This window comes from Pongo pygmaeus, chromosome 15 (genome assembly GCF_028885625.2).
Source record: "Pongo pygmaeus isolate AG05252 chromosome 15, NHGRI_mPonPyg2-v2.0_pri, whole genome shotgun sequence".
NCBI classification, from domain to species: Eukaryota; Metazoa; Chordata; class Mammalia; order Primates; family Hominidae; genus Pongo; species Pongo pygmaeus.
In genome coordinates, this window is record NC_072388.2 from 62,196,358 (window position 1) to 63,216,950 (window position 1,020,593).

At 41.2% G+C, this 1,020,593-nt stretch overlaps 7 protein-coding genes, 1 long non-coding RNA gene, 4 other non-coding genes and 5 pseudogenes across 31 annotated transcripts; 10 read left to right on the plus strand and 7 right to left on the minus strand.

Annotated features, from left to right (window-relative positions):
• Positions 1-5,650: 5,650 nt before the first annotated feature.
• PPP2R5E (protein phosphatase 2 regulatory subunit B'epsilon) lies at positions 5,651-179,822 on the minus strand. 6 transcript variants are annotated; one of them, XM_054449810.2, is made up of 14 exons: positions 179,689-179,822; positions 176,424-176,584; positions 85,694-85,890; positions 54,297-54,398; positions 47,833-47,925; positions 27,279-27,409; positions 26,062-26,121; positions 24,667-24,775; positions 22,807-22,860; positions 22,652-22,702; positions 20,499-20,618; positions 15,304-15,431; positions 12,926-13,027; positions 5,651-7,022 (listed from the first exon to the last, which is right to left on the minus strand). In XM_054449810.2, exons 2-14 carry the CDS (start codon positions 176,578-176,580, stop codon positions 6,923-6,925), a joined length of 1,404 nt encoding a protein of 467 aa, XP_054305785.1. In that variant the 5' UTR covers positions 176,581-176,584; positions 179,689-179,822; the 3' UTR covers positions 5,651-6,922. The 6 variants fall into 6 exon arrangements, with proteins under 6 accessions (XP_054305785.1, XP_054305784.1, XP_063507741.1 ...); XM_054449809.2 differs by having other exon boundaries at positions 176,424-176,587; positions 179,689-179,820; XM_063651671.1 differs by having other exon boundaries at positions 12,941-13,027; positions 176,424-176,587; positions 179,061-179,695.
• Positions 109,687-109,780, plus strand: LOC129013362 (U6 spliceosomal RNA; annotated as a pseudogene).
• On the plus strand, positions 111,212-111,353 carry LOC129013448 (small Cajal body-specific RNA 20). Its single transcript, XR_008493924.1, has one exon. It is a non-coding gene; the product is annotated as a small Cajal body-specific RNA 20 (non-coding RNA).
• Positions 179,066-235,442, plus strand: LOC129012346 (uncharacterized). The gene is made up of 3 exons (XM_054447985.2): positions 179,066-179,130; positions 179,622-180,405; positions 235,289-235,442. The coding sequence occupies exons 1-2, from the start codon at positions 179,066-179,068 to the stop codon at positions 180,376-180,378; spliced, it is 822 nt and encodes a 273-aa protein (XP_054303960.2). The 3' UTR covers positions 180,379-180,405; positions 235,289-235,442.
• Positions 235,309-237,005, minus strand: LOC129013304 (2-amino-3-ketobutyrate coenzyme A ligase, mitochondrial-like; annotated as a pseudogene).
• Positions 237,006-238,469: 1,464 nt separating this feature from the next.
• Positions 238,470-285,543, minus strand: WDR89 (WD repeat domain 89). Of its 3 annotated transcripts, none has more exons than XM_054449813.2 (2): positions 284,908-285,543; positions 238,470-241,392 (listed from the first exon to the last, which is right to left on the minus strand). In XM_054449813.2, the coding sequence occupies exons 1-2, from the start codon at positions 285,318-285,320 to the stop codon at positions 240,198-240,200; spliced, it is 1,608 nt and encodes a 535-aa protein (XP_054305788.2). In that variant the 5' UTR covers positions 285,321-285,543; the 3' UTR covers positions 238,470-240,197. The 3 variants fall into 3 exon arrangements, with proteins under 3 accessions (XP_054305788.2, XP_054305789.2, XP_063507740.1); XM_054449814.2 differs by having other exon boundaries at positions 284,402-284,941; XM_063651670.1 differs by lacking the exon at positions 284,908-285,543 and adding an exon at positions 245,323-246,150.
• Positions 242,902-243,207, plus strand: LOC129013306 (10 kDa heat shock protein, mitochondrial-like; annotated as a pseudogene).
• LOC129013351 (U6 spliceosomal RNA) lies at positions 261,227-261,328 on the plus strand. Its single transcript, XR_008493842.1, has one exon. It is a non-coding gene; the product is annotated as a U6 spliceosomal RNA (small nuclear RNA).
• Positions 273,758-273,860, plus strand: LOC129013365 (U6 spliceosomal RNA). The gene has a single exon (XR_008493852.1). It is a non-coding gene; the product is annotated as a U6 spliceosomal RNA (small nuclear RNA).
• Positions 285,132-294,693, plus strand: LOC134738155 (uncharacterized). The gene is made up of 2 exons (XR_010123737.1): positions 285,132-285,334; positions 294,535-294,693. It is a non-coding gene; the product is annotated as an uncharacterized LOC134738155 (long non-coding RNA).
• LOC129013485 (small nucleolar RNA U3) lies at positions 294,495-294,702 on the minus strand. The gene has a single exon (XR_008493953.1). It is a non-coding gene; the product is annotated as a small nucleolar RNA U3 (small nucleolar RNA).
• Positions 294,703-304,777: 10,075 nt separating this feature from the next.
• Positions 304,778-304,850, plus strand: LOC129013490 (small nucleolar RNA U3; annotated as a pseudogene).
• Positions 304,851-327,516: 22,666 nt separating this feature from the next.
• Positions 327,517-371,905, minus strand: SGPP1 (sphingosine-1-phosphate phosphatase 1). The gene is made up of 3 exons (XM_054449815.2): positions 371,059-371,905; positions 341,503-341,592; positions 327,517-329,962 (listed from the first exon to the last, which is right to left on the minus strand). The coding sequence occupies exons 1-3, from the start codon at positions 371,740-371,742 to the stop codon at positions 329,411-329,413; spliced, it is 1,326 nt and encodes a 441-aa protein (XP_054305790.1). The 5' UTR covers positions 371,743-371,905; the 3' UTR covers positions 327,517-329,410.
• A 6,724-nt stretch (positions 371,906-378,629) lies between these two features.
• LOC129013309 (eukaryotic translation initiation factor 2 subunit 2-like) lies at positions 378,630-380,029 on the plus strand (annotated as a pseudogene).
• A 45,319-nt stretch (positions 380,030-425,348) lies between these two features.
• SYNE2 (spectrin repeat containing nuclear envelope protein 2) lies at positions 425,349-858,949 on the plus strand. 13 transcript variants are annotated; one of them, XM_054449822.2, is made up of 117 exons: positions 425,349-425,459; positions 490,776-491,028; positions 547,673-547,802; positions 579,179-579,240; positions 580,261-580,356; positions 580,450-580,527; positions 580,616-580,708; positions 588,325-588,506; positions 593,234-593,430; positions 600,056-600,156; positions 602,412-602,513; positions 606,247-606,384; positions 614,867-615,031; positions 616,212-616,324; positions 617,157-617,319; positions 618,951-619,029; positions 619,286-619,473; positions 620,930-621,094; positions 622,035-622,181; positions 624,737-624,898; positions 628,692-628,850; positions 629,203-629,376; positions 632,095-632,229; positions 633,309-633,467; positions 635,204-635,415; positions 635,558-635,648; positions 636,476-636,585; positions 637,158-637,284; positions 638,811-638,968; positions 640,177-640,324; positions 640,964-641,574; positions 645,237-645,416; positions 648,175-648,325; positions 654,546-654,704; positions 655,685-655,846; positions 658,107-658,208; positions 659,425-659,625; positions 659,963-660,134; positions 660,856-660,968; positions 662,339-662,541; positions 662,999-663,118; positions 663,217-663,508; positions 664,662-664,813; positions 665,568-665,877; positions 667,978-668,142; positions 669,120-669,461; positions 684,332-684,487; positions 685,960-686,225; positions 687,901-690,001; positions 692,287-692,609; positions 699,097-699,241; positions 701,748-701,966; positions 706,942-707,207; positions 710,244-710,412; positions 712,226-712,381; positions 714,714-714,854; positions 716,707-716,889; positions 717,692-717,829; positions 723,881-724,066; positions 725,787-725,909; positions 727,079-727,261; positions 729,575-729,706; positions 734,180-734,377; positions 734,979-735,053; positions 737,536-737,646; positions 741,513-741,629; positions 747,547-747,777; positions 753,653-753,835; positions 755,146-755,280; positions 756,224-756,345; positions 756,498-756,639; positions 759,306-759,437; positions 760,549-760,701; positions 760,820-761,029; positions 762,655-762,756; positions 763,982-764,101; positions 764,248-764,448; positions 766,509-766,682; positions 768,297-768,428; positions 772,004-772,200; positions 774,182-774,314; positions 775,602-775,784; positions 776,200-776,346; positions 778,034-778,210; positions 780,368-780,523; positions 786,754-786,906; positions 792,787-792,957; positions 793,473-793,603; positions 796,241-796,445; positions 797,578-797,757; positions 799,466-799,591; positions 801,434-801,588; positions 801,700-801,844; positions 803,095-803,189; positions 804,473-804,707; positions 809,194-809,388; positions 811,587-811,712; positions 819,005-819,160; positions 821,136-821,294; positions 822,670-822,836; positions 835,379-835,541; positions 841,327-841,514; positions 841,997-842,147; positions 842,511-842,693; positions 844,548-844,685; positions 845,395-845,589; positions 846,774-847,050; positions 847,868-847,936; positions 848,822-848,961; positions 850,968-851,082; positions 851,767-851,969; positions 852,992-853,192; positions 854,118-854,246; positions 855,729-855,920; positions 856,991-857,077; positions 857,523-857,572; positions 857,845-858,949. In XM_054449822.2, the coding sequence occupies exons 3-117, from the start codon at positions 547,724-547,726 to the stop codon at positions 858,050-858,052; spliced, it is 20,724 nt and encodes a 6,907-aa protein (XP_054305797.1). In that variant the 5' UTR covers positions 425,349-425,459; positions 490,776-491,028; positions 547,673-547,723; the 3' UTR covers positions 858,053-858,949. The 13 variants fall into 13 exon arrangements, with proteins under 13 accessions (XP_054305797.1, XP_054305791.1, XP_054305799.1 ...); XM_054449821.2 differs by lacking the exons at positions 425,349-425,459; positions 490,776-491,028 and adding exons at positions 491,230-491,418; positions 500,441-500,540; XM_054449819.2 differs by lacking the exons at positions 425,349-425,459; positions 490,776-491,028 and adding exons at positions 491,244-491,422; positions 500,441-500,540.
• Positions 858,950-865,545: 6,596 nt separating this feature from the next.
• Positions 865,546-927,869, minus strand: ESR2 (estrogen receptor 2). Its single transcript, XM_054449832.1, has 9 exons — positions 927,487-927,869; positions 916,067-916,516; positions 913,474-913,646; positions 900,949-901,065; positions 892,516-892,815; positions 889,286-889,424; positions 881,677-881,810; positions 867,477-867,657; positions 865,546-865,823 (listed from the first exon to the last, which is right to left on the minus strand). Exons 2-9 carry the CDS (start codon positions 916,429-916,431, stop codon positions 865,637-865,639), a joined length of 1,596 nt encoding a protein of 531 aa, XP_054305807.1. The 5' UTR covers positions 916,432-916,516; positions 927,487-927,869; the 3' UTR covers positions 865,546-865,636.
• A 51,316-nt stretch (positions 927,870-979,185) lies between these two features.
• Positions 979,186-981,398, minus strand: LOC129012347 (uncharacterized). The gene is made up of 2 exons (XM_054447987.1): positions 981,252-981,398; positions 979,186-980,139 (listed from the first exon to the last, which is right to left on the minus strand). The coding sequence occupies exons 1-2, from the start codon at positions 981,396-981,398 to the stop codon at positions 979,879-979,881; spliced, it is 408 nt and encodes a 135-aa protein (XP_054303962.1). The 3' UTR covers positions 979,186-979,878.
• Between the last annotated feature and the right edge of the window lie 39,195 nt (positions 981,399-1,020,593).

The following is a 1,020,593-nucleotide window of genomic DNA, read 5'->3' on the forward strand; positions in this document are numbered from 1 at the left end:
AGATGGAAGGCAAGATGCGGAGGTAAAAGAGGGAGGACTGGAGAGAGAGGGAGGGAGGGAGCGAGAGAGAGGGAGAAAGAGAGAGAGACAGAACCAAACTCACCCTTTTATTAAATAATACAATGAACCCACTCCCTGTAATAACAAACCCACCCCCAGTCTCCCAGTAATGACATCAATCCATTCATGAGAGCACAGCCCTCATGTAACCCCAATCATAATCCCACCCAGGCTTTTTTTTTCCTTTGGTAGACATGCTGCTTCTAAATTTTATGTAGAAATGCAAAGGACTTACATTGTGCACAAGTACCCTAAAATCTTAAACTATAATAATAATAAAATAAAATAAAAAATAAATAAATAAAAATTTAAAAAAAAAGAATACCGAAAGCAATTTTGAAAAATACAAAACTGAAAGACAACTTGATTCAAGACTATAATAAAGCTACAGCAATCATGACAGTGTGGTTCTGGCATAAGGATAAAAATATCAACCATTAGAACAGAAAAGAGAACCCAGACTTAGATATATACTTTTAAGGCAGCTTTTTGACAAGAAAGCAGTTCTTTGGGGAGACTTTTCAACAATTGGCCCCACAATAACTGAATATCCACATGGAAAAACTGGACCTAGATTCCTATTTTACAACCTACACATAATAATCCAAGATGAATCACAGACCTCAATATAAAAGCTAAAATTATAAAGCTCTTACAGAAAAATGTAAGAGAATATTTTTTGGCCTGGGATAGGAAAATGGGGGGAAGAATGGTTTCTTAGATCACAAAAAACAATCATAAAAGCAAATAATTCTGCCTTTCCGCGAATGTGTATTGTATAATGAACATGCATCACAGAAGAATCAATCATGTACATTTAGACCCATTATTTAATTTGTGAGTCTCAATTTCCCCATGTGTTTAATAAGGCTAATAATCTCATTGATTTTTTTTTGTACTAATGAAATTAAGACTCTATCCAGAGGTTCTCTCACTTGGCTGATAGGCAATGAATGTTTATCTACTCTTGTTTCCAGTGGTCCACAAAAAGCATGTGCCTAATAATAAAAAAGCAATACTTTCTCCAAAAAAAATCATTTAAAAAAAGTCAAACTAATTCCCCTTCAACAATCACATACTTTGGTCTCCCTTAAAAAAATTTAAAAGTATAATGTAAACTTAATCTAATAGAAACATTACTTATCTAATAGACATACTACTTATACAAAAATCTGTATCCTTATTGTACATTTACTTTGCATCCATTCTTGTAAATATTTACTTATAGACAGGAAGCAACATTATGCAAAGAATTAAATATTTTCTTAAAATCATCTCTTAAGTCTCTTGAACCCTAAAATTTTTTGTTCCAAGTTTCTTCTTTCTAACTTACCAGGAGGTTGATCTTCAGGTGCTACAAGTGGTTACGCTTTGAAATACAAAATTGCTGACATTTACAAGGGCTTTTCCCTTCCAAACCCAGATTAATTTTAATATGAAATATTAATTGGTTAATTCCACATGGTTCCAATTTGATGTAATTTAATTAGCTAAGGGAGTAGATCACACCTAAATCAAATACTTTACCAAAAAAAAAAAAAACTATCCCATGGTAGCTTAAAGATAATTGCAAATCACTGAAAACACTTCTCATTGATTCACAGTGAGGACTATGCCCCCTCCACTTGAATCTGAGCAGGCTCTGTGACCGCGTGACCAATAGAATATGATGGAGGTGATGCCATGATAGTTTCTGGGCCCAGGCCTCAAAGAAGAGGCAGTTTCCACTTCCTGCCTCCTAGAACCCAGCTGCCATGCTGTGAGGAAGCCCAAGAAGAAAGTACTGTGAGGAAGAACTGAGACCCCTGGTTGAACTCCAAGCCAAATGTCAGCACTAACTTGTCAACCATGTAAGTGAACCATGTTGGAAGTGAAGTTTCCTGCCCCACCTGTGACACCCTGGTTGACACTCGAGGATCACAGACACGATATTCTTGCCAAGTCCTTCCCAAACTATAGATTTGTGATGAGAATAAATTGTTATTTTTCTAAGCCGCTACTTTTGGAGTAGTATGTTATACAGCAACCGATACTGGACCATTTCCCAATATTACATACTCATAATCATAAACTGACTTCTCAAAATGAAAGCCTGAACATACCAACCCCACTGCCTCAAAGCTAAGTTAATCAAATCTAATATTTGTATGGTTCAAAAGGCCACAGAGTTCAGAAACAAACAAACAAAAACAGCCAGGCACCTGAAAACTCTTCACTGCTTCTTTATTATGATGCACCCACAGTACAGAACCTCTCACACATCTGTGAAAGGGGAAGGTTACATTTCTTTTTGGGGAGCACCTTCATTTTTGTTTCTGTTACCACTTTGAAGAAAGCAAATCATTTCCAAAGAAAAACATTTTAAATTCCAGGTGTTTAAGACTCAGCTTGTATTTTGTGGTGTTTGAAAAGGAAGTAGCATGTTTTAGCCAGAGGTGGAAGATTGTTTTGTGGCATTTTAAGTTTGATGTGGATCAGAAGTCTTCACTGTCTGGTTGAACCAGTCTATAATTTTCATATGCAACTTTTCGTATCAAAAATGTTTCATTTTTACCTCTACTCACAAAGAGATGCTGTTTAAAAAAACACACACACACAGCTAAATTTAAAACCGATCATGAACCACAGCATTACTAACAGGGAAAATGAACTTTTGCTGCCCTCTCCTGCTAAAACAATGAAATACTAAAATACCCAAAGATTTATGAAGCTAAAGCGAAGTCCTCAAACCAAAAGCAACAGACATGTCATTCTCATTATACTTCAATCAAAAATCAGACAACAACCAGAAAATGCATTGGTAATATTTATATTTGAAAGTTCCCCATTGATACATGAGGTTTGGATTACAACTTATTTACAATAAGTGATTTCAAAAAAAGTAAAGAAAGAGGAAGGGAAAAGGGAAGGAGGAAAAGAGAAGGTGAGAGAGAGAAAAAAAAGAGAAAGGTGGGGGAAGGAGGGAGGGAAGGAAGAAAAGGAAACCTATATTCATAGACATCATAATATGGGATGTTTATTTCCAAGAGAGATACTACTGCTGCTATCGTGCACAAGAAGCAGCACAAATTAACATTCCGCTAGATCACAATTTGCTCAACTTTCTCTCAAGATGCACAATCCTTCTTTTAGATTTTCAAAATTAAATATAGAGGAATATAAAATGCAATGCCAATATACCTACTACAAAAATCTTTGTGGCTCATTCCTTAACTCCACTCACAGAAGCAGCTGAGCCAGAATACAAAAATAAAAATATTGATGTGCAAATAAAACATCAGTGATCATGTCTGGTGCCACCTTTTTGTTACAGGTGACTGTCACTTTAAGATAACATTGGTAATAGCATCAAAAGAGAATCTCTTCATTTCCTGGGCCAGGTCAGTGCATCCAATTAAAAGGAAAAAAAGGAAAACAAGGAGAAAAAACCACCCCAAACCCCAAAAAACTCTAAACACTTAAAAATGCCAATAACATCCATACATCCCTTTCCCATCCCACCCTCATCCCCACAAAAAAATAAAAAAGCTTTTAAAGCTCTAAATATACTTTTTTTGTTTCTTTCCATAGTGTGATTGAGCCTAGGGCTATACATTTAAGTATAGCAGGTGCAATTACAAGCAAGTCCTGGCTCTGCACCCTGGACTATCCCACGCATAGGAGGTACAAAATAAATTAAACCCTTTCATTTAGGCAAACAAGCCCAAGATGAAGGAGCATAACCCTGCTTGTGAGTATCCAGCGGCATCGAGGGTATTATTTATTTATTTATTTTCTTTTTTTTATAAAAAACAGTCAAATGTTAGGGAGAGCAAAATATAATAAAATTTAAAAGGACAAAAACTCAACACTGAAGGAAAACAACTGGGGATACTTGCACAATGAGAAAAAGGAATGCATGCTTGATTCAAAGTATGAGATGGGTGAATTCACTCACATAGTTGTTCTAGGCCCACAGCCTAAGGCCTCAGCGTCATTCTAAACCACAGGGTTGTGTGTATTTTTCTCTTCCAAAGACACTCTTAATCCTATCCCTGAAACCAATATGGTAAGGATAAGGTTGGAGTGATCATCACTCACTAACTACAATATTTGCTATTTAAAAAATATATTTATATATAGTTCTGGAAATTATGAAGCAAACAAAATATAACACAAAGATGCACTTGTCACAATTAACTCAAGTTGCAGCAACAGCAGAATTGTGGGAAGGGACAGAGAGAGAGGGCTGCTGCAAATGCAGCAAGTACATCCTGAAATATGTCACATAGTGCAACAGTCAGATTACCTCAGTTACTCTGCGTCACTGCACACAACATGACTAATGTCACATTGTCACTTTCCATTAAAAAAGAAAAAGACAGTGTTTCTTCTCAGAAGTTGCCCTATGAATTTTAGACATATAGCTTTAATTGATTCTATAAATATGTCTAAAATGTGGCTTTATTCTTCTCAGTTTGGAATGATCAACATACAAAATTGACATCAAGGAGGATAGCTGTAAGTGTTCACCTTTACTCTTGAAGACAGGGTAAGGTGCAAAAAAGGATCCTGGCCTTTCTCATTTCAAATGACTGCATTTCATTCCAATGGGCAGAGATTCTTCATAAACCTGTGATTTTAATGTCTTCTACCTAAAAGATGAATTAATGGCAAACAAAAGTTTATACTATATAAACTAAATATAACGCAGAGTTGAAACTAAAGGGCTAAAATGACAAGGGCTAAAAAGGAGAAGATTTGTTACAAATTTATTTTTTATCACTTTGTTCCAGCATTTTTAAAGTCAGTTGTTTTGTCTTTGGCAGCCTCTGCCAACTTTACAGTGAATCCCCATCAATGTTCTTTTAAAAAAAAAAAAAAACTATTAATTCCATTAAACCATGTTGCGTCTGGTGTTGCATATGACTTTTTTTTTTAACTGCTGGGTTTTTTTTTTTTTTTTTTTTTGGAATTAACAATGCCAGTTTTGTTTTCGTTTTTTTACAAAGTTACCGAGATGACAATATCCATAATTAGCTGACTCTTACGTACACACTGTGACCTGATCATCCTGAAAAACTTTATGGGGGAGAAAGGTCAGCAGCTTTTTTTGTTTTTCTTGAAAATAATAAAACTGCGTATTCTACTTTATATTTAAATGTAAGGAAGAAAATATACAAGCCCATATTTATATTGTATTTCTATTAAGAGCAACAATAGTTCATATGTTCATGTTTGCTACTATCACAATTCAACACATGAACACAGAATCAGCTCTATACCATCAATACTGCTGGAAGTGATGGTTTAGGATTACCAGCTCACTGCCGCGATGTCCATAACAAGCAAAAGCATCCTGGAAATAAACCTCCAAACACATATCTTTCAGTACATAATAATGCAACTGCATTAGGTAAGTACATACTGTACACAAGTTTTATCAGCAGTTTACCTACCCAAGATGTAGTAAGATTCTTCATTTAAATACAAAGCAGAGAGCCAATAAGATATATATATATATATATATATATATATATATATATATAAAAAATACAGCCCTAGATTTTGTTTTTTGTTTTTTTCTTAAACAATTTGGTCACGATGCACCTTTGATATAAAAGCATTTTTAAACTTTATTATTAATACTCAGGACATTAGGAATTTCCAGATTTTTGTCAGTAGCATTTGTAGAACCACTTTTGGTAACAAATACAGTAGTTAGGAATATGCATCCAATTCAGAATGCATAATAATGTTTATCCTGAATCCTTTCCGGCTAAAAACAGGGCTGGCGCTGTGATGAGATATAGAACGAGAATCTACAAAAAACACTGTAACATGTTTGTTTTTTCCCAGAGGCTACATCCTCTTTTGCTGGAATACTTTATAAATACATATTAAAAAGTAAGGCAACAACTCCAAACAGTCCAAGCTGTTTGCTCAACTCTTTTCCCAATTAGATTTGCAATCCTGGCGATCAATTTCATGGTTGTATTGTTTAGTGTTTGTCTTTCTTATTTCAAATAGTCCAAAAGGATGTTTTTCTCGCATTTCTAAAACATCTCTGGTATGTGTGTTCAATGATATATGCAACTAATACTGGTCAGGTACTGCCTGTAATGTCCCAGTGCCTGTTTTCAAAGGATTCAAGACATTGATTTGGATTCACCATAAACTGATGCATGAATCCAATATTTCCTTCCCTACTATGTTTATCACCTCTTCTCTTTTAACTCCTAATTTTAAAACTAAAGGAGTACCAGGACTACCTGGTTACTGGAAAGATGTTCACCCCAGTAAACTAAACTTTTATCAGGGACTTTTTTATAATTCATGACCCCATTCCACGTGGACATTCAACTCAGGAAGATGTGCAAAAGAAAAAGATGTCAAATTACAGTCAAGTTATCCAGAGGAGGATGTTATACAAACTTATAAGGAAATGACAGTCTTTTTTCTTCCTTTACTATAAATACATTTAACAGCTTAGCAGAAAGACAAGCTAAATTTAAGACTGTTCACATTTGAAAATTGTATCATACTCTCTGCTAGTGATAAATAAGGAACTCCCGATAATGGAATTTTAACATAGCAATTTCATCAACAGATCTTTGAAGACCGATTTTTTTTTAAAAAGAGGGTTAGAACAATGATTATGTTTGCAAAGTTCTGAGAAGTCCATCTACTGTCCAAACTTTGGATTGAAGTCCTTATTTTGTTTTTTCCTTTACTTAGAGACAGGTATATACAGTGCTGTTGTAATAATGAAACAAATGTGAAATCTACTGTAAAGTTGCACAATACAGAAAACTGTTGCTCCATCTTCTACTACATAAATGTGTGACTCCACAGGTTAGTAATGTTGTTGTCATTGTTTTTGTTAAGTTGGAATTATTCCATCACGTCTAAGACCTCTCTTTAACTCCAGATCCTCCAATTTTTTCCACAATTCTTCACGCTCCTTTTCTTTCTTTTTCTCACTGAGGAAGAAATAGAATACAATGTAAACAGATGAGGTTTAATGAGATTATGCAACAATGAATATTTTACAATTTCACCTTGACACTCCTTTATACTTAGCTTAATTCAGAAAATTAACTTTAAAATTACTAAGAAACAAAAATGGGAATGACTTATATGCATCAGTTATTGAAAAATCAAGGGCATATTAGTGATTTTCACTTGCAGCTTAGTAAGAATCTTAATTTTTCTTTATCTCCAAATGGCTTCTCAAAAAGGATGCTGGAGATGACACTGATACAGAGAATATAGTAGGTCAAGAAAATATATCTGCTCCTTTATTCCTATCTATTTTTCCTACCTCATGTATATTTAAATTCTTCAGCAGTTTAGAAGAAACTGAAAACTTGTGATTTCACTTTTAATGATCTGAAAAGAACTTGGTTGATATTATTATGTATTAAATTTTAATGTATCAAGCGTTCAAATTGGGTTCAATATCAATTTCACTGATTTTAAATTTAGTGATTTTCAGACTTTGAGATTTCACTATTTGGTAAAATTTCCCCCAAAAATTGGATGTCCAAATTAGAATCGATAAACTTTATTTTGCCAAGGACATTTTAAAATTACCACATTTTTACAAAAAAAGGATTTTTAACATTAACCAAGTAGGAAGTACATGATGCAGGAATATAAGACTATATTGTAAGTTAAATAAATTCACATTTATTAAAAATAATTCACTACACTGTCTTTGGTTTTTCCATGTTGCAGCGAACCAATAAAAAGCAGACCCAGGCTAGGCACAGTGGTTCACGCCTGTAATCCTAGCACTTTGGGAGGCCGAGGCGGGTGGATCACCAGTGAGACCCCGTCTCTACTAAAAATAAAAAAATTTGCCGGGCATGGTGGCGTGTGCCTGTAGTCCCAGCTACTTGGGAGGCTGAGGCAGGAGAATCGCTTGAACCCGGGAGGCGAAGATTGCAGCGGGTGGAGATCGCACCACTGCACTCCAGCCTGGCAGACAGAGCGAGATTCCGTCATAAAAAAAAAAAAAAAAAAAAAAAAAAAAAAAAGCAGATCCAGATTAACATTCATAAATCCAGGAATTCAGATAATTCCTGAAAATGGGGGCTCCACCATCTCAGGCATGGGGATATAATCCATGCACTACCTCACTTAGCAAGGATTAAAACTTCAGCCACAGTACAATTTCTACGCAGGGAAATCCACATGGGTTGAGTGAAATTTGTATGTAATTCCAATGCCTCATTTTTTAAAACATTATAACCAATGTTTTTTAAAAGTTATTATCTAGAGCAATAGAGATTAATCTTCATCCCCTCCAACTCCCAAAAAACTCAAGAAAAACCTAAGTAATTTTATATTCTTATTCCACTAGAGACTTGAGGAAATGTTGAATTATAATGCCATAATAGTCTAGTATTAACCAGAAATGTTTAAGACCATATGGGAGCACAAACCGGTGGAACTCTTTACAATAAATGCTTATGGCTTAGTAAAGCCATATGGTGATTAATATCATGATTTAATAGGTAATATTTTCATAACTTAGGCCTTGTTTACCATAATTAGTTTCAGCTATCTCAAATACAAATCTGCACAATATAAATTTCAGTAAGCAGAATAGTTTTCATATAATTACCTATTTGTTAATTTTGACCCTGAAAAAATTGCACTTACAGGACAATAAGGGCAAGGACAATAATCCTCCAATCTTCTTCTGGTTTTTTCATTTTTGTTTTTGTTTTTTTCTTAGAGACAGGGTCTCATTCTGTCACTCAGGCTAAAGTGCAGTGGCACAATCATAGCTCACTCTAGCCTCAACCACCTGGGCTCAAGCAATCCTCTTGCCTCAGCCTCCTGAGTGGCTGGGACTACAGGTGTGCACCACCACTCCTGGTGCATTCCAGATTCTAAACATAATCAAGCTGTTTGACAAATTATCACTTTTTGTTTCTCAGTACAGTCTGGGGATAATTATAAGGTCTAAATAAATGTTAGCAAAGACCACAATTTGGGTATATATAAATCAATTCTATAGATCCTGCTGACTTTCGATGAATATGACCTTTTTATTTGGAGAGAGAAAGGGATGGTAAGCAAGGGCTTGGAATTTTACTCAACTAAATAACATTTCAATGTATTTCAGGTTCCCAATGCCCTAATTTGCAGTTTCAACCCATTTATGCCAGAGGTTGCAAAATTTTTTTGTGAAAAATCAGACCTTGGCGATGACCTTGAGCAGTGGGATAGAAATGACTCCCACAAGCTTAGCATTCCAATAATGGAACACTAGGCATAAATTGGTTAATTAAGTGTTGACATCATTAAAACATTCATCATCTTGTTACTGAAGTGTTTCATGTTTTTGATCAAGAGATTTATGGCACTCAATGCAATTTATCCTGTGGGGCTTTTCTTCCAACTGAGCATTATGCTCACTTATCACACGGCTTTCATACTGACAACATTATCTTTAAAAATTCTAAATATTGCTGATATAGTTATTGTCACCCCCAATCTTTCCCACTTTTCTCTCTCCCTGTAGGTGGAAATTTTAATGCTTACCCACACCGTCATGCAGGGGATACTGTCAAATTCCCTTCTAATTTCAATTTTACATAGCACTAATGTTGGCATATGTATCTAACAGTGTTAAATACTTATTCCACCCACCATTTTCAGATTCGTAATATTTCAAAATTTGATCTGAACTGAAACCATTAACTTCTTGCCATCCTGAAGTAAAATTGTCCATTCAGTTATTACTCTGACAGTACCAACTAAATTTCTTCATTCCCTTGTCCTATTCCCACACCTATGGAGAAACCAATGTTCCCATCTGTCAGTACACCCTTCTATTGCTCATTTGACAAATTATTATCCTTGCTTTTAAAAACCCATTTTCTCTTTTTTTTTTTGAGACGGAGTCTCCTTCTGTCACCCAGGCTGGAGTGCAGTGGTGCAATCTCGGCTCACTACAAGCTCTGCCTACTGGGTTCACGCTATTCTCCTGCCTCAGCCTCCTGAGTAGCTGGGACTACCGGCGGCCGCCACCACGCCCGGCTAATTTTTTGTAATTTTAGTAGAGACGGGGTTTCACCATGTTAGCCAGAATGGTCTTGATCTCCTGACCTCGTGATGCGCCTGCCTCGGCCTCCCAAAGAGCTGGGATTGCTCTTGTTGCCCAGGCTGGAGTACAATGATGCAATCTCTGCTCACGGCAACCTCCCCTTCCCGGGTTCAAGTGATTCTCCTGCCTCAGCCTCCCGAGTAGCTGGGATTACAGGCATGTGCCTCCACGCCCGGCTAATTTTGTATTTTTCAGTAGAGATGGGTTTTCTCCATGTTGGTCAGACTGGTCGCAAACTCCCAACCTCAGGTGATCCGCCTGCCTCGGCCTCCCGAAGTGCTGGGATTACAGGTGTGAGCCACTACGCCTGGCCCCCATTTTCTCATTAAGAAAGTACACTCATTATAAATAACTGTAATATGCCAGAATATCACAATCAACAGCATAGTTTTATATATTCCTGGTCCCCTTAGTTAATTCTCTTTTTCAAGGGTTTAGTCTATTTAGTCTAGATAATAATCAGAAAACAGTTTTATTATTGAAGTTCACTAAATACAAACCAAATAATTTGAGTAGAAATAAGTTCTTCAATATTCTCTCTTTTTTTTTTTTTTTTTTTTTTGAGACAGAGTCTCACTCCAATGTCCAAGCTGGAGTACAGTTCTGTGATCTTAGCTCACTGCAACCTCTACCTCCTGGGTTCAAGTGACCCTCCCAACTCAGTCTCCCTAGTAGCTGGGACCACAAGCACATGCCACTGTGCCTAGCTAATTTTTATATTTTTAGTAGAGACGGGGTTTCACCATGTTGGCCAGGATGGTCTCGAACTCCTGACCTCAGATGATCCACCCGCCTCAGCCTCCCAAAGTGCTGGGATTACAGGCGTGAGCTACCGTGCCCGGCCAAGTTCTTCAATATTCTTGATGAGATTCTACAGATTTAATCCTGGTTCAACTAGGATAATAATAATGAGCTTTCAGAGAAGATATTACGCACAATGCACTTTTAATGGTGCACCACAGTATTAAAATGTACCCTTGGCTGTTTTTTTAAGTAACATCCTTTAAAGATTTTAAGTTTGGGACAAGGAGGGTTATTATAAATTTATAATTTGCAACAATCGCTAATATAGTGAATTAAAAGTTGTTTAGGGCTGGGCACGGTGGCTTATGCCTGTAATCCCAGCACTTTGGGAGGCCGAGGCAGGTGGATCATGAGGTCAGGAGATCGAGACCATCCTGACTAACACAGTGAAACCCTGTCTCTAGTAAAAATACAAAAAATTAGCCGGGCGTGGTGGCGGGTGCCTGTAGTCCCAGCTACTCAGGAGGCTGAGGCAGGAGAATGGCATGAACTCGAGAGGTGGAGCTTGCAGTGAGCCGAGACCACGCCACTGCACTCCAGCCTGGGCAACAGAGCGAGACTCCCTCTCAAAAAAAAAAAAAAAAAGTTGTTTAAGCTGTGAGTATGGATTAACATATCCCATAAATCCCAATATTCTGGGTAAAAAATCTCAGCCTTTTCTGAGATTCTCAGCTAAATACTCGCCACATTCCATAATTAAATTGGTTTTCATAAACCACATCCCTGGTAACTTAAAATAAAAAAATCATTGCAATGGTCCCTCTGCCATCAAACCTTTCCTCTCATTGCTCTTTTTATCAATAAAATGCAAGTGACAGACTAAAAATGAGACAAAGCAAAGCACCAAGGGAACCAGAGAGGTTCAGCAAGACCCTGGGTATGAACACTCGCACATATCTCTGGGTCCTCTAAGGTCCACAGTTTTATAATATACAAAGCTGACATCTGCTTATGGGTGATCAAAGCCAAACCACAGGCTCAACTACAAAGAGCTCTCTAGATTTCTATCATCTCCCCAAGTACATCTTTTGGAAAGTAGAATGCATTGGACAAGATTTTTACTAAGCCATAAGCATTTATTGTAAAGAGTTCCACTGGTTTGTTCTCCCATATGGTCTCAAACATTTCTGGTTAATACCAGACTATTAGCCTTCATGTTTTTTTCACTGATCTTTAAATTGTAATAAATTTGTTAGGTTCTAGTAAGTCCTGGGCCCAAGAGCTAGATAAATGGTGCCTCATTCCTCCTGCTATTGGAGTGAAGTACAAGATCTGCCCAATTATACTTCAAGTAAGTTCAGAGTGGGAGTGAATCCCAGAGAGCAAACTACTTGATGGTCCCTTTAAGTGAACCTAAAATACCAGTTATATGCTGGGCTCTTAACCCTGAGGCAAAACTGAAATATTATCAAAGAAAGGAAAGAAAGCGGGCTTTATCAAAATGACAGTGTCACAAAGCTTTGTTACTCAGTGGCACAGTAATAAAGACACAGTTAATAAGCGTGCAAAAATGAATATATAAATACAGTCATGTGCCAAATAACAACATTTCGGTCAACACAGACCACATATACCACGGTGGTCCCATAAAATTTTAACAGGGTTGAAAAAGGCCTACTGCCTAGTGATTTGTGTTACAGTTGGCTACGGTATTCACCACAGTAACACGCTGTACAGGTTTGTAGCCTGGGAAGAACAGGCAATACCACATAGCTCAGGTGTGTCATAGTAGGCTATACCATCTAGGTTTGTGTAATTACTGTACACTTATGATGTTCACACAATACAATTGCCTAAGGATGCATTTCTCAGAACATATACTGGTTGTTAAGCAATGCATGACTGTAAACAAAATTGTGCTGCTTAAGATTTGGGGTACAATTAGGCAACTTCAGCAAAGAGCAAGGAAAAAACTCAATAGTTTTATGCACAGCTGACAAAAAAGCTTTAAAAAGTTACCGCTGACGATCTGACTTGTATGTGGCTGTCAGCTCGTCAAACATGGTGCTGTTCATTTCCATAAATGCCTTCAACACATTGTACACCAATGCCACAATAGCCCTGGAAAGCACAGAAAAAAGGGAGCGTGTTAGTTAGTCTTATAAAATGGGATACTGAATGAAGAAAGCAAAAGCACAACTTTTGCCTGAATGATTTCTCATACTGCACATTGTCTGTATCCTTTTTTAGTTGGAACAACTGAAAATGACCTACAGTTCATTTCCACATCAAGAGATCTCAAGGCAAGATAATTTTCTGAGGGGTGGTAGAACTAGAAAAAAAATCTAACTTTGCCCTTCTTTTTTTTTTTTTTTTTTTTTGCAATGGAGTTTCACCCTTGTTGCCCAGGCTGGAGTGCAATGGCACCATCTTGGCTCACCACAACCTCCACCTCCTGGGTTCAAGCAATTCTCCTGGCTCAGTCTCCCGGGTAGGTGGGATTACAGAAGCGAGCCACCACGCCTGGCTAATTTTGTATTTTTAGTAGAGACGAGGTTTCTCCATGTTAGTCAGGCTGGTCTCGAACTCCCAACCTCAGGTGATCCGCCTGCCTCGGCCTCCCAAAGTGCTGGGATTATAGGCGTGAGCCACGGCACCCGGCCTGCCCTTCTAATTATTGGCACCCAGAATAGAGCTGCCTGTGGGCATTTGATAATTTAATAAAAAGGCAAGTATAATAGTAAAGCAACTTCATCCTAAAATAAGGATCTGTGATAGCACTAACCTTAGACACCTGAATTTGCATAGACTTCTATTTTCTAAACACATAATTCATCAAAATCAGAAGCCACTTCCATAGAAACAAATGTTATATATGTGTATGTATATAAATTATTCTTATCCAAAGAAATGAAATCAAGCCCTCATGTAGGTTGGGTGGTTCAATATGAATTATTTGTCTAGCTCTGATCTGCACAGTACTGCTGACCCAAAATATATGCTGATAAGATAACTGGCAAGCTGGGATGGTTGCTATTAGCTATGGGACACTATACAGCTAAACAGCCAAAATGGTAGCCCATACTTAACAAGAATTAGCTCTTGGGCAATGTGAGGACAAGGTAATGATGGGCTTGATAGCTTCAGACTAGAGTCTAAATAGCTTTTCCTTTTGCAAAAATATCCGTTGCTTCCGTTTTGCAACAAACATGCTCCTAATACCACTGAAAAATGCATTGGTAAAAATTAGCCATATATTAAATAAACCATGAGTCTGATGTTTCCAAAACATTTACAAGAACGTACACTTGCTGTATAGCTTCTGCCTTGTGCCATTAAAAGGAAAATTTAAGTTCTTTTCTGTTAAGGTTCCAGAATGACCTTCCTCCCAAGGGCAGTGATGGGAAAGCACCAAATGTAGTATACTGAGTAGTTACAGACACTTGCTAGAACCATCCTCTAGGTCCTCAAGAGACTATCTGTATAAAGGGACGTAACTGTTTATCAGCTCTTTATTTTTACAAGTTCTATTAATATAATTAGGCAAATTTGAAAAATGAGAAATGTGATTTTTATAATTACATGCAAAATTTTTAAAGATAAACATTATGAATATACTGAATTGTATCTCCCAATTTTTAAATGCCACATTAAATTTTCCTTCTATTCCACAGAGAAAAATGTAAAGGCATTCAAATTCAGAATGCTTTAACTTTCATAGGGCTGGATGCTAAACTTCCCTTGATGATTTTAAACTTCTTCTTTTCCAAGAGATACATACAGCAACTGAGTTAGCTGTTAAGAAACAGATCACACTAAAATGCAAACCTAGTCAGACCACTTCCCCACTTATCACCCTTCAGTACTTCCTCATCATCTACTTGGTGAAGGCTCACACGAGTCCCATAATCTTTTCTAGCCACATCCTCTAGCACCCTCCCCAAAAGATCTTGTGCCTCAGCCCTCCCAAACTCACAGGTCTCAGAAACTGACAGCTGCTTTTTACATCTTTGTGCCTTTTAACGTGATGGATGGACCCACTGTCTGAAAGGGCTCTCCCCATGCCATCCACCTGCCAAATTCCTTTCAGATTCAGTCTAAGCATGGCCATGCTGTCAGTATCTACACACCTCTCCTCTCAGCTGCAGTACCTCCCCAAAAGATCTGCTACCTTCATAGACAGATCAAGAAGTCTGTCTAGTAAACAGATACTTTAACTGGTATTTTGTTAAAGTATCTGTTTATTTTCTCTAGTCAGTGAATCCCCAGAAGGTAAGGATTTTATCTTTTCACATACGTCTTCAGCAACAAGGACAGCATCTGGCACATAATAAGGCTGAAGGGAAAGAAAGAGAGGAAGGGAGGAAGAGAATGGAGGAAAGAAACTGAAAACCTACGGATTCCAATGTTCTTTTGAAATCCTATAAAGGCTGGAAAACATGATGGGAAGGATGACGTTAGAGTTTTCTTCTATCAAACTCATGATGTATTCATTATTCCAATAATAGAGTGCTCTTTCTGCCACCTTTGGGAAAAGAAAAATAAAATGTTAAGGGAGAGAAAAAGACAAAACAAAATTATAAATCTTTCCAAACAAAAGTATTTTAAAAGGCTATTTTTAAATCATTCAATTAAAAGTAAAATTAAATATTAATCACATTTTAATTTTTTTTTTTTTTTTTTTTGAGATGGGAGTCTCGCTAGTGGCGCGATCTCAGCTCTCTGCAACCTCCGCCTCTCGGGTTCAAGCGATTCTCCTGCCTCAGCCTCCCAAGTAGCTGGGATTACAGGCACGCACCACTGCGCCTAGCTAATTTTTGTATTTTTAGTAGAGATGGGGTTTCACCATGTTGGCCAGGATGGTCTCGATCTCCTGACCTTGTGAGCCACCCACCTCAGCCTCCCAAAGTGTTGGGATTACAGGCGTGAACCACCGCGCCTGGCCCACATTTTAAATGTTTGTGGATTTTAAATCTCTTAGAAAATTCCAAAGTGGGCCAAGCACGGTGGCTCACACCTGTCATCCCAGCACTTTGGGAGGCCAAGGCAGGCACATCACTTGAGCCCAAGAGTCTGAGACCAGCCTGGGCAACACGGGGAGACCTCGCCTCTACAAAAACACAAAATTAGCCGGGATTGGTGGCATGTGCCTATAGTCCCACCTACTTGGGAGGTTGAGGTGGGAGGACTGCTTGAGCCTGGGAGGCGGAGGTTGCAGTGAGCGGAGATCATGCCACTGAACTCCAGCTTGGGTGACAGAGCAAGACCGTGTCTTCTCCTCCCACCAAAAAAAAGTCCAGAGTGGTTCAAGTGGTTCATCGACTCCGGGAAGGAAAAGAAGTTTTCCTGTTAATTTATATTCTTCTCTAATTCTGCCCATGTCATCTGATTCCACACTTTCCTGACATCACTTTAGCACATCTCACCGGTCCCCTTTCTTATGTTTTTCATCACATACACTTAGATCGAACCCAGTGCCCAGCATATGGTTAGCATTCAGTCACAGCTACTGAGGAACAACTGAGCAACACAGTTGCCCATCCCTGTAGAGCGGCTAATATTTACTAAGTACCTCCTATGGGCAGGCACTGTGCCTACACAGCAAGTAGAATGTATCATCCTTACCACCACCCCAGAAGGAGATACCATTGTGCTCATTTTACAGATGAGGACACAGAGATTCAGGGAGACTGAGTAATGCAGGCAAGGTTACACTGATAATAAATGGTAAAGACTGGGCCTCACTTCCAGGACTTCTTCCAGAGTTTGTTTCTGGTCCCTTCCTGTGCAAGCCAGATGTCTCCTCAGTTTCTGGTCTCAGGGACACTGGCTGCACCTACCCTCTCTGCTCTCTTAGATCCCTTTTCTCTGCCCACCATGCCGTCAGCTAGCTCTAATTTGGTCTGCTGGGCCTCATTGGCTCATCTTGGATTTCATGAATTCTAAGGAACATCTCAAAAACAAAACCTAAAATCTCTAAAAAGGGTAGTTACAGGGGAAAAGGGAAAAAGGGGTAGCTTCCTTCATTTATACAGATTAAGAAGCTGTGTTTTAGAAGAGAACAAAATGGTATAAGATGTATCTACCGAAAGACACTGAGAAATCAGAATTTTTCCATTTACGTTATTCAGCTTGGTTCAAAAAACAAAACAAAACAAAACCCTGAGACTCATTAGGCACCAGACCCTGAGAGTACAAAGAAAACAATCATTACTGCATGTTCACTATATGCCAGGCACTGTGCTAAGTGTCCCACATATATAATATCTCATTTCCTCACAACCAACAGAGTTGGTACCATTACTTCTCTATTTTGTGGATGAAGAATCTGAGACTCAGAGAGAGAAGCCTTTGGCTCAAGGTCACATGGCTAGTAAGTGGCAGATTCCAAAGTCTCTATTCTTAACCTCTTTACTCTGTTATCCCTAAAGAGTTCACACACTGGTGAGAGAAGGGGCATCTACAAGCCTATCCAATGTAAACTGTGACAGATGCTATATCAGATACATGAATAAAGTGTCAGGGGAAGGAGGGGAAAAGAGCAGAATCAACAATCCAGATGACCTGGGAAACAGAAGGGTGGCAGAAATGTAACATAGGTGGGGCTGGGTGTGGTGGCTCATGTCTGTAATCTCAGCACTTGGGGAGGCCAAGGTGGGTGGATCATTTGAGGTCAGGAGTTTGAGACCAGTCTGGCCAACATGGTAAAACCCCCATCTCTACTAAAAACATAAAAATTAGCTGGGCATGGTGGGGCGTGCCTGTGGTCCCAGCTACTCGGGAGGCTGAGGCACAAGAATCGCTTGAACCCAGGAGGCAGATGCTGCAGTGAACTGTGACTGTACCACTGCACTGCAGCCTGGGCAACACAGCAAGACTCCATCTCAAAAAAAAAAAAAAAAAAAAAAGAAGAAGAAAGAAATGTAACATAGGCAAGTGGCATTTAAGTTGGGCTTCAAAGGATGAAGGAAAGGGCATTCCAGGTAGAGGGCATTAAGGAAAGGAGGGCAGAGGCATGGACAAGGACAATGTGTTTGGGAATCATCAAAGCAAATGAGGTAGCTGACACAGATAAAGCAGGAGGCAAAGAGAGGGAGAAAACAAGGAGTAAGAATGAGGCTGTTCTGAACATTCTAACTGGTTGGAGGAAAATCCTAGGTGCCTCCTTCTTTACTGGCATCCTCCCATGGTCTCTTTGGACGTTCCTCCAGAGTCCAATATTTACCTGCCATTTAACTCTAACAACTTCCTTCATCTCTTATATATCCATTTTAATATGTAAACCCACTAATAAAACATGTATCCAGCCCCTTAAAGAGGAAAGGTATTGTTTATGCAAAGTTAAAAATTACTGTGTCTGACAACAGGACAGAGCCACTACTTTCCTGGGATCCATTGTCCTTCTGCACACACAGAGGCAGTGTCACCAGCGTGCAGACCTCAGATCCTAATGCCATACCTGAAGCAAACAATGATAAGTGTCTGGCTACATAGGGCAGCCACTCAATAAATGGATGAACCAGCAAATTCATTAATAAATGTTTGTGGATGAACCAGCAAACATTTATTAATGAACACTTAATAAATAAGAGCCTCTTCCCTTTGTTCTCAATTTTACTTCTGCCAAATAATTTAAAATCCTTTTTTCTTTCTTCTACAAATTGAATTGTGTCCCCTCCACAATTCATATGTGGAAGTCCTAATCCCCAACGTGACTATATTTGGACACAAGACTTTTAGGAGGTAATTAAGGTTACATGAGCTCATAAGGGTGGGGTCCTAACCAGATACTATGGGGGCCTTATAAGAAGAGGAAGAGAGTGAGATTGCCTCTCTCTGTATGCACATGCCAGGAAAGGCCACGTGAGCATACAGCAAGAAGAAGGCCATCTGCATGCCAGAAAGCAGGATCTCACCAGAAACCAACCATGCTGTCATCCTGATCTCAAACTTCTGGCCTCCAGGGCTATGAGAAAATAAATGTCATTTAAGTCACCAGTCTATGGTGTTATGCTATGGCAGCCCGAGCTAACCAAGACATGGCCTCTCTTTTCTAAGCTTCTGAGTATCACTTAGGCCTTTCCAGTGATGCTCTTTTTTTTTTCTTTTTCTTTTTTTTTTCTTCTTTTTCTTTTTTTTTTTTTTCTAGATGGAGTTTCGCTCTTGTTGCCCAGGCTAGAGTACAGTGGCGCGATCTCGGCTCAATGCAATCTCCGCCTTCTGGTTTCAAGCGAATCTCCTGCCTCAACTTCCTGAGTAGTTGGGATTACAGGTGCCCACCACCACGTCCAGCTAATTTTTGTATTTTTAATAGAGACGGGGCTTCACCATGTTGGCCAGGCTGGTCGCGAACTCCTGACCTCATGATCCACCCGCCTCGGCCTCCCAAAGTGCTGGGATCACAGGCATGAGCCACTGCACCCAGCCGGTGATGCTCATTTTTAAAAAGATACTTGTTCCTTGACCTCCATAATTCCAAACATCCTGCCGAAAACTGAAAAAAATAAGGTAAACAATCCAGATGTGTGAGCACTAAAGGCCCTGGGTGGTATCAAAATATGTATATACTGTTCTGTAATTTTTCCATTTTTATTCAGGCTTGTCATGGTTTCTACCTTCTTTATTCTTGCTTTGTGGTACAACTGCTAGACTGCCATAAAGTCACTGCTTTAACATATTAACATGTCTTTTGGTCAGAAATCAAAACAGCAGCAGCAGCTAGCGTCTCTAACTATGCAGCACAGTGACAGCTTAGGGAAAAAGTCCAAAATCAAATGACACCATTAGAGGTCTGGTTCTGTGCTAAGAACCACAGTCTGAACAATCTCTTCCAATCAATAGGCAGAGTCTAGGTTTATGAAACGGGCCTTAGGTGAGACAGCCAAAGAATCAAACCTAACGTGTGCTCCCCCAGTTTACCCTTCTTCCATCCTGTGTGAGTTCCACAGCACTGCAGTCACCGCCCCAAGAAAGAAAATTGTTGCCCCGAGTGGCCACAAGGAGGCAGAGCAGTGCTATGGGAAGGTCACTGGCTTTAGCAAGCAGCCACACCAAAGATCAAAATTTGACTCTAATCTCTATTAACTTGGGACCTATAGTAAATTGTTCTCCGAGCCTCATTTTTTTTTTCATCTAGAAAAGCTTCAGAGAATAATGGGACATTTATAAATAATGTACGTAAAGTATCTAGCATAGTAAGAAATATTAGGTTTTCTCCTTTTCCTCTTAAACATTATTTAGCATTCTCTCTTACACACTGGAGAAACCCCACCAGCCCACTTATTTAGAAATTATCTGAAATACTTTTGACCACTTTGAGCTTCAGTGTTCACATCTGTATGTCTTTAAAAAAAACATAATGCCCTCCTTGCAGGGTGTTAGGAGAATTAAAGTTACTGGAGAGAAAGCACCATTACTGTGGCTGTTAGGCAGCAAGTGCTCAAGATAAGCTGGCCATTATTAAAATTATCATCATGTGAGGAGATAGCAAATAAACAAAACGTAGCTAGGGTCCATTACATTGCTTTTGAAACAAATAAAATTTAACCAAAATAACTCATGCTCCCTGGCTCATGTCCTCTTTACTACTAACCTGAAAATGGGGGCTAGATACACACTTGGCGATTTGTTTAAACAAAGGTTCTTGGATTTTAACAAATTGTGAAGGTTCAATAACATCCAATATTTCTTCCAGTTCCCCAAGGAACATGACCTGTAAGTACAAGCAAAATACAAGATGTGAGGCACATCATGAAAAAGAATCCGTAAGAACAAGGAGGATTAATGAGAGTTTAGACTATTTTAAGAAAAATTTACACATAAAACCAAACATACGTGAACCAGTCATTATCCCATGTTAGATGTTCGTTCCACAAAGAATTCACTATAGGGTACTTGGAAAAATTCTACATACTTGGAAAAAATACCCTACTTGGTATATATATTACACAGAACGAGGGACACTCACACACTGCACTGGCCCCTGAGAAGCAAAACGGACCCCGTAGGGCTTTCCTCTCTATTATTAGTAATCCAGCTCTCTTTCCACAACACTTTTTTTTTTAAAAAAAAACAATGAGAAGGAGAAGGTGGCCCTCCTAAATGGAAGAGCAAAAGTTCAAACGTGGTCATTTGCCAAATACGTATAGCCCCTGCTACATGCTCAATGCTCTAGAACGCACTCATTAATACAACAAAAAGTTCAAGAAACACAAATGAGCAGACTCACCCACATGCAGGTGCCACTTTAAACCCATGAGCATGCACTGACGCATTCTCCACACACACACACACGCTTGCTCTCTATAGAGCACAGTGAATCTTGTGAACTCAGCATCGGGTGCCGCAAGAAACAGAGTTTTTAGATCACATATGGAGCCAAATCCGCAGTAGTCAATTGTTTTAAGTATAATGGGAAAATGACAGATAAATAAAAACCAGTTTACGTATTTAGCTATGAAAAAATAATTACTTTGAAAAAAAATAAAGTGAGTAATCAAAATATGAAAAATAACAATGCCTTCATATTTTGAGATGTATCTGGGTAGCAATGCACAGTTCAATTTTATCTAACAGATTTTAAGAAATTAAACGACTTTCTGAAATTAAAATAGGGTTTGGAGAATTGAAGCTGATTTGAGAAGGAAGGCATTTCTGCTAAAAGTAAAATATAGTAGACCCTTGCCATTTGTTAATATGTATATCGAATTTCTCCCAAAGTTTTAACCAAATATATAAAACTAACAGCTGTTCTTTTCTTTCTGAGCCATTTTCCACATGGTTGCTAACCTTCTAGAAGAGTGGTTGCAGATCTGTGCTCAGTTAGGCTCAACTCCAGCTAAGAAACTCAGGTACTACCCCATAACAACCTCACAAAGTAGTACATGCCTGGTGAGTTCTCAGCAAAGGTACAAATGACTGTAGGTCTGAACCCCCCAGGGTCATTTGTGAATGGTTGAAACTAAAGGTCTGTTGTCTCTTCTAAGATGACACAGCAAGATCTACCTATACTATGCTTTAAAGTGAGTATTTGGGCAGGCTGCTCTAGCATCTATGTACAGTGACAGCAAAACCTTCATATTATGAAGGGGGCCACTCGGAAGGGAACATCAACACAGCTAGACAACTGGACACCTGATTTGGGCCTGGCCTGGGCTTACTGAGGCTGAATAGCACAGTGAATAAAAAGCCAGGGTTTAGGAGTCAAGGAGGCGAGTTCTGGCCTAATCATCTGTACTTACTTAGTGTATTGGGGCAGGCTATTTAACCTCTCTACAGTTTCATAACTAGTAAAACAAGAGTTTTGACAGAGCTGCCTTATAGAGTTACAATGAGGTTTAAATGAGATGATGCAGTTTTGTTTTGTTTTTGAGACAGAGTTTCACTCTTGTTACCCAGGGTGGAGTGCAATGGCACCATCTCGGCTCACTGCAACCTCCGCCTCCCAGGTTCAAGCGATTCTCCTGTCTCAGCCTCCCGGGTAGCTGGGATTACAGGCATGCGCCACCACGCCTGGCTAATTTTGTATTTTTAGTAGAGATGGGGTTTCTCTATGTTGGTCAGGCTGGTCTCAAACTCCCGACCTCAGGTGATCCGCCCACCTCGGCCTCCCAAAGTGTTGGGATTACAGGCGTGAGCCACTGCTCCCAGCCCTGATGATGCGCTTTTATACATGCTTAGCCCAATCCTTGGCACTCAGCAAAATATTCAGTAAGCTATGAACACTCTCTGACAGTAAGCACTTACCTCTTTTTGACTACATGTTTTAGGCCAAAATTTCATTAACCCCCTAATAACCTAAAATGAAAAGGAGAAAAACAAATGGCATTTAATTTTTTCATATATACTTCTGGGACAGGTAATTTTTCTTAAGTTTTTGAAATTATGGAAAAAAGACTTACTGGTTCTGTGAGTGAAGGATCTTTCTCCAGAAACTGTACTATACAATATGCCAGCTGAGTAAAAAATAAAATAAAAGGCAAAATTTTAAATTCTATACAGTAAGGGCTCAAAAGATATACTATTAAAACTTACTGAAAGGTTTCCAGACTGGTTTTAATAACTTCACATTAAATTCATTTTAATTGTCATAAAATCTATATAAAGTAAAATACGAAACTACTTTTTCAAGCCAAAGACTAATATTAACATGACTCCAGGGAACTTTTTTTTAAAAAAGAGTATTAGGACATGAAGTATGCAGCTAATGAAAAAGCAGAGGTGAGACATCACACTCAGCATATTGTGGAATTATCTCACCTACATACACTTTGAGCTACATCTCAGGGGCTTCCTTTCTCTCTTTGCTAATATCAACAGTACTGAGTTTTACTGTAGTTCCACAAGAGTCCTCTATGGGAAGTAAGCACTTAATAAAAACTTTGCCAATTGCCTGAAATGGCACATGCAAACTAAAGCAGTTTCACGAGGAGATAAAAGGTTGTACCTGCCAGTCAGAACCTGGAGAAATGTAAGAATAGTTCTACATTGGTACTAACACATCTAAGTAAGATTGTTTAAAATAATAATCATGAAATATGATATCCCATTTCAAAAACCAAAGGCAAGATTGTAAAAGGGCTTGTAAAGATTCTCGGACAAGAAAACCACCCTCGCAAAAGAACATTTTGATGGTGTTCTAAATTAGAAACATATGGATTAATTTTTCCTCGAAATACAGAATTTCACATTTAAAGAGGAACAGTGCTTAGAAAAATGTGTCACGTTTTTATGCAAACTCAAAACCTTCCCAATGGGGGGAAGAGGGAGTCAGAGTCTAGCAGTATTTAAAATTTTCCTATCCAAAATTTAAAATACCACCCAATAATTTATCTACCCCCAGTGACATGGTGACCATGCAAGGCAGTGTTGGCACAAAAATCAGAATGGGGACAAGACAGGGTATGCTTTTTAAAGTGATGAAGGCTTAAAGGAAAAAAAAAATGTGAAAATACTGATTGATTTGTTTACTTGTGAGAGTGCTTGTGTGTAGAAAGTGATAAAGACATGGTGAGTGACCTAGAACAGGAGGCAAAAAGGGCAACCGATAGACTAACGCAAACTAGGATGGAACAAAATATTCAAGAACATTAAAACATGATTACATAGTCCAAAGATCTACATCTGCTAAGCTCCTGTGCATTTTATTATATATAATAGGTTCAGTATGTTATTGTGTGCACTTGGGAAAGTCATCTAAGTTCTCTGTAAAATAAAATGACCAAACAAGGGCTCCTCCCACTTTAAAAATATTTCCATGATTCCACTGTGCATAGAAGAAAAAAATGCATACATTTTTATTTCCCTCGGGGAGTATTTTAAACTTTAGTAAGTCTCTTTCCTTTAGGAATGAAGTAAGCTATAGGCCCGGCGCCGTGGCTCACACCTCTGTAATCCCAGCACTTTGGGAGGCCAAGGTGGGCGGATCACGAGTTCAGAAGACCCAGACCATCTTGGCCAACATGGTAAAACCCCATCTCTACTAAAAATACAAAAATTAGCCAGGCATGGTGGCGTGTGCTTGTAGTCACAGCTACTCGGGAGGCTGAGGCCGAAGAATCGCTTGAACCCGGGAGGCGGAGGCTGCAGTGAGCCAAGACTGTGCCACTGCACTCCAGTGTGGGTGACAGAGCAAGACTCCGTCTCAAAAAAAAATAAAATAAAATAAAATAAAAAATGAAGGCTATATCAATATCAAAAAAACAATGAGTTTGCAAACTTTTTATTTTGCTTCTAAAAGTAGTTGTACAAAATCCTCCTACCTGTGCATGGAAGAGTGATAAGCTCCTGACAGTGTGTAAAGGGATCAATACTTTCACCAGAAACTGTTTGTGTTCTGCCTTAAGAGGTAAAGCAAAGCCATTGATAATACTAGGGAGAAAAAAGAGACACAAATTAGCAATGTTACCACAACAAGTTAAACTGAGACAAACTGTTCTTGTGATATTAATTAAACTTAATCAGTTTGTTTGTACAAAACAACTTAATACCCACCCCAGTGGCATTCAGAATTTTTTTTTTTTTTTTTTGAGACAGAGTCATCTTGCTCTATTGCCCAGGCTGGAGTACAGTGGCCCAGTCTCAGCTCACTGCAACCTTCGCCTCCGGGATTCAAGCTATTCCCATGCCTCAGCCTCCCAAGTAGCTGGGATTACAGGCACCCACCAACATGCCTGGCTAATTTTTTTGTATTTTTAGTAGAGAAGGAGTTTCACCATATTGTCCAGACTGGTCTAGAACTCTTAACTGCAAGTGATCCGCCCGCCTCGGCCTCCCAAAGTGCTGGGATAATAGGCGTGAGCCACCACACCCAGCCAGGATTTCTTAACAACTTCAAGGAATACAATAAGTTGGAAGGAAATTTAAGAGAAGAAAATTTGCTTCTGATCACTCAACAAAGGCTCCTGTGCTCCTAAAATTAGTCAGATGGTTTCCAAAAGCTCTTTATCAAAACCCTTTATTTTCCCTCCCTTTTCCTTCTCCAAATAATGGCCCGCCTTGCTTGCTTCCGCCTTAAATATGACCTTTTCCATTTCCAGACATCATTCCTCCTCATTCCTGAAACCTCTGCCCAGCCTAGGGAAATCACTGAGGGAAAGCCGTGTGACTCCACCTTCTTTTTCTCTTCATATTAGGAGAAAAGATTAAGTAATCATGTTGTCCAGCTACATTATCCTCCCTTGTGTGTGGAAACTTACACCACAGCTCTTTCCAATTCATTCTACTACTCCAGGCTGCAGCTGTTCAAGGACTATACCTGGATACACAACTCCTTTGAAAATGGCAATCTTTCCAATTTATTATAAACTTGCTTTCAACAGATAAGGCAAAGGACCAGATAGCCTAAAAACTAATGAGAATAAGATGTTTTGGAGTAACTAGCCCGACCACAATTAGATGTATCATCTTTCTAGTAATTAATGAACTGTTAGCTCTTTCAGTCATTCCAGTGGAACTGGCAATGCATAATTGTGGAACAAGGAGAACAGGAAATTGTGTCTTGTAGAGTCAGTTGGAAAATATGCTAACAGGCACAAATGAGAGAGACCCAATGTATATACAACAAGAGAACTAGGTGAGCATCTCTTGGTGCCACCTGAACCTAATTTTCAAAATAATATTCATCTGAGATTAGCAATTAGAAAAACCGTGCTCACCTTCCTAATATTTCCAGCAGTTCAGCTACACCATTGAAGTGTTCTGTTTCATAAACAAACCTGAGAAAAGAGGAGAAAGGGGAGGAGAAAGGAGGAGAGGAGGAGAAGGAAGGGATAAAAAGAGGAGGAGGAGGTGGAGGAGAAGAGGAGGAGAAGGGGGAGGAGAAGAGGAGGAGGAGAAGGGGGAGGAGAAGAGGAGGAGGAGAAGGGGGAGGAGGAGGAGAAGAGGAGGAGGAGGAGAAGAGGAGGAGGAGGAGAGCGGGGAAGAGAGGAGGAGAGGGAGGACAAGGGGGAAGAGAGGGGGAGGAGGAGGAGAAGGGGGGAAGAGAGAAGGAGGAGGAGGGGGGAAGAGAGGAGGAGGAGGAGAGGAGGGAAGAGAGGAGAGGAGGGAAGAGAGGAGAGGAGGGAAGAGAGGAGAGGAGGGAAGAGAGGAGGAGGGAAGAGAGGAGGAGAGAGGGGAAGAGAGGAGATGGGGGAGAGATGGGGGAGGAGAAGAGAGGGAGGAGAAGATGGGGAGAGAGCGAGAAGAGAGGAGGGAAGAGAGGAGGAGAGAGGGGAGAAGGGGGGAAGAGAGGAGGAGAGGGAGGAGGAGAGGGAGGAGAAGAGAAGGAGAAGGGGGGGAGAAAAGGAGGGAAGAGAGGAGGAGGGGGGGAGGAGAGGAAAAGGGGGGGAAGAGAGGAGGAGAGGGGGGAAGATGGGGGAGGGAGAGGTGGGGGAAGAGAGGAGGAGAGGGAGGAAAAGAGGAGAAGCGGGAGGGGGAAGGAGAGGAGGAGAGCGGGGAGGAGAGGAGGAGAGGGAGGGAGAAAGGAGGAGGACAGGGGAGAAAAGAGGAAGAGGAGGAGAGAGGAGAGGAAAGGAGGAGAGGAGGAGGAGATGGGAGGAGGAGAAGGGGGAGGAGAAAAGCAGGGGAGAGGGGAAAGTAGGGGGAGAGGAGGGGTAGAGAAGAAGGAGTCAGGGGAGGAGGGAGAGGAAGAGGAAAAGAGGAGGAAGAGGAGGGTGGGAGGAGAAGATGGGGGAGGAGGAGAGGAGAAGATGGGGGAGGAGAGGGGGGGAGGGGGTAGAGGGAGAGGGGACGAGAGTCAGTAGAATGAAGGCAGGCAGGCAGAAAGGGAGAAAGAGAAGTCAGTACACTGTTTTCAGATATTTGAGATTTACTTAATACTTCCATAAAAACACCAACTTTGCTTCTCCTTCTTTCCCCATCACACTCCACTTACCTTAGAAAAATATTGTTAATCTGTTTTCGGATAAATGCTCTAAGACCAAGAAACTTGCCATAAATTCTGTGTAAGACTGTTTTTAAGTAGTCCCGTTCCCGAGGGTCTTCGCTGTCAAACAGCTCCAGAAGCTGTTGTAAATGAATGACATTATAGCTGTCAAAGGCAGTTTCAGAAAAGGATTTAGGAAGTCTATTATTTAAAATCCCCTCCTTCCTTCCTCAAAAAATGTGTTGAATATCTATTATGTGACAGGCACAGTGCTAATCTTTGGGCATATCATGATAAACAAGTCAGACAAGGAGCTTATATTCCACTAAAGAAACACAAATACAAAATAACAACAATAAAAGTAATAATATGAATAATAGCTAATACACATATGGTACTTACTGTGATCATCAGGCAATTTTCCAAGCAATCTACATATTAATCCTCCCAATGAGGTAGTTTTGTCCCCCTTTTACATAAGAGGAAACTGGGGCACATAGGGTTAAGTAACGTGCCCACGGTCTCACAGCTAATAGGTGGTAAAGCTAGAATTTGAACCCCAGCAGTTGAGGCCAAAAGTCCGTATCTCAACCACTGCACTATGCTACCTACTGATATTCTAAATACGCAGTTAAAATAAGCTGACTGCGCATGGTGACTCACGCCTGTAATCCCAGCACCTGGTGAAGCCGAGGCAGGCGGATCACCTGAGGTCAGGAGTTTAAGACCAGCCTGGCCAACATGGTGAAACCCCATCTCTAGTAAAAATACAAAAATTAGCCAGGTGTGGTGGCGGGCGCCTGTAATCCCAGCTACTCAGAAGGCTGAGGCAGGAGAATCACTTGAACCCGGGAGGCAGAGGTTACAGTGAGCTGAGATTACGCTATTGCACTCCAGCCTGGGCCATAGAGCAAGATTCGGTCTTTAAAAAAAAAAAAAAAAAAAGGATAAGCCTTCAGCTCTACTAGAACATCTAGGAAAATGAAAAAACCTGAATCAAAGCAAACATCAAAAAGTCTCAATGATACTGGCAATGGTCCTTTTTAGATCCAGACTCTTGTTATGTAGGTGTGCTCACTCTGTAGTCAACGAAGTGAACATTGATTATTTCTGTATGTATGTTATATGTGAATAACTTTTTTTTTTTTTTTTTTGAGATGGAGTATTGCTCTGTTGCCCAGGCTGGAGTGCAGTGGCACGATCTCAGCTCACTGCAACCTCCGCCTCCTGTGTTCAAGCAAGCAATTCTCCTGTCTCAGCCTCCTGAGTAGCTGGGACTAAAGGCACCTACCACCGTGCCCAGCTAATTTTTTGAATTTTTAGTAGAGATGGGGTTTCACCATATTGGTCAGGCTAGTCTCAAACTCCTGAACTCAGGTGATCCACCCACCTCAGCCTCCCAAAGTGCTGGGATTAGAGGTGTGAGCCACCACACCTGGCTGTGAATAACATGTTTAAGTTCCCAAAAATTTGTAATCTAAAGTTAATAACCAAATCCTGATAACATCACATCTACGTGCTCAAAATGAGGTCCACACTAGTCCAAAAGAGGTAACAAGCTAAAGTTTCAGCCAAATGCCAGTGAGCACAACAGATTCAACTCAATCTCTATCAAAAATTCTAGCTGCTTTGTTTTTGTATCATTGACAAGTTGATACTAAAATTCATATGGAAATGCAAGAGAACCAGAAGAGCCAAAATACTTTTGAGGGAAACAAAACTTGAAAGATTCACACTTCTCTATTTCAAAACTTAGTCCAAAATACAGTAATCAAGACAGTGTGGTACTGGCATAAAGACAGACATACATATTAATGGAATAGAATTGAGAGCCCAAAAGTAAGCCCTCACATTTATGGTCAACTGATTTTCAACAAGAATGCCAAGTCATTTCAATGGGGAAAGAACAGTATTTTCAACAAATGGTGCTGGACAACAGGATATCCACATGCAAAAGAGTAAGTTGAACCTCTACCTCACAACATACACTCAGATTAACTCAAAATCGACAATCAACCTAAAGTTAAGAGCTAAATTATAAAACAATTAGAAGAATAAATCTTTATAACCCTAGATTAGGTGATATTTCTTAGATATGACCCCAAACCATAAGCAACAAACAAATAAATTAGACTTCCCCCAAATTGAAACCATTCATGCTTCAAAGGACACCATCAAGAAAATGAAAAGAGAGAATGCATGTGCTGGGAGAAGATGCAGCTGACCCTGAAAAACCCAGGTTTGAACTGTGCAAGTTCACTTACATGCAAATTTTCTTCCACTCTTGGCTGGGCGTAATGGCTCACCCCTGTAATCCCAGCACCTTGGGAGGCTGAGGCGGGTAGTTCACTTGAGGTCAGGAGTTTGAGACCAGCCTGGCCAACATGGTGAAATCCTGTCTCTACTAAAAATACAAAAATTAGCTGGGTGTGGTGAAGGGTGCCTGTAATCCTAGCTACTTGGGAGGCTGAGGCAGGAGAATTGCTTGAACCCGGGAGGCAGAGGTTGCAGTGAGCTGAGATTGCACCACTGCACTCCAGCGTGGGAGACAAAGCAAGATTCCGTCTCAATTTAAAAAAAAAAAAATTTTTTTCTTCCACTCTTGCTACCCTGAGACAGCAAGACCAACCCTTCCTCTTCCTCCCAACCTCCTCAGCCTACTCAATGTGAAGACCACAAGGATGAAGATCTTTATGATGACCTACCTCCCATTAATGAACGGAAAATGTATTTTCTCTTCTTTATGATTTTCTTAACATATTCTTTTCTCTAGCTTGCTTTATTGTAAGAACACAGTATTTAATACAGATAACATACAAAATATGTGTTATTCAACTGTTTATGTTATCAGTAAGGCTTCCTGTCAACAGCAGGCTATTTGTAGTTAAGTTTCTGGAAAGTCAAGTTATACATATAATTTTCAACTGCTCAGGGGTTCACTGCCCCTAATCTCTGCACTGTTCAAGGGTCAACTGTATTTATAAACCATATGTCTGATAAGGGACTAGTATCCACAATATATAAAGAACTTTTAGGCCAGGCATGGTGGCTCACGCCTACAATCTCAGCACTTTGGGAGGCAGGGGTGGGTGGATCGTTTGTGCCTAGGAGTTTGAGACCAGTCTTGGCAACATGGCAAAATCCTGTCTCTACAAAGAAATTCAAAGATTAGCCAGGTTTGGTGGCACGTGCCTATAGTCCCAGGTATTTCGGAGGCTCAAGTGGGAGAATCACCTGAGCCCCAGATCAAGGCTGCACTGAGCCGTGATCGTGCCACTGCACTTCAGCCTGAGCGGCAGAGAGAGACTCTGTCTCAAAAACAAAAAACAAAACAAACAACAGAAAAAAGAACTTTAAAAGCTCAACAATAAGACAAATAACCCAGTTTAAAAATGGACAAAGGATTTTATTTAATAGCTAAATCGCAAAGAAAGTATACAAATGGTCAATAAACACATGAAAAGTGCTCTATTTTATTGATCATTACAGAAAAGCAAACCCTGGCTCTTGCCTGTAATCCCAGCACTTTCGGAGGCCGAGGGGGTAGACCACGAGGTCAGGGGTTTGAGATCAGCCTGGCCAACATGGTGAAATCCTGTCTCCACTAAAAATACAAAAATTAGCCAGGCATGCTGGCGCATGCCTGTAATCCCAGCTACTCGGGAGGCTGAGGCAGAAGAATTGCTTGAACCTGGGAGGTGGAGTTTGCAGTGAGCCGAGATCGCGCCACTGCACTACAGCCTAGGCAACAGAGCAAGACTCCATCTCAGAAAAAAAGAAAAGAAAAGAAAACCCAACCAACAAAGAGATACTCATTGGATGGCTATAATGAAAAAAAGGGATAATAAAAAGTGTTGGCGAGGATATGGAGAAACTGGAACCCTCATACATTGTTGGTAAGAATGTAAAATGGTACAGCTATTTCGGAAAACAGTTTGGCCGTTCCTTAAATCTCCCACAGAATTACTATATGACTAAGCGATTCCACTTTCATGTATATATCCAACAGAACCGAAAACACATGTCCACACAAAAACTTGTACACAGATGTTCATGGGAGCAATATTCATAACAGCTAAAAACTGAAACAACCCAAATATCCATCAACTGATAAACAAAATATGATGCCATGGAATATTATTCAGCCATAAAAAGGAACAAAGTACTGATACATGTTACAACATGAATGAATCTTTCAAACATCATGCTGAGTAAAAGAAACCAGATACAGAAGGCCATACAATGTATGACTCCATTTTATGTGAAATAACCAGAATAGGCAAATCCATAGTGACAGAAAGTAGAATGGGGAGGAGCCACTAATAGGTCTGAATTTCTTTTTTTTTTTTTTTTTTTTGAGACAGAGTCTTGCTCTGTCACTAGGCTGGAGGGCAGTGGCGCTATCTTGGCTTATTGTAAACTCCGCCTCCCGGGTTCAAGCGATTCTCCTGCTTCAGCCTCCTGTGGGTCTGGATTTCTTTGAGGGATGATAAAAACATCCTGCAGTGATACTGTGGTGATGGTTGCATGACTGTGAAAATACACTAAAAACCACTAAATTGGAAACTTTAAAATGGTGAATTTTATGGTGTATGAATTACAACACAATAAATCTGCTACCTTTACAAAAAGTCAGTGTGCAAGTTTCTCTGGCTGAAGAACAAACTTCGAAATCGGTTTGAATGTTACTGAGGTTTTTTTTTACATTCATCATCATTGCAATAAAGCAAAATTCAGTTCTAGTGTCTTTACAGCAAAACATTTCAAGAGCACATAACACACAAATTAGACTACCATCATCATCAAAAAGGCTATCCAGATATATGGAAGTTTGACCTCAAGTGATTAAGACATGAGGTTGACACTGACAGCAGAATAAAAACCTCATGGTCAATAATCAAATGTGTTTTTGTTTGGTGTTTTACTTTGAATAAAAGACAGAGTTATGGACAAAAAAAAAGGCCCCTCAAACACGGCAGGAAACACAAACTAAAGGATGGTCTTCAAAAATAGGCAGAGACAGGACAGAATTTTTAGCTACCCAATGCCATCCACCATCCATCTATCATTCATTCATCTGTTCGTCTTAAAAATGAGTCTTTCAAGTAAACATTTATGGTGTGCTTATTAAGAGCCAGCCAGTGGGCGAGCTGTCAGGGATACAATGATAAGCAAGACAGATATAGTCTTTGCTTTCTCAGAGCCTATTCTAATGGAGAATACAAACAAATAAATAAACAGCATGTTAAGTAGTTCAGGATGTTGTATAAACATACAGCAGACACATCTACTGTATTTGGAAGAAGTGGAGTGATCAGCGAAGGCTTCTAAAGGAAGAGACATCCAGGCTGACCAATGAAGAAATGAGGAGTTAGAAGCGGGATAAGAGTGCTCCTCACAGGTTCAATAGTACATGCTTTTCCTAGCAGCCTATCCAAACAGAAGATGTTGTTCACTACAGCTCTCTGCCCATTCAGCAATACAATAAATATATACATACTGAGTTCTTTCTATGTGCCAGCAATGGTCCTCATTTGGACATACACATTGTTGAACAATTTTGGAGCCCATCAGGGGAGGTAATGCGCAAGTTAATACATTTCCACAGGAAAACATTCTATCTAGGAAAGAAACGCATGTGGCCCCAAATAGCAAAAAAAAAAAAAAAAGGCCCCGTATAGACTCAGTATCTCTTTATCTATAACATGTTCCAAATGACATACGATCTCTAATCCACCTACCCAAACCACCCATCCACCTTTTTAAATTTCGTTTCTACTTTTAAGTGTTTCAAAAGGCTTTAATGAATAACTCGTAACCAACATAAGAGAAGGTCTGAGGGTGTGTAATATTAGCAAAACTTGAATCAACTCTCCTTGTATACTGTTAATCTTGAGTTTAATGAATACACAATAATTAAGCAAGAAATGTTTGATGTTTTCATTAGGCTCTCAAACAAAATGCATTGCCGAGTGCCTAACTTTAAATATTTACAAAGCCACAAATATTAAATGTATCATGTTCTATGAGAAAGAAAGATGAATTGCAGTATTAAACTATTTTTCTGCTTCTCTGTAGAACATGCTTTTGATGATTTTAAGATGTATGAGAGAGAAATATAATAGTGCACAGGCCAAAACAAGGGGGGGTAGGATGAGCTCTGATGAGCTCTGATTTCCAAAACAAAATAATATGACTGTGCTTAGTCATATCTATAGTCCCAATCACTCCCACACAAAAAAGAAATATAATCCCACACCTGTAAATGCCTAAGTGGACTGTGCCATCCCTAATGTAACAGGCAGCTTGCAGTCAAAGAAAAGAAGTTAAGAAGCTGGAGTGTTTCCAAGGTGATTACAAAGCAAAGACAGACCTGTCAACATACTAACTCCAGGTTTACAAAAACCAGCCATCTTGAAGTTCACAAATAGGGTTAAACTACGTAGTGATTTAGCCAAATAACCTTTCTTTGAACTTCATAAATCTACAATGAAATGAGAAGAGTGAAATGAAAAAGGGCTGTAAGGGTCTTCCAGCTAGGCAGGGGATTGAACCTCTCTCCTCTTGAATCCTCCCTAAAATGACAGTGAAAGAATAAAAATAGAAGAAAGCCTTGGCATAGACAGGACCGGAGAGAAAATTTAGACTTATTTGTAGACTTCTCAAAGATGGAAGTGGATGACAAGAGGTAACTATCTTAGGTTTCCTCTTTCTCCAGTCTGCTAAGTGTTTTTCCATTCTGCAAGCAGGGAAGAAAGCCAACAAGAAGCAGGCCAGTTCACACCACAGAACCCTTAAAAGGCTTAAAAACTAAAGGCACCAGATATATTTGATGGTAAGAGTGTGAGAAATTGCTAAAAACAGGAGGACTGGTTGAAAGTCTGTGGAAGACCCCCCAGATCCCTATCCCATGTAGTGTACTGATGATTTACAATGTAAGTCTGGAGAGAATGAGTAAGTATCTAGTCTTGGAGACATCGTACACATTAAGTAAAGCACTTATTGGAAATAATGGGATGAAATAAAACTCTGCATACCTAAAAGTGACATATTTGCCAGCTTTCTTCCCTGACCAGGCTCCCAATTCTGTATAAGTCAGATCAGAAAGTCCCTTTGGAAGAAACTGACAGCCTCAAGAGGAAAGACCTACAGATATGCTAACAGCTGAGGGTTTCCTAATGAAATGGCAAGGTCCCTGACCAGTTATCCCATTCAAAGTCACCAGTTGTCAAGTGTCACCATGCAAATATAAACACACACGTGCACACGGTAACATATACAAGTTCTAAGCAACTTTTCGGTAGACTAACATGTAATTATGACTATGAAGTCAAAGATCACCAGTTATTTTAACATAAAACACCACAACAAACAATTATAAGGAACTCAGAGGAAACAGGCACAATGCTAGGAGTACCAAAAAAAATTGCAAAAAGGAAACTATAACATCCTCAAAGATAAACAAATATGCTGGATCCTTGAAATAAAACAGAGTGCTATTATTCAGGTGGATATTCAGGATATTTTTAAAAAGCTTTTAGAAGTTCAACATATAACAAATAAAAATTTTAGCAGAAGCACTAGAACATTAAAATGAGCAACTCTACCCCTGAACGTATAACCAAAAAACAGAGATAATATATAGAAGAAGATTTTAAAAACCAGAAGATCCAATACATAATAGCAATCCAGAAAGACATGGAGACAGAAAAACAGAAAATGAAGAGAAGGAAATTATCTGAGGAATAATTCAATTCAATTTCCAGGAAAAAAAAAGTCATGAATGTCAATATAGATATGGTCCATTAAGTGTTCTGCACAATAAATGAACAAAGACCTACACCAAAGCACATCACTTTCTGGATGTGGAGACAAAGAGAAGATCTCAAAGAAGATACAAAGACGACAGGTCATTATAAAGGATAAGGCATTCAGCTGGTGCAGGCCTTCTTAATACCAACACTGGAAGCTGGAAAACAATGGATCAATTCCCTAAAACATCTGGGAAAGTTCCAAGTTTACACTTAGCCAAAATGTCAATAAAGTATGTAGGCAGGCAGGCAGGGCACAGTGGCTCATGCCTGTAATCCCAACACTTTGGAAGACGAAGGCGGGCTGATCACTTGAGGTCAGAAATTTGAGACCAGCGTGGGCTAACATGGTGAAACCCTGTCTCTACTAAAAATACAAAAGTTAGCCTGGCGTGGTGGCATGCGCCTGTAATCCCAGCAGCTGGAAGTTGCAGTGAGCCAAGATCGTGCCACTACACTCCAGCCTGGGCGACAAAGTGAGAGTCTGTCTCAAAAAAAAAATGTAGACAGAATAAAGACGTTTTCAAACAAGTGATCTCAGAACATTTACATCCCATTCATGCTTTCTTAGGAAGAATCTAGAAGATATGCTCCACCAAAGAAGAAGTTAAACAAGCAAAGACACAGTCTAGAAGAGCAGCAAAGGGAAGTGCTGGGACGACCATGTGGATGGCCCAGAGTGCCAATTAGAGCAGGATGACCAGGGCTCCAGGAGGAAGGTCTCCAAGAAAAAAATAAAAAGGAACTGATAGACTAGTTGATATGTGGGCCATACTGAGAAGGGCTGTATGGTTACTCTCAGAGAATTAAAGCACACACTAATGATGAATACACAGGAAAGCAAGTAAAAAAATAAGGCACCTATTTTCCAAGGTTAAAAAAAGAAAAAAAAAGCTCTACAAGAAAAGAAATGTAATTATGTGCCTTGGAATGAACAACATGTATACAATAGTACTCATCTATCATCTGATTCATTCAAATTTTGTGATATAACAAATGTAGAGAGGGAGTTATGGTGGGAGATACATAATGGCTTACAGTAGGAAGTCAATAGATATAAATGAAATCTAAAATCACAAGTTAAAAAATAGCAGTATAAGCATGCTGTTTAGAAATATGGAAATAAATATATATAAACAACTGGAAGACTTAAGTGTGGTTAATTCCAGGAAATAGGACTCTGGTTTGGAGAAAGATGAGGCAAGAGACTGCTATTTTTCATTAAAAACCATATAAACATATTGGAATTTTAAAAGTAGGCATTATCAAAACTATTTTTAAAAGTCATTAAGAGCAAAAGATTCCGAGCAAAATAACCCAGTTGCTCTCTGCTATAATAAAGAATTACCCTGCCCTATTCCATGTAAAGTAAGATTTTAGAGAACATCAGAAATCTTCAAATAGATAACCGATAAAATTGGTATTCTAAATGTTTTCATCCAAAGTGCCACAGGAGCACTAAAATCAGATGTCCGCATTTATGGCTTTGTTTGCAACTTTCTCCTACTACCTGAAAACTATCTTCCTCAAACTTTCACCTTGGCCAAATACAGAGAAAACAGCCCAGAACAAAGAAACCAGAGCCAAAGGTAGTCTAACTCCAGTGAATCAGAACGACTCAAGGGATGCACTGTATGAAATGAAGCAACCTATGGGGCAAACATTGAGAAACGACAATAGGGACAAGGCATCAAAAGGTTGTGATCACAAGCTTCTGGCAATTCTGACTCCAAGACTCCTACGGAAATACAATACAAAACTTTCGAAAGTGTAAGGTGTACAAATATGAACAACTCCACCAAGTCACATGCTTTTATTTTCCTCCATTTAATTTCAGGCATTCTTTCCACAAACCAAAGAAGTCCATTTTTTTCCCCTTGAGCATTCTATCTATTTCAAGACAAGCTTGTGATTTAAATTTTTAAGACAACCAATTTGGTCAGCAATTCAAGAAAGAGCTATTGTGCTAAATAATGATGCACTTAGTGGGAAGCAGGCAGGGACTAGCTACATAATTTGTGGGGCCTACTGCAAAATGAACATGCGGTGGTCCCTGCTCAAAAAGTATTAAGAGTTTCAAGACGGCAAGAGCAGAGCACTAAACCAAGCACAGGGCCCTTCTAAGCGCAGGGCCCAGTGCAACTGCACAAATTATACAACCAAGAATCTGGCTCTGAATGCAAGAGTCAGAGCAATAAAGCCCTTTTTACAAGATTTTTGAGTTACACACTGGACAGGACAGGATGAAGTGATCTGCTGTTAATTGGTAATTGGTAATGGCTATCTCATAAAATTCCAGGTAGAAATAAATGCTCCCAACACTTACTTGCTATAGGCTGTGAGAGGGAAACGTAAACATTTTGACATATTCAAGGAACTCGTTTGGAAAACAGTTCTTTGTATTGGAGCTGAGATTCAAGGCCTCGTGGAATTTATTTCAGTTTAGAACTAAAATTTTTTTAACAGGTTGGTTTGTGTCATGTCCAATTTGTCTTGAGTTTTTAAAAACACAATAACAAAAGGTCACTTTTAAGGACAGGCTGAATGATTTGCATGATTTGCATAATTTACATGATAATTACAGTACCTTTCAGCTAAATATAACAGCAAATGTGAAGTACAAATTACTAAATAGCAATCTCCAGCAGTACATATGTTTACGGGGATACTTGAATAGTATGTCTCTTAGCAACCACTGACTGTTTTTCAGATTTGCAGAGTAGTTGAAAGCAATCTTTAGAAATATGTTGCTAAACTCTTGCCACAATAATCCATCCAATGAAATAATCCAAGGTTTGCCAATTCATTTGGGTCTAAAGAAGGGGTTGGGGGATCATAAAGAAACCATTTTCCCAACCATCCCAATACAGGTGAAAATTATCTTTATTAAGAATAGACAAAATTGTTCCATAAAGCCTAGGCAAGTCTACATACTTATAGCTCTAGAAGGCAGTTAACCAAGTTACTTAAGTCTAAAATCAACATTACCACAGACAAAAGTGCACTATGCAATGAATTGACTATCTTTGATAAATCTCTAACAGCTTTCTTGTGTAAACACTTAACTGAGTACACAAAAAATGCTACAGGTTATGTAAATCTAGATTTAATAAAAATCACAATGAAATTCAAGTGAGCCAGTCATACTATTCTAGAATAAAAAACAATAAAACCCTTCAAACAAAAACATTCAAAACCCTTGAATGAAAAACGACAGACTGTTGGCCAGGCACGGTGGCTCACACCTGTAATCCCAGCACTTTGGGAGGCCGAGGCAGGCGAATCACGAGGTCAGGAGTTCAAGACCAGCCTGCCCAACATGATGAAACCTCATCTCTACTAAAAATACAAAAAGTTAGCCAGGCATACTGGTGCATGCTTGTAGTCCCACCTATTCAGGAGACTGAGACAGAAGAATCACTTGAACCCAGGAGGCGGAGGTTGCAGTGAGCCGAGATCGAGCCACTGCAATCCAGCCTGGGTGACAGAGCTAGACTTCATCTCAAAAAAAAAAAAAAAAAGAAAAACAACAGACTGTTTTGTCTGGCTCTACCAAAATATGGCTTTCCAGCTTCTCTTGAAAAACCAAAAGATCTAGCAATACTTGGCTCACTTACCTAGAGACCAACCGTTACTGGGAGTGGATTGGCAGCAGGATCCAAGCTCTCTAAATCGCCACAGTTTCCATCACTCCTTTGGTCATACCCACACTTCATTATGTACCATTTGTCTGTCCTCTGTAAAGATTTAAATGGGCTATCCCTGGTTTTCACACATTATAAATTATATGTTCCTGGCACTAATAAACATTTATGTTCAACACTGATTGGAGGAAATCAGTTGGCAAAGTGGAACTGAAGAGAATCCAGAGACACAGGAAACCCATGTAACATCTTAAGAGAACCCAACAGCCTGTGAAGAACCATGTACGTAGAGTTGAATGGATACCAACGATTTTTAGAATAAGAGTTGGATTTCAAATAATTAATAACATGCTAGGTAAGACATGACAGGCTAACACTATATGATTTCATGGACTGAAGCTATTAAAGAAAACAGAGCTTAAGAAAGTTCTCAAAACAAGAATCCTAATAAAAATATTAGTGACAGCACCAGCATAACGTTTACTGAATATGAACCATGTGCTGGGAATACTTCTGAGAGTTTGTATAGGTATTTAGTAGTTAAATCTCCACAACAACCTTACAATGTGATTATATTATGATATTTTGCATCTACTTTCTAGATGAGAAAACTGAGGCACAGAGTAGTTATGTCACTTGTCCAAGGTCGAATACAAAAAAAATGGCAGAGCCCGAATTCAAATCAGTCTGTACACTTAACCACCAATCTATACTGCTTCCTGATGAGGAAGAAAAATTCAAGGTATTGAAAAAGGCACTTGAGGCAACACAGGAAGCTTTCTTTTGAGCTTTAGATTTTAAAAGGGCAGATACAAATGGTGAAAGCAAGGAAGCAACGAATACTGGGCATAAAAGAATGGTGCTATCCTACAAAAATAGTCTTAGGAAGGCTAATGCACAAAATCAGCTGAGGTTTATGAAAAATGCAAGGCAACAAAATGAGAATGTACTTGCAGATGAAATTTTTTATTATTCTTATTGATTATAACATACATGCTCATTATTTTTTAATATAAAAAAATAGAGATATCTAAAAAATAGGAAGTGAAGATCATCACACATAATCACCCCCTTCCAGCCAATTAACAACAATTTGGTAGAACTCCTTTCAAAATTGTTAATGTGTATTGCTATAGTCTGAATGTGTCCCCCAAAATTCATGTGATAAAAATTTAATCCCCAATGAAACTGTGTTGGGAGGTAAGGCCTTTTGGTGTTGAAGTCATAAGGGCTCTGCCCTCATAAATAGATTAATGCCACTATAAAAGGGGATTTGGGACATGGCTTCACTCTCTCTCATCCTTCTGCCTTCCACCATGTGAGGGCACACCCAGTAAGATGACACTCGTTAGATGCCAGCACCTCGATCTTGGATTCCCAGCCTCCAGAACTGTAAGAAATAAACTTCTGTTCTTTATAAATTACTCAGTCTGAGGCATTTTGTTAAAGCAGCACAAAAGAACTAAGACAAAAATACTAACATTATTTTTCCCTAAAATAACAGATACAGGCTCAAAAATTATACTCTTCTATAACAATGCATGTTTCACTTAAAAATAGATCATGAGTAGGTCTATCACATTCTTTTTACAAACTGATGAATATTTCACTATATGAATGTCCACAGTTCAATTACCTCCTACTAAGGGATTTTGAAGTTATTTTCCAATTTTCTAATAATTATTAGCAATGGTGCATTCAATACCTTTGTATATATATCTTTTGTACATATCCGATTATTTCTCACGGAATTGTTGGGTCTAAATTTAAGTTGATAGAATACTATCGGTTTTCTCTTCAGGACAATTATGCCAATTTAATGTATATGTGTATATAGCCATCTATTCATATATTTATTCATTCATTTATTTGGTACATCTTCTTATGGGTTTTATGGCACACTCAGCAGGGTCATCTCCACCTAAGGCGCCATTATGTTCCATTCTCCTGTTCCAAAGCCATACTGTTTTAATTAACTTACCTTTTCCTTTGTAGTATATTATTTCATAAGTACCATATCATTAGTCATCTTTTTCAAAAATTTATTTCATAACTCTAAACGTTTCAAGTTTTTAAAAAACTAATTTTAATTAGAACTGGACTAATGTATAAATAATTTGGAGATTATATAGACATCTTTCTGATGGTGAGTGTTCCCATCTAGCAATATGCTACATTTCTGCATTTATTCAAGCCTTCTTCAAGTTTCATATACATTTTAAAAATTCTATTTCAAAAAATGAAGATTTTAAAATTAATATTGGAAGCCAGGCACAGTGACTCATGCCTGTATTGCCAGCACTTTGGGAGGCCAAGGTGGGCAGATCACTTGAGCCCAGGAGTTCAAGAGCAGCCTGGCCAACATGGTGAAACCACATCTCTACCAAAAATACAAAAATTAGGGCCAGGCTTGGTGGCTCATGCCTGTAATCCCAGCACTTTGGGAGGCCGAGGCAGGTGGATCACCTGAGGTCGGGAGTTTGAGACCAGCCTGACCAACATGGAGAAACCCCGTTACTACTAAAAATACAAAAAATTAGCCAGCCGTAGTGGTGAGTGCCTGTAATCCCAGCTACTCAGGAGGCTGAGGCAGGAGAATTGCTTGAACCCAGGAGGCGGAGGTTGCAGTGAGCTGAGACTACACCACTGCACTCCAGCCTGGGTGACAGAGCAAGACTCTGTCTCAAAAAAACAATCAAACAAAAAATAGCTGAGTTTGGTGGTGCACGTCTGTAATCCCAGCTACTACTCAGGTGGCTGAGGCATGAGAATCACTTGAACCCGGGAGGTGGAGGTTGCAGTGAGCTGAAATCGCACCTCTGCACTCCAGCCTGGGCAACAGAGCAAGACTCTGTCTCAAAATAAATAAATAAAAATAAAATTATTGGAATCAAGAAAAATAATACATTCTATCAATGCGGGCAGATAACATATGAGGGGGTTGTGAAAAGATGAATTAATATTTAATGAGCAACTACTATGCCCTGTAGGTGATACCAGTAGACATTTTTACAAGTCATCTCATTTTATCTCATAACAAGCCTACTTGCTGTGACTTGTTGTGATAGGTGATCTTAATGTCATTTTACAGAAAACAACACTGAGGCTCCGAGTGGTCAATAATCTGCCCAAGGTTTTCAGTCACCTGTTTAAGATTGAAGGCAGAGATCCTGTCTTTGTATCCACACTGCCAAGTGAACTAAGCAGATTTGACAACTGTCAGTTTTGAGGTGTCTCCTATTTTACTTAACAGTATCTCATTTATCCTGTTATCCCATGTCACGAATGAGGAAATTCAGGCTTGGACAACAGGTATACAAACTTGCTGAAAGTCATACTGCAAGTAGGCAGAGAAGCCAGAGTTTGTATGCAGTTTCTTCTGACCCCAAAGCTCACATTCTCAGCTCCTAAAACATACTTACAATATATAGGGAAGTCAAGATTCAAACCTAAAGCTTCCTAACTTTCCACTACGTCATAGTAAAATAGCTCAATTCCTATTTTGCTTTGGTATTCACTGACAGAGGAATGAGAGTCAGAAGACTGACTGCAAAGAACATATTCAGCTGCTACAGAAAATAAGTTGAAATCTCATGGATACAATAAATTCTGTCTAACTGAAGAAAGAAATTTTAAGCTGAGATTACCAAGATTCTTTTTTGAGATCACTGAAAACCCACAGAAAATAGAAATCTGCCCAAAGAAAAGAAACAGGGTAAATGTCATCCTGATTTGTCAAAAGGAAAAGGATGTAGGTTTCCATGTCATAAGAGAAACACACTAGGAACAGGTGGCACCATGAGAGACTATGGAGTTCAGAAAAATGCAAGGACAAGCAGGGGTGTGAAAAAGACCTGACTACAGAGTGCAGAGGTTAGAAGGACCTGTCAATTCAAGGACAGTTAAGTCACGGTGGGAAAGAGGAGGAGGAATGCGTGAGATGGGGGATAATGGGGTAAAATATCAGCAGCAATCCCTCAAGCCCCAAAGGCCCACCCACTCCCCAGCAGAACCAAACCGGCCAGGAAGGGATCTCAGGAGAACCAGTTAAGAAATTAAGGCCCCCTCTTAGAAGGCACCAGGAGCGAAGGTAAGTCATCAGCAGACTAAAGGGTAAGGAAAAGGACAGGAGGCCAACTTACAGGTTACCAACAGGAATGAGCAGGGTATTCTGGAAAATGGGAGCTAACAGGTGCCCAGGGCTTATTCCCAACATGGCAGTTAATGCACTGATTAGTCAGATGATTTCATTCAAGCTCTCAATGGTGGTGCTGATTCTGCCAATACCCCTGCTTGCCACTTTCACAATTCATTCAGGAACTGGGGTGAGCCCTGGTGTGAAGGTCAAATTTATAACAGATCCAGCAGATGGAAAGTAAAGAAGGCAACAATTGGAAAAACGAGGAAGGGGCTGAAAACATAAAGTATATAAATGAACTTCACCACTGACACTTTATTTCTTGTCTCTGGCAAAATTTTAGGACAGATGAACAAACCCATGGTTTGCAAGCACTTAGGGCAGGATCATCAGTAAACAGCACTAGCTCTAGACGTTCACTAATACTACATGGCAGATAAATGGCATTCCTTTTTATGATAAAGTTACAAGGCCTATAGATGAGAGTAATGCTATAAACACAGAGTCCTGGCTTTTACCATAGCATCTAATAGTCTCTATGTTCTCCTTACAACCAAAATTAAGAAATGCAGGAAGGATGATAATATACTAGTAAATTTCTGGATCAAGGATAAACCTCAAAGATTACTGATTAATGATGAAGCTGTGTAATATAGGGAATTTCTAAAGGCTCCTATCTCAACCCTGGCTAGTTTAACAACTTTTTCTTTTTTTTAATTATTTTTATTTTTATAGTTTTGGGAGTACAAGTGCAGTTGTGTTACATGGATATATTGCACTGATATAGTTTGGTTTTTGTTCCCTCCAAATCTCGTGTTGAAATGTGATCCCCAGTGTTGGAGGTGGGGCCTAGTGAGAGGTATCTGGATCGTGGAGGTATGGAGGTGGGTCCCTCATGAATGGCTTGGTGCTGTCCTTGAAGTAATGAGTGAGTTCTCACTCTATTAGCTACCGTGAGATCTGGTTGTTAAAAAAAAAAAAAAGCCTGACACCTCTGCCCACTCTGTCTTGCTCCTCTCTCACCACGTGACACACACGCTCCCCCTTTGCTTTCCACCATGATTGTAAGCTTCCTGAGGCCCTCACCAGAAGCAGATGCTAGTGCCATGCTTCTTGTACAGTCTGAAGAACCATGAACCAAATACACCTCTTTTCTTCATAAATTACCCAGCCACAAGAATTCCTTTACAGCAACACAAAATGGACTACTAGATGCATGGCAGTGAAGTCTGGGCTTTTAGTGTACCCATATACAATAGTGTGCACTGTACCCAATAGGTAGTGTTTTATCCTAGTTAAACAATTTTAATCAATGACTTAGATGAGGCCGATAGCATATTTAGGTTACAGATGTCATAAAGATGGAAGACACAGTGAATAACGTAGATATGAATAAGGGATAAATGATTCCACAGGAACATATGCCAAGTACTACACTTAGATAAAAAAGCAAACTGTGTAACAACCAACAATAAGCCAGGCATGGTGGTGCACACCTGTAGTTTCAGCTACTTAGAAGACTGAGATGGATCACTTGAGCCCAACCTGGGCAACATAGCAAGACACTGTTTGTTTAAAAAAGAGAAAAGAAGAGAAACATGCAGCAACATGCAGAAAGCTCAATTAGAAGCCAGCTATAACCAGAAGCTTAACATAAGTTGGCAATGTCATGCTACAGCAAGAAATGCTCATGAGACTTTTCCTTTAAGAAACCTAGAGTCATGACAAGGGAATGAAAAAGCCAACTCTAAGCTGCACTGGGCTGACCAGGCTCAGGGCATTCTGTTCAGATATAGATGTCATATTAGAGGACAAATGGACACATCCAGGATATTGAAGGCTTCAAAACTAACAAATGAGAAAAGGTTGACAGAACCAAGAACTCAGTCTGGAGGAGAAAATGCATACTGACAGCTGGTAGGCTAGATCCAGAAGGCAAATGGGCTAGTTCATTCTGTACAAGATTTTAGTAACACCAGAAAACTTCACAGAAGAATCTGGATTTCTATTTATCTTGGGGGTTGGCGAGGAGAAAAGTCTGGGGATAACTGAATGAAGAGGGGTAGCCAAAGCCCCATTTAATAGGAACCAGTCTACATCCTATTGTCTGACCCCTGGCTTTCAGACTTACTATGTGTGAGGCTATGAGCATTTGAATTGCAACCACTGTTATAGAGAAAAAGAGTCAAAGGGTGAACACAAAAGCTGTGTTCTAAGACCTGAAAGGTTATGTCTGGGCTACAGATATACTAAGAAATTATTCTGGGGAGAATAAGGACAAAGGGTACAAGGCATAGAGACGTTCAATATAAAAAAGAACTTCCTAACAAAAACACAACAAGCTGCCGTGTATATGGCTTTTCTTCACTGAAAAAGGGTCTCAAAGGAGACAAATTTGCTAAAGAACTAGAATACATAACCCAAAATGTCCTCTCCAAATCTGGGTTTCTTTGATGTTTTCGTATTATAAGTTTCATTATCTTCAGTACTGTCTACCACGGACAGCACACTGGGCTGAGCCCTGGATGTTTTTGTGTAAGGAAAGCACTGGCTTCATAGTAAGACCCTAGGATTTACTGATTCCATGTCAACTAAATACGGGCTCTAATAGAGAATTACTATCTGATCCTCTCAGGCACATTAATTCACAAAAAATAGGAGAACCCTATTATTTCATTTGTCTTCAGATGTGAGGGCTACTTCTCCCTTGAAGTCACTCCAAGTTACAGTGAGGGAATCACAAGAAGGCATCATGGCATGATGGACAGAAATCCAGAATAGGAAGTGTGCTTGAGCAAACTTGATAATCTTTCTAGACCTCAGTTTATGCATCTATAAAATGGGGCGGGGGGCGAGGGAGGGCATAAAAATTTAGCCATGTCTACTTTACAAGGCTGTTGTACAAATCAACTAATGCAGGCAAAGGTGCTCTGATAATTAGACAGCACTATATACATGCAAGGCTTTCCAATACAAAATGTAGATTTACTATGTATCACTTATATTTTTTGAAATAAATTATGCTTCCTTGGCATAACAATCCATACCAATTTACCTATTTACCCCGTGATCCACGTATCCATCTATTTACCCACCTTTCCATCTCTATTTCAGACCTCACTTTTCCAAACCCTCTCATGTTAAAGTGTGGGCCAGGATTCACCAGTGTGGTACCAAAGTACTCTAAATGTGAAGTATTGCTCAAGGATCAGCCCCATGTACCTAGGGGAATAGGGTGTACAGGTACTAATGAGCCCCACAGGCAAGGCACCAAAGCTCCTTTCAGCTCTGAGCTGACACCTGAACTTTGGGTTTAATTCCACTTAGCCTTACTTAGGATGTGGAGAGGCCTCCATGCCCCTCAGCTCTCTGGAAGCTTGCCTGCCCCTAATGGATTGAACCCTATGAAAGTGCTGTTTTGAGTGTTAAAAACAGTCAAAAAATTGGCTATGGTTCAACCTATATATCCTAAATTCCAAATGTATTAATTTAATTAAGGAGGGAAATGAGATCACAAAGGTTATCAGCCCCATCCCAGTAAGGCACAGGAGATCAATTTCCTGCCAAATTAATGTTTTACTTTTTATTTTATTTTTAGAGACAGGGTCTTGCTCTGTTGCCCAGGCTAGATCAAATTAATGTTTTAAATTTGAAATTCTTCTTACCAGCTTACTAGGAGATAAACATTTATTCTTTCCTACATTAGATGCCCCATATGTCACTTAGAAGAGAGCTACACCAGTTTGGCTCAAGCACCCATTTTTAGAGATGAATATATCAACAACAGGAGCAAGGAAGTGTTACCTAAAACTTCAGTGCCATGAAAGCACCCAAGTTCCAGGTAAAAAGGAAGATCCATTGTTATAACATGCACAATGAGGAGTCAGGAAAAAAGCGTTCCCGGAGATGTTCCAAATGGAGAGATGAGAGTTAATCCCTTTAGGGAAATTTTAGAACGTTAAGCTATGCTATTTTCTAGCAGTGAAATCTCATCAGTACCCTGACTTTGATTACTTATTACAGGTTACTTATGCTTTGAAGTCTGAGCTTGCCTACTCAGTTTTAACAGATCTACACCACAGTTCTTTAAGAATCCTTATGCAAATATAAGTTTTTAAGCTATATAACGATTCACACAAACCAAGGTTATATAAATCAAATTCCTTTATAATTAAATTTTAAGAGAAAACTGTAGGGATTTAGGCATTAGCATTCCTGGCTATTTAAAATGTAATTGATTTCTACCATAAATAAACTTAAATGTACCTATTACTTTTAATAGGCAGTAATGCCTATTATATAAACTAACTTATGTTTATATATATTATATAAACATATAATATATAAACATATATATGTATATGTATAAACATATATATATACTATATAATATATTATATTATTTATTTAATATATAATATATATTATATTTATTTAATATATAATATAATATATTATATATTATATAAACATATTATATAAACTAACTTACGTTTATATATTATATAAACCAACTTACGTTTATATTATATAAACCAACTTACGTTTATATATTATATAAACCAACTTACGTTTATATATTATATAAACCAACTTACGTTTATATATTATATAAACCAACTTACGTTTATATATTATATAAACCAACTTACGTTTATATATTATATAAACCAACTTACGTTTATATATTATATAAACCAACTTACGTTTATATATTATATAAACCAACTTACGTTTATATATTATATAAACCAACTTACGTTTATATATTATATAAACCAACTTACGTTTATATATTATATAAACTAACTTACGTTTATATAATATATAAACTAACTTATGTTTATATATATATATTTTTTGTGGGTGATATAACTGTCATTGCAAAACTTTTTTAACAAACATGAAGAGAAAATGAGATAAAGTGTTAACTGGATGACAAATACACACATCCACAATACTTTGCTTACCTGTAATACAAATTTCTGATCTATATATTTTTTGGCAATGCTGGGTTGGAATTCTTGGCTTTCCAAAAATCGTATGAAAAATTCATATACAAGCTGCAACAAACAGATTATAATTAATTTCAAATTATGATTCACTGAGAACAGTATTTAAAACCACCAAAAGCCTGTAACACTAAAAGTGACAGGGCTTAGAAAATTGATTTTAATATCAATCAACAAACCAGGCCAGCCTTTCTTGTGGCTCACAGTTGCTGTTATGCTTTCAACTTTTAAAATTTTAAATTAGAAAATACAACCAAACAAAGCAAAGAAAAATTTCCCACAATCTTACCATTCAGAGGCAACCACTGTTTACATTTCAATGTATATATTTCCTTCTGCAACATATTAATGTACTATAAATATATTCTTAGAGTTTTGCAAACTACTTTTACCATTTAAATAATATATTATGTATATACTTCATTTAACGTACCATATAAATATACTTTTACAGTTTTACAGACTACTTTTACCATTTAAACAATGTATTATGAACAATTTACATCAATAATATCTCAACTATCATTCTTAGTAGCTGTAAGTAGTCCATTATAATTTATAATGAATAATTCCATTGTTCATAATTAATTTAACCAACCTCCCAGGCTTAGACATTTAAGTAGTTTCTGAATTATTTCTCCATCATTCTGCGACAACGTGCATCACATAACATACGTCAGTATGTACTTGTTCAATTATGTCATGAGGAAATATTTCTAAATGTGGAATTGCTAGATCACAACATTCAGAATTTTTGATACTCATTGACAAATTTCTTTTCAGAAAGTTTATGGCAATTTCTACTCATCCGGATCATAAGGTGGTGTGGCACAATATACCCATCTGCAAAAAGTCAGCCTCAAATAATTGTTCTGATAAACAGTGGGGAATCATTGCGTATTCTCTTTGCATAATAAGTCTCTGTCAAAGGCTACATCACATCCTGATGAGGTATGCAACAGTATATCAAAACCAGAACCTTTAACTGGTACAACTGCCTGTGCCTGCAGTCTCAGCTACTCAGAAGGCTGAGGAGGGAGGACTGCTTCAGCCCAGGAATTTGAGTCAAGCCTGGGCAAGAGAACAAGACTCTGTTTCTTTAAAAAATATATACATAATCCAGAACTTTTTAAGTCATGAATACTGGGTTGAATGCCTAACTCTTTCCCTTACTAACTGTGTAACACTGAGCAAGTTAATTTCTCTGAAACTTTGGCTCTTGATTTTATAATGGAGATGGATAGTCTCTAAGATTAAATGTGAAAATACACACATAAAGCCCTCTGCACAATGACTAATGTATCATCATCACTATTCCTAAAACAACATTTGCTAACTTTTTGGTCTCACTCCTTTACACTTAAAAATTAACAAGAACCCCAAAGCTTTTGTTTATAAGAGATATATATGATATATATAATATCTAATTAGAAATAAAAAGTGAAAAAAACTTCAAAATTTTACTGTTTCATTTAAAAACAAGGTGCATTATATGTTAACATAATTATGTTCCTGAAAAAAAAAGAAAAAAAAACCTTTACTTTCCAAAAGAATTGAGAAGAAAGCCATTGTTTTATAGTTTTATAAGTCTCTTTAATATGTGGCTTAATGTAAGACAGATTTTCATCTGCTTCTATATCCAATCTGTTGTGATATGTCATTTTGGTTTAAGTATACAAAGAAAATCAAGGCTGATGGAGATCCAGGGAGATCTCCATCAAAAAAGGGAGAGTGTTTTACTAGTTTCTTTTTCTCCCACATAATTGTGGACATTCTTCTTTGATGCTACACTAAATTCAACAAACCGTCATTTCTTAAAGATTAGTTGCAACATAGAATCTGAAATGATATCAATGAACTTTTCATACTTTGTTACACTAAAATCCAATCATCTGTCTTGCACTTTGAATGGATCTTTATCCATGCATGGTTTCCTGACATCATTTGCCAACTGGAAAATATTGGTTCACTGAGTTATGCAGCTCTTTCAAATGTTGACATGTTTTATTATACAATATCTAAAAATATCACATTCTTTATTATCTCAATTTTATTTTAAAAAAGTCTTTAAGCTTTGGGAGGCTGCAAGCTCAAGGTGACAGATGCAAGATACAAGTTTTCTAAAATTCTAATTCTAAATTCTGCATTAATGCTCTAATTTTGTCAGTCGTACAAATATTGTCAAATGGTTTTCTTGTTTGTTTCAGAGAAAATATCCGCCAAATACCCAAGTCTGAATAATCATAGTTTGTTAGTCATTCCTTCAAGTAAAAATGATGTTTCATGAGGAGGGAAGAAAAAAAAAAAAAGGCTAGTTTGGGTTACAGCTCAAAAACTATTACACAAATGCTTTTCCATAAGATAACCATTATATTTCAGTATGCAGTGGATGTTACTATGCATACTTCCCATTGTGTCATGTAGAATATTTTTAAATGTGTGCTTGAGGGTCAAAATTTAATAAAATTATTAATTTTCACTGTTTCTTCAAAGATGTTCTCAAGTGAAATCGGCTTTTTTACATTTTTAATTACAAGTACATAGCAGTGAAGAATACTCGACCAGTTTGGCACAAGTGCCTTCATTCTCATTAAGGTACCAGCAATTTTAACCACCATCACTTTTGCAATGAATAGTACAAACGTCAACACAGTGAAAGGACAAATCATATATACAGCACTGTTATAAAGGTAGTTTTGACCTTGCAGGACACTGAAAATCAGGTCTCAGAGCCCCTCTAAGGGTCCACAGATACCATTGATTTAAATGTTTCTTGTCACATCAGACTCTAATTTAAGACTTAAATTAGGGATTCACATTAGCATTTTACTTTCTTATAAAACTATGTTTTTCTCCTTGGAACTCTCTGAATTCAGAAAAATTTCTTTCCTAATGATCCGGACGTTGCCAAGTTTCACATGTTATTTTGCTAGTCAAAATAATGCCCAAGTCCTAAGACCTCAGAGAATTGTTCCTTTTCTAATATACTCATCTGTCAACTCTCAGTTTTACAAACAGAATGTCAGCCTTATTCAAATGACCCCCATCAAGTGGGTTTTAGCCCTCTTTTGGTTGCCACAAAGCGGGGAGATTCTCATCTTCTAAGCTGGCCTGTGGACTGGCAAGGCTTTCCAGCAAGACCGGCAAAGTGCTCTCTCATCTCTGGTCACTTGAAAGCAGTTATGGTCTAAAATGTTTGGTGGAAACACTTGAGACATATTTATTAATAAACATAAGTGTTCTCTGCACTTAAGAGAAAGATTTTACGTCAAAATCAAAAATCTCCCTTAAGCTTCTAAAGAGAAAGACTGGGGGCTGGGGAGGATAAATTACTTTTCAAGGTTACATAAATGAATTCTCCAAGGAACTTTAGTAAAAAGACTGGCATTCCTGTTTGTCAGTCTCAAACGGAAAGCACTAAAAACAAATTCTTAATTTTAAATGAAAGTCCTATAAAATTGTATTCTACTGAAGACACACCTAATTTCAGAAAATACATAAACAAGATACTATTTTGGATAATTGAAAAGGTTGAATAACATACAGAGTAGACCCCTTTGACATATTTGAACTAAAAATTATTCTTTTGTCTATTTTTAAAGATCCCAAAAGATCCACAATTTGTTATAATCAGTAATTTTTTTACTTTTTTTTTTTTTTTTTTGGTGAGATGGTCTTGCTCTGTTGCCCAGGCTGGAGTGCAGTGGCGCAATCTTGGCTCACTGCAGCCTCCACCTCCCAGGTTCAAGCAATTCTTGTGCCTCAGCCTCCCAAGTAGCTGGGATTACAGGTGTGTGGTGCCACGCCTGTCTAATTTTTGTATTTTTCATAGAGACAAGGTTGGCCAGGCTGCTCTCAAACTCCTGGCTTCAAGTGATCCACCCGCCTTGGCCTTCCAAATTGTTAGGATTACAGGCATGGGCCACTACACCTGGCCAATCAGTAATTTTGTGTAGGCCACAAATTTAAATCAAAAAGGTATGCAGGAGCAGTCAATTAGCTGGAGCACAGCCAACCACTCAACAACCACATCTCAATGTCATTTTGTTGTTTTGACCTCCTCCCATCAGGTATTTATAGTTTCTTCCTTGCAAAATGTGTTCCAGAAAAGGAAGCGTACTGCTAATTATGAAGTTAATAAAAAGTGAAAAGGTCTAAAACTATGCTGTGTTTTGGTCAGAAAAATAGATGGTTGGATCAACTAAAAATTAAAATGTTAAACTTCATGATAGGTGACTATGACATGAATGACCTATCAGGAAAAGAAAAAGAGACTTCTTATACATTCAATGAGTGCCCTCATTAGTGCTAAAACCACCTAACACTGAAAATGGAAAGGTGACTAATTTGTGCTATAGGAATATACAAAGGAAACACAGGATTCTTGAGACCAAGTCAGAAGCCTTGGTCCAAAAGCAACAGATGGTGAAGGCAACAGTGTGCCTAGTGACCTAACCTTTACTATGAATGAAGGTTGATTTACGAATTTTAAAAGTTTCCTTCACCTGATCCAGCATTAGGTCATATTTCCCCTTGAGCTAAAGAAAGGACCAAAGGATAATAACCTTGGACAGGATGTCAACACACATGAAACCAGCCCATATTATAATACCGTTTCCAAAAGGGCACAGGTCTCATTACCATTCTTCATTGTTTCTTTGGTTTCAGGGTTTCAGACGAACTAATGGTTAATATTCCTGCAGTAATGACAGTGTAAGCTAGAGTGGTTTTTTGTGGCAGAATTTAAGAGTTTCAGAAATTAATTTGGTCCTATATTTTACAGAGTCATTAAGTACGGGAAGGATTAACTGTAATGATGAGTAAAACTTTATTGTACTTTAGGAGAAATTTATGTCTATGGTTATCATGATTTAGAATATTCAAAAAGCTCTTGCAAATGGCAAGAGTGGTCCACAGTGTCTTCTTTGGAATACAGAGAAGACATCATGCTGAGGCTTTGAAGACATCTCTTTCCTTGTCTTTTCCACCATAAGATGTGAGACTACTGAGGAGATCGTCTTTTTGTTGTTGTTAACTTTCTTCCAGACTAAACTGTAATTCAATGAACTGGCACCAAACATTAAGAGTAAGACATGACAATTCACCCATTCAAAAAAGTAATTCTTTTTTGGATCGTGTCACAATCTGGGATATACCTATGAAAAGCACAGATAGTTTTACAAGTTTCTTAGATTGCAGACAGTATGTCTGGAACCTTAAAAAAAAATCAAACATCTAAGATAGTAAATCAACTACCGTGTTTTAACTAATTTACCCAATCTTAGCATTGGAGGCAGGAATACATATGCATAACATGCCTGAGTAAGAAATGAGAAAACAGAGCCCCCAAAAGCTCTCTATGTAACAAAGAGAAATAGCACACGTTTGTACTTGCAGAAACTTTGAGTTGTCAAAGCAGGACAGACAGACTTGCAAATTTGTGTCAGAAATTCTGAAGTAGGGTAGAAAAAACTCTTAGAATATCTCTAGGCTTTCTCTCTCTAATGCATAGTTTGTTTGCTCTTCAAAAAGTCAACCTGAACCATGAATACATTTCTACGAAAATGCAGCAGCTTCTGCCTAGGGGTGAAGATGTACAAGGTATTATTCATTTTCTTCCACCCCTTCCCCCTTGCTATTTGTCGAGCAACCTGAGGATATTCCGACTCAATGGAAGGGTGACTTTGGGGTTCAACATGTACAAATTTCCTTGCTCTATTCTTTCAAGAAATTTTGGCCTTCAGAGAAGGCAGCACAAGGAAGGAACGAGCTGGCAAATTACCAGTATGTATTATACAAGTTAATATGATACAGACGGCTCTAGTGCTGGAAACAGAGATGCAGTGATGCCCCTGATCCATCCTGGCACATGAGTGTGATTGGAAAACATGGCCTTCTCAGTGCAAGAGAACAGAATTGGCCTTTACCCAAGCTTTCTCTCAGCTGTTACTCTTCCTTACAGTACTGTGAACGAAACAGCTATTACAGTTTGGTTTTGTCCTTCTAACTAAAGAAACACATTTGTAGTTAATGTGATGACAGACATACAAAGTTCCCAGAGTACATACTGCTAAAAATGAGATATATACTCTGTGAGCTAATCACATCCAACTAATGCTAATGTGAAAACAATTCTGTGCTTTGTTTGAGGCTCTAGACGGCAGCTCTAATAGAGGAATAAGAACTGCTGGCTGTACCTGCAACGTGGGGTGCGGGGACACTAAAGCATCACACTGACACCATTTTATTCTTTTGGCATCCTAATTATCAAGAGTAAGAAACATAAAAAAACATTCTCTAACTTTCCATTAGTGTACTCTAATTTGATTTCTTGGTGAATAAAGGCCTTCAAGGAATTCCCATGCTAATCAGCTAATGAGTTAATGGGGTTTTCTTTTATAACAAATGGTATTTCAAAGTACCTGTAAGTGTGGCCACGATGCCTCAAGGGTAGGTTCATCTTCTTCTGGATCAAATTCATTGCTGTCACTAGGAGGGAGAGTTCTGAATATATTGCAAGATACCTAAAAATAAACAAGCAGCAGAGTTAACGGGAAGCACCTTCTGCTCAGTTTTACACAAGGTCCTTGGAGCCAACCTGAGGGGAACCCAGATAACAGTGCACAAGGAACATCACCAAACTAGAATAAGGACCTCTTTCTATAGGCTCTGAGGTGGGGACCACCTCCAGGCAAGCTGGAAAGTAGCAAAGCAGCACCATCCTACTCTCTTGAACACTATTAATTGTCCTTATTTAACCCTTTCCACCCTAGGTCCCCATGATTTTATACCTCCCATCAAAGCCTGCTCTTGGCTACTTACCAGTCAAGCATGTTTCTGATTAACCAACTGACATAAGAAATAAATAACTGCTAATGGGCTTCATGTGCTTCCCTTATCAGGCTTATTTACTATTTGCAAACTTATGGTTGAAATAACGGTGAAATTTCAAGCTTTTCTAATAACCTTAAAAATATTCCTTATCTGTCCTCAACAAGTTGGTTTACAAAATAGTAATGATACCCAGAGTAAAATTCTATTTGTGATATAAACCTCTATAAACTAGGCATTCCTTAACCACAGGCAAGATCCAAATTAAACAATGGTTGTTCAAAACATGGCCATGAGTTGATAACTGTTGAAACTGGGTGACGAAGAGATAAGGATTCATTATACTATATTACTTCTGTATGTTACAATATTTCCTTTTGTTTTTTTGATACGGAGTCTCACTCTGTCACCCACGCTGGAGTACAGTGACGCAATCTTGGCTCACTGCAACCTTCTGCCTCCCAGGTTCAAGTGACTCTCCTGCTTCAGCCTCCCAAGCAGCTGGGATTACAGGCGCATGCCACCACACCCGGCTAATTTTTGTATTTTTAAGTAGAAACGAGGTTTCACCATGTTGGTCAGGCTAGTCTCAAACTCCTGACCTCAAGTGACCCGCCCACTTCAGCCTCCCAAAGTGCAGGGATTATAGGCGTGAGCCACCACACCTGGCCTATTACAAGATTTCTATAGTAAAATGTTTATGTTTTAAATGTTGTTGGTACTAGTCTCAGGATTCCTTTCCGGTTTCTGTTTCTTGCCCCACTCACCCACTCATCTTTCTCCTAATGATCCAAACATATCCTCAGATCTGAAGAATAAGACAGGGAGGGACAGGAGAACATGCGTAAAAAGTGAGAAGAGAAAAAGAAAGGAGATATTGCATCAGAAGCCTTTGCTGGCCTTCCTATGCAATGCAGAAAATACTGAGCTATATAATATGCTGCTCTGAAAGAGGAATGAAGAAAGGCTTTGGGGTACCCATATAATCTGAATGTGTTTATTCATCCAGTAAATACTTATTAAGTGCCTATTGCTTGTACACACTGTTCTAGGCACTAGGAAAACAGTAGTGAACAAAGCAGATAAAAATCCATGCCCTCATGGAACTTATTATATTCTAGTTAAAGCCACAATTATCCCCATTTCCTAGCTATGGAAACTGAGCTCAGATGGGTAAGCTACGGGAAGGAGATGCAATTTTATTTTAGTGCAATGAGAGGCCATTAGTGGATCTTAAAACAGAGAAGTGGCATGATCTGATTTTTGCTTAAAAAAAAAATCACTCCAACAGCTATGTATAGAATAGGCAGGAAGAGGACAAGTTAGAAGGCTGTGAATGTGACAAGGGATGACGCTGGCTTGGCAAGGATGGTAGGGAAGACAGACGGAAATAGATTGATTCAAAAAGGTAGTGTTTTGCTGCTGGCTTGGATATATGATGTGAAAGAAAGAATTAAGGACAAGACATAGATCTGAGGCCATTAACCGAAGATGGAGAAAAGGGAAAAGTTTATTTCTTTGCTTGCTTATTTTAGCGGAGAGATCCAGGGATCTAGTTAGAGACGTATTAAAGGAGCAGTATCTAGGAGGCAATTAGAGATATGAAGTTGGACCTCTGAGCTGGGCAGGTCAGAACCAGAGACATATAAGACTCAGCAGCATATCGATAATACTTAAAGCCACCAGACCAATGGGATCACCTTGGAAAGGAGTAAACAAAAAGAAAAGAAAGAGTTGGCCAGACGCGGTGGTTCACGCCTGCAATCCCAGCACTTTGAGAGGCTGAGGTAGGCGGATCACGAGGTTAGGAGATCGAGACCATCCTGGCTAACACAGTGAAACCCCGTCTCTACTAAAAATACAAAAAATTAGCCGGGCGTGGTGGCAGGCGCCTGTAGTCCCAGCTACTCAGAGGCTGAGGCAGGAGAATGGTGTGAATCCGGGAGGCGGAGCTTGCAGTGAGCCAAGATCTCACCACCACACTCCAGCCTGGGCAACAGAGCCAGGCTCCATCTCAAAAAAAAAAAAGACAGAAAGGGTCCTTGGGTACCCAATATTTAGAAATTGGGTAGAAGAAGAAGAGCCAAGAGGAGCAAATGAAAAGAAGCAGGGGATAATAGAAAAGAACTAGAGTTTGGGGTCTCAGAAGCTAAGAGAGAATAGTGTTTTAAGGAAGAGGTCAAGGGCAGCAAATGCTGTTCAGAGGTTGACTAAGATGAGCACAGAGCAGTATCTATTGGACTTGGCGGTCCTATGAAGTGTACACTATTATGATTCCTGATTTACCATTGAGGAAATAGAAGCATGGGTGTTGTTAAGCTCTAAGGTTACAATTAGTAACCAGCAGAGTTATAACTGGACCCAGGCTGTCAGGATCCCCAGTGTTCTTTCTAGAAGAAAAGGTAGACCAACTTTCTTATTCATTAGCCTAGATGACAGAAAAAAATGATCATATGAGAATATGCTTTTGCTATGGCTAATGACAGCACACACAGTTCTATTATTTTATTTTTGTCCCTTCCAGTGATTACTAGAAATTATGAAGAAATCAGTGACTTTTCAGATAACTATCAACCTACGACTTCCCTTCAACCAGCCAGCCAGCTATAATGTAATTGACAGGGCAAAGGTTAATTACTCAACCTTGCATCTTCATTAAACTATACATGTACTTCAAAAACTGAGTCTTCATCTCAACGAAGTCATTTATATGTACTGCACTCTTTAACAAGTGTTTTTCCTCTCCCAAGACATGAAAGTAAACCATGAAAGGGGGAAAAAGGGGGCTTCTCTATAGTAAAAAATCTGGGTAAAGAAACAGAAACTTCTCTTCCTTTGTACTCCTGGGCATATAAACTCTCTTACAGGTCCACCACACGCTGTAGCAACTATCTGTTTAGGTATTTGTCTCTCTCTACTAATAACTAATCAGGAATATACAACACATTTGTCTTCCAGCATATACTAAGCATTTAATAAATATTCACAAAATAGAAGTTTGGATATATTAATAAAGCTGGGTATTGTGGTTTTGCTTTAAACAAATTTCAACATTTTCTAGGTGACTTGAATAAATGTAAGTTATTTCTAAGGATGTTTATCCCTGTATTGTGTTCTAATCTTCTGACTTGGTCAAAATTTCATCTCTCAGTTAACACAGCAAAAGAAGGCCAAGTTGGGTAAATAATCCAAAAGGCAGGTAGTTCTAGAAGTATATACATTTCATTTAGCTACACACTGTCATTTCTTCAGATTTATCTTCCTGTCATGCTTTATTTAGTTTACTTCTAAACATTCACCAAATGAGGAATGAGAAAGCACATGTCTGCTGGGTTGGACAATTCAGAGTTGACTGGATTGGTTAAGTAGTTCTCTACCACAATGGGAAAGAACGGCAAAGCATATCAAGTGTCATGGAAATGGTCAAACCTCTGACCCAGCCTGGAATATACTAGGTACTTAATAAAAATGTTATAAATGAGCCATTACTCCCATCCTTGAGAATCTGCCCTGAGAAACTAATCCAAGACAAGAGTGAAAAAGCTACTTAAAGCTGTCACTTGCAACATTCTCCAAAAAATGTAAAACTGGAAATAACCTTTATGTCCGGCATCAGAGAGGTTTATCAACTCAGTGGACTATTGTGCAGCATTAAAGATGATGGCTATATGGGAGCACCAAAAAAAAAATTTATAAATAAAGATTTGGATGGAAAGGCAATTGAAAATTGTGTGATTATAAGCATAAGAATGTAAATGGTTAACTAAATAGAAATTAAAAGCTGTATTAAAGCAAGAGGACTATGGATGATAAACACAGTCCTAAAGCATACGTTAAAGATATACACTACGTGAGTTACACCTTCCACTGCAAGATGAAAATGGGTCTTGAACTTGTTTATATAAGACTACTGCTGTCAAGCGAGAGTTAAGAATCATAGCCTCCAGGAGTGCCAAAGGCTCATCAGAAAGAAAAAAAAAAAAAAATCACAGCCTCCCACAATACCAGAGAGCTTGGCTCATGAATGAATGATTTAAGAATTAAATGAATGAACCAGTTTAACTGTACAGTTGAGCTCCAAAATCATAAATTGAAAATCAGGTCATCCACGGATGGGCTTCCATTGGGGCGTGGGGGAGGAAGGGGGGAGGCGTGTCTCTAAATCCCCTGATTTATCTGCAACAGTTTGTATGTTAGTCCAATTTGGGAAAAGGCCAGTTGCCTTCATCAGATTTTCAAAAGACGTCCAAGATCTAAAAATGGTTAAAAACCAAGGTCCTAAATAGTAAATTTGCTTCCATTAAATCTTCCTTTATCACTGGCAGTCACTTTTAATTTATAGTTTACGGTTAAATGGATTATTAAATAGGTAATGGCAGTTGCATGCTTATGCAAATGTATCACAGCCATGAGTAACCACCAACATCACTCCCCACCACGCAACAGTTTTGTGAAGAGCCTATGCGGCTAGATTAAAATGCATTCAGGTATTTCCAAAGTCACAAACGGTCTCTATTATATTAAAATATATGAGGTTCTAGCCCTACGCCTCCTATTTTATTCATTCAAAAGTGGACTATCAAAAATGAACAAAAGGAAATTTTAAAGTATATTAGATAAATTTATTTTTCAAATATTGTATTTTAAACTACACTGGTGTCAGTGCAAAGTAAAAAAAGTTTAAGAAATAAATGCCTCTGAGGTAGTCTAATTCCTTTTCACTCCAAAGATATTAGAATACACATTGGATGTTAGGATCAAACTAAAGGCTTGAAGGGGCTGGGAGCAGTGGCTCATGCCCAGGAGGCTGAGGCAGGAGGATCACTTGAGGCCAGGAGTTTAAGACCAGCCCTGGTGACATAGCAAGACCCCCATCTCTCTATTAAAAAAAAGAAAGAAAGGAAAAAAAAGGAGGCTTGAAGTCACTGGCCTGGCCTCCAAAAAGTGGCTATAAGGACAAAGCAAGGCTGAAGGGATGGGAGGAAAGGATGTCAAAACCTGGACAACCCCTCTTCAAAGATAGAAAACCTCCACTAACAAGCTTTTAGAATCAGATCAGGTTAGAAACTATCTCATCCAGCCCCTTCATCTTAGAAATAAGGAACCTGTGGTGCAAAGAGCTTGCAAGTTTTTCAAGGTAACAAATTACCATGAAACACAGAGTTCCCAGGGTTCCTTCTGATACACCACTTCCACCCCAACCCCTGAAGACCGTGGATGGACCTGACTTCTTTATTTCTCTCTTTTTCCTCTCATCTTCCCTACTCCCATTTCTTTTTAACATTTTTACTACTCTCATTTTCTCATCTCTCCTTTCTCATCAGCTCCTTCTGAGTTTTTTTGCCTGCCAGTGACACTCAAAGGATGACTTCGCTCAGCATTAACAAAGAACTATAACGATCTCTCCATCCCCACTGCCGGTTCAGACCTCCAGCAGCAAACATCTTGATTACTGCAGTTTCCTTTCCGGTACTCTCTTCCTCACATCCCTTCTTTTTGTCTCCCCCAATTAGATTTTGAAGCACTCAAGGACTCCTTATTCATCTCAGAATGGCTGGCACCTAATATACAATAAATGAAAATAACTAGAGGTGCCAAACAGAATTCAGGACACTGGTGAAATCTGACTTTCAGATAAATGACAAATAATTTTTTAGTATAAGTTTGTCCCATGCAATATTTGGGACAGTCTTATACTAAAAAATTATTCACTATTTATCTGAAATTCAAATTTAATTAGATGCCTTGTATTTTTATTTACTAAATCTGACAACCCTAAAATAACACTAATATTAAGAACCTCTACTGAAGGGGCAAGGTCAAGGACCTCATAACTGCTTGCTTTCAGGGCCCGGCTGCTCTATTATTTTTCAGTACATTAGTTTACTGCTGACTATTGTTAAGTATGGTGCTGCAACAAAAACAAAAAAAGTCAAATTCTTGGCCAAATGTGAAAGAAGAGACTACAAAGTTTCCAAGTTCATGGCCTCATAAACAAAAGAGGAAGAAATATTTAGGCATATTTTTATCAGTTTTTTATTAAACTTACTACTTTTTGACTTGTAAGAGCAAAATACAACTGTTATATTTCTAAATAGTTATTTAAATTACTGCAGAAAAAAAATCACCATTCCTAATCCATCTCCATAGAAATTACTAATTTTACACTATGATTTTGATTGGCATTTTGTTGTTAAGGAAAATATTATAATAGAACAGAGTGTGGCTAGCTAGCACCTAATAGCTACTCATTAAATATCTGCCAATATTAATAAAAAAATACACACAAAAGATAAGGACAATACAATGAGTGCTTTTTTTAAATTCATGAATACTTTGAATTTCCTGTAGTTATATATTTGTTAAGATTTGAGGCTCTGGTAAGGGGACCACTTGTACCACAGTATAACAAGTCAATTTAAATCATCTTTGTGATTTAGAATACATTTTCTAGATGGTTGAGTATCATCTCTCTTGAATAAAAGCAGATGAACTAGCTGACCTCAAAGATGTTTTCCCCCTTTCATCTGTGAAACTGTAAGTTCATACAATTATACAATATTGCAAGCATATCAACTATAAATACAAAAAGAATGTTACCACGGCTATAAAGTGAATTTTAAGATTACATCTAAAAGGTAAATTTTCTAACCAAAAAGACTATATGAATGATGCTAAACAGAAAACATTCCAGGAAATTTAAAGTTGCCACTATTTCTTCAGCACTATTCACATTAAGACCTCATCACGCAAGTAACAATTTCAATGATATCCCTGAGTTTTCTCATCCAGTTTATGTATTCATTCATTCAATAATTCATTATGCATTAGAAAGAAACCAAAATGATTTAATCATTTACAACCAGGAGGGGCTAGTAAATGCAATGCTGTCACTTAGGTCATTGTGTTGTTTTGTTTTGTTTTGTTTTGTTTTGTTTTGTTTTTGAGACAGAGTTTCATGCTTGTTGCCCAGGCTGGAGTACAATGGCACGATCTTGGCTCACTGCAACCTCCACCTCCCCGGTTCAAGTGATTCTCCTGCCTCAGCTTCCCTAGAAGCTAGATTAGAGGCACCCGCCACCACGCCCAGCTAATTTTTTGTATTTTTAGTAGAGATGGGGTTTCACTATGTTGGCCAGGCTGGTCTCGAACTCCTGACCTCAGGCGATCCACCCGCCTCGGACTCCCAAAGAAAGTGCCAGGATTACAGGCGTGAGCCCCTGCACCCAGCCGTATTATTTTCATAATATTTTATGTTAGCACAAAAGATGAATGTAAGTAGATATGGTGAAATTAAACCTTGAAAGAAAATAGGCAAATCATCAATATTTACCATGAATGTCATTTTTAAAAAACAATTAAATCTGAAAGAAAAATATGAATATAAGCAAGACTTACTTTAAATCTCTAAATCAGACATTTAAACACCTAAGACTATTTTCAAACATACTAGAATTTACATTAAATATTCAACCTTAACGCCAGGCGCAGTGGCTCACGCCTGTAATCCCAGCACTTTGGGAGGCCGAGGCGGGAGGATCACTTGAGGCTAGGAGTTGGAGACCAGAGTGGCCACAATGGAGAAAACCCATGTATACATACATACATACGTACATACATACATACATACATACATACATATTCAACTGTAAGAATAAGAACTAAAATTCTAACCAAATTTTCTAACATAAAAATAATAAATAATAACACATATATAATGTCAAGTTACTTTTGGTAACACCAAATTTAAGAGTTGTTAATGGTCTCAATAATAAAGAACCTTTCAAATCTGACATTTTTAAATGTCAGCTCTTTTAAATTAATTATAGATAATTATTGATAAATAAACATAGAAAGATCCCAAAGCATTTGTAATTATGCTTTAGGGACTTAGAATCAGAGTAGACAAATATCTTTTAAGCCGATGCTTTGATTAGGAAACAAATGGCAAAATTTGTAAGCTTTCAATTACCACTTAATTTAATTCACTGGTAATTTGTTCAATCAAATAATTTGTTTCTAAAGCCAAACTATGTATCTTAATTACCACAATAAATCTATTGTAGTTTCCACTTCAGACTAGGTATAAAGTCTTTTTTTAACCTTGTCATCTATATGAATTAACACAGCTACTTAAAAGTTATCTGAATTTAAGAAACCATTCAAATCTGTTATTATGGTATAAAGGCATGTCCTGGCCAGGCATGGTGGCTCACCCCTGTAATCCCAGCACTTTGGAAGGCCAAGGCAGGCGGATCACAAGATCAAGAAATCGAGACCATCCTGGCCGACATGGTAAAACCCCATCTCTACTAAAAATACAAAAATTAGCTGGGTACGGGGGCGCGTGCCTGTAGTCCCAGCTACTTGGGAGACTGAGGCAGGAGAATTGCTTGAACCCAGGAGGCAGAGGTTGCAGTGAGCCAAGATCACGCCACTGCACTCCAGCCTGGTGACAGAGCTAGACTCTATTTAAAAAAAAAAAAAAAAAAAAAAAGGCATGTCCTTAACACCTAATTCTAAGGAGCAGAAATTTAAATTTAAGTCAGTTTGACAATTTCCTAGAATAAGCCATCCACTGCAGGTCTAGCTTTATTGCCTAACATATTAAATATTTAACTGTATTTGCTATGTAATGTCATCAATAATTATAATTTTCAGACATTATTATTCCAAACATGTTCATTTGAGTTACATATGATTCCTTGAATCAAAACAATCTCCTCAATATCCTTGTTTATCACAAGTGTAGATCTCAGTTGCATGATGAGAACTATCTGAAATACTGTAACAAGTAGGTGTGATCAAGCCACTCCAGCAAGCCTGTCCATATCTTTATCATAAAACTGCATTTGTGGACAAAGCTCTATACTTTTGTGAAGACGTTCACTGAATCAATAACAGGGTGCACTGTTTACATGTGACTAAGAAACATGCACTTGTGACAGTTGTGAGGTTTGTTTTACAACATTTAGAAATCCGGAAGAGGATTTAAAAGGAGATTTCTAAAGTGAGTAATTACTTTAGAAATAATTAGTAATTATTGTTACACATTTTGAAATAATTAGTAATTATTCAAATATACTTTAGGAATAATTAGTAATTATTGTTACACATTTAATGTCATATTTAATGTCATACTTAAATCTGTATTAGCAGGGCTTTCTAGGACATAACAACCATTCTATTAAATCTGATTCCTGAAATGAGAAAGAAGGAACATATTAAAACGATCAGAAGTTTAACAGGCAATTGAAGAAAGAAGGGAATATCAAAAAAAAAAAGCTTAAAATTTATAATTAGAATTTTTAAATATAGCCAGTATTCAAAAGGCAGTATTAAATTAATAGAAGTCTTGGCCCTTCACTATTTCATAACACACAAGGAAGACATCATTTTTATTTATATTTCCTGTATCAAGTATTTATTTTTTACTCTACTGGGCATACACTACAGATTTACACAGACCAAAAAACAAACACTGTTTTCATTGTTATTGCTGCTTACTGCTGTTAGAAGCAGCCGGAGTATTTAGCTGATAATTGTTATGATGAATTGGTATAACTAGATTTAACATACGGTGATTGCTTCTACAAATAATTTGGTCCCCTTAGACACGGAGTTTCTAGAAGATCGGAGCACTGCCAACTGTATGAAAGAAAGGAATCTGTCCATGAGATATCAACAATAGAGAAACAATAGAATTTGAATACAGATCAAATGTAAATACAGGCATGGTTTGGAAGACTATGTTAACACTTCATTAGAAGGGGACAACAGGGAAAAACTGAGTGAAAGAAAGGATTTTGTCTTTTGTTTCCACTCTCATTGACCTGTGGCATGTTCATCAGAAGACAGAGGTGCCACAAAGACAGGAAAAGAGAAGAGACTGGGGGAAGGGGAGGGAAGAAAGAAAGAAAGATTCGAGGGAAAAAGAAAGACATTTGAGCTGGCCCCCTCTATGCAGTGATCACTAACGCCAAACTAGTATAATCAAGTTAATAGAAGCAGAATTTATAATAGCTGCAAACTGGAAACAACCTAAACGTTCATCAAACAGTATAAAGGATAAGCAGTCATAACCAAACCCCCCAAACATATATAAGCTGTTTAATTCCATTCACATAAAGTTCTAAATTAGACCAAACTAAGTCAAACTAAGTTTTAATTAAGTATTAATGTCAGGAGAGAGGACTCAAACCTAAAAAGTCTTAACCACAGGGACTTACACAAAGCTCTTAACCACAGTGCCACATACAGCTTTTTTTTTTGTTTTTTTGTTTTTTGTTTTTTTGAGACAGGGTCTCACTGTGCTGCCCAGGCTGGAGTGCAGTGGTGCAATTACAGCTCACCGCAGCCTCAACCTCCTGGACACAAGTGATCCTCCCACCTCAGCCCCGCAAGTAGCTGGGACTACAGGCATGTGCCACCACACCCGGCTAATTTTTATATTTTTAGTAGAGATGGGATTTCACCATGTTGCTCAGGCTGATCTCAAACTCCTGAGCACAGGCAATCCACCGGCCTCGGCCTCCCATAGCACTGGGATTACAGGAGTGAGCCACCCTCTACAGTCATATTTAAAATAGGGGCTCTGTGGCTACAACGTGGCACCAGTTGACTAGTGGGCTTGCCTATAGTAAGACTGGCTGGGCTAATTCCTTACACCTGTTCATGTCCCTCCCTCCAGAACACCCTTTTAAGTTTTGTCTTTAGGTCTTTTCTCTTGGGCTTGCCTGATTTCTCCAGAGAAGAATCATCTAATCTCCTGGCTAGAGGGCATAAGGTATCTGGGAACTGAGTGGGTTTGGTCTCAATTCAACATAGTGTCCTACTTTCAGAAAGGCGCGCACTGCTCTCAGCTGTGCGTAATGTCCCCAAGTCCAGATTCCCTCTAGCTTAGCCTCTCCAGAGAGTAAAGCTTCAGTGTTCTGCTGGGATTTGAGAGAGCAATCACATGGTTACCTGGTTTGGGGAGAATGGGAGAAAAGGAATTCTGGCTACTTCTTATACAGACTTTTCAGCGAATCTCCTGTTTCGCCCCCATGCACCCTTCCTTTGAGAGGTTATCTTTCTGAAGCTTCTCGGAGTTGTGCATGTAACTTGCCCTGTCTTGACTTTCCTTGCTGCTGCTTTGGGTTCAGCTTTCTCTGATCGACCAAGGTAGTAGTAACCACTGTTCATTTGCTTTCTAGCTTCCAAAATGTTAATTTTGAGATCTCTCTATTTTGCTTTGTTCTTGTGGGTTTTATTTCTTTTCGGTAATAACTTTTTTATTTCAGTAATTGTGGGGAGATTTTAGGGAATAAAAGTAAACATATGCATGGGTTCAATATACCCTATTTACTCAAAAGTTAGTGATTATTTCCATTCTCCAGTAACTTCTGCTAATTCAAGTAATTTAATTTGCTTATGCAAAAAAAAAAAAAAATCAGTCTCTTTTTAGTGGGGAAGAGTCCAGTAAAACAGCAAAAAAAAAAATAAACAAACAAAAAAACAAATAGCAGGTACTCTAATCTTAGCCAAAATAAACTGAGAGATCTTCACAAGAGTTTTCTATCTCAGAATTAGCACCAACTACATTAGTGGGTCTTAGTATAAAATAAAATAGAAAAATAAAGCATGTTCAGGATCTGGGAATACTGAATGCAAAATTCAAATGAACGCCTCCAAGTCATGATTTCATCCAATGAAGAAGTACACAACCTCCCCAAAAATAAAAATAAAGGTCAGCACTAGAACGTAAGGTAGAACAAGTCCCAGCCCTTAGTATGCTGCTCTCCTCTCAATACTCAAGTCTCCTATCACCTTTTCCACTATGACCTCTGTGTCCAGGGCACATGGATATCCTTAATTTCTTTACTTCCAGTTACATATAGAGCAGTTTTGACATCTCACTATCATCTCAAATTCAGGCTGGTCAAAACCAATTTCACCCTCATTGGACTCCATTTATCTCTCAAAGAGAATTCTCCTCCCACCTCCCCATTCTTTCAAGAAGTTCACTATTTTTTTTAACCCTTTGGAGTTTTTGTTAACTCTTCTCCTTTATTTGCTATATATAATTTGTCAACAAGTCATTTTATTTATTACTTCAAAATGTCTCTTTGGTGCTCATGATGGTATTACTTTTAATAGTGGAAATTTGGAAACTGTTTAAATATCCCAAATTGGAAAAACAGTTAAGTAAACAATGGTACATCCACATAATGAACTGTTAGGAACCATTAGAATTATGCTTTTAAAAGGTTATTTAATTACAGGAAAGCATGTTTACATCATAATGATAATGTATATATAGTAAGATTAGAAAAAAAGGTTTAACAAGGAAAAACAGGAAAGAGGCAAAAGGGGAATTTTCTGGGGAGATGGCAATGTTCCAGATCTCATTTGGGGTGATGACTATACAAGTATATATAATTGCTAAATTCATTGAATGTTCATTGCCTAAGATATACTTAGATCAAGTATATCTAAATTTTTTAAAGGGAAAAAAGTCATATTAAAAAAAAAGCAGACTAGGAGCAGATTGGCCAAAATGTGGGTAATGATTGAATTTAAATACCAAAACTATTGGTGATTCTTTTCTTTGATAAGGGTGGAGAAAAAAAAAAACAGAAGATGGTGAGTTCTTTACATATTCTTAATTTTCTCTTCCTCTGCAATCATCTGACAAACCTAAGACAACAGCCCTCTGCCACAGGCCATCCTGGGTTATATCTGCCAGCCTAATCTTCCTTAAAGGAGCACACACTTTCTTCACAGGGTCTGGAGAAAGAAAAGTAAGAATATAGTTTCATTTCACCTCCTGTTCAAAAATCCTTACAACTCCCTGCTCGCCATCTACAAGATTAAGTCTAACCTCCTCTGCTTAGTTTGCCACGCCCTCTCTAATCTAAACTCATCCCTGCCTCTCTCCACCTTACTGCCCACAAATTCCGACCATGAACCCTCCGCTCCCATTCGGCTCCTATTTCAAGATCAAACTTTGCTCAAAATAGGAGGCAACTTTTTACCTGCTGAAATGGTGACAGCAATGTTAAAATAATTATCTCTAGTGTCTGTTATCCTCACACAAAACCATCACAGGGAAATGATATTTCACACAGAGACGACTGTATTGCACTCGCTCCAAAACTGGAAATGTAGCAGTGAGTCCAAAAGTGAAGTTTGTTGATATTAAATCTTACAATCCAAAAACAGAGGTGTAAACACTGCAATAGTCATAGTGCTTACTGTGTATAAATCAGTGCAGGCCCTCGTACCGCCTGGGTTGGCCTCAAGCACTCCCGCCCCACACAGGCTAACCATATGATACCAAGGCTTTGCTGCATTTCACCATCTGGGGACTGTGGGTCCTAAGTCCTAGAAGGTTACTAAAACTGAATTAAGTGTTTTCTGTAAAAGCCACAGTACACAAGTTGATAAAACAATACCAACATAAGGCTTTTTTGAGAACACAAATTCTAAACATCTGCTATGAGGACTTCATGGTTCAAAATCAGCTAATGCTCAAACAAAAATTAAGCCTCTTGAATTGCGAATTTTTAAAAAAGCATCACAAAACATTTGAGGCTCCTGATGTATGTTTCTGACTACTAGGTATGTTATTAATTGAAATCACTAAAAATAAACAAGAAACACAGCCAAAACTGTCACTGTTTCTTATACTCTGTGTCTATGTGCACATCTCTGTGTGTGTCTGTGACCTTTCATTAGCAAAACAAAGCCCTGAGCTAGTTGATGAGTAATTAAAACACACCTGACCTACATATAACCATAACCATATAACCATATTTAGCACATATAACCATAGGTTCTGTCCATAAATTAACATTCCTCCTTATCCCAAAACTACTGCTTCATAATGAATTGAGTGTGATATGCCACTCCAGGGGAAGACAGGACAGTCAGCCCTCCCCGTTGACAGTGACACATAGCTGGCTTCATCTTAGTTCCTCTGAAGGAAACCAAGAGAAGGATCTAGGGGCAGGAACTGACCACCAACCCTGTGAGCTTACATTTTAAATGTGCTTTAAACACCACTGCCTTCTGATTATTTTACTGCTGAAACAACTGTCAGAGGCATTTGAACCTGAGCAACTCCATCTTGAACAGAGGCTGGATAAAATAAGGCTGAGACCTGCTGGGCTGCATTCCCAGTAAGTTAAGGTATTTTTAGTCACAGATGAAATAGGAAGTCAGCACAAGATACAGGTCATAAAGACCTTACTGATAAAACAGGATGCATAAAGAAGGCAACCAAAACCCACCAAAACCAAGATGGCAAGGAGAGTGACCTCTGGTCGTCCTCACCACTACACCATGGTACTACATGGTACCACATACCAACGCCATGGCAGTTTACAAATGCCATGGCAATGTCAAGAAGTTACCCTATATGGTCTAAAAGGGGGAGGAACCCTCAGTTTGGGGAACTGCCCATCCCTTTCCCAGAAAACTCATGAATAATCCACCCCTTATTTAGAATATAATCAAGAAGTAACCATAAAAACAGGTAACCATTTTTATGCCTATGGACTAGCCCTTCTTTTATTCCTTTGCTTTCTTAATAAACTTGCTTTCACTTTACTCTATGGACTCACCCCAAATTCTTTCTTACATGAGATCCAAGAAGCCTCTCCTGGGGTCTGGGTCAGGACTCCTTTCCAGTAACACTACTACTCTCACTTTACAGAATAGGATATAACACATTTTGCACTTTGTTATTAAGGGCAGCACAAATACAAAACTTAATTTTCCAACAGTTTCTCTATTGTCTACAACTTTTTTTCTAATCTAAGAGAAAAAAGCCAGAAATCTCTGAAAATGAAGTTGCCTGCCTTATTCCAGAGAGTGGTCTATCCTATTCTCATAAAGCCCTTACCTTCTGCAGGAAGGCCAATTCCACAGTATTTCAAAGTAGCCCATTTAGCACCTAACATTATCCTCCCAAGACCCCACTCTCTACCTTTCTGAAAAGTATAGAAACATCATATTTTCCAATAGAACTTCCTTATCCATTTTGTCAAAAAAATACACTTGCTCTCCAACTTATCAAATAATTATAACCAGCCTGATTTTTACTGAGAAATGTCTTTCCTTGTGTGTGCCACTCCTGACCCTCCTCACCATGACCCCACCAGCTTTCCCTCTCCACTACTCGGCCAACCCTCACCTCTCTCTACTCATCACAGAAATGGCATTTCTACTCTATAGTCTCGTGTCTTTGCACCATTTTTCAGAGGCAACTTGCTCCTGAGAAGTCACTGAATAGCATATTTCTTCTTGTTTTCCTACAGATCAAGTTTGGCTTTAAATACTGGTCAGCAGCCAACTGCCTCCTGGAAATGACCTGCTCATTGTCTGCTTGCCAGATTCTTCCCTCAGGCACTCATGTCTCTGTGAATTCCACATTGAGGACACTCATTTTCTCAGCTTTTTCCTGCTCATCATGCACCACTGTGGTGTAACCAGCTTCCTCCAAAGAATCAGCCAATAAATCCCTCTCTTTCATTTCTGTGTCTCCTCAGTAGAGAGACAGCCAAATCATACAAACTAACACCAAGAGCTGGGATTATCCAAGACCCGCTTGCACATACCACAAGCAAGATTTCACACTTTGTCATCCGTGCGCTTAATAGATTTTCCCAGAAGCATTGCTTATACCTTTAAACCACATTTTCAGCTTCAAGGTTAAATTAAAAGGTGGGAGAAAAGAGAAACCAAAACTTGAATGCAGTACTGTAACTTATCCTGCAAAATTCTGCTGCCAGCCACTGGGGGGGAGGGGTAGAGACAGGGGGAGTATTCTCACTACAGTGACATATTATTGGATATATCAGTGCTAGACAAGTCACAGCTGTCAAACAATTTTAAGTATATTAAAAACTCTGAACAACCTTTAAAGCAGTTAAGCTAGAAGGACTACAGCTTGTAAATGAAGCAAATAGCAATCTCGAGTAGCTCAGTGGCTTCCTGAGTGAGTAAAAACCCTCTCTTTAGCACATTTAAATTAAAACCAAACACTTTAAAATCCTTGTCAGATTCCTTGAGAGAATGCTTGCAGAGAGAAATGCTAAATTATTACTAGAGTTGGGGACGTGAATATGCAAGTATATCAGGAAAAATTCATTTAGATGAACTTAGGGCAGTATATATACAAATGTATATATAACTATAAACACACGGGCATATGCAGTTTCACAGGCAGTTCTCCCAAAAAAAAAAAAAAAGATATGAAAATAAAACTTCGTAGAGAGTTTGAAATCAATAGTCAGACAAAAGATATGGAAACTCATCTGAAAGAGACAAAAAAAAGCTTTCAGTTTAGCAAGACTTCATTGTAACCAGAAAAATGTATTAACCAATATAAAGAGACAGGTAAGTCTACTGGGGTGCTAGAGATGGTACCATGAATAATGATAATAATGATATGGCGACTTTAACAATGCTTACCACAGTGCTAAGCACTGTTCATAAATTAATTTTCAAAACAACCTTATAGAGTTACAGTATAATAACAAGCTTAGAGGGCTGAGACTCACCCAGGATCACATAGTTCAGTAAGTGGCCAGACTGGGTCCTGGTCTGTTTTTTTTGTCTTTGTTTTTGTTTTTGTTTTTGTTTTTGAGATGGAGTTTCACTCTTGTTGCTCAGGCTAGAGTGCAATGGCACCATCTTGGCTCACAACAACCTCCGCCTCCCGGGTTCAAGCCATTCTCCTGCCTCAGCCTCCAGAGTAGCTGGGATTACAGGCATGTGCCACCACGCCCGGCAAATTTTGTATTCTTAGTAGACGGGGTTTTTCCATGTTGGTCAGGCTGGTCTCAAACTCCGGACCTAAGGTGATCCACCTGCCTCGGCCTCCCAAAGTGCTGGGATTACAGGCGTGAGCCACCACGCCCCGCCGGGTTCTGGTCTGTTCGTCTATGCCACTGACCCAGGAAGGACAATAAAAAGGAAAAGCAGGCTGTACACACATAAGTGCTTCCAAGGATTAGGATGTCCATCATGGAGATGGAGGGATGTCTGAATCATCTAATTAACTCCCCTTGCTCCGAATCCAGGCTAACCAACCAACCTGAGGATTCCTTGGCAGCTCGCATAGCTTGCCTGGAGGGAGAGAAGGCACAGTTCAAATACACACAAACAGCTATCCACTGAGCAGTGCCCTTCTCACTCTGAATTCATACACTGGCACTTTCAATTTCCATATACGTTTCCTGTGGGTCCTACCAATTCAACACAAACAGGGCTGCAAGGTGGGTCCCCTCTATGATGCACAGGTAAGGTAACACCATGCCAATGTTACCACATTAAGGAGCACCAACGGGCAGAGGAGCCTGATTTTTGGAACTTCTAAGGGTGGGGCAGAGAGAGAAGTGGAGTGGGAAAGCACATGAACTCAGGGGACTGCAGTCTGGGTGGAAGAGAGAGAGGGGTGTTCTGAAATACACAGCCTTCCTCCTGGGCTCCTCCTCACGTCCTCAATCACTATTTACTTTTCCAGACTGGGAAGAAGTGGTAGGGTAGAGAGAAAAGTTGAGAAGCAGCATTAACAATTCAAGAATAACACAAAGGGAGTGTAAAGCTATTATATAGGGCAGCAGAAGTGGTAGGGGAGAGGGAGTGAAGAAGAAACTGTTCTTAAGCAAAAATAAAAAAAATGAACATTTAACCCCAGAGCATACTATGTAGTCTGGCCTTGTCACAAGCAGCAAAATACAGGGAAGGGCTTAAATCAAAGGCCTTTTTACCTATTTAGAAGAGCTCAAGAAAAAAACATAGTACAGAGGCAAGACTCCAACTTTTAGGGGTTTTAGTCCTCATTCCTATTGGAAAGAATAATTCCAGGAAAGCATAATGGCTTAGCATCTAAGAGCATGGGTTCTGGGCTGGGTGCAGTGGCTCACGCCTGTAATCCCAGCACTTTGGGAGGCCAAGGCGGGCGCATCATGAGCTCAGGAGATCGAGACCATCCTGGCTAACACGGTGAAACCCCGTCTCTACTAAAAAATACAAAAAAAAAAAAAAAAAAAAAATTAGCTGGGTGTGGTGGCGGGCACCTGTAGTCCCAGCTACTCAGGAGGCTGAGGCAGGAGAATGGCGTGAACCCGGGAGGCGAAGCTTGCAGTGAGCCAAGATCATACCACTGCACTCCAGCCTGGGTGACAGAGCGAGACTCCATTTCAAAAAAAAAAAAAAAAAAAAAGAGTATGGGTTCTGGAACCAGATCACCGAGGTTCAAATCTCAATCACCCAGGTGAGTGGCTCTGGACAAGTTTCTTAACCTCTCTCTTCCTTTACCTTATCTATAAAATGGTATCTATTACGATACTACCTGTGTCACAGATGGTTCTCATTCAATGTGAAGATTGAATTAACTCATATATTGTTCCTGCAGATTTTTATGCAGGTAACAATAGAAGGCATACAGGTGCTGGCCATCTTCTTTCATTAGTACACACCTTTGTGAAGAGACTCTAAGGATTAAGTATATGGCCACAAGTCTAAATTGTGTAATTTTACAACAACCTACCTAAACTCACACCATATAAAACAAAAAATCTGAACAGTCAGACATGTATTTAAGATACCGAGTTCACTACCAAAAGCCTTCCCACAGAGAAACTCTAGCCCAAATGGTTTCACTGGTGAAATCACTCTAACAACTTCATTTTTCATCTTTAGTTACTGCCAGAAATGGGCGGACCCCGCTCCTTTCCAATCTTGTATTCTCCAAGTGAGCAGCATTCAGCATAGACATTTACTGCACACAGGGTAAAATCGCACTTAAACCATTTTTGAGTCACATGTACCTTTGAAAATTTAAGCAAAAGCAAGTTATTTTCTCCTATAAAAATACACAGAACACGGCAGGGCGCGGTGGCTCACGCCTGTAATCCCAGCACTTCGGGAGGCCGAGTCAGGCAGATCATGAGGTCAGGAGATCGAGACCATCCTGGCTAAGATGGTGAAACACCGTCTCTACTAAAATACAAAAAATTAGTCGGGCGTGGTGGCAGGCGCCTGTAGTCCCAGCAACTCAGGAGGCTGAGGCAGGAGAATGACATGAACCTGGGAGGTGGAGCTTGCAGTAAGCCAAGATCGCGCCACTGCACTCCAGCCTGGGCCACAGAGCAAGACTCCATCTAAAAAAAAAAAAAAAAAAAAAATACACAGAACACACAAAATTTTGCAGTTAACCTAAGAGGGTTCAGTGACCCCAAGAAATCCATCTATGGGCACCCCAAGCTGCTAAATCAATACTGTTAAATGAGCTTTAACTGGATTAGCACAGTTAAATTGTGGGAATTGAGGAAGTACAAACCAGTTTCCCTACCCTTTGAAAAATTACAAATGCTAACAATCTGTTCCTAACCTTGAGCAGTAAATTCCTCCTGATTTCATTCTACAAATGTCTTTGGGAGATCTCATTATCATATCCTTAAATTATTTCCTTTGTACCAAGGAATTCTTTAATTTCTAATCTAATTCTCAGGTCTTTTACGCTTATCCTATCCTTCAAATTTCCCACCAGCTTCAGTTATTAAGTGCGCTTCTCAGATATCCCTCAATTCTCTTCCATTATGTATAATTCTAATATTATAAACAGTACACCCTCACCCACCCACCCACCCCCAATGGCTCTTTTGCTATTAATGCATATCTACAAATCTTATCTCCTTTTAATCTAAAGAGTCACCTCCAAGGCAAATTCTGGCCAGGATGCATACAGTAGTCCCCGTCTTATCTGTGGTTTGACTTCCCATGGTTTCAGTCACCCATGGACTAAGTACAATAAGATATTTTGAGAGACAGACAGACAGAGAGACACAGAGAGAGAAGGAAGAGGGAGACCATATTTACATAACTTTTATTACAGTATATTGTTATAACTATTCTATTTTACTGTTATTGTTAACTCTTACTGTGAATAATTTATAAATTAAACTTTATCATAGGTATGTATGTATAGGGGAAAACATAGGATATACGTATGGGATTCAGTACTATCCACAGTTTCAGGCACCCCTGGGGGTCTTGGAACATATCCCCATGGTTAAGGGGGGACTATCATGGTTATATTCTTTATCAGACGCAGGAAGATGAAAAATGGAAATTTCATATTTCCTCCTGGCAGTTATCATTCCAAAGCTACTTTTAGATAGTTGTTCTTTTATTAAAAGAAACTCTTTGCCCTTCAGCTAATAATGTAGCGAGGTTAACCAAGCACTACTAAGAGTACATGTCAGCAGACTCTGAGATATTTAATTGCAACGTCATCATTTTCTACAAAGTCATATTATTGTATTAAGAGGCTAACCAGAGCTCTGGTTTCCAGTTAAATCAAAGAATGCATAAAAAAAAATAAAGCACTTAGATAACCAAGTGACAGGTTATAATTTGAGAGTAGGAAAAAACAAAGCTAATAGTGGCCAAGAAACAACGTTAACGAACTCAAAGAAAGACCTCAACAGCAAAGAAGGAAAAACCAGTGAATATATTTTATCTTAAAACTAAATTAACTTTGGAATATTACATATTCTACCATTTGAGGTATAAGCAGAGATTGAGAATTGAAGCAGACTTTGAAACCAAGAAAAGCCAAGTCCTAGAGACAAAATAAAAATAATAACAGCAAATGATCAGTGTGACAAGGTTGTATACTTTTTGTAGGAGAGAAGTGACAGGATTTTACTCTAATGAAGACAGTACACCCAAGGTGCGAGCAATTATCTACAGCCGTCATCTCAACCTCTTGATTTTTTAATCCACTCTTCAACCCACTAGCTCCCACCTGTACCACTGCACTGAAACAATGATTCACTGTTATCATATAGAGTTCCATCATTGTTCTTTCCCTCCCCTGCCCTACTCCCATTCTGATAACTACTGATTTCCACCTCCTACTTTCCACATCTAGGTCTCCCATAGGAACCTCAACATTAACTCATCAAAAACCAACTCCTCAGCTTCCATCCAAAGCCTGCTGTCCCTACTGCTGTACCTTTCCCCAACAGCAGCATCATACCACAAACTACCCAACTGCCAAAGCTATCCGAGACTCCTTCCTCTCTCACACTCCAAAAGTTCACATAAATGCTAACAAGCAGCATCAATTTTACCTCCTAGGTGAATCTCAAATGCTCCTTTCCTCTCCTTCTCTACTTCCATGCCTGCAGTTCGCTTAGGCCCTCCACAATTTCTCCAATAAAACAGTCTCCTAATTGATTCCTCTCTGCCTTCAATCTCAGCCTCCTCCAATCTCTCTGTCCCACTGTCACTGAAATACAAATCTGACCATGTCACTCTGCCACAGAGAACCTTTCAACACTTATCCATCCATTGTCTGTGAGGTTCTTTCAGACTCTGGCCCACATCCACATTTTCAGCTGCCACCATTCACTTCCTCCCACTCTCCAACACACATGCACACATAACACTGTAACAACATAGCATGACTGTGTTTCCCTGTATATATCAAGTGGTTTGGGAATTCCTTTGCATCACATAATTCTCTTTAAGTTCAGCCACATTCATCTTTTAATACCCTACTGAGGCTATAATCATTCTGTCAAGCCTTCCTTAATCACCCTTCTATCTACCTTCATGTCCCTTTACTCCTTCCTTGCCTTGTACAGACTTTATTACTATACATATGACATTATCTTGTTACTGTTCACATGAGTATTCCCTCTACCAGACTGGGAGCTCACTGGCGAAGTGAAGCCCTGTCTTTTTTATTAGCAAAATGTAAAAGTGTGACACTGAGTCATTTAAATAAACATTAAGAATTAACTAAAACAATGTCTTTACCCATGAGATTTCATCTCACATTTGAAGTATCCCCAAAAGAAACATTTTCGAGAAAAAAAAAAAAAGATGTGCAAATATAAAGAATATAAAATATACAGAGTTCAAGCTCAGGTAAATAAAAATTTACACAAGGTGATTTGGAAAGCCAGAAATTCTAAGAAATCTTTCAAATGGATACATAACAACAAAACCAAAAAGGCATTAGCATAATGAGGTTAAAAAAAAAATGCCTCAGGGACAGATACCTGACACTTGAGATGATGTGAAGCAGAATGGAGCAAAGCCTAAAGGAGCTGGAAGTCCTGATTCTCATTTTTTCATCAGATATGACTCCAGGAGACCCCAAGAGAAATACATGACACAAACCACTTTCTGAAGGAACTACTTTGCACAATGGCCTGTAAACTTTAAGAAAGGCGTAATCCATTCAAAATTTCTTAGACTGTGTTGATCAAAAGAGGTGTTAGTTTTCAGAAATGGAAAGATGTAAGGGATTCATCATCAACTCCCTCTATTTATAACAGAAGAAACTGAGGCTTAGAGAGAAAATTACTTACCCAAGTTCTTACCACTAGTTAAGTGGAAGATGAGAAATGAAGACAGTGTCTTCCATGTTCTCTGTCTGGGACTCTTTCCACTACCCACTCTACTCTTCTACAGGAAAGTTATGGGCTATTTTGCTTTACAGGCATACTTCACATACATTATAGGATCAGTTCCAGACCATCACAATAAAGCAAGTATCTCAATAAAGCAGTCACACACATTTTTTGGTTTCCCGGTGCATGTAAAAGTTGTGTTTACAATACACCGTAGTCGATAAAGTGCACAATAGCTTTATGTCTAAAAGACAAAAATGGACATACCTTAATTTAAAAACACTTTATTGCTAAAAATGCTAACAATCATCTGAGCCTTTAGCGAGTTGTAATCTTTTTTGCTGGTGGAGGGTCTTGCCTTCATGCTGATGGCTGCTGACTCATCATAGCGGTGGTTGCTGAAGGCTGAGGTGGCTGTGGCACTTTCTTAAAATAAGATGACAATGAGGCCAGGTGTGATGGCCTCATGCCTGTAATCCCAGCACTTTGGGAAGCCGAGGCGGGCGGATCACAAGGTCAGGAGTTCAAGACCAGCCTGGTCAACATGGTGAAACCCCGTCTCTACTAAAATACAAAAATTAGCTAAGCGTGGTGGTGAGCACCTGTAATCCCAGCTACTCGGGAAGCTGAGGCAGGAGAATCACTTGAACCCAGGAGGCGGAGGTTGCAGTGAGTGGAGATTGTGCCATTGCACTCCAGCCTGGGCAATAGAGTGAGACTCCGTCTCAAAGAAAAAAAAAAAAAAAAAAAAAGATGACAATGAAGTTTGTGGCTTCAATTGACTCTTCCTTTCATGAAAGATTTCTCTGTAGCATGTGATGCTGTCTGATAGCATTTTATCCACAATGGAACTTCTTTTCAAATTGGAGTCAATCCTCCCAAACTCTGCCACTGCTTGATCAACTAAGTTTATATAATGTTCTAAGTCCTTTGTTGTCATTTCAACAATGTTCACAACATTTTCAGGAGTTGATTCCCTCTCAAAAAACCACTTTCTTTGCTCATCCATAAGATGCAACTCCTCATTTGTTGAAGTTTGATCATGAGATTGCAGCAATTCAGTCAAATCTTCAGGCTCTACTTCTCATTCTAGTTATCTTGCTATTCCCATCACATCTGCAGCTACTCTATTGAAGTCCAACCTCTCAAGGTCATCCATGAGGGTTGGAATCAACCCCTTCCAAACTCCTGTTAATGCTGATATTTTGACTTCCTCCTGTGAATCACAAATGTTCTAAATGGCATCTAGAATGGTGAATCCTTTTCAGAAGGTTTTCAATTTGTTTTGCCCAGATCCATCAGAGGAATTACTATCTACGGCAGCTACAGCCTTAAGAAATGAATTTCTTAAATAATAAGACTTGAAAATCAAAATTACTCCTTGACCCATGAGCTGAAGATTGGATGGTGTGTCAGCAGGCATGAAAACAACATTCAGCCGGGCACGGTGGCTCATGCCTGTAATTCCAGCACTTTGGGAGGCCGAGGCGGGCAGACCACGAGATCAGGAGATCGAGACCATCCTGGCTAACATGGTGAAACCCCATCTCCACTAAAAATACAAAAAATTAGCCGGGCGTGGTGGCAGGCGCCTGTAGTCTCAGCTACTCGGGAGGCTGAGGCAGGAGAATGGCATGAACCCAGGAGGCAGAGCTTGCAGTGAGCCGAGATACAGCCACTGCACTCCAGCCTGGGGGACACAGTGAGACTCCATCTCAAAAAAATAAAAAAAAAAAGAAAGAAAACAACATTCATCTCCTTGTATATCTCCATTAGAGCTCTTGGGTAACCAGGTGGATAGTCAATGAGTAGTAATATTTTGGGGGAAAATAAAAACAAAATGTTTTTCTGAGCAGTGGGCCTCAACAGTGAATACACAATATTTGGTGGACCATGTGTAAACAGAGGTGTTGTCATCTAGGCTTTGCTGTTCCATTTACAGAGCGTAGGCAGGGTGGATTTAGCATGGTTGTTAGACACCCTAAGATTTTCCGAATGGTAAATGAGCACTGGCTTCAACTTAAGTCACCAGTGGCATTAGTTTCTAACAACAGAGTCAGCCCGGCCCAAGCTTTGGCATTGATTTCTCCTCTGCAGCTGTAAAAGTCACAGATGGTAACATCTTCTAATAGATGGTTGTTTCATCTACATTGAAACTCTGTTGTTTGGTGTAGCCACCTTCATCAATGTCTCAGCTAAGTCTTCTGGACAACTTGCTGCAGCTTCAGCTTCTACAACAGCATTTAGTGCTTCACCTTGCACTTTTCTGTTAGAGAGATGGCTATTTTCCTTAAACCTCATAAGCCAACCAACTTCTGTTACTGTCCAACTTTTCTTCTGCAGCTTCCTCAACTCTCTCAGCCTTTACACAATTGAAGAGAGCCAAGGCCTTGCTCTGGGTTAGGCTTTGGCATAAGGAATGTTGTGGCTGGTTTGATATTCTATCCAGACCACTGAAACTTTCTCAATTATCAGCAATAAGGTAGTTTTACTTTATCATTCACGTGTTTACTGGAGTAGCAGTTTTAATTTCCTTCAAGAACTTTACCTTTAAATTCACAACTTGTCTAACTGTCTGATGCAAGAGGCCCAGCTTTTGGTCTGTTTCAGCTTTTGACATGCCTTCCTCACTAAGCTAAATCATTTCTAGCTTTTGATTTAAAATGAGAGACATGTGACTCTTCCTTTCACTGGAACACTTAAAGGCCATTATAGGGTTATTAATTGGCCTAATTTCAATACTGTTGTGTCTCGGGGAATAGGGAGGCCTGAGAAAAGGGACAGAGGCTGAGGAACAACCGCTCAGCAGAGCAGTCAGAACACATACAACATTTATCGATTAAGTTTGCTGTAGGGGCACATTTCATGGTGTCCCAAAGCAATTAAAATAGTAACTTCAGGTTGGGCGCGGTGGCTCACGCCTGTAATCCCAGCACTTTCGGAGGCCAAGGCGGGTGGATCACAAGGTCAGGAGATAGAGACCATCCTGGCTAACATGGTGAAACCCTGTCTCTACTAAAAATACAAAAAATTAGCCAGGCGTGGTGGCGGGCGCCTGTAGTCCCAGCTACTCAGGAGGCTGAGGCAGGAGACTGGTGTGAACCCAGGAGGCGGAGCTTGCAATGGGCCGAGACAGAGCCACTGCACTCCAGCCTGGGCGACAGAGCGGGACTCTGTCTCAAAAATAAATAAATAATTAATTAATTAATTTAAAAAAAGTAACTTCAAAGATCTCTCATCACAGATCACTATAACAGATATAGTAACAATGCAAAGGTTTGCAATATTGCAAGAATTATCAATATGTGACACAAAGATACGAAAGGGGCATATGTTGTTGGAAAAAATGGTACCAACAGTTTTGTTCCACACAAGGTTGCCACAAACCTTCAATTTGTTTGGGCACAGTGGCTCACGCCTGTAATCCCAACACTTTGGGAGGCTGAGGCGGGTAGATCATGAGGTCAGGAGTTCGAGACCAGCCTGACCAACATGGTGAAACCCTGTCTCTACTAAAAATACAAACATTAGCCAGGCGTGGTAGCGCCTGCATAAAATCCCAGCTACTCAGGAGGCTGAGGCAGGAGAATTGCTTAAACCCGGGAGGCGGGAGGTTGCAGTGAGCCAAGATCGCGCCACCACACTCCAGCCTGGGTGACAGAGTGAGACTTCAAAAAAAAAAAAAAAAAAAGCAACCCCCAATATCTGTGAAGTGCAATAAAATGAGGTGTACATGTGATTTGTTTACACCCATAAGAGTTGCTTTGCTTTCCCAATTCTAGAAGTCTGTAGGTGGTATCCAGACTTCATTGAATTGTTAAAAATGGTTTCCACAACACATAGATTACTTTTATCTCTTACTCTTTTCTTCGCCTAACAGGAATACCAGTTCTCAAAGTACAAGTCCCATCAAGTTGGATCAAAAGCTCTCGGTACTAATGCTGATACTGTAACATGCCATTATGCATCATTACTCATCCTGGTTTGCAAAACCCATCTATCGCTTCATTAGTATTTCATAAAAAACACTATCATTTCCCTCACTAATTCTAGTGAAGTGATTTTGTTTTACAGTAACACGAAAGAGAAATCAGTGAGGACAGTGATTACCCAACAGGCAGGATCGTCTTGGAATTAGAGAACTTAAGAACCACTGTGGCAATGGAATAAAACACATCTCAGTGACGGAGTACTTTAAGTACAAAAAGGTAACAGTGGGTTCCACCAATGATTGTAAAATCAAGTATCTAATAAAATCATTGAAATGTAAAAATAGTAGTTACTGAATACTTGCCACATGTTAGAGACTGTTCTAAAACTTACAAATATTGTCGCTAATCCTCACAAAATCCCCTAAAGGCAGGTATTACACAAATTAGGCAAGTGACCAGCACCAGGATGTATATATACAATGGGCTTAGAGGTAGCAATATAGAAGGGAATGAGGGCACCAAGTGGGACGTGGTTCCAGTTTTCCTTACAGAACAGTAAGCACACGTTCTCCGGACTGTGTATGTATGTATGGTGTTGAGTACTCTGATATGCAAACAAAAGCACAAGCATGTTACCTAGGTGGAATATTTACGGAGGGACTGGGAAAACTATGGCTACCCTCCCCCCACCCTATGTACCTCTTAGCATCATACAAAAATGGAGGACCCCAAAGTTAAAGTAACTTGCTCACATTGATGTAGCAAGTATGGCCAGAGCTGGCATTTGAACCCAGGTCTATATGGTTCCAAAGCCTTGCCTTTTCTTTTCCTTTTTTTTTTTTTGAGATGGAGTCTTGCTCTGTTGCCCAGGCTGGAGTACAGTGGCACGATCTCAGCTTACCGCAACCTCTACCACCCAGGTTCAAGCGATTCTCCTGCCTCAGCCTCCCAAGTAGCTGGGATTACAGGCATGTGCCACCACGCCGGGCTAATTTTTGTATTTTTAGTACAGACAGGCTTTCACCATGTTGGACAGGCTGGTCTCAAACTCCTGGCCTCAAGTGATCCACGCGTCTCAGCCTCCCAAAGTGCTAGGATTACAGGCATGAGCCACCGCACCCAGCGCCTTGTCTCTTTCTACTCTATCATAATATCCCCTTTTCTGTAAATGCTCCAGAGTGTCTAAGTACCATATGTAATTAGTAGCTAACAATTTCAGAAATCACCAAATATGAAAATTAAGTTATACTTCTAAGAAGCCTAAACTACCATCTAGAATTTTCTAATGCCCTAGAACAGCATGTACACTAACAGACTCAATGCCTCCCAAGGTAAAGCTCCAATGTATTTTAAAACACATACAAATGATAGGAGTCTCTTTTTTTGGCTGGAGAATGGGGAGGAAAAGAGGGAGAAAACAGTCTCCCTTAGGAGACCAAAGCTGGTTTAAGACCAAGCTGGTCCATATGGATGACAGAATTTTTGGATTATGCTAAACACTCAGTTTAAAATCTGGGTATAATCCAATGACATCCAATATCTTAATCATAATTTGAGAGACTGAAATGCCTACATTTTAAGGAGGAATTCATTCATTCAACAAATTTCAAGAAGACCTGGGCTAGGTAGGAGGTATTATGGATGCCACAGAGATGTGCAGGACACAGTTCCTTCTTAGGAGTGCTTACATCTAACTAGAAAAATCAGATAAATACGTGAAAAGACAAAAAAGAAAAAGGAGCAAATGAACAAATTCCCAAAATGGTGAGTTGCCAAGAAGCAGAGGAACTGAAGGAAGGAAAAAGCACTGTGTTTTTTCAGGAAAACAACAGTGGCACTTTAAGTTGGCCCTCGAAGGGAAAATGAGAATTAGAACTAGAGGTGAGGGAGTGGGGAACACGTGAAAGTCCAGAAACAAGGAAATAAAGGCTATTTAAATCAAATCAATACCAAATGCTGGTGAGGATGTGGAGCAGCAGAAAATCTCATTCACTCCTGGTAGGAATGCAAAATAGTACCACTACCCTGGAAGACAATTTGGCAGTTTCTTATAAAACTAAACATACTCATTACTTATAACAAGTAATAAAAGTAAATGCAAATAAAAGAAAAAAACTAAACATATTCTTACCATACAACACATACAGCAATTACGCTCCTTGGTATTTACCCAAAGGAGCTGAAATCTTATGTTCATAAAAAAACTTGTACACGTATATTTATATTAGCTTTATTCATAATTGCCAAAATTAGGAAGCAACTAAAATGTCCTTCAGTAGGTGAATGGATAAACTATGGTACATCCAACCAATAAAATGTTATTCAACACTAAAATAAGTGAGCTATCAAGTCTTGAAAAGACATGAAGGAAGCTTAAGTGCATATAACTAAGTCAAAGAAGCCCATCTGAAAAGAGTACATGCTGTATGATTCCAACTATATGACAGTCTGGAAAAAGCAAAATTATGGAGACAGTAAAAAGATCAGTGGTTGCCAGGGAGTTGAAGGTGGTGGGTGATGAAGAAGTGGAGCACAGAGGATTTTCAGGGCAGTGATGTATGGTATGTATGGTACTATAATGGTGGATACATGTCATTACACATTTGTCTAAACTCAGAATGTCCAACACCAAGAATGAGCCCTAATGTGAACTATGAACTCTGAGTGATAATGATGCGTCAATGTAGGATCATCAATTGTAACAAATGTACTGCTCTGGTGGGAGTGAGGGGGGAGGTGTTGATAATGGGGGAGGCTGTGCTTGTGCAGGGACAGGGCATATGAGAAATCTCTGTACTTTCCTCTCAATTATAATGTGAACCTAAAACTGTTCTTAAAAAATTAAATTTTCAAAAATACATATACAAATGTCCTCATACAAAGACAAACTGATGTATATATAAGGATATTCATAGAGTACTGCTTAAATATGGTACATTCACACAATAAATATTATGCAGCTATAAAAAGAATATGGCAACTTTATATGTACTGAAACATATATTGCTAAGTGAAAAAAGCAAGGTACAGAAAATATATAGTGTGCCACCATTTATGTGCTTACAAAAAAAAAATATTTATACATATGTTTGCATATACTTATATATTCATGAACTATCCATGGAAAGATACAGAAGAAAGTCATAACTGATACCTCTGTTGGCTGATGATACAGGTAGGCTAAAACCAGGGACTGTGCTCTGCAGAAAGCAGGTAGACTAGAGAAGATCCTCTGCATCACATTAAGAGATTTAGATAGTATGCAAACTCAAGAGCAAGGTTTCTCAACAGTGGCACTTGTGACATTTGGGGCCAGATAATTCTTTATTGTGGGGGCCACCCTGTACATTGTAAAATGTTTAGCAGTATCTCTGGCCTCTCCCACTAGATGCTGGTAGTACTCTCCTCCCACATCTAGTTGTGACTACCAAAAATGTCTCTAGACACTGACAAATGTCCCCTGTAAGGCAAAATCACACCTGGTTGAGAAGCACTGTTCAAGAGCCACACAGTCATCTTTAACCTACAAAACATTCTAGTGCTACATTCCTGTAAATTAACAACAAATCCAATATATATTCAGATATAGATCTGAGGAATATATTGGGCATCGTTTTCAGATGACCTTCATATATCAGTCACAGTCTCACGCTGAGATCATTCAAGTCCCTTTGCAAATCTGAACTATCATTTTTAAACATATCTACTCCATCACAAAAGTCTCTTTACTGTATTGGTTGAATACAAATGATAAGGAACTAAATACAAAAGACAGGCAGATGTTCAGCAGTACACAGAGAGTGTGCCCGATCCTGCAATGGATTCCTCAACGATGCACTGACCTTAGGGATCTCTGAGGCTATTTCACCAGTCAGTAGACCAGCCTCCCCACCCTGCAAAGCCCATCCCCAAATAGCATGCACTCTCCAGCTCCAAGATCTTCTGGGATGCCAAGGAAGGCAACTCTCCCACAGAAATCTATCAGAAAACCACATTTTGGCTCAGCTTTTGAAAAACTAAAATAATTGTTCACACAATAAGAACATAATTACTCACATTATGTTAATAATGTTTTTCCTCGTAACTCCTAGTGACCACACAAAATCTAAGACACTATTCAAAAATCATAAAAGGTATCAACCCTGACTTCAAGGGGATTATAAAGAGAAGCGTGAGTTATAAAGCCCAAGAGAGGCCTTAACTAGATTCTACAAATCACAATTTTATTAAGCATTAAGCCATTTCTAATATACCACAATGAATAAGATTAAAAAAAAAAAAAGACATCCAACAGGCTTGAATACTTTTCAAACACGGATCTAAGACTTTTGTTATCTTCCTGTGTCTTTTCTTTTGCCAAAGCCAGAAATCCAGTAATACCCTGGCAATCTTGGCTTCATATTTTGAAGTCATTGATTGCTTCAGCACTTGCTGTAGTTAAAGTTCTGGATTTCGTTCTCATGAAATCATGCTCTTCAAATTCTAGCACTGTGCCGACTACATTTGCTTAGCTCTCCAAAGGTTGGCTCTCATTTGTGGAGTTGACCTCCAATGACCTCACTCTTGCAATATATACACCTGTGAGTCACTATGGAAGATGCTTAAAAGTGTCCGCGGAGAAAAAAAGAAACTCACCATTCTAACTACTTCAGGGTAAGTCTGCTCTGTCAAACAGCCTCTGCTTATTGTAATGTAGTCCACCAGTTCATTAAGAGTGGAGCGCTTGTATTCTTTCATTTTAAGATCAGATAGCGTGTCCATGAAGTCAAAAATGACACAGCACTGCTGAAGTTTCTTTAGGAACAGTTCAGGCTGCTCTGAGGATGGAACGTCTAAGAAAAAAAAAGGAAATGGTGTAAGTCTGTCATCAATTTCCAGGTAACAGGAATTCTCTGTGAAAGTTACTTCAAAGGCAAGCTAAAAAAAAAATAAGAATTCACATGACAACAGCGTTCTTTTTCACAGTTACACATGGTGGGAGGGGTTACCGTATCTACTACTTCAGAGACCTTGTCTTTGAAAACTACATTGTACCAACAAAATTGACTGTATTTGCTATTCCACAACCAAGGATTGACCAAAATCCCAAAAGACTTTAGGAGGTTGAAGCAAATTTTAACCAAAAACACCCCAATGTCAATACCTTTAAATCTAAAAACACTGAAAAAGGTCAAAGTTTCCCTTATAAGAAAGCTTTCGCTGTTGGTTTAAATTAGTTTTACTAAAAAATTTCAAAGTAGAAATGTCAGTTGATTCATTTTAATTTCATGCTGACATCCTTGGTATTTAAAGCTATTGTTTTGTGTTTATATTTTTTTGTTTTGTTTTGGCTTGATCTGTATGAAGTTTCTTTGTAAAAGAAACCTGAAAAATCTACTAAATGAAACAATACCAACTCTCTCAAAAAGAGCACACCAGTAATAGGAAAGTAAGAGTAAATGCCACATAAATCTACATTCTCTTTTTATCCATCTTCTTGTACTGTGAGAGAAAACCACTAACATCTTATATTAATATGTTCCCAGAATGGACATCTGCTCTTTTCCCATAAACAGCAGGTCAGACATTTGGCTTGGTGTTGTTTCTAAAAAATACGTAGAAATTTTAGGTTAGTTGAAATTCCCCAGCTAGAAAGGAGCCTGATCTACAGTTGGACTTCAAATATACCGACTAAGCTGTAGACAGCCTATCCCCTCCTATCTTCTTTCCAATATTTCATTCCCCCAAACTGAAGCTTCCCTGGAGAAGCAATGAAAATTATAACCAGGGTAGGCTCTGCTGCCTTCATCCAAGGTGATTAGCTCATTAATCCTCAGAACATCCTTAGAAAGAAGCAGGTGGCATTATTCTTCTCCATTTTTCACACACACACAAAATAGAGACAATCATTGAGGTCCCACAATGAATGGGTTATAGAGCTGGGCAAAGTGCCCAGGTCTCTAACCACACTCCCGTGTTCCTTTTGTACTAAGCAAGAAGGACCTTAACAGTGTGTAGTCACTTGCAGTCATCCTCAGTTGCCAGCCTTCTGGTAAATGCTTTACAATGGCCTCCTGGCTTGGGCTGCTTGCTCCCTGGGGAGGAGGGCAACAGCATATAGCACCCCCCTTACAGCCACCAGCAGCAGGAAGTGAGGGCCAGCCTCATTTTCACAGGACCCACCAGGCTCCTCTCTACAACCTTCTACCCCACCTTACACCCCACAACCCAAATGCCAGCATAGCTACCCGGGACCTCACAGGCAATTCTCGCAGAACACTGCCAGTTAAGTAAACCTAGATGAGAGTGGATAGGACACCTAAATACATAGGCTTTCTCTACCAGACATTAGAGAACAAGAAGCAGTCCATATTTTTGAATACACAGCATCACTGCTACTCTCAGCAAAAACAAGTAGTGAATTTAGAAATTATTAACCAGTGAGTTTCCCTTCCTCCATCACTCCTAGGTCCCCAAAAGCACAATGTATCTTGCAGTCATGATATAGGTCTTATCCTATGCCCCCTAGATTTAATTGGCTTTAAAATATTTAGCCTTAGACTATAAGAACTAAATTCAGTCAGACCAAACTCTCTAAGTGCTACCTGCTTTGGGCGTTTAAAATAAATAAATAAAAACGAAATAAGGCTGCTTATGAGCACGACTATATCCTTAACCAATGACTAATTCATGCACAGGACCATCACAGTTAATTACTAAAATCTTTTGGGATCGAAATCAGACCCCAGACCTGGCAGCCGAATGGGAATACTGACGCTGCAAAGGGGGCAAGAAAAAGCTTTTTTTTTTTTTTTAATTTGAGATGAAGTCTTGTTCAAGCAATTCTCCTGCCTCAGCCTCCTGAGTAGCTGGGCTTACAGGCACCCACAACCACACCCAGCTAATTTTTGTATTTTTAGTAAAGACAGGGTTTTGCCATGTTGGCCAGGCTGGTCTCGAACTCCTGACCTCTGGTGATCTGCCCACTTCAGCCTCCCAAAGTGTTGGGATTACAGGCATGAGCCACTGCCCTGGCCAAGAAAAAGCTTATTAATGTAACATTCGTTACAGGTCAAAATCTTTAGGGAAATTTTAATTCAATTTTTGATACAGTGACTTTAATAAAGTCTAAAAATCAGACTATCTATATGGTGAACTCCTTAACATAGCACATATAAATTATAAAAGCATCGATGAATTGTAGCCTTTCCTCCTAAAGCACATCATCATTTAAGCAGTGACAACAACAATTAACACTTGTGGTCACTGCAATAGTACTCAAGAGATTCATATACTTAGCAGTTCAAAAAATTCAGGCAGTTAACACTTAGTCCTATTTTTTAATGTTAGGCAGTTGAAATTTATCCTTTATTTGTGCAAATTGATATAATGTCATAGACAAATGTGAAACAGGCTATCCACCTGTCCAGTGGAATAAGGATAATAACTTACATTTATTGAATATATTGGGTACATTTATTGGGCACTTTATCTAAGGACTTATACATATTATATCTCCTTTAATCCCTTCAATGGCCTTCTGCAGTAGGTACTATTTCTAATTTAACAAATGAGTAAACCAAAACACAGATTCAGTGACTTGCCCATAGTCACACAGTTAAATAAGCAGTGGAGACAGGATTCAAACCCAAGTAGATTGGCTCCAAAGCCTGGACCCTTCACCACTGTGCAATGCAACACTGAAACACAGTGAAAGACCAGAGTGATACCCTATTCCAGAACACAGGGTGTGTGCAAAGACAGAAGAGGAGGAAGAAAGCAGACAAAATGAACAAATGACTCCCCATTCATAAAGTATCATGCTAAACCCCTTCTCTATCTCCCCTCTAGCCCATGCCCCAAGGATTAACACAGAGCAAAAGCTGTGATTTGTCCTTTATCATAGACTAAATTCTTTCTAAAATGACCTACCTTCATTAAATTAAAAAACTTGCACAGTCAAGATGAACCAAAAGTGGGTTCTTAAAGAGACAATCCCTTTATGGTAACAATTTAGGAAAGTTTTATACATGTTGAAGGATGACCAGTCCAAACAAGAGGTTCTTCCTATAATGTCTGGGCCTCAGACTCTCCTATATAGCTAATACTGCTCCCAACCTCCTCCCTCATCTACCTAGTCCCAGGGGGATGTGAAAAGGTACAATATGAGAAGGCAGGACAGGCCAGAGATCAGAGAAGGAACAATCTCTGAGTAGTCCAGAAGGTTTCCACTACATAAGAAAAGTTTAGTGTTTATGTAAGCAGTCCCCGAAGTAGATCCAAATATTCTTTTTAAAGAAACATTTATTAAAAGGATCGCTTACGAAGCCATAAAGAGAATCTCATAAAAAACAAAAAGATATCATAAAGGCAATGAATACTGACCACAATACAGTAACACTAGATTTTAACAACTCAAAGCTACCCACCTCCAAAATCCAAGTCACCTGGAAATCTAAAAACTTCAGAAGTCAAGACCGAAGAAAAAAACAAATTATAGTCATTAAGAAATAAATGTGAATTAGGAAAATTAAAGGTCATCTTAGAATCCTAAAGCAGACCAGGCAGTGGATGCTTCTGTCATCTATCTTCCAGTGAAAACCTCTGGCCAGCAGAGGCCATCCCTGCTCCCAGGAAAGGGATCCCACAGAAGCACGGCCATAAATAATGAGCAATCAATAAGCAGTTATGTAATACCGTGAAGGTCACTGGCACGATGACTCCTCCATCCAAGGTTAGTATGTGTTCAAAAGAGAGAATAATTGATCCCATTATCACAGCTTGATAAGATGCCATAAGGTCAGAATCCACTGCTCTAGAAGAATTCTTAAAATTAGGTTGGTTTCCAGAATACGTTTCTCCACCAAGAAAAGAATGCAATGACCAGCTAAACTGTATTTCTCACTGTACTGTACTTCTCTTTACTTTTTAGCAGTAGTCATTCTCCCCTTATGTCTTTATATCACCATCTTCCAGTATCCTCCTATCAATTTTCATCAATAAGCAGGGGAAAATTACTATGCCTACCTCCAAGGTGTTCATTACATCTGAATATTTTTTACATTTACGAGTGTGACATGCAATGGGAAAACGGACATAAAATTCAACACAGAGTGAGGATGCAATCTCAGATTAAGACAAAGATTCTCTTTGTATCTAAAGAAGTCAACAGGATCTATATACAGTTTAGCTCTTGCTGGGGGGCACTCACCTCACCCTAATCATGATTTAAAGGGAAGGTTGTTTACAATTTGCAGAAGCAGTTCATTCTTCCCTACTAGTCCGCTTCCATCATTCCACCCTATCTAATGTTTGGGGTACATAATCATGGATCCAATATCACCTCACATTTTCTTCAGGCCTGGCTCATTCAGCACTTTGCAAAGCAAAAAGTAAGAAGGGTAGACGAAATAAAATATGTGCCCAGTCTCTTGAGTTTGGTACTCTGGGACTCCAATCAACAAAAGTTGTTAAAAATCAGAACGTTAAATTCACATTTGCAAATATGCCAGCCAAGTAAATAAAGGAGGCCCACATCATTATATTTATTATCCATCATATCATAAAAATAAGGTAAATTGCTTTTAAAAAATAAGTTAATAAAGAAAATGTGGACTGGTAATTTACACAAACTATTGAAATGTATGTGGAAATAGAGTGAATAAGTATTTCTATAAAATGTTCATATGTTTGCATTGGAAGCTAAACTATAACATTGCTTGAGCTCCTAATGAACAATATTTATAATATCATTCAATGAATATCTATAAATTATATTTATATTTCCAATTAAAAGATCTAAAATAAAATTCTTCTAAATTAAGAATACTTTTTACCTGAAAATGTCCTAAGGTATTACTCACTTAGCCCTTTTACTTCTATTTCTCCAACTTTCACAAAAAATAACAGGACCAGCACACAATGAGAATAGTAAGTATGGCCTCTGATCCCATAGAACTTTCTCTTAAGGTGTACAAATCCTCATCCATGTATACTCTGTCCTTCACGGGCAACTCTCCATAAACTTCAACAAAATCACTGAGAATTTTACTTGCATAAGACATATGAGTTTACAGAAAACGAATAGTGTCTCATAGTTCTAAGGAGATGCTTAATACTAAAACATTAACGTAAATAAAACATTATTAAGCAGATTGAGCCATGATAGACTGAAGCTAGGTACACTAGCATACGTGGTAAAATGCCTAATTGCCTGCGCATGTAGTCTGTCCAAATCATTGCCATCGATTTTACCTCTACCTTTTCGTAGTACATATTTCAAGAAACCTAGAAATAATCCTATTAGTAGAACCAAGCTTCCATTATAGGAATTGCTTTTGACACCAGTAAATCACAGATATAACCAACAATATTTCCTCAAAACGAGGAGACAACTATAAGCCTTTATAATAAATCAAATAATAGACTTCATGTCCTATGAACTGGAGCCAAATATAACATGTTGATTACACAGGATATTTCAATGCACATAAGCAAATAAAAAACTAACCCAGAACCAATCTGTTAACTAAAATAAGCATTAAATACTTGACCAATCCAATTACTTTATTATTGTGTTCAAAGATGTTTGTTGTTGATGATGGTGGTGATGGTGGTGGTGGTGGTGATGTGATATTTCATTGCTAAGCATTTGTATTTTATAAAAGTGACTCCAGTGATTTCAATATGTCGCTACGGTTAAAAACCACTGTTTTTTAAGTGAGCACTCTAAAATCCTTCTCTCATCCCCTCCTCCTTTGAAATTCTTTCTCTCCATTATTTAAAGCTAGCAGTGAAAACTTTTAGTTTCCAAGCTAAGGAAGGTCCCTGGAAACATTTACAACAGTGAAAGCATTCTTTCTTGGCCTTGGCTATAATAGGTGAATGTGGAGTTGGCTGCTTTTAGAAATCTTGCCAATCTGTTAGGGAGCTTGAAAAACACTGCTAATTACTAGCATACACGTTTTTTAAAGGTTCAAAACATGTGTCATAGAATGACTAGCACAGATAGAGTAGTGTCAAAAGGATGAGATGAAGGTATGGGTATTGACTGAAATTTCCAGGTAAAAAGAACAGAGACAATAATAATCATAACACTTACAACTATAAAGCACTGTACTAAGCTCCTGACACACATTATCCCTTTTAATCCTCAGAATATCTTAGGTGTAGCCACTATTAATATCCCAGTTTTTCAAATGAGGAAACTGACGCCCAGAAAGGCTAAGTCATATGTCCAACATGACACACTAGGAAGGGCTGCAGCTAGTATCCGAACCCCAGTAGTCTTACTGCCCCAACAGTCTTACTGAGGGGGAGGGAAGGGGCATACCAATAACGATGATGATAATGGTGATGATCATGCTAAATAACAGCAACTAACCCCCATTAGAGTTGTAGATATACTTCCATTGTTACGGTTAGTTATTTGTTTAAGAGAAGTTGCAATCTAAAAGAAAAATTGGTTGACTTTTCTATTAAATACAAATATTCACGTTTTAAAACTTAAAACAGTATAAAATCAGCCTTAAGCTAGTGAACAAGTATAGGCAGGTAGGTTTAAGTTTTAGATAATAATAACATATTAATTACTCTTCCTAAATGAGACAACCAACATGTATTTATTATTATTGTGTCATGAAGCTCTCCAGTTTCCCTTTCCCAAAAGCTAACAATATGCTCTCCAATTTACAAATAAAAACCAAAGGTCACCACCACTAGTATAGACTAGTATGGCTTCAAGCAGCAAAATTACATGATTCAGGGCTTTCATGTTATTTTGACACTATGATCTAATCAGAAGAAATAGAAAATATACTCACATGCACACATACACACATGCACGCTGATAAATGACACACAGTGATAAATGACACAGTGTTTCCAGCACTGCATGTTATCCCTCATGCTTTATCTTCTAATGCCAAGGTGGTTACTGAAACTTGTCAACACATGAAAAAATATTTTAAAACTGATCAACTCCTAATTAGGTTTAATTATTTTCCTGCCACCAAACTCACCACAGGACAGATGCCACCAAAGGTTCTGACAAAGTCAATGTCTTTATTATTAATTCATTTCCTAAGGGCTTTTTTCCAGGGCAGTGATGCCAGGAGGAAAAGAACCAAGGCCTTTTGAATATGAGGAATTCCTGGAGCTTGATAGGCTATACTAAAAAAGAGCTGCAAGAATTATATACAGTATTCTACAGTATGCATGTCAGTGGTTCCCTCTTTTGAGGATGTTATGTGCCAGTAAAATTACAAAAAAAAAAAAAAAAAAAAAGCAGTTTGTCAATTTTTCTTCAGGTAAAGGCATTAAAAACATAGCCACCATTTATTTTCACTATAATTTCATAAAAATAAAGCAACTTTATAATAACAAAAGAAGAGAAAAAACGATCATAGAATAAAAGACAATACTTCCTTTAAAAAGGAGGGTTGGTGCTGGGCACGTTGGCTCCCACCCAAAATCCCAGCACTTCAGGAGGCCAAAGCGGGAGGATCGTTTAAAAGCCAGGTGTTTGAGACTAGCCTAGGCAACACAGCGAGATCCCGTCTCTACAAAATTTAAAAAAAAAAAAAAATTGCTGGGTTTGGTGGCATGTGCCTGTAGTCCCAGGTACTTGGGAGGCTGAGGTGCGAGGATCACTTCAGCCCAGGCTGCAGTGAGCTATAAGCGTGCTACTGTACTCCACCCTAGATAATAGTGTGAGACCTTGTCTCAAAAAGATATAAATAAAAATAAAAAGGAGGGTTGGCAATTACCCCTTCATACATACACACACACACACACACGTGCACACATACACACAGAGTTGTACATTCTCTCTCTTGACCTTCCTTTCTCTTCTTTTTCATTTTTCCCAGTACTGCCAACAACTTTTCCAAGGGCCTGTATTTGGGGATCTCTGAGCCACATTATTCCTTTCTTCCAACACTTTTCTAGAAGCACGGACAACAGAATTCTAGCTGTAATGACAGTACTGATTTCAACTGTATTTTTTTTTTTTTTTTTTTTTTTTAGACGGAGTCTTGCTCTGTTGCCCAGGCTGGAGTGCCGTGGTACAATCTCGGCTCACTGCAAGCTCCGCCTCCTGGGTTCACCCCATTCTCCTGCCTCAGCCTCCCGAGTAGCTGGGACTACAGGCACCTGCCACCTCGCCCAGCTAATTTTTTGTATTTTTAGTAGAGATGGAGTTTCACCATGTTAGCCAGGATGGTCTCGATCTCCTGACCTCACGATCCGCCCACCTCGGCCTCCCAAAGTGCTGGGATTACAGGTGTGAGCCACCACACCCAGCCTTCAACTGTAGATCATCATAAAAGCTGAGAAGATAAATCACATGTTCTGCAATTGTAAAGGAAGAGCAGCCATATGAGTCCTTAAAAATTCTTAACACAAAATTCCGATGAAACTGCACATACCTCCATTCAAGCACTTGCTACATTATACTGCGACTTTTTTTTTAACCAGCACTACACCTGCCTTGCACATTTTAATAAACTGTTCGTAGCAGCAGTTTTAGAATATAGTAGGTACGTAATGTTAGTTGAGTAAGTAAATTCTACATATTGCATCTTATTTCCCCATGTTTTCACTTTTAAATTATAACTTTATTCCTCTAGAAATAAAATTAGACTAAATAATAGAGGAAAAGGCTTGATATAATGTATTTAATAAAATAATTACTTCCTAGTATATTAATAATATCAAGTCACGAAATGCAAATTTTAAAAGTAAGATAGTTTTATGGCTGGGCACAGTGGCTCATGCCTGTAATCCCAGCACTTTGGGAGGCGGAGGTGGGCAGATCACCTGAGGTCGGGAGTTCGAGACCAGCCTGACCAACATAGAGAAACCCCATCTCTACTAAAAGTATAAAATTAGCCAGGTGTAGTGGCACATGCCTGTAATCCCAGCTACTAAGGAGGCTGAGACAGGTGAATCGCTTGAACCTGGGAGGCGGAGGTTGCGGTGAGCCGAGATGGTGCCATTGCACTCCAGCCTGGGCAACGAGAGCAAAACTCCATCTCAAAAAAAAAAAAAAAACTAAGATGGTTTTTTCGTTTTTGTTTTTGTTTTCAGGCAGAGTCTCGCCCTGTCACCCAGGCTGGAGGCAATGGCACAATCTCTGCTCACTGCAACCTCCGCCTCCTGGGTTCAAGTGATTCTCCTGCCTCAGCCTCCCAAGTAGCTGGGATTACAGGCACGCACCACCATGTCCAGATAATTTTTTGTATCTTTTAGTAGAAACGGGGTTTCACCACGTTGGCCAGGATGGTATCGAACTCCTGGCCTCGTGATCGCCTGCCTTGGCCTCCCAAAGTGCTGGGATTATAGGCAAGATAGTTTTTAATGACCCAATATGTATGAATATAAGAAGGAGTGAAAAGAGCCAGCTTATCTGAAAGAACCTAACTAAAAAAAAAAATGCACAGTTCTTCAGTTCCCTGAACTATGTTCCCCTATTAATATCCAGTAAGGTAATGCCTTATTTTTTTAACAACTTATTTAAAACTCGAATTGACTTTTTTTTTTCTTTTTGAGACGGAGTCTTGCTCTGTCACCCAGGCTGCAGTGCAGTGGCACAATCTCGGCTCATTTGCAAGCTCCGCCTCCCGGGTTCACGCCATTCTCCAGCCTCAGCCTCCCGAGTAGCTGGGAATACAGGCGCCTGCCACCATGCCCGGCTACTTTTTTGTATTTTTAGTAGAGACGGGGTTTCACCGTGTTAGCCAGGACAGTCTCAATCTCCTGACCTCGTGATCCGCCTGCCTCAGCCTCCCAAAGTGCTGGGATTACAGGCGTGAGCCACCGCGCCCGGCCGAATTGACTTTTTAAAATAAACAGAATGGTTTATATTCAAGGATAAGAGAAAAATAGGGAAAAAATTCAAAATGAAGATGAGTATACAACATTAAGTAGCATGATTTGGAAATGCCCTCTATAGCAAAATAACCTGAAAATTTTGTCATTTATTATTTACAAACGAAAAATGAGAAGGTCTAGTGCAAAGGGAATGGGCTCCTCTATTCATTCACTCACTCTATCATTTACTGATTCGCCAAATATTCATTGAACACCCACCAACAGCCAGGGACTACTGTGATAACATAATGAAGAGGAGACAAAAGTCCTGAGCTTTACGTTCTAGCAGGAAGAGACAAATAATAGAAACTAAAAATAATAAACATGTTATACGGTATATGCTATGAGAAATAATAGTGTGCAGGACAAGGAGGACTAGGCACGCTGGGGTTGAAGGGTGCAATGTTAAACAGAGTGTTCACCTGGAAGATGACATTTGAGCAAATACTTGAAGGAAGTGGGGTAGTCAGCCGAGGCTGTCTGGGGAAGAGTGTCCCAAGGAGGGAAATGGCAAGTGCAAGGTACTCTGGCAGGAAGAAGGAGCATGCTGGTGAATCTGATGATCAGCAAAGAAGTGAACGTGGCTGGAGCTGGAGTGGAAAGTGAGGAAGAAAAGGACAGAAGAAGAAAGGACAAGTGGCTGCAGAAGATCAACTTGGGTCTTGTGAGACACAGTGAGGACTTTGGCCTGGAATCTGGTTCTGAATTAGAATCACATTTTTACCGTTTACTGACAATGGACAAGTCACTTACTTCTCTGAGCATTAGTTTCCTTGTATGTAAAATTCAGCAAATATACTTTGGCCAGGCGCGGTGGCTCACTCCTGTAATCCCAGCACTTTGGGAGGCCGAGGTGGGCGGATCACCTGAGGTCAGGAGTTCGAAACCAGTCTGGCCAACATGGTGAAACCCCATCTTTACTAAAAATATAAAAATCAGCCAGGTGTGGTAGCATGTGTCTGTAGTTCCAGCTACTTGGGAGGCTGAGGCAGGAGAATCGCTTGAACCCGGGAGGCAGAGGTTGCAGTGACCTGAAATTGTGCCACTGCACTCCAGCCTGGGTGACATAGTGAGACTCTGTCTCAAGAAGAAAAAAAAAAAAAGAAAAGAAAAGAAAAAGAAAATGTACTTCACAGGGTTGAGTAAAGATTAAACGAAAAATCATTTCTAGGGTGGAAAGTGCTTTCCACAAAAAAGTCATCATTCATTTGACAAATATTTATCAAGTATCTATAAATACTGTATGGAATCAATTTCCTATTTCATAACTTATTAAAACTATCTTCTATGCAGAAATACTTATATTTGCTATTTCTGGCACATCTTCAAAATTAAACAATTTTTTAAATTTTATTCTGAAGTATTTCTAGAAAGATTAAATTTTTGACTGGGCATGGTGGCTCACGCCTGTAATCCCAGCACTTTGGAAGGCTGAGGCAGAAGGATCACTGGAGTCCAAGAGTTCGAGACCAGCCTGGGCAACATGGCAAATACCCCATCTCTACAAAAAAAAAAAAAAACAACTAACAAAAGATTAGCCAGGCCTGTAGTCTTAGCTAGTTAAGAGGCTGAGGTCGGAGGATGGCTTGAGCCCAGGAGGCAGAAGCTGCAGTGAGCCATGATCGCACCACTGCACTCCAGCCCAGGTGACACGGTAAGACCCTGTTTCAAAAAAAATGTTTTTAAAAGAAACATTAATTTTTTGTTAAAATTTTATTCTAGTAATACCAAACTTGAATTAAACAAAGGCCAACTATTTAGAACTCTCAAATAACCATAACTTCTCTTCTGCACTTGTCTTTTAAGACAAGGAGCAAATTATAAAATCCTAATTTGATAAAAAGGAATTATGGAACAAATTTCCAGGATGTGCCTGAGAGTCAGCATCACTGAAGCCCAATTTTCAGTCAGGTTCAGAAGTATGAGAAACAAAAATCTTCAAGAAAAAAGATTATTTTTTATTTACGCCATGCTTATAAGGTAAGGAAATAAGTTAATGGAATTAAAGATTTTCAGCAAGAATGTAACATTCAATTGACCCTCCCTCCCCTCAACCCGGCCAAAAAGATGTCAATAAAAGGAGACATTATTTTCAAGCATTTCAGTTAATTGAGGGTCCTTCCCCAAGAGATTACTTCTACAGGGGATAAAATGGCCTATCTACTTTCCATTTGTTTTGAAGATTAACATCAATGCCAATTATTTCAGAATAAAATGAACCTGCAGCTATTTTAACAGCCCACTTATCTGTTAATTCATAATTTATAGTTGATCAAAGACATCATGAAACTTAAAAAAAAAAAGTTTTAAAAATACAAAAAAAAAAAAAAAAAAAAAAAAAAACAAGAGTCAATCCAACGTTGCAATGCCAGCTTAGAGATGCTATTTTTGAACCTCTGTTGGGATTTTAAAGTATGAGAGCTTAAGCTCCTGAGATTGACACAGGACTGAGTACAGTGGAATAGCTTCTAATTCCAAGAGTAATAAAGGGTGTACATTTATAATTAAAGTCATAATCTCGGCAGTAAAATCCAGGGATGGCATGTAGTACACAGGCATGTAGTACACAGTCCCCTAATTGTGAAGCTCTCCCATGCTTCATACAAAGGATACTACCTAATTAATATAGTTAAATACAAATGTAAGCCCACATAGAACAGTTGAGGAAATCCAAAATTCAAATCTGAAATACCATGACAACAGACAAGAAACCCATTTCAAAGCTTTCTTTCCTAGTGTGTATAAAAGCAGAATTATTCAAGCATAAAACAATAAAGATGGAGAAACTTACAAGTGTGTACTTATGTATGCATGTGTGTATGCGGGTATGAACAGTTTTGAGTATATGACTCCAAAATCAAAACTTGGAGAACAGTAATGCAGAGAGTTTAAAAAGGACAGGGAACGTGTCTGGGAAGCTTAACACTTTCAGAACAGAAAAGTATTTAAAAACACTATTGGCCGGGTGCAGTGGCTCACGCCTGTAATCCCAGCACTTTGGGAGGCCAAGGCGGGCAAATCACGAGGTCAGGAGATTGAGACCATCCTGGCTAACACGGTGAAACCCCATCTCTACTAAAAATACAAAAAATTAGCCAGGCATGATGGTGGGCGCCTGTAGTCCCAGCTACTCGGGAGGCTGAGGCAGGAGAATGGCGTGAACCCGGGAGGCGGAGCTTGCAAATGAGCCAAGATCGTGCCACTGTCCAGCCTGGGTGACAGAGCGAGACTCCGTCTCAAAAAAAAAAAAAAAAAACCACCACTATTTACAACATGTTTCTTCTATGCTGCTGGTTTCCTAGCCTCAAAACATCCGTCTCCAAGGGTAAGACAGTCACTGAAACCTAAAGATATGCATGCTTACAATGCAATTCTAAGCACAGCCTTTTTCTGAATCTTGATATAATTCAGCACTCTATGTCTAATATTGTAACCCAGAGTTTAGCTAAACACGCCACGGGGTAGTACAAACATTTTCTCCTCAGATTATACTGAAAATGACTTTCCCTTTCAGAAAACATATTATATAACTCTATCTTCTACTTAAGGAGCCAGACAACATATGAGAAATAAGAGTTGACCTTAATAAGTATAATAAAGTTAAAACTAAGCTCGGCAACTAGGTCCACTATCTCAAAAGTCTGTCAGTTATAATTCTAGAAAAACATCACAGAAACGTTTAAGATGTCAAATGAATTCAATTTCTTTCAGCATAATTGGGAACTTGAGAAAGAAATGTAAGCCCATTCTGCATTCTTCCAGATGGCTGAGGTTGTCCTTGGGGTCACACACACACAGACTTTGAAATCGGGGGACCTGGGTTCTAATCAGGCTCCAGCTGGGCAATTTTGGGCAGTATAGTGTGACAGCTAAGACGATGGGCTACAGAGTTAGACTGCCTGGAGTCCAAGGTCAGCTTTGCCACTTCCTAGCTGGGAAAGCTTAGGTGAGTCTCTGGCCCTTAGTTTCCTCATCTATAAATGAGGGTATAATAACAGCACCTACCCCACAGAGTTTACTTAAGAATTAAGTGAGTACATAAAAATAAAAACACATAGAAGAGTATCTGGGACACATTTGGTGCTCAATAAACTTTAACTGCTAAATTAATGTTGTTGTTAAAAAGCACTGCTGAGCCTTAGTATCTTTTACAAAATGAGCCTAAAAACAGTAGCTTTGTCACAGTGATAGCATGAGCGTTTAAGACACAGAATGTTTACTGAATATTTTCCATATTCTAGGCATTGTGTTTCACACAATGCCAGTCTTTTCTTCAAAAATGAACAATATAAACTGTTGATACATATAGATCTCCCCTCCCTTTTTGGTATGTCTGGTTGTGTAAAGCATATTTGAAGAAAATAATATTGAGCTTGACCTACTAATATAATACCCAGTGAAATAACTTCAAAATAAAGTTGTAACTTGATTAGAGGAAAGGTAAGATGCTGACTCAATAGGTGAGATGAGTCAGCTACCAGTACATGCATCAGCAACGTGTCAAAATCCTGACGGGTGAAGACAGTTAGCATTTGGATGGAAGAATGAATGACAAACAGAGCTTTTGGGACAGAGAAGCTAGAATTTATGAAGACTGCAACAATCTGGATGAGCACTGCCAAAACAAGGACACCACTTGGGTCTCACACATCAAGGCTTCCTCTGATATAATCAGGTTTATGCAAAATGTGCAAGGGAAATAAATAAACAAGCAATGTTTGACAGCTTTGTCCTTGGAGCCAAAATTTTAAATTAGTATCATACTCACAAATATTAATACTTATACATACTAAAAGTAATAAGAGTAACTTACACTTAGAGTTCTTTACAACATATTCAAAACAAACAGTATTAACCTCCCACTAAAATAACATAAAATACTAAACCACTTCAAAGTATTTCTAAACCTTTCTTTTCCCCACACACTTTGTTATTTAGAGATCTAAGGTCTTAACTAAAATTTTGAAAACTTTTAATTGCCTCCTAGAAGGGTTCAGACTAAGTCTGGAAGGGATATGATAGGTGGTTTCAACCTTCCCACAATACGAATTTGTTTAGAATCTACCATGTTTAACTTAATCATTCATTCATTCATTCCACAAATATTTACAGAACACTTTTTACATGCCAGGCACTAGTCTAGGCTATAAATATACATTATTAAGCAAAACCAAACTTCATGTTCTTAGCCTTCATGAAGCTTACAGACCAAATGGAGAGAAACCCTAATTAAATGACCATATAGATAAATATAAAAGTTAAAACATTTTACATTACAAAAAAAGGTACAAGAAGATATTATAAGGGCATATATTGTAAAGAATGAAAACAAATGGATCTACTCTCAAAAAAAGTACAGTCCAGGGGGAAGCAAGATTTGCACATATTAATAACACGAAAAAATAGAATTAAAGTGGCCGGGCGCGGTGGTGCCTCACGCCTGTAATCCCAGCACTTTGGGAGGCCGAGGCAGGCTGATCACGAGGTCAGGAGATCGAGACCATCCTGGCTAACACCGTGAAACCCCATCTCTACTAAAAAAACACAAAAAAGTAGCCAGGTGTGGTGGCGAGCGCCTGTAGTCCCAGCTACTCGGGAGGCTAAGGCAGGAGAACGGCGTGAACCCGGGAGGCGGAGCTGGCAGTGAGCCAAGATCGTGCCACTGCACTCCAGCCTGGGCAACAAAGCAAGACTCCATCTCAAAAAAACAAAAAAACAAAAAAACAATTAAAGTATCTGAATTTCATGGACGAAGTTGAGAGACAGAAAAGAAAAAAGCACCTGACAAGGAAATGGACCTCCAGCTTAGGTCCTTCATTATATCCTCCCATTAAAATCTTACAAAAATCCTGCCTAATACATGTTAATATTCCCATTTTACCTATAAGAGAGCCAAGGCTGCGAGATATTCAGTGTTATTATTCTGGGTCAATGGCTAACATGTAGAAACAACTTCACTACAAAGAACCAGAAGGGGTAACTTTACACCAAAATGAAATACTTCCTCCTCTCCATTTATTTGGACAGATAAATGTGGCAGTAGGATTACAAACAATAAACAATGATTTTTGTCCTCCTCATCTCCTACCTCCCCACCACTCCCCACTTTTTTTGAGACAAAGTCTCACTCTGTCACCCACGCTAGAGTGCAGTGGCACGGTCACAGCATGCTGTAGCCTCGACCTCCCTGGCTGAAGCAATCCTCCCACTTCAGCCTCCCAAGTGGCTGGGATTACAGGCATGCACCACCACACCTAGCTAATTTTTGTAGTTTTTGTAAAGACAGTGTTTCACTATGTTACCCAGGGTGGTCTTGAACTCCTGGGCTCAAAGGATCCTTGCCGCCTGGACCTCCCAAAGTGCTGGGATTACAAGCGTGAGCCCCTGCATCTGGCCTCCCACCTCCCTACTTATAGCCCACTTCCAACCCCCAAGGCACACAGTATTCCACAATCACAGTCTGCACTCATAACCTTTCCATAAGTTTAAAAAAAAAAAAAAAACCGACTTGCCCTCTGATAATGTGGTGACTGATTATCCTGTCTACTAAAGGGTTAAGGGGTTATCTCTAGGAAGAACATATTTATATTATTAAAAAATACTTCATAGTGACAATAACAAAATGGCTTCATCCAATTGCATAATTTTAATAGGAATTTCCAGCATAAAACAAGCAAATTATCTGAAGACTCTACTGACACCTAATCTACTTTTACAGGATCATAAAGACAAGCCTTTATCAACAGATTAAAAAAAAAAAAAAAACGTGGCTGAGCACAATGGCTCACACCTATAATCCCAGCACTTTTGGAGGCTGAGGTGGGAAGATCAACACAGAAGGACCCCTGTCTCTACAAAAAAAAAAAAAAAGTTAACAGCATCCTAATAAAAAGAGAAAATGTCTAATTCTGAAATTTTGACAATTTACATTGCTTGCTTGTACCATTAATGCACCCTGATATTACAAAGGTGACCAAGCAATAGCTTCTGAACCATTTTTTACCCCACCCTGAAGTCCAAAGACAAGCACAGCATGCAGATGACAACATTTCTTTGAAAAAAACCAAGTGGGGCAAGTTCAAGAGAGACCACTCTGAATGACATTCATCTAGATTCCAGAAACTCTCATATTACATAAATCTGCAAAAACACGCACCAGGCTCTCTTTGGGAATGGAGAGTACACATAAAAATGCGTAAGTTTCAAATTTCTGATAAAGCCAGATGTCTTATGTATAGATTGTTCATAGACCCAGATGGGCCAGAAGAACCTCATTCATACAACTCTCACAATTTTTCAGAATCTATCCTCTATTCAAAATATCATGATCTCCTACAGACAATATATTCTTTCAGGATCTTGACTATAAACAATGTCAAAATACACTTGTTAATTAATGAATGAATAACCCAAAATAAACAAGAGTCACTGAAGACAGGTCAGGTATTAGAAAAAGATACGCATTCTAAAGAGCCATTTCCTGTTTCACAATAAATAGTTTCTGAAAATCTTGAATGAGTCATCCTTTCCCAGTCATATCATGTATACATAATAATAGTAAAAACTTAGTAAGCACTTACTCTGTGGCAGTCACTATTCTAAGGACTTTACATGTACTAACTCCTTTAACCCTTTCTACAATGCTGTGAGGTAGGTATTACCAACCTTATTTTTACATATAAAAATTGACCCAAAGATATTTAGTAACTTGCCCACCATCACACAGCTGAAAGGGGGCCCTGCTGAGCTTCAGACCTCCATAATCTGGCACCTGTACACTATCCCACCTCTGCTAAAGACTAATGAGAGCTGGCTTATCACTACTGATCATTTTTGTTTTCATCTAATACCTACAACATACACTGGAGGGACCATCTGGAAGGGTTAATCTTCTTAATCTTCCTAACAGACTCCTTAACATAGATTGAGGCAGACAAGCATTCTGTCATCTATCTCCTCTTTGTACCAAGCAAAATGCAACTACCAGGAGTTAGAAAGATTCTCCAGCTGGCCTGTTATTTCTGTTAATATTTAAAAGCCCCCTTAGGCTGGGCACAGTGACTCATGCCTGTCATCCCAGCACTGTTGGAGGCCAAGGCAGGTGGATCACCTGAGTCAGATGTTCAAGACCAACCTGGCCAACATGGCGAAACCCCATCTCTACTAAAAATACAAAAATTAATCGGGCATGGTGACGGGCGCCTGTAATCCCAGCTACTCGGGAGGCTAAGGCAGGAGAATCAGTTGAACCCAGGAGGCGGAGGTTGCAGTGAGCTGAGATCGTGCCATTGCACTCCAGTCTGGGTGACAAGAGTCAATCTCCATCTCAAAAAAAATAAAATAAAGGACGCCTTTACATTAGTGTTAAGTCTCTCGAAAGATGATTCGAAGTCTTCTCTAACCTTCCAGCCTTCTCCTTTGCACTAAAGCTGGCTTACTTCAAGACTTCAACCTTGTTTGGATTTAATTTACTGTTCAGGAAAATGTAATGACACAGAAGTTTGGTTGTTTCATTTTGTTCTGAACACCTGACATTTGTTGAACTCGCATACGATTTGAAGTCTAACTGAGAGTTCAAATCTGTATTATCACCAGCACAGCCTAAGGTCAATTAAAAAGCCTGTTAGGTTGAATTGCTTTCAGCTGGTGATGGGACCGAAAGGAAGCATGAATAGAAAAAGGAATAAACAAAGGAAAAGTGGAAGATATTTTAGGCAAGAACAGCATGGAGGTGAGAGTGAGCACATTACGGGAGAAATTATAAGAAGATACGCATGTCTAGGGCATGGAAGACAGGTAACTAGAAAGAGTGGGAAACGAGAGGGAGGAATGAGAACATACCTGGCCAGAAAGGACTTTACAAACTGCAGGTTAACCTGGGCTTCTTGTGGCTGACAACACAGAAATGTGGGACAGGAGCAAACATAATGAGAAGTGTTTTAGCGGGGGCTGAAGGGAGGCAATCAAATTAGCCAAAAACAATGTCATCAGAACCAAGCATGAAGAGTTATGAGGGCTTATACAAAGCTGATGGCCATAGAAGAAAAAGAAGACTGAGATACCAGAAGGTAAGAAACAAAGGGATTTTTAAAATTACATTAGATATAACAGAAAGGAAAGATAGTCAAAGATTACTAATGTTTCCAGGTTGGGAGAATGATGACACTGTCGGTAAAAATGAAACAATCAGACAGAGAAGTTAGTCAAGGAAGTTCATGAACTGTAGTGGCAACAATGGAATGTGAGGTAACTCCAAGGGAGTTAGAACTGGAAATAGAACTGGAAACAAGGGGCTAAATTAAACGGTAGAGATTCCAGAGTTTTCCCATAAAGGTGAAAGTTGAAATCAAAGGAACAGATAAGCTCAATGACTGAGTAAGTGGAAAACTAAGAACAGAAGGTTAAAAATGGAACCATGGGGAAGCTAGAGACAAGATAAAGAAAACTCAACAATGAGGCAGAAAACTCAGGATAGGAAGGGACAGAGAACCAAGATGATGAAGTGCCCGCAAAAACAAGAAGTAAAGCTCTGAGACATTTTCCAGTGCTAACAGTGTACTAAAGATATACAAGAGTAAAACCTTCTGTAATTTTAAAGAAATGCCTCTAAATGCTAATGAAACAACCAAAACAGCTCTCTAGGAAGTCTGAGAAATGTCTGATGCAATCAGACTCAAGAGGCTGGGACGGGGCTAATTGCAATTTGGTTTTGGTGTGGATTTTATTAAATGAAGAAGAGTAACAGGAAAAGGGGATGAGATGGAGAGAGAAAATCAAGTCTCTTAAAGTTTTTAGAAACTTGGGAGTTTTAACCCACATGCATTTGACTTTAACATTAAATTCAATTAGTGATGTCAGAAAAATTGCAATAGAAAAGCCAAGGTGAAAAGAAAATAGTGAAAGGTAAAGAGAAGGAACCTGGATTTAATTCCAGATTCAGTAAAGAATCATGACAGTATTAAAGTCGGAGTGAGCACATGGTTTGTATTATTAAAACCTGAGGGAGAGACATGCATATGATTTGTATTGTTAAAAAGATCACTCTGGTCACTATGAGTTGAATGAATGGAAAAGAGGCAAGATAAGAAACAGGGACACCAGTTAGGAGACTACAGCTACATAGGAGGCAACTGTTACAGAATCGTGGTAAGGATTGGAGACAAAGTGGACAAATTAGAGATAATTTACTGGAAAAAGAATTGGTAGAATCAATTGTGCTTGCTGATAGAAACTACTCTTGGGGGAGAATACAGAGGTGAAAAGTGACTAACAGACAGAGACGGATCAAAGGTGACTCTTGGCACTTGCCCCACTTCTCCACGTTCAGTGGGTGGGAGCCGGGTTGTCTGGTTTGAGCACCTGGGTGAACACAGGAGTCAGCAAGTAAAAGAGGGAAGAAATAGTTTGGTGGGGGAAATCAAGTGTTACACTGACAATGTGTTACATTAGAGATGTTTATAAGACATATACATGGAAATGTATTGTATATACAAGGCCAAAGTCTGAAAAGGGTGAGGTAGAGATAGAAATGCGGGCACCTCAGGTGGGCGCGGTGGCATGCTCCTATAATCCCAACTACTCGGGAGGCTGAGATGGGAGGATGGCTTGAGCCCAGGGAGGTCGAGGCTGCAGTGAATCACAACTGCACCACTGTACTCCAGCCTGGGCAATAGAGTGAGACCCCATCTTAAAAAAAAAGAGAAGAAGAAGAAAAGCAAAAGAAATGTCATATTTGGGGGGAAAAAAAAGGAAGAAAAGAAATGTGGGCACCAACAACATATAAATGGTAATATATAAGTGGTCTTAAAGCCAATAGGCCGGATGAACTCACCTATGGCAAGAGTGCAGAAAGTGAAGCAGAAGGACCTCTGAAGAAACCCAACACTTACAAGCTGAGTAGAGGAGGAAGAGCCAGCTAAGAGAATGAGAATAAACAGCCAGAGGCAAAAGGAAAACCTGAGCAGGGTCACAGAAGCCAAAGAAGAGTATGTTTCTACAAAGAAAATGTGGACAAGTGTCCAACATTGCTAAGAGACATGTGACATGCAGTGGCCCTGACAAGAGTAATTTCAGTGAAGTGATGATCAAGGCAGATCAACCCACACCTCACCCTCCCTGCCCTATCAACATGGCTTATCACTTCTTTGCTTCTTTTTCTTGGGTCTTTCAGCATCTATTCCTGCCTTCAACAGCTCTTTATCAAATTCAAACTTCCCTAGAGAAAGGTTCTGCTGGAATACCATTTCACTCTCATCTCTGTTGGGTAGAAGCTCTGGGCCACATTATGTCTTGCCTATAGATCAGATGGTCTTGGGTCACGGAGCCACCCAATCCGTCACATGAGACCAGAACACATGTACCACATGACATCCATTAGAAGGGGATGTCTAGATATAAAGAGGCAGTCTAAGTCCTGGCCTGTTTCCAACACACTTTACAAATACTTACATCAAAGACCAATGAACACTTTTAGTGATGAAAGTCTAAGGAAGCTTATAAATTCTAGGCAGTTTACTTTTTCTTAACTTGGGATGGGTATCCAGATGTTCAATATATCACTGTTTTTTTATATCTTACAATTAGTTTACAAAAATTATTTAGAATCTTTCATTTAGATAATACATTGAAGACTGACAATTTTTAGAGGAAAAACTACAAAGGCAAAGAAAAACTGTTTATAGGTATGAAGTCACAGCATTTAACACACTTAATGATTTAAAGAAAAACACTGCCTAGAAGTGGCTTTTAAAACTTTTATGATAAAATATTAAAAAATGTAAGAAAAGATAGTTTTTTTTAATAGCATGCATTCATGCCCTATTAAAAAGAAGGAAAAAGTTTCCATCCAAAAATATTCAGGCCCTATAATTTTAACCCACAGGAAAGCCAAGCTAAAATGAAAAAACATTCAAAGGGAAGTTTACAGTGGAAACTCTGACAAATGCTTAACTACAGTGTCATGAACAGCACTGCTATTATATGCATGTCTATATAGTCAAACTTGAATACATACATTCTTCATTTCAATTCATGGCCATAAAAATAGAGGATTATGATACTTAAATCTTCTATCTGTCATTGATAAACCTAAACAACAACAAAAAAGTAAAAGCATTAACACAAGCTGGAGTCAGAATATTCCACAAACAATGCCCTCACATTTGAAAGTAGGAAGAATGCTAACTTAAACCTGTATAATGCTCAAGTTTTTCAAGCATTCTCAAAATGTATTATTTCTTCTTCTTTTTCCCCCCCTTTTGCTTTTTGTTGTTGTTGTTGTTCTCATGGAAGGCCCAACACTGGATCAAAATGAGTTATTTTATTTAATGATCCTACCAACCCAGTGAGCTAGGCTGGCTAGGTTTGATACTCACTTTGCAACTGAAAAACCCAAATTCACCAAAGATAAATGCTTTGCTCAAAAGTATATTTCAGTAACGAAGATTATATTCAAGTACATATCTTACAGGCTACAAAAAGACCACTCCTCCTTCCACTAAAGTTTATAATATTAATAACATATCCTTTAATAAGGAGGCTTCAAATCCCTGCTGAATCAGTTCAAATATCACATACCATACTGTGACTTCTAAATCAGACTCTACTGTCTACCCAAGTAATAGTTACATTAATCAATCAATGATTAGTAGTTTTTAGGCATTCAATGCCCTACTATATGGGTATATTACCGGCACACAGAACTCTATACTGCTGGTGGTCACTGTTCTTCTAGCCTTAGAATTTTAAGTGCCTTTAGATCCATTAACAATTAGTAATCATAAAATAATCTATAAATTACTTATTCATGACATTCACAAATAGGATCATATATTTAACATAAACTTAACTGAATAAGAAGCTACTTTATTATACCTGACTAGTGTCCACTAACAGCTGAAAACTAAGAACAAGAGGAAGCACTCAGACTGTAGAGTAGTAGAGTCTGTTTTATGACTTTACTACAAACATACACACACACAAAATATGAATCCAATACATCTCCATTTCTGAATGGTGATTTACAAGGACCAAATCTCCACACCTCCCATTTAATTAATGGGCTGTTCTCAGGAGTAGGCTTATAAAGGCCACAATACCTACTAAATATTTGGATTACAGCCATAGAGTATCAGCATCTGCACCATTTCATAAAAAAGAAAACCATTCTCACTAAAAAATTAAGACAGCATATAATACTACTACTACACCTACTACATATCTGCCTCAGCCAAACTCAATAGACCATCTAAAAGCAAATGTGCAATGTGGTAATATTAAATAATATAAATAACCACCATTTATTGAGTACTCAATACATTCCAGGAATTGCCAACCTGCTTTAATGATAACAACAACAAAAATTGCAGCTAACATTTATTGATCCTTGATAGTGAGCCAGGCAATGTTCTATGTGGTTTACAGAAATTATTTCACAACATCACACATTACAAATGGAGAATCCAAGATACATAGAGACTAAGTATTTCACCCAAGGTCATATTGGCAATTAAAAGAGGGGAGGGGAGAAAAGAAAAAAAACAGTAATGGAGAAAGGAGATGGAAAGGAGAGGAGAAGAGGGAATAAGAAAAAAAAGGGAAAAACAAATTAGATACATTACCTATAAAACTTAATTGCCAAATAAATGCAAATACTCATTTTAAGGAAGGTCCTTAAACCTTTTCAAAGAAAAGTGTAAGGCAGCCATAAGGTTAAGGGTCTCTTATCTATACAATACAGGATCTTACTGAAAAAGCTCTTAATAAAAATGTACACTGAAGTGCTATCACTTCAGCAGCATATATACTAAAATTGGAATGATACAGAGAAGATTAGCATGGCCCCTTTTAAGAGAAAAAAATTTAAATATATATATATATATATATATATAATTTTTAAATGTATACTGAAACTACAAATCCAAAAATCCACATGAGAGAAACAATGAAGCCCAACTGATACTGGTCTTACACAAAACATGGACAAACAATTCAGCTTGGAGATCCTTCAAATATTCACTTGAGGCTACTTTCCTACTTCAAATGGGGAAATAAAAATGACATAGCTTAGCTTCAGTTAATACTTGGTCACCTGCTGAAACTACATATAAGGAAACCAAAGAAGGGCAAATTGAATAAAGGTTTTTATGATGTGGATATCTATCCTGTAGAACTGAAAACAGACTATTTTCAAATGACTTGGGACACATCGAATGACAACTTGTGGTCCTCTGCAACCTAACATCTGGCCTCTTTTTGAGAATGGTGAAACTGAAACCCAGAGGTCTCAATGAAACTTTTGGTTTCACAATTATTCCGAATCTCAAAGAGCTTCTTAAAAATATGGATTATATCTACCAATATTTACCACATTAAAATTAAAAATGGGAAAATTTTTAATATTTATTTATTCATTTCAATACAACCGTAAATTTTTTAAAACTACTTTAAACTACATTTTCCTCAAAAAAAATGAGTGAGAAAAGTGGCACCATTTTACACTTTTATACATCTCTTTAATGTCTGGCTTAATAGAAAGCAATTGGATTCTCAAAACCCACTTTTGCTTCAATTTCTTGCAACAGTACAGGTAATGTAGATTCTGGAAAACACAGTATAGTCATGAGAGAGGGAAAAACATATAATGTCTTAAGTATTACTATAAAATTAGTTTTGACCTCACAGACCCCTGAAAAGGTCTCAGGAACCTTTGGGGATCCCCAAAGCATGCTTTGAGAACCACTAATCTAGGATATGAAGCACACACTGAGAAACCATGAGAACCTGGCTCCAATTCTGACTTACCCTGAGAGGAGATTAAGTCACTTAACTTCTCTAGATCCCAATCTCCTTCTCAATAAAGAAATCACTGGCCGGGTACAGTGGCTCATGCCTGTAATCCCAGCACTTTGGGAGCCCGAGGCGGGGCAGATCACTTGAGGCCAGGAGTTCGAGACCAGCCTGGCCAATATGGCAAAACCCCATCTTGTACTAAAAATACAAAAACAAAATTAGCCAGGTATGGTGGTACACGCCTGTAGTCCCAGCTACTTGGGAGTCTGAGGCATGAGAAATGCTTGAACCCAGGAGAAGAAGGTTGCAGTGAGCTGAGATCATGCCACTGCACTCCACCATGGGCAACAGAGTGAGACTGTTTCAAAAAAAGAAAGAAGAAATAAAAAAATCATTAAGAACAATACCTATCTCCAGTCTGTTATGCCCAGATTTCATAATAAAGATGAAAACACACAGAGATACACTCTGAGCTCTGTAGAAGATGAACTTCTATATAAAGTCAACTTCCAGGGCCTCTCTCCCATGGTGCTGTGGGCGGGGGAGGAGGGGTGCTTTTCTCCTCAGCAAAGACTGGAGGCCAACATCAGCCCTCAAGGATCATCCTCAGAACTGCCACAAGCTGGGCAGCCTTGTTTTCCTACCTCACACATTTATAGTAAAATAAACAAATAAATAAAGCCAACTTCTCAGGTACTATTCAGGTGAAAGCTCCACCTGTCTGTCCCTAAACATTCTAGTTCCATTCACTTGGCACCTTGCTAAATGAACTGACGGGTTTGTTTGTCCACACTTAGAACAGACACTGAACAAAACATAACTTAAGTCTTTAGAACAATAAAGGTAAGAAGTGGCTGCCTGTATAACTCAGTCTATGTAGCACCTAACATCATACTAACAAACTAAAATTCTTTTCAACAAATCTTAACTGAAAAGGACGATCTCTGAGAATGGGAGGACCTAAAAAAACATTCTCGCTGAATCCCAGTTAGTGAAATGAAACCGATGGAGAGGGAAGAACTAATATATGCAATAAAAGATTAGGTTAAACCGTATGCAAGTGCCAATTTTATACATCAAGATGGTCAAATATTGGAAATTTCATCTGGTTCAACCTAAAAGAATGCCTTATTTTGTTAACACTCAGACTAACGGTGTTAACGCACCAAAGGTCGCTACTCAAATTTGAATGCATACATGGTAAAACTTTCCACAAAGAATTTTTGCTTTGTTTGTCCTTTTTGTAATACAAATATTAAAATATACTCAAAAGTAGAAAGGACAGTATAATAAACCTTCACATACTCATCACCCAGGATCAACAATTACCAATCTTTTACCAATCTTACTTCACAGATAATTTTAAGGAAATCCATTTCCACAGCCTCAATTTTTCTTTTTCTTAAGAGCTGGGGTCTCGGCCAGGTGCAGTGGCTCATGCCTGTAATCCCAGCACTTTGGGAGGCCGAGGAGGGTGGATCACGGGAGGTCAGGAGTTTGGGACCAGCCTGGCCAACATGGTGAAACCCTGTCTCTACTAAAAATACAAAAATTAGCCGGGTATGTTGGTGTGCCTGTAATCCCAGCTACTAGGGAGGCTGAGGTGGGAGAATTGCTTGAATCTGGGAGGCAGAGGCTGCAGTGAACCGAGATCACGCCACTGCACTCCAGCCTAGGCAACAGAGCGAGACCCTGTCTCAAAAAAAAAGAGTTGGGGTCTCACTCTGTTACCCAGGCTGAAGTGCAGTAGAGTGATCATAGTTCAATGCAGCCTCCAACTCCTGGGCTCAAGGAATCCTCCCACCTCAACCTCCCAAGAAGCTGGGACTACAGGCACAAGCCACCATGCCCTGCTATTTTTTTAATTTTTGATAGACATAGGGACTCAATTTCTTGCACAGGCTGGTCTCGAACTCCTAGCCTCAAGCAATCCTCCTTTCTCGGCCTCTCAAAGTGCCGGGATTACAGGCATGAGCCACTGTGCCCGGCCAGACTCCATTTTTTTATGTATTTCATCCTAAAACCGCCAGCCTGAAATCTTGTCTGCAATGGCACTGCAAATTCTTCTTTTTCAGCTTCCCTTTCAAAATCCTCCTTCTCTCACATTAAAAGGAGAAACACACCTGCTCACTGATCTCAAACCTTAGCACAGCTCACTTCCCTCCCTGTCACCAAAGGGTCAGTTTGAGTGTTAAGAAAATAGCAACTGGAAAACAAATTCTTTTGCAAATCTAGTAGTTTATCCGCTTTCAACAATACTGAAGGAGGATCTAACCAGTTGTCATCAAAAATAATTTTTGGTGATAGATTGATTTTTGACATATAACTCAGAAATAGTTCAAGGGATTGAGTGATGCTGCAATAACAGAACACTTCCCATTCCTATCTCTTATTTATATAATTAGGATTTGTCAGTGCTGTATCACAATAAAAAAGAAAAGTATGAAATAGAATTGGCCAGGTGTGGTGGCTCACACCTGTAATCCCAACACTTTGGGAGGCTGAGGTGGGTGAATCACCTGAGGTCAGGAGTTCGAGACTAGCTGGCCAACATGCTGAAACTCCGTCTCTACTTAAAATTTAAAAATTAGCTGGTTGTGGTAGCGCACATCTGTAATCGCAGCTACTAGGGAGGGTGAGGCAGGGGAATTGCTTGAACCCAGGGGGCGGAGGTTGCAGTGAGCCGAGATCGTGCCACTGCACTCCAGCCTGGGCAATACAGCAAGACTCCATCTCAAAAAAAAAAAAAAAAATTGATGCTAAATCCCCATTCTGGCAATAATCAATATTCACCCATGTACGAAGAGCTCATTTATTTAATTTTTAAAAAAGCCACAGTCCTATGCATTTCATTGAGATACATTTCCAATAACTATTTAATATTTTTAACAATCATTTATCAAAATGTAATACCTTTATATTAGTTTGAATTATGTGATAATGGCAATGGCAAATTCTGTTTACTTCTGAATTGAATTAACATTTATAGCCTCATGGTCACAAGACATTTTAACTCTTTTTATTTTAAAATGATATATTTTTAAAGTATGAGAAGTATGAGAGGGTTATCGGTTAATAAGACTTTTGAGTCTAAAAATATTTTTTATTCTGACAAAATTCTGGAGTGAGTACGATGGAAATACAACTTCAACAAACAGTTAAAGAATTCATTCAATTTTTTAGAAGATGATGGTAGGAAACAAATTGCTGTCCACCAGTACCATTAAATACATATATAAAAGTAATGAAACAATTTAATTATTAAATGTCAACATTTTAAAATATCCTAGAAATTACATGCTATGCAACTATGTAAACATGTAGGAAAGAAAACTTTTCAGAATCAATACAAAAAATACATTGTTTTACAAAATTCTTTCAAGCCTATATGAGCAAAAATGTTTGAAAACTGTTGGCACGGAGGCCGAGCACAGTGACTCATGTCTGTAATCCCAGCACTTTGGGAGGCTGAGGTGGGCAGATCACCTGAGGTCAGGAGTTCGAGCCTGGCCAACATGGTGAAACCCCGTCTCTACTAAAAATACAAAATTAGCCGGGCATGGTGGTGCATGCTTGTAATCTCAGCTACTCAGGAGGCTGAGGCACAAGAATTGCTTGAACCCGGGAGGCGGAGGTTGCAGTGAGCCAAGATCGCACCACTGCATTCCAGCCTGGGTGACAAAGCAAGACTCCGCCTTGGAAAACAATAACAACAACAACAACAAACTGTTGCCATGGGTCACGCATGATTTTAGCCTCTATTTAGATGGTATTCTGAAAACATGACCTTTGGTGAAATCTTTATTTATTTAGTTGTTGGGTTTTGGTTTACGCAAGAAAGGGGGGTAATATGAGAAGGCATGAAACACATCTGGCTGACTCGGACATCTGAAACTAATAAATAGAGTAAACCAGACTGTTAACAAAACATTTTATCTGAATGCATAAAAATCTTAAAAGTGTTTAATTATATTTACTTTTAAGTACCAAAACAAGGCATAGTCAGACAGCCCCTAGAAAATCTAACAGAATAAACTATTCATCATCAGTTTAATTTACCCAAGGCCTACTGTGAGCTGGGCCCTCAACATACAAGTACACATTCCTTCAACAAATAATTTTGAGCATTTTCTAGGGCTCAGACACTGTTCTAGGTACCGACAATACTGCAGTGAACAAAAGTGACAAAGATTTCTGTCCTGCTGGAGTTTACACTCTAGCAGGACGCACAGATAATAAACATTAGAAATAAGAACATAATACAGGCCAGGCCCAGTGGCTCACACCTGTCATCCTAGGACTTTGGGAAGCTGAGGCAGGCAGATTGCTTGAGCCCAGGAGTTCAAGACCAGCCTGGGCAACATAGCAAGATCTCATCTGTACTTTTAAAATATAAATAAAAATTTTTTTAAAAAATCATACAGTACGTTGAAACGAACAAGTGTAAGAGAAAAAAATAAGCAGAGCAAGGAAAGGAACATGGGGGGGGGGTCACAGTTTTAAATAGAATGTACTCGCAGACATAAAGAAGATGAGATATTCGCCTAATTATGACATCAGTGTGGTAAGTACTATAGGAGATTAAGGCTCTCAGTGGGAATGGGGAGGAGATACCTAGTTCTCCCTCAAAGAAGTAGTGATATCTGAGCCAACTGTTGAGAGAGCAAAAAGACGTTGGCCAGAATCACAAGAGGAAGAAGGGCTCTCCCAGCCGAGAAAATAAATAGCCCGTGCAGAAAGGGCACAGAGAGGTGCACGTACACAGCGCATTCACGGCAGGCAGCTCCCCATGAACTGGGAGGAGGAAAGAGGGCGCCACTAGAGAGAAGCTGGGCAGGTTCAGATCCGAGAGCTTCCATTTTCTGCTGTGGGGTCCAAGGGAGCACACTACCAGCTGCTGCAGGCAGCTCCATGAAAGGTGGGTCCACAGGGGCCGCGCCACGCTAGAGATAGAGGCGTATTGACATTCCCACAATAGGAAGAAAGGAAAGAGCAGAGCCGAGATGGGGGAAGGAGAGAGCAGCACAGACTCAAAAAGCTCCCGAGCCAGGCACGGTGGTTCACACCTGTAATCCCAGCACTTTGGGAGGCCAAGGCGGGTGGATCACGAGGTCAGGAGTTCGAGACCAGCCTGGCCAATATGGTGAAACCCTGTCTCTACTAAAAATACAAAAATCAGACGGGACAGGTGGTGCGCGCCTATAGTCCCAGCTACTCAGGGGAGCTGAGGCAGGAGAATCGCTTGAACCGGGGAGGCAGAGGTTGTAGTGAGCCGAGATCACATCACTGCACTCCAGCCTGGTGACAGAGTGAGACTCCGCCAAAAAAAAAAAAAAAAAAAAACTCCCAAGGAGTTAGAAGCAGAAAGATTCAGGGCCCAAAGCAATGAAGCTCAGGCCACAACAGAGATGATGGGGCCACTCCCTAAAGGGAGGAAACCTGTGAAGGGGACCGGACCAAGGAGTAGCTGGAAATACAAGTCTGGACTGGAGAAAATTCTAGCCTGGAGATACAGACTAAAAAGTCTGAGAGGGGAAACTGAAGGCATCAGAATGGATATGATCGATCTCTTTCTTTCTCTTTCTCTCTCTCTCTCTCTCTCTCTCTCTCTCTCACACACACACACACACACACACACACACACACACACAAAGAATAGTATCAAGTGTAAAGAAGAGCACCAAGGACTTCTAAGCATTTCCTTTTTCAGAAAGAACTTGCTCACATGAACACTATTATTAGTATTTTTTTCATCTGTCTTAAGCATACGCTGTGTCAAACACCCACAAATATTCAAAAGCAAAAAAAGCAACTTCTTAAGAATGAGGCAATGACAAGAACGAGGCTATTACAGATAACTTTTGGAACCACAAGAAACAAAATTATAATTCAAACCAAAGAGAAGTATTCTGAACCTACTGAAAAGATTGGGAAGGCCAGACACAGTAAGTTCTAAGTCTAGGCCAAGTATATTTTCAAAGTCCTTCACAATTTCCTTAAGCTAGCAAAAGATATGGAGAGGTTTAAAAACACTATCAGGGCACCACAAAGTTTGATTTTTATGGCCTAATATTTTAGTAATTCACAATAAAAACACATAAGCCAATAGTATCTTTTAAATTTACAGGAATCCTAAGCAGCAAAGAACTACCCACAAAAAACAAGTTCGCTCATCTTTCCTGAGAGGTTGCACTTTCAACAATCCTTCTGTATTAAGGAACAATGCAACAGCACTCTTATTTTAAAATTAAATAGTTTTTCAGCACATTAAGAAAAGAAAAATAAACACCTCTGAAGCAATTAATATATTCAAATTCAACAGTCATTTCTTACAACAGCTTTTTTACTTGTATTGTTTTCACAAAAGTAAACGTTCTATCCAAAAGCAACATCAATTTCTTTTACAGAATTTTAGCCTGTTATCTAATTCACAAAAGAACTGGTACTGCTACACTCATTTAAAAAAAAAAAAAAAAAAAAAAGCATACTGGCAACAATATGAATTAAGATATGTGAATGCCCTCTTCCATTTTATTTTATTTTATTTTATGTGTTTTAGAGAAGGAGGTCTCACTATGTTGCTCGAGCAGGTCTCGAACTCTTGGCCTTAAGCAATTTTCCTGCCTCAGCCTCCAGAGTAACTGGGACTACAGGCACTAAGCCATGGTTTGTTTTTCTTGTTTGTTTTTTGGGGGTTTTTTTGAGATGGAGTTTCACTCTTGTTGCCCAGGCTGGAGTGCAACAGCACGATCTCGGCTCACCACAACCTCTGCCTCCCAGGTTCAAGCGATTTTCCTGCCTCAGCCTCCCAAGTAGCTGGGATTACAGGCATGTGCCACCATGTCCGGCTAATTTTGTATTTTTAGTAGAGACGGGGTTTCTCCATGTTGGTCAGGCTGGTCTCGAACTCCCAACCTCAGGTGATCCACCCGCCTCGGCCTCCCAAAGTGCTGAGATTACAGGCATGAGCCACCGCGCCCAGCCAGCCAAGATTTTTTTAAGGTAGAGAAAAATAAAAGTCTGCAAGTGTTTTCACTTTTAGTAATTCATAAGAATTAACACTATTGTATTTGTCATTGTACATATACTGACAAGCTTTTTTTTTTTTTTTTTTGACACTGAGTCTCCCTCTGTCACCCAGGCTAGAGCACAGTGGTACGACCTCAGCTCACTGTAACCTCTACCTCCCAGGTTCAAGTGATTTTCCTGCCTCCACCTCCCAAGTAGCTGGAATTACAGGCATGCACTACTATGCCCAGCTAATTTCTGTACTTTTAGTACAGACAGGGTTTCACCATGTTGGCCAGGCTGGTCCCAAACTCCTGATTTCAGGTGATCTGTCCACCTCAGCCTCCCAAAGTGCTGGGATTATAGGCATGAGCCACTGCACTGGCCGACAACAAACGTTTTTGATGGCGAAGTCCCCTAAAGGCATTTCCTCTAAAAAATGTACCCTAATCACATTTTAAAGTTCTAGGTCCTCTTTTCCCAATTCCCACTTCTCTCCTCCCCTCTCCTGATTTCTCCTCCCCCCACCCCACCCATCTTTCTTTCCCCATTACACACACACACACACACACACACACACACACACACACACACAGATCCTTTAAACATTTCTACCAGGGAGCAATTTTTCTTCATGGTGCTCACAAGTAGAAACATTTGCACAAATGGCAGGTTCCCTAACAAATCCCAAAAGAAACACTCTTTTCTGCTATAAGTTACACACACATTCATACATAAATATCTATTATGTATATAGGCCAGTATTCTTACTTTGAAATGTATACTAAATTATATACACACTAGATACAAAAATCCCATCACAAGTGTTTACCAACACCATCATTTGGGTTATAACAGAATATAAAGCTGCAAAACACATGTGGTCCACAGTACTCCACTGTTTCCCACCCTCCCATTTCCTTTCCTATCCTGTTCCTGCTTTCCTGCCTCCTTCTTCCCCACCATCCAGCATAAACTCTAAGTCCCAGCCTGTGGCTCGGCTAATCCCATGTCTAACCCCTGGTCTGTTAACTTAGAAGGCCCCTTTCCACTCCAGCCTCTCTCTCCACCCATCCTTAGAGGGTTCTCTCAAATGACACTTCCTTCATGAAGACTTTCCTGGCTGATTCCCTGAACCTGATGTGATCTCTCCCATCCTTTGAGCTGCAGGAGCCGCTCATTCACATCTCTCTTACAGCACTTAATTTGACTGCATGATGCAATCATATCTGCCCTCTTGAATTATATATAATTATATTTGCATCCTTGTAGTCCTATGAGACCAGCACATAACATGAATACAGCTGAACTGTCTCAAACCCACATGCTTCTGTAACAAATAATGTATTTCCAATACAGCTGTCCATAAACCCACACCTATACCCAGGCCCTCTAACAAGAATACTTCCTACCTTAGGAAGAATCTGAGAAAGTTATTTGTCTAGAAAAGTAACACAAAACCAATATCCTAGTATTTTAACACATTGCCTCAATTTCCATAATGTCATATTACTTGAAAGTGAAAATAAACATTAGCTCAAGTTGTTAAGACATTTTAAAATAAGAGAAATGTGATACAGTCCAGAAGGAAATCAGATTTGGAATTAGAACTATTATCATTTACCACCCCCCCCCCTTAAATTCCTCTTGTCTTTTTCTCCAATGCTCCTAAACATTGTTGCTAGTAACACCAATAGATGTTTTGCTTCTTCAGGAGAGTAGTTTGGAGAGGAGAAGCTTGAGAATGGTTAAAAAGAAGGGAAGTGAAAAGTGTGGATAAAAGGATGGGGTCAGTGCCAATGATGTAGGCATTTTGAAATCAATCTAATGATTTCTGAAAAGCATTCAGAGACTGCTATAAAAGCCTGATAGGTATATCTATGTTTTGAGGGTCTTAACAAATTTGTAATTTTAGTTCTTTCTATACAAATTAATGTTTCACCTTTCAAAACATCTTTAAACCCAGTAATAATCTCAATAGTGTATGCTCTATGTATTTCCTCTGTCAAAGAATACTTCCTCTTATTTCTACAACTCAACAACACTTAATTTCAGGATTCTATCCTCACATTGATCATCTCAACACAATCACTTTTTCTTAATTTTCCTCTCAGATTCAGTCCAAATATTCTTTTCTCAGGTGACTCCAACTGCTTTATTACAGTACCATCAAGGTTTTAGTAACTTCCTCTTCTTTATTTATCTTCACATGGTCTCAACTGCTTCCTTATATTCTCCCTCATGTCTCCAAAATAAAAAATGACATCAAATGAGACACAAAACCGGGAAGCACCTTTTACATTATACTGTATTACATAAATATTTTATTTCTATTATTCACTCTCATGTTTTTGCTTCCTTCCACCCCTATCTCACCCACACACCTACTTAGGACAATTTCTTCCAAATGCTTTCCTGCTAAAGGGCACTGCTTGCTACTTAGCAGGCATTTAATAAATATTCTTTCAGTGAATGATTTTTTTTTTTTTGCGACAGGGTCTTGCTCTGTTGCCCAGGGTGGAGTGCAGTGGCACAATCATTGCTCACTGCAGCCTCAAACTCCTTGGTCCAAGCAATCCTCCCACCTCAGCCTCCCAAATAGCTAAGACTAGAGGGGCACACCACCATGCCTACCTAATTTTTGTTTTATTCTTTCTGTAGAGACGGGGTCTTGCTATGTTGCCCAGACTAGTCTCAAACTCCTGAGATCAAGCAATCCTTCCACTTCGGCCTCCCAAAGTGCTGAGATTGCAGGTGTGAGCCACTGCACCCAGCCGTGTGAATGATTTTAGGAGAATCCCCTAGACTCTATAATTCCTTCTAAAAAATTCCCAGAAAAGGGCCAAGCATTGTGGTTCATGCCTGTAATCCCAGCACTTTGGGAGGCTGAGTTGGGCAGATCACTTGAGGTCAGGAATTTGAGACCAGCCTGGCTAACATGGCAAAACCCCATCTCTAGTAAAAATACAAAAATTAGCCTGGCGTGGTGGTGCATACCCGTAGTCCCAGCTACTCGGGAGGCTGAGGCAAGGGAATTGCTTGAACCCAGGAGGCAGAGTTTGCAGCAGGCCAAGATCGCACCACCGTACTCCAGCCTGGGCAACAGAGCAAGACTCCATCTTAAATAAATTAATTAATTAAATTAAATATAAATATAAATTTAAAAATTCCCAAAAAGGCTTTCATGAAAGCTATCATGGAACTGTGTTACCCAACTGCATGACCAAAAAGACCTAAAGAATCTAAGCAACTTTAATTTCTGGTTTTGCAGATGAAAAAATGGAAACCCAGAGGGGTTAACTGACTTATCCAAAATCACACAGATGGTTAACAACAGAACCAGAATTAGAATCCAGGTCTTCGAACCTCTTTACTTTTGTGTAATATTGGTGGTATTGGAATTTTGGTTTTGTTCTTGCTTTGATTTAATTACTTTTTGCATTAATTTGGGGGGGTAGTTTATTTCTGATTTTAAAAATAGTATAGGCTCACCAAAGAAGATTTGGAAAGTAAAAAATGAACATAAAAAATTGCTAATTCACTTTTCAAGTATCACTGCCTCTCACATACCCTCACTCAATACAAACTATTTGTCCCAAAACTCTTCTTCATGGGTTTATATAGCCCCACACTCAATGTTGGTCACCAAATACCATAATTTTTGTTGTTGTTGTTGTTGTTTTGTTTTTTGTTTTGTTTTGTTTTTTTTGAGACAGAGTCTCACTCTCACCCAGGCTGGAGTGCAGTGGCCCGATCATGGCTCACTGCAGCCTTGACCTCCCAGGCTCAAGTGATCCTCCCACCTCAGCCTCCCAAGTAGCTGGGGGACTACAGGTGCACACCACCATGTCCAGCCAATTTTTGTATTTTTTTGTAGAGATGGAGTTTTGCCACATTGCCCAGGCTGGTCTTGAACTCCTAAGTTCAAGCAATCTGCCCTCTGGCCTTCCAAAGTGCTTGAATTACAGGCATGAGCTGCCGTGCCCAGCCAATACCAAAATTCTTAATTTCAGGTATCAACAAGCTTCCTGATGACACCGAGATTTAGAACATTTCTATCATGGTATGTCAGAATTTAATTCAAGTACAAGTCATCTTCCTTTTCTTTGAGTGATGCCTTTTTCAGCTACATATCAATGTTTAAACAATACATGGAACTAGAAAACTGGCACATGCACAGCCACAAATCCAATGAAGTCCAGGCCAATTTATATCATCACCTACAATGCTGAAACATGATATATTTTGAGTATCTTAAAAACAAGTAGCTGAGGTAAGCAACTATAAACATACTTTTTTCCTTAAATTTTATGTATATGTTAGTATATGAATACCTAAGTCTGAATGACCTCTAGCTAATAAGTAGTAAAATTCTTGCAGAGTAGAAGAACTAGGCCAAATAAAATTGTGCTAACCAATATAGCAGCCACGAGACACGTATAACTACTGAGCACTTGAAATATGACTAGTCCTACCTAGTCAATAAATGGTGCTGGGGAAACTGGCTACCATATGCAGAACGAAACTCGACCTCTACACCTTTCACCATGTACAAAAATTAACTCAAGATGGATTAAGGACTTAAATGTAAGCTCTCAAAACTATAAAAATTCTAGAAGAAAACATAGGAAACATCATTCTGGAATGCAATAAAATCAAAAGTTGACAAGTGGAACCTAATTAAACTAAAGCACTTCTGCACAGTGAAAGAAATTATCAACAGAGTAAACAGACAACCTACAGAATGGGAAAAAATATCTGCAAACTATGCATCTGACAAAGGACTAATATCCAGAATCTAGAAGAAACTCAAACAAATCAACAAGAAAAAAACAACCCCATTAAAAAGTGGGCAAAGGACATGAGCAAACACTTCTCAAAAGAGGACACACAAGCAGTCAACAAGCCATGAAAAAATGCTCACTATCACTAATCATCAGGGAAATGCAAATCAAAATCAGACCGAGATACCATCGCACATCAGTCGGAATGAGTACTATTAAAAAGTCAAAAAATAACATGTTGGCAAGGTTGCAGAGAAAAAGGAACACTCATACACTGATGATGGGATTGTAAATTAGTTCAGCCCCTATGTTAAGCAGTTTGGAGATTTCTCAAAGAACTAAAAATAGAATTACCATTTGACCCAGCAATTCCATTACTGGGTATTTACCCAAAGAAAAATAAATGGTTGTTCAACCAAAAAGACACCTACACTCTCATGTTTATCATAGCACTATTCACAATAGGAAAGATATGGAATCAACCTTCAACAGTGCACTGGATAAAAAAAAAACGTGGAACATATATACCATGGAATACTATGCGGCATAAGAAAGAATGAAATTATGTCCTTTGCAACGTGAATGCAGCTGGAGGTCATTATCCTAACTGAATTAACACAGGAACAGAAAGCCGAATACCGCATATTTTCACTTATAAGTAGGAGCTAAACATTGGGTACACATGAACATAAAGATATGAACAATAAACACTGGGGACTTCAGAAGGGGGAAGCCAGGTGACAAGGGTTGAAAAACTACCCACTGGATGCTATGTTCACTATTTGGATAACAAGTTCAATTCGAAACCAAACCTCAGCATAGAGTGATATACTCATGTAACAAACCTGTACATGGACTCCTTGAATCTATAATTTTAAAAAAAAAGCAGTATGACTAGTCCTTATTGAGATATGCTGTAAATATAAAATACACATGAGACTTCAAAGATGTAGTGTGAAAAAAAAATCTAAAAATAGCTCATTTTTATATTGGTTACATGTTGAAATGATAATATTTTAGATATACTGAGTTAAAGAAAGTATATTATTAAAATTAATTTCAGACTGGGCGCGGTGGTTCATGCCTATAATGGCAACACTTTGGGAGGCCAAGGTGGGCAGATCACCTGAGGTCAGGAGATCGTCACCAGCCTGGCCAACATGGTAAAACCCCGTCTCTGCTAAAAATACAAAATTAGCCAGGCATGGTGGCATGCGCCTGTAGTCCCAGCTACTCAGGAGGCTGAGGCAGGAGAATTGCTTAAACTCGGGAGGCAGAGGTTGCAGTGAGCAGAGATCGCACCATTGCACTCCAGTCTGGGTGACAAGAATGAAACTCCATCTCAAAAAAAATTAATTAATTAATTAATTAATTTCTTCTGTTTCTTTTTACTTCTTTAAAATCTGGCTACTGGAAAATTTAAAATTACATGTGTCCTACATTTGTGGTATCATATTTTTATTGGGGAGCACTAAAGTAAGACAATAAAGGAAACAAGGGGGACAAAGAAACACATCAAGAAACAAAGGGGAAATTTTTCCATTCCCTAGGCCCTGGAAGAGCCCAGAAACTTTCTACTCTGTGTTCACAAAAGAAACCTAATCATTCTCTGTTCAATAACCCGACCTACAGCTTACTACCTCTGAACAAGAATTACAGGTTTATCTTAAAGGCACACTGATTTTTTACGCCTTTATATACACCTAATATGCTTAGCCTAAACCTAAATTGTCATGATAAAGGAAGAAAAAATAATAATGCTTTATTTTCTAATGGGAGAGCTTCCTTTTTATTCAAAAGGAGACTTACTTCATGAGACTTTCTGCACCACGCAGCTGTTCTTTCCAGTTAAGGACTCAAAAATTCCTTTTTCTCTCTTACATGATGGTTGACAATGTAAAAAATTAAACCAAATATAGAGGTGCCCTTTAGAAAGACTTCTACTAAACAAGCAGTAGTCCATGTTATTATGGCTCTGAGGCCTCTTATAAAGATTTTTAAAGGGTCATAACAGGTTTAAATTAATCCCATGGAAAGAATCTGACATTTTAAAAGGATCTGATGACTCAAAACATTCTTTGGACTCTCCCAGCCTCTTCACTGGAAATGCACTCAGGACAGTCATACCAGTTGGGTTTCTTGTATGATGGCACAGATCAAGTACAAACTTGAAATGTGGAATAAGAAGAGTTATCTTAGGCTCTCCTTGATCATCAAGTGTTTTGTTTTTGTTTGTTGGGTTTTTTTGTTTTGGTTTGGTTGGGAAGGATGGTGGCATGTGTGTGTTTTACTTTTGCATTTGAGTGGAAAGGAGTACTTCACAGCAAAACAATGATAGCCAAGTCTTCCAGTCCAGGAATTACCAGGAGCCTTATCAGAACCAGAAATTGCATCTTTAGACAACTTTTATAGCCTCATAGAAGATACCAGGCTTCACTTTGCCAAGCTCTACTAAATTGGCCTGCCTGTCCCTACCGCTGAGCAAAACATGAAAAAGCTAGAAACAGCAACACAAAGTCAAGAGTAGCCAGCCGCTCTAGGCAAGGAATTCTGATCTACTAAAGGTGAGTGTGGCATGCAGCCATAAGAAATGAGGTAGAATCGGTTTAAGCAAAGGAATCATCAGATAGTTGTATGACAGAGCACCCTAACTCCTTTGTGTAAAGCACTGTTGATAGTCAGGCCCAGATAACTCTTTTTTGGTTTGGTGGTTTTTTTTTTTTTAACCCCAAACTCCTGGGCTCAAGTGATCCTTCTGCCTCCGCCTCCTGTGTAGCTGGGACTGCAGGCACTTGCCACCAATCCAAGCTAATCAGATAACTATTTATTGTGAGCAGCTCTTCTGTGAACTGTAGGATATTTAGCAGCATCCCTGGCCTGTCTGCCACTAGATGCCAGTAGCAAGTCCTTACTCTTTGCCGCTTCAATCCTCACTCAAGCATCACAACCAGGTCTCTCCAGACATTGCCAAATTACCGTGTGTGTGTGTGTGTGTGTGTGTGTGTGTGTGTGTGTGTGTGTGTGGCAGGGGGAGGGGGAGGAGAGCAAAGTGTGTGTGTGTGTGTGTGTGTGTGTGTGTGTGTGTGTGTGTGTGTGTGTGTGTGTGTGTGTGGCGGGGGAGGGGAGGGGAGCAAAGTGTGTGTGTGTGTGTGTGTGTGTGTGTGTGTGTGTGTGGGTGGGTGGGTGGCAGGGGGAGGGGGAGGGGAGCAAAAGAACCCCTAGGTGAGAATCATTGGTAGAGAGCAAAAACACCGAAAACAGTTGCGACAGCAGCTAAATAAAGGCTGCTTACACTGTATCCAGCGTGACAAACTGTACTCAAGCTGTTAGTTTTGCACATGTGGCAAGACATATTTCTGACAAAATTTCTGATATTACTAAACATGAAGGATAACAATATAATGAAGTACTCTAGGAATATTAACCTCGTGAGCTTCAAATGACACAGGATTCTTAAATCACTGTGGAAGTGATGCTATCTGCCTCACTAGCTCATTTAGTTTGTAAACTTTTAAAAATAAGAGTAACCAGTAATGATGGTCAAGTATTCAGGTGATGTTCCAACTCCTAAAGTCGGGTTACTTGTTCTTTTTAAAATTATAGTTTTAAATTTTAACTGTTTAAATTAAACTGTAGGAAGAAGGTATTCTCAAATACTCTACTAGAAATGTAAAACGGAACGTCTAAAGCAATTCAGCAGCACCTACCAAGGCTTTTATTTTTTACCCAGAATTCCACTTTTAAGAATGTATCCTATAGACATACTCCCCTATGTGAACACAGAGATATGTCTTAAGTAGTTCCCCACCAGCGTTGTTTACAACTGCAGTAAAATAAAAATGCTCCAGATGTTATCAATAAGAAAGTGGCCTTAAGTAAGTTACTACTTATTCATACCTTAGAAGACTGTACAGCCATTTATTTATTTATTTATGAGACAGAGTCTCACTCTGTTGCCCAGGCTGGAGTGCAGTGACACATTCTCAGCTCACTACAACCTCCACCTCCTGGGTTTAAGCAATTCTCCTGCCTCAGCCTCCTGAGTAGCTGGGATTACAGGTGTGTACCACCACACCCGGCTAATTTTTTGTATTTTTAGTAGAGACAGAGTCTTACCAGGTTGGCTAGCCTGGTCTCGAACTTCTGACTTCACGTGATCTGCCCCTTTTAGCCTCTCAAAGTGCTGGGATTACAAGCATGAGCCATCGCGCCCGGCTGTAAAGCCATTAAAAAAAAAAAAAAAGACAACCAAAAAAAAATGACAAACTTTTCAGTAGGAAATGAAACATTCACAGAGACCAAGATGGTGGATCATGCCTGTAATCCCAGCATTTTGGGAGGCTGAGGTGGGTGGATCACTTGAGCTCACCAGTTCAAGACATGCCTGGACAACATGACAAAATCCCATCTCTACAAAAAATACAAAAACTAGCCAAGCATGGTGGTGCGTGCCTGTAGTTACCTAGCTACTTGGGAGGCTGAGATGAGAGGATGGCTTGAGCCCAGGGGGCGGAGGCTGCAGTGAGCCAAGATCACGCCACTGCACACCAGGCTGAGCAATGGAGCCAGACCTTATCTCAAAAAACGAAAAGCAAAAACAAAAAGGCCAGGCATGGTGGCTCATGCCTGTAATCCCAGCATTTTGGGAGGCCGAGGCAGGCGGATCACTAGATGTCAGGAGTTCGAGACCAGCCTGGCTAACATGGTGAAACCCCATATCTACTAAAAATACAAAAATTAGCTGGCCCAGAGGCGTGCACCAGTAATCCCAGCTACTTGGGAGGCTGAGGCAGGAGAATCACTTGAACCCAGGAGGAGGAGGTTGCAGTGAGCCAAGAACGCACCACTGCACTCCAGCCTGGGCGACAGAGCAAGACTCTGTCTCAAAGAGAAAAAAAAAATTCATAAAAATATATATAGTGAGAGAGAAAGAGTACAGTACTATTTTTATAAAAATAAACATGTCTGGCCAGGCACGGTGGTTCACGCCTGAAATCCCAGCACTTTGGGAGGCTGAGACGGGCAGACCACTTGAGGTCAGGAGTTAAAGACCAGCCTGGCCAACATGGTAAAACCCTGTCTCTACTAAAAATACAAAAAAAAAAAAAAAATTAGCTGGGCATGTGGTGACCTGTAATCCCAGCAACTAGGGAGGCTGAGGCAGGAGAACTGCTTGAACCCGGGAGGCAGAGGTTGTGAGCTGAAATTGTGCCACTGCACTTCAGCCTGGGTGACAGTGCAAGGCTCCATTTAAAAAAATTAAGTAAAATAAACATGTCTACATGTATGTATATGTAGACAAAAAAGTCTAAAAGAATATATACTAATTTGTTTTCTTTTTTTGGCAAGCATTTTTGGGGTTTTCTTGTTTGTTTTTTCAAGAGAGGATCTCTCTCTCTCTCTCTCTCTCTCTAACCCAGGCTGGAGTGCAGTGGTGCAATCATGGTTCACTGCAGCCTCAACCTCCTGGGTGCAAATGATCCTCCTGCCTCAGCCTCCCAAGTAACTGAGAAAACAGGCACGTACCACCTTGCCCGGCTAGTTTCTTTGATTTTTGTAGAGACGAGGTTTCCCTATGTTGCCCGGGCTGGTCCCAACTCCTGGGCTCAAGGGATCCTCCCGCCTCAGCCTTTCATAAGTGCTGGGATTACAGGCGTGAGCCACCATGCCCAGCCAAGCATATGGTTTTTAAGCCATTTACAGTATTTTTCAAGACCAAGACTTAAAAACAATTTGTACTGTTCATTTTACAAATTAAGTGTTGAGAATTTTCTTTGTTAAATATCACTACTTCTATAAATCATGCTTTGTGGATTATTCTGCATCGTACACTGGGATGTACTGGTGTTCACCGTTTATCCAGCAACATTATACCAACACTGCTTGAGCCCTCAAGAGTGAGCCACTTGGCCGGGCACAGTGTCTCATGCCTGTAATCCCAGCACTTTGGGAGGCCAAGGCAGGCAGATCACCTGAGGTCAGCAGTTAGAGACCAGCCTGGCCAACATGGTAAAACCCTGTCTCTACAGGCTGAGGCACAAGAATCGCTTGAACCTGGGAGGCGGAGATTGCAATGAGCCAAGATCACGCCACAACACTACAGCCTGGGCAACAGAGTGAGACTGTCTCAAAAAAAAAAAAAAAAAAAAAAAAAAGAGTGAGCCACTTAAGGCTTAATTAAATTTGCCAAACCAACCTCAAAGAGTTAAGAAACCTCATCCAGCTCGCCTCTTGAACCATAACCCATCAATAACTAAGAACATATACAGAGGGAAATTGTTCAATTTAGAACATTGTTTTAATAAGTGTTTATTAAGTGCTTAATAAACGTGTAATTTATAGTTTAATTTAGCAGACTCTCATCATATGCAGTCAAATTTAAATGATTCTAATTTTCCTTTTCAATTTATTGATCTGAGTAATCAAAACTAATGGATGTGATTTTTCTTCTCCGACTTAAATCTTAAAAGAATGAGCAAAGAAGCCAAATGCCTGAAAGACTGACAGAACTAACAATTAATAAAAATTAAAATCTCAATTCTAGATTTGGAATAACAAACTATTTTATCTGGGCACACAGTTTAAAAAAAAAAAAGGTAGTTTTCCAAGAATTTTTCTGGTTCTAAAATACACAGGCAGAGACACACTTCAAATCAAAATGTCAGGCACTCACCATAATAGCTATGGCCTTTAAACCACCCCAGTACCCCTCCCCCTGCCCACAGCTCTAGCCAGTTTAACTGCTTTTAAATGGAACATTCTAAATTGCTAAAAATAAACTATCTCTATTTCCTCCTGCTTAAGTTTTCCCATTTTCCCATGACATTTTAACCTTTATTCAGGCAGTTATGATCACAAACATACAATACCTATATGATACCATTTCTAACCATTTTATATAGAGATGCATAAATGTGTGATACTATTTCCTTTCCCTTCAAAAAACAATATGGCAAAATAACTTGGAAGATCTCTAGCCAATTAGAACCCTGGATCTGAAGACTGACTCCGTGGGATTTCATAAAACTTGGCTCCCCATCAAAAGGCCACAATTATTCTTTCTTGACTACAAGCATCATCTCTGGATTATCCACATCTCTTCCATCTCCAAAGATAACTAAAAAAATACAGGGTAACTAAATGAGTATAAAAACACATGAACCTGGCCAGGTGCAGTGGCTCCCCCCTGTAATCCTAGCACTTTGGGAGGCAGAGGTGGATCACTTGAGGTCAGCAGTTCGAGACCAGCCTGGTCAACATGGTGAAACCCCTTCTCTACAAAAAACACAAAAATTAGCCGGGCATAGTGGCGCATGCCTGTAATCCCAGCTACTCAGGAGGCTGAGGCAGGAGAATCGCTTGAAACTGGGAGGCAGAGGTTGCAGTGAGCCAAGACTGTACCAGTGTGCTCCAGCCTGGGCGACAGAGGGAGAATCCATCTCAAAAAACAAAAAACAAAAAAACACATGAACCTGCTCAAGGTTTATGCAGAAAGTGGAAAGGTAAATCAATGATGGATGCAAGATATCATACAACATCCTCCTTTAATGGCCAGAAGCATACTCATGTTAGTGGCATCACCTGGCATCACAATTCTCTACTGTTCAATATTTCTATTATAATATCAATAAATCTCATTTTGTTATTCACTTAGAATAATACATTTGGTATGTGGTGAACTTCTGGCAATAACTGAACTTAGTTCCTACAGCTTATGTCTTATTTTGAGCATGATGTCAATTCAGCCAACAAAACTATCTTATCAGAAATGAACTTAATATCTCTTCTTTATAATTTAGAGAGCTTTTTCAGGTAGTATCAACCAAGTCTTGAGGGATTTTTTAAATGTTTGTTTTTTTCTTGAGACTCAATGTCCTAAAGACAAATAGTGTGGTTTTTATTCAGTGAAAAAGCAAAGTTTGCTTAAGTTCTCTAAGTTCTACTTACAAAAGAAACTACATAATACATGCATGCTTTTAAACAAATGTATACTATCAGGTTGACCTCTCTGTCCATTTCACTAACCTCTTGACATCATTTCTTTTCTTTTTTTTCTTTTTTTTTTTTTTCAAGTCTACATCATGCTTTGCTTGACATGGTTTTAGAAAAGGATGTTTTTCAAGTTTTGTGTATATGAACCTTTGGAAGGTTTTTAAGTGTCTTGGATCTTCATTAATATCACTAAAGAAAATACAATAACAAAAAATTTTTATGAATTCAGGAAGTACTTTTAAGGAATTTTTTTTTTTTCCAGACAGGGTCTCACTCTGTCACCCAGGCTGGAGTGAGATGGCACAAACATGGCTTACTGCAGCCGCGACTTCCCCAAGCTCAAGTAATCCTCCCACCTTGGCTTAACAAAGTGCTAGGATCACAGGCATGAACCACTGACCCAGCCTTAAATAATTCTTCATTAGCCACAAATCCCTATATACATCTGAAAACACCAGTACAAATCAGTCTGCAGATAGGGGTTCATTTGGATAATCAAATCCCTTATAACAACTTCATATACCTCTCCAGCATTCGTGGCCCAAAATTAGAAACCACTGGCAGAGACTATGAAATATAAAACTGCCTAGTTATAAGCAGACTGGCTCTTTAAAGTAAATATTAGGAATCGTAAGTGAAAATTTATTGTGTGTCAGGTACCAATGTTTTTCCCCTATAAAACTGTATTTCCAAATTTAAAATCAAAATTAGTCATGAAAATCATTTATATATGCACATTTACTTCATCACAGGCAATTTTTAAGAAATGCAGCTACTCACAAAAAGGCCCCAGGACACACTGGAACACAGAATGTGCCAGCTTCCATTTCCACCACCAAAGAGAGAAAGTTGGTTTTGGTTTGAGCTCCACTACCCAACCAGAGTATCTGTAACTAAAACCTTAATACAATTTTGAACATATCACAGGTCAGAGCTGCGTAAAAGAGAGACAAATATATATGATAGCAGAAATGTAAAAATACAAATCATAAAATAGCCACCTCACTGTGAAACTAGAAGGGCTATGGCAGTAATAAGGATGAGAAAAAGAGCAGCAAAAACACAAATTTAGAGATTTCTCTAAATTAATCAATACTTGGTAGTATCTTGTTATTATGAGAAATAGGGCTGGGTGCAGGGGCTCACACCTGTAATCCCAGCACTTTGGGAGGCTGAGGTGGGTGGATCACCTGAAGGTCAGGAGTTCGAGACCAGCCTGGCCAACATGGCAAAACCTGTCTTTACTAAAAATGCAAAAATTAGTCAGGCATGGTGGTGCGTGCCTGTAATCACAGCTACTCAGGAGGCTGAGGCAGGAGAATCACTTGGACTTGGGAGGCGGAGGTTGTAGTGAGCTGAGATCGCACCACTGCGCTCCAGCCTGGAAGACAGACCGGGATTCTATCTCAGAAAAAAAAAAGAAAGAAACCAAGGAATTTTTGCTCTGGATAAGCCCCAAGAGACCATCTATTCTAGTCCAGTTGTCTCATTTTACAGATGAGGAGACTGGCCCAAAGAACTTCAGTGGCTTGCTCCAGGTCATTCAGCTGACTGGTAGCAAGTCCTGATCCCAGATCTTCTGGTTCCTAGCCCAATATCTCCAGTTTTTTGTCTGGCATTTCACAATCCCTCTGCCACAACCTAACCTGGATTTGACTCATTATTTATGTTGAAAATTATTTTGACAATATATAACTATTGTAAACAGGTATTTCTCAAGCTTCATTTAACTATCCTGCAGATCACTCAAATTAAACCTCAGCAGTTTTCCCATCTACAGAGGGGGTGGTGATGGGTATGTTTTGGGCACTATGAATTTTTCTTATAGGAACATATTGTCTCCCCTTTGATCTTGAAAGTCTATGAGAAATAAATGTATTTTTTAAAAATTAGTTTCAAAAGCAACTTTTCTTGAAAGAAATTCACTTTAATGAAAGTAAAACTTGGTTTTCAGAAACCAACGCCCTAGATTTATTTTGACTTTAAACCAGATGGGTACATCACCTCTCATTCAAATAAATACACCAAGGTGCCAAATGAAGATGCATACTTACAATGCCAAATGCTACAGTTCTTTTTACCAGCTAAGTCTTTGTGACAGGAAATAGTTTACATTGACTAAATTCTAAACTCAGGATTTAGGACAAAATACTAAAACTGATATGAATAATTGTTACATACTTGTATGGTTAACTGGTAATGACACAGAAACAATAAATAGCAATATGGAAGACTATAAATGAACCAATTAGAAATATGACAGATCCCTGGGTGGGCACAGCGGGCTTTGGGAGGCCACGGCAGGAGGATCTCTTGAGGCCAAGAGTTTGAGACAATAGAGCAACATAGATAGGCAATATAGCAAGATTGCTGTCTCTACAAGAAAATTTTTAAAAATTAGCTAGGCGTGGTGGTGCATCTGTGGTCCCAACTACTCAGGAGGCTGAGGCGGGAGGATCTCTTGAGCCTGGGATTTTAAGGTGGCAGCAAGCTATGATTGCACCACTACACAATCAGCCTGGGTGACAGAGTGAGACCGCATCTCTAAAAAAAAAAAAGAAAAGGAAAACTATGACATCCTAGTGTAACAGCAGCTAAAATTTATAGACTACAAATTGGAGCCAAGTGCTTTCCACATGTTAACTCATTTAATTCTTACAACTCTACATCTACATACTATTATTATCTCCCACTTTACAAATCAGGAAACCAAGGTAGAGACAAATTAAATGACAAGTCCACAGTCAGACACTTGTAAGAGGGAGAGCCAGGATCTGTATAGAAAATGTTAATAAGGGCCAGGCACGGTGGCTCATGCCTGTAATCCCAGCACTTTGGGAGGTCGAGGCGGGCAGATCACGAGGTCAGGAGATCGAGACCATCCTGACTAACACGGTGAAACTCCATCTCTACTAAAAGAAATACAAAAAAAAGTAGCCGAGCGTGGTGGCGGGCGCCTGTAGTCCCAGCTACTCAGGAGGCTGAGGCAGGAGAATGGCGTGAACCCGGGAGGCGGAGCTTGCAGTGAGCCGAGATAGTGCCACTGCACTCCAGCCTGGGCGACAGAGCAAGACGCCGTCTCAAAAAAAAGAAAATGTTAATAAGATATAACGATGGTGGAAATTTTACATGAAATATCCAGAATAGGCAAATCCAGAGATACATAAAGTAGATTAGTGATTAAAGTAGATTAGTGATTGCCTGCAGCTGGGGAGAGAAGGTAGCGTGAGGAATGAGGAGTGACTGCTAATGGGTACAGAATTTCATTCTGAGGTGATAAAAATGTTCTAAAAATAGATTGTGGTGATGGTTATACAACTCTGTGAACATACTAAAAACTAATGAATTGCACACTTTAGATGAGTGAACTGTACAGTACATGAACTATGTCTCAATAAAGCTGTTAAAAAATATGGTGGTGACATATAGTCAAAATGGAACCATACTCAGCAATAAAAAATGGAAAAGATAGTTGCCAATATTAGGGAAAGCAGTCTGAGTTCTCTATTTTTGCTACTTTAAGTCTAAAATTATTTCCAAATAAAAATTGGGGTTTTTTGTTAATTTTTATTTTTTTGAGACACGGTTTTATTCTGTCAGCCTGGCTGGAGTGCAGTGGCGAGATCTCAGCTCACTGCAGCCTCCACCTCCAAGGTTCAAGCAATTCTTCTGCCTCGGCCTCTCGAGTAGCTGGGATTATAGGCACGCACCACCACACCCAGCTAATTTTTGTATTTTTAGTTGAGACGCGGTTTCACCATGTTGGCCAAGCTAGTCTCAAATTTCTGGCCTCAAGTGATCCACCTGCCCCGGTCTCCCAAAGTGGTGGGATTACAGACGTGAGCCACTGTACCCAGCTGGAAGTTGTTTTTTTAAATGGAACCATCGACATAGCATGAAGCAGAGGGCACCAGACTTAGAGGCAGGAGGTGCTGCCCTGCCTCCTGACACCCATAACTTCCCTTCTCGAAGTCCTGAGGGTGACAAGACTCATCCTGCTCAACACCTCACTTGCCATGAGCACCCCACAGAAGGTGGCATAATGAAAACACTCCCACTTGCCAGGACGTGGTGGCTCACGCCTGTAATCCCAGCACTTTAGGAGGCCGAGGCAGGCAAATCATGAGGTCAGGAGTTCGAGACCAGCCTGGTGAAACCCCATCTCTATTAAAAATACAAAAATTAGCCAGGCATGGTGGTATGCGCCTGTAATCCCAGCTACTCGGGAGACTGAGGCAGGAGAACTGCTTGAACCCGGGAGGCAGAGGTTGCAGTGAGCTGAGATCATGCCACTGCACTAAGTCTGGATGACAGAGCAAGACTCCGTCTCAAAAAAATAAAAAAGAAAAAGAAAACACTCCCACCACAATACTCAAATGCCATCTATAGGATGGATAAATATTACCATATTGAAATTTTATAAAATTTTATAAAAGCAAAATTATCAGTAGAAAACTATCAGAAAAAGGTGTCTGAAAGCTCATGAAATATAGTAATAGTCAATAGCTAGGCCAGTGCAATGGCTTGCACTTGTAATCCCAGCACTTTGCAAGGCCAAGGCAGGAAAATCACTTGTGCCCAGGAGTTTGAGACCAGCCTGGGCAATATGGTGAAACCCTGTCTCTACCAAAAATACAAAAATTAGCCAGGCGTGGTGGCACGTGCCTGCAGTCCCAGCGACTCGGGACGCTGAGGTGGGTGGATTGCTTGAGCCTGAGAGGCAGTGGTTGCAGTGAGCTGAGCTTACACCACGGCACTCCAGCCAGGGAGACTGAGCGAGTCTCTATCCAAATATATATATATAGTAAACAGCTAATTCTTAGTGAGCACTCTCTGTGTGCCACACTGCTCTCTACCCTACTCATCTATTGGGTCACTTAATTCTCACAATAACACTATAAAATAAGTACTATTGTTACTAGCCCCACTTTACAGAAGCAGCAACTGAGGCTCTTGTCAAAGGGTACATGCTGAGCAGGGGTCTAAACTTAAGCAATATGGCCCCAGAGTCCATGATCTTAACACACTTTGGATACTGCTCCTAAAGCAAAAATTATGAACTTTTTTTTAGAGCTGCCATTCACCATTCATTCAACTCATTCACCTAGGCCCTGCGCAAGGTAAATAAGAGAAAATCTTTGGCCCTCAGGGAGCTTACATTGTAGTAGGAAACCAGGCAAGTAAACCTCAAAAGCCACTGTGAGAAGAGTGCTGTAAGAGTGCTGGGGACAGGGCACCTCCCTGAAGCCAGCAAAGTCACAGGAGGTTACCTTCCTTCAGGGGACCGTGTCAGATTAATAAGAGTTCACCAAGAAGAAAAGAAGAACAAAGAGAGCTAGGATAATCAAAAAGAGATTACCCATAAAGTAAAGAGGCAGCAGAGAGAAATACAGGAGACAGAAAAATGAACTTAATAAATAGGAAAAGGGATACCTTCTCCACTTAAATAGGAGGAAAAATGAAGTTCAAGACAATTCATGCCTGCTGGCCATCATGAAGGTGGTTGTTCATGGTGGGGCATGTGGAGAAGTAAGGAATGAAACAGGATGGGACCTTAAGACTTTATCCATCAAATTAATCTTTTGTGTTTGAGTTTATTCTCATCTTATAGATAAGCTTAACTGTGACTCAAAGGGGTTAAAGGTCTTGCTAAAGGTCACATACAGGTAGAAAGCTGCAAATCTCCAAGGCCTGTTCTCTTCTACTATACCATACTCCTATGAACTGGTGTCACTGTGTAATGGCACTAGTCAGCAGTTACATGGATTCTAGTCTGCCTAGAAAATGGGACGGATGAAAACGCAACTGGAGAAACATACCCGTTATGTTGTATATCATTCTCCAAAATGCAGAGAAGCTGAAAATGAAGACTCTCCTTCCTCAAACTATAAGCAAAAATATTCTGGTTCAGTTTTCAATACTTTTTAAAAAGCAAATTAACAAACAAACAAAAAATACCCCACACCTCAGTGGTTCTCAAAAACGATACACAGTTTATCAAAGCAGAAGCACATATTCCCTAATACACTAGAAGACTGCTTTATATTCAAAAGTTCTGTCTTGTGGGTCAACCAGGCACTGATCTGACTAGGAGATGTACTACTAATTACAGAAGTCAGTTACTCAATTTGACTTGATAAAAAGGCATTATTATAAATTACCACAGTGATGACTTATTAAATTTTTATCAGACTAATTACTACATTGGGATAGGCTAGAAGTAGCCCTCCAAAAAAAATTGTTTTGGTCTATTAAGACCATGAGCCCATACAAACACAGCTGCCGCCACCACTACCCCTACAAAAAAGCTTGAAGAATACACACCAAAATGTTTGAAGTGGTAATATCTGTCCATCCATATTTTCTACAAAAATACATGCATGACTTTGGTAATGTTAAACAAGTTTTGTTTTGTTGTTGTTGTTTTAAGAACACCAAAAACCACATTGGAGGGTGGGAGGACTGGCAGGGCAAGATTCAGAAAAACTTAGCTCAAGGCTTCTAACTAGAATCTTTACATCAAAATCTTTAGCAACATTATATTCTACAAGACGATATTCAATGAACAGTATCTTAATGGTTCTTAAAACATTACTTGTCGCATACTTAGAAAACTATAACAGAAATGAAGCTTGGATAGAAAATGAGCTCTAAAAATTAAAAAAAAATCCAACAAATTTCAGCTTCTGTGGCCGAATCCTAAATCATTTCAATTAGTGCAGTTCTACGCTTCTAAATAAGACAAAATAACACCACCATATTTTTCTACTATATGAAATTGATTTTTTTTTTTTGAGACAGAGTCTTGCTCTGTCACCTAGGCTACAGTGCAGTGGTGGGATCTCGGCTCACTGCAACCTCCACATCCCAGGTTCGAGTGATTCTCCTGCCTTAGCCCCCCGAGTAGCTGGGATTACAGGTGCCCACCACTGCATGTGGCTAATTTTTGTATTTTTAGTAGAGATGGAGTTTCACCATCTTGGCCAAGCTAGTCTTGAACTCCTAACCTCAGGTGATCTACCTGTCTCCGCCTCCCAAAGTGCTGGGATTACAGGCGTGAGCCACCGTGCCTGGCAGATTAAAAATATTAAAAGAGGCCAGGCACGGTGGCTCACGCCTGTAATCCCAGCACTTTGGGAGGCAGGCCAAAGCAGGTGGATCACTCAAGCCAACGAACTAGAGACCAGACTAGGCAGCATGGACAGATGTCATCTCTACAAAAAATTAAAAAGTTAGCCAGTCCTGGTGGCACACATCTGTACTCCTTGCTTCTTGGGAGGCTGAAGTGGAAGGATCACCTGAGCCCAGGCGGCGGAGGTTGCAGTGAGCCGAGATGGCGCCACTGCACTCTAGCCTGGGTGACAGAGTGAGATCCTGTCTTAAATTAGAAAAAAAAAAAAAGAAGAAGAATGAGAAGGAGAAAGAGGAGGAGGAACAGGAGGAGGAGTAGGAGGAGAAAGAGAAGGAGAAGAAGGAGGACCGAGGACGAAGGAAGAAGAGAGAGAGAGAGGGAGGGAGGGAGAGAGAGAGGGAGGGAGGGAGGGAGGGAGGAAGGAAGGAAGGAAGGGGAGGAGGAGGAGGAGGGAGAGGAGGAGGAGAAGAAGGTTAAATATAAAGTTACTGGATGCTATGAAAAACACAAAACCTAAGATTATTCCTACTTTCAAGGCACTTAAAATCTTATTAAGAGAAATAAACTATTTTTTACATTAAAAGACAGAGGAGCCAGGTATAGTGGCACACACCTATAGTAACAGCTACTTAGGAGGCTAAAGCGGGAGGACCCCTTGAGCCCAGGAGTTAAGACCAGCGTGGGCAACATAGCAAGAAACCTCATCTCAAAAACAAAAATACAAAGACAGAGGACCAGCACATTAATATTATGCACTGCACAACCTCTGAAGCTGTACATGGGAACCTTGAAAGATAACCAGTAAAGCAGTGCAATATACAGGAATGGTCCAATGAGCAATACAGACCATAAATAAAAAATTACATACTACAAGAGCCAAACAGGGAAAGTTAGCCATTTTTTTTTAACTACTGTATGTACAGAGGGATTTTGGGAAAGGCATCATCAGAGTGAGCTAGACTAGACAAAGCTTCTTGGGAAGGCCTCCTCTTGAGCTGAGCCCTAAGGAGACAGAAGATGAATTTCCATCTCGGGAGGAATGAATAGAGCAAAGGCACTGAGGCCATTGAAGAACATGGGGTGTGGAGTGACAGGCAGGAAGAGGCCTCTATGTAGAGGTTAGAAACAAGCACTGTGACACTACCAAAGCAATATCCAGTCTGCTCAAAAAGCATTTGAACCACCTGGACTGCACATCCCCCAGGTAAAAGACAGCAAATCAACAACTCCAACCAATTTCTCAGGTGATTCCTATGCACACTGAAGTCTGAAAACAACTGTTCCAGAGCAAGGAGGTGACATAAGGCAAGCAGTAAGGGCAAAAAACACCACATTTATATCACATGTTAACACTGCAAGGAAGACAGTTGTTTTAGATGTTCTATTTCAATACCTCCTACTATTATCCTTCCCCAAAAGCACTTTAATTTACTATATAGTTTAATGAATTTCACATCTGAAAATCATTAATAACCTGTCTTCTCCTAGGTATACTGAAACTACCAGAATTGCATGGGGGCCTTGAAAGCCCTTATTTAAGAGGTTCGGATGGCAGGATGTGAGGAAAACCATTTGGAAAAAATCCCAATCAGTATGCCTCCCTGCCCCAAAATATGCTTTACTAAGAAGGGCAGAGCCCTGGTTTTAAAAGCAAAGCAAAGCAAAACAAAAACTCTTTCAAGTTCTGATTAAGCATGCAGTACCAAAATCACATGCCAGTGTCCTCTGAGTGCGAAATTTGAATACATCACTTCATTATTCAGAAATGAAATAGATTAAAAGAGCTAGGGAATATGAGAAGTTTTGAATCACTCTCTAAACTACTTCCAAATTTTTCTTCGCAATCAAGAATCAGGCACAGGTATGGATTATTTCCACCATAACACCTGAGTAGCCACTTGCCCAAGACCTGTACGTATTGTATAGATTATAAATTTCAAAGTTCCAAATACCTCTCACATTTTCTTGGCAAGCAAAACTTTTCTTGGCAATCAAAAAAAAAGCAAAAACAAAAACAAAAAAACCCATCTAAGAAGTCAATTGGCCAGGCACAGTGGCTCACACCTGTAATCCCAGCACTTTGGGAGGCCAAGGCAGGAGGATCACTTCAGGTCAGGAGTTCAAGACCAGCCTGGCAAACATGGCAAAACCCCATCTCTACTAAAAATACAAATATTAGTCAGGCGTGGTGGCTCACGCCTATAGTCCCAGCTACTTGGGAGGCTGAGGCAGGAAAATGGCTTGAACCTAGGAGGCGGAGGTTGCAGTGAGCTGAGATCTCACCACTGTACTCCAGCCTTGGCGACAGAGTGAGACTCCACCTCAAAAAAAAAAAAAAAAAAAAAGAGGAAAAAGAAGTCAATCAAGTACTGCTTGAGAAACTATTTACTCATTGTATTAGATGTGTGGGGGAATGAAATACAAAAAATAAGGCTTACAGTCTAACTGGGGAGAGAAAACCTACACCCATGAAAAGCAATGGCCTGTAGAATGCAAGCGCCTTACACGTCTTAGTCACCCTTTACCCCCAGGGCATAGCATAAAATATGTGTTCAATAAACACTGTATAAAAAAATGCTGTCTTGGTCATCTTTGTCACTCCAGCATCTAGCCAAGTTCCTAATGCAATGTTTGCTGAATGAATGAATGATACCATGCTGTTCACATAAATATGTCTTGCATGACTTAGGTTAAGAAGATGGGGATCATTAAGGACTAAAGTAATCAAGAAAGATTTCATGGGGAAGACAAAGTTTTGAGTCATGAAATCTTAGAGCTGAAAGAAATCTTAAAGTATTACTAAGACCGGCCAGGCATGGTGGCTCATGTCTGTAATCCCAGTACTTTGGGAGGCCGAGACAGGCAGATCATTTGAGGTCAGGAGTTCCAGACCAGCCTGGCCAACATGGTGAAACCCTGCCTCTAATAAAAATACAAAAATTAGCCAGACATGCTTGCTTGAACCCCGGCAGCCGAGGCTGCAATAACCCAAGATCATGCCACTGCACTCCAGCCTGGAGGAAAGAGTGAGACTCTGTCAAATAAATAAATAAATACTAAGACCATCTAATCTGGTAGCTCCAAAAGAAGTTTCCAAAGATGCCAAAAGCAGCTTTACACCTCTAAGGTTAAGAAGATAATTAACCTTGGTAATGACCACTTTAAAATTGAAGAAATCCACATAAACACTGTGGTTATTATGATACATTAATAATGACAACCTGCTCACACACTGAACACTTCGCCATTCACTCTGCTCTCCCCACCCCTTCCCCACACTAAGAAGCCCATGCAAGGAGGCTGAGTTCTTCAAGCTCATCTGCCTCCAAGCAGTCCTTGATAAAGTATGGACTGCAAGCTGGAGAATCACAGCCTTCTGCACACACTCTACAATCTGAATCTAAGCTGGTTCATAAAAACTGAAGACCAACAATCTGGACCAGCTGCAACCCCTCTTTCACTTGACAGAGTTCCACAGAGAAATCCATGCATTCACTCAGGCAACATTCAGTGACCGTCACATACTACCCTACTACTCACACCAGGAACTCAGTTAGGAACATAGTAGATATGGCACCTGCCTCCCAAGGTATCATTGGGTGAGGGAGAAAATACTACAAATAAATTACAAAGCAATGTGGGGAGTATTATAATCAATATGAAAAAAATATATACACCCTAGGTATCCAAGAGACAAAATGACAACGTTGTGTAAAGTCAGGCAAGGCTTTCAATAAAAGGTAGTGTTTCTTTCATTCATTCTTTGACAAATATTTTCTGAGCATGTAAATATTTGCATGCTTCAAAGGGTACCATCAAGAAAAGGCAACCCACTGAATGGGAGAAAATATTTGCAAATCATATATTTGATAAGGGACTTATACCCAGAACATAAAAAGAATTCTTCACCTTAATAACAAAAAAGATAGGCTGGGCACAGTGGCTCAAGCCTGTAATCCCAGCACTTTGGGAGGCCAAGGTGGGTGGATCACAAGGTCTAGAGATTTAGACCATCCTGGCTAACACGCTGAAACCCCATCTCTACTAAAAATACAAAAAAATTAGCCAGGCATGGTGGCGGGCGCCTGTAGTCCCAGCTACTCAGGAGGCTGAGGCAGGAGAATGGCGTGAACCCGGGAGGCAGAGCTTGCAGTGAGCCGAGATTGCGCCACTGCACTCCAGCCTGGGCAACAGAGCAAGACTCCGTCTCAAAAAAGAAAAAAGTAATAATAATAATAACAAAAAGATAATCCAAAAGTAGGCAAAGGATGTGAATAGACATTTCTCCAAAGAAGATACACAAATGGCCAGTAAGAACATGCAAAGATGTTCAACATCATCAGCCATCCAGGAAATGCAAATCACACCCAATAAGATGACTATCATCAAAAAGAGAGAAAATAACACGTGTTGGCAAAGATGTAGAGAAATTAAATCCCTCATACCTTCCTAGTGGGGATGTAAAATGGTGGAGCTGCTGTGGAAAACAGTTTGGCAATATCTCAGAAAGTTAAAACAGAGTTACCAAATGACCCAGCAATCCCACTCCCAGGTATAATATTTACCCAAGGTAACTGAAAGTATGTCCACTAAAATTGTACATGAATGTTCATAACAGCATTATCCATAATAGCCAAAAAGCAGAAACAACCCAAATGTTCATCAACTGATAAACGGATTTTTAAAATGTGGCACAATGCAATGTTATTCAGCCACAAAAAGGAATGAAGTGCTGACACATGCGACAACATGGAGGAACCTTGAAAATCTGGCCTCAAGTGATCCCCCGCCTCAGCCTCCCAAAGTGCTGAGGTTACAGGTGTGAGCCACGGCGCCCGGCCTGGGACAAGAGTATTAAATGCACCCATTACTTCCTGTCCCAGGCGACTGCTGCAGGGGGCACAGGGGAGGATCTCAGTAGCCTGGGTAAGTAGTGAGCACTAAAGGACCATCAGTGGGCCTTCAAAAACTCACAAGTTGCCTTACAGAAAGGATTTGGGGCCTTAAAGGCCTAGAAGCAGCAATGAGGGAATACCAACTGCCTACCTGCTGTGAGTACGAGGCCCCTTCTAAAGACCTCTGTCTTTCCTGGCATCCAACTACCCTAACTGTTAATTACCTTGCTCCTGGATTAATCTCAGAAGGGCAGTGTGGGTTCCTTTTAGAAGCCATGAGATAAACATGGCACTTCTCCCTTGGTACAATTAACTTTACTAAAAACACCAATGTTTAGAATGAAAAGAAACAAATACATTATGAAATGCAAAAATCTCCGAATTTTTAAAGTAAAAAAAAAAACAAGACTTCAAAATAACTGCAGCAAGGGTAATTCTCTTTTTTTTTTTTTTTTTGAGACAGAGTCTTGTTCTGTCGCCCAGGCTGGAGTACAGTGGTGTAATCTCAGCTCACTGCAAGCTCCACCTCCCAGGTTCACACCATTCTCCTGCCTCAGCCTCCCAAGTAGCTGGGACTACAGGCGCCCGCCACCACTCGGCCAACTTTTTGTATTTTTTAGTAGAGAAGGGGTTTCACCATGTTAGCCAGGATGGTCTCCATCTCCTGACCTTGTGATCCGCCCACCTTGGCCTCCCAAAGTGCTGGGATTACAGGCGTGAGCCACCGCAACCGGCCCCAGCAAGGGTAATTCTCTTATGCCTAGGGGCACTTGATTAGATAAGTCTGAGAAGCCTGACCCTAGGGATTTATCATAAACCCACAGAACTCTTTTCTTCTGGAGCCTCAGTTTGTATGATTCCCCTTTGTAGAGATCCAGCTTGAGTGGCACCTAATGCCTTTGGGATCCAATGTAATAGCCTGATCCAAGCCCATAAACCCTCACTCCACCCTCCTTCCCACCCCCACACACACTTCTACACACACGAGTGTTCTCTTCCAGCCCCTGCAGCTCTCAGGCCCCCATTACCAAGTGTGTGCTCTTCCCTCCTCGCACACCTCACACACCTCTTTGGAGCCACTGTGCACACAAATGCTTTCCTCTCTAGACCATGCGGCTCACTTGTTTACCCCAATGCTATGGCAACCCCCTCCCTCTGCCTGTCACTCTTTGTTCTGTCACTCTCACAAAACAACTGCATATATTGGCTAGTTTCATAGGGACCACAATGGCACATAAAACTGTGTCCTAGGTGCCCATTTAAGCCCTTCTGGTATCATTTTCCTGAATTCTTCAGAAAATATGCCTTCTATATATACTAGCTAACATTTCCTGAGCATCTACAATAAGCCTTTTCCATGTATCACTGCACTGAATCCTTACAACTCTAAGGTATGAACTCTCTCAATATTCCCCTTTTTACCACCAAGGAAACTGAGGCATAGAGAGGTTAAATAACTTATCTAAGATCACTCCAATAGTAAACAGCAAAACTGGACTGAAGTCCTAGCTTGTCTTCCCCAAAAGGGGATGTTCTTAACCCTTTCTTTCATAAGAAGCCAGAGTCCAGAAGAGCCCCACAATCCCGACTGTCATTATCAGCACCCTTGTTCCACTAAATATTTAAAGCTCTCTCTTGCTTTGCTTTCCAGCTTTCTAATTCAACCAGCTTTTGGGCAGCAAAACATAAATTTCCACTTCTGGAATGGGAGACATCTCCAGTGAAAGTTACCTTAAGGTCCAGAAGAAGCCAGGCAGAGAAATCACATGTCTCAGCTTTTCCACTGTAAAATTTCTATTTTATACTTGAAGAATGTGATTCTAATCAAGTACAAGTTAATCTGCACCTGAACATCTTCAGGTCCATTAATATAAAAATCAGTAACTTTTTCAAATCAAAGGTTTCAAGAAATTAGATTTATCTAGTTCTTTAGCCTTCAAAGTCTGAGTCAAGTAACTCTTACACAGACTTTGCTGCTTAAAATCCTTCACTTCTTCTCTAGGCCTGTGTAGACTGCAAATATTTCCATTACAGTTGCTTATGGGACTCATACCCCAGTTGTATCTTAGTCTATGACATGAGCTACAATTTAAAAATCATACAATTACCTTTATTTTAAAATATTCCTTTTTTTTTTTTTTTTTTTTGAAACAGGGTCTTGCTCCATCACCCAGGCTGGAGTGCAGTGGCGTGATCTCGGCTCACTGCAACTTCTGCCTCCAGGTTCAAGCGATTCTCGTGCCTTGGCCTCCCGAGTAGCTGGGATTACAGATGTGCACGACCACACCCAGCTAATTTTTGTATTTTTAGTAGAGACGGGGTTTTGCCATGTTGGCCAGGCTGGTTTCGAACTCCTGACCTCAAGTGATCCACCCGCCTTGGCCTCCCAAAGTGCTGGGATTACAGGCCTCGTGAGTCGCTGTGCCAGGCCTAATTTTAAATATTCTGTGCATCAGATATTTCACTAAACCAGACTGCCCTTCCTCCTACTCATTCCCATCTCATCTCATTATTCCAAATGTTAGAGGTTTGACTATATGTTACAAACACACACCTGCAAATGGAGTCAATGCCTGTGGACTAACAGAATCCATATTCAAAGCCTGAGAATCAGCTATGGGAAAGCCATCTGAGAGACAAATTATACTTGAAGGACAGCAACTCTGTCCCTGAGTTAGCTAACGCTCAGCAGAAGTCTGGCCCACTGGGACCTGAGCAATTTGGTACGTAGATCTGAGTATAAAAAGGTTTGGGAGCTTGCAGGAATTTCAAGAGTACACAAAGAAGGCATCAACACCACTACCTGAGCATCCATGGCTAAGTAAAAAGGGTTCGCTCCATGCGCCACCCTCTTCAAAAAAAAAAACACATGAATATTCATATTTATGTAAACCATAAGCATACAATGATTATATATTTAAATCCATGAAGATGGGTATTTATAAAGAAAAATGACCACAAAGTCATCAAATTAAAATTTTGTTGGCAAAAGGGGATAGGATGAAACTTTCCTTAAATATCACAACACCGGTCCAGCTGAGCATCAACGAATAGGAGGAAATCAGCTGCCTCTAGCACAGCAACAATGGGACACAGACCTCACCTCACTTCTAGGGAAGAGCCACCACTAAGACCAGGTGATGAATGTCACTGGACAGTGATTCTGCTGAGGCTTAGGTGGCATACACCCTGCACTAGGCACTGTTCTAGGCATTGGGGATAAACAGCAAACAAAATACTCAAGGTCACTGCCCCCATGGAGCATGCAGTCTAACTGGAGGGGATAGAAAATAAACAATTGTCAGGTAGTGATAAGTGCTAAGGAGTAAAATACAGCAAGCCAGAGACTGGTAAGCAAGAATGTTATTTTATGTAGTGTATCACTGACAGCCTCTCTGAGAAGGTGACATATAAACAGAGACCTTAAAGAAGTAAAGGAAGGAGACACGTTGAGTATCTGGTAGAGAAAACCACAAATGCAAAGCCCTATGGCCTGTTAGTGTGTTTGAGAAACAGCAAGGAGGGAGTGTGGCTGAGAGCAGTGAGTTAAGATGAGGTCAAAGAAAGAGCCACATCATGTAAAGTTTTGTAGCCTCAGAAAGTAATTTAAATTTTACTCTGAATGAAATGAGAAGCCAGTGGAAGGTTTTGAACAGAGGAGTGACATAATCTGACTTCTGTTTTTAAAAGCTTGCTCTGGCTGCTGTGTAGAACACAGGGGAAAAGGTGGAAGCAGCAGGAAACCTGTTGGGGGGCAAAAGATGATAGTGGTTTGGACTAGGAGGTAGCAAAGGAAGCAGAGAAGATAGTGAGAAGTGGCTGGATTCTAGACATATTTCAAAATAAAGACAATATCCATTGAACCAAGGTGGGAAGTCCCAAGTACATTTATGGCAGATTGCAGAAATGGCCACAAATTCTTTCCCTCCTTGTGTTCACGCCACTGCAGTATAATTTTATAGCTCCTCCCACAAAGAGGCAGAGTCTTTCTCCATCCTTGGAATTTTAGCTGGCCTTGTAACTCACTTTGGCCAGTGGGACAATAGCAAACATGATGCAAACAGAGATTTGAAAAGTTCTTAAGCATTTGCATTCGCCCTCTCTTACTGCTTCAGAGAACCCCATAAGCCACCACGTGGAGAAGCCCAGGCTTTAGAGAACCCCATAAGCCACCATGTGGAGAAGCCCAGGCTAACCGGCTGGATGATGAGACTCACAAAGCCCAGGCGTCCCTGTAACCCTGGCCAACCATCACAGATGTGAGACTATCCATCTGACGGGACGTTCATGAGTGAGCCCAGAGGAGAAGAGAACCGCCACATAGCTGAGCCCAGCTTAAATTGCCAAACCACAAAATGGTGAACTAAATAAATGCCTGTTGTTTTAAGCCACCAAGTTTTGGAGTGGTTTGTTAAGCAGCAAAAGCTGATTCAAAATCTATTTATCCCCCAAATCCAATGCAAGCCACCTAACAGCATTATACAAAAGGCAAAATTTCAATTCTAAAGTAAACTGACATAGAATGGGTATGGTGTTGATGAGCTGATTAGAAAAGGAAAGAGCACAAGTCATAAATCACCGTGCAGCTCATTAAAATGTGGTACGATAGAGAGCTGAGTTCTCTGTGCAAAAAATTACCAAGATAAGAATCTCGGCCGGGTGTGGTGGCTCACGTCTGTAATCCCAGCACTTTGGGAGGCCAAGGTGGGTGGATCACACGACGTTAGGAGTTTGAGACCAGCCTGGCCAACATGGTGAAACCCCATCTCTACTAAGATACAAAAAATTAGCCGGGCGTGGTGGCACACCCCTGTGATCCCAGCTACTCAGGAGGCTGAGACAGGAGAATCGCCTGAACCTGGAAGGCAGAGGTTGCAGTGAGCTGAGATTGTGCCACTGCACTCCAGCCTGGACGATAGAGCGAGACTCTGTCATTAAAAAAAAAAAAAAAAAAAAGAATCTCAGAACACTGAAAATAAAAGATTTCACACCAATACAATTTATCTTTTCAATGTCCCACACACCATTTTTGAAAATTACTAAGTACTTTACCCTCCTGCCAAACATCAAAAATAATATGCTCTTTCAAGATCATCTAGATAGAGGAACGGTTACGCTATTTCCTTATAGAAAAGAAACCAAGCTGCACTTCTCTTCCTTAGCAGATACAGATAGCTGGGTAGATAGATGATGGGTGGATGGAAGGATAGAAGGACAAACATACATACCACAAATAATACTTAAGAGTAAAAGCATTTATGCTGTATTGAAAGTCTCTGGTAGACTCTGTAAGTGATCATACAAAGGCTTAATGTGATGATCACCAATGTTCATAGATATCATTTTTCTTCTCAGTAGTTGTTACTTTCTATTAATTGGAAAGGCAGATTTGAGACACATAACTACCCTTCTGTTTTTAATTAATTTTTTTAATGTTAAGATAGAAAGTGAAACCTTCCATTCCTATTTCCCAAAGATGACCAGTGTTAAGTTTCCTCGTATCTCCTTCTAGGCCATTTCTCTTTTCCAAATTAATTGTTGTTACTTATGATAACTAATGTAATATAAAAAATAAAAAATTTTTAAAAACAAAGTTAATTGTCACATACTATAATTTTGAAAACTAAAACATATCTTCCAAGCTACCCCTATAAATTAAGTAGAATCCTCCCTACCTATAAATGTTCTGTCACAAGCTTTCCAAACTCTGTAAAAACCTAACATTGGTATTATATATTGAGTTTTAAACAACTAGTATCAAGATGGCTTGATTTCTGAAACATCTCATCACCTATCACCAAAGAGAACAGCAGCAGTGGAAAACCCCGCTCTCCACTCCCCTGCCCCCCCACCAAGAAAACAACAACAACAACAACAACAACAAAACCCAGCAATTTAATAGCTGGGGGGAAAAATTACCTTTTTTGGAACTGAAACAGAAACTGTTTGGATGGTTAAATGAAACCACTCACTAGAGTTTATAGGCCTAGTTTATATTTGACATGTGGAAATGAGTCTTCAGGAAGAAAGAAAATTCCTGAAGATGGATCCTGATTATCTCTGTTTCTGAAGATACACTCACCAAAGAAAGGCCTCTCAGGATCATACACTGGTGTATTCAAAATACACACTGCATCGCCTTCAAGTAAAAAGGACAAAGATAGACTAAGTCTTATCAAATTATGCCCAGCAAAATGAAGAGCTTGGAAAATGAGGTTCCAGTAAAAGAAAATCTCCCCTCAAATACTGTATGATCTTTCAAAAATATGAACCACTCACTAAGTGTGCATCTCATGTTACATAAAACTTTAGAAAACCACATCAAATCCTGTTACCTCTTAATTATACACACTAATGAAGGGCTAAAAACATGGAGAACCTAAAATGCACTTCCTGCATATTAAAAAAAAAAAAAAAGAACCAATTATAGAGGTTGGGAGGCAGGGGATAGAGGTGGGGAGGGGTTCCTGCAACAACAAACAGAAATTTTCCTTTCTAATTGTTTACTTAAAGCTAGAATTAAAATAAGCTTTTTATATTTCCTGAACACACATCGAACAAAAATAAAGAGAGCCTGGGAGTCCATCTGAGTGGAAGGGAAACTACACAGAAGACCAGAGGAGGAACTTATATAGCACTTATCTTTCATTAATTGTGATGAGCCAGAACTGGGGCCTCTGAGCTGATATGAATCCCTATAAGGCAACAGGGGCCAGGGTAAGAGAAAGGACTAGAATATCACACTCTCTCCCGCAGCTCACTCTTCCACTTGCACATCCCCCAGACACAAAGGTACCATGCTCTTTAGGTCCTGGGCTCCAGCCCAGTGTTTTCTATGGCATATTTCAAGGAGAGCTGCAAAGTGCCAGGTTAATGCCAGCAGCAATTCTTGTGAACCAGCAAATGTCTGTCCAGTCTAAGCCCCAGATATGACAGGAAACTGAGTTTGTTTTATTGTCAAGTCTGCACCAAAGTCACTTAATGTTTGTATACTATTTCCGCTCTCCAAATCGAATCAAATAAATACTACCCAATAAATTTAGACCCCACTAAATCTTTATATCTGAATATCATCATATTTATTCATTCAATAAACACTTATTCCACACCTCCTACATGCCAGACACTGCCAGCTCTCAGTCACAACTGAAAAGATGGATGATAAAACCAGAAAAGGAACCTTACGCCCAGAGTCTTTCAAAGCATTTGGCCACCTATGATACTCATGGGTCTTCCACAGACTATGCTCTGTCCAAAGCAACACCTTGCCTGCTAACCAGAGCAAGCCATAATCATAAATCTCTACCTTTAAAGCTATGTTCAGTTTATTACACTACATTACACAAAAACTCTCTTCATTCAAAAAAAAAGAGAGAGAAACTCTCTAGAAGAATATTTAAGATGCAAACCAGAAAAGAAAAAATAATGAGTAAGAAGCGATACTATAGTAAGAATCAGCACTGTTTTAAATACACGAAGAATTCCTGTGAGTCTCCTGCCTCGGCCTGCGGAGTGCCCAGGATTGCAGGCGCGCGCCGCCATGCTGGACTGGTTTTTGTATTTTTGGTTGAGACGCGGTGTCGCCGTGTTCACGGGGGCTGGTCTCCAGCTCCTGGCCCCGAGTGATCTGCCCGCCTGGGCCTCCTGAGGTGCTGGGATGCAGATGGCGTCTCGCTCACTCAATGCTCAATGTTGCCCAGGCTGGAGTGCAGTGGCGTGATCTCCCCTGGCTAAACCCTCCACCTCCCAGCCGCCTGCCTTGGCCTCCCAAAGTGCTAAGATTACAGCCTCCGCCCCGCCGCCACCCCTTCTAGGAAGTGAGGAGCGTCTCTGCCTGGCCGCCCATAGTCTGGGATGTGAGGAGCCCCTCTGCCCGGCCGCCCCGTCTGGGAAGTGAGGAGCGCCTCTACCCGGCCGCCCCGTCTGGGAAGTGAGGGGCGCCTCTGCCCGGCCGCCCCGTCTGGGAAGTGAGGGGCGCCCTGCCCGGCCGCCCCGTCTGGGAGGTGAGGGGCGCCTCTGCCCGGCCGCCCCGTCTGGGAGGTGAGGGGCGCCTCTGCCCGGCCGCCCAGCGTCTGGGAAGTGAGGAGCGCCTCTGCCCGGCCGCCCCATCTGGGAAGTGAGGAGCACCTCTGCCCGGCCGCCACCCCGTCTGGGAGGAAGTGAGGAGCACCTCTGCCCGGCCACCCCGTCTGGGAGGTGAGGAGCACCTCTGTCTGGCCGCCACCCCGTCTGGGAGGAAGTGAGGAGTGCCTCTGCCCGGCCACCCCATCTGGGAAGTGAGGAGCACCTCTGCCTGGCCGCCCCGTCTGGGAGGTGAGGAGCACCTCTGCCTGGCCGCCACCCCGTCTGGGAGGAAGTGAGGAGTGCCTCTGCCCGGCCACCCCATCTGGGAAGTGAGGAGCACCTCTGCCCAGCGGCCCCTTCTGGGAAGTGAGGAGCGCCTCTGCCCGGCTGCCCCGTCTGGGAGAGAGGAGCGCCTCTGCCCGGCCGCCACCCCGTCTGGGAGGAAGTGAGGAGCACCTCTGCCCGGCCACCCCGTCTGGGAGGTGAGGAGCACCTCTGCCTGGCCGCCACCCCGTCTGGGAGGAAGTGAGGAGTGCCTCTGCCCGGCCACCCCATCTGGGAAGTGAGGAGCACCTCTGCCCAGCGGCCCCTTCTGGGAAGTGAGGAGCGCCTCTGCCCGGCTGCCCCGTCTGGGAGAGAGGAGCGCCTCTGCCCGGCCGCCACCCCGTCTGGGAGGAAGTGAGGAGCACCTCTGTCCGGCCGCCCCATCTGGGAAGTGAGGAGCGCCCCTGCCCGGCCGCCCCTTCTGGGAAGTGAGGAGCGCCCCTGCCCGGCCGCCCGGTCTGGGAGGTGAGGAGCGCCTCTGCCCGGACGCCTCGTCTGGGAGGTGAGGAGCACCTCTGCCCGGCGCCACCCCGTCTGGGAGGAAGTGAGGAGCGCCTCTGCCCGGCTGCCCCGTCTGGAAGGTGAGGAGCGCCTCTGCCTGGCCGCCACCCCGTCTGGGAGGAAGTGAGGAGCGACGGCCACCCCATCTGGGAAGTGAGGAGGGCCTCTACCTGGCCGCCCCGTCTGGGAAGTGAGGAGCGCCTCTGCCCGGCCGCCCCGTCTGGGAGGTGAGGAGCGCCTCTGCCCGGCCGCCCCGTCTGGGAGGTGAGGAGCACCTCTGCCCGGCCGCGCCATCTGGGAGGTGAGGAGCGCCTCTGCCCGGCCGCCACCCCGTCTGGGAGGAAGTGAAGAGCGCCTCTGCCCGGCTGCCCCGTCTGGGAGGTGAGGAGCGCCACTGCCTGGCCGCCACCCCGTCTGGGAGGAAGTGAGGAGAGCCTCTGCCCGGCCACCCCATCTGGGAAGTTAGGAGCGCCTCTACCTGGCCGCCCCGTCTGGGAAGTGAGGAGCGCTTCTGCCGGTCGCCCCCTCTGGGAGGTGAGGAGCACCTCTGCCCGGCCGCCACCCCGTCTGGAAGGAAGTGAGGAGCACCTCTGCCCAGCTGCCCCATCTGGGAAGTGAGGAGCGCCTCTGCTCGGCTGCCCCTTCTGGGAAGTGAGGAGCGCCTCTGCCCGGCCGCCCCGTCTGGGAGGTGAGGAGCCCCTCTGCCCGGCTGCCCCGTCTGGGAGGTGAGGAGCGCCTCTGCCCGGCCGCCCATCGTCTGGGAGGTGAGGAGTACCTCTGCCCGGCCACCCCGTCTGGGAAGTGAGGAGCACCTCTGCCTGGCTGCCACCCCGTCTGGGAGGAAGTGAGGAGCGTCTCTACCCGGCCGCCCCGTCTGGGAAGTGAGGAGCGCCTCTGCCCCGCCACCCCATCTGGGAAGTGAGGAGCGCCTCTGCCCGGCCACCCTCTCTGGGAAGTGAAGAGCACCTCTGCCTGGCCGCCCTGTCTAGGAGGTGTACCCAACAGCTCCAAAGAGACAGCGACCATGGAGATCGGGCCATGAGGACGATGGCGGGTTTTTTTGAAAAGAAAAGGGGGAAATGTGGGGAAAAGAAAGAGAGATCAGATTGTTACTTTGTCTGTGTAGAAAGAAGTAGGCATAGGAGACTCCATTTTGTTCTGCACTAGGAGAAATTCTTCTGCCTTGGGATGCTGTTGATCTATGGCCTTGCCCCCAGCCCCGTGCTCTCTGAAACATGTGCTGTGTCAACTCAGGGTTAAACAGATTAAGGGCGGTGCAAGATGTGCTTTGTTAAATAGATGCTTGAAGGCAGCATGCTCTTTAAGAGTCATCACCACTCCCTAATCTCAAGTACCCAGGGACACAAACACTGCAGAAGGCCGCAGGGACCTCTGCCTAGGAAAACCAGAGACCTTTGTTCATGTGTTTATCTGCTGACCTTCTCTCCACCATTATCCTATGACCCTGCCATATCCCCCTCTCCGAGAAACACCCAAGAATGATCAATAAATACTTAATAAAAAAAAAAAAAAAAGAATTCCTTTCCTGCCTGAAAGGAGGGTTTCCCTCAGCAGGTACTCTAAGCATTGAAGATGAGGGGGGCACTATCCTAGAGTGCAAGAATGCAATCGTAAATGGACATGGAATATTGACCATTTCCCTGACCTCGAAGATGGAAATATCATGACAACTGTCAATTACCAAGCGCCTATCATGTGTTAGCTGCTACTCTAGGCATTTCACATATATCACCTCTAAAATGAATCCTGCAAGGTAGACGATATTATCACCACTTTACAGATAAGCAAACAGAGGCTGTGAGGTCATCTGTCCAAAGTCACCCAGCTTACAAGGAAAATTGACTAGAATTCTAAGATTTCTGCCTAGCTCCCAAACCTATCCCTCTTTTCATAACTCTACCCTGCTGAACATGCAATATCTCTGTGTCTTTATCTTCAGTCTCCCTAGCTTCCCATGCCACTTCTGTGTTTCTGACCTGGCGATACCTCTGTACAACCCTAAGCAAGCCCACCTGCAAAACTACTTAGAGAGGGGAAAACAGAAGAAAAAAATAAATGTCAAAAATGTTAACAGATGGGAGAAAATAAACAACTATACAGGACACTATCTCAAGCTTCAATAAAGTTGAAGTCAAACAGTATACACAACTGAAATACCCTCCTCTGATTGAAGCTTTCGCTTCAGAGTCTTTGAGAATTATTCAAATTATTTAGAATAAAAAGTAAGAACTTGAGGTAGAATAGAAACTTCAGCATCTACCAAGTCAAGAAGATAACTTGGAAAACAATTCTGATTGACATTCCAATTCAATCACACTTACTGAATTCTGCACTGTCAGTGATTTCTTGGAGCCTTGGTTTCCCTCATTATATACCTACTTCAAATACACATAATGTTGTTTTTGTGAACATTATCATTCACAGACACTTTTTTTTTTTTTTTTTTTTGAGTCAGAGTCTCACTCTGTAGCCCAGGCTGGTGTGATCTTGGCTCACTGCAACCTCCGCCTCCCGGATTCAAACAATTCTCCTGCCTCGGCCTCCCAAGTAGCTGGGATTACAGGCGCCTGCCACCACGCCTGGCTAATTTTTGTATTTTTAGTAGAAATGGGGTTTCAGCATGTTGGCCAGGCTGGTCTCAAACTCCTGACTTCATGATCCACCTGCCTTGGCCTCCCAAAGTGCTGGGATTACAGGTGTGAGCCACTGTACCCAGTCATAGCCACTTATTTTTATTTTTTTTTTACTTTTTTTTTTTTTTTTTGAGACAGAGTCTTGCTCTGTCGCCCAGGCTGGAGTGCAGTGGCGCAATCTTGGCTCACTGCAAGCTCCGCCTCCTAGGTTCACGCCATCCTCCTGCCTCAGCCTCCCAAGTAGCTGGGACTATAGGCGCCCGCCACCACGCCTGGCTAGTTTTTTGTATTTTTAGTAGAGACGGGGTTTCACCATGTTAGCCAGGATGGTCTCGATCTCCTGACCTCCTGATCCGCCCGCCTCAGCCTCCCAAAGTGCTGGGATTACAGGCGTAAGCCACCACGCCCGGCAAAGCCACTTATTTTATTTAAATTACTTATGAAAGGAAAATTCCACAAGGGTGAATACATTTTCTTATCTCAACAGAAACTGAAGACATGTCAATGACGACCCTCATTATCTTGAGATAAGAATGAGAAATGAGTGTTTTGGGCATTGTAATAACCACAACTTCCCATGAGGAAGAAAAAGAAAAAATCTAAGAATAAAGACTAAATACAGGTTTCATTGCTAATCAAAATTGCATGCGTACAACAAATCCATAATTTCAGTTCATAAAAATAGCTTTAAGTAAAAGTTCACAGATGAAGAAAAAATGTTTAACACAACATGGAATTCATATTCTAAGCCACCTGCTGCAAAGATACTTTTACAAAACTCCTAGCAACTTCTTTGGATTTTGTTTAGAAGACTTTTCAATGCTCCCACTGAATGAAAGGTGCTAGGTTAATAGCTATTTTCTATCTGTCCACGTATCATCAGCCCATTTCCTACATGTGGCAAACACCACCAATCCCGATGTTTCACAGCCAAGATACTAAGATCATCACACACGTCCAATTCCCCAATCTCCAACCTCCCCATCTCAACACACACCAGCTGGGAAGACAGGTGAACACAATGCTTTCACATCTGTCATAGAGCAAAGCAGCTCACGTTTGGCTAGGCTAATCCTTCGGTTCAGTAATGTACTAACTTTGACAGCTTCCAAATGTTACTTCACTCAAAAATTCTTTCTGAATGCTTTTTAGAGCTCAATAGCAAACCTAATATATAATATATAGTGATATATTGTTTTGCTTAAACAATTTAGTCTGTGGATGAACTAAATAGATTTTTAAAAACAAACACTCACTTCCCTAAACGTAGCATACAAAGAGATCAACTTTACAGGATCCACTTGAAACCCAAGTCTTATGACTCAAAAAATATGTATTATTTAAGAGGCAGAGAACTGGTCAACTATCCTCGCATCTGTGGGCACAAATGAGTATCAATTGTTAACTATGACACCCTGAGGTGGTGAAATTATTCTGTTATGACAGTACATAATTATTACCAGCCTTGCTTAAAAAATAAAATAAAATAAAAATAGGATACCCTCCTAGTCAAGAAATGTAGATGTAGTGCCCTACATTAACACACAAATGAAAAAGAATATTCCATTAAGTAAAACTGTGAAGAAACATAATTTCACCAAGAATATTTTGATATTAAATATAGATTCGGGCCCACAGGAATGCACACTGTCTGACTAGCCATGAAATGACTAAAAACACTTGGAAATTCATTAACCTTTAGGTACAAGAGTGATCATTTAAGCACTGACTATCAAAAGCCCCAAACTCTATAGTCCTTTATTTATTTTGTTAGACGCTACCAGGTCAGAGTCTGACATAATCATGGATGATGCTTTCTTCCTTACGTAAACCATCACAAATCCAGTTCCGCTTCAAGCACTGGTACTGAAAAGCACTCACTCCACTCAATTTTCACCACCCACAAAATGCAGTGCAGATAATTCTCAATAATTTAAATTATAATAGCTCAGGAAAATTTAAAATTAGCAAGTGACAAGGAGGTGGATTCAATTTTTAACTTCATTCAATTTGTCAAATTTGAAATACTTTCAATTATTTATTTTTCCAGTCTTCACAGTAGCCATAACACCACCAATGTTAATTGCTTCGCCTAACTGCGGTTTTACTGTTGCTTGCATTCTCATTTAATGAACTTCAGTTGGTACTGACGATAATTCTAGATCTAATCTTCTAAACTTCTATTCTCTTAATGAATTAAATCTATTGCATTATGTTCCCCACTATTCCAAGCAGTAGTTCATAAAATAGGGAATTAAAACACATGAAAACTTAAGATTGTGTACTTTAATAACACAGTGGCATCCATAGAACGTATAGCTGAGCCTACAGATAGATTTTATTTTATTAATTTTATTTTTTAGAGACAGGGTCTCACTCTGTCACCCAGGCTGTGTTGCAGTGATGGAATCACAGCTCACTGCAGCCTCGAACTCCTGACCTTAAGCAATTCTCCTGCCTCAGTCTCCCAAAGCACTGGGATTATAGGCATAAGCCAACATTCCTGTCCCAGATTTTTTTTTTGTTTATTTATTGGTCTCACTCTATCACCCAGTCTGGAGTGCAGTGGTGCAATCATGGCTAACTGCAGCCTCAAACTCCTGTGCTCAAGGGATCCTCCTGCCTTAGCCTCTGGAGCAGCTGGGACTACAGGCACACATCACTATGCCAGGCTAATTTTTTTTTTTCTTCTGTAGAGACAGGGGTCTCACTCTGCTGCCCAGGTTGGTCTCAAGCTCCTGGCCTCAAGAGATCCTCCCGTCTCAGCCTCCCAAATCACTGCAATTACAGGGGTGAGCCACAGTGCCCACACAGATTTTATTTACAGTTTTTTTTAAGAGACTTGATGTTTTTGTTGTTGTACATTTCATTTTTATGGTCTAAAAGTAAATTAGCAATATTTTTAAAAGGCAAGCAATGAAGTGACTTGTTTTCATGGAAACCACAATATCATAAAATACAATAAGCACAATGTTACCATGACAAGAGAACTTTTTAAAATTCCAACTCCAACAATAAGACTACCTCAAAGTAATCTTCCATCATAATGCTATTATAAATCATCACATGGAAAAATAAAAGTATAATATAAGAATATGCAGGCTGCTCTGCCTACAGAGTAGCCATTCTTTTATTCCTTTACTTTCTTAATAAACTTGCTTTCACTTAAAAAAATAAAATAAAATAAAATAAAAGAGGCCGGGCGCAGTGGCTCATGCCTGTAATCCCAACACTTTGGGAGGCCAAGACGGGCAGATCACCTCAGGTCGGGAGTTCGAGACCAGCCTAACATGGAGAAACCCCATCTCTACTAAAAATACAAAATTAGCCGAGTGTGGTGGTGGGCGCCTGTAGTCCCAGCTACTCGGGAGGCTGAGGCAGGAGAATCGCTTGAACCTGGGAGGCAGAGGTTGCAGTGAGCCAAGATCGCGCCATTGCACTCCAGCCTGGGCACCAAGAGTGAGACTCTGTCTCAAAAAAAAAGAAAAAATACGTAAACATGAGGGGAAAATATTATTCCTTATGACTGGGTAGGGGATCTAGAGGTGATTTATATATTCTGTGGTTGTATATTTGAGGGTGTACAAATGTTCCTGGGATCAAGGACAAACTCTTTTTTTTTCTTGAGACAGAGTCTTGTTCTGTCACCCAGGCTGGAGTGCAGTGGTACGATCTCTGCTCAATTGCTCAATGCAACCTCTGCCTCCCAGGTTCAAGTGATTCTCCCCCCGAGTAGTTGGGATTACAGGCACACACCACCATGCCCAGCTAATTTTTTTTTTTTTTTTTTTTTTTTTTTTGTATTTTTAGTAGAGACAGGGTTTCACTGTGTTGGCCAGGGAGGTCTCGAACTCCTGACCTCAGGTGATCCACCCACCTCAGCCTCTCAAAGTGCTGGGATGACAGGCATGAGCCACCACGCCTGGCCTAAGGACAAACTCTCTTCTTTTTTTTTTTTTTTGAGACAGAGTTGCTCTGTTGCCCAGGCTGGAGTGCAGCGACCCGATCTCGGCTCACTGCAACTTCCGCTTCCTGGATTCAAGTGATTCTCCTGCCTCGGCCTCCCAAGTAGCTGGGATTACAGGCATGTGCCACCATGTCCGGCTAATTTTTGTATTTTTAGAGATGAGGTTTCACCATGTTGGTCAGGCTGGTGTCGAACTCCTGACCTCGTGATCCGCCCGCCTCAGCCCCCCAAAGTGCTGGGATTACAGGTGTGAGCCACCACGCCTAACTCCTACAGACAAACTCTTAATTCAGCCTTGAGGATTTGGCCCCAGAAAACCTTAATAGCCCATCCAGTCTCTGATCTCCAGCTACAACAGTCTTTTGAGAAGAACCTTATCTTTTTTTTTTTTTTTTTTTTGAGACGGAGTCTCGCTCTGTCGCCCAGGCTGGAGTGCAGTGGCTCAATCTCGGCTCACTGCAAGCTCCGCCTCCCAGGTTCACGCCATTCTCCCGCCTCAGCCTCTGGAGTAGCTGGGACTACAGGCGCCCACCACCACGCCCGGCTAATTTTTTGCATTTTTAGTAGAGATGGGGTTTCACCATGCTAGCCAGGATGGTCTCAATCTCCTGACCTCATGATCTGCCTGCCTCAGTCTCCCAAAGTGCTGGGATTACAGGTGTGAGCCACCACGCCCGGCCGAGAAGAACCTTATCAACCTACCCACCCTGTCTTCTTCTCTCAGCATAATCACTTCCTCTGAGAAACCTTCCCTGAATGGCCACCCTACTTCTCCAAAAGCACTTGCCATTGCTGGAATTCTATCTTTGTCTGTTCAGGTAATTAATATCTATCTCTCCAAATATCAGAGACCAATCCTGTTATGCTCATCACTGTATTCCCAGAATAGTGTCTGGTGTATCATATGGCTCAACAGAAATGTGTTGAATGAATGAATAGATGGACTGAATAGCATAGCCCACTGTAACAATCATAAAAATGAGAATTTAAGGCCCTTGGAGGAGACTGAGTTAGGCAGGTCCTAGGCAGACTCCTTTCATAGCTGTTTGCTTCATATATGTTTAGAAAAACACATGCGTGGCCAGGTGCAGTGGCTCACGTCTGTAATCCCAGCACTTTGGGAGGCCAAGGCAGGCGGATCACGCGGTCAGCAGATCGAGACGATCCTGGCTAACACGGTGAAACCCCGTCTCTACTAAAAATTAAAAAAAAAAAAAAAAAAAATTAGCCGGGCATGGTAGCGGGCGCCTGTGGTTCCAGCTGCTCGAGAGGCTGAGACAGGAGAATGGCGTGAACCAGGGACACAGAGCTTGCAGTGAGCCAAGATCGCGCCACTGCACTCCAGCCTGGGTGACAGAGCAAGACACTGTCTCAAAAAAAAAAAAAAGAAAAAGAAAAACACATGCATATAATTTATTTTATTCAAATCTTGCCATAATTCAAGAATATGAATACAGTCTACCACTCCTAAGCCCAAGAGTATCTAAAGCATATACCATTTCTAGAACATCTCACTAAACCAGTACAGTTAAAATAAATTCCAGTTACTTGAACTGCCTTTTAAAATGTTAAGACATAAATCTAAATATAATACAATATAACTCTATTCAACATAAGTTTCAGAACTTCATCTAAACTGTTTTTCATTAAAATGTCTTTAAACTTTCTTAAAGTGAAATGAGCATTATTTCTAGATGATGGGTTACTATTAAAAACACCAGTTAGTTGGCCGGGTGCAGTGGCTCATGCCTGTAATCCCAGCACTTTGGGAGGTGGAGGCGGGCAGACTACGAGGTCAGGAGTTCAAGACCAACCTGACCAACATGGAGAAATCCTGTCTCTACTAAAAATACAAAAATTAGCCAGGCGTGGTGGCACATGCCGGTAATCCCATTCAGGAGGCTGAGGCAGGAGAATCGCTTGAACCCAGGAGGCAGAGGTTGTAGTGAGCTGAGATCACACCACTGCACTCCAGTCTGGTGAATAGAGCAAGACTCAGTCTCAAAAAAATAAAAAAAAACCCAGTTAGTTGTATCAGTTGTAGGTGGAGTTGGAGAGACAAGTGCAGATGGATGTATAGAACACCTCACAGAACAGGGAATACTGAAACTTCCTTCTACTTTAAAAAGTCCCCTGTGTCAATCTGCCTTCCAGTCCTTTTGATTTTTGCTCACAAACTGGGGGAAAACACCAGTCCTTCTGATGCATGCCTATCTTCCTGAAAAATTAATTTGATGAGATAAAGATCAAAAGTAGTCTTCTTACCCTCAAAAAAACTCTTCACCTTTGCTATAAATATTCTTGCATTCAAAATACTCATTCAATCAAAAAGAGTGTTGTGTGCTTATAATGTGTAAGGCACACAACAGCTGTGATTCCTACACTGCTAGTAGAAGACAGCCCTTAGGAGCCTGAACCTACTCTGAATTCTCACTATATTTCCTCATAAGATATGGTGGAGGAGTATGCCCTACTATTGCCAGATATTGTTTCCTGGGGGCACTTCAGTAAAAGGTTAATTCAAGTCTATATCTCCCTTATTAGAAGACAGTACTTTTCCTGAAATGGTGCCAAGTCTCAATTGGCTACATGTTCTTTTTAATGTTTTAACATTTTGCTTTGAACAGTGTTCCAGGCACAAGCAGCCCTGAATTAATTAAATTAAAATTTAACGTCACTGTGAGACAAAAGTCTTTCATGGTGCCTACATAACGGATGAACTTTTGCCAGATTGCTTCTCTCACAACACTGCATATTCTGAAACAAGACCCAGGTCCACAGGGCTGACTTCAAGAAAGATCAATGGCAAACAGAAAGATGAGGGAACGCATATTTATTAAGCAGCCAACCACTATTCAGGCAGTTTACCCACAATGCCTCACTTACTCCTCACAACCACCCTGGGCAGCATGAATCTCGTTTTACCAAAAGGGAAAATGAAGTTCCAAAGATGTTTAAATAACTCACCTCAGTTCATAAAGCTAGGATTATCACCTAGACTTCAACCCAGACCCTTTCCTACAATAAGTGAGTTCCCCAAAGATGGAGGGATGAGTGTTTAAGGACACCGCAGCCAGAATGCTACCAGTTTACCGAACCGTTCCTTACTATTCCATGACTGACATGACTGACATGCCTTCACCAGGACACAGCATGAGTTGCACAGGGGCCCATGGAAGCGTCTTGTGCCCAGCTTCCCAGCCTGGCCAGCCTTCTTGAGGAGCCCAGAGCCCACGGCCTGCCACACCTCTCCCCATCATCACCCACAGTGCTGCTGCAGGCCTGGCTGCTCCCCTCATTCTTCTCTTCTCTGCTTTGCTTTCTCACCACCTTCAGTCTCCTCGTAATTTTTAGAGTACTTGCAAAAACATCTTAGTAAATCACCCCAGCACAGTATGACCAAGATTGCGGTTAGCTGTTCTCACCTGCACACATTTATGACTAACGGCCACAACAAGGAAGTTACCAGCTTTAGAGCCAGACCGGCCTAGGGTCCCACCCCTGGCTCTCTCTGCACGAGTGGGCAAGTTACTTTGCCCTCAGTTAAAAGCAAACATCGCTTGTTCTTGGTATTGGGTGTGCGGCTTAAATGAGACGCCATGTGGTACATTGCCTGGCACACCGAAAAACCAACAGACATCTCTTCTTCACTGATTGTTAACCTATTTCTTTACCAGCAGAAACAACCTGACTTTCTCCTCCCAAATTCTCCCAGGTCCACAGCCATTCCAGAAAAATGTTTCTTTACAGGCACACTCAATTTTATCACTGGTATTCCTATTCACCCCGCTTAATTTTTCAAATGATGAAGATCAAAATTTTCCAGCCAACCACACACTACAGTCACGTAGTAACTTCTCCCTTCAAATACCTTTTAAAATTCTATTTGGTATCAAAAAGAATCAAAAATCAGGAAAGACATACAGGAAAAGAAACCTCTAGTCATGAGAGCTCCCTTCTACAGACAGAGATGACAAATTCTCTGTCTCCACTCTGAGTGAGAAAACATGCCAACCATCCAAAGCAACTGTTCCTAGCCTTTGGAGAAACTCCTTTGAGAATCTGATGAAAGCTCTACCTTTGTCCGGAAAAGTGTCAGTCTGCACAGAGACACAAAATACTCCCTGGAATTTAAAGAGGGTCAAGGGCCCTCTAAAACTCACCCACTGACCACAAGATAAGAGCCATCAAAAAAGAGCCACCTGTGATACTCTTTAAACTGGTAAAATCCTCAATTCAGATTTTGTTTCCTTAAGGTGCAATAAACTTAAAAGCCTACGCGAAGACCTCAAGAAGGTACACTAAGTTTCTCATTCAATTCTTCATGTCTTTTTTTTTTTTTTGAGACGGAGTTTTGCTCTGTACCCAGGATGGAGTGCAGTGGTGCAATCTTGGCTCACTGCAACCTCCGCCGAATGGGTTCAAGAGATTCTCCTGCCTCAGCCTCCCAAGTAGCTGAGATTACAGGCACCTACCACCAGACCTGGCTAATTTTTTTTGTATTTTTAGTAGAGACGGGGTTACACCATGTTGGTCAGGCTGGTCTTGAACTCCTGACTTCAAGTGATCTGCCTGCCTCAGCCTCCCAAAGTGCTGGGATTACAGGAGTGAGCCACCACGCCTGGCCCTCTTCATGTCCTTCGCTGGTTCAAAATAAAATGCTGCAAAACTAACATGGCTCAAAACCCGAAGAGAAAGTTCTCTCTTTGAATCTAAATATCAAAACAAAGCTGTGTTCCAGACCAGTGTGTGTGCTGGGGAATGGGCAAGAGAAATGGAGGCACAAAAGTATCAGAACTCTATATCCTATTTTTCAATATCATCCTTTTTAAACATCTCTATGTTTGTATGTTTTAATGTTGTGTAACAGGACAAATACAACAAGAGTGCTGAAGTTATATTCTCTGATAGAAGTAAGCAATTACAAAAATGTTTGAAGATCCTGTCCTGGGAAACAACTTTCTCTCTTTCTGTCTCTCTGTCTCTCTTTCTCTTTCTCTCTCCCTCAATCTTTCTTTCTCTCTTTCTCTTTTTCTTTTTGAGACAGGGTGTCACTCTGTCACCCAAGCTGGAGTGCAGCAGCGTGATCTTGGCTCACTGCTGCAGCCTTGACCTCCCGGAATCAGGTGATTCTCTCACCTTAGCCTCCAGAGTAGCTGGGACAACAGGAGCATGCCCCCACACCTGGCTAATTTTTCTATTTTTTGTAGAGGCGGAGTTTTGCCATGCTTCCCAGGCTGGTCTTGAACTCCTGGGCTCAAGCGATCCTCCCACCTCAGCCTCCCAAAGTGCTAGGTAGGATTACAGGTGTGAGCTACTGTACCCGGCCTAACAACTTCCAAATTAAGTTTACCTAGGCCAGGCACAGTGGCTCACGCCTGTAATCCCAGCACTCTGGGAGGCCAAGGCGGGCAGATCACCTGAGATTGGCAGCTCAAGACCAGCCTGACCAACAGGGTGAAACCCCATCTCTACTAAAAATACAAAATTAGTCAGTTGTGGTGGCACATGCCTGTAATCCCAGCTACTCGGGAGGCTGAGGCAGGAGAATCACTTGAACCCAGGAGGTGGGGGTTGCAGTGAGTCAAGATCAAGCCATTGCTCTCCAGCCTGGGCAACAAGAGGGAAACTCCGTCTCAAAAAAAAAGAAAGTTTATCTAATAATAATTTTACCTGGTAATGCTCCATAAATGGAATTTCCCTTGAAAATAATTACATTAGTCACTTTAAATTCTGATTTCAGAAACAAGAAATCTGCCTCAAACTGACATTAACTAAACAGTAATGCTGAGATTGTTCCATAAGAACTAGTTTCTCCTTTTTGCTTTAAAAGTATAATTCTCACAGCTGTATATACTCCATATTTTTCTTCCTTAAATGGAAAGAATCCACGTAATGTGTTAAAGGAACAAAAATCAACTAAAAGACGTTAGTAAACATTTGCCATTGTGTACTTTTTCCTATAATTATAGTAGTTAATATTCTTCAACTCATACAATGTATCTAGCACTAGGCTAAATGTTTTACCTGCCTTCTGGAATTTAATCTGACTCTATGATATGGCTTCTATTACTCTCGCAGTTTTAGAGATAAGAAAACCAAGGCTTAGAAGTCAGCTTCTGGCCAGGTGTGGTGGCTCAATGCCTGTAATCCCAGCACTTTGAGAGGCCGAGGCGGGTGAATCACACGGTCAGGAGTTCAAGACCAGCCTAGCCAACATGGCAAAACCCCATCTATACTAAAAATACAAAAACTTAGCTGGGCGTGGTGGTGGGTGCCTGTAATCTCAGCTACTCGGGAGGCTGAGACAGAAGAATTGCTTGAACCCAGGAGGTGGAGGTTGCAATGAACAGAGATCGCGTCACTGCACTCCAGCCCGGGTGACAATGAAAGAAAAAAAAAAAGTCAAATGGCTTCTAATGGTGGACTCAGAATTCAAACTCAGGTATGTGTGACCCCAGGGCCTACATTCTTACTGAGGGAAACTATGCTTCATTCTACTGTAACATAAAAATAAGATTCCATATAAGTTTTCAAAAAAAAAAATCTTCAAATACAAAAGGTAGAAACCATTTTTAAGTATTAAAAGAGGATGTCATCACTTGCAAACCAAAGAACTACTTTAGCCTATTCGAAATATCTAGAAACTTTACTGATCTTTTTCAAGCACTACAAAATCTAATTACTATTATGAGCCAATATTATTATAAAATGTAAGTTTTACAAATCAGAGAACATTTGCCCATAAAACCCTGCTCTGAAAGTCCATTATAATATTCAGATATGCTATTCTCTCTTAAACTATATAAAGTCTGGTGATCTGATTAGGCTATAATCAGTCCTCAAATACGCAGAACAGAGGGATTTCACTGGACTTAACATCTTAACTTTTGTAAAATGAAAGTGGTGAATTTGCAAAGTAAAAGGAATCACTCTAAGTTTGTCGTCTATAAAATCCACTCCATTCTCTCTATATAATATACCACTTACGTTTTTAACCTGAAACATACAGAATTACCAAAGCACAAACCCACTCAGGATTTTAATTGGACACTCAGCAATGTGATCCTTTTAAAATAAAAAGTTTTCATTAAACAAGTTTATATTTTGTGTAAATTATAAGTTAAAATAAAATTGGCATTAAATTTTTATTTTTTTTAAATAAAATTGGCCTGGGTTTTGCAAAAAAAAAAAAATAAAGTGTTTAAATATTTATGAAGGAAAAATAAATGCCTTTATTACTTATTAGTCAACTAAGACAACCTAAATGTGAAATAAAAATGTTCATTCATTTACTAAGAAATATTTATTGAATGCCAATTATGTACAAGGCACTGTTCTAAGCCCTAGAGATAAGAAAAACAAGATTTCTACACGGAAGAAGATCGTATTTTAATGGGGGAGGGGAGATATATCAGACAAGTGAACAAACAAAGATAAAATAATTACAGATTATAAGAAACAACAGAGTAATAGAAACTTCAAACACTTTTTTCCAAGAGACAAGAGTCTTGCTGTCACCTAGAGCAAGCAATCCTCCATCCTGTCTCGGCCTCCCAAGTAGCCAGGACACAGGTGCATGCTACCGTTTCCAGCTAATTTTTTAATTTTCTAGTAGGAACAGGGGCCTCACTATGTTGCCCAGGTTGATCTTGAACACCTGGCCTCAGGAGATCCTCCTGCGTCCTCCCAAAGTGCTGGGATTACAGGCATGAGCCACCGTGCCCAGGCAAAGACTTTTTTTTTCTTTTCTTTTTGAGATAGAGTTTCACTCTTGTTGCCCAGGCTTGAGGGCAGTGGCATGATCTCGGCTCACCGTAACCTCCGCCTCCAAAGTTCAAGTGATTTGCCTGCCTCAGACTCCCGAGTAGTTGGGATTACAGGTGCGCAGCACCACACCCAGCAAATTTTTGTATTTTTAGTAGAGACGAGGTTTTACCATGTTGGCCAGGCTGGTCTCAAACTCCTGACCTCAGGTGATCCGCCCACCTCAGCCTCCCAAAGTGCTGGGATTACAGGCGTGAGCCACTGCACCCAGCCCAAAGACTTTTTTTTTTTTTTTTTTTGAGACAGAGTCTCACTCTGTCGCCCAGGCTGAAGTGCAGTGGCACAATCTCGGTTCACTGCAAGCTCCGCCTCCCGGGTTCACGCCATTCTCCTGCCTCAGCCTCCCGAGTAGCTGGGACTACAGGCGCCTGCTACCACGCCCGGCTAGTTTTTTTTTGTTTTGTTTTGTTTTTGTATTTTTAGTAGAGACGGGGTTTCACCGTGTTAGCCAGGATGGTCTCGATCTCCTGACCTCATGATCCGTCCGCTTCGGCCTCCCAAAGTGCTGGGATTACAGGCGTGAGCCACAGTGCCCGGCCGAAAGACTGTTTTTTAAAGTTATCAAGGAAGCACCCAAGGAGGTCCCACTGGAGCTAAAATTTGAATGATAAGGAGTTGGGGAAGAAAATTCTAGGTAGAAAAGGACCACCTCATCTTATGAGAACATTCATTTGGCACTTCAATATTTATATGCCCTGTCTTGCATATAAATATTGCATATAAATATCCAGGTTACATCCTGGACGGATGTACATTATGATGAATGCTGTTTATGGCTTACAGTGTTTTATGGTAAGGGTAGATGCATATGTGCACACAGAGCAGCTAACACGATACTCACAAATAGTAACAACACAATTCCCATTTAGTCTAAGCCAAAAACTCTTAACTATAGAGAGAGAACGTGAATGGAAGGGATGAATCTTTGAGAATCTGATGAAAGCAATCAATTCTCTCCTCCAAAAAAGAATGCACATACACAGAAACTTTACATATAATTTTAGGAGGGTCTAGAAACCCTGAAGCCCATCCAGATATATACTGTCCCAACCAGAAATCCATCAACCCTAAGTTAAGAACTTTTTCGGTTTGTTTTTTTTTTTTTTTGAGATGGAGTTTCACTCTTGTTGCCCAGGCTGAAGTGCAATGGTGCAACCTCAGCTCACTACAACCTCTGCCTCCCAGATTCAAGCAATTCTCCTGCCTCAGCCTCCCGAGTAGCTGGGACTACAGGCGCGTGCCACCATGCCTGGCTAATTTTTGAATTTTTAATAGAGACAAGGTTTCACAATGTTGGCCAGGCTGGTCTCAAACTTCTGACCTCAGGTGATCCGCCCGCCTCGGCCTCCCAAAATGCTAGGATTACAGGCATAAGCCACAACACCTGGCCAGAATTAAGTAATTAGTTCTTAATGGGATAAATATGAATGCAAGCTTCTATCCTACTTTTAAGTGATGAATATATCAGGTACACTGACTCTCAATTTCTTTTTTTTTTTTTTGAGACAGAGTCTCAACTCTGTCACCCAGGCTGGAGTGCAGTGATGCAACCTCTGCCTCCCAGTTCAAGTGATTCTCCTCAGTCTCCCAAGTAGCTGGGATTACAGGTGCACATCACCACACCTGGCTAATTTTTTTGTATTTTTAGTAGAGACAGGGTTTCACCATGCTGGCCTGGCTAGTATCAAATTCCTGACCTCAAGTGATCCACCTGCCTCAGCCTCCCAAAGTGCTGGGATTACAGGTGTAAGCCACTGCGCCTGGCCAATTTATTTTGGCCCACATAAAACTCTGTACAATAATTTTATCTATGCTACAGAAGCAAACTATTAGGATATATTAAAAAATATATATTCCTTCCTAAAAGTGAATGAAATTATCTCTTCATTACAACTGGGTACAATCTTTCACACATAAAAATACAGGAGAGTTTCCTGAACTCGGGAGGCGGAGGTTGCAGAGAGCCGAGATAGCGCCATCGCACTCCAGCCTGGGAAACAAGAGCGAAACTCCCATCTCAAAAAAAAAAAAAAAAAAAAGAAAAAAAAAACATATCTATACATGTGCCATGTTGGTGTGCTGCACCCATTAACTCGTCATTTAGCATTAGGTATATCTCCTAATGCTATCCCTCCCCCATCCCCCCGCCGCACAACAGTCCCCAGTGTGTGATGTTCCCCTTCCTGTGTCCATGTGTTCTCATTGTTCAATTCCCACCTATGAGTGAGAACATGCGGTGTTTGGTTTTTTTGTCCTTGCGATGTATACATATGTAACAAACCTGCACGTTGTGCACATGTACCCTAAAACTTAAATAATAATAAAATATAAAAAAAAAGAAAAAAATAACAGTTTGGCAATTGCTTTTGTGCAAGATCTTAAAATTGCTTCCCCCCAAAAAAATTATTACCACACTTTTTCAAAGGTTCTAAAACTGAACTTTAACATCTATTAACATATAGATGTTCTTTCAGTTCAAAAGTAAAGCTTATGGTTATTTTTTAAACACACACACACATGACCGGGTGCGGTGGCTCATGTCTGTAATCCCAGCACTTTGGGAGGCCCAAAGTGGGAGGGTCACTTGAGGTCAAGAGTTCAAGACCAGCCTGACCAACATGATGAAACCCCGTCTCTATTAAAAACACAAAATTAACCGGGTGTGGTGGTGCACACCCGTAATCCCAGCTACTTGGGAGGCTGAGGCAGGAGAATTGCTTGAACCTGGGAGGCAGAGGTTGCAGTGAGCCGAGATTGGGCCACTGCACTCCAGCCTGGGCAACAAGAGCAAACCTCCGTCTCAAAACACACACACACACACACACAAATCTTAGATGCCTAAGGAACACACATCATTAGTCGAAGGTACAAACTAGATCAATAGATCTTAACCCATTTTAAGTCAGATATCCCTTTGAGAATCTGAAAAATGCTATTGATTCCCCATTTTTAAAATAGATACACACATACAAAATGTTCACATAATTTTAGGCTGCTCACTGCATTTTAAATCCAACCAAGGATTTAAGAATCTCTATACCTACTATACAAGAGTATAATGACTGGTTGCTTCTGGGAAGGGAAACTAGGAGAAGGGATGGAAGGAAAATTTTTTACTACACATCCTTTTGTAACCTTTGGAATTTGAACCATATGGCTGTATTATCTATTCAAAAAATGAATAAATTAAAAATAAAAAGCATTACACTAAATAACATGGCAAGATACTAATGCAGTAGATGCAACTCTCCAGGTGAAGATGTTTAGAATAGCTATTCTATTAAATTCACCATATTTAAAAACTCCTTCTTTGAAATTTTTGGTTGAAAAACGTTTGTGGCTGCAAAATTATGCTCTTCATAATTTTCAGAGAAATTTCCAATTTCCATCTTTTTACTAGGAAAATATGTCATAAAAACTTCATATTATTCATATTCTAACTTCTGAAACCCCCACTAAATAACAGCTAGTATTTACTGAATGTGGCACTGTCACATCTATTGACTATTAACGTCATCATCATTTTACAGACAAGGAAAACCAAAGCTTTCAGCAGTTAACTCATTTGTCCAAGGCAACCCAGCTAGTGGTAAGCTAGGACTCTTGTGGACCAACAAAACCCATGCGACACTGTATCACAACATGGAGCGTAGTAAACACTAAAATAGATGACATTATTCCTTAAGAGACTATTCTTTTTTGAGACAGCGTTTCACTCTGTTGCCCAGGCTCAAGTGCAGTGGCACAATCACAGCTCACTGCAGCCTCGATCTCCTGGGCTCAAACTATCCTCCCTCAGCCTTCTAAGTACCTAGGACTACAGGCGTGTACCACCACACCCAGCTAATATTTTATTTTATTTTTTTTTAGAGATGGGCCTGCTATGTTGCACAGGCTGGCCTTGAACTCCTGGACTCAAGTAATCCCCCCACCTCGACCTCCCAAAGTGCTGGGATTAAAGGTGTGAGTTACTTACTGTACCTGGCCTCTTAAGAGACTATTCTTATTCTAAATAGGTTTTAGCGCATTCACTCGTTATAAAAATCTGGTATTACATTGCATGTGCCTGCTTTACTATACACAAAGCAGATATAGACAAAAAAGGCAATCATTAAAAAGGCACAAAAACGGCTGGGCATGGTGGCTCACGCCTGTAATCTCAGCACTTTGGGAAGCCGAGGCAGGCAGATCACCTGATGTCGGGAGCTCATGACCAGCCTGACCAACATGGAGAAACCCCATCTCTACTAAAAATACAAAATTAGCCAGGCGTGGTGGCACATGCCTGTAATCCCAGCTACTTGGGAGGCTGAGGCAGGAAAATCGCTTGAACCCAGGAGGCAGAGGCTGTGGTAAGCCGAGATCACACCATTACACTCCAGCCTGGGCAACAAGAGCTAAACTCCGTCTAAAAAAAAAAAAAAAAAGGCACAAAAACTAGTTTCAAATTATAATTTTTAAAGTTCTTACAAATTGTCACCCTAAAAAATAAAAATGTAAGCTGAACCTTAAAACTATGGTGGGTTTTTTTTTAAGTGTTTTCACTAGAGAAAGAGTATCATCACCAAAGAGGCAAAGGGTTTCTTTCTGCTAAATGGGACCTCTAGTCAACATAGTTGTAAGAATATCTAAAAGTGAATGTACAAACTATCTGCAAAATGCCTCAGAAATGTATAATGAATTATGAGACAAGAAATAACAACAGCGGCCGGGCGCAGTGGCTCGCACCAAGAATCCCAGCACTTTGGGAGGCCTAGGCAGGCGGACACACCTGTGGTCAGGATTTCGAGACCAGCATGGCCAACATGGTCTCTACTAAAAATACAAAAATCAGCCAGGTATGGTGGCAGACACCTATAATCCCGGCTACTCTCGGCAGGCTGAGGCAGGAGAATCGCTTGAACCTGGGAGGCGGAGGTTGCAGTGAGCCAAGATTTCACCACTGCACTCCAGCCTGGGTGACAGAGCGAGACTCTTGTCTCAAAAAAAACAAACAAACAAAAAAAAGAAATAACAATGCCACTTTCACTATAATTCCATCTTCAAAGAGGCAGTATTCTTCAAAAAACGTTCACCCAAATCTAAACTTATAGAATCGCTTAAAGTCAACGCCAGGAAATGAGACACAGGCGGCTGGGGTGAGGAGAGAACGTAAATCACCCAGCAAGGTGGTACTACCACTGATTATTATTAACATAAATTTGTGTGTGTGTGTTTGTGTGTTTGCCTAAGTGTTTAGTTTGACTGTCTTATTCAATAACTTACCTAGATAACAGTCAAGGCTTGCTTCATGTCCTGCTGTGTAAGTGTAAGGAAAGTATCCAAGTATTGACTTTCTTTCCTTTTTTTTTTTTTTTTTTCTCAAGACAGAGTCTATAGTGACACAACATGAGCTCACTGCAACCTCCACCTCCCGGGGTCAAGTGATTCTCCTGCCTCAGCCTCCTGAGTAGCTGGGATTATAGATGCACACCACCACATCCACTAATTTTTGGATTTTTAGTAGAGACGGGGTTTCACCCTGTTGGCCAGGCTGGTCTCAAACTCTTGACCTCAAATGACCCGCCCCCTGTCGGCCTCCCCCAAGATTTTACTTTCTTATCAAGTGAGTAAGGCACTAAACCTCTACTAGGTTTTCCCTATCAGTGAATGAATAAGAATCTTTTAGACTCAAAGAAAAAAATGTTTTTTTTGTGTCTCACTCTGTCAGCCACACTGGACACAGTGGAACAATCACAGCTCACTGCATCCTCAGCCTTCTGGGTTCAGGCAATCCTTCTGTCTCAGCCTCCCAAGTAGCTGGGACCACAGGTGCACACCACCACCCTGGCTAATTTTTTAAATTATTTGTACAGATGAGGTCTCACTAGGTTGCATAGGCTGGTCTCAAACTCTTGGGCTTAAGCGAGCCTCCCAACTCAGTCTCCCAAAGTGCTGGGATTATAGGTGTGAGCCACCATACCCAGCCTCAAAAATGTTAAGACTCTCCAAAAGCACTTTCACAAAAGCATATAAAGATGGAGAAAATGTAAATGTCTATCTTTGCAAAGTTCATCCTATAATTTCCTAACACACAGATACGGAAAAACCAGGTATATTTATACAGAATTACAGGTGGTGTTGCTTTCTACAGGAAATAACATCAGTGATACAGATTTCAAAACCCCACCTATTAGACATAGGGCAAAATAGGCTGGGTGCAGTGACTCACGCCTATAATCCCAGCACTTTGGGAGGCCAAGGCAGGTGGATCACCTGAGGTCAGGAGTTTGAGACCAGCCTGGCTGGTCTCAACACATCTCTACTAAAAATACAAAAAAATTAGCTTGGTGTGGTGGTGGGCGCCTGTAATCCCAGCTACTCAGGAGCCTGAGGCAAGAGAATCACTTGAACCAAGAGGCAGAGGTTGCAGTGAGCTGAGATCGCACCACTGTACTCCAGCCTGGGCAACAAGAGCAAAACTCCGTCTCAAAAAAAAAAAAAAAAAAAGAAATAGGGCAAAACAAAAACTTTCCCTTCACATTATGTTGCAGTTTTGCAAGTGAACAGACTTTAAAACACTAAGAATTAATGCAGTATTATTTATAAATCTGTCAAAGATTATGATGCATATAATAAACATTCTGATAATGCATACGCACAAAACAAGTGGTTATTAATGCATATCTGAGCATTCAAAAATGACATATTAAAAAGATGAGTCATATAATCACTGTTTATATAATTATCGTATTCAAACTCCCCTGAAATTAAAGACCTTGAGGACACCTCTTTTACTTCATTATTTAAAACAACTCACAAAATTCAACCACATTTTACATTGTACTCCAAATAAAATTAACCCAATTTAGTCAAAGCAATACTATAGAAAATTAAATCAATAACTATCCTTTAGCATGCATATAGTGTTTATCCTGGTTTCTCTTAAGGCAATGGCCAAAAAAAAAAAAATCCTAGAAAAGAAATTCCTCCTATATTTTCTTTATATTCCATAAATTACTTCCTAGAAAATCAAGAGCAAATATACATTACTGAAGTCTATTTCTGATTATACTTCCTTATGTTATTCTACAGACAGAGATGGATATCTAATTTATAGAATACTTTCCAGAATATTTACCAGAATGTGCTTACTACATAACAATCACTGTTAGTCAATCTGGAATTAGGTTTGTGAGTATATAGTCCTGCTACTCTCCAATTCTCTCATACTGGCAAAATATACAAGTTCAAAAAATCACATTCTTGGAAAGAAGAGTTCTTGGAAAACTGGCAATACTAGCAGACTTCACTTTTAAAAGTGAGAAAAAGGATATAGAAATGGCCAAAAAGCATAGGAAAAGATGCTCAACATCCCTAATCATTAGGGCAATGCAAATCAAAATCACACTGAAATACCACTTCATACCCATTATAATGACTATTATCAAAAAATTAAAAAGCAGAAAATGAGTGATGGTGAGGATATAGAAAACTGGAACCCTCATGCACTGCTAATGGGAATGAAAAATGGTCCAGCTGCTGTGGCAATATGTATGGCAATTCCTGAAAAAATTCAACATATGATCCAGCAATTACACGTCTGGGTACATACCCAAAAGAAATGAAAGCCAGAACTTAAACAGGTATCTGTACATCATGGACAGAGCAGCATTATTCACAACAGCCTCAAGGTGGAAGCAACCCAAGTGTCCACCAATGAATTAACGGATTAAAAAATATATGGTATGTATATACACTGAAATTATTCAGCCTTAAAAAAGAATGAAATTCTGACACCTGCTACAACAGAGATGAACACGGAAGACACTTGACTAAGTGAAATAAGCCAGTCACAAAAAGACAAATATTGCATGGCATCACTTATAGGAGGTACCTAGAGTAGTCAAATTCATAGAAACAAAAAACAGAACGGCGGTTGCCAAGGGCTGGTGGGGGAAACAAGGAGTTAGTGTTTAATAGGTACAGAGCTTCAGTTGGGGAAGATGAAAAGGTTCTGGAGATGGATGGTAGGGATGCTTGCATGACAATGTCAAGGCACTTAATGCACATTTAAACATGGTTAAGATGGTAAATTTTATGTTATGTATACTTTACCATAATTTTTTAAAATAAGAAAAAAGACATTAAAGCATTAAAGAAAAAATACATTAAAGTATGTGTCCAAATTCTTCTCATGAATGCTTCACTACCCACAAAACCAATACCCTGACTATGAGTGGTCAGTGAAGTCCTAATTTAATTGTTTACCATAAGATCCAAGAAATTAGTGTAAGTTTTTAAATTCCTTCTAATCCTAAAAAAAAAAGTTTAACTGGCTTCCTCAGAATGAAGTCTTTCACAGATATAGACGTTAACAGCTATTACATATCTACCTCAGATTAAATAGATTACTAAAAATCAGTGTCTCCCAACTTTGTATTTCAAGCATAGTTCAATCTACAGTGTTTCCTACATTTTCTTTCCAAAGCCTCATAATGACTATTTTCATATTTACCAGCAAAACCTCTAGTCAAAATTTTCTCCCCCAAAGCTCATAGGAGCTCATCTTTACTGACTGGTAGATATATCATCTTTACAGTAATCAGTATTCAGTTTCCAAAAATTTTGTATAAACATTGGAATCTTATTTATGAATCTCTCTCCCTTTTTTAAAAAAAGTATTCATATGGAAAAAATAGAAGCTTGAAATATCCTAAGCTAAATTTTGAGGATCTTTTCCGGTTACATTCCAGTTTTTCTTATAATACCTTCTGATTTCACAAACTGTTACAGAAATAAGTCTGCAATAATGAACTAGCAAACCAGGTTGCCTGGTTTCCTCCAAGCCACACTAAAGCTCATTGTGTTGTTCATATCCCCTTTCTCCCATTCTTCAGTATTCAGCACATAAACATTCACCTTCAAAGGTAAATTCTGATAGTTTCCACACTATAAAAGCTATGTTCTGATATTTTTCAAACAACACCTGTTCATAAACATGAAGCAAACATGGTGAAAATTAAAAGGTACAAAAAGTAACCACACACCCAAACAAAAATTGAAATGCCTAATTTAGAAAAAACTCTTCACATTAAAAACGTGTTGGGCCGGGCACGGTGGCTCACGCCTACAGTCCTGGCACGGGAACACCATGGCAATTCGAGACCAGCCTGTGCAACATGGCAAAACCCCATCTCTACAAAAAAATGGAAAAATTAGCTGGGTGTGGTGGCATGCTTCTGTAGTCCCAGCTACTCGGGAAGTTGATCCCAGCTACTCGGGAAAGGGAGGATCACTTGAGCCTAGGAGATAGAGGCCACAGTGAGCCCCAACCTGCACTTTCTTTTTTTTTTTCTCCCAAGACAGAGTCTTGCCCTGTCACCCAGGCTAGAGTGCAGGGTACGATCTTGGCTCACTTCAACCTCCGCCTCCCGGTTCAAGCAATTCTCCTGCCTCGGCTTCCCAAGTAGCTGGGATTACAGGTGCCCACCACTGCACCTAATTTTTGTATTTTTAGTAAAGACAGGGTTTCACCATGTTGGCCAGGCTGGTCTCGAACTCCTGACCTCATGATCCGCCTGCCTCGGGTTCCCAAAGTGCTGGGATTACAGGCGTGAGCCACCACGCCCGGCCTCAACCTGCACTTTCACTCTGTCCCCACTGAACTCTAGCCAGAGTGACAGCATGAGATTGTCTCAAAAGAAAATAAAAAAAACCAAAAAACTTGTTTTTAACAAATTTCAGGCCAGGTGCGCTGGCTCACACCTGTAATCCCAGCACTTTGGGAGGTCAAGGTGGGCAGATCACTTGGGGTCAGGAGTTCAAGACCAGCCTGACCAACATGGTGGAACCCTGTCTCTATTAAAAATACAAAAATTAGCTGGGCATGGTGGCGGGCACCTGTGCTCCCAGCTACTCAGGAGGCTGAGGCAGGAAAATCACTTGAACCCAGGAGGTGGAGGTTGCTGTGAACCAGCCTAAGCAACAGAGGGAGACTCTATCTCAAGAGATAAAAATTAAAATTAAGAAATTAACAAATTTCAAAGAAAAGATCATACTAAACAAGTATGATCATCATATACCTTTTCTACTTGTACTATCTGAAAACAAGAGTACATGTAAACAAATATAAATGGACAATTTTTTTCTTGATTTTTAAAAATGAATTCTTCCAAATACCATTTTCTATACGTAAATTAATGAATGGTACCATCTCTTCTACTAGGGTCTACTTCCTAAGACAGCATAATCTGTAGTTGTCATTGCATATAATGTATCCCTAAATGTCAACAGCAGAAAAAATGAAAAACACAAACCCAGACATCTTAAAGTTTCTCTAGTACTTAGTTTACCTACTCATCAATGTGAGATATTCTCCTGATAATAAGTTTCTTTTAACTTGCCCAAAGACAGACTAAATTGAGCCTTTAAAAAGGAGAGTGGGTATATCTGGTCACACGTTAGTAACTTCAATGTATGTGAAGTATCCCATCCCTTCAATTTGCAACACATATAAAACTCTACAAAAAGGAAATTATATATAGATGTAGAAAGATCAATTGAAAAAGAATGTATCACCTGGTCATGAGCCTTACCTTTTAGCAGTGGCAGAGGTGTTAACTCAATAGGCTTGCCTTGAGACCTAAACTGTGAGGAACTTTGCGACCTCTTCTGTCTGGCTTTTCTGACGGACTTCCGAGAAAATCCGTCTACTTTATCCACTGATGGAGGAGTAGTTGGTGCTGAGGACATATCCCTACTGAAGAGAAAGAAGTATCATAAACCCATACATTCCCAAGGTGGAAGCATACATGTGAGTTATACCAATTCTAAAATTCCCATATACAATATTCATGAAAATGGGAATATGTGCTAAAGAAAACAAAATCAGTTAAGAAAAGTCTTATCTTGGCCAAGTGCAATGGCTCACGCCTGTAATCCCAGAACTTTGGGAGGGTGAGATGGGTGGATCACTTGAGGTCAGGAGTTCAAGACCAACCTGGACAACATGGTGAAATTCAGGCTCTATAAAATTACAAAAATTAGCTGGGCATGATGGCAGGTGCTTGTAATCTCAGCTACTCGGGAGGCTGAGGTGAAAGAATCGCTTGAACCTGGGAGGCCGAGGTTGCAGTGGGCCAGGATCCCACCATTGCACTCCAGCCTGAGTGACAGAGTGAGACTCCATCTTTAAAAAAAAAAAAAAAAAAAAAGGCTGGGCCCGGTGGCTCACACCTGTAATCCCAGCACTTTGGGAGGTCGAGGTGGGTGGATCACTTGAGGTCAGGAGTTCGAGACTAGCCTGGCCAACATGGTGAAACCCTGTCCCTACTAAAAATACAAAAATTAGCCAGGCGCAGTGGCATGCATCTGTAATCTCAGCTACTCAAGAGGCTGAGAAGGGAGAACCGCTTGAACCCAGGAGGCGGAGGTTGCGGTGAGCCAAGATGGCACCACTGCACTCCAGCCTGGGCGACAGAGCAAGATTCCATCTCAAAAAAAAAAAAAAAGAAAGAAAAAGCCAGGCATGGTGGCACACACCTGTAATCCCAGCACTTTGGGAGGCCAAGGCAGGCAGATAACCTCAGGTTGGGAGTTCGAGACCAGCCTGACCAACATGGAGAAACACCATCTCTACTAAAAAAAAAAAAAATACAAAAATTAGCCAGGCATGGTGGCGCATGCCTGTAATCCCAGCTACTCAGGAGGCTGAGGCAGGAGAATCACTTGAACCCGGGAGGCGGAGCTGTGGTGAGCCAAGATCGTGCCACTGCACTCCAGCCTGGGCAGTAAGAGCAAAACTCCTTCTCAAAAAAAAAGAAAGAAACAAAGAAAAGAAAAGTCATATGTTAATAGGAAAACATGAAAATAATTTAAGTATCATGGAAACAATATCAGAACTCTAATGTATTGTGCCACTCCATTATAAGCATTAAAGATACTCATCTAGGCTTAAAGAAATCTATGCTGCCTGCCCATTTTCTAACTGCAAAGCTCTTCACATCTTCAAGTAATTTTTGGAGCTATTCTGTAGCTGGAAAACTTCCATCGATACATTTTCCCAAGATATTTAATATTATGAATGGGTTCTGGAGTTGAAACCCTTAGTGTACTTCAAGAATCTATACCAATGTATCACAGCAAGGTGAAATTTACTACTACTGAAATTATCTAGGCATAACTTTTAATGGGATGTGCTATGTTAGCTATGATAAACTATACCACACTGCAAATGAGGACAGGCTAGATTACTTTAAACAAAACACATAAAAGGCATAATTAAAATATTTCAAATAAGTCTTCTTTTTGAATGAAGCCACCTTACGTTATTAAAGCTTAATAAAAACTATGAGAAAATCAAGTACCAAAGTTGAACTGAAAACATAAATTCACAGCCTACTGACCAACCAAGTTGACTTCCCTTGAGGTTTAGACCTTGAAGTTCATCATCAAATACCAATTTTCATTCCATCAAACTTATGGAACTGAACAGCACTTTTGCATTGTTTAACCCTCTCGAGTTATTAAAATGAAGGCTATTTCCTGAAAGTAACAAGCGTTAAGCTTAATTTCATTCACCAATTTAAACAGATGCCATCATTTCCATGGCACTGAGGCTTCATGCAAGACTAATGGCAGACTCGGATAGAAGTAATGCATATGGGGGAAATGCTGAAATGCAATTACTCACCTGTCATTCCAATACACAAGACAAGTGGTTTTTAACTTCTAAATAAAAGAGTAAGGGAATTTCTTCCTGAACACGTGAGAATAAAAAGTTACCTGGATTACGTGGATTTTGACAATGTAAAAATAACAAAAACATTTAAAAACACATACACACATATGATGTTAACGTTTGGAATTTGGAAGTCTTCTTTGGTTTTCTTTAAAAAAAAAAAAAAGTTTTTAAAAATCTACCTAATTTAGCCTTAATATAATGTGATGGATTCAAAATAGAATCACAAACTATGAATGACTATAGATGTTAAGATCACTTTAAAATATCAAAATGACTGCATCAGCCAAAAGCTCCACATCTTATTTGTACGTTGTAAATTTAGGGGCCGATTTTCCAACCGGGTATGTGAATTATTTAGACTTCATTCTAACTCTAACACTACAAAATTTCAGTAAATCCTCTTCTTCCATCACTCTTTTTGTTTCTTCTTTATTCCTTATCTCTCATCTCTACAGACGATATATAGGTAGCTTTTAAAAAAATCATTTACCCCTTATGCCCGAGGCCCAGAATAAACGTCAAGGATCGCAACCCTGGAGCACTGCAAAACTGAACGTAAGGTAACAGCGGGTCCGTGCAAAGCCCAGGGAAACAGGTTTCGCCCTGGGCCAGGGCTCCCGAAGCTTTATCATCCTCTAATCAGCAGGTACCGGGCATTTCCATGGCTCAGGATAATCCAAAGGGGGTAAGGGGAAGTAGGGAAAGACAGGGAAGCGGTTTGTCTGTGGGGATGCTTACATACTCCCTTTGCTCCTAACCCACACCCCAAGCCCTGGAGACGATAAGCTGCTAGAGAATCCTCCTCACACCAAACCCCCCTTTATTCCCCGCCCCCGCCAGTGGATAAAGGGGGGCAAGAAAACGCCTCCACTCCCAGAAGGTGGAGAAAAAGGGGGGAGGGGGCAGAGTGAATGAGAGGTATCATCAGAAGCATTTGTAGGTAAATCAGACAAGTGGGACGGGCGCTCCCGCTCCCGCACCCGCACCCCACCCCACCCCACCGCACCCCTCGCCTGCCCGGCCAGGCCTTCCCAAGGTCGGTGCCCCATAGGTTCCCCAGGAGGACCGGGAGGAAGAAGGGAAGCGGGCGAGCCGCGGTGCTGGAGGGACGAAGTTACCTTGAAGCTTCTGGGGAAGAATCCGAAGATGATCTGTGGCTTGGAGGGGCGGGAGACAGGCGAGGTGGCCGCAGCGGGGGCGGGCGGCGGGACCGGGACGTGCAGGGGGAGGTCCGGGCAGCTGCGGGGAGCCCGGGGCGACGGCTGTCCGGTGCGGGGTCCCTCCGGTTCCGCGGCGGCGGAGCCTCTAGGCCTCACGGCCGGACCCGAACCTTAGCTTTCCGGTGGCGGCGGCGGCCTCACGATCCTCCCCCGCGGGCCCGTCCCATCAAATCCGCACCGACCCCGTTGCGGCTCCGCCGGTGGCTCCTCGCTCACATTCCTGGCGGGCGGCGCCTCAGCTCGTTGCCCCGGACCCGGCGGCGGCGGCGGCAGCGACGACGTGGGGAGGGGAGGAAGGGAGGGAGGAAGACTGGATCTGCAGCGGCAGCAAGAGAAGGGGACAGAAGAAGGAGGAGGAGCCGCAGGAGCTGGAGCCGCCGCTGCCAGAGCCACCTTTCGCTACCCGCGGTGGGTCCCAGTCAATGCCCCTTTCTCTCTCCTATTGTCAATATCACCGGGCGGCTGAGTCCATGGCACACGCGCAACCGAACCTTCTGGCCAGCAGCGCCCGCCTCCGGCGCCCGCCCACTGGAGACTTCGAACGGGAAGCGAGGCCTCATTGGCCAGTATCCGCCTTCACTCCCCTGACAGCATGTTCGGCTGAGACCTGATCAGGTATTGGCGGCAGGAGGGCGGAGAAACAGGAGGGTGGGAAGAGAGGAGGTCGAGGATTGGGCCGAAGCGTGAGGGACCCGGATGCAGCCGCGATCTCGGGCGGTGCAGCCGCCGCTTCCGCCCAGCGGTGGGGCAGTCTGAAGTGAGAAGCCGCTGGGCTTGAGAGGAGCTCTTTAATTCCGGGAGGTGTGCGACTAGCAGATCAGCGGGCTGGCTTTCCGTGCTGTGCGGAGCCTTTGGGCGGCGGTCGTCTTGGACCGGAGGATTCCAAGGGCATGGGTCGGCTAAGGGTGGGGGAGCCCCCGAGACTTGATCCCGCCCTGCAGCTAGTGTGGCCCCTCAGGGTTTGGGGAGTCCCACTGTGGATGGGACCCTGTGATGCGTAGACAGGAATAAGATCACCCGCCCGCGCCGGTGCGCCACTGCTTGTGTAAATGGGTCCCTTGAAACCTCCAGCAGTAGCTCTCCGCTGAACCTTCTTCGAATTCTCTCTCACCTCATCTCCTTTTCCTTAAACGTCTGTTTTGAATATCAGACCCCTGTAGCGTTGAGGCCAGCGCTCGTTTAGTTAATGCAAGTGGGAACGCTGTCGCCACAGTTTGCAGTTTATTCATTCAGAATAACCCGCCGGTCAGCCTACTGCTCAGAGCTCGGAAACACCCAGCTCCAAACTAGGAGTTTCAAGATTTTAATTGGCAAGTTGGACCCGAAAGAGTTAATGGAGAAGACTACTTAAATCTATCTAGAACAAGCGATGAGATATTTGGAGATGTGTTTGCATGCTTGGTGAATGCAAACGGCCAAATGGTACATTTCCAGATAATAATCTTGGATTAATGTATTTGAACGCACCGTACATACATTTTTTGAGAGGAAAAAAGAAAGAAAGAAATTATTAATGCTAACTACAAACGTCAGAGTACCAGTTGTTCAAAACTTAGAAAATGGGGGGGACAAAAAAATTAACATTCATATTTTCTCAACTCAGAGATAACCACTTACAGTATTTGCATACTTCCTTTTAGTATTTTTTCTTTTTATGTTAATAATGTGTGTCGATCTGTAGCCTAGTTTTTTTCCCTCAGCATTATATCATCTTTTCGATACGTTAGGGAATAGAGCTATATATAAATAAAACTATATGTACCATATGTACAAGTGATAACGAAAAATGCATTTGCATTTCTCCTGTTTGTGTTGTTAAACACTAGAGTTTTGAAATTTTCTTTGCACACTCCCAGAAATGGCTCTTGAGTGGAAAAATAATTTTGTGCCATGAAAGATAAAAATATTCCTGCTTTGAACTGAAATGGAAAACGAAAAGATGACTCTTAGATGGAAGCAGGCTCCCCCTACTGACTCCAGATGATTGGCCACTGTATGGCTAGTGCCCACTTTTGCCTTGATAAAGTTCATTACCACTAAGTATGAACTATAGAATACCAGCAGTCTAGTTCCTACCCTCAAGAACCTTAAATTTCCATATCTCAATATCCTGTACAGTCTTCATGAAAGTTCAGTGTCCCAGCCAAGGACCTGTTTTCTTCAATGTTTGATTGAGGGTAAATTCAGAATTAAAACCAAGGAAGATTTTGAAGCCAATTCAGTTTCCCTTGGCAACAGTTGAACTGTTAAAAGCATAGTGCACGTTTGAAATTCTCACAGCTGTTGCTTAGAACATGTCATAGAGTGGGGATTTTGCTTGCAAATTATGGATCTCTATAAAGACAATTCATTTCAAAGTCATTTCACTTTCTATAAAATGGCTGAGCAACTGAAATGAGCAGGTTTTTTAAAATGGAAACATCCTTGCCTATGTGAGAAATTGTTCTCTGGACCAGTAATTTCTCCCATGTATCCCAGGGATTTCGGTACTCCAAGAATAGTGCAAGACAATCTATTTCGGATGCAGTAAAAGAAAGTATTAGGAAATATATTTACATTTAATTTTAATCTAAAAAGCATTATGGTCAACTACTATTTTATATAGAGTGAATGGCTCTGCCCTCAGTCCATGGAATGGTGCCTTGGCCTAGAACAGCATAGGAGATGTCCTCAGGGAAAAGTGGGAGTTACCCATTCCTAGGGGTTGGCAGTGGTGGGCCCACCCAATCAGCCCCTGACAACATATGATTTATTGCAGTTTCTTATTGCAGTTTCTGGATTCAACTAAGTGGACTTACTGATTATATTATCTAAGTTTAATTAAACTAACCTTCATAAAACAGACAAATGACTCTAAGAGTCCTTTGCAAATAAACCACGGGAGAACAAGAAGAAAATGTTAGAACTGACTCTTCAGTATCAAATCTTTTTTTTTTTTTTTTTTTTTGGTATTTTTAGTAGAGACGGGGTTTCACCATGTTGGCCAGGCTGGTCTCAAACTCCTGACCTTGTGATCCACCCGCCTCGGTCTCCCAAAGTGCTGGGATTACAGGCGTGAGCCACCACACCCGGCCCAGTATCAAATCTTTGACAGCCACTTTTCAAAAGTAAAATACCAATCTGATAAATTCAATCAAATTTTGACTAGAAAAAAAAATCAAGGCTACTTGAAATGTAAATTTACATCCACTGTTTTTGTTGTTGTTGTTGTTTGAGATGGAGTCTCGCTTTGTCGCCCAGGCTGGAGTACAGTGGTGCAAACTTGACTCACTGCAACCTCCACCTCCCGGGTTCAAGGAATCCTCCTGCCTCAGCCTCCCAAATAGCTGGGATTACAGGCATGTACCACCACGCCTGGCTAATTTTTGTATTTTAAGTAGAGACGGGGTTTCACCATGTTGGCCAGGCCGGTCTCGAACTCCTGACTTCAAATGATCCACCCGCCCCCCCCGGCCTCCCAAAGTGCTGGGATTACAGGCGTGAGCCACTGGGCCCAGCCTACATCCACTGTTATTAAGAATTGAACTTCACTCTAAGTGTATATATTGATTGAGTTAAGCTAATGATGGTAGCGTATGTCTATACTTTATGGACAAATACACATATATTTGGAAGAATTTTTTCGGCTGGATGTCACAGCTAATGCCTGTAATCCTAGCAGTTTGGGAGGCTGAGGAGGGTGGATCACTTGAGCCCAGGTGTTTGAGACCAGACTGGGCAACATGGTGAAACACCTTATCTACGAAAAAAATTTCAAAATTAGCCTGGCCTGGTGGCACGCTCCTGTTGTCCCAGCTACTGGGAGGCTGAGGTGGGAAGATCACCTGAGCCCAGGTGGTCGATGCTGCAGTGAGCTGTGATCATGCCACTGCATTCCAGCCTGGGAGAGAAAGTGAAAACCTGTCTCAAAAAAAAGAAGTTTGGAAGCCAGGCACAATAGCACAGGCCTGCAGTCCCAACTACTCCAGAGGCTGAGGTCGGAGGATCACTTAAGCCCAGAAGTTGGATTCTGTAGTGTGACATGATGGAGCCTGTGAAGAAAAACATTCTAGGCCGGGCGCAGTGGCTCATGCCTGTAATCCCAGCACTTTGAGAGGCCGAGGCAGGTGGATCACAAGGTCAGGAGTTTGAGACCAGCCTGGCCAATATGGTGAAACCCCGTCTCTATTAAAAATACAAAAATTAGCCGGGTTTGGTAGCAGTTGTCTATAATCCCAGCCACTCAGGAGGCTGAGGCAAGAGAATTGCTTGAACCCAGGAGGCGGAGGTTGCAGTGAGCCAAGATTGCAACACTGCACTCCAGCCTGGGTGACAGAGCAAGACTCCATCTCAAAAAACAAAAAAAAAAGAAAAGAAAAGAAAAACATTATAGCCATCTGAGAGGGCATTATCAAGTGACAAAACGTAGTTTATTGCTCTCAGATGAAAGCATTCACTTCCCAGATATCAAAACTGAGCTTATCATGAATCTACTAGTGAGCTAGCCACGTGATGAGACCAAGACACTGACTATCAAATGATGGCTGGCTGGTGAACTAAAGGAGGACTAAAATTATAAGTAGAAGCATCGTCAGAACAATTGTCAACCAGTAGAGGAGGAAAAGACCTATGCTGATTAGATATCATCATCAGAGGTGGACTAGTTTGGTGTGTGTGGAGTGGGGGGGTACATGAGGCTGGTGGTGGACTGAGAGGAAAGAACGGTGAGGATGAGAAAGCCTGAGGCAGTAGCTGCCTCTTAGGAAAACAACAGAAAAAGTACACACTGCAGGCACGGTGGCTCACATCTGTAATCCCAACACTTTGGGAGGCGAGGCAGGCAGATCACTTGAGAACAGGAGTTCAAGGCCAGCCTGGCCAACATGGTGAAACCCCGTCTCTACTAAAAATACAAAAATTAGCCGGGCATGGTGGCTCGCACCTGTAGTCCCAGCTACTCAGGAGGCTGAGGCACAATAATCACTTGAACCTGGGAGGTAGAGGCTGCAGTAAGCCGAGTTCATGCCACTGTACTCCATCCTGGGTGACAGAGCGAGACTCCCTCTTAAAGAAAAGAGTATACACAAGAAAAAACTATACACATGGCTACTGTAGACAAGGGATTTTGGTGTCATATTTCTTTTAGTTACATTTACCCACCAGGAAACATCCTCAGCAGTGACATTTTATTGGGTCACAGTTTAAATACTCTAGTTACATTTTCAGATGTGCTTCAAAGGTTGTGGCTTATTCGTAGCTTTCCATGTGATTAATATGTATAATTATTGCTTGAGATTTAAAGTGTTTAGGTGTTCCAGTTCCCTAGTTAGCAGTTTAAGCTGCATTCCAGAGATGACTATCAGAGGACCCTTGCGCTGTCCTTAGTGAGAGCCCTGTGTCACTGATGGATCAAGACAGAGAGACCTTATGTCACAGACAGGGAAGCAGAGTTGGGAAAAAAGAAAAAAAAACAGGAAGAGAAAGCCAATTTTTTTTTTTTTTTTTTTTTGAGACGGAGTCTGGCTCTGTCACCCAGGCTGGAGTGCAGTGGCAGGATCTTGGCTCACTGCAAGCTCCGCCTCCAGGGTTCACACCATTCTCCTGCCTCAGCCTCCCGAGTAGCTGGGACTACAGGCGCCCACCACCGCGCCCCGCTAATTTTTTGTATTTTTAGTAGAGACGGGGTTTCACTGTGTTAGCCAGGATGGTCTCGATCTCCTGACCTCGTGATCCGCCCGCCTCGGCCTCCCAAAGTGCTGGGATTACAGGTGTGAGCCACCGCGTCCAGCCTTGTTTTTGTTTTTGAGACAGAGTCTTGCTCTGTCGCCCAGGCTGGAGCGCAGTGGCACTATCTCCACTCACTGCAAGCTCCGCCTCCCGGGTTCATGCCATTCTCCTGACTCAGCCTCCTGAGTAGCTGGGACTACAGGCACCAGCCACCACGCCCAGCTAATTTTTTTTTTATTTTTTAGTGGAGACGGGGTTTCACCGTGTTAGCCAGGATGGTCTCGATCTCCTGACCTCGTGATCCGCCCGTCTCAGCCTTCCAAAGTGCTGGGATTACAGGCGTGAGCCACCGCACCCGGCAAGAAAGCCAATTTTAAGTGCCCTTTATTTCATACAGGATAAAATACAAAATAATGTACCACAAGCAATAATTTTGTTTGTAAAATAGTCAAATTACACAATTAAATGAGCTTAAAGCTATACCTAATAATAAGCATGATGGTGAGAACCCACTCTGAAATCCAAAGTTATCTTAGCTCTGACAGTCAGGAGATAGGGCAGATTATTAACCCCTTCCTCCAGCCTTGGTTTCCTCACCTGCAAATAAGCAGACTAACAATTCCTAACTCGGGATACTCATCAAATTGAAATGATGTTATGCATTTACTACAGTGCCTTGCATCTATTAACTGCTTGATAAATACTACTTATTATCACAGTCGTCTATTTTCTTATTTTTAATACTCCTTATCTAGCCAGGTGTGGTGGCTCACACCTGTAATCCGAGCACTTTGGAAGGCCGAGGTGGGTGGATCACTGAAGCCAGGAGTTTGAGACCAGCCTGGCCAACATGGCAAAACCTCATCTTTACAAAAAATACAAAAATTAGCTGGGTGTGGTGGTGCATGCCTCTAGTCCCAGCTACTTGGGAGACTGAGGCAGAGAATAGCTTGAACCTCGGAGGTGGAGGTTGCAGTGAGCCGAGATAGTGCCAGTCCAGCCTGGATGACAGAAAAAGACTCTGTCTCAAAAAAAAATAAATAAATAGGCCGGGCACAGTGGCTCACGCCTGTAATCCTAGCACTTTGGGAGGCTAAGGCAGGCAGATCATGAGGTCAGGAGATTGAGACCATCCTGGCTAACACGGTGAAACCCTGTCTCTACGAAATATATAAAAAATTAGCTGAGCTGGGCGTGGTGATTGGCGCCTGTAGTCTCAGCTACTCGGGAGGCTGAGGCAGGAGAATGGCATGAACCCTGGAGGCGGAACTTGCAGTGAGCCGAGATCACGCCACTGCACTCCAGCCTGGGCGACAGAGCGAGACTCCGTCTCAAAAAAAAAACAAATAAATAAATAAAAACATAAAAAAAATTTAAAAAATTCCTTAGCCATCTAAAAACTAAACTTTAGGAAGTTTTCTGTTGAGTTTTTCTTTCCCCCTCAAAATTTTCTTCTGGCATACCCCCTGTGACAGGAAGAAAACAAGAAGCAGGGAAATCACCGGCATGCCTCTCAATCTACTTCTACACTAAATTAGACAATGTGTGTGTGAGAGCATTCATTAGCAATAGCAGGGATTTCCATTTTAGAATATCCATTTACCTCTAAAACTAAACAAAATGGTTATTTGACTTCATTTCAGAGCTTTAGCTTCATTCTAATTTTTTTCTTTTTTGAGATGGAGTCTCACTCTGTTGCCTAGGCTGGAGTACAGTGGCACCATCTCAGCTCACTGCAACCTCTGCCTCCCGGGTTCAAGTGATTCTCCTGCCTCAGCCTCCTGAGTAGCTGGGATTACAGGCACATGCCACGTCACCTGGCTAATTTCTGTATTTTTAGTACAGTCAGGGTTTCACCATGTTGGCCAGGCCAGCCTTGAACTCCTGACCTCAAGTGATCTGCCTGCCTCAGCCTCCCAAAGTCCTGGGATTACAGGCGTGAGCCACCGCACCCAACCCTTCATTCTAATATATATTCTTTTAAAAGAGGCTCAGGCTGGACGCAGTGGCTCATACCTGTAATCCCAGCACTTTGGGAGACCAAGGAGGGAGGATGGCTTGAGCCCAGGAGGTCAGGACCAGCCTGGGCAACATAGCAAGACCTCTATCTCTACAAAAGAATTTAAAAGTTAGTCAGGTCTGGTAGTACACAAATGTTGTTCTAGCTACTCAGGTGGCCCTGTGTGTCCTAGCTACTCAGGTGGCTAAAATGGGAGGAGCACTTGAGCCCAGGAGTTTGAGGCTCCAGTAAGCTATGATCATGCCATTGCACTCTAGCCGGGGCAAAAGAATGAGACCCTGTCTCTAAAAAAAAATAACAACAACAACAAAAAAAGAGGTGGCCGGACACAGTGGCTCATGCCTGTAATCCCAGCACTTTGGGAGGCCAAGGTGGGCAGATCACTTGAGGCCAGGAGTTCAAGACCAGCCTGGCCAACATAGCGAAACCCTGTCTCTACTAAAAAATACAAAAATTAGGCCGGGCGCAGTGGCTCCTGCTTGTAATCCCAGCACTTTGGGAGGCTGAGGTCAGGAGATTGAGACCATCCTGGCTAACACAGTGAAACTCCATCTCTACTAAAAATACAAAAAAAAAAAAAAAATTAGCCGGGTGTGGTGGCAGGCACCTGTAGTCCCAGCTACTCAGGAGGCTGAGGTGGGAGAATGGCGTGAACCCGGGAGGCGGAGCTTGCAGTGAGCCGAGATCGCGCCACTGCACTCCAGCTTGGGCTACAGAGCGAGACTCCATCTCAAAAAAACAAAAACAAAACAAAACAAAAAATTAGCTGGGCATGGTGGCACACACCTGTAAACCTAGCTACTCTGGAGGCTGAGGCAGGAGAATTGCTTGAACCTGGGAGGTGGAAGTTGCAATGAGCCGAGATCGTGCCACTGCACTCCAGCTTGGGCGACAGAGTGAGACTCCATCTCAAAAAACAAACACACAAAAAATAAAAGAGGCTCAAAGTATTTTTGCTCTAAGCTTATCTATTTCTCATCCTCATTGTAACCTCTAAAACTGCACCAGGACTGAGATTCCAGTTTCTAATCCTAGCCCTGCCTTTAATAGTGGTCTGGCCTTGGTGTTTTGAATATGTGCCTCCCAACCGTCCCCTTCTTTTCCTTTGAGGCCCACACCCTCCCTCACTTTATGTGATTCTGATGGGACTGTTACTCATGGTGCTTCCCTCTTCCCTCCCTCCTCCCCCAGAGAGATGGGTACATGACTCAAGATGGGTACATGATTCAACCGGGTCTTCCCCAAGATTTGCTTTTTGAATGCTGGAGGAGGGATGCCTTTCTTCCTCTTGGATCAGAAACCATGAAATGATATAAGTTAGAGCTACTTATAACTGTCTCCCTTTTCCTTCCTTCATCCTAGAGGAAGCCAATCCTTTAGAAGAGACTTTGGCAAATGCCAAGTTCCATCAGCCTTGTTGGAACTGCTGGATTCAGCTATACCTAAGCTAGTTTCAGTTATATGAGCCAGTAAATTCCCTTTTTTGTTTAAGCCACTGTAGAGTTTGATTTCTACAATGGACACCCAAAAGAATCCTGACAGGCAAGTCACTTAACCTCTTCAAGCTTCAGTTTACTTTTTAGACCCTGAATCTGAGGTTTTCTAAATGTTGAGAACTAAGTGAAACATTTATGAATCTTCAGCATGAAAGGAAATAATTTAAAGTGACCCTGCCAGGAGTTCTTTCCTAATGTAATTGATCAAGTGTAATTTATTTCTGGTTTGTTGTTTTTTTTTTTTGAGACGGAGCCTCGTTCTGTCACCCAGGCTGGAGTGCGGTGGCGTGATCTTGGCTCACTGCAACCTCCACCTCCTGGGTTCAAGCAATTCTCCTGCCTCAGCCTCCTGAGTAGCTGGGATTACAGGCATGCATCACCAAGCCTGGCTAATTTTTGTATTTTTTAGTAGAGAGAGGTTTCACCATATTGGTCAGGCTGATTTTGAACTCCTGACCTCGTGACCCACTCACCTCAGCTTCCCAAAGTGCTGGGATTACAGGTATGAGCCACCACACCCGGCTGATTTCTGTTTTTCTTAAAAGTTTAGACTCAAAGAAGATAATCTTAAGAATTATGCATTTTTGGCCGGACGTGGTGGCTGATACTCGTAATCCCACCACTTTGGGAGGCTGAGGCAGGCAGATGGTTTGAGGTCAGGAGTTCAAGACCAGCTTGTCCAACGTGATGAAACTCCCTCTCTACTAAAAATACAAAAAAATTAGCCTGGCGTGGTAGTGCACACCTGAAATCCCAGCAACTCAGGAGGCTGAGGTGGAAGGGTCACTTGAACCCAGGAGGCAGAAGTTGCAGTGAGCTGAGATGGCGCCACGGCACTCCAGCCTGGGTAACAGAACAAGACTGTATCTCAAAAAAACAAAACAAAACAAAACAAAACAACAACAAAAAAAAACAAAAAACTACGCATTTTCTAAGTGACAGGGAGCTCAGGAAAAAAAATTAAAAAAGGAATTATGCATATAGAGTTAAGTCCTTCTAGAACACAAGGAAAGAACACTGCAATGACCTACTAAACATGGAAATAAGCCTTATTTAGCAAACTGTATGCTGCTTTTCAATAGGTTATTTTTACTGAGTCTCTTAATACACCAAGGCCATATTTTAGAAAATGCAGCCTGTGGTTGAGTGTTACATCTAGGCTTCTTACCTATCATAGAGAGAGAACATTGCTTTTGAGATATCAATAAAATTGGGTAAAATCTATGAACATAGTACGAATCAGAGCTAACACATTCTAAGGGGCAAGCAACCAAAAGAGGGTGAAAACTGAAATCTGAGCACACTGTTATTGAAACAAAATAAACCAATAAGGACAATGCATAGTATGGTACTTGTAAAAATCTCATATGGTATTGGTAAAAATAACTGCAAGCACGTACATAGCAATTTAGTGCATTTTCATATGCAGTATTTAATTTCAGCCTTAACTCTGTAGATACATATTATTTTCATTTCAAAAATAAGAAAACTGAGGATCAAGGAGGTTGCCCAATGTCAGACAGCTAGTAATGAGTGGAACCACAATTTGAATCCTGTTTGTCCAAGAGCCAGGTCTTTTCACGCTATATACCAAGTTATCTCTGTGTTTAAGTCATTTGCTACTAATATATCCAAGTAATTGAATATATGGCTACTATTTTCTTCATCTTACAGAGGAAAGACTAATAAGATACAGAGGTTAACTGTGACCTTTTATGAGATCATAAAGTAAAGAAAGTAGAAACAATGGTCCAAGTCTTCCATCACTGTAACTCGCATTCATTGAACACTATGAGCCAGGAACTGTGGCAGACACTTTACTTGTATTATCTTGGTTTTTGTTTCATTTGTTTTGTTTGGTTTAGGGTTTTTTTGTTTTGTTTTTTTTTTGAGACAGAGTCTTACTCTGTCACCCAGGCTTGAGTGCAGTGGTGCAATCTCGGCCCACTGCAACCTCCACCTCCCAGGTTCAAGCAATTCTCCTTCCTCAGCCTCCTGAGTAGCTGGGATTACAGGCGCCTGCCACCACGCCCAGCTAATTTTTGTATTTTTAGTAGAGACAGTGTTTCGCCATGTTGGCTAGGCTGATCTCGAACTCCTGACCTCAGGTGATCTGTCCACCTCGGCCTCCCAAAGTACTGGGATTACAGGCATGAGCCACCGAGCCTGGCCGTATTATCTTGTTTAATCCTCAAAATAACCTATTGATGTAGGCACTATTATTCCACGTTTTTAGATGCAGAAACTAAGATACAGAAAGCTTAAGTTTATTTATTTATTTATTTATTTATTTTTTGAGACGGAGTCTCTCTCTGTTCCCCAGGCTGGAGTGCAGTGGCGCAATCTCAGCTCACTGCAAGCTCCACCTCCTAGGTTCACGCCATTCTCCTGCCTCAGTCTCCCGAGTAGCTGGGACTACAGGCGCTCGTCACCACGCCTGGCTAATTTTTTTGTGTTTTTAGTAGAGACAGAGGTTTCACTGTGTTAGCCAGGATGGTCTCGATCTCCTGACCTCATGATCCAGCCACCTCGGCCTCCCAAAGTGCTGGGATTACAGGCGTGAGACACCACGCCCAGCCTTTATTATTATTTTTAGAGACAGAGTCTCTGTCACCCAGGCTGGAGTGCAGTAATTCAATCATAGCTCACTGTAACTTCAAACTCCTGGGCTCAAGCAATCCCCTACTCAGCCTCCCAAGTAGTTGGAACTACAGGCAGGTGCCACCACATCTGACTAGAAAGCTTAAGTTTCTTTTCCAAGGTTATACATCTAGTAAGTGGCAGAGCTTGGGTAAGAATTCTGACTAGAAGAAAGGCACTGAAATTCTAAACTTAGTTTACTACCTTTTCCGCATAGAAATCCTCTATATCAGCAGTCCACAACCTTTCTGGCACCAGGGACTGGTTTTGTGGAAGACAATTTTTCCACTGACTGGGGTGTGGGGACTTGAGTGGGTGGTTTCGGGATGAAACTGTTCCACCTCAGATCATCAGGCATTAGATTCTCGTAAGGAACACGCAACCTAGATCCCTTGCATTCACAGTCCACAGTAAAGTTTGCGCTCCTGTTAGAATCTAATGCCGCAGCTGATCTGACAGGAGGCCGAGCTCAGGCAGTAATACCACCTTGTCCAGTCCAGTTCCTAACAGGCCATGGACTGATACCGGTCCGTGGCCCAGGTTTGGGGACCCCTGTTCAACACATTCTGGTCTATATATAGTGCTGTGTAGAGTATCTAGAAAACATAATGCCTTTCCAGCTCATTTCCCTTGATATTTAAGTCTTTTTGAAAAAACATAAAGAAACCCTATTCTGTCTTTGGAGAGAAGCACACTTTGCAGGTAGAGGTAAATTTCAGTGTGAATCCAAATCAAGCTTCTTTTTTTTGTATCTTAAGTTTTATCTTTTTAACATGCCCTAGCATTAGAACAACTTTCTTCTTAATGAACAAAAAATGTTGTAGGAAATTTCGGTTTAAAGAGCTTTGAAAACAAGGATAGAGGCAGTAGTCATCTCCAGTACTTGAAAATGTTGTTTGATGGCATTTCTAAGTCAAGGAAGCATATATTCTGATTTGGAAGGTTGATGACCCAGTTAACAAGCCAATTGGCAAATGGAACAGGGTATTTATGAAAAAGTATTTTTGAAAAAAAAAAAAAAGCATTGAAAGAGACTCATTCAAAGTATATAATCACAGCTGTCTTGACCCCTAAAATGAAACAAGTTATAATTAGCTAAAAGTCACTGCCTTCATTGGCAAACTGTCGCAAACGCTCAACTTCAAGAGAACTCATCATCTCATGATGATCAGTACATTTCCATAAGCCTTTCAAACACATCATATAGAAGTTTCCTAACCAAACTTTCATTATTGTATTTAATCATTCCCTCATACATAACATTCCATACGTTTAAGTACCTACTTGGCACTCTGGGGCAACTCAAATATGAAAAAGACATAAATAGTATCACTTGGTCGGGCGCGGTGGCTCATGTCTGTAATCCCAGCACTTTGGGAGGCAGAGGTAGGTGGATCACGAGGTCAGGAGTTCAAGACCAGCCTAGCCAAGATGGTGAAACCCCATCTCTACTAAAAATACAAAAAAAAATTAGCCGGGCATGGTGGTGGGCACCTGTAATCCCAGCTACTCAGGAGGCTGAGGCAAAGAATTGCTTGAACCCAGGAGGTGGAGGTTGCAGTGAGCTGAGATGGTGCCACTGCACTCTAGTCTGGGCAACAGAGCGAGACTCCATCTAAAAAAAAAAAAATACTATCACTCTACTCTACTACAAGATGTTATGAACAAGGACTAATTACTATGAAAGCCCAGAGTTTGGTGCAATATCTTATGATCAGATGGAAAAAATAAAAAGAGAAAAAGAGGCGTTGATACTGGTTATACTCAGAATTCTCCTTCATGCCTGGCCTGGCACACTTGGCCTCCTTTTTGTTTGTTTAAAGTATTGTTTACTATGAGAGGCCGGGCACAGTGGCTCACGCCTGTAATCCCAGCACTTTGGGAGGCTGAGGCGGGTGGATCCCTTGAGGTTAGGAGTTTGAGACCAGTCTGGCCAACATGGTGAAACCCCGTCTCTACTAAAAATACAAAAAATCAGCCAGTGTGATGGCATACACCTGTAATCCCAGCTACTAGGGAGGCTGAGGCAGGAAAATTGTTTGAACCTGGGAGGCGGAGGTTGCACTGAGCCAAGATTGTGCCACTGCACTCCAGCCTGGGCAACAGAGCGAGACTCAATCTCAGAAAATAAAACAACAACAACAAAGTATTGTTTACTGTGGGCCAGGAACTGTCTAAAGTAGTTCACATAGAATATTTATTTTCGCTGGGCGCAGAGGCTCACACCTGTAATCCCAACACTTTGGGAGGCCGAGGTAGGTGGATCACCTGAGGTTAGGAGTTCAAGACCAGCCTGGCCAACGTAGTGAAACACTGTTCCTTCTAAAAATACAAAAATTAGCCGTGTGTGGTGGTGGGCACCTGTAATCCCAGGTACTTGGGAGACTGAGGCAGGAGAATCACTTGAACCCGGGAGGCAGAGGTTGCAGTGAGCCGAGATTGTGCCATTGCAATCCAGCCTGGGCGACAAGAACACAACTCCATCTCAAAAAAAAAAAGAATATTTATTTTCATTTCACCAAGTGCTCCACCAGTATTTTCTTCCTTCTGCTCCTCTCTTCTCCATGGTAGACCTTCAGAGTTGGAAATTAAATATTTCCCTCACTCCCTTTGTTCTGCAATATTGAGGCACTGAGCAGGATCTGGGGTTCTCTCTCTTGAGTTGGAGCAGCAGGAGCTTTACCAGGGACTTACTGGAGCTGGCATACGCAAAGGGGGATAATTGCTATTAGGATTCTGGGCAGGGATGCACTTAGCCTCAGCAAGCAGGGACTAGCCATAGGATGGAAAAGCACTCAGGCCTTTTTGTCTCTGTCCCTTGCTGTGATTGTGCTTCAGTCATTCTCCTCTCACTTTCCCTGAGGGGCAGGCTAGGTTGGGCAAAATGGCAGGTCAAGCTCTCATTTTTGCATTGTCTCCATTTAATACAGTAGCCAGAACATAGGCGAGGATCCGTTAGTGTTAATTCAAAGTTCCTGGGAAAGCGACCCTAGCCCAGGTTAGCTCAGGTACCCTCACCTGGTCCAATCAAATGTGGTCAGGATATGAGACTCACTGCACAAAATGAGTGTTGGAGGCTTTCTGCTGTTTCCATGTGCATTGGAGGAGAAAAAGAGGAGAAGGAGCTTGACATTTTGGGCTGGATGATTCTTCACTTGGAGGTGGTGGGGAGAAGAGTAGGAGCAGTAGCCCTGAGATGTACCCAATGAGTGTCTACTTATGACATCTTTATTTCCTCAAATTTGTGAAAGTAGAATTCATGGTTTAAGGATATGAATTTTTTTTTTTTTTGGAGACGGAGTCTCACTCTGTCACCAGGTTGGAGGGCAGTGGTATGATCTCAGCTCACTGCAACCTCCACCTCCTGGGTTCAAGCGATTCTCCTGCCTCAGCCTCCAGAGTAGCTGGAATTACAGGCACGTGCAATCACGCTTAGCTAATTTTTGTATTTTTAGTAGAGACGGGGTTTCACCATGTTGGCCAGGATGGTCTCGATCTCTTGACCTCATGATCCGCCCGCCTCTGCCTCCCAAAGTGCTGGGATTACAGGCGTGAGCCACTGCGCCCAGCCCCAGGATATGAATATTTTAAAGCTCTTTTTGTATTGTGGTTGTTTTTTGAGACGGAGTCTCATTCTTGCCCAGCCTGGAGTTCAGGGATGAGATCTCAACTCACTGCAACCTCCGCCTACCGAGTTCAAACGATTCTCGGACCTCAGCCTCCCAAGCAGCTGGGATTACAGGCACAGGCCACCACGCTGGGCCTTTTGGTTTTGTTTTGTTTTGTTTTGTTTTGTTGCCTTTTTTAGTAGAAATGGGGTTTTACCATGTTGGCCAGGCTGGTTTCGAACTCCTGACCTCAAGTGATCCTCCCATTTCAGCCTCCTAAAGTGCTGGGATTACAGGCATGAGCCACCGTGCCTGGCCATATTTTTAAGTTCTTGATAAAGTTCTGCCACATCACCATCACTTTCTCCTCTCATCTTGTTAATTACAGAGATAGAATAGTTAAAATATTTTCCATGTATTTAGTAGTCATTGGTATTTCTTTTTCTGCAAATTGACTATTGGTGGGTTTTGCTTATTTTTTCCATTACAGTTTTAGTGCTTTTGTGATTTATCTATATGAATTTGTTATATGTTGATTTGACACAAAAGAGTATACCATATCTCCTTTGAGATTTCTTTCATTACTAAGCATAAATTCTTAGAACGTCTTTCCCTTAAAAATTCCTCCCCCCTGGCCGGGCACTGTGGCTCATGCCTATAATTCCAGCACTTTGGGAGGCCAAGGCAGGTGGATCACTTGAGGTCGGAAGTTTGAGACCATCCTGGCCAACATGGTGAAATCTCATCTCTACTAAAAATATCAAACTTAGCCAGGTGGCTATGCACCTGTAATTCCAGCTACTTGGGAGGCTGAGTTGGGAGGATTGCTTGAACCCAGGAGGTGGAGGTTGCGGTGAGCTGAGATCATGCCACTGCCCTCCAGCCTGGATGACAGAGCAAGACTCTATCTCAAAAAAAAAAAAAAAAAAAAAAATTCCTCCCCCAGAACTCTTTCATACAAAAATACTGCTAATGTTCACCAGGGATATTCACTGCAGAATTTCAATGACAAAAATATAGAAACAGCCGGGCGTGGTGATTCATGCCTGTAATCCCAGCACTTTGGGAGGACAAGGCGAGTGGATCACCTGAGGTCAGGAGTTCAAGACCAGCCTGGCCAATATGGGGAAACCCTGTCTCTACTAAAAAGGCAAAAATTAGCTGGGTGTGGTGGCGGGCACCTGTAATCCCAGCTACCTGCGAAGCTAAGGCAGGAGAATTGCTTGAACGTGGGAGGCGGAGGTTGCAGTGAGCCGAGATCAAGCCATTGCACTCCAGCCTGGGCAACAAGAGCAAAACTCTGTCTCAAAATAATAATAACAATAATAATAATAATTGAAAAAAATAAACTGTCCCCATGATCTCATTAGCTCCTGCCAGGCCCCACCTCCAGCACTGGGGATTACGTTTCAACATGAGATTTGGGTAGGGACACAGATCCAAACCATATCACTACCCAAGTGTATAATTTAATCTTTATCACCTACCCCAGTGCATGCCCAAAGATATTCACTACTAACAGTTCCATGTATATCCTTCTAATACTTTTCTAGATATGTACAGGTGTGTGTTTGTGTATGTGTATGTGTGTATATAACATAGTTTTCCCTAGTATACATAGGATACTACTTTACTTATAGTGCTGTGGCTTTTATTTTTCACGTGACATCACAGACACTTTTCCATATGATATACATCTCCCTTATATCTTTTCTCTCTCTCTCTCTTTTTTTTTTTTTGGCCTTCTGGGGTGGGCCCGAAACATCTCCCTTACATCTAATGGCTGCCTAGTATTTTATAGCATGGATGAACCTCCGCCTCCCAGGTTCAAGCATTTCTCCTGTCTCAGCCTCCCGAGTAGCTGAGATTACAGGTGCCCACCACCACGCCTGGCTAATCTTTTGTATTTTTAGTAGACATGGGGTTTCACCATGTTGGCCAGGCTAGTCTCAAACTCCTGACCTCAGGTGATCCACCTGCCTCAGCCTCCCAACGTACTGGGATTACAGGCGTGAGCCACCATGCTTAGCCTATTTTATTTTTTTTGAGACAGGGTCTCACTATGTTGCCAAGGCTGGTCTCAAACTCCTGAACTCAAGCGATCCTCCTGCCTCAGCCTCCCAAGGTGCTGGGATTATGGGTGTGAGCCACCGCACCTGGCCAGATCATGGGGGCAGCTTCTAATGGTTTAACACCATCCCCCTAGTGCTGTTGTTATGACAGAGTTCTCATGAAATCTGGTCATTTAAAAGTGTGTGGCACCTCCCACCTCTCTCTCCCTCCTGCTCTGGCCATGTAAGACATGCCTGCTTCCCCTTCACCTTCAGACGTGATTGTAAGTTTCCTGAGGCTTCCCCAGCCATGCTTCCTGTACAACCTGCAGAACCATGAGCTAGTTGAACCTGTTTTCTTTATAAATTACCCAGTCTCGCTGGGCGTGGTGGCTCACACCTGTAATCCCAGCACTTTGGGAGGCTGAGATGGGTGGATCATGAGGTCAGGAGTTTGAGACCAGCCTGACCATTTACTGAAACCCTGTCTCTACTAAAAATGCAAAACTTAGCCAGGCATGGTGGCACATGCCTGTAGTCCCAGCTACTCAGGAGGCTGAGGCAGGAGAATCACTTGAACCCGGGAGGCAGAGGTTGCAGTGAGCCAAGATCAGGCCACTGCACTCCAGCCTGGGACAAAGAGTGAGACTCCATCTCAAAAATAAATAAATAAATAAACAGATAACTAAATTACCCAGTCTCAGGTATTTCTTTATAGCAATGCAAGAATGGATTAATACAGATATCACTTTAGTTTTATGAGGAATACGTATTACTTTTACCTTTTTTTTTTTTTGAGACAGAGTCTCACTCTGTTGCCCAGGCTGGAGTGCAGTGGTGCGATCTCGGCTCACTACAAGCTTCGCTTCCCGAGTTCACACCATTCTCCTGCCTCAGCCTCCTGCGTAGCTGGGACTACAGATGCCCACCACCACGCCCGGCTAATTTTTTTTTTTTTTTTTTTTTGTATTTTTAGTAGAGACAGGGTTTCACCATGTTAGCCAGGATGGTCTCGATCTCCTGACCTCATGATCTGCCCACCTCAGCCTCCCAAGGTGCTGGGATTACAGGCATGAGCCACCACGCCCGGCTTACTTTTGCATTTTAAGAAAAGGAAGGTAAGTGGAACTTTCCTGGAGAGACAACCAGTAAGAACAGATGCTGGTAAAAGGAACAGCAGCCAGGTTAAGTATTCCACTTTTTTTTTTTTTTTTTTTGAGACAAGGTCTCACTCTGTCTCCCAGGCTGGAGTGCAGTGGTGTGATCATGACTCACTGCAGCCTTGATTTCCTGGGCTCAAGCAATCCTCCCACCTCAGCCTCCCAAGAAACTGAAGCTGAAACTACAGGTGTGTGCAACCACGCCCAGCTAACTTTAAAATTTTGTGCAGCCACAGGGTCTTCCTATGTTGCCCAGGCTGGGCTCAAACTCCTGAGCTCAAGCAATCCCCCACCTCAGCCTCCCAAAGTGTTGGGATTACTGGTATAAGCCACTGCATGCAATAGGCATTCTACTTTTACATCTCAATAAACTAAGCTGAACAAACAGGAATCTGAAATGTTTTACCCATTAGTGGAGAAAAGTAGGCTAAATATTAATAGTGCAGTATCAAAAACATAACTTATTTGTTTTTTGGTTTTGGTTTTTGTGTTTTGGAGATGGGCACGATCTTCTCTCACTGCAGCCTCGACTTTCTGGGCTCAAGTTATCTTCCCACCTTAGCATCCCAAGTAGCTGGGATTATAGTCAAAAGCCACTGCACAAATATCAACTCATTTGTTAAGATTGTTTTGCCTTTCAGAGAAAAATGAGCATATAAGACAATATAAGTCATATTCCTTTGCTAGGAAGGCTTAGTTGAATTAGTCAATCAATCCTCATTCTTTCAAGTAAAAGTACAGTCAGCAATGAGTGTATGTTCAAGCTTGTATACAATCCCTAATCATTCAAGATGCTCTAAAACTTAGTTTGATCTTAAATTTCTTTCTCTTTTTTTTTTTTTTGAGACAGAGTTTCATTCTTATTGCCCAGGCTGGAGTGCAATGGCATAATCTCAGCTCACCACAACCTCCGCCTCCCGGATTCAAGCAATTGTCCTGCCTCAGCCTCCCAAGTAGCTGGGATTACAGGCATGCGCCACCATAACTGGCTAATTTTGTATTTTTAGTAGAGACGGGGTTTCTCCATGTTGGTCAGGCTGGTCTCGAACTCCTGACCTCAGGTGATCTGCCCACCTCAGCCTCCCAAAGTGCTGAGATTACAGGCATGAGCCACCATACCCAGCCTGATCTTAAATTTCAAAATACATATTTTCTAATCTGTTGACCACAAAGTTGTGTGGTTTTAATACTGACACTTTACATGATAAAGAAGTGAACGGGCAGTGAAATGCACAAAACCTAGGCAGCACCAATACGCAGGAGACATAATGTATGAGTAATCTCAAAGCTAGATGATTGAGAGTTGGTTTAAGGATCAGAGAGATTGATTTACCAGTGGTTCAGTAATTGAATAGTAAATTGATTCAATGTGACATTGCTGATTGCAGTGGCAGAAGATTACATACAATTTGCCAAATGAACAACAAAAATTATCTGACACATTTTTCGGTTTCTCTTTTTTATTTTTCTGTATTAGTTACTGTAACTAATTTTAAAGAAATCGAGCCCTTTATTTAGCAGAGGTGGAAGGGAATGAGAGGTCAGTATTAACTAGGCACCTATCCTGTGCAGTCATGCTAGGTTCTTACTGAGTTCTTCCAATAACCCCAGGAAGTAGGTGTAATATTATTTACAAATGAAAAAACTCAGATTTAGAAGGGTAAAGTTAACTTTCTAAGACATACAAGAGGATTTGAAATAGATGTGAATCTAGAATCGCTCCCCTTTCTTTCACTATCACACAACCAGATCAATTTCCCTACTGATGCAAATTTAGACAGCATGTTGGGTTTCAATTAATAAATGGAATGTATTCTAAAACTTGAAAAGCTTGTTAAATAGTAAAACTGAGATGCAGGGCTTTCCAGTGCACAACATACAGTAAGAGTAACAATACACTGGTGATATTAGAAAGATGAAACAGGTTGCATGTTATTCTCTAGAACTGTGATGAGCCTAAAGCCATCCAAAGCATATAGAAACCACTAGGTATATCTTCCTTAGGTTGTGGAGTGACGTCAGAGGGAATGACAGAGTAAAGACTTTTGAAAATATACTCTTTCATTAAAGCGCTGAAAACACTGACAAAAATTGTCAAAATCAATTTCTTTGGAACACTGTACAATAACAAACATTTTGCAGCAATTCCAGGAGTATTTATTTGAGAAAAATGGCTGATTCGTGGTAAGAACAGTGAACTTTTTGACAATTTATCTTGTCCTATTCTCATCCCCATCTTTTTAGGTCCACAGTAATCTTGAAAACCAACTACTCTGTATCATGGCAAACGAACAGCCTAGCAGCCACTGTAGAAAACCAAATGGGTTTAGAGCTCCCCAAAGCACCATTCACAGAGAATTCTCGTTATTTGACCTGTCTGGCAGTTCCCTGGAAACCTCCACTCACAGGGCTTGTCTTTATTTGATCCGACTCAGAACTCAGTGCAAAAAGTCTTTTCCCTCAGGGCATTGGTCAAAAACAATCAGTAACAATTATTTAACATTACAGTCGCTATGGTAATGATAACAACTGGAGCAAACCAGAAGCTGACCAAAAAACCCGAAAAGAGAATCTGGGGGCTGGGTGTGGTGGCTCACGCCTGTAATCTCAGCACTTTGAGAGGCTGAGGCAGGTGGATCACCTGAGGTCAGGAGTTCAAAACAAGCTTGGCCAACATGGTGAAACTCCATCTCTACTACAAATACAAAAATTAGCCAGGCATGGTGGCACATGCCCGTAATCTCAGCTACTCGGGAGGCTGAGGCAAGAGAATCACTTGAACCCAGGAGGCGGAGGTTGCAGTGAGCCGAGAGCGCACCACTGCACTCCAGCCTGGGCAAAAGAGTGAGACTCCAAAAGCTGAGGTATAAGATATCCACAGGGAGCTTTAGAAAACTCTTTAACACATTCCTTAGACTCTACAAGTCCTTGAGCATGTGCAAGGTTGTGCACTTGCCCAGAAAATGCCTGAAAGTCCCTATATTCTCATCTCTGTCAGACCCTGAGGCCCTTCACAAGCAGAAAGTAAAGGCTAAGGCAGAGTTGTGAAAATCCTGCCTGAGCATTGAAGGCAGGCCCCCACACACACAGTCTCTCAGGAAAGGCTGCGAGACTTATTGGTTCCTGGAATTTGAGGAACTCTGTGTCCAGTAATCAGCTGACTACTAAGCTAACTGAACAGATTTCAGTGCCACACCCTTGAAAAGGAATACTGACTTGGCTGGGTGCAGTGGTTCATGCCTGTAGTCTCAGGTCTTTGGGAGGCCAGGCATTTGAGACCAGGCTGGAAAACACAGTGGGACCTATCTCTACAACAATTTAAAAAGAAAAAGGAAAGAGACTCAGCTGGGAGCGGTGGCTCATGCCTGTAATCCTAGCACTTTGGGAGACCGAGGCAGGTGGATCACCTTAGGTCAGGAGTTTGAGACCAGCCTGGCCAACATGGTGAAACTCTGTCTCCACTAAAAACACAAAAATTAGCTGGGCGTGGCGGCGGGTGCCTGTAATCCCAGCTACTTGGGAGGCTGAAGCAGGAGAATCTCTTGATCCTGGGAGGCAGAGGGTTGCAGTGAGCCAAGATCACGCCATTGTACTCCAGCCTGAGAAATGGAGCCAGACTCCATCTCCAAAAAAAAAAAAAGGGAAAGAGACAAAAAGACATAAGAATGATGTAATGGACTTTGGGGACTCCGGGGTAAGGGTGAGAGCGGGGTGAGGGATAAAAGACTGCACACTGGGTATAGTGTACACTGCTCGGGCGATGAGTCCACCAAAATCTCAGAAATCACCACTAAAGAACTTATCCATGTTATAGTCTTGCCAATGCATCACAATGTAGCAGTCTCTCCTTGCCTGAGGTAGTACCCGGAGTCCTTTGTCTCACGACCAAGAAAGTTAAGGAGCACGGACACCAAGGATGAGGTTAGAGCAAAAGTTTAATAAGGGAAAGAAGAAAGCTGTCTGCTGCGGAGAGGGGACCTGAAGAGGGTTGCCGTTTTTTACAGCTGAATGCAAAGGCTTTTATAAGAAACCAGTGAGGGCTGGGAATCTCATTTGTATAAGGCGTGAATTTCTGGTAGCTTGCCCCATCCTCCTAGTGCGCATGCGAGCCCTTAGCTTGAGTTACTCCATATTGCTTTGTTCCCCTTCTACACAAGTGTCAGAGGACAGAATTTTCCGTTGCGAGTATGTCTGGGAAAGTCACCTGTGTAACCTTTGTTATCTGTGCGACTGTGGGCATGTCTTAGGCAAGCCCCCTTGTGCAAGTTCTTCCACCTGTGCCTGCAGGCTGTTCTTTTGTTTGAAAGGATTCAACCGAGGACCCACCCTAACTGCCTGCCTGACTGGGTTTTTTTCTTTCTCCTCTCTCATAACCAAACACCATCTGTTCCCCAAAAACCTATTGAAATAAAAATAAGTAATAATTTAAAGAAGAAAGTAAAAGAAAAAAACTAGCTGGGTGTGGTGGTGCATGCCTATAGTCCTAACCACTCAGGAGGCTGAGGCAAGAGGATTGCTTGAACCCAGGAATTGAAGGCTGCAATGAGCTAGGATTGATTGCATCACTGTGCTTCAGCCTGGAAGACCAAGAAAGACCTCGTCTTTAAAAAAAAAAAAATACAAACTTTACAAAATGGGTTCAGGAAGTCACTAAACAAACAAAGAAACAGCAGCAGTAAAAATCCTGGGGAGAGAAGGGAATCCAATTTCAATTATTGCCATGTTATATTATTTTAAATCCCCAGTTTCCAACAAAAAATTACACAACATGCAAAGAACAAGAAAGTGTGCCCCAGGCACAGGGAGAAAACAGTCAATAGAAACTCCCTGAGGAAGCCTAGACTTTGTACTTACTAAACTTTAAGTAAGATATTTAAAATATCTTTAGGCCAGGCATGGTGGCTCATGCCTGTAATCCCAGCACTTTGGGAGGCTGAGGTGGAAGGATCACTTGAGTCCAGGAGTTCGAGACCAGCCTGAGCAACATAGTGAGACCTTGTCTCTGCAAAAAAATAAATAAATTGGCCAGGCACGGTGGCTCACACCTGTAATCCCAGCACTTTGGGAGGCCGAGGCAGGTGGATCACAAGGGCAGGAGTTCAAGACCAGCCTGGCCAACATGGTAAAACCCCATCTCTACTAAAAAAAAAATACAAAAATTAGCCAGGCATGGTGGTGCATGCCTGCAGTCACAGCTACTCTGGAGGCTGAGGCAGAAGAATTGCTTGAACCTGGGAGGCAGAGGTTGCAGTGAGCCAAGATCGTGCCACTGCACTCCAGCCTGGGTGACACAGCGAGACTGTGTCTCAAAAAAAAAAAAAAAATAGGCTGGGCGCGGTGGCTCATGCCTGTAATCCCACACTTTGGGAGGCCGAGGTGGGCGGATCACCTGAGGTCAGGAGTTCGAGATCAGCCTGGCCAATATGGTGAAACCCAGTCTCTATTAAAAATACAAAAATTAGCCAGCGTGGTGGCGGGCGCCTGTAGTTCCAGCTACTCGGGAAGCTGAGGCAGGAGAATTGCTTGAACCCAGGAGGTGGAGGTTGCAGTGAGCCGAGATCACGCCATTGCACTCCAGCCTGGGTGACAGAGCGAGACTCCGTCTCAATCAATCAATCAATAAATGATAAATTACCCAGCTGTGGTGATGCATGCCTGTATTCCCAGCTACTCAGGAGGCTGAGGTGAGAGGATCACTTGAGCCCAGGAGTACAAGGCTGCAGTGAGCCATGTTCATATCACTGCATTTCAGCCTGGGTGACAGGACAGGAGCCTGTCTCACCAAAAAAAAAAAAAAAAAAAAAAAAAAAGAGCTAAAAAAAAGCATGAGAAAGATGTCTCAGCAAATCTCAATGAAAACATGAAGAGACAGAAATACATATTTCTCTACATATAACCAAATAGAAATTTTGGAGTTGTAAGTATAACTGAAATGAAAAATTCTCTAGAGGTGCTCAACAGTAACCTCTAGCTTGCTATACCAATTCATTACAAAAGCTTGAGGCCAGGTGTGGTGGCTCATGCCTGTAATCCCAGCTCTTTGGAGGCCAAGGTGGGCAGATCACTTGAGGAGTCTGAGACCAATCTGGCCAACATGGTGAAACCTGTCTCTACTAAAAATACAAAAATTAGCCAGGTGTGGTAGCATGCGCCTGTAATGCCAGCTACTTGAGAGGCTGAGGCATGAGAATTGCTTGAACCTGGGAGGTAGAAATTTTGGTGAGCTGAGATGGTGCCACTACACTCAGCCCGGGTGATTAAGACTCTGTCTTAATAACAACAACAAAAAAAGCTTGGGAGTGTGTTTGGGAAGAGACTGCTGTATTATCATTGACATCATTAGTTATCTCTGCCTTTTCCTTTCTGGAATGTTTGAGCAGAAAAAGTCTGGATAGGCCCGGCGCGGTGGCTCATGCCCGTAATCCCAGCACTTTGGGAGGCCAAGGCGGGTGGATTACCTAAGGCTGGGAGTTCGAGACCAGCCTGACCAACATGGAGAAACCCCGTCTCTACTAAAAATGCAAAATTAGCTGGGTGTGGTGGCACATGCCTGTAATCCCAGCTACTCGGGAGGCTGAGGCAGGAGAATTGCTTGAACCCGGGAGGTGGAGGCTGTGGTGAGGCAAGATTGCGCCATTGCACTCCAGCACTCCAGCCTGGACAATAAGAGTGAAACTCCATCTCAAAAAAACAAAAGTCCCTGATAACTCAGTTTGTCTTGACCTCTCATTTAATAGGTAAGAGAACCCGATAGGTTATGAGATCTCGCTAAACTTCTCAACTTAGCTCCCAATGTAATTTATGATATTTTGATGTAATGCCTTAAGACCTACAAATTAACATAACCAAGAATTTAAAGTAGATATGTTGCAGGGATGGGGGAGTGACTGTAAATCTCATCTATTCCCATTTGAGCTAGCTCCATTCTCCTCCAGTGTTTCAAGAAATACCTTCAGGGAACAGCTGCTTTCTTTCTCCCACAATCTGTAGTTCTCTTGCTTTCCAACTTGGGCCCGGCAGGATCGCTCTTGCAAAGAAGGATGGCAAGAAGAAGAGCCTTTCTGCCATCAACATTCACAAGCGCATCCATGGCGTGGGCTTCAAGAAGTGTGCCCCTCGGGCACTCGAAGAGATCCAAAAATTTGCCATGAAGGAGATGGGCACTCCAGATGTGCACATTGATACTAGGCTCAACAAAGCTGTTTGGGCCAAAGGAATAAGGATTGTCCCATACCGTATCCCTGTGTGGTTGTCCAGAAAACGTAATGAGGATGAAAATTCAACAAACAAGCTCTATACTTTGGTTACCCATGTACGTGTTACTGTTTTCAAAAATCTACAGTCAATGTGGATGAGAACTAACCACTGACTGTCGAATACATCAAATGAACTTATAAAACAAACAAACAGAAATACTTTCTATTTCTCATCCTACGCTTTTTTTTTTTTTTGACAGGGTCTCACTCTGTGGCTCAGGCTGGAGTGCAGCGGTGGCACAATCTCGGCTCATTGAAACCCCGCCTCCCAGGTTCAAGTAATCCTCTCACCTCAGCCCCCAACTAGCTGGGACTAAAGGTGCATGCCATCACACCTGGCTAATTTTTTTTTTTTTTTTTTTTTGGTATTTTTAGTAAAGACAGGGTTTTACCACATTGCCCAGGCTGGTCTTGAACTCCTGAGGTCAAGCAATCTGCCCACCTCAGCCTCCCAAAGTGCTGGGATTACAGGTGTGAGCCACTTTGCCTGGCCTAAAAATGCTTCTTTTTTTTTTTTTTTTTTTGAGACGGAGTCTCGCTCTGTTGCTCTGTTGCCCAGGCTGGAGTGCAGTGGTGCAGTCTCGGCTCACTGCAACCTCCGCCTCCCAGGTTTAAGAGATTCTCCTGCTTCAGCCTCCCGAGTAGCTGGGATCACAGGCACCTGCCACCACACCTGGCTGATTTTTTGTATTTTTAGTAGAGACAGGGTTTCACCATGTTGACCAGGCTGGTCTCAAACTCCTGACCTCAGGTGATCCACCCGCCTTAGTCTCCCAAAGTGCTGGGATTAGAGGCGTGAGCCACTGCACCCAGCTGTAAAAACGCTTTCTTTACTGAAACAGTGGCATTGCTGCTTTGATAGACTATTATGATCATATGGATTGGATTTGGGCCACATACACAAATGTTTGTACTAAGCATTTGTACTAAGCAAGTGCTTAGTACAAATTTATATCAATGAATATTGATTAAATTAGTAGTCCTTTCCTCAGCTTCTTTCTTGCTGCCATTTCTTTGCATTTAAGGGGTAGGAAGTAGGAGGAACAGAGAGACAGTTCTTTCCCACAGGTAGGCAGTAACATGGTATTATCACTGCTCTCCCAGGTCTCCTTTCCATTTCAGAAAATCCAAAAACTCATTTTACAGAATTGATCAAATTATTGAGTCCTTGAGCAATTTGAATAGCACACAAGCCATATCTTAATTTTTTTTTATTTTGTTTGTTTGTTTGTATTTTTGAGACCGAGTTCCATTCTTGTAGCCCAGGCTGGAGTGCAATGGCGTGATCTCAGCTCACTGCAACCTCTGCCTCTGGGTTCAAGCAATTCTCCTGCCTCAGCCTCCCAAGTAGCTGAGATTACAGACACCTGCCACCACGCCCAGCTCATTTTTGTATTTTTTTTTTTTTTAGAGACAGGGTTTCACCATGTTGGCCAGGCTGGTCTTAAACTCCTGACCTCAGGTGATCCACCCACTTTGGCCTCCCAGAGTGTTGGGATTACAGGCGTGAGCCACCACACTGGGTCCATACCTTTGTGTTCTGATCACTTGATTATCTTTCTAGCTCTATTACCTTTTATTCTTCCTACTTTACACTTTATGCATAAGCTAAGAAAAACTACTTGAAATTTCCTGAATGCACCTGAAAATAATGCAACCACTCTTTGCATTGATTTTATATAAAAAATGAAGATGGCCGGGTGTGGTGGCTCATGCCTGTAATCCCAGCACTTTGGGAGGCCGAGGCAAGCGGATCATTTGAGGTCAGGAGTTCGAGACCAGCCTAGTCAACATGGTGAAACCCCATCTCTACTAAAAATACAAAAATTACTCAGGCATGGTGGCGGGTGCCTGTAATCCCAGCTACCTGGGAGGCTGAGGCAGGAGAATCTCTTGAACCTGGGAGGCGGAGATTGCAGTGAGCCTAGATTTCACCACTGCACTCCAGCCTGGGCAATAGAGGGAGACTCAGTCTCCAAAAAAAAAAAAAGGCCAGGCGCGGTGGCTCATGCCTATAATCCCAACACGTTGGGAGGCTGAGGTGGGCAGATCACTTGAGGTCATAGTTTGAGACCGGCCTGGCCAACATGGTAAAACCCCGTCTCTACTAAAAATACAAAAATTACCCAGGCATGGTAGCATGCACCTGTAGTCCCAGCTACTCAGGAAGCTGAGGCAGGAGAATTGTTTGAACATGGGAGGCAAAGGTTGCAGTGAGCCGAGATCGTGCCACTGCACTCCAGCCTGGGCAACAGAGTGAGACTCCATCTCAAAAAAAAAAATGGAGATAAGAATATGTGACAAAAACAGCTAATTGTCTCCCATTATCTGTTCTTCCCTTTCACAGTATAGCATGTCAAATTTTTCGGTAGAGATGTGATACCCAGAATAAATACTATATTTCCCAGAGAATTTTGCTGCTAATTGTGGTTAGGAGACTGTGTTGGGCTAATGGGATGGATGTGGACTAAGAACCTGCATAATATGATAGTTGTTAAGTTCCTTTGGACTTCTTCTGTGCTATCTGGAATGTGGATGTGATGGCTGGAGCACTAGCCAACATCTTGGACCATAAAGGATGAAGGCCACACCTTGCTTTTGGAATAGTTGGATAAAGAAGTCTAGGATCCTGAGGTCTTTGTAGAGACAGAAATAAATTGCTTGGTTGTTTAAACCACTGTTATTTTATTTTATTTATAATTTTTTTTTTTTTGAGACAGAGTCTGGCTTTGTTGCCCAGGCTGGAGTGCAGTGGCACAATCTCACCTCACTGCAGCCCAACCTCCGCCTCCTGGGTTCAAGTGATTCTCCTGCCTCAGCCTCCCAGGTAGCTGGGACTTCAGTAGGTGTGCACTACCACGCCCGGCTAATTTTTGTATTGTTAGAAGGGACAGAGTTTCACTATGTTGGCCAGGCTGGTCTCAAACTCCTGACCTCGGGTAATCCGCTTGCCTCAGCCTCCCAAGTCCTGGGATTATAGGTGTGAGCCACTGTGCCCAGCCTCACTGTTATTTTAGGTCTCTGCTCCAAGCAGTGGAACCTGCTTGCTTTGTAAAAGCTGTTCCCTCTGCCTGACAGTTTGCTTGATGTATTGGTCTAGGTTGTCTAGAGAAACAGAACCAATAGGATGGATGGATGGGAAAATAGATAGGTAGATAGACAGACAGACAAACAGATAGATAGATAAATAGATGAGAGGGGATTTATTAGGAGAATTGGCTCATGCAGTTATGGAAGCTGAGGCCTCATGACATGCTGTCGAAAGGCGGAGGACCAGGGAAGCAGGTGGGGTGGCTCAGTCCAAGTCCAGAGGCTTAAGAACCAGGGGAGTCAATGGTGTAACTCTCAGTCCAAGGCCAAAGACCTGAGAATATAGGGGTCTGCTGGTGCAAGTTCTACAGTCCAAAGACTGGACAACATGGGGTTCTGATGTGCAAGGGCAAGAAAAGATGGGTGTTTCCATTGAAGGGGAAGAAGGGGAGTTCTTCTTTCCTCTGCCTTTTTGTTCGATCTGGGTCCTCAATTGATTGGATGGTGCCTGCGCACATTGGGTGAGGGCAGATCTTCCTTACTTAGTCCACTGATTCAAATGCCAGTCTCTTCCAGAAACATCCCTGGAGACATACCCAGAAATAACGCTTTACCCGCTATGTGGGTATCCCCTTAATCCAGTCAAGCTGACACCTAAATTAACCATCACACTCAACAAACTTCTATTTATCTTTCAAGACCGAGATCAATCCATTTCCTCCTCTGTGGAACTTCTGATCTCCACCTGGGGATTTAATTCTTCTTTGGCTTCATACCAGTTCTTAATCTTTTGCATACCTTTATAGCAAGCTGCACATTTCTGTTTATAAGTTTGTCTCCCTACTAAAACAGTCTCTCACTTAAAAAATAATTGGAGTTTTTTTTTTTTTTTTTTTTTGAGACAAAGTTTCACTTCTGTTGCCCGGGCTGGAGTGCAATGGCATGATCTCGGCTCAACCTCCACCTCCCGGGTTCAAGTGATTCTCCTGCCTCAGCCTCCCAAGTAGCTGGGATTACAGGTACCCATCACCACGCCCAGCTAATTTTTTGTATTTTTAGTAGAGATGGGATTTCACCCTGTTGGCCAGGCTGGTCTTGAACTCCTGACTTCAGGTGATCAGCCTGCCTCAGTCTTCCAAAGTGCTGGGATTACAGGCGTGAGCCACCGCGCCTGGCCTGAGATCTCTTTGAATAAACATAAAAAATCTCATGGCTCATGCGGATTCTGAAACTGCCCACCAAATCTATTGCAATATTGAATATGCCAATCCTGCAAGCCACCACTACCTATCCAAAGATTCTGATTTACTTTTTTTTCTTTTTTTGAGACAGAGTCTTGCTCTGTTGCCCAGGCTGGAGTGCAGTGGCATGATCTTAGCTTGCTGCAACCTCTGTCTCCCAGGTTCAAGCTATTCTCCTGCCTCAGCCTAACATGTAGCTTGGACTACAGGCATGCACCACCACACCCTGCCAATTTTTTTTTTTTTTTTTTTAGTAGAGACAGGATTTTAACATGTTGCCCAGGCTGGTCTGGAATTCCTGGGCTCAAGCGATCCACCCACCTCGGCCTCCCAAAGTGCTGGGATTACAGGTGTGAGCCACTACGCCCAGCACTGATGTACTTTTTTTTTTTTTTTGAGGTGGAGTTTCGCTCTTCTCACCCAGGCTGGAGTGCAGTGGTGCAATCTTGGCTCACTGCAACCTCCACCTCCTGGGTTCAAGGGGTTCTCCTGCCTCAGCCTCCTGAGTAGCTGGAATTACAGGCGTCTGCCACCACGCCCAGCTAATTTTTTGTATTTTTAGTAGAGACGGGGTTTCGCCATGTTGGGCAAACTGGTCTCGAACTCCTGAACTCAGGTGATCCACCTGCTTTGGCCTCCCAAAGTGCTGGGATTACAGGCGTGAGCCACCACGCCCGGCACTGATGTACTTTTTAGGATAAGAATAACCTTCCTCCCCTCCCCTGGTCCACTCAGTTGATCCGTTGAATAAATACCTATTTGGTTGGGCACTGAGGTAGGGGATGCTGGGGAAAAGAGGTTTGGGTTCTACCCTCAGAGAGCCTGAAATGTGCTGGGTGAGACAGATCCTCAAATAATAATATGACATATGGAGAAGAGAAGTAGGAAAGATGAGGAAATAATTCATTCTGCTCTCAGGCACAGGTTATGATGATGCCTGGACTACATTCTGAAAGAATAATACTTTACCCAATGGACTGGGGGAAAGGGGAGAAAAGGGTGACAGAAGATATAATGGGCAGAAGGAACAACATGTGTGAAGGTGCAGAGGCATAAAATACATGGTTAATTTTAGTCATGAGCATTGCGCTCAGGTCTTACGAAGTTTCCCTGCAAACACATTCACAAAACATTTCTTAGGGTGAGTTACCTCTACAGATGGTGCATCTCGTCGATTATGTCTTGATTTATCTCTGTTTTAATTCTGAGGACAGTGTTTCCCTGAGCCTGTTCCCTAGACTCAATACCACTTGGTAATGACTGAAGCTATTAATTATACTATTCCTGGAAAAAATTTTCCCTAGTGCCAGTTCAAGGCCCCACCATTGACTCATCCTGCAGTTATGTACATTCAGGAGCTCTTCCTTCTAAAGGCTTATTCTTTTTGCTGATATTCGGAACACTTGTGAGACTGTATTGTAAAAACTTCCTGGTTAGTTTTTAGCTACTTGTTTTTAGTTAACAGCAGGTTTGTCAGTTTCCTGTCGTCTGTCTTTATTTTTTGTATGTGAATATATGTTCCTTTATTTTTTTCACATTGCATCATATATATATATATATATATATATATATATATATATTTTTTTTTTTTTTTTTTGAGATGGAGTTTCACTCCTGTTGCCCAGGCTGGAGTGGCGCAATCTCAGCTCACCACAACCTCTGCCTCCCAGGTTCGAGCGATTCTCCTGCCTCAGCCTCCTGAGTAGCTGGGATTATAGGCATGTGTCACCATGCCCAGCTAATTTTGTATTTTTAGTAGAGACAGGGTTTCTCCATGTTGGTCAGGCTGGTCTCGAGCTCCCAAAGTGCTAGGATTACAGGCATGAGCCACCACACCCAGCCATTGCATCATATATTGTGCAGGAAATATTTAAAAGTAAAAATTTGGGGCCAGGTGCGGTGGCTCATGCCTGTAATCCCAGGACTTTGTGAAGCTAAGGTGGGTGGATCACCTGCGGTTGGGAGTTCGAGACCAGCCTGGCCAACATGGCAAAACCCTGTCTCTACTAAAATTAGCTGAGTGTGGTGTTGCATGCCTGTAATCCCAGCTACTTGGGAGGCTGAGGCATGAGAATCACTTGAACCCGGGAGGTGGAGGTTGCAGTGAGCAAAGATCATGCCTCTGTACTCCAGACTGGGAAATAGAGCAAGACTCCGTCTCAAAAAAAATAAATAAAAAAGAAAAGTAAATTTTTTAGAGCAATTTCAATCTTTATATCGTGGTAAACAATGTATTTCTTTTTCTTTTTTTTTTAATTTATTAAGTATTTATTGATCATTCTTGGGTGTTTCTCGGAGAGGGGGATGTGGCAGGGTCATAGGATAATAGTGGAGAGAAGGTCAGCAGATAAACACATGAACAAAGGTCTCTGGTTTTCCTAGGCAGAGGTCCCTGCGGCCTTCTGCAGTGTTTGTGCCCCTGGGTACTTGAGATTAGGGAGTGGTGATGACTCTTAAAGAGCATGCTGCCTTCAAGCATGTGTTTAACAAAGCACATCTTGCACCGCCCTTAATCCATTTAACCCTGAGTTGACACAGCACATGTTTCAGAGAGCAGGGGGCTGGGGACAAGGCCATAGATCAACAGCATCCCAAGGCAGAAGAATTTCTCCTAGTCGGAACAAAATGGAGTCTCCTATGCCCACCTCTTTCTACACAGACACAGCAACAATCTGATCTCTCCTTCCTTTCCCCACACTTCCCCCCTTCTTTTCAACAAAACCGCCATCGTCCTCATGGCCCGCTCCCGAAGGTCGCTGTCTCTTTGGAGCTGTTGGGTACACCTCCCAGACAGGGCGGCCGGGCAGAGGCGCTCCTCACCTCTCAGACAGGGCGGCCGGGCAGAGGCGCTCCTCACTTCCCAGACGGGGCAGCCGGGCAGAGATGCTCCTCACCTCCCAGACGGGGCGGCCGGGCAGAGGCGCTCCTCACTTCCTCCCAGACGGGGTGGCAGCCAGGCAGAGGCGCTCCTCACTTCCCAGACTGGGCGGCCGGGCAGAGGCGCTCCTCACCTCCCAGACGGGGTGGCCAGGCAGAGGCGCTCCTCACTTCCCAGACGGTGTGGCGGCTGGGCAGAGGCGCTCCTCACTTCCCAGATGGGGCAGCCAGGCAGAGGCGCTCCTCACTTCCTCCCAGACGGGGTGGCGGCCAGACAGAGGCGCTCCTCACCTCCCAGACGGGGTGGCCGGGCAGAGGTGCTCCTCATCTCCCAGACGGGGCAGCCGGGCAGAGGTGCTCCTCACTTAATTTATTTCTTTTTCAACTTATATTTTAGAATCAGGGGTATATCTGCAGGTTGTTACAAAGGTATTTTGCATGGTACTGAGGTTTGGGGTATGACTGAACCCATCATCCAGGTAGTGAGCATCATACCCAACAGGTAGTTTTTCAGCCCTTGCCCCACTCCTTCTCTCCCTTCTCTAGTAGTCCCCAGTGTCTACTGTTCCCATCTTGTGTTCATGCGGACTCAGTGTTTAGCTCCCACTTATAAGAGAACAGGCAATATTTGGTTTTCTGTTTCTTTTTTTTTTTTCTGAGATGGAGTTTCACTCTTGTTGGCCAGACTGGAGTGCAGTGGCACGGTCTCAGCTCACTGCAAACTCTGCCTCCCGGATTCAGGAGATTCTCCTGCCTCAGCCTCCCGAGTAGCTGGGACTACAGGTGTCTGCCACCACGCCCAGCTAATTTTTGTATTTTTAGTAGAGATGGGGTTTCGCAATGTTGGCCAGGCTGGTCTTGAACTCCTGACCTCGAGTGATCCATCCACCTCAGCCTCCCAAAGTGCTGGGATTACAGGCATGAGCCACCATGCCTGGCCTCTGTTTCTGTCTTAATTGGCTTAGGATAATGGCCTCTAGTTCTATCCATGTTGCTGTAAAGGACATGATTTCATTCTTTTTCTATGGCTGCATAGTATTCCATGATGTACATGTACCACATTTTCTTTATCCAGTGCACCACTGATGGACACCTGGGTTGATTCCATGTTTTTGCTATTGTGAACAGAGCTGTCATGAACATATGAGTCCTTTTGGTGAAAAATATGTTTTCCTCTGGGTATATAACCAGAAGTGGTATTCCTGGGTTGAATGGTAGTTCATCACTTAGTTCTTTTTTTTTTTTTTAGACGGAGTCTCCTTCTGTTGCCAGGCTGGAGTGCAGTGGCACAATCTCAGCTCACTGCTACCTCCACTTCCCAGATTCAAGTGATTCTCCTGCCTCAGCCTCCCAAGTAGCTGGGACTACAGGCGTGCACCATCACACCTGGCTAATTTTTGTATTTTTAGTAGGGACGGGGTTTCACCATATTGGCCAGGCTGGCCTCTATCTCCTGACCTCTTGATCCACCCGCCTCAGCCTCCCAAAGTGCTGGGATTACAGGCATGAGCCACTGTGCCTGGCCCATAACTTAGCTCTTTCAGAAATCTTCAAACTGCTCTCCACAGTGGCTAGACTAATTTATATTCACTGTATAAGTGTATAAGAGTCTTCAATAAATAATGTTGAATGAATGAATTTATAAAACTGTGTATACACTTATACACAGTATATAAGTGGCCGGATAGAGCTGCAACACTCTGCCTGGTAATTCCTTTTAAAGTTGGATTGAGTTTTCTGTAAGCCCGGATGGCTATTCTGGATCTGAATGCCACCTGTAGGCACCTGGAAGTGCTGTTTTCTCTCAGTTTCCATTGTTCTTCACTCACACTTCTGCAGTTACATGTATGACATGCTGTAGATTTTTATTTCCATTTCTGATGGTTCTCCAGTGTATGCAGCCATCAACCATTACCATCATTAGCATTGACCAAAGCCAAATAATTGAATTAATAAGAAGTAAGTGTCCCATCTTGTCAATATGTATGTTTTTTTCTAACAGGAGCCTCATTACTTGGCCATGACTGATAAGGACAGAGTTAGAGTGCTGAACCTTGACATTAATCTGGCCATGCAAATGTATTCATTAATAGATACTTAATTAATTGTTCTATCTAGATTAGGATTGCTTGTTTTTTGCAGCAATGTGGTCCTTTTGCTTCTTTTTGCTGCTGCATCTGTTGCAAAGCAAACAATCACTGCCGAGAGTGGTGGCTCACACCTGTAATCCCAGCATTTTGGGAGGCCAAGGCAGGCTGATCACCTGAGGTCAGGAGTTCGAGACCAGCCTGGCCAACATAGTGAAACCCCATCTCTACCAAAAACACAAAAATTAGCCAGGCGTGGTAGTGGGTGCCTGTAATCCCAGCTACTCAGCAGGCTGAGGCAGGTGAATCACTTGAACCCAGGAGGCAGAGGTTGCAGTGAGCCGAGATTGCACTATTGTACTCCAACCTGGGTGACAAGCAAGAGTGAAACTCCATCTCAAAAACAAAAACAACAGAAAACAATAACAAAAAAACAATCACGGCCGGGCACGGTGGCTCATGCCTGTAATCCCAGCACTTTGTGAGGCCGAGGTGGGTGCATCACGAGGTCAGGAGTTCGAGACCAGCCTGACCAACATGCTGAAATTCCATCTCTACTAAAAATAAAATAATAATAACAATAATAAACAACAATCACTAACTCTGGGCTCTAGGATTGATTGCCTTCTTGGCATTGCTACCTGAGGCTGTGCTATGGTTTGAATGTGTCCCCCAGAAGCATGTGCTGGAAACTGAATCCCCAATGCAACAGTGTTGGGAGTTGAGGGCTAAGAAGAGGTGTTTAGGTTATAAGGGCTCCACCCTCATGAATGGATTCATGTCAATTATAAAAAGGCTTCAGGCTGTGAGTTCAATTTCTCTCTTGCACATGTGAGTGCTCTTTTTCCTTTCAGCCTTCTGCCATGGGATAATGGGCTAGAAGGCCCTTACATAATGTTGAGCAGATGCTGACACAATGCTCCCGAACTTCCTAACCTTCAGAAGCATGAATAAAATAATTTCGTTCCTTTTTTTTTGTTTTTGTTTTTGTTTTTGTTTTTTGAGATGGAATCTTGCTCCGTCACCCAGGCTGGAGTGCAATGGCGCAGTCCTGACTCACTGCAACCTCACTTGAACAGGGTTCAAGCGATTCTCCTGCCTTAGCCTCCTGAGTAGCTGGGACTACAGAAGCACACCACCACACCCAGCTAATTTTTGTATTTTTAGTAGAGACAGGGTTTCACTATGTTGGCTAGGCTGGTCTCGAATTCCTGACCTTGTGATCTGCCTGCCTCAGCCTCCCAAAATGCTGGGATTACAGGTGTGAGCCACTGTGCCCGGCATGATTTTTTTTCTTTCTTTTTTTTGAGACAGAGTCTCTCTCTGTCATCCAGGATGTAGTGCAGTGGCATGATCTCGGCTCACTGCAATCTCCGCGTCCTGGGTTCAAACTCCTGTATCAGCCTCCCAAGTAGCTGCAACTACAGGCACACGGCACCATGGCTGGCCAAATTTTTGTAATTTTAGTAGAGACGGGGTTTCACCATATCGGTCAGGCTAGTCTCAAGCTCCTGACCTCAGGTGATCCACCGGCCTCAGCCTCCCAAAGTGCTGGGACTACAGGTGCACACCACCATGCCCGACTAATTTTTGTATTTTTAGTAGAGATGGAGTTTCACCATGTTGGCCAGGCTGATCTCAAACTCCTGATGTCACGATCTGCCCGCCTCAGCATCCCAAAGTGCTAGGATTACAGGTGTGAGCCACCGCGCCCGGTCTAATTTTTTTCTTTATAAATTACCCCGTTTGTTGTATTATAACAACACAAAATGAACTTAGACAGGCAGTGTTATAGATAATCCTTGCAAACAACTTTGTGAGATAAGAACCACTAATACGTCCATTTTATATATGAGAAAACAGAGGTTTACAGAAGTAAAGTTGATTATGATTCCAAAATTGGAGCAAGAAGCAATGTAGGGATGGGAAAGAATGAGCTCCAGGGCTCATCCTCAGGACTTTGTGTAAGAGGCAGTAATATGAATTGGTTAACAGTGCTGACTCAGATGCCAGATTGCCTGAGTTGAAGTTCTGGCTGTATTACTTACTACCTCTGTGATTTGCGGGGGCAAGTTACAACTTCTCTGGGCCTTAGTTTCCTCATATGAAAAAAAAAATGTGGAAATGACTATCCCTTACCCTTTGTTATAAGAATTAAATGACTTAATATGGGTGAAATATTTAATATAATGCTCTGGATATAAGAAGTGCTCAATAAATCTTAGCCATCATCATTATCATCATCATCATTGAAACTAAGTTTGCCTGGTAGTAATAGTCAAATAAAATGAGATGCAGACGTATTAGTCACTTATCACACATTTTTTTCTTTTTCGAGATGGAGTCTCACTAGTTGCCAGGCTGGAGTGCAGTGGCATGATCTCAGCTCACTGCAACCTCCGCCTCCCAGGTTCAAGCGATTCTCCTGCCTCAGCCCCTCAAGTAGCTGGGATTACAGGCGTGCGCCACCACACCCAGCTAATTTTTGTATTTTTTAGTAGAGATGGGGTTTCACCACATTGGTCAGGCTGGTCTCGAACTCCTGACCTCAGGTGATCCACCCGCCTCTGCCTCCCAAAGTGCTAGGATTACAGGCATGAGCCACCACGTCGGGCCCATTATCATACAATTTTGTACTTACATAATGCTTTCCAGCGTTCAGAGAACTTTCATATTCATTATCTTACATGATTCCATCACTACAACGCTGTTGGCTAGTACAGTCAATTATGCCATCTCCGTTTTATAAATTCATTCATTCAACATTATTTATTGAAGACTCTTATGCACCAGGCATTGCTATGTCCTGAACATTCAAAGATGGGAACTTATGGTCCCTGCTCTTACATTAACAAAAGGTATCTTTGGGAGTATGTGTTGTTGTTGTTGTTGAAGACAGCCAGGCTGGAGTGCAGTGGTGCCATCTCGGCTCACTGCAACCTCCGCCTCCCAGATTCAAGCAATTCTCCTGTCTCAACCTCCCCAGTAGCTGAGATTACCTGCGCCTGCCACCATGCCCGCTAATTTTTGTATTTTTGGTAGAGACGGAGTTTCACCATGTTGGTAAGGCTCGTCTCGAACTCCTGACCTCAAGTGATCCACCCCCCTCCACCTCCCAAAGTGCTGGGATTACAGGCATGAGCCACCCATGTCGGGAGTATGTTTTTAAGGGACGTTTTACTTTTACTTTTTACACTTCGTTTGAATTTTTTTTTGTTCTGTTGCCCAGGCTGGAGTACGGTGGCCCAATCTCGGCTACTTGCAACCTCCACCTCCTGGGCCCAAGCTATCCTCTCACCTCAGCCTCCCAAGTAGCTGAAACTACAGGTGTGCACCACCACACCCAGCTAGTTTTTCTGTATTTTTTTTAAAGAGACAGAGTTTCGCCATGCTGCCCAGACTGGTCTCAAATTCCTGAGCTCAAGAGATCTGCCTGCCTTGGCCTCCCAAAGTGCTGGGGTTACAGGTATGAGCCACCACACCAGTACAGAAGTGGCAGTTAAGCGGAGACAGAAAAAAATGAGTAAAAGTTTGCCAAATGAGTGAAGGGGGAATTTCAAGCAGAGTAAGCATGAATGAGCATGGTATATCCCGAAAGAACTACCTACTGTTCAGTATTGCTTGACATGAAGTGAGGGGCAAATGATGGAAGTTAAGGCTGGTTAGGTAAGAAGGAGTCAAATAATGAAAGAATGTACTATACAGAGATGTTCAGAATTTGCCCTATAGGCATAAAATTATCCCCATGAAGAATTTTATGTTGGGGAGAAACATGGTCAGATTTGTCTCAGCAGTGTGTGTGATGGAAACTGATCATTCTCTAAAAGGCTAATGTGGTCCAGGCAATACTAATATCTGAATGCAGATCTTCTGAGCCCAAGTTTAGTGAGTTTTCTATTAAGCCATGTTGACTCCTCTATAAAGCAATAAATAAAAGATTCCGCTATTCACTGTATTGATTTGTTAGTGAAATTTAAACTCTTGACTAAGGGAATAAGAAACTATTTCATGTAATCACTAAGCAACCCAACCTTGTCTTTTATCCCTTTGGGGGGATATGCCTATTAAAAGGTATTTTTCTCTTGAATTTCATCTCTTCATTTGAATGGAAGTGAACTTACGATTCATTAATGCTTCAGATATGTGACAGCATCATTTCCACTGAACAATTTGCTCCAGGGCCTATATACCCTTTATAAATTATGCAGTTTTTGTTCTAAGTTTAATTTCTATTGATACAGTGTAATCCCATTTTCTCCGGTTCATTTCCTAAGATTCTCTATCAAGTGCAAAGATGTAAAGACAGCAGTCTTTAGCAGGAGAGCTTGATAACTACTCTTGGTGTGTTGAATCCCCTCTTTACCTCACACTCCAGTCCCCATCAGAGGGCTTCAGTGAGCCTTGTGTGCAGCAAGCTAGCCAGCAGGGAATCTTCCACTTGGTGTGACGATGCTTTTGCTTCCAATGCTCCTCGCCCCACCCACCCAAACCCCAGAGTCCATGCTGTGTGGCAGAAGAGAAGGGGAAGCGGGTCCTGCACTATTAGCACTCCCTTGGGTTTTTCTTCCTAGAGCGCAATCCCATTGATCTGAAAGGACCTTATCATTAGCATTCCATGGGTTTCCCAACTCCTCAAATCTTCATGGCTGGTATGATCCTGTGTGATCATCAGAGCTTTACTCTGAATTCATCCTAGGGATGGTATCATCATTCTGGCAAAATTCATGTCATCAAATGTCTCTTTGCCATCTGTGTTCCACTTCCTGCTTGCTGGAACAAGAGGTACTTTTCTCTCACTCCTGGGGCTAAGTTCAATTGTTTACACTATTCCTAGCAACATTGTCTTCTTATTCATGCGCTCACTGGTTCATGTTTCCATTCTTTTTGAGTGCTTATTCTATGCCAGCTACTGTGCTGGTTACTTGGGGTACAGTTTGAACAACACAGGTCCTTCCATCAGGAATCTTCTGCTCTAGTGACCCTGATATTGGGGGATGGTGTTGTTAAAAGTAAAGAACAGCTTGTTGACTGAGACTGGGAGGAAATGAAAGAAAGCGTCTACAGTTGCCAACAGTGTAATTGATGCATCTTAAGTAAGAAGTTTAAACATATTTTAATGCTTATATATGAGCATGATTGCTATTTTCAATTTAATTAGAGGGAAGGCAATATGCCACCTCTTCACATATTGCACTACAGTCCGTGAGAATGGGACTATTTGTTTAAAAGTTAACATGATTCTTCAAAAAACTAAAAATAGAATTACCATATGATCCAGCAATTCCACTTCTGAGTATGTATCCAAAAGAACTGAAAGCAGGATCTTGACGAGATATTTGTACACCCATGTTCACTGCCGTATTACTCCCAATTGGCAAGAGGTAGAAGGAGCCCAAATGTCTGTGAACACATGAAAGGTTAAAGACAATGTGGCATATACGTACAATGGAATATTATTCAGCCTTAGAAACAGAAGGACATCCGGCCACATGCTACAACATGGAGGAACCTTGCAAATATTATGCTGAATGAATAAGCCAGTTATAAAAGGACAGATTCTTTAGGATTCCACTTATGTGAAATATCTAGAGTCGAAATCATGGACACAGAAAGTAGAGTGATGGTTCCCTGGCGCTGGCAGGAAGGGGAAATAAGGAGTTGTTTGATGGGTACAGAGTTTCAGTTTTGCAGGATGAAAAAGTTCCAGAGATCTGTTACACAACAATGTGAATACAGTTAACATTACTTAGTTCTACACTTAAAAAATGGTTAAGTGAGTGAATTTTATATTACATGTGTTTGCCACAATTTTTTTTCTTTCTCTTTTTCTTTTTCTTTTCTTTCTTTCTTTTTTTTTTTTTTTGAGACAGAATCTCACTCTGTTGCCCAGGCCTGAGTGCAGTGGCGTGATCTTGGCTCACCGCAACCTCCGCCTCTTGGGTTCAAGCCATTCTCCCACCGCAGCCTCCCAAGTAGCCAGGATTACAGGCACATGCCACCACACCCGGGGCTAATTTTTGTGTTTTTAGTAGATAAATGTTTCATCATGTCGGTCAGGCTGGTCTTGAACTCCTGGCCTCAAGTGATCTGCCCGCCTCAGCCTCCCAAAGTGCTGGGATTACAGGCGTGAGCCATGGTGCCCGGCCCGCAATTAAAAAAAAATTTTTTTTTAATACTTTAACTCCAGTAGAGTGGCTAGAGCCATAGTTATCCCAGCCTATTCAGGAAGATTACTCGAAGCCTCGAGTTCATGATCAGCCTGGGCAGTATAGCAAGACCTTGTCATATACACACACAAAAATGAAAGTTAACATGCTCAGGAGACTGAGGCAAGTGGATTGCTTGAGCCCAAGAGTTCAAAGCCAGCTTGGGCAACATAACAAGACCCTGTCTCTTAAGAAAAGTCAGGCCATGTGCAGTGGCTCACGCCTATAATCCCAGCGCTTTGGGAGGCCGAGGCAGGCGGATTACGTGAGATCAGAGTTCGAGACCAGCCTGACCAACATGGAGAAAGCCCGTCTCTACTAAAAATACAAAATCAGCTGGGCATGGTGGCTCATGCCTGTAATCCCAGCCACTCGGGAGGCTGAGGCAGGAGAATCACTTAAACCCGGGAGATGGAGGTTGCAGTGAGCCAAGATCACATCACTGCACTCCAGCCTGGGCAACAAGAGCGAAACTCCATCTCAAAAAAAAAAAAAAAGAAAGAAAGAAAAGTCAACATAGTTAATACGGAAGCAGCTGTGGGTGTGGTAGAAAGGGTGGTGAAGTGGAGTCAATTAGAAGGTCAGGGTTGCAGACCTGGCACTGCTAATTCCTAGCTGTGTGACCTCGGGCTTACATTTAACCTCTAAGCCTCCGTGTCCTCACTGGTAAAATGAAGATCATGCCTCCTACTGCAAAGAGTTTTGCAAGGGTTAAATGCAATGATGTGTGTGCAGGATTGCCAACACTAAAGCATGATTCAAAAGGAAGGCATGGTGATAACGATGGATTTCTCTATAACTTGGCTTTCCCACTGTCATGTCTGGCCATATCTTGGCATGGTGGGGCATTGGGGCATCAGCTCCAGCTTCTTCACTTTTCCATCTGTCCTACTTTCTCCACATCAGGGCATCAGGTTAGTTTATCAAGTTTAACTGCTGGCCGGGCATGGTGGCTCAAGCCTGTAATCCCAGCACTTTAGGAGGCCGAGGCAGGCAAATCACGAGGTCAGGAGTTCAAGACCAGCCTGGCCAATATGGTGAAACCCCGTCTCTACTAAAAATACAAAAAATTAGCTGGGTGTAGTGGCGGGTGCCTGTAATCCCAGCTACTTGGGAGGCTGAGGCAGAAGAATCGCTTGAACCCAGGAGGCAGAGGTTGCAGTGAGCCGAGATCGAGCCACTGCATTCCAGCCCAGGTGACAGAGTGAGACTCCGTCTCAAAAATAAAAAATAAAAAAAGTTTAACTGTTAACATTTGACTTTGTTTCTCCTTTGGCCCCTCCCTCCAATATTATACTATTTAATTTAGAGGGACAGTTTCTTCTAGTGTACAGCAAATACAAATATACAAACTATTCTTGGTGTTTAATCTGCTAATTAACTTCAAATCTGAAAGAATATATTTTGTAAGATTCAGTCACCCTACAAGTATTCATTAGTGTCAGGCATTGGCTAACGAATACAGTAATGAACAGTGGACAAGATCATTGCCCTCAATGACCCAATCATTTTTGCAAGTGAGACAGGTATTAAACAAGTAAGCAAAAGTATAGGCTGTGATCATTGCTAGGAAGGAAATAATCAGTGTGGTGTAATGGAGAATGACTTCAAAGGCAGGGGCTCCTTAGATAATAATGCAATATCAGACAGGGTGTGGTGGCTCACACACCTGTAATCCTACCATTGTGGAAGCTGAGGCTGGAGGATCACTTGAGACTAGGAGTTTGAGACCAGCCTGGACAATACAGAGAGACCCTGTCTCTACACAAAAACTAAAAATATAAAAGAGTAGCCAGCATGGTGGTATGCTCCTGTAGTCCTAGCTGCTCAGGAGGCTGAGGCAGGAGGATCACTTGAGCCTAGGAATTTAAGGCTACAGTGAACTGGGATCATGCCACTGTACTCTATCCTGGGCGACAGATCAAGACTGTCTCAACAACAAAAAAACAATATAAAAAATGTAGCTTATTTGCTAATATTGTTTAGCCTCTCAAAGAAAAATGAGGGTGGGAATGGTTGCAATATGTCATCTTCCATAAATATATCCAAGTCTTTTAAATTCCACCTCAGGTTTGTATACTTGCTGTTTCCTCTGCCAAGAATGTGCTGCCTTCAACTTTTTAACTCCTTATCTTTCAGGTCTCAGTTCAAATATTGTCTCCTAAAAGCAAAGCTTCCCAAAAAGCTAGGAAGGTTTATACATACCATGCTTCTGCAGTCATGTGTCACATAATGACATTTCAATGACAGATCACTTATATGATGGAAGTCCCATAAGATCATAATGGGTATTTTTACTGCACCTTCTGTATGCAGTGGCGCGATGTCAGTTCACAACAACCTCCGCCTCCCAAGTTCAAGTGATTCTCCTGCCTCAGCCTCCCAAGTAGCTGGGATTACAGGGGCCTGCCACCATGCCTGGCTGATTTTTGTATTTTCCGTAGAGATGGGGTTTCACCGTGTTGGCCAGGCCGGTCTCAAACTCCTGACCTCAGGTGATCTGCCTGCCTCGGCCTCCCAAAGTGCTGGGATTACAGGCATTAGCCACCGAGCCCGGCCCCTTCTGTATGTTTAGATACACAGATACTTACTATTGTGTTACAATCGCCTACAGTATTCAGTGCAGTAACATGCTATGCAGGTTTGCAGCCTAGGAGCAATTGGATATATCATATAGCCTAGGTGTGCAGTGAGCTGTACCATCTAGGTGGTGTAAGTATACTCTATCATGTTCTCACAACAAAATTGCCTAACGATGCATTTCTCAAAATGTATTCCCATCATTAAGTGATGCATGGCTGTATTTCTTTTCTGGTTTTTGTTTGTTTTTTGAGACGGTGTCTTGCTCTGTCACCCAGGCTGGAGTACAGTGGCACCATCTCGGCTCACTGCAAGCTCCGCCTCTCGGGTTCAAGCGATTCTCCTGCCTCAGCCTCCCGAGTAGCTGAGATTACAGGCACCTGCCACCACACCCAGCTAACTTTTGTGTTTTTAGTAAAGACGGGGTTTCACCATCTTGGCCAGGCTGGTCTTGAACTCCTGGCCTCATGATCCACCCGCCTCGGCCTCCCAAAGTGCTGAGATTACAGACGTGAGCCACTGTGCCCGGCCTTTTCTGAATATTTTTAATTGACCTGTCTTAGTCTTCTGCTGCATCTGATTAGATGTTAAATATATCCATTGAGTTAACTTAGTGACAGAATGTCCGTTTGAATTTTTATAGATATGTTAATGTTACTGTTGAAATTATCCACCTTTTCATCTTTTTAAATGTTTCATATGTTAATCAGTAATTATTTTTAAATTTTTTTCATTCGGGAAGTTCCTAAATTATTATTTTAAGCCTTTTTCTGAAAAGGCTAATGTCTGGATCTCCTTTTGTTGTATGTTTTTTTCCCTCTAGATTATCAGTCTATGGTTTTGTCTTTTTTTTTTTTTTTTGAGACGGAGTTTTGCTCTTGTTGCCCAGGCTGGAGTGCAGTGGCGCAATCTCGGCTCACTGTAACCTCTGCCTCCTGGGTTCAAGCGATTCTCCTGCCTCAGCCTCCTGAGTAGCTGGGATTACAGGCATGTGCCACCACGACCAGCTAATTTTGTACTTTTAGTAGAGATGGGCTTTCTCCATGTTGGTCAGGCTGGTCTTGAACTCCCGACCTCAGGTGATCCGCCTGCCTCGGCCTCCCAAAGTGCTGGGATTACAGGCGTGAGCCACCACGCCCGGCCGGTTTTGTCTTTTTGCATCCCTATTTTGTATTGAATGTCAGACATTGTGTGTGTATGTGTGCACACACACGTGGCCCAGATGATATTATTTTTCCCCAAAGATGATTCCTCCTTTCATGATTTTTCTTTAATTAATTTCATATTTTTTAGAGATGAGATATTGCTATGTTGCTCAGGCTGAAGTGCAGTGGTTATTACAGGTGCAATCACATCACACCACAACCTTGAACTCCAGGCCTCCAGCGATCCTCCGATCTCAGCCTCCTGAGTAGCTGGGACTATAGTCTTGCACCACATGCCCAGCCCCTTCATAAATAATTTTAATAGAATCAATTAAAGGCTTACATAATCATTGTAATTCCTAGAATATCAAATATCAGACCTACAGCACTGGAGTAGGTAGTTGTTAAGTTCTTGAGAGCTTCTCCTGAATTTGTAAATCTCACAGACGTCTATGAAATCAAATCTGTAGCAGCATAAAAAATAGTTCTCTAGAAGCTCAACTAGAAGCTGTCTTAAAATTCATATATGCCCAGTTATCTGCCTTTACTTGTCTTTATATAATAAAGGCCTCATTTATTATTTATTTATTTATTATTTATTTTTTGAGATGGAATTTTGCTCTTGTTGCCCAGGCTGGAGTACAATGGCGCCATCTTGGCTCACCGCAACCTCTGCCTCCCGGGTTCAAACTATTCTCCCGCCTCAGCCTCCCCAGTAGCTAGGATTACAGGCATGCGCCACCACGCCGGGCTAATTTTTTTTTTGTATTTTTAGTAGAGACGAGGTTTCTCCTTGTTGGTCAGGCTGATCCCCAACTCCCGACCTCAGGTGATCCGTCCGCCTAGGCCTCCCTAAGTGCTAGGATTACAGGCGTGAGCCACTGCACCCGGCCTATAATAGCCTCTTTCTTTTTGACCTTTCAATACTCACATGAATGCCTCTTATTAGTAGATGTGCCAGACTAAACTGGATAGGAAAGAGGTTCTGAGAAATGCAGTTCCTAGATTCTCTGCAACGCAAAGAAACCCTTAAAATGGGGGTGTTTGTGATGCCAAGTTGACAATAAACAATTTGGCTTAAAAAAGGCATTTGATCCAATGTCACATTTGGGGCTACAAACTTTTCTTCAGCATCTTCATCACAGAAAACAGTTCAAATAAAATTTAGCAGTAAAATACAAAGCAAAAAAACAACTACAACCTGACGATCTGTTAGTGTAATTCAACTAGAATACCAAATTCCAAACCAAAAAGCTGTTATTTGAATTATTATTATTATTATTTTGAGACGGAGTCTCGCTCTGTCGCCCAGGCTGGAGTGCAGTGGTGCGATCTCAGCTCACTGCAACCTCCGCCTCCCGGGTTCAAGCAATTCGTCTGCCTCAGTCTTCTGAGTAGCTGGGATTACAGTTGGGACTACAGTTGGGACTACAGGCGTGCGCCACCAAGCCCGGCTAATTTTTTTTTTTTTTTTTTTTTTTTAGTAGAGACGGGGTTTCACCATATTGGCCAGGCTGGTCTTGAACTCCTGACTTTGTGATTCGCCCACCTTGACCTTCCAAAGTGCTGGGATTACAGGCGTGAGCCACCGCGCCTGGCCTCAATTATTTTTAGTGCAATTTTCTCTTGAAATACTTAGGAGGGGTGCTTGACTCATGCCTGTAATCCTACTACTTTGGAAGGCCTAGGCAGGTGGATTGCTTGAGATCAGGAGTTTGAGACTAGCCTTGGCAACATGTTGAAACCGTCTCTACAAAAAATACAAAAATTATCTGGGCATGGTGATGCCTGCCTGTAAATGATGTCACTGCACTCCAGCCTGAATGACAGAGTAAAACACTGTCTTAAAAGAAGGAAGGAAGGAAGGAAGGAAGGAAGGAAGGAAAATACTTGGCTTTGGTTTTCTTTGTAATCCAGCTGGTAAGAGGCAGTTGAAAGCAAATATGTATGTAATATGTATTTATTTCTTTTTTCTTTTCTTTTTTTTTTTTTTTTTGAGACAGAGTCTCACTCTGTCGCCCAGGCTGGAGTGCAGTGGTGCGATCTCGGCTCACTGCAAGCTCCGCCTCCTGGGTTTATGCCATTCTCCTGCCTCAGCCTCCCAGGTAGCTGGGACTACAGGCACCCGCCACCACACCCGGCTAATTTTTTTGTATTTTTTTTAGTAGAGACGGGGTTTCACCATGTTAGCCAGGATGGTCTGGATCTCCTGAGCTCGTGATCCGCCCGCCTTGGCCTCCCAAAGTGCCAGGATTACAGGCATGAGCCACCGTGCCCGGCCTATTTATTTCATTTCTTATTTCTCTATTGGTCTATTTTCATGCGGACCAGTCTGCTAGTACAATAATGGTGAAATAACAGTGGACCAACTAACATTTATACTGTTGCTTTCAATAACTTATTGAGGAAGTCACCTAATAAAGTTGGATGAACATGTTACTGCTTTAGAGCAATGGCTGAACTTCCAGATATTGTTGTTGTTGTTGTTGTTTGGTTTTGTTTTGAGACAATGTCTCTCCCTGTCACCCAGGCTGGAGCGCAGTGGTGTGATCACGGTGCTCTACAGCCTCAACCTCCCAGGTCAAGTGATCCAACCACCTCAGTCTCTTGAGTAGCTGGAACCACAGATGTACACCACTATACTTGGCTAGTTTTTTTGTTTTTTGTAGAGATGGGGTCTCACTATATTTCCCAGGCTTGTCGTCTCAAACTCCTGAGCTCAAGCAATCTGCCTGCATTGGCCTTCCAAAGTGCTGGAATTACATGTGTGATCCACTGCACCCAGCCCTGAACTTCAAGTTTTTTAAAGGAAGGTAGGGTTTTCCAGTGATCATATATATATATATATGTATATATATATATATATTTTTTTTTTTTTTTTTTTTTTTTGAGACAGAGTCTCTCTCTGTCACCTAGGCTGGAGTGCAGTGGCACAATCTTAGCTCATTGCAACCTCCACCTGCCAGGTTCAAGCAATTCTCCTGCCTTGGCCTCCCCCATAGCTGGGATTATAAGCACACACCACCATGCCCAGCTAATTTTTTGTATTATTAGTAGAGATGGGGTTTCACCATGCTGGGCAGACTGGTCTCGAACTCCTGACCTTGTGATCCGCCCACCTCGGCCTCCCAAAGTGCTGGGATTACAGGCATGAGCCACCGCGCCTGGCCTTTTATTTATTTATTTATTTTTTCTGAGACGGAGTCTTGCTCTGTTGCCCAGACTGGAGTCCAGTGGTGCGATCTCAGCTCACTGCAACCTCCGCCTCCCTGGTTCAAGTGATTCTCCTGCATCAGCCTCCCAAATAGCTGGGACTACAGGCACATGCTGCCATGCCTGGCTAGTTTTTGTAATTTTAGTAGAGACAGAGTTTCAGCATGTTGGTCAGGCTGGTCTCGAACTCTTGACCTTGTGATATGCCCACCTCCACCTCCCAAAGTGCTGGGATTACTGGCGTGAGCCACTGTGCCCGGCAGTGATCAGATCTTTAAAGAGAAAACAAATTAATAGTATAAACTCATAAAAGTAGTATCAGAGAAGAAAAAAGAGGCAAATTTTAAGTAAATAAAAATAGCAACAAATACAAAAACAAAAAATAATACCTAGGTGCCACTGTCCAATAGAATATGCAATCTAATAATTTCCACAGCTCAAGATCATGTTATCTTTGTTTTTGTTTTTGGGACAGGATCTGGCTCTGTCACCCAGGCTGGAGTGCAGTGGCATGATCTCAGCTGCCTGCAACCTCTGCCTCCTGGGCTTAAGCCATCCTCCCACCTTAGCCTCCCAAATAGCTGGGGCTACAGGTGTGCACCACCACACCAGGCTAATTTTTGTGCATATATATATATATATATATAGAGAGAGAGAGAGAGAGAGAGAGAGAGAGAGACAGAGAGAGACGGGGTTTTGCTGTTTTGCCCAGGCTGGTCTCAAACTCCTGGGGTCAAGCGATCTGCCTGCCTTCGCCTCCCAAAGTGCTAGGATTACAGGCGTGAGCCACTGTGCCCCGCCAAGATAACATTATCTACATCAGAGTTACCTTTAATTCTTGCTATTTTGTAGACCTTGTTTTCAGCTTATTTCTGAATTTTCTCACTTAGAGAGCAAGGGAGCAGTGATGCGCAGGTGTGTATACAGAAATACAGGCTCACTAATTAGGCAAGGACATGAGTTGTTGGGGCCACTTGAGACCAGTTGGGGAAAGAGTTTGAGGCTCAGTGGTAATTGTGGTGGTAGTTGGACTAATGCAGTGTTGAAAGTGAGTTCACCAGAGGTACAAGATTTTCTCCTGGTCAGGCACATTGGCTCACACCTGTAAACCAACACTTTGGGAGGCTGAAGCAGGAGGATCACTTGAGCCCAGGAGTTCGAGGTTGCAGTGAGGTAATTGTGCCACTGTACTCCAGCCTGGGCAACAGAATGAGACTCTGTCTAAAAAAAAAAAAAGAGAATCATAGGCAAAGAAACAGACCCTCTTCCATTGGATGTTGTTGAATGTGGACATGATCACTGGCACTGTTACAGTCATCTTATTAACTTGAAGGTAATTAGCTGACAAGCTGAAGATTTGCAGAACAAAAAAATGGAGACCTGGGTGGGGTGGCAGTCATCTGTAGTCCCAACTGGAAAGCTGAAGTGGGAAGATCCCCCAGGCCCAGGAGTTGAAGACCAGCCTGGGCAACACAGTGAGACCCCATCTCCCCAAAAAGAAAAAAGGTAAGAATTTGGATTCTTGTTCACAACCAACCCTGGAAATGTCCTACTTCTGAACTTATGTGAGGTAATTTTTTTTGTTGTTTTTTTGAGATGGAGTCTCACTCAGCATTGCCCAGGCTGGAGTGCAACGGTGCGATCTTGGCTCACTGCAACCCCTACCTCCCAGGTTCAAGTGATTCTCTTGCCTCAGTCTCCTGAGTAGCTGGGATTACAGGTGCCTGCCACCACACCAAACTAATTTTTGTATTTTTAGTAGAGACGGGCTTTTGCCATGTTGGGCAGGCTGGTCTCAAACTCCTGACCTCAGGTGATCCACCTGCCTCAGCCTCACACAGTGCTGGGATTACAGGCATGAGCCACCGTGCCTCGCCGGAATTTTAAAATTTTATGTAGGAATAAGGTCTCACTATATTGCCCAGGCTGGTCACGAACTCCTGAACTCAAGTGATCCTCCTATTTCAACCTCCCAAAGTGGTGGGATTACAGAAGTGAGCCACTTAGTCTGGCCACATTTGTATGTTTTCTGTGTGCCTATTACTAGCTCCCAAACACACCAATATTCATTCAAAGTGACTTTCTTTTCAAATTTCTTCTCTTTCTCCCTCTGTCTTCCTCCCTTTTTCCTTTTTTCTTCCTTTCTTTCTTTTTTTTTTTGAGATAGTGTCTTACTCTGTTGCCAAGGCTGGAGTGCAGTGGCACCATCTCGGCTCACTGCAACCTCCGCCTCCCAGATTCAAGCGATTCTCCTGCCTCAACCTCCCGAGTAGCTGGGATTACAGGTGTGCGCCACCACGCCTGGCTAATTTTTGTGTTTTTAGTAGAGACAGGGTTTCATCATGTCGGCCAGGCTGGTCTTGAACTCCCAACCTCAAACGATCCGCCCAACTCCCTCCGTTTTATTTCTATACCCACTCCCATTCCCTTCTCCCCCATGCCAGGTAACCATTCTATGGTGTTAATATATAAAATTGTTATGAGTTCTTGCATAAAGTGAACTGTTAGTTGTAATATTTTAATTAATATAAATGGTTTTCCCCACACATGCATTCTTACTGCTTTCACTGGGTACTGTTTTTTATGATTGAGCCATGTGGCTAAGTGTACATCTTGTCTGTGGTTTTTAACTATTGTTACTTCATTGTGTACATCCACCACATTTTTACCTTTCTCCAGGTGTAGATATCCAGGTTGTCTCCGACCCCATGATGTCAAAAATAATTCCCAATAATGGACCTTTATGAAAATCTCTTTAGGATATTACACCAAGCAGTGCAATTGCTAGGTCAGAGAGTACATGAACACTTAGGTATGTTCTTGCTCTCCAGAATAGGCGCATCCATTTACACTTTTTTTTTTTTTTTTTTGAGATGGAGTCTCACTCTGTCGTCCAGGCTGGAGTGCAATGGCGCAATCTCGGCTCACTGCAAGCTCCGCCTCCCGGGTTCAAGCGATTCTCCTGCCTCAGCCTCCCGAGTAGCTGGGACTACAGGCACCTGCCACCACGCCCAGCTAATTTTTGTATTTTTAAAGTAGAGATAGTGTTTCACCATATTGGCTAGGCTGGTCTCGAACTCCTGACCTTGTGATCAACCGCCCTCGGCCTCCCAAAGTGCTGGGATTACAGGCGTGAGCCACCGCGCCCAGCTGTTTACACTTTCATCAGTGGTGCAAGAGGGTTTCTTCAGGCCCACATGCCTTCAACATTTGGTGTCATTCAATTTTACAATTTTTGTAACTCTAAATAGTATAAAGTGGACATTTTAAATTTTCATTTCCTTATTTTATCTGTTGAGACAGGGTCTCACTTTATTGCCCAGGCTGGCTTGCAGTGGCTCAATCATGGCTCACCACGGCCTCAACACCCTGGAGTTCAGCAATTCTCCCACCCCAGCCTCCTGAGTAGCTGGGACTACAGACACACACCACTATGTCCGGCTAATTTTTGTGTTTTTTGTAGAGATGCGGTTTTAACATGTTGCCCAGGCTGGTCTTGAACTCAAGCAATCCGCCCAACTTGGCCTCCCAAAGTGCATGAATTATAGGCATGAGCCACCACACACAGCCTCTCCAACACTTTCTTCTATTATAGTTTCAACCTTTTGCCATTTAATATATCTGGAGTATAGCTTTGTGTTATGAAGGGATCTAACTTCGGCTGGGCACAGTGGCTCATGCCTGTAATCCTAGCATTTTGGGAGGCTGAAGCAGGTGGATCACTTGAGATCAGGAGTTCAAGACCAGCCTGGCCAACATGGCAAAACCTCGTCTTTACCAAAAATACAAAAATTAGGCCGGGTGCGGTGACTCACACCTGTAATCCCAGCACTTCGGGAGCCTGAGGTGGGTGGATCACCTGAGGTCAGGAGTTCAAGACCAGCCTGACCAACATGGTGAAACCCCATCTCTACTAAAAATACAAAAATTAGCTGGGCACGATGGCAGGCACCTGTAATCCCAGCTACTCGGGAGGCTGAGGCAGGAGAATCGCTTGAACCCAGGAAGCGGAGGTTGCAGTGAGCCGAGACTGCAACATTGCACTCCAGCCTGGGCAACAATAGCAAATTTCTGTCTCAAAATACGGAAACAAAAACAAGAAAAACAAAAATTAGCTGGACGTGGTGGCAAGCACCTATAATCCCAGCTATTCGGGAGGCTGAGGCAGGAGAATTGCTTGAACCCGGTGGGGGCGGAGGTTGCAATGAGCCGAGGTCATGCCACTTCACTCCAGCCTGGGTGAAAGAGCAAAACTCCGTCTCAAAAAAAAAAAAGAAAAGAAAAAGGAAAAGTAAAGAAAAAGAAAAAGAAAAAAGAGAAGGGATTTAGTTTCATTTTTCTCTAGCAAGCCAGTATTCTCAACACCATGTAATAAAAACTCTTCCTTTTTCATGGTGTCATCTTTGTAAATATTAAATTGCCATATATCCGTGGGTTGTCTCTGGACTCTATTCATTTGCATTATTCTTAGGCCATGTCACAGTTTTTACTACTATGATTTTGTAGAATGTCTTAGTATCTGGTAGGGAAAATAATCTCTTTTTTTCGGGGGACGGAGTTTCGCTCTTGTCGCCCAGGCTGGAGTGCAATGGAGCGATCTTGGCTCACTGCAATCCCCGCCTCCTGGGTTCAAGCGATTCTCCTGCCTCAGCCTCCTGAGTAGCTGGGATTACGGGCGTGTGCCACCACGCCCAGCTAATTTTTGTATGTTTAGTAGAAGCAGGGTTTCACCTTGTAGGTCAGGCTGGTCTCCACCTCCTGACCTCAGGTGATCCACCAGGCTCGGCCTTTCAAACTGCTGGGATTACAGGCATGAGCCACCGTGCCTGGCCCTTCCATACAAATTTTAAAGTAAGCTTGAGTTCATCAAGAAATCCAACTGGAATTTTTATTGGGATTAATGTAATCTGCTTTTTCACATTAAATTTAGAATGTTCACTTTTATAATATTATCATCTCATTGGAAGCACAGAATGTTCCTTAGGTTATTTTCCATGTCTTCTTTAGAGTTTTAAAGCTTTCTTCAAATAGACCTTGCGTAACCTTGGTTAATTCCTTGATATTTTACATTTTTATACCTATTGTGAAATGATATGCTTTGGATTTTCATTGGCTGATCTTATTTATACTGGCGACCTTGCCGAATCGATTGTTGAATTTTTTAGGTAGATATCATTTGCAAAGGAGAGGTTTTGTTTTCTCTTCTCTTCCAATCCTTACATGCTGTAATTGTTTTTCTTTCCTTATAATATTAATTAGGATCCATACTACTATAAGCCTCCCCAGTGAGTGGTGGTCTCAAAAGGAACGCATTTAATCTAACATTTCTCCACTAAGTATAATGTTTACTGTAGGTTTCGGTTTTTGTTTTGAGACACAGTCTCACTCTGTCACCTAGGCTGGAATGCAGTGGTGAGATCATGGCTCACTGTAGCCTCCCACCTGAGCCTCCCAAGTAACTGGGACTACAGGAACATGCCACCACACCTGGCTAACTTTTTGTATATCTATTTTTAATTTTTGTAGTGATGGGATTTTGCCATGTTGCCTAGGCTGGTCTCAAATTCCTGGGCTGAAGCACTCTGCCTGCCTCGGCCTTCTAAAGTGCTGGGATTACAGGTGTGAGCCAGCACACCCGGTCCCTACTGTAGGTTTTTATTATATAAACTTTCACCAGGTTTAAGTACTGTATTGCTAACTTAGCCAGGTGTGGTGGTGCACACCTGTAGTCCCAGCTACTCGGGAGACTGAGGCAGGAGAATTGCTTGAACCTGGGAGGTAGAGGTTGCAGTGAGCCGAGATTGCACCACTGCACTCCAGTCTGGGCAACAGAGCGAGACCCTGTCACACACACACACACACACACACAAACAAACATACACATACGCACATATTCTATTGCTAACTTGATGTTTATATTTTTCATAAATAGTTGTGAAGCTTTCCCATGTTTTTCCGTGTCAATTAAGAAAATCTTGGCTGGGTGTGGCAGCTCACACCTGTAATCCTAGCACTTTGGGAGACTGAGGTGGACGGATCACCTGAGGTCAGGAGTTTAAGACCAGCTGGCCAACATGGCGATACCCCGTCTCTACTAACAATACAAAAAAATTAGCTGGGCATGGTGGTGGGTGCCTGTAATCCCAGTTACTCGGGAGGCTGAGGCAGGAGAATCGCATGAACCTGGGAGGCAGCAGAGGTTGCAGTGAGCCGAGATTGCACCATTGCACTCCAGCCTGAGCAAAAAGAGTGAAACTCAGTCTCAAAAAAAAAAAAGATAATCTTGATTTTTTTCCCTTTGTCCGTTACAGTAATGTGAATACATATTGATAAGCAAAATGGAACTATTTTCATTTTTATCTGGTTTGGGATCAACATTACATTAGCCTTATAAGTTATTCAGATAGCTTCCCTGGCTTTTGTTTCCTATTTGGTATTTTTTTTGTTTTTGGTAACAGCTTTTACTGAGATAGAATTCACATACTATACAATTCATGTATTTAAAGTGTACAATTCAATGGTTGCTAGTGTATTCATAATTGTGTAACTATCATCACAGTCCCTTTTAGTACCCCCCAAAGAAATCTCAAACCCTTTAGCTGTCACCCACCAATCATCCCATCCTTCCCCCTCCTTCCAGCCCAAGGTAACCTCTGACACATGTTCTTTCCCTATAGATTTCACTATTTTGGCCATTTCATATAAAGGGAATGGTTCAATATATAGGCTTTTGTGGCTTTTACTTAGCATGTTTTCAGGATTCATCCAAGTTGTAGCATGTATTAATATCAGTATTTTGGGGCCGGGTGTGGTGACTCAAGCCTGTAATCCCAGCACTTTGGGAGGTCGAGGCGGGTGGATCACTTGAGGTCAGGAGTTTGAGAGCAGCTTAGCCAACATGGTGAGACCTCATATATACTAAAAATACAAAAATTAGCCAGGCGTGGTGGCTGGCACCTGTAATCCCAGCTACTTGGAGCCTGAGGTAGGAGAATCGCTTGAACCTGGGAGATGGAGGTTGCAGTGAGCCGAGATCACACCACTGCACTTCAGCCTGGGTGACAAAGTGAGGCTCTGTCTCAAAAAAAAAAAAAAAAAAAAAAAAGCATTCATTTTTATGGCTGAATAATATTCCACTGAATGGATATACCACATTGTTTGTTTTGTTCTGTTTTTTCACAGCAAATTTTCATACTGTTGTTTCACATTCTCACAGCCCTCAGCACAGGCCACATCCCAGCCCAGCTCTGGGACTTTAGTTCAGGGCTCAGAACCTCTGGTCTCGGCTGATCGAAAACCTCCTTTCACCCTGTGGCAGTAGGTGGACCTTGGCTCTGCTCGTCCCTACTCAGAGCTCAGGGCAGTGCCCTGTACAGCCACCCCACTTCCATGAAGGCCTCCACGCAGCAGTCAATATCTTCCTCATTGTGCAATGCTGAGATCTGTACTCGGATCCGGGCCTTGCCCTTGGAGACCACGGGGTAGCTGAACCCAATGACAAAGATACCTCTCTTCAGTATGTCATCTGCCATGCGAGGTCAGCTGGGCATCACCCAGCATCACAGGGCGGATGGGGTGACCGGCTCCTGAGACAGTGAATCCAGCAGCTTTCATCTTACTACAGAACCACTGGGTCCTGGCAGCCATAGACTGGACGATGGTGTTGCTCTCCATGAGCAGATCTAGGGCCTTGGAGGCACAGCCAACAACAGCAGGTGGCAGACTGTTGGAGAAGAAGTAGGGCGTGGCAGCAGCAGGGACACCAGGGGCCCAGGCCCTGTTGCATAGCCCCTTGATTCTCCACCCAGGGCCTTCCCCAGGGTGGAGTTGATGATGGTGACCTGACCCATCACGCCCAGCATCTCATCTGTGCCGTGTCCTGTGAGTTCCAGGAAGCCAGTGGCATGGCATTCATCCACAAAGACCAGGGCGCCATATCTAGAGGCGAGGCGGCAGATCTTCTGCAGGGGCACGATGTCGCCATCCATGGAAAAGGCCCCATTGGTGGCCACCAGGCACAGCCGATGCTTCTGGGCCTCCTGCAGCCTGGCTTCTAGGTCGGCCACGTCCAGGTGGCGATAGCGGTACTTGTGGGCCTTGCACAGGCAGATGCCGTGGATGATGGAGGCACAGTTCAGCTCGTCCGACAGGACTGCGTCCTCAGGTGTCAGCAGGGCCTCAAAGAGGCAGGCGTTGGCGTCACAACAGCTGGGATAGAGGATGGCATCCTCCCGCTGGTGGAAGCGGGCTATTTTTGCTTCTAGATTCTCCTGGATGCTTTGGGTTCCACGGATGAAGCGGACCGAGCTAAGGCCAGCTCCAAAGAGCCTGCAGACCTGCCTGAATCACCTCGGGGTGGCTGCTCAGGCCCAGGTAGTTGTTGGCACGTAAGTTGAGGATTCCTCCGGAGACGCCGCCCACGTGGATGTGCGGCCCCTGAAGGGACGTGATGACCCGCTCACTCTTCCAGGTGCCAGCTCCGCGGATCCCTTCCAGCTCCCCCTCCAGAATGCCGCGCAGCTGGGGCAGCACTGACGGCGCGCTGCGGCCGCAGGGCACCCCGGAGAGTGCGGTGGGCCAGGGGTTTCCAGCCCACATTGCTCCTACCTGCCCAGAGAGCACCTGCCTGCCCAAAAGCCGTGCGCACCGCCATTGGTTATCCATTCATCTACTGATGAACACTTGGATTGTTTCCACCTTTTGGCTAGTATGAATGTTACTGTGAACACTCATGTACAAGTTCTTGTGTGGACATATGTTTTCAATTCTTCTGGGCATATACCTAGGAGTGGAACTGCCTGGTCAAATGGCAGCTGTACAACTGCCTGAGGAACTTCTGGACTGTTTTCCAAAGCAGCTCCACCATTTTACATTCCCACCAGCAGTGTATAAAGATTCTAATTTCTTCAGAAGACACAATTTTTATTAATATTATAGCCATCCTAATGGGTGTAAAGTGTTCTGGTTTGCATTTCTTTGCTAATGATAGAGTACCTTTGCATGTGCATACTGGCCATTTGTATATCTTCTTTGGAGAAACGTCTATCCAGATCCTTTAATCAATTTAAAAATTGGGTTGTCTTTTCAATACTGAGTTGTAAGATTTCTCCATATGTTCTGGACACAAGTTCCTTACCTATGATTTGCCAACATTTTCTCTATGGGTTAGTGCAATTACTTTTGCACCAACCTATCTTTTTGAGGGTCTCTTTTAATTGGTGAGTTAAATCCACTTATACTATTTACACTGTTCTCCACATGGTCAAATGCATTGGGTAACCTATAAGTTCAATTTTCTCCCTGGACATCTCCCTCCTGATATCCTCTGTCCTGCTCCAGTCTGGACTGAATATAGTGCTGCAAAGCTGTTATCTTGCCACAATGCTAGGTTGGTTCCCTGATTTTTGCTATCTCTGTTCTTCCTTGATTTACTTCCTTAATTTCTGTGGAGTGTATCCTTCAGCAGCCTTTGAAAAAAATGGCATGAAGAGTAAAGTTTGAGATTTTGTATGTGCAATGTTTTGTTTTCTTTTGTTTTGTTTTGAGATAGAGTCTCACTCTTGTTGTCTAGGCTGGAGTGCAATGGTGCACAATTTTGGCTCACTGCAACCTCTGCCTCCCAGGCTGAAGCAATTCTCCTGCCTCAGCCTCCCAAGTAGCTGAGATTACAGGTGTGTGCCACCATGCCTAACTAATTTTTGTATTTTTGGTAGAGACGGGGTTTCACCATGTTGGCCAGGCTGGTCTTGAACTCCTGACCTCAGGTAATCCGCCTGCCTCGGCCTCCGAAGGTGCTGGGATTACAGGCGTGAGCCACCGCACCCAGCCAACCCACAATGTTTTTAACTTCACGCCTGAAGATAGCCTGACTGGTCATAGAACTACTATTTCCTGGGTTTAGCCAGTGAGAGTTTGGTTACAAATGGATACTTTGTTACCTATATCAATTTGGTTCCTGAGGTTCAGAGAACAACTAGGAAATATTCATTTGACAAGGGATATCTCAAAAAATTTATCATCTATTTGCTGCATGAGTTTGGAGAGCTGTAAATTCAAATAGGTAGGAATCTGTCCTGAGAACTCTGAAGGCATTGATCCACCATCTTTTGTCATCCGGATCTGCTAATGAGTCTAACACAACTGTAAATCTGTTCCTAAGTGATTTTTTTTTTTCCAGGCACTTGCAGGATTTTCTATTTATTCTGGGGGTTCTGAAACTTCACAGTGCTATGCCTTGATGTGGATATTTTTCATTCATTACACTTGACACTCTGCTGTGCCTTTCAATCTAAAGATTGAACTTCTGGAATAGCCACTATATTAGTCCATTTTCACACTCTATAAATAACTGTCCAAGACTGGGTAATTTATAAAAGAAAGAGAGTTTAATTGACTCAAGAGTTCAGCATGGCCAGGGAGGCCTCAAGAAACTTACAATCATGGGGGAAGGCAAAGGGGAAGCAAAGCACCTTCTTCACAAGGCTTCAGGAGAAAGAGTGAGGAATTAAAGGGGCAGAGTCCTTTATAAAACCATCAGATCTTGTGAGAACTCACCCACTATCAGGAGAACAGCATAGGAGAAACCACCCCCATGATCCAATCACCTCCCACCAGGTCTCTCCCTAGACATGTGGGGATTATGGGGATTACAATTCGAGATGAAATTTCGGTGAGGACACAGACAAACCATACCAACCGTTTATGTTATTTCTAATAACCCACTGCCATTTCTTTAACTTTTTTCACTTTCTAAAACTGTTAGTCTGGTTTTAGACCCCTGTATTTATCTTCTGTGGCTTTCATCTTTTCTGTCTCTTTCAGTTCTACTTTCAGGAATATTTTCTCACCCGCATCTTCCAACACTATTAATTACTTTTGAATTTTAAATATTTTTAATTTTAAAAAGCCCTATTGTTTTGATAGTTTCACTTCCAATTGTTTTATGAATGCGATTTCCCCAGATATCTTTCAAACTAATTTTTTTATTCACTACACAGCACTGTCTTATAGTTTAAAGATGCTGAAAAACACAATTTTTAACGCTTATGTAGTCCTCCATCAAAACATCAATGTACTGAAGATTTTAAGCAGCATGAGGCATCACCACGTTTTTGTTTCTTCCCCCTCATTTCCCCGCCCCTACCAGATCTGTTTTTGATGTTTAGCCTAGAAGTAGCAAGAAGGATGAACTGAAGCAGATTAGAGATCGAGCTGGTAATCCAGGTGAGAAATAATGAAAGTCTTCTCTGGGGTAGCAGTGGTGAGGTAAAGGCAAAAGGATAGCTGACAGACGTTAGGAGGTGAAATGGCACAGGCCTTGGTGAAAAACTGGTTAGGAGAAGAGGGAAGAGAAAAGTCCAGGTTATCCTCAGATTTATGGTTTGGACAACAGGAAGAATAGCAATTTCTCCAAGTTGAGTCCTAGTATAAATATTTTCATTTTTGTATTTCACTTTGAGTCTCAATTTACCAAGATAACTTCCTTTCAATCAGCAAAACACCTGCTTACTACTTACTAACAATATTAAAGATGCAAATATTTACTAAATATTTTCATTTTACATAGATGCCTATCATTTTATTTCTTAAAAAGTTTAATTCTATTTACTCATTAAAATACTTACATTTAAATACTCCAACATAATACATTAGGTGTATTAAACATATAGATGCTCCTCAGATGAAGAATATAGTCTGATCTGGTTTTATACACAACAAAGACAATTTAAAATGTAAAAAACTGGGCCTAAAAAATGCAGCCAACCACCTGTTTTATTAAGTTTTACCAAGTATCTCCTTCTAAAAAGTCCTTATCAGAGCTATTTCTTTAAAGCCAACATTTACTACATTAACAGATGGGTTCTTTAAATGAGAAATTTTACTTTCAACTCACTGATTTTATACTTAGAGGCTTTAAAATTTTTTAGAATATGTGAAGACCGGAATTAAACCATTCTCACCATATTTTTCCAGGACTGTTTGCTAACTGGCTTGTTTTTACATAAAGCTTTAAACATGTCTACCATGGGTAGTAAACAAGAAGGACTATTTGAAACTATAAAACCTACCAAACAAAGTGCCAAATGCATTATCACTGCTTTTTCCTTCTTTTATAAGAATCATTACTATGAACTCGTACTCGTTGGTGCACAGAGGATGCTATTTTCATACTCTCTTTCTTTGTAAAGGTCTTCTCTATAGCTCCAGGTTTCCAAAGTAACAACTGTGCATCTTCTCCTCCAGTCAACAAAGAATCATCTTGCACATTCCAACAGAAAGAACGGACTGTAGCAGCATGCCCTCCCTGAAGGCTAGTCACATGGGTCAGTCCTGACATGCTGCAGTTCATCAAATGAATCCTTCCTTTGTTTGTTCCTCCAATAACATGCAATGTGTCTGTCTTTTCATGATATAGGCCACCAATCAAATAGTCCAAAGCATCTTCTTTCATGTTAACTACTTCTCTGACATCCTGGATGTTCAAACGTGTAACTGGTTCATCAGTATCCAGATGATTAAGATCCCACCAATAAAATCCTTCATCATGTGTCATGCAGTAAATCTGTTTATAACCTTTCCCAGACCAACCAATACAGCTTACTGATGAAATTGAGTTACAGGTTGTAACCAGTGCATCCTCCTCATTATCAATATTAATATCAAATACATTTACCAGGCCATCAGATGAACCTGAGACTACCATGTTGGGATTGCTGGGATGGAAACGTACTTGAGTGACATCATCACTATGTGTCTCTGAATATGCACCAAGTGGGTCTTTAGTTGTAGATAAATCCTGAGAATTCATCCTTGCATCCCAAAACACCAACAATGCATCATCATCAACTTTTTCTGTACCAGCACAAATAATATGATCATTACAATTAATATCAAAACTGATAAAAATATTGGAAGGGTAACCCTTGAAGAGCTGAACAGGTTTTTCTCTGGCTACTCGAGCATCCCAACATTTTACAGTGCCATCAGTACATGCTGAATATACACTGTCACAGGAATTTGCAAATCTGACTCCATTAAGAAGTCCAGGATATCCACTAAATTCTCGTAGTACACTTAACCTTTCTTTATCATATATTCTGATTGATCCATTAGAACATAAAACAGCAACCAAGTTTTCCTTTCCTGCTTGGACAGTCTTTGATGTGTCTATACCAAGAAGGTAAGTGGGCTCTTTGGTTCCTAAGGAACATTTAACAATGTGCAGATTAGCAAATTGTTCCTCAATCTTTTCCATATCAACAGCAGCATCCAAGGATAGTAAAACTCTGTAAAAAAAAATAATAATAAAAATAAAAATTAATGCTTAACAATGGAGATACATAAAAAAATTTAACTTGAAGTTTCTCTAAAATTGCAATTAAATCAAGAACATTTTCCTCTGAGGGCTGGCATGAATCAATCAATCAACAGAAATGTATTCTAATACTATAATAATTTCCTTCCTATGACGTAACTAAAACTCAGTTGCCTTCTAATTCAATCACTCTTTAATACTGAATTTACTGCCAGGAGTGGTAGCTCACACCTGTAATCTCAACACTTTGGGAGGCTGAGGTAGGAGGACTGCTTGAGGCCAGGCATTAGAGACCAGCCTGAGCAACATGGGGAGACCCCCCCCCATCTCTTCAAAAAATAAATTAGCAGGGCATGGTGGCCTATGCCTATAGTCCTAGCTACTCAGGAGGCTGAGGTAGGAGGATTGCTTGAGACCAGGAAGTTGAGACTACAGTGATCCATGATCATGTCGCTGTCCTTCAGCCTGGGGAATAAAGTGAGATCCTGCCTCAAAAAAGAAAAAAAATGCTGAATTTACTATATATATTTTACGCTAGTAAGAGAATAAAAAACATGTACATACGCCACCCAGTAGTTCCTTTTAGCTCAAACCCAATTACTGGTTCTACTCAAGTCATCTTCAGGATTGGCAAGGATCTCCACTTTGGAATAATCTTCTGGCCCCAGCTGCCTTACACAACTTTAGAATTTAAACACAGATATGTAGGCAAAAAAAAAAAAAAAAAAAGGTTTCCCAAAAATATTCATGCCTTAATCCCTGGAATCTGTGAATATGTTAGGTTACAAAGGAAAACTGAAGTTGTACATGGAATTAAGGTTGCTAATCAGCCTAATTTAAGGCTAACCTTAAAATAGGGAGATTATCCTAGATTATGTTATCACCGTGGCCCAATATGATAACAAGTGTCTTTAAAAGTGGAAAAGGGAGGCAGAAGAGTCAGAGGAAGAGGTTCCCACAGAGGAAAGGCAAAGACACAGAGAGATACAATGGTGCTGGTTTTGAAGACAGAGGCTGAGGGTGGCCTCTAGAAACTAAAAAGCAAGAAAAGATTTTCCTCTAAGCCTCCAAATGGAAATGCAGCCCTGTTGACATCTTAATTTTAGCCCAGTGACATCCATTTTGGACTTCAGACCTCCAGAACCATTAAGATAATAAACTTATGTTATTTCAAACAACTAAGTTTGCAGTAATTTGTTATAGCAGCAATAGGAAACGAATACAACAGAGGTTCCCAGTATAGAATCCCGGAGAAGTGCTTCTAAGGAAGTAGCAGCTTGTGATGGTAGAAGTGGGATTTGAACCTAGGCATTCTGGCTTCAGGCTTCACGGACTGTGCTCTAAACCACCATACTAGATTGCCTCTCCAGGGTGGGCTGTATGTAGGACAAGTTCAAGGCCAGAAAAACATGCATGCCTAGTAACACTATAATAAATTCTTGACACTAGAGCAGGGTACGAGTCTGAGGAGGAGGAAGTCATGGCAGGACAAGCGTTTAAGTTTCTTCCACTCTTTGACCGAGTATTGGTTGAAAGGAGTGCTGTTGAAACTGTAACCAAAAGAGCCATTATGCTTCCAGAAAAATCTCAAGGAAAAGTATTGCAAGCAACAGTAGTCGCTGTTGGATCAGGTTCTAAAGGAAAGGGTGGAGAGATTCAACCAGTCAGTGTGAAAGTTGGAGATAAAGTTCTTCTCCCGTAATATGGAGGCACCAAAGTAGTTCTAGATGACAAGGATTATTTCCTATTTAGAGATGGTGACATTCTTGGAAAGCACGTAGACTGAAGTAAGTCACTATTGAAATGGCATCAACATGAAGCTCTCCATTCCACTGAAGTTCTGAAATCTTTCATCATGTAAATAATTTCCATATTTCTTTTATAATAAACTAATGATAACTAATGAAAAAAATAAAATAAATTCTGCTATTGTGCTTTCTCATCAGTGAATATTCTTTCTAGCCTAACAAATTCATTTTCATTCTTAAGATGAAATGTTTTTTCTGTTGCTTTAGTGATATCTTCTTAAGCATCTGTCTTTTCATCTTTAAAAGGAGAAATGAGTACTAACTCAAGAACTGTTAGGAGGATTAACTAATGCATGCCATGTGTTCTGCACAATGTCTGGCATATCATAATACATACACAATAGATGTAATAGGTCGGGCGTGGTGGCTCATGCCTGTAATCCCAACACTCCTGGAGGCCGAGGCAGGGATCACTGAGGTCAGGAGTTCGAGACCAGCCTGGCCAACATGGTAAAACCCCGTCTCTACTAAAAATACAAAAATTAGCTGGGTGTTGTGGTGCACACCTGTAATCCAGCTACTCGGGAGGCTGAGGCAGGAGAACTGCTTGAGGTAGAGGTTGCAGTGCGCCAAGGTCATGCCACTGCACTCCAGCCTGAACAACAGAGCGAGATTCCGACTCAAAAAAAAAAAAAAAATGATGATGATGGCTGGACATGGTAGCTCACACCTGTAATCCCAGCACTTTGGGAGGTCAAGACGGGCGGATCACCTGAGGTCGGGAGTTCGAGACCAGCCTGACCAACATGGAAAAACCCCGTCTCTATTAAAAATACAAAATTAGCCAGGCATGGTGGCACATGCCTGTAATCCCAGCTACTCGGGAGGCTGAGGCAGGAGAATCGCTTGAACCCAGGAGAAAGAGGTTGCAGTGAGCCGAGATCGCGCCATTGCACTCCATCCTGGGCAACAAGAGTGAAACTCCATCTCAAAAAAAAAAAAAAAAAAAAAAAAGATGTAATATAAAAATTACCAGTATCACCATGACTGATATCACTAATATCATATAAGGGAGAATTTGGATCTATCAGAGAGCTCCAAATAGCACAATTACATCAAACAGCAAAAAATATTAGTAAGTTGGATTTGGGTTTTTTAAAATTTATTTATTTTTTTGTATTTTTAGTGGAGATGGGGTTTCACCGTGTTAGCCAGGATGGTCTCGACCTCCTGACCTCGTGATCCGCCTGCCTGGGCCTCCCAAAGTGTTGAGATTACAGGCGTGAGCCACCACGCCCAGTCTGGATATGGGTTTAAAATAGAAATAAGCATTCCCTCCAACTTTTAATTTTCAACATTTATTTTTACTTATTTTTTCCTTTGGAGATGGCATCACAGCTCATTAATTTTCAACATTTATAAGTGCACACACACAAAAAGCTCTAATACACACACACAGTTCACCTTCTAGGTTCACTGTTAACTTCTTGCCAAATTTGCTTTCTCTCTCTACACACACACACACCACTGCTTTTTAAAAATGAACCTTTTGATGAGAGTTAGCTGCAGACAAAGTATCACTCCATTCCTAAATACTTCACCATAACAGCATCTCTCCAACCTTTTGTTTTTCATGTCATGGAATTTTTTGAATATCCTATTCTTCAACAACTTTCATCCAAAGAGTTCAAGATCTATTGATTGTCCTTGCCTAAATCAATGATTATGCTAGAATCTGCAAAACAGTTCTTTTCTATCATTCTTTCTACCTTAGCAGGCATTCTTCTATAAACAAGAGCTTTTTTCCTTTCTCTGTTTCTTTGACTAGGAAATCATGACTCTTAAAAACTGTGTATCATAATCTATTGCTTTGTTGCTTTTTGATGCTCAAAGTGTTTAGATTTGGCCATTAAGACCCTTTAAGCCAGCTTCTGTAGCCTTCTGATAGGACCCCATCAGTCCGTAAGCCCTACATGAGAAACTCTGAGGAAGCGTTAGGTAGCTCTAAAAATGGTGTGCTTCCTTCAACTTAAGTATTCAGACATGAAATGACCATTTTCCAGTAATGCTGGGGTAGTCACCTCCACAGCTGCTGAGGTAACCAGCACAGTACAACTGTTCTGTGGTTTTCCTGCCAGACGAAATGGCCTTACCTTGAACACGTCAGGCTTGCTCCTGCCTCAGGACTGCAGCAACAGCTGTTTGCCTGGAGTATTCTTTCCCTGCATGTCTGCATGAGTGACTCCTTCCTGTTATTCAGGTCTCAGCATATGTCACCTGCCCAGAGAGAGTCTCTCCCCCGCCAATCAACGTGAAAAAGCCCCTGTCATTTCCTATCACATCCTTATCCTGTTTCACTTATTTAAAAATTAAAAATGATGGCCAGGTGCAGTGGCTCATTCTTGTAATCCCAGCATGTTGGGAGGCCAGGGCAGGTGGATTGCTTGAGCCCAGGGGTTCGAGACCAGCCTGGGCAACAAGGCTAAACCCCATCTCTACAAAAAAATGCAAAAATGAGGCAGGTGTGGTAGTGCACTCCCAGCTACTCGGGAGGACTGCTTCAGCTCGGGAGGTAGAGGTTGCAATGAGCCGAGATCATGCCACTGCACTCCAGCCAGGACAACAGGGCAAGACCCTGTCTCAAAAAAACACCGACAAACAAAATTTAAAATGTTTAATTATGAAGTATTTCAAATGTACAAAGGTGTAGAAAAAAAATAAGACACCCAAACATGTACCACCTATACTTAACAAATATTAACATTTTTTACTGTATCTGCCTCAGTTTAACAAAATGGAACATTACAGACACAAGAAAAACTTCACTCCAATAATTAAGAATTTAGAATAATGGCACCATATTTATATGTATCTTTCTTGCAATTTGCTCTTTTTACTCAATGTAATTTTTTAAAAGTCCTGTTTTAGTGGTGAACTTATTACCTCTTTCTTGCTTATTTGTTAATAAGTGGTTGCTGAATACATTAATGCCTAACTGATTCAACTTTCACACATTAAAATCACCATGTAAGGACACTGTGGTCAACTATAGACCACATTTATGATAGTTAAGATTATAATGGAGGCCAGGTGTGGTAACCCATGTGTGTAATCCCAGCACTTTGGGAGGCCAAGGCGGGCAGATCACTTTAGCCTAGGAGTTTGAAACCAGCCTGAGCAACATAACGAAACCCCATCTCTACACAAAAAATACAAAAATTAGCCAGGCATGGTGGCGCATGCCTATAGTCCCATCTACTGGGGAGGCTGACGCAGGGGAATGCTTGAGCCCGGGAGGCTGAGGCTGCAGGGAGCTGTGATTGCACCACTGCACTCCAGCCTCGGCGACAGAGCAAGACACGTGCTGTCTCTCTCTCTCTCTCTCTCTCTATATATATACACACACACATATATACACACATACATATATATACATATACACACACACACACACACACACACACACACATACATATATATATATGAGCTGGGAAAGTTCCATCATCTAATTGTGGTCCCTGCAAATTCATGGCACAATGCATTACTCATGTGTCTGTGGTGATGCGTGTATAAACAAACCTATTGCACTGCCGGTCATATAAAAGTATGGTACATACAATTATGTACAGTACACAATACTTCATAAAGACAATAAAGGACTATGTTACGGGTTTATGTTACTGGTTTAAAAGTCCAATACTATACTTTTTTTTTTTGAGACGGAGTTTCGCTTTGTCACCCAGGCTGGAGTGCAGTGGCATCATCTCAGCTCACTGTGACCTCTGCCTCCCGGGTTCAAGAGATTCTCCTGCCTCAGCCCCCCAAGTAGCTGGGATTACAGGCATCTGCCACAATGCCCAGCTAATTTTTGTGTTTTTAGTAGAGACAGGGTTTCACCATGTTGGCCAGGCTGATCTCGAACTCCTGACCTCAGGTGATCCACCCACCTCGGTCTCCCAAAGTGCTGGGATTACAGGCATGAGCCACCATGCCCGGCAAGACTATACTTTTAATCGTTATTTTAGAGTGTACTTTCTCTACTTATTAAAAGGAAGTTGACTGTGAACAGCCTCAGGCAAGTCCTTCAAAGGGTATTCCAGAAGGCACTGTTCTCATAGAAGATGACAACTCCATGTGTTATTGTTCCTAAAAACCTTCCAGAGGGACAAGACATGGAGTAGAAGACCACAAAATTGATGATCCTGACCGTGTGTGGGCCTAGGCTAATGTGTGTGTCTTTTTTTTTTTTTTTTTTGGAGGCAGGGTCTTGTTCCATCACTCAGCGCAGTAGCACCATCATGGCTCACTGCAGCCTCAACCTCCCAGGCTCAGGCCACCACATCCAGCTAAGTTTTGTATTTTTGGTAGAGACAGGGTCTCACTATTTTAACCAAGCTGGTCTCAAACTTCTGGGCTCAAGCAATCTTCCTGCCTCAGCCTCCCAAAGTGGTGAGATTACAGGCATGAGCCACTGTCCCCAGCCTGTGTCTTAATTTTTAACAAAAGAGTTTTAAAAGTAAAATTAAAAAATAATAAAATAAAAATTAAAGTAGAAACAGGCTTATGGAATAAGGATATATGAAGAAAATATTTTCATACAGCTGTACAATGTATTTGTGTTTTAAGCTAAGTATTATTACAAAAGAGGAAAAAGTATCATGGCAAGTGCTCTCTACAGGTATACCATTTGTTATCATTTATACCATAATTTTATTATACCTTTTTATGTTTAGATACACAAGTATTTACCATTATGTTACAACTGCTTACAGTATTCAGTAGAGTAAAATCCTGTACAGTGTAGTGTAGGTCATACCGTACAGCCCAAGTATGTAGTAGGTTATAATATCTAGGTTGGGTAAGTACAGTATACTCCATGATGTTCCCAGGATGAAACTGCCTAATGACCCATTTCTCATTGTTAGGCAATGAATGACTGTAATCATAACTGGAGTTCAACAAATGCTAGGCTATGTGCTCGAAACTTCTATCCAGTTTTTAAATCCTAATCATTTACCCCTATGAGGCAGATATTATCATCACTATTTTACAAAGGAAATTGAAGCTCGGAAACTAATTTGCCCATGCTCTCATAGCTACTAAGTTAACATATTGGAGGAGTCTGGTTTGAAATTCAAGTTGTAACTTCAAAACCTGTGAATCTGTGTTCGTTCCAATGTTAAGCTATTGATCTTCTATGTAAGTATTAAAGTACTGCTGTCAACTTTAATCCAGGGATATGCCCATGAGGCTTTAGAGGAGGAATTACATGTAAATTCTATGTATCAGAAGAGAAAGGAAGCAGTGTATGATTGTAAAAATATGTAACAACCCAGAAAAGGGTTACAATAAGCAATCATCCTTTACTTTTAATTTTTCATGTGATCTACTTTTACTTTTCTCTTTAAAACTTTTTTTTTTTTTTGAGACGGAGCCTTGCTCTGTTGCCCAGGCTGGACTGCAGTGACGCCATCTCGGTTCACTGAAAGTTCTGCCTCCTGGGTTCACGCCATTCTCCTGCCTCAGCCTCCCCAGTAGCTGGGACTACAGGTGCCCACCACCATGCCCGGCTAATTTTTTTTGTATTTTTAGTAGAGACGGGGTTTCACCGTATTAGCCAGGATGGTCTCAATCTCCTAACCTCGTGATTTGTCCGCCTCCGCCTCCCAAAGTGCTGGGATTACAGGCGTGATAAAACTTTTTATTATGGAATTTGCATGGAGTAGAGAACAGTAAAAGAAATCCCCACATGCACATTACCAGCACAATTATATTCCCCAAAAGTTATCAGGGATGGAGAAGTCAGTTATACATATTTTACTGAAGGGCAATTAAGAAACCCCAGGCCAGGCATGGTGGCTCACATCTGTAATCCCAGCACTTTGGGAGGCCAAGGCGGGCGGATCACCTGAGGTCGGGAGTTCGAGACTCCCATGACCAACATGGAGAAACCCCATCTCTACTAAAAATACAAAATTAGCCAGGTGTGGTGGCGCATGCCAGTAATCCCAGCTACTTGGGAGGCTGAGGCAGGAGAATCGCTTGAACCCAGGAGGCGAAGGTTGGAGTGAGCCAAGATCGTGCCATTTGCACTCCAGCCTGGGCAACAAGAGTGAAAGTCTGACTCAAAAAAAAAAAAAAAAAAAAAAAGAAAGAAAAGAAAAGAAAACCCCAATGGACAAAATGATGAAACTCTTCAAATTCTTCCTTCCCAACACCCCATCCCGCATGTGGCGTCAATACAATTTCCGGACTGATCCCAGCTCCAGGGGCAGATCCTGATTAGCTCAAACCAATTATATATAGCTCAATCCCACCCCCTTTACCAGTTCAGAAACCTTACATTTTGGGCAATCTGGGCATGCATTCCCTTCCCAACTAAAAGTACCCAGATATGAAACACTAACTCTAAAGTGGTCCCAAGCCAACTAATGAACAATGCTTTTACACCATATCTATGAGCTTCAACATTTTCTGATTATTTAAGTCAGTTTGCAGCAGAACTTTTGTAAATGCAGCCAGAACCACCCTAACTAATTAGAGATAATCAAATAAAGTCTTGGGTATATCACCAAGTACTGACCTAATGTAAGAGGCACCTATAAATAAAGATTTAAGAAACATTTTTTAAAAAGTCAAATTTCTAGGGCTAGGAGCAGTTGCTTATGCCTGTAATCCCAGCACTTTGGGAGGCAGAGGCAGGTGGATCACAAGGTCAGAAGTTCAAGAGCAGCCTGGCCAACATGGTGAAACCCTGTCTCTACTAAAAGTATAAAAAAATTAGCCAGGTGTGGTGGCAGGTGCCTGTAATCCCAGCTACTTGGGAGGCTGAGGCAGGAGAACCGCTTGGACCCTGGAGATGGAGGTTGCCATGAGCCGAGATTGCGCCATTGCACTCCACCTTGGGGGACAAGAGCGAGACTCCCTCTCAAAAAAAATAAATAAATAAAATAAAAAATAAAGTTAGATTTCATTCACATTATTTAATTAATTTATTTGGATATAGGATCTCGTCCTGTTGCCCTCGCTGGAGTGGAGTGGTACAATCACAGTTCACTGCAGCCTCAGCCTTCTAGGCGCAAGTGATCCTCCTGCCTTAGCCTCCCAAGTAGCTGGGACTACAGGCACACACCACCACACCTGACCAATTTTTAAACTTTTTTTTCCTGGAGACTAAGTCTCATTATGTTGCCCAGGCTGCTCTCGAACTCCTGGGCTCAAGTGATCCACCTTGACCTCCCAAAGTGCTGGGATTACAGGTGTGAGCCACTGCACCTGGTCTTCATTCATATTAAAAAGGGTGACTTTGGGATGGGCATGGTGACTCATGCCTGTAATTCCAGCACTGTGGGAAGCCAAGTTGGGCAGATCACTTGAGGTCAGGAGTTTGAAACCTGCCTGGCAAACATGGTGAAACCCCATCTCTATTAAAAACAGAAAAATTATACAGGTGTGGTGACGCACTCCTGTACTACTCGGGAGGCTGAGGCACAAGGATTGCTTGAACCCAGGATGTGGAGGTTGCAGTGAGCTGAGATCACACCACTGCACTCCAGCCTGGACGACAGAGCAAAACTCTGTCTCAAAAAGAAAAAGGGAGGGGTACTTTGATCTTTTGTTCTCCCTCGCTCCCTTATTGTTTTTGTTCAAAAATAAAAAGGAAAAATGAGATACACAGAGGAACTCTCAGAAGATTCTCTATAAAAATCTATGCTCAGTAATAATGGTAGGATCCCTGATTCTAAACACATCAACAAAATAAGAAAACAAACCAGCAAAATGATCTAATTTATCTTACTTTATTTTTTGAGATGGAGTCTCATTCTCACCCAGGCTTAAGTGCAGTGGTGCGACCTTGGCTCACTGCAGCCTCCACCTCCCAGGTTCAAATGATTCTCCTGCTTCAGCCTCCCAAGTAGCAGGCACCCATCACCATGCCTGGCTAATATTTGTATTTTGAGTAGAGACAGGGTTTTACCCCGTTGGCCAAGCTAGTCTCAAACTCCTGACCTTAGGTGATCTGCCGGTCTTGGCCTCCCAAAGTACTGGGATTACACGGCCGGGCACAGTGGCTCATGCCTATAATCCCAACACTTTGGGAGGCTGAGGCAGGCGGATCACGAGGTCAGGAGTTTGAGACCAGCCTGGCCAACATGGTGAAACCCCATCTCTACTAAGAATACAAAAATAAGCTGGGTGTGGTGGTGCATGCCTGTAATCCCAGCTACTCGGGAGGCTGAGGCAGAAGAATCACTTGAACCTGAGAGGCGGAGGTTGCAGTGAGCTGAGATTGTGCCATTGCACTCCAGCCTGAGCAATAGAGTGAGACTCCACCTCAAAAACAAAACAAAACAAAACAAACAAACAAACAAAAAACAACTTAATATAGAATTCCCTCTAGCTGGACATGATGACTTACGCCTGCAGTCCCAGCACTTTGGGAGACTGAGGCAGAAGGATTACTTGCAGCCAGGAGTTCAAGACAAGCCTGGGCAACAGAGTAAGTCTCTTTCTCAAAAATAAATAAATAAATAAATAAAAAATAAAAAAATCTGTCTAGTAAGTTTCTGTATGTTTTAATAATGTATTTATATTTTTGAATATACAACATAGTCAATGGTCCAAAATTAAAAAGGTCCCCAAACTATCTTAGAACATCTCTGTCCTCAAGTCCCTTTCCTGTCCCAGGAGGCAATGTTACTAGTTTCTTATAAATATTAATATTTTCAGAGATTGTCAATTTGGAGTACAGTGTAAATACTGCAGTGAAGTTATCTCAACAAAAACCAGCCAGTGTGGTGCGTGCACACACACACACACACACACACACGCAAATAGGTTTAAGAAGCAAAACCCCTAGTGCTGGCAATTTGGATGAAGACCGTGCCTTCCGCCTTTAAGAAGTTGGGAGACAGAAAAGTAAACAATTACAATATAGGAAGACAGGTGGCCAGGTGCGGTGCCTCGGTGGCTCACGCCTATAATCTCAGCGCTTTGGGAGGCTGAGGTGGGAGATCACGAGGTTGGGAGATCTAGCCCATCCTGGCCAACATGGTGAAACCCCATCTCTACTAAAATACAAAAAATTGGCCGGGTGTGGTGGTGCGCTTGTAGTCCCAGCTACTTGGGAGGCTGAGGCAGGGGAATGAGGTAAGGGAATCGCTTGAAGCCGGGAGGCGGAGGCTGCAGTGAGCCGAGATCGCGCCACTGCACTCCAGCCTGGCAACAGAGCAAAACTCCATCTCAAAAAAACCCCCCCCCAGAAAAAAAACAAAAACGAAGACTGGTACTAGGACAGAGGTGATAGAAACACAAAGCAGAAGTATGCAGAAGGCACAATGCTTGGCATAAAGAAAATATGCAACAAATATTAATTTCCTTCCTAATTTTCATTTCATTTGATTTAGTCATTTAAATTCATTTCACATTTTAAAAGCTATGATTCTTACAGCTGTTCAGAAACTTAACACAGTTTAGTTACTTTTATATTAACTATTTAAAAAAACAACATGCAACCTTCAGGAACACAATATCAAATAAACAACTCTCAAATCTGAATAAACTATAGCCACACCAAATTGAGCTGGTGCTTTCTTAGATTTTATTTTTCATTTTATAATGAAAAATACACCTCTAAAGAGCATATGGCCAGGCGTGGTAGCTCATGCCTGTAATCCCAGCACTTCGGGAAGCCGAGGTGGGCAGATCACCTGAGCCTCAGGAGTTGGAGACCAGCCTGGCCAACATGGTGAAATCCTCTACCAAAAATACAAAAATTAGCCGAGGGTGGTGGCGCCCACCTATAATTCCAGCTACATGGGCGGCTGAGGCAGGAGAATTGCTTATACCTGGGAGGTGGAGGTTACAGTGAGCCAAGATTGCGCCACTGTACTCCAGGCTGGAGACGGAGAGAAACTCTGTCTCAACAACAAAAATAAAATAAAATAAAATAAAACAAAACCAAAAAAGCATATGAACTTCAATATGTTTCAAAAGATGACTGTGTTTCACTGCCCAAGGTTCTCAGTGAACTCTCCCAAGCTTCTTATCTTAGATACCAATCAGAATGTTTAGGATTTAAACTATTAAAAACGCCCTTGAGTTCCTTGGAGAAAGAAGAGTTTAAAAGGAAAAACAAAAAGACATAGGAGCCAAGAACTCCATTGGCCAATCTAAAACAATCTTAACAACAAAATAACAATACTCATCTGAGTGCAGTGGCTCACGCCTGTAATCCCAGCTACTTGGGAGGCTGAGGCAGGAGAATCACTTGAACCTGGGAGGTGAAGGCTGCAGTGAGCCAAAGTCACACCACTGCACTCTGGCTGGGGCGACAGAGTAAGACTCCTTCTTAAAAAAAAAAAACACAAAACTCTTGGATTACAATCCAAAGAATAAAATAAATATCCAGGAGTCCATCCTGACAAAAATGAATCAGTAAATAAATAAATGAAGGAGAAGGAAAAAATCTTCCTTACAGAAGAACTCAAGTATAATATATGTAGATATACCCCCTGTAGAAAGTAGAGCTGAATTCTCCTCCCCTTGAATGTAGGCTGGACTTAGTAACTTGCATCCAAAGAATAGAGTACAGAAAGGGTAAAAGATAGTAACCTCATTGCAGAGAAGCTCAGATGACATCACTGTGACCAACTGATCAAGGGTAACATCATCAGCAATATGTCATGTTCCTATCATGAACCCCCGGTATGATGTGATAAGAAAGGCATTTCATTCACCTCTGTTATATTCTTCCCCAAATAGAAAACCCCAGTCTAATCACGAGAAAACCTCAAACTAACCCAATTTGAGGGATGGATATTCTTTTCTTTTTTTTTTTTTTTGAGAGGGAGTCTCACTCTGTCACCCAGGCTGGAGTGCAGTGGTGCAATCTCGGCTCACTGCAACCTCCACCTCCTGGATTCAATCAATTCTCTTGCCTTAGCCTCCTGAGTAGCTAAGATTACAGGTGTGCACCACCACACCTGGCTAATTTTTGTATTTCTAGTAGAGATGGGGTTTCACCATGTTGGCCAGGCTGGTCTCGAACTCCTGACCTTGTAATTCGCCCGCCCTGGCCTCCCAAAGTGCTGGGGTTATAGGCGTGAGCCACTGTGCCTGGCCAATTTGAGGGATATTCTACAAATACCTGGCCAGTACTCTTCAAAAGTTTCAAGATCAGACCAGGCACAGTGGCTCATGCCTGCAATCCTAGCACTTGGGGAGGCTGAGACAGGCATATCTTGAGGCCAAGAGTTTGAGACCAGCCTGGCCAACGTGGTGAAACCCCATCTCTACTAAAAACACAAAAATTAGCCGGGAGTGGCGGCACACACTTTAGTCCCAGCTACTAAGGAGGCTGAGGCATGAGAATCACTTGAACCCAGGAGGCGGAGGTTGCAGTGAGACAAGATTGCGTCACTGCACTCCAGCCTGGGCAACAGAGCCAGGCCCTGTCACAAAACAAAAAAAAAGCTTTAAGATCATGAAAAACAAAGAAAGACCAACAAATCATCACAGATTGGGGGAGACCATGATGATGTGATGACGAAATTCAATATGGTGTCCTTGATTAGATCCTGGACTAGTAAAAGGACATTCATGGAAGACCTGGTGAAATCCAAATAAAGTCTGTCATTTAGTTAATAGTATTATCCCAATGTTAATTTCTTAGTTTTGACAAATGTTCCATGGTTATGTTAACATTAGGGAGGCTGGGTGAAGGGTATACAGGAACTCTGTACTATTTTTGCAACTTTTCTGTAAACCTAACATCATCTCCCCGCAAATTTTTTTTTTTTTTTTTTTTTTTGTGAGACAGGGTCTGGCTCTGTCCCCCAGGCTAGAGTGCTGTGGCGCAATCTCGGCTCACTGCAACCTCTGCCTCCTGGGTTCAAGCAACTCTCCTGACTCAGCCTCCCGAGTAGCTGGGATTATAGACGCGTACCACCATGTCCGGCCAATTTTTTGTATTTTTAGGAGAGATGGGGTTTCACCATGTTGCCCAGGCTGGTCTCAAACTCCTGAGCTCAAGTGATCCGCCCACCTCAGCCTCCCAAAGTGCTGGGATTACAGACATGAGCCACCATGCCTGGCCAACAAAAAATTTTTAACATATCATCGATGTTTATAGTTCTAGACAAAAATATTTCTGGTACTAACACACTAGGAATGTCTCAATGCTGAAAAGCCCTTCAGTCAAACTCATCTCTAGACCTGAGATGGCTCTAGCAGGCCAATCAGGACTACCACCAACAATCTCTGCCCTAGTCACATCCCTATTCTAGCTTCATAATAAACTGGAAATTATACAGCAGAGCCAACAGAATCTCCTTCCATATGCCAATATCCCCTTCCCCAAAGCAGTACTAAGGAAAGGTAAAAATAAAATTTCAAGGTTTTTTGTTTTTTGAGACAGAATCTCCTCTGTCGCCCAGGCTAGAGTGTAGTGGTGGGATCTCTGCTCACTGCAACCTCTGCCTCCCAGGTTCAAGAGATTCTCCTGCCTCAGCCTCCCGAGTAGCTGGGATTACAGGGGTGCACCACCACGATCGACTAATTTTTGTATTTTTTGTAGAGACTGGGTTTCGCCATGTTGGCCAGGCTAGTCTCGAACTCCTGACCTCAGGTGATCCATCTGCCTCGGCCTCCCAAAGTGCCCCAAAGTGTTGTAATGCCAACAAGCAAGAGCCACCATGCCTGGCCAAGTTTCAAGAATACTCCCAAATTTGGAAAGAAGCAAACTGAGGGAGTTGGTAGGCAACCTCAAAAAATCTCTCGAAAGTAGTAAGTACTCCTACTTACTACTGCAGGAGCTCAACAAAGGCAAAAAGAGTTGGTAGGGCTATTTTTTAATGTCTCCAGGCTCAGTTTGGGAAATGAGAAGCAGCCCGTATGAGTGGAATATACCTGGGACTTGCTGGAATGGGATTTGGTATAGGACATTCAATGGGATCTCAGATGAAAGGGCAGATTCCAGATCCCCAGCAAGGACTGTCTCAGCCACAGTATGTGACTAGTTTTTGCAAGTGGAAGCAATGCATGCTGCAGTTAGGCTAGGATTAAGAGGTAATGGGTTTTCTCCACCTTTTCTTTGCTCAGCTGCTGGCTGGATGGAGAAGACTCCTTGGTCCTACAGGATGGTATAGCCATAAAATGAAAGGAGTCACAGCCTACCAATCACCAGATGAAAGGCTATCTGCTGATCAGGAAAACCTACATTTGGCTGCATCAGTCAATCAGCGGTGAACAGATCTGAAACATGTAGTTTTAAAACTCCAAATCTGCTTACAGAGGTGGCATCCTGTAACTTCTTAGGGGACAAGTGAGAAAAAAACCCCCAAAAACTCCAAAACACAATGATTCCAACCTCTTAATGTTATTCATTGTTTTAAAAAATTTAAAGTGAATTTCAAGAGCCAGAAGCTCTTGTATTAAAATACTTAAATTTTAGTCATTTCTTTCATACTATTTATTTTTTGTGGATTCTAGCTCTTTTTTATACCGCTGAAATTTTTTTTTTTTTTTTTTTTTTGAGACAAGAGTCTCACTCTGTTGCCCAGACTGGAGTGCAGTGGCGCGATCTCGGCTCATGGCAACCTCCACCTCCTGGATTCAAGCAATTCTCTGCCTCAGCCTCCCGAGTAGCTAGGATTACAGGTGCCCACCACCATCCCAGCTAATTTTTGTATTTTTAGTAGAGATGGGGTTTCAACATCTTGGCCAGGCTGGTTTTGAACTCATGATCTTGTGATCCACCCGCCTTGGCCTCCTAAAGTGCTGGGATTACAGGTGTGAGCCATCGCACTTGGCCACTGCTGAAATTTTTAAACATCTTTTTTTTTTTTTTTTTTTTAAATACAAACGGGGTCTCACTATGTTGCCCAGCTGGTCTTGAACTCCTGTATGTAAGCAATCCTCCTGCTTTGGCCTCCCAAAGCGCTGGGATTATAGGCATGAACCATCACGCCCAGCCTGTTACTGAAATTTTAATGATGATGACAACCTCATGACAATCCCAAAGTACTATTATATCCATTTTACTGATGAGAAAAGCACAGCTAATATGCAGTAAAGCTGGTTTCTGAATTCAAGCATTCTTATTCCAGAGCCCATGCTATTAATTCCTATACTATACTGTCTCTATATAAGCATGTAGCATATTAATCTTTTTAAGGGGGGAGTATTAGCAGAGCCACATGGAAGCAGTAGCTGCTAATGTCTAAACTGACAAGGCCAGTGGCAAACCTGAAAAATCTACTGGCAGCCACAAAAGTTTTATACAAGACATTCAAGTAGCTTAATATTTATCAGGCATATCCTTTTCTTTTTTATTTTTATTTTTTGAGACAGGGTCTCACTCTGTGGCCCAGGCTGGAGTGCAGTGGTGCAATCACAGCTCACCGCAGCCTTGACCTCCCTGAATCAAGCAATTCTCCCACCTACCTCAGCCTCCCAAGCAGATAGGACCACAGGCACATGTCACCACACCTGGCTATATTACACACATCTGATGTCAGCTTATCTGAAGCAAAACTGCACAGGGGAATCTTAACAATCTGGTTATTAACATTTCAGAGAAACAGCAAAGAGTAAAATAGGAACAATCACACATATGCGTTACCAGTATGTCCTAGAGGAAACAATACCTTGGGATAAAAAGCATACACTGGTTTAATTTCAGGAGAATCATTTCCAGAAAACATTTATAATTTAGAGAAACGTATGTGTATGTTTTAAACTAACACAGAATTAGCTCTAAGACAATTTGCCAAAGAGCCATTTGTTTCAAATTCAAACTGCTGAATATTTAGCGGAAGGTATGCTAAACTGACATCTGCTACAACTCTAATATAATTTTAAATTTCACATTCATTAATGACTAAGACAATGTCTCTGTAAATTAATCCTGCTTAGCTAGTCTGAATATGGTATTCTTATTCACATAAACGTCCAAGATAGTGGTTGCAGCAACATATGGCATCCCATGCATTAAATACACTAAAATTCTCAGGAAAAGCACAATTTTTAAAGTACAGGAATCTGTTACCAAGGAAAGGGGGAGGACTGGGAGGAAATGACACATACTTTCTCATGCAGTGTGAGATTATGCTGGAGGTTCCAGATATAACATTCAAAGCATCTTTTTAAAAACAAAAACATTTTCCTCAATAACATCCTGAGATGTCCAGTTTTGCATGTAAATCTTGCATCCAAATGTCACCCTTTACGGTAATTCCACAAATGCCCAGAATCTTTCAACAAGAACAATTAACTGCCTTTTTCCTTTCCAGAACAACCAGCTGGTTAACCAAACAGAGAAACCAAATTTCCCTAAGTCACCAGATGTCTTAATTTGGAACAGTTAGAAGCAATTTGGAATAATCCAATTCTTGAATTGGTACTACATGTTTACTATTTCTTCATTTTCTAATTTTGAAAAGATGCTTTTAAGAATTAAGCAAATGCTATCTTTAATAACTGCAAAAAAAATGAGGAAAAACAAAAAGAACCATATCCTGTTACAGAATGATGTTAACATTATCTAAGAGCCAGCTACTTAAATATTGTATACATTATAGTTAGGAACTGATAAGCTCTAACAACATTAAATCTGCTCAAAAGTTCTAAAGAATTACCCTACTCAAGAATTCAAAAACAGCCGGGCCCAGTGGCTCATGCCTATAGTCCCAGCACTTTGGTAGGCTGAGGCAGGCAGATCATGAGGACAGGAGTTCAAGACCAGCCTAGCCAACACAGCGAAACCCCGTCTCTACTAAAAATACACAAATTAGCCAGGTGTGATAGGTGTGTCTGTACTCCCAGCTACTCAGGAGGCTGAGGCAGGAGAATCACTTGAACCTCAGAGGCGGAGGTTGCAGTGAGCTGAGATGGTGCCACTGCACTCCAACCTTGGCGACAGAGCAAGACCCTGTCTTCAAAAAAAAAAAAAAAAAAAAAAGATTTCAAAAACAATTCTTGGCCAGGTGCGGTGGCTCACACCTATAATGCTAGCACTTTGGGAGCCTGAGGTAGGTGGATTGTTTGAGCCCAGGAGTTTGAGACCAGCTTGGGCAACATGGCTAAACTCCGTCTCTACAAAATTTAGCTAATTTTTGTATTTTAGAGCTAAATGTACAGGGCGTGGTGGCGTGGTGGTAGTCTCAGCTACTTAGGATGCTGAGGCAGGAGAAGCACGTGAGCCCAGGGTGGTTGCGGCTGCAAGTTGAGCTGTGATTGCGCCACTGCACTCCAGCCTGGGTGACAGAGTGAGACTCTGTCTCAATACCAAAACCAAACCAAACAAAAAAAAACAATTCTGGAAAGGTTATGACATGACAGGCCTAGAACATAACAAATTCAGCAAAGAACAGTCATGAAGTCCCTTTCTTCATGCAGGACAGGATAGAAGGAGATAGGTGGAAATATAGCCCAATAACTAATTCTAATAATAAAAATAGTGATGAGTGTTATAAAAAATAACAACATAGGGTAAGGCAAGAAAAATGAAGCAGGAAAAGCCATTTCTATTCAATCATTAAAGGAAACTTCCCCATGAGGTGACATTTGAGCTGAGACCAGGACAAAATGAGGGAGGCAAGGGAGTGGATTACATGGAGCAAGAGCTGCCTAGGCAGAGAGAAACAACAAGTAGGCCAGTGCAGCTAAAGTCAGAGAAAGAAAGAAGGTGTAGAAAATGAGGCTAAAGAGGTAACTAGAGCCAGAGAAGAGCTCTGTTGGTCATGGTAAGAACTTTGAATTTTATTCTCAAGTGAGAAAGAAAGCCACTGTAGGCTGAGAGCAGGTAAGAGACACTGAGAATGGGTTCCTTGGGCTGCTGTCTGGAGAACAGACTAAAGGGCAAGAGTATAAGTAGTTAGTTTAGAGGTTTGTGCAAAATTCTGAGAAAGAGTTATGACAGAAGTGGCTGGATGTAGGTCACAAATATGAAAGAATTTTCTGGTAAGACTGCAAGTGGTGTGTGAGAAGGGCAGTCAAAAATGATTCTTGTCTCAAAAAAAAAATGATTCCTAGGTTTCTGGCTTAAGCAGCAAGGTAAATATGTTGTTGGTATATTATTAATACTTTAATTACAAGCTTTTTTTTTGAGACGGAGTTTTGCTCTTGTTGCCCAGGCTGGAGTGCAATGGCGCAATCTTGGCTCACTACAACCTCCACCTCCCAGGTACAAGCGATTCTCCTGTCTCAGCCTCCCAAGTATCTCGGATTACAGGCATGCGCCACCACGCCTGGCTATTTTTTGTGTGTATTTAGTAGAGACGGGGTTTCACCATGTTAGTCAGGCTGGTTGCAAACTCCTGACCTCAGGTGATCCACCCACCTCAGCCTCCCAAAGTGCTGGGATTATGGGAATGCACCACTGTGCCTGGCCTAATTACAAGCTTTTTAAGATAAGATGAGTAACTGGACAATTTGATAATTATCCAGTTGTTTATACAGGCCTTACTGATAAACTGTGGTATGTTAATACAATAGAATTCTCTTTTTTTGTTGTTTTTTTGAGACCAAGTTTTGCATTGTAACCCAGGCTGCAGTGCACTGGAATGATCTTGGTTCACTGCAACCTCCCGGGTTCAAGCGATACTCCTGCCTCAGCCTCACAAATAGCTGGAGTTACAGGCACCCACCACCATGCCCAGCTAATTTTTGTAGTTTTAGTCAAGACGGGGTTTCACTATGTTGGCCAGGCTGGTCTCAAGCCCCTGGCATCAAGTGATCCGCCCACCTCGGCCTCCCAAAGTGCTGGTACTGCAGGCATGAGCCACTGCGCCTGGCCTAGAATTCTACATAGCAATAAAAAACATACAACTGGTACATGCAACGATGTGGATGAATCTCAGAATTGGTTAGATGCCTGACACAAAAAGGTACTACAGGATTTCATTTATACAAAGTTTTAAAAAAGGCAAAACAAATCTATAATGGTAGAAGTAAGAATACTATTTATTTTGGGGGGAGATATAAACTGAGAAACAGAACAAGAGAATTCTAGGTGGTGATTATGCTCAGATGCATACATTTAAAAATAAAACCATGGTGCTCACTTCTGCAGCATATATACTAAAATTGGTATGATACAGATTAGCATGACCCCTGCACAAGAATGACATACCAGTGAGTGAAACATGCCATATTTTTAGAGGGGTGTGTGTGTGTGTGTTAGAGAGAGACAGGGTCTCACTCTCTGTCACCCAGGCTGGAGTACAATGGCACAACCTTGCCTCACTGCAATGTCAGCATCCCAGGATCAAATGATCCTCCAGCCTTAGCCTACCAAGTAGCTAAGACTACAGGTATGTGCTACCATGCCTGGCTAATTTTTGTTTTTCTGTAAGAGATGGGGTTTTGCCATGTTGCCCAGGCTGGTCTCAAACTCCTGGACTCAAGCAATCTGCCCACCTCAGCCTCCCAAAGTGCTGGGATTATAAGCAGGAGGCAGTGTGCCTGGCTTGTAGGTGTATTTTAACAAAGAAGAACATTCAGATAACAAGAAAGAATTCTTGGAAATTAAGAATAAGATAGCAGAAATACAAAATCCACAGAAGAGCTAAAAGATATGGTTAAGGAATACTCCCAACTAAAGTAGAAGAAGAAAGAATGAAATCAGAGGATTGATCAATCAAAGTCAAACATCCTAAAAATGAAAAGTCCAGAAAGAAAAACAGAAAAGAAAAAAAAAAAAACCTGAGTGTTCAGCAAAAAGGATAGCAAAAGAAAGCCATACCAAGCCACATATATCTTGAAATTTCATAATGCTGGGGATAAAGGAAAGATTCTACAAGTGTCCACGGAGAAAAGGGGTCTCATCAAAAATGTGAAGAACTGTAACAGCATCAGACTTCTCAATAGCAACCCTCGGAGAAAAAAGGAATAATGCCTTGAAAATTCTGGGTCAAAATTACCTCTAACCTGGAGTCTTTTTAGCCAGTCAAGTTAACAATGAAATGTGGGTCTAGAACAGAGATATTTTATGTGTGTGTATTTTTAAAAATCATGGAGCAAATGCCTCCCTACTTCTGCCAAGCCTTACGCTGTGGAAAGAGCATCAGTGGTTGGGAGGTGGTGGGGAAGAGCATGGAGAGAAACCTCCTGTTGGGTTTGGTTGGTCCCAGGTTGGTCAGTCCCTGCTGGGACAGTGAAGCAGCGACAAGGAGAAAACTCTCCAGCATCCCAGGCCTGACGCTAAGCACAAGACAGTAACAGCTCACAGCTGAAGGAATTTGAAGTTTTGGGTATATTAATGTTAACTATAGTAACATCAAAACCCAAACCAGGCTAGACTGTTCAAACCCCAACACTCACAGTCTAATAGAAGCACAGATATCCATTTCCAAGGCTAAATGCTACTTACCTTAGTCTCTACTCTTCTTCTACACATGATGTACAGAATGCAATTTTAAAGAGACAGAGAAATACCAACAAGTTATCAAGAAATGAGGCAAAAAACAGAAAAAAACCCAGAGAACATTCAGATATATATTATACACCTACTAATAGTGTAACTACACACTCCCACTGCTTCACTTGACAAGCCTTAAAAGCAAACAAAAAAACTAAAATAATTACGAATTGGTTATTTTTAAGCACCCCCCAAAACAGAAAACAACAAGTATTGGCAAGAATGTAAAGAAACTATAGTACAGTCAAAATGGAAACCAGTATGAAGGTTCCTAAAAAAATTAAAAATAGGCTGGGCACTGTGGCTCACGGCTGTAATCCCAGCACTCTGGGAGGCCAAGGCAGGAGGATCTCCTGAGGTCAGGAGTTTTGAGATCAGCCTGGCCAACATAGTGAAACCCCACCTCTAGTAAAAATACAAAAATTGGCTGGGCATGGTGGCACATGCCTGTAATCCAAGCTACCCAGGAGGCTGAGGCAGGAGAATCACTTGAACCTGGGAGGCGGAGCTTGCAGTGAGCCAAGATCGTGCCATTGCACTCCAGGCTGGGTGACAGAGAGAGACTCCGTCTCAAAAAATAAAAAATAAAATGAAATCAGTATGTCAAAGAGATATCTGTACTCCCAGGTTCACTGCAGCATTTTTTCACAATAGCTAAGATACAGAATCAACCTAAGTGTTCATCAGTTGATGAATAGATAAAGAAAATGTGGTGTAAAAATACAAACATTAGCCGAGTGTGGTGGTGTGCACCTGTCGTCCCAGCTACTCCGGTACACATTTGTGTACATGCACAATGGAATACTACTCAGCCTTAAAAAAGAACAAAATCCTGTCATTTGTGAAACAAGGATAAACTTGCAGGACATTATATTATAAACTAAAGTAAGCCAGATATAGAAAGCCAAATATCACATGCTCTCATCTAGAAGTACATATATACACAAACATACATATCTATATGTGAAATCTAAAACAGTCAAACCCATGGAAGCAGAGAGTAGATAGGTAGTTAATCAGGGATGGGGAGGAGGGAGAATCAGGGAGATGTCGATCAAAGGGTATAAAATTTCACTTGGAAAGAGGAATAAGTTCAAGAGCTCTACTGTACAATATGGTGACTACAGTTAGTAACAATGTACTGTATATTTGAAAATTGCTAAGAGGGGGCAGGCACAGTGGCTCACGCCTGTAATCTCAACACTTTGGGAGGCCAAGGCGGGCAGACTGCTTGAAGTCAGGAGTTTGAGACCAACCTGGCCAATATGGTGAAACCCCACCTCTACTAAAAATAAAAAATAAAAATAAAAAAATTAGCTGGGCATGGTGGCGAGTGCCTGTAGTCTCAGCTACTCAGGAGGCTAAGGCATGAAAATTACTTGAACCTGGGAGGTGGAGGTTGCAGTGAGCTGAGACTGTGCCACTGCATTCCAGCCTGGGTGACACGGAGACTCCATCTCAAAAAAAAAAAAAAAAAAAAAAAAAAAATTGCCAAGAGTTGCTAGGAGAGTAGATTTTAAATGTCCTCACCACACCCAAAAAAATGTATGTAAGGCAGTGGGTATGTTAATTGGCTTGATCTAGTCATTCCGCAATGTATACACATATCAAAACATCTTGCTGTACACCATAAATATATACAACTTTTATTTGTCAATTAAAAAATACATTTTTTAAAAAAGAATGTGAAGAAACTGGAACCCTTATATATTGCTGGTGGGAATGTAAAATGTAGCAGCCTCTGTGGAAAACACTTTGGCAGTTTCTGATAAAGCTAAACATATGTTCATGCAAAAACTTATACATAAATTTCACAGTAGCATTATTATTATTGGAGACAGAGTCACTCTGTCGCCCAGGCTGGGGTGCAGTGGCACAATCTCGCAATCTCGGCTGACTGCAACCTCTGCCTTTTGCAGCATTTTGGGAGGCTGAGGCAGGTGGATCACCTGAGGTCAGGAGTTCAAGACCAGCCTGACCAACATGGCGAAACCCCATCTCTACCAAAAATACAAAAATTAGCTGGGTATGGTGGCAGGCACCTGTAATCCCAGCTACTCGGGAGGCTACGGTAGGAGAATCACCTGAACCCATGAGGTGTAGGTTGCAGTGAGATGAGATCACGTGACTGCACTGCAGCCTGAGTGGCAGAGCAAGACTCTGTCTCAAAAAAAAGAATTACTGCAGTCTTCACATCAAAAACTATGCAAGCCAGAGGACAAAGGAATGACAATTTTAAACATCAAAAGGACAGAAAAACCTACCAACACAAAGCTCTGTACCCAGCAAAAATGCCTTCTGAAAAAGAGTATAAAAGAAAGACTATCAGTCTGGTCCAAAGGTAGTGAGTTATCCCAACTGACTGCTCACAGTCAGTCAGGTCAAACTCCCTGTTCCACTCTTCCCCTCTTCTCACTACTGCACTTGACTAGTCTTCAAAAAGACAAACAAGAAATACTATCAGACAAACACAAACTGAGAAGATTCACTGCCAGCAAAACTGTTGCTGTTAAATTGTTATTCAGGCAGAAACAGTATGATAACAAATTGAAACCTGGATTGACACAAAGAAATAAAGAGCACTGGGAATGGTAAACATGAGGGTAAATATAAGACATTTTTTCCTTTTAAATTTTTCCTTGAAAGATAATTGCTGTCTAAAGCAAAAACTAGTAATAACAAACCAAGGGATTTATGACATGTCAAAGTAAAATGCACCAGCCGGATGCGGTGGCTCATGCCTGTAATCCCGGCACTTTCAAAGGCCGAGGTGGGTGGATCACCTGAGGTCAGGAGTTTAAGACTAGCCTGGCCAACATGGTGAAACCACCTCTCTACTAAAAATACAAAAAAAGTAGCCAGGCAGGCTGGGCGTAATGGCTCATGCCTGTAATCCCAGGACTTTGGAAGGCTGAGGCGGGTGGATCACTTGAGGTCAGGAGTTCGAGACCAGCCAGGCCAACATGGTGAAACCCCATCTCTACAAAAATACAAAAAAAATTAGCTGGGCGTGGTGGCACATGCCTATAATCCCAGCTACTTGGGAGGCTGAGACGGGAGAATCGCTTGAACCCAGTGGGTGGAGGTTGCAGTGAGCCGAGACCATGCCATTGCACTCTAGCCTGGGCAACAGAGTGAGACTTCATCTCAAAAAAACAAACAAACAAACAAAAAATCCAAAAGTAGCCAGGCATGGTGGTCGGTGCCTGTAATCCCAGCTACTCAGGAGGCTGAGGCACAAGAATTGCTTGAACCTGGGAGTCAGAGGCTGCAGTGAGCTGAGATTAGCTCATAGCACTCCACCCTGGGCAACAGATCAAGACTCCATCTCTAAATAAATAATAAATAAAATGCATGACAATAATAGTGACAGGATGGGAGGAGGGAAATGGAAGGATAATGTTGTACGATTCTTACACCATAAAATGGTATCACATTATTTGAAGCTAGATTTTAACAAGTCAAAAAGGATATAATGGGCCAGGCACAGTGGCTCACGCCTGTAATCCCAGCACTCTGGGTGGCCAAGGTGGGTGGGTCACTCCGACCTAGGAGTTCGAGACCAGCTGGGCAAAATAGCAAAACTCCATCTCTACAAAAAATATAAAAATTAGCCAGGCACAGTGGCAGGTGCCTGTAGTCCCAGCTACTCAGGAGTTTAGGTGGGAGGATCACTTGAGCGTGGGATACAGAGGTTGCAGTGAACCCAGATCACACTATTGCACTCCAGTCTGGGTGACAGAGGAAAAACCAGGTCTCAAAAAAAAAAAAAAAAAAAAAAATGCATATAGCAAACCCTAGACCAACCACTTCAAACAAACAAACACACAAAAAATTAAACAGTAAATTCACAAACCAAAACCAATCATAGAGAAAAAGTACCCAATCAAAAAGAAAAAGATGAAAAAAGAAATAAAGAACTGATGAGAAAAACAGAAAATATAAAAACAACTAGTAAGAAGGCAGATTTAAATCCAACTATACCTGGCCGGGCATGGTGGTTCACGCCTGTAATCCCAGCACTTTGGGAGGTTGAGGTGGGCGGATCACTTGAGGTCAGGAGTCCGAGACCAGCCTGGCCAACATGGTGAAACCCTGTCTCCACTAAAATTACAAAAATTAGCCAAGTGTGGTGGCATGTGCCTGTCATCCCAGCTACTTGGGAGGTTGGGGCAGGAGAATCTCTTGAACCCAGGAGGCGGAGGTTGCAGTGAGCTGAGCTCACACCACTGCACTCCAGCCTGGGAGACAGAGTGAGACTCCGTCTCAAAAAAAAAAAAAAAAAATCCAACCATACCAACAATTACATTAAATAAAAATAATATGACACCTTATTTAAAAGACAGAGGTTGTCAGGATGGGGGTGGTGGGGAGAGAGAAGCAAGACCCAACTATATGCTATCTAAAAGAAACCCACTTTAAACATAAAGCCATAGATAGATTAAAAGGAAATGGATAGAAAAAAGATATACCATGCAAATATTAATAAAAAGAAAGCTGCAATGGTTTACTAATATGAGACAAATGAGAAGTCAGAACAGAGAATATTAACTCAAAATGGATCATAGACCTAAATGTAAAAGCAAGAACTACAAAACTTCTATGGCCTTTGGTTAGGCAAAGATCTCTTAAAATACAAAAAGTACAAGCCGCAAAAGAAAATTTTGACTTAATTAAAATGTAAAACCTGCTTTTGAACAGTCAAGAAAATGCGAACTACAGGCCAAGCATGGTGGCTCACGCCTATAATCCCAGCACTTTGGGAGGCCTGGGGGGTGGATGGCTTGAGTCCAGGAGTTCAAGACCAGCCTGGGTGACATGGCAAAACCCTGTCTCCATCAAAAATACAAAAATTAGCCAGGCGTGGTGGCGCATGCCTATAGTCCCAGCTACTCAGGAGGCTGAGATGAAGAGTTCACTTTAGCCCAGGAGGTGGAGCTTGTAGTGAGCCGAGATTGCATCACTGCCAATTCAGCCTGGGTCACAGAGTGAGACCCTGTCAAAAACAAAAAACAAAACAACAAAAAAAACTCACAACAAAACAAAAAACAAACAAAAATAAATATTAAAAAAAAAAAAGAAAATGCCAACTACAGACTGGGAGACCATATTTGCAAATCACAATCTGATAAAGTTGCTATATCCAGAATATATAAAGAATTATTGCAACCAAATTATAAGACAAATAATTCAATTAAAACATGTGAAAATATTTGAACAGATACTGCACCAAAGAAAATATATGAATGACAAATAAGCACGAGGAGCCCAATAATATTAGTCATCAGGGATATGCAAATTATATTAACAATGACCTATTATTACACATTTGCTAAAATGCCTACAATTAAAAAGAACTAACAATACCAAGTTCTGGCAAAAATGCAAAAGCAACAGGAACTTTCATACACTGATGGTAAAATGTTATAGCCACTTTGGAAAGTGGTTTGGCAGTTTGTTTAAAAGTTAAATACACACTTACCCAGCAAGCCCACTTTTAGGTATTTACACAAGAGAAATGACAACTTATGTCCATACAAACACCTGTGCACGTGTTCATCACCATTTTATTTATAACAGCCAAATACCCAGAAAAACACAGAAATATGGGTAAGCTTAAGCACAGAAAAAATAAACAACAAAGACCCTCCCTCCCCCAGAAATATCTGTCATCTGCTGAAGGGAAAAACAAATTGTGGCATACATATATAATGGAATCTGACTCTGCAATAAAAAAGGAACCAGAGATATATGTAACATAAAAGCGTATATATTGTATGATTCCATTTAAGTAACATTCTGGAAAAAGCAAAATGATAGAAACTGGTTGTTAGGGGCTGAGGTTGTGGGGAGGCCACTGATTATTAAGCGGCACAAGGAAACTTTTTGGGTGATGAAAATACTCTGGTATCTTCATCAGGGTGCTGGTTACACAACTGTGTAGGTACATACACATGTCAACTCATCAAACTACATACTTACAAAGTTTAAAAAGGTAAATTTTATGGAATGTAAATTACACTTTAACAACCCTGATCTCCCATGCCCAAAGGCAAACAAAACATAAAAAGTCATAGGCAAAACTAATGTATGATGATGGAAATTAGAATGGTGGTTATCTTTAGTGGGAATGACTGGGAAGGGGCATCCAAGAGGTTTCTTGGGTGCTGGTACTGATTTGAGTGTTGGTGGCACAGATGTCTTCAGTTTGTAAAAGTTCACTGAGCTCTACCCTAGATTTGTAGACCTTACAGTAGTTATATTTTAATAAATAAGTACAAATAAGTAATAATTAGTGCTATTTTAACTGCTCATTGTAGAAAATGTGGAAAATCACATTTTAAACACAAAGAAGCAAAACATACAATTTTGGGGTAGAAGAGGACTTTTTTTTTTTTGAGACAGTCTAGCTCTGTCGCCAGGCTGGAGAGCAGCAGCGTGATCTCAGCTCACTGCAACCTCTGCCTCCCAGGTTCAAGCGATTCTCCTCCCTCAGCCTCCCAAGCAGCTAGGATTACAGGCATGCACTGCCACACCCAGCTAATTTTTGTATTTTTAGTAGAGATGGGGTTTCACCATGTTGGCCACGATGGTCTCGATCTCCTGACCTCATGATCCGCCCGCCTCGGCTTCCCAAAGTGCTGGGATTACAGGCGTGAGCCACCACACCCACCCATGAAGGCAAAAAGTGAGAGATCTGATTAGACAAAAACATAACTAAAATAAGGTAAAATATATTGAAAATATAGTTAAAAGAAAATTGAAATTGGAAGAAAATTTTCATAACACACAATTAAGGGTTAATACCCTTACTATGCAAGAAATTTATCCAAACATAAAATAATAGCTAAAAGCAGTAAGTCATAAAAGGGAAAATTCAAATGAACAAGAAACGTAAAAAGATGTTCAATCTCAGCCGGGCGTGGTGGCTAATGCCTGTAATCCCAGCACTTTGGGAGGCCAAGGCGGGCAGAACAAGATCACATGAGCTCAAGAGTTTGAGACCAGCCTGGCCAACATGGCAAAATCCCGTCTCTACTAAAAATACAAAAATGAGCTAGGCGTGGTGGTGCACGCCTGTAATCCCAGCTGCTTAGGAGGCTGAGAGGCATGAGAATGGCTTGAGCCCAGGAGGCAGAGGTTGCAGTAAGCCAAGATCACACCACTGCATTCCAGCCTGGGCTACAGAGTGAGACTGTCTCAAAAAAAAAAAAAAAAAGTTCAGTCTAACAGTTGAGGAAATAAGATGCCATTTTCACCTATCAGGTTGGCAAAAATTAAAAACACTGATAACATCAAGGCTGATGGGGTGTGGGGAAATGGGCATTTGTAAACATTCTAGGCTGGGCACAGTGGCTCACACCTGTAATCCCAGCACTTTGGGAGGCCAAGGCAGGAGGATCACTTTGAGACCAGGAGTCTGAGACCAGCCTGGGTATCACAAAGAGACCCGTCCTTACAAAAAACACAAAAATTAGCTGGGTGTGATGGCGTATACCTGTAGTCCCAGCCACTCAGGAAGCTGAGGTCAGAGGATCACTTGAGGCTAGGAGTTCCAGGCTGCAGTGAGCAATGACTGTGTCAATGCACTCCAGCTTAGGTGACAGAATGAGACTTTGTCTCTAAACACACACACACACACACACACACACACACACACACTGTCTCTCTCTCTCTCTGTTAAACTTTTTGACAAGTATTCTGGTACTATATAATAAAACTAGAAATATGTGTCTCCTTGAATCCAACAATCTCCCATAAGCATCTATCCAAAATTAAATATATGCGTATGTAAGGAAGGATATTTATTAAAGAATTGTAATAACAAAAAAAGCCTAACAGCCTGAATATCCACTAATGGGGAAGTGGTCAAATTAGAGTATTGCCACATAAAACAACATTAAGTAGCTTTTATAAAAAAATTAAAGTCCATAGTTTACCTTAGGGTTCACTTTTTGTTTTGTACAGTTCTATAGGTTTTGACAAATACATGTAATGAATCCACCATTATATAACTGTTTCACCACCCTAAAAATCCTGTGTTCTGCCCATTCATCCCTCTGCTCATCCTGAACCTTTATCAACCATTGATCTTTTTACTCTCTCTCTACTTTTGCCTTTTCCAGAATGTCAAATGGTTAGAATCATAGGCAAGTGGCTTTTTCTGGTTTCCTTCACGAAGGAATAAACACACGGAGTTCCTCTATGTCTTTCAGTGTCTTAAAAGCTCATTTCTTCTTATAACTGAGTATCACTGAATTAAATTCCACTGTATGAAAAAAAAAATTCAGCTGGGTATGGTGGTGCATGCCTGCAGTCCCAGCTATCAGAAAGGTGAGGTAGGAGGATCACTTGAGCCTAGGAGGTCGAGTAGAGAAAGTTATTTCAATACTTGACCGGAAATTTTAGTAACTTTTTTGATTAAATTTCTCTAATAGGCTGAGTACAGTGGCTCACGCCTGTAAGCCCAGCACCTTGGGAGGCTGAGGTGGGAGGATCCCTTGAGCCCAGGAGTTTGAGACCAGGCCAGGCAACATAGTGAGATCCCATTCTCTACAAAAAGTTTAAAAATCAGCTGAATGTGGTGGTGTGCACCTGTAATCTCAGCTACTTGGGGGGGCTGAGGAGGGAGGATTGCTTAAGCCTGGGAGGTCGAAGCTATGCGATCAATCAGGTGAACCATGATCACTCCAGCCCAGGCAACAGAGCAAGACCTTGTCTCAAAAAAAAATCTAAAATAGTTTAAAAACTTTTTCTTTTTTAGAATTTATAACTTTACTCATAAAATATCTGATGAGAATTTTCGCTGACCAAAGAAATGCTATAATTTTGTTCTAACAGTTTTACTGAGTTGACTGTTATTCTGAGGCTGCAACATTCATTCATCATTCAACTCAGCTATAAAGAAATAAATATATAACAAGAAAAATGGCAAGCTCTATGAGAAAAATAAACCAGAGTTTAAGGTATGTAATGTGATGAGAAGAGATGAGACAGGGTCCAGATCTTTTAGATAAGATGGCTAGGACAGATCCTAGAGATGTAACATTTGGGGAGACACCCTAATTTAAAAAGTGAGCAATGCAAATCTCTGGAGAAGTAGCCGTGATCCTAGCAATTTGATGTCAACCTTAAGAAAACTAAAAAAATAATAAAAGGCCGCTGGCCGGGTGCAGTGGCTCATGACTGTAATCCCAGCACTTTGGGAGGCCGAGGCAGGAGGACTGCCTCAGCCTAGGAGTTTGAGACCAGCCTGGACAACATGGTGAAACCCTATCCCTATCAGAAGTACAAAAAATTAGCCAGGCATGGTGACATGCATGCCTGTGGTCCCAGCAACTTGGGAGGCTAAGGTAGGAGGATCGCTTGATTCTGGGGGCTGAGGCTGCAATGAGACAAGATGGCACCTGGGTGACAGTGTGAGACTCTGTCTCTCAAAAAAAAAAAGGATGTTTGCCTGCAGTAAGGACTTTACACAAACTCTTATTAGTCAAAGTTTCAAATACTGACTCTCCATCCCTGGTGATGTCCTAAAATGTTCTTCCCTTTATCACTTTCTTGGGTTCCCTTCTTCTTGAATCCCACTGCAACCCAAGCTTAGTAGAATGTTTAATAATTAAACACCAGTGTTAGGCACTCTTCTAGGTGCTAGAGAGACGGTGATAACTAGAACTTGATTCTGTCCTCAAAGCATTAGTGGATTTAAGTAGAACATTTGTCCCTTTCCATTTTGAAATGTTAATTTTGCATATACCGGATCAAGTCTTTAGTATAATCACTTCCAGATCTTTAACTCCAAACTTCATCTCTTTATTCTCTTTCTGAAGCTCTAGAATTGCTAAATGCTTGTGCATGTGCTGCCAGAACTTAGAATTCAGATTATCCAAAATTTACTTCATTAGCTTCTCTCTTCAACCCATGCTCCCAATTTCCATGAATGATAGCAAAGTCTGACAATCAGTGGTTCTTCCTTTCTCCCTCAGGAACAGTTTACTTTCTTGACTTGGCATTCAGGATCTTCCACAGTCCACAATGTGTGTTACTCATGTCTGGTCACTGAACATTTTAATATGCTGAATATGAGGAAAGGCAAGCATGAAAAGTACTGGAAGCAAGGGAAGAGAAAGTTTGGTATTGCTGATCATAATGTGTGATGTTGGATGGGAAAGGAGACGACACTGAAGCAAGCAGCAGGGAAGGTCTTAGAGTTTTCTATCTTGTATACCCAACTAAAACGTCAAACTTTATTTTTTTTAATTTCTTCTCACAGAACCAATTCGGTAAGAAAGGAGTTAGAACATTCAGTGGGTTATAGGGAATGACTAAAGCAGTATCTTATTTTTACCTAGAGCAGCTACGCTAAACTATTTGAATAAATAAATGAATTGGAAGGGGTCAGTAGCAAAAATATTACATACTCAGTCATATACACATTTTTTTTTTCTTGCGATGGAGTCTCGCCTTGTCACCCAGGCTGGAGTGCAATGGCGCGATCTTGGCTCACTGCAACTGCTGCCTCCCAGGTTCAAGTGATTTTCCTGTCTCAACCTCCCAAGTAGCTGGGACTATACACATATGCCACCATGCCCGGCTAATTTTTGTATTTTTGGTAGAGACGGGGTTTCCCCATGTTGGCCAGGCTGGTCTCGCACTCCTGACATCAGGTGGTCCACCTGCCTTGGTCTCCCAAAGTGCTGGGATTACAGGCGTGAGCCACTGCGCCCAACCCAGAGTCACATACTAAATTGCTCACATTTACGATGTAGATGGATTTAAACAGGGAGAGGTAAGGCTGAAGGTTGGGAGACCATAGAGGCCATTAAAAAGTCCAGACAAGAGGCTGGGTGCAGTGGCTCACGCCTGTAATCACAGCACTTTGGGAGGCCAAAGCAGGAGGATCACCTGAGGTCAGGAGTTCAAGACAAGCCTGGCCAACATGGTGAAACCCTGTCTCTACTAAAAATTACAAAAATTAGCCGGGCATGGTGGCACACGCCTGTAATCCCAACTACTCGGGATGCTGAGGCAGGAGAATTGCTTGAGCCTAGGAGGTGGAGGTTGCAGTGAGCCGAGATCGTGCCATTGCACTCCAGCCTAGCCAACAGGGCGAGACTCCGTCTCAAAAAAAAAAAAAAAAAAAAAAAAAAAAGTCCAGACAAGGATAAGGAGCGCTTGCTTTGGCAGCACACATACTAAAATCAGAAGGCCACAGAGATGAGCATGGCCCTTGCACACAGATGACATGAAAATTCATAAGTATTCCATATTTTTTAATGTATTGTCCTTTTTAGTGTGTGTGTGTGTGTCTGTGAGACACAGTCTTTCACTGTTGTCCAGGATGGAGTGTAGTGGCACAAACACAGCTCATTGCAGCCTCAATCCTCCCACCCCAGCCTCCTGAGTACCTGGGACTACAGGTGATGCCACCATGCCCCAGCTAATTTTTTAATATTTTTTTTGTAGACACAAGGTCTCACTATGTTGCCAGAGCTGGTCTTAAAAAATCCCCTGGCCTTAGCCTTCCAAGTGCTGGGATTATAGGTGGGAACCACTGGGCCCAGCCTGTACTGTCTATTTCAAAATAGATAGGAGAGGACTGTTGCATGTTCTCACCACAAAGTGATCAACATGTGAGATGATGGAGACACTAATTAACTTGATCTGATCATTACATAAAGTATACGTGTATCAAAACATCACACTATATCCCAGAAATATGTACATTATGTGTCAACTAAAAATCAAACTAAAAGAGATAATGGAGTTCCCAACAGTAGGAATGGAGAAAAAAAGCAAATTTGAGAAATATTTTTCTTTTCTTTCTTTTTGCTTCTATTCACTATGAATACTGTATTACAGTTTGACTATTTATTTATTTGTACAGAGTCTTACTCTGTGGCCCAGGCTGGAGTGCAGTGGTGCAACTGCCACTCACTGCAGGCTCAATCTCCCAGGCTCAAGCGATCATGCCACCTCAGCCTTCCAAATAGCTGAAAATACAGGTGCACACAACCACGCCTGGCCAATTAAAAAAAGAAAAAAAAATTTTTTTTTTTTTTTTAAATTTTTAGTACAGGCGAGGTCTTGCTATGTTGCTCAGGCTGTTCCTGAACTCCTGAGCTCAAGTGATTCTCTTGCCTCAACCTCCCAGTCTCTCATACCTGGGATTACAAATGTGAGCCACCACACCTGGCCAGAGAAATATTCAGCAAGTTAACATTAGTGAAGCTTGGCACTGACTCGATTTGGAAGCACAGGGGAGGAGCAGGTGGAGAAGGAATCCAGGCTGATTCTTGCGTTGGATGACCAAGCGGAGTTGAGTCAGAAAGTGAATCCAGGCCAGGAGCGGTGGTTCAGGCCTGTAATCCCAGCACTTTGGGAGGCCTAGGCAGGCAGATCACCTGAGGCCAGGAGTTTGAGACCAGCCTGGCCAAACTGGCAAAAACCCGTCTCTACTAAAAATAGAAAAATTAGCCAGGCGTGGTGGGACACGCCTGTAATCCCAGCTACTTGGCAGGCTACGACAGGAGAACTGCTTGAACCTGGGAGGTGAAGGCTGTAGTGAGCCGAGAGTGCGCCACTGCACTCCAGCCTGGGTAACAGAGCAAGACTCTGCCTCAAAAAAAAAAACAAAAAACAAAAACAAACAAAAAAAAGTAAATCCAAAAATCAAGAAAATGGGGGAAAAAAACCAAAGAAATGCCCTTAGTTTTACTCATATAAGCCTGAGGGACTTCTGGGGATGGCCAAGGACAAACATTTGTATACATCAGTCTACAACTCAGAGGGAAAGTATGGGATTCTGTTATCAGACTATAGGAAGTAGCAGCACTTAAAAACTAGGAAAGTAGGCCAGGCGTGGTGGCTCCTGCCCGTTATCCCAGCACCTTGGGAGGCTGAGGTGGGTGGATCATCTGAGGCCAGGAGTTGAAGACCAGCCTGGCCAACATGGTGAAACCCATCTCTACTTAAAAAAATACAAAAATTACCCAGGCGTGGTGGCGCAAACCTGTAGTCTCAGCTACTAGGGAGGCCAAGGCACAAGAATCAATTGAACCCAGGAGGTGGAGGTTGCAGTGAGCTGTGATCACACCACTGCACTCCAGCATGGATGACAGAGCAAGACTCCATCTCAAACAAACAAACAAACAAACAAAAACCCAGACTAGGAAACTGGATGAATTATACAGATGAATTATACAGAATGATAGCAAGCAGCAGGCCAAGCATCCTATAATAGAGAAAAATGAAAAAAGAATGGGAAGAAAACCAGAAAAGTAGCCAAATGACAGCCAATATTAACTGATCATTACCATTCTAGGTTACCGTGTCAGCCTCTGCACATGAATTGCTTCACTGAACCCTCCCAATAATCCTAAAAGATAATCCTTTTATTACAATGTTTTAGATGAGGAAGCTGAGACAGCTATTGCATGATAGCTGAGAATGGGTATAGAGTCAGACTGCCAGAGCGCAAATCCTGGCTTTACTAACTATAAGTTTCAGTTTCCTGTAGTTTAAACAGGAGATAGCAATATCAATGCCATAGGGTTTCACAAATTAATTACCACATTAAGTGCTCAGAATGGTGCCTGGCACAAAAGTAGCACTCAAATACCACTAGGTGGGAGTATAGAGAATGTTAAAGAAATGCAATATGAAATGTCAAATGATAACCTGCAGAATAAACTAGTATTTGACAGGCTTTCCACCCCTTTTATATATAAATATGTGTGTAAGTATATATATATGTATGTATGTATATGGACTAGATGCTTCTAAGGTGAATTCACAATACAAATGTTCCCCTAAAAATGCTACCCTAATTCATCAAGCAGAAAGACACTTCAACATATTAATGATTTTTAAAATTTCCACTGTTAATTGGTAGATGAAATAAGATTAAGCCAGAATGAGGCTTTTCCTGACACTGGATAGTTTATAATCATGTAAACATATCTCTCAGACAATAAAGCAATATTTTATAAATATTTATTGACAGCTACAGACTTTCTTTTGCATTCTGAGGTTGATTCACTATTTAATTTTCCAAATTAGGAGGCCATTCAAAAGGACTACGTTGAAATAGAAATCAAAACACATCCCTAAATGTAAATATTTATAGCCTCTATAATATTCATGTAAAGATACAGCAGAACTAGTTCTTTTAACCACTTTGGTGTTATAATGTGGGAAGATCAGAATCTACTAAGTTCTAAACTCATTTCCTCTCTACTGAACACAGTAAAAGACCCTGATATCAGAGAAATAACAAACAAAAGGCATAATTATTGAACTATCCGGAAAAAAACGGATATTAAGAGGATAAAAACTTCACATGTACTTTGTAGATCAGATGTGAAGGATAAAAAGAACTGAAAATCATGTACGATCAGTTGTAACTTCACTAAACATAAGAATTAGACTTAAGCTATCAAACCGTTTTAAAAGTTTCCTTCCTGGCCCTTGGCATTGATTACTACTGCCATCTAGCAGGAGGTCCAAAAATTAAAATTACGAGAACTGTAAAAAATCATCAGGACATAATTCCAATCTCCAAATAGAAAGATGTTTACCATATTAATAATTACTTAAATTTCAGGCCGGGCACAGTGGCTCACACCTATAAACCCAACACTTTGGGAGGCCGAGGCAGGTGTATCACTTCAGTCCAGGAGTTCAAGACCAGCTTGGCCAACACGGCAAAACCCTGTCTCTGCTAAAAACACAAAAACCGGCCAGGCGTGGTGGCTCACACCTGTAATCCCAGCACTTTGGGAGCCCAAGGCGGGTGGATCACCTGACGTCAGGAGCTCGTTACCAGCCTGACCAACACGGTGAAACCCCGTCTCTACTAAAAATACAAAAATTAGCTGGGCCTGGTGGTGGGTGCCTGTAATCCCAGCTACTCAGAGGTATGAGGCAGGGAGAACTGCTTGAACAAGGAGGCAGAGGTTGCAGAGAGCCAAGATCGCGCCACTGCACTCCAGCCTGGGCAACAGAGCAAGACTTCCTCTCAAAAAAAAAAAAAAAAAAAAGAAGTGAAGGGAGAAATATTCAGGGAAATAGCTTAAAGAAAAAACAAGGCTGGGCGCAGTGGCTCACGCCTGTAATCCCAACACTTTCAGAGGCTGAGGCAGGCAGATCACCTAAGATCAGGAGTTTGAGACCAGCCTAGTCAACATGATGAAACCCCGCCTCTATCAAAAATACAAAATTAGCCAGGCATGGTGGCACATGCCTATAATCCCAGCTACTTGGGAAGGCTGAGGCAGGAGAACCGCTTGAACGCGGGAGGCAGAGGTGCGGTGAGCCAAGATCGCACCACTGCACTGCAGTATGGGCAACAAAAGCGAAACTACGTCTCAAAAAAAAAAAAAAAAAAATTAGCTGGGCATGGTGGTGCGTGCCTGTAGTCCCAGCTACTTGGGAGGCTGAGGCAGGAGAATCGCTTGAACCTGGAGGCAGAGTTGCAGTGAGCCGAGAATGTGCCACTACACTGTCTCCAAAAAAAAAAAAAAAAAGTTCAGGACCAGATGGATTCACAGCAGAATTCTACCAGACATTCAAAGAATTGGTACCAATCCTTTTGACACTATTCCACAAGATAACAAAGGAACTCTCCCTAATTCATTCTATGAAGCCAGCATCACCCTAATACCAAAACCAGGAAAGGACATAACCAAAAAACAAAACTACAGACCGATATCCTTGATGAACATAGATGCTAAGATCCTTAACAAAATTCTAGCTAACTGAATCCAACAACATATCAAGAAGATAATCCTCCATGATCAAGTAGGTTTCATACCAGGAATGCAGGGATGGTTTAACATACACAAGTCAATAAATGTGATGTACCACATAAACAGAATTAACAACAAAAATCACATGATCATCTCAATAGATGCAGAAAAAGCATTTGACAAAATCCAGCATCCTTTATGATTAACACTCTCAGCAAAATCAGCATATAAGGGACATACCTTAATGTAATAAAAACCATCTATGACAAACCACAGCCAACATAATACTGAATGGGGAAAAGCTGAAAGCATTCCCTCTGAGAACTGGAACAAGACAAGGATGCCCACTCTCACCACTCCTCTTCAACACAGCACTGGAAGTCCTAGCCAGAGCAATTAGACAACAGAAAGAAACAAAGGGCATCCAAATCAGTAAAGAGGAAGTCAAACTGTCACTGTTTGCTGAAGACATGGTCAATTACCTTGAGAACCGTAAGGACTCCTCCAGAAAGCTCCTAGAACTGATAAAAGAATCCAGCAAAACTTTTGGATACAAGATTAATGTACACAAATCAGTAGCTCTTCTATACATCAACAGCGACCAAGCAGAGAATCAAATCAAGAGCTCAACCCCTTTTACAATAGCTGCAAAAACAGACAAACAAACAAAACTTAGGAATATAGCTAACAGGCTGGGTGGTGGCTCAAGCCTATAATCCCAGCACTTTGGAAGGCCGGGGCAGGTGGATCACTTGAGGTCAGGAGTTTGAGACCAGCCTGGCCAACATGGTGAAACCCCATCTCTGTCAAAAATACAAAAAAATCAGCCAGGCATGGTAGTGCACACCTGTAGTCCCAGCTACTTGGGAGGCTCAGGCAGGAGAACTGCTCAAACCCGGGAGGTGGAGGTTGCAGTGAGCCAGAGCAAGGCTCCATCTCAAAAAAGAAAGAAGAAGAAGAAAAAAAGAATATACCTAACAAAGGAGTCAAAAGACCTCTACAAGGAAAACTACAAAACACTGCTGAAAGAAATCACAGACAACACAAACAAATGGAAACACATCCCATGTTCATGGATGGGTAGAATCAGTATTGTGAAAATGACCATGCTGCCAAAAGCAATGTACAAATTCAATGCAATCCCCATCAAAATACCACCATCATTCTTCACAGAACTAGAAAAAACAATCCTAAAATTCATATGGAACCAAAAAGGAGCCCACATAGCCAAAGCATGACTAAGCAAAAAGAACAAATCTGGAGGCATCACACTAACTGATTTCAAACTATACTATAAGGCCATAGTCACCAAAACAGCATGGTACTGGTATAAAAATAGGTACACAGACCAATGGAACAGAAAAGAGAACCCAGAAATAAACCCAAATACTTACAGCCAACTGATCTTGGACAAAGCAAACAAAAACATAAAGTGGGGAAAGGACGCCCTTTTCATCAAATGGTGCTGGGATAATTGGCTAGCCACATGCAGGAGAATGAAACTGGATCCTCATCTCTCACCTTATACAAAAATAAACTCAAGATGGATTAAGGACTTAAACCTAAGACCTGAAACTAACAATTCTAGAAGATAACATTGGAAAAACCCTTCTAGACATTGGCTTAGGCAAGGATTTCATGGCCAAGAACCCAAAAGCAAATGTCATAAAAACAAAGATAAATAGCTGGGACCTAACTAAACTAAAGAGCTTTTGCACAGCAAAAGGAATAGTCAACAGAGTCAACAGACAACAATAGAGTGAGAGAAAATCTTCAAAATCTATACATCTGACAAAGGACTAATATCCAGAATCTACAACGAACTCAAATCAGTAAGAAAAAAACAAACAAGCCCATCACAATGTGGGCTAAGGACATGAAGAGACAATTCTCAAAAGAAGATATACAAATGGCCAACAAACCTATGAAAAAATGCTCAAAATCACTAATGATCAGGGAAATGCAAATCGAAACCACAATGTGATACCACCACACTCCTGCAAGAATGGCCATAATTGAAGAATAAAAAAACAAGAGATTCTGGCGTGGATGTGGTAAACAGGGAACACTTCTGCACTGCTGGTGGGAATGTAAACGAGTGCAACCACTATGGAAAACAGTGTGGAGATTCCTTAAAGAATTAAAAAGCAGAACTAACATTTGATTCAGCAATCCCACTACTGGGTATCTACCCAGAGGAAAAGTCATTATTTGAAAAAGATACTTGCACACACGTTTATAGCAGCACAATTCACAATTGCATAATCGTGGAACCAATCCAAATGCCCATCAATCAACAAGCGGATAAAGACACTGTGGTGGGCGTGTGTGTGTATATATATATGTGTATATATGTATGTGTATTTATATAATGGAATACTACGCAGCCATAAAAAGGAATGAATTAACAGCATTTGCCATGACCTGGATGAGACTGGAGACTATTATTCTAAGTGAAGTAACTCAGGAATAGAAAACCAAACATCATATGTTCTCACTGGTATGTGGGAGCTAAGCTATGAGGACACAAAGGCATAAGAATGATACAATGGACTTTGGGGACTTGGCCAGGGGGGCGGGGGGGAGGCAAGTGATTAAAAGACCACAAATATGGTGCAGTGTGTATACTGCTCAGGTGATACGTGCACCAAAATCTCACAAATCATCACTAAAGTACTCATATAACCAAATACCACCTGTACCCCAGTAACTTATGGAAAAAAAATTTTTTTTTTTTTCCAAAACAGAGTCTTGCTCTGTTGCCCAGGCTGGAGTGCAGTGGCACGATCTCGGCTCACTGCAACCTCCGCCTCCCAGGTTCAAGTGATCCTCCTGCTTCAGCCCCCCTAGTAGCTGGGACTACAGGCGCACACCATCATCCTCGGCTAATTTTTGTATTTTTAGTAGAGACGAGGTTTTGCCGTGTTAGCCGGGCTGGTCTCAAACTCCTGACCTCAGGTGATCCACCCGCCTCGGCCTCCCAAAGTGCTGGGATTACAGGCATGAGCCACCGTTCTTGGCCAAAAAATAATTTTTAAAAAAAAGTCACTGCCCCCCCCCCAAAAGAAAATTACAAGAAGCTACATTAGCTGGGCACTGGGTTGCATGCCCATAGTCCCAGCTAGGAGGCTTAGGTGGGAACGTCAGTTGAGCCCAAGAGTTTGAGTCCAGCGTAGGCAACACAGTGAGACCCCCATCTCTAAAAGTTAATTTAAAAGTAAAATAATAATGAAACTACAAATAAACAGTCTCTTCTCTAGAACAGCAATGCTTAGATATAATTCAAAACAGCAACAACCATGAACATATAAAACTGAATGCAAAAGTCACATAAAATTTTAAATTATAAGATTAGAATTCAAAGAAATTTTACTCTTCTAAAGCATTAATTCAGGCTTTGTTTCCAAATATCACAGGAATATTCATTTACCTTTGTTACTAAAGATATTCCAGTGGAAAAGTTGGCGAAGCTCCAACCTGTGGTGACTTAGGTTATTTTCACACTAATAAGAAAGTCTAACTCAGCAACCATTTACTGCGAGTTTCTTTTTCTCTTATAGTCCCTATGAGACTTTATGGGATAGGATGTTTTACTCTTCTTTATACCTCCCTGTGGCAGGCTGAACACTGGCCCTCAAAGATACAAAGGTCTTAATTCCTGGAACCTATGACTGTTTCATTATATGACAAAAGGGACTTTACAAAGTATCTTGAGATGGAGAGAGTATCCTTGTTTATCTGGGGGGTCCTTAATATAATCACAAATGTCCTCATAAGAGAGGCAGAGGCAGAGGTGACTACAGATGAGAAAGTGGTATAATGATAGAGTGATGTGCTGTGCAGAAAAGAGCCACAAGCCAAGGAAGACAGGCAGTCACTACAAGCTGAAAAAGGTAAGGAAATGGATCTTCCTTTCACAGCCTCCAGAAGGAATTGGGCCTGCAACACTTTGACTTTAGTCCAGTGAAAGTGATTTCACACTTCTGATCTCCAGAACTAAAAGAGAATAAATGAGGCTGAGCGTGGTGGCTCATGCCAGTAACGCCAGAACTTTGGGAGGCCAAGGTGGGAGGACTGCTTGAGCCCAGGAGTTTGAGACCCACCTGGACAACATAGTGAGACCTCATCTCTACCAAAAAAAAAAAAAAAAAAGGAAGAGGTGACTCTCTTGAGTAAATCTGCACTCCCCTTTCTTAAGTGTGTACTTTTCACCAAAGGAAAAAAAAAGAAAGAAAGAAACAAAGGCAGAAAGAATAAATGTGTGTTATTTGAAGTCACTAAATTTGTTGTAATTTGTTACAGCAGCTATATGAACTAAATACATCCTTTTGACAGCTTGGCGATAATCTGTACATAATCTGCCCTAAAATATTGAACAGAATTAACATAAAGACCATTCCATTTCAGATTTATCAAAATTCTCTTGTATTTTCTACCAAGTAAATGAAAATATCTTAAATACATAGAAATCATTGAAAATGTAGTTCTTTAAAGCACATAGGGAAAAAGTAAAAAAGCAGTAGCATCTTCAGTCGTATTTGCAGCTCATAGTATCAGTTGCAGAAAAAGTAGTCATGACTTTAGTACAAAAGTACAACTCAAAAACTTCATGGGTTTGGCACAGTGGCTCGTGTGTAATCCCTGCCACTTGGGAGGCTGAGGCAGGAGGATCACTTGAGCCCAGAAGTTCGAGGCTGCAGTGAGCTAAGACTGTGCCACCGCACTCCCGTCTGGAAAAACACCCTGCATGGATCATAATACAAAGTGAGAGAAAACAACCCAAAAAGTAGTTACATGGGCTTGATTTTACTTTTGCTTTACAATAGCTACAACAGTCTAAGGTAAAGAATACAAACCAGGTAAGTAACATAGCTGCATTCACAGGAAAGTATTCCTGAATACCGAACAAGGAGATAAGCAGTCCATAGACGTTTCAGAGGATTTCTCACTTCAATGGTACTTGACTGCAAGTTACCACTGTTTTACTCGGCCATAGGTTGCAGGGCAGTCCAGGCTCCACAAGAAAGAATTTGAAAAGCAGAAACAGTCACTTGGCTTTCATCGGTAACATATTTTGTATCTATTAAATTATTTAATCCTCAGAACTCTAAGTAGTCAAGTTTGGTATTTATTTCAATTATACAGGTGAAAAAGCTGATGCTGACTTGTCCAGTCAAAGGTCAATAACTGGCGCCTACTGCGATGTCTTTCCTCTAGATCATTTTACTTTGGTAACAATCAATTAATTCACTTCTAGGTGTGTTTTATTGACTTTTTTTTTTTTCTTTTTTTTGAGACGTTGTCTCACTCTGTCGCCCAGGCTGGAGTGCAGCAGCACGATCTTGGCTCACTGCAACCTCCGCCTCCCGGGTTCAAGAGATTCTCCTGCCTCAGCCTCCCAAGTAGCTGGGACTACAGGCGCCCGCCACATTTTTGTATTTGTAGTAGAGACGGGGGTTTCACCATGTTGACCAGGCTGGTCTCGAACTCTTGACCTGGTGAACCGCCCGCCCCGCCCTCCCAAAGTGCTGGGATTACCGGCGTGAGCCACCGCGCCCAGGCTTTTATTGACTTCTTAAATAATTTCAAACTAGTAAAGAAAACGGCCGGGCACAGTGGCTCACGCCTGTAATCCCAACACTTTGGGAAGCAGAGGCGAGTGGATCACCTGAAGTCAGGAGTTCAAGACCAGCCTGACCAGTATGGTGAAACCCCCGTCTCTACTAAAAATACAAAAATTAGCCGGGCGTGGTGCCAGGCGCCTATGATCCCGGCTACTCGGGAGGCTGAGGCTGGAGAATCGCTTGAACCCGGGAGGCAGAGGTTGCAGTAAGCCGAGATCGCCCCACTGCACTCCAGCCTGCGCGACAGACTGAGACTCCATCTCAAAAAAAAAAAAAGAAAAGAAACCAGCAGCAAAATTTTACAAATTATACCATCTTTTAATTTTACATCCATGGAAGCTGAATGCCACAATTTGTCAGAGACAAGCTAAAGAAAACACAAGAATGAGTAATGTCTAACACTGCTCCTTCCCGTGAAAATGAGAACACTCACAGTACCTACCTCTTTAGATAGCCATGTGGTTTAAATGATATAATAGACCAGTTGCTGGTATCATACCACATCCCATACTACGGGTCGTCTCTTCCCAAGTGAAAATCTGCTTTCTGGCCTACAAAAGGATTATACTAAACCCAGAAGGTGGTGGGGATAGTATCCGTGGAGAGGGAAGAGCAGGAGGAAACAGATCTTTCCCTGAAAATGAGCAAGGGCGTTTGGCTTTTACTGAAAAACGCCCCAGAGGAAGTACTGGGAACGGCAGCGGCAACAGCAGCCTGATCCGCAGAAGGTTCTCTGGCCAGGGCCAGCACAGGTTTGACCCGATGGCTCCGACCGCGGAGCGAGACTTCCAACACGTGCACGCTCCGTCCAAGACCTCCCACTTCCCTCCGCGCTCCCGCGATAGCTGTCCAGCGACTCTAGCTTTCTAGACTCAACCACGGCGTCGCCGCTCGTCGAGAAGGCTGCCCATCCCGGGGACCCGCCCAGCCTGGCCCAGCAAAATGTACCTTTGTAGCCTCAACCTGCACCGGAGAAAACGCTGGTTGCGCGGCGGCTTAGAGCGGTCAACTGGAATCCCGCCTCGACCTCTCTGATTGGGTAATGCGCACAAGAAAATCAAGAGGATTCGTCGGCTGCAGAGAGGCGGGCCGTAACGCCACGCGAAAGAAGTGGGGCATAGAGGCCCGGGGAATTCTTGATAGCTTCCGATTGGACGAGAGTATAACGCCTGCCCCTTCGTAGACCCAGCGTACGTACAACGCTCACACCACCACGCCATACGCTGCGTTAGCGGAAGTTTAATGGCCCCATTGGTGGGATGCGTGGCCAATAAAGGGCAAGAATAAGGCGGATTCCGCCTTCCTCGTGGCTGACTGGATGCATCCGCTGGTACTGATGTACGGGGGCTGAATGGATGCATCCGCTGGTACTGATGTACGTGAGTTTCAGCATTTAGAAGTTCCGAGTTTCCACCGAGCCAGAGTTGGGTAGAGAGTTATTAAGATGACTAGGAGACTAATGCGGGGAGAAATAATTTAGTAGTTAGACTTAGGCCCTGAAACTACAACTCGTGTTCAGAAAGTCTACGTAATACCTTATTGTTTTCACGCGAAGAAACCAGCTCTTCAGGCCGGGCTGAATGTGGTTTAGGGATTCTCTGGCTGTCATTGGGTGAAAAAGCTATCAGTTTGAAGGTAGCTCCGCCTCGGCTCTAGGGAACTCTGGGATTTGTAGTCCGGAACTTTCGAGTCCTGTAGCTTTAAATGTGGTTGTTGCTACTGAGTTCTTCCATATTGTTAATAACACCCGTTGACATTTATTGTGGTTTGTTGGACTTTTTATCCTTTCGCTTATCAGCAGCATTAAAGACAACATTTAAGAAATGTGTAAACACTGCATGTATGTTCGTAAACAATAAATGTTAGTGTTTCCAACAATTTACTGCTGTGCCTAGCTCTATGCTGTATGTTCATGATTACTGTACTAAGTAGATACTAAAATTATTTGTTTCTAAAACTTTTGCTGTTACAAAACAGTCTGATTTTCATATTAGTGTCCATTTACGATTATCTGAACCCTACATTTAGCAATTATGTGTACTGTGATGCCATGGGTAGCAGCTGCTTACATGAATCAAGTGTTGTTATGACATGAAGCAGAACTGGCTGCTGTCTTGACAGGAAAATAGGGCTATGCTTAAAATGTCAAGCAAGACCACCATCAGGAGAAATACACATTGTATATTATTAAAGACTGTATTATAATGTCTATTTTCAGCCTTTATTAAAACAGTTTAGGACAGGCTTTTCCTGACTCTATAGAATCCTGAACTCTTCTGTGAGCTAATTTAGCGATATTTCATTTTTGTGTCTAGCAAAAGTAAAACCATTAATAAATACCAAAAACTTCCTGAGTAGACTTTTCGCTTTCGAAAAATTTTAATATTTTTTTCCTATTTTACATGTAATACAAACTTTCGACTGTAGAAGGGAAAAAACATGATATCGAATGTATATAATACTTCTACATTTCTAGATTAAAATTAAGTACACTTTACAGAATTAAAGCTAAGCAAAAACTGCTTTCATTACTGATGCTTGTGATTATTGCATTTTTGTTTAAAATATTGAATTATTTTTGTCATTTTTGTGTCTTATTTCTAAATGATTAGAGAAGGTTTCAGGTTGTTTGTAAAGGAAACATTACCGATTTAGCTCTTTGTTTTGTTTTGTTTTGTTTTGGAGACAGGGTCTCGCTCTGTCATCCAGGCTGGAGTGCACTGGCAGGAGGTGGGATCATGGTTCACTGCAGCCCCGACGTCCTAGGCTCAAGTGAGCCTGCCACCTCAGCCTCCTGAATTGCTGAGACTATTGGCACACGCCACCAAGCCCAGATTTTTTTTTTTTTTTTTTTTTTTGAGATGGAGTCTCGCTCTGTCGCCCAGGCTGGAGTGCAGTGGCGCGATCTCAGCTCACTGCAACCTCCGCCTCCCGGGTTCAAGAGATTCTCCTGCCTCAGCCTCCCAAGCAGCTGGGACTACAGGCACGTGCCACCATGCCCGGCTAATCTTTTGTATTTTTAGTAGAGATGGGGTTTCACCGTGTTAGCCAGGATGGTCTCAAACTCCTGAGCTTGTGATCCACCTGCCTCGGCCCCCAAAAGTGCTAGGATTACAGGCGTGAGCCACCGCGCCCGGCCATATTTTTTGTGTAGACAGAGATTCACTATGTTGCCCAGGCTGGTCTCGAACTCGAGTTCAAACGAGGCTCCTGCCTCGGCTTCCCAAAGTGCTGGGATTACAAGCTCCTGCTCGTTTTTATTCCCAATAAATGAACAGGGAAATTGGGTGTAAATCATCGATATATTTATCCTTGTAATATTCTATATGATGTAGTAGGTGAAACGTATGGATGGGTGAAGATGACTCTGTGGCAAAAATGCAGAATTACATTTTTAATGCTTTTCATTAGCTAGCATTTTAATGGTATTTTCCTTTTGCCTCTTATTTTAAATCAGTAGTTCATTTAACATGTGAATTAAATGTCATATAACTAAGAATAAACACCATTAAAAACTGAATCAAGGCTACTGTGGTTAGCGCTGTTTAGCTGAATGATAGATTAGCTGAGTGACTAAACTGTGGCCACATTTGGCTGATTTAAATTCTAAGTGTTCTCTTAGCACTTTTGGAAGCTTCTAAAATGTTTCATTTATTTGTTTATTTTTTAGATGTAGTCTCCCTCTGTCACCCAGGCTGGAGTGCAGTGGCACAATCTCGGCTCATTGCAACCTCCACCTCCCAGGTTCAAGCGATTCTCATGCTTCAGCCTCCCGAATAGCAGGGATTACAGGCGCGTGCCACCACGCCCAGCTAATTTTTTCTATTTTCAGTAGAGACTGGGTTTTGCTATGTTGGCCAGGCTGGTCTTGAGCTCCTGGCCTCAAGAGATCCACCTGTCTTGGCTTCCCAAAGTGCTGGGATTACAGGTGTGAACCACTGAGCTGGCCAAAATGTTCTATTTTAAAGAAAAAAAATTATTATGTTGAGAATTTAAAAAACATATTTAAACAGGCACCATTACTACCTTTAACAGTGTGAACCTGTGAATCACCTTTGTACTCTGTTGGGAAATAGTTTAAGAAGTGAACTCAGGCTGGGTATGGTAGTGCACACCTGTAATCCCAGCAGTTTGGGAGGCTGAGATGGGAGAATTGCTTCAGCCCAGGAGACAGAGGTTACAATGAATCATCATCTCGACACTGCACTCCAGCCTGGATGACAGAGTGAGACCCTGTCTAAAACAAAACTAAACAAAAAAAAGAACCAAGTAAACTCAAAGTGAGATGAATGAAACGACTCTTGAGATGCAGGAAGAGAATATTAGAACCCTTATTTGTATGTCCTTTTTATTCTCAACATTTTTCTTTACATTTCTGTGTTTTTAAATTTTTTACGTATAACAATATAAGCGTTTTAAAAAATCTTTTGTTTGTTTTTTGTTTTGTTTTGAGACAGAGTTTCGCTGTTGTTGCCCAGGCTGGAATGCAGTGGTGCGATCTGGCTCACCACAACCTCTGCCTTCCGGATTCAAGCGATTCTCCTGTCTCAGCCTCCCCAGTAGCTGGGATTACAGGCATTCACCACATGCCTGGCTAATTGTATTTTGAGTAGAGATGGAATTTCTCCATGTTGGTCAGGCTGGTCTCGAAGTCCCGATCTCAGGTGAGCCACCATGCCTGGCCCCTTTTTTTTTTTCTTTAATAGGGGCAGGGTCTCACTATGTTGGCCAGGCTGGTCTCAAACTCCTGGCCTCAAGTGGATCCTTCCACCTCAGCCTCCAAAGTGCCAGAATTACAGGCTTGAGCCACCAAGCCTGGCTGTTTTTGCAATGTATATGTAAAAATATATATGTATTGAGTAAGTGGTAAAATTTTTTTGAGAAGTATGTGATCAAAACCATATTTGGAGGTCAGTGATTTAGGACATGACAACTGCAATTTGAAGATCTTGTGGGGAGAGAAGTCAAAGAAAAAAACACGAATGTTTTAGTTAGTATCTGATATGAAAGAATGATATTGGCCAGTTAGCTCAGGTGGTTAGAACTGTGAAAAGAAGATAATCTCAGGACCCCAAAATCACTAAGCCAAAAGGAAAAGTCAAGCTGGGAACTGTATCGGGCAAACCTGCCTCCCATTCTATTCCTCAATGAAGTAGCTGCAAGGATAAAACAACTGCTTACCTCCTTCATCACAATTTGCCACAAGGAAATTCCTTGTGGACTTCCTCCCTACTTCAAGTTATTCCACCTTTCCAGACTGAACCAATGTACATTACATATATTAATTGATGTCTTGTCTCCCTAAAATGTATAAAACCAAGCTGTGCCCCGAACACCTGGGGCACATGTCCTCAGGACCTCCGGAGGCTGTCATGGACACATCCTTGGCAAAATAAACTTCCTAAATTGATGAGGCTTGTCTCAGATACTCTGGTTTGCATAATGTATTGCTGATATGAAGGAAAACTTGAGTTCTTATATCTAAAGTAGAAAAAAAATAGGCTGAATGCTATTCTTTAATTTGTCACTTAAGAGCTACTTAGAAGAAAAAAAAAAAAACCAACTTTTTATCTGAAGAATGCAAGCCCTGGCTGGGCGCGGTGGCTCACGCCTGTAATCCCAGCACTTTGGGAGGCCGAGGTGGGTGGATCATGAGGTCAGCAGTTCGAGATCAGCCTGATCAACATGGTGAAATCCCCTCTGTACTAAAAATACAAAAATTAGCCAGGTGTGGTAGCGGGTACCTGTATTCCCAGCTACTGGAGAGGCTGAGGCAGGAGAATCGCTTGAACCTGGGAGGCAGAGGTTGCAGTGAGCCAAGACTGCACCACTGTACTCCAGCCTGGGCAACAGAGCGAGACTCTGTCTCAAAAGAAAAAAAAAAAAAACAGAATGCAAGCCCCTTTAAATTATCAGGCCCAGGGAGGCATTTGCAATGTAACAGCATTCTTGTCTCACTCTCCCTTGCACTAAATGATTACTCTTGAAACCATTTGTTATATAGTCTCTAGACTGACGCCAAGTAGCCATAGAATGCCATGCATCCTGTAATTCAACAGTGTATAGCCAATCACTAGCCAATGTTATTTCTGTAAACCAGTGAGAATTCCTAATGAACAAGTTTTTTAATTGTCCCTTCTCCTGATTCATCCTATTTTCTTCAAAAACTTGAGCCTCTCTCTGTTTTGTTCTCTGGAGCACTCAAGGCAACTTGGAAGTGTCCTGAAATGCAGTCCTCAAGCTTAGCCCCCTCAAAAGTTACTTTTGCCTCAACTTCTTCCTTTTAGGTTGATACTACCATGAAAAAAAATGTAAAGAAATGGTTTTAAATTGCAGCGTTAAGGGTTTAAGTCATTAAGAAACGATTTACCATTAAAAATTATATATACCCACACATACACTCATATATATTGTTAAAATATGCCATGAAGTCCAAATTATACACAATACTTAAATAAATAACTAATGAGCTGGGTGCAGTGATGCACCCTTGTAATCCCAGCTACTTGGGAAGCTGAAGCAAGAGGATCACTTGAGCCCAGAAAGAAGTTCAAGACCAGCCTGAGCAACATAGCAAGACCCTGTCTCAAAAAAAAAAACCAAAAAAAACAAATTGTTTGTCATACTACTTGCAAGTTCTCATGCTCAATCACTGTATCAGGGCTCCATCAGGAAAATAAAATCAATAGGAGACATATATTAAGGTTTTTTTTGGCAAGGAGTTGACATACAGTTGTGGCAGCTCCCTAGGTAAGTCTAAAATCAGTAGAGCAAGCCATCAGGAAAGGCAGGCTGGAACTCAGGCATGAGCTGAAGCTGCAGTCTAAAGCAGAATTTTGGCTGGACGCGGTTGCTCATGCCTGTAATCCCAGCACTTTGGGAGGCTGAGGCAGGAGCATTACTTGATCCCAGGAGTTCAAGGCTGCAGTGAGTTAATGATCACAGCACTCCATCCTGGGCAACAGCGAGACTCCATCTCAAAAAAAGAGAAGGAAAAGCAACTCAGAGCAGCCTAAGCTATGTGAAGTATGCAAAACTTGTTAGGCTTACAGAGACATGACTTTGAGACCTCAGTCATCCCCCACCCACACCAACCCACACTGTAACTGCCCGGTGGATTCATCTTCCCCGCTGCCTAGACAGAGGTGATTTATCAAGACAGGGGAATTGCATGGAGAAAGAGTAATTCACATAGAACCGGCTGTGTGGGAGACAAGTATTATTACTCGAATCAGTATCCTTGAGCTTGATCAGAGTTTTTAAAGACAATTTGACAAGTAGGGGCTTGGGAAGGGGGAAGTACTGATTGGTCAGAATGGGGATGGAATCATAGGGGGTCGAAGTGTGTTTTTCTTGCTGTTTTCTGTTCCTGGGTGGGATGGCAGAACTGGTTGAGCCAGATTACTGGTCTGGGTCTGGGTGGTGTCAAGTTGATCCATTGAGTGCAAGGTCTGCAAATATCTCAAGCACTGATCTTAGGTTTTACAAAAGTGATGTTATCCCCAGGAGCAATTTGAGGAGGTTCAGAGGAGCCGGAGGTTGCATGGTTGCATGACCCGTAAACTAATTTCTAATCTTTTTTTTTTTTTTTTTTTTTTGAGACGGAGTTTTGCTCTTGTTGCCCAGGCTGGAGTGCAATGGCACGATTTCAGCTCTCCGCAACCTCCGGCCCCCGGGTTCAAGCGATTCTCCTGCCTCGGCCTCCTGAGTAGTTGGGATTACAGGTGCCCGCCACCAAGCCTGGCTAATTTTGTATTTTTAGTAGAGAGGGTGTTTGTCCATGTTTGTCAGGCTGATCTTGAACTCCCGACCTCAGGTGATCCACCCGCCTTGGCCTCCCAAAGTGCTGAGATTACAGGTGTGAGCCACCCTGCCCGGCCCTGTAATTTCTAATCTCATAGCTAATTTGTTAGTCCTGCAAAGGCAGACTGGTCCCCAGGCAAGAAGGGGGTCTTTATGGGAAAGGGCTGTTATCAGTTTATTTTATTTGATTTTTTGAGACAGAATCTTTCTCTGTCACTCAGGCTAGAGTGCAGTGGTGTGATCTTGGCTCACTGCAATGTCCACCTCCCGGGTTCAGGTGATTCTCCTGCCTCAGCCTCCTGAGCAGCTGGCATTACAGGTGCCTGCCACCATGCCCAGATAATTTTTGTATTTTTAGTAGAGACAGGGTTTCACCATGTTGGCCAGGCTAGTCTTGAACTCCTGACCTGAAATAATCTGCCTGCCTCATCCTTCCAAAGTGCTGGGATTACAGGCATGAGCCACCGCGCCTGGCCATGTCATGAATTTTGTTTCATAGTCAAACCATGAACTGAATTCCTTCCCAAAGTTAGCTTGGCCTACGTGCAGGAATGAACAAGGACAGCTTAAAGTCTAGAAGCAAGATGGAGTCAATTAGGTCTGATTTATTTCACTGTCATAATTTCCTCAGGTATAATTTCGTCGGTTGTAATTTTGCAAAGGCTGTTTCAATACCCAGGGGCAACTGTTTAAAGACGTTTTATTCTGTCCGGGTGTGGCGGCTCACGCCTATGATCCCAGCACTTTGGGAAGCGAGGCACATGGATCACTTGAGGCCAGGAGTTCTGAGACCAGCCTGACCAACATGGTAAAACCCCGTCTCTACTAAAAATACAAAAATTAGCCGGGCATGGTGGCGCATTCCTGTAATCCCAGCTACTCGGGCGGCTGAGGCAGGAGAATCCGTTTGAACCAAGGAGGCAGAGTTTGCAGTGAGTCAAGATCGCACCACTGCACTCCAGCCTGGGCAGCAGAGTGAGGCTCTGTCATCGCGAGGCTCTGTCACAGCGATGACAGAGTGAGGCTTGACACAGCGATATATATATACATGTATATATATATATCATGTGTATATGTATATATATCATATATACATATATGTATCGTATATATACATATATATGATAAAGATATTTTATTCTTTCTTTCCCTGTAGTTGCCAGACTAGCTGATAAATTACCTAAAAAAGTAGGACCCTCACCCATTATCCTCATGTTCCTGGAATTTGTGGTACAAGGAACAGTGTATTGCCAATCAATAGCTTATGTTATTTGAATGAACCAATGTAAGAACTGCCCCACTCTTTAAAACCCACCTGAATATATGCTGCTAATCAGAGCATATATTCAAGGCAACTTGAATCTGTGTCTCCCAGGTTGCAGTCCTCAAATTTGACCTAAATAAACTCTACTTATATTAATTTTTGCCTCAGTTTCTTTAGGTTGACAGTCTTATATTTGTGGGAGTGAGTCAGTATAAGCATACAAGATGTACAAACTCATCCTATTTTCCCTTCTTTTTTTTTTTGTTTGTTGTTATGGCAGGGTCTTGCTCCATAGCTCAGGCTGGAATGCAGTGGTCCAATCTTGGCTCGATAATCCCTCTCTGTTAAAATACATTTAAAAGGAACAGCCCTAACCTCACACTCCATTCCAGCCTGGCTGTCTCACCCTCAAACTCCATTCCAGCCTGGCTCTCTAACTTTCTGCCTCATTCCACTGGCTAGTCCTTAAAACCCTGACCTAATACTCTCTTTTTGAAGTCTCTGGCTCCAATCTTAAGCACCATATTCTTTTGCCCAAATCTGGAATCCCAGGGCCTCTTGAAGGTTTCCCAATACATGTAAGGCCCACTCATAGGCATGTATGCATGCCTCTACTATGTAAGGAGTACTTCTGGAAGCCACCAGCTCTAGAGTTTCTGAAAATGTCAACAAGACTGCCTTTGAAACCAGAGGGTGGGTGGTGGTGAGAACATCCTGTGAAGGGTGCCAGCTGGTTTATACCAGTCAGTGTGCCAAACTGCTCTTCTAAAGATAAAAGGTGGTGCTGTTTTAATTCCTTCAGTTTTAAGATGCACTTTACTATTACCCTTTTTAGTTTAGAAAGATGAAAGTTGACGAAGAGGCAGGGCTAGCTCTGAAACCGATAATTATGTTAATCAAAAATCCCACCCACCTCCAGAAAACCTTTTCACAGAGCTGCCAAAAGTGGTGAATTGATTGGTTTAAGCTGTATGTTCTCTTCATGCCACTTTCTTTTTTTTTTTTCTTTCTGCCACTTTGAAGCTAAAAGAGTGAACAAATAGTAAAATAGCTACACTAAATGGAGTTAAGAGGAGAAAAAAAGAAGTCCAGACTATCTAACAAACCAGTGTCTGGGTCTTCTATTTAAGAATTAGAGGCCAGAATTCCAGCACTTTAGGAGGCCAAGGTGGGTGGATCACCTGAGGTCAGGAGTTCAAGGCCAGCCTGACCAACATGGTGAAAGCCTGTCTCTACTAAAAATACAAAACTTAGCCGGGCGTGGTGGCAGGCTCCTGTAATCCCAGCTACTTGGGAGGCTGAGACAGGAGAATCACTTGAACCCTGGAGGCAGAGGTTGCAGTGAGCCAAGATTGCGTCATTGCACTCCAGCCTGGGCAACAAGAGAGAGACTCCGTCTCAAAAAAATAAATAAAAAATAAGAATTAGGACCATACTTTTATTTTATTTTATTATTTTTTAGACAGGAACCACTCAGACTGCATCCTTTCTTTCTTACTCTCCTGCAGGAAGAGAATGATCATGAAGGGTAAATGGCAGTGAAGCAAGAAGAGCTGGCTTCAGGCTCAGAAGAGAATGCTGTGCCTCTTCCTCATGGTTTCCGGTGCCCTGCATGTTCAGAGAAACTTCTCTAGTAATGAATGAACTATAGAAATGATCCCTGAAAATATGGTCTTGATACTTTATTTTTGTGGTGGTTTTTTTTGTTTTGTTTTGTTTTTGATGGAATTTTGCTCTTGTTGCCCAGGCTGGAGTGCAATGGCACGATCTCCACTCACTGCAACCTCCACCTCCCAGGTTCAAGCAATTCTCCTGCCTCAGCCTCCCAAGTAGCTGGGATTATAGGCATGTGCCACCACGCCCGGCTAATTTTGTATTTTTAGTAGAGACGGTTTCTCCGTGTTGGTCAGGCTGGTCTCGAACTCCCTACCTCAGGTGATCCACCCGCCTCGGCCTCCCAAAGTGCTGGGATTACAGGGGTGAGCCACTGCACCAGGCCAGGGCCAAAAGGAGCAGCTTGGGATCCTTGTTCTGTGAAAAGAAGTTCACTTCTTTCTTAATTAAGATTTTATGCTGGGCAAGGTGGCTCACGCCTTTAATCCCAACACTTTGAGAGGCCAAGGTGGGCAGATCACTTGAGGTCAGGAGTTCGAGATCAGCCTGGCCAACGTGGTGAAAACCCGTCTCTACTAAAAATGCAAAAATTAGCTGGGCGTGGTGGTGCACACCTGTAGTCCCAGCCACTCAGGAGGCTGAGGCACAGGAATCCCTTGAACCCAGGAGGCAGAGGTTGCAGTGAGCGAGATTGTGCCACTGCTCCCCAGCCTGGGCAACAGAGCAAGACTCCGTCTCAGGCAAAAAAAAAAAAAGAAAAAAAGATTTTAAAATACCTATTTGCCAATTCATATGTAGCTGATTTGGAGCATGTACTACAAGATTGGTTCTAAATATACATAAATTAAGAGCTGAGAAAGTTATTGCTAAGCTAAATTCAACCAATTACACTGTTTTTTCTGCTCTCTCCTTGCACCTATTTTATTCTAATTCTGTTTGTCAGGCTACTTACTTTTATAATCTTTTTAGTGTGGAAACAGTAGAAAAAAGGTAGGAAAAAATGATATCATGAACACTTGTTTTTAATTAAAAAATTTGTTTTTAAATAGAGATGAGGTCTCACTATGTTGCTCAGGTTGGTCTCAAACTCCTGAGCTCAAGCGATCCTCCCTCTTTGGCCACCCAAGGTGATGCGATTACAGATATGAGCCATCACAGCAGGCCCAAAGCAGATGTTTTAATAAGCACTATTACTCAAAGCTAGATATGTGATTTTGAGCAAGGTATTTTATTTTCCTCTAAACTCCAAATTACTCATCAAGTGACAATGTCTCTTGTTCAGGGGTTTTATGAAAATTAAGTAACAATAAAAGTAAGATAGCACAGTGTAGGCATTCAGGAATTATAAGTTGAAGTTCCAACTCTTCCTCTACCTATAGCCCTTACTTTGTGAGATTACAGAAAGGATGACAAAAAAGGATATGTTGGGTTTTTTTTTATTTTTTGTTTTTTTCTTTTGAGACAGAGTTTCACTCTTGTTGCCCAGGCTGGAGTACAATGGTGTGATCTCAGCTCACTGCACGCTCCACCTCCCAGGTTCAAGTGATTCTCCTGTCTCAGCCTCCCGAGTAGCTGGGATTACAGGTGCATGCCACCACGCCCAGCTAATTTTTGTATTTTCAGTAGCATTTCATCATATTGGTCAGACTGGTCTCGAACTCCTGACCTCAGGTGATTCACCTGTCTCAGCCTCCCAAAGTGCTGGGATTACAGGAATGAGCCACCACGCCTGGCCTTTTTTGTTTTTTTGAGACAGAGTCTCCCTTTGTTGCCCAGGCTGGTTGGAGTGCAGTGGCACAGTCTCGGCTCCCTGCAACCTCCGCCTCCCAGTTTCAAGCGATTCTCCTACCTCAGCCTCCAGAGTAGCTGGCATTACAGGTGTGCTACCACACCCAGCTAATTTTTGTATTTTTAGTAGAGACGAGGTTTCACCATGTTGGCCAGGCTGGTCTCGTACTCCTGACCTCAAGTGATCCACCCACCTCGGCCTCCCAAAGTGCTAGGATTACAGGTGTGAGTCACTGCATCCAGCCCAAAAAAGGATATGTTTGCTGAGCCCTTTAATTGTTGAAAATGAACCTTGAAAAAAAGAAAAATTAATGATAGGACTAGGAATGTACACCAGCCAGGAGGTAGAATTAAGAAAGTTTAAATGCAATAGATGAAAACTATACTCAGGCTGGGCGCAGTGGCTCACGCCTGTAATCATAACACTTAGGGAGGCCGAGGCCGATGGATCACTTGAGCTCAGGAGTTTGAGACCAGCCCGGGCAACATAGTGAAACCCCATCTCTACAAAAAAAATACAAAAATTAGCAGGGCATGGTGGCTCATGCCTTTACTCCCAGGTACTTGGGGGATGAGGCGGGAGGATTGCTTGAGCCCAGGAGGCGGAGGTTGCAGTGAGCCCAGATCTCTCCACTGCACTCCGGTCTGGGCGACAGAGTCAGATCCTGTCTAAAAACAAAAAAGAAGAAAATTATAGGCAAAAAAATGTAGATTTCTTTCATTTAATATTTAAAAGAGTTGTTGTGAAGTTGATATGAATTTATGTGAAATAAGACTACCAAGGCCGGGCGCTTGGCTCACGCCTATAATCCCAGCACTTTGGGAGGCCAAGGTGGAGGATCACCTATGGTCAGGAGTTCGAGACCAGCCTGGCCAACATGGCGAAACCTCGTCTCTACTAAAAATACAAAAATTAACTGGGTGTGGTAGCGCACCTGTAATGCCAGCTACTCAGGAGGCTGAGGCAGAAGAATTGCTTGAAACTGGGAGGCGGAGGTTGCAGTGAACTGAGATTGCACCACTGCACTCCAGCCTGGGCAACAGAGCAAAACTCCATCTCAAAAAAAAAAAAAAAAAAAAAAAAGACTAGCAGACTAATGTGGTATTTTTAGGATTTTTTCTTTTTTTCTTTTTTTTTTTTTGAGATGGCCCGGCCTCTTCTTTTTTATCATATGATCTCTAACTGATGTATGTGACACAACAATACAAAACTATTTGAGCTATGAAAGAAATATGAAAGGCTTCTGTTTTCTTTTGTAGGCCTTCTGGAACTTTTTGCCTCAGACTCAAACACCAATGAGTCCTAATCATACCAATATCCCTACTCATTGCCTACTTGTTTCTGGATTTACATATTATTTGACTCTCTGATCTCATATCCTAGAGAAGTATTTAGTAAGAGTTGGATCTGTCCAGGTAGAGTGGCTAACACCTGTAATCCTAGCACTTTGGGAGGCTGAGGTGGGTGGATCACCTAAGGACAGGAGTTGGAGAGCAGCCTGGCCAACATGGTGAAACCCCGTCTCTACTAAAAATACAAAGATTAGCTGGGTGTGGTGGTGGGCGCCTGTAATCCCAGCTACTTGGGAGGCTGAGGCAGGAGAATTACTTGAACACTGGGGGCGGAGTTTGCAGTGAGCCAAGATCGTGCCACTGGACTCCAGCCTGGGCGACAGAGTGAGACTCTGTCGCAAAAAAAAAAAAAAAAAAAAAAAAAAAAAAAGTTGGATTTAATTTCCTAAGCATTAGGTTAAAATTTTTTTGCTAGATAACACGGTGTCCTGAGATAAGCCAAGCATTATAAAGATGGCTCTGATGATTGCCAGGAATGTATTATGTATGCAGTAATAATAACACATTGCAACAAAGCCATGTTTTCTCCCATTTTTAAAAACATGTTTTGATGATGAAGGATATAAAATACAGAGTCACAGTGAAAGCCTGCAGCTTGAGTACATTTGTAATCAGATGATTACAGATGATTGCTATGAGGCTAATGAAGTGAAATTTACTCCTAGGTTTGAGAGTAGATGATAAAAGGAACATTAAGAAGATTATAGTCTCAATCATTAATTAACATTTTCCTACCTTTGAATTTAAATATCAAAAGTTGATACGTGATAGTTGTTGATTTGTAATACAAAATTTACTACTTTTGATAGTCATTTCTCACTTAAGCTTGTAGCATGTAATAATTTTTTTTTCCCACAAATCTTTTCCTGCATTAAAAAAAATACATAAAAAACTTGGCTGGGCGTGGTGGCTCTCACCTGTAATCCCAGCACTTTGGGAGGCCAAGGTGGGTGGATCACCTGAGGTCATGAGTTCGAGAACGGCCTAGCCAACATGGCTGAATCCCGTCTCTACTAAAAATACAAAAATTAGCCAGGCATGGTGCCGCATGCCTGTAGTACTAGCTACTCAGAAGGCTGAGGCAGGAGAATCACTTGAACCTGGGAGGCGGAGGCTGCAGTGAGCCAAGATCGTGCCACTGCACTCCAGCCTAGGCAACAGGGCGAGACTCCGTCTTAAGGAAAAAAAAAAACAAAAAACTTATTTGGGTTGGGCACAGCGGCTTGCGCCTATAATCCCAACATATTGGGAGGCCATGGTGGGCGGATCACTTGAAGTCAGGAGTTTGAGACCATCCTAGGCAAAATGGTGAAACCTAGTCTCAACAAAAAATACAAAAAACTAGCTGGGTGTGGTGGCACTTGCCTGTAGTCCCAGCTACTGGGGAAGCTGAGGCATGATCACCTGAGCCTAGGAGGTGGAAGCTGCAGTGAGCAGAGATTGCAGGATTACACCACTGCACTCCAGCCTGGGCAACAGAGTGAAACTCTGTCTCTAAAACAAACAAACAAACAAAAAAACCTTATTTGACTACTTCTTAAAGCAAAATGCACAGTGAAAAGAAAACTGTTTCCTTCAAAAAACAAAATCATAAATATATACCTAGTATAAGCAGGATAAATTATACCCTTTGTCCTCAGCCCCTGCGAGAATGCTCAGGGCAGAAGATAAATCTCCCTTTCCCCATACAGATGCCTTAACTACCTATTTGATCAGCTAAGATAAGGAAAAGCAAGGATTTCAAAGCCTTGCTGGGTCCTTGAGTATTAGATGATAGCCCTGCAGGTAGAAGACTCTGTAACATGAAACTATCATTATGGTTCTCATTCCTTATGTGCAAGTAGGCCCTGGGCGTGATTAGGAAATTGGAGGATAAAAAATGAGGAACAGAAACCACTCTGCACAAATAACATAAAGTACTACATTACATGGAATGTGTTTTATTTAGAAAAATATTACTCTTTAATGTGATTCATTCAAGAGATGTTATTCATCACCTATTATGCGCCAGATATATTCTGAGTCCCGGAGAGACAACATTTAACAAAGTCCCTGTCCTCATGTAGTTTATTTTTTCGTGGGCAAACAGACAATATCTATTATTTTTATTAAAAACAATATAACATAATTTCAGCCAATGATAAGTACGCTGCTGGGTGGGATATTCAAAATATTTAACACAGGTATGGCCAGCTTGGTATCACATCTTCATGTTCTCTCTTGTATTTGCTGTCTTCCTTCCTGCCTCACTTCCCTTTCCTGCTCACTCCAATTTCCTTGACATTGAACTTCCCAAAAAAGTGTTAGTATATAAGCTTTAGTTTGTGATTGTGTTCCTTTATACTCCCCATCTTACCCCCACATCACCCCCAATTAGAACATAGGCCAACCTTAGCCTTCTTGTGACTAGTGTTATACTTTTAGTTGCTGGATCTTGGGAAGGTCTAGGAGATGCTGGGATAGCAAGATCAGGGGATGTCTTGGGAAACACCACACCATCCTCTAGTTCTCCTCCATCCCAGTTCTCTTTCAGTCCCTTTGATTCCCCTAAATGTAAGTGTCCCAAAGTCCACAAAAAACTTCTGTGTTCCCTCTTTTAGTGGCTTCACCATCCCAGTCAACCACACTAAAAGACTTAACATCACTTTTGACGCTCAACCTAATCCTCTGCGCTTGGTCACACATTCATAGCACTGTGTGGGGAAGAAAAAGCGTTTTCATGCACTCTTGCTGTCCCTCTGGATAACACCCTAATTCAGCCTGTCATTATGATTTGTTTGGATTTTGCAATAGCTTGAAACCAACTTTGCATGCCTCCATTTTCCACCTCTTCCAGCCCTTTGTATTAAGGCACCAATGTTTTAGTGCCTTAAAAGATCCGGTGGATCGCTTGATGTCAGGAGTTCAAGACCAGCCTGGCCAACATGGTAAAACCCCGCCTCTACTAAAAATAAAAAAATTAGCTGAGCGTGGTGGCATGCGCCTGTAGTCCAAGTTACTCAGGAAGCTGAGGCAGGAGAATCGCTTGAACCCGGGAGGCGGAGGTTGCAGTGAGCCAAGATCGCGCTAGTGCACTCCAGCCTGGATGACAAAAGTAAGACTCTGTCTCAAAAAATAAATAAATAAATAATAAATAAATAAATAAAAAGACGAAATCCTTAACTCTCTTACAATGAACTTTTGGTTTAAATAGTGGAGTACCGTAAGAGCATCTCACTTCTTTCTCCCATTTTATTTTTTCTTTTCTTTTCTTTTTAGATGGAGTCTCACTCAGTCACCCAGGCTGGACTGCAGGGGCATGATCTTGGCTCACTGCAACCTCCCTCTCAGATTCAAGCGATTCTTTCACCCTAGCCTCCCAAGTAGTAGAGACAGGGTTTCACTATGTTGGCCAGGCTGACCTCAAGTGATCTGCCCAACTCAGCCTCCCAAAGTGCTGGGATTACAGGTGTAAGCCACTGCGCCCGGCTTTTCTCCCATTTTCTTATTTATTTATTTATTTTAAATTATTTTTTATTTTTGTGAGATGGAGTCTCGCTCTCTCGCCAGGCTGGAGTGTGGTGGCGCGATCTCGGCTCACTGCATCCTCCGCCTCCCGGGTTCAAGCAATTCTTCTGCCTCAGCCTCCTGAGTGGCTGGGACTACAGGCAAGTACCACCAGGCCCAGCTAATTTTTGTATTTTTAGTAGAGATGCTGTTTTACCATGTTGGCCAGGATGGTCCCGATTTCTTGACCTTGTGATCTGCCTGCCTCAGCCTCCCAAAGTGCTGGGATTACAGGTGTGAGCCATCGCACCCGGCCTTTTTTTTTTTTTTTGAGATGGAGTCTTGTTCTGTCGCCCAGGCTGGAGTATAATGGTGCGATCTTGGCTCACTGCAACCTCTGCCTCCTGGGTTCAAGTGATTCTCCTGCCTCAGTCTTCTGAGTAGCTGGGATTACAGGTGTCTGCCACCATGCCCAGCTAATTTTTGTACTTTTAGTAGAGACAGGGTTTCATCATGTTGGCCAGGCTGGTCTCAAACTCCTGACCTTGTGATCTGCCCACCTGGGCTTCCCAAAGTGCTGAGAACACAGGCGTGAGCCGCTGCACGCAGCCTTTTCTCCCATTTTCTAAGGTAACCATAAAAAATTTTCTTATCTTGGGCTGGGCATGGTGGCTCACGCTTGTAATCCCAGCACTTTGGGAGGCCGAGGTGGGTGGATCACGAGGTCAGGAGTTCGAGAACAGCCTGACTAACAGGGTGAAACCTCATCTCTACTAAAAATACAAAAAATTAGCTGGGTGTGGTGGTGGCGTGCACCTGTAATCCCAGCTACTCAGGAGGCTGAGGCAGGAGAATTGCTTGAACCCAGGAGGCAGAGGTTGCAGTGAGGTGAGATAGTGCCACTGCACTCCAGTCTGAGCGACAGAGCAAGACTCAGTCTCAAAAAAAAAAAAAAAAAAATTTCTTTTTTTTTCTTTTGAGACAGGGTCACGCTGTGTTGCCCAGGCTGGAGTGCAGTGGTGCAATCTGGGCTCACTGCACACTCCACCTTTGGGGCTCAAGCGATCCTCCCACCTTACCTCTCAAGTAACTGGGACTACAGGTATGCAACACCACACCCAGCTAATTTTTGTATTTTTAGTAGAGATGGGGTTTTGCCATGTTACCTAGCCTCACTTGCCTGCCCGCCTGCCTGCCTGCCTGCCTTCCTTCCTTCCTTCACTCCCTGTCTCTTTCCTTTCCCTTCCCCTTCCTTCCTTCCCTCCCTGTCTCTCTTTCCTTTCCCTTCCCCTTCCTTTCCCTTTCCCCTCCCCTCCCTTCCCTTCCCCTCCCCTCCGTCTCTCTCTCTCTCTCTCTCTCACTCTCACTCTTCTTTTTCTTTTTTTGAGGTGGGATCTCACTATTCTGTCCAGGCTAAACTCCTGGGCTCAAGTCATCCACCTGCCTGGGCCTCCTCTGTAGCTGGGACTACAGGTGCACACCACCATTCCCAGCTTGGCTTTGAATTTTTAGAAGGCTAATAACCCAGAAGGACCAGGCACAGTGTTTCACACCTGTTAATACTGACACTTTGAGAGGCCAACGTGGGAGGATCACTTGAGTCCAAGGAGTTTGAGACCAGCCTGGCAACGTGATGAGACACTGTTTTTACAAAAAATTAAAAAATTAGCTAGGCATGGTGGCGCATGCCTGTAGTCCTAGCTACTCGGGAGGCTGAAGCAGGAGGATTGCTTGAGCCCAAGAGGTCAAGGCTGCAGTGAGCCATGATGGCGCCACTGCACTCCAGCCTGGGCAACAGAGTGAGACTCTGTCTCAAAGGAAGAAACAAATACCAAAAAAACCAGAAGGACAAAGCAAATGAGAGAAGAGATTTTAGTAGATTTATACAAGACAGGCCGGGTGCAGTGGCTCACACCTGTAATCCTAGCACTTTGGTATACTGAGGCGGGTGGATCGCTGGAGCCCAGGAAGTTGAGGTTGCAGTGAACTCTGATCATGCCACTGTACTCCAGCCTGGGCAACAGAGCGAGAACCTGTCTGGGGGGAAAAAGAAAAGTATGGAAAGCAGAGATATAAAATAGGAGGAAAAAAAAAATTTTTTTTTTTGAGACGGAGTCTCACTCTGTCCCCAGGCTGGAGTGCAGTGGCGCAATCTCGGCTCACTGCAATCTCTGACTCCCTGGTTCAAGCGATTCTCCTGCCTCAGCCTCCCAAGTAGCTGGGATTACAAGCACATGCCACCATGCCCAGCTAACTTTTGTATTTTTAGTAGAGACTGGGTTTCACCATGTTGGCCAGGATGGTCTTGATCTCCTGACCTCGTGATCTGTCTGCTTCAGCCTCCCAAAGTGCTAGGATTACAGGTGTGAGCCACTGCACCTGGCCGAAAAATTTTTTTAAAGGATCACTTCAGGAGGTTCGATTAATATGACATCCAGAAAGGAGAGAAAACAGACACATTTATCAAAGAAACAATACAAGAACATGTCCTAGAACAGAAGGACATGAGTCTCCACTGTGTGCCCACTAAGATACATAATGTGAAATATCAGTATCCTAGGCCCACAGAGAAGACCGAAAAAGGCATCCAAATAACAAAGAGGTTGGGCCATGGTAGAACAAATCCTCATCTGCTATGATGGGAAGTCAATATCTAAAGTTAGTAAATCAGGCCGGGCACGGTGGCTCATGCCTGTAATCCCAGCACTTTGGGAGGCCAAGGCGGGCAGATCACATGAGGCCAGGAGTTTGAAACCAGCCTGCCCAACATGGTGAAACCCCATCTCTACTAAAAATATGAAAGTTAACCAGACATGGTGGTGAACGTCTGTAATCCCAGCTATTTGGGAGGCTGAGACACAAGAATCACTTGAACCCGGGAGGCAGATGTTGCAGTGACCTGAGATCACCCCACTGCACTCCATCCTGGGTGACACAGTGAGACTCTGTCTCAAAAAATAAACAAATATAAAATAAAATTGCCCAAGTCAAAAATTCCTCTATAGAACATTGTTTAGAAATATGGCTGTTTAGGTAGGTAAAGCTAGAAAGCTTGAGGACAGCTGTCTGGTCCACAGAATGGGAGACAGGTGGAGCAGGGAAATGCTTATAAAGCCTGTTAGTATTATGTCTTTGTCTTTTTTTTTTTTTGAGACAAGTCTTGCCTTGTTGCCCAGGCCTGAGTGCAATGGTGCGATCTTGGCTCACTACAACCTCCGCCTCCCAGGTTCAAATGATTCTCCTGCCTCAGCCTCCAGAGTAGCTGGGATTACAGGGGCCCACCACCATGCCCAGCTAGTTATTTTTTTGTATTTTTAGTAGAGGCGGGGTTTCACCATGTTGGCCAGGCTGGTCTCAGTCTCCTGACCTCGTGATCTGCCCGCCTTGGCCTCCCAAAGTGCTGGGATTACAGGCGTGAGCCACTGCACCCAGGCTGTATTATGTCTTTTTAAAAATTTAAACATGTATTGCCTTGGGAAAAAATTAATATTATTAATAAGAAGAAACCTTTAGACTGTACTTTCAGGGATCATTTCTGTAATTCGTTACTAGAGAATTTCTCTGAATGTGTAGAGCAGTTAATTTTTTTATTGTTTTAAATAAAATTAAAAAACAAAACTGGCCGGGTGCAGTGGCTCATCCCTATAATCCCAGCACTTTTGGGAGGCTGAGGCAGGTGGATCACGAGGTCAAGAGATCGAGACCATCCTGGCCAACATGGTGAAACCCCGTCTCTACTGAAAATACAAAAATTAACTGGGCATGGTGGCTCATGCTCGTAGTCCCAGCTACTCGGGAGGCTGAAGCAGAAGAATCGCCTGAACCTGGGAGGTAGAAGTTGCAGTGAGCCGAGATTGTACCACTGCACCCCAGCCTGGTGACAGAGCGAGACTCCAACTCAAAAAAAAAAAAAAAAAAAAAAGAAACCTTTCTAGCTTCCCTGTTCCCTTTTGCCTACATGACAAGGCTTAAATTGCCATATCGCGCTCTTTTAAATCAGGCCTCAGCCTGCCTTCTGAGCTCATCTGACAGCCTTCTCCCCAGCTTCACCCATGCCAGTCACACATTCCTTTAAGGAAATATATTGAGCACCTACGGTATGCTAGTGGGTATAGAAACATGAATAAGACATCCTTAGTTCCTCAATGAATTATCTAATGGCAGAAACAGATGCATAAAAAGTAAATACACTTCAGTGGATTTGATGCTGAAGTAAAAGCAAAGACAATAGCCTCTTCTATGGAAAGGCAAAAAGCAACACTTTGCCCCAGTTTGTCTGTCATTTATGGCTCCATGCCCTTGATAATGCTGGTTTGTTTGGTTGAGGTTTTGTGTGTGGGTGGCTGTACAGAAGGACAACATGACATTTTCTCTTAGCAGTCCTGCCCTCTCCCTCCCCCAAGAAACAAAGGGTTTTTCTTCCTTGCTCACCAATCAGTTTGTCCATTATGCTCTGATTCTATTTCAGTCAGGGAGCATTATAAGACAGTAATTAAGAAGGCCATGCTGGGGACAGTGGCTCACGCCTGTAATCCCAGCACTCTGGGAGACTGAGGTGGGTGGATCACCTGAGGTCAGGAGTTTGAGACCAACCTGGCCAACATGGTGAAACCCCGTTTCTACTAAAAATACAAAAATTAGCCAGCCGTGGTGGTGGGTGCCTGTAATCCCAGCTAGTTGGGAGGCTGAGGTAGGAGAATTGCTTGAACCCGGGAGGTGGAGGTTGCAGTGAGCCGAGATTGTGCCACTGCACTCCAGCCTAGGCAATACAGTGAGACTCTGTCTCAAAAAAAAAAAAAAAAAAAAAAGGTAATTCAAGAACATTTAATGGAGACTTTGGGACCTGAACCGGAGTTAAAGGATGGATAACAGCCAGATGGCAGGAGTGGCCAGTGCAAAATTCATCTTTGGGAAAGAGCACATGCATGGGGACTAGTGAAGCAGTCAGCGTGGCTGCAGAGAAGGTGTGTTGCTAGTTAATGGGAGATAAGGTTGGTACATGGGATAAAGTTATGAGCATGAACACAGGCACAGGTGTTTATATCTGAAGTAAACAGGGACTCTGTAGGCTCTTGAGCAAAAATAACATGATAAAATCAATACTTGAACATTAGTGTGAAAGTTAGCAGGATGCAAAATGAATTCCTGGAGTGCCTCCTTCCCAAACTCTCCACACTAGATTAGCCACCACACTTGGCATGGAGCTAAATGAAGACTATCCCTCTAAGTTTTAGCAACGAAAGGGAAAAAAGAGTCAATGGCTGCCTATAAAGAGCAGCAGGGTTAAACAAAGACAAATTTGAAAAGAAGAGCAGATTTGGAAGAAAACAGCAATATTGTTTTTAATTCACCAAATATTTATTGAGCCTCTAGTACATGCAAAACACTGCTAAGTACTGTGCTGAATATACAGTTCCTCTTTTCAAGGAGAGAGTAATACAGGTACACAGCTCTCTATCATGGAATGCAAGAATGCTGGGAGAATAGGAATGAAGAAGAGAGTATTCTAGACAAGTGGCTCTCAAACTTTTTGGTCTCAGGACCCCTCCATACTCTTAAAAATTATTGAAGGCCTCAAAGAGCTTTTGTTTATGTGGGTTTTGTCTATCTATCGATATTTTCAATATTAGAAATTAAAACAAAAATCTGGCTGGGCACGGTGGCTCATGCCTGTAATCCCAGCACTTTGGGAGGCCAAGGCGGGCAGTTCATGAGGTCAAGAGATCAAGACCATCCTGGCCAACATGGTGAAACCCTGTTTCTACTAAAAATACAAAAATTAGCTGGGCATGGTGATATGCGCCTATAGTCCCAGCTACTTGGGAGGCTGAGGCAGGAGAATCGCTTGAACCCATGAGGTGGAGGTTGCAGTGAGCCGAGATTGAGCCACTGCACTCCAGCCTGAGCAACAGACCAAGACTCTGTCTCAAAAAAAAAAAAAAAAAAAAAAAAAAAAAACCCAAAGTCTAAAAAGATGTATTTACCCATTTTTGAGTAACGATATTAAACCCATTACATGTTATCATAAACATTTTAAGAAAAATGTATTTTCTAAAACAAAAATAGGTACAACAGTTATTCTGTTTAATATATTTGCAGATCTCCTTACTGTCTGGCATATAGAAGAAACCTGGATTCTCATTTCTGACTCTGTCTTCAAACTATTGTGATTTTTTTTTTAAGTATTTGAAGCAAACCTGTCCTCATACAGACATGGAGTAGGAAAAGGGAGGAATTTTCAGACGCCTTGAAAGAGTATTAGGGACCCCCAGGAGTCTATTTAAAAAAAGGTAGTTCAAGCTTTTTTAAACTATAATTAGTTATATAATCCTCCAGTAGGATTTATTTGTCAAAAAAACTCCCTGCATTCCCAACACTAATGAGAGCTAATAGAATGGGAATGACACTTGTCAGTTGTTTGTTTTTTTGCCCAGGCTGGAGTGCAATGGCGCGATCTCGGCTCAAGAGATTCTCCTGCCTCAGCCTCACGAGTAGCTGAGATTACAGGCGCATGCCATCACACCCAGCTAATTTTTGTATTTTTTGTAGAGATGGGGTTTCACCATGTTGCCCAGGCTAATCTCGAACTCCTGAGCTCAAGTGAGCCACCTGCCTCGACCTCCCAAAATGCTGGGATTACAGGTGTGAACCACCGCGACTGGCCTACATTGTTTTTTGTAATCTAAAAAGAGGAAACTAAATTTTACTAATTGTTGTGCCAAACCCCTATTAACCTCTGTAAGGAAGGCACCAGGTTCAAGAGGCCAAAGGAGAGACCCAGAGCCAGCAAATAAGACCTGGGGTTTTATTAGGGGATTACATACATGGAAGAGAATCCAGTGGCAGCAGGCTGGACAGGGGAATTGCCTTAATTATAGAAATGGTCCAGTGGCAGTGGGATGGACAAGATATCTGTCTTACCTACAACCCAATGGTGGCAGGTTGGACAACATGTCCCCCTTCCTATAGTCCAGGGCTGGTGCACTGGACAGCACAGCCACATGGCCCAGTGGCGGCCGGCTGCACAGAAAAACTGCAACCATTTGCAAATAGCATGCAATTAATATAGCATTTTCACCTAACACCCTCCCTCTAACAACCTCCACTTGGCAAACTGCATCCAACCCAAAACTCAGGGCCTTAATCCCCTGTATGGCCCCTGTTCCACTGTGTTATGGGATCCTTGGGGGTGTTGCTTTTCCAGCCGGAAACCTCTGTGGCCAGTGGCGCCTTTGCCTGAGTTTTGTTCAGGCCCACTGGGCCGAATCAGCCTGTCGGGCTGTGCTCAGCTCATGCTACCTGCCAAGATCCCACACCTTCTGAGGTGAGTGGAGTGGAGTGGTGACAAGTGTGTGAGCAAGTAAGCATGGGGCCCAGCCACTGCAAACAGCCAGGCACATTGGCTGCAGTAGGGCAGGCAGCTCCAGGCACCACCATGGGCACTGGCTCCCTGCGAGGCTGCAGCTGAACCAGGTGTACTACAAGTAGCTTCCACAGCTGGCACCAGGGAACGTGGTGCCGCCCAGAAGCTTGGAGATGCCAGGAAATGCAGTGTCAAAGAGTATGTCATAGCCTTGGCTTGGGGAGCTTCTAGGTCTGAGCTCATCAAAGGGCCACAGCTCTTCTCTCCTTGTCTCCTGCAATGTGGCAAGCAAGGGGTGTGTTTCAGCCCTGGTTGTGTTACAGCTCTTTTAGACCCGCCATGCAGCAGGTCCTGAGTTCTCGTCCTGTGTCCAGAAAGAATGAGGTACGTGGACAACTGGAGGGTGAGCAAGGCGAAGAGGAGCTTTACTGAGCAACAGAACAGCTCAGAGACCCACAGTGGGTAGCTCCTCTTTGAAGGCAGGGTGTCCCATCAAGTGTTCAGCTCTCAGCAGAGACGAGACCTTGGGGTGGGTAGCTCCTCTCCATAGCTGGTCATCCTGTCATCTCCCGAAGTCTGGCTGAGTCTGGGGTTTTCATCAGCAAGGAAGTGCTTGCTGATTGGTCCACGGGCAGCCATGGGCAGGCCCAGAAAAAAGCACAAATTCCCACTCTGGTCTGCAGGGCTGGCAGCCTGGTCCCCAGGCTTCAGGCCTTCCCCAGCTTGAAGGTGGGGCTTCACCAGGGACCTTCCCCTTTCCACCCAGGAGCCTGCCTGCCTCCTGCCACTGTTCATGGTGCCCAGGCTGCTCTTGCAGAGGGGTGCCTGCAGCCGAGCGCTGAGCTGCCCTCAGACCCCACTCAGCCTCCCTCCCATGCTTGTTTGTGCCCAAAGCCCAGAGAGAGTCAAGGCAGCAGGGGGCTGGCATGTCAGCACTGCCCCAAGCATGAGCACACCTGGCTGGATTGCAACAGCACCTTGGCTCGGCCTCAACTTTGCACCAAGATCTGACTGGGCTCCAGGATTAAGGAGAGGCCAGGCAGTGGGAGCAGGCATTTCTGACCCTGCAGCTGCAGCTTGGGCGGCTGCAGCTGCATTCGGGAGGGTGGGGATCCTGCCTGCTCCATGGAATACACAGCCCCAGCCGCGCCTCCCGGCTGCAGTCAGCATTGTTAGAGAGGCTGCTCCAGATGGGCTGCCACTGCCATGAACAGGGCAGGACAGGGGTTCAGATGTTCATCATTGATAAGGAAAAAATGTCCAGGTTGGCCACTCCCAGATTCCCTAGCTCAGAACACACATTCAGATGCATCTGCCATACAGGGTCATTCTCAGGGTAGGCTTCAGTTATTGCTCTCAGGTGTGTTTACACTACACTAATATTTAGTGTGTAGGTTGACATTTGCATCTTCACCAGTCTGAAGGTCTGATGGTCACATCAGGTAGGGAGTATCAGGGACAAGAGCAAGAATTCCCTAAGTGCCACTTTCACTTGTTTGTTCATTTTCAGCATGACACATTGTACAATGGTTAAGTAAAAGATTTACCAATTATAATATTTAGCCTTAAGTAACTTCAAAAAATGGGTGTTGGTTCCCTGCCCAGATTCTACTTACTGGTCATTGTCCGCATTCCCTCCATGCTGTGACTCTTGGCTGCTAACAGCTCATACCTGTATCTTTCTGTGTAGAAGAACTGACCATAAATGATGGATGCTACCTAATCAGGAACATCACACTCTACCACCACCCTCCTGCACTAACTCTAGGCAGCCCATAGCCCATGACTGAATAATACAGGAATACTAAAGCTTGCTTCCTTGCCTCAAGAAGAGACAAGTCCATGGTGCCATCCACACTCCAGAGCTGCTCGTGGGATCAAAATGAAGATAGATTTCAGCTGAACCCATGTCTTTGCCTAGCCTCTTCCTCTGTCCTATTCTGTTTCTCTCACTCCCTTACAGGTTTCAGCTGACATCACTCTCTCAAAAGAATTGCTGGCACAGGAATCTTCATCTCAAGTTCTGCTTCTTGAGAACGTAGCCTAAAACAATCGTATGATTTTAAAACAATCATGCAAAGAAGACAAGGATTGAAAAGATCAATAATGAAGATAAAAGCAACAACAACAAAATGGCAGAACTAGTTCTTTTCCTACTTCTGGTATAATCTCTTCTTAGCCAAAATATGTGATAAAAATGACAGTTTAATAAAACCTAACAAGACGTCAGTTAAAAGAGAACTACAAAGAGGACTATTTGAAATAAACATTTCTATCCGCTTTCTTTTTTTTTTTTCGAGATGGAGTCTTGCTCTGTCAGCCGGCCTGGGCAACAGAGTGAGACCTTGTCTCAAGAAAATTTTTAAAAAGGCAGTATCTTCTGATATTAAGGAAGATGGGTATTTCTAGTGGAATTTCAATAAAAATTTTTGTATAAATAGGGTATAGGACTAAAAAAATGAGTATCCTGATTTTTTACTACTTCTTTGAATCTTGGCATCTTTTTCAGTTATGTTTCTCATCTATGAGAGATATTAAAACCAAGAATTAAAATAAATTGAATGTAAACCCATACCTCCTCAGCAGATCTGTAGAACTTATGTAAAAAAATAAAAATACAAAATAAATAAAACCAGACCTTCAAGCATCTTTATTTCCATGATATTAAACCAAGATTAAAAAAAAAAAAATCTAACGATGGCCGGCACAGTGGCTCACACCTGAAATCTCAGTGCTTGGGAGGTTGAGGCAGGAGGGTCACTTGAGGCCATTGGAGTTCAAGGTTGCAGTGAGCTATGATAATGCCACTGCATTCCAGCCTGGGTGACAGAGTGAGACATTGTTTCTTAAGTAGATAACTTTAATGATTACTATTTATAATGGTAGCAAAATATTTAAAAGTTATTAATAAATAAAGTAGTTGGAGTCTCCCTTACTTGCTGACTATAATAGTCAAAAGAGAAGTGCCACATTGAGCCTTGGCCTTTCACATATTAATTCCACTCAATATAGAAAGATGACTTAGTGGATGTCATATTCTCACCATTTCACCAAACAGGTAAGTCATCAGGATCTATATCCTAGAGCAAAAAAAATAAAAAAATAAAAAATAAATAAAAACAGGTAAATCACTCTTATACTCACAGAGGTGGGGAGAAGACAGCAGCTTCGGCCTTCAAACTTCCAAGAGGGCAGAAGTTTTGACAGATATTCCTAACTTATTAGCTGAAGCAAAAATGTACGAGAATGAGAGAATGGGTTCCCTCAAAAACAAAAAAATCCTAAAGGTAGCTGGTTACATATATAATATACGAAAATCAATAGCTTTCCCATAAATAAAAAAAATGGTTAAAAATAAAATGAATATAAGAGCTCTTATATTATTACAAGAAAAAAGATTATACACCCAGGGACAAACCAAAGAAATGTGCAGAGCCTGTATGGAGCCAACTGGAGGCTATTTAAGATGACTTGAATGTATTTTCCCAGAGTCAGCTCAGTTCTTACTTCAGGGAAGACTGCCCAGACACCCCACCCTCCCAATTAGATAAAATCACTTATTATAAGCTCACCATATCACCACATCTCTCTCCTTCTTAGCACTTCACAACTTTACATTTATTTGTGCAATTATTTGCTTGATCTCTATCTCCTCTTCTGAATTTCTTAAGATCCATGATTACAGATACATTACTTTAGTTACATTTATATCTCTAATGCTTAGCTGAGTTCCTGGTGTAATAAGTACTCAATAAATATTTGAGTGAATGAATGAGAGGAAAATATATGCCTCTAATCCCAGCACTTTGGAAGGCTGAGGCAGGCGGATCACCTGAGGTCGGGAGTTTGAGACCAGCCTGACCAACATGGAGAAACCCCGTCTCTACTAAAAATACAAAATTAGCCGGGCATGGTTGTGCATGACTGTAATTCCAGTGACACGGGAGGCTGAGGCAGGAGAATCGCTTGAACCCAGGAGGTGGAGGTTGCAGTGAGCGAGATCATGCCATTGTACTCCAGCCTGGACAACAAGAGCAAAACTCTTTCTAAAAAAAAAAAAAAGAAAAAAAATATATATATATATACACTGTGCTTCATAAAAAGACAATATTGTAAAAGTATTGTAAAAGTTGTATCTATGTAAATTAATCTGTACATGGATTATAATGACAATCAGAATAGCAACATAGCAACAGCAGTTTGTTTTGTTTTGTTTCTGAGACGGAATCTTGCCCGTGGCCCAGGCTGGAGTGCAATGGCGCAATCTCGGCTCACTGCAACCTCCGCCTCTTGGGTTCAAGCAATTCTCCTGCCTCAGTCTTCCATGTAGCTGGGATTACAGGCGCCCGCCAACATGCCTGGGTAATTTTTTTGTATTTTTAGTAGAGACGGTGTTTCACCATGTTGACCAGGCTGGTTTCGAACTCCTGACCTCAAATGATCCGCCCGCCTCAGCCTCCCAGAGTGCTAGGATTACAGACGTGAACCACCGTCCCTGGCCAACAGCAGTATTTTTTGAAACTTGACAAAATGTTAGTAGTAGGATTTATCTAGATTCCAGAGTTGCAAATAGTTGCACAACAATGTGAATGCACTTAATGCCACAAAACAGCATATGTAAAATAGTTAAGATGGTAAATTTTTTTTTTTTTTTTGGACAGTCTCACTCTGTTGCCCAAGCTGGAGTGCAATGTCGCAATCTCGGCTCACTGCCACCTCCGCATCCCAGGTTCAAGCAATTCTCCCTGCCTCAGCCTCCCAAGTAGTTGGGATTAGAGGTGCCCACCAACACGCCTGGCTAATTTTTGTATTTTTAGTAGAGATGGGGTTTCTCCATGTTGACTAGGCTGGTCTCGAACTCCTGACCTCAGGTGATACGCCCACTTTGGCCTCCCAAAGTGCTGGGATTACAGGCATGAGCCACCATGCCTGGCCGAAGATGGTAAATTTTATGCTATATAAATTTTACCACAGTAAAAAAAATCTGGCTGGCAAAAAAAATTTATCTAGAAACATGGGAATAACCCAAAAAAACACTTAAAGAGAAATAAAAGATGCCTTGTTACAAATTAAAACATATTATAAAGCTACTTGAAACACTTTGTAGCCAGATAATAAATCAATAAAGCTGAATAAAAAGTCCATAAGTAGATTAATATTTATATGGGAATTTAGTATATAATAAGGATGACATTTCAATTCAATGGGTAAAAGATGGATTATTCAACAAGTTTTGGGGAAACAAGAGCACCATTTTTAAAAAGGCTGAATTTGAATTATCAATTTCTTTAGAAAAATGGAGAAACAAGTCCTCTCATATGCCATTAGTGATACTATAAATTGATACAATCTATCTGACGATATTTATCAACATAAAAAATCCACTAAAGCTTTGACTAATCAATTTCACTTCCCACAAATGCATAAAGATGTATATGCAGTGATGTCACTCTGTCGCTGTAACTTTTATTTTTAGTGTATTTCTAGAGAGAGAGAGAGAGAGAGAGAGGGTCTTGCTCTGTCACCCAGGCTAAAGTACACTGGTGTGATCTCAGCCCATGGCAGCCTTAACATCCTGGGATCAAGCAATCCTCCCACCTTAGCCTCCTAAGTAGCTGGGACCACAGGGGTGGCCACCATGCCTGGCTATTTTTTTGAATTTTTTGTAAAGATAGGGTTTCACCATGTTGCCCAGGCTGATCTTGAATTCCTAGGCTCAAGCAATCCGCCTGTCTCGGCCTCCCAAAGTGTTGGGGATTACAGGTTTGAGACATTGAACCCGGCCCAGAATCTATATTCTTTGACACATAAGAATTGCACATATTTATGGGGTACAATGTGATATTTTTATAGTATACAATGCAGAATAATCAAGTCAGGGTACTTAGTATATGCATCACCTCAAACCTTTACCATATCTTTATGTTGAGAACATTCAAAATCCTCTTTTCTAGCTATTTGAAAATATGAATAAATTATTTTTAACTATATTCACTCTACGGTGCTATAGAACACTAGAATTTATTCCTCCTAACTGTAATTTTGTATCTGTTAACCAACTTCTCCCTATTCCTCTCTTCCCCCTATCCATCCCAGCCTCTAGTTACCACTGTTCCACTCTCTACTTCTATTTGGTCAACTTTTTAGCTCACTGTAACTTTCAAAACCTTGCAATATCATTTAAAAAAAGAAAGAAAAAGAAAAGAGTAAAAACAGAAAGAAAAAACCCTTGCAGTGTCCTAAATATATAAATAGAAAACTAGCTAAAATGTCTAACAAGAATACTATAATAGGCCGGGTGCGGTGGCTCACGCCTGTAATCCCAGCACTTTGGGAGGCCAAGGTGGGCAGATCACGAGGTCAGGCGATCAAGACCATCCTGGCCAACATGGTGAAACCCCGTCTCTACTAAGCATACAAAAATTAGCCGGGCGTGGTGGCACATGCCTGTAGTCCCAGCTACTTGGGAGGCTGAGGCAGGAGAATCGCTTGAACCCGGGAGGCAGAGGCTGCATTGAGCCGAGATTTCGCCACTGCACTCTAGCCTGGTGACACAGCGAGACACTGTCTCAAAAAGAATACAATAATATACAGTTATTAAAATTAGGTAGATCCTTCAGATACATTTCTAAGTGAGAAAAGCTGTACAGAGCCATATATAGCTCACTTTTATTTAAACTAGCTTTTAAAAGGACATATGTGTGTGTATATATTATTTATAATGAAAAAATTTAGGAGAAGGAACTAAGATGTCACTCTTAAGGGTGTAAAAAATGCTTTGAAACTGATGATGCAGATGTTTATTAAACCAGTACTACGATTTTCATTATAAATAAAATGTTGATTACTAAAGAGCATTTTCAATTTTTATCTTAAAAAAAAGGAAAATCAATGATCTTGGCCAGTTACACCAACACAAAATCACACAATTATTGATCTAAATGGTGGGGTCTTAGACCTTCCCTTGCCGATGCAATGTTGACAAATGCAAAGCTGGCACTTTCAGCTTCATGCCCATAGCACAGACTGACTGGTGGAAATTACAAGGACCAAATCACAGTCAGCAGAGAAGGTAAGGGAGGGCCTTGGGTAGCGAGCAAAGGTTCAGCCAAGTCAGCCCTATGACATGTAAATACTGGTTAAATAGCCTGTTTTCTGACCCTGCGTTGATATTATACGAAGAGGCTAGATTTTACTTACTTTAGGTTAAGACCTTAAACAGTCACAAGACTGAAAGGGAGAACTCAGCAAGAAGTAGCATGCTTTCTAGGTGAAGGGATCTTTTTAAGGGATCTGATTAGTTTGAAATGCAGCGCAATATGTAATGGAGTGATGTAAGAGATGTACAAATAAACTTATTTAAAAAACAGAAGACTTTTATTTATTTATTTATTTTGCAGGGCAGGTGCTGCAAATGGGCAGTGAGCCAAAAATTAACAAAACTATATTCCTCACAAATATGGCATAAATTATGTGCAGTTTTGACATGTTAGGCATTGGCTCTGCGTGCCTGAGACTTCTGAGTTCAAGTCATAGAGAGAGAGGAGGTCCTCTCACTTGTGGGGACTGCTGATTTCAAAGGGAATTTTTAGATCCTCAACGTGAAAAAATGATATTTTTTCCAGCTCAAATGTTTTTTAATAGATCACAGCTGGCCAGTCTGGTCCTCAATACCCTTAAAAGACTGTTAGTCTACCCCGACCACTTGAAAGGGTTTAGCATTAGAGAATCTAGGTCAGGCCAACGCAGTGGATTAGTAACTTAATAACTATGTGGTTTATTTAATGAGAAACTGCTGTTACAAGACATTAACTTGCGTGTGCATCTGAATGACCTAGTGGGCCTGTTAAACAAATTGCTTGGTCTTTGGCCCCCACATTTTTGATTCAGTAAGCCTGAGATGGGGCCCAGGAGTCTGCATTTCTAACAAGTTCCCAGGTGATGCTGATGATGCATATTAAGACTCACTGCTCCAGGTAGTTCAGCTAATTCCCTTGCCATGGTTCCCTAATATCCTTGTTGTTTGACAAATGCGAGATAAAAAGTAGATTAACGACTGGGTGCACTGGCTCACACCTGTAATCCCAGCACCTTGGGAGGCTGAGGCAGGCAAATCGCTTTAGCCCAGGAGTTCAAGAGCAGCCTGTGCAACATGGTGAAACACTGTCTCCACTAAAAATACAAAAATTAGCTGCCCGTGGTGGCGTGCATCTGTAATCCCAGCTACTTGGGAGGCTGACATGGGAGGATGGCTTGAGGTGGAGGCTGCAGTGAGCTGAGACTGCACCACTGCACTGCAGTCTGGGCAACAGAGTGACATCCTATCTCAAATGAATGAATGAATGAATGAATGAAAAGAAGAAAAAGTAGATTAATGGTACTAAAATTTATTACTTAAGATCAGGTGCTACAGTCATTTGGGAGTTATTGTTCACTTTAGGTTTTACATTCTTCTTGATTCAGATAGTCTGATCTTAGATTCAATGAGAATTAAAAACTGTATATAATAAAATTCGTTCTAGCATGTACTATCTACCTATTTCATAAATCTTAACCTCGGATACGTACTTACCATCTCATTCTCTAATTTCTTTTTCCCTTTATTTGTTACAATCTGACTACTGCCACCACCACATACACCATTGAAATTGTTCTCTTAGAGGTAAACCAGAAACTCATGCAAGATGTCTGCCTTCAGCCTGAATCTCTCTACTAGTGTTTGATATTGTTTATTGATCACTTTGTTATGAAAACTCTCTTCTCCCTACCAGTGTGGATTTTAGGGACCTTTTCATTGGCTCCATCGTCTTCTATCTCCTCTCCCCCTTTCCCTAGGCAGACATCATTAACTGATCGTGGCACTCCTAGGGCTTCACAGCATAACCCAGCAGGAAAATGCTCTTAGTTGATTGGTGTTTGTCTGTGAGATGAAACGTGTTGTGAAGGCTCCAAACTATCTCCAGGCCAGGCACTGTGGCTCACACCTGTAATCCCAGCACTTTGAGAAGCCAAGGGGGGAGATCACCTGAGGTCAGGAGTTTGAGACCAACCTGCCCTACATGGTGAAACCCCATCTCTACTAAAAATACAAAAATTGGCTGGGCCTGGTGGCACATGCCTGTAACCTCAGCTACCATGGAGGGAGACTGAGGCACGAGAATTGCCTGAACCCGGGAGGTGGAAGTTGCAGTGAGCTGAGATTGTGCCACCACATTCCACCTGGGTGACAAGAGGGAGACTTCATCTCAGAAAAAAAAAACAAAAACAAGAAGTAGAGGAGAACAGAGAATGGGAGTAGAGCATGTCTGTGTGCTGTTAGTAGTGATTTAGTAGACTGAGAAAAGTTGATGTTTCAGGATAAAGATAACTCCAGGAGAGAAATCCTGTATGAACTCCAAGAGATATCATTAATTAAAAAAAAAGGGGGGGAGTGTGGGGGTGTGGGGAGGGGACTTGCAGAATATGTACAATATATTTTTAAAAACCTCAACTTTATATAACACAATTATATATTTCAACATACGTAAATATATAAACACACACACACACACACACAGAATATATACTCCAAACTGGCAACAGCAGTTACTTCTGAGAGGAGAATACAATTATTATAGTGGGCAAAGGAGGACTTTTTTCCCAAGTATAGAATATATTGCTATTAACTGTAGTCATCATGAGTTAAAATAGATCTCTTGCACTTATTCCTCGTCTGAAATTTTCTTTCCGCTCATTCATTGATGGACACTTAGGCTACTGTAAGTAATGCTGCAATAAACTTGAGAGTGCAGATATTTCTTTGATATACAGATTTCAAATCCTTAGAATATATATTCAGCAGTGAGATTACCGGATCATATGGTAGTTCTATTCTTAGTTTTTAAATATCTCCACACTGTTTTCCATAATGGGTATACTAAAAAGAGGATTTTTGCTGTTCTTGCCATTTGAATTAAAAAAAAAAAAAAAACCCAGCAATGTATCTATAGATATCTTGTGTAATTTTTCGTAGCAAGTAACTTCTCATTTCCATGAAATAATTTCACTATATAAGAAAACAGCTGACTGACATTCAAGAATAACCTCATGTTTTCTAGCAGAATTTCTTATGAAATTAAAAAAAGACTTTCTGCAGTAGGCACTGTTACATTCTAGAAATGTTCTAATAAAGGTACTGATTTTTTGTTCTTTTTTTTTTTTTTTGAGACAGAGTCTTGCTCTGTTGCCCAGGCTGGAGTGCAGTGGTGTGATCTTGGCTCACCGCAACCTCTGTTTCCCAGGTTCAAGCAATTCTCCTGCCTCAGCCTCCTGAGTAGCTGGGATTACTGGCATGCACCACCACAACCAGTGCATGTATTTTTAGTAGAGACGGGGTTTCACCATGTTGTTTAGGCTGGTCTCGAACTCCTTACCTCAGGTGATCCACCCGCCTCAGCCTCCCAATGTTCTGCTTATTTTTAAAAAACCTTTATGAATAATGTGATTTGCAATTTAAAAATTTATTACAAGGATCTCATTTTCCAAAATATGATTCTGTAAAGTTCATATGAGTTTTATGAGGTAGTTTTACATTCTTTTTCCAGTTTCTCTTTTCTTAGTTCTGAATGAGATTTCTAAATGAGAGACTTTCTTCTCTTTTTCCTTTACATATCCATCTCTGTAGCTGGCAAGATTTGTTGAATGAATTCTAGAATTACTGAGGTCTTTGGGGTCTAATCTGTCCCTCTCCCCCTCCCCCACTTTTTTTTTTTTAAACAAAGAACTATCTCTTTAGAGCCACTTCAGCTCAGAACTACTTAGATAGTAGGTTGGATTAGGTTACTTAGGTAAAGTGACCTATTAGTTACTTTAAACCTTGTGATTTAAACAAAAGTTATGACTCTTCTAAAGCAATTACCTCATTGTCTTTCTTTGGTGAAATTTGTTAATTTCCTTAGAGGGGTGTATATACAAACTTTTTAGACAGGAAAAGAGGGAAAGGTTGCTTCAGTGACAAGACATGCTCTCCCAACTCTATTCCCTTAGTGAAGGTGCATTAAAATTCTTTTTGTTAAATTCCAGAATCCTAAGAAACAAAAATACTCCATTTCTTTTTGCACACTTGATCTAACAGAGTTTATTAAATTTTAATAGTGAAAGGGCTCTTAGAGAACATCAAGTCTTACCTCTTCATTTTATCTGTGAGGAAATCATTTATCATTCTGGTGCTAGTACCTAGTTGAAGGAACTTACAATTATAGTCCAAGACAAAACAAAGTCAAAACAAAAATCCTGGTCCTCTGACTTCAGTTAAACACTTTTTTTTTTTTGAGACAGGTTTTCACTTCTGTCACCCAGGCTGGAGTGCAGTGGTGTGATCTGGACTCACTGCAACTCTGCCTCCTGGGCGCAAGGGATGCTACTGCCTCAGTATCCCAAGTAGCTGGGACTACAGGCATGTGCCACCATGTCCGGCTAATTTTTGTATTTTTAGTACAGACAGATTTTCACTGTGTCACCCGGGCTGGCCTTGAACTCCTGGATTCAAGCGATCCATCCTCCTTGGCCTTCCAAAGTGCTGGGATTGCAGGTATGAGCCACCACACCCAGCCTCAGGGGGAAAAAAAAAAAAGACACAGAATGGGAACATGAAAGTCAGTACAGGTTTGGCACCAGCATCTTCACAAAGAATAGAATTCAATGCAAACATTTTCACAGTAAGTCAATAAAGTGGTATGTCAGGATTTGGGAAATGCCACTGTTTGCAAGCACAAATCTAAAGTCTGTTTTATGACAGACTTGCAAGGGCAAGAATATGGTATAACATATCATGACTGGGAAAAGCTTAAAGCCTCCCAAAGACAGAAATCTGTAATCTTTCCCCCCTACTTACGAAACCATCTCATGGAAGAGTCACCAAAAGTTTCTTTGAAATGGGAGTTTCAGGTTGATACATAAGGAATGGCTATCTTTACAGACCGGCAATGGCTAGTGACATGTTTGTGGGCCAATTATAAGGTAAATGTAAGTCAGTGTGGTCATTATGTCTTTTTTTATAGGTAATAGACAAACTAATGAGGAAGCCATTAGCCTCTCTGGAATAATACTGAATCAGGAAGAAAGAAGGTGGTTATGGGTGTATTGTGGATTACCTCACAGATGCAGAACATATTCAGGGTATCTCTGTGATTCTGTTAGAAAATATTATTCCTACACCCATGCCACAATCTTCACCAACAGTTGAGATTAGCCAGATGTGTGGTCAGGTCTGATCTCAACGCATAAAGGGAATCTCATGATCTCTTAAGTATGGTGGGATGAGAAATAAGTTCAAGAATACGGTTTCATAGTGAGCAGCAGGTATATTCCAACCTACCCCTAAAGCCCAAAGAATAAGGCTGACAAATCCAGTTTCTCAGAAAGAAAATATTTCACAGAGATTTGAAAACATAAACAATATCTCAGACAACTGCGAGATGGTGGATCCTCACACCCGTCCTCCAGAAATTATCCTTTAGAAAGCAATCCTTGGGCCAGGCGCGGTGGCTCACGGCTGTAATCCCAGCACTTTGGGAGGCTGAGGTAGGCGGATCACTGGAGGTCAAGAGTTCGAGACCAGCCTGGCCAACATGGTGAAAACCTGTCTCTACTAAAAATACAAAAATTAGACAGGCATGGTGGCACATGCCTGTAATCCCAGCTATTCAAGTAGGCTGAGGCATGAGAATTGCTTGAACCTGGAAGGCAAAGGTTGCAGTGAACTGAAATCATGCCACTGCACTCCACCTTTGGCGACAGAGCAAGACCCTGCCTCAAAAAAAAAAAAAAAGAAAAGAAAAGAAACAAAAGAAAAAAAAGCCTTTAGGATAAAGACATGTGCAGCTGTTACTTTCTTGTAGAAACTTGTGACCACTGGGGAGGTCAGATAAGCATCTTTATGAGGGTTGTTACAGGCATTGTTTAGAGAACTTGCTGCAGAACACTTTGGCATGCAGAGTCAAACATTAGTCATTACGGAGATTTCACTTCAAGATGGTATCACTCTTGCCATGCAACAGGCTATTTTCCTACAAACACCAACTTTATTCCCAGAGCATACCTGCAAATCCTAGATGGAGTAACTTGGAAGCTCGTCTTCCTTGTAGAACACATTGTAAACTCCTGGTCTGTAATAAAAGTAGCTAGGTCTGCAGACTCTTAACCTAATGACGTCAATCCTCATGGCCTGTGCGTAGGTTTCCAGGTAAGTCATTAATTTGTTACACAACCTTCTTGTGAGGGCTTGGAAGGTGAGGGGAGTATAGCTTCACATCCAAAGTTCTCCTAACTTCCTGGGGACTCCTCTTCTAAATAACAGCAATTATAGCAGTCATGATACCATGTCACCAAAATTCACAGCTTTGGGATTTTTCATGTAAAATCTAGCATTAATATAAAAATTGCCTTATTTCTCCTCTTAATAAGTAAACATGTAATTGTCTTCCGTTATCACAGATTTTAAAAAACAAAAAACCAAACACTTAATAATGAAGTATATATCAAAAAATACTTTTGATTACCTTCAAGTTAGGTGTAATTTCACTCATGAGCTAAGTGAGTAATAGTGCAGCCCTTCTACTGGCAAAGAAAGACAACACTTCACCACACCTATTGTTTACTGGATATTTTAACAAGCTTTTCAACTTTACTCTTACTACTCCCTTGTAGGTACCCTGATGCTCCAGACAAACTACTATTTGTTTGCCAAATATGTCTAACACATTCCCATCTCCATGCTTTGGTTCATCCAATTTCTTTTTCTTTTTTGAGATGGAGTTTTGCTCTTGTCGCCCAGGCTGCAGTGCAATGGCGCGATTTCAGTTCACTGCAACCTCTGCCTCCTGGGTTCAAGCGATTCTCCTGCCTCAGCCTCCCAACAAGCTGGAACTACAGGCACCCACCACCACGCCTGGCTAATTTTTTGTATATTTAGTAGAAACGGGGTTTCACCTTGTTAGCCAGGCTGGTCTCGAACTCCTGACCTTGTGATCTGCCCATCTCAGCTTCCCAAAGTGCTGGGATTACAGGCATGAGCCACCATGCCCGGCCAAATCAATTTGTTATTTTAAAAATTTACAACCTTTGTTCATGAATACTTTCAAGATTTTGAGAATATACTGCTAAGAAGCAAATATTTAAAAATTCTTATTTGTAAAGCTATTTAAAACATTTTATGGTGACAAATGTTGCAGGATTATTATTCAGTTTTTTTACTTTTAAGATTGTTATCACAGATTTCAACCAGTGTATTAGTCTGTTCCTGCATTGCTATTAAAAACTACCGGAGGCCAGGTGCGGTGGCTCACACCTGTAATCCCAGCACTTTCGGAGGCCGAGGCGGGTGGATCACCTGAGGTCAAGAGTTCAAGACCAGCCTGGTCAACGTGGTGAAACCCTGTCTCTACTAAAAATACAAAAATTAGCTGGAAATGGTGGCGTGCACCTGTAGTTCCAGCTGTTCAGGAGGCTGAGGCAGGAGATTCACTTGAACTTGGGAGGCAGAGGTTGCAGTGAGCCAAGATCATGCCACTGCACTCCAGCCTGGGTGATAGCAAGACTCCATCTCAAAAAGGAAAAAAAAAAAAAAAACCTACTGGAGACTGGGTAATTTATTTAAGAAAAAAAAAAAAAGAGGTTTAATTGGCTTATAGTTCTACCAGTGGTACAGGAGGCCTGGCTGGGGAGCCCTCAGGAAACTTACAATCATAGCAGAAGGTAAATGGGAAGCTGGCACGTCTTACATAGCTGGAGCAGGAGGAAGGGAGGGTGAAGGGGGAGGTGCCACACACTTTTAGACAACCAGATCTTTTTTTTTTTTTTTTGAGACGGAGTTTTGCTCTTATTGCCCAGGCTGGAGTGCAGTGGTGCAATCTTGGCTCACTGCAATCTCCATCTCCCGGGTTCGAGTGATTCTCCTGCCTCAGCCTCCCGAGTAGCTGGGATTACAGGCATGCGCCACCATGCCTGGCTAATTTTGTATTTTCAGTAGAGACGAGGTTTCACTATGTTAGTCAGGCTGGTCTCGAACTCCTGACCTTAGTTGATCCGCCTGCCTCGGCTTCCCAAAGTGCTGGGACTACAGGCGTGAGCCACCATGCCCGGCCAACAACCAGACCTTATGAAAACTCACTATCAGGAGAACAGCCAGAAACATATCTGCTCCCATGATCCAATCACCTCCCATCAGACTCCTCCTCCAACACTGGGGTTACAATTTGACATGACATTTGGGTAGGGACACAAATCCAAACCATATCAACCAAAAATGAGCAAAAATACTGTGCATTAAAATGAGTTTGGTGAATGCTTCCCCTTAAATTAACCCAGATGAAAAAGGAGAAAAACCCTTAAATAGTAGGAAAATTATAATCCATCTTATTGTCACCAACCCCACTGATCCTCTGAATTTGGGCCTGGAGACCTTTGGAGACCAGGGTAGCCTTTCACTTCACTGAAGTAAAAAAAAACACTTGATATTCAAGCTCTGAATATATTTAATCTAAATTTTAATTATAAACATCACTTAAAATTTTTAAATGTAGTTGGTTTTATGAAAAATTAAAGATCAATTGTACAAAATAATATTCTCAGGAACACAATTATTTATTTATTACTAGAAACTAAAAGTTATATCCCTGTATATACAGAATATTTTCTTTTCAGATTTCATTTCAAGTTTAAAAAAAATAAAATCTTAAAACTAATTTGAGTACAACTCACATTCATACAATGGGGTACTGTAGTAATTACATACAAAACTTTCCTAGAATTAAATTATTAGCCCTTCAATATTTGCATGAAAAGGGACAAAATCCTTACTAAACTGGAAGCATTCATTTACAACCTAAACTTTTAAAACAGGTAGACTATTAAGCAATATTAAAATTTTTAGATCATTAATCTCTTTGAGAATCTGATGAATGTTGTAGAAATTTTCCCCAGAAAAATGCACATATTGAAGCCTAAGGACTGAATAATCATGTAATTCATTCAATATATCCTAATTGAATGCCTACTGTGTCCCAGGGATCCAGAAGTAAAAAGATACATAAGGTCTTTTTCCTCATGAAGCTTACATCATAGGGATAATGACAGAAAACGTAAAAAGTAAATAATACTTCGCTCGCCACTCACTCTTACTGCATCCTACCGCCCTGTGAAGAGGTGCCTTCTGCCATGATTTTAAGTTTCCTGAGGCCTCCCCAGCCATGCAGAACTGTGGGTCAATTAAACCTCTTTCCTTTATAAATTACTCAGTCTTGGGCAGTTCTTTATAACAGCATGAGAATGGACTAATACAGTGATAGATTTCACTGATAGATACAATAGATTTCAGTTAAGAGGACTCCTAATTTAGGACAAAGGATAAACCTCAACTCTGAGGAATTTTTTAAAAAATCCTTCTCTAGTAAGCATTTTGTCACTTTTCATGCAAATATTGAGGGGCTAATAATTTATTTCTATTGTGAGAATTTTTTTTAAAAAGAGAATCCATTTTATATCTCCTAAGAAAATGTCATCATACAAAAAAGAAAACATTTAAAATTTATTTTTTAGAAAATAGGAAAAAAAAACTCTTAAAAAACAAAAATATTATCATATCCTGTTGCTTGCTGTACCAGAGAATGAGCTTTCTAGACATCCAAGGAGAATGCAACAAAATTAAAAATGATGAAAGGAAAAAAAAATACTCTCTTAGGGGCTCTGGAGCAATGAAAGAATCTGGTTTTCATATTTATAGGCAAGAAAGCTTTCACAATCACTAAGTGAACAGTCAGTACAATAGTTATCAAAGTATATTTTATTCTGCTCATAGACTGCTGCTATCAGATGTAGAATCCCATATTTGGGAGAGAAAGGAAGGAAGGGAAGGGCAAATTAGGAAAAGCCAGCTAGTTGAGATTTAAGAATTAACATTTCTAGCCTGGCACAGTGGCTCACCTACAATCCCAGCACTTTGGGTGGCTGAGGTGGGAGGACTGCTTCAGCCCAGGAGTTCAAGACCAGTCTAGGCAACATAGTGAGGCCCCATCTCCATAAAAATAAAAAAAACTAGCCAGACATGGTGGTACATGCCTGTAGTCTCAGCTACTCGGGAGGTTGAGGCAGGAGGATGGATTAAGCCCAGGAGGTAGAGGCTGTAGTGAGCAGTGATCATGCCATTGCTCCCCAGCCTGCGTGAGAAAGCAAGACCCTATCTCTAAATAAACAAACACATTTATTTCCTTAAACATTTTTATTTTTTTAAAAGTTTATTTTTCTTTGAATTTTCCCTCCTGTGTGTCTCACAAGGAAGGCTTGTTTCCTTATAGAGTGATCTGGTGGCCTTAAAATGAAGAGCTTTCTAAAAGTCCTTCAAAATTAGCATGTTAAAATTTTTATTGTGCTATGTATAACTTATTATAACCACAACCAGAATTCAAGTGTAAAGTTTTTTCTTTTTTCTTTGAGATGGAGTCTCACTTTGTCACCCAGACTGGAGTGCAGTGGTGTGATCTCAGCTCACTGCAATCTCCACCTCCTGGGTTAAAGCAATCCTCCCATCTCAGCTTCCCGAGTAGCTGAGACTACAGGCATGTGCCACCATCCTCAGCTAATGTTTTTGTCTTTTTTTTTTTTTTTTTAGTAGAGACTGGGTTCACCATGTTAGCCAGGCTGGTCTCAAACTCTTGACCTCAAGTGATCCGCCCGCCTCAGCCTCCCAAAGTGTTGGATTACAGGGCCACCGCGACTGGCCAAGTTTTTTCTTTTTAACTTACATATATATTTCAAAAGGAATGGAAGAACTTGATCAAATAACGAGAAAATACCCAGCACAGTAATATCTACTAATTACTTTTTCTCAAACTGCTACCTCTTCCCTTTCTTAAAAAACCTTATCAAACAACAAAAACCCTCTTCAGAAAATCTAATGCAGCTATCAAGTAAAATGTCAAAAACTGATCCTTATTGATGTCCAGATTAAACATTTTACTGGCCGGCTGGGATTACAGGCATGAACCACCACACTTGGCCACATGTTAGGTTTTAAATCTAGAATAAACATTCCTTGTTAATGAGAATAAAATTGTTTACCAATAAAAAATCTTTGTCATATAAAATTGTGTGATCATATCTTTCTCCACTCTCACTGCTTGAGTAGCCTTTAAAAATTTTTGTGATTATATATTTTAAAAAACCACTTTAGTATTTACTTATCTTTATTGAATGCTCTGTTAAAATTTGCCTTTAAGGGAATGAATGACAGGGAGGGTGAGGGAAAATTTGCTTTTAAATTCTATTCATTTCACTGAATTTTTATGTTGTCCTTGAAATATATATTTAATAAACACTACTTGTAAAGAAAGCTACAAAATAAAATAAAAATAATTGTGTCAATCTTGAAGTGGCATTGTTTTATATTAGGTCATATAATTAGTTTCTGGCAGACCTGGTTTTTGCAGTTCACACATCAAGGCATTTTAAAATTACAAAATAAAATGTCCATATGTTTTATTCTGCTTGAAAAAGTACCTGTTCCTAGTTTTATGATTAATCCTTGACATTCATGGAAAAGCAGTAAACTACCTACAATACTATTAGTCACATTTTAGCATGTGCATTTTTGTGCATAACCTTTTTAAAAGAAATATTATGAAACTTTTTACTAAAAGTACAAAATTAGAAATAATCATAAATGGAACCAAAGTCAGTCTGTACCTCAAAGAATTTCTTCAATGTCTTCTATTGCCAAAACAGCACTTTGATTTTGGACAAAACGCTTCAGAGGAAATATGTGCTAGAATGAAAATCCAAGACATATTTTTAAAATCTCTACCAGATAAAACAGAAACAATTGCCCGGAAGGCAAACAAAACAAAGCAAAACCTTCTTCAATCTCCAATTTGGCTTTTATTTTAAAATACATTTAGCACAAAACTGTCATAGGACAGAAAATAATAAAACACAAAGAAATGGAACATTTTCAAATACCTTTTAAGCTAGACATAAAAATCAACAGGATAGCATAGGCCCAAATTATGGGAAACGGTCCCTAAAATTCAATTCATTAAACATACATTTTGAAAGTAAAGCTCTTATCACATTTTCCAACATACCAATATTTTCCTACATGCCTTGGTTTCCTTTTAACTAATAAGTAAAGGGTAAATTTAGTTGCTTTACTTAAAATTACCAGCTTCAGTTTTGGTAAAAACTACCATGCCCCTAAATTCTCAATCAGAATTATAAAAATATGAGCTCAAATAGTTATGGTGCCCAAAATAGAAACATCTGAAGTGATAGTTCTGGATAATCATATAGATATTGCACTAAAATCAGTAATTTCATACCTGGTATTTGTTTATATGGAAAGTTAATCCTCTTCTTTATGAAAAACTTTCTACAAATACACTTAATGTAAGTACAACCACACTTCAAAATATAAAGGCAGACAGAAAAAAGAATAGTTTAATACTATACGCAAATTTTCCACTGTGAAAATAATAGAAAGTTGAAAAAATAATAGGATCTAAAATACTGATACTAATTTTAGGTTTTATAATTTACCTTAAATAGCCAATAAATGGGTATTAAAAGTTAATGGTGCTAAATCCAATTCTTTCCAAATTATTTAGAAAAATGCTTTGTTTACATATGAAGTATGTGCATTGTCCCATCTATAAATTTCAACTACATTTCCATTCACTGGAAATACCTACCTGCAGTATAAACAATCAAGACAATGTACAAAAAATATATCCTGTTCCTATAACTTACAATGCACAGAAAAATATCTACAAAAAGGGAAGTATTTATCCATTTAGCTTTCTAATAAATTGGTGAGAAAGTTTAGCCCATTCCACATTTCTTTCTAAATAAAGGCTAAAGAGTTAAGGGCAATTTACTTTTATGCCTGTCACCCTGACATACATTTTTAAAAATATTTGCTTGATTATATGTAACTTAAGATAAAGTTAATGTCTTATTTTTATATCACAGTATACATAGCATTTCTTAATTTAACAACGGAAAGGCACAATTAGCAAGCAACAAAATTCAGTACCTGAATTATTAAACTGACGTCCAGAATAGTTGCAAATAAAGTACATTCAAAACAGTATACAGAACTTAAAAAAAAATCCAAAAACTAATTTTTCTAAAAATTTGGTCCATTAAAAATGCCTCCCATGTTCAACATCATGGATAACATGAAAGGTAATGGCAGTGTAAAAACAGGCAGTAAATCAATGTATAGTAGCATATGCATTCTGGTCTAGTAATTACGCAATCCAATTAGGAAATGGCTCCCATAGTAAATAAATGTTAAATATATCTGTTAATAACAACATACCTGTATTTAGTTCAAATACACAGGCACAACTGTTTGCATATTATTATTGATTTTATAATACACTCCCATAGTTTAAAAAAACACTTAGGTATATTATTTTATATATAATATATATCAGATATATAATTGCATATTATGTACCTTATATATATTACATATAAGTTGAATCCATAATACAAAACTCTCCAAACATTACATGAACATTCTAAATGGATACTTATCATTTTCTCAGTAATGAAATAGCTCAGCTCCCCTAAAACAGTATCTGGATGTGCAATGATAAAATGCACTGACTCTTATGAATTTACTTAAATAATTATTTAAGTTAAATTCCTGCAAAAGCCTAATTCTGACCTGGCTTTACTTGGAATATATTTTTCGGTATCAGTAACTGATACCCTCCTTTCTTATCATAAACAATATTTCTCCATCAAGAGATACCAATAAAGAAAAATATGTAAGGAACAAAAAATGTGATGGAGAAACCAACCATTCCATAGGTAATATACCGATAAGGAAGTTCAACTTCCATGTGCTGTCTTGCTTTTCGAATATCATCACACGGTATACTGAAGATTTTGCAGGCTAAAGGAATGGTGATCTTTTTCATTACATCTCTGACTATTAGTACAAATACCATCCCTATGAAGATCCGCAATACGGCTTTTCCAAACAGAGTCATAGTAATGGGGAGCCCAGCTAAAGGTAATGTATCTAGAGAAGGATCTAATACTAGACCCATGTTATAAGTAACATGAGATCCACATGCAATTCCAGCACCACTTCCTAGTATCTCAGCTGTGTCTCCTCGGGATGTGCTCCAGGTGTCAAGAGTGAAAGAAAAGATCCCCAAAGCTAAATGAAGCCCGATGATGATGAATGGAGCATATTTGTGAGTTTGGTTGAAGTTGTCAATCAGGTCCACAAATGGATAGAAGACAGCTAAGATTAAAATGGTATATAGGAATCCAGCAATAATATCCTAGGAAAAGATAAAAGTATCGTTGTTTAGTATAATACTGAATATTTTTGGCATTTAAAAAATAATTTATATTTGACATTTCAAACGTTGAATATATATAAATTTTTTAAAGTTGTCAAATTCTCAAAGTAAACTTTATTAACTGACCATATAAGAGGCACTAAAAACTGTATTAATAATAAAAGGATTTATATTTTCATAATTCTACCCTTTTATAAATTAACTACATAAATAATATCCACAAATTTATATTCAAATTCTGAACAACTATGCTAAAATTGTATAGTTTTGAATAATAAGTACACTTATTATTCAAAGAAACGGTTTTCATTTTCATATGTTTATGTATGTAATTATCTCCATGACCACACAGGATATACACCCTAGGTAATTTTCTTTTCTCATTCATTCATTCATTGAACAAATATTTATGAGTACCAACCCCTATTTTAGGGGTTGAGGATACATTGCTTTAAAAAATGACAAGAATGTGGCTGGGCAAGGTAGCTCATGCCTGTAATCCCATCCCTTTGGGAGGCTGAGGTGGGTGGTTCACTTGAGGCCACGAGTTCAAGACCACCAGCCTGGGTAACATAGTGAATCCCTGTCTCTACTAAAAATGCAAAAATTAGCCAGGTATGGTGGCTCCAGCCTGTGGTCCCAGCTACTTGGGGATGGAGGCATGAGAATCGCCAGGAAGTAGAGGTTGCAGTGAGCCAAGATCATGCCATTGCACTCCAGCCTGAATAACAGAGCAAGACTGTTGATAACCACATAAGAAAGCAGATAAATATTACAATTTCAGATTGTTATGAATCTTATGAAGAAACTAAAACAGGACAACAGAATAGTATGATGAAGGACACGATTAGAGTACTGATTGATTAAGGAAGCCTGTCTGAGGGTGGTGACACTTGAGCACAGATCTGATTCTAAACGGAGCCTGTATTTAGAGGCAGAGGAAATGTGTACCAGGTAGAGGGAATATCAAGTGCAAAGGCTTTTGTAGGCTAAGTAAGAGAGTAGATTTTATTTCAAAAGTGATAGGAGCTGGGTGCACTGGCTCATGCCTATAATCCCAACACTTTGTCAAAACTGCTTGAGCCCAGGAGTTGGAGACCAGGCTGGGCAACATAGTGAGACTTTGTCTCTTAAGAATAAAAAGTGAGGCCGGGTGCAGTGGCTCACACCTGTAATCCCAGCACTTTCGGAGTACGAGGCGGGTGGATCACCTGAGGTCAAGAGTTCAAGACCAGCCTGGCCAACATGGTGAAACCCCGTCTCTACTAGAAATACAAAAGAAAATTAGCTGTGTGTGGTGGCACACACCAATAATCCCAACTACTCGGGAGGCTGAGACAGGAGAATCGCTTGAACCCGGGAGGCAGAGGTTGTGGTGAGTCGAGATCGCACCATTGCACTGCAGCCTGGGCAACCAGAGTGAAACTCCAACTCAAAAATAAATAAATAAATAAATAAACACATACATACAAAAATTAGTCGGGTGTGGTGGCACGTGTTTGTAATCCCAGCTACTCGGGAGGCTGAGGCAGGAGAATTGCCTGAACCTGGGAGGCTGAGGTTGCAGTGAGCCGAGATGGCGCCATTGCACTCCAGCCTGGGTGACAGAGCGAGACTTCATCTCAAAACAACAACAACAAAATTTTTAAAAAAGAATTGACAACTGTAACTTGATGATGGATTGAATGTGAGAAAGAGCAAGAAGAAAGAGAGGAATCAAAGATGGTTCCTAGTTTTAGGTAGGAGCAATTGTGTAGACTTGATAGAAGATGGTTTACTTGAGGAAACAAAGCTATTAAATAACTTTTTGAATCATTCCTGACAACATACAAAAATGTTCCATATTTCTACCTGATAACAAAACAAATCCCTAGGATCTACTACTACTGAAAAACTTATCAATGTTTATATTCACTGTCTCCACTTCCTCACCTCCGATTTTTCTCTAAATTCACCACTACACTGAAACCACTTTTTTCACGGATACTAGTGGTCTTCAAAAACAATCGTCATTTCTTTCTTTTTTTTTTTTTGAGATGGAGTCTCGCTCTGTCACCCAGGCTGGAGTGCAGCGGCGCGATCTCAGCTCACTGCAAGCTCCGCCTCCCGGGTTCACGCCATTCTCCTGCCTCAGCCTCCCGAGCAGCTGGGACTACAGGCGCCCGCCACCATGACCGACTAATTTTTTGTATTTTTAGTAGAGACGGGGTTTCACCGTGTTAGCCAGGATGGTCTCTATCTCCTGAACTCATGATCCACCCGCTTCAGTCTCCCAAAGTGCTGGGATTACAGGCGTGAGCCACCGTGCCTGGCCAGGTCATTTCTTAACAATATTCAATACAGTTAAGCAACAGACTAGTTGCTTGATGTTTTTGTCTTAACATTTTTTATTACATAGGATTTGATACATAACAAAACACATGTAGAGTGTATATGAAACTATAAAATTCATATCTATGAAATCACTTCCCAACAAAAGAACGATAATATTACAAGAATTGTCAAATCTACTGTTGTGCTGTTTCTCAACCTATCACTCTGCATTCCTCCCTAGAGGCAATTTGCAAGCATGAATTTTGGCTTCATAAATACCTGGGATTTTTTGTTTGTTTGTTTTGTTTTGTTTGTAGATACCAGGTTTCACCAGGTTGCCCAGACTGGTCTTGAACTCCTGGGCTCAAGTGATCCACCTACCTTGGCCTCCCAAAGAGCTAGGATTACAGGTATGAGCTACTGGGCCTGGCCATAAATACCTATTTTTTCAAATCGTTTTACCACATATCTTCAAGCAAAATATTACCTAGTTTGGCCCAGGTGCAGTGGCTCATGCCTGTATTCCCAGCACTTTGGGAGGCCAAGGTGGGAGGATCATCTGAGGTCAGGAGTTCAAGACCAGCCTGGCCAACATGGTGAAACCCCATCTCTATTAAAAATATAAAATTAGCCGGGTGTGGTGGCATATGCCTGTAATCCCAGCTGCTCTGGAAGCTGAGGCAGGAGAATCGCTTAGAACCCCGAAGGTGGAGGTTGCAGTGAGCTGAAATTACGCCACTGCACTCTAGCCTGGGTGACAGAGCAAGACTCTGTCTCAAAAAAAAAAAAAAAAAAAAATTATCTAGTTTTGCTTCTTTCTGAGCTTTGCTAAAATGTTACAGCAGTCTCTTTTGAACTGCTTTTTACACTTAACATTGAGATTCATTCATTATATTATATGTAGTTATCGGTCATTCACTTTCACAATCATGTAATATTTTGCTGCATCATTATACAATTTATCAGTTTTCCCACTTATGGTCATTTAAGTTGTTTTTGGGTTTTGGATTAGTTAACTGATTACGGTTGAACTTCAATGCTTCTCTGTTTTTTTGTTTTGTTTTGTTTTTTGAGACAGGGTCTGTCGCCCAGGCTGGACTTTGGTGGCACAATCTCAGCTCACTGCAACCTCTACCTCAAGTTGTCCTCCCCACTTCAGCCTCCTGAGTAACTGGGACTACAAGCGTGCATCACCATGCCCAGCTAGGCTAATTTTTGTATTTTTTGTAGACAAGGTTTTGTCATGTTGCCAAGGCTGGTTTCCAACTTCTGAGCTCAAGCAATCCACGTGCCTCAGCCTCACACAGTGTTGGGATTACAGGTGTGAGCCACTGTGCCCAGTTGGGCTATTTCTTTTCTATGCAATAAAAATTGTGTCATGAATGACAGGGTCCGCAGTTGCAGTGCTTGAAGCCATTGTTCTAAAAGAGATATAACTCCAAATCAGAACACTTTGGAATATAAGAATAGCTGGAGAAGAAGATACTGATAATTATGAAAGAGAATACAGTTGAACATTCAACTATAAAATGGTGGGGAAATAGACTATGTTTTGTTCAACCTCAAATATTTTTTGGATGGATGAATGAATAAATAAACAAATCCTTCACATGAATTTGTTTTGTCTAGCAGAATCTACCAAATTACTTGTAAATGAATATCTTTCCTCTCTTTAAATGATGTACTACATGATAGATATAAGAAAATATTTTATTTATTTATTTATATGAGACTGAGCCTCACTCTGTTCCCCTGGCTGGAGTGCAGTGGCACCATCTAAGCTCACTGCAATCTCTACCTCCTGGCTTCAAGCAATTCTCCTGTCTCTGCCTCCCAAATAGCTGGGGTTACAGGTGTGCGCCACCAACTACACTCAGCTAATTTTTGTATTTTTAGTAGAGACAGGGTTTCACCATGTTGGGCAGGCTGGTCTCGAACTCCTGACCTCAGGTAATCTGTCCACCTTGGCCTCCCAAAGTGCTGGGGTTACAGGTGTGAGCCACCATGCCCAGCCATGAAAAACATTTTAAAAATTTTATTTAGATATAAAACATATTTTGGCTGATAGCCTCCTATTCTACAATAGTAAGTAAAGTTGCTTAAAATTATAATTGTATTCTCTTTATTTAAATAAGTGATTCCTTTTTTAACAGGTCAAGGAAAGATATTACACAATCAATTAACAAAATGTTTACGCTTGATCTTAGACAAAAGGCTGAGAGGTGATCAATTAACAAAATGTTTAAGAAAGTATTGACTAAAGCAATAATATCATGTGTGCATTCCAACTCTCAGAAGGACATATAAAGCATTTCATAACTGAGTTTTGTCTATCATTAAGTTTCATTTAATGCCAGATCCCAAAATGAATTTATAGACTATTTCTTCTTGTGTTAGAATTATCCTTCCTACCTATATTTCAGGCAAACTATTATATATTCTTTGAGATTCTCCTCAGGCATCTACCTCCTCCATAAACTTTCTTCTCCTACCCTGTAATAAGAAATTTTCTCTTCTTTGATTCCACTGCATCCTCCACATGCCTGCTATGACTGTTTTCCATTCTTTGCTTGTCTGTTTCTCCAGGAAACCAAAAGTTCATAACCCTTGCTGTAGATTAAAATCAAGTGGAGAACTTGATAAAAATACTGATGCCTGGGACAATATTCAGAGATTATGACTGAACTGAAGTGGGGGTAGGGCATCAGTATTTTTAAAAAATCTCCACAGTGATTCTAATGTACACCCCTGGTTGAAAACAATTGCACTACACTGTTTTATTACATACTGCATATTTAGACTGTGACTACTCAAAGGCAAAGACTTTATTTATACATATATTTTCAGTGCATGAAAAATAATTGTTTGGTTAGTTAAATTAAGACAGTTAAGGTAATTCTTTAAAAATAAAAATAAAAAACAAAAAGAGAAAGAAAAAAGAAAAGAAGAAAGGAAGAAAGAAAAAGACAGTTAAGGTATTCTTTAGACTCATCACATTGACTACATAACCCTGCCTGACAAGAGCTCTATAAGAGAAGCAGAGGATATATCATTTATTGAACCAGGCCTAAGACATTTTTGGAGAATAATAACTTTCTGTACTAAAAACACTGCTTCAATACTTTACAATTATTGTCACATTTAACCATAACAACCAACATGAAACAGCTTGCCTTGAAGAGTCCCATTTTGCTCTTGTCCCCAGGACAGGTATTAAAAGCACCTTTTTCCCTTTCAAAAGTGTGCAAATTTGATGGAAATTTATGGTTACCTTAATCAACAAGTTTTTAACGAAAACTGGAGTAAGGTCACACAGCTGCTTATTTAACCTCTTACATTGAAGGTACTTGACACAGTTGTTACAAAAAGAAGTGAAGAGAAACTAAAAGAGAAGAGAAACTAAAGTGAAGAGAAACTAAATGTTCAACTTCTTTTTTTTTTGAGACAGGTCTTGCTGTGTCATTCAGCCTGTAGTGTAGTGGCGTGGTCATAGCTCACTGCAGCCTCAACCCCCTGGGCTCAATTGATCCTCCCACCTCAGCTTCCCAAGTAGCTGGGACTACAGGCGCAAGCCACCAGGCCTGGCTAATATTTTGTATTTTTTTGTAGAGACAGGCTTTCCCCATGTTGCCCAGGCTGGTCTTGAACACCTGGGCTGAAGTGATCCACTCACCTCAGCTTCCCAAAGTGTTGGAATTATAGGCATTACCCACCACACACAGCCTCAACATTTTTTTTTTTTTTTGAACAGGATGTCTTCCGAGAAAACTCACTGATACATACTAAAAATTACCAAAGAATTCTGATCAACTGGATTTTATTTCAGTTACTCAAAGATTCCACAAGTGACTCAAACTCTGACCATGCATTTGGATAAGGAGATCTCAAATGATGTGACTGTTAAACCTCTATTCTTCATATTTCTTTTTTTGAGAGAGGATCTCACTTTATGGCCATGGCCTAGGCTGGAGGGGAGATCATGGCTCACCACAGCCTCGACTTCCTGGGCTCAAGCAATCCTCCCACCTCCCAAGTAGCTGGGACCACAGGCGCACACCACCACACCTGGCTAACTTTTTGTATTTATTTATTTTTTTTATAAAGACGGGGTTTTGCCATGTTGCCCAGGCTGATCCAGATATCCTGGGCTCAAGTGATCCACCCGCCTCGGCCTCCCAAAGCGTTGGGATTACAGGCGTGAGCCACTGCACCTGGCCAATTCTTCATATTTCAGAGCACAAATTGCCAAAACAATTTCACCTTATGAGGTTATATTCCCTTTGTTTGCTATCTTACCCTTACTTCCCTACCTTATAATTAAAGGCACAAGTCTTGGTAAATACCCATAGGATTTTGGCCACAAAAATAAAAGCTGCTGTTGCTTTATTTTTTATTTTAAATTTCATGAGTGATTTAGAATTTCATGTTATATGCTAAAGTGAAAATATTCTAAACTTTGCACTTTTCACATAGAATTTATATCAAGTCAGATGTTTCAGACAAATGACAACTGATAAGTTATTTACATAAAGCCATACATATTTACTCTAAGGTTAAGTGAAAGGAAGGGTTAACAGCTCTGAAGTTAGCTTTTTATTAATTATTTTTATTTTTATTTTTAGATAGGATCTTGCTCTGTTGCCCAGGCTGGAGTACAGTGGCAAAATCACAGCTTATTGCAGCCTCCATCTTCCTGGCTCAAGCAACCCTCCCACCTTGACCTCGTGAGTAGCTGGGACTACAGTACAACCACCATGACCAACTTATTTTTTAATTTTTTATAGAGACGAAGTCTCCCTACATTGCCCAGGTTGGTCTTGAACTCCTCCCGCCTTGGCATTGCAAATTGTTGGGATTATAGGCGTGGGCTGCTGTGCCCAGCCAGGTATTTTTTTAAAATTATGTAATTTTTCATAATAGATATAAGCATATGTTCAATCCTGTAAAATGTTTCTTTTATAGTACCTTAAAAAATGAAAAAACTGGCCAGGCACAGTGGCTCATGCCTGTAATCCCAGCACATTGAGAGGTCAGGGCAAGTGAATCGCTTGAGATCAGGAATTCGAAAGCAGCCTGGGCAACATGGCCAAACCCTGTCTCTTCCAAAAAGAAAAAATACAAAAATCAGCAGGGCATGGTGGTCCCAGCTACTTGGGAGGCTGAGGTGGGAGGATCGCTTGAGCCCAGGAGGCAAAGGTTGCAGTGAGCAGAGATTACGCCACTGCACTCCAGACTGGGTAACAGAAGAAGACCCTGTCTCAGAAAAAAAAGAAAAAATTCATTAAATATCTTTAAATTGTTATGTTTGATCTCTTTAACATTAAGAATTCTTTAAAATAATAACTTCTCATGTATCAATTGACATAAAAAATCCAATATTTGTTGTCCTCTACTTTTTGTGTATAGCTCCACAAGTATTAAACTTAAGATTGTTCCACACCTTGTCTGACCAGGGAAAAAAAAAAAACTTAGATTGCTACAAAACTAGACAAATCTGCTTCCTTTTCTGAGTTTTAAATTGTTTATATTTCCCTAGATAGGGTAAGATAGGGTATATTGAACTTCTATCCAATAGAATCAGAAAAAGAAACATTCAAATTTACGACATAACCATGTTGGCTATCATTTTGATATCAATATAATGGATAACATTAAAATGTATAACTAAGTGGTTTTAAGTGTTAGAGCACAAAGTATGCAATAAAGAACAATTAATGTTAAAGGTAACAAAGAGCTCAAAGTAGCAAATTTTCTAAAAGGAAATTTAGCAAATAATTTTAGCTATTTATTATTATAAATAACTCTTATACCCCCAAAAGTTGTTAATTACACATCTAAATGGAATACTCCAGGTTATCATCAATTTATGATAGATGATATTAAATACCATACATTTAATGAAGATTTATTATGTATTAAATTTGAAATTTTTTTTCATTTATAGTGATGAAACCTAGAGAGGCTAGTGATTTGCTGAGACTGAAATTCAGGTCTCCTATCTCATAATGGCTTTTTTGTTTTTATTTTAACTATAATATATTTCAGGTGTCCTGGTTCCAGTTTAAATATGACAATGATGACAACAGAGTTTCTGACAACAAAATGTATTGTTATAACGCACTGTTTTTGATTATAAAAGCTATGATTAGGGATGACTTTTGAAGTATCTATCTTCTTTCATTAAAATACACATTTAATACATGCTCACTACAGAAAAAGTAAAAATTATAGACAAAAAATAACAAGTAGTTTTTACCTAACAATAATCATTGTTAAAACTCTTAGTGTTAGGCTGGACATAGTGGCTCACATCTGTAATCCCAGCACCTTGAGAGGTTGAGGTGGAAAGATCACTTGAACCAGGAGTTTGGTACCAGCCTGGGCAGCATAGCTAGACTCTATCTCTACAAAAAATGTAAAAATTAGCTGGGCATGGTGGTGCATGTTTGTAGTCCTAGACACCTGGGAGGGTAAGGTGGGAGGATCGCTTGAGCCCAGGCGTTTGAAATTGCAGTGAGCTATGTTTGCACCATCACACTCCAGCCTGGGTGACAGAGCAAGACCTTGTCTCTAAAAAAGCAAACAAACAAAAAAGAACAGATATTGTCCATCCTGGATATTTGACTAACCCAACTAAACATTTCATTTTTTAAAAAGAACAGTATCAGCCAGGCATGGTGGCTCACACCTGTAATCCCAGCACTTTGGGAGGCCAAGGCGGGTGGATCACTTGAGGTCAGGAGTTCGAGACCAGCCTGGCCAACATGGTGAAACCCTGTTTCTACTAAAAATACAAAAATTATCAGGGCATGGTGGCATGCACCTGTAATCTCAGCTACCTGGAAGACTCCCTTGAACCCGGGAGGCGGAAGTTGCAGTGAGCTGAGATCACGCCTCTGCACTTCAGCCTGGGTGACAGAGCAAGACTCCATCTCAAAAACAAACAAACAAACAAAACCAGTTATCTTTGAGATTATATATTCAATGTAATCACATAGATTCTTTTTCTTCCTTGTATGATAATAATGAGTCAAGGGATATTATCTAATATCTTTTTTTCCAAGAAATACCAGGAATTCACTTTTTATCACTAAAGATGCATAACCATTTGGTAGTTTTTTTAGAAGCAGTGATGCTAACTTTTAGGGGTGGAACAGAATAACTCTAAAAACACACAGAAGATAGAAAACATTTTCTTGAAACAAGTATTTGATTTTGCATAAAAATATACTTAATCTGATTACAAAATTAGGAGAGATTAGTCAGAAAGAATTGTATGTAAATTCACAATTCATATTAAATACAAATAATTATAAAAAGTCAAACACAAATAATTTGTTTATTAAAATAGTGTTTAGGGCTGGGCGCAGTGGCTCACATCTGTAATCCCAGCACTTTGGGAGGCCAAGGCAGGTGGATTACCTGAGGTCAGGAGTCTGAGACCAGCCTGGCCAACATGGTGAAACCCTGTCTCTACTAAAAATACAAAAATTAGCCGGGTGTGGTGGTACATGCCTGTAATCCCAGCTACTTAGGAGGTTGAGGCACAAGAATCGCTTGAACCTGGGAGGCAGAAGCTGCAGTGAGCCGAGATTGCGCCACTGCCCTCCAGCCTGGACAACAGAGCAAGACTCTGTCTCAAAAAGAAAAAAAAGTGTTTGGTAGGGACTCTAAAAGGAGAGAAGGGAGAGGGAGGGGGAGGAAAGGGCTGAAAAACTTCCTATTGGGTACTACATTCACCATCTGGGTAACAGGATCAATAGACGCCCAAATCTTGGCATCATACAATATACCTTTGCAAACAAATCTGCTTATGTACTCCTTGAATCTAAAATTACAATTTAAAAAAACCTAGAAACAATGACTAACCCCAAAATTACAGCACACCCTGCCTCCCAACAAAATAAAATAGTGTTTGGGACTTCTGGAAATTTATCTGTGAAGGAGCAGGTGATGGAAGCAAGAAATTTGAGATAGAAACCAACATTTCTGTAACTAAGAAATAAGAGAACGAAATAATATGAAAAAAAAATTCTAAAAATGTTAAGCTGTTAAGGACAAGAAAAAAAACTGATATGACCCATTAGAAACTAGAATTCCATGAATTCTTCCACCTTTTTTTCTGATCCTTTATTTCCATAATACATAATTCATTCATAGATGCCTCATGAGACACCATGTTGGATGCTAAAGGTAGAGTTAAAACACACAGTTGCTGTTCTCAAGGAACTTGGAGTCTAGTATACTTGACAGATAAGGAAAAAAGCAATTGCAATTTAGGATAAGTGGGAAGGGTCACCTCACAAGTCTTGAGAAAGAGAAGATGGGGAAGGTAATAAGGCCTTGAGGGGTTAAGAATATCAATAGTAAGTCTTGAAGAATGAATGGGATAGTTAAGGTAAAGAAAGTGAAAAGGGCATTCCAAGTAAATGTTACAGCATTTGTAAAGTTATGGAGGTAAGAAACCCTTTGCATTGGAGGAAACCTAATAATTCAGTATGGCATCATATTTGTGTTTTGGAAAGTCTACTAAACAGACTGAATACTGGTGGAGCAGTGTCAAACTGGAAGTTGGCTACTAATTAAGACACTATCACAGTAATCTGGTCAAGATATGTTGCAGGCCAGAGCTAAGGGGGTGTCAATAGGGACAGCGAGGAGGGAAAGTGAATGGGTGTGGCTGCAAATAGTACAGGGTCCCTGTGCTGCTGCTTTGGGAACCGAATTGCATTCTCAAAACACAATGTCCACTGTGAGTCCTAACATACTGATGGGAAAGAGAAGAAAAGTAGAATTTAATATGTAAACACAAATGGCACCTGGAAAGTTCTAGTCACTAGTTCTTCAACAATATTTAGGAGCTCTCCTTGGTTTCTGTAGTCACATTGCTGGTTTAGACTCAGTGATAAGAGAGACACAGAAAAGACTGCAAAGGAAAATAAAAGTGAGACTGGAAGGAGGAAGAAATGTTATCTTGATTATAATACTTGGCTATTGTGATTGCTGGAAACTGTTTCTATGAAATATGTGACTACTACATTAATAATTCATAAGTCATCATGTTGATATTTTTGCAAAACAAAGTTAGACAACTTACAATATTTTCTCATTTAGGCTTCAGGTAAGTTTGCAAATGATTAAAAATTATAAGATTTCCTGTCAATGTCATAAAAAATAAAGTATTAAGAAGACAACATTTTCCTTACCAGAATGGAGTGCATTCCCATGTAAATTCTACTTAGGCAAACTAGAGAACACCAGCAGGGAATAAGAATCAGTCCATATATAAGAGGATACTAAAGGGGAAAAAAAGTAAAATTAGTTAAACAAATTTAAGTTAGATATAAACAAACAAAAGACAAATCAAATCACTATTCTATAAAGTCCACTAAAACAAGAAATTTGTGTTTTTACTCCCCATATACTCCCAGCACCTAACCCTGAGTATGGCACACGGCAGACATTCAAGAAATACTTTTCCACAAATGAACAAATGAATGAAATCTCATGTGTCTACATTCTTTATTGTGGGAACTGGCTCATTTCTGCTTCTATGATGAAGATTCAACCACTGGCATGGTATAGGAGGAGAAGGACAGGTAAGAGACATACTTTTAATATGTCCACCAAAATGAAAGGGCCTCTGGAATAGTACCTGAATTTGGTCCATGTAAATGTTTTCATTTTAAATACAAATAATTATAATTTTCATGGAATACTAGGAGCAGAAATCACAAAAGGGAAAAGCATAAACAGAAAGTGTAGACAATTCTTGGTATCAATGGCACTAGTGGAAGAGTTGGCTGTGAATGTCCTGAGACTGGAGGGAAAGAGGAAAGGATGGATGGGCATGGTGGTAAGTTTGTAAAGGGAAGAAGGGAGGGCACATTTGGGGCTGTTTATGCCTGATGACTTCAAATTTCTCAATGAAATTGAAGCCAAGGTGGTTAGGGAAGTTGGGTTGAAATAAAGGAGCAAGGGACTTAAGTAAGCTCGTAAGAAGAGTAGAAAATATTTAGTACGAAATTGTTGTTTTTTGGTGGTTTGTTTTGTTCTGTTTTTTTAGAGAGACAGGGTCTCACTATGTTGCTCAGGCTGGAGTACTGAGGCTATTCCCAGGTGTGATAATAGCTTACTAACACCTTGAACTCCTGGGCCCAAGTGATCCTCCTGCCTTAGTCTCCTGAGTAGCTGGAACTACAGGCAGAGTTGTTTTGTTGTTGTTGTTGTTGTTTTTTTTTTTACATATCTACTACATTTAACATGGTCCCTCACTTTCTCCTTGAAACTCTAAATACCCTTGATAGTCACAGCTTCATACTCTCCCGGTTCCCCTTTCACCATTTATTTTTTGCTGCATTTCCCACACAAGAGCATACCTTCCTCTTTTTGTTCTTTAAACATTAGTATAAAGAAGGATTCTGTCCTTAGTAGTTACTGAGTCTTACCTTTTCCTTTTTTTTTTTGAGACAGGGCCTTACTCTGTCACCAAGGCTGATGTGCAGCAGCACAATCATGGCTCACTGCAGCCTCAACCTCCCAGGCTCAAGAGATCCTTCTGCCTCAGCCTCCCAAGCAGCTAGGACTATAGATGGGTATCTCAAACTCCTGAGTTCAAGCGATCCACACACCTTGGCCTCGCAAAGTGCTGAGATTACAGGTGCAGTGAGCCAATGCACCTGGCCCCCTTTCTTATTTTTTAACTGCTACTAGGCATGCTGTAGACCTACCCATTTCCCCGGGTTTAAGAACCATATATCCAGCTCTGCACATATCTCCACCTTGAGGTCCCTATGGCGGTAAACCCACTATACCTCAAACCAAACTCATCATCCTATCACCCACACTTGTTCCTCCTCTGATATTCCCTATTTCATTTGGAAACACCAAAAACCATGTAATCCAAATGAGAAACATGAATTATCCTTAATTCTTTCCTTAGCCATGTAGTCAACAAATAATCAAGTTTTACTAATTTTACATTCTAAATATTCCTTGGGAGAATAATTATATTCTTTTCTGGGAGTATAAGTTCCTATTCTTGCTAGAAGAGGCACTAAATAGTAAACACAAAAGCATGCAAATGATATGTAAATATGTATGTTATATAAAATATATAAATCATATAATAAAACCTGATAGGTAGCATGAAGAAAATAAAAAGAGAACATGTGTTGAAGAAATAGTAATGCTCATTAATATTCCTTGTGCTCCTCCTACATTTTGGATTCACTTACATTAGGGTCATGCAACTAATTTTGGCCAGTGAGCTGGGGAAAAAAGTGACTTATGCCACTTTCAATCTTCCTTTGAACCCTCTCTTTCCTATAGATGTGATCCTGGGAAACTACATGTTGAGATGCATCACAACACAGGCAAGCTTCCATCAGCCTAGGTCCCTGAAGGTCAAAGTGGACAAAGCTGTTTGCTAATGCATAATGGATTTGTAACACAAGATTTTTTTTTTTTTTTTTTTTTTTTTGAGATAGGGACTCGCTCTGTTGCCCAGGCTGGAGTGCAGTGGCATGATCTCGGCTCACTGCAACCTCCACCTCTCAGACTCAAGCAACCCTCCTACCTCAGCCTCCAGAGTAGCTGGGACTAGAGGTGTGTCACCACATCCAGCTGATTTTTTAAAAAATATTTTGCAGAGACAGGGTCTCGCCATGTTGCCCATGGCTGGTCTTAAATTCCCGGGTTCAAGCAATTAGCCTGCCTTGGCCTCCCACAGTACTGAGATGAGAGGCCTGAGCCACCACTCCTGGCCAAGATACAAGATTTTGTTGTGTTAAGTCATTGCAATTTGGGGATTAAGTCATTGCCACAGTATAAAAAAGTCTATCTTAATTAAAACAGAAATAAAAATAGGGTCATGAGTTTCAGAGTGTAAATGGGGCAGGTTACAGTATTACACAGAAGATAGTCAACGTAGGCTTTATTGAGAAGTTGAGATTTGAGGCAAGATGGAATGGAGGTGAGGTGAGTATACTTGCCAAGCAGATTATCTGTGGGAATAGCATATACTAGGCGGGGAAATCAGTGAGCAAAGTTTCTGATCACCAAGTATGACTGGCAAGGAGGCTAGCTGTGGCCATAGTAGAGAGAGCAAGTAGAAGAGGTTAGGGAGGTAATGGGGGGCCAGATCAAGTAGAGCCTGGGAGGCCACCATAAGAAATCTGGCTTCTATCGTGAATCAAATGGGGAGCCACTGCAGGGTTTTGAGTAAAGCTGCTATGTAGAGATTAAATTTTAAGAGAGTAAGGCGAAAACAGGGAGACCAGTTAGGAGGCTGTTGGTATAATCTAGATGAGAGATAACAGTGGTGTCTGCCTCTACAGCAGGGACTTGACCTTTAAAGTCTTTAAAAACCTTTAAAGTCTAATTTTTAAAAAGCTGTTGACAGCAAAAAAAAAAAAAAAGAACTAAAGAAGTGAAAAAAAAAGCCAACTTTAAAAAAATCTTTCTGCGCTTCCTTCTCTTTTTTAACTTGGACTCTATAAGGAAGTAAAAATGTACAAAATTACTGATAAGCGTTCTTTATACACAACAGACTGAAGAAAAAATTACCTATAGAGTCTCAGAAGCTAGGGCTGAAGGTAGGGAGGGGAAGGGTAGAGATTTTAAATAGTAGCAATGAAACCAAGTATGACTTAACCCACATTTATTCAATTTTACTATGTCCAAGGTGTTTAAAAAGGAGAGTTGGAATGTTATCAAGCCAGATGCAGAGACTAAAGAAGCTGAGGCTTTCCTTTTCTCTGCTCCATGGCACCTTCAGATTTCACTGGGATGAGGTAACTAAAGAAAACAAAATAAGTCATTTTTATTGACTGACTTTTTTGGGTCTTTAGTCTCTACCTTTATGATATGTTCTCTAGATTTTTTTATGGAAAAAAAACATTTTGGGGCCAAGCACGGTGGCTCATGCCTGTAATCCCAGCAGCACTTTGGAAGGTCGAGGCAGGCAGATCACTCGAGATCAGGAGTTCGAGACCAGCCTAGCCAACAGGATGAAACCTTGTCTCTACTAAAAATACAAAAATTAGCCAGGTGTAGTGGCACGCACCTGTAGTCCAAGCTACTTGGGAGGCTGAGGCATGAGAATCGCTTGAACCTGGGAGGCAGAGGTTGCAGTGAGCCGAGATCGCGCCACTGCACTCCAGCCTGGGTGACGAAGCGAGACTCTGTCTAAAAAAAAATAAAAAATAAAAAAAATTTTTGGGAACACTTGATCCAGTTCTGACTACATGATGACTTTCATATTTACTCTCCGTTGAATAACAGAATTCTGAACTTCTAAGTGTCAAAGTAAAAAAGAATTTCATCAGTAAGCAGACAAAAAAGACTACAGATCTTAATGACTAAAGGAAATAACAAATTGGATAAAGTGATATTTCTTTTTTTTTTTACTGTGCCTAATTTATAAATTAAACTTTATCATAGATACATATGTACAGGAAAAAAACAGTATATATAGGGTTGAGTACTATCCACAGTTTCAGGCACACACTGGGAGTCGTGGAACATATCCTCTTATCCTCTGCTGATGAGGGGGGCTACTACATCCCTATTCACAGATGCAGTGATCCTAAAGATAGAAAATCTCAAATAATCCATGAAGAAAACATATTAGAATTAATAAATGAATTCAGATAAGTTGCAGGGTATAAGATCAACACTCACAAATCAGCTGTGTTTCTATATACCAGCAATAAAAAAAATCCTAAAATGAAAGTAAGAAAAATAATTCCACTTTCAATAGCATCCTAAAGAATAAAATACCTACACCTAGGAATAAATTTAACTAAGGAAGTGAAAGGTTTGTCCAATGAAAACTATAAAACATTACTGAAAGAAATTAAAGACCTAATTAAGGCCAGGGGCAATGGCTCATGCCTATAATCCCAGCACTTTGGGAGGCTGAGGCGGGCGGATCACAAGGTCAAGAGATCGAGACCATCCTGGCCAACATGGTGAAACCCTGTCTATACTAAAAATAGAAAAATTAGCTGGGCGTGGTGGCACACGCCTGGAGTCCCAGCTACTTGGCAGGCTGAAGCAAGAGAATTGCTTGAACCCGGGAGGCAGAGGTTGCAGTGAGCTGAGATTGCACCCCTGCACTCCAGCCTGGCGACAGAGTGAGAGAGATTCCATCTCAAAAAAAAAAAAAAAAAAAAAAGACCTAATTAATGAAAAGACATCCCATGTTTATGCATTAGAAGACTTAACACATTAAAACTTAATATGTTAAGATGGCACTATTATCTAAAGTGATCTATAGTCACAATGTTATCCCCATTGAAGTTTTTCTTTTTTTTTTTTTGGCGGTGGGTGGGGAGTGGAGTCTCACTTTATCACCTAGGCTGGAGTGCAATCTGGCAGTGGTTCAATCATAGTTCACCATAGCCTCCAACTCCTGGACTCATGTGATCCTCCCAATGCAGCCTCCCATGTAGCTGGGACTACAGGTGTGCACCACCATACCCTGCTAATTTTTTAATGTTTTATAGAGATGGGGGTCTCACTATGTTGCCCAGGCTGGTCTCAAACTCCTGGGCTCAAGTGATCCTCCCATTTTAGCCTCCCAAAGCACTGGAATTACAGGCCTAAGCCACCATGCCCAGCCCTTCTGTCAAAGTTCTAATTGCATTTTTGCAGATACTGAAAAGCTGATCCTCAAATTTATATGGAATTGCAAAAGGTCCTGAAGAGCCAAAACAATACTAAAAAAGAAGAACAATGTGGAAGACTCATATTTTCCGATTTCAAAATTTACTACGGTATTCAAAACAGTGTGATACTGACATAAGGTCAGACACATAGACCAGTGAAATAGAATCATGGGCCCCAAACTAAACCCATATGTATGGTTAACTGATTTTCAATAAGAATGCCAAGACCATTAAATAGGTAAAGAATAGTCTCTTTAACAAATAGTGCTAGGATGTCTGAATATCTACACGCAAAATGATGAAGTTGGACTCCTATCTCATACCATATATACACTCAAAATGGGTCAACAACTTAAATATAAGAGCTAAAAACTTTTAGAAGAAAACATAGGGGCTGGGTGTGGTGACTCACACCTGTAATTCCAGCACTTCGGGAGGCCGAGGCAGAAGGATCGCTTGAGCCCAGGTGTTCAAGACCAGCCTGGACAACACAGTAAGACCCTGTCTCAATAAAGAAAGAAAATCTTAAAAAAATTTTTTTAAAGAAAACACAGGGATAAATCTTTATGACTCTGGATTAGGCAACAAATTCTTAACTCTGACACCAAAAGCATGTGTAACAAAAGAAAAACATAGGTAAACTGGAATTTCATCAAAATTTACAACTTGGCAGGGTGTGGCGGTTCAGGCCTGTAATCTCAGCACTTTGGGAAGCCTAGGCGGGAATACCACTTGAGGTCAGGAATTTGAGACCAGCCTGGCCAACATGGTGAAACCCTGTCTCTACGAAAAATACAAAAAATTAGCCAGGCGTGGTGATTTTGTGCCTGTAGTCCCAGCTACTTGGGAGGCTGAGGTGGGAGACTCGCTTGAACCCGGGAGGCAGGGGTTGCAGTGAGCCAAGATCATGCCATTGCAATCCAGCGTGGGTAACAGGGCGAGACTCTGTCTTTAAAAAAAAAACAACAAACATAACAAAACACTCATGTACATCAAAGGAAATTATCAAGAAAGTGAAAAGACAGTTTACTAAATGGGAGAAAATATTTGCAAATGATATATTTAATAAGGATCTAGTATGCAGAATTTGTAAAGAACTCTTACAACTCAAAAACAAAAAGACAATACAACTGAAAAATGGGCAAAGGACTTGAATAGACATTTCTCCAAAGAAGATATACAAATGGCCAACAAGCACATGAAAATATGCTCGCCTGGCATAGCGGCTCACACTTGTAATCCCAGCACTTTGGGGGCCGAGGTGGGCAGATTGCTTGAGCCCAGGAGTTTGAGATGAGCCTGGGCAACATGGAGAAACCCCATCTCTAACAGAAATACAAAAATTAGCCAGGCGTGGTGGCATGCACTTGTGGTCCCAGGTACTTGGGAGGCTGAGGTAGGTGGATCACTTGAGCCTGGGAGGTAAAGGTTGCCATGAGCTGAGATCATGCCATTGCATTCTAGCCTGGGTGACAAAGTGAAACCCTGTCTCAAAAAATGGGAAATGAAAATGAAAAATGAAAATCAAAATCACAGTGAGGTACAACTTCATACTCCACTAGGATAGCTATAATAATTAACAGAAAGAAGAAAGACAGGAAAGTAACAAGTATTGGTGAGTATGTGGGGAAATTGGAAGCTTTGTACATTGCTGTTGGGATGTAAAATGATGCAGCTGCTATGAAAAGCAGTTTAGCAGTTCCTCAAAAAGTTAAACACAGAATTACCATATGACCTACACATTTCCACTTTTAACTATATCCCCTCAAGAAATGAAAACCAGTACTCAAACAAATACATTTATACATATGGTCATACCAGTACTATTCACAATAACCAAAAGGCGAGCATAGCCCAAGTGTTCATCAACAGATGAATGGGTAAATTATTTGTGGTATATACAAACAATGGAATAGTAGTCAACACAAAAGGGATGAAGTACTGATGCATGCTACAACATGGATGAACTTTAAAAACATTATGTTAAGTGAATGAAGCCAGACACCAAAGGTCACATATTATACAATTTCATTTATATGAAATATCCAGAATAGGTAAACCTATAGAGCCACAACATGGATGATTGCCAGAAGTCACGGGGAGAGAGAAACGGGGAGCAAATGCTTAATGGGTAGAGGGTTCCCTTTTGGGGTGATGAAAGTGTTTTGGAACTAGATAGAAACAACGGTTGTACGACATTGTGAATGTACTAGAGCTGAATTATTCACTTCAAAATTATTAATTTTATGTAAGTTTTACCTCAAGTTAAAAAAACAAACAAAACCAAAAATAAACATATCCAGAATGTGACCACTTCTACCTCTACCATTATTACCTGCTGTAAGCCACCAGCAATTCTCTCCTGCCTGTATTACTATAATATGTGTCTGGCACATAGTGGGCAGTCAATTAATACTTGTTGAATGAAGTAAACATAAGCCTTCAGCCACCAGTCTTACCATATTATATTCATGAAAACATGTGTCAAAGGCCATAGTATCATTCAGTTCCTGGCCTCAAATATGGGCTGTGTTAACCCTTAGTTCTAAAAGCATCTGTGAAATCCACCATAACAAATTGCAGTCCGAAAATCCTTTTGAGTAAACTTAAGAAACAGAATCCCAGCACTTTGGGAGGCTGAGATAGGTGGATCACTTGAGGTCAGGAGTTTGAGACCAGCCTGGCCAATGTGGCGAAACCTTGTCTCTACTAAAAATACAAAAATTAGCTGGGCCTGGTGGCATGCGCCTGTAGTCCCAGCTATTCAGGAGGCTGAGGTGGAAGAATCACTTGAACCTGGGAGGCAGAGGTTGCAATGAGTGAGATCATGCCACTGCACTCCAGCCTGGGCGACACAGTGAGACTCTGTCTCAAAAAAAAAAAAAAAAAAAAAAAAAAATTACCCATATGTAATCATTTAATGCACACATTAAATGACAAAAATATAATTTAAAACATTCTCAATCTGTGGTTTTGACCTATTCGCATCTAATGTCAGTGTTATTACTGTTTCTCTTTTGAACTCAAGTTACAAAGAATCAATTTAGCAACTGAACTCACCATATACACATTATAATTAAAAATATATTTTATATCAAAAACCACAGTAAGGGAAGTGCTATTTGCTACCATACTAGTTGATATAATCTTACGTTAAAAAAACAGGATCTGTGTTCCAGTTCCTATTAAGGAAAGAATCTGTGAAGAAAGAGTAGGGCTACATGTTATAGCTTGTAACACATCAGAGCTGCAGGCAGGCCCCAGCATTCCAGATGATGAGGAAGAAATTCCTGATTGCCTCTCCAGAAACCAATAAATATAGACTTCCAGGCAGTTTCCAAGTCATTAGTACTTCTTCATTATCTACTGATTTTTTTTTTTTTTTTTTTTTGAGATGGAGTTTCTCTCTTGTTGCCCAGGCTGGAGTGCAATGGCGCGATCTCGGCTCACCGCAACCTCTGCCTCCCGGGTTCAGGCAGTTCTCCTGCTGGTCAGGCTGGTCTTGAACTGCCAACCTCAGGTGATCCACCTACCTCAGCCTCCCAAAGTGCTGGGATTACAGGCATGAGCCACTGCACCAAGCCCTTATTAAGTATTTTTTTATGTCTTAGATAATCCAGCCTCATCTGCTTTGAGGCTCCAGAAAACTTCTCCAGTGTCTTGTGTGGATTCTGTGCAGATTTTTTTTTTTAATCCCTATTCAAACCTCCAGGGTTGAGAACAAATCTAGTCTGTGGTGACAATAGTTGTATAGCTGCCTCGGCACTCAGGAAAAAGTGAGTGTGGTAGGCTCATTAAGTACAATAACTTTCAAAATACAAAACGCATTACAATAGCAAACTCAAATTCTGTCTTTTCCACATTAGTAAATTTAGCAATTCTGTAAGAGCTTAGTTTCTATTTTATAAAAAGTCAGAACTAGGGGGACTATCTCTTCCCCCATTTCTCAGTCACAGCAATCTAACTGACCTTTCTTTTGTTTCTGATACATATTTGTGGTATCATCCTCCACTCTCCCCACTTCTTTTCTATTCCTACCTAACCCAATCTTTCTTTTTTTCTTGGTACTCACTGGCTACAGCAGCAATCCTTTTTTTTTTTTTTTTTTTTGAGACGGAGTTTCAGTCTTGTCTCCCAGGCTGGAGTGCAATGCCCCATCTTGGCTTACTGCAACCTCCGCCTCCTGGGTTCAAATGATTCTCCTGCCTCAGCCTCCCAAGTAGCTGGGATTACAGGTGCCCACCACCACGCCTGGCTATTTTTTTTTTTTTTTTTGTATTTTTAGTAGAGATGGGGTTTTGCCATATTGGCCAGGCTTGTCTCGAACTCCTGACCTCAGATGATCTGCTAGCCTCAGCCTCTCAAAGTGCTGGGATTACAGGCCTGAGCCACTGTGCCAAGCCAGCAATCCTTTATTTCTGACCGTTAATTTGGCTAGACTTTTTTAAGCCAAAATTCAATTCTAGGCAGACATCAGGAGAAATGAATATGGATTTATTATTTACTGAGAGGTTAATAATTTTTATTTGACATACAATTTACTACATACCAGGTGCTATTCTAAGAGCTTTACAAATATTAACCCATGTAATCATCAGAACCATATGGGGTAGCTATTCTAATTCACCTCATTTTATAGATGAAACTGAGGCACAGCGGGGTCAAATTTTTGCCCAAAGTCAACCAGCTATCAGGTTATGGATCTGTGATTCAAGTACAGGAAGTCTGATTCCTGAGTCTGAGCTCTTAACTACTACACTATGCTGCCCTTCATATATAAAGTTGTTCAAAGTGTGTTTAATTTCTTTTATCCTTAGGATCAAGTAGAATATCACTCAAATATTTTTTAAGTTTTTCTTAGAATGAAGGCTAAATAAAAATTTCATTTAATTAGAGGTAGAAGAGATCTTAAAGATATTAATTCTGGCTGGGCGTGGTGGGTCACACCTATAATCCCAGTACTTTGGGAGGCCAAGGTGGGTGGATCACCTGAGGTCAGGAGTTCGTGACCAGCTTGGCCAACATAGTGAAACTCCGTCTCTACTAAAAACACAAAATTAGCCGGGTGTGGTGGTGGATGCCTGTAATTCCAGCTACTCGGGAGGCTGAGGCAGGAGAATTGCTTGAACCCAGATGGCAGAGGTTGCAGTGAGCTGAAACTATGCCATTGCACTCCAGTCTGGGCAACAAGAGCGAGACTCCATCTCAAAAAAAAAAAAAAAAAAAAAAAAAAAAGCTATTAATTCTATCCCTCTCTCTTTACAGTTAAAGAACAGACCTATGGATGCTAAGTAACATTTAGTATTATATTCTAGTGACCTATTCTAATTCCTTTTCCAATTTATCATTGCTTCTTACTTTATACTTTTATCATTACACAAATGGGTAACAATTTTAAATTTGGCGGGGGTTTCCTGGCTTCTGTTTTCGTTTTCATAGAGAATGTTGAGCTGTATCTGTGGCATTTATGTATTTCCTCTAATAACATTCTAATGTATTTCCTCTAAACATCTAATAAGAATGTTTTTACTGAAATTAAATCTTTAGATCTTATAGAGTAGAAAGTAAAAATTACAAGTCCTTCACATTATTTTCAAATACATAAAAATGTACCAAACCCAAAACAGATCATATGACATCTAGATGTTTTTAATTTCATACCACTATCTAATCTTTTCACTGCACATCCTTGATCACAAGAAAATTTATCTAAACGTTTCCCTCAATTATTCTACCAAACGGCTTTTTTCTTTCTGATATATTTTTCTCACTATTATACATAATAAGAATTATTTTGTATATTTTGGCATGTTCCATTTACATTCATTGAAGGTAGTAAATTAAGTCAATAAAATCACTTGCAATTAAAACAATTACAAAAACTGTCTTTAATACAATTTAAATTTTTCAGAGTAACTTAAATATGGGAGGCAGGCACAGGAAAATTTCTGTTCAATTCTAGGAATGAATAGTATACATGTAAACAGATGACAATAATGGCACATTAAAGATAGACATGCCTTGTTCTCATACATTACTAGTATAATGAAAACTGATACAATCTTTCTGGAAAGCATTTTGTCAATACACAGAAGAGCTCTAAATGTTCATATATATTGACCCAGCAATCCTAGAATTCTATACTAAGGATATAGAAATGTAGGTAAGGATTCATATTTTTAAATGTTTGTCATAAAATTATTGATAACATATAATAATTATAAATCAAATTTATTGGTTATAATGAAGTAGTTAAAAATATGAGTTTATACAGCTATATAGACCTGACTATCACCATTTACTTCATGCATTATATTGGAACTCCAAACATGTAAATAACAGAAACCAATTTAGATTATTTTAAGAAGAAGAAAAGGAGATGTATTAAAAGGATAGACAGCGTCTCGCAGAACCCTAAGGTAGAATGAGGCTAAGCTTGGAGAAGAAACCACAACTATAAACAGAACAGTCACAGGACCATCTTTTCTTTCTATATTTCTGCTTCATTTTTCTTTTTCTACAGACCAGCTTCTCTGCCTTTCAGTCCACATGACAGACAAAGGCTTCTGAATTTACTTCCTTGTTGAGAAAACCAGCCCAGACTCTGTACCTGTTCTCAAATCTTAAGGGATGAGATCACACAAAGAAAATATAGTTTCCCTATAGGTAAGGGAGCTTTTAGAGAGTTATAAACTAGGCAGACACCCCAAAAGCTACTTCTTCAGTTGTAGGACCATGGGCTAGGGCTAGCCACATAATTTCTTTACCTCTCAGTTTCCTCATCTATAAATGGGGATACTAAGACCTATAATAATCATAACCCTACAGTATAAAAACTATTTCATAGGAATATTTTTAAAATTTCATTCATTAAGATCGTTTTCTTTCTTTTTTTTTTTTTTTTTTTCAGACAGAGTTTCACTCTTGTTGCCCAGGCTGGAGTGCAATGGTGCGATCTTGGCTCACTGCAACCTCTGCCTCCCGGGTTCAAGCAATTCTCCTGCCTCAGCCTCCCAAGTAGCTGGGATTACAAGCGTCCACCACCACGCCCAGCTAATTTTTTGTATTTTTAGTAGAGACAGGGTTTCGCCATGTTGGCCAGGTTGGTCTTGAACTCCTGACCTCAGGTGATCCACCCACCTCAGTCTCCCAAAGTGCTGGGATTACAGGCGTGAGCCACTGCACCTGGCCATTAAGATTGTTTTCTAGGGATTTATATTGGTGGGAAAATTCTTTACACAATGTATTACTCAGGGTTCTCCAGAGAAACAGAACCAATAGGATATGTATATCTACATATACAAAGAAAAGTTTATTTTAAGGATTGGTCATGCAGTTGTAGAGGCTGGCAAGTCCAAAATCTGCAGGGCAGGCCAAAAGGCTGAAGACCCAGGGAAGAGTTAATGTGTAGCTCAAGTCTGAAACCATTCTGTTGGCAGAATTCACTCTTCTTTGGGGGAGGTCAGTCTTTCTTCTCTTAAGGCCTTCATTTAATTGGATAAGACCTACTCACACTATGGAGGATAATCTGCTTTACTCAAAGTCCGCTGATTTAAATGTTAAACTCGTCTAAAAACTACTTTCAGAAAAACATCTAGATGTTTTGATCATTTTTGATCAAAAAGCTGAGTACTTTGGCTGGCCATGGTGGTCAAGGCCTGTAATCCCAGGAAGGCCAAGGCGGGCAGATCACTTGAGGTCAGGAGTTCCAGACCAGCCTGGCCAACACGGCAAAACCACATCTCTACTAAAAATATAAAACTTAGCTAGGCGTGGTGTTAGGCACCTGTAATCCCAGCTACTGGGGAGGCTGAGGCAGGAGAATCGCTTGAACCTGGAAGGCAGAGGTTGCAGCGAGCCAAGATCGCACCACTGCACTCCAGCCTGGGCAACAGAGCAAGAGTCCATCTCAAAAAAAAAAAAAAAAAAAAAAAAAAATCTGAGTACCTTTACTCAAATAAACTGATATATAAAATTAATATCACATATAATATTAACTAAAAAGAATAAACTCCACATATAATATGGTCCCAACTATTTTCAAACTGTAAGGAAATAAAAAATTAACATTAGCTTTTTCTTTTTTTAAAATTTATTTTCTAAGTCTTCTATAAATTTCAGTACTTATCTTGCTTGTTCTCTTAGCAGAATAACAATGTTAACAACTTTTCTTTTCTAGAAACACCCTCTCTCTTACTTTCACTTCTGGCTTCCCTCTGTACTACATTCATTTTATGATACTGTCCAATCTACACGCCTCTCTTCTGAAAACTTCCCCCACTTGGACCCAGCAGTGTGGCCCTGGAGACATGCTCATCCCCTGTGATCCTGCTCCCTTGAACACAGCTACTTGGATCAGGAATGGACACTTGGCCCTAGGGAAGCAAAACCATTGGCTGTGCTGAGCCAATCAGATTCTTTTTTCTAAAAGTAGCTGCAAATAAAGTCAGAAAGAGAGTCTCTACTGTGTGCTTGAACTTCTAAAAATAAAACTATGAGTGAGGCAGACATGTGCGTATGAAAACAGAGAGAGACAAGAAAGCAGCAGAAATAAAAGACCATGCAACCCTAAGAAACAAAGATTGAGAGTGGGCCTTTAGTTCTGATAGGGGTCCAGAGCCTGGCTCCAATCCCTCAGAAGGTCCAACGGCTCTTTCTTACCCTTGGCTTCCATGAGATGCCCCTTCGAGCCTTCAAATAAATTTCCTCTTTTTGCTTAAGCCAGTCCAATTAAGCTTTTTACTAGAACCCCCACCACACACACACACTATCCCTAAGATATATTCTTACCTCTCAAACTGCTATTTTTCATATTCTGTTACAGGTTTTCTTCTGTTTTCTTTGAGACAAGGTCTCACTCTGATACCCAGGCTGGAGTGCTGTGGTGCCTTCAAAGCTCACTGCAGCCTTGACCTCCTGGGCTCAAGGGATCCTCCCGTCTCAGCCTCTTTAGCAGCTAGGACTACAGGCATGAGCCGCAACACCTGGCTAATTTTTTTTTTTTGTAGCACCCGGGTCTCACTATGTTGCCCAGGCTGGTCTCGAACTCCTGGGCTCCAGCAATCCTCCCGCCTCAGCCTCCCAAAGTGCTAGGATTACAAGCATGAGCCACCACATCCAGACTTTCAAGTTCTTTTTACTCTATCCATTCTTCGAATATTGATACCTTTAAAGATTCTTCTCCTAGACCCTCTGCTATTTGTTTTGAGAAAAGATCTCACTCCATCCCCCAGGCTGAAGTACAGTAGCACAATCGTGGCTCACTGTAGTTTCAACTTCCCAGGCTCGGGTGTTTCTCCCACCTCAGGCTTCCAAGTAGTTGGGACTACAGGCACACAGCACCATGCCTAGTTAATTTTTTTTGTATTTTTCATAGAGAATGGGGTTTCGGCTGGGCGCGGTGGCTCATGCCTGTAATCCCAGAACTTTGGGAGGCTGAGGTGGGTGGATCACTTGAGGTCAGGAGTTCGAGACTAGCCTGGTCAATATGGTGAAACCCCATCTCTACTAAAAATACAAAAAATTAGTCAGGTGTGGTGGCAGGCGCCTGTTAATTCTAGCCACTCAGGAGGCTGAGGCAGAACAATCGCTTGAACCCGGGAGGCGGAGGTTGCAGTGAGCCGAGATCGTGCCATTGCACTCCAGCCTGGGCAACAAGAGCAAAACTCTGTCTCAAAAAAAAAAAAAAAATGGCGTTTCACCATGTTGCCCAAGCTGGTCTCGAGCTCCTGGGCTCAAGCAATCCACCATTCTCAGCCTCCCAAAGTTCTGGGATTACAGACATGCGCCACTGTGCCCAGCAGACCCTCTCTTCTTCTGTGTGTACTCTTTCAGGGCAATATTATCCACTCTCACCACCTCATTTTGCACCTATATGCTGATGACAAGAAACTGGTCCTGATCTTCATGTATAGAACCATCTCCTGGACAGCTCCAGATGACTTACAGACGCTTCAAACTCGAAATACCTAAAACTGAAGTCATCTCCATGCCGTTGCCACTTTCCCCAAATCTGACCCACTTTCATTATTTGCTATTTCTATAAACCAAACTACTACTTCTCAGCTTGCCAAGCAGGAAACCTCAGAATAATACTTTTTATCCTTCTTACTGATATATCCAATTAGTCCCATGTTTTGTCAATTCTACCTCTTAATATCTATCAAATTCACCCATTTCTCTCTACTGCCATTGACATTAAGTCAGGGACTGGCAAAGCTTTTTGTAAAGAGCCTGATAGCAACTATTTAGGCTCTGTGGCTTAAACAGTCTATGTCAGAACTGGTGTCAGTCATAATCCCAAAAGACATAATCCTGAATGTTGAAATCCCAAAAGATCAAAATCTCTAAAGTCTAAAATTTCTAATATCTAAAATCCTGAAAATTACAAACCCAAAATATTAAAATCTTGGAATTTGAAAGCCAAATTCTAGGGAAGAAATTTAGCACATTTTTGGTTGTATGTGGGGTAGCCATATCATGTTAGGTGAAGTATTTTCTTGCTATTGTCTTTACATGGAAATTGTGTATAGTTTATACATATGGGTGTGAAGTTGACAAGGTTTGAATTTGTGGACTTAATTTTAGGTGTCAGCTTGACTGGATTAAGAAATATCTAGAAATCTGGTAAAGCATCATTTTGGGTGTGTCTGTGAGCATGTTTCCAGAGGAGATTAGTGTATGAGTCAGAGTGGACTAGATGGGAAAGATCTGCCCTCAGTGTTGGCATGCACCATCTAATCTGCAGGAGGCCCAGACAGAACATATCCAGAAGGTGAACTGGATTCTTTGGGAGCTGGGACAGACTTTTCTTCTGCTGCCTTGGATGTTAGAACTCCAGGCTCACCAGCCTTGGGATTCCAGCACATACTTACACCAGCAACCACCCAGATCCTGAGGCTTTCAGCCTTGGACTTGGAGTTACACCATCAGCTTCCCTGGTTCTCAAGGTAAAAATGTAGAAACTTAATAAATGAAGTGATGTACATCTGCATTTGTGAAAGATAAAATTTCTTGAGATCTTGACTCTTTGGGTGACTGCACATGTGGTAGCTGGCCCATGTGGTTTTTGATGGATCTCATCAAAAGGCTCAGATTGTCTATCATGGTATTTCAGATGACCACAGTTAATAAAGTGGAGTGCACACAATTACCAGCCACAGTGATAAATGTTTGTACTTCACTTTTTTAACTTTTTTTTTAAAATTTTCATTTTTTACTAACAGAGTCTCGTTCTATCTCCCATGCTAAGACACAGTGGCATGATTATAGTTCGCTACAGCCTCCAACTCCTGGGCTAAAGTGATCCTCCCACCTCAGCTTCCCAAGTATCTGGGACTACAAGTATACACCACCACACCTGGCTAATTTTTAAATTTTGGTAGAGAAAGGGTCTTGATTTGTTGCCCGGGCTGGTCTCGAACTCCTGGCCTCAAGTGATCCTTCTGCTTTGGCTTTCCAAAGTGCTGGGATTACAGGCATGTGCCACCATGCCCAGCCTTGATCTCCTTCTATTTTTTTTTTTTTTGAGACAGGGTCTCACTGAGTTGCCCAAGCTGGAGTATAGTGATGTGGTTACAGCTCACTGCAGCCTCAGGTGATTTTCCCCACCTTAGCCTCCAGAGTAGCTGGGACCACAGGCACACACCACCACGCCTGGCTAACTTTCTATATTTTTTGTAGTGATGGAGTTTCACCATGTTGCCCAGGCTGGTATCCTGAGCTCAAATGATCCTCCTGCCTCAGCCTCCCAAAGTGCTGGGATTACAGGCATGAGCCACTGCTCCCGGCCGACCTCCATTTTTTTTTTTTTTTTTTTGAGATGGAGTGTTGCTCTTGTTGCTCAGGCTGTGATCTTGGCTCGCTGCAACCGCCGCCTCCCGAGTTCAAGGGATTCTCCGCCTCAGCCTCCCGAGTAGTTGGGATTACAGGCGCCTGACCCACGCCCAGCTAATTTTTTGTATTTTTAGTAGAGACAGGGTTTCACCATGTTGGCCAGGCTGGTCTCAAACTCCTGACCTCAGGTGATCCGCCCACCTCGGCTTCCCAAAGTGCTGGGATTACAGGCGTGAGCCACGGCACCCAGCCAATGACCTTCTTCTTTATGAATACAGTTCATCTGCTCATAACTGTTGTACCTGTGCAACTGTCATTAGTATACCTGAGTATGCTTATAAAAATATGTATGTTATTATTGTCTATTTTATTGTTTAAAGTGACTTATGAAGCATTCTGTTGTGTGTTTATATGTTGTTCAAATAAATCCCCCTTTTTTTTGAGCCGGAGTTTCACTCTTGTGAAACTCAGATCCATGAGAAAAGGGAAACAAATGAGCCCTGTGATTGCATTATCCTGCTGCTACAGGCAGTTTCCAGGCTGTAGCACAGGAGGAAGAATCAAAACTGAGTCCAGCAGTTTCCCTGAGTTAAGGGGAGAAAGACTAGTATCCTCAGAGGCCAAAGAGGCTGTAATTTGCAGGACAGAGTATTGGAGAGACAAATCTCAGAGACTGAGCCCTGGAGATATGTAGAGGGAATTCATGAAGTTGCTGGCTGAGTACGAATCTGTGCATGCATGGGGAGAAATCCACCAGACTGTAGAAAAAACTACTGGAGAGGAGCAGGCCAAGCAATTCCCAAAGCTCATATAAGCTTGCAATTGCTTTCCCATCAAGCAGTGAAGAGGGAATTAGGCAGAATGGTTAAAAGGTTATCATGTAAGTAGTGAGGCTAAATTAGCCTTAGCCTACGATTATTCTGGACCATCCTATCAAACCTAGAAGGATTTAAACTGACAAGTAATTTAACTGCACACCAGAACAAAGTCCAAGACTATGTAAAGAAATACAACAAAATCCAAAACTCTATAAAAATTACCGAGCAAGGAATTAGGAAAATATGGTCTATAATCAGAAGAAATAATAGAAACACACAAAGATGACAAAGATGATGGAATTAGAAGATAAATACCTTAAGATTGCTATAAAACATCTTATAAATTGGCTGGGCAAGCTACTGTATGTAATCCCAGCACTTTGGGAAACGGAGGTGAGAGGATAGCATGAGCCCAGGAGTTCAAGACCAGCCTGGCCAATATGGTGAAACCCCATCTCTACTAAAAATACAAAAATTACCTGGGTGTGGTGGCAAGCACCTGTAATCCCAGGTACTTGGGAGGCTGAGGCAGGAGAATCGCTTGAATCCGGGGGGTGGAGGTTGCAGTGAGCCAATATCACACCTCTCTAGCCTGGGCAACAGAGCAAGACTCCGTCTCAAAAAAACAAACAAAAAAATTAAAAATATAAAATCAAAAAATTAAAAAAATTAGCCAGGCATGGTGGCACACACCTGCAGTCCTAGCTACTCTGGATGCTGAGGCAGGAGGTTCCTTTAAACCCAAGAGTTCGAGGCTCTTGGGTTTAAGATCTCACAATTTCACCCCAGCCTGGGTGACAATGAGTCTCTGTACCCAATAATAATTTTTTTTTTTTTTGAGATACAGTCTCATGCTGTCACCCAGGCTGGAGTGCAGTGGCACAATCTCAGCTCACAGCAACCTCTGCCTCCTGGGTTCAAGCAATTCTCCTGCCTCAGCCTCCCAAGTAGCTGGGATTACAGGCGCCCACCACCATGCCAGCTAATTTTTGTATTTTTAGTAGAGAGGGGGTTTCTGCATGTTGGCCAGGCTGGTCTCAAACTCCTGACCTCAGCTGATCCACCTGCCTTGGCCTCCCAAAGTGCTGGGATTACAGGCGTGAACCACCATGCCCAGGACCCAACTGTAATTTTTAAAAATCTTCTGAACTTACTCAAGAATATAGAAATATAATGAGCTGAGAAATTGAAGATTTTTTAAAAGACCCAAATGCAATTTCTAGATATAAACTACACAGAATCTGAAATTATACCCTATCCTACTTGATAAAATTACCACAAAATTAGAGATTGCAAAAGAACAGGTAAGTGAACTTAAAGCCATTGCAACAGAAACTGTAAAAAAGGAAGCAGGGAAAGCAAAAATGCTTTTAAAAAAAAAAAAGAATAGAGCTTCAGTGACCTGTGAATGAACAGTTTAAAACACATGAAATTGGAATTTCTCTTTTTTTTTTTTTGAGATGGAGTCTCACTCTGTCGCTCAGGCTGGAATGCTGTGGCGCGATATCCGTTATCTGCTCACTGCAAGCTCCGCCTCCCAGGTTCACCCCATTCTCCTGCCTCAGCCTCCCGAGTAGCTGGGACTACAGGCACCCGCCATCATGCCCAGCTAATTTTTTTGTATTTTTAGTAGAGCCGGGGTTTCACCGTGTTAGCCAGAATGGTCTCCATCTCCTGACCTTGTGATCCGCCAGCCTCGGCCTCCCAAAGTGCTGGGATTACAGGCATGAGCCACCGCGCCCGTACTGAAATTGGAATTTCCAAAGAAGAGAATGGAAGTGGGGAAGGGAGAGGAAAAAGATTCTGAAAATAATGCTGAAGATCTTCCAAATATAATGAAAACTACAAACCCATGGATTCAAGCTCAATGACCTTAAAGCAGAAGAAATATAAAGAAAAAAGCATGTTAAGTCACATCATTTTTAAATTGCTCAAAACTAGGGAAAAAGAGAAAATTTTAAAACCAGACAGAATAAAAAATACATATTAAGTACTGGGGATCACAAATAAGAATTTCAGCAAATATTTTGTCAAAAACTATGCAAGCCAGAAGGCAATGGTACAACATAGTACTAAAAGTACCAAAAGTAGCCGGGCACAGTGGTTTACAACTGTAATCCCAACACTTTGGGAGGCTGAGGTGGGCAGATTACTTGAGGTTAGGAGTTTGAGACCTGCCTGGCCAACATGGTGAAACCCTATCTCTACTAAAATTACAAAAAAATTAGCCAGGCACGTTGGTGCTCGCCTGTAGTCCCAGCTACTTGGGAGGCTGAGGCAGGAGAACTGCTTGAACCCAGGAGGTGGAGGTTGCAGTGAGCCAAGAGTGGGCCACTGTATGCCATCCTGGGGAACAGCGCAAGACTCCATCTCAAAAAAAAAAAAAGTGCCAAGAGAAAAAACAAAACTATCAACCTAGAATTCTGAATTATGTATCTTTATTTTTGGATTCTGTATCTCATGAAAATATTTTTCCAAAATTAATTCAATATATTTTTCAAATAAAAGAGCTAAGGAAATGTTATCACCAGCAGATCTATAGTAGAAAAAATGTGAAAAGAGGCTCTTTAGGTAGGAGAAAAATTATACCAGTTCCAAAACCATATTAGGACATTCTATATCATATACAAAAATAATAACGATGAATTGTGAGCCTTAGGACATATGTAGATATAATGCATGACAAAGAGGGGGCGGGGATAAGTGGAAATATACTGTTGCAAGGTTCTGATGCTATACTTGAACTAGTGTAATATTATTTTAAGGTGAAGCAACCACTAAAAAAAGATACAGTTTTTAAAAATCAACATGTACCCTATAAATATATGCCTATTAGAAATAAAAAAAACTTAAAAATCTGTAAAGATCAGTAAGTAAAATAACAATAATCTAAGTGAAAAAAATAAAAGAAACACTTTGAATAGACAGCTCACAGAAATGGAAACGTTAAGTGGTCAATAAACCTACGGAAAGTTCTTCAACTTTACTGATAAGACTAATTCAAATTAAATACAATGTTAAAATTACTTTGTCATCTGTAAAATGAGGATAGTAAAAATTCATATATATGTATATGCATATATATATATATATTTTTTTTTTTTTTTGACATGGAGTTTCGCTCTGTCATCCAAGCTGGAGTGCAGTGGCATGATCTTGGCTCACTGCAACCTACGCCTCCCAGGTTCAAGCGATTCTCCTGCCTCAGCTCCCAAGTAGCTGGGATTACAGGTGCTTGCCACCACACCCAGCTAATTTTTGTATTTTTAGTAGAGACAGGGCTTCTCCATGTCTGACCTCAGGTGATCCACCCACCTCAGCCTCCCAAAGTGCTATGATTACAGGCGTGAGCCACCACGCCTGGCCACATAAAAATTATTTTTTAAAATTTTAAGAAAAATTATTTTGAGGAAGATCAATAAATTTGATAACATACTGCAACACTGAGAGCATAGGAAACCAGATACTCTCATACATTTCCAGGAGGAATGTAAATTAGTACAATCTTTATGACAGGCAATTTTACGTTATCTGTTAAAATTTAAATGCCTATATTCTTTGACATAGTAATGTGTTCCAATAAACAGTCACTGTGCCATTATACTAGCAAACGATTGGAAAACTAAAGGTATTTGAATATTTCTTGAGGGGAGCTCTGGGAAAATAAATAAATAAATAAATAAATGTATAGAAATAGTCAACTTATTAAATTATGTCATATTAATATATTGGAACAGCATGCAAATGTGAAAAAAATTAGATAGCGTTTTCTCTCTCCTTCTGTTTGCCTCTCTCCCTCTCTCTCTCTCTCTATATAGAAATAATTTATGTAAGGCATTTTTAAAAATCATAGACACATAATTAATATTCATTAATTGTTGGACTTAAAAAAGAAAAGAAGGCTAGGCACGGTGGCTCACACCTGTAATCCCAGAACTTTGGGAGGCAGAGGCAGGCGGATCACCAAAGGTCAGGAATTCGAGACCAGCCTGTCCAATACGGTGAAACCCCATCTCTACTGAAAATACAAAAAAAAAAAAAAATTAGCTGGGCATGGTGGTAGGTGCCGGTAATCCCAGCTATTTGGGAGGCTGGGGCAGGAGAATTGCTTGAACCCGGGAGGCAGAGGTTGCAGTGAGCCAAGATGGCGCCACTGCACTCCAGCCTGGTGACAGAGGGAGCCTGCATCTCAAAAAAAAAAAAAAAAAAAATGCTGGGCATGGTGGCTCATGCCTGTAATCCCAGCACTTTGGCAGGCTCAGGCAGGAGGATCATTTGAGCCCAGGAGATTAAGACCAACCTGGGCAACATGGTGAAACCTATGTAAAAACAAAAATGGTAAGAAAAAAAGAAGAAATAGAAAGAAAGGAAGGAAGGATGGGAAGGAAAGAGAAAAAGGAAAAGGATGGATGGATGGAAGGAAGGAAGAAAGAGGGAGGGAGAGGAAGGAAGGTCTTTGCAATATATTACTAAGTGATAAAAGCAAGATCCAGAACAGTACAGTACCTTACCTTGTGTATGAATAATAAACTATATAGGCCGGGTGTGGTGGCTCATGCCTGTAATCCCAGCACTTTGGGAGGCTGAGGCAGGTGGATCACCTGAGGTCAAGAGTTCAAGACCAGCCTGGCCAACATGCTGAAACTCCATTTCTATTAAAAATTTAAAAAATTAGCCAGGCGTGATGGTGGGCACCTGTAATCCCAGCTAGTTGGGAGGCTGAGGCAGGAGAATCACTTGAACCTGGGAGCCAGAGGTTGCGGTAAGCCAAGGTCGCACCATTGCACTGCACTCCAGCCTGGGCAACAAGAGCAAAACTCCATCTCAAAACAAACAACTATATAAATGTATGTCTGCAAAAGTAGAGACTACCTCTGGGAAGCTACATAAGAAATGTCTAACACTGAATCCTTTACAAAAAAAGACCCTAGAAGCTGTGGGACAGAGAAAGAAAGGTACTCTTCTCTTCATGTTTCTTTTTTTGAGAAGGAGTCTCGCTCTGTCAGCAGGGTTCAAGCAACCTCTGCCTCCCAGGTTCAAGCAATTCTCCTGTCTCAGCCTCCCAAGTAGTTGGGACTACAGGCACCTGCCACCACACCTGGCTAATTTTTGTATTTTTAATAGAGACGGGGTTTCACCATATTGGTCAGGCTGGTCTTGAAACTCCTGACCTCAGGTGATCCGTTCGCCTCGGCCTTCAAAAGTGCTGGGATTACAGGCGTGAGCCACGGCACCCAGCCTAATTTCTGTATTTTTAGTAGAGACAGGCATGGTGGTGAGTGAGCCAAGATCATGCCACTGCACTCCAGGCCGGGCAACAGAGCAAGACTCCATCTCAAAAAAAATACAAAAATTAGCCAGGTGTGGTGGCACACACCTGTCATCCCAGCTACCCAGGAGGCTGAGGTAGAAGAATCACTTGAACACAGGAGGCGGAGGTTGTAGTGAGCCATGATCACGCCACTGCACTCCAGCCTGGTGACAACAACAAGACTCCGTATCCAAAAAAAAAAAAAAAAAAGGAATTAGTAATAAGCACTTATAAACTCAGGAAAACGTGAATTTCAAACACAAGTATCGTGCTCCTTAAAAAAGAGGCAAATCAATTCAATTTTTTAATAAACTGTGTTTCTTTCCAGAATTACCATAGTGATCGATTTTTCTTGGATCTTGCAGCCTCCTCTGGTCTTTATTGTGACCTACTTTTGTAACTCTTACTTTTTGCCTTTCTTCCATTTATCTTTTCATGACCTCACAGATATCTTCTTCTATTATTTACAGTAAACCATATTTTGACAGAATATTCTTATGTGTCTTTCTTTTCCAAAGCTCTTACTATGTTTATCAAATTTTTTATTTATATTAGGTGACAAATCAGCATTTGATTTCAGTCAACATCTTAATACATGTTTAAAACACAAATATTTGTGGATGTTGCATATGTATGTACATACACAAACACAAATTATCTTCTCAAGGTATATAAAAGCTATTCTTGTATTTTAAGAATACAATCATATATTTCAAAAATAATATTACTGCAAGCATACCTTAAAAATCACACACAAAGTGTGATTTTAAATGAATTTTCTATATAAGCTGCTGAGTCAGTCTGAGCCCCTGCCACTTACTGGCTAGGTTACTTTGCTTAAGTTATATAATATAACCTCCCTGAACCTCAGTTTCCTCACCTGTAAACCCATGCTAATAATAGGAACATTGGGAAATTATAGAAGAGTAAATGAGATAAAAGACATTTCAAACAATGTCTGATTCATAGTAAGTGCTTAAAAATACATATTAACAGCTGGGGGCGGTGGCTCATGCCTGTAATCCCAACACTTTAGGAGTCCGAGGTGGGCAGATCACAAGGTCAGGAGTTCGAGGCTAGCCTGACCAACATGGTGAAACCCTGTCTCCACTGAAAAAAAAAAAAATACAAAAAAATTAGCCGGATGTGGTGGTGCGTGCCTGTAATCCCAGCTACTCAGGAGGCTGAAGCAAGAGAATTGCTTGAACCCAGGAGGCAGAGGTTGCAGTGAGCCAATATCGCACCACTGCACTCCAGCCTGGGCAACAGAGTGAGACTCCATCTCAAAAAAAAAAATAAATAAAAATAAAAATAAATTAACAATGTTATAACATTATTAATATATTATAAAATATAATTTATTATAATAAAAAGTAGTAAAAGCACATAAAATGAAAGACTAGTTGGCAATGAGTTGTCTATAAAGTAAGTGTTACAGCTAATTTTTAGCAGGGCAAGGTGGCTGACGCCTGTAATACCAGTACTTTGGGAGGCTGAGGTGGGAGGATCACTTGAGCCCAGGAGTTCGAGACCAGCCTAAGCAACATGGCAAAACCCCATCTCTATAACAAACAAACAAACAAAATTAGCTGATGGTAGTGTGTGCCTGTGGTCCCAGCTACTTGGGAGACTGAGGTGGGAGGATCACTTAAGCCTGGGAGGTCGAGGCTGCAGTGAGCCGGAATTGTGCCACTGCACTCCAGTCTGAGCGACAGAGTGAGACCCTGTCTCAAAAAAAAAAAAAAAAAAAAAGACTAATTTTTAAAAAATGAAATTAATCTAAAACCTTATAATTAAATAAAGTATTCAGTTAAAACTGATTACACTCCATATTATTTAAAAATTAAATTAATTCAAGTCAAACAGAGCTTTAAAAATTAAGAAATTTTATTTTTGAAACGAACATACAAACATAAATGGAAAAGGAACATCATATTGTTTATCTTATTCTTCAAAGGACCATTTATTGTCTTTATATCAGATTCTCCTTATTTCTTAATTTTTTTTCCAATTCAGGCTACAAAAAATTCCAATAAATAATATGAGAGCAATAATCATTATCCTAGGCAATGGATCTCAAGTTATTTAATCCTTGGGAAAAGGTCATACATTTTCTATCCTCCATCACCATAAAATATATATACAAAACTCTTTAAGTAACTACTTGGAGCTATACTATTCCAATCTCTCCTTTGTCTTATAACGTACCTGAAAAAAATTCAGGCGGGGTGCAGTGACTCACGTCTGTAATCCCAGCACTTTGGGAGGCTGAGGGGAGTGGATCACAAGGTCAAGAGATCGAGACCATCCTGGCCAACATGGTGAAACCCCGTCTCTACTAAAAATACAAACATTAGCCGGGGGTGGTGGTGTGCACCTGTAGTCCCAGCTACTGAGGAGGCTGAGGCAGGAGAATCGCTTGAACCAGGGAGGCAGAGTTTGCAGTGAGACAAGATCACACCACTGCACTCCAGCCTGGGTGACAAAGAGAGATTTCGTCTCAAAAAAAAAAAAATTCAAAGACTGGAATTTCAAAAAAGCTGAGACAGCAATCTTTCTTCAAGAGTTTCTTCAAGGAGTTACAACTAACTCCTCACCTATCTAATGGGTCAGAATCTCTGGGAAACTTACCCTGGGAAATGTAGAAATCTGCATTTTTAAACAACCCCCGAGTTTGTACACTGTCTTTTTTTTTTGAGATAGGGTCTTGCCCTGTCATCCAGGCTGGAGTGCAGTGGTGCAATCACAGCTCACTGCAGCCTCAACCTCCCAGGCTTAAGTGATGCTCCCACCTCAGCCTCCCTAGTAGCTAGAACTACAGGCATGTGTCACCATGCCCAGCTGATTTTTTATTTTTTTTCGCAGAGACAGGGTCTCACTATATTGCCCAGGCTGGTCTCCAACTCCTGGGCTCAAGGGATCCTTCCGCCTCAGCCTCCCAAAGTGCTAGGATTACAGGGGTGAACCACTACACCTGGCCATATACTGTCATTTTAAGTGTGAGTGAGGAATAATGAAACAGAAAGGATTAATTTAAAATGCTCTGGGTGGTGATTCTTGAGCAAATTTCAATGAGGGCAGAAACATTAAGTAGTAGGTAGTAGTGAAGTAGTAAAGCCAAGACAAAGGAATGGTATAGAACTCAGTTTCAAGAGATGTTTCAGCACTCTAGGCATATATAAGTAACCATACCTGTCCCAAATAAGCAGCTGAGGCACAGCAGATGGGCAAGACTGCCAACCAAAACTTATTAGAAAAACACCAGGCTTTCATTATTTAATTCTTCCCCCAGTTTCTAGGGGAAAGGCTTTCTATATAAGCCTCCAATGCAGTACAATACTAATTCACAGAGTAGAGGACCCAAACAACTGAAGCAAAGGAAGGTACTTTTGTTTTCAATAGATAATAAGGATCTTTAAAAAAAAAAAAAAAAAAGGAAAAGGAGGCCGGGCGCGATGGCTCACGCCTGTAATGCCAGCACTCTGGGAGGCCGAGGCGGGGGGGATCACAAGGTCAGGAGATCGAGACCATCCTGGCTAACACAGTGAAACCCCGTCTCTACTAAAAAATACAAAAATATTAGCCAGGCGTAGTAGCGGGCGCCTATAGTCCCAGCTACTAGGGAGGCTGAGGCAGGAGAACGGCGTGAACCTGGAAGGCGGAGCTTGCAGTGAGCCGAGATTGCGCCACTGCACTCCAGCCTGGGCGACAGAGCAAGACTCCGTCTTAAAAAAAAAAAAAAAAAAGGAAAAGGAAAAGCTGGCACTTGAGAGGCAAAGGAGGGAGGATAACTTGACCCCAGGAGTTCGAGACCAGCCTAGGCAATATAGTGAGACCCCGACTCTTAGGGAAAAAAAAAAAAAAGGAAAAAGGTTAAAAAGCCATCTTGTTTTTTGTACTGGAATATTACAGTCAAACATTTATAAACACAGAACTTTCACATAAAGGAGGCTTAGGCCAGGCGCGGTGGCTCACGCCTGTAATCCCAGCACTTTGGGAGGCCGACGTGGGTGGATCACCTGAGGTCAGGAGTTCAGGACCAGCCTGGCCAAGACGGTGAAACCACGTCTCTACTAAAAATCCTTAAAAAATTAGCTGCTGTGGTGGTGGGCGCCTGTAATCCCAGCTACTCGGGAGGCTGAGGCAGAGAATCGCTTGAACCTGGGAGGCAGAGGTTGCAGTGAGCCGAGACTGTGCCACTGCACTCCAGCCTGGGCAACAGAGCAAGACTCCGTCAGGAGGCTTTCTTTCAGAACAGCTAACCAAAAAATTATGCAAATTTAGAGTGAAAAAATGTAAAATAAGAAATTTAAAGCATTAGAAGATTAATTTTAATGTAACTGGTCAGTTTGCACATCTGTAAAATGACAGTTTGAAACTAGGTGATTTCTAACATCCGGTCTACTTCAAAGTCTAAAATTCTATGATATGCAAATTTCTTAAACTTTGAATTAAATATACTAGGTTGCTTAAAAACTAAATCTAAGCTTATTCTGATAATTCAAATAACCCTGAAATGTTAGAATATCAATATCCCATAAACGATTCAGCAGTACTGTTTTCAGACTTCCAGTCAGTATGTGTCCAGAACAAATAAAGAGCAAAAATAGCTATTTTCTCTTACTTTGACTGCTAATACTAATAGCATACAAAATAGCTACTCACTGAGAAGGCATCATAAAAGGCTCTATTGTTACAGAATCCTAAAAGTCTCATGAAAATAAGAGAAACATCATCAGCTAACATCACCAGGCCAAACACAGCTCACCGAAAATCTTAAATTCGGAAATATTTAGATTAAATGAAAACTTCGAGATATTTATCTATTACGCAAAACAGGTAGCACTGCTTCACAATCTGAACATCACCGTATAGCTCCTTTGGTTAAACAGAAAAAAACTTCCCATGGTACTCTTTCCTCCTAATTCTGCCATTCTTACTATGCACAATGCGTATTTTCCATATACTGTAAGAGAGATGCACTACACAGAAGTATCCATGGGGACAAAATTTTATCTACACTGAAATTTAATGTGGGATAAGTAATTTTATCATAATGGAGTTTTACACAGAATGTGTATTTCTCAGTGTAAAATGATTTTGTGAAGTAAAGGGGGAAAAAACAGAGGAAGTTTGTTTCCTTAGAGTCTCCATAATTACGCACTTTATTCTTAAAATAAGGGACTGGTCTGCAGGATTAACAAATCTTACAATTCAAAGACAGATAAACATTGAAAGGCCAAAAGAAGTAAGCAAAATAAAAACGATTACCATTAAAAACTCTTCCCTTGGCAGTTTTCAGAGAGGGTTAAAAAAAAAAAAAAATTTCCTGATTGTCAGGCTGACCCTGCTGTCATATTTGCCATTTTTATAAACCCACTAGTCTGATCAAGAGCCCTATCTTTAAGAATAACTTTTAAACCATGCATTTTTAGAGTTAATGAGGCAATAACACTATAGTATTACAGTTGTAGCTCAACAACTGTTAGATACTACAGATCAGTGATCCAGAAGATAATTAAACTTTATCAGCAAAGTAGCAACCACACCCCTTAAATACAGAACTCACACTGTGCTCCATTAACTTCCATAAAGGGAATTTCGATGAAAATCGATTACTTCATTGCTTGGAACTAGCATGTTTGTTTTGGAATTACACTAAGGTTTTGTAAACACTGTCTTACGGTAAAGCTAATGACTTTACCTCTTTCTGAAACAGTTTTAGGGAAGGCACCATATATTACGGTGAAACCGGGTCTTAGTTTACATAGCGATTATTCTAAAAATTCACTTCCACTGTGCATTGCAAGAATTAAAGCCGTTTAAAAAACTCAACCAAAGCCCAATGACAATGTATTACTCTAGGAAAAGTGTGTCCTTTGGGTTCTAAGAAAGGCATTAAATTGGAATTTAATATTAAAATAGAATTCAATGGCTAAGTATCTAGTTTCCCCCAATCACTTAATTTTTCAAAACCCAGAAAGGGCCTGTTTTCGAGTACTGTGAAAACCTGTGAAAAGAGAGGCTTTGGAGGGGAACGGTCGAATTAAAATAAATGCAGAGAGCAAAGAGAACTCCGAGTTCTTTGAACTCCCCCAGGCTGAACAGGACGAGAGGGAACCTTACCTGCCAGCGGCCATAGGTGAGGAGGACCATAGAAATGGGGATGGCAGTGCCGGACATGGCATGGGTGGAGGGCATGCTGTACTCGGAGTTGTAGAAGACCTCCAACTTGACCACGGGCGGCGAGGCGGGCCGCGGCCAGCGGATGATGTCCTTGGTACACTGGCCCAGGTACATGACCAGCACCCAGATGACCACGAGCCTCCGGCCCACCAGAGGGTCTAGGTTCCAGATCCAGAAGGGGAAGAACAGGATGTAGAAGAGTTCGTTGCCCAGCTCCGTGCCGAAGCAGAACAGGCAGTAGAGCGGCCAGTTGCTCACGCGGGCCAGCTGGCCCTCCTCGCCCGTCAGCGAGTTGCGGCGCAGGGCGCCCGCGCGCCGCGGCGAGGCCGGGCCCAGCTCGGCCGCCAGCCCGTTCCGCACGCCGTTGGGGGCGCCGCCGCCGTCCGGCTTGGCCGGGCACTGATTGCGGTCGCTCCCGGGCGGCTGGGGGCCTCCGGGCGCCCCTGGCTGCCGCCCTCGCAGTCTAGGGTCTCCGGCGAGAGGCGCCTCCGCCTTCTCATCCTCCCTCGGGTCTGCTGAGCGGCGCGGCGGCGCTTCCACCCCGCACAGCCGCTGGAAACGGGCCACTTTCTGCGGGTCCTGCAGACGGCCAACCAGCTGGGCCAGGCGCTGCCTCAGCGACATGATAACGGAACCCCCGGGAAGGCGGGCCGGCCCCCCGGCGCAGCCCCGAGCTGTCCCCGCGCTCCTGGCCAGCGGCAGCGGAACCGGCACAGCGATCTACCCTCCGGAGTCTGCCGGGTGACGGTGCCACAGGCCGCGCGCCCCACTCCCCGCCCCGCGCGCGCCCCCGCCCCGCGCGCGCCCCTCCCTCGCCGCCCGCGGCCACCGCGCGCGCGCCGCGCCCCGCCCCGCCCCGCCCCGCCCCCACCCGGGCTCCCTGAGGGGCCGGGCCGCGCGGGTCCGCCCTGAGCGCATCCGGCGGCGGCTTGGCGCGGAGGATCGGGGGGCGGCCGCTTTGAAGTCCCGGGTAATACCCACCAGCAGGCGTCGCGGCGTTCGTCTGGTGGGACGCGGCGTGTCTCCCTGCTCCACCTTCAGCCCTTCTTCCCCGCGAGCTAGTGTCGCCAGATTCCCTCAGCCAGAAGTTGACTTGAAGAGGCCACGATCCTGGTGCCAGCTTGCGCAATGCCTGTGACCAAGCAGCCGGACGTCCTGCTGGCACACAACCAAATGGTGAATGATCAGTGAAGGCGAAGCAACCACCATGAGTTCGGAATCATTCGACTCAAGTAATTAACGAGTAATTACAGAGCTGTCCCAGACGACTGACGTTCGGAAAACCATGTGCCAATTGACCAGTGGTGGCAAGACTACATGTAGATCCCAAGACAGGGCCAGGTGATATTAACAGGTGTGGTCTGCAAAAGAAAACCCAGCCACCTACAAATTCAAAATACTGTGTCATTTATCAAATATTTTGGTATATGTTAAGGGAGCACAGGGGTTCTTAAGTGTAAAATTTCCTTTTCACGGATTCTAACACCTAGAGGGCTTGCACAGAATAAATGTAGAGAATGAATGCAGTATATAGATTTTTGAGTTTGATAACGTTAATTTAGACGCTTAACTTCCCTGTCTCACAAGTTACCAACTTGACTTCTAGCTAGAGCAGTTTATAAGGTCTCTGAACTCCTCAGGTCAGGTGAATGTCTTTTATATATACCTAGAGAGAGAGAGATGAGACAGGGTCTCGCTATATTGCCCAGGCGGGTCTCGCTATATTGCCCAGGCCGGTCTCCAACTCCCGGGCTGAAGTGATTCTCCTGCCTTGGCTTCTCAAACTGCTGTGTTTACAGGCGTGAGCCACCACACCCAGCCATGATCAGGTGAAAGTCTGTAATTAAAGAATGTGAACTACTTCCAAGAAACAGGTTTGAAATTGTCCCATGCCCTTAAAACAATAGAAATATTTTCCTTCAGGTGTGGTAGTTCATGCCTATAATCTCAGCACTTTGGGAGGTCGAGGAGGCTTGAGTCCAGGAGTTTGACAACAGCCTGGGCAACATAGGGAGATCCCACCTCTACAAAAAATGAACAAAATTAGCTGGGCAGGGCTGGGCGCAGTGGCTCACGCCTGTAATACCAACACTTTGGGAGGCCAAGGCAGGCGGATCACCTGAAGTCGGGAGTTCAAGACCGGCCTGACCCACATGGAGGAACCCCGTCTCTACTAAAAATACAAAATTAGCCGGGCGGGGTGGCACATGCCTGTAATCCCAGCTACTCTGGAGGCTGAGGCAGGAGAATTGCTTGAACCAGGGAGGCGGAAGTTGCGGTGAGCCGAGATCACGCCATTGCACTCCAGCCTGGGCAACAAGAGTGAAACTCTGTCTGAAAAAAAAAAAAAAAAAAAAAGAAAATTAACCAGGCATGGTGGCCCACACCTGTAGTCCCAGATAACTGGGGGACTGAGGCGGGAGGATTGTTTGAGCCTGGGAGGTCAAGGCTGCGGTGAGCCCTGATTGTGCCATTGCATTCCAGCCTGGGTAACAGAGTGAGACCCTATCTCAAAAAAAAAAAAAAAAAATACTTTCATTTCCCAGGGACAGGTACTCTCCTCCTCCTACTCCACTTGCTAGGCTGTGGCCATAGAAAGAGGAATAAATCATCACCCATGCTCTCAAGTTGTTCACATTTTAGGGGAGATAAGAAAGACAGGACTACTTCTAGAGTATAGAGCAGATGGCAAGTGTAAAACAGACATAAACAGCATGCCTCAGAAAGGAGGACAAGTTTGACTAGGAACAGGAAGAAAGGTGTTAGGAGGTGATCCTGTAGAGCTGGATTGTTTTACAGAGCAAAATATGAATAGGTGAAGAAGCCCATTTTAGGAAGAGAAAGTGAAGGAAGATAGGGATATGCAAAAATGTATTTGGTAAACCATAGTCCATAGAGACCAGGTGCAGTGGCTCACTCCTTTGATCCCAGCACTTTGGGAAGCTGAGGTGGGAGGATCACTTGAGGTCAGTAGTTTGACACCAGCCTAGGCAACATGGCAAGACCCTGTCTCTACAAAAGTATTTTCTAAAAAATTAGTTGGGGGCCTGGTGCAGTGGCTCATGCCTGTAATCTCAGCACTTTGGGAGGCCAAGGTTGGTGGATCACTTGAGGTCAGGAGTTTGAGACCAGCCTGGCCAACATGGTGAAACCCCATCTCTACTAAAAATACAAAAATTAGCCAGGCATGGTGGCGGGCACCTGTAATCCCAGCTACACGGGAGGCTGAGACAGGAGAATTGCTTGAACCTGGGTGGTGGCAGTTGCAGTGAGCCAAGATTGTGCCTCTGCACTCCAGCCTGGGCAATAGAGCTAGACTCAGTCTCAAAAATAAAGAAAAATTAAAAAATTAGCTGAGTGTGATGGCACATGCCTGTAGCCTTAGCTACTTTTAAGGTTGAGGTGGGAGGATTGCTTGAGCCCAGGAGTTAGAGGTTACAGTGAGCTACGATTGTACCACTGCACTCCAGCCTGAGCAGCAGAGTAAGACCTTGTCTCAAACAGTAAAAATTAAAAAATGAAAAAAACAAACAAACAATAGCATATAGCATAGAGTAGCAAGGGTGATTGGAAATGGGATTACAAAGGGAGGCGAGGATTAGGTTGTAAATCCTTGAATACCAAAGGGATTTAATTTTGTAGGCAGTGGGAGCCATGAAAGGCTTTTAGGCTAGGGAGTGACACCATCAGAACTGTGTTTTAGGAAGATAACTGGGAAAGAAATCAAAGACGATTGTCAGAGGTCAGAGAGTGAAAGCTAGGTAAATAATTAGATTATTGAGGTCATCAGGTGAGAAACAATGAGAGCCTGAACTAGGACCTTGGTTCTGGGGGGTTGGAAGGGAGGGGATAGATTTGAATGAGATTTTGGAACTAGGAAAAAATTAAAATGTTTCGTTTGAATTCATAGGACTGCAGGCAAATATTAGTCCGTTCCTGGTTGGAACAAACTTGTGTCTAATTTTTTTGAGACGGAGTCTTTCTCTGTCACCAGGCTGGAGCATGGTGGTGTAATCTCAGCTCACTACAACCTGTGCCTCCTGGGTTCAAGCGATTCTCCTGCCTCAGCCTCCTGAGTAGCTAGGACTACAGGCGCATGCCACCACACCCGGCTAATTTTTTGTATTTTTAGTAGAGACAGGGTTTCACTGTGTTAGCCAGGATGGTCTCAATCTCTTGACCTCGTGATCTGCCTGCCTCGGCCTCCCAAAGTGCTGGGATTACAGGCATGAGCCACCGAGCCCGGCCAACCCTTGTATCTAATATTGAAGCATTAGCAGTGTAGTGAAGGAGAGAAACATGAGAAAAAGATACAAATATATTCAAAGAAGGTGTAAAGCTAGGTATACTAAACAGCTCTGGAAAATGAGACATGAAGTAATCACTGTGGAGTAAGCAGAGAGGTGGCATTGGATTCTCTATGAATGGTTCTGTGAAACAGATGATTCGTTGGCATTTGAAGACAAGGAGCATCTTGGTTTATAGAGAGAAGGGGAGAATAGCGTCAGTCTGAGGGATTGTGTATGTGCTTTTCTGTCAAAATAATTTGTTTACAAGGGAATTATTCAGATTCATCTGAGGAATTTCCTATTCTAGGGTCTGTTTATCCCAGAAATGGCAGAGGAAGAGGAAAGTATGTAAAACAAAGTAGAGGTGATCATTATATCCCGTGGCTGCATTATGTATGAGTCCTTTAGCGCTGATATATTTTGTCAGAATGCAATATCCCCTTTAACAGTAGTGGGAACAAAGGTGATGGAGAAATGGAAATTTGACCTATAACTGCACTAAATAGGAAAAATAATACAAGCTGACAAAACTTGAAGGAGCTGACACTGGTGCAATAAATCATTGTTAATGAGAGGGACAAGGTCTTACCTACATACCAAAGAGTCATGGTATAAAGAATAGTAGTTTTGGTGGTTTCTATCCACATTCCCTCTGAAATTTTCCTAATAGAATACCTTAAAATTTAATAGAAGTTTAACTATAGGCCAGGCACCGTGGGTCATGCCTGTAATCCCAAAATTTTGGGAGGCCAAGGCAGGAGGATTGCTTGAGGCCAGGAGGTCAAGACCAGCCTGGGCAATGTGGTGAGACCCTGCCTCTAAGAAAAAGAAAAAGGTAAAAAAGAAAACAGAAAAATTTAACTATATTAAAAGATTCAAATATAAACATTCTATGGCAAGTATTTTTATCACAAAGCATAAAATTTTAATTTTTTAAATTTTTGTTTATTTTCTGCATTCTCTCAGAATGTGAAGAAACATTTTTTTGAAGAAAAAATATTGTTGCCAAGTAGGAATATACTACGTGGGTATGATTCAGTGTCTTTCCTGCAAAGCCAAATAAAGATATCCTATGATATGAGAACTGTGTCATATCCATGCTTCATAATTAACATGTTGATTTTCTTATATCCTTCTCTGTGCTTGACTTTATTTTTATTTTTATTTTTATTTGAGATGGAGTCTTGCTCTTTCGCCCAGGCTGGAGTGCAGTGGTGTGATCTCGGCTCACTGCAATCTCTACCTCCTGGGTTCAAGCAATTCTCCTGCCTCAGCCTCCCGAGTAGCTGGGATTACAGGCATGTGCCACCACGCCTGGCTAATTTTTGTATTTTTAGTAGAGACGGGGTTTCGCCATGTTGGCCAGGCTGGTCTTGAACTCCTGACCTCATGATCTACCCACCTCGGCCTCCCAAAGTACTGGGATTATAGGTGTGAGCCACCTGGCCCAGCCCTGAGTTTAATTTTATACATTACTAAAATATTTTTTTGACATAGATATTCTATAAAGATAAAATGTTGCTGTCATTTCTAATGGAACTTTCATAAAAGTAGTAAGGAAACAATATGCAGTCTTAGCCTTGGACATTTTACCTTCCATAGGCAAATTAAGTTTGTACTTTATTATACTGGGTTGAGATAAATCACTGATTCAGCTACTTTTACAATGAGGTCAAAGAACTTTATCTTTAGAAAGATACATTCTAAGTAATTTATGTTCACAACTATTTTACTTAAAATTATAATATTCATTTTAAACTGAATACTTATTGTCATTAACTCATTTTCTTTTGGCTATCTGGAAGCTAATTTAATTTTTTATTGTTAAATGATAAAATGTATATATTGCAAACTATTTGCCATAAATTGTTAATATTATAGAATTTTTTTTTTCTTTGAGACAGAGTCTCGCTCTGTCACCAGGTTGGAGTGCAGTGGTACGATCTTGGCTCACTGCAATCTCCACCTCCTGGGTTCAACCGATTCTCCTGCCTCAGCTTCCAAGTAGCTGGGATTACAGGCATGCGCCATCACACCCAGCTAATTTTTGTATTTTTAGTACAGATGGGGTTTCACTGTGTTGGCCAGGATGGTCTCGATCTCCTGACCTCATGATCCACCCCCCGCCTTGGCCTCCCAAAGTGTTGGGATTACAGGCATGAGCTACCGTGCCCGGCCCATTATAGAATTTTTTTATTTTTATTTTTTTAGGGACCAGGTCTCACTATGTTGCCTAGGCTGGTCTTGAACTCCTGGCCTCAGGCAATTCTCCTGCCTCACCCTCCCAAGTAGCTGGGATTACAGGTGCAAGCCATGGCACTCAGCTATTACTAGAATATTTGTGATATGTTGATATCAGTAACAGTACATTATGGGCATCAATAAATATTCATTATGAATATGTTATTTTTGAAAAATTAAACCTATGTTAATTAAATTATATATACAACTAATGATTTTATCCTGCATCTTTGATTAGTTTTATTATATTTCTCAAAAATAGGATTTCTTCTGAATTCTCAAAAATCTCTGTGATAGCACAAATGTAAATAAAATGTGTCATGTATATTAATAAAATTTTATCATTAATGGTTAATGAATTTTCTGTCCTCTAAGGTTTTTATGCCTCAGTGTTTGAATCACCTTCTCCCAAGGTAAAATTCTAAGGGAAAGTACCTTACACAGAAATGGTCTAAAAGTATCCCAGACAAAAAGCAAAATTAGAACAAAATAAATGAATGATAATAAATGGCCCATCACCCACTTTATTTCTAGCCCACATAGGCTGAGCTGACCGTGGAATTCTTCCTTATCATAGAGACCATTTATACTCAGTTTTCCTTTCCCTGAACTCTGTAATATTTTTTTAAAAAATACTCCCTGAGACTTTTTTCCTCTTTCCTTGTTAACAATTCTCTTCTCAGTCCTACTTTTCTTGCTCTTAAAATCATTGGGCCGGTCGTGGCGTCTCACACTTGTAATTCCAGCACTTTGGGAGGCCGAGGCGGGCGGATCACCTGAGGTCGGGAGTTCAAGACCAGCCTAACATGGAGAAACCCCCGTCTCTACTAAAAATACAAAATTAGCCGGACGTGGTGCTGCATGCCTGTAATCCCAGCTACTCAGGAGACTGAGGCAGGAGAATCGCTTGAACCCGGGAGACGGAGGTTGCGGTGAGTGGAGATTGCACCATTGCACTCCAACTGACCCATCTGACTTCCGGTCCGTTCTGAGCCCACTTGAGCTGCAGCCATGTCTGGGGACGAGATGATTTTTGATCATACTTTGAGTAAGAAGAAAAAGGAGAAGAAGCCTTTTATGTTAGGTGAGAAAGGGGATACCCAAACAGAGGAAACTCAGCCTTCAGAAACAAAAGAAGTGGAGTCAGAGCCAACTGAGGACAAAGACTTGGAAGCTGATGAAGAGGTCAGTAGGAAAAAATATGCTTCTGATGATCTAAATGACTTGAACTTCTTTAATCAAAAGAAAAAGAAGAAAAAAACTAAAAAGATATTTGATATTGATGAAGCTGAAGAAGGTGTAAAGGATCTTCAGATTGTAAGTATGTAAAGGATCTTCAGATTGTAAGTAATGTTCGAGAATCAGCTGAACCAGAGGATGACCTTGACATTATGCTTGGCAATAAAAAGTAGAAAAAGAAGAAGATCAAGTTCCCAGATGAGGATGAAATACTAGAGAAAGATGAAGCTCTAGAAGATGAAGACAGCAAAAATCATGATGGTGTCTCATTCAGTAATCAGGCCCTGCTTGGGCAGGCTCAGAAAGAGACTACACATATGAGGATCTGCTGAATCGAGTGTTCAACATCATAAGGGAAAAGAATCTAGATATGGTTGCTGGGGAGAAAAGGAAATTTGTCATGAAACCTCCACAGGTCATACAAGTAGGAACCAAGAAAACTTCGGTTTTTTTTTTTTTGAGACGGAGTCTCGCTCTGTTGCCCAGGCTGGAGTGCAGTGGCGCGATCTCGGCTCACTGCAAGTGCCGCCTCCCGGGTTCACACCATTCTCCTGCCTCAGCCTCCCGAGTAGCTGGGACTACAGGCACCCGCCGCTACTCCCGGCTAATTTTTTGTATTTTTAGTAGAGACGGGGTTTCATCGTGTTAGCCAGGATGGTCTTGATCTGCTGACCTCGTGATCTGCCCGCCTCGGCCTCCCAGAGTGCTGGGATTACAGGCATGAGCCACTGTGCCTCGCAGAAAACTTCTTTTGTCAACTTTACAGATACCTATTAACTATTACATCGTCAGCCCAAACATCTTGCATTTTCGTTGGCTGAATTGGGTATAAATGGTTCTATAGATGGTAATAATCAACTTGTAATCAAAAAAAGATTCCAACAGAAATAGAGAAAATGTCTTGAGAAGTTATATCAAGGAATATGTCACTTGTCACACATGCCAATCACCAGACACAATCTTGCAGAAGGACACGCGACTCTATTTCCTACAGTGCGAAACTTGTCATTCTAGATGTTCTGTTGCCAGTATCAAAACCCGCTTCCAGGCTGTCACTGGCAAGCAAGCACAGCTCCGTGCCAAAGCTAACTAATTTGCTAATCACTGATTTTGCAAAGCGTGTTGTGGAGATGTGGCTGGACAGGTTTGCAATTACAGTGGATATACCGTTGTATTAAAAACAAGATAAAAAAGCTGCCAAGTTGTTTGGAGAGTGGTTGGTTGGTCTGAAATCCTTGCAAGATGCTGATGCTCAAGCTGTTGACATACTCATTGCCTGCTTTAACAACTATCAGAGAAACGTGGTATGGGGTAAGGAGGTGCTTTTTAAAAATCATTCATAGACTTCTGTAAAATGCAAGATAAATTAAAGTTATTATAACAGTGAAAAAAATCTGATTGATGCCTTTTTTCTCCCCCAACAATGATTGGAAATATAGATGTCTTACTGGTTCGAAAGATTTTTTCTTTTAAGTTCTCAGGTCTTGAAATCTCCAATCACATCTCCACATTCACCATTTAGACATCTTGGTAGGTGTTGATTTGCCCCTAATATTTTAATGTTTATAATAATGAATATACTAGAGTAAATTCTCAATCAGAATGGAATATTCTAAGTGCTACAACTCTTTTAGAATTTGCCCATCAGACTTTACGGTGCTTACCAGAAAGCTCCCCTGGCCACCCTCCAAAAAAGAGAATGGAATATTCTAGTTAATTAAATTTCCTGAAGAATGTAAACTTTTAATAAACTTTAGTCCTTGGTGAAAATCATTTATAAAATGTGTTTGATATATTTTTGAATACCTATTTTTATAAGTATACTAGAATTTACAGCCCTTTTGCATATTTTTTGTTTTATTTGTGTATTTATTTATTTATTTATTTTTACAGAGACAGGGTTTCACCATGTTACCCAGGCTGGTCTCCAACTCCTGAGCTCAAGCCATCCACCGGCCTCTGCCTCCCAAAGTGGTGGGATTACAGGCGTGAGCCACCAAACACAACCATCTTAACCTTTTTAACAATCTATCATTTTTGTGTGTAGATATTTGAGGACTTTCATGACTTTTAAGATCAAGATGAGAAATAGACTCAAAGATTTGTGGAGCTGGAAGGGGCTTAGAGGCCATCTTCTTAATTTCCTCATTTTATGAGAGTCACTCAGTTTATTATGTGGTATTTGCTGACTGTGCTACATTCTTGGAGATGCAATGTTAATAAGACATAGCACTTGCTTTCAAGATGCTTGTGTCAAATAGTCTTTGAGAGTGCTATCCTTCTTCTAGGTTCCAGATTAGACTGGGTGTTTTGTTTTTAGCTTTCCTTCTCTGAATTCTCTCACCCATTCTTCATTCCCACTGCTACCCTAACCTAAGTTCAATTAAGACAAGGAAGGGGTATTCTAGGAAGTGATTCAAGATTTCTTTGTTATAAAGTTAGATTTCAGAAGTCATAGTTGAATCTGTACAAGAAACCTATAATGGCTGCTTCAAATAGAACAAATTCTATGTTTAGCTTTTTGGTCCATCATAATCACTTCCTACCCTAGCAATTCATGTTTATTTCCTATGGGAACAAGGACCTAGCTTTGTCCTCCAGTCAGACTTGTCTTTTCTCAAGTCTAACTCAAGGCTTCTTTCCTCTACCTGGAACAATGGCTTCCTATCCTACCTAACTATATCATCCCCCGTATTTAAGATTTATATCTTTCATATAATACTGAAGAAAATTGGCGCCTGTGATGATCTTGCTAGAACTCTCTGGAATGCATTCCTCTGGTAACCACGGATTGGGTTCCCACCCTCTGCTGGGCCAGGGAGTGGGTTCCCTGAGATTTTTGTACTTTCAGACAGTGAGAGATTGGGGTGGTTTCTCTCCAATGGTTAAACCTTTTAAGTCTAAACTTAGAAACATAGTAGACATATGTCCTACCTTTAGAGAAAGCTGGTTAGTAGTGAGAGAAAGTGAAACTGCCATACCAAAAACAACAGAAACAAGACTTGGAAAGACTCCTAACAAGGTTTGGGCCCCTTGTTTCACCTCTGCAGCCCTGCCTTTTGTTTGTTTTTTGTTTTGTTTTGTTTTTGAGACAGGGTCTCGCTCTGTCACCCAGGCTGGAGTGCAGTGGCTTGATCATGGCTCACTGTAGCATCAACCTTCCAAGCTCAATGGATCCTCCCATTAGGCACGCACCACCATACCCAGCTAAGTTTTGTATTTTTCATAGAGATGGGGTTTCATCATATTGCCCAAGCTGGTCTCAAACTCCTGGGCAAGTGCTGGAATTACAGCCTTCCCACCTCAGCCTCCTCAGGTGCTGGAATGACAGACGTGAGCCACCATGCCCAGGCTAGCCCTGCCTTTCTGAGACAGAGTCTAACTCTGTTGCCCAGGCTGGAGTGCAGTGGTGTGATCTTGGCTCACTGCAACCTCCACCTCGTGGGTTCAAGTGATTCTCCTGCCTCAGCCTCCCCAGTAGGTGGGATTACAGGTGCCCAACACCTCGCCTGGATAATTTTTGTGTTTTTAGTATAGACGGGGTTTCTCCATGTTGGCCAGGCTGGTCCTGAACTCCTGACCTCAGGTGATCCACCCGCCTCAGCCTCCCAAAGTGCTGGGATTACAGGCGTGAGCCGTCATGCCAGCAGCCCTGCCTTTTTTGGCACCTGATTGTTCAATCCTTCCTTGGATTTCATGAGCCAATAAATCCCCCCCTCAATTTAGATTTGTTTGAGTTCAGTTTCTGTTATTTTCTTTTTTTCTTTTTTTTTTTTTGAGACGGAGTCTCAGTCTATCGCCCAGACTGGAGTACAATGGCGTGATCTCGGCTCACCACAACCTCCGCCTCCAGGGCTCAGGCAATTCTCCTGCCTCAGCCTCCAGAGTAGCTGGGTTTACAGGCATGTGCCACCATGCCCAGCTAATTTTGTAATTTTAGTGGAGACGGGGTTTCTCCGTGTTGGTCAGGCTAGTCTCAAACTCCCAACCTCGGGTGATCGGCCTGCCTTGGCCTCCCAAAGTGCTGGGATTACAGGCGTGAGCCACGGTGCCCGGATGAGTTTCTGTTATTTTCTAATAAAATATAATCACACAAGTGGTTAGAGGCAGAATTAGAACCAGAAGCCAGATCTGATTGTCAGTGTACAGTGTTGTCTAAAAACAATACTGCTCTGTGTGTGTCTGTGTTTGTGTGTGTGTGTGTGACGGGGTCTCTCTCACTCTGTCACCCAGGGCTGGAATGCATTGGTGCTATCTCGGTCCACTGCAACCTCCACCTCCCAGGTTCAAGCGATCCTCCCACCTCACCCTCCCAAGTAGCTGAGACCACAGGCACCTGCCACCATTCCTGGCTGATTTTTTGTGTTTTTTGGTAGAGACAGGGTTTCACCATATTGCCTAGGCTGGTCTTAAACTCCTGTCTCAGGTGATCCACTGGCCTTAGCCTCCCAAAGTACTGGGATTACAGGTGTGAGCCATGGTGCCCGGCCAATACTGCTATGTCTCAGAGGCAAGGGCCCGACCTGATCTTCTAATTTTTAAAAAGTTTTTACTAACATAGTGCTGGGAGCAAAACAGACACTGATGGGCTATACTACAAGTGTATATAGTACACTGTTATGGAGCAAACACTATCCTGAATCGGAAAAGCTAGGTTTGTAGCCAGACATGGTGGCTCACACCTATAATCCCAGCTACTGAGGCTGAGGCAGGAGAATCACTTGAACCCAGGAGACAGAGGTTGCAGTGAGCTGAGAGCATGCCACTGCACCCCATTCCTCTATGATCTTAGGCAAATAAATCATGTACAGTCTCAGAGGTATTATATAACTCCTCACTGCAAAGTAGGAAGAATAATTGTCCTCTCTGCCTTGTAGGATTATGGAAAAAGGCTAAAATGACATTATCTATATTAAAACTTCTTAGACTATAATGTGAATTAACAACCACACACATATAATCATAGTAGTTGTAGGAAATTGGACTGAGAGTATGCTAAGAATAGAATATACCTTGGAAACTGTATTTGAAGTACTGAATCTGATGTCTTACTGTGATCTTAACATCTTAACCATTCAAATGTCCACCACTACCTCAAGCTCAACATCTCCAGACAGAATGCATTCTCTTCTCCATACCTCTGCCTCTGTTTGCCACCCCTCAAATATCTTTTCCACACTGCTTTCAAAACTGCTTTCTGAAAAGCGCACTTGCTCATAGTTCTACCCTGCTTGATACCCTTCCATGTTTCCCCTTGCCTTAAAGATGAAATTCTGATTTTTTTTGGCATTCATGAAGGACTAAACTTAGGTTTCTCAAGATACCTGAGGAACAGCAGGTACTTGAGGTTTAATTTACAAAGAACATTGATTTCACAGAGGCTGTTTGGCTACCCACCTCACTTTTAAATATGTATATACAGGGTTTTGCCTTGTTGCCCAGGCCAGAGTGTAGTGGCTATTCATAGGCCAATCACAGGGTACTGAAGCCTCAAATTCCTGGACCCAAGCAACCTTCTGCCTAGGCCTCCTGAGTAGCTGGGTGACAGGGGCACACAATAGTGCCTGGCTTTCACCTGGATTTTTGTGCTTTTTGTTTTCCTGACCAAAGCCATGAGGCATGCAAGCTGAGGGAAGCCAGCTGCTAACCAGGCCTCACATGTGAGGTCTTCATCATCCTGCTCCCGCTTGCCTTTCTTACCACTGTGCTGTATCCAGTTATTCTCACCCGATGTTCAATTATTCTGAAATGAAGTTCCCTGAATATTCCATGCTCTGTGTGTTTAGACTATTTCTCTGTATATATATGTGTGTGTGTATATATGTTTATATGTATATATACATATAAAGATATATATGTATATATGTATGTGTATATATATGTATATATACGTATATATGTGTGCGTGTGTGTATATACATATATACACACACGCACACATATATATAATTTGGAGGGTAGATGTTCAGATTTGTTACATGAGTATACTATACTGCATGATGCTGAGATTTGGGGTACAGTTGATCCCATCACCCAGGTAGTGAGCATAGTACTCATTAGTTTTCAGCCCTTCCTCTTCACCTTTTGGAGTCCCCAGTGTCTGTTGTTTCCATCTTTATGTCCATGTGTACTCAAAGTTTAGCTCCTACTTATAAGTGAGAACATGCAGTATTTGTGTTTTTCTGTGTTAATTTGCTTAGGTAATGGCCTCCAGCTGCATCCATGTTGCCTCAAGGGATATTACTTCATTCTTTTTTATGGCTGTGATTTCTCTGTCTTGAACTCGCTTCCCTCCATTTCTCACCTGGATGAGTCCTTCAAGACTGTCTTCTACATTGGTTCATGAGTTAGTCGAAGACAGGAACTGTGTCCTTGATTTCTATATTTCTAACCCAGAAATTTTTTTTGTTGTTTGTTTGTTTATTTGTTTGTTTGTTTTGAGATGGAGTTTCACTCTTGTTTCCCAGGCTGGAGTGCAATGGTGCCATCTTGGCTTACCGCAAACTCCGCCTCCCGGGTTTAAGAGATTCTCCTGCCTCACCCTCCCAAGTAGCTGGGATTACAGACATGCACTACCACACCTGGCTAATTTTGTATTTTTAGTAGAGACAGGGTTTCTCCATGTTGGTCGGGCTGATCTCGAACTCCCGACCTCAGATGTTTCCCCTGCCTCGGCCTCCCAAAGTGCTGGGATTACAGGCATGAGCCACCACGCCTGGCCCAGAAATGTTTATTGAATAAATATCAGTGAATAAACTTTAGAAGTCCATTCTCATACAACTCCCCTACAAAGATATTGAAGCCTGAAGGATGATTAAAACTTGTTTGAACCTGATTATTTGACATTGCTCTTTCCCAGGACAGCTCTTCTCTGGTCCTTATATGAATCTTTGAGGAGATCTGATGATCCTAGAGATGCCACAGGTTCTGGTCAAACCAGTATGTTCAGTAGCTATTTGGTAATCAATTCTTTGGAATTATTTCACTTAAATGATCGCTAGAAAACAACAAGAAAGTGAAACTTTCTCTTTTTGGATAGCCAATTTTAATAATGAAGGTAACTTTTATTGGTACTTATGTGACATGTACTATCTGATGTGCCTTGCAGAGAGTAACCAACTTAATCCTCACAACTATATGGTAGATTTTTTTTCTATCCTCATCCCACATATGAAAATTTGAGGTATAGAAACATTAAAGAATATATTCAAAGTCATCTTCAAGGTCATCTAGTAGCTAGTAGAGCCAGAACTCAGAAACTAAAGTCCACACTCATATATAGTATGCTATGTTGACTCCCAAGAACTCTTTCTTTAAAAATATATATATTTTTTATATTTATAATTTATATTTATAATTTATATATATTTTATATTTATATTATTAAATATATATATATTTCTTTCTTTCTTTTTTTTTTTTTTTTTTCCTGAGATGGAGTCTCCCTCTGTCGCCCAGGCTGGAGTGCGGTGGCATGATCTCGGCTCACTGCCTCCTCCGCCTCCCAGGTTCAAGGGATTCTCCTGCCTCAGCCTCTTGGGTAGCTGGGACTGCAGGCGCCCCCCATCACGCCCGTCTACTTTTTTGTATTTTTAGTAGAGACAGGGTTTTAGCATTTTAGCCAGGATGGTCTCGATCTCTTGACCTCATGGTCCATACGCCTTGGCCTCCCAAAGTGCTGGGATTATAGGCGTGAGCCACCATGTCTGGCCCTTATAATTTTATAAAAATAGACAAGGTCTCACTATGCTGCCCAGGCTGGTCTCAAACCCTTGGGTTCAAGTGATCCACCCGCCTTGGCCTCCCAAAGTGCTGGGATTGCAAGCATGAGTCACCAAGCTTGGCCAACTCCCGGGAACTCTTAAGAGTACCTGTTCAATATTTTCTATTCACTTGTAACCATTATTTTAGGAAATTCCATCTTCTGCCTTACAGCAAACAACATTCAACTGACTTCTGAGTCCTGAACTTTCACATTATATTTAGTTTAGATATAATAAACATATGTTACACAAAATGTTATGTGAGGCCAAAAAGGAAATTGTTTTCCATTCATTTTAATGAAAAGGACAAATATTGGCCGGGCGCGGTGGCTCACGCCTGTAATCCAAGCACTTTGGGAGGCCGAGGAGGGCAGATCACAAGGTCAAGAGATCGAGACCATCCTGGCTAACATGGTGAAACCCCATCTCTACTAAAAATACAAAAAAATTAGCCGGGCATGGTGGCGGGTGCCTGTAGTCCCAGCTACTTGGGAGGCTGAGGCAGGAGAATGGCATGAACCGGGGAGGCAGAGCTTGCTGTGAGCCGAGATCGCACCACTGCACTCCAGCCTAGGCGACAGAGAGACTCCATCTCAAAAAAAAAAAAAAAAAAAAAGAACAAATATTGAATGCTTACCAAATGCAAGGTGTTAGGGTAAGGGCTAGAGAAGATACAGAGAGGAATAAGACACTGTCTTGCCCTCAAGAAGCTCATAATCAGAAGGGCAGATTAAAAATATATATGGCATATTGTAATGAAAAACAACTGTGTTAAAACTTTAAGGGAATGGGCCAGGTGCAGTGGCTCATGCCTGTAATTCCAGTATTTTGGGAGGCTGAGGTGGGAGGATCGCTTGAGCCCAGGAGTTTGAGACCAACCTGAACAACATAGTGAGACCCTGTCTCAAAAAAAGAAAAAAAAAAAAGAGAGAAAGAAAAAAGCTTTAATGGAAGTACAGCCACAGTATCAGGGGAATAATAATAGAATAATCAAAGAGATTATTTCCCAAACAGGGAAGAAATAGCATTTGTGTTGACTAGAAATTCAAAGGGGGAAATTTGGGGTGTTTTTGTTGTTGTTGTTGTTGTTGTTGTTGTTTTTTGAGACAGAGTCTCACTCTGTCGCCCAGGCTAGAATGCAGTGGCACGATCTCAGCTCACTGCAACCTTCGCCTCCTGGGTTCAAGCAATTATCTTGCCTCAGCCTCCCTGTTAGCTGAGATTTTAGGCACTCACCACCAAGCCCAGCTAATTTTTGTATTTTAGGAGAAACGGGGTTTCACCATGTTGGCCAGGCTGGTCTCGAACTCCTGACCTCAAGCAATCTACCTGCCTCCACCACCCAAAGTGCTGGGATTGCAGGCATGAGCTACGGTGCCCGGCCCAGAGGGGGAAATTTTGGAAGCAAACCATTCAAGACACAGAAAAGGAGAATGAGTGAACATAGTGTTGAAATCATTAGAATCATTATGGGATCACTTGTCTTAAAAAACAAAACAGGCCAGGCGCAGTGGCTTAGCCTGGCCAACAAGGCAAAACCCCATCTCTACTAAAAATACAAAAATTAGCCGGGTATGGTGGCACATGCCTGTGATCCCAGCTACTTGAGAGGCTGAGGCAGGAGAATCACTTGAACCCAGGAGGCAGAGGTTGCAGTGAGCTGAGATCATGCCATTGCACTCCAGCCTGGGCGACAGAGTGAGACTCTGTCTCAAAATAAAATAAAATAAAGTAAAATAAGATAAAACAGCCGGGCATGATGGCTCATGCCTGTAATCCCAGCATTTTGGGGGGCTGAGGCAAACGGATGGCTTGAACTCAGGAGTTCGAGACCAGCCTGGGCAATATGGTGAAACCCGTCTCTACCAAAATACAAAAAAATTAGCCAGACATGGTGGTGAGCGTCTGTGGTCTCAGTTACTCAGGAGGCTGAGATGGGAGAATTGCTTGAGCTCAGGAGGCAGAGGTTGCAGGGAGGCAGGGTCACACCACTGCGCTTCAGCCTGGGTGACAGAGTGACACCCTGTCTCAAAATAAAATAAATTTTAAAAATTAAGAACAAAAACCTTTTCCAAGCACAGCTGTGTTAAAAAAAAAAAATTGTCTTCCTTTACCTCCTTGAATATGCGTCGTTTACTATGGCACATTGCAATGTCCTATTCCCAAATAAATATAATTTTTGTTTAGAGAGCCTCTGTTAATTAGGGTAACAATGGTGAGACTAGAAATAGCTAGGTAGGTTTTAAAACAGCTGAAAGTGTTCATGAGAGAACGAAGAGATGAGGTTAAACCTCACTGTGGAAAAATTTAAAATCGATGCTACAAAATTGTACTTTATTCTTTGGCAACAGAGAGCTATAAAAAGGAACAAAAAGAGGACAAAAGAATGCTGGGATTGGAGTAGTAATCTTTAGGAAGACTAATTTGCTAGCAATAAGAAAAATTAGGCCAGGTGCAGTGGCTCATGCCTGTAATCCCAACACTTTGGGAGGCCAAGGAGGGAGGATCACCTGAGGTTAGGAGTTCCAGACCAGCCTGGCCAATATGGTGAAACCCCATCTCTACTAAAAATACAAAAATTAGCCAGGCGTGGTGGCAGATGACTGTAATCTCAGCTACTTCGGAGGCTGAGGCAGGAGAATTGCTTGAACTCAGGAGGTGGAGGTTGCAGTGAGCCAAGATCGCACCATTGCACTGTAGCCTGAGCAACAAGAAAAAAAAAGAAAGAAAGAGAAGAGAGAGAGGAGAGAGAAGAGAGAGAGAAAGAAAGAGAGAGAGAGAAAGAAAGAGGAGGGAAAGAAGGAAGGGAGGGAGGGAGGGAGGAAGGAAGGAGAAATTAACTAAGATGGGAGCTGAGGAATCCAGATAGTAATGCAATGGGGAAAGATGAGGTTAATAAGGTCCTGAACAAGAGGAGTGGCAAGGGATAGGAGAGACAGAGGTAGGGTATTCAGAAAATATCTCCTGTTAGAATAAAATAATATAAAATCAATTTTTAGAATTCTACATACAAAGATAGACTATGCCAACTAAAAACCAAATCCAATAGAATTATCACAGTGGGGAGAAGACTGCTGCAGTCCTCCCTCAGTATCCATGGGGGATTGGTTCCAGTACTGCCTCCTAACTGCCCTCATACCTTGTAATCACCCATGGCACAAACAAAATCAATTCACCGAGACTGCAGCAGTGCAGTAGAGAAAGAATATAATTGACACAAGGCTGACTCATATGGGAAAAAACTGGAGTTATCATTCAAATCAGTCTCTCAGAAGGCTCAGAGGCTGTGGTTTTTATGGACAGTTTGGTGGGCAGTGGGGGCTAGGGAATGGGTGCTGCTGACTGGTTGCGGATGGAATCATAGGTGTAAGGAACACTGTCTTCATGCACTGAGTCCACCTCCGGGTAGGGCCACAGGAGCAGTTGAGTCATGAGTCACAAGTACAGGTGGGGTCCGTCTGAAAAACATCTAAAAATAAAACCAATCTGAGGTTCTACAATAGTGATGTTATCTATAGGAGCAATTGGGGAAGTCACAAATCTTGTGACCTCTGGCCACATGACTCCTGAGCAGTAGGGGGTTGGAAACTATGCCTACATTTTAGCAGAGTTCAAGCATAGTAGAGTTCAAGCCCCTCCCATAATCCTATTTTTGTGGCCTTTCATTAGTCTTACAAAGGTAGGTTTTGGTCCCTGAGCAAGGAGGGTGTTAGTTTTAGGGAAGGACTATTACCGTCCTTGCTTTCAAGTTAAAGTATAAACTAAATTCTTCTCGAAGTTAGCTTGGTCCATGCCCAGGAGCGACCTTGGTGTCAGAAGCAAGATTGAGCCGACTATGTCAGATTTCTCTTACTGTCACAGTTTTGAAAAAGTTGGTTTCACAACAAAAGCTGCAGATGCTGAAGTCTGTGATATAAAATGGTATAGTATTCACATATAACTTACACACATCCTCATGTACTTTAAACCGTTGCTAGTTTATTATAATGCCGAATACAATGGAAATGCTATGTAAATATCTATTAGTTTTTTGTTTGTTTGTTTGTTTGTTTTTGAGATGGAGTCTTGCTTTTTTGCCCAGGCTGGAGGGCAGTGGCACGGTCTTGGCTCACTGCAACCTCCGCCTCCTGGGTTCAAGTGATTCTTCTGCCTCAGCCTCCTGAGTAGCTGGGATTACAGGCGTGCCACCACACCCAGCTAATTTTTTTGTATTTTTAGTTAGAGACGGGGTTTCACCATGTTGGCCAGGCTGGTCTCAAACTCCTGACCTCAGGTGATCCGCCCACCTCAGTCTCCCAAAGGGCTGGGATTACAGATGTGAGCCACCGCACCCGGGCTTGGTTTTTAAATTCGCATTATTTTTATTGCTGCATTGTTATTTTGTATTTTTTAAACATTTCTGATCCGTGTTTGGTTCAATCCCTGAATGCAGAACTGGAGGATACAAAGGGCCAACAGCATTGCAATAGAAACATGTGACCTTAAGACAGGTAAGTTCTCGAAAGTTAGGCAAAAAGGGTTTTTCTTTTAGAGAAAGAACTAGGCTAGAAAGAACCAGGTATGGGAAAGTGGGATAAAGGGTGGACTGATGGGAGAGTACCCTGAAGGCCCCCTATCCTCAGGGAGTGCCCTTAAGGAGTGGCTTTCTGCTGGTCAGGGTCCTGGGGGAAGGAAAAAAAGAACCTTAACCAAAGTGTGGTTTAAAACCCTTTTTTTTTTTTTTTTTTTTTTGAGCCGAAGTCTTGCTCTGTTGCTCATGCTGGAGTGCAGTGGCACGATCTTGGCTCACTGCAGCCTCCACCTCCCAGGTTCAAGTGATTCTCCTGTCTCAGCCTCCAGAGTAGCTGAGATTACAGGCGTGCCATCACACCTGGCTAATCTTTGTATTTTTAGGAGAGATGGGGGCGGGGGGGTTCACCATGTTGGCCAGGCTGAAATAAATACTTTTTGTTTCTGTTGATCAGTGAGGACAAAACATTTCAGCTAGTTATTTGTGAGGCGAGGAATGGAGATTTGGAGAGCCTGTGTCTGGCACTGTCATAGCTAAACAAGGCAGGCATTCCTGACTCATATGGGGGAGTAGCTATTTTTTTAGAACACAAAAAGATGAAGGGATTTCCTAACCTTCAGGTTAAGTTCAACATTGTTGAATAAAATGGCATTATTTTCTACTCAGATTCCCATTAAGGAGTAAAAGTGTTAGTATTCCTTGGGTGTCAATGGCACCACCATTTGAGTTTCATTTCAACACCTGGGTGTCATCATTCACTCTGACACACCCACATTCAGTGACAGGACAAGGACTCTAGTATTTTTACATTTATGGAACAGAAGTGGTTGCAATATGCTAAAATTGTTGCTGAAAAGTATACTGCAAGTGGAAGAACTTAGGTTATGCAAATGGAAGATATGCTTCAAATCAGCAGTTTGAAAACTGTAGTTTTAATGTTACTAATTTAGTATAACAAGGGGAAGCAACCTTAGATGTTTCTCAACTTAAGGCTAGAAAAAGCTGTTATTTTGTTATTTTCTTCTTCTTCTTTTTTTTTTTTTTGAGACAGCGTCTCAACTGCAGCCGTGAGCTCTTGGGCCCAAGTAATCCTCCCACCTCAGCCTCCCAAGTAATTGGAACCACAGGTGTGCACCACTGATGCAGGAGTTAAAAAGAAATTATTTAGGCAGATAGTGCGGGTAAGGAAGTCCTCGGGTAAGGTTTTCCTTTTAATGAAAAGCAGCCCTGCCGGGCGCGGTGGCTCACACTTGTAATCCCAGCACTCTGGGAGGCCGAGGTGGGCGGATCATCTGAGGTCGGGAGTTTGAGACCAGCCTGACCAATGTGGAGAAACCCCGTCTCTACTAAAAATACAAAAACTTGGCCAGGCTTGGTGGCGCATGCCTGTAATCCCAGCTACTCCGGAGGCTGAGGTAAGAGAATCACTTGAACCCAGGAGGCGGAGGTTGAGGTGAGCCGAGATTGCGCCACTGCACTCCAGCGGGGGCAACAGGGGCGAAACTCCATCTCAAAAAAAAAAAAGGCAACCCCAAAATAATTTTCTTTTCTAACAAAGAGCAGCAGCCTGTAAAATTGAGCTGCAGACATAGACAAACAAGCTAGAAGCTTGCACAGGTGAATGCCAGCAGCTGTGCCAATAGGAAAAGGCTACCTGGGACTAGGCATATTCAGAACGGTGGCTCCATGTTCCCTTCTCTTTGCCAGTCACATGTGCAGCAAGGAGCGGACAACACCGCGCCGGCCAAGTGGAAAGTCCATTTGCATAATAAGATTAGGGTGCAGTGGCCAGCCTTCCCCACGCTCTATGTAAACATCACACCTGGTATAACCAATCTGTGCTTATGTAAATCGGACACTGCCTCCTCCAGCCTGCCTATAAAATCCGGTGTACTCCCATTCCAGCCCAGAATTCCCATTCGGGGGCCCCTGTCTCTTGCAAGAGACAGAGATGTACTCCTTTCTCTTTCTTTGCCTATTTTTCTATTTTATTTTATTTTATTTTATTTTATTTTTGAGACGGAGTCTCGCTCTGTCGCCCAGGCTGGAGTGCAGTGGCAAGATCTCGGCTCACTGCAAGCTCCGCCTCCCGGGTTCATGTCATTCTCCTGCCTCAGCCTCCTGAGTAGCTGGGACTACAGGCGCCCGCCACCACGCCCAACTAATTTTTTTGTATTTTTAGTAGAGACGGGGTTTCACCGTGTTCGCCAAGACAGTCTCAATCTCCTGACCTCGTGATCCGCCCGCCTCGGCCTCCCAAAGTGCTGGGATTACAGGCGTGAGCCACTGCGCCCCGCCTTTCTTTGCCTATTAAACCTCTGCTCCTAAACTCACTCTTTGTGTGTGTTCATGTCCTTAATCTTCTTGATGCAAGACAAGTAACCGCAGGTATTTGCCCCAGATAAGGATGCCACTTCACCACCACACATGGCTAATTTTATTTATTTATTTTATTGAATAACTTTTAATAATAAACCTCACCTGGATTTTTAAAACAAAATTTTATTTAATATCTTTTTTTTTTTTTTTTTTGAGATGGAGTTTCGCTCCTGTTGCCCAGGCTGGAGTGCAATGGCATGATCTCGATAATGGCTCACCGCCACCTCCACCTCCCGGGTTCAAGCAGTTCTCCTGCCTCAGCCTCCTGAGTAGCTGGGATTACAGGTGCCCGCCACCACGCCCGGCTAATTTTGTATTTTTAGTAGAGATGGGGTTTCTCCATGTTGGTCAGGCTGTTCTCCAACTCCTGACGTCAGGTGATCTGCCCACCTCGGCCTCCTAAAGTGCTGGGATTACAGGCATAAGCCACGATGCCCGGCCCTTTAATATCTTTTAGTAAGAACATTTTTAATTTTTTTGTATTTTTTACTTATTTTTTGTTTGTTTGTTTTTTTGAGGGAAGGTCTTGCTCTGTTGCCCAGGCTGGAGTACAATGGCACCGTTACAGCTCACTGCAGCCTCTACCACCTGGACTCAAGTGATCCTCCTGAGTAGCTGGGACTATAGGTATGTGCCACCATGCCTGACTAATTTTTTTTGTATTTTTAAATAGAAACAGGGTTTGGCCATGTTGCCCAGGCTGGTCTCAAACTCCTGAGCTCAAGGGATCCTCCTGCCTTGGTCTCCCAAATTGCTGGGATTACAGGCATGCTCTACTGTGCCCAGCCCATTTTTCTTATTTGTAGGGATGGGGTCCCACTATGTTGCCCAGGCTGATCACAAACTCCTGAACTCAAGTGATTCTCCCACCTCAGCCTCCCAACGTGATGGGATTACAGGTGTGAGCCACTACACCTGGCCAAAAGCTGATTATTTTAACCATCAAATCAAGAGACAGACATCATTTCCACAAACAAGAATATGTACATATTGAGAAGTGTGATATTACTTCAACAACAGGTTACTATTGTTTTTTTTTCTTCTTTTTCGTATTGTTTTGATTTGGTAAACTTGATTATTTATTTTCATGTATAAATTTTGAGTGCTATAAATTCGTACCATTTCTACTTACTATCCACAATGACCAGAATAATCTCTTAACTTCATAATTCCAATTGTTTCTATCGTTTTACTTTACCACTAATTTCAGACACTTTAGATTTTTAAAAGTAGGTGCTTTATAATACATTTGCTTCAAAAAATATATTTAACTGAAAAAGTTAAATGAAATACATTTATACATTGAATTACCAAGAATACCAGTAATACATTTTCATAAATGTGGTACTAGTAATACATTTTCATAAAATCGAATACATTATTTCATTTGATCTTTACAATGTTTCTGAAATAAATTATCACCATTTTATAGTTGAGGCAAGTTAGTGGCAGAGCTGGAATGAGATTTAAATACTGATTGATTTACTTACATTGCTCTATATACTATATAATCAGAACATTTTATGTAGGATAGTAAAAAGATTAAAATATCCAATAAGAATGATAGTGTAAGGCCGGTCACAGTGACTCACACCTGTAATCCCAGGGCTTTAGGGCACTGGGGCAGGAGGATCACCTGATCTCAGGAGTTTGAGACAAGCCTGGGTAACATAGCAAGATCCGTCTCTACAAAAAATAGCTGGGCATGGAGGCACCTGCCTGTAGTCCCAGCTACATGGGAGGCTGAGGCAAGAGAATTGCTTGAGCCCAGGAATTTGAGGCTGCAGTGAGCCCAGTGGGTTCACCTTGCCCACTGCCTAGAGAGAGCTGATTTATCAAGACAGGGGAATTGCAATTGAGAAAGATAATTCATGAACAGCTGGCTATGCAGCAGACCAGAGTTTTATTATTCACTCAAATCAGTCTCGCTGAGCATTCAGGGAGCAGAGTTTTTAAGGACAACTTGGTGGGTGGGGGGAAGCCAGTGAGCCAGGAGTGCCCATTGGTCAGGGATGAAGTCATAGGGAGTCAAAGCTGTCTTCTTGGACTGAGTCAGTTCCTGGATGGGAGCCACAAGATCAAAAGAGCCAGTTTATTGATCTGGGTGCCAGCTGACCAAGCGCAGGGTCTTGCAAAATATCTCAAGCACTGATCTGAGGAGCAGTTTAGCGAGGGTCAGAATCTTGTAGCTTCCAGCTGCAAGACTCCTAAAACCATAATTTCTAATTTTATGGCTAATGTTAGTCCTACAAAGGCAGTCTAGTCCCCAGGCAAGAAGAAGGTCTTCTTTGGGAAAGGGCTGTTATCATCTTTGCTTTAAACTATAAACTAACTTTCTCCCAAAGTTAGTTCAGCCTACGCCTAGGAATGAACAGGACAACTTGGAGGTTAGAACCAAGATGGAGTCAACTAAGTTAGATCTCTTTCACCGTCTCAGTCATAATTTTGCAAAGGCAGTTTCAGCACCACTGCACTCCAGCCGGGGCAACAAAGTGAGACCCTGTCTCTAAAACAAAGAATGGTAGTATAAGTGAAAACCATGGTCGGGTGTGGTGGCTCACGCTTGTAATCCCAGCACTTTGGGAAGCTGAGGTGGGTGGATCACCTGAGGTCGAGAGTTCGACCAGCCTGACCAACATGGAGAAACTCCATCTCTACTAAAAATACAAAATTAGCCGGGCATAGTGGCACATGCCTGTAATCCCAGCTAGTTGGGAGGCTGAGGCAGGAGAATCGCTTGAACCTGGAAGGCAGAGGTTGTGGTGAGCCAAGATAGAGCCATTGCACTCCAGCCTGGACAACAAGAGCAAAACTCTGTCTCAAAAAAAAAAAAAAAAAAAGAAAGAAAAGAAAACCTTTACCTTAACTTTGAATATATATGTATCTGTCCTACATGAATTCTTTAACTGGTTCATCTTCGACATAATACAAAAATCTCCATAAACAGAGGAATAGTGTTTGTACATAAAAATGGATAAATTTTTCTTCCATGACGAAATAACACTCTTAGACAATTTTTAAATTTATTAATGGAGATAGGTTGAATTAATGTTTGGGGGAAAATACTACAACTTGGCCTGGGGCAGTGGCACATACCTGTAATCCCAGCACTTCCAGAGGCCGAGGCGGGCGGTCACTTGCGGTCAGGATTTTGAGACCAGCCTGGCCAACATGGCAAAACCCCATCTCTAATAAAAATACAAAAAAATTAGCTAGGTGTGGTGGCACGCACCTCTAATTCCAGCTACTTGGGAGGCTGAGGCAGAAGAATCGCTTAAACCTGGGTGGAGGAGGTTGCAGTGAGCTGAGATCACACCAATGCACTCCAGCCTGGGCGACTCCATTTCAAAAAAACAAACAAAAAAAAGTGTAAGTTGATATACTATTCTATTATTTTGGGAACTCCAGATCTGATATAGCTGAATTTCTAGAGGTACCATTCCATAGGGTAATATTTAATTAATTAATCCGTTACTCTTTGTTTAAATTTCAATTTCAGAACTATCACAAGCAGAGGGGATAAATTTTCTTTCTAAAAGGATCAAAATTTAAGAAATTAACATTGCAATTGAGTTATATTTTGGTTGACCATTTATTTTATTTTTTAAAATTTTTAATATATTTTTTTCTTTTTTGTTTTTCCTTTAATTTTTAAATTTTTTAAAAAAGTAGAGACAGTGTCTCACTATGTTGCCCAGGCTTGTCTTGAACTCCTGGGCTCAAGCAATCCTCCCATCTTGGCCTTCCAAAGTGCTGGAATTATAGGTATGAGCCACCCCACCCAGCCGTGGTTGACCATTTTAAATTTATTTTCAGTCCATAAAAATAGGCCGGGCACTGTGGCTCATGCCTGTAATCCTAGCACTTTGGGAGGCCGAGGTGGATGGATTGCCTGAGGTCAGGAGTTGGAGACCAGCCTGGCCAACATGGTGAAACCCCGTCTCTACTAAAAATACACAAAATTAGCTGGGCGTGGTGACGGGCGCCTGTAATTCCAGCTGCTTGGGAGGCTGAGGCAGGAGAATGGCTTGAACCCGGGAGGCGGAGGTTGCAGTAAGCTGAGATCCTGCCATTGCACTCCAGCCTGGGCAACAGTATATATTTGTGGGAATGGTGGCATGAACCTGTAGTCCAAGCTACTCAGGAGGTTGAGGTAAGAGGATCTCCTGAGTCTAGGAGTTCAAGGCTGTAGTGCACAATAATTGTGCCTGTGAATAGCCACTGCACTCCAGCCTGGACCACATAGCAAGATCCCCATCTCAAAAATAAAATAAAAATAAATAAAATTACTTAATTTAGAAAATTTTGGAATGGTAAATTATTATTATGCAATATGTGTGATGTTCACCTGAACATAGATATATAAAGGTAACATTATAATCTTTAAGTGATTCATGAACTCAATATGGTGACAATAAAAAAAAGTGGGTTTAATTAATTAAGATTGATAGCCACATTCTACTAAATCAATAAAACACTGGGAACAGTTTTAAAATTTACAAGATATCATACCTATTAAAGATATGGAATAAGGAAAATGCATGGATGACAGCTAGATAATTTTACTTGGAGTCGGAATTTTAAATTGGCAGTTATGAAGTACATGATACATAAAGAGAAAACCTATGGGCTAGGCGCGGTGACTCACATCTGTAATCCTAGCACTTTGGGAGGCCGAGGCACGTGGATCTCACTTGAGGTCAGGAGTTCGAGATCGGCCTGTTCAGCATGGCGAAACCCCGCCTCTACTAAAAATACAAAAAACAATTAGCCAGGCATGGTGGTGGGCACCTGTAATGCTAGCTACTCGGGAGGCTGAGGCAAGAGAATCACTTGAACCTGGGAGGTGGAGGTTGCAGTGAGCCAAGATCACGCCACTGCACTCTAGCCTGGGCGACAGAGTGAGACTCCATCTCAGAAAAAAAAAACAACAACAACAACAACAAAAAGAGACAACCAATGAAATACATAGATGACCATAATTTTGAAGTTTTAGAAACTTACAACCCACAGAGACCTTAGGTTGGATTCCCTAATTATTGTTGCACGGTATCTCTCATGACATTTTTGTGAAAAAGAAAAGAGTTGAAAAAAGGGATGTTATGAAAGTAAACATAAAAATTAAAAAATTTCCTTGCCACACTTAAGAATGAATACTGTTTTTAGTTGGTGTGCATGGGTGTGGTACCTGTGTGATAACATTCTGCATTGAGTTAGATAAGTGCTTTTAATTTGAGAAGTATGGCTTAAAGTCTGTATTATGTTACATTTACACATTTTTGGCCAGTAAATTTAAATAGATACACAGTTAAAGGTACCAACTACTATTGCAATATTCTTACCATCCCGAGTCTATTATTAAAAGAGTTATTAAAAACATTCCTGATGCAGTTAACAAAGAACCTTGGCAAGTGAAGACCTCCTTTTATTTTTATCCTTTTTGTTATATATACAGTTACATTTGAGTGAAAGTAAGCCATAATTTTAAAGATTTTCTAATAGTATTTCACATTAATTGAACATTATAAATTGGAAAATTTTGGATATCGTTGGAATATACAAACATTGGAAATGCTGGAAATTGTATAAAGGATAAAAATTTTAGTCATGTGTCTGAACAGTGAGTTTTACTGCTAGTGGATTAAAAGAAACACTTTTTTAGTCATGCTTGTTCAGAGAACTTAACTTTTATTGGAGTAAGATTGTATCCTCATGCATATGAAAAGTAATAAGGAGGCTGGGTACGCTGGCTCATGCCCGTAATCCCAGCACTTTGGGAGGCCAAGGCGAGTGGATCACTTGATGTCAGGGGTTTGAGACCAGCCTAACCAACATGGTGAAACCCCATCTCTACCAAAAAGACAAAAATTAGTCAGGCATGATGGCACACGCCTGTAGTCCCAGCTACTCGGGAGGCTGAGGCAAGGGAATTGCTTGAATCTGGGAGGAGGAGGTTGCAGTGAGCCGAGATTGCACCACTGCATTCCAGCCTGGGCAACAGAGTGAGACTCCACCTTAAAAAAAAAAAAATAATAATAATAATAATAATAAGGCTCAGATATTAATTGAACCCTAAACCTATTCAAAGATTTGTCCACTAAATGCTGTTAAATGTACTAGCCTCCTCTTAGTTTAACCTAAAACTAAAAAGGATTAATTCTCTTTAGTTAGCTGTCTCTTGTCAAGTATTTGTTTTCAGTAATTTAGGGCAAATGACCAAAGAAAGGAATACATGGATTAAAGAAGGATTACAGTAGTGAAAATAGTTGTTTCATGTTTCAAAGAATGCTTTCGGTCTCTTTTATTCTTTATAGCATAAGCTGATTATTTTGTTTGACATGGTTTTTCAGTGACTGCTATTGATAGCACCTCTTTGTTTTGGATGTTTTCTTTTATTTTCTTTTCCTGACTTTGTTGGTTTAGTTTAGCTTATAATTCCAGCCTTTCCTTACTCTGCACCCCTACCTGGCTTTTGACATATCCTTCTTTCTGTTGCTTACACAGGAAGGCTAACTTTTTTTCTACAAATAGAAATTCTAGACAACAGCTTAAGGGCACTGGTGGAAATGATATAGTTGTAGTGACTCCGTGGTTTTATTCACTGTGCCTTCAGACCTTCTGGAAAGAGGATCCTTTGGCAAAAAAAAAAAAAAAAAAGACTGGAAGAAGATACATAAAATGATAACAGTTGTCTCGCTTTTTTTTTTTTTTTTTTTTTTTAGACAGAATCTGGCTCTGTCACCCAGGCTGCAGTACAGTGTTTCGATTACAGCTCACTGCAGCCTCGACCTCCTAGGCTCAAGAGATCCTCCCACCTCAGCCCCCTAAATAGCTGGGACCACAGGCACATTCCACCATGTCCAGCGAATTTTTGTATTTTTTGTAGAGATGAGGTTTCACCATGTTGCCCAGGCTGTTCTCGAACTCCCAAGCTCAAGTGATCTGCCTGCCTCACCTGCGCAAAGTCCTGGGATTACAAGTGTGAGCCACCATGCCTGGCAGTCCCATGATATTTTGCCTTCATTTTATATTCATGTCATTTTCAAATTCTCTTAATTATTTTTACAATCTATAAAAATTAAACAAGACTTTATTTTAACTTGATTTTTAGTATATAATGAGTATTGCAAAGGTCAACAGTCCAAATGCAATAATTAAACAACTTATTATCTAGCTATGCATTTCAGTTTATTCCCTTTGAAAATTTATCCTACAGCCTTCTCAAAATATAAACAAAACATATGAAATCAAAGCGTACCAACTTTAAATGAGTGGTATTCAAACTTTTTTTGCATGTTATTTACTTATACATTGTGTATGTATATTACTGTATTAATATATAACATATATTATGCAATATATAGACATTTTTAAGGATGAAATAAAAATATAAAGAGGCTTCTTTTTTCTTTTGAGACAGAGTCTCCCTCTGTCACCCAGGCTGGAGTGCAGTGGCGTGACCTTGGCATGGTGATGTGTGCCTTTATTCCCAGCTACTCAGGAGGCTGAGGTGGGAAGATCCCTTGAGCCCAGAAGTTTGAGGTTGCAGTGAGCTATGATTGCATCACTGCACTCTAGCCTGGGTGACAGAGCGAGATCTTGCCTCCAAAAAATCTGTAGGACTAGTTTTTTTTTGTTTTTTTTTTTAATTTTAGCATATGTGCTGCTGAAGCGAGGACAGATTTTTTTTTTTTAAAGAATATTTTAGGCCGGGCATGGTGGCTCACGCCTATAATCCCAGCACTTTGGGAGGCTGCAGTGGGCAAATCACGAGGTCAGGAGTTCAAGACCAGCCTGGCCAACATAGTGAAACCCCGTCTCTACTAAAAATACAAAAAATTGACCAGGCGTGGTGATGGGCACCTGTAATCCCAGCTACTGGGGAGGCTGAGGCAGGAGAATCACTTGAATCCAGGACACGGAGGTTGCAGTGAGCAGAGACTGTGCCACTGCACTCCAGCCTGGGCAACAAAGCGAGACTCAGTCTCAAAAAAAAAAAGAATATTTTAAATTTATTTACATGCAGGCCAGGCACGGTGGCTCACGCCTGTAATCCCACCACTTTGGGAGGCCGAGCCTGGTTAGGAGTTCTAGACCAGCCTGGCCAACAAGGTGAAACTCCATCTTACTAAAAATACAAAAATTAGCCGAGTGTGGTGGCACACACCAGTAGTCCCAGCTACTTGGGAGGCTGAGGCAGGATAATCGCTTGAGCCCAGGAGGCAGAGGCTGCAGTGAGCTGAGATCGCGCCACTGCACTCCAGCCTGGGCGACAGAGTAAGACTCTGTCTAAAAAAAAAAAAAAATTGTTTACATGTTGTATTTCCATTATTTAAAAAAAAAGATTTGAGAGTAAATAGCAGAACAAGTAAGAACCAAATTTTTGCATGCCTTTGTGCTATACTTTGCATTCGTTTTTTTGAGGATTGGATTTATCTACTAGTCAGGCTCAAAATTTGGCATCCCCTGCTCGAAATCATGTTTTCTAGAATTTTATAGGAATGGTTGAAAGCAAAAATGAAACTGTCAGGCACAGTCCATGAAGAAGAGGATGTGGGCAGAGCGAGGACAGAGCATGTCTAAGACTTACTTTACCATGTGATCTAGGAAGCTGTCACTGTACAAAGACGACCACTGCTGGTTTGAATTAAAATAATTTTTGGCTGCTTCTCTTCACCTTCTTGGAGATCCTTCCTCAGGAATAAGGAAATAATTCAGGAAATTCACGCAGGAGCTCAGAATGTATTTCCAATCTCTGTAGTTTCCATTTTTGGCAGGCACACAGATAAGGGGATGGGAAATTAATATTCAGCCACACACAGGGGGAAGAAAATCTAATGTTCCTGAAGAAAAGGAACCTTGTTCACTGACACAAGAAAATATTAAGAAGTAAGGCTTATCAAGTATTAAATTTATATTTACTAAGCCACTCAGTGTTAGGTCAATATCCTAAGTATAAAAGATCAAGGAGGTAATAAACTGAAAGAAATTTTTTTTAAAAAGTTCTGAATCTCCATCTGTAATAGAGATTTGTTTTTGCATTTTGCTTCTCTTTTAGAGATTGAAAGTCAGAGATAGGATTGACACACTTCTACTTGTTTTTTAAGACTCAGCACAAATATTACTTCTGATATGAAACTTTTGAGGTTACCCTGTAGTTTCCCTCCTATGCTTCCTCATAGCATATTGTATTTTTTTTTTTTTTTTTTTTTTTGAGACAGAGTCTCGCTCTGTTGCCCAGGCTGGAGTGCAGTGGCATGATACCAGCTCACTGAAACCTCAGGTGATCCTCCCACCTTAGCTTCCTGAGTAGCTGGGACCACAGGAGCGTGCCACCATGCCCGGCTAATTTTTTGGTAGTTTTTGTAGAGATGCGGTTTTGCCATGTTGCCCAGGCTGGTCTCGAACTCCTCACCTCAAGCAATCCACCTGCCTTGGCCTCCTAAAGTGCTGGGATTACAGGCATGAGCCACTGCGCCGGGCCTGTACCTCTATTTTTATTTATTTATTTATTTATTTTGAGACAGAGTCTCGCTTTTCTGCCAGGCTGGAGTGCAGCGGCATGATCTCAGCTCACCTCAACCTCCGCCTCCCGGATTCAAGTGATTCTCCTGCCTCAGCCTCCCGAGTAGCTGGGACTATAGGCGTGCACCACCAGGCCCAGCTAATTCTTGTGTTTTTAGTAGAGACGGGGTTTCACCATGTTGACCAGGATAGTCTCGATCTCCTGACCTCGTGATCCGCCCTCCTCAGCCTCCCAAAGTGCTGGGATTACAGGTGTGGGCCACCACGCCCGGCCTTGTACCTCTATTTTTGAAAAGCATTATGATATAATTGTTACTTTCAAATAAAATGTGACTGAGGCCGGGCACCATGGCTCATGCCTGTAATCCTAGCACTTTGGGAGGCTGAGGTGGGTGGATCACCTGAGGTCAGGAACTAGAGACCAGCCTGGCCAACATGGTGCAACCCTGTCTGTACTAAAAATACAAAAATTAGCCGGGCGTGGTGGTGGGCGCCTGTAGTCCCAGCTACTTGGGAGGCTGAGGCAGGAGAATTGCTTGAACCTGGAAGGCAGAGGTTGCGGTAAGCCAAGATCGCCCCATTGCACTCCAGCCTGGGGGACAAGAGCAAAACTCCGTCTCAAAACAAACAAACAAACAAAAACAAATAAAACATGACTGAGACTATGTGTTGTTGTTTTTTTTCTTTTTGATCCACGGTACTGCAGGGTGAAAGAACTATTTTCCTTCCCATCTGAGGTTCATGACTGAGACCCCGTAATAAAAAATAGATTAACAAGGGAAAAGCATACACATTTATTTAATGTAAGTTTTACGTGATGCAGAGCCTTCATAAGGAAATGAAGAACTGAAACAACAGTTAAACAGAAATGTTTTAATGCTAGATCTGATGAAGAAGTGGATAGTACTTCTTTTTTTAAATAAATTGAGACAGGGTCTTGCTATGTTTCCCAGGCTGGTCTCAAACTCCTGTATTTATGGAGAAGTATGGCAGGAAAAAGGAGGTATGATCTAATGGCAAGAAGCTGGAGGGCATTTTGCAAGTCCTGTTTGTTCAGATTCTTCTCTGAGTTCCTGTGTCTTCGTAGATAAGGATGTTCCTTTTCTTCAGGTATAGGGAGGGTACTTCTCTAGTGAGGGACTTATGACCTGCTTCAGAGAAAGGCAAAAACATCCTTTTCGGCTTTATGACCTGCTTCTGAAGAAAAAAGGGGAAAGGTGAGAATGAGCCTCCTCCTTCTGCTATCTTCTCAAATGCCAAGGTGTTGTATTTTGGGATAGCACGTCATGAACTCCATCAGCATCTACCACAGTGAAAGTGTTCAGGACACCGCCAAACCTCTCCCAGAGTCAGGCGTGTAAACCAGCCCGAGCGGCGGCGGCAGCTGTAGGACGGCGGTGGCGACCACAGTAGCGACCCGGCGGGAGCGGCACAGGGTGACGCTGGCTGCGGGGACCCAGTGACAGCGTGAGAGGTAATAGGTTTTGACAAGTTTGCATCATGTGTGAATATAAGCTAGTCGTTCTTGACTCAGGAGGCGTTGGAAAGTCTGCTTTGACTGTACAATTTGTTCAATTAATTTTTGTTGAAAAATATGATCTAAGATAGAAGATTCCTATAGAAAGCAAGTTAAAGTGGCCAGGCGTGGTGGCTCACGCCTGTAATCCCAGCACTTTTGGGAGGCCGAGGCGGGCGAATCACCTGAGGTTGGGAGTTTGAGACCAGCCTTGACCAACATGGAGAAACCCGTCTCTACTGAAAACACAAACAATTCGCCGGGCGTGGTGATGCATGCTTGTAATCCCAGTTACTTGGGAGGCTGAGGCAAAAGAATAGCTTGAACCCGGGAGGCAGAGGTTGCAGTGAGCTGAGACCATGCCATTGCACTCCAGCCTGGGCAACAGGAGTGAAACTCCATCTCAAAAAAAAACAAAGTTTATTGGGACAAAAAGAAGAGAAGAAACTGTCAAGAACTTTTTTTTTTTTTTTTGGACAATTCAGGAAACTAGAATGGACTGGATCGTTAAATGCCTTGGCCGTAAATATGGTATTGTGGTTATGTAGGATAATTTTTTCTTTCTTTTTTTTTTTTTTAATAAACTGAGACAGGGCCTCCCTATGTTTCCCAGGCTGGTCTCAAACTCCTGGGTTCAAACAATCCACCCACCTTAGCTCCCAAAGTGCTGGGATTACAGGTGTGAGCTACCATGCATGGCCAGGAGAATGTTCTTGTTCTTAGGACATACATGCTGAACTATTTAGTGGTGAAATGTCATGATGCCTGCAACTTACTTTCAAATGGTTCAGAAAGAGAGAGAAAAAAATGCAAATCTGTAGAATGCTAACAAATGGTGAATCCAGGCAAAGATTATATGAGGATGTATTATGCTGTAATTTTCTTTACTTTTTCTAATTTGAAATTAAAAGAGAACGTGATTTAAAACAAGTTTTTTATTTTGTTTTGTTTTGAGACAGAGTCTCACCTGTGGCCCAGCCTGGAGTGCTGCGGCACAATCTTGGCTCACTGCAACCTCTGCCTCCCAGGTTCAAACAGTTCTCCTGTCTCAGCCTCTCCAGTAGCTGGGACTACAGGCGCCCACCAACACACCTGGCTAATTTTTGTATTTTTAGTAGAGTCAGGGTTTCACCATATTGGTCAGGCTGGTCTCAAACTCCTGACCTCAGGTGATCCACCCGCCTCGGCCTCCCAAAGTGCTGGGATTACAGGCATGAACCACCATGCCTGGCCAACAAAAAAGTTTTTAAAGCCTTAAAAGAGTTTTCCTCCTGGAAGCCTACTGTAAAGAAGTAATGCCCATGGTTTTTAGAAGCAAAATAAAGCACATTTTAACTCCTGAATCACATTTTACTTTATTTTGTCTATTTTTTTTTTTTTTCAAGAGACAGAGTCTCTGCCTGGTTTGGTGGGTCAGCCTTGTAATCTCAGGACTTTGGAAAGCCAAGGCAGGAGGATTGCTTGGGGCCAGGGGTTTGACACTAGCCTGGGTAACATGGCGAGACCCTGTCTCTATAAAAAATAATAATAAAAAATAAAAAGGCCAGCCATCATGATGGCTCAGGCCTGTAATCTCAGCACTTTGGGAGGCTGAGGCGGGAGGATTGCTTGATACCAGGAGTTCAAGCCCAGCCTGGGCAACATAGCAAGACCTAAAAAAAGACAAGGTCTTGTTCTGTCCCCCAGGCAGGAGTGCAATGGCATGATTATAGCCCAGTACAGCCTCAAACTCCCAGGCTCAAGTAATTCTCCCACCTCTGCTTCCCGAGTAGCTGGAACCACAAGGGCGCATGCCATCATGCCCAGCAAATTTATTTTTTATTTTTTGTAAAGATGGGGACTTGCCCTATGTTGCCCAGGCTGGTCTCCCCTCAAGGGTTCACCTGAAGCGATCCTCCTGCCTCTGCCTTCCAAAGTGCTAGGATTACAGGTGTGAACCACTGCACCTGGCCCTGAATCATATTTTAATTTACAACTGAGTTCTAAACTTTTGTCTTCCCAAGAATTTTCAAAGGAAGGCAATATAGATAACTCAAAACAAATTTGTAAAATGGAATTCATTGGCATCAGACCAGGAGAATTAAAATTTGGGGGCTAGCTGTTAGGCATAAGTAGAAACTATGACTTAATCTGGGAATGTCTGGTCACAGATAAAACTGACATACATGTGAGTCTACAGACTGGATTAATGACATATACCTGAAAGCTTAGAAGAGTGTTTTGCAAAGAGCCCCACTGTTTGTATCCGTGAAAGTCCAGTCAGAAAAATAGAAGCCACTGTTTGAAAGAGAGAAACTAGTTCAGGGAATTGTTTACACGGGGGATGAACGCTGAGGCTAAGAAGTTCAAAGTGGACAGTGAGGGCCAGGTGCAATGGCTCACGCCTATAATCCCAGCACTTTGAGAGGCCATGGTGGGAGGACTGCTTGGGCCCAGGAGTTCGAGACCAGCCTGGGCAACATAGGGGGACCCCCATCTCTAAAAAAATGTTCTTTTGACCCTTTATTTATTTATTTATTTATTTATTTTACTTTAAGTTCTGGGATACATGTGCAGAACATGCAGGTTTGTTACACAGGTATACATGTGCCATGGTGGTTTGCTGCACCCATCAACCTGTCATCTAGGTTTTAAGCACTGCATGCATTAGGTATTTGTCCTAATGATCTCCCTCCTTTTGTCTCCCACCCCACAAGAGGCCCCAGTTGTGATGTTCCCCTCCCTATGTCCAAAAAATTTAAAAATTGGTTGGGCGTGGTGGCACACACCTGTGGCCCCAGCTACTGGGGAGGCTGAGGTGGGCAGACTGCTTGAGCTGGAGAGGTCGAGGTTGCAGTGAGCTGTGATTGTGCCACTGCATTCCAGAGTGGGCAACAGAGTGAGACCTTGTCTCAAAATAAAACAAAACACAACAAAACAAAACAAAGTGGACAGTGAAGCAACTCAGAGTTAACATCAGCAGAAAGCCACGACCACCCCTACATGTCATCATCCTCAGGAGCTACAGCCAGGGGGTCAAGGAGGAGCAGGAGCCCCTGAGGAAGGGGCCGTTCTAAGGGTAAAGGAGAGGGGGGGAGAAATCCCACCTTTCCTCTTCCTTCCATCCTCTAACTTTTCACCATGACTAAGCCCAGGGGTAGGTCAAGGGCAAGGGAGTTTGGGGAAAATAGTTTCTTGTGATAAAGAGCAGAGTAGCAGAAGGGCAAGGGATGGATCTGAAAACAAGTAGCTAGAGAAGAGGCATATACACTATTCTATCTTTTTTGCTTTTTGCTAAGATTTCTTAAATTCATACTCATATGTGATAGACTTTTTTTTTTTTTTTAATTTTTTTTTGAGATGGAACCTCACTCTGTCACCCAGGCTGGAGGGCAGTGGCACGATCTCGGCTCACTGCAAGCTCTGCCTCCTGGGTTCACACCATTCTCCCACCTCAGCCTCCCGAATAGCTGAGACTACAGGTGCCCGCCACCACTCCCGGCTAATTTTGTTTTTGTATTTTTCAGTAGAGACAAGGTTTCACTCTGTTAACCAGGATGGTCTCGATCTCCTGACCTCGTGATCTGCCTGCCTCGGCCTCCCAGAGTGCTGGGATTACAGGCGTGAGCCACCACGCCCAGCCCATATGTCATCAACTTTTAAAAAACAACAAGAAATATGAAACTCTGGTAATAATGGTTGAGTTGATTTAAGACTAATGAAAAGACAGGATTTGAAAAATTATGTCTTCTGACCATATCTGGATTTACATAGGATTGCTGCGAACATTAAGTTTCATTTTGCATCTTCAATAAATAATCTATTTAAAAAAAATTATATCTGCCCTGGCCAGGTGTGTTGGTGCACGCCTGTAGTCCCAGCTACTTGAGAGGCTAAGGCAGGAGGATTGCTTGAGCCAAGAGGTCGAGGCTGCAGTGAACCATGATTGTGCCACTGCACTGCCACCTAAGTGACAGAGCAAGACCCTGTCTCAATAAATAAGTAAATATATATATCTGCCATTGGTACTACCTAACTACTCTTGCATGGGTAAAAATCTCTTAAGAGTGGATTTTTTTTTTTTTTTTTTTTTTTTTTAGAGAGTCTTGCTCTGTCGTCCAGGCTGGAGTGCAGTGGCAAGATCTCGGCTCACTGCAACCTCCACCTCCCAGGTTCAGGCGATTGTCCTGCCTCAGCCTCCTGAGTAGTTGGGATTACAGGTGCCTGCCACCACACCTGGCTAATTTTTTGTATTTTTAGTAGAGACAGGGCTTCACCATGTTGGCCAGGCTGGTCTTGAACTCCTGACCTCAAGTGATCCGCCCGCCTCAGCCTCCCAAAGTGCTGGGATTACAGGCATGAGCCACTGCTCCCAGCCAATAGTGGAATTCTTTTTCTAGGAGAATGTATAATGCTAAATTTTGAATACTTGGTTGCCTGAAAGTAAAGCATCATCCCTGTGATACTAAAAAAGCTCCTGGAACAGCTGGTGTCACCTGGGGAGCAGTTTCTTTGTTGTTGTGTGTTTTAGTATTGTACCATATACAGTTATCCAGTGGCAGGGAGCTGTGCAACGTGACAAGATTCCAGAAGTGCAGGTTTAGCAGTGGCAAAGAGCGCCATTAATTATTCTTCTAGGTGTACTGTTCTCCAGACAGGAAGGAAACTCTGGGACAACGTTGTTTAAACTTTTCAGTCTGTAGACCACTTCAGGGAAAGAAAAGAAAACCTTGTATTTCACCTCTCCCACTCACTCTCCTTCCCTCTAAAGAAAACCTCTCTGGGGAAAGAGGGACAAAAGGCCTTAGATCTCCTTCTTTGTTAGCAGAATCACTTAATGATACTGGAAGCCAGTGAATGGGGTTGGGATTGAAGGTAGGTAGTACAGAGGAGACAGGGATGAGTAAAACACCAGAGGAAACAAGATGCAATGGGCAGAAGTTGGTGAGTCCATGATTAGAAAGTTATCATAAAATTTAGAGTCTAAATTAAATACACCTTATCAAGCAGAGTCAATAAAATAAAAAATAAAAATAAGAAAATAAATTAAATATGCCAAAATGGCAGGGAAGTTTTGTTCAGCTTGCGCAATCTTTTATTTTCTTTTATCTTTTTTTTTTTTCTTTTGAGATGGAGTCTGGCTCTGTCGCCCAGGCTGGAGTGCAGTGGCGCAATCTTGGCTCACTGCAATCTCCACCTCCCAGTTCAAGCAATTCTCCTGCCTTAGCCTCCCAAGTAGCTGGGATTTCAGGCACCAGCCAACACGCCCAGTTAATTTTTGTATTTTTTTTTAGTAGGGATGGGGTTTCACCATGTTGGCTAGGCTGGTCTTGAACTCCTGACCTCAAGTAATCCGCCCACCTCGGCCTCCCAAAGTGCTGGGATTACAGGCATGAGCCACTGTGCCCGGCCAATTTTTTATTTTTTTAATTTTTCTTAGTTTTTTAAAATTGTGCATGTATCTCATCTTATGCACAATCATTTAAATTAAGTTATTTGACATTAAAAATAGAGAATTTCATATAAAAATCGAAATTCTAGCTTCTCTTATAGATTGGGATGCTGTGGCCACACTGGGCCCTGATTCCTACATGGCAGTCACTTGAACCCTCTCCAGTCCACCATGTCCCAGCCTTACCTGGTTCAGTCATGTATGTTACTTGCCTGGCCCCTGTATGCAAGTAATCCTTTTTCCTTTCTTCTCCCTGCATTCTAAATTGCCTAAGCGTTTGCACTATCACCCTCATATTCTATCTTTTTGTATTGAATCAGCTTCTGTAATGATTAGTGTCCATTTGTTAAGCCACTATTTGAATGAATAAAAACTCATCTCAGAAATTGCAATGAATATCCCCCATGATACATCATTTCAAATTTTTTTGTGAAAGGAGGGATATATGAAAGCCATTGTGTAAGCTGGGCACAGTAGCTCATGTCTGTAATCCCAGCACTTTGGGAAGTCAAGGTGGGCAGATTGCTTGAGTGCAGGAGTTCAGGACCAGCCTAGGCAGCATGGTGAAACCCCGTCTTAACAAAAAATACAAAAAATCAGCTGGGCTTTGGTGGTACCTCTGTAGTCCCGGCTACTTGGGAGGCTGAGGTGGGATCGCTTGAGCCCAGGAGGTCGAGACTGCAGTAGCCATGATCATGCCACTGCACTCCAGCCTGGGTGATGAAGTGAGACCATGTCTCAAAAAAAAAAAAAAAAAATTTGTATGATTACACACACAAACACATCTCTGCCTACAACTGAAAGAATTTGAGTTGACTTGAAGTAAAATTAAATTATAACAACAAAACAAGTGACAAACCACCCCACAATTAAAGGCAAAAATCCAGTGAAAAATGTCAGTCAGCTGAGGTTAAGCCTTCATGTTGTAAACCTCCTTTGGGTCATTCCCTTTTGTAGTACTTACCCAGTTAAAACTTGTTTGATGCCTTAAACCCCTGCTAGACTATAAACTCTTAATGGCAGGGACTTTGTCAATCTTATACATTACCATATTCCAAAGTGAATAGCATAGAGCCTCATTAGTTCAATAAATAGATGAAAATGTATCAGGAAACTTTTTTGCTCAGTTGCTGCTAAAGAAAAGCTATAGCAATCAAACATAAAATTGTTTTTCAAACTCTTAGCAGCCAGGACAAAGAAAGAAGCAGCCAAAGATCTTGGCCTGTAGCCTGTCCATATTGTAGGATTAGCCCCTGTCCCAGAAAGCAGTGTGGATAAAACAAACAAACAAACTAAACCTCTAGCTAAGAAAGTTGCTCTGGATTCCTAGTTGTTGATGCCTTGAGGAGCAAGGTACAAGGTGCATATCACTAGTCTGGTTTCCATGACAGGACTTTGATCACTTGGAGATCACAGTCATAGAGGAACTGGTTTTCAGACAGGCACCTAGACGATAAAGAACAAAACACAAGACATATTAATTGCAATGAGGATTTAGGAGGTGGCAGATTCCTATTACTACGTCTAGCCAATAAGATTAGAAGAGGACAGGTTGAGCATGGTGGCTTACATCTTTAAGCCCAGCACTTTGGGAAGCCAGGGCAGGAGGATGGCTTGAGCCCAGGAGTTTGAGACCAGCCTGGGCAATACAGTGAGACCTCATCTCTAAAAAATTGTTTTAAAAAAGATTAGAATAAAACAAGCTTAACTTGTAGGAGTAACCAGAGCTGATGAAGTAAACTTCCACTTTCAGAATTGATTCCAGCATCTAGAGATAGGTCAAGACTGTAGTGCCTGGGGAACAATCTAAGAATAGAGAATCAGGAAGGCCATTAAATATTATAGGGGTAGGCCAGGCATGTTGGCTCATGCCTGTAATCCCAGCACTTTGGGAGGCCAAGGCAGGGAAATTGCTTGAGCTCAGGAGTTCAAGACTCACCTGGAGGCCAGGCACAGTGGCTCACGCCTGTAATCCCAGCACTTTGGGAGGCCGAGGCGGGTGGATCATGAGGTCAGGAGATCGAGACCATCCTGGCTAACATGGTGAAACCCCGTCTCTACTAAAAATACAAAAAAATTAGCCGGGCGTGATGACAGGCGCCAGTAGTCCCAGCTACTTCAGGAGGCTGAGGCAGGAGAATGGCATGAACCTGGGAGGCGGAGTTTGCAGTGAGCCGAGATCGCGCCACTGCACTCCAGCCTGGGCAACAGAGCGAGACTCTGTCTCAAAAAAAAAAAAAAAAAAAAAAAAAAAGACTCACCTGGGCAAGAAGGTGAAACCCTGCCTCTAAAAAAATAAAAAAGAAAGAAAAAGAAAAATCAGCTGAGTGTGGTGGCATGCACCTGTGGTCCTAGCTACTCAGGAGGCTGAGGCGGGAGGATCACTTAAGCCCAGGAGGTGGAGGTTGCAGTGAGCCAAGATTGTGTCACTGCACTTTAGCCTGGGCAACAGAGCCAGATCCTGTCTCAAAAAAAAATTCTAGGGGCAACATATATATATTTGAGATAGGGTCTTGCTCTGTTGTCCTGACTGGAGTGCAGTGGCACAATCACAGCTCACTGCAGTCTTGACCTCCGGGAACAAGCAATCCTGCCGCAGCCTCCCAAGTAGCTGGGACCACAAGTGTGTGCCATCATGCCTGGCTAATTATTTTTTATTTTTGTCTTTTGTGGAGACAGTGTCTTATCATGTTGCCCAGGCTTATGTATAATATTGAACTAGTTATTTCATCTCCTGATGTCTTATTGTACATAGTCATATGGAAAAACAAAGTTAAAATAATGAAATACCAGGGGAAAGATGTGACATACTGCAAAAATACATTAAAACTCCAAGATCTTGATGTAAGCAATAGTGAAAAGTACCCATAAAAATGTTAAGTAAAGCTAAACTCCCCTATCCTGTGTGGACTTGAATGCTATTATGCTACATTCATCGACCTCTTTGGGCTCCCTCTGGTGGCACATTAGTCCTCAGTGATAACTGAGGATTTTGGAGAATTTCTTGTAAATTCCTGTGGATGAAAGCTTCATTGAATAGTTCTTTAGCTAACCAGTCGTAAATATTCAAAAAAGTATAAAATGATGGCTGGGCACACTGGCTTATGTCTGTAATCCCAGCACTTTGGGAGGCTAAAGCAGGAGGATCACTTAAACCAGGGAGTTTGGGACCAGCCTGGGCAACATAGTGAGACACTGTTTCTACAGAAATAAAAAAAAGGGGTGGCACATGCCTGTGGTCCCAGCTATTCAGGAGGCTGAGGTGGGAGGATCGTTTGAGCTCAGGAGATTGAGCCTGCAGTGAGCTGTGATTGTGCCACTGCACTCCAGCCTGGGTGACAGAGCAAGACCCCATATCCACTGTGTGAGCCACTGTGCCCAACCAAACATTTTTCAATAAAAAAAAATTTTAAATTCATCAACCCTGGCTTACAGAAGTCAATTTAAAAAAAAAATAGAGAGACAGGATCTCACTGTATTGCCCAGGTTGGTCTTCAACTCCTGGCCTCAACTGTTCCTCCTGCCTGGGCCTCCAAAAATGCTGGGATTACAGGGATAAGTCCTCATGCCCGACCTAAAATCAGTCAATTTTTGATGTTGGTGAGGAAATAGAGTCACAGAAACCCTTGTACACTCTTGATGTGACTGAAATTTTGCTAATGACTTTGGATAAAAATTTGGTATTGTCTTAAAAATTGAAAATGTCATTTCTAATCCAGCAATTTCACTCCTAAGTATTTACCTTAGAGAAACTTTGCCACAAACACCAACAGACGTATGCGGGCATTTCTTGGCTAAAGTGTTCATAATAGCAAAACCTGGAAACGTCATAGAAGGATAAAACTGTAGTGTATTAAAAACACGAAACACAGGCCAGGCACGGTGGCTCACGCCTGTAATCCCAGTATTTTGCGAGGCTGAGGCGGGTGGATCACCTGAGGTCAGGAGTTCGAGGCCAGCTGGCCAACAGGGTGAAACCGAATCTCTACTAAAAAAATACGAAAATTAGCTGGGCATGGTGGTGTGTGCCTGTAGTTCCAACTACTCAGGAGGCTGAGGCATGAGAATCGCTTGAACCCGAGAGGCGGAGGTTGCAGTGAGCCAAGATCACACCACTGCACTTCAGCCTGGGTGACAGAGTGAGACTCTGTCTCAAAAAACAAAAACAAAAACAAAAACTAAAACTGAAACACTATACAGCAGTGAAAATGGGTAAATTTTAGCTGTAGGCATGAATATGGATGAGAACCTCAAAAATGCTAAATGGGGAAAAAACTATCACAGAAAAATATATAGAGTATGATTCCATTATGTAAAGGTCAAAGACAGGCTGGGTGCGGTGGCTCATGCCTGTAATTCCAGCACTTTGGGAGGCCAAGACGCACGCATCCCTTGAGCCCAGGCATTTGAGGCCAAGTGTGGGCAGCATGGTGAAACCCTGTCTCTACAAAAAATACAAAAATTAGCAGGGTGTGGTGGTGTGCACCTGTGGTATCAGCTACTTGGGGGGCTGAGGTGGGAAGATTGCTTGAGGCCAGGAGGTTGAGGCTGCAGTGAGCTGTGGTCATGCCACTGTACTCCAGCCTGGGCGGCAGAATGAGACCCCATCTCAAAAACAAAAAAACAAACAAAAAACCTTGGCAAACAATACTTCTTTTCTCCATCAAGCTACCTATTAGCAATACATCTTTTACTTTTAAGAAATCTAAGCTATAGGTCGGGCGCAGTGACTCACACCTGTAATCCCAGCATTTTGGGAGGCAAAGGTGGATGGATCGATCACTTTAGCAGGAGTTTGAGACCAGCCTGGCCAACATGGTGAAACCCTATCTCCACTAAAAAATACAAAAATTAGCTTAGTGCGGTGGTGTGCACCTGTAATCCCAGCTATTCGGGAGGCTGAGGCAGGAGCATCACTTGAACCGGGGAGACAGAGGTTGCAGGGAGCCGAGACCATTCCACTGTACTCTAGCCTGGGCAGCAGAGCAAGACTCTGTCTCAAAAACAAAACAAAACAAAACAAAACAAAAATCTAAGCTATATTACTTTTATTTTTTTGGAGACGGAGTTTTGCTCTTGTTGCCCAAGCTATAGTGCAATGAAGTGATCTCAACTCACTGCAACCTCCATCTCCCAGGTTCAAGCAATCCTCCTACCTCAACCTCCTGAGTAGCTGGGATTACAGGTGCGCACCACCACACCTGGCTAATTTTTTGTATTTTTAGTAAAACGGGGTTTCACCATTTTAGCCAGGCTGATCTCGAACTCCTGACCTCAGATGATCTGCACGCCTCAGCCTCCCAAAGTGCTGGGATTACAGGCATGAGCCACCGCACCCAGCCTATATTACATTTTAAAAGAAGTTATTTGCTATTTTATTATTGTTTATTATTCATATAATAAATTTTACTGTTTAAACTCCATTTTATTTGTTATTATAAATTTATTTAAATGCTATTTACTTTATTGCTTAAATTTTTTTTTTTAGACAGGGTCTCACTCTGTCACCCAGGCTGGAATGCAGTGGCTCAGTCATGGCTCACTGCAGTCTCAACCACCCGGGCTCAAGCAATCCTCCCACCTCAGGCCCCTAAGTAGCTGGTACCACGGGTGCACACGACCATGCCCTGAGAATTTTTGTATATTTTGTAGAGACAGGTGTCTTGCCATGTTGCCCAGGCTGGTCTCAAACTCCTGGGCTCAAGCAATCCACCTGCCTCACCCTCCTAAAATGCTGGAATTACAGGTGTGAGCCACTGCTCCTGGCCAATACACTATATTTTTTAAAGCCTATTTTAAAAATAAGTTTTTTGTTTGTTTGTTTTTACTTTTTTAGAGATGGGAGTCTCACTATGCTGCCTGTGCTAGAATATAGTGATTATTTACAAGTGCAATCATACCATGCTATAGACTGAAACTCCTCGGTTCAAACAATCTTCCTGCCTCAGCCTCCTGAGTAACTGGGACTACAGGCATGCACCAACATGCCCCGCAAAAAGAAGCTATTTTTAATATGGTTATTATGAGCAAGATGGTCATATCTAAAGCAACAGACTTCAGTTTTACATGAAAAGTGCAGATACCAATGCATTCACCTCTGATGATCTGTGATTATCCTTCTGACAGAATGATCTCTTGTTTGAGCTAAGCACATCTTGTTTGAAATATGATTATATATTTAGCAATCCTGACCTCTCATAGGACTTTTACACCTATAATAAAATTATTAATGCTTTGCATTTGTAAGGCATTTCATAGATTTTCAAGTGTCACTAGAAGACGTTTCCCTCATTGTACAGTTCAGAAAACTGAAGACAAGAGGCTGGGTGCGGTGGCTCATGCTTGTAATCCCGGCAATTTGGGAGGCCGAGGCGGGCAGATCACCTGAGGTTAGGAGTTTGAGACCAGCCTGACCAACATGGTGAAACTCCATGTCTACTAAAGATACAAAAATTAACCAGATGTAGTGGTGGGCACCTGTAATCCCAGCTACTTGGGAGGCTGTGGCAAGAGAATTGCTTGAACCCGGGAGGTGGAGGCTGCAGTGAGCCGAGATCGAGCCATTGCACTCCAGCCTGGGTGACAGAGTGAGACTCCGTCTCAAAAAAAAAAAAGAAAAAGAAAAAGAAAAAAAGAAACGAAAAAAGAAAACTGAAGACAAGAGAGAAGTTTTTTTCTTTTTTTTCTTTTTTGAGACAGGGTCTCACTCTGTCACTCAGGATGTAGTGCAGTGGTGTGATCACGGCTCACTGCAGCCCCAATGTCCCAGGATCAAGCAATCCTCCTGCCTCAGCCTCCCAAGTAGATGGGACTACAGATGTGCATTACTACACTTGGCTAAAGAGAGATTTTAATAAATAAAATAGCTATAATTTGATAGGTAGAATTTAAATTATTGTATTAATAATTGTCTTCATATGTTATAACAAAATGCCATAAATTGCATTAAATACATTAAAATACTACATTAATACATTAAACAACAGTTTAAGCCATTTAATGAAATGCAAGGCAGCATGTTAGGCACTGACAGAATTACAGCATTATTAATATGACATGATCTGTGTCTCCAAGAAGCTTACAATGTGGGAAGGGCAATCTGCCAGTATTTAATTTAATTTAATTTATATATTTATTTATTTATTTATTTATCATTTTGAGATGGAGTTTCACTCTTGTCGCCCAAGCTGCAGTGCAATGGCATGATCTCGGCTCTCTGCAACCTCCACCTCCTGGGTTCAAGTGATTCTCCTGCCTCAACCTCCCAAGTAGCTGGGATTACAGGTGCCCGCCACCATGCCCAGCTAATTTTGTATTTTTAGTAAAGATGGGGTTTCGCCATGTTGGTCTGGCTGGACTCGAACTCCTGACCTTGGGTGATCCACCGCCTCAGCCTCCCAAAGTGCTGGGATTACAGACATGAGCCACCACGCTTGGCCTTTATTTACTTATTTTTTGAGATGGAGTCTCACTCTGTTGCTCAGGCTGGAATGCAGTAGTGTGATCTCGGCTCACTGCAACCCCTGCCTCCCAGGTTCAAGTGATTCTCCTGCCTCAGCCTCTGAAAGTATCTGGGATTACGGGTGCCTGCCACAGTGCCCAGCTAATTTTTGTATTTTTAGTAGAGACTGGGTTTTGCCATGTTGGCCAGGCTGGTCTTGAACTCCTGACTTCAGGTGATCCACCTGCCTCGGCCTCCCAAAGTGTTGGGATTACAGGCATGAGCCACTATGCCAGACCTATTTTATTTATTACTATTTTTTGAGACAGGGTTTCACTCTGTTACGCAGGCTGGAATGTGATGATGCCACCATGGCTCACTGCAGCCTCAACCTCCTTGCCTCAAGTGATCCTCCCGCCTCAGCCTCCGAAAGTAGCTGGTACTACAGGTGCGTGCCACCACCCCGGCTTTTTTTTTTTTTTGTAGACATGGGGTCCCACTATGTTGCCTTGGCTGATCTGCCAGTATTTTAGGGGAGATATAGTAATAGCTTTTGTTAATGGGCTAAAAAAACTAGGCTTCTTCTCAGGTAACACATTAAAAAGAGCCCCTAGTACTTTTCCTTTACCATTAGAAGCATTCAGAGTGCATTCGGTAAATTAGCAAGCACACCAAGGAGGAGGCAACACACTGACCTATATCAGTGTATTGTTTTTCATTTAAATAGCATCTTAATTCACTGGAGACTTTAAGTGAATGTTTATTAGAATATTTACTCCTATTGATTACCATGGTAGCAGATGATTAGTGAGTTCCATGCCACAATTAAAATGAAAATTCCTACCGCTCTGATGAACAGGAATGTCCAGATGATGGCAAGTCTGAAACTTGCAACAAATCAGATAAATTATTGCATGAACCCTTAAGCAATGACAATCTTTTGTAAATATGTCTGATTCTAGAAGGTTCACACAATTATAGCTTTGGACTATTGAGAGGGTCTTAGTCCAATGCTGCTGCACACGTGCCTTTGAACTTAAGTAACATTTACTGTGAATAGCACACATTTCTCAGCACAAATCTCTTTGTCTTTTAGTTTTACTACCATAATGAAAATGTTAAATAGTACAGAATAATAATATTTATGTCAAAAATAGTAAGAGAGTTTTGCATTATAGATCTTTGGATGAATTCAAATAGAAAGAAATCAGAGGAATATTTTACTGACAAATGATTCCACCTGCTGTCAAGTGGGCAGGGCTTTGAAGATCACCCAAGACTGGGAATTTCTTTTTTTCTTTCTTTCTTTCTTTTTCTTTTTTGAGACGGAGTCTCACTCTGTTGCCCAGGCTGGAGTACAGTGGCATGATCTCAGCTCACTGCAACCTCTGCTTCCTGGGTTCAAGTGATTCTCCTGCCTCAGCCTCCCAGGTAGCTGAGACTACAAGTGTGCACCACCACCACCCAGCTAATTTTTGTATTTTTCATAGAGATGGGGTTTCACCATCTCGGCCAGGCTGGTCTCAAACTCCTGACCTCAAGTGATCCACCCACCTTGGCCTCCCAGAGTGCTAGGATTACAGGTGTGAGCCACCATGCCCAGCCAGAACTGGAAATTTCTAAGCCAAAGATTATTTTTGTACACATTCACCATTCCTCTATAGGCAAACAAACTAAAATACATTGTTATTTAATTTTAGAGACTCCTAGAGATTTTCTAAACTAGGATTTACAATTGTTTTTAAAAAACAGTGGCACACTACCTTTAAACAAAATCACATACAGCAGCCCAACATATAAAACTACTGTCTGGGAGGAGGTAGGAAATTCTTTATCTAACAAATGGGGAAAATCAGTAAGCTATATTACGAGGCTTTTGATGAGTAAGATGACTCACAGCTGAAAGAATTTGCCCTTGACTGCTATGACAGAATACTTTGTTAAAACAGAGGACAGTCTTGCAATTCAGAGCAAGAACAGTGGGAAACCATATTTTCTATTCCATTCCCAGAAAATAAATTATTATGAATGGAAATATGTCCAAATATGGTTAATATCTTCTACTTATACTTCTCATACAAACTGGTATATGGGCCAGGTGCAGTGCCTCATGTCTGTAATCCCAGAACTTTGAGAGGCTGAGGTGGGAGGATTGCTTGTGCTCAGGAGTTCAAGGCTGCAGTGAGCAGCCTAGGTGACAGAGCAAGACCCTGCCTCAAACAAAACAAAACAAAAACAAATTGGTGTATGTAACCAGTCTGAGAACTTCAACTTTGAAGACTCACAGAAGATAATTACTATAATTTAAAATTTTCCATGTTACAGTTCTATAATAGTGGAGTAGTTTGTATTGGATCAACCTTCCCACATACAATAATAATACATTTTTTAAAGACAGAGTCTCCCTCTGTCACCCAGGCTGGAGTGCAGTGGCTCAATCATAGCTCACTGTAACCTGGAACTCCTGGGCCTAAAGGATCCTCCAGCCTCAGCCTCCTAAGTAGCTAGGACAACAGGCGCAGGCCATCATGCCTGGCTAGTTTTTAAATTTTTGGTAGAGGCAGGGTCTTGCTATGTTGCTCAGGCTGGTCTCAAACTCCTGGCCTCAACTGATCCTCCCATCTCAGCCTCCCAAATGCTGGGATTACAGGCGTGAGTCACCATGCCTGACAGAGAGTAGATCTTGAATGTTCTAACTACACATGAAAAAACGGTAACTATGTGAGGCAATGGATATATGATATGATATGGTTAGGCTTTATGTCACCACCCAAATCTCATCTTGTATTGTAATCCCCAGGTGTTAAGGGAGGAGGCTGGTGGGCGGTGATTGGATCATGGGGGCATTTCCCCGCATCCTGTTCTCCTGATAGTGAGTGAGTTCTCACGAGATCTGGTGGGTTTATAAGGCAGTTTTCCCTGCTCTTGCTCACGCCCTCTCACATGCCCCGTTGTAAGATGTGCCTGCTTTCCCTTCCTCTGCAATTGTAAGTTTCCTGAGGCCTCCCCAGCCATGCAGAACTGTGAGTCAATTAAACCTCTTTTTTTTAATAAATGACCCAGTCTTGGGTTTGTCTTTACAGCAGTGTGAAAATGGATGAATACATGCTAATTAGCTTGATTGTGGTATTCATTTAACACTACTATGCATATGTGAAAACATCATGTTGTACACCATCAATATATACAACTTTTAATTTTATTATTTTATTTATTTGTTATTCTTAAAATTTTTCCTGAGACCGGGTCTTGCTCTGTCACCCAGCCTATAGTGCAGTGGCGTGATTATAGCTCACTGCAGCTTCAACCTCCTGGGTTTAAGTGATCCTCCCACATCAGACTCCTGAGTAGCTGGGACTACAGGCATGCACCACCATGCCAAGCTAATTTTTGTCATTTTTGTAGAGACAGGGTTTCACTATGTTGCCCAGGCTGGTCTCAAACTGCTGGCTTCAAGTAATCCACCCACACTGGCCTCCCAAAGTGTCAGAATTACAGGTTTGAGCCACCACACCTGGCCCATTATTATTTTTTTGGAATGGGGTCTCACTATGTGGCCCAAGCTGGTGTTGAACTCCTGGCCTTAGTGATCCTCCTGCCTCAGTCTCCCAAAGTGTTGGGATTACAGCCATGAGCCACTGTGCCCAGCCTATAAACACATACAATTTTATTTCGTCAGTGTTACCTCAATAAAGCTGGGAGGGAAGAAAGAAAGAAATTCATCAACAGGCTGGATGCAGTGGCTCACTCCTGTAATCCTAGCACATTGGGAGGTTGAGGTGGGTGGATCACCTGAGGTCAGGAGTTCGAGATCAGCCTGGCAAACATGGTGAAACCCATTTCTACTAAAAATACAAAAAAAAAAAAAATAGCCTGGCATGGTGGCATGTGCCTGTAATCCCAGCTACTCGGGAGGCTGAGGCAGGAGCATCGCTTGAACCTGAGAGGCTAAGGTTGCAGTGAGCTGAGATCATGCCATTGCACGACAGCCTGGGCAACATCAGCAAAACTCCGTCTGAAATAAATAAATAAATAAATAAAATCAGTAATCTAAATTTCCACTTTAAGAAGCTAGAAAAATACTCCGTTCGCCTTCTCACTACTGTGCTCGACTGGTCTTTAAAAAAAAAAAAAAAGCTAGAAAATGAGGATCAGCTGCAAAAACCTTAGAGCTAACCTCACACAATCAGTGAAATATTGAATTATTTTTTGTAAGATCAGGAACAAGCCAAGATGTCCCCTCTCAACATTTCAACTCAACATTGTATTGGAAATCTTAGCGAATGCAAAAAAATAAATAAATAAAAGGAACTGGGCACAGTGGCCCACACTTGTAATCCCAGCACTTTGGGAGGCTGAGGTGAGCGGATTACTTGAGGTCAGGAGTTCGAGACCAACCTGGCCAACATGGCAAAACCCCATTTCTATTGCAAATATAAAATTAGCCAGGCGTGGTGCCACATGCCTGTAATCCCAGCTACTCAGGAGGCTGAGGCAGGAGAATCACTTCAACTGGGGCTTGAACTGGGGCGGGGTGAGCAGGGGGCGGGGTGAGCCGGGGGGGTGGGCGGAGTTTGCAGTAAGAGAGCAAGATGCCATCTCAAAAAATAAATAAACAATAAAATAAACGGAATACAGATGGGAAACAAGTAAAACTTTTAGTGTTCACACATATCATGATCATTAATTTTGGAAATCCAGGAATCTATAATAACAACTCTAGAATTAATAATCCCAAGATCATAGGACACATGGTCAATATTTTAAAATCAATGACATTGGAAATACAACTGGAAAATGAAATGAAAACTATTCTATTTACAATAGCATAAAAATACTTAGGAATACATCTCACAAAAGCTGTGCAAGACTTCTACCCTGAACACTACAAAACAAACTGTACTGTATTTATACAATGGAATACTACCCAGTAATAAAAAGGGCCAGGCATGGTGGCTCATGCCTGTAATCCCAGCACTTTGGGAGGCCAAGGCAGGCAGACTATTTAAGGTCAGGAGTTCAAGACCAGCCTGGCAAACATGGCGAAACCCCATCTCTACTAAAAATACAAAACTTAGCTGGGCATGGTGGCAGGTGCCTGTAATCCCAGCTGCTTGGGAGGCTGAGGCAGAAGAATCACTTGAACCGGGGAGGTAGAGGTTGTGGTGAGCCGAGATCATGCCACTGTATTCCAGCCCAGGCAACAGAGCAAGATCCTGTCTCTAAATAAATAAATAGGATCAAACTATACAGTTTCTACTCTCTGCAAGTGAATAGGCTGAGAAAATTGTAAGGGACTCTGAATGGACATAAAAATTCTGCTTGTTAAGAACAAGTCTGGCTCTGGTAACTGACCTTCATAACTAAAATATAAAACTGTTTGAGAAGTGTTAAAAAAAAATGAACAAACTACTGAAGCCTACATCAACTTGCCTGAATCTTGTTACATTGAATCAAAGAATCAGAAAAAGAATACATAATGAATGTATGCTTCATTTGCACGTTGTTCTAGAACAGGGAACACTTATCTGTAGTGAAAAAATCAGGACAGAGTCTGTGGATGGCATTGGGATGGGGATCAACTGAGAAAGAAGCACAAAGGAGATTTCTGGGGTGATGGGAATGTTTATTGGGAGGTTAAATGGGTATATTTAGTTGTTAAATGATGCCCTTAAGATTTGTGGACACTGGGCATGGTGGCTCACGCCTGTAATCCCAGCACTTTGGGAGGCCGAGGTGGGCAGATCACCTGAGGTCGGGAATTCGAGACCAGCCTGATCAACATGGAGAAACCTCGTCTCTACTAAAAATACAAAAAATTAGCCAGGTGTGGTGGCACATGCCTGTAATCCCAGCTACTCAGGAGGCAGAGGCAGGAGAATTGCTTGAACCCAGGAGGCAGAGGTTGCGGTGAGCCAAGATTGCGCCATTGTGCTCCAGCCTGGGCAACAAGAGTGAAACTCCATCTCAAAAAAAAAAAAAAAAAAAGATTTGTGGACATCGCTGTATGGAAATTTTACCTGAAAAAATGGAAAAGAAGTATAAATAAATATTGAAATTCATGAGATTTGCTTTCCACAGTAGTATGAATTAGCAATCCTAAAAGTACCTCATTTGCATTCTAGGTTTGCGCAAATAAATAAGTATATAGGAAGATAATGAAAGCCACTGTTTTTTCTTTTTTTTTTTTCTTGGAGACAGAGTCTCACTCTGTCGCCCAGGCTGGAGTGCAGTGGCGCAATCTTGGAAAGCCACTGTTTTCTCACTGTTGGAAGCTACACATATGGAAAAGAGGAGGGCTAGCATGAACCCCAGAGGTAGAGAGAGAGATGGACCTTAGGCCCTCTCTCTCTGTCTATATATATAAAGGTGTATTTATATACATTTTTTTCTAGCATTTTCTCCAGAGAGGGACTAGAAACAATGACACACCAATAGCAGTGAGTACACCTAGCACCCAGATTTGATTCCTTTATTTTCCTCTTGGGGTTGCAAAAGAAGAAGGTGAGTATAGAATATCCTGTGTCAAATTGGAAAAGTGTTTAAAAGGCCAGGAGCAGTGGCTCATATCTGTAATCCCAGCACTTTGAAAGGCCGAGGCAGGACAATCACTTGATTCCAGAAGCTGGAGACCAACCTGGGCAATAGAGCAAGACCCTGTCTAAGAAGAAAAGTAGCCAGGCGTGGTGGCACGCAGTTGTAGTCCCAACTACTTGGGAGGCTGAGGCAGGAGAATGGCTTGAGGCTAGGAGTTTGAGGCTGTTGTAAGCCATGTTCATGCCACTGCACTTCAGCTTGTGCTACAGAGCAAGACCCCATCTCAAAAAAGAAAAACAAAAACAAAAAATGAAAGAAAAGGGCTTAAAGAATGATTGGGGGCCGGGCACAGTGGCTCATGCCTGTAATCCCAACACTTTAGGAGGCCGAGGTGGGTGGATCACCTGAGGTCAGGAGTTCGAGACCAGCCTGGCTAAAATGGTGAAACCCTGTTAAAAATACAAAAATTAGTCGGGCCTGGTTGCATGGGCCTGTAATCCCAGCTACTCAGGAGGTGGAGGCTGGAGAATCACTTGAACCCAGGAGGCAGAGGTTGCAGTGAGCTGAGATCATGCCATTGAACACCAGCCTGCCAACAAGAGTGAAACTCTGTCTCAAAAAAAAAAAGAATGATTGGAACACATCAAAAGAGACAAAAGATCGAACTTGAAAGTCCCTTACCAGCCAAATTCCAGGCAATTTGATCATCAAAATAAATAATGATAGAAATGGAGTATTACCCATTGAATAAAATAAGATTCCATGAGCCCATATTGGTAAGAATTAATGAATAAATAAATAAGAAAGAAGAGAAAACTTTTACTTGTAAGAGAATGCCAACTGCAAAATGTAGAAGAAATGGTAAAGTGAAATATTATTAGCGGATGCCAAAACTAGTGGGTAAAACATGATGACAGAATATTCACATAGTATAAAAGTACTTCCCCATGAATTACTTAATATTAAAATTACAAATATATAAAATGAATTATTTTTTAATTGAATTGAAATAATTAAATTTTGTTTAATTAATATCCTCGAATATTAATTAATTAATATAAAATATTAATTTTAAAATGGAGAAGTCTGGTGGCCATCATCTTCACCTGTTAGTTAACATTAGCAATATTGGGACAATCTGACATATGTCTCCTGATACAATGCTTTAAGAAGGATATTGATATGGTTTGGCTGTGTCACCACTCAAAATCTCATCTTCAATTGTAATCCCCATAGTCCTCATGTGTCAAGGGAGACAGGTGGAGGTAATTGAATCATGGGAGCAGTTCTCCCATGCTATTCTCATGACAGTGAATGAGTTCTCACGAGATCTGATGGTTTTATAAGTGTTTGGTAGTTGCTCCTGCGCTAATTCTCCTTCTTGCGGCCTTGTGAAGAGGGTATCTTGCTTTCCCTTTGCCTTCCGCCATGATTATAAGTTTCCTGAGGTATCTCCAGCCATGGGAAACTGTGAGTCAATCCCTTTATAAATTACCCAGTCTCGGGCACTTCTTCTTCTTCTTCTTTTTTTTTTTTTCTGAGACTGAGTCTTGCTCTGTTGCCCAGGCCGGAGTGCAGTGGCGTGATCTTGGCTCACTGCAACCTCCGCCTCCCGGGTTCAAGGAAGTCTCCTGCCTCAGCCTCCTGAGTAGCTGGGACTACAGGCGCACGCCACCACGGTCTCGGACACTTCTTTACAGCGGTGTTAAAACGGACTAAACAGATATAGTATCACTTTTGTGGTATTCCTGCCAAAAATGCATAACCTAAATCTAATTATGATGAAACATAAGCCACATCCAAATTGAATAACATTCTGCGAAATATCTGGCCAGAGGAGCAGTTCCAGACTAAAAGAGACCAAAGATTGCCTTTATAACTGCCAGAAAAGAAAAAGAGAGATCAAAGACTCATTACAACTAAATGTAAATATGTAATCCTGGCTTGGATCCTGGACAAGGAAAAAAGAAATAGCTGTGAAGGACTCTATTTGAACAATTTATGAAATTTGAACAGGGACTGTAGATTCAATAGTATGGTATCAATGCTAAACTTTCTGATTTAGGTCATTGTACTGGTTATATAAGAGAATGTCCTTGTATTTAGAAAATACACGCAAATGTATCAAGGGGTAAAGAACACAGTTGCCCTCTATACCTGGTAACAACTTAACTTTAAGTGGTTCAAAAAACATATATGTACATATATGTGCATGCATACGTACAAATAAATGTGCGTCATAGAGAATGATGAAGCAAGTGGTGCAAGACAGAAACCATTTGTGGGTCTAGTGGGTAGATAGGAATTCCCTATACTATTCTTGCAAGTTTTTTGGGTAAATTTGTAATTTTTGGGGCCAGGCGCGGTGGCTCATGCCTGTAATCCCAGCACTTTGGGAGGTAGAGGCGGGTAGATCACGAGGTCAGGAGTTCGAGACCAGTGTGTCCAATATGGTGAAACCCTGTCTCTACTAAAAAAAAATACAAAAATTAGTTGGGCATGGTGGTGCACGCCTGTAGTCCCAGCTGGTCGGGAGGCTGAGGCAGGAAAATCTCTTGAACCTGGGAGGTAGAGGTTGCAGTGAGCCGAGATCGTGCCACTGCACTCCAGCCTGGGCAACAGAGTGAGACTTTTTGTTTGTTTGTAGAGATGGGTCTCTCTATGTTGCCCAGACTGGTCTCAAAGTCCTGGGCTCAAGTGATCTTCCCACCTGGGCCTCCCAAAGTGCTGAGATTACAGGCATGAGCCATGGAGCCCAGCTATAAATTTGTAATTATATAAAAATAGTTTAGGCTGAGTGAAGTGGCTCACGCCTGCAATCACAGCATTTTGGGAAGCAGAGGCAGGAGTATCACTTATACCCAGGAGTTCGAGACCAGCCTGGGAAACATAGAAAGACCCTGTCTCTATAAAAATAAAAATATGTAAATAAATAAGTATAGTTTTAAAAGTTATTTGCACCACCTATATATCATATGTATAAGTGTACCTGCACACATATGTGTTTGTTTATGTGTGTACATCTACTAAATTCAGTGGTGGACTGTTATTTTTTTTGGGGGGGGTGAGAGGTGTTATATTTGTGAATGTAGGAAAAACGCAAGCTCTTTGTGTTAAGTTTGAAGTGGTGATCCTCATTCTTAAGGAAAACAAACCCTCTTGTATTGCTAAGTCCCACTATTCACTATTCCTCAAATGTTTTATTTTTGTTTTGGAAATATTGAAGAGTTGAGAAAATATAACCCACCTTACTTTCACCCTTAATCGGAATTGGCACACTTCAGGCCGGGCACGGTGGCTCACACCTGTAATCCCAGCACTTTGGGAGGTCAAGCGGGCAGATCATCTGAGCTCAGGAGTTCGAGACCAGCCTGAGAAACATGGCAAAACCCCGTCTCTACCAAAAATACAAAATGTAGTTAGGTAGGTGGTGCATACCTGTGGTCCTAGCTACTTGGGAGGCTGAGGTGGGAGGATTGCTGGAACCTGGGAAGTTGAGGCTGCAGTGAGCCATGATTGTGCCACTGCAGTCCAGTCTGGGTGACAGAGTGAGATCCCATCTCAAAAACAAAACAAAACAAACAAACAAACAAAAACACCTGGCACACTTCATATCCAGAATCTACTAGGATTAACTCCCAGTTAAAATTTCAAACCTGTTCATGAAGTAATTATGGCCTATTTACCTGCTTCTGGGGATGAATTGCTTGAAGGAATTGGCATGATCCAAAAAAGAACCATGTGTGACAAGTGTGAATATCTGTCCACAAAATGTACAAGATTCTGTACTATCTTTCGATATGTGGCTATGTATCATAAAACAAAAGAAATATGAAGCTTTAGTGAAGCTTTTTTTTAATCATTATTGACATTACACACATACTTGGTTTAAAGACTCAAGTGATTCAACAAGTTTTGTTAAGAAAAACAGCACAGGCATGGTGGCTAACACCTGTAGGTCCAGCATTTTGGGAGGCCAAGGCAGGAGGACCAGTCGAGCCCAGGAGTTCAAGACCAGCCTGGGCATCATAGCCAGACCCCATCTATACAACCAAAATTTAAAAATTAGCTGGGCGGCCAGGCGCAGTGGCTCATGCCTGTAATCCCAGCACTTTGGGAGGCTGAGATGGGTGGATCACCTGAGGTCAGGAGTTCAAGACCAGCCTGGCCAACATGGTGAATCCCATCTCTACTAAAAATAAAAAAACTAGCTGGGCATGGTGGTGTGTGCCTGTAATCCCAGCTACTAGGGAGGCTGAGGCAGGAGAATCTCTTGAACCCAGGAGGCGGAGTTTGCAGTGAACTGAGATCACACCACTGCACTCCAGCCTGGGCAACACAGTAAGGCTGTCTCAAAAAAAGAAAAAAAATAGCTGGGCATGGTGGCCTGAGCCTGTGGTCCCAGCTACTCAGGAGGCTGAGGCAAGAGGGTCACTTGAGCCCAAGAGGTCTAGGCTGCAGTCAGCCGTGATCATGCCACTGCACTCCAGTCTGGGTGATAAAGTGAGATTGTCTCAAAAAGAAAAAAAAAGAAAAAAGAAAAACAGCACTGCCCTTCCCTTCTTCCACCCATTACTTTCCCTTCTCTTCAGACATAACTACTTTCATCATTTATAACTGATTGTTTTGATGTTTACTGCCATGTCTTTAAACAACATGCTTAATTGTTATTTCTTGGGTCTTCACTTTTGTAAACTATCTGTTGGTTTCCTATTGCAGATGAGGACCCAACTCTGTTTGCTCTTCCTTTACCAACATTAAGTACGTAATTATGATTATGTAAACATTATTCATAGCTGAGAGAAGTAGTATATGCTATGATTATCTTCTTATCCTGAATAAATCTTTATTTTGCCTAGATTTAATAATTGTGCTTTTTCTCTCTTTTTAAAAAAAATTTTTTAGACAGGGTCTCGCTCTGTTACCCAGGCTGGAGTGCAGTGGTGCAAACATGGTTCACTGCAGCCTGGACATCCTGGGCTTAAGTGATCCTCCCACCTCAGCCTCCCAAGTAGTGGGACTACAGGCATGTGCCACCATGCCTGTCTAACTTTTGTATTTTTTGTAGAGACAGGGTTTCGCCATGTTGCCCAGCTTAGTCTTGAACTCCTGGGCTCAAGCAATCCACCTGCCTTGGCCTCCCAAAGTGCTAGGATTACAGGCATGAGCTACTGTGCCCAGCCTTCTTTTTTTCTTTCTTTCTGTTATTTTTGAGCCTGGGTATACATACATGCATACAATATATGATGATCAAAGCTGGGTAATTGGGATATCGACAATCTCAAATATTTATCATTTCCTTGTGCTGGCAACGTTCCAAATCTTCTCTTCTAGCTATTTTGAAATATATGATTAATTATTGTTAACTATAGTCACCTCATTGGGCTATTGAAAACTAGATCTTGTTCCTTCTATGCAACAAAAGTTTTGTACCCATTAACTGACTCATCTTCTTCCCCACCCCCCCACTACTCTTCCGAGTCTCTGGTAACCCCAATCAACTCTCTACCTCCATGAGATCAATTTTTTAGTTCCCACATAGTAGTGAAAACGTGTTGTCACTCTTTCGGCCAGAAACCTCTGTGGCCGGTGATGCCTTTGCCTGAGTTCTTATCCTGTGTCCAGGAAGAATGAGGTATGTAGTCAAGTGGATGGTGAGCAAGATGAAGAGGAACTTCATTGAGTGTTAGAACAGCTTAGAGCAGACCTGCAGTGGGCAGCTCCTCTCTGTAGCCAGGTTGTCCCAGCAGGCCCTGGAGTAGGTGGCTCCTCTCTGCAACTGGTAGTCCCGTGGTCTCTCCATCCTCTGCCCTGCTCGGCTGAGTCGGGGGCTTTTATGGACCTTGGAGAGGACAAAGTGCTCTGGGTCCATAGGCAGCCATGGGCTGGCTGGAAAAGGCACCACAAGTGCCCACTCGGACCCACAGGGACTGGCACCTGACCTGCAGCCTTCAGGCCCTCCCTGCCCTGAAGGTGGGGTCTTACGGGGACCGCTCCCTTTGCCCAGGAGCTTGTCTGCGTCCCACTGTGCCACCAGCATCCATGGCACCCAGGCTGTTCTCACCAAGGGGCTCCTACACGCCAGCACCAAGCCACCCTCAGCTCCCACTTGGCTTCCACTCTCAGCACCCCCTTGGCTTCCCCTCTCACACTCATGGGTGCCCAAATTCCGGAGGTAGCAGAGGCGGCAGAGGGCTGGCGTATAAGCACTGCCGCAAGCTTGAGCACACCGGCTGGACTGTGACAGCATCCCTGCTCATCCCCAATCCCTGCTTTGATATTGGAGCCATGCTGGGAGAGGAGAGAGGCCAGGCAGAGGGAGAAGAAACCCGTGAGCCTGCTGGGACAGGGTTGAGGAAGCCTTCCAGGGTCCCTAAGGGTGCAGACTGCAGAGACGGCTGCCTGGGTCCTGCACCTGGGAGGGCAGCTGCAGCTGCACCAGGGAGTTCCCTCCCTGCCAACTCAGAAGGGGCGGAGCTTCTGCTTATCACCAGCTCCTTGGAGCAGGAGGCCTGGGTCTGCAGCAGTGGATCAGATCAGTGGGTCTGCACCTGCGAGGGCAGGGCAGGGATCCTGCCTGCTCCCGGCCCCCACAAAAGCACAGGGAGGCTCAGATCTGCAGCCACAACTTGGGTGGCTGCAGCCTGTCCAGGAGAGCGGGGCTCCTGCCTGCTCTATGGAGCAGGAGGCCCACCCAGGTCTACAGGCACGGTTTGGACGGCTGCAGCGGCACCCAGGAAGCTCCTGCCTTAACTTAGAAGGAGGGGGGTTCCTGCCTGTCCCGGGGTCCTGCTGGCTCCACGGAGCATGCAGCCCCAGCCGCACCTCCCCACTGCCTGGCTTATTTCTGTGCCTGGCTTATTTCTGTGCCTGGCTTATTTCACTTAACAGAATGTTCGTACACTGATGAGGAATGTAAATTAGTACAGCCACTATGTAAAACAATATGGAGTTTACCCCAAAACTAAAAATAGAACTAGCATATGATGCAGCAATTCCACTGCTGCGTATATACCCAAAAGAAAGGAAATCAGTGTATCAAAGAGATATCTGCGCTCCCATGTTTATTGCAGCACTATTCACAGTAGCCAAGATGTGTAGTCAACCCAAGTGTCCATCAACAGATAAATAGATAAGGAAAATGTGGTGTATATATACACAATGGAATATTATTCAGCTATAAGAAAGAATGCATTTCTGTTATTTTCAGCAACATGGATCACACTAGAGAACATTACGTTAATTTTCTTAGTTTTCATTACCCCAAACCCTCTGTCAGTTTGTCTAAATCTCCTTTCAAGAGGTTCTGATGCATCAAATATTTCCCTGGTTTCATCATCTAAAGAAATCCCTCTTGGTGCCTATGATCTGCTCCAACTGAACGGGTTTACTCTCAGTGCCTGGTGACAACTGTCAACCGGGGGTCTACCTTCACCATCATCCTGGTGCTTATCTAGATCTCCTGTTTCCTGTGTCCTGTGTCATTTTCATTTTTTGGTTATATTTTTGTTTCAGAGGAGCATATCTGTAGTAAATTCCTAGTAAAGATACAAAGGAATTTTGTTTCATTTTGTTTGCTTTTTCATTCTTTGCATGCCTGAAAATATTCCCATTTCCCATCTTGTATTTGATTTATCAGAAGTAGAATCTGGCCGGGCACAGTGGCTCAGACCTGCCATCCTAGCACTTTGGGAGGCCAAGGCGGGCAGATCACCTGAGGTCAGGAGTTCAAGAATAGCCTTACCAACATGGCGAAATCCTGTCTCTACTAAAAATACAAAAATTAGCCGGGTTGGTGGCACATGCCTGTAATCCCAGCTACTCTGGAGGCCAAGGTAGGAGAATCGCTTGAACCAGGGAAGTGGAGGTTGCAATGAGCTGAGATCGTGCCACTGCACTCCAGCCTGGGTGACAGAGTGAGACTCGTCTCAAAAAAAAAAAAAAAGAAGAAGAAGTAGAACCTAAACTAAGGAGACCTCACCAAAGACAGATTGGGAATATAAAAAGTGAGTGTAGAGATGAAAAAATTGTAGGGGAGTTTGAAAATTCAGGAGTGGATCCTGGAGGACTGCCTGAATATATACACCTGAAATGAGACGTTGAACTAGAAAGAAACTGAGATACCTTTAATTGGCTGCATTACATTCCTATTCCACTTCCACCCTCCCTCTGTAGAATGAGAGCTTAAGAGGAAGTTTACATCAGTGGTAGAAATCAAGGGATTGGCCGGAAATTGCTCAGCAATTTGGGAGCCCAAGGTGGGCCGATTAATTGAGTCCAGGAGTTCGAGACCAGCCTTGGGCAACATGGCAAAACCCCATCCCTACAAAAAAATACAAAACAGCTGGGTATGGTGGCATGCACCTGTAGTCCCAGCTACTCAGGAGGTTCAGGTAGGGGGATCACCTGAGCCTGGGGAGGAGGAGGAGGCTACAGGGAGCTGTGATTGTACCACTGCAATGCAGCCTGGGTGACAGAGCAAGACCCTGTCTCAAAAAAAGAAAAAGGAAGGAAAGAAGAAAAGAAAGAAGGAAAGAAAGAAAAAGAAAGAGAGAAGGAGTGCTATATGTTTTGTATATCTGAGTTTGTTGTATGCTCAAAGTTTACCCCTCCGCCATGTACATTTCTGACTTCTATTACTGTTTTTTTCCATAAAGAACATGTTTTACTTTTGTAATCAGAAAAAACAATACAGTCGTCTCCATTTGGTGGCAAAGTTTGAGAGAAACTGAAGAACACCTTGTAGAGGAGCATTTCCAAGGTATACAGTAGTTTCTTATCAATGAGTGATGAGAGAGTGGTGTGAATAGGAGAGGCTGTTGGATAAACGAAAGGTCAGTAGAAGGATCACACAGTTCTATTGAATATTATTCAACATTTTGCGGAGGTGTCTCGCTCTGTGCAGAAAGAATTGCCACAATTTTTCAAAGAACAACACAAAGATATAGTAACTTTATTATGCCACTTATTTTCCTCCTAATGGAAACTTCATTCTCACTGGGTTCTTTGCAAAAATCATGTCTAGAAACACAGTACAGAACAGAAATAATAACTACCCCTGATTCCTATGTCTGAAGATTATAGCTACCAGAAGAATTTATTTATTTATTTATTTTGAAACAGAGTCTCCCTCTGTCACCCAGGCTAGAGTGCAGTGGCACGATCTGGGCTCGTTGCAAACTCTGCCTCCCAGATTCAGGTGATTCTCATGCCTCAGCCTCCCGAGTAGGTGGGATTACAAATGCCTGCCACCACACCCAGCTAATTTTTGTATTTTTAGTAGAGTCAGAGTTTCACCATGTTGGCCAGGCTGGTCTTGAACTTCTGACCTCAGATGATCTGCCTGTCTCGGCCTCCCGAAGTGTTAGGATTACAGGCATGAGCCACAGTGTCCAGCCAGAGAGATTCTGATTGGCCCAATCCCGCCTCCTTGAAATTGATCCTCCTCATTACTGTTAGAAAGGTCTGACTGAAATGCAAATGTAACAATATTTCCTTATAATTTAAAATAATTTACTGTCCTGTCAACCCCCTCCTCCATTGACTTAGCATGATATATAAAGTCCTTTATGATCTGGTGCTTGTTGTCTCTTCTGTCACTTGCCTATTACATTTTATGCCTACAAATATCTCAATTTGTCTCTACTTTAGAAGAGATGAGAAAATGGAAGTATATCATAGCAAATTTGCTATATTTTTACCAGAACTAGTTAGTATTAGCCTGAAGTAACTATGATAAAGAAGCATACTGCAATCCCTATAGCAATTGGTAAGAAAATTACTCAAATAAAAACTTAAGGCTGGGCGCAGTGGCTCATGCCTGTAATCCCAGCACTTTGGGAGGCTGAGGTGGGAGGATCACGATGTCAGGAGACTGAGACCATCCTGGCTAACACAGTGAAACATCGTCTCTACTAAAAAATACAAAAAAATTAGCCGGGTGTGGTGGCAGGTGCCTGTAGTCCCAGCTACTCAGGAGGCTGAGGCAGGAGAATGGTGTGAACCCGGGAGGTAGAGCTTGCAGTGAGCTGAGATCACACCACTGCACTCCAGCCTGGGTGACACAGCGAGACTCCGTCTCAAAAAAAAAAAAAAAAAAAACTTAAAAATGAACAAAGGAATTAAAAGAATACATTGAAAGATATTTGTTTAATGCAAAAGAAGGCAGTAACATTGGCACAGAGGAAGAAAAATGCCATGAAACACAATAGAAACAAATAGGAAAATGACAGGCATAAATCCAACCATACGAGTAATTACATTAAAGGTACATGAATTAAACACTCCAATTAAAAGCAGAGATTATCAGATAAATAGGGTTCAATTACATGCTGTCCATAAGAGATACACTTTAGATTCAAAGATATAATGTAAATGTAAAATTATGGGAAAAATCAACTTAAGAGCTGGAGTCACCTGTAATCCCAGCACTTTGGGATGCTGAGACAGGCGGATCACTTGGGGTCAGGAGTTCAAGACCAGCTTGGCCAACATGATGAACATGGTGAAACCCCGTCTCTTCTAAAAATACAAAACATTAGGCTGGCGTGGTGATGTGCACCTGCAATCCCAGCTACTCGGGAGGCTGAGGCATAAGAATCACTTGAACCCAGGAGGTGGAGGTTGCAGTGAGCGGAGATTGTGCCACTGCACTCCAGCCTGGGTGACAGAGCAAGACTCTGTCTCCAAAAAAAAAAAGAGCTGGAATGACTATATTTATATCAGATAAAATAGACTTTAAGTTTTTTTAGAAGTTACTATAGAAGAGAGGGATGTTTTATTTATTTATTTATTTGTTTGTTTGTTTTTTAGAGGCAGGGTCTTGCTCTCTCGCCAAGGTTGGAGTGAGTGACACAATCACAGCTCACTGCAGCCTCAACCTCCCAGGCTCAAGTGATCGTGATCACCTGATCATCCCACCTCAGCCTCCCAAGTAGCTAGGACTACAAGTGCGTGCTGCCATGCCCAGATAATTTTTTATTTTTTGTAGAGATGGGGGTCTCACTATGTTGCCTAGGCTGGTCTTGAACTCCTGGGCTCAAGGGATCCTCTCGCATCCACCTCCCAAGTGCTGGATTACAGGCTGAGCCACTGCACCAGCCTGAAATATTATTTTTTATCAAGTTTCACAAAAATGTAGAATATTATCATACTTTTTTTAAAGCTATATTATTAGCACACAGAACACTTCATTATTGTTTTTTGGAGAAGAATGCCCCCAAAGCTGGATTGATGTGGGCAAAACAGCTTTCTCTTTTAGATTTGAGAGACTTCCTCCTGGCTCCCAGGAGGAGGAATTTCCTGATGTTGACACACACAGCTACCTTGGCACAAATGTCTTAAGGTATGGAAAAACAAATTCATCTTTATGTCCACTTCTACCTTTCCACCTTCTGAGCAGACTTAACTCCCTTAAGCCCAGACAACTTTTGAGACCTGACCTCCAATAATTGATTACCTGTGTGTCAGACAATCTGCAATCTGAACTTTCCAGTGATGCCACTGAGAAGGTGCACCTCAAAAGAGCAGCAGTTCCATTTCTACTGCCGATAAATTTCTGCCGCAGATATCATTTTAATTCTTGAAAGTCAAGTTGGCTCTTGAAAAGTTGTCAAGCAACATGCTAAATGTGAAATGTCAACTCTCTAAACTTTCCCTATTCAGAGCATCAAACAAAGACTTCACTGAGTTTTTTAGGGGCTTTCTGATTTGGGTAGTCCATTGAAGAGGGGAGTTTGAAAGTTGTTGGGCTGGGCACAGTTGGTTTATGCCTATAATCCCAGGGCTTCCAGAGGCCAGAGCATGAGGATTGTTTGAGCCCAGGAATTCAAGACCAGCCTGGGCAACAAAATGAGCCCCCCGCCCCCCGCAACTAAAAAGTAAAAAATTAGGCAGGCATGGTGGCACATGCCTTTGGTCTCAGCTACTTGAGAGGCTGAGGTTGGGAGAATCACTTGAGCCCAGGAGTTCAAAGCTGCAGTGAGCCATGATCATGACACTGCACTCCAGCCTGGGCAACAGAATGAGACCCTGTCTTAAAAAAAAAAAAAAAAAGAAAAGATAAAAAGAAAGTTGTTGTAAAACTGTTAAGAATTGTCTGCACATGTCCTGCCTGAAATACCATGGTACCAGGGTTGTTTGTGGAAAGTATCTTTAATAAAGCTGGATACAGATTTGCTTGGAAAAAAATTATAAACATATATCCTTCTAACAACAGAGCCCCAAATATATGAAGAAAAACTTGACAGAATTGAAGGGAGAAATACAATTCAACAATAACTGGAAACTTTATTTATTTTTGTTGTTGTTACGGAAACTTTATTTTTACTTTTTATTTTATTTTTTTTTTGAGACGGAGTTTCATTCTTGTCCCCCAGGCTGGAGTGCAATGGTGCAATCTTGGCTCACTGCAACCTCCGCCTCCTGAGTAGCTGGGATTACAGGCACATGCCACCATGCGTGACTAATTTTTATATTTTTAGTAGAGACAGGGTTTCACCATGTTGGCTAGGCTGGTCTCAAACTCCTGGCCTCAAATGATCCGCCCGCCTCGGCCTCCTAAAATGCTGCTATTACAGGTGTGAGCCACCACGCCCAGCCATGTTATAGAAACTTTAAATATCCTATTCTCAAAAACCGAAATAAGAACTACACAGAAAATCTTACAACTCATTAAAAAGAATATAAACAATCAACTATAAAATGGATAGAATAGACATTTCACTAAAGAAAATATATAAATGTTTAATAAACTCATGAAAATGTGCTCAATTAATATCATGAACTATTAGAGAAATGCAAATTACAACCACAATAAAAATGTAACTACACACTCACTGAAATGTGCTATGAGCAAAGAGACAGGGCATACCAAGTATAAGTGAGCATATAAAGAAAGGGAACCCATACATTGTTGGTGGAATGTAAAATGGAATAGCCACTTTGGAAAACAATTTGGCAGTTACTTAAAAAGTTAAACGTAAGTTTATTATATGACCCAATAATTCTACTCCTAGATACTACCCAAGATAACTGAAAACATCTGCCTATGCAAACACATGTATGTGAACCGTTTTTATTTGTTTGTGACAGGGTCTCACTCTGCCTCCCAGGCTCAGGTGATCGTCCCACCTCAGCCTCCTGAGTAGCTAGGATCACAGCCATGTGCCACCACACCTGCCTAATTTTTTTTATTTTTTATTTTTTGGCAAAGATGGTGTGATGGTTAATACTAAGTGTCAACTTGATTGGATTGAAGGATGCAAAGTATTGGTCCTGGGTGTGTCTGTGAGGGTGTTGCCAAAGGAGATTAACATTTGACTCAGTGGGCTGGGGAAGGCAGACCCACCCTTAATCTGGGTGGGCACCATCTAATCAGCTGCCAACGTGGCTAGAATATTAAGCAGGCAGAAAAATGTGAAAAGCCTAGACTGGCCTCGCCTCCCAGCCTATATCTTTCTCCTGTACTAGATGTTTCCTGCCCTCAAACATCAGACTCCAAGTTCTTCAGTTTTGGGACTTGGACTGGCTCTTCTTGCTCCTCAGCTTGCAGATGGCCTATTGTGGGACCTTGTGGTCGTGTGAGTTAATACTTAATAAACTCCCCTTTATTTATATACATATATACACATACATACACACCCTGTTAGTTCTGTCCCTCTAGAGAACCCTGACTAATACAGATGGGGGTCTCACTTTGTTGCCTAGGGTGGTCTCAAACTCCTGGGCTTAAGTAATCCTCTCACTTCGGCCTCCCAAAGTGCTGAGATTACAAGCATGAGCTGCTGTGCCCAGCAATGTGAATGTTCACAGCAGTGTGGTTCATAATAGCCAAGAAGTGGAAACAACCCAAAAGTCCATCCGATGGTGAATGGGTCATACAATACTGCATGTCTATAGAATACAATTAAAGAGAACAAACTATTAATACAATGTGGATGAACCTGAAACACCTCATGCTCTGTGAAAGAAATCAAACAGAAAGACAACTTATTTTATAATTTAATTACATTAAATGTTTAGAAAAGGCAAATTTATAGAAACAGAAAGCAGATCTGTGGCAGTCTAGGGTGAGGATAGGAGTGGGGATTAACCATAAATGAGTACAGAGGAAATTGTTAGAATGATGGAAACATTCTAAACATTTTAGTAAATGTTAAAAATTGTCCAAGATTGTGCAGCTAGTAAGTAGCAAGCCAGGATTCAAATCCAGACATTTGGTTCCAGTGGCCATTCTCTTACCTCTCTGCTAATAAAAATCAAATTTTGATGATATTTGGCCAGGCGCAATTGCTCATACCTGTAATCTGAGCACTTTGGGAGGCCACTGCAGGCGGATCACAAGGTCGAGAATTTGAGACCAGCCTGGTCAACATGGTGAAACCCCATCTCTACTAAAAATACAAATGTTAGCTGGGCATGGTGGCACACGCCTGTTCCCAGCTACTCAGGAGGCTGAGGCAGGAGAATCGCTTGAACCCAGGAAGCAGAGGTTGCAGTGAGCTGAGATCTCGCCACTGCACTCCAGCCTGGGCGACAGTGCAAGACTCTGCCTCAAAAAAAAATTTTTGTTTTGACGAGATTTTAGAAGGTTTGATAAAGAAGAATCATACAGAATCTCTCCTGAAGTTGAAAGTATATAACGTATTAAATTTGGTAGTACAAAGCATGGGAAGATATATGTTTTCCAATTTTAAGAAAATAATAAAAATGCTTTATCAGTCTTCTAGACACAAATAAGGAAGAATAGCTTGCCTTTTTTTTTTTCCTTCTAGTTGTATGGCAGGAGGCAATATATATACAGAAAAGATAATGGGCCTTAGAAAAGATATAACTCAGATTTCAAGGCTGCAGAGCACTATGATTACAGCTGTAAATTGGCATTATGCTCCAGCCTGGGCAACATAGCAAGACCCATTTAAAAAAAGAAACAGGCACTTTGGGAGGCCGAGGCAGGCAGATCACGAGGTCAGGAGTTGGAGACCAGTGTGGCCAATATGGTGAAACCCCATCTCTACTACAGATGCAAAAGATTAGCCGGGTGTGGTGGTGTGCGCCTCTAGTCCCAGCTACTCGGGAGGCTGAGGCAGAAGAATCGCTTGAACCCAGGAGGGGGAGGTTGCAGTGAGCCGACCTCGTGCCACCGCACTCCAGCCTGGGTAACAGAGTGAGACTTCATCTCAAAAAAAAAAAAAAAAGAAAAGAAAAAGGAAAAGAAATAGGCTGGACATGGTGGCTCATGCACTTTGAGAGGCCGAGGTGGGCGGATCACCTGAGGCCAGGAGTTTGAGACCAGCCTGGTCAACATGGTGAAACCCCGTAAAAATACAAAAAATTAGCTGGGCGTGGTGGCGTGTGCCTGTAATGCCAGCTACTAGGGAGGCTGAGGCAGGAGAATTGCTTGAATCCAGGAGGCGGAGGTTGCAGTGAGCCAAGATCACACCACTGCACTCCAGCTTGGGTGACAGGATGAGACTCAGTCTCAAAAAAATGATAATAATAATTGAGATTTGGTCTCTGACTCTGCTACTTAACCATCTGATGTTGACAAGTTATTTAACTTGTTTGGAGCCTAATTTCTTATCTATAAAAATAGATGCAACCTGCTCACTGCAACCTCCACCTTTCGGGTTCAAGCAATTCTCCTGTCTCAGCCTTTTGAGTAGCTGGGATTACAGGCATGCGCCACCACACCCGGCTAATTTTTGTGTTTTCAATAGAGACGGGGTTTCGCCATGTTGGCCAGCCTGGTCTCAAACTCCCGACCGCAAGTGATCCGCCCACCTTGGCTTCCCAAAGCGATGGGATTACAGGCGTGAGCCACCATGCCCAGCCAGATGTAATAATTTCTACACATCAGGATTGTGTGTATGAAACACAGTATGAATTAATGCATGCAAAATCTTAGCACAATACCTTGCTCTTGTAGACACTGAAGAAGTGAGAGATTTTTCTAGCCATCAGGATTCTTTTAAACATTAGAACCAGTCATGTCTTCCACAGAGGGGCAGGGCAATTTGTTAGGACTTCTTAGCAAAACTAAACTTGAAAAAGAACAAAGAACAATTCAGAACTTATTCAGTGGCTAGATATATTCAATATATTTGTTTTATTTGATCTAGGTTAGCATATTAAACACCTCTTTTTCTTGCATATATATTTTTTGAGGCAAGGTCTTGTTCTGTCACCCAGGATAAAGTGCAGTGGTAGGATCATAGCTCACTGCAGCCTCCATCTCCCGGGCTCAAGCAGTCATCCCATCTCAGCCTCATAAGTATCTGTGACTATGGGTGCACACCACCACGCTCAGCTGTTTTTTTGTTTTTTCAACTAGAGATAAGGTCTCACTATGTTGCCCAAGATTGTCTCAAACTCCTAAACTCAGTCTTCCCACCCTGTCCTCCTAAAGTGTAAGAATTACAGGTGTGACCCTCTGCATCTAGCTTTCTTGCATACGTCTTATCTGGAAACCTTAACTTTGTTTTTTTCTTTTTTTTTTTGAGACAGTGTTTCTCTCCTGTCTCCCAGGCTGGAATGCAGTGGTGTGGTCTCGGCTCACTACAACCTCCGCCTCCTAGGCTCAAGCAACCCTCCTGCCTCAGCCTCTCGAGTAGCTAGTACCACAGGCATGTACCACCATACCGGGCTAATTTTTGTATTTTTAGTAGACACGGGGTTTCACCATGTTGGCCAGGCTAGTCTCAAACTCCTGACCTCAAGTGATCCACCTGTCTTGGCCTCCCAAAGTGCTGAGATGACAAGCATGAGCCACCGTGCCTGGCCTAAAAACCTTACTTTAATCTCCTTCTCCTATTCTGTGGACTCTACCCTGGGGTCTAAGAGATATTATTTCACTATTATCTCCAAGTATGTTTAAGGGATATGATTAGAGCAACACCCATAGTCTGTATGGCTACTGTCAAAACAATTCATGAGAGTTCTAATGGAGGGAAAAAAGGTGGGTAGGAACAGGCCTTGTTCGCTTGTCCAAATGAGTTCCGTGGATGCTGGAGATGACCTGATATCCTGCTGAACAACTCTTCATGGGTCCCAGGGTCCTGCTCACACAAGTCACCAAGAACATTTTCTAAATATAAATGTTGGAAACCTTTTCTATCAATGGCACCGACCTGTATTTAGGAAACAGACACTTAAAGGACAAATGTACTTTGTTTTGTTTTATTTTTATGAGACAGACTCTTGCTCTGTCATCCAGCCTGGAGTGCAGTGGCGCAATCTCTGCTCACTGCAACCTCCACCTCCCGGGTTCAAGCAATTCTTCTGTCTCAGCCTCCCGAGTAGCTGGGACTACAGGCACGCACCACCATGCCTGCCTAATTTTTGTATTTTTAGTAGAGACGGGGTTTTGCCATGTTGGCCAGGCTGATCTTGAACTCCTGACCTCAAGTGATCTGCCCGCCTAAGCCTCTCAAAGTGCTGGGATTACAGGCATGAGCCACAGCACCCTGCCGACAAATGTTTTAAAACTTTTTTTTTTTTTGGCTGGGCGCGGTGGCTCACGCCTGTAATCCCAGCACTTTGGGAGGCCAAGGCAAGTGGATCACGAGGTCAGGAGATCGAGACCATCCTAGGCAACACAGTGAAACCCTGTCTCTACTAAAAAAACAAAACAAAACAAAACAAAAAAATTTAGCCGGGCGCCTGTAGTCCCAGCTACCCTGGAGGCTGAGGCAGGAGAATGGCGTGAAACCGGGAGGCGGAGCTAGCAGTGAGCCACTGCACTCCAGCCTGGGTGACAGAGCGACACTCCATCTCAAAAACAAACAAACAAACAAAAAAGGCTTTTTGTTTTTCTAATTGACAGAAACAAAAATGTTTCGTTTATTTGGTAAATTACTCAAGTATTTCTTCCAGTAGATGTCAGTGTCGCACTTGAAAAATGAACTTTCACTTTTATAATATGAAAGTTAAATTCTTTTAGCCCTGGGATGGCATCTTTCGTTCTTTCGCTCTAATAGAAGATACTGCCAGATGATCCAGACTGATCTTATCCTCGGTAATTTCCTTCAACGGGACATCAGGAAGGAATTTGTTGTACAGAATTGAAGATTTGGCAAGAAGATCTAGAAGCATCCAAAGTCTCCTCGAGAATGACAATTTTAAAATAAGCACTCTAGTTAAAAAACAAACAAACAAACTCTTAATTTTCCTGTTAGCCTGTTCATTTGAGGTTCTTTTGGTGAGTCCTTTAACTCTGTGACCTGTGTTATGTTTCCGTCCTAGGACAAGCTTTCTTCTGAGGATGAAAGGCAATTAGTCTCTGATTTTCTTACAGAAAGTATAATAATAGGTTTTTGGGGTTTTTTTTTTTTTTTTTTTTTTTTTTTTTTTGAGACAGAGTCTCCTTCTGTTGCCCAGGCTGGAGTACAGTGGTGCAATCTCAGCTCACTGCAACCTCTGCCTCCCACGTTCAAGTGATTCTTCAGCCTCAGCCTCCTGAGTAGCTGGGATTACAGGCATCTGCCACCCAAAGTGGTGGGATCACAGGTGTGAGCCTCCCAAAGAGCTGGGATCTTTTGTATTTTTAGTACAGATGGGGTTTCTCTCTAATTTTGTATTTTAGTAGAGACTAGGTTTCACCATGTCTGCCATGCTAGTCTCAAACTCCGGACCTCAACTGATCCGCCCGCCTTGGCCTCTGAAAGTGCTGGGATTATAGGCATGAGCCACCGCACCCAGCCATAATAATATTTCAGTTCAAAAACTAGAATGTTTTGTAGCCATAAAAAAGAACAAGATCATGTATTTTGTGGGAACATGGATGGAGCTGGAGGCCATTATCCCTAGCAAACTAATGCAGGAACAGAAAACCAAATACCACATTTTCTCACTTGTAAGTGGGAGCTAAATGATGAGAACTTATGAACACAAAGAAGGAAACAGACACTGTGATCTACTTGAGGGTGGAATCTGGGAGGAGGGAGAGGAGCAGAAAAGATAAGCATTGGGTACTGGGCTTAATACCTGAGTGATGAAACAATCTGTACAACAAACCCCCGTGACATGAGTTTACCTATGTAACAAACCTTCACCTGGACCCCCAAACCTAAAAAGTTAAAAAATAAAATAAATGATAATGTTAAACATTTCTCTATTCAAGGAATTATGAAGATAAGTAAGCATAGTCTTTTTCTTTCCCTGTGGTATTTATTAACAAAATAGAAACAAACATCTCTTCAGAAAATTGTTTTTGAGCTCTATGCCTGAAGTTATATGGAAGTATAACAGATGGGAGCACAGTGGGATTCTTGCAGAGTGCCTGCCAGATATGACACATGCTACACAAAGAGCAGAAAGGGTTTCTTAATGCAGAGTCAAAAGGCTATTCATAAAAAAGACAACAAACATGGTGCAGTGTATACTGCTCGGGTGATGGGTGCACCAGATTCTCACAAATCTCCACTAAAGAACTTACTCATGTAACCAAATACCACCTGTACCCCAATAACTTATGGAGAAATAAAATTTTAAAAAAAGATAGGCTGGGCGCGGTGGCTCACGCCTATAATCCCAGTACTTTGGGAGGCTGAGGCAGGCGGATCACCTGAGGTCAGGAGATCGAGACCAGCCTGACCAACATGGAGAAACCCTATCTCTACTAAAAATATAAAATTAGCTGGGCGTGGTGACACATGCTTGTAATCCCAGCTACTCAGGAGGCTGAGCCAGGAGAATCACTTGAACCCAGGAGGCAGAGGTTGTGGTGAGCCGAGATTGCGCCATTGCACTCCACCCTGGGCAACAACAGTGAAACTCCATCTCAAAAAAAAAAAAAAAAAAAACACGTATAAAGAAATAAAACCCTAGAAATAGAAGAAAAGGATAATTCTATTTAAAATTTAGGTTAACCTTAATTTATTTGTCTTAAGAAGGTCTTTTTAAACAATACATGAAAGGCAAAAGCAATAAAAGACTGAAAAATTTTAATTCATCTAAATATAAAAACTTAAAAACATTAAGTATAAAGAAATACCCTAGAAATAGAAGAAAAGGATAATTCTATGTTGTTATTATTATTATTATTTGAGATGGAATCTTGCTCTGTCACCCAGGCTGGAGTGCAGTGGCATAGTCTCGGCTCACTGCAACCTCTGCCTCTCGGGTTCAAGTGATTCTCCTGCCTCAGCCTCCCAAGTAGCTGGGATTACAGGCACACGCCACCACACCTGGCTAATTTTTGAATTTTTAGTAGAGGCGGTGTTTCACCATGTTGGCCAGGATGGTCTCGAACCCCTGACCTCAGGTGATCCTCCTGCCTCTTCCTCCCAAATTGCTGGGATTACAGGTGTGAGCCACTGCACTCAGCCGATAATTCTATTTCAAATTTAGGTTAACCTTAATATATTCTTCTTAAGAAGGTCTTTTTAAACAATATATGAAAGACAAAAGCAATAAAAGACTGAAAAAAATTTAATTCATCTAAATATAAAGCATTTAAAAAAAAAAAAGGCTATTTGGCCAGGTGTGGTGGCTCACCCCTGTAATCCCAGCACTTTGGGAGGCCGAGCCGTGCAGATCACGGGGTCAGGAGATCAAGACCATCCTCGCCAACCCCATCTCTACTAAAAATACAAAAATTAGCCAGGTGTGGTGGTGTGCAACTGTAATCCCAGCTACTTGGGAGGCTGAGGCAGGAGAATCGCTTGAACCCGGGAGGTGGAGGTTGCAGTGAGTCAAGATCACGCCACTGAACTCCAGTGACAGAGCGAGACTCCATCTAAAAAAAAAAAAAAAAAAGCTTTTACCAACAAACAAGGGAAAAATAATAGTCACAGTTCCGATATTTGCTAACTTGCACCATGTAGATCACCAAACTGTTTTGAGGAGACATTAGATGAATCAAAAATCCCCAAATGTTTGGAAATTGAGCAAAATACATTCAAAAAACAGGCAGATTAAAGAAGAAAACACAGTGGAAATTTTAAACTATTTTGAATGAAATGTGACAAAAATATAACATAACAAAATTTGTGAAATACAGCTAAAATAGTGCTCAGAGGGAAAATATAGCTTTCAATATAATATTAAAAATCAAAGGTTAGTCTGGGCAACATATGGGCCCTGTCTTTACAAAAAATAATAATAATAATTAGCCACGGTGGCATGCACCTGTAGTCCCAGCTACTCGGGTGGCTGAGGTGGGAGGGTGGCTTGAGCCCAGGAGCTCAAGGCTGCAGTAAGCAGAGATCATGCCACTGCCCTCCAGCCTGGCTGACTGGGTGAGACCTTGTCTCAAAAGAAAAAAAAAAAGAAAGAAAGAAAAGACAAAGAAAGAAAAAAAAGATTAATCGTCAGTTATCTAAGTCTCCATATCAATAGTCTATTTTTTTAAAAAGAAACTGAAGCCAAAATTAATATAACTAGAGAGTTTATTTTGGCTAAGGTTGAGGACTACAGCCAGAGAATCCGAGATTAAAGTTACCCTGAATATATGCTTCAATTAGCAGCAGTTACGAGTGGGTTTACACAGGAAAAAAGAGAAGTTAGAAGGCAGTCCCTAAAGTGTTTACCAAGAATTAACATCGGTTTCCTAAAATAAGTAAGCTATTGATTGGCTTATGACACATTGTTCTTGTATCACAAAACCCAAGAACATGAAGATAATAAGTTGGGGTTACATTGTTCCATTTGTGGTAACATTTTAGGAAAATAAAACAACTACTTCCAGGCATGGCTGCAGGGGATATGATTGAAGCCTGGTGTTCATGTCTCTGTGGGCCTGATAAATTTTGAATATTTCACATTCCTTAGACTGTGCTGAGCCACTTTTCTTTCTCAAAAGTAAAAATTATCAATAACTGAAATAAAAAGTGAACATTGATATTGTCAACTTTAAATAACAAGATTCAGAAAATATGATTAAATGTAGTTTGAGAATAGACATCCAGGAAGCACAGATTCCAAATAATGGAAGACAGTGTTCCAAAGTGTAGAAGTTTGGGGTTATTTATATAGACAAGGTTTAGGGAAGCTTAATAGAATTTCAACATCTTTTATGTAAGGGTTAATGCATAGTTACAATAATTTGGTTGATCGAAGTGGTCTTTTTCTTTCAAGAAAGGTATGTTTAACATTCCACACAGAAGATGAAACAGTCATGGGGTCTTTTGTGCCATCTGTTCTGAATTAGGTACAGGACAATAAAGGAGGCGGTTAACATATGACAAAGGTCATTGATTCGAAGGGGAAGTTGTCTGGTCTCTAGTCTTTCCTAGTCGTTTACAGAACAAGAATCATGAGAAAGAGACTCAATCTATAATATAATATTATTTTATTTTATTATTTTATTGTATTTTATTGAGACAGAGTCTCACTCTGTTGTCCAAACTGGAGTGCAGTGGCACAATCTCGGCTCACTGCAACCTCCGCCTCCCAGGTTCAAGCGATTCTGCTGCCTCAGCTTCCCGAGTAGCTGGGATTACAGGTGCCCGTGATCATGCCCTACTAATTTTTGTATTTTTATTAGAGACAGGGTTTCACCATGTTAGCTAGGCTAGTCTTGAACTCCTGACCTCAGGTGATCCACCTGCCTCAGCCTCCCAAAATGCAGGGATTACAGGAGTGAGCACCACACCTGGCCTAATCTATAAGAAGCAGAAGTTACAGCTCCATGCTACATGACTCGGATCGGCCATGTCTCTCTCAAGTCTTGAAGTGTTTTTGGAGTTCCAGCAGCTTCCAAATTTTATTTTCACACTGTATATCCTACATGCCTTTAAAAAATAAAATATTATGAATAACTGCATCCCAATAAAATGTGACAATTAGATCAGAAGGACAAATTACTTGATTTTAAAAATTACTAAGACTGATGAAAGAAGAAATTTAAAAGCCGAATAGTTCTAAATACATAAGAAAAACAGAATTTAACATTTGACACCTTTTCACCATGTGTATGGCATAGACAGAGAAAAGAAATATGAGCGAAGGCATTGTTGAGAGAGCTGTTTAGGCAAGCAGTCAATGTACGAGAGGTCTGAAAACAGGACCTGAAATTTAGGTACTTTGAACTGTGGGGTTACCATTAATAGTGAGAATAAAGCAGAGTAACCAAGTCCTGAAAGAATAGGGCAAAGCCAGACTAGCAGCTAAAGCGTCACTTGAGCTACTGAATTATATTGCTTTCAATTCCTCACAACAAAGGACAAGATTGGTCTCTGGTCCTGATCTGGGGCTAGGTTTTTCAATGGGAGTGAATTAGCTCTAGCTGTGTGATGAATGTTAAAAGAAAAACTTAAGAAAATTAAATTTAACAGAGTTTAACTGAGCAAAGAATGATTTGAGTATTGGTCAGGTCTCTGAACCAGAATAGGTTCAGGGCAACTTCAGGGCTGCCACGTGGCCAGATAATATTTATGGACAGAAAAAGGAAAATGAGGTACAGAAAAACGTGAGGTATAGAAACAGCTGGATTGGTTACAGCTTGGTGTTTGCCTTATTTGAACACGGTTTGAACAGTTAGCTGTCTGTGACTAGCCAAAACTCTGTGATTGGCACAAGAGTAGGTTAGTCTGTTTACACATCCAGTTCAGTTACAGTTCACTGTGTACAGAAAAATCTTTAAGCTGAGCTTAAAATATGTAAGAAGGCAGTTTAGGCTAAACTTAATTTAACATGAAGTTAGAATAAAGTGAAAATAATGCATACTTATTTTATTGTACATTGAGGGAGTTTCAAGGTGATGGGGTTCAGGACATGCTACTCCAAAATATGTCACCTTGGCATATTGAAAAATGGCAGAAGCCTTTGGCATAAGGATTATTTTGAGCTCATTATTTTGAGAGACTGCAGCTATGGGAGAAGCTTAGAAAACAAGAGCAGAAGTCACACTTTTCTTTCTTATGTATTTATTTATTTCTCCATGAAGACCTAGAAGTCACACTTTTCTTTCTTTTTAATGTATTTCTCCATGAAGGCCCAGAACTCACACTTTTCTAAGAGAAATTTACATCTATAGAGGAAATTTCCATTCACAAGTATGTCTCCATTTGTAAGCATGTCTCTCCTCCCACTTTATACCAGAAAGAGAAAGATGATTCTGTCACTACAGACTGTTATCAATGGAGAAGGCACCAATGTAAATCTGCGTAACAAACATGACCCTGATTTACCATGCTTTTCCTGATCACCTCCTCATAATCAGGCTTTCCCACACCCTCTTTCTTTGTTTCCATTGAAGATTTTTTTTTTTTTGCTTCCAAATTTTATTTTAGGTTCAAGGGATACATGTGCAGGTTTGTTACATGGGTAAATTGCATGTCACAGGGGTTTGGTTTATTAGTTATTTCATTACCCAGGTAATAAGCATAGTTCCTGATAGATAGCTTCTCCATCCTCGCCTTCCTCCCACCTTTCACTTTCAAGTAGGCCCCCTTGTCTGTTGTTCCCTTCTTTGTGTCCATGTGTACTCAGTGTTTAGCTCCCACTTATAAGTGAGAACTTGCAGTGTTTGGTTTTCTGTTCCTGTATTAATTTGTTTAGAATAAAGGCCTCCAGCTCTGTCCATGTTGCTGCAAAGAACATTATTTCATTCTTTTTTATGGCTGTGTAGTATTCCATGGTGTATATCTGCCATGTTTTCTTTATCCAGTGACCATCAATAGGCATTTAGGTTGATTTCATGTCTTTGCTATTTTGATAGTGTTGTGATGAACATACACGTGCATGTGTGTTTATGATAGAATAATTTATATTCCTTTGGGTATTTATGCAGTAATAGGATTGCTGGGTCAAATGATAGTTCTGGGGTTTTTTTCTTTCTTTTTTTTTGAGACAGAGTCTCGCTCTATTGCCCAGGCTGGAGTGCAGTGGCGCGATCTTGGCTTACTGCAGGCTCTGCCTCCCAGGTTCACGCCATTCTCCTGCCTCAGCCTCCCAAGTAGCTGGGACTACTGGTGCCCGCCACCATGCCTGGCTAATTTTTTGTATTTTTAGTAGAGATGGGGTTTCACCGTGTTATCCAGGATGGTCTCGATCTCCTGACCTTGTGATCCGCCTGCCTCGGCCTGCCAAAGTGCTGGGATTACAGTCATGAGCCACTGCGCCCAGCCTCATCTTTTTTATTGTTTTGTTTTTTGTTTTTTTCTGAGACAGGGTCTTGCTCTGTTGCCCAGGCTAGAGTACAGTGGCACGATCATAGCTCACTGCAGGCTCAACCTTCCAGGCTCAAGGGATCTTCTACCTGAGCTTCCCCAACAGCTGGGACCACAGACGCATGCCACATGCCTGGCTAATTTTTTATTTTCTGTAGAGATGGAGTCTTAGTATGTTACCCAGGCTTCTCTCCAACTCCTGGCCTCAAATGATTCTCCCACCTCAGCCTCCCAAAGTGATGGGATTACAGGTGTAAGCCACTGCATCCAGGAGGTAGTTCTGCTTTAAGTTCTTTGAGAAATCTCCAAACTACTTTCCACAGTGGTTAAGCTAACTTACATTCCCACTAGCAGTGAATCAGTGTTCCCTTTTCTCTGCAATCTCATCAGCATCTGTTATTTTTTGACTTTTTAATAATAGCCATTCTGACTGGTGGTATCTCTTTGTGGTTTTGACTTGCATTTCTCATTTTTGTTTTTGTTTTTTAGAGATGAGGTCTCACTATGTTGCCCAGGCTGGTCTTGAACTCCTGGGTTCAAGTCATCCTCCCACCTCAGCCTCCCGAAGTGCTGGATTACAGGTGTGAGCCACCATGCCCAGCCGATTTGCATTTATCTAATGATTAGTGATGATGAGCATTTTTTCACATGCTTGTTGGCCATGTGTATGTCTTCTTTTGAGAAGTGTCTGGTCATGTTCTTTGCCCATTAATATGGTTTGGCTCTGTGTTCCCCCCAAAATCTCATGTTGAATTGTAATCCCCTGTGTTGGAGGAAGTACCTGATGGGAGGTGATTGGATCGCACGGGCAGATTTCCCCCTTGCTGTTCTCATGATGGTGAGTGAGTTCTCACGAGATCTGGTTGTTTGAGAGTATGTAGCACTTCCCCCTTCACTCTTTCTCTCCTGCTCCACCATGGTAAGATGTGCTTGCTTCCCCATTGCCTTCCACCATGATTAATAAATGTCCTGAGGCCTGCCAGCCATGCTTCCATGTGGTGTTGGGCCTGTGGGTGCACAGAAGGCAAGAGTTGAGATTTGGGAGCCTTCACCTAGATTTCAGAGAATGTATGGAAATGCCTGGATGTCCAGACAGGAGTCTGCTGGAGGGGCAGAGCCCTCATGGAGAACCTCTACTAGGGCAGTGTGGATGGGAAAGGTGGGGTTGTAGCTCCCACAGTGTCCCCACTGGGGCATTGCCTAGTGGAGTTGTGTGAAGAGAGCCACCATCCTCTAGACCTCAGAATGGTAGATTCACTGACAGCTTCCACTGTGCACCTAGAAAAGACACAGGCACTCAATGTTAACCTATGAAAGCAGCTGCAGGGGCTTTACCCTGCAGAGCCACAGGGGAGGAGCTGCCCAAGGCTTTGTGAGCCCACTCTTTGCATCAGCATGCCCTGGAAGTGAGTCTTTCCCTGTTTGGAGTCATAGGAGATTATTTTGGAGCTTTAAAATTTAATGACTGCCCTGCTGAGCTTCAGACTTGCATGGGGCCTGTCATGCCTTTGTTTTGGTGAATCTCTCTCTTTTGGAACAGAGGCATTTACCCAATGCCTGTACCCCCACTATATCTAAGAAGTAACAAACTTGTTTTGTTTTGTTTTGGTTTGGTTTTTTTTGAGATGGAGTTTTGTTCTGTCGCCCAGCCTGGAGTGCAGTGGCGCGATCTCGGCTCACTGCAACCTCTACCTCTCGGGTTCAAGCGATTCTCCTGCCTCAGCCTCCTGAGTAGCTGGGATTACAGGCATGTGCCACCACACCCAGCTAATTTTTGTATTTTTAGTAGAGACAGAGTTTCACTATGTTGGCCAGGCTGGTCTTGAACTCCTGATCTCAGGTGATCTGCTCGCCTCGGCCTCCCCAGGTTCTGGGATTACAGGCATGAGCCACTGCATCTGGCCACAAACTTGTTTTTGATTTTACAGGCTCATAGGCAGAAAGAACTTGCCTTATCTCAGATGAGACATTGGACTTGTACTTTAGAGTTAATGATAAAATTAGCTAAGGCTTTGGTTGACTGTTGGGAAGGCATGATTATGTTTTAAAATGTGAGAAGAACATGATATTTGAAAGGGGCCAGGAGAGGAATGATACGGTTTGGTTCTATGTCCCTACCAAAATCTCATGTTGAATTGTAATCCTTTGTGTTGAGGGAGAGATCTGGTAGGAGGTAATTCGATCATCAGGGCAGATTTCCTCCTTGCTGTTTTCATGATGGTAAGTTCTCACAAGATCAAGTTGCTTGAAAATGTGTAGCACTTCCCCCTTCACTCTCTGTCTCCTGCTCTGCCATGGTAACTTGTTCTTGCTTCCTATTCACCTTCTGCCATGATTATAAGTTTCCTGAGGCATCGCAGCCATGCTTCCTGTACAGCCCGTGGAACTGTGAGTCAATTAAACCTCTTTTCTTCATAAATTACCCAGTCTCAGGTAGTTCTTTACAGCAGTGTAAGAATGAACTAATACACCCATTTTTTAATCGGTTTAATTTGGTTTTTGTTTTTTGAATTAAGTTCCCTATAGGTTCTGGATATTAGAACTTTGTCAGATCATGGTTTGCATTTTTTTCTTCCCATTCTGTAGGTTGTCCATTTACTCTGTTGATAGTTTCTTTCACTGTGCAGAAGCTCTTTAGTTTAATTAAGTCCCATTTGTCAATTTCTGTTTCTATTGCAATTGCTTTTGGAGTCTTTGTCTTGAAATCTGCCATGACCTATATCCAGAATGGTATTTCCCAGGTTTTCTTTTCTTTTCTTTTTTTTTGAGACGAAGTCGCTCTTGTTGCCCAGGCTGGAGTGCAGTGGCGCGATCTTGGCTCACCACAACCTTTGCCTCCCCGGTGCAAGCAATTCTCCTGCCTCACCCTCGTGAATAGCTGTGATTACAGGCATGTGCCACCATGCCCAGCTAACTTTGTATTTTTAGTAGAGATGGGCGTTTCTCCATGTTGGTCAGGCTGATCTCGAACTCTCAACCTCAGGTGATCCGCCCGCCTTGGCCTCCCAAAGTGCTGGGATTACAGGCGTGAGCCACTGTGCCCGGCCTTCCTAGGTTTTCTTCTAGGGTTTTTATAGTTTCATTAGGTTGGTGCAAAAGTAATTGTGGTTTTGCCATTACTTTGAATGGTTTTACATTTAAGCCTTTAATCTATCTTGAGTTGATTTTTGTGTATGATAAAAGGAAGGGATCCAGGTTCAATCTTCTGTATAAGGCTAACCAGTTATCCCCGCACCATTTATTGAATAAGGAGTACTTTTCCTGTTGCTTGTTCTTGTCAACTTTGTCAAAGATCAAATGATTGTAGGTGTGCAGCTTTATTTCTGGGTCCTCAAACCTGTTTCATTGGTCTGTGTGTCTCTTTTTGTACTGATACCATACTAGCCTTGTAGGATAGTTTGAAGTTGGATAGTGTGATGCCTCTGGCTTTGTTCTTTTTGCTTAGAATTGCTTTGGCTATTTGTGTCCTTTTTTGAATTTTAGAATAGGTTTTCTAATTCTGGGAAAAATGTCATTGGTAGTTTGATAGCAATAGCATTGAATCTGTAAATTACTTTGGGCAGTATGTCCAATTTAACAATATTGATTCTTCCTATCCATGAGCATGGAATATTTTTTTCACTTGTTTGTGTCACCTCTGATTTCTTTCAGCAGTGTTTTGTAATTCTCATTGTAGAGACCTTTTTCTTTTCTTTTTTCTTTTTTTTTTTTTTTTGAGATGGAGTCTCGCTCTGTTGCCCAGGCTGTAGTGCAGTGGCGCAATCTCGGCTCACTGCAAGCTCCGCATCCTAGGTTCACACCATTCTCCTGCCTCAGCCTCTCCGTGTAGCTGGGACTACAGGCGCCCGCCACCACGCCCGGCTAATTTTTTGTATTTTTAGTAGAGACGGGGTTTCACCGTGGTCTTGATCTCCTGACCTCGTGATCCACCCGCCTCGGCCTCCCAAAGTGCTGGGATTACAAGCGTGAGCCACCGCGCCCGGCCGTCATTGTAGAGATCTTTCACTGCCCAGTTAGCTGTTTTTCCTAGGTATTTTGTATGTGTGTGTGTGGCTATTGTGAATGGGATTGCATTATTGATTTGGCTCTCAGCTTGGACGTTGTTTGTATATAGAAATGCTACTGATTTTTGTATATTGATTTTGTATCCTGAAACTTTGTTGAAGTTGTCGATCAGATCTAGAAACTTTTGGGCAGAGGCCATGGGGTTTTCTAAGTATAAAATCATATCATCTGTGAAGACAGATAGTTTGACTTCCTCTCTTCCTATTTGGATACCTTTTATTTCTTTCTGTTGTCTAATTGCTCTGTCTAGGACTTCCAGTACTATGCTGAATAGGATGATGAGAGTGGGCATCTTTTGCTTGTTCCAGTTCTCAAGGGGAATGCTTCCAGCTTTTGCCAGTTGAGTATGATGTTGGCTGTGGGTTTGTCATAGATGACTGTTATTATTTTGATGTATGTTCCTCTAATGCCAAGTTTGTTGAGGGTTTTTAACATGAAGAGATGTTGAATTTTATTGAAAGCCTTTTCTGTGTCTGTTGAGATGATCGTGTGGTTTTTGTATTTAGTTCTGTTTACGTCACAAATTACATTTGTTGATTTGTGTATATTGAAACAACTTTGCATTCCAGGAATAAAGCCTACTTGATTATGGTGGATTAACTTTTTGATGTGCTGCTGGATTCAGTTTGCTAGTATTTTGTTGAGGATCTTTGTTCACCAGTGATTTTGGCCTAAAGTTTTCTTTTTTTGCTGTGTCTCTGCCAAGTTTTGGTATCAGAATGATGCTGGTCTCAAAGAATGAGTTAGAGAGAAGTCCCTCCTCCTCTCTTTTTTGGGATAGTTTCAGTAGGATAGGTACCAGCTCTTCTTTGTTGGTTTGTTAAGGGTTTCAGTTTCTTCCTAGTTCAATCTTGGGAAATTGTATGTTTCAAGGAATGCATCCATTTCTTCTAGGTTTTCTAGTTTGTGTGCAAAGTTGTTCATAATAGTTTTTGAGGGCTTTTTGTATTTCTTTCTTTTTTTAAAATTTAACAAATCTGGCTGTTCCTGAAAGTTTTTTTGTTTTTCGTAGGGTAAATGTGAATGTCTCCGTTGTCATTTCTGTGTTTATTTGGATCTTTTCTCTTTTTTTTTTATTAGTCTAACTAGTGATCTATCAATCCTATTTTTTCTTTTTAAACTTAATTTTTAAAAAAATTTTTCAAAAAAGAATAGAGAGAACTTATCGCTGTGTTGCCCAGGCTGGTTCCAAACTCCTGGCCTCAAGTGATCCTCTTGCCTTGGCCTCTCAAACTGCTAGGATCACAGGTGTGAGCCACTGATGCCCATCCACATTTTTCTTTTTAATGTAACTCTGGGCCAGGCACAGTGGCTCATGCCTGTAATCCCAGCACTTTGGGAGTCCAAGGTGGACAATTGCTTGAGCCCAGGATCCAAGACCAGCCTGGGCAACATGGTGAAATGCAGTCTCTACAAGAAATACCAAAAAATAAAAAAGTAAAGATTAGCTAGGCATGGTGGCATGTGCCTGTTGTCCCAGCTAGCTACTCAGAAGGCTGAGGCAGGTAGATAGATTGAGCACAGGAAGTCAAGGTTGCAGTGAGCTGTGATTGTGCCACTACATTTCAGCCTGGATGACAGAACAAGACCCTGTCTCAAAAAAAAAAAAAAAGTAGGTCTGTACTAAAGTAGAATGACAGGTTGTTTCAGAATGAAAAAGGGGAGTAAAGGACAAAAACTGAATACGTTATAAAAATTATGTAAGGTTTGCAGAAAAGGAATCTTGGAAAAGGATACCTTGTGTGGTCAAAGCTGTCTGAGATTAGATGGATTTATTTATAAGGATTTATTAAAATCAGCTTTGTTATTAATAGTACACTTGTACAAAACTAGAAATTGGTTTTCTCTCTCTGCGCAATGGCAAAGTATTATTAGAGAGTTGGTCTGCTCTTGGTAAGTGATCATGAAAGGTTTTTCCTTACCTTTTTTTTTTTGGAACAAGGTCTCACTCTGTTTCCCAGGCTGGAGTGCAGTGGCAGGATCATGGCCTCCACCTCCTGGGCTCAATGGATCCACTACCTCAGCCTTCTGAGTAGCTAGGACTACAGACATGAACCACTACTCCAGGCTATTTTTTTTTTTTTTATTTCAATAGTTTTTGGGAACAGGTGGTGTTTGGTTACATGGATAAGTTCTTCTGTGGTGATTTCTGAGATTTTGGTGCACCCATCACCTGAACAGTGTACCATGCCCAGTGTGTAGCTTTATTATCCCTTACCCCCATCCCACCCTCCCACCCTTCCTCCTAGTCCCCAAAGTCCATTACATCATTCTTATGCCTTTGCGTCCTCATAGCTTAGTTTCCACAGGCTAATTTTTAAAATTTTTATAGAGATGAGGTTTTGCTATGTTGCCCAGACTGGTCTCAAAGTCCTGAACTCAAGTGATTCCCCCTCCTTGGCCTCCTAAAGTGTTGAGGTTACAGATGTGAGCCACTGCACCCAGCCAGTTTTTCCTTATCTTTAAGAAATCTGCCTCGGGTGGATCACCTGAGGTCAGGAGTTCGAGATCAGCCTGACCAACATGGTGAAACCCTGTCTCTATTAAAAATACAAAAAATTGCTGGGTGTGTTGGCAGGCGCCTGTAGTCCCAGCTACTCCAGAGGCTGAGGCCGGAGAATCGCTTGAACCCAGGAGATAGAGGTTGCAGTGAGCTGAGATCATGCCACTGCACTCCAGCCTCACTGACAGAGCGAGACTCCATCTCAAAAACAAACAAACAAAAAGAAATCTGCCTCCACCCAACCCCTGCTGCGCTGCCATCATGGATACCAGCCGTGTGCGGCATATCAAGCGAGCCTGGGGCACCATGGTACTGAGCATGACCAGCTCTCAGGGACAGTGTATGGGGTGGACATGGAATTTATGGACAACAGGAGCCACTCCATTATCCACAATGTCAAAGGCCCCTTATGCAAGGATGATGTGCTCACCCTGTTGGAGTGAAAGTGAAGAGGTGGCTGGGCACGGTGGCTCACTCCTGTAATGCCAGCATTTGGGGAGGCCAAGGTGGGCAGATCACCTGAGGTCAGGAATTTGAGACACGCCTGGCCAACATGGTGAAACCCTATCTCTACTAAAAATACAAAAATTAGCTGGGCGTAGTGGCACATGCCTGTAATCCCAGCTTCTCGGGAGGCTGAGGTAGGAGAATCGCTTGAACCCAGGAGGCAGAGGTTGCAGTGAGCCCAGATCACGCCATTGCACTCCAGCCTGGGCGACAACAGTGAGACTCTGTCTCAAAAACAAACAAACAAACAAACAAACAAGACAAAGTGGAGAGGCCTGGAGGTCGCACTGAGCTTGGCTGCTTGCTGGGTCTTGGATGTTTGGGTGGACTACTTGGCCCACAGGAATGATGTGCTACGATCTGCTCCTTCATTTTATTTTTTTGCTGACCAAAGAGGAATTAAGATGCACCTTTAAATAAAGCTTTTGTGTTCCATGTTTAAAAAAAAAAAAAAAGTAAATTTGCCTAGGAAACAGCCTGTATTTTATCAAAATAATGCCATATGCCTCATGTTGTTTTTCTAAGGTCTTTGATTACTTAAGAAAACTGAATTTTCTCAATATTAAAAGAGTTACGTTTTGTTCACAAATACGTAAGCTTCTGTATTTGCCTTGAAAATCTTTTACTGTTGTTTTGGTTAAATAGATAACCAGGTATTGCCTCATTGTGGTCTATGATCCTATAATCAAGTGGGTTTTTTGTTTGTTTGTTTAAAGAGACAGGGCCTCTCCCTGTTACCAAGGCTGCTGGAGTGCGGGGGCATGATCATAGCTCTCTGCACCCTCCACTCCTGGGCTCCAGGCCCAGCACCCCAGGCTCCAGCGATGCTCCTGCCTCATCCTCCCAAGTAGCTGGGACTATAGGTATATGTGACCATGATCAGCTAATTTTTTTTATTTTGTGGAGAGACAGGGTCTCTCTGTGATGTCCAGGCTGGTCTTGAACTCCAGGCCTCAAGTGATCCTCTTCCCTCAGGCTCTCAAAGTGCTGGGATTACAGACATGAGCCACCGCGCCTGGCTAATTAAGTATTTTAAACCTTATTGATAATTTCCTGAAATCAAATGGAGGTCTTTTGACCTCAAACTAACTTTGAGGATTCCCAGAGGGCTCCTAAAAAATCTCAAAAGAATCCATTCTCTCTCCTTATCAAGGCAAGAAGTCCAGGTGTGGTGGCTCATGCCTATAATCCCAGCACTTTGGGAGGCCAAGGCAGGAGGATCTCTTAAGGCCAGGGTTCAAAACCGGCCTGGGCAACTTAGCCAGACGCTGTCTCTACAAAAAAATTATTTTAAAACTAGCCAGATGTGATGGTACATGCCTTTAGTTCTAGCTACTAGAAGGCTGAAGCAAGAGGATCCCTTGAGCCCTGGAGTTTGAGGCTGCAGTGAGCTAAGATTGCACAATGCACTCCAGCCTGTGCAACAGAATAAGACTGTTTCTCAAAAAAAAAAAAAAAGAGAGAGAGAGAAAGACAAAAGAAAGATGTTTAACTGATTAGCAGTATTTGATATGTTAAATTGCATGGAAGCATGTTGAATAAGTGATGATAAACCCATATATATAATAAGTGTGTCAAAAATGTATAAAGTTTGGTTATTGTTTTACTCTGATGCTTTCCTGGAAGCTTTTGTAAGGAGCTAAGATATAATAAGATTACTTCATCTTCAAAGATAATTTATGAAAAAGACTCTGGGAAGTACTCTGAAATACAAACAAACTTTTGAAAACTTGGGATCATACCACTCCACTGGCCTGGGTAAGAATTTCTGTAGCACTAATGAAGAAACTGATGGGTTCATGAAACTGTTAACCCAAGATCAAGCAGAACAAGAGTTAATTACATGGGACTGAAAAAACTGATAAGGATGATTATAATTTTTTTGATTTTCTACTGGAAACATTGCCAGTTCTTTTTTTTTTTTTTTTTTTTTTTTTTTTTGAGATGGAGTCTTGCTCTGTCTCCCAGGCTGGAGTGCAGTGGCGCCATCTCGGCTCACTGCAGGCTCCACCTCCTGGGTTCACGCCATTCTCCTGCCTCAGCCTCCCGAGTAGCTGGGACCACAGGCACCTGCCACCACGCCTGGCTAATTTTTTGTGTTTTTAGTAGAGACGGGGTTTCACCGTGTTAGCCAGGATGGTCTCAATCTTCTGACCTCGTGATCCACCCGCCTCGGCCTCCCAAAATGCTGGGATTACAGGCGTGAGCCACTGCGCCTGGCCGCCAGTTCTTTAATATTTTGTTTTCCAGATTTAAGGAAGCCTTTTTCTCTTAACCTGTCTATAGCTTATAGCAATTTAGTAAAGTACTTTTGTAAACAGAATTGAAATACTTACTTTTCTCTCTGACTGATCCCTCCAGAATTCAGAAAGTATTAGTGAGTATCGTTTTTTTTATTTAAGACAGAATCTTGCTCTGTCGCCCATGCTGGAGTGCAGTGGCACAATCTCGGCTCACTGCAACCTCTGTCACCCAGGTTCAAGCGATTCTCCTGCCTCAGCCTCCTGAGTAGCTGGGACTACAGGTGCCTGCCACCACCCCCGGCTAATTTTTTGGTATTTTTAGTAGAGATGGGGTTTCACCATGTTAGACAGGATGGTCTTGATCTCCTGACCTCGTGATCCACCCACCTCGGCCTCCCAAAGTGTTGGGATTACAGACGTAAGCCACCATGCCTGGCCCATAGTGAATATTCTTATTTTCATGACAATATACTTATTTGCATGAGTTTAATAAGAATCTGTTCTCCTTGTAACAAGACAAAATTGGAAACATTAGTTATCTTACCAAGGCTTTAACTGTATTATTATTATTTTTTTTGATTCATGGTCTTGCTCTGTCACCCAGGCTGGCGTGCAGTGGTGTGATATTTGCTCACTGCAGCCTTGACCACCTGGGCTCAAGTGATCCCTCTGCCTAAGCCTCCTGAGTAGCTGGCCCACAGGTGCGCATCACCATGCCCGGCTAAATTTTTTTTGTATTTTTCTTTTGTAGAGATGGTGTTTTGCCACATTGCCCAGGCTGTTCTCGAATTCCTAGGCTCAAGTAATCCTCCAGCCTTGGCCTCCCAAAGTGCTGGAATTACAGGAATGAGCCACTGCACCCGGCCTTGACTGGAATATTACATTTTCAGATATGACCAGTTTTAAAGAACTAAAGTTGACTATCGGGGGAACCCACCCCCAATATTTCAACATAGGTTCTTTCTATTTTCCCTAAGCATTGGCTGGCTGAGAAATAGAAAGAGTACAAATAGAGGAATTTTACAGCTGGGCTTCCGGGGGTGACATCACATATCAGTAGGACCATGATGCCCCCCTGAGCCTCAAAACCAGGAGGTTTTATTAAGGATTTTAAAAGGGGAGGGTGTGTACGAACAGGGATTAGGTCACAAAGATCACATGCTTCCAAAGGCAAAAAAGAGAACAAAGATCATATGCTTCTAAGGTCAATAAAGATCACAAGTCAAAGGGCAAAGCAAGATCACAAGGCAAAGGGCGAAATCAAAAACTCCTGATAAGGGTCTATGGTCAGCTGTGCACATATTGTCTTGATAAACATCTTAAACAACAGAAAACAGGGTTCGAGAGCAGAGAACCGGTCTGACCTCAAATTTACCAGGGTGGGGTTTCCTCCCCACCCTAATAAGCCTGAGGGTACTGCAGGAGACTAGGGTGTATTTCAGTCCTTATCTCAACCTCATAAGACAGACACTCCCAGTGCGGCCATTTATAGACCTCCCCCCCAGGAATGCATTCCTTTCCCAGGGTCTTAATTATTAATATTCCTTGCTAGGAAAAGAATTCAGTGATATCTTCTCTACTTGCACATCCATTTATAGGCTCTCTACAAGAAGAAAAATATGGCTCGATTCTGCCAGACCCTGCAGGCAGCCAGACCTTATGGTTGTCTTCCCTTGTTCCCTGAAAATCACTGTTATTCTGTTCTTTTTCAAGGTGCACTGATTTCATATTGTTCAAACACAGGTTTTACAATCAGTTTGTACAGTTTAACACAATAGTGGTCCTGAGGTGACGTACATTCTCAGCTTGTGAAGATAACAGCATTAAGAGATTAAAGACAGGCATAAAAATTATAAAAGTATTAATTTGGGGAACTGATAAATGTCCATATTAAAATGAAATCTTCACAATTTATGTTCAGGGATTGCAGTAAAGACAGGCATAAGAAATTATAAAAGTATTAATTTGGGGAACTGATAAATGTCCATGAAATCTTCACAATTTATGTTCCTCTGCCACTGCTCCAGCCGGTCCCTCCATTTGGGGTCCCTGACTTCCCACAACAGTTGACTTTGAGGAACTAATGCTTATAAAGCCCCTTAGAAAAACTAGCCTCTAGGTGCAGCAAACCACCATGGCACACGTATACCTATGTAACAAACCTGCACATTCTGCACATGTACCCTGGAAGTTAATGTAAATTTTTAAAAAATTAAAAAAAGAAAAACCAGCCTGATACATGGCTTTAAATGGTTTCTGGCCTTACAGATGAGTAAAAATGGTCACTTTCTGGTAGGTCCAGGAAACTGGAGATACTTTGGGGACCTCACAAGAGAGGAATTCACCCAAATATATAAGTACTGCAGTCAAATTCTGATGGCCAGTCATTTGCTTGGCTTCCTAGCCTTCAGAGGTTTTTAAAAGTGTAAAATTTTTAGAGGTTCAACAAAGCAGACCTAAGGAAAGCCTATATAATCAATCACTATTCTTGTTGCACTTATGTAAACAATCAAGCAAGTTTAATGAGACTAGACTTATTTTGGAAAGAAATTAGTCTTATTGTGATTGTCTTTGGCAGAAATGAGAGTGAATGTAGAGAGAAAAATTGTGTTTCAGTAGAAAACTATAGTGCATGTGGTTATCAAATACTAGCCCTGTTCATTGTCTTTGAGGTTTTATTATCTACTTGTAAACTGGATGTGTAAACCTGAATTAGTCTACTTTCCTCCAATGTCTAGCTATGATTCTCCAAACAAACATGTCCAATTTTCTACCCTTGTGACTTGAAATCACTCAGAACGATAACTGCCTGTATTGGCCAGGCCCGGTGGCTCACGCCTGTAATCCCAACACTTTGGGAGGCCCAGGGGGTGGATCACAAGGTCAGGAGTTTGAGACCAGCCTGGCCAATATGGTGAAACCCCACCTCTACTAAAAATACAAAAAATATTAGACAGGTGTGGTGGCACGCACCTGTAGTAGTCCCAGCTACTCAGGAGGCTGAGGCAGAAGAATTGCTTGAACCCAGGAGGCAGAGGTTGCAGTAAGCCGAGATCACACCACTGCACTCCAGCCTGGGCAACAGAGCAAGACTCTGTCTCAACAACAACAACAACAACAACAACAAACTAAAAAAATTAGCCAGGCACAGTGGCAGGCACCTGTAATCCCAGCTACTCAGGAGGCTGAGGCAGGAGAATCACTTGAACCCAGGCAGCAGAGGTTGCAGTGAGCTCAGATCATGCCACTGCACTCCAGTCTGGGTGACAGAGTGAGACTCTGTCTCAAAAAAAAAAAACCAAAAACAAACAAACAAAAAACAGAACAGAATGGAAGAAAACAAAACAAAAGAAAAAACTGCCTGTATTAGGGTTCTCTAGAGAGAAAGAACTAATAGGATATATATTATATATATGTATATTATATATATATCCATATACATATCCATATATATATAATATATATCCTTATGTATATATCCATATATATCCATATATATAATATATATATCCTTATATATATCCATGTATATTATATATATCCTTATATATATCCATATATGTTATATATATATCCTTATATATATCCATATATCCTTATATATATAAGGGAGTTTATTAAGGTGTATTAAACTCACAGGATCACAAGGTCCCATAATAGGCCATCTGCAAGCTAAGGAGCAAGGAAGCCAGTTTGAGTTCCAAAGCTGAAGATCTTGAAGTCCAATGTTTGAGGGCAGGAAGCATCCAGCATGAAAGAAAGACATAGGCTGGGAGGCTAGGCCAGTCTAGTGTTTTCATGTTTTTCTGCCTGCTTTATATGCTATTTGTGGTGCCAGCTGATTAGATGGTGCCCACCCAGATTAAGGGTGGGTCTGCCTTTCACAGCCCACTGACTCCAATGTTAATCTCCTTTGGCAACACCCTCACAGACACACCCAGGATCAATACTTTGCATCCTTTGATCCAATCAAGTTGACACTCAGTATTAACCATCACACTGCTCTTTTCCCAAAGCTCTGCAAGTTAAAGGTGGAAAACTTGATATAAACTTTAGAGACATCACCATAACAACTCAGGTATGGACAACCTTCATGCCTAATGCTGTATGGGCCACTCAGAAAATTCACTACAATACCACCACAACACTCAAATTACAAGATATGCTTCAAGCCTCAAATCTATAAATCTCCACTGGCTGCTCTCCAGACTCAGAAACTGAGTTTATAATTTGCTCCAACCATTAACCTTTGTTTTTCTTTTGTTTCCATAGAAATGTTCTTATTAAATTTTTTTTTTTTTTTTTTTTTTTTTTTGAGATGGAGTCTTGCTCTGTCACAGGCTGAAGTGCAGTGGTGCAATTTCGGCTCACTGCAATCTCTGCCTCCTGGGTTTAAGCAATTCTCCTGCCTCAGACTCCCGAGTAGCTGGAATTACAGGCACATGCCACCACGCCCAGCTAATTTTTGTATTTTTAGTAGATACGGGGTTTCACCATGTTGGCCAGGATAGTCTTGGTCTCCTGACCTTGTGATACGCCCGCCTCGGCCTCCCAAAGTGCTGGGATTACAGGCGTGAGCCACCATGCCTGGCCTAAATTATTATTATTACCATATAGAGGCCTAATTTTGGTGGGAGCCCACCTGCCGCATTCAAACGGACAGAGTCATTTAAGTGGACTGAACTATTCCCCAAACTGAGAGACTAGTTCAATGGATTATGGAACAATCTATCAACTCAGCTTTTGGACTGTGAAATTTCTTGGGGAAGTGTCATAAGAGGGAATGCTGGGGTTCAAGACATGCTACCCAAAATATGCTACCTTGGTATACTGAATAACAGCAGGAGCAGAAAGGTCACTCTCACCATCCTCCCACCATTCTTCCCTGAAGCAGGTCATAAAATCTAGGAAGAATTTTCTGACCTCCCCCTGAAGCTGGTCATAAGACCCTCATATAAGAGATATCTTTTCTGTAGCTTTAGGGAAGGAATATTCTTCTCTCTGAAGATGAAGTGTGACAGAGAAAAATCTGAACAAACAGGTCTTTTTTATTTTTATTTTTAGAGATGAGATCTTGCTATATCACTCAGGCTAGAGTACAGTGGCATGATAATAGCTCACTGCAGCCTTGAACTCCTGAGCTCAAGAGATCCTCCTGTCTCAGCGTCCTGGGTAGCTGAGACCACAAGTGACTCATTACCATGCCTGGCTATTCTTTATTATTATTTTAAGGAACAGAGTCTTGCTATATTGGCTAGGCTAATTACAGGCATGATCATAGTGTACTTCAGCCTTGAACTCCTGACCTCAAGCAACCCTCCTGCCTCAGCCTCCTGAATAGCTGGGACTACAAGTGCACACCACCATACCTGACTTGATGATTCTTTATTTCAGATCCTGCCTTTTCTTTCTGCCCTTGGATTCGACAATTCCAGACTATCGCAGTTCTCTTGCAAAGCCTTAGACTCTGCTTCCTGATTGTTCCTATGTCCATTTTGTCAGCTGGGTGAGGTGACATGCTTGTAATCCCAGCACTTTAGGAGTCCGAGGCAGGTGGATTGCTTGAGCCCAGGAGTTTGGAGACCAACCTGGGCAACATGGAAAAATCCTGTCTCTACAAAAAAACACACACACAAAATTAGCTGGGCACGGTGGCATATGCCTGTAGTCCTGGCTACTCAGGAGGCTGTGATGGGAGGATAGCTTGAGCCTGGGAGGCAGAGGTTGCAGTAACCCGTGATCACTCCACTGTACTCCAGCCTGGGTGACAGAGCCAGACCCTGTCTCAAAAAACATAAAAAACAAAAACAAACAAACAAAAAAAGACGTAGGTCATCATTCTCCACCCACTTCTTTTTCCAGCCTCATCTCGCATGAGATACTGAGCACTTAAAATGAAGCTAGTTCAAGTTGCGATATCCTTTAAATTATAATCAATAAACCAATGTAACAGATTAACAAGACTAAAAAAGAAAAACTGTATGGTAATCTCTCAATACATGCAGAAAAAGCTATAACAAAGTCCAATATCCATTTCAGACCTAAAATAAATGTCAGGCCAGGCGTGGCGGCTCATGTCTATGATCCCAGCACTTTGGGAGGCCAAGGCAGGAGGACTGCTTGAGCCCAAGAGTTCAAGACCAGCTTGGGCAACACAGGGAGACCCTATCTCTAGAAACAAATTAAAACATTAGTCGAGTATGGTGGTGCATACCTGTGGTCCCAGCTAGTTGGGAGGCTAAGGTGGGAGGATCACTAGAGCCTAGAAGGCCGAGGCTACAGTGAGCCATGATAGCACCACTGCACTGCAGCCTGGGCTACCAAGTGAGACCCTTTCTCAAAAATAAAAATAAAAACAAATAAATAAAAATTAGGCCAGGCGAAGTGGCTCACGCCTGTAATCCCAGCACTTTGGGAGGCCAAGGTGGGTACATCACAAGGTCAGGAGATCCTGGCCAACACGGTGAAACCCTGTCTCTACTAAAAATACAAAAATTAGCTGGGCATGGTGGCATGTGCCTGTAGTCCCAGCTACTTGGGAGTCTGAGGCAGGAGAATTGTTTGAACCTGGGAGGCAGAGGTTGCAGTGAGCTGAGATTGCACCACGGCACTCCAGCCTGGTGACAGAGTGAGACTCCGTCTCAAAAAAAAAAAAAAAAATTAGTTGGGCATGGTGACACAAGTCTGTAGTCCCAGCTACTCGAGAGGCTGAGGTGGGAGGATCCTTTGAGGCCAGGAGTTAAAGGTTGCAGTGAGCTATGATTGCTCCCCTGCACTCCAGCTGGGCAACAGAATGAGACCCTGTCTCGAAATATATAAATAAATAAGTAAATGTATGTCAGAGAATTAGAAATAAAATGGATTTTCTCAATGTGATATAAAGCATCTACATAAAACATACAGATAATATCATGAATGGTAAAAGATTAAAGGTTTTTCCCTAAGTATAGGAACAAGGCAAAGATATCTATTCTCATAAATTTTTTTCTTTTTTTTTTGAGATGGAGTCTCACTCTGTCACCCAGGCTGGAGTGCAGTGGCTCGATCTCAGCTCACTGCAAGCTCTGCCTCCTGGGTTCACGCCATTCTCCTGCCTCAGCCTCCCAAGCAGCTGGGACTACAGGTGCCCACAACCACGCCTGGCTAATTTTTTGTATTTTTAGTAGAGACAGGGTTTCACCGTGTTAGCCAGGATGGTCTCGATCTCCTGACTTCGTGATCCACTGGCCTCAGCCTCCCAAAGTGCTGGGATTACAGGCGTGAGCCACCGCACCCAGCCCAAATTTTTTTTTTCAATATTGTACTAGGAGTTCTAGCCAGTGCAATAAAGCAAGAAAAAAAACTAGAAAGATTCAAATTGTAAAGGAAGTGGTAAAACTGCTTATATGTGATTGCTCAAACAGAAAATCCTTTGAAATTAAAAAAAAGAAAGTTGCTAGAACTGGAAAATAAATTTGGAAAGTCACCAGGATACAAGATTAACATACAAAAATCAATTCATTTCTTTTATTTTCTTTTTTTTGAGACAGAGTTTTGCTCTTGTTGGCCAGGCCACAGTGCAATGGCATAATCTTGGCTCACTGCAGCCTCTGCCTCTCGGGTTCAAGCAATTCTCCTGCCTCAGCCTCCTGAGTAGCTGGGATTACAGGTGTCCGTCACTATGCCCGGCTAATTTTTGTATTTTTAGTAGAGATGGGGTTTCACCATGTTGGCCAGGCTGGTCTCGAACTCCGGACCTCAGGTGATCTACCTGCCTTGGCCTCCAAAGTGCTGGGATTACAGATGTGAGCCACCATGCCTGGCCAATTTTATTTCTTTTTTTTTTTTTTTGAGACAGAGTCTTGCTGTGTAGCCCAGGCTGGAGTGCAGTGGCGCAATCTCAGCTCACTGCAAGCTCTGCCTCCCGGGTTCATGCCATTCTCCTGCCTCAGCCTCCCGAGTAGCTGGGACTACAGGTGCCCGCCACCATGCCCGGCTAATTTTTTATATTTTTAGTAGAGACGGGGTTTCACTGTGTTAGCCAGGATGGTCTCAATCTCCTGACCTCGTGATCCACCCGCCTCGGCCTCCCAAAGTGCTGGGATTAGAGGCATGAGCCACTGCGCCCAGCCCCAGTTTTATTTCTTTATGCTAGTAATAAACAATCAAAAACTGAAATTAGAAATCCAGTTACAATAATATATTTTAAAAATACATCAAAACATATAAAATGCTTAGGGAATATTCTGGTAAAAGATTTGCAAGACATATCTAGTAAAATACTACAAAACATTGATGAAAGGAATTAAAAGTCTTTTTAAATTTATTTTTTCATTGTAAAATCATGAGCCAAAAAAAGATCTAAATAACTGAAGACCATAACGTTTATATGGAAATGCAAATTACCTAGATTAGCGAAAATGACTCTGAAAAAGAGCAAAGTTGGAGAACTGATACTATCTGACTTAAGATTTATTACGAATTCATGGAAGTCAAGATAATGTGATTATAGATAGCATCAATATAGGCAAATAGGGCAAGTAGAAATAAACCCATACATATATGGTCACTTGATTGTGAACAAAAGGTGAAGTACAAGTCAGTGTCTTTTTAACAAATGGAACTAGAAAAATTGAATATCCATGTGCAAAAAAAAAGTTTCAATGCATACTTGGTGCCATGTACAAACATTAATTAAGAATAGATCAGAGACATAAATTTAAACCTAAAACTATAAACATTTAGAAGAAAACATAGGAAAAATATTGTAGTCTTGGACTAGGCATAGTTCTTACCTATTATATAAACAATTCATAAAGAGAATTTTAAAAATTTGATTTTTTCAAAAAATTTAGAACTCTTTCTCTTCAAAAAACACTGCTAAGGAATGAAAAGACTAGCCAGACACTGGGAAATGTACTTGCTAATCACATATCTGATAAAGCACTTATATCCAGAAAGGAAATTATTTCAGAAAAGAAATCAGTGCTTGTTTTGGGATGGATGACTAGGCAGGGAATTGCAAAGGAGCACAGGATAACTTTTTTTTTTTTTTTTGAGATGGAGTCTCATTCTGTTGCCCAGGCCGTAGTGCAGCAGCACAGTCTCCTCTTACTGCAACCTCTGCCTCCTGGGTTCAAGTGATTCTCATGCTTCAGCCTTCTAGTAGCTGGCATTACAGGCGAGCACCGCCACACCCAGCTAACTTTTTGTATTTTTAGTAAAGACCGGGTTTCACCATGTTGGCCAGGCTGGTTTTGAACTTCTAACCTCAGGTGATCCACCACCTCAGCCTCCCAAAGTGCTGGGATTACAGGCGTGAGCCACTGCACCCGGCCGGGAGAACTTTTGAGGTAAATATAGGATATTTTCATTACTTGATTGTACTGATGTGGTTTCATGGATATATAAAACTTATTAAATTGTATACTTTATATTATATATGGTTTATTGTATACCAGGTAAACTCAGTAAAATATAAAAATATAAAAACTTACTACATTTCAAAGACAATATTATAAAAATCTTCCCAATAATTTTTATACCGATTACAGCCTGAAATAACATTTTGGATCTATTAAAGTTAATTTCACCTGCTTCTTTTCAACTTACTAATCTAGCTTCTACGATTTAAAATTTGGTACATAAGGAAACTGCAATTAAGTGAGAAATCAACAATAAAATATAGCACCCCAAACATCCTATATAAATAACGAAACTTCAAAATGTACTTGTGTAGAAGCACTTCTAGAATAATGGAGTAATTGAGGCTGGGCACAGTGGCTCATGCCTGTAATCCCAGCGCTTTGGGAGGTTGAGGTGGATGGATCACTTGAGGTTAGGAGTTCGAGACCAGCCTGGCCAACATGGTGAAATCCCATCTCTATTAAAAAAAAAAAAATTAGCTGGGCATGGCAGTGCACGCCTGTAGTCCCAGCTACTCGGGAGGCTGAGGCAGGAGACTCACTTGAACCTGGGAGGCAGAGGTTGCAGTGAGCTGAGATCATGCCACTGCACTCCAGCCTAGGCGACAGAGCAAGACTCCATCTTGGGAAAAAAAAAAAAAAAAAAGAATAATGGAGTAAGGACCTATGAAAATCTGTTCATTCATAAAAGGAACTTGTCTAAAAATTGTCCAAATCAAATTGTTCAAAACATTAGAAATTAACCAACAGCTTGCACTATCTTAGAAGCATTTATTCAAGAAAAACTGCTGGACTGGGCATGGTGGCTCATGCCTGTAATCCCAGCACTTTGGGAGGCTGAGGCAGTCGCATCACTTGAGTTCAGGAGCTCAAGACCAGCCTGCCCAACATGGCAAAACCCTGTCTCTACTAAAAATACAAAAATTAGCTGGGCATTGTGGCACGTGCCTGTATTCCCAGCTACTTGGGAGGCCGAGGCAGGAGAATTGCTTGAACCTAGGAGGCAGAGGTTGCTGTGAGCTGAGATCACACCACTTCACTCCAGCCCGGGTGACAGAGGGAGACTCTGTCTCGAAACAAAACAAAGCAAAAAAAAAAAAAAAGCAAAAAACAAACAAAAAAAACCCCTTGCTGAATATCAGAAAGAACAGTGAGTTTTATAGCTTTTAACTTACACTATTTCCATTCTATGCTCTTTAGTTTCAGGGTAGGCTTAACTTTTATCCCCAGAGAATTGTCACTATTTAACCTGTTGCAGCTCCCTGAAAATCTCCATTCCCAAGGCCTGTCTTTATTTGACCTGAGTAGGCTCACTACGTGTGACTAGCTTTATCCCTAGGGCATTTGTTGAAAACGATCAGTGGCAATCACTTAACACTGCAGATGCCTGAGGCAGTGATACCAGTTAGAGCTAAGAAGGTGACCCACCTTGTTACCCACCAAAAAACAATTAAAAAAGAAAACTGTGGAATGAGATGTTCATGTGAAACTTTGCAAAGGTTAAACATATTACTGGAAACCTAAAAGGCCATGTGCAAGTGCAATGCTCTGCTCATGTCTAGAATGAACCTTGAGGGTTCTGCATAAGCAGGAAGTGAAGGCTAAGGCACAGGGCTGGAGCTTTGAAAACATTCCAACACACACACAGAGCAGTGCTTAATTTGAAATTTATAACGGTAGACACCCATATTTAAAAAGAAGAAAGGGCTGGGTACAGTGGCTCACACCTGTAATCTTAGAACATTGAGAGTCCAAGGCAGAAGGATCACTTGATGCCAGGAGTTTGAGACCAGCCTGGGCAACATAGTGATACCCCCATCTCTATAAAATTTTTAAAAATTAGCTGGACGTGGTGGCATGCACCTGTAGTCCCAGCTACTTAGGAGGCTGAGGCAGGAAGGTCCCTTGGGCCTAGGAGTTCGAGGTTGCAGTGAGTTATGACCATGCTACTGCACTCCAGCCAGGGAGGCAGAGCAAGATCCTGTCTCTGCAAAAAAAAAAAAAAAAAAAAAGAAATCTCATAATTGAAAATCCAGGCCCACTTGACTTCTCAGCTGAAGTCTAACAAATCTTTTTTTTTGGGGGGATGGAGTTTCATTTCTGTGGTCCAGGCTGGAGTGCAGTGGCGCAATCTCAGCTCACTGCAACCTCCACCTCCCAGGTTCAAGTGATTCTCCTGTCTCAGCCTCGCAAATAGCTGGGACTACAGACATGCATCATCATGCCCGGCGCATTTGTATTTTTAGTAGAGACGGGTTTTCATCATGTTGGCCAGGCTGGTCTCAAACTCCTGACCTCAGGTGATTCACCCGCCTCAGCCTCCCAAAGTGCTGGAATTACAAGTGTGAGCCACAACGCCCAGCCCAAGTCTACAAAATCTTTGAAGAGTTAACACCTATATTTCACAAACTCTCAAAAAATAGAAGAGGAGGGAACACTCCCTAAAACGTTCTTTGCCAGTATTATACTGTTATCAAGACCAGACAAAAACACTGCAAGGAAAGAACATTTTTTTTTTCTGAGACAGGTTCTTACTCTGTCACCCAGGCTAGAGTGCAATGGCCCTATTTCAACTCAATGCAGCCTCAACATACCAGACTCAAGCAATCCTCCTACCTCAGCCTTCCCAGTAGCTGGTACTACAGGTGCTTGTCACCATAGCCAGCTAATATTTTTTATTCTTCGTAGAAACAGTCTCCCTATGTTGTCTAGGCTGGTCTCAAATTCCTGGGCTCAAGCAATACTCCCTCCTTGGCTTCCCAAAGTGCTGAGATTACAGGCATGAGCCACCACACCTGGCCCAGGTTAATGGTTAGTGGATACAAAAAAATAGAAAGAATAAATAAGACCTACTATTTGCTAGCACAAGCCTGCCTCCCAAATAGCTGGGACTACAGACATGCACTGCCCCAGCTAATTTGTTTGATTTTTGGGGTAGACGGGGGTCTCACTTTGTTCCCCAGGCTGATCTTGAACTCCTGGGCTCAAGTAATCCTCCCACCTCAGCTTCCCAAAGTGCTGGGATTATAGGCATGAGGCACTGTGGCCAGACAACAACATTATTTTAATAGCTCAAAGGTGTAAAAAAAACAAATGCCTATCAACCAATTAATCTGGAATGTTATTTGAAATATAATAAGTGGCATATATTCTATACGGGATATTATTTGGCCATAAAAAGGAATGAAGTGCTGATACATAGAACAAGATGGGTGAAACTTTAAAATATTATGCCAAGAGAAAGAAGCCAGTCACAAAGGACCATATATTATATGATTCCATTTATATGAAATGTCCAGATTAGGGAAATCTTTAGAGATGGAAAGTAGATTAGTAGTGGCTTAGGACAGGGAGTGGGGTGATGGTGATGGGGTGAAGGCTAAACAGTGTGAGGTTTTTCTTTTTTGAGGATAAAAAAATTCTAAAATGGATTGTATTAATGGATACATCATTGTGAATATATTAGTAGCTATTAAATTGTACACTTCAAAAAAATTAAAAATTGGCCAGACATGGTGGCTCATGCCTGTAATCCCAGCATTTTGAGAGGCAGATGGGAGAATCCCTTTTGTCCAGGAGTTTGGGGCTAGCCTGGGCAACATAGCAAGACCTTGTCTCTGCAAATAATTTTTAAAAATTAACTGGGAGTAGTGGCGTGCACCTATGGTCCCAGCTACTCATGAGGCTGAGGAGGGAGGATTGCGTGAGCCCAGGTGTTCAAGGCTGCAGTGAACCATGATCATGCCACTGCACTCCAGCCTCAGCAACAGAGCAAGACTTCACCTCAAAAAAAAAATTAATTAATTAATTAAAATTAAAAGTTATTAGGACATTTGAATTTTTCTAATACTTATTAATAATAGTCTGATTTGTTTTATGATTGTTCATAATTATTATAATACTATTCTATTATTAAATGGGAGCTTATTTCTCACCACCAATCTTTCAATACAGTGATCTCCTTATTCTTTTTTTTTTTTTTTTTTTTTGTGAGACAGTCTCATTCTGTCGCCCAGGCTGGAGTGCAGTGGTGTGATCTCAGCTCACTGCAACCTCCACCTTCCGGGGTCAAGTGATTCTCCTTCTTCAACCTCCCGAGTAGCTGGGATTACCGGCACCTGCCACCCTGCCCGGCTAATTTTTGTATTTTTAGTAGAGACGGGGTTTCACCAGGTTGGCCAGGCTGGTCTGGAACTCCTGACCTCAGGTGATCCACCCGCTTCGGCCTCCCAAAGTGCTGGGATTACAGGCGTGAGCCACAGCGCCCAGCCAATCTCTTTATTTTTGAATCTCTATTTTGGCCATGCTCTTGATTAGCTAGAATCTTTGAGTGTTTTTTCAGGAAGAGTTATTGGTGGTATATATCTTCAGACCCCTTGCATATCTGAATTTTGTTTGTGTTGTCTTCACATATGGAGTGACATCTTGACTAAATATAGAAGTCCTGGGACTCTACCTCTTTCTATCAAAATACTAGGATTTTGTTTTTTTACTTTCTAGTATCTAATGTTGCAGAAGAAAAAGTCTGAACATGATTTGATTCTTTTTGTTGTTCTTGACATTTGCTCTTGATTTTTGTTTTAGCTTGTGTATTTGTCTGATTCTTCTATTTTTTTCTTGACACATTCATTTCTCATTGACTTCTGGAAATAGATAATATTAGAATATAATGTTCATTCTTTTTTTTTTTTTTTTGAGATGGGGTCTCACTCTGTCCCCCAGGCAGGAGTGCAGTGACACAATCTCGGCTCAGTGAAACCTCCACCTCCTGGGTTCAAGTGATTCTCCTGTCTCAGCCTCCTGAGTAGCTGGAACTACAGGCATGCACCACCACACCTGGCTAATATTTGTATTTTACTTTCGCCATGTTGGCCAGGCTGGTTTTGAACTCCTGACCTCAGGTGATCCGCCCACCTCAGCCTCCCAAAGTGTTGGGATTACAGGCGTGAGCCACTGCGCCCAGCATGAATATAATGTTCGTTCTTCTAAGAATCTTAATGATTATTGAAGTCACTAAAATATCACATTATTTTAAAAACTAACTAGAAAACATATTTTTTTAAATTTCAATATTCAAGAGACCACATTTTTATAGACATTGTGTTTAGATTTTTCAGTATTTTATTCTTGTATCCCACAAAAATTATTATTTTGATTTGTAATAGTCTATTAGTAGCAAAGAGGTTTATTGATAAATGTTCAAAATAAACATGCTAGATTAAAAAATAATGCTACTAAATTATGATTTTCAAATTAATCATGCTCACTTTTGTCTGAGCTCTCAAGATAAATTTGCTTGGTTGTCAACTAACGCAATGAGAAGCAGAAATAAAAGGAGGCCAGCTGAGTGTGGCGGCTCACACTTGTAATCCCAGCATTTTGGGAGGCTGGGATGGGAGGATCTCTTGAGCCCAGGAGTTCGACACCAGCCATGGGCAACATAGTGGAGATGGGGTTTCACCATGTTGCCCAGGCTGGTCTGGAACTCCTGGGCTCAAGTGATCCTCCCACCTCAACCTCCCAAAGTGCTGGGATTATAGGCATGAGCCACCATTCCCGGCCTTAGCCAGTATTTCTAATTTTGTAATTCCTCTAATCTGTGAGGTCTGAGAAATTCTCTTCTGAATTTGAAAATCATAATAATTCACCAGAGAAAAATTATTATTTCAGGTTCAGCTGAGGAGTGTAGAACACAGTTATGACAGAAGTGCGTGATTTGGTGGATTCTCTACCTCTCTGTTTTACAATGTTTAACTATTGTCGTAGAAGAAGAAATCGTCAGAAGAAAGCCATAATTTTTAGTAAGCCAGAGTTTAACAATTTACTTAAAATATACCAAAGCAGGATAATTTTACTGGTAAATAATAATGCAGACCAGGTGCCATGGCTCACACCTGTAATCTCAACACTTTGGGAGGCAGAGGCTGGAGGGTAGCTTGAACCCAGGAGTTCAAGACCAGCCTGGGCAACATGGCGAGACCCTGTCTCTACCAAAAAAAAAAAAAAGAAAACAAAAATTAGTCCGGTATGGTGGCACGTGCCTGTAGTCCCAGCTCTCGAGAGGCCCTGGGAGGTCAAGGCTGCAGTGAGCTGAGATCACTCCACTGCACTCCAGCCTGGGTGACAGAGGCTTTTGATACAGACCCTGTATCAAAAAAGTAAAAATAAAAAATAATAATGCATATATTGGCCGGGTGCAGTAGCTCACACCTGTAATCCCAGCACTTTGGGAGGCAGAAACAGAAAGATCCCAGGATCCCAGGATTTCAAGGCTGCAGTGCACTATGATCACGCCACTGTGCTCCAGCCTGGGTGACAAAGCAAGTCCCTGTCAAAAAAAAAAAAAAGAAAAGAAATGTTCTTTTTCTGAATCAAATTCTATGTTACATACTGCTCTTTCATTAGTATTAAAATATTTATTAAATATCCATATACATGTTCTGCCATACCAAATATGAGAGGAGGTAGAATACAAATCTATAGTGCTTATCTTCTTGTACTTTTCTTTCTCAAATAGATAATATATGTGAAGACAGATTCTTAGCAGTGGATCAAAAAAAGAAAAAATATACATATAAGTGAAGCCAGACATATAACAGACCAACTGGCACTTAACAAGCAGACCGCTGATTAACATAAGAACTACCTATCTTTGTATATGATAAACCCACAGCTAAGCTCTAGCACCTCTTCTCTAATATACTGTTTATCCGTTCCTTGAATCATTGTCTATGGATCATTTGGAAGTAGCATGTGTCTGGATTCTCAATTCTGTTTCCAAATCTAATTCAATTAATAACTCCCTATTAATGGCATACAACATGCTTTGTACCCTTCCTTATACTTTTAACCTAGTATTTCTAAAACTTCATAATTTTTGCAATATCATGCTAACTGTGCTATTATTTTAAAAATAAAATAATTTTAAGTTGACTCATACTCCTTTCATTGTAATGCTTTCTTTAACCTAGTCCTAATCATTAATATCCATGGAAATGCAGATTTTTTTTTTTTAACGTGTCTGTATTTCATCAACTAAAATAATCATGTGTCCCCCCTAGTGGTATGATAACCACACTTGAGTAACTACTGTGTTGAGTCTGCTTTGCTATCACCTAGTAAGAATGATAAATGTACCAACATAGAATCCTGTCCTATAGAACATAAGCTGCTCTATCTTCCATCTCAAAAGGCAGTCTCATTTTTTTGGTAATCTGTTTTGAGTAGGCACATTCCAAGATACACATAGCAAAGAATATTTAAGGAACTCTTCTGAGTTTCTTAATTTAATATGTTCATATATTTCACAGATTAAAATATCTCTTTTAGAAAATTCAATACAAATACTAGCCAGGTATGGGGGCACATACCTGTAATCCTAGCTACTTGAGAGGTTGAGGCATAAAAATTGCTTGATCCCAGGAGGCAGAGGTTGCAGTGAGCTGAGATTGTACCCCTGCACTCCAGCCTGGGTGGCACAGTGAGACTCCATCTCAGAAAAAAATAAAAAAAAGAAAAGAAAAGAAAAGAAAATTCATCCTTGGGTTATTTTGTTTGTTTGTTTAAAGTTCTTCAGACTGATTTAGTAATGACTGAAATTTACTCTGATAATAACAACACAACTATGTCAGTCTCTTAATTCTTTTTTCTTTTTTCCTGTAGAAATTAGGTCTTGCTATGTTGCTCAGGCTGGTCTCGAACTCCTGGCCTTAAGTGATCCTCCTGCCTTGGCCTCCCAAAGTGCTGGGATTACAGGTGTGAGCAACTGCATTTGTCCAATTTCTTTTTCTTTTTCTTTTTTTTTTTTTGAGGTAGAGTCTCACTCTGTTGCCAGGCTGGAGTGCGTCGGTGTGACCTCAGTTCACTGCAACCTCCGCCTCCTGGGTTCCAGTGATTCTTCTGCCTCATCTTCCCAAGTAGCTGAGACTACAGGCGCACGTCACCACACCCAGCTAATTTTTGTATTTTTAGTAGAGACAGGGTTTCACCATGTTGGCCAGGATGGTCTCAATCTCTTGACCTCGTGATCCACCTGCCTCGGCCTCCCAAAGTGCTGGGATTACAGGCGTGAGTCACCACGCCTGGCTACATTTGTCCAATTTCTTAATTCTTATTGTGCAGAATAGTGTAAGTCAAACATAGCATTTGTGGAGTTCAGATAACAAGTAAACAAAATAAAATAAATAAAGCTTCTTTTATTTATTCATTAATTCAACAACTATCTATTGACGGCATATTATGTGCCTGCGGTTTTCCTAGGTGCTAAAGATGCATCCATAAAGAGTTTTTTTAAGTAGATAAAACCAGTTATCATGGATATATAATTATCGTAATACGGGATTTTATGAAAAGTTTGAAAGTACATATTGATATTTTTATTTTTTATTTCTGTTTTTATTTTTTGAGGCAGAGTTTCTCCCTGTTGCCCAGGCTGGAGTGCAGTGGTCCAATCTTAGCTCACTGCAACCTCAACCTCTGGGGTTCAAGAAATTCTCCAGCATCAGCCTCCTGAGTAGCTGGGATTAAGGTGCCTACCTCCAAACCCGCTTAATTTTTGTATTTTTAGTAGAGATGGGGTTTCACCAGGTTGGCCAGGCTGGTCTCAAACTCCTGACCTCAAGTGATCCGCCCTCTTTGGCTTCCCAAACTGCTGGAATTACAGGCATGAACCATCATGCCTGGTCTTACGTATGTACGTATCTTAATGGAGATATTTGCGTGTGTGTGTGTATTTCCAGCCCTGAAAGGACATGTTAATCTTTGAGATATTCCCATTAGCATCAGTGTTTTCTAGTACCTCATTTCTTAAATATTATTCTTATTTTGAAAATATCCAAGGCCGGGTGTGGTGGCTCATGCCTGTAATCCCAGCATTTTGGGAGGCTGAGGTGGGCGGATCACCTGAGGTCGGGAGTTCAAGATCAGCCTGACCAACATGGAGAAACCCCGTCTCTACTAAAAATACAAAATTAGCTGGGCATGGTGGCACATGCCTGTAATCCCAGCTATTCAGGAGGCTGAGGCAGGAGAATCGCTTAAACCCGGGAGGCAGAGGTTGCAGTGAGCCGAGATCGCGCCATTGCACTCCAGCCTGGGCAACAAGAGCAAAACTCTGTCTCAAAAAAAAAAAAAAAAAAGGTGAAAATATCCAAATATTTCAATTAATATTTTAATTTGCATTTCTAGTTCCTTTTGACAGGGTCGCACTGTGTCACCCAGGCTGGAGTGCAGTGCAATGCAGCCTCGACTTCCTCGGCTCAGGTGATCCTCCCACCTCAGACTCTCAAGTAGCTGGAACTACAGGCATGCGCCACTATGCCTGGCTAATTTTTTGGTATTTTTTGTAGAGATGGGGTTTCACCATGTTCCCCATTCTGGTCTCGAACTCCTGGGCTCATGCAATCTGCCCATCTTGACTTCCCAAAGTGCTGGGATTATGGGCATGAGCCACCACACCCAGGCTTGTTTTTAAAAGTTATGTATTCTCACCATTTATGTATTACAAAATACTTCAAAAATATAGAAAAGTGCAGACAACAATATAAGACTGTTTCTTCATTTGTTCAGACTATAAACATTGGGGTCACTGACGCCTTTCACTTACCATTCTTCAGTTTTTGTAATATCATTATGCCAACTAAGCTATTATTTTGAAGAATAAAGTTTACTCATTTTCTTTTCATTCTAATACCTATAGTACCTACTTGATTCCTTTCCTTCACTGACACCCTAAAGTTTTGTTGGTTGTGCCTTCAACATATAGCCAGAGTTCTGTCATTTACCATTCCCACTTACCACCACCTTGGTCCAAGACACCGTCATCTCTTGCCTGAATTATTGCAATGGCCTCACAGTGGATCTGCCAACATCTGTCTTTGCCTCTCTTTCTCCCCCGACCGTCTGTGCTCAACACAGCAGCCAAATTAATCCTGTAAGAATGTAAATTAGATAATATTCTTCCTCTGCTACAAAACATTACAGTGAATTCTCATCTCACAGAGAACAAAAGCCAGGGTTGTTAGTATTCTGTTCCTAAGTGGTGTCTGTGCTTTTGTATGTAGTTATAGTAGATTCATTTTCATTGTTAGATGATATTCCATTGTAAGAAAATAACTCATTTTATCAATCCATTCTTTCATCTTTGGACACTGGGGAGCTTTTAATTTGTGTTACTATTATAAGTAATGCTGCCACAACAAGAAATGCTAAGGGAAACTCTTAAGGATGCAGGAAATTATATAAGATGTAAATTCAGAAGTACAGGAAGGAATGAATAACTCTTAGATTATGGTCAATTGATTTTTAACAAGAGTGCCAAGAAAATTCAATGGGAAAAAATAGTCTTTTCAATGAATGGTGTTGGGACAATTGAATATTCAGATGCAAAAGACTGAAGCTGGACCCCTACATCACACAATACACAAAAATTAACTCAAAGTGGATCATTGACCTAAAAAGTAAGAGCTAAAACTATGAAACTCTTAGAAGAAAGCCTATGTGTATATCTTTGTGACTTTGGGTCAGGTGATGGTTTCTTAATAGGATACCAAAATTATAGCAACAAAAGAAAAAAATAGATAAATTGGACTTTATCAAAATGAAAAACTTTTGTACTTCAAAGGACATCATCAATACAACGAAGGCAACACACAGAATTGGAGAAAATATTTGCTAGTCATATGTCAGGTATGGAACTTGTATCCAGAATAATTAAAGAATTTTTGCAACTCCACAGTAAAAACAAACAATTCTATTTAAAAAATGAGGAAAGTGCCAGATGCAGTGGCTCATGCCTGTAATCCCAGCACTTTAAGAGGCCAAGGCAGGTGGATTGCTTGAGCCCAGAAGTTCGAGACCAGCCTGGGCAATATAGTAAGAGCCCCCCGTCTCTACAAAAAATGTAAAAATTAGCTCAGTATAATGCCATGGGCCTGTAGTCCCAGCTACTTGGGAGGCTGAGGTAGAAGGATTGCTTGAGCCCAGGAGGCAGAGGTTTCAGTGAGCTGAGATTGTGTCACTGCACTCCAGCCTGGATGACAAAGTGAGACTCTGTTTCAAAAAAAAAAAAAAAAGAGCAAAGTATCTGAATAGACTAGACATTTTTCCAAAAAAATGCAAATGTCCAATAAGCACATAAAAGATGCTCAACATCAGTAGTCATTAGGGAAATGCAAATCAAGATGACAATGAAATGGTGAAAATTAAAAAGACAATAAGGGCCGGGCACAGTGACTCACGCCTGTAATCCCAGCACTTTGGGAGGCCAAGGCGGGTAGATCATCTGGGGTCAGGAGTTTGAGACTAGCCTGGCCAACATGGGGAAACCTGTCTCTACTAAAAATACAAAAATTAGCTGGGCATGGTGGCATGCCCCTGTAGACCCAGCTACTCCAGGAAGCGGAGGTTGCAGTGAGCAAGATTATGCCATTGCACTGTAGCCTGGGTGTCAGAGCAAGACTTCATTGCAAAAAACAAAACAAAACAAAAAAACTTTGATTGTGAAGTTGGTAGCACTCATTGAACCGTACATTTAAAATTTGTGCGTTTTATTATAAGTAAATTATTCATTAATATTTCATTTAGAAAAATAATGCTGCTGGAAATATATATGAGTCATTTTTATCCATGTACATTATTTATGTATTTACTTTTTTTTTTTTAACAGGGTCTTGCTGTGTCACCCAGGCTGGAATGCAGTGGCGCAATCATAGCTCACTGCAGCCTCTAATTCCTGGGCTCTAGCAATCCTCCCAGCCTCCGTAGTAGCCAGACTATAGGCACGCATAACTGAGTTTGGCTAATTTTAAAATTTTTTGTAGAGATGGGATCTCACTATGTTGCCCCAGCTTGCCTTGAACTCCTGGGCTCAAGTGATCCTCTCTCCTCAGCCTCCCAAAGTGCTGGGATTACAGGTGTGAGCCACTGTATACCTAGCCTACATGTACATTTTGCACATGCTCTAGCTATACATAGTATATGCCCAGGAGTAGAAATTCTCTGTTTTAAGGTTTGCAAATTTTCAAATTTTCTAAGATAATGTGAAATTGATGTTTAAAATTGTTTTACCAACTTCCACTTCCGCTTATAGTTCCAGTAGTGGCATGTGAAAAGTTCCTAGTGATTCATATCCTCACCAATGCTTAGTATTTTCAAATTTCTTTTTCTTTTTTTTTTTTTTTCTAGACGGAGTCTCATTCTATTGCCCGGGCTGGAATCAGTGGCGTGATCTCAGCTCACTGTAACCTCCAACTCCCAGATTCAAGTGATTCTCCTGCCTCAGCCTCCCGAGTAGCTGGGACTACAGTCATGTGCCACCATGCCCGGCTAATTTTTTGTATTTTTGGTAGAGATGGGGTTTCACCGTGTTAGCCAGGATGTTCTCCATCTCCTGACCTCGTGATCCGCCTACCTTGGCCTCCCAAAGTGCTGGGATTACAGGTGTGAGCCACCATGCCCGGCCTAAGATTTCTTAATTTTGCCAATCTAATGGGTAAAAGCGTTACCTCACTATGGCCCTCATTTAAATTTTTCTGATTACTAATAAGATTGAGCATTACCACCCCCCTCCCTCCCATTTATTGACCATTTGGAATTTTTTCTTCTCTAAAGTTGCAGTCCAGCTATTCTAGTCGTTTGTTTATTTTTTCGTATTGATTTATAGAAGTTCTAGATATATTCTGAGGCCTTGTGCAGTGGCTTATGCCTGTAATCCCAGCTACTTGAGAGACTGAGGTGGGAGGACCCTTTGAGACTGGGAGGTCGAGGCTGCAGTGAGCCAAGATCACACAATTGCACTCTGGCCTGGGCAACAGAGCAAGACCTTGTCTCAAGAAAAATAGATAAAGATAGATAGATAAATAAAGATTTTAAAAAATAGATATTTTCTGGATTCTAGGTCTTTATTATGCGCGGAAAAGATCTTCTTTCTGTGATTTGTCTTATGTCTTAAGACATTATTCCACACCCTAAAGCTAAAAAGATAATTTTTATCTTCTGAAAGTGTTAACATTTTGGTTTTCAAATTTAAATTTTTAATCCAATGTCTTAGTATGGGTTTAGCTTAAGCTTGCTGAAGAAAAGATAACCCCAAATAGAAGGACTTAAAGAATATAGACTTTTGGGGCCGGGCACGGTGGCTCACGCCTATAATCCCAGGACTTTGGGAGGCCTAGGTGGGTGGATCACCTGAGTTCAGGAGTTCAAGACCAGCCTGGCCAACATGGTGAAACCCCCTCTCTACCAGAAATAGAAAAAATTAGCCGGGCGTGGTGTCACATGAATGTAATCCCAGCTACTTGGGAGGCTAAGGCAGGAGAATCACTTGAACCCGGGAGGTTGGAGGTTGCAGTGAGCTAAGACAGCGTCATTGCACTCCAGCCTGGGGGACAGAGAAAGACCCTGTCTCAAAAAAAAAAGTAGGCTTTTGTCTTTTTCAAGTAACTGCTCCAAAATAAGCATTTTAGCGTGGGAACTGGTTTTGCTTTATAGGGTCATTCAGGAAACCCAGTTTTTTGTATTTCTTCCTTTCTTTCCTTTCTTTCTTTCCCTTCCTTCCTTCCTCCCTCCCTCCTTCCTTCCTTTTCCCTCCTTCCCTTCCTTCCTTCTTCCTTCCTTCCTTCTTTCCTTCCTTCCTTCCTTTCTTTTTTTTTTTTTTTTTTTTTTTTAAAGGGATCTCACTATATTGCCAGGCTGGACTTGAATTCCTGGGTTTAAGGGATCCTCCCACCTCAGCCTCCCCAATAGTAGGGATTACAGGCAGGAACTCCAATTTTAAATGTCTCTGCCAAACGTATTCTGTTTATCGCCATTACATGAACAAGATATATCCCTTCACTTCTTTAGGTCTCCTTTAATTAATAACTGTAGAGGCTGGGCACAGTGGCTCATGCGTGTAATCCCAGCACTTTGGGAGGCTGAGGCAGGCGGATCCCCTGAGGTCAGGAGTTTGAGACCAGCCTGACCAACATGGAGAAACCCCATCTCTATTAAAAAGACAAAAATTAGGCCGGGTGTGGTGGCGCATGCCTGTAATCCCAGCTACTCAGGAGGCTGAGGCAGGAGAATCGCTTGAACCTGGGAGGCAGAGGTTTCAGTGAACCGAGATTGTGCCATTGCACTCCAGCCTGGGCAACAAGAGCAAAACTCTGTCTCAAAAACAAAAGAAAACAAAACAAAACAAAACAAAAAACTGTAGAAAGGAGACATCACCCCTAGGGCAGGGGAAACAAAATGAGAAGTAGCATTAATAGAATTTAGAGGCTTAGAGGAGGGGCCCCAGGTGGCTGTGCTCAGTCCTTGAGAGCAGATACTCCACAGCTGAGACCTCTGGGGGGCGCCATGGGACTGGTTCTCTGGTGCACCACAGATATTGCTCAGTTGGGTGCATTCTGAGATTGGTGTTGGAACTTCTGGAAAGAAGGGGCCAAGTAGTTGAAGCTGTGAGCCCCTGAAGAAGCAAAAGGCTGAATGTACAGCTGTCCTCATGCTGCTGGGGGGACCTGACTGGAACTGGAAACAGGAAGCACATCTCTTGTTCCCTTCTTCTGCCTTCCATTCTCTGTCTCCATTGGCAAACCCTAAGATAAATCATCTGTCAATGAAACAACTGGTGCTGCAATGGACAACCTTGTGCATATGTTCTTTCTGTTTTTCTTTAGGTATCTCCTCAGGGTAAGTTCTTGTAAAGTTATATGTAGTTTTGCTAGATATTACCAAAATTTTCTCCATTTGGAGCTGAACCATTTTGCACTCTCAGCAACAACATGAGAATGTCTTTCCACAGAGCCACGTGAACAGAGTATATTGTCAAGCTTTTGAATCTTTGCCAAACTAATAGATAGTAAATGATATTTCTGTTTGGTTTTTATTCAGATTTCTCTTATGAAGTTGAATGTCTCATAAGGGTTTCAGACATATATTTTTCTGTGAATTGTCTGTTCATGTTTTTTGCCCATTTTTCTTTTTATTTCTTTCTTTTTTTTTTGAAACATTGTCTCGTTCTGTCACCCAGGCTGGAGTGCAGTGGTGCGATCTCAGCTCACTGCAAGCTCCACCTCCTAGGTTCACACCATTCTCCTGCCTCAGCCTCCCGAGTAGCTGGGACTACAGGCACCCACCACCACGCCTGGCTAATTTTTTTTGCAGTTTTGGTAGGGACAGGGTTTCACCATGTTAGCCAGGATGGTCTCAATCTCCTGAACTCATGATCCGCTCACCTCAGCCTCCCAAAGTGCTGGGATTACAGGCGTAAGCCACCGCGCCTGGCCCTTTTTTTGCCCATTTTTCTTCTTTTTTTTTTTTTTTTGTTTGTTGTTGTTGTCCTTTTGAGACAGAGTCTCACTCTGTCACCCAGGCCGAGTGCAGTGGCACCATATCAGCTGGCTGCAACCTCCGCCTGCCAGGCTCAAGCAATTCTTGCTTAAGTTTTTAAGCAATTTTAGAATTACAGCAAAATTGAGTGGAAAGTACAGAGCATTCCCATATACTGCCCTCCTTCCACACACACACTCATGCACACAGCTTTCCCCACTATCAGCATCCGGCACCAGAGTTTACGATCCATGAAGCTACATTGACACATTATCATGCAAAGTCTATAGTTTACATTAGGGATTACTCTTCTTGTCATATACTCTTTGGATTTTGACAAACGTATGATGACATGTATTCACCATTGTAGAATTATACGGAATAGTTTCACCGCCCTAAAAATCCTCTGTGCTCCATCTATTGATCCCTCCAACCCCCCAATCCTGACAATCACTGATCTTTTTACTGTCTCCATACTTTTGTCTTTTCTGGAGTATCATATACTTGGAGTCATACAGTATGTAGAGATTGACTTCTCCTATTTAGTAATATGCAGTTAAGTTTCTTCCTTGTCTTTTCATGGTTTGGTAGCTCTTTCTTTTCAGCACTGAATAATATTCAATTGTCTGGGTTTAACACAATTTATTTATCCATTTACTTACTGAAGGACATCTTGGTTGCTACCGAGTTTTGGCAATATGAATAAAGCTGCTACAAACATTCACTTACAGGTTTTTGTGTGAATGTAAGTATTTAACTCATTTGGGTAAATACCAAGGAGCAAGATTACATAAAGTATTTTTAAAATGTGCTTTTGGATTTTGCTGTTAATACTTGACTTGGAATTTTTTTTACATTCATATTCATAAGTGAGAGTGGTTTATAAACTTTTTTGTACAGTCTTTGTCAGATTTTGGAATCAATATTATGTTGATTGGCTTCATAAAATGTTACTGGCTTCATAAAACAATTGGGAAGTTTTTCTTATTTTAAAATGGTCCAAGCCGGGTGTGGTGGCTCACGTTTGTAATCTTAGCACTTTATGAGGCCAAGGCGAGAGAATCTCTTGAGGCTAGGAATTCAGGACCACCCTGGGCAACATAGCAAGACCCTGTCTCTATTTTAAATAAACAGATAAAAGAGAAATAAAAGGAAAAAGCTGCAAAACAATTTATGTAGCAGCATCTAAGTATCAGATATTTAGAAATTTAGAAGAATTCCTCATGAAACCATCTGGGCTTCATACTTTTTTGTGTGGATAGTTATTTTATGTCTTTATTTTTTCTAGTAAAATAGGTTTGTCTAGGCTTTCTATCTCTGAGATTAATTTTGGCATATTGCAAGTTCTATTAAATCTAGGCTTTCAAATGTGTTTTCGAGCACAGTGGCTCATGTCTGTAATCCCAGCACTTTGGGAGGCCGAGGCAGGTGGATCACCTGAGGTCAGGAGTTCAAAACCAGCCTGGCCAACATGGTGAAACCCTGTCTCTACTAAAATTACAAAAATTAGCCAGGCGTGGTGGTGGGCACCTGTAATCCTAGCTACTTGGGAGGCTGAGGCAGGGGAATTGCTTGAACCCAAGAGGCAGAGGTTGCAGTGAGCCGAGATCATGCCATTGCATTCCAGCCTGGGTGACAATAGCAAAACTCTGTCTCAAAAAAAAAAAAAAAATCAAATGTATTTTCATAATACTATGTAATTTTCTGTTTCAATGGCTATACTCCTCTTATTTTTTAAAATTTAGTGTTATACTTTCTTCCTCATGTTTTGACTAATTAGTGGTCTGTCATTAAATTTTTTCCTCAAATAATTGGCATGGTAATTTATACATTGGTTCTCTGTATTTGACATAATTGATTTCTGCTTTATCTTTATTTTACTTTCGCTTTTCTTTTTCTTTCTTTGTTTTTAATACCTTAAACAATTAAGGGGTAATCTGCTTTTCTTTGATTTACTTTGGTTTAGGTTTCTTTTCTCTTTTTTTTTTTTTTTGAGACATAGTTTCACTTTCACTCTGTTGCCCAGGCTGGAGTGCAGTGGTTTGATCTCAACTCACTGCAACCTTCATCTCCCAGGTTCAAGTGATTCTCCTGCCTCAGCCTCCTGAGAAGCTGGAATTACAGGCATGCACCACCATGCCCAGCTAGCTTTTTTTGTATTATTGGTAGAGAGGAGGTTTCACCATGTTGGCCAGGCTGCTCTTGAACTCTTGACCTCAGGTGATCCACCCACCTTGGCCTCCCAAAGTGCTGGGATTACAGGCGTGAGCCACAGCACCCAGCTTATTATATTATTTACTCACTAATTATTGTTTAACTAAAATGAGCCTGATGATGTGGCTCACGCCTGTAGTACCAGTACTTTGAGAGGCCAAGGTAGGAGGATTGCCTGAGCCTAGGACTTCAAGACCAACCTGGGTAACATATAGAGACCCTGCTTTTACAAAAAAAATAATAATAAATTAGTTGGGTGTGGTGGCATGTGCCTGCAGTCCCAGCTACTCAGGAGGCTGAGGTGGGAGGATCACTTAAGCCCAGGAGGTCGAGGCTGCAATAAGCCATGATCATACCATTGCACTCCAGCATGAGTGACAGCATGAGACCTTGTCTCAAATAAAATAAAATAAAATTTTCTTTATTTGCTTTATTCTACTATTGAAAATTTCCTTATGATATATTATAGCCAATTTTCATTGCTGACTCCATATGTGCTTGGGAAGAAAGTATGTTCTCTTTTTTTTTTTTTTTTTTTTTTTGAGACAGAGTCTCACTCTGTCGCCTAGGGTGGAGTCCAATGGCACGATCTTGGCTCACAGCAACCTCTGCCTCCTGGGTTCAAGTGATTCTCTTGCCTCAGCCTCCCAAGTAGCTGGGATTACAGGTGTGGGCACACATGGCGAATTTTTGTATTTTTAGTAGAGATGGGGTTTCACCATGTTGGCCAGGCTGGTCTTGAACTTGTGACCTCAGGTGATCCACCCACCTTGGCCTCCCAAAGTGCTGAGATTACAGGTCTGAGCCACCATGCCCCGCCTATTTTTTTGTTTTTCTTGAGATGGAGTTTCACTCTTGTCTCCCAGGCTGGAGTGCAGTGGTGCAATCCCAACTCACTGCAACCTCTGCCTCTGGAGTTCAAGCGATTCTCCTGCCTCAGCCTCCTAAGTAGCTGGGATTACAGGTGCTCATCACCATGCCTGGCTAATTTTTATATTTTTAGTAGAGACTGGGTTTCACCATGCTGGCCAGGATGGTCTCGAACTCCTGACCTCAGGTGATCCACCTGTCTAAGCCTCCCAAATTGCTGGGATTACAGGCATCAGCCACCTCGTCTGGTCCATTCTGTATTTTTGAGGTGTAAAGTTTACTATATATCATATCCAGGAGGTCTATGTTATTATTTATTTATTTTTAAAGGCTTACCAAGTGAAGCAGTGGGAGTGAAGAAGGAACAAAGAAATCTGTAGCTGGTTGTGATCAATTAGTTGTAAACACCACTGCACTCAGACCAGCCAAGGTCTATCTTATTTATTATTAATATATTGTTTAAGTTTTCTATATCCTTGCTTAATTTGGCTGGTTAGACCTATCTTAGCCTGAGAGAGAAATGTTAATGTCTCTTTATTTTTATTGTTTTTATTGTGAGCTGAGCAATATGATTAATGCATCACTTTGCATTTGAGGGTAAAACAAACAAGACATACAACAGGATTTCTTTAAATGATGCATTTATTTCTGTTAAAAACATGTCCAGCTTCTAATTCAGGGACGGACACTACCAGTTTTATTAGGCAAATACTTTAAGCCTTTAGTCTTCTCCTGTGTAAACTGAGGTCAGTTATGGAATTTTTAAAATCTAATACTTTAATTGGCCTATTCAATAAAGTGCTTTTGAAATGATACTCTTCCAAGCCCCATAGTTACTGACTGAAATAATTGCAATAATGACAGCTATCATTTGTTTAGTGCTTACTGCCCGCCGGGCTCCATGCTTGGCACTTCACGTACACAGCTCCACTGAATCATGGCATATTCCTTTTAATTTTTCCTCAATCTCTAGGATGTTGGACTATGGTTCAACTGGCAATACCAACTTGCATCTTGTTGGATGCGGCTTTCTACTTTTATTAGGACAATGGTCAGAAAGAACCATTAGTCAAGGGAGCAATTAGCCAACATTTATTTCTGTTAGTTTCCAAGTTTGACAGGAAACAAGACCAGAATGCACTAAGGAGCTCTGGCCTTTACAGGGTGTGATCAGACTCTTGGAAAAACAGAGCTGTTTTCTTGGCTAGCTATTTTCATCCAGGTTTATACAAGTACTCCCAAAGTGGTAAAAAATATTGTAGCCAAAGATTGTTCCTTGAGTTAGACAGAGATAGCATAACAAGGAGTGTTTAGCACTAAGTTAATCTCCTTTTGTCTTTTGCAGTAACATAGTAATGCAATAGGAATAAGTAATGAGATGGTCTCACCTTGCCTCAGATTAATGAATATTATACCTGCTTCTTCAGATAAAGAGACTTTGTGTTGTTTTTAAATTCACTTACCCATCTGGTGAATCACTTAACATTATTATCTCCTATTACCATCAGGGTTGATAAATACATCATAGCATTGTCACACTACCACCTTCTGTGCCCATGACAGAGAATCAGTCATTAATCAACTTGTATATTTTCTTGCCAAATCTAGATGGAACCCCACAATTTTTTTAAAACATGGCACCCACGTATAAGACTGGAATTAGCTCCTAAGATAAAATCTGTTGCCATTCTTGTTTAGGCACGCAGAATGCAAGGATAAATACATGAGGGTAGGATGCAGAAATATAAATAGCAACTCTTGTGCCATGAGATTGGGCGACAGGAAGGAGTTGCTGCCTAACTTAGAGTGGTGAATTTAGCATTTCTTTAATGGCATGAGGATGGCCAACTCTCTTGAGTTCCTTAGACCATGATTTTTGTTAGTGACTCTTGGTTCACCTGCTCAGTACACTGTGCAAGTATATGCGGAATGTCTACTTCGGTGGTTCTCACCCATGTGTCACAGCATGTTTGTGTACCAAGTCACAGATGTGCTTTCATTTTGATCAACTTGCAAAACTTATGCTTATTGCAATTGGAGTTAGCAAAGTCTCTCAGGCAGGCTGTTGAGTCCAACGTATCATTTGTTATAAAATACAGAGGCTTGATGGGGCATGGGGCATAATATGACAACATACTTTTTTTTTTTTTTTGAGATGGAGTTTCGCTCTTGTTGCCCAGGCTGGAGTGCAATGGCACGATCTCGGCTTACTGCAATCTCTGCCTCCTGGGTTCAAGCGATTCTCCTGCCTCAGCCTCCCAAGTAGCTAGAATTACAGGCATGAGCCACCACACCTGGCTTTTTTTTTTTTTTTTTTTTTTTTGGTAGAGACGGGGTTTCACCATGTTGGCTAGGCTGGTCTCGAACTCCTGACCTCAGGTGATCCACCTGCCTCGGCCTCCCAAAGTGCTGGGATTACAGGTGGGAGTCACTGCACCAGGCCAACAACATACTATGTTATCACACTATGTTTGTATTTTGGTACATGGGAGAGTGTACGCATGGCCAGGTTCATGGCAACCCTTACTGTTTCCTAGTCAGAGATGTAACCATATGAGCCATCCATTTATAGGCCCAGGGTTGTGTTTTAAAAGAACTAGGTGTGTCTCAGTTTGGTTTAACATTAACATTTGATTATCACTTCAAAGTACAGAGGATCTGTTTCATTGCACTTGTCATTAGTTTAATCTGCTGATTTAAAAGTACGTATTAATTTAATATCCAAACTAGGATGGCTAAGGGACACCACAGGTAATTAGAAGGGTCTAATTAGAGACACCTAAAAATATTTTGAGACATTGTATTCTGGACTCTTTAAGGGGTACTAGACAACGTGGAGCAACAGTTCTTTCACTTCAACAAGGGCTTGTAACATAGATGCCTGGAAGGAAACAATGACTAGGAAATTGTAACATTTTCTCCAGAGACTGTTACCATTATGATTTTGCAGGATTTACTGTAAAGAAAGCAATAGACATAGAATGGAAATGAATAGAACAGAGAAGAGAAAAAATAGCAGACAATGCTTTGTAGACAGCTCCACAAATCCTAGAGCCCAACTTCTACCTAAAATTGGCTCTCTAGCTTGCAACTATCCAACCTATCAAGCAAAGTGGTTTTAGGAAAAGATAGCATATGGCCGGATGTGGTGGCTCATGCCTGTAATTCCAGCATTTGGGGAGGCCGAGGGGGGTGGATCACGAGGTCAGGAGTAAGACCAGCCTGGCCAACATGGTGAAACCCCATCTCTACTAAAAATACAAAAATTAGCCAGGCATGGTGGCGGGCGCCTGTAATCCCAGCTACTTGGGAGGGTGAGGCAGGAGAATCACTTGAACCCAGGAGGCAGAGGTTGCAGTGAGCCAAGATTGCGCCACTGCACTCCAGCCTGGGCAACAGAGCAAGACTCCGTCTCAAAAAACAAACGAACAAACAAACAAAACCCCCCAAAAAAACCCAGAAAGTTCTTTTTGGTTTATAGAGCTTTGTTGTGACTCAAGCCATTGTTAATAAATCATGCAAAGCTAGGTAGTCTGAGAAGTGATACCATTGGAAGGATAATCTGGGAATACAAGGAACTCTACATTTGTGAAGAGTTGAGCTACTGACCATTAATAAAATGTGCATTTCAGATAATTTGCCTGAATCATCCTGGTAGTCACAGAGGTAAACGTTTTTGAAACAATTGTTCCAAATTGTGGGTACAACTTACAACTAATTTTTCCTATTAATATATGTTTGCCGAATGCATTATCAAACGTCTAATCTCTGTTCTTTGCCATCTAGTTTGAGTCACTTAAGTAATTCAGGCAAGATTCTGTAGCCACAGACATATATATGAACTTGGAGTTTTAAGAAAAGTTAAGGCCGGTTGCAGTGGCTCATGCCTGTAATCCCAGCACTTTGGGAGGCTGAGGTGGGAGGATCACTTGAGGCCAGGAGTTGGAGACTAGCTTGGGCAACATAGCCAAATCCCGACTCTAAAAAAAAATGCAAAAATTACCGGTGTGGTGTCGTGCGCCTGTGGTCCCAGCTACTAAAGGCTGGGCGGGGGGGGGGATGAAATGGATGAAATGGGGGGGTTGAGGCTGGAGGATATCTTGAGACCAGGAGGTAGAGGCTGCAGTGAGTTTAGATCGCGCCACTGTACTCCAGCCTGGGCGACAGAGTGAGACCCTGTCTAAAAAATGAAAAAGTTAAATTTGATTGTGATAGAAACTCAATAGAGAAATAGTGAAAAGCCGCTGCTTCTTTATGTAATAATAGTGAGGTGCGCCTTTTATTTGGAACTTCAAGTGCCTGAGAATACCGTAATCACAGCGCTAGAAGTAAGTGGGTGTCAAGTGACATCATCCTGGGTCCAAAGGGACTGAGTATGGGCTGGAAAATCAAACTGGCACCTGCAAGACGCAGTTCCAAGGATGCAGTTCGCAGTGAGTTTTCAGACCTGGATGATGTATGTCGTGTCGGACGACTGAGACAGCTCTCCACTTCCCCTCATCCAAGGGGAAGGAGGAACCCAGTTATCTGCATTAACAAACGCCTCCCCTTCTCTCCAGGTGACCCCAAGATCCGGACCACACTACGAAATACGGATCCAGATTTTAAAGGCCTTCGAATCCAAAGTCCTTGTTTTACAAAGCGCCCACGGGGTGAAATGACTTGCTCATGGTCTGGTAGCTAATCGCAGATCTGCTCTCTAACTCCTACTTCCAAGACCCAGGAATCTACGGGTGTTGGAGAAGACCCCTGCTGAAATCGTCCAGAAGAGCTTTTTGAGGGAGCTTGTGACTCCTGTTCACCCAGCCCCGGGTAAGAAAAGGGTCGTGAACCTGCATTGCGAGGTGGTCTCTCCCTCACACCACCTCTGATGTCCCAAAACACGGGGAGAAAGTTGCCCGCCCCGGGCTGCGGCGGGGCCTGCTGCTCCGCCCCGGCGCTGGCGGGCGCGCTCCACACTGGCCGCCGAGGGGCGAGCGCGGGACCCGGAGGCGGGCGGCGGGCGGGGAAGGCGCGGGGCGTGGTTTGCCGCTTTCCGAGCGCCAAGGAGCGGAGCGCGCTCAGCTGCGCCCAGAGCCTTCGGCCGGACCTGAAAAAGCGAGAGGGAGAGCGAGCAAAAGGCGCGATCCAGAGAACCAGGCAAGCGGGGCGCCGACCTCGGGCGGCCCCGGCCCGCGCCCTTGCCCCTCGGCCGGGCGGACGGTGGGTAAGCGCGGCCGCGGGGCCCCAGCACCCCGGTGCGCCCCGGAGAGAGTGGGAGGGAGGGGAAGGGGCGGAGGCGAGAGAGGGAAAGGTCTCTGAGCCGGGGGCGGGGGCGGCGGGAGACGGGAATCGACCCAATGCCGGGGTCCGAGCCGGGCCACGGGAAACTTTGCTCGGGTGGGGAGAGCGGGGTGCGCGGCGGGCGCCGCAAACTTGTCAGCGGGCGGGGCGCTCCGGGGATTGGAGCGAGCGCCAGCGGGTGGCGTTTGTCTCTCCGGGTTCTTTGTGTCACCTCCGGGCCCCAGCCCGCCGGTCCGCCCGGCTCGGGCAGGCGCTGCGCGGGAGGCTGTTCCCGGGTGCCCCGGCCGCCCCCTCCCGGGCCCAGGCCCCGGCGCTCGGGGGCCGCTGATTGTTTTCATTCCTCGCGTCACGCCTGGGCGGGAAAGATTTTGAACGCCGCGTGAGCTGGAAGGCGGACAGCCGCGGCGCAGAGATTGCAGGATCGTGGGCGGTGCGGTGCTCGCCTCGGGGACCCGGGAACCCGGGAACCCGCGGGTCGGGGCGCACCGGGGCTGGAGAGGGCGCGGGGACTGGCGGCCCGGGCACTGGAGGGGCGGCGGCGGGTGCGGCAGCGTAGCGCCTCCGCGGGGGCGGGGGGCGCTCAGACGGCCGGGATTATAATTCCATTTTGATTGCTTGGGGTCTTTGTTGTCTGAAATTGCCTTTAGGGTCTGACGGTGGCACCTTCTCCTCCTCAGGTTATTTTTCTTCTGTTGAAAAGGGCGGGGCGGGGGCTGTGTATGGAATCAGTGCTGCTGGGAACATTAGCGCCTTATTTGATGGAGGCTGAGAAGTCCTGTGTAGCATTCGCGTTTGTGGAAGCCTGCTGTTTCCGAAAGTTATTTCCCCCTCCGTGAAAGGGAGCGTCTGAGCTGGACGCCGCAGGCACGATTGTGTACAAGCACCGGCAAGTCGGAGCCAACCCGTGAGGGTTCTTTCGAGCCGCTCCACACTTGGCATCGCTTTTTTTTTTTTTGAGTTTGTTTTATTTGAAGCAACTTTTGTTTGCTTTTCTAGAAGTTCCGAAGGCTTCGTTGCAGATACTATGTGGCTATGCTAGGATGGGTTCGATCATTTTTAGAGGTGGGGAATACAATTAAACCATGCCGGGCTACACCTGGCCTTCTCACCACTCCAGTACCTGCCACTGAGACATCGTAAACATGTTCAGAGGAGAGTGTTCAGCTTTTATGGGATGAATATTTGGTGTGTTTTCATGCTTTAATGCATGACTCCTTCTCCAAGTTGTCTTTCTGGAAAGCTGTGGAGACTCTCAAGGGCTTTTCCTGAGATAATTACTGAACGGCTTTAGCCCGGCCAGCCCCCTGGGGCGGTGGGAACAGGTGTAATCCTCATTAAGTTTTTTCGTGGTGAAGAATGGAGATGTCAAAATAAGTAAAAACTGGAAATGTTTAGGTCTTTGTCCACATGTTTGAATTAACAAAGCTTATCTGAATTTTTAAAAAATCAAACTCAAACCACTTTTGGTCAGCTAGCCTTAAAATTGTTTGAAAAATCATGTGAATAAATTTACCCAATTAGAAATTTTTTAGTATTTCAGTGGATTCGTGTTAATTGTGTTGTAGGATATTGCAGAATGTTTAGAGAACTGAGTCACAATGAGGTTATTCTGAGTAGTGCTCTCTAGCATAAGGTGAGAGTTAATGTAAAATTTAAAAACTGAATGAATCACATTTTAATAAGGGAACGGGTGAAAAGCAATTGGTTCATTTTTCATTATTATATTTTTCATTACTTATATGTTTTAAATATATATTTTCAGTAATTTCACAAAGTTATTTATTCATTTACTCAAACTCCTACGTATACCAGCCACTGTGCTGGCTTCTGGGGATCTGAATAATAATAGTTACTCCTTACAGAATGCTTATTTTGTACCAGTAGATACTTTACATAGATTACCTTTTTACCTTTGTCATCTATAAGTATTTATTGAGTACCTACAATGTATTGTGCTGGGTGTTGGAGTGATAGTGGTGCACAAGACAGTCGTGATTCCTGCCCTTACCTAGGTGGGGAATCTAGGCAGGAAATAAAATATATTGCTAAACTAATAGCAGGTTTTGAAAGGTAAATCAGATCACATCAGTCTTCTGTTCAAAACCCTCCATTGGCTTCCTATCTCTCTCTGAGTGAATGGCAAAGACCTGACAGTGGCTCCCAGAACAACCTCTTTTGGCTTCCCTGCCTCTCCATGCTGTTACTTTCCTATCTTATCTGTTGCTCTCCTCCCTACTCGAGTGTCTACAGCCAAACCAGCTTTCTTGCTGCGTGAGGGCCTTTGGACTTGCTGTGCGCTGCCCAAAATGACCCCCTGTCTCTAGCTCCCATATCTCTAATGGCTCTTGTTGATCTGACCCCCTTCACTTCTTTACTTGATGTTATTTTGTCAGTGAGCCCTCACTAACCTCCAAATTTAAAATCACAACGATCCTTGCGACTCCCATTCCTCCTTTCATAAGTTATTATTTTTCCTCCATAGCACTTATGGCTGCCTACCATATCATATGTTGCTTGTTTATTGTCTGTCTTTTTCAGGAGATTTTATATCCTTCAGAACTGTATCAGAGCTGTTTTATTCACTGTTACAGCTTCAGAATCTGGAACAGTAACTGACATATAGTAGGTCCTCAATAACTTGAATGAGTGTTGAGTGGAAAGAAGGGTACAACAGAGTGCTGGGACATAGAATAACCAAGGCCTCCTAGAATACTGGTGAGGAGGCCTCTAGGTGGAAGTGACATTTAACTGAGACTTGAAGATGAGAAGGAGCTAGCCATGTTGTTGTGGCATAAGAGGTTGTAGAGAGGAGACAGGCATGGAAGAAGATCCGGCAGAGATAGGATGCTCAAAGGCCTCCAGGCAGGAAAGAGCTAGGTGGTGTGTGGATTTATTGGAACTGAGAGGTCATTGTGGCTGAGCACTGTCAAGTCAAGGGAGGGTAGGACTAAATGACAGAGTGGAAATCAGGTGTCAGATCATGCAGGGCCTTTCTGGAGAAATTAACATGGAATCCTCATATGTAGCCTATTAGCCCTTTTTATGGTTTAAAAAACTGGGCATCGGGGAGATTGAATAACTTTCTGAGATTATGCAGTAGGTGAGTGGCAGCGCCTAGAATACAAAGCCAGGCTCGCAGACTCTAACGAACCTGTATTTGACCACTATGTCAAGATCAAAAGACATAGTCCCTATCCGGATGAAGCTGTTAGTCTAGTGGGAAGACAAGCTATTGCAGTATACACATGTAATCCTGAGGGCTGTGGGAGGAGGGAAGCCCCTAGTTCTGCTGGGAGTGGGACAGGCCAAATTGGAAACATACAATCATTTTTCCTTTTTTATTATTGTGAAATATTTCAGATTGGCAACATCTTAATTAAGAAATAATATTAAATACAATAGCCTATTCTCTGAGTCTTCACTGTATGTTCCCCTCCTTTTTTTCTTTTTAAAGACAAAATACTTGCTTTCACATGTACAAAGGATCTGTGTCATATGCCCCCTTTCCTCCTTTCATCAAATAAAAGATTATGTCTGGAGTAGTGTAAATTCACTTATTTTATTTTTTTGAGACAAGGTCTCGTTCTGTCACCCAGGCTGGAGTGCAGTGGTGCGATCATGGCTCGCTGTAGCCTCTACCTCCTGGGCCCAAGTGATTCTCCCACCCCAGCCTCCCAAGTAACTGACCAGAGGTGCACACTGCCATGCCTGGCTAATTATAAAATTTTTTGTAGAGAAGAGGTCTCACCATGTTGCCTAGGCTGGTCTCCAACTCCTGGCCTCAAGTGATCCTCCCACCTCAGCCTCCCAAAGTGCTGGATTACAGGCATGAGTCTGCCCTTGGCCTTGTGTTTACATTTGAGAAGTTTTTGACTTATGTATAGACCTGTGTAACTCTCTCCCTGTAGCTCCTTGCTATACGCTGAATCCCTCTTCCTCATCCAGCCAATGATAGCTTTCTGTCTCTGTGGATTAGTTTGCGTTTTTAGAATTTTATGTAAATGGAATCATGTAGTAAGTTCTCTTCTTTGCCTGGCTTTTGCTTAGCATAATTATTTCGAGACTCATCCACATTGTATCAATAGCTGATTTCTTTTTATTGTTAAGTAGTACTCCATTGTACTGATAGACCGCAGTTCATTTATCTTTTCACCCATTGATAGACATTTAGGTTGTTTTTGGTTTTGGGCTATTAAAAATAAAGCTGCCATGAGCATTATACACAGTCTTTGTATGCATATCTTTCATTTCCCCTGGGTAGATGTCTAGGAGTAGAATGACTAGATCCTATGGTAGGCATATGTTTAATTTTTCAAAGAACTACTATACTTTTCCAAAGTGGTTATATGATATAACCAAAATAGTCTATGAGGGTTCCAGTTGCCCCAAATCCTTGCCAACAGTTGGGGTGGTCAGGCTTTTATAGCCATTCTGTTGGGTGTGTAGTGACACCTCATTGTGGTTTTAATTTCCATTTCCCTGATGACTAATGACATTGAGCATCATTTCATATGCTTATTTACCATCCATATATCTTCTTTGTTGAAGTGTCTACTCAAATTTTTTGCCCGTTTTCTTGCATTGTTTTCCTTCTTATTGAGTTTTGAGAGTTCTTTGTGTATTCTGGATGCAAGTCATTTGTCATGTGTAAGATTTGCAAATATTTCCATTCAGTCTTATCTTAGCCCATTTTGTGCTGCCATTACAGAGTACCACAGGTTGGGTAATTTATAATGAACAGAAATTTATTGGCTCATGTTTCTAGAATCTGGGAAGTCTAAGATTGACGGGGCGACATCTGGTGAGAGCATTTTTGCTGTATCATTACATGACAGAAGGGCAAAGAGAGGGTGAGAAAGAAGCAAAATGGAGCTGTTTTATTATTTTTATTTTATTATTTATTTATTTATTTATTTATTTAAGACACAGTCTCACTCTGTCACCCAGGCTGGAGTGCAGTGACACAGTCTCAGCTCACTGCAACCTCTGCCTCCTGGGTTCTAATGATTCTTGTACCTTAGCCTCCTGAGTAGCTGCGATTACAGATGTGCGTCTCCACACAGGCCTTTTTTTTTTTTTTGTATTTTTAGTAGAGACAGGGTTTCACTGTGTTGGCCAGGCTGGTCTTGAACTCCTGGCCTCAAGTGATCTGCCCACCTTGGCCTCCCAAAGTGCTGGGATTACAGGCAAGAACCACTGCACCCAGCCTTTTTTTTTTTTCTTTTTTTTGAGACAGTGTCTTGCTGTGTTGCCCAGGCTGGAGTGCAGTGGCTTGATCTCAGCTCACTGCAACCTCTGCCTCCCAGGTTGAAGCGATTCTCCTGCCTTAGCCTCCTGAGTAGCTGGGACTCCAGGTGCGTGCCACCACTCTCAGCCTGATTTATTCCTTTATAAGGAACCCACTCCTGCAATGATGGCATTAATCCATTAATGATAGCAGAGCCCTCGTAACCTATCACCTGATAAAAGTTCCATCTCTTAATACTGTAATATTGTAACAATATTGCCTCTTAGTAATGTTACAGTGGCAATTAAATTTCACCAGAGTTTTGGAGGGGACATTTAAACCATAGCAAATTTATTACATTCTCTTAACAATATCTTTTGAAGATACTGTTCTTAATTTTGATGAAGTACAATTTATCATTTATTCTTTATGGATTGTACTTTTGGTATTATATCTAAGAAATCTGCCTAATTCAAAGTCAAAAAGGCTTTCTCCTATGATTTTTTTCTAAAATTTTTATAGGTTTTGGTTTAACATTTAGGTTCATGTACTTTAATGTTTGTTTATGGTGTGAATATGGGTGGAAGTTTACCCCACCTATGCCAGGAACATTTGGTAATTTTTGGAGACAGTGTCTAGAAACCATGTCTGGTGTAGGGACGAGGGGCATTTGTTCACAGCATCCACTAGGCAGAGGTCTAGGATGCTGCTGGATACTCTACAGTGGATGGGTGAGATCCTCTCAATAGAGAATTATTCAGCCAAAGTCTTAGTAGTGCCAGGGTTGAGACACTCTAGGCTTGAGGTTTATTAATTTTATTGACCTCCATGAACCAGCTATTGGTTTCATTGATATAGTTTAATATTTTTCTATTTTCCCTTTGATTAATTTTCACTCAAATCTTTATTTATTCTTCTCTTTTACTTTTGGGTTTAATTTGTTCTTATTCCAGTTTCCTTAGGTCATTGATTTGTGACTTTTCTTCTTTTCTGATATAGGTGTTTAGTCTTTTAAATTTATTCCTCAGTACTACTTTAGTGACATCTCACAAATTTTGATATGGTGTGATTTTATTTGTATTTAGTTAAAAATACTTTTAAAATTGGCTGGGCATGGTGGCTCACACCTGTAATCCCAGCACTTTGGGAGGCCAAGGCAGGCGGATCATGAGGTCAAGAGCTCAAGACCAGCCTGGCCAACATAGTGAAACCCCACCTCTACTAAAAATATAAAATTAGCTGGATGTGGTGGCACATGCCTGTAATCCCAGCTACTTGGGAGGCTGAGGCAGGAGAATTGCTTGAACTCGGGAGGTGGAGGTTACAGTGAGCTGAGATCATGCTGCTGAAGTCCAGCCTGGGCAACAGAGCAAGACTCTGCCTCGGGAAAAAGAGAAAAGAAAGAAAGAAGCAAGTCACTATGTGCAGCCTGCACTAAAGGAGTGGACTCCACTCCTTTCCTCCCTCCTTTCTTTCTTTTCTTTCTCTCTTTCTCCCTTCTCCCCTTCCTTCCCTTCCTTCCTTCCGTCCATCCTTCCGTCTGTCTGTCTAGCTTTGTCGCCCAGCCTGCTGGAGTGCAGTGGCACGATCTTGGCTCACTGCAACCTCTCTACCTCTCTGGCCCAAGTGATCTACCTGCTTTGGCCTCCCAAAGTACTAGGATTATAGGTGTGAGCCTCTGTGCCTGGCCTAGAAAGTTATTTTCTTAAACTAAATCCACTAAATTATCGTAGAGCAGACCATTACTGTTATAGAAACATACTTTAGAATACTGCAGAGTATTACAATATTCAGAGCACCTGCACTTGGAGAACCCTCCCCTCCAGACAGGCTCTGCAGGGTGCACTGCCTCCTTTTCTTTCCTCTGGGCTGCATTAGGAGGAGGGAGGTGAATGGGGAGAAGGAATCAATTTTCCTGTGTTGACATTTTCCAGACCCTGAGAAACGTTGAGTTGAAAGATAAGTGTGAAAGCATCTCTTTCTTTTGATGGTGTGTGAGATGAAAAGCACTTGCTAATAGCCCCTCAGGTCAAAGTAACACATTTGACAAAAAGGAGCCCCAGGCTTTTGCTTGTCAGTGTCCATATTTGATTGGAAACTTCAATCTGAGATTTGGTGCTTGGATTTTTCTAGAATTTGCCAATTACTTGTTGCTCTGGTTCCAGCTGACTTTTGGTCTCCCTTTGGGTACTAGCACTGGGTGCAGTTTATCAGTGAGTAGCTGTTCTCTATCGGGCTGTGTAAATGTACACTTATTTAATTCATTCAACAAATTGTTTTTTAAATATTTATTGAATTTGGGCTCTGACACACAGATAAAAGTCAATGTCTCTTGCCAGTAGTAAGCTGTCTAGAAGCAGAAAGGCCCATAAGCAGAGGAACATGCAATCTCAGTGGGGTAACTGGTAGTCACTGCAGTGGAAACATGAGCAGGGCAAAGCATGGTCAGCTAGAGCAGTGGTTCTCAAAGTAGGGTCCAGGGACCAGGAGCAGCCAACCTATTGAGTACAACGTTGACAGTGGGGCCCAGCAATCTGTGTTTAATAAGCCTTCTAAGTGATTCTGATGCATGCTCCAGACTGTGAACCATGGGCATAGAGGATTAGACAATCTTTGAGATTTTTTCCAGCTCTTCAAGTCTATGCATATGGTTAAGAAATGTGATACTTACCCCATTATATATATATATTTTTTGACACGGAGTCTTGCTCTGTTGCCCAAGCTGGAGTGCAGTGGCACAATCTCGGCTCACTGCAACCTTCGCCTCCTGGGTTCAAGCGATTATCCTACCTCAGACTCCTGAGTAGCTGGGATTACAGGTGCGTGCCACCACGCCCAGCTAATTTTTGTATTTTTAGTAGAGACAGGGTTTCACCATGTTGGTCATGCTGGTCTTGAACTCCTGACCTCGTGATCCGCCCACCTCGGCCTCCCAAAGTGCTGGGATTACAGGCATGAGCCACCGTGCCTGGCCCTACCCCGTTGTATTTTAAGAGCATTAGTTGGTACTAATATCATATAAAACATTAATTGCAACGTAGGCTGGGCACTGTGGCATATGCCTGTAATCCCAGCATTTTGGGAGGCTGAGGCGGGAGGATCACATGAGCCCAGGAGTTTGAGACCAGCCTGGGCAACATAGTGAGACCCCAATCTCAAAAAAAAAAAAATTAGCTGGGCTATGGTGGTGCATGTCTGTAGTCTCAGGTACTAGGGAGGCTGAGGTGGGAGGATCGCCTAAGCCTGGGGGATTGAGGCTGCAGTGAGCTGTGAGAGACACAGTGAGACCCCGTCTAAAAAGAAAAAAAGGAATGTAGGTAAAACAAATTCAGTTTTACTATATGGGTTGCTGAAGTGAGCACGTAAAACAAATTCAAAATGATACAGTTATGTTTGACAGTGCAGCAATAGTAAATTGGATTTAAAACACTTTATTATGAAAAATTTCAAATATATTCAAAAGCAGAGATAATAGTAAAATGTACTATTGCGTAACAGTTAGCCAGAATGAATATTATTAAATCCTGTCAATCTGGTTTTACTCGTGTCCTCACATATCCCACCCGTGCTGGATTATTTTGAAGCAAATTTCAAACATCATATCATTTTATCCTTAAATAATTGGATTTTAAATTATTTGAGATATTAAAGTGCTAGAAATGAACTTGAAACCAAAGCATATGTAGCCATTTCCTGGTTTCTCTTACATTATAGGTAAAACTTATCTGGAGCTAATTTACACAAAAGGTGGATAAAACAAAACAACAGTTGGACACATGTACATATATTCCTATTTGCATAACATCTATTAAAAGTAAGTATACTTTTTTTGTTGTTGAGGCGAAGTCTCGCTCTGTCACCCAGGTGGGAGTGCAGTGTGGTGTGATGATGGCTCATTGCAGCCTCAACCTCCTCGGCTCAAGTGATCCTCCAGCCTTGTGTTTTGATATTTTGTAGAGACCGAGATCTTACTGTGTTGCCCAGGCTGGTCTCAAACTTCTGGGCTGAAGAAATCCTCCTGCTTTAGCCTTCTAAGGGGCTGGGATTAGAGGCGTGAACCACCATGCCTGGCAAAAATAAGTATACTTGTCACTACCATGAATACATTTTATTAAAACATTTTATTTACTGTCATTATGTTAGCAATATGTGCATTATACTTATAGATAATATTCTAGAATAGTAAGAAAGACTATACACGCATGCGCTGCCAAAATTGAATTATTGCACTTGAAGGGGAAATTTTAATTTGAAAGGCAGGTTTTTAGGAAGGTAGATATTAGAAGGTTTTGGGGCTTTTTTTTTTTTTTTTTTGGGAGACAGAGTCTCACTCTGTTGCCAGGCTGGACTGCAGTGGCGTGATCTTGGCTCACTGCAGCCTCTGCTTCCTGGGTTCAAGTGATTCTCCTGCCTTAGCCTCCTGAGTAGCTGGAACTATAGGCATGCACCACCACACCTGGCTAATTTTTGTATTTTTAGTAGAGATGGAATTTCACCATGTTGGCCAGGCTGGTCTCAAACTCTTGGCCTCAAGTGACCTGCCCACCTCGGCCTCCCAAAATGCTGGGATTATAGGCCTGAGCCACCGTGCCTGGCCTTGGGGCAGATTTTTAATATATGTAAATTAAGAATTCTCACTACTCATTTCAACAGTTATGTTGCCTCATTTGGAAAGAAAAGGTATTCAGCATGTGGGGATGCATAATACATTTTAAAAATCCATTCATCTTAGTCAATGTGCTCCATGCTGTCTTTTTTTCAAGGTTAGATGTAACACATTTAGTAGGAGATCAGGTTATGGGATAGTTCATGTTTGGAGAGGGGACAGAGTTGATTTACAGACATACCACCTGTTTTCTCCTACTTTGGCTTTGGAGGACAAGTTGTGGTATCCTGAGGAAAAGCTGATTGTATCACTTATGACTGAGATTTTCATCTTTAGCCGCTTCTGTGTGATACATGAATTAATAGGTCATACCATAGGAGTTAGCTAATTTTCATTTTAAACTATTACTCAGAAGATATTTTTATCTTAATTGTACATTTCAACAACATAAATAAGCTGTTCAAGACTGTCTCCCATGCCTCCAAAACAAATAAAAACCCCCCACAACTCAAATGCATATAAGCTGTTACTACAGTATAATGGTGGGTTATAGCCAGTGTATGGTGGGATTGTTGATAGAATAATGCATATTAGAGCTTTTAGTTCAAAAATTTGAGATAGTGATTCAGAAAGAAAAAAAGGAATGATTATCATGAATTCTGTTTATTAGAATTCTGTTTATTAAAGAGTTAAAAGATATGTTTTATTTATTTTTTTTTTGATTTTTATTATCATTATTTTTTTGAGATGGAGTTTCGCCCTTGTTGCCCAAGCTGGAGTGCAGTGGTGTGATCTCAGCTCACTGCAACCTCCACCTCCTGGGTTCAAGCAATTCTCCTGCCTCAGCCTCCTGAATAGCTGGGATTACAGGCACACGCCACCACTCTCGACTAATTTTTTTGTATTTTTCGTAGAAACGGGGTTAGCCAGGCTGGTCTCGAACTCCTGACCTCAGGTGATCCACCCGCCTCGGCCTCCCAAAGTGCTGGGATTACAGGTATGAGCCACGGCGCCTGGCCAAGATGTGTTTTATTATTTGCACTTGTGTATTGGCAAAGAAAATAGGTTACTAAGCTTGCTCTTGTTAGAATATCCTTTGTAGTCACTCATTTGATGACGTTGAGTAAGAATCTTTCCTCTGTTAATACATCTTTGTTTAAAAGAAAGTAAGTTACCTTTGTAGTCTTTGTACATTTTTCTTTGCAGAAAGTTTCCCCTCTGCTGGGTAATAATTAATTTTATAAAAGTGTTTAATCCAGTACTGATTATATTCGCTTCTGAGCTGGATGAAAAGAAACTTCTGAATGTTTGTAACCACAGATTGATGATTTGGTTACAAAGACTCTCTGTTGGTGATGGTTTCTGAGAACTGGAAGGTAAGCTTGTTCCTTGGGTGAGTCATCATGTTGTCTTGCAGTCGGTCATGTGTTTTCTTAGCAACTGCTGTTGATTTCAGGTTTGAGCAGGGTGAGCATGTTTTGAAATGATCCAACAGATTCTTTTAGGTTATATATGGCTGCTAAATCTTATACACTTAACTATTACTATTATGTGTATCACAAGGAGTGAAAGATTGAATTCTTTTTTTCATCTCTACCTTCCAAATCATTTCTCTTCTAATTTGTTTTTCAGGGGTAGTGAGGACTGGGAGTGGGGGTAAAAAAGGAGAAAAATAAATGAATCTGGGATATCATGAGTCTGCCTGATTATGCCCCTGGACTAGAGCAGAACCAAAAGGACCTCCATGTGCTGATAGGATTAAATATGATTTCCTGGGGTGTTGATCTTGAGTAATACTCCGTGTGCATACATTCTAAAGGAACAAGTGAATTTTAGAAATGTCTGTGGTATAGTGTAGTTGTTAAAAGCTTGGCTTCTGAAATCAGTCTGACCCCTGGTTCAAATTCTAGCTTTGCCATATACTAGAGGTGTTATTTTGGGCAAATTACTTAACCTCTCTGAGTAGAGTTTCCTCATCTGTAAAAGTGAAACTAAAATCCCACGTACTTATATTACTGAGATAATACAGGTAACAGACAGCATAGTACCTGTGGAACACATGGTAACAAATGCTAGTTATTACATTCAGTTCAAGGGTGCAGTACATAAGGGGCTAGGTATCAGGTGTTTAGGGGACAGTCAGAAATGAATCATATATGAGCCCTAATTCTTCAGGAACTGGGGGAGATGGCCTTGTAAACAAGTCACTGTAGTATTATCTAGAATGGAAGAAGCGCTAACTGAAGTACAAGCAAGGTGCTGTGGGTGCATAAAGCAAGTGATGCCAACTTTGGGGAAGTTAGGGCTAGTTTTGTAAAACATTTGCCATTTGAGCTGAGGGTGTATTGCCAGGCCTAGAATGATGAGTAGGGCTTTTATGGGTGTAGAGTGGAGGAGAGTAGATTGTGGGCTGAAGAAAAGCACAGGGTTAATGGCAGGGTGTGGTGGGAGAGAAGGATGGATAGATGAACACACATAAGTGTTCAGACTATATTCTCATGGTCAGTGGGGAACCAAAGCAGGTGTTTGGTGTGAGCTGTGTTTCGCAATAATGTTTTGAAAGATGTATTAGAGAGGCAGGGAGTCCAATTACAAGGATGTTTCAGAAATTCAGGTGAGTGATGAAGACATTTGGAGAACAGAGTCAGAGGGGATTAAAAGGAGATAGAAGACAGACAATTCAAAACTAGGTGCCAAAGACAATGTTCATGCCATTACTTGAGAGAGAGAAAATACAGGAGGAGAAGGTATGGGATAAATTGGATAGTCCAGCAATGGGGTGGGCTGACGGGTCTTGTAAACTCAAAGATTAGTGGGAGATCTATCCGGCAGTTGGAAATTCAGTTCTGAAAGAAGGAAGCTAACATTTATTGTGCACCCACTGTGTCTCAGGTTTCATGCTAAGCACCTTTGCAAATTATTTATTGGGAGCAGTTTTTTTTTTTTTTTTTTGAGACAAAGTTTCGCTCTTGTTGCCCAGGCTCAAGTGCGGTGGCACGATCTCAGCTCACTGCAACCTCCGCCCCTTTCCCCCCACCACCTCCGTTTCAAGCGATTCTCCTGCCTCAGCCTCCCAAGTAGCTGGGATTACAGGTGCCCGCCACCACGCCTGGCTAATTTTTGTATTTTTAGTAGAGACAGGGTTTCACCATGTTGACCAGGCTGGTCTCAAACTCCTGACTTAAGGAGATCCACCTCGACCTCCCAAAGTGCTGGGATTACAGGCATGAGCCACCATGCCTGGCCGGAAATAGTATTTTTAAGATGAAAAAGTAGGAGCTCAGAAGAGACGTGATATTTAAACATCAACTTTAATTTTAAAGCACTTCTCATTTTTATCTTTTCTCTTTAAGCTCAGAAGAATGGATAAATGAGCGAGTACCGGAGGCAGCGAGCAGGCTGCTCTCTGGGACACTTCATCAGTTTCCACCTCAGGCTTTCACTATGAGGAGAGAATAGCTCTTTAACTGTGTGGTTCTCCTTGTTACCTGAAGAGTGTCAAGGGAGTTTCATTCTCCATTTTATTTTTCAAGTTCTAATATTCCTTTCCCTTTGGAGCTGCTTGAAGGTTAATGTCCTTTAAGATTTTTCTCTCTTGCTTCTGATGAAATGGAAACATTTGTTTTGGAGTGGGTAAAAACTTAATAAGTCTTGTTTTAGTTCAACTGGAGAGGCCAAAGGGGCAGAGAGAATGTTGCTCTTTTCCTTAATGGTGTCCCCTTTATTAGATAATGAAATGTGTAATCCTTATACCAAGCTCATGGATGCAGATAAAAATTAAGTCTGATCAGACTTTTAATGGCTTTTAAGGAATTTTTGTTATTACAAAAACCCCAGCACACACACACACATACATGCACACACGCACACACGCATACATGGGCAAAAGCCCTTCCCCATGTTACTTTCATTTTCCATTCTTGCAGTCTCTCTTCCTAGAGATAATTGCTATGAACAATTGTATGTTTATCTTATTTAAATGTTTCTGACACCTGGAACCTTGGGAATAATTAGGCAAAGTAGCTAGAATTTGACCTTTTTCCTTTTCACCTAGGTATTTGATATCAGGGTTTATTACTAAGGTTTCATAAATATGGGTTCTTCTTCTTTTTTTTTTTTTTTTTTAAGGCAGGGTCTCACTCTGCTGTCCAGGCTCTAGTGCAGTGGCATGATCTCGGCTCACTGTACCTTCTGCCTCCTGAGCTGAAACAATCCTCTCACATCAGCTTCCTTAGCAGCTGGGACTACAGGTGTGCACCACCACGCCTGGCTAATTTTTGTGTTTTGTGTACAGATGGGGTTTTGCCATGTTACTCAGGCTTGGGTTCTTATTTTTGACTGTGGTTTTGAAAGCCCCATAAATATAAAATTTAACTTACTTTAAATGCTGTTAGATCACCTTTCAAATCACCAATATACCTAGGGTTATAATTTAAAGACCTTGTGCATCTCATTTGTTGCTAAACCAGTTCTGTTAGTTAATTTATTACACAAGTTTGCCAGTTAACTGCAACAGTGGGCAAAAAGCTTCTTTTTCTTTCTTTTTTTCTTTTTTTAGACAGTCTTACTCTGTAGTCCATGCTAGAGTGCAGTGGCATGATTATAGCTTACTGCAGCCTCAAACTCCTGGGCTCGAGCAATCTTCCCATCTTAGTCTCCCAACACAGGTTCATGCCACCATGTCCAGCTAATTAAAGCAATTTTTTTTCAAGAGATGGGGTCTTGCTATATTGTCCAGGTGGGTTTTGAACTCCCAGACTCAAGTGATCCTCCTGTCGCAACCTCCCAAAGGGCTGGGATTATAGGCATGAACTACCTTGGCTGGCTGGCTGGCTTTCTTTCTTTCTCTCTCTTTCTTTCATTCTTTTTATTCTTTTTATTCTTTTTTTGAGATGGAGTCTCGCTCTGTCATCCAGGCTGGAGTGCAGTGGCGCGATCTCGGCTTGCTGCAACCTTCACCTCCTGGGTTCAAGCGATTCTCCTGCCTCAGCCTCCTGAGTTGCTGGGACTACAGGTATGTGCCACCACACCCGGCTAATTTTTGTATTTTTAGTAGAGACAGGGTTTCGCCTTGTTGGCCAGGCTGGTGTCGAATTCCTGACCTCAGGTGATCCAGCTGCCTCGGCCTCCCAAAGTGCTGGGATTACAGGCGTGAGCCACCACACCTGGCCCTTTCTCTCTCTCTCTCTTTTTTTTTTTTTTTTTTTTAAGAGAAGGAAGGGCACAGAAGAACTGAGAATAGAAATTAACATATGTCAATTTTAGTTTGGTAACTATATTAATCTGTTAACTACTTCGTATGTTGAATGCTCATATAAATGTGCTGTGCTAAGTTTCTGTACAGAGTCATGGGGTAAATGAGTAGACTGGATATATCTTGTCTGTTAAGAGTTCTCTCATGGTACTGTTTAAGGATATGGGTTTTGGAGCCCAACAGACTTGTGTTCAAGCCAGTCTTGCCAGTAACTTGCTGTATGGTTTGGACAAGTTATTTAACCTCTCTGTTTCCTTAAATGAGGTAGATGGTTTCTATGTTATAGGCTTATAACATAGGATCAAAGAGATGGTGCATGTAAAGTGTCTGGCACCAATTGAGTACCAAATAAATATTAACAATTTTTTCTTTTTTTTTTTGGAGAGAGGGTCTTGCTCTTTTGCCAAGGCTGGAGTGTAGTGGCACAATCTCCATATTCTGGGCTCAAGCAATCCTCCCATCTCAGTCTCTTGAGGAGCTGGAACTACAGTTGTGTGCCACCACACCTGGCTAATTTTTAAATTTTTTGTAGAGACGGGATCTCACTATGTTGCCTAGGTTGGTCTTGAATTCCTGGGCTCAAGTGATTCTCCTGCCTTGGCCTCCAAGTGCTGAGATTTCAACAGGAGCTACCACGCCCAGCCCCTGATTCTTATTGCTGTTTTATCATTATTTTCAAATACAGAACTTGCAATTTTGGTCATGTATGTTAGAGAATTTACCTGTTCTCACTTTTAAGCTATAACAAAGTAGGTGTCACTGATATTTCACTTTTTTTTGCACTGTAGGTTGTCCAAAGGAATATAGAAATACTGAGATAAGCTTTTTAAAAAAAAGAATAGAGATGGGGTCTAGCTGTGTTGCTGAGGCTGGTCTTGAACTCCTGGGCTGAAGCGATTTTCCCACCTTTGCCTTCCAGAGTGGTGGGATTACAGGTGTGAGCAACTATGCCTGGCCAAAATAAACGTTTTAAAACAGATGCAAATCTTAGTACCTCTCTTAGTTGGCCAGCTTTTTAAGTAAGTTGAAAGAGTTCACCCAAAGAATACCACAGAGATTTTCTTTTGTTTCAGTAGTCCGACATCTCAAGTTCCTTTGGTGTTTCGAGTTTTGTTTCTACTCAGGAAAATGTTGTGGAATGCATAAGACATTTTTAAAGGAGTGTTCTAATTGTTCGCCAGTGGGGAGGAAACAACTTAAGTGGTGTTTCTTGTTGGTTGAGAACATATTATATATGTATTTTGGGGGCTGAGGACAGATCAGGGATATTTCTACAGGGAAGGATTTGAGATAAGGAAAAAAATATTTCTTAGAAATCTCAAAACTGTAGTCTGAAATTCTGTGAAAAGAAAATTGAAGAATTTTGTAATCCAAGTCATTGGAGATAAAGGGTCAGAAGGAATATTTTTGTTGTAGGAAGTGTTATCTTCCAAGAAGATCCATAAATCCTGTTTTAATGAGCTAGAAGATATGCTAAAGAAAAAGGAATCTCAGAAGTAGACGGAAACAGGTTTTTTGTTTTTGATTTGTAAAGACAAGGTCTTGCTTGGTTGCCCAGCCTGGTGTTCTTTTTTTTAAAGGCCAGATAAATTTCTTTTTTCTTTTCTTTTTTTTGGGGAGGGTACAGAGTTTTGCTCTTGTTGCCCAGGCTGGAGTGCAGTGGCGTGATCTTGGCTCAACTGCAACTTATGCCTCCTGGGTTCAAGTGATTCTCCTGCCTTAGCCTCCCAAGTAGCTGGAATTACGGGTGCTCGCCACCATGCCCAGCTAATTTTTGTATTTTTTTAGTAGAGACGGGGTTTCACCATGTTGGCCAGGCTGCTCTTGAACTCCTGACCTCAGGTGATCCACCCACCTTGGCCTCCCAAAATGCTGGGATTAGAGGTGTGAGCCACCAGGCTCAGCCTTAAGCCAGATAAATTTCTTTCTTTCATTTTTTTTTTTTTTTTTTTTTTTGAGACAGTCTTTCTCTCGCCAGGCTGGAGTGCAGGGGTGCGATCTCAGCTCACAGCAACCTCTGACTCCCTGGTTCAAGCAATTCTCCTGCCTCAGCCTCCAGAGTAGCTGGGATTACAGGCACGCACCGCCACGCCCAGCTAATTTTTGTATTTTTAATAGAGTCTGGGTTTCACCATATTGGCCAGGATGGTCTTGATCTCCTGACCTCATGATCTGCCCGCCTCGGCCTCCCGAAGTGCTGGAATTACAGGTGTGAGCCACCGGGTCCGGCCCCAGATAAATTTCTGATGGAGTCATTGTGCATGTTACAAGCAACAACAAAAAGAATTCAGTATACACAGAAGTACATTCTGTTCTTTCCCTGAGATGCTATGACCTCATATCAGATCTTAAAGTTGTGGCCACAGTATTGACAAATATGTATCTTTAGGGAAAACTCAGAACAAGTAATTCTGGTTGTTTCTCTTCAGGTGAGAAAGTTCTGCCATGTTTAGAAATGGAATGGAAACGAGTTTGCAAGCTCTCTAGCAGTCACAAGTAAAGCAGGGGCAAAGAGAGGATTTAGCAGATTTCATGGTTTGAGATTCTGCTGTTTCAAAAATCAAATCTGTTTTTCAGAGACACCCTCTTCTTTTCTTTTGTTTTTATTTTTCTTTTTGAGGTGGAGTTTCACTCTGTCGCCCAGGCTGCCAGGCTGGAGTGCAGTGGCGCGATCTTGGCTCACTGCAACCTCTGCCTCCTGATTTCAAGCTGTTCTCCTGCCTCAGCCTCCTGAGTAGTTGGGACTACAGGCGCCCGCCACCTTGTGTGGCTAATTTTGAATTTTTTTTTTTTTTTTTTTTTTTGTAGAGACGGGGTTTCACCATTTTGGCCAGGCTGGTATCGAACTCCTGATCTCAAGTGATCCATGCACCTTGGCCTCTCAAAGTGCTGGGATTACAGGTGTGAGCCACCGTGCCCGGCCCAGAGACACCCTCTATTTTCATAGTTGCTTGATTCAAATACTTTTCAACATAAGAATACCTGTTAAAGAGCTGCATTGCTGGTTGGCATGCTAGAACACACAGCTTTTACATCACACTACAGTTAATTTTCCAGCTGTTTTTTCTCATCTACTGTCATTTTACTTTTTTAAATTTAAATTAAAATTTTTAATTTTACTTTTTTGTCTTTAACCAGTCAGAATGCTAAGATTTGATGGTTAAATAAGACCAAGTATCAAATATTTAGTACAAACTCTCCATTTATCAATGCGATTGCACAGAAATGGATGGTTCTTTGGAGGCAGAGTTAAAGAGTAACACAAACTCAAGAAAGACAGAAAGGAACTAATTTTGGGGAGATCTGAATTTTTTTTTTTTTTTTTTTTGTGACAGAGTTTCACTTTTGTTGCCCAGGCTGGAATGCAATGGCTGGATCTCGGCTCACTGCAACCTCTGCCTCCTGGGTTCAAGTGATTCTCCTGCCTCAGCCTCCCGAGTAGCTGGGATTACAAGCATGGGCCGCCATGCCCGGCTAATTTTTTTGTATTTTTAGTAGAGACGGGGTTTCTCCGTGTTGGTCAGGCTGGTCTCGAACTCCTGACCTCAGATGATCCGCCTGCCTCAGCCTCCCAAAGTGCTGGGATTACAGGCATGAGCCACCGCGCCTGGCAAGATTTGAATTTTAAAAAAAAATTCCACTAGAACAAGTATTTCCTTAACATTCTAGTATGAAAACCATTATCTAAAGTGGTTTTAAAAGAGATCTTTTTTTTTTTTTTTTTTTAAATCTTTCAGAGACAGGGTCTCACTGTGAGAAACCCAGCTAACTGTTATGTTTTTTGTAGAGATGGGGTTTCGCCATGTTGCCCAGGCTGGTCTCAAACTCCTGAGCTTAAGCTGCCTGCCTGCCTCAGCCTCCCAGTGTTGGGATTACAGGTGTGAGCCGCTGCACCCGGCCAACTTCAATTATATCTATATATAGATATAGTTTAAAAATTATATAATATTTAGGACCTATGAAAAGTTATACGTGATTATACAGTAAGTATATACCTACTTTAGCATCCTAGTTCAGAAATAAAATATTGCTAATTTGGTTGTGACCTCTTCCTCCTCCCCAGAGGAAGCTGCTGTACTGAATTTGGTGTTTATCATGCTTATGTGTTGCTTAACAATTTTGTTGCATGTGAATGTTAAGGTTGATTTTGAAAGTATTTGACAGCTGGTAGTATGTGGGCCCGGCTGTGTCAAGTTGTACCAGCCTAATATTAGTCCTATCATGGATCCCTAAGAGATACTTTAAGATTCTATCCAGCTGGGCGCGGTGGCTCGTGCCTGTAATCCAAGCACTTTGGGAGGCTGAGGTGGACGGATCATGAGGTCAGGAGTTCGAGACTATCTTGGCTAACATGATGAAACCCTGTCTCTACTAAAAATAAATTAGCCAGGCAGGGTGGTGCACGCCTGTAATCCCAGCCACTTGGGAGGCTGAGGCAGGAGAATCATTTAAACCTGGGAGGTGGAGGTTGCAGTGAGCCAAGATGGTGTCACTGCACTCCAGCCTGGTGACAAAGCGAGACTCCGTCTCAAAAAAAAAACCCAACAAGAGTCTAATTGGCTGGGCATGGTGGCTCACACCTATAATCCCAGCACTTTGGGAGGCCGAGGCGAGTGGATCACCTGAGGTCAGGAGTTTGAGACCAGCCTGGCCAATGTGGTGAAATCCCATCTCTACTAAAAATAAAAAATTAGCTGGATGTGGTGGTGGTGACAGGTGCCTGTAATCCCCGTTACTTGGGAATCTGAGGCAGGAGAATCGCTTGAAACCGGGAGGCAGAGGCTGCAGTGGCCTAAGATCACACCACTGTACTCCAGCCTGGGCAACAGAGTGAGACTCTGCCTCAAAAGAAAAAAAAAAAAAGATTATATGTAATTAATATTACAGTTTTACTGTATGTTGCACATTCTTCTGCAAGTTGCTTTCTTTCCTCTCAACTGTGAGATTCATCCATCTTGGTATATATGCAACTCTGGTTCATTGATTTTCATTGTTTAATATTCCATTGTATGAGTATGTCACAGTTTATCCATTCACTTATTTGTTGATATTTAGTTTTTTATGTCTCCTTCTAAGACCCACCTGTTCACGTCTTTTGCTTATTTTCCTGTTGGGTTGTTTGTCTTTTTCTTTTTGATTTGTAGGTGTATTGTTTTCGTAGTTTTCTGGAAACAGTTACTCATTAACATGCACATAAACCACATAATGACAGCTTTGCCTTTCTGATATTATTGGAGCTACATATAGCTACTCACGTTTGAAAATGGGTATACTCTAATCAGACTGATGTGAAGTACATAAGTAGAATTGTCTGAGTGTTAATATGCCAGAAATATAAACATATTTCTTTATTTAGAATGGATACGACTTACTTTTTTTTGGTAAAGATTAATTTCCTCATATTTCCATAGTCATGCAGGTGAAGGTGTGGACCCTACAGTACTCTAAAGTGTGAGTACTTACCTTTTTTGTTTTTGTTTTTGTTTTTGAGATGGAGTCTAGCTCTGTTGCCCAGGCTGGAGTACAATGGCACAATCTCGGCTCACTGTAACCTCCGCCTCCCGGGTTCAAGCGATTCTCTTGCCTCAGCCTCCCGAGTAGCTGGGAGTACAGGCGCCCGCCACCACGCCCAGCCAATTTTTGTATTTTTATAGAGACGGGGTTTCCCTGTGTTAGCCAGGATGGTCTTGATCTCCTGACCTCGTGATCCGCCTGCCTCCCAAAGTGCTGGGATTACAGGCGTGAGCCACTGCGCCCGGCCAAGTACTTACCTTTGTAAGAAATCATAAGATTCTCATTTTTTTCTCCATTAACTACATAAAGCAGGATAATGGCTGGCACCATTGCTTCCTCACTGAACTGTGGATGGGTCTCAGCATGCAAAGGAAGTAGAAAGTGAATGGGAGGACAGCGGCTGTTGCTCAGAAGTTCCTTCCATATTTTGATTTATTTACACTATTTGGGTTGTTCATGGCTTGGTTCTCCCTCCCTTTTTCCTCCAGTGAACGGTGACTTGACAGAAGTACATAGGAGGCTACTTGTTCTCTTGTTGGCTGCTTGTATTTGCTTTCTGGAAGGTTATTGTTTTCAAGGATCTTAAGCACCAGGATTAGGACAGTTAAAAACCATTTGTTAGCTTGGAAAATGTCATCTTCCTCTTTATCGTGCTGTCCTGGCTGTGTGCTTCCTTCTCTCCCTTCCTGTATCTCTCTTCCTTACAGATTGCTTGCATTACGTATCTGTGAGATGTCCGTCTGTCAGAGTATTTAACATGTTGTTCATTGTAGTTCTTTAAAACCTTCTTATAGTTGCACAAAAAGACATAAACATTTAAAAATATGTTTGGTACTGGAGGTTGCCTTTTCCTGAAGCATTGCATCTGATTTCCTTGTTATTTGTAGACTAAATCCTACTGAACGCTGTGGTTCTCCCTGCCTGCCCTCCACTCCACTGTCTCTGCTTCTCACCTCCTGACTCTGCGGCCTCCTTTGTTGCTGGGAGCTAACAAAGTACCATAATTTGCTAGATGTTGCAGGAAGATGACAGGCCAAGGGGTTCCAGGAAGGATATCTATGTAACCTGCCTGAGCTCTCTTATCTTTAAAATTGCCGCCTAACTAGCCTTGTCTCTCTTGGGAATAGCCAGAACTTTAGAGTTAAGAATGTTGTTCAGAAGAAAGATGTTTATTTTTAGAGGCAGAAAATATTTTGAGCCTATTTGCCATAACTGCTTTTTTTTTAAGAAACAAAAACTAATAGACTTTACAAGTGGGTAACCTCAAAGGGAAAACAAAAATCTTGCAAGAAGATTTAGCAATATATAAAAGTTTGGAAAACAAGCTTCATTAAGTAACTTTTTATGTTTGCTTAGTCAAAATTAATATTACTATAATTATTCTGAAATTCTCTTTTTCCTTGCATTTCTTGCCAAATAACCTGATTTAATGACATAGAAAATAAAAAATGTCAAAGGGGAAAGTATTTAAAGACATTTTGTTATTGGTACAAAGGGTGTGGTGTTATCACTAGGAGACAAGCAGAGTTCTCAGAGATGGTGTCATCTAAATTAATTTTATCTTCTTCATGATCCCATGGATAAAAAAAATTCAAACCTCTGATTTTTTTTTTTTTTAAATGGGGTGTTGCTATGTTGTCCAGGCTGGAGTGCAGTGGCTACTCACAGGTGTCATCATGGTGCACTAAGCTTGAAACCATTAGGCTCAAGTGATCCTCCTGCCTCAGCCTCCCAAGTAGCTGGGACTACAGGTGTGTACCACTTTGCCAAACTTTCAAGTCTTTTATTTTTAAGGAATCCTGATTTTATTTTAGCAGGGTAATTCATGTAATAATGCAGCATGTGATAGAGATAAAAATCAAAGACCAGAGCTAACAGAACGGCCCTTCCTTCTCATAGCATCTTTATGAACAGTTGTGAGTAAAGATGATTCCCAAAACCCTTTACAGAGATGCTAAGTTCCATTTAAAGATTTACAATAACAGTGACAACATTTTAGGGCTCTCTTCCAACAGCATCACTTCCTTCTTCTCCTGGGAAGTTAAGCCTGGGGTGGAGGAGGTGCAGTGGTATTCCTGGACTAGCACGCCCGTGCTGTTGCCTGCGTTTGTGGAAACACAGACCTTTATGGGACACTGAGCAATGGGATTGGTGATGTACAAATATGTTGATGGAGACTAACAGAATAGAAAAAAAATGAATTAAGTAACACTTGTCAACCTCAGCTAGTCATGGGGGGAAATACCCTCACATATTAAACAATAACAAATAAAACGTTTGAAATGCCGGTATTTATAGTAAATTGCTTTTTCTGTCTTTTGGTACGAATCTTAAGAGGTATATTTGAGGGACAACAGTGTATAGGTCAAAGGGAGGCTTCACTGCCCAGGTGGAAGAGCCCGCTCTTGCCCTCTGCAGTTCTCCAAGGTTCCCAGACCAGTGACTTGATGCCAGAAACCCTAGGGCAGAAGGGAGACTGGCCAAAGTGCATGTTGCAAGGGGTGCATCTTAAACGCCCCTCTGATTGACTTGGCTGTACTCTAGGGAGGTCTGTGGACCAGGATCACCCCAGCGATTCCAGTTTAAACTATGATGGACCTGTTCTATGAAGGTACAGGTATGAGTTTGGTGACTATGGATTGAGCTAGTTGTTTAAAACTTATTTAATCGGCTGGGTGTGGTGGCTCACACTTGTAATCCTAGCACTTTGGAAGGCTGAGATGGGAGGATTGCTTGAGCCAAGGGGTTTGAGACGAGCCTGGGCAACACAGCGAGACTCTATCTCTACAAAAAATTAAAAAAAAAGTTAGTGGGGTGTGGTGGCACACGCCTGTAATTCCAGCTACTTGGGAGGCTGAGGTGGGAGGATCGCTGGAGCCAGAAGTTCAAGGCTGTAGTAAGCTGTGATCATACTACTAAACTCCAGCCTGGGCAACAGAGCAAGACCCTGTCTCAAAAAACAACAAAATCTTATTTAATTGCAGTAGTGGATACCATTATATTTTTTTTAATTAAAAAAAAAGCAACATATGTTCCTTTTTTTTTTTTCTTTTTTGAGACAGAGTCTTGCTCTGTTGCCCAGGCTGGAGTGCAGTGGCGTGATCTCCGCTCACTGCAAGCTCCGCCTCCCAGGTTCATGCCATTCTCCTGCCTCAGCCTCCTGAGTAGCTGGGACTACAGGCGCCCACCACCACGCCCGGCTAATTTTTGTATTTTTAGTAGAGATGGGGTTTCAGCGTGTTAGCCAGGATGGTCTCGATCTCCTGACCTCGTGATCTGCCCACCTCAGCCTCCCAAAGTGCTGGGATTACAGGCATGAGCCACCGCACCCGGCCCCCAAATATGTTCCTGTTAACTGCATTGCTAATCTTATCAAATAAACTGAGAAAATACAGTGAGTTGTTCAAAGCCTCCCAGTGAGTCAGGGAACAAATAAGACCGATCAGAAACCACTGTCCCTGGATACCCAGCCTGTTACTTAGTCCAGCAGACCTGTTATTGAGGATTAACATCCACTCAGAGCCAGAAATAGACCAATTGAGACTAGATCAGTTTTGATTGTTGGTCTCTAAGGATGAAAGGATGAGGGATACATTAATTTGCTGGGCAATTGATTTTCCCTTGGGATAAGAGAAAAACAAGACCAAAATTGTCAGTCATCAAAAATGGCACAGCCACTTTCGTTAATAAATTATGTTTGGGTTTGGAAAACTTCCAGCCCTATAAATAGATTATGGGAAGCCTTCAGGGAGGGACAAAAAGTTGCACCATGACTGCTTTATATAAAAAATATAGCAGGCCCATTGAACTTGGAGAAAAAAATGAGAGGCCTATAACCTAGAACTTTGGTCAAAATAGGAACTATGATTCATAGCTGAAACTTTACTTTCTAAGTTTGTTACCACTCACTTCCAAGTTTAGGAGGAACAGGTCAAAAGTTTGGCAGGAGGATTTTTGGGAACAATTTGTACCAACAGATTTCTGAGCAGTTCCATTTTTCCTGCTGAGAGGTGGTTAATTTGGTTACTTACATTCTCGTATTTTGCCGTAGTAGAGATTAAGAAAACCACTGGAGTGAAAATGAGAACCATCTCCACATTTTAATATTGTGATTAAAATAGAATTATGGAATGCTTCTGAAGATCTACACTGTTGTAAAGTGACACCATTCTGATTTTCTGGGCTTCTCATAGGAATGTTGAAAGTCAGCAAGTGGAGCTTGATATTTAACAGTGGAGTTGGGGATCAAAGCAGTGTTATCTTTCATGAGTATATGTGTTCCCTATGTGCGTGTTCTTTGCTTTCTTAATCTCTGTGTCTTTTTTCCTGTGTTTCCCTGACAGTTCTACTTTATGACTGTCTGTAAGGTGTGGCATTCTGTATTTTATAGCCAAGGTCATTTGCATTAGTTACACTTTTTTTTTTTTAAGTTAAAACTTTTTTTGAGACAGGGTCTCGTTCTGTTGCCCAGGCTGGAGTGCAGTGGCATCATCACGGCTCATTGCAGCCTCGACCTCCTGGGCTCAAGTGATTCTCCCACCTTAGCCTCCCTTGAGTAGCTGGGACTACAGGTGTGCGCCACCACACCTGGTTAATTTTTTTTTTTTTTTTTGGTAGAGATGAGGTCTTACTGTGTTACCCAGGCTGGTCTTGAACTCCTGGCCTCAAGTGATCCACTTGCCTCGGCCTCCCAAAGTGCTAGGATTACAGGCTTGAGCCATCACACCCAGCCTAACATGGTGTTCTTTGGATGGTGAGTGGGTGGGTGAATAAGAAATGGCATCTGTGGCAACATGATCGTGATATCCACCCTGTGGGACTGGCATGTCTAGATCTCCCTGGCCTGTACTAGGTACACCCACACAACCCAATAAAGCCTGTAGCCCTGGTAAGAGGCTTTCCTGTGGCGGCAGTGAACACTTTTACGGGGAGCTGGGGAGGACTGGTTGATTGTCTAGAGAAGTCAGTTAATGTCTCATATTTGGGGCCACACAAGAATCAAGACAATCATTTGCTGACAGGCATTCTCCCTAGATTCTGGTCATTTTGTTTCTGCTGCTAAAGCCCCCTTTTATTTTTGTCTTTATTTTTATTTTTATTTTTTTTGAGACAGAGTCTCACTTTGTTACCCAGGCTGGAGTGCAGTGGTGCGATCTCAACTCACTGCAGCTTTCACCTCCCAGGTTGAAGCAATTCTCCTGCCTCAGCCTCCTGAGTAGCTGGGATTACAGGCATCTGCCATCAGGCCTGGCTAAATTTTGTATTTTTAGTAGAGATGAGGTTTCATCATGTTGGCTAGCCTGGTCTCAAACTCTCCTGATCTCAGGTGATCCACCCACCTCAGCCTTCCAAAGTGTTGGGATTACAGGTGTGAGCCACTGCGCTTGGCTTGAAGCCCCTTTTAAAAGCAGTGATCAAAAAAGAAAAAAATCTAGGCATAACTCTTAAATATCTGTCTGAAGCCATTAAATGATACAGTTTGGACAGGTGTGGTGACTCATGCCTTGATCCCAGTACTTTGTGAGGCTGAGGTGGGAGGCTTGCCTGAGGCCAAGACCAGACTGGGCAACATAGCAAGACCCTGTCTTTAACAAAAAAAGCTCAGTTGGGTGTGGTGGTACGTGCTAAGGAGTTTAAAGAAGCACAAACTGCTTCATGAGTGAAGAAGACTGTAATGGGAGAAACTGAAGACCCATACCATGATTTACCCCAACCTTGAGTTGGGCTAATTTATCTCAATAACAAAAGACATTGAAAAGTCTCCTTTTGTGCAAGTTTTATCACAAGATTGATTTAAAAATCTTTTGTTTTTGTAGAGAATGACTCCCCTAGCAAGTCAGGAAAAGAAGACTCACCCTCTGAAAATTAACCTCTGTGTATTTTTCACTAGAATCAGCCCCAGGGAACTTGAACTGTGGGTAGACTAAGGACTCAGGCAGAGATCCAGGCCATGAATCCTTGGGAGAAGCAGTCGGAGCCCACAAAGGGTCTCCATCCTCTGAATTCTGACCGTTACCATAAATAGTGTGTAGCTGTTCATTTCTTCCAGGAAAGGCCCAGGCGGCCGGTGTATCCTATAAAGGAAGCTGGGAGGGTGGGAAAGCCAATCTGGCTGACCGTTAATTGTGCACAGATAGGAAAGGGAGAGTGGTAATATGTAACTTTAGTAAGGAACAAAGGGGCTTCCAAAAGTTCACTTGCCCCAGCCTGAGACAAAGGAGCAAAAGTAAATCTATTCAGATTAATAAGCAACAGAGGACAAAAGCATTTTTGTGTTTTCCCTTTGGTATCCACAGATAGCATATTTTACAAATACTGCAAGATTAAATTCTTCGATGAGTTTGAAAAAGCACACAAGAGCATTCAACAAATGAGCCAAGGTTGTAGTGGGGATACTTGGGTTTATAGCACCAGCCAGCAAAGGATATCGCAGTGGCATAGAAATTAAATCTCTAAAGTTAGGTTTAGTCTTTTTATTAACCACCAGTCAACATTCTTAAGAAAACATTTTCTTCTCTGGTTATGTTTTGTTTTATGAATGAGAACTTTCTAAATTTTATTTTATTTATTTTCTTATTTCACTTGATGGAAGGGATGTGACAAAGGTTGACGTTAAGTGGTTTTATTTTATTTTATTTTATTCATTTATTTAGTTTTTTTGAGACAGGATCTCACTCTGTTGGCCAGACTGGAGTGCAGTAGCACCATCTCGGCTCACCGCAACCTCCGCCTCCCAGGCTCAGGTGGTTCTCCTGCCTGAGCCTCCCGAGTAGCTGCAATTACAGGTGTGTGCTGCTACCGCCTGGCTAATGTTTGTATTTTTAGTAGAGACAGAGTTTTACCATGTTGGCCAGGGTGATCTTGAACTCCTGACCTCAAATGATCCACTTACTTCAGCCTCCCAAAGTGCTGGGATTACAGGCGTGAGCCACCATGCCTGGCTGAAGTGGCTTTAAGAAATGTGTGTGGGTTACGTATTTTTCATTTAGAAGATGAGGTAGCAATAATGCTATAAGACTTTGAATAAGAATTCTATGTTAAAAAAAGAATTCTGTGTTACATCAACTACCACAACTATTTTTATTTTTATTTTTGTACTTTATCTTTTAATGCTTGTTTATATGCATATATATTTATATGGTTACATTCCTATTGAATATCAACGTTGGATTCTGTTGATCGTAGTATTTTCTTATTTAATATTTTCTATAGTCTTCAATTTTTTTTTTTTTTTTTTTTAAGACAGGGTCTCACTCTGGTGCCCAGGCTGGAGTATAGTGGTGTAATCATGGCTCACTGCAGCCTTGGCTTCCTGGTCTCAAGCAGTCCTCTAGGCTAAGCTTCCCAAGTAGTTGGGACCACAGGCATGTGCCACTGTGACTGGCTAATTTAAAAAAAATTTTTTTTTTTTTTTGAGACGGAGTCTGGCTCTGTCGCCCAGGCTGGAGTGCAGTGGCGCGATCGCGGCTCGCTGCAACCTCTCTCTCCCAAGTTCAAGCAAGTTTTCGGCCTCAGCCTCCCGAGTAGCTGGGATTACAGGAATGTACCACCACATCCGGCTAATTTTTTTGTATTTTTGGTAGAGATAGGGTTTTACCATATTGGCCAGGCTGGTCTCAGACCCCTGACCTTGTGATCTGCCCGCCTCGGCCTTCCAAAGTGCTGGGATTACAGGTGTGAGCCACTGTGCCCGGCAATTTTTTTTTTGTTTTTTGTTTTTTTTTTGTAGAGACAGGTTTTCTGTGTGTTGGCTAGGCTGGTCCTGAACTCCTGGGCTCAAGCAGTCTGCCCGTCTTGGCTTCCCAAAATGTTGGGTTTGTAGGTGTGAGCCACCATACCCAGCCAAAGGAAACTTTTATGTTTTTGAATTACCTATGAAGCTATTACCAAGATGATTATTTGTCTTCAGTTACTTTGTGGGATATTGCTATAGAATAAAAATTTGGGCCAGGCACAGTGGCTCACGGCTGTAATCCCAGCACTTTGGGAGAATCGTTTGAAGACAGGAGTTTGAGACCAGCCTAGGCAACATAGTGAGACCCTGTCTCTACAATAAATAAACAAAACAAAACAATCTGATCTTTTGAGTTAGAGTTATAATACAGATTAATTTATGTGTCATATATTTTTATATATACTTATATATTTATGGAAAATTTTGTTTATATAAATATATAATTATAATTATATATATATTTCTAAAGAATTAGGAAAAAAAACCCAAATTAATTTCTCCCTTAGTTAATTAATCTGCTACATCAGGAATCTGTTGCTTCGTTTCATGTGGATGTCCAGTGGATAAGATGTTGCTTATTCAACACCACTCGAAGAAACACAAGCTTTGCATAGTCTTAGTACTATGGCGTTGCAGAAACCATTAGAACAATGGCAGTATTACTCATGTTTGTTATTGGAACCTGTAACATATTTCTGATTGACCAGCCAGATAGACTATTGAATTATGGAGACAGCCTTATGGGAATTTTATTACTCTTTAGAATAGTGTTTGAAAGGAAGAGTTTAAAATCCAAGCATTTCACTGAGGAGAGATAATAAGGCCTACAACCCTGCTGCAGTTTCCAGTTTGTTGGTCATGCTTTGTGTGAATTATTTGAGCCTTCTAGCAAGCTCGGTGATGCAGGTGGAGCCGTAGATCCTTGTGTAATAGCAGAGGAAGTGGAAGCTCAGCCGCCTGCTTGTGGTCATGGTATGGGAACATGGAAAGGGGGATGAGAAGCAGTCAGCTATTTGCATCCTGGCAAATGTCAACTTGAATAATGTCATCATTAGGATGAATTAGTGAGCAGCTAAAATTCCATTTATGGTTTTAATTAGAGATGAGTATAGTAATTGATATTAATAATGGTGTTAAGTCACCAAAGAAAACTTAAAACATATTCCATATATTTATCAGGTAAAGGAATTTCTATCATTCTTGATTAAAAACAAGTAGTAATGTTACTGAATGAGTAACATGTGGAGGCCGGGTGAGCGGTGGCTCACACCAGTAATCCCAGCACTCTGAGAGGCCAAGGTGAAAGGATCACTTCAGTCCAGGAGTTCGAGACCAGCATGGATAACATAGGGAGAACTCATCTCTACACAAAGTAAAAAAAAAAAAAAATTAGCTAGGTGTGGTGTCACATGCCTGTGGTCCCAGCTACTTGGGAGGCTGAGGTGGGAGGATTGGTTGAGCCTGGGATATGATGGTGCCACTGCACTCCAGTGTGTGTGACAGAGTGGGCCCCTATCTCAAAAAAAAAAACCACAAAAAAACAAAAAAAAAACCCAGTTACTTGTGGAAAGGTTACTTATCCTGATCATCCCTTTTTGGTATTATATGAAATAGAGGTTGAGACTGTGGACTCAGGATGGAGCTCAGAGACACAGTGGCTGAGCCACTTAGGATAAAGCACTTCACTTCCATGAGCCTTGGTTTCATCTATAAATTGTTGATATGGTTAGTATCCATGTCAGAGAAGTTCTATGAGGATTAAATGACATAATGTATATAAATGCTTAGTGCATAGTAAGCACTCTTTTTTTTTAATGAATTAGGTGGTATTTATTGGCAAATATGCTTCAGTTCTTTCTTTTACACTTTTATTTATTTATTTATTTATTTATTTATTTTATTTTATTTTATTTTTTTGAGATACCTCGCTCTGTTGCCCAGGCTGGAGTGCAGTAGCATGATCTCAGCTGTCTGCAACCTCTGCCTCCCGGGTTCAAGTGATTCTCCTACCTCAGCCTCCTGAGTAGCTGGGACTACAGGCACACGCCACCACGCCTGGCTAATTTTTGTATTTTTAGTAGAGACGTGGTTTTGCCATGTTGACCAGGCTGGTCTTGAACTCCTGATGTCAAGTGATCCACCTGCCTTGGCCTCCCAAAGTGCTAGGATTACAGGCGTGACCCACGACGCCCGGCCTATTTATTCAATTATTAAAGTCAGGGTCTCGCTCTGTTACCCAGGCTGGAGTGCAGTGGTACAATTATGGCTCACTGCAGCCTTGATGACCAGGCTCAGATGATCTTCCTACCTCAGCCTCCCAGGGATCTGGGACTATGTGCACCTCCACAACTGGCTAACTTTTTTTGGTATTTTTTTGTAGAGATGGGGTTTTCTTATGTTGTCCACGCTGGTCTTGAACTCCTGGGCTCAAGCAATCCTCCTCCCAGCTTGGCCTCCCAAAGTGCTGAGATTACAGGTGTGCACCACTGCGCCCGGCTTTTATTGTACTCTTGATGTGAGGAAATGCCTGTAAATCAAGGCTAAAAATACAAAAAAAATTATATTGGATGATAAGTTCCCTCCTCTACAGGGGTATTTTGAATTTGAATTTGGGAAAAATTGTTCCAGACACAAACTTGAAGTTTTCTGAACTAAAATATAAATGTAGCCTTGGTTATATTGCTTATAATACAGAAGCTGGTGAACTTTTTTTTTTTTTTTTTTTTTTTTTTTGCATGGATGTGAGGGGAGTTGGGGAAGTGGGAACTCTTTTTGAAAGGAAAAAATATATTGTGCCCTCAGGAAGAGATTTTTTTTGTGCAGAGTCATTGGGTGGTGATGGTTGACCCAGGGAGAGCTGAGAGGCGGGCCCTTGGTGTGGCCCAGGAGATGAAGGAAAGCTGCTCAGGGTGAAGCTTAGAGAGGAGCCACAGCCAGGATGTCAGGGCCAGAGGGGCACCCTAAGCTGGTTTCCCCTCCTGGAGTATCGAGGGTAAGTAAAATGGAGAAAGCAGGCCCTGTCATAGACCACAGTGGAGAAGATGGAATTTCTAGACTTAGCAGGCCAGCACTGCTACAGAAGCCTTCTGGGGGCACTTGGAGCAGTTTCAGTGCCATGACCTGAGTCCTGTAGGAAAGGCTTTTCTTCTGAAGACAGAAAAACTAAGAAAAGAGTAAAGGTAGGAGTTACTTGTTGAGAGTGCTTAATGATTCTGTCTGTCCATCTCTCCAGTAACTCCTTGCATGTCTGCTTGGTACCTACTTTGCATCAGACTTGATGTTTGGAACTGGATACAGAGAAGAAAGCGGTACTGTAAGGAGCTTAGGTTGCAGTGAGGTCTCAGACACGGAGATGTGTCTGAGACAAGTGTGGTAGATACACTGGGATTGTGGCACGGGGTGTGTAGTGGGCGCCAAGGCCGATCACCTCACTCTGCCTGGGTCAGTTGGAGTTGTCCATGTGGATGGGATAGGTGAGACAGTGTGTGCAAAGACAGGAAGGTGAGAGAGAACCTGGGGCCTTAAGGAGAGCTTCGATTCTTTGGCCGTGTTTATAGGCTTAGGGCCTATGTGAGAGTGTCAAAAGACAGGGATGAAGTAGGAAGGCCCCAGATGTTGAATTTTAAATGCAGTTGATAGGAAGCCTTTGAATTTTTTTTTTTTCAGTAGAGATGGGGTTTCACCGTGTTAGCCAGGTTGGTCTCCATCTCCTGACCTTGTGATCCGCCTGCCTCGGCCTCCCAATTTGCTGGGATTACAGGTGTGAGCCACTGTGCCCAGCCGCCTTTGAAATATTTTAAGCGGAGAAGTAGCCAGAGCAATGGTTTTCGGAGCTTAATGTGGTGGATGCTGTGTTTACTGTCCAGATTCGCTTCAAAGAAAGACTCGGTGTCCAGCCTCTTGGGAGTGACCCCTTTAGCCATTGCCTCAGCTGCAGTGAACCACCTTACTCAAAGGATGGAGATGGAGGGTCCCACATCCAGGGACTAATGAAGTGGGAGTAGGAAGATTGAGCCATCTAGGCCCAACTTAGGACAACTCTGAGAGCCATGTTACCTCCAGAACTCACCATGGGGTTGGTAGAGGCTTCTATTGAGCCTGCTTTGCAACTCAACTTTCTCCTCTGCCCGCTCCTGCTTCCTTCTCTACTCTGGCAATCTGGGCCTTTCTCACTCTCTCTCTCCGTGAAGTTGGTAAGGCTCTATTTGGTGTCCCTTGATGTGCTTAGGTCTGGAAATTGTTTCCAGGTGGGGAGCACAGACAATCATGGGGCTTACCTTGTCCATTTCCCTTCTCTGAAGGATGGCACTCTTGCATTGCCTGTTGCAGCCTCAACGTAATTGTTTCCTGTATTTTTTCCAATTTTCTAGTTGTTTACAGAAAAACATTAATTCTGGACCCTTTAACTCCCAAATGGCCAGAGCTGAAGTTACTTGTTCTATTTTTAATTTCGATATTTTTTTTTGAGACAGGGTCTTGCTCTGTCACCCAGGCTGGACTGCAGTGGCGTGATCATAGCTCACTGCAGCCTCAAACTTCTGGGCTCAAGCAATCCTGCTTCTGCATCCTGAGTAAACCTGTTTTATTTTGAATATGTTCAACTGGGAGATGTTGAGGTAGTTATGCTGCTAGCTATATATGCATTCAACAGTATTCAGCTTGCATTTATTGACTACTTGCTGTGTGCCAGGTTTTCGGTTAGGTACCAGGGTCATCGAGATGAAGGATAGTAGTCCTTTCCCATGGGGAGATAATAGTCTAATGAATTCTTAATTGAAGCTGAGGGAGACAGCTCGAGAATATATGAGCTAAATAGATGCTGATTTTCTTAATTGGACCCCGCCTTCCTCCCTCCCTCTTTTGCCAGTATGGGATGTTGTTTTATAGTAGAGTGATTGAGCCCTACCCCACCTGTGTTGTCCTAACACAGATAATGATGCCATTTCACAGAATGAAAGTAGTTTTAACATCCTTACTGCTTGTTTTTCAAACAGGATTCAAAATGCACTGTTGGGTGGACTCACCACCTACAAAAACATACGTACAGGGAAACACACAAACTTATCACCTCTGTTTACCATTCTTGGCCCAGGAGTGAGGACCCTAATGTACCAACAGGAAGGTGTGTGCTTAGGTGATGGAGAGCTAATGGTCCTCTTTTGGCTTTATGATCTTCAGCTAGGTAATGACTTTTTATTAGAATAATTGATTATAATCTATATAAGACAGGGTAAAATGCATGCTTTGTTGTCCACTTGTTTATTATGTGGAACTTTCTTCCTTTTTTTAAATCATAGACTTTGATTTTAAGAGGTAGGTAAAACAATGTAATTTTAAGATACATTGTGTGATTATTAGGGGCAAAGTCAATTATTAGGTGCAAAGTTTATCTACTGGATGTATATCAGTTTTATATTTTGTAATTAGATGTCTCAACTGACAGAATTTATCTTGTACTTATTGGAGTAGTAGCCTTATTAATTTTGTGTTTTAAATGATATGGACTATTCATTCTCTTTTGAGATGGAGTCTTGCACTGTCGCTCAGGCTGGAGTGCAGTGGTGCAATCTTGGCTCTCTGCAACCTCTTCCTTCTGGGTTCAAGTGATTCTCCTGCCTCAGCCTCCCGAGTAGCTGGGACTACAGGTGTGTTCCACCATGCCTGGCTAATTTTTGTATTTTTAGTAGTGACAGAGTTTCACCACGTTGGCCAGGCTGGTCTCAAACTCCTGGCACCAAGTGATGTGCCTGCCTCGGCCTCCCAAAGTGTTGGGATTATAGGTGTGAGCCACTGGCCATCATTCTTTAATTAGTAATGAATTTATAAGGAAAAAAAGAATTTGTGACCAGGCATGGTGGCTCACGCCTGTAATCCCAGCACTTTGGGAGGCCAAGGTGGCTAAATCATGAGGTCAAGAGATCAAGATCATCCTGGTCAACATGGTGAAACCCCGTCTCTACTAAAAATACAAAAATTAGCTGGGCGTGATGGCCTGTGCCTGTAGTCCCAGCTATTGGGGAGGCTGAGGCAGGAGAGTTGCTTGAACCGGGGAGGCGGAGGTTGCAGTGAGCCGAGATCGCACCACTGCATTCCAGCTGGGCAACAGAGTGAGACTCCATCTCAAAAAAAAAAAAAAAGAAAGAATTTGTAAAGAAACCCTAAATGTATGGAAATAATAATCATTTGGAGAAAGAAATGACATTTTTCAATACTAAAGAGAATTTTCCCTCTAGTTTCCATACCGCCAGAGAACATCACTTAACTTTTCCAGTAGGAAGCCAGGTTTGAACTGATCCTACACCCTCTGTGGGTCCCTGGGGAAGGTGTTCAGCCTGTGGCTGTGGAAGAGAGAGCCCAGCTGATTATCTTCCAGGAGGATCCAGAGACCCAACCCTCACCCTGGCCTCACTGACATTGCCAGCCAGACTGAAGATTTATCACAACCCAGAAGAGCTTAGTAACTGAACTGGAAGATATGTAACTTCTAGAGCAGCAAGGAACTGTTTTTTTGTTTTTTTTTTTTCCCCCATTCCTAGTATTTGAAATATGCTTTAATATTGGTGAGATGGTTGGACTTGGTGCTTTTGTGGACTACTGTGAGTCCTGCTTTTTTTTTTTTTTTTTTTTTTTTTTTGAGATGGAGTCTTGCTCTGTCATCTAGGCTGGAGTGCATTGGTGCCATCTTGGCTCACTACAGCCTCTGCCTCCTGGGTTCAAGTGATTCTCCTGCCTCAGCCTCCCGAGTAGCTGGGATTACAGGAGTGTGCCACCGTGCCCGGCTAATTTTTATATTTTTTGCAGAGATGGAGTTTCACCATGTTGGCCAGGCTTGTCTTGAATTCCTGACCTCAAGTGATCTGCCCACCTTGGCTTCCCAAAGTACTGGGATTACAGGCATGAGCCTCCGTACCTGGCCGAGTCTTGGTTTTTATAGTGTCATAAAATTACACTTATTTAGCTGGAAGGGCTCGTAGTGTCTAGCTCCACCCTTATGTTATGGATGAGAAGACTAGGGACCAAGTATGTTCAGTACATTCTGTACAAGCTTGGGACAGAATGAGGGCCAAAACTCAGGCCTGCTAAGCTACCAGTTCAGGAGTGATTCTACGACACGGTATTGCCCCCTCATAAGACCGTTCAGCTTCCCAGACTGCACTTGGTGTGGCTTTGGGTATCCCAGGCCTGGGTGGGGGTCACCGTCCTTCACTGGCCAGCCAGCCAGCAGCTGTGTGTGCTGGTCCCTGCTTCTCTCGCCATGAGCTGGGATCTTGAGGCCAGGCTTGGTTATATTCTAGCCTGGATGAGCCTGGGTCCTTGTTAATGCTGCCCATTCACCATTCCTGCCCTACTGGAAATTAGCCTCATAGTATCACTCGCCTAATTATTTTATTTAATTTGCACAGCACAGAGCTAAAGCACAGTGGTGACAATGGCCGGGAATCAAGTAAGTTAGCAAGGTAGCCTATATCCCATCTTGCTGACTACCCAGTGTAGTGCCTGGAAGATACAAACTGCACATTCATACTTTTTGGGTAAATTATCGACAAGTAAAAATGAATGAAAGCTAAACAGTAACAGAACATTTTCTACCCTTTGTCTTCTTGAGATGTTTTAGGAGACTAATCCTTGTTCTTTTCCAATTTAAATTTTTATGAACCATCAAGATGTAATGCAGGCATTAAGATTATTTCTGTAGAGATTAAGAACGTGAAAATACTGATGCTTAATATTTAGCAGAACCAAAAAAATTGTATAATTACAACTCTGTAAAAACAAAGTAGGCTGGGCGCGGTGGCACACACCTGTAATCCCAGCACTTTGGGAGGCCGAGGCGGGTGGATTGACTGAGCTCAGGAGTTTGACACCACCCTGGGCAACATGGTGGAACCTCGTCTCTACTAAAATACAAAAAAAAAAAAAAAAAAAAAGTGAAGACCTATGCTAAAGACAAAAATTATCTAAAAATTCACTGGTGGCATTTGGATGGTGAAGCTATGGATATAGTTTTTTTTTTGTAGTTTTCTGGAACATTAAAAATTACTTTTATAAGCTCCTCTTTTATAGTACAAAAATCCTCTTAAAATAAATACAATGTATGTTCCATTTTGTAGAAAATAAATTGAATGACAGTTCGACTTTCTATCCTTACAGTATATGTAACTTACAGTATTTTAAAAAATCCTCTAAAAATAGCTGGATACATTTCTCAACCACTGGCTCTGTTGTGGTGGTGGTGTAGGGGAGGAAAGGGGTTAACTAGAGAAAAGCATACTAAGCATTATTATTAAAGTATAATTAATAATTCTCCTATTAAATTATTATTTTTATTTTAAAATATTTATGTTTTGGAGTCAGGGTCTTGTTTTGTTGCCCAGGCTGGAGTGCAGTGGCACAATCGTAGCTCACTTTAGCCTCAAACTCCTGACCTCAAGGGATTCTCTTTTTTCGGCCTCTTGAGCAGCTGGAACCATAGATGCAGGCCATAACACCAGGCTAATTATTTCTATTTTTTGTAGAGAGAGGGTCTCCCTATGTTGCCTGGGCTTGTGTGAAACCCCTGGGCTCAAGTGATCCTCCCACCTTGGCCTCCTAAAGTGCTGGGATTACGGATGTGAGCCACCGTGCTTGGCCCATACTGAAGTATTTAGTCACAGTTTTACATGACATGTGAGTCTTCAGAATGAAGGCCCAAAGACTCAGGGGTGAAGTATCCATTTTTATGCTGTGGTTTGATGCATGGACAACTGTGTATTAATATGATCAGACAAAAAGGATAGGATCTAGTAGAGATAGACTGAGGGGGAAATTCATTCCAATTCTTCTTGGCCTCTCTGTGTAACATTCCTTCCATCCAGGTATGGGGCAGGGCGCCTTTCTGGAGTGGTTGGGTCTTGTCTTTCTTTTTTTTTTTGAGATAGGGTCTCGCTCTGTCACCTCGGCTGTATGGAGTCCAGTGGTGTGATCTTGGCTCACTGCAGCTTCTACCTGCTGTGCTCTGGGGTGATCCTCCCACCTCAGGCTCCCAAGTAGCTGGGACTATGGCGTGGGCCACCATGCCCGGCTAATTTTTATATTTTTAGTAGAGACAGGGTTTCACCATGTTGGCCAGGCTGATCTCGAACTCCTGAGCTCAAGTGATCCACCTGCTTCAGCCTCCCAAAGTGCTGGGATTACAGGCGTGAGCTACTGCGCGAAGCTATTAAGGAGTCTTAGGACTCACAATCAAACAAAGTAGGCCAGAGAATGTCTTTAGGGCCAGTTCTTACACAGAAAAGCAAGGGGAAGTTTGTTGTAATGTTTTTAGGTTTTATTTCTGGCTTTAGGGAAATGGGGTTCTGATTTCTATGACCCGCCTTGATGAAGAGGGATTCTGGTTTCCATGGCTTGCCTTTGGAGAGAATGAAGGGAGAGAGACAGGAGGGCAGGTGGTCAGAGGGAAACTTTGCTTCTGAGGCCTTCACTTGGGAGTATAGTTTTCTGAGCCCCAACAGTAGATTAGAGGAATGGACTTATTTTTGTGCTTGTTAATGATTTCTAATTTGACTAGCCTCACTTATCCTGGCAGCCTTCCCATCCCCAAACTATGTTTGCTAGGTCCTGTCCGCCTTAATGGGGAAATCTTGAGGTTAGGAAGATTGAAATTGCTCCTTTTCCTTTTATGCGTGTTATGACAAGCTTTGCTTTTTTGGACTTCTCCAGGCAGTTAGTTATTGCTGTTCATGCTCCTCTCTGTTCCTGTCTCTAGAAAGCATTTCCCGCTTATTCATCTTTGCACCCCAGTGCCTGATGTAGTGCCTGGCAAGTTGTAAGCACTCAACTGGTATTTGTTAAATGAGAATGACTGATTACTGTCACCCCTGGAACTCTTAGCTCTTCATGAATTTGGTTTATATTTTTATAATATTTATCTTACGCCCTCACGTTAGAATAAAATTGGGATGGAAAGCCTCTAAATTAAGGAGGAAGCTCAGCAATTGTAGGGGAGGAAAAACTTCTTTCCTGTACTCTCCTAGGTTCAGTGGCTGGAGGCCCTGCCAATTAAACTGTCAAAAGAGATTAACAAGAAAAAAAAAACAGTTTTAATTACTTACGTAGGCGTGAAAGTTCACAAAGAAATGTGGCACGAGGAGGCGGTCAGAACTTGAGGGCTTATATACCAAAGGATGACAAAGTGTAGAGAAGAGGCCAGCCATAGGAAAAGGGGAGTCACTTGTGGGAAGGTGACTAGGAAATGTGTGATATACAGGGGTTGTTAGTAAGGTTTGTCTTGGAGATTAAAGTGCCTTCTTCATTGATGGGAATTGTTAAGAGACATCCCCCTTTTCCTGGTGCAGCAGAGGGGGATACCTTTACAAATGGAAATTTCCTTTATACATGTAAATTTCCTTTACAAAGAGAAAAAAGCTCTGTTTTTAGAGCTTGCTTGCTGGTCTCAGTTGCCTTCAGCTCAAATAATCTTTATGCCAGAGAGGAATATTTTGGGGTGACATTCTGGCCCCCTTTACAATCATATATGTATATATATGATTCGGGGCTGTAGTGAGACTTGGACATTACAAGACAAAACAGATCCTTATCTGAAAAAGATTGCTTTTGCTAATTTCCTCTGTAGGGGAACACAGTTAAAGAGAAAGAATGGGTCCCGGCCAAGCAGCAGCTGGTGCCTCTGTTGATAAAAGCACGTGTAATTTGGGTCGGTTATAATAGTGTGGGCCAAAAGGAAAAAGCAAATCACTCTGCCTTTGCCCATTTGTAATAATAAATTAATTTCTGCATGTGAAAGCATCCCTGCAGCTGCCACGAAAATTGGCAAATATTTTTCTCAAGAAATAGTTTGTTTCAGAAACAAACTTCTGATTTTAACAGCTAACATATTTTTGGCTGTCATAAGTGTTTGCTGCCAAACATTTCAAATTTAGAGATATTTCTTTTAAATATCTTAGGGAGACTAGTGTTTGGAATTTTAAAATAACAATCCTTCATCAGTGGGAAAATGCTACACAACAGAAACGTGTAAAAATGCTCGTGCAGTTATATTATTCAAACGCTTGACAAACATACTGTTATAATTACAGTGAGATCCTGCATGATTTTCCCCAAGCATTTCTTATCTTCTCAGAATTTTGCCAGCTGTACTTGAAACCATTTTGACCACAGCTCAGAAGGACTAGTTCAGCTTTGTAAATTTCACAGTTCCTCCATTCCCCCCAACCTTTTTTTCCCCCAGAGCAGTTTTTCCCAGAGTAGTTTCATGTTCTTCTTGAAAACCCAAGGAAAAAAAACATTACAAGCAGAAATTGGCATTTTTACCTTAAAATACATCCAGGAAGATATTTGAAGTCAATTCAGTTTTCCATGGCTAAGAATTCTGGTCATTTGGGGAGAAAAAAAAATTGTCAAAAATGGAAGAAAGAGAAGCAATTCAAGTGAAGATATCCAAGGAAGGAATTGCAACTTCTTTTTTGTATTCTGTGACTCATGAAGACCTGAGGTTAAAAATGATTTTTAGTATTATTTCTGTTTTTATTTGTGTCTGTGTAAAAAATAAATCCTTGGTGTACCTTTTTTTTTTTTTTTTTTTTGTAGAGACAGGGGTCTCACTATGTTGCACAGGCTGGCCTTGAACTCTGGGGCTTAAGCAGTCCTCCTGCCTCAGCCTCCCAAGTAGCTGGCCTATAGGCTAGGGCTACCATGCCTGGCTGTTTTATTTATTTAGTTTTTAAATTTATTCATTCTCTTTTATTCACAAAGGATTTAAGATGATCACAACAAATACATATAAGATCAGATATTATATGTCAGTCAAAAGTAAAAACAAAACAATACAAAGGCCAGAGAAAAACAAATACGGTGAGGGTCTACACAGTTACTAGAGTTAGACCTCAAAGTTAGCCCTGTGTTTTGGGGCAGCCAAAGTGAAAAAGGAACATTAATTATATGGTTCTTATTTTTAGAAAAGAAAACAACAACAAACACCCATTCTTCATTTCTTAAAGGAAATGAAGTGTTTTCTAGCACTAAATTCTTTAAAAAAAAGAAAAAGAAAAAAAATTTAATGGAAGGGCTTCCTACACAGAGAAGCTGAAGGTTGTAGAAATGGTGTCCTTGGCCAGGTGCGGTGGCTTACACTTTTAATCTTAGCCCTTTGGGAGGCTGAAGCAGTCGGATCACTTGAGTCCAGGAGCTCGAGACCAGCCTGGGCAACATTGTGAGACCTATTTTTTTGTCACTACAAAAAAAATTAAGAAATTAGCTGGGCATGGTGGCACACGCCTGTAGTCCCGTCTGCTCGGGAGGCTGAGGTGGATTACCTGAGCCTGGGAGGTTAAGGCTGCAGTAAGCTAAGGTCGCGCCACTGTACTCCAGCCTGGGCAATAGAGCAAGTCCCTGTCTCAAAAAAAAAGAAACTTCCTTCAACAACATTGCTCAAGTTATTATTCTTTTTTAAAATCTTTTCTCAAACATCTATTATGTAGCAACTATATGGCATACACTATGCTACATAATAAAGATAAAACAGCAAGCAAGACAGCCCTTCTCACAAAGCTAGAATCTGGAATCTGAAGAAATCTGTTTCACAGGGCCAGGGTAGGCTCAGTGTGGAGAGTCTAAGGAATGGGTTTCTCCTTGTTAGCTGGCCAAGCTAAACATTCAGGACCTACAGCCTCTAAGTGATGCAAGGTTGTCCGTAGTATACTCCAGCTTAAAATGCCTGGAAGGGTCTAACAAGAGCTAGGCAATGGGAGTCAAGGCTCCAGCCAGCTTCGCTGGGATGCAGGGCTGAGATTATTCCTGGAGTGGGGAGCAGAGATGAGTGATCTGTTAGTTACTCAGTTACTTCTTTGGGGAAAAAGGCCAGTTCACCTAGAGCCAAGTTACCCAATGACAGACTGACGTTAATTATTTGTTTCTTTTCAGTTCTATTTTAAAAGTTTAAACAGTTTGTATAAGATAAGATGGTTTTAACAGCTTTTTGAAGATGTATGTGATGTTTAAGATGGCCTTTTTCATTTTAATGTGCTGGCATTTTATGGATTTTTTTTTTTTTTTTTTTGAGACAGGGCATTGTTCCTGTGCCCAGGCTGGAATGCAGTGGATGTGATCATAGGATCATAGCTCACTGCAGCCTTAATTAAGCTCCTGGGCTCAAACTGTCCTCCTGCCTCAGCGTCTTGAGCAGCTAGGACTATAGGCATGCGCCACCATGCCCTGCTAATTAAAAACAATTTTTTTTTTCTAGAAATGGCATTTTGCTATGTTGCCTAGGCTGGTCTTGAACTCCTTGCCTCAGGCGATCCTCCTGCCTTGGCCTCCAAAGTGCTGGGATTGCAGGTGTGAGCCACCGCATCCGGCCATTATAAAATAACATGTGTTTGCATTGCTGGAACGGGAGTGTGCTGGGGCAGAGATAGATAAAAACACACTGCAGAGCCTGGACTGCTGTTCTCCCAGAGAGGAGATTGAGGGGCAGAATGAGGGAATGGAGGGAAGGCAGAATAAATATATTCACCAGGAGTATAATTACAAATATATTCTTTGATGTAAAGTGTCCTTAGGAATATATTTTTATTATGAATAATAATTCGTTATGGCCCTCACTACGTTCTCACTCTCCACTACTCTGTTCCATGCTACCCTGGAAACATTGTTAATATGTTGCTTGTAGGCAAGACTCTGTTGATTCAGGCTTTCTATGGGACTCCGGCTATTGGTGATACGCATTTAGTTCAAGAGTGATGGGACGTAAATCTGGCAGAAATGATAGTAGGTCACAAAGTCATTCCTATGTTTTCCATAGGGATGCTTTAGCATGTTGTCTACAAATTAGGCCTCTTCCTAGAGGTTACAGCTGGAATCTAGCTGTCTTCAAGTGATATGGCGTTGAGAAATATTAAGATAATCTCATTTATTGAAAGCACATACATTTCCATTTTCTTGGCTCACTGCAACCTCCACCTCCTGGGTTCAAGTGATTCTCCTGCCTCAGCCTCCAGAGTAGCTGGGACTAAAGGCGCCTGCCACCACCCCTGGCTAATTTTTTTTTGTATTTTTAGTAGAGACAGGGTTTCACCATATTGGCCAGGCTGGTCTTGAACTCCTGACCTTGTGATCCGCCTGCCTTGGCCTCCCAAAGTGCTGGGATTACAGGCGTGAGCCACTGCACCTGGCCAAATTTCCATTTTCTACTACCAATTTTTTCTTTCTCACCAATGAATAACAATTTACATTTGTGGCCCAGGAAGGGTGGCTCACACCTGTAATCCTAGCACTTTGGAGGCCAAAGTGCATGGGTCACTTGAGCCTGGGAGTTTGGGACCAGCCTGGGCAACATGGCAAGATCCTGTCTCTATCAAAAAAAAAAAAAAAAAAAAAAAAAACTCAGAAATTAGCTTGGCAGGTGGTGTGTGCCTATTGTCCCAGCTACTCAAGAGGCTGAGGTGGGAGGATGGCTTGAGTCTGGGAGGCAAAGGTGGCAGTTAGTTGAGATTGTGCCACTATACTCCAGCCTGGGTGACAGAGTGAGACCCTGTCTCCAAAAAAAAAAAAAAAAAAAGAACACCTAGAAAAAATTTACATTACAGTTTTGTAATTTCAACATGCTACATACTAAATGAGATAATCATCTTGTCCTTACAGAAAGTCTGTGACTTAATTTATTTATATCCTCTCTTATTCCAGGGAAAAGTTTGAAGCACTTTATAGAGAAGCATAAAATTCAATAGAATAAAAAATAGATGAGGATGTTGGAATGAAGGAAAAATAAGGATAGGTGGATGCAGACAGTGGTAAAGCAACTTATTTTCTATAAAGTCATTTGTAGTTGCTAGAGATGGGCTGTAGCAGCCAAAAAAGGGAGGGAAACCTTGTTTATAAAAATAACATGTTCATTAAATTAAAAGAATAGATGCCTAGGATCACAGTTTTTGTTGGTACTGAGACCTGAGAGAATTTTCCATAGCATGTTCTCATAAAAGGAACACTGGTTTATGGGCTGTGTACTCCTGAACTCCTGCAGAAAGAGTACAATGGTAGTTTTCTCTTGACTGTTTCCTATCATATCCTGCATAGTAAGGCTTGTGGGATCACACTGAAATACATTTTAATAAAAGCAGTTCTCTGAAGGGGTAGAACAATGCAGTTCAGGTTCACGGCTCCCTGGCAGCTGGACAGGATCCAAAGACAACATCCAGGAATGGGTGGACTCTGTTTCAGGCATTCCTCCATGAATATTGTTTCTTGTAATCCAGTGTTTGTAAATGTGTGGCGGAGAACTTTGGGTTAGATTCTTTGGCAGGAATCTGAAAGTCTGAATGTTGGCCTGGACAAAATCATTACCCTCATTTAACAGATGAAGAAACAGGACCTTGGAGAAGCTGATGATTGCCCAAGGCTGAGTGGTCAGTGGAGAAGCTGAGACTACAGCCGAGTTCTCCTGACTCTAAGTCTAGTGCTCTTTCAGCCATTTCCTCTCACTTCTCTAACTTACATATAATTCTGTTAAAATTTTAAAGAGTTGATAATGACTATTTTAAACACTGATAATGGACTCCCTACTTAGATGTTTAACTAAGTAAACTATATAGCTGAAGTCTGTCCTCCAAGTCCTTTGTCCTCCACTCTGTGAAGTGGTGGGTGTCCTGCCTTAGCATATTTTTGTTCTTTTACTGTATATGTGTTCATGTGTGTGTTTAAAATCTACATAAATGGCCTGGCGCAGTGGCTCATACCTGGAATTCCAGCACTTTGGGAGGCCAAGGCAGGCAGATCACCTGTTGTCAGGAGTTTGAGACCAGCCTGGCCAACATGGTGAAACCTCCTCTCCACCAAAAAATACAAAACTTAGCCAGGCATGGTGGTGCACGCCTGTAATTTCAGCTACTTGGGAGGCTGAGGCAGGAGAATTGCTTGAACCCGGGAGGTGGAGATTGCAGTGAGCTGAGCTTGTGCCACTGCACTCCAGCCTGGGTGACAGAGTGAGACCCTATCTCTAAATAAATAAATAAATAAATTTACATAAAGGACATATGACTTCATAGTATATCTATCCTTTGTGCTGGCTCGTTTCCCCACCTTTGTAGTTCTGATATCTATCCATGCTGATATTGGCTGTTCATTCATTTTAGCTGTGAATAGTCTTCACTTCTACATGAATCAGCGACAGTTTATCTGTTTCTCTGCTGACAGTGTTAGATTATTTCCACTTTTTTCCTTACAAACAGTTCTACCCTGATTATTCCTGAATGTGTCTCCTTGTGTATACGTGTACTTTTACAGGATTTTTTAGTTGGCAGAAATGAGCATCAGGCAGATGTGAGAACATCTTTGCTGAGCCCTCCTGGGCCAACCTTGGACCCAGCATGCCATTTGGGTTCATTGGCAGCCAGTGCTGTTCTGGCCTCAGTGGGCCTTCAGCTGCCCTCACAATCCTTGTATGCTTCTTTGGTTGGTTGGTTTGTGTTCTTAACTGTGGCCTGTTCCAAGCATCGTTTATTCCTCAAGGACCCCAAACCACCCATGCTCCCCCTGCTCCTGCTCCCAAGAGATGACCTCAGCTCTTATTTTCCTGAGAAAAATGAAGTCAGATGATGAGAGCTCCCTTCATTCTTCTCTGCTTCAAAATTTCTCAGCATTCCTACCCAGAGGAACAGCGAGCATGTTTTGCAAACCACAAATTCTTCATGGAATGCATGGAGGAATACATTTTTTAAAAAAGTTTCTGAGATCCCAAATTGGAACTTTGTCTTATCATGAGCTGCTATATCTTCAAAGCTACTCATTCAAATCTCTCTGACCACAGCCGCCAACTCTCCTAGTGTATTTCCTAAGGTATGCAAACTGTAATCATTCTTCAGCCTCACTGAGACAGCAGTCTGTGCACTCTCTTATTTCATGGGTTCACTCCTGCCTGTAGTCACATCCCTCCTTCCCATGTAATCTTCCCCACAGCTCCCACCCCAAACCTCCCTCTCAGAGCCCTCCCTTTCCTGCCTCAATCTGCTGCATCACTATCGTCCTGGGAACGTCCCTTTATTTCACTGTATTCAATGCCCAGTCCCTGTTTTTCTCACTTTTAGTTTAGTGTTCTATTTTGTTGGCATACTTTCATTCATCTTGTTTTACCTTATTTTGTTGGTATAGCTTTATTTTTTTTTTTTTGAGACAGAGCTTCGCCGTTGCCCAGGCTGGAGTACTGTGTTGCCATCTCGGCCCACTGCAATCTCTACCTCCCTTGCTCAAGTGATCCACCCGCCACAGCCAGCCGAGTAGCTGGGACTACAGGCGCATGCCACCACGCCTGGTTAATTTTTGTATTTTTTGTAGAGACGGGGTTTTGCTGGTTGCCCAGGCTGGTCTTGAACTCCTGGCCTCAAGCGATTTGCCCACCTTGGCCTCCCAGACTGGTGAGATTACAGGCATGAATCACTGCACCTGGCCCTCACCAGTAGCTTTCTAAGAACAAGTGCTTAGGACATATATTTTTTTGGAGATTTTTGTGTCAGGAAATTACTTTTTTCTACCCTAACACTTGATTCATACTTTAGCTGGATATAAATTATAGGTTGAAAATTTTTCTTTTAAAACTTTGTTCAATATACATATAACATAAAGTTTATCATCCTAACCATTTTTAAGTGGTATTAATTCCTGCTGGTGGATTCACATTGTTGTGTAACCATCACCACCATCCGTTTCCAGAACTCTTTTCATTCTGTGAAACTGAAACTATATATTCATTAAACAATTAAAAGTTAATTAAAATAGTTAACTCTCCATTCCCTGGCAGCACCATTCTACTCTTTGTCTCTATAAATTTTGACGACTTTAGGTACCTTATGTAAGTGGAATCAGACAGCATTTGTGGAAAATTTTCTGAATATGTGTTGATTTCACATTTGTGAATGTCAGGTTTTTTAGCTTTGGAAGTTTTCATCCTTAAGTTTTTTTTTTTTTTTTTTTGAGATGATGTCTTGCTCCATGTGTGTAAGTGGAGTGCAGTGTCATGATCTCAGCTCACTGCAACCTCCGCCTCCTGGGTTCAAGCAATTCTTCTGTCTCAACCTCCCGAGTAGCTGGGACTGTAGGCACCTGCCACCATACCCGGCTAATTTTTGTATTTTTAGTAGAGACAGGGTTTCACCTTGTTGGTCAGGCTGGTCTTGAACTCCTGACCTCAGGTGATCCACCTGCCTTGGTCTCCCAAAGTGCTGGGATTACAGGCATGAGTCACTGTGCCTGGCCCTTTTTGTTAGTTTTTTTGAGACAGGGTCTTGCTCTGTCACCCAGGCTGGAGTGCAGTGGTGCAGTCGTGGCTTATTGCAGCCTTGACCTCCTGGGCTCAGGTGATCCTCTTGCCTCAGCCTCTTAAGTAGCTGGGACTACAGGCACACACCACCATGCCTAGCTAATTTTTGTATTTTTTGTGAAGAAGGGGTTTTACCATGTTGCCTAGGCTGGTCTAGAACACCTGGTCTCAAGTGATCCTCTTGCCTTGGCCTCCCAAAGTGCTGGGATTATAGGCGTGAACCACTGTGCCTAAGTTTTTTCACTCTTTGTTCTAGTATTGTGACTAGCTTTTAATTTTTACTGCTGATTAAGAAATAGGATAATCCCTATAAATGTATTTCACAGATTAGAATAAATACCATTTATATACTGTGTAGTACATTTCTTATAGTATTTAATAAATGTTAATTGCTGTCATTTTTAGTTTCATGAGTGTTTTCCTTGAATTCCAACAACCACCTTTTACGAGAAGTATTATTCCCATTCTATAGCAGTGGATACTGAAGTTCAGAGCATCTGGGACTGGGTCAGGGCCAGTGGAAGCCTCTTTTAGGGAAGTGGCTACATTTCCTCAGGATGTTCTGATCATGGGTTAAGTGGGTGGTTTCTCGCCACAGTTGGTATTGGTTGGTGACACTGCTTTGTTGTGAGATTGCAAGCCCAGTGGCATCATGATTTGAGAATTGCTACATTTTTGTTTTCCAAAAATGTAATGCATAGATAGGTGTATTAGTTCGTTTTCACGCTGCTGATAAAGACATACTTGAGACTGGGATGAAAAAGAGGTTTAATGAACTTAAACTTCCACATGGCTGAGGAGGCCTCACAATCACGATGGAAGGCAAGGAGGAGCAAGTCACGACTTACATGGATGGCAGCAGGCAAAAAGAGAGCTTGTGCAGGAAAACTCCACCTAATAGTAACCATCAGATCTCATGAGACTCATTCATAATCATGAGAACAGTGCAGGAAAGACTCACCCCCATAATTCAATCACCTCCCACCAGGTTCCTCCCATGACACGTGGGAATTGTGGGAGTTAGAATTTAAGATGAGATTTGGGTGAGGACACAGCCAGACCATATGATAGGATTGATTGTTCTGGCATTTGTATGGTGTCATTAGAAGAATAAAGTGCCCAGGAGGAGGGAATAGAGTGGACCTTACAAATCACCTGACCTGGGAATATGCACCAATTGCTTCTAGTCAAATGATGACCACAGGATAAATAATAAGGGGAAAAGCTAATGGGAAAAAGATGAACAAATTTATTGCAGTGTTTCACCAACTTTCTGCTGTGAGCTTGTAAGTGGACTGTCAATTGCTAGGAATAGCTCTACAATTTAACTGATAAAGGAGAAGATCCTTCCAAATTCCTAGGTGGACTGTAAATAACACAGTATAGCTGAAGAATGGAAAAAGAACAGGAGAGACACCCCAGGGAAAATGCTGGCTTTAAAATCACTCTGTTAAAGAAATAACGTGAATGCTACATCTGTTATGATATACCTTCTGGTCAACCTTTAAAGATGGGACACATGCTTCTTCCTCACCGTTGACAGAGTGGTTTTTCAGTTAGACTTTCAGTTAGACTGGCAGGGCTTGTTAACAAACTGTCTACTAATGAGAAAACAGAAAACCATTGAGCTACCAAAAAGACTTTGGGAGTATTTTTTAGAAATTTCTGACACACTCAGAGAATTTTAAAAATATTTCATTTTTGTCAATAGAGTATTTTTCTCCTTGTTATGAAGACATAGATGTACAGGTTCTATTGAATAAGGAATGAAGAACTGAACCTGAACTAATAATACCTTATTCTCATTTTGCTGTCATTTCATTAAAATAAAAGCCAAATTGTTATTCTTATTTCAGTAGAAATATGCATCCGTCATTTAAAATTTTTAAAATGCAGATAAAAAGAAAATAAAAATCACCCATAATTCCTTTCATTTCAGATACTCTCTATTAAAATTTCGTCTTTTAGTTGAAAAAACCAGAGTAAATGCCAAGATTTCTTTAAAAAAGGGAAACTCACTAGTGTTTTGAGGTTTTAGTTGACACCACGGGATTATTGCATAAGCAAACCACAGTCATTTCAAAGTAGTTTATGTCAGCTGGCTGCAATTGCTCACACCTGTAATCCCAGGACTTTGGGAGGTGAGGCAGGAGGATGGCTTCAGGTCAGGAGTTTGAGACCAGCATGGGGAATATAGTGAGACCCTGCCTCTACAGAAAATTTAAAAATTAGCCAAGCGTGGTGGCGTGTGCCTGTAGTTCTAGCTACTTGGGAGGATGAGGTGGAAGGATGGCTTGAGCCCAGGGAAGTTGAGGTTTCAGTGAGCCATGATAGCACCACTGTACTCCAGCCTGGATGACAGAATGAAAACTTGTCTTCAACAACAACAAACAACAAAACCAAAACCCCCAAATAGCTTATGCCATTGGTAAAAGCGTATATATTAATTTACATGAATTTTAAAAACAATCCCACATTATTCCACTTCGTTTTAGAAGCTTTAATGCCACTACATTCTTCACCCAATCTTTGGTTATATTTCTGAAGATTTTATTCACTTTTAAGAGTAGTTTCATTTAAGGTCAGGAGTGGTGGCTCATGCCTGTAATCCCAGCACTTTGGGTGGCTGAGGCGGGCTGATTATCTGAGGTCAGGAGTTCGAGACCAGCCTGGCCAACATGGCAAAACTCCATCTCTAGTAAAAATACAAAAATTAGCCGTGTGTGGTGGTATGTGCCTGTAATCCCAGCTACTAGGGAGGCTGAGGCACGAGAATCACTGGAACCCAGGAAACAGAGGTTGCAGTGAGCCGAGATTGCACCACTGCACTCCAGCCTGGGTGACAGAACAAGACTCCATCTCAAAAAAAAAAAAAGAATAGTTTTACTTATTTTAATGTAAACCCTGGCTTTGTTACATAATTGTAGTAACTTTTATTGGAAAAGAAAAAGTAAGGCCGGAAGGAGTACCCAGGAAAGCTCTTCTGGGCTGGAATTTACCTGGGCACAGCCGCTGTATTCTCCTTAGAGGAGTCAAAACACAGTGATAGATTTCGGTTGCTAGAGACCCGGGAGACTCAATGTAGCCCTTAGCTAAACCCTCACTCTTCTTTCTTTCCTTTTTGTTTTTTTCTTTTTTTTGAGACAAGGTCTTGCTTTGTCACCCAGGCTGGAGTGCAGTGGCATGAATACGACTCACTGCAGCCTTGACCTCCTGGCCTCAAGTGAGGCGGGAACCTCAGCCTCTGGAGTAGCTAGGACTACAGATGTATGCCACTATGCCCAGCTAATTTTTTTTGATTTTTTTGTTGAGATGAAGGCTGGTTTTGAAGTCCTGGTCTCAAGCAGTTCTCCTGCCTCTGGCTTCCTAAGTGCTGGGATTACAGGTATGAGCCACTGCACCTGGCCTTTCAGTCTTTCTTCTGCCTTCCTTTTTCACAAGCCTTTCTAGCTTCTAAATTCAAATCCTGAGAAGTCCCTTGGAACTTTTCTTTTCTACTGTGTTCCAGTTTTTCATGGGTCCTATTTGTTAAGTAAATTCCTCCCTAGAAATGTCAGCAGTTTCTCACCAAAAACAATTGTGTTGGAAATGTCATCAATAAGTCTCTTCAATTATATCCTCATGGCCTGTGTAGCATGTTTTGACAAATAATTGTGCTATGACAGTATTTGGGTTAATAATCTAACACTTCCAATTGATTTAGTCTTCAAAGTTTGGTTTTACTTTTGATAGACATTTCTAGAAGCTCTAAGAAATTGTCCAGGAAGTAAAAAATTATGAATATATCTTTTGCCTTGTTTGCTAATAAATTTTCATGGTTAAAAACGGAAACTTCTTAGACATCCAGCTATTTTAAGATCTTGATTGTTTTTTGGGGGGTGCTATGTTATCTATTTTTTTTCTGACACCTTTATTATTTATTTATTTTTATTATTTACTTTTTAGAGGTAGTCTGTCTATGTTGCCCAGGCTTGCCTCAAACTTCTGGGTTTGAACAATCCTCCCACCTCAGACTCCTGGGTAACTAGGACTATAGGCATGTGCCTGGTCTTTTCCTACATCTTTATTATACAATACAGTGAATTCCACATGCCAATTGAGGACAGGAATACTTCTTGGTTCTCCAGTTAACAACTTGTCTTTATTGTTTTGTTTTTATTTTTAATGTAAATACAACAAATGATTCTTTCCCCTATATTTGATACCTTATATTTGATTAATATTCAATTAAATGGCCATTTTTTTTTTAAATTTCAGAGACATTCTATGTATTTTTTTAAATTTCAACTTTTGTTTTAGATACAGAGGGCACATGTGCACGTTTGTAACATGGGTATATTGTAACCAGGTGGTGAGCATAGTACCCAATAGGTTGTTTTTCAACCCATGCTGCCTTCCCTCCCTTCACCCCTCTGGAAGTCTGCAGCGTCTTTTGTTCCCATGTTTATGTCTATGTGTTCTCAATGTTTAGCTCCCACTTTTAAGTGAAAACATGTATTATTGGTTTTCCGTTCCTGTGTTAATTCGCTTAGGATTATGGCCTCCAGCTCCATCCATGTTGCTGCAAAGGCTATGATTTTGTTCTTTTTTTATGGCTTGTAGTATTCCATGGTGTGTATGCACTACATTTTCTTTATCGAATCTACTGTTGATGGGAACCCAGGCTGAATCCATGTCTTTGTTATTGTGAGTAACGTGGCAATAAACTTATGAGTGCATATGTCTTTTTGATAGCATGATCTGTTTTCCTTTGGGTATGTATGCAGCAATAGGATTGCTGGGTTGAATGTTAGCTCTGTTTTAAGTTCTTTGAGACATCTGCAAACTGCTTTCCACAGTGGCTGCACTAATTTACTTTCCCCAGTGGCTGCACTAATTTACTTTCCCACTGACAGTTTATAAGCACTCTCTTTTCTCTGCAGCCTCACCAGCATCTGTTGTTTTTTGACTTTTAGTAGTAGCCATTCTGACTGGTGTGAGATGGTGTATCTTGGTGGTTTTGATTTGTATTCCTCTGATAATTAGTGATGATAAGCATTTTTTCATGTTAGTTGGCCACTTCTAAGTCTCCTTTTGAGAAGTGTCTATTCATGTCCTTTGCCCGTTTTTTAATGGGGTTGTCTTTTGCTTGTTGATTTCTGTAAGATCCTTATAGATTCTGAATAGTAGGCCTTTGTCAGTGCATAGTTTGCAAATGTTTTCTTCCATTCTGTAGGTTGTTTACTTTGTTGATAGTTTCTTTTGCTGCGCAGAAACTCTTTAATTAGATCTCATTTGTCAATTTTTGTTTTTTGTTGCTTTTGCTTTTGGAGACTTAGCCAAAAGTTCTTTGTCAAGGCTTATGTTGAGAAGAGTATTTCCTAGGTTTTCTTCCAGGATTTTTATAGTTTGAGGTCTTACATTTAAATCTTTTATCTATGTTGAGTTAATTTTTGTTTATGGTGAAAGATAAGGAAGGGTTCAGTTTCATTCTTCAGCATATGGCTAGACAGTTATCCCAGCATCATTTATTGAATAGGGAGTCATTTCCCCATTGCTTACTTTTGTCAGTCTTGGTTGGAAATGTGCAGCCTTATTTCTGGGTTTTCTATTTTGTTCTATTGGTCTTTGTGTCTGTTTTTGTATCAGTACCATACTGTTTTGGTTACTGTAGCCATAGAGTATATTTTGAAATTGGGTAGTGTGATGGCTCTGGCTTTGTTCTTTTTTCTTAGGATTGCTTTGACTATTTGAGCTCCTTTTTGGTTTTATATGAATTTTAGAGTTTTTTTTCGAATTCTGTGAAGAATGTTCATAGTTTGATAGCAATGGCATTGAATTTGTAAATTGCTTTGATAGTATGGTCATTTCAATGATATTGATGCTCCTAATCCATGGGCATGGAAAGTTTTTCCCTTTATTTGTCTCATCTCTGATTTCTTTCAGCAGTGTTTTATAATTCTCCTTGAGATCTTTCACCTCTTTGGTTAGCTGTGTTCCTAGATATTTCATTATCTTTGTGGCTGTTGTAAACGGGATTATGTTCTTGACTCTCAGCCTGGATGTTACTGGTGTATAGAAATGTTACTAATTTTTGTACATTGATTTTACATCCTGAAACCCTGCTAAAATCACATATCGGTTCTAGTAGCCTTTTGGCAGAGTGTTTAGGGTTTTCTAGGTATAGAATCATATCATCAGCAAAGAGAGATAGTTTGACCTCTTATTTTCCTGTTTGGATGCCTTTTATTTCTTTCTTTTGCCTGATTGCTCTGGCGAGGGCTTCCAGTGCTATGTTGAATAGGAGTGGTGAGAGTGGACATCCTTGTCTTGTTCTGAGTCTCGGGGAATTGTTCCAGCTTTTGCCCGTTGAATATGATGTTGGCTGTGGGTTTTTTCATAGATGGCTCTTATTATTTTGAGGTATGTTCCTTCAATGCCTAGTCTGTTGAGGGTTTTTTTAAATCAAAGGGAAATGTTGGATTATATAAAAAGTTTTTCTGTGTCTATTGAGATGACATATGGTTTTTGCTTTTAATTCTGTTTATGTGGTGAATCACATTTATTGATTTGCATATGTTAGAACCAACCTTGCATCCCAGGAATAAAGCCTACTTGATCGTGATGAATTAACTTTTTTATGTCCTGCTGGATTCAGTTTGATAGTATTTTGTTGAGAATTTTTGCATCTATGTTCATCAGGGATATTGGCCTGAAGTTTTCTTTTTTAGTTGTGTCTTTGCCAAATTTTGGTATTAGGCTGATGCTGGCTTCATAGTATGAGTGGGAGGAGTCCCTCCTCCTTGATTTTTTGGAATAGTTTCAGTAGGATATGTACCAGTTCCTCTTTACACTTCTGGTAGAATTCAGCTGTGAATCCATCTGGTCCAGAGCTTTTTTTGGTTGGTAGGTTTTTAAAAAAAATATTATTGGTTCAACTTCAGAGTTTGGTATTGGTCTACTCAAGATTTCAATCTCTTCCCAATTCAATCTTGGGAAATTGTGTTTCCAGGAATTTATCCATTTCCTCTAGATTTTCTAAGTTGTGTGCATAGAGTTGTTGTAGTGGATCTTTTGTATTTCTGAGGGATCAGCTGTAATATCTTTGTCATTTCTGATTATACTGATTTGGATTTTCTCAGAGACATTCTTACCAAATTCAAGGTACTGTCCAAATAATGCTAATTCTAATAGGACTATTTCACATGAAATGCTATTTTGTAAAAAGTACACACTTGTCTTGTTGAGTTGCTATAACAAAATACCATAAAATGGGTAGTTTGTAAATGACAGAAATCTAATCCAATATCAAGTCCAGAAGATCCAATGTCTGATGAGGGCCTGTTTCCTCATAGATGGCCATCCTCTCAGTCTATCCTCACATGGTAGAAGGGGTAAGGAGTCTCTCTTGGGCCTCTTTTATAAGGGTACTAATCCCATTAATGAGGATCACCTCCCAAAGGCCCCACCTCCTAATACCGTGACATTGGGGATTAGATTTCAACATATGGACTTTGGGGGACATAAGAACTCAGTCCACTGCAACTCCTGACAGTCACATCCATCTCCAGCTTTAAGTGATGGGGCATGCGGTCTCCTTTGCTCTCAGAGTACCTTCTGTACTTGTTTATTAGAGGATTTTGCTTAATATTGTGTTCATTTATCATTCTCAGAGGATTGCATCTCTTGAGAGCAGCATCCAGCCTATATAATTATTTGTTGTGCAAATGAATGAAAACAAAAATAAATGACATATGGCAAACTCTCACTTACCTTAGGAGGCACCATCACGTGTTGGTTTAGAGCATGAACTCTGAAGCCCAAACCACCTGGATTCAAGTCTTGGCTCCATCATTTATTACCTGTGTGTCCTTAGACAATTGTGAATCATACTGGTGCATCTAAGCTTTGTCTTTTCAAATGTGGAGATAACTATAGTTCCTAACTCTTACCATTGTTATAAAGATTAAATGAGGTTGTATATACAAAGTGCTTATAACAGTGCCTGTATACAGTGAGTACTTGTATAATATTGCTATTATCCTTTTTTTGTTTTAAATAGCGATGACATGGAATAGTGTGTGCCCTTAGAAAATTCATTCTGGAATTCAAATCTTAGGGTGCCAAAATGAAGAAGTGCTTTGTTTCCACTTTGGGTTCAGGAGCCCCAGAGTATGGGAAGGGGTGGTGGAGGTCCTCAGTATATCGCAAAGCTGAGGATGTTTGTATCTTTATCACTCATCAGGCTGCCAAGGCTCATGGTGAACTAATAAACAGCCTTTCTTTTTGGTTAGAATCTCTCAATTCCATATAGCAACTCTTTTACCTCAGGCTGGTTGTGATTCATCTTAATTCGGAGGATAAACAAATTAATCATTAATTAGTCAAGTTAATTTGGTAGCTGAAATCTTTAACAACAGTGATCCATGCAAGAGATAATAAAAGGGATGTGGATGATAAACAGAGGGGGCAGGCAGGATTGAAAGATTTTTGAACTAGCAGGGACTGTTTAATGATTCTTATTCTTTGTATTTTTTGAAGTGTTCTGTTTAATATTTAATATGATTGACTGTATCTGGCTGTTGGCCTCATATTTATCTTTTAGTTCCGCGCCCCCCCCCAGCATTTTATTATGCAAAATTTCTAGTATACAGCAAAGTTAAAGGAATTTAAAGGTGAATACCTATATGGTCAACACATAGATTCTAACATTAATATTTTGCAATGCTTGCTTGATCACAAAGCTGTACAGTTATCCATCCCTATGTACACCCCCAATCTACTTTATATTTTTATATGCTTGGTTAGGTTTATTATTTGATCATCCATGTGGGAGAAGTCGGTGTTTTATACTCATCCTCCAGAAACTAATAGTGGTAAATAAATACATGAAGCAATGCTTTTAAAGAGGTATGAAGTAAAAACTGCTCTCACTGGAAGGATTCTTTAAGAATCAAGGTGGGGTGAGGGGAAGAAATGTGTAGGTGGAAAAATAAGCCCTTGGGAAAATAATTCAGTATATTAGATAACTCATTAAAATATTCTTTTTGAAATATTTGATTTTTAGTTTCACTTTGCAAGCTATGCAGGCTCAGCTCTTGTTGTTTCCAGTAAATGGCAACATAACTGGGGCAGAAAAGGAACTAAGTTCAAAAAAAGTTTTAAAGAAAATCCTTGAAGGTTGAAGGCTAACAATCACGTAACACTAACGCCTAAGATATCAGTTTGTGTCAACTTTCCTTCCTCTAGACAAGTTATTACATCGAATTGCCTGGCTTTCCTTTTCACCACTGGTATAGAATCCACAATGCTAGTTCTTCTGGAGTTCTGAAAGCAGCTCCAAAGGGCATGAATAGGTCATAGGGCAAAATCTTGATTATGATTCAAAAAGAAGGCGTAGTTACTTTGTTCTTCATGAACCATGGAAACACACACTAGAAAGCCATACTTGTTTTGGAGGACAGTTTTTGGTTGCTGCTGTTTTCTGGCAATGCATGTTTACTAGAAACAGAGCTGCAAAGTTATTAATGAACATTTATCCATTTCACTTTCAGTTCACTTCTTCAACTGAGATGGACATGATATAATCTCCATTGAGTCAAAGAATGGCATCTAGTCCTGAGCTTCCCACCGAAGATGAACAGGGTTCCTGGGGCATCGACGATCTCCATATTTCTTTGCAAGGTAATTAAGATTGGATGGGGGTAACACCCACAGAAACTGTGGAAACCTTATTTTTGTCTAGTTGCAAGTCACACTGATTTCCGTCTCTCTTATGGAGATAAATATATCTGTATTTTTCCAACTGTAGAAACCTTTTAGTATATTTAAATTTCTTTATTTCTGTCTTAGCTCTCTGGGAAAGTAAGGAATACCTGCAAGGAATTTGCTATCTCCAGTTTCTTACTGAGTGTATGCATTTTATTTGCGGTGAAAATTAAATAGTAAACTGTAGTTTGCTTGGCATTATTTGTACTTACTTCTTATCTTTTTGTGTAGCTTCTTTTAAATGCACATCCTTGCCGGGCACGGTGGCTCATGCCTGTAATCCCAGTACTTTGGGAGGCCGAGGCGGGCGGATCACCCAAGGTCAGGAGTTCAAGACCAGCCTGACCAACGTGGGGAAACCCCGTCTCTACTAAAAATACAAAATTAGCCAGGTGTTGTGGCACATGTCTGTAATCCCAGCTACTTGGGAGGCTGAAGCAGGAGAATTGTTTGAACCCGGGAGGCGGAGGTTGCAGTGAGCTGAGATTGTGCGATTGCATTCCAGCTTGGGCAACAAGAGCGAAACTCCATCTCAAATAAATGAAAGAATGAATGCACATCCTTATTTTGTCCTGATAGGAGGAGAGGTAATATTATAAATGAATGACCTTTCAATCATGTGAATCATGTGTGCATGTATATAAGTGGTGTCATTTTTTAAAAAGTGCTTCTTGTGGAGTTTGGCAATATTTGTGTTGTATTTTGAAAATTCACTAGCCACTAGACCTTCTACCTTTGTTGATAAAGCAAATTTTGGAGTTGAGTAAAGTTAGCTAGTATAAAAGAAATAAGGCTATAGCAGATCTTTGAAAATATTTATGGAACTATGTGTTTTAAAGTAATTTTAAGATTATGGGCAGTATTATGCAGCATTTTTAGAATGTTACTCAAAGTCATAGATTCTGAGTCATTTATGGTAAAGATGCCAAGATTACTTTTTTTCTGATATTTTCCTTTAAATTAAAGATCTGTTTTGATGCCATATTGAGTGATTTGGCAAAAAAAAATCTGTTTTGAATGATTTGCTTCTATATTTTGAGCTGAGATGGAAATCAATAGCTGTTAGAATAGATAGTATCTGTATATATCAGCCTTTTCAAAGTAATTATTGTATACTTTGTGTAGAGTAACAAACATTTAAATTGTTGAGAGGTTATACTTGAGGTAAGAATTTTTAAAATTTTCGGTGAGGACTTAAAAATAATGTCTGAATATTCAGATGTAGTTGGAATCAAGCTTTCATTTAACTGGAAAAAAATTATTGTTTTTCTATGATGTTTTGGTTGCATGTAACGTTTTGCCTGCAATAAATAGGTAAATCAGATTTCTAATGCTGGCTCTGCCAATCACTGGTTCTTTGAACTTGGAGGAGAGATTTCATCTTTTGAGTCTCAGTTTCCTCTATTGTAAAATGTGAATGAGAGTTCCCACACTGCAGCTGCATTTTGAAGATGAACAGTAAGGGAGACAAAGGGGCTTAGCACAGTGCCTAACACAGACTAGGGACTCAATATGTACATCATACTTTCTTTTTCTATGTTTATGGCCAAAATCTTATTCTCAAAGTATTTCTTGTCCAAGAGCACATGGCTGGAGTAGAAACTTCATGATATATAGGAAAAAATTGTAAACCAGACGTCTGGTTTTTTTTCTGCTTTTTCTTTTGTTTGGTTTTAACATTTCTGTTCAATGGCTCCCTGTCACATGTGAGATGAAGTCCAGACTTCTTGGCGTGGTTCAGGCTTTTGCTGGTCCAGTGCTTGCCTTTCTCTCTGCTCTTATCTCCCACCATGCCCCATAAGCACTCTGTGCTCCAACCCCACGGTTCCTTAAGGGGCCATACTCTCCCTGGTCTGCCAGCCTGTGTGCTTTCATTCAGATTGTTTCCCTTGTAGCTCCCCCGGCCCCTCCTCCAGCAGCAGAAGTCATCCTCCCATCCATCCTTCATACATCCTTTATCCATCCCCAGGACAATTAGAATCAGTTTCCTCTGTGAGCCCTGCTCTCTCTTAGGCTGAGATAACATGCTCCCTCCTCTGTTCTCCCGTAGTATCTCTTTGAGCACTTGTAGTATTATTATTATTATTATACATATCAAGTAATATTTTCTTCCCCATAACAGAGTGGACATTTTGACTTTTATGTAGCATGCTGTAACTTATGTAGCACTTTTGCATACATTATCTCATTTGAGCCTCACAACCACATTATGAAGTAGATTTAAAAAAAATCTGTGACAATTGAGAAAGAGGCTGTGGCTCAGAAAGAATGAATTACTTGCCCAGAGTCCCACAGCTAGTGAGCAGTGGAGCTGCGTTTTGACTAGGACAGTTTTCTTTGTATTGTACCATACCCTCTTTGATACACTTCAAAGAACAGTTTGAAAGAGGGAGTTTCCTTAACAACTTTCACTGGAAAATTCATTAAATCTTAGCCTTAACCTATTCAATCCATAGCAAGTTTTCACATCCAGAATATGGAGGGCATCTTTAAGTAATATTAGTGATCTCAGGCTCATAAGTAGCTCAAAATAATTAGCAAATTACTGAGAAATGAGTGGTTTCTTATAGCATGTTTTGAATTATAGTAGGTTATACAATCTGCTTTACAATTGGAGAGTAGTATGACTGTTTTGCAATGTAAATGTGATATATGTGCACTGGTCAGTCTGAATGATTTCCTTTAATGATGTATTTAGAGGAATCGTGGTGCTGGACACATTGCTGTCTAGGGGGACTGGTAGAAAGCCAATACTGTAATGTCAAGGTGACGCTGGGCAGTCTGTTCACATTAGCCAGGTACCTTCAAGAGATACCAACCAAGAAGTTCCCATACCTATAAGATGAAGGCTTTACGGCGAAATGAATAGATTTCCCAAAGTTAAGTTCTATATTGTTATCAGTGAATTTGTAATGATTCTTTCACCCTGAGTCGTTGAAGGAAAGAAGGAAAGGAGGGAGGAAGGAAGAAAAGAAGGCAGACACTTGTATATATTTCTGAAGGCACCTTTGCTTTCATAGCAGGATTATTAGCTATTTGAGAAAAAAAAATGATGGACAATATTATCTGCATGAAGTACTACTGAACCAAAGGCTGTTGGTGGTAGTCTTAAAGGCCCTTGGCATTGTACACACAGCAAGCAGACTCGTATTTCACAAAATTCACATGTGCTTAATGATCCCTGGAGTAATATGAGAAAGAGATTTCATGTAATATAAGAGGCTCAGGATCCCTGCTCATAAGAAAGTTTTTATTTTTCTTTGTTTCAGAACCTTTTTTTAGAGGCAGATAGAGACAGTAGAATGGCCTAATTAACTTACACAGCCTGCTTTATTTTAGCAAAAACTTAAGCTAAGGTGAGACAATTGTGGCAACACCCCTGACTCAGAATAACACATGCAAGAAAAGATTAAAATGTCTGAATTGAAATGTAGCGATTCATCATTAATATGTTATGAAAGCGTATAGCCTGTATGTACAGGGTCTACAAGGAATCAGCCCTGAAAATCAGGCAGTGCTTTGCCGAAATTCATAGAGCAGGACGATAAGCAAGTGACTTTATCTTTCTTTTCATTGATTTTTTTTGTGTGCTCTTTGAGAAAATATCTTTGTAAAGCCAATTTGAGGGTACCCTCCCTCTTTTTTCTGAGAGAGGGTCTTGCTCTGTCACCCAGGCTGGAGTGCAGTGGCATGAACACAACTCACTGCAGCCTCAAACTCCTGGGCTCAAGTGATCTTCCCACCTCGGCCTCCCAAGTAGCTGGTACTACAAGTGCACATCACTGCGCCTGGCTAACTTTTTAATTTTTTGTAGAGATGGGAGTCTTGCTATGATACCCAGGCTGGTTTTGAACTCCTGGACTCAAGTGATCCTCCTACCTCAGCCTCCCAAAGTGCTGGGATTACAGACGTAAGCCACCATACCTGGCCCTGAGGGTACCCTTTGTAGGTAGATATTTATGTTTTCTGCATCCTGCATGAAGAGGATGGTGTTGAACTGTTTGAATGGTTAGGAAGAGAAAGGAATGGTATTTATGAATTTGAGTGGGTTTGTGTAAAAATGGAATTCATTTTAGTTTAGTGCATTCTGCATTACTCTGGGCAGTACACATTTTATTTATTCATATGTATATGTATTTTTTTCTTTTTCTTTTTTTTTTCTGAGACAGAGTCTTGCTCTGTCACCTGGGCTGGAGTGCAGTGGTGTGACCTCGGTTCACTGTGACGTCCGCCTCCTGGGTTCAAGTGATTCTCCTGCCTCAGCCTCCTGAGTGGCTGGGATTACAGGTGCCCGCCACCACGTCTGGCTAATTTTTGTATTTTTAGTAGAGAGGGGATTTCACCATGTTGGCCAGGTTGATCTCGAACACCTGACCTCAAGTGATCTGCCTGCCTTGGTCTCCCAAAGTGCTGGGATTACAGGCATGAGCCACAACACCTGGCCAGCAGTCCATATTTTAAATGATTTTGAGATATGGAAATTCAGGCTATTAAGATGATAATAAATGGCTGTTTAAAATTTTTTAAATTTAATTTAATTTAAAATTTTTAAAATTAAAAAAACATATATGGGGGAAGTCTTGCTATTTTGCCCAGGCTGGTCTTGAACTCCTGGCCTCGAGCTGTCCTCCCACCTTGGCCTCCCAAAGTGCTGGGATTACAGGCATGAGCCACTGTGCCTGGCCATAAATGGCTGTCTTTAAAAATTGTTTGCTTTACCAAGATGCCCATTATAGAATTCCTTTAAATCTTTCCATTTGGATTTCTTCCTTGGCAAAGTAATAGGTGCTTCCTTTTATTTGATCCTAAGAAAATAATAACTGCATACTTTGTCAGAAACAACATCTGTGCTGAGCCCTTCGGGTGGGAAAGGTGTTCCCAGGGAACACTTTTTTGAAGTATTGGATAGATACGATTATGAAAGCAGTAGGGGTGATGTTGGATAAGTATCACAGGGCTTTAAAGTTAGATGGGATTTTCTTTGCAATTCAGTGTAATTTGAGACCAAAGTAGGAATCCCTTCCGAAGTATTTCTGAGATTAAGATCCTTCATGGAGTTGAATTGAAACCCAAGGGTTTGGGGTTTTTGCTTTTAGGCAGTGCCTACCTATTGGGTCTTAAAAGTGACAGTTACATGGTCACATGTCAGGGTTGTGCCTTAAGGGATTAATCTGGCTTTGAGGTACAGGAAGGCTGGAAAAGGGTGGAAAGTAGTTGGAGAAACCTATTAGGAAGTATTAGCAAATATCTGGGTGTTGGGTACTGTTTTCCTGGGCCTGGGTTATAGCAGTGAGTGTGAAAGTATGGACAGATAAGAAAATCTTTAAGGTGGGAGACTCAGTAGGAATTTGCACCTGTAAATATGGGTAAGGTAGAAAGGCTCCAAGGTTTTGAAGTTGAGCTGCTTGGGATAATAGTAGTATATTTAATGGCCACATTACTAACTTTATTTAGTGTGTTTTGTTTTGTTTTGTTTTGTTTTGAAACAGAAGTCTTGCTCAGTTGCCCAGGCTGGAGTGCAGTGGCGCGATCTTGGCCCACTGCAGCCTCCGCCTCCTGGGTTCAAGCAGTTCTTGTGTCTTAGCCACCTGAGTAGCTGGGATTACAGGCATGTGCCACCACGCCAGGCTATTTTTTGCATTTTTAGTAGAGATGGGGTTTTGCCATGTTGCCCAGGCTTGTCTCAAAACTCCTGGGCTCCATAGATCCTCCCACCTTGGCCTTCCAAAGTTCTGGGATTACTGGCATGAGCCACTGTGCCCGGCCTATTTAGTGTGTTTTTATGAGGCATGATAGCATCAAATATGAAGGCCATTAAATATTATTTATATCAATGTGCTTAAAATAAATTTTTGTAGATAAAAGTTACTTTACAAAGAAACTCTTGAGAACTTCTCAGGTATAGAAAGATTAAAAGCGTGATGCAGGTGGAGGATCTATTTGGAAGTCATAGTAACAAGCAAAATTGGCTGTGTAGGTGGACTCATCTTGAGAAATTTTAAATGGCAACTGTAGGCAATTTTGAACTGCTTTGGACACTTTATATATTTTAGATTTAAGTTATTTCTTTTTTAACAAGTAAATATAACTTGTTGGTCATAAAGGACATATGAATTTCTGTAACAGGAGCAAGTTACTTGGCTTTCAAAAACAACATAGGCCAATGCTTTAGAAAAACAGCATCCAGATACAGAATACTATCATTAATTAGACACTGAACTAGGAGTGAGTGTGGATTCTATTACCTTTGCCACCACACAGCAGTTAACTTGCAAGCAGTCCTGCCAAGATGCTGATGAATGCTTAACCATCTGCATGAACCTCTATAAAATCATTCAGCCCAGTTATTGTGTCATTTCAAACAAGGCTCATATGTTTTATTTAATGCTGTTATTGTCTAGATGACATATTTTAAAAGATTAAAAAACCCTCTGTGTCTTCTTGGTAGGTATCCTTACTTAGTAGGGTTCAGTAGTGAAACGTGAGTCTCTGTAGTTAGGTTATTACTCCATTTAAATTTATTTATTATTTACTGAGTATCCATCTGAAGGGAGGCTTTCAGTTTTTGTATTATTTTTAGAAGCATTAAAAATTATCCAAGCTTAGTGGGTTAGGTTACAAACATTGTAATGGGGATGCAATGTTTAATTTTATTCATTTACTCAGTAAATGGTGAACCCCAATCATGCACAGTGGTCTAGGTGTTAGGAGTACAAAGAAATAAATTGGGCATCTTGAAGAAGCATGTAGTCTAGATGTGCTTTTGCTTGTTGATGTCATGTGGAAGTGAAAAAATAGCCTGGGCCGCAAATATAATCATTCTTAGGAGATGAGTTGAAGTCTTTAACTTTAAAGGGTTATGTTTCTAATTGTGGTATCCATTGTACAAATTCAACCAAAATATGACCAAAAATGTTGTCTGGAATATCTTTTTATGTTTCATTTTTATGGGAGATGAAGAATAAAAAACATATTGTATATAGCATTATTTGCAACGTGAGTTATAAATTCCTCTCACTGTAAAAATGAAACAGTTTGGTCAGAACTTCGCTGGAGATTGTTGTCTTCTTACTGTTCTTACTCTTGAATTTCCTCTCATCTTTGGATATCACTTCCTGCAATAATCTTTCGGAGTTCCTCGAAGTATGTTGTAGGTGCATATGATATTCCTGAATTGTTATTGCCAATCAAGTTTCTGAATATTTTAGGTTTTCAATAAACAATTTTATTATGAGTGACTGAGTGGCCATTTTCTATATTAAAAAAAGTTCTATAAAGTACCCCAAATTAGAAGAACTTTTGAGTGTTCATGAAAATTGTCAGATAGGATGGAAACATGATTTCTTTAGGCTTCAGGCAGTGAAGTGTGTCTATGATGTTTAGGGGCTCAATAGTGCTTTAGTATTCTCTTTATGAGAGAAGACTCTGTTCTACCTTATAACTGTGAGTGAATGAAGCCATGTGAAGTCTTAGGAAGAGGAACAGGATTAATAAAAGCTTCTGGGCTGGTGCAGTGGCTCACACCTGTAATCCCAGCACTTTGGGAGGCTGAAATGGGAGTACCACTTGAGCCCAGGAGTTTGAGACCAGCCTGGGCAATGTAGTGAGACCCCTCTGGCTCCACAAAAAATAAAAATGGCCACATTCCCCTGTACGTCCAGCTGCTTGGGAGGCTGAGGTGGGAGGATCTCTTGAGCCCAAGAGTTGAGCCTGCAGTAAGCTGTGATCGTACCACTGTGCTCTAGGCTGGATGACAGAGTGAGACCCTGTCTTTAAAATAAATAATTAAGTTTTTAAAAAAGGCTTCTGGGTGGAATTTCTACCCATTTGCAGTAAAGTCCCCAGTGTGGGATTTTGAGGTTAATGATTAATGAAGAGTAAGAAAAGACATGTATTAGCAGGTAATATTTTTGTTTCTCTAACCAATTCAGATTACTCAGTTATGATAAATAAAAGCAAATTATCTTTGGCTGGTTAGATGCTTATTACATCAGAGAAAGCAATCAAGCTATAGTCCCTCACTGGCTATCAGTGTTTTGCTATAACAATACAAAAGCTTCTAGAAAGTTCCTGTGATAGTAACTGATACTGTCTTTTGCTGTGTTTTCTTGGAAGTTTGTTTGCCTTGATATTATTAAGCTTTATAATCTTTTTATTTATTTATTTATTTTTTGAGATGGAATTTCACTCTTATTGCCCAGGCTGGAGTGCAATGGCACAATCTTGGCTCACTGCAACCTCTGCCTCCTAGGTTCAAGCAATTCTCCTGCCTCAGCCTCCCGAGTAGTTGGGATTACAGGCATGAGCCACCATACCAGCTAATTTTGTATTTTTAGTAGAGATGGGGTTTCTCCATGTTGGTCAGGCTGGTCTCGAACCCCCAACCTCAGGTGATCTGCCTGCCTTGGCCTCCCAAAGTGCTGGGATTACAGGCATGAGTCACTGCATCTGGCCTCAAGCTTTATAATCTTAAAAATATTCTAATTAAATGAAAAAATAAGAGCTTTTGTGGTATTTGTACTGCAAAGTGTTTTTTAGATTTTTTTTTTTTTTAAGCTTGTATGTACAGTTTTGGCTTCTGGGAACTTTGGTTCTGTTTTTGCCAGGAATTTGGGGATAAGCTTACTTTATTCTGGGTCAGTTACATTTTGAAAACTAGGGCAAGATAAATCCAGGGTCATTTAGAGTCTTGTTAAAGTGGGTTAACAAAGATCTCATTCATTCCTTATAGAAATAAAAATCCTTTTTAATTAGCCCCATGAGATACAAGATTTTCTGAGCTTTTCTGTATCCATGTATGTCGGATGGGGGTGTAATTATTCAGAGCTTGAAGTAGTACATTAGAAAAACAAAACTTAAAATAACATCACCTTTAAGATAGAAAAACTAAGAAGTTAATATAGTATGTTAAATTGTAACCATTTGCTGGATTTAGTGTATGGTTTAACACTCTGAATTGGAGGTCATTCTAAATGTGCCTCTTCAAAACATTACTTCCCTTATCTAATTTCAACATTGGTGTTTACAGTTTCCTGGAGTAACTCCCATTTTTCTAAATAATTCAGGGAATTTTGGTAAAAGGTAACTGCATTTCTGTTTCTCAATATGTATGAAAGCCACGGTTTACTACCACCAGGTATTTTTATAATCATTTAAAAGTGGCAGATAAAAGGATATGAACGATTTATCAGAGATGGAATGTCTGAAGTTCTGAATATGTGTCTCTTTGGGAGAGAGACGTCAAATGCCGGATGAATAATTTACTGTCGTTGAGGGTCTGTGCGGTGATGCATGTTGGGCGAGCATGGGAGGGAAAAGGCAGAAAGAGTAGCCACGCGCTTTTGCTGCTGTCTTGTCGGGTGGAGCAGCATTCACTGGTCAGGCACTGGATTTTTCCATCTTTACTGCACAGGGGATTTCATCAGTGGTGTTGTGTTTTCCATCTTTACTGCACAATTTCATCAATGGTGTCGTGTTATAAGGTAAAGGGCACCTGGCTCAAAGGTGGAACACAAAGAGCCCTTCTCAAATTTGAGAAACACTTAATATCTTTCCAAAACATTGGAATCGTTTTCCTTTTCTTCAGTTAAGTAGGATTTTTAATGGTGGGAACTAGGTTTGTTGTGTATCTCTGTCTGCTTCCATCTGAATGCTTTGTTGGCAAACTTCCAGGGGGTTTTGATGTCTTCAAAATATTTCAAAAGTCCAGGTGAATTCACATTTCCCACTTCATCACATAATTATAATTTTTATGAGCACAAGTAAAACTGCTCTCTGATTCATTCATGCAGCAAATGTTTCCTGTGACCCTACCTTGTATCACGCACTATTTTGGGTAAGAGAATACTGAGGTGAATAACTTCAATAAGCTTCATGTGCCCATGGTGCTTATATTTAAGCTAGACTAGATTATAATCAAGAAGTACATCAGCGCATGGTAAAGGCTGTGCAGAAGATTTAAGTGCGTTTATATCATAGAGCTTGGGTGACTTCTTTAGATCAGAGAAGGCCTCTTTGAGAAGGGACAGTTTAGGAGCGATCGAATAACAAGGAACTGCCTGCAAAGCGCAGCATGGAAGCGGGTCCAATCTGAGGTAGCAGGACAAAGAAAAGCTCTAGGATAGAAGCAAGATTGGTGAATTCATGAAGCCAAAGAACTCTAGTGTGGCTGGATTGTGGTGGCCAAGGGGTAGCCTGACCTGGTGGTGGACTGAATGAGATCACCTGTGGAGCGTGTAGCAAGAGCAGACCTTTGGGTCTTTCTGTGTTTAGAGGTCAAGTGGAAGAGGAGGAACGAGGAAAGGACACTGAGAAGGAGTAGCCAGTTACAAGGAAGGAAAAGCAGGTGAACGTGATGGCATGGAAACCCCTAGATGAACGTGTTTCAAGAAGGTGGTATGGTAAAGCATACTGAATGCCACACAGCAGTCAAGTAAGGTCAGTACAGAGAGGAGCCCACTAGGTTGCGCTCATAGGATTTGTTGGGATGGCTCTGACAAGGTTAGCCACTGTCAAGAGGTGGAAATGGAAGCCTGACCGTGCATTGAGGAGAGAATAGGAGAACGAGGAAGTGGAGAGGTCACTTGATTTATACTTTAAAGAAACTTTGCTGTAAAACAGAGATATCAGGCACATGATAAAAGGTAAGTTTTTTTTTTTAAGGTAAGAGGTACTATTTCATTTCTTGTTATGCTTTTCTTAGGTATAGGTCAGTTTACTCTGAAAGCCCCATTCATTTATTTGTTCATTCATTATTCAACAAATACTTTTGAACACTTACTGTGTATAAGGACTGTGCTGAGCACACGGGGTAAGTACATGGCACATCCTCTTCTAAAGTGTATCCTCTGATTACAGAGATACACACAAGCATGTAGACTATCACAGTATCATGGGGTATGTGCTCCAAGTGAGGCAAGACTTGGTACTACGGAAGTATGGAGTGGGAGTACCTAACCCAGACCCGAGGAAGGCTCCCCAGAGAAAATGATTCCTAAGCTGTTACCCAAAAGATGTTAGCACATGAGCAGTGTGAAGATGAGAAGATGCTGCGGGCAGGAGAGGCCAGAAGATGAGCTGAATGTGGTACATTCAATGAAATGGATGTTCAGTGAGACTGAGGATTTAAAGGAGAATTAAAATTTGAAGGAGAATGTGAAGAGATGAGGGATCATATAAACATATAGGGGTTTGGAATTTTTCCTAAGACCAAGCAGAAGCAATGGAGGGATTGTGAGCAGTCACAAAACTTGTTTTAGAAATTCCCCCAGGCTTCAGTGTGGCATCTGGTCTTTAAGGGAGTGAGGGTGGAGGCAGACAGACGAGCATAAGTCTGTTAGGGTGGTCCACCCAAGAAAGAATGGTGTCCTGATGTAGAGGTGGCTGTGGAGATGGAGAGAAATAGGTGTTCAAGAGATATCATCTAATAGGTATCAGGGCTTTTTGATTGACTGGGTATGGGAGAAGGAGAGGGAAGGATGTATCAAAGATGATAGATTTTAGCCGGGCATGGTGGCTCATGCCTGTAATTCCAGCACTTTGGGAGGCAGAGGCGGGTGGATCACTTGAAGCCAGGAGTTCGAGACCAGCCTGGCCAACATGGCGAAACCCTGTCTCTACTAAAAAATACAAAAATTAGCTGGGCATGTTGGCATGCACCTGTAATCTCAGCTACTCTGGAGGCCGAGACAGGAGAATAGCTTGAACCTGGGAGGTGGAAGCTGCAGTGAGCTGAGATCGTGCCATTGCATGTCAGCCTGGGGGACAGAGCGAGACTCTGTCTCAAAAATAAATAAATAGAAAAAATAATAGATTTATTCTTGGGCAAATCAGTAGATGATAGAACCATTCACTGAAAAAAAAAAAGTGCAGGAGAACAACTTTGGTTGGGAAGGGAGTTGGTTAGACATGATGACTCAGTTCTGGAAATGTTGAGTTTGAGATGTCATGTGGAATAACCACGTGGAAATATCCAGACAACAATAGGATATATAGGAGAGATGACACCTGGGCTGAAGGTAAATTCTTGGGCGTCCTTAGCATGTAAATGGCAATTTGTTCCATTGGAGTAGATGAAAATATCTAGAAAAAGAGAAGGGTCTAGGCAGAACATCACACAGATAGAAAAAGCAACACAAGCCCGTAATGAAAATATCTAGAGAAAGAGAAGGGTCTAGGCAGAACATCACACAGATAGAAAAAGCAACACAAGCCCATAGCAGAGCTTGAGAAGGGATATCCAGAGAAGTAGGAAGAAACCCAACTGAGTGTGGTATCATGGACCCCAGAGAAGGAGAGTATTTCAAAAAGGAGAGGGTAGGAAACAGTGTCAGAAGTTTTAAGATATCCTGTAAGTACCAAGAAGTATCCATTAGGTTCAACAATGGAAATATGTAAGTGGCCTAAGTGAGAATTAGGTAGTGTTTAGGGCAGCCCAGTTTACAGTGGGTTGAGACATGAGTAGTAGGTAAGGAAGTGAAAATAGCCAGTGTAGACAACTCTTTCAAGAAGTTTGGATTTGAAGGGGAGGCGAGAGATAGGGTAGTAGCCATGGATTTGGCATTTCAGCTGATTTTGAACTATAATGAAAAGAACATGGATTTTGAATCAGACACATCTGGATTTGAATTTCTCCTCCACCAGATGTGAGATCCAGAGCATATTATCCAAGACATAGTAGACTTTCAATAGATGTTTTGTTTTATTTTATTTTTTGAGACAGGGTCTTACTTTGTCATCCAGGCTGGAGTACAGTGGCACGATCACGGCTCACTGTGGCCTTGACCTCCCAGGTTCAGGTGCTTCTCCTACCTCAGTCTCTTGAATAGTTGGGACTATAGTTGTGCGCCACCATGCCTGGCTAAATTTTTGTACTCTTTTTAGAGACAGGGTCTCACCTGGTTGCCCAGGCTGGTCTCGAACTCCTGGGCTCAAGTGAACCTCCCACCTCAGCCTCCCAAAGTGCTGAGATTACAGGCACAAGCCACCAGACCCAGCTTAGATGTTTTATTGAATGAGCAAATAAAATATCCACCATCTTCTGGGAGGAAGTTTTCTCGTTTATAAAATGCTTACCTGACTACTTTATTGGTAGCCCTTAATGAAACAGTGTCATAGTTCCTTACCTGTGACATTCCACTTATTCCCGGGCCTGACTTGCTTCAGCAAGCCGTCTGAGCCCCTCCAAGTGTTTCTTAAGATAGCCATGTGTTAGGGCTAGGTGCAGTGGTTCACGTGTATAATCCTAGCACTGTGGGGGGATAGCTTGAGCTCAGGAGTTTGAGACTAGCCTGGGCAACATGGCAAGACCCCATCTCTATAAAAAATACTCATGTGTTATAATATTTATTTTGAGATATATTAATATCTCAGAGTTTATCATTTCATTGCTATTTTTTGCCAGGCCCTCCTTATTCCCTGTTGTTTCAAGAATAAGTCATACATGTAAATCGTCCAATCTATTTAGACAAGTATTTCACGAAGTGAGATATATGAAGCCCTGAATCAGAACCTCTGGGAGTTGGGATCCAGAAACCTGCACTTAAACAATAACCCTGAGTAATTTGCTGGCATTCCAAAATGTGAGAACCCTGGATTTATAGTCACAGCACAGCTCTGTTTAGTGCAGTCTGGTTCTTTTGCACTCAGAAGTCAGAGGTGCTTGGACTGCTGCCCCAGTAGAAAGTGTTCAGGCTCACATACCTTGATTTTTCAAAAGAAAAGCGTTCAGTTTTATGTGGTAGATAAAAGGTAGCAAGAAGTAACAAATATGTGTTAAAATAAATGTGGCCATTTCTTTATTTCTTCATTCCATAGATATTTATTGAGCAACTTTGATGAATCAGAAGAGTGTAAGAAGGAGGAGAGACAAATAGCACCCAGCTTCAAGACTTTTATCAGTATTGTGGGCTCATTTTCATGTGCTAAAAATACAAGATTTGCTTACTCAGAGAGCTGGGAGCTATGTTCCAGTGAGGTTGGAAACAAAAGCCTCAGTATAAGAATCTCAGGTGTTTACACAAGGGTGTGGTTTGCTCATGTGGCAACACAAGGTTGCTGGACTCCACATGCTGAGGCTCAAAGTAGAAATCACTGATCTTATGTCACATATTTTCCCAACAAACTAAGTACTTAAATCTCTACGTTGATTGAGGAAAAAATAACAAAGTCCTGCTCCCTGCTTCCCTAGCCATTTAATCATTAATTCAATAAATATTTTCTAAATTCCTATAGCATGAAAGCTCTGGGGTAGGTGCTGCAGGCAAAATGAGGAGCAAAATCAGACATGGGTCATGTACTCTTGGAGCCCATAAGCTAATGAGGAGGCAGAAGTTGATCAAATAATCTTATAGATATTAGCTAATATTTTATTAAGCTTTATTAAGATATAATTTGGCATCAAATTCACATACAATGCAATTCACCCATTTAAAGTGTATGATTTAGTAGTTTTTAGTATACTCACAGAGTTGGGCAGTCATCACATTGGATTTAAAAATTTTTTTTTTTTTGAGATAGTGTCTCACTGTCACCCAGGCTGGAGTGCAGTGGTGCAATTTCAGCTCACTGCAATCTCTGCCTCCTGGGCTCAAGCAGTCCTTTCACTTCAGCTTTCTGAGTAGCCGGGACTACAGGTGTATGCCACCACACCTGGTTAATTTTTTTTTTTTATTTTTATTTTTGTAGAGACAGGGTTTCACCATGTTGTCCAGGCTGGTCTTGAACTCCTGGGCTCAAGCGATCCACTCACCTCAGCCTCCCAAATGTTGGGATTACAGGCATCAGCCACTGTGCCTGGTCAAAAAGAGTATTCTTTTCCTACTGACTTTTCTTGGCATGCTTGTCAGAAATCAATTGCCCAAAAGTGGAAGAATTTACTTCTAGATTTTCAGTGCTATTCCATTCTTCTATTATATAGATCAACCCGTGTGCCAGTATTGCACTATCTTGATTACTGTAGCTTTTAGTAAATTTTGAAATTCGAATTTAGTAAATTTTGAAATTCTTCCAACTTAATTCTTTTCAACATTGCTTTAGCTATTCTGGGTCACTTGCATTTCCATATGAATTTTAGGATTAGCTTGTCCAATTCTGAAAAAATAATGGCAGCTAAGATTTGATAGGAATTGCATTGTCTGTAGATCAAGTTGGAAAGTATTGCCATCTTAACAATATTAAGTATTCTAGTCCATGAATATAGGCTATCTTTATATTTACGTAGATCTTTAAATTTCTTTCAACAATGTTTTGTAGTTTTCATTGAATAAGTCTTGCAGTTCTTTTGTTAAATCTATTGGTAAATAGTTTATTCGTTTTGATGCCATTGTGAATGATATTTTCAAATAGCAATTTCTTGATTTTTTTCATTGGCAGTATATAGAAATACAATTAATTTTTGTATATTTAGCTTGTATCTTGCAACCTTGCTAAACACATTAGTTTTGGTATATTTTTTGTAGATACGGTAGGATATTCTGCATAACAGTTCATGTCATTGCCATTAAAGACAATTTAACTTTTTTCCTTCCAGCCTTGGTTTTTTTTTTTTTTTTTGCCTTACTCCAGTGCAATGTTGAATGGAAGTGATGGAAGTATACATCCTTGCTTTGTTTCTGATCTTAGAGAGAAAGCATTTAGTTTCTTGTTATTAAGTATGTTATTAGTATTGTTTTCTTCATCAGTGTTCTTCATCACATTAAGAAAGTTTTCGGCCAGGTGCAGTGGCTCATGCCCATGATCCCAGCACTTTGGGAGGCTGAGGCTGGTGGATTGCTTGAGCCCAGGAGTTCAAGACCAGCTTGGGCAACATGGTAAAAACCTGTCTCTAAAAATAAATAGATAGATCAATAGATAGATAGATAGATAGATAGCCAGCCAGCCAGGTGTGGTGGCGCATGCCTGTAGTCCCAGCTACTTGGGAAGCTGAGGTGGGAGGACTGCTTGAGCCCAGGAGGCAGAGGTTGCACTGAACTGAGATCACGCCACTGCACTCCAGCCTGGGTGACGAGCGAGACCCTGTCTCAAACAAAACAAAACAAAACTAAACTAAAAAGTTTTCATCATTCCCTTTTTATTTTTTATTTTTGTGAATACATAGTAGTTGTATATATTTATGAGTTACATGAGATATTTTGAGATAGGCATGCAATGCATAATAATCATATCTGGGTAAGTGGTGTATCCATTACCCCAAGCATTTATCCTTTGTGTTTCAAACAATCCAGTTATACTCTTTAAGTTATTTTAAACTGAACAATTGCATTGTTTTTTACCATAGTCACCCTGTTGTGCTAGCAAATACTAGGTCTTCTTTATTCTTTGTAACTATTTTTGTACCCATTAACTATCTATCCTTCCCCTCTACCTGCACCCCCAACTACCCTTCCCAGCCTCTGGTAACCATTCTTCTACTCTCTATCTCTATGAGTTTAGTTGTTTTAATTTTTAGCTTCCACAGATAAGTGAAATCATGTGATCTTCTTCTTTCTGTGCCTAGGTTATTTCACTTAACATAATGACTTTCAGTTCCATCCATGTTGTTACAAATGACAGACTCTCATCCTTTTTTTTCTTTCCTTCTTTTTTGAGATAGGGTCTCACTTTGTCACCCAGGCTGGAGTGCAGTGATGTGATCTCGGCTCACTGCATCCTCCACCTCCTGGGCTCAAGCGATCCTCCCACCTCAGCCCCCAAAACAGGTGCGCGCCACCACACCTGGCTAATTTTTCATATTTTTTTGTAGAGACATGGTTTCGCCATGTTGCCCAGGCTGGTCTTGAACTCCTGAGCTCAATCGATCTGCCCACCTCAGCCTCCCAAAGTGTTAGGATTACAGGTGTGAGCCACTGCACTTGGCTAGGATTTTAGAACATTTTTGTCACCCCAAAAAGAAACCCCATACCTTTTAACTGTCACCCCTCCCCAGTCCCACCCCCATCTCCACCTCTAACCTCACTCCCAGCCCTAGGCAATCATTAATCTACTTTCTGTCTCTACGAATTTCCCTATTTTGGGCATGTCACATAAATGGACTCATATAATATGTGGTGTTTTGTGACTGGTTTCTTTCACTTAGCATAATGTTTTCAAGATTCAACCATATTTATTTGTGTAGACTAAACGTAGTCTATGCCGGGGATTGACAAACTTTTTCTGTAAAGGGCCAGGTAGTAAATATTTCAGTCTGTGAATGCCATATGGTCTCTGTTATAACTACTAACTCTGCCATTGTAGCATGAAAGCAGCCACAGGCAATGCACAATCAAGCATGTGGCTGTTCCAATAAAACTGTATTTACAAAAACAAGCAGCAGGTCAAATTTGACTTGTGGGCAATAGTTTGCTGACCTCTGGTCTAAGTCAGTAGGGGTACTTAATCCTCCTAGTAACCCGATGAAGTAGATACTATTGTCCCCATTTTCAAATAAGACTGAGGCACACAGCTAGTAAGTGGGAGATAAGGGGGTCCCACACAAGTAGTCTGTCTCCACAGCCAGTGTTCTTAACCTTGTCATTGATTACAGATTGAGCTATGAAAGCAAATGAAAGACTTAGATTGACTTAGGTTTTCTTCTGGATGCAACACTTGAGCTCAGACCTAAGCATGACTAGAAGTTAACTGTTGAAGTGAATAGGGGGTGGGGTAGTACAAATGCCTGTGGCAGGTGGGAACATAGCTTGTAAAGGTCCTGAAAGAAGGCGGGAGTGGCTGGAGCTAGGGGTGCAGGAGAGAGTAGGATGCCTGAGGCTGGAGGGGTGCTCTGGGGCCCACACAGCACCTCCTAGGCTCTGTTAAGGATTTTGCTCATGTTTCTAAGAGCAGAGAGAAACCATCTAAGAATCGAGTAATTCGGGTAAATTTAGGACAGATTGGAATGGCACAGGCGGACTTGGTTGGCCATGGAAGCGTTCCAAGGTAGAGTTGATGGTAGATTGAAAAGGAGAGGCCAGATGCAATGGCTCATGCCTGTAATCCCAGCACTGTGGATGGCTGAGGCAGGAGGATAACTTGAGCCCAGGAGTTCGAGTCTAGCCTGGGCAACAAAATGAGACCCCATCTGATATGGTTTGGCTGTGTCCCCACCCAAATCTCGTCTTGAATTGTGGCTCCCGTAATTCCCACGTGTTGTGGGAGGGACCCAGTGGGAGATAATTGAATCATAGGTGCGGCTTCCCCCATACTATTCTCGTGATAATGAATAAGTCTCATGAGATCTGATATTTTTATAAGGAGTTTCGCTTTTGCTTGACTCTCATTCTCTCTTGTCTGCCACCGTATGACATGCCTTTCGGCCGGCGTTGTGGCTCATGCCTGTAATCATAGAGCTTTGGGAGGCCGAGGTGGACGGATCACGAGATCAGGAGATTGAGACCAGCCTGGCCAACATGGTGAAATGCCGCCTCTATTAAAAATACAAAAATTAGCCAGGTATGGGGTTGCGCGCCTGCAGTCCCAGCTACTCGGGAGCCTGAGGCAGGAGAATCGCTTGAACCTGGGAGGCAGAGGTTACAGTGAGCTGAGATCACACCACTGCACTCCAGCCTGGGTAACAGAGCGAGACTTCATCTAAAAAAAAAAAAAAAAAAAGACATGCCTTTTGCCTTCTGCCATGATTGTGAGGCCTCCCCAGCCATGTGGAACTGAGTCCATTAAACCTTTTTTTCTTTATAAATTACCTAGTCTTAGGCATATCTTTATCAGCAGCATGAGAATGGACTAATATACCATCTCTACAAAAAATAGGAAAAAAAAAAGATTCAGCAATAGGGCTGGTGGGCCAAGATGTATAGAGAAGGAAGTAGATACCAGAGCTATGAGGGGGCAAATTTGGCAGGATTTGGTGGTAGGTTGTATTTGAGAATGATAAAGGATGGGGGTGTCCAACCCATGTGATGGGAACATGGGCAAGGACTGGACTGGGGAGAGATAGGGCGGTAGAGTATGATTTTAGTCCTAGAATGCTGAAGTTGACAGGCAGGTACTTTTTTCCCATAGTGATAACATAAATTCTTCAGAGGGGGACATGTGTGACATAAAGTAATTGTGAGGTTGAGAAATGGTTGCTCACTGTGTTTATCAGTTATGTTAGCTGGGAGTTACCTCCTAAACTCATTCTACTGATTCAATAAGTGAGAGCTTAGTCTTGGTACTATTTGTTTTTGTTTCTTACTGTTTGTCTGTTTATGGTTGGTTGCAAGAAAATCGTGTTGTAAATTATCCCTTGCTTTCTCTATTAGTTAATAGCCTTCCCCTTTTGTAGTGAAGTAACAGGTTTTTTCCTGTTCAAATATTTTAGGCTTGTTTTTTGTTTTGATTGTGCGTGCCTGTGTGTTTTTATTCCTTAATTTGTTTCTTTTTTTATTTCTGTTTGTTATCTCCAAGAGAAACAATAGAAGAGGTGGCTTTATATTTTTAGTTCTCTTTCTGTCAGATGACAGCTTGATTAAGATTTTTTGGGTGGGCTGTTGGAACACATGGCTAAAATATGTTGCATTATTGTCTGAATTTAATTATCATCCTTACCGTGTCTGTCCTAGCTAACAGTGAGTTGGCAGTATTGTTGTAGGGAATGGCAACAGGGTCTCATTAGCACATGCCTGTGACATAATAAGAAATATATATTTGGTCTCTGCCCCTGGTTCCTGGCACAGAGCTCCTAAAACCCTTGTAATTTCCTGAACCACAGGGACGTTAGGAGCGTCTTTTGTTCTAATATTTGATCTTTGGCTCTGGTTCCTGACACAGAGCTCCGAAAGCCCTTGGAATTTCCTGGGTGATAGGACCATCTTTTGTTCTAATGAGGCCACTTTTGATGGGCTCCTAGATAGCTTCAGGATGGAGTCTGGTTACCAGAAAGACCAAGCCATGATTAGAAATTTGGAACTCCTCCCACCTCCATCTTCTAGAGAGGTGAGAAGAGCTGGAGATTTAATTAATAGTTCATTATGTTTATGTGATGAAGCCTCCATAAAAATCTCTAAAGTGCAGAGCTAAAAAAATCTATATCCTATGGAAATTCTAATGGGAAAGCCATACAATATACCAATAACAAATAAGTAATATAGTATCATTTACACGTTGTAAATCTAAAGAAGTAAATAGGATGATATGATAAAGAGTAATTGGATGGAGGGTATTTTGGATAATGTATCTGAAAAATTTTCTCTGAGGCCCGGCACTGTGGCTCATGCCTCTAATCCCAGCACTTTGGGAGGCCAAGGTGGGTGGATCACCTGAGGTCAGGAGTTCAAGACCATCCTGGCCAACATGGTGAAACCCCGTCTCTACTAAAAATCCAAAAATTAGCTGGGCGTGGGGGTGGGTGCCTGTAATCCCAGCTACTCGGGAGGCTGAAGCAGGAGAATTGCATGAACATGGGAGGCGGAGGTTGCAGTGAGCCGAGATTGCACCGTTGCACTCCGGCCTGGGCGACAAGAGTGAAACTGTCTCAAAAAAAAAAAAAAAAAAAAAAAATTTTTTTTCTCTGTAGAGATATTCGACTGAAGGCATCAGGATGAGCCAGCCATATGAAATGCAAGTAGAAAATGTATTCCAGAATTCCAGGTTAAGGAAACAGCAATTATAGAGGCAAACATGTCATGAAATGAAGTTTTAGAGGTAGGCAGGAGCCAGATTACATAAAGCTATGGGCCATGATTATGGTTTGGATTTTAAAATACAATGAGATGGGGTCAGACATGGTGGCTCATGCCTGTAATCCTAGTGCTTTGAGAGGCTAAGTCGGGAGGATTGCTTAAGGCCAGGATTTCGAGACCAGCCTGGATGACATAGGTAGACCCCTGTCTCTACAAAAAATGAAACAAGTTAGCTGGGCATGGTGGCATTTGCCTATGGTCCAGCTACTCGGGAGGCTGAGGTGGGAGGATCACTTGAGCCTAGGAGGTCGAGGCTGCAGTGATGCAGCCTCTGCACCATGCATTCCAGCCTGGGCCATACAGTGAGACCCTGTCTTAAAAAAAAAAGCAATGAGATGGTTGTACAACTTTGTGAATTATACACTTTAAAAAGTGAATTTTATGGTATATGAGTTATATTTCAATAAAATAGTTGTTAATTTTTTAAAAAAATCTCTAAAGTGTAGTTTGGAGACCTTCTGGGTTTGTGAACACATTCATGTGCTGGGACCCTTCCAGACCTTGCCCTCTGTACATCTTCATCTGGCTGCTCATCACTATCCTTTATCATTATCTTTTTTTTTTTTTTTTTTCTTTTTAAAGACGGAGTCCTGCTCTCTTGCCCAGGCTGGAGTGTAGTGGTACAATCATAGCTCACTGCAAACCTTCGCTTCCCAAGTTCAAGCGATTCTCCTTCCTCAGCCTCCCAAGTAGCTGGGATTACAGGTGCCCGCCACCACGCCTGGCTAACTTATTGTATTTTTAGTAGAGACAGGGTTTCACCATGTTGACCAGGCTGGTCTCAAACTCCTGACCTCAGGTGATCCACCCACCTTGGCCTCCCAAAGTGTTGGAATTACAGGCGTGAGCCACCACACCATATAACAAACAAGCAAACATAAGTGTTTCCTTGAGTTCTGTGAGAGCCATTATAGCAAATTATTGCACCTGAGGAGGGGATCGGGGAACCCCTGATTTATAGCCAAGTCAGACAGAAATGTGGGTAACGTGGATATCAACTGCCTGTGATTGGCATCTGAAGTAGGAGAGAGTCTTGTGGGACTGAGCCCTTAACATGTGGGGTCTGCACTAACTCCAGGCAGTCCCTGTCATCATAGAATAGAGGACACCCACTTGGTATCTGGAGAGCTGGAGAACTGCTTAGCGTTAGGGAAAAACTCACACATTTGGTATCATAAGTGAAGTATTAAGAGTTGTAATACAGAAAAAGAGTGCTTTTCTTCCATAATGCCTTTTGTTCAAGACGTTTTATTAGTAGAAGAAACAAATTGCCTAGGGGTTATTAAAATAAGGATTGGCCAGGCGCAGTGGCTCACGCCTGTAATCCCAGCACTTTGGGAGACCGAGGCAGGTGGATCATGAGGTCAGGAGTTTGAGACCAGCCTGGCCAACATGGTGAAACCCCATCTGTACTAAAAATACAAAAATTAGCCAGGCGTGGTGGAGGGCGCCTGTCATCCCAGCTACTCAGGAGGCTGAGGCAGGAGAATCACTTGAACCTGGGAGGCGGAGGTTGCAGTGAGCCGAAATCATACCATTACACTCCAGCCTGGGCTACAGAGCGAGACTCTGTCTCAAAAAAAAAAAAAAAAAAAAAAAAAAAAGAAACAAAAAGAGAAGACATAGGCCTAGTATAACTGTTGCCAATAAATTCTTTTCCTCCATCTAATAAGTTAGTTTTATCCTTAATACTTTTAGTATTTCATAAGTCTTTCAATCAGCATTGAGGATGTTTTTTTCTACATTACACTGCTGAGGGGAAGCAAAAACACAAAAGCACAAAGGTTTAACTTCAAGTTCGCATGTTGAGTAGGAGGGAAACCTATAAGTTATGTACCAGAAGTTCAAGTTATAGTCTTGAACTCCTCCTGGACTCCACTGATCCTCCCACTTCAGTTTCCGGAGTAGCTGGGTCTATAGGCATTTACCACCATGCCCGGCTCTAAGATTAGCTTTTAATTTCTATCTTATATTCCTATGTACTGTTTGAAAAATTTTTGTAAGCATTACAGATTACTTTGTAATAGTAACAAGCAGAAAAGATTCAACAAAGTATTGTCAGAGGCCAGAGCCAGAATAGATTGTTTCTATTAATTTTAAGAAAGGGGATTTTGGGGCCAGTTGCAGTGGCACACACCTGTAATCCCAGCACTTGGGAGGCCAAGGCAGGTGGAACACCTCACCTGAGGTCAGGAGTTCAAGACCAGCCTGGCCAACATAGTGAAACCCCGTCTCTACTAAAAATACAAAAAGTAGCTGGGCATAGTGATGAGTGCCTGTAATCCCAGCTACTTGGGAAGCTGAGGCAGGAGAATCACTTAAACCCGGAAGGCGGAGGTTGCAGTGAGCCGAGATCGTGCCATTGCACTACAGCCTGGGTGACAAGAGTGAAACTCCGTCTCAAAGAAAAAAACAAAACAAAAAAGAAAGGGGTCTTTTGGCTGCCTGCAGTGGCTCATGCCTGTAATCCCAACACTTTGGGAGCCTCAGGTGGGTGGATCGCCTGAGCCCAGGAGTTCAAGACCAGCCTGGGCAACATGGCAAAACCCCGCCTCCATAAAAAAATACGAAAATTAGGTGTGGTGGCACACACCTGTAGTCCCAGCTACTGGGGAGGCTGAGATGGGAGGATCACTTGAGCCGTGGAGTTCCAGGCTGCAGTGAGCTGCGATTGTGCACACTCCAGCCTTGGTGACAGAGTTGAGACCCTATCTCCAAAGCAAAAAGGGGTGTGGAACTTTTAAACTGGATATGTCCAATTATAATAAATGTTGATTGAATGCCCACACGTGCTGGGTGCTGGCGTTTCTATGAACGCAGAGAGATGGGGAAGAGTGGCCATTCCATAGAGTATGTAGAGTGGCGATGCAGAAAAGGGTGAAACGTCGTTGGGGAATTGTAGCTATCCTAGTTTGGCCAGAGAAATAGGATATGGGTAGAGAAGTCGTGGAGCCAAGTTACAAATGACCTGGAGTGTTAGGCTAAGAATTGATCATTTTTTCAGTAAGGAATTAGGGAATGATCAAACAATTTTAATAAGGAGAGTGAAAGATCAAAGTAATGAATCTAGGGCCACATGCAGTAAACCTGTTATTAATAATCCAATCATAGAAGGAGAAGAAGAGAAATTGTTTGATGAGAAGAGGTCGCAAGGCTTCCTCATAGAGTAGAGAACACTCTTGGAGATGCCACATTTTAATCCTGCATCGCTCTGCGTTTAAGTGAAAATGAAAGCTGGTGATTCTTAGCCTCAGGTAACTGCTTTTGAACTCTTACTACCAGGGAGGACTCCTGGAGTCAACATTTTAGACCAACTTTTGGGAAATGACCTTGCTGAGACTTAGTAGCCATGGTAGTTTCATAATGAGCTTTAAAATGAAAATCCACACCCTTTAATTAGCTTAACTCAATTTGCTTTCAGTTTAGTTCCCTTCTGGCTAAGGATATGAGTTGCTCGCTCACAAAAGCAGAGTGAATCAGAACAAACTCAGGGATTAAGTGTATTTTTATGGTAATAACACCTAGAGAAAAATCTTTGCCTTCTGTGCCTCATTTCTCAAATTCAGGCAAATATTTTTCAAGGATGATAATTAAGGATACTCACATGGGCCTGAATAAAATTCACTGACCACATTTTCCTACATTATGTATATATATTTGCCTGAAAAATCAAGATAGAGAATTTCTCATTCTCTATTCCTTTAGCTTTTTTACAGAAATTCATCATTGTAGTAGATTGTATTATTCTCTTTATTTCTTTGCTTTTTCTGTCCTTAACATCTGCTGATTAAAAGGTCCTATTCTCTACATGCCATTCTAAGAAGAGTTTTATTAAGTTGCTATAAGCACGTGGCTCTCAATTACTTTTTCCCCAATGGGTCAGCCTTTGAAAAGAACAAAAGGTTCCTTATCCTGCCATAGGGTGAGCTATTTGGCGCTGGTTCCCATTGAATACTGCCATTCAGGGATAAAGCAGTATGAAAACGTGAGAAAAATGTGTCAGGGGATAAATGGAATGGCACATGTGAAACCATTTAATTGAGCTGCTATAAAGGTGTTTAATTGCACCTGGGATGTCTTTGTTTGCCATTAAGCAAAGGTTCTTTATTGCATTTAGAGGGTTCTGATTTCCAGGATGAAGAGGCATTCTCTAAGTTCAGACAATGAGTTAAAAGCTATGCAGATTCCTTTCCAAATCTTTTTTTCTGAAGATTTCATTTGTGCACTGTCTCCTTTGCTAACTAGAGAATACCTGTGGGGATTTGTTCTGGCTGCTCCTCTTAGTGTTTTTTCCCTTGTTTTATTAGAGTTTAATCAGATTAGGACAGAGGTAACTTCTACTTTTCCTTAGAAAAGTTTTGATTATTTTAAATTCAAGTTTATGTCTCTGTCAGGGGATGTTCCTCAGTTTACTCTCCGATTAGGTGCTCCATTTGAACAATCTAGTTAGAGCCCTGATTTTGCTGCCACTTTTCTCAGCTAGGAAAGCTCATAGTCCCAGGTTGCTTGGTATAAGACCCCTTTTGTCTAGTATCACGTGCAAATGAAATGACCCCTCATCTTATTTGGAAATAGCTCAAAATGGCCGAGGTTTCCAGGTGGGCATGGATTGGGAAGACTCCGTGGGCACACAGTGGTCTTTTTGCACTCAGTTTCACGCTGCATTTCACCTCCTCTGAGGTTGTTGAGTTGTGCTCCTCCCTCCTGCTGTAACTCCCCTCAAGTCAGTGCATACTCTATCTCTTGGACCTGATAATATTGCTGATTAGTTTCTTTTTTACACCTTATCATCTAGATGGAAAAATCTCTCTTGGTCCCTTAAAAATAAGGAAGAGAGTAATCTTTGTTTTTGTTGTTGTTTGTTTTCATTTTGAATGTCTGCTCTATTGCTAGGAATGGATAGGGCCCTCTCTGCTTTTACATGTGACCCCGATTAGTGTGCAGCGTGTGAATATAACTTGATCCTGGAATCACAAAAACTTGTTCTCTAGTTTTTTTCTATTAAGATACAAAATTAGCCTTTGATGCTTTTTTTTTGGGAAGCGGCAATACGTGTTTAAAAGTTATTCTCTTCTGATGCTAGGGGACAAAACAATGAAAATATTTCTCAGAGATTCTAGGAGATTTAGTATAGTTTTGAATTATAGGACAAAATCGTGGTGCTCTGGAATTACTTCATTGAGAGAAATTTATATAAAACAGGAATAACTCTCAAAAGCCTGAATTATCCAGTTGGCTAATCAGAACTCAATTTAGTTCAGTTAGCAATTATTGAGCACCCTATAAAGTGTAGATCAGTAGGCTATAACTAATTTAAACTGGTAATGCATAAAAAATGGAATGGATTAAAAAGGAAAAAAATTCCAGTGAGGCTTGGTGCATCTTTGATCTCTAATCAGTTGCAATATTTACTAGGCAGTTGCAAACACCACAGAATTCCATTTATGCTGCTAGGCCTTTTAATTCTTCAACCAGAGATCTTCTCTACTTCAAAATTTTTCTAGAACTTAAATTAGATGTCATACTTTTGCACATATTGCAGGCCAAATACCAACAATTTCAATTCACTATGACTATTAGATAGAGATTAATAAGGGAGAGAAAAGTCCAAGGAAAACAATGTAGTAGAAGGTAGAACAGACAACTTTAAGAGAAAGGACTGTGAACTCATAAAGGTAGATTTGCTTCAATATAGTAAAATATAACAACCACAATGATAATTAAAAACATTATTATTAGGTTGGGTGTGGTGGCTCACACTTGTAATTCCAGCACTTTGGGAGGCCAACACGGGAAGACCACTTGAGTCCAGGAGTTCAAGACCAGCCTGGGCAACGTAGTCAGACCTCATCTCTACTAAATTAAAAAAAGAAAACAAAACATTATTATTATTATTATTATCATTATTATTATTGTCACCCAGGCTGGAGTGCAGTGGCACAATCTTGGCTCACTGCAACCTCTCCCTGCCAGGTTCAAGCGATTCTCCTGCCTCAGCCTCCTGAGTAGCTGGGATTACAGTTGCCCGCCACCATGCCCAGCTAATTTTTGTATTTTTAATAGAGATGGGGTTTCACCATGTTGGCCACGCTGGTCTCGAGCTCCTGACCTCGTGATCTGCCCGCCTCGGCCTCCCAAAGTGCTGGGATTACAGGCGTGATCCACCGTGCCTGGCCCAAAACATTATTATTATTTCAGAAAATATTTATTTAGGGCCTACACTGGGCCAGGCTTTTCTAGGCACTTGGGACATAGCACGGACAAAGCATCTTTGCCTGTGTTGTGGTGCTTAAATTCTGTTGAGAGGAGAGTGAGACATTAGCAATAAACTTACTGCATAAGTAATTTACCTGGAATGTTAAAAGAGATAAGTACCCTAGGGAAAGAGAATAGAGCAGGACAAGAGGGATCGGGAGTTGAGGGTGTTACAATTTTAGATCGGACAGTCAAGGTAGACCTCTTAGATGAGGTGTTGTCTGAGCCAGGATTTGAAGGAGGTGAGGGAATTCGCCTGTGGATAACAGTAGAAAGAACATTCCTAGAAGAAAGAATAGCTGGTGCCAAAGCCTAAGGTGGGAATGGGCCTAGGGAGTTTGAGGAAAACAGGAGGCCAGCGTGGTTGGAGCAGAAGCAGCAGGTGGGAAGCAGGGAAGGGCAGATGGTGCTGGGGCTTGTAGCCATCACGAGGAGTGAAGGGAGGAGCCCTCGCAGGGTTTTGAGCAAAGGAGTTTCCTGATCTGAGTGAACATTTTAGCAACATCACTGCCTGCTGTGCTGAGCATAGTATTTTGGGGCAAAGCTGGAAGGAAGATCTGTTAGGAATCTGTCACAGTAACCCAGGTGGAGATGATGGTGACTTGGGCCAGGGTGGTGGTGATGGAGGTGGTGAGAAGTGGTCATATCCTGAATATATTGTGAGGGTGGACCTAACAGGATATCCGGAGGCATTAGATATGAAACGTGAGAGAAAGGGAGGAGGCAACCTTGATGAAGGAGGAAAATCAGGAGTCTGGTTCCTGGGAAGCAGGAGAGGAGAGTGATCATCTATATCAGATGCTGCTGATGGGTCCAGCAGGATGAAGGTTGAGAATAGACCATTGGTTTTCGCGAGTGTGTCATCGAGGACTTTGATTCAAGTGACCATGATGAGAAAGCTGTTTCAATCGAATGCCAGGGACCTTATTGGTATGGGTTCAGTTAAGAGTGAGGGAGGAGAAGACCTGGAGACAGTAAACACAAACTATTTGAGGCATTTTGCCACAAAGGAGCAGACAAATGAAGCGATGGCTGGTCAGGAACTGGCGTCAAGAGATTTGTTTTTAGATGGGAGAATTAACAGTATGGCTGTATACTCATGGGAATTGTTTAAGAGAGTGGGGGGAAGACGATGATACGGAAGAGGTAGGAACAGAATGTTCTTGCGTTGGAGCACAGGGATGGGATATAGTGTACAAGTGAAAGGATTGGCTTTAGATCTGAGCAAGGCTAGTTCATTTGTGCTGATAGGTTGGAAGCAGACCACTTTTGCAGGTTGTTAGATGAGGGGGTGGGAAGCAAGGTTTCAGCTGAGTTTAATGATGAGGGAGGAGGTATTGGATGTTTGTGGAAGAAGAAAAGGGGTTAAGTTGCCATCTGGGGAAGGGGAGAGGGCCATATAGTGTGATTACTGGGCAGCATTTAGGGCCCACTGGGGGTGCTGGTGAGACCAGTGAGCACTGTTCGGTGGGTTTCTCCAGCCACATTCAGCAACCTGTTTGTAGGATGAAGTGCACAGAGTAGTCATGAAGTGTCAAAGCAAATAGAACAAAATAGGTGAAATGCAAGGAGTGTTGGTAATAATTGATCATGGAACTTAAAATGGATAAGAATGAAAGGTAGGATATCCGGGGAGTGAGGGACACTGAAAAACTGGCAGAGTCAGTGGCTTGGAGTTGTTGATGAACTGAAAGGATTGCTGGAGTTGGGGCACTAGAGTGAGTGAACTGAATGGAGATGCATGAACTTGAGATCGTGGAGGAGTTGTTATTAGTAATGACAAAGTCTGGAGTATGACCACGACAGCAAGGTGATTGACGCAGGGCAGAAGACAAGTGTATTGGAGAGGAGGAATTCGAGAAACTGAGGGGCCAGGACATTGGAAAGTTCATTGCTGTGTATATTGAAATCGCCAAGAATAAGGCCAGGTGTGATGGCTCATGCCTGTAATCCCAGCACTTTGGGAGGTGAGTTGGGAGGATTGCTTGAGCCTAGGCGTTTGAGACCAGCCTGGGTAACATGTTGACACCCATCTCTACAAAAAATTTTAAAAATTAGCTGGACATGGCAGTACACGCCTGTAGTCCCAGCTACTTGGGAGCCTGGGAGGTCAAGGCTGCAGTGAGTCATGATCACACCCCTGTACTCCAGCTTGAGCAACAGTGTGAGACCTTGTCTATAAATAAGTAAATTAGAAAGTACTAAGAATTAGACAGGAGTCTATTGGACAGAGTGACAGTGGAGAAGGAGCAGAAAGGGTGGGAAATGATAGAGGTAGGTAACAATTGTGATAGCAAGGATAGTCTAATGACATGAGATTCAAAGCTAGGGGGTTTCAGGGACAAAGAGAGTAGAGGATGAACTGGAGGTGGCCATGAGGAGGGAGGAAATAGTGGTACGAGGGCTGCAAGAGAAAGCAAAGCCGCCACTTGAGAGGACTGCAGGGGAAGTGGTATTCTCAGAGGAGAGCCAGGTTTCCACGAAAGCAGGAAGGCAAAGTCTCAACACCAGAGAGGGTATTGGGCACGGAGGGCATTTTGCTGATGGCACACCACGGATTTCATCATCCGTGGAAGCATTTTAGGACTTAAGGAGAGGTGGGAGATGAGAAAAGTTGGGGGGATATGCAGAGTCTTACAGGAATTAGAAAGAAATGAGAGGGACCTGAGAGTCTAGAGTGCATGTGCGTGTGTGTGCGTGTGTGTGCATGTGTGCATGTGTGTGCGTGCATGTGTGCATGTGAGTGTGTGCATGTGTGCATGCACTGGCTGATATAAGCAAGGATAAAGGGTATAGTGAGATGAGGCCCGGTGAATTGGAGGTTGGTGGTGGCAAGGCCGTAAGCATTGGTCACAGGGTGCCATGGGTGTCTGGGCCTATGCTTATCTCTGCCCATCCAGGTGAGGAGACCTGGGGAGATGGAAGCTCAGTTCTTGAGTGCAGGGCTAACCCTTAACCTCGGTGTTGAGATTGTCTGCTGAAAATCAGGGGGTAGAGGGCTAGGGGAGGCATGGTGTCAGTGTGGGGCCCACTCCTGCTCAGAGGGGCAAGAAGGGCTGTACTCTGAGGGTTCAGGTCTTCCCCTTGACTCCTACCTGGATTTTTTTTTTCTTTTCTTTTTTTTCTTTTTTTTTTTGAGACGAAGTCTCGCATTGTCACCCAGGCTGGAGTGCAGTGTCACAATCTCGGCTCACTGCAACCTCCGCTTCCTCGGTTCAAATGATTCTCCGGCCTCAGCCTCCCAAGTAGCTGGGACTACAGGCGTGTGCCACCACACCTGGCTAATTTTCACATTTTTAGTAGAAATGGGGTTTCCCCATGTTGTCCAGGCTGGTCTTGAACTCTTGACCTCAGGTGACCCACCGGCCTCGGCCTCCCAAAGTGCTGAGATTACAGGTGTGAACCACCACATCCAACCCCTACCTCTTTAATAAGAGTAATAGCCAACACTTCTTATGTGCCAGAGTCTATGCTAATCACTTTAAGTGAATCATTAGATTCTTATAATAATCTCCAGAGACAAATGCCTATTACTTTTTTATTAAACAAGGACACTGCTCAAAGTCACACAGCTACTCCATAACAGAAACAGGATTTGAACACAGTTCTCTCTGACTAATTACAGCCCATTTACAGTTAATTCAGTGGCGATATATTCTCCATGATAAATGTTAAGACTAAACTTTAATGATTTCATGTGCCATTTAAAACATCTTCTTATGTTCTGGGGTTATCTTTACTGCACGGTTTTGGCTTAAACTTAAAGTCTAGGTTAGGAACTCCTGTTGCTGTTCACAGTTCTTTGTACAGTACTGTCAAGGTGGTATAGGGTCTCAGTTCATTTTTTTTTTTTTTTTAATGAAACAGAGTCTTGCTCTGTTGACCAGGCTGCAGTGCAGGGGCATGATCACGACTCACTGCAGCCTTGACTTCCTGGACTCAAGCCATCTTCGCCCCTCACAGGTTCCTGCCACCATGCCTAGCTAATTTTTGTATTTTTTGTAAAGATGGGATTTCTCTGTGTTGTCCAGGCTGGTCTCGAACCCCTGAGCTCACACGATCTGCTTACCTCAGCCTCCCAAGTGCTGGGATTACAGGTGTGAACCACAGCACCATGGTCCTAATTCTTTAGTCAGTAGAAAATATTAAAAACCATCGTCTTATCAACAAACCTATGGTTTAAAAAAAAAATATCGTTATCAACATGCTTTTTCTGAAACACTACTTGGACAAACATCTACAGTTTAGACTAAATTCTGGAAAGTTTGTAAGCTTGTGAAACACAGGCACACACCTAGCGTGACAGACCTTTGAAGCTCTGATATGTGCAGGAGGTTTCTGAGGCTTCTGGTTTTATAACTGCTGTTGTTCTTTCTTTGATAGCTGAACAGGAAGACACCCAGAAGAAAGCCTTCACGTGCTGGATAAACTCACAGTTGGCCAGGGTAAGCAAACAAAGACCAAATTAGGTTATAAATCTATTTATTACTCCCCCTACTCCTTCCGTTTTGACTCCAAGGAGGCCATTAAAAAATGGTACTGGTGATGACAGGGAAAAGGTGGTGGAATGTCTTTTCTTGAAAGAATGTGCTAAAAGTTATCTTGATCTTGTTTTGATGTATTTGTTACTCTTTCTCACACAGAAAAAAAAGGTACTTTTGTTAAGGATATGGGACAGTGCTATAAAAATATTTCATCACATCTCTTTCATCAAGTGAAGTAATAGTAATACTGATTTGCATATAATAAATGTTATATATTAGAAGCTGTCCTAAACTCTTTAAATGTAATAATTATGACAACTCCTGACAAATAATTTCACGACATCCCTATGAAATAGATACTAATATACCTTTGTAAAGGTCAAGGAAACGTCAGTACAGAGAAGTTTTGTGACTTGCATGTGGTCACACAGCTTAGAAGTGATAGTGCTGGGATATGAACCCAGACAGTCTGGACTCAGCGGCCTTGATCGTAATCACTGTGCCATCCTACCACACTGATGCTGAGTGTCTAGAGTAACCTAGATACACAGTGAATGAGCGTCTTCTCACAGACCACGCACACTGTTTTTTCTCTGTCCATTTCAACACGATGCTTGTAATTCTAAGAAAGGGTAAATACATAAGCAGGTTACTCCAGAAATGTAATCTGCTCTCCAGATGGGTCACTAGTGGGTGATTCTAAACGTCTTTAATGCCACTTGTGTGCACAGGTTTTAAGCTCTCAGTGAAAGCTCCACGCAGAAAGGGTGTTGTGTTACTGGAAATTAGCCGTAAGATAAATTAAATTTGCTGCTTTTCTATGTTTTGATATGAATCTTTGCATGTTCTCTCTCATTCTCTTAATTAAGAAGAAAGTCATTACTGAATTTTAGTTTTTCACAAGGCACATTTATGAGATTCTTAAAGGTATTCTTTTTGGACCAAAGTTTGAATGATTATTTTTCTTGTGACCTTCTGCAGCACACTTCTCCCTCAGTTATATCCGACCTATTCACAGACATTAAAAAGGGGCATGTCCTCCTGGATCTGCTAGAAGTACTTTCTGGGCAACAGTTGGTAAGATTTTTAAATGACACTGAGAAACTTTCTGTTGACTTAGAAATATATATTTCATTTTTTCTGAGTAATATATTTGCTTGAATTTCACAGCCTCGGGATAAAGGATCTAATACATTCCAGTGTAGAATCAATATAGAACATGCCTTGACATTCCTAAGAAACCGATCAGTAAGTATAAATTTTACTTAAAAATTCACAGGAGAGGTGAATGCTCTGGAATATTTCCTCCTTTTAACCTGCATTTCTTGTTTTCCAGATTAAGCTAATAAATATTCATGTTACTGATATCATTGATGGAAACCCATCCATTATCCTTGGCCTAATTTGGACAATTATCCTGCACTTTCATGTAAGTAGTTTGATGATATAAAAATTATTTCTACCCTACCACAGTATAAAATAAATGTAATGCAATAAGTGTGAGTTGACTAGATTGAGTCCTGAGCTTCTCCTATAAATAGGACCTCTGGAAATCTTGAAAAGGTAGAAAATAATAGCAGACCTTTTGCCATTTCTGTTATTGCTGCTGTTGTTGTTGTTGTTGTTGTTTTTTTGAGACGGAGTCTCGCTTTGTCAGCCAGGCTGGAGTGCAGTGGCGCAGTCTTAGCTCACAGTAACCTCCGCTTCCTGAGTTCAAGTGATTCTCCTGTCTCAGCCTCCTGAGTAGCTGTGGCTACAGGTGCGCACCACCGTGCCCGGCTAATTTTCGTATTTTTTTTTCTTTTTTTTGAGATGCAGTTTTGCTCTTGTTGCCCAGGCTGGAGTGCAATGGTGCAGTCTTGGCTCCCTGCACCCTCCACCTCCCAGGTTCAAGTGATTCTTCTGCCTCAGCCTCCCGAGTAGCTGGGATTACAGACATGCACCACCACTCCCAGCTAATTTTGTATTTGTAGTAGAGATGAGGTTTCTCCACATTGGTCAGGTTGGTCTTGAACTCCTGTCCTCAGGCGATCTGTCCACCTCTGCCTCCCAAAGTGCTGAGATTACAGGTGTGAGCCACCATGCCTGGCCTAATTTTTGTATATTTTGTAGAGACGGGGTTTCACCGTGTTGGCCAGGCTGGTCTCAGATTCCTGACCTCAGGTGATCTGCCTGCCTCAGCCTCCCAAAGTGCTGGGATTACAGGCATGAGCCACCGTGCCTGTCCTGTTGCTACTTTTCAATTGAAAGTTGAATGCTGAATTATCATGATGTCCTGCATTATCCATAATATCAGCACCAGTCTGAACAGAACCTGCCATGGTAAATGGTTGCTTCTTCTTGTTTGTTTACTATGGCAGAAGAGAGAGTAGGAAGCTTCTGGAGTAAATGCTTGAAATCTAACCACTAAAGTTTGTAAAGCCTCCCCATTTTGGGGGACTCCTGTCCTATCTGACTATGAATAATCCCACAACATCCAGTTCTATCCCAAGACTGAGTTGTAGATTCATTTCATTTCACAGATATTTTTGAACACTTACTATATGCTAGCTCTTATGCGAGGACATCAAGATTTAGTGATGGTTATAGTTCTGACTTTATAAAACATATGATTGATATGTTTTTTTCAGGCCTGGAATTCTGACATAGTGCAAGGTTTCTGCACTACCTAGAAAGTTGCATTTTCTGTATCTCCATAATTATTTTAAAAATAACTTAGGAAAAATACTTATTTTAGAAAAACTAGAAAAATAGCATAACTAACATATAAAATTTAAAACATGCAGAGACAGACTATATATTATTTCTGGATACATGCATTTGTAATTACAATGGAATAATATGCATGAGGATTATGAAAACTAAATTTAAGTTGTGTTTTTTTTTTTCTGGGAAAGGATAAAATGGGATTGGAGAGAGAAAGAGGCTTAAATTGTATCTGTGTTTTATTTTTTATTTTTTTATTATTTATTATTATTATTATTATTATTTTGAGACAGAGTCTTGCTCTGTCACCCAGGCTGGAGTGCAGTGGCACGATCTCGGCTCACTGCAACCTCCGCCTCCTGGGTTCAAGAGGTTCTCCTGCCTCAGCCTCCTGAGTAGCTGGGATTACAGGTGTGCGCCACCATGCCTGGCTAATTTTTGTATTTTTAGTAGAGACAGGGTTTTTCCATGTTGCTCAGGCTGGTCATGAACTCCTGACCTTGTGATCCACCTGCCTGAGCCTCCCAAAGTGCTGGGATTACAGGTGTGAGCCAGCATGCCCGGCCTGTGTTTTATTTCTTTAAGAAATCTAAACCAAATATGGTAAAATGTTAAAATTTGATAGTTCATGGTCATTTATTATTTTTTCCTATAGTTTTCTGGTATTTGAAATATAATTAAAAATTTTAATATAGATAATAAAATTATCTATAATCTACCACTCACTATAACTGCCATAAATAATTTAGTGTATAGTCTTTATGATATTTACATCAATAATTAATGTATGTTCATATGTATATATTTTAACAAAATGGGGTCACGTTATCCATACTGTTTTCAGCATGCTGTGATGAACAGCTTTCTGAATTTATATATATATATATATATATATATATATATATATATATATGGAGGCATGATGTTTGTTGTAAAGTACTATATTTCACTAATGGATAATCAGAAAGCTCATGATCATTTGTAATTATAGGTAATTTCAGATAAGAATGCCCTTAAGATAAAACCTTTATGATACAATCTTAATTATTTCCATGGGCCAAATTCTTAGAAGTGGCATTGTGCCATAGGGTTTGCAAACTTAAAGCTTTTTTTTTTTTTTTTTTTTAAGACAGAGTCTCGCTCTGTTGCCCAGGCTGGAGTGCAGTGGCAGGATCTTGGTTCACTGCAACCTCCACCTCCTGGGTGCAATCAGTTCTGCCTCAGCCTTCCAAGTAGCTGGGACTACAGGCATGCACCACCACACCTGCCTAATTTTTGTATTTTTAGAAGAGACGGAGTTTCACCATATTGGCCAGGCTGGTCTTGAACTCCTGACCTCATGATCTGCCTGCCTTGGCCTCCCAAAGTGCTGGGATTACAGGTGTGAGCCACCATGCTGGGCTTAAAGCTTTTTTTTTTTTTTTTTTGAGACTTCTGTATTGCTGAGGCTGGAGTGCAGTGGCATGATTTTGGCTCACTGCAATCTCCCCCTCCTGGATTCAAGGGATTCTCATGCCTCAGCTCCCTGAGTACATGGGATTACAGATGCCCACCACCATGCCTGGCTAATTTTTATAGTTTTAGTAGAGACGGAGTGTCACCATGTTGGCCAGGCTGGTCTTGAACTCCTGACCTCAAATGATCCACACGCCTTGGCCTCCCAAAATACTGGGTTTATAGGTGTGAGCCACCACACCTGGCCTTTTTTTTTTTTTTAATTAAAAAATTTTAAGTAAACTTTTGTTGATGTATATGTAACACACACAGATAAAAATGAACAGGTCTTAAGTGTAGAGTTTGATGAATATTTATAAATGAAACACACCCATATAATCACCCTGCCAGATAAAAATATAGAACTTTGCCAGCATCCCTAAGTGCCCCAGGTCCTTCTCCCAATCACTGCCCTCCTTTCCTAAAGGTGAGCACCGCTTTGAGCTCTATGGATAGGTGTAGAGTCTTTAACACCATACAAATGGAATTATAAATGTCTTCTCTTATGTACACTATGTACTCTTTTGTGTTTGACTTATTTCATTTTATATCATGTCTGTGAGATTTACCTTATTGTAGCAAGTATCAGTAAGTCTTTCTTGTTTATTGCTCTGCATGAATATACAATTGTATGAATATACCATAACATATTTACCATTGTATTGTTGGTTCACGTTTCTTTTGCTGCCAGTTTTTTTATTTGTTTGTTTTTTGTTTTGTTCTGTTTCGTTTTTTGAGACAGAGTCTCGCTCTGTCGCCCAGGCTGGAGTGCAGTGGGGCACGATCTTGGCTCACTGCAACCTCTGCCTCCTGGGTTCAAGTGATTCTCCAACCTCAGCCTCCTGAGTAGCTGGAATTACAGGTGTGTGTCACTACACCCAGCTAATTCTGTATGTTTACTAGAGATGGGGTTTCACAGTGTTGGCCAGGCTGGTCAACCTGTTGCCAGTTTTTAGCTACTATGAATAAAGCTGCTCAGAACGTTCTTGTATATACCTTGTATAAATCCTCATTTCCATCCTGCATGTACCTAGGAATGGAACTGATGGTATCAGAACATATGATCTTTAGCTGTAGTATATACTGCCAAACAGTTAATCAAAGTGGTTGTTCCAATTTATATTCACCAGAGTTTCTTGCTCCAATCCCTGTTGCTAATACTTGGCATTTAAAATTCATTATTTAAGCCTTGATGTTATGTGTAATGATCTATAGACGTTTTAAAATATATTCTAGGCTGGGTGCAGTGGCTCATGGCTATAATCCCAGCACTTTGATAGGCTGAGGCAGGAGGATTGCTTGAGCCCAGGAATATAATACCAGCCTGGGCAACATAAGGAGACCCCATCTCTACAAAAATAAAAATAAAAATAATTAGCCGGGAGTGGTGGTACCTGCCTGTGGTCCCAGCTTCTCTGGAGACTGAGGTGGGAGAAGCACTTGAGTCTGGGAGGTTGAGACTGCAGTGAGCCGTGATTGTGCTACTGCACTCTAGCCTGGGCAACAGAGCAAGACCCTGTCTCCAAAAAACATACACATGCACATATATACTGGAGATATAGATATAGATACACAGACATATACACATATACTGGAGATCATATGTACATATGGAGATCATATATACATACATATTATATATGTATATATGTTCTCCAGTGTATACATTATATATATTTATATATATTCTACAAAGAACTTTTGTCCAGTATATATATTATATATATACTGTAATATATAACTTTTGTCCAGTATATATTATATACTGTAATATATATTATAATATATAATTTATATATACTATAATATAACATATATTACAGTATCACATAATTATACTGGACAAAAGTCCTTTGTAGAATATATATATAAATTGCAAATAATTCTGACTCTGTGGCTTGCTTTTTCAATCTTTTAGTGAAGAAGCATTCATAATTTTAATATAGTTTGAATTTATCAACTTCTTTTGTGGCTTATACTTTTATATTCCTTTTTTTTTTGAGACAGAATCCTGCTCTGTTGCCCAGGCTGGAGTGCAGTGGCACAATCTTGACTCACTGCAATGTCTGCCTCCTGGGTTCAAGTGATTCTCCTGCCTCAGCCTCCTGAGTATCTGGGACTACAGGTGTACACCACCATGTCTAGCTAATTTTTGTATTTTTAGTAGAGATGGGGTTTCGCCATGTTGGTCAGGCTGGTCTTGAACTCCTGACCTCAGGTGATTCACCTGCCTGGGCCTCCCAAAGTGCTGGGATTGCAGGTGTGAGCCACCACGCCTGGCCTGTTATATTCTTTAAAGAATATAGTTCTTTAAAGAATATAGTTATTTTTACTGTGAAGGTATTCTCTTACATTATTTTCTAGAACAATTTTATCCAATAGGATTTTCTGCAGTGATGGAACTGTTCCATAGCTACATTGTACAAAACAGTGACCACTAGCCACTTGTGGCTATTGAACACTTGAGATGTGGCTAGTATGGCAGAGGAAATAAATTATTCAATTAATTTGAATTTAAATCTCACATGTGCCTAGTGGCTGTCATACTGGACAGCCCAGTTCTGAAAATGTAGTTGTTTTAAATTTTATATTTAGATCTACAATCTTTCAAGAATGAATTGATTTTGTATGTTATGTTGAAACAATCGAAATTTACTTTTTTCATATGGCTATCCAGTTGACCCAGTAGTTTATTGAAAAGCTCACCATGGCCCAGTGCAGTAGCTCATGCCTGTAATCCCAGCACTTTGGGAGGCCGAGGCAGGTGGACCACCTGAGGTTGGGAGTTCGAGACCAGCCTGACCAACATGGAGAAACCCCGTCTCCACTAAAAATACAAAAAATTACCCGGGCATGGTGGTGCATGCCTGTAATTCCAGCTACTCGGTAGGCTGAGGCAGGAGAATCGCTTGAACCCGGGAGGCGGAGGTTGTGGTGAGCCGAGATCGTGCCATTGCACTCCAGCCTGGCCAACAAGAGTGAAACTCTGTCTAAAAAAAAAAAAATAAAATAAAAGCTCACCATGTTCCTACTGTGCTGTAGTGTCACCTTCACACGTGAAGTCGACATGAAGTCGCCCTATATGTGAAGCTCCATTTTCAAATGACCTATTTTGTTTCATCACTTCTCTTTGCACCAGTACTATACTTTGTAATTTTGGTAACTATATAGTAAGTCTTGATACCTGATAGTGTAAGTTGTCCAACTTGTTCTTTAAGAAAGTCTTCATTATTCTTTGCTTTTTGCATTTTTATATAAATTTTATGAATAACTTGTCAGTTTTCACACGTGTGCATGCGTGTGCACGCACACACACACATACTCTCTCTCTCACACACACACACACACACACACTCCTGCTGGAATTTTTATTAGAATTGCATGGCATATATGAAACATTTTAGAAAAAAGTTGACATTTTAAAAATATTGCATCTTTCAATCTATGAGTATAACATTTTAATTATTCTGTTCAAAATATTTTCTAATTTTTATTACTATTTCTCATTTGACCCATGGGCCATATAAAAATATATTGCTTAGGCCGGGCGTGGTGGCTCATGCCTGTAATCCCAGCATTTTGGGAGGCTGAGGCAGGCAGATCACAAGGTGAGGAGTTCAAGACCAACCTGACCGACATGGTGAAACTCTGTCTCTACCAAAAATACAAAAATTAGCCGGGCGTGGTGGCGTGCACCTGTCATTGGAGCTACTCAGGAGGCTGAGGCAGGAGAATCACTTGAACCGGGAGGCGGAGGTTGCAGTGAGCCGAGATTGCGCCACTGCCCTCCAGCCTGGGCGACAGAGCGAGACTCCATCTCAAAAAATATATATATATGTATTCTGTTAATTTCCGAATATTTGGAGATTTTGTCTGTTATATCTTTGCTGCTGACTAGAATTTCAGTGTGGTCAGAGAGCATACTCTGAATGATTTCAGTCTTTCACAATTGCTGCAGCTTGATTTATGGTGCAGCATGGTCAGTGTCAGTAAACGTTCTGTACTCTCGTGAAAGGAATGCTGGTAGTGCTTACCAGATCAGTGCTAATCAGATTAAGTTTGTTAATTGTGTTGTTGACATCTGTTATTATTGATTGTCTGATTAGTCTGTCATTTGTTGAGAAAAATGTATTAAATACTTTTATGTTTATGGATTTATCTTTTAAAGTTTTGGGTAGATACCATATTGCCCTCAAAAAAATTGAGCCAATTTGTACATTTACTAGCAATATAAGAATATCTAGTTTCTCATACTTTCACCATCACTGGATATTGCCTTTACATTTACTTTGCCTGTATAATATAGTAAAAGCTATCCTTTTGCTGTATACATTTAAATTTGTTAAATTATTAATGCAATTGTTTTTCATAGTTTTAATGGCAGTTTTATTTGTTTCCTCTGGACTTGTCTATCCATGTGTTTGACTATTTTTTTTTCTATGTGTACATTTGTTCTTAATGGATGCATTTCACTTGATCCAGTCTCTAAAGATACTCTAGACTAGGAGCTCAATTTGGTTCATTTCAATTCATTTGACAGGTGTTAAACTACAGTGAAGTGCTCCCTAAGCACTTCAGGTGGATGAATTGATGAGGGACATCCCTCAGTGTGGGACAGCATGCCTGGGTGAGGGTAAGGAATGACCCAAGTCATTCCTTAGGAAGCAAAAGTGCAGCCCCCATGGCAGATGCTGTTATTCAAGGATTTGCCCAGTATTCATTTCACCAGGAGTAAACTGTGACTGTCATAGGATGCTTTTTAGGTCTTTATTTTGACTGGAAATTTCAGCCCAATGCTGGTAACTTATGCTTTTATAAACGTTAAGTGTACTTTGCCTTCCTTAGATTGAGAAGCTTGCGCAGACTCTTTCTTGCAATTACAATCAGCCTTCCCTGGATGATGTGAGTGTGGTTGATTCATCTCCTGCCTCAAGTCCTCCAGCTAAGAAATGCTCTAAAGTGCAAGCAAGATGGCAGATGTCTGCAAAAAAGGCCCTTCTTTTGTGGGCTCAGGAACAATGTGCCACGTAAGTAGTTTGCTGTGACCCTAAGAGACACACAGGGCAGCTGTATCAACCAACACCACCACACCACCCAAACACCTCCCTCACTTAAAATGAAAATTCTCCCTATCCCCCTTCCTCTCTGTGCTTCTTCCATATGTGGAAGCCTGAGAGCTCAGCCACGTTTGGTTTCAAAGGCTGGAAGGTGGTATCACCTGGGTAAACTAACTCATCCCCACCTGCTGTGTTTAGGTGGCATGTTATTACATGGAAATAAAGTGGTGTTTAAATGCCAGGCACGATGGCTCACTCCTATAATCACAGCACTTTGGGAGGCTGAGGTGGGTAGATCACTTGAGGTCAGGACCAGCCTGGCTAACATGGTGAAACCCTGTCTCTATGAAACATACAAAAAATTAGCCTGGCCTATAATCCCAGCTACTTGGGAGGCTGAGGCAGGAGAATCGCTTGAAGCTGGGAGGTGGAGGTTGCGGTGAGCCGAGATCACGCCATTTCACTCCAGGCTGGGCAACAAGAGCGAAACTGTTGTCACACACATACACACACACACACACACACACCAGGCTGGGCAACAAGAGCGAAACTCTTGTCTCTCACACACACACACACACACACACACACACCCCCCCCCAAAACTTATCTCTTGAAGATGTATATGAGTATATTAAGAGACCTCAGAGTTTAGAAACGTAGCTCAATTAGGAAGCACAGAGACCAGACAGTATGCATTTTGAGACAGGGTCTCACTTTGTCACCCAGGCTGGAGTGCAGTGGTGCGATTATGGCTCACTACAGCCTTGACCTCCCAGGCTCAATTGATCCTTCCACCTTAGCCTCCCGAGTAGCTGGGACTACAGGTGCACATCACCATGTCTGGCTAATTTTTGTATTTTTTGTAGAGATGGGGTTTTGTCATGTTGCCCAGGCTGGTCTCAAATTCCTGAGCTCAAGCAATTCACCTGCCTCCGTCTTCGAAAGTGCTGGGATTACAGGTGTGAGCTACCACACCAGGCTGGAGTATGCATTTTTAAAAATTGGGGATAATGAAGGAAAGTTAGTGCTCATATCTTTTTTTTTTTTTTAAACAAAGAAAAATGTTTTCTGCTCTTAGGAGACAATTTACTTTTCCATTTTAACCAATGTCTGAGATGGAGCTTAGAAAAAATAAGGACTGTAGATTCAGGAGATCTCTCTACTAGAAGAGCTGTAGAGTTCAAAAGGCATTTCTTGTCATATCATAGCATTGTTAGGTAAATAGGGTCATAAATATGTTGCTAAGCCCTTTCAAATGCAGGACTTCAGAGTAAGTCCTTCCTGCTGAAAGGCCAAGATAGAGCTGAACTTCTGCCTTCAGCCTTACTTTTCTTTTCTTTTTTTTGAGGAGTTTCGCTCTTGTCACCCAGGCTGGAGTGCAGTGGCATGATCTCAGCTCACTGCAACCTGTACCTCCTGGGTTCAAGCAATTCTCCTGCCTCAGCCTCCCCTGTAGCTGGCATTACAGGTGTGCACCACCATGCCCAGCTAATTTTGTATTTTTAGTAGAAATGAGGTTTCATCAGGTTGGCCCAGGCTGGTCTCAAACTCCTGACCTCAGGTGATCTGCCCACCTTGGCCTCCCAAAGTGCTGTGATTACAGGGGTGAGCCACTGCTCCCGGCCCAGCCTTACTTTTCTTTGTCATTCGTTCTCTATATTTTATGAGAGCCATAAACATACATAACCTTATATAGAGGTTTAAAGTACATTAAATGAACTGTTTCTTGAATCTCCTAGAGATAATTGTACTCCACTTTTCTATATTTTAAAAATCCCAGACAGTATTTGTTAAAATCATTATTATGTCATACTCAGATTTATTTCATTTATGCATAAATAACCTTAAAGTCCTTTCAAAGCCGCATATATTTTACAACAGTTTATCTTTTCTTCACGTCTCCCCATCTTTCTTAGTTTTCAACTGTAGAGCTTATGCTAAGCTTATGAAAATGTAGCACCTTTTCTTAAGTAATTTATCATGGGCTTATCCTAGTTTTGGCCATCATTGGTGGTATTATTAGATAACTTTTATTTCAATATCCTGTGTTTTATTATTTCAATATTTGTGTTTTATTTCAGTAAGACTGTTTTGTAAGTAATATGTTGTATTTTCTCATTTGTGAAACAGATGAATCAGACCCCGTTCTCCACATCTAAATGAGTGTAGGTTCTGCCAACCAGGAGCCTAATTCCACCCTCTAAGGTCTGGCAGCAGCGTCTATGTGGTATTGGCTTTGGCTCATCAGTGCAGAGCTGACCTACACAGTATTGAGTACAGTGCCTGCCAGTCAGTGCAGTGCTGGTTCAACACTCAAGGTGCTGAGGTCTGGCCCTGCCCTCAGCTGCGGCCGCCATCCTTTAGTTATTATTAGGTTGGTGCAAAAGTGATTGCGGTTTTTGCTATTACTTTTAATTACTTAAAAGTAATTGCATTACTTTTGCCATTGCATTACAATTTGCCATTACTTTTAATGGTAAAAGCTACAATTACTTTTGCACCCACCTAATAGTTTAGCTTAGTCTTGCACACTCTAAAGTCAGAGTACCCGGATTTGAAGTGCTGGCGCCCTGTACTTTCTAACTGGTGACTTTGAACACCTAGTCTCTTTGTGTTCCAGTTTCTTCAATCATAAAACATGAACAGTAATATGTCATAGGTTGTTATATGCATAAGAATTATTTTTTTTAAAGCATTTGGAACAGTTTCTGGATGAAGTAGATACCACAAACATATTTGTTAGACAACACAAAAATCACTGACTGCTGTGTAGTTTATTACAGTCATAGTTTTAAGCTTTTCTCCCCTAAGTAAACAGGAAAACCCAGGTCATCTGGAGCAGACTATTTCCTGAGTAGGTTTTATCATTTGATTCAGACCTTAAAATAGTCTATTGAATTTTTCATGCTTTTTATGGGATATGAAAGGACACTATAGTTGTTCTAGAATATATTCCAAGTGTTGCAGGCAACTATACTCTTTTGCAAGACTTTCACTGATCCCTTATGAAGCACAGAATAGTGATGGAGTGATTTTTTTAAAAAAATATGTGTCTTAAGCCCTGATTATATGCCAGGCATTGTTTGGGGAATGAGTCTACAGTGGTGAACAAGAAAGGCAAAGCCCTTGCTCTCAAAGGCTTGCATCCTGATGGGGAAAGCAGGAATTATCATGAAGAAATACGGTAATTACAGTTGGCAAGCAGATTAGGAAGGACTTTTGATATGATCAAGAAGGTTGAGGGCAAGGAGAGTGTCTCCTTTAGTGCAGGTGGTAAGGCAGGGCTTTGCTGCGGAGAGTCTTTGAGCTGACTCCTCAAGTGGGAGGCTTTATGAAGATCTATGAGAAGGAGCATCCAAGGACAGTGACTAGGAGGGCGGCTTTGAGAAACAGGAACAAGGCTGGTGTGACTGCAACTCTGTAAGAGAGGGGAGATACAAAGATGAGAGAAGCAAGCAGGGGCCAAATCACATAGGGTCTGTGGACCAGGGTGAGAGATGTTATTCTAAATACAATGGCTAGCTGATGATGTTGATAGATAGATAGATAGATAGATATTATTGTGATAAAATATACATAACCTAAAATCTGCCACTTTGACCATTTTTAAGTGTATATTTAAGTGGCACTAACTACATTCATATTGTTGTGTAACCATCACCACTCTCTGTCACCAGAACTTTTTTCCTTTTGTAAAACTGCACCTGTTAAACTAGAACTCCCCATCATCCCCCAAACCCTGGCCTCTGGCAACCACCATTCTACTTCTCTATGAATTTGACTACTCTACATACCTCATATGAGTAGAGTCATGTGGTATTTGTCCTTTTGTGACTGGCTTATTTCACTGAGCATGGTTTTTAAGATTCCTTCATGTTGTAGCATGTGTCAGAATTTCCCTCCTTTTTTTTTGAGGCAGTCTCATTCTGTCACCCAGGCTGGAGTGCAGTGGTGCGATTGTAGCTCACTGCAGCTTCAATCTCCCATTGTCAAGTGATCCTCCCGCCTCAGCCTCCCAAAGTGCTGGGAGTGCAGGCATGAGCCAACGTCCCCAGCCAGAATTTCCCTTCTTTTTAAGGATGAATAATATTCATTGTATGTATATACCACATTTTGTTTATCCATTCATCTGTCATGATGGGTTTTAAGCAGAGGAGTGACAAGGTCTATCTATCTAGTGAGCTACTGGCCATTAATTACACACAATGTATCATTTAATTTGTCCCACTGAAAAAGAAAATGATTTCCTCTAGTTAGGGACCTTGACCTTCCCTGTATGTAGAAGTTTAAAGGCAGGCTTAAGCCAACAGATTTGGTAATGAAGGGCATCAGTCTTGAGTGGATATCATTATCTTCTGGAGGGCTTTTAAAGGCACAGATTTCAGGCCCAGCTCCAGAGTTTGATTCAGTAGGTATGGGATTCGGCCTGAGAATTTGCATTTCTAACACCTGCACCCCATGTGATACTGATGCTGCTGGCTCAGGAACCAAATTTTGAGAATCAGTGTTCTGTGGTATTTTGAGTTTCATCAAACTTGGCATTTTCCTTTAATTTGGTCACAAGATAAAAAATTTTATCTAGCATGATGTATCTAATTTACTTGATTTGCCAAATTTTAATTACTATTGAATATAGTGGAGGGGGGTGTTACATTCTTTTTAATGGTATTTATCATGTTTTTGTCCTTTTATGATAGCTATGAGTCTGTCAATGTGACCGATTTTAAGTCAAGTTGGAGAAATGGGATGGCTTTTTTGGCCATCATTCATGCCTTGCGACCAGACCTAATTGACATGAAGAATGTGAAGCATAGATCCAACAAAGACAATCTGAGAGAGGCCTTCAGAATTGCAGAACGAGAATTAAAAATCCCCAGATTGCTGGAACCAGAAGGTAAAGAAGCTTCTTTGTTTTTAAAACAATCTTTAAGGCTTAGCATGAAGTTGATTTCAAAATAGTATCTATACATGAATAAACATAATGGCATTCTATTTTAGTCCTGGAGGGTTTAACTTAAACTCTTTATCGAATTTGATGCAATCAAACAATTCCTACCAATTTGTTAACTTCAGTAATTATAGGGGAAGCCACAGCTGAAAGCAAATAATGCTGTTATTGGGAATAATTTGAGCCTCTGTCTTGATTTTCTTCTATTATGTTCTGTGTTTTTTTCTTCTTGATTCTATTATTCTATCCTAAATCTCTTTTGTAAGATGTTTCTCTGAGTCTTGAATTAAAATTGTTTATATGTCTCTCCTTCCTCCCTCCCTCTGAGTTAAAGCTGAACCTCTGTGAGAATAGAAACTGCTGCTTTCCCGTCTGTCCCTGTATAGTTGGTCATTGATTGTGGTCAGTCGTGTTGGATTGTTAACAACAACATCCTGAGTACTGGTTAGTTTTAGAGATCATCATCAAATTATAATTTAACTTTATAAAATTAAGATTTAAAAATTTTACTTCTTTCTCAAAAGCACTTTACTTTGAATTGTAATGTTTCATAATGTAACCAAAGCTATTAAAAAAAATTAAGGTCATAATAGAGGTATACAGGATTAGTGAAAATTATGATGAATGAATAGGTCAAGCATGTATGAATTCTAGTCTCAGCTCTATTACTGGGGTGTGTATACAAATGTTTAATGACTGGCTCTCCCAAACAATGGGAAATGTACACACGTTTACACTATTATAGATTTTACTGATATTAAGGAATATGTATTATTTTATAAATAATTATAACATTTATGATATGCTTTCTTACAGATTTCATATAGCTCCAAAATGCTTCTGTTCATTTTTGCCAACTCTATATCCATCTGTAACTAACTTAGGGTTGTATTTGCTGAAGAAGTATAGTTCTGACATGAATGTTAGTTTAGAATTTCCTTTATGTTAATAAGTAAGTGGAATAAGAGGTATATCAGAACTTCATTTGTTCTTCAATGACATGAATGACTTCTTTGCTGAATTGAATACTGAAAGAATATTTTCTCAACTTTTTATGCTATTCGCAATGCAACTAAGCTTTAGACAGAAAATATTTTTAAGATTTACCTGCATTATTAACAATTTCTTCAACTCTTTTTTAGCAGTTAACAGAACAACAGTCAAGCCCTCATTTGCAGACTTCTGTGTGACAAATGCTACTGCTATGACTGATTTCAAGTTACCAATGTGCAGTCACTGAACACAGAATTAGAAAAAGATGTGCAGTACCCACACCATTATATGTTGTTTCCATCATACAGATACAACAGACAGATAGCCTCAGGAGCATATAGTTAATAGTAAAATGTAATACAATAATTGGGAAGTGATAAGTTTTGAGTATTTATTACCTGTGCTTTTAATATAATTTGTGCATTTATATGATTTAATTTTTATTGATGATTTTTTCACAACCAGCTTACAAAAACTTCTGAACATTTAGCAGTCAACTTTCTTAAGCCGATGTGAGTCAGCTAGTTCCAGCACACTCACTGACCAGGTGACTGTGGATTTGTCACTTAATCTTTTTGGTTTTAAGCAGCTTTATTAAGAGATAATTCACATACCATATAATGTATCATTTAAGTATACAAATTAGTGGTTTCTAGTATACAGCCTGCCCTTCATGTCTGTGGGTTCCATATCCATGGAGTCAGCCAACATTGGATTGAAAATATTTGGAAAAAAAAAAGCATTTGTCCTGAGCATGTACAGACTTTTTTCTTGTTATTATTCCCTAAACAATACATGTTACACAATTGTATAACAACTATTTACATAGCATTTACATTGTATTGGATATTAAAAGCAATCTAGAGATGAGTCCTGGAACCAATTCCCGTGGATACCAAGGAGAACTGTATTCACAAAATTGTTCAATCATCACCACAGTTCATTTTAGAACATTTTTGTCATCCCCAAAGGAACTCCTGTGACCATTAGCAGTTACTCTCCATTTGCCCCTAACCCCGCCATGCCCCAGTACTTGCTAATTACATTTCACATAAATGGAATTATACAATATATGGTCTTTGTGACTGGCTTCTTTAACTTAGCAAAATGTCTGCAAGGTCATCCATGTTGTGGCATGTATCAATACTTTATTCCTTTTTTTTTTTTTGGAGTCAGAGTCTTGGTCTGTTGCCCAGCAATCTTGGCTCACTGCAACCTCCACCTCTTGGGTTAAAGCGATTCTTGTGCCTCAGCTTCCCGAGTAGCTGGGACTACAGGTGTGCGCCACCATGCCTGGCTAATTTTTTTTTTTTTTTTTTTTTTTTGAGACGGGGTCTTGCTCAGTCTCCCAAGCTGGAGTGCAGTGGCGTGATCTTGGCTCACCGCAGCCTCCATCTCCTTGGTTCAAGTGATTCTCCTGCCTCAGCCTCCTGAGTAGCTGGGTCTACTGGTGTGTGCCACTGTGCCTGGCTAATTTTTGTATTTTTAGTAGAGATGGAGTTTCACTCTGTTGTCCAGGCTGGTCTTGAACTCCTGGCCTCAAGTGTTTGCCCACCTCAGCCTCCCAAAATGCTGGGATTACAGACGTGAGCCACCACTCCTGGCCCCTTTTTGTATTTTTAAATAAACTTCAGCGGGGCACTGTAGCTCATGCCTGTAATCCCAGCAATTTGGGAGTCCGAGGCGGGTGGATCACGAGGGAAGGAGTTCAAGACCTAGCCTGGCCAACATGGTGAAACCCCATCTCTACTAAAAATACAAAATTAGCCGGACGTGGTGGTGCATGCCTGTAATCCCAGTTACTGCCTCACCTGGCCGAGCTAATGCTGATCAAGGTTCTCATGGTGAAGTTACTCTTTTTTTCCCCCTTCTTTCCATACTGTGCTCTTTGGAAGGAAATCACTGCATAGCTCACACTTGGGAGAGTTATGCTCACTCTCCTTGATGGCAGATTATCTATATAAAGTATTTGAAGTTCTTCTGCACAGGCTGAGGAAGGAGAATCGCTTGAACCCGGGAGGCGGAGGTTGCAGTGAGCAGAGATCGTGCCACTGCACTGTAGCCTGGGCAACAGAGTGAGACTCTATCTCAAAAACAAACAAAAAAAACCTTTCAGTTTTAGAACAATTTTAGATTTATGGAAAAATTGAGAAGATAGTACAGTAAATTCCCATAAACCCTGCACCCAGTTTCCCCTATTAACATCTTACATTAGTATAGTACATTTGTTATAATTAATGAACCAATACGGATATGTTATTTTAAATTAAGGTCATACTTTATTCATATTTTCTTAGTGTTTACCTAATGACTTTTTTCTCTTTCAATATCCAGCCAGGATACCACATTACATGTAGCTGTCATATCTCCTGTGACTCCTCTTGACTGTGATGGTTTCCCAGACTTTTAAATAAATGACCTTGACAGTTTTGGAGATTACTGTTTAGGTATTTTGTAGGATGCCCTTTTATTGGAATTTGCATTAAGTTTTTTTCTCATGATTATACTGGGTTTTTGTGTTCTTGCAAGGAAGAACTCAGGAGTAGAATGTCATTCTCATCACATCCTTTCAAGGGTATACACTGTCAACATGATTTATTACTGTTGATGCTTACCTTGATCACCTGGCTGAGCTAGTGCTGATCAGGGTTCTCATGGTGAAGTTACTCTTTTCTCCCCCTTCTTTCCATACTGTGCTCTTTGGAGGGAAATCACTGCATAGCCCACACTTGGGAGAGTTAACGCTCGCTCTCCTTGATGGCAGATTATCTATGTAAAGTATTTGAAGTTCTTCTGCACAGAGATTTGTCTGTTCTCCCCCATTTACTTATTTATTCAGTCATTTATTTCTATCAGTATGGACTTATTGATATTTTATACTCCTGGTTGTAATGTAATACTACTTTGTTTATTTTAATGGTCAATTTTTTTAAAAAGTCCTCTTTACACTCAAAGTTTTGGCCACTAGGAGCTCTTTCAGTTGGCTCCTATGCTCCTTTGATTTATCCCCATCAGTATGGAGTTTGCTTGTTTGTTTTTGAGCATTTTCTTACTTTCTGGCCTGACAAGACGCTGCAGGCTTATCTTGTATATTTCCTGCCCCAGTCTTAAGATCAGTCATTTCTCCAAGGAACCCTGGCTCTTTTTATTGGAGAATGCTATTAGAAACCAAGATCTGGTGTGGTAGCTGTGTTCTTTGCTACTGGTATTTAGCCTCTTTGGACTTCAGGTTTTGGTAAGAGTTGAATTAGGTGATATTTGTAAGCTCACAGCCTAATGTGAACTTAGAACTTATATGTGAGCTTATAGCCATATTCTTTTATTTTTCTTTTCTTTTTTTTTTTTTTGAGATGGAGTCTCTTGCTCTGTCTCCCAGGCTGGAGTGCAGCGGCTCAATCTCGGCTCACTGCAACCTTCGCCTCCTGGGTTCAAGCAATTCTCCTGCCTCAGTCTCCCGAGTAGCTGGGATTACAGGCATGTGCAACCACGCATGACTAATTTTTGTATTTTTAGTAGAGAGGGGGTTTCGCCATGTTGGCCAGGATGGTCTAGAACTCCTGACCTCGGATGATTCGCCACCTCGACCTCACAAAGTGCTAGGATTACAGGTTTAAGCCACCGCACCTGGCCTGCCTACAGCCGTATTTCTACAGTTTGGACATTGGTCTGGCTTCATGTTGGTTGTTACTAATTCTTGTTAACTTTTTACCCCTATCTTTTTTTACCCCCTTCCTTTTTTACCTTCTTTTCTCCCTTTCTTTGTCTTTTGGCTTTTCTTTTTGGCTTTTCATTGTCTTTTGTTTTTCCTTTATTTTTCCTCATGCTTTTGTTCTCATTTCCTGTTTCTGATGACTGTTTTAAATACTTTTCTTATATTGTGATTCTCTAAATCTTTATTATTAGTATAAAATATTTTCTCCATTTTTGTATTTACAAATAACCAGGCAAATAATGAAATAGACCCTATAGTAAAAACAAATTTCCTCTGCATAATTGCCCGTAATTCATTATAAATGGCTTAAATAATAGCTCAAAAATATGAAATGCATCATGATTATTTATGCAAACCAAATACCATAGTCATATTTGAATAAGGGAACTATTTTGACATAATATTGTTAACACATTTAATCTTCACGCGTGGCTTCGTATATGAGAAGTTTTTATAAAGCGATATCTAAATAAGCCAGTATCATTATTTTATGTATCTCTTGGTGTTTATATCTTTTTCAGTTAAAGATAGAATAACTTAATTCTTAGAAATTCTTCCTATATTGAGCCCCTACCCTCAGCTTTTTATTGCTGGCTTTTATATGCTTACTGCCTTGAATTACATTGTTTGCAAAGGGATTAGATTTATTTTCTACTTCAGGTGACTTAGAGCACTCATTGAACCTAGTAAATATGTTCACTAAAGCACGCATGGTGTGTTGTATTTGTTTGTTATTTGTTTTTCTCCTAACCTTAAACTCCTTGAGGGGCAGATAATGTTTTAAGGCATCTAGCATCTACTAGCTGAATGAATAGAGGGTTGAAATGTAAGATCTCCAAAGGCATGGACCATACCTTATGTATCCTTGTAGCTCCTGCCTGTGACCCACATTTATTGGCTCTCTGTAAATATTTGTTGCTTTTAGTTTAACTTAATAAATAAACAGTGAAGTTTTTTTTTTTCAATAATCTTCATTGCTTGTTTACGTCAAGAAACACCTCCAAATTAGGTGTTCATTTTGTCTGTGACATATTGCATCCCCCCTTTTGTGATTTTATGATCTCCTTCACTTATTAGATGCCTGGAGAAGTTCTGCACTTTACAGAATTTATATGCCTGGCACAGTGTCTTGTGCCAGCTACTTGTGAGGCTGAGGTTGGAGGACTGCTTGAGGCCAGAAGTTTGAGACCAGACTGGACACCATAAAGAGACCCTGCCTAAAAAAAATTAAAAATAAGATAAATAAGAATTTGTAGTCTTTAAAATTTTGTTTAATTCAGCATTTTACAAACTTATTTCACCATGGACTCTTAATGCAACACAAAACCTGGCCCATAGAAGGCTTTCAGTAGATGTACTTGTTCCATGAATGAATGAACAAACTCTGTGGATGTCTTAGATAAGCCTTCCATACAATATATGCTTTTGGAGATGCTTTACTGCACACATGCCAAGACCAACGTGTCAGGAATGCATTCTAATTGCTATATGTTCCTGCATTCCCGGAGGAATTTCTGCACCATGTGTCTAGAAAGAGGAATGCTTTATTTTCTCCTCTTCTTCCTCTCTGACTACTTATGCCCTCAGACATACCCCATAGTGATACTTTATTATTAGAAAACGGAGACTGTGCACATACTAGTGCCAGGATTTAACCCAGATCTCTCTGAGTATAGATCTAAACTCTTAGCCACTGCACAGTCTTGCAGCAAGGCTGAGTAAACAGAGATTGGATGGCTGGGTGACTGCTTTGGTGCATTTCCAGAGCCTGTGAACCAAATGGCAGAGGCTATGGCGTAGCCCATTCTTGAGTATTCATTATAGCAAATGTGTAACAGCTAATTGATAGTGTGGCATATCTTGCAGATGTGGATGTTGTTGATCCTGATGAAAAGTCCATCATGACCTATGTGGCACAGTTTCTGCAGTATTCCAAAGACGCCCCTGGGACTGGAGAGGAGGCTCGGGTATGTTTTCATATGCATAAATCAACCTCATTTTAGTTGTATCCTGCTAATGGTTTAGTTTTTAAAATCAAGATATAATTTGCATACAGAACTTAAATGTACAGTTTAATGAGCATACACCCCTGTAAATCATACTTCAGTCATGATGTAAAACATTTCTAGTACCCAGAATATTCCACTGGGCACCTTTTCCATCTCTGCTCCCCACCCCAGGCAACCAGCATTCTAATTTCTTTTACTGTAGATTAGTGTTGAATGTTCTTTTTTTTTTTTTTTAGGTTCAAAGGGATAATTTATTAAACTTTACTGAATTATCTGAAACAACTTTTAGATGGGCACTATATAAGACAAATGAAGTTAAGCTTTTAAAAATCTAAAGATAATCAAATTTTTATTATAATATTCTATTTTTATTTTTATTTTTATTTTTTATTTTTTATTTTTGAGACGGAGTCTTGCTCTGTCGCCCAGGCTGGAGTGCATGGCGCCATCTTGGCTTACAGCAACCTCTGTCTCCCCATTCAAGTGATTCTCGTGCCTCAGCCTCCCAAGTAGCTGGAATTACAGGCACGTGCCACCATACCCAGCTGATTTTTGTATATTTGGTAGAGACCGGGTTTCACCATGTTGGCCAGGCTGGTCTCGAACTCCTGACTTCAAGTAATCCACCCACTTCGGCCTCCCAAAGTGCTGGGATTACAGGAGTGAGCCACTGTGGCCGGCCTATCAAGTTTTTGTGTATTATAATATTTATTTCCTTTATTGAGATATAATTTATATACCATAAAATTCATTTATTTAATATGTTCAATGGTTGTTAGTGTATTTACGTGATCGGGCAACCCTCACCATCATTTGAGCACATTTCCAGTTTGCCTATTCTTTAGCTTCATATAAATGAAATTGTGTGATTCATATAAATGAAAGTGTTGTGTTCTATTGTTAATCCCTATTTGTTGATATACTCTTGAATTACTATTTTCTCTGCCTCCCAGGCTTGAATGGTTCTCGTGCCTCAGCCTTCCGATAGCTGGGATTACAGGCATGGACCATCCTGCCTGGCTAATTTTTTGTATTTTTAGTAGAGGCAGGGTTTCACCATGTTGGCCAGGCTGGTCTCGAACTCCTGGCCTCAAGTGATCTGCCTGCCTTGGCCTCCCAAAGTGCTGGATTATAGGCGTGAGCCACTGTGCCCAGCCTTGAATTACTATTAGATTGTCATTTGATTATTCAGTTTTTCTCCTTTCCTTTCAGTGAGTTACACAAAATATTGTGGGTAGAAACTTCATAAAAATTGCTGAGCTGAAAAGAAACTCTTATTCTGCTTCTAAGATGATAAATGAGTGCTGTGAATTTAGTAAAATGTTCGATATTACTTAAAAATGTATTTTAAACCACATGTTTGCATGCATTTTCAGACATGTTTACATGCATTTTATTTGACAAATTGGGCCTGTGTTTTTCCAGCTGTTAAGTTTGAGGCAATAAGCCAGATTGTTGCTGACTCTGGAAGAGAGTCTCAAGCTGAGATGCAGGCTTATAATTCAGTTCACTTATTTCTGGCCTGCTGAGGAGCTATTCTTTTCTAATTAATTTTCATATTAAAAAAATGAAATGAAAGATTCAACTGTCCATGAAATTGAGTGCAAAAATATTAGAAAACTTTTACTTAATAGGAAAAAACAAAGTAAATGAAGGTTAAGGAAGAGTGGAAATAAGATATAACTTCTTTGTCCTATAGTAGTAAAATTGGCTTCCAAATGTAAGCAAGTTTACCACCTAAGCAAGAATCTACGGAAAAAGTAATTGTTGTTCACATCTTAATGATAGCATAGCTAAAACCTTTGGTAGTGTTATTTTTAGGCTCTCGAAAGTGTTTGAGTTATTTTTGATGTCAGTGTTTTTGCAGGGTGTGAACATCTCTTGAATTACCCCATATTTCGATTTATTGGAAGGCAGTCTTCTGAAATGCCTGCTATAAAGAAGTGATTTAGAATAATGTTCTCCAAGCCAAAATGGGGGCGGGGGTGGGTTGCTTGCCCATTTCTTTAGCACATTGTCATGTTCAGATGCTAGTTTCAATCTGGTTTAAAATTTAAGGTGTTATATGAACAAGTGAAATTACTCTTTGGCATAATGAATCATTGGTGTGTAACGATGGCATTATTTCACTGATGTTTCAAGTTGTTAATTTTTTTGTTAAAAAAACCAAGTATGTTTAAAATATAGTTCAATTTTGTGTGTGCAAAATACAGGGAAAGGTGAAAGATGCTATGGTCTGGTTAACTCTGCAAAAGGAAAGACTACAGAAGTTGCTAAAGGATTCAGAGAATGATACCTACTTTAAAAAGTATAATGTAAGTATGATTTTTAAACAGCTGTTTGTAATTTACTTTTTAAGCGATAAGCAGTAAGTATGTTTTTAGAAAACTGTTTCAGGATTAAGTATTTTAAATATTAAATTCACTGAAAGTTTTAAGGCTGAATTCTAGGACTCTACTTCTGAAACTTTAAGGTGCGTGTGATTCACTGGGTAGTCTTGTTAAAATGCACATTCTGGTTCAGTAGTTCTGGGGCAGGGCCCGAGTTTTTGTGTTTCTAACAAGGTCTCAGGTGATGTTGATTCTGCTGGTTTTTGGAGTACTTTGAGCAGCATGGTTCTAGAGCAGGGATTGGCCCATTTTGTAAATAAAATGTTGTTGGAACAGAGCCACACCCATTTAAGTATTGCCAGTCACTACTTTCACACTATAACCCGAGTTGAGTAGTCGTGATAGAGACCATATGGCTCTGTAAAGCCTGAAATATTTACTGTCTTGCCCCTTACAGTAAAAGTTTTCCAATCCCTGGTTTAAAGCAGAACATGCTTTTTATTTTATTTTTATTTTTATTTTTATTTTTATTTTTATTTTTTGAGACAGAGTTTCGCTCTTGTTGCCTAGGCTGGAGTGTAATGGCACGATCTCGGCTCACCACAATCGCCGCCTGCCAGGTTCAAGCAATTCTCCTGCCTCAGCTTTCCGAGTAGGTGAGATTACAGGCATGTACCACCATGCCCAGCTAATTTTGTATTTTTAGTAGAGACGGGGTTTCTCCATGTTGGTCAGGCTGGTCTCAAACTCCTGACCTCAGGTGATCCACCTGCCTCGGCCTCCCAAAGTACTGGGATTACAGGCGTGAGCCACAGCGCCCGGCCCCAGAACATGCTTTTTAGAATGAATATTGAATGAAAGAAAAATCAGGAATAGGGATCCCAGAATTACAATACAGGGCTCAACCGAGAGTCCTTTGGGAAATAATGACAACTGTGATTATTACCACATATTGAATATTTCTTTTTTTTTTTTTTTTTTTGAGGCGGAATCTTGCTCTGTGGCCCAGGCTAGAGTACGGTGGTATGACCTTGGCTCACTACAACCTCTGCCTCCTGGGTTCAAGCAATTCTCATGCCTCTGTCTCCTGAGTAGCTGGGATTACAGGCATCCGCGACCAGGCCCGGCTAATTTTTGTATTTTTAGTAGAGATGGGTTTTCACCATGTTGGCCAGGCTGGTCTTGAACTCTTGACTTCAAGTGATCCGCCCACCTCAGCCTCCTAAAGTGCTGGGATTTCAGGTGTGAGCCACCACACCTGACCATGTTGAACATTTTCTATGTAGCAGTTAACTTGCTGATTTGCATTTCACATGTTAAAATATCTTGCTGAGCTTGGTATTATCCCAGTTTTACAGATGAAGATAATAAGTGGCTTATTTAAGGTTACATGGCTACTGAAAGGGTAGAGATGGGATTTGAATGAAAGTGTAGCTTTAAAGCCCTAGCTGTTTTTACATTGTGATGCTTCTCTGGGGTAAGTAGTTATTCCCTGTACAGTCTTGAAAGAGACTTAATAGGAAACAAAGCAAAGGTTCCTCAGTCCCGTTTCTTAGAGCCCATTGTCTATGCAGCACTGTGCTTCTCCCCAGTGCTTTGTCCTGAACAAGCTGCAGATACTGTCAGGTACCTACACAGCACTTAGCCCCTCTAGGCCTCCATCTCCCTGTCTGTTAAGTCAAAGAGTTGGATAAGTCCAGCCTTTTCAACTGTAACATTCAGTGGGTTGTGTAACTTGCTGGCCATACTTTGCTTTTTTGCTTTGGAAGCATCAGGGAAGGAAGGGATCAAAAATCTTTTTCTTCCTTTGGTCTGAACTGCATAGGCTTCTTGACCTTCTTCCCTTAACTCTGGTGTAAGATTTTTTTCTTGACAAAGTGCTCATCATTTACTGAAAGTGCATTGTTCTCACATATGTCTTTGATTTAATAATGTATCACAGATTCGGGTTTCCTAAATAGAAAGAAGACTTTATGAAGTCATTAATTATCAGAATTAGAGTAAATTAATTATCCTCTGACTTTCTCATAACATTTCATTTAAAATGCTGTCAATAATTCTGGATAATGTTGTAAGTGACATTTAAAACATTAATGCTGATCCTTGGAGTACTTTGAGCAGCATGATTCTAAAGCAGAGGTTGGCCCATTTTGTGAATAAAACGTTATTGGAACAGAGCCACACCTGTCAGTAGCTACTTTCACACTACAACCCAGAGCTGAGTAGTTATCTATGGCCAGTTGTGGTGGCTCATGTCTGTAATCTCAGCACTTTGGGAGGTGAGGCACGTGGATCATTTGAGCCCAGGAGTTCAAAACCAGCCTGGACAACATGGTGAAACCTTGTATCTACAAAAAATACAACAACAACAAAAAAAAGTAGCCGGATGTGGTGGTGCACTCCTGTAGTGCCAGCTGCTTGGGAGACTGAGGTGGGAGGTTCACTTGAGCCCAGGAGGCAGAGGTTGTAGTGAGCCAAGATTATGCCACTGAACTTCAGCCTGGGCAATAGAGCCAGATCCTGTCTCCAAAAAAAAAAAAAAAAAATCTGTGTAATCAGTAACTCTTTTTTTTTTTTTTCCCTGAGACAGGATCTCTCTCTGTCTCCCAGGCTGTAGTGCAATGGCCTGATCACAGTTCACTGCAACCTCTGCCTCCTGGGCTCAAGCCATTCTCCCACTTCAGCCTCTTGAGTAGCTGGGACTATAGGTGTGTGTCACCATGCCTAGCTAATTTTTTAATTTTTGGTCGATAGGGGGTTTTGCCGTAGTGCTCAGGCTAGTTTTGAACTCCTGGGCTCAAGTGATGCACCTGCCTCAGCCTCCCAAATTGCTAGGATTACAGTCATGAGCTGCAGTGCCTGGCCAATTGATAACTTTTTTTTTTTTTTTTTTTTTTGAGACAGAATCTCTGTCACCAGGCTGGAGTGCAGTGGCACGATCTCGGCTCACTGCAATCTCCGCCTCCCTGGTTCAAGTGATTCTCCTGCCTCAGCCTCCCGAGTAGCTGGGACCACAGGCGGGCGCCATCACGCCCAGCTAATTTTTGTATTTTTAGTAGAGATGGGGTTTCATCATGTTGGCCAGGATGGTCTCAATCTCTTGACCTCATGGTCTACCCACCTGGGCTTCCCAAAGTGCTGGGATTACAGGAATGAGCCACTGCGCCTGGCCTGATAACTCTTAAACACCCATATTTCACACAAATGTGAACCAAGAAAAAGCTTTACTTATTAAATATTTGAAGGCAAAGTGTTTCTCAAAGTTTATATAAAATGAATTGGGAAGAATAAGCTGAAGCTCAGTTATTCATGAACACTTTGAAAATCGCTTATATATGACTACTGCTGACATATAATTTTCACATTCATGCATTCTTATTTTGTTGTGAGTGCATACTTGCGGAGAACAAACAAACTCATATTTTCCATGTGGCATCATGATCTGTCCTGTAGCCCAGTGACCTTGCTGCTCCATTCCAGTATAAATCCAACAATACACAAAGCACAGAGTGAGACCTATGACATTATGCTGGTGCCCAGTTATCACAGTGCACTGAAGAAGGAAACCAGAGCAGAGAGAGGATACTGGATTCAGGGGATTTTACCTTTTAAGTAAAAACTTAATTATATCCTATACCTATAGACCTCAAAATAACAGATTAGATGATATAAATGGAATTAAACATTTTCAATCTTTAAAATACTCTTCTAATTGTAGAGCCTGCTGTCCTTCATGGAGTCATTCAATGAAGAAAAAAAGTCCTTTTTGGATGTCCTGTCAATAAAACAGGATCCGGATGAGCTGGACAAGGATCATTTACAGTTGAGAGAAGCCTGGGATGGCCTCGATCACCAGGTGACTGTTTGTGTTGATTAGAAGAATTAGAAGAATATTTTCAGGCCAAAAGCAGTGGCTCGCACCTGTAATCCCAGCACTTTGGGAGACCAAGGCGGGTGGATCACTTGAGGTCAGGAGTTTGATAGCAGCCTGGCCAACATGGTGAAACCCTGTCTCTACTAAAAATACAGAAATTAGCAGGGTGTGTTGGTGAGCACCTGTAATCCCAGCTACTCGAGAGGCTGAGGCAGGAGAATCACTTGAACCTGGGAGGCAGAGGTTGCAGTGAGCCGGGATCGCACCACTGCACTCCAGCCTGGGCGACAGAATGAGACTCCGTCTCAAATAAAAAAGAACATTTTCAAAGGGCAGCTCTGTTTTTTTGGATGAGGGCTTTATTTTAAACTTCCATGAGAAATTCTGTAAAAGACAGCATAGATGCTTCATCAGAAAATGGGATTGTGTTTTTATATTTTCTCCATGGCATCATTTGGGTAGTGGTCATCTTTTAAGTAGGGATTTTTTGCATTCTGCTTAGAGAAAACGCAAGCTTATCCAAGCTTGATATATTTGCTATCAATTCTTGGTTTGCCACAGTAGATTATCTATATTTTGGTTGACCTGTGGCTTCTTCTCTACTATCATGTATCAATATCAGTAGATGCTTGAAAGAAGTAGGAACAAACCCACAGAGAGTAAGGATGAATTTGTGCATGTGTGTCTGAATATATCTGTATAATTTCAGTCCTTTTCAATTCATTGAGACATGGTTTATGGCCCAGCATATGGTACATAACTTTGTGCACTTGAAAAGAACACATATTCTGCAGTCATTGGGTATAATATTCTATAAATGTTAACTTTTTAAAAAATTCAATTTAATTTTTAATTTTTATGGGTACATAGTGGGTGTATATATTTATGGGGTACCTGAGATATTTTGGTACAGGCATGCAATGTGAAATAAGCACATCTTGGAGAATGGGATATCCATTCCCTCAAGCATTTATCCTTTGAGGTACAAACAATCCAGTTACACTCTTCAAGTTATTTTAAAATGTACAATTAAGTTATTATTGACCGTGGTCACCATGTTGTGCTATCAAATAGTAGGTCTTATTTGTTCTTTCTATTTTTTTAGTACCCATTAACCATCTCCATTTCCCCTTTACTGCCCTTCCCAGCCTCTGGTAATCATCCTTCTACTCTCTGTCTCCATGAGTTAAACTGTTTTGATTTTTAGATTCCACAAATAAGGAAGAACATGTGATATTTGTCTTTCTGTGCCTAGCTTATTTCACTTGACATAGTGACTTCCACTTCCATCCACGTTGTTGCAAATGACAGAATCGCATTCTTTTTTTTTTTTTTTTTGAGATGGAGTCTTGCTCCGTTGCCCAGGCTAGAGTGCAATGGTGTGATCTCAGCTCATTGCAAACTCTGACTCCTGAGTTCAAGAGATTCTTCTGCCTCAGCCCCTGAGTAGCTGGGATTACAGGTGCATGCTGCCATGCCTGGCTAATTTTTTTTTTTTTTTTGAGATGGGATCTTCCTCTGTCGCCATGCTGGAGTGCAGGGGCGCGATGTCGGCTCACTGCAACCCTTCCACCTCCTGGATTCAAGTGACTCTCTGCCTCAGCCTCCTGAGTAGCTGGGACTACAGGTGCATCCCACCACGCCCAGCTAATTTTTTGTATTTTTAGTAGAGATGGGGTTTCACTGTTTTAGCCATGATGATCTCAATCTCCTGACCTCGTGATCCACCAGCCTCAGCCTCCCAAAGTGCTAGGATTACAGGCGTGAGCCACTGTGCCCAGCCCTTATTTTTTTTTTTTTTATGGCTGAATAGTACTCCATTGTGTATATGTACCATGTTTTCTTTATCCATTCATCTGTTGATGGGCACTTATGTTGCTTCCAAATTACAAATATTAATTAATATAAGGTGGTTGATAATTTTGTTCGCATTATCTGCGTCTTGACTGATGTTTTGTCCAATTCTAGTATATGTTGCTGAGAGAGGAGTATTAAAATCTGTGAGAATCTGTCTTCAATGCTGTCAAATTTTGCTTCGTGTATTTTAAAACATTGTCATTGTGTATACATGCTTATGATTACTTTGTCTTCCTGAGGACTTATACCATTATGAAATATTCCTGCTTATCTTTAATAATACTGTTTTTCTTGACATCTAGTAATATTATACTTAATCTTATACCAGTATAGTCATTCCAGTCTTCTATGCTGACTGTATAGTACATCTTTTTCATTCATGTACTTTTCGTCTATTTGGAGTCTTTATATTCAAAGTGTATCTCTATAAATGACATATAGTTGTATCTTGCTTTCTTACCTACTCTGCCAATCCCTGTCTTTTTTTTTGAGATCGAATCTCACTCTGTTGTCCAGGCTAGAGTGCACCAGCACAATCATGGCTTACTGCAGCCTCAGCCTCCTAGGCTCAAGCCATCCGCCTGTCTCAGCCTCCCAAGTAGCTGGGACGACTGGTGTGTGCCATCACGCCTGGCAAAGTTTTAAATTTTTTGTAGAGATGGAGTTTTCCCATGTTGCCCATACTGGTCATGAACTCCTGGCCTCAAGCAATGCTCCTGAATTAGAATTTTCAGCCTCCCAAAGTGTTGGGATTACAGGCATGAACCACTGTGCCTAGCCTATCCCCTCTCTTTTAATTGTAGTGCTTAGTCCACTTAGTATACTTGTTGAAATAGTTCAATTTAGGTATATCATTTAACTCTTTGTTTTGTTTATTCTCTCTGCTTTTTCTATCTGTTTCTTCCTTTCTTTTTTCTTTCTTTTTTTTTTTTTTTTGAGATATAGTCTCTCTCTGTCTCCCGGGCTGGAGTGCAATGGTATGATTGTGGCTCATTGCAACCTCTTCCTCCAGGTTCAAGCGATTCTCCTGCCTCAGCCTACCGAGTAGCTGGGATTATAGGCACCTGCCACCATGCCTGGCTAATTTTTGTATTTTTATTAGAGACAGAGTTTCATCATGTTGGCCAGGCTGGTCTCGGACTCCTGACCTCAAGTGATCTGCCTGCCTTGACCTCCCAAAGTGCTGGTATTACAGACGTGAGCCACTGTGCCTGGCCCCCATTTCTTCCTTTTTTGCCTGGTTTTGGATCATGCGTTTTTTAAGAATTCCATTTTGATTTGTTTATTGACTTGGCTCTACTTCTTCCTATCATGTTTTTAGTGGTTGCTCTAGGGATTATAATATACATTATAAAATTTTTACAGTCTACTTAGAGGTTTTTTTTTTTTTTTTTTTTGAGACAGGGTCTTTCTTTGTCGTCCAGGCTGGAGTGCAGTGGCTTGATCACGGCTAACTGTAACCTCTGCTTCCCGGGCTCAGTCAATCCTCCCACCTCAGCTTTCTGAGTAGCTGGGACTACAGGCATGCATCACCATGCGCACTTAATTTCTTTTGTATTTTTTTTGCAGAGAAGGGGTTTCACTATGTTGCCCAGGCTGGTCTTGAACTCCTGGGCTCAGTGCTGGGATTACAGGTGTGAGCCACCACACCCACCCTTAGAGTTGTACAATATCTAAGTTATTGTACAACTTTTTGTAACATGTAGAAATCCTGCAATCAAATTGATTCATCTCCCATTATTTATGCTATAGTTGTTTTATATATAAATATACATGACACATGTAGTGTATGTCTTAAAATCCTCAGGGCCATGTTATAATTTTTTTTTTGCTCTCAACAACCATATATTTTAAGGAAATTAAATGAAAAAATTAATCTTTTATATTTATCTAGGTATTTCCCATGTTCTTATCTAGAGATTTGAGTTTCTGTTGAGTTCAGTTCCCTTCAGCCTGGAAACTTCCTTTCACTTACTTTACAATACAGGGCTGCGAGTGACAAATTCACCTAGTTTTCTTTGATCTCTAAATATGTCTTTATTTTGCCTTCATTAAAAAAAATGACTTTATTGAGGTATAATTTATGTAACATCTCATTTTTAAATGGATAATGAAATGATTTTTAATACATTTATAGAGTTATGACAGGAACTGTGTGGCCCACAAGTCAAAGATACTTACTCTGGCTCTTCACAGGAAAAGTTTGCTGACCCTTTGCTTGGCTGTCAGGAGTGGCAGCCTGTTTTCAGAATACATTTTCCACACCATTTACTAAGTGTATTAAATAGCAGTCCAGTGGCTTAAAAGAGCCACTCTTTTAGACAACCTAATTTTGAAGAACTTGGAGCTCCTAGAATCTTCCCATCAGTGTGGTGCTTATTGCATTGTCAGTTTCTATTCTGATCACCGCTTTGAAACGGACTCTTGTGAAGGATAAGACCTGTGTGTGACAGGTCCTCAACAAAGTGGAAGGCAATGAAGAAGATATTGTCTATATAGCTCAGGCTGTTCCAGGCCACAGAGACCTGGCCTGATTTTGTTAAATAAGGAAAAATTGCCCAAATAATGAGAAAAACCATAAAAAGAACTATTTTGCAAGATTAAGTGCTGTAAATTGGTAATAGCTTGAAAATCCATTCCTCAGTCAGGTAAACTGCAGCTCAGTTTCTTGGTGTGGCAAAATGAGATATTGCTAATTTTAAAGTCATTGAGGACATAAAAGTTGAAACCATGTATGCAGTTTCTGGTTCAATAGTTTGAGAACAGAGATTTCTCAGAGTATCATAGTAAATGGTTTCATACTGAGCCTACTGTAGAAAATAGCAACATTATATTATTTTGACCTGTTAAGATCTTACATAAATTTTCAGCCAAATTGAAAAGTAATTACTGCAGAAGGGAAGTGTTAAGTGAGAAAGGAGAGGAATGAAAGGTAAACATTGCCTGCTGTTCTTCCTCTTCTGCCTGCTGTATAAATATTGAGTGTACCCCTCAGTCGGAAAAAACAGGTTTGGTTTAATTCAAAATATATGCAGCTGTCTTCTGGTTGTGCAAAGAATAATAGTTGAACTAGAGGTATTGCTCTTAGCCTCTCTTTAACTCAATTATTTATCAAATTTCTGTTTTATCTTTTGGCAAATGTACAAGTAATTAGACACACTAAAAGTACATGCTAACTTGTTTATTTGAAAATTCACAAAAATGGCTGGGTGCGGTGGCTCATGACTGTAATCCCAGCACTTTGGGAGGCTGAGGCAGGCAGATCACTTGACGTCAGGAGTTCAAGACTAGCCCTGGCCAACATGGCAAATCCCTGTCTCTACTAAAAATACAAAAATTAGCCAAGCATGGTGGCACACACCTGTAATCCCAGCTACTCAGGAGGCTGAGGCAGGAGAATCGCTTGCACCTGGGAGGCGGAGGTTTCAGTGAGCCGAGATGTGTATCTAGCCTGGCAGACAGAGTGAGACTCCGTCTCAAAACAAAAAGAAAAAAAAATTACAGTAATGAAATAACTTTTTTTCATTTTGCTTTCATCTGGAGACATAATGGCAAATAGTTAATGATTTAAGATTGTAGAATTGGCCAGGTGCAGTGGCTCACACCTGTAATCCCAGCACTTTGGGAGGCTGAGGCGGGCGGATCACCTGAGGTCAGGAGTTCGAGACCAGCCTGGTCAACATGGTGAAACCTCGTCTCTACTAAAAACACAAAAATTAGCCAGGTGTGGTGGTGTGTGCCTGTAATCCCAGCTACTCGAGAGGCTGAGGCAGGAGAATTGCTTGAACCTGGGAGGTAGAGGTTGCAGTGAGCCAAGATTGCACCACTACACTCCAGCCTGGGTAACAGACCACGACTCCATCTCAAAAAAAAAAAAAAAAGGTTGTAGAATTATCTTTGCCATATGCCTTTTGAGAAAATTAAACTTGCAAGACAAAAAAAAGCAAAACAAAATGGAAAAACTGTAATATCTAATGCTTTCATTTTATGCACAGTTCCATTTGACTGCCTTAAAGGAAGCTAGCTTTGTCCTCATTTTGTATACCTGGGTACATGGTTAAATATCTTTTAGATATTTGCTTTTGCATATGATGGGTACCCCATAAATGTTTTTGAATGAATTAATGTTGAAGTGATCTCTCTAATATACAAATTTTTGCCTGTTTAAAAAACAGTAGAACTCAACTGGGCTTATGCCTGCAATCCCAGCAGTTTGGGAGGCCAAGGCAGGAGGATTGCTTGAGGCCAGGAGTTCAAGACCAGCCTGGGCAACATAATGAGACCTTGTCTCTACAATAAAGTAATAATTAAAAAAACCTCAAACAATAAAAACAGTGCATTTAGTAGAATTAGACTGGGTAACAGAAAGATAAAATACAGACTTAAGACCAGTACTTTTCATTAGAGAAAGTTGAGTGAAACAAATTTTAATTTGTGATTGATCTTCACAGCAGTATCAAATAAATGAAAAGAGGCTTATTTGGCTCACGTTTCTGCTTCTGTACAGGAAGCGTGGCACCAGCATCTGCTTCTGGTGAGGGCCTTAGGCTACTTCCATTCATAGTGGAAGGCAAAGGGGAGCTTTTGTATAGAAATCATATGGCAAGAGATAAAGCGAGAGCGAGAGAGACAGAGAGAGAATGGAGGTGCCAGACTCTCTTCAGCAACCAGCACTCGTGGGAACTCAGCTCCTGTTAGGCCCAGCCCCAATATTGGTTATCAAACTTAAACATGAGATTCAGAAGAGATAAACATTCAAACTGTATAGCAGTAAGTTTGTGTAAAAAGTCACATTCTTTTTTTTGAGACAGAGTCTCGCTCTGTTGCCCAGGCTGGAGTGCACTGGTGTGATCTCAGCTCACTGCAGCCTCCACCTACTGGGTTCAAGTGATTCTCCTATTTCAGCCTCCCAGGTAGCTGGGACTACAGACGTGATCCACCGTACCAGCATATATATATATCTTGAGACAGGGTCTCACTCTGTCGCCCAGGCTAGAGTGCAGTGGTGTGATCTTGGCTCACTGCAACCTCTGCCTGCCTGGCTCTGTGACATCACTTAACACACTTTCCTATAACCATGTTCTTGGCTGCTTCTCTGGATAGGTGGTTCAGGCAAGAGCTGTGGCTTTTATTTATCTGGTTTACACTCTGACATAGGGGATTGTATTAAATTGCTCTTCCATTCATACATGACGCGTGGAGCTGGGCAGGGCCTTGCTGTTGTTTTTATTCATTTGCTTAATTGTGTGTTGATTTCTTTTTATACTCATACCTTCTTTCCATTCTCCTTTCTCCTTGAGCCACAATTTTGATATCTTTAATGTGTTTCTTTTCGTTTTATGTTTTTGCATAATATAGATTGAATTTATGTGTATTGTTTTCTTTTGTTTTGTTTTTGAGACAGGGTCTTACTCTGTCATCCAGGCTAGAGTGCAGTGGCATGATCATGGCTCACTGTAGCCTTGACCTCCTGGGCTCAAGTGATCCTCCCACCTCAGTCTCTTGAAGTAGCTGAGACTCTAGGTGTGCACCACCACTCCCGGCTAATTTTTGTATTTTTAGTAGAGATGGGGTTTTTTCCTTGTTGCCCAAGCTGGTCTTGAACTCCTGTGCTCAACTGATCTGCCTGCCTTGGCCTCTTAAGGTGCTGGGTTTATAGGTGTGAGCTACTGCACCCGACCTGTGCATGTATTTTTAAGTTGTGTACCCTTGAGGTTATATGTTGTTTCTTTTTATTTTTGAACACAGTGTATTTTAAGGTGCTTCCATGTTGGCATTTGAGCATCTAATTTTCGCCTAACTGCTGCATAGCATTAAATGATGGGTAACCATCACATGGTCCTTCTCCACGCCAGAAGCTTTCTGTATCTTTATCTCCAGCTGTTAGCACAATAGGTTGTTCATAAATGTTTGGCCGATGAGTAAATGAATGAACGTGTGAGTGAGTTTTGACATCGCTTGCCGGGGGGGACATTCAGGTAGCAGGGGCAGCGAGAATGAAGACACAAGAGTACAGCGAGTATTTGGAGAAGCAAGCAGTCAGAGTGTGTGTTTCTCACATGCTTGTGCATGCAGGGAGTGGTGGCAGGCTGAGGAAGGAGGAGATGTACTTGGATTTGGGGATGGGTGGTGCTTCCGTGAAGGACAGATATTCGGGAGATATGGTAGAGATATGTCATGGGGATATACAGTTAGGGCTAGAGAGGGAAGAAGTTATAAATCTGTATGGAAGATGTAGTTGTAGTATCAGAGCACACAAGGACATACGGCATTTCAAATGATGGTCATTCAGTAGGATAGTCTATCCTTGCTTAGAGGTGTGCTTTTAATCTTTTGAATTTCCCCCATATCTTGTTGTGGATTTATCAAAACATTTGTTTTTTCTTATGTCTTCTTTTCCTACAGCTTTTGAACAAATTATATTCCTGGTGAGCAAGTAGCCAAGTGATATTTAAAACTAAGAAATTTACCCATTGATGAAGATTTCCTGATAATTGATCACATTTATCAGACTTGGCTTCCAGAGAAACTTCAAAGAATCAAACATACTGTATGTGAAGAAATAAACTAGAAAAGTTCTACTGAAGAATATCTTCTTTTTTTTCAGATTAATGCATGGAAAATAAAGCTGAATTATGCCTTGCCCCCACCCCTCCATCAAACTGAAGCTTGGCTCCAGGAGGTAGAAGAGCTTATGGATGAAGATTTGTCAGCCTCCCAGGATCACTCTCAAGCCGTGACTCTGATACAAGAGAAAATGACTTTATTCAAGGTTGGAAAAGAAAAAAAAAGAGATGTAGAAAAATACATATTTTGTTAGGGATTGTTCTTGAGGAAGACTGTGTCCTAAAAAGAAGAGAAGGATAATAGTGGATATTTGAGGATGGTTTAGAATGATTCCTCTGGGAATTTTTGGGACCTAGAACGTAACTTTACATTCATGACCATTGTGCTAGTTTAAGGTTGAAACAATTAGGATAGAATCTAAATAAGGATAGAGTTCTAAAGCAACTATAAATAAAGTCTGACCGAAAAAAAAGGTCAAGGGGTGGGAGGGTGGAGAAGGGGGAGCCTGATTTAAAATTTGAGGGACTGAGTTCTCACTAAAATGGCATGAAAAAAAATTATGTGAGATTTATGGTATTTGAGCCTACAAAGGAATGGAAAATACACCAAATAAATAAAAGATTGTAATAATGGTTTTACTAAAGAAACTACCGTCTGCTTCTCTGTAAAATGTTCAGATTTAAAACATTTATGATGAAAATTTCTTTTTTTGAGACAGAGTCTTGCTCTGTCGCCCAGGCTGGAGTGCAGTGGCACGATCTCGGCTCACTGCAAGCACCGCCTCCCGGGTTCACACCATTCTCCCGCCTCAGCCTCCCGAGTAGCTGGGACTACAGGTGCCCGCCACCACACCCAGCTAATTTTTTGTATTTTTAGTAGAGACGGGGTTTCACTGTGTCAGCCAGGATGGTCTCAAGCTCCTGACCTTGTGATCTGCCCACCTCGGCCTCCCAAAGTGCTGGGATTACAGGCATGAGCCACTGCGCCCTGCCGAAAATATGTATTCACAAAATCTTTAGTTAAAGGGGGTAGTTTCATCCTAGGCAATATAGCAAGACCCCACCTCTACAGAAATTTTTTTAAAAAACAAAATTAGCTGGGTATTGTGCTGTGTGCCTGTAGACCCAGCTACTCAGGAAGCTGAGGTGAGAGGATCCCTTGAATCCAGGAATTCCAGGCTGCAGTGAGCTATGATCGCACCACTGCACTCCAGCCTGGGTGACAGAGCAAGACCCTGTGTCTTAAAACAATAAAAAAAAGTGGGTTGGGGGGAGGGCTTTATGATTTTTTTTTGAAAAAAGATGTAATGCAAGTGAGATTGACAAACCCTTAATTACAGTGTTTGGCAATAAATATCGTTTATGTCATGCTGAATTTCTTTTCAGAGCCTGATGGATAGATTTGAGCATCATTCGAACATTCTCCTTACCTTTGAAAATAAGGATGAAAATCACTTGCCATTGGTACCACCTAACAAATTGGAGGAAATGAAAAGACGGTGTGTAACACTACCATTTTACAGCTGCTGGCACTATTCACGTTTGAGTAACGACTGATACTACAGGGACCACAAAATACAGATTTTTAGATCATTTTTACCAAGTATTCTCCTTTAAATCTTGATAACAGTATCTTCACGTTTTATGTAGTAGTAACATTATAGATATTAGGCCAACATACCTCCTTTTTTATTGAATGGTAGAATATGGTGATGGAAAACATTCAGAAACTGAGCTCTGTATCTTGGTTTTGGGTAAGTTACTCTCTTTCTGAGCATGTTTCCACCTTTGTAAATTTAGGTTAATGATAATTGCCCTGTCCAGGTCTCACCAGGAAACTGGATCAAATGGGAGGAGGGATATGAAAGCACTTTATAAACTGTAAAATACTACGAATATTGAGATTATTTAATTCATTATCTTTTCTTATTACTCAAAAACAACTTATTAGAATAATAAGAGGGTGTTAGCCTTAATAATGAAAACTTTTAATATATAAACTTAGATTATAGTTTCATTAAGTTATGGAAGTTTTCAGATTTAGTAAACTATTTCATAGATCAGCATTTTATTACAGGTTTTGTCAGTCGGAGAATAGTTTATTCAGAAAATGTTCTGTTTTTGATGTTTTTACCTTAGAAATGGTTGTTGTATATCTAGTCACAGTATTTGTTTTACAGTGTTAAAAAAAGAAAAAGACAGTGATACATCTGAGTTCCATGTGCTTAAAAGAAAAAGCTAAAGCCTCAATATTTTTTAAAATGCTGAACAGATTTCTCACATTTGGTCAATAATATTAAGTTAAATTCTAAAACCTGCACTGTTTTCCAGAATCAACAACATTTTGGAGAAAAAAATTATTCTACTTCTAGAATTTCATTACTACAAGTGCTTAGTTCTTGGTTTGGTAGATGAAGTGAAATCAAAATTGGATATTTGGAACATTAAATATGGGAGCAGAGAATCTGTGGAATTATTGCTGGAAGACTGGCATGTAAGCTTTTTAATTTTGTGTCTTAGGCAACTCCTCCATCTCTGGGTGCTGTGTTTGCATTTTTCCTTGGCATGATTTCCCATTAACTCTTCAGGTTTTGAGATGGGTTTTCTTGGTAGATTTCATTAGCTTAAATATTGCATGGAGAAAAGAATTACAGGGAGTCAAACAGGAGCATAGGAAAGAGTAAAAATATAGAAAATATCACTACTTACTGCCCAAGGGGAGATTAAGAGTTAACCAGGTCTATTAATGTAATATAAAAGGTTTCCATGCTTTTTTTCATTAAAAATTCCTCTTTCACTTACTTGAAATGTTTATTTTTGTTTCCTTTTCAGATTCATAGTTTCATGCAGTAATTACATTTTTCTTATAACATTTTGATCTTAGCTTACTAAATTTTACTAGCTAGGATAAACAATACATTTTCTCTTTTGTCTTGAGGCTTTCCTTTTGGGTTTAGCTCTTCTAATTTATAGGAAAAAATGTTTGAAGTGACTTGCATATAAGTGTGTTCAGATCTAAGTTAAAACTACAGCATCACAGAAATGTCAATTCTACATTTAGGCTTTGTCCTTTTTGTTTCCCTCCTTTTAGAGATGAGGTGGGGTGGGGCTGGGCGCAGTGGCACACACCTGTAATCCCAACACATTGGGAGGCCAAGGCAGGTAGATCCCCTGAGGTCAGGAGTTCGAGACATGGCAAAACCCTGTCTCTACTAAAAATACAAAAATTAGCTGGGTGTGGTTGTAGGCACCTGTAATACCAGCTACTTGGAAGGCTGAGGCAGGAGAATCACTTGAACCCTGGGAGGTGGAGGCTGCAGTTAGCTGAGATTGTGGCACTGCACTGCATTCCAACCTGGGCGACAGAGCAAGACTTTGTCTTAAAAAAAAAAAAAAAGAAAAAAAGAAATGAGCGGGGAAGGAAAAATCCAAGATTGTAAATTTTATTGTAAAAATTTTTAAAAATTATAAAGAGAAATTTACTTCCAGTTTATGACTTAAACACTCTAAGTTTCCAAACAGGAAGCATCATTCTAAACTAGGCTAGATTTTGAGTATTTCTATTTCTTTTTCCTTGCTTGAATTCTCATTTTTCTATGTAAATATTCATACTATTGGCACACATAAGTATACAGTCAATATGAATTTTGAATTAGCTTAGTATTTTTTCCATAACAGAATTTGGTTAATGGTAGTTTCTGAAATGTTTTTGTGTGATGGATATCTTTTTGTAACATACTCTAATATATCTAAAAAAATTACTCAAAGCATGTGAAATAAGAGCAACTGACACAATTATGTAATATTAAGAAAATGTGCAAAGTAGGAGATCCTGAAATTAAATACTTGCCTTTTTTCCACAAGAGGAAAACCATTATAGCACCATGTCACCACATTAAGATCAATTTTATCAGATGTCAGACCTATTTAATGTTCACACTCAGCTTATATCTCCTAGATTTTCACCATCCTTCTTCCTCTTTTGCTACCAAATATGTAGTATTAAAGCCCTAAAGAAATTTTGGTAACTATGTCCTTCATTGAATGGCTGTATCTCACTATCTGGATTTCTTGGCACAATTTTAAAAGTAAAAACTGTCAATATGTTTTTTGTTTTCTTCCCAGAAATTTATTGAAGAAAAAGAATTCCTAGCTCGACTTGATACTTCTTTTCAAAAATGTGGAGAAGTTTATAAGAATTTGGGTAAAGTAGTTCAGTTACTTTTTGATGGAATGACTGTCACTTAACAATGATGTTTTATCCGTTGTGCTTTCTATATAATGTTTAAGAAATTAGTTTTATGGGCGTGTTTTCCTGGGAAAATTCTTGCTTTCACTTTTAATATTGTCAGAGTACATATTATTTTGCCGCTGTCAATTAATATGCAAATATTTTTAAATAGTATTATTAATAAAAAATTGTTTCCTAAGATTACTTTTTTGTTTTGTTAATATTGTAGCTGGAGAATGTCAGAATATTAGTAAACAGTATATGATGGTGAAATCTGATGTTTGTATGTATAGAAAAAAAATATATAATGTGAAGTCCACTCTACAAAAAGTGCTGGCATGTTGGGCTACTTATGTGGAAAACCTTCGCTTACTAAGGGCGTGCTTTGAGGAAACAAAGAAGGAAGAAATTAAAGAGGTATTTGCAGTCTAATAGCATCTGCTCAATTTTATTTTTTAATTGTTTTATTTTGTGACCCTCATTTTCAATCCAAAGATGAGAAAACAGAGAAGAGTACACCAGTGTTTTAGAAAATTCTTCAAGGTCTTGGAAAGAATTTAGTTTCTTCCCAATATAATTGCCAAGAGGTAGTTTTCTCCACTGGTTTATATATACATGGTCACATACACACATACACGCCCCCCTCTTCCCACACACAGAGCTTTCTTAAGGTATAATTTACATACAGAGTAATAGCTTTTGGGAGATGTTTTGCTAAGCTCTTTGGAGAGGAAATAAGACTTAATATACTGGCTAGCTTATAGACACAGTTAAAATAAACTACTGTTCAGAAAGTTTTATTTTTCCATTTGGTTGAAACCTTTCAGCTCTAATATCTTCCTGATTTCTAGAGGAGGAAAATCAAGATACCTTAATTTATGTGTAGAGGTGTGGAACAACTGTCAATGTAATTCATTATTGTTTTCGTGTGTTATTCATGTAATAATCTGTTCTATGATTATCTGAGGTGGTTTTTCTTTCTTTCATTTGTTTTTCTCTGTTGCAGATGGCTATAGATAGCCTTTCAGATTAAGCATTTCCAAAATAGAAACTAAAATTAATAGAAAATAGATTATTTGTGTTAATGTAAACTTTGTGATAATGGTAAGAGTGCAAAAAAGAGCATTTTAGGGGTTGAGTCATCACTTCTGTCACCTATATTAGCACTAGAAATTCAAATCTTCGTCTTCCAACAGTCCTTCTGTCTTTAAAGATCTTCTATAAAAATGTACATAACTCAGAGAAAAACACTCTAAGGTGGTAATACCCAAACTGCTAAGAAACCCTCAGCCACCAGAGAGAACTAAGAGAACTTACAGAACACTCTAAAATTTGAAGGAGACACAACAACATCCATCTGTTGGACACCACGCTGCTACTAAGTTGTTGAACCTGACTACTAAAAATGGGAACTGTTAGATAATATTTCTGGTCTAGGGACTCTCTGAAAAAGTTAATGAGACAGTTAAGGCTCCACGAACTAAACAAGTTTGGAAACCTCTTCTGTAAGTTCATCAGCCACGTAGAAAGAGATAAGATGCATCATAAAAGTTCAAGACCAGGAGTGATGACAGACAGCTGGCATTTGCCAGTTAGCACTTAGGAGTGAAGAGCTAGACCAACAGGGATGGCAGATTCCTCTAAGGGGAAAGTCAAAGTCTCTGCAAAGAATGTTGCTTAGAATTAGTCTTGGTGCGGAGGTTGCAATGACCTTGATTACGCCACTGCACTCCAGCCTGGGCAACAGAGCAAGACTCCATCTCCAAAAAAAAAAAAAAAAAAAAAAGAAAAAAGCCTTGGTGAACATTTATTATACATAATAGAAAGACAATATTGTGTCATTAAAATAGTATGTTGCTTATGTGTTATGTAGGTACCCTTTGAGACACTAGCTCAGTGGAATCTAGAACATGCTACTTTAAATGAAGCAGGAAATTTCTTGGTCGAAGTCAGCAATGATGTGGTTGGATCATCTATTTCTAAAGAACTGAGAAGGCTGAATAAAAGATGGAGAAAGTTGGTTTCAAAAACTCAACTTGTAAGTTCTTTTGATTGGTTGCAGCTTTATTTAGATATGATTCATGTACCATACAATTTACTCATTGTAAGTTCATAACCGATTGATTTCTGGTATATGCACAGAGTTATGTAGCCATTACCATAAAAAATTTAGAACATTTTTATTACTTCATAAGGAAACCCTAGCAGTCACTCCCTATTTTCTTCCAACCCCCACCCCCCGAGCCCTATGCAACCACGAATCTACTGTCTTTCTATAGATTAGCCTATTCTGGACATTTCACATAATGGAATCATATAATATGTGATCTCTTGTGACTGGCTTACGTTACTTGGCATAATATTTTTAAGGTTCATCTGTATTATAGAATGTAATTGTACTTCATTCCTTTTTATTGGCAAATAATAATTCATTGTATGGATATACCACATTTTGTTTATCCATTCTCTATACACATTTGAGTTCTTTTCACTTTTTGGGTTTTTATGAACAATGCAGCTATGGACATTCATGTGGACACATGTTTTCTTTGAGTGTATGCTCAAGAGAGCTTTCAGTTCTCGAATCTTTCTTGCGTATATGCCTGAGAGATCTTTTAATTCTTGAACCTTTTTTACTATAGAGCTTTCTAGTTGAAATTCACTTACCATGAAGGAAAAACAAGCATTGTTTTGCCTACTAGATTTTCAGCTCATTGAGAACATACACTGAGCCTTATGTATCTTTATATGTAGCATGGTGCCTCATAAAAGCAGACTTTTTATAAAATATTTTTTTCAACTGATTCTTAACAATTTGAGATGTAGGTGTTTTATGTGAAATGCTCATATTTTATAACACTGTTGTAGTTTAATCCTAAACATATATTTGAATATATTACATCCACTTACTGTTTGTAATGTATATTAGCATAAAATAAAAATATGAGTATTACATTTCATGAAATTATCTTGTATAGGAAATGAACCTGCCACTGATGATAAAAAAACAGGATCAGCCCACTTTTGACAATTCTGGAAATATTCTGTCTAAAGAAGAAAAAGCAACTGTTGAGTTTTCAACAGATATGTCAATAGAACTTCCTGAAAATTATCAAAATATAAAGGTAAAATAATCATACTTTGTATATTTCACTTGCAAATAGAAATAATTTAACTTTACCATTGAAAAAAAGATATTGCCGGGCACGATGGCTCATACCTGTAATCCCAGCATTTTGGGAGGACAAAGCAGGTGGATCGCTTGAGCTCAGGAGTTCGAAATCAGCCTGGGTAACATGGCAAAACCATGTCTATACCAAAAATACTAAAGATTAGCTGGACGTGTGTTTGTGCGCCTGTGGTTCTAGCTACTTGGGAGGCTTGCTTGAGCCTGGGAGGTGGAAGTTGAAAGTGAGGCAAGATCATGCCACTGCACTCCAGCCTGGGTGACAGAGTAAGACTCCCGTCTCAAAAAAAGAAAGAAAAGATATTGTTGAGTTGGTGGTAAATGTGTGGATTGCTAGATAACATTTAAAGTATGGTCATTTCCTAGGAAAATGCTTAAATGTTTTCCCTTATGAAGTCTTTAGCATGAAAGTCTTACTTATTACACCTACTATGCTCTCACAGACACACAGAGCAGTCCTGACTCTGAGCAGTGTAAATTGAGTTGTTATTTTCTTGAGATTACTTCTGACTAGTGCACAGAAATTGGCTACCTTTAGGCTAGCCCCTGGCCTCAGTGTGTCTTGCTTCCTTTCTGTAAAATGGGGGAAAATATTCTATTTCTTCCTTGTTTTGTTGGGTAATTTGGAGGATGACTTTAGAGTCATCCTCCCAAGTATGGGAAAAGAACAAAAAATAAATTAAAAATCATATACTTGTAACATATAATACCTATGGCTTTGGAAATGCTCCACCTTCATGATAACTTACACGGCTTTACTTAAACTACTTTTAAACTGGCTCGGACCTACTGGCAAGATGGAGTGCCAGCATTTTCCTACTGTAAGAATGCCTACTTAGAAAATCTGGAAAGATCTGAATTTTTGCAGTGTGCTTAAAATATTAGAGTCTTCTGATACATTTAAAATGTGATCTGACCAGGCAAGGTGGCTTATGCCTTCAATTCTAGCACTTTGGGAGGCTGAGGCGAGAGGATTGCTTAAGCTCAGAAGTTCGAGACCAACCTGGGCAACGTAGTGAAACCCTATCTCTATTTAAAATAAATAAAATAAATAAAACAGTGATCTGATTAAAAACAACTTTAAGAATGTATCTTTCGGCTGGGAGTGGTGGCTCATGCCAGCACTTTGGAAGGCCAAGGCAGGCAGATCATTTGAGGTCAGGAGTTTGAGACCAGCCTGGCCAACATGGTGAAATCCTGTATTTACTAAAAATACAAAAATTAGCTGGGAGTGGTGGCAGGTGCCTGTAATCCCAGCTACTTGGGAGGCTGAGGCAGGAGAATTGCTTGAACCCGGGAGGCGGAGGTTGCCGTGAACCAAGATTGCACCACTGCACTCCAGCCTGGGTGACAGACAGAGACTCTATCTCAAAAAAAAAAAAAAAAAAGAGTGTATCTGTGTACTCCATAAATATAAGCCATTATAATTTGTCAATATATAGTTTAAGAAATAATGCACCTATCATGTAAAGCTATAGTATGTCAACCTATAGATTATTAATGGGAAAAATTTAATTTTGTTGAAATTTGTTTGAGTTTCTTCTTGATATTTTACAACTACCATTACTAATAGCTATGTTTGTTTAAATCGCATATGAGTTTTAGAAATGTGTTTATAGTCACTTACCCTAATTTACTAAACTTTAATCTTCTTACATGTAAAATGTAGAAAATATTATCTGATAGGAATGATATTATAATTAAGTAAGAAACCCTGAACAAACTTTTTAATTTGCAAAGTGATATATACTATATTGAAGTGTTATCATTGGCCAGGCATAGTGTCTCATACCTGTAATCCCAGCTCTTTGGGAGGCTGAGATGGAACTTAAGCCCAGGAGTTCGAGATCAGCCTGGGCAACATAGTGAGACCCCATCTCTACAAAATATAAAAACTTAGCTAGACGTAGTGGCATACACCTGTAATTCCAGCCACTGAGGAGGCCGAGGTGGGTGGATCACTTGAGCCTGGGAGGTTGAGGCTGCAATGAGCTGTGATTGTGCTACTGTACTCCAGCCTGGGCAATAAAGCGAGACCTCATGTAGAAACAAAAAGTTATTATTGTCAAAGAACTACATCTTATGTCATTAAAATATGTTTAATTAGCACTCTTCAGGAAAGAAAGTGGTGTAACTTTTTTATCTTTTATTTTTGAAGACAGGGTCTTTCTTTGTTGCCCAGGCTGGAATGCAGTGGCATGATCATAGCTCACTGTAGCCCCAAACTCCTGGGTTTAGGCAATTCGCTTGCCTCAGCCTCCTGAGTAGCTAGAACTACAGGCATGCACCATTATGCCCAGCTAACTTTAAAATTTTTTGTAGAGATGAGGTCTCACTTTGTTGCCCAGACTGGTCACAAACTCCTAGCCTCAAGCGGTCCTCCTGCCCTGGCCTCCTAAAGAGCTGGGATTACAGGTGTAACTTTTTGAAAAGGAAAATTATTTTGTTATGTACATGCTGACATTTTCTTAGTGGTACTTTTGAATGTTGTAGGCTGGAGAGAAACATGAAAAAGAAAATGAAGAATTCACAGGGCAACTAAAAGTGGCTAAAGATGTTGAAAAACTCATTGGACAAGTGGAAATCTGGGAGGCAGAAGCCAAATCTGTTTTGGATCAAGATGATGTGGACACCTCAGTGGAAGAATCTTTGAAGGTATGAGTGTAAAAGTATTAAGAGGGTACTTTCATGGTTGTGCATTTATGTTTTAAGATAAATAAGAAGTTTTAAAGTAAGTAGTAATAAGCCTACAGTTTTAATTTTCTTTGTTGGGAGTTTTAAAAATGAATGGATTTTATCCCTGGATCATTTGCTGTTATTTTGCTTGAAAGCAGAGGATAGATTAGGAGACCACTGATAATACCTATGAATGTTAAGCTCTTGGACTTATTTTCTTAGCTATAACATGGGGGTTAAAATATTTTCTTGCACCAGAGGACAATGAGGAGATGAGTGAGTTCAGTCTCATTATAGCTCAGTGCAGAGTACACATAAGAGATTATATAATCAGGCTGGGCGCGGTGGCTCACGCCTGCAATCCCAGCACTTTGGGCGGTTGAAGTGGGTGGATCACAAGGTCAAGAGATCGAGACCATCCTGGCCAATATGGTGAAACCCCGTCTCTACTGAAAATACAAAAAATTAGCTGGACGTGGTGGCGCGCATGCCTGTAGTCCCAGCTACTCGGGAGGCTGAGGCAGGAGAAATTGCTTGAACCCAGGAGGCAGAGGTTGCAGTGAGCCGAGATTGCATCACCGCACTCCAGCCTGGCGACAGGGCGAGATTCCTTCTGGAAAAAAAAAAAAAAAGAAATCATACAATCTCTGCTTTGAAAGTTCACCTGCTGATGAAGCCACTCTCCTTTCCTTACTCAATGCAGAGAGAGTGACTCATGTTGTTAGATCTCCATTCTGTATTCTCAGGCAGTCCACTCCTTGAAAGGCAGTGAGGCAAGAATGTGTCTTAATATCACTTAGTTCTCCTGGGAAAGGAGTTATCATTGAGGTTTTTACTGAGTTCCAGCTCAGCTATAAAACCTACAGAGCATAAGTTACAACAAGATGGGAAGTTCCTGGAATAAAAAGGAACATTTACATAATTATTCTAAGCGTACATTTCTGAAAGGTGTATATTTCAGCATTTTGTGTTTTCATTGTGTGATAGTTTTTATTGCTTTGAAAATATTATATAAATTTATCATGCCATCTCATCTGCCAGTGCTTTTCTGATTTTATTTTTAATATTTATTTATCTACTCTATCTGGAAATTATTTTCTTGAAAAAAATGAGGTAGAAATTAAATATTTAAAACATTTTAAAATAATTTAAAAATTATAGTGAACATACAAGCACACTGAAATATATTTATTTCTATTAAGAAAGAATTAAGTAGATATTCATTGGATCAAAATACTGGATCAAGATATATTCTAAAGTAAGAAATACAAGTTCCTAAACTGTATGGATAATGAGATAATGTAATCTCATTTGTGGTTTTTAAACAGAGTTGTATTTTTATATATAATACATTTATATTCATAGAAAAATATCTGTAAAGATATACCCGTAACTGAGTCTATCTTAATCCCATGTTATTCCCAGCTTCTAGTACATGGTAGACATAAAATAAATATTTTCTTTCCTTCTTTTTGAGACAGGGTTCTGCTCTGTCACCCAGGCTGGAGTACAGTGGCACAACCATGGCTCACTCGACCTCCCCAGGTTCAAGTGATCCTTCCACTTCAGCCTCCGAAGTAGCTGGGATTACAGGCATGCACCATCACGCCCAGCTAATTCTTATGTTTTTAGTAGAGATAGGGTTTTGCTGTATTGCCCAGGCAGGCCTTGAACTCCTGGGCTCAAGTGATTTGCCCGCCTCAGCCCCTCAAAGTGCTGGGATTGTAGGCGTGAGCCACCATGCCCAGCTATATTTTCTTTACATGCTGTACCTTTCTATTGTTTTTCAGTTTTTTTTAATTACATGAGCTTTTTTGTTGGTTTTATAATTTAAAAGAGGGAAAAATTGAAATTATAAATGAACATGCTAATTTTAAAAAATTGAAATCACTGTGATTCCACTGCCCCAAGACAAATAAGATCAACATTTACATAGTTGATATCACATACTATAACTTCTATTTTATCATACCCATGTATATTAGTTTTCACCCTGCTATTAAAGATATACCCGAGACTGGGCAATTGACAAAAGAAAGAGGTTTAATGGACTTACAGTTCCATGTGGCTGGGAAGGCCTCACAATCATGGTGGAGGGTGAAAGGCATGTCTATGTGGCGACAGAAAAGAGAAGAGGGCTTGTGCAGGGAAACTCCCCCTTATATAATCATCAGATCTCGTGAAACTTATTCACTATTATGAGAACAGCACAGGAAAGATCTGCCCTCATAATTCAGTTACCTCTCACCGAGTCTCTCCCACAACTCATGGGAATTCAAGATGAGATTTGGGTGGGGACACAGCCAAACCATATCACCATGCCACTGTGAGTTGTAATTAAAAAATTATTTTTTGCTAACTTGAGAACTGAAAAGTGGTATCTCCTTATTGTTTTAATGGGTACTTATTTGACTACATGTAATATTGAACTATCATGTATTTATTAGACATCTGTTTCTGTGAATTATCTATTATATTTTCAAAATTTTCTTTGGGATCTTGGCATTTTTTAAATTGAATTATACAAGCTCTTTGAATTGTGATTCATTTTCATTTCTGTGTCACATATTTTTGCTGAGTTGTTGACTTTGTTTATTTTATTTTGCATTGCAGGATTTTTATATTTATGCAGTCATGTCTATCCCTACTCTTAGGCCTGGAAAGACCCTCTGCAGTGAGATAGCAGATCAGATTTTATTTTATTTTATTATGTTTTTGAGACTGAGTCTCGCTCTGTTGCCCAGGCTGGAGTGTAGTGGTGCAATCTTGGCTCACTGCAATCTCTACCTCCCAGGTTCAAGAGATTCTTCTACCTCAGCCTGCCAAGTAGCTGGGACTATAGGCGCCCGCCACCACACCTGGCTAATTTTTGTATTTTTAGTAGAGGCCGGGTTTTACCATGTTGTCCAGGCTGATCTCAAACTCCTGACCTCAACTGATCCACCCACCTCGGCCTCCCAAAGTGCTGGGATTACAGGCATGAGCCCCCGCCAGTTTTATTTTATTTCATTTATTTTATTGTATTTTTTGAGATGGAGTTTCACTCTTGTCGCCCAGGCTGGAGTTCAGGAGCACAGTCTTGGCTCACTGCAACCTCTGCCTCCTGGGTTAAAGCAATTCTCCTGCCTCAGTCTCCCGAGTAACTGGGACTACAGGCGTGTGCCACCATGATCAGCTAATTTTGTATTTTTAGTAGAGATGAGGTTTCACCATGTTGGCCAGGGCGGTCTCGAACTCCTGACCTCAGGTGATCAGCCCACTTCAGCCTCTCAAAGTGCTAGGATTACAGGCATGAGCCACTGTGCCTGGCCGCAGCTTGGTTTTTATGGATAATGTCTTCTTTTTGTGGTTTCATATTTCTGACCCATTTGGAATTTATTTCTGTTATGATATATAAAGATTATTTTCCAATAGCTATTTTCTCCAGTAACATTTATTGAATTCTCCTCTCCACTACTTTGACATAGAATAAGATCATTTTAATATTTATTACCATTGTCTCAAGTTTCTTTCTATTGTCGTTGTATTACTTTTATTCTTTATTTTATTGAAGTGCTTACTGTATAAAGAATAATCTATAAAACATGTTCAGAATCTGATTGTATCAATATGAAATTTCAAAATAACTCCTTAAAATATCATTTTTTGGAATGCAAATTTGCCTGATTTTGGATTAATAATGAACTTTTTTGGTTTCCTGAGATTGTTTTGATTAATGTTTAACATATAATCAGAATGTTTATTGTGATGTCACTTCAATTTGTTTTAATAGCATCTTATTGCCAAAGGCTCTATGTATGATGAGCTTATGGCAAGAAGTGAAGATATGTTACAAATGGATATACAAAATATTTCAAGCCGGGAGTCCTTTCAACATGTTCTCACAACTGGGCTTCAGGCAAAGATTCAAGAAGCTAAAGAGAAAGTCCAGGTCTCTCTTTAATATTCCCTATTTAGTAATTCTGTTCTCTAAAACTGAGGGGTCACTGGGTGGACAGTGAAGGGGGGTGATAGCTCTGTAGCTTGGAAACGTTTTTTTAAAATATTACTTTTGCATTATGTTTTATTTCTTTATAATTTAGAGCATATCAGAAAATATAAGTATCATAGCATATAAGTATCATAATTTAGATAGATATCTAAATTTAGATAAATTTATCATAGTTTAGATAGATATCTAAATATCTTTGTCTAGTGCGAAATAACAAATAAAGTATTTGTTAACTTAAGAATTTATTAAGAATTAGTCCCCGTGTTAATTTGAGAATTTTTTTGTCTTCAAGATCAATGTGGTAAAACTCATTGCAGCGTTGAAGAACTTAACTGACGTTTCACCAGAATTGGACATCAGGCTGAAGATGGAAGAATCCCAGAAGGAACTTGAATCATATATGATGAGGGCTCAGCAGTTACTGGGGCAAAGAGAGAGCCCCGGTGGACTCATTTCAAAATACAAGGTGGGAATCTTTTCAACCATCAAATGTAGGACATTATTGTTAACTGCCTATCTTGTTTGAAATCAAGATGTTTCCTTCACTGTAATTATATACTGAGTTACTGTAACTTAAAAAGAATTTCCCAGTGTTATATATTGTTCCCCTGAGGTTATTAAACATAAGTATTCAAGTATAGAATTTTTTAATTCAAATTTTATTGTGGATCTGCTGAATGTACTCGGTGATATGGTGTAAAGAGTGCAGCCGACTCTATGACATTGAACAGGAATTTAATTTCTCTGGCTTTTTAATTTGTAAAATTGGCATAATAATTTCAGCCCTATCCAGCTGTCAGATTTGTTGTGAGGCTTTAAGTGAAAATAAGGCACGTGAAGTTACTTTGCATACATTCTCTGAATGTAAAAAAAAACATTATTATTAAAATACTATGATAAAAGTTATTCATGGAAGCATACTTTTCTATAGTTAAACCCAATAATGTTTTGTATGGAGACAGTTTCAGGTGATTTTTATGGTTTGATAGGCTGAGGTTGCAGCTTAAGATGTCACCAAACCAGAGACTTACTATTAATTAACATGGTGGGAGGTGCTGGGGGGATTAGAAGCAAAGCTAAATGCCTCTACCTTGGAGCAAATTGGAGAGGTAGAGTAATACTTTTTTTCATTCATATTCAGCATTTAGCACACTTTATTGAACACTTATAATGAGCTGGGCATTTAGGGGAAATAAAGATGCAGGAAGGCATTGCCCCTTTCCTGCACCTACTCTTTATGAAGGGGCGCCCTATAGGAGTCTCTCTTCATTCTCATCACGGCCTCCGTCTGTCTTCTGGGCCTCAAGCCTGTTTTGGCCTACTGGATTTGCTAACCATGCTGGGGCCCTGTTGTCAGTCATTTCAGAATTGCTTTTCCTATGACCTTAGTAGTCCTTGTCTGCTTGATCTCACGCCGTTTGCACTTTGCTAGCTGCCACCTTCAACTACTTCCCTCTGTCTTTTATTCCCACTTTTACTCCCAGGTTCCTGAAAGTACTAAATTGACCTTAAGAATGAATGCTTGTTTTAAATGATGATGAGGCTGGATTCTAGGTGGATAGATATGGTCTGGTCAGGAAAAAGAGAAGGAAAAAAAAATAGAGGCTCCTAGTCTCCCTCTTTTATTTTTATTTTTATTTTTCTTAGAGACAGGGTCTCACTCGGTCACCCAGGCTGGAGTTCAGTGGTGCTATCTCGGCTCACTGCAGCCTCCAACTCCTGGGCTCAAGCTATCCTCCTGCCTCAGCCTCCAAGTAGCTGGTACTACAGGCAAACACCACTACACCCAGCTAATTTAAAAAAATTTTTTTTATAGAGAAAGGGTCTCACTCTGTTGGCCAAGGCTGGTCTCAAACTCCTGGCCTCAAGTGATCCTCCCACGTTGGTCTCCCAAAGTGCTGGGATTATGGGCGTGAGCCACTGTGCCCAGTTTCTTGGCTCCTTTACCAGAGAAGGGCTGGAGGTGTCAGTTCTCACACCATTTTCTTCTCCCTGACCTTCTTCCTTTTGGTTTTCCCCCATTTTGCCAATGGCATTTAGTCAAGTGAGTACACTTTCACAGCAGAAGCAAGATCCCTGCCCTGGTAGGCATGCACACATGGGCAGTGGGAGCTCCCAGCTATGAATAGCATACAGGGTAAAAGTGTCTCCCCAGGTCATAAATCTAGCAGTCCTCAAGGAGGCCTTGGAGGAGGGCCCTGGAGCTCAGCATTGTGCCTTACCTGCAGCTGGTCCATAAAAATGTGTAATGAGTGAATGAGCAAATTCCCACCCTGCTTGGCTTCTCCTGGAGAATTACTTTCATCTTCTCTCTCTTGTAGGTTTTCTGCCTTTTTCACACACAGGCCCTGACCTGTTTTTTTGTTCTGTCATTTGCTAGTTACCTAGGCCAGGTTTCTGTTCCTGTAGAATATGTCAGGTTAGGAGCAGACACATGCCTGTCAGGGCTGTTCCCATTCTTGTGTACTGCTGGGGAGGGACTGCCAACATGAGTGGCCCTGGGCAAAACTTTGAAGTTGATGGTGAAACAAATTGGCCTCTTTTCAGCATAACTGCTTATGCACGATAGTTAACCTTTTTATAAATTTTGTCTTGGCCAGGCATGGTGGCTCACACCTATAATCCTGGCATTTTGGGAGGTTGAGGTGGGAGGCTTGCTGGAGCCCAGGAGTTTGAGGTTTCAGTGAGCTGTGATTGTGCCACTGCACTTCAGCCTAGGTGACAGATCACGATCCTATCTCAAAACAAAAAACAAAACAAAACAAAACTGATATACTCTTCATATTATATTGCTTCTGAAGTATGGTTGTCTGCTCAATACTTAAGAACTTTAGAGGAAACAGCCAGGGGCTCATTAACCCTGTACAGTGAACTTTACTTATCAATGGGGTAACAAAAATCATTTTGAATACCATAAAGGTATCTTAATCTGGGCCTCATGTGTAACTACATTTGAATAATAAATATTTTGGCACTCTTTTGAAAAGAATTTAAGAGATGCCAAAGGGCTAGCAACCTCGATTTACAAAAAGAAGTCTCCTATAAATCTTCAGATAGTCTTCAGAGAGCCCCTTCCCACTTTACCAGTTAAAGACATACCAAAATTAGCTTTGAGGATTTTGAGGATTTGGCAGTAGAATGAGGCTTTTATGATTTTGTTAGCAATTTTTTTTTTTTTTTTTAGGAAGCACTAATAATTTCTAATACAAAAAGTCTGGCCAAGTATTTGAAAGCTGTTGAAGAACTAAAAAATAATGTAACTGAGGACATAAAGATGTCTTTAGAAGAAAAGAGTAGAGATGTCTGTGCCAAATGGGAGGTAAGAACATGCATATGTTTCTGAACTTAATGTTTTTATATGTCTGATCCTGGGCTGTTGGTTGTCAGAGCCATTCCTGGGGTTTTCCTGTCTATGCTGTATCACCAGTGGGCTGGTCCCTGCAGGCTGAAGTCCCAGGGTTCATACAGAGTTTCATAGCGGAATAGGTCTAGGCTTTGGTGGCAGACAAACCTGGATTCAGCAGCTGTGACCCTGGGCAAGTTACTTAACTTTTAGGAGCCTTCCTGATAAAAATGGGGTAACACCACCTACTGGGCAGAATTGATGCAGGGATTTATAGAAAGCATCTACCACTGAGATTATGTTCCGGTAGTTAATGGCAATTAATATTAAATGATAATATTGAAATGTGTAATTAATATGATAATTAAAATGTGTGTGTCTATATATCTATGTCTGTGTAAGTGGATTGAATATGTACTGTTAAGGATCCTCCTAAAACTCATTTTAAAATAAACTTTATTACTTTAGAATAGTTTTAGATTTACAGAATTACTGTAAAGATGGCACAGAGAGTTCCAGTGTACCCCATGCCCAGATTCCTCTGTTATCAGCATCTTACCTTAGTATAGTATCGTTGATACAATTACTGGGTCAATAGTAACACATTATTTTTTCTGGCAGTTTACCCTGACAGATTGATACATTAGTATTAACTAAAGTTTGCACTTGATTTACCTTTTCACAGTTTTCCCCACATGTTCTTTCTGTCTGTTCTAGAATCTTATCCAGGATACACATTACATTTACTTATGTCTCCTTGGGCTCAGTTATCTGTTTTGCATACAGTTTCCCTCAGTCTGTAGCTTGTCTTTTCATTTTCTTAACAGTGCCTTTCACAGCTAAAATACATTTTTAGTTGTTAGAAAAAAAAAACCATGTTTATGGGCCTGGGATGTTTTAAAACATCTCCCCCCAAAATATATGGATGAATCAGAATGGCACTTAAGCTTTGTTTCTGTCCTTTTGTCACTACACATATATTTATTGTTACTATAAATACTTTTTTGTATATTTTGTTCCCATGGTTAATATATTCCTTTGTTTTTTTTTTGTAGTCTCTTCATCATGAACTGTCTTTATATGTTCAACAACTAAAAATAGATATTGAAAAAGAAAAGCTTAGTGACAATATTTTAAAACTTGAAAAGCAAATAAATAAAGAAAAGAAACTTATCCGTAGAGGAAGGACCAAGGGTCTCATCAAAGAACATGAGGTACAATAACATGTTTCCACTTAAATTTTGTCATCATTTTGGGGTTTATCTTAAATGGTTGTGTGTATCTTTAGCCTAGGATGAAACCTGTTCTGAAAATTACCCTAGCCCTCCTCTCCCCGGGGATGATCACTTCTTTGCTTCACACTCGCAGCAGAGCCTGTGCTTCTTACTTTTTAGAAGTGAGAAAATTCGGCACTGAGTTAATATTTTATGATTTCCCTTGATGTGTCTCAGTGGCCCCTGTCCTCAGACTCTGGTCACAAATGTGTCAACTGTTACTAAAGTACCCACAGTTGGCTTTTGTCAGGACACAGTGTCCTCAGAAGCACAGCTTTTGAGAAAACGAGCAAATCAGGGTATAAAGCAGCTGGGGCAAATCTCATGATCTTTTTTTGGTCTCCATCCTATTTGACTGCTTTTATGTATTTGACATTCCTGACCCTTTTTTCATTTCTTTTTTAAGTTTCTACTGTTGTGGCTCTCCCACTGTCAGTCTCTCTTGCTTTATATAATTCTATATCTATCTATCTATCTATCATCTATCTATCTATCTATCTAGATATATATATAAACAGATGTAGATATGTAAATATATAGCGATATATAATTTGCAGTGAGTACTTTTTAGTGTCTTCACAAATATTCCTTTTTATTCTATTAATGTTTTGCTTTTGAAGAAGGGGTCTCCACCTCCACTTTTGGCTAATTTGATGCTTCCCTTAGGCGATTTTATGCACTCTGGGGTTTGACCTGCCTTCTCTGCAATGATAGTGCGCCAATTTTTCTCTCCAGCTGAGTCCTTTCACCTGAATTCTATGTTCTGTTTCTCACTGACTAGTAGATATCACCAGTGTTTTTCGGAGAACTCAAATTCAGCAAGCTCAAAACTGAACCAATAATATCTCCTCCCAAAGGTTCATTTTATATTCTGCCTGCTGGTAATGAATGGCATTGCTGTCTCATGATGTCCTTCCTCTCCTTCCTCCCTTCCTTTCCACTCAGCCTTAATTAAATCTGTTGCCAAGCCCCATCTGGGATTCTTCAGAACAGCTTCTTCCTTTCCAGTGGTGTTGCCACTTACCTAAGCCGGGGTTCTTTTCTCAGAATGATGATGGTTGCTTCATCTCATCTTCCATACCAGCACCAGAGTTGTCCTTTTGAGCCACAACTACTACATCACCAGTTCCCCATACCCCCAGGACAATTCCAGGCATCTTAGAAGGCCGCTTAGTTCCTTCACAGCCTGGCCCAGGAAACCCCTTTAGCATCCCTCCTGCTATGCCGTGCACTCCAGCCCCACTGGAGTACAGGTCCTTTGAGACATCTGGTGCTTTTCATTATCTTCGTGCTTTTCGTCCTCTTAGTGGTCCTTCTGCTAGAAATAACGTCTCTCCCCTTTTACTTGGAGAACTTGTCCTTATTTCTTCTACATATAGCTCAGATGCTTCCCTCTTGTGAGGCAAGCTTTCTCTGACTCCTTTAGGCAGGTAGGCTCTATCATAACACTTAGCACACTCTGTGCTGGTTCTTTGTCTGTCTAGGTTACTGAACCGAAAATTCCTTTAGGGCTGACTCTCTCATCTTTTTTTCTCCAGCGCCTGTTGTCATAGCACATAGATGGCCTATATAAGAACGCACTGTTAAAACCACACACATCTGTTAGTTTCTAGTCCTTATGGAATAATCATGTAAACTCATCGGAAGCACATTTCCTGCTTTATTTCTTCAATTAGGCCTGCTTTTCTGAGGAAGGCTGCCTGTACCAGCTTAATCACCACATGGAAGTCCTGAGGGAGCTGTGTGAAGAGCTGCCTTCACAGAAGAGTCAACAAGAAGTGAAGAGACTACTCAAAGATTATGAACAAAAGATAGAAAGACTTCTGAAATGTGCTTCCGAGATTCATATGACACTGCAGCCCACAGCGGGAGGCACGTCGAAAAACGAGTTAGTACTTCATAAGAATAGCTACCCTTCAGGATAAAACGAAGCCTTTTGCACAATCAAATGACATTAAGCGTTAGTCATGCTTGTTTAGGTTTCATTTTTCTTACTCTCTTTTAAACATGCAATTTTGATTCCTTTCTAGGGGGACCATCACCACATCTGAGAATAGAGGAGGGGATCCCCACAATGAGGCACCATTTGCAAAATCAGATAATCAGCCATCAACTGAAAAGGTGTTAAATGTGGATAATGTATTTTAGAAGTAAACCCAAAGTAAAAGACCAAGTGTACAATAATTCACTTCTCATTAATTAGTTGTTGGTTTTAATTATCCGATTGTTTTTATCAGTGGAGAATTTCCACTTACACAATGCAAAAGACTGATTTTCAAAGGAGAATGCAACTAACCAAAGCTATAGCAAGCATAACCTAATCTTCCTCTGAGTATACAAATAGTTCTTTCAAGCAGAGACTCTTTTGAACCATTATGAATACTGATTATCTGTGTACATTGTTATTGAGGGTAGAAGAGGTTGAGCTTGATCTGTACAGATGTTTCCATTTCATTGAGATGAACAAGTTCATTTATCATTTGCCTTTTCTTCTGCTGCATTATAATGTATTTCCTTTTCTGTGGGAATTGAATTTTCTAAATTCCTGAAGTCTAGACAATTTGGTATTTACTGTATATTACAGTCCAGACTGTCAATCAGAGCATGTGGAGGAAGGAATGAGGTGAGGTGGATTTGTTTTTAGAGGTCTGCTCCTGCATGGTAGGCTTCTGTCTACTTTTGACTATGGGTATGGAGTCTCAGGCAGAAATAGCATTTTGGGGCTGGGAGTCTTCCTTTACCATGCTGCCATACCAGTTAGAAGGTGAGACTCTCCTCTGTCCTACGGAAAGACTTTTATTTGAGCTGAGACATCTCAAAAAAATTGTATTATCTCCTGGTTTGAGGTGTAAAGAATCAATGATACATTTTTTAACATAAGCATTTATCTTTTCCAGATAAAAAGTATATTTAAGATATTTCGTTTACTATTTTGCATATTCCCTTAGGCAATGGAACCCACTATGAAGTTTAGCCTGGCATCAGAGTTAAAGCCTCCACAAGAAGAAAGCATTATGGAAAAGGATTACAGTGCATCTATAAATAGTTTACTAGAGAGGTAAACTCTTTTTAAACAACTGGAAAATCCACCAAAAGTCTTTCATCGATGCAAACATGTTATACTTTTTAAAAGTTTTATTTTCATTTAGTCATCATTTTGCATGTGATCCAGTAACTTAAACAGAAATTCTGTGGTATTTCCTCACACACAGTTGACAGTAATTTTAAAATATTTCTTTGTGTTATTTTATTTTTCTTATTTTTTTATCTTTGTGTTATTTTATTTTTAATATTTTGCGACAGAGTATCATTCTGTCGCCCAGGCTGGAGTGCAGTGGCACCATCTTGGCTTGCTGCAGCCTCCGCCTCCCGGGATCAAGTGATTCTCCTGCCTCAGCCTCCTGAGTAGCTGAGATTATAGGCACCCGCCATCATGCCCAGCTAATTTTTTGTGGTTTTAGTAGAGATGAGGTTTCACCATGTTGGCCAGGCTGGTCTCGAACTCCTGACCTCAGGCAGTCCACTCGCCTTGGCCTCCCAAAGTGCTAAGATTACAGGTGTGAGCCACTGTGCTTGGCCTGTGTTATTTTAAAAATTAACTATTGTGATGTTGCATTTCATTTTGCCCAGGTATGATACATACAGAGATATTCTTGAACACTACCTGCAAAACAACGAATTCAGGATTACTTCTGGTTTCTCTAGTGAAGAGGACAGGAGTAGTTCTTGTCTGCAGGCTAAACTGACAGATCTACAGGTAATTACCAAAAATATTATTTCTCTGATTATCTTGTTTATTAGAAAATAGTACCACTGTGAGTCTGGACATCTCCTTTTCTGTTGAGGTCAATATGCTAAATGTTTCCAAAGAACTGTCTTTGCTGGATTGCATTTCTAGTGTCACCCTAGTCCATAAAGCGATTTTCTTTCAAGTACCAACCCCAGGAAAGGCTTTGGTTTAGGGTCTTGATTTACTGCTTATACTCTAATCTGGTACTCCAGATATTGTGGCTTGAATAGTTTTTGTTTATTTCTTTCTTTTTATGCTTCAGGCTTCAAGGGAATTGATCAAAAACAATGTGTTTGAAGGGAATTTCATCCTGCTCCTGGGTTGCTCCAAAGTTAACCAGCCAGTGACTCTGAATGTTTGTTTCAGACCTTCATCATCTTTACCAAATTATCACATTGTCTAAAATTGCTGTACAGTGATTGCTAACTGTCTGATGTTGGGCATTTAGGGTAGCGGAGGGAGTTTTCACTCTAAATGATGGATTCTCCTCCTAAAAAGCCTTCAGTGGAAGTTATTGCAGTTGACTCAGAAACAACAGAAAGAAGCAATCTATTAGTGGTTGGCACACAAATCACAACTTCTGCAAATAATATCTTTCTATTTGAAAGATGATCTGTGCATTGCAGTGCATCATTCTTGATGCACGCCCTGAGTGCATTAGAGGGAACCCTCACAGATGGAGGGCCATAGGTAGTTCCTACAACATCCTTCCATGTTTTCTAGTTTCTTTTATCTTATTATACCAGGTCTCAGTCACTCTACCATCTGGCTGCTCTCCATTTTTCATCTGAATAAGCAAAATTTATATGTTAAAATCCCTGTTGCTTAAGTGATGGATTTAGCATGTTTTCATCACAATTAAGCAACTGTCTTGAGACGTTTCTCCAGTGACTGAATAATGAGTTGGTTAGAAAAACTATACTAATCTTTGGGTAAAGTGAAGAACAAATTATACTGCTGATTGCTGATCTGTCAGTAGTATTGTATAGCAGTGCCTTACCAAAAAAAGAATCAAGATAAGGAGCTGGAATAGTGTAGAATTATAGATGTTAATTATAAACCATAAATTAATTTAATTTACTTCTTATTTAGGTAGAAACAGGTTTGGTTCACTTCAGTTTTCTTTTAGTTTAGAAGGTAACAAAGATTTCCTATCTAGAGAAAATAGAATATCTGTTCTTACATGTATCTGTATTTTTCTGAATTGTATTCTGTGTAATTACCTTAGGGGAAGGGAGTTTGGATACCTTTGAAAGCTGCCTTGTCGACTCCCGTGACTTCACTGAATGGGTCGTCTGAGAACACAGTTAATGTCATTGTTCCCTAAAGGATAGTTCACTTGTAGATGGTTGGAAAGTATTTTTAAGCACATTTACATGTGAAACATTGTGTTTGTTTCCACAGTTGGTGAATGTCTCATGTTTTAAGAACAGAGCAATTGTGTCTGTTAACCCCATTAGTAGTTGATAAATTAATTTATGTGTTCCATCTAGGTCATAAAAAATGAAACTGATGCTTACTGGAAAGAGTTTGAAATTATTTCATTGAAGTTAGAAAATCATGTGAATGACATAAAAAGGCCTTTTATAATTAAGGAAAGAGACACACTAAAGGAAAGAGAAAGAGAGCTTCAGATGACTCTTAATACCAGGTAAAATTCTGAGATCTATTAACTATGAATCTAATAAACTCACTAAATCCCATAATGCCATTTTAAGCAAGACTATTGCTATACTAAGTATGTTATTTTATTTGGATGTCACAACAACAGTAAGAGAGGCTACCATTATGATTGCATTTTACTGATAAGGAAACTGATACTCAGAGAGGTTAAATATTAATAATATAACCAGGCCACACTGCTAGCTAGAAACTTAGTAGAACTTAAGGTCTGCTAAAGTTCAAAGGCCACAGTCTTTCCACTGTCTCTTTTGGGTATGAATTTGACCAAATCACATAAACTCTGTGGGCATTGATCTCTTCATTTCTGAAATGAGAGTGTTATTAGGACCTTGTATACATAGGTTTTGTATCCCCAGCATATATTCCTATATTGATAGGAAAAAACTGAGGCTCAGAGTCTATATATTACTTACCTGTGGTCACACATTTCAATTTATTATCAGTAGAGCCTATTCTTTGGACCCCATTATATTTGTAATATGGAAATATAACAAATTATTCCATAATTAAAATAATTACGAGGTTTGTTAGTTGTCAAGGTGAAGTTAAGTTACAATTCTGTTTTTATTTCAAAAGAGAGAGAAAGGCTTAGTATGTTTTACAACAATTTTCCATTCAGTGTGGTATATATTACACTGCTAAGAATACTTTGGGGCCAGGCACGGTGGCTCCTGCCCATAATCCCAGCACTTTGGGAGGGCAAGGCAGGTGGATCACTTGAGGTCAGGAGTTCGAGACCAGCCTGGCCAACATGGTGAAACACTGTCTCTACTAAAAATACAAAAAGGAAAAAAAAAGAATACTTGGATATTGGGATGCTTTTTGGAATGAAAGGAGAAATCATTAATGATACCGAAACAGTTGGAGTTGTCTGGTCCAGTGGGTCATGGTTAACCTAGCTCTGCTGCCTCTTACTAAATAAATGTATGTTGAATGAATGAATGAATAAATGGATAGATGGATGAACAAATAAAAGAATACTTGGATATAGCAACCAATTCATTCTTTGGCATTTTGAATCGACGGGTTTAGGTATTAATGTGTATGTGTATATCATTGTATGTCTATTTATTGGAGAATTATTTTTTGTTCTCAGTTCAGTAATTGTGTTAATCAGTTTTATAGGATATCTTTCTGCTGTGTTTTCCCCTCATGTCTGGTTTACCTTGCACCCAGAATGGAATCTTTAGAGACAGCACTGCAGCTTGTGTTACCTGTAGAGAAGGCATCACTTCTTCTCTGTGGCTCGGACCTGCCTCTCCATAAAATGGCCATCCAGGGATTTCATCTCATTGATGCTGATCGCATTTATCAACAGCTGAGGGTCAGTATATAAGTTCTCACAGTGTATTTACAGGATAATCTAGTCTTCTGAGATTTATAAATCTTTATGGATTTTTAATTATTCATGAGAGCATAGATTAAGAGTATAAGCCAAGACAATTTTTTTTTTCGGTAATTTAGACTTGTTTTTTATTTCTTAACTCTTTAATTCCTTGCAAATTTGGAGATGGGCACCATGGAGTACATAATGAGGTATTTTCTTTGAATTCAAAATGAAGCCTTGTTTATGAATGCCTTCTTCAGTGACTGAATTCCTAAACATACGAGACTCATACTTAAATGCCATATTCTACCGTTTTCTTATTCTAAATCCCATCTTAAATAAAAATATTTGTTCATTTTTCAGATTATAAAATTGTTCTCTGAACAGTTTAATATCTAATTATTTACTTTGAAGCAATAGATTTATGTGCTTGTTTTCTTTTTGGGATTGAAACATCAGCTGGCACATTGATCATTTGTAATTAAAATGTTTCCTTAGGTAGAAACTGTCACCTTTTGTTAAACTCAAAAGCATTTTTCTAGATCAAATCTAGTCATGCAGTTTGGGGCTGGTTTCTCACATGTAGTCTTTCTTTTTTCCACCTCAGTTTTTTAGCTTTTCTTATCTTTATTTTAGAATATCCAAGATTCCATAGCAAAACAGATTGAAATATGTAATCACTTAGAAGAGCCAGGCAACTTTGTATTAAAGGAGTTACACCCATTTGATCTACATGCGATGCAGAATATTATACTGAAATACAAAACACAATTTGAAGAAATGAACCACAAGGTGCAGAGGAGTGAAGATACTCTCAAAGCTCTGGAAGACTTTTTGGCATCTCTCAGAACACCTAAATTCTCTGCTGAGCCCATTACAGACCTTTCAGCCTCAGATACACAGGTGACACAAGAAAATACTTTGACAATAAAAAATAAAGAGGGAGAAATTCATCTGATGAAAGACAAGGCCAAACATTTGGACAAATGTTTGAAGATGCTTGATATGAGCTTTAAAGATGCTGAATGGGGTGAAGACACCTCCTGTGAAAACCTGCTTGATGCTTTTTCAATAAAGTTATCTGAGACACATGGCTATGGGGTACAGGAGGAATTCACTGAGGAAAACAAATTACTAGAGGCTTGTATTTTCAAAAATAATGAACTCCTTAAAAATATTCAAGATGTGCAGAGTCAAATCAGTAAAATTGGTCTTAAGGATCCTACTGTTCCAGCTGTGAAACATCGGTAAGTATTGTCCATCCATTTCCATCCAAGGTGACTGGCACCTTTCTGTATTTTCACTTCTATTAGGTGAAAGAAATTCTTCCTATGTCTTTCTGCTTCTATTCCATCCCACTCTATTCAGTGTTCAGCATTCTTTTCTGTAGACTTTTCAAGCAAACTTCCTTTTTGTTGGTATTGTACCTGTACAAAAGTTGCATAATTTTTTTTCCTCTTTAAAGTGTATCTTATGGACAAAGGAGTGGTGAAGTCAGATATGCATAAAGTACTGTACATGAGTTACTTCCGATTCCCTTGTACTTCTGTGTGTTTACTGTGGAGTTCTCCTCAGGACGGATGACTGGCAGACTCGACGCTGTGATATTAAACCAGTAGTGGAAGATGCATGTGCCACATCTTGTCCCTGCTTCTTCCTTTGTTATTTGGTCTCCTCCTCCTCCCAGCAGGATTAGGGTGGGAACTGAGTGGAATGGCAGGAGACTGAATTTAAGAGGCAATCTAAAGTTAGTGTTGATTCAGGAGATGGAGCAGAGTTGCAGTAGACTGAGGTTGGCAGCCTTCTGTATACCTGCTGCCATTTTAATTCCAGCATTTGGAATAGGGCCTTCAAATTCCAAAAGCTAAAATGTTAGCAAGAGTTGCTTTTGTGGAATTCTTTCCCCCTCCCCTCCCCTCCCCCGCCCCCTTTCCCTTTCTTTCGAGAGAGTCTTGCTCTGTCACCAGGCTAGAGTTCAGTGGTGTGATCTTGGCTCACTGCAACCTCTGCCTCCTGGGTTCAAGCGATTCCCCTGCCTCAGCCTCCTGAATAGCTGGGACTACAGGCGCGTGCCACCACGCCTGGCTAATTTTTTTTTTTTTCTTTTTTAAGTAGAGATGGGGTTTCACCATATTGGCCAGGATGGTCTTGATCTCTTGACCTCGTGATCCACCTGCCTTGGCCTCCTAAAGTGTCAGGATTACAGGCGTGAGCCATCGTTGTTTTTTGTTTGTTTGTTTGTTTTTGAGACAGAGTCTTGCTCTGTTGCCCAGGCTGGGGTGCAGTGGCATGATCCCGGCTCACTGCAACCTCTGCCTCCCAGATTTAGGTGATTCTCCTACCTCAGCCCCCCTAGTAGCTGGGATTACAGGCACGCACCACCATGCCTGGCTAATTTTTGTATTTCTAGTAGAGATGGGGTTTCACCATGTTGTCCAGGCTTGTCTTGAACTCGTGACCTCAGGTAATCCACCCGCTTTGACCTCCCAAAGTGTTGGGATTACAGGCGTGAGCCACCGCACCTGGCCTCTTCCCCCTTTTCTAAATCTGCCTCACTTTCTGTCTCCTCCTCTGCACACCTTTAGTTCCTCAGGCTCAGTGGCCTCTTGAGGGTCTTTAGATGACCAAGCCCTCAGTGTAGGCAAGTGTGCCTTTCTCGCTGAAATGCTCACACCTTCAGGCTCAATGAGACTTTCTTTCTTAGGGTATCCCACCACAGCATGCGATTGCACCACTGCCCTCCATCCTGGGCGACACAGCAAGACCCTCTCTCAAAGAAAAGAAAGAAAGAGAGAAAGAAAGAAAAAGTAATTTTATGTAAGGAAGGAGGAGGGGATTGCTACTGAACAGGGTAATCAGGGAAGGTCTCACTGAGAAGGTGGCCTTGGCATCAGATGAGAGGCAAGAGCAAGCCACTTGAACCTGGAGAAATAGCCTTCTAGGCAGAGGGAGCAGTTAGGTACAAAGGTTGGGTGTGTTTGATGAAAGGCAAGGAGGTGAGAAGGTGCAGCAGTGAGGGGGAGATGTAGCTTAGCTCATGCAGAAACTTTTAGGCTGTTTGATGACTTTGGCTTGTTCTTCAAGTGACATGGGAAGTCATTGCAGGGTTCTAAGCAGAGGGAAATGCCTTGGTTTTCATCATAACCTGTTGTCTCTGGCTGATGTGTTGAAAATAGGCTGTAGGAGTTGAGAGAAGACATGGGAAGTCTGGTTTGACCTATTGTAGTAATCCCTGGTAGGGATGAAGCTGGCATGGACCAGTGGTAATGTGGTAGAAAGTGTTGAGATTCTGTATATAGTTTGAAGATAGAGACCAGATGATTTATTGACACATGGACATGGGGTGTAAAAGAGATATTGGGGTCAAGAATGCTTCTAAGCATTGGAACCTTCCTCTGGGTTCAAGTGCTCTTGGATCTCATTGTCCATTGTGTCAGTGGTAACTTGAGCAGTGAGTAAGAACTGAGTTACCATTAACTGAGATGAAAAAGACTAAAGTTTATCAGTGTTGGATGAAATTTATCAGTATTGAATGAAAGACTGGGTGTGCTCAGTTTTAGAAATGATATATTCAAGATACTTATTAGACATTCAAGCAGCAATATCAGTAAGACACTTAAAAATACATGGCATTAGGAATCAGGATAGAGGTCTGGGCTAGAGGTATATATTTGAGAGTTTTCATCATTTTACAAGGCTGTTTAAAGCTATGAGACTGGATGAAATTTCCGAGGAGAGTGAGTTTAGATAAACAAGAGAAGAGGTCCAAGTTGGATCCATACTCGGGGGCACTCCGTATTGAGAGATCAGGAAGATGAGGGGGAACCAGCCGAAGAAACTGAGAAGGGAGAGGCCAGTACAGTAGGATGAAAATCAAGAGACTTCTGGGGTTACCTGAAGAAGGCATCTCAATAAGGAGGAAGTGACCAAGTGTTAAATGTGCTGACTAGTGAAGCAAGGTGAAAATTGAGAGTGGAACAGGGATTTTGCAATGTGGAGGCCAGCTGTTTCAGTAGGCAGTAGAGAATGAAAGCCTTATGGGAGTGAATCGAAGAGAAAACTGGAGGCTAGGAAGTAGAGGCTGTGAGAAGATTAGCAATTTAGATGTAGGTGAATGGTGTTCATCCCTCCAGTATTACTTTATCCTTAAATAACTCCTTTTTGATAGGGAGAGCTTTTTGTACGTAAAGGAGAAGTGCAAGATTTCTCTTGTCTTTTCCTTCCTCCTTGGCCGCCCCATCCTTCGTTAGGATCCTGCAGTTCTTGGTCATTCACCTTCTCCTCTTCTCCCATATCATGCTGTCTTCCCCCTACATAAGCACACATACAAGTGTGTTCATCACAGACACATGTTACTGCTAATGGTTTTGTATATTTATTATATTTATTTAAAGCACCAAATTAATATTCTGGAAATGCATCCAGGCATGGTAGCTCACACCTGTAATCCCAGCACTTTGGGAAGCTGAGCCAGGGGTATTGCTTGAGTCCAGGAGTTTGAGACAAGCCTGGGCAACATAGACCCCATCTCTACAAAAAATAAAAAATTAGCCAGGCATGTTGGTGCGCACATGTGGTACTAGCTATTCGGGAAACTGAGGTGGGAGGATCACTTGAGCCTGGGAGGTTGAGGCTGCAGTGAGCTGAGATTGCGCCACTGCACTCAGTGTGGGTAACAGAGCAAGACCCTGTCTCCAGGAAAACAAAATAAGACAAAACAAAAAAAAACAAATCAGAAAAATTCTGGAAATGCAAAGAGCCTCCTGAACTCTGTAACAGGAATGTGTAATTTTGGCGTTAACCTCATGAGGACAAATTAAAGTTAGTGTGCCTCCCCAAGTTACCCATATTTGTGTTGAATCAACGGTTAACAGTTGACTATCAAACTTTTTTCTCATTCATAATCAAGGAAAAAATCATTAATCAGACTGGATAAGGTTCTAGATGAATATGAAGAAGAGAAGAGACATTTACAAGAAATGGCTAATTCTCTTCCACACTTCAAAGATGACAGAGAAAAAACCGTGAATCAACAGTGCCAAAATACAGTAGTCTTGTGGGAGAATACCAAAGCCTTGGTCACCGAATGGTAAGGAAAAAAAAAGAATCCTTCTTGAATCTGAAAAATTGTCTGTAGCACAACTAACTTTTTCAAACTTCTGGGTTGAAAACACATCTCCGTGGACCCAAAGGAGGGGCAAACATAAGGATTTCCCACTGGAAGTTCACAGGGCCAGTGTCTGGGATGAGACCTAGAATTGTAGATTATAGCCAGAATGCAGCAAAGAGGTTCTTCACGAAGCATAACACATACACAGTATGGTCTGTTTATGCTCATTACCATCCCAACTGGGTTGGTTTCCTATTGCTGTAAATCACCAAGCAAATCACCACGAACTTAGTGGCTTAAAAAGAACACGGATTTATTACCTTATGCTTCTGGAGGTCAGAAGTGGTAAAATAGGCTGCATGAGGTGGCCCACACCTGTAATCCCAGCACTTTGTGAGGCTGAAGTGAGAGGACTGCTTGAGCCTATGTGTTTGAGACCAGCCTGGCCAACATGGTGAAACCCCACCTCTACAAAATATAAAGAAATTGGCCGGACACGGTGGCTCATGCCTGTAATCCCAGCACTTTGGGAGGCTGTGGTGGCCGGATCACCTGAGGTCAGGAGTTCGAGACCAGCCTGGCCAACATGGCAAAACCCCATCTCTAAAAAACATAAAAAAAGTAACCTGCATGCTGGCATTTGCCTATAGTCCCAGCTACTCAGGAGGCTGAGGTGGGAACATCACTTGAGCCTGGGAGGTTGAGGTTTCAGTGAACCGAGATTGCACCACTGTACTTCAGAGCAAGACCCTGTCTCGGAAAAAAAAAAAAAAAAAAAAATCAAGCTGTGTTCCTTCTGGAGGCTCTAGGCAAGATTCATTTCCTTGCCTTTTCCATATTCTAGAGGCCTCCTGCTACATTCCTTGGCCTGTCATCTTTAAAGCAGCAGCGCAGGATCTTCAGATCTGTCTCTGCCCTCTGTTCTGTCATCATGTCTCCTTTGACACCTCTCCCTGCCTCCCTCTCAGAAGGACCCTTATGGTTACACCAGGCCCACACGGGCAATCCTGGATAATCTCTGTAGTTTAAGATCCTTAGCTTAATCACCTCTGCAAAGTCCCTTTTGCCTTGTGAGGTAACCTGTAAGGTAACATTCAGAAGATCCAAGTATTGGGCCCAGGACATCTTTGGGAATTGGGAGCATTACTTTACCACACACCCCTACCTGAATGGGAGATGTTGCCTGTCAATAACGGCTGTGTTTCCCGCAGAGTCGGGGCTAGTTGCAAAAATTTTTGAAACTGTGAAGACCATTACCTATCAGTCCCAGTTGGCAATTCTTATTTTTAAAAAATATTTGATAATATTTATTAATTTGCCAGACTGCTTTGGAGGGATTCAGTTTTTTTAATATGATTGCTTGTGCATCCAGTTGTCCATTCCATGGAATATCCTCTGTCCGTCCCTCTTACTATCTACATGAGGGTGGGGAGTGGTGGGGGGGGTGATCCCTACAGGCTGAACTGCCCAGGCTGAGGGTTCCAGCAGGGTTAGGCAGTGGGGGGTATTAGAGGGGAAGAAGAGAGGCCAGGTGGTCTCACCATCCCGCTTTGTTTCTGCATGTGGTTCTGACACCACCTGACGGCAGCCTCCTGTGTGGCTCGGAGCGTCTCCCCAGCTTTCTCCTAGAGGCTGAGTGGCATGACCTATTTGCGGGGGTTAATCCCTGTGTGCCTCGGCCTCCCTGGCAGTTTCCCCTGATTCTGGCAGTTTCCCCTGATTTTGCTCTCAGAATTCTGATTCTCTCTTCAGAATTCCATTTGGGTACACCTCCTGTTTCCTACTGGAACCTGAGTGTACAGGAGTCAAGATGAACCCGGTATGTGGTATTTGATCTAGTCTACCTTCTGATTTTACTGAGGAAAGAATTGAGATTCAAAGAGGCTAAAGTAACTTATCCAGAGTCTCAGACTAAGCAGTGCCCAGCTGTAGTAGAAACCAGGTGTCCTAACTGCCACATTTTCTCACTACCTTACATTTTAAAAAAGACTAAATCCAGAATGAATAGAATAGATATATAAAAGGCCAGGTGTGGTGGCTCACACCTATATATAATCCCAGCACTTTGGGAGGCCAAGGCAGGTGGATCACCTGAGGTCAGGAGTTCAAGACCAGCCCGGCCAACATGATGAAACCCCATCTCTACTAAAAATACAAAAATTAGCCAGGCATGGTGGCACTTGCTTGTAATCCTAGCTACTCGGGAAGCTGAGGCAGGAGAATTGCTTGAATCCAGGAGACGGAGGTTGCAGTGAGCCAGGATCACACACCACTGCATTCTAGCTTGGGTGCCAGAGCTAGACTCTGTCTCAAAAAAAAAAAAAAAAAAAGAGAATAGATATATAAACACCCTGTGACTTGCTGAATTAATATTTAAATAACCTGCCAGAGTTATGTTAAGGGGGCCCTGTTTTCTGAGATGTCTTTTGGTTAATGATGAAATTGAGATGCTGATTCCTTAGGGTGATGAATCTTGTGTTTCTTTCTAGACCTTACATCTGGTAACTTTTTAATGTTCACCTAGTGACAGTACTAATCCACAGATTATGCTGTCTATTTGCCAGATATATTAATGTGCCATCATTCTTAGGTTAAATTGGTAAAAAAATATTAAGAACCATATCAAGAGGAAAAGTCCTTTACACCTTATTCATCATTTATGTGGGATACTTGCAAAGAGAAAGAATGGTTTTGCTATTTTTGGACATTAAGCTATTGTATATTTTTCTATTCATAGTCTTGAACAATGTGGAAGAGTTTTGGAGCTCTTAAAACAATATCAGAATTTTAAGAGCATCTTGACAACTTTGATTCAAAAAGAAGAGAGTGTCATCTCCCTGCAGGCTTCGTACATGGGAAAGGAAAACCTGAAGAAAAGGATAGCAGAGGTGAGTCCAGTTTCCATTAGAAAAAACCGCCCAGCGACCTCACTGACAGGCCTGGTAGTAAAGAGATATTATAGATGAAGTCTTTTTTGAAACTTCGTTTAAAAGAAGTTACTAGTGACCCTATTTTACCAGGTATCTAAAAATTTGTTGTATTTATCACCAGGGCTGGAAAAAAGAAATAGTCACCAAGCTGATGGTGGGTCACTTCTGTTTGGGTTTTGATGTTGGGGCCGTGTTTCTGCTCACCCCTGCTGCCACCTCTGTGAGGTTGTAACAGCCTTTGCGCTGACTTTCTGTTTACAAGGAAACTGACCCTTCATTGCAAGCTTGACAGAAGGAAGACGGTGGGAAAATCCTCTCTGTTGTTAGTGGAGTAAGGAAAAAATAGCTTTTATTTACTGATTTTCTGTGAAGATGTGCAAGCTTATTACCACATTGCTCCATCTATGTTTATATTCTAAGAGTAATATTTTTGGACACTAGGTGTCATTATTTTCTGTGGTTTTATGTGGTTATCAACCAGAGTGGCAGAAGAATGGAATAGTTAGAAAAGAATATACTATACTGCAGTATATGACTCTACACTAGAAAGTTTCTTTCTTCCCTCCTCTCCCCTCCCCTCCCGTCTCCGTGATTCTTCCGCCTCAGCCTTTCAAGTAGCTGGGATTACAGATGCGCAACACCATGCCCAACTAATTTTTGTATTTTTAGTAGAGACAGGGTTTCGCCGTGTTGGCCAGGCTGGTCTCAAACTCCTGACCTGAGGTGATCTGCCCGCCTCTGCTTCCCAAATTTCTGGGATTACAGGCATGAGTCACCACACCTGCCCTTTTTCTATTGATTTTATGAGTACTAAGCTAAAGTGCTGTCAGGGTGTCAAAAGTATGTGAAATGTAGTTTGCTTGACATACTTGGAGGTTGGAAAGCAATTTTATTCAACTTTCCAGTTGTTAAGAGCAGCATCAGTGAAAGCTTAAATAGGACAATTTAGTCCTTATCTAGAACTATTAACCCTGAAGCTCAAATGACACCCAGAGTGTCAGGAATGGCCCTTGTCTGGGACCCACTTTCTCAGACTTAGCTTCTTAGAGCTGGCCAGTCGGAAGCAGCCCTGTTTAGATACCAGCTGTACAGTATGTGACTGTGTAGCTGATTTCTTGTCAGACTTAATCAAAGCTGTCAAGACCATGAGCAGATAGTCACAGTTGCTTAGATGTAACCTGTATGGTTCCCTCTGGTGGAGGCAGCTTTTGGATTTGGCTCGTGTTGGGATCTAGAAGCGTCCTGTCCTCTTTCAGTAGATTTAAAGAGCTCTGGTTTCCTAGGCTCTTAGAGAATCCAGCATGTTCAGCCTTACCAGATCCTCTTGGGCTTGTGTCCCAGTTCGCATAGCCACCCTTCTGCCGTGTCCCCGATAGCAGTCTCCTACCTTGTACTCTTGTTTTAGGATCAAAGTCTGTGCCTTATTCAACAGATCTTGAGACCCTCCCTTGTATGCTGACCAGATATCTAGTCCCTCTTGACTTGCAGCTTTTCTTGTTCATGCAAATCCTCCTCACTTCTGGCGCCCTTCCTTAGCCCTGTTTTAATGAGTGTCAGTTATGATGCCTCATGCTGCATGTGGCCTGTCTGCTGCTCTTCCCACTACCCCATAACTGTATAACCTTATAACTATATACTTTCTAGAGAAGTTATTTATCTGACTAATAAACTTCTCGTCACCTCCAGGGAGCTGACTCCTCTCCTGGGTGAGTCTCCGTAATCGGAATCTAGGCCCAGGTCTTGGTCTTTCTGCCATCGTTAGCTCCTCTGTGGCTATCATAACTGGACCTCACCTCTGTCCTCAGCTGTATTTGGCAGCCCCAAGTCCAGAGCCTCCCCAGAAAGTCAGTCTCTGTGGGTATGGAGGGAGTCCATTCAACCAGGTGAAGGAGGGCCTGAGAGTCTAAATATGTTTCTCTTAAAAAATGTCATCCAGTCTTTCTGTTTGTGGCTAACTGTGTTTCTGCCTTAATGATTACCTTGAAGTCATTTCTAGCCTTTTGAGATTCTATGGCACAAATGGCCTTGCTTCTTCTTTGCTTCTCTACACCCTCCCCACTACCCCATCTCCTCCTAGACCAAGGTTTCAGCTTTAGTTTTGGTGAGTCAGTTACCACTCATTTTTCAGCTTTCCAGCTTCCCAACTTCTCACCTTCTACCTGAGAGTATTATCCTCTGTTCTCTGTGTGCTTGTTGGTTTGTACCATTTTAAATTCTTTTGTTATTAAAGTAGCATGTGAGGAGAAAACAGAGACAAACATATATATTTAATCCACCACGTTAAACTTGTTATTTAACTGTTTCAATCACTGTGTAAAACTGCCTGCCCTGAAGACATATTTGAAGTGTGTATATAGCAGAAATAAAAATTAATTAACTCTGCTTTGTCTGTACTCCTTACTCAACTGCAAAAGGTATTTTTAAAATTAATAAAATAATTATAACTACCTTTAAGAAACAACAGTCCTGGCTTTCCTTATTTTATTAACATGAGAATTGTACCTCTAGTATATGGGTACTTCATATATTTCCTGAAATAATCTATTATTTTCTGTGAAAGATATAGAAGTTTTAATACACTAGTGTTTAATTCTTTTGTCAGGTTTTAAAAAAACTGTCTAAAAAAGCAGATTTTAGTACTAATTATTAACATAACTTTCAGTTAATTTTGTGATGACATAGGTACTATCTTCACAAACAGTCCATTTCTGTAGCATGGATCTTTATCCTGCTTTGCAGCAGTGCCTGGAATATGATACCACTGAGAACTTTTGTCCTTCAAAACTGTAGTAATCTGGATGTTTATCTAGGATATGGTGACAAAGTTCTACTCTCTTTAATGAAAGACAGAAGTGCAAAAAGTTAGACTAGAAGGCTGGAATGTTAGGAGACTATTAAAGTTTGGAAATGTCAAAGTGGGCCTAGTTCCCTTTATTTTACTCCTTCCATTCGCTGTAAAACAAAACCCATAGTTCTGCCAATGCTACAAGTACACTCTTGCCCTTTCTTTTCTCATCACCCTGCTTGTCCTAGTTTAACAAGAAAGTTCTTTGCTGGCAAAAAAATTTAGTTTGTTCAATTAAATGAAGTATATCAATTAAATGAATTTTTTTTAATTTAATTGAACAAACATTTTTGCTTAAAAATTTTTTTCCTCATTAATTTTTTTTGTGTGTGTGTATTTAGGGAGTACAAGTGCAAATTTCTTACATGAATATATTGTGTAATGGTGGAGTCTGGGCTTTTAGTGGAACCTATCACCCAAATAGTGGACATTGTACCCAATAGGTAAATTTTCAGCCCTCACCCCACTCCCACTGTCTCACCTTTTATAGTCCCCAAGGCCTATTATTCCACTCCATATGTCCGTGTGCCCCCATTGTTTAGCTCCCACTTATAAGTGAGAACATGCGGCATTTGACTTTCTGAGTTATTTCTCTTAGGATAATGGCCTCTAGTTCCATCTGTGTGGACAAACATTTATTGTGTTCCAGTGCAGAGTTCTGAACCAGGAGAACGAAGACCCAGGTTTTGATCTCAGCTCTGCCAGTGTATCAGTCAGCATCTAGTTAGAAGACAGACCTCCCCAGTTATTGATTTTTCATTTTAAAGATTTTATTTAATATTAATTTTTAAATTAGCCTTTATTTTGAGATAATGGTAGACTCACATACAAAAATAATACAAAGAGATCCCAGGTATCCTGTATTGAGTTTCCCCAATGGTAATATCTTGTAAAACTATAGAATATCACAATCAGGATGTTGACATCAACACAGTCAAGATAAAAAACATTTTTGTCACCACAAGGATTCTTGTTATTGTCATTTTCTAGCCCCATTCACTTGCCTCCTCCTCCCACCCCTTCTAATCCCTGATAACCACTAATATAGTCTCTATTTCTATAATTTTATTATTTTAAAAATGTTATATAAATGAAATTATATAGTATGTAACTTTTTGGGATTGGCTATTTTCACGTAGCATTATTCTGTGGAGATTCATTCAGGTTCTTCCATATATTGATAGTTTGTTCCTCTTTGTTGCTGAGCAGTATTCCATGGTATAAATGTGTCACAGTTTAACTATTCACCCACTGAAGGACATCTGGGTTCTTTCCAATTTTGGACTATTATGAATAAAGCTGCTGTAAACATTTGTGAAGGAGTCTTTGGTGAATATAAGTTTTTATTTCTCAGGGGTGTGTCCAGGAGTGTGCTTGCTGGGTCATATGTTAATTACATGGGTTTTTTTGTTTGTTTGTTTGTTTTTGATGGAGTCTCGCTCTGTTGCCCAGGTTGGAGTGCCATGGCACGATCTCGGCTCACTGCAGCCTCCGCCTCCTGGATTCAAGCAATTCTCCTGTCTCAGCCTCCTGAGTAGCTGGGACTACAGGTGCACGCCACTACACCCAGCTAATTTGTTTGTATTTTTAGTAGAGACGGGATTTCACCATATTGATCAGGCTGGTCTCGAACTCCTGGCCTTGTGATCTGCCTCGGCCTCCCAAAGTGCTGGGATTACAGGTGTGAGCCACCATGCCAGACCTGCATGTTTATTTTTTAAGGAAACTGTCAAAATGTTTTTCAGAGCGGTTTTACCATTTTATGTGCTTTTTCTGCATTAACTGATATGATTATATAATTTATTTCCATTAGCTTGTTAAAATGATGGGTTACATTGATTGATTTTTGGATGTTAAACTAGCCTTGCATTCCTGGAATAAACCTTATTTGGTCATGGTATATAATTCCTCATATATATATATATATATATATATATATATATATATATATACACACACACACATACATACATATAGCTGAATTATATTTGCTAATATTTTGTTAAGGATTTCTGTGTAAATATCCTTGAGAGATACTGTAGTTTCTTTTTTGTTACTGTAAAACTGGCTTTCATAAAATTAATTGGGAGTGTTTCTTTCTCTTCAGTTTTCCAGGAGAGATTGTACATAATTGCTGTTAAATCTCTTTTAGATGTTTGGTCAAATTCTCTAGTGAAACCATCTAGACCTGTAGATTTCTTTTTGGGGAGTTTCTACATTATTCATTCAATTTCTTTAATATTAATAGGGCAATTCACGTTATGTATTTAATATTGGATGAGTTGCAGTAGTGTTTTTCAAAGTATCTGTCCATTTCCTCTAAGTTTTCAAATTTGTGTGTGTAAAGTTATTTGTAGCATTATCTTATTATCTGCTTAATGTCTGCAGTGTCTATAGTGGTATCCCTATTTCATTCCTAGTACTGTATTGCTTTCTTCTCTCTTTGCTTTTGTCAGTCTTTCTAAAAGTTTATCAATTTTACTGATCTTTTGAAAGAACTAGCTCTTTATTTTATTGATTTTTTTTCCCCTAATGTTCTTGTATTTTCAACTTAATTGATGTCTGTTTTAATTTTTATTATTTCCTTCCTTTTGCTTGCTTTGGGTTTATTTTCTTCTTAGATTCTTGAAGTGGTCATTTAGATTATTGATTTCAGACTTTTCCTCATTTTTAATGTATGCATTTAGTGCTATAAATTTCCCTCTCAGCAGTACTTTAACTGTGCTATATAAGTTTTCATGTTTTATTTTCATTCCGTTTGATGTATTTAAAAATTTCTCTTGAGACTTCCTCTTTGACTTGTATTTAGAATTATGTTGCTTAGTTTCCCAGTGATTGGAGTTTTTCATTCTGATAAAGTAGCATTTTGCCTTTTATGTTAGAAATGATAAAGTTAGAATCCAAGATGTCTTAGAATTCTGTCTATTCAGATAAGTGCTTAGGTTCTTTGATATTAAAAAGATGATTCTTATTAGGCAGATGTAGGGACTGTCTTTTTTTTTAATGCCATTGAATGCAGATGCTTTTCTTGGCAGGTAGAATCTTATTTCACATGGACAAGAAATATGGTTTTAGACCACTGTAAAAATTTCATCATGCAGAGTGGGAGGAAATTTGAGTATAGGATTAACATTGAACCAATGGTTAGGATGCTAAAAACTTTTCATTGAGAAAGTGGGACAATAAAAACCTACTTTAAAAAAAAACAATGTAAGAAGGTATTATGCTTTGTTGGATATTGTTTTTAAGCTCAATATCCAACAATAGAATTGTGATTCTTAGCTGTTTGTCTATATCAGTATATCAAAAATAACTTTCATATCTTTTTTACAGATTGAAATTGTCAAAGAAGAATTTAATGAGCATTTAGAAGTTGTAGACAAGATAAACCAGATCTGCAAAAATCTACAATTTTATCTCAATAAAATGAAAACTTTTGAAGAGCCCCCTTTTGAAAAAGAGGCTAATATTACTGTGGATAGATGGCTTGATGTAAGTGATAATTTCATTGACTGCAAATTTAATTTTGTTTCCAATATTTTGGTGTATCTTTAGTATTTTTATTTAATTCAAGATTCAAAAATACTCATTGTAAAAATGTTCAAATTATATAAAACTTAGGAATTAATTTTAACCCCAGAGTTGGGACTACTAACAGATGGGTTCATCATCTTGTACATATAGAAATACATACTTGGCTTTTTAAAAATAAGTTCATTAATATATTGCCTGTTCATGCAGTATACTGATGTTTAAGTACATATTTAATATAATTTTGGTTGAGTAGTAATGATATTACTAGTTTTTATTAATTGCAAACTAAGAACTCATGTGCATTATATTTTAATCTGGGTTTTTAAAAGCACCATTTAACAAAAAAAATGTGGTTTAGAAATGAAGAAGACTAGACCCAGCATGGTGGCTCACACCTGTAATCGTAGCACTTTGGGAGGCTGAGACGGGTGGATCACCTGAGGTCAGGGGTTCGAGACCAGGCTGGCCAACATGGTGAATCCTGTCTCTACTAAAAATACAAATATTAGCTGGGCATGGTGGTGCATGCCTGTAATCTCAGCTACACGGGAGGCTGAGGCAGGAGAATCATTTGAACCCAGGAGGCAGAAGTTGCAGTGAGCCAAGATGGCGCCACTGCACTCCAGCCTGGGTGACAGAGTGAGACTCCATCTCAAAAGAAAAAAAAAAAAGAAATTAGGAAGAATGTTGATTTCAGTTGCATAGGAAGACTATTGATTTCAGTTGCATATAGGCTACAGCAAATCAGATAAGTTTTATTTTTATTTTTTAAGAGAAGGAACTACATGATATGTTAAAGCAAATTTTTGTTGATGAATAAAGCAAATTATCCAGTAATAGTAAACTAAAATTTTATTTTAAAACAGTGTTTGGCTGAAACAGTGGTTTTCAGACTTTTTACTGCTACATATGTTGTTTCTCTTTTTAAATTATGGTAGATAAATGAGAAGACAGAAGATTACTATGAAAATCTTGGTCGAGCTCTAGCTTTGTGGGACAAACTTTTTAACTTAAAAAATGTCATTGATGAGTGGACGGAAAAGGCCCTTCAAAAAATGGAATTACATCAATTGACTGAAGAGGACAGAGAAAAGCTGAAGGTAATTTAACAGATAAAATAACATGCTTTTCTTGGTACACAATTGACATTTTTAATTTTTTTATTTTTTACGAATATAGTCAACAAACATATTAGGATGTCATATGTGACTTTGTTATCAAGAAAATCACAGACGTTTTTGGATCATTATTCAGTTGTTGAATCTATTACCCTTACCAATACTTTGAAAGTATGGGATTTAGTAAGTCTATTGCTAGATCTTCTTATATAATGAGGAAACATGTGCTAGTATTATGTATCACAAATTGTTTTTAATATTTTGATAACTATCATGTCATTGTTTTCCTTTGTAATTCTACCTTATTTAGTTTATGCTTTATTTTAAAATTGCTATTACGCAAGGGGTCTATAGGCGTCACCAGATTGCCAAAGGGATTGGTAGTATGAAAAAGATGAAGAATTCCTAGCAAAAGCGCCAACAAAATGCATAATTGCTCCCGGGTAGCGATACAGACCCCAGGGGTTGGCAGAATTTTTCTTTTCTCTTTTTTTTGAGGCGGAGTCTCGTTCTGTCACCCAGGCTGGAGTGCAGTGGCACGATCTCGGCTTACTGCAACCTCCACCTCCCGGGTTCACGTGATTCTTCTGCCTCAGCCTCCTGAGTACACTGGGATTACAGGCGCACACCACCACACCCGGCTAATTTTTTGTGTATTTTTAGTAGAGATGGGGTTTCACTATGTTGGCCAGACTGGTCTTGAGCTCCAGACCTCGTGATCTGCCCACCTCGGCCTCCCAAAGTGCTGGGATTACAGGCATGAGCCATGGCGCCCAGCCAGCAGACTTTTTCTTAAAGGGCCATATAGTAAATATTTTAGGCTTGTGGATCATTTGTCTCTGCCACAACTGTTCAACCCTGCTGTTGGAGAATGAAAACAGCGAGAGACAATATAAATGCTTGAAAGCAGCTGGTTTCCAGTAAAAACTTTATTTATAAAAACAGGCTATCAGCTCTCCGGCTATAGTTTGTTAACCTCCGATCTAGACCATGATTTTAGATGGCCTTCTTTATATTTGAATTAAACAATGCCTTATAAAGATTAGAAAAAATACATGGCTGAGTATCACCATCTTTATAGAGCTTCAAGAAAAGCTACTTTTTAAAACAATCTCAGATTGTGGCATCTGGAAAGAATCAAAGTTATTTCTCTTTCAACTCTAGGAAGAATTCTTCCTAATTGCTTGTTTGTTTACATATTATTTGTTTGGATCATATAAATTTGTTGTCAGCTGAGTGTGGTGGCTCACACCTGTAATCCCAGCACTTTGGAGGCTGAAGCAGGCGGATCACTTGAGGTCAGGAGTTTGAGACCAGCCTGGCCAACATGGTGAAACCCTGTCTATACTAAAAATACAAAAATATTAGCTGGGTGTGGTGGTGTGCGCCTTTAATCCCAGCTACGTGGGAGGCTGAGGCAGGAGAATAGCTTGAACTGGGGAAGCAGAGGTTACAGTGAGCAGAGATTGCACCACTGTACTCCATCCTGGATGACAAAGGGGGACTCCGTCTCAAAAAAAAAAAAAAATTTGCTCTCTTGCTAGGTCGGAAAACAGCCAACTGTTGCCAGTTATATGTGGTTCAACTTAATATAAAAATGTGTGCTAATCCCTCAGATCTTGTTTTGTCTCTAATTCTCACTATTTTATTCACTTTTTAATTCATGTATTTATTTTTACATATTTGGAGAAAGTTTTTTTAACTGTTTGGAGATTTCAAGTTTCCTGGATAAATTATAATAGGTATTAAGTAAAACTATGATTTTCTAAGTATAAATGAATCATTTCTAAGAGTCCTTTAAATTTGTCTTGGATTACAGGTTGTTTAAAAATCTGAAGTTAAGAATTGTAAACTGACAGCTGTGTGCCAAAATCTGCTAAAATTTTGTGTCCGTGTGTGTGTGTGTGTGTGTGTGTGTGCATGCGTGCAGATGTGCACACACGGGGTATGCAATTTTATAAATATATTTATGAAATTGAATGCTTTAAGGCAGACCGTGCATTCTCTCATGGCACAGGCCTAGCCTTTCTCTTGTCTTATACCTAGAAAGACGCTTGGTTGTAGCATTTGCCTGACCCCTGAAGGCACTTGGATTTGTAACTTCTAGGACTCTGACAAAACACACATGATTATGGGAAATTCAAGGGCTCCCTCAGTTCCTCTATATAAACAGTAGTAATTATGGGTATCAGAAAATAAGGTATGAAATAAAAAGACTATCCTTTAAAATTACATGTTTTAGGAAGAATTACAAGTCCATGAACAAAAAACTTCAGAATTTTCTAGAAGAGTGGCTGAAATACAGTTTTTGCTCCAAAGCAGTGAAATACCTCTTGAATTGCAGGTAAGAATTCTTATTTAAAAGTTTCAGTTATTGAGCCTTCAGTAAGCCATAATCATATCACTGCCCTCCAGCCTGGGCGACAGAGCAAGACCCTGTCTCTAAAAGAAGAAAAAAAAGGCCCAATTAAAGATTCTCTATAACAGGGGTGTCCAGTCTTTTGGCTTCCCTGGGCCATATTGGAAAAAGAATTGTCTTGGGCTACACATGAAATACACTACCAATAGCAAAAAAATTTCATAATGTTTTAAGAAAATTTAGGAATTTGTGTTGGGCCGTGGATTGGACAAGCTTGCCCTATGGCCTCTAAAATAATGCTTAAAAACCATGCATTCTAAACATAAAGCCTAAAATAAAATTAGGATTATTTATTCAATTCCTATGTTAAGTCCCACCAAATTTCTAATAGTTGATATAGTTAAATATATTTATTCCATATTTAGCATGAATGATATTATATTTTTGTGTTCCTTTATTCTCCCCTCACCTATTTCAGAGGCCTCAGGTATGGAGGGCAAATGTTGCCTGTGCGTCTGTGTAAAGTAATGGTGATTTTCTATGTGTTTCTTGGGTATAGGAAGGAGAATTTCACTCAAGTCATCCTAGGTTTATTATTTGCTAGATGGAGAAAGAGAGAGATTGCCCCAAGTATGGTTTTCTGTTGTGTGAAGAGATTTGTTTTTGTTTTTCGTAGATCTAGGAACATAGTGGTTGAATATGAGTGCTGGAGTTAAGACCTTCTGGGTGAGGTTCCGGCTGTACTACCTACTAGCTTTATAATCTTGGACAAGTTACTTAACATTCTTAAGCCTGTATTTTGTACACAAAGTGCTTACCACAATGCTGTGTACGTCATAAACACTCAATAAAAAGCAGGCTATTTAATTTTTTTCTATATATTTTTCTTTATATTTTATGTCATGAGCACCATGAGACAGCACCTTAGTTGGTATGCTAGATTAAACTTGTGTTGAGGGGAAGGATCAAGTTTGTCTCTTAGAAAGAAGAATATCCATTTCAGTTTTTTTTTTTATGTTATGCTTTATCCTTTAAAGGCAAAATTCAAATTGTATCAGTGACATAGAAAAATGTAGAACAATGAGAAGAATGCATTTCACATTGAAATGAAGTAATCTCAACCCATTCTTTAGCAATGCAGTTGTCTTAAATCTAGTTAAATAATGACCGTTATACAACTTCATGTATTTCATGATTTCAGGTCATGGAGTCCTCTATTTTGAACAAGATGGAACATGTACAGAAGTGCTTAACAGGAGACTCCAACTGCCATGCACTCAGTGGCAGCACTGCTGAGCTAAGGGAGGATCTCGACCAAGCCAAGACCCAGATCGGGATGACTGAATCCCTCTTAAAAGCCCTGTCTCCTTCTGACAGCTTGGAGATCTTCACTAAACTAGAGGTGCTATCGAGCTGCTTGTCTTCTGTGGTTCAGATTTATTTTCACACTATTTGCAGTTGTCTTGAGCTCTTAGAGTTAATAAAAATAGAAAAAAAAAAGTCGAAGAAGAAAGAAAAACCGCTTTTGTATATTTAGCATTTTCGTCTTTGAATTGCCTTGTGCATGATAATTATTTGATATTAACTTACATTGTATCATACATTTACTAGCAAAGAGAAAGTGAATCCACTCAACAGAGAGTCATTGAGATTTTTACAAAACATTTGAGATCTAATATGCTTTGTGTAATTTGAGCCTGTTTTAAGATTTAATGGTTGTTGTTTGTTTATACATTTAGGAGATACAACAGCAAATTCTACAGCAAAAACACAGTATGATATTACTTGAGAATCAAATAGGTTGTCTGACTCCTGAACTCTCTGAATTGAAAAAGCAATATGAAAGTGTCAGTGATTTATTTAATACCAAAAAAAGTGTTTTGCAAGATCACTTTTCTAAGTTATTGAATGGTGAGTGCAACATTTCTCTTATTTTGTTTCTGGGACTCTTGAAGTATGAATGTAGTACTGTGAACACAAAAGCTAATCTAAGCCTGACTTAGAGATGGTTTGCACAGACTACGTTTAAGGAAATAATAATCAGATAAATCTTTTGGGAGCAAAGACTGATTTATGCTTGACATAAATAACATCTAGTTCTTGCAAGCTCCAAACCTTTCTTTCTTTCTTGAAGGTAAGTCACTAAGGTCCTAGTGTTTGACCTGCTCATTGTGGTTGGTGAGTCTGGGGAAATACTGGTGCACAAGCGGTCCAGGCAGTGTCTTTGAGTGTCCTGTATGCTTGGACGTTTGGTATAGAAAATACACTACAATTATTTGATTAATTGTAGTAAAAACACTGGAGGCATAGAACTGTATCTAAATAAATAGGGAGGCCGGGCGCAGTAGCTCACGCCTGTAATTCTAGCACTTTGGGAGGCCGAGGCGGGTGGATTGCTTGAGCTCAAGAGTTTGAGACCAGCCTGGGTCTCAAACCTTGGTGAAAGATTCACCAAGTTTATGGTGAAACCTTGTCTAGGCTTTATTAGCCCTCAAAATTGGGTTTCAGAGGTTATTACCACTTTCACAATGATGTATATCTATGGCATGGGAAACAAGTTTCAAAATCTCTCACTTTAACAAGATGTATGAAGTCTTCCTTGAATGAATAGAGCTTTTTTTTCCCCCTGCAGATCAATGCAAGAACTTTAATGACTGGTTCAGCAACATTCAAATGAACCTTAAGGAGTGTTTTGAATCATCAGAAACAAAAAAGAGTGTGGAACAAAAGCTACAAAAACTTTCTGTAAGAGATATATGTATATTTTTAATAAAAATTTTCAATACTAAAATACTGGAGGCATAGAACTGTATCAAAATAAATAGGGAGGCTGGGCACGGTAGCTCACACCTGTAATCCTAGCATTTTGGGAGGCCGAGGCTGGTGGATCGCTTGAGCTCAAGAGTGCGAGACCAGCCTGGGTCTCGAACCTTGGTGAAAGGTTCACCAAGCTCATGGTGAAACCTTGTCTCTACAAAAAATACAAAAATTAGCTGGGTGTGGCAGCAAGTACCTGTAGTCCCAGGTGAGAGGATCGCTTGAGCCTGGGAGGAGGAGGGTGTAGTGAGCTGAGATCATGCCACTGCACTCCAGCACTCCAGCCTGGGCGACAGAGTGAGACCCTGTCTCAAATAAAAAAGAGATAGAGTAATAAGTACTTTGACTTACTAATATTTTCACATAAGAGATAATATTCCCAAATAACTTGGCCTTTTTCCAAATATTTAAGACTCTATTTATTGGGTATGTGTACAAATGGCTTACAGAATCTCTACTTTTACATATATTCTAAGATGCTGTTTAGTGTCCACTGGGGAATTCAGTTGTGTTGAAATCATATTTGATAAAAAATAAAGACCTAATTTGGACTTTAAAATCCCCTTTCTTGAAAGAGGTATTTTGACTTGTTTATACATCTTTTTCCAGTTATTGCCGCTGAACTTCAGTACATTTCTGGTTGGAACGTAGTGGAGGATATCCTGAAATGAAAGGCAGAGTTCACGGGGGCGTATGAAAGGCCTGTGGTACCCTAAAATCTTGATCACTTTAGGGTAGACTATCTATTACTTTAATGTTTTGATGATAAGTTATGTTCTTAATCTTATCAATGGCACTAAATGTTCACTGTTTAATTCCTTGCTTTGATGGTACCATTCTTTACTGATAGAATCACCCCTATTCTAACAATTTGAAGTCTCATCTTTTTTTGTTTGCTTGTTTGCCTTTAATTTTGCCCATTGCTTGGACCTTAACAATTGATGCCCAAACCTTGAAACGTAAACATTGAGATAAAATTCTTATTTGGGCAACGTTAAATAGAGAATAGTCTGTGGAGAAGTTGGACGCAGCCAGGATAGGAAACTGTAGCTTTCCTGGTCTTGCTCCTGCTGATCTTCCTGGTAGCTCTGTGTTACTTTGCTTGATGTAATTCCCAAGAAGTCAGAGCTATTATAAATCATCTGCCATTGGAGATAGCCACATCTCCATCACCCTTCTTTCGTATAGGATCTTAAGGTGGTATGTCTGTGTACTGGTTTGGAAAAGTGTCGTGAGGGTGGCAGAGAGCACATTCAGACTTGCCAGGAGATTGTAATGGACTTTCTGTCTTTCTGAAGGATTTCTTGAGTCTTGAAGGAAGAAACAGTAAAATAAAGCAGGTGGACAGTGTACTGAAGCATGTGAAGAAGCATCTGCCCAAAGCACATGTGAAGGAGCTTACCAGTTGGCTCGTGGGTCAGGAATTCGAATTAGAAAAAATGGAGTCCATATGCCAGGCTCGAGCAAAGGAGCTTGAAGACTCTTTGGAGCAGCTACTGAGGTAGGAAATAAAAATGATATCTAAATAACATGTTTTCTAACCATATCTTTATTTGTACTCTGCCTCAGCGCAGAGAGCACTGGGATACGCAGTACACACAAATTTCACACACAAAAGGCGTACTTTTCAATCCAGGTTTGGTGCTAGAAATATAAAAATTCGGGAAAAATCTTCACATTGTCTAATGTAGCAAAGGTTCATGGGATAGTCTGAAAAAAGTTTTCTGTTTGTTTCCTGTTCTCTATGAGACGTTTGTGTGGTTTTCTTTAATACCATAGAACCCTGCAATCATACAGGCTGTTAATTAGATTTTTTATATTACAAATTAATTCTCTTTAAATTATAACAAACATATATTATAAAAACCTGGTTGAGTCACAAGGTTTGTGCCATCCTTTTCTTTGGTATAAACACTTTTTGCTTATTTTGTATTTAAACATGTGTAATGCTCTTTTAGACTCCGGGATGACCACAGAAACCTGAGTAAGTGGTTGACTAATCAAGAAGAGAAATGGAAAGGAATGGAAGAATCAGGGGAGAAAACTGAGCTGTTCTGCCAAGCTTTAGCTAGAAAGAGGTATAGCTGATCTTGTATGAAATACATTACCTGAGATTATGGTTTCTTCCATGGTGTGTTTACTCCTATAAACTTTAAATGGTATTTGGAATTTACAGGGAACAGTTTGAATCTGTGGCCCAGTTGAACAACTCTTTGAAGGAATATGGGTTTACTGAAGAAGAAGAAATAATAATGGAATCAACATGTTTGATGGGTAGATACCAGACATTACTGAGACAACTAAGTGAAATCGAGGAAGAGGATAAGTTACCACCCACAGAGGACCAGAGCTTTAATGATCTTGCACATGATGTAATTCATTGGATAAAAGAGATTAAAGAGTCCCTTATGGTTTTGAATTCATCTGAAGGCAAAATGCCACTTGAGGAAAGAATCCAAAAAATCAAGGTATAACTATGGAAACTAAATTTCAGAAGTCCGAGTGAACTCTAGTTTTGAAAAGATGTAGAGGAAAACTGTAAAAATGTGCTTCTTAATGGAAAATCAGATCCCTGTGGAATGGTTGAAGAAATTCAGATCACTGAGCTTACAAAAAAGATGGGTTGTGACAGATCTAAAATTACTTTGATGCACATGAAAGAGAGAAAGCATGTCCTGTCTTAGAGCAGTGCCTATTGTCCATCTTCACTGAGTGCAGAAGAATTGAAATAAAGACAATGAATCAGAGCTGCTAGTGGGAGGGAGTTTGCTAGGATGTCAAAAGAACATATGTCAGTATAGCAGAAGCATCAGCAATGTCGAGGCAGGGGAGTTCTTCAGAATGAATGTGTATGGTTCATAAAAGTTTATTAGATAGTGGGAGGGGAAAGCAAGGAAGTCTCAAGCTCCCTTGGGCTCCCTTTTTATCTAAGGGGAGATTCAGTAAACATTTTTAAAAATTAAAATTTAATTATAGTAAATTTAAAAATTCAATCACTAGATAAAAATACAGGGGACAGAAGCACTTGTGCTTAAAAGGAACTCTAGGAGAACTGAAATCACATTCACTGAAGCATTCTTAGAGGAAGAAATGGCCAAAAATCGTGAGCTCTTAAGGTTGGTGAGACTTGGTAAATAATCAGAATCATTTGGGATCATATCCAGATTTTTCCCAGAGAAAGTGAGAATGAGAATTAATTATGTCATGGTAGAGAAACAAGAGTTGGCATGAGGGACACTGTATTTTCCTATGGGAAGTCATAAGTCTATGCTTAGGTTATAAAAATGTCTTGTCAGATTGTTATCATAACTCTCCATCCATAAATAATAGAGTGGATAGGAAGACGTTTTGCCAGGGTTTTGGGGACATAAAGAAAGTATTGAAAATCCAGAGAAGAGCAGGAATGCAGTCAGCTCAAACTGACAAATATTTATGGAGAACTAACTCTATATAATATGAAGAGAGATATCTTTGTCTTTTGGGTACATATAGAAATGAAAAGATTATGTTGAAATATACACTACAGATAGAATCTCTATATAAAGCTTACAAATAAAGAGATACCATGTAGTATCTCTAAGTAATGCAAATGACTTGTAAAATCTCTTTTATTTAATTCAGGAAATCATTTTGCTGAAGCCTGAAGGGGATGCCAGAATAGAGACCATCATGAAGCAGGCTGAGAGCAGCGAGGCCCCGCTGATTCAGAAGACCCTCGCTGACATCAGCAACCAGTGGGACAACACACTCCATTTAGCTAGCACCTACCTAAGGTAAAGGGCATGCCTGCACCACTTGCATCATATCCCGTTTCCCAGTGAAGCCATAACAAGTATGTTTTGTCTGCCTCCTGGGTTTGGATATAATATCTGCTGGAGAGAAAGTCAGTAATGTCAGGGACATCCACAGTATCAGAGACAGAAACCAAAACCAGACAACCTCATTATCTGCATGGTATCACTGTAGAATAATTAATGCTCTTAAATATTTATTTTAAGAAATTCTTAAATATGTGAACATTGATAAATGGTGGCTGAATCCAATGGATGTAATTCCAGTGAAAATTCTTAATTCATATCATGTCTACAATGGTACATTTAATATTTAGAAATGTGAATTTTATGTTTATCTGAAGAGCCAATCAGATCTTAATTTTAAGCTATAGAAAGCATAAACTAGTTAGTCGGTTAATATACGGAATGTTTATTTTACTTTATGAAGAAGTAAAGTATGGGAAAACATAATTGCTTTCATAGAAACTGTTGGGACTTGTTTGAAATCTAAATTATTAAATATTCTCTGGTCAAATTATGTAACAGAAAACAATTATTTTTTAGTAATAATTTCTGTCTTGGTTTCTAAGCTAAACAGTGTTATTTAGAATGTTCTAATATCAAAAGAGTCTCTGGGAACAATGTATATTGGTGTTATCTTAATGTTTATTAGGATGTATGTTACATAATATGCAAAATGCTAGTCCATTTTGCTAAATACCATTTCATTTATAAAATATTTTGTGAAATTTAGCCATCAAGAAAAGCTTCTACTAGAAGGAGAGAAATATTTACAAAGTAAGGAGGATCTGAGATTAATGCTCATAGAACTAAAGAAGAAACAGGAAGCAGGCTTTGCTCTACAACATGGTCTGCAGGAGAAGAAAGCTCAGTTAAAGATTTATAAGAAATTCCTCAAGAAAGCCCAAGATTTGACATCCTTGCTAAAGGAGTTAAAATCTCAAGGAAACTACCTCTTGGAGTGCACTAAAAATCCCAGCTTCAGTGAAGAGCCTTGGCTGGAAATAAAGCATCTACATGAAAGTCTTCTTCAACAACTGCAGGTGAGGTGGTCAAAATAATGCTTTAAATGATTGTTCTAATTATACATAAGTATGCAAGACGTATGTGGAACTTTCTGTTGTTGTTGTTCATTTTGTTTTGTTTTATTTTATTTTATTTTTTTGAGACAGGGTCTCACTCTTTGCCCAGGCTGGAGTGCAGTGGCATGATCTCAGCTCACTGCAGCGTCAACCTTTGCGGGCTCAGGTGATCCTCCTGCTTCAGCCTCCCGAGTAGTTGGGACTACAGGCACTTGCCACTACACCTGGCTCGTTTTTGTATTTTTTTTAGAGATGGGGTTTTGCCATGTTGCCGAGGCTGGTGTTGAACTCCTGGGCTCAAGTGATCCTCCTGCCTTGGCCTCCCAAAGTGCTGGGACTACAGACGTGAGCCACACCTGGCCTGTTGTTGTTCTTTTGGTAAACGAAGAGCTTTCTAATTTGATTGATCTTGTTTGTTTGTTTGTTTGTTTATTTATTTATTTATTTATTTATTTTTAGAGACAGTGTCTTGCTCTGTCACCCAAGCTAGAGTGCAGTGTTGCAATCATAGTTCACTGCAGCCTGAACTCCTAGGCTCAAGCGATCCTCCCACCTCAGCCTACCTAGTAGCTAGGACTACAGGCATGCGCCACTACACCCAGCTAATTTTTTTATTTTTGTAGAAATGGGGTCTCGCTTTGTTGCCCTAGCTGGTCTAGACCTCCTGGCCTTATACAATCCTCCTGCCTCAGCCTCTGGAATAGCTCGGATTACCTGCGCGAGCCGCTGCGCCCAGCTCCTAATTTATCATTTTTAGATGAAAATCCTAACTCTCAAGGATGGAGGAATAAATCCAGCTCATTTTGCTATTGTATTATTTGATGATGATATTATATTCTCTCATCAAAATTCCCCTCTTTAGGGGTAGAATGGGTTAAGATTTTTCAGGCATCTCTATGACGGTAACAGTGTCAATATTATCCATCCGTCCATCATCTATTGTTAGCAGTTTATGTCAGTTATCTTATATCCACCTTCTTATCAGTGCCCCTCCCTCAGATCTTCCTGCCTGATCTTCAGTAAAATAATTACAAGGCAGGCTGGGCACGGTGGCTCACGCCTGTAATCCCAGCACTTTGGGAGGCTGAGGTGGGTGGATCACAAGGTCAGAAGATTGAGATCATCCTGGCTAACATGGTGAAACCACGTCTCTACTAAAAATACAAAAATTAGCTGGGCTTGGTGGCACGCGCCTGTAGTCCCACCTACTGGGGAGGCTGAGACAGGAGAGTCACTTGAACCCAGGAAGTAGAGGTTGCACCACTGTACTCCAGCCTGGCAACAGAGTGAGACTCCATCTCAAAAAAATAATAATTATGAGGTAAAATATCAGCTTGTCATGAGGGAGTATATTCTTTTAATAGAACTGTTTATAATTCTTTGTACACTGAAAGCCAGATTCCATGTAAAGATTGCCTGGGTAAGAAATCCTGCTTGTACAGATAGCAGAAGTTGGGCAGGGGTTAAGATAGACCTGTTCTTCTGTAAATTGTTTAATTTAGTAGTTGCTGCTTTTTGATCCGCTGTGGTCATTGTATTTTCCTATCCCAGGGAGAGAAACTAAAGGTGGTTTTACTTTTGAGTTAGGATTACATTTTCCTAACACACAGGTTTGGAGTTTGATTGTTAAGACATGAATCTGAGGTTAGTTTGATCTCATATGGTCTCATTTCCAAGTGTGGAAATTGGTAGTTGGTTTTATTGCAAAGGATAATTAAGGAAGCTGTTTTATCATGAATGTTTGGAATTTAATGATATAATTTGTAGCTATTTCATTTTATAAACATCTTGACAAATAAATTACCTTCATGAAGGGGAAATGAAGGCAAAGAAGCATGGAAAAAACATTGTTTTCAATAAGAGTCATTTTTTGGGGGGGGGAGATGGAGACTTTGCAGTGAAATATCTCAAACCCTAAAATCTTAAGAACTCTAATTTATAGCCATATTCCTGTTTCAAGATGAAACTGGTAAACAAGTGTTTATTAGTCATTTAATAATTTTGTGAGTGAAAACAATCAGAGAGAAATAATTTATAAATTGTCTGTGGCTTTATTTTTAGGATTCTGTGCAAAACTTGGAAGGTCACGTTCGAGAACATGATTCATACCAGGTTTGCATCACAGACCTGAATACCACATTGGACAATTTCTCCAAGGAATTTGTCAGTTTTTCTGATAAGGCTGTGGATCAAATAGCTGTTGAGGAAAAATTGCAGAAACTGCAGGTACTAAACAGTGTCCAGACATGATATACATTTAAAAAAAATTAATGTTAATTACAGTGTGATTAATCAGTGTCCTCTGTCAGAAATTCCACTGGTATTCAGATGACTCTTAGGTAATTAAAGCTCTGACCAGTCATAATAAATGAGAATGTCCTTCTTTAGTGGAGAAATCCATTTATAATTTGAATTGACCCTCACTTGGTGGGCCCTCAGGGACAGTTTTACCCACTAGACTGTAGGACCTTGAAAGGCCTGTATGTTACTCCTTTATGTAACTTCAAAATCTATCCTAGTACTTGGCTGTTAGTTGGATGAATGAATGATTGAGTGAATGCTTCTTGTGTAGCCCATTAGGATAACGACTGATAAACTGTACATCGTTCACCTAGATTTATTCTAGTTCAAAGTAGCTGCTGCAGTACATCAAATTCCTTTTCAGTCTAGAGTTTTAAAATTAGTCATATTTGGTTATGCATTTACTAAATATTGATTTTCTGCTATATTCAAGATAGTACACTAGATGAATTTCTCATCAACACAAAGTTTTGCTCTGAATTTTAAATATTAGCATTAGATTCATGTGGGTACATTCTAAATGATTCTTCTATTCTTTTTAATACTTTGCACATAATAGGCACCTATTATTCAGTGTTTTGATTGTATGACAAAGACGTATCTTGAACAAAACATATATTCAACGAATATCTATTGATTGCCCCTGTGTTGTAAGAACTGTGCTGTGAAAATTTTCTAAATTACTTGTTGCAAACATTTTAGTATCTTAAAATACATATTTGAGAATTTGATCCGAGATGCAACATTGGTTTAAATTTTGCCAAAGTTTCTTCTATGTGATATGAGTTGTTAAGTTTTTAAATATTTCCACTGGTGAAGCAAGAATACTCTGTGATTTACAAAAGTCAATTAACTTTTGTGGCAATTGAATGGAGATATAACAATCTTTTCTCCACTCATAGGAACTAGAGAATAGACTCAGTTTACAAGATGGCACATTAAAGAAGATTTTAGCTTTAGCAAAATCCGTCAAGCAAAATACATCTTCAGTGGGGCAGAAGATTATTAAAGATGATATAAAATCACTTAAGTGTAAACAAAAAGATTTGGAAAACAGCCTTGAATCTGCTAAGCAGGAGATGGAATGTTGTCTCAACAGCATTCTCAAATCAAAATGCTCAACAGAAAAGAAAGAAAAGTTTACTCTGCCAGGCAGAGAGAAGCAGGCCACTTCTGATGTGCAGGAGTCTACTCAGGAATCAGCTGCAGTGGAAAAGTTGGAGGAAGACTGGGAAATAAACAAGGTAAGTGCTTATGATTGCACTTTCAAGACAGTGAGTCTGAGAATGAAGAGGTATTTGGCTCTGAAAAGAGGGTCGTGAATCAAGCATTCTGATTTCATAATTAAATCCTCAATGTCCTGGCTATTTATGAAGCCTACTTGTAAAAAGAGCTCTTAGAAAATTGTCCAGGATTTCATTGGTGAAATATTGCTGTTCAGTCTGTTAAAATGTCAGTCATCAATTTAGGTTTATTATTCTCTCTGATAGGTAATCAGATACCGTTTCTTGGGTCAAGAGCACAAAGGCAAATTAGAAAAGGCGAAAGAAAAGAAAATGTTCTTTACGTATTTTCTCAGGAAAAAAATCCAAGATCCCAATTTTTGGGGGGTTGATTTCATAATAAAATCAGAGACTGTTGGAAAGGATAGTTTCTTATCTTTTTCCTCTTGTGTTAACCCTCTGTTGTTATATCATTTAGTGTGAGGATAGCAACATTTAGGCTCCTAGCTTTCCCTAGGGAGAAGAAAGAAGAATGTTTTCTTGTTTTCACTGTGAACAGTCACATGAGTACATTTCTTGTGGCTCTTAAAGTGCTTTTTCATAGGTTACAGATTGAAATGGGAATTGCACAAAGAGAGATCCAGTAAACTATATTTGAGAGGATCTCCCTGACACGCAGCTTCTCACAGTCAGGGTCCAGTGGGACAGTAGTGGAGGTTAGAACATTCAGGTATGAGTTCCCGTCAGGTTTTTAGGGAGTAAGTAAGCAACAGGAATAAAAAGAACATGCACTTTTATTGTCTCCCTAGAACAGAAATGCATGGAAGATTAAAGGAACCAGGCAGGATTTTCTAAAAATATGTAAAACAATGTGAAATGCCTATGGAGCATCTCTCTGTGAGGAAAGTTTTTTAAACAAATCCCACAGTGTTAGATATTGCTAAGGAAATGTGTCAGGCTGGGCATGGTGGCTCACATCTGTAATCCTAGCACTTTGAGAGGCCTTGGAGGATCCCTTGAGACCAGGCTGGGCAACATAGCAAGAACCCTGTCTCTACCAAAAAATAAAAATATTAATAACTGGGCATGATAGTTCACATCTGTTATCCAGCTCCTTGGGAGGCTGAGATGGAGGAATCATTTGAGCCTAGGAATTTGAGGTTACAGTGAGCTGTGATTGCACCACTGTAGTCCACCCTCGGCAACAGAGTGAGACCCTATCTCTAATTTTGTTGTTGTTGTTGAGACAGAGTTTCACTTTGTTGCCCTGGCTGGAGTGCAATGGCGCAATCTTGGCTCACCTCAACCTCTGCCTCCCAGGTTCAAGCGATTCTCCTGCCTCAGCCTCCCGAGTAGCTGGGATTACAGGCATGTGCCACCACGCCTGGCTAATTTTGTATTTTTAGTAGAAGACAGGGTTTCTCTAATTTTTTTAAAAAGGTAATATGTCTTAGAGGATTAAGGGATCAGTGAGTGAGGCTCTTGATGTTGTATGTGTAAAAGAAACTTTTAAAACAGTATTTAAATAGCAATAGATAATCAAGACTTAGTGGCTCACACCAGTAATCTCAGCACTTCGTGGGGCTGAAGTGGGAATATCACTTGAGCCCAGGAGTTTGAGATCAGTCTGGGCAACATAGGGAGATTTCATCTCTACAAAAAATTTAAAAATTAGCTGGGCATGGTGGCTTGCGCCTGTGTTCCCAACAGTTTGGGAGGCTGAGGTGGGAGGATCACATGAGCCCCGAAGGTTGAGGTTGCAGTGAGCCATGATTGTGTCACTGTACTTTAGCCTGGGCAATAGCACAACACCCTGGTCTCTAAATAAATAAGTGATAAAGTTAAAAAGGAAAAATACTTCAGTGCTTTCTATGAGATAGGTTGTACAAGAGGGCACAGTCCTAACAGATGAGCTTGCTAAAGGGAGTTACTTGCCTAACAACTTTTAAACTAACTTCCCAGATCCATTTTGACTGTGAACCCCCAAAACTCAATAGAGTATGTTGAGAACTATATAAAGATCATAATCTAAAAATAAGAATTGTTTTCGGCCAGGTGCAGTGGCTCACAGCCGTAATCTCAGCGCTTGGGGAGGCTGAGGTGGATAGATTGCTTGAGCCCAGGAGTTCGAGACCAACCTGGGCAACATGGTGAAACCCAGTCTCTACAAAAAAAAAAAATACAAAAATTAGCCAGAGGTGGTGGCACATGCCTATAGTCCCAGCTACTTGGGAGATTGAGGTGGGAGAATTGCTTGAGCCCAGGAGGTCGAGACTGTAGTGAGCTGAGACTGTGCCACTGCACTCAAGCCTGGGTGACAGAGCAAGACCCTGTCTCAAGAAAAAAGAAAAAAAAATGGTTTAAAAAATTTATTAAGCTTTTACTTAATCTTGAATGATAAGAGTTATTGATAGTTTATGATACAAATTTAAGGGTTTTTGATAGTTTATGATACTTCATTTAAATGTTTTTTTCAGGGCAAATGGAGGAATTGAAGTCCTCAAATAATTTTCATAAGTCTGGATACAGATAACTAGTTTTCATTCTCTAGCAACATTTTGTTTCTTTATTCTTTTGTAACATGGCTATTTTTCTGTATCTGTGTGGCTTGTTTTCTCTGAGTACTGGCTGTATTTTCTTGTATGTAATATTAGAGTATGTAATATTATATAACATTAGTCTATTAAGGTCAAGAGCAGTTTTAAAGTTGAACAACAACTAGCAAAAGAGATCAGATTTATGCTTAGACAAATAAAGTACATGTATAATGAGACAAATGACATAACTGTGTTAATGACTTAAGCTGGATTCTCAATATAATGAATACATAGGACACATAAAGGCACAGTTTACTGAATTATAAATTTGATTAATATAAAATCATTGTGATAGTGAAAATAAGCACTTTAGTCATTAAAAACACTACTTGAGACTTATTTTGTGCTAGTCATTCTGCTAGAATGTGAGGATATAGTTGTCACAGCTTAAAATCTAACACTAATTAAATTGCTAATTAATACTCACTTCACATGCCTTTTTGGAATCCAGAGAGGCTTTTATCAGATTATTTTAAACAGACCCCAGAAGAATTTTTAGAAAGTTTTTGTTTCTTTTACTTTTTCTTTAATAAATGTCATTAATCTTAGAATTTTGTTGAAAATGTGATGGCAGTTTCCAAAAATTGCCATCATAGCATGTATATATTTGAATCCATTGCCAAGAATTTCATTTCAGATGAAATGCAGGTGATTTTGTAGATCTGGACCTTTGGTTGACCTTTTCTTTAATATTGGAAATGTTCAGGCAGACCTAGAAACAAAAGAAGCTGCAAAATTCAGTATGACGGGTATTTGTGCTTATGATTCAATACCATACTGCATATTTTTATAGATGCGTATTTCTGAATTTTTACATATGGGTAGGCAGAAGTACCTTCCATCTCCTCCTTTCTGTATAGGTTAAGTGAAGCAGCAGATTAGGATATGGTAAAAAGTGAAGACTGTCTAATCTCTTAGGATTTTATGTGCCCATAAAGAGAAATGATAAAGAGGAAAAACAGGGAAACTCATACATTTTCTAATTTATTATTTTTTTCTGAAAAATCATAATACAACATTACAGCTTATCTAGTATCGAATGATCTTTCTTGCCCCATCCTTCTGAAATAGCAGCCTACATGACATAATTGCTTTTTAAAAACTGAAAACCTTTGGTCTGTAATTACTTCTTTGATTTCCTTATCATTGACATAATTGTTAGCATTTCTGAATTGATTTTGTTCTTTTCAGAAGTTTCTGAGCATTTCTAATTTGATGTTTAAGAAGGCACTTGTAGATAAATCTTGGAAGGTACAGGCAAAATGTGCAAAGCTCTAGCTGTGGGTGAGTGACCCGGAACAAAGACTGGAGTCAGAATTTGAATGAGAAGGAAACTACTTACTGGAGAGTTTTCAATCCTGGGGTGAATTATGTCTATTTCTGGTGTTGTTTATCCTGTTAACTCAGTAGAAAAAAAAAAGTTATAACAGAGCACATAGTTGGGCCATGTGTCAACTACAGTGTCCTACTTGCCCTTTCTGGCCAGTATGCAAATCTTGCATCTTACTGTAGAGGTATTTTCACAATCCAAAATTTATTCCTTAATGGGATAACCAACTTACATAGTACTTTTTTTTTTTTTTTTTTTTGCCATCTATAAACAGCATGCATTTGAGAACATGCTCCAAAGTTGTAAAATCTCAGGCTGAAAAAGACCTTAGAAATTATCTAACCTAACCCTTGTATTTCAGGTGAGAATTGAAGTCCAGCAGAGCTGGGACTAGAACTTAGGCATCCTTTATTTATTTTTTATGAATTTTAGAGACAGGGTCTGGCTCTGTCACTCAGGCTGGAGTGTATGTAGTCATAGTGTAGTCATAGCTCACTGCAGTCTTGAGTTCCTAACCCTAAGCCATCCTCCTGCCTTAGCCTCCTGAGTAGCTACAACTCCAGGCAGGTACCACAATGCCCAGCTAATTTTTGTATTTTTTTTTTTTTTTTTTGTAGAGACCCAGTCTCACTAAGTTGCCCAGGGTAGTCTTGAAGTTATCTTATCTGTACTCAGTCTGATGCTCAGAACTTTTTCGTTTTACGAAATGTGGTATGTGGGTGGAAAATTCAGATCCAAAAATGTTTGAGGAATGTAGGATTAAACACATTCAAATAGGTTTTCTTTACTGTGTGACCTTTTAATCCTTTAAGAGGCTAACATGCTGACTGACTTCAAGGGACTCTTTATTGAGTTCTCATGGATACCTTGTCATATAATCCTGGCATTTGTTTCAAACTTTCTTTTTCCTCTTTTTCTTTTTTACTTTAAAAAAAAAAATCAGCTCCCCTATTCTAAGAATGTTTTGAACTTTCTCCACTCTTTCAGCCGAACCAAACCTGTTCTATCGTTCTTTTTGTTTGTTTGTTTGTTTGTTTGGAGAAAGGGTTTCACTCTGTCACCCAGGCTGGAGTGCAGTGGCGCGATCTTGGCTCACTGCAGCCTCTGCCTCTGGACTCAAGCGATCCTCCCACCTCTGCCTCCTGAGTCGCTGGGATCACAGGTGTGCACCACCACACCGGCTAATTTTTGTATTTTTGGTAGAGACAGGGTTTCACCATGTTGCCCAGGCAGGTCTCAAACTCCTGGGCTAAGGCAATCGTCCCTCCCACCTTGGCCTCCTAAAGTTCTGGGATTACAGGCATGAGCCACCACCCCTGGCCACCCTGTTTCTATCGTTCTTGACAGATGTTTGGTCAACAACTGCTACATTGACAGGCCCTCAGTTTCTTTCCATTTTACTCTATAACCCACACATTAAAGAGAATTTTTTTTTTTTAATTTTTTCCCCAATCACCTACAGGCCAAAGACAAATATACTATTAATATTGGAAATGGAAGACTAAATACAATTCTTATTCTGGTTTACATTCTCTGATTTGAATTCATCTGTACATCTACTCAGTTTAAATTCATTGAATAGGCAGTGAGGATCCGCACATAGACATGGTCTCTGTTCTCAAAGAGCTTCTAGTCTAGATAGGGGGATACACATTAATCAACTAATTATACCAATGAGAATCTAATTACAGGAACCAAAGGAAGGAACCTAGTTCCATGATAGTCTTTAACCAAGGAATCTGACCTACACTGTAGTGTCAGAGAGAGCTCCCAGGAAGCAGCATTGGAACAGAGACTGGTAGTGTCAGTTGGAGTTAACAGAGCTCAGGGCTGGGTGTGGGGAGCATTTTTGACAGAAATACTGTCTCCTCTTTTGATGGGAGAGAGCGTGAGGAATTTCAGAAGCTGACTAGGGGCACGGTGGCTGCAACAGAGGAGGCAGATGGCAGAGGAGAGTGACAGAGATGAGGCCTGAGAGATAGGTGTGGCTGGCTGTGCCTTACGGGTCACATTAACATTTTAGATGTTATACTAAGAGAAATTGGCAGCCTCTGAGACTGTGTTGATCCGGCTTTTGGTTTTGTCTCTAATGGTGATTATGTATGCTTATGCAAAGAGTTGTTTTTCACTGCTTTATATTGTAAAGCTTTAGAGAAAAAAGAAATACATCCTTTAGAGCTGGTATGACACTCTGCCCCATTGTTGCCAGGTTACAAGTATTGGATTTAGGTTTCTGCCTGTCACAAAGTTACCATAGCCATGGGCCATAGTCCCTGAATGGGAAAAGGGATAGTGAAGGTTACTGACTTGCCTCTTGTGGCTGTGCTAACATGTTGGCCAAGCTGGAGACCATGCTCAGTCATTTAGAGCTCAGTGTTTTCAATGCTGAAGTGGAATGTTTACTTTGTGAGTCAGGGGATGTAAAGATGAAAATGTCATGGTCCTGCCCTTAGGAGGAGTTGATGATATTCTTCTCACCTCCTATTCTTTTCCAAACAGACCCAAATGAAAGGAAAGATACGTGTTTGAAAAAAAGCAACATTTAAAAAAAAGAGTAAACGTTGTTGGCCATGTAACCCAACCATGCTTTGATAGAATGGTCATTTTCAACTTTAAATTTATTATTAACTTTGAACATTTTATTTATGCTCAGAAGCTCAATATGTATGCTTTAGTACACTCTTTAAAATTATACTATGTCTTGAGTTTATGCTAAGTATAATTTCTGTTTTAAGTAGAGAAATTTTAGGAGCATGGGAGAAGGGAAAGAATGAGATATCCAGAGGCTTAGAATTTATAAGGGCTCAATGAGAGGCTGTTCATTGATAGATACTCCAGAATAGACACGGGCCCTTGAAAAGCTTGTACCTTTGGGGAAAAGTAGACCAGGAAAATCTCAAGCCAGAGAAGGACTACGAAGCTTCTTTTTCCAGTTACACATGGAAATAAGAAGTCTTGCATGAGAAACCTAAATCAACCCTATGTCTTAAGCAGGTTTTGAGTCTAAATTTATACTAATTGCATTGTGGAGCAGGTCTAGCCAAGAAATTAACATGACAATCAGTCTCTAATCTGTCTGTCTGTCTATCTACCTACTTACCTACCAGTCAGGCCAAAGAGATTCCCACAAGTAGGTTAAAAAAAGAAAAGTCTGATAACAAATAATTAGTAAGAATGAATGAATAAATAAATAGCACAAAGGAACACTCTACCACAAGGAGGAGTACTCATCACATCAAATGAGAGAATACCCTAAGAAAGTGAGATAATGCAGCAATCTGAAAGATATTTTACCATAACATGTTTAAAATGATTAGTAATTTAAAAAAGGAGAAATTGAAATCATAAGGAAAGAATACAGTACTTTGAGAACAAAAGGACAGATCTGAAAAATAATCATAAGGGACTTCAACAAACAACAAAAAAAGTCATTAAATGCAGGTTGCTTTGGCCAAATTAAGCAGCAAATTTGACACAGTCTGAAGAGACTTAGTTAGAATATATGACTGAGAAAATTATCACAAAATCCACCATCTATAAAGAGACATATCCCCTACTGTAGAGGTGAGGTTTAAAAAAAAAAATTTATATATATATATATATATATATATATGGCAGAAAATAGGAAGGAGTTTTAAGAGAGCCAGAGGCTATACTGCAATGATTGAACACATTTCTGATAAGAGCTTTAGGAGGAGAGAATAGAGAGATTGGAGGAAAGGCAAAACTTAGAATTTTCCAAAATTGAGGAAAAATATGAATCTTGTTTCAAGAAGAACAGAGAGCCTTGAACAGACTAAATAAAAATAAATTCTTATCTAAATGCATTGTAGTTAAAATAGTAAAACACCAGAGCCAAAAAGAAGAATCTTAAAGGCAACTAGAGAAAAAAGATTACCTCTGATAAAACAAGTATGTCAATAAATTTCTCAACATGGAAAGTCAGAAGGCAGTGCAAATAAGATCTTCAAGGAACTGTCAACCTAAGAGAAAATAGCTGTCAACCTAGCTGAATTACCATTCTAGAATGAGGCAAAATACATTTTGAGACAAAGACTGAAAGTTTATCTATCTCAAACTTCAAATAAAAATATATTAAAGAAAAGCTTAAATGTGAAGAGAAAATATTTAAATCTTTACAAGAAAATATAAAGGAACATTTTTGTGATCTTGGGGCATAGAAGACTTTGTTAAACAGGCCCTAAAACCACAAGCCTAAACAGGAAAAGAGAGACAAATTTTGACTAGATTAAAACAGTATGCTTTTGTTCAACAAAAGACATCATACACAAAGTTTAAAGACAATCTACTGAAAGATAATGACAATGCATATAACTATTAGAAGATTAATATCTGGAAAAAATAGCCCAAAATCACTAACAACACAATAAAAAATGGACAATGGATATGCAAAAGCAATTCGCAGAAGCCAGGGACTCGTATGTCCAATGAACATATGAAGAGTAGCTCAGGCCAGGTGCTCTGGCTCATGCCTGTAATCCCAGCACTTTGGGAGGCTGAGGCAGGAGGATTGCTTGATTCAAGCCCACAAGTTCCAGACCAGCCTGAGCAGCATGGAAGACCCGATCTCTAGAAAAAAATTTTTTAAATTAGTTGGGTGTGGTGGCGTGTGCCTGTGGTCCCAACAACTTGGGAGGCTGAAACAGGAGGATCATTTGAACCCAGGAGATTGAGGCTGCAGTGAGCCATGTTCACACCGCTGCACTCCAGCCTGGGTGACAGAGCAAGACCCTGTCTTAAAAAAAAAAAAAAAAAAAGAAAATAGTGAAAATATCACTATGCCGGTAGGAATATTAACAGTAATTCAATGTGGAGAACAAATCAATAACTATCTATTGAGAATCAAAGGAAGCACACTACTACCAGTAATTTTTACTCTACATAGATATCTTAAGGAACTCCACACATGCACAAGAAGAATCATACAAGGGTATATATCACAGCACTATCTATTATATGAAAAGTTGGAAACAATATTGTTTTCCACAGTAGTCTAACAGATGAAAAATTCATTTTCATTCATTCAGTATAATGAACTAGATTTATAATCTGTTAACATGGATAAACCTCCAAACATACTGCTGAGTGGAAAAAAACAAGTTATGACATGGTACATCCATGATTCTATTTCAGTAAGAATTTAAAACCCATAAAGCAATGTTATATGAATACTAACATATGTAGTGAAAATATAAAAGTGTGTGTATAGACTTTAGAACAGTGGTTGGTTCTGGAGAGGAAGAGATGAAAAGGGATAGAGGTTGGGCTTTAAATTATTTTTTTAATACAGAAAATTACATCACTTTAAATCTGTGTGGTCAGTAATGTGTGTCTGTTATTGATATGGTTTGGCTGTGTCCCCACCCAAATCTCATCCTGAATTGTAACTCCCACAATTCCCACATGTCATGGGAGGAACCTGGTGGGAGGTGATTGAATTATGGGGGCAGGTCTTTCCTGCCCTGTTCTCATGATAGTGAATGAGTCTCATGAGATCTGATGGTTTTAAAAAATGGGAGTTTGCCTGCACAACCTCTCTCTTTTTGCCTGCTGCCATCCACCTAAGATGTGACTTATTCCTCCTTGCCTTACACCATGATTATGAGGCTTCCCCAGCCACGTGGAACTGTAAATCCATTAAACCTCTTTCTTTTTTAAACTGCCCAGTCTTGGGTATGTCTTTGTCAGCACCATGAAAACAAACTAATACCATAAATTGGTACCAGTAAAGTGGGGCATTGCTGAAAAGATACCTGAAAATGTAGAAGTGACTTAGGAACTGGGTAACAGGTAGAGGTTGGAACAGTTTGGAGGGCTCAGAAGAAGACAGGAAAATGTGGGAAAGTTTAGAACTTCCTAGAGACTTGTTGAATGGCTTTGACCAAAAACCCGATAGTGAAATGTATAATAAGGTCCAGGCTGAGGTAGTCTCAGATGGAGATGAGGAACTTGTTGGGAACTGGAGCAAAGGTGACTCTTGTTACGTTTCAGCAAAGGGATTGGTGGCATTTTGCCCCTGCCCTAGAGATTTGTGGAACTGAACTTGAGAGAGATGATTTAGGGTATCTGGTGGAGGAAATTTCTAAGCAACAAAGCATTCAAGAGGAAATTTCTAAGCAACAAAGCATTCAAGAGGTGACTTGGGTGCTGTTAAAGGCATTCAGTTTTATAAAGGAAGCAGAGCATAAAAGTTAGGAAATGTTTCAGTCTGACAATATGATAGAAAAGAAAAACCCATTTTCTGAGGAGAAATTCAAGCAGGCTGAAGAAATGTGCATAAGTAACAAGCCGAATGTTAATCCCCAAGACAATGGGGGAAATGTCTCTAGGGCATGTCAGAGGTCTTCAAGGCAGTCCCTCCCATCACAGGCCCAGAGGCCTATTTAAAAAAATGGTTTTGTGGGCTGGGCCCAGAGTCCTTTTGCTGTGTACAGTCTAGCGACCAGGTGCCCTGTGTCTCAGCTGCTCCAGCCTTGACTAAAAGGAGCCAACAAACAGCTTGGGCTGTGGCTTCAGAGTGTGCAAGCCCCAAGCCTTGGCAGCTTCCATGTGGTGTTGAGCCTGTGGGTACACAGAAGTCAAGAAATGAGGTTTGTGAACCTCTGCCTAGATTTCTGAATATGTGTGGAAACACCTGGATGCCAAGACAGAGGTTTGCTACAGGGGCAGGGCCCTCACAGAGAGCCTCTGCTAGGGCAGTGCAGAAGGGAAATGTGGGATCAGAGCCCCCACACAGAGTGCCTACTGGGGCACCACCTAGTGGAGTGGTCTCACTGTCACCTAGCCTGGAGTGCAGTGGCACAGTCATGGCTCACTGTAGCCTCAGCCTCCTGGGTTCAAGTGATCCTCCCACCTCAGCCTCCTGAGTAGCTGGGACTACAGACACATGCCACCACACCGAGCAAATGCCACTGTCCTCCAGACCCCAGAATGGTAGATCCACCGACAGCTTGCACTATTTGCCTGGAAAAGCTGCAAACATTCAATGCCAGCCTATGAAAGCAGCTGGGAGGGAGTCTGTACCCTGCAAAGCCACAGGTGCAGAGCTGCCCAAGACCATGGGAACCCACCCCTTGCATCAGCATGACCTGGATATGAGACCTAGAGTCAAAGGAGATCATTTTGGAGCTTTAAAATTTGACTGCCACACTTAATTTCAGACTTGCATGGGCCCTGTAACCCCTTTGTTTTGACCAATTTATCCCATTTGGAACAGCTGAATTTATCCAATACCTGTACCCCCATTGTATCTAAGAAGTAACTAGCTTGCTTTTGATTTTACAGGCTCATAGGCAAAGGGACTTGCTTTGTCTCAGATGACACTTTCGACTGTGGACTTTTGGGTTAATATTGAAATGGGTTAAGATTTTGGGGGACTGTTGGGAAGGCATGATTGGTTTTGAAATGTGAGGACATGAGATTTGGAGGGGCCAGGGGCAAAATGATATGGTTTGGCTGTGTCCCCACCCAAATCTCATCTTGAATTGTAACTCCCACAATTCCCATGTGTTGTGGGAGGAACCTGGTGGGAGGTGATTGAATTATGGGGGTGGATCTTTCCTGCGCTGTTCTTGTGATAGTGAATGAGTCTCATGAGATCTGATTGTTTTAAAAAACGGGAGTTTGCCCACACAACCTCTCTCTTTCTGCCTGCTGCCATTTATGTAAGATATGACTTACTCCTTGCCTTCTGCCGTGATTGTGAGGCTTCCCCACCCACATGGAACTGTAAGTCCAATGAAACCTCTTTCTTTTTTAAATTGCCCAGTCTCAGGTATGTCTTTACCAGCAGCGTGCAAACGGCCTGATACAGTTATGTTTTATTCAAGTTCATATGAAATATTTTATATTTTAAAATAAAATGTTTAAAATGAATGTGCAGAGTAAAATTAAAATGGAGGAAAGGGTGGTGAGCAAAGGACGCCTGGTGATGAAAGAATCTTCCATTCCAGGAGCTTATCAGGACTTGGAGTCTGTGTTCTAACCTCCCTGCCACAAGCAAAGGACCTTTTACATTTGAAATGTTAGTTCAAGGGATTCTGTTGGCTTTTCTGCCAAGTTAGAAACATGGCTTTGGGAATTGGTAAACAATTAAACTTTTGGGGGTAATTTCAGGTTTTCAAGAATCCTTTTTCTGACTACTAAAGGCAGTTGTTAGAAATATTGCTTTACTCTTGTGTAACCATAGTCCTCAGGTACTGGATCATCAGGTAAGAGAGATTAAGGGTTTCACAATCTTAGTAGATGATGAATAACAGATAAAGTGTTCCTCAGGTCCAGTATCTAGGCCTTCAGTGCAGGTTCTCTTGGGCCAGGAGTGTATTTCAAGGGGTGGGGGTCCTCTAGGAAATAGTAACCATCAGATAGAAAGGAGACAGCTGTCTAGCTCATAGGACTGGCTCATAGGCAGAAAGCACCTACTGGCCAGTGAAACCTGAGGTGTGGCACCTCTCTTTCTTCTCACAGCCTTCCTGGATCTTTCCCCTGTGAGATGCTGCTGCCCTAGGTGTAGATTTTCACCACAGTGTGCCTGAATACATTGTTGGAACCTGAGGAAGTTTACAAAATTATTTCAGTAATTTGTAGCCTTTTAGAAGAAGTGACTTGTGCTAAATGCCAATTAAGTACTTCAAAACCAGTAACCCTGGACAGTTGAATTCTCTTTCCAGTTAAAACTGGTGAAGCTCCAGACAGTATTTGTTTTATTTAAATGAACTTTTAATTTTAGAATAGTTTTACAGTTACAGAGAAGTTGCAGAGATAATACAAAAAGTTCCTTTACACCCCTGCACCCAGTTTCCCGTATTGTTAACGTCTTACATTACTATCTAGACAGTATTTTTAAGACATCAATTTCTACCTTGTTTGGGAATGTAGACATGTTTTATTCACAAATTTGATACCTCAAAGAGTCTATGGACATGAAAGTATATAGCATAGCATAATTAAATGATTTTTCGTGTATAAAGTAACCTGAAAATAAAAACAAGTGCCTTAGCAAAATAATGGACATCTTTTAAAATTACTGCCATGGTGCTTCGTACATCTCAGGGCTCCACAAATATTTATTGAAAGAAAGAGCAAGTGAATGCAGATGCATTGTCTCTCTGTGTCCTATAGAGAACCTCAAGTTCTTAAAGCTTTCAGAAAAGGTCAAATTACCTCGTATATAACTTGTTCTGCCTTACCTAGGTTTGAATTCTTACTACTGATTGGCTTAAGACATAATTTATCCTTTCTTTTTTTTTGAAATCAAAATGATTTTGAGCAGGGTCTGTCACCCAGCCTGGAGTGCAGTGGCACAATCATGACTCACTGTAGCCTCAGCCTCCTGGGCACAAGTGATCCTCCCACCTCAGCCTCCTGAGTAGCTGGGACTACAGATGCATGCCACACGCTGAGCTAAGTTTTGTGTTTTTTGTACAGTTGGGGTTTCACCGTGTTACCCATGGTGAACTCCTTGAACTCCTGGGATCAAGCAATCTGCCTACCTTGGCCTCCCAAAGTGCTGGAATTACAGGCATGAGCTACTGCGCCTGGCCAATTTATCCTTAGTGATACAGGATTTTTCTCAGCCCCTTCATAAAAGACGTGCCTTGTCTGCTTGGTCCACTGTGCTCAACCCCTTGCAGGAGGGAGCACGTGAGCAAGTGAGCATAGGATCTGGCCAGCTGCTCTGGGTGCCGAGACAGGAGCAAGCTCTGTGTGGGGCCTGCAGCCAGACTAGGCATGTCACCTTGAGGGGAACACAGTGGCGCCTGGGTGAGGGTGTCCGTGATCCTGAAGCCCTAGAAAGGGGTATTACAGTGCTCCTTTAGTTCTGCTGTCTGCAGATGGTGGTATGTTAGTAGCTCAGTTGGCCCCTTGCCTCGTCATGTGGGGCAGCTGCCCTCCACCAGCAAAGGCAAAGGGCCAGTGTAACAGCCTTTCTGGGTACCCACACTTGGTGGGTCCTGAGCTCTTGTCCAGCATCCAAGAAGAATGAGGTCACATGGATGATTGAAAGATGGTGAAGGCAAAGAATTTTATTGAGTGATGAAAATGGCTCTCAGTGGAGAGGGAAGCTGGAGCAGGGATGGTAAGGGCAGGTTGTCTTCCCTGAAGTCAGGTTGTCTCTCCCCTGAAGTCAGGTTATCTCTCCCCTGAAGTCAGGCCGTCTCCTCCTCTACCGACTGAGTCTGGTGTCTTTATAGGCACAGGATAGGGAGTGTGTGCTGACTGGTTTGTAATTATGCAAAAAAGGTTAAAGCGAAGACACCACTCAAAGGAGAGCGTAACAGTATAGAAAACTAATTAGGAAAGGGTGGGTATATGTAAAATAGAGGAAGGGTGGGAATCAATCCGAGGAAAGTGTGCGGATCAATCAGAGGAAAGTGTGCCAAACAGGAGGACAAGTTCTCACTCTGGTCCTAGGAATTAACTTGTAGCTTGGCTTTCAGGCTTTAAACTGTCTTTGGCATGGAGGTGGGGTTTCACCGGGGACTTGCCCCTATCTGTCTAGGCAAGTGCCTCCTGTCGCTATAATTAATATCACAAATCCTTGGTGTTACCTCCATCTGGCCACTTACTTTAAACTACCAGTAGGTAACAATAAATGCCTATTATTTGCCCTGCCCACTGTATCCTGGTAAACACTAAAGCATACACTTTTGGGTTTTTTTTAAATACCTTTTTTCTGTCTTTAAGACTATAGATTTTGCTTCAATATACAATTGAGCAATGCTGTATCCTATACTATACTTTGTCAAAAAAGGTTTCGTCTTGGGGTAATACCAACATAGGCATTATTATATGGAAAAATCATCTTTCGTAGTGCCCAAATATACTTTTTAAGTCTATAATCCAAGTAAACAGAAGAAACTGGAATGTTTTCATCAAGAAAAATAAAAAGTATTTATTTGGAAAGTAGACTATTCAGCAATTAATCTTTTTATATATTTCAGGATTCAGCTGTGGAAATGGTTATGTCAAAACAACTTTCTCTGAATGCTCAAGAAAGCATGAAAAACACTGAAGATGAGCAGAAAGTCAATGAGCTGCAAAATCAACCTTTAGAATTAGATACTATGTTAAGAAATGAACAATTAGAAGAGATAGAGGTATGGAAACATAAAAACACTGACAACATGATTGCATCATTTATCCAGTGCAATACAATATATTTTAATTGCCAAAAACTTGCTTGTACAGAGTGAAAAGTCTTATTTAACCTTTGCCTGATGATCAGTTTGGTAACTGTATAATTATGTACTGAGTAAGTTGTATAAATCTTTCCATTTAGAAAGTAGAAGAGTTTAATGAACATTAGTCTTCTTTCTATTACACAAAGTTCCTAAAAACTTAGTGACAAAATTTGGAGATTTTGACTTGCCATCATTCCTTTTCTTACAAGTGTATATTCTTCTGATTCTGACAAATGTATTTTTCCTAACAATCAGTGCTATGAGGCTCTTCCTCCTTTGTTTTTACATCTGTGTTTACATAGTTATGTTTATGTATTTATGTGCTTCCAGCTTGTAAAGTAATCTAAAAATTCAATACATGGCCATATTTTAAAAAGTGAAACTGCAGCCAGACATGGTGGCTCATGTCTGTTATCCCAGCACTTTGGGAGGCTGAGGCAGGAGGATTGCCTGAGTCCAGGAGTTGGAGACCAGCCTGGGCAACATTGCGAGACCTCATCTCTACCAAAAAAATACAAAAATTATTTGGGCAAGATGGTGTGTGCTTGTAGTTTTAGCTACTCAGGAGACTGAGACAGGAGGATTGCTTGAACCCAGGAGTTCAAGGTTGCAGTGAGGTGAGATTGTGGCACTGCATTCCAGCCTAGATGATGGAGCGAGATCCTGTCTCTAAAAGAAAAACAAAACAAACAAACAAAAAAAAGCAAACTATAAACAACCCATGCAATTTTAGCCAAGTTTCCACAACAGTAAACACTCATCTAAAATAGGAAAGATGGGTCATGTATGTAAATAATAAAATTAAGATGAATTTCCCTTTAGATATTGCAGAACCCTTTAAGATAATAGAGTGATCTAACTGACATTAAATGCTGGACCAATGGTGAATTTTAGAATGGATTTTAACATGATTCTTGGGAAGAAAAACCTTTTAAATATTAAGGGTATGGTGGCTCATGGCTGTCATCCCAGTCCTTTGGGAGGCTGAGGTAGGAAGATTGTTTGAGGCCAGGAGTTCAAGACCAGCCTGGGCAATATAGCAAGACTCTCGGCTCTACAAAAATACAAATAAAAAAATTATCTGGGTGTGGTGACGTGCACCTGTAGTCCTAGCTACTTGGGAGGCTGAGATGGGAGACCTGAGCCCAGGAATTTTAGGTTACAGTGAGCTGTGATTGCACCCTGCACTCCAGCCTGGGTGACAAAATAATAATAATAATAATAATAATAATAATTTTTAAAGGTGTTACAACTTTAGTTATCCTGTGTGCAAATGAGTTACCCTCTTCCTGAGATAGAGTGTGTTATCTCAAAGAGGAAAGAAGATGAATGAATTAATGCATAAATAAGTGAGTGTTTATTGACTGATCTGTGTGACTTATTTTTAGAAATTATATACCCAGTTGGAAGCAAAGAAAGCAGCCATTAAGCCACTGGAACAAACGGAATGTCTTAACAAAACAGAAACTGGGGCCTTGGTTCTCCACAATATAGGATATTCGGCACAGCATTTGGACAGTTTGCTTCAGGCACTTATTACTTTGAAGAAAAACAAAGAAAGCCAATGTTGTCTCCTCAGAGATTTTCAGGAATACCTTGCTGCAGTTGAATCCTCAATGAAAGCCTTGTTGACAGACAAGGAAAGTCTTAAAGTGTAAGTGTAAGAATTTAGGACTTGCATTCTTTTTATTCAAGCACAACCATCTGCCACCTTAGGCCCAGGGTTTTAAGAGTTATATTGTGAAAGGAAATTATGATTTTAAAACCACAGTATGGAAAGTTATTTCATATGGATGCTGTCTTTGTTTGGGCTGCTGTAACAAAATACTGCAGACTAAGAGGCTGATAAAAAAACAGAAAATTATTTCTTACTGCCTTGGAGGGTGGGAAGTCCAAGATCAAGGCAGCAGAAGATTCAGCGTCTGACGAGGGCCTGCTCTCCAGTTCACAGATGGCACATCTTAGCTGTGTCCTCACATGGTAGCAGGAGAAGTGCAGGTCTCTGGAGTCTCTTTTATAAGGGCTCTACTCCTATTCTTAGGGGCTCCACCCTCATGACCTAATCACTCCTCAAAGTTCCTAACTCTTAGTGCTATTACATTGGTGATTAGGTTTACAAAATATGAATTTTAAGGGACACACATTCAGACCATAGCATTTAAGGAAACTGTTGGTTTCATGCAAAAAATAATTTATATAATTGAATATGTTTTACAGAGTAATTTATGAAACAATTTGCGCTATAAATATCTACAAAATAGGTTTATGTTCTATGGAATTCAGTATTATTTTTGTCAAGAATTCTAAACTATGTGGGCAGGGGAGAGAAGCATATGTAATTGTTTAGTACCAGCATAATTAGTTAAATAGTTTGGTATATATTGAATATATATGTATTGGAATGGTTTCTTTTAAAATATATGTACTTCTTTTGGCTTTGAAAATGATGGCAAATGGTATTAAATTTAGTCTTCATATGTAAATATTTTCTCATTATCAAAAAAGTTTATTTTAGGCCAGACGTGATTGCTCATACCTGTAATCCCAGCACTTTGGGAGGCTGAGGCAGGTGGATCACTTAAGGTCAGGAATTTGAGACCAGCTTGGCCAACATGGTGAAACCCTCTTTCTCTAAAAATACAAAAAAAATTAGCCAGGCATCATGGCATATGTCCGTAATTCTAGCTACTCGGGAGGCTGAGGCAGGAGAATCACTTGAACCTGGGAGGTGGAGGTTGCAGTGAGCTGAGATCACACCATTGCATTCCAGCCTGGGTGACAGAGCGAGACTCTGCCTCAAAAAAAAAAAAGATTTGTTTTATACTTTTATCTAAATGGGGTTTACTTTCAGTAATAGCCCTCAAAGAAACAATTTTAGATTAGCTTGATGATTACGGCTTTTTAGTCAGTATTTTTCCCTTTGTTGAAAAGATGACAAGGGGGTTGGATATTATGGCAATATCTCTCATTCCTAGACTAACCTTTATACAAGTACTTTACAGTTTACAAAATATTTTTATGTACGTTCTTCCCTTCACTCTTCATTTTTTTTTCCTGTGGTTATTCATTTTTGGGATACTCATTTTCTTTGTTTTTTTTTTTCACTGAAAGTAAAAGTCAAGATACTCATTTTATAGGAGAGTTTTCTACACCAATTGAAAGCCACAGTAAACAGGATTCTGATTTTTGTTTTAAGGATAGATTATTTTTATAGGCAGCCTAATTTTTTCTGTGAATTTAGAGCAGAATTCTTCTAATGATATTTATCCATATTTTAATGTAGAATAAGCATTAAATATTAACAAGCTCTATTTTTATTCTTTTTCTAGAGGACCCCTGGACAGTGTAATGTATCTGGACAAAATTAAAAAGTTCATAGCATCCATAGAAAAAGAGAAAGATTCTTTAGGCAACTTGAAAATCAAATGGGAGAATTTATCAAACCATGTGACTGACATGGATAAGAAATTGTTGGAAAGCCAGATTAAGCAACTTGAACATGATTGGGAACAAGTGGAACAACAGATTCAAAAGAAGTATTCTCAGCAGGTAGTGGAATATGATGAATTTACAACCCTCATGAATAAGGTACAGGACACTGAGATTTCTCTGCAACAGCAGCAGCAACATCTACAGTTAAGGCTGAAGTCTCCAGAAGAACAGGCAGGGAACCAAAGCATGATTGCCTTGACCACTGACCTCCAGGCTACCAAACATGGATTTTCTGTTTTAAAGGGGCAAGCTGAACTTCAGATGAAGAGGATTTGGGGAGAAAAAGAAAAGAAGAATTTGGAGGATGGAATAAATAACTTGAAGAAACAATGGGAAACATTGGAGCCATTACACTTAGAAGCAGAAAATCAGATTAAGAAGTGTGACATAAGGAACAAGATGAAAAATACTATCTTATGGGCCAAGAATTTGTTGGGTGAACTTAATCCCTCCATTCCCCTTCTCCCAGATGACATTCTTTCACAGATCAGAAAGTGCAAAGTGACACATGATGGCATTCTAGCTAGGCAGCAGTCTGTGGAATCGTTGGCTGAAGAGGTCAAAGATAAGGTTCCTAGCCTTACAACCTATGAGGGCGGTGATTTAAATAATACCCTAGAGGACTTACGGAATCAATACCAAATGCTGGTTTTAAAATCAACTCAAAGATCACAGCAATTAGAATTTAAGTTGGAAGAAAGAAGCAATTTTTTTGCGATAATAAGGAAGTTTCAACTTATGGTTCAAAAAAGTGAAACACTGATAATTCCCAGGGTGGAGACAACTGCCACGGAAGCTGAACTAAAACATCACCATGTTACTTTGGAGGCATCTCAGAAGGAATTGCAAGAAATTGACAGTGGAATCTCAACACATCTTCAGGAGCTAACAAACATCTATGAGGAGCTGAATGTGTTTGAAAGATTATTTCTGGATGATCAGTTGAAAAATCTTAAGATTAGGACCAACAGAATACAAAGATTCATTCAGAATAAATGTAATGAAGTGGAACACAAGATAAAGTTTTGCAGACAATTCCATGAAAAAACATCAGCGCTTCAGGAGGAGGTTGACAATATACAGCGCAATGAACTATTACTTAATCAAGAAGTAAATAAAGGTGTTAAAGAGGAGATCTATAATCTTAAAGACAGACTCACCGCTATTAAGTGTTGCATCTTACAGGTATTGAAACTTAAAAAAGTGTTTGACTATATTGGACTAAACTGGGATTTTTCACAACTTGACCGGTTACAAACCCAAGTATTTGAAAAAGAAAAGGAACTTGAAGAAAAAATTAAGCAGTTGGACACATTTGAGGAAGAACATGGCAAATATCAGGCATTACTAAGTAAAATGAGAGCTGTTGATTTGCAAATTAAGAAAATGACTGAAGTAGTACTAAAAGCTCCTGATAGCTCTCCAGAAAGCAGACTGCTCAATGCCCAAATTTTAAGTCAGAGAATTGAGAAAGCCAAGTGTTTATGTGATGAGATAATAAAGAAATTAAATGAAAATAAGGCCTTTGATGACTCATTCAAAGAGAAAGAAATACTACAAATAAAGCTGAATGCAGAAGAAAATGATAAGTTATACAAAGTTCTCCAAAACATGGTATTAGAACTCTCACCAAAAGAATTGGATGAAAAGAATTTTCAGGACAAACTAGAAACTTCCTTACATGTTTTAAATCAGATAAAATCTCAATTACAGCAGCCTTTACTTATAAATTTGGAAATTAAACATATTCAAAATGAAAAGGACAATTGTGAAGCATTTCAGGAGCAAGTTTGGGCAGAAATGTGTAGTATTAAAGCTGTGAATGCTATTGAGAAGCAAAGAGAAGAAAACTCTTCTGAAGTGAGTGATGTGGAGACAAAACTACGTGAGTTTGAAGATCTTCAGATGCAGCTTAACACAAGCATTGATTTGCGCACAGTAAGTTTTAAAAATTATGCAGTTAGTGGCTGGGTGCGGGGGCTCACACCTGTAATCCCAGCATTTTGGGAGGCCAAGGCTGGTGGATCACTTGAGGCCAGGTAGAGACCAGCCTGGCCAACGTGGCAAAACTACATGTCTACTAAAAATACAAAAAAAAAAATTAGCTGGGTATGGTGGCACATGGTTGTAATCCCAGCTACTCAGGAGGCTGAGGTACAAGAATCACTTGAACCAGGGTGGCGGAAGTTGTAGTGAGTCAAGATCCTGGCACTGCGCTCCAGCCTGGGTGACCAAGTGAGACTCTGTCTCAAAAAAATAAATAAGTAAAATAAAATAAAATTGGGCAGTTAGTGCATCTATTTTTATTTTGTCATTTTCTGTTTTGCTAATGTCTGTAATTCTAAAGAAGCTATAGGTTCTACATGGAAATTCTCTACAGAAAGATAGCCATTTTCAAAAATTACAGTGATCTGGTTTGTAATCGTGACTCATACTGCATCTACATGCAGTGCCTTCTAGTTTAGAAAAGGACAAATCTGACTCTTTTATTTCTGTTTTCCTCGTAGTCTCTGTTGAGCTCAGAACATTTTTTAAAATTTGTTTTCTGTTTTGGTTTTAGAGGTAGTAAGATATAATGGAAGAATTATGGTGTAGAGGGAAGAACACCAAATAATAACTAACATTTATGTAGAACTTACAGTGTTGGAGGCACTGTGCTAAAAATTTCATGTTGAATTTTCATAGCAACTCTGTGAGATGAGTGCTATTATTAGCCCCGTTTAAAAATAAGGAAATCGAAGTTTAGAAACATGAAGATTTTTCTCAGAGTCCTGAGAACAGTAACAGAACCAGAGCAGGGAGCATCACATTAAGGTCCATGGGCCAAATCCTTCCCGCAGTGCCTGGTTTTTATAAACAAAGTTTTATTGGAATATAGCCATACCCATTTGTTTTTGTATTGACTGTATCTGTTTTCATGCTATAGCAGCAGAGTTGAGTAAGTTGTGATTATTTGCTCACCTCTGTTGGAAAGTGACGCCAACACACTCCCTTCCCTTCCTTTTGATAGAGTGGATGTCTTAGGCATCATTGAAATTCACACTGTGCTGAATGTAATGCCATACATAGTGTTTTCAGATTGATCACATTAAATTTTTAGAAGGGGAAGTTAACTCCCTTTTCTAATTCACAGAGTTATTGTGAGATACTATATCAGGAATATTTTGTTAGGTGTAAATGCTATGGAAATGTAAAGTATTATGAACCTATATTCCTTAAATAGTTTTGTAATAAATGAATAATTTGAGTATTTCTCCACTTGAATTTTAATACAGTTTCGGGAAACAATGTGCATAAATCCCAAAAATAATAGGATTAGAACTGAACTAGAAGGGACCTTTATTTATTTCAACTATTTGTTATTTCAATGAGATGACTCAAGTCTGGAGATATGCATTCAATGATGTACCTAAACTAAAGTTAGTGGCAGAGAAATTAGTTTAAAAACATAAAAGGTCTAGAGATTTTGTTTTATTTTCATTTGTTCACAAATACTGATTAAGGTTATATACATTAAACGTAATCCATTGTTTTGTTTAATTCGTAGTCTAGTACAAGAGTTCCAAAGCAGGAAGATACATTAATAGACATTATTCTTGAGATGTTATTTTGAATTTAGATTATTTTTCTTATTAAATCTGAAAACAACTTTTTTGTTTGTTTGTTTGAGATGGAGTCTTGCTCTGTCACCCAGGCTGGAGTGCAGTGGCATGATCTCGGCTCACTGCAACCTCCGCCTCCCGGGTTCACACAATTCTTCTGCCTCAGCCTCCCAAGTAGCTGGGACTACAGGCGTGTGCCACCACGCCCAGCTAATTTTTGTATTTTTAGTAGAGATGGGGTTTCACCATATTGGCCAGGCTGGTCTTGAACTCTGGACCTCGTGATCCACCTGCCTCGGCCTCCCAAAGTGCTGGGATTACAGGTGTGAGCCACCACGCCCGGCCTGGAAACAACTTTTTTAATACAATGTTATTTGCTTACAAATAATAGTGTAATATTGTCAAACTGTAAAATGCAAATGCTAACTCTTGTAAGACTCAGAGACATGTATACATATGTAACAAACCTGCACATTGTGCACATGTACCCTAAAACTTAAAGTATAATAATAATAATAAAGACTCAGAGACATATTATCAATGCACCACGAATACTTAAGAATGACAGAAATTCCAAAAGTTTGACAGTTTTGTCACAGCATTTAATCTCCTATTCACTAGAATGTCTTGAATGATGCTTATGAAAATCTAACACGCTATAAAGAAGCAGTCACCAGGGCAGTGGAGAGCATCACTTCCCTCGAAGCCATCATTATACCCTACAGAGTAGATGTTGGTAATCCAGAAGAATCTTTAGAGATGCCTCTTCGAAAACAAGAGGAATTGGAATCCACAGTAGCACACATCCAGGACCTCACTGAGAAACTGGGAATGATATCCAGCCCCGAAGCCAAACTACAACTTCAGTGTACTTTACAGGAACTAGTTTCTAAGAACTCAGCAATGAAGGAAGCTTTCAAAGCACAGGAAACTGAGGCAGAAAGGTAGGTCCTCTTCCAAAGGTAATCTTTAAGAACATAAAATATTGTTTTAAGATATAATTAAACTATATTTTAATAGTTTTAAGAACATAAAATGTAGGTTTTTTTCTTTATCATTAACACCTATGCATTAGAGATAATTTGGAAAATATGGTTAAGTAGAAAAAAATTACAATGTAAAGAAAACTCTGGTAAATATTGTATTTCTTCTGTTTTTTTTTTTTTTCCTATTTAATATTGGGTACACACAACAGATTGTTTATAAAAGTACATGCATGGTATAAGTAATAATGATAAAACTAACATCTTTGTACCCAAAAGGACATCATTAATTTGAGTTCTCTTGTGTGGTCCTCCTCTCTCTTCTCAGAAATAACCATTCTCCCAAATTTTGTTTACCATTTTCCTGACTTTTGTTGTACTTTTTTTTTTTTTGAGACAAAGTTTTGCTTTTGTTGCCCAGGCTGGAGTGCAGTGGCACGATCTTGGCTCACTGCAACCTCTGCCTCCCGAGTTCAAGCAATTCTCCTGCCTCAGCCTCCTGACTAGCTGGGATTACAGGCATATGCCACCACGCCTGGCTAATTTTTTGTATTTTTAGTAGAGACAGGATTTCTCCATGTTGGTCAGGCTCGTCTTGAACTCCCTGTTGTACTTTTACTATGTGTTCGTGTGTCCTGTTTTCACAATTTCAAACTAATACCTAGTGCATGCATTCTTCTGTTATTTCTTTTTTTTAATTTTTAATTTTTGTGAGTATATAGGTATATATATTTATGGCGGATATGGAATATGTTGATACGGGTAATCAGTGTGTAATAATTGCATCAGGGTAGATGAGATATTCATTTCAAGCATTTATCTTTTGTGTTACAAACAGTCCAACTGTACTCTTAGTTATTTTTAAATGTACAGTTAAATTACTATTGAACGTAGTCACTCTGTGGTGCTATCAATACTAGATCTTATTCATTCTTTCTATTATTTTGTACCCATTTACCATCTCCCTTCCACCTCCCCCACTACTCTTCCCAGCCTCTGGTAACCATCCTGCTACTTTCTATGTTCATGAATTCAATTGTTTTGATTATTAGATCCCACAAGTAAGTGGGAATATGCAATGTTTGTCTTTCTATGCCTGGCTTATTTCACTTAACATAATGACATCCAGTTCCATTTATATTGTCGCAAATGACAGGATTTCATTTTTTTTTATGACTAAATAGTACTCCTTTGTGTATATATACCACATTTTCTTCATCCACTCATCTGTTGATGGACCCTTGGCTTGCTTCCAAATCTTGACTATTGTGAATAATGCTGCAATAAACATGGGAGTGCAGCTGTCTCTTCAATATACTGATTTCTTTTGGGTATATACACAACAGTGGGATTCTGGGATCATATGGTAGCTCTATTTTTAGTTTTTTTGAGGATCCTCCAAACAGTTCTCCATAGTGGTTGTACTAATTTGCATTACCACCAACAGCATATGAAGATTCTCTTTTCTCCACATCCTTGCCAGCATTTATTATTGCCTGTCTTTTGGCTAAAAGCCATTTTAACTGGATGAGATGATGTCTCATTGTAGTTTTGATTTGCATTTCTCTGATGGTCAGTAATGCTGAACACCTCTTCATATCTGTTTGCCATTTGTATGTCTTCTTTTGAGAAATATCTATTCAGATCTTTTGCTCACTTTTTAATTGGATTATTAATTTTTTTCCTATAGAGTTATTTGAGCTCCCCATACATTCTGGTTATTAATCCCTTGTCAGATGGGTAGTTTGCAAATATTTTCTCTTGTTCTGTGGGTTGTCTCTTCACTTTGTTGATTATTTCCTTTGCTGTGCAAAAGCTTTTTAACTTGATGCTATCCCATTTGTACATTTTTACTTTGGTTGCCTGTGCCTGTGGGGTATTATTACCCAAGAAATCTTTGCCCAGTCTAGTGTCCTAGAGCGTTTTCCCCAATGTTTTCTTTTAGTAGTTTCATAGGTCTTAGATTTAAGTCTTTAATCCATTTTGATTTGAGTTTTGTATATGATGAGAGATAGGAGGTCTAGTTTCATTTTTCTGGATGAAGATATAGATAGATAATCCAGTTTTCCCAGAAACGTTTATTGGTATCTTTCTATAGGTTTGGGAAGTTCTCTGTTAGGATCTCTTTGAGTAAACTCTTTGAGCAAACTTTTGACCCACTATCTCTCCCTCTACCTCCTCTTTAAGGCCAATAACTCTTTTTTTCTTTTTTGAGACAGAATCTCACTCTGTCACCCAAGCTGGAGTGCAGTGGCACAGTCTTGGCTCACCGCAACCTCCCAGGTTCAAGCAGTTCTCTTGCCTCAGCCTCCCAGGTAACTGAGATTACAGGAACAAGCCACCACACTGGCTAATATTTTGTATTTTTAGTAGAGACAGGGTTTCCCCATGTCAGCCAGGCTGGTCTCGAATTCCTGACCTCAAGTAATCCGCCCTTCTCTGCTACCCAAAGTGTTGGGATTACAGGTGTGAGCCACCGCATCCAGCCTAATAACTCTTAGATTTACCTTTCTGAGGCTATTTTCTAGATTTTGTAGGCATGCTTTATTTTTTTTCTATTCTTTTTTCTTTTATCTCCTCTGACTGTGTATTTTCAAATTGCCTGTCTTCAAGCTTAGTAATTCTTTCTTCTGCTTATCAGTTCTGCTGGTAAGAGACTCTGATGCATTCCTCAGTATGTCCATTGCAGTTTTCAACCCCAGAATGTCTGCTTGATTCTTTCTGATTATTTCAATCACGTTGTTAAATTTATCTGATAGGATTTTGAATTCCTTCTCTGTTGTCTTGAATTTCTTTGATTTTCCTCAAAACAGCTATTTTGAATTCTCTGTCTGAAAGGTCACATATTTCTCTCTCTGAAATTGGTTCCTGGTGACTTATTTAGTTTGTTTGGTGAAGTCATGTTTTCATGGATGGTCTTGATGCTTGTGGATGTTTGTCAGTGTCTGGGCATTGAAGTCTCAGGTATTTATTTAAGTCACAATCTGGAATTGCTTGTACCTGTCCTTCTTGGGCAGGCTTTCCAGGTATTCTAAGAGACTTGAGTGTTGCGATCTAAGTTTTCGGTCGTGGTAGTCATCTGCTTACAGGATACCCCAAGCCTAATAATGTGGTTTTTGCAGAGTCATAGAGCTACCACCTTGGTGGTCTTGTATAAGATCTGGAATAATTCTCTGGATTAAGAGGCAGAGACTCTTGTTGTTTTCCCTCACTTTCTCCCAAACAAACAGAATCTCTGTGTTGAGCTGCCTAGAGCTGGGGTAAGGGTGACACAAGCACCCTTGTGGCAACCACTACAGAGAGTGCACTGGATCAGACCTGAAGTCAGCATAGCATCAGCACTGGGCCTTGCCCACGGCCCTCTGTAAATAGTACCTGGCTATTGCCTATGTTTGCTCAAGGCCCTTGGGCTCTACAATCAACAGGTGATGAAGCCAGCCAGGCTTGTGTCCTTCCCTTAAGGGTGGAGAGTTGCCCTGTACCTAGGTGAGTTCAGATATGCTGTCTGGGAGCCATTGCCTAGAGTTGGAAACCTTAGGAATCTACCTGGTGCTGTGTGCTACTGTGGCTGAGCTGGCACCCAAACCACAAGACAAAGTCCTTCACGTCTTGTCTCTCCTTTTCCCATGTCCACCACCACTACAGGCCCACAGAAAGTACTGCCAGGGTACTACTCATGTTCACTAAAGGCCCAAGGGGTCTTCAGTCGGCTTGTGGTGAATGCTGCCAGGCCTGGGACTCACCATTCAGGACAGTGGGCTCTCTCCTGTGGCCCAGGGTGGGTCCAGAGATACTGTCCAAGAGCTAATAGCTAGACGCCAAGAGCTCACTTAGTACTCTTCCCCACTGTGGCTTAGCTGGTACCTAAGCTCAAGACAGTCTCCTTTACTCTTTCCTCTGCTTTCTGAAGCAGAAATGGCCTCTCCTGGTAGCCACCACAACTGTGAATGTGCTGAGTCCCACCTGAAGCCAGCATGTCTCAGTCTCACCCAAGGCCCACAGTGTGTACTACCTGGTTGCCACTGTTGATTATTCAGGGCCCTAGGGCTCTTTAGTCAGCAGGCAATGAATCCTGCCAGGACTGGGTCCTTCCCTTCGAGGAAGTGGGTTCCCTTCTGGCCCAGGGTGTGTCTGGAAATGTCATCTAGGAGCTAGGGCCTGGAATGGGAGCCTCATGACTGCCCAGTACCCAGTCCTACTTAGCTGGTATCCAAGTTGCAAGACAAAGTCCTCTTTACTCTTCCCTCCCCTCTCCTCAAGTAGAAAGAAGGGGTCTCTTTTGGAACTGTGAGCTGTGGTTCATGAGGTTGGAGGAGGGGTAATGCCAAGGACTCCCTTAGCTGCCTTGGCTGGTGTCTCACTTGGTTGCATGCCCCAACAAGTCCACTGGCTCTGATTGTAGCACAGCACTAGGACTTACCTAGGAGTTGCAGTCTTTGTGGTCTTGACAACCTTTCAAGTTTATTTAGGACCCCAGAGTACTTTAGCCTGAGGTGGCAAGGCTTGCTGCAATTCTAGTTTCAACCACTGGGATGGGTAGTTGCCCTCTGGCTAGGGCTAGTCTAAATGCTTCATGGGTGCTGGCTGAGTTCTGTCCTATGTTGGCAGCACTGCATTCCAATGCAAAGCTCCCCAGTTGCTGCGCTTTCCCTCCCCCAAGTGCATGGATTCTTCTCCCTGCCATGCTGCTGCTGCTGGGGAATGGGTGAGAAGTGGCATCAGCAATTCAAGACTGCCTTTTTTATCCTCTTCCGTGCCTCTTTCAGAGATATGAAGTTAAAACTAGGTACTGTGATTGCTCGTGTAATTTTTGGTTTTTATGAAGTTGCTTTTGTATGGAGATACGTGTCAAATTTGGTGTTCCTGTGGGGAGGATGATCAGTAGAGGCTTCTATTCAGCCATCTTGCTCCTCCTGCATACCTCACTTCATTTTTTCAAACCCATCATTATGACTCTGAGGTTTATTCATGTTCTTAGTAAAATTTATTTACTTAGCTATTGATGGACATTTGGATTGCTCCCAGTTTTTGCATTCAGAAACAGTGCTACTTAGGAAAATTTTTAAGTGTAATAACTTCCCTTGGGTAAATATCTAGGAGTGTGATCATTCAGAACAAAAGGTTATGGACATCCTAAATTTTTAATGCCAAATGATTTTGCCAGTTTCCACTCAAACCAGCAGCATATAAGTATTCCAATTGTCCCATATCCTTGCCAACATTTGATATTGTGAAACTTAATTTTTGCCAATCTGATGAGTAAGAAGAGGTATTTCATCGTGGTTTTAATTTGCACTTCTGTTACTGCTAATTAGTTTGATCTCTTTTTTTGAATGCTTATTGGTCATTCATGTTTTCTCTTCTGTAAAATGCTTATTCAAGCCTTAACCCAATTTTATCGGTGGTTTTTTTCTTACTGATTTCTAGGAATTCTGTATTTTAGAGAGTGGTCCTTTATAGTTATATGTGTTACAAATATTCTTGCAGAGGGAGTTTTCTGTTAGACACCCATCCTGGGATTGGCTCCCAGCTTTATGGTCTGTCCCCCACCTTTCAGTAGGAATCAAAGAAAATTGAAACTCAAGTGCCCTCAAGGCAAAAAACTGGTCCTACAACTTTGCCTATTTCTGTATATTTCCATTTTACAGTTTGACTCCCTAATTCCTTGTCAATTTATTCACACATTTTAAGAGTTGTTTTTTAAGAATAATTTGATATAGAGTTTTTAGTTACATTCAATGGGGGATTTAGGCTGTGTCTGTTTTTGTATGCATAATTTTATAGTGTTTTAAAATATATATGCTATATATAAAATATCAAATATCCAGCTTTATTTTAAAATTTTATAACAGTTCTTTTCTTGATTGTAACAAATACTTTGTAAAAGTAATTGTAATTACTCTATAATATTGTATACGATTGTTTTAATTTCTTAATCATACCTTTGTTAGATAAGGGTATTCCAATATGTGCTGTTTTAATTAATAGTCTAGTGAGTAAAGATGTTTTACTATGCAAAAGATTTAGGATAAGTTCTATATGTTTAGGATACAGTTCTTAAGGTAAATTGCAGAAGCTGCATTAATGGGTCAAATATAGGAATAGTTTTAAGACTAAGTGGTTTTCCACAAGAATTGTACCAATTTACAGCTCATCAGTGTGTTTGAGAATGCAGTTTTCATTTTACTGAAGTGAACTTTAAAAAAAAAAAATCTTCATTTTAGAGGACAGCCCTTCCTTCCTTTTCAAGTTTGCATTTAAACCCATATGCAGGTCCCTTTGGGAATAAAAACTTCTTAGAAAACATTTTAAAATGCATTAGCTAGCAAAAACAAAAGTTGTCTTATCTTTTCTTAAAAATTAAGTGTGGAATATTTATTCTGGGAAGTTTTGAATTTATTGTGTTAAATAAAATTTAATACTTTTTTTTCTAACTGTGACTCACTAGGTATCTTGAGAATTACAAATGCTATAGAAAAATTGAAGAGGATATTTACACTAACCTCAGCAAAATGGAGACAGTTCTTGGACAGTCCATGTCCTCGTTGCCACTGTCTTACAGAGAAGCTTTAGAGGGCTTGGAACAGAGCAAGGTAATAGTATTGGCAATTAGCCAGTAAGTCTGTGTGCAAAAAATTGCAGAACAAACTGGCAGAGGCAGCAGAGAATGTGGCCCTGTTAAGACCCATAGAAATCTTCACGCTGAGTTAAATACCCATGAATATTCCTCAAATCGAAAGCCAGAGAGTAATGTTATATATATATTTGAGACACAGTCTTGCCCAGGCTGGAGTGCAGTCATGCGGTCTTGGCTCACTGCAGCTTCTACCTCCCGGGTTCAAGTGATTTGATTCTCCTGCCTCGGCCTCCTGAGTAGCTGGGATTACAGTGCCCGCCACCATGCCCAGCTAATTTTTGTATTTTTAGTAGAGACGGGGTTTCACTATGTTGACCAGGCTGCTCTTGAACTCCTGACTTCAAGCCATCCTCCAGCCTTGGCCTTTCAAAGTGCTGGGATTACAGGTGCGAGCCACTGCACCTGGCTTTATGTAATATATTGAAGCTTAAAAAGCCAGAAGGAAGGAAATGAAGCAATGGTACTGAGAGATTTAATTAATCAGGTTCACAGACAGTCATCCCCCCAATAGCATCCTGTCCTCACTAATGGCTTTTCTAAAGCATCGCCTCTCACATGACTTTGAGGGATACTGCTGGATCAGTGACAGCCTTGTCATTGTCCACTGATGGCTTACTGCAACTGTCATAAGCTCTAAATTCTGGTGACTTCTTAGACTGTTACAAAGCAATTTGAGCTTTTGCTTATTTTCATCTGTTAGAATCTGTGGTATTATGTTATTAGGATTTGGATGAGGACTTTCTAAATCGTCTGTAGTTAACAATCCCCAAAAACAAAAGCGAACCAAGAAAAACCTTTTAATATTGTGTTGGTGGTTGATATAGGAAGTATTGTGCAAAGGAACTACTTAGTAAAATGTGAGACTTAAAATAACAAAATGTACACTAGTCCCCCCTTATCCACAGGGGATACATTCCAAGACACCCAGTGGATGCTTGAGACTGTGAATAACACTGAACTCTATGTATATAATTTTTTTCCTATACACACCTATGATAAAAGTTTAATTTATAAATTAGGTACAGTCAGAGGTCAACAACAATAACAGAAATTATAACAATATGCTGTAATAAAAGTTAGGTGAATATGGTCCCTTTCTCTCAAAATATGTTATTGTACTGTTTTCACCCTTCTTCTCGTGATGACATGAGACTATACAATGCCTGGGTGATGAAATGAAGTGAGGTAATGAAATGAAGTGATGAAATGAAATGATATAGCCATGGTGAGGTAGCGTTGGGCTACTATTCATCTGGAACACAAGCATTTGATACCACAACAGTTGATCTGATCACCAAGAAGGCTACCAAATGACTCGTAGGCGGGGAACATATACAGCATGGATGTGCTGGACAAAGGGAAGATTCATATCCTAGGTGGGATGGAGAGAGATGGCTTGAGATTTCATCACACTAGTCAGAGTAGCACTTATATATTTATATACAAATAAAACATACATTTTATACAAATAAATCTTACACATTTTTTCCTTCTGGAATTTTTTAGTATTTTTGGACCGTTGTTAATCACAAGTAACTGAAACCTTGAAAGGAGAAATCCAAATAATGAGGGCTATTGTACTTTTAGATTTTTTTTTTTTCTTTTTTAAATAAGACAGGGTCTTGTTCTGTCACCCAGACTGGAGTACAACGGTGCAATCATGGCTTATCACAGCCTTGAGCTCCTGGCCTCACGGGATCCTCCCATCCCAACCTGCTGAGTAGCTGGGGCTATAGGCATACACCACCATGCCTGGTTAATTTTTTAATTTTTTGTAGAGACAGGGTCTTGCTATGTTGCCTTGCTATGTCTTGAATTCCTAGCCTCAAGCAATCATCCTGCCTCAGTCTCCCAAAGTGCTACATGAGCCACTGTGCCCAGCCGCTTATAGATTTTTTTTTTTTTTTAGACGGAGTCTCACTCTGTTGCCCAGGCTGGAGTGCAGTGGCACAATTTCAGCTCACTGCAACCCTGCAACCTGTGCCTCCCAGGTTCAGTCAATTCTCCTGCTTCAGCCTCCTGAGTAGCTGGGACTACAGGCACATGCCACCACGCCCAGCTAATTTTTGTGTTTTTAATAGAGATGGGGTTTCAACATGTTGGCCAGGATGGTCTCGATCTCCTGATCTCAGGATCCACCCACCTTGACCTCCCAAAGTGCTGGGATCACAGGCATGAGCCACTGCGTCTGGCAAATATTTGCTTTTGAAAGTACGTTCTTTCTCGGAAAAAGTGGTTTATGGGTCATTATTTGTCCCTGTAATCCCAAATTCATGCAGAATACAATAATACATAGATAATTCTCATTTGGTCTAAATTGACTTCTAAAAGGATAAGAAGTGGATCATGCAATACTTATGGAAGATTGAAATAATTAATTGTTCAGGATTTAAAAGAGTTTGTAAGTTTCAGGAAAAACATAATAGTTTGTCCCTCTTATTTTTTTTCTTTTCTTTCTTAAGGCCTTGGTGTCAAATCTTCTATCAACCAAAGAAGAGTTAATGAAACTACGACACATCCTTAGACTCTTGAGACTCAGGTGCACAGAAAATGATGGCATATGTTTGCTCAAGATCGTGTCGGCTCTGTGGGAGAAATGGCTGAGTTTGCTGGAAGCTGCTAAAGAGTGGGAGATGTGGTGTGAAGAACTGAAGCAAGAATGGAAATTTGTCAGTGAAGAAGTGAGTGCTTCATTTTCAACAAACCACGTAATTTCTAACATGTTATTTAAATTGTTTTATTACTTTCACCTTGTTTTTCTATAAAACGAGTCCTTAGCCTATACCATTTGTGTACATCACTTATACATGATACATAAATGTTTATAGATGTCAGGCCTTATTAAGATAACCTCCAAGAACTTATTCGGATTATTTTATAGTAGTGCCTTTATTGATAGCAGATAATTCTTATTAATAAGTGACTACTAGCTGGTTTGAGTTTTACAATCTTTATTGTGAAAATAACTTAACCCCTCTTGGAAATAACTGTCTCTACATTATACGAAAGGTTTAGAATTAGGTAATATGTGTAATCACCAAATAATTTTGAAATTATCTATAATTTTTAACTATGGAAATTAACTGTAATTGTTAAATGTGGACCTAAAAATATATGAGGGTATGATGTTCTTTTTGAAAATAGTCTCAAAACCTGCATGATATATATCAATCACAAATGTTAATTTAACCTTGGTTCAGGATTTAGGTATCACCTATATTTAGAAAGAAAATTAATTTAGAAAGTTAAAGATAGCCGGGGGCAGTGGTTCACCTATGTAATCCCAGCACTTTGGGAGGCTGAGACAGGAGAATTGGTTGAGCCCAGGAGTTCTAGAACAGCCTGGGCAATGGAGTGAACCCCATCTCTACAAAAAATAAAAAAAAATCTGGGCATGGTGGTACATGCCTGTAGTCCCAGCTTCTTGGGAGGCTGAGGTGGGAGGATCTCTTGATGAGAGGTCAAGACTGCAGTGAGCCGTGATCATGCCACTGTATTCTAGCATTCCAGCCTGGGCAACAGAGTGAGACACTGTCTCAAAAACAAACAAACAAACAAAAAAAACAACGTAAAATTATCTTAGGATGAAATGTTTAGCACTATTGTATTATCTTGCTTATAACTATTATCCTTAAAAATGAATATTATATCAGTGGTCCTGGTGAGGCCTGACTAGTGAATAGTCTCTTGAATGTTAAAATAAACTTTGTAAATTACACTTTTGGTTGGGGCTGCTGGCACCAGTGCTTGCCTGTCCATAGTGATACCATATATTGAGTTACTACGCTGTGCTGAGAAGGCAGTTCACACCTGTTCTGACTGAATCTTTGCGTTGTCCCTGGGAAGTAAATTTTATCACCATTTTATCGATGGGGAAACTGAAGCACTGACAGATTGAGTAATGGCACAAGGCCCCTAGGTAGAGATTGATTAAGCTGTAAACCCCTGTGGGCTGGGGCTGGGGCTGTCCTACTCACTGCTGTAACCTTGGAACCTGGCTAGGGCCCTGCGCTTAATGGGCACTTAGTAAATATTTGTTGAGGGACATCTCTTATTCAAATTCAGGTCTGGGCTAATTCTAAGATTTCGCTCTTTTTATTTTATCACATTATTGCTATTGCTATATACCCATTTGCAATTCTGTGTTATTAATTCAGACTCCATTCATATAGAAGTTTCTAATTATTCACATAAGCATTTGACAAAATCTGCTAACAAAATGTTTTTCAAAGAGTAGCACGAGCAAAAAAAAATGCTTCCCTGTAATAACAATAATAAAAACAACTACTAAATTGAGCAATTATTGTGTGACAGGATAGTTCAGAGCACTATTCAAGAATTCTTTGAGGATATTTTTATTATCCTTACTTTGTAGATGAGGAAAGTGAGACTGAGTAACTTGCTCAAATTCACAAGGGGTGGAAGAGGATTCAAACTTAGACTCTGGTGCTTAGCCATTAATCTGTCAACTTACATAATATTTACATACCTCAAATTGATATAAGATTTTAGTGTAGCTTTTATCCATTCAGTAAAAACTACATCATCTAACAGCCCTTACATGTAAGCTTCTGTTAGCATGATTGGTGCTTTTATATATGACAAAGTGAATTTCTGCTTTAAACCTGTCGTCTATAGTAACATAATAATCCAGTCTTTATGAAATAAACAGTTTATACCAGTAGACTTTTTTAAAAATTAAATGCCTGTTTGTAAGTTTACAAATTAAAAACTAAATTTAAATTTTGATAGAACTTGTGTCCCCCTAAAATTTTACCTGCCTGTTTTCTTAAACAGAATCTCTTTACTATAACTATTCACTTGTGTTATTCAGAATCATCGTTTTATGCTTCGATGATCATAATGTGCTGGAAGAACGTCACATTGTCAAAGATAATTGGAGATGTGAGGCCGGCTTCTTCCACTTGCACCAACAGTCATTTCTTTGTTGGGTCTCTTTTCTGCTGGTTCTGGGTTTTTTGGTCTCCTTCATTGGATTTCCTTATGATGCAGCTATGGGTCCTTCTCCCTTTCTAGACCAGACTTTACAATTGACCGTGAACCTAAAAGTTTTATAACCAATTTTATTAGGATCCCATGTCTAAGGAAAATCATCAAGGTATTGCAAAGCCTCTTCTAGGTGGAAAAGTGAATGCACAGGCTTTTTGGCAACTACTTTACTGATTCTAGGGCTGTCTTCACACTTTTTAGTGTAAAATATGTTGTTCTGACAAGTGCACACGGTCACATGATCACCAACAAAATCAAGGTTTAAGACAATTCTGTCACTCTAGAAGTTTTCCTTGTTCCTCTTTGTGGTCAGTGCCTTCCATAACCTCCAGCCCCTGGAACCATTAATCTGTTTCTGTTCTCATAGTTATTTCCATTTCCAGAATGTCATATCAATGGACTCCTTACAGTTTGTGGCCTTTTGAGTTTGCTTTTTTTTCACTAAGCATAATGCACTTGAAATTCTTGCTGCTGCTTGTATTAGTAGTTCATTTCTCTTTATTCCTGAGTAGTATTGCTTTGGGTGGGTGTAATACAGTTTGTTTATTCATTCCCAAGTTGAAGAATTGCCTGGCTTTGGGGTAAAATTATTGTCCTGATAAAAATTGTGGCCAGGAGCAGTGGCTCACGCCTGTAATCCCAGCACTTTGGGTGGCCTAGACGGGTGGATCACGAGGTCAGGAGTTCAAGACCAGCCTGGCCAAGATGGTGAAACCCTGTCTCTACTAAAAATACAAAAAAAATAGCCAGGCATGGTGATGGGTGCCTGTAATCCCAGCTACTCGGGAGGCTGAGGCAGAGAATTGCTTGAACCTAGCGGGTGGAGGTTACAGTGAGCTGAGATCATGCCACTGCACTCCAGCCTGGGTGACAGAGAGAGACTCCGTCTCAAAAAAAAAAGAGATTGTTCTCCCTCTTGTATTCCCCCTTCTCAATCACTTAGCAGCTTCACAGTGGACACCAGAGCTTGGGACTGAGGCTTGCAAATGGTAGTTTATTTTGGAAAGTGATCCCAGGGAACAGGAGTGGGAGACGAGGGGAGCTGAAACAGGAAAGGTCTGAGCTTTTATTCTTTTTACTCTTACTGGATCGTGGTTGCTACAGCTGCCCATTTCTGGTTATTATCAAGTTAAATCTGCCAATTTCTGGTGTGTAAGCACCAAGAGGTGCCCCATTAAATCCTGGATTACAGACACAGTTTTTTCAACCCTGATGCACATTGGAAACCCTAGATGTACAATTCCCCCATCGATGTAACAATTTCTTTATTTGCATGCTAGTTTCCAGCAGGGGGACACAAAATGATGCAGTGGAACACTTATCTCATTTCCTGGTGGAAGTGTAGCTATCTGGCAAAGAACCAGGACTTACAATTCAACTGAATTTAGGTTTGAGGTGATGAGAAGCACCCATTGCACACCTGGGTCTCTTGGACAGTGGCCAGTCTACATCTGCATCCATGTATTCTGGTTATTGGGTACCCAACTGGATCATATAGCCCAAACAGCAGGGCAGCTTATACCATAGCCCGACCCTGCTGCAGTGCTTTTTCCCCATGCCTCTTTTGACATTGGCAGCATTCTGATAAATGCATCTGAACAGTAATCCCAAGGATAGCATATACTGCCTCCGAGACCCCAAAAGGTCTGTTCAGTGCTGTGTCTCTTTCTTAGTGGTACAGTTATAAGATTGAACAACTTGACCTTTACCTTGGGGGAGAAGTCCCGGCATGCCCCAGGCCACAGGACCCCTGATACTGGGGCTCCTGAATTTTCACAGGCTTTGTTTCTCAGCCTCTGGCATGTCTGACTGGACATTCAGGTCCTCACCATTTCAGTTAGCATGATATCATAAACATAGATGACTGGAGTGATATCCTGTAATGTCATGATTGCAAGATCCATGACTGTGTTTGAACATGGAGCAGGAGAGTTCACCATCACTGAGGCAGGATTTGATAAATGAGTACTGCAGGCCAGGGGATTCGAGGGGAGGCACAAGAATGACCTGATTCAGGGGTCTTTGAGACTTTTTTCTACATCTTAGTTGAGTTCAGGGCTGGTAGAACTCCCAGTTTCTAGATATGTGATGTAATAGGTTATGTATTTCTGAGTTCTGTGTACACCATTATTGATAAATACTTCACTGGTTTGGTAATTCTGGCTGCTTTACCTTTGTTGTATGTCAGGGTAATGAGAATCTGCTGGACTTACTTTTTTAGCATATAGGGATTGGAAGTGAAAGAAAAGAGACCAGCAGAAAAATTTTCCATATCCAGTAGTTGCCCAGTCTCTTATACTTAGTGAAAGCAGTTTGGTGGAGCTCATGTGCTTATCTCAGGAGAAATGTTGCTTTATCCAACTGAAATCTGAAAGAGAAATACATTATTTATGAAGATATTCAACAGCATTTCCTTCAGCCCACAATAGCAGTACTCCATTTCAGTCACACATCTACATGAGCAATAGCTGGGCATTATGGGATTCTGATAGTAGAGGATTAATATTCCCAGCTATAGGAAAACAGACTAGGATATGGCACTAGGAACCCTTTAAAGAGAGAGCATACAAAAATTATGGCTACTTCAGGTCCTGAAATGTAATTGTATATTTTATTTATTTTAGTTCTTTTTGTTTTTTGAATTAGATTGAACGAGAGGCAATTATTTTAGATAATCTTCAGGAAGAACTCCCTGAAATTTCCAAAACAAAAGAGGCAGCCACCACAGAGGAACTCTCTGAGCTGCTAGACTGTTTATGCCAATATGGAGAGAACGTGGAGAAGCAGCAGCTGTTACTGACTCTACTTTTTCAGCGCATCAGAAGTATCCAGAATGTTCCTGAAAGCTCAGGGGCTGTGAAAACTGTTCCAGCATTTCAAGAAATTACTTCTATGCAAGAACGATGCAACAAGTAAGATTTATGAAAAACTATTAAGGACATGTGCTTGACAATTATGGCTCAAAATTTAGAAAATCTAAAAGTATAGAATAATGGCAAGTGATGCAATAGAATTGAGGTGAGACAACACTGATAGGTATAAAAAGGGATGGAACAGATTAGTAACTGTAATTAAGCACACATTTTCCATCCTGGTATTAATGAGGGTGAATGTCCTTCCAATTTCCTTTTTTATCATTTGTGGGTTTTTTGTTTGTTTGTTTTTGCCCTTTTTCTAGTTTAGTAATGCGTATTCATTATAGGAAATTCAGGCCGGGCGTGGTGGCACACTCCTGTAATTCCAGAACTTTGGGAGGCTGAAGCTGGCAGATCATGAGGTCAGGAGATCAAGACCATCCTGGCTAACATGGTGAAACCCCGTCTCTACTAAAAATACAAAAAGTTAGCTGGGCGAGGTTGCAGGCGCCTGAAGTCCCAGCTACTCGGGAGGCTGAGGCAGGAGAATGGCGTGAACCCAGAAGGCAGAGCTTGCAGTGAGCCGAGATCACGCCACTGCACTCCAGCCTGGGTGACAGAGCGAGATTCTGTCTCAAAAAAAAGGAAATTCAGAAAATGTGAAAATTACAAAAATTAATATAAAAATCTACCTTAATGTCACCACTCAGCAATAACCACTGCCAATCATTTTTTTCTCCTTTTTTACTATGATTTTGTTTTTAAATAAATTGAGATCAAAATACTTGTACTGTTTTGTATTCTGCTGAGCAATTTACTAGCAAATCATGTTTGCCTTCCTATGCCATTAAATGTTCTTTTAAAACGTAACTAGCTGTGGCCGGGCATGGTGGCTCACACCTGTAATCCCAGCACTTTGGGAGGCCAAGGTGGATGGATCACCTGAGGTAAGGAGTTTGAGACTGGCCTGGTCAACATGGTAAAACCCCGTCTCTACTAAAAATACAAAAAATTAGCCGGGCATGGTGGCGCATGCCTATAATCCCAGCTACTCGGGAGGCTGAGGGAGGAGAATCACTTGAACCCAAGAGGCAGAGGTTGCAGTGAGCTGAGATCATGCCATTGCACTCCAGCCTGAAAAACTCCATCTCAAAAAATAAAAATAAAAAAAGTAACTAGCTGTATAATATTCTACCATGTAGATATGCCATAATGTATTAAACCAAGCCCGTAATAAGGAATCTTTATTTTTTTTAATTTTCATAACAACACTGCAGTGAATATTCTTATGCCAGAATCTATATTTTCATCTGTGACTAATTCATTGAGAAAGATAGTGAGAAGTAGAATCACTGGGTCAAAGAATATAGTAGTTTTATGGCTAGAGGTGCTCTGAAGAAAAAGCAAACTTGTTTTTTCTCTCTACCCTTACATACCATGCAACAAAGCACTTCTGACACCATGTTGGTTATGGGGGTTCCCCACACATCAGGCAGTTCTCCAGCAGACACCAATTCATTTCTCACACTATCCACCCGGAGACAGCATCAGATCACACAGGCTGGGGGCTCAATCCATCCCACAAGAGGACCTCTACTTCAGATGCCAATCATAAGTAGTAGGTTGCTACCTATACTTCTCCTTTTTTTTTTTTGGAGACAGAGTCTTGCTCTGTCACCTAGGCTGGAGTACAATAGCATGATCTCGGCTCACTGCAACCTCGGCTTCCTGAGTTCAAGCGATTCTCCTGCCTCAGCCTCCTGAGTAGTTGGGATTACAGGCATGTGCCGCCACACCCGGCTAATTCTTTGTATTTTTAGTAGAGGAGGGGTTTCACCATGTTGCCCAGGGTGGTCTCGAACGCCTGACTTCAGGTCATCTGCCCGCCTCGGCCTCCCACAGTGCTGGGATTACAGGCGTGAGCCACTGCGCCCCACCGGTACACTTCTGGCTGATAGGGTATAAATCAAGGGATCCTTTGATACCTTTCTTGGGTTCAATTAATTTGCTAGAGTGGCTCACAGAACTCAAGAAAACACTTTACTCGTGTTTACCAGTTTATTAATAAAGGATATAATGAAGGATACAGATGAACAGCCAGATGAAAGAGGTGCCTAAGGCACGGTATAGGAAGGGGCCTGGGGCTTCCCTGCTCTCTCTAGGTGGTGGAACCCCCAGGCTTTCAGCAATCCAGAAGCTCTCTGAACCCTGTCTTTTGGGTTTTTTTATGGAGACTTCATTATGTAGTCATGATTGATTATATAATTGGCCATTGGCGATCAACTCAACCTTCAGCTTCTGTCCCCTCCTCCAGAGGTTGGGGGTGTGTGTTGGAGGTAGGGGTGGTACTGAAAGTTCCAGCCTTTTAATCACATAGTTGGTTCCCCTGGCAACCAGCCCTCATCCTGAGGCTACTCAGGATCCCACCTAGAGTTGCCTCCTTAGAACTAAAGATGCTCCTATCACTCAGGAAATTACAAAGGGCTTAGGAGCTCTGTGTCAGGAACTGGTCAAAAATCAAGTATTAGAACAAAAGACTCTCCTAGCTAGCGCTCCTATCTACAAGGGTATTAAGAGCTCTGTCTCAGGAACTACAGCAGAGATCAAGTGTATATTTATTATATCACAGTATCATAGATACTTACCAAATAACCCTCAGGAAAGATTTTACCCACTTCAGTGCCTCTTCTGATATTTGCTGCATCCATAGCAAAATGGGTCAGCTTAAGAGAAGGCCAGTGGGGTTGTCTGTCCCCAAGAGCCCACCCATGATTCCATTCACACCTCTAAGTCATTTTCATTTGAGCTCAAGGATTACATGGAGAAAAAGAGAGGACAGAAATGTCAGTTACAATGCAATGTGTGAAGAGAGAGTATTTGAGGCGAAAGATTTGGAGAGGTTTTTGATTAAGTGATAGATTTTGTACCTGTTTGTATATGTGGTACATCCATTACTGAAAATTGTTACTTTTTTTCTTAGAGGAAATAACCATCCTTTAGGAGCTATTCAGGCATTTCATTAATTGTTGCAATAAAACTGTTTCACAGAAGAGCAGGATAAAGAAACAATTATATTTTGATGTTCTCTTTTAGGCTTCTTCAGAAAGTTCAAAAAAATAAAGAATTGGTGCAGACTGAAATCCAAGAAAGACATTCCTTCACTAAAGAGATAATTGCTTTGAAGAATTTCTTTCAACAGACCACAACTTCATTCCAAAATATGGCATTCCAGGATCACCCAGAAAAGTCAGAACAATTTGAGGTAAGTGAGGAATGAATTAGTGAATGTCGCAGGTACAGGCCCACAGTCTTGTATCCAAAGTCCTTGGGGTAGAGATAACTCAGTGGCTGGGTTTGGGGGAGCGGTCTGGGGAGAGAGAGAGAAGCATAGGCAAAGGCCCTGTGGCATGGCATGGGCAGAACCAAGAGAGAAGATCAGTGTGGCTGGAGAGCAGAGAACAGAGTTGAAACAAGGCTGGAAGGTAGGCCAGTCTGGACCAAGCAGCCTTCTTTCAACTATGTTTCCAGTGTGTTTGGTGAACAAGGGCTTCAGACCACTCTTAAGTAGCATGTTAGGTTACTCCTTTAGTAGGACATGGTGCCTTGTCTCTGACAGGGGCTATGTACACCCTACAGGTCATCTGGAATCTCATTTCTTCAGAAGAATCTCCTCTTTCATTCCAGTTCAGTAGTGACAGCCCAAAAGGATGTTTGGAAGTTTATTCAAAAGTCACGTGTTGGCCGGACATGGTGGCTCACACCTATAGTCCCAGCACTTTGGGAGGCCCAGGCAGGCAGATCACTTGGGGTCAGGAGGTCAAGACCAGCCTGGCCAACATGGGGAAACCCCGTCTCTACTAAAAATACAAAAATTAGCCAGGCGCGGTAGTGTGTGCCTATAATCCCAGCTACTGGGATGCTGAGGCAGGCGAATCACTTGGACCCAGTAGGTGGTGGTTGTAGTAAGCCGAGATCGTGCCACTGCAATCCAGCCTAGCTCCATCTCAAAAAAAAAAAAAAAAAAAAGTCACATGCTGTCTAAACAGAACTTTTGGTTATTATATTGGAAAGTAAAGAAGCGGTCTTCATGGGGAGGCCTTCTAAGTGTACCTCTGAATGAAAGCCTGTACTCCTGGACTAGGTGTAGATAAAACGGGATGACACTTACTTCTTAAACCCCATCTTTGAATGGCATTGTTCTCTAACTTTCTCTCTCTAGATTTGTCCTCTGCTGAGGATTAAGAAAAGGAAAACAATGACACATTACAGAGTCATTTAAAATTGTAATCATTCTCAGTACAGTGACTCAATCCATGAACACAAATAATGCTACTGAACAGCTACTGTAAAAACAAACAAACAACAAAAAAGCCACCGTCAAGTCAAGAAGTATTTTTCCACTTGATCTTTGGGAAACTTTCCCAAACAAATGAGTTTCTCCTTTATAATTACTGCAGGAGAAGGTAGATCAGATTTGGTTTCTAGGCCACAACCAATAGACTATTTGTTCAGGTTTCTTTTATCTCCTAAAAACCTACATTCTTTGTGTGGAACTGGAACCCTCCCTTTTGAAAGAAGTTGAGCTCTGCAGGGCTGTCTAATTACATGAAAGTAGACACTTCTGCTCTAAGCGTGGGGCTTTTAGTGGCCTTGAATCATTGTGATGATAATGGAGGAAGAAGTAGAAATAGCAACACGTTAAAACAACAACAAAAAACTTCTTTGAAACTTTCTTTTTTTTTTTTTGCTGCTTGCAGCTTTTTAGATCAGGACTGCAAAGGAGATACAATTAAATCCTAAAGGTACTTTAGAAGCAGGGGGTGTTGTAATGTCTTTTCTAGATAATGGTGTGACACTATGAAGAGATATCAAGTTTAATTCTTACAAATTAGAAAGCATCATCTGACTAAACTGAGTATCTCTCGGGCTTAATCAGCTTGTATCACTAGTGGGGTTTTGTCATGCAAACTGCACTCCTTTAAATCATAAGGATGTGCTAGAAGGCTGCTTTCACTTTTTAGAGTTAAACTTTTCCCCCAATCTTGTGAGTATTGCAGCTCTCTTAATGTTTTTAGGAACTTCAAAGCATCCTTAAGAAAGGAAAACTAACTTTTGAGAATATTATGGAAAAACTGCGAATCAAGTATTCTGAAATGTACACCATAGTCCCTGCAGAGATTGAATCCCAGGTGGAAGAATGCAGAAAAGCTTTAGAAGACATAGATGAGAAGGTAATAATAATGTCTGTACTACTGTTATTAGCTGAATGACTATCAAGAGGAAAATATCATTTAATGTCAAATTCCATTTGCCAAGATTTCAGCTATGACTGCTTTTAAGAGTTAAGTGACCATCGTTGTCTATTGAATGCTAAGATAAAAATGCTCTAAATATGTGACATAAGATAACAGAATTAGATGATTTATATGTATTTAATTGTCAAAATGCTTATTCTTCTCTTGCATTTTATAATACAGTTATATAATATTTTTTACTGGTTTTGTTTGCTTTTGTACAACCACTGTACAAGCACTTGAACATTTTGGACATTAATACTTTGCTTTAAAATACATTCTTTGAAACATTTTGACATTACAACTAAGGCAATAAGAATACAAATTTCACAACTCACTAGGAATAGCACTTAGTATGTAGTGTCTGTCTAATGATGATGTTAACAGAATTCTCATGAAAAGTACCTGAGCAAATCTTTATACCTGAAAGTGCAGATTTGAAGAAAAGGTGGAAAATATTTTATAATACTAGAAACGTAGGAGCTTAGCAAGATATTTTGATTAGATTGTAAAAGACAGCCCATATCAAACAGAAGAAAATTCTGTTTGGTCTGGTATCCACAGAAGGATTTTTTTTTTTTTTTCCTAGAATACTTACAACTTGATAAATAAAATAGATCTTAAACACAAAAAATTCAGATTTCAAACTTAGTTGCTAGAATATGTCATTAATTCTATGACAGATTTCTCAAGAAAATCTCATGTAAAAAACATGTAAACTCTTAATGTATATTTGATAACAAATCTTTTTTAGTTAACACACAAGAAAATCTATTTCGTACTTTCTCTAGGATCTCGTTACTATTGATTTTATTTTAGGAAAATACTAAATGTTTTGAGAGAAACTAAATGTTATTCTCATGAATACTTATGAAAATCCCTAGCAGAGTAAATTAATAATCAAAATCAGTCGTTCAAATTCAAGGTAGAAAATTTCTGCTGTGACCCTCTATATTTGTAACAAACAGCAACTAATTTTTATTGTGTGATGCAGCTAAAGGAAGTTCAAAGATCCCGGGGACAGACATAGTAACATTGTGTATAATTCAAATGGCTACATATGTTTCCTAAATCATGATCTGTCCTAATGTAACTAAATGGTATACATTTCTGCCAGGAGAATAAATGCTCAAAATATCAGAAAACTTTTCTTGTGGTAATTTGTGACACAGCCAGCCATGAAAAACTAATATGGAACCAAAGTGGGATTTTTTTTTCTAGTAATATTGACTGCAGTATGGTCTGGGGAATAAAGACACGATATAAAAGTATCAATGGCCTGATATTGTGAATAGAGCCTGGGACTCAATCTAGGGACTTGGGGGGCTTCTTGGGACAAGTTCAGCTACTTCCTTGACATATGACTGTAGCAAGTCATTTAGTCTGTGTTACAGTTTCAGCATCTGTATACTGTCTGCATAGGATGATTTTAGTCTCAATGGTTACACAGATAGAGTTTTTTTTTAATTTACAAAACAAAGGATTATACAAAAGCATAAAGTATTACTTGGTTATTTAGTAGCTGCTTGGAGAAAGCCTTATCAAATAGCAAAACAAGAACACACACCAGTCAGGTATTTGGAAAGTGATACATTCAGCATTCATTTATTATCTTTCCTAGCTCAAGGGTTTTTTTTTGTTTCTTTTTAAGAGAATCATTTAGATTAAAAAAAAAATTACACTGTTCAGTAGCTAAGTTTCTGATGGCTGGGAAAACATCTACAAATGGTTACACAGAGAATAATTAAGCTCTGTGCATCCTCAAGAAATAGCTACTTTTAGAAGGTTGTTTCACCCAAATGAATACTATGATTGGAATTACTTTTTTTTTTAAAAAGTCAGCTTGAGAGTAAGTTTGGCTTTATTGAAAACAGATCTATGCAGAGAATTTTCTCATAAAATGGAAAGATTGTATAAAAATCATTTATCCCCCAGGAATTCTTTTATATCATTTGATCCATATGGGGATGTTTCACACAATCCACTCAGTAGTTTTGCCCAACACAACATGTATCTGTAATACATGTTAGATTACATTAAACCAATTTTTATTTTATTTAAGATGAGATTTAAAAGGTGAAGTAAACACATCTGCCATTTATTAGTCTTCCTATCCACCTTCTCATTAATGCATTTGCCAGAATTTCTTCCCCCAGCCCTTAAAAGATTTTTACAAGTTAAAACAGTGACTACCACTTTTGTTGTTCGAACCTATGAATAAAGTGCAGACAACCTCTCTAAGCCAAATGCGTCTTTCTCTCTTTCACAGATTAGCAATGAAGTCTTAAAAAGCTCACCGTCATATGCAATGAGGAGAAAAATAGAAGAAATTAACAATGGGCTTCATAATGTTGAAAAGATGTTGCAGCAGAAAAGCAAAAATATTGAGAAAGCGCAAGAAATTCAAAAGGTAAAATCCTCCTTTAACTCCCTTCAGCATTTGGTATTTCTGACCCACTCCTGCCTTGTTCATCAGTCACCAGAAGGTGAGTTCTTTGAACTAATCTGAAGCCCAGAAATCGTAAACCAAATCCACAGGGGCATCACCTAGAGAGGCTTGATAGGGAAAGTTGCATTTAAAAATTATTCTCTTGGCCAGGTGCAGTGACCCACACCTGTAATCCTAGCACTTCGGGAGGCCAAGGCGGGACGATCACTTGAGCCTGGGAGTTTGAGACCAGCCTGGCCAACATGGCAAAACCCCATCTCTACTAAAAATACAAAAATTAGCTGGGCGTGGTGGCACAAGACTGCAATTCTAGCTACTCGGGAGGCTGAGACACGAAAATCACTTGAATCCAGGAGACGGAGGTTGCAGTGAGCCGAGATCATGTCACTGCACTCCAGCATAGGTGACAGAGTGAGACTGTCTCAAAAAAAAAAATTCTGTTTTTCCATGGTGGACATATGCCCAAACTTCTGAGAGCCTGTGATTGTGAACTAGCATTTTCAAAAGTAAAGGAAAGTAAGGATCTTATCTTGGGGATACTGATACTAAAAATCATTCAATAGAACATGAAAAATATTAAAGCTCTTTTTTAGACTGCAAAGTTTAAATAAAAATAAAAATTCCAAATTTATTTCCCTTGTAAAATGTCTTATAAAATAAAATCTTAGGCAAAACTGTACATAAACACTATTCTACTTCTCAATTCGCAAGTAAACTCCAGCATAGGGAAAGGATTCTTGTTCTAATCTATGTCTTAAGGAAATGTTTTAATAATTTGGGGCTTTTAATATAGGTCAGAATATGGCTCACTATTGGACAAATCTTAAGCAGAGGAACCTAATTTAACAAGTTAGATTTTCCTAGTCCTCAAGATAGGGAAAAAAATGTTCTTAAGCAAGCATTAAGAATTGAATATTTTACCTTTGAAATTTTCCTCTGCCCAGCGAAGTTCAGATTTGAATCCAACCTATTGGTTTCTTGAGTCAAAAGCAGTTGCTCCTAATACATGTTTCTAGAGCTTTCTGCCTCTGCATTCATCCCAAGTCGGCAGATAATTTTCTTTTCTTTTTTTAAATTTTTGAGATAGGGTCTCACCCTGTCACCCAAGCTGGAGTGCAGTGGTGTGATCAAAACTCACTTCAGCCTTGACCTCCCTGGCTCAATCGATCCTCCCACCTCAGTCTCCCAAGTAGCTGAGACTGCAGGTGTGCACCACCACACCTGGCTAATTTTTGTAGAGACGGTGTCTCCCTGTGTTGTTCAGGCTGGTCTTGAACTCCTGGGCTCAAGCAGCCCACACACCTTGGCCTCCAAAATTGTGTGAGCCACTGCACCCAGCCCAGATATTTTTCTTTGTTTTATTTTTTCACTTGAATTTATTTTGTAGATTAAGAGAGTGTGTGTGTGTGTGTGTGTGTGCGCGTGTGCACGTGTGTGTGTATAAACTAGTGTAAATAGGTTCAAGTATTTCCCCAAGCCCTTTTTAAACAGAATGTTTTGCTCGTCACTCTTGAGAGATGAGGGCTATATTGACCTTGTTTGTGTCAGTCATCTCTAGAAATGTCCAGGTCTTTCTGTTCCCCTACAGCTAATTTATAGTGAAATGAATACAGTTATAGTTAGGAGAGCTCAGGAAAAGTGTTTTTCAGTTTAGATCACAAATTGCTGGGTATAAATTAACAACTATTTGTGTGATGTTGTTTCTGTGATGTTTTAGTAGCATTTATAAATGTAAATACTGTGTGAAAAGCAGGCATTTACTCCATAAACTATGACCTGTTCATTCAAGTTGACTTACGATTTCCTTCTCCAGAAAATGTGGGACGAGTTAGATCTATGGCATTCCAAACTAAATGAGCTGGATTCTGAAGTTCAGGACATTGTTGAACAGGACCCAGGACAGGCTCAAGAATGGATGGATAACTTGATGATTCCTTTCCAGCAGTATCAGCAAGTATCACAGAGAGCAGAGTCTAGAACCTCACAGTTGAATAAGGTATGGCTGTGACTCAGAATAGCTTCATATCATGTGGTGGTATTGAGATGGTGTTAAAGCAAAACAATATATTCAGAAACAGTCAGTTTCTCTTGAATTATCAGTTTTGGACTTGAAGCTCGGGCCATGGTAGGCTCTTGTGGGCTCTGAGGAGACAGATTTCAATGCTAGTGCAGGCAGGAAGTCTGACTGGGCAGACGGAATCAAGAATCCAGAAGCTGACCACAGCAAGAGCCAGGCAGACTGTTGGGAAGTCCAGGCTCCCCAACAGGTGGATAAGGACCAGTAATGGGAATTTAGGGCAGGTGATCTCAGGAGTCTAGTGAGGGAGACAACAATGAGAAAGACTGTCATTCGGGGACAAGCTACCCTCTCTACCCTCCTTCCAAATAGGAGCTGTGGTTGGCTGAGTTGTTTGTGATTTAGCAAGAGTGAGGCAGCATCCTAGTCTTAGAAGAACTGTAGGGCAAGGTCCTGAACAGGAGGACAAAGTACAGCCCAGTTTTTAAAATGAAGCATAAAATGAGAACCATAATAGTTGCAAGGCTAACCCAGAACTTTGCTGAGGCCCATAACGTTGGAGTAGAACTGCTTAAATCCTTTCCACCTATGGTCAGAGTTAGTCTTAAAAGTCAGAAGTATCATAGCCTAGAGCAGGTAAATAAGTAGCCCCAGCCATGGGGAGCAGACATCTGCAAGGCCTGACACACCCCTGACTAACAGCAATTGACTCTTCATCTAGGAGTCATTCAGCTCCAGTAAAAGGCATCTGACTAAGTTTGGTACTGCATCTCTTTCCCAGGCCACAGTTAAGATGGAGGAATATAGTGACCTTCTGAAGAGCACTGAGGCTTGGATAGAAAATACCAGTCATTTGCTGGCCAATCCTGCTGACTATGACTCTTCGAGGACACTGAGTCACCATGCTAGCACTCTGCAGGTAAGTGTTCTTCCAGGTTTTCTGCCACTCATAGCATCTACGTAAAGATTCGTGGCTTAGCTGATTGTCTTGGTGCTTTTTTCCTCCTTTCCTGAAATACAACCTTACCGCTAACCATGTCAGTGGCAGAAGGAAGCTTGAGAGAGTGGCAAGCGCTAGACATGGATTTTGGAGAGCAGGATTCAGCTCTTACTGTCCTGATAACTACTTTATGACTTTTTGGATAATTTAGTATATCTTCTATGGACCTCAGTTTCTCCCCATGAAATAAGAATGTGGGCGGATCACGAGGTCAGGAGATCGAGACCATCGTGGCTAACATGGTGAAACCCTGTCTCTACTAAAAATACAAAAAAATTAGCCGGCGCTGTGGCGGGCGCCTGTAGTCCCCAGCCACTTGGGAGGCTGAGGCAGGAGAATGGCGTGAACCTGGGAGACGGAGCTTGCAGTGAGCCGAGATCATGCCACTGCACTCCAGCCTGGGTTACACAGTGAGACTCCGTCTCAAAAAAAAAAAAAAAAAAAAAGAGAATGTGCAGAGGATAGTGCTAATGGTTTTGGTTAGAATTCTAAGATGCCCCCCAGTATTCCCATCCTCTGGTGTATATGACCTGAAAGAATAACACTTGAATGTGGGCAGGAATATGAATATGATGGGATAGTCCCTTCATTGACTAGGTTACGTTATATGATTAAGGTAATGGGGTGGTCACTCCCATGAATACTTGATTAACGTGATTATAAGACTCTCTAATATGGGATTTTGGGATTTGGAATGCTCCACCGGTAAGTATAATACTTACATTCCAAAATTTGAAAAAGTCCAAAATCTGAAACGCTTCTGGTCTCAAGTATTTCAGATAAGGGCTACTCAGCCTGTAGCAGAGTGTAGAGAGATTCTTCTTGAGAAAGCGGCTATATTGCCAGAGGGCCATGGAGCTAGGGCCCAAAGGCTTTTTCTAGGAGCTGAGAGTCAATGAGAGCCAGCAAGGAAACGGGGAACCCAGTCCTACAGCTGAATTTTGCCAACAACCTGAATGATCTTGAAAGAGAACCCCAAGCTCCAGATGGCACCAGACTGCATCCTTGTGGCTCCCTGTACAGAGGACTCACCTCACCTATGCCTGGACTCCTTACCCTTGGACACTGTGAGATAACTTTGTTTTGTTTTAAGCCATTAAGTTTGTGGTAATTAGTTACAGAGCGATAGAAAACGAACCCATGGTTCCTTCCACTTCTAACACACCATGATTCCAAATTTCCTGTCCTTCCTGGTACTCCACACATGCCGCATGTGTCCATGCTGGCTTACAAAGTCAAAACAAACGAAAGTGTTTCCCCACTTGAGGCCTCGGCTGCAAAACATCTTCCGGATGCTGAGTACTAGGGAAGTTGCATTGCGCAGGTGTGTTTCCCTTCTCTTATTCTGCCATGAGAAGGAATCCCTTAGAGAAAAGCTTATTTGGTAACAGTGTTTACAGAATCAGACTTCAAAGGTGATTCAGCTCCTTTTTCTATCTTTAGAATGGCACAGTGTGTTCCTAAGTGAGCTGCTGACCTCAGACCTCTCTGACATTTGAGAATTGTTGGCGTATTTTTTTCTTATGGTAACAGTTGTAAAGATGCTGCATTTCTACCCATTTTTTTTTCTTTTCTTCCCCTTGCTTGTGATTTTTTTTGCCTTCCCCCACTTGGATTAACTTTCCACATCCCCAAAGTTTGGCATTTTTAAACTTTTTATCACCTCCCTGATTCACTATTTTTGAGGACTTTGCCAAGACAAAAGAGGAATGATGCTTTTTTTTTCCTTCAAATGCTTATTATGAGTTAAAAAAAAAAAACATACAAAAGTGAGCTCAGGCAAAAGCAGCTGGGATTCTGCTACCTTCTACTGATACAAATGTAAAAATGTAAAAGCATCTCTCAAACTTCAGGACATTCTAAATTGCTAGACTTTCTTTCTGAGCTAGAACTGAGTAAAGGAAGTAGGGACAAGGAAGGTGTGGGTTTATTTCTGTGTGTCCCGATGTGTCCTAATCTCCTCCTGGGAATTAAGTCCCAAATAACTAGTCCTATGTGAAATCCTCATTTGTCCAATAATTCTACTTTTTAGGATGCCCTTTTCCATTTTCTAGCATATTCAGGTATTAGTTTTTAAATTGACTTTTAAAGAAGTGTCAGAACTCTCAGCTAAGCTTCCACCTGGATTGCATTTGTTAAAACAGGTCTTTGTAACCTAAAGATAATTCCACAAATACTACTGTTATAAGAATAACTGAAACGTAAATTCATAAAATGACATTATAAAAATAGAATACTAATTTTTTTTTTTTTTTTTGAGATGGAGTTTCACTCTTTTTGCCCAGGCTGGAGTGCAATGGCGCGATCTCGGCTCACCGCAACCTCCGCCTCCCAGGTTCAAGTGATTCTCCTGCCTCAGCTTCCCCAGTAGCTGAGATTACAGGCGCGTGCCACCATGCCGACCTTATTTTGTATTTTTAGTAGAGACAGGATTTCACCATGTTGGCCAGGCTGGTCTTGAACTCCTGACCTCAGCTGATCTGCCCGCCTCGACCTCCCAAAGTGCTGGGAGTACAGGCGTGAGCCACCACACCCGGCCTGTTTTTTAAATCAACTTTATTGAGGTATAATTTACATACAGTAAAAATATTAATACACCTATTTTAAGTATGCAGTTAGGTGAGCTTTGATAAAAGTGCAGTTGTATAACCACCATCGCCATCAATATGAGGAACATCTCCATCTCCCAAGACGTTTCCTTCTGCCTCTTTGCAGTCAATCCCCTTTCAGCCGTCTTCAACCCTAGGTGATCATTCACTGTTTCCTATTACTATAGTTTACCTTTTCTAGAATATCATATGGGGGGAATCAAACAGTATATAGTCTTTCGTGGCTCACTTGTTTCACTTAACATAATGCCTTTGAGATTCATCCAGGTTGTTACACTTAATGCATAGTTAATTATTTGATTGCCAAGTAGTGTTCCAGTTTTGGAAATAAGTTTGGAAATGAGTAGTTTGTTTATCTACCAGTTAATAGATATTTGGGTTGCTTCCAGTTTTGAGCCATATATTAGCTATTGTTGTGTAACAGATTACTCCATAAGTTAGCAGCTTGAAACAACAAACTTATTATCACAGGAGTCCGCCGGCACGGCTTAGCTAAGTATCTCTGGCTCAAGGTCTCTCATGAGAATGCGGTCAAGGTGTCGATAAAGGCTGCATGCTCATCTGAAGGCTCGACTTGCGTGAGGGAGGAGGTGGGATCTGCTTCCAAGCTCATTCCCGTGGCTGTTGACAGGCCTCAAAAGATCTGCTTCTACTCACAGACACGTGGGCTCCTCCAGGAGTCTGCCTCACACCATGGCAGCTGGCTTCCCTCAGCATAAACAATCTCCAAGAGAGTGAGAGAGAGCTCTCAAGACAGAAGCCACATTTTTTTTTTCTTTTAGAGACAGGGTCTTGCTCTGTCACCCAGGCTGGAGTGCAGTAGCACAATGTCGGCTCACTGCAGCCTCCACCTTCTGAGTTCAAATGTTCCTCCCACCTTAGCCTCCCAGGTAGCTGGAACTACAGGCGCACATAACCATGCCTGGCTAATTTTTAAATGTTTGTAAAAAGGTTCTCACTTTGTTGCCCAGGCTGGGCCACAGTCTTTGTAATCTAACCTTGAAAGTGACATCTCATCATTTCTGCCACATTTTATTAGAATTAAATTAGTAAGTCTGGCCTGCATTCAAGGAAGCTGATATAAGGGTATGAATACCAGGAGGTAGGGGTCATTCAGGGCTACCTTAGAGGCTGCTACCATAGGCTATTATGAGCAAAGCTGCTGTGAATATTTATATATAAATCTTTGTGTAGACAGATGTTTTCATTTTATTTCAATGAATAAATACCTAAAAGTAGGACCTCTGACTTTTACGATGTTTAAATAAATAATAAACTGAGAAATTGTTTTCCAAAATAGCTGTATCATTTTTCATTCCCACCAGCAACATGAGTTCTAATTGCTTCATATTTTCAACAGCACTTAATATTGTCTGCCTTTTAAATTTTAGCCATTTTAGTGACTTGCAGTGGTATTTCATTGTGGTTTAAACGGGTTTTCTCTAATAATTTTGAGCATTTATTTATGTCTTTATTGGTCATTTGTACACTTCCTTTGTGAAGTATTTGTTCAATTTTTTTTGCCCATGTAAAAAGTTGCATTGTCTTCTTGTTGAGTTGTAAGTTTTTTGTAAAATATTCTGAAACCTATTCTTTTGACATATATGTCATTTACAAATATTTTCTTCCAGTCTGTGGCTTGTCTTTTCATTCTTTTAACACTGTCTTTCAGAGAGCAAATGTTATTAATTTGATGAGGTCCAATGTATCGATATTTTCTTTTATGGATTATTCTTTTGTGTTACATTCTAAGAAATCCTTACCTAACCCGGGGTTACAAAGATTTCTTCCTGTGTTTTCTTCCAGTAACTTGATAGTTTTAACTCTTACTCTCTTAGGTCTATGATTCATTTCATGTTAATTGTTGCATAAGGTGTGATTGAAGGATCAAAGTTCTTTTTTTCCATGGGGATATCCAATTGTTTCTGCATCATTTATTGATAAGAATCACCATTAAATTACTTTAGCACTTTGTTGGAAATCAATTGACCTTATACATGTGCATCTATTTCTGGGCTCTCCCTTATGTTCAATAAATTTATATGTCTATACTTTCACCAATATGACAGTCTTCATTACTATAGCTTTACAGTAAGTCTTGAAATCAGGTAGCATCAATTCTACAACTTTGTCCTTTTTCAGATGTGTTTTGGCTAAATCAAGGCCTTTGTATTTCCATATAAATCTTAGAATCTGCTTGTGAATTTCTAAATAAAGGTCTGTGGGAATTTTGGGTGGGATTGCATTAAATTTGTAGATCAATTTGGAAGAGAATTAACATCTCAACCATAGTGACTATTCAATCCAGGAACATGATGTATCTCTTTATTTCTCCAGGGATTTAATTTCTCTCAACAATGTTTTGTGATTTTCAGTATGCAGGTCTTTTTGTTTGTTTGTTTGTTTGTTTGTTTTTTGAGATGGTGTCTCGCTGTGTCACCCAGGCTGGAGTGCAGTGGTGCGATAATGGCTCACTGCAACCTCCGCCTTGTGGGTTCAAGCGATTCTCCTGCCTCAGCCTCCTGAGTAGCTAGGATTACAGGCTCCCGCCACCACACCTGGCTAATTTTTGTATTTTTAGTAGAGACAGGGTTTCGCCATGTTGGCCAGGCTGGTCTCGAACTCCTGACCTCAGGTGATCCACCCACCTCGGCCTCCCAAAGTGCTGGAATTATAGGCATGAGCCACCGCACCCAGCCCAGTATACATTTCTTACATGTATATTGTTAAATTTATTCCTAAGTATTTTGTGGTTTTTGATGCTGTTGTCAATGATAATTGGTTAAAAAAAAAAAAAAAGAAAGCATTGGTTTTAAGTTTTGCTGTCCTAAAAGTTTTCTCCTATAAGGATTTTGAATAAGATTAATATAAAATTCTGAATAACCCGCTTAGTTTTAGTGACTTGTGACTGAAATTCTAGTTGTGTAAGTGAATGTTCTTTCTCCTATCCGTTATTTTTTATGGAATTACCTGAAGAGTACATTATCAAGCTGAACATTTTCATTAGGTGGCTGAGCTATTTTGACATCTTAAATTTGAAAGTTATTACATGTATGAAAGGGCTTATTATGTATAATAAAAGACACTTCTGTCTCCGCTATTATTAAAGGATTCCAAGGGTTTTAGAAGTGGACGAAGACCAAATATATATGTTTCTTATTATGTTACAGTTATACGGGTAGATACTCTGAAGTCTTTCACTGTCATTGACAATAGAGGGTGTTCTGTTTTCATTATCGAACTAGAAATGACTAGTTTAAAATGTTGAGACAACTTTCAATTTTCTCTGATTTAAATTTTAATCAACTTATATCAGGATCTTGATGTCTCTCTCTATTTTTCCCATTCTGTGTTTATCTAGATGGCTTTGGAAGATTCAGAACAGAAGCACAATCTTTTACATTCAATCTTTATGGATCTAGAAGACCTGTCAATAATTTTTGAAACAGATGAATTAACACAATCCATACAAGAGTTAAGTAATCAAGTAACAGCTTTACAACAAAAAATAATGGAAAGCCTTCCACAGATTCAGCGAATGGCTGATGTAAGTTTGCACCATTCATTTAATCATTCAGGATTAAATTAGAGGCTGGGCAATGGTGACTCATGCCTATAATTCCAGCACTTTGGGAGGCCAAGGCGGGTGGATCACTTGAGGTCAGGAGTTCAAGATGAGCCTGGCCAACATGGTGAAACCCCGTCTCTACTAAAAATACAAAATTTAGCTGGGCATCATGGTGCACACCTGTAATCCCAGCAACTTGGAAGGCTGAGGCAGGAGACTCGCTTGAACCTGAGAGGCAGAGGTTGCAGTGAGCCAAGATTGCGCCACTGCACTCCAGCCTGGGTGACAGAGCAGGATTCTGTCAAATAAATAAATAAATAAATTAGAGTTATACTACTAACAAAGCACTATACAACTAATCAATGTGAAGACACATTGATCTGGTAAAATGTCATGTATGTTCTCATTTGTGGAATTATATTTTACTTTACTTTGCAGCCTGTAGTGTAACTATAACAAACTATAACAAAAAGCATCTCCCCATTTTCAATCCAGAAGTGGTCTGTTTTAAAGAGTAAAGAGTCCTGATAAAATAAGTTCAGTGTTTTCTCTTTGTCAAAGAGAAGTACTACTGATTTTTAAATGCTGGATAGGAAAGAGGGAATTAAAAGAGACAGTTCTGGCTGGGCACGGTGCCCAGCACGGTGGCTCATGCCTGTAATCCCAGCATTTACGGAGGCAGAGGCAGGAGGATAGTGTGAGCACAGGAGTTTGAGACCTGCCTGGGCACTACGGTAAGACCCCCTTCTCCACAAAAAGGAATCAAAAACAAGTGTAAAACAGGTAGTCCCAAGTCTTTATTTACCAATAGCAAATATTTATTGAGGGGTTGTTATTTGCCAGCCTCTGGATTTTTATTTTGGCTTGAAACATCGGAAGCATATATTTAAAGACAGAGTCACATAGTAGAGGCAATTACAATTCTTCATTATTTACATTTGTTACTCAGTTACATTCCCTACACCACACTCGTGTATCTTCAGGGAATAATGAATGTTAAAGTAATTATTTTTGGTTACTGAAGCTCATTTCAAAATTTTTAAATGCTTCTATAATGTTTGATGAAAATTACCCTAAAATACATTGTATAATTCTATATACCTTCTTAAATAGTAGGTGCACAGAATAATGTCCATGTAATTTAACTTTTCCTCATAATTTGAAGATATCACTATAAACAGCTGTTGTACATACTGCTTCATTTTCTTGTAAAGTTTTGTTGGTCCCTGGCCAGGCACGATGGCTCACACCTGTAATCCCAGCACTTTGGGAGGCTGAGGCGGGTGGATCACCTGCAGTCAGGAGTTAGAGACCAGCCTGGCCAACATGGCGAAACTCTGTCTCTACTAAAAATATAAAAATTAACTGGGCATGGTGGCACGTGCCTGTAATCCCAGCTATTCAGGAGGCTGAAGCAGGGTAATCACTTGAACCTGGGAGGCGGAGGTTACAGTGAGCAGAGATAATGACATTGCACTCCAGCCTGGGCGACAAGAGCGAAACTCCATCTCAGAAAAAAAAAAGGAAAGAAAATGGTGAACATTATTTATTTATCTATAGTGCTTGGTTAGTTTTTCAGAGGTATAGATGGCAGACATTATTTGGCTAAATAAGAGAATAGAATTAATGCCAATAAACTGTTTTATAGATGATTAATATACAATATATATTGCATCAATGTGTTCTTCTGAAATTCTAGGATGTGGTTGCTATTGAATCTGAAGTAAAATCAATGGAAAAAAGAGTTTCAAAAATTAAAGCTATCCTATTATCAAAAGAAATATTTGATTTTTCACCTGAAGAACATCTCAAACATGGGGAGGTAAGCATAGATTATTATTTAAAGTATTTTCTTATGATACTTATTATGTCTTTTTCAAAATATAATATAATGTGATTAAAAAAAGCATTTAGTCTTACGAGAGTAATAGCAAAATAAGGTTGGGAAAATGATGGGAATAACTATAACCGTATATTTAAATCATAGTTGTAGTACCACCTATGTAAAGATAATTTTCCTATAGGTTATTTTTTCATTTAAATCAAACTCAAGGGCTTGAGCACCTAATTCAGGCTGAACTGGGTTCCAGCCCCAGCTAGACTGCTCACTGGCTGCATGACTGAGTAATTAATGGTTTTTGGATTCTCTTTCATATCCGTGCACTGGTACTGAGGAGATTACATTGGCCAATTGTAATGTAAATAGAGCCCCTGACAGAGGAGCTGGGACATGACTAAACATCAAGCAAATGTTGATCCCCTGCTCAGCCTAGTGATTGAGAGCATGTGGTTTAGGACCAGGGAGGCCTGGATTCTGTTCCCAGCTCTGCCTCTTACAGACTAAGCTTACCTGGATCTTCTAACTTCTGTGAACCCAATTTCCTCAACTGTGAAATGTAGGTTAGGATACTTACCTCTCGAGGGGTTGTGAGGATTAAATGAAATGATATTATATGAAATATGACTTAGTACGGTGAGTAATCTCTTCTAATGTATTGGTTACATAAATCCAGATTTCTATGGATCAGATGTTATTAAAGCAAAATATAATTATACTCCTGGGACTCATGCAGGACAGTTCTGTTCAAGTCAATAAGCACTTTTGAGGGCCTACTATATGGGAAGCCCTATTCTAGGTGTAGTTGCTACGAAAGTGAGAGGCAGTACCCGCCCTTACAGTGCTCACTGCCTAGTGACAATATACACAGCAGAATGCCAGTTCTACGCAGAAAGCGGAGGGAGAAAAGGAAGAAAACGTTGTCCAAATGCGTAATTTAGTATTGGTAGGTTACTCTTGCCCCAGTTATTCTTTCCTGAGACTTTCAACTCCTGGATCATGAGTGATATAATAGTTCTTTTCAATCTGAGCTAAGAAATTATTTTAAAAATGCAAACTATAAAAACTATACCGTATTTTAATTTTGAATAATTAAATTTAACAGGGGCCATTGTCTTTTCATTTCTGTAACATGCTCCTCTTATATAATTAAGGTCATACTTGAAAATATACGTCCCATGAAGAAAACCATTGCTGAGATACTGTCTTACCAAGTGGAACTGAGGTTGCCCCAAACAGGAATGAAACCTCTGCCTGTGTTTCAGCGGACAAATCAGCTTTTACAAGATATAAAACTATTGGAAAATGTGACTCAAGAACAAAATGAGTTATTAAAGGTAAGCAGTTTCTGATGACAGCCAACTTACTGGGTGAAAATGTTCACCAAAAGCTGGTTTGGTTTTCACTTCTAATTGAAATTCATTATTATCCTGTTATTGTAGGAGGTGGCATTTGATATAAAAGCATATCTTCATGCTCAAATGGAGCTAAGGTTATTTTTCTCAGTTCTTATCCTTTAAGACATTAAAGCATAGTTGTGGTCTATTTAATTTCATTCCACAGTTGTTAAAGACCTACATGGGCAAAATGCTGTGGGAAGAGAGTCAAACCTGAACAAGGCATTTGCAGCCTCTGAGGCCAACAGATCTGTAAAGTAATCATCACCATAGTAATCTCTGTGTTCATCTCAGTCACTCTCCTATTGATTTTCTCATTACCAAACGTGTGATGTAGGTAGAGTAGGCACTTTATCATCTTTGTTTTTACAGATAAGGAAATTGGCATCAGGGGTAAGTGACCTGCTGAAAGACCACAGAGTTAACTTGTGTAGAGGTTAATTTATGTACACAGGGAACAAGAATTTGAGTTTCTAAACTCCAGGTGTCATTTCTGCATATTGAGGGCTGATATTTTTCATCTTCTCCCCAGAGGGGTTTTGTGTTGTGGTGGTGGTGGTGGTGGTGGTTGGGTTTTGTTAAATCACTACTCTCCATCAGGAATCATCATAAGTTAGGAATAATCTTTAGTTTGTATTCCTGGATCAACAATCACTCCCGCAAGAACAGAAAGTTGCAGAAAGTCTGCACAGACTTCCAACCCTCTCCGTCAACCTCCTGCGTGCTGCCTTTCCTGATTAGATGGGTCACTGTAAGGGTTATTTTTCATTTTTTATGACCACCTTCTGGTTGTAAGAAGAAAAATGACTATATGTTATTCCCTCTTAAATTTCATGCACATTTTGGTGGCCACTCTGTTCTCCTAAGGTTTGAGGAGACTGTACTCTCTGGTTTGAGTCTTAACTCAGTTTCTCTGGTCTGGCTACTGGTCAACTGATGTCATTCTGTAACACCCACAGAGAGAAAAAAGATCTAGCACTCAATGTACTATCTTGTAATAATATAAAGAGAAAAAAATATAAAATTTGATCTATTATTTTCATCCTTTTGTGCTTTATTAGTCTCCTGGTCAGATAAAGAAAGCCACAGTCCTAACTATGCTTTCAAGTGGCTTCTTCACAGACGAAAGGGGTGAAATAGAAGAGGAAATTCTATTTTGTGCCAAGTTAGGTATCAAACTGTGCTGCTCAGATTTTCCATCTCATTGTGCTGGTGGCAATCAGATGTCCCCTCATATATTTCAAAGCTAAGGAAGACAGTGGTGATGACAATCATTAGAATATGGTACATTTCCTTTGATTTCTACTTTAGATATTGTAAGTACCCTCGTTGTAGAAAATAAGACAAATTACTTTTGTGGGGAGTGACGGGATGTAGTTCATTATTGAGGGCTGGGGAACAGATGTGCACAGTGAACATAGTTATTCATTTCCAGCCTACGGCTAAAATTATAGTTAAATATTAAAGAAAATACAAGGAAGAATTCCGTGTTGGCTAGAAACTTTGTAGTTTTAAAAGGCGTTTTGCTTCATTATGTAGCATACCAAAGAAGTATCTAGTTTTTCGTTTGAAGTCTATTTCTTTGTTTTTCATCGTGCTTAATCATATTATTTAGTCCACAGATAGGTCTGAGCTTTCCTGCTCCCCTAACACTAGATGCCAGGTATTGTTCTGGTTAGTTTTGCCTTATTCTGCAAATTCAGACTGTTCTTGAACCCTCAGCCTCTTACTCGTAAAACACACATCACTGATCCCAAGGGGTACAAGGTGAAGATGAGTCTAGACCGAGAAAACCCATCATCACTGGCCTCACATGCTCTGTTCAGTCTGAATCGTTATGTCACCTTTCTATGCGGAAAGCCCCCCTCCCCCCGCCATGGAATATGTATTAAAATGGTGTATGTGACTTGTCAGTAACTTCTCAAAAGTTAGCAACTTTATGTTAACATGCCGTAAAATGCTTTCCAGAATAAACCCACTGGACCAGAAATACTTAAGAGCAAAGGTATGTCCAATGAGACTTGTACTTTAAGCACTGCCCAAGGTGCCCTGGCATCTAGTAGAGCAAGAAGATCAGGTGTCAGCTTTGCAAACATTCTTCTCTCTGTTTAGGCTACCACGTCCTATTGAAATCTCAATGGGTGCATATTTGCTGTGAGTGATTAAAACTTCTATGGGGCTAGACAATGAAAATAGTCCATTAATCTGCTTAGATTATGACAAAAATTCTTTTTTGTGGGGGTTATTTTATAGGTAGTCATAAAACAGACCAATGAATGTGATGAAGAAATAGAAAATTTGAAACAGATCTTAAATAATTATTCAGCTCAGTTCTCCCTTGAACATATGTCACCAGACCAAGCTGACAAGCTGCCACAACTACAGGTATGTTTCTTTCATTCATAAAGGTATGTTTCATTTGTCCATCAGTCCATTTATTTAATACTTACTAAGCCTTTGGTGTCTAGGAGCCTTTCTAGTGGTGCAGTGTAAGTTCCTGTTTCTGTAACAATCGAAGGTATTGCTGTGTGTGTTTACTTTCCATCCCTATTTCATAAAATAGATGATTATATAATTATCATTACTAAAAAGTGACAAAATTATAGCCCCTGATGTTTGATCAAGAGAAGCCTTGTCTGTTTGTAGCCTGGGCAGTCCTAATCCCAGAAACTGAGCCAGGGCTGCCACATCTCCTTCTTTAATGGAGGGCTTTTTAAGTGCCCATGGCCTCAGCTTGAAGCCTTTTGATGTGAATTTGCTCTGGTACCAAAGAACCTGATATAACACACAGGATACTTGGACAACCTGACTTTCTGGGATAGAGTCAGGCAGTGTAGGCAGGCTGGGCTTCAGCAGTGAAGACCCTAAATAGTATTGTAATGAAGAATAGTATTGTAATGAAGAATTCCATATTCTAAGCAGTATTGTCATACTGACATATTGCCATATGTCAGAATTAACAATGTCCTGTGGGCTGGGCGCGGTGGCTCACGCCTGTAATCCCAGCACTTTGGGAGGCCGAGGCGGGCAGATCACGAGGTCAGGAGATCGAGACCATCCTGGCTAACACGGTGAAACCCCATCTCTACTAAAAATACAAAAAATTAGCCGGGTGTGTTGGTGGGTGCCTATAGCCCCAGCTACTCGGGAGGCTGAGGCAGGAGAATGGCGTGAACCTGGGAGGCAGAGCTTCCAATGAGCCGAGATCACGCCACTGCACTCTAGCCTGAGCGACTTAGCAAGACTCCGTCTCAAAAAAAAAAAAAAAAAAACAATAGTGTCCTGTGGATTCAGTTACAATGGTTTGCATGTTAACCATCTATTGCTAGGTTTTTTCAGTCTTTGTTTTTGAAGTAGCATTTCTATAATAAAAAACAACAACCAAAAAAAACCTGATTGTATGCTAGGGGTAATAGAGAGCTGCTTTTTTTCTTGCCATCAAATTGATACAGGCAAGCAATTAATATGGTACTCAAAGGAAGATTACACTACTCGCCAGCTGTGAGACCTGGGGCAAGTGATTTGACATCTACAGTGAAGTATAGGAGAGTGCAAGATGACACAGCTGTTAAATGGTGGATCAATAATTCCCACTCAGTAATGAAGACTCAATATTGTAAAAATATTAGATTTCCCCTTATGCTAAAAAATCAAGGACCCCAGAGAGCTTTTGTTTATATGAATTATATCCATTGATAACTAAATTAAAACTCAGAAATGTAAAAACATTCATTTAGTTTTTAAGCAACAATAATAAACCCACTGCATATTAATAGGAATAACTATTTTTATTTTCTTTTTTTTAGAGATGAGGTCTCACTGTGTTACCCAGGCTGTAGCAGAAGTAACATTTTTTTAAAGTTGTTATATTTTCTAAAACAAATAGTAATGAGAAGAGTGACATTGTTTTATGTATTTGTGATCTCTTTAATATCTGGCTTAATATTAGGTCAGTGCAAAAGTAATTCCAGTTTTTGCCATTAAAAGTAATGACAAAAACCGTGATTACTTTTGCACCCACCTAATGGACAGATTCTTATGTTTCTGCATTTGATCTGTTGAGGCGTGTAGTTTTGTTTTAAGTATGTGAAGACAATCCAGACTCTCAAACACATGCACTTGGAAGATGGAGGAATATTTTAATAGTCCTTTTGAATAATTGTGGACATTTTTCTTTGAAACTATACTAAAACCCGACAAGTGCAAATTAAGTATTAATTGTAAAATGGAATCTAAACCCATGTCAATGAACTTTATACGTTCTTACATTAAAATTTACTGGCCTACTTTGTACTTCGAATGGATCTTCTAACAATGCATGATTTTATAACATCACGCTCAATCACTTGGAAAATCCTGATTAACTGAGTTAGGCAGATCTTCCAAATGTTGACACATTTCAAGAGTCAATATTTCTTTAAATCATAGTTGTTAATATTAACACTTATCTCTTCAGAAAAAATCTTTTAGTATTTAAGGAAAGCAATATAGTTTATCAGCTGGCTTTTTTTCAAGTAAAAATAGTGTTCTGTGAATAAAAAGGATAGTTCAGCTTACAACTCAAACAGTAGCATAAGTGCTTTTTCTCAACCATTGGCCGTTGGTATGCAGCAGAAGTGCCATATGCATACTTTCCATTTTTTCACAAAGAATACTAAAAATACATACTGCTGTGGTTTGAATGTTTTTGTCCTCCCAAAAAATGTTGCCTCCCCTCCCCCCAACATTTTTATTCGTGTTGAAACTTAATCACCAACACAGCAGTATCGGGAGGTGTGGCCTTTGGGAGGTGATTGAGTCATGAGGGCTCCTCCCTCATGAATGGGATTAGGTGCCCTCAGAAAAGGGCTTGAGGGAGGGAGTTCACCTATTTTTGCCCTTCTGCTTTGTGCTGTGTGAGAACACGACAAGTCTCCCTTCAGGAAGATATAGTGTTCAATGCGCCATCTTGGAAACAGAGAACAGCCCTCACCAGACACCAAACCTACCGATACTTTGATCCTGGACTTCCCAGTATCCAGAACTGTGAGAAATAAATTTCTGTTCTTTATAATTTACCCAGTCCCAGATATTCTGTTATGGCAGCACAAATAAACTAAGATACATATTTTTATCAAGAATATTCTTAAGGAAAATGGAATTTTTTTTTACTATAAATACATAAAAGTGAAGAACCCAGTAACAACGAATAGACTTGGTGTTCCTGCCTTGATTCGTACAAGGTGCCGGTAGTTTTACCCACCATTGCTTTCATGCCATCAGTGCAAATGTCAGCATGGTGTAAAAGGCAAGTAACATTTTAGTATTATGAAAATGGTCTGAACCTCATGGACTGTGGCCAGGGGTCTGCAGATGCTGCTTTGAGAGCAACTGCTCCATGTAGGTCTGTGCCTCTACTCTGTTTCTGTTATTCTAGTGGCTGTAGTATCGCTCTTGTCGGGAGGCAGTGTACCTCTGAAGTTTAGTGTTTATTGAAAGTGGAACACAAAATGCAGCCAACTCAGATTTAAGTCAAACAATTGTTATTTCCCAAAAGCAATCACAGAAATTTTGACGTCAGACAGAATAGGGGTATTGGCATAGGAATGTGTGCAGTAGAGCCAGGAGAAAGCCCAGGCCTGTGCTCTGCTGTGTGCTAGTTGTAGCTTTGGACAAATCACCTTCTTTCTCTGGCCTTTAGAACTTTCTCTTGCAGGGGGAGACAGATTACGTTTCTCTGTTCTGTAAGAAAATTAATGCTTCTATGACTATCTGTAGGGTGGGTGGATGGATGAACCGACAGCAAGAAAGGAAGAAATAAGGAGGAAAGAATAGGGGTCTAAGGAATATATTAGGAACAAATTTCAAACACATGAAGGTTTTCTAAAAAGGAGCAGGCTGCTTCTGATGCAGCACTCACTTCAGGAGCTCAGGCAAGTTGAATGACATCTCTCAGAGGTGCTAGAGAGGAGGATGTTAGTGTATTTGTCACCTGCTATTTCTTCCAAAGCTAAGAATCTATAATCCTATAGTCATCTCAGACATACGGTGGGCATCTGCATATCTGCCATGAATAAGAAATTTGATTTGCACATATCAATAATATAAATGTTAAAAGTAACATCACGAAGCTTGGGATCGTCTGTCCATCATTCCCATAATAAGATATACTTATACATGGTGCCTTTATTTGTTTATCTATTCCTATTTAGTAGGAAGATTTTACTGTAGAAAAAGTAAATGATTGAGCAGGATAGACTCTGCTTAAAAAAAAAAAGTAAATGAACTTAGTAATACCAAAGAAGCCTTCAAAGATGATAATAAAAGAATGAGATTTCTGTCTTCATTTTCTCTCAGTGGTTCCCAAATGTTAGTCTGCTTAAGAATTTCCTGGAGAGACATGGGAACATGTCTCCTGGGGACATGCATTTTTAATATGCTTTGGAACACAATGGGAAGTCTGCATAAGGCACTTGTGCGGTGTTGGTTAGTGTGCAGACTCCTGGGCCCTGCCTCGTGGATCCTGGTTCTCTCAGTCCTGTAGCTAGCCACTGGAGCAGTAGCTCCCAACCCTGGCCGCACACCACAGTCATCTGTGGAGCATGTTACAAGTTTCCATGCTTTGGCTCAACCCCCAGAGATTCTGATTCACAAGGTCTCTGGTAAGGCTGAGGCATCCTATAGCTTATAAACCCTACACAGGACCTTTGGAAATGCATCCAGGATGGAAAGGAGCTATACTGTACCAGAGACTAGCTTCTGGCTTTGTAAACCAAACAGCAGAGAAAAATCTTCAGCCCTTGTACCAAAGGAAGCAGGCTGCTCTGGGCCTGCAGAGGCCTCAGACTTCTCAAACCTATGCAAATACTCTCTACACAGGGAGAAGTCGAACGTATGGAAAAACAGATTCTGAGTTTGAACCAGAGAAAAGAAGACCTGTTGGTGGACTTGAAGGCCACCGTACTAAACCTTCACCAGCATTTGAAGCAAGAACAAGAAGAAGTAGAAAGAGATAGGCTGCCAGCTGTAACATCAGAGGAAGGTGGAGTGGCAGAGAGGGATGCTTCTGAGCGGAAGGTGCGTATGACTTTAGGTTAATGCTGGCCCCACACTCCACAAGAGCATTAATGGGTAGTGTTTTCCACCTGAACGACCTGTGGCATCTGTGTCTACGGCCTGTAGTAAAGGAATTTTTAAAAGTGGAAATACTCAACCTGAGGTTGTTTACTGGTGAATATAAATCCTCAGGGTGTGCCTGTTCTGGACTCCACCCAGAATTCTTAACGCCTGAGTTACTTTAGGACATGCTTATAAAATTTCACAGGCAGGTGGATCGAGCCTTCCTTTGAAGTATCTTCGTACAGAAAAGTCAGCCCTTTGCAGACTCAAGAAGGGCCCAGTGCCTAAGTCTCCTCTGCATTCACATCAATGAATCACATTCTTTAATTGTTTGATGAAGGGCCACAGGGGGCCATGAAAATGACAAGACCTAAGGCTTGACTGACTTGGGATATCTGGCTGGAGGAGCTGAACGGACCAGGAGACAGGCTTCTTGTGGGGGTGGGCATCTTGGATAAAGTGAGTAAAAAATTAGCTACATAAAAATGCAGCTGGACTGGGATCTTGGTGATGTTGACTGGCAAGCAGACTGCAGGTATTCTTGTGCTGTGCCTTTCAGTTGAACAGAAGAGGCTCCATGTCTTACCTGGCAGCAGTCGAGGAAGAGGTGGAAGAAAGTTCCATGAAGAGCGAAGTAAGGGAAATGATTTTCTTGTTAAAGTTTGTTAGAACCAGACTTCTAAAAGAAGTCAATGAAAAGATCTTAAAGTGAATGGAAACCTAAGAATTTTTAAAATTAATGTTGATATTTTAAAAGTATGATTGAAGTAGTTCTCTTATGTTATTAATGTTTAAGTGTATGGAAACCTACTTCACCGTGTAAGAGTGAGATGAATGTAATTCAGACACTCTCGCTGGCATACGGGAGAAGGTGAAGAAGTTCTCTGTAGTATCCTGATTTCTGAGGACTTTCTCTGAAGTTATGAGAGCATGCTGTTTGTTTGGCACTCCTGGTCTCATTTTTAGAACTGTATTTTTCCACATTTCAATTACTCTTTTGGTCTAAAACAGTATTTCCAATGACATGAAGAGTTGTGTTAGCAACTGATACTAAGAATTTGTACTACTTGATTATAACTGGTTGAATGAGACATTTTCAGTTGTTTTTTCTGACATCAGTTTCCATTTCATACTTGAAAAAATAAGTTGCAATGGGTCTTATGACAAAAGGAAGAAAATTGAAGCAACTTACAGTTTTTGTGACTTACATGTAACCACCAGACCCTTTTTGGGCTCATTTTATAGATGGTTAAATAGCTCCACTCTCACACAGAGCAGACCTCTTGTCCTAGAGTGTATCTCTAGGGCATGGTGGAACTGTGACAAGGAAGAGTACAGCTTTACTGTGCTCTGTGACCATCAGACAACTTTGCAATCTGATTATACCCCTTCATGGCAGAGAGAACTACGAGAATAATGGAGGGACCAGGGGCTAAAAAGAGTGACTTCAGTACAGTGTTAATTTGAGACGTGTTTGCTTCTGAGCTGATGTTTGTAGTGTTGTCTTTGACAGCAACAAAGAAGTACATGTTCATCAAGCTGTGATTTTTTTTTTTAAATTGACAAGTAAAAATTGTATGCATTCAAAAAATTTACCGGGTGTGGTGGCAGGTGCCTGTAATCCCAGCTACTCAGGAGGCTGAGGCAGGAGAATCGCTTGAACCCAGGAGGCAGAGATTGCAGTGAGCCAAGATCACGCCGTTGCACTCCAGCCTGGGTGACAAGAGCAAAACTCCATCTCAAAAAAAAAATTATATATATTTATGATATGATGTTTTGATACAGTATATGTATATATGTATTGTGGAATGGCTAAATTGAGCTAATTAACATACACATTACCTCGCATACCTTTTTTTTTGTAATGAGAATACTTAAAATCTACTCTTCATGATTTTCAAACGTATATTAACTATAGTCACCATGATATACAAAAGATCCCTTGAACTTATTCCTCCTGTGCCCTTTGTTTTGATTCCCTTTGACAAACATTTTTGTAATCTCTGGTCGCTGGTAACCATTGTTTTATTCTCTGCTTCTATGAGTTTTTTTTTTTACATTCCACATAGAAGGGAGATGATGTGGTATGTGTCCTTCTGTGCCTGGATTATTTCACTTAACAGAAGATCTTCTAAATTTACCTATATTGTTGCAAATGACAGAATTTCCTTATTTTTTAAGGCCAAATAGTATTTCAGTATGTATATATAACCACATTTTCTTTATCCATTCATTTGTTGGTGGACACTTAGGTTATTTCCGTATCTTGGTTGTTGTGAACAGTGCTGCATTGAACATGGGAGTGCAGACATCTCTTTGACATACTGAGTTTTTTCCTTTGGATATGTACTCAGTAGTGGGATTGCTGGTTCTATTTTTAATTTTTTGAAGAACCTCGATACTGTACCAATTTACATTCCCACCGATAGTATTCAGGGGTTCTATTTTCTCCACATCCTCATGCCAACTTGTTATTTTTTATCTTTTTGATATAAGCCATTCTAGCAGGTGTAAAGTAGTATCTCACTGTGGTTTTAATTTGCATTTCCCTGGTGATTAATGATGTTGAACATTTTTTCTTATACTCATGAGGCTGTAATTTTAAAGCTAGCATTTTAATTTTTCTAACTTTTATGTATTTTTAAATATTTATTTAGAGACAAGATCTCACTGTGTTGCCCAGGCTAGAGTGCAGTGGTTCTCGCTGCAACCTCCAACTCCTGGCCTCAAGTGATCCTCCCACTTCAGCCTCCCAAAATGCTGGGATTACGGGTGTGAGTCACAGTGCCTGGCCTCAAAGATACCATTTAAGGTTACGTTTACCAAAGCAGATTAAATTTCTAAAAGCACTGTTTTAAAGATTTCCGTTGTGTGACGTGAGCCGAGCCCCTACTTTTAAAAGTATTTTCTAAGCTTTAGGAAGAGCAGCCACATTTGTAAACATGATATAATTAGCAAAAAATACAGATAAAAAAATGGGGGAGGGCTGCAATAAAGGGCTGTGGTTACACTGCCTGATAAGTTGAGTCTGGTATAAAAGAGGTGAGTGAGTAGGGCGCCGGTTATGACAGTAAGGGAAGCTCTTCCCTTTGCTAACCAATCATTTACTGTAATAGAATGGAGATGAGAAGGCAGAGCCATCTCCTCAGTCTTGGTCTTCACTTTGGAAGCATGACAAGGACATGGAGGAAGACAGAGCTTCCTCATCCTCTGGAACAATTGTTCAGGTAATGCTGGGTGTATCAACCACGCTTAGGGGTTACGAGGGCGGGTGGGGGGAGCAGGGATCTCTTTCTGCACGACTTTCTTTCCCCCACACCCCCGAGACGGACTCTTGCTCTGTCACCCAGGCTGGAGTGCAGTGGCATGATCTCAGCTCACTGCAGCCTCTGCCTCCTAGGTTCAAGCAATTCTCCTGCTTCAGTCTCCCAAGTAGTTGGGATTACAGGCACACATCACCACGCCCAGCTAATTTTTGTATTTTTAGTAGAGACGGGGTTTCGCCATGTTGCCCGACTTTCCATGTTAACTTTGCTTCCTCTCTTCCCTCTTTCCTTTGTTTGGTTTTCAGTCAGCACTGCCTAAACCTTTAAAATGCTCATTTGTAGCTCAGACAAGGAATAAAAATAAGGATAGTAAATAACTATCTTGTTTAAAGGAATGCTTAGGGAGGGAACCTGCATGGGCTGAATTTTTTTTTTTTTTTAGCTGACAACCATTGTATATATTTATGGTATACAACATGTTTTGAAATGTGTATACATTGGAAATGGCTGTATCAAGCTAATTAACATATGCATTACCTCACATATTTGTCATCTTTTCAGTAATTAGAACACCTAAAATCTAGTCGCTTAGCAACTTTTAAGTGTACAATACATTATTATTAACTATAATTGCCATGTTATACATAGATTCTCTTGAACTTATTCCTGCTGTTCAACTGAAATTTTGTGTCCTTTGACCAACATTTCCCCAGGCCCTCTCTCAGCCCCCAGCGTCCCTGGTAACCACCATCCTATTCGCTGCTTCTATGCAGTCCATATTTTTTAGATTATACATGTAAGTAAGATTATACAGTATTTATCATTCTGTGCCTGGCTTATTTCATTTAACATAATGTCTTCCAGTTCATCCATATTGTCACAGATGACAGAATCTCCTTCTTTTTGAAGGCTGGCTAGTACTCCGTTGTATATATATGCCACGTGTTCTTTCTCCATTCATCAATTGATGAACACTTAGGTTGCTTCTCTATCTTGGCTACCATGAATCTTTGAAAGCTTCTCACATTACTTTTGCACAAATGCAAAGACAGCCTTAATGAGCACGTGCTTGGTTCTATTTCTATTGTGTACTCCTGTTTTCTTTCAGGGCAATTTTATTTCCTCTGAGAGCTTATGGTCACCTCTATGCCAGTGATTACCAAACTAAATCTCTAGTCTTGGCTTTTCTCTTAAATCTATAAATCTATTCCACATTTCTATCCTCCTGATAGACTTTTTTGGGATGGAGTTTCTCCAACTCAAACCCATTTTACCAACTTTCCTTCAAAGCTTGCTCCTCTTACTAATTTCTCAGTGTCTGCTGATGGTGCCACTATTTTCTCAGAGATAAACTTTGGAGTTCTATTAGGTGCCTCATTTCTCTCACCTTTCACATCCTGTCAGTGGCCAATGATGTCCATTCACTGCGTACAGCCTCTCCTCCCATTATTTTTGCCATCGTCTTATTTCAGGCAATTCTTATTACTTCCCTGGACTTTTGGAGTAGCCCTCTAATTGGTTTACAATCTCCAATTGTTTTTCCTAATACATCTTATAAAATACTGATGACTTTTCCTAAAACCAATCATGCTAAACCTCAGCCTAAAATTCTTCATGGAGTTTGATTATCTACTGAAGAAAATGCAAACTTAGCCTGGCATTCCAGATTTTCCTGATCCCTGCCTACCTTTCTAATTTTATCTAATCTCTACCTTTAATTCTTGGTTTATACCTTTCTGATAACAGTCACTGTTTTCAGTAGAAGAAGCTGAAAAGACATTAACATTTTGTTAGGAAATGCTAAATGCCTTATATATGTCATTTAATTGCAAACATAGGTGAGATAGTTTTTATTCCCATTTTAAAGGTGAAGTAACTGAGGTTCAGAGAGTTCAGGTTAATTTGTCCAACATTATACAACTTGTAAGTAGAGCAATCAAGGTTGGTTGATTATAATATCCACATGCTTTCTGCCATGTTGTGTTAATTCTTTGCGTACATGTCATTTTCCCATTGCTTAACTTTGGTTAACCTTAAAAGAAGGATTGCTGAATCAAAGTATATATCCATTTAAAATGTGACACACATTTTCAAACTGCCTTCTAGGAAGGTTATACCAGGCTAGGTGCAGTGTCTCATGCCTGTAATCCTAGCACTTTGGGAGGCTGAGGTGGGCGGACAGCTTGAGCTCAGGAGTTCAAGACCAGCCTGGGCAACATAGTGAAACCCTGTCTCTGTAAAAAATACAAAAATTATCCAGGCATGGTGGTGCATGCCTATAGTCCCAGAGACTGAGATGGGAGGATCACTTGAGCTTGGGAGATGAAGATTGCAGTGAGCTAAGATTGCACCACTGCACCACAGCCTGGGTGACAGAGTGAGGCCCTGTCTCAAAAAAAAAAAAAAGAAAGAAAGAAAGAAAAAGAAAGGCTATACCAATTATATTTCTCCTAGGTATACATGGAATTGCATTTCCAGACCCCCCCACCACAAGCTGATTTTTGATATTGTCAGTCTTAGCCAAACTTAGCCAGTGGTTTAAATTAATTTATGTTCTAAGAATGTTGAATATCAATTTAGATGCCTATTGGCTTTTGTAACTCTTCTTTTGCGACTTGCTTGTTCCTACCATTTGACTATTTTTCTATGTAGGGGTTGATGTTTTCCTTATTATTTATAAGAGTAATTAATATATTAAGAATATTGGCCGGACACAGTAACTCACACCTGTAATCCCAGCACTTTGGGAGGCCAAGGCGGGTGGATCACGAGGTCAGGAGATCGAGTCCATCCTGGCTAAAACGGTGAAACCCCATCTCTACTAAAAATACAAAAAATTAGCCGAGCGTGGTGGCAGGTGCCTGTAGTATCAGCTACTCAGGCGGCTGAGGCAGGAGAATGGTGTGAACCCAGGAGGCGGAGCTTGTGGTGAGCCGAGATCGTGTCACTGCCCTCCAGCCTGGGCGACAGAGCGAGACTCTGTCTCAAAAAAAAAGAATATTAACACTAGGTATAATAGTTATCCCAGTTTGTCATTTCTCTTTAGCTTAGATTATGGTATCTTTTGTGGTGCATATTATTTTATTTTTTATGTAGTCAATGCTAATATTATTTTCCTTTCTTGTCATGCTTCCCCACACCTAGAATTTTTATGGTATAACTTTGAGAATACAGTGAGAGTTTATTATTAGGGGTAATACAAGGATTCTGATTATATTTTTCATAACTAGAATTTATTGTTAGGAGTAATACAAGAATTCTACTTACATTTTTCATAAAATGCCTTGGTAGTTGTTACTAAATGGAATAAATTCACCTTTTCCCCACTCTTTGAAATGTGGCCTTTATCATATAATTAATTAATTAATTATTTCGGTAGAGACAGGGTCTTACCATGTTGCTCAGGCTGGTCTCAAACTCCTGAGCACAAGCAATTCTTCTGCCTTGGTCTTCCAAAGTGCTGGGATTATAGGTGTGAGACATCACACCCGGCCATGTAATTTAAATTTTCATAAGGACATACTTTTAAAGAATACTTCAATGAGACAAAGCATACTTCTGGAAAAATCTACTTAAGTACCTAATTCTCTAGATTCTTTATGTGCTCATTAAGAAGAGAAGGTTAGAGAATGTAAGTCTTTCAAATAAAGACAATCTTGGGGAAGCTGATTTTTTCCCTAATGAACAAACTTTTTTCTAATTGTACCTGACTTCTCCGTACCTGACTTTTTTGCAAGCAGGTAGTTTGTAAAATGAGCAGGCGAAGAAAGAATTCATGTGGCACCAGGGCAGGACCCTTTCTGGAGCTCTGATTCTTTTCTTTACAGGAAGCATATGGGAAAATAAGCACCTGTGATAATTCCATGGCACAGATCCTCACACCAGCCTCACTAAACACTGAGCAAGGCCCAGAATGTTCCCTAAGGCCCAACCACACAGAAGAGGTAAGTCCCGGTTAGTAATAAGTAAACTGCTCAGATAGCTGGACTAGCACCTAGAGATGACCAGTGTTCTGTGTCCTGCAATACCTTGTACATCAAGCTAAGTGTTCCTTGTGAACTTTAACATATGAAGATATGTGCTATCAAGCTGTAGAACTGGAAGACTTGTCATCACATATTTACAAAGAAAATAGGCATGGCATAGAGAATTAGACGCTTTTCACTCATTTACCATTTGTCAACATGAAATAGTCTTTCCGTTGATGACTACTTCTTTAATCTGTAGATAGAACTTATGGGGACAAAGAAAGTAGAGAAGGGTTAATATTGATTAATAGCCTGTTACATAAAAGGCATTTATGTAACAGTCTGTTTAACCCTCAGACTGTATAAGGTAGGTTCATACCTACCATATGTTTACAAATTAAGAAATCACAATTTAGGGAGTAAAAATATAGCTAGTGGGCCGGGCATGGTGGCTCAAGCTTGTAATCACAGCACTTTGGGAGGCCAAGGCAGGTGGATCACCTGAGGTCAGGAGTTTGAGACCAGCCTGACCAACAGGCTGGTGAAACCCCATCTCTACTAAAAATACAAAAATTAGCCGGGCGTGATGGCACATGCCTGTAATCCCAACTGCTCAAGCGGCTGAGGCAAGAGAATCACTTGAACCTGGGAGGAGGAGATTGCAGTGAGCCAAGATTGCGCCACTGCACTCCAGCCTGCCTGGGCGATTGAGCAAGACTCTGTCTTTAAACAAACAAACAAACAAACAAAAAAATATATATATATATAAAATATATATATTATGTATTATATATATAAAATATATATTATGTATTTTATATATATAAAATATATATTATGTATTTAATATATATATAATATATATTGTGTATTTTATATATATATAATATATATAAAATATATATTATGTATTTTATATATATATATAATATATATTATGTATTATATATATGGCTAGTGAATGGGGGAATAAGGAATCAAACCCAGAATATTCTAATCTGGCTTTCTAATTTGGAATCTTGTACCTCAGTGGTTCTCAATAAGGCCTTACAGCGGGGTGTGGGAGATGGGTCCTATTTCCCAAGTTAATTTTGGTGTTTAGCTGGACCTAAAGCTCCAAGGGTCTCACCAAATAGCTCCTGTAAAAGATATTGGCATGTTTTTGCTGTTTTTATTGTTTAATTATTGCATCTGTTTTCTTCTTTTATACTGAGTTCTATTTATGTTTTTTTCTCCCAATCTTTTGTCTAGTCTTACAAAAATATCTCTTAGTTCTCAAATTGTTACTCCTTTCTCTTCTTTCTTTCCCTCCTCCCTTTCATTCTCTGTCTCTCTTAACAATGTATGTCTGGGAAGGTGGACAAATGTGAGAGGTTTACACCCAGTGGCAATGCTTAGGTCTAAGAAAGTTGCTGACCTAGTCAGTAGGTTTTTTTGCTGTTCAGAATTAATCTGGGTTTTGTTTTGGGGACATGGTCTCACTCTTCACCCAGGCTGGAGTGCAGTGGCCACAATCATGGCTCACTGGAGGCTCAGCCTCCTGGGCTCAGGTGATCTTCCCACCTTAGCCTCCCAGGTGGCTAGGACCACAGGCACACACCATCACGCCTGGCTAATTTTTGTATTTTTTTCAGACACACAGTTCTGCCATGTTGCCCAGGCTGGTCTCGAACTTCTGGTCTCAAACCATCTGCCCACTGTAATGTTATTTTTGACACCAATGAAAAATCAGATGTAGCTTCAATGGTGTTTTAGCTACAGTAGCCATTCTGCTTAATATTGTTTCTGCTGGTGTGGATGACCTGTAGGGTCTTTTCCCTGACCATGTGGATACTAGATAATGATGACAATAAAGAGAAGGAGGAAGAAAAAGGAGGATAACAAAATACTTACTGAACATTTAATATGGGCCAGGTACTGGGATTTTACATATACTATCTCTTTTAATCATTAACAACAGCTCTATGAGATAAATATTACTGTTACCCCACTTTACAGATGGAGAAACTGAGGCTGAGAGAAGTAAGATGCCCAAGGTCATTTAGCTAGTAAGTGGCAAAGCTAGGATTTAAACCCAGATCTTTCTGACTCTGAGTTTAGAACCTGAGCTTTGAACTATTAGGCTCCAGTGACTCTCTTTTAAACTAATTTATGTATGTGTGTATTTGTATTTTCTTCTTAACTTAGAACTTTTGCTGGGGAGGAATTCTTGGAGCAGGAAAAATAGATGTTACCCTTTACTACAGGAGGAATTTGTCCACTTCTGATTATTCAGGGACTCCTTTACTGGCTCCAAGTTCCATACCTCTTGGTGACTGTCCTCCTGCCTTTTAGTCATTTCTATCTCATCGGCACAGCACATCACTAATGAGAAGGAAAGTGGGGACTCTGCAGAGACCAGGCAGCCAATGTCATCAGCCTTCTATCAGCCTCAACAAACCTTTTGTTTCAGAGGTTAAGTGTATTGACCAAATGATACTTGCACAATTTTTAGTAAAATTTTGAGTCATTCTTGCCCCGTATTACAACCAAGGATAAATATTTAGTATGGAAAAATGTGAAAATGTGAAATCAAGTTAGGCATGACCTCAGAGTAAACCGCCACCATGCCATTCCAGGGGCATGCTTTTCATTTATTCATGTGCAGTTAGGTACTGTACTTTAGGTATGCAGTTTTACATTTCGTAAGCAGTGGGGGAGATATGCAGGTATTTGTAGAATTGACTGAAATATTAAGGAGAAAATGTAAAAGTTTGCTATTTTGGCATGAAATGTAGCAATAGCCAGAAAATCAACTTGCATTTTAACTGCAGTTTTTGTGTGTGTGTGTGTTTTTTTTTTTTTTTACTGATTACTTCACTGATTACTTAGATCAGTGATGTGTTGATGCAGAAGTGAAGCAATGTGATTCACCAACTGAAAAGTTAACTTGGATACTAAAAGACTGGTGAAATTATGTCAAGAATGTGGACTTGTAGATTCCAAAGTGTAGTGAAAGCAGGAATTGCTTTTGATTCTCTTTACTAGTTGTGTGACCATACAGTGTGCCTGCTCATGATAAGAGCCCAATAAAGGCTAGCTATTATTAATTTACAGTTACGCTTTAGAAATGACATATTTATTTAATAAGAAATACTTGTAGTGATACTTTTTAGCGCCTCCCCCCAAAGCATACGATTATAAAACATCTGTTTAAATAAGTTTTGCTTTTAGAATTTGGCGCTATCATATAGAGAAGGTATTTTACAGGGGTGCTACTGTGTAAAAAACCAGGGAACTCTGAATTAAAAGATCACAGAGCTGTGTGACCTTGGATAAGTAAATTGGGTGCTTCTCAGAAGCAACATGGTAAAAAGGGAGGCATGTGGGCTGATAAAACATTCTGTGCACTTGAGTTTCTTAGACTTTAAAAAGAGGTGGGTGAACTGATCTCTAGTGGGTTCCTTAGGCCACCCTCAGCTCTTGAAGCTCTATGGTTAGAAATATTCTTTTTGTCTTCTCTTCCCCTTTGGATTCTTTTCAGGTTCAAATAACTAGCAAATAAAACCCAGATTAGTCATGCAGCTTGCTTATTTCCTCATTAATTTAGTGAGTTCATGAGAAAGCAGAGAAACTCAATACTGTCATCAAAAAAAGTGTGTGGAGGGCCGGGTGTGGTGGATCATGCCTGTAATCCCAGCACTTTGAGAGGCCGAGGCAGGAGGATCACCTGAGCCCAGAAGTTAGAGACCCACTTGGGCAACATGGCAAGACCCCATCTCAAAAAAAAAAAAAAAAAAAAGTGTGTGGCATATAACAGGTGCTCAAATAAAATTTTTGAATAAATAATGAAGGCAGGTGGTAAATCTGTGATTATAGATTAATTAATATTAATAGATTATCTTAGATTAATTAATATTAATAGATTGTTCTCTCAAGTGGCAAAAAAAGGAAAGGGGATCCCAAAATTTTTGTCTATAGCAATATCTGAAAACTAGATATAGCAATATCTGAAAACTAGAAGGGAATTAATCAGACGACTAGAAATTGATGTCTGGAAGTCTGGAAGCAAAATCACACAACTGTTGCTTTTTTAAAAAAAATCGGGGCCAGGCACTGTGGCTTATGCCTGTAATCCCAGCAATTTGTGACGTCTAGGCAGGTGGATCACTTGAGGCCAGGAGTTCAAGACCAGCCTGGCCAACATGACAAAACCTTGCCTCTACTAAAAATACAAAATTAGCCAGGTATGGTGGCGTGTGCTTGTAATCCCAGTTCCTTGGGAGGCCAAGACAGGAGAATCACTTGAACCTGGGAGGCGGAGGTTGCAGTGAGCCGAGATCATGCCTCTGTACTCCAGCCTGGGTGACAGAGGGAGACTCTTCTCAAGAAGAAAAAAAAGAGTTAGGATTAAAAAAGAAAGTTAAAACAGTTGAATCCAAGCATAGACCTGACTATATATGAAGTTCAGAAAAAGCACAACACAAGGAAAAGTTTCCTTGAGAAGGGGATTCTTGAAGAAAATTATAATAATAAATTAATGAAGGTAGGGAAGAAATGGCATTTTGGCAGTAAACAGCACATGTATGTGAAGATAATAGACGGTGAAAGGTAACAAGTACAACCCAAGACACTTGTGCCAGACCAGCTTTCATAATACTCATCAGTGTGCATGAAAATGAACAGCATTCTCATGCCCGGCACATGTTTGTTACCACCTACCAGTTTTGTTCACTCTTTTACACTGAAAGTTCTACGTCTAAACAAAATTCCATAAACATTGAGGAATGTGCATTTGAGTTAGGGTATGCATTTGCAATCGACTCCCATTCAAAGTTTGTCACTTGGCTAGAATTGCATTTTATTAGATGCTAACACATTAAGAAAGTCTTATAGAAAACATTGTATTTGTATTTTATCATAATCAATAAAATATTTTTTGAGACCAAAAGGTTTATACAGTAAAACACAAATCCTTATTCCTAAAGGAATTTCTCTAGAAGTATCAATATTACTTTTTCCATATTCTGGGGAAGGATAGATAATACAGTGGGAGGTAAGTACATCTCTCTATCAAATTATCTTTTGCCTCCAGGTTGAACATATCTAATTACTGGAATACTTTCATTTGGTATCTGGAAGAAAATTTTCTATTTAGTTGATAAACAACCCAGTTATTTCAATGTAAAAAGAACACACCACACTTTCTTTATACTATGAGCATCTAGTCCTTAACTCAATCATACCTGAGTATGCAGAAGGGGAAGGTATTTTAGGGATTCCTTCCGAGGAATAGGAAAAAAAGTTTCCAGGTTACCCCACTGAAGTTCATTACTTCACTCAAGCTGTTTTTATTAGGGAAAAGTTTAGATGAGTAATATGTATGTTTTTAAAAAGCTAAAATTTTTATAATCTAACTATTTGAGAAGATGTTAAGTTAAAATTCTGTGGTATATTTTATTGTACCCTGCTGGGATGTAAAGATCGTGTTCTGTTTTGTTTTGTTTTTCTGTTTGAATAGAGTGTGCAGCAATGTAAGCATTGCTTAATCATGTGTCACGTAATGCTAAACACTGGCCAATTCCCTTAAATGTTTCGGACACACACACACCCTGTCACTCACATTCTCACCTGTCTCCTGGGGCTCACCGGGTAGTGAACTGTGAGCCTGTTCGCGTCCTCTGTGCCCGGGAATACTGTACCTGCGTACTTGCAGATCGGCTGCTTGGAAACCTGTGGCACCAGGTCACGTGATTGTTGCTATGAGTGTGGAGGTGCATGTCTCTTTTCTTTCTTCCTTCTTCTGTCCTGATCTTGTTTCTTTTAACTGGGGAAATGTTGCAGGTTCCCAGGTCTTTGCAGGCCCAAGTCTGAAAACTTTGGACTCCCTGGCTTATCTTTGGATTTCTCTTAGGGCACCACACCTCGTATCGAGGCTGCCACTCTCGACTCTTCTGACGCGCAAGGAGGTTTGGAGACCAGGGTGGAGAAAACTAGGCCGGAGCCCACAGAAGTCCTGCATGCCTGCAAGACCCAGGTGGCCGAGCTGGAGCTGTGGCTGCAACAAGCCAACGTGGCAGTTGAGCCGGAAACATTAAACGCAGACATGCAGCAGGTGGTGGAACAGCAGCTGGTAGGGTGCCAGGTAAGACTGAGAAGTCAGAGTTCATGGTTTGCCTCTCCACCAATCATCTGCCAAGATTGGGTGAGTTTCTCTTAAAGCAACACTGTTTTTCTTTCTGTTACTCTGACCCTTACATTTATCTTGGCCTCAACTTTTAGTTCTCAGGGTAATTCTTTGAAATGCTTTATGGAACTATCTTATTTGAGGGGACAGTAGTGTTTAGAATCTACAGTCTAAATCCAGCTCTGTCACATTAGCTGTGAACTTCGGAAAGTGAACTTCTCAGCCTCACTTTCCTTATATAGTAGGTTATCTCATAGGATTTTTGTCAGGATTAAATAAGGTATTTAAAGTAGTGTCATAGGATTTAAATAAGGTATTTAAAGCAGTGTCATACGATATAAAGTTATCTCATAGGATTTTTGTCAGGATTAAATAAGGTATATAAAGTATATAATAAGTGCTCAGTAAATGCTATTATTTTATTCATTTTTAGTAAGTAATTAGAATATTCATTCATCATAAATGAAACCAAAAGTCTTAATTTGCATAATTGAAGATATAGCATAAAAGGGCTTTGCAGCCATTTTACTAGGAATGCCCTGGGTTTTGCTTGGGAGGAGCAGGGATATAAACTTCCTTGCCGCTAGTCACTCTGAGTAAAGCTTGCCAGCTCAGCCTAAAGGTTGGGGTTTCTAATCCCTCCAGGGAGAGGCTAGAATGATGACATTGCAACAGCATAATCGAGTGTCACAAGAGCAGGGGCATGCGAGCTGCTTGCAAAGGCCTCTCTCCCAGCTGCACTTAGGAGACCAGCCTTGTCTCTATCATATGGGCTTGTCTGCCAGGATGAAGACATCCTCTTGTCTCAGAATACCCATATCACTAGCCCTGCCACAGGGAGCGTTTCCTGCTGTAGCCTGTTATGTTGTTGTGGGTAGCCTGCCTTTGATCCACAGGTGTGCATTCTCCCCTTCTATGTAAGCCCATAGTCTTACAACATCCAGGAACCAGACAGACAGGCCAGCCTCCTTTTCCATGCAGCTCGGCACCTCTGACCTCAAAAGTCAGTTCTCTTTTTTTTTTTTTTTTCAGGGTCTCACCCTGTCGCCCAAGCTGGAGTGCAGTGGAGCAATCATAGCCCATTGCAGCCTCAACTACCTGGGCTCAGGTGATCCTCCCACCTCAGCTTCCCGGGTAGCTGGGACAACAGCCCTGCACCACCACACCCGGCTACTTTTTGTATTTTTTTGTAGGGATGAGAGGTCTCACTATATTGCCCAGGCTGGTCTCCAACTCCTGGGCTCAAGCGATCCACCCACCTCAGCCTCTCAAAGTGCTGGATTACAAGTGTGAGCTATCATGCCCAGCCCAAAAGTCAGTTCTAAAGGGATAGGTTCACTCAGATACTGGCACTGCCACTTGGCCTGGCTGATGAGGCCCGGGGGAGCCTGTGAATGCCATAGAGCATCGTACAGTACAGAGCAATGCTATGCTAAACTCAACTCGAGGCAGTCTAGATTTTGAGTCCCACCCTCTTAAGGCCATTCAGGATTGATTTGCCAGCTGATTATCTACTGACTGGGTAGACCCTATGCCAACTCCTTGATTATCACCAGAATCCCATCTTCATTGCCACTTGCAGTGAATTCAAGGATTTCCAAGCTGCTCAGGGAAAAGACGTGACTACCAGGTGGCAGTAGCACCCAACAAGCTTTATTTGGGCAGCATTTTGGCAGGATTATGATCGTGAGGGACAGGGAAGCTCTTTACTGCAGGAGACCTTCCAGAGGCTAAGGCATAGACTGGGGGTCAGGCCACCACCCAGAGGGGGAGGAGGGCAAGGGAACTCCCAGGGGAGAGGAGAAACAGAGAGGGAACTTATGTGTCTAGCGATGTCTCAGCACAGTGGAGGGTCTCTGGGTCAGAGAGTGCCAAAGGGCGGCAGAGGCTTGGGATTTTTTTATAGCCCAGGGTTAGTTTTATCCATGGCTGGCAGATGTTGAGTGCAGTTTTCAGGGGTATGCAAAGCAGACAGGCTCTAAATGGATTAAAATACGCTTATTTGGGCTGCATTTAAAGCTGTCAAATGTGTAAAAATTTGAGTCTGGTGCTGGCACTTTTTGAACTTACTGCTTCTGACCTGCTTTGAAGAAAAACCACATGGGGCCAACATACAAGGGCATCTTTGGCTCATTTATATAACATGACACAATAAAGTTATTATTGAAACATATGAAAACCTTAAAGCGGTCTGTAAAAACACAAAATTCCAGTGGAAAAATAGCCAAAGGACAGGAGCAAACAGTTCAGTCAAGATTACGGACCAGGAGTGGTGACTCACGCGTATAATCCCAGCACTTTGGGAGGCGAAGGCGGGTGGATTGCTTGAGGCCAGGAGTTTGAGACCAGCCTGGGCAACATAGTTACACCTTGTCTCTATAAAATAATAAAAATAAATTAAAAAAAAAAAACTAGCTGGGCATGGTGGTGTGTGTCTGTAGTCCCAGCTACCTGGGAGGCTGAGGCACTAATACCTCTTAAGCCCAAGAATTCAAGGCTACAGTGAGCTATGATTGCACCACTGCATTCCAGCCTGGGCAAGAGAGTAAGACACTGTCAAAAAAAGAAAGAGAGAAAGGAAAGAAGGAAGGGAGGGAGGGAGGGAGGGAAGATTATGCTTAGTAATTTAATATTTGAGAATTGTTTAATCTTGATTATTAAAGACATAAATTAAAACAACTGTCACATTACATTAGAAAAAAATATATCATTCTGGAAAAATAGATCCTCTAATGTCTGGTAGTTCTATCTAATTGGCTCAATGTTTTGGGAGGTCAGTTGTCAACATATAAGCTGTTCATCTTCTTTGAGTTAAAAGTACCATTATTTTTTTTTGAGACGAAGTCTCACTCTCACCCAGGCTGGAGTGCAGTGGCACAGTCTCGGCACACTGCAACTTCTGCCTCCTGGGTTCAAGTGATTCTCCTGCCTCAGCCTCCCAAGTAGCTGGGATTACAGGCATGCACCACAGCATCTGGCTAATTTTTGTAGTTTTAGTAGAAACGGTTTCCCCATGTTGGCCAGGGTGATCTCAAACTCCTGACCTCAGGTGATCCACCTGCCTTGGCCTCCCAAAGTGCTGAGATTACAGGCATGAGCCACTGTACCTGGCCAGTTACCATTACTTTTAATTTACGTTCTGAAAATAATCCCAAATGAGAAAAATAATTATAGAAGCATTGATTACAAAAGTGAAGAACTAGAAACAAAGGGGTAACAAGAGGGAAATTGGTAAGTGAATCATGGGATATCAACTTATAGCTGTTAAAATGAAAATCATGAAATGTGTGGAGACAGATGAAAAAGTATGTAATAGTTAAGTGGGAAAAACAGAGCACAAAATTATGCTACATTTTGTTTATAGCCACTGTACAATCTATGAGTACATATTGTTTAAACTTAGAAGAATCTATAGAGGATGTAAGTAGAGTAGTCCCACCTTTGTCTGTGGGGTTGTGTTACAAGACCCCCAGTGGATGCCTGAAACCGGGGATAGTACCAAACTCTGTGTGTATTATGTTTTTTCGATCTGACAACTGAGATGGCTGCAGAGTGAGTATCCCTTTTCCCCAAATGCTTGGAACTAGAAGTATTTTGCATTTGGTTTTTTGGGGAGGGATTTTGGACTATTTGCATATACATAATGAGATATCTTAGAGGACCCAAGTCTAAACACTAAATTAATTAATTAATTTCTTTATTTATGTTAGAGTTAACAGGGTCTTGCTCTGTTACCCAGGCTGGAGTGCAGTAGCATGATCATGGCTCACTGCAGCCTTGACCTGCTGGGCTCAGGCAATCCTCCTGCCCCAAACTCCGGAATAGCTGGGACTACCGGCATACACCACCATGCCTGGCTAATTTTATTTTTTGTAGACTCGGGGTCTCACTGTGTTGCCCAGGCTGGTCTCAAACTCCTAGCCTCAAGTGATCCTCCTGCCTCAGCCTCCCGAAGTGCTGGGATTACAGGTATGAGCCACCATGCTAGGCCTCAATTTATGTTTTATCTATACCTCATACACATATCCTGAAGATTATTTTATATAATAACTTTAATAATTTTATACGTGAAACAAAGTTCAATTGTGACCCATCACATGAGGTTGGGTGTGGAATTTCCCACTTCTGGCATAGTGCATAAAAAGTTTCAGATTTTGGAGCATTTTGGGATATTGGATTTTCAGATTAGGGATGCTCAATCTCTACTAAGTAACTAATGGGCTGAGTGCTACAGTGTGGATATGCTGGACAAAGGGATGATTCACATCCTGGGCGGGATGGAGCAGGATGGTGTGCAATTTTATCACGCTACTCAGGTGGTGCAAAATTTAAAATGTATGAATTATTTATTTCTGGAATTTTCCATTTAATATTTTTGAGCCATGATTGACTGCAGGTAACTGAAACCACAAAAAGTAAAAGCATGGATAAAGGGGCCTGTTATAGCTTGCTTGGATGAAGGAGTTATAGGATAAATTATTTGCAATTTTGTTTTAAGAATAGAGTTCTTCCTTAAGGAAAATTTTTAATTCCTTAAATTCACTCAATGAATGGAACTTGTTCTTAGTCATGCACCGAGTTTTAGTACAAATGATCATGGTGCTGGAATGTGAGTTTGTCTGTTGCTGCTGACTTGAGTGCGCAGCCAGTTGGCATGACCGAGCAGACTGCTGAGCCCCAGGAGAGGGCAAACTTGATCTGTTGAGTAGGAATACAATGACCGAGACTTACTGGGAAACTTACTTCATCCAGCTGATGTATTTTTAGATTTGTGTGAATTGGCCGGTTGTATTGATAACTAAATATTTCAGGTTCCAAATTATTTCTTCTGTGGTGTTCTGAGAGTTTGGAGGCTTATTTGGCTTGAGAAAGAGAAGGAAAAGAGCAAGGGAAATAATTTTCAAACAGTTACATGGAGTTCTTTTTTAAATTCCTACTCCACACTTGGATTGCAACATAAAAGGAAGGTAGGCGAGGCATGGTGGTTCGTGCCTGTAATCCCAGCACTTTGGGAGGCCTAGGTGGGCATATCACGAGGTCAGGAGTTATTAGACCAGCTATTTTGAGACCAGCCTGGCCAAAATGGCAAAACCCCATCTCTACTAAAAATACAAAAATTAGCTGGGCATGGTGGCACACTCTTGTAATCCCAGCTACTCAGGAGGCTGAGGCAGGAGAATTACTTGAACCTGGGAGGCAGAGGTTGCAGTGAGCCGAGATCACACCACTGCACTCTATCCTGGGCAACAGAGTGAGACTCCGTCTCCGAAAAAAAAAAAAAAAAAAAAAGATTAGGAAGGTAGGGGGAAAATAAGAATATCTGCACTTTTTAAGCGCAGATGTATCAAGCACTGGCCAAAGTACATGGATTTAATTCATTCACTCCTCTTCATGATCCTAGGAGGTAAGTTCGGTTATCTTCATTTTACAGACTACTAGAGGCACACTCCTCTAAAGTAAGGTGCCTGTGTTTATACATCTACTAAGTGGCAGGACTGGGTTCTGAAACCAGATAGTCTAGTTCCAAGATCTGTGTTCTTAACCGCTATCCTCTGCTGGATACAGTCTGCTGTGTTTTGTAGGGTGACTATAGAGTCATTTACTTCAATTATTTTACAGAGTGACATGTGTAATTGGGATTGGTTTGGTTGCATCCCTACTGAAAAGCACAAGAATTCTGTGGAAGTTTTTGTTTTTCCAGGGTTTCTTCCATCCTGTGTTTCTGGGACTTCTTGTATACACTTAAGTAAAAAGAGTAAGTCTTAACTTGTTTGCAGGAACAATACTTCTTCAAGAACAACACTATGAATAATTAAATGCTTTTATTTCCTAGGCTATGCTAACAGAGATTGAGCACAAGGTTGCCTTTCTGTTAGAGACTTGCAAAGATCAGGGCCTGGGAGATAATGGAGCCACTCAACATGAGGCTGAAGCGCTTTCCCTGAAACTGAAAACAGTGAAGTGCAATTTAGAAAAAGTCCAGATGATGCTTCAGGAGAAGCACAGTGAAGATCAGGTAAAAAATGACTATCTGTGGACATTCATCTTGATACGCATATGTGGCAGACCTGCCAGAAGAGAACTCTGGTTGGAAGTGATGAACCGGCTACAGAGAAACTGTACTAAGTGTGAAAGAATTCCATACATTAACACTGTAGATGAGTATACCGGCTTGTTATTTTTATTTCATTCTACTTTGCAGTTTTCCTGTCTAGGTTGTTGTTGGTGGTGGTGGTTTGGTTTGTGTTGGTTTAATGTGGCTGAGTGTTCTTGCTGGCAGTGAGGTCTAGTGTAAGGCTTCTTCGTAAAAGAAGGATGTATTATAAAGGAATTTTGTGACCCTAATTGACTGGAAAACAAAGCTTTCATAGATGTGACTAAAACTTGACATCAGAAACATAAACCTGTTTGCAGGATACTTTGTTATTCATTTGCAAATATTTATATATACAATCAAAGTATCATATAAAGTGTTCTCATGATTTTCAAAAGCACTGTGTGTTTATAAATGCAAATGTGCATCTTATGAGTAGATCTTACTGTAAAAGATTTGCATGTGCTTATGAGTGGTTCCTACTTAGAGATTTATGTTCACAGAAATAAGACTGGCTGCAGATACATAGGCCATATGGTTCCCCTTTCATCCTAATATGTTCTCTCTTTTTAAAAAAATGTATTTTAGCCATAGGGGAAATTTGAATTTATAATACTGTTTCTCTTTTTGGTACTTTTTTATTTGGTATTTGTTCTTGAGAAAAAAAGGCAATACATTTTCTTGCTGTTAGTAATTCATTGGATGAATTAGCTTGAAGAAGTAAGATGATCACTTCACCAAATCTAGTAGTTTTTGAAGTTGTTATGAAATAAGTACATTAAATCATAGTAGGCTGGGTGTGGTGGCTCACGCCTGTAATCCCAGCACTTTGGGAGGCTGAGGCAGGCAGATCACCTGAGGTCAGGAGTTTGAGACCAGTCTGGCCAACATGGTGAAACCCCGTCTCTGCTAAAAATACAAAGATTAGCTGGGTGTGGTGGGCACAACTGCAATCACAGCTACTTGGGAGGCTGAGACAGGAGAATCCCTTGAACCCGAGAGGCGGAGGTTGCAGTGAGCCAAGATCATGCCCTTGCACTCCAGCCTGGGCAACAAGTGCGAAACTCCATCTCAAAAAAAAAAAAAAAATTATAGTATATAATTATAGCAAATAACAAAATATCATCATTTATTTCATGTAAAATTTTCTGTGTAGTCCCATTATTAGAATTGAGATAAAGTGGAGTTTATTTTTAAAAATAAATAGGCTGTCATTATGAAATGTTTTTCAGCATCCTACCATTCTAAAGAAATCCTCAGAGCCAGAGCATCAAGAAGCTCTCCAACCAGTCAACCTTTCTGAATTGGAATCCATTGTAACTGAAAGGCCACAATTCAGCAGACAAAAAGATTTCCAGCAGCAACAGGTAATTCTAGCCCCCAACAATTGTAGGGACTAGAATATAACTTTTTAACCAGGCAAGGTGGTGCAAGCCTACAGTCCTAGCTACTTGGGAGGCTGAGGTGGGAGGATCACCTGTGGCCAGGTGTTCAAGGCCAGCCTGGGCGACATAGTGAGACCCTGTTTCAAAAACCAAAAAAAAGGCCAGGCACAGTAGCTCGTGCCTGTAATCCCAGCACTTTGGGAGGCTGAGGCAGGCAGATCATTTGAGGTCAGGAGTTTGAAACCACCCTCGACAACATGGTGAAACCCTAGCTCTACTAAAAATACAAAAAAATGAGCCAGGGATGGTGTTGCACACCTATAATCCCAGCTACTTGGGAGGCTGAGGCACAAGAATCACTTGAATCCAGGAGGCAGAGGTTGCAGTGAGCTAAGATCCCACCACCGTACTCCAGCCTGGGGTGATAGTGTGAGACCCTGTCTCCAAAAACAAAACAAAAAAAAAAGCTTTCTATATGGAATTTCTGCAAAGTGTGGCATGTGGGTGTTTGTGTGTGTGCAGAAACTCAGAGAGTTTTCAGCATTTACCATAACACCTGCTTTGCTTTCAGCTGCTAACACTGGGGACACCATAACTTCGCTCCTTTATTAACTTACATCTTATATCAGCTGTCTTCAGGGTGAACTTCTGTAGTTGCAACTCTGCTTTGCCTGTCTTTTCAAAATGTGTTTGTATGTCTTTGATGATTTTCCATGTATGTGGTTTAAATAACAGTTACTGTGTGAATATTTTAAATAGGTTTTTGGGAAGTGACAGTTTACAAGAACAGGGATGCAAGAAAGAGAAATAGTAATTAATGATTTAGGAACTGGCTCAAAATTAGATTTATCTCAGCAGAGGAAACTAGTGGGTACCAATCGAAAAACTTGATGGATTGGACCATTTGAATCTCATTCAATTACAGGTTCTAGAGTTAAAACCAATGGAACAGAAAGATTTCATCAAATTCATAGAATTTAATGCTAAGAAAATGTGGCCCCAGTATTGCCAACATGATAAAGATACAACTCAGGAATCATCTGCAAGGTAAAACATTTAAAAATAGAGTTGGTCATTCAGTGGTTTTACGACTGGGAGAATTAAGAGTGTTTCTTTTAAAAATTGCTCATAGAACTGTGAATGTAATACAAAATGTTTAGTGTTGATTATTCTCTTCACCTTTTGTTCTTCTTGAAAAGCAACCAGGCATCCAGCCCTGAAAATGACGTTCCAGACTTGATCCTGTCACCCCAGGGCCAAAATGGAGATAAGTGGCAATATCTGCATCACGAACTCTCATCAAAAATAAAGCTCCCACTCCCTCAGCTTGTGGAGCCTCAGGTCAGTCTGCATCTACATGGTGCAAATAGCCTGTTTATCTTTGAAAATCCAGCAAGCATTCATTAAATAAACATGTATATTCTGCAGAAAGCAAAGTTGCCAAGTGAGTTTTTCACTTGGCTGATACATTTTCTTGATCTTGGAAACCTGCATTAGGAACCCCTCCTTTGTGCTTCTGTAGCACCCAGGGCTTCCCTCATCAGAGCTGTTATTTATAACAACTATCCACCTGTTTATTTATAGTCTGTATTCCCCATTAGATGGGGAAGAAAGACAGATCATGTCTTCCTGGTTTACATTTGAGTGCCAAGCACAGTACCTAGGACATCATAGACTCTCAGTTACTGTTTGTTGAATGAATAAAGGAATGAATATGTATTTTAAGAAACACTTGGCCAGGCGCGGTGGCTCACTCCTGTAATCCCAGCACTTTGGGAGACCGAGGCAGGTGGATCACCTGAGGTCAGGAGTTCAAGACCAGCCTCAACATGGAGAAACCCTGTCTCTACTAAAAATACAAAATTAGCCGGGCATGGTGGTGCATGCCTGTAATCCTAGCTACTCGGGAGGCTGTGGCAGGAGAATTGCTTGAACCTGGGAGGCAGAGGTTGCTGTGAGCCGATATCATGCCATTGCACTCCAGTCAGGGCAATGAGAGTGAAACTCCATCTCAAAAAAAAAAAACAAAAAAAAAACCACACACTTTAAAAACTATACAGTGCTATATGAGTGTCATTCATTCATCAGAAAATTCTTTGGAATCTACCATGTGCCAACTCCTGTGCTGATGGCACTGGCCAATCGGTGTTCCCTGTGATTGGCCCTCCTTATCACTGCCATCACAGGCTCTATCAGGCTGGCTTGCTGTGTCAGTCACTGCTGCCTCTCTCCAGACAGGGAGCAGGTGAGCAAAACAGCCCCACTGCTCACAAAGCAGGCTTCTGCTTTCCACCACACACTCACATTGCCTGGGCAAAGGTTACCTGTGATTTCCCAATTCCCCATTCTGATAGGAACTTCTCAGCTGTGCTCTTTCCTGCTAAGGACCTTACTTGACCAATTAAAGTTCAATCAAACTCATCAGTTGGCCCTTAACCTTGGTTTCTCCGTATTACACTGTAACGTGTACATAGGTCTCTTGCAAAGAAGGGAACTCCACTCATTATTAGTTCTTTCCCCAAGCAGAGTCATCTACCACCTCACCCTGTTTCATTTTATTTGTTAGCTTTCCAATTTGAGAAAGAAGCTAATTCTGAATCATTCACCCTTCTGTAATCACAGCTCATTTTCAGTACTTATTTAGCTTTTCAATAACAAATCAAGATGCAAACCCATCCCTTAGAAGAGACTTGAATTCTATTCTAATAGTTGGCTGTGTCAAAAGTAAACTGGTAAATAAGCAGCTAGCCCTGTAGCATGAATGTTGTTATTACTAAACTGAAAGATTAATGATTTCACACACACATATACCACACTTTTTTTTTTTTTTTTTTTAAGAGACGGGGTCTCAGCTGGGTGCAGTGGCTCACGCCTATAATCCCAGCACTTTGGGAGGCTGAGGCATGTGGATCACCTGAGGTCAGGAGTTCGAGACCAGCCTAGTCAACATGGGTGAAACCCCGTCTCTACTAAAAATACAAAAATTAGCCGGCCATGGTGGTAGGCACCTGTAATCTCAGCTACCTGGGAGGCTGAGGCAGGAAAATTGCTGGAACCCGGGTGGCAGAGGTTGCAGTGAGCCGAGATTGCGCCATTGCACTCCAGCCCTGGTGACAACAGCAAGACTCCGTCTCAAAAAAAAAGAGACAGGTTCTTGCTGTTACCCAGGGTGGAGTGCAGTGGCATGACCAAAACTCATTGTAACTTTGAACTCCTGGGCTCAAATGATCCCCCTGCCTCAGCCTTCCGAGTAGCTAGGACTACAGGTTTGCAGCACCATGACCAGCTACTTTAAAAATTTTTTTATAATTTTTTTTTCTTTTGTAGAGAAAGTGTCTTGTTATGTTGTACAGTCTGGTCTTGAACTCCCTTGAACTCCTGGCCTCAAGGAATCCTCCCACCTCTACTTCCCAAAGTACTGGGATTATAGGCATAAGCCACTAAGCCCGGCCTTTCCTCTCATTTTGATATCTAAATGAACCCTCAAGTATCTAAATATAACTAGTCATGACTTTTCAAAGCTGTCCAAAATATTAAAACTTAATTATTTTTTCTTATAAATGGCAAGATAGACAAAAATGCTCACCAAGAAAGTGACTCAGAAGACAGCATGCTAAGGCATCTTATTCTATTTAAATTAACATCAGCAGGCTGGACGTGTTGGCTCATGCCTGTAATCCCAGCACTTTGGGAGGCTGAGGCAGGTGGATCACCTGAGGTCACGAGTTCAAGAATAGCCTGGCTAACATGGCAAAGCCCCGTCGCTACTAAAAATACAAAAATTAGCCGGGCATGGTGGCAGGCGCCTGTTATCCCAGCTACTCGGGAGGCTGAGGTAGGAGAATCTCTTGAACATGGGAGACAGAGGTTGCAGTGAGTGGAGATCATGCCACTGCACTCCAGCCTGGGCAACAGAGCAAGACTCCATCTCGAAAATAAAAAAATAAATTAATTAACATCAGCAGGGTCTAAAACTGTCACTAATAGGGTTTTCCTTTGTCAAATAGGTTTCCACAAATATGGGTATTCTACCCAGCGTGAGTATGTATAACTTTAGATACCCAACAACTGAAGAACTGAAAACGTACACCACCCAACTTGAAGACCTGCGCCAAGAAGCAAGTAACCTTCAGACACAGGTAGAAGCTGCACACAATGTATTTTCCTCATTGTAATAACATAAACAAAGGAGATATCATTGTTGTGACTTGGTCATAATTGTCATCACTGAACAAGTCATAGAACACATAATGGAATGGGTCCTAGGATTGCAAATTGAATTGATCTTGCTTGCCAACTCTAATACATTTTGTAGTGGTTCCCTAGGGACTGTGTGCAAAGGATTCTGAGTCCAGGATCAGCAGGAAAGAGGATCATGATTGATGGAGTGCTGTCTGCAGTGGTGATCTGGGATTGGAAGGGTGAGGGAGGAGAGTAGGGAGGGAGTATAGGCATGGTTTTCAACCCTGAGCAGACTTAACACTGAGGTAATGCTAGGTTATGTGAGGTGTCCATCAGAGAAGACAGTAGGAGACACGGCCCAAGTTGGGGTGATGACTAGCTATGTCATGCTCCTAAACTACTTATAACTGTTCAAGAATTCAGGGTAGCTGTGGGTAAAGAAAAAGAGATGACCCCAGCAGCTTATGCTAAAACAGATCTGTGGCTCCCAGACTCACCAGGCGCAATGCACGACACTGGGGACGTGCTTGGAGTCATACACCTAAGCCTTGATTCTCACAATCGGCTCATAAATGACACTTTCCCCCTCCTCTGCAGCCTGCTCCTGTTAAGACACTATACCTCCTCTTTGTAATCAACCCCTTCAAGCTTCTTATTTGTGACTTCTTTTCCTTCTCCCAGCTATACTTGATTTCATTAACCGCTTTCTCCTACATTAGAATGTGGAGGGTGGGAAACAGTGGTAAAGGAGACAGTGTAATTTATCTGGGACCACACTTTCACCTGGATCACCCTGCTAAGGGATCCTTCATCTCATGATATACCTTTTAGTTCCATTCAGTACTCAAATAACTACCTAACGTTGAGCTTCTTAAACTCCTTTTTCTCCAAGTTTAACATCGTAAGTTTATTTATTTGTTCTGCTACCTAGTTCACAAAGTGTTTGAAGCAACTTATTACAAAAGAAGCATAACATAAATCGTAAACTATAATGGAAACTAGGCAAAATATAGGTCTAGGAAGGCAAAGGTATCTTAATTTTCTTTTTCTTTTTTCCTGTTGATTCAGGAAAATATGACAGAAGAAGCATATATCAATTTGGATAAAAAATTGTTTGAACTATTCCTGACCCTCAGTCAGTGCCTTAGCAGTGTGGAGGAAATGCTGGAGATGCCCAGGCTTTACAGGGAGGATGGTTCTGGCCAGCAGGTGCACTACGAGGTAGGGCACTTCTCATGAGCCCATGTGTTGGCCATTACAGCAGCCCCGTGAGTTAAGCCCGCGTGGAAGCCTCTTGAGGTCAGAGCTCATTCATTGTCTTCCTTCCTCTCCACTCCAGACACTGGCTCTTGAGTTGAAGAAACTTTATTTAGCGCTAAGTGACAAGAAGGGTGATCTTCTGAAAGCCATGACTTGGTCTGGCAAGAACACCAACTTGCTCCTTGAATGTTTTGACAACCTTCAAGTCTGCCTGGAGCACACTCAGGCTGCAGCTGTCTGTAGAAGCAAGTCCCTGAAAGCTGGCCTCGATTACAACCGCAGTTACCAGGTATGATTCCGAGCACACAGCCTATTTTGGCACTGTTTTAAGTTACAGCATGGACCCCTAATGCCTATTCCTATTCCTGGTGACATTTGTTTATAAGAATTGCTAAGGGAAATGATGAGACTCTTCTGTTTGTTGCTCATGGTTGGAGATCATTTGAAAGTGAAGCCCTGGCCGGGTGCAGTGGCTCACGCCTGTAATCCTAGCACTTTGGGAGAGGCCGAGGCAGGCGGATCACCTGAGGTCAGGAGATTGAGACCATCCTGGCCAACATGGTGAAACCCCATCTCTACTAAAAATACAAAAATTAGCCAGGCATGGTGGTGTGTGCCTGTAATCCCAGCTACTTAGGAGGCTGAGGCAGGAGAATTGCTTGAACCTGGGAGGCAGAAGTTGCAGTGAGCTGAGATCACACCACTGCACTCCAGCCTGGGTGGCAGAGCGAGACTCCATCTCAAAAAAAAAAAGAAAGTGAAGCCCTTTTAAAGTCTTGGCCGAGCATAGTAGCTCATGCCTGTAATCCCAGCACTTTGGGAGGCCTAGGTAGGTGGATTGCTTGAGCCCAGGAGTTCAAGACCAGGCTGGGCAACATAGATCCCGTCTCGAAAAAAGTAAAAAAAAAAAATAGAGTCTTGAGAAAGAATTTGTTAGGATGAGCTAACGTAATGTTTCATTTCTTGTATTACATTTAGCCATTTAACAATTAAAGTTGGGGGGGGCATTTGTATTTGTTTTTCTAGGCTAGAGGGAGCCATTAAGGTTTTTGAGCTAAGGAATGACAATCCATGTATGTTTCAGGTAGATTCCTCCAGCAGTTGTCTAAAGTAAATTGGAGAGGCAGAGACTCCAGGCGGGTAGAAGAGTTAGGAAGCTACTAAAATTATCTAATGAAAAAGAATGAAACCCAATACTATTTATGAATGAGGCCCATAAAAATCAAGCCTGAATCTGACCAAGCTGCTAGAATCCAAGTAAAACAGTTACAAGAAAAGAAGAACAGGTTAAACAGCACACTGGGAGTGCAGTCTGCTAAATCCAGCCTGTGGGAAACAGTACTGAACAAATGACCCATTTTTTTCACACACACACATTCAAGAAACAAAAAAGCAAAGTGGTCAGGATTTCTGCAGGTTAAGAGAGATCTAAGATGTATTTATCCATCATGACATGTGGACCTCATTTGGATCCTCATTGAAACAAATCAAAAAGAAAAATAGGCGATTAGGGATGTGTGAATTCTGTCTGGATAGTTAAATCATACTAAGGAATTATTATTGATGGCAGGGGAGGAGTATATTGGAGTATTTTTAAAGAGAAGGATCTTTATCTTTTAGAAATATATACTGAAACATACTGATGAAATGACTTGAGACCTGGGATTTGCTTCAAAATAGCCTGAAAGAAAGGAGATTAGGTACAGTTGAGAGCTGGAGGGAGGATGTAGAGGGAAGAAGGTCAGCGATGAATCAATAATTGTTGAAGTTTAATGATGATAAAATGGGGATTTCTCTATTTTTGTATTTGTTTGAAATTTCTAATGTCACAACAATTATAAAAACCAACTAAATATAAAAAAAGATAATGAAGGCCTAAATGAGATTGCTCAGTTTCCTACATTTATCTTACAGAATGAAATAAAGAGATTATATGATCAGCTCATTAAGAGTAAGACATCTTTACAACAGTCTTTGAATGAAATCAGTGGCCAGAGTGTTGCTGAACAGCTTCAGGTAATCAAGTCAAAATAATCCAGACTGACTTAACTTTGAACCACAGAGCTTTGCATGTAAGCTGTGCTTCTGAACTGCTTTCCTTTGTGAGCAGCAGCAAGGCTTAAGTAAATAAATAACAAATGAAAACTATTTATGTTGACCTTTTAAAAACATCTCAATTTTCTGAAGCACAATGTATTAAAACAACAGGAGACCATTTTTACTTATCAACTATGACAAAATGTGTATGTTCAGTGTTGGTAAGGGTATTGGAAAATGAGACCCTTATCCTCTTGCCAGGATAGCCCTGGGGATCCTTTGTCTATATATCAGAATTTTAAACATAAATACTCTCTCTTCCAGCAATAATTTGACTTCATTTATTTAGCAAATATTAATTGAGGATTCACTATGTTCAGGCGCTGTTTGAGGTGCTGAACTTGTACTCCTCCTAAGGATATAAGACAAGTGCATAAAGATAAATATTTTGGCCAGGTTGGTGGCTCATGCCTATAATCCCAGCACCTTGGGAGGCTGAGGCAGGTGGATCACTTGAAGCCAGGAATTCAAGACCAGCCTGGCCAACATGGCGAACCCCGTCTCTATTAAAAATACAAAAATTAGCCAGGTGCAGTGGCACACAGCTGTAGTCCCACCTACTCAGGAGGCTGAGGTGTGATAATTGCTTGAGCCTGGGAGGCGGAGGTTGCAGTGAACTGAGATTGTGCCACTGCACTCCAGCTTGGGTGACAGAGCCAGACCTTTGTCTCTAAATAAATAAATAAATAAGTCATAAATATTTAAGGATGGACCCGGCAGCTCTGCTTGAATTAAAAACTGTAAATAGCCCAAAAGTCCATTGAGAGCTGACTGATACAAAAGCAGGGTACACCCTTACAATAGCATGCTGTGTGTCTGTTTCAAAGGAGCTAGATATGTGTATACTGATGTGAAGAGATGCTGAAGAGCTGGTGAGTGAGGAATGCTAACCGCAGGACAGAATGCTGTGGTGCAGTTCATTGAGTTTAAGGATATGCGTGTATACCCCTACTGGTATGGAGCATGTTAGGAACTTGGGACCTCCAGGAAGATTGTTAAGGAGAGCAGGAGATGAGGGAGCGGGAACTGGGATTTTCATTTTTCCCTTCATCCCTTTCTGTACTGTTTAATTCTTTTTAGATAACTATGTGTACTTCTCTGACTTATTGAAGGGTTTTCTTTTCTTGTATTGTCTCTCACTTAGAAAGCAGATGCGTATACAGTGGAGCTGGAGAACGCTGAGAGCCGAGTGGCCAAACTAAGAGATGAAGGGGAGAGGCTTCATTTACCTTACGCTTTACTCCAGGAAGTTTACAAATTAGAGGTATGCCTAAGCAGAAAACATTGACTCAGCACTGTGATTGTGAGGAGCCAGATTCTTTTCTTCCACCAACAGAGTTTAGATTTGTCTTTCAGTTATTGCCCCAGTTGGATGAAAATGCATGTGTGCACCTGCTCTTCTCGTTTCAGGATGTACTTGACAGTATGTGGGGAATGCTAAGAGCCAGGTACACAGAACTCAGCAGCCCTTTCATCAGTGAGAGCCAGCAAGATGCTTTGTTGCAAGGCGTGGTGGAACTGGTGAAGATTGGGAAGGAAAAACTTGCTCATGGCCACTTAAAACAAACCAAAAGTAAAGTGGCATTACAGGCTCAAATAGAAAATCACCAGGTGAGACAGACACATGGGTCAGATGACCCCTTCATAGATTAAAACCTTAAGGTATTTCTGAATGTGAACAGAAAGGATCCATTTTTCTTCTTTGTTGAAATTTAAGCTATTCATTCTTCTAATAAACATCTATTAGAATGCTTAATGTGTACCAGGAACCCTGGTACATGCTAGGAATTTGGGTTATGAGTTAAAAACAGACACAGTTCCTTATATTCATGGAGCTTTCACCTGATTGAGAAGATAGATATTTATCAACAAGTCTTCAAACAAATTTCAAATTAAAATGAGGATACATTCTATGAGAGCATTTAATAGCAGAAGGTGTCTTAGGAAGATTAGAAAAGGCTTTCCTGGCCATGCGCAGTGGCTCACGCCTGTAATCCCAGCACTTTGGGAGGCCGAGGCGGGTGGATCACCTGAGGTCAGGAGTTCGAGACCAGCCTGGCCAACATGGTGAAACCCCGTCTGTACCAAAAATACAAATATTAGCTGGGTGTGGTGGCAGGCCCCTGTAATCCCAGCTACTTGGGAGGCTGAGGCAGGAGAATTGCTTGAACTCAGGAGGCGGAGGTTGCAGTAAGCCGAGAGTACGCCCCTGCACTCCAGCCTGGGCGACAGAGCAAGACTCTATCTCAAAAAAAAAAAAAAAGACGAAGAAGAAAAGGCTTTCCTGAGAACTAGAATCAAAAGGAAAGTGTATTATTATGTAGTATAAGACAATAGTAAATCCTTTGATTTTTAAAATTCATTTCATTAAACAAAAACCTCTTGATCACCAACTAAAGATAAAGAGTAATCTAGGTGCTGATAATTAAAAATGTGTAAGACGGTTCCTACCTGAGGTAAGCTTATGGTCTAGCATTTGGAAGGTAGAGCTTAGTCTAAGAAAAATTGAAAGGTAAATATTGTATGAAGGATGGAGGGGAAGAAGAGAAAATAATATTGATTATCTACAGTGTGCTAGGCCCCTTGCTAGATGCTTTTATAAACGTCTGTATGTATATGTCCTTTTCAAGGCTTAGGAGAAGGGATTCACGTAATATGGAGGGATCCCTCCAGACAACTGGAGGAGGCAGTAAATGGAGAAGAACCATGTGAAATAAAGCCTTCCTCTTGAAAGATTCTTGAAGTTCAAATACAACTACAGGAAACTTTATGTCCAGGATTCCTATAAATCAGCAAATTCCCTTTATTTAGTCATTTTCTTGAGTAGAAGTTAAAGCCAGGGTTAAGGAGCCCTGTCTTTCGAATATGTGGGCTGCTTGAGTTTGCACATCTGTCCATCCAACTTGTCTTGAAATTCATCAGCCACAGTGGCATCTGTTTTTTGTTTTTTTTGTTTGTTTGTTTTTGTTTTTGTTTTTTTAAGAGACAGGGTCTCACTCTGTATTCCAGGCTGGAGTGCAGTGGCGTAATCATAGCTCATTGTAGCCTCGAAATCCTGGTCTCAAACAATCCTCTCACCTCAGCCTCCTGAGTAGCTGGGACTATAGATGTGTGCCACCACACCTAGCTGGCATCTATTTTTTTGTAGCATTTAGACTCAAAACAACTGATTTAGAAAGATCTATCTGGAAATTGAAATTGACTGACAAAAATGTTTGCCATTTAAAATGGATTATTTAGTGGAAAATAACACCTAAGGGTAATGCTTTATAATTTGTTGAAGTTCTACTAGTGTTCAAAGACTAAGAGTTTTTTGTTTTGTTTTTTTTTTCTTTTTGAGAGAGAGTCACGCTCTGTCGCCTAGGCTGGAGTCCAGTGGCACGATCTTGGCTCACTGCAACCTCGGCCTCCCGGGTTCAAATGATTCTCATGCCTCAGTCTCTCAAATGACTGGGATTTACGGGCATTCACCACCGTGCCCAGCTAATTTTTGTATTATTGGTAGAGATGGGGTTTTGCCATCTTGGCCAGGTTGGTCAATTTGACTCTACATGGATGTCCTGTGATTTTGGATTTAAAACAAAAATAACTGGATATAAAGTTGAAGTAACTTGGTTTTTAAGATTTTTCACAATTTCAAAATAAATATTAAAACTTTCTCCATCTCATAGGTTTTCTTCCAGAAGCTTGTTGCTGACATGTTGTTGATCCAAGCATACTCTGCCAAAATACTTCCTTCTTTATTGCAAAAGAGAGAGACATTTTGGGCAGAACAAGTAACAGAAGTTAAAATACTAGAAGAAAAGTCACGCCAATGTGGTATGAAGCTGCAGAGTTTGTTGCAGGTATTTGGGTTATGTAAACGTTGTACTGAAGCTGGGAATTCCTGATTTTCCATCACCACCCCAGGTGTTGAGAAGAAGTATCTAGTTATCATTAAGCTATAGTTAAATGGAAGCCTGACTGAGGAATGTGGACCCCTGCTCAGGTTCTGAGGCCACTCCCTGAAGGAAAGGTTGACTGGGATTTCTCATACATAGATTTGGGATGGTACTGCGTCTCTCTGCCTTTTGGGTTCATGTATGAATAAGCAAAACGATAAGCACTTTGAGACCTTGAATGAGATCATTTGGGTGAAACATTTATTGGTTTAAAAACTGTACTTCTTCAAGAGAACAGGCCCAGATGTCCTAAAATGGATAATGACAATCTTGTCTAAATTCAAAGAAAAAAAATAAGCATGCATAAAGCTCCTTCTCAGTTTTGAGGCATTCCCCTCACGCCTTTCATAGCCAATGTTAGTATTTAAAGGAAATAAAAAAGGAAGGAGGCCGGGTGCAGTGGCTCACGCCTGTAATCCCAGCACTTTGGGAGGCAGAGGGGGGCGGATCACGAGGTCAGGAGATCGAGACCATCCTGGCTAACACAGTGAAACCCCGTCTCTACTAAAAATACAAAAAAAAATTAGTCGGGCCTGGTGGCGGGCGCCTGTAGTCCCAGCTACTCAGGAGACTGAGGCAGGAGAATGGCGTGAACCCGGGAGGCGGAGCTTGCAGTGAGCCTGGATTGTGCCACTGCACTCCAGCCTGGGCGACAGAGCGAGACTCTGTCTCAAAAAAAAAAAGGAAATGTTTAACTTGATAATGTAATATGGTGTGTTTTTTTGCTAACAAAATTTATTTTCTAGTTAGTGTGTCAAGTTGATATTTATAATATGTCACGGTATTTTTTAAAAAAGACTCCATGGACCCAGTGAGTGTTCTATAAAAGCCAAGTGAGCCACTGTGTCAATAGATATGGAAATGAGTGAGGTGGTTCTTTTCCTAACAGACAATGTTTCGAGTCAATAACTCAGCTCTGTGGTGTGTTGGGATCCTAGGGGTGGGCGTCCATGGAAACGGGGCAAGCTAAAAGATGACAAGACTAGGGCTAAGGTAGTTGTCCTCCCTGATGAAGTGTAAGCCTATACTCCTCAGAGACACCTTGAGCAGACCTATGCTTCAAGTGGTATGGGGGTTTGGTGGGCTTGGGCGTGGGCTTGGAGGGCAAGAGCAGCCTAATAAGAGCTTCTGTTGAGTAAGGGTCTAAAAGTTAGCTCTTTCCCTTTCCTAATAAGAGAAAGGCTCTCTTGTGGCTCTGAGGTCTCTACAGAGTTGCTAAAAGTATCATTTTAACTTCATTGTATTACTCCTTTAGTCATGTTACCCATTTGACAAGACAAGCATAAAACACTAAATGCCAACTGAGATTCTTTTTAAACCTTGTCCTCAAAGGCAATGGAATTCTTTTCCATTAGATGCTGAGCGCTTACCAGGGTGGGTTACGTCTCTCAGACACACTTGGAATCTGTGCTTTAATTTTGTATGGTCTTGGGGTTCATTTTTGTTTTGTGATTGTGTTGTTATCTGGAACCAATCTAGTAAAGGGCTCCCACTGATTTTATGTCCTTGATTCTCTAGAAATGGGAAGAATTTGATGAAAACTATGCATCTCTTGAAAAGGACCTGGAAATTCTTATATCTACATTGCCCTCTGTGAGTTTGGTGGAGGAAACAGAGGAAAGATTAGTGGAAAGGATTTCATTTTACCAGGTATTTTTCTTCCATTTAAGTTATCAAAGGCATGTCCATAGCACTTTGTGTTTTACATTTGTTTTGACTAAGTGGCTTGATTTTGAAGGTTTGAATTGAAACAAAACATTCATCATACAACTCACTGTTGAATGTATTCAGGGAGACTGCAGATTTGAATGTGAACTCCTTAGCATAACCACATGTCTGGCTTGGGGGAGAGGACCTTGCTTGAGTCGTGGCTCCATCACTTATCACTTCTGTGAACTTGCTGTCCCTAAGCCTCAGTTTCTTTATCTGTGGAACATAGATAATCGAGCCAATTCTGCCTGTCTCTGGAAGTGAATGCCAGTGAACTACTAGTATGGAAATGAGCTGAAGAATGAAAAGAACTTTGTCAGCCTTTGGCCTCTAAACATATATTTAGTTTTATTCCTACAGTGAAGTCCTGACTAGATGTAGCCCATGAGACAGACAATAATTGTACCTGCCACCAGCATTATAAAAACATCTCAGGCTGGGCGCGATGCCTCACACCTGTAATCCTAGCACTTTGGGAGGCCGAGGCAGGTGAATTGCCTGGGCTCAGGAGTTTGAGACCAGCCTGGGCAAAATGGTGAAACCCTGTCTCGACTAAAATACAAAAAAAAAAAAAAAATTAGCTGGGCATGGCGGCGTGTGCCTGTAATCCCAGTTACTTGGGAGGCTGAGGCAGGAGAATTGCTTAAACCTGGGAGGTGGAGGTTGCAGTGAGCCAAGATCATGCCATTGCACTCCAGCCTGGGCGACAGAGCGAGACTCCGTCTCAAAACAAAAAAACAAAAACCCTCAAACTTTTAAACTTTTTGTGTGTAACTTTTTGCATTATTATCATCTGTCTCTGTGTCTCTAATTTTGTTGCGAAAGAAAAGATAAAACCTCAAAATAGTTTTCAAGTGGCATTGAGAACATGACCAACAAGATAAAAACAAGTTTTAAGTCTTCTCACTAGGAACTTAAAATTCCTAGTTTTAACTTTAGGATATATGCTGTCAGAATCTGAGTTGTGCGGCTAGAGGCAGTTATGAAATATCAACTTTAAAACCTCAAAAGCACACTTATTGCCTGAATGAACTAGTTGGAAAATGAAAGCAGGAAATAATTCCAGGGCTCTCTTTTCCATGGAGGTATTTTAGCCTCTATAAGGAACATTTTCCAGCGGCTGGGACACTGTATTTATACTCCCTAGATGCCTGGAAAGCTACAGTTGGTCTCATTGCCGCCTTATTAATTATATTGAGCCTCACTCTAAGGTAAATCTGGGTCCTCTGGGGTGGGTGGGAGTGGAGGTGATGGGAGTACTGTTTAGCTCTTTGTTAGTCTAGGGGTACAGAAGGTATCATCTAAACAGCTGAAAGAATGCAGTTGAGAACAGTATTTTAAGGCTTATTATTTTAAGCAACAGTCTAATATTAGCCAACCTAATATGAGTGCGATTGTTTCCTCCAAAAGTGACCATATCTGTTAAAATGTGTGATTCTATTACATTTGAAATATTAAAAAGAAAAAAATTGTTCTAAGACTTTTAAATAAATTTGCCAGACTAAAGAAGACGTATCTTGTAAAGCCCATCTCACATATGGACTTCACAGGCCATTCTCAGTTCAGAGTCAAGGAAAGGTTTGTGTGAGTCTGACAGATGTCGTCACCTTGATCAGCCGTCGTCTGTGGGGCATGGAACCTAGGAGTCAGTTGTGTGGCCTTTGAAGTCAACAAACCTGTGTTCAAATGCTGGCTCAGCCTAGTTACTCATGCACAGACTGTATCCCATGCATACACTCGGAGAATTAGGCTGGGCGTGGTGGCTCACGCCTGTAATCCTAGCACGTTAGGAGGCTGAGGTGGGTGGATAACCTGAGGTCAGGAGTTTGAGACCAGCCTGGCCAATGTGGTAAAACCCCATCTCTACTAAAAATACAAAAATTAGCTGGGTGTGGTGGCACGTGCCTATAATCCCAGCTACTTGGGAGGCTTAGGCAGGAGAATCGCTGGAACCCGGGAGGCAGAGGCTGCAGTGAGCTGAAATAGCACCACTGTACTCCAGCCTTGGTGACAGAGCGAGACTTCATTTCAAAAAAAAAAATTGGGAGGTGAATTAAGACTTTTCAGAGATGTTTTAAAGGTGAAGAATCTAGCACTTCACTTAGAAAATGAGACTGATTATTTTTTTCCTGTAATACAGATGCTCAGACACGGGGAGGGGATTACAAATGGGAGTGGTGGAAAGGGCCATGAAAATGGAATTTTTTGGTCATGATTTAAAAGGCTTAACTTAATTTGAAAATAGCAAACCTTCTGTTTTGATAATAATTTATTTTTTAAGATTAAACAGGTGTCAGGATAAATGGCATTAGCTGAATCCAGCTGTGTTAGATAATTACCTTTAGACAGACTTCTCTTCAAAGAATTTCATTTTTCTTTCCGTGAAGTTGTATTAATGATATGCTGTTTTAATTTATTTTTCTAAAGTTTTCTTCCTTTCTCTCTACTGAATCTTTATGTTCAGTAGAAGACCCTGGAAATGAATTTTTCTGCCTAGTATTCACATCTCATGGATAATAGAGAAATACTATTTTATTTATCCTCTTCATATCTAAGTCACCATCTGAAGTGCTTTCAGGGGCAGAATAGAAATAAGGAAAACCTGCTGGCTCTGCAATCAGAGGGGTGGTGGGGACTGAGCCGAGGGAAAAGGAGGAGGGAGTAGGCTCTCCTAGAGCCAGCAGCTGCTGCTCAGTTACAGCCACCCTTTGCCACATGAGATGCAGACCAACAATTGCTAGGTCTTCCAGTTTTCCCACAGACACTGGCAATCCTGGTTATTATGTAAGATTTCCTAATTTTTCAAACTGATCTTAAGGTCACACAAAACCTATCTGTGAGCTCAGCATGGCCTAAAGACTGCCAGCTTGTTTTTTGTTTGTATGCAATAAGTCTATAAAGTTGATTTGGGTTGGTTGATTGGTTTGTTTGTTTTGTTTTGTTTTGTTTTGACGCAATCTCGCTCTGTCGCTCAGGCTGGAGTGCAGTGGCACAATCTCAGCTCACTGCAGCCTCCACCTCCTGGGTTCCAGCAATTCTCCTGCCTCAGCCTCCTGGCTAGCTGGGATTACAGGTGTGCGCCACCAAGTCCCGCCTCAGCCTCCCAAGTAGCTGGGATTACAGGCATGTGCCACCACACCTAGCTAATTTTTTGTATTTTTAGTAGAAAGGAGGTTTCACCATGTTGGTCAGCCTGGTCTCGAACTGCAGACCTCAGGTGATCCGCCTGCCTCAGCCTCCCAAAGTGCCGCAATTACAGGCGTGAGCCACTGCACCCAGCCAGTAAGTCTACAGAGTTGAATCTGTGCTCTAGAAATGCAAGATTGGACACCTATCATGAAAGGTAACCAATAAACCATTAATCATGCATCCAGTCAGACTATAGTCTTGAACAATGGGAAAGTGTTAGTGTTTTATCAGTAGACACAAATGTCAGTTTTAAATGCAGTATTTGTGAATAGCTTGGCAGACTTTATTTTCTAAATAATTCATTCTATGACTTTGCTTTTTATTAGCAAATAAAAAGAAACATTGGTGGAAAACACGCCCGGCTTTACCAAACCCTGAACGAAGGCAAACAGTTGGTGGCGTCTGTGAGCTGTCCTGAATTAGAGGGCCAGATCGCAAAACTGGAAGAGCAGTGGTTGTCCCTGAACAAGAAAATTGACCATGAGCTCCACAGGCTGCAAGCACTTCTCAAGCATCTGCTCAGGTCTGCCTTTTTGGGGGTGGATTGGCTTCACATTGTGCTGTGAAGAAAGACCTCGGGGATTCTGTAGTCAACTAAATTTTACCTGCAACCCACCTTATGCTGTTTTTTCTTGGGCAGTCTAAAGCAGTTGGGTCCCTCTTCTGGGCTAAACGCGATGTAGAATCTCTGATGGTTTGCTAGGCACAGCATAACATGTAATCAGTTTGCTGTGATCGTTTTTTCTTTTCTTTTTTGTTTTTAAGGAGGCAAGGTCTTTCCCTGTCACCCATGCTGGAGTGCATGGAGTGCAGTAGCACAATCATAGCTCACTGCAACCTTGAACTCCTGGACTCAAGCGATCCTCCTGCCTCAGCCTCCCAAGTTGGTGTGACTACAGGCATAGGCCACCATGCATGGCTAATTTTATAAAATTTTTTGTAGAGATGGGGTCTCACGTTGTTGCCCAGGGTGGTCTCAAGCTCCTGGCCTCAAGCAGTCCTCCTGCCTCAGCTTCCCAAAGTGCTGGGATTACAGGTGTAAGCCATTGCACCCAGCTAGTTTACACATTTCTATAGAAGCTAGGAATTATGTTATGAAATAATATATAGGTTACCTTTATGCCATGATATTGCTCTTTCCTACCCTCTTCCAAAAGTTTTAAAATTAAAAAAATTAAATGATTTTAGCTAACAGAATAGTTTGAAATAGGCTTTTGAGTTCTTTGGAGAATTTGTTGTGCTTAGTTGGTATAATCTTAAACCATGTGAGGAAGGAGGAGAACACAGAGCATTTAAACCTCATTCTCATCCCTGCGTCTTAACCTAAGGCAGTTTAAAAGTTACAAGAAGGGCAGAATATTGTTTGAATATTTTCACTACCTCGGGCAAATACATTGGGTGTTCAGCCAACAGCAGTTTGTTGTTATACAGCTTATACAAATGCTGGTTGTGTGTGTGTGTGTGTGTATATGTGTGTGTGTGTATGTGTGTGTATATATATATATATATATATATATATATATATGTATGTATGTAATTTTATTTATTTATTTTTTGAGACAGGGTCTCACTCTGTCACCCAGGCTGGAGTGCAGTGGTGTGATCGTGGCTCACTGCAGCCTTGACCTCCTGGGCTCAAGTGATCCTCCCACCTCAGCCTCCCAAGTACCTGGAACCATAGCACATGCCACCACGCCCGGCTAATTCTTGCATTTTTTGTAGAAATGGGGTTTTTCCATGTTGCCCAGGCTGGTCTCAAATTCCTGGGCTCAAGCCATCCTCCCACCTTGGTACCCCAAAGTGCTGGGATTACAGGAGTGAGCCACTGTACCTGGCCTATATTTTTCATAATAAATAAATTTATAGAAGACATTTGATGGATAAAAATCTCTGCCCCTTCATTGGGTATACTTTTGTGTAGCTGTAATAAGAAATAAAAAAGAATGCTTTAGACTTCCTCATTATTCTTTTTTTTTTTTTTTGAGACAGAGTCTTGCTCTGTCGCCCAGGCTGGAGTACAGTGGCACAATCTCGGCTCACTGCAACCTCCACCTCCCGGGTTCAAGCGATTCTCCTGCCTCAGCCTCCTGAGTAGCGGGGACTACAGGCGCCTGCCACCATGCCTGGGTATTTTCTGTATTTTTTAGTAGAGACAGGGTTTCACCATGTTTGTCAGGCTGGTCTCGAACCCCTGACCTCAGGCAATCCACCTTTCTCGGCCTCCCAAAGTGCTGGGATTACAGGCGTGAGCCACCGCATCTGGCCTAAAATCCTCACTGTTCTTGCTGAGCTATAATGAAGAGAGTCCTAGAAAATGCCAGGAACATCAGATTTGGGGCATGGTATAAAACATGATATAATCCTTATTAACGTCATGATATTCTGAATGTTAGGATTGATCAACATAGGACAACATACAGTAAAATAAGAAAATTTGCTGGTGATGCATATCATTATCAGAATATGTTTCTAATCTGCCTTCTCTGTCACTTTGCTCCTGTTAGTTATAACAGAGATTCGGATCAGTTAACCAAGTGGTTGGAATCTTCCCAGCATACTCTGAATTACTGGAAAGAACAGTCCCTCAATGTGTCTCAGGACTTGGATACAATCAGAAGCAACATCGACCATTTTTTTGTAAGTTGTAATAGCATATGTTCAGTTAATTACTGCTCAGAAATACATATCAAGGAAAAAGCATCAGGGTTGATGTGATAGTCTTCGTATTTATTTGTGGATAAGGGGTAAGACTTGGGTGAATGGCAGCTGTGTTCTTCAGACCTAGAACTGTTTATACTGTTCATTCATTTATAATAAAATATATTTTTAATTGACCCCATAAAATATGTCTAAATTTAAAACTTGCGCCAGGTGCAGTGGCTCACGCCTGTAATCCCAGCACTTTGGGAGGCTGAGGCGGTGGATCAGCTGAGATCGGGATTTCGATACCAGCCTCACAAACATGGAGAAACCCTGTCTCTACTAAAAATACAAAATTAGCCGGGCATGGTGGTGCATGCTTGTAATCCCAGCTCCTCGGGAGGCTGAGGCAGGAGAATCACTTGAACCCGGGGGGTGGAGGTTGCAATGAGCCGAGATGGCGCCATTGCACTCCAGCCTGGGCAACAAGAGTGAAACTCAGTCTCAAAAAACTTGTACTGACATAGGTCATGTTTTACAAACACAAAAAAATAGAAGACCCAAAAACAACTTTATAAGGTTATTAACTTGTAAATGTTAACGTTAATAAATGCATAGTTTTAAATTATTGTAAACAAAATTGATATTTCTACTAAAAAGCTTTTGTTCCATTGTTTTGAGATGTTTTTTGGAAAAAAATTCCAAAATATCCCCCAAATTTTGGGGGCAATAAAAAGGTATTACTCTTGTAATATAATTACAGAATGATTATTGGTCAATGTATTTATGAAACGTAGTCTTTTCTGTTAGACTTTTCCTGGGTTTTTTTTTTCCATTTTTCATACTTTGTAGCTATGATTACTCACTTTGGTATTAAAATGTAAATTTTTTCAACATACTTGAAAGAATCTCTACATAGGAAAGATTTAAACATTTTAATTACAAACTTGTTGCAAGTAATTCATTTAATATGCATTTTGTGTTGGGTTCCATAGTTTATTGTAAAATTTACCATTTAAATAATGACTTATTTTTAAAAATATTAACCCACTGGGTGATAAGCTTCTTGAGGCGTATGCATTCCATCTCTTTTGTTCCCCATTGTGTATGTAATGCCCAACAGTAGGAAAAAGGGGTGTGTGTGTCTGTGTGTGTGTGTGTGTGTGTGTGTGTACACATTCAAATATTTACTATGTTTATTTGTTGACTCTAGCCAGTTATTCTGACTCTTATTTTCTGCTATATTTAAATTTTAAGTTTCTAAATTTTAAAACTCTCCTTTAGGAGTTTTCAAAAGAAGTTGATGAAAAATCCTCCTTGAAGACTGCCGTTATCAGTACTGGGAACCAGCTTCTTCACCTGAAAGAAACTGATACAGCTACACTGAGAGCTTCTTTAGCACAGTTTGAACAAAAGTGGACAATGCTCATAACTCAACTTCCAGATATTCAAGAAAAACTTCACCAGGTAAGTCTTTAGAGACTCAGCATTTGAATTAGCATTCACTTGTTAGCTCACAACTCTTTTAAAATTATTTCTCTGACTCAATAATTTTCATTGACACTACCTATTTTTCTCTGGCACCACTGAATATAAGTCTTAATTACTGGACCCTCCTCCAATGGGATTTTTCTTAAGAGAGAAATCAGGCTTAATTACTTTATTTCTCAGTTTATCTTTGCCACTGTGTTAGTTTATGTGAAGGTCATTGTCATTGTTTTGGGGTCGCTTATTCTAAGTTCGAATGCTGGGTTTGTTTTTTTGAGTAACCTGCATAATTATATAGCAAGACCTTTTATCAAACCAGATATCATCTTTAGTGATGCCCTGATTCATTTTGTTAACTGCAGGCAATTAAATGGAAATCATTTTGTTCTTACAGCTTCAAATGGAGAAATTGCCATCTCGTAAAGCAATCACAGAAATGATTAGCTGGATGAACAATGTGGAGCATCAAACTTCAGATGAAGACTCTGTGCATTCACCAAGTTCTGCATCTCAAGTTAAACGTCTTCTTCAGAAGCACAAGGTAATTATGCAAAAGGAGCAGAAGTCTTTTCATTGAAACAAGAAGGCTAATCAGTTAGAGGGGTAATGCTGGACAAAGGGACACATAGGATATAATTTCGAAAAACTAATTCTAGGGATAGGAAACTGGGGTGGTGGATGATTCTAGAGAGATGTTAGTAGACTTGCTTTTATTCCACTTAAATTCCTTTTGCCAGCCCCCATCACCACAGGACAACCCAAGCAAGCTTTTAACAGACTGTGGTCTCACCTTTTTATCCCCACCCCACCACCCCCAATAACCACAGACTGTGCCCGACAGAGTGATTTTGATTCCTTAACTGTTCTCGGTGCTCTCCCTCATCATCCTGTGTACATGCTGCACCCTCCACCTGGAATGCCAGGGCCCATGTTTAACTGTATACGTCCTCTTAGTCATCCTTCCATAGTCAGCTCAAGTTGTCCTCGTTTGGAAATCCACCCCTGACTCTCCCAGCCGGACTAGGTGACTTTCCTGGATTAGATGTCTCCATGATGCTATTAGTAGCTCCTATCATGCATTATTATAATTATTGGTTTATTTGCCTGTCTCCCCACCTTGACTGAGCTTCTCGAGACCAGGGGCCATCCTTCACCTTGCTAAAATATAGCACGCCTATCCCAATACCTGCCTTCCTCTAACAGGTGTTAATGAAATGTTCTTTGAGTAAGAGAATGAGTAAGAAAATATTGAGATCCTTCTACAAATAGATATAAATGTGGCCTTCTCTGTGATATTTAATTTCAAGTAGATTTAATTAACGTTTCATGAGCCACACGCAAACATGTATTGTGTGCTCAGCAGTATGCTGGCCACTGGGCATACAAAGATGAGTGGCAAGTGTGGTCATTGCTTTAAGACCATGCGGGCTGATGGAACTAGCTTCTGGTAGGCAGAAGATGAATGCCTTAATCACCAAGCATGATATTAGCAGAGAATTTTGTTTTTATGTACCATCACATCCTAACTTCAGTGTGTAGTAAAATCTTTGAAAAGTCTACACGTGTATATTCTCACAGGCTCTAGCAGCCTAGCACATACCACATGACTGTCACCTTCGGGTGTCTCCAAAAGAGGTGCTAGAACTTGCAGGGATAAAATCAGTAAGTGACAGGTTTGGCAGAAATGTTGCTGGCCCTGGGTGGGTTTAGGATTGCTGTACAACTTAAAGCCACCCAAACTTTCTAAAGCCACCTGAGAGGCCTTAACTATCCCCGAAGGAACAGGGAAGCTGCCTAAACGACAGAGTTCCTTAAGGTTCCTGGGTTTTCTGAGAGAGACTTTACTTCCTATTTCCCTTGTGGTTGTTTCCGTGAGCCCTCAGGATGGCCCAGAATTCCAGCACAGCTCACAGGCAGCCTCCCCCAGGAAGCTTTGTCATATCCTGGGTTGTGGTTTGGGTTCAGATGATAGCAACTGCCATACATAGTGCCCCTTTGACTTTTCAGCCTATTTGAAAGCAATGCATCTCTGTGTAATTCCCCAAAAGAATCCCTACTCCAATAAAGCCAACTCCTGGTGTAGGTTGGGGAGGGTAGAACAGAACTCCTGACAGGTGCCCCTTGATTAATGGACGGGAGCTTGGCGCCCCCTCGAGTACATAAAGGGAAATCCAGTTGATCTGACCAACATTCATGACGGCTTTGGTGTTTCACTTTGCTTATTTTAGGAGTTTAGAATGGAAATGGACTATAAACAGTGGATAGTTGACTTTGTTAACCAGTCATTACTTCAGCTAAGCACCTGTGATGTAGAAAGCAAGCGCTATGAAAGAACGGAGTTTGCAGAGCACCTGGGGGAGATGAACCGCCAGTGGCACCGTGTACATGGAATGCTGAATAGAAAGGTGTGTTCCTGCGTCACAGCTGGGTGTGTGGTTTGGCCTTTGTGAAATACACTCTCTGAAAAATCAAAAAAGATGTTCAATTAGTTGACTGACTGATTACTAAGCCTAATAATCATCTCAACTACAGCCCTTCTATAAATCCTATGTTTTAGCATTCTCCACTGGTACCTATAAGAGAATATGAAAATAGTTCTTATATTTGAGATTTCTTAGTGGGAAATTGAGCTAGGCAAGTGAAGACGAGGAATTTTATTTAGGAACATGTCAAGTATTATGTCAGGCTCCTAAGTGATCAGAGATTTTACATTTTCTATGAAAGCAGATGTTCAAAAGGGGCAAAGCTATTTCAGCTTTGAAAAGATTATAAAAAGAAAGAAAAATGCACGTGGCTTTTTGGTAGATTTTTCACTCCATGACTCTTGAAAAGATTTGGAAAACTTATTCCTGAAAAAATACTTTACATATAATCATGATGCTAATTGGTGTGTTTACTGTGTAGAGAATGCATACGAATGAATTTACACAATTAAGATACAAGTACATGAATGGACAAAGGACATGAACAGACAATTCACAAAAGAGGAAATTATAGTTAGCAAATAAACATGGAAAGATATCATTAGCAGATACTCAAACACTGTGTAACATAACGCACTTAATTAAATTAGAAAAAAAATTAATCAGATAAGGGCAAAAACCCAAAGCTGTCACGTTCATACATTGCTGATAAAGGCTTAAGTACTCTCTTGGAAAGCATTTGGAAAATTTAAAGAACCGTAATAATAATCTTATCACTTAACCAAGCAAGTCACCTCTTACACATTTAAGTAGATAGTCCTTCAAAAAAGTAAAAGATACGCACAGAGTGTTCAATTCAGCATTGTTTACAGCTGTGAAAATGTACCATGCCTTAATTCCCACTCTAGGGGAATAATTAATCAAATTGTACTGTATTAATTTGATGAAACATTGGGGCAGCCTTTTTTTTTTTTTTTTTTTTTTTTGAGACGGAGTCTCCCTCTGTTGCCCAGGCTGGGGTGCAGTGGTGCAGTCTCAGCTCACTGCAACCTGCACCTCCCAGATTCATGCAATTCTCCTGCCTCAGCCTCCCAAATAGCTGGGATTACAGGTGCCTGCTACCATGCCCAGCTAATTTTTGTATTTTTAGTAGAGTCGGGGTTTCACCGTGTTGGTCAGGATGGTCTCCAACTCCTGACCTCCAGTGATACACCTACCTCTGCCTCCCAAAGTGCTGGGTTTACAGGCATGAGCCACCCTGCCTGGCCAGGCAGCCTTTTAAAATTATGTCATGACAGGCTGGGCGCGGTGGCTTATGCCTGTAATCCCAGCACTTTGGGAGGCCGAGGCGGGCAGATCACGAGGTCAGGTGTTCGAGACCAGCCTGACAAACCTGGTGAAACCCCGTCTATACTAAAAATACAAAAATTAGCTGGGCATAGTGGCACGTGCATGTAATCCCAGCGACTAGGGAGGCTGAAGCAGGAGAATCGCTTGAACCCGGGAGGCGGAGGTTGCAGTGAGCTGAGATTGCACCATTGCACTCCAGCCTAGGTGACAGAGTGAGACTCCGTCTCAAAAAAAAAAAAAAAAAATTGTGTCATGACACAGTACTTATAATGTATGGTAAAAAAAGAATATAAAAATTTGTGTATATTATGATTATGACCTAATAAAAAATTTATTATGAATGAGAAGAATCACAGACATTAAAGACAGTGATTATTTTCTTGAATTGATAAATTATTTATTACTGATATTGGTAGAAATTTTTAAGCAACTCTAATGCAGAAAGTCTGAGGAAAGAAATTTTTCTTATACTTTACATATATTAATAGATGACTCAATGAAAAATATCAAATGTTGGGAACATTTTATTTTGTATACATCTGAAACTCCACAACAGCTACCTTTCTCCACAGATTAGCTTTCACCTTAAATATGATATTTTTTTTCTAAGAGAAGCTTTAATTCTGTTTTCTGATTTATGAATCTTTATTTCAAAAGTTATCGGAGCATCTTATTACATGAAATATTAGAAATTTGAGAAGGAAAATTGTTTTTTAAAAAATAACATCATGGCATTTACCTTTTAAAACATACATTTTAACATTTTTTGTAATCTTTAAATTCACTTAGATACAACATTTAGAACAACTTCTGGAAAGTATCACTGAGAGTGAAAATAAAATACAGATTTTGAACAACTGGATGGAAGCACAAGAAGAGAGACTGAAAATTTTACAAAAACCTGAAAGTGTGATCTCAGTGCAGAAGCTGCTCCTGGACTGTCAGGTGAGGAGGGGAACAGCATCCTGCCCAACCTGCGAGCTGGGGCGATTCGGTCACCTCTCTTGCCCCAAGGATAAGTTGCTGTAGTTTATGGAGACTGTCTTGCAGCTCCCGTCTATTTACTTATTTTCTTATGTCAATTAGATAATGACCCATGGGTTTTACAAAATTGCAAAGTGCCGTTTTTTATGATAAACAGAAGAATGTATTTTCACCGTTACAGTATTGCTGCTCTTAAGAGGTTTGAGTAGTACTCTTGGGGAAAAATGTTCAAAGGGAATTTTGATTTAAATGCTTTCCAATTTTCCATTTGTTTAATCATTTTGCTTAATGTTCACAAAATTACTCTAAAGGTTTCATTATTTTTAGCATTTCATTCTGTGTTTTTTCAGAGGAAAATGATTTTCTTCTACCTATTGTGTATTATGTTTTAAAAAGTTCACTTGTCCCTTGGAACCTCTGCTGAATCACATTTGGGCTTGAGGGTGTTGTCCGTGGTTCAGCTGTGCTTTGCCACATCACTCAGTCTTTGCACATTGATCCTGCTTTAGCACTGCCCTTGTGGCTGCTGCCCATTCAAAGCACCTCTGCCATCGCCATCACGGCAGGCGGCACACGCTGTGCTGTTTCTGCACTTTCTGCGTTATGGCCTTGCAGTAGTCACTGTCAGGACTGCAAAGTCTGGCCGGACCCCATTTCTACTGGGGAGGTTACGGGATAGCACTGGACATAAATGTGAGCAGCAGCACCACATTGAAAAGCAGCCCTTTTCACATGCTCATATCCTGTTCCCACCTCGCCATGAGCCATCTCCACTTTAGCCTTCTGACAGCCACCTTGGAGTCATGTGCTTCCTTACTGGAAGCCTACATTCCGCAGCCTGGTGCTGGACTGTCCCCTAGCAGGTAGTTCTCTCCAGAGCCCAGGAGGTGTTTTCATGCGTGTCGCTACCTACAGTTTCTCATTAGGTGCTCTTGGCTTACTCCTTACTGTCTGGCCTGTCTGTCTCAGTCAGGCCGGCTTCCTTCAGACCACCCTCGGTGCAGGCCTGTCTCATGCAGCTGCTTCCAGCCCGCTTGCCAACCTCCCCCATCATTTCCTTCTGATTCATTCTCCACATTGCTGCAGAGAGATATTTCTGAAATGCAAAGGGTCACAACAATCTCCATTGGAAAATCCTCCAGTGGCTCCAGATTAACCACAGAATGAAGTTCACATGTTTTAGAATGACATTCTGGTCCCTCACCTACAAAGAGCTGCAAATAGACCTAAGTCAAGTGAGTCTTACACAATTGTTTCTCTTTTTGATAGATAATAGTAGCCACGGAACAAGGTTGAAATGTATTAAGTTTAGCTCTTCTTCCGACAACCTCACTACCAAGCTGTAATAAAACAAATTCCAGACAAAATGCCACCATCTATGGAAACATAGATTAGCAAGCAAGCACTAAAAATAGTTTATATAACTAAGTTCAGCAAAGCCTCTCTGTCCGCTTTAGCGCACCAACCACCGCTTTGCATGAAAGGCAGACATAGTAATATTCCAGAAGCAAGAGTCCATTATTTCTATGGCCAACATTAGGCAACCAGAATCCTTGGAGTTAAAACTGGATACAAAAACCACATAAGGACTTACCTTAGGGATTATTGTACCAGGTGAAGGCAACAGGCTATGCCCAGTTCTTATAGCCGTTCAAGTAGGGGTGGAAATTATATCTACAGTAGTTTAGCCAATCCATGGATCTTGAGTACATGAAATTTGCTAGTGGGAACCCATTTCTAATACTCATCATGTTATTTAATAAGCCGTTAAGGCCGGGCGCAGTGGCGCATGTCTATAATCCCAGCACTTTGAGAGGCCAAGGTGGGAGAATTGCTTGAGTCCAGGAGTTCGAGACCAGCCTGGGCAAGATGGTGAGACCCCATCTCTACAAAAAATTATTTAAAAATTAGCCGGCCATGGTGGTGCGTGCCTGTAGTCCCAGCTACTCAAGAGGCTAAGGGGAGAATATCTTTTGAGCCCAGGAATTCAAGGTGACAGTAAACTATGATCATGCCACTGCAGTTCAGCCTGGGTGACAAAGCAAGACCCTGTCTCTAATAACAATAATAATCCATTAATTTTACCAACAGAAAACCATTTGTCACATTTGCTCTGCTCATTAGAAAAATGACTAGTGTTGACTGAGACAGGGGGCTTTAAAAGAAATTTACAGACACGCCTGGCCGGCATCATCCCTCGTCAGTCCCCATTTGCCTCTGTGCCATTACATTTGCAGCTGATAGCAGAATTATTTCTACTTCCCTCCCCTCCCCCCCACCATCCACACACAGGTTCTCCTCTATGTTTGTCAGAATTCAATCAAAGCACCCTGACCCCCTCCCTCACCACATGCCCACTGACTGTGCCTTCCTACCTACTCTCACATTTCCATTAGCTCATTTCTTCCTATTTTAATTTTTTATGCTGCTGCTTGGATGCCTCTTTGTAAAAGGCCATAAACAAGGCCGAGATGGAAGCAAATAAATAAAACAGGCTTCCCTAGCACCCCATGTAGCATCATGTGTCAGAGACTGTACTGGGCTCATCTGTCCACGGGTCTGTCCTCTACCAGATTGTGGGATTCTCAAGGCAGGCTGGCACATCAGCATGCCTGTTATACCTGTCACTGCCTGTGAAATTCATAGGTGCTTAATAGTTGCCTGAGTATATCTATTAGTAGACCTGAAAGGCTGCTTTTCTATAAATGTTAATTTCTCTTTTTTTTTTTTCACTATTCTTTGCATACAAGAACTAAAATGAGGCCAGGTGCAGTTGCTCACACCTGCAATCCCAGCAATTTGGGAGGCTAAGGCAGAAGGATCACTTGAGGCCAGGAGTTCAAAACCAGCCAGGGCAACATAAGACCCAGTCTCTACCAAAAAAAAAAAAAAAAAAGTTATCTAGGCATAGTGTTGCACACTTGTAATCCTAGCTACTCGGGAGCTGAGGCAAGAGGATCACTTGAGCCCAGGAGTTCAAGGTTCAAGCAGTAAGCCATGATCATGCCACTGCACTCTAGCCTGAGTAAGACCCCATCTCTAAAAAAAACAAAACAGAACAGAAAAAAAAGAAAATGATGAAAATGATTGATGTATACTTTAATTACTTATCCCAGGGCAGAATGCTTCAGTTCAGGTAAGCTTGCTAAAGTGGCTTTACTCTAGAAAACTTAAGGACTGGAGTTGATGAAGCATGAAGACATTAGGATTGAAATACTCTGAAGGGCTTCTAAAAGCCATTGATGACTGGAAAAAGGCCACGTTTGACATATTATAATTATCAAGGAAAATTGTGTAGTTGACTAGGGTGGGGAGGTTTGAGATGAGATTGTTAATCCCTCAAGTTTGATGCCTCTATACTATAAGCAAGCACAGCTTCTTAAAGAAGTATGTTCATGATAAAGTCAGAGGAATTTAGATATTTTAAAATTATTTAACGCTGGTTCTCACAGAATAGAAAAACAGGACTTGCAAATTCTAGTGAATCTCCATAATTAGCAAAAGATTATTTTTAATTCCACTCTGATTTATGTGTAGCAAATTGGAATTTAAATTAAGACAAATTAATTTGCTGGTGAAGTGGGAGTTGGGAAACTTGAAGGTACTGTTAGGCCTCAGTGAAGCAAGGTCAGATGACAGGACTATTGGGCCAAATCCGTATTATTCTGCAGAGCAAAAGAAACAAGCAACCCCACCATGTGTGGGTGTTCCTGTGCTGCTATTGCCATGGCTTTTTTTTTATTCTTTTTTTTTTTTGTTGATACAGGGTCTCACTCTGTCAGCCAGGCTGGAGTGCAGTGGTGCAATCATAACTCACTGCAGCCTTGAGCTCCTAGGCTTAAGAGACCCTCCCACGCTGGGCCTGGTGGCTAGAATTAGCTGGGCATGGTGGCACAGGCCTGTAGTCTCAGCTACTCGGGAGACTAAGGCAGGAAAATGACCTGAATCCCGGAGGCGGAGTTTTCAGTGAGCTGAGATCATGCCCACTCCAGCATGGGTGACAGAGCAAGATTCTGTCTCAAAAAAAAAAAAAGGATCCTCCTTCCTCAGCCTCTCAAGTAGCTGGGACTATAGGCGCGTGCCACCACACCCAGCTAGTTTTTGTATTTTTTTTTTTTTTTTTTTTTTGTAAAGATGGAGTTTTGTCATGTTTCCCAGGCTGGTCTCAAACTCCTGGGCTCAAGTGATCCGCCTTCCTTGGCCTCCCAAAGTGCTGGGATTACAGGCGTGAGCCACTGTGCCCGGCATGGCTGTTGTTTATGCTGCCATTTTTGAAGGGTGTGTGTGTGTGTGTGTGTTGTTACTTTTGTCTGCTTTGTAGTCATTTCTCATCAGTTTTCTTTATATTACAGGGGAATTATGACAGCTTATTAGTAAATAAGTGTTTTTAGAAATCCCTAGTCGAGCCTTTAGGAGAGACTGTTTTATAAATTCAAAGAAGGAAAGTGATTTAATATTCTTAAAGTGTTTTCATTTATAACTTTGCAGATGAAAAAAGTTAAACCTATGATAAAAGAAACATGCTAATAAAAAGGCTGTCAGGGTGTGAGGGAGCAAGTTAGGGTGGCAGAGATGGACGGAAGTAGCAGCTGACTAAATCTCACTGGCAAAGGCTATTTCAGAGAAGCCGTTTTGTTTCCTGGGTGCCTTTGTAACCAGTCCAGAAGAGTAATATTTCATAAATTCACCCACATGTTAGTATGGGTGGATTGTAATGACAGTAAGAGGTTTTCTGTTAATATGCTATATATTCATGTGGCTCTAAATTCTAAAAGCATAGAGGGTCATACAGTGGAAGATTCCTCCAGCTCCATTCTCTCATCATCCATTCTTACTCCCAACCCTAGCTATCAGTTTCTTATGGAACAGATTTTTTTCCCTTTTCTATTTTCCAGTCCAGAAGACCCCTGACATTCATTGATTTAGAGTTTGTGATTTCCATATTCCAAGAGTGACCTGAGGGCTCCTCACATGTGGTAATCTGGCAGTTTTGCTGGACTGGATTTCAGTGCTCCGCTGTGAGGCTAGCACAAGGGAGCTCGTCCCTCACCAGGGTACAAGCCACCTGCTCAGCTACCCCATGCCCACGAGGCACTCATGTTTCTCTTTCCTTATGGACCATGCAGTGATTCTTACAAAGGATTTAAAAAAAAAAAAAAAGCTGGGATCCTTAGGCAAACCAGTTTAAAAAAAAAAAAAAAAAAAAAAGCTGGGATCCTTATGCAAAGCAATTTTCAAGAGAGAAATAGAACATGAGTGAAGGGTCGTTAACTTGAGGCCATGCATTCAGAACACATGCATCTGGATGGAAATGTAATGCTAAAGAAAGTATGCAGAAGCGCGTCCTATTTGTGAATTGGGAGCCTCGAGGGGAATTCAAAATGAATCCCTCTGAATGCCAAAGATCTCTTGTGTTTTCCAGTTTTTTTGTAATGAGCATGTAATGCTTTAATAATTTTTAAAAAGTTTAAACTTTTTCCAAGTTGGATTTCAACTGCATTCCTGAGAAGGACAAAAGCAGCTCCGACCGTCCTTCCTCTGAGTAGAGTGGCACCGTTGCTGCTGGCCTCATTCATCTCTGTTTTCAGACTGCTGGCTCCATGGTGTCCTTTGTAGTAGAGGGATCCTGTAGGTTTTTAAAAATGTGTCTATAAAGAGTAGACCAGGTCAGGGTGCCTCTTATGAGTGAATTAATAAACTAAGAGGTAGAAAATGATTAAAGTTATTACTGAACTACCAACAGTTATATCGTCTGTGATTTATATGATGCTATATGGTTTAAAGGCACCTTCTTGCTTGTGATTTTATTTGAGTTCTTAGCTTGGCACACATGCTGTGGGTATCATCACTTTTTCCAAATGAGAAAATGGAGACTCAAAGGTTTGATGACTTACGCCTGGTCAAACAGCCAGTGGAGGGCAGACGTGGAATGGGGAGCAGATCTCAGATCAGCATCCTTTCTGCTCTGCCATGATGGTCCAGACATGTTGCCTAGATTCTCCTAAAATACAGAGTTGTGTCATATGTGATTGAACTAAGAGTATTATGATTTAAATGTCTTTGATGTAATGCTATTTAATTATATAATCTAATGGCATTTTTACTTGAAAAGAGTGAACTCCTGTCTCTGACACCTTATCAATTGTTTTGTAATATTGTGCATTGAAAACCTTTTCCTCTTATTCTTCCAGGATGTAGAAAATCAACTTGCAATTAAATCCAAAGCACTGGATGAGTTGAAACAAAGTTATCTGACTTTGGAGAGTGGGGCAGTGCCATTGTTAGAAGATACAGCATCCCGAATTGATGAGTTATTTCAAAAGAGAAGCAGTGTTCTCACTCAGGTACTAGAATTCATTTGAAATGTGCTATTTCTCTTCACATATTCTTTTATCTTATTTGTCGTTGTAGTTGTTTTTGTCCTTTACTCATGGAGACTCTCTATACCAAACACTGAAAAGTTGCTGAGAAAAATTGAAGTAAATTAGAAGCATTTCAAGTCCCATTTTATGCACTGAATAATTAGAGGCAAAGCCGCCAATTCCAACGTCATTGACAGGCTGCAAATCCACTTGGTTATCTTTGTTTTGTCTAATGTACTCACTCAGACATAAATATCTCCATACCCCAAACCCAACAGAGTATCTGGCATTGTTTCCTGGCAAGATACACAGAAACAGTGATGAAGCAGTGTCTCCATGTACAGGGAGATGCCTCAGGGAGGAAGTGATCCTGTATCATGTAGCCTCTATGAGCTAGGAGCATAGTCAGCTCCAGGAGGACTCTAAAGTTTGGAAGAAACACTACGTGGTGTTGAAGAGAGAGTATAAAGGAAGAAAGTGTGCAAGACATCTAATAATCTTACAAAAGGCATGTCAGTGTCAGCATTTTACCCCTTCCAGGAGGAGAGCACCAAAAGAGACCGAGCTCAGGCATCTCTAGACATTGCAACCTTGACATTTTCCCACAGCAGAGTAAGAGAACTAAAAGTACTAATCAGTTATACCAATCAGTTGGTATAATCTATCAATGGTATAATCTATACCATCAATTATAGATGTGATGTGTCCATGTTTCCTAGAGAACCTTCATTGTGGGTTGTCATCTACTAAAATCTACTTTCAACCATTTGTACCAAGAGGGAATGGGGAATAACCTGCATGAAATCCATAGGCAACACTCAGCCTCGTTCCTCAGTCCTCATTCCCCCAGGAATCTAGCAGTAAAATAGGGATGAGCTTATTCAGTCATTTGTTAAGCATACATTGTGTGAGGTACTGTGCTCACTGCCAGGGTTACAAAGATAAACAAGAAAATAAATGAATCCTACCCTCAAAGAGCTCATAGGCTAGTGGAAGAAACACACGTGAACGGATAATTACAATATAATGAAAATATAAAGAGAAAATTAAACGAAATAATGCATGTGAAAACATACAGATAGTACTGTCATAAGGATAGACATATATATACTTGGAATGGAATTGAGAGTCCAGAAATAAGCCCTCACATTTATAGTCAACTGATTTTCAACAGGGATCCTCAGACAATTTAATGAGGGAAAACATTTTCTTGAAAAATGGTGCTGGGACAACCGTGTATCCACATGTAAAATAATGAAGTTAGACCTCTACATTCATACAATATACAAAAATTAAAATAGATCAAAGACATAAATGAAGGCCAGACATGGTGGCTCATGCCTGTAATCCCAACACTTTGGGAGACTGAGGTGGGAGATCATTTGAGGCAAGGAGTTCAAGACCAGCCTGGGCAACATAGCAAGACCCCCATTTGTATTAAAAAAAAAAAAGACACAAGTATTAGAGCTAAAAGTATAAAACTGTTAGAAGAAAACACAGGTGTAAATCTTCATGACTTCATGGATTAGGCAGGGGTTTCCTAGAATGACACCAAAACGTAAAACTTCAAAGAAAAAAATAGATACGTTGGACTTCATCAAAACTAAACACCTTGATGTTTTAAAGCACAGCATCAAAAAAGTAAAGGCAAACCACAGATTGGGAAAAAAGTATTTATAAATCATATATTTGATAAGGGACTTACACCTAGAATATATGAAGATTTATCACAACTTGATAATAAAAGGAAAAATGACCAAATGACAAAAATGGATACAAGCCAGGCTCAGTGGCTCACTCCTGTAATCCCAGCACTTTGGGAGGCCAAGGTGAGCGGATCACTTGAATTCAGCAGTTTAAGACCAGCCTGGCCAACATGGCAAAACCCTATCTCTACCAAAAATAGAAAAAATTAGCTGGGTGTGGTGGTGCGTGCCTGTAGTCCCAGCTACTTAGGAGGCTGAGGCACGAGGATCACCTGAGCTTGGGAGGTGGAAGGAGCAGTGAGGCAAGACCACGCCACTGCACTCCAGCCTGGGCAATACAGTGAGACCCTGTCTCAAAAAAAAAAAAAAAAAAGACAAATGATCTGAATAGACATTTCTGTAAGGAAGATAATACAAATGGCCAAAAAGTACATTGAAAAGATATTCCATGTCATTAACCATCAAGGAAGTGAAAATCAACACCACAAAGAAATACCACTTCCCACCCACTAGGATAGCTGTAACAAAAAGACAGACAGTAACAAGTGTTAATGTGGATGTGGAGACGTAACCCTCACAAACTGCTGGCCGGGTTCCATGGAGTTGGAAGAGAGCCTGGCAGTTCCTCAAATGGTTAAACATAAAGTTACCATGCAACTTAGCAGTTCTAGTCCTCCATAGATAGCCCAAGAGAAATGAAAACATGTCCACACCAAAAACTTATACGTGAATATTCATAGCATGATTCATGATAGCCAGAAAGTGTAAACAACCCAGCTGTCCATCTACTAATGAATGTATAAAGAAAACGTGGTCTATCCATACAAAAGGAATGAAGTAGTACTGATATATATATATACTACAACACTGATGATCTTGGAAACATTATGGTAAGTGAAAGACACCAGTCACAAAAGGTTGCACATATTTGATTCTGTTTATGTGGAATAACCAGAATGGAGAATTCTATAAAGACAGAAGGCAGATTAGTGGCTGGAGAGATCGAGGAGTGACTGCTAATAGGTATGCAGTTTCTTTTCAGAGTCATGAAAATGTTCTAAAATTGATTGTGGAGATTACACATTTTAAATAGATGAATCGTATGGTACATGAATTATATCTCAATAAAGAAAAAAAAAAAAAAAAAAGCAGAAGGCGTGAGGCACAGATCATCCATCTATAAGCTGTCAAGAGTCAATGTAGGCCTGGCCCAGTGTCTCAAACCTGTAATCTCAGCACTTTGGGAGGCTGAGGTAGGAGGATCGCTTGAGGCCAGGAGTTCAAGAACAGCCTGTGCAACAGAGTGAGATCTCATCTCTACAAAAAGTAAATAAAGATAGCCGGGTGTGGTGGCATGCACCTGTAATTCCAGCTATTCGGGAGGCCGAGATGGGAGGATTACTGGAGCCCAGGGGTAAACAAGAGTCAATACAGCCTAGTGTTTAAGAGCAAGGGCTTTGCAGTTTCTGCCTAAATAAGGATCCTGGCGGCACCATTTTTGATCTGTATCTTCGGTCAGGTTACTTAACCTCTCTAAGCCTCGATTTTCTGGTCTATAAAATGGGGATGATAACACCTACTCATTTATTTCTATCTTAATACTGATGCCTATACAATGCTCAATAAATGCTGCCCTGCTGATGACCCCAGTTTGAACATTTTGAAAATACTCCTCCCGCTTGTTTTTAGTGTAGTGAATTTTACTTGATGATTTTCTCATCCTTTCCCTCAAACCACATGTACTATGTCTTTTCCACGAAGCTTTATTATAAGGCCAGAAGGCCTTTAAGGTGCCAGAAGTTCCACCACCTTTATCTGTGGAAGCTGCAAAGGCCTTGTGCAACATGAGCCGTGGCAGTTCTTGTGTTGACATGTACCTGTGGGCTCTGGGATGATGCAGTGCTTTGTGCCAGAATTATCCCTGCCACCCAGATAGATCTGAGATCCTTTCTAGCAAAAATGTACATCGATGAGGAATTCCTTCCTTGCCTTTCTTCTTTATTTTCTTTTTTCCTTCCTTTTTTTTTGAAGACAGAGTTTTGCTGTTGTTGCCCAGGCTGGAGGATAGTGGCATGATCTCGGCTCACTGCAACTTCCACCTTCCCGGTTCAAAAGATTCTCCTGCCTCAGCCTCCCGAGTAGCTGGGATTACAGGCGTGTGCCACCACTCTCGGCTAATTTTTGTATTATTAGTAGAGATAGGGTTTCACCATGTTGGCCAGGCTGGTCTTGAACTCCTGACCTTAGGTGATCCACCCACCTTGGCCTCCCAAAGTACTGGGATTACAGGCGTGAGCCACCACACCTGGCCTTCTTCTTTATTTTCTTAACTAAATAACTTGGTTTCTTTTTCTGAGCTATCCTGTCCTTATAAAGACATTCGGCCTACATAGTTGCCAATATGAGACTCACATTTTAGCGTCCCACTTTGGTTTTTTATCCAGCCCTGTTTGGGGCAGAGATTGAGGAGCCTCCCTGTCACTGTGGATGTGCTAGTATTCCCTGTAGTTATTAAGCAGAAAACAGGGTCTGAGTGCAGAACTGTGTGATTGTACCCAAAACTCACATCACACTACCCATAAAGATGGCCTGTGGGGCCACTATAGTGATCACATTCCATTTCAACCCAGATCCTTTTTAAAAACTGAGATGTAATTCACATACCATAAAATTCACCTTCTAAGGTGCAGTTCAGTGATGTTTAGTATATTCACAGAGATACGCAGCCGTCACCACTATCTCATTACAGAACATTTTCATTACCTCCAAAAGAAACCTCCATACCCATTGGCAGTCACTCCCCACTTTTCCCCTTCTCCAGTCCCTGGCAGCCGCTAGTCTACCTTCTTATGGATTTACCTATTCTGGACATTTTATATAAATAGAATCATATACTATATAGCCTTTTGGTCCTGGCTTCCCTCACTAAGCATAATGTTTTCAAGATCATCGGTGTTGCAGTATTTACAGTACTTCATTTATTTTTATGGCTGACTAATATTCCGTTGTATGGATATATACCATGTTTAGTTTATCTCTCCATCAGTTGATGAACATGTAGGTTGTTTCCATTTTTAGGCTCTCGTGAATCATGCTGCTTTGAACATTTATGTCAGGTTTTTATGTGAACATATGCTTTTAATTCTCTTGTGTGTATAAGAGTACAATTGTTAGATCATATGGCAACTCTATTTAATTTTTTGAGGAACTATCTAGCTGTTTTCCACAGTGACTGTACCATTTTATATTCCCACCAGCAATGTATGAGGATTCCAGTTTTTCCACATCGTCACCAACACATTACTATCTGACTTTTTGATTATGGCCATCAAAGTGGATGTGAAATAATATCTCATTGTGGTTTTGATTTAGGTTTCCCTAATGACTGTGTATGTTGAGTGTCTTTTCATGTGTTTGTTGACCGTTGTATATGTTCTTTGGAGAAATATTTAGTCACATCCTTTGCCCAGGTTTTAGTTAGTTTATCTGTCTTTATTGTTGAGTCATAAGTTTTCTTTACATATTCTTGATTGTATCTGAGATCATTTTCAATATGCAACAGAATGCTTGGACTTTTTTCATCATTATCAGAACATACCAGTGGACAAAATACACTCACCATTGCATTGCCTTCTGCTTTGCACTTGCCCATCATTTTGGTAGAGCATGTTCCTCTCCAAATGGTGCTTGCTCTATAGTAATAATCAGACTTAAGTGCCAGGTAACATCTTAGATTTATAATGTTGTGCTGTTGTCAGAGCATTTTCACAGACACTATTTTATTTGTGTTTTCAATTATTATCTCTGTTTTGTGGATGAGGAAACTGACTCTAGGGTTCAATAAGTGCCCAAGGTCAGAAAGCTAATAGAATATAACTGAACCTTGCACTCACAAATTCTAATACTCACCCAGTGTTCTTTCCCTGGGCTGTCTCTTCCTAGTCTGAACTCCTTCAGTGCGATCTTTCTGATCGCATATCAGCCTTCTCTGATATGTTCTTATGCATTGACCTACCCTTTCCACCTTCAGTTAATCACTGGTGATCCTTCAATACTCTCAAATTGAAATGCCTAAATTAGACACAATGGTAGATTTGTTGGAGAGCATGTCTTCTCAGGGATTTTCTAAATCAGTACATTTCTACTTTTTGTCTAGGTCAATCAGCTCAAAACCTCCATGCAGTCGGTTTTACAGGAGTGGAAGATTTATGATCAACTCTATGATGAAGTGAATATGATGACAATCCGATTCTGGTACTGCATGGAACACAGCAAGCCTGTGGTGTTATCGTTGGAGGCCTTGAGATGCCAGGTGGAGAACCTTCAGGTAAATTAACCAGAGCTTGGCATGGTGCATTATTGGCAGGAAATTACAAATGGGAGGAAGCACAGTAACGGGCATAACTGTGTTTGTGCCTTCCCACAGAGAAGCACAAAGCATGTTAAATAGCAGTTTCAAAAGAATAACTGGAAATTCCAAAATAAGTCACATGAGCCAAATCAGTAAAACATTGTAAAATGTTTGAATTTTGAGTTGAAAATGTTGAATCTTCCTTTATTTTCCATGTCCATATTATTTCACAATTTAAGGTTTTGGTTTTTGAGTGGCCTTTTTTTTTCAGTATGCCTAAGGGCTAAGTACTTTATATCACTTAGTACTTAAAAGTTCAGCCTCAAATAAAGAATGCCTTCTCCATTGTTTTCTTCACATTCCTAATAGTTTATCAGAGCTGTAAGATTTGAGTGTTATTGCTACATAGTAGCAAGTGTTGAGAAGCTGCCACCTTCTTTGGAAGTAGCCAGGCCATTCTGAAACATAAATTTCTTGTTTGTGTCTCTTAGTCTCTGCAAGATGAAGCTGAGAGCAGTGAAGGGAGTTGGGAGAAACTCCAGGAGGTTATTGGCAAACTCAAAGGTCTCTGCCCCTCTGTTGCAGAAATAATCGAAGAGAAATGCCAAAATATTCATAAAAGGTATCCTTTCAGATATAATTTGAATGATAGGTATCTTTATCTTAATGACTTGTGAAGAATGAGGGGGCATAGGCATTGTAAAGTCTTCCTCCTCTGAGATGACTGGTTTCCTACTATTCTGGTCTCTTCTGCTTTGATGGATCTAGTCTACGTAAGATTCTATGTCATGAGGGCTGTGACATCCCTCATACAAGTGTTTGGTATAATTAGTCTAGAAATGGCCTAATTACAACCCCAGTGTACTCACTTACAGAGGGTATAGACCAAATGTTAAGTTCGATCTTGGAAACACCAGAGTCAGAGGCAGAAACAGACAAAGGGGTGGGCCAGATGGGCAGCCTGCAGGGGGTGTTCAAACATCACTGGAAACATTATAAGGTGGAAGAAAGGGGGTGTTAAAATATCTATTGGGGAGGGCGTTTGTGGGTTTGGAAGGAATTATTTGATGAACTACTTATGGTGGGATATGAAAGCTCCCTTTAAGGAGTGTGGCCCTAGTTAATTGCAGGGCTTTTATTTTGATGAGTGGGATATAAAAGTTGGCCTCCAACCAATTGATTAGAGAGAGAGATGAAGAGTAATGCTATCTTAAGTGTCCTTCCTGATTATTCCTCTGTGCAGTTTCAGCCTCTCTTGTAAATCAACTTCGAACCAGTAATGAACAAGGGACCCCAAATTATATACCCTGCAGTGGTGCCCTTAGCACTTGATCCAGTCTTTATTGGAAGAGGGGGAGGAGACAGACTAAGAGGAACCTGCAAATGCATCTGACTCCACATACAATATCAGGGCTACCGTCAAAACATATGGCAGGGCAGTCAGTTGCTAAACAAACTCAGTTGTTAAGCTGCACATACACATTCACTTGTTGGCACAAGAATATGTTGGAAGGCATGTTGAAAAACATGCATAACAAAAAGACTGAAGAAAAGAACACTAAAATGCTAATAGTTACCTCTAGATAAATGAGATGTCAAGCATCTTTTAACTTCCTCATGGATTGGTAAGTAGGTAGGATAGATAGATAAAAAGAAAGAAATCTCTGGAGGAATTTTGTTTGCTTTTTGACAGTGAATATATGTTGTATTTATAATTAGGGAAAATCTTATTTTAAAAGACAGTTCTGATAAGATTTTTGAAATGCATAAAAATAAAGCAGTGTGCTATTTTCCACCTTTGATTCTTTAATCAGTTAGCAGGTCGAGGATATTGTTGAGGATATTGTGGAGCAAACATTCTCATGTATTTCATTTTAGAATGTAAATATAATGCTTTCAGAAAGCAGACTGACCATTTATTCCCAAAGCCTTACAAATAATTTACATCTTTATATTCTTTGACTCTGTAATTCTCCCAGAAATCTAGTCTAAGACTAATATCTTGAAATACAGAAAAAAAGCCTTTTGAATAAAACTGTATCTGAGCATTATCATAATAGCAAAAATTATAAATATCTTAACTATCCATACTAAACAGAAATTAAACTAAGGAATTTAGCAGTTAAACTAAGGAAACAAAGAAAAAAAAAACCCGCAGACCATTTGTACAGCCATTTAAAATGAGGTTTACTTATTTTCTTGTATTACTAACGTGGGGAAAATATTTTTTAAAAGTTAAATGGGCCAGGCATGGTGGCTCATGCCTGTAATCCCAGCACTCTGGGAAGCCGAGGTGGGTAGATCACTTGAGTCCAGGAGTTCAAGACCAGCCTGGGTAACATGGTGAAACCCCGTCTCTACAAAAAAATACAAAAATTAGCCAGGCATGGTGGCATGCACCTATAGTCCTAGCTACTTGTGGGGGCTGAGATGGGAGGATCACTTAAGCCCAGGAGGTCAAGGCTACAGTGAGCTGAGATTGCACCACTGCACTCCAGCCTGGGCAACAGAGCAAGACCCTGTTTCAGGAAAAGAAAAAAGTAGGGAAGAAAGGCAAGATACTACAGTCTGTATATGGAATAATAAAATAATTTCCTCTATTTCCACTTCTATGTAAGGAACATTTGTGTAAACAGATAATACATTTTATTTGATATAAATACAAAGTTAAAACCTGTTTAAAGATAGCACATCTCTATAAACTGGGAGCCTCTTCATGTGTAGTCATTTTAGCAGGCGTACAGTTCAGTGTTTTCTCCGTCTTTGCCAAAGAGACATTCATAGGCGGAGCACCATGGCTCACACCTATAATCCCAACACTTTGGGAGGCTGAGGCAGGAGGATTGCTTGAGGTGGGAGGATTACTTGAGCTGCAGAGTTTGAGACCATCCTGGGCAACATATCAAGGCCTTGTCTCTACAAAAAAAAAAAAAAAAAAAAAAATTTGAGCTCCCTTCATCACTCCCCTCCCTTAAAAAAAGAAAGAGAGTGAAACATTCATAACATCATAGGTATTTGTTGCCAATCATCAATTTTGTAGTTTTTCTGCAATATTATAAAGTCAAGTAAATAGCCTAATTTGGATTTCTTTTTATATAATGGTTTCTATAATGGTGATGCCACTAATTTTAAAAACCATTTAACAGTGTTTTCTTAATGATCCATCTGCTAGTAACTTACCAGTAGAGTGTGTGCATTGCACTTTTGCTACAAGGGAAAGGAGAGAATGAGGTTTATGTTATTTGCGTTGCACTGACAGGTGGACTCAGGTGAACCAAGCCATTGCAGACCAGTTGCAGAAGGCCCAGAGTCTGCTCCAGCTCTGGAAGGCCTATAGCAATGCTCATGGCGAAGCTGCTGCAAGGCTGAAGCAGCAGGAAGCAAAGTTTCAACAGCTCGCAAACATCAGCATGTCTGGAAACAACCTGGCAGAGATCCTGCCCCCAGCCCTGCAGGACATAAAGGTGGGTACAAAGCCCATTTGGAAAACCAAGGCCAAGTCAGCCCAACAGACGGGGCCGGTAAGGGACAGCCATGACCTGGGGACCAGACAGACCACAGGGACAGAGTAGTCAGTCAGGACAGGTGCTGTGAGCTTGCCATGTAGGACATAGGCAAGGCTGGGAGGACCAGGTGGTGGCTCAGAGGTGACGTCCAGGCAGCAAATAGCCGGATCAGGGGGACTCGATATCACCTCGTTCCAAGTCTGTGCTTTCTCTCTAGTGTTACATCTCTAAGGCAAAAGCCTCATATGAAATCTGAAGTAAAAGCAAGTGTCTCAACTGAGTGTGACCCTGTAAGAATAATACATATATCTCTTGTTTTAGCAATAATCATGGACTTGGTGCCATGTTGCTAGGCCTTTTCTGTGGGTATAGTAAATTTCAGACTATATTAAAGACTTGCATAATTTCCTCTATGGTGTTTTTTCTATTACTGTTAATGAATGCTCAGAAAGTGAATACTCTTTAGTTCTGAACTGAGTGAACAGATGCATTTTGTATCTTCTGCTACTGTAGGTCAAATCAAAACGTGGCAACCAATTTAATTAGGTGAGAATCCAACAGATAATGCTCTGTACATCTGATTAACTTCTACCTGAGCTGATAATTTAAAAATTAAAAAAAACAAATTTTATATACACTGTATTTCCAGAATAGCCTTAAAATCAGCCTGATTAATAAAATTCTATAGTCTTTGCACATGAATCCATTTATATCAGAAGGTCTAAGGCAGGGGTCAGAGTTGCATTGATTCTTGAATCAGCATGAAAGCGGATACCTAAACTGTTTGACAACTGAAATATAAAGTACATGAGTACTCAGGTTGTCTCCAGTTTCTATATACAAGAAGCCTCAACTCTATTAGTCTGTGGTCACTTTTAGTTTTGAACTGACAAATTTCGGAAAAGCACCAGTGATATACATTATTTCAAGAAAGCCCAGCCTTTTCAGCTATTTAAAATAAATAATAACAAAAGGTCATGCCTACATTTTCAGGGCAAATATTCTCCTAGATTTTGATGGAGCAGCAGCGGGTAGGGAATTGTGGTTTGAAAGGAAGAAGAGGTGTTTGCCATCCCTTTTTCTTCTGTAGGAGCTGCAGCATGATGTGCAGAAGACAAAAGAAGCCTTTCTCCAAAATTCCAGTGTCCTGGATCGACTCCCACAGCCCGAAGAGTCCAGCACCCACATGCTCCTCCCAAGCCCCCTGCACTCTCTCCAGAGGGCTGCTTATTTGGAAAAGATGCTGCTTGTGAAAGCAAATGAATTTGAGGTTCATCTTTTCTTTCCGTTCAAGTTTTAGTCTTAGACATTTGCATTCCATCCTCAATCCCTTGTATCCTTTGAAGCAGTAGTGCTTTATGGGCTGCTCCTTAGCAAAACTGCAGACTGAAGCTGCCCCCAAACATATACGATTCTAGCTTCAATCACATGGGCAGATCTTAAGCAATCATTTCTTCATTATTGAAGATGTTAGTTCTCGAAGTCATATATGTATTATATTGCATACATTGTTCAGATCTCACAGTTATTTGGATTTCTGAGTCAAGTAATTGAGCCATAGAAGTAGCTGCTTTAAGCATGATGATTTGTCATATCTTTGTATCTTCATTCACTTTTTTTTTTTTTGAGACAGACTCTTGACCTGACACCCAGGCTAGAGTGCAGTGGCATAATCTTGGCTCACTGCAACCTCCACCTCCCGGGTTCAAGTGATTCTCCTGCCTCAGCCTCCCGGGTAGCTGGGACTACAAGCACCCACCACAACACCTGGCTTATTTATTTATTTATTTATTTATTTATTTATTTATTTATTTGGAGATGTAGTCTCGCTCTGTCGCCCAGGCTGGAGTGCAGTAGTGTGATCTTGGCTCACTGCAAGCTCCGCCTCCTGGGTTCATGCCATTCTCCTGCCTCAGCCTCCTGAGTAGCTGGGACTATAGGTGCCTGCCACCATGCCTGGCTAATTTTTTTGTATTTTTAGTAGAGACAGGGTTTCACTGTGTTAGCCGGGGTGGTCTAAATCTCCTGACCTCGTGATCCACCTGCCTTGACCTCCCAAAATGCTGGGATTACAGACGTGAGCCACTGTGCCTGGCCGGCTAATTTTTGTATAATTAGTAGAGATGGGGTTTCACCACATTGGCCAGGCTGGTCTTGAACTCCTGGCCTCAAGTGATCTACCCACCTTGGCCTCCCAAAGTGCTGGGATTACAGGCATGAGCCACTGCTCTCAGCCTTCATTCACTTTTTATAGAGCCTTTAGTGCATGAGCTGTCAACAAGCTACACAGAAGGCCATGGAGTTCCAGTATCACATCTCAATACCAGCAGGAAAACAAACAAACAAAAAACCACATTTAACTAGTGGGACTGAGAGAACAGAGTGCTGACTGACTCTCCTCTATGTGGTCCCCTCAGGCAGGTGATCTGTCCATTTGGGAAGGCTCAAAGGCACCAAGTAAAAAATCAGGGGGCTTCTGAATATCTATGATTCTTGAGATAATTGTGAACTTCTGGGTGTTGAAAACAACTTGAATTTATTTTATTTTATTTTGTTTTGTTTTGTTTTGTTTTGTTTTGTTTTGTTTTGTCGAGACAGGGAGACAGGGTCTTATTCTGTCACCCAGGCTGGTGTGCAGTGGCATAATTACAGCTTACTGCAGCCTTGACCTCCCAGGTTCAGGTGATCCTCCTGCCTCAGCCTCCCAAAAAGCTGGGAACACAGGCACACACCACTATGCCCAGCTCATTTTTTAGTTTTTGCAGAGATGGGGTCTGCCTATGTTGCTCAGGCTGGTCTTGAACTCCTAGGCTCAAGCGATCTTCCCACCTCGGCCTCCCAAAGTGCTGAGATTACAGCCACCATCCACCGTGCCTAGCCAAAAACATCTTGAATTTTTAGTAGCTCCCAAGCCTGTGTTTAATTCTGTTTTATATGTACATGAAAATAGTTTCTAATGAAAATTTCTCTTGTTCTAGTTTGTTCTCTCACAGTTCAAGGATTTTGGAGACCGGCTGGAATCTTTAAAAGGTCTTATTATGCATGAAGAAGAGAATTTGGATAGACTTCACCAACAAGAAAAAGAAAATCCTGACTCATTCCTGGTATTGCCAATATTTGTCTTTTCTAAGGGCTTAGATTCACCATAAGGTTAAAAAAAATAAGCTGATTACTGTGAACTTATGGAATGTTTGCATCCTAAGTCACTCTTTTTTTTTTTTTTTGAGACGGAGTCTCACTCTGTCACCCAGGCTGGAGTTGCAGTGGCACGATCTCGGCTCACTGCAGCCTCCACCTCCCGAGTTCAAGCCATTCTCCTGCCTCAGCCTCCCAAGTAGCTGGGACTACAGACATGTGCCATCATGTCTGGCTAATTTTTGTATTTTTTAGTAGAGATGAAGTTTTACCATGTTGGCCAAGCTGGTCTTGAACTCTTGACGTCAGGTGATCTGCCTGCCTCGGCCTCCCAAAGTGCTGGGATTACAGGCCTGAGCCACTGCGCCTGGCCTAACTCACCCTTGAGCACAGTCATTTTTATGCCATTCGTTACTGTCCTATTTTCCCTCAGGCCTAGAAAAAGTAGGACGACACAGGGATCTCTTTTAGTAATATGTCAGAGTAATTTGTAGTAGATGTTTTTTCATAATTACTGTCAGTGAACTGAAATAATCTAGAAATTGGCTGTTGTGATTAATTGAATTTTTCTGGTTAGTTTAATATACAAAATAAAATATTCTATTAAATTATGCATTTTTCTTTTCTTTACCTTCATAAGTTTAGTTTAGTGAACATAAATGACTGAAAGAATTAGATCTGGTCTTGTAACTCTCCTAGGAATCAATATTCATAACTTAGATCAGTAGTCAACAAACTGTGGTGCACTGTCCATCGCTGATTTTTTTTTAAATAAAATTTTGTTGGAACACAGCCATGCCCTTTCATTTACATATTGTCTATTATAGTTTTCACGCTACAAGGGCAGAGTTGACTAGTTGCTACAGAGACCATGTGGCCCACAAATGCCTAAAATATTTATGATCTGCCCTTTTACAGAAAAAGTTTGCTTATCCTGACCTAGAATATTACAGCAGAGTTCTGTAGTGGTAACTTCAATATTGTTAAGGATGTTTGCTTGTCAGCTTAGAAGCTGTCGCTGGAATATCTTTTTAAAAATGCAACTTTGATAAGTTTGCTTTCTTGTGATGTCATGTTCTATCAAAATATGGGTGTTTAAGTCCCTTGCTCTGCTAGAGTTATTTTAAGAATCAAATTTTCATCACTCTGTGCTTGACCTGTTTGTTGAAGGTCAGGTTATTGGCAGACTAAATGGGACTTAAAAGCCCAGAATTGGTCCTGTTAGGCCGGGTGCAGTGGCTCAAGCCTGTAATCCCAGCACTTTAGGAGGCCGAGGCAGGTGGATCATCTAAGGTCAGAGTTTTAGACCAGCTGGCCAACATGGTGAAACCTCATCTCTACTAAAAATGCAAAAATTTAGCCAGGTGTGGTGGCAGGCACTTGTAATTCCACCTACTCGGGAGGCTGAAGCAGGAGAATGGCTTGAACCCAGGAGGCGGAGGTTGCAGTGAGCCGAGATCATGCTACTGCACTCCAGCCTGGGCGACAGAATGAGACTCCATTCTGAAAAATAAAAATAAAAAATAAAAAAGCCTATTTTCTGTATTCTTCAATGACAAAATCTGAGATCACTTTCTATTTCCTGGGCTGTTTGGGTGCTGGCCTTGTTGCAGGTTGGTATTCTAGAAGGCACAGCATTGAGATAGCTGAATTCAGGTCCCACTCTAACATTAGCGAGCTGTTTGACTGTGGGCAAGTCATTTGCCTGTTCAGGCCCCAGTTTTCCTTTATCTTTGAGATAAGGAGGGTTTTTTGTCATCTAGATATCTTATTGGCATCCAAAAACCTGTACTTCAATTTTTAAAAAATAGAATCATGTGCTGGCACTGACAGCCCAATCACCTGATATTGAACATTTGAATGAAGTGAGCCTCAAGCTCCCGCTTAGTGACATAGCTGTGAAGACGTTACAAAATATGAACCGGCAATGGATTCGGGCCACGGCCACGGCACTGGAGCGCTGCAGGTTAGAACATCCCTTCTCTGTTGTTGTTTCAATTAAGGTAAAATTAACGGCTTTAGCTTGGGAATGGCATTGTTAACATGGGTGTGTTTTGTTTGTTTTAAACCTTTGTAGTGAGCTTCAGGGAATTGGATTGAATGAAAAGTTTCTTTATTGCTGTGAAAAGTGGATCCAACTTTTGGAGAAAATAGAAGAAGCACTCAAAGTCGATATGGCCAACAGCCTTCCTGAGCTCCTGGAGCAGCAGAAAACCTATGAGGTAAACCTGTGTTCTCTGCCACCCTTGAACAGCTCATCTGGGGCAGGAGTCAGGGAAAGATAGCTTTAAGTAAAACACAGGGAGTGTACCTATCAGTCTCTAAATACAGAATGTATACCTTTAAGCAAATTCAGTTGTCAATTGGTCATTTGTAAAATTCTCGTACATTTCATAAATTTCAACATTTACTGCAAAATTTATTAGGGAGAGGACTCCTAGATTTTCTGCAGTACATGGAAGCTTCTAGTACAACTTTGCTTCCACAAAATGCAAACATTATACCATTCTATCAAGAGCATAATAAAATACTTCAACTCATCTTTGTATTTTCACTCAATAATTCTCCATAGTATTAGCACCTGGTATAATTATAAGTGTAGCATTAATAATTTCACAGGAGTTTCCTCAGTGCTTATGCTGACATGTATTTGAAAATACTCCTGGTGGTTATAGGCAGATCCTGCTTTTTTTTTTTTTTTTTTTTTGGGGGGGGGGAGACAGAGTCTTCCTCTGTCACCCAGGCTGGAGTGCAGTGGAGCAATCTTGGCTCACTGAAACTTCCACCCCCCAGGCTCAAGCAATTCTTGTGCCTCACCCTTCCAAGTAGCTGGGACTACAGGCATGTGCCACTGCACCTGGCTAATTTTTGTATTTTTAGTAGAGATAGGGTTCACCATGTTGGCCAGGCTGGTCTTGAACTTCTGACCTCAAGTGATCCACCTGCCTCGGCCTTCCAAAGTGCTGGGATTACAAAGGACACATTTCAAAAGTGTGCAGAATTAGTTCACTGCAACTTTTTAATGTAACTGATTGAGGTCTACATTGCTACATTAAGATCATCCAATTAAAATGAAATCACCCCTGCCAAAAAGCTGAGTGGCCTTAAGTAAGTTACTGAACCTCTTTATACCTTAGTTTCCTCCTCTTCAAATGGATGTAATAATAGTGCTTAAATCCTAAGGGTGAGAAATAAATGAGACAATGCATGTTTTACACAGTACCTACCAAATCGTAAATGCCCAACAAATGGTTATTAGATATAATTATTATTAGACCTGTTTGCTTTTAAGAATATATTCATAGGTGTTGTTGATATGATAGTTGAACATTTTTTGCAGTAGGTTCAAATAATTGAAAATTAATTATCCCTCATATCCTTTGTAAGCTTAGATTTTAATAGGAAATGTAGGTTCCGAGATTCATAAAATGAATTTTACTAGCTGATATTTTCTGCTTGGACTCATATACAGATGTTAGAAGCTGAAGTTTCTATAAACCAGACAATTGCTGATTCCTATGTCACCCAGTCCTTACAACTCCTGGACACAACAGAAATAGAGAACAGGTGAGCTGTCTGGGGCTCATGAAGGTTGTGGGCAGATGGAAGGTAATGCATTCAATCAGGGCAGGCTTTCCGCCATGTGAACCTTGACCGTGTTGATGCCCTGTGCCCTGTTGGTTGACAGATCACCATAGAACCAGGCTTCTAACTATGTAGTGGGACTAGATCTTGCTGGGTGACCATAAAAACATCTGTGACAGACACCTTTTCCGTATGGTAGGTGGATGGGGTTAGCAGCCCAGAAACTTTGGAAAATGCCCACTTCTCAAGTATAGTTAACTAAGTTTGTGCCCCCAAATGATTCTTCTGTACTATGTTTCCTTCTCTACCATCATCCTCATGATGTTTTGCTACTTAAAAAGTAATTTCTAAAAAATTATTATTCCTAGTGTTCCCAGTAGGTAGCTAAATCCTATAAGTCTGAAAGAAGGGCTTTCTCTCCATGCTACATATGTGGGCTTAGGGTCACTGGGCAGTGCCAGTCAGGCTGAACAGAGCACCTTTGGCCAGTCTGCTAATGCTGAGTGAGTCTGCTCATGCAGCTGTACCCATGGCAGACAGCCTGGACATGGCCTGGCCATTTAAATACTTCTCTAAATGTCCTAATGGGTATGATTTTTCTTCCACATCACCACTCATACACCTCTGAATCTTCTTTCAGCATAACTAAGAAATGTAAAGCCCTTTTCTCCCTAGCTCTGAAGCAGTAAATGTAAGCCAGTTCCAGGATGATAAGCTAATTTCTATTTGATCTGTACAGAAAAACATGACTTTCCTATAATAAACAAGAAGCCTTATTTCTCTTGTGAAGGATATTATTTATCCAGAAAAGAACTGTTGAGTAGCTGTAATAAAGCATGCTCTTTATTGCTAAAATTATGTAAAGTACACTCAAGTAGTCCATAGTGTTACAAAGTACCTGCCTGTTCATCTGTTTCCCATTGACCCAGTTTCTAGTTTTCCTTTCCACATTTGGCATAATGTATATTAAAACAGCTTCAGTTTGTTTAAGGGAATGGTTATGCATGCTGGCAAAATACCAGGTTACGTGCAGATACCTTCAGCTAATACCTTCAGCAGATACCTTCAGCTAAAGTCAGTCTGCGTGCTGCCCTTCCCAAAGCTTTAATCATGTTTAAATTGAAGAGCACTCAGGTGTTTAGAAGTTGGGATTTTTCTCGTGTAAATTGTACTTATAAAAACTGAATTGAGCTGCTATTACCCACTGATAGTTATTTTTTCTACATGTTGATGTCTGGATTCTATAACCATTTGTTTTTCCCCAGACCAGAATTTATTTCAGAATTCTCAAAGCTGACGGATCGGTGGCAGAATGCTGTCCAGCGTGTTCGGCAGAGGAAGGGTGACGTTGATGGGCTGGTGAGGCAGTGGCAGGATTTCACTACTTCTGTGGAGAACTTGTTTCGCTTCCTCACTGACACCAGCCACCTGCTATCTGCAGTGAAGGGCCAGGAGCGCTTCAGCCTCTACCAAACCAGAAGTCTGATCCATGAGCTGAAGGTAGTGTATGCATCGTATCAGTGTGAGAACCACAAGGTGATCATTATTTGCAAGATGTTCATTCACCTTTGGTTTAATGTTTTTGATGATGATGTGATCCAAGTGGGTCTCTCTGCAGTGCGAGGCCAGCAAGGTGCAGTCAGCACACCCCACAGCCCGGTCCCTAGCATTGTGGGGTTGGAAACCCAATATTACCCATTCATCCAGAAATACTAGGGTTCTCTTGGGCCATGAGAGGAGGCATGGAGTGGAGATGGGTGAATAAAGTGGGGGAAGTTTAGGGCAACAGACTCAAACCACCCAGATTCTTAAGCCACTGACTAATGTTGACCATTAGTGTAGTAATGTACAGTGATGGCATTGTTTACTCTTGAAGGGCAAATTCAGTGGGTACAAAAAAAAATTGAATGAATAAGACCTACTATTTGATAGCACAGTAGGGTGACTATAGTCAATAATAATTTAATTGTATATTTTTAAATAACTTAAGGAATGTAATTGGATTATTTGTAACTCAAAGGATAAATGCTTGAGGGGATGGAAACCCCGTTCTCCATGATGTGCTTATTTGACATTGCATGCGTATATTTAAAAACCTCATGCACTCACAAAAATCTTAAAAACTAATTTTAAAAAATAAAAATAAAGGGGCAAATTCATTCAGGCAACAAAGTTTTCCAAAAGAAACTTGCTTGATGAGCACAGGATTAGCGTAGGTGGTTGGGATGTCCCATGGAGTTGTAGAGCTACTCTCCACCTTAGAGAAGCCTCTCAACAAACACCACCCTCCTGAAATCCTGTACAGCCCTCACTCATTATGCAATCATCGCATATTAATTGAGTGCCTTCTCTGTGCCAATCACTGTCCTAAGTGCTGGATGTATCCTGTGGATGGAGAGAAGACCTTCGCTGTCATAAGGGCAGACAAAGTAGTAAGTAAACCAGAATAATTAATCAGATAAATTAATAAGTAGTAAAATATCAGATTGTAATAAGACTTACGTAGATCATTAAAACAGGGCCAGCAGAGATGGGGATGTGTGGCTCCTTTAGATTGGGTTGTCTCTGGCCATGTGACATTTAACCTGGGACTGAATGATGAGAAGGAGCCAGCCATGCAAGATCTGAGGAAAGAGCCTTTCAGACAGAAGGAGAGGCTTACTCCAAGTCCCCAAGATGAGAACAAGCTCAGCACAGCAGAGGAACGGCAAAAAGGCCAGTGTGACTGGCGCAGAGCTGGCAAGGCAGTAGTGGCAGGAGGTGAACTAGAAAGGCAGGTAGGGAGGAGTGTTTTGCAGGTTGGGTGTGGTAGCTGGATTACCTGGTCTGGCTGGAACCAGGGAGTCTTTGAAGCATTTCAGCTGAGGGAGAGGGCAGGATGACACTGTTTGTTTGTTTGTTTGTTTGTTTTTCTTTTTTTTTTTTGAGACGGAGTCTCACTCAGTCACCCAGGCTGGAGTGCAATGGTGTGATCTTGACTCACTGCAACCTCTGCCTCCCAGGTTGAAGCGATTCTCGTGTCTCAGCCTCCCGAGTAGCTGGGATTACAGGCACTCGCCAGCACGCCCAGCTAATTTTTGTATTTTTAGTAGAGACAAGGTTTCACCCTGTTGGCCAGGCTGGTCTCCAACTCCTGACCTCAGGTGATCCACCCATCTCAGCCTCCCAAAGTGCTGGGATTACAGGCATGAGCCACTGTGCCCAGCCCCATATTTTTTAAAGATCACTCTGGCTGTTCCTGATTGTAGGGGAGCTAAAGGAAAAGTAGGAATCCTAACATCTCACTTACCTATTGCTGCATAATGACACTTATCATTCTGTCTCGTCATTCTTGGGGTTGACAGGAGTTGGTGGTTCCTGCTTGGGGTCTCTCAGGCAGTTGCAGTCAGATGGTGGCTGGGGCTGGCGTCATCTGAAGCTCACTCACATGACTGATGCTTAGGCTGGAACAACTGGAGCAGCAAGGAGCTGGGACAGTGGAGCTCCTCTCCTTGGGCATCATTCTCTGTGGTCTTGCCACGTGAGGGCTTCCAGTGGCCAGACTTCTTATATGGTACCTCAATGGCTTCAAAGATTCTTATCCCGAGAACAAGTTGTATTGCCTTATAAACCCAGCCTCAGAAGTCACATATATCGCTTCTGCCACACTCTTAACAATGAAGGCTATCATATGTGTCCACATGAGTTTGAGAGGCGGGGACAGAGGTGCCACAGTTTGATGAGAATTGGCTGTAATCCCAACACTTTGGGAGGCCAAGGTGGGAGGATCCCTTGAGCCCAGTTTGAGACCAGCCTGGACAACATAGTGAGACCCCTGTCTCTACAAAAAAATTCAAAATTTAGCCAGGTGTGGTGGTGCACACCTGTACTCCCAGCTGCTCAGGAGGCTGAGCCCAGGAGGTTGAGGCTGCAACGAGCCATGGTCGCACCACTGCACTCCAGCCTGGGTAACAGAGCAAGACCTGTCTCAAAAAAAAAAAAAAAAAGTTATCTCTGGAATTTCAGTGATCGTTAGAGGCAGTCATCTTGAAAGAGCTGTTTGGGTGTGGTTACATCTGGGTCTTCTTTTCCGCAATGAGATAATGAGGTTAACAGGGAGGGAAAGAAAAAACAATCATTCTCCTTCGTGAGTCCAGGTCTTAGGCAGATAAAGGACTTCAGCTTCTGTCGGAGACACAGTGCAGGAGGGCAGAGAGACCCTGAGACTTCTTCAGTTCAGCGTGTCAAAACACCATATTTTGGAGTGTCGGTTTGTGAGTCTGGTAAAGGAAAAGCTAGATGAAGGATGACTCTGGGTTGAAGCTCAAGCATCTTGGTGAATAGTGTGCTGTTGACCAAGTTAGGGAAGACTAAGGGAGGAGTAGGTCTTCTACGAGTGGCTCATTTGCGCAGCACAATATGTTGGAGAGACGCACGTGGAGTGCCTGTGGTCCAGTTGCTGTTTCTCTTATTTGTGTGCTGCTCCTGAGGGTGCATTTGGCTTTCCTCCTTTGGGTATGGGTGATCTTCAGGCTTCTCAGAAATGCCTTTGTAAATTAGTGATGCTCTGTTGATGTTTATCAGCTCCCATTTTGGAAAATGCCCACACTCTGTCTCTTTCAAGAAATTTCAAGGTAAAGGAAATAATATTTATGTATTATTTATTTATTTACTTATTTTTTTAGAGATAGGTACTCACTCTGTTTCCCAGGCTGGAGTGCAGTGGCGTGATCATAGCTCACTGTAACCTCAAACTTCTGGTGAGGCTACCTCGGCCACTCAAGTAGCTGGGACCACAGGCACTCACCAGAATGCCCAGCCAGGAAAACATATTTAGAACAGACAAAAACTATTTAATTTTTCCTCTAAAACCAAATGCCTTTGGGAGTATGGATCAATTTTAAAGTTTTTACTTTATTTTTGTATTATAAATACCTAGTTTCAATCTCTTTAAAGAAAGTCCATGTAGCCAGGTGTGGTGGCACATCTCTTAAAAAACAGGACCTTCACTACTCTCCGCACACTGCCTACGGAGTGGCCCTGCTCTGCAGGAGCAGTCACGGAGCTGTAACACCGCCAGTAAAATATAGAAAAAAATTAAAAATAAACAAGACCTTGTCTCTTAAAAAAATTTTTTTTTTTTCTCTTGAGACAAAGCCTCACTCTGTCACCCAGACTGGAGTGCAGTGGTGTGATCTTGGCGCACTGCAACCTCTGCCTCCCAGGTTAAAGTGATTCTTGTGACTCAGCCTCCCAAGTAGCTGGAATTACAGGCATCCACCACCATGCCTGGCTAATTTTTGTATTTTTAGTAGAGTCAGGGTTTCTCCATGTTGTCCAGGCTGGTCTCGAACTCCCGAGCTCAACTGATCTGCCTGTCTTGGCCTCCCAAAGTGCTGGGATTACAGGCATGAGCCATCACTCCAGGCCTAAAAATACTGTTTTTAAATTGTTTTTAATTTTCAGAAAGCCTACGTGATATTCGGATGAAATTTTTTAAAGCTGCCCCTTTGGGGCACACATCAATGTACATGTTTATGTGCCCATAAAAAGCTTAAAAAATGTATATTTTTTGTATTTTACCCTTTCTCGCATTCTTTCCTTTTATATTTGTTTAGCGTAATGTAAGGTCTGTTAACTTGATTTCAGGTCTGTTACTCCATTCACTTTCTTAATACTCTTAGATCCATTTACCTTGCAGGCTATTATTCTATGATGTATATTTTTTTATTTCTCTGTGCTGCTAATCATTACACTGAGAATCTTATCTCACCAATCTTTGGAAATTATTTTAAGAACACCTCACTTAGTGGTATGCCTGTCTACTCAATGTAAAACATTAGCTTTTGATGTGAGTGTGTGTGTATGTACATTCTGACCCAATTTGTCTAATTTATATCTAGTTCAACTCTTAAGAAAAGCTCTGAAGGAAGTATACACAGACACACACAATCACATTTTGAACATATCAGAAACCTAAGCAAATTACTTTTCTTTTTTTTCTTAGAATAAAGAAATTCATTTTCAAAGGTGGCGAACTACCTATGCCCTAACCTTGGAAGCTGGAGAAAAGTTACTGCTCACAACTGACCTGAAAACTAAAGAGTCTGTGGGTAGGAGAATCAGTCAACTTCAGGACAGCTGGAAAGACACGGAGTCCCAGCTGGCAGAGATGATTAAGCAGTTCCAGAGCACTGTAGAGGTAAACTCACCACTTACTTTTCCGTTCATGATATTCAAATTCAGTACATAGATTTTCATTTGTGGTGTGAAAATGGAAATGGTTTTAGGAAACTATAGTATCATGAGTTTCCAACTCAAGCTCTAATCCATAAGTCATGCCAGTTACTTAATGTGAAATGATGATATAGCATTGCAAGAGCTCAATGTTTAGTATTTAAATACTTGAGATTCTATTAAGATACTTTTATGAAACAGGAAACATATTCAATGAAAGTTCAATACATAAAACTAATGTTCCATGTATGGAACAGACAGAAACACTTCATTTTTCTGCTGTCATCAGAGAATGCACTTTTCCATATAAGTGAATTTTCCAAATAATGTATGATTATACCTTTAAGAACTACAGTGTTACATTTTGAGTCACTGTTAGGAAAATTGTTATTGTTTTGTTATGCTAAGATACCAAGTTGTTCTTAAGGCCTCTGAATTGCTTTGAATCTATAGCCCTCCCTGAACTACTGTGCTCTTTGAGTTCTGATATGGTTTTTATCATTTTTCTTTCTCTCCTCTTAATGTCAAGCTATCTATTTTTACTTTTTCTTTCTCCAGGCTCACTTACTTCTTATAGCCCACTCTCTCTAGTCTGTCGTGTGTGCCAAAACTAGATAACCAAACTTATCAGACATATTTTTCTGAATTAAGAGTAAATATATGCTGAGTTAGGGCTTGAGAATTTCTCCTGTGAATAAAGTATCTGAATTTTATTTGGTATATGGACTATATGGAATTCATTAACTAGCAAACATTTGTTAAGCATCTGCCATGTTTGTAAAGCATAATGATAATTGCAAATAACAGTTTGAAGAACTCATGGTTTTGCTTCTCCTTTGCTTTCTTTTGAGTTGAGTTCCAGATAGTTAATATTGCTAGACAAGTGGCCTCCCTTCAGTGAATGGTTACCATAGACTGAGGCCAACCCAAGTATGTTTAGGTATCAGCTGTACTGAAGTATAGTGTTTCATTGTAGGTTTGTATAGCTTTAGTAACCTGAGGAAAAGAAGTTTATCCTAATGAATCGAATATAAATACCCTATAGTTGAAAATGCAGGCACCTATTTTGTTCAACAATTAAAATTTGAAGAAAAGAGATGGTTGACCCTTGACTTGGCTTTTAACCCCAGATCCACGGGCTAGTCATTTTTCTCTGAGCCTTAGTTTTCCCATTTTAAATATGATAATACTTGTTTTAAATATGATAATACTTTCCCTGTCTATCTCCTAAGGTTATTGTAATTACAGTGAGTTAATAAAGTTGAAAATGCTTGTAAACAGGAAAGTGCTTTAAGCAGAAGGTGGTAGTCAGCACAGTGGTGAGAAATGGAAAGTGAAGGTTGAATGTGAAAAGGTCACTAAAGCCAGGCTGTAGAAAGGAGAAGACAGCCAGTAGAGGAGAGGGGTGACGGTGGAAAAGAAGACAAGGAAGGTGGCTGAGTGCTTGTGTTCTGTGGTGCTATCATAGCATATACCAAAGACTGTCAATGCTAACAGTTAATCTGTACAGTAGCCTTTAAGGTGTGAACTCTTCCAAAATTAAAGTAGAAATCACATTGGTTAGATGAGAGGGATTGGGGAGGGAGGAAGAACTTTTTTATTTTTATTTATTTATTTATTTTAAGATGGAGTCTTGCTCTGTCACCCAGGCTGGAGTGCAGTGGTGCAATCTCGGCTCACTGCAGCCTCCGCCTCCCAGGTTCAAGCAATTCTCCTGTCTCAGCCTCCCAAGTGGCTGGGATTACAGGCACATGCCACCACACCCAGCTAATTTTTGTACTTTTAGTAGAGACGGAGTTTCGCCATGTTGGCCAGGCTTGTCTCAAACTCCTGACCTCAGGTGATCCACCTGCCTCAGCCTCCCAAAGTGCTGGGATTACAGGCTTGAGCCACCATGCCCGGCCCAGAAGAACTATTCTCAAGCAAAGGCTAGCCTGGTGGTTGAAATGAGCCACAGGTAAAGCTGCAAGGAGGCTCGAGTCATATTGGTGTTCCTTCTGCTTTTGGAGACCATAGTCTGCTCAAGACAAGGAACTGGGTGTCTGCGTGATTTATAAAAACAAACTTAATAGAAAGATTATGTGGATTAAATGAGCTATTCTATTTCTACAATTCATTCTAAAGAGCAAAATACTTACCAGTTTTAATCTTGTTTTCAAATAGACCTGGGACCAGTGTGAAAAGAAAATCAAGGAGTTGAAAAGCAGGCTGCAAGTTTTAAAGGCACAAAGTGAAGATCCTCTTCCAGAGCTTCACGAGGACCTCCGTAACAAAAAAGAGCTGATTAAGGTATTGAAATCCAAACAAGTGGCCAAGATAATCACTTAGCTGTTTTCTGAGTACTTTGAAGTGCTTCTTTGCCTCTTTCTGTGTTGAAACTGAGTTTTCATTTTCAATCAGAAAATATTTTCCCGATCTGTCTAACATAACATGCTCGTCTCTTAAGGAATTAGAATTGATGCTTTTTACGATTGTTGTTTGAAGATGAGAAAGACTTTTTAAAAAACTCACTTCTTAGGATCTTAGGGGTTTTCTCCTTCAGGTCCTCTTTCTGTCTGTTCCTCCTCTGTAATACAAGATGTGGCCTCTGAGATTCCTGTAAAAGCTGTTCCCTTATCAGATGTCCTTTTCTTTGAAACAACAGTAAAATATGACTAAAGAATTCATTTTTGAAAGCCAGTAGGTTGGGGTTTGCTCCAGTATAGCATTTTTATAAAACCGTCCAAACTATATATTCTTCCTAATGAATACCACACTAGCAAAGCTTCCTGGATATTTTAGGCCTCTGCTGGAGACAAGGCAAACTTATAGATAGGAATTGGGGCCAGGAAAATTCCCAGGTCAGCAACTCCCTGCATCTCTTTTCTGTCTGCAGCTTTGATGTTTAAAAGGCATTGAGAGACTGTTGGAATGGTCTTTTAATTTTTTTCTTCCTTCAATGACTTTCAGGGATCAAATTGAAAAAATTAGGAAGAAATGAATAGTCTCATACTTAAAGTTGGGCCAGAAATTACTGTCTTTCTCCCTACATCTTTTTTCTTTGTTGTTAAAATGTCTAATGTGCTAAGAGGCATAACAAATAATATGACAAACTGCCATGACACCATCACCCAGCTAAAAAATTTAAAAGTATACACACAGTTCAAGTGTCCTCTATGATCTAACTTCTCCTCCTTAGAGGTGTCAGTAACCCTGGATTTGGTGTTCATCATTCTTACACATGTCCTAATAATTTTAATACATGTGTTTGTAGGTGTCAGTGTTGTTTGTTTGTTTGTTTGTTTGTTTTTGAGAGACAGGGTCTGGCTCTGTCTTCCAGGCTAGAGTGCAGTGGCACAATCTCAGCTCACTACAACCTCCAACTTCCCAAGCTCAAGCGATCCTCCCACCTCAGCCCCCCGAGTAGCCCGGACTACAGGCATGCGCCACCATGCCCAGCTAATTTTTGTAGAGACAGGGTTTTGCCATGTTGCCCAGACTGGTCTCAAATTCCTGGGCTCAAGCAATCCTCCTGCCTTGGCCTCCCAAAGTGCTAAAATTACAGGCGCCCAGCCTTCTGTCAATGAGATGTAGAATTGCTTTCTGTTTTTAAACGTTATGTGGCTAGGCATGGTGGCTCACAACTATAATCCCAGCACTTTGGGAGGCTGCTGCAGGAGGATCTCTTGAGTCCAGCAGTTTGAAAGTAGCCTGAGCAACAAAGTGAGAACCCCATATGTACAAAAAAAAATTTTTTTTAATTAGCTGGGTGTGGTGGCACTTGCCTGTGATCCCAGCCGCTGGGGAGGCTGAGGTGGGAGGATCCTTTGAGCCCAGTGGGTCGAGGATGCAGTGACTCATGAATGTACCACTATGCTCCACGCTAGATGACAGAGTAAGACTGTCTCTAAAAAGTAAACAAAATACATAAATTTTAAAACTTTATATAAGCAGTACTATATATAATGTAATTTGTTTTTCTTTTTTTAAGACAGAGTCTCCTTCTGTCACCCAGGCTGGAATACAGAATGGCGCAATCTCGGCTCACTGTAACCTCCACCATTCGGGTTCCAGCAATTTTCATGCCTCAGCCTCCCAAGTAGCTGGGATTACAGGCGTGTGCCATCAGGCCTGGCTAATTTTTTGTATTTTTAGTAGAGATGGGGTTTCACCATGTTGGCCAGGCTGGTCTTGAACTCCTGGGGCCTCAAGCAATCTGCCTGCCTCGGCCTCCCAAAGTGCTGGGATTACAGGCGTGAGCCACAGCGCCTGGCCTACAATGTAACTTTTTTCCCTCATTATGATTTGGAGTCATAGATGTTGGTACCTAATGCACATTCATTCTCATTGCTGTATAGCATGCATTGTAAGAATATACAACAACTTATATATCCCTTCTGTAGTCACTTGGTATTGTCAGATTTTTTTTAAACTTTTGCTAATCCAGCAGCTGTGAGATAGTATATCTTCATAGTTTATTAGTCAGTTGCACATTTTTTTCATATTTGCCCTTTTGTGAATTGCCTATTTGTGCCTTTTACTGATTTTTTTCCACTGGGCTATTTGTCTTTTTCTTACTGAGTTGAAGGAGCTGCTTATTTATTCTAAATATTCCTCTTCTACTGAGTATATACATTGCAAATGTCTTTTCCCATCTGAGAGCCTGGTTTTCTACGCTTTCCTTGGTATTGCTGGCTGAACAAAAGATATTTTGTTAATGTGGATGAATTTGTCAGTATTTTCCTATATGATTTGTATTTTCTGCTTCCTTTGCAAAATCTTCATACTAAAGTCATAAAATACGTGCTTACATTCTCTTCAAAAAGTTTTTGGTTTTTGATTTTCACATTCACATCTTTATTCATTGAGGAATTGATTTTTGCATACGTTTTAAGGCAGAGATCCATTTTCTAATTTTATTCATATGGATAGCCAGTTGTCTTGGTGCCTATTTATTGTCTAATGTCAAATATCAAATTTCCATAAACGCAGGATTTGTTTCTCAGTTCTCTGTTCCATTGGTCTGTGTATCTCAGCTTTAATATCAAACTGTCTTGATTACTGCACTTTATTGTAACACATCTTTATTTCAGGTGTGATGTGTACCCACACCTTGTTCTCTCACATTACTTTGGATGTCCCTGGGTCTTTGATCTTCCATAACTTTGAGGAGCAGCTTGTAAAACCATGAAAAGTTCTGATAAGAGTTTTAATTGAATTGCATTGAATTTATAGATTAACTTGGATAATTTTTTTTAGTATTCCTGCTCATGCTCATGACTGTGGTATATATTTCCCTTTGGTCGTATTATTTAGTTGTTTTCACTAACGGTTTATATATATATATATATTTTTTTTTTTTTTTTTTTTTTGAGATGGAGCTTCGTTCTTGTCACCCAGGCTGGCGTGCAGTGGCACGATCTTGCCTCACTGAAACCTCTGCCTCCGGGTTCAAGGGATTCCCCTGCCTCAGCCTCCCATGTAGCTGGGATTATAGGCACCTGCCACCACGCCCAGCTAATTTTTGTATTTTTAGTAGAGACGGGGTTTCACCATGTTGGCCAGGCTGGTCTGTAACTCCCAACCTCAGGTGATCCACCTGCTTCGGCCTCCCAAAGTTCTGGGATTACAAGCCTGAGCCACCACACCCAGCTTATTCTTGTTATAATTTTCTTAATCACAAAAGATATATCTTTTGTTAGATTTATTTCTTGGTGTGATATTTTTGAAGCTATTGAAAATACTGCCTTATTCTAATTATATTTCCTAACTGATTATTGCTGACGCCTAGAAATGCAATTGGTCTTTGCATATATGTTTAACCATCTTGTTAAACTCTTATGTTAATTCCAGTAATTCGTTTATGTATTTTTTTGGGTGTCTATGAGACCATCGTCATCTGTCAATAATGACAAGGTTATTTTTGTCTGTTTCTTCTTTTTAATATACTTTTTTTTTCCTATTTTTCCTACATGGGTCAATACCTTCAGAACATTGTTAAGCAGAAGTATTAATAGCTGAGTCTTCCATTCTTGATTTTAGAAGAAAATGATTCTAACATTTCACTGTTAAATGTGATATTTGCTGGTGATGTGTCAGTCAGTGGCTTTATTGGGTTAACAAGATTTCTATGCCTAATTTTCAAAGTTTTTATCATCCCTACCTCATTAGGTTTAGAGCAAGACTTTGGTAACAACGGAAATAATTTGGAGTCATGCTCTCAGCTGAAACACAGAGTTTCCTTCCATAAGGTCTAGAAACCTGTGCAGAACATGAAATGTAAACCCTTGAGCAGCCATAATTTTTCTCAAGTATCACACTTCTCAGTTTCCAGTGGGATCTTTTCAGCTTTCATGGTCTCAGCATCCTATTTATCAGTGGAAAGAATCAGGGAAAGGCAAAAAGCATTGAGTTCGTTCAACCCGTGACCATATTCTGAAAAGATCCCAAGTAACCCAAAGCTTGTCCAGGTCAGTGTGTTTCATCCCTGATTCACCTGGAGGAAATACGCTAGCCACTTGGCCAATTTGAGTTTGACTTTCCTCCTCATAAAATTATATTCCCTTCTAAGCACAGCTGCAAAAAGAAAAAGATAAAAGATAAAAAAGAAAAATTATATTCCCACTACAGCCAAGTTGAGGAATGGAATAATTTCCTTACATATATGTTTTATATATATTCTAACTTCACTATTATGAAAATTGCTACAATGGACATCTGTGTTTCATAACACTTGTCCAAAGATTGAGTCCTTGGAATAGTTTGGTTTTTAAATAATTTTTGTATAAGTAAAATTTTTCTCTTATCAGTTCCTCTCCACAGAAGCAATCAATGTTACAAGTTTGTTGTATTTTCTTCCAAAGATAGAGTATGCATATGCAGGCCAAAATTTATTTATATACCCATTCTTTTTTGGTCCTTCTTTACCCAAATGGTAGTACAGAGAAATGAGACTTGACAGTTCCACTGGTAATTGAGTCCACAGGCAAGGCTTAAATGCTGTCCTGATACTGCAGAGTCCAGTCAAATCCTGTGCAACACACCGCTTTTTGCAGCCAAACAACTTGAAATTTTACATCCCATGTTACGTAAAAATTTGGAAATTTTCAGGTATTCTTGTGGTATAGATAATTTATCTGGTTGAATGAAGATGGTGGAAACTTATCTGATTTCTCTTTGACAGTTTGGTTGCAAGTCTGGGGCAATTTAATTTAAAGACAGGCATGATTGTTGACATTTTTATACAAACTGATCGTCAGCTATAGTAAACTTCCACAAGAGACCTCATTCTATATATTGTTTGACTCCCTGCTTTCTTCGTTTAGTCTTTATGAACATTTTAAAGCTCTCGAGACATACTGCCAAATTGCTTTCCTTTCAGCAGTACATCCTGGTATCTGAAAACTTGCTGTGCAGCAGCACCATGGCAGGTTCTGGGCACTGAATCAGTGAGCAGTGTTGTCATGGTCCCTGCCATGTGTGGAGCTAATGGTCCAGTCTGCCAGAGAGACCTGTTCACCAGATAGCCACACTATGCATAGGGGTGTGTGAGTGTGTGTGAACATGGTGAGTGTTAGAGGGGAAAAGGGCAGGGCAGTGAGAGTAAAACAGGAGTCTCAACCTTATCCAGTGACTGTACACTTTCCAATTGTCAATATTATAAGTATTCAAACCAAACTGATTGAAACCTGGCTGGGCATAACTTGGCGGCCGAGCCAGCACCTCTGAGCAGGGCACTGGACAGACTGAGCTTCCTGCCACCTGACTGGGAAACTGTCTGAAGCTCAGAGGTTTCCAGATCTCCAATTTCAAGTCAGTAAGTGGTACACCTCGGCTGGCAGGTGGCCCCCTTTATGTTATGTAGCTTTCCAAAGTGTTCCACTGTGGAATCTGCTGTCATCTACTTTACTGGAACCAATTGTGAGACCAAAAGTAGGTAATAAAAATGTTAAATACCTAATGATTTATCTTCTGAGAAAGGTGTGTTAATTCCTCAATCTTCATGCAACCTTTAAAAAGAATTCTCTGGGCCATTTTATTAAACATAAATTCTTGTTGGTAAGTTATGAAATCATGCCAGTGTAGCTTTTAGAACTCTGAAAATCAATCAGAATTAACATATTGTTAGGGCCTTTCAAACTTATCCCTGATTTTAGGCATAGTATCAGCAGGGCATGGTGGCTCGCCCTTGTCATCCCCACACTTCAGGGGGCTGAGGCAAGAGGATCACTTGAGCTGGGGAGTTTGAGACCAGCCTGGGCAAAATGGTGAGACCTCCATCTCTACAAAAAGATATAAAAATTAGCCAGGTGTGGTGGTGCATGCCTGTAGTCTCAGCTACTCTGGAGGCTGAAGCATGAGGATCACTTGAGCCCAAGAGGTCAGTTGAGGCTGCAGTAAGCCATGATCGTGCCACTGTAGTCTAGCCTGGGCAACAGGGTGAGACCCTGTCTCTTAAAAAAATAATAAAAATTAAAAAGGCATAGTATCTTACTTCAGATTTCATTTGACAGATAGGACTGAAGACCCTTAAAATGTGCCAAGTCATGAAGAATTGTAAGCACAATAAAAACCTGGTGGACTCTTGAGTGTTTTGGTCGTTTCCTTTTACCTTCCCTGCTGTGAAAGTAAATCTCTTGAGTAAATCCTAGATTTCAGAGGGTTTCAATTTGACAGGTGCTTCTTTTTTTTTTCTTTTTCTTTTTTTTTTTTTTTTGAGTTGGAGTCTCACGCTGTCAGCCAGGCTAGAATGCAGTGGCGCGATCTCGGCTCACTGCAACCTCCGCCTCCTGGGTTCAAGCAATTCTCCTGCCTCAGCCTCCCGAGTAGCTAGGATTACAGGCGCGCACCACCGCACCCAGCTAATTTTTGTATTTTTAGTAGAGATGGGGTTTCATCATGTTGGCCAGGCTGGTCTTGAACTCCTGACCTCAGGTGATCCATCCATCTCGGGCTTCCAAAGTGCTGGGATTACAGGCGTGAGCCACTGAGCCCAGCCAGTGCTGCATTTTAAAAGATAGATGTTTCCATGGCCAGAAAAATATCTGCTAACTAATCTTTGCCAATTATTAGAAAAGTTTATTTTTTCTTCTGTTATACTTACTCATTATTTTCAAAAGTTAACCAAAAATAATTCCCTGTGAACAGAAGTCGTTGCTGTTACGTGATTGCCACAATAGCGGCGATGCATTTCTTAGGGTTTTTTAAAATGGAAAAATCACATTTTATCTGAAATGTAGTTTCAGGATTAAAAATTCTATGTGTGCATGTGTGTGTGTGTAAAGATTATTAGACTCCAAATACACTTTCCTCTAAATAAAGACCTATGTGACTTTAAAATAGAATAAATTCTATCAAAATCAGAGCTACCTGAGGAAATGAAAATAAAGGTAGAAAAGAGTTTTCCTTTGATAAGAAGGTGGTGGAGAACTGGCCAACCACAACTGCAGGCGCTCGTCTTGGGCTGTTTCCCATTCAGAAGGTCCCTCCCCTCTCCTGGCCTCCCCTCCCCCAGGGTCTAATCAAAGGATTAGCCTACAGGTTTGGAAACAACAGCCGCTTGAGTTGAAGGCTTTTTACCCCCTTCTTGTGATTAAATGCAGGAACTGGAACAGTCTTTGGCTAGCTGGACTCAGAACTTGAAAGAACTTCAAACTATGAAGGCGGACTTAACCCGGCACATTCTCATGGAAGACGTGATGGTTTTGAAGGAGCAAATAGAGCATTTGCACAGACAATGGGAGGACCTCTGCTTAAGGGTAAGTCAGCTCACTGCAGGGCACGGCTGTTTGGGAGTGGATTGAAATGTCTCAGAAGGCCAGACAAAGTAGAAAGGAGCTTAATTTCATTGAACCGGAGGCCCTTTTCAGTGGGACCCCTCGCCTGGCCGCTGCTCCTTTAGAAGGCAGCAACATGGTTTAACAGATTTGACCCTTTTGTTTCTCCAGCGCTAAATGCTAGAACTTTGCACGCTTTTAATGAGCTTTTTTAAAAAGTCACTTTAAGTGGAGACAGAAATTGCAATTCTGATCAGATGTGTAGACTGCTCTCTGGCTTGTGTAGGTGGCAAGTCCTAATCAGTGTATCAGAAGCAGGACCCAGTGAAGAGGTCCTTTACTGGGGAGTCTCTTCTGGGCCTAACAGCAGGAGTCTTACTTAATGCTCCCTTACTTCAGGCATGGGAGCATTTCATATGAGTACTCTGCATTTACAGGAACCTGATGTTTATTTCAAGTAGCTGGTTTCTAAAATCCTGTAAGAGAAATGATCAACTGCTATGTTGTCTCAATGGATCACTTCAACTTATTAAGAATGGGATTGTATTAATAGAGTATTATACGGTATAGGCTTGTGACAAGATCAGGATTGAATTAAGGGGTTCAAATAGTCTTAAAGATCTTTGTTTTAAGAACATAGAATTCCAACGAAAATAAATTCCTTAATCTCATTTTTGTGAATTAAGAGATGTATTTAAAAAGTTGAAATTCAGACACGTTCTCCTTGATTTTAGTATTTAATATTCACAATGTACCCTAATTTTAAATGTTCTTTTAGAACTTTTCAATTTTTATACAAAAGAAAATGTTTAGAATATATGAAAAGTGTTCTGAACGTTAAGGTAGACAGGAAGACTGGGGCCCAGATGTTCCTAATTGTTACTATTATGAAATCAATCAGAATGCCAATGTGCAAAATGCCAGGATTTTTAAAAGATAAACAGATGCCCCGAGGAATGAAAACACAACACTTGTTTTTCTAGGATAGTTTTTCAAGCCTTTTTAACACGTTTGGCTGGCTAGGATATATAAGCATTCGGTATTTTCTCCTCCGAAAAGAGCAGAGGTTTCTTTATACACAGCAGGAAAATCTCAGCGAATTCAACCTTGGTTTCCTGGTCCATATGCGGGGTGTCAAAACTTTACCAAAAGAACTCTTAGCCACCCCTTTTAACACTAAGATTCTGAAGATTCTTAAAACCTGGGAATTCTTTTGTACATCTAGTTAGGCTAATTTGCATTATTTAAATTTATATTTAGTGAAATTTAAACCTTTAAGGAGGAGGACCATTAGCTGATGTCAGTTTAGGGGTTACTTATGCATAATGGGGTATTGGGTATTTTGGGGTCAGCCTGCTTGCTGCAGACCAGCTGTTGGTGATACTTTTATGGTTTCCATCCAAAATCCAGTGCATAACGGGCAAGTGGGTTAAATGAGTGATGTACATTGTTTTTGGTTTTGCTTTGTTTTGAAGCATAACACTAAGGACATTTAAACGGCTGTAGTTTTCCTGGTCCATTTGCATTATAAATGTTTGATTTACATTCTATCTGGATTAATAGTTTTTAAGTTAAATAGGACATTGTCCTTATGTTGGTATAAGGATTTGATTCGTTGTTAAAAGGGCAAGGATTTGGGTTATATCTTCATCTAGCCTTTCCTGTTTCTAATTTTTAATATAACCGGATAGTAACATATGAGTATTGGGTAAAACAGTCCTTCCAATCAGCTACATTTCAGGTACAGTATTTATTTTGTTATTTTTTATGGCATTTATCACAGGTGTAAGGAACTTCCGTTGATGCTAAACCCTAGGTTTAGAAGAGGCAAAACCAGACAAGGTTGAGTGTAGAGAGCTACTGATTAAAATGAATGAAACTCAGTTTTTTTGAGGGAGAGAAGGGGGTGCTTTCCTTCCTGGCTATACTCAGCTGCCAAATGTATTTTCATTTGCAGGTGGCTATACGTAAACAGGAGATTGAAGACAGACTCAATACATGGGTTGTATTCAATGAAAAAAATAAAGAGTTGTGTGCCTGGCTGGTGCAGATGGAAAACAAAGTTCTACAGACAGCAGACATTAGTATTGAAGAAATGATTGAAAAGTTACAGAAGGTAAGGGAGGACACCCCAGGTGGATGTAGTTATGACTACCATGGAATTGTCGGCCCTTCTCACTCCTAAGCCCAAACAGGGGCAATGTTACAGGTGTTTCTGGTAGCATTTTAGAAATTTGAAGGGACTTCACTATTTTTGATCCTTTTGAGAGAACAGTTGGAAGAGAGAAGGTTCCAGAGAGATGGGAGTGTGAGACCATTGTCAGTGGGCATGGTACTGAGGAGAGTTGCTCTCTCCATTAGGAAGTTTCGCCAGGGAAGGGGCTTACATATCCTTACACGTCAGCTGATACCCCAAGTGAGTTAGGGTTTCTCTAGTTGTTATTAAGAAGCTCCCCTTGGCCTGGTGTGGTGGCTCATTCCTGTAATCCTAGCACTTTGGGAGGCCAAGGCGGGTGGATCACCTGAGGTCAAGAGTTCAAGACCAGCCTGGCTGACATGGTGAAACCTCGTCTCTACTAAAAATACAAAAATTAGCCTGGTGTGGTGGTGGGCACCTGTAATCCCAGCTACTTGGGAGTCTGAGGCAGGAGAATTGCTTGAACCTGGGAGGTGGAGGTTGCAGTGAACCGAGATGGTGCCATTGCACACCAGCCTGGGCAACAGAGCAAAAATTCCATCTCAAAAAAAAAAAAAAGAAGCTCCCCTTGCCAAAGGGGAGAGACCAACAGCAGTGAGGCTCATAATTTTGAAATGGTCAGTGGTCTCCACAGGGAAAAGTAATAACATTCTTGCTGCAGTCACCTAAAACACCACCGAGTCAAACCTCTGGAAAACTGTAACCGATGGCAGCCTAATTAGTTATGCTCAGTTGCCCTCAGCTCCCAAGTAGGTTAGAAGAAATCTGTGAGAGGAAACAGAGGGCTTTTGAATTAAATAACTATTAAAAATAAAGTAATTATTGCCTCACATATTTTGCATTTGCCTGATGCGTGTTGCCTGACTTTTTAGCTACTCACTGAAAAGTTAGCTTCATTAGAAGGTATGAGGTTTTGAGACAGTGTCTCACTGTGCTGGAGTGCAATGGCGAGATCATAGCTCACTGCAGCCTCAACCTTCTTGGCTCAAGGGGTCCTCCCACCTCAGCCACCCGAGTAGCTGGGACTACAGACATGTGCCAGCATACCTTGCTAGTTTTTTTAGAAGTGGGGTCTTGCTATGTTGCAATGGCTAGTCTTGAACTCCTGGACTAGAGTGATCCTCTTGCCTCGGCTTCTCAAACTGCTGGGATTATTGGTATGAGCCAGTATGCCTGGCCAATTTTTTTTTTTTTTTTTTTTTTAATTTCAAGAGGCAACTTTGTATGTTTGTGGCTGGAGAAGAAATGAGTTTAGGCTAATTAGTCAGGCTTTATGTTTTGGTGCCTTTGCCAGGACTGCATGGAAGAAATAAACTTGTTTAGTGAAAACAAGTTACAGTTAAAGCAGATGGGTGACCAGTTGATCAAGGCCAGCAACAAATCGAGAGCAGCTGAGATCGATGAGAAGCTCAACAAAATTAACGATCGTTGGCAACATCTTTTTGATGTCATCGGATCAAGGTAAGAAATGGGCTAAAAATGATTACTCTCCAGGAACAGTAATTACTTTACAGATCTAGTAAACTGAACCCAGTCTTCCTCTAAGATGATCCAGCAATTTTATAAGTTTACAGATTAAGGCAAAGTTTGGTAAAAATGAGTGGAAATTCTTTCAATGTTATAAAAAGAATTAGATGCTAGTATATCCCACCTTAATATTTTTTCTTTAGCTTACAACTTTACATGAATTAGAGTAGTTTTAAATGAGAGTTGGAAACTGATTTGGAAAGGGATCCTTGGGAGGGGGTATTGTTCAGAAATTCTGCCTCTGTGTTAGCATTTGTGTGTCCCCACAGTGGAGCCATGCCTGTTGCTCCTGCCTCAGGATGGCAGATCAGGCAGGTGAGGGCACAGGCCTGGTTTCTGGAGGCTGGGGGCCCATGACTGCCCCACTACTTGCACTCAAGGCAGGGGCAGGAGTCTACTCTTAAGTGTGTGGGCTCAGAGTGCCAGGTCTCCCATGGGTGTCTTGTCTTAGGATATGGATTTGGGCGCAGCCAAGTCCTAAATCAAAGGACCACAAATCAAAGCTATATTGGCTGGTGCAATCTTATCAGAAATAGCGCTGATAATTTTACCTCTCCTCCCAAAATGATGATGATGCCCAAAGTTTTTAAATGTCTTCAAACTCCCCCTCTAAAGACAAACCCCAAGTGGATGTTTATTCAGTGGCCACCTGGCATACAGCGAACAGTCACTTGGCCTTGGAACCACTTGTGCAGCTATGCTTCCACTGGCCACACGGGTCCTTTCCATAGCAGTGTGCTCAGATGTTTTGAACAACACATAGAATTTGAAATATACAGAAGAACCTATAAGGTGAATAAAGAATTGGGAGGTGATAAAAGTAAGATACTCTTAATAATTTGGCATCTTCTTTACCTCATTGTTTACTGGAAACCACAAGTGAACCTGAGTCAACCAACAGAGGCACCGGGCTAAATGCTATGAGAATTACAGGCAGGAAGTAAGTTGAGTCAGTTACATTAGTGGAAGTAGGTATCTGAGCAGCTGTAAAACCAAGTGGTTTGAGAGCTCAGATCCCATCTTCCTGGGATTAGGAAGAGCCTTACAGAGGGGCTGCGTTCCCACATGGTCCTGAATGAGGGATTGCGGTTACTGGTGGCAGAGAGAGAGAGACATATACATTGAGAGCAAACAGGTACAGAATAGAGCAGCATCGAAGCCGTTCAGGAAGTGATGAGAAGCCCCATTGGCCCCAAGCATAGGAGATGAGCTAGAAAGATGGGCTGGGGCTAAATCTTAGAAGACTTTAAATCTCAGCTACATACTTGGCCTTCTGAAAAAATATCTGAGTCATGCCTTGTTCCTTAGCAGTGGAGGGTTTGCTGAAGACAAATATTAGGGGGATTTGGCTGGCAACATAGACTGGCCCAAATTCAACTTCTCTCCACAGCCAGTTGGGGGAAAAAAACAAACCTACAGAAATGTATGATGGAAACCTAAGTAAGGATTAAGAGCACAAGTTTTGAACCATTCCTGACTTTCCCACTTATTCACTGTGGAAACTTGAGTATGTGATTTAACCTTTCTAGGCCTCAGTTTCTAAATCTGTAAAATGGGTCTAATTGGCTTACATCAGAGGCCACTGGTGCTGTCTGCTGTGAGGATATGTGTCATGCCTTTGGTATAGGGCCAGCACAACACATATGAGCCAGCATTTATGGAGTGGTTGTTTTCGTTACTTTTCCATGAGAAGACTCTTAAGTCGTGTGTTTATTGAGTGGAAGATGATTCTGTCGGTTACGTCTAGTGATGAGAGGTCTTTCCACAATGAGGCCTGCAACTGGACTACCTAATTCTCAGAGCTTAGAGTAGCGCATCAGATGTTTGTTGAAATGAATGAATGTTTCAGTGCATTCGTTAAGAATAAGATAATTTCTGTGGGATAAATTGTGTCTTTGTGGTCGCCTTTATAGCCTAAGTCTTCTCGGGCCCTTGGCACTAGTCAAGGGTATGATGGCATCACACCCATTCATGGATCATACAGGATCAAGATCTAGCTAATGTTTCCTGAAGGTTAGAATGACAGTCCATTTTTAATCATTCATGCTCTGCTTATATCACTTTGGAGTTTAACAGGCTGTTTGCTTTCCTCTCTCACTCTTTGCCTGTCTTCAGCCAACCTTTTGGTGGGAAAGAGATAAAACACTGGGTAAAATTTTATTGATCTTTTTGGAAAGAACAGCTGGGGGAAAAGGAGTTGAAATAATAGCAAATATATTGCCAGCTGCCTATATTCTTAACAATATGCCTTTTTTGTGTGATTTCACTTAAACTTCACTGTGATTCTGAAAAGTAGATACCATTGTCCCATTTTACACACCAAGAAGGAAACTGAGGACTGAAGCTAAGCAACTTACCCGTAGTTACATAGCCAGCGTGTGACGTAACCAGGATTTCAACTCAGGCAGTGTCACCTCCCTGACAGCCCAGACCCTCTCATTTGAAACACTGAAATGAGCAGTACATGCTGAGTGCTAATCCCTTCAGCACTGAGGAATTTGGGAGGGAATCATTTTTCTTATTTCAAAGCAAGGGCCAGGCTGAGACAGACAGCTAGAATCTAAGAAGCTCTTAGCTGAGTTTATTGTTCAGGTGAATCTGTGGGTTGAGGCAGCAAACTTGGACCTGTCATAATCAGCCTTACATAGAATCAGCCTTACATAGACTCCCTGATGCTGACTTCACCCTGGGCCTTGTACAAAGGAAGGGAAGGGTTGGAAGCACAGGCTGCAAACTTTACATTTGAACAGTGGCGACAAGAACCTGCTCTGCGGGATGCCCTGATGGCTTCATTTGCCCACAGGATCCAGGACACCATGTAGCCTCTTCCATCCTGCCCACAGTATTCTGCTTTGGCCCTGTGGGCAGGGAACAGCATCTCTTGTTAAAAATAAGATCGGCCAGGCATAGTGGCTCACGCCTGTAATCCCAGCACTTTGGGAGGCCGAAGCCAGTGGATCACCTGCAGTCAGGAGTTTGAGACCAGCCTGGCCAACATGGTGAAACCCCATCTCTACCAAAAATACAAAAACTAGCTGGGCGTGGTGGCGCGCACCTGTAGTCCCAGCTACTCAGGAGGCTGAGGCAGGAGAATGACTTGAACCTGGGAGGTGGAGGTTGCAATGAGCCTTGATCACACCACTGCTCTCCAGCCTGGGTGACAGAGCGAACTCCGTCTCAAAAAAAAAAAAAAAGATTGAAAGGTGATCCTACATAGGTACCCGGCCTTGTTACTGCGAGATCTGAACTACAAAACTAACTTCAAGGTTTAGAATGGTTTTCAGAAGTCCAAGGCCTCAATAAATCAGTTTTAATTCACTGGAGGAAAAAATGGGATTTAGGATAGGCTTCCTTAAAAACCACATTAGATTTCTGATCATTTCAGGTGGTAGCCTCCGTTGTTGGATAGATAGGAGAGGAAACCAACATTGCTTATTTTTTAAGTGCTAGGCTCCTCACGTAGATTATTTCATTTTAATTCTTAAAACAACACTGCAAAGTCGTGTGATTCTTCATTTTACGGAGAGGGAAACTGCAGCTCAGAAAAGGTAAATAATTTAGCCAAGGACAATGGGAATTCTGCCCGGGACAGGAATGTGCACATAAGATTACTTGGGCCCTGGTGTGGGTATAAAGAGGCCCGTGATTGGCTGTCCCTCAGAGTTGCTCTGGGAGCTTTTAAAAGTCCTCATGGGCCCTTAGGCAGCTTCTTACAATGGTGACATCTACACTCTTATGAAACATGCAGGTAATTTCATCAACAGAGGTCATTTAAAGCACTATATATATGTTTGGTGATTGTAATTATGTAGAACCCAAGTTGATTTGATGACAAGAAATATTATATGCTACTACGTTCGTTTGTCAAATTAAAGGAAGAGTTAAACTTTTTTTATCTGTGTCTATTAGCCCCTCTCCCTCCTCTTTTCTTCTTCTTTTTTTTTTTTTTTTTTTTTTTGAGACAAGGTCTGGCTGTATGGCCCAGGCTGGAATACAGTGGCACAGTCACAGATCACTGCAGCCTCTACCTTTCAGGCTCAAACAATTATCCTATCTCAGCCTCCCAGGTAGCTGGGACTACAAGTACACACCACCATGCCCAGATAGTTTTTTGCTTTTGTTGTTTGTTTTTTATAGAGATGGGGTTTCACCATATTGCCCAAGCTGGTCTTGAGCTCCTGGGCTCAAGTTATCCTCCCACCTCTGCCTCCCAAAGTGCTGGAATTACAGGCATGAGCCACCTGCACCCAGCCTTTGATAACGTCTTTGAAAAGTGACTCAGCAAAACTTCTGAATGCAAGACAGACAACTAAATTACAGAAGGTGTCCTTCAGAACTGCCAATATGTGCATTCCTCTGTTTTGGAGGAATCTGGATTACCTAAGAACAGTTAAGATACAAATTGTTGCGTGATAGACAAAAAGATGCAGGGTTAACCTTCACAGCCAGCACAGGCCAAAGCTCTGAAAAGATGGTTCTTGGATCTCATTCCCTCAATAGGACTGATGCGAGAGAAGGAGTTGACCTGCCACCTGTTCTCACCTGTGCCTCCCCTTATTTTTAAAAACCCAATAGTTGAACTCCTTAAAAATTCATCTACTTTTGTTTCCCAGAACTCCCTCCCCATTTCCTTAATGAGAACCTTGCTTGTCCTATGAACCAGAGCTCTGTAGACACAGGTGGGGCTGTGTCTTCAGTGAGTGCCTCTGGCAGGTTGCACATCTTGATGAATTCTTTTAGAGACTTGGGATCAGGGTGAGGAACTCTTTTTAAAGACTCTTTCTAGCAGCATGTGTGAATAATCTGATGAAAGCGTTCAGTACCTGATATAGGTTGGACAGCGAAGTGGAAAGGCATACCCTCTCAAAGTTTACGTTGGTTTTTCTCTTGGTTGGAATCATTTTAATGAAAATGATTTTAATTTTCTTTTTGCTTATCTGTACTTTCCAAATGTTCATTATGGAAGATGTCACGTTATAACATGTCATGAACAAATGTCATCAATTTTATGTTCTCTCTCCTGAATTTCTCTCTGATGGTAGCACCACTAGCCAGGCCTGTCATCCTTATTAAGCCACTGACAAGGAGGGACTTTCCTAGTACCGTATGACCTTGAAGATTAGCTCCTTCCTGTTTACACTGAATTGCTCTCACTATCAGAAATATCAAATCCATAAAAGGAACTTTTTAAACCAAGCATAACTTCTAAATTTTGCCTACCAACCTGAAAAGCTCACCTACTTTATAGTAGTGGCAATTAAAATGTTATCGTTAAACTCAGAAGTTATGACCGTGGCAATTGTGTGTTAAGATTGTTCTCCATGCCTTGTAGAATGGGCAGGAATACGTGTGCCTTTTTAAACTGATAAAGCTTTTCATTGCTCTCATTTTATCTGTATTTTCTCAAGGTTTTCTGGAAGACCAAACAATGCTGCTAGTCACGAAGTTGACTTGTGTTGGTCTTAGCAGGTTGCCTGATCCAGTGGGACTGGAAGGATTTAGGGATTATTTTAGCACAGGGAGAGCCAGATGTGAGGCTCCTCACTTGCATTTTCCTTCCCATCAGCCTGATCCTTCTGCCTCTAAAATGGGTGGCTGCTGTTCCCAGACCCTGCAGAAATGCCTTCCTGAGGGTTGGGGAGCTCCCCCAAGGAAAGAGTAGCCATCACTGGGGTAATGAGCAAGTAGCCTGATGGCCAGCATCAGGCAGGTCCAGTGTACTGAGCCTCAGAAGTTCATGTTCAGCAGGTTGCAGAAACAGCAGCCACGTGGGCCTGAGTTAGATGCAGCATTTTGGGAGAATTATTGCCAGATCTGCACTTCTGGTTCCACTGGTGTAGCACGTGTCTGCTATGTTTCAAGGTGGGGATACAATAATGACTAAATGTTGGGCTTTAGGGACTCCTGAAAAATGATATCGAGTCTCAGAATAAGGCTGGGAATGAGTCTAAGGTAGACTCAACACAAACCAAGCACTGCCACTCAGGATTGTCTGGAGAAACTGAGGCTGTGAATAAGGAGGAATTTTCAGACACATTATGGTAAACCTTGGGAGGAGCTAGCAAGGAAAATTAAAAAATTTCTTCCTCTGCAGTAAATTCCCTTTACACTGCAAAATAGAATTTTTTTGCACAAAGCAGATAAACTAAATGAACTCTCTGACCCTCCTAAACCAGGATGTTCAGGACCAAAAGGGCAGAGCAGAAAAACCCCACAGGGAAATTTCTTCTTTAAGAGGACAAGAGGAAGGCATTCCTGTTGGACTCAGGGGCTTCAGATTTTGCTGTTTCTTTTAAACCTGAAACAGAGAAATTTAATTTGAGGAGGACAGAAATCCTCTTTTGTATGCCGCAAATCTAAATGTTTCTTCTCTCTGTTTATAGCACTTCATAAATAACCCATAGCCAAGATAACAGTGTGACTTTCTTCTCCCAGCGTTGCAATCCTGTAGCGTCAGAACAAAGACTGTGTGTGTGAGGAAAAAGCTGGAGATATTTGTTTATTGGAAGGGAGAAAACTGAGATGAAAAATTGCAGTTAGCAGGGGAGAAGGTGTCTTCCTTCCCGCTGGCATTGCCCTGTGCCTGCGAGCCAGCCAGCCGTGCTCACAAGGAGCCTTGGAGAGGGCTGCGTCCGCCTCTGTGCAAGATGCTGAACCAGTGAAGAGGGCACGCCGGGCAGGGGGAGGGGCTGCCTCAGCCCTGGGAGGTGGAGGTGCAGCCGGGAACTTGGAGCTTTCGCTTAAACATAAGGAATGATTTTTTCTCATCAACAGTAAGTGCCATTTTCATCATCAGCTCTGCCTTGGGCCGAGGCGCCAGCTGCTGTCCCTTGTGTCTTGCTCTCTGGCTGTGTCGCTTTGGTTACAATAGAAATCACCGATGAGATGGTGGCTGCGGAGTGTTTGTGCTCAGCCATCGGGGGATGGGTTCTTTCCCAGCGTCAGCATGCGTGTGGTGTCTGCAGTCTGCCTCTGACAAGCAGGGCAGAGGAGTGATTATGCCGTGTGGAAAATGGAAGTCCTCCGGTGACAAAAATGCTTTAAAGAGGCAATGAGCTTAGACGTGTATTGTAATGCCTCTGCCCCTAAATCAGGGCTTCAGGATCTTGGAGTAATGCATTATTTTGCCATAAGGATATTTAGTCATGTGAAAAGATACAATTGTACAGGATTTGTACAGTGTTTTTTGCAACTGACAGCTGCCCACAGGTTTGACTATTTGTTTATTTCAGTACAAATTCAGATACTTGAACCATCTCAGTTTTCCTTAGTATTTTTTAAATTAGGCATAGGAATTTTTTTGTTCACTTAGGCTGATTTAGGGCTTTTATAATTTAACTGTAGACTCCTGAGCACATAGAGGATAGGGCTAAATAGTAAATTATTCCATATGTATAAATTTGACATGTAAAGCCTTCATCATACATTGTTAAGGCTTAGGCTTGGTATATAGAATGTTGCTAACATGGCTTGATTTTGTTTGTTTGGAAGGAGAGCAGTGTTCGTCAATGTTATATTCTCATCCATTGCTAGTTAAAAGAAAAACTTTATTTGCCTTGATTGTTTTCTGCATTTTTACCCATAACCACTGCAAAAGAACTCTTCTAATTTAAGGCGGCTCTTAGGCATAATTCTTTTGTTTGGTTTCATAGAAAACATTTTGCTTTTGTTCAGGTCTCCCAGTAAAGAGCCTATGCAGGTGGAAAACTTCGCTTTTGTACCTAAAAATTTTGTTTTTCTGATTCTCATAACTGGGATTTAATTCAGGAAATCATGCTGCTTTTTCCTGGAGAAAGGTTATTTGTTGAAATGTCTATGTGAGAAATGTTAAGAGCACCTGGGTCAAAACCTGGACAAGTGCAGAGATGGTGGCCACGGCAGCAAACTGCTCAGGTGGTTGATGTCAGGCAGTGCTGTGGTTGCTTCTGTATGCCAGCAGTCTGGTTTCTGAATAGGTTTTCTTATTTCCAGATATTAACTTTAGATTTTAAATTTTTCAAGAGCAGTATTAACAAGGCCCAACATGTGGAGGTCAGTTGCCTGGGTTGGCAAAAGACAAATACTTCCTGACCTGGGACAGGTGATAATTAGATTACAGTGTCTGTACAGAACAGAACGATACATGCTCAGCAGTGCACCTGATGAGTCCCAGGGTAAATTGTTACCTGATGATCAAAGGAACAACATTTAGATTCCCAGGCATTTGGGGGTATTAGGCCTCTGGATGGAGTTTGGGATATACTGGCTACATCCTGGCTGGATGAGTGCTTTGTCACTTGGTGACCTTCTTTTCCTTCCCTCCCACCTTCCCCTCCTCTTTAACTTGCACTAAGTATGCCTGTGATGTGAGTGTCTGTCACCGCTTCATTGGCTCTGTGTAAAACCAGGGCTGAGGAGCACGAGTGGCTCCTAGGCTGGCAGCACGCTGCTTTGTGGCAAAAGGGCTCTGATATGCTCTGGTCTTTACCTCTTTTCTTTAAAAATCTAACTTGGCCACCTCTTTTATGAAGAAGACAAATCAGACAAATTGGAAGGTATGAGTGAACATCATTTACTCCTTCAACAGCTATTTATTGAGCAACTCCTATGTTGTATTACAATGTCAACATTACATCTAAATTAGGTGATAACCTCTCTGGGAAGAAGTCCTATCTTCCAGCTATCTCTGAATCCTCAGGGTCCTGTGCAGGATCCAAGACAAGGCAAATGGTTAAGTGTTTACTGAAAGAAAATCATGGAGGGGAAACATGGGCAGCATGTATTGAGTCTTCCAGCCTCCTCCCCAGGCACCTGCTAAGAGCCCCAGGTTGTAGCATCTACTATACCAGCTCCTACCCCTCAGTGTATCCTGAGCTATGAGTCCAGACTTCTGGTCGTGTTCTCTGACTGCAGCAAAACAATCCCGTATCTCCAGTATGTGCATGTTTGTGTGTGTGGGATTATGTGAGAGGATGGGTAGTGCTTAAGAACAGCAGCTCCGGACCAGACTACCCAGGTTAGAATCCTGCTTCCGCTATTGACCATGTGACTTGGGCGAGCTCTTTACTCCCTGTGCCTCGGTTTCCTCATCTGTCAAGTAGGGATAATAATACTACCTATCTTCTAGCATTGTTGTGAAGAGGAAATGATGCCTATAATCCTAGCGCTTTGGGAGGCTGAGGCAGGTGGATCACTTGAGGTCAGGAGTTCAAGACCAGCCTGGCCAACATGGGGAAACCCTGTCTCTAGTAAAAATACAAAAATTAGCTGAGCATAGTGGCAGGTGCCTGTAATCCCAGCTACTCAGGAGTCTGAGGCAGGAGAATCACTTGAACCTGGGAGGCGGAGGTTGCAGTGAACCCATGTCGCAACACTGCATTGCAGCGTAGGCGATAAGATACTCTTGTCTCAAAAAAATAAAATAAAATAAAATAAAAAATAAATGAGTTGCTAACATGAAGCACAACAGGCCTAGCACATGTGGCCATCAGCGTGGGATATAGATGTTTCATTTTAATAATAAAGTTTATAATTTTAAAGCATACACATTGTAGAAACTTTAAAAGAATGGGATGACAGTAGACAGTCTCATATTTTATTCCTACACCCCATTGGTTTGTCCTGAGCACCCCGTTTTGGATACCACAGCCCTGGGGAAACCAAGCAAATTATTCCCCAGCCTTCTCCATACCCCCTCTGCGTGTTGCACACCTAACCCCCAGGGTTAACAGTTCAAGATCACCACAGCCCTGTGGGTCTGTACCCAGGCTATTGTGTTGCTAGTTAGCTCCCTTCATTTAAACACTTGCATTCTTCTGGTGTGTTAATTGCTTTAAGTTAGAAGAGAGGAAACAAAGAAGGAAAAAGAAAAAAATATATAAATAAATACTTGGATTCTAGCCCTCTCCTTTTCAAAATAAGAAAGAGGCTGGGATTCTTAGGGTGGAATAGGGTCAGGGGCTAGATGAAGGCTGTGGGAGATTTCATTCTGGGAAGAGGGAGAAGTGGGGAGGGCAGGAGAGCTGTGCAGAGGTCACAAGCTGAGCCCTTCCCCCACCCCCAGGAAGCTCCCGTGGCTGGGCCTCTTCTCCAGCAGAGCCTTCCAGGAGGGCAGTCCCTCAGGAACTGCCTGGAGGACTCCTTGTCCCACAGTGCCAGGGGTTCTCAGCTACCCTGGTAGTTATCTGGAGTGTTATTTCCGGAACCAGGGCAATCAAGGTGGTGAGATACTGGGGTGAGGAGGGTGTACCTCTGAAGCCATAGGAATGAAGGCGGGATCTAGGTTACAGCTGTATCCAGGCCTGGTCCTGGATTCTGTTACTTCCTTTTTAATAAATCATCTGTGGCTTTGAAGGGAACGTATCCTTGTGGTGTTTGCAGTAAGAATGTAATTTGGAAAACATGGCTCCTTGAAACTTATCACAGCTGTTAAGTTGCTGGGCATTTATCTCCGAGGCATTCTGCCTTTCACATGTAATATCTCATTCAATCCCCTCAGCTACCCAGTGCAGGAAGCTACTACTGTTAACACCATTTTATAGATGGCATTAAACATGGCCAGGACACAAACCCAGGCCCTGCACAGAGTCTGTGTTCTTCCACAGACCACACGTCCTTCTTCCAAGCTTGCCCTTGAGAATAAAACACTGATGAAGGAACTTTGTGAGGTCCAATGCCTTATAAATAAAGCATGATTGTAGCATCATGTGGTCCAGCATTCACTCTGTGCAGATGACTTTACGTGCAGCCTCTTATTTCAAGCTCACCACCACCTGCAAGGTGGATAATTTTACAGATCATGAGGAAACTGAGAGTCAGCGGTTAGGTACATTGCAGGGTGCAGAGCTCTTAGATGGGAGAATGGAACTTGGTCCCAGGTCTGCTTGCCTCCGGAGTTCTGGCCTTCACCTCACCCAGTGGAACCACCTCCCTGAAGCTTAAGCGGCTTTGCGGGTGTGCTCGAAATAAGGGGGCTGAGGTGAAAGGACTTTCACTAAATCTTAAAAGTAGCTGGTAGTGGAGCTAGAAGTCAGTCCCGTGGAAGTGCCTGTCCATATTTGTCCATTCACCAAGCATTTGTGGAGAGCTTCCTGCCCACCAGGCCCTGTGGGAGGTGCTGTGAGTGCGGTGGAAACTGGCCGCCTGCAGCCTGGCCATGGCACTCCCTGTCCTGGTGGGTGCAGTGTCTGAGAGAGTGCAAGGTTAGAGGCAGAGTGGCCCCTGAATGCTTGAGGTGCAGAGATCAAGGAGCTGAACCGGTTTTTCAGGGTAGGGCAGGGACTATTGAAGGCTTTGAGCATGGATCAGACTTGCCTTCTAGAACTTAGTTACACTTTGGCTACAGAACCAAAGGTGGGCAGGAAGTCTAGGGGGCTGAGAGGAGGTTGTTCGGTCAAGTAAGAGGTGATGGTGGCATGGAGCCCAATGTTTCCTGAGAGTTAGGGTCAGTGCCCCCATTTATCTCTCTCGTGCTCCCAGCTATGGGGCGCAGTTCTGACAGCATCTCCCAACGTTAAGTATTGATAAGTGGGAACTTTCCATTGGAGCCATTACTTTTAAATGTCTGAAATTAACTACATATCCCACAGAACGCCAGGACAGATCCTGGCTCTCCTCGCTCTGCTTTAGGACTTTAAGGAAAGCGGTTTATTGGAGCATTTTATTTTAGTATATATGTCAGAAAAAGATTGTTTTCCCTCAACAGCTACATCATGTCCCCTTGACAGCATGTGGACGTGCACGCCAAGTTGTACTCATGCCATGCGTGTGCTTTCAAATCTGCTCCACGCCGAGTTGGGCCGGATGGGAGCTGAGGCAGACTGGCGAGGGAGATCACATTTAGAACTGCGCTTGTGTGCAGATTTCCTTTGCCCCCTCCCTTTTAGACGGACAGAGATGCCCCATAATCTACCCACATGGGCTGGTTCAATGTATACGGCTGGGTGAACCCCTCATACTGAAGCGGTAGGGCTTGGCACATGTTCTCTGCTTACTCAGAGAGGAGGGTCCCACGAGAGGCCTTGTGGACCAAATACCACCAAGTGAACCAGGCGTGTAACATCTTTAATCTCCCAGGGTAGATCACTGGCTGCTGCAATCTCAGGCATACCCACGGCAGAAACTGGGCAGAAGTCAGGAGTGGTTATTTTCACTTAGGAAAAAACGGCATATCTTCTCATCTCTGGAGCCCCAAGAAGATGAACTGGGTCTCAGGGGCTCTCACTCTGGGAATGATAGGACTTCCATTTGCATGGGTGGATTAACTCTCAGTCCTTTTGAAAATCAACAGAGGCAACAGCCTTGCAAAGCTTCACGTATTCTCTGAGAACTCGTATCTGGTGACATGAGAGTTGTTCTGATATAAAATCAAAGCAAAATAGATTCTTTTTTACCCTGCAATGCTCTTACTGGCACATTCTTCCACCACTAAGTATCGGGCTTTTGTTTTCCATCACTGGTTTTGTTTGTTTGTTTTGTTTTTCTGCAAATATGTGTAGGGTGAAGAAGCTGAAGGAGACCTTTGCTTTTATTCAGCAGTTGGACAAAAACATGAGCAACCTTCGCACCTGGTTGGCTCGAATTGAGTCTGAGCTTTCCAAGCCTGTTGTTTATGACGTCTGCGATGATCAAGAGATCCAGAAGAGGCTCGCTGAGCAGCAGGTGGGACAATCAGAAATGAGCTCTTGGAAGAGTACGGGTGTCCGCGATGTGCACTGACTCAGGCCTTCCCCGTATATCTGTGTGTTTTCACGTGCTCACATTTCATAACATTGGTTTGCTTTTTCCAGAGAAAACTGACCACCTTTCCATGTTCTTATATCCGTCTATTGAGTGCTCCCTCCCACATTCATGTAGCTTTTTGTGAAACTGTGAATAATATTTAGGATGCAAACCTTAATCTTGGTGGTTAACAAGATTTTTTAAATTATGTCTTTTTTTAACTGATCTTTGTTGTGTTTTGTTAATATAGTTTTGAAAGGCACTGAATTGAAAGAAAAGCAACTTTTCTAACCAAGGAAGGTTTTTATGGGATTATATTCTGTGTGTCTGGTACAGCTTTTTTAAAAAGTTAAGAAAAGGTGTGATAAGGAACATGCTTGGACCAATAGTTTAGGAAGCCTCTTAAGAGCTGCAATGCTCTGTGCATTTTTGTTATCAGATATGCATGGTCTGAGCCAACCCTGGAAATTGGGCAGTTTGAAAGCTGCTGAGTTCTGCCAGTGATTCTCATTGTACCCATCTGGCAGGTGCTCTTTGATGTCACTGGTTTATCGAATCCACTTTCCTGCCTTCCCTGGTCTCATGGCCACATGCTCATTCTCACTAGTAATGCCTGGATTTGTCTTTACTTTTTTTTAAATAGCTAAGTTTATCTTATTCTTTCTTTAGCTTTTTTTCACCTGTTTTTCTCAGACCTGTGGGCAGATTGTTTCGACCATAGAAGCAGTATGATTCTCAGACTTGAATCTGTTTTCTTCATGTTAAGCCTCCACCACACACCACATACCACAGGTGCTTAGAGACCGGATTGGGGGTTCACCTTTTTCACCGGATTCAATATTTGATGCTACTGTTGACATTTTTTTAAGAGATGGAGTCTCACTATATTGCCCAGGCTGGTCTTTAACTTCTGGGCTCAAGTGATCCTCCCACCGCAGCCTCCTGAGTAGATGACACTGCAGGCAGGCGCCACGATGCCTGGCCCTCCCTGCTCTTGACTTTTCTAAGTGCTATTACAATTACTGTTTAAAAGATACCTGTTATCTGGCTTTCAAAGTGGTATGATTTAGTAATGCTACAAATTAAAAATACTGGTTTTTCCACTTAGCCTTGGAACTTTAAGCATGTCTTTTTCATTGAGGTCATCTAGACTCTGTCTTTGCTCTGTCTTTGCTTTGTGCAGAAAAGAATATTGATATAAGTATTATGGAATTTTAATGGACATGACAGATTTTAATGCCTCTCTCATTGGAGTCACAGCTACTGAACACATCAGTTTTACTTACAAGTGTGATCCACTAGGATGAATGTCTTTGAACAGACTGAAAAGGCAAGGCCTTGCAAATAACAATTTACCCTGAGTGGTGAGTTTTTTAGGTAGATTATATGGAAGCTGTCGATATCTTTCCTCTTAAAGAATGGCTGGCTAAATTTTGCAAGGGCTGTTGATTGTGTGTTAATTTTTTATAAATCCGAAGTGTGACAGAACATTAAATTGCAGAGAATTTGTTCCCAAAAGCATACAATTTGGAGCCACTGCTATTCTCTTAGCCTTATTTCTTCCCATCCTACAATGGCACCTAATTCAATCTGGTTGATTTGAAAATTCTCTCTTTATAGAATCCAGCATCACCTTAGTGACATTTCTATCCCTTGGTTACTTAAAAAAAAATTAATGGAATTGGTGTTCAGGACCACCATTATTGTAAAGAAGTTAAATGCTGTGTTAGTTTTCTACTACTGCTATAACAAATTACAGATTTAGCAGCTTAAAAACACAAATGCATTATATTTCTGGAGGTTAGAGATCTGAAATGGATCTCACTGGGCTTAGATCAGGGTGTCATCAGGACTACGCTCCTTTCTGGAAGCTCTGGGGAGAATCCATTTTTTTTTGCTTTTTCTGGCTTTTAGAGGCCACCCACATTGCTTGGCTCACATGCGCCTTCTTCTGCCTTCAACGCCATCAACATTGCATCTCTCTGTGTCTGTCTTCCTAGTCACATCTCCCTCTAGCTGGCTCCTCTTCTGCTGTTAAGGACCCTCAGGATTACAGTGGGCCCACCCTGATAATCCAGGATAATCTCCCTATTTCAGGGTCAGCTGATTAGCAACCGTAATTCTCCTTTGCCGTGTAATCTAACATATTCACAGATTCCAGGATCAGGATCTGGACGTCTTTGTTGGGGGGTTGGGGGGGTGTCGTTGTCATTATTCTGCCTACCACAGATGATCTCAGGATACTTTTAGTATTTTTGTTAAAAAGAATAAGTTACAGTGTGTTTATATTATACTAAACTCAGACCTTAAGTACCCCATCTAAAACACCGGAAACAAATGTGTCACACAGAAGAATTATGTATGGGCCACTTTTTAAAACCTTACCTAGTGACCATTTTTGGTCTGGGTTAAAAAAACCACCTTACCTATGTTTACTTTTCAAACTAAATATAATAAATTAATTCCTTCCAAAAATAAGACCTAAAAACATGGCGTCACCTAGTATTGCCTTCTGCAAAAGCCCTCAGCCCCCAAAAGTAGCTAAGAGCCATGATGTCCCTGGATCCTTACTGTAATGTACCTGGTTGGGGAGGGGTCAGACCCTAAAGGAGTTCTTTCTGTTTCACCTTTCTTGTATAGAACACCTTTAAGTATAAGGTAACGGGGGTTATTCCTATGGAATATATCATCTTTAAAATGCACAGGAAGTAGTGGCAATTTTGTGACACTTAAATCACCAACCACTTTTGTTGAATGTTTAAGATCCCTGTCCTAGTTTGTTCATTGGTTGGTTTCTTGTTTCTCTGTGGGGTGCCAGATGGTGGCTTGGAGTTGTTGTTAGTTACCCTTCCATTGGCTAATTAATAGCCCCCGCCGTGGGCCAGTTGAGCTTCACCTCAAACCCCCTGAACCATCCCAATACCGTCCTGTCCCACTTGCTACCCAAGCCCCTCCCACAGACACATTCAGGAGCTGGCACTGGGGGTTTCACCCTATATGATTTTCTGTCTTTTCAGCCTGTTTTTCTTCTCCTCAGCCACCCTTACCTTCTGTTTTTGGTTCCTTTTTATTCTCATTCTTCTGGCTGCATTCTCTTCTCCAGTTTCATGTCTCCCCATCTCCTCTTGCTCTGTACCCCCCGACCCCCAAGTTCCTTCCCAACCTCAGGGTTCTGTGTCACCTGCCCAGGGGCAGAAAAACGAAATGAACAGGAGGCTGTTAGAACTGTTAGCAAAAGTCTTTCTCATTGTTGTATGTTGTTTCTTAAATCCACTTTTTCTCTAGGTTTGGACAGTTTCTAAAACCTGATTCTTGTGCAGACTTATGTCTCCGTGGTTACTAGTGGTAGGATTATTTCAGTTTGCAAAATGTTCTTGTCTAGCACTTAAATGGTCTGCATTTTAAAATGTAGTCTATCACTTTATTTATTATTTTTTTTTTTGTACAAGGTAACTAGTAGGCCATTGTGTGGTGTTTTACATGGTTTTTAAAAATTTTTTGAAAATGTTTTTTGAAAAGTTTTGAAAATGTTTGGGCTTTTTTTTTTAACCAAGATGTTGATGGTCTTTTATAAATTATTGTAGAGTTCATTTCTTATGGCCATTTACGCTAAATATTAATCAGTTTTCTTTAGCCATTTGATTCAATGTAGACTGAATAAATAATGTAGGATAATTGCAGAGTCTATTAAAATACAGAGCATTCATATTGTTCATAAACTAGAACTTCTCTCTGCTTTTCAACTAGACCTCACCCACCTGGAGCCAGATGAGGTCATGGGCATTTTTCAGTTATAAATGATTAGTATTATTTATTTAACACCAGTATTAGGGTTCCTAATTTATTATTTTAGTATTTAAATGGGATATGTGTCTTCTAATTTTAGAAGGGCCCATAACAGTTCTGTGAACCAGTAAGAGTTCTTAAAACTGGAATTTTATTTAGATGTAATAACTTTAAAGTTAGTCCTCAAATTGACTCCAGGGAGACTCCTACCATTCGAGCATAACAGGCATTCTACCCACACTGCAGAGCTTTAAAGAAATCACCCTGCACATTCTTCACAGTGCACACAGGTTGGCCAAGTGGAAAACACATCTCTTTTGAATATAACCTGGTGGTGTTCATTTGTACTCGGGATCAGTGTTAGGAACTGTCCGATTTAAAATTCAGTTGGTGGGTTAGCATTTTATTTTCTCATATCAACCTAAACACTCAGTGATCGGAATTGTGCATTTATATGAAGAAAAGTAAGAGAATAGGGGCTGGGCGTGGTGGCTCACCCCCGTAATCCCAGCACTTTGGGAGGCCGAGGAGGGTGGATCGCTTGAGCTCAAAAGTTTGAGGCCAGCCTGGACAACATGGTAAAACCACATCTCTACCAAAAATACAAAAAATTAGCTGAGTATGGTGGCCAGCTACTTGGGAGGCTGATGTGGGAGGATCACTTGAGCCCGAAGGTAGAGGTTTCTGTGAGCCAAGATCGCACCACTATAACAGAGTGAAACCCCTGTCACACACAAAAAAAAAGAGTAAGAAAATAGTGGTCCCATCTAGTAATACAGTAGTAATCTCAAATTATTTAAATATCAAAGTGACCTGGAATGAAGCTTATATCGCCTTTCTGTAGATGGTGACAGCTACCATTTATAATATAGTCCTCTCATTAACTGAAGTTTGTTGAGTCCTGGGAACTGGATTTAGTCTAGTTAATAGTGGCTTAAAGTAGTGTAGATTTTAGAAATTGGTATATTATCAAATAATTAAAATAGAATTTAACTTAGTGTTTGCTTTCTCACAATGTAATTTGGATATTAAAATTAATGGTGTGGTCTCATGTCACTTGTCACAGAATTTGGACATCAGGGATGCCTAACTCTTCCAGAATGGCAAAACAGGTTCCTCATCTCTCTCCCTCCCCGCAGCCCACCCATGGGGTGCAGCAGAAATATTATCTGATGATGACTAAAAATGCCATGTTTATTCGTAAAGAGGTTTTCCAGTTTTTTCCTATGACCATGCATTTTCTCTTCATAAATGTTATTTTTCCCAAATTGGGGAACTGCATCACTATCATCATCAAAGGACAAGACTCCAGAGACCCCACCTCTCTCCAAGCCACCACAGCTTTGGCTGGACTTTATCAGTTGGGGAGGCAAGGTCTGTCCACCAGAATTTCTCCCTTGGGCTCATGAAGCCCTTGAATGGGCTCACGAGGAAGCTGTGGGCACCCACACTGCTGCATGCACAATTTGGTGTGTGTTTAAAGAGTTCGGTAGCCGATAAAAGATTGAGAGTTCCTGCTGAAGAGACTCAGTTTCTAAAGACCTCCCTGAAACCAAGTCTAAACTGGAGCCCTTTGGGGTTGGGTGGTATGGAGTAGATCCCATGCATACCCGATGTCTGTGGGGCGATGGGCTCTCAACGGTAATGGCGCCACCTGTCAGTGCGTAGAGGACACCCACCACCGTGCCACCCCTCACGTGGTTCAGCGCATAAGGCCTAGATGTTTCCAGTGTTTAAACTTTGTGTCAGGTGCTGACAGCACAAGGGTAGCACAAAGATGAGAGGGATACCATGTGTACTGCCAAGCCCATGGTGGAAATCCACCCAGGGAAGTATCCCCTGAGCTGGGAGAAGGGAGGGAGGAACGGAGGTCCTTTGATGCTGACCCTCCTGCTGCCACCAACGTCTCAAGAGGTTTCTTACTCTGTTGTAATCACAGGATCTACAGCGAGATATTGAACAACACAGCGCAGGGGTGGAGTCCGTGTTTAACATCTGTGACGTCCTACTGCACGACTCCGATGCCTGTGCAAATGAGACTGAGTGTGACTCGATCCAGCAGACCACCAGGAGCCTGGACAGACGCTGGAGGAACATTTGTGCCATGTCCATGGAGCGGCGCATGAAGTAAGAACTAAGCTCCCCCAAATGCCTTCAGCGTGGTCAGCTGAACTCAGTACACCCTTCTGACCTCATTCAAAGTAACTATTCTGTTCATTTCACTTAGAAATGCACCAGGTATTGGCAGAGAAGGCCCAATGCTTATCAAAGGATTTATTCAAGAAAAATGTAACAGGAGTAATGTGTCTCCCCAGCTGTCCTGTGTGGGGTGTGGCTGTGGACTGGCCGCTGTGCTTCTGTTGACCTAGCTGGGCAGTAGTGGAGGCGGCCCTGTCTCCTGGTTTTTTAACCTCTGTGAAGCAGGAGCTCTGAGCTGCTTGGCGCTCCCAGGCAGGAGGAGCACAGACAAGAAGTGGCGTCCCTGTTATTTCCCAGAAGGGGTAACAGGGTCTCCCCCACTAAACTGTGCGGGTGTCAGGGGATAAAAGAAGTGCAAAAGCACAGGCTTGGAGGGGATGGCTTGTGTTAAGTTGCTTTGCTCCCATCAGAATCGAGGAGACGTGGCGCCTGTGGCAGAAGTTTTTAGACGACTATTCTCGCTTTGAGGACTGGCTCAAGTCAGCTGAGAGGACAGCAGCCTGCCCAAATTCCTCAGAGGTGTTGTACACGAGTGCCAAAGAGGAACTGAAGAGGTTTGAGGTAAACACCTTCTCCATCCCGGTCTCCTGATCATAAACAAGCCTGCAGCGAGCCTGGGGGCTGCTGAAATGACTTCCTCTAAGTAGCCAGCTTCCCCTCACCTCTGGCGAGGGCTGCCCAAACCACAGCCTGCCCCCAGCTGCTGAGACAGCTTTGCAAGACATTGCTGATGTATGCCAGCTGCTATGTAATGAACTTGAAAGCCTGTTCTGTAGCTGGCATCAGGACGGGTGAATTAGGCCCTGTGCTGCCATTGCAGTTTGGGGATGAACCCCTGGCAGCAGGTCGCTTGGGATGTAGAAGGGAAGGAGGGCGTCCTGGCACTCTGCATGATTTGGCTCTGACCCCTCCTGTGTGATGCAGGCCTTTCAGCGGCAGATTCACGAGCGGCTCACTCAGCTGGAGCTCATCAACAAACAGTACCGGCGGCTGGCCCGGGAGAACCGCACAGACACAGCCAGCAGGCTGAAGCAGATGGTCCACGAGGGCAACCAGCGCTGGGACAACCTTCAGAGGCGGGTCACAGCCGTCCTGCGGAGACTCAGGGTGAGCTCCTCTGCAACTGGCTCGGGTGTAGATTTTCAGGGAGACATAACGCACGATACGCAATGGCAGGCTTGTCGCACAAAGCAGCAGGTAGAAGGTTTCACTTCAGGCCTGAGCTGTTTTAACATTCCTCCAACACAAAGAAGCCCAAAGCTGCCAACGTTCATTTTTTAAAAGGGGGATTTGCATGTGGGGCTTCTTAGGCAGGGCCTGTTGATGAGATTTGTGTTACCAACACACAGCTCTTTTTACAACTTCTGTAACCCATGGTGGTGTGCATGTTAGCTCAGAGTCCAGGGTGCCGTTTCGCTGGGTCTGGAGAAGGCAACGCATGGTCCCCTGGAAGGAGCCCTGCTTTGCCCATCTGTCTGTTTCTATGGGACCCACCAGCTCTCGCACTGAGGAGGATGGACAAGGCACGTGAATGCAAGAGCCCCTGTCTGCACTGGGGGGTTGGGGACTGTGATGATTCTCTGAATTTCAGAGCACACAAAGGTTTGGTTTTTGAAGGTAAATACTCACCTTAGATTTCTATCATTCAGAAGATGTGCTGTGTAAACCTGTGTGAGTCCAGGTATAAACTGAAAGGACTGTCACAGGCAGGGACTACAGGACACAGTTTTAATTTCTGCGTCTGTTCTCAGGGCAGGGCATTGTTGAACCCATTCTAGAAAGATGTAAATCTGGGCTTTCTTTCTTTTCTTTCTTTCTTTTCCTTCCTTTCCTTCCTTTTCTTTCTTTCCTTCCTTGCTTTTCTCTCTCTCTCCCTCCCTCCCTCCTTCTCAGGAAGACATTGGCTTTTCTAGTAACCTAGACAACTCCCTTGCATTTCTTTCTCTCTCTCTCCCTTCCTGTCTCCCCCTCTTTCTTTCTCTCTCTTCTCTCTTTCTTCTTTCTTGACAAGGTCTCACTCTGTTGCCCAGGCTGGAGTGCAGTGGTGAGGTCATAGCTCACTGCAGCCTCAAACTCCTAGGCTCAAGGGATCCTCCTGCCTCAGCCTCCTGAGTAACTAGGATTACCGGCGTGCATCACCATGCCTGGCTGATTTTAATTTTTGTGGAAATGGGGTCTCACTATGTTGCCCAGGCTGGTCTCAAACTCCCGGCCTCAAGTAATCTTCCACCTTGGCCTCCCAAAGTGCTGGGATCGTGGGTGTGAGCCACCATGCCTGGCCTCTCACATTAATTGTCTCCTGCTGATCTGGCTGTGGCTAATCTGCCTTAGTTTGGCACTGAAGCTATACTGATGTGAACATCAGCTGCCTATCTGTGAAGTGGTAACCTGAGAGGCCTCCTTAATTGGAGATGATAAAACTGCTCTGGGTCTTCTTTCTCTGGGAAGACACATTAAGAATTCTATCAGTGAAGGCAGAAAGGGGCACCAGGCTGGCCTCAATCCTGAGATCAGGGCTTTTCCATCTTGAAGCTACTAAATCCTTCCATCAAGCAAAAGCTGCAAAAGGTCAATGTATAAAACAGGCAGAAGGCCTGGCCTGGCCCCTCAGGGGGCTCTTCAAAGGACAGAGGAAAATCACTGATTTGGACTAGAGAATTTTAGAATTTCAAATGCTTAAGGACCTCAGAGACCATAATCAACATTCCCACTCTCTCCCCGACTTGCCAGCGTAGAAGCTGGGGCTCAGAGAAGTTGAGGGGGCTTGTTTGGTCTCACAAAGCCAGGACCAGACCCCAGCCTCTGAACACAGTGCTTCTGGGGCTTTCTGCATACCCTAGAGGCAGATTTCTCCCTGAGTATTCTGGGTACCCTTTTCTTGTGGCCGAAGGTGGCCTTGCTGTCTGTCTGAACTCTTGTTCCGTGGTCAGTAGAAATGTGATTTCCTCCCCACTTTTGCAGCATTTCACCAACCAGAGGGAAGAATTTGAGGGCACCAGGGAGAGCATTCTGGTGTGGCTTACAGAGATGGACCTGCAGCTGACCAACGTGGAGCACTTCTCAGAGAGTGATGCCGATGACAAGATGCGCCAACTGAATGTGAGGGCCGCTTCCCTAGCTCTTCTCAAAAGAACACGTCTTTGTGGGGGAGAGCTGGCCAAGTGCAAATTTCACACCATACTCTGAGAGCAAATTTCAGAATTCTTAAAGCAGCCAGGCTACATCCCACCTGTGTACTACCAGATTATCACGTGCAAGGATACTGTTCTTTACGGTCCAGAAGTATTGGTGTCACCAGTGGGGCCAAGAACAGAGCTCCACTCTCCCATTGTTTCTGATATCTGTATGACAGGCTGATCTCACTGTAATTCTCTCCTTGGCTAGATTTTGGAAGAGGATGAGAAATGGAAATTTGCCTTCCCTAGTATAATAGCACCAGTGAATATTATTGTGTCAGCAAAAGCAAATGCCCATTCGTGGCTTATTATGGGAAATGTTCTGTTCCCACCAGGTTTTGCCATGGCAAGTTCTTTCTCTCACACCCAGTAACAGTAAATGTCCACCCGTGTCAAACTTTTAGAATTATTTTAATTGGAAAAGCCAGTGCCCATGAGAGAGAATATAGACAGTCATTTAAAATTCTTAAAATGTCATTGTCACTTAGTTAAAAACTAAAGCTAGAGTAGTAGGTGAAGAAAAAAAACAATAATGACATTTGGATGCTTTTCTATGGCCCCGTTAGAAGAAACAGGCAGTGGAAGCTCAGGGTAACTTTCTTTGAAATCCTTTCTTTCTCCTCTCTCAACAGGGCTTCCAACAGGAAATTACATTAAATACCAACAAGATTGATCAGCTCATTGTGTTTGGGGAGCAGCTGATTCAGAAGAGCGAGCCCCTGGATGCCGTGCTGATTGAGGATGAGCTGGAGGAACTCCACCGCTACTGCCAGGAGGTGTTCGGAAGGGTCTCTCGGTTCCACCGGCGGCTCACCTCCTGCACTCCGGTATGGGCACTGCCGCCTAGAAATGGCACCTGAGCTGCTCAGAGTTCACGTGAGACCAAATTATTAAAGAATTAGGAGACCTGTCTTATAATGGTTAATTATGGTTTATTTTTTGGTTGAAAAGAAAAGGCTATATCAAAACATTTTAATTTCCACTTTTACTAATATAGAGCCACAATAACTTACAAGTTCCCATTCCCCAGTGGAAAGCATGGCACTTCTGAGGCGCATGCTCCGTGAGTCGGTTTTAAGTATTCCTCAGGGCCGGGCTTGTCTGGCATGCATCACTACCCCTAGAATTCTTCAAGAACTCTACTGGCTTTTGTTACATTAGTAACTTGGGAATATATTTGACCTTCCCTCTTTCTTAGTGGCTGGAAGCTTTTAGTATTTGTTCCTTTCTGATGCTTTGTTCTCACCTTGGAAGAGAAAACACAAGAGTTTCAAAAGCAGCTTGGATGTTTCCCCAGACGAAAGGCCCTTTTGGGAAGTTCAGGTGGAGTTAAGGCCACTGTTCAAAGTGTACTGCCTTTGTGTGCCTGAAGCTTGAATGACAACCATTGACCAATATGACTGGCCACTCTTTCTTTTTTTGTGTCTCCAACTGGCCACATTCGAATGTAGTTATTTCATCAGACACAGCCTCAAAAATTACCCTACAATTTCTCATTTTTAAGTACAGCCACTTAGTCATTTTTCTTAGACTGAAAGAGACATTATGACACAAGCAGAATACAGACACTGAGCAATTAAGTTGGAGGATAAGAAAGAAAGAACCTGGTGCATCTGGTTGAAGTTTGAGTCTTACCCAGAACATTCTAATGTCCTTTTCAAAAATAGTCTGATTCTTGGAGGAACCTGCCGTTAACTATCAATGAAACTTTGGCCACCATTTCCTTATCTCCTAGATAAAGTTGTTTAACTTAGATTATCAAACTTCAGCTTTTTTTTCCTAAGAAAAAATAGCTGGAGGTTTGGGAAAATAACAGATTTTAGGCCCTACTCCAGATTGTCTAAACTGGAATAACCAGAAACGACCTGGGAACCTGATCTTTTTAAAGCTGCCTTAGAAATACTACTGGCAGTTATTTTTGGAAACTGCTGGATAGGCAGACTTCTCGTGCTCTTCTAATTGCAGAAGCCTATGAGTTGATTAATTCTAACAACTGGCTACTGCGGTTTAGGGCTTGGAAGATGAAAAGGAGGCCTCTGAGAATGAAACGGACATGGAAGACGCCAGAGAGATCCAGACTAATTCTTGGCGTAAACGGGGAGAGAGCGAGGAACCATCATCTCCTCAGTCCCTGTGTCATCTAGTGGCCCCGGGGCACGAGCGGTCTGGCTGCGAGACCCCTGTCAGCGTGGACTCCATCCCCCTGGAGTGGGACCACACAGGCGACGTGGGGGGCTCCTCCTCTCACGAAGAGGACGAGGAGGGCCCATACTACAGCGCACTGTCAGGTAACAACTGGGTTCCCAGCACCCTGGAAAGTGACCCGTTTGGCTATGTTTTTAGCCCCTTAGCAACACGGCCAGCTCTCGATGACCAAGAGTCCAGCTTGTGGCCGACCCTGACTTCTGTGGTTTCCTGTGTTCTATCCTGCCCATGTCTTAACTTACCTGAGAATTGGCTCACTCTCATCACAGGTGGAATGAAAGGGGAAAAAAAAATGAAATTCACATTCTGACACTAAGGTTACTCAGTGATGGTTCTGGCTGGCTGGGAGACTCATCAGTGATTTTTTTTTTGATACAGGGTCTCACACTGTCACCCAGGCTGAGGTGCAGTGGTGCAACCACGGCTCATTGCAGCCTCAACCTCCAGGGCTCAAGCAATCCTCCCACCTCAGCCTCCTGAGTAGCTGGGACTATAGGTACACGCCACCACACCCAGCTAGTTTTTAAATTTTTTGTAGAGACAAGGTCTTGCTATGTTGCTAGAGCTGGTCTTGAACTCCTGGGCTCAAGAAGTCCTCCCGCCTCAGCCTCCCAAAGTACTGAGATTGCAGGCATGAGCCACCGTACCCACCCTCCCTTTCAGTTGAGTTTCTCAGAGTGTTAGCAGACTGAGCTTCTCCCTTCGATACCCAGTGTCCTGCTTTGGACAGTCAGGAGTTGGCTGGAAAAAAAAAATCTTTCTGGTTTTCAGAATCCTTTTAATTAAAAAAATAAAGGGTAGTTTTCTCCTCTCAGCTGACAATGTTTCTACTGTGTGTTAATACTTGGGGATTAATCTTCAAGCACCTCCAGTGAGGCAAATGACATTGTTCTTTTTCAGATGTAGAAATCCCTGAAAATCCTGAGGCATATCTTAAAATGACCACAAAAACTTTGAAAGCGTCTTCTGGTAGGCCCCCGCCCATGCATGTCTCAACATGGCAGCATCCTGTGGCACACACTGCATCCTCAACCTCGCTCCCATGTCGTGTCTACCTCTGCCTTCTGTGGACACCATGCGCCTTGGTCCTTGTGTCATGGTGTATTTACACTGCCGTACTCACCCATAACTGCGTGCTCCTTACAAAACCCCATCCAAGCCAGAGCCGTCTCGATGCCAGCCCCCTCTCCTCCCTTCAGGCCTGTGCAGAGGGAATTTTTCATGGTGCCTTTTTTGATGATTTTTTTCTCCATCTAACTGAAGTCCTTTGGCATGGGCCAAGCTTTCTTCATGGTGGCTTGGTTTGGAACTGTTTCCTTGCTTTGCTGGGATCCCCTGGTGGAAAGGGGTGGGGGGTAAAGGTGCTGATGATTTGTCACAGGAGGAAAAAGACCTTCCTTTCCTTGATTTGCAGCTCTAATCCTCATCCTCAGCCCCATCCCTATCTGCCATGGTGGGTCGGGGAGAGCCCTGAGGAGCCCTTTGGCTCCCAAGTCCATCTTGATGTTCACTCTTCCCCTCACTCCTGAGAGGCCTTCTGCCATCTTGGTCCCCAGACCCGGCCTTGCCACTCAATGTCCCTACCACTCGAGACCCTGGCTCCAAAATGCCACTCATCCCACAGCAAATCATGTTGGTCGTGCTCCGTTGTGTACCCATCTAGTGAAGGCACAATGTTGCTGAGTTGCATGACTCTCATCTCATTCTCTTCTGGGACATACTGACATTTTGCAAACATGCATGCTTTGCAAGGAAAGCTGCAGAACTCATTTTCATACCGTAACCTGATGCCGTGTCACCCGTGACCTGTTCGATCGGAGAGAATAGACTGTCGCTTGCTGTCTTTCGTTTCAGGTAAATCCATTTCGGATGGCCACTCGTGGCATGTTCCCGACAGCCCTTCCTGTCCCGAGCATCACTACAAGCAAATGGAAGGTGACAGGAATGTTCCACCTGTTCCCCCTGCGTCCAGCACCCCTTATAAACCACCCTATGTAAGTCTTAACTCCACTGGGAGTACAGCCTACGTCTGTGAGTCATACTTACATTTGCAAGAGAGAGAGATTTTGGTGTAAACTGCGTGTGTTCATTCCCCAGGCATATTTTGAGTTGGTTTTCTTATGGTGACAGTGTCTCTGTTGAGCTGTCCATACTTCATTAGAACCCCGGCAAAACTGATTAGACTTAGAGAGAGGTTTCTGGCCAAAAACCATCTTTGTGCATATTGGTGTGGTGTAACAGTCATTATTACTGTCGAGTCAGGTGTCTGTGCAAATAGTGAGCAAGCAAGGTGCTGGCTTTCCTGACTGCTCCTGAGCTCTCAAGCCTTTGTCTTGTTGTTGTTGTTGTTGTTGTTGAGACGGAGTCTCATTCTGTCACCCAGGCTGGAGTGCACTGGCACGATCTTGGCTCACTGCAATCTCTGCCTCCTGGGTTCAAGTGATTTTCCTGCCTCAGCCTCCCAAGTAGCTGCAATTACAGGTGTGCACCACCATGCCTGGCTAATTTTTGTATTTTTAGTAGAGACGGGGGTTTCACCATGTTGGCCAGGCTGGTCTTGAACTCCTGACCTCAAGTGATCCACCTGCCTCAGCCTCCCAAAGCGCTGGAATTACAGGCATGGGCCACTGCATCCAGCCTTCAAGCCTTTGTTATGTTAACCTTTTGACCATACATCCTATTCCAAAAAAACATAACTTCAGATTTGATGGTGTGCTGCAGTGGACACGGATTTGATTCCTAGCCCTGCCAATCCATTGCCATGATACCTAAGGCACTTCGCCTTGCTTCTGTAAGCCTTTCTCACCTGAGGCTAAAGCTATTTCACCTAGTTGTTGTTAAGATTATTGGGTATAAAGGTAAAAGAAGGTCCTCAGAAGTAACGGTCGTGATTATTATTCCCGTATTGATTGGTTTGTTGTTTATAACAATGGCTATTTCTTCTTAGTTACATTTTCCTCAGCTGCCTTGAGTTCTTGGCATGCTCTGGCTAGGCAGCTCCTAGAAGGGCAGCCTAGGGCAGCAGCAAGAGAAATTAAGGAGAGAATATTGTTACATCATTGGAGAAGATTCTGCCTTTGCATGGTCAAATCCAAGTCAGTTGATAATGGGCTGTTTGTGTCCAATTCAGAAACACTTCCTCTTGCTTAACAAGCAGGTGTCATTTTTAAAAAGAATAATAAGACGGGGGAAAGACCGCAGTCCCTGACCTCTGCTTTACATCCTTGGCCCATGTGGCTTGGCTGTCCCTTCCTGTGATGACGCCTGTGTTCCTCACCTGGCCGGTTTCAAAAGCTCAACTCTTTTGTTGTGTCTTGAAGCCAGATGTATCACCACAAATCTGAAGGTCTTTTTTTTTTATTATTTTCATTCTGCACAAATAGGCCATACAGACACAAGAAAGACAAAGAAAGCAGGGCTTTTCTAAAGGGACACATTTATTTTTGGAGAGGCCCGAGATAATAGCCCAATTGGCTGTGTGATAACAGAAGAGTCAGTATGTGTGGTGAAAGATAAACAGCTGGTAACGAATGCCCCTGGGAGGCAGATTCATCCTCTGTGCATTTCTGATTCTGTGATAATGATACCAACCACCTCTACAGAGTGACAGGGATAACTAAAATTCTGTAAAACACTATGAAAATTAAAAGTGCTAACACAGTAACAGTCTGGTAAGCTCAACAAGTTGTTCTCATTTGTTTCGCGTGGTTCATTTGAGGGGTGTTTGGAAGCATGCCAATTAAAACAGACCATTTTCTTCCCATCACTGACATCTCATCTGCTTCTCTCTCCCTGGGCCTTAGCTGAGGCTTTATTTCTGCCATCAGCTTTGCCAGCGTATAAATGCTACCTAGACACTAAAGCACCACTGTATTCCTAGCAAGATACCCTTCAAAGGAAAGGGGCCCATCTTATTTCTTCACTGTTAATATGAAATGAATCCAGTTGTTCTTCAGATATCCTTAATATCTACAGATGGTAACTTAAAAACTCATTCTAGGGAAAGCTACTATTACCTCCAGGCACGGATGGTGGCAAAGAAGGCCCACGAGTCCTGAATGGCAGCCCACAGCAGGAAGACGGGGGACTGGCCGGTATCACAGAGCAGCAGTCAGGTACTGCCTATAACTGGCAGTCATCCAGAGAGGCAGAGTATGGTATTTAAGTCCTTGCTCAACAGAACATTCATTAGATATTAACCAACTATATGATTCGCCAAAACTGGGGGACTTACCCTACAACAACCAATGTTATTTTTAAATCAGCGATTGGCATTCATGAACAAATTCCTAGGCTGTTCAGTGTAATTTGAAAACTATTCTTTAAATGTTGGTAAAATAAGCCTCCTGAGGAAGTGCAGGTTTTCACTTTCTACATTTGTGTGTAAAGATCAGACATGAGGATGATGATCAGTGTTGTCTCAAGTGTCTCTTCATTCGACCAGCCCAGTAATTATAAAAGAAATCACTCAACTAAATCTAAAGCTGACAGCATTGACCTGGTCATTTGTGGACCAAAGGAGAAAACTGAAAAAATTCAGCAGGAACTGAACTGTTGAGCTTGAAACTGTAGCACATAGACCTTCCACTTCATTCCAGCCTCTGTGGGAGTGCAGGCCTCAGATCATGTGCTATTCCACATTCCAGGAGAAGAGAGAACTCCCAAAACCAGACCCTTCTGTCAGGCGAATCCCCTACAGTTTTTGGTTTTTTTTTTAATCACCCTGACCCCTAATTAGCTGGAGACAGAGAAATCTGTTGCATTATTGCTTTTTTTAATTGGCGATTTTTAAATTCCAGGTGCCTTTGACAGATGGGAGCTGATTCAAGCACAAGAGCTTCACAATAAGCTCAAAATAAAACAAAATTTGCAACAGCTGAACTCTGATATCAGCGCCATCACTACTTGGCTGAAAAAAACTGAAGCAGAGCTGGAAATGTTAAAGATGGCAAAGCCTCCCTCTGATATCCAGGAAATAGAAGTGAGAGTGAAGAGACTGCAGGTGAGTTAGAGGTGTGGTGGGGAAGAGGGATTCAGAATGTGCATGTGAACGCGTTGCTATGCTGGACGAGCAGGTCACGTGTATTAGTGGCATAGGCACAGCTTGCAGATGGTACGTAGAGGTCACTGTCTTCCATTTCAGTTCCATAGTTGGCAAGGACATAGATGCAGATTTTTGTTTTCATATGGAAGAGTATCTACAAATGATCCTGATCCCAGAGTACTGGAGAGGTGTGGCTCAGATCTCCAAAGATGGAAAAATCTGACATTCGAGGCACTTCTAGACTTTTCGGGAGGTGCTAGTGGACACTGTCAGGCAATGTAAAACCACTCTTCCAAGCTGCAGTTACATGAAAGACTAGTGGTGGAACCTTCCTTGAAAGGGCTTGGGAAAGGACCAGCTCACCTACTGATGAATCCTGTGGCCTGACCTCATTACCCTTTTATGCAATTAGGATGTGTCACCTACATAAGTCCTGACCCCACTGGAACTAGCCCAGGGAGCTGCAAAGGGACAGTTTGAGCCCTGCGCTTTAAGGGTGCCGTGAGCATTAGCCTGAGCTCCTGAGACCCAGGGCGGGGTTTCGGGGGATCCAGGTACCCTTCATGTTTGTACTTTTATTTTACTATCTGTGTTAATATATTAGGGGTTACCATTCCTCCTAAGGAATAACATTTCTGGGATATCTAGGAGCAAATGCAGGATAACCACATATACTTTATCTGGAAGACCTTTAGTTGGTCCAGAAACATTAAGCCAGTTGCAGAGCAGGGCCTGTAGAGGTCAGCAGGGTCTCCACCCTCCAGCAGGCCTCTACTGTGGGGCCCCGTTGGCCAAGTTCACGGACCTTAAGGCAGCTCCCTCACCTGATGCTTTCCAGCCAGTCACAGGTGAGGTCACTCTCATTTCTGTGGCCGCAGCTTGGAAAAGTGTGTGGAAAATTTGTTCCCTACTGAGGTTCAAAATGAGCCCCTCCTCCCTACTTTCAGAGCTCCTGACGTCATCTTTTCTCTCTCTGGTAGGAGATACTGAAAGCCTTTGACACTTACAAGGCATTAGTGGTCTCTGTCAATGTGAGCAGCAAGGAATTTCTGCAAACCGAGAGCCCCGAATCCACAGAGCTCCAAAGTAGACTCCGCCAGCTGAGCCTGCTCTGGGAAGCAGCACGGAGCGCAGTGGACAGCTGGAGAGGGGGCTTACGACAGTCGCTCATGCAGTGCCAGGTACGCTGACTCAGCACCCCACCTCCCAGAGCCGGTGCCCAGGCCCACGTGGTAGGAGCAGCAGATATTTTTGTCATCATCAGGCTGCTTCGGTGCAGCCAAATGTGGCTTGTGTCAGGAAACATGTGCTTTACCATTTGTTTCCACAGAGGCTCACCGGCCATCTCAGAGACCCACTCCCTGTCCCAAGTCTCGTCTCTGTTGCCCAGGCCCAGAGCCACTGCTGGAGTCAGGGTTCCTGCAGGCGACCTGTAGGTTAGAGATGCCACCCCACAACTCCTCTTTTTGTCCTTTTGCCAGAGTGATTAAGAGACCTGGCCTTGAAGCAGAGGAGCAGTTACTGCGTAATAGCCATGTGACTTTGAGCAAAGCATTGAACCTCCTAGACCTCAGTGTTCTCATCTGAAAATGGGAATCATTCCCATTTTCTTTTTAGAAAGAACCTTAAAAAGGTTCTTTTTAGGAGTAAATGCAGTGTGTATAATCCTAGCCCAGCACCCGACACGGTAAATGCACAGCGGGTGTGAGTTCTGCACCACTGCCCAGCTCTGGCCGTGTCTCAGGGAACGTGAGCCCACCCCAGCCTGTCCTGTTGGGTTGTTTCCCTCTGCCACTGGAACCCAGCAGATTGGCTGAGGAATGCGTGTGGCCTTCATATATAAAATCAGCTGGGCATCCTGAAGCCCCACCTTCATAGTAGCACTTTTATTCGCTGCCTCCTAGCACTGTGCCGAGTGCCTTCCTTCTTTCCCCTTCCTCATTTTGGGGCCCTGGCATTTAGTTTAAAGCTGGTCCTCGTATTCACTGGGTAAGGCCAGAAAAGCAAATGACTGTGATGGATTGGAAGCAGCAAGTCATGTTCCTGGCACACCCTCTTCCAGGGCTCTAAGACACGGCCGCGCTCTGATGTGTGTTGTTTTTTAAGGACTTCCACCAGTTGAGTCAAAATCTGCTGCTGTGGTTAGCGAGTGCCGAGAACCGGAGGCAGAAGGCTCATGTCACCGATCCGAAGGTAGACCCCCAGGCTCTCCTGGAGTGTCGGAGGGAACTAATGGTAAGTTTCCACCCAAGGGCTCTGTACTGCCACCAGCCTCTGTCAGCCCCAGAGAGGCAGCACACTCAGGTAGCCTCGCCTGGTATTTCAGGAACTGTGCCAGTGGTGTTTGCCTGTAATGCACGAGTTCAGCCCTAGTATTCCTCCAATTATTTACCGAGCTGCCCTTTGTAGTTCTGAAGCCAAATGACTTGCAGGAATGGAGGGCCACAGTCCACAGAACTGAGGACATAGGTGCTCTCGATATCCTGAGAAACTTAAGGCCATTTGAGTGGAAATATTTTTCTCTTGTGAATCCTGCTCATTGGGGAGAAATATGGTGCTCATTTGCCCCACACCTGTGATGAGCTGAATGGGTTTTCTGTATCCACTATGGAAAAATCTTTCTTCTTGGAGGAGCGTCGTGTCCTCGTGTATTTGTCACTAACACACCAAGATGAGATTTCTGTATTCTCACTGGTGCTCAAGGTGACATTTTCATCCGTAAATCTGTATGTGGTTTAAATATTTTAAATTTTAATCAGAGTGCTAGCCATTGTTTAAAAATAGTTTCCTAAAATGTTTGCAAAGCCCCAGTCTCTAGACCAGTGGCGTCCAGTAGAACTTTCTGAAGTGACAGAGATGACCTGTGTCTGCACTGTCTAGTAACCTCATGTGGCTTAAAGCACCTGAAATGTGGCTATTATGACTGAAACTGAATTTTTAATTTTAGTTAATTTAAAGAGCCACATGTAGGCCGGGCACGGTGGCTCCCAGCACTTTGGGAGCCTGAGACGGGCGGATCGCTTGAGGTCAGGAGTTCAAGACCAGTCTGGCCAACATGGTGAAACCCTGTCTCTACTAAAAATACAAAATAAAATAAAAATACAAAAAAAATTAGCTGGGCATGGTGGCAGGCGCCTGTAATCCCAGCTACTTGGGAGGCTGAGGCACGAGAATCGCTTGAACCTGGGAGGCAGAGGTTGCAGTGAGCCCAGATCGTGCCACTGTACTCCACCCTGGGCGACAGTGAGACTCCATCTCAAAAAAATAAATAAATGAATAGCCACATGTGTCTAGTGGCCATATTGCAAGCAAGATAACCACCCTTAACAATTAAAGCCCCTTTGCCTGGTATGAACCTCTATGGTTACGCTGCTGTTTCTCGGTTGATTGACTTTAGAGTTTCCCTTTACTTCCTTCCGTGGTGGATGAGGGACCTGGTCTTCCCACACCACTTGCCTCACTTCTTTCCTCTAATTTCTCCAGCATCACAATTGTCTTCAGAGTGAAAATAAATTAAAAATAGGGGCAGGGTATAATACACCTGCTATCTAAATAGTGCTGGGCTGGAGGACACAGGCAGATATGAGAAATAGAAGAGTCTGGAGTTGAGTACTACCCATCATTCATTCTGGAACTTTTCTGGTACTGAGAAAAACCTCCTGTGTCCACACTCGCTTCCTTTTGCACAAGTCACTGTTTCACACTTTCTGTTTTCAGCAACTGGAAGAGGAGCTGGTAGAACGTCAACCTCAAGTGGACATGTTACAGGAGATTTCAAACAGCCTTCTCATTAAGGGACATGGAGAAGACTATATTGAAGCTGAAGAAAAGGTGCATGTTATTGAGAAGAAACTCAAACAGTTACAGGAGCAAGTGTCCCAAGATTTAATGGCCTTGCAGGGAACCCAGGTGAGTCTACTTGTAGCTTTTAAATGTAAAGATTGCCATATTACATGCAGACAGGACAGCAGTGTTGCAGCCATGCTCTAAGACAGAGGCCAGAAGCAAGGGCCAGGTGGTCCAAGTGGGGCCTCATGTCGTGCCCTTTTCTAGCTGTGTAGATTTAAAGAGCTGCATGAGCTCTTTGAATCTGTTTTGTCATTTTTAAAAGGGAGTGGCGGGGTGACAATTTTTAAACTTTTTTTAAAGGAAGTGGCTAATTTTTGTATTTTTTGTAGAGAAGGGTTCTTGCCATGCTGCCCAGGCTGGTCTTGAACTCCTGACCTCAAGTAATCCAAAGTTCTGGCATTACAAGCATGAGCCACCATAGCTGGCCTACTTTAAAATGGAATCCAATTCAAAACAAAGGGAATACCCAGACTGTGGCCTCACCAGACTTACGGCAGGTCTGTTTTCTCCTAAGCAGCCAAAACTAGACTCTTTTGATGGCCACATGATCTCATCACTGACCTGTGATGAGCTCACCATCTACTCAAACTGCTGCTGCTAAACTCAGTCTCCCCAACTGTGTGCTATGGGTTGGTTTTGAATATGGGTTGGCTTTTCCTTGTTTACATTCCTTTTTGTCCGAAAAAGTCTGTTGTTGTTGGGAGTGAGAGCAATAGAAGAGCCCCTTCAGGAAAGATTTAAGGCCGGGCACAGTGGCTAATGCCTATAATCCCAGCACTTGGGGAGGCCAAGGCAGGTGGATCACTTAAGTCCAGGAGTTTGAGACCAGCCTGGGCAACATGGTGAAATCCCATCTCTGAAAAAAAAAAAAAAAAATACAAAACCAGGTGTGGTGGTGCATGCCTATAGTTTCAGCTACTCAGGAGGCTGAGGTGGAAGGATTGAGTTTGGGAGGTTGAGGCTGCAGTGACCTGTGATTGTGCCACTGCACTCCAGCCTGGGTGACCCAGTGAGACTGTCTAAAACAAAACAAAAAAAAGATTGATTTAAGGTGGGGGAGGGTGAGCTATATCATGAAGAATATGCATGAAACACATTTCCGTGCTCAACCTTTGGGGTCTGAATTTCAGAACCCAGCCCCACCCCTGCCCAGCTTCGACGAGGTAGACTCAGGGGACCAGCCTCCTGCAACATCCGTGCCAGCTCCCCAAGCAAAGGTAAGAAGCCCCTTCCTTCTGTGAGAACCTCACTGGTTATTTTTTAAAGTCACTGAGATGAGGGAAACTTGGGATTCCAAGAGCCCATTAGCCATTTCAGGACAGCACAGGTCTCTGCTGACCCATAGAGAGGCTTACAGTCTGCCTTCTAGTCACTCTGCTTTGGAATCACAGTAGGTTGTGAATGAGAGCTCTTACAGTGTTGCTAAAGGGGTTTCCTGAATTTTGCCGTTAAAAACATCAACAAATTGACCCTGAAACTCTGAGTAGATTAACCTAATTATTTCCTACTTCAGGTGACATTTAATCTCAATTGTATTACTCTAGTCTCCAAAGTTTGGCTGTAACACAACATAAAGGTGGTATATAATTTAAGGGAGGATTTTTTTTATCATTGATAGGACTAAAATGTCTTCAACTTACTAACTGGAGTTTCTTTACCCAGCAGTTCAGAGCAGTGAGAACTGCAGAAGGCGAGGAGGAGACAGAGAGCAGGTAACGGGCTTTACCGTGACAGCAATGCGTTCCCCTACTCCACACTCCCACTGCCTCAGTCTTGCCAATGCCACTATCAAGGTCTTTGCAAAAATCTGGTTTTCTTTTGTCTGGAAAGGGCTGGTTTTCTCCTCTGAAACTGAACCCCAACTGTTGGCCCCATTTAAATCTCAGGTTTTGGATTTCTTACTTACATAAGCAGGGAGTTAGGTAATAGAGTGGGTTGTGCCTGTGGAGCCTCCCAATCAGCTCTCAACCTCCTCTGTTGGCAGGGTCCCTGGCAGCACAAGGCCACAGCGCTCCTTCCTCTCAAGAGTGATCCGGGCAGCCCTGCCCCTGCAGCTGCTCCTCCTGCTGCTGCTGCTCCTGGCCTGCCTGCTGCCCTCCTCTGAAGACGACTACAGCTGCACTCAGGCCAACAACTTTGCCCGGTCATTTTACCCCATGCTGAGGTACACCAACGGGCCACCCCCCACGTAGAGGGCATAGCTGGCCGCAATGCCACCCCACCTGCCTGATTGCCAAGGGTGCCCAGCACGAGGCCCCAGACCAATCTGAGTGACTTAGTGTTGGCAAGGTCCCGGGACCTGTGCAGACTTCTTCTGGGCTTACCCAGCACGGGCTCCCTGGAGCCCAGGGCAGCTTTCAAATTGTGTTCCTCCCCAGGAGCAGGGAACCTGTGCGGCAGGTGCCCCGGGTATTTTGGCAGAACTAGTTGATTCGTTTAGGGATCTCTGGAAATGTCAGTTTCCTGAAGAGCCAAGCACTTTGTGAATTCTGGTTTATTTGTAAAACAGCATTATTATAATGTAGGTATGGTCAATGAGCAGTGGTGTCCATCACATATATTATAGAAGCAAGCGAGCACATTCCACCCTAGAAATGGTTCAGAAACTTATAGGCACCCTTAGCTGATGGAAACAATCATATTTAATACGCTTAGAATCAGTTTTACTCCAGTCAGCTGGCAATTTTGAGCTACCGGTTATACACCAAAATGTTCTGTTCAGTACCTAGCTCTGCTCTTTTATATTGCTTTAAATTTTTAAAGAAATTATATTGCATGGATGTGGTTATTTGTGCATATTTTTTAACAATGCCCAATCTGTATGAATAATGTAAACTTCGATTTTTTTAAAAAAAATTAGATTTTAGCTGGAGCTTTTGACTAATGTACAGTAAATGCCAAACTACCGACTTGATAGGGATGTTTTTCTAAGTTAATTTTCTAAGACTTTTTCACACCCAAAGTGATGCTTTGGGTTTTAACTGTTTGGCCATGGTGGGGGTGGGGGCGGGGGGTTGGTACAGAAACTTGAAGCTGTTTGTGATATGTACAACTCAGATATTTCTCATTAAAAAACAAAATTAGCCAGACTTCTGTTGTACTGAATTCTGTAACAAAGCAGTTCAATGGTATGCTTAATCTTCCAAAGAACAAAAATTATTTTAAAAATATTTGGAGAGGGCCTTTTATTCTAAAAGTCTTATTTACAGAATTAACTTAGCTCTGGACCCTCGTGTATGTGTAAATTACTCTGTGTGACCCTCAGATATTGTAGGGAATGGCAAAGGCAGCATGGCATGAGAGGTGGACACAAAGGGAAGGATCTTATATATACCCAGTTTACTCTTTTTGACAGAGTTTCACTCTCACCCAGGCTGGAGTGCGGTGGCCCAATCTTGGCTCACTGCAACCTTTACCTCCCAGGTTCAAGCCATTCTCATGCCTCAGCCTCCTGAGTAGCTGGGATTACAAGCACGCACCACCATGCCTGGCTAATTATTATATTTTTAATAGAGACGGGGTTTTGCCATGTTGGCCAGGCTGGTTTCAAACTCCTAACCTCAAGTGATCTGCCCACCTTGGCCTCCCAAAGTGTTGGGATTACAGGTGTGAGCCACTGCGCCTGGATTCCCAGCCCTCTCCGTGGCAAATGAACAGGCAAAGCCCCTTGTTGCCCATTTAAGTCCAGTAGCATTTTACTTTCTACCTAAACAAAGAAAGAGGATAGGCATCGGCATTTCCCCTTTCTTGATTGGAAGATACTGAACACAGTTCCTAAGCTGCATCTATTGGCAGGCACAGCTGACCACACAATCCCAGTCCCTCCTGCCCTTCTCTGCCGAGCACAAACCTCAGGGGAAACCAGTGAAGCTCATCAGTAGATGAAGCCTCAGCTTTCCACACTGGTGCCCCTCGTGGGTGAGACATCCGCAAGGCCTGAGCAGTTAAGGAGACCATCTGAAGAGAATCCGTCTTCACTTTACCTTCAGCGTTTAAAGTTATCAAATTGTTGGATTGATAATAGAAAGGAAGGTGGTTTTTAACCACATAACTTCAAAGTATTTTAACTCTTTAAAATTATTTTTTTCATGGATTACAATGATCCCAGAGGGAAATTGGAGTGAAAATGTTACCCAAGATTTTTCTTTAGGCCACCGAGTTGATTAGAGGGTCACTGCTCCATCGTTGCTTCAGGCAAAAGAGTCTATCTCCGTCTTCATTCCAAATGAGGTGAGTGTTTGAGAGGCCTTTTCTGCCCTTAAGTAGAGATGCGGGACAAGTCAAAGTTGCAGTGAAAGGAAGTGTGGTCTGCATTTCAAAGCTTAATATTGTGCATGTCAATCTTTTTCTCTTCCTCGGGATAAGGGCCTTTAAGCTGGTTTGCTCCCCATCTCCAGGAAGGCCACTGCAGCTTCTTTCCCTCAAAGCTCAGTGTATTCCCAAAACTCTTTTATGAGGCAGTCTAGGTTTTATATCGTCTGCAAATCTTTCACTGCCTACATGCAAGGGACATTTTCACATGACTCTTGGCACTAAGGTAACCTCAAATGAATGAATTGCTTTTCTCCCCCATCTGTAAAGGATATAATTCTAATCAAACTCAGATAGAATGATTACAGAAAATCTATCCAAATAATTGATGTACTAGATACCAGGACTTTTGTGAGCTGCATTTTACTTGTATACACAGGACCTGTGGTCATAAATCAATCACAAGTGTGAGATTAGCTAACGATGAAATTGTTCTTTTTAAGAAGATACATTAAAGCAGAGCTTCTTAACTCTTTTGAAATTGTACGCAAGCATTTGTGTTCAGGTGCCCTTTCCCAGGAAGAAGACTAGTCCTGGTTTTTCATCAAATTCTCAAAGGACCCTCTAACCCCAAAATAATAGAATTCAGAATAGAATGTAGCCTAACTACTGTAAGTTCTTACACTCAACCCCCAACAAATACATTTTTAAAGCCAAAATAATGAAACACTTTATTTATATCACGTTAAACTCTCTGCGACAGTGCCATAGACATTAAAGGAACACAGTAAGGAAAACACTCCCTGGAGGAAGGGAAAGCAGGTCTCAAAATCTGCTTTCACAGAGCAGCAAACATTCATTTCTACAAGGCCCAAATGTAAAGCCTGCAAATGAAGTCAACAAATTAGTGTAATGGTACAAAGCATTCGTCTGAGAAAATGGCAAATTATAGCCAACCAACAGGCTCTGAAGTACACATTGAATGATAAAAGGTATATGACCAACAGTTAAGGCATTTAGACACCCAACAGAGGAAACAAATGCAAAAACATCCATTGTAGAGTTAACAGGAACTGTTCGCGGCTGGTATCACCACTCCTTATGTGCTTCCCATAGAGGAAACCCACCACCAGTTACCAGTGGCTGGCCCTACAAGTGAATAGGATCCTTGGAATTAAAAAAAAAAAAAAAAAATCCCTGACTCCAAAGCAACAAAAATGGCACTACGATCATACATCACAGACAATGCACATCTTAAGAGCTGCCACTGGAGCCAAAATTCCAGCAAGTTTGAGAGCTATAAAGAATAAGTGGCACGTGTTTTCACACTATAGTATATCACACTCCACAGGGAAGCAGCAGTGCCTAAAAGATGTGAATTTTACACAAGTACACTTGCAAGGAACATATTCCACGTGTTTGGGGAAAGCAGTCACAGATAGGAGGTGATCGCAGTACCCACTAGAGCTCATGAACCTGGGACGGGACAATGGGAATAACAGAATATGCATTGTATTTTTCCATCTGTCGTTGCTGCTATTCAGTAAAGGCTCATGCAGACCCATCTAAGCTGAGGAGATGGGATCTAAAGGTACAGCAGAAGACAACCCTAACTTCACCGCCCCTCCATTCTGCTGCGACTCAGCTCACAAAGCAGATTCTCACAGAAGCAAGTCCTGTGGCAGGAGCAATACTGGCCCGCTAGGCAAGCAGAAGACTTGCGTGCCAGTCCAAGCTTTGCCATGAGTAGTTTTATGACCTTGAATAGGTGAATTTGCCCCCGTGGGCTTTAATTTACACAGATATGAAAGGTGGAGTTGAACTTTCATGTGAGAGGTTTACAAACTTACTGTGTCTGTAGGGGTCTTCTGGACATTGTGGTGGGAGGTGAGGGGGTATCACAAGGGGGCCCCATTTAAATCACAGCAGCCGTGCATGTCAGGTTGCGCCTGATAGATTCCGCGTTTTAAAATATTTTTCTTTAAATTTTTAAACTGGTTGAAGTGCATGGTCTTCTGTCAGCACTGGACTTGGACTGCCTGTGTTCAGCTCACTTATTCCCCACGGGACCTTCAGCAAGTTTGCTTAGACCGTGTCTAGTTCCACAACCAGAAAATAAGGAAATAGCAGTTATTATAATAAGGATTAAATGTGAATGTCTGAGGCACTGAGAACTGTGACTGGCACAGATATTATCTTTAGGTACTAAATAATGTGTTTTTATCTTTTTAAAAGATTTTCAGCAACTTAAAAAAAATGTGGCGGGGCTGGGCACAGTGGCTCATGCCTGTAATCTCAGCACTTTGGGAGGCCGTGGCAGGCAGATCCCTGGAGCCCAGGAGTTCAGGACCAGCCTGGGGAGCATAGTAAAACCCCACCTCCACAAATATTAAAAGAATTAGCCAGGAGTGGTGGTGTGCACCTGTAGCCCCAGCTACTCGGCGAGGGCGGGAATGGGGTGGGATGGGGTGCTGAGGTGGGAGGATCGCTTGAGCCCAGGAGGTCGAGGCTGCAGTGAGCCCTGATGGCACCACTGCACTGCACTCTAGCCTGAGCAACAGGAGTCAGACCCTGTCTCAAAACAAAAAAAAAAGGTGTCAAATCTTTTTAAGTGAAGATACTTTGTTTCAAAATAGGCCTATAAACAAAAGGTTCACTTTGAATTTGAAAAGTCCCTTAGCAGACGTAAACAAGAACCAAACCCTGTTTTCACATGCTAGAAAATTCTAGAATTGCTTCAATTCCACTTATATACATAAATATATATATGGATATATAATATGGCTCTGCCAAGTATTGGTAACTGATTTTTCTTCCTTCCTGAAATCTAAGGTAGTTGCCCTTCCAGCTGAGTTAGCAGGGGGAGTATTCCAGATCGAGACTCACACTGCACAGCTCCCGCCGATTTTACACTGTTTTATTTTTAATGCAGTTAAGAGTCTTCAGATTTGTTACTAGGCTGACAGCTTTGTCTTGTGTTCCCACCTTAGTTTTTTGAGAAAAATCCCTTCAAGACTATTTTAGGGTCAAATCGTTTGTAGTCAGTCCTGGTGGGCAGTGACTATGAGACAGGCCTGACAGAGGGGTGCTGTGAGAACAGGGCGAGATTCAGTGAGAATAGCTCAGCTGGAAACTCACTGTGCGGTGCTCCTGAGACTGCCCACTCGAGGCTCTAAAGGGATTGCCATTGCCAGTTCACTCCCGGGAGTAGAAGTGAACTCTGTCTTAAGATCTACTCTCCAAAAAAAAAAAAAAAATTAAATCTATATTCTGTGGCTTTTTTTTTTTTGAGACAGGGTCTCCCTCTGTCACCCAGGCTGGAGTGCAATGGTACAATCTCGGCTCACTGCAGCCTTGATCTCCCCAGGCTCAGGTGATTCTCCCACCTCAGCCTCCCAGGTATCTGGAACTACAGGCCTGCACCACCACACCTGGCTAATTTTTGTATTTTTTGTAGGACAGGGTTTCTCCATGTTGCCGAGTCTGGGGTCAAACTCCTGGGCTCAAGTGGTTCACCCACCTCGGCCTCCCAAAGTGCTGGGATTACAGGCATGAGCCACCGCATCTGGCCTTGTTTTGGTTTTTTATGTTTTTGTTACCTGGTCATCTCTTTTAAAAATACATTTAATAGAATTTCACTGGCAGACAATGAGTTGTTGAAGGCTGCCTTCTTTGCCTCTTTCTTCCTAATCTCGAGCTTCCAAACCCCTCTATTGGGAGTGGGGCATTCTAGGCTGACCAGGAGGAAAGCAGCTGACACTAACACTGGTTCCCTGGTTCCTATGAAACCAAGCTTATCCTGCCTGTACTAAATCTTACTAAGGCTGTAACACTGAGTCACTAAGAATAACTTCAAACTGCCTCAGAACGCGGACATCAGTGTGTTCTCTAGGTACTTGTCCAAGCATTTCTGAAACAGCTAAGCTCAACTTTTAGTAAAATTGCACCGATATCAAAATTATGGATTATTCAAGGTCTTACTAACTAGCAAAAACCAGTCTTGGTAACACTGAATGCAATCTTCCTAATGACTTAGTAAATACAGGATGTGCTACCCAAAGTGAACATATTTTCAAAAAGAAAATATATTTAATATCATATCACAAGGTAATTGTTTAAAACATTACTGCAATAATGAAACATGATTATTTAATTGCTGGCTTCCAAAGTATGCTGTTACTCATTTTGCATATTCACTGTTTCCAAAACTGAAAATCTCAAATCTTTTAAAAAGTGAGTTAAAATTGTCATTTCAGAGGTGCCCTTCTTCATGTCCTATTTATGTTCCACTTGGAATAAGAACTAATATTTTTACTGTTTCTTTTTCACCCAGCCCACCATATAAATTTTCCAATACGAAAATATTTTTAAAAGAGCTCTCAAGTGTAAAAGAATTCTTTCTTGCTATAAATAATTATCCCTAAATATTTCTGTTTAAGGAGAGTTCACAAACTGGGTCTTGTTCAAGGGGCGTACTCATCAAGGCTATACAGTGTGGCCCCAGAGCTGACACGCTGGGGTGCATAGCTACTCATCCATCTATAAAACAGCACGCCATGCACATCCACAGCCCAAAGTATCCCTGACTACTTGGGGTGGCTGATGTGGCAGTTGTGGCTGCTACTTATGAGGTTGTACAAGATGGAAACTGCATCCACAGTGCCCCAGGGAAACACTGTGGCTGTCACCCACACCCACAGGAAAGAACCCCATTCCTGCAAACATGGTCTTTCTCCAGCACCCACGCTGGCCCCATGGGACAAGAGGTTTAAGGAAGGGCAGCTCCAGTAGCAGGGAGATTTCTATCTCCCACAGTCCTCCATGAAAATGATCACACGCTCATACACACATACCCCAAATTATTGGCAGGCTCTGTGAATACAAATCGAGAGGGACAAATCTGTGTGCAGCCGGCAGCAAGGTCAGGGAGAGAACATGACTCACCTCCCAGCTTAACCACAGTCCCTCTGGCCTTTGACAGAATAAGCATCATATGATATGATCAGTCCCCACAGGCCTGGGAGGTAAGTACACAATTGTCACAGGGGTTTTCAATCTTACAATCGAGTGGTCCAGAAAAGAGCAAAGGTCAACTCTCAAAGGGAAGGGTAGTGTGTGCCACACAAGGGTTAGCCCACTTCTGTAAGCGTGTCACTTCCCCTCCCCTTTCTGATTCGCAGCCCTTCCAAGTCAGATTTCCACCATTCATTCCAAAACCTTTAAGATGTTTCACAAAGGGGAGGAAGGAAGAAGGAAAGTAACAAAGACCACATTGAGATCCTATGAGGCCATTGAGTGTGGAAACGCTGCATTCAAATGTGCCTTCTGCTAACAAGGAAAACTATGGCTTCCTCACCCCGACTCCTGGGAGTTGGGGAGGTTGAGGGAAGGATGGTACATGACCAAGCCTGCCATCACCAAATGAGGGACCACACAGCAGAAAGATGAAGCCCAGGCTCCCGACACACTGGAGTTCACGCTTCAGCCTGTGACCTCTGTGGGCCCGTTCAGCTCAGGGCCAGGCGTCACTGAGACTGTGGGTTCTGGGAGCCCTCTTTGCTTCTACTGTCCTCTGCTGGGCTGCACTCGGACCCCGTGATGGAGGACTTGCACCCGCGAAGCACTTGGGCATTCAGCATCTCCAGCAGCAGGTCATACACTGGGACCACGTTTTTGCACTTCATGCTGAGCAGATGTTCCATGCCCTTGTTACTATGGGGACAAAAAGGTGCTGAGATTCCCTCCTCCGAGGCAGCCACAGGAACACCGAAACCTTCCCCAGCTCTCTTTGCTCAGAGCCAGTCTACCCCATCCCTAAACCCACTCTTCCCCCAGCCTGTTTATCCATGGCTCGTGCATCCAGCTCCCCCTGATAATTTAGGCTCAAGGGCAAGGAAGATGTCTTGTCAGCCTCTGTGTCCCACCACACACCCACAATGGCCTGGCACATAGGACAATCAGTTCTCATTATTTGCGGTAATTATGTTCCGTAAAGTCACTGTTAACACTGAATCCTCACTCCTAGGGGAAATACAGGGTTAGGTTCCTGCAAGCCTCTGGCCACATCTTCATCAGCTGATCAATACAAAACCTTGTTTCATGTGTGTTTCTTTCTAAAGATGCCTTATGTATAAATACCATTGACTCATTAACGTTGAACTCATGGCCAGCAGCACTATAACTCACACCTGAGCAAAGCTTAACACATACTTTCTCCATAAGGCACATCACAGCTTTTTCACACCAAGCAACACTAGACAGCTCTTCAGCACCACGCCAGGAGGCCATTTTAAACAGTGAAGTCACCAAAAGCACAAAAATGTAAAACCATGGCACTAAGTAGACCAAGTAAAGGACACTTGTTGACAGTAGAAGAGCAGCTGCTTGTTCCATCTCAGCTGGGACTGTGCATAAAGGGCAACTCAAAATTTCTGCCACTCTGTTCATGACCTCAAAAACACCACGAATATTAATTTTGGGGTTACAAATAAATTTTAGCAAGCAGATAAATTCACAGTGAAGGAATCTACAAACACAGGATCTGTTCTGCAAATGGCTGTGTGCTGAGCAATCGTTAAAGGGGAAAGGCAGAGGTCTTTATCTCTCACTTAAGATTCTCGAGGTGTATATTGTCCTTCCCCACAGCCTTTAGACTTGCCTCTTCAGTGACCAGTTAATTACCTTCCATCCTCCCCTCCCCTCCTCCAGCTCCAGGGCAAGGCTACCCTGATCGTGGGTGACACCAAGCACTGAGCATCGTTGTACCAACAGTAGCCACCACTGCACACCCTCTTCATCAGCACACACAATGAATTACATTTCCTGATCAGAAACATGCCCTACCTACAGACCTGCCTTCCTAAATCTGCTGGATCCACCACTTCTCTTAAGTCTTATCCTTAATTTCCTGATGCCACTGAAAGAACAACTCTTAGGGAAGCATTTGTGCACTTCTTCACATCACCAGCTCGAGGGGCCATCTAGGGGAGCGGGTCTTAGCCTCTCCACAAAAAGTGACTTCAGGGCCTCAGCCCTGGGTGGTGTAAAGAGGGGTGGCAGTTCATGTTAGGGGAGGAAGTGCCCCTTTTAGGACTCCATAAACAGGCTATAAACCCCAGCAATTGAAAAACTGATGAGCCACCACTGGCTGCCATGCAGATCCTGTAAGATACCACGTGACATTCCTTCCACACCCTCTGTGTGTGCCCATCTTTGGTTACAGGTGTGTGAACTGACAAATTCCCCATTTCCTTTCAGACGTTCATTTTCCTTAACTTGCAGACACTTTTCCCAAATCACTTCATCCTCCGTGGAGCACATAATCCCATCCCACGCCCAAGCAGAGCAGCTCCCTAGGGCGCGTACCTCGCATGCCTGACATGGGACAGGAGCATCAGGAGGTTAGCCAGGCGCATGGATTGCTGCTGGGAGGAGATGCCGCTCTTGGCGATCACCCAGACCAAAGCATCGGTCATGGCGTTCAGCAAGTGGGCCAGCTTCCGGCTGCTGTCAGCATCCTGGGTCGCTGCGACCAGAGGGTACATACCTGGACAAAGAATAAAAGCCAGAAGTCATTGCTCTGAGCAAAGGAGCGGAAGTCGTGTGCTCAGCTGTTCTGTGCGCCTGCTCCGAGGTGATCTGGGTTGCTTTGACAGCTGCACGTGTGGCAGGACCTTATAATCATGGTCTTACCTCCCCCAGGGGCTCTTCCCTGAGAGCCAGCCCCATCACAGAGCTAGAAGAGAAGCCTGGCCTAATGCAGACAGACTAAATTGCCACCTGAAGTGTCCACCAGGCCCATAATTGTGGCCTTGCCGTGGCAAGTATATCTAGTCTCCCGAAACCACTATGTGGTGTTTCTCATCTGCGGCAACAGATACAGAGATGGTCAGAAGGTGAGATTAATTCTACTTTTAGCCCCACGGAGGGCTCCCCTCTAAAGGGAGTTTAATAAAGGAATGGCCAATGTGATGAAGCCTCCTCTGCCACCTCCTTGTGTTGTACCACACGCCCCAGTCAGCCATGGCAGGGCTCCTGCTACCACCTCTGCATCTCACTTGAGTGGCACCTGGCTGGGGCAGGAAGACCACTGATTTGGAGTCAGACAGACCTAATTTCTAGCCACCATCTGGAGCTCTCTGAGCCTCAGTTCCTCACTGAGCAACGCATGCAGGAACACATCTGCTTAGGTCCCCACAGCCACATCCTGGGTAGGCTGCCTCCCCCATCCTGCCCTGCCCTGTGTTTAACTCCCCTCCAACTCTAGGATTGAGATACTGTGGCATCCCAATGGCAGCAAAGTAACAGCTCAGATAAATCTCCTCCCCCCGCCCCCTGCCTGACTCCTTGATTCCCTTTAATAATTAGCTTCTCTTCCAGGCTTTCCATTTCAAAGCAAGAATAAATATGTGAAATCAACCAGGGAGCTGCTGAGTCTTGGCTGTCATGAGACTGATGATGGCTGGTGCTCCAGCATCCACAGAATTTGTTTTGGCAGTTTTTGTTCTCTATTTTTATTGGCACTTTCAGTTCAATTAAGGCAGCTCAATTCAACTAAGTTTAACTCAGTTAAGGCAAGGGACATTCTGAAGCACAATTATGTAAGTGTAATGCTTTGCCACATCCCCAGGGACCTCCATAATGTCTGATGATACGGATTTAAAATATTCATCTTTTCAATAGCCCTGAAGCTGCTTCTCCAATCCCCGTGCTCACCTTGTTCTCCCCACTGGTTCTTCCAGAATCCCCCCACAGCCTCAAACCTCCCACTGTCACCCCAGAGATGACTTGCCCTCCCACTGCAGGGGAAACAAGACCCCACCCCTGACCCCGTGTGTCCCCTTCTGAGAGGCCAAAATGCAGATCTGCTCATGGGGCTCCCTTTAATGACTTCCCAGCTCATAGGAGAGAGTCCAAATCACCTGGTGCAGCTATCACAGGTACCAGGGCCCTCCCTGCTCCTCTCATCTGCAGTTCCCACCACACCTCGCCTTGAGTCCCCCTCTCAGCTCCCTGAACATGTGATGCTCCGAACATGCTCAACTTGCTGCTTGGAAACTCTCTCCTTCCTCTTTCTCTACCCTGATTCTTTTGCTCATTTATACCCATTCCTCCTGTAGATTCCAACCTGGTCATGAAATTCCTTCTGGAAGCTTCCCCCAACCTCCCTACCATCCCACCCTAAGTCTGGTCTGAGGTGTCCCCTGATGCTCTGACAGTGCCCTGTTCATCCCCAGCAGAGGCACCACATTGCCCCAATACTGGATGTCTGCCTTGTCCCCACACACACCCCACAGCCACCCTTCTGCCCTCAGCAAGACTGGACATGAGTGCTTTGAGGGCACAGACCTTTTTTTTTCTTTTTCTTTTTTTTTTTTTTTTGAGACAGAGTCTTGCTCTGTCACCCAGCCTGGAGTGCAGTGGTACGATCTCAGCTCACTGCAACCTCCGCCTCCCGGTTTCAAGCAATTCTCCTGCCTCAGCCTCCCTAGTAGCTGGGATTACAGGCATGCACCACCATGCCCGGCAAATTTTTTGTATTTTTAGTAGAGACGGTGTTTCACCATGCTGGCCAGGCCGCTCTCGAACTTCTGACCTTGTGATCTGCCTGCCTCAGCCTCCCAAAGTGCTGGGATTACAAGCATGAGCCACTGTGCCCGGCCAGACCCTTAATTTTTTAGCCAAACACACCATCATATTTGAAATGGTAAATATGCATGCTAATGTGTGTTTTAGGTACACACAGAAAATTATCAAAAGAACAGAGAAAATTATTTCAAGCTTACTTTCCCTAAAATTAACCCCATCTGCATAAACAAGTACGTCCTTTTAACTACCCTGTAGTCTGTTCAGCTGCATGACATGTGCTCCATGGACTTCCACTGCCATCAAGCAATACTATGTCTGGGAATTCCAAAAGGAGCCAAAACTGTGTGCCTGTACATGTCTCAGTTCAAAGTGACAAAGAATGAAAATATAAAAACAAATCCTCAGATTGTAAACAAATGTTCATAGCAGCATAACTCAGCCTAAAAGTGGAATGTCCACTAACTGACGAATGGCTCAACAAAATGTGGTCTCTCCATACCATGGAATAGTATTCAGCTACGAAAAGGAATGAGGTGCTGATAGAGATGAACCTTGAAAACATCAGGCTAAGCAAAATAAGCCAGACACAAAGGACCACATGCCGTATGATTCCATTTATAATAAAATGTCTGGAATAGGCAAATCCATAGAGTCAGAAAAGCAGATTAGTTGTTGCCTTGGGCTGTTGGTGGGATAGGGAGTGGGAAATGATGGCTAAGAAGCATGGGGTTTCTTTTCAGGTGATGAAAATGTTCTAAAACTGATAGTGGTGAAGGTTGTACCACATACCGTGAATAAACTAAAAACATTGAACTGTATACTTAATATGGATAAATTATATGATAGATGAATTATATCACAATAAAGCTGTTACTAAAAATAATAGTAATGATAATAATAAAAGAATGCCTCAGAACCAAAATTACAATAACATAAATTCCCTGGGCTGTGTGCCACCAAGCTTCCCCTCAGAGAACAGGTATGTGTCATTGTGTTACCCACTTCACGAACCACAGTCATTTCCAAGGCCAGACCCCAGGCCTTCTGCAGGCTGTGGGGGCAGCACAGCTCCACGTGGGGCCCAGAGTCCTTCAGCCACAGCGGTTTGGGGAGGTGAGGCACTGCAGTTGTGGAAAGGCATATGCTAGGATTTACATTTTACATATGGCGGGGTTGGGGGGGCAGTGTATATAAAAAAAAGACCTATAAAAATTATCCTGGGGACTCCTGTTCTCATTGATCACATAGAAAAGAAATACCCTCCCGGAAAGGAACCGTGCTGAAGAATACCCATGCTGCTGCCTGGCTCTTCAGCCAGCAGTGCTGCGCCTGCACCTCAGGCATCCATGCTCGGGCCCTTGCTCATCAAACACATATCTACAGAGAACTTGCTAAGTGGCAGGCCCTGGGCAGGATGGGGCAAGGGACAATATCCAAAGCCCTGCCCAGTCAGGCACAGAAAACAACAAAAAGGTAGCACCCTCTCCACCACCTAAAAGTAAAAACATCAGTTAGGATTCACTGTAGAACAAAATTAAATTTTCATGAAACTGAAGAAGTATAGTTTAAAAAAACAAAAAAAGACAAGATCTTGGCACCATGCCCCACACATACCAAAGAAAGTGAAATAAAATCAAGGACACAATCTTCTCTCCCCTTTATCAGCTGGGAACAGCTGTGTGCTCCTCTCACCAGCCCACCTGATGACATTCTGAGCAGCACAGTGGTGGCGGACAGCCACCCCTCCTTCAAGATTTGCCACGTCTGATTTGTTCAAAGGATGAAAACATAAGCTTTCCTTGACTAAAGGCAAATAAATGAGAAAAATCTAATGTGTTAATAGAAGTCCCAGAATACTGACCAAAGGAAAGAAGTCCTGGCTTTGGGGAGCCGTATGTGGCGTTTGCTTGTTTGCTTTGAGGAAAGGAACCTCTGGCCATGACCCACACCCTCTGTCACCACCTCCTGCCCCCAGCACATGAGGGCAGATGGGACTCAAAAGGTGCCATGGTGTGAGTCCGCAGGCTGCTGTTCAACTGTGCTTTGCCCCAGCGTTCTTGGTCAACAGAAAAGGACCCCCGCATCTTTCGTCATCAGCGTCTCTCTGTGTCTTTGTCTTCTCCACCCACCCACTCCATGGGAACTCTCCCTATAAACTCAGAGGGAATCAGGGTTTAAGCCAGTGTCTCTTAATAATTTTCTTAATGTGAAATAGGATTTCCTGGCTTAACCCCTCTATTTCTTTCATTTAATGAGAAGTCTCATCCTTTGTAAATCTTAAAACTGTTTAAATAGACTTGTTCCTAATTTAAAATATTTTAAAGATTATGGATAATCAATGTAATTAATTACACTCTAATTCCTAAATTCCATACCCCCTCTAATTCTATCCAAGGGAGGATTTGGGTGGCAAGATGGTCAGTCTCTCTGTTGGGTGTTAGGTAGGCTATTTCATTAACTACGACACTTGCATAACACCTTAGAGTTTATAAAAACACTCTAACAAGCATTGTAACAGGCTGTTAAATGCAACATTTTTCTGTTGTCTCTTACTCTCAAGAGACATATCAAAGGCTAAGTATGATACAGGAATTCCAAGTACCACACAACCTATATATGCATAGTGGAAGAGGACTGGCTGAGAGAGTTAGAATGTTGTGGTCCTTTCCCTTGCCTCCCCAAGAGAGAAATATGTGCCTCTCTACTTAAGCCCATCAAGGATCAGACCTTTGATTAACTATTTGAGCGTATATCCCATTCTAGACCAAAAGCATTGTATCTCAATCATTTTGACATCCTTAGTATTTAGAAGTCATTGATATACATACCAGAAACTGAGCTGAAATTTAGCTGGATGACACAGTTAATTTCCATTCCATATTATAGCCATTATTAGTAGATACGCATAACCCAGAAATGGGCAGCTTTTAAAACATGACTACTGACAAACCCCGACCTGGCCAGCTAGCGTGCTGTACCACTGCAGATGTGATTGAGTGACATAATCCTAACTTGAGCGTGTCACATACACAGGAAAACAGGAGACCAAACTATACAGGAGACCATCATCAGACAGCCCAATGCTTATCTAGCCTGGCAAGGCCACCTAGCAGCAACCAAATGCAGTGCTTGGAAACTCTGCTATCCTAACATGGGATAGAGAAGTTCGCAGCCTTTTGACTTAAGAGACCTACCCCATTTCTCCTCTCCTGACCCTTATCCTTCAGGGCCTCCACCCTGCGATTTGGTTCCCCGCTTGGTGGTATCTCTTTTCCATTTAGCCTACAAACTTTGCTCTCTTAATCTTTTTGTTTTATTTTCATTACATTGTTTACAGATTCATTCAGGTATACCTGACATGCAATAACCTGCACATATTTTGCGTGTACGATTTGATGTACTTTGACATACATATACACGGTGGAGCCACACCACAACCAAGATGACGAACACGCTCATCTGCAATTTTTTGCATTCAGTAGAAACTGTACTTCCAGTACACATACAACCATTGTGTTTTTTCATTTTTCAGTACAGTAACTTTCAGTATTCCCTAAATTACATGAAATATTCATTACTTTATTATAAAATAGGCTTTATATTAGATGATTTTTGCCCAACTGCAGGGTAATGTAAGTATTTTGAACACATTTAAGATAGGCTAGGCTAAGCTATGATGTTCAGTAGGTTAGGTGTGTTAAGTATATTTTTGACTAGCAACATTTTCAACTTAAGATGGGTTTTTTGGGAAATAACCCCATCATAAATTGAGGACCATCTGCAGTTGTATAGAGTATTTCTGGACTCTCTGTTCCATTGATCTATTTGTTTCTCTTGACATCAATACCACATTATCTTTGAAATCAGGTAGTGTAAGTCCTCCAAGTTTGTTCTTTTTCAAAGTTGTTTTGACTATTCTAGGTCCATTGCATTTTCACATGATTTTAAGAATCAGTTTATCAATTTCTACCAAAAAGCCTCCTGGGATTTTTATCAGTTTGAATCTATAGATCATTTTGGGGGAGGATTGAAAACGATACTGAATCTCATGATCCATTAACATCTCTCTCCATTTATTTAGGATTTCTTTAATTTCCTTCAGCTATATTTTGCAGTGTTTAGTGTGCAGGTTTCATGTCTTTTGCAAGTTTATTCCCAAGGTTTCACAATGTTTGATGCTATTGTAAATGGTATTGGTTTTTCATTTCAATTTCCAATTGTTCACTGCTACCACACAGAAATACAATTGATTTATATATATTGCTCTTACACCTTACAAACTTGCTAAATTCACATTTTTTAGACTCCTTAGGACTTTCTACATAGATTATCGTGTTTTTAAATAAAGAGTTTCACTTCTACCTTTCCAATATTGATGCCTTTTACCTCTTTCCTTTCCTTATTGCACTGGGTAGAACTTACAGTAAAATGTTGAATAGAATTAAGGACAGTGGACATACTTGCCTTGTTCCTGATTGTGATTAAGTATAGTATTAAGTGTAGGATTTTCATAGGTGCCCTTTAATGGACTGAGGAAGTTTCCTTCTATTCCTTGTTTGTACAGTGTTTTTAGCAGGAGTGGATGTTGGATTTTGTCAAATGCTGTCTGCATCTATTAAGATAATCATGGCTAGGGGCAGTGGCTCACACCTGTAATCCTAGCACTTTGGGAGGCCAAGGCGGGTGGATCACCTGAGGTCAGCAGTTTGAGACCAGACTGGCCAACATGGTGAAACCTCATCTCTACTAAAAATACAAAAATTAGCTGGGCATGGTGGTGGGTGCCTATAATCCCAGCTGCTCGGGAGGCTGAGGCAGGAGAATTGATTGAACCCAGGAGGCAGAGGTTGCAGTGAGCCCTGAGATAGCACCAATGCACTCCAGCCTGGGCAGAGAGTGAGACTGTCTCAAAAACAAAAACAAAAACAAAAACATATATATATACACATACATATATATGTATATATACATAAAATCATATGGGTTTTCATTATTCTGTTAATATGAATTTTGATTGATTGATTTTCAGATGTTAAAGAAATCTTGTATTCTCGAAAATTCTGCTTGTTCACGATGTGCTATTCTTTTAATACAGTTTTGGATTCTAATTACCAAAAAAAAAAATTTAGAGAACTTTTGCTTATACATGCATGAGGGAAATTGGTCTGTTGTCTTCTTTTCTTCCAGTGTGTTAGTCTGGGTGTTCTATCAGAGTAATGCTGGCCTCACAGAATGAGTTGGAAAACATTCCATACTGTTCAATTTTCTGTAAGAGTATATGTAAACTTGGTGTATTAGTCCATTTTCACACTGCTGATAGACATACCCAAGACTGGGCAATATACAAAAGAAAGAGGTTTATTGGACTTACAGTTCCACATGGCTGGGGAAGCCTCACAATCATGGCAGAAGGTGAAAGGCATATCTCATGTGGCGGCAGACAAGAGAAGAGGGCTTGTGCAGGGAAACTCCCATTTTTATATAACCATCAAATCTTGTGAGACTTATTCACTATCATGAGAACAGCACAGTAAAGACCCGCCCCCATGATTCAATCATCTCCCACCAGGTCCCTCCCACAACATGTGGGAATTATGGGCACTACAAGATGAGATTTGGGTGGGGACACAGAGCCAAACCATATCACTTGGTATTATTCATTCCTCAAACGCATGGTAGAATTCTCCCAGAATTCCAGATGGTGGTGGGGCCACCAGTTGGTGGAGCAGTCAGAACACACAGATTTATAGGTTAAGTTTGCCATCTTATATGGGCATAGTTTGTGGCACCCCAAAACAATTACAATAGTAACATCAAAAATCACTGATTACATATCGCTGTAATAGATATAATGAAAAAGTTAGAAATATTGCAAAGTGTTATCAAAATTTGACACAAAGTGAGCACATGCTGTTGGAAAAAATGGTACTAACAGACTTGTTCAATGCAGGGTTGCCACAAACCTTCGATTTGTAAAAACATGCAGTATCTGTGATGCACAATAAAGCAACGTGCAATGAAATGGGATGTCTCTCTATTCTTGAGCTTTGTGCTGGGATGCAGTTAAATCACTTAGCAACTGTTTGATCCTCCAGGCTTGCTTTTAAGTTTTGTTTGGTAGGATCATAATGGCTTTTAGTCTAGGCCCACTACTGAGGCAATACCCTTCTGAATACTGTAGGAAGGCTGAGAAGTGCCCAATGCCCAGCGAACTGCAAGGTTTTTCCCACTGGCTGGTGAGAATGTGAACTGTTCCTGGCCCTGTGTGAACTCTAGGGATTGTTTCGCCCTCTCCTTTCTGATGGTTCTTTCCCTGTCCTTGGTATCCTCATAAGCATGGGCAGATTAGCACTCAGCTGAAGACTTGAAGAGGACTCTCCATAGATCTCCAAAATTCTGTGTGCAGCTCTTTCTCATCCAGCACTCTCCCCTCCAAGTCCTAGCTGCCTTGCTACCAAGGGAGACCACTGGTGTCTATTTGGGTTACCCTTTGTGATGGTTAATCTTAGGTGTCAACTTGACTGGATAAAGGGATACCCAGATAGCAGATAAAGCATTATTTCTGGGTATGTCTGTGAGAGTGTTCCAGGAAGAGACTGGCATTAGAGTCAGTGGGCTAAGGCCAGGCACAGTGGCTCACACCTGTAATCCCTGCACTTTCGGAGGCTAAAGTGGGTGGATCACTTGAGGTCAGGAGTTCGAGACCAGCCTGTCTAACATGGTGAAACCCCATCTCTACTAAAAATACAAAAAATTAGCCAGGCGTGGTGGCAGATGCCTGTAATCTCAGCTACTCTGGAGGCTGAGGCAGGAGAATCGCTTGAACCCAGGAGGCGGAGGTTGCAATGAGCCAAGATGGCACCACTGCACTCCAGCCTGAGTAATAAAGCAAGACTTCATCTCAAAAAAAAAAAACAAAAAACAGTGGACTAAGTAAGGAAGATCTGCCCTTAACCAATGTTGGCAAGCACCACCCAATTGGCTGAGGGCCCAGATAGAACGAAATGGCAGAGGAAGACAATTCTCTCTCTCGGAGCTGGAACACCCATTTTCTCCTACCCTTGGACATCAGAACTCCAGGTTCTCCAGCCTCCAGACTCTGGGACTCACACCAGTGGCCTCCCAGTTTCTCAGGCCTTCAATCTCAAACTGAGGGTTACACCACCAGCTCCCTAGTTCTCAGGTCTTTCCATTTACACTGAGCCGTGCTACTGGCTTCCCTGGTTCACTAGCATGCAGATGCATATCATGGGACTTCTCAGCCTTCATAATTGTTCAAGTCAGTTTTCATAATAAATCCCCTCTCATTTATCTGCCTACCTACCTATCCATCCTATTGGTTCTGTTTCTCTGGAGAAACCTAATACACCCATCCCTGCTTTGCAACCTGGAAACTGGCTCCAGGCAGTTAACTGGACAATCAAAGGGCTCTCCTTGTTTGTGTCACTCCTCCTGGGGATCACTGTTGTCCAATGTCCAATATCTGTTTTATATATTCTGTCAGGGTTTTACATTTTAAGACAGGGAGGCAGATTCCATCCCTATTTTTCTTTTAAATTTAAATACCACAAATAATCCATAAGAAAAAAGCCTGTACTTACAAACCCTTAAAACCTAGAATAGAAAAGACTCACTTATCCTAGCAGTGAAAATTGTCCTATTTTCTCCATAGCAATGCTGAACAGGATCAATTTATTTTGACAATTGTTATGACTACCAAGAAAGGAACTTCCTTAAAAGAAGATTTCTGGCCAGGCGAGGGCCCAGCACTTTGGGAGGCCGAGGGAAGTGGATCACGAGGTCAGGAGTTCGAGACCAGCCTGGCCAACATGGTGAAACCCCATCTCTACTAAAAATACAAAAATTAGCCAGGCATGGTGGTGGGTGCCTGTAACCCCAGCTACTCAGGAGGCTGAGGCAGGAGAATGGTTTTAAGCCAGGAGGTAGAGGTTGCAGTGAGCCGAGATCACACCATTGCACTCCAGCCTGGGCAACAGGGCAAGACTCTGTCAAAAAAAAAAAAAAAAAAAAAAAGATTTCTTAAACTTGGATTTACAGTAAACAAATTTTACTCATTTACCGCCACAAGTGGTAATTACATCACATGTCTCCCTCGCCTTCTGTAATTCTCTCAGTGTGACAGTTCTGTCATGCTGCAGGGGAATGCTGTAGCCTTCGTCTTTCCCATTTGCACAGATGCTGCGTCTAGCTTTGACAACAACACAATATGATGTCTGGGAGGCTAAAATGCCTATAAGGAGCCTTGCCAAACAGAAGGCTTTATACTGCAAAGTGTTGTAACAACAAGCAAACACTGCTTTCCGAGAAGCGCTTTCCTGCACAGAAAAGAGATCTAAATTATTTCTCAAAGTGAGAGAAGCCCCATCATCTGGCATTTGATGATCCTCCATGACCAACATGGGAAGGTACTCTTCAAGCAGATCCTCCCTTTGACAGAAATGGCAGCACCTATGTGAGGTAATATTGGCAGGTGGTTTGGAAAAGGTCAGAAAGAGTTTATTTTATTCCATGATCAATTTCAAATATCCTGGCTGGTGGGCCAGAGGTGGTGGCTCACACCTGTAATCCCAGCACTTTGGGAGGCCAAGGTGGGTGGATCACTCGAGGCCAGGAGTTCAAGACCAGTCTGGACAACATGGTGAAACCCTGTCTGACATGGTTAGACTTTGTGTCCCCACCCAAATCTCATCTTGAATTGTAATCTCCATAATCCCCATGTGTCAAGGGACAGACCAGGTGGAGGTAATGGAATCACGGGGGCAGTTTCCCCCATGCTGTTCTCCTGACAGTGAGTGAGCTCTCACAAGATCTGATGGTTATATAAGGGGCTCTTCTGCCTTTGCTTGGGACTTCTCCTTCCTGGCACCTTGTGAAGAAGGTATCTTGCTTCCTCTTCACTTTCCGCCATTATTGTAAGTCTCCTGAGGCCTCCCCAGCCATACTAAACTGTGAGTCAATTAAACCTCTTTCCTTTATAAATTACCCCGTCTCAGGTATTCCTTCATAGTAGTGTGAGAACAGACTAATATATCATCTCTACTGGTGTGCACCTGTAATCCCAGCTACTTGGGACTCTGAGGCAGGAGAGTTGCTTGAACCTGGGAGGCAGAGGTTTCAGTGAGCCAAGATTGCACCACTGCACTCCACTCTAGCCTGGCTGAAAAAAAAAAAAAAAAACACCTGGCTGGACTTTCTTTATATGCACATCAACATAATCATCAGTATAAGCTGGGCCCTCATGTTATTCTGTAAAAGATGAATGGTAACAATAAACAGGGAAGGGTGTGTTGGGTGCAGGGGAAACGACCTGTTAGGCAGGTAAGGCCAGATTGAGACTCAACTAGGAAATGCTCAAAGGTTGTCTTCCACGTCTCTGTACCTTCACATGACCTTCAGATTCCTTCTTCATTCTCCCTCACCCAGTTCTTCAGGGGCTAACCCCACCCTCCACCCTAGACCCAAGCAACTCCTGGACAGTATCCTATGCTCTCTCCAGAGCTAATGTATGGTCTGTTGCCCATTTACAAAGAGATGGGTAGAAATTGAGTGTAAGCATTTAGAAACTTTTTTAGCAATCGACAGAGTAATTTTAAATCAGTTGAATGTGATAACTAATAATATTATAAACTAGGACTTGTATTTTGCAATTTTTCTCATAATTCATTTTTGTTATATTCTGCAAAAGTAACTGTCCTTAACACTCCAGCCTGGGCAACAGAGCGAGACGCTGTCTCAAAAAAAAAAAAAAAACTAGTGCCAATATCCAAGAGTCTGCGAGAGAAGACATGTATGAAGGTCAGCTGACCCCAGATCAAAAGGCAGCTGGAAACATGTGACCACAGTGAATTTCGCATTGAATCTTGGCTTCAGGAACAGCTACTTTGGCTGATTTAAAAGACCATAGTATAATATGATCTGATATATCCCTGTTGTTTCAAGCATCGAACTCTAAGATTGGATAAATAAAGCCCAATGTGTTGTCCAAATAGAGATATCTGTAAGTCTTCAGGTGAACATTAAAACCTGGATATACACAGTGTTTGAGGAAGAAAAAAAAATCAATAACCTAAAGGCCTGACAAGAGTAAACGGCTAAGCAAAGCCATCAATATCTGCTAGAGCGGCTGGCTTAGACGCCAGGTAGATCGTGAACTGACCAGTGTGACAACCATCCAGAAACTTAGAAATTCGTACAAAATAACACATCTCTATTTATTGCAGTAATGTTTATAATGGTTAAAAAGGAAGAGGAACTGGATATTCAATAACAGAGAAATGGTTGAACAATTTAGTATAATGCCCTCATTTCAAAGATTGTATTAGAGCTCTCCTAGTTGACCCAGAATGGTTTCACAGCATTTTGAAAAGAAAAAAAAAAAAATACAGGAGTTTGAGACCAGCTTGGCCAACATAGGGAGACCTCACCTCTACAAAAAATACAAAAATTAGTCGGGTGTGGTGGCAGGTGCTTGTGGTCCCAGCTACTCAGGTGGCTGAGGTGGGAGAATCACTTGAGCCCAGGAGGTCAGAACTGCAGTAAGCCATGATCGTGCCACTGCATTCCAGCCTGGGCAACAGAGTGACACCCTGTCTCAAAAAGAAAAGTGAAAAAACAAGATACAGACTGCGCACAGTGGCTCATGCTTGTAAATTCCAGAACTTTGGGAGGCTGAGGTGGGAGGACTGCTTGAGGCCAGGACTTCAAGGCCACCTCTGGCAACACAGCAAGATTCCGTCTCCACACACACACACACACAAAAGTTTTAATTAACCAGGTCTGGTGGTATGCACCTGTATTCCAAGCTACTTGTGAGGCCGAAGTGGGAGGATGAGCTTCCACCTAGAACTGAGGTGAACTCAGTTCAAGGTTACAGTGAGCTATGATCATGCCACTGCCCTCCAGCCTGGGCAGCAGAGCAAGATCCTGTCTCAAAAAAAAAAAAAAAAGAAAGGAATGGTCACCAAAGTTATGGTGGTTATTTTGAGGGCAGGTATTCCTGATGATTTTATTTTCTTCCTTGTATGTTTTTCTCATTCGAGTGTTTATTTGCAATAAGCAGATAGTATTTATATAAGAAAAAACCAACAAAACGAAATCATCTGCATATCCTAGACACCTTATTTCCCTCCTCTACCTCCCACTTTTCCCTCAAGTCAAGTCCCTTGCTCCCTGACCTCACACCATAATGTCAGTTCAGGCTCTCATTGCCTCTAATGGGCCCCCGGCTTCAGTCTCTGCCCTTTCTAGTCCTCCACATGGAAGCCAGAGTGACCTTTCTGTATTGCATATCTGTGCATGACACTCCCCTGCCTGAACCTCTTCTAAGCTACCCAAAGCCGGGGCAGCAGTTTCTAATCTTCAGCACTGCATTTTAAAGTCATACCTACTTCCCTCTGCTCTTTCCGGAAGATTCGTTCAATCATTCCCTTCTGCAACAACTCCAGCATCTCTCCTCCTATTTTCCCGTAGTATTTTGTGTAGACTTTATCATAGCACAGAAATCATTATTTTTAATGATTTGTTTTCTCTCTCTCCCTGCCTAAACTATGAGCTGTTTGAGAGTAGGATTGTATCTTTACTGAATGAATGAATCTGTAAAAAAGTAGGACTCCAGACGTAAGTATAAATGCATGCCAACCACGTAAAGTGTCTGTGTGAGCACTGAAAAAAGTTTAAAAGATAAACAACTTAAAGTTCTTTTTTTTTCTTTTCCAGCAAGTGGCTTGAGCTACTTTTAAACTGATTGCCAGTCATTCACTTAATGAGTAATTTATGTCCAAGTTACCAAAAGTTACCTACAGTTTAAATCGCTATCAAAATAAAAACGAAGTCCAAAAGGAAACCATTTTACCCTTTTCAAATAAAATAGAAGTTCAACATTCTTCTTAATATCACGCTAGTTGTAGAAACAGCATCTCTCCCCGATAAAACATGGCCCAGCTGTGTGATTACTTACTGGAATTGAGCAGGATCATGGCCTTGACACAGAGATACTCTTTGTGTTGGAGTTTTAACTCTCGAAACCTTGAAGTAGTTGCCAGGAGCATGTCAAAGATTTCCAGAATTCCTTCTACGCATTTCCCCTCATCCCTACAAAAGTTCGTTTGGAAATTTAAGGAACATAGCTTCAGGAAACCATCAAAAAAACAATAAGGAATGTTTTATTTTTAATCTCAAGTTTCATCTTGTAACATGTTCATCTGATAATATCATTTTAACTACAACAGGGTGTTAATGAGACCACACCCAGCAATATGAAATTACTAGAATTGTCTTCATAGAAAGAAGATAGGCCATTTCCTATAAATCCCTGAAGTAAATATATGAATAAATATTATTTAGGCAAAAATGTACACTGGAATATTTTCCTTCTACATTTTCACCAAATGTTTTCTTACAACAATACCACTCCTATTGATTGTTTTCAATCAAAACCATGTCAGTCAACCAGCCCCAGATATGACACGTATTTCAAAATGAGACACTTCATGTTCCCATTGGGAAGTATTAATGAGGAAGACCGTGTGTCACAGAAGCAAATATCCCAAGAATAAAACTCCATATCTAGGGCTTAACTCTCACTTCCTGGTGGTCACTTAGAAACTTGTGTAGCAACTAAGACATTTACCTGTAATTCGAAAAAGCTGAATATGAGAAAGAAATCACAATTAGAGAAGATGGATTAGAATCAGGAAAAGAAGGTATACATGGAGGTGGGGAAAAATTTTTGACTTGCCAAGGATTATCTTCAAGCAAGGGTTATCTTTAAACTTTAAGCCATCTAATCAAAATTCTTTGGAGCACTCCTTGTAGAAATAAATGTTTAAATATACTTTGGAAGTAAATTACTTGAACTTTATCTGGAAAATACCAGCTTCTATTCACTCCAGCCAGACACACATTATTCCAGCTCACTGCTCCCCCAAAACACTCTATTATTTATCAGTCACAGGGTTATTGGAAGTCCTTGACAAGCAGTTAGATGATTTTGTCACAAAACCACCGTTTGCTCCCGAAAGCCTGCAGCACACAGAAGGGGCAATGGGTTTATGCGAGTTCCATTTTTAGTCTCTAGCAGCCCCTGAAGGGCCCTTGAGGTCTTCAAAGAGCTGGCTGCTCCCCTCCTCCTTCCCCGAACTCAGGGCATTTCCAGTGATGGCAGTATTTCAGGGAAGAGCCTCTGACACCACTGGATACACCAATCCTGCAGAAGTCTTTCCCATTAGCTGCTGTACATGGCACCCACCAGGATCCTGCATTCCGAAGCATTCACTCTCCCTCACCCAGACTCGCTCACACAGAGCTACAAGCATGCAAATTGCTCACTTTGGCATATGAGCATTACTAAGTTACTAAATTTACTAAATTGTAAATTCTGTAAATACCTGCAATTTTCTGTAAGTACACAGGTTAAGTGACAAAACACTAGTGCCCCCTGGAAGTCACTCATAGGAAAAGGCCGTCTTAGAGAATCCAGAGCACTGGGCAAAGAGTTCCAAATCTACAGGAAGCCTCATCTTTCCACCTCCCCAGCTCTAGCCTCTACCAGGCAACCTGATGCAGGCATCCAGTAAGGATAACACAAGCCCTGCACAGAGGTAACACAAAAAACACCTGAATCACCCTGCCTGCGGGCAATTAATTACTGGAAATTGTAACTGTTGGACTTGGGGACATTTGATACTAAGGAAAGCTAGTTTGAAAATATCTCTATGGGGCAAAAAAAAAAAAAAAAAAAAAAAATCCACCAACTCCTGCATTGATAGTTTGATTATCTCTTTATTCTTCTGTGCTGATGTGGGATTATACACACATGCACAACACATACACACACACACACACCCCCCTCCCCAGGTGGTATGGTAAGGGGACCCACCTGAAATCAATCCTATTTTCCAGAAGTACCTGTGCCTTAGTTCCTAAATATTGAAATTGGTATCGTCTTCTCATTAAAATATATGCCATTTTCACTGCAAATTTATGTTTCAAAAATGGGGGGAGGGTTTGCATACTGAGGTATTTTAAACCCTGATAAAGGCTGTCACTCACAGTAATCAGACCATACATACCACATGGAAAAGGTTAATTTCTAAACAAAGTCTAAAGAACTAGGTCTGACTGCTTTCTTTTTAAGCAGGTGTGACAGTCAACCATTTCATTCAAGGGGTGGCAAAGTTAGAATGTTTTTATTCACTTCACAGTCTGCAGAAACCAAATACATTTCTACAAAATAAATGAGAAATGAAGGGGCAATAAAGTATAAGACATCGTAAATGACAGCCCAATAAAAAGGTCTTTCAGATGAGTTATACAGAACAAAGTTAGGAAAAACTCTAAAGTAAATTAATGACATCTATTTTATTTATTTTATAATTTTAGATTGAAACTGAATTATGAGTAAGAAATTAGGACAGGGTTAAAAGAGTTGAATTAAAGACAGGACTGCCTGGGTACAGTGGCTCATGTCTGTAATCCCCGTGCTTTGGGGAGGCCAAAGTGGGAGGATCACTTGAGGCCAAGAGTTCCAGACCAGCCTGGGTGACATAGAGAGACCTTGTCTCTACAAAATAATAATAAACCAGGCATGATAGCATACACTTATAGTCCCAGTTCCTCAAGAGGCTGAGGCAAAAGATCACTTGAGGCCGGGAGCCCGAGGTTGCAGTGAGCTGTGATGGCACCACTGCACTCCAGCCTGGGCCACAGAGCAAGATCCTGTCTCTAAAAAAACAAACAAACAAAAACAAAAACAGGGCATATGATTTGAATGTTAAAATATTGAAACAATGTATCAACCAAACTGACCTACTCAGGAAATTTATTTTTGCACACTATCTGTCCATAAACTACTAAATAAAATCAGTAATAACATGGAATATCTTTGTATTAGTCCATTTTCACATTGCTATAAAGCACTACCTGAGACTGGGTAATCTACGAAGAAGAAAGGTTTAACTGACTCACAGTTCTGCATGGCTGGGGAGGCCTCAGGAAACTTACAATCATGGCAGAGAGCAAAGGGAAACCAAGGCACATCTTACATGGAGGCAGGAAAGCGAGCGATTGAGCGAGACAGCCGGGAGCTGCCAAACACTTTTAAAGCATCAGCTCCCCTGAGAACTCACTCACTCTCATGAGAACAGCATGGGGGAAACCATCCCCATGATCCAATCACTCCCACCAGGTCCCTCCCTTGACATGTGGAGATTACAATTTCAGATGAGATTTGCTGGGGACACAGAGCCAAACCATATCAATTTTATTACTTGATAAGCACTTTTTTTTTTTTTTTTTTTGAGACAGGGTCTCACCCCGATGCCCAGACTGGAGTGCAGTGGCATGATCTCTGCTCTCTGCAGCCGCCGCCTCCTAGGTTCAAGTGATTCTCCTGCCTCAGCCTCCCATTTAGCTGGGATTACAGGCACACACCACTATGCCTGGTTAATTTTTGCATTTTTAGTAGAGAAGGGGTTTCACCATGTTGGCCAAGCTGGTCTTGAACTCTTGACCTCAAGTGATCCACTCGCCTCAGCCTCCCAAAGTGCTGGGACTACAGGCGTGAGCAACCGAGCCCAGCCAATAATCACTCTTTATAAAATAAGAATATTGCTTTTTATTTTTATTTTTTTCTAAGATGGAGTCTTGCTCTGTCGCCCCAGCTGGAGGGCAATGACATGATATCGGCTCACTGCAACCTCCATTTCCTGGGTTCGAGCAATTCTCCTGCCTCAGCTTCCCAAGCAGCTGGAATTACAGGCGCCTGCCACCACACCCAGCTAATTTTTGTATTTTTAGTAAAGAGGGGGTTTCATCATGTTGCTCAGGCTTGTCTCAAACTCCTGACCCCAGGTGATCCACCCATCTCAGTCTCCCAAAGTGCTGGGATTACAGGCACTTTATATATATCCCAAAGTGCTGAGATAGATATATATATATATATCTATATATATATAGCTGCTCGCAGCACACACCTGGGTACAGCCCATGGTTTCACCTCTGTGTGTATGGCAATGGCAGGGAGTGTTTAAGGCTTAGAACATAAAAAGTACTTAATAACTGAAGTGAAATTACTTATGTACAAAGGGTAAATTAAAATTGGGAATTGAAAATTCAGTGGCTATCCTGAAGGAATTTAGCATACAAATAACTAATGTGAATATAAACTCAAGACATTTATACATATACAATTCCATGGACCTCTCTGCAAATGTCCACAATGGGATCCAAGCCCAGATACAAACTTCCTCTGACTAATAATTTAACATTAGTCAGTTGCCTGTTGATACTAAGGACACAAAAATGTCTTTGCATATGTGATTTTTTTTGAGCAAGTAGACAATCAGTTTCTGTAGGAGATCTTCACATGAATTTATGATGAATTTAGTGGTTAGTAAAAGAAAAACTAAATGCTTAGAAATAAGCTGAAGTAACTAGATTTTCCTCTCATCCTCAGTAGACACAAGTTTTCTTGTTGCAGACACCTCAACAAGAATAAAGGGAAACAGAAATTATAGTTTCAGTATCTACAAATGGGCAACTGTTATTTGTATTCACTGTTTATTCAGCCATATTACCACTTGAAGAAACTCTGCTACAACAATCCAGCAGAAGACAGTTATTTTCAAATGGTGTGAAGATTATCTCTTCACTTTGCAAAAAAGAGTTGTAATAGAACTCCTTTATGGAGCATGACTCCTGACTTTTTGAATGAGCAACTCCTCTACAAATATACCTATTACATAAAAGTATATTCATCTGTATGAGAGAAGACTAAGTAACTGAACTATCTTATACTTCAAGTTCCAGACTTCAAAAAGTTAATGTGTTAAAAATACTAGAGACTGTAGGCTGGGCATGGTGGCTCACATCTGTAATCCCAACACTTTGGGAGGCTGAGGTTGGGGGATCACTTGAAGTCAGGACCTCGAGATCAGCTTGGCCAACATGGTAAAACCCCGTCTCTACTAAAAAAAAAAAAAAAAAAAATACAAAAATTGGCCAGGCTTAGTGGCACATGCCTGTAATCCCAGCTACTCAGGAGGCTGAGGCACAAGAATCACTTGAGCTTGGGAGGCAGAGATTGCAGTGAGCTGAGATCATGCCATCGTATTCCAGCCTGGGTGACAGAGCGAGACTCCATCTCAAAAACAAAAAACAAACAAACAAACAAAAACTACTAGAAATTGCAACAACAAATAAACACCAGTAGTCATTCCAAAAAAAAAAATGCTTGCTCAATGTGAATGCATTTACAATGCCCAAGAATTCCTCTTCTATACTCAATCAAATATACTAGATTTGTGTTGTAAAACATAATACTTTCACTTAAGTTATAAAGGCAGTGTGAGTCTATTAGAAATAATTTGTAAGAAAAATAACTTTTCTTCTATTAACTAAAAGATAGGCCTAATATTTTTCCAGGATTTGTATCTCCACTTATAGTAATGTATACACACAATTACAGGAATTAAAGAACGCATACAGAGAAACGGGAGAGTGGAGAGTTAATCGTACTAAAAACCAGGAATGAAATAGTCACCAAAAATAAACACTAAATTTGGCATCAATTTAGAAATCAAGACAAAATAATTTAATCCCAAAGTCTGCAAATTATTTGTCAAGGGATGGAATGTGTTCCTAGGACTAACTTCAAGGAAAATTATATGTGTGTATTTATACATATGTATATTTGGCCCCAGTTAAAACACCAAGCAGAATACAATGAATGAAAGAGAGCAATGGCTTGGCTAGGTGCTTGGCTTTTCAGCCTGCCTTGCGACATAGTACCCTGAGATGACAGTGGGGAGAGTGGGTTTCTGCAGTGTTATGAGTAGAACAGGGCTGTTCTCTACCAAAACATCTCTGTTCTGCAGAATGTGCTCTTTGTCAACATTGCCACCCATGACAACAGGTAGAATAAAGTAGAGAGTTAGTTTGCCATTTGGCAACCCCCCAAGTCCAGCTCCACCACCTATTATCCTACCTGTAAGCAGGTTTCTCAATCTCCCATTTCCAATATCTGAATGATAGAGATAATAATGGATCCTACTCCCTCAAAGGGTGCAGGAAGATTGTGAAGATTAAATGTGTTGACATAAGTTAAATGCATAAGGTGCTGCCAAGCACATACAAGCCAATAGGTTAGCTATTTTGTTACTGAAGGGTCTTGTGCCCTGCACTTCTCTGGTCTTCCAGAGCCTCCCTCCATGGTTTACCACCTGGGCTTGCTCCTGTTCAAGTCACATCAGTCCTCCAGCTCTTCCCAGAGGATCTGTTCTCTATCAAAACACCATTATGCAGAACAGTGCTCTTTTAATCACATTGTCAACCATGACAAAAGGCAGAATGGGGACTGATACCTTGGGGCATCACTCTTCATCTGTGTAACACAGGGTCTTCTGATGATCTAAAGTGGTAACAGGATTATAATGCAAGAGTTGGGGTAGACACTAGGCATCCTCCCACGCTATGCAGAATCAGATGTGGCTGAACATTCAACACTAGCACTTTTTCCATAAAAGAGATGTGGAAATCAATTTCCAAGATTTCGAACTGCTCAAATTTACACGAAGAGGGTGTTCTACTTTCCTGCTAAAAAGCTTGAGTGTTTTTATACAGTCCAGCTTTCCCTCCATAAACAGTTCACCTAAGTCAATTAAAAATTGTTTCCTTTTCTGTGTCATCTTTAAAAGAAAATCAAACACAACCAAGATACAGTATCACGTCCCATTTTCTGTTAAGTTTCATGTAGTTTTAGTAACCCTTCCTTCCACCACTATTGCCAAAAATGCTATAAAGTACATGCGTTAGAATGCGTTAAAGCAGATCGGGCACAGTGGCTGACGCCTGTAATCCCAGCGCTTTGGGAAGCAGAGGTGGGCAGATCGCCTGAGGTCAGGAGTTCAAGACCAGCCTGGCCAACATGGTGAAACCACTTCTCTACTAAAAATAGAAAAATTAGCCTGGCGTGGTGGTGGGCACCTGTGATCCCAATTACTTGAGTGGCTGAGGCAGGAGGATCACTTGAATCTGGTAGGTGGAGGTTGCAGTGAGCCAAGATTGCACCTCTGCACTCCAGCCTGAGCAACAGAGAGAGACTCCATCTCCGAAAAAAAAAAAGAATTAAAGCATGTGAAAATAAACTTGGCAGATTTCTAAGAATTTTATCACCTGTCCAGAAAGCTCCAGATATAATTGGTCACTATAGGTACAAAAAACAGCAGGACAACTTAAGATTATAACCTGAAAATGGAATTTTTAATGCAGAAAAATCTGTGTCGACTTATATACATAGTGGCCACGTACCTACGGGATACAGTCCCCTATTAAAGCACTGGCCTGTAAATGCTGCTGCACCACAGATTAAAAATGAGTCACAGGACCCTGAATCCTTGGACCCAACTCTCTCCTTCTCTGGTTCTTGACCCAGTGAAGGAGCTGATGATGCTATCATCCTCTGCCCTGCAAGTGTGAGATTTTAATTGCAGCACCCAGGACTTTGTTCCCACTCACTAAGCACCTTACTCAAACAAGTCAGAGAAGAAACACAATGCATTTTTTCTCACCTGTCCAGAACAAGATCTGGAGCAAAGATAAGCTTGCCGGGGTGGTCAATTGAGCGCCACATCAGCCCCACCATTAACACCTCCATCCAACAGCTCTCCAAGAGCCGCACTTGGTCGAACAGGCTGAGCTCCACAAAGCCTGGGGAAAGGAAGAGGCGGTGAGACACCCCCACCCCTCCTCCTCAGCTCCCTGTGTGTGTAGAGACAAAATGGCAAGTGTTAAAACACTAAGAAAACACAAACCATTAGAGAATCCATATTTTATAGATGTGATTAACTGCTCATTAAAGGAAGAAAACTTTGAAGTTAAGCTGCGCAACTTAGTTTCCAGTCTTGGACGCCTTCTAGAGACAAATATACTTCATTTAGAGTCTGTCAAGCACTATGACCTCGGCTCAGAACTGATCTTCGTTAGCTGTGTCCTGATAATTCCTCTGCACTACTGAGAAGGTTGATGCTTGGCTGCCAGTCAGAAGAGCTGCCTGTCTGACCCAATCCTTGACTGGGATCAGAAGGGGTGGGGGAATGGGGTAGGTGGAAGTTGGGGTTGGAGGCTTGCAGAGAGCAGTGCCAGCTCTCACAGAAAACCAAGGCCTCAACTGCAAGGATTTCTCTGATTGATAAAATTTCCTATCCAGTGTTAAGATCCTTCTTCTGGGTAGAAGCACTGTTTCTGGGTGATTCTATCCTAAACAGCAAATATAGCCAAGCACACCTGTAATCCCAGCACTTTGGGAGGCCAAGGTGGGCAGATTGCCTGCACCCAGGAGTTTGAGACCAGCCTGGCCAACATGGAGAAACCCCATCTCTACAGAAAATTATCTGGTCATGGTGGCAGGTGCCTGTAGTCCCAGATACTCTGGAGGCTGAAGTGGGATGATCGCTTGAGCCCAGGAGGTCGAGGCTGTAGTGAGCTGAGATCACGCCACTGCACTCCAGCCTGGGCAACAGAGTGAGACCCTGTCTCAAAAATAAATAAATAAATAAATAAATAAATAGCAAATATAATAACGAAGCAGGTCCTGACAACCTAATAACCCATGTTGGTCACAGTACTGTTTGCAAACAGGTAATCTCTGGGGAGGGAAGCACTTCAAAAGCAAAGCAGAGAACACCGGGGCTTCCTTCACAAGCCATGATAAAAGGAGAGGGCCATGGAATATAAATATGGTAAAAAAAAGACACAGCCTTGGAGTGAAATGGACTCTGGTTTGAACCCCAGCTCAGCCTCTTTCTAGCTGGTCACTTAATCTCCCATTAAGTCTTTGTTTTTCTTATAGGAAAATGGGGGTAACAATGCCTATCTCTGAGGATGTCTTCCAGGCAGGATCTCTTATCATTCTTGTTCTACAGATGAGGAAACTATGGCAGAGAGAACACATGTGGTTCAAGTCTTTGAAAAATTATAATGCAAATCTGCCTCAAGGAGAATGTTACGGTGTTATGAATGTAAAGATGGATAAATACTTTCTAAATCCACATGCTTTGCTCAGTTTAGGTTCCTAATGTGTATATACCTTCCCAGTCTCACCCGTAGTGATTGACAATAAGCCTACCCAAGAGAGATTACGGTTCTTAATCTTGTAGATATTCAACAAGATCAAGGCTAGATGATATTTTAATGTTTTTTTTTTTTTTTTTTGGTTTGGACAATGACTATGCCAGCTAAGAGAGGGGAAAAAAATCACGCCTTCAGACTATGCCTACGTTTCCTGAAAACTTTTCAAAACACCAGGCTTGAATAAGGAATAATGCAGTTTAAAAGTTCAGATTTCTTATGGCACAAAGAAGGGGCACAGCTTTCAGCAATAATTAATTTCACCACTGCTCTCCATGTGTGGTCCTGCAAAATCATGTTTGGAATACATCTAAAGCAAAAACTAGAGGAAAGTGCATCAGTATTGCCTCCTCTGGGAAAAAGCAGAGAAAATAAAGTAATTCTGGCAAAGGTGAAGATGCTAGACAAAACAAAATACAACTAGAAACCAAAAATCCTCAGGAAGCTCGGAAGAAATGGGCCCAGGCCAACAAAAGTCCCCAAATGATACTGTCACCGTAGGCCTCAGTTCCCCGGGCTCTTTACACAAAACTTGTCTTCCCCCAGCTTCTCACCCCTCCTCATCTTTACAGCTTGCCCAGTGCAGTCGCTGCCCCCCAGGCCATGGGAACGCCCGCAGTGGCTCAGAACTTGTAAGAGACTTCATTGCTTCAAGGACTGTAAAGAACGGCATGGAGAAGCTTTCACAGGGGGATCGTGGGATGTTGCCATTCTAGGTTAGAATCCTAGATTCACTCCTCCACAGAAACACCAAGTCAAATGATAATTAGCCGGTAATTTCAGCATCATACAGCACTTCAGTTATATATTACAAATGGGCTTGAGAGAAGTGATCACTTTGGAGGATGGAAAATGCAGGTTCCAAGTGACAACTCATGAGTAACTAAGCTCATTTTTAACTTGATGGCATTCCAGGTTTATGGGCCCATCGATGATTCGTGTAACTTCAACCACTGATTTACTCTGTTTGTCCATACATATTCATTTATGTACATAATATTGATTCTCTATTGGAACAATAATTTACAAAATTCTATTTAGCATCTGACAAACCTTTCACTTGCAAACTAGTCATACTGTACTCTACCCCACCCTACCCAACCATGCCTCTCCTCTCAAGGTGAGGAATCCACAGCCAAGAAATAGGTCAATGTGGAGTCTATCATTTTAACCATGTTCCAGGTTCCAGGCCTCTAGGATTCTTGCCCAAATGACCCCAAGCCCAATTCCAGAGCCTGGGTAGGTTCCCTGGGTCCATCCTCCCAGACCACTTCTAGGCATGAGAGGTGGCCAACAGGTGAGTGTCTGTAGCAGATGTGGACACACAGGACAGGGTTTGTGCAAGGTGGTATGGGATGCATCTAGCCGTGGGAAAAGAAAGGAGTCAAGAATAGAAATGGCTGGGCCACGCACAACTCTTTCTGCACTACCATGTTGGGTACAGAACTCAGAGGAGTCTCAGAATTCTAAATCAGAACATGGCCTTGTTGAAGGTAGGTATGCCAAGACAAAAGGAAGGAACATATTGCACTCAAAAGTTACAAATCCAGCTGAGGACCTGTTAAATATCTAGGCACAGTTCATGGACCTCTACTTTATACTCTTGCCCCTTAAATATTAGCGGCCGGCCTTTCTACAAGTACATGGAAAACTGATAGCCAGAAAGCCCTACCGGGAATCTTCTTGGCCCAGCTGATCATGTGTACCAACTCCTTGTCGGCCAACTTGGTCAGGGACATCATCATGGAGGCCTCGGTGAAGGGCGCGCTGGGGCGGCTGATCAGCACATGGGGCGGCTCAGCCTCCAGGAGGGTGAGCACCAGCTGCTCGGGGCTCAGGGCGTCCAGCAGCAGCTCCCGCACTCGGGGCGCGTGGCCGCCACTTCTCTTGGCCTTGCCGGCACAGTGCAGCTGCTCGTCGGCGCTTCTCTGTCTCCGCACAAGGCGGTACCCACATCTCTCTCTCCGGGAGCCTGAAGAGGAAAGCAGAGTCATTCGAATTGCCAGGGTAAAACCGCAGTCAAGCAAAAGAAGCTTGACTTTTATTTTCTGGAGCCTGTGGGGCACGTACCAAAGATTACTATGGTCGTGACCGTACTAGCAAAACCAACGACATAACTTTTCAGAAACTTTTTAGGTCTCCATTTCCAGGTTATCCATAGATACTAACCATTTCTCTATAAAGAGTGCTCATAAACCTGTTTCCAAAACATGAAATTAGAAATTTTCTTCAGGTAGAAAAATGCGGATATTTCCAAAGGTATCAAATAATATACTTTTATTATAACACATTCTTAAAATGTTTATATGCATGTGTGCATATGTATATATTTCCTTATACTTACACAAAACAAGTATATTTCAAATAACAAATTAAGTGAAAAAATCTGGAAAATATAGAAGAGAATAAATTTTGGCATAAATTCTTTCAGTCTTTTTAACGCTTTTATATTTTTCCATGTTTTATACACAAAGTTATTTATTTATTTTTGAGATGGAGTCTCACTCTGTCACCCGGGCTGCAGTTCAGTGGTGCAATCTCGGCTCACTGCAACCTCAGCCTCCCAGGTTCAAGCGATTCTCCTACCTCCCAAGTAGCTGGGATTACAGGCACCGGCCACCATGCCTGGCTAATTTTTATATTTTTAGTAGAGATGTGATTTCACCATGTTGGCCAGGCTGGTCTCAAATTCCTGACTCTCAGGTGATCTGCCCATCTTGGCCCCCCAAAGTGCTGGGATTACAGGCTTGAGCCACCATGCCCGGCTTTTATACACAAAATTAGATTGTAGTATATACACTATTTTAATTGTGTTTTTGAGACAGAGTCCTGCTCTGTTGCCCAGGCTGGAGTGTAGTGATGCAATCATAGCTCACTGCAGCCTTCATCTCCTGGACTCAAGCAACCGTCCTGCCTCAGCCTCCTGAGTAGCTGGGACTACAGGAATATGCCACCATGCCTGGCTAATTTTTAAATTTTTTTGTGGAACCAGAGTCTTACTATGTTACCCAGCCCTCAATAGTTTGACTATCTGTTTTCTCAGAACCCATTGGGCACTAAAAATCATTTTTAATGTTTGCTAATCTAACTAAACCATCTTGCTTTACTTTGTATGTTTTAATTACTAGCAAAGTTGATTTATATGCTTGTTCTTTGGATTTACTTTTTTTTTTTTTTTTTTTTTTTTTAAGAGACAGGGTCTCTGTCACCCAGGCTGAAGTATGGTGGTACGGTCACGATCACAGCTCACTGCAGCCTCAAGTGATCCTCCCACCTCAGCCTCCTGGGTAGCTGGGACTACAACTGTGCACCACCACATCTGACTAATTTTTGTATTTTTTGTAGAGACAGGGTCTCGCCATGTTGCCCAGGCTGGTCTCGAATTCCTGGGCTCAAGTGATCCTCCTGCCTTGGCCTCTCAAAGTGCTGGGATTACAGGCATAAGCCACCATACCCGGCCCAATAATTAAGTTTTAGTGATATAGAAACAAGGTGGAACCAAAATACCAAATAATAACATGCAAAATGATTTTGGTTAGAATTTCTAAGATTCTTTTTTTGGGAAGGTAGAAGCTTAAATTCTCAAATTAATCAAGAATGCATGTTAAAAAACATAAATGCCATTAAAGGAATTGAAACATGGCCAAACATGGTGGCTCACACTTGTAATCCCAGCACTTTAGGAGGCCAAAAGTGGTTTCGGCGGGGGGGCGGGGCAGATCCTTGAGGCCAGGAGTTCAAGGCCAGCCTGGGCAATATGGTGAAAACCCATCTCTACTAATAATACAAAAATTAGCTGGGCATGGTGGCAGATGCCTGCAATCCCAGCTATTTAGGAAGCTGAGGTGGGAGAATCACTTGAACTTGGGAGGCGGAGGCTGCAGTGAGCCAAGATCACGCCACTGCACTCCAGCCTGGGTGACACAGCGAGACTCTGTTTCAAAAGAAAAAAGGAAATTGAAACAGAATGTATGACTTTTAAACTAGCAAAAGAAGAAAAAGAAAACATAAAAATGTGATAAACTCCTAAAAGGGAAGAAGTAGAAAATACGTAATAAAATTTTTTAAATCACAAAATAAGATGATAGAAATGAACCCAAATATCAGTTATCACAATAAACAAAAAATACCAAATTGACCATTTAAGAGTGACTCTGAAATTATACATATTTTTAAATCTAGACATAGATTAGTTGTAAGAGATACACCTAACATAGAGAAAAACAAAGTAGACAGATAGAAAAATATGTAACAGGCAAAATTAACCAAATAAATTGACGTTACTCTATTGATACCAGACAAATAAACTTTAAGGCAAAAATTATTATTATAGATAAGGAGACTCATCGCTAGAATATTTTAAAAAGATAAATAATTCTAAACTCATATATTTCAAAACAACAAAGGCCAGGTGCAGTGGCTCACACCTGTAATCCCAGCAATTTGGGAGGCCAAGGTGGGCAGATCACCTGAGGTCAGGAGTTTGAGACCAGCCTGGCCAAAATGGAGAAACCCCGTCTCTCCTACAAATACAAAAATTATCCAGGCATGGTGGTGCATTCCTGTAGTCCCAGCTACTCAAGAGGCTGAGGCAGGAGAATCGCACAAACCCAGGAGGCACAGGTTGCAGTGAACCAAGATCATGCCATGCACTCCAGCCTGGGTGACAGAGCAAGACTTGGGTTGAAAAAATAAATAAATAAATAAATAGACAAACAACAAAACAGACTCCAAATACAACACAAAAAGTAACTGAAAGAAAAAGAGAAACTGACAGATGCACTATTATAATGGGCTATTTAAACCTCTCTCTCAACAGCTGAAAGAGCAAAAAGTCAGAATGCAGAATATTTGAACCACATAATTAACAAGCTTGATCTACAAAGGCCATAGATATTTTGCAAAAATTATCACATACTAGGCAATGAAGAAAATCTTAAAGTAGGTATTATTCAGACCATATTCTCTGACGATAAGAAAAATGGAAATCAACAACAAAAATATAACTTCCAAATCCCTATACATTTGAGCACCAAAATCTTTATAAGTTTTCACTGGTTAAAGACAAAAATGTAAAATGAAAATTAAGAAAGACATGTTGTAAGTAAGGATGTCATTAGCATGGTTACAACTTTTATATGAATTTCCCTTAAAAAAAGAAACCCTAAAAGTTGAAATCTGCAAAATGCTTGGTTTTATACACCCATCGTTATGTTTATTCACTAAATTCAATTGTTTACATGTTTAAAAATAAATATTAGTTAGAAAATGTAAGCAAATTTAAATTATCGGCTCCCAGGAAAATTTGTCAGAATTTCCTCTTAACATTGACTAGTTATAGTAGAAGAAAGGTCTCTATTTATTCAGAAAATTTGAACTAAATTTACTGCTAAAAGAATTAAAGGCCTAAAATACAATTCATTTTATTAGTAATCAAGTAGAATGCTAAGGTCAATTATACACCCAGGATAAAATGGAGCAAAATGTATGTTTTTCTTAATTTTTTAAAATATACTTTAGGTTCTGGGATACATGTGCAGAACATGCAGGTTTGTTACATAGGTATACACGTGCCATGGTGGTTTGCTGTAAAATGTATAGTTTTAAAAAGCACCTTTCTGCTAGGCAAGGTGGCTCATGCCTGTAATCCCCCAGCACTTTGAGAGGCTGAGGCAAGAGGATCACTTGAGTCCAGGAGTTCAAGACTAGCCTGGGCAACATAGTGAAATCCTGTCTCTACAAAAAATACAAAAATTAGCCAGGCGTGGTGGTGCACACACCTGTAGTCCCAGCTACTCGGGAGGCTGAGGTGGGAGAATCAATTGAGCCCGAGGAGGTCAAAGTTGGAGTAAGCCAAGATTGCGCCACTGCACTCCAGCCTGGGCTGCAGCAGAGTGATACCCTGTCTCAAAAAAACAAAAAAGCACCTTTCTGATCACACAATTTTCTTTTGTACGGTATATAAGGATAAGGAATTTACAAAACAGATTTATATACCCTTTACATACCCAAAGTGAGAGATTTTGAATTCATATGTTCAAATTTACTTGACAAATTTTTACTGACAAAGTCTAACATTCTAGATCCTGTAGTGAATTCTGGGGGTTCTAGACTCAATAAATAAAGCCCTTGACAAGGAACTCATTTTTCTATCCAGGATGTTTCTAGTGTTGTGGCTTTGACACTGTAACCTAGGCAGCTGCCTCTGAGTGAGCTTAATGAGCAGCTCCACCAAATCGAGTGCTCCATATTAGGCAGTGGTAAATAGCCCCAGCCAAAGATGATGATGATAGTAGTGATAAATGACACTAATGGCAGCTAATGTCTACTGGAAGCTTCTATGCACCAGGCATTGCATATTGCACATATCCTGACAGCTACCCTACAGTACACGATCTATGACTGTCTCCAATGTGCAGAAGAGGAACCAAACATAAGCTCAAATAACTTGTCTAAGATGGCACAACTAGAAAATAGCAGAAGCAGGATCTAAACCCAAGCAGTAGCCTAAATCCAGAGCTGGTGCTTTTAACCACTATTTTATAGTACCTACCTATCAAATCCCTTTCATAGAAGAGTATACAGCAGGTGTATAAAGATATGGCACCCAAAATATGTTGAGCTATTGTCCCAACACGGGGATATAGGCCAAATACATGGCTATTCAGATGGATTTCCTGACTCCTTACATTTCAGTGTATCCTTATAATGAAGTTTCATCCATAAAGTTAGTCTAGGTGGGTGTTGTCCTACCATTATATGACCACATCCATACTTCAGCAGAAAAGACAAGATCAGAAATTCAGAAGAAAAAGGTGATAACAGACTACATGGTTTCAAAATAAAAGAAGCAGGATGGTGCAGGAGGATCCAACAAGCAGGTAGAATCTCTAATCCTCCAAGACCTGATAGAAGTAAAAGCATGCATAGAGGGTTTTGGGGAAGGCAGATAAGAAGAGTAATGGGAAATGAGAGAGACAGAGTTAAGAAAGTTCATCTCTAATGGTCTTTCTCTATGGTCAGTGAAGGGCAAAATATCCCATTGTATATGTGCAACAACCCATCTCATTTCTTCCGTAATCTCCAAAGAGAATACAGTCTTTTCTTAGACTTTCTGGCTAAATACAACAACCTTTCTCTCATTCCCTTTTCTATGAAAGCTTCTTTAACTATCCCTCTGTACTCTGTCTCATGAAACGGTGTTGTATCAAAATTCATATGAGCTTTTCAAGGAAGGAGAGAGAATGGAAGGAAAACTAAAATTGAGTGTCAGATATTGTGCTAAGTCTTCATATGTGTTTTCATACTTATTTTTCACAAAACCAAGTAAAGCAGATATCTCTGTTCAGAGGTATGAAAACCGAGGGCCAAAGAGGTGATTCAGTAGTTTGAGCACAGTTACAGTCAGCAAGAAGTGATGAAACGAAAATGAAACGTAGACTCTATGGGGTCCAACCTCCATGCTCTTCCCTGCATACACTGCCTTGAGCCATGAGGGCTATCGCTGTGCAACGGATCCTAGTATAATAAAAGCATTCTTAAGACTAAGTTGGAAATCATTTTTTAAACACACACACATACTCACTTTAAAATAGTTTAACTTAAAGCTTAAAACATTTATTTGCAATCTTTTGTCAGAGTGCCAAGGCTTTCTCTTTAAACATCTGGGCCAATTAGACAAAGTCACTTTTCTGCATAAACATACACATAAGATATTATCTCTGGATTTTCAGTTTCAGCCTCTTTAAAACAAAAACAGAGCAAGAACCTAGATACTTCTAAGGAATTCTGAATTCAGGATCTCCCAAGGTTTATGGTTTTTTTTTTCCCCAGTCTCACCCATACCTATTCTCAATAGCTATTGGTCCTTTAAGATTTTATTCAAAACTTTCAACTAAACTTCCTCCTCCCCCCGCCCCCAGAGTCTCGCTCTGTCACCAGGCTGGAGTGCAGTGGCACGATCTCGGCTCACTGCAAGCTCCACCTGCCAGGTTCAAACTATTCTCCTGCCTCAGCCTCCCAAGTAGCTGGGACTACAGGCACATGCCACCACGCCTGGCTAATCTTTCTATTTTTAGTAGAGACAAGGTTTCACCCTGTTGATCAGGATGGTCTTGATCTCTTGACCTCATGATTTGCATGCCTCGGCCTCCCAAAGTGCTGGGATTACTGGCGTGAGCCACCGCGCCCGGCCTTAACTAAACTTTCACAGAAAAAAACCAAACTTGTCTTTTCCTATTCATAATATGTTTGAGTAAATTTTAATTAAATTTTATAATGTAACAATTACAGTGAGTAGAAACAGGTTTGAAAAGAAGCCCACCAGTTTCTGACAAGGATAATCTGAAGCGGTGGGAATGGAAATGTTTAGGTGTTTGAGAGAATAACCAATACACACTGTGAGGCTATGGGCACTGGCAGGATGTTCTACAGAGGAAATGAAGATCATCAGAGACTCTAGGAAGCCAGAGAAGTGTGATCAGATGAAGAGAACTTCTGCTGTAACTATAATAGCTGAGGGTTCTCATCTGTTACATACACAGAGAAAAAGAAAAGGGCAGAGAATGCTCACGAGGCAAAGCTACTAAGAAATTGTCAGGGAGGGTCGGGTGCGGTGGCTCACACCTGTAATCCCAGCACTCTGGGAGGCCAAAGCGGGCAGATCACGAGGTCAGGAGATTGAGACCATCCTGGCTAACATGGTGAAACCCCGTCTCCACTAAAAATACAAAAAAAAAAAAAAAAAAAATTAGCCAGGCGTGGTGGTGGGTGCCTGTAGTCCCAGCTACTTGGGAGACTGAGGCAGGAGAATGATGTGAACCCAGGAGGCAGAGCTTGTAGCACGCTGAGAATGGGCCACTGCGCTCCAGCCTGGGAGCAAGACTCCATCTCAAAAAAAAAAAAAAAAAAAAATGTCAGAGAGTAAAGTGATAGATTTTTGTTTTAAATTTTCAAATAATTACACAGAGAAATTACAACTAACCACAGGTAAAATACTGGCTAGCAGAAGAATAAGTGCAGGCAGAACTGCTCTGAGTACATATAAACAAGCAAGTGAGTACAGACAAGTGAACCAAAATCTAGCCAGGTGGAGAGAGCTGGGTGTTGGCATCTTTGTCAGTTATATACCAAAGTGCTCACTTTTCTTTGTGCATAAAATATATGTGAATGTATGTGAGTGCATAAAATACATGTGAATATATGTACGTGAATATGTTAAATACACATATGTATACACCTATTACTAACAAAATCTATGCTGTATGTACTTTTCATAGTTCCATTATGTTGCTGACTCCTACATATTTTTCTACTTCTAGAAAGCTAGACGAGGGGATAGGTGTGAGTCTCCCCATGGCTACCCCAGTAACCCACAAGATATTCTACTTTTTTGTCACAAGTTTTTTTTTTTTTTTTTTTTTTTTGAGACAGAGTCTCGCTCTGTCACCCAGGCTGGAGTGCAGTGGCTCAATCTCGGCTCACTGCAAGCTCCGCCTCCCGGGTTCACGCCATTCTCCTGCCTCAGCGTCCTGAGTAGCTGGGACTACAGGCACCCACCACCGCACCCGGCTAATTTTTTGTATTTTTAATAGAGACGGGGTTTCACCGTGGTCTCGATCTCCTGACCTCGTGATCCGCCCGCCTCGGCCTCCCAAAGTGCTGGGATTACAGGCTTGAGCCACCGCGCCCGGCCTTGTCACAAGTTTTAACCATGGACATTTACCACGACTTCATCCTTAGAACTGGACTTTTCAAAATCACAGACAGATGGCCACCCAGCCCTGTTTGAGGATTCCAGTGGCTAGAAGTCCCCTAACCCATCTGGTAGCCTATTCTGCGATCAGACCACTTGAACTGTAGAAAGTTCTTCTCTACCTGGGGCCAAAATCTGCCTCCCATAATCTGTTCCCATTCACCCCAGCTCTGTCCTCTGCAGAGGACATTGACTGTGGATAAGTCAATGCCCCCTCCAATGTGACAAAATGAAAATACTTAATTACTATGTCCCAAATCTTCTCTCTTCCCAGCTACCTGTCCCCAGTTCCTCAGAGGACAGGGCTTTTAGCAAGGCCCATATACAATAAGAAGGGAAGCAAGCACTCACCACACTTCACCATTCCCACTTCGTAACACTTCCGAAGTCGGCAGGCCTGGCAGCTCTTGCGCCGGTTTTTATCAATTGTACACTGATTTGTAGCTGGACAAATATAATCATTATGTCCTATAGCAGAGTGGGAGGGAAAAAAAGATTATTGCTACGATCTCTTGGTTAAATCTCTTCCTGGTCAACAACACCGATAACACTTTCCAGCTGAGAGATAGGGGACGTCTTCTTAATGACCAGTATAGGTACAAAGCCAAAGTCAAGCTACATTGTCACCTTGTTAATGAGTAAAGGAGACCTAGGAACATTTCAATATCCTGGTTTTTGACTAATATGTTATTCTCTGCATATTCTTAGAATTTTCAAAAGAGATATAAAAAAAATATCCTTTGGATGTGGAAAATAAGACTAACATTAAATTGATTTGCTCCAAGTCACAGAACTCAAGAGTTGTAAATCAAGTCATGAAATTCAACTTCTTATACTCTTTTACATATATCCCTCTTTCAGGTTTAATATGATATTTTAATGGGAATTCATAGTCAAATAAAATAACAAAAAGAACAAATAAAGAAATTAGCAATCTAAATAATGACAGAAAGTACTGCTATTGACAAGAGTTGTGGTGGATTACTGTTCTCAATTCTTCATTCTCTCCCTCAGCCTTGCGACCCTGCAGTGTACTAGAGTACGCAGAGAGCAAACACTTCCCTACCAATTGATATTGGGCTTGACCACAGGACTTTCTATAGCCAATGATATATCAATAGATGTGCTGCTCCAACAGTTTGGCTTGGCCTCTTGAGCTCCTGTGAGGTAGCCACTGGTCCAAGAAGAACGTGGGGACATGTGGAACAGACCTGACCTCCCGCAAAAGCCCAGAACCAAGTTTATGAAGCAGAGCTACTCTAAATAACTCAAAGACACAGAAGTACACAAAATAAGGCCCACTGTAGAAAAATCCTAAGAGTCTGAACTTGTTAGTTATATAACAATCTCTAAGACAATGGTACTTTTAATTCTTTTATGCAAGGAAGAGCTAAGAATATTTATATTTCAAAAATTATTTCAGATGCAGTATGAAGAACCAATCAGAGGCAGCAAAACTGATGAGCCAGGAGACCAGATGACAGCCTGCTATAGTTGTGCAAATGAGAGATGTCTGGATGGGGTGTTGGTAGGGAGGATGAGGACAGCTACATGGGTTTGAGAAAGGGTTAAGAAATAGAAATTATAATAAAATAGATGAAAAGCAAAAGTGAAAGTGAATAGGGCATTTTAGTGCCTTTCTAATAAACAATATGGCCTGAACCATCTTACATTAAGCCTATAATGAACCAGAATTTCAGTGCTGAGAATAAATGAATCTCAATGATAAATGAAATGAGCAAGTCATAAAAGAAAAAAGTCGCAAAAGTATATGTAGAAGACATGAACACGTAAAGTTCAAAAACAGAGAAAATCAACCTGCGCTGTTTAGGGATGCATATGTAGGTGGTAAAAACATACACAACAAGGAAGGCAAAAAGGAGGACTGTCCCATCTCTGCAGGGAAGGAAGTAGGTGTGGCAGGAGGGACCACCCAGAGGGATTCCGGGCTGCCATTATATTCTATTTCATTGTTTGAGTGCTGGTTACACAGGGATTTGCTCTATAATCATTCTTTAAACTGGACATGTTACATGCAGAATTCTACACATTAGCATACAATGAAAAGGTAATTTTTTATTTATTTATTTTTTGAGACAGAATCTTCGTCTGTTGCCTAGGTTAGAGTGCAGTGGCACGATCTCGACTCACTGCAACCTCTGCCTCCCGGGTTCAAGCGATACTCCTGCCTCAGCCTCCCAAATAGCTGGGATTCAGGCACCCACCACCACGCCCAGCTAATTTTTGTATTTTTAGTAGAGACGGGGTTTGGCCGTGTTGGCCAGTCTGGTCTCGAACTCCTGACCTCAGGTGATCCGCCCGCCTTGGCCTCCCAAAGTGCTGGGATTACAGGCATGAGCCACCACAGCTGGCCAGAAGAGGTAATTAAAAACCTAATTGTAACTCCAATATTGAAACAGTCTTCACAGTCTCTTAGATCTACATGAATCTCTCATGTTGCAAAGAGATATCTGCACTTCCATGTTTGTTGCAGCATCGTTCATTATAATGTAAGCAAAGAAGATGTATATGAAGTACAATGATGTTTTTCAAGCTTTCTTAGGCTCCTTTTCTTCTATTACACTTAAATTATTAACTATACTTCATATATTTTATTTCAAACAATAAATCTCTAGTATGGCCCAATTTTATTAAAATACTTTGATTTATCATCATTTTTTTTTCCGAGACAGGGTCTCCCTCTGTTGCCCAGGCTGGAGTTGCAGTGGTGTGATCTCAACTCACTGCAACCTCCACCTCCTGAGCTTAAGCAATCCTCCCATCTCAGCCTCCCATGTAGCTGGGACGCCCACTTTCCCCACTCCCACTACTCTTTCTAGCCTCTGGCAACCATCCTTCTACTTTATCCCCATGAGTTCAATTGCTTTTTTTTTTTTTTCTTTTTTGGAGATGGAGTCTCTTTCTGTCACCCAGGCTGGAGTTCAGTGGCACGATCTCGACTCACTGCAACCTCCACCTCCCGGGTTCAAGCAATTCTCCTGCCTCAGTCTCCCGAGTAGCTGGGACTACAGGCACATGCCACCACACCCCACTAATCTTTTGTATTTTAGTAGAGAGAGGGTTTCACCGTGTTGCCCAAGCTGGTCTTGAACTCCTGAGCTCAGGCAATCCGCCTGCCTCGACCTCCAAAAGTGCTAGGATTACAGGCATGAGGCATCGCAATTGTTTTCATTTTTAGCTCCCACAAATAAGTGAGAACAGGGGAGGTTTGTCTTTGTGTGCCTGGTTATTTCACTTAACATGACCTCCAGTTGCATCTGTGTTGTTGCAAGTGACAGGATCTCATTCATTTTATGGCTGAATAGTAGTGTATGTGTTCCACATTTTCTTTATCTATAGTCACCTGTGGATGGACACTTAAGTTTCTTCCAAATCTTGGCTATTGTGAACAGTGCTGCAACAAACATGGGAGTGCAGACATCTCTTCGATACACTGATTTCCTTTCTTTTGGGTACATACCCAGCAGTGGGATTGCTGGATCATATGGTAGCTCTGTTTTTAGTTTTTTGAGGAAACTTCAAGCTGTTCTCCATAGTAGTTGTACTAATTTACAATCTGACCAATAGTATACCAGGGTTCCCTTTTCTCCACATCCTCACTAGCATTTGTTATTGCCCATCTTTTGGATATAAGCCACTTTGGGGTAAGATGGTATCTCATTGTAGTTTTGATTTGCATTTCTCTGATAATTAATGATGTTGAACTCCTTTTCATATACCCATTTGCCATTTGTACATCTTCTTTTGAGAAATGTTTACTCAGATCTTTTGCCCATTTTTAAATTGGATTATTAGTTTTTTTCTAGAGTTGTTTGAGCTCCTTCTATATTCTGATTGTTAATCCCTTGTCAGATGGGTAGTTTGCAGATATTTTCTCCCATTCTGTGGGTTGTCTCTTCACTTCATTGATTGTTCCTTTGCCATGCAAGCAGTTTTTTAACTTAATGTGATTCCATTTGTCCATTTTTGCTTTGGTTGCCTGTGCTTCTGGGGTATTATTACTCAAGAAATCTTTGCCCCAACCAATGTCCTGGAGAGTTTCCCCGTGTTTTCTTTTAGTAGTTTCATAGTTTGAGGCCTTAGATTTAAGTCATTGGTCCATCTGGACTTGATTTTTGTATATGGTGAGAGGGATCTAGTTTTCTTCTGTACATGGATATCCAGTTTTCCCAGCACCATTTATTGAAGAGACTATTGTCAAAAATGAGTTAACTGTAGATGTATGGATTTGTTTCTGAGTTCTCTCTTCTGTTCCATTGATCCTTATGTCTGTTTTAGGCTAGTACCATGTTGTTTTGGTTGCTATAGCTCTATGGTATAATTTATAGTCAGGTAATGTGATTCTTCCACAGTTTTGATATTTTTCCTCAGAATAGCTTTGGTTATTCTGGATCTTTTGTGGTTCCATACAAATTTTAGGGTTGTTTTTTCTATTTCTGTGAAAATGTCATTGGTATTTTGATAAAATTGCATTGAATCTATAGATTGCTTTGGGTAGTATGGACATATTAATTCTTCCATTCCATGAACATGGAATATCTTTCCATTTTTTTGTGTCCTCTTCAATTTCTTTCACCAGTGTTTTACAGTTTTCATTGTAGAGACCTTTCATTTCTTTGGTTAAGTTAATTTCCAGGTATTTTATTTGTAGCTACTGTAAATGAGATCACTTTAGATTTTTTTTTCAGATTGTTTGCTGTTGGCATATAGAAATGCTACTGATCCTGCAACTTTACTGAATTTATTAGATCTAATAGTTTTTTTGGTGGAGTCTTTCAATTTTTCCAAATATAAGATCATCTGCAAACTAGGATAATTAGACTTCTTCCTTTCCAATTTAGATGCCCTTTATTTCTCTTTTCTCATTGCTCTAGCTAGGACTTCCAGTACTATGTTGAATAACAGTGGTGAAAGTGGGCATCCTTGTCATGTTCCATACAGAGGAAAGGCTTTCAGTTTTTCCCCAATAAGTGTGATACTAGCCGTGGGTCTGTTATATATATCTGCTATTGTGTTGAGGTATATTCCATCTATACCCAGTTTTTTTAGGGTTTTTGTCATGAAGGGATGTTGAATTTTATCAAATGCCTTTTCAGCATCAATTGAAATTATATGGTTTTCAACCTTCATTCTGTTGATATGGTGTATCCAATTAATTTGCATATGTTGAACTATCCTTGCATCCCTGGGATATAATTCCACCTGGTTACGATGAATAATCTTTTTAATGTGTTGTTGCATTTGGTTTGTATTTTATTGAGGATTTTTACATCAATATTCATTGGGGATATTGCTCTGTCATATTCTTTTGATGTTTCTTTGTCTGGTTCTGGTATCAGGGTAATACTTTTGATGTTTCTTTGTCTGGTTCTGGTATCAGGGTAATACTGGTCTCACGGAATGATTTTGAAACTACTCCCTCCTCCTCCTCTATTTTTCAGAATTGTTTTAATAGGCTTGGCATTAGTTCTTCTTTAAATGTTTGGTAAAATTCTGGATGAAGCCATCAGTCCTGGGCTTTTCTTTGCTGAGAGACTTTTTTTTTTTTTTTTGAGACCTGATCACACTCCATCACCCAGGCTAGAATGCAGTGGTGCAATCTTGGCTCACCACAGCCTTGACTTCCCAGTCCCAAGCAATCCTCCCACCCCAGCCTCCTGAAGAGCTGGGACTACAGATGCATACCACCACACCTGGCTAATTTGTAATTTTTTTTTTTTTTTTTTTTTTTGTAGAGATAGGGATCTCCATGTGTTGCCCAGGCTAGTCTTGAACTCCTGGGTTAAGGTGATCCTCCTGCCTTGGCTTCCCAAAGTGCTGGGATTATAGGTATAAGCCATTGTGCCCAGCTTGCTGGGAGACTTTTTATAACAGCTTCAATCTTGTTACTTGTTACTGGGTATGTTCAGGTTTCAGATTTCTTCATAGTTCAATCTTGACAGGTTGTATGTGTCTAGGAATTTATCCATTTCTTCTAGGTTTTCCAAATTATTGGCATATAGTTGCTTATAATAGCCTATAATGATCCTTTAGATTTCTGTGGTATCAGTTGTAACGTCTCCTTTTTCATCTGATTTTATTCGGCTCTTCTTTTTTTAAAAAAATTAGTCTGGCTAAAGATTTGTCAGGTTTGTTCATTTTCTCAAAAAAACTTCATATTTTGTCAATCTTTTGTGTTGTTTTCTTGGTTTCAATTTCATTTATTTCTGCTTTGATCTTTTTATGAAGATTTCTTTTCTTCTATTAATTTTGGGTTTGGCTTGCTCTTGCTTTTCTAGTTCTTTAAGTTACATCATTAGGTTGTTTACTTCAAGTTTTTCTACTTTTTAGATGTAGGCACTTAAGCTATAAAGTTTCCTCTTAGTACTGCTTTCACTGTATCCTACAGGTTTTGGTATGTTGTTTCCATTATCATTTGTTTCAAGAAATTTTTAATTTCCTTAATTTCTTCATTGACACACTGGTTGTTCAGAAGTATATGGTTTAATTTCCATGTTTGTATAGTTTCCAAAATTCTTTACTGATTTCTAGTTTTATTCCATTGTGGTCAAAGAAGGTACTTGATTTGATTCCAATTTTTTTGAATGTTTTAACACTTGTCTTGTGGCCTAACATATGGTATATCCTTCAGAATGATCCATGTGCTGAGGAAAAGAATGTGTATGTTGCAGCGACTGGATGAAATATTCTGTAAATATCTATTAGGTCCATTTGGTCTTTAGTGCAGATTAAGTCTGACATTTCTTTGTTGATTTTCTGTCTGGATGATCTGTTCAATGCTGAAAGTGGGGTGTTGAACTGTCCAGCTATTACCGTATTAGTCTCTCTCTTTAGCTCTAATAATATTTGCTTTATATATCTGTGTGCGCCAGACATATTTACAATTGTTATATTCTCTTGCTGAATTGACATCTTTATTATTAGTGACCTTTTTTGTCTCTTTTTATAGTTTTTGTCTTGAACTCTATATTTGGTCTGGTCTAAGTATAGCTACTCCTGCTCTTTTTTGGTTTCCATTTGCATGAAATATTTTTCCATCCCTCTATTTTCAATCTACATGTGTCTGAGGCAGGCTGATCTCCTGAGGTCAGGAGTTCGAGACCAGCCTGGCCAATATGGTGAAACCCCATCTCTACTAAAAATACAAAAATTAGCCAGGCGTGATGGTGGGTGTCTGTAATCCCAGCTACTTGAGAGGCTGAGGCAGGAGAATCCCTTGAATCTGTGAATCGGAGGTTGCAGTGAGCCAAGATTGCACCACTACACTCCAGCCTGGATGACAGAGTGAGACTCTGTCTCAAAAAAAAAAAAAAAAAAAAAAAAGTTGTAGTTATTGTTTTTCATTGATTCTTCCTTTAGACTTTCTACTCAAAATATGAGTTTACAAACCACAATTAACAGTGTTATACTATGCTGTGGTTTTCTATGTACTTACTATTACCAGTGAGTTTTGTACCTTGAGATGATTTCCTATTGCTCATTAACATCCATTTCTTTCAGACTGATGAACTCCCTTTAGCATGTCTTGTAGGACAGTTCTAGTGTTGATGAAATCCCTTTGCTTTTGTTTGTCTGGGAAAGTCTATTTCTCCTTCATGCTTGAAAGATATTTTCACTAGATACACTATTATAGGGTAAAAATTTTTTGTCACTTTAAATATGTCATGCCCCTCTCTCCTGGCCCATAAAGTTTCCACTGAAAAGTCTGCTGCCAGATGTCAGAGTTCTGTTGTATGTTACTTGTTTCTTTTATCTTGCTGCTTTTAGAACTTTTTTTTTTATCCTTGAGTTTAAATATGAAAGATCATGTAATAAAATCATTCTAACATTCCTATGAGCAAACAAGAGAAAATGGCTAGGACATTTTTTAACTTGTACTAGCAGGTGTGAAATACATTATAACACTGTAATAGTTCAAATAATGTAGAATCATGTAAAATAGTTCTTATGCAAGAATGAAGAGAGAGATCAATGGAACAGTCAGAACAAAATGCTAGTATATATGAGAACTTTGTATATCATATTTACACATATGTAGAGAAACAAAATCCAATGGAAACACGAAGAGATGCACAAAATCATCATCAGGGAAATGCAAATTAAAACCACAATGAGATGCTACTGCATGCCCATTACAAGGGCAAAAATTGAAAAGACTGACAATATCCAGTTTTGGCAAAGATGTAAAGCAACAGGAAATCTCTCATACATTGTTGTCAAGAATGCAAAGTGGCCCAGCCGCTTTCGAGAACAATTTGTTAGTTTCTTATAAAGTTAAACATACACTTATCACACAACTAGCAGTTTTACATGTAGGTACCCCAAGAGAAACAAAATCATGTCTGCACAGAGAGGTATGCATGAATGCTCATAGCAGTCTTATTCAAAATAGCACAAAACTTTAAACAATACCAATGAATGAACAGTGATATATCTATACATTGCAGTATTACTCAGCAACAAAAAGGAATGAACTACTGATACATGCAACAACCCAGATAAATCTCAAAAGCATCATAAGTAAAAAGCTAAACTGAAATACAGTATGACATTCTCAAAAAGGCAAAACTAGAGAGACAGAAAACAGACCAGTGATTCCCAGAGTCTGGGAAATTCAGGAGAAATGGGTTGCAATGGACATGAGCAAATTCTGGGGGGTGATAATAACATTCATATCTTAATTATGGTGGTGGTTGCATAACTACACATATTTTCAAAACTCATAAACCCATACAATGAAAGTAGGTAAATTTTATTGTATGCAAATTATATCTCAAACTCAACTTTTAAAAATTGACTCCCATATTTTAAATCAATGAAAAATGAATGGATTTATTCAGTAAAATGATGTGGAGAAAATTAACTAGAGATAAATACATTTGGTTATTTCATTCAGTTTGCCAAAATAAATTCCTTTTGAATTAAATAATAAGATGTAAAAACAAACTATTAAATAACAAAATATGTGCAAAAGTTTATATAATGCCTGGGTATGAAAGGACTTTTTTTAGGCTTAAAAACTATACATGAAACTATCAAAGTTGGTAATATTTGACTATTTAAAGATTAAATATTTCTGCATATCAAAATCAGAGTCAAGTGGAAAAAATATTTGTCATACATGTAATAATAGGTTAATATATAAAGCACACAATAAATTTATCAGGCAAATGTCAGAACCCAATATAAAAATGGGCAATAGCTCTGAATAAAGAAGATAAAAGAGAAAATACAAATGGCAGATAGATTTATGAGAAAACATTTACCTCACTAATAAAGAGAAGCAAATTAAAACCAAAAGATACCATACATCACCTATCAATGTAGCAAGGTTTTTTTCTTTTTGGTAAGAGTCAATGCTACCAAGAAGTTGGTAAAAACGACACTCACACTGCTGGTAGAAGAGCAAGTCTGTACAACCTTCTTAAGACTTGAACACTTGAAAACATCTGTCAAGAACTTTAAACATTAATACACTCAGACCCCACAGATTTGTTCTAAAAATATATCCAGATAAACTATTATTTTTTTCAAAACTTCATAAACAAATAAAGTAACCATAGCATTAAAACGATGAAAATAATTGATAGGGTCTTCAACAACAAAGAGTTAAATAAATTAAATCTGATCATAAGATAGAATATTAAACAGTTGTACAGTTGTGAAAAGGGTCTCTGGAAATTTAACAACAGAAATGCTTACAAGACAATATTAAGTGAAAAATGATACAGAACTCTGTGTATAAGCCCAATTAATTTTGAAAAATCATATTCAAGGAATTGTTCAGTGCCACTAGTGAACAAAACGGACAAAAATCCTTACCCTCATGGAATCTATAATCTATTGTCTTGTTCGCCACTGTATCCATAGAGCCTGGTACAATGCTCAATAAATATTTGTTAAATGAACACCAATAGGAAAGAGAACAAAAAGTAAAGGATAAGCTAGAAAATTAAGCCATGCCTTCATCTGGACCAGATGAAGTGATGAGGTCCTTCTCCCTATGTCCTCCTTCCTCTGTGCTCCATAACCCAGTAGAGAAACAACAGCGCTTATCACTCTGACGCAGCTCATTGTGTGAAGAAGCCAACAAAGTATCAATGGAACAGCAAGCACAACACAGCTTCCAGTGCATTTGTACAGTGAAGGGGACAGGTACATGACTAAGATGTGGTCAATTAGCTTATAAATCAAGTTAGCAAAACAAGTTTAAAATTATAAAAGACATAAGAATGGGCCGGGTGCGGTGGCTCACACCTGTAATCCCAGCACTTTGGAAGGCCGAGGTGGGCAGATCACGAGGTCAGGAGATCGAGACCATCCTGGCTAACATGCCGAAACCCCGTCTCTACTAAAAATACAAAAAATTAGCAGGGCGTGGTGGCTGGCTCCTGTAATCCCAGCTACTTGGGAGGCTGAGGCAGGAGAATGGTGTGAATCTGGGAGGCGGAGCTTGCAGTGAGACGAGATTGTGCAACTGCACTCCAGCCTGGGCGACAGAGTGAGACTCTGTCTCCAAAAAAAAAAAAAAAAAAAAAAAAAGTTACATGCAAGGAATTTCTCAATACTGTACCACCGTGGCCTATTTGAGACAATTTTAAAAATGAGTGGCCACTTTCAGTTACTGTAATGCACTTATATCAAAGACAGGAAGCATGCAAAGAAAGGATCATTTAGGCACTACAACTGTACAACTGTAAGAGCTTTAACTCTTTCCTCTTTGCACATTTAGAATTTGACATTCTTGTCTGATGCAGCAGGAAGGAAGAAACAACAGAGAAGCAAAGGAAATTTACTTTCAATTATTATTAATTGTAGTCTCAGAGGTCAAAGATGTTTCAAGCAGACAGATGTTTCCCCAACAGCAAAAAAAAAGAAAGATCTCTTTTTAAAAGATATGGCTAGTAGTAATACATCCAAACGTTCTTAAGGGGTAAAATCCTAGAAACTCAGCAAGATAGAAAATAGTCATTATATCAAGAATTCAGTTCAGAATTTCAGAAAATCTATATTGTTCTTATCATATAGCCAGGAGCTGGACTTGGCCTTAAATCTACTGTTAAGGTTGTCACAAATAAAATCTTTGAGCACTGAGTATGTTTTCATATACTCAACCTTATTTCATCTTTAGAAAATCCCTATGAGTATCTCCATTTCACAGAGGAGGAAATAGGCTAGGAGGTGAAGTCACAGAGCTAATAATTATAAAATCCAGGACAAAGAGGCTGTCATTCGTACAGGGTGAATTTCATGGGACAGGTAGGAAGGTGACTCTTTACCGACATTTCACTCCTCACCATAACCTGGATTCTATCAGCATTTCTCTGCTTGAGGTAAAACATCCTCTTAGAGTTACCAATGGGTGAGTTAATTTAGTAAATTGCTATTTGCCATTTACACAGTATGAATTTCCCTCAACGTTGCTTTTCTTAACTGGCAAAGAACAAAACATTGGGGCTTTGATAGAAAAAGGAAGGGAGCTTTCAGATGGAAACATAGGGTGTTGCCTGGGAGGGAGTGATTGAGGGACAGGTTATGGGACAAATAGAGAAAACAAAAGTAAGCAAGAAAGTGACTTCAGCAAATCAGGGCTGGCACGGGAGACGGAGTGTAGCAAAGACACATGCAGGGAGATGGGCTGACTGGCCTTGAAATCAGGGGTGCACAACTTGAAGTTTATAAACCAAAAAATAAAATTCTGTGGCCCCTCAACCATCTGAATGGGTCCCTCCTCTTGGCCAAGGGCATTATAAAGTTAACCTGAAAAATGATGGGAGGAGGGAGCCAGACATGGTTCATCATACCCTCCCTCCCCTTTTGGAATCACTGATAGAACAGACCCTTTAAGTCCCCTAAGAAACATTTACAATCTATTCTCTCTGAAGCCTGCTACCTGGAGGCTTCATCTGCATGATAAAACCTCGGTCTCCACAATCCCTTATTGTAACCCAGTCATTGCTTCCTATTGATAATAATTCTTTCAATCAATTGCCAATCAGAAAATCTTTGAACTGCCTGTGACTTGGAAGCACCTGCTTTCAGTTGTCCTGCCTTTTCAGGCCGAATCAATGTACATCTTACATGCATCGATTAATGCCTTGTCTCCCTAAAATGTATAAGACCAAGTTCTGGCCTGACTGCCTTGGACACATGTTCTCAGATCTCCTGAGGGCTGTGTCACAGGCCATTTGTCACTCATATTTGGCTCAGAATAAATCTCTTCAAATATTTTACAGAGTTTTGATTCTTTTCATCAACAAGTTGATTTAAAAAAAAATCCAGAAGGAATTTAGAGAAAGTTAGGGAAATAATCTAAACCCAGCCCAGAAAACAAGGGGATTGTGAACTGAGACCCTCCTCGCCTAGAGGAAGAAATGTGTCTAGATCAATTCTCAAAGTCCACTGTAGCTGAATTCCTGATTTCTGACCATTTCCATAAAATGTGTTTATTCTCTCTTCCTCAGGAGCCAGCCCACCATCAAGACTGTTAAGCATACTATATATTAAATTTAAGTAAAAGAAAGAAACAATCTTTGCAACTCCTTGTGAGCACATTTTTTCCAAGAGACATCTTTATAAGGTTGTAACTCGATGTCTTCTATCCAACACCCATGTAGGTGAAGCAGGGTTAAGACCCATTCGAGTTGGCTGTATAATCTTGGGGTTCTGGCGTAGAAATCCGCAATTCCACCCCACCACCCAACCCACTTCCAAACACACATGATCCTCTGAACTGCTCATCAATACTTTGTGTGCCAAACAGGCCAGTGGTGACATTTCTGCCAAGTCATCTCTGCAAAATTGTTTGAAAGCAAAAGTAGGAAACTAAAGAAGCAATTAACAATTCTCTTGTACCTTGAATGCTTCTTTTAAAAAAGGCCTTACATCCTTCACACGACCAGACTCCATAGTGATATCCCGATGCGTAATCGCTGCAGACAGCGCAGAAGTGAGTGTCCCTCTTTGAACTTGGACCAGTAACAGGACTGGCGCAATGGTTCCCACTAACCTTCCTTTTCAGTGTCTCTCTAGGGAGCAAAGAAAATATCCGTTGAACAGAGCATAAAAGGGAAAGGAAGGGCTTTCTAGGAAAAAAAAAAAATAGCATGAACATTGCCTAATTTAATCTCTTTTTCCTCCAGGGTTCCTGGTAAATATATTCCCGGAAATCTGATACAGCAAAGCTTTTGATACTGATATCTTATCTACAAAGAGCCACGCTGTGGGGAATGACTAATGTTTGAAAGTGAGTAGGTGAGTTTATGCCCATCCATGTGATGCTGATGAGCATTTGTCACTGCAGAAGACCAGTCATAGCCATGGGGTGGGGGATATATCTAAGTGTAATGAAAGGAGTGGCCAGATCAAATCTTACCCACAAGTCTGAACTACAGGCAGGATATGCATTGGTCTTCTGTAGTTACTAGAGTTCACAAATGCTGCATGGATGGGTGTGAAGGCATTCAACCACTTCCAAACATCAGTCATTCCCTTCAGACATTTGAAGTTCCCATTTAAATGGAGAACAAACATCTCACACTCTGCAATTTCAGATAAAGGTCTAGATTTAAAATAACTTTCAGGTTGGGTGCAATGGTTCATATGCCTGTAATCCTAGCACATTGGGGAGCCAAGGTGGGCCTATCACCTGAGGCCAGAAGTTCGAGACCAGCTTGGCCAACAAGGTGAAACCCTATCTCTACTAAAAATACAAAAATTAGCCAGACATGGTGGTGCACACCTGTAATCCCAGCTACTTTGGAGGATGAAGCAGGAGATTGCTTGAACCCGGGAGGCAGAGGTTGCAGTGAGCCAAGACTGTGCCACTGCACTCCAGCCTGGGCAACAGAGTGAGACTCCATCTCAAAAAAATAAAATAAAAATAACTTTAAGAGGAATAACAAATGGACTTTAAGTTACCTCGAGATGAATGTGAGACAAGAAAAAGGGGGAAGAGAAGAGAAGGGAGAGAACAAGCAAGTGCCTGGCCTGGAAAGGCTTGGAAGGAAACAGAGGCTCAAGCTGGACCACAGGCAAGAGGTTCATAAAGGAATGGAGAGTCTAACAAGGGAGCCCCAGGCAGCCCCCAAAACACATCTGGCTAGTTCCTGATGTTGCCAGGGCATGGTTCTTTTGGAAAGGGAATGGTAAAGGTATTATTGATTTATAAATGAAGGTAATTATATCATGGATTAATTTGCCCAAAAATTAGCAGAACTTTGTTTATAATTCATGCTCAGAAACAAAATGTCTTCCTTTAAAGAAGAAAAAAAAACAAACCATTACTTTAAAAAAGTTATCCACAATGTTTATATTCTCTTTATTTTACCAATGAGTAAAATGTTTTTAAAAGAAGAAAATGGTGCAATGTTACTGGCTCAAAGTTTTATGATAATATTTGAAAGTAACGAATTTCAATATCCAATATGCCGTTAGTACTTTATTTTAGATGTTTATCTCCCCCTCTCCTTTCTCATTATATCATCCCTTCCCTTCATACCTATGATTATCATTAGAAATATTAATAATTAGATGGAAATAATCCATTATGTTGCCTTGCATTTAAAGAGTACACATATCCTTTTTAACTTCAGGGAATGTCAACTGAAGCCTACACTTCAATAGTTTCCACCAATCTTTATATAATGTTATTATTTTAGTTCATGGTTAAAAAGCTTATACCAATCATCTGTCTTTTCAGGCTTCGCATGTCTAGAATTTCATTTAAGTTGTAATACTACCAGTTACTTTTACCCTGCAAACAATTTGTCATGAACATTAAATTGTGGTTTCACTATAAGACTTTAAAACTGAAAGTAAAGTAAAAATTCATTTTTCAAATCCAAATAACTCCATTAAGAGTGACTTAAGTTCAGACCAGGCACAGTGTTCATCACGTCTGTAATCACAGCACTTTGGGAGGCCAAGGCAGGCGGATCATTTGAGGTCAGGAGTTCAAGACCAGCCTGGCCAACATGGTGAAACCCTGTCTCTACTAAAAATACAAAAAAAAAAAAAAATGAGCTGGGTGGGGTGGCATGCGCCTGTAATCCCAGCTACTCGGGAGACTAAGGCACGAGAATTGCTTGAACCCAGGAGGTGAAGGTTGCAGTGAGCCGAGATCGTGCCATTATACTCCAGTCTGAGTGACAGAGCGAGACCCTCTCTCAAAAAAAGAAAAAGAGTGACTTAAGTTCAGTCTTTACTGTATAAAGACAATAGTCATGATAGCAAATCCTCCCCACAACACTGATGTACACATACCACTTTTTAAAGAGAACTAAAATATCAGAATAGAACAGGGCATCCTGTGTTTTGGGTGCTGTAAGTAAACTATGTAATTAATAAAATAAAGACCTTGTCTAACATATTATTTCCTTCTCACTAAACCATAAAGTGATTTGAGAAATGGCCAGCAACTATAATTCAGAATGAAGACTGGACTTACCTGTTTACAGGTAAGGTGTGTTCTAGTGATCTTGCTTCACACCAGGGACTCTTTTGAGGTTCTGCATACAGATGTGATAACTGGCGATGGACCGCTAAAGGAGAAAGGTGCCCAGGTGTTGGCCACAACACATTTGGGCTTGTGGTCTGCCGACCAGGCCCACCACCTTCCAAGTTAGTGACATTGCTGGGAATGCTGTAATTCATCACAGCAGGGCTATAGAATGTCATGGCTGGATATTCATGGTGGCTCTCTACATAGGAAGAAGGTATGTATATGGAGCCATGCTCCAGGGGTAAGATGGATTGACTGCAGTTGTAGGAGGAAGGAGAATTAAGGCTAGATGGTGAGTTTTTTATATCCATGTCTTAACAGCTGAGAAAACACCTTGCAAGAAGAGGCACAAAGGTCATTATAATGTTCTCAAAGATTCGTGGGCAAGTATAATGGCTGTAAAGAAACACAGAAGATATTGCCAAGTTAGTTAGAGCTACAGGTGTAACTATGAAAATTTAAATATTTTCATTAAAAAAATACATACATTTGTATGAGAGTACAAATACATCCTGAAAAATATACATGAAAATATTAACCTCAGAGGAGTGGGAATGTGAGGCATGAAACTCACATTTTCTGCTTCATTCATCTCTTCATTGCTTGTTTGTTTAATCAAGAGTTTAAGCACAAGAGTTTAATCATGAAAATTTATTATAAAATAGTCTTTAAAACCAAAAAACACAGGATTAAATAAAAATGAAAGTTCTTATGGAAAAATAAGCAAGAATAACCAAGTAAACGCTAAAAGAGAAGATCAATGAGCAAGGCTAGTCTCAACCAATATTAAAATACGCTATGAGGCCAAGCGTAGTGGCTCACGCCTGTAATCCCAATACTTTAGGAGGCTGAGGTGGGCGGATTACTTGAGGTCAGGAGTTCGAGACCAGCCTGGGCAACATGGTGAAACCCCGTCTCTACTAAAAATTAGCCAGGAATGGTAGCATGTGCCTGTTGTCCCAGCTACTCAAGAGGCTGAGGTGGGATTGCTCAAACCCAGGAGGCAGAGGTTGTAGTGAGCAGAGATCGTGCCACTGCACTCTAGCCTGGGTGATAGAGTGAGACCCTGTCTCAAAAAAAAAAAAAAAAAAAGAGAGAAGTTACCATTTCTGAAAAAAAATAAGTTTTTAAAGGAAAGAAAACACATTATGAATCTCCAATAATAAAAAACAATGGGTATTAGCTGAAGAGACTGACCAGTGTAACTGTGTCACTTATCAATCTGTTGCTTCTCAGTTTCTCAGTTTTGTTTTGTTTTGGTTTTGTCTTTGTTTTTGAGACAGGGTCTCACTCTATCACCCAGGCTGGAGTGCAGTGGCGTGATCTCGGCTCACTGCAACCTCCTGCCTCCCAGGTTCTAGTGATTCTCCCGCCTCAGCCTCACGAGTAGCTGAGACTACGGGTGTGCACCACTGTGACTGGCTAATTTGTTGTATTTTTTAGTAGGGATGGGGTTTCACCACGTTGGCCAGGCTGGTCTCAAACTCCTGATCTCGCGTGATCCACCTGCCTCGGTCTCCCAAAGTGCTGGGATTACAGGCGTGAGTCACCATGCCTGGCCTACCTATCAGTTTTGAATGTGCCCGTCAATTTATGCTCTACGGTAAACAACAGAATTTTTGTATGTAAAGTGAGCACAAGGCTGGGGGTGCTGGCTCATTACAGGCAAATCTTTTTTTTGAGATGGAGTTTCACTCTTGTTGCCTAGGCTGGAGTGCAATGGCGCCATATCAGCTCACTGCAACCTCTGCCTCCCAGGTTCAAGCAATTATCATGTCTCAGCCTCCTGAGTAGCTGGGATTACAGGCATATACCACCACACTAATTTTTGTATTTTTAATAGAGACAGGGTTTCACCGTGTTGGCCAGGCTGGTCTCGAACTCCTGACCTCAAGTGATCTGCCTGTTTCGGCCTCCCAAAGTGCTAGGATTACAGGCATGAGCTACCATGCCCGGCCACAGTAATAGACAATTAATACAATATCTGAGGTGTAATTCATCACTTTCTTTCCCAAAACCACTCATTTCCTATTTGTGTTAATAGCAAAAGCCCATCATAGTTACCTTTGACTTCTCCCCTTGACTCAGTTATCTTTAATCATCAAGGCACTTTGGTTTTTTTTCCCAATGCCTTTTTTCCACTGTCTTTTGCTGCCATCTTGAAGTAAGCTCTCATTATTGCATTACCTTTTTTTTTTTTTTTTTTTTTTGAGACGGAGTCTCACACTGTCACCCAGGCTGGAGTGCAGTGGTGCAATCTCGGCTCACTGCAACCTCCGCCTTCTGGGTTCAAGCGATTCTTCTGCCTCAGCCTCCCGAGTAGCTGGGATTACAGGCACCTGCCACCATGCCCAGCTAACTTTTTGTATTTTTAGGAAAGATGGTGTTTCACCATGTTGGCCAGGCTGGTCTCGAAATCCTGACCTTGTGATTTGTCCGCCTCGGCCTCCCAAAGTGCTGGGATTACAGGCGTGAGCCACCGTGCCCAGCCAGTTCTCATTACTTCTTATCAGTGCATCTGTAACAGGCTTCTTACTGCTCCTCGTCCCCAGTTAGCTCCTCCTCCAGATCCACAGAGTTGTCAGATTCACGTTCTTAAAACCCAGCTCTCTGCTTCCCACCAAACTCTAAGTCACATTCTTCGAGCATTCAAGGGATGCCACTATGTTGCCTCAACCCATCATTCCACATGAATCTCCTGCTATTTTCTTACAGAAAACCTGCTATGTCCATTAAGAAACATGCAAAGTGCATTGTGAGGTGGTTGGCTTGTTATACCTTCATACTTTTTTTGCTCATAGCACCCCTTTAATCACTTACATACAAACCTAATCCTTCTTATTAGAACTACCTTGAACCCTTCTTCAAAATGATAGAGGTGCATAGGAGAGTAAGAAGTAAAGTCAATGCCTGTAATCTCAGCACTTTGGGAGGCCGAGGTGGGTGGATCACTTGAGGTCAGGAGTTTGAGACCAGCGTGGCCAAGATGGTGAAACACCATCTCCACTAAAAATACAAAAGTTAGCCAGGCATGGTGGTGCATGCCTGTAGTCCCAGCTACTCGAGAGGCTAAGACATGAGAATCACTGAATCTGCGAGGCGGAGGCTGCATTAAGCTGAGATCGTGCCACCGCACTCCAGCCCAGGTGACAGAGTGAGACTCTGTCTCAAAAAAAAAAAAAAAAAAAAAAGGAAAGTCAGATTTTTAGCTCCTTGAAAGCAAGTGCTATTTCTTATTCACCTTCCACTGAAACTCAATAAATATTTGTCATAAGGAAATGAAGAAATGTGTTCAAAATGTAATATTTCACCAAGTCAAGGACATTAAGGATGGGGGGTGCTGCAGTAGGCATGGTAGTGTGCTGAGAAAAGGGACTTCAAGGAGTTCTGGGACACACACCCTGCCTTCAGGGAGCTAATGTACCAGGCAGAGAGGCAGGACAGACCAGGTAAAATGATAAGGAACTAACACCAAAGTGGTACCACTTCCAACCAACATCGTAAATCAAAAAATTGGACCAAGGAGAGGAGAGAGAACGGTAGCTGAAGAAGGATATAGGATCAAGGAAGGTTTGGTGTTTGGGTTTTTTTTTTTAAATACTATATGTAATTAATAATCATGAGTATGGAATTTTATATTTCTTTTTTTTTTTTTTTTGAGACGGAGCTTTGCTGTGTCACCCAGGCTGGAGTGCAGTGGTACAATCTTGACTCACTGCAACCTCCGCCTCTTGACTTCAAGTGATTCTCCTGCCTCAGCCTCCCTAGTAGCTGGGATTACAGGTGCCTACCACCACGCCCGGCTAATTTCTTTTATTTTTAGTAGAGATGGGGTTTCACCATGTTGGCCAGGCTGGTCTTGAACTTCTGACCTCAAATGATCCACCCGCCTTGGCCTCCCAAAGTGCTGGGATTACAAGTGAGAGCCACCAGCCGGAATTTTGTATTTCAATTACTTAGATTCCTGATCAACATAAACAATTCCTTAACAGAAAATATGCAGGATAAAACATGTAATGATAACTATTGCCAAAACTAGCAGTTTCTAAAGTGGTTTTTTGTTTTGTTTTGAAATGAAATCTCACTCTGTCACCCAGGCTGGAGCGCAGTGGTGTGATCTCGGCTCATTGCAATCTCTGCCTCCAGGGTTTGAGGCAATTCCCCTGCCTCAGCCTCACAAGTAGCTGGGATTATAAGCATGCACAATGAGGCCAGGCTAATTTTTGTATTTTTAGTAGAGACAGGGTTTCACCATGTTGGCCAGGCTGGTCTTGAACTCCTGACCTCAAGTGATCCGCCCGCCTCAGCCTCCCAAAGTGCTGGGATTACAGGTGTGAGTCACCGTGCCTGGCCTGAAGTTGTTTTTTTTTTTTTTAGTTGTGTTAAAATACATGTAACATAAAACTTAACATCTTAGCCATTTCTAAGTATAAAGTTCAGTAGTGTTAAGTATATTCACATTGTTGTGCAACCGATCTCTAGAACTCATTTCATCTTGCAAAACTAAAACTCTCTATCTGTTAAACAAATTCCCCACTCCTCTCCCTTCCCCCAGCCCCTGGCAACCACCAGCCTACATTCTGTCTGTATGGATGGGATGACTCTGGGTACCCAGCAGTGGTGAAACCAACTATCAGACCCCACCCCCAAATGACAAATGCCAGGATGCACCTAGCCAATCAATCAGGTGCATGGCAACTTTGCTTAGAAAATAAAGATCTCACATCTCAACATATCACCAATCAACTTCTGTAGAATTTCCACATATCCCCAGAAGGATGATAATTAAAGTTAGAGAACTGACTTCTGGAGAGTCATTAAGAGGCTAGGTGCTTTTTGTTTGGATATATTTCAGATATATCAGATTCACATGATTCACAGATTCGCTCTTTGTCAGTGGCATCTTGAATGGTTAGGTACTTGGTAGCCAGTGTGAAGAGTTTTTCTTCCTAAGCAGAGCCATAATAAGAGGAAGAAATGGTGATCTTACACCATTGTAATAGTTCTCTGAGACAGGAGAACAGGTAGCAAAAAAAAGGGGTCCTTTCTACCAGAGGTCTGTAAAAATAAGTCAACAAACCCATTCTGGTTGAGAAGCCCTCCTCTAAAACAGAGATATAAACTGGTCAAAGGAAAGACTCCCCAAAAGATTTAATTTCTTTAACATCGTAGGGCAGAGTTTTCCCAACACGTCGACTGAATGTTCAAACGTGGCCTCAGTACAATGTTCTGGTACAACAGGAAAAAATTGTCTCTAAAGAGTTTAATTGTTGGGCCTGGCATGGAATTTCACCTGGCCAACCGAAGAACCAGTACCCAGACATCCTGATTCTAAGAATTATTCATTTATTTGCATGTCAATTTTCTTTAGTCACCATAACCTAAAATAGTTGGTCCATATCCTGGGTGGTGAACAGCCCTTGTTTTCTGTCCAGAGATTTCTCTCTCACTCTCCCAGCACACACCCCTGTATTTGGCCCTCTCAGGTCACATCTGAATTCAGCCAGAAAGCTTTTTGTACACATGGGATCATGCATAGTGTTCTTATGTACTGGCTGGGGAACATACTATGGCTTTTGAATTTAAAAAAAAAAGTAGTATTTAAAATTCCCGATTTTGACAATGATTCATGGAGAAGAAAAAGGTTGGCCCTAGAAATGGCAGAAAAACATTCCAAAAAGACAACAATTTTTTTTTTTTTTTTTTGAGATGGAGTCTCACTCTGTTGCCCAGGCTGGAGTGCAGTGGTGCAGTCTTGGCTCACTGCAAGCTCCACCTCCCGGGTTCAGCCATTCTCCTGCCTCAGCCTGTCAAGTAGCTGGGACTACAGGTGCCCGCCACCATGCCCAGCTAATTTTTTCTATTTTTTAGTAGAGACGGGGTTTCACCGTGTTAGCCAGGATGGTCTCAATCTCTTGACCTCGTGACCCATCCGCCTTGGCCTCCCAAAGTGCTGGGATTACAGGCATGAGCCACCGTGCCCAGCCAAAACTAGACTGGTTTTTATCAAAGCACCTATAAATCTAGTTAATAAGAAATCAGTCACCAGGGCGCGGGTGGCTCACGCCTGTAATCCCAGCATTTTGAGAGGCTGAGGTGGGCAGATCACCTGAAATCAGGAGTTCGGGACCAGCCTGGCCAACATGGAGAAACCCAGTCTCTACTAAAAATACAAAATTAGCTGGGTGTGGCAGCGCTTGCCTGTAAACCCAGCTACTCAGAAGGCTGAGGCAGGAGAATTGCTTGAACCCAGGAGGTGGAGGTTGCAGTGAGCCGAGATCGTGCCACTGCACTCCAACCTAGGTGACAAGAGCAAAACTCTGTCTCAAAAAAAAAAAAAAAGAAAAAAAAAAAAAAAGTCAGCCACCATCAAGCCTGTTCTTACGTATATTCTGTCAATGGATAGAGCAGAACATTCATTCTAGCCCCAGCTCTGCCTGAAAGCCAGGCAATCTTAGACAAATCCACAAACTCCCTGAGCTGCCACATCTTCTTCAGTAGAAACAGGTACCTATTTGGTGCTGTACATTTTCACAGTGCTTTGAGGGTGAAATGAGATGATGTCTGTGAAAGGATTCTGAGGCCGGGCGCAGTGGCTCACGCCTGTAACCCCAGCACTCTGGGAGGCCGAGGCGGGCAGATCACCTGAGGTCAGGAGTTTGAGACCAGCCTGACCAACATGGAGAAACCCCGTCTCTACTAAAAATACAAAATTAGCCAGGCATGGTGGCACATGCCTGTAATCCCAGCTACTCAGGAGGCTGAGGCGGGACAATCGCTTGAACCTGGGAGGCGGAGGTTGCAGTGAGCTGAGATTGTGCCATTATACTTCAGCCTGGGCAACAAGAGCAAAACTCCATCTCAAAAAAAAAAAAAAGAAAAAGAAAAAGAAAAAAGAAAAGAAAGCGTTCATAAGGTATTATTACACATCCAAGAAGATGAAGCCAGTCTATTGGTATATCATTGGATACACATTTAGTGTTGGTTGGAATTTCCAGACAAGTTACAAAGTCTTTATGGCCACCCTGAAGATTTTTGCCTCCTAATTTTACTTTTTGACTTCTGTTCCACAGAAATCCATCACCCCTAGTCCAGATAGCTGGGCTGCTGGCAGCCTGCCAACACTGTGTGTGTGGACAAAATGCCACATATTCCTGATGCCATATTCTCAAGCTTGCAGACTAGGAGGATAAGTCTAGGAGGCTAAGAATAGAGGATAAGTCCTCATCCCTATTTTTCTTCCACCTGCCCATCACACTTTCCCAAGCATTCAGTTCAAATGCTCCACATTTGTGTATCCTGCAGAAGTAAAAAAATTCACGCTCACAAAGCAGCAACTAGAAGGAATTTCATGGAAAAGATTTTTAAAGATTTCTTAAGCAACAAGCATCCTTGATGTGCATAAGTAGCTGTTTGACAATTATTAGCTTATTTTTTGGGGGGTTACACTCTAGCTCTGTAACCCAGGCTAGAGTGTAGTGGCAAGATCATGGCCTACTGCAGCCTTGATCTCCTGGGCTCAAGGGATCCTCCAAACTCAGCCCCCCAAGTAGCTGGGACTAAAGGCATGCACCATCATGCCCAGCAAATTTTTAAATTTTTGTAGAGATAGGGTCTCACTGTGTTGCCCAGATTGGTCTCGAACTCCTTGCCTCAAGCAATCCTCCCACCTCGGCCTCCCAAAGTACTGAGATCACAGGCATGAACCACCACATCTGGCCAATTATTATCTTTAAATGTATTCTTATTTATTTATTTATTTAGAGATAGAGTCTTGCTTTGTTGCCCAGGCTGGAATGCAGTGGCATGATCTCGGCTCACTGTAACCTCTGCCTCCCAGGTTCTAGCAATTCTCATGCCTCAGCCTCCTGAGTAGCTGGGATTATAGGCTTGAGCCACCACGGCCAGCTCATTTTTTGTATTCTTAACAGAGACAAGGTTTCATTATTTGGCCAGGCTGGTCTCGAACTCCTGCCCTCAAGTGATCCAGCCACCTAGGCCTCCCAAAGTGCTGAGATTACAGGCGTGAGCCACCACACCCAGCCTTTTTAAATATATTCTTTCAAAACAAAATATTAAGACCCTCAATTAATTTAATATTAGGAAGATAAAACACTCCAAAATCACCATGGAACTCATCATTAATAACTGATATGCATGTAATTCTTAGGAACATGTACATAAGGAAACCCTGTTTCTTTCTAAAATGAGGAAAAGCTAATTCTCCTAGTAACCAATTGGTGCTTATTTAGTTGGATAGGAAATAGAGTTTCAAGGGTTTGAATAGGGTAGGAGTACCAAGCCTCGAAGGCAGGGGTGGGAGAGAGTTCATCAGTCTTCTCAAGTGTCTTCTCTCTCAACAGCAAGTTTCTGTTCTTCCCTAATACCAACAACAGCCACAGACCATGCTCTGTAGGAACTGGACCAAATTCAAATATTCATTTGGGACAGGGTCAGAGAGAATTCTGAGTGCAGAGATTCAAGATGACACAGCCAATCCAGAAGTTAGGCTGAATGCACTCAACTCCCCTTCCAGGCCTGGGTTTGACAGTAGAACACACAACAATTTACTAACAAAATGCTGCAGTCTGGCTTTGAGGAAACATATACAAGTCCAGCAATCTATCTTTCTAGGTCACCCTAACTCTCCCGCCCTCTCTCAAGTACACCCACACAAAGATTCTCCACTAAAAGCCCTTCATTTTCAAGACCTGTCAGAATTCCAGCTAGGAAGGCCAACTAGCCAGTTTGCTAGCTCCTCATAAACTTGCCACTCCGCATATCCTAGTTACTACTACTGTAACTGGGTATACAAGTAAGTTACGTATTTAAAATACAGGCTGTTTTTCATAGAACAAAGGAAAAAGACATCAAATATATATATATATATATATATATATATTAGCAGTACCTACCAATAACAGGCTTCTAACTGTACACTGAATTGAATACTGTATTAAACAGTGAAAAATATTAGTTTATGGTTTTGCATCTCCACCCTACAGGAAAATCCAGACTTCAAGACATGAGCACAGAAATTTAAAAATCCTGACATCTACAAATAAGTTGGACACAGACCTAAGCCCCTATGAAGATAAATATTTTATCTTCAGCAATTGTAATCACTCTGCATTTTAAATGTCTTCAATTTGTCCTTTTCAATCCCTGTTTTGCTTCTCACTATTTGATAATATGCAATTTCAGGTAGCTTTCTTAATCTCAGGTATAATGAAAGTAGTTTTTTTTAATAAAGAAGTTTTAAAATTCAAAGATTATAAAAGAATGATGCACTCTATTAAATGATATAAATAACTTTTAATGGCCTTGTATTTCAATTCAGGATAACTAATGATATATGCCATAACCAAAGGCTTAAACCACAACAGAATCTAAATCTGCTAAGAACTAAATCTATTAGCCCTATATGAATTTAACACTTAGTCCAAGTCTCTAGTTTCCCATTTGCAAATAGCATTGTCTTTGCCTTGATTTATCCCAAGGTATTAGAATTAAAAATACCACAAACTGACTCATCCTATAAAAAGGGTAAAACAGGTTTTTCTTTCAAAAGAAGTGAAGGAAAATATGTCTAAGTAAAAACATACTAAAGAGCAAAACTACATAAACATTATGTAGTTTTGATCAGGGATTTTCAGGGGCAGTGGGGTAGGTGGAGGTACAAAGGGGACTTTTGGGGTGATGAAACTGTTTTGTGTCTTGTGTGCGGTGCTGGTTACATGACTGTGCATCTGTCAGAATTCATAGAGGTACACTTACAGAGGCTAAATTTTACTACATGTAAATTATACTGCTGTAGCCTAATTTTTTTAAGTGCTATTACATATAAAACAATGTGCTAGACACTGAATTATGAAATCTAATGTTCAAGCATACAATTCTCAAGGTTTCTAGACGTATTATCAAAAACTTACCATTAAACACTTTGAGCTCAGCCTTCAGTATATTTTATCTATATTTATATTCTATAAAATGACTCAAAGCATCACCTAAAATTATCACGTAAATTTTGAATCATTATGTGTTCAATGTACACTTACAGAAAATTTCCTTGTCTTATTCTTAAAAGTGAACATATCAATATCTACTAAATGTTAATTATATGGTTATGAGTTGAATTTACTACTAAATTCTACCTTTTCTGAACTATAAATACATTAAGAAAAGTAAACTGTGATTAGATTTATTCACATCCCTCAGAACATTACGAAATGTGTCCTAAACATGTTAATTGATTTCAGAAACTTCTATGTCTTGAGCAAGACTTCAGTGTTAACAAGTGTCTGATGGCTTTTAAAATGAGAATGTTTCAGAAATTCATCTAAAAAAATGCTTGAACGTAAAATGCAATCCTAAGGTGTATACTCTAATGCCTGTTGATGAACAGATCCTTACAGTTTCCTTCTTCTAGAACTCATATCAAAATACATTTTCTTCAGAAAAAATAGGAGTCAAAGATGTTAATCATGTTCTTTTCATAGTCACGTTACATTTGTTTTACAACACTCTCAGAAAAGCCTTTCCTTTCACATGTTCACTTTTTAAATTACAAACATGTTTCCCCTCACTAGACACTGAGTTACGAAACTTAGAGCAAAAGTAAAACTTTCTAATGGAATGCCCATGTAAATACTAGAAATATAACAAAATAAGGCAAAGTCTTTCCTCCAAAATGTTGCCTACCACACCAAAACACAATCCTGCTTTTTAAACAGCGAGTAAAATTAAATCAACCTTATCTTCCTAAATAGAAGTCCACTCAAAGTTTTGTTTTTCACAAAAATGACATTCACTTGACTTAATATTGTCCTTCCAATAAGAATAACACGCAGGGTGTTAGAGGGCAGTTGTTGGACTCCTCTTCAGCAAATAAAGGAGACCAGTTAGAGCTTAGCTTGGTCTGCCCAGGAAAGGAGGAACACAGCTTGCTGACATGGCTAAGGAATGCCAATTAATACATTTTAAAACCCCTATGATCTTGCCTGAGAGGTGTACATCTTCCCAGGCCCTCAAACTTCAATCAGAAAGTGTGTTCAACTCCACTGTCATTTCACCCATAGTGGGGAAGTCCATCGAGGAAAACCATAGGAAAAAAAATATTTTTCAGTTATTCATATTAGCACAATCAACCCAGAGCTCACGGCACAAACTAAGTTAACTTGCCAGTGTCTTGAATGAAGACATTTAATCAAAGCATGCATTTTCCATCTTTCCAGTAGCTTTCAAGACAGTTGGTTTTGGTGATGGTTTGTTGGTCTTTTATTGTTCTCAACATGACTGGTTTCTCACCGCAGGATTTCAAACAAGATGAGACAATTAAACGACACCTCGAAAGAAGGGGCGCTTACCTTGCAGATAAACACACCGGCCTGGCCTTCTTTAAAATGCGGACACGTGCTTTTCCCGCATTAGGGGGCTCCCGGCGCGCGCCCCGCCGCCACCTGTTGAGGAAAGCGAGCGCACCTCCTGCAGCTCAGGCTCCGGGCGCCCGCCCTGCCCCGTAGCCCCGGGGCCCCGGGGCCCGTCGCAGCTCGGGTGGTCCTTTCCCGGCCCAGCGCTCGCCGCCTGCTCTCCGCCCTGCAAGTTTCAAGAGGCAGTTATTTCTCGCAGCCTCCGCGCTTGCAACTGCCTCCTGGCGGGGGAGTGGGTGTCCAAAAAGCCAGCAGCTGGAGAAACTGAAAAGATCACAAGCGACTTGACGATAAGCCCCTTCTTCCTTTTAAAGACCGAGAGGAGGGTAGAGGGGAGTAGTGCCTGAGCCCACGTGACCGAGCCAGGGAGCCCGACGGTCTCAAGAGCGCCCGACGCCGCGCGTGACCCCTAAGTGGGAGCACCCTCGAGCCGCCTCATGGTCCACCCACAAGGATAGTGGCGCACAGATGGCGCTCCCCGCAGCCCCAGTCTCAGATTTAAGAGGTCTGCAGTAGGGCCTGAGAACATGCATTTCCAACCAGGTCCTGGGGGCTGCCGACACTGACACAGCCAGTCTGGGGACCACACTTCGAGGATCACGTCCCCAGCCCCTGACTCACATAAGTGTCATTCAGTACAGATGTCTGATTCTAAGGAGCCAGTGGTGAAACCAGAGAGGCTTTGGGTTTGTCAAATCCCCAGCAGCAAACGTAACCTCGGGCCCTGGAGTGGCAAAGCCGTGGACTAGAGGTGGAGGGCGTGGGTTCTCAGCTCTCAAGGTCGCTGGGAAGGCCGTTCGCGTTAGATCAAAGATCCCAGGTACTTCCTCGAACTCACTTGGTGGAAGTGGCACCGGGGAGACCTGTGCCTCTGGCCGCGGCGCCCTTCTCCGCTGGAGGCACCTGCCCACCGCTCTCCTCGGGCGAAGGCCCCTCGCGCCCCCTGGTGGCAGCCCCAGTTCCCCCAGCTTAATGGGGTGTTCCCCTCACCCACCCCAGCGGGAGCCCCAGGGTGCGAGACTAGGACCACAGTCTTAACTGGCTTTAAGGCAGCTGTTGCTGATGAAAATGAAAAGGAAAGTAGCATGTGACCCACAGGCCATTGTGAGAACCCCCCAGTGTCACATCTGTGCCTAATTAATCATCAAACCATCTACTCAGGTGGCATAAGGGACATGGTTTTTGAGGGTTGTGATCCGGATCTCTAATAGAGGAAGACCAGGGGGGCATTTGGAGGAAACATGCTACAGTACCAGCCTCAGCTGTTTGGTGTTTAGCCAAAATAGAGAGACGCAAGTGTGCTCTGGGTTGATAAAGATGAGGTCCACAGGTAATGAAGACAGGCTCCAAAGATGGAGAAGCGTTTTCTTCATCAGCTAAACAATAGCTGTGAAAAGTCTCCACTGCCCCACCCCAAGTCCAATTTTCATTAAAGCTGAGAGTCCTGGTTTCTCGCAGGTTGAAAGGCAGAGTCTCCCCGTCCTTGAGGCAGAGAAGTTACTTTGGACAGGAAGAGTGTGTTGCTGGCAAATAACTGCAGCGGACAACATGCCAATCTCAGCCTCCCTGTCTCCTGTCCTGGGGTCTCTCAAGGTACCCAGTCCCCATATACTCCTCCTCGTTGCCACCTTATGGAGAAAATGTTAAATGATGGTTTAAAAAAATCAGCTTCATGGCCAGGCATGGTGGCTCACACCTGTAATCTCAGCACTTTGGGAGGCCGAGGCAGGTGGATCATGAGGTCAGGAGTTTGAGACCAGCCTGACCAACATGGCGAAACCTCGTCTCTACTAAAAATACAAAAATTGGCTGGACTTGGTGGCATGTGCCTGTAATCCCAGCTACTCAGGAGGCTGAGGCAGGAGAATCGCTTGAACCTGGGAGGTGGAGGTTGCAGTGAGCCAAGATTGCACCACTGCATTCCAGCCTGGGCGACAGAGAGAGACTCTGTCTCAAAAAAAAAAAAAAATCAGCTTCATTTGGTGGTATATACTTGTTAACAAGATATCTCTGGAAATGGAAACCGTCATGAAGGAATTTCAACCATAAGCCAACAGGCAGAAAAAGATAGGTGAGTGTGAAGAAAATGCATCTATCAATATTAACATCATACCTGACGCTGTGCTAAGTAAGCACCTGCACAGCATCTCATTTAATCCTCACACCAGCTCAGTGAGATATTGACTCCACTTTTCAGGTGAGGAAATTGAGGCTCACAGAGCTTCTATCAGCTACCTGAAGCCACCTAGTGAGAAAGGAACCCAGTAACAACAGTGGCTTCATAGACAGCTACCGCTTATTGGACATTTATGCCCCACTTTCTCTCAATAATTCTTATTTTATATGCAAGCCTATAAGGCAAATTCTATTACCCCCATTTTATACTTGAGAAAATGAATGTTCAGGAAGGTTAAACAACCTCCCTATGGTCACATGACCTATCAGTGGCTAAGAAGGACTTGAATCCAGGAGAGAGGCCAAGGACCCATTTACCTCCATACCATGCCTGCAATCAATCAGAAATGAAGACGGCTTGACTCTCTGCTCTATGCAGAACACTGCAGACAAACTTCTGCCACCTGTGAGCCAAGCTTCTGCCCTGTGTTCACTGTGATGCTTCCTTCAGAAGGCATTCTACACACAGGAACAGCATGTTCTCTTTTCAGAGCAGCTCAAACACCCACAGAAGCTGTTTATTATACAAGGAAACCTCACTGCAGGAAATAATAAGCAGAAAATGAATGGGAGTGAGTAAGTTTCCTTCTGACTCACCCTGTCCATCAAGAAAGACAATGGTACCCAGGGATGGAAACTTTGCCTGGTTTAATGCAGAGTGGAGAGGGTGATTATTCCAATTCTACCTGAATTGTGACCACGATGATGAAGGGATTATTCTTGAGGCAGTTCATACCAATGGCTAGAACAAAGAGCACCCTGAAGCCTGGTATTGAGAACGATGCCTGCTATATAAGTGAGCAGGGCCCCAGCCTCATTTCCACCTCACCCCTGACCTGCCTAAGGAAGCACCCACATATGACATTGGAAGGACTGCCTGTCTCCAAAATATCCTACAATGGGGATTGAAATTGTCACCATTAAGTCATCTTTTGGGGATAAAGCATTGAATTGTTAAAATTAAGTCATGTTATATATGATGGGTAATATTACTAGCATTTATGATTAACAAGATGAGCTTGCAGCATGAGCTAGATGTCACCTGGGAAAGCAAAGGAAGTCAATGTAGTACAGGTATGGTTTGCCGTGAAGAGGAAGGAAAGCCTCTCCATAAAAGGTGCACCTTCCTCATCTTCTCACCCCACCCCTTCTCTGTCTAGCAAAGCCTTACACATCCCAAAGCCAAGAGCCTGAATAAGGTGAAGAGCACATTAGCCCAGTGGAACGTGCACATTGGCTCCCCCACAGCCCTCGTCTTACCTGTCAACACAACCTGCGCTGCGATTGGACAGTGCATGTCTTATATCTCTAGCATTCTCCATGGTCCATAACACCCACCTAGCGCAATCCAGGCATTCAACAAATGTTTGCTGAAGGCTTTGACTTGGAAAGATCAGAGGGAGAATTTTCCATAGGAAAGAAACTACCAAGAGGCAAAACAAAACCCTGTCAAAGGCAAGAAAGCAAAAGCTAATAGGAAAAGTGGAGGGAAAGGAGGAATGCTACAGATGTCTAGAAGGATGTCATGCCAAAGGGTGCCTTTGGATTGTTGCTTTATTCTCTGAGCTTGAGGCCAAGTAGGAGGATTTGGGTTCTGGGCTACTCTTATCTGCTCCAGAGTGTTATAGGAACAAGCTTATTTATATTATGTGAATATAAATTGGTCTGTTTTAAGAGAATCTGAGAGATAAAACCCTACACTTATGGAATTAATAAAGGAAAGGGGAAAGATTAATTGAACGTGCAATAACACCTTTTTTTGGTGGTGATGAATGAAGAAGATAGGATTACTAATTAATATGTCAGAGATCATCTCAACTGAACATAAATCAAAATTCACAAAATGTGATTTGACATTTGAAACTTGAATTTGGATAGAGCTCTTTAGGATCACATCTTTTGTAGAAATAAAAACAAACCTAATATTTATTGAGCATTTTTCTAGCCTGGACACCACAGTAGGTAGGCTTGCATAGGTTGATTCACTTTTACTTCATTTAATCCTCGAAAATTTCCCGGGACTGTCTATTTTACAGATGGGAAAACTGAGGCTGAGAGAGCTAACATTTCTTTTATAAAGTCACCCATGTGCATTTGGTAGGGTGAAAGTTTCCACCCAACTTTACCTACCTACCTGCACATCCCATGTTTTCTCCACTGTCATGAGATGCTTTTCTTGTTTGTTGCATAAATGGAGGCATGTCTGTCCTGTAGAGCCCAGATACTGTTGAATGAAATGTTGTCAATTTCTTGTCTAGGAATGACCACCTATGAGCATATTTATGTAACTTATTCTTTATTGATCTGCGTTGGACTGGGGCCCTCAGAGGGTAACAAGGATATAAGCAGCAAGATAGACCTAACCTGATACCTGGGCACCAGGACCATGAGACAAGGTTACTCTGACCTGCAGTTTAAATGAACCACCTGAGCAACCAGCACCTGCAGCCAACTCTTTCTAAATCACCCTCATGTGTTTCAGTCTTGATCTTTGCTATTTGTAAACAAACAGGTACAAAATAACTTTTTGTCCTGTCCACTGCCCCTTGAAGGTACTTAAATTCCACACAAATCTCTTGCATAACTTAAGTTTCTAATTTTCTATGCATTTGAAATCAAACATGAAGAATACACATTTTTGTCCTTACTTCCAACTCTGCAGCAATTCTCTCGAGCTAGAAGAGAAACTAGCCCCTAGATGTCATTGGCATGAATGTGAACACCCAGTTAAGAAAAAAAAAAAAAGAAGTTATAGGACTGTTAGAAACGGCGGCAAATTGTAATATGCAATTTCACAAATGACTCAAATGCAATTGTGAAAATGCAGCTTCCTTACATTTTCTTGCTCAGAAGATATTAATAACAGGTCAGCCAGTGTAATATTCCCTGAAATGAGATTAAAAAAAAAAATAAGGTATAGACAGACACGGCTTGAGACCATAGATAAGACTGTCTGATTTCATAGAGTTTAATATTTCAAAAAATATTTCAAAAATTTTGACTAAAGTTTTTTCTACATCTTCTTGTAAATGTATCTAACATTTTCAATTTCTTTGTTCATATCATGGAAAGTTACTATAACTGCCTCATATTGTCCTTTAGACCCATAGCATCTAACTCTCCAGTGCTGCTCATTGCAGAAATAGCTTTTTTTTTTTTTTTGAGACGGAGTCTCGCTCTGTCGCCCAGGCTAGAGTGCAGTGGCACAATCTCGGCTCACTGCAAGCTCCGCCTCCTGGGTTCACGCCATTCTTCCGCCTCAGCCCCCCAAGTAGCTGAGACTACAGGCGCCCGCCACCACACCCGGCTAATTTTTTTGTATTTTTTTTTAGTAGAGACGGGGTTTCACTGTGTTAGCCAGGATGATCTCGATCTCCTGACCTCGTGATCCACCCACCTCCGCCTCCCAAAGTGCTGGGATTACAGGCATCAGCCACCGCACCCAGCCCAGAAATGGCTTTTATAAAAATAGAGACTTGATTTTTTGTGTGCAGAAAGTGCTTCTTTCACATATGTCACTGTTTGATCTGATTAACCTAACCAGAGAAAGGAATCATTTTCTTCTCTCTTATTCAGTCCTCTCCTTTGCTGGGAATTATAACCAGAAAATGAACTTCTCTAAGTAGTTCATGCAGCTACTTAAGGATCACCGATGCTGTTCCATGGGCCAGGATCTCTGCATTCTCCTCTTCCCTCACATTGTTTCTCTTCCTTTTACATCCTCACATATTATTTTTCTACTGTCCAGGCAGTTTAGCTAACTAGCTTCTTAATGGTTCTGCTCATAGTCAAGTCAAGTGCTTCCTCAGCCTGCTCCACATATTCTACCATGCCACCAGCCACAGCTTACTAGGAGGACTGCTGTCCTGGCATGACACTGGCTTCTAGTTAACAAGGAACTTGCATGGCCACATCAGGCTGCATGTTCACACCAACCCTACGATGTTGATTTTATCACCAATTTGCTGACAAGGAAACTTGAGGGTGTTTTCCAGATTTGCACTCATAGGAACACATGTCATCTGACTTCCATATAGATGCACACCTGCCTCCTTGCAAGAGATTCAGTTTCTGTGTTCCTAGCACTGAGGCTGTCAACGTCCGCCATATTGCACTGCTACTATCTCACAGGCCTTTCAACCGGACCCCATCCCTTCCTTCCCATCCTACCTCTACCCTCCCTCATGTCAGTCTAAAATACCACTCAAGGGAGAAAATTCTTAACAACTTCTTTAGTTATTTTCACCTTAAAATTTTTCTGACAGGCTGAGTGTGGTGGCTCATGCCTGCAATCCCAGCACTTTGGGAGGCCAAGATGAGAGGATCACTTGAGCCCAGGAGTTCAACACCAGGCTGGACAACATGGGAAAACCCATCTCTACAAAAAATACAAAAATTAACCAGGTGTTGTGGCACCTGTAGTCCCAGCTACTCGGGAGGCTGAGGCTGGAGGATCACTTGAGCCTGGGAGGTTGAGGCTTCAGTGAGCTAAGATCACACCACTGCACTTCAGCCTGGGTGATAGATACCTCATCTTTAAAAAAAAAAATTTTTTTTTTCTGACACTCAGCATTACATTTATTCTTTCATAAAACACTCCTCTTTGAAACTGCCTCTTGCCCTCATGCATTTATCTCTTTGTGACAATGCGCCCTTAATGCTTGCAATACCTTAAGTGTCTACCTGAGACACAAGGAAATATGAGGGTGTTTGCTCACAGATGATGATGAGGAGGAGGCTACAACTACCATTCACTCAGCAGTTGCTTGTAAATCCTTTGCCTGCACTATTTAATTTTATCCTTAAAACAATCCAATGAGGTTGGTACTACTTATGTTTCCATTTTACAGATGAGAAGAGTAAGACTCAGAGAATTTAAGGAACTTGCCCAACAGCTAGTAAGTAGCAGAGGGTTCAAACCAGATCTGTTTCACACCAAAGCCCATTCTCTCTGAACTGCTGCTCTCCCTAAGACTTTACACACTAGCTGAAGGGAGAAGACAAATGCATAAGACGACCTACAATGCCTGTTGCAAATGATAAGTGACAAATTAATCGTGGCAATCAGGAATTTTGTGGACTTTCAGAAGGTAAGAAGTCACGTTCCTGCACGTTTGGGTTCTTCTGAGAGAGTCACAGTAACTCCCAGAGCTCATTACCAGGGCTAATTGGAGGGCGCTGATCTCCTCTGTGGGCTCATCTGAATTCCACAGGTGCATGGGCCCATCCTTGAATCCTTCCCTTGGAGTCCCTCGTTCTTCCACTTTAGCACTCTGGAAGCTTCATTGAGGGCACCTGTAGGCTACAAACTACCTCCTCTGCTCTGTTTTTCAACCTAACCTTGTGATTGGGAGAAGAGAGCCCAGGATTTCTACGGAGAGAACATAGAACACAAGGAAACTAGTGCACACAGATCAGAATTGCCCAGTGCAGGGATGGAACTCAGGCTTGGAGTTCCAAGGCTTGGGCCTAGGGTGGGTTTTCAGCACAAACACTTCCTAGTTGTGTGCCCTTCGACATTTTCCCAACTTCTTTGATTTTTCTCTGTAAAATGGGAATAGCACAAGAATCTATTTCATAGAAATGACAAATTGCTGTAACGTGCCTGACACTGTAAATTCTCAATAAGTAGTAGCTTGAAAACAACCCAGAGATTCTCAGATTGAAGGACTTCCCAGGTGTACAGAAGCCTTGGCCTAAGAGATGGCAATGAGCAGGTTTTCCTCTTTGGGAAGTTTGGGCTCTGAGGGTAGAGGAGATAGTGAAGGGGTTAAATGCCTGCCTGGAGTGTGTTGTAGAACTCTGCACACATCTCTTCAAGCAGGCCCAATTGTAAAGTTAGAGAAAGACCCCTGACACCTGACCCAATTATAAGAGTAATTTACAGCAGTGTTTCTCCCATTTCATAGGGTCATAAGAGTCACCTGGGTCGCTTTTTTTTTTTTTTTTTTTTTTTTTTTTTGAGACGGAGTCTCACTCTGTTGCCCAGGCTGGAGTGCAGTGGCGCAATCTCGGCTCACTGCAAGCTCCGTCTCCCGGGTTCACGCCATTCTCCTGCCTCGGCCTCCCAAATAGCTGGGACTACAGGTGCCTGCCACCATGCCCGGCTAATTTTTTGTATTTTTAGTAGAGACGGGATTTCACCGTGTTAGCCAGGATGGTCTCAATCTCTTGACCTCGTGATCCACCCGCCTTGGCCTCCCAAAGTGCTGGGATTACAGGTGTGAGGCACCGCGCCCGGCCTCACCTGGGTTGCTTATTTAAAATACAGATTCCCAGCCCCCTCCCTCAAAATGTTCTAACCCAGGTGCTCTAGGGCAGGTCCTGGGAATGTTCATTTTACACAAGCCACTGGGTGATTTCATGACCAAAGAAGTTTAGGAAACATTGCTTTAAGCATTCAAAGAACTTATGTGTCCTCTATGTAATAGAATCTACATAATGAGCAGATTTATCATCCCCACTTTACAGGAAAAGTAACTAAGACCCAGCAAGCTTCAGCAGCGTGCAAGAGCCTGCTCAGGCTGGCTCAAGAGAGCCTACTGTTGTTGTTGTTTTGTGTTTTTGAGATGGAGTTTCACTGTTGTCACCCAGGCTGGAGTGCAGTGGCACAATCTCGGCTCACTGCAACCTCCGCCTCCTGGGTTCAAGTGATTCTCCTGCCTCAGCCTCCTGAGTAACTGGGACCACAGGCACCTGCCACCACGCCCAGTTAATTTTTTGTATTTTTAGTAGAAATGGGATTTCACTATGTTGGCCAGGCTGGTCTCCAACTCCTGGCCTCAGGTAATCCTCCCGGCATGGCCTCCCAAATTGCTGGGATTACAAGCATGAGCCACCGCGCCCAGCCAAGAGAGCCTACTGTTAAATATTCAAGGAATTTGTGATTCGGTGATTAAACCCTGAGTGGCTTGAATTTGGCCATGGTGGAATAACTACACTCCAGATTTCTCCTCGCCAGGAGGGAGCTCACAGGTGCTCAGGTCAGCTTCTTTTTTCAAACAACCCAGGGCACTGATAGAAGTGAACACTTCTTGGCTGTTCTCGTTTTCAGTGCATGGCTCAATTTGAATATTGTCTTTTTCTCTACTGAAATTCATAAACATTACATACAAATCAGCAACCCAGGGCTTTTTTTTTTTTTTTTTAAAGAGCTGGTTTACTAGCACATCACTGAGTCAGGGTAAGTAGTTTGTCTGACTGTTAGCAAAAAAGCTGAAGTTCGCCTGTGTTCTCGCTCCTTAATCCATGTGCATTCTCCTCCTGCTCCCTCTATCGTCCCTCCAACCTCCAGTCCTGGATAGCGTTAAGGGCTCAAATTCTAACAAGGATCACCTGCTAGAGAGTTGGTTCAGAATTTCTAGTTAAAGACTTTAAGTGATCATTCTTTTCCACAGCAGGTTGATGTCTCCCTCTAGTGGATAAGAAAGAGTAAGACAAGTTTTTAGATCATTGTATATGTGTTACATGTTGAAATATATAGAGGAGAGCTAATTTCCAATAGCAGCACAAAAATTTCCTTTTTATTCATTTAATATTTCATTCACTCAGCATTTATAATTTGCTTACTATGTGCCAGATATTGAGGTATAAAGATAAAAAAGTGAGAAAAGGCACTATATACTGAGAAAGACTGCCAAGATACATTGAGAAGAAAATCAGAGTGCAGAACGTTATGAAAAATATACTATCATTTGTTTATAAAGGCAAAAGAAAGAATATGTACATACATTCACATAAGATATATTTAGAGAGACACACAAAATACTGTTAATATTAGTTGGTTTTGGCCGGGCGTGGTGGCTCACGCCTGTAATCCCAGCACTTTGGGAGGCCGAGGCAGGTGGATCACGAGGCCAGGAGATCGAGACCATCCTGGCTAACACGGTGAAACCCCGTCTCTACTAAAAATACAAAAAAATTAGCCAGGCGTGGTGGCGGGCACCTGTAGTCCCAGCTACTTGGGAGACTGAGTCAGGAGAATGGTGTGAATGCAGGAGGCGGAGCTTGCAGTGAGCCAAGATTGTGCCACTGCACTCCAGCCTGGGCAACAGAGCAAGACTCCAACTCAAAAAAAAAATATATATATATATATATACACACACACATATGTATGTATGTATATATGTGTGTATATATGTATGTATGTATATACACACATATGTATGTATATATGTATGTATGTATATACACACATATGTATGTATATATGTATGTATGTATATACACATATGTATGTATATATGTATGTATGTATATACACATATGTATGTATATATGTATGTATGTATATACACACATATGTATGTATATATGTATGTATGTATATACACACATATGTATGTATATATGTATGTATGTATATACACACATATATGTGTGTATATATATGTATGTGTATATCTATGTATGTGTGTGTATATATATATATGTTGGTTTCCTCCTGGAAGGGGAATAGAATATCTAGTAAATAGGCGTAGGAGAGAGTTTTCACTGCATTCCTTTTATGTGTGTGTGTGTGTGTGTGTGTAAAATTTTTTTCTTTCAAGATAGGCTCTCACTCTGACCCTTTGCTGGAGTTGCAGTGGCACAATCTCAGCAGGATGCAGCCCCAACCTCCTGGGCTCAGGTGATCCTCCCACCTCAGCCTCCTGGGTAGCCAGGACTACAGGTGTGAGCCACCATGCCTGGCTAATTTTTTGTATTTTTTGTAGAGACGGGGTTTCGCCATGTTACCCAGGCTGGTCTTGAACTCCTGGATTCAAGCGATCCATCTGCCTCGGCCTCCCAAAGTGCTGGGATTACAGGCGTGAGCCACTCTGCCCCAGCTCCCTTTTGTATTTTTTTAATTGTGAACCAGACGAAGGTATTTCCTAATCATAAAGTAGATAGATATTAAAACTTAAGAAGAAATTGAGGAGGCCAGTCCTGCCTTCAGTTTCTCAGAAGAAATTCATACACATATACACTGCAGTGTGATCAGGCTGTGTTAGAAGCAGGCACAGTGCACAACAAAGCAGCAGGCAGAGGCTGCTACCAAAACTGGTTGTGGGGATGGAGTGGAAGCAGGAAGGATCAAGACAGACCAGGTTAAGGAGGACCTTGCATGACAGGCTAATGAGTTTTCACTTGATTCTACAGCAACAGCAAGCCATTCAAAGACTTGAGCAGGAGACTAACAGGTAGATTTCTCGTTTTAGAGGATCATCTGGCAGCAGTGTAGGGAGGATTTGAGGAGGTCTCCACTAGAGGGAAGGTAGAGTCATGAGCCCTTTTCTGTAATTTCTCTTCTTCAAAGATGTGTTCACTAGGGTCAGAGGATTCAGGTTAAGAACAGGAATAGTGAGTCTAGGTTATAGATGATTTATGTGGTCTTTATTCAGATGACTTGTTCTTAGTCTGGGGAGAATAAATTATGTGTAATCCACTTGCCAGTGTGGTAGGAACACTAGAAAGTCCTTTACAAATGACACCTCATTAATCCTCACAATAATCATAGAAAATGGGGGCATGATTATTCTCCTAAAAAGTACAGATGAGAACATTGAGACTAAGCAGATTAATCAACTTGCCCAAGATTAATAGCAAAAAAAACCTGTCAGATTCAAGTCCGTCTGATTGCGAAACCCATATTTTAAAGTATTGTCAAGAGTCTCCTCTAAAGTGTTAGACAGAAAGCCACTACCCCTCTCTGCCAAAACCAAGCTTCTGAAATATTCCCTTTGGGCAGGCGCAGTGGTGTGGCTCATGCCTGTAATCCCAGCACTTTGGAAGGCTGAGGCCTGCGGATTGCTTGAGCCCAGTTCAAAAACAGGCTGAGCAACATGGCAAAACTCCATCTCTACAAAAAATACATTTAGCTGGGCACAGTGGTGCATGCCTGTAGTCCTGGCTACTCGGAAGGCTGAGGTGGGAGGATCACCTGAGCCTGGCAGGTTCGAGGCTGCAGTGAGCTATGACTGCCACTGCCCTGCAGCCTGGGCGACAGAGCGAGACTCTTTTCACACAAGACTAGTGCATATGCCATAGCAATTTGATTGGTTACAGATTGCTAAATTCCAAGAAAGAATACTTTATTACTCTATAAGGAGGGGTAATGATCTGTGGGGGTCTTTGGTGCTGTTCGTTCTTAATTATCTAAAGGAAAAACAAGGCAAAAGTTGCAGCTGCATGCCATGTGACTCAGGCTGCACAGCCACACACCTCTCAAGGCTCAGAATAAAGTTCCAACAGCTTTAAGTTTGAATTATTTAATTTCACATATTTATTCAAAAGTAAATTAAAAGCTGGGCATAGTAGCTGATGCCTGTAACCTCCAATGCTTTGGGAGGCTGAAGCAGGAGGATCACTTGAAGTCAGGAGTCTGAGATCAGCCTGGGCAACATAGGGAGACCATGTCTCTGCAAAAAAAAAAATCTTTTAAAAATTAGCTGGGTGTGGTGACTCATGCCTCTAGTCCTAGCTACTTGGGAGGCTGAGGTGGGAGGATGTCTTGAGCCCAGGAATTTGAGGCTGCAGTGAGCTATGATGTTCCACTGCACTCTAGCCTGGGCAACAGAGCGAGACATTCTGTCAAACAAACAAACAATCAATAAAGTATTAAAATTTAAAAAGTTAAAACTGGTTTTAAATGTATTCAAAGAGCTATTTTCTTCTAAAATATTAAAAGCAAACTGCTTATAAAAATTAATAGGTGGCCAGGCGTGGTGGCTCACGCCTGTAATCCCAGCTCTTTGGGAGGCTGAGGTGGGTGGATCACAAGGTCAGGAGATCGAGACCATCCTGGCTAACATGGTGAAACCCCGTCTCTACTAAAAATACAAAAAATTAGCCGGGCATGGTGGCGGGCGCCTGTAGTCCCAGCTACTCCGGAGGCTGAGGCAGGAGAACGGCGTGAACCCAGGAGGCAGAGCTTGCACTGAGCCAAGATCGTGCCACTGCACTCCAGCCTGGGCAACAGAGCGAGACTCCCTCTCAAAAAATAAATAAATAAATAAATAAATAAATAAATAAATAAATAAATAAATAAAATATATATACTATATAAAATACTTTATACAAATTAGTCATAATTCTACCATAGCATAGTATGTCTAGAACTACCTATATACAGATTTAAGTCAATGTGAGGTATTTAACACTACCAAATGTTCCTCAGCTTCTATGCATAGCAATTGTAGTACTGTGCTAACTCCTGAATAATTCTGAAGCAAGAAAATGGGACTACAGAAAAATAGGCCGGGCGCATGGCTCACGCCTGTAATCCCAGCACTTTGGAGGCCGAGGTGGGCAGATCACAAGGTCAAGAGATTGAGGTCATCCTGACCAACATTGTGAAACCCTGTCCCTACTAAAAATACAAAAATTAGCTAGGCATGGTGGTGCATGCCTGTAATACCAGCTACTCGGCAGGCTGAGGTAGGAGAATCACTTGAACCCGGGAGGCGGAGGTTGTAGTGAGCTGAGATCCACCATTGCACTCCAGCCGGGGTGACAAGAGCGAAACTCCATCTCAAAAAAAAAAAGAAAGAAAAAACAAAAAGAATACTACATTGTACAAGAAACACCTGCATTTTGGCTCTTAAGAAGAATTAAACAAGTTAATTTGTCTTTTTTCTCATCTAAATGCTTCTGCTACTCCACTCCGTCCTGTCCTTAAAAGTAATGTTTATCTCTGACATCAGCAGCAACACAAAACTTCATGGCATTTGGACATAGTTGGATTTTGTTTCAAGGACTTGGAAACCAGAAAAAGGACAAACAAAGGGCCCCTATACCTAGTTTGCTGAGTTTTTATTAGGAACGGATGTTAGATTTTGTCAAACACTTTTGGTGGATCTGCTGGGGTAATCATATGGTTTAATTTTATGTTAATGTAGTGAATTATATTGATTGGGCTTTGAAATGAAGACTTATGCCTGAAATAAACTCCAGTTGGTCTTAATGCATTGTCCTTTTTACATATTGTTAGGTTGGATTTGCTAAAATTTCCTTGAGATTTGCACCTGTGTTCCTGAAGACTACTGATCTGTAGTTTTCTAAGAATGTCTTTGTCAGGTTTTGGTATCAGGGTAATGCTGTTATCCTAGGATGAGTTGGGAAGTATTCCACTGGCTTCCATTTTCTGAAAGAGGTAGTAGAGAACTGCTGTTATTTCTCCTTAAACATTTGGTATAATTCACCACTGAAGCCATCTGGGCTTGGAGTTTTCCTTGTAGGAAAGTTTTAAACTACAAATTCAATTTTTAAAAATAGATATAGGACTACTCAGGTCAGCTCTTCTTGTACAATTTTTGGTAATTTGTTTTTTTTCAAGGGGTTTGTCCATTTTATATATGTTGAATTTTTTGTTAAACAGTTGTTCATAATATTCTCTAATTATTATTTTAATAGCTGTAGAATCTGTAGGATATCTCTTTCATTCCTGATATTTGTAATTTGTGTTTCCTTTCACTTTTTTTCTGTTCAGTCTAGCTAGAGGTTTATTAATTTAATTAATTAATTTATTTATTTACTTATTTATTTATTTTAAGACAGAGTCTTGCTCTGTCACCCAGGCTGGAGTGCAGTGGCACGATCTTGGCTCACTGCAACCTCTGCCTCCTGGGTTCAAGTGATACTCCTGCCTCAGCCTCCTGAGTACCTGGGATTACAGGCACGTGCCACCATGCCTGGCTAATTTTTTTTTGTATTTTTAGTAGAGATGGGGTTTCACTATGTTGGCCAGGCTGGTCTCGAACTCCTGACCTCGTGATCCGCCCGCCTCAGCCTTCCAAAGTGCTGGAATTACAGGCGTGAGCCACCGCACCGGCCTTTTATCCTGTTTTTGTTTTGTTTTGTTTTGTTTTGTTTGTTTTTGAGACGGAGTCTCGTTCTGTTGCCCAGGCTGGAGTGCAGTGGCACGATCTCAGCTCACTGTAATCTCCGCCTCCTGGGTTCACGCCATTCTGCCTCACCCTCCTGAGTATGTGGGACTACAGGCGCCCGCCACCACACCCGGCTAATTTTTTTGTATTTTTGGTAGAGACAGGGTTTTGCTGTGTTAGCCAGGATGGTCTCACCTCCTGACCTTGTGATCCACCCGCCTCGACCTCCAAAAGTGCTGGGATTACAGGCGTGAGCCACCACGCCCGGCCTAGGGATTTATTAATTTTATTGATCTTCTCAAAGAACCAGCTTTAGGCTTTATTGATTTTCTGCTATTTTTGTTTTCTATTTCATAAGTTTCTGTTCCAATCTTAATTATTTCCTGTCTTCCTTTTATTCTGTGTTTAACTTACTCTTTTTCTAATTTTGTTTTTTGTTTGTTTGTTTGTTGTTGTTGTTGTTGTTGAGACGGGGTCTTGCTTTGTTGCACAGACTGGGGTGCAGTGGCATGAACATGGCTCAGTGCAGCCTCAATCTCCCAGGCTCAAGCCACCCTCCCACCTCAGCCTCCTGAGGAGCTGGGACCACAAGTGCATGCCACCCTGCCCAGCTAATTTTTGTATTTTTTGTAGAGAGGTGGTTTCACCATGTTGCCCAGGTTGGTCTTGAACTCCTGAGCTCAAGCCATCACCTGCCTCGGCCTCCCAAAGTGCTAGGATTATAGGCATAAGCCACCGTGCTGGGCCTCCTATTTTATAATACAGGCATTTAGTGCTATAAGACTCCCTCTTAGCACTGCTTTATTGTATCTCACAAGTTTTATTATCTTGTGTTTTAATTTTCAGACAGTTCAAAACACTTTCCAATTTCTCTTTTTTTTGAAACTAATGGGTGATATAGAAGTTTTATTTTCCAAACATTTGGAGATTTTCTAGATATCCTTTTTATTGATTTCTAATTTAATTATATTGTGGTCAGAAAGTATATTTTATGACAGAAATAATTTTAAATTTATTGAGAAAAATAGTATGGCCTATTTTGATAAATGTTCTACAGGTACTTTTAGAAATGTGTATTCTGCTATTGTTAGAGTGTTCTATAAATATCAATTAGGTCACATTGGCTTTTTTTAATTAATTTTTTTATGATTGTATGTAATAAACTTTATACTACATGTTTGTTTAAAAGGTCATTTATCTTTTGAACAGATGTAAATTTATTTTATTTATTTTTTAGAGACAGAGTCTCACTCTGTCACCCAGGCTGGAGTGCAGTGGTGCTAGCATAGCTCACTGTAACCTCAAAGTCTTGACTTTAAGTGATCCTCCAACCTCAGCTTCCCAAAATGCTGGGACTACACACCTGAGCCACCACACCCAGCCCCCTCAGTTTCTTTCTTTGTTGGAAAGAAAGAAAATAAAAAAGAAGAGAAGAGAAAAGAAAGAAAAGAAAATGAAAAGAAAAGAGGAATAATACCTAGGCATTTGGTGAGGATTAAATAACATACCTAAAGCATATGACACAGTGCTTGATGTGCAGTTGTTGTTCAGTAAATGGTAGCTATTATTGCCAGATTCTTCTATCACCACAAAAGTGGAATTATCTGGCATTTCTAGAGTCCCTAAAGAACACAAGGAGAGCCCCTGTAACTCATACTCATTTACTGCTTAAGAGAGTATGTTATCTAAGCAGATGTTACATAGGCCAAGCACACTGTGGTATAATATTTTAACAGGCTGTTTTATTCTCAAGTAATAGAGAATCTTAGGCCGGGTGTGGTGGCTTATGCCTATAATCCCAGCACTTTGGGAGGCCGAGGTGGGTGGATCACCTGAGATCAGGAGTTTGAGACCAGCCTGGCCAACATAGTGAAACCCTGTCTCTACTAAAAATACAAAAAATTATTGCATTGGTGGTGGGTGCCTGTAATCCCAGCTACTCTGGAGGCTGAGGCAGGAGAATTGCTCAAATCTGGGAAGCAGAGGTTGCAATGAGCCAAGATTGTGCCACTACAACCCTGGGCAACAAGAGTGAAACTCCGTCTCAAAAAAAAAAAAAAAGTAGAGAATCTTGCGTCAAGTGAACTAAACAGAGGGAGATGTAACATCTCACTTAACAAGACTGGGTATAAACTGGGCATGGTAGCTCACACCTGTAATCCCAGCACTTTGAGAGGCTGAGGTGGGTGGATGGCTTGAGGCCAGGAGTTCGAGACCAGCTTGACCAACATGGTGAAAGCTTGTCTCTGGCCGGGCGCGGTGGCTCACGCCTGTAATCCCAGCACTTTGGGAGGCCGAGGCAGGCGGATCATAAAGTCAGGAGATCGAGACCATCCTGGCTAACACGGTGAAACTCCGTCTCTAATAAAAATACAAAAAATTAGCCGGGCATGGTGGCAGGCGCCTGTAGTCCCAGCTACTCGGGAGACTGAGACAGGAGAATGGCGTGAACCTGGGAAGCAGAGCTTGCAGTGAGCCGAGATCGCGCCACTGCACTGCAGCCTGGGCGACAGAGCAAGACTCTGTCTTAAAAAAAGAAAGCTCATCTCTACTAAAAATACAAAACTTAGCCGAGCATGGTGGCAGGCACCTGTAATCCCAGCTACTCGGAAGGCTGAGGCAGGAGAATCGTTTGAACCTGGGAGGCGGAGGCTGCAGTGAGCCAAGATCACGCCACTGCATTCCAGCCTGGGTGACAAAGTAAGACGTCGTCTCAAAAAAAAAACAAAAACAAAAACAAAAACAAAGAATAATTCTGGGTGTAGAGCAGCTTCAAATTTGATTAATTCATAAGCTCAACATTGTCATCAAATCTGTTCTTTCCATTGAATATGTAACTATAAAGATTCTGTTCCAAAGGTAAAATTTTATGAGTGCAGTTTGCCTTTTTCAAAAAATGCTGGAGAACTTTTTTTTTAGATGGAGTTTCTCTCTTGTTGCCCAGGCTGGAGTGCAGTGGTAGGATCTTGGCTCACTGCAACCTCTGCCTTCCGGTTTCAAGCAATTCTCCTGCCTCAGCCTCCCAAGCAGCTGGAATTACAGGTGCCCACCACCACACCCAGCTAATTTTTGTATTTTTATTAGAAAAGGGGTTTCATCATGTTGGCCAGGCTGGTCTGGAACTCCTGACCTCGTGATCCGCCCGCCTAGGCCTCCCAAAGTGCTGGGATTACAGGCGTGAGCCACCACACCAGAGAACTTTTACACACAGTACTTTCCTTTGCTTTAGTAGGGCCAAACACAGTAATATTGCATCTCTCCTTCTTGACTGTATCCTTAAAAGTCCTTATTAGATACAACAAAAATGGCATATTGATTTCAAAATATCATTTATATCTCATTTATAGTACATTAAAAATACTTAACAATCTGTCTGACCTACTCCTATTTCCATGTTCCTGGTCATTTTCTGTCAATTACCAGTACATCCTTCCCTGCAAAATGGAGCCATTTTATCATATTAGATTTTTACTCATAGTTCTCTAAAATCATTTCAACTTATAGCTGTGCTTAGAAGACTTAAGGATGCTGAAATTACAGTGAAAGAATATTAACTTAGAAGTTGGTTTCAAAATAATTATGGAGCCCTAGTGGCTTACAGGGGGTTAAGCAATACTAAAGAAAATTATTAATATATTAAAATGCATTCAAAGGAGAACTTATATTACTTTACAAAACTCTAACTTAAATTTGTGTTTGGGCTTCTTGACATTTCAAAACCTACTGTTTGATTCACTGCTGGTAGAACAATTTTGCTTTACATTTTAAAAGTCTACAACAGACTGGGGATGGTGGTTCATGCCTGTAATCCCAGCACTTTGGGAGGCTGAGGCAGGCGGATCACTAGAGGTCAGGAGTTCGAGACCAGCCTGGCCAACATGGTGATACCCTGTCTCTACTAAAAATACAAAAATGAGCCAGGTGTGGTGGTGTGTGCCTATAGTCCCAGCTACTCAGGAGGCAGAGATGAGAGAATAATTGCTTGAACCTGGGAGGCGGAGGTTGCAGTGAGCCGAGATCATGCCATTGCACTCCAGCCTGGGTGACAGAGAGGGACTCCATCTCAGAAAAAAAAAAAAAAAAAGAAAGAAAAAAAAAATTAGCCAGGCATGGTGGTGCATGACTGTAGTACCAGCTATTTGCTAGGCTGAGCAGGGAGATTGCTTGAGCTCAAGAGTTCAAGGCTACAGTGAGCTATGATCACACTACTGCACTCCAGCCTAGGTGACAGCAATACCCCATCTCTAAGAAAAAACAAAAACAAAAACAAAAAGACTTACTAAATAATGAAGTTCTCCAAACAGAAAGAAAAAGATTTTTAAAAACGAAGGAACCTTGGAACATCAGGAGAAAGAAAATATAATAAGCAAAACTGTGGGTAAATACAATAGGCTTTCCTTCTTGAGTTTTCTAAATTATGTTTGATGGTTAAAGCAAACATTATAACACTGTATGATGTGGTTCTAAATGTATGAAGAGGAAATAGCTAAGATAATTATATAAACAGGGAAAAGTAGAAACATAATGGAAGCTAAGAGTTCTATACTCAAACTGGTAAAATGACATCAATACACTGTATTAAGTCATATATACAAAATGTAATACCTACAGCAACCACTAAAAAAGCTATACCAAATATATATGTTTATCATCAAAAACTATAAATAATTCAAAATGGAATTCTAAAAAATGTTTCAGGAACAAGCATGAAATTAGGAAAAAGAAAACAGAAATTTAAAAAACAGAGAAAACAAAATGAAAAGGAAGACTTAAGCCCTAATATAGCAATAATTACATTAAATGTAAATGGTCTAGATACACCAATTAGGCTGGGCGCAGTGTCTCACACCTGTAATCCCGGCACTTTGGGAGTCCGAAGCAAGCAGATCACCTGAAGTCAGTGTAGGAATTAAAGAAAGAGGAGAGAAAAGAAAGGTGGCTTGCCAGTCAAGACAGGTTTATTTTAGAGAAAACAAACCTGAGAGGAGCGTCTGGCCGAGTTAGGTCAGAGGCACATCCTCTTACAGACTAAGAGTTTTTAAGGATTCAGGATGGAAGAGTTTATCAGAGGCTTGGACTGCTTCTGTGTCTCTTTGTTGTGCTTATTTGGGAGGAAGAGTTGTGTGTCTGTTCCCATACAGTCAAAAGTTCGAGACCAGCCTGGCCAGTCTCTACTAAAAATACAAAAAAATTACCCAGGCATGGTGGTGCACACCTGCAATTCCAGCTACTTGGGAGGCCGAGGCAGGAGAATCGCTTGAACCCGGGAGGCAGAGGTTGCAGTGAGCCAAGTGAACATCACTACACTCCAGCCTGGGGAAAAGAGTGAGACTCCATCTCAAAAAGAAAAAAATAAATAAATAAAAAATAAATACCCCAGTTAAAAGACAGAGTTAGCAGAGGGGATTTAAAAGATGATTAACTATATGATATCTATAAGAAACTCTTCAAATAATAATATAAGGAATTTGACAGTAAGAGGATGGAAAAAATATTTTATGCAAATATTAAAGGAAAGTGTCAAACAAAGTAGACTTCAGAGCAAATAAAATTACCAGACACAGAGAGGGACATTATGTAATAACAAAAGGGTCAATCAACAAAGAAGACATAGTAATCTTAAATGCCCCCAAACAACAGAGTTATAAGATATGTGAAGCAAAAACTGATAGAAATGAAAGAAAAAAGGCCAGGCATGATAGCTCATGCCTATAATCCCAGCACTTTGGGAGGCCAAGGCGGGTGTATCACCTGAGGTCAGGAGATTGAAAGCAGCCTGGCCAACATGGCAAAACCCCATCTCTAATAAAAAATACAAAAATCAGCCAGATGTGATGGCACACACCTTTAGTCCCAGCTACTCGGGAGGCTGAGGCAAGAGAATCACTTGAACCTGGGAGGCGGAGGTTCCAGTGAGCTGAGATCAGGCCACTGCACTCCAGCCTGGGCGACAGTGAGGCTCTGTCCAAAAAAAAAAAAAAGGAAAGAGAGAGAGAAAGAGAAAGAAAGAACGAAAGAAAGCAAGAAAGAAAGAAAGAAAGCAAGAAAGAAGGAAGGAAGGAAGGAAGCAAAAAGAAAGAAAGGAAGGAAGGAAGGAAGGAAGGAAAGAAAGAAAGAAAGAAAGAAAGAAAGAGAAAGAAAAAAGAAAGAAGAGGCCGGGCGTGGTGGCTCATGCCTGTAATCCCAGTACTTTGGGAGGCTGAGGATGGCAGATCACGAGGTCAGGAGATCGAGACCATCCTGGCACCCCACCTCTACTAAAAATACAAAAAAATTAGCCAGGTGTGGTGGCGGGTGCCTGTAGTCCCAGCTACTTGGGAGGCTGAGGCAGGAGAATGGCATGAACCCAGGAGGCGGAGCTTGCAGTGAGCCGAGATCACGCCACTGCACTCCAGCCTGGGCGACAGAGCGAGACTCCATCTCAAAAAAAAAAAAAGAAAGAAAGAAGAAAGAGAAAAATCCACTATTGTTGGAGGATTCAACTCCTCTCTCAGTTGATATAATGAGATAGATAATCAGCAAGAACATAGAAAAACTCAACCACACCAGCATCAACAAAATCTAATTGACATTTGTAGAATATTCCATCCTACAAGAGCAGGCTACACAACCTTTTGAGGGTCCATGCAAGAAATAGTAAGATAGACCATATCCTGAGCATTAAAACAAACATCAAAATATTTACAAGAATTGAAATCATATAGAATGTGATCTCTGACCACAATGGAATCAAACTAGAAACCAATAACAGATAACAAGAAAATCTCCAATCACATGGAAATGAAATAAGAACTCCTAAATAAAACATAGGTCAAGGGAAATTTTAAAAATACATGGAACTGAATGAAAATGAAAATAAAACATATCAACACTTGAGGGACACAGCTAAAGCACTGCCAAGAGGGAAATTTATAGCACTAAATGTGTGCATTAGAAAAGAGGGAAAATCTCAAATCAATAATCTATGCTCCCACATCAAGAACCTAGGAAAATAAGAACAAAATAAATCCAAAGCAAGCAGAAGGAAGGAAATAATAAAAATAAGAACAAAATTGATTAAATGGAAAACAGGAAAAAAAATTAAAGAAAAACCAATGAAACAAAGAACTGGTTCTTTCGAAAAATTAATAAAATTGGCTGGGCACGGTGGCTCACGCCTGTAATCCCAGCACTTTAGAGCCTGAGGCGGGCAGATCACCTGAGGTCAGGAGTTCAAGACCAGCCTGGCCAACATGGCGAAACTCCATCTCTACTAAAAATACAAAAATTAGCTGGGCCTGGTGGTGCATGCCTGTAATCCCAGCAACTCGGGAGGCTGAGGCAGGAGAATTACTTCAACCTGGGAGGCGGAGGTTGCAGTGAGCCGAGATCACACTACTGCACTCTGGCCTGGGTAACAGAGCAAGACTCCATCTCAAAAAAAAAAAAAAGAAAAAGAAAAAGAAAAATTAATAAAATTGACAAACTTCTATCAAGACTAACAAAGCACAAAAGAAAGAAGACTGGCTGGATGCGGTGGCTCACGCCTGTAATCCCAGCACTTTGGGAGGCCAAGGCAGGCGGATCTCAAGGTTAGGAGTTCAAGACCAGCCTGGCAACATAGTGAAACCCCATCTCTACTAAAAATACAAAAATTAGCTGGGCATGGTGGTGTGTGCCTGTAGTCCCAGCTACTCGGGAGGCTGAGGCAGGAGAATCACTTGAACCCGGGAGGGGGAGGTTGTGGTAAGCCGAGATTGCACCACTGCACTCCAGCTTGGGCGACAGAGCGAGACTCTGTCTCAAAAAAAAAAAAAAACAGAGAGAGAGAAGACACTAGTTACCAGTATTCAGAATGAAAAGGCCTATCACTACAGACCATGCAGATGTCTAAAAAATAATAAGGAATTATTATAAACAACTCTACACACATAAACTGGACAATTTAGATTAAATGAACCATTTCTTTGAAAAACACGAACTACTACAATCATCCAATATTAAGCAGATAATCTTTTTTTAATGTTTTATTTATTTATTTTTTTGAGACAGAGTCTCACTCTGTTGCCCAGGCTGGAGTGCAGTGGTGCCACCTCGACTCACTGCAACCTCTGCCTCCCAGGTTCAAGTGATTCTCCTGTCTCAGCCTCCTGAGTAGCTGGGACTACAGGCGCGCACCACCACGCCTGGCTAATTTATTGTATTTTTTGTATTTTTTTTTTTTGAGATGGAGTCTTGCTCTGTTGCCAAGCTGGAGTGCAGTGGCATGATCTCGGCTCACTGCAATCTCTGCCTCCCGGGTTCAAGCAATTCTCCTTCCTCAGCCTCCCGAGTAGCTGGAACTACAGGTGCATGCCACCACGCCCAGCTAATTTTTGTATTTTTAGTAGAGACGGGGTTTCACCATGTTGGCCAGGTTGGTCTCAAACTCCTGACCTCAAGTGATCCACCCGCCTCAGCTTCCCAAAGGGAGGCATAGTGGCATGCACCTGTGGTACCAGCTACTTTGTAGGCTGAGGCAAGAGAATCACTTGAACCCGGAAGGTAGAGGTTACAGTGAGCCCAGATCACACGACTGCACTCCAGCCTGGGCAATGGACTAACAGTCCATCTCAAAAAATAAAAATAAAATAAAATAACTACAGACTAATATACCTCATGAATATATACAAAAATCCTTAACAAAATATTATCAAATCAAATTCAGCAATACATAGAAGGAATTATATACCATGACAAAGTGGGGTTGTATTTGGCCATTCTTTCATTGCTATAAAGAAATACTTGAGGCCAACTGTGGTGGCTCATGCCTGTAATCCCAGCACTTTGGGAGGCCAAGGCAGGCTGATCACTTGAGGTCAGGAGTTCAAGACCAACCTGGCCAACATGGTGAAACCCCATGTCTACCAAAAAATACAAAAATTAGCCAGGCGTGGTGGCACATGCCTGTAGTTCCAGCTACTCAGGAGGCTGAGGTGGGAGAACTACTTGAACCCAGAGGCAGAGGTTGCAGTGAGCCCAGGTCGCACCACTGCACTCCAGCTTAGGCGACAGAGTGAGACCCTATCTCACAAAACAAACAAACAAACAAACCAAAAATACTTGAGACTGGATAATTTACAAAGAAAAGAGGTTTAATTGTCTCATAGTTCTACAGGCTGTACAGGAAGCATGGTGCAGGGCATCTGCTCAGCTTCTAGTGAGGCCTCAGGAAGCTCACAATCATGGCAGAAGGTGAAGGGGGAGCCCAGCATATGACAGCATATCACATAACTAGAGCAGAAACAAGATAGAGAGACAGGGAGGGAGCCACACACTTTTAAATTAACCAGATCTCGTGAGAACTCACTCACTATCGTGAGGACAGCACCAAGTCGTGAGGGATCTGATCCCATAACCCAAACACCTTTCACCAGGCCACGCTTCCAACAATGGAGATTACATTTCACCCTTAGAATTGGGTATGATAAATATCCAAACAATATCAGGCCTTAATTCCAGAGATGCAAGGGTGGTTCAGCCTTCAAAAATCAATGTAACTCACTATGTTAACAGGCTAGAAAAGAAAAAATAATATGATCATATCAATAGACACAGAAAAAGCATGACAAAATTCAACACCACTCATAAAAAAAACTCAGAAAAACAGGAATACAGGGGAGCTTCCTCAACTTGATAACAAGCATCTATAAAAAAAATCTATATTTAACATTACATTTAATGGTGAAAGACTGAATGAATGCTTTCCCTCTAAGATTGAAAACAGGATATCCATGCTTATTGTTCTTATTCAGTACAATGCTGGAAGATCTAGCCAGTGCAATGAGGCAAGAAAAGAAAAGAAAATTAATACAGATTGAAAAGGAAGAAATAAAACTGTTTTTGTTCACAGATTACATGATTCTCTATGTAGAGAATCCCAAAGAATTAATTTTTAAAATTTCTGGAACTAATAAACAATTACAGCAAGGTTGCAAAATACAAAGTTAATATACAAAGTCAAGTGCTTTCCTAATATACCAAATATGAACAATTAGAAATTGAAATTAAAAGCACAATAACATTTCAAGTATTGGCCGGGTGCGGTGGCTCATGCCTGTAATCCTAGCACTTTGGGAGGCCAAGGCAGGTGGATCACTTGAGGTTAGGAGTTCGAGACCAGCCTGACCAACATGGTAAAACCCTGTCTCTACTAAAAATACAAAAATTAGCCGGGCATGATGGCACATGCCTGTAATCCCAGCTACTTGGGAGGCTGAGGCAGGAGCATCCTTTGAATCTGGGATGCAAAAGTTGCAGTGAGCCAAGATCGCGCCACCACACTCTAGCCTGGGCGACAATAACGAAACTCCATCTCAAAAAAAAAAAAAAAAAAAAAACATTTAAATTATCAAGCAAGTTAAATACTTAGGTATAAAGCTAACAAAATATATGCGGGGTGTGGTGGCTCACACCTATAATCCCAGCACCCTGGGAGGCCATGGTGGGAGGATCATTTGAGGCCGGGAATTAGAAACTAGCCAGGTCAACATAGCAAGACTCCATCTCTACAAAAGAAAAAATTTTAAATTAGCTAGCCAGGTGTGGTGGTTCATGCCTGTAATCCCAGCACTTTGGTAGGCCAAGGCAGGCAGATTGCTTAAGCCCAAGAGTTCAAGGCCAGCCTGGGCAACATGGTGCAATCCTATCTCTACAAAAAATACAATTAGCCAGGCGTGGTTGGCATACGCCTGTAATCCCAGCTACTAGGGAGGCTGAGATGGGAGGATCACTTGAGCCCAGGAGGTCAAGGCTGCAGTGAACTGTGATTGCATCACTACACTCCAGCCCTCCAGCCTGGGTGAAAGAGAGAGACCCAGTCTCAAAAAAAAAAAAAAAAAAAAAAGTCTAAATGAGGACTATTTTAAAACTTGGATGAAAGAAATTAAAGAAATAGACTCATCCAAAGTCTGATCTTTAACAAAGGAACAAGGCAATTCAATCAAGAAAGGATAGTCTTTTCAACAAATGGTACTAGAACAATTACATATCCACATTAACAAAAAATGAATCTAGACACAGACCTCATACCACCTTCACAAAAACTAACTCAAAATACATCACAGACCTAAATGTAAAGCACAAAACTATAAAACTCCTAGAAGATAATGTAGAAGAAAATCTAAGTGACCTAGGTTTAGAGATGATTTTTTGGATACAATAGAAAAGCAAGATTCATGAAAAAAAACTGATAAGTTGGACTTCATTAAAACTAAAAAGTATGCTCTGTGATAGAGACTATTAAGAAAATAAAAAAGACAAGCCACAGACTGGGAGATAATTGTTGCAAAAGATATATCTGATAAAGAATTGTTATCCCAAAATATACAAATAAAGTTTAAAATTCAACAATTAGAAAATAAAGAACTCAATTTAAAAATGGCAAAAGTTCTGAACAAAAGTTCTCATCAAAGAAGATATACAGATGGCAAATAAGCATATGAAAAGATGTTCAACATCATATGTCATTAGGGAATTGCAATTAAAACAATGATGAGATACCACTACACACCTATTCAAATGGCTAAAATCCAGAACACTGACAACACACCAAATGCTGATGAGGATGTGAGAGTGACAGCAATAGCTCTCATTCATTGCTGACGGAAATGCAAAATGGAACAGCCACTTTGTAAAACAGTTTGGCAGTTTCTAACAAAACTAAACATATTCTTACAATAAGATTCAGAAATAGTACTCGTTGGTTTTTACCCAAGTGAAGTGAAAATTTATGTCCACATAAAAACCTGCACTTGAATGCTTATAGCAGCTTTATTTATAATTGTCAAAAATTGGAAGCAACGAAGATTTACCATTAGGTAAATGGAAAGCTAAAATGTAGCAAGTCTGCACAACAGAATATTATTTGCAATAAAAAATGCTTTTTATTCACATTGCAATAAAAAGCAATGAGCTATTAAGCCACAAAAAGACATGGAGAAAACTTTAATGCATATTACTAAGTGAAAGAAGCCAATCTGAAAAGGCTATATATGTATGATTCCAAATACACGACATTCTGGAAAAGACAAAACTACGGAGGTAGTAAAAAGATCAAGCCAGGCACAGTGGCATACACCTGTAGTCCAGCTACTCAGGAGGCTAAGGTAGGAGAATTGCTTTAGCCCACGAGTTTGAGATAAGCCTGGGCAACATAGCGAGACGCCCATCTCAAAAAAAAAAAAAAAAATTGTGGTTGTCAGAGGTTTGCAGGAGGAGGAAGGAATGAACAGATGGAACACAGGACATTTTTAGGGCAGTGAAACCATTCTGTATGATGATGTAATGATGGATACTTGTCATTATACACTTGTCAAAACCCATAGAATGTACACTACAGAATGAATCCTAATGTAAACCCTGAACTTTAGTTAATAATAATGTATCAGGCTGGGCGCAGTGACTCATGCCTGTAATCCCAACACTTTGGGAGGCTGAGGCAGGCGGATCACCTGAGGTCAGGAGTTCGAGACCAGCCTGACCAACATGGTGAAACCCTGTCTCTACTAAAAAAAGTACAAAATTAGTTGGGTGTGGTGGTGCATGTCTGTAATCCCAGCTACTCAGGAGGCTGAGGCAGGAGAATCTTTTGAACCCGGGAGGCGGAGGTTGCGGTGAGCTGAGATCATGCCATTGCACTCCAGCCTAGGCAACAAGAGCGAAACTTCGCCTCAATAATAATAATAATAAAGTATTAATATTAACTCAATTGTAACAAATTTACCACACTAATGCAAGTTTGTTACTGTGAAGATGGGGAAGGAAGTTTATGGGATCTCTGTACTTTATACTCAATTTTTCTGTAACCCTAAAATTGCTTCCAAAAATAAAGTATTATTTTTTTAATGTGGCATATTCACACAATAGAATACCATTAAATAATAAAAAGAACACACTATTGATGAATGCTACAACATAGATGGACCTCAAAAACAATGCTAATTTTAAAAACTAGATGCAAAAGACTACATATTAAACTTATTTATTTCTATGAAATGTCCAAAAAAGGAAAATGTATACACACAGAAAGCAGATTGGTGGTTGCCTGGCACTAGTGATGGAAGAGGGCATTAATTGTCTAGAAGCAAAAAAAAAAAAATCTTTTTTGGGTGATGGAAATGTTCTAAACCTGGATTGTGGTGGCATTTGCACAACTTTATTAACTTACTAAAAATCATTGAATTGTAGACTTTAAATGAGTGAATTTTATGGCATGTAAATATCCCAAAAACGACTTTTTAATCACATAAACAAAATGATAGACATAAACACATTTAAGTGAGACTACCTATGGGCATAAGGAATGGAAGTGGGGAATGGAACCAAAAACAATAAAATTAAATAGAGATGGACCATTATGTCCCCAATGACAAGACATTATTTAAGAAATTTGATTAGCACAATCTTCTGCACCTAAGATCCAAATTATGGGAAGAAGGAGGCAATTTGTAGAAAAGAAAAGCCCAGTGGTCAACAGGCATATATAAAGATGCTTACCAGCCATTAAAAAGAATGAGATCACATCCTTTACAGCAACATGGATGGAGCTGGCAGCCATTATCTTAAGCAAATTAACACAAGAACAGAAAGCCAAATACCACATGTTCTCACTTATAAGTGGGAGCTAAACATTGAATACACATAAACATAAAGGTGGGGACAATAGACGCTGGGGACTACCAGACATGGGAGAAAGGGGACATGGGATGGAAAATCACCTATTGGGTACTAAGCTCATTACCTGGTGACGTACCCCAAACCTCAGCATCATGCATTATGCCCATGTAACAAACCTGCACATGTACCCTTTAATCTATAATAAAAATTAAAATTATTATTATTATTATTGTTATTAGAAACAGAGTTTTGCTCTTGTCACCCAGGCTGGAGTGCAACAGCATGATCTCAGCTCACTGCAACCTCCGCCTCCTGGGTTCAAGCCATTTTCCTGCCTCATGCTCCCGAGTAGCTGGGATTACAGGTGCCCACCACCATGCCCAGCTAATTTTTGTATTTTTGGTAGAGACAGGGTTTTGCCATCTTGGTCAGGCTGGTCTCGAACTCCTGACCTCAGGTGATCCACCCACCTTGACCTCCCAAAGTGCTGGGATTACAGGTGTGTGCCACTGCACCTGGCCTGAAATTATTTTTTTAAAAAAGAGAGATGCTTACTGGCTAAGTGCAGTGACTCACACCTGTAACTTCAGCCCTTTGGGAGGCTGAGAAAGGAGGATAGCTTGATCCAGGGGTTTGAGACCAGTCTGGGTAACATAGTAAGACCCTATCTCCACAGAAATGAAAAAAAAAAAAAAAAGATCCTTACCTTCACTAGTAGTCAAGAAAATGTAAATTACAATAATAATGAGGTACCTTGGTTTTTTTTTTCTTTTTTTACCCAACTAACAACAAAAAAGAATGAGAGCATTCAATGCTAGCTGGATGTAAAGGAGAATGATTTACTCTTAAATGAACTGCTTCTATCTTTTTGCAAATAGTAATCTGACAATGGCTATTCGAATTTAAAATACGCACTGTGACCCTATCAGTTCATATTTGTCAATTAATCCCCTAGCAACAAAAGCACCAGTGTGGAAGGATATAAGTTGAAAGATATTTATTTTCACATTATTTGTAGTGACCAAAAAAAGGAAATAATTATATCATCCCTCAAAAGAGAAATGGTTGAATAAATTAAGATACATGCATACTATAGAATATTATACAGTTATTAAAGGAAGAGCTATATCTTTTAACTTAAGATATAACCATGAGGCACTACTAAGTAAGTAGAGGAAGTTGCAGAATATTTTTATTAGAATGATCTTAGTTTTGTGAAGACACCATTACCATTTATATATGTTTACATATTTCCATAACTATGGGAATGGTTAACATTGGTTACTGAGGTGACATGGGCAGAGAGAAGATTATTATTTTCTTTAAACTGTTTAGCATGGCTTTAAGTGTTGGGGTAGGCACATGTTATTTTGTTTTTTGTTTGTTTTTTGAAACAGGGTCTCACTCTGTTGCCCAGGCTGGAGTGCAGTGGTACGATCTTGGCTCACTGCAACCTCTGCCTCCCAGTTTCAAATGATTCTCCCACCTCAGCCTCCCAGGTAGCTGGGACCACAGGCATGTGCCACCATGCCCAGGTAATTTTTGTGTTTTTAGTAGAGACAGAGCTTCAACATGTTGGCCAGGCTGGTCTTAACTCCTGACCTCGAGTGATCTGCCCACCTCAGCCTCACAGAGTGTTGGGATTACAGGTGTGAGCCACCACGCCTGGCCAGGCACACGTTATTTTGTACAATCTTAAGAAAACTTAATAAAGGATTATTTTTATTTGCATGGATTAACCATTCAATGTATTATTTCCATACACATATTCAAAGGCAGAGGTGGAGGCTAAATGAGATGATATATTTATCTTTAAACTCTATATGGTCTACTGTTGACCTTACTTCATTAAGTCCTATTTTGTTTGTTTGTTTTGAGACGGAGTCTTGCTCTGTCGCCCAAGCTGGAGTGCAGTGGTGCAATCTCAGCTCACTGCAACCTCCACTTCCCAGGTTCAAGCGATTCTCCTGCTTCAACCTCCCAAGTAGCTGGGATTACAGATGTGAGCCACTACACCTGGCTAATTTTTGTATTTTTAGTAGAGATGGGGTTTCTCCATGTTGGCCAGGCTGGTCTTGAACTCCCAACCTCAGGTGATCAGCCCACCTCAGCCTCCCAAAGTGCTGGGATTACAGGCGTGAGCCATTGCGCCTGGCCAGTCCTATATGTTTGTAAAATCTGTGGTTGTTCAATAAGTATTGAATAAATGAATGAGTAAGCAAATCATTCAGTTTGTGAGTAAAAGAAATGAGTGTGGTAGCCAGACTTTTAAGATGACCACCAATGATCTGCACCGTTCCGCCTGGTACCCTTACAGTCTCCAACAACGTTGTATCAGGTTGGTCTGTTTGACTAAGAGAATATGGCAGAAGTGATGTTATGTAACTTACAAGAAGAGATTATAAAAGACACTAAACTTTCCATATTATATTGATGGTTTTATCTATCAAATATGTACATAGTGAGAAAACTGAAGATATGGGAAAGGGCATGTTTTTGGATAAAATTAGAAGAATCTAAGGATTTTTCCCCCTCACTTTTCCAATGTTAAGTGAAATATAAATAGTTTTTATCAGCTTTCTACATCAAATAAAGTTAAAGTTATTAATATTAGAATAATAAATAGTCAATTTCATTGCCCAAAATAACATCTATAATTCAGGAAAGTCTTTTTTCATAGTCTAATCTTTTAAAACGTCATTAAAAGCAATTTTTCCTTCCAGGTATTTCAAGGATCTTTTGTTGTTCTCTATACTTTTCTTCAAGTTGGAATGATTCACAAACAGCTGTTCATAAAGATGATACAACTGTTCCATTTGCTGAGTGAGCATCTGAATTTCCTGCTGAAGATTTTCTGTTCTCTATAGAAAAAGAAGGAAATACTTCCTGATAGTTAACAGTTACGTTTAGAGTGACATTGTGGGGACAATAAATTAGTAAATAGAGGCTAAAGGAAGACTATTAAGACTTGACATTTAAAAATTAATTTAAAAAGAAGTGGATCTGATACATAATAGTAAGACATTTTAGTTTGTACAGAGTAATAAAGTCGTAAAATAAGTTTTGAGAGATCAGAGGAAAAAAATTATAGACTTCCGTTAATAGATGTAGCAGATGTCACTAGCATATTGAAACCTGATAGCCATATTCATTACATTCCACTGTTGATGGAGTGGAATTGCTGAGTCACAGGGTAGGATATATTTTGGTTTTAGGGATACATTTTGGTTTTAGGAGATATTGACAAATACATTTCCAAATGGGTTGTACCAATTTAATCTCCTATCAGGAATGTAGGAGAATCCTGTTTCCTTGCCTAGCTCTGACATCATTTTAACCACATGCGAAATCCTCAATTACTTAACAAAATAATGTAATACCTTCTGTTTCCAACCCACACATCATCCAAGATCTGTCCTTTTATGCAGCTCTGGGATCTGAGTAAGCAAGTTTAGTTTCTGGACTTTTGTTGAGTAAAAGTAGGAAATAAGAGGAGAGAAAATTATTCATGAAATGATGAATTTGCATTAGAAAGAAGGTAGAAAAAAGAGGAGGGGAAGAGAAATTATGAGCAGCATAGACTGGATCTGGGAGAGTTTTTTAAGAGAATGGAGAGTAAGGCACAGGAGAAAAAGGTTTAGGATGTGACGTGAGAGATATAGTGAGAAAAGTTAAGAAAATGAAGGTGTTATTGTAAATTATGAATATTCCACCTTTTATTAAATTAAGAAAATTAGTTAAGGCAAATAATTAAGATTGGAATTACAGTTGACCCTTGAAGACCAATTTGAATTGCATGGGTCCACTGATAATGTGGATTTTCTTCTACTTCTGCTACCCCGGAGACAGCAAGACCAACCCCTCCTTTTCTTCCTCCTTCTCAGACTACTCAAAGTGAAGATGATGAGAATGAAGACCTTTATGATGATCCACTTCCACTTAATGATTAGTAAATATATTTTTTCTTCTTTATGATTTTCTTAATAACATTTTCTTTTCTCTAGCTTTACTGTAAGAATACAGTGTATAATACATACAACATACAAAATATGTGTTAGTCAACTGTTTATATTACTGGTAAGTCTTCCAGTCAACAATAGGTTATTAGTAGTTAAGTTTGGGAGGAGTCAACAATTATACGCAGATTTTTTTTTTTTTTGCATAAGGGCCATATCCCCTAACCCCAAATTATTAAAGGATTAACTGTACTTTCAACTAGTTTTGATGACTGAAATATTCTTTTATAAATGGAGCCCACACATAAATTGGATCATGTAGACCCTCGCTTTACATACAGATTACATTAAAAAGTGGTTATAGTCGAAGGTATTTGAAGAACACTTCCACTACTTCCTCAGCAATATTTTACCCCCAAAAGACTTCTATAAAATCTTCTCTTCTTTTTTATTCTTTTCTATTGACTACTCCTCAACCCTCCTTCACTCAATGAAGATTTGGGGACTCATATTCTTCTTCTATACCAACTCATACCATAATTCAAGATTTCAGGGGTCACAGTAGATGATGGATCCAGCAATACAGCTTTGTGATTCATGTGTCTACTTAATTCCACTGCCCTACACCTACATTCATTTATTATTTAATTATTTATTATTCTAATATTAATAACTTTAACTTTTTTTGATGTAGAAAGTGGTTGTTAAAGCCAGATCATTCCAGCTCCCAAGAGCTGATTATTCATATCTCTTTCTAATTCTATGCTCAATGACATGTTGGTATCAAAAGTCAACAAATGCTCAAACTGGGTGCTTTTTCTCAAGAGCCAGTTTACCAGCACATGACTGCCTTTATACCCTACTTCAACCACCTACACCTAGATCCAAAAACAACCCTGGGTTTTGTCATCAGCAGGAATTACTCCATACCAGAAATATGAAACTCCACTATCTTATTCTGTAACATGATCTCAGCTTTCAGCTTTCTCACAGCCCTATTCCCCCTATACCTTTCTCTTCAGTATCACAGAGACCTTCAGGCCCCCCTTGCATTTTCTCTCCATATATAAGAAAGGCATAAAGGCTCACAGTCAACCACAGTATAAAGGAACCATGGCTTCCTTCCATCCTCCCTTTGTGAGAGAACCAACAAACAACTCAACATTTCTCGATTACCTCCTGGAGTTACACAAGATAACAAAAATCGTTTTTCTTCAAAAATCAATCAAAACTTATTCTCACCTTCATCATGAAAATATTCATGTTTCCTTGTCCTTTCATACTGATATGGGAGTGAATCTGTTGGCATCTACCAATTGATCTAGAATGGGTTTTTTTTGTTCTACCTTTTCTCTTTAAACCAGATATACCTTGTGTCAATAGACTGAAAGGTATCAGTGGACTAAAATAATTCAAACAATTTTCAAATGTTCATTCTAAAATTAAAAAGAAATGTCCCCTTTTAAAATATATATATAGTTGGCCGGGCGCAGTGGCTCACTCCTGTAATCCCAGCACTTTGGCAGGCTGAGGCAGGTGGATCACCTGAGGTTAGGAATTCGAGACCAGCCTGGCCAACATGGTGAAACCCCGTCTCTACTAAAAATACCAAAATTAGGCCAGGCACAGTGGCTCACACCTGTCATCTCAGCACTTTGGGAGGCCAAAGTGGGCAGATCACCTGATGTCAGGAGTTCGAGACCAGCCTGGCCAACATGGTGAAACCCCATCTCTACTAAAACTACAAAAATTAGCCGGGTGTGCTGACAGGTGCCTGTAATCCCAGCTACTCGGGAGACTGAGGCAGGAGAATTGCTTGAACCCAGGAGGCAGAGGTTGCAGTGAGCCAAGATAATGCCACACACTCCAGCCTGGGCGACAGAGCAAGACCCCACCTCAAAAATACAGATACAAATACAAAAATTAGCTGGGTATGGTGGCATGTGCCCATAATTCCAGCTACTTCGGAGGCTGAGGCAGGAGAGTCACTTGGACCCAGGAGGCAGAGGTTGCAGTGAGCCAAGATCACACCACTGCACTCCAGCCTGGGCAACAGAGCAAGACTCCATCTCAAAAAAATAAAAATAAATAAAAACAAAATATATGTATAGTCAAAATATATTTTTAAGGCCAGGCACAGTGGCTCAAGCCTATAATCCCAGCAGTTTGGAAGGCCAAAGCGGGTGGATCTCCTGAGATCAGGAGTTTGAGACCAGCCTGGCTAACACAGTGAAACCTGTCTCTACTAAAAATACAAAAAAAAAAAAATTAGCCAGGCATAGTGATGTGCACCTGTAGTCCCAGTTACTCAGGAGGTTGAGGCAGGAGAATTGCTTGAACCCGGGAGGTGGAGGTTGCAGAGAGCTGAGATCACTCCACTGCACTCCAGCTTGGGCGACACAGCGAGACTTCGTCTCAAAAAAAACAAATAAATAATGAAACCCATCTCTACTAAAAACACAAAAATTAGCTGGGTGTGGTGTTGCATACCTGTAGTCCCAGGTACTCAGGAGGCCAAGACAGGAGAATCACTTGAACCTGGGAGTCAGAGGTTGCAGTGAGCTGAGATTGCACCACTGCACTCCAGCCTGGGCAACAGAGCAAGACCCTGTCTCAAAAAAAAAAAAAAAAGATTTCTAACGAAAACAGCTGTTCAGTCATCCAAATAGTCCCAAGAGGGTGTCATTTCAGAAACCATCCTCTTTAAGAAGACATTTGGAGAGCAATATCTGCCTGGGTAGTAGGATAATATTATAAGGATTAGGACATTACACATGGTATCTTAGTCCATTTGTGTTGCTATAAGGGAATACTTGAGGCTGAGTAATTTATAAAGAAAAGAGGTTTATTTGGCTCACAGTTCTGCAGACTGTACTAGAAGCATGGCACCAACATCTGTTTTGGATGAGGGCCTCAGGAAGCTTCTACTCATGGCAGACAGCAAAGGGGAGCCAATTTTTCCATTTTGTAGATGAGAAAACTGGGACAAGAAATATTTAGCAATTTGTCTAAACCTACAATATAAGAGGTAGATCCCAGATTGAAACATACACAGTCTGACTCTAAAGACTCTTTGTATTTCAAAGAAAGTAGCCCCTTGGCTCTCATATTAGTTGCAGATATTTTAAATTCTTATTTAAAAATAAAATTTAAATAAAATAAAGTAACCCCTTTAGTATTAGTTGTAGATATTTTAAAATATTATTTATATTGTAACTTTTCTTTAAGTATGCCTACAATTATTGTAGGAGAAAAATGGAAGTAAATAAAGAAATTTGAGAAATTTGAAGGCAAATATTAAAGATACTGGGGAGTGAACACTAAAGGATCAGAAAGATGCCTTATGATACTGTGTGTGTAGATCACATGGTGTAAGAGAAGGCAAGAGAGAGAGGAGAGGTAAGTACAAGGCTCTTTACAACAACGAGTTCTTGTGGGAACCAAGAGTGAGAACTTACTTACTCCCTCTAGAAGGGCACCACACCATTCATAAGGGATCTGCCTTAACAACCCAAACACCTCCCACCAGGCTCCACCTTCAACATTAGTGATCAAATTCCAACATGAGACTTGGCAAACAAACAGTATCCAAACTGTAGCACACAGACTAAAGTACTTCTACTACAACAATTCCTGAGTGGAATTCTTTAATTGGGATGTGAGAAGGGGGAAAGGAATTGGAAATAACTACAATAATTTGGGCCAGGCACTGTGGCTCATGCCTGTAATCTCAGCACTTTGGGAGGCCAAGGCGGGTGGATCACTTGAGCTCAAGACCAGCCTGGGCAATGTCGTGAAACCCTGCCTCTTTCAAAAAAAAAAAAGAAAGAAGAAATTTGTATGTGAAAACTTGTATCATACATACAAATAGCTTAGATACATAAATGACTAATTACATGTTTGGATCTTGCTTTGAATACTGATTGCTAGGGAATGATAATATCTCTCTATTTTAAGGCTAATTTACAGTTTCAATCCTATTTCTATGTTTTTTATGTCCTTTTCTATCTTAGAATTGCAGCCAAAGGGATTGGTGAGCCTGAAGTCAAGTCAAAATAAACTACCCAGCTAGGCATGGTGGCTCACGCCTGTAATCCCAGCACTTTGGGAGGCCAAGGCGGGCAGATCATGTAAGGTCAGAAGTTTGAGACCAGCCTGGCCAACATGGTGAAACCCCATCTCTACTAAAAATACAAAAATTAGCTGGGCGTGGTAGCAGGCGCCTGTAATCCCAGCTACTAAGGAGGCCAGGAGGTGGAGGTTGCAGTGAGCCAACATCCCGCCACATTGCACTCCATTCTGGGCAACAAGAGCAAAACTCCATCTCAAAAAAAAAGAAAGAAAGAAATTAGGCCAGGAACGGTGGCTCACACCTGTAATCCCAGCACTTTGGGAGGCCAAGGCGGGTGGATCACCTGAGGTTGGAAATTTGAGACCAGCCTGACCAATATGGAGAAACCCCATCTCTACTAAAAATACAAAATTAGCCAGGAGTGGTGGCACATGCCTGTAATCCCAGCTACTCAGGAGGCTGAGGCAGAAGAATCACTTGAACCTGGGAGGCAGAGGTTGCGGTGAGCTGAGATCGCACCATTGCACTCCAGCCTGGACAACAAGAGCAAAACTCCATCTCAAAAAAAAAAAAGAACGAAATTGCCTCACTAGATTACAGACACTTACTGGCAAGTCCAAAATTTGCAGGGTGGGCCAATAGACTGAAGAGTCAATGTTGAAATTCAAGTCCAATGGCTGGCTGTTGGCGGAATTTTTCTTTGCTTCCAGAAGGTCAGTCTTTTGGTCTCTTCAGACGTTCAACTGATTGGATGAGGCCCACCCAAATTATGAAAGGTAATCTGCTTTACTCAAAGCCCACCAATCTAAATGTTAATCTCATCCAAAAACATCTTCACAGAAACATCCAGAATAATGTTTAACCAACTATCTGGGCAACACAGCCCAGCTAAGTTAACACATAAAATTAATCATCATGGCCAGGCATGGTGGCTCACGCCTGTAATCCCAGCACTTTGAGAGGCCGAGGAGGGCAGATCAAGAGGTCAGGAGTTCGAGACCAGCCTGACCAACATGGTGACACCCTTTCTCTACTAAAAATACAAGAAATTAGCTGAGCGTGGTGGCACGCACCTGTAATCCCAGCTACCAAGGAGGCTAAGGCAGGAGAATCCCTTGAACCCGGGAGGTGGAGGTTGCATGAGCCAAGATCATGCCATTGCACTCCAGCCCAGGCAACAGAGTGAGACTCCATCTCAAAAAAAAAAAGAATCCTTTGCAAAGACTCCTTCAAAGAGTCCTTCTCTCCCTTTTCCAACACTGGTAGAATGATGAAATATTGAGAAAAAAAATCATGGTGTGTCACTCAGCCACCATTTTAGCACTAAAGACAAAAACTGATGGTCCCTAGAGCCTCACTCTGTAGTCTTATTTGAAACTGTGCTTAGAAGATGAAAAGGACAAAGACATAAATTTTTCAAAATGAAATTATCCTGAAGAGTTTGCTATGCCTGATCAGCTATTATACATCCAGCTATGGCTATGGTTGATGAATTGCTTTTAATTACTTTTTCACTCGAACTTTTCAGCCATCTTATTTCAGACAATATCTGCATAACCAGAAAACACACACACACCTTGATCTCTTGTTGCTGGCTACTGAGTTTAATCTCTTAGTTTGAGTAAATATTTGTTCCCCACTTCAGTTTCAGGCTCCTATGTTTTCCTTTTAAAAGTGATCTGGGAAATGCAAACCCCAGAGGAAAATGAAAGCTATCAATTGGTCTAACATACAGTAAATAACAGAATAAAGATGGTCTACAACAGAACGTAAATCTGGATAGAAAAGCTTTTCATATTTTGTGGCTTTCTTAAATATTACTTATTATAAGAGGATAAATTAATGACCATCTTTTCTCCTGCTATCAAAAAGGGTACTGTAACCGGGCATGGTGACTCACGCCTGTAAACCCAGCACTTTGGGAGGCTGAGGTGGGTGGATCACGAGGTCAGGAGATCGAGACCATCCTGGCTAACACAGTGAAACCCCATCTCTACTCAAAATACAAAAAATTAGCCGGGCGTGGTGGTGGGCACCTGTAGTCCCAGCTACTCAGGAGGCTAAGGCAGGAGAATGGCATGAACCCAGGAGGCAGAGCTTGCAGTGAGCAGAGATTGCACCACTGCACTCCAGCCTGGGGGACAGAGCGAGACTCCATCTCAAAAAAAAAAAAAAGTGGGGGTGGGTACCGTATATGATCAAACATCTCCTCTCTAGACACATTGACCAGATAATCACAAATCTTTTTTTTTTTTTTTTTTGAGACAGAGTCTCGCTCTGTCGCCCAGGCTGGAGGGCAGGGCAGTGACGCGATCTCAGCTCACTGCAAGCTCTGCCTCCCGGGTTCACGCCATTGTCCTGCCTCAGCCTCCCGAGTAGCTGGGACTATAGGCACCCACCACCATGCCGAGCTAATTTTTTGTATTTTTTAGTAGAGACGGGGTTTCACCGTGTTAGCCAGGATGGTCTTGATATCCTGACTTTGATAATCACAAGTCTTATAATGAAAAATTGGAATAATGTTATACCAGACAGTAAGTGAAATTCCATGAGATTAAACTGATCAATCAGGAGCATGGAGCTCATATGCTATATGTGAGCATACGATGAGAGACATGTTTCAAAACTAAACCAGAATTTTCTACCTTAGTTTTATAATTTGTTCCATTAAGTCCTGCTTGCCTCTTTTAAGACCCTGAATACTTGTTTTTCAGACTTAATTCTGGTTAAAGATACAATAGGTTCCTCTAGATCCTTGACATCATATTTCAGGGACACTATCTGGGATGGCTATTAAACATTATTTTCTTTGTAGCTTTTTAGTTCAGACTTCAACTTTTGCAATGAAATTTCTTTTATGATGTATTACTCCATTTTCACACTGCTGATAAAGACATGCCCAAGACTGGGTAATTTATACATAAAAAGAGGTTTAATGGACTCACAGTTCCACATGGCTGGGGAGGCCTCACAATCATGGCAGGTGAAAGACACATCTTACATGGCAGCAGGCAAGGTAGAATGAGAGCCAAACAAGACGGGAAACCCCTAATAAAACCATCAGATCCCATGAGACTTACTCACTACGACGAGAACAATATGGAGGAAACCACCCCCCATGATTCAATTATCTCCCACTGGGTCCCTCCCACAACATGTGGGAATTATGGGAGCTACAATTCAAGATGAGATTTGGGTGGGGACACAGACAAACCATATCATATGAGAAGTTTGTTTTGAAGATTCTTTACCTAAATAGAAGGCATTTTAAAAATTATTTATAATTTTAAATTTAAAAGTTCATTATTTCAAAATCATATTTTATATATAAATATATATTAAGGTCGAATCTTTCAAATCTGTGTGTTCCAGTGTTCAATACATTTTTAAAATAAAATCAAATTAGCACATATAGCTTAGAATACAGTATTTTATACTGATCAACATAAAAATTATTTTTTAAAAGAGTAAATTGTACCAACAATGAATTCTGTAAATCCTAGTAGAAAAGAACATTAAGTGTATGCTACCTTGGGCCATACTTGTTTTGCTTTATGATGTGTCCTAAAGGGGAGTGTGTTCAGTCTTCTCATTCTACCACCTAACCTAGTAGCTTACAAAGCAAAAATGTATTATCTGAAAGGAATCCAAAAGTGGCTTTGTTGAGGGATCCAGCTAAAGGTCTCTTTTGAGACACTGATTGACTGAGGATGAAAAATACATTTCTCAGGTGGCTCATTCACATGCTCACAGAAGGCTTCAGTTCTTCCCTGGCTGTTGGGAGTAGGCCTATTTCTCACCACATGTGCCTTTCCACAGCACTGTTTGATAGGTCCTCATGACAAGGCAGCTGCTTTACTTCAGAGTGAATGATCGAAGAGAGAGAACAAAAAGGAAGTCATGACCTATTGACATACCTCCACATTGGCCATATTCTACTCATTAGAAGCAAGTCACTAAATCCAGCCTACATTCAAGAAGAGGAGAATTAGTCACCACCTTTGGAAGGAAAGAGTATCAAAGAAATTGTGGTCTTATTTTATTTTTTTGAGACATTCGCTCTTGTTGCCCAGACTAGAGTGCAATGGTGCGATCTCAGCTCACTGCAACTTCTGCCTCCTGGGTTCAAGTGATTCTCCTGCCTTGGCCTCCCAAGTAGCTCGGATTAAAGGCGTGTGACACCAGGCCAGGCAAACTTTTGTATCTTTAGTAGAGACGGGGTTTCACCATGTTGGCCAAGCTGGTCTCAAAACTCCTGACCTCAGGTGATCCGCCTGCCTCGGCCTCCCAAAGTGCTGGGATTACAAGCATGAGCTACCATGCCCAGCCTGTTGTCTTATTTTAAAACCACCACAGGAATACTGTTTGTGTAGGGTTTTTTCCTAAAATATTTTTAATAAATAATGGTTTTTCCTAAAGTAATATATATCTAGCACTGGGGATATAAAGATAAGAGAGGCAAACCTCTTATAGAGCTTACCTTCTACTGTGACAAGACAGTAAACATGTATAAAAATTAATGAAATAATTTTAGATAGTAAGTGCTGTATATAGAATAATGTAACAGTGATCAGGGAAGGTACACAAGGGAGTAACTCTTGTTAGTGTGACTAGAAAGGCCTCCTGTGATACATTAAGATAAATGGGGTTATACTATGCATTCTATTAGATAACCTGACTTTATCACTTAACAAAGCTATTTGTCTTAGCTTGGGCTGCTATAACAAAATATTAATACCACAGACTGAGTGGCTTTAAAAACAGACATTCATATCTCATGGCTGTGGAACCTGGAAAGACCAAGATCTAGGTGACAGCCAATTCAGTTCCTGGTGAGGACTCTTCCTAATTTGCAGATGGCTGCCTTCTCACCATGTCCTCAAATGACAGAGAGAAAAAAGCTCTGGTCTCCCTTCTTCTTTGTATAAGGACACTACTCCCATCGTGGGGGCCCCATCCAAGTGACCTCCTCTAAATCAAACTACCTCCCAAAGGCCCTGCCTCTAAATACCATCACATTCAGGGTAAGGGCTTCAACATATGAAAGTTCAGGGGACACAATTCCGTCTATAGCAGCTATCTCCCATATCTATACATTTATATCTTCCCTTTAACAACTGCATCCATCTTGATGAAAATTTGTACCTTTTTACAACTGTAAACGATGCTGTGATAAACACTTTTTTTTTTTTGAGATGAAGTCTTGCTCTGTAGCCCAGGCTGGAAGTACAGTGGTGTGATCTCAGCTCACTGCAACCTCCACCTCCCGGCTTCAAGTGATTCTCCTGCCTCAGCCTTCCAAGTAGCTGGGATTACAGGTGTCTGCCACCACGCCCAGCTAATTTGTGTGTGTGTGTGGGGGGGGGTGTGTGTATTTTTAAGAGACAGGGTTTCGCCATGTTGGCCAGGCTGGTCTCGAACTCCTGACCTCAGGTGATCCATCCACCTCGGCCTCTCAGAGTGCTGGGATTACAGGCGTAAGCCACTGTTCCTGGACAACACATTTATAAATATATATGTGTACAAGCTGTGATAAACACTTTTACACATATATATTTGTGTGCACATATTAATATTTTTGTAGGATAAACTTCCACAGGTTTTGAAATTATCAATGGAAGCACAATTTTAAGTTGTAGATAATATCAAACGGCCCTTCAAAATGATTGTAAAAATTTACACTTCTGCAAAAAGGAGTAAACACTGCTTCCTTACTAACTTTATGTATAAATATTTCTATCAAAAGATTTTATGTATTTTTATTACCTTACAAACAGGCCATTCTCAGTCTTCATTTTATTTGATCAGTCTGTAACATTTAACAGTTAATTACTCTTTCTTTCACAGAACACATTTTTCACCTGTCTTGTAAGGCAGCATGCTCTTGGGGTTTTCCTCATAACACACTGGACTCTTCTTTTCAATCTTCCCTCCTGTTTCCTCCTCATCTCCTTGAATTCTAAACACTGCAGTGTCCTAGGCATCGGTCTTTGGTTGTCTCTACCTAAACCAAAGACCGATTCCTTTGGTGGGATCTCATCCAATCTCATGAATTTAAATGCCATATCTCCACTTGGATGTCTAAGAGGCAAGGTATTGAAAAACATTTAAAGCCGAACTTATGACTGTACCCCCAAAACCTGGTCCTTCCAGTATCACCTTATTTCAACTCAGTAAATCACAACTCTATTTTTGCACTTGCTCAAATCAAACCCTTGCTTTCTTTCTTATATCCTAACTCCCTCTCTTCATTCAGATTTTTCTCATCAGATTCTGCCTCCCACTACTATTCCTTGCTCTTTTAACTTACCTATTAAAAAAAAATAGATCAATCTCTAAAATTAAAGTATGTATTTCTTTACTTGATAATTGTCCTCCCCACCAGAAGATGAGCTGAGGGCAGGAACAGTTGACTATGGTATCTGATTCACTAATATCTCTGGCACCTATAGCAGTGTTCTTGGTACACAGTGGCACTCAATAATTATTTGCTCAGTAAATGAATGGCTTGTACTGGTCACATACATCAGTACTATGGTTGAAAACCAAGCTGTTGAGGTAGCAAGGGTAACAAACTGAGAGATAAAGCATCTGGGTTTGGGGCCTAGACCAGTCACAGGTATACAGCTGTAGGCAACTTATCCTTCAAAGTTGATTGCATCATCTGTAAAATGAGGTTTATGCATTTCCTCAGCATAAAAACCAGTTGAAATGGTCAATATCTATTTGGTATTACAAGACACAAAAGTTTCACTCCCTACAACTTACCAGGAATATTTGCTTCAATTCCCTTCTTAATTTCACTTGCTCAGGTATAAAACAACTTAAGTGGACATTTTCAGAAGCTCTTATATTACACTGTACCTCTAAAATATCCGCTTGTGCAAACTTTGAGAACGGTAAAAGCAATTACCAGAAAAAAAAATCATAATTCCTTAATTCTATTATGCTGATGGTCGCACCACTCTGTAAATGTGCTAAAAATCACTGAATCAATTACAATGGGTGAATGTTATGGTATGTACATTATACTTGATAAAACTGTTAATCAAACAAAAAAGAGATTATCTAATTCCATATATGAGACTACTATAAAATATCCTCAGAATATAGGAATAAGAAAAAAATACTAAAAGCCCCAAAAATTTTTTTAAAAGTCTGTTTTAGATGAGCTCTGCCAGTAGTTGAAACAGGCCACCGTCAGAAACGGATTGTAAAAGAAACCCGGTATCTGGTCAAGTCCTAAGTGACCTGAACCACGCATCTTCGGGACCATACTGGGATGACTGTAACCTGAGCGCGGTTCCTCCAGCAGAGCAAGCACATTCATCGGACTCAGTAACTCAAGGGGCCAGTCCTCTCCAGCATCCCAGCTGCTGTCGCCATGTCAGGCTTCCCAGGCAATCGCCCATCTTATTCCTTCTCCAGCGTGGACGCCTACGAGGAGGGAGCCTCCCCTCTCGACGGTTAACTGGCATCTAGCTTCTGAAGCCCGCGTGGATTCTCCAACCCCAGACCTGCTAGGGGGCGGGGACGTGGGGGTGACAAAATCCAGACTACGACCCTCCCTGAGCCCTGGCAACCCCAGGGTGACCCCAACACAGAGGGGGCCACGCGCGCTCCAGCTCTGATACTCCTTCCAGCTCAGCGGGGCCCGAAACGGGGCTGCGCTTCACCCACTGCTGAGCGTCAGATTCAGCTGAGGAGATTCTAAAAGCGCGGTGCTGGGCCCAGACCCAGGCCCTTCAGAGCAGAACGCGGAGGGGCCCGACCCCAGTCTGGTGGCGCAGATGGGTGACAAAGTCTGAAGGCGCGCCAAACTCTCCAGTTCCACATCTGCTGTCGAGTCCAGCGCCCGCCACGCTCCCGCGCAGGGACCCGCCCATTACTTCCTGGAAGCCGGGCGCCCTCACACTCCTGCACCGCGTCCCCAGAGCTGGGACGCATCCGGGAGACTCGCCGCTCGAACCCGCGAAACTGTCCTTCCTCCAGCGAGGCCGCCCCTCCCCGCCCCGCTCCCCGCAGACCGCCCCTCCCCGCCCCGCTCCCCGCAGACCGCCCCCCGCCCCGCTCCCCGCAGACCGCCCCCCGCCCCGCTCCCCGCAGACCGCCCCCCGCCCACCCCCCGCGAGGCCGCCCCGGCCCCTCCCCCGGCTCCTTTCCCTGATTGGCTCGAATCGGACGGGTTCCGGCGTGGGTTTCAGCCCCTCTTCAGGCGGGTTTCTAGCCTCAGGCAAAGGTGCGTTCTGGCCCGGCTCTTTTCACCCGCCAATCATCCCCTCCAGCCAGTCATCACCGACTTCCTCCACGTTTTCCTCGTCCTCTTTTGCCGGCAGTGTAGCAGCAGCAACTCCCTACGTTGAAGTCGTCTCCCTTCGTCCCCGCCCTTACTTCCTTTTCCCTTAAGGACCTCGCACGCGCTGCCGTATTCAGAGGGGCGCAGGCGCGGTAGCGCGGCCTCCTGAGCTGTTGTAAGCACCAGGCTGTAGTGGAACGCGCACCTTCAGTTGGGCTGCACGGAAAAGTGGTCTCCGCGTAAACAGTTGCACTTGCCCCTAGGGAATGCTGGACCACAGGAGGGGACTTGAAGTACGAAGTACAGGCCCTAATGGTCCCTCTGTATGGAAGCGAACACTTGTAGGGGAGGGGCCCAGCGGGATAGGCAGGGAACAAGGAGGCAGATCTCAGCCTGCCACACCTGAAGACAGGTACCTTGCAGCTGAGGAATGGGGCCCCAGGCAGAATTTTCCTGGTGGCTGTGCCCCTGGCTCCTGTTCTGGGGCAACAGACTCCTTTATTTGACCAGAAAAGGTTTCTGCCAGCCTACTTGTTTGTGGCTGCCTGAAACCCCATAATTCAAAAATCCAGGCCACGATTTCTTTCTAGTTTTGAGATAAAGAAAATTCGAGTTTAGTGAGGTGACAAGACTTGATCAAGGGTTACAAGATTGATGTTCAACAAGAACCAAGTGACGGATGTTCAACAAGAACCAAGTTCTCCTTACAAGCCCATTGCTTTCTCCACTATGTTAGTGTATTACCATTTGCTTAGTGGAACTCCATGCTCTCCCCTATTTGCCATCTTCCAGTCCTGGTCCTAGAGGTTTTTTGTTTGTTTGTTTTGTTTTGTTTTGTTTTGTGTTTTTGAGACAGAGTTTCACTCTTGTTGCCCAGCTGGAGTGCAATAGCACGATCTCGGCTCACGGCAACCTCCGCCTCCCAGGTTCAAGCGATTCTCCTGCCTCAGCCTCCCAGGTTGCTGGGATTTACAGGCATGCGCCACCACGCCTGGCTAATTTTGTATTTTTAGTAGAGACGGGGTTTCTCCATTTTGGTCAGGGTGGTCTCGAACTCCCGACCTCAGGTGATCCGCCCGCCTTGGCCTCCCAAAGTGCTGGGATTACAGGCATGAGCCACGACGCCCAGCCCCTAGAGTTACTTTCTAGTTTGGCCTCAGAAAAATTCAGCATTCCAGTTGACCTCTCCCTGTCCAACCCCAAAGGAGATCGAATGCTTAACTAATGGATCTGATTGCCATACTTAAGCCACCATTGTTCATTTGGATAGTTTCCAGTTTGGGGCAATGAACAATGCCACCGTTAGTAATATTGTAAATGTCTTTGTATAAAATATGTACACATTTCTGGCCAGGCGAGGTAGTTTACGCCTGTAATCCCAGCACTTTGGGAGGCTGAGGCTGGCAGATCACCTGAGGTCGGGAGTTCGAGATCAGCCTGACCAGCATGGAGAAACCCTGTCTCTACTAAAAATACAAAAAATTAGCCGGGTGTGGTGGCGCATGCCTGTAATCCCAGCTACTCGGGAGGCTGAGGCAGGAGAATCACTTGAACCCAGGGGGCAGAGGTTGCAGTGAGCCAAGATCGTGCCATTACACTCCAGCCTGGGCAACAAGAGCGAAACTCTGTCTCAAAAAAAATAGTAAAATTTAAAAATGTAAAAAAGAATATGTACACATTTCTGTTATATATGTTAAAAACAAGTAGTTTAGACAGTTCCTCTTCAAAGAGTTTCACTTTGTTACAAACAAGGTATTCTTCTCCAAGAGGTCTTTACTTCCTTGCACTGTCTGTCCTGAAGTCTTATTTCCCTGTTCTTTGTCTACAGTAATCTTGCCTTCCAGTCTATCAGCCCCTCCCATCCTGCTGTGCTCAGGCATGACAGCCAAGAAATCACCCCCTCCCTGCTGTAACAGCTTTCCCAGAAAAACTGATCTTCCCACCTTCCCACCTTCCCACCAGTGTAACCGCATTCCTGCACTTTTCAAGTTAGCCAACCAGGTTCAACTTAGATCGTGCGGTCCAACTCCAGCCAATGGAGGCAAGACACAGTAACAGGGATAAGCTGCATTAGAGATAATAAAAACCCCTGCTTTCCTTTGTTTGTGTGTCCTCTCGTGGCGACCAGACCTACGAGGGGCACCCTCCTGCAGGAGTAAATTTGTCTTGCTGAGAAAATTTATATTTGAGTGCTATTTTCTTTTATTTTGTGGCACTGAAAAATTTGCTTCTAACATGTATGTAGAAGTGGGACTATGTCTTCATAAGGCATGCATGTATTCCATTTTAGTAGATGCTAACTACAGCAGGCAAAATAATGGCTCCCCCAAAATATCCTTGTCCTAATCCCTGGAACCTATGAGTATATTAGGTTACATGGCAAAAGAGAATTAAGTTTACAGAGTTTGCCAAGAGGTGGCCTTAAAATAGGGAGAGAGTTCTGGATTGTCCCGGTGGGCCCAACTTAATCACAAGCACCCTTAAAAATAGAGAAGAGGGAGGCAAGAGAAGGAGAATCAGAGAAATTGTAGAATCAGATAAAGAACCAGAGAATAGTAACTGTGAGAAAGACTGGATGGGCCTGATCAATTCCTACTAGTTTTAAAGATGGAGGAAGGAGGCAATGAGGCAAGAATGTGGGCAACCTCTAGAAGTTGGAAAAGGCAAACAAATGGATTTTCCCCTTTCCAGAAGGAACACACCCTGTTGACACTTTAATTTTAGCCCAATGGGACCTCTAGAACTGTAAGATAATAAATTTGTACTGTTTTAACCACAAAGTTTATGATAATTTGTTACAGCAGCAACAGAATACTCGTACACTGCCAGTCTTCCAAAGTAATTTTATCCATTTATATACTTAAGGAGCTTTGAAAAAAATATCCATACTTCAGCCTCATACCACAAACTGAACTGGAATCTCTGGATAGGCCTAGAAAAAAAAATTCCTTAATTAGGTCATTTCATAGCATCTTGAAGGTTGAGAATCATTTATCTAAAGCCTTAAATCTAAATCCAATTCTTACCATTAAAGAAGAGTGTGGCAGTGATTTGGACACATGATTAAAAGCTTTTCTAGGAAACAGTGTTCCAGGTACTTGAAGGATCTCCCCTGTTTGCTCAGAGTTAACACAGCTAACGTTTTGCACTGCCCCACGATTGAACAATCAGTTCCTACTAACACAATTCATAAAGGAGCATTAACACTAAGCCCTCTTTGTTTTTATAAGAGATTTTTCTTTAATATGCTCAGAAAGTGGCTCTTTCAGAAACTGGCCCAACTTAACACCTTGGCCATCATGGCAAGCTTGGCTGTAGGAGCTGGTAGGGCCTCCATTTCCTGAGAGAAGGGTGTCCTGGAAGGAGGAGAGGGTCTGCCTGGTTCACGCCCAGGCTCCCGTGTGCTAAGGCTGCAGCAGGCAGATGACCCTTGGGCTGTGGTCCTGGGGAAATTCTGAATAAGAAGGTGGTTCTTACAGCTTGAGCAGGCTGGGCTGCAAGTGGAGGCTCTGGGCAGGGTGTCCCTCACCTTTCCTCTTTTGCTAGGCTGGTGATATTACTGAGAGGAAGGATAAGCAAGTTTCTTACATTGCAGCCAGGGATCCTAGAATCTGGGGAAAGAGCCTCCTTTCCCAAGTTTGCAGGACAGCTTCTTTGGTAGCGATACCACTAACTACTGAGGTTCACTCGGCAACAAATTTATAAATCCTGAGAAGCCTTGGGCAGTTTCTATGACAAAGATATGTCATCAAAAAGAATGAAGGGTGATCTAATGTTGAAGCTAGCATTCATGTACCTTCCCGACAGATGTCAAATATTACAGTGCTTCCCTTTAAAATCAAAATATTCAGGCTGGGCACGGTGGCTCATGCCTGTAATCCCAACACTTTGGGAGGCTGAGGCGGGTGGATCACCGGAGGTCAGGAGTTCGAGACCAGCCTGACCAACAAGGTGAAACCCCTACTCTACTAAAAATACAAAAATTAGCTGGGCGTGGTGGCAGGCCCCTGTAGTCCCAGCTACTCAGGAGGCTGAGACAGGAGAACTGCTTGAACCCCAGAGGCGGAGGTTGCAGTGAGCCGAGATTACATCACTGCACTCCAGCCTGGGTGACACAGCAAGACTCCATCTCAATAAATATATAAATAAAATCAAAATATTCCATGGCATGCTGAGATCCTTACAGTGCACCAGTGTGCCTTGGCACACAGTTTGGGAATAATGGCTGTGGCCATTTGGAAAGTGATTCTAATTTATCCCTTGAATGAATATTCAAGATAATTATTTTGTTCCAAAATGGTACTTCTGTAAGGTCCAATATAATCTCACCCCTCCCAGGCTGAAGAGTTCTCTAAAACAGGCATCGAGTCCCACGGGCCTGTCCAGATTCTGACTTGTTCCCACAAAGGATATCTTGGGTACATCTAAAACTACCTCGGAAGGTGAGCAGTTTCCATTTTCATTTTAAATTTTAAATTTTATTCATTTATTATTTTTTGAGACAGAGTCTCACTCTGTCGCCCAGGCTGGAGTGCAGTGGCGCGATCTCGACTCACTGCAACCTCCACCTCAGCCTCCTGAGTAGCTGAGAATAGTTTCTTGAAAGTCACTAAGCTACAAACAACCATTACAGAAATCAAGATATGTTATTAGTTTGGGTCACCCATGTATTATGTACAAAGAATTGGTACTAGAAATTTAGTCTTATGAAACATTATTAAATGTAATATATTCTACTTTCAAACAATATTTTTAAGCTAGAAAAATGATCTCTTCTATTACAATAACTATTTAAAATTTCCTTTGCATTTAAATTTTTTCTTGTTTTTACACTTTTATAAACTTAATTTTATCGCTGTTTATTTTGTTATTTTCCATCCATAAGGTAATTACATTTTGGACTTCTGATTTGCTGAATGATAATACCAGTCCCCTAAAAACACATTTCTCTACCCATCCTCCAAAAACCATAGTGATCAACACGGAGATCAAATAAAAACTACCTGTAAATCATGCCTAAAGCAAAACTAGAGAATACCACAAACTTCAATTTGCATGTAAGTGGGGAAATAAATATTCTAAACCAGCAGAGGCAGCTACAGAGGAAGGTGCAGCTAATTTTCACTGGTGTAGAACACAGACAACCTTACCCCCAGAAACAAGACAGTTCATAAATGGTGAAATACCAAGAACAAATCTGAGATCTGGTGGATCAGAACACTGACAAGTGAAGGAAAAGCAAGGGTCTTGGAAGAACATGAGACCAAAAATGGCAGTTGTAGAGGGCAAGGTTTCTGAGGGGAGAGGGAGGTAGTTGTGTTCCTTGGAGGCTTGGTAATAAAGGAAAAGAAAAAAGCAAACAGTGGAAATTAATAAGTTTATACAAATGAGACAGTATTACAGAATCAGACATCATATAAACCGTCACTCCCAAAAAGGCTTGATCCAGTAAACTTTAGAAACTGCACTCACTGTGCCAACAGAAGAGGGTGGTATTGAGCTAAGGAACCTAGTGAGTAAGCCCTGCCTCCAGCTACCCTAAAGTAGAATCATCTGAAGACCAGAGCAATTCAAGGAATTTGAAAGTGAATACAGACAAATGGAAAATTATATTCACATAAAATTACTTTAAAAAGAAAACAGAAAGGCACTATCATCTAAACTGTTCAGGCGATGAAAAAAAAATACTCCCAAAAGACAGCCATGGGCCAGGCATGGTGGCTCACACCTGTAATCCCAACACTTTGGGACGCCAAGGAAGTTGGATCACCTGAGGTCAGGAGTTCAAGACCAGCCTGGCCAACATGGTGAAACCCCATCTCTACTAAAAATACAAAAATTAGCTGGGCATTGTAGCACCGCCTGTAATCCCAGCTACTCAGGAGGTTGAGGCAGGAGAATTACTTGAACCCAGGAGGTGGAGGTTGCAGTGAGCCGAGATCATGCCATTGCACTCCAGCCTGGGTGACAAGAGTGAAACTCCATCTCAAAGAAAAAAACAGACAAAAAAAAACACAGCCATGAAACACAGGACAAATATTTGACACAACACCCCTGAAAAAAATTAAATATCAATTTTTTAAGGATTTGCAAAAATGGGGGGAAAAACTTTATTTTGAATCAGAAATGTAATAATTCAGAATAGAAATGAACAAAAAAGATGTCCAAGATATCCAGATGTGAGAGTTGAACTCAGGCAAAAAAACACTAAATCATCTAAAAAGTGAAGAGTGAACTACAAGGTGACCAAAGGAAAACAGATTTGACTGAAAATAAAATAAGGGACTGGACACGGTGGCTCACACCTGTAATCCCAGCACTTTGGGAAGCCAAGGCAGGAGAATTGCTTGAGCCCAGGAGTTTGAGACCAGCCTGGGCAACATGGTGAAACCTTGTATCTACAAAACATACAAAAATTAGGTGTGGTGGTGGCATGCCTGTAGCCCCAGCTACTCGGAAAGCTGCAGTGAGAGGATTGCTTTAGCTCAGGAGGTCGAGGCTGCAGTGAGCCATGAGCATGCTACTGCACTCCAGCCTGGGCAACAGAGTGAGACTCTGTCTCAAAAAATAAAAGAGAGGAATAGAAACAATCAAGAAAGTGAACACACAGAAGTTAAAGAGAGAAAAAAGTGAAAATGCTAATATCATGACTATGTTTTAAGCATATCTTAAGGTAAAAGTTTCCTAAGCAACTAATGTATGGAGAAGTGACATATAATTTAAAAATTGCCCCAAATGATCAGTTGGCCTTTAAAAAATTCTCTCAAAATATTTGCTTTATAAGTATAGTGAAAATCTAAGCAAGTTAAGAAGCACTACTCTATTCTCCTAGACTGTGACACAGAAAGTGACACACATGGTTTCCCCTGAGCTTCACATGATGACATATGATGTCATAGAACTCTACCCTCCTGGTCACTGGTTAAAGTATATAAAATAATCATATATCCCATCCCTAGCCACTGTGGGTTTAGCAGGGATAAGCACTTGACCTAAACTGGGTCAATAAAACCTTTTCTTGAGATTCTCTCTCCTGTCACAGAAACTCCATATAAATCTCCATGGTTGCCAGTGATCATGTTTCCTGTCACAGAGAAAACCAACCAGCAGTCAGACAGATGAGCTGACACATAGATGCCAAGAAGTGACCTACAAGAAGGGCTTGTAGGTTCCAGGTGCTAATCCTGGGGCTCAGGTGCATCTCCGCCCACCTAGAGGTTAGGTTGTTTAACTCATGATTCCATAAGCCAATATTCCCTTTTGTCAAGTTAGTTACAGTCTAAGTAGGCGTGGGTGTTTATCACTTCAACTAAATTAATTTTAATTTTACTATTTTGAAAAAACCTCTTGTTCTTGTCCTGATACTTCTTCAGGTGTGCTCTTTGCTGTGGGGAGCTCAGAAGTGACAGCATCTAACATCTGCTGGGTCTTCTCTTTGTCTGACCTTGCCTTTTGCTCTGCAGAGTCTAATGTAGTTTTCAAGTTTTCTGTTTTCACAACTGCCTTCTCTTTCATCGTTTCAACATTTGCCTTCTCTTTCATCGTTTCAACATTTGCTAAAGATTGCCTGAGCTCTTCAATTGTTTTGTCCTGTGACAGCATATAAGATGGGGGACAGGAAGGAGATAACTAGGATTAGATCTCTTCTAAATAACAGTTATGATAACTCTTGCTTCTTTTCCTTTTCTTTCTTTTTTTATGAAGAGAGAGATATATGGAAAAGAAAAACATTCCAAAATTTCTGAATTAAGAGGACATTTCTGCATGATTGTGCTCATCAATAACTATTACTTAGCACTTTTATTAACTGGCCACTTGGGATTTAAAGAGTCTTAACATGTTTTCTGCATCCTCAAAGGTCTTAAAGCCCTACATTAATCAAATACAGAAATACAGAAGATAATTGGCATTTCAGTAAGAGAAATATTGCTGATAAACTGGCATATCAGTTGATCAGTTATTTAGTGCCTGTTTGGCTTAAGGCATAATTTTTGAAATAGTATAACTGAAGTTTGATATGGAGAAGGTCCAAAGAAGAGCCCCCAAAATGACTACAACTTTTAACTATTACCCCAATAAGAGACACAAGTAAAACTAAAACAAAAAACAGACTGGGTGTGGTGGCTCACACTTGTAATCCCAGCACTTTGGGAGGCGAGGCAGGCAGATCACTTGAGGTCGGGAGTTTGAGACCAGCCTGGCCAACATGGTGAAACCCTGTTTCTACTAAAAATACAAAAATTAGCTGGGCATGGTGGCATGCGCCTGTATTCCCAGCTACTTGGGAGGCTGAGATGGGAGGATTACTTGAACCTGGAAGGCAGAGGTTGCAGTGAGCCAAGATCACGCCACTGTACTCCAGTCTGGGTAACAGAGCGAGACTCCATCTCAAAAAGAATAATAATAATAAAACAAAAAACAAGGGATTTGTAATAACACTTAGAATACCAATGATTACTGAGGAATAAGGAGGAGGATATATGGATATATGGGGGTTTCAATTGTATTGGTAATGTTTGTTTCTTAAAATGAGTGGTGAATTCCAATTTTATTCTATATGCTTAAATATATATTCTTTTGTTTGTATGTATGTAAAATAATTTTAATATTAATTTTTTTAGCTTCAATGAAAAGCATGCTTCTAAAATGGTAAAAGACCAAAGCTTTAGTGAATTTCTGAAAGCCTCACTTCCTTTACTTACTTTAAGGACATTTACTCTTGTCAGCTGAGTTTTCATATTTTTATTTGACAATTTCAAATCACTGAGCTGTTTCTGAAGTTTCTGAATTTTCTCCTCCAATCTTTGCGTTGTAGCAATCTGCAAATTCTGCCAAATATTCAATAACATTTGTTTTGTTGCATGTTGTCTTTCTCTAGCTTTTTGAACTTCTTGCTATGCTTGTCTATCTGGGAATGCTTAGTCCCTGAGTTTTCCTTTGCAGAAATCAACAGTATTGAAGTAAAAAATTGTGCTTTAAGATGTTATTATACACCAGCATAATACCACATCCACTCCAGACTAACACACTGCAGGCTTAACATTACTTCCATAAGTAAAATATTTTTCACCATAAATAAGCATTATTAAAATAATCAAGAAAATAAAATATGACAATAAAAGTGATGACTCAGGACTACCAAGGGTACAATGAAATAGATTTTATAAGCACCAAGCAGTAGCATAGATTAGTTCAATTTTTCTAGGAATGTATTATAAAGAAATAATCAAATATGTGGATAAAGATTCACACAAGGGCCGGGCACAGTGGCTCAAGACTGTAATCCCAGCATTTTGGGAGTCCGAGGCAGGCAGATCACGAGGTCAGGAGCTTGAGACCATGGCCAACATGATGAAACCCGGTCTCTACTAAAAATACAAAAATTAGCTGGGCGTGGTGGCAGGTGCCTGTAATCCCAGCTACTGAGGAGGCTGAGGCAAGAGAATCGCTTGAAACTGGAAGGCGGAGGCTGCAGTGAGCCGAGATTGCACCACTGCACTCCAGCCTGAGCGAAAGAGCGAAACTCTGTCTCGGGAAAAAAAAAAAAAAAGATTCACACAAATATATTATTTATTTTATTTTATTTTTTAAGTTAGGGTCTTGCTCTGTCACCCATGCTGGAATGCAGTGGTGTTATCACAGCTCACTGCAGGCTTGACCTCCCAGGCTCAAGTGATCCTCCCATCTCAACCTCTGGAGTAGTTGGGACTACAGGGTGTACACACCCGGCTTTTTTTTTTTTTTTCTCAAACTCCTGGGCTCAAGTGATCCTCCTGCCTTGCTCATCCAAGGTGCTGGTATTACAAGCGTGAGCCACTGCACCCGGCCACAAAGATATTCAGATATTCTTTTTGAATATCTGAGAGTTTTGCTCCTGTGGCCCAGGCTGGAGTGCAATGGCACAATCTTGGCTAACTGCAATTTCTGCCTCCCGGGTTCAAGTGATTCCCCAGCCTCAGCTTCCCGAGTAGCTGGAATTACAGGCGCTTGTCACCATGCCTGGCTAATTTTTTTATTTTTAGTAGAGACGGAGTTTCACCATGTTGGCCAGGCTGATCACAAACTCCTGACCTCAGGTGATCTGCCCACCTTGGCCTCCCAAAGTGCTGAGATTACGGGTGTGAGCCACCACACCTGGCCCACAAAGATATTCTTTACAACATTATTCATAATAGAAAAAAGTGAAACAATGCAAATGTCAAAAAAGTAAAATTATTATATGATAGATTATCTATTGCCTAGAAATTGTTTTCAAACATATTTATTAAGAAAAATTAACAATGATGTAGTTAATGAAAAAAGGATTAAGAAAAACTATGTATATCTCAATGATGATAAAAATATACATGGAAAATAATCAGAGGGAAATATACCTATATTTAATACTAGTTATCACAAAATGGGATTACTGGTGATTTCAATTTTATTTCTATTATTTTCTACTTTACAGATATTCACTAATACACATGATTTTTTAATTTTTTGAGACAGGGTCTCACTCTGTCACTCAGGCTGGAGTGCAGTGGTTCAGTCACAGCACACTGCAGCCTCGACCTCCCGTGCTCAACCCATCCTCCCACCTTAGCCTCCCCAGTAACTGGGACTACAGGTGTGCACCATGCCTTGCTAGGTCTTAAATTTTTTGTAGAGATGGGGTGTTGCCATGTTGTCCAGGCTGATCTGAAATTCCTGGGCTCCAGCTATCCACCCACCTCAGCCTCCCTAAGTGCTGGAATTACGGACATGAGCCACTATGCCCAGCTGAATTAATTTTATTATGAGAAAAAAATTAGTTATCTAAAATGTTATTACAAAAAAGTTATGGTAAATGTTTTAATCCATTAAAGAAATAAAATAACATATTAAGGAACAAGAATCAGAATGGCGTATTTTTCTCAATAACAACCCTAGAGATTAGAAGATAATGGAGTCTGTGTGTGAAAATAAAGTCTAAACCCAGCTATCAATTGAGTATGATGATTCAAAAAATGACATTGTCATTCACACAAGGACCTCAAAAAATGTCGCTCTTCAAGGCACCATTTCTTAGGAAGCCATTGGAGGATGTATTCCAGTAAAATAAGAAAGGAAACCAAAAAAGAGGAAGAAATGTGGCTCGGCAAACAATGAAACCTAACCAGGAGATTAGAGAAGGAAAGTCACAGGATCATGGCTGTGCTCAGGCCCACAGAGCAAAATCCAGACTGAAGCAAGGGAATGAAGGACTTTGGGAGAGAAAAAATGGGAGATTTTTAAAGACTAAAGGATCATCTGATACACATTTAGGCAGGAAAAAACCTTAATAAATGAACACTGAAAATAAACGTATGAAAATATAAGGAAGGTATTAACTGTAGGAAAAATAAAATGCAATACAAGAAAGAAAATGTACCAAGAATATAGTACTTCATGCTTTTGTAAACATTTAGTATCACGGTAAAGTAAATGCTGATTATGCCTTTAGCTTGAAATATCAATATAACCAGATTGGGAAGATGAAAGGAGCAGGTAGGAAAGTGGTATAAGAGAGATGAAATTTCATCTATCATATAACAGGAAATCAACAATATGTCTAATATAGATAACGCGAGATAAGGCAGTTTAATGTTATTTAGGAAAATGGAAGTTACTATCAGAAACAGCTGAAACAGTTAAAGAGTTCCCTCTGGGAAATAAGAGAGGTACAGAAGAGGGCTGCTCCTTTTCAATAAAAGACTCTTGGTATATTTGATTTTGAAAAGTGTGTGTGTGTGTGTGTGTGTGTGTGTGTATAAAGGGTTAAAAAAATTCTAGCCTGGGTGTGGTGGCTCACACCTGTAATCCCAGCACTTTGGGAGGTCGAGGTATGGGGATCACCTGAGGTCAGGAGTTCGAGACCAGCCTGGCCAAGGTGGTGAAACCCCATCTCTACTAAAAATACAAAAATTCACTGGGCATGGTGGTGCACACCTGTAATCCCAGCTACTAGGGAGGCTGAGGCAGGAGAATTGCTTGAATCTGGGAGGCAGAGGTTGCAGTGAGCTGAGATTGCACCACTGCACTCCAGCCTGGGCAACAAGAGTGAAACTCTGTCTCACTCAAACAAAAAACAAACAAACAAAAATTCTGAATACCTTCAGCCAAAAAATGGAAATCAACACTAAGATTACAAAAATACATAGAACATAGTGAAAAGAAACATTTCTTATAAAAATCTATTGGACAAGCTACAGAGGAACATTTAATAGTACTTACTCTTTTTCTGATTTAAAAACAAAAGACAAAAAAAAGCACATTTAAAGGGAAAAGAGAAATTAGGGTGCAGATTTAATAAACATACTATATATATTCATTACATATAAATCAAAATAAACTAGTGAAATGTGTATTTATTTATTTATTTATTTTTGAGACAGTCTCGCTCTGTTGCCCAGGCTGGAGTGCAGTGCCACAATCTCAGCTCAGTGCAACCTCCACCTCCCTGGTTCAAGTGATTCTCCTGCCTCAGCCTCCCAAGTAGCTGAGATTAGAGGTGCACACCACCATGCCCAGTTAACTTTTGCATTTTTAGTAGAGACGGGGTTTTACCACATTGGTCAGGCTGGTCTCTAATTCCTGACCTCAAGTGATCTGCCCAGCTCAGACTCCCAAAATGCTGGGATTACAGGGTGAGCCACCGTGCCCGGCCATAAAATGTATATTTTAAAAAAAGAACCGGCCAGGCATGGTGGATCATGCCTGTAATACTAGCACTTTGTGAGGCCGAGGCGGGAGAATCACTTGAGCTCAGCAGTTTGAGTCCAGCCTAGGCAACATGGCAAAACCTCATCTCTACAAAAACTTCAAAAAGCTAGCCAGGCGTGGAGGCGTGCACCTATAGTTCCAGCTATCTGGGAGGCTGAGGCAGGAGGATCACTGGAGCCCTGAAGGTTGAGGCTTCAGTGAGCCGTAATCACGCCACTGCACTCCAGCCTGGACAACAGACAGAGCCAGACCCTGTCTCAAAAAGAACCACTGGTTCTTTGGAAAGATAAAATAGATGCCTCAGGCAAGCCTGGTTAAAAAGGAGAGAAAGTGAAAATACACAATATTAGAAAGGAGGAATATACAGAATATATAGATATGCATACAGAATGGATACAGAATGCAAAGATAAAAATAATTCTAAGAGAACATTTTGCAACTTGGTGGCAGTAAATTGAAAATCTAAAAGAAATAAAGGCTGTAATTCCAGTACTTTGGGAGGCAGAGATGGGCGGATCATTTGAGCCACAAGGAGTTCAAGACCAGCCTGAGCAACATGGAAAGATCCCCATCTCTACAAAAATTAGCTGGGCATAGTGGTGTGCACCTGTGGTCCCAGCTACTCAGGAGTCTGAAGCAAGAGGAGCACTTGAGCCTCAGGAGGTTGAGGCTGCAGTGAATCGTGATGGTAACACTGCATTCCAGCCTGGGAGGCAGAGCAAGACTGTCTCAAAAAAAAAAAAAAAAAAAAAAAAAAAAGACAGTTCTCCCATGAGCTGGTCCAAACTGTTCCACCTTTAGAATCAAATTATTTATAAAATAAATAAATGAAATTTTAAAAATACATTATTTCCTAGGAAACAGTTTGACAATATACAGTGAAATCCAGAAAACCCAAGAACTCTAGTAAAGAAAACTATTAGGCCGGGCATGGTGGCTCACACCTGTAATCCCAGCACTTTGGGAGGCCGAGGTGGGCTGGTCATCTGAGGCTGGGAGTTCGAGACCAGCCTGAACAACATGGAGAAACCCTGTCACTACTAAAAATACAAAATTAGACAGGCGTGGTGGTGCATGCCTGTAATCCCAGCTACTCGGGAGGCTGAGGCAGGAGAATCGCTTAAACTCGGAAGGCAGAAATTGCAGTGAGCCAAGATCGCGCCATTGCACTCCAGCCTAGGCGACAAGGGCAAAACTCCATCTCAAAAAGGAAAAGAAAAGAAAACTGAATGCTCAATAAATATTGGATGAATAAACGAATGAATGAGCCAAAGGACTAAATGAAGGCCGGGCGCGGTGGCTCATGTCTATAATTCCAGCACTTTGGGAGGCTGAGGCGGGCGGATAACGAGGTCAGGAGTTTGAGACCAGCCTGGCCAACATGGTGAAACCTTGCATCTCTACTAAAAACTGCAAAAATTAGCCGGGTGTGGTGGCACGCACCTATAGTCCCAGCTACTCAGGAGGCTGAGGCAGGAGAATCGTTGGAACCTGGGAGGTGGAGGTTGTAGTGAGCCGAGATTGCGCCACTGCACTCCAGCCTGGGTGACGGAGTGAGACTCAGTCTCAAAAAAAAAAAAAAAAAAAAAAAAAGACTAAATGAGTAAATGGTAAATGAGTGAGCAAGATTCCAGTTTGGACCATAGCAATTATAGTAATACTATAACGTAGTTTGGTTATCATAGGCAATTCTTTTTTTTTTTTTCTTTTCTTGAGATGGAGTCTTGCTCTGTCGCCAGGCTGGAATGTAGCGACACTATCTTGGCTCACTGCAATTTCTGCCTCCTGAGTTCACGCAATTCTCCTGCCTCAGTCTCCAGAGTAGCTGGGATTATAGGTGTGTGCCACCACATCCAGCTAATTATTGTATTTTTAGTAGAGACAAAGTTTTGCCATGTTGGCCAGGATGGTCTTGATCTCCTGACCTTGTGATCCACCTGTCTCAGCCTCCCAAAATGCTAGGATTATAGGTGTGAGCCACCGTGCCCGTCTATGATAGGCAATTCTATGAAGAGGTAGTAAAATAGAGAATCTCCTGAAAATAAATTGTATTGCAACCTACCTATTTCCATCCAACTTTTAGGACTGCCTTTTTCCTTACAGATTCAGGGAAGCAGAGAATAGAGGAGAGAATGACCTATACAGTGATTATTGAGAGACATCATCAATGGCCCCTCATCAATGCCCATTATATCTGCCTGTCACAATGCCTAAAATTTCCCCATTAGAGAGTTATTCCTTTGGCAGGGCACAGTGGCTCACACATGTAATCCCAGCACTTTGGAAGGCCAAGGCAGGCAGATCACCTGCAGTCAGGAGTTTGAGACCGGACTGGCCAACATGGTGAAACCCTGTCTCTACTAAAAATACAAAAGTTAGCCAGGCGGGTGGTGAGCACCTGTAATCCCAGCTACTCAGGAGGCTGAGACAGGAAAATCGCTTGAACCCGGGAGGCAGAGGTTGCAGTGAGCCGAGATCGCACCACTGCACTCCAGCCTGGGTGACAGAGTGAGACTCCATCTGAAAAAAAAAGAAAAAAAGATAGTTATTCCTTTGAGTTCCTTTCCTTCTAATCCTCTCCTTAAAGTACATTGAGATATATATGTGAACAGATGCCCTCACAACAAATATCAAATAAGTGCACAAAAGAGACATGGAGATACGGAGAGAGAAGAGGTTTTTAAAAATAAAATCAGAGGCCGGGGCAGTGGCTCATGCCTGTAATCCCAGCACTTTGGGAGGCTGAGGCAGGTGGATCATGAGGTCAAGAGATTGAGACCATCTTGGCCAACATGGTGAAACCTCGTCTCTACCAAAATACAAAAATTAGCTGGGCATGGTGGCGCGTGCCTGTAGTCCCAGCTACTCGGGAGGCTGAGGCAGGAGAATCGCTTGAACCCAGGAGGCGGAGGTTGCAGTGAGCCGAGATAGCGCCACTGCACTCCAGTCTGGTGACAGAGCGAGACTCTCTCTCAAAAAATATAAATAAATAAATAAAATAAAATAAAATCGGAAGCTTTCAGAGTTCGTAGCAAATTTCCCCCCTTTCCCAATGTGGAGAAAAGTATTAACAATATTAACAGCTTCAAACATTAGATAAAGTTAAAGTTATTAATAAAATGCAATCATTTTCATTATCAAAGGAATGCTTATACTTCAGGAAATTCTTTCTTCCTGTCCAAGTCTAATCTCTCTTGAAAAAGTCCTTGATCTCAATTTTTCTTTCTAGACATTTCAAGGGTCTTTTTTGTTCCCAATACTTTTTTCTTCAGCTTGGGATGATTCTTGGGCACCTTCTTCTTAAAGATGATGCAGCTGCTCTAGTCACTTAGTGAGCATCTGGATTTCCTGCTGGAAGGCTTTAGTTCTCTGTAAGAAAAAGACATTAAAAACTTCCTCATGCTCTATGCTTGCTTGCCCTTCCCTCCCCCCCCCCCACCCTTTCTTTCTTTCTTTCCTTCCTTCCTTCCTTTCTTTCTGAGACTGAGTCTCGCTCTTTCACCCAGGCTGGAGTGCAGTGGTGCCACGTTGGCTCACAGCAACCTCCGCCTCCCAGGTTCAAGCAATTATCCTGTCTCAGCCTCCCAAGTAGCTGGGACTACAGGCGCATGCCACCATGCCAGGCTAATTTTTGTATTTTTGGTAGAGACGGGGTTTCGCCATATTGGTCAGGCTGGTCTCGAACTCCTGAACTCAGGTGATCTGCCCACCTTAGTCTCCCAAAGTGCTGGGATTACAGGCGTGAGCCTACGCACCCGGCCTCCATGCTTTCTACGTAGTTTCAAAACTATGTGCAAGTTCTATTTATATCCACATTGGAGTGGCATTAAGTAACTAAGTAGATTAATTCAGGTGATTTTAGGATTTGACATGTATACATTGGTTTAAAAAATAAATAGAAAGCTTCGATATATAAAAATAAGATACTTTAGTCAGTACTGAGAAATAACGCTGTATAATGAATTTTAAGAGAGCAGAGTATTTTAAAAAATGGGGAACTCTAAACAGGCTACTGTGTAGCAGGTTTCACTAACACACGGAATCTAAGCCATATACAGGCGTCCCTAGTGTCCCTGGGAGATTGGTGTCAGAACCTCCTAGAGATGCCAAAATTCATGAATACTCAAGTCCTTGATACAAAATGGTGTTGTGCTTGTATCTAACCTATTCACATCCTCCTGTACACTTTAAATCATCTCAATTTTTTTATTTTTATTTTTATTTTTTTGAGACGAAGACTCGCTCTCGTCCCCCCGGCTGGAGTGCAATGGCGCGATCTCGGCTCACTGCAACCTCTGTCTCTCGGGAGACTTTTATAATACCTAATATAATGTAAATGTTATGTAAATAGTTGTACTCTGTTGTTTAGGGAATAATGAAAAGGAATAATGTCTGTACATGTTCAGTACAGATGCAATTTTTTTTTTTTTTTTTTTTTGAGACAGTTTTGGCCGAGCGTAGTGGCTCACGCCTGTAATCCCAGCACTTTGGGAGGCCGAGACGGGCGGATCACGAGGTCAGGAGATCGAGACCATCCTGGCTAACACGGTGAAACCCCGTCTCTACTTAAAATACAAAAAATTAGCCAGGCGTGGTGGCGGGCGCCTGTAGTCCCAGCTACTTGGGAGGCTGAGGCAGGAGAATGGCGTGAACCCGGGAGGCGGAGCTTGCAGTGAGCCGAGATTGCGCCACTGCGCTCTAGCCTGGGCGACTGAGCGAGACTCCGTCTCAAAAAAAAAAAAAGAGACAGTCTTGATTTGTTGCCCGGGCTAGAGTGTAGTGGTGAGATGTCGGCCCATTGCAACCTCAACCTCCTGGGCTCAAGCAATTCTCATCCCTCAGCCTCCCAAGTAGCTGGGACTACAAGTGCAAGCCACCACCGCCCAGCTGATTTTTTTATTTTTAGTAGAGATGGGTTTTCGTCATGTTGGCCAGGCTGTTCTCTAACTCCTGGCCTCAAGTGATCCACCTGCCTCAGCCTCCCAAAGTGCTGGGACTACAGATGTGAGCCACCATGCCTGGTTGTGATGCAATTTTTTATTCCTACTTGGTTGAATCCACAGATAATAGAGGACTAACTGTAACTATTATTATTTGAATTTTAAGGTGAGGAGTCATGAATATACTAAAATGATTTGGACACAAATGAGGAGCTATATCCACTTAAACATGCTGATTCAATCATTTGATAGACTTGACCAGTAAATTAAAACAAACTGGCAATTAATTTTAGGTTATCATGTAAACACTATCTTTAACATACCACTATTTTGATATTTATTGAACTTACACTAAACTAAGCATTTATCATGTATTAACCCATTTAGTCCTTGCAACCACTCTGTGAGGTGGGAACTACACACCGTCCCCCACTTCACAAATGAAAATGAGGCACAGAGAGGATAAGTAGTCTGCCCAAGAGCACACACAACTGGCAAATGGCAGAGCTAGGCTTCATGCTGGGGCTCTGCGCTCTTAATAAACATGTTACACTACTTCCAATATAATAATGAACAGCCTCTTCTCTTCTTTCACTGTAATAGTAAAACTAGAATTATAACTATAATTCAGAGCCACAGAGTTTCCTAAATTGACTAATATTAAAATCTACATCATCAAAGAATCAAACTGGAAAGAATAACTTTTACATCTATATATTTACAGATTTCCAAGATTTCTCATTTGCACTAATTTCCCAAATCCTCTCTTTCACAGCCTCCTCTGTGGCTGGTAAGGAGACAATACTGTCATGCAGAAGAATGCTGTCCCGCAATAACCAACTGACCAAGGAAATTCTGATGTTGGGACTGCACAGTTTTAGCTTCCCACTTGAATGAATATGGAGGTCTGTCTAACTCGATGCTTGCTTTTCTTTAGGGTTCAAATCTTGTTGACATTTATCCCAAATTTTCTGCTCATTTTTTGGTCCTTCAGAATGAATAGTGTTGTCTCTCTCAAAGTTCTTGGCCAGGATAGCTTCACTCTTACCCTAAATAAGCCAATGTACAGGTTGAACTTCCTGTTTGAAATTTAATACTGAGATATCTATTTCCCTTCTTTTGAAATATAAAGTCATAGCACAAAACTTCAGGAGAAAAAACCCTCAGTGGAATGAGTTAGTCATGGCCAGTCACTGTGGCTCACGCCTGGAATCCCAGCACTTTGTGGAGCCGAGGCGGGTGGATCCCCTGAGGTCAGGAGTTCGAGACCAGCCTGACCAGCATAGTGAAACCCCGTCTCTACTGAAAATACAAAAATTATCTGGGTGTGGTGGCGGGTGCCTGTAATCCCAGTTACTCGGGAGGCTGAGGTAGGAGAATTGCTTGAACTTAGGAGACAGAGGTTGCAGTGAGCAGAGATGGCACCATTGCACTCCAGCCTGGGCGACGAGAGAGAAAGTCCATCTCAAAAAAAAAAGAGTCAATCACATAAGTAAGACAAGGACATACTCAAAACAGCAAACTAGAACAGCAAGAGGTATTGAAATGATGGTATGGAGAAACTGCTTTGAGAATACAAGAAAATTAGCTTAGAGGAGCAGCTAACCAGAGTCCCACTTGATAAGGGTAAACTCATTACAGAAAAATGTGAGCTAATAAGTGTATAAGAAATCATAGAAATTTTAAAAATCAGCATTTTTGAAATGCCTTGCCTTTTGAAATAAGATTCAGGCAAAGACCATCAATGAATGCTAAGATCATTAAGTGAAAAGTTTATAAAGACTTAATTATGGTTATAGAATACAATTTAAATAACAATATCAATAATGTAAAAGTATAAGTGAAAGAAGTCATATCTCTTTTCCCCAACCTTTCCCCTGCACTCTTCTAATCATCCTGTTTCCATCGAAAATATGACAGGAAAAAACCAATAATAATGTTCTACTTCTTTCTCCAAACTCCCACAGGAGAATTCTACCAAGTCTTCTTTCTTGTTTTGTTTTGAGACAGGGTCTCACTGTGTCACCCAGGTTGGAGTGTGGTGCCATCATTGCTCACTGTAGCCTCCACCTCCTGGGCTCAAGCAATCCTCCCACCTTGGCCTCCTGAGTAGCTGGGACCACAGGTGTGCACTACCACACCCAGCTAATTTTTTCTTTTTTTTTTTTTGTAGAGACAGGGTCTCACTATGTTCCCCAGGCTAGTCTCAAACTTCTGGCCTCAAGCGATCCTCCTGCCTTGGCCTCCCAAAGTGTTAGGATTATAGGCGTGAGCCACCATGCCTGGCCTGTCTAGAATTCTTACCACTTTCAACCCCGGGAGCTGAGTAAGCAAGTTCAGTTTCTGGGCTTCTTGTCATGTAAAACCAAGACATAGAAGGAAAGCTGGAATTGTTAAAGTAATGATAAGTTTGCATCACTAAAAGCCTTGGAAAAACAAGCAGCATAAAAGAAGAAAAGATCAGAGCTGTATGGACTCTAATTCTGAATTATTCAGAGATCTTAGAGATTAGTGACAGATTTTTTTTTTTTTTTTTTTTGAGACGGAGTCTTGCTCTGTCTCCCAGGCTGGAGTGCAATGGCACAATCTCGGCTCACTGCAACCTCCATCTCCCAGGTTCAAGCGATTCTCCTGCTTCAGCTTCCCTAGTAGATGAGATTACAGGCACCTGCCACCATGCCCAGGTAATTTTTTTGTATTTTTAGTAGAGGCAGGGTTTTGCCATGTTGGCCAGGCTGGTCTCAAAGTCCTGACTTCAGGTGATCCACCCGCCTCTGCCTCCCAAAGCGCTGGGATTACGGGTGTGAGCCACCATGCCCGGTCTTTTTTTTTTTTTTTTTTTTTTTTTTTTTTTTTTTTTTTTTTTTTGAGACAGTTTTGCTCTTGTTGCCCAGGCTGGAGTGCAATGGTGCCATCTCGGCTCAATGCAACCTCCGCCTCCTGGGGTTCAAGCGATTCTCCTTCCTCAGCCTCCTAAGTAGCTGGAATTACAGGTGCCCGCCACCATACCTGGCTGATTTTTGTATTTAGTAGAGACGGGGTTTTACCATGTTGGTCAGGCTGGTCTCGAACTCCTGACCTCAGGTGATCCACCCGCCTCGGCTTCCCAAAGTGCTGGGATTACAGATGTGAGCCACCGCACCCAGCCTAGTGACAGCATTTTTTTTTTAAAAGAAAGTGTTACCATGAATTACTTGAGAGAGGCAAATAAAGATTGGGATTACTTTAAACAAATTTGAAAGTCATTGGCCAGGTGTGGTGGCTCACGCCTGTAATACTAGCACTTTGGGAGATCAAGGCAGGAGGATCACTTGAGCCCAGGAGTTTGAGACAAGCCTGGGCAACACGGTGAAACCCCGTCTCTCCACAAAATACAAAAAAATTAGCCGGGCATGGTGGTGCATGCCAGTAGTCCCAACTAAATTACCGAGGATGCTGAGGTGAGAAGATGGCTTGAGCCCAGGAGGCAGAGGTCTCAGTGAGCCAAGATTGCACCAACCCACTCCAGCCTGGGTGACAGAGCGAGACTCCGTCTCAAAAAAAAAAAAAGAAAGTAGTTGCTGAACTTTTTAAAGGGAACCCTGCACATTATTTGGGTCATATAGGACCTTGTTTTACATGCAGATTATATAACAAACTTATAGTCTAAGGATTTCTTTCTTTTTTTTGTTTTTTTTTGAGACGGAGTTTTGCCCTTATTGCCCAGGCAGGAGTGCAATGGCGTGATCTTGGCTCACCACAACCTCCGCCTCCCAGATTCAAGCGATTCTCCTGCCTCAGCCTCCCAAGTAGCTGGGATTACAGGCATGCACCACCACACCTGGCTAATTTTGTATTTTTAGTAGAGACTGGGTTTCTCCATGTTGGTCAGGCTGGTCTCGAACTCCTGACCTCAGGTGATCCGCCCATCTCAGCCTCCCAAAGTGCTGGGATTACAGGTGTGACCCCCTGAGCCTGGCATAGTCTAAGGATTTCAAAATAAACTTTTACTATCTCCTTAACAATAATCTGTCTCCCATCCTCCTCTACCAGACTTCTGTAACACTTTCTGCTTATCATATGAATCACTGTCTATCGGAGACTAGCCTCATTTCCTTCTTCTAAACCCAGCTCATACCCTAATTCTAGATGTCAATGGCCAATGTAGATAACCCACTAAACAATTTATCTATTACAGAGATGATACTGAAGATCCTTCAGCCAGGTGCAGTGGCTCATGCCTGTAATCCCAGCACTTTGGGAGGCCGAGGTGAGTGGATCATTTAAGGTCAGGAGTTTGAGACCAGCCTGGCTAACATGGTGAAACCCCGTCTCTACTAGAAATATAAAAATTAGCCGAACGTGGTGGCACATGCCTGTAATCCCAGATACTTGGGAGGCTGAGGCAGGAGAAACACTTGAACCCAGGAGGCGGAGCTTGCAGTGAGCAGAGATCACTCCACTGCACTCCAGCCTCAGCGACAGAGTGAGACTTCATCTCAAACAAAACAAAACAAAAAACAGAAATGCTTCTAGTCTGCCATGCTATACTGCTTCTCTTGATCCTCCTTTAAGAAGAAGACCAACAAACTACTCAACATTTATCAATTATCTCCTGGAATAACCCAAGGTAATAAAAATGTTTCTTCAAAAAGCAATAAAAATTTCTCCTCACGTTTGCCATGAAAATATCCAAGAAATCTTATTGTCCATTCATATGCATATAAGGGATGACTCTGTTAGTGCCTGAAAACAACTCCAAAAAGTCTGCTTTTCTCTCTGCCTTTTCTCTTTCAACCAGATGTACTCGTACTCTGTGTAAGATATCAGTAGGCAACAATATCATGAAACCAACTCAGCCAATCTTCATATTTCAACTTAAAATAACAAAAAAAGCCAACGACTCCAATATGGTGTATTGAGCAAGTCCTATGCAGAGCCCAGAGGTGCTACTATGGCTTCCAGCAGGGTCCCCACTGGCACTGCCAGCTGGGCAAATGAAGCTCCCAAAATTCCAGACAATGTGGGAGATTGGCTTCAGGGAATCTACTGCTTTGCCACCCATAGCAATGATTTCTGGAGGAACTTGATCCTCAATTTGGGACTCCTCACTTTCAGAGTTCAGCTGGCCAGGAACTTGAGTGACGTTGACCTCATGGTGTTAGAGGAATCTCTCCTTACCAGACCTCTGGTTTGGTAAAACATGGCCAGAGTGACTCCACCTTGAAATGAGTAGCTAGGCACTCTGTAAGGTTAATGCTTGTGGTCTGAAAATAGCCACATCCCAAGCTGACCACCAATTATAATTACAGAATATTTGTGGCCATACAGAACATCTCCCACCAATCCTGCAGAATGTCCAGATGTCCTAAGAGTGTAGCCCACTTTATTAAAGATGCTGTTAATGAGCAGGCTTAGGTTGAAAGATTAATGGTCATCTATAACACCAATAGCCCCTACCTTTAGTGAGCACATCTGCATGTTCCAAGTTTAATTATAGCTTCTCATAAGTTTCTTATAAATAGAGACATTAACAAGGATGGAGTGTTCCTCCTCCTGCTTTCTGGGGATAACCTACTCAGTAACATTGTATGAACTTGCTTTTTCTCTGTGCTGTGTGATTCCCCTTGAATTATTTCCTGTACAAGATCCAGTAACCTGCTCTTGGGGTCTGGATTGGGACCCTCTTTTCTGGCAACAGTGTACCTCAGGCAGAGGTGTAGCCAAGTAGACAATGGAATCCTGCGCTATACCCAAACCTTCCAAAAACAGAGCCTACAACTTGTGACCACCACAAGATATCCTGATGGCAGCTGAAGTTTGCTTCAGATGGGCACCTTCCCTTTCCCTGCCTAGTTTCCTTTTATTCCTTGAGCCCTCTCAGAATTCCATTCTGTGGTCAGTAGTCAGCCTTCAGTTAAAGCATCGCCCCTGTTCTGTAAAGTTCTGTGCATAGTTCCTAAGCTTCTGCAGGGGATGATCTTTGCTCTTACTCTGAGGAATAACAATGATTTTTTGTTTGTTTGTTTGTTTGTTTATTTGTTTTTTGAGACAAAGTTTCACTCTTGTTGCTCAGACTGGCATGCAATGGCACGATGTTGGGTCACTGCAACCTCCGCCTCCTGGGTTCCAGTGATTCTCCTGCCTCAGCCTCCTGAGTAGCTGGGATTACAGGCATGCCCCACCACTCCCGACTAATTTTTTGTATTTTTAGTGGAGATGGGGTTTCACCATCTTGGCCAGGCTGGTCTTGAACTCCTGACCTCGGTTGATCCACCTGCCTCGGCCTCCCAAAGTGCTGGGATTACAGGCATAAGCCACCACACCCGGCCCTAAAATATATTTCTTATGAAAGGAGCTGTGCAGTTATCCAAGTGTTTCTAGAGAGAGAGATCAGAAATGGTAGAGAAATGGGCCTGGTGCAGTGGCTCACTCCTGTAATCCCATCACTTCGGGAGGCTGAGACCAGTAGATCGCTTGAGCCCAGGAGTTAGAAACCAGCCTGGGCAACACAGCGAGACCCTGTCCCAAAAAGACATGGTAGGCCGGGTGCAGCGGCTCACGCCTGTAATCCCAGCACTTTGGGAGGCCGAGGTGGGCGGGTCACCTGAGGTCGCAACGTGGAGAAACACTGTCTCTACTAAAAATACAAAATTAGCCGGGTGTGGTGGCGCATGCCTGTAATCCCAGCTACTCGGGAGGCTGAGGCAGGAGAATCGCTTGAACCCGGGAGGCAGAGGTTGTGGTGAGCTGACATTGCGCCATTGCACCCCAGCCTGGGCAAAAAGAGAGAAACTCCATCTAGGAAAAAAAAAAAAGAAAGAAATGCTAGAGAAACGAAGAGAAAAACAATCCTGTGTTAAGTCCTGCAGTATTTCCCATGGGGGAAGTCAATTTTGAAGCCATTCTTTTTAAGGTGAAATTTGAGTGTGAATAAATAGCTGCCTGCTGCTACTGGTAATATTGTGACAATTAGGAGGTTCTGTCTGAGGCATTAGAACCAGAGCAACTCCATCTTGAATAGGGGCTGGATAAAGTAAGGCTCAGAACTACTGGATGCATTCCCAGGAGCTTAGGCATTCTTAGTCACAGGATGAGATAGGAGGTCAGCACAAGATACAGATCACAAAGACCCTGCTGATGAAACAGAATGTGATAAAGAAGACAGCCCAAACCTACCAAAACCAAGATGGTGACAAAGGTGACCTCTGGTTGTCCTCAGTGCTCATTATACACTAATTATAATGCATTAGCATGCTAAAAGACTCTCCTACTAGTGCCATGACAGTTTATAAATACCATGGCAACATCAGGAAGTTACCCTATACAATCTAAAAAAAGAAGGAACCCTCAGTTCCGAGAAATGCCTGCCCCTTTTCCAGAAAACTGATGAATAATCCACCCCTTGTTTAGCATATAATCAAGAAATAACTATAAGTATACTCAGTTAAGCAGCCCATACTGTGACTCTACCTATGGAATAGCCATTCTTTATTCCTTTACTTTCCCAATAAACTTGCTTTCACTTTATGAATTTGCCCCTAATTCTTTCTTGCGTGAGGTCCAAGAACCCTCTCCTGGGGTCTAGATTGGGACCCATTCCCAGTAACAGTTCCACATGGATACAGCTTTCTTTAGGGTAAAATTCACATTGCCCAAATGTCATTTTTTTTTATTTTTAATAACATCTTTCTGTGTTCTTATATATAAAATATATATGTTTTTAAACATTTTTAAATTTTGGAGACAGGGTCTTGCTATGTTGCTCAGGCTGGTCTCAAACTGGTCCCAAGCTATCCTTCTGCCTCAGCTTCCCAAGTATCTGGGACTATAGGTGGCGTCTGGCTACAGTATGTTTCCTTCTTTTTTTTTTTATTTGAGACAGAGTCTCGCTCTGTCACCCAGGCTGGAGTGCAATGACAGGATCTTGGCTCACTGCAAGCTCTGCCTCCTGGGTTGACCCATTCTCCTGCCTCAGCCTCCCGAGTAGCTGGGACTACAGGTGCCCACCACCACGCCTGGCTAATTTTTTTGTATTTTTAGTAGAGACAGGGTTTCACCATGTTAGCCAGGATGGTCTCGATCTCCTGACCTCGTGATCTGCCCGCCTCAGCCTCCCAAGGTGCTGGGATTACAGGTGTGAGCCACTGCACCCGGCCTACAGTATGTTTCTTGAAAAATGCTTAGCATTAGTTTTCTTTTTTTAAATCTTGTCTTGTACTGTAATGATTATACTGAAACCGCCTGTGCAAAATTATGCCTGAGACAGTGAAAGATATCTAACTTACCTGACTCATCTTGTTTCTAACCTCCAAACTGTCCTTGTGCATTCCTGGGTGTAGGCTGAACTAACTTTGGGAGAAACTTACTTTATAGTTTATAGTTTAAAACAAAGATGACAGCCCTTTCCCAAAGCAGACCTCCTTCTTGCCTTGGTAGGACTAATACTAACCACAGATTAGAAATTATGGTTTAGGAGTCTTGCAGCTGGAGGCTACAAGATTCTGACCCTCCCTAAACTGCTCCTAAGATCAGTGCTTGAGATATTTTGCAGATCCTGCATTTGATGGGTCAGCTGGCACCACATAGATTGATAAACTGGCTCATCTGATCTTGTAGTCCCCACCCAGGAATTGACTCAGCTCAAGAAGATAGCTTCCATTCCCTATGATTTCATCTCTGACCAATCAGCACTCCCAGCTCACTGGCTTCCTCCCACCCCCCGTGTTGTCCTTAAAAACTCTGAAGGCGGAATGCTTGTGGATACTGATTTGAGTAATAATAAAACTCTGGTCTCCCGTACAGCCAGCTCTGCGTGAATTTATCTCTCTATTGCAATTCCCCTGTCTTGAGAAATCATCTCTGTCTAGGCAGCGGGCAAGGTGAACCCACTGGGCAGTTACAATACCATCTATCTTTAAAGTAATTATTGAAATTGTCGGGTTTATCATGTTATTTATTGTTTTTCCCATCTATTCTCTGTTCCTTTACTACTACTCTACCATTTTAATTTGGATTAATAAAGCTTTTGTTTGTTTGTTTTTTGAGAGGGAGTCTCACTCTGTCGCCCAGGCTGGAATGCAGTGGTGCGATCGCTGCTCACTGCACCGCCACCTCCCTGGGTTCAAGTGATTCTCGTGTCTCAGCCTCCCGAGTAGCTCAGATTACAGGCATGCTCTACTCTTTTTTATTTTTTATTTTTTGAGACAGAATCTCGCTCTGTCGTCAGATTGCAAAGCAGTGGCACGATCTCGGTTCACTGCAACCTGATTCCCTGGTTCAAGCAATTCTCCTGCCTCAGCTTCCAGAGTAGCTAGAATTACAGGCATGTGCCACCACACGCAGTTAATTCTTGTATTTTTAGTAGAGACAGGGTTTCACCATGTTGGCCAGGATGGTCTCGATCTCCTGACCTCCTGATCCACCCGTCTCGGCCTCCCAAAGTGCTGGGATTACAGGCGTGAGCCACTGCGCCCGGCCAGGCATGCTCTACTTTGCCCAGGTATATTCAGTAGAGACAGGGTTTCATCATGTTGGCCAGGCTGGTCTGGTACTCCTGGCCTCAAGTGGTCCACCCGCCTTGGCCTCCCCAAGTGCTGGGATTACAGGCATGAGCCACTGCGCCCGGCCTTGGATTAATAAAGTTTTTTATTTCATTTTTCTTCCATATTAAGTTTTTAATATCTTTTAAATTATTGTTTAGTTGTTAATTATTGTTTAATTATTGTTTAGTTGTTAGCTGGATTTTGTGATTACATAATGCATATTTGATTTATTAAATGCTACTTTTTTTTTTTTTTTTTTGAGAGTCTCGGTCTGTCGCCCAGGCTGGAGTGCAGTGGCACGATCTCGGCTCACTGCAACCTCCGCCTCCCACGTGCAAGCTATTCTCATGCTTCAGCCTCCCAAGTAGCTGGGATTACAGACGTGTGCCACCACACCTGGCTAATTTTTGTATTTTTAGTAGAGGTGGGGTTTCACCATGTTGGCCAGGCTGATCTCGAACTCTTGACCTCAAGCGATCCGCCCTCCTTAGCCTCCCAAGGTACTCGGATTACAGGGGTGAGCCACTGCGCCTGGCCTATTACATTCTACTTTAATACTTTTGTGATACTCCCTAAATAAAACACTTATGATAGCATAACTCCATTTACCATTTCTTGCCCTTGTACTATTGATATGTTTTACTTTTTCATATAAATTGTATAGGATTTTTTAAAATTAACTGTCAGTATTAATTTCTATTTACCCTTTCTTTACTCCTTATTCTACCCTACATTTCTCTGTAGCCACCAAGGATCATTTTCCTTCATCCTGAAAAATTGCCTGGTGTGTTTCTTAATAGTGTAGTTCTTCTGACAATAAATGATTTCTTTTTTTTTTTTCTTCTGAAACCATGTTTATTTCATCTTCAATTTTGAAGGATAATTTCACTGGGTATAGATTCTGGGTTGTCAGTATTTTTTCTTTCAGCACTTTAAGATGCCACTCAATTATCTTCTGATTTTTGGCTGGGCACAGTGGCTCATGCCTATAATCCCAGCGCCTTGGGAGGCTGAGGCGGAAGGATCGCTTGAGCCCAGCAGTTCAAGACCAGCCTGGGCAACAAAGTGAGACCTTGTATCTACAAAAAATTTTTAAAAAATTAGCTGGGCATGGTGGCATGTGCCATCTGCTACTCAGGTCCCTGCTACTCAGGAGTCTGAGTCAGGAGCATCACTTATGCCCAGGTGTTTGAGGTTGCAGTAAGCCATGATTGTACCACTACACTCCAGTGTGGGTGACAGAGGAAGATCCCATCTCAAAAAAAGGAACTGCCTCAGCAATTATGAAGGCTGGCAATTCCAAAGATCTTCTGGGATCTGGGAGACCCAGGGGAGCCAATAATGTAGTTTGAGTCTAAGTTTGAAGGCCTGAAAATCAAGAGAGCTGATGGTGTAGCTCCAGTCCAAAGGCCAGCAGGCTCAAGACCCAGGAAGAGCCAATGGTTTGAGTCCAAAGGCAGGAAAAAGAGCTGATGTCCCATTTTGAAGGCCATCAGGCAGGAAGGGTTCGCTCTTAGCTGGGGGAGGGTCAATCTTTTTGTTCTATTCAGGCCTTTAACTCAGTGGATGAGTCCTACTCACAATAGGGAGTATCATCTGCTTTACTCAGTATACCAATTTAAATGTTGAAATTATCCAAAACACTCTCACAGAAACACCTAAAATAATGTTTGACCATATATTGGGCACCCTATGGCCCAGTCAAGTAGACATATAAAATTAATCCTCATAGTATGCCATATAGCCATTGTTTCTCTTTAGCTCTGAGGACAAAAACAAAAAGTCTGTGGTGTACTATGTTATGTTCAAAACTGAGTTGAAGAGTTTACCTGATTAGCTGTTAAGGGTCGAGCTATAGCTAACTTCATGTGCTTGCTTAACACTGAGAAGATATTTGGATGACGAATTGCTTTTAATCAGTCTTTCACTTCAACTTTGTGAGTTCTTTTTATTCATACACTCTGCACAACCAGAAAAAAGCAAACCCCATTTTCCTTGTTTCAGGCCTTTAAGTTTAACTAATATCTCAATCTGAGTAAAGGTTTGTTTCTTTATTCAATTTTAGTCTCCTATATAATTTCTTTTAAAAAGTGGGCTGGGCGCAGTGGCTTACGCCTGTAATCCCAGCACTTTGAAAGGCTGAGGTGGGTGGATTGCCTGAGGTCAGGAGTTCGAGACCAGCCTGGCCAACATGGTGAAACCCCATCTCTACTAAAAATACAAAAATTAGCTGGGCAGAGTGGCGTGCACCTGTCATCCCAGCTACTTGGGAGGCTGAGGCAGGAGATTCGCTTGAACCCGGGAGGCAGAGGTTGCAGTGAGCCAAGATCACTCTACTGCACTCCAGCCTCGGCGACAGAGTGAGATTCCGACTCAAACCAACCAACCAACCAACCAACAAACAAACAAAAAGTGATTTGGTATAAATACAGCAAAAGAAAAAGAAGTGTTTTGAGAAATGCAAGACCCAGAAGAGCCCCAACCTATGAGATGACCTGATACATACTAACCAATACAAAATAGAAATAGGCTACAGTAGTGTGCACATCTGAATAGAATAGCTTTTCATATTGTGTGAGTTTCTCAAATATTATTCTTATTATAAGAGGAAAAATTAATGACTTTGTTTCTCCTTCTATCAACTGAGGGCACATTATCAAATATCTCCTCTCTCTGTATACCAACTAATACAGTAAGTCTAACAATAAATTCTATAGAGAATAAAATCACATGATTATTTCAGTAAGATGCAAAAAAAAAAGCATTGGACAAAAAATCCAACACACTTTTGTGATTAAAAATACTCAACAATATTTGGGTGTGGTGGCTCACGCCTATAATCCCAGCACTTTGGGAGGCCAAGGCGAGTGGATAGCCTGAGCCCAGGAGTTTGAGACAAGCCTAGGCAACATGGCAAAACCCCATCTCTACTAAAAATGCAAAAATTAGTCAGGCATGGTGGTTCACTCCTGTAATCTCAGCTACAGGAGGCTGAGGCAGGGGAATTTCTTGAGCCTGGGAGGCAGAAGTTGTTGTGAGCTGTGATCGTGCCATTGCACTCTAGCCTGGATGACAGAGTATGACTCCATCTCAAAAATAATAATAATAATAAATTTTTAAAAACCCACATATTTGCAGATTCATAGTCTTGTATGGAGAAAATCCCAAGGAAACCACACACACATACCAAAAAAACCCTAGAGCTAATAAATGAGTTCAGCAAGCTTGCAGGACAAAGACTGATAGACACGAATCAATTGTATTTCTACTCTCTAAACATAAACAACCAAAAAATGAAATATGGAAACAGTTTCATTTACAATGCATAAAAGGAATAAAATATTAGTAATAAATTTAACAAAAGAAATGTAACACACATACACTGAAAACTATAAAACATTGTTAAAACAATTTAAAGAGGCTAGGTGCGGTGGTGCATGCCTGTAATCTCAGTGCTTTGGAAGGCCAAGGCAGTAAGATTGCTTGAGGCCAGGAGTTTGAGACCAGCCTGGGTAACACAGCAAGACCCCAACTCTATACAAAAAAAAAAAATTAAAAATTAGCTGGGCATGGAGGCAGGCATCTGTAGTCCTATCTACTTGGGAAGCTGAGGCAGGAGGATTGCTTGAGCCCAGGAATTCAAGATTACACTGAACTATGATTGTGCCACTGCACTGCAGCCTGGGTAACAGAGTGAGACCCTGTCTCTACGAAAAAGAAAAAGAAAAACAAGGCCAGGCACGGTGGCTCACGCCTGTAATCCCAGCACTTTGGGAGGCCAAGGCGGGTGGATCACAAGGTCAGGAGTTCAAGACCAGCCTGGCTAACGTGGTGAAACCCTGTCTCTACTAAAAATACAAAAATTAGCTGGGCATGGTGGTGAGCATCTCTAATCCTAGCAACTCAGGAAGCTGAGGCAGGAGAATTGCTTGAACCCAGGAGGCAGAGGTTGCAGTGAGCCGAGATCGTGCCACTGCACTCCAGCCTGGACGACAGAGCACGACGCCATCTTGGGGAAAAAAAAAAAAAAGAAATTAAAGAAGACTTAAATAAATGGAAAAATATTCCATGTTCATGGAAAAGCTGATCTTAAAATACATATGGAAAAGCAAGGGACCCAAAATAGCCAGAATGATCTTGAAAAAAATGAAATTAAGTTGGAATTTTTCACACTTCCCCATTTCAAAACTTACTACAAAACTACATTAATCAAGACAGTGTGGTGCTGACATAAGGACAGACATACAGACCAATGAAATAGAGTTGGGTGCCCAAAGATAAACCCATACATTTATGGTCAATTGATTCTTGGCAAGAATGCCAAGATAGTTCCACAGAGGTGCTGAGGACAACTGGATATTTATATGAAAAACAATGAATCTGGACTCCTACCTCACATCATATATAAAAATTTGCCAAAAGAAGTCAAAGACATAAATGTAAGTGCTAAAACTATAACTTTATAGTTATATTTTATAACTAAAACTATAGTTAATTATAAACTAACTATAGTTTTAACTAAAAACTATATATATAAACTAACTATAGTTTTAGTTAGTTAGTTAGTTGCTCTGTCACCCAGGCTGGAATGCAGTGTCACCCAGGCTGGAGTGCAGTCACCCAGTCTGGAGTGCACCTGTCTTGCTCTGTCACCCAGGCTGGAGTGCAGTGGCACAATCTTGGCTCACTGCAACCTCCACCTTCTGGGTTCAAGCAATTCTCCTGCTTCAGCCTTGCAAGTAGCTGGGAATATAGGTGTGCACCACCATGTCCAGCTATTATTATTATTATTTTTTTTTGAGACAGAGTCTCGTTCTATCACCCAGGCTGAAGTGTAGTGGCATGATCTCAATTCACTGCCACCTCTGCCTCCTGGGTTCAAGCAATTCTCCCGCCTCAGCCTCCTGAGTAGCTGAAATTACAGTGCGTGCCACCACGCCCAGCTGATTTTTGTATTTTTAGTAGAGACAGGGTTTTACCATGTTGGCCAGGCTGGTCTCGAATGCCCGGCCTCAAATTATCTGCCCATCTCGGCCTCCCAGAGTGCTGGGATTACAGGCGTGAGTCACTGTGCCCAGCCTAATTTTTGTACTTTTAGTAGAGATCAGGTTTTGTTATGTCAGCCCGGCTGGTCTCAAACTCCTGGCCTAAAGTGATTCACCTGCCTTGGCCTCCCAAAATGCTGGGATTACAGGCATGAGCCACCACGCCCAGCCAAAACTATAAATCTTTTTTTTTTTTTTTGAGACAGAGTCTGTCGGCTAGGCTGAAGTGCGGTGGCACGATTTTGGCCCACTGCAACCTCTGTCTCCTGGGCTCAAGCTATTCTTCTGCCTCAGCCTCATGAGCAGCTGGGATTACAGGCGTGTGCCACCATGCTTGGCTAATTTATGTATTTTTAGTAGGGACGGAGTTTCACCATGTTGGCCAGGCTGGTCTCGAACTTCACCTGCCTTGGCCTCCCAAACTGCTGGGATTACAGGCGTGAGCCATCACGCCCGGCCAAAACTATAACTCTTAAAAGAAAATATAGATGTAAATCTTTCATGATCCTGGATTTGACAATAATTTCTCAGCTATGACACCAAAGACACACACACACACACACACACACACACACACACACACAACTCCATCAAAATTAAAATTTTTGCTTGAAATGACACTTTTAGGAAAGTGAAAAGATGACCCACAAATTGGGAGAAAATATTTACAAATTATACACTTAATAAAAGTCCAGTATCCAGAAAATATAAAGAACACTTACAACTCAGCAATAAAAAGACAACCCAATTTTAAAAGGGACAACGAATATGAATAGGTATTTCTACAAAGAAGATATACACATGACCAATAAGCACATGAAGAGATGTTCAATGTATTAGTCTGTTCTTGCACTTCTATAAAGAAATGCTTCAGACTAGGTAATTTACAAAGAAAAGAGGTTTAATTGGCTCACAGTTCCACAGGCTGCACAGGAAGCATGGCTAGGGAAGCCTCAGCAAACTTACAATCATGGCAGAAGGTGAAGGGGAAGCAGGCACATCTTACATGGCCAGAGCAGAAGGAATAGAGTGAGGTGAGAGTTGCTACACACTTTTAAACAACCAGATCTCATGATAACTCACTCACTATCATGAGAACAGCACCAAAGGGGAAATACACCCCCATGATCCAATCAGCTCCCACCAGGCCCTAACACTGGGGATTACACTTTGACATGAGATTTGGGCAGGGACACAGACTCAAGCCTTATCATTCTTCCACTGGGCTCTCTCAAATCTCATGTCCTTCTCACATTTCAAAATACAATCTGCCTTCCCAACAGTCCCCCAAAGTTCTAACTCATTCCAGCATTAACTCAAAAGCCCAAAGAACAAAGTCTCATCTGAGACAAGGCAAGTCCCTTCTGCCTGTGAGCCTGTAAAATCCAAAACTAGTTAGTAACTTCGGGCTGGGCACGATGGCTCACGCCTGTAATCCCAGCACTTTGGGAGGCCAAGGCCAGTGGATCACCTGAAGTCAGGAGTTGGAGACCAGCCTGGCCAACATGGTGAAACCCCCATCTCTACTAAAAGTACAAAAATTAACTGGGGGTGGTGGTGCATGCCTGTGATCTCAGCTACTTGGGAGGCCGAGGCAGGAGAATCACTTGAACCCGGGAGGCAGAGGTTGCAGTGAGCCGAGATTGTGCTATTGCACTCCAGCCTGGGCAACAGAGCAAGACTCTGTCTCAAACAACAACAACAACAACAATAGCAACAACAACAAAACAAGTTAGTGACTTCCGAAATATAATGGGAATACAGGCATTGTGTAAATACTCTCATTCCAAAAGGGAGAATTTGGCCAAAAGAAAGAGGCTACAGGCCCCATGCAAGTTCAAAATCCAGCAGGGCAGTCATTAAATCTTTTTTTTTTTTTTTTTTTTTTTTTTTTTTGAGACAGAGTTTCACTCTTGCTGCCCAGGCTGGAGTGCAATGGCATGATCTCAGCCCACCACAGCCTCCGCCTCCTGGATTTAAGCTATTCTTCTGCCTCAGCCTCCCGAGTAGCTGGGATTACAGGCACCTGCCTGTAGTTAGTAGAGATGAGGTTTCGCCATGTTGGCCAGGCTGGTCTCGAACTCCTGACCTTGTGATCTGCCTGTCTCGGCCTCCCAAAGTGCTGGGATCTCAGGCGTGAGCCACCGTGCCCAGCCGGGCATGGGTTTTTTTTTTTTTTTTTTTGCGGGGCGGGGGGTGTGATGAAATTGTTCTGAAATTAGATAGTGGTGATGATTGTACAACCATTGAATTGTACACTTTAACTGAATCTTGAGGTATGTAAGTTATATCTCAAATTGGATTTTTTTTTTTTTTGAGACAGAGTCTCGCACCTCCTGGATTCAAGTGATTCTTCTACCTCAGCCTCCCAAGTAGCTGGGATTACAGGTGCATGCCACCATGCCCAGCTAATTTTTTGTATTTTTAGTAGAGACAGGGTTTTGTCATGTTGGCCAGGCTGGTTTTGAACTCCTGACCTCAAGTGATTCACCAGCCCTGGCCTCCCAAAGTGCTGGGATTATAGGCATGAGCCACCACACCTGGCCCGAGGTATTTAAACTATATCTCAATACAAAATATAATAATGTTGGGTCAGGTATTAAGTGAAATTCTACAGATTTAAATTCTATGATCAATCAGGAATATGGAGTTCATATGCTATTTGCAAGCTTACAACAAAAGACATGTTTGAAAACAAACTGGAAAATTCCCTACCTTAGACAGTTTTCTAGTTCTATAATTCATTTAGTTAAATCCCAGTTGCCTCTTTGAAGCCTCTGAATATTGGTGGTTCTCAAATACTTAATTCTGGTTAGAGAAGCAGTAAGTTCCTGTAGGTCCTCGATATTATCATTCAGGGACATTATCTGGAACGACTGTCGTACATTATTTTCTTTGTAACTTTCTAGCTCAGGCTTCAACTCTTGCAGTGAAGTTTCTTTTATGAAAAGTTTGTTCTGAAGATTTCTTAGCTAATGAGAAAGTGTTAAAATCATTTATAATTTTGTTTTTAAAAACTTCATGATGTTAAGTCACATTTAAATTATACATTTATTATTATTATTTTTGAGGCATGGTCTCACTCTGTCAGCCAGTCTGGAGTACAATGGTGATCACAGCTCACTGCAGCCTTGACCTCCCAGGCTCAGGTGATCCTCCCATCTCAGCCTCCACAGTAGCTGGGACTACAGGCAGGTGCCACTACGCCCGGCTAATTTTTTTAATGATTATTTGTAGAGATGGAGTCTTACTATGTTGTCAGGCTGGTCTTGAACTCCTAAGCTCAAGAGATCCTCCCGCCTCAGACTCCCATAGTGTTGGGATTACAGGCATGAGCCACTGTGCTCTGCTGCTACTAACATTTTTTTTTTTTCAGACAGGGTCTAGCTCTGTCACCCAGGCTGGAGTGCAGTGCTATGATCCTGGCTCCCCGCAGCCTCTGCCTCCTGGGTTCAAGCGATTCTCATGCCTCAGCCTCCCAAATAGCTAGGATTACAGGTATGCACCACCACACCTGGCAAATTTTTGTATTTTTAGTAGAGATGTGATTTCACCTTGTTGGCCAGGCTGCTCTCAAACTCCTGACCTCAAGTGATCCACCTGCCTCAGCTTCCCAAAGTGCTGGGATTATAGGTGTGAGCCACAGCGCCTGTCCTGCTATTTTAACTTAATTTGTTAGTTCACATTTCTTAATAGCCTGCATGTGATCTGGAGAACTAGTAAGAGAGTAGAAAAAAAAATTGGGGACACTGTAAAAGATTACCAGCTTGATAACCAGAAATGTTCAGAAACATTTTGTATTTGACAAAAAATTACATTAATTAGAAACTATATTTCCTAGCAGCAAAGGCTGTATAAAGTCCATTTTATTTATTTATTTATTTTTGAAACAGAGTCTCACTCTGTTGCCCAGGCTGGAGTGAAGTGGCACACTCTCGGCTCGCTGCAAGTTCTGCCTACCGGGTTCAAGCAATTCTCTTGCCTCAGCTTCCCAAGCACCTGGGATTACAGGTGTGCACAACCACACCCGGCTAATTTTGTATTTTTAGTAGAGACAGTATATCCAAAGTACTTGGATTACAGGCATGAGCCACTGCCCCCAGCCAAGTATGTAACATTTTTGAAATCACATTTTAGAAATGGAAAAGAGATTACTGGTTGTCAATAGTTGGGGGTGAGAAGGAAGTGGATGTGGATACAAAAGGGCTACCTGAAGGATACTTGTGATGTTAGAACTGTTCAGTATATTGACTAGTTACATAGAACTTAATACACAAACACACAATTGAATACAAGTAAAACTGGGGAAATCTGAATAAACTCAGTGGATTGTATTAATGTCAATATTCATGCTGTTACATTAGACTATAATTTTGCAAAATTTTACCTTTGGGGGACACTGGGCAAAGTATACAAGTGATATCTCTGAATTATTTCTTATAATGGCAAGTGAATCTACAATTATCTCAGTAAAATTTTCAATTAAAAATGATAACAGGCCATGCGCGGTGGCTCATGCCTGTAATACCAGCATTTGGGAGACCGAGGCGGGTGGATCATTTGAGGTCAGGAGTTCGAGCCCGTCTACATTTGCTTTGACAAACAGATTCAAAAAATTACAATGAGCAAATAATTTATCGACATGTACAGAGCTGCTTTTAAAAAATATTTTGGAATTCTTGAAACTAGCTTATATATTTTCTTTAAACAAGGTACCTACAATCTTTTTTGACAATTTGGTTTAAAAAATTTTTAATGAATTATGCATAGACATAAATCTTAATCTAATCCAAATCTGAATTATCAAAAATTATAAACTTCTTAGCATTAGTAGTAAGTTAATACTATAGTAAGTAGAGGGAAAGAAGGATGCTACCCATAATTAAATTGCTACACTTTTCAGGGATTGGCATCACATTTTTCTGAGAGAAAAGACAAATGTAAGACATCTCTCAAAGGTATCATCAGATATATTGTGTTTATACAAGTTCCATTTAAGTTTAAGCTTTATTAGCTTTTCTATGCCAAAAGAGGGAAAGCATTAACATAAGTAAAATGGAAATATATATATATAAAATCCCAGCACTTTGGGAGGCCGAGGTAGGAGGATCACTTGAGCCCAGGAATTCAAGATAGTGAGACACTTGAGCCCAGGAATTCAGGGCAAGATAGTGAGACACATCTTCACAAAAAAACAAAGAAAAAAAAATAGCTGGGCATGGTGGCAAGCACCTGTGGTCCCAGCTACTCAGGAAGCTGAGGCAGGAGAATCACTTGAGGCTAAGAGATCAAGGCTGCAGAGATCCATGATTGTGCCACTGGATTTCTTTTCTTAGAATCAGAGAATGGAAAAAAAAAGGGGGGCATTTAGAAACTGTGCAATGGAGGGGTTGCATGTAAGTGCAGTGTGTTTCTGCTGGGTGGTGTCTCCCAAAAAATCGAACAGGCCCAAAATGAGAGGAATTTTCATATGAGGAGGAAAAAATCAGGATTGTGTGATTTGAGGAATGTAGAACAGGAGGCATAGGGCTTGACTTCCTTTTACTAATCCTGAAATCTGTTTTGAAATTCTTCTAATTCATTCTAGGTGTATTGGTATTGCAGGCAGCTACTAAAGTATAAATATCTCTAGGCTGGACGTGGTGGCTCATGCCTGTAATCTCAGCACTTTAGGAGGCTTAGGTGGACAGATCTCTTGAGCCCAGGAGTTTGAGACAAGGCTGGGCAACATGGCGAAATCTCATCTCCATACACGAAAAAGCACAAAAATTAGCCAGGCATGATGGCACGCACCTGTAGTCCCAGCTGCTCGGGATGCTGAGGTGGGAGGATTGCTTGGGCCCCTGAGTTTGAGGCTGCAGGGAACCATAATGGAGCCACCGCACTCCAGCCTAGGTGACAGAGCAAGACCTTGTCTCAAATAAAATAAAATAAGAATAAAAACAAAAAAAAAATCTATAATGAGACTAGTCTCTTTTCTCATTTTCATTACTTGATACCTAAGAAAATTACTATATCAATTCTTTTTCCAAGACCCAAAGAAGAAAATCAAAGAACTTAAATTTTAGTAGATGAAAATGAAGAATGAACTGTTTCTCAGTCCTAGAACAAGAATGATACTGGAGGCAAAGTTCTTTTTTTTCAAGATGGAGTTTTTTGCTCTTGTCACCCAGGCTGGAGTGGAATGACATGATCTTGGCTCACTGCAACCTCTGCCTCCCGGGTTCAAGCGATTCTCCTGCCTCAGCCTCTCAAGTAGCTGGGATTACAGGCACCCGCCAGCACGCCCAGCTAATTTTTGTATTTTTAGAGAGACAGGGTTTTGCCGTGTTGGCCAGACTGGTCTCAAACTCCTGACCTCAGGTGATCCACCCCCCTCGGCCTCCCAAAATGCTGGGATTACAGGTATGAGCCACCACGCCCGGCCTGACAAAGTTCTTAAGAATTTCATCCTTTACTTTTATTTTTATTTCTTTACCATTTTATGAAACTTGTGCTGTATTGACTTTACTTAATGAGTTTCACTCACACTGTCTCTAAGAAACAAGCTACTCGGGAAGCTGAGGCAGGAGAATCGCTTGAACCCAGGAGGAGGAGGTTGCAGTGAGCTGAGATCGCGCCACTGCACTCTAGCCTGGGCAACAGAGCAAAACTGTCTCAAAAAAAAAAAAAAAGAAAAAAGAAAAAAGAAACAAGCTACTGTGTGGGACAAAATATAAACCAAGAAGGATGAACGTATAAATCCTCCAGTATAAGTTCAAGTACTATCTCCTCCAGGGAGTTTTCCTGATTCCTAAAAGGTAAGGGTAATCTCTTCTCTTACAGTATGTGATTTTCTTTTGACTGTTGTCGCATTCAATATTATACTATGTAAAAATCTCATCTCCTCTACTACATTAAATGTATCTAGGCCAGGGCAGTGGTTCATGCCTGAAGTCCCAGTACTTCAGGAGGCTGGGGTGGGAGGATCACTTGAGACCAGGAGTGTGAGACCAGTCTGGCCAACCAAGTGAGATCCTGTCTCTATGAAAATTTTAATAATTAGCCAGAGGTGTTGGTGTGTACCTGTAATCTCAGTTACTTGGGAGGCTGAGGTGGAGGATGGCTTGAGCCAGGAGTTAGAGTCTGTTGTAAGCTATGATTGTGCCACCAGCCTGGGTGACAGAGTAAGACCCTGTCTCCAAACAAACAAACAAATAAAGGTACCTAAAAACAGGAGCTATTTATGTTATCTTTATCATCCCATACCGGGCACAAAAATATGGATTGAAAAATGAAAGAACCAAACAGGGGAAAAACCTTAATGCAAAGTTAACTAATATAGATGATGATAGTGCTATTCTCCCAAACTAACCTTATAAAGATACAATAAAAATGTATTAGGAATCTAAAGTAAAAATAAAATATAGCACCATTACATGATTATTCTGTGATTTTAAGTTTGTACATGACTATTTTATTTTTTACACACTCAAAAGATGTAGTATGCTATGCTGCATTTAGTAAGAAGTGAAAAGTATAAATTTTTACCACATCAGACTGGAGAAAATTCCAAATCCAAGGCCAGTTTCCAGAAGAGACCTGAATTGTCCAACATGAGTGGCTGCTCTGAGCAATTTGCCTGTAGAATGTTTGCATATCAAAGAAGCTGTTGCTAGGTGAACACATCACAGAGGTACAAAGAAAAAGGACCTTCTAAAGTGTTACAGTAAAACCTGTAGCTCTGGCTGGGCGCAGTGGCTCACGCCTGTAATCCCAGCACTTTGGGAGGCCGAGGCATGTGGATCACAAGGTCAAGAGATCAAGACCATCCTGGCCAACATGGTGAAACCCCGTCTCTATTAAAAGTATAAAAATTAGCTGGGCGTGGTGGCGGGCGCCTGTAGTCCCAGTTACTCAGGAGGCTAAGGCAGGAGAATCGCTTGAACCCAGGAGGTGGAGGTTGCAGTGAGCTGAGATCACGCCATTGCACTCCAGCCTGGGCGACAGAGCGAGACGCCATCTCAAAAAATAAAAATAAAAAAAACAACCTGTAGCTCTTTCCCCAATTAATGAAGTGAAAACACAAATGATTTTCATCAAGCATTAGTACTTTAAGTAATCTTAAGAAAGTGATCCCACCAAAAGTGAACAGTCCAGTAAATGTGAAAATCATATTTTGGGCTTTTCTTTTGTGAAATTCATGGCTAGGTCAAATTTTGTACTCCAATACATACATCTCATCAAGGTAGAAGTACTTCGAAAGAAGGGGAAATGATGTTTCCATTTAGTATTCCTAAAGCACTAGATGTGTTAAAAAACTGGGATTCTGGCCAGGCGAGGTGGCTCACACCTGTAATCCCAACACTTTGGAAGGCTGAGGCGGGCGGATTACGAAGTCAGGAGCTCGAGACTAACCTGATCAACATGGTGAAACCCTGTCTTTACTAAAAATACAAAAATTAGCCGGGCGTGGTGGTGCACGCCTGCAATCCCAGCTACTCAGGGGGCTGAAGCAGGAGAATTGCTTGAACCTGGGAGGTGGAGGTTGCAGTGAGCCGAGATCGTGCCATTGCACTCCAGCTTGGGCAACAGAGCAAGACTTCATCCAAAACTAAATAAATAAATAAAGGCCGAGTGCAGTGGCTCATGCCTGTAATTCCAGCATTTTGGGAGAATGAGCCGGGTGGATCACCTGACGTCAGGAGTTCAAGACCAGCTTGGCCAACATGGTGAAACCCAGTCTCTACTAAAAAATACAAAAATCAGCTGGGCATGGTGGCAGGTGCCTGTAATCCCAGCTATTAGGGAGGCTGAGGCAGGAGAATTGCTTGAACTCAGGAGGCAGAGGTTGCAATGAGCCGAGATCGTGGCATTGCACTCCAGCCTGGGTGACAGGAGTGAAACTCTGTCTCAAAAACAAACAAACAAACAAACAAACAAACAAAACAAAAAAATCCCCGGGATTCTAATTCTAGGAAATTCTTTTTTTTTTTTTTTTCTGAAACAGACTTTCTATCTGTCACCCAGGCTGGAGTGCAGTGCTGCAATATCGGCTTACTGCAACCTCTGCCTCCTGGGTTCAAAGGATTCTCCTGCCTCAGCCTCTTCAGTAGCTGGACTACAGGCACGTGCCACCATGCCTGGCTAATTTTTTGTATTTTTAGTAGAGATGGGGTTTCACCGTGTTGGCCAGACTAGTCTTGAACTCCTGGCCTCAAGTGATCCGCTGCCTCCGCCTCCCAAAGTGCTAGGATTACAGGCGTAAGCCACCGTGCCTGGCCTTAGGAAAATATTTTTACAGCAGAAAAAGTAAGTCCCAAATTTGTATTCTTGATACCAGAATCACCAGGAATATTATTCAAACATCATCTTATCTTCAAAGAATAATGAACCTTGAACCCACCCAAGTTCTGACTTAGTTGGTCAAGGGTGGAACCAAGACATAAATATATTTTTTAAAGCTATACAAATCGGTCTAATGTGAATTTACTGCTAAATTCACTATAATTGAAGACAGTGCCCACTGTCTACAATTATGTATGATAAAAATGAAGTGGGGAGAAACAAGTTATGTTCATAGGAATGAGAGTAATAGATAACTAAACAAAGAGAATAAGAAATAGCCTGGGCGCGGTGGCTCACACCTGTAATCCCAGCACTTTGGGAGGCCAAGGTGGGCAGATCACAAGCTCAGGAGTTCGAGACCAGCCTGGCCAACATAGTGAAACCCCATCTATACCAAAAATACAAAAATTAGCAGGGCATGGTGGCGCACGCCTGTAGTTCCAACTACTCGGGAGGCTGAGGCAGGAGAATTGCTTGAACCCGGGAGGCTGAGGTTGCGGTGAGCCAAGATTGTGCCACTGTACTCCAGCCTGGACAATAGAGTGAGAATCCATCTAATAAAAAAAAAAAAAAAAAGAAATACTCTGTTTTTCCTCCAAAACAAGATTTTTAAAAATATGTTTCTGGCCTGGTACGGTGGCTCACGCCTGTAATACCAGCATTTGGGAGGCTGAGGTAGGCGGATCACCTGAGGTCAGGAGTTTATAATTATAATATATAAAAAAAAAATGTATATAATATATAATATATAACATACATATAATATATAATATACATATATACCATATATACATATATAATATATATTATATATACATATAATATATAATAAATATAATATATGCATATATAATATATATTGTATAATATATGCATATATTATATAATATATATTGTATAATATATGCATATATTATATATAATATATATGTAATATATACATATATATATGTTTCCAAGCTGCAGGTATTTAAGTATAAACAGACAGGAAATCTCTTATAAAGCTTAAATTCTGGCAGGGCATGGTGGCTCACGCTTGTAATCCCAGCACTTTGGGAGGCCGAGGCAGGTGGATTACCTGAGGTTGGGAGTTCGAGACCAGCCTGACCAACATGGAGAAACTCTGTCTCTACTAAAAATACAAAATTAGCCAGGCATGGTGGCACATGCCTGTAATCCCAACTACTCTGGAGGCTGAGGCAGGAGAATTGCTTGAATCTGGGGGGCGGAGGTTGTGGTGAGCCGAGATCACGCCATTGCACTCCAGTCTGGGCAACAAGAGTGAAACTCCGTCTCTCTATATATAATTTAAAATATATCTATTATATATATTAAACATATATATATATATGTTTCGAAGCTGCAGGTATATAAGTATGAACAAGACAGGAAATCTCTTATAAAGCTTAAATTCTGGCTGGGCGCCATGGCTCACACCTGTAATCCCAACATTTTGGGAGGCCGAGGCTGACGGATCTCCTGAGGTCAGGAGTTCGAGACCAGCCTGACCAACATGGTGAAACCCTGCTGTACTAAAAATGCAAAAATTACCTGGGCATGGTGGCACATGCCTGTAATCTCAGCTACTTGGGAGGCTGAGGCAGGAGGATTGCTTGAACCCAGGAGGCGGAGGTTGCAGTGAGCTGAGATTGCACCACTGCACTCCAGTCTGGGCGACAGAGCAAGACTCCATCTCAAAACAAACAAACAAACAAACAAACAAAAAAAGCTTAAAAGTTAAATTCTGGTGTGAAAGACAGGTAGCAAACAAATATATAAAGAAATAAAATCATTTTAGATAGTAGTAAGTGCTATGAATAAAACAGGTTAATGAGATAGTAATGGGGATGTAAATGAAGAGGTAACTTTTGATAGTGTAATCAAAGAAGGCCTTTTTTTGGATATAGCAACATAAAGAATATTATACATTTTATTAACCTGTCTTTATCATTTAAAAATGTATAAAAGCTGGTCACGCGTGGTGGGTGATGCCTGTAATCCCAACACTTTTGGAGGCGGGTGGATCACCTGAGATCAGGAGTTTGAGACAAGCCTGGCCAATATGGCGAAACCCTGTCTCTACTAAACATACAAAAATTAGCTGGGCGTGGTGGCAGGCGCCTGTATTCCCAGCTACTCAGAAGGCTGAGGCAGGAGAATCACTTGAACCTGGGAAGCGGAGCCTAGATCTCACCATTGCATTCCAGCCTGGGTGACAAGAATGAAATTCCATCTCAAAAAAAAAAGTATGAAAGCTATCTTACATGTCTATACATATGTATCTGATGTTCCTTTAACAACTGCATCCATCCTGACAGAAATTTTGTTTTTTGCTATTGAAATCAGTGCTGTGATTAACAGTTTTATACATGGTTTTTTTGTTTTGTTTTTATTTTTGTTTTTTTGAGATGGAGTTTCACTTTTGTTGCTCAGGCTAGAGTGCAATGGTGTAATCTCGGCTCACTGCAACCTTCGTCTCCCGGGTTTAAGCTATCCTCCTGCCTCAGCCTCCCAAGTAGCTGGGATTACAGGCACCCGTCACCACGCCCAGCTAATTTTTGTATTTTTAGTAGAGATGGGGTTTCGCCATGTTAGCCAGGCTGGTCTTGAACTCCTGACCTCAGTTGATCCACCAGCCTCGGCCTTCCAAAGTGCTGGGATTACAGGTGTGAACCACTGCACCCAGCCTATACATCTTTCTTTATATGTAAATATTACTTTAAGATAAATTCCTAAACTGGGCGAGGTGGCTCACGCCTGTAATCCCAGCATTTTGGAAGGTCAAGGTGGGAGGATGGTTTGAGGCCAGGAGTTGGAGACCAGTCTGGGCAACATAGCAAGACTCTATCTCTACATGAAAATTTTTTAATTAGTCACGGGTAGTGGCATGTACCTATAGTCCCAACTACTCAGAAGGATCACTTGAGCCCAGGAGTTCAAGGTTGCAGTGAGCTGATTGTGTTACTGCACTCCAGCCTGGGTGACAGAGTAAAATCCTGTCAAAAAAAAAAAAAAAAAAAGTCCTGGAAGTGGAATTACAATGTCAAAAAAAATACAAATTCAAAATTTTCGGGCCAGGTGTGGTGGTTCACACCTGTACCAATCCTAGCACTTTGGGAGGCCTAGGAAGGCAGATCACGAGGTCGAGATTGAGACCATCCCGGCCAACATGGTGAAACCCCGTCTCTACTAAAAATACAAAAATTAGCTAGGTGTGGTGGTGCCCACCTGTAGTCCCAGCTACTCTGGAGGCTGAGGCAGAAGAATTGCTTGAACCTGGGAGGTGGAGGTTTCAGTAAGCCGAGATCGTGCCACTGCACTCCAGCCTGGTGACAGAGCGATTCAAAAAAAAATTTTTTTTCCGTAGATATTATCATATCAAATTACTCCTCAAAATGGCTGTAAAAACGGGGCCTCTGCAAAAAGTAAACATTTTTTTCTAGCAACTGCCTTTATAAGCATTTAAATAAAAATATTTTTTCCTTCTATTCACTGTGAAAGGTTGATTTTCATTCTTTATTTGACCAATTTGCAACACTTGACAGAATTAATTACCCCTGTTTCCATGAAACACATTCTTCACTTGTCTTCTGTTTTTTTTTGTTTGTTTATTTGTTTGTTTTTGAGACAGAGTCTCACTCCGTTGCTCAGGCTGGAGTGCAGTGGCACGATCTCGGCTCACTGCAACCTCTGCCCCCTGAGTTCAAGCAGTTCTCCTGCCTCAGCCTCCCTAGTAGCTGGGATTACAGGCGTGCACTACCACACCTGGCTAATTTTTGTATTTCTGTAGAGACGGAGGTTTCGCCATGTTTGTCAGGCTGGTCTAGAACTCCTGACCTGAAGTGATCCACCCACCTTGGCCTCCCAAAATGCTGGGATTACAGGCATGAGACACCGTGCTAGGCCTCCTCACTTGTCTTCTAAGGTGGGATGCTCTTGGGGTTTTCCTTAGAACACACTGAACTCTCCTTTCCTTTTAAGAGACAGGGTCTTGCTCTGTTGCCTAGGTTGGAGTGCAGTGTGATGATTACAGCTTACTGAAGCTTCCAACTCCTAGGCTCACAGGATCCTCCCACCTCAGCCTTCTGAGTAACTGGGACTACAGGCACATGCCACCACGCCCAGCTAACTTTTTACATTTTTATTTATTTATTTATTTTGAGATGGAGTCTCGCTCTGTCTCCCAGGCTGGAGTGCAGTGGCATGATCTCGACTCACTGCAACCTCTGCCTCCTGGGTTCAAGGGATTCTCCTGCCTTGGCCTCCGGAGTAGCTGGGATTACAGGTGCCAGCAATCATGCCCAGCTAATTTTTGTATTTTTAGTAGAGACGGGGTTTCACTGTGTTGGCCAAGTTGCTCTCAAACTCCTGACCTCAGCTGATCCGCCCACCTCAGCCTCCAAAGTGCTCGGATTACAGGCGAATTTTTTAATTTTTATTTTTGTAGAGACAGGGTCTTGCTATGTTGCTAAGGCTGTTCTACAAAGTCCTGGATTCAAGTGATCTTCCTGTATTTGGTCTCCCAAAGCACTGGGATTAGTAAAGGTGTAGCCACAGCTCCCAGCTGGACTCTCCTTTTCAATCTTCCCTCTTGGTTCCTCCTGTCTCCTTGCATTCTGAACACTGAAAGGTTCTAGGTGTCAGTCTTTGGTCCTCTCTCTACCTGCAATACCCTTGGTTGGATCTCATTCAATCTCATGGATTTAAATATCTTCTCTCCATTTGGATGTCTAAGAGAAATCTAAAAATGTCTAAAGCTGAATGCATAATCTTAACCCCAAAACCTAGTCCTTCTACATTTTACTTTATTTCAACTCAGCGAATGGCAATTCCATCTTTCCAGTTGCTCAAAGCAAATCCCTGCTTGTTTTCTTTCACATTCCAAGTTCCTCTCTTCATTAAGGTTTCTCCTCAAGTCAGATGCCCAAAGAAATCTCTCTTACCACATTTCTGAGACAAAACTCCCCCACCTCCCAGCATCACTGCCTATCCTCTTAGCTTGCCTATTTTTAAAATATAGCATGTCATAATCTCTAAAATTAGCCTATGTATTTCTTTAACTTGATCGTTGTCTCCTCCACCAGAATATGAGCCGAGAGCAGAAACTTTGCTAGTTCACTAGGGTATCTCTAGCATCTATAGCAGTGCTGTTGGCATAGTGGCCACTCAATAATTATTTGCTCCATGAATGAATGATTTATGCAACTCATACATAGATACTGTCAAAAACCAGGCTGTTGAGATGGCAAAGGCAGTAGATTTAGAGATGAAACATCAGGTTTGGGGCCTATACCAGCCACAGCTATGCAGCTTTGGGTATTATCCTTCAAAGTCTATCCCCCTCTGTAAAATGGGGTTTCTGCCATCTTCCTCAACAAATAAGAAAGCTGGAATATTATCAATATCTATTTGATAGTATAAGACAAAAATTCACTATCTGCAATTTACCAGAAACATTTCCTTCAATTTTCTTCTTAATTTCACTTGATTAGGTACAACACAATATGAGACAATGTGTTTTAGGGTTATTATTATAATGTCATTATATTACTAAGTCTGTGCCTTTAACATATCACTTGTGCAAACTTTAAGAATAGTAACTTTAAGGCCACGCACGGTGGCTCATGCCCCTTATCCCAGCATTTTGGGAGGCCGAGGGAGACTAATCCCTTGAGATCGAGACCAGTCTGGTCAACATAGTGAAACCCCAACTCTACCAAAAATACAAAAATTAGCCGGCGTGGTGGCATGCGCCTGTGGTCCAAGCTACTCCGGGGGGGGGGCTGAGGTGGGAGGATCATTTGAACCCGGGAGGCAGAGGCTACAAAGAGCGGAGATCATGCCACTGCACTCCAGCCTGAGCGACATAACGAGACTCCGTCTCAAAAACAAACAAAAAAAATTAGAAATAATTACCAGAAATAGAAAATCACAAGAGATTATCTAATTCCGTATATGGGGCTACTATAAATAACCTCAGAATTTAGTAATAAGAAAAAAATACTAAAAGTCCCAAAATTAATAAAAAATCAGTTTTAGGCCAGGTGCGGTGGCCAACGCTTGTAATCCCAGCACTCTGGGAGGCCGAGGCGGGTGGATCATGAGGTCAGGAGTTCAAGACCAGCCTGGCCAAAATGGTGAAACCCTGTCTCTACTAAAAACACAAAAATTAGCCGGGCGTGGTGGCGGGCTAATTAGGTGGCACCTGTAATCCCAGCTACTCGGGAGGCTGAGGCAGAGAACTGCTTGAACCTGGGAAGCGGAGGTTGCAGTGAGCCAAAATCGTGCCACTTCACTCCAGCCTGGGCGAGAGTGAGACTCCGTCTCAAAAAAAAAAAAAAAAAAAAAAAAAGTTTTAGATGAGCTCTGCCAGTAGTTGAAACAGGCCACCGTCAGAAACGGCTTGTAAAAGAAACCCGGTATCTGGTCAAGTCCTAAGTGACCTGAACCACGCATCTTCAGGACCATATTGGGATGACTGTAAC

What these genes read in the sequence shown, in the direction of transcription:
- LOC129012346 (XM_054447985.2), top strand. Translation starts at nt 179,066, where the DNA reads ATGCCCGAGGCCCAGAATAAACGTCAAGGATCGCAACCCTGGAGCACT. An exon ending in ACTGCAAAACTGAACGTAAG is followed by an intron (nt 179,131 to 179,621) that starts GTAACAGCGGGT and finishes GGTGCCCCATAG; the next exon opens with GTTCCCCAGGAGGACCGGGA.
- PPP2R5E (XM_054449810.2), bottom strand. Translation starts at nt 176,580, where the DNA reads ATGTCCTCAGCACCAACTACTCCTCCATCAGTGGATAAAGTAGACGGA. An exon ending in ACCCTGAAGTAGTTAGAATG is followed by an intron (nt 54,399 to 85,693) that starts GTGAGTTTCTTT and finishes GTTTATTTTTAG; the next exon opens with GTATCTTGCAATATATTCAG. An exon ending in TATCTAGCCCCCATTTTCAG is followed by an intron (nt 15,432 to 20,498) that starts GTTAGTAGTAAA and finishes CTTTTCCCAAAG; the next exon opens with GTGGCAGAAAGAGCACTCTA.
- SYNE2 (XM_054449822.2), top strand. Translation starts at nt 547,724, where the DNA reads ATGGCATCTAGTCCTGAGCTTCCCACCGAAGATGAACAGGGTTCCTGG. An exon ending in TGATTGAAAAGTTACAGAAG is followed by an intron (nt 821,295 to 822,669) that starts GTAAGGGAGGAC and finishes TGCCTTTGCCAG; the next exon opens with GACTGCATGGAAGAAATAAA. An exon ending in TGCCAGCTCCCCAAGCAAAG is followed by an intron (nt 857,078 to 857,522) that starts GTAAGAAGCCCC and finishes TTCTTTACCCAG; the next exon opens with CAGTTCAGAGCAGTGAGAAC.
- WDR89 (XM_054449813.2), bottom strand. Translation starts at nt 285,320, where the DNA reads ATGCATCCATTCAGCCCCCGTACATCAGTACCAGCGGATGCATCCAGT. An exon ending in TGCAGGTTGAGGCTACAAAG is followed by an intron (nt 241,393 to 284,907) that starts GTACATTTTGCT and finishes TTTTTTTTACAG; the next exon opens with AGTTTTACTATCCTTGGATG.
- LOC129012347 (XM_054447987.1), bottom strand. Translation starts at nt 981,398, where the DNA reads ATGTTATTGAATATTTGGCAGAATTTGCAGATTGCTACAACGCAAAGA. An exon ending in CAAGAGTAAATGTCCTTAAA is followed by an intron (nt 980,140 to 981,251) that starts GTAAGTAAAGGA and finishes ATGCTGTCACAG; the next exon opens with GACAAAACAATTGAAGAGCT.
- SGPP1 (XM_054449815.2), bottom strand. Translation starts at nt 371,742, where the DNA reads ATGTCGCTGAGGCAGCGCCTGGCCCAGCTGGTTGGCCGTCTGCAGGAC. An exon ending in TCACCTATGGCCGCTGGCAG is followed by an intron (nt 341,593 to 371,058) that starts GTAAGGTTCCCT and finishes TTTCCCCTTTAG; the next exon opens with TATCCTCTTATATATGGACT. An exon ending in TGGGAATGCACTCCATTCTG is followed by an intron (nt 329,963 to 341,502) that starts GTAAGGAAAATG and finishes ATCTTTTCCTAG; the next exon opens with GATATTATTGCTGGATTCCT.
- ESR2 (XM_054449832.1), bottom strand. Translation starts at nt 916,431, where the DNA reads ATGGATATAAAAAACTCACCATCTAGCCTTAATTCTCCTTCCTCCTAC. An exon ending in TTTTAAAAGAAGCATTCAAG is followed by an intron (nt 901,066 to 913,473) that starts GTACAAGAGAAT and finishes ACTCTGCTATAG; the next exon opens with GACATAATGATTATATTTGT. An exon ending in CATGATCCTGCTCAATTCCA is followed by an intron (nt 867,658 to 881,676) that starts GTAAGTAATCAC and finishes TTCTTTGTCCAG; the next exon opens with GTATGTACCCTCTGGTCGCA.